Source organism: Aotus nancymaae, unplaced genomic scaffold (genome assembly GCF_030222135.1).
Source record: "Aotus nancymaae isolate 86718 unplaced genomic scaffold, 86718_ANA_hifiasm-v0.15.2.pri h1tg000067l, whole genome shotgun sequence".
Lineage (NCBI taxonomy): Eukaryota > Metazoa > Chordata > Mammalia > Primates > Aotidae > Aotus > Aotus nancymaae.
In genome coordinates, this window is record NW_026988482.1 from 28,667,863 (window position 1) to 29,821,295 (window position 1,153,433).

Below are 1,153,433 nucleotides of genomic sequence, written 5' to 3' on the forward strand. Positions count from 1 at the left end.
GACTCCGTGAGCTCCATGGTGCCCAACTGCTTAGACAGTTGACTGGATTGGCATATTGTCAACCTAAATAACAAACAGAGAGACTCTCTCAGAGCCCCTCTATTCCCAAAGTTATTCTTGAATAAATATCATTTTGTTTTAGAGAGCCTCCCTCTGTTATTTAGGTTGACAGTTCATGTGTTCATTCACTCAACCTAAAGATTTTCAGGCACTGGGCCAGGCATTGGTTTTCCAACTCCTAACACTAAACTAATTTACCTCAAGTATTCAGAACAGAGTTTTATGCTATGTGGGGAATTTTTAAGGATTTAGAAATTCAGATTAGTACTATTGCTACTTTTTAAACTTATAAATTCCCACTCTCTTGAGGGAAATCACAGCAATTAATTTTCATTTTCATGTATCTAGAAAATTCTCTTCCTGTTTTAAAACAAAAATGTTTCAGAGCTAAGATATTTACTGAAAGAGTAAGTAGCAGCTACATACATGACAACTGAATAAATAAGGAGAGAAATCTCTTTAAATAAGATGATGTAGGTTGATTCACGTAACCAAATTATGGTTATTTCATTAACTCTCCAATCGAAATTCCAAAGCCTCATTCTATTTGCTGAGGTAAATTTGTTTAACATGAAGCTCTGACACCCTTTAAAATAATTACGCTTCTAAATGAAAGTTTAATTTTTAATCATTTGCTTTGCTAAAATAGAACAAATGAGAGGATAATATGACAATTTAAAGGATTTGCAGTAGATCCCCTAGAGCTGGAGGAGACATGAATTTTTTCTGAGTACTGCTGACTAGTGTAGGAATTTTAAGTATGATAATAGAACTGCTTCCTCACAATGTTTGCTTCTTTGATGAAAATAAAACCAGAGGGAATTAGAAGCCAACAGAGGTGAGGCAGGTCAATACTACCTGATCAATCACAGACCTTAATGGGGACTGTGATCTTTTCTCCACTGTAACAGGTCCTCTAGCGGATTTCTGGACTTGAGATTCAGGGCACTGCAATGCATTATAAAAATGAGCCAATTCTCAGTGAAACAGAATTAAAACAATTTTCCTCTTAGAAGAGGTAGATGCTATTGTGTATTTGCAAATAATAAAATCCACACAATAGGAGGGACAGATTAGTTCATCTCCTCTTTTGGCTAAAAGCTGTGATTTTTGTTTTGTTTGCTTTTTAAGTCACTTTACAGCAGTTGAGTATGATATCTGCCCAGTTCAGGTTCAGAATGTGAATTCTTGTCCGAGCTATTTTTAATCAGAATTACCAAATAAGGAGTGAAAAACAAAGCCTTTTTAAATTAATAACTCTCTAGATAATAGGATTGATTAAGGAGTCTTTAGTCTCTCTTCATTGTGACACACTCTTACAAATAGCCACTTTTTTTCTCTTTCCAGGAATTGTGAATTGGTGCAATTCTCTTTACCTTTTCACATTCCTCAATGCTTCAGGCAGCAGAGGATACAATTTTCAATATCACACGTGCTTATTAAGATAAAATGAAAACAGCATAGAAGGGAAATGTACTTGTGATTCCCTTTTGTAGGGCTGCTTCGAGCACTGAGCTCAGAGGTTGAGGGCTCATTTTACAGTGGCCTTGACTTGTAATCTATATTTTGTTTGATCAACTGTCCCCGGTCCTTTTAAAACTGGTGAGAGTGCAGTGATGTTCACAGTAGTCAGAGTCTTTAGGAGTTCATATATGACTTTTCTAAAGCTTATTACCATTATTATTTATTGCACAAACTGTAAGACACTATTAATATAAATCAAAGTGAAAGAAAAAGTTCATCCACAGTCTTAATCAAATTGTTTTCATTTTTCAAGTTTTCTCCCAAATCTTTTTTATGAACAGGAGAATTTTTTACACAGTTGTAATTGTGAGATAGGTAAGATTTTGTATTTCACTTTTAAATGTAAGGTACCGTACACATTTTCAGTATTACATTATATTCTTCACAATTAAAATGCTTATATCTGTGTAATATTTCATTAAATGGTGAGACTAATTTAACCATTTTTTCATTTATGAACATTTAGATTAAAAATCATAGTATATAAATGTTGCTGTGAAGTGTATTTTTATTGTATAATTCAAAAAGTTCTTTTGGGTTATCTCCTTGGTATAAAGTCCTCAAAGTAAGGTCAAAGGGTATGAATATTTGTATTCTTTTTAGCATATTACAAAATGGTATTCTTAATGAGTTTTACTCATTTACACTGCAATTTTTGACAATATCAGTTTTATCTGTTAGCACTAGGAATTCTCATTTGAATTTTTTTCTACTTGAACAGCTAGAAAGTGGGTATATTTTGACATCGTTATACCATTGTCAGTGACCAGTGAATGTTATCTCTTGCTCTCTTGGAAAAGAATGTGATGGCACTTCTTTAGATCCTTAACTCATCATTTCATAAACTAATAATTAGGTCACAACCCAAGGAAATATTATATAGAAATATTAGCATGATTTAATTTCTATTTTCTCATCTTCTCACTTTCTTTTATCTGCTTTTAGTTGGGATGTTAGAAGCAGAAGGGGTCCCAGCTGGGATGAAAGGGGGATATGGTGTTACTGTTCCGCAGATCGTTCATCCAATGCCTTGTCGTTCCCTGTGTCTTTGCTTATGCTCTCCATTTAGCCTGGAAAACCCTTTCCTTTTGTCCCCATTGATTATGTTTTGTTATATGGCATAGTTGACTTTAAGATAGGCTTATCTGGGTGGGCTTGACCTCACCACATGAGTTCTTTTAAAAGCCCAGAGTTTTCTTTTCTGATTGCAGAGGGGAAGTCATAGATTTGAAGCTCTTGGAGGGATTTGGCATGCCACTGCTGGCTCAAAGATGGAGGCGGCCACATGCCAAGGAGTGTGGGCAGCCTTCAGGAGCTGTGAGTAGCCCCAGCTGACAGCCAGCAAGGAAATGGCGACTTCAGACCTATTGCTGCAGTCAGCCAGCAACCTGAATGAGCATGGAAACAGATTCTTCCCTGGAGCTTTCAGGTAAGAGCTGAGCTGGCCAACATCTTGTCTTAGACCTTTTGAGACCTTATGCAGAGAACCCAGCTGAGCCCACCTGGACTTCTGACCCACACAACTGTGAAGTAAACGAGGATGTTGTTTTAAGCTGCTAAATTGGTGACAATTTGCTAGAGCAACAACAGAAAACAGATACAATGATATAGAAAGAGATTTGTCTTATATAATAAACATTAATTTTAGCCAACCTGCTGGACTTGAGAGAGAGTTCACAGGTAACAACTGCTGACCGAAGCCCAGGGCAGCCTGAATGCTGTGGTTGCCAGGGACTCGTACTCCTGTCCTCTCTGCTTTGGTGGGCTGAGTGGTATGCTTCCAAACCTGCTGGTGCTAATTCTATTGCTTATCATAATTATCCATTTATATGTATTTTGGTAGTATGTCAACAGGGGATGTAAGACAGTGAACATGAAGAGAGCTGATCTTTCTACCAATAGCTGAACACTTTGGAAACACTGGGTGAACAGTATCACTGAAAAATGCTATGGAATTAGGTGGGTGAGGCAACTAAAGAGCAGAGAATTGTAAAGATTTAGAAGGTTTCTGGAGTCACATTACTCTGCCAGCCTGTCTCGGTTCTTCCTCTGTGTTAAAGACTTCAAAACTAGACTTTGCCCATGGTGCATGGGGAAGATGGCTTACTGAAGACTGCAGCCCTCAGCAGTGCTGTGCCCAGAGGAAAGGTGCTGGCCTGAAAGCAGAAGAGTGGTGAATGAAGGCACAGGACTTTGCTTTAAATTAAAATAAGATATTTCAGGGGTTGGTTTTTATCCTATTTGAGGATTCCTTGCATTGACTGCAATTTTTTTACTGATCTAGTGCATCCAATTCTATCAGATCAGAGTGCTTCTGTTACGGTATTAGATATGTGCATGCACTCGCACACACGCATGCATGCTGGGGTAAGCAGGCTACAAGTCTAATCATGAAATATGAACAATTTTTGTAACAAGTGCATATTGCTAGAAAAAAATTGAGAATATCAATAGTAGTTATATTTGAGTAGGAAGCTTATGTATATTTTCTATAATGCATATATATTGTTTTTGAAATAAGGCAACAAAAGAAAATCATCATCATCATCATAAAATAATAACTGCTAGCTATCCTTCAAGGTCAGGGTCCAAAAATTTCCTCCCTGAAGTTTTCCTCAATTCACATGAAGTTTCATAAATCACTTATTTCTTTACGCTCCCATAGCTCCTTATTTCTACTTAATTAGCTCTGATATGTAGCATGGCCAATTGTGTCTTTCCCTTTCATTTGAGAGCAGGAACCATGACTTATAAATATTCATATTTCATCACACCAAGCACAGTTCCTACCATTTAGGAGATAATTGTCGAAAGAGTGAATGAGTGAATTGTGCTCTGGTGTAGTGCAGTCACAAATATATCAGAGAGGTGTGTGTGTGTGTTTTTATTAAGGCTCTTTCTTAGTGTCCTTTGATAAGCAGTTTAAAAAATCATACTTTGGTCTATGTGATCCAGATCATGTGTTTTCACATCTTATATAATCTGAAAGCAAAGACCATATACGTAGCCCTCAAGCAGAGCCTTTCTGGGCAAAATGAGAACAGCTTTCTGAAAAACAAACTCAGCACCGGGTATGCAGGCACCACACAGTTGTTGGTCAGGCCCTAGAAGAATCTGCATAGCAGAGTTCCCTTGACACTTCCCTCCTGTTCTGCATCTGGACTACCTGTGAGCAAGCCTCCTCATTGTGTAGGGGAGCATTTGTGAAGTGTTTGCAAGTATTTTTCATTTCCTGCAAGCAGACTGGGCTATGTCCTGATTTTGTTAGCGTGATTGCTGAAAATGGAGTGGTCTATTAAAAAGTAATGGTCACCGTCTGACGGATTTGCTTCTTGCAACATTAGTGTCATGGTGATGGATTAGGAGAATCTCCAAAGTGGAAAGGCATGTTTCCACAAATATTTTGTATGAACATAAATTCACTTGCAAACATGACTCATTTCCCTTTTATTTTTTAATGTATTATCCATAATATTTGCCATGCATCTTTTAGCACACACGTGACCCTCTCTGGAGGGCTCTGGTAAGTGATTCCAGCAGGGCCAGAGGAAGATTGGTGTTGTCCTGTGCCCATGTTTACAAAGTTTTCCCTCTGTTTCTGAGCTGCTTTCAGGAGGGGAGGAGAAGGTAAGAACCACAAGGCAGGACCAAGCAACCTCTCTGGGCTAGGAAAGCTCTGAGAGGAATCTCTTTTTACTAGAAAGGTGAATCTGTTTAGTGATTTGAAAACTCCTTGCCTTCATTTCATTTTTCACTGAAAAATTAAATGACTGCTTTTTACGCCGCCTTTCGACATCTAGAAGAGCCAAATCAAGAAATGCGTAATTTCTCCCACTAAGGCTGGATTCAACAGCCTACATAGCTGAACTGTGATATGTTTCCAGGGATTGGGACTAAAAAAACTCTTTCCATTAAGTTCATTCCATTAAGGATTTTAGAAAAATGCATCTAATTGAAGACAAAACTTTCCTGGACAAGAGAGGAAATATATTAGGAAGCTTGCCTAATAGGCCAAACTCAACGGACCCAGAGACCTGAGAGACTGGGATATGATTGGGGAAGGACCAGAGCTAGTAAAAAGCATTAGGGACCCAGGCATTCTAATAGACAGGGGACACACACACTCATGGCCCCTTTTCTATATTTCTGACTTCACTTAGCTCTGGCTCTATAGATGCCCATTTATCTATTGGCTTTGCTGCCCAGGATTCATTCCCCTTTCTGCTGGTAGCTACTTTTGATTTTCCTTGGAGAAGGCTTTGTTCACGACTCTTAGATTTAGGTTTGGAGGAAGTTGACTTCGCCTCTGACCTCAGGAGTGGGTATGTGGCCCAAACCTGTCAAGGAAAGCCTCAACCTTAAATGGGTCAGCAGCTGACCCAGTTGGCGGATGCTCAATTCTTGCATGTTGGATAATTTCAGAAATTTTCCTTCTATACATGAAGGATTTTTTTAGTTCTATCTTATAAAAATCTCCCTAGCAACATTTCTTGCATTAGGCTTAATATTTGTCTCTTTTATTACTGTTGTTCAATGTCAGAGAATTTGCAATGCAGTTGAATTAACATACACACAATATTGTAGCAGCCTGGGGGGTTAAAGATAGTTAACCAGCTGAGAGAATAATTCACTGTCTAGCATAATACTCAGAGAAATGTGAAGGTGGGTGCTTTTGGTTGAGCATTCTAAGATAAATGAATCTCCTAAGAAATGAGACTTGCAAACTGGAGTCCAGTGGATTGCTTCAACCTGATCTGGTTAGCAGTAAATGTCATTAGCTTAAAATGTTTTCTCTTACCTCTGTTGTCTGTGATAAGACGAGCCTTCTAAAAGGGGAAGTGAGGTTCTTTCACGTTTTAACTCCTCCTGGGGGTATTAAAGCTAGCTCAAGTCAGGCTTCCTGCAAGCTACATTAAGCATGTGTTCCTCCAGGGCAGAAGGGAAATTGTGATGTCTCTTCCGGGTTGAGAGGCTCCAAAGGCAAGGCAGCTTTCTAAAATTAGGGCCTTTTCTCTTTTCTTTTTCTTTTCTTTTCTTTTTCCTTTCCTTTCCTTTCTTTCAATGGGGATTCCCTCTGTCACCCAGGCTAGAGTGCAATGGTATAATCATAGCTCACTGCAGCCAAACTCCCGAGTTTAAGTGATTCCCTCACCTTAGCCTCCAGAGGAACTGGGATTACAGGCATGAGCCACTGCACTCAGCTCTTAAAATATGCTAGTTTTTGGAATTTTTCTAATATTCCTATTTGCCCCACCCTTCCACACTATAGTATTGATATTCAAGATGAAGATTTGCAAGATTTTGATGTTAAAAAATGAGTCTGATTTTCTCTTTTGAGACAATTGTTTTTACAATGAGTTCTTTGGTGGTGATGTCAAATTATTCTTTAAGTTTCCAGGAAACACTTTGAAACAGTTAACCAAGTACAAGTCAATAACATTAAAAAAGAAATGAAGAAGAAGAAAGAAAAAGGTAGTGGTAATGATGGAAACTATTCTAGATTTTTAAAAGACTAGATTTTAGAAATGAAATGATCAGTCAGACTTTATATGGATCCCAGGTCAAACAAATAACTGTAAAATACATTTTGGGGATATATGGGGGAAATTTGAATATGGTCTATGAATTAGATGATACTAAGAAATTATTGTTAATTTTGTTAGGTGTAAAATGGTTTTGTGGTTATAAGATGTCATTATATTTTAGAAATCCTTACTAAAGTATTTAGGATGAAATGTTATAATCTGTATGTTTTTTAAAAGACTAAGCAAATATTGCAAAATGTAAGTCTACATGATGGTTATACAGGGTTAAATAGACAATCCTCTATTTTTATACACATTTAAAGATTTTATAATGCAAAGACTTTTTGAAAAGGACATATAAATTGCCAGTGGATTCCTTTACTACTTTTGTTTTTCTTTTTGTTTTTTATTTTTTTAGAGGCAGAGCTTTGCTATGTTGTCCAGGCTGAACTTGAACTTGTTGTCCTGGGTTCAAGCAATCCTCCTGCCTTAGCCACTGAAGTAACTAGGGTTATAGGCGTGCACCACCTCCCCAGCTTCTACATCTATTTTAAGGAACCAATGTGGGCACCATCTCTGATGAAAACTGTGGAATAAAACTCCAAATATAAGTTAGGTAGATTTAAATGAACTTTAAAAAATATTATCTGCTACTAGAATATAAAATTATGCAGCATTTATAAGTAAAAAGTTCATGAAGCTTCTTAATTCATTTATCCCCACCTATGTTCTGTGGGTGGGCATAAAAGAATAATAAAAGCATTGCCTATTGAAGGAATAAAATTTTGACTCATAAATTGAACTTCATGAAAATTATTAAAACTACTTCTAGATGTAATAGGTTCCCCAGAAATAGTTCTTATTTGCATGATAGCATTTCCAATAAATGAGCAGAAGGTAATATGTCCATTGTAAAAAAAAAAAAAAAAATACAGGTAATCCAACCGGGCATAGTGGCTCACACCTTTAATCCCAGCACTTTGGGAGGCTGAGGCAGGAGGGTCACGAGGTCAAGAGAGCCAGACCATTTTGGCCAACATGGTGAAACCCTGTCTCTACTAAAAATACTAAAATTAGCTGGGCATGGTGGCACACACCTATAGTCCCAGCTACTTGGGAGGCTGAGGCAGGAGAATCGCTTGAACCCGGGAGGCAGAAGTTGCAGTGAGCTGAGATTGCACCACTGCTCGCCAGCCTGTTGACAGAGGGAGACTCATCTCAACAAACAAACAAACAAACATAATCCGTTAGAAGAAAAAAACTCCCATAATTCCACCCCATTATTAATATGTTTGTATAGTTCTGTCCAGTACTTTCTTTGAGCATAGGTATGTATCTGCCTTTTTTCCTCCTTTCTCCCTTCTTCCTCTGTTCCCTTTCTTCACACCACCATTAAATGTGAAAACAAACCCGAAATAGAAAACAGTGACTACACCTAAAAGTGAAATCCACTTGTGATGAAAGCACTCCACTCCCAGAGTAAAGCAGTCTTTACTTTGGTAATTTATGTTTTCTTTAAACAGTCCTATGACTTTCATTTTTATTATTTTTACGTATGCTTAACACATAATAAATGTACATATTTATGGGGTAAAATGTGATGTTTTGATACTTATGTAATTGTATAATGATCACAGTTTAATTAACATATCCATTGTCTCAAACATGTGTTATTTCTTTGTGATGAGAAATTCAAAAACCTCTCTTCTAGCTATTTTGAAATACACAATGCAATGTTGTTAACTCTAGTGATCTTTCTATGCAACAGACCACCGCAACTTACTCCTCCAATGTAACTAGAGCTTTGCACCCACTGACCAATCTCTTACCTTCCCCCACTTCTCCCCATCCTTCCCATCCTCTGCTAACCACTATTCTGCCTTCTACTTCTATAAGAACAACTTTTTAGACTCTGCGTTTAAGTGAGACCTTGTGGGACTTGTTTTCTATGCCTAGCTTATTTAGTTTAAACATGTTTTCCAGGTTCATCTATGTTGCCACAAATGACAGAATTTCATTTTGTTATTGTAACTGAATAGTATTCCATTGTGCATGTGTGTGTGTGTGTGTAAACTATAATATGTATATACGTACTGTAGTTTCTTTACCTATTCTTCTGTTGGTGAACGTTTAAGTAGATTCCGTATCTCAACCACTATGAATAGTGCTGCAATGAACAAAGGAGTTCAGATATCTCTTCAACATACTGATTTCATTACCTTTGGATATATACCCTGTAGTGGGATTGCTGGATCATATGTTAGTTCTATTTTTAATTTTTTTTTTCTTAGAGACATAGTCTTACTCTATCACCCAGTGTGGAATGCAGCAGCTATTCACAGTCACTATCATAGTACACTACAGCTTTGAACTCCTAGGTTCAAGTCATCCTCTTGCCTCAGCCACCTGAGTAGTTAGAATTACAGGCCCATGCCACTGTGCCCTGCTGTTATTTTTAATTTTTTGAGGAACCTCCATATTGCTTTCCACACTGGATCCTACTAGCAGTGTATAAGGGGTCCATTTTCTCCACATCCTTGCTATCTTTTGATTTTTTGATAGTAGCCATTCTGATTGGAGTAAGGTGATATCTCATTATAGTTTAGATTTGCAGTTCCCTATTGACTAGTGATGTTAAGCAATTTTTTATATACCTGTTGGCCATCTGTATGTCTTTTTTAGAGAAATGTCTATTCAGGTCTTTTACCCATTTTTAAATTGGTTTATCTGTTTTTTTGTTGTTGAGTTATTTGAGTTTCTCATATATTTTGAATATGATCTCATTATCAGATGTGTAGTTTAGAAATATATTCTCCCATTCTATAGATGGTCTTTTTGCTCTGTTGATTGTTTTCTTTGCTGTGCAGAAGCTTTTTAGTTTGAGGTAATCCCATTTGTCTATATTTGCTTTTGTTGCCTGTGTTTTTGATGTTTTGCTCAAAGAATCCTGGCCTATACAAATGTCATGGAGCTTTTCCCCTATGTTTTCTTCCAGTAGTTTCACAGTGTTGGGTCTTACACTTAAGTCTTTAATCCATTTTGAGTTAATTTTTGCAGATGGTGAGAGATAAGAGTCTAGTGTTATTCTTGTACATATCTAGTTTTCCCAGCACCATTTATTAAAGAGGTTGTCCTTTCCCCATTGTGTGTACTTGGTACTGTTGTTGAAAATTGATTGGTTGTAGATGCATGGGTTTATTTCTGGACTTTCTGTTCTGGTTCATTGGTCTATGTATCTGTTTTTATGCCAGTACCATGTTGTTTTGGTTACTATAGCTTTGTAGTATGTTTTAAAATCAGACAATGTTGTGCCTCCAGGTTTGTTATTTTTGCTCAAGATTGCTTTGACTATTTTGGGGTCTTTTGTGGTTCCATATGAATTTTAGGACTTTTTTTTTCTATAACTGTGAAGAATGTCATAGATATTTCAATAGGGATTGCATTTGACAGGGATTGCTTTGGACAGTATGGAAACTTTAACCATATTAATTCTTCCCATCTATGAACATAAGATTTTTTTCACTTTCTTGTGTCTTCTTCAATTTTTGTCATTAATATTTTCTAGTTTTCATTGTAGAGCTCTTTCACCTCCTTGGTTAAATTTGTTCCTAGGTATTTTATTTTTTTGGTAGCTGTCGTAAAAGGTATTACTTTCTTGATTTTCAGATAATTTGTTATTGGTATATAGAAATGCTACTGATTTTTTAATATTGATTTTGCATCCTGTAACTTTACTGAATTCGTTTATTGGTTTAGTGTTTTTTTTGTGTGTGTGGAATCTCTAGGGTTTTCTATATGTGAGATTATGTTGTCCACAAAAAGGGATGACTTGACTTCCTCTTTTCTAATTTGGATGCCCTTCATTTATTTCTCTTGCCTGATTGCTCTGGCTAGGACTTTCAGTACTACATTGAGTGAGAGCGATGAAAGCGGGCATCCTTGTCTTGTTCCACATCTTAGAAAGAAAGCTGATACCATTCAGTATGATGTTAGTTGTGCATTTGTTATCTATGACCTTTATTATGTTGAGGTACATTTCTTGCTAATTTGTTGAAAATTTTTATCATGAAGGGATGTTGAATTTATGCCATTTTAAAGATACATTTTTATGAATTCTTATATATGAGGGTCATTAGCCCTTTGAGAGATGAGTTGCAAATGTTTTCCCCAGTCTGCCAGTTATCATTTTTAAGTGTTTCACAACTTTATTATTGCAGTTGGTCACATTTATGAAGACTTCATATAATTACAGATAGTTATAATAAGACAATTATCACAATGCAAAGGAATCTACCAGCATGTATTGAAAATGATATTATTATTGCTGGGCACAAACATATAGAGATAAATCTAATCATAATTTTTAAAAATCAAGGCATAATTTTCACATAATAAAATGCACATATCTTAAGTATTCAGTTTTTGGTTGGCAGGAGTATTCACCTGTGCAAAAACCACCTAAAAAAAAATTTGGAGCATTTGTATAATCCCAGAAAGTGTTCTTTCTAGTCAGTTACCCAATGACTCCCAACTGGGCAAGGATTTCCTAATTTGCCATGATCAGTTTTTGTTTTTGGACTTCACATATTTTAGAATCATTATAGTATATACTGTTTTGTATCCAGCTTCTTTCATTCAAGCATAATGTTTTTGAGATTCATTCTTGTGTTTGTTGCATTCATTCATGTGTTAACAGTTCATTTTTAGTGCTTAATAGTATTTCATTACATGAATATACCACTATTCGTTTATTCAAAGACTTGTCGAATTTGTTTATCCAAAGACAGTTGGATGTTTTCACTTAGGAACTAGGAGCATTTATGTATAATTTGTAGGCATGTGTTTTCATCTTTCCTGAGTAAATACCTAGAAATTTCTGGGTTATAGGGTAGGTATTTGAGTATAAGAAATTGCTCTAGTGTTCCTCAAGATGGTTGTACTCTTTTACACTCCCATTGGTGGTACATGAGAGTTCTAGTTGCTCTATATCCTCACAATGCTTAATATTGTCCAGCTTTTTAATTTTAACTATTCTAGGGGTATGTAGTGATAACTCATTGTGAGTTTAAATCCATATTTTCCTCTTAAGTAATGACGATGAGCATCATTTCATGCACGTTTTTTGGCCATAGATCTTCATTTAAGTGTTTGTTCAAATATTTTGTCTATTTGTAAATTGTGTATTTTCTTACTATTGAGTTGTAGGAGTTCTTTATATATTCTAGATACAAGTCTTTTATTAAATATTGTTTTATTTTTATTTTCTTTAAGTGTTTTTCAAAGAATAGATGTTTTTAATTTTGATGAAGTCCAAATTATCGGTATCTTCTTTTTTGGTTAGTTTTTATTGTATCTAATCTGAGAAATCTTTGCCTATACTAGGGTAGTGAAGATATTTCTCTTACGTTTTCTTCTAGAAGTTTTATAGTTTTAGCTTTTAAGCTAATATCTATAATCCATTTTATTTACTTTTTGTGGACAAGGATTGAGGTTCATCTTTTTCTTAAAAAAAATACAGATATACAATTGTACAAAGACTATTCCTTCTCCATTGAATTACCTTGAACTCTTTGTTCAAAATCAATTAACCATGTAAGTATGGGTCTATTTCTGGGGTCTCTATTCATTTTATTTATCTTCATATCTATACCTAAATCAATACATTGTCTTGATTATTGTAGCTTTATAATATGTTTTAGAATTGACTGATGTAAGTCTTCCAACTTTGTTCTTTTTCAAAATAAATTTGTCTACTCTAGGTTTTTTGTATTTCCCTATGCATTTTAGAATCATGTCAACTTGCACAAAAATGTCTTCTGGGATTTTGCTTGTGCCTATGGTGAATTAAGTTGTTTGGTTTTGGGAAAATGGACATCTTAACAATATTGATGATATGCCTGTATCTATTAGGTTTTATTTAATTTCTCTCAAGAATGTTTTGTTGTTTTCGATATAGAAGTTTTGTACATCTCAGATTTATTCCTACCTGTTTGCTGTCTGTTGCTAATATTATGCTATTTTAAAATTTCACTTTTTAATATGATTTGGATTTGTATCTATGCCCAAATCTCATGTCGAATTGTAATCCTCAGTGTTGGAGGAGGGGTTGAGTCTGAGGTGATTGGATCATGGGGGTGGATTTCCCCCTTGCTGTTCTCATGATAGTGAGTGAATTCTCATCAGATCTGGTTGTTTAAAAGTGTGTGGCGCCTGCCCTTTTGTCCTCCACCTTCTCTGGCCATGTAAGACACACCTGCTTCTCCTTCACCCTCTGCCATGATTGTAAGTTTCTTGAGGCCTTCCCAACCGTGCTTCCTGTGTAGCCTGCAGAACTGTGAGTCAATTAAATCTCTTTTCTTTATAAATTACCCAGTTTCAGGTAGTTCTTTACAGCAAAGCGAGAATAGACTAATACACTTTTATTGGTTACAAATATATAGAAGTTCATTGCTTTTTGTATATTGACTTTGTATCTGTGACCTTTTTAAGTTCACTTATTAGTTTTATGAGATTTTTTAAAAATTTACTTTTTGTAGATTCTGCAGAGTTTTCTATGTACACAATCATGTCATCTGCCAATAATGAAAATTGTGCTTCTTCCTTTCCAATCTTTTCCTTGCCATACTGAACTGGTTAAGATTTCCAGTTCAGGGTTAAATACAAGTGAGAATATTGCCTTATTCCCAGTTGTAGGGGAAATTATTCAATGCTTCACCATTAATATGATGCTATCTGTAGGTGCTTTTGGCAGATGATATTTATCAGACTAAGGAAGTTTGCTTCTATTCCTAGTTTTAAGCTATTTTAAAAAATCTTAAATTTGCATTGAATTTTTCAATTTTATTTTGCATATATTAAGAGGAACATGCTTTTTTCTCCTCTCTCCTTTATTCTGTTAATGTGGTGAATTACACTGATTTTTTAATAGGATTAAACAATTTATGTTTCTATTATTTTTCAAAAGACAAAACCATTCTTGGTCATCATGTATTACCATTTTTTATATATTGCTGATTCAACTTGTTAATATTTTATTTAGAGTTTTTACATTTATGTTCATAAGGGATATTGATTTGTAATTTTTTTCTTTTAATGATCTTGTCAAGTTTTTGTATCAGAGTTATGCTAGTCTCATCAAATGAGGCTGGAATTGTTCCTTCCTCCATTTTCTTAAAGTGTTTGTGTCTATAATTATTTATTTCTTCAATCTTTGATAGAATTTACTGTGAAGCTACATTAACTTAGAGGTTTTTTTTTGTCTGTTTTATTAAAATTTATTTCATAGATGGGTTTTTATGTTCTCTTTTTCTTCTTGTTTCTATTTTGTATGGAGTTGTGTTTTTCAAGGAATTTGTCCATTTAAATTACGTTGTCAAATTTGGTGGCATAAAGTTGTTGATAGTGTCCACTTACCATTCTTTCAATGTCCATAGGCTTCATAGGGATTTCTCTCAGCTCTGTCAGCCCTTCTAACCTACCCTTAGACTTAGGAGAGTAGCTAAAGTTTTCATGATGAAGGCCTGGAGTCCTTTAAAGCAGGGGTCTCCAATCCCCAGGCCATGGACTGGTCCCCGTCTATGGCCTATTAGGAACCAGGCCACACAGCAGGAGGTGTGTTGGGTGAGTGAGCATTACTGCTTGAGCTCCATCTTCTGTCAGATCAGTGGTGGCATTAGATTCTCATAGGAGTGTGAGCCCTATTGTGAACTGCACATGCAAGAAATCTAGGTTATGTGCTCATGAGAATCTAACTAATGCCTGATTATTAAGGTGGAAAAGTTTCATCCCAAAACCACCCCACTAACCGCCAGTCCGGGAAAAAAAATTGTCTTCCATGAAACCGGTCCCTGGTGGCAAAATGGTTGGGGGCCACTGCTTTAAAGGTATTTCTCAGAGTTACCTGCCCTGACATCAGCCTTTGGTGGACTGCTGCCTTGTAGCTGGGACAAGTCTCTGCCTTGCACATAGAGGAGGACCCTGTTTGCAATGGAGGGATGTTTGTCAACAACTTTGCCTTATCCCCAACCTTTCTTTAGCTATGTGATTTAAACTTCTCTATGTAATTTAGCTTTTTTATGACTTCTAGATTTGAGGTCATAGTTAAGTAGGTCTTTCTCATTCCAAGTTTTAAAAGGAATTCTCTCATGTTTTCTTCTAGTATATTTTTGGTATGTATGTGTATTAGGGAAGGGGAATTGTTTCTATATATTTAAATCTTATATCCAAATGAAATTTACCCTGACATGGGTGTGGTATAAACCCAAATTTAACTTTTCCAGATAGCTGTCTAATTGTCTCAACACCAAGTACAGTTCCATTTTCATTGAGATTCTCCTTTGATCATATATTAAAGGCCTATGAAGTATTTATTGGGTTTATTTCAGGATTTTCTGTGCTGTTTTTGATTGTCTGTTTGTTTTTGTCTTTTGGTCTAATTATCTGTTCATTTTTCACTATCACAAGGTTTAATTATTGAGGCTTTATATTTTAATACTTGTTAGGTGTTCTGTAAAGTCAAATCCACGGCTGTAGTCACCCCAAAAGCAGCAGCAAAGGAATTCCTACAAGGGAGTTCCCCAAATCTTCCTGAGATGGGGCCAGTTGGCATTTCAAAGAAAGAAGCACTGAATACTAGGATGATCAGTCCAGAGCATTCATTAGGGGAACTCCTGTACAGAGGAGTCTGCTGCAGATCCTCGAGTCAGACGGTAAGACAAGGGATGTTCTACCTAGGTACATCTGCCTTAAGGGGGTCGGGTTATGGGGTTTTATATGAGAGTTTAAGGAATTTGGTTAGTGACACGGGCTAATTTTTCTATGTGTTTACCAAAAGAGTTACGTTCTCAGTGTTTTTCAGCAACAACCTAAGCAGCTTTATTGGTGCCTGAGAATGTTCATGGCCCCTGGTTGGGTTCACACCTGCAGGGAACATGTAGCTGGTCAGGTCACAGAGAGGTCAAGGCACTCTGTTTCTAGATCAGGACACAGAAGGAATATGTGTGTGCTTCGGGGAGCTGTGTGGGGGACACTGTGGAACCTATAGTAGGCCTAGTCTTCCATTATTACATTTTGTCTTCAGGATTTTCCCAAGTATGTTAATTGGTTTTTCCATGTGAGCTTTAGAATTGTGTGTTCTAAAGCAAAGCTATGGATAATTTTTATTAAACCATATTAAATGTCTAAATTAATTTGGAGATCACTGATACTATTTATCTAAAGATATCTAAGATAATGATATCTTTCCTTTCATTCAGGGCATCTTTTCTGTCCTTTAATGGTGTTTACAATTTTTCTTACACATTTCTTTTAAGTTTGCCCCTAGGCATTTTGTCTTTCTTGCTACTAGTACAGTATATGAGGTATTTTTTTCCCATTATATCTTCTAACTAGTTGTGGTATATATATGTATACATGAAAGCTATTAACTTCTACATCGTCAGGTAGCACCCCGGTATCCTTTTAAATTCTCACACCAGTTTTTCAGTTGATTCTTTTTGATTTTCTAGGTACACAATTAGATCACCTTCAAATAATGATAGTTTTATCTCCTCTTTCTAATTTTATGACTTCAGTTTTCTTTATTTTTCCCCTGCTATCAAATTACATTGACTAGTACATTAAGTACGTACATCAAGGAAGCAGGTTATTTTATGTTAAATGATGAAGAGCTAGTTGGCATCCTTATCTTGCACTTAATTTTGATCAGAATGCTTCTGGGGTTTCCTCATTAAACATTTCAAGCTGAGATACATTTATGCTATTATGTTAAGGAAGTTTTTTTTTGAATCCTATATTATCATGTATTTTTTTGAATCTAGAATAGTTGCTGTCTCTTTAAAGGGAATATGACACACTTTCAGGGACTGATGAGAATCCAAGATCTCCTTGCTGGGCCACAAATCATAACTGAGATTATGCCTTAGGAAGGTTGCATAGATTGTTTTCCTTATAACTATGATTTTACATTTGTTGAAGCTTATTTAATCTTTAACTGCCCATCCACTTAGCCTCATAAGACCTTTCTGTTTCATTATAATAATTATATTAAAATTTAGCCATTGTACTGTTTTTATAACAAAAATCACATTGTTTAATTTATAACATATTATATTCTGTTAAGATATAATGAAAAACTAATGGTGGTTAGTAAAGAAGATATGATAGATGTTGTCATTCAGTGTGCCGTTTAAGATTAATGTGCATCATCATATGAATTATAGATATGCAGTTCCATGTATAATTTCAGTTGCATTATAATCATCACATAACTCAGTGTATGTATATGTACGTACATATACATATACATATACATATACATACATATACATACACTGAGTTATGTGATGATTATAATGCAGAATACACAACTTGCAAAAGCAAAAATCAAAAAATAAAGTTGTAAAAGCAAAAACCAAACAATAACAACAATGAAAAAAGAATAGTTGCAGAATTTTGACAACTGTCTCTTCAGCATTTATGGAGATAATCTTATTAGTTTTCTTTGTTAGTTATTAATAATATTTCAGGATGAATTATATTAAAAGATTTCCTACTACTGAACCATTCTTGAATTTTTTGAATCAGTCTTACTTGGTCATGATGAATTATTCTTTCAATGTGTTGCTACATTCTATTTGTTAATATATAATTTGGGGATTTGGATTACCATAAGTGAAATGGGCCTATAGTTTTTTGTTTTGTGTGTAAATGTATGTGTGCTTCCTTTGTAATTTTTTATAATGCTTCTAATCATTAGTTTCTGCCTTTAACTTTACCTAGTCTTTCTGAGCTTTCCTATCTTACCCTTTTTCTAAATTTTGGGGTCAAATGTCTATTCATTGGTTGTCATTTTATCATTTTTATTGCTATAAACATTAAATAGATGAATTTTCCTCTGAGTACTGCCTTAGCTACATCCCCATAACCTTTTATTTAGTACTTGAAATATTTTTATTCCCTAGGAAATTTGCAATTTCTTTTTCACATTCTGATCAGAGAATATTGTCTATAATGTTCATTTTTGGAGCTTTATTGAAGTTTTCTTTATAGTCCATTTCTGTGAGTGTTACAAAAGCATTTGAAAAAAAGTGCTCTCTATTATAGAGGCAGAGTATGAAAAATATATCATTCAGATCTACCTCATTAATTGTGTTACTTAGAACTTCTATATTCTTATATTTTTTGTCCACTGAGCCTATCATGGTGAGTTCATCTTTTCCAGTAATAGTGTTTCTATTTCTCTAGTTTTTATATCTGTTGTTCTACAGTATTTGATAAATAAATATTTATAAATATTATATCTTCATTGTAAACTCCATCATTTTAGTGTATTTTTTTTCTAACCTAAGCTTACCTAGGTTTCAGCCACCATTTTAGTTTCATAGAATAATTTTCTTTGCCTTTTAAATGCTTTTTGGCAGTAACTTTACCTTGTTTCTTATTTAAACTTATAATTCCTGCTTTCTTTTTGTTTGCATTTATTTGGCTTTTTTTTTTTTTTAAAGAAAGAAAGAAAGAAAAAGAATAAAGAAGAGGAGGAAAAAGGAAGAGAAAGAGAGAGAGAGAATGGAAGTATTGCTTTCTTGCCCAGGCTAGAATGCATTTTAGTAATGGGTATTGAAAACCTCTTTTATACCGATAATTATACTTGACGTAAGCAGTAAGGAATAAGGGAAGAAAATAACAAACGAGCAGCCAACCAATATTTCATTTAAACCTATGAAATGCTATGCGATTACTGAGGAGTGATTTACTTCCAATTATGTAGTCACTTATGGAATAGGTGTGAGGTGGTAATGTATGTTTTATGTATTTGAAGTGGAGAGTTCTATAAATGTTTATTAAGTTTACTTGTTCCGGGTCTGAGTTCAAGTCCTGGATGTCCTTGTTAATTTTCTGTCTCGTTGATCTATAGAATCGTTAGCTCTTCTTGTTACATTGATCCTTTTGCCGTTACATAATGTCCTTCTTTGCCTCTTTTGCTCTTTGTTGCTTTAAAGTCTACTTTATCAGAGGCGAGGATTGCATCTCCTGCTTTTTATTTATTTGTTTATTCTTACTCTCTGATTGGTTGATAAATCTTCCTCCTTCTCTTTGTTTTGAGTCTTTGTGTATCGTTGCATGTGAGATGGGTCTGGATGCAGCATACCAATGGGTTTTGGCTTTTTATCCGATTAGAATATATATAACTTTAATACTGGCATTTGATGCTAGCTGGCTGTTTTGCCCATTAGTTAGTGTAAATTTTTCATTGTGTTAATGTTCTTTTCTTTTTGATATATTTTTGGAAAGGCTGATATTGGTTGTTCCTTTATATGTATAGTGCTTCTTTCAGAAGCTCTTGTAAAGCAGGCCTGGTGGTGGTGAACTCTCTAAGTACTTGTTTGTTCGCAAAGGATTTAATTTTTCCTTCGATTATAAAGCTTAGTTTGGCTGGATAGGAAATTCTGGGTTGAAAGTTCTTTTCTTTAAGGATGTTAAATATTGGTCCCCACTCTTTTCTGGCTTGTAGGGTTTCTGCTGAGAGATCTGCTGTAAGTCTGATAGGTTTCCCTTTATGGGTAACCTGACCTTTCTCTCTGGCTGCCCTTAGTATTTTCTCCTTCATTTCAACCCTAATAAATCTGGCAATTATGTGCCTTGGGGTTGGTCTTCTTGAAGAGTATCTTTGTGGTGTTCTCTGTATTACCTGGAGTTGAATATTACCCTGCCTTGCCAGGTTGGGAAAGTTTTCCTGAATGATATCCTGAAGAGTATTTTCCAACTTGGATTCATTCTCTTCATCACATTCAGGTACACCTATCAAATGTAAATTAGGTCTTTTCACATAGTCCCATATTTCCTGGAGACTTTGCTCATTCCTTTTCATCCTTTTTTCTCCAATCTTGTCTTCTCGTTTCATTTCACTGAGCTGGTTCTCAACTTCTGATATCCTTTCTTCTACTTGATCAATTCGACTGTTTAAACTTTTGCATACTTCGCGAAGTTCTCGTGTTGTGTTTTTCAGCTCCATCAATTCACTTATATTCCTCTCTAAATTGTCCATTCTCGTTAACATTTCATCAAACCTTTTTTCAAGGTTCTTAGTTTCTTTGCATTGGGTTAGAACAAGTTCTTTTAATTCACAGAAGTTTCTTATCACCCACGTTTTGAAACCTGCTTCTGTTATTGGAACACACTTGTAATCTATTAAGCCTTGTTCCGTTACTGATGAGGAATTGCGATCCCCTGTAGAGGGAGAGGCATTCTGATTTTGAGTATTCTCTGCCTTTTTACGCTGATTTCTTCCCTTCATTATATATTTATCCGTCTGTTGTCTTTGTAATTACCGACTTTCTAACTAGGTCTCTGAGGAGACGTCCAACTTGTTGATTCCCAGCGCCGAAATCTGAGCAACCCACTGCACCGGCCAAAACAGTGGTGTTAAGATTGATGGTGCTTTTCTGCCCAGGAATCTCTGGACTCTGCACCAAAAACTGGCATGCTAAGGCACCAGCAAAACCGCCGCGCCGGCCACAGGAGTCACCCTGGCGACACGTGGGGCTCCTCTGCTGGGAATCTCCTGGTCCGTGAGCAACAAATATTCGTCTGAAAGTGTGGCGTCCTCTCGTTCTCTGCGCTTTCACTGGGAACTACGAGCCCGAGCTGCTAGTGATCAGCCATCTTGGATCTCTCTCCCCATTTATTTGGCTTTTCTTTGCCGCACCCCTCCCCACTTTTTGTTAAACCTCTGTGAATGATCTTATTGAAAATATGCCCTTTGTCATAGAACATAAAATAAGGCTTTACTTTTTGGTTTTCAATTTGAAATTCTTGGTAAAAAGCAGAATTAAGTGAGACTCTGTCTCTACAAAATAAAAAATAAAATAATTAGTCAAGCATGGTGATGTGCACCTATAGTCCCAGCTACTCAGGAGGCTGAGGTGAGAAGCTTGCTTGAACCTGGGAAGTCAAGACTGCAGTGAGCTGTGATCTTGCCACTGTACTCCAGCCTGGGTGACACAGTGAGACTGTCACAAGACAAAACACCAAGAAGTAACCCATCAAAAAATTTTCATCTTTTTGGTCTATGTGGTATTTTTTTTCAAATAAATCTTTCAGTATCTGGGCTATTTTATGTTTCTTTTTGCTTTTTTTCCTCTCCGTAATTCTTTCAATATTTAGGAAGTTATGGATTTTTGTTCTGATAATTACTTTTAATTTCTATAATACTCTTGGTTCTTTATTTCTTTGAGCAGTATCTATTTAATAATATATAATGAGCTATGATAAAATTAAAATTCTCTCTCCCTCCTTTTCTCTATCCCATACCTGACTTTAGGCAATAATGCCATCTTTTTTACCATTGTGCTGTGAAATATAAGTTTTATAGACTTTAAATTATATCTTTTGTCACTTAGCTACTTCAGATGTGACAATCAACAACTTCTGTTGCTCCCACCTTCTTTTCCTCTTTTACTTTTCTGTATTTTAGATACCTCAGCTCTCTACATTGTCTAATAGTTACATTCTATTGTGTTCATATTTTGTGTATATTTCACTATACAATTGTGTATATTTCACTATACATTGTGTATATTTCACTATACAATTAAGATCAAACAAATTCACATTTGTTTGATCTTAATTGTATAGTGAAATATATTCATCACTCACCTACAGTCCTTTTGCTATTGTTCACCAGGCATCGCTTGTTGAGCTAAAATTTATATTTTGATAGCTTTTGCAAGATCTCATATATAGAGCATTCTTTGAGATTTTCCTTGTTTACCACTATTTGTATGAAGCCTTTACAGTAGAAAGTCAGTTTGCTTGGATATAAAATACCTATCTCACACTTTTTTTTTTCCTTTAAGAATGCTATAGGAATTGCTCCATTATCTTTTGGCCTTCAGTGTTGTTATGGAGATATCTGAAGGCCAGACTGATCCTCCCCTTATAAACAACTTGATACTTTTGCTAAGCTATCCAAAGGATTCTTTTTTTATCTTTAAAATCCAATTTCTTTCTCAAGGCTAACCATTCAGGATAACCTTTCCTTAATATACGGCATGTCTTTTCTCTATGCAGATTCACATTTTCTTATATTTCCATGAAATTTTCTTGAATTATATCTTTAAATATTTGCTATATTCTCATTATCTTGGTTTCCTTCTTTGAAGACTATCATGCATATGTCAAATCAGCCTGTCCTGTCCTCAGTGTCTCATTTTCTAGCTAATATTTTAACTCTTTCTTTATTTCCGTTTTATTTTGCTTGCTTTTATAGTTTCCATTCTCTACTTCCCTGAGTTTTTTTTTTTTTCTTGTAGTTATTCTCCCTTTCATCCTTTCCAATTTTATCTCTATTTCTTTGCTGGTTTTATCAGTTTTGTGTAATTCTTCCCAGAATTCCACCAGCTTCTATGTCATTCCCTCCTGTGTTGTCATCTTTGAGGTCCTGTATTTCTGTGTTGTGATCTTTCATCAGTGAGGAGGATGGCTTCTTATGCTCTTAAAGTTGGTGAAATAAATGGTTACAATTTTTGTCTGCTCCATAGTAACATTTTTTCTGATGAGTGTTCTTTGTTCTTTGCTAAGTGTTGCTATTCTTTTTCCATTAAAAAATTGACTGTACTGATGCTGGGCCAGTTGTTCTTTCTCTTCTTCCTCCTCTTTCTTCTTTTCCTCCTCCTTCCTCTTCCCCTCCTTCCCTCTTCTTACTCATCATTGAACTTCTTGAGTTCCTAGGTTACTAACTTTGCAGGAGCTTTAAGTATGTGCATATGGATAGGAACCACATACGGGGGAACAAGCTGAGCTAGCCTTCCTTCATAACCCACAGACTTTCTCCTTTTCTGCTGTCATGACAGGCTCTTCAATTTAATATGGCCATGAGATTCCTTGTGTGGTACCATCTCTTTTGCTTCAAGGAACCACCCTGAGTCCTGGAGGGCTTCTGCCTCCAGTTTTGTTTAACTTTAGTCCTGTATCTATTGTTGCCACAAGAGACAGAGCATCTGTACTTAAGGAGAGGCCTTCGCTGGAGCCGCTGTGATTTCTGGAGTCTGCTAATGCTGAGACCCCTCACAGCTCTCTGTCCCTTTTCCCCCGCATCCTCAGGACAACTTTTGCATCACCTGCTCCTCTGGGGAGTCTTTACTATATTTGGTAGTCTGCAGACTATACCTGCCTTCAAGTTTTGATGATAATGGAGTTTGTGGCTTTTAAAAAAATAATCTTTGTTGCTTTTTAGTTATTTTTCTGAGAGAGGAAAAAAGGCTGATTGGATAGAGCCATATGTTCATGCCAAGAGTCTGTGTGTTCTCTGTGGTTGCAGTCACCCTTTACTGCTTCACAGAGACTGGCCATCATAAGCACATTCCTGTTCCTTATTGTAAATGTGGGTTTTGGGCCTCAATTTTTTTTTTTGGAGATGGAATCTTACTCTATAGCCCAAGCTGGCATGCAGTGGCATGATCTCAGCCTGCTGCAACCTCTGCCTCCAGGGCTCAAGCAATTCTTCTGCCTCAGCCTCCCAGGTAGCTGGGACTACAGGAATGTGCCACCAAGCCCAGCTAATTTTTTTGTATTTTTAGTAGAGACAGGGTTTCACCATGTTGGCCAGCCTGGTCTTGAACTCCTGACCTCAAGTGATCCACCTGCCTCAGCCCCCACAAAGTGCTGGGATTACAAGTGTGAGCCACCATGCCCAGCTGAACTATTTTTAAAATTATGTTAACACATTGCTTCTATAATTTAAAAGAAATAATAAAAAGAGAGATAAAGAAAAACATAATCTCACTGATTATAAAGACATTTGAGATATTTATATAGTTCATATGTATTTATTGGTAATAACTATTTTAATGTATTGGGTTAGTATTATATAAATTTATATTACATATCAATACATTTTTTAAATCACTTTTTTTGTAGTTAAGGTATCATCAACATCATTTTTATAGCAGCACAATATTGCATTACTCAACTATGATTAATTTAAACAATACCCCATTTTAAGGCAATTAAGTGGTTTCTTATTCTATTATAGACAATACTATGATAAATATTATTACAGCTAAATATTTTATGCTCATTCTATTTTCCTAAGTAAAATTCTTAAAATTAGAACTTGCATTTCATTCCCTGAAAGAAAACAAGAGAGAAAGAATTTGCAAGGGTTAGAAAATTTTTGATTGGATGATACTGTCATTTTAATTCACATTCTAAAGAGCAAGTCTGTCAAATGAACTTTAATTATTCCAGTGAGTTTGGATTAGGCCGTGTACTCCTTAACTTCAAACATTTCTTCTTAAATATGTGATTACTAAAGATCTACCATAGAAAAAAAGTCCATGTTTATTTGACCACTTAGAATATTTTTTAATAACTAGGCTATTTTTTTTTTTTTTTTTTGAGATGGAGTTTCACTCTTGTTACCCAGGCTGGAGTGCAATGGCGCGATCTCGGCTCACTGCAACCTCCACCTCCTGGGTTCAGTCAATTCTCCTGCCTCAGCCTCCTAAGTAGCTGGGATTACAGGCAATAACTAGGCTATTACGTGACGATGGGTCAACTTCTCACCAGCTCATGCAATAGGAAACGGTACACAGGTAAAATCATGATGGAATGAAATGGTCACACAATTAAGGGAACCCATGCTCTCTAAATAAGCTAAGGATTTAAAGTTCTCCTTCCAGAACAGCAAGTTATACTCAGTTCTTACTCAACCTCAGTCTATGCTGAGAGGCAGAGAGACAGAAAGACTGAGACAGAGAATGATTGACTAGTACTTAAAAACAGTGGCAAACTTCTGTTCACCTTTGGAATGTGTGTGCATTTAAATAGATCATTTTCCACCCTAAATACCTGTATTTATCTTATTTTAAAAGTGGTTTGTTTTCCGACATGTAGCTTATTGAATAGCGTGAGAGATTGCTGAATAGCATTGGGGAACATGGCCTGGGATGAGAGATTGAGTCCAAAAGTTGACTTCAAACAGAGGGTCTTCATATATATTTTAAATCTCCTTATTTCATATAAGATTTTAAGTACTGTACTTATCTTTATTATAAAAGTAATACAGCAGAAGGCAATGTTTTAAAATTATAGATATTCCTGGAGTTTAAATACTGTATATCCCCAAACAGCCATTAAAAAAATGTTTTAATGAGTAAGAGATATTTACACTATTGAAATTCATCATTCATTTATTTAGAGACAGGCTCTCAGTCTCTAAATAAATGAATTTATTTAGAGAATAAATTTATTTATTCACCCCTGCTAAAGTGCAGTGCCTCATTGCAGCTCACTGCAGCCTCCACCTCCCAGGCTTAGAGGATTCTTCCAACTCAGCCTCTTGAGTAGCTGGGACTACAGCCGTGCACAACCATGCCCGGCTAATTTTTGTATTTTTTATAGAGACAGGTTTTCGCCATGTTGCCTAGGCTGTTCTTGAACTCCTGGACTCAAGGGATTCTCCTGGCGTGGCCTCCTAAAGTTCTGGGACTACAAGCATGAGCCACCACACCTGGCCGAAATTCAGCATTTAAAAATTAGTTATTATCAGTGAAAACAACTCAATGAAGGGAAAGCTGCAAATGCATGCATTGTAAGGAGGTCAGGGACCACTGCCTGGGCCTTGTTACCTGGTTTGGGCCTGCTAATGTGGTCATGTTTCTCAATTTAAGAGACAGGTATCACTTCCTGCTGATGGGACATTCACTCCAGCCCTGAGGAGTGACCTCCTCCGCTGCCTTGCTCTTTAGCTTCCATAGGTCTTCCTTTCCTTCCAGGTTATGATTTTAGAAACAGGTGATCACATGCAAATCATCCTTTTGAAACATCTGTGTTGTTTGAATGTTTCACATGTTAATACCTGCAGACATACCATCTTCCACTCTACATGCTTTTTGTAAAGATTCCTCTGACAGCTTCAAAAACAGCATTTGATGTGGCGTTTTTATAGTGTCTTCCTTATCCCTCCTTCTCCTCTTCCTTCAACCGGCATCCTCCCACAGGGATGTAACTGAGAATTCTCTTCAGAGAAACGGTTTCCCAGGTTCTCTTTTTCTTGGCAAATCAAGTACTTTTTGTAAAGGGCCTGTGTCTAGGGTGAGCCACAGCCTAGGAAGAATAGGAAGAGGCAGGACCTGAGCAGAAGGAAATTCCAAGCTGGTATCCTCCCCTACTCTGACCTGGCATGCAGTTGATATTTATTGAGCTCCCACAACATTTAAGGGCTTGCTAAGCCATTATGGTCATGTGATGAAGACGGTGGACACATCCCATCTAGTGGGGGAGACACAGTGTAAACAAATTACAAATAAATCAGTAGTGATAATTGCTAGGAAGAAAAATAAAGTAAGGTAACAGTTCAGAGGTGTGTGTGTATATGTGTGTTTCTTTTTAACCTAGGGTGTTCAGGGAAGTTCTCCCCAAACAGGGGACTTCTGAGCAGATATCCAAATTCAGTGAGAAATAACCGTGGGGCAACACGGAGGAAGAGCAATCCAGGCAGAGAGCACAGCACAAGCAGACCCAGGGTGGGAACAAGCTTAGCTTGTTCTGGGAACTCCAAGGAGAAGGAGGCCGGAGCACAGCAGGCAAGGGAGAGAGGGAGGGAGAGGGAGGCTGCAGGGGAAGCTAAGGACCTTGGGTGAGGAGTCTGCATTTGAATTTGCAACAGAAGCCACTGGAGGATTTTGAGCAGGGAATTCTCAGGGTCTGATTTTTGTTTTTGAAAAGATGGCTCTGGTTACGGTGGGAAGAAAGATGTATTTAAAGGGGACAAAAGGAGGAGGGATGACCTAGTGGGAGTCAGTCTCAGGAATATAGGAATAAAATGATAAAGGTCTGGGCTAGGCAGCAGTCGGGGGATGGAGGGAAGGGTTCCCTGTGGCTTTGGCACGCCTAGGCAGAGTGATAGCCAGAGCAGTACCTGGGTGCTGAAAGGCTTGATGTGTTTGCAGGATGAAGGTAATAAGTAATGCTTGTTGACTACTTAGCTGCATTATCCCATTTCATCCTCTTATGTTCATGTGAAGTCAGTTCTTTGTTATCCATCCTTTGCAGTTGAGAAAAGGGTGTTCAGAGAGGTTAGGTAACTTGAGCAACATCACACAGCTACGATGAGGGTAAGCCAGAATTTGAACCTAGGTTTGTGTGACCCCAAAGTCCATACTGCTATAGGCTCTACACCTGTAAAGGAAGCCTTGTGCTCCATGAGTATGGGCATCAGAATCCTCCCAGAAACTGATTAAAAATATAGATGTCCCTCCACCTCATGTCCCAACTTGGACTTCCTGAATCAGGACCTCTCAGGGTTTGAGAAACACTTAAGATCAAGGATTTTAAATGTCCTTCACATTTCACTCTAATGTCTGCTCCCTCCGCTCTATCCCACTAGCTGAACTGTTACAAATACTATGAAAAACTGTATTCTTACTGCTTTCAATAAGTAATATATTCACATGGCTCAAAAATCAAAATGAGGCCAGTGCGATGGCTCACGCCTGTAATCCCAGCACTTTGGGAGGCCGAGGCAGGTGGATCATGAGGTCAGGAGAGTGACACCAGCCTGACCAACATGGTGAAACCCCGTCACTACTAAAAATACAAAAATTAGCCAGGTGTGGTGACGTACACATGTAATCCCAGCTACTCAGGAAGCTGAGGCAGGAGAATCGCCTGAACCCTGGAGGCGGAAGGTTGCAGTGAGCTGAGATGGTGCCACGGCACTCTAGCCTGGGTGACAGAGTGAGACTCAATCTCAAAAATAAAAAAAAAAATAATCAAAATAAATGATTTAAAATGATGAACATTGTAAAATTTCACTCTCACTCCTGTCTCCTTCTCCTCTGTTCCCCCAGTCTCTCAACAGGGAATAAATATTAGCAGTTTCTTCTGTATCTTCCATTGTTTCTTTAAGCAAATACTCATATGTATTCTATTTTTTGCCCCTTACACAAAAGTAGCACACCATATACACTGTTATGTGTCCTGCCTCTAAAAAAATTAGTATATCCTACAGATATTTTCACCTCCATATGTAGAAATCCTCCTCAGTTTTCAAAAACAGCTACATAATATTGTATTGTCTGGATGTATCAGTTTCTTTAACCAATCATATATTGGTAGTCAGTTGGGTTGTTTCCAGTCTTCTGCTCTTTGGGAGACCTGGCTCTGTGTCCCCACCCAGATTTCACCTTGAATTGTAATAATCTCCATGTGTCAAGGGCAGGACTAGGTGGAGGTAATTGGATCATGGGGGCAGTTTCCCCATGATGTTCTCATGATAATGGGTGAGTCTCACAAGATCTGATGGTTTTAGAAGCATCTGGCATGTCCCCTGCTTGCACTTATTCTCTCTCCTGCCACCCTGTGAAGAGATGACTTCTGCTATGATTGTAAGTTTCCTGAGGCCTTCTTAGCCATGCAGAACTGTAAGTCAATTAAACCTCTTTTCTTTATAAATTATGCAGTCTTGGCTATTTCTTCATAGCAGTGTGAGAACAGACTAATACAGTAAATTGGTAGCAGGAGTGGGGTGCTCCTATAAGGATACCCAAAAATGTGAAAGTGACTTTGGAACTGGGTAACGGTCAGAGGTTGGAACAATTTGGAAGGCTCAGAAGAAGAGAGGAAAATGTAGGAGAGTTTGGAATGTCCTAGAGACTTGTTGAATTGTGTTGACCAAAATGTTGATAGTGATATGGACAATGAAGTCTAGGCTGAGGTAGTATCAGATGGAGATGAGGAACTTGTTTGGAACTGGAGTAAAGGTCACTCTTGGTATGCTTTTGCTAAGAGACTGGCAGCATTTTGCCCCTGACCTAGAGATCTGTGGAACTTTGAACTTGAGAGAGATAATTTAGGATATCTGGCAGAAGAAATTTCTAAGTGGCAAAGCATTTAAGAGGAAGCAGAGCATAAAGTTTGGAAAATTTGCAGGCTGAGAATGTGATAAAAAAGAAAAACCCATTTTCTGAGGAGAAATTCAAGCCAGCTGCAGAAATTTGTATAAGTAATGAGGAGCTGGTAATTGTCAAGACAATGGGGAAAATATCTCTAGAGCATATCACAGACCTTCACAGCAGCTCCTCTCTTCACAGTCCCAGAGGCCAAGGAGGGAAAAATGGTTTTGTGGATCAGGCCTAGAGACCCCCTGCTCTATGTAGTCTCAGGACATGGTGCCCTATGTCTCAGTTGCTTCAGCTCCAGCCATGGCTAAAAGGAGCCAATGTATAGCTTGGGGCCATTGCTTCAGAGGGTTCAAGCCCCAACCTTTGGCAGCTTAGATGTGGTGTTGGGCCTGTGGGTGCACAGAAGTCAAGAATTGAAGTTTGGGAACCTCTGCCTAGATTTCAGAGGAAATGTCTGGATGTGCAGGCAGAAGTTTGCTGCAGGGGCAGAGCCCTCATAGAGAACCTCTGCTAGGGCAGTGTGGAAGGGAAATGTAGAATGGGAGCCCACACACAGAGTTCCCACTGGGGCACTGCCTAGTGGAGTTGTCAGAAGGGGACCACTGTCCTCCAGACTCCAGAATGGTAGATCCATTGACAGCTTGCCCTGTGCACCTGTAAGAGCTGCAGACACTCAATACCAGCCCATGAAAGCGGCCAGGAGGGGGGATATGCCCTGCAAAGCCACAAGGGTGAAGCTGCTCAAGGCTGTGAGACCCCACCTCTTGCGTCAGCAAGACTTGGATGTGAGACATGGAGTCAAAGGATATCATTTTGGAACTTTAAGGTTTAATGACTGCCCTATTGGATTTCAAACTTGCATGGGGCTTCTTTGTTTTGGCCAATTTCTCTAATTTGAGCATGTGTATTTACCCAATGACTGTACCCCCATCGTATCTAGGAAGTAGCTAACTTGCTTTTGATTTTACAGGCTTATAGGCAGGGGGACTTGCCTTGTCTCAGATGAGACTTTGGACTTGAACTTTTGGGCTAATGCTGGAATGAGTTAAGACTTTGGGGGAATGTTGGAAAGGTGTGATTGCATTTTGAAGTGTGAAGACATGAGATTTTGGAGGGCCAGGGGCAGAGTGATGTGGCTTGCTCTTACGTCCTCACCCAGATCTTACTTTGAATTGTAGTAATCCCCACTTGTCAAGGGCAGGACCAGGTGGAGGTAATTAGATCATGGAGGTGGTTTCCCCCATGCTGTTCTTGTGATAATGAGTGAGTCTCACAAGATCTGATGGTTTTATAAGCATCTGGCATTTCACCTGCTTGCACTCATTCTCTCTCCTGCTGCCCTGTGAAGAGGTGCCTTCTGCCATGATTGTAAGTTTCCTGAGGTCTCCCCAGCCATGGGGAACTGTGAATCAATTAAACCTCTTTTCTTTACAAATTAACCAGTCTTGGGTATTTCTTCTTAGCAGCATGAGAATGGACTAATACAGTAACTGTAAGATAAATTTCCAGCAGAGAAATTGCTGGGTTAAACATGAAAGCATTTGCCATTTTCCTCCTTTTGATTGAATCATTTTGTTTCCTCATCAGCAACATCTCAACCTTTTAGCTGGTATTCCTTTCACAGTAGATATTCACCCAGATAGACTCAACACGCACTTTACTATCCTGACGTGAAATTCTGAGACAATATAACTTAATCAAAGTCAGAATTTTAAAAAGACAATATGATACCTTATTTGGTAATAGCAAAGAGAAAGTAAAATAAAAGTAATTTATAATAAAATAAGAATTATTTAACTATGTGAAATGCTTGCACAAGATTTAACTACAATATCTAATGATGTTATTAACTGTCTGTGCCTATATGCAGACTAACTTTGAATGCCACACCCCAAATGCAGACTGATACAGGTGTGTGTGTTGGTAACTCAGGATCTGTGAGCACAGTTGGTGTTGGAGATTTTCCAAAATGAAAAACAACAAATGAAACAAACCTCAAGAAGCAACCAAACAACTTCTTGGTAAGATTCTGAACAAAACAGAAGACACCCATGCCTTTATTGACATCATGATTGCATTCCTGGAATATTTAGTCTTTATTAAAGCCATGCAAAAACTCCTCTTATGTGTAAAATGGCTTTTAGTTCTAGATTCAGATGGTTATAAGTGGGGTTTTTCTCTTACCTGAATGTCCAGTGGGGCATTTGAAAGTCCTTTTATGGGCCTATTCTGCCCCTATCCACTAAATGCCAGTAATCCAAGTTATTATGACAAACAGAAAGAAATCCCAACTAGGCCGGGCACAGTGGCTCACACCTATAATCTCAGCACTTTGGGAGGCTGAGGCAGGCACATCACTTGACGTCAAGAGTTCAGGATCAGCCTGGCCAACATGGTGAAACTCTGTCTCTACTAAAAATACAAAAGTTAGCCAGGCATGGTGATGGGCCCCTGTAATCCCAACTACTTGGGAGGCTGAGGCAAGAGAATCACTTCAACTTAGGAGGTGGAGGTTGCAGTGAGCCGAGATGTGCCACTGCACATCAGCCTGGGTAACAGAGCAAGACTCAGTCTTAGAGAAAAAAAAAAAGTCCCAGCTGTCCAAAATGCTGCCAGGGGCAATGCCCTCTCACACACTGACGAGAACTACTGCTTTAGGGGCTCCTCCAGAATCCCTTCCATATGCCAGGATCAGGCGAATGCTTCTAAAACATTCATTTCTGTTTCATCATCTTTCACTTCTGTTCAAACTCCTCCAGCAACTCCTGTTGCAGGACAAAGTGGGACATCCTCAGCTGGATGGGATGGAGTGCATAGGTCTACCAATGAAAGTTTTATATGGCTGGATTCCATGCTTCAACTGAGAGTTGGGTGTTGAAATACAAGCTTTTGGGTGAAAATGGCAAGTAGCACCCAATGCCCTGGTACCACATTTGGCTTACTGGAAGGTGCTCCTGGTCCCTTATCCTCATGTAGCTGCAGGAACTTCCTGGTTCAAAGTGAGAACATTCTCTTTAAGGGGTATGTGTCTTTGGACAAGTGGCTAAATCCTTCTGGGCCTCATTTTCCTCTCAGTTAAAATAAGACTGTGAGATTAGATAGTTTATAGACCCCTTCCAGCACTGATTTTTGTGGTTCTGGAAAGAATATTACAATATGTAAGTGGTAAGACTCCAAATCTTTGGACACCTTGAGTTCTGAGTTTATTAATATCAGAATAAATAAATCAGTTTAAATATTTTTTATTTTTGAGATACTAGGAAATGATTAGCAGGATCCATCTGAAATGTGATGTGCATAATGTTCTGCCCAAGATGGTCTGTGTGTGTTACAAATGCTCAAAACACTGTCCACCTGAGACTATGACTTCCTGTGCCTGGCCTTTCTCATCCCTGCTCTCTAGCTGCCCCGAAACAACTGCAAAATTCACCTGTGTCAGGCTGGCAATGCACAGTGACTTTATTATGAAATGTCTTCATGACTTTAATGTCCAAGTGGCCTTCAGTATAGTCCAGAAGTCAAGCGGTTGCTTAAATATGACTAAGCTGTAAGATTTTGCCGTGCCTCGATGTTTTCATCAGTTAACAGGCATAACAACAGTATGGCTGTCACAGGTACTTTTTCTTCATATACAGTATTGTTTTTCCCTTGTCAAAATGTATTAATTGTGTATTTACCATTATGGTTTTTGTAGTAAGCCTGTCCTCCTTGTAGTGTGTAAACTGTGAGGACAGGTCGCCTGATTTGTTCACTACTGGCTGCCCAGCGTGTCCTACTGTACCTATCAATAGAAGATGGTTGACAGTTATCGACTGCATGAATGAGTGAAGCCATGAAGGGCTGTTATTATATAGATACCATAAACGAAACGGGTGTCTTACTAAGAGCTAGTATGCACCCACTCACTGGTTCATTCACTTATGCTTTCATTTAGGAAGAATGATCCCGCGTTCCTGACAGGAAACAAATTTTCTCCTAAACCCCTGGTCCAAGCCCCGGGACCCCTTGCCTCGGGGTTCAGGCCGCGCTTGGGTGGGTTTGGAAAGGGCGGGCACGCTTCCTCAGGCGGAGGGTATGCACAGAAGCGGAGAATTCATTATAACCAGTTAGTCATCCGTAGAGATTGCAGACACTGCCAGTGGGCGAGGCGCACCTGGGGCTCCTGGACTGGGGCCTGTTCCTTCCGCTGCCCCCTGCGCTGCCCCCCAAGGTGGGAGCGCGACCTACCAGAGCCTAAGAGAGCTCGAGGTCTGCCCGCACTCGGAAAAAGCACCAAGAGCCCCTCGGTAGCAGTCCTTCTCCCTCGCTGCCAACTCTGAGATCAAGCCCAACATCTGCAGGGGTAACTTTTTCCAGGGACTGCTGGGCAGGAGAGCCGGCCTGGATCCTAGCCGGACACCACCTGGCGGAAGCTGGAGCCCACCCTTACCCACTTCTCTGCAACCTGAGGGTGCTGAGGCCGAGGGCAGGTGACAGGGCAGAAAGGCATGCAAATGAGAACCCAGGCGTTTGGCGCGCCGGGAGCCCCAGGCGACATTAGGAGCACGCTCCTCTCTAGGGTCGCCGGAGTTGCGCTCCGCCGGGCAAGGATGACTCAGCCTCACTCAGGTCGGTCTTTACCGCCAGCCTGCGCGAGGGCTTCACAAGTTCCCAGTCACACCCCAGACCTCGCACAGGGGAGAGGGGCTCTGCAAGCTGGATCCCGGGGTGGGGGCAGCGGCCAAGGAGGCGCAGGGGGAAGGCTGGTTCCCCGGACACGCAGGGGCTTCCCCGACTTCCTTTCTCCTCGCCCCTGCCTCTGCGGGCAGCGAGAAGGTGCCACCTCCTGCGCCCACTGCGCTCACTGCCTCCTGCCCAGTGCAGTGGGCGCCCGAGTGGCGAGCAGGCAATTTCTAGGCTCGAATAAATCTTTTATCCCGAAATCCAGGATGTCCTCCGGTCAGGATCGACTGGGCGCCTCGTTGGCTTTCTCTCCCAGCCCTGACATCCCGGTCCCCACCAGTCGCCGCAGCCGGACAGACTCCGAGCTCAGCGAGCCAGAGCGCGGGCCGCTGGGGAGCCCCGGGGCCTGGGTCGGGCACGCCGGGGGCGGCAGCGCTGCGGCCGGATGCTGGGAGCCCCGCGCTGGTGCGCCCGCGCCGCGGTGGCAGCACCGCCCTCCGCGCCTTCCCCTGTCGGGCGCCAGGAGCAGTGCTGCCCTCGCCAGAGTCCCCGAGCTCCCACCCAGTCCCATCCCCGGCCCGCTCCGCCCTGCTTGCAACCCCGCTTGCCGCCGCAAGCCCGTGCTTTTTCCTCAGACTTCGTTCGGCTTCTTCCCAGGCTCTCTCCCGGCAGGAGAATCGCGTGGCAGGGGTGGAGGGCGCGCCCCCTTTAGGTCCGCGGCCGCCGACCCCGTGACCCCCGACTCCGCCCGGCCCAGGGTCGGACCCCGCGCGTGACGCCCGATCCGAGCCACTGCCCGCAAAGTGCGGAGTGCCGCGCCCTGCCCTCGGCCTCCCTCCCGCGCCCCCAACCCCCACCCCTGCTCGGGTCGCTCCGGCCCTCGGCCAGCCCGAGTGTCGCGCCCGCGGTGGCGGACTGCGGAGTTGTAAAGAACTCAGGGGCCGCAGTGGCCCGGGCGGGGCAGGGCGCGCTCCGGCGCGGCCAAGGACACTGGAGTTTGCGAGTCCCCGCCCGCGCGGCGCCTCCCGCCCCACAGCCCTCCCGCCGCGGCCCGCCGGACTCCCCGGGGCCGCCGAGGCGGGGCTGGGCGGCCGCCGCTGCTAGAGGCGCGTCTCGCTGCCTCCTCCCCCGCCCGCCTCCCTCCCCACCTCTCTTCCCTCCCTCCTCCTCTCCGCCCTCCCCGCCCTGCCACCCGCTCCTTTTTCTGCTCCCCAAGTGAGCCGGGCGCGCGAGAGGCAGGCGGGGCGGCGCGGAGCGGAGCAGGCAGCCCCGCGCGCTCGCCCACCGCCCGCTCCGCGCAGCTCCCCGCGGCCGCTCTCGTCGCCGCCGCAGCGGCGCGTCGGAGGGAGCCCAGCATGGCCGGGCCGGGCTCGCCGCGCCGCGCGTCCCGGGGGGCCTCGGCGCTCCTCGCCGCCGCGCTTCTCTACGCCGCGCTGGGGGACGTGGTGCGCTCGGAGCAGCAGATACCGCTCTCCGTGTAAGTGCCGGCTCCTGCGCCGCCCGGGGAGGGGACCCGGCCGCCCGCGACCCGCTGTGCCCAAGTTTGAGCGCCTGCAGGTGCGGCTGGACAGGACCCGCCGCGGGCGTCGGCCTCACCGCTGGCACCTGCCTTTCGGGACCGGCGGCGGGCTGCGAGGCCGGGGTGGGATGCTCTGGCCCCTGCCGGCAGGTTGGCGAGTGAGATCTGGAGGCTCACCTCAAGTTACGGCACCAACTTTGGAGCCTGTTTACGGAATCCAACTTCCATGGGCCGCTGAATTACCCCCCTCTTTGCTCCCCTGCCGCCCCACTTCTTTTTTGGGAGGGGGGATGGGTGGATTTCTTCTGACTGCTATTTGCCAGGTGATGCCCAGTTTGGGGAATTGAGTCCTCGGGCAACTATTCAAATGAAACTCAGTGGTCTTTTTAGAGAGCCTGGAGACTTTGCGCCATTCTCAACTCCGAGACCCCCCTCGGGCCCCCTCCTGCGCTGCGCTCTGCAGTTTGGTGCTGGCAGTTTCCACCCAGGCGCTTTTTCTATCTTTTCTTCTTTTAAAACGTGTTACATCGCCCTGCTCCTTCAGCCATAGCCCCATGTGTGCGTGTGCGTGTGCGTGCGTGTTGACTGTGACACGGGTGTTACATTTCTTCCTGTGCCCCTTCTCCCTGTAGGGTGAAGCTCTGGGCCTCGGCTTTTGGTGGGGAGATAAAATCCATAGCTGCTAAGTACTCCGGCTCCCAGCTTCTGCAAAAGGTAAGGTCTCTGTGGTAGCAGGAAGCGATGATTTTTTTCCGGCACAGAAAATGGAGGCAGATTTAGTTTTCCAAACAAACGTGAGCCCCGAGCAGCATCAGTTATCAGAGGAGTCTCTGATCCCCGGGTTTCTTGGCATGGTACTGTGCAGTGACTTCTTCCTACCAATCGGTTATTTTTAGATGACACTTGATTCTAAACACAAAGAAAAGCAGGATACTCACTCGCACTGTCCTGGCTGGGGCTTGGAAACTGAGTGTTTTTGCATGGCTCTCGTCTCCGTGTTGGTATTGCTGTTTCAGTGCCAGAGCAGATGCTCCTCCGGCCAAAAAATGCTAACTTCATCCAAGGGGCAGACTGGTGCCTATTTTTGATGCCTTTCACCTTGCATTGGAGGCGTGGGGTTCAGTGTACCAGAGAAAGACGCTGCACTATTGTTTGTCATCCCTGCAGTTGTACAATCCCATTATTCCCCAATCATCTAGACCCAGGGCTGGGATGCATTACATCATTACAGATAAGGAGAATGAATGTGGTTATCTTTACACTCAGCTGCACTGCCGGATAATAACCTATGAGAGTAGTCCACAAACTTAAGAAATGGGTCTGCATCCATGTAATTCTGGAGAGTAATGAGAATGGAGAATTGATTATTAGGCTTTTATCAGAAGCTGCATCAATTTTAATTCAAACAGGCAACATTTTAAGCATAAGCTTAAAATTACATTGTGAAATATATGGTCCTTCATTCTCCCCTTCAGGAAATAAAGTAAAAAAAAAATGGGCCGGGGAGGAGAGATTAGAGGGGTTCAAAGAATTTGAACAGTTAGCAGATCAACAGGATTAATCCAAATATTCTCTTGATAGGAAATAAAATTGGCCTTTAGGGATAAATTCTCTGAAAATGGGTAGAAACAGCTTAAATTGTTACATTAACTTTTAAGCATTTTTAAAATATGATTTTTGGGCCAATGTACCATATGTGTTATGCATGCTGCCTGGTAACCAAGTACGTATTTTATTTATGGCATTCCACTTCAGAGAGTAGCATTTTTGGGGACATTGTATGAAACAGTTTGCCACATGAAATCCAAATATTGTAATAAAGCGTTGGCCCACCATGGAATGACCGAAGTTATTCTGGTTTAAAAATCGCCAATAGCCTTATTCATTGAAACCATGGAAAGATTGTTTGCTCAACTCTGTTGTCTCGGAAGGCATTCTTGAATTATAGGCAGTTGGTAAACACTTGAGGCTATGAAATGCCCTTCTGGAAGATGAGAATTTACATACCTGTGACCCACCTCAGCACTTACAGGAATTGCCTCTTTCCCTAGTATTCTTTGAATCTGGACCAGTCTGTCTTCTGCTTTGGCATTTTGCCCACTTGTCAGGTGTTTTATGTGATGAATTCTGGACTGTGGCATTGCCTGTGTATTTTTCTTATGCTTTTAAAGAAGATAACTTTAAAGACATATTTCTCATCTGCATGTTGTAGTTGTAGCAACTCTAGAAGAATCCCTTCAGAGCCTGTTAATATTTTTTTGGTTGTGCTTTCATATCTTTTATCTCACATTTTCTAGGAACACATAAAATATGTTTTTTTCTTTCTCTCTGAAGTTACACATGCACGCACACACACACCCATGCGCACACACACTGCACAAAACTCCATCAACCCTATTATTTGCTACTCTATAACAGTAAATTGGAAACAGCTAAAATGCTTCTCTTACCTTCTCATCAGCATCCTTTCTGATATTGAATTCACTAGCCTTGCTTTGCTTTTGTCTTGTTTGCAGCTTGACAATTGTGTAATTATTTCCAGCTGTTTATGGCTTTGTTATCATTTCTTGCTGCTGCCTGGCATTTTGTAATTTGATGCTAGGGAAAGGTGAGGTGTTGCTTGGCATTGAGTTCCAGGGTCGTGTCCACCCTAGCCCTTGGTTTGCAATTGTCTGCTTTGGGGGTCCTGAAATACTCATGGCTTTGGGTTATTTGGCAGGGACTTTTGTGAGTGGTGGGAAGGGCACGTTAGGCCACTTGGGGAGCATTTTTCAGCTGTCTTTTGGCCTTCTGGGCCCACTATCCCCGCAAATGTTTCTGTATTCTTAAAATTAGCAAAGGACATTGGTTTGGAGAGTTCAGAGTATGAATGGGAATAGACTTGAATGCTCAGAGTGTAGGAGACATAACATCATTTGGAAAAACAAGGGGATAATTGCTTCTCTTTTGCTGAGTCTCAAGTTTCTGGCCATTTGCATGAGGAGTTACTCCTCTAAGTCAGAACTCTGTACACCCTGCCATCATATCACTGTGTCCTTAACAATTAAGGTGCTTTCAAAATGAGTTAGAAAATTTGGTTAGAAAATGCATTAATGCTGTATTAAGGGGACTCAAAGGTGACAGTACTATGCTGTATAATAGAATGTAATTGCACTTTTAAGGCAAGGATGTTTTAAACTTGCTTTTCAATTAAGTAAGGTGTACTGTATACCACCATATAATTTTATGTATTTTATGTAGTCTCTAATTGACACTTCATGTTGTGAATCAATGTAGTATGTTCATTTTTAGAATGGAAGTTTAGTCATTTTTGCACTAAGGCATACACTTTACAAAGTAGTTATTGTAAATATACGTTAAATAATAGTTGGCCATGCATCTATTTTAAGGTGTTTAGAGACTGGGAAAACCGCCGTTTTGGTAACATGTTTTTATTAGGTGATATAATTTGAGGTAGCAGTATTGTTACTGACTTCATCAATGTAAACACAGACATTTAGCAACGTACCTTGTTGTCATGGCTTCAGAAATAAGAGTGTTTTATCAGTTGTTTCTGTGTTTAATACCATGACTTTGACTACTTTAGCCTATTACAATATATTAGATATTCAGTGCCAGATTTCCCGTTTTTTTTTTTTTCCTTCTGTTTGTCTTTACTGAGCACAGGAATAGCAACTTGTTAGGTCCTTAGAAATAGGATAGTTTTGATTTTATAAAATGCAGTAAGCCATCTTTTAGCAAATTTGTCTGTTTCAGTACAGAATGGAAGATTGTGGGACTGGTATGTGGGACTTGTATGTTCATCTTGAGGGGTTTTAGATGCTGTGAGAGAAGAGCAGGCCTCTGGAGGGACAGTGCTGGCGCGCCACTGTGTGCCTGTGTGCTGCCTTGCTAAGCTGGCAGCTACTGCAGGAGTTTCCATTCACTTCAACTTTTAATTAAGTTTCTGATTTGACATATCCATGCCCGTCAGTGTTCAGCTGCCTCTACCTTGCTTCATTTTCCCCAAAGAATGCACTTTATTTGGTTCTTTTGAGGAGGCAGAGTTTCATTACCTGTATATTTTGGGATTCAGTAAGAAGCATTCTAGTAGGTCCGGGAACCTGGGCTGTTAAACTCACAGTCTCCACACCTCTAACAATCACAATCAAAGGCATTAAACTTAGCTGATTCTCATTTCATCCTCCTCAGGGAGAATTTGAAAGGAGCTGGGTTTTTCATTCTATTTAGACCTGCTTTTGGGGAACCAGTGTTCATAGGAATGACGGGTTCCAGTTACATTTTCCAGAATCATGATGATAAATACACAATGGAAATACAGGTAATGTGTGTTTCTGCCAGTAATGCTAGAAAAGAACTGACATTTACCTTGGACGCCTCATGCAACACTTACCAAACACGCACGTCTTGGAATGCACAACGTGCTTTTTGCATTATCAACTATTTATTGAGAGAGCAGCTTTAATATATAAAGTTGATGTCCGTTTCCACAGGACAGAGTCAGCAAAGTAAAAGGTTGATGCTTTAAGCCATTTTTATAATTATGACTTTTCATCAATGTGGAAATCGATGGATGTTTAAATAATTAAATAGGTGTATTCACTTATCAGGAATTAGGTAGCAGCGCTGTGCTGTTCCTGGGAAGCACAGCACTCTTCAGATTGCTCTTGTGGGGGAGGCGCTGTTTTGCTAACATTTTTTGTTGAATAAACACAGCTACTTGCCATCCCGAATGATAAATGCATTCAACCTATGCTGCTGATGCTTTAATTCATAGCATTACTTCAAATGCTGGACTTTTCCATAGGAGGATATTTTTAAAAGTCTTGAAATCTCTGAAATAACAGTTTTTAATCGTTCAGAGCAGTTTATTGGTGTCATTGACACAATCACCCAGACAGTAGCAGAGCAGGGCAAACCAATGAGCATTCAGTTTGTGCCTCTTATGCAGACATCTTATTGCACTTGTAGAGTCACTCATAGCCACTTGCTAACTTTACATCTGAGCCCTTTTGTTCATTTTTTTCTTTTTCTTACTTTCCTTGTTTTTTTCTTCCTTATAATTTCTTTTCTGCCAGATACATTTCTACTTTGCCTTTTCTCCCACTAGGAGCTTCTGCAGCCTGGCTCTGGAGATTGACAGATGCTAGTCAGAATTAAGGGAAAATGAAAACATAGGCATGGTTTTCTGGTTGGAGGCAAACTGCAAATTTTTATTCCCATGTGATTATAATTTTGATTGATAAGCATGGTGATCTCATGCTGATTTTAATTAATTAATTTAACACTAGTGCAAATTTTAGGCAAACACATGAATACCAAATCTCCTGATAATTCTGAAATCCACTGGGCCTGAGCTGGCACAGTTAGTGCTTCCAGTTTTTGATGAAGACATAGCCATATGTCAGCATGAGCAAAAGTGAGAGATGTGAAACCATCACCCCCGGCACCTGTGGCCCTTCCAGGTGTTTCATTTCCCTGCAGTTTGAAGCACATGTTCTTGGAAGTGCAGCTTTGGGATTCTAGCCTTTATCAGCTGTGGATTGATCTCTACTTGTTGTTCAGTGTTCCCACTTACGCTGATCAATTCATGGGCTGGTACGTTGGGCCTACTTAAAGAAGTGCACGTTTTCACCGAGGAGCCTTTGTTTCAGGCCTGACATGAATCCTGATTTACCATCGTAGATGCCTATGATGCCAGCAAATGGGCCTTTTCCTCTCTCCAGCACATCTCCTCTGTGGGACGTGAGCAGCAGCTATTTGAGGGGCCTCCATCTTTTGTAGTCACAGTGCTTGTTGGCACAGCCTTCGGGTTGAGACCACAGCATCTTCTACACAGGGAATATTAGCAGACTGTGTGTTCCCTGGGACACTGATTTGACTTAGAGGTTTGCTGTGGCCAAGACTGAGAAAAAAATAAAATAGATGTTATAAAATGCCAGCCAATGAATTAGCATATGAGGTTTTTTTCCCTTTTTAATGTAATTTTTATACAAGAGACATAACAGCCTAGGTTTCCTCTCAAGTGACGGCAGTGAAGCTTTTGTGTATCACTTATTGAAAGGAAAAGTTCCTAATGTCAGGCTTCTGGTAAAACCGACAGAATCCTTATCAGCCGTCAGTGGTACATTAAGCAAAATTTTGCTTCTTCAAAGGAAGAAAATGATACGAGGAAGAGGAGGATGCTTGATTTTTCGTGATTTTACTGAGTATTTAGTGACCAGCAGAGTTGTCCAAAGTGGTGGTTCTGTAGTGTAAAGCTGGACTCTGAGACCCCTCAACAGCCTAGAACTTTGGCCAGTGCTTACAACTCACCCTTGGCAGATTAGGCATTTGTACAGCTGATGTGTTTTAGGGGATTTCTGCATGCATAGTCAGCACATCTACTTTTCATAAGGGAATTTTTGTTTCTACAAATACATCTTTGAAAAGAGTCCAGTTCATTTCTAATAAATAGTAAAGATTTCAACTTCCATTTGCTTTGAACAGCACTCACTGGGTGCTCATTCCCAGGCTGTTTAAATAAGGCATTAAATTTATAAGGTTTATTAAATGTATATGTTAAATAGCTTCCCAGTTACCCCAAATCAAGATTATGGAAATAAACAGAAGCCAAACTATTAGTTGCACATTTCAAGGCCGTATTGGAAAGGAAAGCATTATCTTTTCACAAGAAATGGATGGCTGTTCCTTCACTTTGTGTGCTTCAGAGTATTTATCTTGGCACCTATTATTGGAAAACAGTACCCTCCCAAGGTTAAAAGGGCTGTTATGCATGTAAATGATCTGGACAGGCAAGGTGGGCAAGGCTATAAATGCTGTGGGTTCACAAAACAGACCTCAAGTCTTCCATTTTAGGTGAAACAACCCAGTCGATAATTGAGGCCTGCCCATACCATTACCATTATACTTATTAAGTGTGTGTATGTGTGTGTGCCAGTGCCAATAAAAATGGATGCTGCTCATCACGGAACGTGCCAGATAATGCTTGCTGATGGGGAAGACTGTTCTTGTCCTCTTAGATGCTAGAGAGGCTGAGAGGTGAGAGAATGAACCAGGGCAGTAGGACAGAACTGAGTCATCCAGTCCAACAGGCATGGATTTGTTCAATGTCTGGGATTTTGTAGGCAGTTGGAATCTGAGGACTTGCTAAGACCAGAACTGGCTATGTAATTTGTGATCCCCAGTGCAAAATGCAGAACCCCTTGTTAAAAAAATTATTAAGAATTCCAGGATGTGGCAGCAGAGCCTTAGACCAAGTGCGGTGCCCTGGCTAAGCCTCCTGTGGGACAGGCTGTCCTCATTTTGGCTTTCTTTCTTTCCTTCTGGATAGCTCACCCTCTCAGCTCCATTCGGTCTAGGAGGCTTCCTTTGCCTACCTTTGTTCCATCTCCAGTGAAATCATTTTCTTATTTTATGAGTAACAGGTCAAGAGCTTGGAGCATTTTCAAATATTCACATCTTTGGAGATGCTGTGTTGTTAAAGTAAGGGTCATTGACCTTAAGCAGTGGCATCTCTCTTTTTATCTTTTCTGTACGAATTTCCAGTGTGGCCCTGGGCAAATTGCTTAATCTAATAGTATAAACAAGTAGCACTCACGCTGTAGTTTCTGCTTTCTAGGTGCTATGATGAGCCCTTTACATATGACATCCCATTAAATTCTCCCAGCAACCTAATGAGGCAGGGACTATTATTCACCCCATTTTACCGATTGAGAAGCCAAGGCTTGCAGAACTTAGCAGCCTCCCCATGGTGACTGAGCTGGGGCTTCCAGGGTCTGCATGTCTGTCCACAGTGCTACATTTTCTTGTCTTTGTGTGATCCTTTTTGACCTCATTTCCTATTGAAAAGAAGGTGTGTAATACCTGTATTTTTGGTCTCACAGGTATTTGGGAGGATTAAATGAGAAATATCTGGGATATTAATTCGGAAACAAAGCCTGGGATAACAGCTGAAAGGACATAGCCCTGGAGTCAGGTGGACCTGGATTTGAGCCCCAGATCTGATATTTCCTCTTCTGCTTTGCCTTGTAGTTTAACCTGTACCCTTAAATGAGACAGGTAACCAATACCTTCTATCTTATAGGCTGTGATGAAGGTTAAATGAAATAAAATATGCAAAGCACTTAGCAGCATGCCTGGCACATTGGCTTCTGCCAGCGAGTTGTCATCATTCCTAGTTGCAGTATACAAATGCAACCTCTTCAGGTAATCTTCATTGAGCTTCTGTGGGGCCTGGCTGCATACATACATGTGGACTTAGTGAATGAGCAAGTGCATGAATGGGTGAGTGCCAGGCATTGGCATGTAGGCAGGTGATCCCCAGCTGGCCCCTGATGAGAGTATGTTAGAGCAGGAGGAAGGCTCCAGGGACTGTGGCCTCTATCAAGATGTATAACCTTCCTCTTGAGATCAGCTCCCTTCTCCCTGAGTGAGGGGGGAGATGCCCAGAGGAGCCATCACCCAAGAAATCGAGGTTGCCACATCTGCCCCACAGCCCAGAGTGAGGTCCTTATGCCCCTAGAGATCCCAGCACACACAGCCATTTTCCCTGCTGTGGGAGTGTGTTCAGAAGCCAGCTGCAGATAACCTCTAATCCAGATGTCCCCATGGACAGCATTTCAGTTGTTTAGAATGATATATGGCACATGGGAAGCCTTGGTTCTCAGGCCATCCTCTCATTCATACTGTCCCATTTTGTTACTAATGAACAAGAGAAACTTGGAATTTTTGTCACTTTGATCCCGTAATTAGTTCATAAAATTAAAGCAGTGTATGTCGTACACGTTTAATGTGGCAGGGGCACAATGACAAAGGCATTTATTATGTCCCCAGGGAGGTGGATTTTTTTTTTTTTTGCTTTCTTTCTCCAATCCTCCTAATCTGTCCATTGCACTGCAAAGGTGGACAGCTATAAGAGTAAAATTTGCTGTTGCTGTAACATTGTGCTGTAATTTGCGAAGCAAGGTGAAAGTTGGAAATATAGGGCAGGCGTTTGACTCTTTGTACATGTACCATCCATAGTGCCTTTTCCATTGTATTGTTTGAGGCAGAGGTGGAACAATATTGTAAAAAGAACAATAGCTGTGGGAGACAGTAAATTCACTGGATGCAGGTAATCTTCAGCCGCGAGTCATACCATCCAGCTTTACTCTCAGCTTCCTACTGGTTTTCATTATTAGTGAAATGTCTGTTAGTGCAATATTACTGCATCACGTACAAACAGCGCAGTGGGCTTAGGCTTTTCCCCACTGACATAAATGATAGTTATTTGACTTCTGGAATGGCAATGCTAAGTTTGGATATTCTTTCTTCTTGACTTTGGCCTGGGTCCCCGTTGGAATGCTATTGTCATTTGCTTTTATAATACGGAATTTGCGCACCAACTCAGACAGCACACTTCAGACAAATCACTATCTGGCAACCATAAAGAGTGTCTGTGTGCGTGCGTGTGTTTTATATACATGGGTTGTTTCCCTTTGTTAGTAAATACTGGTAACTAATTTCAAATCCCAGAGTGTGTGGCCAAGTTTGGGTATTTCAGAACATCGGGAGCCACCTGGTCGCCCTGAAGTAAGATGTAATCCTCTCAGGAGAGGGCTCATAGCTCACTAATCTTTTGAAAAAGCCAACAGTGCACATTTCCCAGAACGGAAATTTCAGAATTATAGAGCCGTAGCTGGATTTTCTACTTGAACAGCAATGTTTTCAGTTTTTTTGCTTGAAACAAATGCTTTATGAATGATAGGAAAAATACATAGGCTTAGAAAGAAATCAGAGGATTGACTTTTGAAAATCTACTTTTAAGAGAGGTGGCTGGTCTTGGGAAAGCAGAACTGTGTGGAGTTGAGAATCTGAACCTGAGTGACAACAATCAGGTTTGAATCCAGATGCTACTGCTGACTGGTCATATGACCCTGACAAGTCAGTTGCCGAGCCTCAGTGTTTGTAGCTATCAAATGGGCACAATGATACTAACTTCTAACTTGAGATGCCCAAGTGAGAAGATGCATGCAGGATGCTTGGCAAAAAGTGACTTATGGGAAGTGTATAGAAAAGGTAGATTGTTGTTATTATTATTCCCAAAGAGTTGCTTCTACACACACACCAGCAAGTGGTGGTTGCTAAAGACAGTAGTTTGTCCACTTTGGGGGTTGTTAATGTCAATACATCTAGAGGCCTTGTTCTGAATCTTCCATCAAAGTTGCCTACGACTCAGCTCTACAAGGGATTTTAGGCAGTTATAATAATAATGCAGGTATTTTATTTGTATTTTATGATGTGTGCTTTATGATATATCATTTAATTTCTCATAGCAACTCCTGAGGTCAGATCTGTTATCATTTGCCTCAGTTTTAGAGATGCAGAAACATCTCTGGCATCTAAGACAGAGGAAGATAACTTTGCCCAAGGCTACATGGCTCTAAGTGGCAAAGGCAGACTCTGGGTCCCTATCATGTGAATCCCAGTTCAGGTGCTTGTGGTGTTGTGGAGTCAGAGGAAAGGTATTTGGGGAATTTCTAGGACCAGCCATTTGTCCTTTGCACTGGTCTTAGTGTGGTATTAGCTCATCAGAGTGTTTGGTGGAAACTTCTCCCCTGCCCTTAAATTTTTCCCTGATGGAATTCTTAGTCTTGTTGCTTGGGCATTGTCATTTGCTTTCATAATGCAGAACTTAAAAGGGGCAACAGCTGGAATGAGAGGAGGGCTTGAAGCACCTAGTGAATTTTAGCTCCTCTGTTTTTGTTCTTCCTATTCTTTATCTTTCTTAGATGCTTATTGGTGCTTATTTTTATTTTTTCTCTTGATAAAGCCACAGTTCGGTTTTTCTGTACCATTGACAGCTAGCTTGAAAGCCACACCCCTGAACTCACTACGGTTTTTATTTTGTGTGGAATGAGTCTTGCAGGGCCTTCCACGTCCCCCGCAGGTCTGGGGTTCTGGAATGTGTGATCTCCTGTGAACCCCTTATCTCCTTTGGTGGTGAAAGGGGAGGGGTGAGCAGGAAGCTGGGAAACTAGATGTTAAATTCCCCCAGGGCATGCTTGCTCTTTCTGACCTGGAGAGGGTCCCTCTGGGCACTTAGCACAGAGCTATCTATGAGGTGGGCTTCAGGAGTTGTTTGTGTGTGGCCAGCAAGAAGGTACAGATAAACAAAGGAAGGAATAGCCGCCCAGCCTTTTCCCTGTCCTTGCACGCTGGTGATGGAAATAAGAACACTGTAGAGCACAGGCAGATCACCAGGTCCTTCATAGCCCTTTCCCCATTTACGCGCCAATGCCAGGGTTTTATGAGTCCCAGCATCAGGCACGGATGCTGCAAAAAGTGGGGGCTGCCTTCCAGCTACAACAATCCAGCCTCGAAGCCCTGCAGGCAGGTCCCTTGCCCACAACCCTTGCAATGCCAGCAGTGACTGCCAGACAGCAGAGCAAGCTGGTCCTCAATTCTCCTAGCTGGCCAACCCCCTCCTTGCCCCTGGGAGCATCCCTGCCCATCTGGGTCAGCACCCCGGCGGCATGGCAGAGTCTCCCCCGGAAGCATTCAGATGGGCTGAGGGGTCCAGGCGCCTCTGCAGTACCAAGCTGAGCAGCTGCCGCGGGAGCACCGCAGTGCCGGGCGGGTGCACGAGGAGCACCAAGCGAGACTGATGGGGCCGCCGCAGCCGCCACCATCAACCTGGGGGAGGCAACTCAGCAAAGGCAATTAGGAAGCTGCTGCAGCTAATTCCATAAAGCGCTCGAGCACCACATTACCACTGATATTAGGGAGAAATGTGAATTTTAATTTCTGTTCCCTTCGCCATCACATGGGGTTGATGCCCTGCCAGCATCAAAATGTGTGCGAGGTGTTTGCTGAGTGTGATCTCACTTTCTCAGGGAGGTGCTTCTTTTATTTGTTTGTTTATTTGTTGTTTACATCACCGGGGCTGGATTTCTGAGTCTGTGCATTGGAGGCTACTGGGAGCTGCATAATCTGCCCACTGCAACATACCTGCAGTGTCCACAGAACATTCCTTGGGCGATCTCACTGCTGCACACTGCACAGGGTGTGTCGGGCACCTTCACACAGGAAGAAATCTTTAAGAGAGGCCGTCAAGTGAGTTTGGGTTGTTTTTATTTACATTTGCATCCTGCAGGCACAGTAGTCTGCTCTCTTCCCCAAGCCCAACCTGTGGATGTGCTAAGAGCCTGCACCAGTGCACCCCTGAGATGAGGGAGACAGCTGCTGGAAAGTGGGAATTACATGGATTTAATGGGGGGCAGTTTTGTCAAAAGACATTTGGCCTCAGCCTCTGCTTCCTTCAGATATCAGGACTGCATAGAAGGTTGTGTTGTGAGGCTTTCGGAAGAGTCTTACCTCCAGCTCCTCCTTGGGATGTGACTCCTCCATGGAGCTGTGACTTCTGCTCAGCAGAGCACTGTGTGTCCTTGATGTAAGCATCAAGGACCTGATGCCCACCTTGAACCTTCGTCCTGAGCCTGACCTACTCATTTAGAAGGGGATGAGAGGACTTCGGAGAGAGGGCAGGTCTTGGGAAATGACCCATCCAGCTGTAAGTGCGTGTAGGGGCTCAGTGGCATGCCCAAGGTCTCATAGTGAATCAGGAATGGGCCAGGCCCCCAACGCTGGAGTCCTGACTACCAGGCTTGGGCCCAGGCCAGTGTATTGAGGCCACAGATGGAAGAAGGTTCTATGTCCCACAGTGGGCTTCCTGGAGGACAGGAGGAGGCAGCCCTGAGCCCCATGCCTTGTCTGCTCCCTGTCCCATGCCTTTCAAAACTACCCAGCTAGTCTCCACTGGAAATCTGTTCTAGTTGTTTATGCAGAAGGGTGTGTTTGCTAGCTAACTCTCCTCAGATTCAATTGCATTTGAGCCTGAATTTCACCTAGAGAAAATGTTTCTCCAGTGTATCTATTTTTAACAGCCAAAATATTTTGTCCCAGTGTGTCATCAGGGAACATTCCCATTATTACCATTACCTATATAAGTGAAGTCATTATCTATGTAAGTGAAGTAGGAGACAGAACAATTAGTCAAGCGTTTATTCAACACTGATAACCTCTCTGGAAACCTGAAGCCTCCGACCTTCTCCTTTTCCTCAGCTGAGGTTCAGATGATCAAATACTTCCTTATGGGTAGAATATCATGGTTTAGGGAAATCTTCAGCTATCTTAACAGACTCCCAAGAATACATTTGCTTTTGTCCAAATGTTGGACATCGTTTCCTTTCTTCCTTCTCTCACTTCTTTCCTTCCTGCTTCAACAAACATCCATCGAATACTCAATGAGGTGTGCAGAGCTATGCTGGGCACCCAAATCCCTTTGCTGCTGCGTCCACCTTTCCCATCCTCACCCTGAGTGCTTTGGTGACAGCACACTGCTTGAGTTCCCTGCACACATCCGGCTGCGTCACGCCTCTGTGCCCATGCCCATGCCATTGCCCTGTTTACACTGCTGACCCTGCTGTCTTTGTCTGACTGCTGAGCCTCAGTTCTACAGGATGTCAGATTTTAGCCTGCAGAGATGTCACCTGGGGAGCTTGTTAAGATGCATTATTTCAGGAGCCTCCTCCAAGAGACCCTGGCCCAGGAAGCTTGGCCTGGAGCCCCAGAACCTGCACATGAACAAACATCTCAGGTGACTCTCATTTGGTGGTCTGTGGACCACATGTTGAGAGACACTGTTTACATCTTGCCTCTGGGAAGGCTTCTGGCTTTCCCTAAAGAGACTCAGTCATTCCCTCCCTTCTGTTCTGGCCTATCTCCCTTGCTGACCTGTGCACCTCTTCTCTCCTGGCCTGTCACATCTTCCTTCAGTGATTTTTCACAAATTCGAATGCGTGGAGGCTGTGTTGTCCTGGGCCAGAGGCTGGAGCTGCTCTTCCCCCGAGCCAGGTCTGAAGCGTGGGCTGGCACAGGGTCTAACCTTTCTCAGTGTGGGTGGCATGAATGGAGATTTTCCCTGCCATAGAAATGAGGGCTTTGGAACAAGTCAGACATTTTATCTTTTAAGTCCAAAGCTATCCAGATACACGTTTCCTTGTTGAAGCAGTTTATTTAGAAATCACTGAGCACAATTGAATGGCCATTCTCCAATTTGTGAGATGGAGAGAAATTTGTTGACCTGTCACCCATGGCTTTTCTTCTTACCAAATAGGTTACCGGGACCTGTGGTTACTAGCCCTTTAACAGAAAATTGTTTAGTGAACATCAGTTTGAAAGATGCCATCTGCTTCCTATAAAAGCCTGCTCCTAATCTCCCTGGTGCAAGAATTGCTCCCTCAGGGGCCTTTTGGGCACAAAACTGTATTTTTTTCTAAGTCAGTGCCTTTCAAACTTCTTAAACCGTGGCCCACAGGAAAAATACATGTTTCATTGCAATCCATTACACACAACCTCACATGTGAAACATGTTTCAAGAAACATTACTTAGCCTTATTCTTTGCAGTGCAGAGTGGTATTTTGTACTTTATTCTATTGTATTTTATTCAATGCAAGTCGACTAGACTGGACTCTGCTGTACTCTATTCTACACTATTCTACTGTTTTCTGTTCAATTCATTTTAGAAGGCTGGCTCTGACGTGTAACTTTATCTCACAACATAATACATGTGTTTTAAAAACCCGTGCACTAAATGTTACCAGGGTCAATGATAAGTTAGTTAAATTTTATTCTGGGAGGTGCAGCATTGATCTTTGAGACCCACGCTGTGTTGTGCCAGTAAATAATGATCAGTGGTGACAGCTGACGCTTATCAGCCAGTCACATGGCTATGCTTTCTGTATAAATTTCATTTCACCTCTGCAACAGTCTGATGGGACAGGTGCTCTGATGGCGTCCTTTTCCAGAGGAGTACACGAGTACATGGAGGTGACGTGACTTGCTCAGGGCCACACAGCTAATAAGTGATGGCATCAATTTGTGAACCCAGGGCTGTCTGAACATGAAGCCTGGACTCTCACCTGCCCTTGCATTTGCCTCTTCGTTTGCCAGCAGCCACTTTAGTTGGTTCCAAGTGTTAGCACTGGGCTATGCAATGTGAGACCCAGAAAGAGGAAATTGGGAGATGGCACGCCGGGAAGCGATGGAGAAGAAACGTGAGAGAAGGTGGGGAGAGGGGAAGAGAGCAGTCTGTGAAGGCTGGGGTAAATTGTGGTCCTCAGAGCATCTGGTATTTAGCTGAGCACCTAGAGAACCTGCAATGTTTTTGCATCTCTGTTACAGTGGCTGCCTCCTCCTTAGAGCACCCACTGCATCTGGTATTTGTTATTGTACCTGCTGGACAATTATTTGTTTTCACATCTTCTCTGACCGGGGGTCATCATTTTGAGGCAAGAAATGATGGTTTGTACTTCTTGGCATACCAGGACCTGGCCCAGGGAGATGTCACCAGGGTTTGGTGACTAGTGAGTGTATGAGGACATCCTTTAAGTTAATCCTCATAACTAGCCTGTGAGTCATATTCCATCCTCATTCAGCATTTGGGGAAATTGAGCCCAAGATCACAAAGCTAGTGATGGAAGAGCCAGGTGAAGGACCACCATCCCAGATGAAAAGGTGACTGTTATGTTTGCATGTGTTTGGTTTTTGCTTTCTGAAGATTAATTTTGTCTTCTTCCACCTCCTCCTGGGGATTTCTCCTCTTTCCATCTGGATCTGGTTTTCTGTATTTGGGTCCCTTTTCTTTGTGTTGTTTGGGTAGGATGTAGCTGGACCAGAGAGTCATTAGGCTAGAGGGGGCAGGAGTCTGGCCCGGAGTCTGGGCATCCAGGTTCTAGCTCTGGTCTGACACTGCTGAGCTTGGGGATCTTGGGAAGCTCAGTGCTTCTCCCTGGGCTTGCCTGCAGTAGAGCTCAAAGGTCAGCACAGTTCCAGAGGACAGCAGATCCAACCTCATTTCCCCGCGTGTTCCACCATGAGATGGGCAGCACTTGGTTGTGACTTTCTTCTTTTCTCTTAGTCCCAGTGTGCCCCCATTACACCCACACCTATTGCCCTGCAGCCGTCTGCATCGGGTGTCTCTGTGAGTGGAGGGAGGCATGCACCGGCTGCTGGCCCCACCTCGGGTGCTGTCCAGCAGGCACAGCAGATTCACACACACCCACTGCAGACAGGGCAGACTTAGCTGAATGGCCAAGAGTCGCATTCATGTCAGAGCAGGCAGAAATGACATAGCATTTGGCAAATTCTTCTCTGCATTTTTGCTGACATTATCTCCCAGGAGTCCTCATACCACAGCCTCATTCTTAGAGTTGTGTATGGGAATGGAGTCATCTTTGAATGTAAAAGGCAAAAATAAAAGGGACTAAAATATTTGACATATGATGAAGTTCTGTGATATTTTAGACAGTGAGTAAATTGTTATTTATATAACCTGGTATATTCATTTCCCATGATCCACCCTCCCTTGAATGTTGACTTAATAACATGCCTGACTAAATGACGTTAATTGCTTTAAACTGCCAAATTAAAAAAAAACAACAACAGCCAGCATTCATTCAACAAGTGTGGTGTGTTCACAGCCCAGGCTGGAGGCAGGGAGGAGTACAGCTGAGTTCTCTATGGGGAGGGAAGGCTGAGATGTAGCCTGAGAGGCTCAGGAGAGGGGAAATGCACATCTCAGGAACACTGGCTGCTTGGGCCACTATAAGCAATGGAGTGAGGTTCCTGGAAACAGAAGCTGGCCGTGGTTTCAAATCCTGGCTCCACCAGTGGCCTAAAGCAGTTTCTTAGCTTCTCTACTTCCCATTTTCCTCTTCGTTAAATGATCCCTATTTCATTGGACTGTCACGAGGATTAAATTGGATCCTGAATATAAAATCTATCTCAGTGTCTGACAGCTATAGGAATTCAATGAATGACAGCAATCATTATTTTAATCTTGGCATCAAAGGTGAGACATCTCCTTGGGCCAGGTCCTGGCATGCCATCATTTCTGGCCTCAAAAAGATGACCCCCAATCAGAGAAGGAGATGTGAAAACAAGTGTTTATCCAGCAGGTATAATAGCAAATACCAGATGCAGTGGGTGCTCTAAGGAGGAGGCAGCCCCTGTAACAGAGATGCAAAAATGCTGCAGGTTCTCTAGGTGCTCAGCAAAATACCAGATGCTCTGAGGACCACCATTCTCCCTGGGCTTCACAGACTTCCCTCTTCCCCCCTCCCTGCTTTCTCTCACATTTCCTCCCCGTGGCTGCCTGGCATGCCACTCCCAAATTTCCTCTACCTGGGCCTTTCACATTGCATAGCCCAGTGCTAACACTTGGGACCAACTGGAGTGACTGCTAGCCAAGGAAGAGGCAAATGCAAATGCAGGTGAGAATCCAGGCTTCCTGTTCAGACAGCCCTGGGTTCACAAATCATCACTTATTAGCTGTGTGGCCTTAGGTAAGTTATATCACCTCCCTGAGTTGCACACCCACCCTCTGAGGTCAGTGGTACTGCCTCATCCAGAGAATGTCGGCTCCCTGGTGCAAGACCCTTGTCTGGTTGGTCCTAGGCTCTCAGTTGCTACTGCCTTCAGGTTTTTGGTTCTTGTAATAGTCTCTGTCAGAAAATATTTGTGGAATAAATGAATGAGTGAGTGTGGAGAATGAATGAACACTTTACCAGCTGAGAAAACTGAGGCTCAGAAAGGTCAGTGAGATCAAACGGGACAGAACAGAGGACTGCCTTGTTCTCAGCCATGACCATCCGCTAGTGGGGGCTCGTTAGTGCCTCTCACCTAAATTTCCAAGAGAAACACCTTCTGTGATCTACAGATGAAACCTCTGTGTGTGTGTGTGTGTGTGTGTGTGTGTGTGTGTGCATGCCTGAGAAGATGTGTCATATTAGATGTGAAAATGTGTCATATTAGATGTAGACTCATGGTTGTTTAGAAACTAATTATTTGATCAATTCTCATTCTTGGGCAAAATGGCACACTGTAACCCTTCTCTCTTTAAGGGGAAAGCTCCCTAAAAGCTCTTATGTTCCGAATTAACCGCAGTGTCCCTTTAGGAAGTCGAAACAGTCAAGGCTCCATTCCAAGTGCTTTTTCTGGGGCTTGGTAAGGGAAGTTGTTCCATTGAGCTCCCTGTGTATGTGTCATCTTTGCCTTGTTTATTGTAACAGTGACCTAAACCTCCCAACCAACGTGTCCAAAACCCTCATTTTCCCAAGGCAGTGGGCTGTGAAACTTTACTGTTCATCTAGTTTCTCAGGTCCTGTTTTGTGGGCAAGACTGCTGAGTTAAGAGAGGAAGAGAAGGAGAGGCAAAGGGGCTGAAGTATGAAAAAGAGCACTTCCTGTTCTTTTTAAAAAAGTCCTTGAACTCAGCCCTTGAATGGTGCAGTATAAATTTGAGAGATGATGGCTATTAATACTTTGCTTCTTGTGTAGCAGCTTTTAGTCCAGGATGTCAAAATACATCAATAACACATTCTTTTTCCATTTCTCCATTTCATGTGTAGGGAGGAACCTGAGAGCATCTCCAGAGAGAATGTTACTGCCTTGGTCCCTGGCAGAAGCACGGGAAAACAACCTGAATTTGATGATTTTATCCATCCATTCATTCATTCATTTATTCAGCAAACATTTTTGCATCTTGGTACTCTGTCCAGGTATCATGCCCACTCTCAGATTATAAGGACAAGCAAAGTAAGATTGCGCCCTCATGGAGATTACAATCTAATGTGAGAATCAGGCATATCTCAAAGAATTAAACTAATGCATGCAAGTCTCCTTGCAATGCCATGAAAGAAGGAATGCTGATAGCTCATGATCTGAGGACCTGCTCTGGTGTGGGGTCAGAGGAGACTTGCCAAGGGCATGGCATGATCCTCTACTGAGACCACAAGGATGAGGAATTAATATGACAGAAAGGTAGAAGATGGGTACCTGGACCCTTTGTGATGCTTTCTTTCCTGTCCTGGCCCAGCCTCACCCTCACTGCTCCTCCTCGTGTGAGTTCAGGGACTTATCCTGTACGTTCTTCTTGGCCTTTATTCTCTTGCTTCTACTGCCCCAAACCCCCTCCCTTGTCCCTATAGCAGCTTGTTGAATTCTCAGCCTTCCTGGCCTGATTCTTTAGTTCAGCAAAGAGCTTCTCAGTTCCTGCTATGCCAGGGGCTCAGTGCTGGGCTCTCAGTTGCTACTGCCTTCAGGAAGCCTTTTCCAGCCTCCTCCGCTTTGTACCTCACTTTATTCATTATAGTTGACCTTGATTTGTATTTACTGTTGTACTGTCCTTGGGCCCTTTCCTCAGCTCCACAAGTGTTGGGAGGCCCTTTTCTCATCTTCGTTTTCCTTGTGGCTCCTTAGGGTAAAGCCTGATGGTGGTGGTGGTGGTGATGATGATGATACACTACTGCTTGTTGAACATTTAACATAAGGCCTAACAGCATTCAGGATTCCTAAGACATATTACCTCACTAAATCCTCACAACCCTGTGAGCAAGCTACTGTATTACCATCCATATTTAACTGACGAAGAAGCTGAGGCATAGAGTATGTTAATTAACTTTCCCAAAGCTACTTGGCTAGGAAGCGATAGAGCCAGGATTCCACACTGGGCATTTTGACTCCAACCACTGTACTCTACTTCCTTTCTTTCATGGCCTGCCTTTGTGGAGTTGTATCTGTGAAAATGACTGTGCTAGTTAGTGACAGGTATAAGACATCCCTCTCCCTGAGTGTGCACAAGTACAACAACCCCGAGTGATAAGGAGTCACTAGCTAACGCTGGTCCTCCAAGTACAGTGAAAGCAGGCTGTGAGTAGGTTTCTTTGCTCCGGAATTGGTTCCCATCACAGGAAATAGGTAGCAAGGCTGAGGCACACACTGGTTATGCCAGCAACAACTGCTTGGTTCTGGCCAAAGTCTTTTGTCCTAGTTGCTTTTCTTCCCAGGACTGAAGAAGCTCCTAGGCCAATTGTCATATATGTGGATTCCTCTCAACAGAAATGCTGAGTTCATTATTGCAAGTGTGGATTCTTTGTGTGATGGCACGGGCTTCAGAAGTGCTAGAGACAAGAATTTCCTTGTGTTCATGTATAAATGCTGGGTGACCGCTGGGACTAAATAATAACTATGATCAATGTGGAGCTTTTAAAATTATAAAGCATTGCCTATTCACTATGGGAAATTTTGGAAATATAGTTAAGTAAAAAAGCAAGTAACAACAAACTGCTATCCCGTTATCCTGACCTTGTCATTATTAATATTTTTATGTATTTCTTTCTTTCTTTCTTTGCTTATGTGTATGTATATTTGCATATATGTATGTGTACTTTACATAAATGGGATCATATTGTATCAGCTATATTATAATGGCAAGATATTTAAGAGCAGATTCAGGCAGTACTGTAGGGACCACATAAAATAATTCTTTTTCATATGATAGATAAAATTCATCCTCTTCTTTGAAAAATTGGAATGTACCAGATGATACAAAAAGAAAAAAATTTCCAAATCTTATGATGCAATAATATTCACATTAAAATTTTGCAGCATTTCTTTCAGGCTGCTGAAAACTGAAATCAGATTGTCAACATAAAGTTATTTTGCATTACCCCCCAACTTTATCTTATGAACATATCCCTTATCACTGAGTATTTTCCAAAATGATTTGTGTTCTGGCTACAAAACATTTCCCCTTGGGGACGTTGTGTGGCTGTGTCCTGTTTTCCACAGTGTGGAGCATGAAGGTTGTTGCCCAGCTTTCCCTGTGTAAACAGTGCTCTGATGAGCATCTTTTCTGTCTCTGTCAATTCGATTCCTGATTATGCCCCTCAGAGCAGCCTCATAATGTGAGCTTCATCAACACTCTCCATTCTCACTGCCCTTCGTGTGTGCATTGCATATGTGTATGTGAAATTCTCCTCTTTGTTTCTCCCATAGTATCCAGCTCTGTGTCTGGCACAGACTTGCCTGGGAGACCAGACAGATTTGGTTGGACCAAAAGGCCTTTACTCTTCCTTATATGTACAAGATAATCAACGTAGGGTGCAAAGCCAGACTCTGGGGCTGGGCATACCTGGGTTCACATACTGCCTTTGCTGCTTACTAGCTGTGTGGATTTGAGCAAAATACTCAACTTATTTGAGTCTTAGTTTGCTAAGGGAAAAAATAATATGCACTCATGGAGTTATTATGAGGATTAAGTGAAATAATGTATGTCAAGTGCTTAGCAGAGAATTGAACACACAGTAAAGACTCAATAATGGCAAATGTTATTTTTATTATTTTTACTCTTTATTTTAACCTTCAGGACTATAGGAATTCAATTCATTTTAAAAACTACCGCTGTTTTTACAAATAGAATTTTAAAATATTCTAGAGATTAATTGTGTATTTAACTACTTGCTGTGGTTTAGAGAGAGGTGTTAGGGTGTCAGGCTTCACTTTAATATCTGCTTATGGAATCCCTAAAAGAGTTTAAGATTTTAGATTGGCTCCTACCCTAGAAGATTGACATTAAAAAGATAGACCAAGATCTAAGCATTGGCTGGGACAGAGCAAGCTGTCTCCTTAAGCTCCCAAATGCAGTTGTTTTAGCAGTCTAATAAATTAAGGGTAACAGTAATAATGGGAATTAACAATGGCTAATTAAAATGTGGTAAGTTGCCAATTATGTAACGGTGTCTAAACCGCAGAGTAAATGGAGATATTTGCAAATGCAAAGTTGTGCTGTGCACAGTGTTAGGGGACTAGGGTGTTTTGATAATGAAAGCACCCTGGATGCGTGTGTGTGGATTTCTGGAGACTGGTGGCCAAACTACAAGCTGTTTACTGCTAGCTAGAAAAATGGAGAGCTCTAGACACTGTAAAGAATTGCAATTTTTTTCATTTAGGGAAGTGTCCCTCTCAGCCATTTAATATCACTAAAATGTTCAAGAAAGAAGAAGGATTCCAGGTGTTTTCTGAATGCCAGGCTTGTTGTAAGCAGCGGAGCCTAGCCCTGCACGGCATATTCCAGCATCCTGGGGGTTCCGGGATCTAGGTTTCTCCAGGTAGCATCTGCCCTGTGCCCATCTCTGGCACTGGGCATCCTCACCACCCAGTGCAGGGCACAGCATCCAGAGACTGCATGAGGTCAACAAGTGAAATAGACCAACAGGGGAACTTTTCAATAGGTAGACCCTGTGTGCTTTCAATTATGGAAGGGTCTCTACTTTTATTTTTTTCAGTATTGCTTCATCATTCCCTCTCTTCTCTCCTGGATGGATGTTGGAACTTTTCACTTTTGCCTCCATGTCTCTTAATATCACTTTCATATTTTCTCTTTATCTTTCTGCACTGCATTTTGAGGGGTTTCATCAATTTGTCTTTTCCTCAACTAGTTTCTTTTCAGCTGGGCCTAATCTCACTATTTTTACTTGTTTATAAAACCTCTATTATATTTTTCAGTTCTAGGATATCTATTATGGTTGTTATTGTTGTTGTTATTTAAATAGGCCTTTTTTTTTCTGGTTCTCTGTTTAGGATGGGACAGTCTTCTTCCCTGCTATCCTCATTCATGCAGCCTTGACTTCTGCCCTTGACCTGGTGTTAAACCCTAGCCCTAAGTCTTGTATCCAGTACTGCTACCTCTGGGACTTTCTTGAGGGCACTGGTCCCTGGGTGTAATGGGTGTAACTGTGTTACAAATTTGTTGGCTAACTTCCTTCTAGTCTGTGACCTCCACTACACTAGAGGTGACCTTGGCCTCTAGTTCCCGAGCACAGGGCCTGATGCTGAGACTGGCTTGGTACACCCAGGGATAGTGGGGACGAAGGCAGGCTTTCTGGGAACGATGCTGCTCTCTTTCCCACTGCCAGGAGAGCAGGAGGCTTAGCTGCAGCTGAGCAGCTAGGTCTGTGCAGCCCTGCCCATGCAGCTCAGTGGCAGGGGAGCGGTGTGTGTCCAGTCCCTCCCTCTTCCTCTGTATGGGTTGGTGCGTGTTTCCATTCCATGGGCTGATACAGGAATGTAGGGAAGGGGAGGGTGGCCTAGTGGAGTGTCTCTTTGAGGAGCGAGCTCCTCAAAGTTCCCCACGCATCCAGCAGGGCCCATGGAAGCTACCATAGAATGTGGTCTTTCTGAGCCGCATGTGCACAGAATGTCTTGGGGGAGACCCTGAGGGAGTCTGTGGGTTGTCAGCGTCAGGGCCCCTCCGTCCCCACCTTCTCATGGGCCCTGTTTCCTGCCTGCGATTGCCACACTTTGTCACAGGGTGGCAGCAAGAGGCAGACTCGGAGGCTGCACCGGGCTCTGTCACAGCTGTGGACACTGCCAGGCTGCACGCCCAGCCCTCCTGGAGCTGTGGACAGACGTCCTGGCTGAGGCTGCAGCTGAAGGCCTTTTCTTACCGGCATGGAACGTTCAGCAAAGGGGGAGGTTTTCCCCTTTCAGTGAATGAGGCTGATAATATCCTTAGCTTTCCAATCAGCCTTTTCTGCATAAGAACCCATACCTTTTTCAGAGGAACAGTGCACGCCTACCAGAAAATATAAAAAATAAATGTCAGAGTGAGAGCTGGGGGTGAGGGGACAGCTGGAAACCCCCTGCACTGCCTGCTGGCTGTCACTTGGGCATGTGGCTTTGCTCTTCCTGGCCTTAGTGTCCCCATGTGTAAAATGAGGAGACCGATCGCATCCGAGTGGTGAGGCTGACGTGTGAAGTAAGGACCTCGAGTGTCTAAGGCCATCAGCTTGGCACAGAGGAAGCTTTGGCTCTTCTGACTCTAAAAGCCAGTATTTGGCATACATGGAATTAGCAGACAAAGGAAATCAGAGGAGCCCTCGCTTGGAGAATTTCCCACTAATCTCTGGTAAAAGAGGAACCAAAACAGACCCCTTTCTCCTCCCTCCCTCCCTCCCTCCCTTCATTACTTCTTTGCTGTTATCAGTGGTGTCCCATGACAGACTTTGACTCCAAACCGCCTCGGTCAGAGCCTGACTGTTGCACACTCTCTGTGACCTTGGGCAAGTTATGTAACCTCTCTGTGCCTCTGTTTCCTCCTTTTTAAAATGGGGATGGCTGTGAGATTTTGGTGAGGATTACAGTGCTAGTGTAGGTAAAGCCTGGCACATGGGGAGCACGGGATTAGTGTTTGCTTTTACTGTCCTGCTTGACTGTCTGAGAGCCAAGCTGGGCTTTTCCAGAGGCTTCAGAAATAGTGATAATGGAAGGTTTTTATGCCACTGGCCACCACAGTGGCCCACATGTGCTCTTGAGGTGCCCATGGGCTTTTAGCTCCAGATGGCTCCTTCATTCTTGCTACCCTTCCATATGCTACATACAGTGCTGGGACGCAGAGACCAAGCTGTGGTCCCTCCCTTGAAGGGCTCACAATGTGGAGGGACAGGTCGACAAAATCAGACTTCAGAATGGTCAGAAGTGCCTCCCAGTATAGACTGCAAATCCAGGGAGAGGAGCCACCTGGTTAAATTTTGGGAAGCATTGGGGTGCAGGAGACCTCAAAAAGGAGGTGACTGTGGGATCGGAACTTGGCACTGGAATGGGCTTGGCAAGTGAAGATCATGTTCCCAGTGGAAGGCAGCTTGAACACTAACATATTGCAGGAGGTGTGAGTTTGCAGGGTCACAGAGTCAGTGTGGTCTGAGCCCTCATCGAGGTACAGAGAAAAAGGAGATGGAGTTGGCCAGCAGGGCATGAACCAGTGGACCCACAGGTGGGTGTGTTTCCATGCCAGATAAGAAGCTTTAATCATGGATTGGGTAGAGTATAAAGGTAGGATTTGACCAGTTTTGTGCCTTAAGAAGACAACTCAGCTGGGTGCAGTGGCTCATGTCTGTAATCCCAGCACTTTGGGAGGCCGAGGCAGGCAGATCACTTGAGGTCAGGAGTTTGAGACCAGCCTGACCAACATGGTGAAACCCCATCTCTACTAAAACCACAAAAATTAGCCTAGTGTGGTGGCGGGCACCTGTAAACCCAGCTACTCAGAAGACTGAGACAGGAAGATTGCTTGAACCTGGGAGGTAGAGGTTGCTGTGAGTCAAGACTGCGCCACTGCAGTCCACCCTGGGTGACAGAGCGAGACTCCATCTCAAAAAAAAAAAAAAAAGAAAAAAGAAGAAGACGACAACTCAAGCACCAACCAGGAAGAAGTGAGGGATCCTGAGGGGAGCCAGATAGTTCAGTGGCGAAGGTTTTATACCAGGACAGTGAGAATTGGCAGAATGGGCACTGGGGAGATGTTCTGGAGGTAGACTCCAGACTTGTCCTTAACATCTGCGGGCTCAGGGAAGGAGCAAAATAGAGATGTCCACAGCCTGTGGCCCAGCCCCTTTCTCTGCTTATCCTCCTGGCTCTAATCATCATAGCAAGGTGTCCCGTGTGCACACACATGCGCGCACACACACACACGTGGAGCCCTCAGCCTGCATGTATCTAGGCAACTCTACCAGCCACCTCTTTGCTGCCTTGGGCCTAGGGTTGCATACATAGGCAGTGTTGTCTGCCCTCAGGAGGACCACCTGGGAAAGGGGCCCACGCAAGTCCTGGAAGCAAGCTGGGGGCAAACATTTGATTAGGGACTTTCAGGATCCTGGAGAGCATTCAGAGTGAGGCATAGATGGGGAAGAGTGTGGGTTCCAGGTTGACTTGTCCCCTTGGCCCACAGATTCCTCTTTGAGAGGATGTGGCTGGAGGGGGGTGACGGGGGACCCTCTGATGCTTGGAGCCAAGGGCAGGGCCTTCAGTGGCTGGGTGGTCTCATGAGCCAAGCAAGGAACACAGAACGAGGAGCAGCTTGTAGGGTGAGGACAGCAAGCTCAATCCCCGACATGATGTGTTTTGGGGACCCACAGCAGTGTTCCTCCGGGTTCCCATACTGTTCCCTGCTAAATCTCTGCAGAGCTGTTACTATTTCAAGCACCTTTGCAGGCCCTGCTCAAATGCCACCTTTTCTTTTCTTTTTTTTTTTTTTATTGCATTTTAGGTTTTGGGGTACATGTGAAGAACATGCAAGATTGTTGCATAGGTGCATACGTGGCAGTGTGATTTGCTGCCTTTCTCCCCTTCACCTATATGTGGCATTTCTCCCCATGCTATCTGTCCCCAACTCCCCACCCCCCGCTGTCCCTCCCCTATTCCCCCCCAACAGACCCCAGTGTGTAGTGCTCCCCTCCCTGTGTCCATGTGTTCCCATTGTTCAACACCCACCTATGAGTGAGAACATGCGGTGTTTGATTTTGTGTTCTTGTGTCAGTTTGCTGAGAATGATGGTTTCCAGGTTCATCCATGTCCCTACAAAGGATGTGAACTCATCGTTTTTGATGGCTGCATAATATTCCATGGTGTATATGTGCCACATTTTTCCTGTCCAGTCTATCATCAGTGGGCATTTGGGTTGGTTCCAGGTCTTTGCTATTGTAAACTGTGCTGCAATGAACATTCGTGTGCATGTGTCCTTATAGTAGAACGATTTATAATCCTTTGGATATATACCCAGTAACGGGATTGCTGGGTCAAATGGAATTTCTATTTCTAGGTCCTTGAGGAATCACCACACTGTCTTCCACAATGCCACCTTTTCTATGAAGGCTTTGCTAAGCTCCTTGAAGGGGTCAGGATTAGAAACGTGTTTATGCTAATGTGATTCTGGTCTACACTGTTCCCACAGGCTATCCAGAATGTTGATCCGAGATTGACTTGTGTTTGGTTATCTATGCCCTTGGATCTCTCTTCGGACACTGAGCTCCTTCCTGGAGGGCAGGGACTTTCTGCTTCAGCTCTGTCTCCCATGTAGCCTGGCACCCAACATGTCGTGGTTAATATCCCAGGAGATTCTCATCTCAGAAGGGGGACGTTGTGCTGTGGCTGAGTTTATACGACATGCCACACCTGCGGATATTGATCGTTGGGTGTGTGCCTGTTTCTTTAAAAGCTGCATTTCTATGGACAGATCTTCTTATTTGGTAGGACTTTAAAATGATGCTCACTTAAAAAAAAATCCGTGAGGGACTTCGGCTTCTCTTTAAAATCTTTGATTCAAAGCTTGTGAGCCTGTCTTGCACAGTCTAGCAAATAGTAGGTGCCTCAAATATTTCTAAAGGAATAAATGGATTTTTCTCAGAAACTTCATTTGTCCACCCCGTGGCCCAGGGAGTGGTGGGCTGGGATATGGATGCACTGAGTGGGAAGTGAATCAGTCAAGGTCCCAGAGAGGGAGAGGCAAAGGCAAAATGAAACTACAGAATGCAATCGTCCTATCTTCCCTTCTTAATTTTTAATAGTGTTTATGGGACAGTAACACATAGGGAAGTGTTTTAGAGACATTTATAGATATTTTAAAGTATAACTTATGATTGATCTTTTTAATACCAGAAGAATTTGTCTTTAAGTGTGAGAAAAAAAAAATGTGTGGTTGTGTGACTCAGGGTTTATTTTTCATGAGAAGATTGCCAGGGCAGCCCCTATTGTTTCACGAACTTCTTGAAAGCAAGAGAGGTCCCTTGGGAAGGAGCTTTTTCTAGGTTGGATGCATATAGGTGACACTCATGATGTGGGCAGGAATCCAGGGCTTGAGAGAGCTTTATCACACTCATTTCCTCATTGTATTGTGTAAATGAGCCACAGGCCCACCGAGACCCCAGTCTCTTGGAGAAGAATGCAGAAAGATTCTTCTGTATTGAGGACCCATGGCATAGATGACACGGGGCACAAGGTATCAGGTCATTGAGATAGTGGTAGCTCTGTGACTTTGGGCAGGTTAAGTCACTGTTCTGGGCCTGAGTGTCCATGTCTTTTAAAAAAAACGGACAGTGATCTCCTGGGGAAAGGTAAGATCATATCTGAAAGCTCTGACCACAGCAATTGATAGAGGGAAAAGTCAATGTCAGTAGCCTGTCTGAATCCTTTACTTGAAGACAGTGAAAGGAGACAGTTAAGAAAGGAGAAATGCACTCATGTTTATTTTGCAGCAAAAATAAATTTCTAACTGAGAAATGGGTGGCCTCTGGGCTTATGGGGCTTGTGGGATAACTCAAACCTTATTTATTCAGTCAACATTTGTTGAGTATCTGCCATGTGTTCGGCACTGTGCTCATGTTATTGTTTATGAATGTTGAACAAGACAAATGTGGCCTCTAGGAATTGAGTTTGGGAAGAGGACTGGTTGATAGATGCTAAAGAAATAATCAAATAAATGTATGGCTGATGAAGAGAAACCTTAAAGGAGCTGTGGCCCATCTCATGAACTTTTAAACATGACTCACAAGAAGTATATTTACATAGAACACTGGTGTGTGTGTGTGTGTGTGTGTGTGCGCGCGTGCGCGTGGCCATGGTTTTTCCTTATATGGACATTGTACTGGTATTTTTATTTTATTACTTTTTAAATGGACGTTCCAACCCACTAAATTAATTCTATTGCCTATTGTTGGGTTGCCACTTGCAGTCTATAAAACTTCTGAAGAACAGTTCTTAACCTGTTCTGCTGTAGTGCCATTGGTGCACTTCTGATATAGTGAAATGCAATATAAAACCCTTCAGAGCTTTCATTTTGGGTAGCATTCACCCCTTGAAGAATTAGAGTCTAAATAAGGTGATAGACTATAACCAAGAATTAGAGTCTAAATAAGGTGATAGACTATAACCAATAAAAAGCTAGACCTAGTCCTAGCTTTTTAGCTGCAAAATATGAGCATTTGTATTGGCCTGATTGCTAGGATTTATATTCATATTTTTAATTCCCTATAATAAGTGGACAAAATGACTCTCTCTAGCTAATTTTAATGCTCTTTTACATCCAGATACTTAATTTCTCTCATTCAAACTCAAATACCTTTTACTGAGGTCCTACTATGTGTCAAGTTTTTTTTTAAAAAAGAAAAAACTTAGCCCATACTTGTCCAGCATTTGTTATATTCAAAGTTCTCATCTCAGCATTTAAATGTAATATCTCATTAAATACTCACAGTAACCTGATTAGGGAGGTTCTCTTATTATTTCCATTTTACAAATGAGAACTAAGGTTCATGGAGGTTAATTAATAGGCCCAAGGTCAAGTGATGGAGTTACATTTGAATCCAGAGGTCTTAGACTTAGGAAGCTGTATTTTTAAATTGTGGGCTTTACTAGCACATGTGTTAAAACAGTCTTTTCTTTGCTGCAATCACCCCTTACTCTTTTTTCCCCCTGAATGATTATTATTTCCATAACTGTAGCCATAATATACCTGCTTAATTTTTTCTTTTGTGGGTAGCTTGTCCCAAGGACAGTCATCAGTGTCTAAGCACCTCTGCTTTGATCCATCCTCTGGCTGGGTTTACCCACTCTGCCTGTGTAGAGTCTGGCCAAGTGAGGTTTTGTCCACCAGCTTGTGAGATAACATGGTATGATCTTCTACAACCACATTTAAAAAATCCATGATGTTGTTTCAGATGTACAATTCTGTTCCGTCAAACAAACAAACAAAAAAAACCTGCCAGCTGCGATTCCTTCTTTGTCCTTCTGTGAGGTCAATGTCACATTTCCTACATTTCAGTCATTCAGTTTTATCGCATGGCTTTACCTGATACTGTTTTTCTATAAATCGACTTACTTTAAAAAAAAAAAAACTTCAATGAAATTATTTAAATGAAAACCTTGAATCAGTACTAAAAATAAAAACAAACCATTATCACCTTCCATGGTAGAAGTAAATGCTATGAAAACAAAATAAGAGCATTAAATCCTAGCTGGTTATGTTTGCCTGCTGATGGCCTAGCTTGAGGCCCATCCTCTGTCTGTAAAATGGAACACTGGAGAGGTGGTTATAGTGGTCAGGGTTTAGTGGTCCATGGTTTAGTGGTCAGCATACTAGGCTATGCTGCAGTAATAAATACAACATTGAAATCTTGTGACGCCCCAACAAAGCTTTACCTGTGGGTCACACAAAGCCTGCTGGGGTCAGAATACTTTCCAGGGTCATGCCTATCCTGAATCTGCACTCAAGGCTGTAGGCTACATTTATTCTGACTCCATCACCACATCATACAGCTTGTCTTGTGGCTGCAGAAAGGGAAGAGAGGGTGAGGATGCATCATCTTTACCTGCCTTGGCTCAGAAGGGTCCACGTAACTTCTGCTCACGTCTATTGGTCAGAGCCAGTTATCTGGCCTAGGTCTAATGGGAAGGGATGACACTGGGAAATGAAGAGGAACAAGTGAGGATTTTGTTAAAGGTAACCTTAAATACAGCATCGAGGTTTTGTTTTGATTGGTTTTGTTTGCTTTTTTCTCTTAACACAAGCAAAAACATTGAAAATAAGTTGTGAAGAGGAAACTCCCTCATGGTGTGGATGTATGTTCTTTAATGTTGGGCCTGAGGACTCTTTGCCGTTAGCTCTCATGTTCAGTCTGCAGGAAGCCCTGCTTTAGCAGGTCCCAGCACCAAACCTGTGACCATGGGGCCACTGAGGAAGGTCATTCAGGAGCAGGGCAACTTCCCAGAACAGAGCTTCAACCTGAACAAGTTTTGTTTTAGAAAGGGATACCTCCCAAAACTTTGATTTATCATAGTTGAAAGATGCATAGAATGTCACTTTTATTGTTTTCATGTGATCTTGGCCTTGCCAACTGAGGTTTTACCAAACACATTATTCTCTTTAGGAACGTGCTAGTTTTGTTTTTTGAGCTATAGCCTGGTTTATGAGCAAATGTTAGATCTCCCAAGCTAGAAGAAAGCTTCATGAGTATAGGAAACCCTTCAATCTTTAAATTGCCCAGGAATTCAGTCACCAGCAGTAGATCCTTAATTGGTGATCTGGGTGCAAATAGTTTATTTACAAGGTAAACCCAGGAGACACCAGCAGGGAAGTAGGGAAGTGAGACAGGGACAAGAAGGATGTCAATAAAGGGTGTGTTATCAAGCCAGTTACCATTGTGGACAACCGGAGTGTAATTTTCTAGGGAACTCTGGGAGCTACTGTAGTATATACATCATGGAATTATCCCACCCACAGAGGAGGGAGCTGGAGTCTTTATACACTAATGCCCATCAGTCACTGGATGAGAGCTGCTCCTGGGGGGATGTTCCTCAGAACTTCATGCCCAGCTGGAAGGTGAGTGGATGTGGAGTGGGGCACCAATTATATCTGCTACACCCATAGTGCCTATTGGTCAGTGTTTTTGACTCCCTGGGAGCCAGACTCCACAATGGTCCCTATTCCCTCCTGATCTTCACGTTCTCATGTTGTTCTCTCCCACTCTGAATCAGGGCTGGCTCTTCCTGGCAGAAGTGATGAAGTGTGACCTCTCAGTCTTTGTCTTTGCCTTGGTGGAGCCAGCCATCATGTCATGAGAGGTTCATGTGGGTAGAAGCTGAGGTCCTGGCAAACCATCAGCACTAACCACTAGCCACGTGAAGGAGCCACTTTGGAAGTGGATCCTCCGACCCCATTTAGCCTTTAGGTGATGGCATTCCTAGCTTGAGGCCACCACATGAGATACCCAACACGAGAACTGCTCAGCTGAGCCCTTCCCCAATTCCTGACCCACAGAAACCATGTGAGATGAGAAATGATCATTTTTTTTTTAAGCTACTAAGTTTTGGAGTGACTTGCTATACAGCAATAGATAATACATTAACTGTGTTAGTTTGCTAGAACTACTATAACAAAATACCATAGACTGGGTGGTTTAAGCAACTAGAAATTTGTTCTCTTGCAGTTCTGGAGGCTGCAAGTCCAAGGTCAGGGGGCCCTCAGGATTTGTTTCTGGTGAGGGCTCTCCTTCTGGTCTGCAGACAGCCACCTTCTTTTTGTGTCTTCACATGATCTTTCGTCTGTGTGCATGTAGAAAGTGAGAGCTCTCTGGTGTCTCTTCCTGTTTTTATAAAGACACCAGTGCCATCAGATAGCTTAGGGCCCCAACTTTATGACTCTGTTTAAACTTAATAACTTCTCAAAGGCCCCACCTCCCTTACCACTTAGGATTTTAGTGTATGAATTAATTTGGTTAGGATTTTAGTGTATGAATTTTGGAGTGTGTGTAGGGAGACAAAATATATCCCATGACACTCACCAAAATCTTGCATGTTTTGTGAGTCAGCAGAGGTTCCCAGCCCCTGTGCTTGGGTGACTTCCTCTTTAAGTGAGGGATAACAAGTCAAACAAAGATGTGACTTTGGTGGGGACATAAAGAAGAAACAGGATAAATTTTCTGCGCAAAGACTCTTTTAGTGAGCAGCTTCCTTGTAATGATTACATTCAGAAGTTCTTTGGGGAAGGTGGGAGAGGCAAGAAGCAAGATAGAATTTTAAAAGGAGCTGTACTATTTCAGAAGGAAATTGCCACCTAAGGTGGGAGGCATTGAAGCTTCCTGGTGCTGGAAGCATTGAAGATTGCCCTGTCTCCTGTGTTGCCTGTAATCTCTGGCCTTGGTTCCTGCATTAGAGCTTTGTGATTCTTTAGCAGGAGCTGGGAGGTATTAGGAGCCCCTGGCCCTGTATTTCTGTGGCATTTTATTTAGCCTCTCTAGGGGTTGTATTTTTGAGCAGCAGCTATGAGGTCATCCTGGGGGCAGCCAGATCCCCATACCTGCTAATTTAACTCCTTTTGTGAGCTATTTTATTTCAGACACCTTCTGTGGAAATTTTGTTCCAGACTGACTTGAAAATGTTTTCAGTATTGATTCTCTCTTTGAACAATATAACCAGGGTTTGCCACTTGTGGGGAAAAAAGGAGCTCATCTTGAATTTTAAGAACAGTATGAGGTGGGCTTCCAGTGTCCAGCCCACCCCAGTCAGAATTATGCCATGTGTATTCTCTCCAGGATAAACCGACTTTTCTATTTTACATAAAATCGAATCTCTTGAATATCAAAAAGTACCACAGATATTGAACTGGCTTCTTGGGACCAGATGGATGCCCTCAGTTTTTCAGGGCTAATAATTATTTTTTTCCATGGTCAAGTTCCCACATGGGCTTCACCCACTGTGCTTGTTTCTGTGTTGTTTGAGGTCATGGATAGAGAGCACTCCCTCTTGGGGAAATGATTTTCCTTTGTTCACTTAGCAAGTACTTCTTGAACCTGTTCTTCTTGAAGCTTCATGTCAGACCTGCCCATCTGCATGCATGCAAAACAAATAGGCTCTCTGGTCCTTCTCCTGTGATGGTCATTAGTTCACAAATATTCCATTTGTCCTACCTCTGTGCACATGAAATCCAACTCCCTGCCCTGCTGAAATTAAGTATTGTTGTATGGCTTACTTTGGCTAGTGGAATATGAGTGGGGGTGATCTGTTTTACCTTATGGAAGAAGCCTCTAAGAATCATGCGTCTGTTTACACTGCCCAGCAATTGCATTGTTTCAGATGCTAGAAGCTTTGTCTCCCCTCCAGTTTAAATCATCCTTTTGAATCAACCCCTCTTTAAATTATTCTTGTTTGCCTGTATCATTTATTTTCTGTTGGGATTTTGATTGATTCAGTCATCCTAAAAACAGAACATGATCATTCAAGATAATTTGGAAAGTGGGGATGTAGAAATAAGTTTAAGGAAAAAAAATCCATAGTTTTATACCCCGACATCACTGATATTAACATGCAGTCATTTTTTTTCCTTCTAGACTTTTCCTTGCTCAGTGCATTGTGCTTTAATTTTGTTGCAATCATTTGGTATGTACAATTTTAGGTGCTTTCTTATGAACATTATATTTTACATGGTATTATTACACATTCATCATAAGGGTCCCTTTTAATAACCTATTATAAGTGATGCAGTTTAAGGAAAAATTCTAAACTTTAATAACATAAAAAATTATATTCTGCATAGCTGAAATATATCCTGTAGTAGAGGAGTGGGGCAAATCAAGAAAAACAAAGTCAGTGAACTTTTCTCCAGTGCCTGCCCTGTGCCAGGCTTGTGTTGAGTGCTAGATAGGGAAACAGTTATGACAGAATCATCACATTCCCATGGGCTTAACACCAGTAAATGTTGATTCTATGTCTAATCCTCTTGGGACTAGGTTGGATTTGTTACCCACAAAATTTTTAAAAAATCAAATTTAACTAAGGAAATTTACCTCTTTTGAAAAATAATACACAAAAAATTGCTCATTTCCATGGAGAGAATTCAAGCTTTTGAAATTTGTGAGAGATAGACTTTATAAAAAAGAAAACAAAATTATGAATGGGAAAGAAATCACAACACATTATTTAATCTAAAAGATGAAAGTATCATTTATATAACAAACATACCACAAACATCCAGAAAATAACATAAAATTGTTATTATTTTATAAATTGTTTTAATTAACTGCCTGGCAAGCTCTATAATCTTGTTTCTTTCTTCTAGTTTTTGGCTGAATGCTTGTTGATCTACTCTTCATATGATGGTGATTTTATAATATCGTTTTCTATGGAGATAATGGGAAGATGATTCATTGTCTTCCGGCAGTGGTTTTCCACATGGCCTGCACAGGAGAATATTTTGGGGACTTTTAAGAATCCTAATGTTCAGATGCTCCCTAGGACCATTAAATCAGAATTGCTGGGGCTGGGCACAGTGGCTCATGCCTGTAATTCCAGCACTTTGGGAGGTCAAGGTGAGTGGATCACCTGAGGTCAGGAGTTCAAGACCAGCCTGGCCAACATGGCGAAACCCCATCTCTACTAAAAGTACAAAAAATTAGCTGAGTGTGGTGGCGGGCGCCACTCAGGAGGCTGAGGCAGGAGAATTGCTTGAATCTGGGAGGCGGAGGTTGCAGTGAGCCGAGATTGCGCCATTTCGCTCCAGCCTGGGCAACATAGTGAGACTCTGGCATCAGTACTTCAGAGCCCCAGCTCTAGAATGGGTGATGGAAGTTTGATTTTTACTATTGATGGTTTAGAAAAGTTTCTTTAGCTTCACTACTTGTTACTGGCATTGTGATATACATTGTTAGGCTTATTGTCAAATCTGGGAAAACCTCTCTCCAATTTCTTTCAGAAGTGAGCTGTGAGTCTTTACATTGTTTCAAGTTTTCTGCACAGTAATTAATCCTAAATGTTCTTTGAATGGAAAATACTCATTAACCAATTTGTAATGTTTCCTCATTTTCTGGATATTTTATAAGTTTCATGTTATATTTTTCATTGAGGTCAGTATTTTGTGTAAAATAAGTAAGAAATGAAACCGCCCGAAGGAATGGGATTCAACAAGATCATTTTGCCAAAAGAAGAGCATGAGCGAAGGCGAAGTCCAGCAGGCGAGTCCAGTGTGGGGAGGTAGCCTGGTGCCAGGTTTGCAGCTGCGGGGATGCCATCGAAGGGGGGGCCTGTGTGCGGGTGGGAAAGTGCCATGTGCTGGCAAGTGTTTAGTAAGGGAGCAGTAAGTTCATGAAAGACAGTGTCATGCCATATTGAGATTATTCCCTTCATGGACACTTTGTGAATCCCAGCTACGCCAATGCTACTAACCAGTAATGACCATACACAGAAATAAAACATACAGATAGCCCTCTGCACCCACACCCAATCCATCTCCACTCAACTCCCTCTTCACCAGAGCCTTACACTGCCATGGCCATACCAGTGCCACCTGCTCAGAAGAGAAGCATGACAAGGCAGGTTGGGGTAAAGTAGACAGCAGTCTTAACTAGTTGAGATGAAAATATCTTACTTTTGTTAATTTTACAAAAACGTATGCCTGTGAATACAGGCTAGGTCCCCTTGGAGGGGCGCCTGCCAGGGAGGATCCCTGAACTGTGAGTGTCTTTAGCATCACAGGTAACCCACCTTTGCTTCTGCATATGAAGTAGTAACTGAATGGCATGTGTGCTGGCAAAGCTCAGGCTAAAGTGGCAACAAAAGACTTGCTGATGACAAAGTTCTAGCCCAAGTACCTTAAAAAAACAGTGGAAACTTGTGTGCCTTTCCCAACATGTTCATTGTATTTGAAATGACTTGCTTTTTTAGGTAGCAGCTTCACAGCCTGTTCAATATCATGATATGAAAAGCATCACTCAGGTTGCCGTCTTCTTTCCATTGTATACCTTGACAAGAGAGTCCTTTAGGAAATATAGTAGACGCTGAACAGAAGTCAGCCTAGTTAGGGGTTCTGAGTCTCCTCACTTCTTGACACAAAACAGCAATGATTGCTCCTTGGGGAGTGACCACTCTGTGCATTTACACCTTCCCAGCCATAGGTGTTAAGGTTGAGCAGCTCATAATCTGGTTTCACATTCCTGGTCTTGGCCATTTCTGAGATATATGGAGCCCCATGGATCCTGGAGGGGCTCAGGTCACGTGCAGTGCTCTTTCCCAGGACTTGTTTGAGACAAGGCAAGAGGTGGAATTTAGCCTCAGTCTGAAGGCAAAGACTCTGGGCCAGAGCCTGTCTTTCACTCAGGGATATTTATTGAGTGCCTGCTTTGTGCCAGGTTTGGGTTATGTGCTGGGGATAGAGATGTTTCAGTTACTCTTGCTGAGTAACAACACACCCCAAAATTTCATGGCGAAAAATAGCCATTTTGTTGTGCTCATGGGTTCCAGGGTCAGGAATTTGGACACGGGAGGGGTGACCTAAGTCTGCTGGGACCTCATCTGGGAAGGTGAAGACTGAGGATGACTTGATGGCTGGGGATTGGAATCATCTGGAGACAGCTTTGCTCACATGTATATATGGGAACCTCAGCTGGGCTGTTGTCTGGAACCCTATGTGGGGCCTCCATATAGTCTCTGTCTTAGATGGTTTGGTCTTCCTCATAATGTGGAAGGTGGGATCTAAGAGCAAGCAATCCAAGAGAACAAGGAAGAAGAGCTCGCTTCAAAGATCACATGGCATCACTTCTGCTGTCCTGGTTGAATCTGTAGAATTCCACAAAAATTCAAGATAGGGAAGTGGTATGAGTTTAAAACCAATATGTAGAATGGGAAATATTATGGCCATTTAGGAAAAAAATGGAATCTGCCTCAGAGGGTCCCATATTCACAGTCCTGCCCCAGATCACTCAACAGGTATCTATAGAACACCTGTAGTGTGCCAGATTCTGTCCTAAGGATTCAGAGATACGTAAGACAGATGGATTCCCTGACCATGGAGCTTGCCTGCTGGTGCAGAAATGGACAAGGAATAAGGAAATTAATATGTAACGTAATTTCAGGTAGTAAGTGGTACGAAGAACAATAAATAGGGTAAGAGGATAGACAATGGTAGGAGGTGCTGCCTCAGGGCAGTTAGAGAAGCCTCACTGATTGGGTACATTCTAGGCAAAGGGAGAAACAAGTGCAAGGTCCAGAGGCAGAAGTCGTCTTGGCATGTTTGAGAAATGGTCAAGAGACCAGGGTGACTGGAGCAGAGCCAGGGAGGAGGAGTGGTTGAAAATGAGGTTGGAGAAGTATCAACGGGTCAGAAGATGTAGAGCTGTGCAGGTTGTGGTGATGACTTTGGATTTGACACAAAGTGCTTATAAGAGCCAGCTTTTGCTGAGTTATACTGCGGTGACAACCAAATCTCAGTGTCCTACAACAACAGCTAATTGTGATAAGTACTGTGAAGGAAAATCTCAAGGGAAACCTTAAGGAATAGCTACCTACAGTCCCCCTTTTAACCAAGACCCACATGGTTGCATGACTGTCATCAGTTGGCCATGGTTCTTTTCCACATTCCTTTCATCCCAGGACCCAGGCTGAAGGACACACCATTCTCAGGGAGACTGCTGTCCTTGCAGCAGAAGGAAAGGGTGATGGTGGAATCCATGATGGCTCCTAAAGCTGCTGTTTTGAAGTGCGTGTTTCACTTCCTGCTCACATTTCATTGGTGAAAATAAGTCACACGGCCAAGCCTGATAGCAGTGGAGTGGGGGTGATAATTCTCTCACAGGGAGGGGTAGAAATCAGGTATGCATAAGCAACACCCTCTACCCGAGAGCCATTGGAGGCTTTTGAGTGGGTAGTGACATGCTCTAGTTTGCACTCAGAAGATCCCATGCAGAAACAAATGTCACACTGCAGCTGAAAGGACAGTGAGGAGGGAGAGGGCCATGGTGCCTTGGTCCCCAGAGTGACGGCATGCTGAGGCATCAATGCACTGTACCTCCAGCACAGCAGGCATGATGTCAGGTGCTGCGGGAGGTGCCTCGCCCCCTTCTCACACAGACCACGTGGTCTTGTTGTGGACAAGACTAGGGAACAGCTGACTTCAGTACAGCGTGGTTGGTTCCTGGAGAGGGAGAGGGAGAGGGATCAGCCCAGTGGCTGGGCAGCCCACTGTGGGTGACTAACCTAATCAGGAAGGTCAGAAGGAGATGGCTGGTCCCTCAGTGGAGATTGAACATCAAGTAGCAGTTTGCCACGTGAAGAGGAGATGCTGGGAGACAGGAAAAGGACCTCCTGGCTGAGTTACCTGCACCTGCAAAGATTCTCGGGGAGGAGGACAGCTTTCTGTCACCGTTTCTCTGTGTGAGGGAAATCAGAGGGGAGGCCCAGCTGTTCCCTGCCTTTCCTGTGGGGCCTGGTTGCCCATGCCCCCTCTCCACAAACCCTCCAGGAGTTCTGAGTCTCTACTTGCATCTTGATTCCATTGGCATGAAATCTGTGAGTGTCACCTTGAGAATCCTCCCTCTGCTGCTGCAGAGTGGGACCAGCAGTTCCCTGTGGTGGCAAGGGAGCTATTCACACACAGAGCGAGCAGTCACAGCTGCCCTGAGCTCCCCATCCTCCTCCTTGGGGGACTCCCCTGGAATTACCTTTGCCATTTTACTTTCTCAACCCTGGTGTTTCCTCTGACATCTTATCTCTGGTCTTTTTGCCCAGGCAGCTCTTAAGCCTTGGGAGGAACCTTTTCTCTCGTCCCTTTTTAGGCCATTATCAAGTTCAGGGTGGGAGGGTAGAGTCACTGTTTTCCAGGCTTTGCTGCATCCCTAAAGGCCTTTGAAGAAGGGTGGCTTGGCATGTCTATCCTCACCCACTACCCTCTGCCCACCTCTGTCTGCCATTCCTTTGTGTGGCATTTACAGTACTGGCCCTCTGTACCCCAAGCAGGATACTCCCCAGTGAGAGCCCCAGGCCTGACACTTCCAGGCTGTGTGGCCTTAATCTAGTTAGTGTCCCTTTCTGTGATTTAGATTCCTCTCAGGCTCCTTGTGCAGACTGTACATAGGAAAGTCTGCAAAGCTCTTAATCCAGGGCCTGGGCCATGCTAGGGGTTCAGTAAGCAGTTTCTGCCACCTCTGTTACTGCTGCTTTCACCTTTCCTTGTAGAAAAGAGAGAAGCCAGAAAACCTGGGTCTTAGTTCCAGCTCTGCCTCTTAACTAGCTCAGTAAACATGGGCAGGATGCTTGACTTCTCTGAATCTCATTTTTCTTTTTTGTCAAACAAGGTGAATGAATGAGATTGGTCTTTTTTTTTTAATGGGGACTTGAATGGTGTGTGGGGAGGTACAGTTCCTTGAGTGAGACTGTCCACACTAAATGCCAGTTATCCCCCACCCAGTGTTACAATCCCAAATGTCACACTCCACCAAGTATTTCTCCATGTCCCTATAAGTTGGTGGTGGAACTGTCCCTGACTGAGAACCACTGAACTAGCTCACCCTATACTTCACTCCTGCTCTAATGTCCTGTATGGGTGGAAGAGTGAGGACCCAGTGGAGCAGGTAGACAAGGATCGGTTCAACAGGGCCCTATGCTCCTGTGATGCTGGGACAGCTTCATGTCCTCTGAATTGGAAGCTTCTTGACCTCCATATACTGAGGAAGGCAGGGATTTCTAACAAATGAAGAAACAGGCTGGGCATGGTGGCTCATGCCTGTAATCCCCTCTTTGGGAAGCCCAGTTGGGAGGATTGCTTGAGGCCAGGAGTTTGAAACCAGCCAGGCAACATAGTGAGACCCCCATCTCTTAAAAAAAAAAAATTAGCCAGGTATAGTGGTGCACACCTGTAGTCCCAGCTACCCTGGAGGCTGCAGTGGGAGGATTGCTTGAGCCCAGGAGTTTGAGGCTGCAGTGAGCCGTGCACATATACTGCACTCCAGCTTGGGTGACAGAGTGAGATGCTATCTCTAAAGACAACAACAACAAAAACAACAAATGAAGAAACAAAGCTCATTTTGTGCTCTGGATCCCTCTTTGTCCCCTAGTCACATCTTACCATTCATATATGGGATGAAGTATAGGTGACCATCTGGTCACCAGCAATATACATTTAACCTCCAATGGTGTAACCTGAAGTGTGTCATCCAGAGAAAGGAGTCACAAAGGGAGGTGCTTCGTGCATGCCAATAAGAGAGGCACCTAGACGTGGAAGGAGTTCAGCTGAGTGCCTGAAATACTTGTTGCCCTGTGTGCCAGGAACCCAAGAGGTGGGTGGGGGCTTTGTCGAGATGCTTGGGCTTCGCTGTGAGGATCCATGTCGAGTTGGCTGTGTTTCCTTTCACACTGTCTCAGCATTTCAAAGAGGAAATCCAAGGTTGAAGATGTGACTGTTGGGAACTTTTCTTTTCCAGCAGATGCTCTGTGGTCCTGTGGACCACTGGCAACCTAAGTCCCTCATGTCCCTTTCCCATTTATTCTCCCGAGGCTGACAGCTCTAAATTATAATGCTCCTTGCTGAATACCATTAATCTTAAGCAAGCAACTTACTGCAAGTTATTAGCTGCTCACCTTGAAATCTTGTGAATAGAGAAAAAAATTACCCTCCTGTCCAGAGCCCCTTGTTAATTGAATATGTGGTAGAAGAATTAAGAGAGTGTCATTAATTTCAAGATAAAGGAGTTTGTTGCCCCCTTTTTATTTTTATTTTATCCTTGGATGTTCATTTAATTAAATTATGTAAATTTGGTAATGTGGGGAAGATAATGTGGGGGAAGATTTTCTTTTCTTCTGCAGTACCTTTAATCCCAATCATCTTAGTTAAAAAGGTGTTAGTGATGCTATTGCCTGTGTGGTGCTTAATTTATAGGAGATGAATTTTGAAGAGTTTGTTGTACTTACCCGATAATTTTATGAACCTTTTGAAACATTTAAAATGAGTTTTTATGAGACTTTCGTAACAGTATTCTGTATATCTCTTTGATGTGGAGAATTGGAGATTGCAGACTTAATGGTCTGAAAAATTACAATATATTTATTTACATTGAACTGATGATACATTTCAGGTCATTTTTCCTATCAAAGATATCCTGATGACAGTTAATATTTTGGGGGAAGATTTTATGAGTTATAATATTACCTGGGTTACAGTTTTCTTGAATTAAATAGAAAAGTCTCGTGAGGTTGTTTTAGGGAAAAGGATTCCACTTCAGTCTTCAGGTCTTGGGGGAAGCATCTTACTTCCCTTGTGGAATGAGAATTTCTGTGTACAGTGTGTCCTGCTGGTTCCTCTGCTTGCACTTAATTCTCTCCATCTTGCATTCTGATTGAGTTGAGTTATTCTGTCGAGTTATTGAGACAGCTGTGTTCCCCACTAGGTCATAAGCTCTCCTGGGGTGTTCAGATATTCCCAAACCAGGTATATAGTTGATCCGCAGTAAATTGTACTCAGTCAAGCCATGTTCAATAGAAAAACGTATGAGTTTGCTCGCCCTGCAAAGGCACTGATTGGACCTGATACCGTCCAACTCTGATTAATGCCTCCCCAGCCTTCTGCTTTCTTCTCGCCGAGACATAGCATCTTCCAGTGGCTTCCTTATACCTCTCTACTGTTTGTCATTGCCATACACCGCAGAGTCTGGGGATTTGTAACGACTAAGCTCAGGCTTGGGAGATAATGTGTTCAACTTGACTGGCTCCCATGGAATCTTGGTGAGGTCAAGGGGACCCACATGTGGATTTTTGGGTCTTTGATTTAGTGCAAAGCCAACTTTTAGAATCAGAGAGTGTAGGAGGAGGGGTTGTGGTCTAGAGGTCATCTTGTTTACCACTTTATTACTTGTGCAGAGGAATGGATACCCAATGTAGTTAAGATGGACAGAGCTGCCTGGTGGGAAACTGAGGTCCCTGTCACTGGAGACGCTGCAGCAGAAGTGGAATGGAAGTCCGTCTGGTTATGACTGTTACAGGAAGCCTTAAGTCTTGGGACAAGGCAGTCTGAAGGGAACACTGGAGCAGAAGACCTTAAAGGACTCCCTTTAGATTCTTATCTTGTCTAATTCAAGGGTGAGTGCAGTGTTTACAGATTATTCTTTGCTTTTGCTTTTCTTCTCTGTAAATGACAGTCCCTTCCTTGTCATTTTTTCCCCCATAGGTTCCTCTTCTTCAGTCCACTGTCATCTCATTTTTGCCCTAAGAACTTTCCTTCACTCCTTTCTGCTCTATTTTTATCTACATTTTTTTTCCTTTCTCTCCTTTCCTATATTTGACTTGTTAGTGAGCCCTTCAGTAGAGCCAGAATAGGGCTGTTCTGTTTGACTCCTTGTGATTGAAGGAAGGGATCTTGAGAAGAGGAAGAGTAAAGTGACTGGTGGAAATCAGGTCAATGGGAGCCTCTGCACAGAATCTGGGACACTAGGTTCTCCAGAAATGCTTATGGAATGAATGAGTTTATAACGTCCATTCACTTGGGCTAACATGATTTTACATTTGCATAATGGCCAGTAGGTTGTGTTTGGTAATTTCTGCAAAAATATCCTTTGAATTTTCTACCTGATTGGAGTGCTTATCTTTTAAAATGTGAAGATAAGTGAACAGCCCAGCAGTGATGTTGAATAAGTTAGGGTGATTTTGGGGTGCGGGTTGTTTGCAGTGTTAAATGGAGAGCCCAGATTTGGAATTCACCTCCCAAGAGGCTATGGGTGCTGAGGAGCCACCTTAGGAGGCCTGGGTTAATTCTATTTACAGGCCAAACGAGATTCCTGGAGTGTTTGCCAAGGTCAGCAGGCTTCTCAGCATTCCTGGCCTAGGAGCATGGGACCAGGCCATAGGATTAGGGCAGGCTTGTTGACTCTCTGAAGTTTGTTTATACAAATGAATTCACGATTGATGCAAATGGCAGAGATGAAAGGCCTCTTTAGGTGGTCTCAGCCAGCATTCCACCAAATCCAAAGGCTCAGCAGATCCAATTTGCAGGGTCTCATCTGTTTCAATGCTCAGTGCCAGGAAAGCTGACCTGTAAGTGCCGCATCCCAAGGGTTCCGTTCTGAACTCTCACAGTCCTACATGGAAGATCTTCTGTGCACTGGCTTGAAATTCCCTTGCTGCGCTGTTTTATCTTTCTCGGTTTTAGTATGTGTTGCGTGGTGCCCAAAACGGTGAGATTGAAATGGATGTTTGAGGACATTGAGAATATGAAATGTGCCATCAAAACTGGCAGGGAAACATGGTTTATCCTGAGTCTGCTTGTGAGATGTGAGTTAGTTGTGGCAAGAGAGACTCGAGGGGTCATTGATTTTAAAAGCACAAAACTGAAAAAGTATAGAACAAAACAAACAAGCAGCTTTTCAAATTTCTTCATAAGCATCAAGGCTGAAGTAGATTCAGTGTCTGGTCTTGAACCTGCAAAGGCAGTAACAGCCTGTTTGAGTAGGGTCCATGCCTACCACGGAGCTGTGGCCTGTGCCCACAGACCCACTCAGCTCACGTAAAGGGATTTTTTTGGATATAGTCATTTTTTCTGGACTCCAGAGGTTGAAGATAAAGCTTCATGGTTCATGGAAGGGGATTGGGAACCAAGTTACATTTTGCTCAGTGGGCCATGGACTCTCGTTTTGATTCTGTTTCATGCATTTATTTTACAATTTATTACTGCAGTTCAACTGTATGCAGACACTTGTCTTCATGGAGCTCGTAGTCTAGTAGGAAAAACAGAAAATAAATAAATAAATAAATAAAAATTAAATGGTGACTTACACAGTAAAGAAAACAGAGAACAGTGATAGAGAATAGTGTGCCTGTGTGCAAATGTGCATGTGTGTGTGCATGCATGTACATGTATGTGTGTGCATGTGTGTGTGAGAGTGTGTGTGTGTGCGTGTGTGTGTGTGTGTGTGTGTGTGTGTGTGTGTGTGTGTGCATAGGTGGTGATGATGGATTAGGGGAACATTTCCTTTATGAGGTAAAGAAAGGCCTCTCTCTGAAGAGGACACATTTCAGCCAAGATCTGAATGATAATGATTTTTCCAAGTCAAGAGTGAGGGGGAAAGGGCCGGGTGTGGTGACTCACGCCTGCAATCCTAGCAGTTTGGGAGGCCAAGGTGGACGGATCATCTGAGGTCAGGAGTTTAAGACCAACCTGGCCAACATGGTGAAACCCCACCTCTACTAAAAATACAAAAATTAGCTGGGTGTGGTGGTGGGCGCCTATAATCCCAGCTACTTGGGAGGCTGAGGCAGGAGAATCACTTGAGCCCGGCAGGCACAGAGATTGCGGTGAGTTGAGATCATGCCACTGCACTCTAGCCTGGGCAACAGAGTAAGATTCTGTCTAAAAAAAAAAAAAAAAAAAAAAAAAAACGGAGGGGAAAGGATGGCCTGGGAATAGGCCAGTCCATCGGCAGGTACCCAAGCAACTCTACCAAGAAACCCAGAGAAGAAGACTAGGACAATTTGCCCTTGGGTCCAGTTGACCTTCAAAGAGAGGTTTCCACATCAGACCCAATAGGAGCAGAAGTTTGTTGATTCCCAACATAAAATAAATTACCGAGTAAATGTCAAATTATAACTAACAATCAATGTGTATGATAAACATATTCCTGATTCAGACAAGTCTTAATGGCCAGATTTAGGGCCGCTTGGAGACATGGTTTGGAATGCCAAAATATTGCTGCTGTGGACCTCCTCTGTGTTGATCCTTTTGCCCTAGGAGGGCCAAGAAATCTCCTTTCCTCCCTGCCTACCTGCCTGCCTCCCTCCCTCCCTTCCTCCTTCATTCCTTCCTTCCTTCATCTTTTTAGTTCAGCAGTATCAGCCAAGGGCAGATCAGTGAGTAAACCTTTCTTCTATTGGAATCAATTTTGTTCAGTGAAAGCTTTTTATATGAAGTCTGGCAAGTGTATATTTTAAAGCTTCTATTCTGTTTAAGAAACCAAATTTTCATCAAACTTGAACTCAGCTGGAAAGATGAGTAGATTTTATTATTTTGCCATGCAAGTAGATTCCAGTCATTGTCTAGGCTTTGTCAGATGTTTTAAACTAAAAAAATGACAGATGTAGTAATTTTTGTAAACCTTACACTGAATCATCAGAGGCCTTATGTATATTGATGGAGAGGGCCTGGACAGGGGGCCTGACCGTCCACCTGGAGGAGGAGAGAACATGTGGACCAAATGTTCCTGAAGGACCTTACACGTCTGGAACTTTGAGGATTCCCTATATTAGGTACTTTTATGGAAGTTTCATGAGCCTTTTGTCTACATTTTAAAGATGATGACTATTTTTTAGGAATAGCTAGATGATCAGGGAAGTTGCTTTCTGAGGCTTTGTCATGAGGCATCAGTAACTTTGCTGTGCCAAAGTGATCTTCATGGGTTACTGTGAGAAGAGTAACCAAGGAAGAGCTTTGATGATTCTTACACCAAATACTTACAGGTCCTGCAGTCTTTGTGGTTGTAGTTTCCTTGGGTGGCAGGGCTGATGCCTGGCGGTGGCGTGATTCACTCTGGAATGCATTCAGAGCCATCGAAGGACATGCTGCCGTAAGTAAATCATTGTTGCTGAGGAAGGGCAGGTTGTTTACAAACACCCAGATTCCGGATATGAAGTGTTTAATCTCCAACACTATTGAAAAGAATTATCTAAAATGATGATTAATTAAAACAACTCAGATGTCTCTTGACACTTAGAAGCGCACATGATTAGGTAAGGTGGGACTTACAAAAAGCTTAAAGGCTTAAACTGTTCAAGCTACCAGCCACATTGTGAGGAGCAGCGTTCTGGCTCTTCAATTCAGAATGTTTAGTAGCCCAAGGTCTGCTCCTCAAGGACTGTAGTCTGTTGCTCAAATGGTATGCCACTTCCATGGGATATCTTCCCACTGAACTTTGGATTATTCGAGGCTAAACTCCTTGGTCCCTGTCTCTCTCCCTGCGCCTGTCTGCCTGCTCCTTTTGACCATTTTCCTCTCTCTTCTGTCCTTCCTGTCTGTCTGCTTCTCCAACATTCATTCCTGTCTCTGGATGTCATTCTGTCCTCAGCTGGAGCCAACGAAGTTCTCACTCTCTACTTCCTCTCCTTCTGACCTCTGGCTGTCTTCTCTCAATGGCCAAAGAGAAAGCTCTCTCTCATTTCCACAGATAGCCTTACCACGGAGCTGTCAAACATTTTCTTTGCCAGCGCTCCTTTGCACAGCTGAGTGGTCCTTTGCAATGTTTGCCCTGCAGGTCTGCCCTGCCAGTGCCTTCCTCAGGCATCCACCCCTCCACTCTCCCCTTCCAAACCCAACAATGCTGTTTACTCTCCCTGGGATGCCAGTGTAAATCCACATTGAAAGGTGTTCATTTGATTTGGCAGAAAACGTGTTATTCATATTAGGCCTGTGCACTTGTTTTCGGTTGAGCCTTTGACATGTAGTCTTTGGCAAGCCCAGGCTGCTACATACAGCACTGCTGCAAGCTGCTTGGATGTGACAGTATTGTGGGTTTTTTCCCCCTCTGGAAATGTAAAGTCTCTTTAAATGTAAAGATGCCCTCTCCTTTTGTTGTACATTAAAGGATGGTCTCGCTTCCTGAATAGCCCACTACATATAGGTGGGGATGATGTAAACCCAGTTGGGCATGTGGGGGCCTAGAACCTAATGCTGAGTACATGGAGAAGGTGGCTACGAATTCTATATAACATGTTTTGTACAGTAAAACCTTAATTCTAGAGTAAATTCACATAAAAGTATGTGAATTAGATTGAAACATAAAATTCTTGATATTTGGCCATTTTTGACTTAACAGAACTGGCCATTTCATATGATTCAACCTACTAGTACTGAGTGACTAGAAGGCAGGGTGGACGTTGTTTACAATAACTCTTTGCTTTCTATTTCATTGATTCATTTATTTAAGGCACATCTATTGATCATATTTCCTATGCTGAACTTTTTAGTAGGTTTCAGGATTACAAAGAGAAATCAAGTTTTTTTCCTGCCCTCTAGCCAGGAAGACCAACACTCAGCCAACTCCAAAACATGTCATGTGTTTCAAGAAGGGCCTCTCAGGGAGTGCTGAGGGCAGGATAGGGTGACCAGCTATCCTGGTTTGCCCAGAACTGTCCTACTTTTAATACTGAAAGTCCTGGGCACTGAAAGAACTGGGATCAGTTCACACTGAGGGATGGGGACATTTATGACTCTTTGCAAAACTAACAACTCTGTGACCTGAAATGAAGCCTATTCCTCCACCTTGGAAGAGGCAAGGAGTACATCAGCAGTATAAAAAGTCTGTGAAGCCTCAGAGTGGAGAAAACTCTTGAATATGTTTAACCAGAATTTCTCTAACTTATTTCATCTTGGAACATTTTTTGTGCTTAGCATCCTGCAAACATCTTTGGGTCCTCCCCTCTTTGTCCTTTGGGGGAAAATTTCATCATTCTTTATACTAAAGTGCACATTATTACCTTATATTATTAGCCTTATCTATAATTTGGGCAACAATTAGTATTAAAATAGTCCACACAAGAGAATTTAATAATAATGTAATTTTAAAAGGTTTTCAGAAGGTTGCTAATGTGCTGTGAAGGGTTATGAGTTACCATAAGGCTGTTTTTTTCTGACACACACACAACCAGGCTGGTTGCTCACTCTTTCTGCAAGTGCATTTTTTGCACCAAAGGCTGAAGCAAGTTGTTATGGAAACGGAAACAGTCTCTCCATCTGAGAACAGCACCTTGCTAATAATTAGAGAGCATGGCTGAGCAAACTTTAGTGGAAATGATTAATCTTTGCAAAGCACGGGTACGTCTACAAGATTGAACAGGTGTTGTTTGACCTTTGTACTTTCTAGCCCCAGAAAATTTTAATTTAGAAAGAGCTGAGGAAGCATAGGCTTTGAGTCTTATGTTACAAAAAGAAGTCATCTTTTAATATAATGGTAATTGGCTAATTTAAAATTTTAAAGTTATCTTCTAAGCTTATAGAGTGTCAACGTGGTTTGTAAACCCTGTGAACTTGTTAAAATTCAGATTCCTGGGCCTCTCTCTGGACTCACTGAGTCAGAATACCTGGTGGATGCTTTTGGAATTTGATTGCTTAACAAACTGTCCAGATGCGTTTGACGCTAGTTCATTGGAGCTGGTCTTTGCTCTACGTTAGGTATTGGTAAACTTTTTCTGTAAAGAGATAGATAATGAATAGTTTAGGCTTTGCAACTCTACATCTTTGTAGCATGAAAGCAGCCAGAGACAATACATAAAGGCAGGGGCATGCCTGTGTTCCAGTAAAGCTTCACCTACAAAAACAAGCAATTGTGGGAAACTATGGCCAAATGGAGGAAGTTGGCTGTAGTTTGCTGACCCCTGCTGTAGGATGTGCTAAGTGCTGCCCAATTGTTGAGACTTCAGTTTTCACAAATTTGTGTTAAAAGCCAGCCACCCATGCAGAATCCCCCTTCAGTCCTACCCGAAGACAGGCAAAAAGAGAAGATGCCTTTGCTGGGTGAGAGGAGACAGGTTTGAACTATTTGATGGCAAATTTGGAGTCTTCTTGCCACCTTTCTCAATTTTGGATGAGGCGATTTCTTGGTTTGGGGGTTATTACAAAAGTGGAATGATGAACTTGAACTGTTTTGAAGAAAAATCTCAGGTTTTTCTGAAAGGAGGAGATGGACGTTTGGTAGTGGCGGTGTTGGAGGAGGCATTGGTTTTCGAGATATTGTTTCCCTTCTTGGTTTCTGCCTTATTTGCTGCTATAGGCCCTTTTGGTTGAGCTTATGCTGTGTCTTGGGATGGGGGCACTGAAGTGAGGAATCCCAGCCCCATCTGTACAGTTGGATTTGTACCTATGCCCTGACTTCCCAGGACACTGAAACTCTTCTTTGACAGTCCAGACAATTCAGTGACTTAAGGTTTCCTTGCCATTTTCAAGTGCCACCGTAGCACAGACTGTGTCACACACATTGTAGCTGGTTTTTCAATGCTTTTAAAATGCGTTTGAAGTGAAAGGGGGCCTCGTTGTGTCAGTGTTCACAGTTGGCATTAGCAAATGGACTTGTAGGGCCATGGAAGACGTTTCCTGTGACCCTCTGAAGGTTTGCTGAGAAATCAATTCTCAAGAGGCAGGTTAATTGGAGAAAGAGCATACACATTGATTTAATCATTGTTTTATGTCATACAGGAGCCCTTAGAATGAAGCCCCAGTCCTCAGTGGGGTGCAGAAGCTGATATACCATCTTAGGGTTACAGAAAGAATAGGGTCTTGGCAAAACAGGTTGTTGGAGGGGGAGAAGAGGAATTTTGTTGTGGTGCAGTAAATGATTACTAGGGAGAAGTCAATGGACTTGAAGAGCATACGGTGTCTGGGACAAAGTCTTTTGGGCCCTCAGAGTGGACAGTTGTTTGATGTAAAAGTCTATCCAGGTGTGTTGGCAGACTTTAGTCTTCCTTCCTGAGATATGGGTTCAGTTAATGAAAGCTCAGGGAAGGGACCAGAGGGAATTGCTTTCTCCTTTGGTATATCCAGACTTTAGGCCAACAAGGAACTTCAGAGAATACTGTGCATTGCCTAACTTTGGAGCTCCTTTTCAGTTCAGCATGCACAAAGTACTGTATTTTGGGGTGTCAGTTTCTGAGCCCCAACACACATTTTCATGTTTTATTGTGTTACACCGGCTATGGAGTTCATTTGTCCTCAGTGCGTACATCCAACCAGATTATTGGCTTTTCTTCTTTGCTTGCTCCAGGATTCTGTTTTTCCAAATGGTTTGCTTAGTTTCAAATTTCCCTTTTATGTGTTTAAGGAAGGAACAGTTCTCCTGGACCACAGCCATGAATGCCCTAACTCATTCTGCCTTCGATGTATTTCTTTTCACGTCCTCGAAGCTTTTCTTTTTGTGTGGCAGCAATTCCTTGCTATTATCTTATTTTCTGATTTCTTTTGAAGGGATAATGATGGTGGCCAATTTGTGCATTTTATGTTTTAATTCATGTGTGCTCCTACTGAAGCTGATGCTGGAAACAAATGGTATGCACACCTGATTTGTTCTGATTCAGCCTTACAATCTGTTCCCCATATGAGTCTGTATATTGTGGTGTCATTAGCTTGTGTAGCTTTTTGATACCATTGTCACCTCACTGTTATCAATACAAAAACATTTTCTTTTGACATATTTATATCCGGTTTAAAACTACCCTATATTTATTCATTGCCAGGTGATTTAAAGCCTTCCCTTGCTGATTTTTCTTTAAACCTTGGCTTTTAGCAGTCCATGGATTTTGCCTAACCTGCGCCTAGGAAGTGTTGCTTTTTCTTTTGGTTGGGGTTGGGGGAGTCCTCTGGAGGTGTTGGTGGTGATAATTTCAGGCAGCCCCAGTGTGAGATTAGGGAGCTGGAGTCAAAAGTTAGAAGGGCCTGGGTTTCCAATATAGCCCCAGACAACCTGGCTGGGTGACCCAGAGCCTGAGGCTCCTTCTCTGCAACTTGGGGATGATAGTAGTTTACTGGGAGGCAGTTGTATCAAATACATGTGAAATGTTGAGCTTATGCCTTCCAAAGAGTGAGTCCTCCATAAATGGTAGCTGTTAACATGATGCCAAAGAAAAGGTGGGTAAATCCATTGTATCTGCTCCACAGCGTGAGTCCCTTCCTACAAATTCCACCTCTCCCATCTCCTTAAGCATAAATACCATCTATCTAACTATGCCAGTTCTCACGAGCCCAGGCTATTTTTGACCTAAAATGCTGTGACTTGTTACGATTTCAGCCTTAAAATCAGGTTTTTTAATCTGTGGCTCGTTATTTTCGGTCTTGGACTGACATTATTTTACATGAAGAATTTGGCAGGACATGTTCAGTTTCCTCTGTTTCACTCCTAGTAACAGAAATGGTAGGTGGAACAGTCACATTTCAGGACTAGGTTGCTTCCCGTCCAGGAGGGGTTTTATCAATCCTCTCAAAAAGCCAACTCCTCGTGCTTTTTTTAATGGAATAGTTCACTTTGGAAGACTATTGGCTTTGGTGAATTATCCTGCCCCCACACTTGATCCTGCTGTTATAAAGCTTCCTTACGGGTTTCATTTTTAGGAAACGTCTTTACTTCTTTAGTGAAAACCATCATATATGGTGATGATGCTATTTCAAAAGTTGATCGAGGGCCTGAGACAAATGCTGTGTGATGGCTGTGGAGTGCTCTACTTCACGCTCTTCTGATTGCTGCTGAGGCGACATTTTCTTAATTTCACTGGTTTCTGTGTGGTTGGATTCCTACTTCTTTGTCCCCTATATTTATCTTTAACCTCAAGTGAATGTTGCTGCTTTTGTAGTTTATGAGCAATGTACATTCTCCAATTCCAGCTCTGTGAAATCGGTAGAAAATGAGGTAAGGATATTTTTTTTTTAAAAAAGGATTACCTTATTCAAAAATATTACCTTATTTCCACGGATCTGTCATCTGTTTCCATGGAAATAGAATTAGGAGATGGTTTCTGACGATCATTTTCAAGGCTGGCTTCTGATCCCCACTCCAGTTTCCATAGAGATGGAAGCAAAACTAGCAGAAGACAAGGTAAAAAGGAATCCATAAAGTAGTAAGCTGGAGAGCTGCCCTGCAGAGGAGAGCTGTCCAGATCCTTCTCTGGAGGTTACTGTGTGGTCAGTTTGGTCATGAACCCTCAGTGACGCTAAGACTGGCTGAAAACTCTGGGGTTAACACCAGCAAATGCCCTTTGCCCTAAGACAAGAAGCTCTGCTGTTCTCCACCCTTCTTTTTGTCTTTTAAGCTTGGCTTCAGATACAGCTTCAGCCTTCCTAGGCACCTACGCTGGCCTCCTTTCTGGAGTTGTATCCAAGGCAATTGAGACAATCAGGTATTGATTGCCTAGCAGTTTTGGTAACTCTGGTCTCCCAAGGTGGACAGGAAGAGAGAAGCCAGCTTTTCCCTCCAGCTTTTCCCCACACTGGCAGGAGCCTTCAGATTTTCTGTCTGCTTTGGTAAGCAGACACGAAGAAAAAGGCAAGGTTGAGTGGCAGCATCACCAACTGAACTGTGCTTTGCTGTTTCTGAAGGCTGTCTTGGTTGTTTGCCTGGAAATTATGAAATTGGCTTTATGCTTTTACTTAAATCCAGCCAGTCTGCATCTTTAACAGAACAGTTGGTCATATGCCGACTAATTGATACCATTAACAGAAATAATGTGTCAAAATAAAAACTGATGTCCTTTGAAGAAAGCAGTTTTAAAATAAATAAGGATGAAATGGGATGGGTGAGTGGGATTTTCTTCCTTTGGATCCAGGGCATTTGGTTCTGATACAGAGGGGCAGAGTCTGGGACACAGACAGGTGAGGCCACCTAGTGAGGGGTTGGTTTCCAGATCTCTGGAAAGCCTCTGTTTGGAAGGCACTATAGGTGACAGCCTTGAAGCTGCATTTGCATAGCAAACATGTTTCTTTAAATTTAGCATCTATATTGATTTGAGTTGGTGGCTGACGGTACCCAGCACCGCCTCATCCCACACCATCAACCTTTTTGGGAGGGGAGGGGCTAGTAGTAGCTTGAAGCTCTACTTGAGAGGCTGTACACAGTTCATCCTGAGAAGGTCCTGTGACCCTCATAAGAGGCCCAGCACCTTTTTGATTTTGAAAGAGGAAAAAAGGGAAAGAGAAACAGCCATGACTTCACTGAAGATTAAAGTATTTGACTCAAAGTAGGAGTGTGACTGCTTGCATCGTCTGTCAGTACCTCAGAAGTTGCCTGTGGATTACTGACATGCTGGAATATTTGGAAGGCTGGGCCTTTGGGCAGCTTTGCTTTCTTCTGGCTCTCCCAGAAGAAGCTCCTTCCGCAGGAACTCTGTTGCTACTCTTGGGGAGCCTTTCTCCCATGACCCAGCTAGATTCTTGGGTCTGTAGGTGTTTGGCTGAGATGTTCTAAGGCACCCATCTATGCTCTCATGCCTCTTGCCCAGTGGTGGAGAAAACACATATTGGGGGAATTTTCCTGGGATCCTCTGTTATGGACTGAATGCTTATGTTCCCTCAAAGTTCATATATTGAAGCTTAATTCATATTTATATGTTGAAACCAAATTTGTATTCTTATGTTGAAGCCTAATCCTCAGCATGATGGTAATTGGAGATGAGGCCTTTGGGAGTTAATCAGGTCAGGAAGGTGGGGCCTTCATGGTGGGATGAGTGTCCTTATAAGAAGAGAGATCTGTGAGGACACAGTGAGAAGGTGGCTGTCTGCAAACACGAAATGAGCCCTCACCAGGAACAGAATTGACCAGCAGCTTGACCTTGAACTCTGAGCCTCCAGAATGGAGAAATGCATGTCTGTTTTTAAGCCACCTAGTCTATGGTATTTTGTTATGGCAGTAGGAACTGACTAAGACATCTCCCAGGATTCTTCAGCAGAGTCTGTGGGTTGAACCCCTTTGTGACCAGGGCTGTCAGTATCTGTGCCCTGGAATTTCTCAGCCTTAGTTTCTGCTAAGGTTTCTTTTCTTCTTCTTCTTCTTTTTTTTTTTTTTTTAATTTTTGCATTGTATGTCTCAGCTAATGTTCTTTTTTTGGGTTTCTTTTGTCTTTTGCCTTTTTTGTTAAACCTTGTTTGGGAAGAAAAGTAAAATCTTCCAGAAATATGAGTGTAACATGATGAATGACCTCAGCTTGATGTAGTGACTCTACATTTCTGAAACCCTTGCCTAACAGTGCCAGGAGGTGAGTGAAGTACATGAGACTCTGAGTTAACCAGGTGGGGACCATGCTCAGGCCCATCTGCTGTGCACTTGCTTTGTGCCATGTGTGACGCCAAGTGTATGACCTTGCTCAGTCCTCACGACAGCCCGAGGAGACAGATCTAGAGTGGGCACACAACAAAGATCTGTCGACTGAGTGAATGAGTGCTACCATCTGTGTTTCACAGACGGGAATCTGAGGCTCATGATTGATGTCAGCTAGGCTCTGTGAACCCCAAAGCCCATACCCAATGTCACTAAGATACATGAACCTCCTGCTGAAGCTAAAGTCCCACCTGGACTGCCCTTAGTCCAAGAAGGCCCAGGCCACAGAGCTGGAATTAGTTCTCCCAGCTGCCAGCCACTGCCCCCAGCCCCAATCATTGTTAGTAGCTATATATGTAGTTTCTGTCTTGTCTTCCTTGGAGGCCCAGGTCATATGTTGCTTCTTCTTCTCAATCTTTTAAGGACCATATCTGTCTCCTGCCCTAACAGGCCTGGCTGCCTCCTGCTGATGTCCTGGGATGTACTTGGTCAGTGACCCTAGAGTTGAGCACCTTGCATGCACTAAGCCTGTACTTGTCTGCTCAATCTTCCACCCTGGGCAGCTCTTGAGGGTAAGGGCTGTGTCTTCCTCTCTATATCCAGCAGGTGCTCAGTAAACATTTGCAGAAGGAGGCTACCTGATAGATGCTAACTTTCAGTAGATATCTCTGAGCTGGTAGACCATGTCGTTGCCCTAATCATGACGAATAACAAAGGCTTCTTAGGGTTCCTGCCCCCTCCCCCACCATACATAACGGGAGTCTTCCCTCTTCCCTGTGACTGGTGAATGGTTCTAACCTGAGTGGAAACAGCTGACACTAAGAGTATTCACCCTTCACTTACTGTCAAAAAGGGTTTAGTTGCAGGGTCATTAATCAAGCTGTCAGGTAGAACATGAAGGTCTTATTTATTATATAAGGAGATACTTTATAAAGAAATGGCGCTATGGTGATGAATAGATATTGGACACCAATTATGTTGCTGCTATTAATCAAGATGCTCATATTTAGCAGTAACAACAAACGTGAGTAAATAAACTTCCCCAAGGATGAGTTGTACCATTCAGTGATTAACCTCTCATTAAGAACATTGACCACTTACAAATTAGATGTGTAGAAAAGTTAGCAATACCCTGCATTCAGGCAATAGTTATGGATAGGCATAACATAAGGAGGCATTACTAATTATTTTCAATTAATTCCAAACATATTCATGGGTTTAAAATGTATGTGCCTATTAAAATCTGTCCTAATGTAGACCTCCATTAGACAATTTAAAGATTTTTTTTTCTAAGAGCTCTGAGGGAAAAAAAGAGTTATGTGACTTGCTTCATTTTCACAGCTGACAGGGGCAGAGTAAGGATTTGAGCCCATCACCTATACTTCAAAATTTTTTTGAGGTGCTTTCACATAAATTATTTCATTTGCTTTTAAAAATTCATTTATTTTGTTATACTTTAAGTTTTGGGGTGCATGTGCAGAATGTGCGGGTTTGTTACATAGGTACACACGTGCCATGGGGGTTTGCTGCATCCATCACTCTGTCATCTACATTAGGTATTTCTCCTAATGCTATCCCTCCCCAACCCCCCATCCCCTGCTATCCCTCCCCTAATCTCCCACCCCCTGACAGGCCCCAGTGTGTGATGTTCCCCTCCCTGTGTCCATGTGTTTTCATTGTTCAACGCCCACTTACTTTTTAAACAGTTCTTGTGAGCTGGCCCAGGTTGCACATGCTTCTTATTGAAGAAGTCATGGGTCACTGGTTGATAAAGGCTTTGGAGTTGATTCCCTGTTAAGTTTTCTTGTGATAGGACCCCCTCATGGCATGATTGTAGGAGAGAAATGAAACCATGGGTGTCCTGGGAGGGCCTGACACATAATAAGCTGTCAGAACACATGAGCTGTTTTAAAAATTATATTCATAATGGTTTGAAGCAAATACCTAAATTCGGAAGCTGATTTTGATACCGTTAATAATCTGGTGGGCTTGAAATGTCGATAAATATACCCTTCTGGAAATGTATTTACAGGCAACAATATTTATCAAAGTTAGGTTTTAGATTGCCCCAGAGCTGAAGTTATAAGGTAATTTTAATGCAAATACTTGTGTTTTCTATGCTAGGACTCATGAAAAACGATGGTGTTTTGGGTAAGCCACTTAGCAGTACAACGTTGTCCAGTACTCACAGAGAACTCATCAGCATTCTGTAATCCCATCAGAATGGAAAAATCTTTTTGCTTTAAATGAGATTTTGCTTGATTGGTATTTTTATTTTGGAAATCCAATTTTAGCTTTTTGTCTCACTTGATAATGAGTTTTTTGATAAATGCTATCACCCTTTATTGTAAGCATAAAGAAGAGGTAACAAATGGCTTTCTGCAGTGTGATACTGTAATAAATAAAATCAGATGCTAGGAGTCCACTCATCACTGGCATAAATAAATGCATTCCTTCTTTTTGGGCAGATGGGAAGAGGATGTTGATTCTAAGTTTATAAAACTTTAATTTCCATTCCTTTGAAAAATCCAACAAATGGCTTTATTTTCACATCTAATATTTCTTCTGTAGATGGAAACTGTAGTCTGAAACAAATGTTACTACGTTATTTGATTTAGAGTGGCTACGTTAGATAACTCTACTGGTTAATTTGGTTGGGTTTTACTTTGCTGTGGCTGAGTGCTCCACACTGGCTGTGGTTGGTGGTTGGGAAAGTGGGCCCTGGGCAATTACTTCCTTGCTGTGGATTTCCACTGGGATGCCAGAAACTGCTTATCATGCCACAGGCTGGAAAATAAATCCTGGAAGCGCCATATAGCTCAAGTGACAATTTGAAAATAACAATCAGAGCCATGAATAGAAGCCGATGCACAAATTCAGTTAACAAGCAGAGGAACTAATCTCTCAGGCTTTGGGTGGAAAGCCTGTTTCTGAGTTTATTTCACAGCACATTATGACAACGTTTCTTTAAATCACAACTCGTCTCCATGTAAAAGATACAATCTACATATTCTTGTGGGAAATAGAGACAAAGCTTTGCTGTATTTGTCTTCTCTGAAGTTGACCTCGTTTCCCCTCAAAATATTTTTCATGCCGTGAAATGTAATTTACTTGACCCCAACAAAATTGGAATAAAAACTATCACAATTACCAGTGGGTAAGAAAGTAGAATTGAGTTTGGGAGAATCAGGGCATAAAGAAAACATATATATATGTGCTATTCAGAAAATATATTGAAAGAAATACAGAGAGACTTGGAAATTCCATAGTAATTTGCGCTTATTTCTGGCTGATAGGGTTTTAGCATTTGGAGTGGTAGGTGGCTGTGGGTTTGTGGTGATCTGCACCCTTGCAGGCTGAGAGGGAACCGGGTCCTGTGAAGAAGAGGTGACCTGTTTAGTGTCACATAACTGATTGGTGTCAGGGTTAGATCTGAATCCTGGTCCATATACTTGGGTGCTTTCTACCAATGTGCCTTTTTCCTCTCTAAAACTTTTACTTTCAGGAAGTCTATAGATTAGAAAAAAAATCTGTGTATTGTGTTCTCTCAATTTCTAGGTTCACATTTGCCTGAGTTTAAGAAGAGCCAGGCCGGGTGCAGTGGCTCACACCTGTAATCCCAGCACTTTGGGAGGCCGAGGCAGACGAATCACCTGAGGTCGGTAGTTCAAGACCAGTCTGGCCAACATGGTGAAACCCTGTCTCTACTAATTATGCAAAAATTAGCCAGACACGATGGTGCACCCCTATAATTCCAGCAACTCGGGAGACTGAGGCAGGAGAATCACTTGAACCTGGTAGGGGTGGAGGTTTCAGTGAGCTGAGATCATGCTATTGCACTCCAGCCTTGGCAACGAAAGCAAAACTCTGTCTCAAAAAAAAAAAAGAAGAGCCTTACTTCCTTTCATTTGAAGGAAAGTGGAATTGCCTTGCTGTGGAATCAAAAAGCAGGAATCACCTGCTTTTTCTCCTAGGGCATGCATTCCTGTGTATTTGTGATGGTCTTTTTCAATGAGACACAGCTGTCCCAGGTCAAGCTTGAAGGCAGGGTAATTGTCATGAGCACAAGAACATGTTGTTTTCTATCTCTTTGAGTGCAGGAAATAAGTGCTCTTACAGAGCTGGGAAAACAGAGTGATCAGAGATTCAGGTTGATTGGGGAAAGCTGGAGCCCTAGAGGTTCTGTCTGAACATTTGGTGCACACTTGACAAACACTTCAGGGTGTGCGCTGCCTCTGGTCATTGCTGCAGCCCCAGACTACAGGTAGGCAATGTTTATATAATTGAGCGAGTAGTAGCCACTTCCTATGTTTGTTCCCTTAGCTCTGTGCTAAGGTCTTAAGCCCTCCCCCTTTCCCCAGTCACCAATTTTAGAGGCATAGAAATGAAGTCTTAGAGAGCTTGGGTCACTTGCACAAGATCATGAGCTTAGAGTCCTGGAGTCTGGGTTTGAACCCAGGCTGTGCTTATCACTGGCTATAGGAGAAAAGGACATTTGTCTCTCCTAACCCCAGAGCACACATAGGCCTTAGTGCAGCCCCTACCTCATGTTTCCGTTGCCTTCATGGCTGGTTGACATGTGAAATGGGCCATCCCATAGGGAAGCACTTAATGGTTTATGTGGGTTATTATCATACTTGACGGCATTGAATCCATTTGGGGACGTGAGCTTCTGAATTCTCATCTCTTCTTGGTTCGCATTTCTTTGTTTTTTTCTTTGATTCGAGTAGTGAATGTGGGTGAAATGGAGGGAAGTTTCCTTTGGAACTGAAATTCTGGAGTTTTCTGGAGCGAACAGTGAAATGTCACAGTGTTTATCTCTGTCAGCAACATTTTGAGGTGAAAGCCCCAGCCATTTCTAGTAGTAGCAAGTGTAATGACTTCTCAGTGATCAGGGACTTAAGTTAGGTAGGGAAGCCCTCACAGGAGGATTCACTTGGCATTGTGACTACTCCAAGGGCCTGAGTCAAAGAGCCTGTGCCTTAGAAGTGGGAGGGGTTTATGTTTCCTGTAGGTTCTGTTCATAAATGTTGAAATTCTTCTGTTGACAGGACAGTAATGAACCCATTGGTTAGAAGGTGAAGTAATGGAAAAACCTGTTTCAATATCTTAAGTTGTGATTGTTGTACTTTTCAGACTGCAGTTCTTCTAAATGGCTTACAGAAGTTTCCAAGCTCTGCTTTGCCCTGACACATAAGCTTTTTAAGGTACAAAAAGAAATACTTACATCAGAATTTTTTTTTTTTTCCCTGCTGAAGAGGAGTTCTTCACAAAAAGTTTTGGAGCAAAGAATTTTGAGAAAATTATACTTTAATTTTTTTTCCCAAGCATTTGCACATTTAAGGGCTCTTAGAAATCCTTAAAAAGAAATCTGCTTAATTTTACCCTGGCATTTCCCAAACTTATCTAAGATCCAAAATTTTAATGTGTCTGCAGCACACTTCTAGAATGGGGCTTTAGATTTTTAGAGTTCAGTAACATGACATCTACAGGTTGAATTATGTTTATTCGTGAGCATATTATTTTATAGATTCAATACTAAATCCTGTAGACCAAGGGATCAACACACTTTTTCTTTAAATGGCTAGATAGTAAATATTTTGGGCTCTGTAGGTCACAGGGTCTCTGTTGCAACTTCCTGACTCTGCTGTTGTCCTGTGAAAGCAGCCATAGACAATACTAAATGATGGACATGGCTGTGTTCTAATAAAACTTTATTTACAAAAACAAGAAGCAGCTGGATTTGGCTTACAGGTCATAGTTTGCCAGTCCTGTGTTAGATCTGATGACCTGGTCTGCTGATCACACTGCTGCATATTCCATGCTGTTCCTTCTGGCTGTAATGCACACCTCCTCCTTTGATTCAGTAACCCCTATTCACCCTCCCTAACTTGACTCAAGCATTTCTCCCTCAGAGGTCTTCTTGTATTCTAGGACAACATGTGGTTTGTTCTCCCATCTACCTCCAGGTCTCTAATGTATCCTCTGTTCCAGCCCTAAGCAACTGTGGTGCCATCTCTCCTTTTCTTCCCAGCCCTGGCACCAACTTTGATCTCTTGGAGGGCAGAGACCTTGTTACTAGTCTGTATCTCCAACCCTGAGGATGGGAATGAAGGTGAGGATGGTGTACCCAGCAAATTGTAGGCACTCACTCTAAGCTTGGTGAATGAATATGATGTTGCAGTAACTTGATATCGTGTTGTGTTGTGTTGTGTTTAGATGAAATTTTAGAATTAACAGTAAGTATAGCAGGAGGAAATGTTCTTTTCAAATAGTAATTTTAAGTATCCCCAATGACACAGATTGGTTGGGTGAATCTGGGGATAGATTCCACATCCTCCAAAGATATATGCTTCTTGAGTGAAGAAAGGAAGAAATGAGGCTTCTGTGCACTGTGGTAAATTATGCATGTAAAACAGAAAAGCCAAGTGAAAATGATAATTTAGGGGGCAATGGGGAAGTATTTGAAAGATCTGAAGGCGTATTTTTCTCCTTCTTTCTTTATATATTAGAGATTAAATGATATAGACCTTTTTCTCTTTTCACCCAGGCCTTTAAAATATTTTTTCTGGTAATTTCTCTTCATACTACATGACTGCTCTAATTACATCTCTAGTTTTAAGATAATAGAACTGCATTTTTAATGTGCTCTCTGCTGTATCTGGATTTATGATATCTCTCCTTCCTTATGTCTTCTGAGAAAAAGCTTAACTGAGTTAATATTAAAATAAAGTAGGTGAATTAAAAGGGAATGAGCCTTTAAAATCTCTGATCCAACCCAAATGCTCACCAGTGGCAGGCCTCTCCATCTCTGAGGCCAAGACAGCCTTGCTCCTGCCTTCCTCCCTGATGGGAAGCCCTGCTGAGCTCCAGGAGTGGGCATGACCCCGAGTTGGCCTAGTGAGGAGGGAAAGGAAAGACTGGCCTGATGTTCCCAGAGGTCTGAATACCATTCATCTACAAGAGACACTGTGACCACTTTTTCTGAGTCTCCTGCTGGGAATCGGATAATCTCTCAGCATTTTGGGCCCCTTCTGCTGCTGTTCCTGGGAGTGCTGCAGGACATGGTGACTTTCAGAGTCCTGTAGGGAGGGCAGGTCCTATCTTGATGCCATTGCTGATGAATGGGGTGGCCTTGGAAGAGTCACTTGACATCTTGGTCTTCAGCCTCCAGATGGCTCTGACTGTGTCTGGAGGGATTGATAGACCTCCTGGGCTGTCTTAGATGTTAGCAAATAAAACTTAATATACTTGGTTGAATACCACCATGTCTGTCTCTTGCTTTGATCTTATAGGAACTGGGTAGACAGAAACTACAGAGATTTTAAAGACTTGACAATTGAAATAATTGAACACCACACTTGTATTATTAATTTTGTTAAAATACAGGCCCTTTCTTCAAGAAGGGCACATCTGAATAAAGGAAGTAGACACACAAACCCAGAACCGCAGGGTTGGGGGGTGATGGGATCTATGAAGCACTGTGGGGTGTGAAGGAAGGCATCACTAGTTGAGCCATCTGGAATGGGGCTGGAAGTCAGGAAGGGCTTCCCAGGTTAGGCCATGATTGACCAGGGCAGCAGTCCACAATCTTTTTGGCACCAGGGACCAGTGTTGTGGAAGACAAGTTTTCCACGTATAGAAGGAATGCATGGATGGTTTCAGGATGAAACTGTTCCACCTCAGATCATCAGGCATTAGCTAGATTCTCATAAGGAGTGCCCAACCTGGATCCCTTGCATGCATAGTTCACAGTACGGTTCATGCTCCTCTGAGAATCTAATGCTGCTGCTGCCACTGATGTGACAGACGTGGGGTTCAAGTGGTAATGCACAATCACTCCTGCTCTGTGGCTTGGTTCCCAACAGGCCACAGATCAATAATGGTCCACAATCCAGGGGCTGGGGGCCACTGGACTATGGTGTTTAAGGAGGACCGGATGTTTATCATAAAGGGAGAGAGGGTGGCAGGCACTCTGATCAAAGAGAGTTGAACTTGCAAATAACTTTCAGGTCCACAGAGAGAGCATCAGGGGGACAACAGGAGTATGTGCTCCCTCAGCCAGCTGCTCAGAACACTCCAATCTAGCTGTGGAACATATGTACACAGAACTCATTGTATAGAGTGTTAAATGTAGGTCATGATTATGCTTTTTCCATCTTTTCTATTGCAACTCACTGTTATCAATTTAGAAAAGATGAACTGAAAATAAAATCGAGTAGCAGCAGAGGCTGTGCAGGAATTACCCTGTAGGGCATAGCACTGCTGAAGAGTTATGATGATTCAGCACCAAGGACAGTGACATGCACGCTATCCAGCGTCAGGACCTGGTAAATCCTTTTATGGTGGTTCATGGGTGCTGAATGTGGTAAGGAATGGCGTTCTCAGCAGAGTTTGTGTTCATGATGTCCTCAGGACTGCACCCATGCCACGCTTGACCAGCCTAGGCTATGATGCCTCTTGGCTGGTGGCCAAGTGCCTCAGAGTCCATGTATTCCTGTGGTAGACCACTTGGGGTTGGAATCCGACCATAGGGTTGCTCCTGCTGCTGGAGCAAATGGAAGGCCATATTTGCTGGGTTTCCTGCCAGAGAGTTGCTTCATGGCTAGAGTTTACTCTCAGCTTCTTTATATAGGAGAGATTTTAATGCCTTTTTCAAGTCAAAGATAATAAGCACAGGATCCCTTCTCTAATAGATCCACAAACCCCAGACTTCCAAAATGGCTAGTATTTGTTTGTTTATCATTAGAATGGCATTAGTGGTGATATTAGCTGCCAAATTCTGTGGAATATAGAGCATCACTCATTTAGTACTTGGCAGACCCCTCTGATATCATTTGTGGTGTTTGTCCCCAGCAACTCAGGATAATGGATTCGGCCTTTGACTGACTTTGACAAGTTGATGGAATTTTCCCCACCTCACTCCTGCAATACATCCAGCCTGAGTCAAAAGTGAGGCCATGGCATCTAAGCCTCAGGCACAACTCTGCATATTTTATTGCAAGCATGAGCTAAACTAACCCCTGCTTGAGAGAAATGAGGGCTAAAATTTATTGAAGCAATTCTTGGACTTTGTAGTTATAAATCCTGATCTTTTCATTTCTACTTGGCCAGGGTGTTGACCAGGAAGCTTTCATGCAAGAACTTAGTTCCTAGTGGGAGCCAGTGCAGGGAGTCATATTTGCTTGGATAGTAATAGCTAGAAAGATTAAGAAGAGGCTTCCCATGAAACCAGCTCACTGATACTGTGTGTGGCATCTCCGATTGTGAAAAGGCTTGGATGTTTAAAAAGATTTTTTTTTGTATGACTATTTTAAAACAAATTCACTAGAGTTAATTGTGCTCCTGGGCCTTTATGGGTCTCTGCTAGGTTTGGGGTAATCAGGGCCAGGTTCCTGTCACACAGGGCCCTACTCATAGAAGGACCCACATTTGGTTTAATGCTCTGCTGTCACTATCTTGAAATTCCTAATAATTTTTGAATAAGAGGCCCCACGTTCTCATTTTGCACTCAGTGCTGTAAATAATGTAGCCAGTTCTGAGCTTAATCTAATGTAGATAGAGAGTATGGCCAGAAGACAAGGACCCTGTATAAGTTTGAGGGTTTTATGTGACTCCACAGAGGGTACCATGGTTTTTAATAGACATTCCATCCATTAATTAAGGTGCATAACTCTCCTCCATGGTAGATAGTCTTAAGACCATTTAGGGACAGGAACAAAGTCGAGCACAAAGGCAGTAAGTGGCCTTGCAGCTCTCCTGACAAGTCTTACTCTTTGCTATCCTGTCCTTCCCTGTTGAGATCTAGAGGCCAGGAGGTAGGATGGCAGGGTCATCACCATGTGGTACTAGTTGAATATGCTGGGAGAGGTGGAACAGGCTGGCAGGCTGGGCTTCTCTGGACGTAGGATTGGCAGATTGCCTAGCTTCAGGAGGAAGTTATCTGGAGTCCTGAGAGTTTGGAGAGGTCTGCTGGAAGTCCCTTCCCACTCCATTGGGCACCATTCACCAGAGGCCTGGTCCCAGCAGTCAGATCCCACATGCAGGCCTATCTTCCCCATCAGCTACAATTCAAACCTTTTGTGCCTTCGCCTTAGATTATTTACAAAAGGACTTTTTCTTATGTCATTAAAGTTAATGAGTACACATAATTTTCTACTTTTTGATTTTTAAGTGTCACAACCCGTCCTCATAAATGTTGTTTCCCCAGTTGTCTTAGTCTATTTGGGCTGCTATAACAAAATGCCACAGACTGAGTAGCTTATAAACAACAGAAATTTATTTGTCCCAGTTTTGAAAGTCTGAGATCAAGGCACTGGCAGATTTGGTGTCTGGTGAGGGCCTGTTTCCTAGTTCATTGATGGAGCTTTCTAGTTGTGTCCTCATACTGTGGAAGGAATGAACTTGCTCTTTGGGACATCTTTTATAAGGGCACTGATTTCATTCCTGTGGGTGGAGCCCTCATTATCTAATCATCCTCCAAATGCCCTACCTCCCAATACCATCCTTGGGAGTAAGTAAATTGACATATGAATTTTGGGGGGCACACAGACATTTAGGCCATGCCACAGTATTCCTCACTGGAAGCAGGGTTATTAGAAAGTGTCAGTGGCAGGTGAGGTGAGGTACCTGGAAAGGGTAAATGTTTCTTAAAACTGCTTTAGAAGGGAGAGATAATGGAAGACTACAAGTTTAGGACCTACTGATGGTGGCTAAAAGGTTATGCTCTAGGTGAGTGATGTCCTGCCCTGCCACCAGCACACACACCACTTTCTACTTTCCCCAAATTGAGAGTTTTAAAACCTCACATTATTGTACCTTTTATTTTTAGCCCCAGCTGAAATCTCTAAGCATGTCACTATCAGAGTTTCTGTCTAAAGAGAACTTTGAATGTGAATCTTGAAGTACTCCTCCTGTTGTGCCTTCCCATCTCTTTCACAGTGACACCATTGGCAGTGAGCCATTTTGCTCAGAGAGAGCAAATCTCTTTTTTCAGTCTCTCTTTATAAGATTATAAGTAAAATGTTCTAGATACATTTTACAAGCATTAGTTGCAGCTGCAGAAATGTTGAGATCCACTGGCTGGAACACAGGGTTGGGGTCTGTAGAGTTGGATTCTAATTCTGACTCTCCTCTCTAGTGGCCATATGATCTTGGACTAAAGGCTTAACCTCCTTGGGTCTCTGTCTTCTCATCCGTAAAATGGGGGTGTCTGTCCGGAAACAAAAAAAGAAAGAAAAACCCCCCAATAACTGTCATAAAGATCAAATGGGATAATATCAGAACCTGCTGTTATATACGATGTTGAGTTGCTGCTTGATCAATGTAGGTGGAAGCCAAAAAAAAAAAAGTGCCTTTCTTGAGTTGGATTTGTTTTAATCAGTCATGATGAACCCACTCAAAGAAAGTTTTGAAGAACTCATATGAGGCCAAAACACATTCCTGCTCTGGGGAAATGGAGGATAACACTGAAGCTTAGATGCAGCAGCCTTTTCCGTTCACTAAAACAGAGAGGGGAGGGGCCTCTACAAGCAGGGACAATGCTCTGGGACAAACATGTAATCTTCAGTGACTTTTGTGATGGCAGATCACATCAGATTAATGATTTTAAAATGAGTATTTTTCTGCCTTCTGGCCATATTTAATGTTCTAATGCCTTTTCTTTTAAAACATCATTAACAGCATCATCATCATCAGCATCATCATCATCCCCAATTTAGTGTTTTCAGTTTCATATCCATGCTGAGCAGTCCAAACCCTTAAATGGATTTGTAATCTAGTACCCAGGGAGTGCCTTAGAAGGCCATGGGCTGTTTTTTGTCTGTGTTTTCAAGTTGAACCGACCGGGTACATGGAAATCGGTGACACGATCTCTTCTCATGCTTGTGCCTAATGCTGGGGAGTGGCAAATTCAGCCTCTCTTGTGCACAGTTTGGCTTTGAAGAGCTGAGCTTGGTGTTAGGCAGGGCTGGGTTTGGGTGTCAGGGCCATACAATTGTGACAAGTTCTGTAACTTCTTCTGGCCTTTCCTTTCTGATATTTGGGAATAATGGTAGTTAATGGTCCCTACCTCCACAGTACTGCTGTGAAGAGAGAGTGTACACAGAACTCAGACCCAGCAGTCCTTGAAGGGCCCCATAAATGTTAGCTGTTGCCGTTGCTGATTATATTGCATAGCAACACCACTGTGTCTCCCCTGAACTGGGAAGTGGGAGGTTCCGAGGATGCATTGGCATTGAGGTGGTTTGTTTGGAGGAGGTTTCGGTTTATTTGAGACCTGCCAGCTGCCTTCTAGCACATTCATGGTCTCCCTGCAAGTTTTCTTTAGAATGTCTTGTGCCATCAATAATGACAAAACCTGGGATGCAGTGCTATTTTTTTTTTCTTTTTAATTCCCTGTCAGTCAGCAGTGCCAAGTGAATCAAGAGTGGGTGGCCTTTCATCCTCCCACTTCCAGAAAGTTCTTTTAATGACTGCTTGGAGGTGGAGGAGAAGACTTTTATTTTTAACACAAGTGATGTGTTTTGACAAGAATATATCGCTGTGGAGAGTTTATGCTAGAGGGGAAGTGCTTGCAGTTACAAATGGAGCTTGTCTTTCCTTCTGCAAACAGAGCATTGATACTTGAGATTCACCATGCAGCATGCAGGTGACAACATATAATTGAGGCAGGAATGGTGTGACATGCACAGTATTCTTTGGTACAAACGTGGAAACCATAGCAGTAGCCAAACAGACTCTTAGATTATCGAAAACCCAGACACCTAGGGAGAAGGTAGGAGTCCACAGAGGGCACATGCTTTAGAGGGTTGGAGCTTCAGGGTGCTGGGCAGATGACTCTTCTCTGAGTCTGTTTTTTCCCTGTAAAGCAAGGAATGAGCACAAGAGCCATGAAGCAGTCTCAACTCCCTACATGCTTTTCCCCTATGTGAGGGGTGTGTGTGTGTGTATGTGTGTGTATTCACGCCATACTGACTGTAGATTGTTCTCTGGGGACAATTGATGCTGCCCTCCAGGTAATTCAGCCCAAGAAATGGACCAGGGATAGTCGGTACTACAGTTGGTGCGAAGGAAAGCGACTTCAAATGGAGCAGGTATTATGGAGCTAGCAGAGCTGCTCATTCCTCAGGGAGAATCAGATCATGCAGGAGACCCATGACTGGAGGAAGAATTTAAGAATTACGATGGCAGTGAAATAATAATAACTGCAGCCCTGTTAGACTGCACAGACTATCCTTCAAATGTCTTTTTCCCCCATGCCTGGGATGAGGAGGTGGTTTACAATTACAGTTTTTCAGCATGCAGCCTTGGCCAGGCACTCTGCTAAGTGATTCACATTGAATCCTCACAAGAACCCTTGGAGAAGGGAACTTTTGTTATCAAACCCCTTTTACAGGTGAAAGCGTAAGGCTCTAGTGGTGAAGTGACATTCCCCAGATATGTGGTGAGTTGGAGACTGGTTTCAGCCCAGGTGGTGGGACTTTATGTCCCTTGTCCTTAGAGTCCATGGCTACGGCTGTAGGGCGATTGAGGCTTCTCCAGTTGACCCAGCAGCAGAGTCATGCTGTGACCAATTACTCAGTGAGCAAAAGCAGGCAGAAGGACTTTTTGCTTATTTTCTTGCAAATTGCATGTTGTAGCCAGTTTCTTTTCCAGGGTTCAGTTTTTCTGGAATTAGCTAGGGCTTCTCCTCTCTCTCTGACAGTGGCATTGGATAACATAATAATAGTAAACCTTTGCATCCTAATTTCTAGGTGCTTGCTAAAATATTTTCAAACATTATCTCATTTAATCTTCGTAACTGCCCTATTAAGCAGCTACTATGATTATTCCTAGTTTCTAGATGAGTAAACGGAGTCACTTGCCTGAGGTCTTGGGATCAGTGGGTGGCTGTCTAACCTGGGCAGCCTATCCCTACAGCTCTCACTGATGACCACTAGGCTGTGCCAATCTCAGGAGGGACCCCTGACCTGGATAAGCTTGTTGCAGGAACAATATTCTCCTTTGAGGGTGAATTACAATGTGTTGTTGAGAGTATCAGCTCCATGGCCTGAGAGACCTAGGTTCTAATTCATTTCCTTCACTTATGGACCATGTGGCAGTGGGAAAGTCATTGCTTCTCTGTGGCTCAATGTCTTCATCTGCAAATGGGGAGAATGCTGTCTACTTCACTGGGATGTTGAGAGCTCAGAGTCTGGCCCATAATTGGTTCTCAAACATGAAAGCTGTCAGACAAATATTGCGTGTTCTCAATCATATGTGGAAGCTAAAAAAAAACTGACCTCGTGGAGGTAGAGAGTAGAGTGGTAGATACTAGGGGTTGGGAAGAGTGTGTGAGTGGTGGTGGTGGTGGGGGATAAAGAGAGGTTGGTTAATGGATACAAACATACAGTTAAAAGGAATATGTTCTAATGTTAAGAGAGTAGGGTGACTATAGTTAACAGCAATGTGTTGTGTATTTCAGAATAACTAGAAGATAGGGCTTGAAATGTTCCCAACACATAGAAATAATAAATACACAAGATGATGGATACCCCAAATACCCTGACTTGATCCTTACACATTCTATGCATGGAACAAAATATCACATGTATCCCATAAAATGTATAAATATGACACAAAAATTTAAAATAGTAAAAAAAAGTCATAATTGAGAAGCAGGGACATGATGATGGGACCATTTCCTAATGGCCAAAGTCAGAAACCAGCCTCACTTCTCCCTCCTGCCTGTCTCCCACCTCCTTATCTTTCTAAAATTCTCTCTGGACTCTTCCTCCTGGCTGTTCCTTTCCTCTTGATTGCCACGTGGATGGGGCTTGTCTTAGTCTGGCTCAGCTGCTATAACAAAATACCTGAGACACTGGGTATTACAAAGAACAGAAATTTATTTTCTCATAGTTCTGGAGGCTGGGAAGTCCAAGATTAAGGCACTGACAGATTTCATTTTTGGTGAAGACACGTTCCTCATAGATGGTGCTGTCTAGGTGTCCTCACATGGTGGAAATGTGGAAGAGAGTGAACCCACTGACTCAATGTGGAAGAGAGTGAACCCACTGACTCAATGTGGAAGAGAGTGAACCCACTCACTCAATCCCTTTTATAAGGGCTCTCATTTCATCCTTTGAGGACAAAGTCCTCATGATTCAATCACTTCCTAAAGTGCCCACCTCTTAATACTATCACAATGGCCGTTACATTCCAACACATGGATTTGAAGGGACACATTTAGACCATAATAGTGCCCTCAACACTTAGGTCTTCTGTGAAAGGGCCTCCTGCCTGGCCTCCCTGTTGTCGGTTGTACCTCCTCTGGTCTGTTTCTCACATGGCCACCCATCCAACTTGGTTACTCCCATGCTAAGTCTTACATGATACCCTGTCAGTTACAGCCAGCCCTTGAACCTTGGAGGGCATCTGAATTATTTGAGGGAAGTTTTCTAATGTACATATTACAGAGTCCCACCTCCCAGAAGTCCAAATAATTTGGTCTGGGTTAAGCCCAGGAATCAGCCTTCTGGGCATTGTCCCAGGGCATTCTGATACATGTGATCTGGAGCAAAACTCTGACTCATGAGAATCAAGTCCAACTTCCTTACCATGCCCCCTACCCTGGCTTATTTCTGCATCTGTGCCTTTGCTAGACCACCAGCTCTGTCCTAAGCTCACTCCCACCCATGTCTGCTTTCCTTTACACCTGCCTTCTCTGCATTAAGCTTTAGCTCAAAGAGAGACTGACACAGAGATGCAATCATAGACACAAGCATCATATAGTCCAATATTTACTGAAGGCATATGGTATGCTGGTTGAAACTTCTACAAGTATGAAGGTGTTACCTTCTCATAGCCCTGTGAAGTTGATGCAGTTATAGTCCCCACTTTTGTACCTGTGGAAAGTGGGGTACAAGGAGGTTGAGTAAGTTGCCAAAGGTCCTGTGGAGCTAGCGAGCAGAAGAAGCTGCTCAGGTAATCCAGGTCTAGGGAGAGGTAGGAATGGTGATGGTGGCAACCTTTCTTTGGACTTTTGTGGTGCAGCCTTGGGTTTTCACAGGTTTGGTGGACACTGTTGGTGTTTAGTGTCCAGGCTCAGGGATGCCAAGCATCCTTCAGTGTGTACACCAGCTCTGCTTGTGGAGAATTGTCTCATACCCCTCATGAGCAGCAGAGATCCTGCTGGACATTTATGCAAGTGAAAATCCTATTCATAATTGTTTGAACCTAGAACCTAATCTAAACACACATTTAAAAATTTCATAATTTTAATAAACACTGAATTTTCCAGGAGCACGACTGCCATTGCTCACTGAGCTAGTGTGTTTGAGGATTCACATCACCGAGGACAATGTTGATGGCCATCAAGATATGCTTGTGTGGTTTGCATTTGTAGCTGTTGAATTTTCCTGATGCTCTGCAGAGGTAGAAGCATCTGACTGTTTTGCCATGCCTTTCAATATAGTTATGCCTAAACATTTGTCTGCTGAAATAAATACTACTTTATTCTAAACAATTTGCCTGTCATTATCTTTTATATTATAGGTTGGACATACTTTTGATTAGAAAAATATTATACATTGATTTATCTGACTTTCATTTCAGGATAGTAAAGAAGATGGCACAAAGTGATTGGTTAAAAAGGCAGTCTTGAGTTTCATCAGGTGAAGAACGACTCTGTACAAAATAAGGCCTCTGAAGGGGCAGGAGGGCATTGAGTTCTGGGAAGAGACACCTGATGGGTGGATCTTCACAGAGAAGCTGTTAAGTTAAAACTCGAGGCTGGAATGCCTTTGCTAGACCCCAGCTTACCTCCTGCCCACATGTCACAGCCCTCCCAGTTTTCTTTGAGATGTTAATTTGTTGCTATGAAAATTATCTTGTCACTGACAAATGGAATCTGGAAGAATCAGCTCTTCTTATAAAGTGGTTCCTATGGTATCTGCAGGGCTTCGTCAGTTTGCAAGTTATGAATATTTATGTTTCAGAAAAAATTCCTCATTTAAATTGCATTTTCTATAATTTCCCACTTAATTTCACATAGAAAATAATGACATTTCCAGCCTTTGCCTAGGTGAATGTCTTCAGAGATGGCAGTTTTTGCACATGGGCTCAAGGGGCATTGGAATTTACTGAATTCCAAACACAGATGCAGTCCTGCTGCCCTGCAATTGCTTCTATGTAAAATAATGCATGCGTCCAATACATTATCGACGGAAGATAAATGCCAGACATGATTATGGTAAATTAGACCTTTTGCATTATTTATGAGCTCCAATGTAAAATGTGTTTTACTTTTCCCCACTAATGTTTATATAAAAGTTGTAATAGGACTTTTAGTAAATAATTTGAAAATTTATTACACAAGGGGACAAAGTTGTTGTTAAATTTTATCTTCAAAATTTAAATTTTTTTTTAGAGATGGCATCTCCCTTTGTTGCCCAGGCTAGTTTTGAGCTCCTGAGCCCAATTAATACAATGCTCCTGCCTCATCCTCTTGAGCAGGAAAGGGCCAAGTTTTAAAAAACTGTTCTAGTCTAAGTTTTCCATCTCTCCTTCCATAAGCTCTTCAAGCAGAAAGGCAGAACTGTGGAAAATGTCACGGGACGTGTATTGGGTGGGCCTGAGAAGGGCCTTGGAGAAGTCGAGGCTTGGGAGGTGGCAGGAAATGTCTTCCTTGGGACCTCAAATCTGCTGCCATGGTTATTTAAGCATCTACAGGAAGATGCTGATGCCTGCTTCAAGTCCTCCTTTCCTTTCAGTTCTCAGGAAACTGTGTAATGCCTGACTTCACTGTGGGTCCACCTCTACCATCTTTATAGTAGCAAAACTTAACGGGAATGTGTTTATCATCTTTCTCTGGTTTGGTACTGATCTCTTGAGGGAAGCCAGCAGGATACAGTCATAGGTAGGATTTCTTTCCTGAGCTGTGTGTGTTAGTTTCTCATGGCAAGTCATCCTAGTATCTCATGCTCGTTTAGAAACTTGGCACCTTTTGGGAACTGCTCATGCGTGTGAGTGCCTTTGATCTGCAGGTGGCTGGGAGCTGCTGTCCTGTGAGCTGTCAGAGGCTGTGAGGGGAACGGAGTGGAACAGCCACCAATCCTTTCCATATTCTTCCCTCCATTTTTTGGTTTTCTGCACATTTTTGAAGGCTGTGTCTGAAATTCCTCCTTCCCCATTTCCTATCTCCAACCTGAAGTTAAAAGTTCCTAGCCTTTGGGTGTTGGAAACCACTTGGGAGCTGCTTTCTCTGTGAGGTGAAGCCTCTCTGCTGGGACTTTGATTAGGAAGGTAATGTTGTATGTATCTTTGAACATGATGAAAGTAAGAACAGCATGAGTGAAGTTCCAAGGAAAGTGAGAGTCAGAGGCCAGATTGCTGCCTCGTTCTTATCAGACTTTTCTTTTTTTTACCTTAAAAGATCTAAAAGGCTAGTTCTGTTCTTTACTTGTGCATAACAAGGACTGGAGCAAACCACTGTCTTTGTGTCTCTTGTCTTTGTAATACCTAAAAGAGCCCCCTTCCTCTAATAGGCTCCTTGTGGCTCTGCCAATCTGAGGACAAGAGGCCTGACCTAGCAAACCTGCCATTGCCTGCAAGGCCTGACTCCTGTGTGCCAGCTTAGGCTTTCCAAGGGCAGTTTCATGTGTCTTGAACCCTCTTTCTGGGGGCCACCTAGGGACAACAGCCTGGTGTGAGGCCAGAGCCTCTGGCTTCCTGTGGCCCTGAATAGTTCTATAAACCAGCTGGGGTCTTCTGGCCAGGCTACCTCAATAGAGCATTGATGGGCCAGCCGCTCTGTGGGGCTCTGTTAATTTATGCCATTTGCTCACTTTTTATGCTTCAGTTCCAGTATGTTTGGACAATGAAATTAAATTGGTCAATTTTTAGCACATTAAACGGCTTTGTTCTCCTGCTTTGGCACCGAGCCTCATGTGGAATTGTTTAAAAGGAAGACGCTCTGCTTGGGAGCACAGCAGGATTCAAGGTTTCATATCTGTGGATTCTAGGCTGTGCCACTGTCCCTCAGGCCCTGGGGGATTACTTCCTCTCTGGGTTTGCCTGGTGGTGTCCTTGCAGCCCCAGGCTTTAGCCAGGCCTCCCTGCAGCTAGATGCTGAGTGCACTGGTCTGGGCGGCACAGACCTTCCTCAAAAGCCTTTGTTCTTCCACGCATTTTTCTGTGCTGCCGATGGCTGTGCCCGGAGCTCCTAGACGTCTTGCTCCTAGACATCTTGCTCCTTGCATTTGTTGTGGAAAAGAAGGCTGCTGGCCTAAGGACATTTATTCCGTTTCTTTTCTTCCTGTCCCTGGTCTCTTTTCTTTTCTCATCATTTCTCCCTTATAAACCCCTTATTTCTGGCCTTCACTTCTTGTTTTCCTTCTTCACCATCTCCTTGACTCTCCTTCTTCCAAGGCTACTGATTGTATGCCCTATTTTAGTATAATTTTCTTTAAAAATTTTTTATTTTAGTATATCTTTAAACACATACAAAATAAAAAGTCATAAAATACCCAAATTTGATAGTTGCTAACTCTTCAGCAAATCTGGTTTCATCTGTATCCCCACTGTCCTCCTACCCTGTCCCTGTACTGTTTTGAAGCAGTTCTAAGGCATCATGTCATCTTATCTCTCAATATTTCGGTCCACCTCTCTGAAAGAGAAGAACTCTTTCTTGCTTTCTCTTTTTAAAATGTTTATTTATTTATTTTTGAGACAGGGTGTCACTGTCACTCAGGCTGCAGTGCAGTGGCGTGATCTTGGATCACCGCAACCCCTGCCTCCCAGGCTCAGGTGATCCTCAGCCGCCTCAGTAGCTGAGACCACAGGCATGTGCGTGCCACCCCCCCACCTCCCCCAGCTAATTTCTGTATTTTTTTTGTAAAGATGGGGTTTTGCCTTGTTCCCCAGGCTGGTCTACAACTCCTGCTTTCTTTTTTAGATGAGAGAATCTTAAGGGAGAACATCCTAGAGCCTTTGCTCTTTAGAGGCCCTTAAAGGTTATTGAAAAAACATTTATCCAAGTGCAGCACATGAGGTGGAAGCATGCAATAGTTAAAAATAGTATTTTGTATTCGTTGCCCTGAATACACTCTATTTTATAGCAAGTTATATTGGTATTCCATTTATGATACTAACACTAGGTAAAGAAAGGGAATCAATTTTAAAATAAAAATATTTGATAAATACAGTATTTATAGGGGTCACAACACTGATCCAGCCTCTGTTTTAGTAAATAAAGTTTTATTGGAACACAGCCTCTCATTTGTGTGTGCATTGTCTATGACTGCTTTTGTGCTATACTGGCAGAGCTGAGCACTGGGATGGAGATGGGCCTACCAAGTGGAAACTATTTACTGTCTGGCCCTTTATAGAGAAAGGTTTGCCTACGGCACAGGAGGTATGTGGACAGAGGAGATATCATGACTTTGGCACATCAGTGGCTGAAGTCTGGAAAATGCCAATCAGACCCAACCTCTTGCTTTGTAGCTGATGTAGCTGAGATCCAGGCAAGGGAGGAAGTTGCCCCTGGTTACACAGCCAGTGGGTGGCTGGGTGGGAAGACCTTCCTGAAGTCCCCAGTGCCATGCCCCAGGCTCTGTGCTAACATCTCTGAATGTTGTAGATTGGGTTTAGACTTCATGCTGGGTAGCTGTTCCAGAGCAGAAATAATTTGTGGTTTTCAGTAATTTCTCACAAAATGCTCTGTATTAAGTTTCTGTTGCCCCAGCCCCTTAAATTATTACACCAACTAGGAGAAAAGTAATTTCAAAGAAGTAAGAAGGATATTTGTGAAGTGGAATAATTTACTACCAAATAAAATTACACTGAGCGCCTCCTAACATAGAATGCTGAGCTGATTTTTCTCTGTGGTATCAATTCCATCTCCAGCTTTAGTGGTGGATATCCAGCTAGGAGGAAAGTATCAAGGTAAAATAAAATGCAAATGATCTCTAGCATATATTTGTGATTTTTCTCATTTCAGTATCCATTCCTGCCGTAATTGCCAGAGTAGTAGCAAAGCTACAGGGAGAACAGTTCTAGGGTATTCCGTTTCATAGCATTTCATTACTTAGGATTGAATAGCTCTGAGATTATATTGACCCCACAGACTTGTCTCCTGTTTCCTCATTTTCTAAACATTTTAGATAAGTGCTTAGGAAAATAGTAAGTTTTTTGTTATTGTTGAGATTTTACGATGAAAATATTTATTTATGGCACAAAATTGTTATTATTATATTTTGTGGGAGAAGCAACTTGCTAAAGTGATTCTGTGGTTTACTTAGAAATGCAGTGTCCAGTGTGATAGCCACTGAGCCACACAGAATGCTACTGTGCACCTGAAGTACGTGTGGCCGCTCTGAAATGAGAGGCTCTGTAAACGTGAAATAAACACTGGGTTTTGGTGATGTAGTACAGCAAAACGAAGGTGAAATCGCTTATAATTTCAAAATGCCGATTATATGTTAAAATGATCACATTTTGTATATATTGGATTAAACCATACATCATCATTGAAATTAATTTCACCTGTTTCCTTTTACCTTTTAAAGCGGCTACCAGAAAATTTAAAATTACACATTATAGTTAGCATTATATATACTTTGAAAAGTGCTGAATATTAAGATGAGATAATTAAAGAAATTTTAAATAATTAGTGCCATGATGGGAAAGCTTGGCTTATTTGAGTAAGAATATTGCTCTAATGTTGGAAGTTACAATAACGAAAGAAGTATAGCGTTAACTCAAGAATTATTGATTGATGGAAATAATATTAACATTGACTCCAACCCTTATAGGTTGTGTTCAGTAAATGTTTACACTGTTAGGTGTCCTCAAATCACTTATAGGGAATTGTAAGATTATTTAGTAAATCGTCTACAACTGACTATTTGGTGGAAGATTTGAGTTTGAGCTTCATTTTATATTATACCCCAAATGAATTCCAGATTAAGAAAATAAATGTAAGGAATTAAACTATTGAAAGACTATGTCATCATCTAGCCAAATGTGTATTTGATTTTCTAGTACAAGCAATAGAAGAAATTATAAAGGGAAAAATTGAATTGACAACAGAGGAATCAAGTTTCATTCTTTAAAAGAAATCTGATAAAATAAGTTGGACAAAAGTATAAAAACAGGGAACTCATCTCAGCAATTCCTGACCCCTTGACCATATACAGTTCAGAAAATGACATTTAATGCACATCAGAACTCTGTGAATTCAAATGGACTTATTCCTGCTAGTTTTCTGTTCATTAATGGGGTTGCCAGATTTAACAAATTAAACTATGGGGCACCCAGTTAAATTTGAATTTCAGATAAACAACAATTAATTGTGGATATAAAATGTGCCTTGCAATATTTGGGACATACTCTTACTAGAAAATACTGTTGTTAATATGAAATTCACATTTATTTGAGCTCCTGTGTTTTATCTGGCACCCCAAAGCCTGGGAATACACCTCACAATGTGCAGAATGGGAAGGGAAGCGTGGGAGTTGAGTAGTCATGTGACTGCACTTGGCGCAGAAGGAAGCTGGGGACCAGCTGCCCTGAAAATAGGCTTTCAACCAATTGCCCCACTTTGACCCTGCAACTCACTGCTGGCTTCTGAAATATGGGGCACCTCTGTGTCCTAAGCCTGTTCAGGATTCTGTGAGATCATCTGGCTGTCTCATGCTGTAGGCACTTAGACTAGAAGAATCCAGCCCCAAGTCCCAGTTACCATGTCTCCTTCATGCCGTCTTCTAAAATGCATGAATCTCATTTGTTGCGGTTGCTTCCCCATTCCCTTTGTTCTATTGATATACCCACTTTCTTCCTTTACTGTTTTTTTAAATGTCATTTTAGGGAGAGGAGAGAAGTGCTTGTGGTCTATTTACTATGATTAATAGGAATACAGCTTAATCAGGACACGTATTTTAATTATCCAGGTAATGCATGGATTCATTTTGGTTAAAAGAGAAGCAATATATACAAAGTGAGAGTTCTGTTGATTCCCCAGTTCCTGGCAAAGAACCAGGAAACTGGAGATAGTAGATATAGGTAAGAAGACTGTATGTCCCAGGAGAATCCCAGTTTATGTCTGAAAGTTATTAATAGTTATTAATTGTAATTATCAGTAGTGTCCCTTCTCTCCCCACTACTTGGCTCTTCAAAGAGTCTATGTTTGGATAGGAAATTCTGCCATCAAGCTGGGCTTCGGGGAGAGTAGATGTTAAGTACAGAGTGAATCACCAGGTCGGGGTGGGAGGATTTTTCCCTGGAGCAAACAACTGGATCTGGGGATCCCCGCCGCCAACACACATGTAGAGCTTCTAGTCAGCCTTGGGTGCTGTGATGGCCAATTCTGCCTGTCAGCTCGACTGGCCACGCAGTACCCAGATTAAGCATTATTTCCGCATGTGTCTTTGATGGGGTTTTTGGATGAGATTAGCATTTGTATCAGTGGAATCAGTAAAGTAGATGGCTCTCCCCATTGTGGGTGGGCACTATCTACTCCTTTGAAGGCCTGAATAGAACAAAATGAAATGGGGAAGGTTCCCTTGTCCCCTTGCAGGGCCTGCGGTGTGGGTGTGGCTTGCTGCTTCAGTGCCTTGCTGCTCGAAAACAGATGGGCAGGCTGTGGGGCTCCGACCCCATGGCAGTGTCTAGGGGTGAATGTTTACAGCTCCTGAAACCTGAGTGGGCATGTGTTACAGGGTGCTCTTTACTTAGCCATCTATAGGCAGCTTGTCTTAGCTCAATTAGACCCTCTACCTTGTCGCCTTGGTGTACTGGAAGAATTGGATCACACGTGGGCTTGCAGAATGAGTGTAAAGGTTTATTGAGTGAAAGTAGCTCTCCGCTGATGTGGGAGCCAGAAGGGAGATGGTTTTCTCCTGGAGTTGGGCTGCTGGGTGGCCCCAGCTCTCCTTCGATTGCCCCAGCCAAACTCTGCCTCATCCCAGGGGTCAGTGGCCCATCCTGCTGGCGTGCTGGCCTGCTGGCATCTGTCTGTGTGCTCTTCTACTGGCGTGCTCCCTCCACGTCCTCTTGCTGTCCAGCCACTTGTGTCTTCTTTCGCTGATGTGCCCCTCTCCATGTCTGGCTGCCTTCATGTCTCCCTGCTAGGGTTTCATGTCTTGGAAAATGCAACATTTGGGCGTGAAAGCATTAGTGCCTGTCCTCACCTAGGTCTGCTGGGGTTGGTAGAGAAAGGCAGGTCCCTAGCCAGGGGATAGGAGATTGGTCCCTAGCCAGGGACCTGCCTTTCTCTACACAGCTCTTCCCTGCCCCTCTCCCATATCAAAAAGGCAGAATAAGGAGGAACTCACCCCTTTTTTCTTGCCTCACTGTTTGAGCTGAGACATCTCATATCATTTTCTTTGACCCTTGGATTGGGATTTCTATCATTGGGTACCCTGGTTCTCAGGCTTCCAGACTTGGTCTGAATTACAATGCCAGCTTTTCTGGGTCTCTGCTTTATAGATGGCAGATTGTGGAACTTCTCAGCCTCCATAATCACATGAGCCAATCCCTCATAATAAATCTCCATATATGTACACACATACACATATGTATGGAAATCTTATGTGTGTGTGTGTGTGTTTGTGTATATACCATATAGATAACCATATGTATGTAGCTCTGTTTTTGTTTTCTGGAGAACCTTGGCTAATACAGGTACCCAGTCCTGTGTGCACAAACATCAAAGATAACCAGACCTTGAGGAAAGTCACCAGTGTGAAAGAGAGAGGTCAAAATAACCAGAAAAAAGGAATTCCAGAGAAATGGAGACATGGGGCTGGGCATGGTGGCTCACACCTGTAATCTGAGCACTTCGGGAGGTGAAGGTGGGCAGATCACGAGGTCAGGAGTTCCAGATTAGCCTGGCCAACATGGTAAAACCCTGTCTCTACTAAAAATACAAAAAAATTAGCTGGGTGTGGTGGCACGTGCCTGTAATCCCAGATACTTGGGAGGCTGAGGCAGGAGAGTCACTTGAACCCAGGAGGCAGAGGTTGCAATGGGCTGAGATCACACCATTGCACTCCAGCCTTGGTGACAGAGTGAAACTCTGTCTTGGAAAAAAAAGAAAAATGAAATGGAGACATGGAAGACAAGAAAAACTTACCATATCTTCAAAGGTGAAAGAATATATTGCAGGTAAAAAAAAAAACAAGAACAGGAAGCTATTTAAAAAAAGTAGAGAATAAGAAAAAGTACTTGGAAATGAAAAGTGATTGCAAAAATAAAAAATCCAGTAGATGGCCTGGAGATAAAGTTAAGAATGTTCCCCATAAGTAGAATAAAATAATGAAGACATGGAGTTAGGTAAAAGATGAATAGGAAGCCAGGAGATTGATGTAGGTGGCATGACACCTGACTAACCATGGCTACCTGAGGACAGAGTAGAGGGGGGAATATTATCACAGATGTAAAAAACAGCCTTCCAGGACAGACAGAATGTCAAGATGGGGAGTGCTCACTCAGTGTAATGGGGGATGGGATTGGGTGGGGAGCCTCTATATAGGCACTTAGTAGTGAGATTCAGAACATCAGGGTTAGGAAGACAGTCTTGAAGCTTGCAGATAAAGAATCAGGAATTGGATTGGCATTAAAGTTTTTGACAGTACACTGGAGCTAAGAGAAAATCTAGGAGGGTATTGTCCAATCTAGACTTCTGCATCCTGAGACTCTCAGTCAAGATCAGGGGAAGAGTAATGAGCCAACTGGAGCATGGGATCCTCCTCCTTTTTCTTTTTCATCAAGCGGAGGACATTGGATCTAGAACACAGGTAATCCAGTGTATGCCTTCGGAGGCCCCCAGAAAGACAGCTGGGCAGTGGACCCCAGTCTGGCTAGAACAGGAGGAAGGAAGGAACTAGAGTGAAGTCTCCAGGAAAAAGGAAGTGTAGCTGGTAAATAATCTGATATATTTGGGCAACGATAGTTCTAGGTTTTAAATAGATTTGTTACAGAAAAATTAGTGATAAGAACATAATTTAACAAGTGAAAAAAAATAATGTGTATTTTTTTTTTTTTGAGATGGAGTCTTGCTGTGTTGCCCAGGCTGGAGTGCAGTGGCTTGGCTCACTACAGCCTCTGCCTCCCAAGTTGAAGCGATTCTTCTGCCTCAGTAGCTGGGATTACAGGCATGCACCACCACGTGGTTAATTTTTTGTATCTTTAGTAGGGACAGGGTTTCACCATGTTGGCCAGGCTGGTCTTGAACGCCTGACCTCAGGTATCCACCTGGCTTGGCCTCCCAAGGTGCAGGGATTACAAGTGTGAGCCACTGCATCCAGTCTCAAGTGAAAATATAAAGCAGCTCTTAACACTAGGAAAGCCAAAGTAGTAAAAGAAAGGAAATAAAACTATGGCATTCTCCCTGGCTTTGCAACAAAAATGTGTTTGTGGCCAGTGTTTACATTATTGAATGTTTTGAAAATTATGATACCTCTGTTAGGGAAATGGAGGGAGAGGAGGTAGGACATTATCGTGAGAGCTAAATCTTCATTTACCACAACAGGCATCACTTGATAATGCCTATAATTGATGATATGCTACATTAATATTCTTTATATTTAGCAACTTGGAGGCAAACACCAAGGTAAAGAGCTAAAAGAGTTGAAAGTCATTCCTCTGGGGCTGGAATGGAGTTGGTGCTGAGTTGGAGGAGGAGGGCACAGAAAGGGAGGTAAGAAAGGGTTGGGGTGGAGGATGTCATTTTATATTAAGTAGTCAATGTAGTTATGTTAGGGATGCCAGATAAGATGCAGGATGCCCAGTTAAATTTGAACTTCAAATAAACTGAATATTTTAAAATTTAACTATGCTCATGTGATATTTGGGATGTACTTACATTAAAAATACATCTGTTGTTTATTTGGAGTTTAAATATGACTGGGCACCCTGTATTGGTTGCTTGATTTGGCAAGTCTGGGTTATATGTATGTATTACCTTGATGAAAATAAATAGAATGTATAATTATTTATACATAGAAAAGGTTCGAAGGTGATGCCCACAACTAAGTTGTGGCATCTGGGGTATGTCATTGGGAAAGGGGAGTGGTGTCAAATTCTCTTCGCATTTCTAGAAATGTTCTGCTGCAAGCATATATTAATGTAAAAGTAAAGAAAGAGTCCTAGAAATTCTGAATAGTGACAGTGTGGGGGGTGCTGAGGCCATGAGACGTTGAGAAGGGGTGGCTTTCTCTGTATGCTGGGAGGAGAGGTCAAACAGGTTTAACCCAGAGGAACATTTTGAGCTGAGCTCAGATTACTATGAGGTTAGAAGACTAAAACTCTATTGAGATGCTGTTTAAAAGAGTACTAGAGAGTCTGTGTCCTGGGCGGAAGGTCTTGTTACTGCTGGCTTTTCCAAAATGTAATGGTTCTCTCCCTCACATTCTCCTGAGACATATTGCTCAGCCTTGAAAACACAAACCGAAATCCTGCCATGACCCAGCATTGCAAGGGTGAGGCTAATGCTAAGCTATGCAGCAGCCATGTTGCACTACGCTGTACTAGTAAGCTTATTTTGGTATACCAGTAAGCTGTGCTAATAAGCTTACTTTTATACCAGTAAGCTATACCAATAAGCTTGGAGTTTTTGTCTCCTTCCTACATTTTCTTTTCCTTTTTTCTTTATTTAGGGATTTGGCTACTTCTGATAAATGAAGATTCATATAATAGCTGAATTAGTCAGGGTAAGTAACTCTGGCTGTTGAAACAAGTAACCCCTAAATTTCAGGAACTTAACATAATACAAATTTATTTCTTGCTCATGACCATCTGATGCAGTTCCCTTCCAAGGAGTGACTTGGGGAGCTGGGCCCCTCTTAGCTGGAGGCTCCATTCTTCCCTAGGGACTTCCTATAGCCCCTGGCAGGGCATACTCTGCCAGTCAGCCATGAACAGTGACTAGACACAGGGTAGGTGATAATGTGGTAGGAGCCAGACCTGCTTCTGCTGCCATTCACTGGCTAGAATCCATTCATGTGGCCCTAACTTCACTGCAAAGGAGGTTGGGAAATGTAGTCTTCTGGGGTGCTCAGGAAGAATGTGCCTTCTAGGCAGTGTCTGCCACAAGAGTTGGTATGTGCTGAATGCTCTTTCTATGCATGGCAACAAACTAGTTTACATGTACAGTCTCACTAATGCTTGGAGATGTGTGCTAGGGTCTTCATCTTCTTCACCAGAAAAGTGAAGCTCAGAGATATTGCCACTGGCCAAGGTCACACAGCTAGCAAGTGGCACAGCTAGGCTTGCCCATGACCTGGAACCACTGTGTCCTCTGTGTGATTTGACACCAGTGTAACCTGGGTGGATACATTATGCTTTTAAGAGCATCGAAGACCAAGCTGAAAATCTTTCTTGGACCCATTGGTAGATTTTTTACATCTTGTATCTGAGGCTTGGAGTAATACGTTTCTCTTCCTTGCACAAACCTGCTGCTAACCTTCCTGGATGAATGCAAGTTGGTGTAAGATTCCCGGTAGCAGTCTTCCAAGCCAGCAGAGAGGAGAAACGTGCATTTGTCTGAGTTACCTCGGGAATGTCAGGGACTGGGCTCTGTGCACATTCCACCATATGGGGAGCGGGCCATGGAGCGTGGTCACTAGGGAGTGAGGAGGGTGCTTATGGCAGAAGGGGAAAGTGATGAATCTCTTCTCTCTGTCACTTCATCACGGGAGCCTTGACATAGGGCCACTTGTCAGCAAGCATTTCCACAAGATTACTTTGGATTAGTTTTCCCGGTGCATCTGTTCTCATGACAATTATCCATTATCCAGAAAAGTGATCTACAGCCCAGCTGGCTGAGTGACTGCCTCGGTGTGAATCCTACTTCCCACATCCCCTGCCACTCCAGTCTAGTGATTCATGGCCCCTTCGGAAGTTCACACAGCTCAGTGTTGTCAATTTGATTTTGTGATATGTTTCTTACTTTTTTCTAAAACGGTGAGTAGTGAGTGGGTTCTGTGCTCTGTTTGTTATTTGATCTTGTTTATGGAACTGCCTTTTGTTTTTAGTTTTTTTTTGGAGGGGGGCGGAGTTTCACTCTTATTGCCCAGGCTGGAGTGCAATGGTGTGATCTCAACTCACTGCAATGTCCACCTCCTGCGTTCGAGTGATTCTTGTGCCTCAGCCTCCTAAGTAGCTAGGATTATGGGTGCTTACCACCAGGCCCAGCTAATTTTTTGGGTATTTTTAGTAGAGGTGGGATTTCATCATGTTGGTCCGTCTGGTCTCGAACTCCTGACCTCAGGTGATCTGCCTGCATCGGCCTCCCAAAGTGCTGAGATTATAGGCGTGAGCCACCATGCCCAGCTGGAACTGCCTTTCAAGTTGTGGGTTTGCTTCAGGCACCTCCCTGGTAGAGCTGGTTTCCAATAGCCCTGGGCTGGGAGGCTTTTATGATATGGAATTGCCAGGATCTGAGTGGCCACTGCCTTGGCCATGGAGAGCTTGCAGTTCTGACTGGTGACTAGGAAGGCACCTCCCCCACTCCCCACCCCATTTTAACCAGTTAGTGGGTGTCTAGGCCTAGTCCCTGTGTGGCCTTGCGGGTACCAGCTCCTTGTCACTCTCAGGTGTCTCGCTTCTTAATGGAGTATAGCCATGTTTCTTTCATTTTGGACAGGCACATCCAGTTCTGGCCTATATAGGTCTCCTTTCCTTGTTTTAGAGCATCACTGTGTAGGTGGTCATTTAAAAACTTTTTTTTTCAATTATCACAATGTGTTTGTCATTGAGAATGTGGTGAGGAGGTATATTAGTCTGTTTTCATGCTGCTGATGAAGATGTACCTGAGACTAGGTAATTTATAAAGAAAAAGAGATTTAATGGACTCAGTTCCACATGGCTGGGGAGGCCTCACAAACATGGCAGAAGGTGAAAGGCATGTCTTACATGGTGGCAGACAAGACAGAATGAGAACAAGATGAAAGGAATTTTCCCTTATAAATCTGTCACTTCATGTAAGACTTATTCACTAGTATGAGAACAGTATGGGGGAACCACCCCCATGATCCGATTATCTCCCACCAGGTCCCTCCCACAACCTGTGGGAATTATGGGAGCTACAATTCAAAATGAGATTTGGTTGGGGACACAGCCAAACCATATCAGAAGGGAAGTCTCAGAATGTGGTCAGTTCACTGTCTGAAATCAAGGACTCATACAATTTTTAGAAGATTTCAAAATATGCATTGAAATAATTGGAGACCCTGAGGATGTAACAAAACAAGATCGGGAGGTCATTTGGGTCCTTAGAAGTGTCTTTCAATAAAGTCAGTTGTCCAGCCCGCCTCACCCTCCCGGCCCTTTGTGTCTGATAATTTTGCTGTAGACTCATGCTCTAAGTGGGGCTGGGTCTCATAGATGTGGGAGAACTTTCCACAGAACTTTTAGCTAATGAAAATAGAGGTCAAAAGTAATTATCCCTGTACCGATTCTGTACAGAGTAAGGCTGAAGGGAGTTCACGCATTGAATTACATTTTCAGTGTTCTGTTCTGACGGTATGCTCCTTTACAACTTTATTTAAAGAAAGCATAATGTGAAAGGCTTTTAACTCTGATGGAAGAAAGACAGGAGCCGCAGTCAGTAATGGTAGAATCTCTCATCTCATTGTCTACTCCAAGAACAAAGATTTTTCAAAACCTGGACTCAAGCAGTTGCCTTGGATTATATTAATGGAACAGAACCTTAATAGTCTCCTCCAGAGGATGTTCTAAAGTATACGTTAGCTCTCTCAAAAATGTCTTTGATCTTAAACTTTTTATTATTTTGCTGTGTAAATTTTCTAGGCTTTTTTTGCCGCTACCATGTCATCAGATATCTAAGCAGTTTGTTTAAAAATAAGAATCCCTTTTGAGATGAATGTTGCATGTGTATCTCTTTTAGTTTATGGGGATTTTTGAGAATGGATTTCGGGTAGATTTTACACATGTTTATAGGGCATCTGCTATGTACTGTTCCAAGCCTTTAGGATCTCTCAGAGAACAGAAGATCCATACCTTGATGGGGCTTATATTCAGTGAGGGGAAGGCAGATAGTAAAGACAAGCATGATAAATAAGAAAAATACAACGTTTCTTAGAAGGTAATAAGTGTTGTGGAAAAAAAGTAGAGCAGTAAGGAGGATAAGGGGTGGTGGGCAGAGGTGTGTATGAGCCCAGAGGTGGCACCTATGGCCCAGCCTGTCAGCCTTGACTTTCTATCATGTCAAACTAGGATGTTGATAAATTACATCTAAGGATTGGGAACAGCAAGGTGGCCTTCTTTTTTTTTGAGACGGAGTTTCGCTTTTGTTACCCAGGCTGGAGTGCAATGGCACTATCTCAGCTCACCGCAACCTCTACCTCCTGGGTTAAAGTGATTCTCCTGCCTCAGCTTCCCGAGTAGCTGGGACTACAGGCGTGCATCACCATGCCCAGCTAATTTTTGTATTTTTAGTAGAGATGGGGTTTCACCTTGTTGACCAGGATGGACTCGATCTCTTGACCTTGTGATCTACCCGCCTCGGCCTCCCAAAGTGCTGGAATTATAGGTGTGAGCCACCGCGCCCAGCCTGGTGGCCTTCTTTTTAAAAAGCTGTACAGTAAGTTTAATCAGTTCTTAGGTAATAAGACTGCCCAGTGTACCTCCTTGTAGGAAATTAGCAAATCTACTTTAAAAATCTGTACACTATGCAAAATTTGTGTGTGTGTGTGTGTGTGTGTATGTGTGTGTGTGTGTAAGATAGGTCATACTGGTGTAAGAAAATCTGGGATTATATGTGAACTTGGTAAGATTACTGGACTTCTGCAGACTTAGTTTCCTCATCTGTTGGACAGGGATTGGGTGCTGGAAGAGTAGATGAGGTAATGGACTTGGAAAGACAGTGAAATGCGGCTCATCATGTCCTGGAGAAAAGTGTCCTGGGATTGGCAATAATTCACACAGGCCCCTGGGAGAGTTTGGTAAGCGTGTGGGGATTTAGTCTCCTCAGCCTTCTGTTCGTTGTTCTCCTGAAGGGTCCACCATCCAGGTTTACCCTTGTGCCTCCCTGACCTGTGCTGAGACTAAGAGTCAGGCAGAGAGAGGTGGTGAGTTCTGGTAGTCCTTGGTAATGTGTAAAACACTGCCAGGCTGCATCCTGAGAAGAGGGACTGGATACCCATGTTTTAATGGAAGGATATGTTAACTGAACTGAATATATACTGACAGGGCATACATGAATATTATTTAACTTTTAAAAGAGGCAGTATACATATATATGTGTTAAGCATCAAACAGGTATGAAAAGGCACACAGAAACCTCATCTCTCACCTCTTTTCCCTTTGTCTAGTTCTCACTCTCCATCCAGATAGGTAATAATTGATATTTATATATTTATTCCTCTGGATATATGTGTATGAAAACAGAAGCCACTACTAATATATATTCTTATTTCCCCTCTTTTTTTATTTTTTACATGTGATAGCACACTATACATGTTGCTAGAAGCTTTGCTTTTTTCCATTTAAGAATGTATTTTGGAAGTTTTCCAATATCAAAGCAAACACTTCCTTGGTTCTTTTTATAGCTGCACAGTAGGACATTGTATGAATGGCTGTTATAATTTTAACCAGGTCCCTTTGAGAGACCTGTTTTGTGTTGTTATCCACAGTGCCACCATGAATACCCTGCACATACATCATTTCACCTGTGGGCACTTTTAGGATAGATTCCTGGTGGTGGAAATGTAGGGATGAAGGCTATATGTGTTGGTAATTTTGCTGTGTGTGTTGGTAATTTTGATAAATTACCGACACACACAGCCTTTAGATGGGTTGCACCAGTTAATACCCCTACCTTGGAACCTTACCCCTGAATGGCACCGTTACCTGCTCCTTACTACATGTATTCTTTAATGCAAGAATTAATTAGACACATATTTTTTATAAACTGAGTACTTTCTTCCTACTGTTCTTAATTGCTGTCCTAGTAGACAAGGACTCAATACTTTTATTGTTCTCTGTTATTTGCTTCTTTACCAGTGTACATAGATATTTATGAATTAATGCTTTGTGAAAGGGAAACTGTTAATGAGATGTATGAGTTATTTTATAAAAGACATATTATAAAATGTAACTTATTTTCCTTTCCCTAGTTTTTTACATTTTAGGTTTTAGGTATTAGATTTGTTTAAAAAATGGAGAGCATGGTGCACATTGTAGCAAAGGCACAATTGAAACAAGATGAGTTACTTTAGCTAGTAAGGCTGCAGGGAAGGTACAGAAATCTCTACTTCACCCACCTCTGTCTTACCAAGAAAGCCACAGACACCTTGAGGAACATAAGGCTCAGGGAATGGAAAAAAATTCCTGATCAATAGTTAATAGACTAGTTTAGAGTGGTGAACCCAAAAGTATCTGAGACAGGTCTGAATCAATTTAGGAAATTTATTTTGTCAAGGTTAAGGATGTGACTGTGACACAGCTGCAGGAGGCCCTGATGACATATACCCAAGGTGGTCAGGGTACAGCTTGCTTTTATATCTCCTAGGGAGACATAATACATCAAGCAATACCTGTAAGATGTACATGGGTCTATTTGGAAGGGCGAGACAACTCGAAGTGGTAGGACAACTTGAACTGGTGCGGGGAGGGAACTTCCAGGTTATAGGTAGATTTAAACATTTTTCCGATTGGCAGTCGGTTGAAAGAGTTAAGTAATTACCTAAAGGGCTGGAATCAATAGAAAGGATTGTCTGGGTTACAATGATAAGAGGTTGTGGAGACCAAAGTTTTACTGTGCAGAGAAAGCCTCCAGGTGGCAGGCTTCAGAGAGAATAGATTGTAAATGTTGCTCATCAGACTTAAAGTCTCTATCGATGTTAATGCTGGTTGGCTTTTCCTGAATTCCAAAAGGGAGGAGTGTATATTGAGGTGTGTCTGACCCCCACTTCCCATCATGGCCTGAATTAGTTTTTCAGCTAAACTTTGGAATGCCCTTGGCTGAGAAGGGAGGGACCCATTTATATAGTTGGAGGTGGGGGATGTCTTAGAATTTTATTTTTGGTTTACAGAGTTAGGAATGTCTGTCCTGTACTCAGAGTTGATGGAGGGAAGGGAGGGTTCAATCTCTGCCTTCAGGCTTCAGTATCCTCAAGTGTGAAATGGGGATGCTGACAAGACCTGCCGCAAAGGACATTCTAGAGGATTAATGAGATGATGCTGGAATGCAGTGATTACATTTCTGGCCTCTGGAGGCCCTCCAGGGCTCCTAATTGCCCTTCTCCATATGTGAGCTCATATATTTCCATGGTTCCTCACAAGTAGCCTTTAATCTGTGCACATCAGGTGGGCTTCTGAGCTGATGAGCTAAAGTCAGAATCTGGGCTGTCAATTGTTTATTGCGAAGCCTCCAGGTGACCCGCTTCAGTGGCTGGGGAGGGGGCCTGGAGCTAACCAATGCTTCCACAAATGGCTCTTGATCACTGAAACTGGGTCAAATTTCCTTCCTTTAGAAAAATGCCCAGGTGATTTGCTTCCTGAAAACCTTATTTTATTTTTAAATTTTTTTTTACCTTTTTGGAAGGCTGTTAATGGGATAGTTTAAATAAAAATAATAAAACCTCTTTTCTCCAGGCCTTCTCTGGTTGTTTTAATTAGTATATTTCTATAATGCTAATGTGGCTATTCACCAGCGTGGCTTTGAGCCATTAAAGGCAACCCCTCCTGCCTCAAGCCCCAGGGAACATTGGTAATACAGGAACAATTACTCCCTTAGTATTCTTCCTTGGTTGCGGTTCATTGTCCTTACTGGATGTCTCCATCAGTATCTGTCTGTAGAAGATAACAGTTCCTTCTTTCTTCCTGTAGTTCTCACCCAAGGAGAGGAGAGTGCATTTCCTCGCATTGCTCAAGGGATGGTGGCTGAATTAAGGAATTTCTTGTGACCTGCCACCTTCAGGCTGCTGAATGCAGGGATGAGATGTGGATCCGCCAGTCTCATTTGACATCACGGGGGACAGAGTAAAATAGCATACTGTGCAATTGTCAGGTTTTCTTCTAATAATGGGAAAAGATAGATATGGAGACTCATAATGCAGAAGAGCAGGAGGATGAAAGTAAAAATGAGTCAAATGAGGGAGATTATTTATGTTCACTTAGATTGCTGGGGAGAAAGCTTATGGCACTGATACCTTCAGCCTGGAGTCCCTCCTGAACACTTTGCTGATAGAGCCCATTTGACAGAAAAATACGGAGAGGAGGGAGGCCCAGGAGTCAGTTGAGTGGCTGTCTACCACTGGGTTAACCCTACTATAGTGGGGATACCCTGAGCCTTGGCATTTTAAGTGGAAATATGGGGATGAAGGCATTTGCTGAGACCCCTTGGATGCTGGAGGTCAGGTCTTGATGGCATGGGATCTTCAGAGAATCTCATGGAGACTCAAAGACCACAGATGCCTCTGACAGCAGCAAAGCTGGCAAGTTCTCATATTCCAGAAGACTCTCCCTGAATTAATCAGTTTATTATACCTGTCACTTATCATGCCTCGAACATCCAGCATTTACATTTTGTCAATTACAAGTATTTCCACGTGCCACATTCTTAATATTTTCCAGACCTTTCATTTGATTGGTAAACACACAGAGGACCTCTAAAACTGACCTTTGCATCACAACCTTCAGGAAGATAAGCAGAGGCCCCTTCTCCCTGGTCCTTAAGGGATAAGACCTGGAGTGAAAAGGTAGGACTTGGTCATTACACAGTGGACTGTCCCTAAATGTAGATTGAAGAAGTGAATAGATTTTATCTGCTGTGGCCCTCATTACTGCGAGCCAGTGCTTTTTGCTGCAGGTCACATGAGGAAGGTACTCAAGGCATCTGCATGAGAGCTGACAGAGAGGCATGGTTGGTGTTTTAAACAGCTTGGCTAGGTGCTGAGGCATTGTGCCAGGGTATGGAGAGGATGCCACAGCACAGTCAGGAAGGGGTGGCTCTGATATATCCCTGTCCCATGCCAGTGTCTAGAGGTGACAGCACTAGACCAAAATGACAACACTGGTGTTTTTATGTCTCATCACACCAAAATACTGGTAGTAAGGACAGAGTGAGAGGTGCTCACCATGGTTTTTTTTTTTTTTTTTTTTTTTGAGACAGTTTTGCTCTTGTTGCTCAGGCTGGAGTGCAATGGAATGATCTCGGCTCATCACAACCTCCACCTCCCAAGCCTTTGCCCTTTGGCTGGAGTTTTTCCAGTAAGCCTGATAGGAGAAGATAGTCCTGAATAAAGCAAAATACCCCAGAGTAGCGGTCCTCAGATGCAACATCTTCCAGGCATCAGTCAGCTGAGATGTGGCTGTGACCTCATCCTGTCCCCTCCCAGGCCCTATTGTCCTCAGCCTCCTGAGTAGCTGGGATTATAGGCATGTGCCACCACACCCGGCTAATTTTGTATTTTTAGTAGAGACGAGGTTTCTCCATGTTAGTCAGGCTGGTCTTGAATTTCCGACCTCAGGTGATCCACCCACCTTGGCCTCCCAAAGTGCTGGGATTACAGGCGTGAGCCACATGCCTGTAATGGTTCTTACCATTTGGAGCTCAGAGGTTGAGCGCAGGAAGGGCTGAGATACAACACCCAAGCCTTTGCCCTTTGGCTGGAGTCTTTCCAGTAAGCCTGATAGGAGAAGAGAGTCCTGAATAAAGCACAATACCCCAGAGTAGGGGTCCTCAGATGCAACATCTTCCAGGCATCAATCATCTGAGATGTGACCATGACATCATTCTGTCCCCTCCCAGGCCCTATTGTCCACACTCTCCTAGTTGATGTCAGCTTCTCAGGAGGGTAGCCATGGGAGCCTAGGGCCCCTTGGGTTGAGGAGAGAGAGAAAAGTTCTGTCCCCACTTTATCTCCATTCAAATATCCCACCTCCAGCTTTATTAAGGTATAGTTGACAAAATTGTATATATTTATGGTATACAATATGATGTTTTGATTAATCTGTGTATACATTAGGAAATGATTAAAGTAAGCCCATTCACATCTCCATCACCTCACATAATTCTCATTTTTTTGTGGTGAGAACATTTAAGATCTACTGTTTTAGTGTTTTTCAAGCATATAATACAGTATTATTAACTATAGTGGCTATTCTGTGCAATAGATCTCCAGAATTTGTTCATCCCAACTGAAACTTTGTACCTTTTGACTGTGTACCAGTCCCCCCATTCCCTGTTAAAATTATTATGCACAGGTGGGCTTGGCCTTTTGATTGTAGAAGACAAGATCTAGCTTGTCTTTGTTGTCTGGGTTTGCCATGCATTGCCCAGGAAATGCCCTCTTTTCCAAGTGAACAGAGGCGGTGAGAGTGGGAGGTGGGGCCATGCATCCTTTACTTTTTCATCGGTCACTCAGCCTCAGTTCTTAGAACAGGCTTACACAGAGAATTTCCAAAGTCACCGGCTCACAAAATCACCCTAGTGCCCCTGGGTGAGAAATTTATTTGCTCTGGCCTCCGCTGCTGGAAGAGAAGTAAGGATAATGCAGGGAGGCTTTCATGCCGGGAAACATATTCTGTTCAAGAGCTAAGTTCTTTATTCTGAGCTTACTCCTTTTCTTTTTTTTAACTTCAAATATCCTTTCTCTTATGGAACGATCGTGATTGTGGAAGGTACGTGTGTGTGTGTGTGTCCTCTTTAATGTCCTTAGTTTGTTAAATAAAAACGCAACAGTTCTGTGTTGGTCCCCCAAATTAGGTGATCTTCACTATTCTTGAGTGGCTGAGCCCTTTGAGAGCTGTGCACTCTGTTCCTGTGTATCCTCTGACGCTCACTAGCCTGCAGTTTTAGTTGTACACATGTGTGTGTGGTGGGGAGGGGCAAGGCAGAAGCACTGGGTGAGAAGCCTGACACCCACTCTTTGCAGAGGGTATTTGTCAACTAAGGAAGCACAGGCTTTGAGAGATAGAATCTTTGTATTCTGAACTACCAGGATTTTTGGTATCAGTCTTTTTGCAGTAATATACTTCACGTTTCAATGATGTTTTGATGATCTTTAAGTATTCCAAGTATATGTGTGCTTTCTATAATAATAAACAAAAGCCAATACTTGCATACTGGTTGAAATCTGCTGCTTTTTAAAGTTTGCATGGACAGGCTGTCATCCAGTTGCCATCCAGCTGTCCACCAGGTGTGTTAGGGATGGGCTGTGAGCACCGAAGTGCGAGGCCTGTAGTGGAACTGATAGAGTAATATCAATAGTTTAAACTAATTAGATGAGGAAAAAGCATTTCAAAGAAGGCGTGATGGCTTCTTGCCCTCCAGCTGGAAGGTGGCACAGCATAATTGGAGTTAGAAAGCTTTTTGCCATCAGTGATTTAATTGAGTACACTTGAAGGAGACCCAGGAGTAATGCATTAACTGTTTTGTTTTTATCAAAAATAAGCCCAGGTGGAAGGCAGGACTCTTCAGCCAGACCTTAAACCATTCTAGGAAGGAGAAATCAGGAAACCAGCCATCTAGCTCTTATATTTTAGAGCACCTGCTGGTGTGTGCTTTGAGGATGCTGCGGGGCCAAGCTCAGGCGTGGCCCCTTGTTTTATAGAACTTCTGTTTCGTAGACAGGAGACAAAGAACTAAGTAGAACTCAAAGAGCAATTCCAGGTGGTGACAAGTGCTATGGAGAAAGTAAATTGAGGCAGTGAGTGCTGCTGGATGGTTGGGGGGCGATGAGGGTTGGCCTCCTGACTGAGGAAGGCCCATGGGAACTGAGGAAGGAGCAGGCACAGCATGCAGTGAGCAACGGAGAGGGCTGGAGATGGGGCCTGGGAGGGAGGCAGGAGTGTGTTTCTGGTGCGATGGGGAAGTAGCCACAGGCATGTTCAGCAGAGCAATGACCTTATGGGGACAGGCAGGGTCTTTGGGCCTGGGGAGCTGGCTTGGAAGCCTCTGCTGCCTCCTCCTCCCTGCAGCCTCAGCCAATGGTGATGTCCCTTCCCCTGGATTCTGTCCGGGCTGTCCCATACCTTGCCCTGGGCTAGGATGATGGACACTGTAGTCGGCTGGATGTGACCACCTGGAGATACCAAGTCCTAATCCCTGTAATTTGTAAAGGTTATCTTATTTAGAAAAAGTGTCTTTGCAGGTGTAATTAAGGATTGTGAGATGAGGAGATTACCCTGGGTTATTCAGATGGGCCCTAAATGCTCTCACAAGTATCCTTGTAAAAGAGAGGCTCCTCTCCCTGTGTTCTTGCCACGTATGTACTTAGGCAACAATCCTGCATGATCTGCACATGTACCCCAGAACCTAAAGTACAATAATAATAATAAAAAACTTTCAAAAATGTAAAAAAAAAAAGAGAGAGGCAAAGGGAGATGCAGACACAGAGAAGAAAGGGATGTGAAGACAGGCGGAGATCGGAGTGAAGAGACTCCAGCTGAGGAACAGCAAAGAATGCCAGCAGCCACCAGAAGCTGGAAGAGGCAAGGAATGGATGCTCCTTTGGAGGAAATGTGGCCTTGTTGACATGTTAATCTAAGATGCATGGCCTCTGGAACTGGGAGATAATAAGTTTCTGTTGTTTTATGTCAAGTTTGTGGTAATTTGTTACAGCAGCCCCAGGAAATTAATACAGGCCAGAGAGAGAGAGAGAGAGAGAGAGAGAGAGAGAGAGAGAGAGAGAGGTGTGTTAGAGAGAGAGGTGTTAGAGAGTTGTGTTTGGGGGAGAGTGTGTTAGAAAGAGTGTGTGTGTGTGTGTGTGTGTGAGAGAGAGAGAGAGCGTGCGAGACAGCGCAGTGCGTTAGAAAGAGAGAGAGAAAAGTGTCTTATCCTCTCTCTTCTTTTGACTCCCAACCCTCCTAGAAAGCCCAAGGGTGATGGAGACCACCCTCCCACTTTGTGAGATTATTCCCTTCACATCTCGCCTCTTTGTGCTCCAGCCAAGCCCGGCTTACAGCGGGGGTCTCCCACTCTCACATCCCAGGGGCTGGATTGGTCACCTCTTACGGATGAGGGTGGTGGGCAGGTGGACTGTGACCACCTAGACTGGCACATGCCTGGGGCAGCTGCATCCCTCTCAGCTGATGCTGCCCTGTGGGATGTGGGGCCAGTGGGGTTACTTGTCTGCTTTTCCCAGACAAGCCTGAAAAAATATGATTTGTTTTAAAACATGACCTGTCTAGGTATTGAAAGCTGGCTTAAGTTTTTAAATCTGCAGGTCCAATTTGACCCTAGGGTGAGGTGAAGGGTTCTGTTTTGTAACTTCTGTCTTACAGTTTTTATTTCTTCTAGATGTTAGCATATTAACCCCACCACACATTTGTGTGACTTGGAACATGATTTTAGTCAGTATGTTAGTTTCTTTTTGCTGCTGTAACAAATATCACAAACTTAGTGACCTAAAGCAACATAAATTTATTATTTAGTAGTTCTAGAGGTGGCAAGTCCAAAACTGATTTTATATAAACACTAAAATCAAAATGTCAGAAGATCTCTGTTCCTTCAGGAAGCTCTAGGGAAAAATCTATTCCTTGCTTTTTCTAGCTTCTAGAGGCTGTTCTTGTCTTGTGGTTCTTCCAACAGTGGCATTACACCAACCTCTGCTTCTCTCTCCTTGACTGTCATCTCCCTCTCTCTTATAAGGACCTCATGACTACATTAGCCCACCCAGATAACCCAGGATAATCTCCCCATCTAAAGATCCTTAATCCCATTTGCAAAGTGTCCTTTTTCATGTGGTATTACTTATATATTCACCAGTTCTGGGGATTAGGACATGGACATCTTTGGGGGTATATGGTGCCCTCCACAGTCAGAAACCCATGTTTTCCTGTAGCTCTCATGCCCTGAATATGAAAACCTTGTATGGCAGCCCTGTCTCCCTCTTACCCACTTCAGTGGGTGCTGCAGCTGCCTCATGCCAGCTCACAAAAGCTGATTGTGCTTATCTTTTCCCAGTCTTGTGTTTGTGAAGTGACTTCATGTTGGTAGCTTGAAATTGGCCAGGGTGAAAGTATTTACACCTTGGAAATCAGCAAATGCTATAGCTCAGGGCTTCCTACACCTCCACCAACTCTTTGACCTGGAGAGCTGGACGCCATTGACTTGCATCTATTCATTTGGGCTGGGATTCCTGCCTTTTGGGATATCCGCTCTGTTTTTCTAGGGACTGCCATCTCATGTTTGGGGGGATGAATGTGGTTTTCTTAGGAGCATTCTGGATGCCTTGTTTTGCAGACCTTTATTGACATCTGCCTGAACTCTGCAGGTTTGGAGAGTGAATCATGTACCCCTTGGGTTTCCCTTCATTCAAAGGAAGCTGGGGGATTTTTGCTCATTTCTACTTGGCATTACAATCTCTTTTTTTCTCATACAAGGGAAGCATTACTTATGTACTGGCTTTCAGCAAATGACCTCCCTGCATAAGCATTTTGGGCTTATTTCCTGTGTCTTCCAATGTAAGGGGACCTTCAGTATCCCTCTGCATGTTTTGACGTTGATAGATGTGTGTTGGTGCGTTCTTGTGGTGGTTTCAGTCCTGTTGAAAGCTTGGCAGTTGTGCCCACTCATAATCTCCAGAGCCTGGTAGGATGGGGCATATCTTGAAACATGGTAACAAGGTGGTGGCAATTAATTAACGATTCTTCTTAATAATAAAAAAAACTATCTTTCCTTACTAACCAAGAGATTCTTGTACAATAAATATTCAATGAAAACCTCAAGCCTGTTTTTGCACTTGGCATTTTATTGTGCTAACTGTGCCTTTTGAATGTCTAAAATTGTTTGCTCTTCTCTTTTTAAATGGAATTTCAAGAAACGTTTTGATTGAGAACTTCCATACAAAGGACTATTTAAAAATATGAAAAAATTGCAGGTTTTTTCTTTTATGTCAGTAATTGGTGAATTGTTTCTTTGTGGATGCTAAGAATGTGTATTCCAACTTTGTTTCAGTCAGCCTGCTCTGTTAGAACCAGTGTTTTTCTCGCATGGATTGCAAGCCTGTTTGAGACATAATTAATTGCTCTTATCAGTTAGGTTTTCAGTAGAGTCTCATTAATTAAGTGTGTGATTATTGTCTAACATTCCCTGTATAGAGAAAGTTTGTTAAAATACGTTTTTAAAAAATGAAAATTGACCAATATATGGCTGAATTTACAAATCTCAGATACTAATGTAGCACTGAAAGAATGACAGACAGATGATCAGCTTAGAAAATGAAGCCACTCTCAAATGTGGTAACTGGGTACAAAAGGGCTCTCTAGTTGGAGGAGTAGCAGGGCTCAGGCGTGTAGACTTCTGCCTTAGTGCTATTCCCACCATCCCAGCAGCCCCTTCCAGGCTGGGCAGCCTGGAGCCTCAGGAATCCTACACATGCTGTTTCCTCTGCATGAGGCCCGTCTTCTGGCTGCAGGTCTCAGCCCCCATCATCTGTGTCCCGGGAAACCTTCCCTGGCCACCAAACCACTTGTCTCCTCCTGTAGCTCTGGTTACAACTGTGACTCATTTGGGCTGTCACTGTTTCCCTGTCTTCTCTCCAGAGCTGGGGCTGAGGGTGTCCTGCTCAGCTGTGCTGTTGAGCCCAGCACACTGCTTGGCCCAGAGTAGGTTCTTAGGGATCATTTATAGAGTGCGTGACTGAATGGATTCCTAACTTTCTTGCTGCTGACCCTCAGCTCATCTAAGATGTTGAGGCATTATGATGAACTTGCCTACGAGGCCTTGGGTAGGAATGGAGGGAGTGAGAGAGTGGGTGGCTGGCTGGAGGTGAGGAGGAATTTGCTATACAGCCAAAGACATTTATCCTGTCTCCTCCATGCCAGGCACAGGCAAAGTGCTTTGAGTGCATTTCCTCATTTCATTTTCACAACCACCCCAAGAGGTAACCTTTAATTTATGCTATAGATGTTAGGACCTACCTGTGGCAGGCATTTTGTTGAATGCTGGAGATACAGTAATTAAAACCCATGAATCCTTGACCTCATGCAGCACATGCTCTAAAACGTTCAAATGTTAGAGATGATAGGGTGGGATTGTGGGAATGGTACCACCATGTCTAAAAATTCTAATTATTTAGTTTCCATTTCAGATTTTCAGCATATTTTATGATTGTACTTTATTCTACTTTGGATATTTAAAGTTGGTTAACTCAACCTCTTTCACAATTATTTTCACTAGGTGGTGTCATAATTTTGAATTTCTAACTTGGTAGCTTGCGTTTAACAAGAACCATTTGTGGTTGTTCCAAATGTGAATATTACACCTCTAAGAGAGTTAATCCAAACTGAAATCTGCTGAAATACATTGATTATTAAATTAACATATTATAGACCAGGTCATTATTTTGGGGAAGTTTTACTAGCGAGATTTTTGTAATTTTTAAATTCCCATGCCAATACTCAAATTCATAGATGCTAAAGTCTCTTATACAAATTGGTGTTGTATTTGCATGTAACCTATGTACATTGTCCCATATTCTTTTAAGTAATTTCTAGATTACTTATAATAACTAATGGAATGTAAACCCTATGCAAATAGTTGATGCATTATATTTTTAAGCTTGTTTTTAGAATTATTGTACTGTTACTTTTTTTTTTCTGAAATAAAAAATATATATATATATATATTTTTTGAGATGAGGCATTCTTCTATCATCTAGCCTGGAGTGCAGTGGTGTAATCATAGCTCACTGCAGCCCTGAACTCCTGGGCTCAAGTGATCCTCCTGATTCGGCCTCCTGAAGTGTTGGGATTACAGGAGTGAACCACTGCGCCCAGCCCTGAATATTTTTGATCATTGGTTGGTTGAACTCATGGATGCAGAACTTGCAGATACAGAGAGCTGACTGTATTGTGCTTATTTATTATTTAGTTAAAAATTTGTATTCATCAGAGTTTTTCAAAGAAACAGAACCAATAAAAGGAATGGGCTTATGCAGTTATGGAGGCTGACAAGTTCCAAGATCTGCAGTAAGCAATTGGGGATTCAAGATATCTGATAGTGTAGTTCCAGTCTGAGTCTGAAGGCCCCAGAACCAGGAGAGCTGCTGATATATTTCTTTCTGAATACTAGTAGGCTTGAGACTCAGGAGGAGTTGATGTTTCAGTTCAAGTGTGAAGGCAGGAATAAACCAATGTCCCAGCTCAAGGCAGTTAGGCAGGAGGAGTTTTCTCTTATTCAGCCTTTTTGTTTTATTGAGGCCTTCAACTGGTTGGATGAAGCCTATGCACATGAGGGAGGGTGATCTTCTTTACTGAGTCTACTGAGTCAAATGTTAGTTTCATGTAGAAACCCTCACAGACACACTGATAATAGTGTGTGACCAAATATCTGGGTACCCTGTGTCCCAGTGATAAAACTAACCATCACAAGATTGCCTCCAATCCCACTGCAATGTCTTCATTGACTGTAGGGTCATTTATAACACTCAATTTCTAAACATTTGGGGAATTTTCTATTTTGTAAATTATTGATTGCTACCTTAATTTCTCTGTGATCAAAATTTACTCTGAATGATTTCAATCCTTTGAATTTTGTGAAATTATGGTATAAATAAATAGCTTAGTGACAACAACTTTTCTGACTCTCTATATTTATGTTTTTTATTTTAAGCAGTACATAGTTAAGTTTGATTTTTGAAAAATCTATAATAATTTTAACTTTTAAATTAGAGAATTTAATATATTTATATTAATGGAGCTTCTGATGTGTTCGAGTTTAAATGTAATATTATTGTTTTTCATTTGTCCCATATGCTCTATGTTACTTTTTCCTCTTCATTCTTGCTTTGTTTTGGATTAATTGTTACATTATTCAGATTTGTTTACCTTTACTACTTTGTTAATTAAATCTTCTTATTTTATTCTTTTGATGCTTATCCTAGATATTACAAAATGCATATTTAACTAGTTTAAGGTACTTTTACCACTGTATTCATATATTGTTCAACAATGGGAATATGTTCTGAGAAATGTGTTGTTAGGTGATTTTGTCATTGTGCAAACATTATAGAGTGCACTAAACCTAGACACTAGAGCCTGCTGCATAACAGGCTATAGCCTATTGCTCCTAGGCTGCACACCTGTATAGCAGGTTACTGTATTCAATATTATAGGCAATTGTAACACAATGTTAAGTATTTGACTATCTAAACATGTCTAAATATAGAAAAGGTACTACTATAAAAATACGGCATAAAGGACAAAAGATGGTACCCCTGTACAGGAAAATTGCCATAAATGGAGCTTGCAGGACTGGAATGAGCCAGTGGGGTGAGTAGTGAGTGAATGCGAATGCCTTGGACATTACTGCATACTACTGTAGACTTCGTAAATACTATGTACCTTATAGAAATTATTTTTATACCTTTAGTAATAAATTAACCTTAGCTTACTGTAACTTTCTTCTTAAAAGCTTAAATTTTTAAAGCTTTTTGACTCTTGTAATAACAGCTTAAAACACAAACCTATTGTACACCTGTAAAAAATATTTTCCTTTTTATATCCTTATTCTATATGCTTTTTTCTATTAATTTTTTATTTACTTAAAACATTTTTTGGTTAAAAACTAAGACGCAAACACACACATTAGCCTAAGCCAACATGGGGTCAGGATCATCAAGATCAGTGTTTTTCACCTCTACACCTTGTCCCACTGGAAGGTCTTCAGGGGCAGTAACACCTATAGAGCTGTCATCTCCTGTAATGACAATGCCTTCTGGATACCTCCGGAAGGATGTGCCTGAAGATGTTTTCCAGTTAACTTTTTTTTTTTAACTAAGTAGAAGGAGTACCCTCTAAAATAACATTAAAATTATAGTATAGTAAATACATAAACCACTAACATCATTATTTATTACCATTATCAAGTATTATGTACTGTATGTAACTGTATGTGCTATATTTCTGTGTGATTGGCAGTGCAATAGGTTTGTTTACACCAGCTTCACCACAGACAGGTGAGTAATGCATTGCACTACAATGTTACAACAGCTAGGAGGTCGCTAGGTGATAGGAATTTTCCAGCTCCATTATAATCTTATGAGACCACTGTCATATATGCAGTCTCTTGTTGGCTCAGACGTCATGCAGGGCATGACTGTATATGAATATTTCAAGAACCTTGGCACACTTTCACTTCTTTGGACTCGCTCTTGTCTTTTGTGTTGTCATGTGTGTCGGGTCTAACTTGTTTAAAATTCCCATTAGATATTGAATTATAAGATATGGTTATTCTTATTTCATACGAAGTGTGTTTAGATTCACCTACACATTCACCTTTTTATTCTTTCTCATGTTTCATATTTTCATAAGGGATAATTTTCTGCAAATTTCTGTGGTGATATTTATGTCAGTTTAAAAAAAAATTCTACCCTGCATAGATCCCCCAAGCTTCCTGAATTTGTGACTTGATATTTTTTATCACTTTTTGAAATTTCTTAACCGTTGCATTTTTAAAAAGTGCTTCCTACCTGTTCTCCTTCTCTTTTCCCCTTGTGGGACTCCATGTGGTTAGACCTTTTCACAATATCCTCTGTATCTGTTTTGCAATTTTCTATTTGTTTTCCACATGTTATTTTTATTGTGTGTTAATCTGAATATTTTCTGTTGACTTATCTTTTAGTGCACTGACATTCTTTAAAATTGTATCTGATTTACTATTAAACACATCTGTTATGTTTGAAACTTCTCTTAATTTCTCAGTTCAAGAATATATTCACTTGTTTTTCTTACAGACAGCAATTCTTTGGCAAAGCTTGTAAGTTTATAATCTTATTTTTTGAACCTATTAATTATAGTTATTTTAAAGTCTATGTCTGATGACCTCAAACCTGTATCACTGGGTGTCTGTTTCTGTTATGCTTTTTTTCTCTTGGCCCTGTGTATTGATATGCTCAGCAACTTCAGACTGAATGGTGGACATTGTACTTGGAAACTTGTAGAGGCCAGGGTCTCTGTGTTGATGTTTCTCCAGAGAGAATTTCCTTTAGCTTTCGGAAACCACTTAGAGTAGGAGCAGTGAGTTCACCTTCATCATATTGGGTACTGAACTGACAGGAGCCTGGGTGTCAGTCTGTGTATGACTGGTCTATTTCCGATTTGTTCTTACTGCTAGAGTGTAATTCTTCAGTAGTCCAGAACTAAAGACTGGAGCATCTACCAGGGTTTCTTAATGTTGTTGGCACTGTACTCCAGTGTTTTTCTCCCCAGCATCGTGAGACTGATAATAGGTCTGTTTCGCTTTTCTGCCTCTTGATAGCTACTGTCAGTTAAACTGTGCTGCCTCTCTAACTATGATACTTGTCCCAGGTTAAGTATCAAACCCCAGGAAGAGGGAAATGGCTCAGACTTTAAGATTATCCTCTCTACAACTCCCTGCCTCCCACCCAGTGATGCTTTTTTTTTTTTTTTTTTTTTTTTGGAGACAGTCGGTCTGTCACCCAGGCTGGAAGGCAGTGGCATTATTACAGCTCTGCAACCTCCTGGGCTCAAGTAGTTCTCCCACAACAGCCTCCTGAGTAGCTGAGACCACAGGCATGAGCCACTACGTCCAGCTAAATTTTTATTTTTTGTCGTGACAGGGGTTTTGATATGTTGCCCAGGCTGGTCTCAAACTCCTGGCCTCAAACAATCCTCCCACTTTTGCCTCCCAAAGTGTTGGGATTACAGACATGAGCCATCATGCCTGGCCTGCAATTGCCTTCTTTATAGGGTATTTGCCCCTTGATTCCCGGCTGCCTTGGTAGCTGTGAACTCCATTTCCCATCTTCCCACCTTACTAGTCTTACGACACTGCTGAAAGCTCTATTGAGCTTCTCAGCCTTCAGCCACATCACTTTTGATTTATCCAATGCCTCAAAGATGAGGGCAGTGTAGAGTGTTGGGTTCACCTCAGGAAGTTTCTACTTCTTTTTAAAATTTGGACTCTCAACTCCTGGCTGCCTTGATAGGTCTACAGTTCCTCCAACTATATATTATTTGTACTTGCTCTAGCTGTTCTAATTGTTCTCAGGAGTGTTTGTCTGCTATAAGCTAGTCCATCATTGCAGTAAGCACAATTCAGGGATAGCTTTTACTCTTTGTAGGAAGCAGCTACGTTTGGTAGAGAGAGCTCGGAACTCAAGTTAAACACAGAATGAATCTCCTTTGTCCTGGAGGACCTGCAGGGGTCATTGTGAACATGGCAGAACGTGATGATATGTAAAATCTGCTAATAACAGGAATAGAACTGTACAAATGTTATGGAACTCACAGTTCAAAACGAACCAAGGTCTTGGTTAACAATATGTTGCTGAGTAGTAGGGGCTATGTTTTCACTTTCAGGGTTTGGGTGTTTGGCACCATAAATGTCCAGCACCGGGGTTTTGCTATGTGCTGGGCTCCTTTTTGTGCGCTTCCTGGACATAAGCCATTAGGCCACATTTAGTAACATCATCGAGTTCACTAGTTTACCCAGCTCACAGTGTTTCTTTTGCCCATGAAGTTGTTTCCTTAGAGACAGAAGAAAAAAATGACACATTTTTAGTCTTTGAAAAGATTAAAATTTTGTTTGGTGTTCTCGGAAGAGGAAGGGGACAAGACAGAGCCAAACATTCAGCTATTGTCCACGGCTCTGTTTGTCACCTCCCTGCTCCCGTTCACCAAACTTGACAGAAGCTGTTTTTCTGAGCCACCCAAACTTGTGTGAGGTGGAACTGCCTTGCACTGGAAAGCAAATGGAACTGCTTTCTTGGTGGAGTACTTTGTTCTTTGTTCTACCATGTTATTTCCATGGTCTTAGTCCAGCAGAGCTCTGTGGATCCTCTTCTATTTCAATTTAAAGTTTATGTGTTTAAGGAATGTTGTGTGACCCTTTCTAAGGCAAATTTCTGCCTTGTAGCTTAGACTCTAGGGACAGTAGAATGGTGGACTCTTACAACTGCCGGAGACTTGGTCCATTCTTCTGATTTTATAGATTACAAAACGGAGGCCTGTTCAAAGGTTCAGTTTGGCTTCCTTCACAGGATGGTACAGCAGAAACCTGGAATCAGATCCTGACTGTGCCACTTAACTGGGTGCAATCTTACAGAGAGATCTAACCTCTGAGTGAGTTTTGATTGTGTTGCCTGTACAAGAATAGTAAAAAGGATGAGAATGATACCTGCCTGCCACTGAGATTACACAGAATGCATATGAATCACCTAGCCTGGGCACCACTAAATGGTGATAAAAAGATTAAACAACTATTTATTAGCTTGCCAGACTGTGGTGGTGGGAACATGGGGCCTGTCTTTGAGGATGTGGCCACGGTCTAGCAGTCATCCCTTTAGTAAAGTTCATGGGGATTCTAGTCTTTTTATTTCACACATGAAATTCAGACCTTGAAGTCAGAACCCTGAGAACAAGGACCTGTGACCGATTTTATCGGCAGCTTTATTATTTCTCCCGTCATTGCTCTCAGCAGGCCCCTCCTGATCTCCACCAAGGTGTGCACTATGGAAACTGGATAATAGCCTCAGTTTGAATTGGGAGATGACAGAATCACTGTTTCACAGAGGAGCATTACCACCTATATTTTCAAGCGTGGAGTCTGGGTTTTCAGTTTGGGCTTCAGACATGCCAGAGCGACACTGTGCCCTGTCGCTCTTCTCTGCATGAGCAGCTCACATTTATTTTCATGGAAGACCCTGGGATCTTTCCAGAGGCCAGTTGCACCAGCACATCTGTGTGTCTCGGATACCTCTGGGGCTCCGTGTGTCTCTTGTGGAGTCAGAGCTTCCTTTGTGCTGTATGGAAGATTCAGGAATGAATGCAGATGTTTCCTAAACCAACAACACTGCTGGCACCCAGTCTGGGAAGGCTTGATTTTCTTTCTTGTTTGGGTGCTTTGTTCTACACTGGTGATTCTGTTTTCTCTGATCTTTTTTAGGCCTCAAAGGCTCCTGATTTCTATATAGAACTTGAAAGTATTTCAGCTAATTAAATTTCTTATTTTTTATTTTTAGTAGAGACGAGGTCTTGCCATGTTGCCTAGGCTGGCCTCAAACTCCTGGCCTCTAGTGATCCTCTCACCTTGGCCTCCCAAAGCACTGGGATTATAGGCATAAGCCACCACATCTGGCCGAAAGTTTCTGAAAAGAAGCCTTTATGGAATTTGCTATTTTGTCTCCCTTTTTTTCTTCTCTTACTCTGTTTTGGTCACATGGAAATTCCCCAGTTATAAAAATGCCAGTTTCCCCCCAGAGTATCTGTTGCCTTGGCAAGCTTTTTATGTCATGCACCAGATTTACCGTTCTGGGGCCCATTTTGTTATATCTTGTTCAGACCACTCATTTCAGTCGAGAGGGAAATTTTATTATTTAGACACCTGCAGATTACAGAGGGCTTCCTCCCCTTCTCATCTTGTTGTAACTTCTTGTCACCTGTGTTTTTGCCACTGCAACATATAATACTTCTAAGTAACCCAGGGTAGGAGAAGGATCAGCCATGGAAAAATGTTATGCAAAGGTAATTTTAAGTTTAAGTAAAAAAAAAAAAGAAAAAGAAAAAAGTAAAACAAAAAAATAGACTTACATACAGTGCTATTAAGTCATTTAATTGTTTATTTGTTTTCCTTCTGTAGTTTAAGTATTTTGAAGCCATTAGTGTTCCTGGTTTCTGGTTCTAAAGGCAGACATGAATTTAAAAGGCAGCATAGTTTTATTACAGGGAAATTATGCCAGATTTCATTTTTTTCTTTTTTCTTGCCAGCGGAGTATTTCCTACCTTCTTATTTAAGCTTACTAAAGATGAAGATCCGAAGTTTGTATAATTCTCCTTCCTAACTTCCCTTACCCATTTCCAGGAAGATGCTTCACAAACCTCATAAGAATTATGTAAGGTAATACATGTTTGAATTGGTACATTGTGAGGGTCATTAATTTCTGAAAAGGCATAATAATTTCTGTAGATAATTTTGAAGAGAATAACCATGATCTATGAATAAAAGGATCATCTCAGTATGTAAATAGTTTCTGAGCCAGAGTTAGACACAGGGGATTCTAAAGGCAAACTCTGTTGGACTCTGTGGGAGACAGGTTGCAAATGCTGAGCTTCATTAAGCATGTTATACTTACAGCTCAAGAAACACAATAATTTGTGTGAGAGATTATTCAGGCCACATGTCACTCCACAGTCTTATAAAATTCCGTCTATCTTGCCAAGGAATTTAGATTTGACATTTTTATTTCAACAATATTTTATATAGGTAGATGTAGATAAATCTCTTTGCAAAAGGAAGAATTACAAATGCTAATTTGTTCCATTGAGCTGTAAACATTTTCTCTGCTGCTTAATAGGACAAAGTACATAAAGATTAATTAAATGATTGAAAATTTCCAAGCTTCTTTTTAATCGTGTAAATGGAGTCTATTGCCAAAAGATATCCAGCCCTGGTAAACACGATAGATGGTGATGGGGATGCACGGTGACTTGGATGGACTCCATTTGTGCATTCTGCCTGAGTGTGTTGGCCACAGGCTGTGGATTACAAAAAATATCCCCTCTGATAACATGTGAGCCAGGGTGTGGGGGTCAGCAGTTTGCTGTGATGTCTTTAGGGTGCCTCCCCAGGGAGAGGATGAGGGGAGTGCTCTGTGGCTGGGGATAGGGCCGCTAGGAAATGGGTGGCTCAAATGTTATTACTGCCACATGTCTGAGTGTTTCTGTTTGGTGAAATCCAGGGCTGGACCTCAGCTGGGTAGAAGTTCTTAAGCAGGAGTTACAAAGCCTGCCTTCTGGTCCTCACTCTGCCAGCTAATCACACGAAAGCACAGATCTACCATCTGTAAGATGGGGCAGTGTTACTTATTTCTGTCTTTTGGGGTAAATGGGAGGTGCTCTTTGAAGTGATGATGGTCAGAGTTCCTTGAAAAACCTAAAGCAATGTATTAGTTAATATGTTGGTAAATTTATCAGATACTCTCTGAGCATCTTCCAAAGAAACAGGCCCTGTCCTGGGCCAGCCTTATGAGCATTAGGCTCACACACACATAACTAATGTTTAGTCACGTTGTAAGGATGCTTTGAGGTACTGTTAGAGTGCCACCTTGGAGCTGAAAGGGATTTTTGCATAGTTTGTGTACCCATATATTTCTAGTGTGTAATAAACTACTGTTAGGTGATTTTATAAAAATTTGTTGAATGAATGAATGAACGAATGAATGATTTTCACAAGTATTATAGTAAATAATACGTGGTCTTGTTATTGGCCATGTATTGTTTATTATAATACTTGTGAAAGGTTTATGGCCTTGTATTTATTATAATACTAGGCCAAGGTTATTGGTTTCATGTTCGTCATGTTCCATTCCATAGAGGCAGACAGCTGCTTACTGTCCAGCAGCTGCATGGTGAATGGAAGGGGTGGTCCTGGGGCAGGGTGGGAGGGGAGTTCACAGGAACCCAGGCAGCAGGGTCAAGGCTGTTGCACTGGCCTTTGGCGCAGCTGCCATTGCTTGTTCCCACATGGTGTGGCTTGGCTCAGCCCTCGACTCTGGCGTCCATTGCCTCGTTATCCAAACACAGAAATGACCTTCTCTGTGGCCTTGGGGGTGGCCTCAGCTGTGTAAACACGTGTATATGTGCATATACTTTATATATATGATACACAGGTGTGCTGTGTGTGTCTGTCTAACATGAAGAGCTCAGCTGCAGAGTCAAACAGATTGAGCATTCCAGTCCTGGATCAGTCACTTTTGCTGGCTTTGTGCTCTCGAAATAGTTACTGAATCCCTTGAAGCTTGGGGGTTTTCAGTTACAGGGAGGTGACAGTAGTACCTAGTTTATAGGGTTATTGTGAACATTAAATGGGCTGTGCTTACAAGGGTGCAGAGTGGGTTGGGTGGTAATATTTGTAAGAGTGTGAGTGTCAGCTGTCACTGCCCTCATGTCAATACCATTTATTATAGGATTTATACTGGGCCCTGGGCTGAGAATCTCATGTGCATATCTTACTTTTAATAACACAACTATGCAGTGAGTTTTTAAACGCAAAAGGAAACATGTCACCAGCAGTGACTTGCATGAGGGCTTTTGTTTGTTTTGGTTGAAAGAGTGTCCTGAGCCGCACTTCCCCGGCCTCCACCATGCTTCCAGGGTCTGCTCCTTTCTTACCAGTTTAGGTTTTTCCCTGTGTGGGTCTTTGTAAGTCTTTTCCTAATATTGGATAGCCCATTCTTTGAACTGCAGCTGTAGAACACCTGAACATTTTGATTTATGGTTGCACAGGAGGCTATAGCAAATTTACAGACTTTAAATTATGTAATTAGATTACAAAGCCATATTGTAAACTATGCCCTTCTTATTTGTAAAATCTCACACCCATCAATTGTCTTGGAGTTTGATTGATCTCCACTGGGTGCTGGCTGTCTGCAAAATGCTGTACTGGCATGATTAGTTTAACCCATCTCTACTCCCAAAGAGTTGATAGTCTACTGTGGAGACAGCCAGCCAGACAAATAGTTATGCACAGTAAGGTGAATGCTCTGACAGAACCAGAAAGACAAATATGGTGGGCTAAGGAGAGGGAGAGTGGTTGGGTGTGTTCAGGAAGGCCCTCTGAGAAGGAGGCATTTGAGTGGGGTGATTATTCCCATTTGAGGAATAATCTACAAAATACCTGACCACTACTTCTCAAAAAAGTACTGTTCAAAACAAGCGAAGTCTCATAGGAACTGTCACAGACAACAGGAGGCTAAGGAGACATGACAACTAAATGTAAAGTGATATCCTAGATGTGATCCGGGAACAGAAAAATGATGTTAGGTAAAAACGAAGGACATCTGAATTAAGCATGGACTTCAATTAATAGTAATGTATTAATATTGATTCATTAGTTGTGACAAATGTACCAATAAATGTAAATGGATAACAACAGGGGAAACTGGGCGTGGGATATACAGAAACTCCCTGTACGGTCTCAGCAATTATTTTGTAAATCTAAAACTATTCTAAGATTAAAAAGTTTATTGAAAAATACATACTGAACTGAACTCTGGATTTATCATCACTTTTGACTGAACAGCAGGATGCCGAGTTAACACGCCGATATGTGTTCTGTGGATGAAGATTGAGGGGTGGGTTAAAAAATCTTAGCTCAACAAATAACAACTCTGTTCATGGAAGTTGCCAAAGATGTAGAAAATTCTTGCCAGGACATCGGGTGACTCTTCAGATAATGCAGAGTTTGTTTGAAATATCATTGTTCCAAGGGGGCCAAACCAAACAGGCCACACAACATAGTGGCCAAGCTGTGCCGTCCTGGGTTCATTCCAGTCCTACACCGTAACTGCCACGAGATTCTGTACAAGCAGTTTACACCCTGAACTTCAGTTTCCTCATTGATAACATGAAGATCATGGTATATCATGCCATTGGCAGTTTCAAAGTTAAATGAGGGTGATGGTATCTGTAGTGCACTCAGCACAGTAGTTGGTACTCATTAGCTGCTCCCAACAGCTGTTGCTCTTGCCCGAAACTTCTTTTTGTAACATGCAAAGCACATTCCATTAACACAAGTCTAATGACTCTGCTTAATGGCAGTAGATGATGCCAATGGCTACCTTGGTTTGATTTCAAGGGTAGGAGGACATTCTTCTCCTACAAAATGTCTGTTATTAATACCTCTTTCAGTTCCCCCTTGAAGAATTAATTGTGCTAAATAATTTGTGTTAAATATGACCATGTCTCTTTCAAGCTGCTCATGTCCCTAGAAAGAACAGTACTTCCAGTGTGAAGGGGCTTTTCAGGTTTGCTGTGCAGGGGAGCCTTGAAACAGGTAGGAGAGAGGCTTGGAGAGGGAGAAAGGGGCTCAGAGGAGAGGGCAAAACTTGTTTACTTTTCAGACCCACCTAGATCGACCTAGGGATGGCCCTGTTGCTCTTTATCTAAGATAAATTAGTATTGTATATGTCCTGCTAAGCTAAGTATCCATGCAGTTTGGATTTATCCGACTTGTACAAATGAAATATAGGTCCAAAGCATTTTTATACATTTACATGGTAAAGATTAATCTTTACCCAATCAGCTGGATCCCTGGAACTCAGCTTTTATGAAGAGGAATGTTAGCTGACCCACCAAGCACTTAATGTGCTCAACTTTTTAATTGCCTTTTTTCTGCCTCTCAGGAATTATTACATCAATTTCGTTTACCCAGATTGAAAATCCAAGTGTTTCTGTTGTCAGCATGTGCTGCACCTAAGCATGCCGACTCTGGCTCAATTTCCCCTTGGCTGCATTTTCCATTTTTTCTCTTTTCTATTGCAGAATTTCTTCAAAGTTATGTGAGTCCTACCTTCCATGGGTAGAGAAGTTGAGCGGAAAAAATGGTTCCCTGGGTAAATAAGTTTAGGAAATGTGAAACCAAGTTAAGCAGGTTTCTTTACTGCAGGGCTTTTCAGAGCCCTGGTTCTGCTGACATGCACTGAGTCCCTGACAGTGGTGTGGTGTGGCTCATCTCCCAGTCCCATGAAACCTGTCTTCTTGCATCCGCCCTTTATGCAGAGGGATTAGTGTTCTGAGGTACATACTTGAAAAACGCTGCTCCATACTGTTTTCTAATTTTTTCATATTCATCAGACTTGCCTTTCTGTGTCCCCACATTGTCTGCGGCATAATTTCCATGTTATTAAATTTTTTCTCCATATCATGTTTCCTCACTGCCTCAATATATGTTTGTACCTCTTTTAATAGCATGGCTGAGCCTCTATGGAACCTTGGGTTTTATTTTAGTCACATAATCTCCTATATTGGCATTGAGTTATTAGTGAGTTGTCAATCACCTGTGCATATTAAGGAGAAGAAGCAAATTGTGGCTGAACCCAGAGGTAGAGCAAATCACCTCAATGATTATGTAAAAAAAGAAAAAAAATCCAGCTTGGGTCCTATAATTCCTTTTTTATGGCAGTCCCACTATGTGGGCTTATTTTAATAGAAAAACTTGACAGATTAATGCACTTGCTAAGGTATTTTTCTACTGTCATCACAAAGCTCCTTATGACTGGGGAGAAAGCAGTAAATCTCAAGTTATCTGGTTTTTAGGATGTCAGTTTTTATATGTGACAGTACCTGGCAGAAAAGTGGATATAATTAAGCAAATATACCCTGTTTTTCCTGAAAAAAGGGAAAAAAACCACAAAAGTTCCTTTCCAATTGAAGTCTAAATAATGTAAAAAAGAGGCTTTGCAAGAGTTGCTGTGAAGACCCCTAAAAAGAAGGCAATTATCTCCCTAATGCCGTTTTTTATTTATTTATTTATTCATTCTTTTTTTTATTGCTTTTTAGGTTTTGAGGTACATGTGAAGAACAAATTGTTGCATAGGTGCATACGTGGCAGTGTGATTTGCTGCCTTCCTTCCCTTCACCTATATGTGGCATTTCTCCCCATGCTATCTCTCCCCAACTCCCCACCCCCTGCTGTCCCTCCCCTATTTCCCCCCAACAGACCCCAATGTGTAGTGCTCCCTTCCCTGTGTCCATGTGTTCTCATTGTTCAACACCCGCCTATGAGTGAGAACATGCGGTGTTTGATTTTGTGTTCTTGTGTCAGTTTGCTGAGAATGATGGTTTCCAGGTTCATCCATGTCCCTACAAAGGACGCGAACTCATCGTTTTTGATGGCTGCATAATATTCCATGGTGTATATGTGCCACATTTTCCCTGTCCAGTCTATCATTGATGGGCATTTGGGTTGGTTCCAGGTCTTTGCTATTGTGAACTGTGCTGCAATGAACATTCATGTGCATGTGTCCTTATAGTAGAACAATTTATAATCCTTTGGATATATACCCAGTAATGGGATTGCTGGGTCAAATGGAATTTCTATTTCTAGGTCCTTGAGGAATCGCCACACTGTCTTCCACAATGGTTGAACTAATTTACACTCCCACCAACAGTGTAAAAGTGTTCCTATTTCTCCACATCCTCTCCAGCATCTGTTGTCTCCAGATTTTTTAATGATCGCCATTCTAACTGGCATGAGATGGTATCTCAATGTAGTTTTGATTTGCATTTCTCTAATGACCAGTGATGATGAGCATTTTTTCATATGTTTATTGGCCTCATGTATGTCTTCTCTTGTAAAGTATCTGTTCATATCCTTCACCCACTTTTGAATGGGCTTGTTTGTTTTTTTCTTGTAAATCTGTTTTAGTTCTTTGTAAATTCTGGATATCAGCCCTTTGTCAGATGGGTAAGCTGCAAAATTTTTTTCCCATTCTGTTGGTTGCCGATTCACTCTAATGACTGTTTCTTTTGCTGTGCAGAATCTGTGGAGTTTGATTAGGTCCCATTTGTCTATTTTGGCTTTTGTTGCCAATGCTTTTGGTGTTTTGGTCATGAAGTCCTTGCCTACGCCTATGTCCTAAATGGTTTTGCCTAGATTTTCTTCTAGGATTTTTATGGTATTAGGTCTTATGTGTAAGTCTTTAATCCATCTGGAGTTAATTTTAGTGTAAGGTGTCAGGAAGGGGTCCATTTTCTGTTTTCTGCATATGGCTAGCCAGTTTTCCCAACACCATTTATTAAACAGGGAATCCTTTCCCCATTGCTTGTTTTGTTAGGTTTGTCAAAGATCAGATGGTTGTAGATATGTTGTGTTGCCTCCGAGGCCTCTGTTCTGTTCCATTTGTCTATATCTCTGTTTTGGTACCAGTACCATGCTGTTTTGATTACTGTAGCCTTGTCATATAGTTTGATGTCCAGTAGTGTGATGCCTCCCACTTTGTTCTTTTTGCTTAGAATTTTCTTGGCTATGCAGGCTCTCTTTTGGTTCCATATGAAGTTTAAGGTGGTTTTTTCCAGTTCTGTGAAGAAGGTCATTGGTAGCTTGATGGGGATAGCGTTGAATGTAAATCACTTTGGGCAGTATGGCCATTTTCATGATATTGATTCTTCCTAACCATGAACATGGAATGTTTCTCCATCTGTTTGTCTCCTCTCTTATTTCATTTAGCAGTGGTTTGTAGTTCTCCTTGAAGAGGTCCTTTACGTTCCTTGTTAGTTGTATTCCTAGGTATTTTATTCTCTTTGTAGCAATTGTGAATGGCAGTTCATTCTTGATTTGGCTCTCTTTAAGTCTGTAATTGGTGTATAGGAATGCTTGTGATTTTTGCACATTGATTTTGTATCCTGAGACTTTGCTGAAGTTGCTTATCAGTTTCAGGAGATTTTGGGCTGAGACAATGGGGTCTTCTAGATATACAATCATGTCGTCTGCAAATAGAGACAATTTGACTTCCTCCTTTCCTATTTGAATACCCTTTATTTCTTTTTCTTGCCTGATCGCTCTGGCTAGAACTTCCAGTACTATATTGAATAGGAGTGGTGAGAGAGGGTATCCTTGTCTAGTGCCAGATTTCAAAGGGAATGCTTCCAGTTTTTGCCCATTCAGTATGATATTGGCTGTTGGTTTGTCATAAATAGCTTATATTATTTTGAGATATGTTCCGTCAATACCTAGTTTATTGAGGGTTTTTAGCATAAAGGGCTGTTGAATTTTGTCGAAGGCATTCTCTGCATCAATTGACATAATCATGTGGTTTTTGTCTTTGGTTCTGTTTATGTGGTGAATTACGTTTATAGACTTGCATGTGTTGAACCAGCCTTGCATCCCTGGTATGAATCCTACTTGATCATGGTGGATAAGCTTTTTGATGTGCTGTTGCAATCGGCTTGCCAGTATTCTATTGAAGATTTTTGCATCTATGTTCATCATGGATATTGGCCTATAGTTTTCTTTTCTTGTTGAGTCTCTGCCGGGTTTTAGTATCAGGATGATATTGGTCTCATAAAATGATTTGGGAAGGATTCCCTCTTTTTGGATTATTTGGAATGGCTTCAGAAGGAATGGTACCAGCTCCTCTTTGTATGTCTGGTAGAATTCGGCTGTGAACCCATCTGGAGCTGGGCTTTTTTTGGGTGGTAGGCTCTTAATTGCTGCCTCAACTTCAGACTTTGTTATTGGTCTATTCAGGGTTTCGACTTCTTCCTGGTTTAGGCTTGGGAGGAGGCAAGTGTCCAGGAATTTATCCATTTCTTCCAGGTTTACTAGTTTATGTGCATAGAGTTGTTTGTAATAATCTCTGATGATGGTTTGTATTTCTGTGGAATCTGTGGTGATATCCCCTTTATTGTTTTTTATTGCATCTATTTGGTTATTCTCTCTTTTCTTTTTTATTAATCTGGCTAGTGGTCTGTCTATTTTGTTGATCTTTTTGAAAAACCTGCTCCTGGATATATTGATTTTTTGAAGGGTTTTTTGTGTCTCTTTCTCCTTCAGTTCTGCTCTGATCTTAGTTATTTCTTGTCTTCTGCTAGGTTTTGAGTTTTTTTGATCTTGCTCCTCTAGCTCTTTCTATCTTGATGATAGGGTGTCAATTTTAGATCTCTTCTTCCTTCTCATGTGGGCACTTATTGCTATATATTTTCCTCTAGAGACTGCTTTAAATGTGTCCCAGAGATTCTGGTATGTGGTGTCTTTGTTCTCGTTAGTTTCGAAGAACATCTTTATTTGTGTCTTCATTTCATTGTTTATCCAGTCAACATTCAAGAGAAAGTTGTTCAGTTTCCCTGAAGCTGTGTGGTTCTGGGTTGGTTTCTGAATTCTGAGTTCTAACTTGATTGCACTGTGGTCTGAGACACTGTTTGTTATGGTGTCCGTTCTTTTGCATTTGCTGAGGAGTGATTTACTTCCAATTATGTGGTCAATTTTAGAGTAGGTGTGATGTGGTGCTGAGAAGAATGTATATTCTGTGGATTTGGGGTGGAGAGTTCTGTAAATGTCTATTAGGTTTGCTTGTTCCAGGTCTGAGTTCAAGTCCTGGATATCCTTGTTAATTTTCTATCTCATTGATCTGTCTAATATTGACAATGGGGTGTTAAAGTCTCCCACTATTATTGTGTGGGAGTCTAAGTCTCTTTGTAAGTCATTAAGAACTTGCCTTATGTATCTGGGTGCTCCTGTATTAGGTGCATATATTTTTAGGATCGTTAGCTCTTCTTTTTGCATTGATCCTTTTACCATTATGTATTGTCCTTCTTTGTCTCTTTTGATCTTTGTTGCTTTAAAGTCTATTTTATCAGAGATGAGAATTGCAACTCCTGCTTTTTTTTGCTCTCCATTTGCTTGGTAAATCTTCCTCCATCTCTTTATTTTGAACCTTTGTGTATCCTTGCATGTGAGATGGGTTTCCTGGATACAGCACGCTGATGGGTTTTGGCTTTTTATCCAGTTTGCCAGTCTGTGTCTTTTGATTGGGACATTTAGTCCATCTACGTTTAGGGTTAATATTGTTATGTGTGAATTTGATCCTGCCATTTTGATGCTAGCTGGCTGTTTTGCCTGTTAGTTGATGCAGATTCTTCAGTGTGTTGATGCTCTTTGCCATTTGGTATGTTTTTGGAATGGCTGGTACTGGTTATTCTTTTCTATGTGTAGTGCCTCTTTCAGGAGCTCTTCTAAAGCAGGCCTGGTGGTGATGAATTCTCTGAGTACTTGCTTGTTCACAAAGGATTTTATTTTTCCTTCACTTATGAAGCTTAGTTTGGCTGGATATGAAATTCTGAGTTGAAAGTTCTTTTCTTTAAGTATGTTGAATATTGGCCCCCACTCTCTTCTGGCTTGTAGGGTTTCTGCTGAGAGATCTGCTGTGAGTCTGATGGGCTTCCCTTTGTGGGTAACCTGACCTTTCTCTCTGGCTGCCCTTAGCATTTTCTCCTTCATTTCAACCCTGGTGAATCTGACAATTATGTGCCTTGGGGTTGGTCTTCTTGAGAAATATCTTTGTGGTGTTCTCTGTATTTCCTAGACTTGAATATTGGCCTGCCTTGCTAGGTTGGGGACGTTTTCCTGGATAATATCCTGAAGAGTATTTTCCAGCTTGGATGCATTCTCTTCGTCACATTCAGGTACACCTATCAAACGTAGATTAGGTCTTTTCACATAATCCTATATTTCTTGTTGACTTTGTTCATTCCTTTTTACCCTGTTTTCTCTAATCTTGCCTTCTCGTTTTATTTCATTGAGTTGATCTTTGACCTCTGATACCTTTTCTTCTGCTTGGTCAATTCGGCTGTTGAAACTTGTGCATGCTTCGTGAAGTTCTCGCGTTGTATTTTTCAGCTCCATCAATTCACTTATATTCCTCTCTAAGTTGTCCATTCTCATTAGCATTTCATCAAGTCTTTTTTCAAGGTTCTTAGTTTCTTTGCATTGGGTTAGAACATGTTCTTTTAGCTCGCAGAAGTTTCTTATTACCCACCTTCTGAAGCCTGATTCTGTCATTTCATCACACTCATTCTCTATCCAGTGTTGTTCCCTCGCTGGTGAGGAGTTGTGATCCCTTGTAGGAGGAGAGGTGTGCTGGTTTTGGGTGTTTTCATCCTTTTTGCACTGGTTTCTTCCCATCTTTGTGGATTTATCCACCTGTCATCTTTGTAGTTGCTGACTTTCTGATTGGGTCTCTGAGTGGATGTCCTGTTTGTTGATGATGAAGTTATTTCTGTTTCTTAGTTTTCCTTCTAACAGTCTGGCCCCTCTGCTGTAGGACTGCTGAGGTCCACTCCAGGCCCTGCTTGCCTGGGGATCACCTGCAGCAGCTTCAGAACAGTAGAGGTTGCTACCAGTTTCTTCTTCTGCTTTGTCCCAGAAGGATACCTGCCAGATGTCAGTCTGAGCTCTCCTTTATGAGGTGACTCTTTGGATATACGGGGGTCAGGGAGCTGCTTGAGGAGACAGTCTGTCCTTTATAGGAGCTCAAGTGCTGAGCTGTGAGCTCCGTTGTTCATTCAGAGCTGCTGGGCAGGTACGTTTAAGTCTGCTGCAGCAGAACTCATAAACCCCTTTTTTTTTTCCCAGGTGTTCTGTCCCGGGGATTTAGGGCTTTATTTATGAGTTTCTGCTGTGCTGCTGCCTTTTTTTTTTTCAGGGCTGCCCTGCCTGGCAAGGAGGCAGCCTAGTCACTGTCTGCCTGCAGAGGCTTTGCTGAGCTGTTGTGGGCTCCGCCCAGCTGCCATGTGAACTTCCCTGCAGTCCTGTTTATATGGGTGTAGTTAGAACTGCCTCGGCAATGGTGGTCCACCTCTGTAATGATGGACTCTCTCTGTAATGGCAGGTTGCCTCAGCAACGGCAGGCTGCCTCAGCAATGGTGAACTGCCTCCGTAGTGGTGGACTGCCTCGGTAATGGCGGACGCCCCTCCCCCACCGAGCTGGACCGTCCCGGGTTCAGTTGTGCTTGCTGTGAAACTCTCAACCCAGAGCATTTCCAATTGCTGTTTTTTTGTTTTTGTTTTGTTTTTTTGTGGGGGTAGGACCAGCCGGGCCTGATTACCTGGCTCCCTGCCTCAGAGCCTTTTGTTTTTCAGTTGAGCGGTCGGCTCTCTTCCAGGTGTTCTGGTTGCGTGTTGAAAAGGCGCTGGGATCTGTGTGATTTCCTGTGTGGTGACCCACTGTGCCGGCTGACACAGTGGCTCTGAGATTTGTGGCGCTTTTTTGCTCGGGAATCTCCTGGCCTGGCTCCCTGTTTCAGTCCCCCCGCCCTTTTTTTTTTTAAATCAGATGAATGAGTGACTCTGCCTTCCCGGAGCTTCCTGGAGCTTCCCGGAGCTCCCCTTACTGGCTAAGAGGGGACCCAGTCCCATTTACTCTGCACTAGGAACCGCCGCGCTGGGGCGCTGGGGCGCCGGCGAAACAGCCGCGCCGGCCAAAACAGCCGCGCTGGTGACCCGTGGGGCTCCTCCGGCTGGGAGTCTCCTGGTCTGTGGGAAATAAAAATCCATCTGGAAATGTGGCGTCCACTCACCCTCTGAGCTTTCACTGGGAGCTGCAATCCTGAGCTGCTCCTAACCGGCCATCTTGGATCTTCTCCCCTAATGCAGTTTAAACTGCCCATGATGGGGCCAACTGAGACATGGTACAGTGATTCACATCAGCTCTCTTTCCTCCTGTGGGTCAAAGAAATTAATTTACTCTTGCCTCCAAAAGTGCTGTTGACCAAAACCTTAAACCATAGCACTGATAAACTCATTTGAGGTCTTCAGATCATTTTGAATATTTTATTTATCAGCAACATATAAACCAATAGATGTGTTTATTGTTGTAAATGTAACCATACTGTAGAAGTGATGCCCATAAATGTATCAGTCATTCTTCCTAATGATTGTCAAAATATGACTATTTCGTACATAAAAAGAAGTATGTGTCTGGCCCCGTGGCTAAAATATAGGACATAAAGCAGTATTGTACAGTAATTATTGAGTCAACTAAGTCCCAGCTCTCAGGTAGTACTTGGCTTGAAGTATTGCCAAGACCTTTCAAAGGCTCTTGAAGAACAGGAAAAATTAGGGATTAAATTTTTGAGTTGCTTTGCTTTCAGCTCCGTAAGTAAGAATGCAGTTATTGTATTGGTTAAATGTGGAAATAAATCAGTAAATGTTTATAAGGTTAACCGCTATCCCAAAGGAAGGGTATACAGCAGTGAACCTAACCCTTTTAGCCTTTAGAGATTTTATAATTCAGATAGAAAGACAAGATATAAATTCATGGACAAAGTTAATGTCAATTAGAGAATCGAGGAGTGCTGAAGCGGCTCAGGATTTCCAGTGACTGTATTTGAAAAGCTCTGTTACATCTGTTGTGATCCCTGTTGCCAAATGAGGTGTCGAAGCCAAAAGTGTTGGGTCAGAAGGGAGATCATTGTGTGCTAAGGGGGTTCGGGAAGAACAAATGTGATTCTACTGGTCGCCATGGTTCAGAATCATCACTTCACTTCCTGAAAAGCAGACAATCTGAGTTTGGCTCAAAAATATTCTACTAGGATAGGAAATAATAGAGTGTAATGAGTAAGTAGCGTGGCTTCACACAAGTCAAACTTATGTGGAATTTTGGGCAAGTTATTTATCTTTGTCTCTAATCCTCTCTTCACTCATCATTAAAATAGTTATAGTTAAAATGTAATATGACTACAATAACTGTCAATCTAGTTTCTATGAGAATAAAATCAGATAATACTTTTAAAATAAAATCACTTTACACTAGGCTAGGCACTTGGTAAAGTCTTGCTAAGTGTCAGCTGCTGTGATAACCACTGTAAATGACACCTGTGCAATCCTATTTCAGGCCAGGAATAAAGTTTGCATAAAGAATAGAAGAATACAGTTAAATAACTTAATTTCTAATGTGAAATATCCTTTTGGTATTTAAGACAACAATGTCTGTGGTGGTCCAAGGTGTTAAAGGGACTCTCTGTATAAGAGGAAATTAGGAGTTTTCAACTCATCACGACAGGAGAAAAGGATTAACTGGTGATGGTCATATTAGCTTTATTTTTGTTGTTGTTGTTATTGAAGTGAAAACATCTCAGACAGGAGACATCAGAGAGGCTGGCAGATCCCGTTGGTGGGTCGTTGGAGGTAAAAATCCCAGCATTTGGGCTGAAAGATCAGAGATGATAAGCAAGTCTGTTTCCTTCCAACCTACCCAAGAGAGCAGTAATTACTAGATATAATAATGCTTGTCAAAGGCGGTTACTGAAAACCCTCTGCTGCTTCAGCGTAATCAGAAAGACAGAGTTATAGGATGATTTTCCTTGTGAGAGGCACCTACTCAGAATACTAATTAGGCGAAGTAAAAGGGATGTGGATCAGCATCCAGCACCACATGCATTTCCCCTAGTAAGTGATGATGAGAGAGGAAGGAGGAGGAGGAGGAGGAATTCGACTTACCTGTTTTATGGTTCATGATGTGATTCCCCAAATTGATTTTGGGCTCTTAATTCTTCTCATCCACTGGTTTTGTAAAGAGATGCTTGGAGGGACCACAGCAAAGTGAAGGCTGGCTTTTCCCAAGAGGGAAAGCTAGTATTTCAAGAAATTTTGGAGGTGTTATCATTCAAGTACTTGGAAATATCTTGGTTAAAAAAAAATTTTTACCAAGGCAAAATATACCATAGGACCCAGTGCCAGTGGGATCAAAATAAAATATGTTATCATCCAATTCACTGAAAAAACTATCTAAAAATAAAGTTTAGAGTCGTCTTTGTTTTGTTTTTTTGAGACAAAGTCCCACTCTATCTCTCAGTCTGGAGTGTAGTGGCTCCGTCTTGGCTCACTGCTACCTCCGCCTCCTGGGTTCAAGTGATTCTCCTGTTTCAGCCTCCCAAGTAGCTGAGATTACAGGCACCTGCTGCCATGCCTGGATAATTTTTGTATTTTTAGTAGAGATGGGGTTTCACCTGTTGGCCAGGCTGGTCTTGAACTCCTGACCACATGTGAGCCACCACGCCCAGCTAGAGTCTTTATACTTTTGTCTACTTTTGCTTTCTTTTGGGTGCCCTCAAAATAGAACTTGAATCCAGTGGCAAATTGGCCCAGTAGCCAAGAGTGACTTTCTTGAGGTAAGTCTGTGTATTTGCTTTCATTTGCTGCCAAACATTCAGTTTCTAAGAGAAATAGAAACATTTATCTAGAAAAATCTCAGTGCTGGCCTGCACATGGCTGTTGTGTAATGATCTTCACTGGGGAATCCCTGTCTCTTGGGCACTGTTGTAAGCACTTCCTGAGCAGAACTGCATATAATCCTCAGAGCCTACAGAACGGTAGGTTTTATTAGTATCATGAGTCCCTCTGTTAGAGAAGAGAAAAACTAGCACAGTGAGCTAGGTGTCTTGGCCAAGCCCTTCCAGCTCGTAAACAGTGGAGCTGGGATTCAAATCCAGGCCATCTGGCTCCAGAGTCCACAGTCTAAGAAAGCCTATTAATCAGCAAAGGGACTCTGTGGTAACTTGGAGCTGAAGACACAGCCTTCAGAGCAGAATCTGTACAAACTGGGTCTTATGGAGACCAATTTGGGTATGCCCAATCTAAATTAAACGCAAGAGACTATTGGCTGGTATATGCCTGCATGCTGGCTCACGTGGCTGTGGTCACATGGAGTGGGGAGGTGGAGGGGTGGATGCCAGACTGGCACTATCAGGGAAGCTCCTGTGGCATAGGTTGCCAGTGTAGGACAGGGATTAAGAGCTTGGCCTCTGCGGTTATAGTCACCAGTCACCCAGCTTCAATGCTAAGTGTGTTGGTGGTGGTGGCTGGTATATAGTTCCAACATTTGCTTTCTGTGTGACCTTGGGCAAATTACTTCAACTCCCTAAGCCTCAGTTTTTCCATCTATAATCTGATGATGATAAGAATACCTGTGACATAGGGCTGCTGTGGGGATTCAGTGGGAGTTTATATAGTAGTCCCTCTTTATCCAAAGCGGATATGATCCAGGGCCCCCAGTGGATTTCTGAAAGCTGGATATCACCAAAACCTATATGCGCTATGTGTTTTCCTGTGTGTGTATACCCATGATAAAGCTGAATTTATAAATTAGGCACAATAAGAGATTAACAATAACTAATAATAAAATAGAACATGCTGGGCACGGTGGCTCACACCTGTAATCCCAGCACTTTGGGAGGCTGAGACAGGTGGATTGCCTGAGGTCAGGAGTTCCAGACCAGCTTGGCCAACATGATGAAACCCTAGCTCTACTAAAAATACAAAGCAAAACAAAACAAAAGAGCCGGGGGCAGTGGTGGGCATCTGTAATCCCAGCTACTCGGGAGGCTGAGGCAGGATAATCGCTTGAACCTGGAAGGTGGAGGTTGCAGTGAGCTGAGATCACACTACTGCATTCCAACTTGGGGGACAGACTGAGACTCAGTCTCAAAAAAAAAAAAGTAAAAAAATTAAAATAGAACAATTATAACAATATGTCAGCACCACTACTCTCGTACTTTGAGGCCATTATGAAGTAAAATAAGGGTTACTTGAATACAAGCACTGCAGTGCCTCAGCAGTCAATCTGCTCACCCAGGCAGCTGCTGAGTGACTAATGGGCAGGTAGCATATACGGCGCGACTGTGCTGGACAAAGGGATGATTCAGGTCCTGGGTGGGATTTCCTCATGCAATGCGGAACAGCACACAATTTAAAATGTATGAATTGTTTATTTTTGGAATTTTCCATGTAATTTTTTGGACTGAGGTTAACTGCAGGTTGAAACCACAGAAAGCAAAACCATGGATAAGGAGGACTACCAAGAAAATGTTAGCACAAGGCCTGGAACATGGTCAGTTCGGTGGTGGAGGTGGTTGCTTTTGTTTTGCTGTTGCTGCTCAGGCAAGCAGGGAATTTTGAAGATGACTGACAGTAAAGCACCTTTAACTACTCGTGAAAATATGGAAGAGCTCTGTAGAAATTATTCTTCTCGATAGCAGAGAAACAGGAGGAGATTTGGATCTGGGTGAATTGCACAGCCAGCCTCAACAGCCTCAATTCCAATTTCACATCATAAACCATGTGTCCCTTGATTCCAGATCTCCTCTGAGATTGCACCCCCTGTCTCCACTCCCCAGCTCCCCTGTGCATTTCCCTTCATCCTGTGTTCTTGTGGAGTCCTGGAAACCCAAGGCTGGAAACTACCCAGAAAGACAAGGGGTGGTGTGGGAGACCCGCGACTGAGTGGGCTGTCAAATGTTTGCCAAACGGCAGCTGATGCCAGAAGAATCAGCCAAAAATGGAATGGATGCCCTTGCTTATATTTAGTGTGTAGTCTTTTGTAAATTCACATTTCCAAGTTATTTTCAGCACTCTTTTTTTTTCATCATTAGTTATTCATGACTTTCCTGATCTCAAAGCCCAGTTGGTGACCTACCTCCACAGCTTGGAAACCATGTGGGACTCAGCTATTGTTCATGTGTCTTTAACGTTGCCGCACAAATGATAGTGTTTTCTTTGTTATACTCATTCTTAAGGCCAGTGAAGCATTTGATGGTTCTTACTAAAAAAGATGAGTTGTTAAGAATCAAAAGAGGAAAATCAAACAAATGAAAGCAAAACAAAACAAAATGTCCCCTCCCTGCTATACATAAAGCGCCCTGGAGGAGGCTGGCCAATTATCTGGCTCCAGTCTCTGGACTTAAAACAACTGGGCAAAAAGCACCCATGCTCTGACCCAGCCCTGCCTCTTTCTAGCTGCGTGACTTCACAGAAGCCACAGATCCCTCTGAGCCTCATCCTCCTTAGCTCCGAGTGGGTAATGACACCAGCCTGCCTTCCTCACTGGATGGATAAGGAGATGGAAATGAGAATGCATCTGCAGGCCCTTTCTGAATTGTACAATGCTAGTCTGTAGGGGATACAGATATAGGGGGAATTTCCTGGCAGATACAGAAGTCCTGCTGCCCCGTCCTCTGCTGGAAACAGATCTGACCACCTGATGATAGCACCTTCTCCCTCAGAGCCTCGTAATGCCCACCAGTCCTTCTCAACATAGAGTGCTGCTGGGAGGGATTGGAGAAGTCCTGGTGTCCAAGTGCCACAGCAGTGCGGCCATGGAGTGAGTGCCCAGCCTTGAGAGTCTCCTCCCACTTTCTTATTACTATTATTGTTTTATCTTTTTTGAGATGGAGTCTCGCTCTGTTGCCCAGGCTGGAGTACAGTGGCATGATCTTGGCTCGCTGCAACCTCTGTCTCCTGGGTTCAAGCATTTCTTTGCCTCAGCCTCCTGAATAGCTGGGATTACAGGCGCCCACCACCATGCCTGGCTAATTTTTGTATTTTTAGTAGAGAAGGGGTTTCACCATCTTGGCCAGGCTGATCTTGATCTCCTGACCTCATGATTCACCTGCCTTGGCCTTCCAAAGTGCTGGGATTACAGGCGTGAGCCACTGTGCCTGGCCTCTCCTCCCACTTTCTTTTGTTAGAAGTAGCCTGGTGGCTGCAGATGAGCAAAACTGGTCTGGGCTGGTGTGGGGAAGTGCCCTGAATCTGTGGCCTGGGAAGAGCAGCTGAGGAACTGCAAGCAGCTGGTTTTGGAGGTGATCTTGTAAAAGGGCATTTCCCCCTAGACTTTAAACTAATAGCAATTAGTTGAATGAGACTGCGTATGTGCAAACTGTCATCTATGAAACACAGTAATATTTGTTGTTATTAAATCAAAATGTCAAATGCCTTATTAGCTTTAAAAATCACATCGTTTGTGCTGCAGACTCGCTGGTTGATGAGTTCCCTGTGGCGGGAGCCAGGGATCCCCCTGTGGCCCCTTGGTCTGGGGAATGCCCAGCTCATAGGTAAGGGCTTTGGGTTTGCTGACTGATTGGCTGGAGAAAAAAAAAAAAGAAGCATGCATTGGATGTGCCAGTAATTTTCAAAAGTAAGTGTCCACATACAATATCCATTCTTGTGTGTATGCTGAGATCACATGTAGAAGCATTTACTAGACATTTTAATATTTAAATCTACTAGCAATTTGTAAGACTTTAGTTTCATTGTAAGCAATAATATATTTGGAACCTGTGTTTACAGTATGATCTATACATAGGTTTAAGCCACATATAAATATTTAACAATACAATTAAAAGGTCATGCTTGTCCATGTACCTCCTGGAATCCTCTCATTTGTATCCTCTGGGATCCATTGAAGTTCTGGTAATTATACACTTTTGCCTTTTATGTGGAGACCAGAACAAGAACTCAAGAAAAATGTAGATGACATTTGAGCAGCTTAAAACATGTTGGGTGGGTTACAGCAGGGCACTCTTTTATACTGATTTACTCAGGGCAGTGCCAGTTTATACTCATTGTCATAATTATTAATGTCCCTCCCTTTCAATCTCAACAGTGTCTTTGGTCAGTAAATCATGTGCTCATGGTCATGGCCCACAAGTACATGCTCATAGCCTCCAAGTATTAATAGCTGGATTGGAATAGAACACAGTTGTTTTATCTTTTAAAATTTTTTTTAAAATTTAAGTTCCAGGATGTCTTTTCATTTTTTTTAACATTGTATGCAAGTGTGTGTATGTATGGGTGTGTGTGTGTGTGTGTTTGTGAGAGAGAGAGAGAATCAGAATAAGAATGAATGATTATTCCCTGGGGTCCTCCCTGCCTAGATCCATGAAAAGCTGGCTTTTGCTGAACAAAGACAGTCCTGGCTCTCACGATGGCTCATGTTAGAGGGTTGAGACTTTTGACCTGAGACCAGGCCTGCTCTCCCATTATCCATCCAGAGCTTGGTGTTCTGGACTGCCTTCCACTTCACTGACTTGGCACTGGCACTAAAAGCACCTTGGGCTAGGGCATGGGTTCCATCAGGCAACTTTGGACCCTTGACATAGTGCAGTTGTTGCTTGGTATCATGCAGGGTATGAGAAACAGCATCTATTCAGAAGGCCTGCCTTTGGGAAGGTCACATGATCTCCCCCAGTCTCTCACCAGTGACATCATGAATGAATGCTGATTATGGGAGATAGGCTTAAACATTAAAAATTGTCACCAGTGCCCCCAGCCCTTGTCTAATCATCAAATGAAACTGTAATGCAAGAATGATTACTTTTAAAAGAGTGTATTGTCAAAATTAATTTGGAGTTTGCTTCTCTGTCGTCATTGACATCTGGTAGTACCTGAAGTTCCAAGCAATCTGCCCAGTTAGCCTCCCTAAGTGCTGGGATTGTAGGTGTGAGCCACTCCATGTCTACATTTTGAGAGCATGTAGCTATTACATACTATACTCTCCCTTATAATCCTCATGTAGTCTTACCTTTACAAGCATTTATATATTTGCTGTTCACCACCAGACATAATCTCTGCTGTTTAACAATTTTGGTTGTTTTGAACCACAAAACTAGTGTACTTCTCAGAAGTGGCTCTAAGGAACAATATTCCCTGAGTTCTTTTACATGTTGCCTATGTCCTTTATACTTGAAATTAATTCAGAAATCCATGGCTCTTATTTTCTTTCCTTGAGGATCTTAGATAGGTTCCTCTACTTTCTTTTTGCTTACATTGTTTTTTAAAGTCTCATTATAATATTTTTTCCCTTATAAGTCAGTTGTTCTTTTTACGCAGATGCTCAAACAATTTTTCCTTCTCTTTAAGGGTTAGTAATAAAAGTGGACATGGGGTAGAAAGAGAGCCAAGATATCTCAGAAAGCAACTATCATATATATTTTTAACACTACATGAGAGCAACTGAAGAGGGAGCTCTGAAGTGAGAAAAGCTTCTATGAACCGGCCTTGATCCTAAATGTTACATTAATTTCACATAACAACAAGGCACATAAAGGAATGGAGGTGTAAAACACCACACAAAGACAAAATAAATTGGGAAGAAGAATAAGCAGACTAACATCTCTACACCAGCACAACAAAAAGACACACCCACAAAACAGATTAAAACCATATCTTGTACCGGACATGGTGGCTCATGCCTGTAATCCCAGAACTTTGGGAGATCAAGGCAGGCGGATCACTTGAGGTCAGGAGTTTAAGACCAGCCTGGCCAACATGATGAAACCCTGTCTCTGCTAGAAATAAAAAAAATTAGCTGGACATGGTGGCACATGCCTGTAATTCCAGCTGCTGAGAAGGCTGAGGCAGGAGAATTGCTTGAACCTTGGAGGTGGAGGTTGCAGTGAGCTGAGATTGCACCATTGTACTCCAGCCTGGCAACAGTGTGAGATTCCATCTCAATCAATCAATCAGTCTTGATTTAAACAAACAAAATCAAACCAATAAATAAAATAAAACCATATTCCACTATTGTCAAAATGAACTAAAATTTACTAAGAGAGTGATACAAGATATGAGAGAACAATATAAATCAAAACAGAAAAATCCCAGAAATGAGGTGGTAGACGTGAGGAAAACTTTGGAAATAACTATTTTAGAGATAAAGATTAGAAGGAACACAAGAGCAAATAAGCACAGCAGATAATGCCTTAAAATAAGTAGAAGGTAAATATTAGGAACATTGTAATTATAAAAAATAGACAAAGAATTCAAGAGAAAGGGACACAATATTGAAGACAGGCAGATGAGAACTGACATATGACTACTAGGTGTCCCTGAAAAAGAAAACTAAAGCAGGAAACGGCACCTAGTACTTGATCTACGGTTCAAGGGAAATTGCCTGGAATGAAAAGGATCTGAAATTCCATATTGGGATGTCACATCTGAGAATAGTGACCTACAATGCCCAGCACCCAAGACATACTCCAGTCTTGTCTCATTTGATCACTGTTTATATCTGCCATGCGTAGTACCATACTGGTGCATAGTGGATACTCAAACTATTGACCAAACATACTAATATTTGGTAAATAAAAGATTCTTGAAAACACTTAGGAAATGTAATGATCTTTCCTTATGTAACAGTAGTTAATTTCCTTAACTGTCACTGTTACCCTGGATGAGAATGGGAATGTTATTACAAGCTGTTATGGACTCAGCTGTGTCCTCCCACCTCCAAAATGTGTAGGTTGAGGCTCTAATTCCCAGTGTGACTGTATGTGGAGATAGGGTCTTTTAGGAGGTAATTAAGGTAAAATGAGATTAAAAGGGTGGGGCCTGGCTGGGCTCAAGGTGGCTCATGCCTGTAATCCTAGCACTTTGGGAGGCTGAGGTAGAAAGTCCTGAGGTCAGAAGTTTGACACCAGCCTGATCAACATAGTAAAACCCCGTCTCTACTAAAAATACAAAAATTAGCCAGGTGTGATGGTGTGCTCCTATAATCCCAGCTACGTGGGAGGCTGAGGCAGGAGAATCCCTTGAACCTGGGAGGTGGAGGTTGCAGTGAGCCAAGATCATGCCGTTACACTCCAGCCTGGGCGACAAGAGCAAAACTCCATGTCAAGAAAATAAATAAAATGATAGGTCCCTAATCCTAATCCAATAGGACTGATATCCTCATGGGAAGAGGAGGAAATACGAGGGATCCACAGGCGCAGGAGTAAATACCATGTGAAGACAGAGCAACCAGGCAGCGAGCCGAGGAGAGGGGCCACCAGAAACCAGCCCTGCTGCATCTTGATCTCGGACTTCTCAGTCTCCAGAACCGTGGGAAAATATATTTCTGTTGTTGAGGCCCTCCAGTCTGTGGTACTTTGTTATGGCAAACCTAGCTGACTGCTACAGATTTTAAGGTTTGGGCCACTCCAGCAGATAAAGAACTATGACTAGTTGAGGTGCTTGCTGAAGGCAAAGGAAATATGGAATGGGTAGTGGAAGAAGGTGGTTGTTAATAACAACTATGACCATGTGATCAGTTACAGGAATGAGGACTGTAATTGTCCTGAGTATTTCCATAAGTGGTTATTAATATGTGTGTGTGTGCAGGGCAGTTATCTTTGGTTTCCTCCTTCTGTTATCCTCTTGTCATGTAAGTAAGATGTGTTAACTTTATATCCTAGTATTTAAGTTACGGGATATCAAGGAGAAGAATAAATAGCATGCAAAGGCTTTGCATCCCTTTTAGTGTTGTTTTTGGTTGTACACAGGTTACTTTTTATCACACTAGGAAGAAGTATGACCTTGTTAATGTTTTTGTTTGGAGATGAAGCATGGTTTAAGGAGGTGCATGCAGGTGCCAAGTTGACAAAGACTTGTGATGGTTAACTTTATATGCCAAATTAGAGGATGTTCTTTGATGAGATTAATATTTAAATTGGTGAACACGGAGTAAACAGATTGCCCTCTATAATGTGGGTGGGCCTTGTCTAAACCATTAAGGCCTGAGTAGAATAAAAAATCTGGCATCCCAGAGTGAGAAGGACTTCTCCAGCAGACTGTCTTTGAACTTCGTCTGCACCAGTGGCTCTCCTGGGTCTCCAGGCTGCCAGGCCACATTTGAACTTGATAGTCTCAACAGTCGTGAGAGCCAATTCCTTAGAATAAATCTCTCTGTTTATACATATACGCGCGCGCACACACACACACACACACACACACACACACCCCCATCCTATTGGTTCTGGTTCTCTGGAGAACCGTAATATACAATATTCAACATTCTAAACCAAAAATCTGTGTGTGTGCGTGTGTGTTTTTTTGGCATGAATAGGACTATTTCTTTTTTTTTTTGTCTTGTAACAATATCGAAGTGGTTCATTATGACTGCAGATAACTACAGACAACCCTTTAGTTAGCTTTTTGTTCGAAAACAATATGCCATGATGAAACTTGTACTATCATGGTATCCCCTGTGCTTTCAGTGGGTGGTGGAGCAGCCAAGGCTTCTCTGAAAATGTAGTGGACAAATTCACTGGGTAGGGTTCCCCCGAGAACACTGTTTTTCTCTGAGTCATGATGTGCTTTTGGGATACACTATTTGTGAAGTCTGATAGACTTGATGGAAAGAAGCCGTGATCAAGTAGCCCATTTAGTGTCATTGACACAGTTTTCTCTCTCCCTTATTTCAGGACTGGTTGACTTTGTTCTAATGTACATTCTGGGATTTCCAGGCAAAATCCTGATTTTGTGGTCAGCGAACATGTGGCTGATAAGTGACAAACGTAGAATTAGAAATTTGGCAATGTATTATCTATGGGACAATTGATGAGAGAGTAGATTTTAAATGTTTCATCACAAAAAAAGTGATTATTATATGAGGTAATGTCTGTTAAATGGCTTGATTTAACCATTCTAATTATATATATCTATATCAAAACATCATGCTATACCCCATAAATATATGCACTTTTTTTACTTAACAATTAAATACTTTCTTTTTAAGGAGTAGGGTCTTGCTTTGTCACCCAGACTAGAGTTCAGTGACATGATCACAGCTCACTGCAGCCTCAAACTCCTGGGCTCAAGTGATCCTCTCACTTCAGCCTCCCAAGTAGTAGGGACTACAGGCACATGCCACCACGCTTGGCTAATTTTTAAATTTTCTGTAGAGATGGAGTTTAGACTTGTTGCCCAGGGTGGTCTCAAACTCCTGGACTCAAGCAATCTTACCTCCTTGGTCACCCAAAGGGCTGGGCTTACAGGTGTGAGCCACCATGCCTGGCCTAAAATAAATAATTTTCTAAAAGAACAATAAATTCATTTTATTTACAAAGATGATAAGTATGCAACTCCTAGGGGGCTTACAATCTAGGAGGGAAAGGACAAGAAGCAAATGAACAAAAAAATATCATACAATGGTAAGAGCTGGGCAGAGAAAGAGGCAATATGCCAGACAGCAGCTGGGTAGTGACTTGGTTTGAGTGTTCAGAGAGGGTAGCATTTAATCTGAAGACCAATGACAGGAAGGAATGAAGATGTGAGCAAAGAGCACTCTTGGTAGGAGAAACACCTGGTGCAAAGGCCCTGAGGCAGTACCAGCTTATAGACTGTGAGCACAGATAATCTCAGCCATAGACTCTCGGGGGAGAGTGGTCAGGGGTTACGTAGGTGACTTAGGTAGGGTCAGAACAAGTAGGGAGGGTAGGTGTTCCCAGGTTGAAGTTCAACTGGGTTTGGTACCTGCATGACACTGATCCTGCTCCAGTGTTTTGAAAAGAGGGATAAGGTGAGTTTGGGGTAAGAGAGGGATGCAGGAAAGAGTCTTCTGCGAGAGATAAAGTCTTCTATGAGAGTCTTCTGCAAGAGTAGACCAAGGCCATGTTGCTGGAGGTGGGAGAAACAGAGTCAGTCTCTATTGTAAGTGCAGGGCGTCTCCAACTCTTTTATTCAAGTCTATGTATTTGTATTTTAAAGTTAGTGGATAACGAGTATATCTGTACAACTGTCTTAATTTGAAGCGATGGATTATTTGGTTTCGAAGAAGATAACAAACCCAGGATTCCTTTTAGAAACGTCGTTACTGTCATCTGCCACTGTTTATTGAGGATCTGCAGACTATGTCATTGTAGTGAGTGAGGATGAGTGGGAATCTGAAATGTCAACTTATTTTGGTCAAAAGGGCTCTAGGAGCCTTCTGTATACCAATTCCATCTCATCTAGCTCCTACAGTAATTTCAGAAATGGAGTAACTTCATTGCCTTCCTAAACAGTGTTTAACTCTGGCCCTTGAAATCTGTATCTTCTCCCTTAAATCTAAATAAATATTGTTACCTTGGAACATGAGTAAGAACTGACGTGGAGCAGCATTAGTAATAAGTGACTTAGTTCCCAGGGGCTAGTTAGATAAATATCAAAATGATACCGTCATAAAATGATTTCACTTATAAGACAGAACAATAGTGTGAAACTTGAAGACCTGCTGAGTTATAGAGAGACCCTGGTGTTTTACTGTTCCAGCTTGCCTGTTGAAATCTGCTTGGTTCTAGCATTTATGTGTTTATGTAATTTTTTTATTCATGCAGTAATGTTTTTTCAGTAATTCTCCTTAATTGAGCTCCTAAGATACCACTATTTAAAGTACCTGGATTCCAGTGGTTCCAATTTCTCTTTTTGTAGAGCTACTTTTTTTTTTTTTGTACAGTACTCTCTCTCTCTCTCCCATTTCTTTTGTATAGGTTTGCTAAAGTACAGGTAGATCCTTGAAGGAAAAATCTTTGTTTTCTCGCAGGATGGGCTGGTGATAAGATTGTCAGAAGCCTAGTCCTAGATTTAGGTTGGGCTTTTTGTATTGGATTTCATACCAAAAATTATTTAACATAATTTAATCATACTATGGATATACATAGACTTGTAGAAAAATGGCAACCCTACTCATTACAGGAATGTGATAGGAACATGGGATCAGTTGTGTATCATTTCTGTGGCCAAGGACAATAGGCTGCTATCTTAGCTCACGTCCAGTAGGTTTTATTTTCACTCATTCTTTCTTTTGTTTTAGAATTGTTTTAGGAACTTCTGTAAAGACTTTAACTGGGCAGCGATTATGTCACTAAGACTTAGCTGCAGTCCCTTAAAATTAGACTTTGCACACGCTGTGTGAGGACTTTGGTTGTCTCTCTCCTGTGTCTGGTCTCTGCAGGCTGCCTGTGCTGGCACACGGAACTGCCTTTCTGCGCTCTCTGCTCTGTTATCCCCTGGGACCAGCCATGTGCTATAGCTCCCCTGCTGTCTCCCTGCAGCCCCCCAGGTGTTCGTGGTTAGGCATCTGGTGAAAGCCGGCAGCATGCTGCCTTGCTTCTACTATCCGAGAGCCTGTAATTGATGAAGGGCTCCATGAGAGGGGTGTTGAGGTTGGAAAGTACAGAGGTAGCAGGAAGAGAAGCGCCAGCAGGAGGATTAAGCCCCCAGGAAACATAGTCAATCTTTGTTTCCATCAGTCTTGATCTTCATCTTAAATCACTTCCTGGCTTTAGCAACCTGCCCATACTTTCAGAGACTTTGCTGGTCTTTTAAGGTCAGTATTTGATTTAATATTCTTACTGAATCATTCTGTGCCCATCTTGTTTACATGTGGCTCTGAAATTGGCTCTTTAGTATGAAAAATTCAAAACTGTCCTGAGTTTAACCAGCTCTTTCTTTTGCTCAGACCATCTTCATTTTTCAATACTGGAACAACACAGTATTTTAAATGAGTTTTGTGGTGGTAATTCTGTCTGAAAGCAAGACAGTATGGGTGGGTCTCTATTCATGTGTTCTTGCCTTGCTATAAAGAAATACCCGAGACTGGGTAATTTATATGAAAAAAAGAGGTTTATTTGGCTTATGGTTCTGTAGGTTGTAAAGGAAGCATAGCAGTTTCTGCTTGGCTTATGGGGAGGCCTCAGGAAATTGACAGTCATGGCGGAAGGTGAGAGGGTAGCAGGTGGGTCACATGGCTGGAGCAGGAGCCAGAAGGAGAGTGAAAGGGGAGGTGCCACACACTTACAAATGACCAGAGCTCACAAGGACTCACTATTTCGAGAACACCACCAAAGGGATAATACTAAACCATTCATGAGAAATCCACCCCCATGATCCAGCCACCTCCCACCATGTCCCACCTCCAACACAGGGGATGACAATTGAGATTTGGATGGGAACACAGGTCAAGCCATATCAGTGTCTGTTCCTGTTATATATATTTTGATTTGGGGGATGTGTTTGTGAGTTTGTGTACACATGTGTGCCTTTTGGAGGACTTCATGGGTAGCAGAATTAGGATAATTTACCCTCTAATCCAAGGACTCTTTATAAAATCAAATATTTTGTTTAAAATGTGATTCCCTATGTTTCTTACAGTGAGCTGCTGGTTTAGATGTTGGATGGGCTCAAAAGTATGTATTGTTTTTCATTTCCCTAGAGAATGTTGATGCTCATAGAGGTCACTTGAGAAGCACTGCTTTGGGAAGGGATGCTCTCCCATCAGATGGCAGCTTTGGGTTTGCCAGTGGCGTGTTGGATCTCTGGAGGATCTTCTTCCATTTCCAAATAGGGTACTGAAGATAGAGTGGTTCATTATCTCACAATCCAGTGCTTCCTCCCTACTTGTCCATTTCCTTTTCAGGGGGGCTGGCCTAGGGAACACTGAGAATTAGCTTCCAATAAATTATTGTTTCTTTTTAAAACAATATATTAACTCTGTAGGAGTGCAGTGAGGTATCCACCAAATGCAATCCTCCAGTAGCTTCTTTGTGGTTATGTTTGTGTGCCTGCCTGTGTTGATGGGTAAAGATAGGGACTTGGGTAAATTACCTAACTTTTCTGAGCTTCAGTTTCCAAGTATGAAGATGGAGATGATAATAATATCTAATACATAGGGTTCTCCTAAGGATTAAATGCTAAATGCTAAATGCTATGAATAGCACTTAGCATGTCATAAGTGCTACATGAGAGTTAGTTGTTATGGATATTGTTGTTGTTATTATTATTACCAACCTATTTGAATCAAAGTAAAAATCTTCCTTGTCAGAAATTTATAGGAATCAACAAGAAAGATGGGAAAATGCTGTACACAGCAGCTTGTACCCTCTGAGGGAGTTGGTGCAATTTCTGGGATGAGAGCAGTCTTTATCTGCAATGTGGAGACTTTATCAATGGAATCTACTATAAGGAGCATTAACAGGACCATCTTCCTGTCCTCCAGCCCCAGCTCAAAGGTGCTGCCAAATGCAGATAAAAGCACTGGAGTAACCTCAGTTGACTATTGTCTATCTCCTTAATCTCACCATCAGTGAAATTAATATTTGGTTGCTGAAGGGGGACAAACATCTGTAACTTTTCCCGTGTAGAATGGCTGTTTGGTTTCTATTGCACACATTTTTCTCTCAGGTTAAAAATTGTTGAAACACAATTTCCCTCTTTTAAAAATGGAATCATGTTTGATTTTATGGTGATGTTTATACAGCTAAGGAGAGTTAAGAGTCATTCTGGCATTAAAACCGTCTAAGCCTTTAAATAAATAAATTGTTGTTATCTTGAAACTTTCCAAACTGAACTTGGAATTCACTCAGGCATCTTACAGAGCTTTGGTACATCAGAGGGGAACAGTAATGATCCTGTAAATTCCTAACAACATTGGACCACTCTTGCAGATTGCAAAGAACAGAATGAAATGCAGGGCAAAGACATGTACTGGCAAATATCCGCACAAGTATTAACCTACCTGCTGCTTGAAGTAAGGTCCCAATTACAGAAGATTTATTTTGAAAGAATTTGATGTTTTATCATCATCACCATCATCATCATCTTTCCTCTGAATGATTGCATTAATCTCCTAACTGGTCTATCTTGCACAGTTCCTATGCTGCCTTTTCTAAAACTTTTCCCATCGGCCCAGTCCTTTGCTTAGAAGTCCAGCATGACATTCCCATTGCTGGTAACAAAAGTACAGTCTTTGGGGCTTTGTATTCCATGTCTTTCCCTGCCTGCTTCCCACCTTACTTTATTGGTCTCCCCATATTCCCCCCTTCAGGCCTTTACTTATGTTGTTGACTCTGCCTGAGAGCCTCGTCTTCACCTCTACTGCCGGGTACTCTGGGAATCTCTCAAATCATCTCAAATGTCTTCCAATAAAGTCTTTTCTAAACACATTACTTCCAGAATTAATCATTTTACCCTCCTGTATAGACGTGGAAATGGATACATGAGGATAAGTGAGGTGGTGTAATTTATTCAAGGTCACAGATCCGGTAAGTGTTAGAGTTGGGGTGGGCAATGAGACACATAATAAAAAAAAATGAAAATGCAAAAGCATAGTTGGAAACAGGATGTCATTGTCAAATTTAGGGACAAAATAAATAGGCTTTGTGAGAAGTCAACCACTGGACTATAACCTGAAAAAAGTTGTATACATAGGATCTTGGAAATGGAAGGTCCTTGAATCTGAAATTGGTGACACTTTTTCTGGGTACCTGAAATCTTGCCACTGGGAAGGTGTGTGGTGTGGTCAAAAGTGCTATGTGAAGTCTTGCTATGCCTAGAAGAGGAAGACCTCAGGATCGAATGCCTCTCTTTTCTCTGACTGTTGATTAATATGCCTAGTGTTCCATTATTGGAACACTAAACATGTAGGAATTATTTATATCCTACTGCTCAAGGTCATCACCAAGGTCTGATTTTCAAAATTCAAAAAATTGCAACCTCAGGCATAAATGGGCTGGGGGCCATGTGATGAGGAATATGGGCAGCTTTTGTGATCTTTTCATGCCATATACGGGCTGTCCTGCATATGGCAGGCCCTGATTATAAATCAGTAGGCATCTGAGTCAAGGAAAAAGAGGCAGGTTTATAAGGGTTGTGTACTATTGTAGTTCTCCCCAAGTTTATGCTGCTTCCCAGAGAGCCCAGATTTTTCTGGGATATGGTGAATGGCATACACATGAGAAGTTCACCTTAATGGCATTGTGCTCTCTGTGCCACTGACACCATCAACGCTGAAATAAAGGATGTTCTTCTCTTGTCAAGACCACTGTAAGAACAGCCTCTACAAAATAACCTGTCTTCTTTCCAGTGCACTTTCTTATCCAGAAGCTCTGTAGAAAAAAATAAGGAGCCTCTCTGATTAGCAGGACACAAGAAAAGTATGGAGGGTAGTTTTCCACATTATTTGACACAGCTTTTGGGTTAGTGCTGGTGCTTTATAAATCTGTGTTTGGCCCTTCTTTCATCCACTTGGACTGACTTTCAGGGTACAGTAAGCAGGGTCTAGTTATGACCACTGAAGCAGAAATGCAGATTCAATGAGTAATTATTAAGAACTTTCTAGAAGATTAGCTGTTTCACTTGTTGCAGTGACCAGTGATGGAATAGTCCATTAGACATTTCTGTTCCCAGCAACTCCTGAGAATTGATTCCAATCTGAAGCAGCCAACTGCTTTGATCAATACCATAATTACTCTTATTGATGGATTGTTTTACAATGGTAGCCATCAGAGCAGTCCGTCAGCTCAGGAGGCACCAGAACTGTCCCCTGCAAGCTGTAATGTACTGCAAATATCTGATTCAAATCAACTTACTATTGAGGCCAGGATGACAAGCGTGAAATTAATTGTTCCACTTCATGTAAGACCTGCATTCTTCTTTTGAGAGAGTAATTGGTTGCTGCATGTAGCGTGAGAGCTGGGGGAGCTTTGCCTTTCTGCAATGTTTATGGACTGATTTTTTTCCCCCACCAGCTATTTTTTTTCCCTATGCTTTTAGGTGTCATCAGTGTTGCACAGCTGCTGTTCCTGCTGTTGTTTTTTTTTTGTAGGTCTTGTCATGTCAGAGAGGATGGTTTTCTTCTAGAAAGGTTCATTGCAGACAGAGTACATTTTTTTCATCTGAAAAGCTTATTAATGAAAGAGGGAGTTTGCTGGCCAACATTAAAGCAAGAAAATCTTGAGTGTTTCAGTGAGTACAAAAAAATAACTGGGCAAATGGCAGTGGGCTCCCTGTTCTTCCATGGTTGCAATAGGCTGATTTAGAAGGTGTGATCATCTTGCTGAGCATCATCTGAATACAGTTGCCTTCAGAAGCTTGTTGATGGAGAAATAATGAGGGAAATCTAGGTAGGAAGTCAAAAAGGACAACCGAAGAAATTAGAAAATGGGGATAGTCCAACAGTTTCTGGTCATACAGTCCTCGTCGACAAATTGACCATTATGTTGGATAAAATCAAGATCCCGATAGAACTTGAGAGAAGTGTTTTAAGGTATTCTTATAAGAAAATACAAGTTCATATCTGGTGCTGGAAGATAAGAGGGCTGTAGAAACAGAGGAGCATCAAAGCATAGTAACTTTCATGGTCTTGGGGCTTTCTGAAATGCTGGTTAGATGGCTATCCTAGTGGAGTTGATTTCTAGTACACCAGTACTTCTTGGAATGGTAATACTTTTTGTTTTACTATTTATTTATTATAGCATTTTCAAGTTGGGTCCTATGAGAATTGATTATGAAAATAGGGATTCTATGGACAGTAAATTCCATATCCAACCAGTATTTATTGAGTGCCTGCTGTGTGTAAGCCTGTTTAGGTCCTGGGGGTGACCCAAGTAAATGAGACTCTGAACCCCTGAAGCTTACCTTCTCATGAAAAGCTTAAGAAGACAGACAATAACTGTATACACAAATCTGTAAGGCAGTGTCAGACAGTGTTAGGGATGGTGGATGGCAGAGGATGGCAACCTTGTCTGATGTTGGAGAATGAAGTTCAAGTAAGAGTAAGGGAGGTAGATATGACTTCAACCCAGCTCATGAGCCTAAAGCCACCTTCACCAGCAAACTTAGTTTGTCTTTGAGATGTTCTAGCAGCAGAGCTTTCCTTAACACTTTGGAAGGAAGACATCTGATACTCTCAGCATTCAGTACAGGAAAAATATCCAACATAAAATACCCAGCTTAGAATGTTGGGGGTGGTTTTAGCGGTAAGTGATTCTATTTCTGCTTGGTCATGTAAGTGTTTGAAAGTATTGATTGAACACTTTCATAACACCTGAAGGAATCAGAAGTGATTAATAATAAATAACCTATGATAACAAAACTCAGAGAATTTTAAAGCCCCAGACAGTGCTGGCTAGGGAGGAAGATTCCATATTACTCAGTTGCATGTGATTAGATGCAGCACATAACCTTGTTAACTCATGACTCTGCCATAGTGGACTGAGGCAGCCAAGTGTTACCTGATCGTCATAATTTCCTGTCTTCCATTTTCTGGTTTCTTTGGGGGAATCTTCCCTTCCTTCCATTTGAGGCTGGGGTCCCATAAGCTTCAGCCACAATGTGGGCGGAAGCCCAGGTTTGGCCTACCAATGCCTCACATTATCCTGGAGATGAGTTGGTTAAAAAATGGGCTTGTGACTCAGGCTAGGCCAGTCAGAGCCTTCCCTGACTTCCCTCCAGGACCTAATGGGAAAGATTCTTTTTCCCACCAGGGTGGCTAAGCTGATAGGATGAGAGTCTGGCAGGGTGACACAGACCTAACTGGCTACTGGGATGGCTGCTGATGAAAGGATGTCAAGCAGAGCTGAGAGTTGTGATCAAGAGAAAAACAAACACAGCAGGTGCAGCTCCGATCCACAATTGTGAGTTCTTAATTCTTTAGGTTTGCTTGTTTAAACAAGTATACAGGAAAAAACCCTCAAAAAAAGAAAATTTGAGATATACTTCCACTTAAGCCACACTGGTGAGATTTCATTTCTGCTGGATGGTGAGTCTGATAGAAATGCTTTTACCGTGCAATGGGATTGAAAAGAACTCTTTTAGAAGGGCACAGCTGAGCCAAAACCAAGCCACTTGTTCCCCGGACTCATGAGGCTCATACCATCGTCTCTGGAAGCACACTTATCATGACTGGAAGATCCCTTTAAGTAACTTTTATGATGACAACATTGTAAATATACATCATAAAGACTTTCTGGGAAGGAAAAATACAAAATTAAATGTCCATTTAGTTAAAACAGAAGCCTGCCAATACATTTATGTGGCTGCAAAGTAGGGATTTCTGAGAAGAGATGAAATTTGCAGCTGCTGAAGCAAAGCCGTGCGTTCTAGCTGTTGGCTTTTGCAATGCTCAGGAATTTTCAGGCGTGTTTATGGACCAGCTGCTCTGCTAAGATTCCATAATGTATGGGCAGAGGAATCTTGAATAAATATGTTTCTTCCTTCTCCTCCTTGGGAATCCAGAATCTTTAGCCCTAACTTCTACGAATTAAACCAAACCATGTTTCATGTTTATAGATGAGTCAGCTATTTACTTAACCACTTGAACCATTTGTCAAATGCAACAGGATGTGACAAATTTGTCTACTTTCTAAACAGAAATGGTGTTTGTTGTATTGTGCAGAGATATCACACTTTGGAGCCTCTTCTGCTGGTCTCTTTTTTTCTCTAGCAAGTAGACCCCTAGAATTGACTGTCTCAAATTCTTACCTTGGTTTTCAAGGCTCCAAGGATGTGTCTCTGTCTTAATCTATTTTCTGTTGTTATAAACAGAATACATGAGACTGGGTAATTTATAAAGAAAATAAACTTGTTTTTTATAGTTTTGGAGGCTGGAAAGTTCAAGGTCAAAGGGCTGCATCTGGCGAGGGCCTTCTTGCTGTGTCACAGCATGGCAGAAGGCAGCATGTGGCAAGACAGAGGAAGCGTGTCAGTTCAGGTCTCTCTTCCTTTTCTTATAAAGCCACCAGTCACATCATGAAGGATCCATCTTGATGATGTTATCTAATCCTAATTAATTCTCAAAAGTTTCACCTCCAAATACCAGCAACATATGAACTTGTAGATTACATTTCCAACACATGAGCATCGGGGGACACATTTAAATCATAGCAGTCTCCTTCCTCTCATGTCTCCTGCTATTCTTCCTAGTGCTCAACAAGGCTGTCGCCATGCTGGTGTTCTTTTTTCTCCTTAAACGTGCCAACCCCTTTCTGCACAGGAGCTTGACTGTCACGATCCCTCTGCCTTGAGTGCTCTTTCCCCACTTCTTTGCACACTTGGCTCATCACTTGGGTTTCAGCCCAGATATCATCTCCATTAGAGGAGCTTGCCACAACCAGACAATCTAGTCTTTTGCCTAGTAACTCTATATCATGTGACTCCATCTTATTTTCTCCAGTTCAGTTTCTCTGAACTCTGAATTGATTTCCTGTTTGTGCCTTCTTTCTCCTCACTAGTATATAAACATCATGAGAATGAGGGCATAGTCTGTTTTATTCCATGTTGTATCTTTGGCATCTATGTCCTGGCACATAGTAGATGCTCAGTTATATTTTTAGTAAGAATAAATGTCTAAATAGCCTACCCATTCCTCTGAGCCATGGCCCCATTTAAGTAAGTTAAGCAATTTATTTTAGCATCTCTCTTCATCTTCTCTATCATACAGTGTAAGTGGAATGTAATAGTCATATGGATGCTTTGATTCTCATTTAGTCCTTACAAAATCTTTAGGAACCGAGAATACTCAAGCCCATCTTCTCTCCACACCTGGTGTCCAGTTTTGTCTTTCAACACCCAGATTCCTTCTTGGCCCTTGTTACCATGGGGAGGAACTAAATTTGTAATTAGATATTTACTATCTTCTTCCTCTACTAGATCCTTAGGTTTGGTCCCAGGACTGCTTTTATTTGCTGAATGCTTCCAGCCTGGCAGTGGGTGCTCAAGGTCTTAAGGATAATCCTGAGGGCTGAACCCCTTATTCTGCCTGGTTTGGACATGGGATTTTGCAGCCACAGAATCTCTGTGTCTGAACAAATGTATGCTTCCCCATGGCTGGAAGAACACTAAAATTCCTCGTTCATGTGCGCTTTTGCAGGGATAGAAGGAGACATGAAGTCTTTCACACCTTAACACTGGCAGCCCAAATTCAGAAAGATCTATGGTCTTGTGTGTTCAGAGATGCAAAGTCACATTCTACCTCTTACTACCCTTGGTGTGTAGAGGGGAAAGTTAGGATTATGACCCAAAATATACAATTGTACTTAAAAGGACAATATGCCAGAGTGTTTGGAATCAGGGAGTCCTGGAAAACATGGGATACATGGTGCCCATACTTCCCCCATTGGAATTGCACAAATTCCCCCATTGGAATTGCACAAATTCCCCCATAGTGCCTGACTGTGTCGCATCATAATAAGCCCAGTCAAGCAGGAGGCTCTTTGCAGCCCCACATGTGTCTCCTGGGGGCTGTGAATGCGGTTGGGGATAGGGGGTGGTTTGGGGGAGGGAGCAGAAGTTTTGATTTTTTTTTTTGCTGCTGCTCTCTAAGGAATTCTTCCATATTTCACTTTAGCACATTCCCAGAACCCATGACAGGCTGCATAATTGCTGGACCGACATAAATCTATAGCAGCGATGGGTAGATTTTGCTGACGTGTTGCTTCGCCGGCAGGACTTGGTAGACCATGTCTGCATATCGTATCACAATCTCAGGCTGTGGTGGGACAGTGCAAGGAAAGCTATTTATTGTGTCTCCAAGGTCGTGATGTCAGATGGAGGAGTCATAATAAAAGAAACACCATTTAGGCAACGAGAGTTCCTTAAAGTGGGGAAAGTGGAAAGATGAAAGAAAGCATTTCGTCCCATAATAGACCCACAAGAGGAAAGCTTAAGGTCGAAGGCAGGCATTTATTCCTCTGTGTCACAAATATCTGTAATTTAAACATGCTGGTTAAAACTTGGACTGATCAGGAGTTTTTCCCCATAGTTCAAAGTTAAGTAATTAAATATGTGCAGGCTTTCAAAAGAGATGCAGAAAAATGAAAGACTTTACCAAATTGCTTAAACAATTTTGAATTAAAAAAAATCCATTCATTTAATCTGCAGGTATTTGCTGAGCATCCGTTGTGTGATTAGCACGATGATGGGAGCTGGGAGACACAGGGGTAGTGAAAAGGCAGTTAGTTCCTGGCCAAGCGGAACCTGTGGTCCGGCCAAGAAGAAGCCATTACCCAAGTAATTATGGTTTTCTCCTTCTAGCAGCTGCATGGCGAGCCTCCTCCCAGGGCTGGGAGTAGAGACTATGTTTCTTTTTTCATTTCCTCTTTGTTTTTATTTTTGATAAACCTTTTAAAAGTTTGCTTTAAATTTTTAATAATTATTTAAGTAAATAATTCAGGAATCTGCTTGCTTGTAATTAGAACAAGCAATTAGAACAATTACAGATCAGGATTCGGCTCTTGTGGATTCCCCCCACCCCAGGTAATCACTATGATGGGTTTATAGTATGACTTTGCAGAGAAATTTTGTTATACTTCCACATGTGTATGTAGTGCGTGAGTGTACCCATAGACAGCTTCTGCCACTGTTCTAATACAAATGCAGCACATGCTATGCATCTATTATTGCAACTTGCTTATTTTATTCCATAGTACCTTTTTATATTAGTTTCTGGTTTCTATTGATACTTGTTAAGGTAATTGGTTAACTTTTAATTGCTGAAAGTTGTGCTTTTTCACAGTCCTTTTTGGAAGCTTGTATGGTAGTTACTGTCTAGAGACTTGGAATCATAAAAATTAATACATAGAAATAGCATACATGTATTAAATGCTTAATGTTTGCCAGACGGTGTTCTAAGTCTCTCACATGGATTATATCATTTAATTATGAGAGCATCTCAGTGGCGTAAAGCCTATTTTTATTGTGATTTTACAGAAGAGGGAATCTGAGGCATGAAAAAATAAAGTACTTGCCCAAGGTCACACAGTGAGGAAGTGATGCCACGGTTTGAAACCAGGTAGTGCAGTGCCAGAGCCCAAGATCTGTTAGTTCTCTTAACACCTATGATTTCTGGGATTTTAGATGTTAAATTCAATCTATGAAGCAGTGCGTGACAGGATGGTACGTGATTCACTGAGAGGCCAACTGGGCTGGTCTGTGGGTTTCTCAGTTTATTGATTCAGCAAACACCTGTTACGCACCTTTGGTGTGATGGATTCTCTGCTAGTTCCCAGAAACACAGCAGTGAGATGGAACACACGGTCTTGCCTCATGAAGCTCACAGTGGGAGATGATAATGCTGAATACCATCTACATAAGGCACCCATGATGTGTGTACCTGGCGGGGCAGGACTCTCATCCCCTCTGGCATTATATGGTCTTTGGCCTGTGTTTTATTTCATTTTGTTTTCTTCTACTTTATTTAGATGGCATTTGTTAAGCTGGATTATTAAGGGTCTATTGGCATAGTTAGGGGAAAATACTCCATCTTGTAGTGACAATATTGCCTTCTATGTTGTCTATACAGGCAGAAGGAAGAGACCCAGCAGCATGTCTTGAATGCCGGTGTTTTATTCCCACTGGCTGCCCAGCCACAATATGGCAAATTTGCTATTCATCCAGCCCAATCATAATTAGCATAATCGGCTCTGGTGCCCACCCAGATGTGGTGGGTGGTGTCCTCGGCTGATTACAAAGATTGCAGCCCAGCATTTTGGGAAACTGCTCTTACTTCCTGTCCTTGTATCGCTTCTGTGGGCTTATTTTTCTGCTCTTGTGTTGAAAAACGACGTAATGGAAAGGTTCTCTTCTAGTTAATGTGTCTTGTATAATGATGAATGATAACCACAGTGTCTGTGATTTTTTTCTTTGAAAATCAGGAGACTCATTAAGGACAGAAGGAAGTGTAAGTCACTTGGCTTTGAACTCTAAGCTGCATTTGTCGTCCTGAAGTCTCAGATCAAGGGAGCGTGCTCATCTTTTCTCCTTATTTGGACTTAGAATAATCTTTCATCTTAGCACTGGAAAAGGTTTAATGTCTCATTCATTTCTTTTTCTTTAATTTTTTTTCCTTGGCTATTAACTGTAAAATAGAAAGGGAGCCATAGATGATGTTGGCCAGACTTCTTATCCAGTATTTAGGTTTGTAATAGGCTCAGTGTGGCTGGTGGCTTTATATTAGCTGCTGTGAGAGGTACATAGAATTTATGTATTATTTATTTTGCAAACACTTAGGTAAATTACATCATGGCCTTTTACTTTTTAGTCAGTTGAACCAAACATTACTAAGTGTTCTTTCATTGCCACAAAAACCACATTTTAAGAGATGCATTGATTTTTTTAAATATTGCTTTTACATTTTGGTATGCATATGAAGGCAAAAACATGGAAAAAAGTATATATTTTTTTCCTCTTGGGTTAGAACCCACTTGTTTTAAATTTCAGACTGACTTAAAGCCTTTTGAGGTTCAAGTTTAGTGTGCTATGGGCAAAACAGGCAGCTTCCTAGTTCAAAGAGGGAGGAAAATTTTAAGACTTATAAAATGCTCAAAAGCGTTCTTGGGTATCAAGTAGCTTTCAGAGAAGGCATTTGATGGATGAAGGACACAAGGATTAGAAAACTATGGGCCAATTTTTTCTTTCTATAATCACATTTTAAAGCAATGGAAAAAGTTCTTACGTCTAGGGACTTAAATCAGTGACTTGGAAGTTTTTGGTTGTTGCCAAACCCAGAAAATGCCTGGTTTGGCCTGAGCTTTGTAGAAGTGAAAAGTCCTGTAGCCATCTCCACCATGCACGACACTAGCACGAGGGATGTCGGAACATGAAATCTTAGTAACGCTTCTTAGAATTGGAATTGTGTAGTGTGCTACCTGCTGTCCATAATAATTTACAAATATTTTTCTAGTTGTTATCTCAGACAACTGAAATGGAAAATAAGGTTAAGAGAAATATGATGGGGCATCAAAGAGTCGTCTAAGAATTCTAATTTCCTGAATTCACATGCTTTGGATTTTGGAGTTTCTTGTTACCTGAACTCTGCCCTGTGGAAGGAGAATGCGGTTGGCTAAAGGTGTTGGGTTATGGTTGTGGAGAACACATGGCCCTCTTGTTGCATTGATCTCTTAGGAACACAAGCCCCAACCTGGTCTGCATTAGGGTCTCCATTTTCACACCAGGGTCTTTCATGTATTCATATTTGCTGACAAGCGAGCAGGTGACTAGATGAATGAATGATTTCAGTAGCAGCCTAGTCCATGCATGAGGACAGAATTCAAGGCCGGAGGGAGTGACATCAGCAGGTGGTGTATGCCCTTTCTTACTTTAGATTCCTATTTGGGAAGGGCCCTACGGGCAGAAGGGCAAGGTGCCGACTCTGGGTGTCAGCATTTGCCGAGTCTCTGCCAGCTCTTGGTTACCAGGGACTGGCCCGCTCCACCATCACACAGATGGCCCTTGGCACCCAGTCAGCAGAAGCTTGAGCACATGTAAGTGGTTTATAGGTGCAGGCACAGCAGGCCCTCTTAGGGAGAACATGGAGAGGCCAGTGGCTTTTTTTGCAACACTTCTCCATCCATTGTTGACTTTACCTTAGGTGTGCCCTGAGCACGCAGCACAGGCAGTTTATATACATTTGAATTTGAAATGGGGGGAGGGTATATCTAGCGTAACCAGGATGTTATTATAGTCATTGAGGCTTAAGGATGAGGCAGGGAGAGGAAAATGTGAGTTTATTAAAAAGCAAATATTGCAAGTGGTGTTTAGACATTTCCAAGTGTGACAGTGGGATTCAAATAATGGAAGTTTGAGAAACACTACTTTTGTGTGCTCATTTGTACTCAGTGTGTACAATCTACCTTTTACAATGGACAGATTGTATAATTTGTACTCAGTGTGTACAATCTACCTTTTACAATGAACAGATTGTGTCTTGCAAAGTGATATTTTAGGTATGAAATCTGTATTCAGCCTCCTTAAGTAACCTTCTATAAACGCTCTTTAATGAAAGTGACTTGCTGAAGTTCCAAAGGAGGCTATGACAAACTAGAACCTCCTGTTCTGGTACTCATTACAATTTAAATACATGGGTTTAGAGAGTTAGTAAGTTCTCCTTTGGAGGTGCAGGCTAGATTCTCTCTTCTGCTCACTGAGATGGGTGCTCATCAAGTTTCAGAAACATGGTTACTGTGTAGTAGAGACTCAGTACTTCATCTTTTTCTTTTAAGAGAGTGTAAACTATCCTTTCTGAACCAGAGAGAATTTAGTCACTGGTTTTCAGAACCTCAGAGTTGGATGTAAGTCTAAATTCATTTGATGCTTTTCATACTGCAGGCTGATGCTAAGGTAAAATAACACCAAATCCCTGGCAGTTTTAAGCTTTTCTTGTGCTATATTTGACTGAAAACTTAGAAGATACTTCCTAAGTGAAATATAGAAGATGAGGTACCTGTGATGTTTTGGTGGCTGTGGGACAGGATATTCTAAGTGATTTTTCCAGAGCCCACTGCTGAGTTGTTTTTTCCATTCTAAACACTTATGATTTTCAGGCATTTGCAATTCATCCATGTAACGATTTTTTGGGCTTAAGCTAATGGCACAAAAACATTTCAGCCTGGGAGCAAGTGATGTTTTGGGGGTGTTTTTTGTAATGTTTAAAATATAAATCCCTTTGGTTGCTCTGAGTTAGAATTGATGAAAAAATAAAGAAGGAAAAGCAAAGAAGTTAATGTTCTGAAACCTAGGATTGGTATGTGGTTCATATTCAGAATCAGAACAGCATGCTGGTTTTGGCAATTGGGAATATTAATATTCTGAGCTGTGGCATGGAAATTTGAAAAAGAGGTTTAAAGAAGCAGCTCATATGACAGATTTTTAATGGGAAAGAAGCTGCTGCCCATGTGAAAGAACTGCTTGTCTGTTCTGGGTCACACAGCCTTCATGTTATGGCCATTCAGGGGTCATTCCAGCTCTATTGATACCATGGCCAGTGGCTGCCATTGCTGCGCTGTTACCACCTGCTGGCTGCTGCACTGAGGTGTGGACTCAATCCGACTTTGCCCTCACTAAGGCTCTGTCAATTAGGGGCAATTATTTGTCACCATTTTATTTATTTATTTATTGAAATGGAGTTTTGCTCTTGTAGCCCAGGCTGGAGTGTACAGTGGCGCAATGTTGGCTCACTACAACCTCCACCCGCTGGGTTCAAGGAATTCTTCTGTCTTTCAGCCTTCTGTGTAGCTGGCATTACAGGCACCCACCACCATGCCTGGCTAATTTTTGTATTTTTAATAGAGACGGGGTTTTGCCATGTTGGCCAGGATGGTCTTGAACTACTGACCTCAGGTGATCCACCCGCCTTGGCCTCCCAAAGTGCTGGGATTACAGGTGAGAGCGACCGTGCCCGGCTGTCACCATTTTAGAGACGAGAACACTGAGGCCTGGAGAAGGTAAAAGACTTGCTCAAGGTCACCCAGCTAGTAAGTGGCAGAGCTGGGACTTGAACCCAGCCCTCCCCTTGTCTTCTAACCATTATATTATAGGAAATAGGAAGCAGAGCACTTAGGAACAGTCACCTTGAAGGCAGACTAAGTTTGGTTCTGAAACTTAGTGGCATGAGAATCTTCTGGAAGTATGTGGCTTCAGAAGGGAAACCAGTGGATGGAGAAGCCCATGTAATGGGTTTAGATTGCTCTCTTTGTTATTTTTGGGCCAGAAGGACCTGAATTGGGGAAAAGAATTCCTGTGGCTTGGTTTGGTTCTTTGCCTTTGGGATCCATTAAGCCCATGTTCTGCTCAGCAAGGAAAACAGAGCAGTGACTGGAGCAGCCAAACCATAGTTTGGGGCCTGGATGTGAGTGATCGGTACAGATACAGGTGAAAGAGGCCTCACTTGGATTTGAATCCCACTAGTAGAGCCTTTTTTATTTCAGGGCTGCCATCCCATCTTGGAATTCTGTGAATGTCAGAGGGAGGACATATTGCTGGATCTCCATGTGTGGGGGCTCCTGAGATATTATGATTTAGCATTTCTCCATCTCTTTCAGCCTTTTCCTAATGCCTTTCTTGTGGTGTGAGTTTCTCTTTCTCCCATCCCTTTGTGGCATGCCTGCCTTCTTGTGTTTTAATGAAGAGTAAGATAAAGAAAAGAGCTCCTATTATGTGCTGCTTACTAAGAACTGGGGATGCAAAGCTAAACATGGTGGACCCCACCTTTGGGACTGTACATTCTGAAAGTGAGGCAGATGTGCCCACACATGATTGGTATGCTGTGTTGACAAGAGTACCAGCCACCATCACTGTGTAAAGCCCGTAAATAAAATCCTGCAAGAAGTGGAGGAGCCTGGGCACCTAGGCTGCGGATGCAGACAGTGGCCAGGGAAGATGTGGGGAAGGAGGTGCTGTCTGGACCAGATGCCCAGAGATGAATGGGAGTTATCCTGGCAAAAAAGGAGATGGATGAGTTTCTTTAGGCAGCTTCATGGAACAGCGTTAGGGATGGAAATCACATTTTTGTTGTTGTTGTTGTTTGTTTGTTTCATGAATTTGATTGATCAAAGACACTTAAAACTACATAAAATACTTAGAGGAAAGTTTCTGACACTTTCGGAAACACCTTAATACATGATCTCTTGTGGTGTTGTCATTATTTAGTAGTAATTATAACATTTAGCAGATTTTGGCCCTGGGAAACAGACAAATAAAAGCATTGCTTGGCTTGTTGAATCAGAAGCTGAAGCAGCTAGTCTGGGTTTGAGCATGGCAAAGCCATACATGAACACCATCTCATTATCTTGTGATGGTTGAGCATGAAAGCAGTTTTAAAATTCCTCCCATGTTCAGCATTCTCCTCAATTGTTAAATTGTTAAAGCAGCCTTTAGCAAACTTATCTATGTACTGAATTTGTAAATATGAATCAGAAAAAGAGTTTCTTTTCTCTGCTTTAACAGACAACACTGTTTCATAATTTCATTTTGGAGATTATTCAGCTTTGGCTGTTGTTTTAATCTTATAAGCCTTGCCTTATGTAAATATAGAACAGAAATACTGTATAGCTAGTGTTGCAGGAATTAATCAACCTGGTTTACCCATTTGCTTGAATTTACCCCATAAGTTGGCTTCCACCATTGTCAACAAGATGTTGACAATCTTCATTCTTGAACCATGGCTTTGTCAACTATCCATAGGAGACCCATTTCAGCTGCTGATGGTATTTCTACTCCTGCATAACAACTTATGAGAAATCAAGTGGCTTAAAACAAACTCCCACTTATTATCTTACGGTTCCATAGATCGGAAGCCTGGGTGGGCTCTGCTGAGTTCTGTGATCATCAGTAGGACAAGGCTGAAATCAAGGTGTCATCTAGGTTAGCTCTTACCTGGAGGCTCTGGGAAGAATACTCTTCCATGTTCATTCAAGTCATTGTCTGATCTCAGTTCCTTGCCACTATAGGACTGAGGTTTCTATTTCTTTGTTGGCTGTCAGTCCAGGGTATCTTGCAGCTCCTCAGGCTGACTTCGTTCCTTTTGACACAACCCCCATTCATCTTCAAAACAGTGCATTGAGTCCCTCTCAAGCTTCAGCTTTCTCTGATTTCCCCTTTTGTCACCTGTTGGAAAAAGCTCTCTGTTTTTAAGAGATTTGTTTTAAATTATTTTTATATAAAATAAGGAACAGTATATTTCCAAGAGATGTTGGAAAGAGGCAAGAGGGCTGCATCTCATTTGCATTTTTAGAAGGAATTATTTCTTAGTGACAGCTGGTGTTAACAGAATGACAGTGAACTGGAATTGAGAGATAAGGGTTCAAGCCCTGATTTTGGGACTATGTGTCTGGAGAGCAGTGGGCATGTTTTCTGGGCCTTGATTTCACCACCTGTAAAATGACACAGCTGGGCTCTTGGGGTCATATTGTTTTTCTTTTTTTTTCTTTTCTTATTCACGTGCTCTCATTCTGACTTCCCCTCACAGATCTTGCTAATCAACCATCCTCTGTTCCCTGCTGAGCCTGGATGCAGTCCTAGAATCCTTTTGACATGGCCCTCCAGGGAGTCACCGCCAACCCACTGGAGTTGGCACAGGAGATGAAACCTGTGTGTCATCCTGACACTTGAAGGTCCCATTTCATCCCAAAATGCTATAAGTCTCTGAAATGAAAAATTATCATCTTCTTTGGCCAAAAAGACATCTACAGAAGAGCCAGTTGGCCTTTCCTTTGCTTGTCATACAGACATCTGGGGAGTGGGCTCAGTTTTCAAGCCACAAATTGAGGTGTGCAGAAAAAGTTACTTTCTTTTCTTCTAATTGAACTTAATCTCTACTTTGAGCCCTTGTTCTGCCAAGTTGTTGAAGTGAAATCCATGGATTTGTGGTGCTCTCTCTGGCTCTCCCTGGAGTTGTATCCAGTTCCAAGGACCCACATCGAGCCAAGGCATGGTGGTGGAGGGCCCCTTGTGCTCTGCTGCCTCTTGTCAGTGATGGCGTCTGTGGAGACGTCCTTGCTCCCAGTCACCTTTGATTTTATCTAGGAGAAACTGCCCTGTGCTAAGTAACAAATTCACCCAGAAGCTCTGTGGCAGATATAAAAGTCACTTTGTTGCTTAGGCAAAGTTTCCCACAGCTCGGGCGATTCTCCAGGGAGTCGTTCCTCTAGATAGTGATCAGGGAGCTAGCTATTTTCATCTTGTTTCAGTGTGAAGCTTCTAGATACCCAGATGGGAAAGACAGGATGGGAAGGTTCTTGAGTGGCTCTTAACTTCTGGGTCTGGATGGGACCCATACCTTCCCATATCCATAGGCCAGAGCTGGACATGCCCCTCCCCCCACCACAAGGAAGCTGGTGTGTTGAGAGTGGCACTGACATGTTAGGTGGGCATTAGCAGTCACTGCCACAGTTGTTGATTCATTTTGAGCCACTTCTTTGTTTTCCTCTACATTTCTCTTCACCCACCTACAAGGCTGGAGCAGGTTTGCCAACTCTGTGTGCTTCACCCCAGCTGCTTGCAGCCAGTGAGATAAGCTTTCCATTCTTCCTGGACCTTCTGGGCTTGGGGAAGCCGTGGGGCCATCTATGGCTCTTTAGTCCACCTGTTCCAAATGCATGTCTTTAGTGTCTAATGTGCTGGCTGTAGGAGGACCATGGGACCACTGGCTTCCTACACTGGAGAACAGAAGGTACAGGTGATCCCTGTTTTCAGGTTCATTAAACCTATCATGGGGTTCTTCCATTGCCCTCCCAGGGATGGGTGGGGAACCTCCTTCCCACAGATGCTTGTCCCAGAAATATCTGGGCCTGGCTCCTTGGCTTCCCCTGAGGACTCTCCCCAAGCCCTGTGCTTTTGACATTGCTTCACTTTTGTGACATTGCTTCATTTTTGTGACATTGCTTCACTTTTGTCATATTTTATTCATCAGAATGAAGGCACCAGGTCTAACCCACACTCATGAAAAGGGGATTGCACAGAGGCACAAAGACCTCTGTTGTTTCCGGTCTAGGTAGACTAGTTTTCATTACTGGGGCACTGGTGGGTACCTGTGAGCTGATGAGTGGGACTGGATGGCCCTGGCCACCTCGGACCCCATTCCTCCCAGACTTTGTCCCTCCCCAAGCCCCGTGCTTGAGAACATTAAAAACCATGCTTTTTAAATGTTGTTCTGGGTCCTGCCATGGGCTGTGAGGACGGCCAGCCACTCCTCCTGCTGAGCAGGTTGTCACTCGGCTCCAGCTGCATGTCCAGCTCTTCCCCTATTTTGCTCATGGTAAACACGTCACTGGAGAGGGGAAGGCAGAGTTCTGTGGTTCCACATGCCTGGCACAAGGATATCATTTGGTGAGGAAACTTGTTGGGGAATGTGTGAAGGTCCTGGGCTTGTTCTTTCCTCTCATCCAGCTGTGCTTGCTGGCTGGAGAGGAGGGTTTGGATTTGTCTGGTTACTCTTGGCTGCTGGACCTTTCTTCCTCTGTTGGCTGTTCAGAAGTGGGAAAGATATTTTTTTCCTCCCTATCCTTCTCTGTTTCTTTGTCTCTGTCCGTCTCTGTCTCATGCACACACCCTCCACCCTCTGATCCCATTCTACCTTCCCCGTTTTATTTCCCATTGATTTCTTTAATGCACCAATCACAGATAAACTAAACTATTTTCTGTTCCTTGCAGTCTGGCTCTCGGGTGGTCCTAGTTAGCTGGCTTCCATGGGGCGATATTTCCCCTTTGGTGTGATTCACATTAAAGGTGGGACTTAGATGCTGTCTGAAGTGCAGGCAGTTTACTCTGGCAGCGCTCCCACAACATGGACAGGAGGAGCAGGCTGGTGGCCAAACACAAGGGCCAGATGACCACCCCACTGGGAGGGTCTCCATCTGGCAACCGTTCTCGGAGTTTGGAGGATTCTTTCCCGTTTCTTACACCTGTACTCAGTCCAGGTCAGTTCCCAGGTGTTTCTTTCATAATGGGGCTTTAAGCTACTCTAGTAAGGGTGACCTTTGTTTTAAGGTTAATGAAAGTTGCATCTGTGCTAGATGGCCTTGTCTCTAGGCAACTGAGATTTTGGGATCCAGTTGTTATAGAGACCCAGTAATCCTTGTGTCAGGACTGGAAATCCCAGGCCAGGTTGCATCATACTGCTAAGTATGTAGGTCCTGTGAGAGGTTTGAGTGGGCGTATGGCTGTCATTAATCTTATAGCCATGGTATGTCTCTCATAGTGTACTATTCTCTGCCTTTGTTTGTGTTAGTCTGCTGGAAATGACCTCCTCTTATGACTCTAACATTTACCCCATTCTTTTAAAAAAAACTTGTATAAAGTGATATGTATAGATAGTAGAAAGTCTGGAAAATACAGAAATATATATTTCTACATTTGTAGAATGATGTCTCTCCATATAGAAATATATAGGAAATACAAAAATGTGTAAGGTAGAAAGCATAGCCCCATAACTTTATCACCTGGCTGTAATGATTCTGATTCATTTTATGGATCCTTTTTCTTCTTTCTTTTCCTTTTCTTTTCTTTTGTTTTTTGCAACTCTGATATGATGAGAGATCCTGGAGGCCCACTTCAAGTGCAGTTCTCCTCCGATGCCTTTTCATATAGTTATTTCTCGTCAAAAGAGATGGTGTCTTTCTCAGTACTCCTAGAATGTCAGTGCTCCTGCTCATCACTGTCTGTTTGGGGTCATCGTATTAGTTATCTATTGTTGTATTGCAAATTACCCCCAAAATTATCTGTTGTTGTATTGGAAAACTTACTATTGCAAAATAGTGACTTAACAGCCATTTATTATCACACAGTTTCGCTGGGTCAGGAGTCTGTATCCAGCTTCCCTGGGTCCTCTGTCCAGGATCTCTGACAGGCTACACTCAAGGTGTCAGCAGACTGCAGTCTCATCTGAAGGCTCGGCTAGGAGGGGAACTTCATCCGGGCTCACGCGTGAGTGGTCTGAGGGCCTCCGGGCCTTGCTGGCTCCCTCAGACCTCTGCCCGCTGGGCCTCTCTGTTGAGCAGCTTACTGCATGGCAGCCGGTATCCAGGAGAGTGACTGGGGAGACAGCAAGAGAGCCTTTTTGTAATCTGATCTTGGAGGTGACATTACTTCACTTCTGTCATATTTTATTCATAAGGAAGAAGTCACCAGGTCTAACCCACACTCATAGGAAGGGGGTTGCACAATGGCATACAGACCAGGAGGCAAGGACCACCGTGGGCCATGCTAGTAGTTGCCTGCCACACACAAGCCTGCTTGTGAGCCTGCATTTACGGCACTGCATGCCATCTTGGGCAGAGCCCTGCCTTGTCTTTGTACGTCTGATGAGATCATGTATCTGTGTCTGATGGGCACTCAGAAACCCACTTTGCTGTCCCCTCTTTTGTCTCTTGTAGCATATGCTCTCTTCTTGGCAGCCTCTACCCCGCCCACCTCTGTGCCTTTGTTGGATAAGTCGTCTCAGGCCTTCAGGTCTCAGAGTGTGTACCCCTCCCCTAGGCAGGGAATAGTTCTTGACCTCTTTTATGCCATCAATCACTTTGACAGTCTAAAACTTAGACTTTTTCTTAGAAAAAAAATTTAAGTTCAAAAAAAATTAAAAAAAACCTAAAAGGCATAAAATTATAAGGAAACTCAATTATAATGAAATACAGTTATCAAAATATTAAAAAACCCAGATTTGTGATATAATATATGTGCTTCTTTAGTAATACCTTAAATAGCAAGATGTGCAGCCCTCTTAATTTCAAAATAGTGATGAGAGTGAATGCTGCTTTGAGATACTGACAGCCACTAAAATGTGATAGGAAACTATCTGATTTCTTTCTTGCTTGCTTGCTTGCTTGCTTTCTGTCCAATTTTTTTTGACAAAGTCTTGCTCTGTCACCCAGGCTGGAGTGCAGTAGCATGATCTCGGCCCACTGCAACCTCCGCCTCCTGGGTTTAAGCAATTCTTTTGCCTCAGCCTCCGAAGTAGCTGGGATTGCAGACACCTGCTACCATACCCAACTAATTTTTTTATTTTTAGTAGAGACGAGATTTCACCATGATGGCCAGGCTGGTCTGGGACTCCTGACCTCAGGTGATCCGCCCACCTCGGCCTACCAAAGTACTGGGACTACAGGCGTGAGCCACTGCGCCCGACTGGAAGGTATCCGGTTTTCTATTGAGGATAAAGTTACAGGTTGTTTTAATACTGATTTTATTTGTTTACCTTAAAAACTCAAAATTCTAGGAAATACTTACAATTCGGCGAGAGGTTGTTAAAAATCAAGGTTGGATTCTTTCTCTGACACCCTGAACCCCTGATTGAGAACCCCTCCCTGAAGGGACGGGTTGGCTGCCCTCTGCACCCCTCAGCCCTCTGCTCTTCCCAAGTGAATGCACCTGCTCCCACCATCCCCTTGTTGAGGAGTGAATAGTCAGCAGAGTTCACACTGGGAAGATGAAGATAGAATGAGAGAGAAGAAAGAGCCGTTTGTTAAGAAAATGAAGAAAGAGACCAGACACAGTGGCTCACGCCTGTAATCCTAGCCCTTTGGGAGGCTGAGACGGGCAGATCACTTGAGACCAGGAGTTTGAGACCAGCCTGGCCACCGTGGTGAAACCCTGTCTCTTCCAACAACAACAACAAAAAATACAAAAATTAGCCGGATGGCACATGCCTGTAATCCCAGCTACTTGGGAGGCTGAGGCAGGAGAATCACTTGAACTTGGGAAGTGGAGGTTGCAGTGAGTCAAGATCTCACTGCTGCACTCCAGCCTGGGTGACAGAGCAAGACTTCATCTCAAAAAAAAAAAGGGAAAATAAAGGAGAGAGTCATTAGAGAGAGAGAAAGAGCGAGAACGCTAATTGTACAAAAGAAGTTTGCTATTTTGAGGCAGGGAAAGGAGGAACTGGGGAGGCGATGAGAGATAGAAGCAGAGCAACAAGGATGGTGTGGGAGAGAGGATAGTAAAGTTGTTTTCCTCTATGCATTTTCTGGCTACCCAACTGTTGTATCTAAACCAATCTCTAGGCTAGAGCTACACTCTGAGGCAGCTTTCCATGATGGGCTTGCCCGCCAGTGACCGATCACCGATGACTGTACACTGTGGTTGTTTATGTAGATGGGGTTGATGAGCTATGGCCCACTGCAGGCATGCCGCTTCTTGTTGTACATCTCCAGTTTTCAAATTCGGGGCCTATCCTTTTTCAGATGCTGTATTACTGGGCCCTGGTCCATGGCTGGAGGTGGCACATAAGGACACAGACCCAGAGTACCATCCTGTCATTCAGGCCTGGGCCAGGGAGGCCCCCACACACTGCCCTGCAGGACTGGGCTGCTGCCATTTGCACAAACTTCTGCCCTTTTCTCACTTTTTAAAAACCCGCCAGTATTGACAGCCCAGCTACAGAGCTGACAAGAATCAAATTAGCATTCTTTAATGTACACGGATCCTGCGACAATATCTAATTCACTGCTATAAATGGACTTGTTTCCTCATTCCCCAAAGCTTTGCTGTGCCTTTGTGAGCCTCCAGTGATGGAGAGATTGGCTGTGTCACTTTGATGACTCATTTAATTCCCAGTTGCACGAGCGGAATGCACAAGTCCAAGCAGGGATGAAGTGCAGATTCTGACTAACGAATGGAAAGAACTGAAACATTACGAGTGATTTCAGTGACATCTCTCTGCCACTCATGGCTGCAGGTGGGTGGGCAGCAGTGACCTTCACTGTATGTGTGGGAGTGAGGACCAAACGGGATGGCCTGACTAGTATGTGTGCCAGAGGAGAGCTGAGTAATTTCCCCAGGGACCAAGGATTTATTAAATATTGGAATCCTGACAAGCTCGCTGTCTGTCTCTCTCTGGTACTCTGCTCTTCCCAGAGATGACCTTGGCTACGCTGAGACTGCACTTAGCTTGCACTTTGCAAATGGAGCTTTCACATAAATGCCTTGTCTGCTTATGGTACAGGGAGGTTGGATTTTCAAGAACTTTCCATCTCTGCCCCCTTGTCTGTTACTGGAGAGCAGTATGTAGTGCCAGCAGCTCTGTACCTACAAGCGTGAGTATCTGAGCAGAACTCTGGCTTAGTCCTAGTAATTGAAACCCTTTTGAATTCTAGCATCTTGTGCCCAGAGCTGTCTCTGTTCTCAAAACAAGAATGGAGGGCCTTGTCCTGAGGGCTCAGGCTTTGAGCAGCTGCCTCAGCCCCATGTGGTTGGTAGACTGTGGTCAGCGTAGGACCTGAGGTGTTGGTTGTGTTGTTGGTTTTGGGCTAGCCTGCAGCATCATTTTTACACGAGGCAAAGGTACCCTAAACTGCATTTTATACCCTGAGTTTTCAGCAGTAGGGCCAAGCCTAGGCTAGCTCCACCTGTAGAGAACTTCAACAGTGATTTCTTTAATACAACTAGGCATAAGCAAAACCAACAAAGATGATTTGTTCATTCATTTAACATATATTTATTAAGCACCTGTGAGTCTTGGACCCAACCTCGTTGCTGGTGGGTAGTAGGCAGAAACTCAAAAAGGTTCCTGTGTTCATTAAAGTTCTAATGTAGTGTAGTGGGGACAGAAGTGTGAGGGGCTGAACATTGTACTAAAAGAAGGAGAGTGAGAGAGAGTAGTCAGATCCGGCCTCAGGGAGGCGGTGACACGAAAGCCCAGACTTGATTCCCCGCCAGTCTGGAGCAAACCTGCCATTAGGCATAAGGTGATTTTGAGCAAAACAGCATCAGGAACAGGGCCCCTGCTGCCCCCATCCTCACTCGGAAGCCATGATTTATGATGCAGGATAGCATCACTATATCTTCATGTAGATTCTTGCACATTTTGTGACTCATTATCTTTTCCACTGTGCATCCAGGTTGCCGAAAAACACAAGGCTACCTGCCTGTGTCAGAGCAGGTGGGAGCTGGGTGTGGAGGCCTGGTCAACCCTCCCGGTGGCACAGTGAACCACTAGGGGAGGATGTGCTAGGTTCTGAGGGGTGCAGACAGACCCCAGAGTGTGCTCAGACATGGCAGCTCTGTAATGAGGTGATTCTTCATTCCTTAAACTGCTGAGCGAGAACTGCGCGAACAGAAGTGTGCCCACCATGGTCACGTGGAACACCCTCAGAGAGCCACAGAATGGCCAGTTGGTGCGGTTATGTTTTATTGATGTCTTCCTGCCTCTGCAGGTTCTTGCTGGGAATAAATAAATTATATTTTGTTGTATAGAATTAAGGCTGAAAATGATACAGCTTAAGCTCTGTGTTCATGCAGAATATTAGGAGGTGAGCTGGATCTGAGTCAGTGACATTTCCTGGCACTTAAGAGAGGATGTTCAGTCTCTGTGGGTTTTATGTGACCAGTTCACAGGAGTCTACTGCACTGTACAGATATGAGTGAAAACCACTCAGCAAATAGCACAGAGTGGTCTACTGCATTGGACAGACATGAGTGAACACCACTCAGCAAATAGCACAGAGTGGAGGCATCCTTATGTATGTTAAAGCAAACTGGTCCTTGCTCCCTCTCTTTTAGCATTTATAATATTAAAAAGAGAGCTTATTATTTAATTGGTCTCAGCAAATCAAAGCATGACTAACCAGAGCAGTGGTGACAGCAGAGTATTTAGTGACGTGGAAAGCTTTTCATCACTTGATTTGTGAAAGGCATTTCATAAAGTGGCAATCATATGACAGATTTCCAATTTGTTAAAATATATGTTCAATGTAGAGAAAAAAATGTTAAGCTAGGTAGTTTCGGGGGGTTGGGGGTAGGTGGGAGTGGAGAGTTGGTAGAATTGTCACTGAATTTTCTATTTCAAATATCTGTAACTTTTTTCAATGAATATTTTTTAGTTTCATAATAAATTAACATTGGTACAGAGATGCTTTAGAATTGAATAAATATAAGCTCATGATGCCACTTTATAAGACGAAGTTGACATGCTAAGAGGCCCTTGGATAGTATCCATTAGTTAAACAACAAACTAATAGGTGTGAAGAAAGATGTGTCAAGGTAGAGATACCAGAGTACTATGTGGATCATTCTGGGACCCCAGAACCCTTGTAAGTGGTCATGTGTGCTTGTGGAGTTGAGGAATGGAAACTTAGAAGTCTTCATGTTACTGTCACGTACATTTCTAGACATCTAGCATGATCGAGGAAAAGAAGTGACTGTATTAAGTGATGTTACTGTCCTTGTGATTCTGAAGTTACCAGTCTATGTGCTGGGCTCTGGGTATGCAGTGAGCTTCATGAATTTACAGTGTAGTGAGAAGACATTAAAGCAGATAAATATATAGGTATTGTACAAGTTGTGATAAGTATTATGAGAAGGAACATAGGTTTCAATGTGAGAGAATAAAAGACATCACTTTCTGTAGGAATTAACCCTCTAAGAAGAACATAAACTTTTAGTTTTGGCTTGTATTTTTTTTGGCCAAAAAATACAATCATTATTAGTTGAATCACAAACCCTATCATAGTAGTTAGCATTGTTTGTGCCTGTAGATAAAGGTCTTTTATCAAACAGGAAGAAATGCATGAGAAATAGATCTTTATTCTTGAGGATTCATTTTCCTTTGATGAAGCAGTTTTGTGCTGTACATGATCCTAAAGGAATTTTTACTTGAAAAACAAGAAAGAAAGATTGATTTGAGTTTTGAGCTAGCAGGACTTTGAAATGTGATTATAATTATACGATACAAATTGCAGAATGCTAGTGAGAAGTAATGTTGTCCAAAGAGAATTGATAGGAAAGGTGGTATCAGTGAAGCAGAAAAGATGCCAGTTCTTAACTATTGTCCTTGGTTCTACTTTCTGATCCTGGCAGGGACACCAGCTGTTGACTGCCCTGGGGTAAAATCCCTCCTCTCTCTAGGGTCAGAATTATTTTTCTAAATGGGAAGAGATAAACTTTAAGGGTACTCCCCTCATGGGTATCTCATGATGCTGTGAAATGTTTTTGGTCACAGAATATAATGTGAAGTTGCAGTTCTGTGTGCTTTTATCAGAATATTAAACATGAGAACAAAATATTTAATGGGCAAATGTTTTGAGCTTAGATATTTAATGATTAGAGCAGATAAAATTCTTCAGGAAGTGTTAACAAGGGGAAGAAATTCCTTTAGAGGTTTTCTCTGTGTTTCTGGCTTTCATTGTAGAGTAATGTTCTGGGATGTGATTTAATTGGTGAGGTTAGAAAGCAAGTGCAATTGTGTGTGTGTGTGTGTGTAATTACACAAGTTGGGATATATCACTGGTGAATCACATTCCCTTTGTACACTTGAAACCTGATAATGACAGTGTTGTTCTTGACCTTCTAACACCAGAGGCATTTCTACATGTAGATAGAGGAAGAGGCTGCTGATTTTTTTTTTGGGGGGGGGTAAGATTATTAATTAACTTAATTATTTATTTTTATTGTACTTTAAGTTCTGGGGTACATGTGCAGGATTGTTACATAGGTATACACCTCCCATGGTGGTTTGCTGCCTCCATTCCCCCTTCACCTACATTAGGCATTTCTCCTAATATTATCCCTCCCCAATGCCCCCACCCTCTACTATCCCTCCCCTAGCTCCCCCACCCACCAACAGGCCCCAGTGTGTGATGTTTCCCTCCCTGTGTCCATGTGTTCTCATTGTTCAACACCCACTTATGAGCCAAAACATATGGTGTTTTGTTTTCTGTTCTTGTGTCCATTTGCTTAGAATGATGCTTTCCAGTTTCATCCATGTCCCTGCAAAGGACATGAACTCATCCTTTTTTATGGCTATGTAGTATTCCATGTATATATGTGCCACATTTTCTTTATCCAGTCTATCCTTGATGGGCATTTGGGTTGGTTCCAAGTCTTTGCTATTGTAAACAGTGCCACAATGAACATACATATGCATGTATCTCTATAATAGAATGATTTCTAATCTTTTGGGTATATACCCAGTAATGGGATTACTGAGTCAAATGGAATTTCTATTTCTAGACCCTTGAGGAATTGCCACACTGTCTTCCACAATGGTTGAACTAATTTACACTCCCACCAACAGTGTAAAAGCGTTCCTATTTCTCCACATCCTCTCCAGCATCTGTTGTCTCCAGATTTTTTAATGATCGCCATTCTAACTGGCATGAGATGGTATCTCAATGTGGTTTTGATTTGCATTTCTCTAATGATTAGTGATGATGAGCTTTTTTTCATGTTTTTTGGCCACATAAATGTATTCTTTTGTAAACTGTCTGTTCATATCCTTTGCCCACTTTTTTATGGGGTTGTTTTTTCTTACACATTTGTTTTATTTCTTTCTAGATTCTGGTTATTAGCCCTTTGTCAGATGGGTAGATTGCAAAAATTTTTCCCATTCTCTTGGTTGATGGTTCACTCCATGATAGTTTCTTTTGCTGTACAGAAACTCTTAAGTTTAATGAGATCTTATTTGTCTATTTTGGCTTTTCTTGCCATTGCTTTTGGTGTTTTAATCATGAAGTCCTTGCATATGCCTGCGTCCTGAATGGTATTGCCTATGTTTTCTTCTAGGGTTTTTATGATGTTAGGTCTTATGTTTCAATCTTTAATCCATCTGGAGTTAATTTTTGTGTCAGGTGTAAGGAAGGGGTCTAGTTTCAGTTTTCTGCACATGGCTAGCCAGTTTTCTGCACATGGCTAGCCAGTTTTCCCAACACCATTTATTAAACAGGGAATCCTTTTCCCATTGCTTGTTTTTGTCAGGTTTGTCAAAGATCAGATGGTTGTAGATGTATGGCATTACTTCTGAGGCCTCTGTTGTATTCAATTGGTCTGTATCTCTGTTTTGGTAGCAGTACCATGCTGTTTTGATTACTGTTGCCTTGTAGTATAGTTTGAAGTCAGGTAGCATGATGCCTCCAGCTTTGTTCTTTTTGCTTAGGATTGTCTTGGCTGTGCAGGCCTTTTTTTTTTTTATTAAATTCCATATGAAGTTTAAAGTGTTTTTTTTTTTCCAGTTCTGTGAAAAAGGTCACTTTTGGTGACCTTTGATGGGGATAGCATTGAATCTATAAATTACTTTGGGCATCATGGTCATTTTCAAGATATTGATTCTTCCTAACCATGAGCATGGAATGTTTTCCCATCTGTTTTTGTCCTCTCTTACTTCCTTGAGCAGTGGTTTGTAGTTCTTGAAGAGGTCCTTCACATCCTTTGTTAGTTGTATTCCTAGGTATTTTATTCTCTTTGTAGCAGTTGTGAATGGGAGTTCACTCATGGTTTGGCTCTCTGTTTATCTGTTGTTGGTGTATAGGAATGCTTGTGATTTTTCCACATTGATTTTGTATCCTGAGACTTTGCTGAAGTCACTTATCATCTTAAGGAGATTTTGGGCTGAGACAATGGCATCTTCTAAATATATAATCATGTAGTCTGCAAATAGAGAAAATTTGACTTCCTCTTTTCCTAATTGAATACCCTTTATTTCTTTTTCTTGCCTCATTGCTCTGGCCAGAACTTTTAATACTATGTTGAGTAAGAGTGGTGAGAGAGGGGATTTTTTTTTTAAACTACTACTCTGTCCCAGCACTTTGGGAGGCAGAGCCAGGTGAATCACTTGAGGTCAGGAGTTTGAGTCCAGCCTGGTCAGCATGGCGAAACCCTGTCTCTACTAAAAATACAAAAATTAGCCTGGCATGGTAGTGTGTGCCTGTAATCCCAGCTACTCAGGAGGCTGAGGCACGAGAATTGCTTGAACCTGGGAGAAAGAGGTTGCATTGAGCCTAGATTGCACCACTGCATTCCAGCCTGGGTGACACAGTGAGACTACATCTCAAAAACAAACAAACAAACAACAGAAAAATAACTACTATACTAATATATGAACTTACATATTAAAACTTTTTTCCCTTTTAAGTGATTAAACTATTTAAAATGGTACAATTAAGTTTTATACTGATATTAATCTTTTAGTTTTATATCTTAGTTTTAATTTTATATTTGTTATATATTATATTTTTAGTTATGTATTTGCTATATTGACAAATATACCGCAGTAACATATAATGTTACCTGTAGGAGAAGTTGTGTGAAGAGTATATGGGAACTCTATTCCCTTTGCAGCTTTTCTGTAAATCTAGAATTATTTCAAAATAAATCTACTGATGGAAAAATTGTATTAAAATGTTTTTTAATTTTAAGGGTGATATCTAATATACTCTGAGCAGTAAACATCTCTGTGAGAATAAAGTACAAAAAATGAATTTTGCTGGAAGAGAGCTTCTTTGGTACCAGCACTTCTTAATAAAAATAGTCACCAGATTCCCTGCTGCTGTAATTTTCTTCAAATCAGGATAAGGGAAGGATGTTCATTGCAGCATTGTTTATAAAAGATGTTATAAAATAAGACATTGGCTAAATAAATGACAGCCCTTCAGTATCCTGGAATGCTACAAAGCAATAACAATGATGGTGTTCAGTATGTTTGACATTAATAGTGCTTTTGATATGTGGAAAAGTATGTCAAAAAGGAGTATATAAACAAAATATGTACCTACATACACAGGATGGACGGAAAACACTGTGGCAGGCTGTATACCAAAATACAAATTGTTGCTTATAACTAGCTTGTGGGTCATGAGTGATCCTTATTTATGTTTTGCTTATATCATTTTTCTAGTTTACCTACCATGATCATATATTACTTGTTTAATAAAGAAAAAAGTGAAAATTAGAGTCCCCACCACCACCATACAAATTTAAAAAGCAGTTACAGGAATGATTAATATCCTTTTTCTCAGATAGGCAATTAAAATAGCTGTCCATATATAAAGATTGTCTAAATTTTGTCCCTTAAAAGTAACCCTTAAGGTTACTTTTTCTTGAAGTGCATCATCTTTTTTACCTGTCCCTTTGATTTTCATTCCTATTGTTCAAAGCACAAATCACAATTCATCAGAACCTCCTGTCATTTTTGCTGTTGATGTTTTGTGGTACTGAATTATCCAAGTCCATAATCTTTTAAAAGAAAAAGTAAATGTTAATTGCTATGGGCTAGCAAAAAGTGTGCCTCTTCGCAGACACACAAAACAGAGCCTGGCGGGAGCAGTTGGTTTTCTGTAACTTTTATTCATAATGTATGCTATCTATTGATGTGGTTTAGTGGTATTCTTCTGACATTGCCTAGAACCCAAATTGTGATCCATGTCTGGTGGAGTTAGTTACTCTGGGGATGAGAATGCTGAACAGATTCAAAGCAAAGACTAGGAAAGGAACATTTACATTGATTCACTCATTCATTCATTTATTCAACTATTGAGTAAATTTCTGTTTTGTGCAGGACACTGTGCTAAACATTGTGAAATGTAACACTTACTATCCAGGAAGGGAGATAGCATGTAATTAATTAATGGTGAATAATTATTGACCAAAAAATAGAGTTCGAAACAGCATTAGTTTGATGGAAAGCCAAGAAACAAACCCTGACAAATCTAGTCAATTGATTTCCAGCAAGTATGCCAAGACCTTTTGGTGTGGGAAAGAAAAATCTTTTCAACAAATGGTGTAGGGACAACTGGATAGCCACAGGCAAAAGAGTAAGTTGGACCCCTACCTCATACTATACACAAAAAAGAGTCAAAAAACCTAAATGTTAGACCAGGGCCTAAATTTAAGAGCTAAAACTATAGAGCTCTTAGAAGAAAACATAGATGTTGGCCGGGCGAGGTGGCTCAAGCCTGTAATCCCAGCACTTTGGGAGGCCGAGGCAGGTGGATCGTGAGGTCAAGAGATCGAGACCATCCTGGTCAACATGGTGAAACCCCGTCTCTACTAATACAAAAAAAAAAATTAGCTGGGCATGGTGGCGCATGCCTGTAATCATAGCTACTTAGGAGGCTGAGGCAGGAGAATTGCCTGAACCCAGGAGGCGGAGGTTGCGGTGAGCCGAGATCGCGCCATTGCACTCCAGCCTGGGTAACAAGAGCGAGACTCCGTCTCAAAAAAAAAAAAAAGAAGAAAACATAGATGTTAAACTTCATGACCTTAGATTTGGCAATGGATTCTTATTTATGACAGCAAAAGTATGAGCAGTGAAATAAAAATAAATAAATACATTGGACTTTATCAAAATTAATTTTTTTGTGCTTTCAAAGACGCTGGTCAGGAAAGTGAAATGTAACCTACAGAAAGGGAGAAAATATTTGCAAATTATATCTGATAAAAGACTTGTTTCTAGAACTCTTACAGCTCAATAATAAAAAGACAAATAACACAATTTAAAAATGAACAGATTTTTAATGATCGCCATTCTAACTGGTGTGAGATGATACCTCAGGTATCTCAATGTGGTTTTGATTAGCATTTCTCTAATGACCAGTGATGTTGAGCATTTTTTCGTATGTTGGTTGGCCTCATATATGTCTTCTTTTGAAAAGTGTCTGTTCATATCCTTTGCCCACTTTTGAATGGGTTTGTTTGTTTTTTTCTTGTAAATCTGTTTTAGCTCTTTGTAGATTCTGGATATTAGCCCTTTGTTAGATGGGTAGATTGCAAAATTTTTTTCCCATTCTGTAGGTTGCCAGTTTGCTCTAATGATTGTTTCATTTGCTGTACAGAGGCTCTGAAGTTTAATTAGATCCCATTTGTCTATTTTGGCTTTTGTTCCATTGCTTTTGGTGTTTTAGTCATGAAGTCCTTGCCTATGCCTATGTCCTGAATGGTTTTGCCTAGGTTGAGAGGGATAATGTGGGGAGAAGTGCCAGATACAAATGATGGGGGGATGGAGGCAGCAAACCACCTTGCCATGTAAGTTCCTAAGCAACAACCCTGCATGATCTGCATATGTAACCCAGAACCTAAAGTACAAAAAAAAAAAAAAAATTGGTACCACAGGGGGCAAAAAATGAACAAAGGTTCTGAATAAACATATCTCTCCAAAGAAGATACTGCAAATGTCCAATAAGCACATGAAAAAATTCCTGAAATAATTTGCTCAGGGAGATGTAAATTAAAGTCCTAATGAGATAATAACACTTCATATCCACTAGGATGACTATAACCAAGAAGTCAGATACTAAGTGTTGGTGAGGATGTGGAGGAATCAGAATCCTCATATGTTGTTGGTGTGAATGTAAAATGATACAGCTGCTGTGGGAAACAGTTCAGTAGTTCTGAAAAAAGTTAAATGTAGAGTTACCATCTGACCAGCAATTTCATTCTTAGGTATATACCCCAAAAGAACAGAAAGAAGAGACTCAAATAGTAACTGGCACAATGTTCTTAGCAGTATTATTCACAATAGCCAAAGGTAGAAACAGCCCAAATGTGCATCAGCAGATGAATGAATAAACAAAATGTGATATATGCATACAATGGAATTTTCAGCCTCAAAAAGGAATGAATTTTTGATACATGCTACAACATGGATAAGCCTTGAAAACATAATACAAAGTGAAATAAATCAGACACAAAAGGATAAATAGTTGTGTGATTCTACTTACATGAAGTACCTGGAATAGGTAAATTCATAGAGACAGAAAGTAGAATAGAGGTTACCAGGAACTAAGTGGAGGGGAAAATGGGGTATTATTTTTCAATTTTCTTTTTTATTTCAATAGGTTTTTGGGGAACAGGTGGTGTTTGGTTACATGAATAAGTTCATAAGTGGTAATTTCTGAGAATTTGGTGCACCTATCACCTAAGCAGGATACACTGTACCCAATGTGTAGTCTTTTATCCCTCCCCCACCTCCCACCCTTTCCCCCGTGTCCCCACAGTCCATTATATCATTGTTATGCCTTTGGGTTCTCACAGCTTAGCTCTCACTTAGGAGTAAGAAGATATGATGTTTGGTTTTCCATTCCTGAGTTATTCACTTAGAATAATGGTCTCCAATTTCATCCAAGTTGGTGCAAATGCCATTACTTCATTCCTTTTTATGGCTGGGTAGTATTCCATGGCGCGCACGCGTGCGCGCATGCGTGTGCGTGTATCACATTTTCTTTATCCACTCATCGATTGACGGGCATTTAGGCTGGTTCATTTTTGCAATTGTGAATTGTGCTGCTATAAATATGCATGTACAAGTGCCTTTTTTGCCCTTTTCATATGATGACTCCTTTTCCTCTGGGTAGATACCCATTAGTGGGATTGCTGGATCAAAGGGTAGTTCTACTTTTTGGTTTTTAAGGAATCTCCATATTGTTTTCATAGTGGTTACGCTAGTTTACATTCCCACCAACAGCATAGAAGTGTTCGCTTTTCACTGCATCCATGCCAACATCTATTGTTATTATTTTTTTGATTATGGCCATTCTTGTCGGAGTAAGGTGGTATTGCATTGTAGTTTCTATTTGCATTTCCCTGATCATTAGTGATGTTGAGCATTTTTTCATATATTTGCTGGCCGTTTGTATATCTTCTTTTGAGAATTGTCTACTCCTGTCCTTAGCCCATTTTTTTCCATGGGCTTGTCTGTCTTTTTCTTGCTGATTTGTTTGAGTTCCTTATGGATTCTGGATATTAGTCCTTTGTTGGAAGTATAGATTGTGAAGATTTTCTCCCAAGAGAATGGGGTATTATTTTTTAATTGGTATAAAGTTTTGTTTTGGGAAGATAAAAAGTTCTGGAAATGGATAGTGTTAATGGTTGCCCAATATTGTGAGTGTACTTAATGCCACTTACTGGTAATCTTAAAAATAGAAGGTTTCATGTTACATATTTTTTGTAGCAGAAAAGTCCTCTCTTAAACAAGATGAGAATGAGAAGAACCTTGTGTTTTCCAAGACAAAATTTTGACACAGATTCTCTCACTTTACTCAGTATGTGTAATCTATTGGCAATTATAAGATTTTTTCCCATTGTTTTTATTATCTAACCAAAACATGAGTTGCTGATATTATTATATTAACATTAACATTTTTGTTACCTCCTCCCCCCTGCCCACCGTCCAAATATTTTAGTTTGTAACAGCTGGGGCTGGAACAATCAGAAATCATATCATGTGTAAGAGAAATGAACCTTGATCTTCTTCACGTATTATACAAAAATTAAGTCAAAGTGGATGGTAGACCTAAATGTGAAATGTAAAACTGTAACACTTCTAGAAGAAAACATAGGAGAAAATCTTGGTGATCATTAGGCAAAAAGGTCTTACTCATGACACCAAAACCATGATTCACAAGGGAAAAAAAAGAGTAAATTGAAATTCATCAAAATAGAAAACTTCTGCTCTGTGAAAGACACCATTAAAAATAATGAAAACTGTAATCCCAGCACTTTGGGAGGCTGAGGCGGGCAGATTACCTGAGGTCAGGAGTTTGAGACCAGACATGGTGAAACCCCATCTCTACTAAAATTACAAAATTAGCTGGGCATGGTGGCACATGCCTGTAAACCCAGCTACTTGGGAGGCTGAGGCAGGAGAATCACTTGAACTTGGGAGATGGAGGTTTCCCTAAGCTGAATTTGCACCACTGCACTCTCCAGCCTGGGTTATAAGAGTGAAACTCCGTCTCAAAAAAAACAAAGCAATGAGGAGATAAGCCATAGACTGAAGGAAATATTTCTTATGTCTATGATGGAGGACTTATATTTCAAATATATAAAGAACTTTCAAAACACTAAAATAAGAAAACAACCCCCCAAAATTGGGCAAGATTTGAACAGACATTTCACCAAAGATATATGAATGGCAAATATGCATGCCAAAAGATACTTAACATCATTAATCATTAGGGAAATGCAAGTAAGTACTGCAATGAGACATTACTAGACACAGATGAGAATGGCTAAATGGCTAACATCCCCCACCCCTCAGCCCACACCCCCAGTAGAAAACTCAAAAGACAGCAACAAAACCCCCAAACCCTGACAATACCAAATGCTGAGCAAGTTGGACTGTCATACACTGCTGGTGGGACTGTGAAATGATCCATCCACTTTGGAGAAGAGTTTAGCAGTTTCTTTTAAGTTAAGCATACACCTGCCATGTGACTCAACCGTTCCACTCCAAGGTATTTACTCAAGATAAATGAAAGCTTACATTGCCACAAATTCCTGTAGCTGTATGGTCATAGCAGCTTTATTCATAAAATCCAAAAGCTGGGAGCAACTTCAGTGTCTTTTAACAGGTGAATGGACAAACGATAGCATATCCATGCAGTGGAATACCATTCAGTAATAAAAAGGAACAAGCTAGAGGCATACACAACACCATAGATGAATATTGAATGCATCATACGTAGTGAAAGAAGCCAGACTCAAAAGGCCACATTTATTTTTATTTATACGGCATTCTGGAAGAGGCAAATCTGTTAGCACAGAGAATAGATCTGTGGTTGCCAGTCGTTGAGGTTGAGGAGGGATTGATTGCAAAGGGGCTCCTTGAGGGAATTTTCTGGAGTGATGATGAAACCATTCTGCATCTTGATTATGATGGTGGTTACACAACTCTGCATTTACCAAAACACATAGAATTGTACACCCAAAAGAGTGCATGCCTAAAACATTTAAATGCATGCTTAGGGGTAGAGGAAGATCAAGAAAACATTTCCCCCAGAAAAGAGGGGGAGAAGGATAAATTTTTATTTTAAAAATTAGATGTTTTGAAGACTTGTTTACCTTATGAAAAAGCTGATCCTATAATTTGAAAGCAGTGTGAAATGGCAGAATAAGGAAGCTGGGTTTTTGTACTTTCTTTTTTTTAAATTTATTTATTATACTTTAAGTTCTGGGGTACATGTGCAGAGTGTACAGGTTTATTACATAGGTATACACATGCCATGGTATTGTATCCATCACCCCATCATCTACATTAGGTATTTCTCCTAATGCTATCCCTCCCCAATCCCTCACTCCCTGCTGTCCCTCCCCTAACCCCCAACCCCTGACAGGCCCCAGTGTGTGATGTTCCCCTCCCTGTGTCCATGTGTTCTCATTGTTCACACCCACTTATGAGTGACAACATGTGGTGTTTGGTTTTCTATTCTTGTGTCAGTTTGCTGAGAATGATGGTTTCCAGCTTCATCCATGTTTCTGCAAAGGACATGAACTCATCCTTTTTTGTACTTTCTAACAAGGGAAACCTTGATACACACCAGTGCCTTGGGAGTTGATGAGTAAGAAAAACTAAGTTGCAGCCTGCCCCACAGTGATCATCTCTGCTGGGTTGTCATTTTAGACACTGTCTTTTTGGGAGCCATTTACCCAAGGATCAAGGAAAGTATTTCTGCCGCCTTCCAAAGAAGCCTTGCGTAACAAATGAGTATGCAGCAAGGCATTTCGAGACAACAGATTCAGTTTAGGCCTCGTGGTGACAAGAGGATGCCTGTGCTGTCCCCATGAGCTATCCTCCTGCCCACCAGCCGTCTGCTTGTCCTCTCCTTCGAGTTGTTGCTCATTCTTGCCTTTCACCTGCTGCTGGAGCCACTGTGGAAGGAGAGGAAGCAGGCAAGGAAAACTGCCAGGAGAAACCTTGCCTTTGTGCATGAAGCTGTTGGTGTGGGGAGTGTGTGGACTTGTTCCCCATGCTTTGCACAAAGTCTGTGATCAAATCTAAAAAACAACACACATGTGATGTTCCAGGCCTTGGTCATTTTATAGTTTTTCTGGTACCCTAGCTTTCTCTTTCTAATATCACCTTGATGGGCATTTCCAGTGCAGGGTGGTGCTAGTTTAGGGAAAAAAATAAATCCAGCCAGTAGATAGAGCTGGAGATTGCCTGGACTGCAGAGGAAGGTGGTGGACCTGCTGTGGAGTGTGGTGATCATTGGCTCTTGCCAAGTGGCTGGTGGCCTTAGTGGCTTCTCTTGATTTAGAGAAATCAGGGGTTGGAAATGTGGGGAGAGCCTGTATATGGCTTTTTCTCCTATTTTGAGTGAACTACACCAGATCATTGCCTTGCTTCTGCTTCTTTTTGTCTGTTTGTCTACCTGTTCATTCTTATCCATCTATTCACTCAGCAAGTCTTTTGAAGAAATAAATCCATTTTGTGCCAGTCAAAGGCGATATAGATTATGAAGGAGAATGAGGCACAGAATGAGATACGTCTTCAGTGGAGACACACAGACAAGAGGCGATTAGAAAACCTTGGAAATGTGGGCAAGAGCTATGTCGAGAAGAATTAGGGGTGTGAAACGTGCATGGAGGTGGTGAGGTGCATTCTTTGAGACTGAGGTTCAAGAGGGTAGACCTGACTTGTAGGAGACAGGCAGGAGATGGAGGAGTGTGGAGCACGGAGAGCTTTGCAGATCCTGTGAGCGCTATGGGGCCTCTGTAGACCAAAAGGATCTGGGATGGGTCTCAGTCAATTTAGAACTTTTATTTTGCCAAGGTTAAGGGCATGCCTGTGATACAGCCTCAGGGCGTCCTGATGACATGTGCCCAAGGTAGTGGGGCACAGTGTGGATTTATACATTTTAGGGAGACATGAGACATCAATCAAATACATGTAAGATGTACTTGGTTCAGTCTGGAACGTGGGGACAACTCAAAGTAGGTAGGAGGCTTCCAGGTCGTGGTAGATAAGAGAAAAATGCTTGCATTCTTTTGAGTTTCTGATTAGCCTTTCACTGAATGCACTAGTCTAGCTTAGTGATATAGTAAGGCAAAGGAAACAATCAGATATGTACTTGTCTCATGTGAGCGGAAGGATGACTTTGAGTTGTGTCTGTCCTTTGTCCACAAAGAATCTTCTTGTGAGAAAATTGTGAAGGAGATCGGTAGCTTTTAAAAAATCTTTGTAGCTATCTTTTTTAGGAATAAAATAGGAGACGGCCTGATGCAGTTCCCAGCTTGAGTTTTCCCTTTGGCTTAGTGATTTTGGGGTCCCAGGATTTGTTTTCCTTTCATACCTCCATTTCCAGATTCAAGGAATGACTGGGCTTTTACAAAAAGAGGAGTCCAGGATGCCTGGAGCTTGAGGGGAGGTCAGCAGGGTTCACTTGGAGGACATCCCTTGGGCTGTGTCTGCCTTTGTCCAGCCTTGGAAGGGCATGCCCTTTAGGATGCACATTCCAGTGGCTGTATGGAGTAAGGAACTGGACATGGCAAGGCTGGGATGACATTTGGAAGATGCCTGGGCACTGGGGTAAGAGATGGATGTGAATTGGACTTGGCACTCGGAATGGTTAGAGGTCAGTAGATTTCAGTGAAATCCAGTGGAAGAACCAACCAGACCTTTTCCAGAGGATATCTTTTGCTTTCTTCCTCTGCTTTCTTGTCTTTTCTCACTCCCAGCCACCGTGATATGTTGGGCATATAGGAAGGTACAGTTGGACTAGCTGCTTTCTCATTTCTCACCCTTGGCTCCCATCACATAGACCCAGGTCTGTTGGAGAGAGAAACTCACTAACATAAGATGAATGAGTTTGGCCACAGGGAGTTCTGCATTTCCAAGGATAACATTTGTCTTTATTTTAAATCATCAAAACAGCATTTAAGTGAGAACAGGGATCCCTGCTCGCTTTTATTCACTGTGTTATCCAATTGCTCACATTATCCTCTAATAACGGGATGTGTACACGATATGATATAGAGGCCACTGGGCTGCAGAGTAGTCATTAGCTTTCCCTCAAAAATAAAAAGAGAGGCTGCCATTTGAATAATGATCCCTGGCTGTTTTCTTTGTACACGGGCCATTTCCTTAATTAGGTTTCAAGCTTCATCTCTCTTGTTTTTAGCTAAAAAGCCAACTGAGAGAAGGAGACAAATTGTATTGTGGGGAAAAAAGAGAGAAATGTGTTCCATGTGAAGTAAGGGGCAAATGAATAAAACAAGAGATTAGTGGACACCCTGATGTTCAAGCTGAGTTTGGCAGAGCTGGGCTTGTGTCTGGGATGAGCTCAGCGTCTTTGGAGGTCAGGGGGACCTTTTTGCCTACCCCAGAGAATACCTCCTCCACTTCTTACCTAGGGCTTTTGATCCAGGTCTCAGGATTTGTCTCTAGGGTCACCTTTCCCTTTACTTTACCTTGAAATGACCTTGGCAGCGTATCTTTTAAACATGCACTCTTAGGAGTCAGACAGTCTGGATTTAAATCCTTCCCTTCTACAAGCCAGCTCTGTGACCTTAGGCAAAACATGGCATTCCCTATAGCCCCAGGTTGTCCTTTGGTAAAACGGAGGTGATAATAGTAGCTACTTCACAGGGTTGTTGTGGGACTAAACTACTTTATTTTTACCTGAAGGACTTGGGACAGTTTATGGGACAGGGTGAATGCTCAGTTAAGCTTGGGGTGCTGCAGCTGCCGTGGCTATTATTGTTCTTATTATTACTAGCCCCTGAAGGAGAGTCCTAGTGGGGAGTTTAGGACAGATGCAGTATTGTTACTTCATAACCCAACCTTCAGTTAGGAAAAGCCAGTCGGCATGCAGGAGCCATAAATTACAGAGAACATTGACAACCTCGTTTATATTTCCCCAGAATGTCATGTTTTCTCACCTGTTTTTAACTTTTGAGCTCCCTGAGATCTTGGAATGGTTCCTGTTTTGAGTCTGCTGAATATGGTAGTAAATAACTTTGAATTTAGACTGAGACCTTGGTTCATAACCAGTTCCACCTTCTCAAATCAGGGTGCTTTGTGTTTTAATGTTGGCCCCCCGCAACCCCCTCCCCGCCTCCCCCCCCACACACAAAAAAGGCTGAAGAAATGGTAACACCACTAAGCAGCTTTCCTGACCTCCCTAGGCAGGAATTCTTCCTCACTCTCTCAGTAAGCCTCCCCTCACCCCCATTTCCAGCTGCCTGTTACATGGGGGATATGGTATACTTATAGTATAGTTTGAAGTCAGGTAGCGTGATGCCTCCAGCTTTGTTCTTTTTGCTTAGGATTGTCTTGGCTTTGCAGGCTCTTTTTTGGTTCCATAGGAAGTTTAAGGTAGTTTTTTTCCAGTTCTGTGAAGAAGGTCAATGGTAGTACCTTGATGGGGATAGCATTGAATCTATGAATTATTTTGGGCAATATGGCCATTTTCACGATATTGATTCTTCCTAACCACTGGACCCATTCCTTACACCTTATACAAAAATTAACTCCAGATAGGTTAAAGATTTAAACATAAGACCTAATACCATAAAAACCCTAGAAGAAAACATAGGCAATACCATTCAGGACATAGGCATAGACAAGGACTTCATGACTAAAACACCAAGAGCATTGGCAACAAAAGCCAAAATAGACAAATGGGATCTAATTAAACTTAAGAGCTTCTGCACAGCAAAAGAAACAATCATTAGAATGAACTGGCAACCAACAGAATGGGGAAAAACTTTTGCAATCTACCCGTCTGACAAAGGGCTAATATCCAAAATCTACAAAGTACTAAAACAGATTTACAAGAAAAAAACAACCCCATCAGAAAGTGGGCAAAGGATATGAACAGACACTCTTCAAAAGAAGACATTTATGTGGCCAAAAAACATATGAAAAAATGCTCATAATCACTGGTCATTAGATAAATGTAAATCAAAACCACATTGAGATACCATCTCATGTCAGTTAGATTGGCGATCATTAAAACATCTGGAGACAACAGATACTGGAGAGGATGTGGAGAAAGAGGAACACTTTTACACTATTGGTGGGAGGATAAATTAGTTCAACCATTGTGGAAACAGTGTGGTGATTCCTCAAGGATCTAGAACCAGAAATACCATCTGACTCAGGAATCCCATTATTGGATATATATCCAAAGGATTAGAAATCATTCTATTATAAAGACACATGCACATGTATGTACATTGTGGCACTGTTTACAATAGCAAAGACTTGGAACAAACCCAAATGCCCATCAGTGATAGCCTGGATAAAGAAAATGTGGCACATATACACCATAGAATATTATGCAGCCATAAAAAAAAAAAGGATAAGTTCATGTTCTTTGCAGGGATGTGGATGAATCTAGAAACCATCATTCTCAGCAAATGGACACAAGATCAGAAAACCAAACACTGTATGTTCTCACTCATAAGTGGGTGTTGAACAATGAAAACACATGGATACAGGGAGGGGAGCATCACACACTGGGGTCTTTTAGGGGGTGAGGGAGTTAGGGGAGCAATAGCAGGGTTGGGGAGGTTGGGGAGGGATAACATTAGGAGAAATACCTAATGTAGGTGAAGGGGGGATGGATGCAGCAAACCACCATGGGGGGTGTTACCACCTATGTAACAATCCTGCACAATCTGCACATGTACCCCAGAACTTAAATATATTTTTAAAAAAACCTCGGTAGATTCATATGCATTTTAAAACATGCCAAACTCTAGGATATCACCCCCATTGGGAAGATGAAACAATGTAAGCCAAAGAATATATACCAGTGAGGTAGACCAAAGTGTTGCCCCAGGGAATGTAGGGACTTCTTATAAGTAATGACCCCCGATCTGGGTATTGATTTATAAGTAGGAGTTGGCTAGAAAGAGGAAGAGTGAGGGCAAATAGAAAGACAGACCTCCACACGAAAGAATTGGATGTACAAAGCCAGTGGTGGCAAAATAATGTGACCTACTTTTACTTTTCTCAACTTGGTCTTTATGGCTTCTCAGATCCTTCCCAGTGCTCACACAGGACATGCTCTGGGTTGTGAGAAGTAATTTTGAACGATGCAGAAGTGTTTTGTTTCCAGAATTCTTATATGTGAACTGCAGATTCATAAAACAGATGAGCATTATTACTACTTTGCAATGAGTTTTCTCAATTTTCAGATTAATTCCTTAGGATTAAGAAGGAAAGAGTAGGCCAGGCACAGTGGTTCATGCCTATAATCCCAGCACTTTGGGAGGTCGAGGTGGGTGGATCACTTGACCTCAGGAGTTCAAGACCAGCCTGGGCAACATGGCAAAACCCTGTATTTACACAAAAGTTCAAAAATTAGCCAGGCGTGGTGGTGCATGCCTATAGTTCTACCTACAGCTACTCAAGACGCTGAGGTGGGAGGATCACCCAAGCCCAGGAAGGTTGAAGCTGCAGTGAGCTGTGATCATGCCACTGCACTCTGGCCTAGAAGAAGAGCAGAGGCCAGGTGCAGGGGCTCTAACCAGAGGCTGAGATGGGAGGATTGAATCCAGAAGGTTGAGGCTACAGTGAACTAATAGCACCACTGCACTCCACCCTAGGCGACAGAGCAAGACTCTGTCTCTTAAAAAAAGAGAAAGAAAAAAGAAGGAAAGAGGAAAGAGTATGGATGGTGTCTGAAATCCTCCATCTGGGTCTAGATCTACAGTCTGCCATTTGCAAGAAGAAATGTGGACCAGTTTGTAGCCTCTGTGGTCTCTGAGCTTTCATTTGTGAGATGTACCTTTTGATATCTCACTGGCGTGTTGTGAGAACTTGGTTGGTTTGTAGTGGGAATCATGAAATGTATGCCTCTTGACCTTCAGATGTATAGTTTCATTATTTTTAAAAACCGGTGGTTTATAGCCTAACTGAAACACAGCAGAAGCAGGGAGGAGGGTACAGGGCCCCACACCACACTCATGGTCCAGAACTGTGTACCGTGGCATTGTGTCTCCCCAGAGTGTCCCAGGGTACAGGGCCCCACACCACACTCGTGGTCCAGAACTGTGTACTGTGGCACTGTGTCTCCCCAGAGTGTCCCAGGGTACAGGGCCCCACACCACACTCGTGGTCCAGAACTGTGTACTGTGGCACTGTGTCTCCCCAGAGTGTCCCAGGGTACAGGGCCCCACACTACACTCGTGGTCCAGAACTGTGTACTGTGGCACTGTGTCTCCCCAGAGTGTCCCAGTCCCGCTCCCCTGGCCTAGCCACCCTCTCTTGTGTTGGCAAGAAGAGTGTTCGCCCAAGTCAAGGTGCTTCTTCAGCTGGCCTGTACATTACATTTCCAAAGTTAATTTCCACTTTTGGTGTTTGCTTGATGTTCCAGTTTTTTCCTTTTGCTTTCCTTTTTTCTGGTTAACCTTTTGTAGCCCACCACTGTGTTTTATGATGATGAATAGATTAAAGGAAGCATAATGATAACAGAGAAATGGAACAGCTAGAAAAGCATTCAATTAACAAGAGAGCCCATGGAACACAAAATGAATGCAAGAAAAGGCAGATAAATTCAGGGCTCCTTTATTAACTAGGATTCACCTTGAATTCAGAAACGGGAACTTTTTCAGTAAAGGATTAGTGACAAGATTTGAAAAGCGTTCCCCAGGGAAAAAGGATTAACAAAAGGAGACATTATAGAATGAAATAGAAGTGAATTAACAAATTGATTTTCTGTAAGGGTTAGGAGACACAAGATTTATTTGGAAGATAAATATTTGGTAATTGAAACCTGTAAGCATTTTGTTGCTGGTTTTTACCCAGCGCGTCTGTGCCTATGTAGTGAAAATCTTATGGCTGACGAACATGGAATGGTGGAGATCCCATAACAGTGCTGTCGGACCTCCTTCTCTCTCAGCATTTGTTGCTCAGATGAATTTTCTCCCTTCTTTAGTAATTCAAAGGACTTTCTCTCTCATCAAAGAGGTTAGTTTAAAAGTTAAATGAGAATTTGGAATCAGAAAATAAAATCTTTTTTTTAAAAACAAGGAAGTTCTTTCTTTTAATAAGGTCTTACATTAGATATTTGTTTGTTTAACTTTTCAGCTTCCTGTGCTTCGTCTGAGTTCCATGAAAGCATTTTTGTTGTCTACAGGGGAGTGTTTTGGGACTCGTCTTGTCTGTTGAGAGTCACACACGGCAGTCTACCTGGTGGGGGTTTCGGAAGATGTGATGATGCCCTGGCACCAGGTGATGGACTTGATGTAGGAAGTGCCATTAGCAGTCTCTGCTACGTGCTTATTCTCTGAAATGGCCCTTGCCATTCTAGAGGATGTTGGGTTGCCTTGTTTGACTCATTCATTTACAAAGGATTATTGATTTTCTAGTGCTCTATTGTGTCTTCACCTTCAGGATGTAGGCTCTGCTGTTGAACGGAGAGGGGTGGAGCTTGTTAACCCGTGACTTGATTCTAATCTGGTCCACTATTAGTCTTCATTCATGCCTCTTTCTCCCTGTTTCCTTCTGTTAATACAGGAAATGGATATCTGATTTTGACTATGCTGCCTTCTGAGTATAAGTATGACCAATAATGTCATTGTCACCAATTCTGACTTTTGATGATCCATTGGGTCAGTGGGTCTTTTTAAAGTAACTTAACCATGCTGGGTGTAGTGGCTAACATCTGTAATTCTAGCACTTTGGGATACTGAGGTGGGAGGATCACTTGAGGCCAGGAGTTCATGACCAACCTGGGCAACAAAGCAAGACCCCATTTCTACCAAAAATTTGTTTAAAAAAATTAGCTGAGACCGGGTGCGGTGGCTCATGCCTGTAATCCCAGCACTTTGGGAGGCAGAGGTGGGCGGATCACGAGGTCAAGAGATTGAGACCATCCTGGCCAACATGGTGAAACCCCGTCTCTACTAAAAATACAAAAATTAGCCGAGTGTGGTGGCATGTGCCTGTGGTCCAGCTACTTGGGAGGCTGAGGCGGAAGAATCGCTTGAACCCAGGAGGCGGAGATTGCGGTGAGCCGAGATTGCACTACTGCACTCCAGCCTGGTGACAGAGCAAGACTCCATCTCAAAAAAAAAAAAAATAATTAGCTGAGCATGGTGATGTGCACCCATAGCCCCAGCTACTCAGGAGGTTGAGACCAGATGATTGCTTGAGCCCAGGAGGTTGAGGTTGCAGTGAGCTGTTACTGTGCCACTACAGTCCAGCTTTAGTGACAGAGTGAGAACTCTGTCCCTTTCAAACAACAGCAACAAGAACAAGAACAAGAAAAAGAAAGGATAAGTTAAGCCTGGGCGACATAGTGAGACCTTGTCTACCGAAAGAAAAAGAAAATTAGCCAGGCATGGTGGTGCATACCTGTAGTCCCAGTTACTGAGGAGGCTGAAGCAGGAGGCTTGAGTCCAGGAGTTTGAGTTTACAGTAAGTTATGATTGAGCCACTACACTTCAACTTGGGTGACAGAGCGAGATCCTGTCTCTAAAAAAAAAAAAAAGAGAAAAGAAGCCAGTCATGGTGGTTCACACCTGTAGTCCCAGCACTTTGGGAGGCCAAGGCAGGTGGATCACTTGAGCTGAGGAGTTTGAGGTGACAATGACCTATGATCATGCCACTAAACTCCAGCGTGGGTGACAGAGTGAGACCCTGTCTCAAAAAAATAAGTACAATAAGTCACGATTATTTACATTCAGGGATAGGAAAAAAAAGGAAACATATTTAACACACATCTGTATAATAATTTTAATAAGAAATTGTTTAATATTATGAAAGTTGTAATTATTAGTTGGATTTTCCAAAGAAAATGTAGTTATCCTACCTATTGAAATAGTCCTTGATTTCATGTACTGGTTCCAGTTTTTTTGTTCCCAGAATTTATCCTACCCCATGTAACACAGCAGGCACACATGACAAATGGACACACACACACATACACACACACAACAGATAACAAACACTTGTACAAGATTTCTTTGGGAGGGAGGAGAAAGGAGTTGATGATTCCCTTGGAACTGTTTTGCTTTTAGATTAACCAATGTTTGGAAAAGTGACACCGACGACTCAGGCAGATACGTGTCTCCCACCTGACCATTGTTTAAGATACCTTATGTAGGTCTGATATACCTTATAGAATATATAATTTAAGAGAGGGAAAAAACTACTTCTTTGAAATTGAACTACAAAAGCCTGTCAAACAATTATACAGGACACTTTAAACAGTTCTTGCCTCACATTGTCACTTTTCTGATTCCTGATCTAGCATCTCTGTGTTAGCATTGGTGTGTAACAGCACCAAGCTGAGATTTACTGAAAACCCTGGGTATTTTATACCAGCGCTAGGTACTTTAGCAACACATTCTCCCCTCACTGGTAAAAATCTTTCAATCAAGGCTTCTTGCCTGCCTTACAATTTCTCTGCCAGAATAAATCCAGCATCTCTCAGGTACAGTAAAATTGATGTGTGGCCTCTAAGATTGTTAAGTGTCTGTGTGATTGCTAAGGATTGAAGATTTTGAAGTGGTTGGTGTAGCTCAGTCTGTATTTAAAGTACCCTTTGTTTGTGGAGGGGACCTTCCGTCTTATCTTTCAGGTATGTGGAAGGTGGTGTTTTTCAGGTGAATGAGTTACTGAGCTTCCATGGAAAAATTCGGCAAGGTCCCAAGTACAAGATGGAAAGAGTGCTTGGTGGATCGTCTTCTAATTCTTGATCTTGAGCTTGGTTTTTCCAGGCTGTTTGCTGAAAGCATCACTGCAGCTGAGCATGCACTCTTTCTCCACCTACTCTCACCTCCTAATTCCCTGTGTGTAATTTTAAACACTGAGAACGAGACTGCCTTTCCCAAAGTCTGATTAGCAGTGAGGAAACCATGCCCATGTCCCAGTGAGCTTCCAGATAGGTTGACATTTACCACTTATCCCTGTGACGTCACCCTCTCCTGTCTGTCCACTCCTCCTTCATCTGTTTCTCTCTTCTTCCCCCTCCATCCAATTGTACATGGAAGCATCTGCTTGGGGCTTGGTCCTGGGACCTGTGATCTCCCCTCCCCTGCTTTCATCTCCTCTTTCTGCCTCTTGCCTTCTGTTATTGAGGGTGATCTTCTTCATTTTCATGCTACCTTTACTCCAGGACCCTCCTAGTGTAAAGTGTGGGCATATGACATTTCCATGCCTGGCAGTCTCTTCTCTCTGGTCTTTCCCTCCCCTATCACCTCATTTTTTCAGTCGTGGTAACAGCAGTTCCTCAGAGAGGCCTTTGCTCTCCATCTAACTTGAGTGTTTTTTGTTGGAATCACAACACTTGATGCTATTTGTCATGGTGTATAATGACTTGTGTATTCTGTGCTTTTATTTGGTTGACATCTCTCCAACAGATTCTAAGCTCTGGGTGGATGGAGAGCACATTGTTTTTCTTCTCTAGAGTAGTCCTACCACTCGGCGTAATATCTGGCACATAGTAGGTATTTAGGAAGTATTTATTGAGTAAGACAATCAGTGGTTGACTTGATTCTGTAGTCTTTTCTGACAATGTCAGGGCATTGTTGAAAGTGAGAATTTTCTTCTAATTGTATTTAATTTCCTGATGGATATTGTTTTGTTGGGTTGTTTACTAAGAAGAGATGAATTCAGAAGAGTTTCTTGTTCGACTGACAAGTACATATATGAAATCTCTCACTGGAGCCATCTTTAAAAGCCTTTTTTTTTTACAGCAGAGTATGTTTGCACATATGCACTGTGCTATGGAATGTATGACTGGAGTCTGTGAGTTTGGTGGCCTTTCTGCAGTTTCAAAGCGTGATACCCCACCCAGGATATTAACTCTGCAAGCCTCAGTTTTCTCCTCTGTCAGGAGTTGTGCCTGTTTCTGGAGCTGTTGTGAGAAGGTCATGATGCATGAAAACACTTAGGGGAGACATGGCTCACAGGACATGCCCAGCTGTTATTAGCTGCTATCATGATCGATTAGAAGATGGATTTGGTGTGCATCTGCTGTCAGCCTCATCGGTGACTTTTTTTTCCTATTTTTTCTATTGTTCAGTGCTTCTCAGCAGGAGGGATTGCTTTGTGGGGCTGCAAGAAACTCTCCATGTAAGAGCCCAGGGGTCACTTGCTTGAGATCCCTGGGACAGAATTTCAGCTTCTGGAGGGACACTGGGCTTGAGTCATCAGGATCTGTGTTATATGCGTTCAGTATAAAATGATTTTTTAACCCAGGTTTTCTTAACCTCTGGACACTTGACATGTATGGCCAGATAATCCTTTGTGGTGGAGCCTGCTCTGTGCTTTGCAGGATGTTTAGCCGCATCTGACCTCTGTCCACTGGATTCAGGAGCAACTCCCTTTCTTCCCCCAAGTTGTGAAAATCAAAAATGTCTCCAGACACTGCCGAGGGTCCCTGCAGGACAGAATGGTCCCTGGTTGAGGACTGTTGCTTTAAATGAACTTTCTCACTTCCTGGAGAAGCCCATTTTTTTATTGCCTTCACTACACCCACCCCATGGGTCTCAGAGTGTTTGTATGAGGGCCCCTGGGTTGTTGGAGCCTTGCATATCCCCCTTTGTATTTTGGTGGGCTGAAGGATGAGCTATTATGTGCTTAAGCTTCCTAGGGAAATAATTTGAAAATAGATTCCATTGTCATGTGTAGGATGACCTCACTTTGATTGTAAAGAAACAATTACATTTATAATCTTACATTAAAAAATGATCTATAAAGATATAAACTAGGAGTAAACTGTGGTATTTGGGGGAATTAGGATTAACATTTTTGCCCTTCTCTTTGATTACATCTATCATCTGATTGTTTTCCCTATAGTAAGCACATTTTGCTTTAATAAGAAGAAAAAAGTCTTGTTTTACCTTCAAATGTCTTGGGAGAGTTATTAGGGAGGTCCGGACATGGCTATGGAATGAGCCTGCCTGGGTTTGAATTCCATCCTTACTTTTCCATTTTTCTCCATCTTAGGCTTTATGTTTCTCAATTTAAAAGCAATGTCACATAACAAATTTAGAAAGCTGGAAAAAGTCATCCAAAATTCTGCTACCATACCCAGGCATGACTGGAATTTTGCTGTGGTTCCTCCAAGCATCTTCTGCTGTTTTTTTCTTTTTTTGAACATGGCTTTAATCATAAACAGAATGCACTTGTATAATTTGCATCTTTACCCAGCATTATTTCATGAGATTTCTGTGACAGTACACAGTTACATAGACATTGATTAAAATATTTATTTTGACACAGTATTGTAGCAGCTGTGGACAAAGACCAGGCTTGTTCGATGGGTTGTTTAATTCATGTCTTGAATGTAAACGTGAGTCAGTTACACCCCTCTTTGCACATTATGAGACAAGACACTTATTACATTTTTATAACAGTTATTACTAAATTTCTTTGAACTTGACACTTTATATATTTTTAATCACACAAATAATGCATGAACCTATGTTCTTTGTGAAGAATTTTAATAACTCAGTAGTACATAGGGAAAAAATTATAGTTCCCATTAATTCTACTCTGCGACCCCTGGCCTGAAATAAAATTGCTTCCAGTTTAGGGTTTACCTCTCCTCAGTGCATTTGAGAAATCATCATTTATTGACAGAACACCCAGAGAAACTCACACTCTATAATTTATGCTCATATAGACAGCAGAACTGTCTAGTGGCATTGTTTCAGGAAATGGCCAACATTTTATGCATATGTTTAAAGTACAGAAACCTTAAATCACATGATGAATCTGTGCTAATGGTCAGACAGTACACATGATGACTGAGTGACATAGACTAGCAGTCACCCATAGGCATTGCCTGTCCTGACACTGTGTAGGAAGTGGTGGCAGATCACTATTCACACATTGAAGGACTTTTTCCAGGACCTCTGGATGTTCCTGGTTGGTTCACAGAGGTGCTTAATCTGTGTCTACAGCCTTAGAGGGAATTCAGAGGACTATAAATATAGATGAAAAAAATGATGTCTTTTACTTTCACTAACCTCTAACCAAAATTTATGACTTTCTTAACTTACAAATGTAGATGACAAGCCGCAGCAGTGCCTATGACTTTGTCATCAATAGAAATCACAGATCTTTTCCGATGATATCATGGTTGATGTGGATATCCTTGCTGTTGCTCATGCTGGGCGCTGATGGAGGCTCTAGATTCACCACTAGATCTTGTTGTTTAATGCACAGAGACACCTGTGTTTCTGCATCACGAATTTATGTTTTAAACGGTTTTGAAAACTGAGTTTTAATATAATCAGTTTCGTTCCTATGTGTCTTCTTTTTTGCATTGAAAAAAATCATTCTGAGGAGGGGTCCGTGGGCTTCATTGGATACCAGAGTAGCCTGTGGTCTGTCCCCCCCACCACCTAAAGCTCAAAAAATCCCCATTAAAGGCACATTACAGCATAATAATCAGGAAGATGTAAATAAATTGATAAGTTTTCTTATATTTTCCTAAATAGATGTTAAGAGAAAAAAAATATTGGTAGCATAGTGATTTTATGTATGTGTATATGAGAGAGAGAGACAGAGAGAGAGAGAGAGAGAGAGAGAGAGAGAGAGAGAGAGAGAGAGGAAGTATTCGTTAAATTTCTTAGTACTCTAGGATTCTTCAAACCACCATAGAAATGTCCTTATCTTGATAATAATGTGTGAACTTCTATTAACTTCCTCAACTCCACGTTTTCATTTCCATGACTACCGACCTAAAATGTGTGAGGAATCAAATGCTTTTGGTCATACTTGGGGTCTGTAGAGAAAAGCAGCCTCGAGTTCCAAGCCCTTGGATGGCCAAGGAACTGTGAGTGGTGAGGAAGACCCTGGCTCTGCTTCAGCTGGCTGGGATCTTGGCGAGCCAGGTGGGCATCTGTTTCTTATTGGCCCAGGCTGGCTGCTGCCCTCTCAGGGCCTCAGGCTCATCCTTACCCTTCACGAGGGAGATCCTGGCAGTGCCTGATTGGAGACTGAGTGTGTGGTGCCCAGAAGCATCCTGCACTCTGCCTAGCACATCAGTAGTTTCTGGGAGATGCGAGGCTGTGTTACTGCGTGTCTTAATTTCCTCAGGAGAAGGAAGATATTTAGAGACATTTTGTATCTAAGCCCCAGTGTGTTCAAAGAACTGGACTCAGTGGAAAATTTCATATAAAAACACAGATTTCTGGCTTCTCATCACAAACAGAAGATCAGGTAGCCACGACATACCCCGCCCCTCCCCGGCTCTGCCAAAGCAAAGATCAAAGAAACCAAGAAGTGGCTGACTTCCTAGGATGGGATGGAAGCTCTGCTGTTTGATGCCGACTGCAGACTGGCTCAATTCCCTCACCTAATATGACCTGTCTGGCCTCTGGAGGCATTTGAGTTAGTGGCATCTGAAATGGATTATTTCTGGGTTCTTTTGTATTCTGACACCCTGATTTTAAAGACATTGGGAGAAAGTGCTGTGCTGGGCTTGGCGAAATACGTCAGAAAAGCATTTGATTCTGAAGTTGGTGACACTTACATGTTTAGAGGGTTCTGATAATTTTTTTTGCATCTCAACATAGGGATGACTCTGAGGTATAATAGTACCCTCATTTTTAGTACTGTTTACGGTGAGTCAAATTAGAAGGTCACCTGCTGTAATCTCCTGGAGGACCCGAGGGCTGCTCTGGGCAAATGGGAGGCAACAAGATATTTCCATGAAGGATGCTGATGCTGCAGGTCGTTTTTCTTAGCCTCTGATATCAGCAGTAGGGAATTCTATGTCAGAATCTTCCCACCTTTTCACATGGGAAGCTTCCCAACATGGGAAGGAAGACTCAGCCAGCGCCTCTTCACCAGTGAAAAGTTAGGGTCCAGCTGTGCCATAAACTAGTGTCTCTGTATTCAGTTTGGAGGTGATAGAGTTAAAGATTCATTCAGATGCAGGTTCCTAACTCTCATTCTGGCTTTTGGCTCTGTAACTACAGAAACCACTTGAGCAGCTGCAAATAGTATTAGCTCTAAGCTTGTTAGGGATCTTGCAGACTCTTTCACTGATGGCCTTCGATTTCCAGGACATCTTGGATATAGAATTAAAAAGACTTTAGTTAAGCCAATTAACTTTTGTGGCACCTGGGCAGCTAATATCGTGTGCTAGAGAAGATCATTGATGTTATTCAAATAGCAGTTTTATTTGAACTGGGATTAAGGAAATCAGACAAAAGGTATAAGAATTGTTTGTAATGTGTTCCTTTCTGTGTTGCAGTGTCTTGGCCTTTAACATCTGAGTCTGACCATAATTACACATACAAGTGCTTGGGTTATGTTATTCTTTCTGTAGATCGTGACTTGATTGTGCCATCTCTCAAGTATCCATCTTGAAAATTGTTCCCAGCCATGTTTTAATCTGAGGTTTCATCTGACTATGGTTTATCAAGCTTTTAAACCAAGGTGTGGTGGTTAAGAGCATGGGCTCTGAGGCTGCAGTGTCAAATTCTGGCTCCCCCGATGACTTAAGCTGCTGTTTCATAGTGTTGACTTGGAGCCTGGGGATAGTCCCCAGCCATGGGCTCCATTCCTCAGGCCTCCTTCATCTGATTGGACCATGTGTCTGATTACTGCCAGTAGACCATGAGCAGAACTGATGAGGGTCGTGTCCAGGCTCAGGAGTTCAAGAAGTAGGTACACCTTCTCCACTCCCTCTCCCCACATCTGCTGGTTGAATGTGGGAGACTCTAAGGCCTGAGAGGAGAACAGAGCTGCTGGATGGGAGGATTCTGGGTCCCTGAGTCACTATGTGGAAGGCTACCTGAGGAAAATAACTTCCTCATGGATTTTTACATGAACAAGAAATAAACCTTTATTGTGTGAAGAAAAGAACTTCCTCATGGATTTTTACATAAACAAGAAATAAACCTTTATTGTGTGAAGCCATTGAGATTTGGTGTTATTTTTTATTATAATAGATAGTATCCCCTTAACTAATAAACTCCTTGCTAGTGGTGTAACTATGGATAAGTTGCTTGGTCTCTCTGTACCTTAGTTCCCTAACCTATAAAATGGGGGAAATAATATTTCCCTGACCCAAAGTAAATGCTCAGTAAATGCTGGCTGCTATTATTAATAATAAATTATACTGTGGTCATTCCATCTGATTTTCTGGGAACAGGAAAGGTGAATTATTTTCAATTAGAACATCAGGAAAATGTGTTTGAAAAAAATAGACTGCAGAAAGCAATTCATATCAAGTAGTGCAGGCTTTGTACAATAACGTTTTATTATTTGAATTTGGGCTGTGGTTAAATTTGTTAGTATGCATAAAAGACACTCATAAATGTATACAAAGAGATATTTCTTCTCTAGCACACACAGACTTGTAATTATTGTTTTGGCTTGTGGGGTTGTGAAGAGGTATGTATAGCACAAACATTCTCATTTCAGAGCCTCAGATGCCCATGCAGGAATCCAGAGAATACTCGGGAATTGGAGAGTTTTTTTTTTTTCAGATAAACTGAGACTGTTGGATTTTGTTCAGTAGACAGGTTAATTCCCCAGTTTTAAAGCATTATGCGATGCCCCGATGCGAGGGCAAGGATGGTTGTATCAATAGCTGATACAGTAACTTGCCTTGGCCTTAATTTCATTTATTTAAAACAGGAATGTAATGCAGTATTCACACTCAGTTTTACACCGTAGAGCTACAATTTATCGGAGGCATTTGTCCAGTTGACTCTGTTGAACAGGGAAAGCTTATGAGACCTATAAAGATTATTTTTTAAGAGTATAGACAGTAAAACAGGAGAGGAGGGATAGCCATCTTTTAATTCAGAACCTGACAATCTGGAAGTAGTGAAAATCGGTCAGAGACCGCCCATGGCAGAGCCAGCTGCTCTGGGGCTCAGCCTCCCTGGAGCTCTGGGACTTAGTTGGGCACTCTAAACAGCTAACTGAGAGCATGGGCTCTGGGGGCACTGGGACTGGGACCCCCGATCATTCTACTGACAGCGCTCTCCTGAGGGGGGTGCCAGAAGGCACCATGGAAAGTCATTTAGACCACACCATTCTTCCCGTCTAGCTGAAAGTTCTTAAAGGCACGCTGAGGAAACTCTGTTGCTTTCAGTGTTGGCTCATTTCCATGCTTCCACCCCGCTGAGGAGGTGCTTTTTATAGATCATGTTCTGAATTCTTCAGGCCGGCTCCATTTGCCACATTCAGCCCTGCAGAAGCAGGGGCTGAGAGCTGCTCCCTGCGTCCCCTCTGCTTCCTCTCTGCTTGCTCTTCCAGTTGTAGTTCAGGGCCCTGTCCTCTTCTCTTTCTTCAGCATTTCTGAAACAGTCTTTTGCTCAGATTAAAATTGTCTCCTGTTCTTGTGGTTTTGACAGAAAAATTGCATTCCTCGAGGATTGTCCTCAAACTTCACTAGATCTGGAAGAGCACAGCATTAACAATGGGCGTTTCTGACCTTGGAGACACTTGATTGGAATACCTGTGTGAAACAGAATTATTCATACAATATGGCACTTTCCATTTCAACTAGAAAAATATTCTTCTGGCCGGGCGCGGTGGCTCAAGCCTGTAATCCCAGCACTTTGGGAGGCCGAGGCAGGTGGATCACGAGGTCAAGAGATCGAGACCATCCTGGTCAACATGGTGAAACCCCGTCTCTACTAATACAAAAAATTAGCTGGGCACGGTGGCGCGTGCCTGTAATCCCAGCTACTCAGGAGGCTGAGGCAGGAGAATTGCCTGAACCCAGGAGGTGGAGGTTGCGGTGAGCCGAGATCGCGCCATTGCACTCCAGCCTGGGTAACAAGAGCGAAACTCCGTCTCAAAAAAAAAAAAAAAAAAAAAAAAAAAAAATATTCTTCTGCGGCTGAGAGTTCCATGAAGTCAGTTTTGTTTTTGTGATAGTTAAGCAGAAGAGGTCCTAACATCAGTTTGAAGGATTTGGAAATGTATTTACTTGAAAGCATAATTGCTTTGGAGTGTTGTGTTTTGCAGTGACACCTTTGTATGCAGTAATTGGGTTGAGAGGAATACTAAGTACATTTATGTCATAATAAGAAAATGACACTGTCTATAAGGAGGGACCGCAAAATTATAGATGATCAGTTTTTATTGCAACATCTTTAGTAACATATCTAAAAATTGTCACCCCTCTGCCCCCTCAATACACACACACATAAATATAGACTTCTAGCAACCAATTTCTGCCAGAACAGAGTTCTCACCAAAGGATTATTATTGAAAAGTCCCTGGAGCCTTGTGAATGTATTAGAAAAATGCCATTGCCCAGAGCAACATTGGGAGCTAGTTGGTCTGTTAGGTTGTAAATGTTGGTTGCAAGTTTCTCCTTGTTGTCGAGGCAAAAGAATGACTTTTTTCAGAAATTTTAGAACAAATACTGAGATGTATTACCTTCTCCCATTGCCATCACCATCTGTGAGTATTTTACTCTGTGTTCAGCACTCTGTTGCATACTTTACACACTTCACATCATTTGATCATCTCAAGAGCAGTATGAGGTCTGGTCTTATCCACTTTACTGTCAAGGAAAGGACCCTGGTGGAGGCCGATCAACTTGTTACATGGTTGGATGTGGTAACATGAGGACCTGAACGTGGAACATCTGGCTAGAGAGTCCTTGGTCCTAGTACCATGCCAAACCTTAAGCTGGTATCAGGACTGCTTGCCCCTAGCAAGTGTACATTGGTGATTCTACTGTGATTTGAACCCTGACTAGTAATTCTAAGCCAAGCAGGATGCTGCTGCCAGGCTCCAGTTCAGTAGCACAGCAGCAATATTGATGCAGATTCTTTCCACGGAACCCATCGTGGTCAGCTGTCTTCACTAGGAGTAAGTTGAGGGAGATAGAGTAGGAACTACATCACTCTATCCCCACTGGAGGGACATAGAATGAACTTACAGCTTATATGCAACCTAAAGAGACTGTCCCCTCTTTATCTTCTTCCCTCTACACCTCCTCTTGCTGCCCCTTTCTATCAAGCCTTGGTCACAGATGTCCTGCCTCATAATGACTCATGACCGTCTCATTACATTACTAGTGTTTTTCCTAGACTATATCTTCTAGGAAACGGAATCATATATGCTACATAGGCATCCCCTTTTCTGGGAACCTCGACTAATCCATCATTTTACAACCCTTCCTGTGATCCTCTTTCTTCCTGGTGACTGTGATGGCCGGTCCTTCCTGCCCCTGGCCAGAGCACCCTTGCACATCTGGCAGAAGTAACATACCTGCACTGCAGACCAGTGTGCCCTCCAGAGGAGGCACACAGACCAGCTGTGCAGGATATGAGGGTGAAAGTTTACCGAAAAATGATCCATACGGCTCTGCATTAACTTATTTTTAAATAAAATGAACCAAAAATAAGCCTTCTTTTACCCCAAGGAAACCACATGTGTTTGTCAACACATTTCCCCCTATCTCCCTGCAGCCTGGCACATGGTAAACAATTTGTAAATATTTGTTGAGTGAGAGAAGATAGCAACATTTTCAGTTTAAGTTTCTTTTTTGTATTGGCATAATCCCATCTTAAATGATTGGTTTAATGAATTTATCTCTTGCACTGTGGCTATTTCAGAGCTTGAAGGAATAAAAAGACAAAAAAGAAAGAAAGAAAGAAAGAACCTTAAGGTGGGAACCTGAGGCTTCTTTCACTCTCATATAACAAAGCAACTTAAAGTGTTCTGGGCTTGGACCATCTCTGGGTTGCTGTCCCAGTGTCACGGTTACTGGGGGATCTGGATTCGAGGATTTTAAGGGAAGTGCCAGAGGCTGGGGAGAGGGATAGAGAAGGTGCTCATTTGCTTCAGGTTTTGGACTTCAAGGCAAACGCTCCACATTTTCACTTGGGGATGGGGAAGTCCTTGCTGTGCCATCTCCCCGCCACGGCTTTCTGGTAAGCCTTATGCAGTGATTAAATTATGCCAACTCTAGAGGTGTAATTTCAGTTTTTGATGAGAAAATTTAGCCAAGAGACTATGTTAACATGCACCCACTCTTTGACTAATGATGCTTCCTGCATCCATCCTCTGCAGAGGGCATTTTTCCCTGGTGCCAAGTGCACCCAGAGCCCCTCTTCCATATTTGGCTTTTATCCTAATTAATTATGATTGGCCAGAAGTCTACTGACTGGAGCTCCCTCTCTGGGGGCTGTTCTAGGTGACTCACTTCTAGATATGCAGTTCTCACATAGGAAAAAAAAAAAAACAATGACCCAAACGTATGAACAACATTAAGTGTTCTGACAGTGAAGTAGTGCTTTTCTCTTCGTGGTGTTTGTGTGAAATGATCTGGCAAAATAGATGCTGCAGAAATAATGCATTTCTGTGTCTCCCTTCTCAAAAGATAAATATCCTTGGCTCACCACAGGATTTCCTGCCAAATGCTGATTCTGCTAACAGAAGGGATGGAAGCTTCAGAGACTGTCTTGTAACAGAGGATATACAAAGTTTCTCAGGCTTGCCTTTTTTCCATATCACAAATGTGACATATAATGCCTTCTGCCTAGACCCTGGTCCTGGCTAAATCCACAGGCTGCTTTGCTGGGGCATCTCTGGCTGCTGCACCAGGCCAGGGTAGGCCCAGCGAAGACATCAACATCATCCACACCCTGTTGGAATTTGTCTGTTACATTAAGAGCCTCTGTTTATTTAGGAATATGGAAACACAATGCTTGCTAGAATCCTCTGTAGCCAGAAATGCCAAGAGAAAAAAATAAAGTAGCACTAGGATTTGGGTGGTCCATTATGTGCAGGCACTGTGCTGGGGGCTTCGACAGATGTCCTCCCAGGTAAGACTGCAGGGCAGCCCTGGATGATGGACATCATCTTCGGTGGTGTTCTGAATGAGGACCCTGAAGCTCAGGAGGTTAATGGCTTTCTTAAAGTGACTCAGCCAGCTGGCCGAAAGTGTTGCTGTGTCTGGTCCCCAGAAACCTTGGTGTCTCTTGAGGAGTCCTGCCTCTCATTCCTCTGCCTCTTAGGCCCCCTCCCCATTGCTGTCTTGCAAGTCCTGGCCATTGCAGCCTCTGGCTTCCTTGTCTCTGTCCAGTTTTGCCCTCTTTCTCTCCATTCTGCACACTGAGGTTATTCAAAAGCATGTACCTGATCACTGATCCTTTCTACCCACAAACAGCTCCCCCCGCCACAGGTGGCTCTAGTTGTTGCTTGTCCCCACAGTCCCAACCCCCTCCCCACATCAGGATGAGGTTCAAACTCTTACTCCTAGCACACCACCCCTGATGACCTGGCCTCTGCTCACTTCACTGGCCTCATCTCTCACCAAAGTTGTCCACCATGGCTGTCCATGCTCCAGTGCAGTGGGACAGCGAACACTTCCTTGAGCCCCAGTGGCCTCCCTGTTGGACTCTCCTCCTTGCTGCTCCCTCTTCCTGGCATCTTCATCCCCTGTTGCACCTCTCATCCCACCCCCAGCCTTGTCATCCTCACAGGGTTTGGCAAGATGGGAGTCACTGCCCTAACTACCCTCATCAGGCTTTCCCTGATGCTCTATCTTCCTTGCGTGTTTCCTCCTCAGAATGTTCTGGCAATTAAATAGCAAGCTTTCTTTAAAAAAAGTTTTGTTTTGTTTTTTTTTAATTTCCACAGGTTTTTGGGGAACAGGTGGTGTTTGGTTACAGGAGTATGATCTTTAGTGGTGATTTGTGAGATTTTGGTGCACTGTCACCCAAGCAGTATACACTGAACCCAATTTGTAGTCTTTTTACCCTCACCCATTTCCTACCCTTTCCCCCTGAGTCCCCAAAGTCCACTGTGTCATTGTTATGCCTTTGGATCCTCATAGCTTAGCTCCCGTGTATGAGTGAGAACAGAAGATGTTTGGTTTTCCATTCCTGAGTTACTGCACTTAGAATGGTGGTCTCCGGTTCCATCCTGGTTGCAATGACTTCCATTAATTTATTCATTTTTATGGCTGCATGGTGGTATATCTATACCACAGTTTCTTTATCTACTCATTGATTGATGGGCATTTGGGTTGGTCCCACATTTTTGCAATTGCAAATTGTGCTGCTATAAACATGCGTGCGCAAGTATCTTTTTTGTATAATGACTCCTTTTCCTCTGGGTAGATACCCAGTAGTGGGATTGCTGGATCAAATGGTAGTTCTACTTTTAGTTCCTTAAGGAATCTCCACACTGTTTTCCACAATGGCAGGTACAGTTTACATTCTCACCAGCAGTGTAGAAGAGTTCCCTTTTCACCACATCCTCACCAACATCTATTATTTTTTGGTTTTTTGATTATGGCCATTCTTGCAGGAGTAAGATGGTATCACATTGTGGTTTTGATTTGCATTTTTCTAATCATTAGTGATCTTGAGCATTTTTTCATGTTTCTTGGCTATTTGTATGTCTTCTTTTGAGAATTTAGACAGCAAGCTTTTGTAAACATCACTTTACTCGTTACGATGTGCTTGGTGTCCAGCACCCTGCCTGGCATACCAGAGACACCCAGTATAGTTTGCAGAACAAACAGATGGAGTGCTGGAGAAAGGATACAAAGCCAGCCTGGCTCAAACCTTTCCTCTGGTGCCATAACCATCACTTCCATTTTTGTTTTCCTCTCTGCCTTCCCTTTGTGTTTACAGGGACCCGGTAATACTTTCTTAACTCCTTTTCTCAGTTGAAGGATGACTGCTTTTACATGAAACAAAAGTAATCTGTAGTGGCATCCTTGAGGCTATAGAAAATTAAAAGCCCCATTGCCTGCCCAGCTGTGTGGGGAAGCTAAGCCCAGGAGGAGAAGGAAGAATGTTAGGTACTTTTCCTCCAGGTCCTTTTTGGTACCTTAGGGAACAGAAGCCAGTTGGTAGCCTGCATGTGGCCATGGAGTAATTTCTTTTTTTTTTTAATTGCATTTTAGGTTTTGGGGTACATGTGAAGAACATGCAAGATTGTTGCATAGGTGCATACGTAGCAGTGTGATTTGCTGCCTTCCTCCCCTTCACCTATATCTGGCATTTCTCCCCATGCTATCTCTCTCCAACTCCCCACCCCTTGCTGTCCCTCCCCTATTTCCCCTCTACAGACCCCAGTATGTGATGCTTCCCTCCCTGTGTCCATGTGTTCTCATTGTTCAACACCCACCTATGAGTGAGAACATGCAGTGTTTGATTTTCTGTTCTTGTGTCAGTTTGCTGAGAATAATGGTTTCCAGGCTCATCCATGTCCCTACAAAGGACACGAACTCATCGTTTTGATGGCTGCATAGTATTCCATGGTGTATATGTGCCACATTTTCCCTGTCCAGTCTATCATCGATGGGCATTTGGGTTGGTTCCAGGTCTTTGCTATTGTAAACAGTGCTGCAGTGAACATTCGTGTGCATGTGTCCTTATAGTAGAACGATTTATAATCCTTTGGATATATACCCAGTAATGGGATTGCTGGATCAAATGGAATTTCTATGTCTAGGTCCTTGAGGAATCACCACACTGTCTTCCACAATGGTTGAACTAATTTACACTCCCACCAACAGTGTAAAAGTGTTCCTATTTCTCCACATCCTTTCCAGCATCTGTTGTCTCCAGATTTTTTAATGATTGCCATTCTAACTGGTGTGAGGTGGTATCTCAATGTGGTTTTGATTTGCATTTCTCTAATGACCAGTGATGATGAGAATTTTTTCATATGTTTGTTGACCTTGTGTATGTCTTCTTTTGTAAAGTGTCTGTTCATGTCCTTTGCCCACTTTTGAATTGGCTTGTTTGTTTTTTCCTTGTACATCTGGATATCAGCCCTTTGTCAGATGGGTAGATTGCAAAAATTTTTTCCCATTCTGTTGGTTGCCGATTCAGTCTAATGACTGTTACTTTTGCTGTGCAGAAGCTGTGGAGTTTGATTAGGTCTCATTTGTCTATTTTGGCTTTTGTTGCCTATGCTTTTGGTGTTTTGGTCATGAAGTCCTTGCCTATGCCTATGTCCTGAATGGTTTTGCCTAGGTTTTCTTCTAGGGTTTTTATGGTATTAGGTCTTATGTTTAAGTCTTTAATCCATCTGGAGTTAATTTTAGTGTAAGGTGTCAGGAAGGGGTCCAGTTTCTGCTTTCTGCACATGGCTAGCCAGTTTTCCCAACACCATTTATTAAACAGGGAATCCTTTCCCCATTGCTTGTTTTTGTCAGATTTGTCAAAGATTGGATGGTTGTAGATGTGTGGTGTTGCCTCTGAGGCCTCTGTTCTGTTCCATTGGTCTATATCTCTGTTTTGGTATGAGTACCATGCTGTTTTGATTACTGTAGCCTTGTAGTATAGTTTGAAGTCTGGTAGTGTGATGCCTCCTGCTTTGTTGTTTTTTTTTTTTTTGCTTAGAATTGACTTGGCTATGCAAGCTCTCTTTTGGTTTCATATGAAGTTTAAGGTGTTTTTTTCCAGTTCTGTGAAGAAGGTCATTGGTAGCTTGATGGGGATAGCATTGAATCTGTAAATTACTTTGGGCAGTATGGCCATTTTCAGTATATTGATTCTTCCTAACCATGAACATGGAATGTTTCTCCATCTGTTTGTGTCCTCTCTTATTTCGTTGAGCAGTGGTTTGTAGTTCTCCTTGAAGAGGTCCTTTACATCCTTTGTTAGTTGTATTCCCAGGTATTTTATTCTCTTTGTAGCAATTGTGAATGGCAGTTTGTTCTTGATGTGGCTCTCTTTAAGTCTGTTATTGGTGTATAGGAATGCTTGTGATTTTTGCACATTGATTTTGTATCCTGAGACTTACAAAGAGACTTAGACTCCCACACAATAATAGTGGGAGACTTTAACACCCCATTGTCAATATTAGACAGATCAACCAGACAGAAAATTAACAAGCATATCCAGGACTTGAACTCAGACCTGGAACAAGCAAACCTAATAGGCATTTACAGCACTCTCCACCCTAAATCCACAGAATATACATTCTTCTCAGCACCACATCACACCTACTCTAAAATTGACCACATAATTGGAAGTAAATCACTCCTCAGCAAATGCAAAAGAACGGAAATCATAACAGTCTCTCAGACCACAGTGCAATCAAGTTAGATATCAGAATTCAGAAACTAACTCAGAACCGCACATCTTCAGGGAAACTGAACAACTGGCTCTTGAATGTTGACTGGATAAACAATGAAATGAAGGCAGAAATAAAGATGTTTTTCGAAACCAACGAGAACGAGGACACAACATACCAGAATCTCTGGGATGCATTTAAAGCAGTGTCGAGAGGAAAATATATAGCAATAAATGCCCACAGGGAAGCAAGGAAAGATCTAAAATTGACACCCTATCATCAAAATTGAACGATCTAGAGGAGCAAGACCAAAAAAAACTCAAAACATAGCAGAAGACAAGAAATAACTAAGATCAGAGCAGAACTGAAGGAGATAGGGACACAAAAAACCCTTCAAAAAATCAATATATCCAGGAGCTGGTTTTTCAAAAAGATCAACAAAATAGACCACTAGCCAGATTAATAAGAAAGAAAAGAGAGAATAATCAAATAGATGCAATAAAAAACGATAAAGGAGATATCACCACAGATTCCACAGAAATACAAACCATCATCGGAGACTATTACAAACATCTCTAGGCACATAAACTAGTAAACCTGGAAGAAATGGATAAATTCCTGGACACTTGCCTCCTCCCAAGCCTAAACCAGGAAGAAGCCGAAACCCTGAATAGACCAATAACAAGGTCTGAAGTTGCGGAAGCAATTAAGAGCCTACCACCCAAAAAAAAAGCCCAAGTCCAGATGGGTTCACAGCTGAATTCTACCAGACATACAACGAGGAGCTGGTTCCATTCCTTCTGAAACTATTCCAAACAATCCAAAAAGAGGGAATCCTTCCTAAATCATTTTATGAGACCAACATCATCATGATACTAAAACCCGACAGAGACTCAACAAGGTAAAAAAAACTTCAGGCCGATATCTATGATGAACATAGATGCAAAAATCTTCAATAAAATACTGGCAAACTGATTGCAACAGTGCATCAAAAAGCTTATCCACCATGATCAAGTAGGCTTCATCCCGGGGATGCAAGGCTGGTTCAGCATATGCAAATCCATAAATGTAATCCATCACATAAACTGAACCAAAGACAAAAACCACATGATTATCTCAATTGACGCAGAGAAGGCCTTTGACAAAATTCAACAGCCCTTTATGCTAAAAACCCTCAATAAACTAGATATTGACAGAACGTATCTTAAAATAATAAAAGCTATTTACGACAAACCCACAGCCAATATCATACTGAATGGGCAAAAACTGGAAGCATTCCCTTTGAAATCTGGCACTAGACAAGGATGCCCTCTCTCACCACTCCTATTCAATATAGTACTGGAAGTTCTAGCCAGAGCAATCAGGCAAGAAAAAGAAATAAAGGGTATTCAAATAGGAAAGGAGGAAGTTGAATTGTCTCTATTTGCAGACAACATGATTGTATATCTAGAAGACCCCATTGTCTCAGCCCAAAATCTCCTGAAACTGATAAACATGGAGTAATTTCTAATTGAGGTTCCAGGGCCGCCTTCAGAGTGGGCTTGCTTTTCCCTCTCAGGTGTTTTTATTGTTGAGAGTTATGTCTGCTCCTTGAGGGAAGGCTCCCTACTCACCCTGCAGAGGCCCTGTGAAGGGACAATCAACTCTTGTGACTTCAAATGTGCCCAGGCGGCCTGGAGCAGCTGTGTGACCTGCTGCAGCTCCTATTTACTGCCAATGTCTCCAGGTTTTGGTATTTGCCTCTCTTAAGTTCAAGCCACTGTTGGCTACAAAATCAACAAAATGTGTTTTTATGGCGGTAAAATGGGTCCTCTGAAACAAGTTTGCAAATTTTTAGACCCTCACTCACCTATCCCTCTACCCCCCTTCCCTGTAAGGTCAAAAGATGGAGCAGTTAGAAGGCAGACCCTGCTAGGTTTGAACCTTCTCTCTAACAAGTTGACCTTCAACATTAGCTGGCCCTCTTTGTGCCTCAGCTCTCCAGCTGCAACATGGGGGGTTGTGAAGATTAGACAAAATAATAGGTGAAAAGCTTCTGGCACCCTCCTGGGCCTGTGACCCACATAGGACTCATTTTACTGACTTCCTTAGACTCTGTCAATGAAGACATGTCGCTTAACTACAAAAAGTCTAATTGGGACCACATTCCCTTAAAGAAATCTGTTTATTAGGTGCTCATATTCTATTCTAAACATAACTACAACTTTTATATATTTTTGAATGTAAAATGGTATGTTTGTTGTAAAAATTAGAAAATACAGGTAAGCAAAAGAAGAAAGAAAAAAACATTATTTGTGATTGTATCGCTGGCTGTGAACACTGTGTATGTCTTCCTAGCAGTGTGTGTGTGTGTGTGTGTGTGTGTGTGTGTGTGTATGTGTGTCAATTAGTGATTTAAAACAAAAAGTAAGCAGTTAGTGTCTGTCATATATTGTGACACTGTTTCCTGCCTTCTCTGACTCAGTTTGGGATGGCTGTGTGGACTTCTGTTGTACTGGAGTAGCTCACTCTATCCAGTTGCTGGAGGTCAAATTGCTTGGTTTTCTACTGCAGGTACCTTTTAAATAGTTTTTGATATATATCAACATTCTAAGTTACTAAGCGCTTTTGATTGATTAATAACTATCATTGAGTTACTCTCTCTGTTCTTCAAAATCTTTTGTTTCCAGCAAAGTGAAACATTTCCTAGAAAGAGTACATTATTCTGACCTGATTCTAGCAGGCATTAACACGTCTTGGAAGGACAGAGTGCTTTTTGCTTATGAGGTAACTTCCCCAGGGTGATAAGAAAGTAGTATATTCTTGGCCCATTTGCAAGGAACACCTGTTGGCATGTGGCCTGAAGGGTGGGTACTCAGGTTAGTAGAGTAATGGCTCAGCTTTTCCCAGATCTGGAACCCACAACTTGGCAGAGAGCTTTCTGCTGAGATTACTTAGCAATGTCACAGGCACCAGTAGTCCTGGGAGACTGAGAACCTGCCACGAGGCCCGGGGCTTCTGTTCACAGGGCAGACTCAGAAGAAGAAAGTGGGATACAAGAGATCTCACTGAAAACTTGGTGGAAAGTTAGAGTTAAATAAACCAATTCCCTTCTGGAAGTCTATTGGGAGAGAAACATATGCAAGTAACAGATATGGCCAGAATATTGAGGCCTGATTTAAAACCAAAACTTCGGATAAAGAGGAATTGTGAAATCCATTTTGATTTTATCTTAAGCTTCTAGATTACATTAATTACAGAATTAAGACTTTTATTTCACCAACTATAAATACTAGGCTGCATTAGTTTCGTTTGTTTTACTCAGTCTTGAACTTTGTATTTTTGGTGGTGAATCAGCCTTGGGTATAAGCTGGGTTTCACTGTTGGTTTTTGGAGCACACCTGGCAGGCAGCAGAGAACTCCTGGGATTTTTGTCTCCAAAGATATTGGCTTCCATCTGAACTTAGGGATAGTCTTAGTGATTGTCATTGAAGTTTTATTCACATACCAGAGTATGCTGTTAGCTTGAGCCAGTGTTGAGCTGGCCAGGGCCCCACCTCCCAGGCCAGTCCAATCAACCTCCCAAGGTAGGGGTAGGGAAGATTTCTCTTTGTCTTACTGTGTTTGGTGTTGCTGTCACAGAATATCACAGACTGGGTAATTTACAAGAAAAGAGATCTATTTCTTTCAGTTCTGGAGCCTAGGAAGTCCAAGGTCAAGGGTCCCGAATCTGGCAAGGGCCTTCTTGCTTCATCATCTCATAGCAGGTGGTAGAAGGGCAAGGGGAGCCAGAGAGCAAGAGGGGGCTAGAGTTGCTTTATTTATTTATTCATTTATTTATTTTTGAGACAGAGTTTCGCTCTTCTTGCCCAGTCTGGAGTGCAATGGTGTGATCTTGAGATTCTGGCTCACTGCAACCACCACCTCCCAGGTTCAAGTGATCCTCCTGCCTCAGCCTCCACAGTAGCTGGGATTACAGGTGCCTGCCACCATGCCTGACTAATTTTTTTGTATATTTAGTAGAGACGGGGTTTCACCATGTTGTCCTGGCTGGTCTTGAACTCCTGACCGACCTCAAGTGATCCACCTCCCTTGGCCTGCCAAAGTGCTGGGATTATAGGGCTGAGCCACCATGCACAGCTCCAAACTCACTTTTATAACAAATGCAGTTTTCCATAACTAACCTACTCCTGTGATAATGACACTAATCCATTAGGGTAGAGCCTTCATAACCTTATCACCTCTTATTGGCCCCATCTTCCAGTACTGCTGTATTGGGGATTAAGCTTTTAACACATGAACTTCGGGGGACACATTCAAACCATAGCAGCCTTATAGAACCATAGGAAAATGCAGCAATGTCCTTCTTTGCATCTCCCTTGCATTGTAAAATTGCAATTGCTCTGCAATAGGCTTCATCCAGAAGAGTCCTTTATGCTTGCTGTGGGTTATGGTGGCAACCAGAAGGACCTGTCCTTGCTTCCTGGGCCACACAATCTATGATGCCAGGAGAGAAGAGCACAGAGGGTTTTGGGGGCTGGGATGGAGCATGAAGCCTTCTTGTGTTGGAGAACAGGACAGCTTTGGTGGGAAGAGGGGAAAGTCTAGATTGAAGTAATAAACAGTTTTTCAGGTGAGATGCAAAAGAAACTCCTAAGATTTTTATGGATGTTTTCAGGGCATGGGAGATGCATGAACTACAGCTCATGATAATTGTAGGACCATGCAAAGCAGTTCAAAACATCTAATAAGCAGTGTAGCAGATGTCAATCTTGGTATAGACTCACATGGTCCAGAAATATTACTTCTTAATTTTTCCAGGATCAACTTAATGCTGAGAAACTCCAAGCTCTTGGGTGTAATATTCAGGTCAGAGGCTCTGGTGCCCATTCTTAGGATCCCTTCCTACCCTTCCCCTCTGCCATTGAATAGGGGGGTGCTGGAGAGTCCATGTCTAGGTTCCTACCTGCCTATAAGGGTAAGAAGAGTATTTTTTTTTTCTTTTTCTGAGACAGGGTCTTATTGTGTCACCTAGGCTGGAGTATAGTGGCATGATCATAGCACACTGCAGCCTCAACCTCCCAGGCTCAAGCAATCCTCCCACTTCAGCTCACCATGTAGTGGGACTGCAGGCATGTGCCACCACACCTGGCTAATTTAATAAAAAAAATCTTTGTAGAGACGGGGTCTCAGTATGCTGCCCAGGCTAAGAGAGTATTATCTTGCTGCTCCTAGAACACATGGCCAGATGCCTCCAGCCTCACCTCGAAACTCTAAGGATTTTGTTTTGGTTTAAGGATCTGAGGAATTCTCTCTTTACATTAGTTGCTTTCCTTAGAGTCCATCCCTTTGTCCTCAAACACTAATCTCATTTCAGGATACCCAGTATTACTGCCACAAAAGACTTGGACATTTGAGCAAGGAAGGGAAGCGTTTTGTGTGACACACACACACACCCTTCCTCGAGTCAATGAGAAACTGAGCCTCCCAGTTTACAGTTTGAAGGTATAGGATGGGAAGAATGAATGGAGAGAAAATATAAATTTATCTCTCAAAAATTATTCTGCCATTAAAATGTAATATATTTTTCTTTTTACAACTAACTCTTAAGGTCCCTAGAGCCAGATGAGATGTGGAGCCCCTTGGTTTCCCTGGGTAAGAGCTTGGGGTGGGTGAGGAATAAGTAAACTGATTCAGAGGTTCCCCACAAATAAGAGTAAACATATCTTCCCCAGTATCTTTAATTCCCCAGCTGTTTGATAACCAAATAAATGTCATGGCTTCATGTTGACATTAAAAGTATTATAAACTCCATTTGGAATGTTTTTATCAATAAACAATATTTCCTGACACTAGGAACAAAATTAAATCTTTAGTTAAACCAACTTTTGGGTCTTAGGATCCTTTATACTCCTACAGAGTCCTGAGACCCCCTGAGAGCTTTTGTTTATGTGGGTTGCTTGTATCTATTGATATTTACCATATTAGAAAGTAAAACCAAGAAATTCAAAAAGTGATTAATACAAGGATAAAAAGCTCATTACATGTTAACATATATATTATATTTTATGGAAAATAACAATACTTTCCAGTAAAAAAAAAAATAACAGGAGTGGCCTTTTTTCATTTTGCAAATCTCTTTAATATTTGACTTAAGAGAAAATAAGTGGATTTCCATATCGGCTTCTGTGTTCAATCTTTTGTGATTGGTTGCTGAAGAAAATCTGGTTTCACACAGATATGCTTTTGGAAAAAAGAAGACTTCATGGACCCTGAAAGGGTCTCAGGGACTCACAGGAGTTTTAGGATCACTTTTAGAACTGCACATTTAAACAGATAAGACCAGGGTATGTGATGGATTTTAAATGAAAAATTGTCTTTATTGAGAATTTGAGTAAACTGTGGGTGAAATCAGTCCCTTATGAACAGACAGATGATAGTTTAATTGGGTTAAAAAGTATTCCTTTCCTGGGTGCTAGTTAAGTCTCCCAGGAGAGCCAGAGTCAGTTTCATACTTCTTTCTAGTTGGTTTAATAATTTTGAAATACAGTTTAATATTCCCAAATTCACCAGAAGCAGTCATGGTATAATTTTATCTTTATTTATACCTTGTGAGTAGATGTGCTATGAAATCACAGGTGTGCTATTTTATGGTGTCATGTGTCTTGAACGTTGCCCTCTCTTCTTACAGAAATACAAAGAGTATGAGAAAGATGTTGCCATAGAAGAAATTGATGGTCTCCAACTGGTGAAGAAACTGGCAAAGAACATGGAAGAGATGTTTCACAAGAAGTCTGAGGCAGTCAGGGTAAGTGCCTCTGGTTTGTGCCCTGTATTGCCTGAAGACACAAAGGCAGTTTCAGGGGATGGCATTGATGAACCAATCTCTCAAAGATAAAAGTTGACTCACTCAGCTATTACATAAATACTTTTATTTCTACAGTCTGGTTAACCAGGAAAAGCAGTCACTAAGGGCACAAACTGCCCTTTTCATAGAGGGTTCTTGTGTCTGTTTACTTCTGATAAATGTGTGTGTTCAGTAGAGGTGCCACTAATTGTTCAGCCATGCAATGTGGGCCTATAACTGTATAATGCATTCACTAACTGCCCAAAACCATTCAAAAGTACACTGGGGTTCAACTAAGCTCTATTCTGATCTGAACATTTTCTTGGGTAGGTGTGTTTTGTTATTTTCTCAGATGGCTGCATAACATTCCAGTCTGTGAGTGTGTCATAATTGGTTTAACTGTTCCTATATATTTGGATGTCTGAGTTGTTTCAAAGTTTTTATTGGCCAGGCGCGGTAGCTCATGCCTGCAATCTCAGCACTTTGGGAGGCTGAGACAGGCAGATCATCTGAGGTCAGGAGTTTGTGACCAGCCTGGCCAACATGGTGAAACTCTGTCTCTACTAAAAATACAAAAATTAGCTGGGCATGGTAGTGGGCACCTGTAATCCCAGCTACTTGGGAGGCTGAGGCAGGAGAATTGCTTGAACCTGGGAGGCAGAGGTTGCAGTGAACTAAGATTGTGCCACCGCACTCCATCCTGGGAGACAGAGCGAGACTCTGGCTCAAAAAAAAGAAAGTTTTAATTTAAGAGATGTGGTCTTGTTATGTTGCCCAGGCTGGTCTCAAACTCCTGGGCTCTAGTTATCCCACCTCAGTCTCCTGAGTAGCTGGGGCTACAGGTATGTACCACCACACCTGGCTTGCTTGCAGGTTTGACATAAATAATGCTGCAGTGAATCTTCTTGTATGTTTATAATGGATCCACCAACTGAGCACCTACTACATGTGAGCTGTTTCTTCAGGGACTGTGTATGTACTCATGTTATCCTTGTAACACCCCCATGATGGATGTTACTATTATCCCCATTTTACAAAAGAGGAGACTGAGAGGAAGGAGCTAAGTAGCTTCTCCCAGGTCACATGAGGAGTGAGAGAGAGCTCCAGCCATATGGACCCCAGAGTCCACATTCTTTACTGCCTCCTCGCCTTCAGTATTCCAGAGTGTATGTGTATTTCCTTAATGTGAATTCTGGAACACAGAAGACAGTTCAGAGGCTCAGAAGCAATCTTCAAGGTTCTTTATGCATATGAAAACATTTCTGTCCAGATAAGGTTGTGCCAATTCACAGCTGCTCCAGCGGGAGTGGTATGCAAGTGCTTATTTTCTGGAATCCTTGAAAAAAAAAAAAAAAAAGCACTAGTAACAGTATTGTCAATTTGAGAGGGGGACATAGTGTTTTAACTTACATTTCTTTGTGAATCACAGAATTTTAGAGGAGAAAAGGACACAAATATCTTTAGGTTCTGCTTCTACAATTGACAAAGTAGCCCTGGTGTCTGGAATTAGGGGAGCTTTGTGAAGGGTGGGGGAAGGGAGTCATGTGGCATGCTGCTGTGACACATAGGTCCAGCCAGCACCAGAACCTAGAACTCACCTCCTTGAGGCAGTGGACCCATGTGGTCAGTGAGACATGGGCTCTGGAAGTAGTGGAACTGTTTTGAATCTCAGCTCTGTCCCAAGGTGGGAGACCAGTGAGAAGAACTGAGTAACCCCTGTGAATCCCTTTTTCCTCATTTACCAGCCTGGAGGTATTAGCAGGAGTCAATGATTTAATAAATATGTGCTTACATTTATTGAGTTCAGATGCACTAGCCCCTGTGCTAATCACTTCATGTATGTCATCTCATTTAATTCTTGCATCAACCTTAGGAGTGAGACACTGTTATTATCGTTGTCTTAGAGATGAGCAAACAGACTTGGCAGAATGAAGTCATTTGCCAGGTCACATGGGTAGGGCTCAGCAGAGTTAATTTTTACACCCAGGTGGTGGGGTTGCAGGACCTCTGTATCTATACAAGGCATTTATTTAGCTCAGTGTCTGGCAAACAGTAAATGTTCAGCAAACATTTGCTGTTACTTCTGGTTAAAGGGCCTTCCCACCTGTGAACATCTGATAGGAGGTAGTCTTGCAGCTTCTAGAAGCACCTGGTTCAAATGACAGGCGGGAAGGTGAACGGGGTTTAGCGTCTTCGTATTGACTAATTTTGAAACCTTTTGGCCTTAAATTAGTGAAGTTAGAAAGAAAAAAGACAAATTGATATGGTGGGTGTAGTTCCTTTGAGAAGAAAAAATAAGTTTCTCTGTTTACATTGAAATATTCCCAGAATAAAGGCAGCCAGATTCCTTGCAACGTGTATTCTATGTATTTTAAAATAAGTACACAGGATGTCTGTAAGTACGCTTGATGCTCCAGCCTATAATGTCTTGAGGAATTGGTCCAGTGTTATGTGGATTTTCCCACCCCTGTCTTTAAAGAGAGTTCGTACCTCACGTGGGGGTTTAGCGTGGAGATAGTAGAGACGGGCCTGGTCCCCACGGTGAGCCATGTGGCTCTCTTGGCAACAGTCAGGACCCATGTGCCATTTGGAATGAGATGTCCCTTTGGGGGCCAGGGGAGCAGTGAGTGTAACCCTTTTCATATTTTGATGGCACCTTGATTCTCCATTAGGAAAAGTTGCTGTTTGCCTGTGGGATTTGTGAACATTTGAAGAGCAAAGACCTCAGGTCTAAATTTGCCTGTGGGTTTGCAGTGGAGTCATTATTTGTAGCCTTGCACTGGAATGCACCACTGTGAAACAGGGTGGGGTCCTTTCCCATGCCACCCACCGGGCAGTGACCCCACACCACTCTTTTCTAAGAGCTCAGGAACAGAACAGATTTTAGGTTTGGCCTTATCACTCTGATATGCCATGCCTAGGAATCTTCCCTTTCCAAGCCCCCATCCCTCACCCCCAGCAGCTGGAGTTGGGTCCCAGGTCCAGGCGCCCCACCTTGTGTTTTCCTGGTGTGCATCAGTGGTGACTCAAAGGGAACCAGGAGAAACCTGGTTCACAAACAACCCTGATTAGTAACATTTCCATTGATGTATATAAAATATTTATGAGTCTGGCAGTAGCAATTTAGGAATTGGCAATAACAACACCTTTAGTCTGTGAAAGTACGTTCAGTTAGTGCTGGGGAAAAAAAAGGAGTACTACAATAACCCCCTCCTTTAATGTAGACTGTCATCTCCTGCCTGTTAAACAATGTTGATCTTTTTCTCTGTCTCCTCTGGCTTGATTTCATCATTTTCCTCCATCACTTTTCCCAGTGATTAGTTGAATCAGAGTGATTTTATCATCCTCATCTCCTATTTGAATTACTCTCCACTATGCAATTATCCTATCACAGAAAGTCCTATTTTCTCCCCGTCAGATGTCTGAAGTAAATGTGAAACCTAAAGTGGGCTGCCCATTACATAACCCCTGTCATCTCGTTGGTAATGGACTATATGTAACTTTTTTTTTTTCAGGCTAGCAAATTATAAATAACCTTAGCTTCAGTAATTGCCATTAACATAATGGTGCCATCATTATGGTAGCATTCCTTAAATAATATTTTCTAGCGTTTTTTAATGCCATTGGTGGTTTAAGTAATTTTTTTACACTCACGCAGAGGCTAGCTATAGGTTGATACGGCCATGCTCCTGCTTTCTTTTGTATATAGCGATTGTGCCCAAGGCACCGTCTCTCACCTTCATTGTTCAGACATATTTATGCTTCCAAGTCCTCAATTAATATTGCTGACAATTTGTCAAGTTTTAAATCTCTATGAATGGACAAGAAATGGAGTCCATTTGCTTTTAGTTCATTAACATTTCAAGGGATATTTCACGTGCTGGACATGGAGGAAAGGATATGCACCCATCCTCTGCCAACTATGGATGCTCATCAGGCCATTCCTAAGTGACACCTGGAAATGCTTGTCTGTGTCACAAGTCAGAGCTCATCTTTGATGTTGATGGAATGCCAATTTGATACCATTCCCCTTTCTCCTGAGTTGCTGATGTTGAGAAATGTACCCTGATTTGAGGGGAGGGAGAAGGCAGAAGGGTTACATTGCATGACCTTGTTTATATGAACAGGCTGCCCCCAGCCTTTCCTTTGTCTTTAAAATCTGGCCCTTCAGGGGGAGTAGCACAAACTATCAGTCAACTGGAAGCATCATCTGGGGCTCCAGGGAGCTCTGAGCAGGCACAGCCAAATGTGCGGTGGGAAGAGGGTCTGTAGGAAGTAACTGTGTAACCACGGACATCTCTGATTGTTGTAAGGATATACTTTGAGGACCAATTCCATCACAGACAGGGAGATGCCATGATCCTGTGATTTTGGTGTGGTCCATATAACTGGGATGAACAGCACAAGAAAAAAGCAGATAAACCAGGAAATGACAAAAAGGACTTTGGTGAATTTATAATTTTATAGTAGTATTCTCCACGGTGGTTTTCTAAAGGTGAATTCCTCAGAGTGGATTTTGCCTTTGGTTGTGCAGAACAGCTCTGGGGTGGACACTGCCTTCACCACATTGATTTGAACTGGACTTATAACCTCCTCCTGTCTTCCCAGGTGTTCCTGATTTCAGAGCCAAACACTGATCCAGAGGACTTTAAATGTCAGGCTATGCAGACTACAGACCTCCACAAACTTTAACAGGTTTCAGAGAGGGAAGGGGCACTGGGGGGATTATAGGATAGTATCTGTTTTGGTAGCATTTCAAGCAAAACATTACAATTAATTAGACGTGTCTGAAAGAATGAACTCCTCTGGGGAATGTGAAGAGATATAAAAAACAAGTTGTAGCTAGACCACTCCGTGATAAGTCCGTTGTTTTCAAACCTTGGGTAAGATATTTAATAAATTTTGAAAGCATGCTGAAACTCACGGCTGTAATTAAACTTAATCTTGTTTCACTTATTTTCTGATTTACATTGATAAAATGATAAATAAATCCCTGGAAAAGAGTGTTTTGCTTAAAAATAAATACCTTTGCTTGTTGGGAAGAGCTAAAGGAGACTAGATTTTATATTAAGTTTCCCCCCTTCCTATAGTTACCTGCTGTTCATTGCGGAACTGATTCCCATTATAGCTGTACTGTGGAAAGTAATTGCTGTTGTACAGTAATTCAATTTCAGTGCATTCACGCGTCAGTTCACCGATAGGGGTTTATCTGGAGAAACCTGGGACTTGAAAGCTTTTTATCGAGAAATTCCACATGCAGCAAGACATTTTTCCTAGGAAACGAATATCAGTATTCGCATTTAATAAACATTTACCTTCTCAGAAAAATGGATTTTTCTCCCTGCAGAAGAGATTTACGCCAATCTTCCAAAAAGCTAGAGGGTACTATTAAAGCAACTTTCTTGAGATGTTTTTTGACTGGCATCTGTCTACATATGTATGACTATAAAATACATCAATGTTTTTATGAAAATATATACAGTGAGGCATGAAAAGCAGGATACGCCCAAGTAAAGCATACTCCATTCCCAAAATATAAGCTATATATATATATATAAGAAATTAATATCTATAGGGACTATATGAATACTTCTGGTTTAAAAACTCATCTGTGTCTATAGACATTGTGAAAATTGTGGGTGAGGCATACTTTCGAAAGGATATCCATTATGTTGGAAATGAAATAATTGATTCTGCTTATCAATTTCTAGGTTAAGGAAAAGTTCTTAAGACAGAACTGATTCTTCTTTTCACATATGAAGTTGAAAATGAGCTGTGGAGATTTTAGGAACTGAATATAGCGTAACAGTGCCAGAATCACTTTAAGTTCTCAGGCAGTAGAGGTATATATGGCTGTGTAGACCTAGAAGATTTTTGTTTTCTGCCTTGTTTCCATTTCTGATCTCATCTCAGAATTTCAAAGCTGGTACTTTGAAAGAGCAGTAAATTTGTTTTCAGAAAAAAATAATGTTTTCTGTTTTGAGTCACAGATGGAGGGCGGAGACTATTAATTTTTTATGTTGATTTATCTTATGGTCTATTTGCCCCTTTCTTTGGTAAACTGGGTTGCTTGCAAAATTGCATGTATACATGTAAGGAAATTTAGAGCAGAAACCTCAAACCAGAAGAATCTTAAAAAAGAGCAACAATCTGCATTCACCAGTTTTGATGAGGTCAGCGAACCATGTTTGGTTAATGGTTGAGAACAAAACCACATCGAACTGCGTGGTCTTTGTGGGTTTCACCCCAAATGGGCCCCAGGTTTCTGCTAACACACTTCAGTTTGAGTCAACCTAAGCCTCACAGATAGGCCCAGAGGACTGCTCTCCCTCCCACGTTGAGAGGGAACAACCTCTCCGTCCCCCTGGGGGTATACACTTACCACTAAAGGGAAGGAAGGGGAGCCACTGGACGCCTTGTATGTGCAGTTTCACGTCTTGCCCCCTCAAGCTCTGTTTTCCATCGGCCTCACATCTTCAAAGTTGGGTTGACTTGGTGGACCGTATCCTAACTTTCCTACTTATTCTGGGGGTGTTGGCCTGTAAAAAGCATTCTTCTTTGTAGGTAGAACCACTGCATCAAACCATCCTTGACTTCATGGTTATTTGGAATAACCATGAATGGGACTAATAATTGGACTGCATTATTGATTTAGTCCAGTTATTTTCCCAAATATTTTGGGAAACGCTTTCCATTTGCAGAGCTTTATGGAAGACTTCGTTTCATATTTTCTATGTCTACCATAGAAGCACCCATGTATTTTTTAATGCTTTTTGTTTGTTTTTACTGGTTATAAAAGTAATACATATTCATTGTAAAAGAACAAAGAATGTGCAGAAAATGGTAAAAGGGAAAGTAAAGATCACAGCAAGAAGTATCAAGTGGTACTTAATGTTTCTCAATACCTTTCATTTTTCAGCATCTTAGTTTCTGTCCTTACAGGGTTTTTTTTTTCCTATTTGTGCTTGAGTATATAGATATATGTGGGCATATATAAACTTCTAAAACATTGGATTTTTCTTTCTTGTAACAAGCTTTTAAAAAATGACATGTTGTGGACATGTCGATGAATATAGATTTCTGTTATTTTTCATGAATGCTTTCTGGGAAAGCAGAAATCAAGCAGTTCTCTCTGAGTGAACATTGATGTCATCTGTAGTGTTTCACTGTTATAAGCAATAATATGATAAACTTTCTTGCAGAGAAACTTGTGTTCATTTATTTTTGATGCATTTATTAGGATATATTCCTAGAAGTGAAATTAAGGCTTTAGGTATATCTTGCCAGATTGTCCTACAGACAATGCATGCCTATCTGTGTTTCCACCTGTGTGGTTGGAGGGGCACTATTTCCCCATTGTCCTCCCAAGTCCTTGACTATTATTAGTCTTTTGGCCATCTATAGTATCTCAAGTTTTGTTGGTTTTTTTTTTTTTTGAGATACAGTTTCACTCTTACTGCCCAGGCCAGAGTGCAATGGCGCAATCTTGGCTCACTGCAACCTCTGCCTCCCAGGTTCAAGCAGCTCTCCTGCCTCAGCCTCTCAAGTAGCTGGGATTACAGGCACCCGCCACCATGCCTGGCTAATTTTTGTATTTTTAGTAGAGATGGGATTTCACCATGTTGGCTGGGCTGGTCTCAAACTCCTGACCTCAGGTGATCCGCCTACCTCGGCCTCCCGAAGTTCTGAGATTACAGGTGTGAGCCACTGCGCCCGGCCTCAGGTTGTTTTTGTTTTCTTTAATTACTCACTGTTTGGCACAGTGGGTCCCTCTGGCTCCCCACCTGCCCTGAACCAGGGTTTGAGGAAATTACACCATGTCACACAGAGAATGGGCTTGACAAAACAGAGGGATGACCCAGGTGCTGATCCCCATCCTCCCACAGAGAAGTATGTGGGTACAGGCACTCTGCTGGGTGTGCCTGGAGGAGCCCTCTCCTTCCCCTCCCTTTCTGGACCTTATCATAGGAACAGTCCTGGGGAGGAGGGACAAGCTAGCACTAAGCTGCCTGGCTTTGGGGTGCCAGCCAGTTTAGGGGAAGCAGCTGGGAGCATCGGCTGCTCAGTACCTGGGGACTGTGGTGCCCTGGGTGTTTCAGCCTCCCCACTACTGTGGGAGAAAGTCAGTAGTTGCAAGAGAAGTTGAGCTTGGTGCAGCCCCTCTCACTGGGAAAGGGCCCCGTTCCCAGCTGGTTCATTGTCTGGGCACCCAGACTGAGCGCTAGGGTCACTTTGATTCACCTCTCTGAAAGGTACTATGTAGTTAAATTGTTTTACATTTACGTTTATACATGTAAAAGTATTTACATATGTATTAGCCATTTCTTCTTCATTTTTATTTTTGTACACTGCCTGGTAATACTCTTTCCCTTTGTTTATACTGTACTATTTCTTTTCTTTGTCCCAACTTGTCTTTACTCTGGCCCCAGTGCCTATTACAGTGCTTCAGACTATAGTTAACTGCTCAGTAAATGTTTGTTGATTGACTCGTGGGCCTTTGCCTTGGGGTCAGGATAACTTAAAGTGAGGGTGATATGGATGGTATGGGCTATACCCCTTCCCTTTGACCAGAGAACTCCCAAGTAATAAAGGGGAAAAGAACGTATTTGAGCCTAACTGCAGAGAAACTGTGGGGTTCATGGACTTTCCAGAACCCTTCACTGTTGGCTCTAAGCGAGAGACCCTGACATAGCAATGTGGCACCAAGATGTTGGTCCCAGTTCTGATTTTTCAGAGTATTATGTTGTTGTTGTTCTACACTAGGCCAGGTAGAAAATAATTCTACTTAATTTATACTCAGGCCAGGTGAAAGCAATCTTAAAAGGTTTGTGGGTGGGAGGAAATTATGGTGGGTGTGGATCACTGATGCATCACCATCAATAGATCCAAATGACAGAAGAAAGCCATAATAATAATAATAACGATAATAAAGGACCACTGTCTGCAATTTTATAAATTACCAGCAACAAATTAAAGGGTTTCAGAAATATTTTGAATGCATATTTAGTCTGTTTAACTAGGGATGTGTTGGTGGCATTGGTTGTATTTTTTGGTCTTTACTCAGTTTCCCATATGGAGGTGAGGAGCAGCTGGTCCTGCAAACACAGTGAGATTATTTACATTTTCTAAATTAGGTTATGAGGAGAAAATGAAAAGGTAGGTAGGAATTCATTGGAATTTCATTTACACTGCATTCAGTGGAGAGATGACAGCCCTTGCGAGTAATCAGAATCTTTGTTAAAAATCAGCTGGGATATCATTTATTGCACATCCCAGGCTTACTGGCAGCCTGAATAGGCTAACATTCAATGAATGCTTTGTACTGTCAAGGGTAAATGTGGATTTTTTGTTCTTGTGTGCTTTTTAATTGATTTTTCGTTTGTGTGTATGTGTCTATGTGTCACCTGGGGAGGAAAATCAGATCCTTGGGAATACACTTAGAGAGCCTCCCTTCACTGCACCCAGTGACTCTGGAGCGTTTTGTGGGGGCTGTTTGATGGGATTTATAGAGAGGAACTTCTCTAGGACTTCTGCAAAGCTGATAATGGATGTCAGAAAACAGACTCCTCATCCAGGTCATGGTTAGGATTGCTCATAGATGGCCCCACCCCACCCAATGAGCAGGAGTCCTCCTACCTCAAGCAGGTGTCTCTGCAGACACTCAGACTGCTAACCCTAACTCAGGTTGCGGCCCTGATTTGACTAATGCAGGAGTTGCCTTAGTAAAAACTCCAGGCTGGGCAAAGTTACTGGCTCTCAGCACTTTTACCCAGACATGAATAGATGGGTACCAGCTGCACAGAGATGATGGAAGCAGCTCCAGTCTGACTGAAGCATAGTCAGACTCATAGGGGAGCGGAGCCCTGCAGACAGCTCCTTGGCCAGCCAGTGGGTGGCCTCTGTTTGGATGCTTTTTGAGTCAGGCAGCCTATCTCCAAGAGGACTTCCCTTCAAAGGGCTCAGTGGATCCATTCCCTTGATGTGCTGGGAGTCTGTCATTCCAGTCACTGTGGCCATGGTCTGGGGACAGTGCGCCAGGCTTGCTGTGGTCCAGTGGGGCAATCAGAGTTGGCTTCTGAGGCCAGATGTGGTGGAGATGATTTTATTCTAGGAAAGTAGGTTCAGCACACATGTGTTCATAATGGAGGTGGTGGGCAGGAGTGTAGGGGTGGAGGTTGACACATGAGCATTCATTCTTGTGGGAATTTCTTCACTGGAGGTGGGGAAATAAAAAAGAATCACATCAGAATTGTAAACCTGTGTCCCCCAGGCCAATCGTGGTTGTAGATACCTTTTACTTGGTCTGTGTGGGCTTTAAGGGGGAAAATATAAAATCACATAGAAAAATATGTAGTAATATGAAAATATTCAGATTTAAAGCTTGAAAAATGGAGAGGTGTAGCCATCCTGGGCCCCCATGTCCACAGAACAGCAATCAGCATCAGCATGAACATCTCGGTTGATTTCCTTGACGTTTATTTGCTACTCTGGCCCCGAGGAACATTGAGTTTGCAACCCCTGCGTTAGTCAGATTAGGGTTTCTTTGTGTATATGAAGTAGGCGGCATACTTACAGCTTTCATAATCCCCCACAGAAAGCCAGCTGGAGTCATTGCCATTGTTTTCATCATTGATATCATCTCTGCTGTCATCATCATCATCACATTACTGAGTGCTTCTTGCTTGCCAAGCCACTATGCTATGCTTTGCATATATTATCTCATTTAAGTGATACTTGTGAAGTTCGATTTAAAAAATTCTTGGCTGGGTGTGGGGGAAAGATCATTCACAGGATTTAAGGTAAGAACATGCATAATAAGGGGACATGGAATTTTTCTTTTTTTAAGTTCCTGAACTACCAGATGAGACTATTTCTGAGATTTTCTTCACCGTTAACATTTGAGGATGTTTAGCCTTTGTTCAGCTGTCACCTGTAAGAAGTTCTATTGTTTTCTCCCAATCTCAGAGAGATTTGATTCTTGTAAATAATTCCCAGTCTGGTCTCATTCATAGAATTGGCAAACAAAAATCAGAGCAATCCCATCCCTCCCTCGATCCACCCTGGTCCTCAGCATACACTTTCCTGTAGAATGATGGCTGAGACAGTATTGCTCACGTGGAGAAGGGGATGAAAAATGCTCAAAGTGCCTACATTTGAATATGTGGCACTTATCTCTCTGCGCAGGCACCTTATAGAAAAAATAATTCATTAAACTTCGTTCTAGGAAAAAGAGCATTAAGCCTTCATCAACAACAACACAAAGTGCTCACCATGGCAGGAACGGGACAATAAAGGAGTTATTTTTGCAGAATTAACAGGAAGAAATTAGCCCCATGTAGCCTTCCTTTTTATCACAGTGTGGTGCATTTACATATTTTGAAATTTCACATTTACATAGTCAATGATTTTAAATTAGATTCTCACATCTCCTCTCTGATGTTTGTCATATGTACAACTTGTCTTAATAACAGAGTTGTTAGCATTTAAAAAGCAGTTATCTAATTATTGGCACAACCTTGAAATATAGCACCCAGTTACCCTTGCAATTTTTAAGCAGCTTTACTGAGATATAATTTGCATATGTATAGGACACATGAGCATGCATGTGTATTTACTTATATGCCACTTTGAAACACATCCGATGTGTAAATCGAGTTTAGGTTCTCTGATTTATCTGGTAACCACAGCTAGGAATTGGATGGGGGAGTGTTGCTTTGAACTAATGCCTGTCGAGAGTGGGATGAAGTACTTATTTCTTTGAGAATTCCTGTCATTTCAAAGAGGAGAAAATAAAAGCTTGAGAGCAGGGGTGCAATTTATGTGTCTTCTCTTACTGTCCTGAGCTACTTTCATTCATCGAAGGCCTGTGCGTGGGTGGGGAATCATGCTAACCTCACCTGCCCCGTCTTTCCTTGACCACCTGTCTGTTTTGTGGGCTGTGAGTTGTATCAGCCTGGGGTCTCAGGATTGGCTACTATTAAGATCTAGATTTACAGCCAGCTTCTTCCACACATGGAGTTTATATGCCATTAAGAGAGACAGGAAGGCTTTGAAATCGGGAGTCCTGGCCATGCCACCCACGGAACCCGGGGAGTGAAGCTAAACATATACCAGGTCCCAGGAGGCAGCAAAAGCAGAGGGAACAGCACGTGAGAAGCTGGTTGAAGGCATTGAGAAGAGGATGGAGAGGAGAGAGGGGTTGGAGAGGAGAGAGCAAGACAAGGGGGTTTCCTGCTGTGAGGGGCCTGGTGTAGTGGGAAAGAGGTGGTCGATTCCTGTGTTTATTTGAATGTCTTCCTCACCACTTCCCAGGCCAGTGGTTGGTCCATTTTACTCTGCTCCCCAAGTTTCCCCCAGCACTTCACACACCTGGCTTGGTGGGCACTAGGCATTCACTGGAAGAGTTCGGGTGGCATTTTAAGAATACAAGAAGTTGCGGCAGGGTTTGCATTTCTGTATCTACACTGCTCATTGGCCACCTCCCTTTCCCTTTGTGTCCAGGGAAAGGCTGCCATGTTCCCCACTTTTTTCTGGGTATTGATTTCTGTGCACCTGCAACCCCCCCTCAGAAAGTATGTTGCCATCTCAGTGATCAGAGGCTGCGGTGCCCTGAGATGTCTCCTTTGTTGCCTGTCCCTCTCCTCCAGCTGAATGCACTGTGGAGGCTGGAGAGCACAGGTCTTTTGTACAGCCCACTGAGAGTGAAGCCCCCGGGCAGCACTCAGGAGGAGGGTGCTGGGAAGTGCAGCCGCCTCTATTGTGCTGGGAGAAAGCCTGAGAAGCCCGTGTTTAATGGAAGCAAAGAGGCTGCTTTTTAATTTTCAGCTACATTTAGCAGATAGACCAGTTCAGGATTGTCCTGTTTAGGGAGTCTGCCCCCCAACATATGGACAGTTCGTGGGTGGAGGGAACCTCCTAGGAGCCAGCCCAAGGGGGACAGTCACCTGTTAGTTCTCTGAGCTTGTGTGCCATTGGGTCTCAATGCTCTGCAGGCAGTTATAAGGAGACAGTGTGTAATTTGCTAACTTTCAGCGATGTCTGTGGCTCCCCAAGCACGCTCCCTCAGTCTGCCTCATTGACCCCAGCAATTTAAGAAGGCCATCCTTGGGAATTACTTCCTCTTGTAGAAGTGGAAGTGCAGGACTTTGCCCATACCATTTATTTTGTATGTAGACTTTTGTTTTGTTTTGTTTTGAGATGGAGTATCACTGCTGCCCAGGCTGGAGTGCAGTGGCATGATACAGTCTCACTGCAACCTCTGCCTCCTGGGTTAAAACAATTCTCATGCCTCAGCCTCCCAAGTAGCTGGGATTTCAGGTGCTCGCCACCATGCCCATCTAATTTTTGTATTTTCAGTAGAGGTGGGGTTTCATGATGTTGGCCAAGCCGGTCTCGAACACATGAGCTCAAGTGATCCGCCCACTTCTGCCTCTCAAAGTGCTAGCATTACAGGCTATTTTGTATGTAGACTTTGGTGCACTTAGATGTTCAGTCATCTCTTGGGAAACAGGTTCACTCTCTTTTTGGAAGGGAGTGAACTAGGCTTTGGAGCCACTGAGACCTGAGTGAGGTTACCCATTTATTCACTGACGGTGAGACCTGAATCTCCCTGAGTCTCAGTTTTCTTGTCTGTGAAATGGATGTGCTCTCATGCGACACGCACTGTGACTCTCTGGATACGGCAGGACTGGATTTGAGACTGGCTCCCTCAGACTAGCCCTGAGCCCAGGTCACACGCTCCCTCGTTGAAATGGAAGTGATCACACAGCTGACCTCAGAACTAATGTGAGGATCAAATGAGCATACATGGACCTGGCATGAGCCCACAGGTTACATGGTGAACACTTTATAAATAGTCATTTATTTTTATTTGTATATGTAAATAGTATCTTTAACAACCAGCATAGCAGATACAGGCTCTGGTTTGGGCACCAAACTCCCTCATTCAGATCCTGTCCCAGTCATTTAATAGCTGAATATACTTGTCCAATTTACTTAAACTCCCTAAGCTTTAGGAACTTTAACTCTGTTAGAATACCTACTTAAGAGAGTTATTTTGAGGGTCAAATGAGAACATTGATGTAAAGTGTTTTAGCCAGTGTCTGGCATAGAGTTCTACTTCCTGAACACTGGTTACTATTATTTTTATTCTAATTATTAATATAATCACATAGAAAGTATGGATATGATAGAACACTTAATAGGAATATCTGAAGAGGTTTTAAAAAAAATTCAGCTATGGCAAATACTACTGTTGTAGGACAGGGGTCCTGATCCAGACCCCAAGAGAGGGTTCTTGGATCTCTCTCAGGCAAGAATTCAGGGCAAGTCTGTAAAGTGAAAGCAAGTTTATTAAGAAAGTAAAGGAATAAAGAATGGCTGCTCTGTCTATGGACTAGACAAGGGCTACTCATTGCTATTTTTTTGTTATTTCTTGATGATATACTAAACAAGGGTGAATTATTCGTACCTCCCCTTTTTAGACCATATGGAGTAACTTCCTGACATTGCCACAGCATTTGTAAACTGTCAAGGCACTGTGGGAATGTGGCCATCTCTTGTGGCCATCTTGGTTTTGGTGGGCCAGCTTCTTTCCCGCAGCTTGTTTTACTACCAAGGTCTTTATGACCGTATCTTGTGCCAGCCTCCTATCTCATCCTGTGACTTAGAATACCTAACCATCTGGAAATATAGCCCAATAGATGTCAGCCTTATTTTATCCAGCCCCTATTTAAGATGGAGCTGCTCTGGTTCCAATGCTTCTGACACTACTGTCTCAGGGAGGTAATCTAGAAGAAACTCTGCCTCCTCGGAATCCCAGGAGACTTGTCTGCAGGGTAGCCTCAGTGGGTTATGGAGAGCTCCCATCTGTGTGGTATTCTTGAGTGTGGACGCCCTCCTGCTCTGTACAGACTGACTTCTTCATCTGGGCTAACATTAGCTGGGCAAGGTCCCTGAGATGTATGAGGAGAGAAAAGTGAAGGCAGAACAGGCCCTACATTGATTGCAGTGTTTTCCTTGGGGACAGAGGGAGGTTCTCCAAGGCTCTGTTTGGTCCTCTCACTACCTTTTCCTGTTTGAGAGAAGGAAAAGCTGCAGGGTAAACAGAATGTTTTGAGAGGAAATCAAGATTGGTAGCCTGAGTTCACTGGCCTCAGCCTGTCACTGGAACACAGGATGGTGTCCAGTGTGGGTGAGCATTAGGCTGGTCCTTAAGTGGATGTACCTGTGGGAGCCCAGGGGTCACATGCTCAGAGCTGTCTGACAATTTCAATAGTTATATGTAATTTACATTAGAACAAATATAACTGCCCTTTAAAGCAAATGCATATGTTACGTGAGTTGATTCAAAGAAACATAGTAAGTAAAGGTGAGGTGAGGACACCAGTTGCAGCCTGCTTTTGGAAGACAGTTAGAGACTCCCTAGAACCCATCATTAGTGAAAGGGACAGTTCAAATGTGCTGGATGTGGTCGCAAAAGCACTGATCACATAGCAACCCACACTGATCTTGAGTGAAACAATGCATAAAAAATAGCATAAGATTTATAGTACGGTAGCATCTATATAAATTAAAAGTATATAAAACAACCATGCATTTTCTATAAACACATCCCTCGTTAAGGAGTCCATTGAATCCATTAGAGTGGGTGCAAGTCGGGGAGGGGAATAAGAGTAGAGGTCAGGGCTGAAGAAGAAAATATAAATCAAGATGGAGCGGTGCATGGACAGTGATGATGACGTGCTAAGAGTATGAATAGCAGGCTGGGCGCGTTGGCTCACACTTGTAATCCCACCTCTTTGGGAGGCTGAGGCGGGTAGATCACGAGGTCAAGAGATCAAGACTCTCCTGGCCAACATGGTGAAACCCTGGCTCTACTAAAAAAATACAAAAATTAGCTGGGTGTGGTGGTGTGTGCCTCTAATCCCAGCCACTTGGGAGGCTGAGGCAGAGAATTGCTTGAACCAGGAAGTCGGAGGTTGCAGCAAGTCGAGATTGCACCACTGCACTCCAGCTTAGTGACAGAATGATACTTTGTCTAAAAAAAGAAAAAAAAAAAGTATGAATAGCTCAAGTTTCTATATACACACAGACACAGAGTGGCAGACAGACAGACAGAAATCCGCACACACGGTGTTAGGCAGATATGGCAAATGGTGATGGTGGTATGCTGATGTCTGAAGTTGGGGCAGTCGTACAAAGGTAGAAGGATAACATTTACAGTGAACTTTTATTAACTGCTTTCCTTGTACCTGGCTTCCCATCTTGTGCCCAAGACACATCCTTGCATTCCATTTTCTCAACAGCCTTATGAGGTAGGTGATATTATTACATCCTTTTGACAGATTAGGAAACCAAGACAGGTCCAGGGTCACAGACAGAAAGCTTGGCAGAGCGGATGCAGGTCTAGTCCGTCCAACTCCAGAGGCCAGATCCATCACTCACGTCGCTGCACAGCCTTCTTTGTCTTAGGATTCCTTTAAAATGAATGCGCTTTTAACACCCTTGTTAATACCTGCATTGCTTAAGTTCTGCTGTCTCTACGTTAGAGGAAAACTGAGTTGTCCACAGTAGTTGTAGGCCCTATTGAGAAGACTAGACTGGTCCTTTTCCAGTGGAGGGGGATTTACTGATGCAGCCCCTTTGTCACTCCTGATATTTGATTTTGTGCCTCTAAAGTTCCATGTCCTTTTGCTTCCTTTCTTTCTTTGTGTCTTTGGCTACATTCCCCCAATGCCATTCCCTCCTCCTCCTCCCCATTAATGAGCCAGCCAGTAAAATAGCCTCATTTCAAATAGCATCTTCACCCTCCCTTCTTACAGTGGGTGGTTATATAACATTGGCTTTCCATGCGTGTATCTTCAAAATGATTTATCAGAAAGATGCACAACTCTATGGCAGGCGGCCGAATCACCTGGAATGCTTTATAGTTTATTTCATTGTCTACAGGGGTAGATCAAGCCATGGACACCCCCTTTTGGTCATTAAGACACGGGCCAGCACTTGCATCCAAAATGTTCCAGTGCCCTAAGTGAGTGCTGTGCTTGTCTGGCCATCGGGCCAGGCTGTTGGCAGGGCTGTGTGAGTGCTCCCGGAGGGCAGTCAACACCAGTAAATCTTAATCACAATGGAGCACTATGGAAAAAGCAAACAGTTCTGAAACTGTGCTATAAATTGTCATCCAGTGATGATTCTGTTTTATTATGGAGGTTAAATTACAGCAATCACTGGTGCACAAAGTCGCTGCAGTTAAGAAAACATTTGGAAACAATGTTTTTCTCCTATGACTTGGGTGATGGGTGCACAGGAATAAAACACCGTAACTTGTTTATCGTGGGCCACAAAGGAAAATATAAACTCTAACCCACTGCCACCTGGGTGCCCTTTTTCTTTTCTGAACCAAGCAGGTTGTGAGCATGTTGCTGTTGCCACAGGAAAAGGTGATAGATACACTTGACTTGAAGACAACTTTCAGCTAAGTTTTTCTTCATTTTATAGCTTCTCTTCCTCTCCCCTCCCTGTTAGTGTGTGTATCTATTTGGGTTAGGATGGGCTAGGAGAAGATGAGCCAGAGAATGACACCTGTTCCCACTGTCTTTCCTGCATTCCCCAGCATGCCAGCCAAAGGGCTCGTAGCTTATGGGCCACTGATTCATTGGCGAAAAATGGGCTTTGGGACCTCCTGGATCCAGGTTCAAATCCTGACTCTGCCTCTTGATTGCTGTGTGACTTAGGGAAGGTCATTCCTCTCTCTGAGCCTCCAGATCATCCACTGTAAAATGAGAGCAGCAACTGCCCTGGCTAATGGGGCTTGAGGAAGGAAAGGCCTGTAAAACACGTGTCCCAATTCTGAACACACACCAAAGCCCATGAGCTCTTTTTTCTAATTATCATTGTGTAGCCACAACAGGTACTAGCAGCATCACCACAGGTATTTTAGCATCCCAGTAGCCAAGTTATTTTCTCTAACCCTGGGATTATTTTGCAGTCTATAGAGTTTATATATCAAAGCAACTGGTATTACTTCTGGAAGTTCAGTTTGTTATTGCCAAGAACTAATCATCCTCCATGATTTCTGACTTCATTTACAATGAAATAAAACTTATTGGCAACGTCATTGCATGGTGCTGGCCATGCCTGCCTCTCCTAGCCCTTCCCCTGCTGAGTTCCCTCGGGGACCTCCCTGAAGCTCCGTGAATGTACCAACCTGTTCTCTTTTCTAGAGTGCCCTTGCATGCAGTGTTCTCTCTGAGTGGAATCTTCTCCACCAAAATCTGGTCCCTCCTTGGCATTCAAGGTTCCCCTGGGATTCTTCTCTTTGGGGCAAACTGCATTCCTTGGCCCTCTTGCCTAAGGTAGAACTTCTTTCACCCTACCCCGACCCCCACTTCACTCTCCTAACACCTCCCCATGACCAGCGTTACCCTGTCATCTTCTCTCATATTGTCTTGTTTATTCCTTTTCTTCATAGAACTCATCAGAATCTAAAATTACCTTTTAAGGTATCTGGCTCGCCTTCCTCTCCCACTAGAACTTTAGCCTAGTGAGGAGTAGGACCGTATGTGTTTTGTCCACCTAGGATAGTGCCTTTTATAGTGCAGACACCCAGGAAGTTCATGGAATGAGTGAATGATCAGAAGATTTTCTGATGTGTCATTTCCTCTGACCTGAAGGGGTCAGAAAGGTTGGTTCATCCTGGCATATTTTACCTGGAAACTTGAGTAACTTAAATAAGTCTTCTTTAGTTAATAGCCTTTTAAAACATTCTTTGTGAGTGGGTTGCAGGATAAACTCTAGTGGGTAGAATTAAAACTACTAATGGCACTGTTCACTCCTATTAATTACAGGGTGGAAGGTCATAGAAGATTTAATCATCAGACCCTAATTTTCTTGTGACTTTAAAGAGTAAATATTTATTGAATAACTAATTATGAATTTTACATACATTTATTTAAAGATGCTGGAGAGTTATTTCTTGGAGAAAAGATTTCTCCAAAGGTGATAAGTCATAGTGGTTACCTCACTTTTCAGGATGACAAAGGACAAAGAAAAGTGACAGTACTCAAAGAGAAATGATTTTAGAAAACATAGGTTATGGGCAAGTTCATCCTATTAAAACATTTGGAAAAATATTGCTTCTACCAGTGTTATTTTTCAGGTTTGTGCTGATAGTGTTCCCTACCCACAACACTTTATTATGAACACATGCAAACATGCAACACAATGGAAACAATTTTGACACACAAACACCCTTATACCCACCATTCATTTCTGCCATTGATATTAAGTATCCTCATTTTATCACTTATCTGTCCATCTCTCTATCCTTCTAGCCATTCATTAATACACCTTATTTCTGGTGCATTTCAAAGTGAATTGCAGACTTGTAGTATTTTTAACAATCCATTTGTCCATGTAAAGAAACACATTTTCTAAAGGTCAGGCTGATATGTAAGTCTAATGTATTTGAAAAGAAATAAATATAAAATTAAACCAAAAATGTATCTTCTTCCAGTATTTCAAAAGAATGGTAAGCAGAAAAGTCCATGGTGCTGTCCTGCCAAGTGGTATTCCATGGTATGGATGTACCATAGTTGATTTAGCCATTCACCAGCTAAGGGACATTTGATGTAATGTGACTGGTGAGGTGGAGCTTGTTCCAAATGAAGTGAGCTTTTGGATTTCTGTGTTTCTCTGGTAATAGATCCTGTGCTTTCCCCCCCCCTGTCTATACAGCATCCACTATTCTGCTTCCTGGTTTTCCATGGAGATCTGTCCCTTCCTGATCCCCAGTCCACAAGGCTTGGATGGGCCAGATTCCAGGGGTGGGCATGAGGCTGAGGTTTGTCTAATCAGAGGGTCCCATACTCCTCACCACAGGGGTATGAGGTCTGAGCTGCTTTGGTATCATCACTGACCTGACCTCGTCTCTTCCCATTTTTGCTTTTACTCACTGCTCCCCACTTCCTGGCTCTGAAGCTTTGCACCTGCTGTCCCCTCACCTAGACTGCTCTTCCTCCAGATGGCTGTGTGGCTTGCCTTGGACTTCGTTCTGGTCTCTGTTCAAATATCAGTTCTCAAAGAGATTTTCCATGGTCATCTTCGCTAAGACTCTCTGGCCCTTTTTATCACGTGAGCTAACACATCTCCTATGTTGCTTAAGCATCTTTGAGTTTCATTAAAGAAGTCCAGCTGAAAATGCTGCATTTGTTCAGACTGTTTTCAGTGTTTGTTCTCTTTATCTTCCAAGTTTCTCAACACTTAGGCTCTACCAGTGGCCGATCAGTCATCCTGATAGTACAGCCTCCCAGGGCAGATCATCTGAGCCAGTTCTTGAGTTCCAAGCTATAGTGCCCATGAACTCCCAGCTAGGTAACTTGGTGGAGATTTACTGGGAGGCTGTGCACAGAGTCTGTGTGACCCGGAGGTTTGGCATAGAGAGAAATCCAGAATGGTAGCACCCCAGCATTTCCTCTGACCTGAAGGGGTCAGGAAGGTTGGTTCACCCTGGCATCTGGTATACATAGGATGGCATTACACAGAGAATTGAAAGCCTGGGAGCATGAGTTTGGCATTATTACTGCTACTAGCATCCCCTTCTTTCAGAGCTCAAAACCCTTAGAAGCTGTCAAGTGTTAGTAACATCACCAGCAATTGATAGCTACTAGGTATTTAGAACCTTCTCTCCTTCATCTGTCTGCTGATCCTTACAGTAGATCCAAGTCTTTATATTATCTTAGCTCCTGCTGTGATACTTCCACAGTGTATGTAACTAACTGCACTCACTCAAGCTAAAGCTAGGTATTTTTGTTTTTTGTGTTCCATGTACCTAGCATAGTGCCTGGGTCAATAATGATGGTACTTGTTGAATTCGTAGAATAATATATAACATTTATTAAGTGTTTCCAATGATCAGGTGTGGTTCTAGTTTTATTACATGTACAAGTTTATTTAATCTTTACAACATTAAGGGGTAAATGTTGCTATCTCTCCATCGTGTAGATCAGGAAACTGATTCACAGAGCTGTTATTTGCCAAAGATTACACAGCTGACAAGTGGGTGAGCTTGGACTTGAGCCCATCAATATGTGTTTAATATTTATTTTAGTCATATGTGAAAGTACTATAGCAGTAGCTTAATGTTACTGTGTCACCTAAACATATATTAGAATGTTTATAATAGAATACCATAGGCCGCTTATCCACTGGACATTTATTGGATCATGCCTCTATATAAATAATAGGCATTAGAGGAATTTAAAGATGAGTAAGGCAGCTTCGGGATCAGAAAAACTCCTACTGTTGAGTTAGTAATAGAACTCTACACACAAAGCAGTCCTATGAGGCAGTGGGTCTGAGTATCATTCTAAAGACAAAAGATTCTGTTGAAATGATGGAGATTGATGCTGGTGTGTGTGTGCCAGGAGAGGGCACATGCAGGCTGGCTGGTAATGTCAGCAGGATTTGGTGGGGTGGGTAGGAGTTGGGGGAGATGACTCCAGGTACAGTGTGATCAGTGACTTAGGAGCAAGACCTCTTCCTGTGTGAAGCTGATGCTTCAGAACTTGGAGCCTTGTGCTCCCTCCAAACCAGTAGATTAGGTGACAAATCATTGATAAGAACAGCCCTGCACAAATTACTGACTGGTTTGAACTTTGAAAACACCTCCTGAGTTTCAGGAGATAAAACTGACATCAATAACGAGAGTGTCTAAGGTGGTCAACAAGGACTGGTTTGAAGCTGACAAGATGTGTTGTTCACCACTAGCAAAGGTGGCAAGATGCTTCCTGAAGTCTGGTCTGAGCTGCAGCCACCCAGCTATAGCTCTTGGGCCATGCAGGGCTTAGAAGAAAGCCTTCTCTGAGCAGGAAGCACCAGCCTCAGAGGAGCGTGGTGCTCAGGGAGGCCCACCCTGGGTGGCAGCACAGAGTTTGCACGTTTGTGCCAAGACCCCTTCATCGCATCACAGGCCGATGTGTGGGTGGACACCCTCGCATACTTAAAACAATTTACTGTCCTTGCTGCTCAAAGTGACCTTTCTTGAATAGTAAGCAGTGGAAACAGATTTATTGCACTAAGCAAGTTTTTAAACTTTTCTTTCCCTCTTGGGAAAATTTGTTTAATCCAGAGAAGTGCTTCTAGGCCTTCAGTGCATTGAAGGCTCCCTTGAGGAGATTGTTAAATGCAGATTCCTGCACGCTACCCTAGAGAGTTGATTCAGCAAACTCGGAGGAGGACTGGAGAGTTGGATTTTTTTAAAAAATTATTTTTTTAAGAGACAGGGTCTAGATCTGTCAACCAGGCTGGAATATAGTGGCATTGTTAGACTGCAGCCTCAACCCTCTGGTTTCAAGGGATCCTCTCACCACAGCCTCCCAAGTAGCTAGGACTACAGGCATGTGCCCCTACGCCCAGCTAATTTTGTGTATTTTTGTAGAGATGGGGTTTCACCATGTGGCTCAGGCTGGTCTTGAACTCTTGAGCTCAAGCAACTCTCTTGCCTCAGCCTCCCATAGTACTTGGACGACAGGCGTGCATCACCACACCCAGCTAATTTCTTCATTTTTTTGTCTTACTATGTTGTGCAGCCTGGTCTTGAACTTCTGGGCTCAAGAGATCCTCTTGCCTCATCCTCTCAAAGTGCTAGGATTGCAGGTATGAGCCACCATGCCTGGTGGAGAGTTGGAATTTTAACCCCCCACCCCCATGGCCTAAGAGGTCATGGGATCTCATTTTGAGAAGCCTTGAGCCAGAGTAGTAATTTCTAAAGAAGGATATAGAATATTTCTTTGAAGTACAGGGAGTAAATATTGAAATATCTCTTTTAAAATACCTATTTTTGTTTAAGTTTAGAGTATATATGGTAGAGCAATAGCAAATTATGATAATGTGCATGATCATGATATTTATACAGTATAATATTGTGCATAAATGTATCTATTTGTAGGCATATGCTGACCTTTTTTGCTGATAGAAGTATGTGTTTTTAAAAATTCAGAGACTGTTTAAAGGAAGTTTTTATGAGTTATTTTGCTGCAAATTATCTCACCATGTCACGGATAATTAGAGGAAGTAGTGATAGAGTATTACAGTCCACTTATTGGTGACTAACAAGCATCATTATCAAAGGGCACTGCTGAGTTAGGTTCCTGCAGCCTCTCTCTCACCTCTCCCGTAGGCTCCCTGCTCTGTTCCAGGGCACCCCGCAGTTATAGCAGGCGCCCTATAGTTACCAGTCACCTGGCGTCTGGACTTCTGACTTGATTACGAGTTCATTGACGGCAGAGCAGTATGTCTTTGTGCCATTTGTTTCTCTGCTCCCACCTCAGTGCCTGGCTCCCCAAATGTTTGGTGATTGAATGAGGGAGAGAGAGAGGGAGAAAGGGAGACCTATCCATTGCTTTCTAACATTGTCCTTGGCGTGCTGGAAACCATAAAGAAAAGTAAATTGTGTTCTGGCAATGATAAATCATTTATCCCCATACAATTCTTTTCTGCCTTGTATGCCATCTAATCAGAAGGTTTATATTCCTCAGGGAACTTTTCTCTGGATAGAGACAGACTCATAGGACCTGGCTTGAGTTCCAGCTTGGCTGCTTATTAACTCTGTGATGTCTATGTAGAAAATGATTCTCCTCTTGGGTAGGAGAAGGGGAGTGTCTCAGTTTCCCCACCAGTACAGTCAGTGAGTTGGACTGATCCAACTGTCAGTGGTGTGTGAACCACATGAACTCCATCTTAAATAGGAACTGGGTAAAATAAGGCTGAAACCTACTGGGCTGCATTCCCAGACGTTTAAGGCATTCTAAGTCACAAGATGGGATGGGAGGTCAGCACAAAATACAGGTTATAAAGACTTTGCTGATAAAGCAGATTTCAGTAGAGGAGCCAGGCAAAACCCACCCAAATCAAAATGGTGATGATAGTGACCTCTGGTCATCCTCACTGCTGCTTTCCCACCGGCGGGCGCCATGACAGTTTACAAATGCCATTGCAATGTCAGGAAGGTACCCTATATGGTCTAAAAAGGGGAGGCATGAATAATCCACCCCTTGTTTACCATATCATCAAGAAATAACCATAAAAATGCACAACCAGCAGCCCCCGGGGCCTCTCTGTCTATGGAGTAGTCATTCTTTTATTCCTTTACTTTCTTAATAAACTGGCTTTTACTTTGCACTGCAGACTTGCCCTGAATTCTTTCTTGAGCGAGATCCAAGAACACTCTCCTGGGGTCTGGATTGGGACCCCTTTCCTGTAACACAACCTCCCCCATTTCTGTTTCTTTTTCATAATTTTTGCCTTATCTGAGTAGTATCTGTAGAAATGTTTCACAGATTATTTTTCTTTACAATTTCTTCTTTTATTCAATTTATTTTTAAAGCAGGCTTTAAAACACTACTGTTGGGGGAAAAGCAGCTGGTCATAGAAGATACCTAAGAAGGAGAGTGATTCCAAATAGCCTTGCTCAATTCTAGCTCTTTGCTAGAATGAAAAACTAAATAAAAAACTTGCGGCCTGCAAGGTTTTCATTGGAGACCTGTGGTGAGAGGGCAGAGGAGCTGGGATCAGAGTTCCTGAGAGGTTGAGACATTCTTCTTCCTTGTCTCAATTAAGAGGCATCAAGGGAAACAGGAAAAGAAAGACTTTTCTCTCTGTGAGGTTCAGTGTCACTTAATGGGGTGTCTAGTGACTACCTCCTGTCACTCCCCAAAGCACCTCTAAACTTGATGTCATCTCCATTTGCCTCTACCTTTGCCGTGTAAGATTATATGTCTTTGCAATCTTTTTAAATTTTAATTGTACTTTAAGTTCTGGGATACATGTGTAGATCTTGCAGGACTGTTGCATAGGTACTCACATGCCATGGTCGTTTGCTGCCTCCATCTCCCCATCACCTACTAGGCATTTCTCCCAATGTTATCTCTCCCTAACCTCCTCACCCACCGCTATCTCTCCCCTAGACCCCACCTACCAACATACTCCAGTGTATGATGTTCCCCTCCCTGTGCCCATGTGTTCTCATTGTTCAACACCCACCTATGAGTGACAACATGTGATATTGGGTTTTCTGTTCTTGTGTCAGTTTGCTGAGAATAATGGTTTCCAGATTCATCCATATCCCTACAAGGGACATGAACTCATCCTTTTTTATGACTGCATAGTATTCCATGGTGTATATGTGCCACATTTTCTTTATCCACTCGATCATTGATGGGCATTTGGGTTGGTTCCAGGTCTTTGCTATTGTAAACAGTGCTGCAGTGAACATACGTTTACATGTGTCTTTATAATAGAATGATTTCTAATCCTTTGGGTATATACCCAGTAATGGGATTGCTGGGTCAAATGGAATTTCTATTTCTAGATCCTTAAGGAATTGCCACACTGTTTTCACAATGGTTGAACTAATTTACACTCCCACAAACAGTGTAAAAGGGTTCCTATTTCACCACATCCTCTCCAGCATCTGTTGTCTCCAGGTTTTTTAATGATCACCATTCAAACTGGTGTGAGATAGTATCTCAATGTGGTTTTGATTTGCATTTCTCTAATAACCAGTGATGATGAGCATTTTCTCATGTTTGTTGGCCACATAAATGTCTTCTTTTGAAAAGTATCTGTTCATATAATTTGCCCACTTTGGAATGGGTTTGTTTTTTTTCTTGTAAATCTACTTTAGTTCTTTGTAGATTCTATATATTAGCCCTTTGTCAGATGGGTAGCTTGCAAAAATTGTTTGCCATTCTGTTGGTTGCCAGTTCACTCTAATGATTGTTTCTTTTGCTGTGCAGAAACTCTTAAGTTGAATTAGATCCCATTGGTCTATTTTGGCTTTTGCTGCCGTTGCTTTTGGTGTTTTAGTCATGACGTCCTTGCATATGCCTATGTCCTGAATGCTATTGCCTATGTTTCCTTCTAGGGTTTTTATGGTGTTAGGTCTTATGTTTCAATCTTTAATCCACCTGGAGTTAATTTTAGTGTAAAGTATGAGAAAGGGGTCCAGTTTCAGCTTTTTGCACATGGCTAGCCAGTTTTCCCAACACCATTTAATAAACAGGGAATCTTTTCCCCATTGCTTATTTTTCTCAGGTTTGTCAAAGATCAGATGGTTGTAGATGTGTGGCATTACTTCTGAGGCCTCTGTTCTGTTCCATTGGTCTATATGTCTGTTTTCGTACCAGTACCATGCTGTTTTGATTACTGTTGCCTTGTAGTATAGTTTGAAGTTCTGTAGCATGATGCCTTTGGCTTTGTTCTTTTTGCTTAGGATTGTCTTGGCTATCTGGGCTGTCTTTTGGTTCCATATGAAGTTTAAAGTGGTTTTCTTCAGTTCTGTGAAGAAGATCAATGATAGCTTGATGGGGATAGCATTGAATCTTTAAGTTACTTTGGGCAGTATGGCCATTTTTACGGTATTGATTCTTCTTAACCATGAGCATAGAATGTTTTTCTATCTGTTTGTGTCCTCTCTTATTTCCTTGAGCAGTGGTTTGTAGTTCTCCTTGAAGAGGTCCTCCCCATCCTTTGTTAGTATTCCTAGGTATTTTATTCTCTTTGTAGCAATTGTGAATGGGAGTTCGCTCATGATTTGGCTTTCTGTTTGTCTGTTATTGGTGTACAGGAATGCTTGTGATTTCTGCACATTGATTCTGTATCCTGAGACTTTGCTGAAATTGCTTATCAGCTTAAGGAGACTTTGGGCTGAGATAATGGGGTCTTCTAAATATACAATCATGTAGTCTGCAAATAGAGACAATTTGAATTCCTCTTTTCCTAATTGAATATCCTTTATTTCTCTTTCTTTCCTGATTGCTCTGGCTAGAACTTCCAATACTACATTGAATAGGAATGGTGAAAGAGGGCATCCTTGTCTAATGCCAGTTTGGAAAGGGAATACTTCCAGTTTTTGCCCATTCAGTATGATTTTGGCTGTGGGTTTGTCATAAATAGTTTTTATTATTTTGAGATATGTTCCATCCATATCTAGTTTATTGAGAGTTTTTAGCATAAAGGGCTGTTGAATTTTGTTGAAGGCCTTCTCTGCATCTGTTGAGATAATCATGTGGTTTTTGTCTTTGGTTCTGTTTATGTGGTGAATTACGTTTACAGATTTGCGTATGTTGAACCAGCCTTGCGTATGTTGAACCAGCCTTGCATCCCTAGAATGAAGCCTACTTGATCGTGATGGATAAGCTTTCTGATGTGCTGTTGCATTTGGTTTGCCAGTATTTTATTGAAGATTTTTGCATTGATGTTCATCATGGATATTGGCTTGAAGTTTTCTTTTTCAGTTGTGTCTCTGCCAGGTTTTGGTATCAGGATGATGATGTTCTCATAAAATGAGAACATAAAATGTAACTCATAAAATGAGTTAGGGAGGATTCCCTCATTTTGTATTGTTTGGAATAGTTTCAGAAGGAATGGACCAGCTCCTCTTTCTACGTCTGGTAGAATTCAGCTGTGAATCTGTCTGGGCCTGGACTTTTTTTGGTTGGTAGGCTATTAATTGCTGTCTCAACTTGAGACCTTGTTATTGGTCTATTCAGGGATTCAGCTTTTTCCTGATTTAGTCTTAAGGGGATGTAAGTGTCCAGGAATTTATCCATTTCTTCTAGATTTACTGGTTTATGTGCATAGAGTTGTTTGCATTAATCTTTGGTGGTAGGATATTGAATATTGGCCCCCACTCTCTTCTGGCTTGTAGGGTTTCTGCCAAGATATCCACTGTGAGTCTGATGGGCTTCCCTTTGTGGGTGACCAGCCTTTCTCTCTGGCTTCCCTTAGTGTTTTTCCTTCATTTCAACCCTGGTGAATCTGATCATTATGTGCCTTGGGATTGCTTTTCTTGAGGAGTATCTTTGTGGTGTTCTCTGTATTTCCTGGATTTGAATGTTGGCCTGCCTTGTTAGGTTGGGGAAGTTCTCCTGGATAATATCCTGAAGAATGTTTTCCAGCTTGGATTCATTCTCCCCATCACATTCAGGTACACCGATCATGCGTAGATTAGGTCTTTTCACATAATCCCATATTTCTTGGAGGCTTAGTTCATTTCTTTTCACTCTTTTTTCTCTAATCGTGCCTTCTCATTTTATTTCATTGAGCTGATTTTTAGTCTCTGATATCCTTGCTTCTGCTTGATTGATTAGGCTGTTGAAACTTGTGTATGCTTTGCAAAGTTCTCGTGCTTTGTTTTTCAGCTCCATCAAGTTGTTTATATTCTTCTCTAAGCTGGCCATTCTAGTTAGCATTTCTCCTAACCTTTTTTCAGGGTTTATAGTTTCTTTGCATTGGGTTAGAACATGTTCCTTTATTTCAGAGAAGTTTGTTATTACCCACCGTCTGAAGCCTGCTTCTGTCAATTCATCAAACTCATTCCCCATCCTGTTTTATGCCCTTCTGGTGAGGAGTTATGATCACTTGCAGGGGGAGAGACGTTCTGGTCTTTGATGATTTCATCCTTTATGTGCTGGTTTCTTCCCATCTTCGTGGGTTTATCTACCTTTGATCTTTGAAGTTGGTGATTTTGGATAGTGTCTCTGAGTGGATGTCCTTTCTGTTGATGTTAAAGCTATTTCTTTTTTGTTTTTTAGTTTTCCTTCTAACAGGCCCCTCTGCTGTAGGACTGCTGGAGGTCCACTTCAGACCTTGCTTGCCTGGGGATCACTACGGGGGCTGCAGCACAGCAAGTATTGCTGCCTGATCTTTCCTCTGGTAGCTTCATCCCAGAAGGGTACCCGCCAGTTGTCAGCCATAGCTGTCCTGCATGTGGCATCTTTTTGGTTATGCAGGGGTCAGGGAGTTGCTTGAGGAGGCAGTCTGTCCCTTGTCTGCCTGCAGGGGCACTGCTAAGTTGCCACAGGCTCAGTCCAGCTGCTGTGTAAGCTTCCTCTGGCCTTTGTTTACACAGGTAAGAGCAGCTATGGCGGATGCCCTTCCCCCCACTGAGCTTGATTGTTGAGCTCGAACTGAAGTGCTGGCTGCGAAACTCTCAAGTGAGAGGGCTTCAGTTTGCAAGTCTTTGTAGGGGTGCGACCTGCCAAGCTGTATCACCTGTCTCCCTGCTTTCAGCTCCCCCTCTTTCTGGGGAGTGGGAAGTTCCATCCCTCAGGCACTCTTGGCGCTGGTCCAAAACATCCTCCCAGATCTGTGCCAACAACCTGTGGCACCAGCTGGAGCTGCCACTCTGATCTGTGCTAATAACTTGCAACACTTTTTAGCCTGGTGGGGATCTCCTTGTCTGTGGGTTGCAAAGGTGATGGGAGAAGTGCAGTATCTGAACCGGAGTACTGGAAGGGAAGAGTCCCCCATCCTCCGTCCAGTTGCACTTCCTGGGTGAGGCAGTGCCCCACCCTGCCTTGGTTTGCCCTCCTTGGGCTACACTCACTGTCCAACCAGTCCCATTGAAATGAACCTGGTACCTTGGTTGGAAATGCGGAGATCACTCACCTTCTGCGTCACTCTTGTTAGGAACTGCACTCCTTAGCTGTTCCTATTTAGCCATCTTGGCAGAAATCCTGTCTTTGCAATCTTAGATAGGACATGATTTGTTCCGGGTCTCTCGTGATGCTTTTTTTTTTTTTTTCGATTGCATATGTAGAATCTGAATCAAATCTTTGCAGGAGATCAGGTGTCACTTGTGGCTGTTTTCTGTTAAACAAATCCAGGGAGCTGGGAATATCCCACTTGTGTCATGATATCTGTCCTCCAATGCCAGGATTTATAAGATACTGCCCCTGAATCTCTGGACTGAGTGGACCTTTGGTGGGGGCTGGGGGTAAGGGAGTAGGGTTATAAAAAGGTTCCTATCCTCAAGGAGGAGGAAGCCATATCCTGGCTCAAGACATTTGATGCCCCTACCTTGAAGTTGGGGTGTTGTTAGTTCAGGCCTGATTCCTAGTGATTCATTTGTAAGTGTTGCTTTTTGAGATGACCGTAAAACAGGGCATGGAGGTGGGAAGAGAGATGATAGGATACAGAAGCCTCTGCCAGAGCAACCTGACCCACTGCTCTCATCTAGTGTCTGGTCCAACTCGTACCAGGGAGCACAGATGTCTGAAAACATCCTTCTGAGTAACCAGCATCCACGAGAATGACGTGGAATTGATTTCTCCTTTAGAATGCCAAATAGCCTTTTCGGTAGTTATCTGTTTCCTCTTCATGATATGTAGATGTTAATTGTATTTGGGATCTCTGTGAATTTCTTTGACATAGCATAATTGTTGCCCGTTATTTTTCTCATGTGGTCTTAAAAATTAATATACCTTCTTGAGGGAACAGTTTTAGGTTTACAGAAAAATGGAGCAAAAAGTACAGAGAACCTCTTCCCTGCCCTCTCCAGTTTTTCCCATTATTAACATCCTGCATTAGCCTGGTACATTTGTTGCAATCAAACAAATACTGATACAATACTATTAACTAAATTCTATAATTTCCATTAAGGGCTCACTCTTTGTGTTGTATAGTTCTAAGGGTTTTAACAAATGTGTAGTGTCCTATATCTATCATTGCAGTATCATACAGAATAGTTTGACTGCCCTAACAATCTGCTGTGCTCTTAGCAACGCTTGATCCTTTTACAAAACTATAGAGATCCTTGATCCCGTTTTAAGCATATAGTTTCAAATGCACATGCATTTTTTAATGGGTTTAGATTTGGGCAGGTGGCTGTGAATGTTACAAATGTGATGAGGAAAATGACAAAGCCAGACATGTTGTTCATGGTGGGGGCCACACTGCAATGTTGATGGAGCCTTGATCACAGGCAGCACTGTGCTGCGTATTTTATATGCAGGGGCCCTGCTGGCATCTCATGTGTGCTGGACAGGCAGATGTTGTTATTACCCGCTTCACCCCTCACACATAGAAAGGAGCTGCAGGGAGGCTGGGGGCTGAGGCCATAAATGGGAAAGCTACGATTAGATTAAACCCCCATCTGCCCAACCCCAAAGTTCCATCTCTTAATCAGGGCAGTTTCCTGCTGGCATGGAGGCTTGAAGAAGTGATTTAAATGCTCTTTGGGGGTGCAGGGGAGCTGTAGTATGAATTCTCTTCTATTTCATAGACCAACTGAACTGGGTATCTTTATTTCACCCTATTAATAAGTTCTTTAGACGGCAGCTTAAGATGATGTTTCAGCTTTCTGCTGCTCATATTCCTATCAGATTTGATGGATGCCTTGTAGTAAACACCCTAAATGCAGAATCTACTTATTTAAATATTAAAAATCAGTTGTCTGTGGGACACAGAGAAAAGAATGAGATTGTGCTGTGTCAGGACTAAAATAACTTATGTGAATTGACTTTTTTTTTTTTTAAATCATGGGCTCCTTCTTCATAGAAGGCTCCTTTAGGGTCCAATTGCCAGGTGACCCCATGGATCTGGTAAGATGACTCCAGGCTCCTCTCAATCCTATCCCCAGTAGAACTGGTGCTCTCTTGCCTGGGACCCACATGTACAAATGACCTCAATTTCCTTCCATTTGCTGACACATTTGTGGGCCCTAGAAGGCAAGACCCTCCCATGGGGTTTGGTACACTGTAGGCTCTTAATAAATGTTTATTTAATAAATGCAGTTATATAGGGCTATGCACTTTTCAAAGCAGGCCCATATACAGAAATCCACATTATACATTTATTTGACTCCTATGTTTGTATATGAATACAAAGAAGTCAATGTTCCTTAAAAAAATTCTGAAATTATTCTGCTCTTGGGTTCACTGGAGTGATTAGTTGATTGCATCATAAGTTTGATCAAGGATATCTAAGATGTCAGCCAGGAATTAAATGTTCACATCCTGAAAGTAATCCAGTTTTCTAACCACAGACCTCTTTGTTGTCCTTTGAATGAGTTGAACATAGTCAATTATCATTCTTTTTGGAATTTGGTCCTCGTTGCTCTCAGCGTAAGTATTGATACGTTTTGGTGGAGTTCTTTTTGATTTCCCTGGTGGTGTTGTAGCAGAAAGAGCTGTGACCCATGATTTATTGAAGCATTTTAATGGCAAGATAAAATATTTTTTAATTGACAGAATCTCCATACTCAAGTCAAAATGGGTAATTTTCTGATAATTTTATTGCTGATGTTCTGGTGTCTACAATATTATGTTTTAAGTTAGAAATTGCATGATACTATGAACTCAACAGAGACTATTTCTTTTTAAATGGAAATTTGAAGCACACTATCAGGACTCTCTTGTTCTCAGAGGAAACACTGCTGCTTCTTTGGCTGTAACTCAGGTTTTTCTTATTCTGGGGATTTTTACAAATGGCACTAAAATTATTTGCTCATCTTTCTTTTCTGTCAAAAAGAGACACTGTGTCAGAAACACATCTAACTGTGACCATTGCCTTCTTTGTTTCTGAGGCGGAGTCTTGCTCTGTCACCCAGGCTGGAGTGCTATGGTACGATCTCAACTCACTGCAGTCTTGACCTCCCAGTTCAAGTGATTCTCCTGCCTCAGCCTCCCGAGTAGCTTGGAGTACAGGTGCACACCACCATACCTGGCTAATTTTTGTATTTTTAGTAGAGATGGAGTTTCACTATGCTGGCCAGGCTGGTCTTGAACTCCTGATCTTAAGCGATCCTCCCGCCTCAGCCTCCTAAAGTGCTGGGACAGGCCTGAGCCACTGTGCCTGGCCAACTATTGCTTTTTTAATTAGCATCTTGCAGTAGGAAGTGAGAGACTCTTGGCTGTGTTCCAGGGAGAAAGAGAGAAGATGGGTCTGCGGTGGTGGAGAACTCCTAAAGAAAGGCATTTCGGGGATGGGGGTGCTGAGTGTCTCATCTTTTCTTACAATTGCAGTTCTGAACTCCACAGTCACACTGTGGGATTCAAGAACAGGGACTTAGGAGGGGGCATGAAGCAGAGCAAGAGGCGCCCACACACCCCGAGCCTGCTGAGACTGTGGATTGCATGCATCCTGGCCTGGCCTCCTGCAACCATTCGTTCTGAACGTTGCGCTTTCTCATTAGGAATATCTCATTAGGAGACATTCCTGAGAGGCGGCTCTTTTTAGGAATTCCGAAGCAAAGACTTCATCAAGCCCATCAGCAATACCAGCCCCATCTGTCACACCTCCTCACCACAGCCCTTAATGGCTCCCCTGACGCTGAGCCAAGCTGTTTGCTCCTTATCTTTTCAGAGCATTGCTGTGTTTATCTTTATTTCACTATGCTCCTTTAATTTTTGTCTGTCTAACTTTTCATTATTTGCTTCCTTATCTATAAAATCACCCACAAGCTTCTTTTTTCTTTTTAATTAGGTTTAAGCCTCTTTGTACACAAAGCTTCCTGAGAAATCACTACCCCCTCCCCCAGGCATCCATCACATCTTCCCATGATAGAGGCCCATCTTGGCTTTCTCAGGGGATGTAGTGCTGCATCTGATCATGACTTCTTTAAGTTCTTACCTCAGTGTTTAACCTCAGTGCTCCTTCCTGTACCTGAGCTTCAGGAATGTGGATTCTTGTTCTCATTGTTCGGAGTGGTTGCTCACCTTCTATGTGTCTGCCTATGCTGGCTGCCGTGAGGTAAATTCTCTTTAACACATTCCTTGGACAGAGAGCCCATTGGTTCAGATATTGCTCATGCATTTGTCTTGTGTTTGGCTACTGGTGCCTCTTTTGACATTTTATGTCCAAAGTAGCTAAATTCAATTATACCTTCAGCTCTGGCTGCTGATCATGGAAGACATAGCTGATCTCCCAGTGGGCAGTGTTTCCTTCCCCCTTCCATTCAAATTCTGTTCTTTCAGAACTCATATTGTGAGGCCATTTGTATTTGTGAGGGGAGTGTCTCCTCTTTTTTTTTTTTTTCAAATTAAAAGCTGTTAAAATAACTGTGCTTTCTTGCTGAGAACTCCAAATGGGTTTCTAATAATTCCTATGTGTTTATTTAAATGGATATTTCAGATTAAATATAGTATTTTCCTAATGGAGATTAGTCACTTTTTCATTTTTAAGAAAAAACTATGCATCTATTACATTTTGGGCTCTATGCCAGGACCCAAGATAGAGAAGTGAAAAAGACAGATACGGCCTTTCCCTCTCTGGGCTTAAAGTCTGAGTGTCGGGGGTGTGTAGGGGTACAGCTGACTACTTTAGGATTCGTGTTCAGAGACTACATTGACAAAAGTTTAGGCTATTTTAGGTTCTTCTAAGCTAACTGCGAAATAGTTTACACTGTCAAATTTTGTGCATGCTTTATTGGAGCAGAGTCAGAAGCACCTAGAAGTTTCACAATGATGGGCTCAACTGTTCTGTTATCAACACCAACCACATTGTATCCTCTTGCTCACATCCTAGGTAAATGCTCCACAAGAGTGAGCTTTCCAGATACTCGAAGCATCAACCTTGTAAAATGTTGTGACTTTTGTGGGATACGTGTCTTCAATGTGTTCCTTACCTGTCTGCTCACCTGAATGGTGTTATAACTTATCATTTCTTTTGTGGCCCTGTCTCACAGCTTTTAACATCCATGTGTGACACAGTCACTTGGAAAGGGCATACAGAGGCTGTCTGCTTCTGCGTCAGATGTTTCCAAATTGCTTGGATTTTGAGAGTTTGGGTCTGTTTTCTTTTTTTTTTTCTTTTGAGACAGAGTCTCACTGTGCTGCCTAGGCTGGAGTGCAGTGGCACAATCTCGGCTCACTGCAGCCTCCACCTTCTGGGCTCAAGCAATTCTCCTGCCTTAGCTTCTCAAGTAGCTAGGATTACAGGTACCCACCACCATGCCCAGCTAATTTTTGTATTTTTAGTAGAAGGGGTTTCCCCATGTTGGCCAGGCTGGTCTCAAACTCCTGACCTTGAGTAATCTGCCTGCCTCGGCCTCCCAAAGTGCTAGGATTACAGGCATGAGCCACCGCGCCCAGGCTCGAGTCTGATTTTTAAACATTTTTCTGTCTCTTTTTTCCTTGTCAGCTGTTGGTGGCTTCCTCCTGCTGCTTGCTGCCATTTTTAATTTTGCTGCATCTAAATGTGTTGTGACTTGGGAAGTCACATAAACAAGATTGTTAGAATGGTGTTCAAAGTAATAGTCAAAATGTTTGTGTTCCCTGCTCAAAGCCCTTCATATAATTCTTGTTTTCAGCTTTGTCTCCATGTTTGAAGGTTCTCAGTAACTGAGGGTTGTGGTATAATAACCTTAAAGAGTGCTTCATTTCAGCAGTTTATATGGTTCCACTTTGTGTTATAGGGTGAGAAACTCCCTTTCAACAAGCTAGTTGGTAACCTCCTTTTTAGACTCACTGTACCACTAAGCACATTAACTCTTTGCCAAGACAGTTCTTGGAACCTCTGCACCAGCCCCTCTGACTACCACCCCATGTAATAGCAGGGCTGGGCCCTGTTGCCAGGCAACTTTTATAAAGCACATCCTAGTTTTATCATTCCTTACTCAGCTCTCTCCTGGCCTCCTGGTGCCTTATGCAATAAAATGCAGATGCCTAATCTTAGCATTCACAGATCTCTGCTGAGTGGTCCAATGCTACTCATCAGATTCATCTTAACCCATGTTGGAAAACTCCTTGGCAGAGTCTGATTTCTCCTTTGTAGCACTTCTCTCAGAGCCTGCAGCAAATTCTCCCCCTGACCCCTCAGTCGTCATGACTCTTGGTGCTTTTCTTTTGATGACCTGTACTGCATGGATACATGGATACATTTGCTTGTGTTTTTCCCCAGATGATAGGCCAGGACATTCTTATGTGTTCTTATTATCCACTTGGATTTGGTGCAACGGGAAGTCAGACAGCAAAGGGGTCAGAGCATGGCAGGTGTACCCAATTTCTAGTCCTGGGTTTGCCTCTCTGCCCCTCTCTGTGCAAGCTAACTTTATTCCTGTGCGCCTCTACTGAGTCCTTTATAAAATAAGAGTGGTAGTGGCACCTACTTCACAGGATTTGTGCGAGGACAGAGTCCTAGGGTACTGGTACAATAAAGACAGTGGTGTGGTGTTGATGGTTGTGTATTGTTACTCCTCCTTTCGGTAGCAGTACTATTACTCCTACAAGATATTGAGTAAGTGCTTGTTAAAGTGATCTGAACCTTAACAGATTGTTCTGTGCGGATCACAGACATCAACCTGGGAAAAGTCAGTTGTATCTCAGGAGGTCAACAACAAATAAATCAGCATGTGGAAAAGTCACAGACACAACCGCAGCAGCTACTGAGGTTTGGAAAGGCCCTTCTTTATCGGATCAGGCACTTCTGGTCCCCCAGGGAGCAGTGGAGCCCACACAGGACGGCACAAAGCCCCCGCAGTTTGGGATGCTTCCATAAATTGCAGCATGCCCCCAAATATCACCTTCAACTGTGAGTAGAAAGGCAGTGGTGCTTACTTTATTCAAGCAAAATACACACCCATGTTAGCAACACTTCCAGAAGTTTTGGATACAGTCGTGGTCATAAATCTTCATAAGTTCTGACAAATAAATTTGGTGGTTTTCTTAAAAAGTTCTTTTTAAAAAATTTTTAATTCTTGTGGGCACATAGTAGGTGTAAATATTTATAAATATTTATGAGGTAAGTGAGATGTTTTTATACAGGCACGCAACGTGAAATAGGGCATCATGAAGAATGTGGTATCCATCCGCACAACCATTTATCCATTGAGTTGCAGACAATTCATTTACACTCTAACTATTTTAACATGTATAGACATTATTGACCATAGTCAGCCTGATGTGCTATCAAATAATAGTTTTTACCCATTGTTTCTGTTTTCTTTTTTGTACCCATTAACCATCCCCACCCCCTAACTAGCCAATTTGATGGTTTTCTTGTCACTTGATTTAAGTCATGTAATCTTACTGATACAGCTATTCCCTTGAAGTCAGAAATAGCAGGACAGTTAGCAATGCAGAATTTCTTTGTAGCTCTGAAAGAAATGCAGAGATGGAAATGTGAAATCCTTGGGAAAGGTTGATGTCCTCCTGTGGTTCATAACCAGCAGCTAAGTGGCGGAATCTCTGAGCTCAACTGACGTGAGTTTGAATCTCACCTTAGCCCCCTATCAGCAGTGTGGCCTTGTTTCAGCAGGTATGGGTATACAAAGGTCCAGGAATAGCATTTTTTTGGTAAAGGTACCACCCTCCCCATGTTTTCCAGGTGGCTTTGATTATCGTTGGAGTTTGGGAACCACGTCTCCAAAGCAAGGCATTCTGATGAGTTACCTAGCAGCCGCTGACACCCCCTACTCTTCCCCAGCCATGCACAGAGTAATGTTTGAAAATGCCAGCCTCAGCTCTGCATCCTGAAATGACCTTGCGAAGGCATTCCCTTCTCTCCTGGTGGGCTTTAGGTAGGGCAGTAGGGTAGGGAGATGAAATATCAGAGAAATTGGCCAAGCCACCTCCCTGCAGACTTGGGCTTCATGCCTCCTGGTCCTGGTCTGAAAGTTAGGCCAGCCAGCCTTGCTCCAGGTGAGGTGTGGGAGCCTCAGGAAAGGCCCCTCAGGGTGGTGCTTGGTCCTGGACTACGGAGAACTATTCTTCCATCTAGAAGTTCTTCCTACCAGGATGGCTTTTTATCATGTTTGCCCAAGATTCCCTACTCTTAATTGCCTTCTTTATGTAGCTTTGGCCATTATTTTCTTTCCCCTTTAGTGTTTACTCTGTCAAATATTTAAGGGCAGTTATCATGTCTCTTTAGCCAAACTACACATATTCAAGGTTCTTTCAACTTTGCACATAAATCTCAGCTCTCCAGGCCCTCAACACCTACCCATACGTGCTGTGCAGTGTTTGCTTTGGATCAGCTCTTGGAAGCGGAGGAATTTTTCTCCTTAGAGTTATTGGCATCAGTGTGCACTTTATGAGTCTGCTGCAAACACCCTCACACAGGGAATTAAGGAGACACAATCCAGTTTGCTAGTGTTTTAAGGACAGCCCAGGGCCTTTTTGCCCTTCTGATGATATCTCTTTAAATTGAATTTGAGACATGGGCAAAAGTCTACAAGGACTAGTGTTCCAATTACTTTAAGGCTTATAAAGTATGAAGGATTTTTTTAAGGCCTAAAACCAAAAAAGGAAAAAATGCAAGTATAATAAAAATGACAAACAGTGCTGTGGTGAGCTGCAAGTTAAATGAGGTTCTGGTGGTTTTCATCCAAGGGCCCTTTCTGAATGTCTCTGGGTCTCTTTATTGTGCAGTCGGCGTTTTCTGTCAGTGCTCTTACTTCTAAGCAAAGCCAATTAAATGAATGCAAAATTAGCCAAAAGAAAAAAAACAAAAACAAAAACAGGTGACATGATTTAACTCTTCAATTTCATTCCTCTTGTCATTCTACCTCAAGACTGGAGTGTGGGATCTAAGACCATGTCTCTGCTGGACCCCTTGGACTACTTGGTTCTCATGTGTCTCTCTCTGAGCTTGAGTAAGATTCCAGCATTTACTGAGACATATCTCTTGTACAGCAGAGTCTCTAAATGTAAGCCAACAACTGCATCTTTTGCTCAACAACAGGAACAAAAATCTTTTGCAACACCACAGAGGAAAATGACTGTGTTGGATGTGTTGAAGGATGGCTTATCTATTTTTATTCTGTCAACAAAATATTTATTGTGGATTTTCTCTGCCCTGTTTATGTATCTGGGCACTTGAGATACCATTGTAAACAAACTTTATAGTCATGGCCTGTGTGTATATGAAAAATGGTAAGTGTGCTTCAGCAAATGGAAATAACATGATTGGAGAGAGTGATTGGGGTAGCCTCTTTAGAGAGGGGGATTAGGTGCAGTCTCTCTGCAGATGTGACAGTTTGACACTGGGATCTGAATGGCCAGAAGGATGAGACTGAGGAGATGGACAGGGCCTGGGTTATGTATACCTTTGAGGCTAAGGTTTGCAATGTAGGTTGTACAGAAGTGCAACTGGAGGCCATTGAAGTGTTTCCAGCAGGAGGAGATGTGATCAGATTTCCGATCCGGCACTCCAGCTGCTGTGTAGAGACTAGCCTGCAGGAGCTAGAGTGGAAATAAAGACCAGGAAGGGGCTCTGGCATTCATCCATGAATGGAAATGGGGTTGTATCAGTAGAGATGGAGAGAGGTATGGTCAGGATATATTTGAAGTCAGAGTCAGGAATTGCTCATAGATTTGCCATTGGGGAGCAGGTGCGTTAAAGAGAGAAACAAGTGATGCTCTTAGACATTGCTCTACAGCCTTCAGTTCTGCTCTGCCCATGTTAAGTTTGAGATGTCTATTACACATATACCTGAAGATGTAAAAAATGCCATTGGATCTGTGAGTCCTAAGCCCTGGGAAGATTGACATATGGATGGTATATTAAGTCATGTTTCTGGAAAGAGACTAAAAACAGGAAGACAGAAGAAGAGCCCATTTGGACTGCATGCCCATTTCACAGCATAAACTTGAGTTAGTCTGGAGACTCCATAGTGCAAGTGCATGTGTAGCCAGGCTCTCCACTGCTCTGATTTCACTGATTGCGCTGAAGGCTGGCCTTGGGGGTGCTGACTACGGAGCTGCTAAGTCCTTGGTCAGTAGGGTATTTGGAGGTCCCCAGGACTGGCTGGGCCCACCGCATCCTGGATTGATTTTCTTACAAGTTGTAGACTTCCCTGCTGACATACTCTGTGATGACTATCTCACAATGTCCTGATTGGTGGAGGGCAGGGAGAGTGCAGGGCGGCTCCCACAGTGAAATTTGGACAGCTTTTGACCGGGTCAGGGTCAAGAATGTAGGTTAGTTGTCATTCACCAGAGAGAGAACTTATGGAAGAAAACTGCATTGAGCTTCTGGGGTGGTGTTTCAGAATTCTCCTTTTTGGCGCTCTCTGTTTGTGTGGGCTGCTGTTGTCATCTGAAACACATCATTGTCGTGCTACATATGAATTTAAAACTTTCAGCTTCGCTTTTTCTCGTTGCTGAGAACTTCCAGAATTCTGTGCCAACAGGAGGCCTCAGGTCACTGCAAAGACACCGCTGATTCAGTTTTTTGTACCTAATGAATCTTTATTGGCACTGAGGTCTAACCTTGACACAGCGTGGTGAGTTATGCCTTGGCAGCCGCTCTTAGGCACTGCATTTCTGTCCCTGTGAAACCCTTTATAAATAATGTGGGCTGGCTCATAGATGCTACCAGCACACAGAGACTTCGAGTAGTCTTAAAAAATGGGAAATAGATGGGATGGTGGCCTTAAAATATAAGGATTGTTCAGCGTTAAGTGTTGATGAATATCTCTCTAAAAATACTGAACAATTTTTGTCAGTGTAGTTTATTGAAAATGGGCCATATGAGTCTATAAAGTCTGGAACAGTGGTATTAATTTTAAAAATTTGCATTCCTCCATCATTAGTGTTTTTTAAAAAACACTTTCAGGAATGATAAACATTCTTGATTCAGACTCTCCACCAGCACTTTCTCATTTTAGCTCCTATGTCACTTTTCTCCCTGTTTTCTGGCAGGGAAAATTCTTCCTGGAACTTTGCAAAAATACAGTTGCAGGAAGTTTAGGACCTCTGCTTTGTCATTTTAGAGACATATGTAGGACCCTCTCCTTGTGGCTGCCATGGTTGTGGGGCTTGTCATGAAAGGTGACTATACATGGCTCCTCCCTTAGCTCTGGTTCCTTTTGGTGTGATATGATTGTGGTTGTCGACACCCTGGTCTGTGCCACACTGTGAGCTCTGCAAGTGCATCTTGTTGGCCACTCTGTTCTTGGTGGCACATGCTGCTCCAAGCATAGCTGGGACTTACTGCATATCTGTTAACTGAATGAGGCATGGCCAACAGGTACAGTTAGCTCTATACAATCTTAGAATAAAAAATCATTGTTATGTGGACTCAGGCTATTGAATATCAAATCTTGCCTCTTGGAACACAACAAATGCATTCCCAAAAAACTGTCATAAGTTGATGTGATCACGTTCACATCTTTTATTGAAATATAAAGTGCTCAACACCAATTGCTGTTGAGGATGTGAAGCAGCAAAAACTCTTGTTCATTGCTGGCAGGAATGCGAAACGGTAACAGCCACTTTGGAAGACGACTTGGCAGTTTCTTATAGGACTACACATATTCTTACCATATGATCCAGCAATTGAGCTCTTTTGTATTTACCCAAGTGAGTTGAAAACGTATGTCTAAAACCTGCAAGCAAATGTTTATAGCAGACTTATTCACAATTGCCAAAACTTGGAAGCAACCAAGATATTCTTTAATAGGTGAATGGATAGGCAAACTGAGGCACTCCAGACAATGGAGTATTATTCAGCAATAAAAAGAAATGGGCTATCAAACTACAAGAAGACATGGAGGGAATTTGAATGCATACTGCTAAGTGAAAGAAGCCAATCTGAAAAGGCTACATGCTGCATGATTTCTGCAATATGCCATTCTGGAGAAAGAAAATCTGCGGAGACAGAAAAAAGATCAGTGGTTGTCAGAGATAGGGAAGAAGCAGAGATGAATAGATAGAGCACAGGGAAGTTTTAGAGCAATGAAACTACTTTTTATGTTATGTAATGTTGGACACATGTCAAAACCCATAGAAAGTACGAAAGCAGCCAGGCGCAGTGGCTCATGCCTGGAATCCCAGCAATTTGGGAGGCCAAGGCAGGCAGATCACGAGGTCGGGAGATTGAGACCATCCTGGCCAACATGGTGAAACCCCATCTCTAGTAAAAATACAAAAAATTAGCTGGGCATGGTGGCATGTGCCTGTAGTCCCAGCTACTCGGGAAGCTGAGGCAGGGGAATTGACTGAACTCGGGAGGCGGAGGTTGCAGTGAGCCAAGATGGTGCCACTGCAGCCTGGCGACAGAGCAAGATGCTGTCAGAGAGAGAGAGAGAGAGAGAGAGAGAGAGAGAAACACCAAGAGTTAGCCCTAATGTAAACTATGAGCTTTAATTAATAATAATGACTCATCAGTTGTAAGAATGGGGAAATTGTGTGTGTGAGGTGCAGGTGGATGGGATGAGGTGGTATATGAGAGTTCTATTTTCTTCTCAATTTTTCTATAAACTTAAAATCGCTCTAAAATATAATATTAATTAAAGAAAGGTAAAGTGCTGTAGAAACAGTCTGTTTTTTTTTAACCAATGGATTTATTTAAAAAATATTACTTAATCCAGAATTCATCCAGTTGTTTATTTGTGAAGAAGAATATGCAATTGTGTTTAGGGAAAGGACACCTCCTCCCTCTGACTGTGAGGAGGACCGACATTTTGCCATTAACATTCAGCATTCAAGTGGATCCCTTTGGCAGGCCACTCAATGTCTCTATGCCCTGGTTTTATCATCTGTAAAATCAGGATGATAATGCCTGAGGATACTTAAAATCAGAAGCCTGCGGAGGGAGAACAGAGGTGCCTCAAGGCCCTTGAGCAATCTCCTGCGATGAGAAGCATCCTAGGGGGAGCTGCCTAGGCCAGGCGTCTCCCTGCTGGCTCCTTATCTGAAAAATGATCATGTTGTTACCTCTAGCCCTGGAGCTTTGCAATGCCTATTCTGGTACTTAGGTTGGGAAATTGCCTATGAATCAAAAATACAGCAAATTGGGTATCAACCAGATGCAAGCTAGAAGGCCAATATTCAGTTATTAAAAGTCAAAAGGTAGAGGGAAAAGTCCAGGAAGCAAGTAGGATAATTAATTTTAATGGTTTATACTTGGTATTTGTTGGCTGTGTTCTAGGACAATTTTTTTTTCTCTCCTGCCCTCTTTTGCTTCCTCCCATAAACACTTCCCATATCCTTCCACTCAACCACCCTTTTATGTTGCAGGATATGTGGAAGGATATTATTTACTGGACCTCCAGTAACTAATATAGGGTGCGAGGAGAGATGAGGTAGTATATTCAGTATTTCATAACTATGCATTATGGGAGAAATGACCTCTTATTAAACTGAATATATTGCACTAGCTTAGAGAAACACACAGAATATGGCTTCAGGGTCTATCCTCAAAACAGGTCTATGCAAGCTCCCAAATTCAAATGGGAAGTAACACTTCCCCTAGGATCATGTTGCTCACCTTCAAGTAGGAAAAATTAAGCTCTAGGGGATAATTGAGTTATTATTTCAAATATTCTCTGAAAACAAAGGGAGATAAGCTTTTAGGAGAGCCTGCTTAAATGTTGAACTGGCCCCTGTGGTATGAATTTGTCAGGCATGGGTGGAGGTCAGAGGACGTGTTTTGGCATAGAGATAGAAAAGTCCCTGGCATGTTGATGATGTGATGCCCAACTTAAGTGAGTGAACCAGCAGGTGTCCTGGGCTGAAGCGAGGAACTCCACATAGCTTAGGACTTGATGACAAAGGGTAATTTATGTCACGCTGGAAACCAACATATCATATGGGAGTTCTCCAAGATAGTTCCTCTGGAACGCAAGTTCTGAGCGACACTAAGTGGAAATCAAGGGTTCCATGGTCAGACGTATTTGAGAGGTGAATCTTGCTCCTTCGTTATAGCTGCATGACACCCATTAGTGTGTAATCCTCAGATGTCTTGCACTAAAGAAATCTGCTTAACTTCGTTGAAGCTGAAGCTGGCACTTCGCAAGCACAACGTATTTGAGGGTAGTATATGTACCTTTTGTTTCATGTAAATCACCCATGGTTTTCCAGACTAATGAGTTTCTGTGAAGTAGATTTTGGGGCACTTCTCCATGCCATGGGGCCATCTAAGGTTTGACAAAGAGGGCCGTGCTCAGACCTCCATTGTAGAGATTCTGTTGGAACAAAAAGAAATATAAAAGAGATTCTGTTGGCAGGTAGAGGATGTAGTAGGTGGAAGACATTTATCAGGATGCCATTATAAGAATAAAAGGTGATGGCAACAAATTATGAGGATGCTGGGCGTGTTTTCAGCATCCTGGGCCAGGAGTCAGATAACTATGGCCTGTGGGACAAATGTGGTTGGTCTCCCACCGTTTTTTGTCAATAATGTTTATTGGAACATGGCCATACCTATTCCTTTATGTATCATCTCTGTACTGAAACTGAAGAGTTGGCTGGCAAAGCCCACTTTGGCCTGTTACAGAAATATTTGCTGACTCTGCTCCAGGTAGTTGGTTGAGTTGATTTCAGTCAGACCAGAGTAAGAGAATTATCTGTGTTTTTCAGTTCTAGTTTCTTTAAACAGATGAATAAAAAACTATATATGCAAACAAAATTTCCAATACTAAATTCTAGGAATCAGCTCTGACTTGAATTTTTAATAAAAATGACGGGGACTGGGAGTGTCATCTGCCTTTGCAGCTGTGAACATCCCTGAGCACTGAAGACCTGTCTTCATCTCTGGTAGGCTCTGTTATCCCTCTTGTGGCAGGACTCAGCCTGAAGGGGTATCGAGAGGCCACCTTGTCCTGAGTTTTAGGCACTTAAGCTATCAATCATTATCTTTGGCCTGACCCTGGGCTCTGTCACGACCCTCTGGAATCTGGCTGCAGTTCTTGGCTTCTCTGTGCTCAGTTTCCTCTAGATGTGTTGATACTGGCAGATATTGTCTGCCCTTTCCCTTGGAGAGTCACTTTCTACACATACTTCTTGGGGCACATGCATTTATATATCATACATAATGTAAAGTCTTGTGATGATAAAGTATGTGGTTGCCCTGAAAAGTAGAGAGGGGCCATTCAACTCCGTCACTCCCAGAAGACAGGTCTACATGGTCCAATCAAGACCTGGGCTGCCTAACACCCAGAATGTGTTTTATTTGGTTTTTATATGTCTCATCCATATGACTTAAAAAAATTCAAAAATGTATCATTTTAATGGTGTTAGAGTGTTTGAGAGTCTCTAAAGTAAAAATTTTAAAAAAGAAGAAGACCTTAAGAATGGTTAATATTTGTCACTGCATTTGTGGTAGCAAGTGTTAAAAATTCCATATTTTAAGATAGCTGCACACAAAACATAAAATTGTAATGTTTCTTAACTGTGAAACATGCCAGTGAAAATGTTCACCATCCAATCATGAGTTGACTATTGTTTTTATGGAAGATTAAGTACCAAGCAAACAATTCCACAGAATGCCAAATAGGTGGTCATAAAAGATATGGGCAGGTTGGTGTGCAAGCTGTCAAGAGGGTTGAAGACACTGCATATGTGACAAGGAGCTCTGGGTATCATGTCCAGGTCAAACAAAGCAGGCTAGGCTGGTGCGCTGTGTATCCTAACATCCCCAGCATGATCCGTCTGGTTTTTGATTCTCATTGCAAAGAAAGTATCTAAGAAAGATTAATTTTAGGCCCAGTTCAGCTTCTCAGATTTTGCTTATGGGCATATCCATGTTACTTTTCTCATTTGAGGATCAGAAAATACCATTTGCCTTGTGAGTTCATGATGGGCAGAGACTTGCATTACAATCAGTAACATCCATGATGTTTGCAAAATTTGATTTTTTAAATAGTGTGAGTCACCTATTGTAGCCGAAAAAAGCTTTAAATTAAAATAAGGCAATTGTAGATGATTTTTGAAGACTAGGCTTGTGGTTGAACTGACAGGTTTGGTGACCTTGGATGGAATCTGAGCCTCAGGTTTTTGTCCGGTATAATGGGAATGATAGTATCTGCCTTACCAGCTTCCTAGACATATGAAATTTATCCAAAGAGAGAGACAGAAGAGGATCTAAGAGATGGAAGCTAATTTTTGAAGTGACAGGCAGCTCCCTTTCTGTACGAAGACTCAGGAAGTCTGGTGGAATTTTACACATGCGAGTGTGTTTGTACATGCATACACTTTACTCAGCATGCCGATAGGCCTGTGTGGGTTATGAAAACTCACCATCAACATGACCATAACAGCTCCTGGAAGCTGAGTGATTATGAGATGCTCAGCACTTCTCATAACTGATTTCTGATTCTGGCAACAACACCACAATTAGTAGCCATGGCACCCACCAGAACAAATCACCAGACATTTAGCAGCATAAGACAACACTGGTTTATTATTATCATCTCTGGATCAGAGGTCCAGGCACAGCAGAGCCAGTTTTCCTGCTCAGTGTCTCAAAGGCAGAGGACATCGATCTTGTCTGAGGCTCAGGGTCTTTTACCAAGCTCCTTCAGGTTATTGGCAGAATTCATTCCATTGAGGTGATAGAACTGGGGTCCCCATTTTGTTGCTGGCTATTGTCCCGGGGTTTCTCTCAGCCCTTAGAGGGCGCCTTCAAGTCCTGGTCATGGGGCCCTCTCACCATATAGCAGGGAATCAATGGCTCCCATTTCTGCTTATATAACATCTTATATAATATCACCTAATTGAGGGAGTGGCTATCCCATCATATTCGTGGGCCTGCCCACACTCCCCAGGAGGGAGTGTGCAGCATTTATTGACCAGAGCATGGGGATCTTGGCAGACCCCGTAAGACAATTCTGACGACCATGCATCCTCATTCTGCATATGGGGGAAAATTCTAAGAGGTTATATTCCTAGCCTAGAGTCACAAAGCCAGTGCTGACAAAGCAGGGATTTGATACTACCAGCCTTCCAGGCATGGTGCAGCCCCATTTTATAGTATCGAAAGCATTGGGTGGGGACAGCTGAACAGTGGTGTGTGTCAAGCCTTGAGTCAACGGCAGCAGAGACAAGAACTACCCAGAGTGTGGACCATGTATGAGTGTCAGTTCAGGAACTGTTGATATCGCAATGAGATGGGAACAGAAATTGAGTGTAAGTGTTAAGAAATATTTATGACAGTATGACAGTGTGTGACATCAATCACTTTTGCATTTTATGGAAATGTTGGACTACAGAGGATTGGAAAACACACATACACAATAGGACAAAACAAAACCAAAAACCCAAAAGCTGTCCCTTCACCACTTATAGTGCAAGTTGTCCTGGTGTCAAGCAGTTTCTCAATGCCCCATTGTATGGGGCCCCAGTTCCTTGTACTCTAGAGTGAGTATAGGATCCAACTGGGGAATATTATAATATTGTCACATTGGCCTCCTAGGTTAAAATAGTAGCTGAGGTCTTTAATAACTCTTTCTGGTCAGTTGATCTTGCACATTTTTTCTTGCTAGGCCAAGCCTGGAAACACTCCAACCTAATTTCCCCAGGATTTTGGGCACCCTCTGAATCTGAATATTCCTAAACCCCCAGTGAGCATGACTGTATCATTGTTTATTGAGTTTGTGAAGAAGCTATTTTACTGGCCTGCCAAGCAATCAAGTTTGTTTGGCAAAGTTGTCACAAGGTTCTTTGGGTGGCAGGTCAACAAATCCCACAGGAAGCAGCATTGTGACAATGAGGATTTGATGGTGAAGCAACAGAGGTGTGTGACGGAACCTTATGGAGGGAGATGGGGTCCAGGGAGTGTCCAGGATCTGAGCAAGTGGTCCTACCCATTGGCTTTCTTCTTCCTTGAGCACACCTGCTTTCTCTGGGCCTCTGCGCCACTGTCACCAATGGCTGCCACTGTCTCCCATTACCGATGGCTGCCCTTACTTCAGATATCCTACAGAGACTGATGGACAGCTGTGACCTCCAATTACAGATAGTCAGGGACGAGTATCTGAAGAGACCAGCTTGATTAGATTTCCACTCCTGAGAACATGATTGATTAGGACATTATGGCACCTGAGCCTCTGCAGGTGGGTTTTCGGCCAGCTCTCAGGGTTTGGAATGGGCTGGGCAGACCCCAGAATGTCCATTAAACCAACTCGTGTACAGAGGACATATTAATATTCTCTCCATGTAGGGTGTGTTGATTAGCTTCTTAAAAAAATAATTAGTAAAGACCTTTATGATACTTTGTAGCTCGAACATTGTCTGAAACATGGCCCTGTTTTCATTAAGACCAAATATCAAAACAACAGGGACATACAACTTTATCTTTCTGAAAAATCTCTCCCTTCAGAATAGAAAGACCTTGAGCAATATGTAATTATACTTGTACCTCTTAATTTGATAGTTTGAAAAATGTTTTGTAGGCTTTAAGAACATTTATGGAAATTTCCTGTCCCTGCCACAGATCAAATTGTTTAAATGATGGATGGCAATTTTATATTGAGCTGTGATAATAGTATCTCATTTGCTGCTGCTTAAGTGATTTCTTTTCCTCTTAACACATGTAGGTCAAGTTACTTCTTCAGCCTAAAAAAAAACTGTGAACAAAAAAGGATGGCAAATGGAGGAAAGCCAATTATACAACAGTTTTAGACTTGAAGTAAGACAGTGGCATTTCCCATATTGATTACTTTTCACTTGATTATAGTGACTCTCTTCAGCTGTTTATTACAATATAGACCATAACTCACAGACTACATTTGTTCCAAACTAAATGTAGTGCAAGGAAGCAGAAAGAGGAAGGAGGTGAATAAAAAGTAGCATTTTTGACATCAATGAATAACCGTCAAGTAAATAATCATATTTAGCTTTTCTAAGCAGTGTATTTGACCAATAACTTGAACTCCCCTTGTCAGGGAAACTCGGATTTCTTAGTATGTACAATCTCATGCATTCTCTTTATTTTCAATGGTAGATGGAAGACAAATTTTATGTTATTTTTCTCTGATAGGAGATAAATGGGAAAATGAAATGGTTGGCAGCAATCACGGAAACTCATGAGTTTTGTCATCTGAAATTGGATAGTCAAACTTGTGTTTCCTCAAACCTGGCTCAATTCACCAAGTCACTTTGTTGAAACATTGGCATGACTCACAAATTAGACCTTCTGCTTTGAATGAAGTGGGGACCACTTCAAACATCCTGCAGTCCTGTGCCATCTTTGCTGAATCTTTAGTCAACAGACATTTCAGTGACTTCCGAGCTCAAGATGCTCCACTCTGTAGCCTAGACGAACAAGTTCTGGAAATCAGAGGGCTTCTATTCCAGTAGATAAGATGTGTCTATAAACCTCTCCAATTTAAGGTAGAAAATGTGTTGTGACATCAGGAATACACAGGTAAAGAAGTCATGAGGAGGAAGCCATTAATTCAGCAAATATGTTGGATGCCTGATGGAGATGGGGCACCACTGGCTTCCTCCTTTCCTTTCTTCTTTCCTTCCTCTTTCTCTCATACATTCATCCTGTTGTCACTGAGTAATGCCTGCAGGCCAGCAGTTGGAGAAACCTGGGTGGATAATACAGCCTATCTTCTCAGAGTTCAGCATAATAAGAGAGGGATGTACCCGGGAAAGATGGGAAGATGCATTCATTGTTGAACAGATACTGATGGAGCACCAATATACATGGAGTACTCGCCTAAGCCCAAAGTATTCAGGGATAGAAGGAGGGAAGGGTCTGCTTCACAGCTGATGTTTACCATATAATACAGGTGAAGCATCTCTCTGAGCTCAATACAGATTTGTTAAATGCTGCAGTGCAAGAGGTCCAGAACCCCAGAGTAAGGAGGCATTTTTCTGCTTTGGGGCATTCAGGAAGGTTTTCATGGAGCAGGAGTTATTTGATTAGGGTGTTGAAGGAGGAGTAGGAGCTTGCCAGGCAGGGATGAAAGGAGTGAGACACCACATGTGGAAAAGACATACGTGCTTATTGTTGGTTTGGATAACATGCAGTGTTCAATGATGATGGCATGGGACTGACTTTTCCCACTACTCTACACTTCATCTAGAAAACCTCTTGAAATCAAAGAGAAGTTAGGCTTTCTTTTTGAGAATTAATATCCCCAGGGCTAGAAAATAGTTTGCTCTGAAACTTGGAAAGCAAATGTAAAATACATTTTTACCCGGATCAGAAAATGTTTAAACCCATTAGGATGCAAAGATTAGGAGCTTAAATGGGATTCGCAGGAGATGTGCCAGCTCCACATATGTACTAGATTATTTTTTTGAAATGATGTAGGCGCTTTGCCCGTAAAGTAGAGTAGGGTTTCTTTATACAACTGAGAAACCAGGAGAGAAATCTTGAGAAGGGCCTATGCGTTTCACTTTGGAAATCACTGGCTTAACTATTCAGTAGACGTGGTTCCTGGATTTTGAAATCAGTTTTTCTTTACTATCCTCCTTTTCCTTCTTTGCCCAGATGCCTCTTGATGAGAAAAAGGCAACTGTTTGCTTAACTCCATGCATATCTGCATTATCCCAAATGATCCTGCAATAATGGTTACAATTTTTAGAAGTGGCTACAATGCTCATAAAGAGAAAAGCAACCTTGAATGGGAAGGGTGTTACAAATTCAAAGCAGAGAGCAAAGAAAACAAGGGAGACACTGAAAACACATTTTGCACATAAATGTTGTGGCGGGAATCCAGGCACCTGCCAGGTGGAAGTTGTTAGGAGTGATAAAGTGATTATTGACTTAGAATCTATCCATCGTTGCCTGCTCACATTTAATAAACTGCCAAGTCCAATTCTCTTAGTACCAACTTAGCTTTTCCAATAATTTTCTACTCCCAACAGCTGTCCAATCATATTTCTTAGAGATTTTTTTTTTTTACATAAACTACAGGATTAACCAGTATTTCTGTGTGCTAAATTTTATTCACTGGTCTCACTTAATACTCCACTAAAGAAGACTTTACTTTTCAGTTAAATTACAAAAAGGCATGCCACTCCTGTGAGTGGCAGCTCTGCTCGTAGCCCCCTTGTGGGTATGGACATAGAAGAAGGGGAAGTGGCCATCGGCACTTAAATGTCCCTGTCTTGTTTCAGGTGCCCCCCACCTTATGGGATGAGGGAAGAGAGCCAGCATTTAGAGAAAGGGAAACTGAAGGGTTTAGTTCTGACCACCCATTGTTTAATCACAAGAAGCAGTTGTCAAATGTCCCTAGTTCAAAGGGAGTGCAGGGCTCATGAGGAATGAAACAGCCAGCAGAGAGTAGTGAAAACACCATGGGGAAGTTGAGGCAAGAGAGGAGCACAGGCTTACAGAGGCTTGAGAGAGCCCTGACCACAAACTCTACCCCTTAACTTAGTGCCCAGCAGAACTCATCCCAGATTTTTGGTAGTCCTCCTTGCCTTCTCACATGAACTTATTTTAAACTGGGGCAGGAACTTGCCACAGCATCATGTTTTCCCAGAGTTTTGTGCATTATGTTCCTTCCTCCTGCCCCTTTGGACTTTTTAACACTCCTTTGCTCTTTCCTGGTGCCTGACCTTGTGAAACATTATTTGCCATCTGCATAGCCTAGAGGCTTGCTCACCTTGACCCCTAGTATTGGCCTGTCCGTGATTCACCATCAATGTCTGCCTGTGGCTTATCATGTTAGTTATCAGCAAAGAGAAATGCACTGTTGGTGGCTTTCATTGAGTGGCTACACCTTAGCAGCTGTGACTTATTAGAGAGCACAGATTAGGTGGTCTGTCTTAAATGAAGTATTGGTGAATGGAAGGTATTTATATAAGGAACAAGATTTTATTGGAATACATAGCTGCGAGTTGGTATTCTTGTTTTGACTTATTTTTTAACAGTTATCATTTGAATGCTTATTTAAAACCACATCTCAGTTACCTGTAGCATTCATCATACCAAGTACACCTGTAATTTCAGCACTTTAGAAGGCCGAGGCAGGAGGATCTCTTGAGCCCAGGAGTTCGAGACCAGCCTAGCCAATGTAAGGGGACTTGTCTCTACACAAACAAACAAAACCCAAAACAAATAGTAGTTATTTGATTACCTAGTTGTCTCCTTTACTGTTTTGTGCAGTCTTCAAAGAGAGATATTACTAGTCTTTTCTAATAAATAATGGTTGAAATTAACTTCAGAGGGAGAGAAAGAAAGAGAAGGGGAGAGGGGAAGAGAGAGAAAGGAGGAGGAGAGAGAGAGTGTGTGCAAGAGAGCAAGCACAGAACAGAGACAGAGAGGGAGAGAAAACCCAGGTAAGTCACTGATCTCTTCTGCTTCATGTAAGCTTGAATTTCCATTGTATAACTGGCGTATATAGTGTAATCAGTCTAATAATAAGCATACCTGTCCTGCCCCAAGGTAATATTTGGGGGCAGGGTTCTCTTACAGCTATCCTTCTTGCTATGTTAATCTCCTTGCTTATAATCCCCCCAAATAGTGAAAGCTTAATTAATAGAATTAAAGTAATCACAATAAGTATACATATATCAATATCTCAGGGATCTGACAGGTCACCGAAAGAGTTCTTGCGTTTCATTTGTTTCAGGCTTGAGACTTTACAAAGGAGCATTGTCATCTTAAAAAAAAAAAAAACAAAAAACTTGTAAAATAGTTTAATGATACAAACCTTAAAAAACAACAACAGTGGTATAGAATAGAACTAAATTCATTCTGATGGTGGGTGGGATTAGCCTTGACAGTGATAGGGAGCTGGGGCCGTGCAGGTGAGCCACTGCATGTGCTCAGTGGTGTGGACACTGCTTTAGGTGACTGCTGGCGGGCCTGAGGAACTGGACAAGTCAAGGCCTTGACTTCTTCATAATCTCTTTCCCGTTGTCCAGCTGCTGTCCCCACTGGATCCCAGCCTCTGATCACCCTGGATCACCTTTCCTCTGACCATTCCTCTTTTATATAGGATGAATCTCAGTCCTTAGACTGATGGTCCAGGCTGGCCTCGGCTCTCCTCTCTACCCTTATCCCATTCTCTGCCCAGACAGGTGTGCCCTCCATTCCCCAAGGGCATGTTGGCCTTTCCCACCTAGGACATCTGCCTTCTTTCTGAATCTGCCTCTGAAAGTTCATTCACATTCTGTCTCCTCTGTGAAGTCTTCATGCCTCAGTAGTGGGAAGTCATCACTCTCTTGTAAAACCCTTACACCCCTATTACTCGGACCTCTTATTTGAAATCTGGCAAATAGCATTAGGCATAGTTATTATATTTATTATTACTAGATGTGACGACAAATTCCTACAGTGTAGACTGCTGTGAGTAATTTGTAGCTTCCTTCAGTGTGTGGGCATGTTTCTTCCATATAGTAGATGCTTAATAAGTATTTTCTGACTAATTAGCTTCATGCCCTTTAAGATTTGACATTCTTAATTAAACTTATATCTTCACGTAGCATATGAGCAATGGGAAAATCGTTTTTGGAATGAGGTGAGCTATAAATAAACAGTAATAAATTATTATAAGCCTTTCAAAATATTGTTGCAAATCTATGATCTTTTTCTCCACTTGGTATTTACTTACCCCAGAAATGAGAACCCTTTTAATTAGCAGTATTCATATTTTAGCTTTTGATTGACCTAGAATTCTGCTAGATGCCCTCAGAGTTATAGTTCTTAGATGCCAGTAGTTGAATATTCACAATGTGACACACTTCTAAGGATTTTAAAAATATGTTTAGCTTACTTTTATCTCAATAATATTTATTTGGTGTTTCTTGTTCACAGTTATTGCAAATGACAGTACTTCAGCTAGTTAATCTGAAATGGGTTGTTGTGCTAAAGACACATAAAAGATGCTAATTAAGAATATATAAGGAATGCTTGAAGGAGGCTGAAATCTCTCCACAGATTTGCCTAATCTCCCAGTGAGCGGATGCAGACTTTTCTTCTGTTCATGTTGACTGGCTGTCATGGTAGCATGTCCTGTGGAGGTGGATCATACCCACTAAGTTATTGGTGGCCAAGGACTCACTGTACCCATTAAATAACACCAAACAACATTCCACTCTAATATACTAAAGACACTTTTTTGGTGACAGTTTTATTCAAATACTCACATACCATGCAGTTTTCCCATTTAGAGTATATGATTCAGTGTTTTTTTTTTTTTTTATATTCACAGTTGTACAACCATCACCACAGTCAGTTCTAGAACATTTTCCTCACTCTCCACTCCAAAAATAAAATAACCCAGTACACTTTAGCCTTTATCATTCAGTCTCACCATTCCTCCCAGCCCTGGGCATCCACAAATCTTTCGGTTGTTATGAATTTGCCTTTTTTGGACATTCTATGTAAATGAAATAGTACAACACATGGTCTCTTGTATTCTTTGACTTCCTTCACTGGCCCTGCAGTTTTCAAGGGTCGTCTGTGCTACAGCCCATCTCAGTGCTCTACTCCTTTTTATTGCTGAATGAGATTCCATTGTATGGATATATTCCATTTTGTTTATCCATTCATCAGTTCTTGGACATTTGGGTTGTTTTGACCTTTCGGCTGTAATGATTGATGCTGCTTTGAACATTTGTGTATATGTTTTTGTGTGGACATAGGTTCTCATTTTCCATGGGTGTATACCTAGGAGTTGAATTGCTGGGTCATATGGTAACTCCTGTATTTAACCTTTTGAGTAACTTTCCAAAGTGGCTGTAGCATTTTACATTACTAGGAGCACTTTACTATGAGAAAATAGGATGATATTATACATAAGTGGGTTTCTACATTTGAAAACTACTGTATTAACTCACATTTCTGAATGTCTTCCATTGATATTTTTTCTAACAACTTTAGTGAGGTATAATTTACATATAGTACAATTTGCTTATTTTAAGTACACTAGTCAGTGATTTTAGTAAATTTACCAAGTTGTTCCATACTGTTGTCACAGATGCATATCACATTCTCTCTCCAATTTTCATCCCTCCAGTACCTCCCATTGACATTGATTTGATCTATTCGTTACTCATTTAATTTCGTGATTTATTAGCTCAAGTAGAAGCTGAGCCAAAGGACTCAGAAAACTTTGTGGTCATCAAACACAAAATCAGGAAACTTCTATCACTTTATTTTTTGTTCAAGTCTCAGGAGGTTCACACTCCGATACCTTCAATTTTGAAACAAGAAAGCTCCAAAAAAGTTGAAAAGTTTTTAATAACATGTTTGGTGGAAAAACCTGGCCTGAACTGACATGTGGATATGTATAATATTTATTTATTCTGTTTAGTATGAATAATTATATGTCTACTATAGAAATGTTAATATTTGATTATGGGGTGCTGGCCCAGACCTCTCTGGGAATGAGTTGTAATAAATATGTATCATTTTCCCTTTCTAAAATCCAAACAATCCTGACACAGGGTAGCATGCCTGGCTCCAAGGGTTTCAGAGATGGTCTTGTGGGCCTGGGTTTGGTCTTCTTAGCCAGCACCTCAGAGTAAGCAAGCCATCAATTCCTTTGGACTGTTAAAGGGAAACTTAAAAACTTAAAAGCCACTAAAGTTCAAATATATTTTATGAATTAACTCCAACTACATGGAATTGCTGATATTCAACTCTTTTAAATCACAAAGTGGCATTTTTGTTGGGTTTGCCATTTCTCTGTCTATTTCACAATGAAAGACGAGGGTGGGTGGCAGAGGGGGAGCATGGAGTGCTGTGCTGGAACCAAGACTCCACTCTGGTCATGTCAGAGCCTCAGAGAGTTGCCAGAGTCCCCGCTGCAGGATGTAGGGGTGAGGAGGGGAAAGTGCGAGCAAAACACGATGGGCGTCCACAGCCATGCTTGGAGTGCAGGTGAGCATTGTATAGACACCAGGGAATTTTGGACTCGACTGTCAGTTTACTTCTGTGTAAAATGGGTTTAGTCCTTCTTAGCTCTGTCTTTTGTTTTAAAAAAAAAATCCTCAAATCCTTTACCACTCATGCTTATTCATACATCTGCTTATTCCTTTGTTGTTTTGAAATAAAGTTATAATTAGGATTGACAAAGGAAAAAGAGAGTTGAAGCCGAGAGAGTCAAGTACATGAATAAATTTCTATAAAAATTCAAACCCTGTGTGTAATTTCAGTTCATTACCTGGGTATTAAAAACAGAAGAGCCAGCTTATCCTTTAAGCTAGCTTTTCATCCTTGGAAATTTAAAATGCTAAATTTGGTTCCAGAGAGTGAAAATGTCATTCCTTGAATTCAAAAGGGATGTATGAGGATTTGAATGGAAAAATAACAAAAAGTGAGTTTCAGGCACATACATTTCATTCATAACTCAGGCCCTTGGTTGACCCAGCTCTCTGGAACTCAGAAGTTCCTGTGTGTCCTGTCATGCCAGCACTGGTTCCATCACTCCCCATGTTTCAAGTTGGAGCAGTCATCTCTTGAAAGTGTTGGGCAAGGTTCAGACACTTGACCTCAGGATTTTACTTCTGCACTGGTGGGGGAAGGCTCTTTTCTGAGGACCCTGAAGTCACCAGTGTGGTATTAGTCGAAACAAGGGACTTGTGTAAAATGCTCAGGGACCAAAGTCAGGGGAGTAAATCGTCTTAGTTTTCATTATTTGTTCTTGACTTCATTTGGAATAAGCTTCACATGTAAGTGCATGTGGTTGACTTTCCTTTAGAGAAGTAAAAGCCGTCTTGATCCTATTGCACAGGGTCCTTCAGAAGCTGAGTGAGTCAGGTCATTTGGATTTTTTTTTTCAAGGTCCCTCTTATGAATGAACACATGACAAAACAGTTGAAAACTGTGGTGTGTTTTTACCACAGTTTTAAATATATACATTTCACAATTTGCTGCTTTTTAACAAAGCATGCCTATGTTATATGTAATTGGTCTCTTCCCAAGCAAATGAAGGACACAGTAGAAAGAAATTATAATGCACCGTAGGCTACGTGGTCCAGGAAAGGGATGCAACTTTAAACAACTTCTCCTTCCAGTGCCATGGCGTCTTTATGACTATATTTGTAATCCCTTCAGGAAATAATGTGGAAAGCCTAAGTTTAAGGTCCTTTGAATTGGAGGCCTGGGCTCAATGGCTTTATGATCCCTGGGGAGGATCCTGGAGTTGCCCTGAGCCGGGTCTTCCTGGAGCTTTCCAGGGCAGTTCTTATTACTGCCTTAGTTGCTGTGAGCATGTTTTCATCTTAAAGCCTTCCTTCACCTTGCATTTTCTTCCTGCTATGGCCCAAATCCGTTTCTCGATATAGGAATCTGGATTTTTTTTGTCCCAAACTTCTATCCCTCCCACTTGGACTGCTCTCTGCACTTTGGCCCCGGCCCCTACCTTTGCTTCAGAGTGGTTCTTACACAGGTGCCCTGTGGCTCACTCTGCCGTATTTGATCAGAAAACAAAAAGGAAGTAGGCAGGGGTTCAATAAAGGGAATTAAAGCCTTACTTGATAGTTAGAAAAACTGAGGGAGTGAGTGTCAGGGAAGCTGCTGCCTGAATTGGCAGATCTAGAAAGTGCTGGGGTCGTAGGAAGTCACCACCAACGGTCTCTGGTGTCCGCAGCACGAGTGGGTAATTCTTGGGAGTGCATCTGAATGACTGACCAAAGATACCTGCCACCTGCAGATGCCCACACACATGCCCATCGCTTCAGCTGGAGAATGTTGGTTTCTTCTCTTTCAGTTTGCAGACCTCTCAAGAATCTCACCTGGAGCTCTGCTAGCAAGGGAGTAAAGAACGTGTGGGGGTAGGCTTCCAGCCCCCACTTAGAAAGCGCAGCTTAGATGGTGCTGAGAGTCAGCAGGCACTCTCCAACACACAGCCTTAGTCACCAGATTGAATGGATTCCATTTTTAAAAACATTCTGTCCTTATATTGCTTGATCCGACCATGACATTTTCTCATGCCTGCTAGCCCTTGTTTCTTTCAGTGTTCCTCCTGAGCTCAGCTCCTTCTCTGACTGTTGCTGGACACCCCCTGCAGGCAGTACCGGGTAGTGATTAAGGGCACCAAGCTATAGGTTGGTACAAAAGTAATTGTCTTTGCACCCACCTGATAATTCTATCACTCTGCCTTTTCCCTTATTCTCTATGTCCTACTGGCCTCTAAGTCCTGTAGATCCTTCTTCCTAAATAACTTTCAAATACTTTGTTTTCAATCTTTCTCGTTATTGCATTGGATCACCTTTTGCTCCTTTGAAAATATCTAGATAACATTAATAGACAATAATATTTTGCTCCTTAAAACTCTCCAGCCTCCTTTCTCACTAGCTCCCCATCCCTGACACAAGCTTCCCGCCACATAACCTTCATACGCCAAGCCAATCATAACTGCCTGAACGTGTCATGCCCTCTTTTGCCACTGCATTTGCCGTTCTTTCATCCTGGAAGGCCCTTCCTTTGTTTTCTGGGCTGGCTCTTGTCTTTCAGGTCTCAATGTAAATGAGAAGCCTTCTTGTACCATACGCAAGGAGCCTCTTTGTACCCTGTAAGCCTGGTCTAGATGCTCCCTAGGCAGCCTATAGGATTCCTTGCTTCTCCTGTTAGAGCCTTTATCATGTGTTATAGTTGCCTACTTGTTTTTTTCCCACCAGGGATTGTAATGTCCTTGAGGGCAACAGCTGTGTTCTTATAAACCTTATATTCCCAGATAAACAGTGCCTGCCACCCAGTAGGGTGAGTAATAGATACTATTTAATTCAACTGCATTTTGAGCACTAGCCATATGCTCAGTGCTGCTTTGAGCACAAAGTGTGTCAACATTTTGTTAGGGGGTGGGGTGGGAGTGACGTCCTTAAAGAGGAGTCATTCAAGCTGCAGAGTGACCAATGAGGGGGAGGCAAACATACAAGGATGAGGACAAGAATATCCTTGGTCAGGAGAACAGCAGGATGACACAGACAAGCCGGTAGTGGTCTGGGGCCAGAAAGATGGCTGGGAGTCAGGATCTGAGGGTACTGGGCCAGATCAAAGGACCTTATGGGTCATAGTCATGATTAGTGGGAAGTCATTAGCGGGTTTCAGACAGGGAGCATTGCCATCAGAATTGTTCTTAAAAGGCTCCTTCTGGCAACCATGTGGAGAATGGGATGCAGGGCACTGAGTGCAAACTGGACACCTGTTAGGATGCTGAGGGTTTCCAGGGAGGAGAAGGCTGTGACTTTGACTAGGGATATAACGGGGGAGAGGATGACAAAAGTAGTGAAACATGGAGTGTATTTTGGAGGGAGAGCCCACGGGACTTGCTAATGGATTAAGATATTTGTGGAATAAATGGCATTAAAGCAAGTGGTCTCTCTGCCTCAGTCTCTGTTTCAGGTTTATCCTCTTCTACTTTTTTTTCAGCACTGCCACCAGATTACTTTTAAATTTGAATTAAAGTTCAGGTCTGATCATGTGGGTCTTATGCCCTATGGGACCTCCCACTGCACAAAGGCTACAGTACTCCTTAGCTCAACCTCCTTGCTCATCTGAGCCCCACTTGCCTGCTCTTTTGCACTCTCCCCGCTCCCCATCCCACACCTGCAGCTCTGCAGACAGGAGAGACCAGGCAGAGGAGGCTCCCACACTGGAGCCTTTGCTGCTCCTTCACCATCACCTCTCTCAGTCACCTGGCTGACTTCCACTCATCCTTGAACCCCAGCTCACTGTTGCATCATTTATGAACATTCCTGCACTGGTGCTCTATGCCCTTGGTATTCACAGCACTATAACCTCTCTTCCCTTTGGTTTCCCTTTGGTGTAAAGTTAGGATGGTATCTGTGCTTTCTTTTTTATAGAGCAGTTGTGAGGATTTGCTGGATTCAATGACTAAAGCACTTGCAACAGCTTGGCACACAGGCCAGGGAGTATGAACTCAATAATTGCTGTTACCGTCTTGTGTGGCCTTCCCATTCTAGTCCATGCCATGTTATCTAGTTATTTGCTTCCCCTCCCAGCTGAACTGTGAGAGTGCCATTATGTTCATAGCGTCAGCCCCACCTGTAATTCTTCTCACATAATCAATTGTCATCTTCATCAGCAATAAGAGCATTAATGGACATTTACTCTGTGCCAAGAACGTTGGCTCAGGAAGGTATTATAAAGTTGCTGGAGGCAGGTTTCGAATTCAGGTTGTCAGACCTCAGGGCTGCTCTCTGGACCAACATGATATGTTCCTTCTCGAACTGAAGTTGCCTGATAGACATTTGGATGGATAGGTGGAAGGAAAGAACAACAAGGGAATTAGAACAGATTTTTCTCTGCATCAAATTTATGTAAAAATCCATCTTGCGAAGGTAAAGTCTGAATGGACATGGAAATTATTAGTGTTATTTCATTTTCAAGGAGAAAGAAATTTTTTCTTCCCTGGCCATAGTTGGGGCTTGGGGGGCAAGGAGCTGCCTGCCACACTCACCATCCTGTCCAGTGTCTCACAGGTGCCATCTGTCAAAGGAGCTTGCTTTGGCAAATAGCTTAATTTCTGTGTTTGTGCCATTGTGAGGATATCTCAGTCAAACCCTTCCATAAAGGCCTTTGCCTCATTCCATTTTCAGCCTCACTGATCACAGATTTTACCTCTGAAGCTGAAAAAGAGAGTGGTGGATTCTGAAAACCTGCCCTTAAGGAGCAGATGCACAACCTTGTGTTTTCGAACACAAGATTTGGAGTCCTTTTCTTGGCAGCAGAATTAACTTTCACATAACCTCCATGTAACTGTGAACTTGGGGAGTTGTTCCAAGTTCTCCCCACATGAGAGCAAACCGTGGGAGGCAGTGACTCTGTGAAATTTCCTTGTTTCAATCAAGCTGTTTTATTCTGGAAAATCTTGTCTCTTCCTCTACCCTACCTTAGTAATATTTTACACTTGTGTGGAATCCTTTGGGAAATTTTTGTATGTAAATTCTCACCAAATTCACACACTGAGGTACAGACTAAAAGTTGTATTATTTCTGTTAATCAGATTAGAAAACCAAGACTCAGAGTAGTTAAGACTTGCCCAAAGTCAGTGAGTAGGAAGGCCTGGATTCAAACTCCTGTCCTTGGTTTCTGAGACCTGTTCTGACTCTACTGTAACAAAATGTACCCCAAACTTCTTGAAGCCTAAGATTCAGTTATCTATTTATTGGGGTCCCACTCAGTTCTTGGTAATGTTCTTGTTACCTAGTAGGTTATCAACAAGTACTTGTTAAATTAAATTAAACCGAAGTGATAGAAAAGTGATACAACCAGGAATGGAAACTCTCTGCAGGACAGACTTCCTGACCAGCACCGACACCATATTAGGTAGATTGTGACTTATCTGGGGCAGATGTTCCTGTCTTCCTTGGCTAGTTGGGCAACACCTGCAATACTCTGCCATTGTGAGTTCTAGTCAACACCTTCTGAGTAAGCCCTGAAAGGTATAATTAAGGGCTGGAACAGAATTTTATTCATCACAGTCAGAGCCCTCGGTGATAGGAAACTTCTTTTCATTTTGGAGAACAAATGTTCATTCTTCAGATCAGTGGTCCCCAACCTTTTTGGCATCAGGGATTGGTTTCATGAAAAACAATTTTTCCATGGGGGAGTGGGAGATGGTTTTGGGATGAAGCTGTTCCACCTCAGATAATCAGGCCTTAGTTAGATTCTCTTAAGGAGCATGCAGCCTAGATCCCTTCCCTGTGCAGTTCACAATAGGGTCCATGCTCCTTTGAGACTCTAATGCCGCTGCTGATCTGACAGGAGGCTGAGCTCAGGCAGTAATGCTCGCAGGCCCTCCACTCACATCCTGCTGTGCCGCCCAGTTCCTAACAGGCCACCGACCAGTACTGGTCCATGGCTGGTGGTTGGGGACCCATGCTTCAGATGACATAATGTCATAGTCCCCATTCATTGTGGACTGTCCCCTTGGGAAGTTAAAGATAGTTCCATTGCCCACAAAGGAAATAGCACAGTTACCTCAGAACTGAAGGGTCCTGAGGGGACTTTTTAAGTTTCATAGTTAAATAGCTTTGATTTTGATAATCAACTCTAAATTATTCCCAGGAGAGCTATGTAAGCAGAAGAACATTATTTAAAATACTGGGTCATTTGGAAAAATTACTTGGGCTGAAATCAAAGGTTGTCTCTTTTTCCTACCACCCCCTGAGCTGCCTTGGCCCTTGAGCAGCCCTTTGAACAAAGCTTGGCTGGTTCCATCTTCAACAGCTTTGCAAATGTTGCAGTTTGGCAAATGCAGGCTGAGATGTAGAATGCAATGACTTTGGTTTGGAAATTGGCCATCCGCACTGATAACGGGTATTAATTTAATCAGCCTCAAATTGATAACAGGTATCTCTTGTGGAAACAAAGATAATTTGTTATCGATTGTGATCATGTCTTCTGATGTAAACTCCAGGCTTATTTTGTCTTGTACAAGGCCAGTGTAGCCTTGTACAATCTGAAGGAGACAGGAAAGGGGAGGAGTGAAGGAAGGGAAGAAAGCTCCCCACATACGCACAAGATGTGTTTTCTCTATTGTTCTGTTACCTGCTTTCTCTAGAAACTTTATAGATTAGCTTTTATAATCCACTTTGAAATGTTTGCCATTTTTAAAGCAGGAGCAATTTTTGCAGCTTTCAGGCAGAAGTTCATTTTATACAAAATGTTCATTCGTGTGCAACAAAGCTTAGTTCTTCTACAGGAACAAAGAAATAATGAAGGCTCCTTAAAAGCTGTTTTTCTCCAAAGAAACGATCATCTTGATAGTTGGTGATTTATATGTCCCATTTCTATTGGAATTGAAAAGTAAAAACATTTGTATCAATAAGGATTACTGAATATTATTAAGGTTTCGGCTATGACTCTAACTGCAGTTGCAGCGTGGCAGGGTGGGAGGAAAGGTATGTTGGCTTTCTTCTTGTCTGATTGTGTCCATCTCTGTAGGTTATTCATTTTGCCTTGGTTTATTACTTGATGGTCATCCAGTCATTGATGTGGCCTCTGTGCAGGTTCCAGAGCACTAGCTGATTCCAGAATATTTTTCTTAGTTGCTGTTTCCAGAACATTTTCTTACCTCCAAAACTTAGTGTGAAATGTTCCTATTGGTTGGAACGTTCTTTCAGCACATCTCTTTCCCCTGCTTCCTTCCTGTTCTTCTTCAGAGCTCAGCTTAAATGTCATGTCTTCTGGGAAGCTTCCTTGGCTTCCTGACAGCATTCTTTGTCACTTGTCCCTTCTCATTGAAATAGCTATTTCCCTGTGTGTCCCTCACAATTCTGTAAAACATCTTACTTTTTTTTTTTCATGGATCACTGATGGTACTCATCTGACACTTTGGGAAATATTCATCTAATTGCTCTAGCTACAAAGCAGCAAAGATTAATCTACACTGTTATGGAGAGAGAAAAAACTCTATCCCAAGGACAGAGGGGAAGGAATTTCAACACCAGAAGGAATGAAAATGTAAATCTGAACAACTTACTTTATTTCTCCAATGTGACAGTTCTTAAATGGATGATTTCTGACCCTTGGTACAAGACAGGAGTTTGACATAAGTCTGGGAAACAAATTAATCTCATTTTTCCTGGGTTCTTGGGAACATCTTTTGATGTGATAAGTGCCCTGATTGAGGGTAAAGATTTTTCATTTTAATCCATGGTTGATTGAGTTTGAAATCTGTGACTGTGGAGAGAACTTAGATCTCCTCTGTCTTCACTTCTGTAGACTGTCAGCACGTCAAGTTCAAGCCCTGCTATGTAACATACTGCTAGGATAGCATTAGCCCCAGGTACACACTGATGGACAAATAGCATAACAATTTCTCCATCAAACTCTTGCCCTTAAAACAAAAGCCACTGAATCTAGGGTAACGGTTCATCCATGCCACACTGGTAGGGTTGTGATAGTAGTTACTACTATTTCTTGATTACTCTGTTTGGCCATTTTTCTACACATTGAACTCTTGTTGATTCAAAGGAAGATTGATGTGATCGCTAACTCTGGTATTAATGATAATTGAATAACTAGCTCTAAGTTAACCCTTCCTGTACCCCAAATCCATGTTCATGATTATAGATTTGAGATCCCCCCATTTGAGCTTAAACTTTTTTTGAGAAAGAATTATGTTTTCATTCCAGAAAAAAGGCAGTAAAAAGCCTGGTATGAGTATTAAATGTGTTGTTGCAAAACATTAAATCAAATCCACTAAATACATTAAGTGCTTTGAAATCTTTATTAAATTCCAACACCCCATTATAACAGCATTTACGACCCAAAGCTTTTTAGCTTTAACATAAGAAATAAAAATAACTTTTTACATTGCCGTTCCATATGTTTTTTATATTTCTGTTTTGCTTTGAGGATTTTCATCCATAATTGTCCCCACCCCCCATTTTAGGGATTTTTATTTGAAACTTTTTTTTATTTGTACACAATTTGTTCATTCTGATAAAATCAGGAGTCCAGTGTTAAGTTACTTTGCTAGTGTAATAACATTTTCCATTACCTTTCCACCTCTCACTGCATATTTTTTCTCTCTTTTCTCCCCTTGTTAAACCAAAATGGCTGGGGACAGAAACATAAAATACACGTAGGACAAAAAAATCATTTTCTTCTTCTGATCCAATTTTTACTTCGACGTGGTGTCCAGTTTTCCCCTTCTGGCCCATGATGGCAAGTTTGACCTCTACATGTCTTTAATGCTAGTCTTGATTTAAGTGTTGTGGGGAAGAAATGGGACACTGTGCATTCTGTAATGTTGTGGGGATATACATAAGGTCATTGTAACAAGAAATAAGATGTGATTTTAAATGAAATGCTTTAATATCCCCGCTATTCCCCTTGGCAGCTTCGCCTTCACCAAAGCTATAAATACTATCCATGGTCCATGGCTTCTAGCATTTTCTATTTATAAAGATGGCTCTTGTTTGTATTTATTTCACTAAAGGGGAAGAGTTATGTAGAAATATAAAACGTCAGTGAAATGTGCGTCGATTCATGAATTACAACCTTTTAGCTTATAGGTGCTTTGTTCCAAGTCTAGAATGTGTATTCCAGTATATTGTTATCATTTTTATTGACTATGGAAAAACTTTGGCATTAAACAAGGGAAAAAAGATTTGTGGACAAAACTGCTGTCTGCTCTTACCTCAAAGCTCAGTTCCGAAGGCCGTAATCTTCAAAGACATTTTTGTTTCCAGTGTTCACGTTTAATTAAAAACCACATTCACAATTCTATTATCCCATCTGTGGATCCAAAAAAGGAATTCATATAAGAGAAAATTAACATGATTGTTAAAAGTACACTGCCTTTATAATAGGTATAATAGAGTAACAGTTTTCCGCAGTCTCAGTAGCAGTTTCTTATATGATAACTAAAATATTAGCAAATTTAATGGATTTTTCTTACCTGTACACTTGTTTTTAAAACATATTTCATTGGATTTAGATGATTATAATGACATTTGCTAAGGAAATAGATGCCAGTAATAGGCTGTTACTTTTTATTGGCAGGCATCAGAATGTGAAGTTCTGTGGTCTTTGTTAGATGATGAATCAATGCATTTTAATTCTATTAACAGCAGAAACTTGGCTGGGTATGCTGACTCATGCCTGTAATCCCAGCACTTTGGGAAGCTGAGGCAGTCAGATCACTTGAGGTCAGGAATTCGAGACCAGCCTGAACAATATGGTGAAACCCCTTCTCTACTAAAAAATACAAAAATTAGCCAGGTATGATGGTGCATGCCTATAATCCCAGCTATTCTGGAGGCTGAGGCAGGATAATCGCTTGAACCCATGAGGTCGAGGTTGCAGTGAGCCGAGATCATGCCATCGCACTCCAGCTTGGGCAACAGAGTGAGACTCAGTCTCAAAAAAAAAAAAAAAAAAAAAAGCAAAAAAAACAAAGAGTAGAAACTTCGTCTCCATGACTCTGTTTTAGTTCTTTTTTGTTGTTGTTATTTGTTTGTTTTTCTTTATTTTGAAACAAGGTCTTATTCTGTTGCCCAGGCTAGAGTGCAGTAGTGCAATCTTGGCTCACTGCAGCCTCTGCCTCCTGGGCTCTAGTGAGCCTTCCACCCAAGTTTCACCACTAGCTGGGACTATAGATGGGTGCCACCATGTCTGGCTAATTTTTGTATTTTTTGTAGAGATGAGGATTTGCCATGTTGCCCAGACTGACTTTGAACTCCTGGGCTCATGCGATCTGCCTACCTCAGCCTCCCAAAGTGCTGGGATTACACCGTGCCCAGCCTGTTTTAGGAAGATCTGTGGCAGATGGTTTCCTTTTTAAATACATTTCTTTTAGTTTGTTTACCTCTGTAAGAGTACTTTCAGTGGAAAGATTACTGTCCTTTGTTCTTTCCACAAGGTACATAGTTCTTGATGATGTGCCATTTGTCATGACTATCATACACAACAACCGAGGCTGTTTTGGGAGGGTGTTCCCTGAATTCTCTCAGAAAATGTAGACCTGTCTCCCATTGGCATCTGAGGGCAGGTTGGGACAGCCGAGTGGGTGCTGCATGCAGGGTGTATCCATTCAAAGAGCCCTATTCTGGGATACCTGTTTGCTTCATATGCAACAAACATTACATGTAGCTGCTGGTTGACTATCGTTTCTTGAATCATGTTTCCTAAAGCTTTCTAGTGAGCATGATAGAAAAATATATTCATATAGAAAGAAATATGTGAGATAAGTTTAAAAAAAGACGTGTAGTGCTTGCTTCGGCAGCACATATACTAAAACGAGAGCAATCCAGAGGAGATTAGCAAGGATGACACGCAAATTTGTGAAGAGTTCTCTATTAAAAGAAAAAGGCATGCAGCAAATTTAACTTGAACATGAACATAAAAACTTGCTAGCAGGTCAAAATTTCATGTAGTTACTTCACTCAGCACAGAATGCAGTGTTCCGGCTGCTCTTAGTAGTTGCTACAATATTACTAGATGCTTTCCAGTGTTGCCTTCTTGTGCCCTGTACTCTGTATTGCAGAGTTTATGGTTGAAATATACTTTATCTTTTGTTATATAGGATTATGTCACATAGTTTGCATGAATGTACAGTATACATATACATACATACACATATACACATATATAAATAAAATATATATGAAACACACTTTATGCATACTGTTTCATGATAATTTCAACTTACCTATTATTTTCATCCTGTTCTCTCTTTTGTTGGTTTTACACAACTTTATTATTATTTTTTCCTTTCCAGTTCTTTACTTTTTTCAGTATTATCTGTCTTAGTAATTGTGTACTTTTATCTTTTGATCATTTAAACATGGTATCAACATTTTTTTCTCCAGATTCTCAGTGCTTAGACACCATTAAAAATCCATTTTTTATGTGTTGAAGTAAATAAATGCTCAAAATGCATGACTTGTTTTGATAATGTAAGTATTCAGACATGCATAATATTTATACACATTCTATAAAGCTCAATATGTAACTGATTTCATGATACATGCATAGAAATGCTAAATCTATTACAAAGATTAAGAGAATGTGCTCTCAAACACATAGTTTTCTTTTCTTTCTTTTTATGTATCACTGCCTGTCACTCATCTGTCAAAATCCACAACAGTATTTTTGCAGATTGTACCACGTGATCCCCGGAGGCTGATAAGCTTTGTTGACTAGGATGACTCTAGGAAGACAGTGACCTAATGAAACCTTGGGGCCCACTTACTTGATCTTTGTAGATCGTGCCTCTTCTTACTTTTCGGTTTCTCATCCCCTCCATCTTATGTCTCTTTTCTGTAAAGAATTTGATGTCTTAAAGTAACAGTGTTTTAGGTAGGAATACATAGGTTTTGTTTTTTGTTTTTGAGACAGAGTCTCGCTCTGTTGCCCAGGCTGGAGTATAGTGGTGTGATCTCGGCTCACTGCAGCCTCTGCCTCTTGGGTTCAAGTGATTCTCCTGCCTCAGCCTCCTGAGTAGCTGAGACTACAGACACAGACTACCACGCCTGGCTAATTTTTTGTATTTTTTGTAGAGATGGGGTTTGTGCCATGTTGGCCAGGCTGGTCTCTAATTCCTGACCTCAGGTGATCTGCCCACCTCTGCCTCCCAAAGTGCTGGGATTACCGGTGTGAACCAACCACACCTGGCCTAGGTACATAGATTTTACAAAGTTAAATAAGAGTTGAGAAACCTTGAAGATTTAATCAAGCATCAGGAGTGAGGTGAGGAATGGGATGAATGCTGTATTTAGCCAGTGGTTCTCAAACTTTAGTGGCATTAGAACTGCCTGCATGGCTTGATAGACCAGACTGCTGGTCCCCACCTCCAGAGCTTTTGATTCAGTGAGACTGGTATGGGCCCCAGTGTCTGCATTGCCACGAGTTCCCAGGTGAAACATCCTGCCGATGTGGGACTGCACTTTGAGAAGCACTATTCTAGAATCACCACTTTTGGTATTTTCAGGTGAAGCAACTGAGGTTCAAACAGGGGAAGGGGCCTGCTTAAGATCTCACACCTGTAGTGAGTTAGCATCCAGGCTAGAACGAGGACCAGGTCTCCTGGCTCTGACCTCTGATGTACTCTGAGGATTGTTCTTTGACCAGTGAAGGACAAACCCTTCCTGACCTTCTGAACAACTGAAGGCAGTGTGGGAAATCACATTTCTACCCTTCCAACATTCCTGTGAGTAGGCAGCACTGCCTCTGGCTGGCCTGTCTCTTTCTTGGCATGTCCTATGGAGAAAGTGGGCTCTGGTGCTCTCTATAATGTTGCTTAAAGTTACTGAATATATTTCAGCCTCTTCACTTCCATATCCAATTTAATAATTATTCATGGGACATTTGTCTGTCAAGTTGTGACCATTTAGAGATTAATATCAATGCCATCATTTTTTCACACGTGGCCTGTTAAACTCAGGCCTATATTATGTCAAGAAAAAGTAAGTTAAAGACAGCATAGGATGCAAGAATAACCATAGGAAAAATAGAAATGGTGGAATTTTTGCTTGGATCTATGATTTTGCTTTTAGTTTGATACAATTTCAGTGAAATATTATTTCACCAAATGAGAGTTTTCTGCAATATCCTCTAGCCTATATTTTCAAGGTGTGAAATATCTTATTATTGGCAAATTCAAATTAAAGTAAAAATGATTTTGATTGCTAATTGTCTAAATGAAGGCACTATGAAATGGGTTTCATAAGAATATTAATGTGTTGAATTTCGCTGGCTGAGAAGAATAACAAGAATTGTGTTCTTGTGGATCCTGAGTATTGGTTTAATTTCAGTGATTGCTATATTGGGTTGCAGATTGTCACAGTGGCATTGATGGACCATAAAATGCAAATAACTGTCACCTGATAATTACATATTAGAACTGGGTACCAAAAGAATTGACTTTGAATTATTGAGGGAATTAAAATAAGTACTTTTTTCCCAAAATATTGGGCAAGGAAGCTGGCCCACTTAAAGTTGGACTAAATACAATGCAATAATTCTTGACTAAGGGACTTCTGTACCTAAGGAATGGACTATTCTAGGTGGGTTTTGGATCTGCACTGGGCCTCAAGGGCCAGTGTATGAATTGTAATGTAAATGGATGGAGAACACATGTGCATTTATAAATGTGTACATAACAATAAATATTTATTGGAAGAATTATTGATTGAATGATGAAGGCAGAAACTAAAATTCGACACTGATGTGATTATTTTCAGTTTCATGAGAGCAAAGGCACCAGCTCACAGTGTATGAATCATGATATAATCTGTCATTTTTGGTCAATGGAGGAATGGAGTTCAGGCCACAATTCTGATCCTTAATGCTGTCTTCTGTTTTTTTTTAGCGTCTGGTGGAGGCTGCAGAAGAAGCACACCTAAAACATGAATTTGATGCAGACTTACAGGTAACTGATTATAGTTTGAGTTACATTGTTTTGTGTGTTTCCTGCCAAAGGAGAAGTACCAGGTTTACCAGGAATACTGGTTTTTCAGTGATTAGGAGGGAAAGGCTGTTGGGAGGATCGTATAGCGTTGGAATAAATGTGCCTACTTTTGACAGGATTCTTAAGCAATCCTCAACCATTTTTTTAACAATGACAGTTATAATGGGTGATGCCAAACACTCACATGTGTGTAATCAGATTTAAATAAACTATTCCCCAAATTAAGGGGGAGTTAAATTGGTCAACTAACATTAATCACCAGATCTCTCAATGGTAAATGGATAAGATAGCAGAATATATTCAAATCCCACTTGCTGGCTGCATTTTGGAATGCAGGTGACTGAATGCAATGCTGTGATGGATCTATCCTTGAACTGATTGTTAATAATATTTTAAAATTAAATCATTTACTGATTTGAGATTCAAACATCCATTTAATTAATTTCTGGCAGTAGATCTTGCACCTGATTATGGCATGACTATGTCTGATTGAGAAGGATTTTGATATTGATGTGTGTAGAAAACATAGGAAGGGGCAACAAGTGAATTAGATAATGCTTGGATGTTCCAGCTGGGTGTGTGGTGACTCACGCCTGTAATCCCAGCACTTTGGGAGGCTGAGGCAGGTGGATTACTTGAGGCCAGGAGTTCAATACCAGCCTGACCAACATGATGAAAGCCTGTCAATACTAAAAGTACGAAAATTAGCTGGGCATGGTGATGGGCACCTATAATCCCAGTTACTTGGGAGACTGAGACAAGAGAATTGCTTGAACCTGGGCAGCAGAGGTTGCATTGAGCTGAGATGGAGTCACTGCACTCCAGCCAGGGTGACAAAGCAAGCCTCTATCTCAAATCAGTCAATCAATCAATCAAACAAACTTGGAGGTTCCTTTGGGTTTCCCCAAAAGAACTTTTATCTAAATTGGCACTTTGCATTTTGTGGCCTTTCCTCACCACTAGGAAAACAGAAGGAGCAAATCTTAAAGTTTGAGATTTGCTAGACATATTTCTTTTAGTGGCATGTGGTCACAATTAGGAAATAGTGTTTACTTTCCTATGTTTCCATTTATATGGGAAATATAAAGACAGACATAAAACTTTAAGCATAAAAAAGATGGCAATTCCAAAGTCAGCTGCCGGCTGCACGTCTCTTTTGAAGATGTGTCCTTGTCATCACCCTCATCTCTGTTTTTTGCTTTGTGGGTAAAACAATGCATATTCAAGTGGGGTAATCAAGTAAACTTTAATTAAGGAAATATTTTCAAATGTGTAATCAGGATTATGTGAAACCAACACACAACGGTGTTCAGATATACCAGCAGGCAATGGTGGCATACCCCAGAGCTAGCCATACTTCTGGCCTGAAGAGAGGAAAACTGAGGTTTCCAGAACTCAGGGAAGATGGCTACATGGTAAAAGTATTTGACAGAGGAGTATAGCCACCCACGGTGAGCTGGAAAGGGTGAAATTTGGGGTAATGATACCCCAATGACATTGTCTTGCTTTCTTATTTTCTTGCCAGTACTCACCATGGGCTGGATCCAGCTGTTGGTATGGTTGATGTAATTCAGCTCAGTCATTAAGCTGGGTGAGGAAGGTTGAAGAATTATTTTGGAGAGGTAAACAGAAAATAATCAGGTTTATCATTAGCAGTCTTTTTAGGCATAATACCCAACATTTGAAACAAACAGAGCCAGAGGTGTAACTAAGCATAAGAGGGGAATGTGGAGAAGCCCTGGGGATGGTTGGAAACATTGGGAGAGGAATGGGTAGCTGGCCCAGCTCTTTGAGCAAAGCTGCTGAGAAGGGACAGAAGATAGTGAGAAGAACCTTGAATATAGCAAGAAGTACCTCACCTTCCTATAGCCATACCCACTCCTCACATGATTGTTCCACAAAGATCTAGGGGGCACTTACTGGTCACATTTGTCTTCAGTGAGCCTGATCTTCAGAGAGCGTGGGCTTTGTAGAGTGGGCCAGAGGGATTTAATGGCAGCATCAGGAAGCACTTTGTCAGGTGTGAAGATTATAAGGATCTCTTGAGTGCATTGCCCAGGGAAACTGTCTCAGTTTTCTCAGAAGTTCCTGAAGGCTTTTCAGGATTTTAAGTGATTTTAAGTGATAGAATTTATTCTGATTTTAAGTGATGGAAACTCAACTCATATCAACTTAGTTTATAACTAAGCTTATAACTTATAACTTAGCTTATAACTAAGCTAAGTTGAATAAAGGCATAAAATAAGAATCCGTGAGTCCACCTGATAATAAATAGACAGATAGATTAAAAAATAGACAAATAAGGGAAACAGAATAGAATGCCAACTAATGCATGTAGAAGAAATGATTGAGTTAGAAAATTATGGTAATTGATTGAGGTAAGAATCTTCAATGGATGCTAAAACTATTTGGTAAAAGTTTGGTGAAGAGCATGACACTTACAATCTCAAAGTATTTGCCCACAAGTTACTTATCAATTACAAAGGGAAAAAATAGCAATTGTATTATGGAGAAACCTGGCAGGCTCCACTTTAAACAAGTAATCAAAGTTAATGTCACCAATAATGAGATAAAGTGACATCAAGTGCTTCCAGATGTGATGACCCAGAAAAATATAACACGCTTATATAGAATTCTTGCCCAAAAGGTATAGCTTGACTGTAATCATGATAAAACATCAGACAAATCTAGATTGGGGGACATTCTAGAAAGTAACTGGATGGACTCATCTTCAGAAATGCCAGGATCAAGAAGGAAAAAGAAATGTTGAGGGTTTGCTCCTAATTCAAAGAGATGAAGGACACATGACTACCACCTACAATGTGTGGTCCTGAACTGGATCCTGAACAAAGTTTGAATATGGACTGTGCAGTAGATGACAATGTTGTATTAACATTGGATTGTCAGATTTTCATCTCTGTATGTGATTATGTTAAAGAATGTCCTTATTCTTTGACCTTTTCTGGCTTCATTTGACCTTTTCTCCTTTCAACAGAAAGGAGCGAATATGCAGGAGAGAGAGAGAAACATTATTGGAAGTCATGACCGTTTTGTAAAATCTGTTACTTATGGCTTACGTGGTCAGTTTTACTGAGAGATCAGTTCTTTAGTAAGGGTTGGTGGGATGGGGTGTGGGAGGGGATGATGTGGTTGACTTTAGGGGGTTTATCCTTCAGCAGATGAAAAATGTTTTGTGGTTTTAGTTTAGCTAACATAGAGACATTCTTTTTTGTCCATCTGAAGCTATTGTTATTTTCCAAGAGTGTTCTGATTTCCTGATATCGAAATTTTACAGTAAAATTCTGGCGTAGCACAAGTGATTCCCTCTGTCAAAGAAGGTGCTGTGATTGTGAATGCAGCATTGGCATCTCTCTTGAAAAAACGAGGCACCAAGAAAATAAGTCTTTAGTTTTTGTTCTCTTGGGAACAAGGAAGAGGAGCCAAGATTTTTCTTCCCCAGTCACCTGTTCTGTATGAGTATAACAAAAGTATCAGAGGGTACCATTGTGGTCTGAACACAAGAGTAGATGTTGAAATACTCCGTCAGTATGACAGTGCCATTCACTATCTGGTGCTCCGACCTCAGTGAACTCCTCTCTGGGTCAGAGTAAACCACATGCACTTTGGTGGAGACCTATAAAAGAGAGGCCTTTGATGAAGTGAATGTGCATGGAAGAATTTGTCTTGGCTTAGATGAAGGTTTTGAAGCTACTGAAGCTTCTGTGCTATTAAGTGCAAGTCTGTTAACAGCTTGGGTGTCAGCCCCCTTGCTATTACCAAGGCAGCAGGTCTGTGTCCCGGCTCTGAATTTATTGCTATCATGGTCCATTAGAGCTGATCAATTGTTAATCTGGGTTCTGCTGACCCCTCAGCAACCCCTGCCAGATGATTTTTTCTATCAAAAAAATTTCAGACTACCATCTGCTCACTGTGAAATAGCACTAAGAAGGACCCTACCCTATTAGCTCAGGAGGAGCACAGGGAGCTGGAAGTCTGTTTTCGTACAAAAAAAAAAAAATTTTGCAAAATTTCCTCATCTGTGTAGTTTTAACTCATGTATATCTTAGCTTCCTTCTTCCCCAAACAGAAAAGAGATGATGGATCTGCCTCTTGTCTCACTTTAGACTGTAGACGTTGCATCATTGCAACATTCATGTGCTTCAAAGTGAAGAATTTGCTTTTCATTGGTAAAATAATCAAAAGTTACTAAAAGAAAGTTATAACTCCTTTATTGTCATGATTTTATTTTCCATTTAAATTCCCCTTACAGTCTCTTCAGAAGTTTAACGTTTCCCGTATGACCTTATGGCTTTGACATCTACAGACCTCTCTGTAAAGTCCTTAATATGGCATTAGATTGTTAATTATTTTTTTTTTTTTTAAAAATATATATATATTTTTATTGTACTTTAGGTTCTGGGGTATATGTGCAGATCATGCAGGATTGTTGCATAGGTACACACATGGCAATGTGGTTTGCTGCATCCATCCCCCTATCACCTACATCTGGCATTTCTCCCCATGTTATCCCTCCCTGACCTTCCCCCACCCCGCTGTCCCTCCCTTGGCCCCCCACCAAGAGACCCTAGTGTGTGATGCTTCCCTCCCTGTGTCCATGTGTTCTCATTGTTCATCACCCTCCTATGAGTGAGAACATGTGGTGTTTGATTTTCTGTTCTTGTGTCAGTTTGCTGAGAATTATGGTTTCCAGATTCATCCATGTCGCTACAAAGGACACAAACTTGTCATTTTTTATGGCTGCATAGTATTCCATGGTGTATATGTGCCACATTTTCCTCGTCCAGTCTATTGTCGATGGGCATTTGGGTTGGTTCCAGGTCTTTGCTATTGTAAACAGTGCTGCTATGAACGTATGTGTGCATGTGTCTTTATAATAGAATGATTTGTAATCCTTTGGGTATATACCCAGTAATGGGATTGCTGGGTCAAATGGAATTTCTATGTCTAGGTCCTTGAGGAAGCGCCACACTGTCTTCCACAGTGGTTGAACTAGTTTACACTGCCATGAACAGTGTAAAAGTGTTGTTAATTCTTAACAGAAACTGTATTGGGGCAAGAGGCAAAATGCAGCCTCTGAAGGATAGTATCTGTGAACAAACCAAAATGCAGAATCCTCCCTAGAAAACAGATGTGCCTGACCTTCATTGGTGGAGTAGCTTTCTTTCTTTTTTATCTTTCTTTCTTTCTTTTTTTTTTTTTTTTTGGAGACAGAGTCTGGCTCTGTCACCCAGACTAGAGAGCAGTGGTGCGAGCTCAGCTCACTACAACCTCTGCCTCCCAAGTTCAAGTGATTCTCTTGCCTCAGCCTCTTGAGTAGCTGGGATTACAGTTGTGTACCACCACACCCAGGTATTTCTCGTATTTTTTGTAGAGATGGGGTTTCTCCATGTTGGACAGGCTGGTCTCGAGCTGCTGGGCTGACGTGATCCACTCCCTTGGCTTCCCAAAGTGCTAAAATTACAGGTATGAGCCATGATGCCCAGCCTGGCAGGGTAACTTTCTTGTGGACCCTGGTGTCAGTTCAGCCCTCTAGCTTGTCCCTCTTTCTGGTGACCTGTGGGTTCTAGATTGGCCTTCTCTTGGTGTAGTTCTTTATTCCCTGATGTCTCCATTGGGTCAATTTTCAGTCATATTTGATAATAGAGGCCTTGTTAAAATAGCAGCTCTCTCCTTTTTTACTTTATGCTGTAAATTAACATAGGCTTTTATTAAAAGATTGGTAGTTCTAATGAGAACAGAGTTTTGAAAAATACTACCCTGTGTCTTAATTATCACATGTGATGATTTTAATGTTTTACCCTTATTATTTTAATGGCCAAATCCAATTCTGGGGTGGGGAAGCAGGAGACCCTAGCTTTGAATACCTAGCTATTGATGAATTTCCAGAAAATTAAGTCTATACATGTTCTAGTAAAATTCAGAGTGCCTTCCCCCTCTGACATACTGTTTCTTTTTGAGTTTCTCCACTGGCAGTAAAAGAGAAAAAACAAGTCCCTTTGACAGTTTACTAAAAATCTGCTTATCTTTGAACCACACACATATTTTCTTTGAAAGCTGTCTCAAATAAGTGCCAGTTGCACAGAGCAAGTGAACAGAGAGAGAGAGAAAAAAAATATGGTTTTGAATTGTGTATCCTGCAGAAGCTTTTTCTATTACAAAGTTTTCTATAATAATTTTTCTTTGTTGTTTTCTAAGTAATAGGGAAAAAGAAAAGTGTTGTGACATTCAGAGGGAAAACAAGTATGGGAAGGGAAAGGAGTTGGCAGCATGCTTCCTCCTGGTTGTCACCAAGCTGGAAGAGCCTACCTTGCAAACATAGTAGCCTGATTTCAAAGTTGGGGTGGGGGCTTTGGAGTGGAGCGGGTATAAAGACTGTTGTGGGAAACTTCTGAGATAGGATGACTTCTGATACTTCCTAGGGCAGGTTACTGTACTTTTTTACCTGCTACAATGGGAGCTTTGTGTTAAAGGAAACCCAGGGGAGGAGAGAAAGGGCAGCTCAGGAACCTCAGCATTCACTGTAGAACTTCTTTTAATTATTATTATTATTATTATTTAAGTTCTGGGGTACATGTGCAGAACATGCAGGTTTGTTATGTAGGTATACACCTCCCATGGTGGTTTGCTACATCTATCACCCTGTCATCTACATTAGGTATTTCTCCTAATGCTATCCCTCCCCTATCCTCCACCCACTGCTATCCCTCCCCTAGCCCCCCAACCCCTGGACAGGTCCTGGTATGTGATGTTCCCCTCCCTGAGTCCATGTGTTCTCGTTATTCAACACCCACTTATGAGTGAGAACATGTGGTGTTTGGTTTTCTGTTTTTGTGTCAGTTTGCTGAGAATGATGGTTTCCAGCTTCATCCATGTCCCTGCAAAGGATATGAACTCATCTTTTTTACGGCTGCATAGTATTCCATGGTGTATGTGTGCCACATTTTCTTTATCCAGTCTATCATTGACAGGAATTTGGGTTGGTTCCAGGTCTTTGCTATTGTATACAGTGCTGCAATAAACATACGTGTGTATGTCTTTATAATAGAATGACTTCTAATCTTTTGAGTATATACCAAGCAATCAGATTGCTAGGTCAAATGGTATTTCTATTTCTAGATCCTTGAGGAATCGCCACACTGTCTTCCACAATGATTGAATTAATTTATACTCCCACCAACAGTGTAAAAGTGTTCCTATTTCTCCACATCCTCTCCAGCATCTCGGCCTTTTGGCTAAGATCAAGTGTAGACCTTATTTTACCATGCACTAGGAAAAGGAAGCCTTTCTATGAAAAGGGATTAGCAAGGACAACGGGAGAGTGATGTCAGCAAGATGGCTGGCTAGAAGCCCTTAGTGCTTGTCCATCGCCGCCCTGCAAAGACAGCCAAAACAATGAATAAACTGCTGAATTTTGATGTAAATAACTGAACAGGGCTGAAGTGCATCAAAGGAGTAACAGAAGCCCTGTAGACCACAGAAGTCCGGGGTGGACACAGAGAAGGGAAGTGCCTCACCTCTGCTACCCCATCCCCAAGTAAGATCAGGTCAAAACCAGGAGGGACTTCTCCCTCTGTGAAAAAGGTGAGCAAGAAGACTCCCAGAAACACCCATCATCTATGTGGACACTTACAGTGCTCTCCACGAGGGACTCCTACTGACCTCACAGGTGCTCAGGTCAACTGAGGGAGCTGGCTGGTGTGCACACGGCTTCACTTTCCCCAGAGAAGGAGCTGACACTGTGTCCTGTCCCCTGTGACCCATGTGGGTACTGCACTGCACCATCTTGGAACCTGAACCATGGCTGGAGTGTGTCTGGCTCTGGTGTAGTTAGCCACAGCACTCTTTTGTCCCTGAGGCTTTGTTGCCACTGAACCACCCCTGCCTGCTGGCCCACCATCCCTGAGCTGAGCTGCTGCTACACCCTACCCCAGGTGCCAAGCTGCTGTGGAGCTGCTCTACCTACCCCTCCTAGTTACTACTATGCTTTGCCCCTCAGAGCCTAAGCTGAAGCAGCACCCTGCATCCTGGGGAATCGGTGCTTTGTCTGCTCAGAGTAGTCAGGCTCCCTGTGTCTGAGCTAAAGAGGTGCACCAACTCTTGAGGAAATTGAGCCTTGGCCAGACTGAGCAGCCACACATCTCCGGGCTGATTGACATGATATCCCACATCCCAGGGAAACAGGGCATTGGTTGAGCTGGGACACCTTGCCCTACTGGCTGAAGAACTGTAATACCCTGCTTCCCTAGAACTGGACTAGCCTTTCAGAGTATGAAAAACCCCTCTTCTTGGGGAGGGGAGTCATCACTGTGTTGCTCCCTACCTTCCAGGATGCAAGCAGCAGCTAGGCTTTGTCATTTTGGGTAATTTGTTGCTGCTACACGTGTCCATACGGTGTCTGGGATGCTTCTGTGTCTCACCATCTGGTGGTCCAGAGTTACCACTATGAGGTAAGCACCTCATTCAGTGGGTCCTGATTTACCATGATGCCTGTTGGCACTGGTTCCCAAATTGTAGCTTTACCTTGTTCTCTTGGCCCAAATCCTTAGAGCACCCCTTCTTCCTTGGAGAAAGGCCAGTTCTGTGTCCTGTTCCTCAGGGTCAGAGTCACAACTACAACCCAGCTCCCTGAGCCTGAGCTGCTTGGTTGTGCCTCAGAGTCACAGATCCTGGCTTGTAGGCAATCTGCATCCAACCCTGCCTTGGAGAGTGAACCTCAGAATCCAGATGCCAAAATAAACTGGTGAAACCCTGAGCCCAAGACTCTTCCTCCATGGATATTCTGAGTACCTGTAGCCTGGAACTCAGTACTGCTACAGCTGCTTGAGGGCTGTGTCAGACCTGACATCAAGAAGATCTCCTCATCTAAGACTCACCATTATGTGGAAAGAAAGAATAGGAGGATATCAAAAGACTTGTTACCAAGGACCCCAACAGCCTTTGCTACCACCACCAGTGCCCCAAACTCCTACTGCATAGTCCACTCCAACACCCACAGTCATTGCTGACATTGATCACAGCTGAAGAAGCTTCACAGAGGATATACTACTGCTTCAGCCACCACACCTTACCCAATTGGCACAAGACCCATCTGCAAGTGAAAGTCTTTCCCTATAAAAGCTACTCTGTAAAGTTTGGAAGAGGTGATTGTTTCACCAGATGTGCAGACGGCAATGCAAGGACACGAGAAACATGAAAAAGCAAGGAAACAGGACATCGCCAAAGTAGCACAATAATTCTCTAGTAACTTATTCCAAGAAAAGAAAATTTATGAATTTTCTAAAAAGGAACTCAAAATAATGATTGTGAGGAAACTCCATGACATTTGAGAGAATATAGACAATTCAGTGAAATCAGAAAAAAATTCATGATCTGAATGATGACCTCAACAGAGATAAGTATCACTAAAAAGAACCAAATAGAAATGTTAGAGTTTATGTATTCAATGAATGAAATAAAAACTATAATACAAAACTTCAACAGCAGACTAGATCAAGCAGAAAAAAGAATCTCTGAACTTGATTATAGGTCTTTTGAAGTTACCCAATCAGAGGAAAAATAAGAAAAAAGAATGAAAGAGTGAAGACAGTCTGCAGAACTTATGAAATGCCAGTAAGTGAACAAAGATTCATATTAGGAGAGTTGCAGAAGGATAAAAGACAAATGTAGGAAGAGGAAACTTATGAAATAATGAAATAATTGCAGACAACTTCCAAATTCTTGGAAGAGATTTGGATATCCAGATCTGTGAAACTCAAAAGTCCCCAAACCTATTCAACCCAAAGTGGTCCTCTCTGAGATACATTATAATTAAACTATCAAAAGTCAATGACAAAGAGATAATTTAAAAAGAACAAGAAAAAAGTGTCAAGTCACATATAAAGGAAATCATAATTAGAATGTCAGTAAATTTCTTGAGAGAAACCTTACAAGTCAGGAGAGAATGGGATGAAAATTTTAAAGTGCTGAAAGGAAAAAGAATGTCAGCCAAGAATACTATACCCATTAAAACTGCCCTTAGGGAATAAAGGAGAAACCAAAGTCTTTCCTAGGCAAGCAAAAGTTAAGAGAATTTATCATTACCAAACCTGCCTTACAAGAAATACTTAAGAGAGTTCTTCAAGTAGAAACAAAAGGATGCTAATTACTAACATAACAACATATGAAAGTATAAAATTCAGTGGTAAAGATCAAGTCTAGAATACTCCATTATTGATATGATACTCTATAAATGATATATGTCTCTAGTGTAGAGGTCAGAAGTCAAAACAGTCAAAAATAGCTATTAATTAAGAAATAATAATAAAGTATTTCTTTTACACTTAATAGAAATACTTATACTTGATAGCTGTTAATTAAGAAATAATATAAAAAGATGTAAATTGTGACATCAAAAATATAAATTGTTGGGAGCGGTCAAAAGTCAAGAGTTTTTGTATGAGAATGAAATTAAGTTGTGTTCAGTGTAAAATAGCCTATTATAACTGTATGATGTTTTACATAAACCTTGTGGTAACTACAAAAGAAAGCCCATAGCATGTATACCAATGATAAAGAGAAAAGAATAGTAACTTAGCACTACAGAAACTCACCAGATTTCGAAGATAAAAACAAGAGAGGGAGAAGGGAATGAAGAATCTATGAAACAACCAGAATACAATGAATAAAATGGCAGTAATAATTCCTTACCTATCAATAATTACATTGAATATACATGATTAAATTCTCCAATCAAAAGACATAGAGTGGCTAAATTGATTTAAAAAACAAGGTCCAACTATATGCTACCCACAAGAGACCCACTTTAGCCTTTAGAACACACATAGGCTGAAAGTGAAGGAATGGAAGAAGATATTCCATGCAAATGGTAACCAAAAGAGAGCAGAGGTGGCTGTATTTATATCTGATAAAATAGATTTTAAGTATAAAACTGTCACAAAAGACAAGGTCACTATTTAATGATAAAGGACTCAATTTATCAAGAGGACATAACATCTATAAATATATATGCACCCAATCTGAGAGCACCTAAGACAATTATTAATTGACATTAAAGGAGAAATAGATAGCAATACAATAATAGTAAGGGACTTTAATATCCCACTTTCAACAATGGACAGATCAAGCAGAGGAAAATTAATAAGGAAATACTGGAATTGAACTGTACTTCAGAAAAAAATGGACCTAACAGATATATACAGAACTTTGCATCCAATATCGGCAGACTACACATTCTTCTCTAGTGCATGTGGAACATTCTTCAGGACAGACCACATGGTAGGCCACAAAGTAAGTCTTAATAAACTTAAGAAGACTGGAATCATATCAAGTATTGTTGATGACCACAATTATGTGAAACTAAAAATTAATAACAAAGATTTTTGGAAAAGTCAATGATATGTGGAAATTAAACAACATTCTCCTGAACAACCAATGGGTCAAAGAATAAATCAAAAGGGAAATTTAACAATATCTTGGCCAGGCTCAGTGGCTCATACCTATAATCCCAGCACTTTGAGAGATAGAGTTGGACAGATCACTTGAGCTCAGGAGTTTGAGAACAACTTGGGCAACAAATAAGACCTGTCTTGGCAAAAAAATAAATAAATTAGCCAGGCTAGGTGGTGTGCACCTGTAGTTCCAGCTACTCAGGAGACTGAGGTGGAAGGATGGCTTTAGCCTCGGTGGCAGATGTTGCAGTGAGCCAAGATTGTGCCACTGCACTCCAGCCTGGGTGACAGAGCAAGACCCTGTCTCAAACACACACACACATGCACGTGCGAACACACACACACGTGCACACACACACACATACACACACACACAGCACAAAGTAAAAATATCTTGAGACAAAAGACACTGAAGGCATAACATACCAAAACCTATGGGATGCAACAAAAGTGGTTCTAAGAGGAAAGTTTATAGCTGTAAATACCTACATCAAAAAATAAGAAAGATTTCAAATAAGTAGCCCAACATTACACCTGAAGGAACTAGAATAAGAAGAACAAGTTAAACCCAAAGTTAACAAAGGAAGGAAATAATAAAAATCAGAACAGAAATAAATCAAATGGGTGATAGAAAAACCATAGAAAAAATTGAGTTTGTTTTGAAAACATAAACAAACCCTTAGCTAGACAAAAAAAAAAAGAAGACTCAAATATATAAAATCAGAAATGAAAGTGGAAACACTGTAACAGCAGCCTCAGAAATAAAAAGCATCATAAGGAACTATTATGAACAATTATATGCCAAGAAATTTGATAACCTAGAGGAAATGGATAAATTCTTTGTAAAACCAAGGTTTTGCCAAGGTTGAATCAGGACGAAATAGAAAGCCTGCATAGAGCAATAACAAAGAGATTGAAGTAGTAATTAAAAACCTCCCAACAAATAAAAGCCCAGGACCAGATGGCTTTACAGCTGAAATATACTACATTTTCAAAGAATTACTACCAAAACTTCTTAAACTCATCCAAAAAATAGAGCTGGAGGGAATACTTCCTAACACATTTTCTGAAGCCAGCATCACCTTGGTACCTAAACCAAAGACACCACAGTAAGAAAATTACAGGCCAATATCTCTGATGAATATTGATATAAAAATCATCAATAATATTTTAGCAAATCAAATTCAACAGCAAATCAAGAAGATTATACATCATGATCAAGTGAGATGTATCCCTGGCCATGCAAGACTAGTTTAGCATATGCAAATTAATCAATGTGATACTTGCATTAACAGATAAAAGCCACACGATCATATCAACTGATGCAGAAAAAGCATTCAACAAAGTTCAACATCCTTTCTTGATGAAAACTCTTAACAGTTTAGGTATAGATGGAAGGTTTCTCAACATAATAAAGTTCATTTATGAAAAACCCACAGCTAGCCTCATAATAAATGAGGAGAAACTGAAAGCTTTTCTTTTAAGATTTGCTCCAACGTAAGGATGCCCACACTTGCCACTTCTATTCAGCATAGTACTGGAAGCATTAGCAAGAGCAATTAGACAAAAAAAGAAAAAGCATTCAAATTGGAACAAAAGAAGTAAAATTATCACAAATTACAGATGACATGATCCTACATGTAGAAAACCCCAAAGACTCCACCAAAAAGCTGTTAGATCTACAAATGAATTCAGTAAAGTTACAGGATGTAAAATAAACATACAAAACTCTCTTGTATTTTTATATACAAATAACAAGTAGCTGAAAAAATCAAGAAAATTATCACATTTTTAATAGCATCAAAAATAAAACAAGATGAAATACTTAAGAAAAAATTTTACCAAAGAAGTAAAAGACACACAGTGAAAACTATAAAACATTGATTAAAGAAATTGAAGAGGACACAAATTCATGCTCATGAATTGGAAGAATTAATATTGTTAAAATGTTACACTACCTAAAACAATATATATAGATCCAATACAATCCCTATCAAAATCCCAATGGCTTTCTTCACAGAAATGTAAAAAACAACCCTAACATTTATATGAAGCAACATTAAACCCTGAATAGCCAAAGTACTACTCAGTTAAAAAAAGAAAAGTTGGAGGTATCACATATCCTAATTTAAAATATATTATGAAGCTATAATAATCAAAACAACATGGTATTGGCAAAAAGCCAACTTGTGGAATAGTGTAGAGAGCCCAGAAATAAATCCAGACATCAGTGGTCAACTAGTTTCTGAGAAGGGCAACACAAAGACAGTGGGGGAAAGAGTAGTCTAATAAATGATGCTGGGAAAACTGGATTTCCATGTGCAAAAGAATGAAGTTGGACCCTTATATACAAAAATTAACTCAAAATGGATAAAAGACCTAAATATAAAACCTGAAACCGTAAAACTCCTAGAAGAAAATATAGGGGGGTAAACTCCTTGACAGTGACCTTGACAGTGATTTCTTGGATATCACACCAAAAGCTCAGGCTACAAAAGCAAAAATAAATAAATGGGACTACATCAAACTAAAAAGTTTCTGCACAGCAATGGAAACAATTAACAAAAATATTGGGAAAAATATTCAGGAACCATGTATCTAATAAGGGATTAATATCCAAAATTTATAAAGAACTCATACAACTCAATAGCAAGAAAACATATGACCCAATTAACAATGTGCAAAGGACATGAGTATACATTTCTCCAAAGATGACATAAAAATGGCCCGTGGGTACATAGAAAGGGGCTCAGAATCACCAATCATCAGAGAAATACAAATTAAAACCACTGTGAGATATCACTTCACATCTATTAGGATAGCTGTTGTTAAAAAGACAAAAAGACAAGTTTTGGTAAGGGTGTGGAGAAAAGGAAACTCTTGTATGCTGTTGGTGGGAATATAGATTGGTGTAGACATTATGAAAAGCAGTATGGAGGTTACTAAACAAATTAAAAATAGAATTACTGTATGACCCAGAAATTGCTCTTCTGGGTATATACTCAAAGGAAATGAAATCACTGTCTCATAAAGATTCCTGCAGTAACATGTTCATTGCACCATTTTCCACAATAGCCAAGATACAGAAACAACCTAGGTACCCGTCGATGGACTAGTGGAAAAAGAAACTGTGTGTGTGTGTGTGTATATATATATATATATATATATATAGTGTGTGTGTGTGTATATATATATAGTATGTGTATATATATACACTATATATTTAAGTTTGAATAATATTCCATTGTGTATTTGTGTACACACATTGTATAATATGTGTGTATATACACAATGGAATATTAACCTTAAAAAAGAAAGAGGTCTTAACATTTGCTACCACGTGGATAAACAGGGAGGATATTATGCTAAGTGAAATAAGCCAGACACAGAAAGAAAAATATTTCATGATCTCACTTACATGTGGAATCTAAAAAAACGAAAAACAAGAAGTCAGTATATAGAGATAGAGAATAAAACATTCATTACCATGTTCAGGGTGGGAGAGAGGAAATGGGGAGTTGTAGGTCAAAGAATACAAAGTAGCAAATATATAGAATGTACAAGTTGATCTAATGTGCAACATGAGAACTATAGTTAATAATAATGTGTTGTATTCAGGACTTTTGCTAAGTGAGTAGATAGATTATAGCTGCTTTTGTCACTGGAAAGGGGAATGGGTAACTATGTGAGCTGATGGATGTATTAATTTGTTCTAGTATAGTAACCATTTTACTACACATATATTGTATACTTTAAATATACACAATGACTTTTTTTTTTTTTATAAGGGAAGGACAGTGGAACAGTAAACAGCAGAACAGAGCTATCACCTACCTCTACAGCATTTTTCTGCTGGAAAGGAGGGCTTTTGCATTGGGGAAAACTGTATATTGCAAACAAGAGCAATGGAAGGGTTTAGCAAAACTACTTCCTGTGTGGAGGAAATGACTGTTCTCACTGGGGGTTTTCCGGAGTTCTTGCCAAGCTGCAATCCACCTGTCTCCATTTTGACTGAGCAAGGTGTTGAGCGCCTAGCTGTGGGATGATGGGATAAAGCAGGGAAAACCCAGGCCCAGAATTAGAATTAGTGTTTTTCCTAGAGATAGGGAATTGGCTTTTGTGCAATAAACAAAATAGGAGTCACATCTGTAGGAGAAATAAATGAAAAGAGAAGAAAATTTCACATTTGTATGTTAAAATACCACCCTGCCTCGAATCATCTAACTGATGAAAGCATGCCTATTGCTTTTGTTTTTTAATGTGTATCAGCTTAGCAGGTAGTCACAGTGTCTTCTTCATCTTAAGATCTTATATTAGATGTTCCTTGTTAGGACTTGCCATATGTCATCTATTCATAAGACTTAGATATAAGATTGAGTTTCCAAAAAATCTTTAAGTGTGATAATTTAAAAATCAAAGCTATTTCTCAGTTGTTACACACACACGTACATCCGATGCAAACACACACTATCATTTCATTTGAGTAGGCATTATAACTTGTTAATAAGGTCAATGTTATGACTTTGAGCTTTGTGTTAACCAGTTATTTGGTGGTCACATGTTATGCTCATCACCTTGACTGTTGGTCATATGAGAGTAGAAGGGGCAGTGGGTGGAACCTCAGCCTGATCCAATAGGGAGAGCCTTGTCCTGGACATCGAGAAATTTAGGATCTAGTAGTTTCAGTCCGAGCTGGACCATTTACATGCTCAAGGATCTGCTGCTGTGGCTTCTTTGCTCATCCATAAAAGGATGCACTTATAATATCTAGATGATTTCTAAGATTTCATCCATCCCTCCCATACTATGATTAATTCAGTGAATATTTATTAATGGCATCCTGTGTATCAGGCACCATACTGTGAATCTGGTCCTGAGCTGGCCGGAGAGATGCTGTCTTTCTTCTCCTGGAACTTACTATCTAATGAGAGAGACAGATATTAAAGACATGATGACATAAATAATCATTGAAATAATATAAATCAAATTTCAATTGTGATAAGGACATGAAGGAGAAGTACAGGGTATTATGATGGTGCATGGCAAGGAGACCTTACCTAGTCAGGGAGTTCAGGGGATCTTGGAGAAAATCTCCAAAGGGCAAGTCTGGATTGAGTGGCGCTTCTGAAAGCTCCACTCAATCTCTCCAAGCCCAGAGAACACATCATATCTTAATTTTCCACAAGTGCAAAATTAAAATTGCCTAACAGACCAGGCAAAAGATAAATGGAGTCAGTTATGCTAAATGCCACATAATCAAACTGAAACTTTAAGGAAGCAGACAGATCCCCTGAAAGACCAGCTTTTTCCCTGAAGACAGAACATTCCAGTCTACCTGAGTCAGCATAAATAGGAAGACCCCTCTGCTTTCAGTTTTACCAATAAAGTAACCTGTAGTAACCTGATGTTAAACAATTGCCTTTTTTTCTATTGCTCTGTCTCCTTTTTCTCATCTTACAAAACCCATTGTTCTGCCATTGCCCAGTGAGAGCTTATTCTATTTTGTAGAATGGAGACTAGCCTGATCCATGAATTATAAATATAAGCCAACTCAATCTATAACTAAATTTGTTGTAATTTTGTCTTTCGGCAACTCTAATTTAATTCTACTTCTTTAATGATGCTTATTACTTCCTATGTTGTTAATTTTATTCGCGTAAGTGTTCATTTGTTGCTTAATTGAACATTTATTCAGAACTAAGTCCACTTGTAAGTTATGGGACTCCTACAAACTGAGAGGAGGCCCTAATGCTCCAGGAAAGTTCTATCTATTAGATAGGCATGTAAGCAAATGGCTGTAATATAATATGAACAGGAGCTAACCAGTTAAGAGCATGATGTGAGCTCCATGAGGGTAGGATTTATTGTTCTGCAACATTTATTCATTTATGTGTTCTTCCAACAAATACAGATATGCTTCGTCTTATTGTGCTTTGCTCTATTGCCCTTCAGAGATACTGTTTTTTACAAATCAAAGCTTTATAGCAACCCTGAGTTGAACAAGTTTACTGGTGCCATTTTTTCCAACAGCACATGCTCACTTCATGTCTTTGTGTCACACTTTGGCAATTCTCACAATATTTCAGAATTTTTCACTGTTGCTGTATGTGTTATGGAGATCTGTGATCTGTGATCTTTGGACGTTACTTTTGTAATTGTTTTGGGGCACCGTGAACCACACCCATGTAAGATGGCAAATCTAATTGATAAATGTTGCATGTGTTGGACTGTTCCACCAACCAGCCATTCGCCAATCCCTCATCTCTCTCCCTCTCTTCTGACCTATTTCCTGAGATACAACAATATAGATATTAGGCCAATTAATAACCCTACAGTGCCCTCTAAGTGTTCAAGTGAAAGAAGAGTTTCATGTCTCTCACTGTAAATCAAAAGCTAGAAGTGATTAAGCTTAATGAGGAAGACATGTTGAAAGCAGAGATGGGCCAAAAGCTAGGCTTCTTGCACCAAGCAGTTAGCTAAGTTGTGAATGCAAAGGAAAAGTCTTGAAGAAAATTACAAGTGCTACTGCAGTGAACACAGCCTATTGCTGATATGGAGAAAGTTTTAGTGATCTAGATAGATCAAACCTATCACAAGGTTTTTCCTTAAGCCAAAGCCTAATTTGGAGCAATGTGCTTACTCTCTTCAGTTCCATGAAAGTTGAGAGAGGTGAGAAAGCTAGAGAAGAAAAGTTGAAGCTCGCAGAGCTTGGTTCATGAAGTTTAAGGAAGGAAGCCATCTCTATAACATAAAAGTGCAAGGTAAAGCAGCAAGTGCTGATGTAGAAGGTACAGTGTGTTACTCAGAAGGTTTAAGATCTAAGATAATTGATGAAGGTGGCTATAGCAAACATATAAGGCTGATGCAACAGCCTTGTATTGGTAGAAGATGCTATCTAGGACTCCCTAGTTAAAGAAGGGAAGTCAGCTGAGTGCAGTGGCTCATGCCTGTAATCCCAGCACTTTGGGAGACTGAGACAGACAGATCAGAAGATCAGGAGTTCAAGACCAGCCTGGCCAACATGGTGAAACCCTGTCTCTACTAAAAATACAAAAAAATAGCCAAGTATAGTGGTTCACGCCTGTAATCCCAGCTACTCAGGAGGCTGAGGCAGGAGAACTGCTTGAACTCGGGAAGAGCAAGTTGCGGTGAACCGAGATCATACCACTGCACTCCAGCCTGGGCAAGAGAGCAAGACTGTCTCGGGACAAAGAAAAAATAAAGGAGAAGTCAGTGCCTAGCTTCAAAGGTGAGGCTGACTCCCTTATTAGGAGCTAATGCAGCTGGTGACCTTAAGTTGAAGCCAGTGCTCACTTACCATTCCAAGAACCCTAGGGTCCTTAGGAATTATGCTAAATCTACTCTGCCTGTGCTCTGTAAGTGGAACAATAAAGCCTGGATGACAGCAAATCTCACAGCAGCCTGGTTTACTGAATATTTTAAGCCTACTGTTGAGACCTGCTGCTCAGAAAAAGGATTCCTTTAAAAATATTACATATCATTGACAGTGCATATGGTAAACTAAGAGCTTTGCTGAATATGTACAAAGAGATTAATGTTGTTTTCATGCCTGCTAATACAACATCCATTCTGCAGTCCATGGATTAAGGAGTAATTTCAACTTTCAAGTTTTATTATTTAAGAAATGCAGGTAGTAAGGCTGTAGCCAACATACATAGTGATCCCTCTAGTCTGGGCAAAGTAAATTGAAAACATTTTGGAAAGGATTCACCATTCTAGATGCCACTAAGAACAATTCTGATCCATGAAGGGAGGTGAAAACAACATTAACAAGAACTTGTCAGAGTCTAAGCCTTATGGATGTCTTTAAGGGGTTCAAGACTTTTGTAAAGGAAGTTACTACAGATGTGGTGGAAATAGCAGGAGGACTAGAGTTAGAAATGGACCCTGAAAATGTGACTGATTTGCTACAATCTCATGATAAAACTTTAATGAATGAGAAGTTGATTAAGTTGAACCTTATGGATGAACAAAGTGGCTTCTTGAGGTGGAAACTGCTCCCTGTGAAGATGCTCTAAACATTGTTGAAATGATAAGAAGGGATTTAGAATATTTTATAAAGGTAGTTGATAAAGCAGCAGCCAAGTTTAAAAGGATTGACTCCAGTTTTCAAAAGTAATATGGGGGATAAAATGCTGTTAAACGACATTGCGTGCTATTGAGAAATCTTTTATAGATATATATTTTTTAATTTCTGGGGTACATGTGCAGATTGTGCAGGATTGTTATGTAGGTATACACATGCCATGGTGGTTTGCCGCATCCATCACCCCTGTCATCTACATTAGGTAGTTGTCCTAGTGTTATCCCTCCCCAATCCCTCCACCCACTGCTATCCCTCCCCTAGCCCCCCCTCACCCCCCAACAGACCCCAGTGTGTGATGTTCTCCTCCCTGTGTCCATGTGTTCTCATTATTTAACACCCACTTATGAGTGAGAACATGTGGTATTTGGTTTTCTGTTCTTGTGTCAGTTTGCTGAGAATGATGGTTTCCAGCTTCATCCATGTCCCTGCAAAGGACATGAATTCATCTTTTTTATGGCTGCATAGTATTCCATGGTGTATACGTGCCATATTTTCTTTATCAAGTCTATCATTGATGGGCATTTGGGTTGGTTTCAGGTCTTTGCTCTTGTAAACAGTGCTGCAATGAACATACATGTGCATGTGTATTTGTAATAGAATGATTTCTAATCCTTTGGGTATATACCTAGTAATGGGATTGCTGGGTCAAATGGTATTTCTATTTCTAGATCCTTGAGGAATCACCACACTGTCTTCCGCAATGGTTGCACTAATTTACACTCCCACCAACAGTGTAAAAGCATTCCTATTTCTCCACATCCTCTCTAGCATCTGTTGTCTCCAGATTTTTTAATGATTGTCATGCTCAATGTGGTTTTGATTTGCATTTCTCTAATGATTAGTGATAATGAGCTTTTTTTCATATGTTTGTTGACTGCATAAATGTCTTCTTTTGAAAAGTGTTTGTTCATATCCTTTGCCCACTTTTTGATGGAGTTGTTTTTTTCTTGTAAATTTGTTTAAGTCCTTTGTAGATTCTAGATATTAGCCCTTTGTCAGGTAGGTACATTGCAAAAATTTTTCCCCATTCTGTTGGTTGCTGGTTCACTCTAATGGCAGTTTCTTTTGCTGTGCAGAAGCTCTTAAGTTTAATTAGATCCCATTTTTCTCTTTTAGCTTTTGTTGCCATTGCTTTTGGTATTTTAGACATGAAGTCCTTGCCTATGCCTAGATCCTGAATGGCATTGCCTAGGTTTTCTTCTAGGGTTTTTATGGCATTAGGTCTTATGTTTAAATCTTTAATCCATCTGGAGTTAATTTTTGTATAAGGTATAAGGAAGGGGTCCCGTTTCAGTTTTCTGCATATGGCTAGCCAGTTTTCCCAGCACCATTTATTAAATAGGGAATCCTTTCCTCATTGCTCGTTTTTGTCAGGTTTGTCAAAGATCAGATGGTTGTAGATGTGTGGTGTCACTTACGAGGCCTCTGTTCTGTTCCATTGGTCTATATCTCTGTTGTGGTTCTAGGATCATGCTGTTTTGATTACTGTTGCCTTGTAGTATAGCTTGAAGTCTAGTAGCATGGTGCCTGCAGCTTTGTTCTTTTTGCTTAGGATTGTCTTGGCTATGCGGGCTCTTTTTCGGTTCCATATAAAGTTTAAGGTGGTTTTTAAATCTTTTGTGAAAGGAGGAGTCATTTGATGCCGCAGACTTCATTGTTGTCTTATTTTAAGAAATTGCCACCACCACTCCAACCTTTAGCAACCATCAGTCTGATCAGTCAGCAGCCATCAACATGGAGGCAAGACCCTCTGCCAGCAGAAAGATTACAACTCACTAAAGGCTCAGATGATCATTAGCATTTTGTAGCAATAAAGTTTTTTTAAAATTAAGGTACACACATTGTTTTTTAGACATGATGCTATTGTATACTTAGTAGACTACAGTATAGTATAAACATAACTTTTATGTGTACTGGGAAACAAAAAAAATTCATGTGATTTGCTTGATTGCTATATTTGCTTTATTGTGGTCATATGGAACTAAACCTGCAATATCTCCAAGGTTGGCCCGTATTCACTTGAATACCTGCTGTAATCCAGACATCATGCTAAGCAAAGGGGATACAAAGATCCAAACGAAACAAAAGACAAAAAAGAACCAGAATATCAGCCCGTTTGATACACAATTACACAAACTGCAGTTAATTCCAGTTGTGATGAGTGCTACTTTTTATGTTATATTGTAAAATTTGCATGCAGTACAATGTATAGGTCTGAAAACTTGATAAACCATTCTTGTGATTTCTAACATCATAAATTAGTTTTGTATATTCTTGAGCTTTATAAAAAATAGAATGATATAGTACGTAGTCTTTTGTGTCTGATCTCTTTCATTGATCATAATGTCTGAAATTTATCCACAGTGTTGTATGAATTCCTTCGTCTTTTCTGATGTAACCATTGGGTACCATACATTTCCTTCTTTTTTCTTTTTTTTCTTTTTTTTTTTGAGATGGAGTTTCGGTCTTGTTACCCAGGCTGGAGTGCAATGGTGCGATCTCGGCTCACCGCAACCTCCGCCTCCTGGGTTCAAGCAATTCTCCTGCCTCAGCCTCCTAAGTAGCTGGGATTACAGGCACGCACCACTATGCCCAGCTAATTTTTTGTATTTTTAGTAGAGACTGGGTTTCACCATGTTGACCAGGATGGTCTCGATCTCTTGACCTCGTGATCCACCCGCCTCGGCCTCCCAAAGTGCTGGGATTACAGGCTTGAGCCACCGCGCCCGGCCATTTCCTTCTAAACAGTGCTTTCACTGCATTCTCCTCTCTCTTTTTAAAAATATAGTCTGTTTTCATTATCTTTCAGTTCAAAATATTTTCTGATTTCCCTTGTTAGTGCTCTTTTAACCTGTGGTATTAAAGTTTTCAAATATGATTGTGGATTTATTTGTTTAGTTCTGATTGATTTTTGTTCATGTATTTTGAAACTCTTTATTAGGTGTTACACATTTACGATTGCTTTGTCTTCCTAGTGAATGTTAGAATTTTATCTTTTAGATTTTATCTTTCATCATTAAGAAATATTCTTATTAGTGTTAGTGTTTCTGGTTTTGTAGCACACTAGCTTCTATATGGTGAATCCTTTTTATTTGCCTTTACTTAAAACCTATCTGCAATTCTGGTCTCATTCTTTTTTAGTCTGACAACCTCTGCCTTTTAGTTGGATGCTTTAGTTATTTACACTTTATGTAATTATTGATAAAATTGGATTTGCCTTCTTATTTACTTTCTCTCTCTCTCTTTTTTTTTTGTTGTTCATTTCTTTTGTTTGTTTGTTGGTTGGTTTTTTGAGATGGAGTCTCACTCTGTTGCCCAGGATGGAGTGCAGTGACACTATCTTGGCTCACTGCAACCTCTGCCTCTCAGGTTCAAGCAATTCTTCTGCCTCAGCCTCCCAGGTAGCTGGGACTACAGGCACTCACTGCCACGCCTGGCTAATTTTTTTATTTTTAATAGAAACAATGTTTCACCATAGTGTGCAGGCTGGTCTTGAACTCCTGAACTCATAACCCACCTGCCTCAGCCTCCCAAAGTGCTAGAATTACAGGTGTGAGGTACTACACCTGGCTTTTGTTCATTTCTTTTGCTGTCTTCTTTTGAGTTAATTGAATGTGCTTTAGTACATTATTTACTTTCTCTATTGCCTTTAATCTATCTTAATTTTTGATGTTATCTAATACTTTTATATATGTTATAAATCTCATAATGTAACATTATTTTTGTTTTGCTTTTGATTTTGCTTTAAACAGCTGTTTTCTAAAGAAATTAATATAAAAAGTTAGTAATATATTTACCTACATATTTACCGTTTCTGACGCTCTTCATTACTTTTTGAGTTTCCATTTGCTATCATTTCTCTTCATAAAGAGCCCCTTTTAGCAATTTTTAAGTTTTGCATTGCAAGTCTGCTAGCAATACCTCTTAACCTTTTGTTATCTAAAAAATCTTCATTTTACCCTCATTTTAGATGGATAATTTTGCTGGAGATAGAATTGTGAGTTGACAGCTAATTTTTTTTTCTTTGAGCATTTTAAGGATTTAATTCCATTCTCTTCTGATTTTTAGTGTTTCTGATGACGTATCAGCCAACATTTTTGTATCTTTATTCTCCTGTATTCACTGAGTCATTTTTCTCTTCTGCTTTCAAGACTTTTCTCATTGTGTTTGATTTTCAGTGTACTACACAGTATGTTAAGGATGTTTATAGATCCATGTTTTGGTGCTTGTTCTGCTTGGAGTTTGCTGAGATTTTAAAATATTGTAACTATATTTGGAAATTTTAAAATAATGATTTCTTCAAAATTTTACCTGCCCCTTTCTCTTTACTTTTCCCTCTGGAACTTAAATGGCATCTATGTTAGAGTACTTAATATCATGGTGGCTCTTTTGATTTGTTTCCAATCTATAATTTATCTACAAGTTTATTAACTTTGTCTTCCATAGTCTCCAGTCTTCTGTTAAAATTACCTAGTGATTGTTTTATTTTATATATTTTATTTTCAGTTCCTGGATTTTCATTAAATCCTTTTTTTGTTTCCATTTCTTTGCTGAAATTCTCCATCTATACACTGATTATGTTCAGTTTCTTAAAAGTGTTTGAACATATTGACAATAACTGTTTTATTTTCCTTCTCTGGTAATTCCACCATCTGGTTCCTTTCTGTTTCTTTTGACTGCTTTTTTCTTTTTAAGTCACTTTTTTTTTTTGCCTCTTCACTTGTTTAGTAATTTCTTATAGTATGCTAGACATTGTGTTACATGTTTGACTGATTTTTACACATTTACTTATAAGTTTCATCCATGTAGTAAGTATTCTAAAAATACCAAATAGTTCGAATCAATTAAATGTATCCTAGGACACAATTATTAAAGTGATGAAAAGGAGAGAATGATATACTACATAGCAGGACAGCCTCCAGTGATTTGACCTTGTGCCAACATTATGTTAGCAGTGAGAAACTATATCATCAGTGAGAAAAACATTGACTTACTCATTTCAAAAGAACTACACAAGGCCATCTTCCAGCTAAAAGAAAGAGAAAAATGCATTTTTTAAATAGAATCTCAAAATGTAAACATTATTTCTCAAAACCTTATAACTCCTACAGCTTAATTATGTTGGTGCTATTCCTTGTTCTAAATCTATATTAAGGTATTGATATTAACAAGTTTAAAGACAAAAAGTGCAACTTTACAGCAAGTGCAACTTTACAGCAATGATCATTGATAAGGTTTTGTTTGAACAGATATTTTATTTTACAATTTAGAGGAAGAAAATACTATTATTTGCTTCTTTCAAAGTTGTGTTTTATTTGCTTCTTTCAAAGTTGTCTTTTATTTGCCTGTGCAAAGTTTCCATTAGTGGCCCTCTCTTTTTTTTCTTTGCCATTTAGAAACTATAGTCTTTTTATTTCTAATTGCATCAATAATGAACAACCTGGTAAAACTCCTATCTGTTTTCCCCATTGCCCTAATTTTTCTTGTTACAACTTTTTTTTTTTCTATTGTGACTATATAGGTCTTAATTTGTGGGTAATAGTGGCTACAGAAGTCTGAATTGTTCCTTTAGAAATTGAATTCTTTCCTGCAAAAGTCCTTAGCTCTTTTGTGATTCTTTTAACTTTTTTTTCCCCCATCTGGGCTTTCTCAAAGCTTGGGGATATTTATTTTAAATAAATAGTTACTTAAAACACATTTGTTTTAAATAATACATTTTAAACACAATAATATGTCACCAATTTCAACTTTATCAAATATTTCAATGAACAAATACTTCTAAATTTATCGTTTTTACATAGACAATGTGATTGTGGTGTTTCAGACATTAGACACTTCGTAAAGATGGCATTTGGGGACACCAGAGCATTCTTGGCATATCCAAAATTATGCTAAACACTTAATGGTTCTGTTAATTATAATATTCAGAATCCCACAGTACATTTCCATAAAACTTAGCATTTCTTTCATCAAGGTGGCTGACTGCAGAGATCATTGGCAGACCCCAGAAGTTACCTAAGCATCTTTCTCCAGAAAATTCTCTGGCAGTAAGAGGAATACCCTTAAGTTGTTGATTATTCACTGAGAATCTTGTGATCTGGGGATTTGCCAACTACTATTGAATTTTTAAATTAAACCTTGAATCTGGTGGCAATCCACAAAGTAGACAACTCAACATAAATTTTCCATTCTTATTTATGTCTGTTAAGAAAGTACCTGATAGGTACACAGACAAATTAATTCATTTCTACTTTTAAGTTATTTTGTGAAGTAGATTTTTATAATATACATATCTCCCAGCATATGTCTGTGCTATGGTAATCCTAATTTCTTCCAGTTAAAAATTATTATAAGACTAACAACTTTAAGATATTTCTCTTTGTTTGTTAATAATACAAATAGGATATAGTAACAATGATAAGAATAGTAGATACCATTATTGATAATGTATTAAGTACAGGCAGTGGCATAAGTCCTTCACAGACATTATTTCTTTTATTCTTCTCCCTATAATCCTGAGGTAGGTACTATCATCTCCGTTTTACATATGGAGAAACTGAAGGTTAGACCCAAGGTAAGACGACAGTGCATGAACAAATGACATCCAAGTCTGTCTGGCTTCAAAGACCAGTAAGCCATGTTGCCTCATAGGACCATAGGTTGTAACACTGAGCTTAGTTCTCACTGGGCAAAATCCTGTGAAGAAATAAATTTAAGATGAAACTTAGGGACTATTTGAAATGTCTGTCAAGTAATTCAAAAAATAACTTTTCTAGAATGGTAAATTCTGGCCCAGAAATGCATGAAACAACAGAAACAACCCTCTTAAGTAGATAATGATAATTTAGTAAAAATGATTAAACAGCGCTTTATTATTGTTACAAATGTATACATAAGGGAAACAGTTTCTCATTTGGCAATTGGATCTATTCTCCATATACCACCAGTGTGATCTTTTAAAACGGAAATATGGTCAAGCTACTTAGTTGTTGACACTTGCACATTGCTTAGACTTAGAATAAAATATAAACTCCCATGTCTCTTGCAAAGCTCTGCACACCTGCCCAAGATTATGCAGTGGATTGACAGCCACCTCCTATGTTTTCCCTTGGTGTCTGTCTGCTCTGCTACTGTCACATTCCCTTCCATTTTTGGAGCCCCCCAATAGGATTTGTTTCTGTTCCTTTTCTGTCTCCTTCAGCAAAATATAAGCTCTGTGAGAGTAGGCAACCAACATCTAGTAGGATGCCTACAAATGTTTGTTAGAATCTGTTACATCCATAATGGTGACACAATTACTAAAAGCCACAGGTGATTGGTTATCATCAGGGTTGTGAATTGTTAGTAATTCACGAAGTTGTCATCTGTTTATTTCAATTAGATAAAAAGCTGATTCTTTCTTTAAAAAAGTACTTATTGCTTAACCATAGGAGATTCAATTATTGCTGTAAAATTCAAACACATTTTCATCTACTGACAGGAGACCATTAGTGAAACAGTTGGCTTTTGTTGTTACTTATAATAAATTCATGAGTTTGCTGGTTTTCCTCATCTAGATGGCATTTTTCTGCCACTTAATATGCAATTATAAATATATGACTATACCAATTAATTATGAACAAGGTAATTGATTGATTATATTTAATGACTATGATATTAAATGAATATCAGGTTATTTTATTAAACAGATCTAGGGCTATAAAGAAAACAGTTTTTAAATTGCAAACAAAACATTGGAAGGGAAACATGCTCGTACAACTCAAGTTTCCACTGTCAGGCAGGTTTCTGCCCATCTCCGCAGCCCCACACTCAGAGCTATAGACATGATATGCCTTTGGCAGGGAGTCTCTTATAAAACACAGGTAGGAACTCAGAGGGAGGCATAATTGGCTTCTACGGATGAGTGTTTTGTAGCAAAAATTGTGTGTGTTTTCAGGTCCTGCCTGAATATTTGTGTCAACCAGAAAGTGTACTTCTAACATTATCATCTTGGAATACCTTTAAAAGCCATAAGAGCCAGCCTTTCATGGAAAATCCTAGATCTGACATTTCAGTTGTTCATGGCAAAATAAAACAACAACAGCACAAAGCAACAATTGGGAACACAAAGCAAAACAAACAGACTTTCCCATGCTGGTGGTTATTAATGGAGGGTAAAACAGTAATTTTCTTTTTTGGAGTATTTTCTTTAGTAGCCAGAGATTCTGAAGTTCTGCTAATCAACTGTGTGAACTTGGACAAGTTATGTGTCCTTTCAGACTATGAGTTGGGACTGGTTTATTTTCTTTCCTGATTAGAATTATCTAAGTCTTTAAGACTGTGATCTCTTACGTGGAAAGGATAGCAACTATTTTTCTGTAGGTTGTGTGCTCATTCTTTTAGGAAATCTAGCAGCTTCTACAGACCTAGCATTATCCTAAGGGAAATAATGTCTGAGAATATTGATGAGAAAATAATCTGAGAAAACAATCTATTCTCTCCCTACCCCCTCAAATAAATATAACCTTCCTACTTTAAAACTGAAGCAGGCAAATTCCAAGGAAAGATTGATTGGATCATTCACACACAGATCCTGCAAATAATTTTATCATTTTAGATGACAGGGGTTTGTGTGTATGTGGGGTGTGTGTGTGTGTGTGTGTGTGTGTGTGTGTGTATCAGGGTTTTACTACTGTCACTGAGGCTAGAGTTCAGTGGTATGATCATGGCTCAGGCGATCCTCCCATCTTAGCCTCCTTAGTAGCTGGGACTATAGGCACATGGCACCATACCCAGCTATTTTTACATCTGTAATAGGAGACAAGGTTTTGCCATGTTACTCAGGCTGGTCTTGAGCTCCTGGGCTGAAGCGACCCACCCACCTTGGCCTCCCAAAGTTCTGAAATTACAGGCATGAGCCGCTGCACCTGGCCAACGATTCTTTTGAATAATATAAAAGGACTTTTATCAGTAATTTTCAGAACTTAACTTCCAAGCTGCAATGACCTGTTTTACTCCAGACCTTAGTTTGCTGTCTAGTTGAAGATATTAATACTCAGAACCAGATTAAACCTTTGCTTTGACTTACTTGGAAGTGATTCTGTCCTGCATATGAATGTATTCATAATCTATCTTTCTTCCTCAGAAGTTTCAGTTCACCATGAAATATTTGTGTGTGTGTATTTTAAAGCCTTTTGTCTTCTGGTTCTATTTGAGATTGGCTGAAATGTAGAGGTCACTCTGATTAAGAGGACGAAGCCTGGGCCAGAGGAAAAGGAGGAATTGTAGCTTAAAGGCAATATTTTTTGAAATCCAGGTCAAGAAGAATGATGAGCCACGACACAGCTTTTGTCTGGTCAGAATGCCTCTTCGATTACAAGGAAATAAAAGAGGATATTTTATGTCTGCCTCTGTTTGCTGATTAACATTCTGGATGAGGTAGATATTCACTGTTGAGAAAATATCTTCTGAGGACAGGAAGACATGGATTTGAATCCTGGTTTTTTTCTCATTAGGGGTGAGTCTGGACATATTTCTTATAAGCCCAGTTTGTATAGTTTGGAAGAGGATACCCTCCCTACAGGGAGTCAGTCTTCCACAGGCCAGTTGATCTACATGAAGCATTAATATTTAGTATACTGTCTGGTAGAGAAAATGATCCCTGTTTGGGGTAACCATTATTATTATTGTGGTCATTATTTCGACCCATACCCTTGAAATACAAAGATGTTGGTCAGGCTGGTCTTGAACGCCTGACCTCAGTCTCATGTTTATAATTGCCTATTTAACCTCCATATCCTTTGTGGACTGTGGCCTGCAGGGACCATGTTTGCTTTCAGCCCTGTCAGTAGAGCTTAAGCACACAGCTGGCACTCAATAACTATTTGAATGACTCAAGGAAAAAGAGTGAAGGATCATCTCAAGAGTTAGATACGCAGTGGGATGAGAGTTAAAATACCATTTGCCAAAGAGCAAAAGTGACAATGCTTCCAGCAGAATTGGGAGTCACTTCTGCAGTAGGAAGGCTGTTCAGTCTCAGAACTTGAGCCATGTCAAGCCTCTTTAGACCCTGGTGGCCCACAGAATGGGGTGTCCTGTGTCCACAGAGGGGCTGTGCTCAAACCATCTTTGGTCACGCCTATACCGTGCTGGGTGTGGGTGGCAGACAGAAGCTCCCATCTCACTAGTTAGAGAGAACAAAAGACCTGGACCAGTTTCTCTGTGCAATCAGCCAGTTTCGGAGCACTGGCCTAACTGACTGCTCAGTTTCATTTTCCTGTTGTTTTAAACAAGTCCCTTTACATATGAATAGAGAAACACAAACAAGAGACTGCTGCTAGGGCACATTTTATATTCTTCTTCCAATTTCATTAATGTCCTCGAAGGATCTCTCTCTTATAATTGCCACAAGTATCCTGCTTTCATTATTAAATACCAGTTATTTATTATATTCTATACTTCTTTTTGGCTCTGTGTGCCAATTTTTTCTGGGACCTTCTGAATTAAAAGTGACACTTAACTGTAGGGCAGGTGGTCTGAGAACATGCTGTCCCACTGAAGTTTCCAGGAGCATCTCCGTGCTCTTAGACATATCTTAGCAGTTACATATGTCTGGAATCTGGGGCTTTATTCATTCAGCTTTTATTTTTATTTTTATTTCTTGAAATGGAGTCTCGTTCTGTCACCCAGGCTGGAGTGCAGTGGCGTGATCTTGGCTCACTGCAACGTCTGCCTCCCGGGTTCAAGCGATTCTCCTGTCTCAGCCTCCCAAGTAGCTGGGACTACAGGCGTGCACCACCACGCCTGGCTAATTTTTGTATTTTTAGTAGAGACGGGGTTTCACCATGTTAGTCAGGCTGGTCTTGAACTCCTGACCTCAGGTGATCCACCCGCCTCGGCCCTCCAAAGTGCTGGGATTACAGGCGTGAGCCACTGCATCCAGCCTATTCAACTTTGAAAGATAACATTTCTATCAGATTAAAATCAGCAAAATTATCTTTGGTTTAATGTCATCTATATTAGACTTTCACAGGTCTCATATGCTCCAACTTCAACTGCAGGTTTTGACCTTGAATCTGAGTGACATCCCCTGCCAGGTCCACTTCTAGCCTCAGGTTATTATTTGAGAGGAGTTACAGAATCTCGGCTCAGAATCACAAGGTGTGCCTTACACTTTAGACTGTTAGGTGAGGTAGCATTTGGGGGTTATGACAATCAAATTTAATCGTTTGACCAATCTCAGGGGAGGAGATGTACTATTATTGCCCCTACTTCATAAATGACCAAATTGACACCCAGAGAAGTTAAATAACTTACCAAAGTCACAGGGGAGGTGGTGCTGGACCTGGGATGCAAAAGTAGCTGAGTTTTTGTTGCTGTTGTTTGTTTCTTCTGTGACCAGTGCATAAACATTAGGCTTTCTGGAAAGAAGCTCTTGTTTATGAATATTTGCCACATTTTTCTTTGATCTGGTAGTGTTGAGTGATTGGAAGTTGTTATAAATTTGGAAAACAGACCATCAAAGGTACAAGTTGAATTGAGTCAGGTAGGTCGCTTGCTCTGTTGGGTTACAGCATGGTGTCCTATAGTATTCAATGCTCCCGCTCCTGGATTTCCTAGCCACCCTTTACAATAGTCATGATGCTCTTTCCTGGAAGTTTTGCTCTGAGGTGAAGCAAGAGGCACCTGTGGTCAGATGCTGGGCAGTGAATGTGGTGTGTGGGAACATCTCTATAATTGGCAGCATTTCTATTCCAAGGACCTTGTGTGCTTCTCACTCTAGAAGACAAATCTTTCCTTGGGTGATTATCTTTGTTTGTTATTGTTTTCTTGGATCTACTTGCAAGAGAAAGATTCTAGAATAGTTTCCCCAAGAAGGAAAGATGCCAGAATGTTTTTTCTGGGACTGGTGACAATCGGAGGTGCTGGGTACAGCGAATCAGACACCCTCTGTTCTTGTGTTTGCTTCCTCTTCCCTTTTTTCTATTATCTTTCAGCTTAATAGCCTAAAGAGGGGAAAAAGGCAGAGCAGGTGATACCTGCTCCTGAGCCAGGAGGGCCTCAGTGGTCCCCTGGGGGTGTCTGCGGATGGGATGTGCCCTTCCAGTGTGGCAGCAACCAGCTCTGGATTTGAAAAGTTCCCCTGGATTCCACAGAGGGGTGGGGAAGCAGTTGGCGTATTTGCTTCTCTGGGAGAGGTAACTGTTTCCTGCTGCATGGTTATCGTGTTGAGGGTTTGGAAGCAGGGCACGTTGACGATAAGAATTTAATGAATACATATGAGAAGAGGAGATTCAAGCCACTGAGCAATGTATTGCCCTAGGCGACTTTGCATTTCAGGATGGTGAGATATTTAAGGGAGTATATTTCAGATCATCATGGAAGAAAAGATGAGCAAGAGGCATTGAGGTGAGAGCTCTTGTCCTTCCCTGTGTTTCCAGCTGCAGGTGGGCGGTCCACCACGCTCAGAGCCCTATGAATCACCTCTCAGTTTTGTCCATTGTCTCTGTTTTTATAATTCATTTGTAGCTTTTAAAAATATGATTAGGTCTGCCCTTGTGCTCATTATTCCATGTGGCAGAGAGGACGTGTTTTAATTTATTCTTTGCTTCTGATTGTAGTGTCTGCACGTCAGGGTTCACTGGTTGGAGAGAGAACGAGCCCTGCTTTTGTAAAGCAGTTAATTGAACCTGGTAACGATGATTGCCTGCAGTCCCCTGAGGTGGTTCTGGCCCCTGGGCTTCACCCCTCATGGTAGTTTCCAGCAGCTAATGTGCTGTGACACTGAAGATTTTTCTAAAGGTAACAGCAGTGGCAAGTTGGGAGTTTGTGTACTGCAGACCCTAATTGCGATAGTGTTAGTAACCTTTTCTGAGTTTATATCCACCTCTGGTGCTAGGGACATTTGAAGAGCATATTTCCAATTTTGAAATGTTTAAGAAAATGTTTGGAAAACAGGAAGCAACGGACGAGTATGAAGGATGTAGAAAGAACCCCTTCCATATCAATAACAACAATGTCAAAATAAAAACTCATCAGAATCAATCTGCTACAAAGAAACAGTAGAAACATGGGCAACACATTTGAAGAGTGAGTTGACAGGAGTGGAATTACATGGACAAAGAAAAGATGCTCAGTCTCACTAGTAACCAGGGAAAAGTAAATTAAGGCAGCACCGTTTTACCCATCAGTTGGCATAATAATGATGATGATGATGATGATGATGATATCAGATGTTGGTAAGGGCCTGGGGAAATGGGGTTCTTGCTGGTACAGCCACACTGCAGATCCGTTTTGCAGAAGCTTTTAAAACTAAAGCACAGACCCTACGAACCAGCAACCCCACGCCTTGCAATCTGCCTACGGAAACATTAATACATGTGCACCAGAATGCAGTGTTGTTTGGTTTAGCAAAAATTGACTAACTGCCTAAACGTTTGCCTGTTTGGAAAAGCTAAAGCAACTGTGGCCTATCCATGGAATGGGACAGCAGGCAGAAACGTTATTCCTTTTAGAATGAAGTGATTCTAGCTGGGACAATGCCCAGAGAATATTGTTAACTTTAAAAGGCAGAGGCAGGATTCAGAATTATTTGTATAATACGATATAATGCAAGTTAAAAGGGAAACTGATCTTATGTAAATAGAATTTAAAACGTTTTTAAGATAAAAAGAAGAAATGAATTAGAGGGTAAATATTCATCGGTGTCTACAACTTATTTACAGTAGCCTGCGACCTTGCATTCTCTTATTCAGGCCTCAGGATCCTGCCTGGGATTTTGGGGAAAGTCAATTGAGACCTGTGTGCCTCCCTCTCCTTTGCACCCTCAGCCCCTAGTACCATGCTTGGCACAGAGCTGGCACTGATTCCCTATGCTCTGAATTTGTGCTGAGATTGGAGAGCAATGCTCGTGTGGAGTGCTTTGTTGACTGTGGGCTGCGGGCATGTACCGATGATCAGTTATCATCATCTGCCTTATAGGCAGAAGTGTGCCCCAGCTTCTGACTATGGAGAGTGGACTCTGTACACAGACCCTGGTTTTAAGTAAGCCTCCCTTACTTTCCTGAGTAAAAAGTGCCGCAGCCTGTGTCAGAGTGGGGATTCCATCCTTTCCAGCCTGATGCTTTTCTCTGATCTGTCTGGAGCATTAGGAACTAGGCCCACTTCATGGGTCTGTGACATGCCCAGGAGCACAGGCCCCACATTCAGGAGGGGCCATGCTGGGCTTAATGCCCTTCTGTTGCCATCTTGAAATTCCTATTTATTTATTTATTTAGAGCTCTGTCACTCAGCTTAGAGTGCGGTGGCATGATCACAGCTCACTGCAGCCTCAACCCCCTGTGCTCAGGGGAGCCTTGCAGCTCAGCCTTCCGAGTAGCTGGTACTCCAGCTGCACACCACCATGCCAGGCTATTTTTTTCCGGATTTTTGTTTGTTTGTTTTCATTGTTGTTCTTATTCTCTTTTGCAGAGACAGGGTCTCACTTTGTTGCCCAGGCTGGTTTAATAATTTTTGAACAAGGGGCCCCGTATTTTCATTTTGTACTGGGCCTACAGATTATGTAACCAGTCTTGGTTAGAGTGAGCTGTGGGACCTCCCCACAGCCAGGCTGTGAGGACAGGCAGGAGCCCCAGGGGTACAGGTGCAGCTGTGAGGAGAAGCTCCTAACTCCTGGCTCCATGAAAAGCAGAAAGGCTAATGTTGATTGAGGTACAAAAGGAGCTGTTTATGACAGCATGGACTTTCATGTTTCTTGAAGGAGGCCTCAGAATCTGTTGGTGTTTTTTCCCTGAGGGCAACAACCACTTCCTCCTTTTGTGCCTGGGTGTACATTAGCTGATCACAGTTCCTGATGGGCCTGAGCCTCTCTGAAGGAAGGCTTTACTACACAACTCCTAGAGATGAGGAGGCTTTCATCTTCCTCAGAATGACTGTTTTGCATTCCAGTCAGATTCTGAGCTGCAGATGGAGCTAGGGCCTGGGGTGGGCTCTGCACTCTGGGGTTGGAGCCGGTGGCCAGGAGGCAGCACCTGGTCTACTGTGGTCCATTGCACTTAGATTTCTCCACACTGCCACTGCTTACCCTTGCCGTTCTCTCCCTGCATTCCTGCATCCTCCCATCCCCACATCCCTGTATCTCCTGTAACTGCATCTCTCATATCCTCCTCATCTCTGCATCCCCACATTCCTGCATCCTCCATATACAGCATCATCTGCGTCCCTGAATCCCCAAATCTCTCCCGTTCCCACGTTTCTGCATCCCTGTGTCTCTGCATCCCATCTACCTTCCTCACAGAGCTGGTCCTGGGGGTCAGCAAAAGGAGAGAAGAAGGACCCCTACCTGTTCTTTCTCCTCCTTGAAGCAGCCTCAGCTAATGAAGGTACATGGATTTAGAAGTCAGAAAGATTTAATTTCAAAGGCCAGGTGGTCATTTAATGGCTGGACAAATTCTTAGGCAAGTTACTAACTCCTCTGATACACATGTTAAGGATAAAACGAGAAAGGAATCTTAAAGCACCAGGCTTTAACGTTGTTTAAGCATCTTCCCATTCTGCTGTTTATCACCTTTTCTGGAATTTTCTATAGTATCCCCATTGTCCCCTCTCCAGCCCTCAGCTCTACCCAACCTGAACACCTGAGGATACCAGAAATGGCCAGTGCAGAGTGGGTTCGGGTTTTCTTCTGAAATGTAGATACATCAATGTATTCACCTCTCTCTCATCACTTTTGTGGGGGCTCATGTCTTTCTTGTGTCAGTGAACAAGCACTGAGTTCCAAACTCCTCTGAAGCACCCGGCCCTGGACCAGGCCCTAAGGCTAGAGAAACGATGAGTGCCTTGCCCCGGAGCGTCCCACTGCTCTGCCTTCCAACCAGCAGAGTAAAGCCTTTGGAGGTCTGGTTCAATGAGTGATCTTGCTGCCCATCCACAGACCTAGAGGGGATGTACACAGACAGGTTCTTTGGTAGCTCAGATTTCATCAGGGCAGTTAAAATCAGCATACTCCTAACCTCAGAGACATTGGCCCCTGCCTGGTGCATTGGAAGTTGATTGGTGTAGAGAAGAGTTGTTCCTCCTGGTCAGACAATTCAGTTTCATGACTATAACCCAGGTGTGTGTCCTGGAGAATTTTTTCAGATAGATTTCAACTCTGGCTTATATAGTGGTGAAGAGAAGAGGTGAGGGGCCCCTCTGTATCATAGATTAGCTGGTGGGAGAGAGCTGGTAGACACATTTTTATTTTATTCTGAAGGGACAGGATGTTCGCAAAGTTTACTTCAGGTGCCAAACTCTAATTTGAAATATATATATATTTTTAAGAATACCATAAAATAGCAGTCATTTCTATAGCTCTATTTTGTTGTTCTTCACCCTTCCATTTTTGTTATAAACTGCACTTTAGAGATGTGTCATAATATTTGCCGTTCCACTCCTTTTAATGGGTTAGGATATTTTGGAATCAATTACACAGTGGTTTTGTTTCTCACATTAAATTTACCACCAGTTATTCCTTTAAATATTTTGAATACTGAAAGTAATTTCTTAGGTGACATTAATTATGATGCACCTCCCTACTGAGCTATTCTTCCCTGGCAATATTAATGATAGTGTTTCAGCATTCCTGACTGGCTCTGTCATTAATTCATCATAAATACCAGCCCCAATTAGTGTGCACAAGTGAAATCAGTTGAGCAGTGAAATGTGGGTACCACAAATAGAGAATAGATGCTGTGTCTGTCCCCCAAGGAACAACGGAACTTGTCAACTGTCAAATCTGAATTCTTAATAGTTCTCCTTGTGTAAAAATGCTTTCTTTGATTTTTTTTTTCATTTTACAAAATAATTTGTAACCACAGTTGTTGGTGATGTCTGTTTGTAAAGTCTTATCCTTTGATTTCTTTTTATTCTGTTAAATCAGAAAATCCTTTCTAGATTCAAAGATAATATGCTATGTAGCTCCCTGTTAATGTGTCTGCTTGTACTGTTTCTACCTTTATGTCTACCTTGATCCTTCCTTGTTTTTTTTTCTCTTCTCTCTCTTTCTTTCTTCCTTCCCTTCTTTCTCCCACCCTCCTCCTCTTCTTCCCACCCACCATTCTTTCTTTTCTTTATGTTCTGTGTGCCCTTTCTGTGTTTTGGACTGCCTTACCAGAAGGCAGGACTGAGACTGTTTGCTGGAGTGTATGTTTACTTGAGCATGAACTGGGATGCTGTCTGCCTGGTCATTTGGTGTTGTAGAGTTGCCAGAAAGCCCTGCACGTGTAGGTTATCTATACATATCTGTTAATGAATAAAACTTTTCATAAAACACAATTTTTTAAATGTGTTAACAGAGAGCAGTATTTAAATTAGCAAACATCTCAGACACATGTGCATCTTCTCCTTGGGTCTCCCATCCAGAAAACGGGCATTCATTTGTTTATTTAAGATGTGCCGGGAAGGCCTCCTACATGCTTGGCATCATGCTTGGTGTGCACTCCGAGTTAGGGATCCAGGATTATCTACTTTCAAATTAAGATACTTTTAAAAATGAAAGAGGAGCTCTTGATGATTACTCTTGGACAAGAGTTGGAAGCAAGGACTACCCAAGGCAAATGGTAGGATTGCCAGATACAATATAGGGCACACAGTTAAATCTTAAATGTGAATTTAACTGTGCCTCCTGTATTTTTATTTGCTGAATCTGGCAACCTTATTTGTAGTCATAAACACATGAGCTATGCTCCTTGCCAGTGCGGAGCATATAGTCTAGTAAGCACAACTCCGGTTACTGCCTTCAGGCACTATGCTGATTATCTAACATGTCACAACAGGATTCCCAGGTTTCTAACATCCCCAAGGTCAGACAGGTAGGACGTGGTATGGGGAAAAAGGAATCAGGACCCAGACCTGAAATCTAGCTGCCTGCAAAGCCCTTGTTCTCTCCATGATACCCTCCTGCCTGACCAGCATCGTGGCAGCAAGGACCTTCTTTTGCAGGCTTTTAAGAGATACTGCAGGAAAGTTAAGAGCCCTCAACGTGATTTCTCCACTGCTAGATTTTCCAGGCAGCAGGAGGCAACCAGCTGTTTTCACTGTATCAAACCCAAAACATGTCAGGCAGAAAAAATGTCAAGTCATTTTGAAAAATGTCTGAAGCATAATGTGCTTGACAGGGGTGAAATAGCATTGGCCAGAGTCACGTAATTACTACCTCAGTGTTTGTTTACCATGCAGCCCTTTCTTCTTCCACTTGAATTAAATCAATCTGAGCAACAATGTGGCTTTATAAAACCCAGGTCTCGGCTGCACACAACGGTTAGGTTCTTCGTAAGCGTGAAACTTGCCAGGTTGACCACGCAACTTAACAGTTTCTTCCATGTTCATATCTTTAGACTAAACTCAGACAGACTTATTGAATTAAAGTAAATGGAGGTCACCTATTTTTTTTTCTGCAAACAATAAATGTTAAGATAGGATGAAGCACTGAAGTTCGAGATCTGATTTGAATTTAAGCTGCAGTCAGACACAACGTGACCATCCACTAGATGTCGCTGATGATTCGCACCAGTGCAGCTGTGAGTCCATTTATGGATGTTTTAAAAAGTCCTCAAAAATGTCGGGCCAGAGTTTAAAAATCTGGAATTTCGATATATTTCTTTTTTTTTTTAACCTTTTACTTTTTAATATCTTCTTTGCGACCATCCACGTGGGCCTTATTTCTGCTTTCAGCGATCTCTTTCTACCTTCCTAAATTTAGCAAAAAGCAAATTAAGGTGGGTAACAAAGTCTGTCTTATTTAGACCTTCTCACTCTTTGTGTATGATGCCTTTCTTCTGATATTTTTGTGAAACTCCTCAGACGTCATTTCTTTGATGCATTTGGCTAGTCTGTATTAATGTAACTTATCTAGTTACTGTAGATTTCCTACATCCAGTGAAGTTGATTTTCCTTTTTACAGATTTCTGCTTGATTTATTGAGAGGAAGGAAAAATCTGTCTTACCGTTGGGGATTTGCCCTTGACACCAGGAGACATCCAATGCCTGTTGTAGCCCAAGGAGAGTGAATCTTTGGTTAGCCATTATGGCTTAAAGACCCAGGCTGGTGGGAAGTTTCTGGAGGAAGATGCGATGGTTTGGGATGGGGGTTATAAGCCAGCCCTCTCCAGTATACGGAATAAATTCTCAGTTGGGCAACACAAAAGCAGAAAGACTGGCAGCTGCTATAGATTTCCACTCTTAATGAGCTACGTTTTTTCCCCCAGAGCATGGCTAATATGGGATGGCATCCTCAAATTCAAAAAAGGAATGTTAAAAGGGAGCAAGATTAGCTTTAATCAACTAAAAAAAAATCGTAAAATTGTAAAATTAATTTGCAGAAAAGCTTGGGACCCATGGAAAGTTCTCTTGTAAATATTATAATGGCCAGCAGTTTTTTCCTTTTCTTTTCATTTCTTTTCTCCTTGTTTCCTTCTTTTTCTTTCTTCTCTCCTAATTTTCAGGTGGCAAACCACCTGATTTGGGGATTGGGGACTAGGTAGGTGAGTGTCTCTGTATTTGGTTGTGAATTTGGTCTAGCACCTGTTTTCACAGGAGAATGCTGGTATTTGTAGTACCCTCTGTAAGAGTGGTCTTAAGCTTCTCAGCTGTGGCTGAGGTTTCAGTGAGAGTTGAAAGAGACTGGTAGATTTCCTGGTGGGTATACCATGATGGTACTCTATAGACAACTATATTGGGAATGGCACTTTGCCAGACTCTGTTCAATTCCCGTGCCTACCCTTGGTACCCAGCAGTATGAAGCCCCTTAAAATGAAGTACTTGTCTTTTGCCATGGATTTTTCTCAGATGTTGGAATAGCATTCACTTGAGGTAATTTCTGATTTATTTTTATTTTTAAGGTTTTTTTTTTTTTGGAAGAAGTCTTGCTCTCTTGCCCAGGCTGGAGTGCAGTGGTGCAATCTTGGCTCACTGCAACCTCTGCCTCCCAGGTTCAAGCGAGTCTCCTGCCTCAGCCTCCTGAGTAGCTGGGATTATAGGTGCGTGCCACCACGCCTGGCTAATTTTTATATTTTTAGTAGAGACGGGATTTCACCATGTTGGTCAGGCTGGTCTCGAACTCCTGACCTCAGGGGATCCACCCACCTCGGCCTCCCAAAGTGCTGGGATTACAAGTGTGAGCCATTGCGCCCAGCTGAGGTAATTTTAAAAATAGTCTTCTATGGATTTCATTACACTGCAGAAAACATAACATCCATGAAATAAGAATAACATAATCATAAGAGGGTTAGATTTCCCAGTCATGGGTGGAAAAAAGACTCCAATTCCCTGATTATAATCTGGCAATCTGTTGAGAAGATCAGGGAATGAATGCCCTATATTTGTGTACTTGACTATATTGCAGATGGAAATTAGAGAAAATGCAGCATCAGAAACAAAATGCTTTCTGAGTTCCCCCATATTATGAATTAATCATATTTAATACTAATTATGTCCTTGCTAAAGAAAAACTTTCTTTGCAAATTGTGGGAAAACATGAAAACATTTCCAAGCCCCAAGCGAGTTTTATAATGAGCTTATATATGTGGATTTGTTATTATTTGCTAGGTGTTTCTTTCAGTACAAATTATTCTGTGCAGATTTATCAAAGTGTTGTGTTGTTACTTTTTACTTTCAAAAAAATTACTGATATTTTCCCTTCCCTTCAATAAAAGTGGAAAAAGTCTTGTGGTTGGTTCAGTAATACAGCTTTGATTGAGTTGTGGGCTTGTGCAGAATTCTCTGTGTGGATATCATGAAGATTGCCAGTGGATTATTTGGCCTTTGGGATTTGTAACTCTTTGTCTCCAGAACTGACATTTGGAATTTATACCGTCAAGTAACCAGTTTTATATATTTGATTAAAAATTTCAACTCAGCATATGCAGAAATTGATTTAATTGTGGGCATGATTTTTGCTTGATGGGTTTTGAGTTATCTGGATCCCTCGGATATGTCTTGGGTCTCCCCTGCACTAAGCTCCAATCCACTTGTATCCATGAGTCCCCTCCAGACCTGCAGTGATTTTGACTTTTAGACTACAGTTAATGCCTTAAATATATGAAGACCCTGCCATTGGAGGGTTTCTTTACATTTATTTGATTATTATTACGGAAATTTGCTTGACAAGTAATTCTTTTGTGCAATAACTTGTAACAGTTGACCCTTAAACAACACAGGGGGTTAGGGGCACTGACTCCTGCACAGTAAATAATTTGAATATAATTTTTGACTCCCCAAAAACTTAACTACTACTAGTCTTCTGTTGATTGGAAGCCTTACCAATAAACAGAAACAGTCCAAATTAAAACATATTTTGTGTCTTATGTGTATTACATACTGTATTCTTAGAATACAGTAGCTAGAGAATAGAAAATGTACTAAGAAAAATCATAAGGAAGAGGAAATATATTTGCTATTAAGTGAAAGTGGATCATCATAAAGGTTTTCATCCTCACTGTGTTCACATTGAGTAGGCTGATTAGGAGGAAGAGGAAGGCTTGATCTTGCTGTCTTGGGAGTGGCAGAGGTGAAAGAAAACCCACATATAAGTGGACCTGCTCAGTTCAAACCCATGTTGTTTACGGGTCAACTGTATATATGTATATTTTTAACAATTTATGGTTCTAAAATATGGCTTTATTTATTTATTTTAGACAGTCTTGCTGTTGCCCAGGATATAATGCGGTGGTGCATTCTTGGCTAACTGTACCCTCTACCTCCTGGGTAGATTCTCATGCCTCAACCTCCAGAGTAGCTGGGATTATAGGCGGTGCCACCATGCCCAGCTAATTTTTGTATTTTTAGTAGAGACTGAGTTTTCACTATGTTAGCCAGGCTGGTCTTGAACTCCTGTCCTTCAGTGAACCACCTGCCTCAGCCTCCCAAAGTGCTGGGATTATTGGCATGAGCCACTGCTCCTGGCCGACTTTATAGCTATATTAAAATATACATTTCTAGCTTTTTCAAAATATGAACTTACAAAATGCATTGATAAAATTGGTTGTTTAAACCTAATGTCCATTCACAGAGGTTCCTTAGATAAATTTCAGCCATAAGAACTATAATCTGTGGTTTTTTAATTGTGGAAAAAATACCCATGCTATGTTTTCAGGCAACACACACAAAAAAATCAAAACTGCAAAATGCTCTGTATTTTTGTGGTCTCATTTTCATAAATGTATGTGCTTATAGATATACATCTAAAAGCCTATAAATCACAGACTAGTAGGATTATAGCTATTTCAACGTTTTTGATCCTTCTGAGCCTTCTGATTTTTATGTTATTTTTATTATCCGAAAATAAATAAAGAAACTCTTCTGTCTGGGATAAACAAAGGTCTTGTTATTATTATTTCAGATTTCTGGACTCACTGTGTGTTTTCAGATGCTGTCATCAATATATAACTAGAGCAAAAAATGCAGGTGTGTTTTTGTAATGAGGTGAATTCTGGAATACAGTGTTTTTCTCCAAAATATTATAATTCATTTTAAAGAAAGAGGAAGCTAAAAACATGCTCTTTCCCTAATTATCTGTGATTTTTTTTCCCATGAAAACAAAAGTACTGACATCGCATTCTAAGTGTTCAGTTTCAGCAGACCCGTTTGATGTGTTTCTCCCCATCCAGGCTTGGTTAGGATTCTGTTAAGGTTTTATTGAAACACTACAAACACATTAAGAATGTGAGGCTTTTAGCATATGCATGTTGCTACTGCTGTGTATATATACATTTGCTTTTCTAAATCACTTCAGGCATTAATTTTAGAAAGCCTGCTAGATTCAATTTATTTTAATTAAAATATAAAATGAATATGGAGTAAATGTCAGTTGCCCAAAGTAATTGACACTTTGGGCAATTTCCCTAACATACTGTCTGCATTGTATCTTCTGAGTTCTAATCTCCATTTGTTTAAATGAAGACCAGCGATGACCAGCTCTTGCTTTGATGTTATAGCCTTTTTCACCATGCCCTTTGCTTGGGCCAAAAAAAAATTAAGTGGTGGAATTCTTTTTAAAAAAAATTCCAAAGTTTTAAATTTGGATAGGCTAACACATTTTAATCAGAATATTATGGAGACGATGTTCTGATTCAAAGCAAAGAATGAACGCACATGTACTTGCCAAATGAATAATGAGATGACTCTCTGTTGAGCTCAACATTCCAACACTGGAAGTTGGAAGAGGGAGGAATGCAGCTAGCTCATTCGGGACTGTGACTGTTGCTTATTGCAGTTATGACTAGCGGGGGGGTTTCTGTACTTGTCCAATGTCTAGGTCCCTTTCCAGTGTAGACTCCATCAGGATGGAGACAGTGTCTGTTGTCCTCTCTGTTGATGTAACTTCAGGGACAAGCCAGTGTCTGCAACTAAATAGACATTTGATAAATAAATACTGAATATATTTTGAACATAGTGGAGTTTTCATCTTCAGATATGTCTGTCAAGAATTACCTTTCCTTTGACCAAATATGGTTTTTGCTTTGGTAAAATTAAAATTTGAATTGTACAAAGTAATACCTGAATCCATCCTCCCTGAAAAACATTAGAACATGACTGATATTTCTAGTTCCAGCAAAGAAGGAGTACCTCCATACCTCTTGCTTCTCCCTCTTATAACTAAAAACATTTAGACATCACATAATGAATGAGCATAGGAAGACTTTGAAACATAGAGGAAGACAGATGGCCTATGGACCTTTGCACGTGAGGAACAGCATGGCTGTGGGTCCTCTGAGTTCCCTTGTTACTTCTCACACGTTATGAACAGAGTGCTCCGGAAGCCTCCCACCTGGACCTCTAATGGGTGTAGACTGCAAGAAAAGCCTGTTCCTCTTAGACAAAGGACCAGGAAAAGGGTGACCTAATAGCAGAAAATCCTTTTGGGTGATATTCACCCAATAATAGCCAAATATCAATGGAAAAACCAATCCTCCAACCCCCTGAAATGATCTCTGCATGCTCCCAACTAGCAGAAGCAAGCAGCAGTGCTTCCATTCCTCCACCTGGTAGTATCAGCGGAATTGAGCAAGGAGCTAATCTGTTCCTCGCCTGATGGAAGCAGGCAGTTCTCAGGTTCTCCCACTGGGTAGTATTTGCATGGCTGAACAGGAACCCAATCTTCCGTTTCCTGCTTGATGGAAGCAGGCAGTGCTCCTGTTCCCCTGCCAGAGTACTGTCAATGGGGGCCGCTAGCAAAATGAGCTTTCACCCCTGCCTAGCATCAGCAAGACTGAACAAGGCAATGCAAATTGGAGGTAGTCAGCATTCTATTTTCTTCCACTCTAGTGGTGAGCTGAGCTTTCACTCCCACCCAGCATCAACAAGACTGAATAAGGCAATGAAAGTTTGAGCTATCAACATTCTTTCTTTTATCCCAGTGAGGAGCTGGATCTCCACACCCACCTAGCAGCAATGAGACTAAATGGGATGCTGTAAGGCAGGACTGGTTATCACTTTGATTTTGGCCCACTCCCAGTCCCCCACCAGTGTCAGTGGGGACCCATCTGGCATCAGTGAGACTGATCAAGGTTGTCTTGTTCAGGGCTCTCAGGTGGTCCTAGTTAATTAACCAACCTCCCCAAAGGAAGGCTTTTCTTCTTTGGTTTGATTTGCATCAGAGGTGAGTCTTAGGTGCTGCGGTCTGATGCGCAGGCAGTTTATTCTGGCAGTGCTCTGACGACATGCTCAGCAGTAGCAGGCTGGTGGCCTGGGCCAGACATAGTCAGGGGTCAGGTCCACCGAGTCAGGAGGGTCTCCATCTGGAGGCCATTCTCAGAGTTTAGGGGATTCTTAGTTCGTTCTTATACTTGTATTCAATCCAGGTCAGTTACCAGGTGTTTCTTTCATAAAGAAAGTTTAAGCTATTCTAGTAAAGGTAAGCTTTGTTTTAAAGTTTATGAAAGTTGATCTGTGCTAGATGGCCTTATCTTTTTTTTTTCTTCTTTATTGCATTTTAGGTTTTGGGGTACATGTGAAGAACGTGCAAGGTTGTTGCATAGGTGCACACGTGGCAGTGTGATTTGCTGCCTTCCTCCCCTTCACCTATATGTGGCATTTCTCCCCATGCTATCTCTCCCCAACTCCCCACCCCTGGCTGTCCCTCCCCTGTTTTCCCCCAACAGACCCCAGTGTGTAGTGCTCCCCTCCCTGTGTCCATGTGTTCTCATTGTTCAACACCCACCTATGAGTGAGAACATGCGGTGTTTAATGTTGTGTTCTTGTGTCAGTTTGCTGAGAATGATGGTTTCCAGGTTCATCCATGTCCCTACAAAGGATGCGAACTCATCGTTTTTGATGGCTGCATAATATTCCATGGTGTATATGTGCCACATTTTCCCTGTCCAGTCTATCATCGATGGGCGTTTGGGTTGGTTCCAGGTCTTTGCTATTGTAAACTGTGCTGCAATGAACATTCGTGTACATGTGTCCTTATAGTAGAACGATTTATAATCCTTTGGATATATACCCAGTAATGGGATTGCTGGGTCAAATGGAATTTCTATTTCTAGGTCCTTGAGGAATCGCCACACTGTCTTCCACAATGGTTGAACTAATTTACACTCCAGGTGGCCTTATCTTTAGGGTAACCAGGATTTATAGGTCCAGTTGTCACAGAGACCTACTAATTCCCGGACTAGGTTGGAAATCCCTGGGCCAGGTTTCATCATACTTCTAGTGGAAGTATGTAGTGTAAGACCAGCAGGATGCTTGAGTGGGCCTATGGCTGTCATTAATCCTGTAACCACAGTATGCCTTTTATAGTATATTACCAAGGTAATGTGAGGTAGGGCTAGCCAGTCTCCCCAGCCCCAGTGTGAGTGGGACCTAGTGGGTTTCCACTCTACCTGACATCAATGAAGTGGAACAAGGTGGTGGGAAGCAACCAGTCAGCACTCCACTCTCCTGCCTTTTGGGGTCAGTGACTCAGAATGGTCCTAGTTCTGCAGGGACAGAAGGAACTTCTGCATGCATTTTGCACCAACAAAGATTGTGTCATCTCTCCAATCCTGCATGCCTCTGGTGTCAGTGGAGTCCCATGGAGATCTGAGCTTTCATCTATACTCAGTTCTAATGGGGGGCTGAGCTTACACCCCTGCAACTCAGGCAGTGTGAATTGTAGTCTCACATTTACTGGGAAGATGTCAGCAGGGCTGAAGGGAGAGCTGAATTTCCACCTCATTTAAATGCAATAAGGCAATGTGACTCAGTGCTCCACTTTTGCTAAGGTAGTGTCTACAGGGCCCAGTGGGAAGCTAACATACACTCTCACTCAGCCCTTCTGCTACACCTTGGCAGGGGCAATGCTTGCAAAATGAAGAGATCAAATAGAATTCAGAGTCTCATAATGTAATATCCAAAATATACAGAATATAATGAAAATCACTCACCATACCAAGAATCCAGAGAAATCATAACTTTAATAAGAAAAGACAATCCACATGAATCAGTAATGAATCAGATGTTGGAATTATCTAACAAGAATTTTAAAGAAGCTATTATATAAACACTTCAAGAAGCAATTACAAATTCTCTGCAAACAAATGAAAATTAGAAGATCTTAGCCAAAAATAGAACTAATTTAAAAGAGAACCAAGTGGAAATTATAGAAATAAAAAATATGATCACCAAAACTAACAAAAAAACCTGATGGGATGGACTCAGTAGAGTGGAAATGACAGAGGATAGAATCAGTGAAATTGAGAACAGATCGACAGAAATTATCCTGGAATTTACTCAGTTTCAAAAATAGACCTAGAGGACCTTTGGAATAACAAAAGAACTAGATTCACATCATCTGAGATCCAGAAGGAGAGAAGAGAATGAGACCAAAAAAGTATTTTAAAAAATAATAGCTAAACAAACATATGAAAAAAATGCTCATCATCACTGGCCATTAGAGAAATACAAATCAAAACCACATCGAGATACCATTTCATGCCAGTTAGAATGGCAGTTATTAAAAAGTCAGGAAACAACAGATGCTGGTGAGACGGTGGAGAAACAGGGACAGTTTTACATTGTTGGTGGGAGTGCAAATTAGTTCAACCATGGTGGAAGACAGTGTGGTGATTTCTCAAGGATCTAGAACCAGAAATACCATTTGACCCAGCAATCCCATTACTGAGTATATACCCATAGGATTGTAAATCATTCTGTTATAAAGACACATACACACATATGTTTATTGTTGCACTATTTACAATAGCAAAGACTTGGAACCAATCTAAATGCCCATCAAAGATAGACTGGATAAACAAAATGTGGCACATATACATGATGGAATACTATGCAGCCATAAAAAAGAATGAGTCCATGTCCTTTGCAGGGACATGGTTTAACCTGGAAACCATTATTCTCAGCAAACTAACACAGGAACAGAAAACCAAACACGTCATGTTCTCACTCATAAGTGGGAGTTGAACAGTGAGAACACATGGACACAAGGAGGGTAACGTCACACACTGGGGCCTGTCAGGGGGTGGAGTCAAGGGGAGGGAGAGCACTAGGACAAATAGCTAATGCATGTGGGGCTTAAAACCTAGATGATGGGTTAATAGGTGCTGCAAGCCACCATGGCACATGTATACCTATGTAACAAACCTGCACGTTCTGCACATCTCCCAGAACTTAAAGTAAAATAAAATATTTAAAAATGGCTAAAACTTTCCTAAATTTGGTGAAAGACATAAACTTACACTCAAGAAGCTGAGCAGCTCCAAATAGGATAGACCCTAAAGAATTTATGTGGAGGCACACCAAAATTAAACTTCTGAAAACTAAAGGCACAGAAAAAAAAAAAAACTTAAAAACTGCTAGAGAAAAATGACCCATTATTTATAAGGGAACACCTATTTGAATGATTGTACATTTGTTATCTGAATGCATGGAGACCAGGGAAAGTGGTGCAGCATTTTTTAAGTACTGAAAGAAGGAACTGTCAGCTGCAGTGAGAATATTCTTCTGGAATAAAGGGGAATATTCTGGAATATTCCAGAATATTCTCTGCTGCAGTGAGAATATTACTCTGGAATAAAGACATTCTCAGACTAAGGAATACTGTGAGAATTTGTTGCTATCCAATCTATTTTTAAATAATGGCTCAGGAAAGTCCTCTGAGCAGAAAGGAAATGAAAGCAGAAGAAGGCTTGAAACTTCAGAAAGGAAAGAACACCAGAATGGGTAAAACTAGGGGTCAATGTAATAGATTGTCCGACTTAGGAGTTTCTTAAATCATGTTTGATGGTTGGGGCAAAAATTATAAGACCTACTAATGTGGTGCTCAATATACCAGAAGAAACAAGACAATTACACTTAAAAAGTCAAGAGGTTAAAGGGACCTAAATGCAAATAAGGCTTCTGCACTTCATTAAAAGTGGTAGGGCAGGGTGCGGTGACTCACACTTGTAACCCTAGCACTTTGGGCAGCTGAGGAGGGTGGATCATGAAGTCAGGAGTTCGAGACCAGCCTGGCCAACATGGTGAAACCCTGTCTCTACTAAATATACAAAAAGAAAAAAAAATTATCTGGGAGTGGTGGCAGGCGCCTATAATCCCAGCTATTCAGGAGGCTGAGGCAGAGAATTGCTTGAACTCGGGAGGCGGAGATGGCAGGGAGCTGAGATCGCACCACTGCACTCCAGCCTGGGCAACAAAATGAAACCCCATCTCAAAAAAGAAAGGCACTAATAAATTTTGCATACCTAGAGCAACCACTATTTCAAATTGGTTATTCTCCTTTTTGGCATTATTCAAATCATGGCAATACACTTGTGTACCTTCCAAATTGGGTAGTATTGGCTTGTGAGGATTTTACCTAAGCGGTTACATACTCTACATGGCATTCTGCAATTTGCTTTTCTATTCAATAGTTTTTTTCAATGAGTCCTCGTAACTACAGTGTTTGCTATGAATGCACCCCTTTATTTTTCTGTCCCTTTATTGAGAGACCTTTTTCAAGACATTTTCCCAGACTTAAGCCATTACAGGCAGTGCACAATGGGCATGCTTGTTGAAGGCTCCTTGACTCCATTTGTGTGTTTTTGTTTTTGAATTTTTCTAATTAAAATAAAACCCCTTGGGTATTTTCCCCTGTGTTGTTTCCTTGGCTCATTCTGGCCCATCTGTTAAGTCAGATTCTTGCAGCTCCCATTTAGCAGGGAATAGTTTTTCTGGGAATGTGAGCTCTAAGGGACTCAGATGCATTCCTGCAATCCTGGTAGGCTTTCACCCAAGGGGTGCTGATATTGCCAGTCACTCCTCCTAGACCTCAAGGATGTTCAAGAAATCTTTGCAGTATGTCCAAGGATCCCTGATTACCTACTGATCCATATCCTTGAGGATGCCTGGGGCCACAAGGAAACTCGCTCTTTTACCATCTTCCTTTCTTTGCTCTCTTTATTCATTGCAGCATGGATGAACATGAACTCTTGCACTCCTCTGGTCACCCATGATGGTTTAACATAGCTATTTAGAAAACCAAGTAGATGGTGACCAGAGGTACCAACACTGCAGGCAGGTAACAAGGAAGACAGACACTCATTGGCTGGGAGTGTTTGAAGTTGGCGCCTTGTCACATGGCGGGGAGTGGAGTGGGCAGACGGTACAGATGCTTAGCGGTTCATCGATGAGGTCAGGGGATGATGCACAGATAGAGATATTTACACAGTGTATGTATGAGTTCTGTAGAGGCTTGTTTTAAAGCAAATATTAGAAACAACTAGAGTTATAAAAAATGAGTAATGATTGAATGGCTAACTAAAGTTTCTCTGAAGATGAAACTGTCTTGTTAACTCCATGAGAAGGATTATAGAAGTGGGGAAGGGTTACTCTTTTATCATTATTATAATACTCTTTACATGAGGAAAATTTGTTGGTTTCTAAGTCAATCTTTTTTATAGCTGCCTTGTGGGCTACTTCCTAAGTATGAAATAATTCATTTTAAAATGTGATGTGAAGTATGTAAAATAATTTTAATATAATTACTTAGTGAAATAATTTAGACGCTGATGTGTAGGGGTTTCAGTTACTAATTTGTGTTTCACGATATGCCTTAGGATGGGTGATTTACCTTTACCAACCCCCAAATAAGGACCACAAAGACTTTTACAAATAATCATCAGTTCCAAAAAGCTTCCTGAAAAAGCGTTGCTTTGGGAAATCAAGGTGACCTCTCATGCAGATTTCAGAGCAATTCCCTGTGGGATGGAAAAGCTCTTTGAGAAATAAAAGTATAATTAATACACATTTCTTTGTTTAAAGGAATGACTGAATTGAATTATTATTAAAAGCAGTTAAGGTGGCCCGTCTTTTGTAGCAAGGGCATTTAGATGACTAAATTATGATAAAGGGAGTATTGTATTTGTCAGCTATTATCATTCTAAATTTGCATAAAAGTAATCATAATATCGAGAGACATTAAGTGCATTAATTATCCATTAAAGGGGTAATTTAACAATCATTAAGGGCGGCACTAATAGATTGGTGATCGTCTTTACAAATGACATGCTTGATCTAAGCTTTATATAACACCAAAAAGATTAACCTGCCATTTTTACTTTGGTAGAATATACATTTTGTGTTAGTTTTCTGGTAGCTTCTGGTAAGAATTGAATGTTGGAATGAATGAGCAAGCATACATTTTGTGCCTCCTATAGCTTTGCAGAAGATATGTGGGCATACAAGTGCCCCATCAGTGGACCAGGTGTGGATTGATCACCTTGGCTGGATGGATCCACATTTCCACCTGAGAAACCTTGCCATTGTCTCAAGATCAGCAGCTTAAAAGCAGCTCACTGCCCTCCTCAGTGGCCCCACCCCATTGATCCTAAGGCAGTTGGGGGTGCCCACCTCCCATCTTCAGGATATCCTAGCTAGCAGCTTAGAGCCACGTGTGTCCAGCTTGTCTCATGTCTTATTTTTGTCTCCTTTGAGGTTACTGTGCTTGCAAATTAAGGAAACCCCCTCAAGCTATAGCCTACATGGAGGGTGTGTGTGTGTGTGTGTGTGTGTTAAGATAGAGAATTAGCTCATGGAACTCAAGGGCAGCAGAATAATCTGGCCTCCTGGGGGCTTGGGGCAAGGAAGAAGAGAGTTCTTAGCAATGAAGGCAGTCTCTCTCTTACCCACAAGCACCTGTGGCTTTCCTTTCAGCCTCTTTGCAGACCTGGTTTCTCTGCTGTGCCAGGAACATGCCCCCAGCCCCCTGAATTTCTGCAACTTTTTGAGGCTAGTGCTGGCAGTCCATGGGCTGGAGAGTTTGAGTCCCACTCCCAGATTTTTTAGGAGGGAGAAACAGTGGCTGTGTTTCTGTCATGCTGCTACCCCTGGTTCAAGAAGCCGTGGCCAGGAGTGAGACTTGTGTCCTAAAACATGCCTCTGGGGAGGCAGTCACAGAGGAGGCTTGCCCTTGACCTCTGGGAAATACACTTTGCTAATGATGGGAGACCAAGTCCTCCTCACACATTAGGCAAGGAGGAACCAGCCCTCACTGTTTTCCTTCCATCCCATCTACCCTGTCTCCTCTTCCCTGCCCCACAACTGTCTGAAGTGCTTCTCCAATGTGACATTTATATTGTGTCACTGTCACATTTAATAAGCTGAGGTTGCTCTGACACTCTGATGCCCACAAATCTAAATGTCCTGCTCGCATTGAGATGTTTCTCTGACCTTGCGTGGCCAGCCTCACATTCAGTCCCTTGTGGTCCGTCCCAGCACTCAGCAGGGCTGGCTTGTGCTCTCACCCTTTCTTTACCCACACCTTTACCTGCTCCTTGATTGGGGTGCCCCAATCTCTCTCCTCTCTAGTAACAAAGATCCAGCCCAGCCCAGTGGACCTGGGTTTAGCCCTGTAATTTAGGAAGGGTCACACCTACCTTAAAGGATTAGTATAAACACCACCTGGCTCTGACCTTTCTCATGGGGGCTGACAGCTATGTTAGGAGGGATATAAGCAGTCACAGTTGTTTTTCTTCAAGGCTCAGATGAAACCCACCCTCTGGAGCAAGCCCACCCTAACCATGTTCTTCTTTTCTATTTTCAAACTGCTTTTATTAGCAAGTGACTGTTCTGTAAGATGTACTGATTGTTCTGAGCTCCCTTCCTGAATTGCAGACTCCTCAAAGATAAGGATGGTGTCTTCTATTTCTTTTAACTAATTGCACTCAACATTCATTTCTTCATCATTAGACAAATGTGATACAGTTCAATTCAATAAGCATATCTAAGTGCCTTTTATAAGCCAGATATCATTCATTGAAAAGATTATCCATTACCCAACAAGGGCCCATGGGATGAATGAATAATGAAGAATGATATATTTGATTGGCATGGAAATGACACAGAAACTGTTACTTTCAAGTCGCTACTTATGCATAGTTTTATACTGGCTCTTGAACAAAGAAGAAAACCACAAAGACCTGTTGCCTTTGCTCAAATATGCTTAAATAATTTAAAACTATTTTGTTAAGAGATGGGATCTTACTACTATGTTGCCCAGGCTGGTCTTGAACTCCTAGGCTCAAGCAATCCTCCTGCCTCTGACTCCTGAGTAGCAAAGACTATAGAGGTGCACCATAATGTCCAGTTCATATGCTTAAATCATTGATATGGACTTAAGTAGCAGCTACATCTAGGGTTCTCTGTAGGATAACTCACAGTACCCATTCCAACCACCTGCTCCCCTGCCTCCTTCCCCTTGACCTCTCAGACTCCCTTGCGTCTCTGAATGCTCATGTGGCCTAGTTCTGGCCAGTGAGACATTGGCAGAAGCTTCTAGAGAATGCTTCTTCCATCACGTAAAAGCATACATTTTATAAAGAGGGGTCTTCACTCCTTCTCCCTTCTTTGGGCCTGGAGCACAGATGCTATGCTTGGAGACGTAGCAGCCATTCTGCTACTATGAAGATGAAAACCACAGACTAAAGATGGTGGATTAGGAAGATGGAAGCTGGTACCTCAATGATGTTCTTCAACAGCTTCACTTTCCCTTAACTGCCCAGTTCTGAACGTCAGTATCCATGAGAGAAACAAAGATCTTGTTTAAGCCCTGGTGGGGTGGCTTTTCTGCTCCTTGCAGCTAAATGCACTGTCAATGGACTGACGTTCACATAGCAGCATCAAATCTTCAGCTGAAGAGTGATAAGAATTCATGCTGTGTGGTTCATGTGGCTGAATTCACTTGCTCCCTAAGTTAGCATTTATTCATTCATTAATCCATTCTTCATTAATCCAATTAACCATCTATGTGTCCATTCAATATGTGTAAACAGGCCAAGGGCCCTCCCTATGTACAGCACTCAGCCAGGTCTTCTGAGAGACAGAGGGCTCCTGTCGTACCCGTCAACAGCCTCTTCACGAGTTGCTATTGAGATGAGGGTCAGAAACTTGATCGGGACAGAACTCAGGATTTTGGTGGCTTATGAAACCCATTCCACCATTTGGCAGCCTCTTGGGAACTTTTGCCCCATGTCTCTCTGGGTCTGCCTTGTCTGTAGAAATGGCTGTTAATACCTACCTATAAGAGAGGGCTAAATGGAACATTTAAAGGTGTAATATATGGGAAACTCCCAGCTCACAGTAGATGCTGAATAAAATTAATGGAGAAAGTAACAAAGGGAAACTCTTGCAGAACAACACCTTGAATACACTTCTGTTATTTTATTGGTGAAAGAGACAACATACAGTCTGGGAGAAGGGGCAGCTTTATATGCCAGAAGCAGCCTCTGGGGAATTCAGGCTAGGCCAGGAATTATTCTACACAACCAGCCATCTGCCTTTTCCCATGGTTGTTTAGTTTTGTTGTATGAAGTATATGCATGTCTGTGTGTGGTGGGGTGTGGGTGGGCAGGCACAGTAATGAGGCAAAATTTATTTTAGGCAGCGTCTTAGATTGTGGTATATTTGTTGTAAAACTCATGATTGGCAGACTGCAGTTTCTGTGTATCCAGATTCCCATGTAAGCTGCTCCCTGTCCATAGCTGTTAATTCTTTTGGGGGTCTTCACTAGGAAGAATTAGGGAGATGGGAGCGGGACAGGACCTCCTGAACTAGGGATGCTTTCTTCCTCTCACCTGACATGTCCACCAAGTGTTTCCCTGGAGGAGCAGAGACAGATCCTTGACCGACCAGCCTGGCATCGTGCTCTGCTTCCTGTCTGCAGACATGCCGGCAGGGATTTGGCGTTCCTTCCTCACCGGGTCTGCTACGTTGTGTTCAGCCTTCACGTTCGTCTCTTGCCATGTCTTGTCTTGAATGCAGATAGAAATAATTGGGAAGGAAAACAACTTTCACAGTTTCTTCCTTTGATTTGAGTCATTAGTCATAGATCAAAGTGACCACAAAGTCATCTTTGCTTTATAGAGTTCTATTGCAAAACATGCTGCTGTTTTGTTTTGTTGGGAAGAGCAGGGGGAGGATTTGGTTTTTATTTACTCCGATTCTCTTTGCTTCTGGACTTCCTCATCGTGTCATTCAGCATTTGCAGTGAACCTGAAAGCACAAGGGGATGGCCACTATATCCCAGCAAGGCGAGGAAAGACTGGAGACCCGGGCCACATTTAGTTTATCAAAGGCAGTGGGTATAATACTGCGTTTCCCCCGTGTCTATTTCCTTCTTTTGAGCACTTCCCAGTGAATTTCCTTGGTTGAAAATATTATCCAAGGTGTCCAGCTTTCTCCTAGCCAGAGGGGGCTTGTGTTCCAAACCTGGTCTGTCAGACTCTCCCAGGACTTTAATTTGAGGAGAATGTCCCAGACACCTTATTTCTAGCGTCGTCTTTACCACATTAATGAATGATTCCTGCTTACTGGAAATTCAGGGTGGCCCTAGTTCCTTACTTCTCAGGTCTTGGTTCTCCAGCCTTGTTGATTCTGTGTGCTTTCAAAATATTCCTTCTTAAAGTTGCCCTAATTAGTGTCTTTTGCTTGCAACCAAAGAACCCTGATGATTCAGTGGGCCTTTTCAGAAACTGGCCTCTTTTTGTTTTCTTGTGCTTTTCTCTCATTTTGCCTGTGGGTGGCTACCTTCTGATCTGATAAAGGAATCAAGGAGACAACATAACATGGGTTAGGGCCATATCATGTGGAACCTCTCCTCCCTAGAGGCACACTCAGAGCTGCCAGCAGCATAGAGCTCTGACTTTTCTCAGTTTTAAGTTAATGGTTGGTCTGTATTTCTACTTCTGAATAACATCACCGTAGGAGTCCTTACTCAGAACTTGGCTCATCACTCAGTACTACTAAAACCAAATTCCTTTTACTATTACTTTAGAGACAAACCTCCTCTTTCTTGGAGAAGAGGCCACCTATCCGATTGCAGCTAAAATTCCATACCCTCGATGAAGCCATCTTCTCATTTCTACTCTCTTCCCACCCCCTTAAACTGAGTGAGACTCTGCCTGCCATGAGAGAGTGTCAGTCTGAACTAAATGTACTGGAGAATGCAAACTTCAGAGCCCACCTGTACTAGGCAGATAGCAGATGCAAGTCAAATCAACCAGGTGTCTGATGACAAACGGTAGTGATTATGGCTCTGGGCTATAAGCAGGGGATGGGGCTGAGACAATCCCCCTCCAAGGTGGGCCACCATGGCTCTGCTGTAGCCATTGCTGCCCTGTGGAAAAGTAGGTCCACTGTTACCACAACTGGAAATCCAGATTTGGCAGCGAACCATCTCATTTCTTTAAATGATGTTGGCAATGAATTGGAACTTAAAATGCTGTGCATGCAGACTTCACTACTCTTAGGAAACCAGTTCTGAACTGTATTAATTCATAGATAAAAGCAACTTGTAAGAGAGCATTCATAGAATAAAAAACGTTTATGTATATGTGTGTGTGTATATGTGTGTGTATATATATATATGTTCATACACTTATTCTGGGTATACTTTTTATTTCCATGCATATGTATCTACACACACACATTTATATATGATATGAAGAAGGAGAAAATGGAATGTTTATATCTTTATTGCCAGTGATTATATCTAGGAGGGGAGGAGGTAGGGAGTGTTGGGGACTTCCAGTTTTTGCATCACATTTCTGTAACGTGTGAGTTTTTAATTATACACGTACCTTATTTTGGTAGTCAGGAAAAACAGAAAGGATTCAACTGAAACAGAGAGGTGGGATGGGCCGGCAGTTCTGCCACTCCCTTGCTCCTAGAGGGTAGATGTTTATAAGGCGTCTCACGCACCTGTCTCAGAGCTCCATGAGAAAGGAACTGCTTGCTTTATTCCTGTGGCCTCTCCATGCCTATCCTAAAAGCTGCCCCAGCATATGGGTGACTGTTGGAGTGTGGACTGAGTGGCCTGAAAGAATGGATAGAGCAGGTGGATGGAAGTAGCTTTGGCAGTGAGAAATCCAGGAGCAAGTTGGACTGCCTGTGGGTTGCATCCACACATGTTCACAGAAGAGGAGAACGTGTTTTCAGGAAGATATCTCTGCATGTTTTGCTGGAAGATGTCTTTCCTAACCTGCACTTTCACAACAGTCTTCAATTTCTGCAGCCTTCATGTCTCCTGACTGATATGCTGTCTTCCTTTAACATCCACACGTGATCAGAATCAGTGCCTTTACGTGTTCAGGTTTTCAGTTTTCACACGTTGGGCAATTTGGTTAAGAACTTTCGTGGGGGGAAATCCATAGAGCATAGAGAGGGAGGACCTCTCTCTGCACAGGTGGGTCTACTGAGGCCTCCCAAGGGACTTGCTTAGACAAGGACCCACAGGTGGTGAGGGGCAGAGGGAAGGCAAGAAGCCAGGTGTCTGGGCCCACAGGTAAGGCTCCTCCCACACTATGCTGCTGCCTTTTCTTTAAAAACTTTCAGAAAAGGACAATAAATCCCATAACAACCATCAGGATTCCTACCCAGAATTGATGGGAATTCAATCACCTTTTATGATTTTTGGTTTTTTGTGTGTCCTTCTGTTCCCTTAAGGAGTACTACCTCTTTTTGATTAAATCATATTGGGGTATAGTGCTAATGATGGGATTCCTAAATGACATTTAAGCAAGCCTCATGATCATGGTATCTAAGAATCTAGTCTGAGGATGGCATTTTCATCTCCCTGCAGAGCTGGCAGGGCATGGTATCTGACATATCTGCCCCAGCATGCCCTCCCCCTGACCTCCCCTCCCTCCCCACTGAGTCCTCTGCACCTCTGACTCTCCTGGCATGTCTGAGGCAGTTGGTATATGGAACACCAAATGAGTGCCTCTGAACTCTCCAACTCTCCGACAAGGCTTCTTCCATATTGCACGTCCTTCAAGGTGGAATCCTAGAAGAAGCATTTTTTAAAGTGAAGGATAGACATCTTGGTTAACTACATAATAGGCACTTTTTTTCAGCCAACAAAACTGTCCGCATTTTTAAATATTGTGGACCAGGCGTTATGAGCTTGGCTTCCTTTGATCAGTGTTACATAACTTTTCTGAGTGCTAATCTGTTTCAATTCAAAATAGATGAAAACCACCACATGTGTGGCAGCTGCAGGTTTTTGCTTTTCTTAAAAATTATCTATCTTTAAGGAAAGAAAATTTGAGCAATTGTATTGTGATGGGTGAAAATATTAACGATGAATTTGTTGCCAAGAGGATTAAAATTGGGAATGTATGAAAAGAAGAAAGAAAAATCCTGGAAGAGCAAATTGTCTAAGGCAAGCATCAGTAGTTTCAAGGCTATTTCAGGACTGGTTCAAGTCTAAGAACCTCAAATGTCTGTGAGAGGAAGTTTCCAGAAACTAAACTATTTCCAGTGTTTTGTTTTTGTGTCAGTCAAATGTAGTATATACACAGGGCTTCGAGGCCAGACCACAGAAGTGGTCTCATGTGGTGTGGCAGGGCCTTTGTGGCCTCAGAGCCAGGCAGAGCTGTTGTTTATTTAGATTGTCGTTGGCCTTGAATGATGGCAGGAGGACACCCATCTGTTGCTCCTGCTGACATTTAGGCAGGGACTGCTTGGTTCTGTTAGGCCACAGTTATACATCAAAGCAAATATAGGCTAGAGAGCCTGACTTTCCTGTTCTTTTGAAAGTGATGCTTTGGCACTGGGGGAAGAAAGCTGCCAGGATTAGTCTTCTAATGACGTGTACTGCTGTGAGCCAACCTTTGGGCTCTTTTAGATAACATTTCTGGCCATTCCGGGCTGGTAATTTTAATCTTATCCTTGGAGTCTTGGTAATGGATTTATGTTCCTCAATAATACTTTTGGGAGAGAGTTCCAGAAAGAACTAACAATAGAAAAATCCTTATTTAGTGATGATATCAGTTTTGGTGAGAAGTGACGAAAAACTCCACACAAAGTAGAACAACTGAATTTACAAAAAGCTTCAAGGAGAGACCTGGTCAGTTAAGGATGAATCCAGGGGCTCAGACAACACCAGAATCCTACTTTTCTGCATCTGTAGTTCAGTCCTATCTTCCTGGGCTGGTCCATTCTCAAGCAAGCTGAGATGCTGCAATGCCATCCTCACATCCTTACAGATCGAAGCCTGATGGGAAAGAAGAATCTGCTTCCCTGGCAACTCAACACAAGGGTCTCTGAACTGAGCCTTGTTGCCTCTGAATAGCCTGAAAAATTAGCTAAGACATATGCCCAACTGAGAGCTAATGGGAATAAGTAGGTGAGGCCTGGATCCAGAGCAAGAGGAGGAGCCACCTCCTCTAGTCCTGTGTTCTAGACACTGTTTGATCCAGGAATCCAAACAATGTCATCAAGACCTGAGCACTCTTACTCTGTCTCTGTTTCTTCTTCCCCTGGGTAAGTTATGTTGCCATCAGCTTCCCAAATGAAAGTAGGAGAGATCTGGTTTCACCCAAAACACTGGAGGATGAAACAGAGATAGGGTGAGGGATGCCAAAAGGCCCAAATCTATAAATGTCCCTTACAAAAAAGTACCAGTGAGCGAACAAGTGGAAAAAATGAGTAAGCAGCCTTCATGTTATCACCAGTGTCATCTGTCTCCACCTCTGTGGGCACCAATGCCCCATGATTAAACCACCCCAGACCTCTAGTATGTTTGTGAACCCAGTGGACCCAGCTGTCTCTACTGTCCAGAACTCTGGTCTTTGTGACAGATGCTTCACTTCTGCATTATTTTATCATTACAGTGTCTCATTTTCACAACTGCAAGGCGAACTGCAGAAGAACATTTGGCAGGAGAGCCATAAATTGTTTGTGCAGGGATAGGTTCATCTTCTGTTATTTTGTGTCTCTTCATGACTCAGATTGACTCAGGATGAATCAAAAAATTATTACTCTGGAACCATGTAAGACTTTGTCTTGAATTTATTTATTTTGGATTGGTCAATATCATTCAATCAACCCTCAGTGAAAGAAAAGAAATAGCAAACTACTTTTTAATGTCATCATTGAACTGTAGTTTTGAATCTTCAGTTCTGTAAGCTAGGTTGCAATAATATGGAACAAAGAAGCTGGATCCAAGAGTCAATACATGTTCTGCTATTGATCACACTCCTTTAATACTTTTTATAGAGCGAATGGACAAACCACAAGAGAGAAAGAGCCCTGGCTTCATTCGATATAAACAGCCTAAAAGGAAGAGAGTTGCTCTTGTTGACTAATATTGGAGAATTGGCTAAAAACAGGAATTTATCTCTATGTGTAGCTGAATATTTAGGGCAAGACAAGTTTACTCCATTTAAAGAATGTAGTGTGTTCACTTCATGTTTTCAATGAAAAATATTTGCTGATTTGGTGTTTTAAGTTTTGTTTCAAATTTGATATGTTATATTAAGTAAAATAATAACCTCATTTGCCAATTTTAAGTCACTCTGTGATAAGGTTTGAATCTGTGTCCCTGCCCAAATCTCATGTTCAGTTGTAATCCACAGTATTGGAGGTGGAGCCTGGTGGGAGGTGACTGGATTGTAATCCACAGTATTGGAGGTGTAATCACAGTATTGGATTGTAATCCACAGTATTGGAGGTGTAATCACAGTATTGGATTGCAATCCACAGTACTGGAGGTGGGGCCTGGTGGGAGGTGACTGGATCGTGTGGGAGGGTTTCTCATGGTTTAACACCATCCCCCTTAGTGCTATTGTTGAGATAGTTCTCAACGGATCTGGTTGTTTACAAGGGTGTGGCACCTCCCCCGCCTTCTTGTCTCTGCTCTGCCATGTAAGATGCCTCACTCCCCCTGTGCCTTCCACCATGACTGTAAGTTTCCCGAGGCCTCCCCAGAAGCAGGAGCCCCTATGCTTCCTGTACAGCCTATAGAGAACCAAGAGCCATTTTAACCTCTTTTCTTATAACTTACCCAGTGTCAGGTATTGATAGCAATGTGAGAATATACTAATACCCTTTGTATCTAAATAAATATATGCCCACAAGCTCTACTATTTGTCCTCTCTTTTGGACATTTTATATATAAGTGCAATAATTGGAAACATCCGTTGTTTTTGGAAGAAATAATTATTATAATATTTAGCCGATGTAATTCTTTTTCACCCTTTGTAAGCTAAGTCAATCTACAAATCGGGTTCATGGTTCGCAGTTTGCCACTGATTGGCTCTGGGGAGCTAGGTGAGTGCCTGTATTAATTTCCTAGGGCCTTCATAACAAAGTGCCACAGACTCAGTGGCTAAGAGAAGGAATTTATTATTTCATGGTTCTAGAGGATAGAATTCACATTCACAGGTACCTAGGGTTAGGACTTCCACATATCTTTTTGAGGAGACACAATTTAGCCTACAACATATTGCCTCTTGGCCCTCAAAATTCATATCCTTCCCACGTGCAAAACACATTCAATCCCAACATCCCTTCAAATTTTAACCCATTCCAGCATCAACTCTAAGTCCAGAATCTCTGCTGTAGTTTGAATGTCTGTCCCTTATGAATCTCATGTTGAAATTTGATCCCCAGTGTTGGAGGTGGGGCCCAATGGGAGGGATTGGGGCCATTGGAGAGAATCCCTCATGAATAATGTCCTCCCTGGGTCAGGGGAGGGGATGAGTTCTCATCATTAGTTCTGGTGAGTGCTGGTTGTTAAAAAGTACCTGGCACCTCCTGACCCTCTGTCTCTTGCTTCCTCTCTCAGCCTGTGGTCTCTGTACACGCTGGCTCCCCTTTACCTTCCACCGTAGTGAAAGGAGCCTAAGGAACCTCTTTTCTTTATAAATTACCCAGCCTTGGATATTCCTTTATAGCAACACTAAATGGACTAAGACAACCTCATGTAATTATAATCAACTCAAAAGGTCCCAAATCTCATCTTCTAACTCATTTAATCAGGTGTCAGGGAGACTCAGGATGTGGTGCATCCTGGGACAAAATTCCTCTCCATTTGTGGATCTGAGAAACAAATTACCTGCTTTCAAAATACAATGGTGGAACTGACATAGGATAGACATTGGAGTGGGAGGAATCGGAAGGAATAAGAGTCATGGATACCAAGCAGGTTTGCAACCCAGCAGAACAAACTCTACTAGGTTTTAAGGCCTGAGAATAATTCTCTGTGTTTTAAGGCTCCACTTTCTGGGTACCAGGTGGCAACCTTACCCTCTTGGCTCTGCCTTCTCTGGCTTCTGAATCTGTGCCCCTGCCCTCAGAGTCATTCTTCCTTCATTTTATCCTGTCTCTGTCCCTTTCAGTCTGAGCTGACAGCATTTCTACTGATTTATCAATGTTTAAAACCTTGCCAGTCTTCCACAAATGTCGAGCGGATTCATGCCATTAGACAGAAAGATTCTTCACAGCTTTTCTCTGGCTAATCCCGTCTCTATACCTGGCTTCTCTTTAGAAGATTGCTGAGGCTCATGAGTCACATGCCTAACCTCTCCAGTGGGAGTGTGTGCAGTCACAGTCTTGGTGTTCTCTCCAGGGTGTGCTAGCGTATTTTTTGCTAACTGGATAGGCTGAAAATTTTCAAAATCACAATGTGTGGGCTTCTTTTAGTTCAACAATTCCAGCTAGGTGTGGTAGCTCACACCCATAATTCTGCACTTTGGGAGGCCAAGGTGGGCAGATCGTGAACTCAGGAGTTTGAGACCAGCCTGACCAACATGGTAAAACCCTGTCTCTACTAAAAATACAAAAATTAGCCAGGCATGGTGGTACACGCCTGTAATCCCAGCTACTCAGGAGGCTGAGGCAGGAGAATCACTTGAGCCCAGGAGGCAGAGGTTGCAGTGAGCTGAGATCACACCACTGCACTCCAGCCTGGGTGACAGGGTGAGACTCGTCTCAGAAAAACCAAAAAACCAAAAACAATTCTATCCTTAATTTATCACTTTCTTCTCACATACCATTATAAGCAGCAAGGAAAAACTAGGCCACACCTTCTACACTTTGCTTTCAAATCTCCTTCAAGTTCATCACTATAAGTTCTACTTTATACCCAGTGGTAGAACATGACTCAGCCAAGTTTTCTACCATTTGATACCAAGGCCAATTTTATGCCACTCTGTATCTCCATAAATACATACCTACAAGCTCTAGGATGGCCTCTAGTGCCCTTTCCTCCTGCATCCTCCAGTGTCTGACTCCCTTTCCTCCAGTGTCCAATAACATGCTTCTAATTTCCTTTTAAGGCTTCACTAGAAGTACCTTTAAACTTCCTTTTTCTAGTGACATTCTGTTCATGATAATATATCGTATTAGTCTGATCTCATGCTGCTAATAAAGACATATCAGAGACTGGGTAATTTATAAAGGAAGGAGGTTTAATGGACTCACAGTTCAGCATGGCTGGAGAGGACTCACAATCATGGTGGAAGGCAAAGGAGAAACAAAGGCATATCTTACATGGCGGCAGGCAGGAGAGCTTGTGCAGGGCAACTCCCATTTATAAAACATCAGATCTCATGAGACTTCTTCGCTGCCATGAGAACAGCATGGGGGAAATTGCCCCCATGATTCAATTATCTCACCTGACCCTGCCCTTGACATATATAATGGTGATTATTATAATTCAAGTTGAGATTTGGGTGGGGACATAGCCAAACCATACCATATGTGTATTCTATAAGATGATAGTAGCTTTTTCTACAGTTTTCTTTTTAGACTCACACTGGAATTGACTTTAATGTCTGTATTTCTCCCAGCAATCTCTTCAAAGCAACCTAGGCTTTTTCTGTCTTGCATCTCAAAATTCTTCCACTACCCAGTCCAAAGCCACTGCCACATGTTTAGGTACTTGTCACAGCAGCAGTTCACTTCCTAGTACCAAACTCTGTATTAATTTCCCAGGGCTTCCGTAACAAAGTACCACAGAGTTGTGGCTTAAAACAACAGGAATTTATTTCGTGGTTCTGGAGGCTAGATGTCTGAAATTGAGATGTCAGCGGGGCAATGCTCCCTCTGAAGTTCTGGGGAAGAATTATTCCTTGCCTCTTCTAGCTTCTGGTGGTTGCTGGCTGTCCTTGGCATGCCTTGGCTTCCTGCTGCATCACTCTAATTTCCACCTCCCTCTTTATGTGGTCATCTTCCCTCAGTGTTTGTCTGTGTCTCTGTGTCTCCTCCGTTTCTTTCTTTCTTTCTCTCTCTTTTTCTTTCTCTCTCTCTCTTTCTCTCTCCTCTTTCTTTCTGACAGGGTCTCTCTCTGTCACCCAGGCTGGAGTGCAGTAGCATGATCATGGCTGTCTGTAGCCTCAAGCTCCTGGGTTTAAGCAATCCTCCTACCTCAGCTTCCCAAGTCGCTGGGACCATAAGTATGCACCACCACAGCCAGCTAATTTTTTGTTTTCTTTTTTTTCTTTTTGTAAAGATGGGGTCTTTCTATGTTGTCCATGCTGGCCTTGAACTTCTGGGCTCAAGTTATCTGCCCTCCTTAGCCTCCGAAGTGCTGGGATTACAGGCATGAGCCACTGCGCCCAGCCTCCTTTCCTTATAAGGACAGCAGTTATATTGGATTTAAGGCCCACTATAAGCTACTACGACCTGTAATTGACTTTTTACATCTGCAAAGACCTACTTTCCAAATAAAGTCACAATTACAAAAATCTGTGATTGTAACCTTCCAAATAAGGTCACAATCTTTTGGGAGGACTTAATTCAACCTAAAACACCATCCCTCTCAGGACTTTCCGTTTCTACATTTCTACAAACAAGATCTTTTTGGTTGCGACTAACAGAAACACAACTGACACTGGATTAGGCAAAATGAACCTGTTTGACTCTCCTAGCTGAAACATTCATGGGTAGTGCAGATTTCAGGCACAACCAGTCCAAGGATTCAATGTCTTGCTCTTGCTCTCTCTCTTACTCTCTAAATTCCTTCTTCCTCTGTCTTCACTCTATTAGGTTGTGTCCATGTGGTTGTCCCCACTAGTTCCTCAACTGCTTATATGCCAGAGAAAAGGGCATGTGTTGTGATAATATTTGCACTAAATCCTGGGCCCTCCCGTTATTAGCTCCAGCTGTGCAAAGTACCTGTCTCCACATGTTGGGGAGATCAATGTGTTTGTGTGGTTTATGCATGAGTCACATGTTCTCTACTGGTTCCAGAGGTGCAATCACTGCTGCCCAAACCACATGAGCTGAAATCATTAGGGTGTAGTTAGTAATAGAAGCGGGAGAGCTTGCTGGGCAGGCTAGCACAGACGTCCTTCTAAATTGTTAGGTGGAAGGGTTGAACTAGCAGGTCTCTAATATCAGTTCTAACAGTGCTGTGAATATACACGCACCCTCTACTGATTCTTGGCCAGGTAATTATATGTGGTAGCCTTAATTGAGCAGTAAAACACTATTTCATAAGATGTTTCTTTTTAAATTTATTTTTTGAGGACTCTAGTAAAGTATAATTTGCATGAATAAAATTCATATACTTTCAGTGTACAATTTGATGAGTTTTGACAGACGCATTCCTTTATGTAGCCAACATCAAAATCATTACAAAGGACATCTCTCTCCCTCACCCTCAAAAGTTCTCTTGTACCCCTGTGTAGTCAGTCTCCTCACCCAACTCCTTCACTTCTGGCAACCACTGACTGGCTTTTATATTAGAGCTTTGCATATGGGATTTTAAAAATTATTAACAATTTTAACTGACACGTAATAATTGTACATATTTGGGGGCACCGTGTGATATTTCAATACATGTGTACAATGTGCAGTGATTAAATCTGGGTAATCAACACATCCATCACCTCAAACATATATCATTTGTTCATGTTGGAAGTATTCAAAATCCTCTCTTCCAGCTATTTAAAAATATACAACAAATTGTTAATTATAGACACCCTACAGTGCTATGGAACATTAGAACTTATTCCTCCTATATGGCTGTATGTTTGTATCCATTAACCAACCTTTGGCTATCCACCTCCTTCTTTCCCCACCTCTAGTAACCATTACTCTACCCTCTGCTTACATGAGATCAACTTATTTAGCTTCCACATAGGGGTGAGAATATGCAGCATTTGTCTTTCTGTGCCTGGCTTATTTCACTTAACATAATGTCCTTCAGGCTCATCCATGTTGCAGCAAATGATAGAATTTCTTTCTTTTTTAAGGCTGACTTGTATATAAATATGTATACATTTCACATTTTCTCCATTGATCTGTTGATGAACATGGGTTGCTTCCCTATCTAGGCTATTGTGAATAGTTCTGCAATAAACATGGGTGTGCAGATATCTCTTCAACATACTGACTTCGTTTCCTTTGGATATACACCCAGTAGGGGAATTGCTGGATCAGATGGTAGCTCTGTTTTGAGTTTTTCTGAGAAACCTCCATACTGTTTTCCATAATGGCTGTACTAATTCACATTCCCACCAACAGCATATAAAAGTTCCCCTTTCTCTGCCTCCTCACCAGCAATTGTTATGTTTTGTCTTTTTGATGAGAACCATTCTGAAGTGAGATGATATTGTGGTTTTGATTTGTATTTCCCTGTTGATTAGTGATGTTGAGCATTTTTTAACGCACTTGGCCATTTGTGTGTCTTTCTTCTGAGAGATATCTCCTCAGATCATTTGCCCATTTTTAATCAGATTATTTGTTTTTCTAATGTTGTTTGAGTTTTTTTGTGTATTCCAAATATTAATCCCTTTTTAGATGAATAGTTTGCAGACATTTTTTTCCCATTCTGCAGATTGTCTCTTCACTCTATTGATTGTTTCCTTTGCTATGAAGAAGCATTATAGTTTGATATAATTCCATTTGTTTATTTTTGCTTCTGTTGTCTGTGCTTTTAAGGTCTTTGCCATAAAATCTTTGCCAGATCAATGTCCTGAAGCATTTCTCCTATGTTTTCTTCTACTCATTTCATAGTTTCATGTTAAAGATTTAAGTCTTTAATTCATTTTGAGTTGACTTTTTCTATGTGGTAAAATACAGAGCTCTAGTTTCATTCTTCTACAAATGTATATCCAGTATTTCCAGCACCATTTATTAAAGAGACTGTCCTTTCCCCAGTGAATGTTGTTGGCACCTTTGTGGGAAATGAGTTGGCTGTATATAATCGGATTTGTTTCTGGGATCTCTATTCTGTTCCATTGGCCTGTGTGTCTGTTTTTACGCCAGTACTGTGCTATATTTTGAAGTCAGATAGTGTGACGCCTCCAGCTTTGTTCTTTTTGCTCAGGATTGCTTTGTATATTCAGACTCTTATGTGGTCCCACCCAAATTTTTTAATTGTTTTTTTCTGTTTCTGTGAAGAATGTCATTAGTATTTTAATAGAGATTGCATTGAATCTGTAGATTGCTTTGGGTAGTATGGGGTCGTTCTAACAAAGTAATTCTTCGGTATATTCATGAACCTGGGATGTCTTTCTGTTTTTTTGTGTGTGTCTTCCTGATTTCTTTCATCAGTGTTTCATAGACTTCCTTGTACAGATCTTTTGTCTCCTTGGCTAAATTTATTCTTAAGTATTTTATTCATTTTTGGTACCTATTGTAAATAGGATTGCTTTCTTGATTTCTTTTTTAGTTAGTTTGTTGTTGGTATGTAGAAATACTACTGATTTTTATATTAATATATTGATTTTGTATCCTGCAGCTTTACTGAAATTGTTTATCAGTTCTAAGAGTTTTGGTGGAGTCTTTTGGTTGATTTTCTGTATATAAGATCATCTGCAAACAGGGACAATTTGACTTTCTCTTTTCTAATTGGATACTTTTTATTTCTTTATCTTGCCTAATTGCTCTGGCCTAGGACTTTTGGTACTATGTTAAATATGAGTGGTAACAGTGGGCATCCTCATCTTGTTTCAGTTGTTAGAAGAAAACCTTTCAGCTTTTCTCCATGTAGTATGGTGTTAGCGGTGGGTTTTTCATATATAGACTTTATTTTGTTGAGGTACTTTTTTATCATGAAGGGAATGGTGAATTTTATAAAATATCTTTTCTACATCTATTGAGATAATCATAAGGATTTTGTGTTTCAATCTGTTGATGTGATGTATTACATTTATTGGTTTGTATATGTTGTACCATCCCTGCTTCCCCTAGAATAAAACTCACTTGATCACGGTATATTATCTTTTTGATGTACTGCTGGATTTTGTTTGCTAGTATCCTTTTGAGAATTTTTGCATCTGTATTCATTAGGGATATTGGCCTATAGTTTTCTTTTTTTGTTGTGGTGCCCTTGTCTGATATTGGTGACAGCATAATGTTGGCCTCATGGAATGAATTTGGAAATACTCCTTCCTCTTCATTTCTTGGAAACAATTTGAGAAGAATTGGCGTTAGTTTTTCTTTAAAAGTTGAGCAGTGAAGCCATTCTGTCCTGGGCTTTTCTTTATTGGGAGGTTTTTAACTACAGCTTTAATCTCTTTGTTTGTTATTGGTCTGTTTGGTTTTTTTATTTCTTCTTGGCTCAATCTTGATAGGTTGCATATGTCTAGGAATTTACCCATTTCCTCTAGATTTTCCAGTTTTTTGGCCCATAGTTGCTTATAGTGGTCTGTAATGATTGTTTGTATTTCTGTAGTATGAGCTGTAATTCTTTTTTCTTTTTTCTGATTTTGCTTACTTGGGGCTTTTTTTTTTTTTTTTTACTTAGTCTACCTAATGATGTATCAATTTTGTTTGTGTTTTCAAGAAGCCAACTTTTTCTTTTGTTGATATTTTGTTCTGTTGGTCTCAATTTTATTTATTTCTGCTTTGATCTTTATTATTTCTTTCCTTGTACTAATTTGGAAGTTGGTTTGTTTTTCTAGTCCATTGAAGTATATTACTAGGTTGTTTATTTGAAATCTTTCTGGTTTTTTGATATATGCATTTATTGTTATAAACTTCTCTCTTAATACTTCCTTTGCTATATTCTATAGATTTTGGTATGTTGTGTTTCTGTTTTCATTTGTTTCAATAAATTTTTTAATTTCAATCTTAATTTCTTCATTGACTCATTGGTTGTTCAAGAGCATGTTGTTTAATTTACATGCATTTGTATAGTTTTGAAAGTTCCTGTTACTGATTTCTAGTTTTATTACATTGTTGTTAGAAAATATACTTGATATGATTTTGTTTTTAAAAACTTGTTGAGACATGTTTTGTGATTTAACATATGGTCAGTCCTGGAGAGTGTCACATGTGCTGATGAAAAGAATGTATCTTCTGCAGCTATTGGATGAAATGTTCTGTAAATGTCTGTAGGTCTATTTTGTCTATAGTACAGCTTAAATTGGATGTCTCTTTATTGATTTTCTGTCTAGATGTCCTGTCCAGTGCTGAGAGTGGGGTTTTGAAGTTTCCAATTATTATTGTTTTGGAATCTATATCTCCTTTGTGATCTAATAATATTTGCTTTACATATGCACACAACCATATATAGGCATATATATACATATATATAGGTATATGTATATATGTTTATATAGATATATGTGTATATATAGGTACATAGTATATATGTATATATAGGTATATATATATATGTGCTCTGGTGTTGGGTACATATACATTTACAACCTTTATATCTTCTCACTGAATGATCTCTTTGTCATTATATGACTTTTTTTGTCTTTTCTTACAGCTTTTGACTTAAAGGTCTTTTGTAAATATATAAGTGTAGGTACTCCTGTTCACTTTTAGTTTCTATTTGTATGGATGTCATTTTTCTATTTCTTTTCTTTAAGTCTGTGGGTCTTTGCAGGTGAAGCAAATTTCCGGTAGGCAGCATATCGTTGGGTCATATTTTTGTATCCATTCTGCCAGCCTTCATTTTTAAATTGGGAAATTTAATTCATTTACATTCAAGGTTATTAGTGGTAGGTGAGAACTTACTCCTGTCATTTTGTTAAATGGTTTTTGATAACTTTTTAATATCCTTTGTTCCTTTCTTTCTCTCATTGCTTATCATTGCATTTTGGTAGTTTTCTGTAGTGATAATGTTTGATGCTTTTTCTTCTGTGTGTATTTGCTCTACCAGTGAATTTTGTACTTTCATGTGTTTTCATTATAATAGTTATTGACATTTTACTTCCATATGTAGCACTCCCGTAAGCATTGCTTTGTAAGGTTGGTCTAGTGATGATGAAGTTCCTCAGTTTTTGGTTGTCTGAGAAAACTTTTATTTCTTTCATTTCTAAAATACAACTTTTGCATATAGTATTCTTCTCTGGCAGTTTTTTTTCCTTTTAGTGCTTTGAATGTATCATCCAGTTCTTTCCTGGACTGTAAGTTTTCTCCTGAGAAATCTACCGTTAGTCTAATAAAGTTTTCTTTATATGTGATTTGATGACTTTCTCTTGCTGTTTTTGAAATTCTCTCTTTGTGTTTGACTTTTATAATGTACCTCAGAGAAGACCTTTTTGGTTGAATCTGTTGGAGGTTTTTGAGCTTCCTGGATCTGAATGTTTATCTCTCTCCCAAGATTTGAGATGTTTTAAATTGTTATTTCCATAAATACCTTTTCTATGCCTTTTCCGATCTCTTCTCCTTTTTGAACTTCCATAATATGAACATCTGTTCACTTTATGGTATTCCTTAAGGACTTCAGGCTTTCTTCATTCTTTAATTTTTTTCCCTTTCTTCTTCTTGTATTTTTATGGTTTGCATGGATTATTTAAAAAGATCTGTCTTGATGTTCAGACATTGTTTTTCCACTTCATCTAGTCTGTTGTTAAAAAATTCAATTGCATTTTTTATTTCATTCATTGAATTTTTCATTTCCAAGATTGTTTTCAATGAAATCTCAATCATTGTTGAATGTTTCCTTCAGATCATGGTTTTCCTGATTTTGTTGAATTGCCTGTTTGATTCTTTTACATCTCACTGAGTTTCCTTAAGATTATTATTTTTCAATTTGAGAGAGAGCTAGCAAGTGAGCACATTCACATTACTTTATTACAGTAATCGCTATAATTGTTCTTTTTATTAGTTATTGTTAATCTCTCACTGTGCCTAATTTATAAATTAAACTTTATCATATGTATGCATGTGTAGAAAAAAACATAGTGTATGTAGGGTTCAGTAACATTGTGGTTTCAGGCATCCATTGGGAGTCTTGGAATGTATCTGTGTTGATAAGAGTGGTCTACTGTACTCTCAGTTTATGTTCTGGGAGGTAAACTGCTCAGTTATGACCACATCCAAGTGCATACACTCTGTTTTGGAACCCTGTAGCACAGATCCATGCACAGAGGTTGGTGCAAAAGTAATTGCGGTTTTTGCCATTGAAAGAAATGGCAAAAACCGCAATTACTTTTGCATCAACCTAGAGATGTACTACTTTTTTGTATTGTTGCATAACTCATTAGGTAGTTTAAGACAACACTGATTCATTGCTTCACAATTCTGTAAGTCAGAAGTCTGGGTGGGCTTGGCTGGTTTTTCTGTCCCAGATCTCACAAGACTGAAGATAAGGTACTGGCTGGGCTCTTATTGGAGACTCTGGAAAGATATGCTTCCTAGTTCTTTGAGGCTGTTGGCAGAATTTGGTTCCATGTGGTTATGGGACTGAGGTCACCCCTGCCTTGCTGGCTGTCCTTGTCCTTTGCCTGTGGTCCCCTCCACCTTAAAAACCATCAACTGTGTGTTGAGTCCTTGTGTTTGAATCCCTCTGACTTTCTTCTGCTGCCAGCCAGGGAAAACTCTCTGCTTTTGAATAGGGTTCACATCTCCATATTTTAAGGTCAACTGACTCAAGACTTTAATTTCATCTGCAAAATACCCCTAAATTAGTGTTTGAATAATCAAGGAATAGGAATCTTGGATGGGGCCATCTTCAGAATTCTGACTACCACAGTGGGTATTGTATAACCTTTTTTTTTTTTTTTGGTATTGAATCAAGAAGAGAATTGGAAAAATGATATTAAAAAGAAGTCTCAAATTAATTGAGTTTTACACTGTTAAACTCAGGATTCTTTCTATATAATATCACTGTTATGCTGTTATACCACCCATTGTTGTAAAGAATCCTGCAAACTAACGGAGAAAAGGAAAACAAAAGAGTAATTATGCTGATGTTGTTGCCTTTTTTATTTTTGGAAGGAAGGAAAATTTGCTAATCTGAGCCAAGTTTTTCCCCTCAATGTCTGGCGCTGCTCAGTAACATTACAAGTGTTATTCATACATTATGTTTATTTCTTTTGGGGGCCTGGACAACAAAGTTACTTACTTTTTTAAAAAAGAAAAATGGACTTAAACATGGGGAAAAGTTTAAAAGAGGAAGCTTAGTATAACTGATATAAAGTAGTTGTAAAAAGTGACCAATCTCATTATGATGTTATGATTTCTAAGCTATGTTGAGTTTTGTTAGTTGCCCAACAATGTCTAATTATAAGTATAGCTAGAAAAGTGGGTGTCTTCAGAACTTTGGGACAGTTGGTTGGGATTTTGTAGGCATTCCAGTGTTGAAAGGTTTGCTTCATCATTTTGTGGTGTTATCTTTGGGTTGAGAAACAAAGATCATTTAAAAAGGGAAGTTCAGATGGTCCTGCTGGGTTCTGCTGTACTGTGGCTTGTAGCCTACTTGCTGGAAGTACCATTTAGTTCTCAATACTAAGAATCAACTTTAAGTAACTTTTAAACTTAAAAGTAAATTTTTCTTTGGTATGTCATCTTTAAGTGAGAAGACCAGGGTGGTATTTTTTCCATATCAAATAAACAACAATAGGGGTCCTGGCTGGCAAAGGATATATATCATTGCCTCAGTTGGTCTGTCTCCAGGAAAATAAGTTCAAAGCAAAGCATCAAATGGTGTCTGAATGTGGGTCTAACCAACTGGGATTGGCAAGAGGCACTAAAGCTGTGGGCTACCCCTGACAGCCCACATGGGCTCCCTTCTGTGCTGTGAACTGTATAGTGTGACCAGGGAACTGGGAAAATAACATCAGTGCTGCCTGAACCCACTTAGGCTTGTGGAAGGGGAAAAGGATGCAGTAAAGGAGAAAGAGAAGTTCAGGGATTACCAAGTAACAGATGTGGAGTCAGTGATGATGAGTCTCAAGTCTTCGCTTGAATAAGACTTGGGCAAGCCATTGTGAGACTTTGGGCAAGTTGTCTCATCTCTGTGAGTCTGTTGTCCCCATCTGCAAAATGGAGATTATATCATGTCATTTGCAGCAACATGGGTGAACCCAGAGGACATTATATTAAATAAAATAAGCCAGGGACATAGTGAAAAATACTGCATGGTTTCACTCATATGTGCAATCTAAAAAGTTGTTCTCATAGAAGTAGAGAGTAGAATAGTGATTACCAGAGAATGGGGAGGGTAGAGGGGAAGGGGCAGTGGGGAGAGATTGGTTGATAGGTACAAACTACAGTTAGGAAGAGTAAATGTTTGTATTCTATTGCATAGTAGGATTATTAGAATTAAGAATAATGTATTGTATATTTCAAAATAGCTAGAAGAGAGGTTTTGAAAGTTCTTATCACAAAGAAATTATAAATGTTTGAGGTGATGGATATACTAATTATGTTGATTTGATCATTACCCAATGTATGCATATATCAAAACATCACATCTTTACTCCATAAATATGTACAATTATTATGTGTCAATTGTACATTTTAAAAAATTGAAACAAAAAATGGAGATGATACTAATAGCAGTACTACCTATATCTTTGGATATTTCTATGAAGTGATACATAAAAAGCATGTAGCAGGTTCTCTTGGAGATGACTGGCAAGATGGCCAAATAGGAACAGCTCTGGCCTGCAGCTCCCTGCAGAAGGTGGGTGATTTCTGCATTTCCAACTGAAGTACTCAGCTTATCTCATTGGGACTGGTTAGACACTGGGTGCAGCCCATGGAGGGCAAGCCAAAGCAGGGTGGGGTATCATCTCACCCAGAAAGCCCAAGGGGTTGGGGAACTTCCCCTCCCACCCCCCACCCCCACCCCACCGCCAGCCAAGGGAAGCCATGAGGGACTGTGCTGTGAGGAACGGTGCATTCCAGTCTGGATACTACATTTTTCCCGTGGACTTCGCAACCTACAAATCAGGAGATTCCCTCAGGTGCCTACATCACCCGGGCCCTGGTTTCAAGCACAAAAGTGGGCAGCCATTTGGGCAAACACCAAGCTAGCAGTGGGAGTTTTTTTTTTTTTTTTTAATACCCCAGTGGTGCCTGGAATACCAGCAAACATAAGAAAAAAAGCTTATCATCACTGAGCAAATCAAAACCACAATGAGATAATATCTCATGCCAGTTAGAATGGTGATTATTAAAAAGTCAGGAAACAACAGATGCTGATGAGGCTGTGGAGAAATAGAAACACTTTTACACCATTGGTGGGAGTGTAAATTAGTTCAACCATTGTGGAAGACAGTGTGGCGATTCCTCAATCTAGAACCAGAAATACCATTTGACCCAGCAATCCCATTACTGGGTATATACCCCAAGGATTATAAATCATTCTATTATAAAGACATATCCACTTGTATGTTTATTGCAACACTATTGACAATAGCAAAGACTTGGAACCAACCCAAATGCCCGTCAATGATAGACTGGATAATGAAAATGTGACACATATATACTATGGAATACTATGCAGCCATAAAAAGAATGAGTTCATGTCCTTTGCAGGGACATGGATGAAGCTGGAAACCATCATTTTCAACAAAGTAATACAGGAACAGAAAAGCAAACACCACATGTTCTCACTCATAAGTAGGAGTTGAACAATGAGAACACATGGACACAGGGAGGGGAACATCACACACTGGGATCTGTTAGGGGGTTGGGGGCATTGGGGAGGGATAGCATTAGGAGAAATACCTAATGTAGATGATGGGTTGATGGGTGCAGCAAACCACCATGGCACGTGTATACCTATGTAACAAACCTGCATGTTCTGCATATGTATCCCAGAACTAAAAGTTTAATAATAATTTTAAAAAGCATGTATCAGAGCAGCTGGCATACAAGTACTTAGCAAATGTTGGCTATAATTGAAGAAGGAGCTTCATTAAAAAAGGAAGAAGGAAAGATTGAGAGAGAGAAATAAGAGAGAGAAGGGGAAGAGGAAAAAGGAGACTATCAGGAGCAAACAGAAGAAGGAGACTGGTCTAGGTCACCAGGATTCAATGCACTTAGAAAAATAATTCAAGTTTGAATTGAATTTTTTCATTGTTCAGGTGAGGTCGAATTCCAGGATATATACTGTCTGTTGCATACATCCCTCTGAGATGCTGAGTTTTAATTTCCTTTGGTTGAAGTTTTGAGATACTGGGCTAAAGTAGCTTCCGGAATGCCTCTGTAATCCAGTGGTGATATTAGTGAGGCCTAGGAACTCATAGCCACTAGTCTTTTTATTTGTAAATTTATTCTACACTGAAGGTGTTAGCATCAAACTTTTCACCCTGACTAAGCACATACTCTCAGGAGAACTGAAATCTAAGTAAGAGTGTACCTTGCACAGTGGGGCAAGTTAGGGATGAATGAAGCAATTTGGGGGAGAGAAATTGCCCTGGTGGAGCCTGAGGCCTGAGACCAAAGGCTGAGAATGTGCTTCTGTCTCATCACCAAGCTTTGCTGGTGAATCCTCTACCACCATAGCTGTCCCTTTTGTTGCAAAAGAAAGAACATTCTCTGTGTGCAACAAAGAGTCCTGATTTAACCTAGGGCAGAAAATCTAGCTTTGCCAGTGATCTGCTTGTTGGAGAATAAAATAATTGAATTACCTCCCTTGGCAAAATTGCAAATGGCATGGAAAGTTCTCAGTTGCAGCAAGGGGAAAAACAATAATAAGGGACTGTTTTGTTTTGTTTTGTTTTGAGTTTTTGGTACTGAATTCCTTTCATTTAGAACAAATAAAGAAATCTTTTAAGAAAGTTAGTCAACATACTTGGGAGGTCTCATCAGTTTCTTTGGGCTCTTCTTGGGATCATGGGAGAGCTGCAAGTTCCCATCCCCCAAGATGAATTATTAGTCTCTACCTATAATTGTCTACAATTCAACCTTGCTTTAAGAGTGAAACCAAAGTTTTTAGTTAGGGCTTTTTAGTTTACAATTAAACTCTTTGGCATGATTGACAAATAAAAATTATATATATTTAAGGTATACAAAGTGATGTTTTGATATACATATACATTACAAATAACATATCCATCTTCTCACATGGTTACCATTTGTGTGTGTGTGTGTGTGTGTGTGTGTGTGTGAGAGAGAGAGAGAGAGAGACAGAGCGAGAGAGAGAGAGAGAGGAGAACACTGAAGATGTACTCTCAACAAATTTCAAGCATTCAGTGCATTATTATTAGCCATTATCACCATGCTGTACATTAGGTCTTCAGAACTTATTCATCATATAACTGGAAGTGCGTATCCTTTGACCAGCAGCTCCCCCTTTTCTCCACTTGCAGCCCCTGGCAACCATCATTCCATGTTACTGTTTTTTTTTTTTTTTTTTTTTTAGATTTCACATATAAATGAGATCATGAAGTATTTGTTTTTCTGTACCTGGCTTACTATACTTAGCATAATGTCCTCCCTAGTTCATCCATGCTATCTCAAATGGTAGCATTTCCTTCTTTTTAAAGGTTGAATAATATTCATATATATGAATTCATATATATAATATTCCTATATATATGAATTCATACACACACAGGAATATTATATATATGAATTCATATATATATGAATATTATATATTAATATTATATAATATTCCTGTGTGTGTGTGTATATATATATATCTCACATATATCACATTTTCTTTATTTTCTTTATCCATTCACCTGCCAATGGACACTTAGGTTGTTTTCATATCTTGGCTACTGTGAATAATGCTGCAGTGATCATGAGTGTGCAGCTATCTCTTTGAGACAGTGGTTTATTCCCATTTGATATACACCCAGAAGTGGGATTGCTGGATCATATGTTTGTTCTAGTTCTGCTTTTTTGAGGAACCATCAACATTATTTTCCATGATGGCTGTACTAATTTACATTCCCACCAACAGTATACAAGGGTCCCTTTTCTCCCCATCTTTGCCAACACTTGTTACCTTCTGACTTTTTGATGATAGCCATTCTAATGAGTGTGAAATGGTATCTCACTGTGGTTTTGATTTGCATTTCCCTGGTGATTAGTGATGGTAAGCACCTTTCCATATACTTGTTTTCCATTTGTATATCTTCTCTGGACAAATGTCTGTTCAGGTCCTTTGCCCATTTTTTAACTAGGTTATTTGCTTTCTTGCTATTGAGTTGATATCAGTTTCTTATGTATCTTGAGTTTTAACTCCTTATTGAATATATGGTTTACAAATAATTTTGTATGGATTTGAAGGCAGTTTCACAAATTTCTAAGACATCAATAACTTTATTTTCTGTTAAAGATCCAAGTGGCTAGTATGATAGACCATGGACACCTGTTTCATATCTGGTTGTAAAGAAGCAGTAGATACCATGGTAGTTTCATGGCTGGATACCCTCACTAGTGGGTAGAGGGAGGAGGCTTGGGCTTTTTAGGGAAGGTTGGCAGAGACCAGCCTAAGATATGACTCATACTAGTCACTATGGAGATATTCATTGACCAGTAAATACTATCAAGATAAGCTGGGCTTGTAGGAATGATACCAATAGATAATTCTCATGGGGTATTAGCTCATATGTGAAGTGATGAGTTGGGTATCTGGCATAGAGTACCTATAACCTAAGAGAAAAGAACTATCATTATTTTTTTCAGATGGGGAAAATGAGGCAGATAGTGAATTAGCAGCATGGCCACGGTCATTGTGGGAAAAACTTAGTAAGTGGCCAAGCAGTGATTGGAAGCCATGCAGCGTGAATCTGGGGCCTGCCTGTTTATCCACCTGCAGGAAGGAGAAATGCCAAGCAAAGGGGGAAAAGCCTTCCAGTACGAATCTTACCTTTGTTGGGTGTATCCACGCTGTCTATATTACTCACCCAGTAGGCAGTGGGGTGGCTCAGTTATCAGATGTGCTGTTGTGGTATGGCAGTACTTGTGTTCAAATAACAGTTATTTTACTTAATACTGCATTACCAATAATTACCAGTTGTTACTTATTGTTGTTAATCTGTTACATTGCCTATTTATAAATTGAACTTTATCATTGGTATGTATGTATAAAAAACCCATAATATATATATATAGGTGATATGGTTTGGCTACATCCCCACCCAAATCTCACCTTGAATCGTAGTTCCCATAATCCCCACGTGTTTTGGGAAGGACCCAGTGGGAGGTAATTGAACCATGGGGCAGTTACCTCCTTGCTGTTCTCGTGATAGTGAATTCTCATGAGATCTGATGGTTTTATAAGAGGCTTTTCCCCCTTTGCTTGGCATTTCTTCTTCGGGCAGCCATGTGAAGAAGAACATGTTTGCTTCTGCTTCCACCATGATTGTAAATTTCCTGAGGCCTCCCCAGCCAAGCTGAACTGCAAGTCAATTAAACCTCTTTCCTTTATAAATTACCCAGTCTCAAGTATGTCTTTATTGGTAGCATGAGGATGGGCTAATACAATAGGGTTGATTACTATCCATGATTTCAGGCATTCACTGGGAGTCTTGGAACATATCCCCTGATGATAAGGGAAGACTACTTTACAGCAAAAATTTATCATAGCAGAAGAAATACTGAAGTTTGGGAAACCCTAATGATAGGCCTTTCTGGAACCTGCTTTCTGTTTGTGTTGCCAGCCTTAATTCTTCCATATTTCCCTTATCTTAAATTGCTTCTGAAAATGACGAAGTCCTGAGTTTGGCAGTGGCTCCCACCTTTTCTCCCTTCCTTCTCAGAGACATCAGAACCAGATAGGAGAGAAGGCTAAATATTAGTCTGGGTATCATACAGCCATAGAACTGTCATGACAGACACAATTTTGCTGTACAGTTTCATGGAAAGAAGAAGTTATTTAAGCAGTTATCAAATATGTGGCCAAACACTTGAAAGCAAACGATTGAATGATGTATTTAAAGATCTTACAGTAATGCATGCTCAGTGGGCAGCTGTTAGTCAAATTTTTACAGTTATTCATATAATCGAAATCATACCATCTTTTGAATCTGGGAAATCCAGCTCTACTTAGCAGCCTGTCTTATCCTTTTGGAGTTGATTCAATAAAATCCAAGAGAATTTCTTCTCCTCTGTCTTTAACCAAAATATGGGAATTTCTTATCTTGCAATTGCAGGAAACTGCTCATCCCCAAACTCCATGTACTTGTACAGGCTCACACAAGTTTGAGTCTATAGTAGGACTTAAAACTCTCCTGTTCCAGCACTTTGGGAGTCTGAGGCAGGCGGATCCCTTGAGACCAGGAATTTGAAACCAGCCTGGGTAACATAGTGAGATCCTGTCTCTCCAAAAAAAAAAAGGAAAGAAAACTTCCTCCTGAATGCTAAAGGTATACTACAGATGTTCCTCCTTAAATAATTGCACTGAAATCACAGACCCTCAGGATGTATTTCTTTGATTTTTCATCATGCCTTTTCCTGGGGGTTTGGAGGGAACATGCCTTTGCTGAGATGGTTGCTTGGTACAGAGGCAAATGGATCTGCAGCCCTTCACCCTACACCCCACAATCACAAATTTCTCTACTTCTTAGATCACTTCATTGTGTTTTCTCATCATATTTTACTGCCTTGGCTCATCACCAATGTGATTTTCAGTTCCCATGTAGTAGTAAATACATGTTTCAGTTATTGAAATGAGGGTCTATGAGAAGAAAATTCATAAAAGCAGGGGTCACAAACAAGTTAAAAAATATAAAATATGCATGAAATTTTAAATCTGAAACATGGGCCTTTCTGTAATTTAATGATTGTGGCTGGCCAACTTGGGTCACCTCCTGATTTCTAGAGGTATTTCTATTTCATTTATATTTGGGGTTCTTTTGGTGGAAAACATGAACTTGTATTTCCATTTACCATTGTGCTGGATGGTGGTAAATGCCTAAAAAGCCTGGGAACAGACTGCAGAGTATGAAATGTATGAAAGCTGGGAGGGAACCCATAGGATCATCTGGTAGAAATCCCTTTGTGACGGATGGGGAAACAGAGGTCTAGAAAGTTGAAGATTCATCCAGAAGAAAAACAATCCATAGAAGAATGTCCAAGTGTTCTCACTCATAGGCCTGAGGTCATTCTTCACTATGATGACCATAGGAGTCCCTGGGTCCTAGGACACTTTCTGAATCTGTATGTCTTTGTCTCTGTCAGGGAGAACCAGCAAGGTCAGGAGATGCCTGCTTCCTGAGGGCCCTGAAATCCATGGAGATGTACTGACCACACTTCTGATAGTGCTTCTAGGAAAGGGAATGTAGAGGTCAAACATGAAAGAGTAGCCTCTGGCTAGGCTGCCTCTAGATAATGAAACAGGAAGGACATTTGATGAGAAGCCACACATGTATTTTGTCTCCCAAAGCTTTGGGACATGCACCAGCTTCTCTCAAAACTTCACTCCCCTCTGATGTTTCATTTGCACAACCAAAGTGGAGTTGTGTTTCCAGTGTGTTCCTAGGATGCCTTCAGGATTTCTTGGAAACCTCAAGCAGATGGTTAAGTTGTGTGATCTCCATTTCCAGCCTCTGGAAAACCTGTGGCTAATATTCCACAATGGCCCTGGAATTTGGGGTGGCTTCTCAGTGACCTGGCTTCTGTGGCTTCTCTGGGAAAGATCAAAGACTTCAAAACAGTTGGAGCATATGAAATGATTGGTAACTGTGCTCAGTTCTTCCACAGCTATTTGTTCTTGGAAGCCTAGCCTTTACATCTTTTTCCAAAAAGTGTACACGGCCTTCATTCTCCAGAGTGGTTGAAAAGCTAATAGACATTCTCATTTTATTCCACCCCCGACTGCAGGCAACTCTATCGCTAGATGAGTTTGTCTGAATTCCATTTGCTTAGGCCTTATGAAGTGAATAAATTTGAATTAATGTGGAGCTGTCTAAGGAGGGGAAAGATATTCTTTGAGAGGTTAAGCAATATCTGTGTTAGTTTATATAAATGAATCTTTATGGGTGCAAATGTTCTTACACCACCTTACCATATTTGCTCTATTAGTTTACAGAAAAATTTCATTAAGTGATGTGAAAATATACATCTGGGGATTTCTAAAATGACTTTTTCCTTTTAAACAGCCAGATATTTATGTTCCTTTGGGTTTCACTGGCACACAAATATATTTTCCCTCTTAAAGGTAACACTTGGAAGAAATACGCATCAATAAATATGTATGTAACAACTCAAATTCCCAACAAATTACGTTTGCTGTATTTGGTAACTCTCTAACAGTGTTTCTTCCCATAATAATTAGAGCAGAATTGAGATGTCATAACTAAAACTGATACTGCAGATGTAGTTGTTGCTTGGGAGTGGAGGCGGGGCAGTGAGAAGCATTTGGCTTTTCTGTAAGTTGAAATTTTTGTTATTGTATTTTTATCTGTAAATGATTAGAAATGGAACTGTGGTGAGTAAACTCATGAATGTTAATATGGCTATAGCTTCTGCTTCCATAACACTTAGTTATTCTATCTTTTATTACACTCTTATAGACTTTGATGGTTCAACAATTGGAGCTTTTAAACTAATGGAAGGCTTTCAACCAAGTAGAATGCCTTCATTACTATCAAGCATAGAGATCTGAATGTGAATAGAGGTGGTTAAAACCAATTTAAGAGAACATCTTTATAATAGACTAATACCCATAATTTATGTTTATTTTCATAAATTAGGGCAGGGATTTATATTATTTGTCTTCTTTTTACATGCCTCACCCAGTGCCCAACCGCATTAGTCACGATAGCTCTGATAACAAACAAACTAGAAACCTCAGGGGATTCACACATAGAAATTTATTTCTTGCTCATATAAATGCCACTGAGTCTGGGAGCTCTCCAGGCAGTTCGCTTCCAACGAGTGACTCAGGGACCTAGGCACCCTCTATTCTGTAGCCATGTCATTTGGAAAATGCAGCTTCTGGAATTACTCCAAGGGGAAGAGAGAATGTGGGAGACTCATAGCCCCCTCTCGTGTACTTTAGACAGGAAGTGACACACATCACTTCTGCTCACAATCCATTGGCCAAACCAGTCACACACCCAACTCCAATTACAAGGGATGCTGAGAAATGTAGCAGAGTGCATGGAACACTCTGCGAGCATTACTTTTCCCACTACCCACCACCTTAACATGTCACAGGGGCCTAGCAAATGCTAATTGAGGGAATGGATGAATGAATGAACGAGTGAGTGATGAATCTTTTTAAATGGCTTGCCATTGAGAGCATGCTACTGGTATTTTAAATTGATAGAAAAAGAATTGGAAATTGCTGGAGGAATATTAACCTTGAGGGCTTTTGTGTAAGTTTGCACTTTTTGTGTATATTTGCTACAAGAGCTTGTTGCGTAAGTCTAAAGGCCACACAGTGATTTTTGTTTCTGAGGTCCTGACACACAGAGCCTAAAAAAGTGTTGTTTTTATCCTAAAGACTTCTCAAGCGAACAGCATCTTGCAGTTGATTAGGTGGAAGTGTTTCTTAGCCTTCACAGGGTGCATGGTGGGGAATGGACCTTGTTAAGGTTACATAGAAGGTTAACCTCCATTGAAAAGATGAAATTGAAGTTGTTTTCTCTTGCCACAGAGCAGTTCCCTGATCTGTATTGTCAGCACGGAAGAGTTTATCCATTTTCTCCAGAGCATTATCTCAAATGAAGTGTCAAGGCACTAAATGGATTTACCTTCTTGTATTATTTTTTATTTTGATGTTTAATTTTTTATCCTACTTATTTATTGTCATATGAAGTTAAAACAACAGCCACAAAAATAAATAGAGAAGTCTGAGAGAGAAAAATATCACAGTCTCACCATCCTTCACCTTATTTTTTAGTAGTTGTTGCAAAACCCGTAAGGAACGTCATTGCATTGCAATTTCTAATTTTTGTTTCCTTGACTTATGGCATCTCATTTCTGTAATTCATTATAATTCAGGTAGTAGGTCACCTCACTCAAACATATTCACATTACCTGCTAAATCAAGACAATGTATGATATATTGCAATAAATGACTGCTTTTCTATATGGTACTGTTAAGTTGCAGTTCTAGAAAGTAGCTCAGAGCAACCCACCTGGAGTAAGCGCTGAAATTGTTCACATCAGGTTTCAAGCATAGAATCTGTCACCTCCAGCTGTAGGACCTTCAGATGGTTACTTAATCATGTTGTGCTGCAGTTTCCTTATGGGGTGAGATGGGTGGGAGGGTTTAAGACCTTGAGAGATCTTCAGCAATGAAACACTACAGTGCTCTCAGCATATCACCCTTAATGTAACTTTAAATAACATGGCCATTTAAAAAAATGACACAGGAACTACATATGTTGAAAATAACATTTTTTTTCAGATTTTAGAAAATTCTAAATATGTCTAGAAAAACTTTTCTTTCTGTTCCATTCTCCTTCCTATCCTCCATGACCCCCTCCCCACAAACTGTATGAGGTATAGCCTGTTGGAAATCCAGCACTGCACATTAGACATGCTGGTGGTAACGTTACTTGTTATCACTTTTTTTTCCTTTTAATCAGAGAAGCAGCTCTGTGTTTATGATGCTAGGTAATGATGGAAAAAACATTAGAAAAAATTGTTACCTTGGTAACTGGGGATGGACATCATGACCTTTTGTGATGTGTGTGCTGTGGCCTTGGTAGTCTCTTCCCCTAATTAACATCCTGTGAGAAATGTGAGAGTAAATTATCAGAGCAACTGGACCACTGTGATATTAAGTGCAAGAACATTCTAAATGACAATAATAATCATGATAATGAGGCCACATATTCTGCATCTATCTTTTAATTGCTTCTTAACTCTTCTAAGTGGAAAAGGCAAAGTTATTATGATGTGGAAACTAGGAAGTGATTTATTTCTTACTTAAATCAGACTTTGTGCAGAAACGCTTTTTAGTCTGTTGTGAATTATGAGAGTTTCTTTGAAGAATCACCTAGGTAGATAATTTTAAATACAGTTTACTACTACTAATAGGCAGCACCAAAAAGATGGATTCGCTTTAGAGTCAGGGGTTATCATCATGCATAAAGCATTATGTTCTAAAACCCAAGTACCCTGGTTGAGCCCTGTTCTTTCACGTTTTGCCACTCAGTTTTGGATTCAAATTCATAGGAGAATTTTTTAACTTGAACCAAGGAAATCTAGTTATTGGACACTAAAGGAGCTCACTATAGGATAGTTAGTCTTGTAAGGTGGCTTTCCGTTTTGGACCTGCAAGCCACATGTTCAGATTCAACTTATGGTTCTTGAGTGTGAGCCATCTAGCAATCAATGTTATTTACACCGATTATTTTATATATGGTATGTTAGCTCAGAAAGTCCTTATGAAAACCTCTATAGCATGTTATATAGACCTCCCCCCCTTTTTTTTTAGACGAAGTCTCATTCTGTCACCTAGAATAGAGTGCAGTGGCACAATCTCAGCTCACTGCAACCTCCACCTCTTGGGTTCAAGCGATTATCCTGCCTCAGCCTCCCGAGTAGCTGGGACCACAGATGTGCACCATCACACTCAGGCAATTTTTGTATTTTTAGTAGAGACGGGATTTCACCATGTTGGCCAGGCTGGTCTTGAACTCCTGACCCCAATTAATCTACCCGCCTCCCAAAGTGCTGGGATTACAGGTGTGAGCGCCTGGCCCATAGACACCTTTTAAAATCTCTACCAGACTAACAATGACCCTCCACAACAGAACTTTCATTCATGAAGGTGGACCCCAATAACTTTGTGTAACATGACTCCATTGCTTCCTGTCCTGTCCCTGACCCGTGCATTCCTTTCCTAAGATTTGGGAATTGCATTAAAATTTTCAGTCTATTCTGGGCTTTCTCTGAACAGAAAGATGTAGACAGGGAGCAGCTGTGAGTGAGTAGTTCTCTTTTGTTGTATAAACAATTGGGCTAAGAAAGCCAGTCTGTGAAGAGGAGACTGGTGCAAACACCTGAAGAGAAGCAGAAAAGAGAGGTGAGAGAATTTTGCCCAGGAGTTGGATGGCTTTTTTGATACTGGTTCCAGGCCCTTCCTGACAGCTGGTTGCGTTTAGTCCTTTGAATTCCATCAAGCACTTCCATATCTTAGGATAAATTCCATCACTTCTAAAGAAATGTCTTAACTAAAATGAGTAGATGTTGTTGATGCTCTTTCTTGTGGGAGGAAAACCGAGATTCAAGGAAACCAAACTAATTGCAAGTGTTGACTGCAGTGTTGCTGAACCCTTTGTCAGGACTCCAGCAACCCAAGTCAAATTAGAATAAAAAACAAAAAGGAATTTATTGACTCACTTATCTAGGCGTTCCAAGATGTGACTGCCTTTCAGCATGACTTGTCAAGAATTTGACCAGAATCATTTGATCAAACTTCACTCTTCCTTGCCAACTCATGACTCTGTTTCTGTTAGGCTTTGTTCTCAGAAGAATGATCTCTATGTGGGGCAAGATGGCCACTGGCAGTCCAAAGCAGCAGCGCTACATCTCGTGACCTTTGACACAGGGTGCAGGGACTTCAGTCTCCCAGCATCCCCAGCATTTTCTGGAAAAGGACTCTAATGGCGAATGGGCCAGCCTGGGTCATGTGCTCTTGAGTGGAGTGTGGCTGACAGGGGCCCCTTGGTTGATAGCCCCTCCTGTAGTAGAGAACGGGGGTTCTGGTTCTGAAACAAGGGAGAAGAGATGCTGAGCAGGCCAAAGCAACCTTATTCACAGCATTGGCCTATTTTTCTACCTGAGTAGAGAGAGAAATGCTGCTTAGATGGGTGACACACTCCCATATGCTGTTTTTCTCCTTAGGTGTTAGTCATCTCCTTTTCCTCCTACTCTAGATACAGATGATTGGGGATGAACTCATTATTCAGATAACCTTATACCCCGTATGGCTAGAAAAGACAGTCCTGCACTTTGAAATGCCAATGCTGGAACCCAGGAGTTTGAGACTAGCCTGGGCAACATAGTGAGACTCCATCTTTACAAAAATGAAGAAAATTAGCTGGGAATGGTGGCATGCACCTGTAGTCCCAGCTACTTTGGAGACTGAGTTGAGACGATTGCTTGAGCCCAGGAGGTTGAGGCTGCAGTGGACTGAGATTGTGCCACTGCACTCCTGCCTGGGTGACAGAGCGAGACTCTGTATCAAAGAGAAAAAAATACAGTCCTTTGCAAGTGTAAGTACTTCTGTCATTACTAGCAACGAGCATGACACATCTTACTGTTGCTTAGGGACAAGTCCTGGAGTGGAGACCTCTGCTCTGGGATCCGTATTATGAGGATATTTGTGTCAACACAGTGTTTGACATAAGCTTACTTATTCAAATCACATTTAAGCATCTCCCAACATCCAGGTCCTGGGGTTCCAACTATGAACAAGACAAAAAAATTTCTCTTCATAGGGAGCTCAGGTTTCTAATGGAGATGGATAGAAAGTGTAGAAACAATTTTAAACACTTTAAATATTGAATGCAGTAAAGGAAAAAAATAGGGTAGTGGCCTGTCGTTCAGTATGGTAACCACAAGCCATGGGTGGCTATTTAAAGATAAAGTGAAATTAATTAAAATGAAATAAAAGTGAAAAACCAGCTCTTCAGTCACACTGGTGACCTTTCACATGTTAGTGACCACATGTGGCTAGTGGCTGTTATATCAGACAGTGCAGGTACAGAATATGCCCATCGTCATTCAAAGTGCTGTTGAATGGGGCTGGGCTTGGCAGTGGCTGGAAAGATACATGAGGGTATGCTTAGGAAAGGTCTTCCTGTGGAGCCAGCATTTGTGCTAAGACCTGAAGCCACCCATACAAAGGTCTCAGGGGAATAGGCTTCTAGGCTGGATGAACAGTAAATGCAAAGACTCTGAAATGGTAATGAGCTTTGTCTATCTGAAGATCCAAAGATGGCCTGTGCATCTGATTGAGTTGGAGAGGCAGGAAAGAGCTAGATCAAGTGTGACCTTGGGTTATTCCATACCGATGGGATGAGTTGTTTAAGCAAGGTAGTATTATTTCATTCCAAAAGGATCATTCTGGCTGCTGTGGGGTAGAAGGAGCACATAGGAGGCCTTCAGAAGCTATCTGATGAGTGAAAGAACTGATGAAAGGCCCAGCCAGGCTGGGGTGTCCATTAGTTTGATGTCTTCTTATGAGGGCTTTTTGGGTCATGATGGAACCCTCAGTGGGGTTCCTAGCTACCTTATGCAATCCCCATCATGGCATTAGACTGAACAGCAGCCTGACTGGCCTTACAAGAGCACAGGGTCTTGGACTCTACACAGTTCCTCCAATAGTCTGTCCTAACTCTCTAGGTGATAGATTGGCTCACTATTGGCTGCCCTTAGCCCCTCTGAGCTCCTGCCATGTCTTCAGGCCACTGTAGGACACTGCTGAGGTGGGACATTCCCTTCTCTCTTTCTTCACATTCCATCAACTGTCTCTACTGAGTACCCATTCTATACCATGTATTGTATTAGATACTGAGATTACAGTGGCACAGGAAGAAACAGCTATCGTTCCTACAAATATGTTTCTTATAATACTTATCCCAGAGGTCATCACACACTTATCTAAGTGGTTAGTATTATATCCCAGATATAACACAGATTATTAGTATTATGTAATACAGAGTATTAGTATTATATCTGGGATATAATACTTATCCCAGAGGTCATCACACATTTATCTGAGTGATTACTCTGTTGATAGGGATAATACTAATACTCTGGGATATGTATTATATGGGACTAGCTCATGAGGCTCCAAGATCTCCCCAGTCAAGGAGTTCAGAGGCAGCTGCCCTGGGCACATGATAACTGAGCTGAATCCAAGGAGGAACCAGGACTGTGTGAGCAGAAGGTGGAGCAGGTGTCCCGGGCAAGGAGACCGGCATGGACAGAGACCATATGCATAGAGAATCATGGAACAATGGAGCTACCAACAGAGACCAGGGAGGCTGAGTGGAGGGAGCAGAGGGGAAGTGGTGCTGGTGTGGCTGGCCAGGAGGGCAGTGGCCAGAGTGGGCAGGGCCTCATCGGCCATGTTAAGGATCTTGTCTTGTGTCCTAAGAGCAGTGAAAAGTCCCTGAAGGACTGCATGCAGGGAGACGGCCCACTCAGGTTGGTATTTCTGGAAGCTCAGTCTGCCATAAGGAGATGCGATTGAGGGGTCTAAAGTGGGTGCCGAGGGATCAGATGTGGGAGACAACTGTGTCTTGACCCTGCCTTTCAGCATTTTCCTGTCTTCTGCCTGTCAGTCAGCTCCACTGCAATAGTGACTGCTGCCATTTGTTGGAACCCTCATAGGTAGAACCACATGAACTTGGTGGTATTTGACACTTCTTAACCCACAAAAGGGTAGTTTTGTACAGTTCAATCTAATATTGTGTGCCAGGCACTGAACTGAGTGATTTTGACTCTTTCTCCATTTATTCCTGCAGAAAACTTGACCATAATGTGGGTGGTTATAAACCCATTTTGTGGATGAGGGAGCTGAAAGGCTATAGATAAGGAGCAGAGCTGGTGTTGGAACCCAGGGTGTTGGAGTTAAACACTTCATTCCATGGCTTTTAGATCGAAATGCCCAGTGGCAAGCAAGGCCTGCAGAAAGCTGCAGTGGAAGGCCTTCATAAGTGGCTGGCTAAGTAGGCCCTTAATACTTGTATTTGAGTTTTCTCAGGCTGGAGATTCCAGATGGCTGGGAGAGGGATATTCATTATCTCCTTTTTTTAAAAGGAACTATGACACTTGGGAAATTATAAATGAGTTAATACAGTGTTAATACTTAGAGATATTCTGGAACAGATCATTTAAAAAATCAATTTTCACATATGAGGAGAAAATGAGATTACTGAGTAGTAACCAGACAGCACTAAACCTTTGGAGGGGGCATGGCTGAGTAGCAACGTATGTCACTTCCCTGGAGGATACACATGCCCTGGGAGCTGGGTGTTTGCTTGGCTCACATAGAACTAGTATTCCTACTAATTTTTATTTATTAATCTAAGCTGTAAAAAGCTGGCCATCATCCCAGAGCTGGGAAGAAGAAAAAAATAAGGAACAAAGGAGAAAACCAAAGCACAGGAAGGTGCCGCAGGCGCTGTGTGGTGACTTTTGTACCTTGTATCGCATCTGACCCTCAGAAAGACCTGAAGATCTGGGCGGCACCAGTCGCACTTCACAGAAAGACAAACAGTCTGAGACTCAGAAGTAAGCACAGTTCCGTCCCTGCACAGTAGGCTCCCACACCCTGGCTCTCCTGGCCACACCAGGCAGGTTCCTGCTTCATGAGTGGAATGCAGGGTTGAATCCAGGCAGAGAAGGTGCCAACAGAATCAGGGGGCCTGTCTAGTTCTTCCCCTGGCTTGATCTAACTTGCCAGGGAGAGAGTGGGAAGGCTCTTCCTAGCTGGAGGTAAAACACAAAAATATTTCCTTAAGTGGGTCAGACAAGGACAGCCATGTCTGTTCACTCATCCCCCTGCCTTTGACTGAGGACCTCCGGCACTGTGCCTGGTGCCAGGACTGTGGGGGTGAGCAAGGCACCTTCACAGATGCTGGGAAGGACAGACGCTCCAGGAATCCAGGGATGCATAGGTGGCTTCCTGTCCTGAGGGGCATCACCAGTGGAGTGAATACCATGAAGGGCCAAATAACCCACCAGTTTCCCCCATGGGGAGAAGAGTTCAGAGGAAGCAGGGTTGCTGGGAAGGGGTAAGGCTTCCGGGAGAGTGGGAGACCCCTGAGTCCTGCAGGCATGATGGAGCCCATCGCCATGGATTCCTGGTACTGAGTTCTTACTTCTCTTGCCTGTGCTGGATGCTGTGATAGGAGCTGGGTATACACCTGTGAAGGAGTTCACAGTTACTCCACTTTACAGATGAGGAGACTGAGGCACATATAAGGAATATATACATATCTCAGTATCCTATCTATATTCTATATTCTGTTTCTTCGGAGAACTTTGACTAATAGTCACTTACTGAGTGAGCACTGGCTTTGCTGCTGACTGTGTGTTCTAGATCTCCCCACCAGGCTGGATTTTAGGAGTAGGACTTGTTCTTAGATTCAGTGGTGTGTCCATGTGAGGGAAGCTCAGCTGTGCCTCTTAGGGAGTTTGCAGCCAGTTGGCTCTACAGCACACACACAGGAAACAATGCGAGAAGCTTCAAGCAGAATTTAATTTCCATGACAAAATGTATGGAGCAGACTGCCTGCCTAGGAAACAAGCCCTTTGCAGTGGCACCTTGTATTTTTGCTATGCAACTTACCCTGCAGGAAAAGGAAGCAGAAGCCACCCTTGAAAACAGTCTCTCAGCATGGGCTGCACATTGGACGCACTTGGGGAGACTGAAAGAATCCTGCTGCTTGGACCCCTGACCAGGGATTCAGAGTTCATTGTTCTGAGGTTTGGCCAGAGTTGAGAAGCACTGCCTTAGGGCATCTTGATTTTTGAGATTAGGTGCTCTCACCTGGAAAGAGGGAACCAGGGCAAGGTTCAGGAAACAAGGGCTTGCAGGCCATATTCTGCCAGCTGCCTGTTTTTATAAATAAAGTCTTATTGGAACACAGCCACACCCATTTTTATATGTATTGCATTTGGCTGTTTTTACTAAAACGGCAAAATTGAATGTTGCAACAGAGACTGTCTGGCCTGTAAAACCTGAAATATTTACTATCTGGGTAGTTCTTTGCAGAAAAAGTTTGCCAACCTCTGAACTGGGGAGTAATGAATTTTGGAGGATGTAGGTGGTATAGGAGAGGCTGGGCCACCAGTGAGAAGGTAGCGCCCTTTCCTCTGGTTGAGATATAGACTCGGAAACCTTCTTAACACATGCAGGCAGTCCCTGCCAGCCCACCAGGGAGGGCACGCAAACTGAGCCTTTTTACTGCCCTGGGGTTCTTCCTGTAGAATCTGAAGCTTTGCTTTACATGGTGATAGGAGCCTAGATGAACTGGTTATTAGGCTGGAGCTGCTGGATTCTACAGGGGGCAGAGGGCTGGAGCAGCAGATTCCTTTCCCTGGTGGCAACTCTGTCAGAACTGAAAATTGCCACTTTCTGTGACAGTGGCATTAAAGGATAGGAACTCTGTAGGCAAGAGGGGTGCCCAGGTGGCCCTTAGGGAAGCTGCCGCACTGTCAAGGTATCACAGAAGCAGGAGCCTTGTTCTCTTCTTCTTATGGTGATGGCACAGACCAGTAATTCTGGACACTTCTAGAGTCACCTTTGCCCTACTACTCTGGACCGAGTCCTCTGTCCAAATTTGTGACAGAGGCCATACAACAATAGGACCATGGTGTCCAACAGCTTTCCCTTTCCCCAGTCCATAGGAGCCATTACTTACAGCATGATCTTCCTCACCTACTGAGCAGCTTTCCCTGGTGTCACCCAGCCTGAAGAGTTGATTGTGGAGACAGTTTTGTGGAGTACAGGTCTTGTGAGAGGACTGTGGATCAAATGGATTTTGACACTTTCATTTAGTCAGTCAACCAACAAGTGATGATTAGTTGTCACCACGCCAGGGACTGAGAGTACGCAGTGAGCAAGCACGGACATTGTAGAACTTGTGTCATGGGGAATTGTATTGGATCAAAGAATCACACAAGCACGGGTAAAGTGAGCCCCGTGTTACCGAAATGGATAGCTACATGCTACATTTTGGGAGCGCTGCATGTGACCCCCAACACCAAATATTCAAAGTGTACATCATACATTCTTAGAAAGCGTTAAAGGCTCTGAGAAGTCTTCAAGGAAGAAACTTCTTTGTCTTTCCTTAAACTCAGCTCTCCCTGTATTTCCCAAACTTTGTTCATTGAAAAAGAAAAAAACCTATTTCCTTGTGACTATGCTGTAGAATGACTTTATGTTCAACAACTCATTCTCTGGGCATGCTGCACCAGGGGCTGCACTGAGTGAGCCCAGAGAGAATGGAATGCCCAGAGAAAATATGCTACTTTAATTTCCATTTACGTTTAATGTCATTTTTGTAGTTTGTTTTATAATGTACACATGTTAAGACAATGGCAGGTCGTTATAAATAAATATGTATGTGGAAGATATTGCTCAAAGATTTTTTCCTTTCTTTTTTTCTTTGTTTTTTTTTTAGAGACGGAGTCTCGCTCTGTCGCCCAGGCTGGAGTGCAGTGGCGTGACCTTGGCTCACTGCAACATCCACCTCCCGAGTTCAAGCAATTCTCCTGCCTCAGCCTCCCAAGTAGCTGGGATTACAGATGCATGCTGCCATGCCCGCTAATTTTTGCATTTTAGCAGGGACAGGGTTTCACTGTGTTGCCCAGGCTGGTCTCAAACTCCTGAGCTCAGGCAATCCACCCATCTCGGGCTCCCACATTGCTAGGGTTACAGGTGTGAGCCACCATGCAGGGCCTCAAAAGCTTTTTATTGAAAGGAATGCTTGATGAAGAATGTTTGGAATCCCTGGTCCAGAAAATAATGTCCAGGTGCTTATTCCAGTATTCAGGACCTACTCTGCCCTGGCCCTCACCTGTTTTTTGTCTCTGAACTCACCATTGTCACCCTCCCATTCAACCAACCTGAGATACGTCCTGTTCCCTTCCCTAGTTACCAGCTCTCATGCCTGTACTTCTGCTGTCTCCCTCCTTATCTGGGCATTTCCTAATCCTCCAAGTTTCAAGGCCCAGACTCGTGCATCCTCGCTGAAAATCCCTTCCAGTCAGAGAAGTTTTTAATAATTACTGTTTCTTGAATATCCCACAGCATCCTACAGCATGGGTTGACCAACTATAGCCTAAAGGCCAGATCTTTTTTGCAACTTTGTAATTTTCTTGTAAATGACTGGAGCACAGTCAGGCCCATTTGTTAATGTATTATCTGTGGCAGCTGTTATGCCCAACAGTAAGGTGAGGAGCTGCCACAAAGACTCTAGAGCCCAAAATATTTACTGTCTGATCTTTGACAGAAAAAGGTTGCTGGCCCCTGCCCTATTGAAGTAGTTTTAGTTACTTACCCGTTGAACCACCTTCTGAGCCTGGTTTGGGCCAGTATCTGGTGAACAGCACACCCAATACTTTGTCTCTGGTATTTTATATGCCATATTTTGTCCCTTGGATTAGTTCTGTTGTGCTCCTATCACACTTAGTAGGTCATCAGACACACCCACAAAAGAATTAATTTACTCTGATGCCATGGACATCAAAGATTCAGAAATACTGAGGTGACTTGGACTAAGGATGTCTTTTCCTGGATTGATCATATGGACAAAACCACTGAGCCTCATAATTAGAGCAATACATTCCAAGGACTGAGAAATGATTCTTCCTGTTTGTACTGAATCAGCCTTTTCAAAATCAATACAGAACAGACAAATGGATTTGGGGAGGAGAAGCAGAACACACAATCATCCCTGGTAAATGATGAGCACCACTGAGCAAAATCATGCTTAGGTTTTCAACCCTATTTCATTTGCATTCTGGGCAGTGCAGATTATTCAATTAAATTGCAGTTTTGAAGCTGCTTCCAGAGAGCCTGTGTGTGAACGATTATTGTATTGTCCTTTATCAAGCAGGCTGAAGTTTCATTTTACTATTTTAACTTTCAGTTCTATGAAACGATGGAGTGAAGACTTGAGTTTTGGAAAAGGTAGATAATCTGTGAAGCACTTGAGTCTATGGAAGATTAAGACTTCCTTTAACAGGGTGCTGAATTAGTCCGTTTCACACTGCTCTAAAGAATACCTGAAGCTGGGTTATTTATAAAGGAAAGAGGTTTAATTGACTCACAGTTCCACATGGCTGGAGAGGCCTCAGGAAACTTACAATTATGGCAGAAGGGGAAGCAGGCCTGTCTTACATGGTGGCAGGTGAGAGAGAGAGGGAGACAGAGCAAGCGAGCATGAAGGAGCACATTTATCAAACATCCAGATCTCATGTACTCACTGTCATGAGAACAGCATGGGGGAAACTTCCCCTATGATCCAGTCACCTCCCACCAGGTCCCTTCCTCAACACCTGGGAATTACAATTTGGATGACAATTCAAGATGAGATTTGGGTGGGGACACAGACCCAAACCATGTCAGGTGCTGTGGGAAGAAGTGTGCTGCTGACATGTTTCCCGGAAAGCAGACTGCTTAAAAGAAGGAGAGTCTTCTCATTGGCATTGAGTGGCTGCTGATGTTTCCCAGAAAGCAGACTGCTTAAAAGAAGGAGGGCCTTCTCATTGGCATTGAGTGCTTCATGGGCTGGTCAAGGTATTTCCACACAGTAAGGAGTGCCATTGGTTGGTCTTTCAGCAGAAGAGTATGATTTCTTTTATTTCTAGGTGCCATCAGTGAATTTTGCTTTAAGAAATGGTCAAGGATGGAATTTATTAACTTGAGTTCTGTTTCTATAAATTTCTTGAATTAATAATTCAAAAAGAATTGAAAGTCTTTTGTGACTTTAATTTTTTTATTGAGGCATGAATTTCTATATGGAAAAATGCACAATTCTTTAGCATACAATTCAAAGAGTACTGACAAATAAATACACCTGAGTAACCCATGTGTTATCAAGATAGGGAAATTTGGCCAGGCACAGTGGCTCACACCTGTAATCCCAGCACTTTGGGAGGCCAAGGAGGGCAGATCACTTGAGGTCAAGAGTTCGAGACCAGCCTAGCCAACATGGTGAAAACCTGTCTCTACTGAAAATACAAAAAATAGCAGAGCTTGGTAGTGCATGCTTGTAATCCCAGCAACTTGGGAGGCTGAGGCAGGAGGATTGCTTGAACCCAGGAGGCAGAGGCTGCAGTGAGCCGAGATCGGGCCACTGCACTCTAACCTGGGTGACAGAGTGAGACTCCATCACAAAAAATAAAAATAAAAAATAAAAAAGATAGGGAAATTTCCAGCACTCCAGGAAGCTCTGTTGTGTACCTCCCTAGTTGACTCTCACTCTTCCTCCCAGAAGCAACTACTAAGTGTCATCACTATTGAATAATAATTTTGCCTGTACTGCAACCTCATATGTATAGAATCACACATATGTAGTCTTTTGTCTCTGGCTTCTTTTACTCAGAATATTTGTAAGATTCATTCATATTTTGAATGTATCAGTAACTTTTTCATAAGTAGTAATCCATTACATGAATATATCGCAGGTTTGTTTATCCTTTTACCTGTTAATGGACATTTGAGTTATTTCTAGTTTGGGGCTATTATGAATGGGGTTTTCATGAACATTCACAAAAATATTTTTGTGGGCATATGTTCTCATTTCCCTTAGGTAAATACCTAGGAGTAGAATTGCTTGTTCATATGGTAGATATATGTTTAACTTTATAAGAACCTGCAAAATGTTTTTCCAAAGTGTTTGTACCATTTTATATTTCCACAAGCAACATATGAGATTTTTGGTTGCTCCACATCCTTGTCAATGTTTAATATTATCAGAATTTTTAATGTTAGCACTTGTACTAGGTATAAGATGGCATCTGATTGGAGATTTATTTTGTACTTCCCTGATGACTAATGACATTGAACACCTGTTGGTCTGAAGATTGGCCATTCACATACCTTCCTTTGTAAAGTGTCTGTTCAAATCTTTTGCCATATTTTGATTAATGTTTTCAGTTGAGTTACAGGAGTTCAGGGCACAGATCATTTTTCAGATGTGAATATTACAAACACTTTTTCCTGAACAATGGCTTTCCTTTTTATTTTATTACTGGTGAATTTGATGACCAGAAGTTTTGAATTTTCATAAATTCTAAATTATCCATTTTTAAAATGGTAAGTGCCTTCTGTATTCTAACAAATCAATACCTACCTGGAGGCAATAAAAGTAGTCATTACTTTTTGCCTAGAAATATTACAGGTTTAGTTTTTTTTTATTTTTTCTTAGACGGAGTCTCACTCTGTCACCCAGGCTGGAGTGCAATGGCGTAATCTTGGCTCACTGCAACCTCCGCCTCCTGGGTTTAAGCAGCTCTCTGCCTCAGCCTCCCGAGTAGCTGGTATTACAGGAGCGTGCCACCATGCCTGGCTAATTTTTTGTATTTTTGGCAGAGACGGCGTTTCACCATCTTGGCCAGGCTGGTCTTCAACTCCTGACCTTGTGATCTACCCACCTTAGCCTCCCAAAGTGCTGCGATTACAGGAGTGAGCCAACGCACCCAGCCCTACAGATTTAGTTTTTACATTTAAGTCTATCATCCATCTCATATTAATATGTGTATGACGTGAGTTAGGGGTTGAGAATGTAGTTTTAGCCATTTGTTCCAGCACAGTTTGTAGAAAATACTGTCCCCAGTGAATTACCTTTATTGGATGTCAATTGACTGTATATGTGCGGCTTTATTTCTGGGCTCTTCTTTGTTTCGGTGATCTGTGTGTCTTTTCTAATGCTAATACCATTACTGCTTTAATTAATTTGATTTAGAGTAAGGCCTAAAATCAGAAAATGTGAGTCCTTGAGCTTTTTTCTTCTTTTTAAAAATTGTTTTGAAAATTGAGGTTCATTTTATTTATATGTAAAATTTAAAATTAGCCTGGCAGTTTCTATTAAAAAAAGCTTATGTATATTTTGATTGGAATTTCACTGAGTTTATAGATCACTTTGGGAAGAACTTACATCATAAAACAGAATTCTCCAATTTTTGAGCAATATATCTGTCTTCATTTATATAAGTCTTCTTTAAGTTCAAACATAAATATTTAGTGGGTTTTAGTACTTTGTAGTCTATCATCCTTCTCAAATTAATATGTGTATGATGTGAGTTAGGGGTTGAGAATGTAGTTTGTATATTTATTTTGTATTCCTTAGGATTTTCTTTTCTTTCTTTCTTTTTTTTTCTTTGAGATGGAGTCTGGTTCTTGTTGCCCAGGCTGGAGTGCAATGGCATATCTCGGCTCAGAGCAACCTCCACCTTCTGGGTTCAAGCAATTCTCCTGCATCAGCCTCCCACATAGCTTGGATTACAGGCGCCTGCCACCACGCCTGGCTAAAAATTTTGTATTTTTAGTAGAGATGGGGTTTCACCACGTTGGCCAGGCTGGTCTCAAACTCCTGACCTCAGATGATCCGCCTGCCTCAGCCTCCCAAAGTGCTGGGATTACAGGCATGAGCTACTGCACCTGGCCGGGATTTTCTATATAGACAAAATCTATATAGAAAAGTAAAGATGGGTTTTTTTCTCCCTTTTTAATGTGTATGAGTTTTTTTAAATTTATTTGTCTTACAGTATTTGCCAGGACCATCAGTACAGTATTGAATAGAAGTGGTAAGGCATCCTTGCCTTGTTCCTGATTCAGTGCTTCATCATCAGTATAATGTCAGATACAGGTATTTTTGTAAATGCTTTTTATTAGATTGAAGATATTTTTTCTTATTTCAGATTCCCTGAGGATTTTTATGATGAGCAAAAATTGAATTCTGTCGCATGCTTTTTCTTTATCTATTTGATGGTATGATTTTTATTTTTTGTTTTGTTGATGTGGTGAATTATGTTGATTAGTCAAATTAGACCAACCGTGAATTCCTGGGATTAATACAGCTTGGTCATGATGTATTATCCTTTTAATTCTAGGGGATTTGATTTACAATTTTGTTAAGATGTTTGTATCTAGGTTTATGAAAGATATTGGTGTATAGTTTTGTTTCTTTTAAAGTTCTTGTTTGGTTTGGTTTGTTAGGCTACCCTCATTAAATAGGGTGGGAAGTATTCTCTCCTCTAATTTTCCAAAAGAGTCTATATGAGATTGTTTATATATTTTCCCTCATATATTTGATAGAATCCATCAGTTAAGGCATGTGAACCTAGAGTTATTTGTTTGTTTTATCATGGTCATTAATACTGAAATCAATATCTTTTATATTTCTAGGACCAGTTATATTTTGTGTTTCTTCTTGTGTCAGTTTTGATAATTTCTGTTTCCCAAGGAGTTTGACATTTAACCTAAGTTAATGAACTTATTGGCATAAAGTTGTTTGTAATATTCCCTTATCCTTTCATTATCTGTAGGATCTAAAGTAATGTTTCCTCTTTCATGCCAGATACTGGTATTTTCTGCTTTCTTATTTTTTTCTTAATCAGTCTAACTAGGGTTTCATAATTTTGTTAATTATTTTAAAGAACCGATTTTTGGTATTATTAATTTTTTTCCCTGTTACTTGTTTTGTTTTAGAATTCTCTACTTTTCTCTATTACTTTATTCTCTCCTTTAACATTGAGTTTCATTTATTCATCACCTTGTTAAGGTAGAATCTTAAGGTAGACTATTTATCTTGAATTTTTTTTTTTGTATTATAAGCTTTTAAATGTGTAACTTTTTCCCTAAGCTCTGCTTTAGCTGCATCTCACAAATATTGATAGATATGTTGTTTTTCATTATGATTAATTTCAATACATTTTCCAATTTCCCATGTCATTTTCTATCTTGACATATGTATTGTTAATGTTGTTAAATTTCCAAATCTTTAGGACATTTCCTGGTATCATCTTTTATTAAATATCAAGATATCAATGATATTTTTCATATCAATATCATACACTGATTTCTAAATTTAGCCCATTATTATCAGAGAACATAGTATGGGGATTTCAGTCATTTCAGATTTATTCAGACTTATGCGATGGCCCAATTCATGATCTAGAAAAGAATCTGTGCTCTTCAGTTGTTAGGTATGGAGTTCTATAAATATTAACTAGGTTAAGTTTGTAAGTAGTATTGCTACAGGACCAACCCCCAATAAAAATCCTGAGTACTGAGTCTCTGTTCGACATCACTTCCAATGTATTATTACAACTCATTACTAGAAGAATTAAGTATAATCTGTGTGATTCCACTGCAGTAGAACTCTTGGAAGCTTGCATCAGGATTCCTCTGGACTTTGCCTCATGTACCCTTTCCCTTTATTAATCTTTATTTGGATATTTGTACTATAATAATCATTTAAAAAAACCAAACTTTTAGTTTCATTGATTCTTTCTACTGATTTCCTGTTTTTAATTTCATTGATTTCTGCTCTGCAAATTAAAAAATATACATATTGTTTTTTTCTCTTTACTTTAGATTTAATATGCTCTTCTTTTTCTAGTTTCCTAAAGTAGAAGCTTAGATGATTGATTCTAGATCTTCTTTTCTCTTCTGATACATGTGTTCAGTGTTGTAAATTTCCCTGTAAGCTTTGCTTTTGCTGCATCTTGCACTTTTTGATAGGTTATATTTTCATTTTAATGTTTTAAAAAATTATCTTGAGAATTCTTTTAAAAATATGTTGTCTAATCTCCAAATATTTTGAGAATATTTTCAGCTATCTTTTTTGTTACTGATTTCTTGTTTAATTTCATTGTGGTCTGAGAGCAGACACTGTATGATTTCTATTCTTTTAAGTTTGTGAAGATGTGTTTTAGGGTCCTGAATGTTGTCTATCTTGAATGTTACAAGCAAGCGTTTTTATGTTCTTAAGAAGGATGTGTATTCTGCTCTTGTTAGATGAAGTATTCTACAAATGTAAATTAGATCCAATTGATGGTCTTTTCATTTTAACTGCATTCTTACCAATGTTTTGCCTCCTGAGTCTGTCATTACTGATACAGGGGCATTTAAGTCTTTAACTGTAATAACCAGTTCATCTGTTTCTCCTTACAGTTCTGTCAATCTTTGTTTCATGTATTTTAACACTCTGCTGTCAGATACATACTGCATTAAGGATTGCTTTGTCTTCTTAGAGAATTGACCTCTTTATCATTAAGTAATGCCTGCCCATCTTATTCCCTGATAATTTGCCCTGCTCTGTAGTCTATTTTGTCTGAAATTAAACCAGCTAACCTCACTTTAGTTTGATTAATGTTTAGCATGGTATATCTTTCTTCATTCTTTTACTTTTAATATATCTGTGTCTTTATGTTTAAAGTGAACTTCCTATCGACACAACATAGTTAGGTCTTATTTTTTAATCTACTCTGACAGTCTCTGTCTTTTGATTGATGTATTTAGACCTTGCACATTCGAAGTGATTATTGATATAGGTGGATTAATATGTACCATATTTGTAACAGTTTTCTATTCACTGCCCTAGGTCTTTCTTTCTTTCCTTTTGTCTTCTACTCTTTTTCTGCCTTCTTTAGTTTTAATTGAACATGTTATGTGACTTTATTTTCTCTCCTCTCAGCATATAAATTATGCTTCCTTTTAAAATTATTTTAGTAGTTTCCCTAAAGTTTACAGTATACATTTACAACTAATTTAAGCCCACTTCAAATAACCCTACACTACTTAGTAAGTAGTGCAGGTATCTTATAACTGAGTGTCTTGGCCCATTTGTACTGCTACCTGAGACTTTATAAATTTTTCTTAATTTATAAAGAAAAGAAATTTATTTCCTCATAGTTCTGGAGGCTGGTAGGCCCAAGATCAAGGTGCTGGCCTGTTTGGTGTCTGGTGTGTACTGCACTGTTTCCAGTATGGTGCCTTGATGCCGTATCCTCTTGAGGAGAAGAGTATTGTTTCCTCACCTGGCAGAAGATAGAATGGCAAAAGGGACAGACTTTCTGTGTCAATCCCTTTTATAAGGACATCTAATCTCATTAGTGAGGGAGGAGCCCTCATGGCCTATTGATCTCTTAATGATTATACCGCTTACTGTCTCATTGGAACACCTGAATTTTGGAGGAAACACATTCAAATCATAGCACAGAGTATTCCACCTTCCTCCTTCCAGTCTCTTATAACACTGCTATTATTCATTTCACTTATCCATAGACAATAATTTATTACTGTTATTATTTTGAACAAGCTGTTATATGTTGGATCAGTTAAGAATAACAAAGTATTTTATTTACCTTTATTTATTCTTGCTCTAACACTATTTTGTGTGTGTGTGTGTGTGCATGTGTAAGACAGGGTCTCACTCTGTCCCCCAGGCTGGAGTGCATTGTTACAATCATGACTCGCTGCAGCCTCGACCTCCCAGGCTCTAGTGATCCTCCTGCTTCAGCCTCCCAAGTAGCTGGGACTATAGGCAGAAGCCAACAAGCCTAATTTTTTGGGGGGCAGGGGGAAAATTTTTGTAAAGACAGAGTTTCATCATGTTTCCCAGGCTGGTCTCAAACTCTTGGGCTCAAGATCCTCCTGCCTTGGATTAAAAGTGTAAGGCACCATGCCTGGCCTGTGCCTTTTTATTGCAGATGAGAATTTCTCAACTATATCATTTTCCTTCTCTCTTAAGAACTTTTAGCAGTTCTTGCAAGGCAAGTCTCCTGGCAACAGATTCCTTCATTTTTGTTTGTCTGAGAAGGTCTTTATTTCTCCTTTACTTGTGAAGGGTAATTTCATGGAAGAATTCTAGGTTGATGGTTCTTCCTTTGAACACTTTTTAAATGTTTCACTCCATTCTCTTCTTGCCTGCATGGCTTCTGAAGAAAAGTCTGATGTAATCCTTATCCCTGTTCCCCTACAGGTAAGATTCTCCCACTCTCTTTCTGGTTTCTTTCAGGATTTTCTATTTTTCTTTGATTTTTCTACAGCTTGAATATTATATGTGTAGATGTAAATCTTTATAATATTTATTGTGTTCGGTGTTCTCTGAACTTCCTTGATCTGTAGTTTGGTTTTTGTCATTAATTTTGGAAAATACTCAGCCATTGTTATTTCAAATATTTCATTTTCTATTCTTCTCAGTCTGGTATCCCATTACACATATGTTACACCTTTCGTGATTTGTCTCACAGTTTTTTGAAATTCTGTTTCCTTTTTTCCTCTCTTCTTTTTGCTTTTCTTTTTGGGGAGTTTCTGTTGACATATCTTCATGCTCTGTGATTATTTTCGTGGCTATATCCAGTCTACTAATGAGCCAGCAAAGGCATTCTTCATTTCTGTTACAGCGTTTTTTATTTCTAACATTTCACATTGATTCTGTCATAGAGTATCCACCCCCCCACTTATATTACCCATCTGCTCGTGCATGTTGTCCACTTTTTCCTTTTTTTCTTTTTTAAATTTTTTAAATAATTCTTAAATAAAAATGGGGTTTCACCATGATGGCCAGGCTGGTCTTGAACTCCTGACCTCAGGTGATCCACCCACCTTGGCCTCCCAAAGTGCTAGGATTACAGGCGTGAGCCACCACACCCTACCCACTTTTTCCATTAGCCTCTGGAGCATATTAATTATAGTTATTTTAAGATCCTGGTCTGTTAATTCTACCCACACCTGCCATTGGCCATCTTGTACAGTAGATTCAAGCATGGATTTGAGATAGATTGCCTGTATTTGAATTCTGGCTCTCCTTTTCAGCTGTGTAATTTTTTTGCAGGATACATAAATTCTCTATACCTAAGTGTTCTCATCTGTGAAGTAGGAATACTTATAAAATCCACCTCATAACATTGTTAGAAGAATCAAATGAGTTAACACATGAAAAGTACTTAAAATAATTTCTGACACAAAATAAGCCTTCTGTATATGTGAGATGATGATGATATAGCCATTTGTAAATCATGCCAGCACACTCCCATTTGAGGGCTTTCCACTTGCTGTCCTTTCTCAGATGCTTCCCGGATGCCCACTCCACTTCCCCTTATTCAATCTCTCTGAGTGTCACCATCACAGTGAGACCTTCTCAAGTACCATGTGTAAACACACAGTCCTTCAGAAGCTGCTAATCCCCAACCCTGCTGTGTTACTTTTCCATAGCAAGCATGATGATCTGACATATATTTACCTGTTATTTTTTGTTGATTTTCAGTCTGCTTCAACTTAATGTAGGTAGGCTGCGTAAAGTCAGGATCTCTCTTCAAAATTTAAATAATTAAAATGTTTTTAGGGCAGTTTTCTCTGCATGCACATAAGGAAGTACTGTGTTGCCTCTTACATTTATGTTTTCTAGGAATATTTAGTGACATTGGAAAATATTTATATAACACTAACCTATGCAAAAGCAGCCATGGACAGTATATAAGATTTAAAGAGATTATGTGAGCACATCAGGGTCCACAGTGCAGAGGATGGCACATGGCCTGTGCCCAGGTCTATCTGAGTTCACAGCCCTCTTCCCTAAGCCACATGTAATGTTTTTTAACTTTGTTTTTCAGTATGAATACTTCAATGCTGTGCTGATAAATGAAAGGGACAAAGACGGGAATTTTTTGGAGCTGGGAAAGGAATTCATCTTAGCCCCAAATGACCATTTTAATAATTTGCCTGTGAACATCAGTCTAAGTGATGTCCAAGTACCAACAAACATGTACAACAAAGGTAAGACTCCCAGATGCTGCTCTTTTTAGAAGGTGAAGAGTCAGGGGGTTGAGAAGCAGGGGCTGGCTGGTTTGGGATATCATTTTTTAATTTTTTTGAAAAGTACTTACAAGCTGCGTATGTCAGGTATCAATTAGATGGATGAAGCATGTACCTGTTCTGCCTGGAGCTTCTGGGCTTGCTGTTTCTCTGGCTGGTTGTTTATGTCAGGCTCTCTAACATTTGGTCCAGGGGTTGGCAAACGTTTCTATAAAGGATCAGATAGTAAATATCTTAGACTTTGCCAGCCATAGAGTCTCTGTTGCAGCTACTCAGCTCTGCTGTTTAGGCAAAAAAGCAGCCATATGTAAATCAGTGGGCATGGCTGTGTACCAATAAAATTTAGCTACAGAAAGAGATGGCTGGATGTAACCTGCAGGCTGTAGTCTGCTGACCCCTGATGTAGTACCTTTGTTTTCTTCTTCCAGTTTCTAGAATGGCATTTAAGGGCTGGGGAGCTCCTAGGGGCACAATGGAAACAGCTGTGGTCTTTTCTCAGAGTATAAAGCAGCATGCACCTTAACAGAATTCCTTATTTCCAGGCTTGTATGCCTCAAATCCAGTCTTCACCTAAACTCTAGAGTTTATTTTTCCCAAAGTTCCCATCTGCCTATTCCAGTTGGAATTATAGTGGCCAAGGACTGGGCTCAGAGGACTCTGGTAGGACCGTGTGTTCTACTTCTTTCTGGCTGTGACCTTGGGCATATCATTTCATCTTTTCAGGTCTTAACTTTCTCATCTTATGATGTGAGTAATAATCGTATCTACCTCATGGGGGTGATTGTGAGGGCTAAATGGAATGATGTTTATAAAGGGTTTAAGTTGTTTTCAGCCTCTTTATCTATCGTTATTTAGTAGTAGTTTGCTCTACTTTGTCATACCTAAAAAACTTCTAACAAAGAGCTAGCCTCCTAGAAAAATGAACTAGAAAGTCATAGCGTATTCAAAGTAAAAAATGTGCTGCATTGTCTCCCATCAAGATTTCAGAGAAATCAGGGGCCAGTTTCTATCACAGCGTTCAGTTTCCAAATCATATACGAGAGCTCAGTAATCAAGAGCAAGGGCTGTGGGTTTAAGTCCTGTTCTTCCCCGTGTAGGCTGTGTGATCTTAAGCAAGTAACTTTGCCTTTCTGAGTCTCAGTTTCTCTTTCTGTAAAACAGGGATAACGCTACTGCCTCCCTCAGAGGGTTAGCGAGAGGATATAAAACAATGCGTGTGTAGCCCTTAATACAGCAGTAGAACACAGAAAGTGCGCAGTGCATTTTAGCTGCCATTGTTTTTATTGGAGATTAACATGAATACAAATTACACTTCTGAATTGTTCTAAGTCACTATTTAAGGAGCTTGGTCAATGATTAAAGAGATTCCAACTGACTGTCTCTGAAACATTTTCCTTGTGCCTGATATTTGTGGTTGAATACCTAATGTCTCCTTTTTCCTGGTTTATCTGTTATCCATCCTTAAGGGTCAGTGGAGGCAGCACCCCTTTCATTAACTGTTCTTATAGTTACTGGGGATATGGAGGTGAATCAGATGCAGCCCCTCCCTCAAGGGGTTTGCAGTTCATTTGGGGAATGGACAGATAATGAGATAATTAGAACACCACGTATCACAGATTGGCCACAGTGCGGACAGCCAGGGGGCAGTGAGAGTGCCAAGAATGGGACCTGTCTGCTTGTTCCCATTGGCAGGGCTGCAATTCATCTTTTTCCCTTTTTTCCTCTTAGAGAAAGTTATGTCAGTCTAAAATCCCAGACGACTCTGGACTGGGCCATATGCTATGCCCTACTCTTTACTTTGGGCTCTTCCTTAGAAACAAATGGAACCAAGACATAGAGGGCTGAGCTCAGCTTTGTTCAGTGGAGTTTAGTTCTCCAGAATGATCCTGTCAGCTGAAGAAGTCCTAAATGAAGCTGCCCCATTTTGTGCAATGTGGCCAGAAGAAAGCCATCTTCTTGGCATTAAATATATTCCCAACTGAAGATAAAAAATTAACAAGGTTTTATGGAGCAATTTAGACATAAAACAATTCAGAATGATCTTTTAAAATATGACAGCTGCTTCAAGGTTGCTTGAGCCATTAACACCATTATAGAGATTTAATTGCACCTCTAGCTTTAAAGATATAATTGTGCCCTTTAATGGTAGGGACACATAAGGGACCCACACCACCATTGATCACACAGGCTATAGAATTATGCTTGTAAGAATCGTCAGAGATAGTCAGATTCCTTGAGCCATGGGAGGTAGATAATGATATTCAAAGTCATTCTCAGCAGCCCTTCTGGGACCTGCCCATCACCTCTGCCCAGTCCATTGTCACCCAGCCAAGCTGCGGGGCATGGATCAGGGTCAACCAGGTGTTCTATTTTGTCTCAGCCAGGCAGTGAATCACTGCCCAAGGGCAGAGGAGAGGCAGGGACTTCATGCAAATTCCTGTCTCCACTCTACCTAATTCAAACCAGCCCCTAACAGCCTTTTTGTCTTTTCAAGCTGCAGAAATATATTTTATGTTTAGAAGGCCCTCCAGCTCAGATCTAGTTATTGATGACATGTACTCAAAACAAATGTTCAGAGATTGGTCACTGGCTGTGCTGTTTTCGGGTTGAAAATCTTACCCCCAACAAAGAAAACCAATACAAGCTCATTCTCTCCTAGCTGCTTGGACTTCTGTGGGCACATAGCAAAGTGGTTTGATAATTGCTTAGGAGCTGTGATGCTCTGTGTTCTTGGGCATGATTTCTAGTCCTAGATGAAACTAGTTGGTAAACTCTACCTGCTTTCTACAATCTGCTTTCTGCCTCCTTGGGCGGGCCTGGCAACTAGGCTGTTCAGCTGGGTTCATGCTTTCCTGTCTGGCTGAGGTGCCTTTCTCTTAGGTACCAAAAGAGACTACAGCTTCACAGTTGGTGACATGGGCAAGCTGTGCCCATGGGAACTCAAAAGCCATTTTCATAGAGTCTTTAGAAATATATCTCAGGGCCTTCATGGTGCCTGATGCAGCAACTTTTTTTATGAAACTTTTCCAGCAGATGTTTGCTGCGTGGCTGCTCTGGCATCCCGAGCCTTTGAGTCTTACTATTTCAGAGACGTTGAAGATGAATGGCTGATACCTTTAGAGCCATAAATGACTCCACATCCTTCACGAGTAAAGCATGAGGTAGGATGCTTTTGCGAGCACTGCTGATGATCTGGCAGATAATTCAGATAAAGATGAACTTTTTTAAGGACTTTTTAGGCTGAAGTGCTGTAGAGTTTATATACACACACACACACACACATACACACCCATATAGGTACATATATACATACACATTATATGTATATGCATGTTTCTGTATATGGGCAGGTCTGTGCATGTGTGTTTGTATACATGTGAATGTGTGTGAAAGAAAATGCTGTGCCCTCAACCTATTCCTTCATTTCCATTTTCCACCTCTGTCCACCCTCACTTCTGTTCACTAAACACAGCTTCTTCTTTCATTGTATTTTATTTCATTGTATTTATTCCTATTATTCCTGTCCCTCCTCTCCTGCTTCTCCTAATGCCCATTCTTAGAAATCAGCTCAAATATAACCTGCTTAATTTCTTTTGTCTCGTGTGATGGAAGTGATTTTGTTTATTCCTCTGCTCTAGCATTGCTCTGTTATGTGAATACATAGCCTGCAGTCTTTCCTTCTCCACTTCAGGTTCTTTGAGGACAGATGACTCTGCAGATGCAGCCTTGAGCCCCCTTTATCCCTGCCCATGCTCTTCATAGATGAGTTTTTTCTGGATGTTGATTGGGGTGGAGGCCGCTGACATGAGACGTCATCCAGGGCTGTAGTGTTCTCATGGTGCTTACAAGCAACATAAACAGAACCTGGCTGATTTAAATGATAAACTTTTTGAGAGGAGCCTGGGTGGCCCACAGACTCTTCAGGAAAACTAGAGAATAAGACCTGGAAACATCTGGGGATGGAGGGAGACTGAGGCCAGAATCACACTCACATCCAACCTGACCAGGACCCACTTCCCACGGTTGCCCCACCCTCACATCTGTGACTACATAAAATATCTGTGCCTTGTTTTCCTCATCTGTAACCTGGAGATGACAATCATAGTGAGTTGCCTCAGGGATTGTGCAGAGGATTAAACACTCAGAGGGGTGCACGGCATATGCCGTCCACCCAGGACTCAAGTGCTATGGTCTGAATGTTTGTGTCCCTCCAAAAGTTGTATGTTGAAACCTAATCACCAAGGTGATGGCATTAGAAGGGGGGCCTTTAGCAGGTGAGTAGGTACTGGAACTCCCAGACTGAGGGAGCTTACTGTCCAAGGGGACTGTGGAGCGGAGCAAGTTGGGCAGATCCCAGCTGAAGTGGCAGCAGCAGAAACAGCTGCTCCTCTGTGGAAGTCAGAAAGGCAATTATGGAGCCTGCGAGGGCTGGCCAGGTGGTGAGAGGCTATGAGAGCCATCAGGAGGTCATGAACACCACAGTGACAGGTAAAATATGGCTGACAGCTTTGCCAGGAAGAGAGTTGCTCTAGAATACTGGGTCCCACTCACGCTGAAGAAGAGGGAGAGGGAGGAGGCATCCAGGGCCTGATTTGGAGAAAATTCAGAGAAAAACGGTGCACGGGCCAAGACTGGATGGCTAAGGTGAGAACCCTTGGGCCTGGGGCCCTAGAAAACAAGCTCCAGAGAGCATATCAGCCCCATGAAGGCAAGAGTCCCAGCATGATACCTAGCACATGGTAAATGCTCAATAAATACTTATTGCAAGGTAAAGGAATAAATACAAATTGCAATCAAGACACTCTTTCCATTTTGTTCTTGCGTAGAGGAAGAAAAGACATAGGAAGTAACCCAATCTCAATTCCTCTTCCTCCCCCAGCAACGGAGGACATCTGGGAGAGGTAGGCTGAGGTGGCAGTGGTGAAGGGGAGGTGTGAATTGCAAGACACAGGCTAGACCACTCCTTCATCCTCTAGACTTCCCCAGCAGGGCACCCAGTCAGGCTGAAAACAGGGCTGCAAAGCTACGCTGTGCTCAGGTCCAGCCCCTGAAATCAAAAGAGCTCCAGGAAAGGGAAGACCTGTAACCATCACTGCAGAGCACAAGAAATCAATCTGTCTATTATAATCCAATAGGTTCTTCTAAAAAGCCCAAGGAAAGGACAAAGGTCTGATGAGACGGGATTGGGTCCCCTGCTTAGGAGCACAGGATGCAGGCTGCTGGAGGGATGGGCAGGCTTGCTGAATTTGGATTTGTCAGATGTCTCAACCTATTTTTCAAATGTTGAGTTTGATAAAACACAAAATGCATTTTGCCAAGCACTTTTCCCCTTAATTACATGTGTATATTTTAAGGGAAATTTCATCCATATGTTTCTGATTTGTTTACATGGAAATCATTAAAATGTTGTTTTCCAAGAGCTATTTGATGTGCAAGAAGGCTCACAAACCTTATAAAAAGTTGTTTAAATTTTTTTTTGCTTTCCCTTTGTTTCTATTCCCTTCATGTGTGTGTATGTGTTTGAGAGAGAGGGAGAGAGAGAGAGAGCGCACACACATAAGTGAACAAGGGTGACTGACCCCAGGACGTCAGAAACAGATTCCAACTCGAAATGGATTTTCTTCTCGGGATTCTGAACTGAAGCATTTGGATTAGGCTCCAATCTTGCTTCCTTGTTGTCTCCCAGCCCTAATGGAATATGATGGCGATGTGGCCATAACTTGGTCTTGGGAGTCAAGATCAGGGGAATTACTCCAGAGCACACTGCTCTGGACCTGGAGAAATAACACTTAAGGACCTCCTTCCACATGGTCTGTTGCTACCAACAGTCCTCACCAAGGCCCAGGGAGCTTTCCCAAGATGTAGTTTGGATTCCAGGAACCCCTGTTCCAGCAATGTGAGCATAATAGGACTAAGGCATTTGGTAAGAAACATACAAAATATGCCACTGAAGTGACTCCACAGCTGTCATCCCAAACTACTCAGTGTTTCCTCTTCTAGTTTGGAAATTATATTTTTATATCGTAAAATAACTGTCCCTGACTTAAAATTCACAGATTGGGTGGCTGAGTTCACGTTTTATTGGCAATGCCTCTATATTTCCTCAGTGTATGTGACACACATGCACATAACTGGGTCTTCAGAGATGTATATGTGTGTATGCATAGGTGTGTGTCTGTATTTCCTCAGAGGTGGTTTTAGTAGAAGGAAGGTGTCATGTGGCCCTTTGTGGTCTCTCATTCCTATCCTTGGCTTATGTTTAGCCTGGAAGTTGCACTTGATAAATGAGTAGGTGGATGGATGGATGGATGGTTGGATGGATGGATGGATGGATGGATAAATGGATGAGTGGATGGTTGAATAGATTGATGGATAGGTGGAGAGGTAGACGGGTGGGTGGATGGATAGATGGATGGATGGATGGATGGATGGATAGATGGATGGACGGATGGACAGACAGATGGATGGATGGATGGATGGATGGATGGACGGATGGACAGATGGATGGATGGATGGATGGATGGATGGATGGAGTGGATTACTTACAAACAGCTATGCTCTGAAGTGAGGACTTTCAGTGCATTATCTCATTGACAATGACCCCATGTGTTGTAGGCAGCAGTGGGGACTGCCATTCTCCAAGACAATTCTTCCACAGCCTCTGTTTTAGAGTCAAGTCCAGAGAAGTTACCTGAAGCAAAACTCAAAGGCATCACTTTAGTTACAGGTGGTTCTTTCCCAAAATGCAAGTGAGAAAAGAGTTTATGCCTCCTGCCTAAGGCTCTCTGAAACACTGTTGTCGTCCCTGGTCTCCTTTTCACCTGGGCCACTGTCCTGTGCCATCCCCCTCATGGCATCCAATGCTATGAATATTAGCATGGTGGACTAGAAAGAGCATTTTCACTCTGGGGACTTCTGTTTCTTCATCTATAAGATGTAAATTGTTAATTTGAGCATTAAAGAAGGTGCAGAGCTTCTGTACAGCAAAAGAAACCATCCTTAGAGCGAACTGGCAACCAACAGAATGGGAAAAAAATTTTTGCCATCTACCCATCTGACAAAGGGCTAATATCCAGAATCTACAAAGAACTAAAACAGATATACAGGAAAAAAACGAACAACCCCATTCAAAAGTGGACAAAGGATATGAACAGATACTTTTCAAAAGAAGACATATATGAGGCCAATAAACATATGAAAAAATGCTCATCATCACTGGTCATTAGAGAAATGCAAATCAAAAACCACATTGAGTTACCATCTCACACCAGTTACAATGGAGATCATTAAAAAATCTGGAGACAACAGATGCTGGAGAGGATGTGGAGAAATAGGAACACTCTTACACAGTTGATGGGAGTGTAAATTAGTTCAACCATTGTGGAAGACAGTGTGGTGATTTCTTAAGGATCTAGAAATAGAAATTCCATTTGACCCAGCAATTTCATTACTGGGTATATACCCAAAGAACTATAAATCATTCTACTATAAAGACACATGCAATGAACATACGTTTATTGCAGCCCTGTGTACTATAGCAAAAATCTGGAACCAACCCAAATGCCCATCCATGATAGACTGGACAAAGAAAGTGTGGTACATATACACCATGGAATACTACGCATCCATAAAAAAATGAGTTTATGTCCTTTGTAGGGACTTGGATGAATCTGGAAACCATCATTCTCAGCAAACTGACACAAGATCAGAAAGCCAAACACCGCATGTTGTCACTCATAGGTGGATATTGAACAACGGGAACATATAGAATCAGGGAGAGGAGCATCACACACTGGGGGCTGTTGGGGAGGGGATAGGGGAGAGATAGCGGGGGGTGGGGAAGGTGGGGAGGGTTAACATGAGGAGAAATGCCAGATATAGTATGCACCTAAAGTAAAATTAAAAAAAAAAAAGAAGGCCAGGCATGGTGGCTCACGCCTGTAATCCTAGCACTTTAGGAGGCTGAGGGGGTCGGATCACAAGGTCAAAAGATAGAGACCATTCTGGCCAACATGGTGAAACCCTGTCTCTACTAAAAAAATACAAAAAAAATTAGCTGGGCGTGGTGGCGTGCACCTGTAATCCCTGCTACTCAGGAGGCTGAGGCAGGAGAATTGCTTGAACCCAGGAGGCGGAGATTGCAGTGAGCCGAGATTGTGCCACTGCACTCCAGCCTGGTGACACAGCAAGGCTCTGTCTCAAAAAAGAAAAGAAGAAGTGGAGGTAAGCCTTTCTTCAGTTGGCTGACCTGTCAAGGACCAGGAGATTATTTAAAAAAAAAAAAAAAAAAAAAAAAGGTGACGGTGCAGCACCCAGCACATCACCTGGCACACGGAGGCATTTGATACACATTGATTCCCTACATAGACTTAGTTCCCAGCAAACCAGATGAGTTACCCTCATTGCCCTGCCAGAAACTTGCAGGGGATGCTCATCTCCAAGCCCAGACCCCCTTCCCTTCATTCCTCTTTGTAGAATGAAGTGCAAATGTGCTCACAAACCAGCTCTGGTTTACTGCTCCCTTCCTGGCTACCCCATTCCACCTCTTCCTGGTTGTACTAGATCCCAGTAGTCCAGATTCGCTGAAGACCTTTGCATAGGCTCTGACCTTCTGCTGAGGGTGCTGTCCTTTTTTCCATTCTGGAAAGACCTGTCCTTTCCTGAGAGCCCAGCTCCATAGCTGCCGTGTCTTTCCCTCCAGCCCTAGCCCTCATCTCCAGAACCATCCTCTGCTTCCTCATGTATACCCCCTGTGGGGGTTTTGTCTCTCCTTCTGTTACAGTATTCATCACATTGTGCAGCAGTTTCTTTTTCACTGCACTCTCCTCCCTTGAACTTGGGGGCAGGGGCTGTCTGTGTTTTTCTTTTTTTTTTTCATTCCTTTGGGACCCTAGCAGAGGACCCGGAATAGAAAAGCGTTTGCAAGGATGTTGTTGAATTGAAGTGAATCCTCTTACTACAGGCCATCACAAATGGTTGTTTTTTATCTGCTTTGTGGTTCTGTCAACTTTGCTTGTATTTAAATTTTGATTCCTTTTTGTTTGTGTCTTTCTGAAGACAGTAATTTTAGATGTATACCTAATGAAGTAATTACTTTCAGGATCTTCTAATTTGTTTGTATTTTTAATCTCTCTTTCAGAAGGAATGGAAATCCAATTGGAGTCTTGCAGTTGGTTAGGAGCTGCACCTAGGCTAGAGAAATTCTGAAAGGTGGTGCCAGGGGCAGTAAAGGACAATGGGAGAGCAGGAATGATTACTAATAGTGCTTTATTTCACCCTGGTGCCCTGACATTTGTGAAACATCACAGTGATAGTAGGGAGCTGGAATTTATAGGTGATTTACTCTAAAAAACGACTTAGAGAGGGTTCAAGGTCGTTCCTATGATACCTTCGTGCTCAGGCACTTGCTTTCTGGTCTGTATTTTGCCTGGGAAGGAGAAGGGTGAAACCACCTTCAGCATGGTGAAAATTGCAGCAATGAGTGCTGCAGCCTGTGGTGGCTGTCAGGTGTGTTCCCGTGCAGAAAAGAGATTAAGAGCCACTGTCTCTGGGCTGACTCAGTTAGTTATATATGCCACAGGTCCCCCTGTTTGAGAAGGAGGCTGCCTTGCTGAAGGAAATGCAGGCTGGGCTTCCAGGATTTAAGAAGCACAGTAGATACCAGCAGATGGTCCTGTAGGCAGCCCCCAGGCCTCCTCGGGAATGCTAGCCAGGTGCCCTGGCCAGCCATGGGGCTTACTCAGTACTTGTGGTATGAATGTAAATATAATATATATATCCTTGCTGCCTCCAAGCTGACCCCACTCCCACAAAAGCCTCAGACCATGCTCCTTGCTCATCTGTGCAAAGACAACTGTAGCACATATCTCATGGGGGGTTTTGTGAGGATAAAATGATACAATGGATGTTAAGCACTTCAGACTACTATATAACAAAGGTTTACTGACAGCCTCAATTGTTAGTATTGTTAAAAGAATAATAGTGAAGGCCACAGTGGTATGGCTTATGCCTGGGAATATCTCTGATCCTGAGCCAGGTAGCCTTCTTTTTTCTTCTGCACCTTGGAAACCCTTTTTTCACTGTGGTTGTTCATCAAGAAATTCAATGAACAGAGGACAATGTGGAGGTAGAGTTGCAGGGTCAGAGCCGACAAGCATCCCGGCAGGTGGCTCGGTCTCTGATTCCTGGACCTGCTCTCCACTCACCTGCTCATCATGCACAGATGTGGTAAACCTCTGTGTGTTCATGTCCTACTTCTTGGGGCACTTGGCTTCCAGGAAGCTTGGTGTCTATGGCAATGAAAGGCTATAGGGCTTTGTATTAGTCCATTTTCACACAGCTGATAAAGACATACCTGAGACGAGGAAGAAAAAGAGGTTTAATGGACTTACAGTTCCACATGGTTGGGGAGGCCTCACAATCATGGCAGAAGGCAAGGAGGAGCAAGTCATGTCTTACATGTATGGCAGCAGGCAAAGAGAGAGCTCGTGCAGGGAAACTCGTCCTTATAAAACCATCAGATCTTGTGAGACTGTCTCACAAGATAGTGTCTTGTGACAGTATCGCGAGAATAGTACGGGAAAGACCTGTCCCCATGATTCAGTTACTTCCCACTGCGTCCCTCCTACAACACGTGGGAATTCAAGATGAGATTTGGGTGGGGACACAGCCAAACCATATCAGGCTTCAAATAATGCTCTTTGTTTTCCTTTTGCTGGGACTCTTAGAAGGGCCTGGGAGCTTTCAGCTGTTTGGAAACAATAGCATTGGCAGGGACATAAAGAAAATCTTTTCATTTTTTACACTCTTTTACTCTTCCCAAAACCAAGCTGATGGAAACTTCTGTCCAGAACACACTATCTACTCATTGACCTTAGAGACACTCACTTGTACATTAGTCAACTGATGCCTCCATCAGTTTTTTTCCTTCAGGTAACATTTCTATGGTGCCTACTATGTGCCAGGAACAGTATGGTCTCATACAATGCAGTCCTACCTACAACTCACTGAAGCAGGGACCATTATTAATTCCCATTCTACAGGTGAGAAAGCTGAGGCTTAGAGATTTGCTCAGAATTACTTGGCTGGCAAAGTGGGCCTTCAGCATGCAAGCCCAATGCTTTGGCTTTAGAACCACCCAGGCTCCACACTGCCTTTCTCTACTGTGCCCTGCATGCCACCATCTCCACCACTCTGATGGCTGAGTTTTCAGCTAGCTATGTCATACCTGCTTTTTTTTTTCTTTTTTTCTTTGAGATGGAGTCTCACTCTGTCACCCAGGCTGGGGTGCAGTGGTGCAATCTCGGCTCATTGCAACCTCCGCCTCCCAGGTTCAAGTGATTCTACTGCGTCAGCCTCCCAAGTAGCTGGGTTTACAGGTGCGTGCCGCCACACCCAGCTAAATTTTTGTTTTTTTAGTAGAGACAGGGTTTCACCATGTTGGCCGGGCTGGTCTCGAACTCCTGACCTCAAGTGATCCACCTGGCTCAGCCTCCCAAAATCCTGGGATTACAGGCGTGAGCCACTGTGCCCAGCCATCATGCCTGTTTACATGCACATTTTACATATGCGGCAAATGGAAGGCCCTGTTTTTGTCAAATTGTGCTATTTTCTTCTCAGCATGTGAAAATCCATCATAAATGAAAACTAGTCTTATTTTACATAAACACTTCCAATTTCTTCCCTTTATGAAAATAATGTTGCAGCAAAGAGTCGTTTTAAAAATGGGAGGCAAATTCTGCAGCAGAATGCCAATGGGTACCAACTGCTCACACATTGGGGATATTTCTGTTGGGAATGAGACGTTTCCACATTTAATCCTGCAAACTTGCCATACCAAAATATGTATAAGAGAAGTGAGTAAGGAGGTGATGATGATTCAGAATACAAAAAGGCTCTTCTCCTTGACAGAAAGTTCACTGCAGTATGTTTAGGAGAAGTGAATTCCTTCACTGGAGTGACATTTGCAGAGCTGGGTTCTGTGGGACACTGCCACCATCTATTGATTCAATAAATACTCATGGAGAACCTCTAGCATGCCAGACGCTGCCCAGGTGTGAAGAGGTGTGGTGAGAGATGAGGAGACTCTGTCCATGCTCTCTTGGAGCTTATGGGTCAGTGGGAAGGCAGGTGGGAAGTCAGCACACAACTGAGCATATGATGCACCCAGAGGAAATGCTGTAAAAAGTTGTGGTACAGTAAGGGTGTATTCCATGCAGCTCAGCCTAGGCTGAACTGGCAAGGTGGGGCTGGCCATGGGCAGAGGACACTTAGCTCTGCTACCATCTGAAGGATGGGTAGGAAATAATTTAGCCAGGGGCTGGGGTGAGGTGAGAGGTGGAGAGTATTGCAGTGGGAGAGAACACACCACAAGCTATTGGTAAGTAGTCCTTGACAGAAGCTTTTGGGATAAGATAAGGGAGGGCAATGCCTTCGAGAATCTATTGCTCTCGGCATTCCACTATGTGCCTGAGATGTTCAAGGAATATGAATTTCTACTATAGAAAGAGAAAGCCATTCAATTTGATGCATCAGCGTTTCCCTAACTTATTCGATTATGGCATCCTTTTATCATGGAACATCTCAGAAGGTATGGACGTTTCCTGGGACCAAGAGATTCTGCTGAGCTGGAACGCCCTGTGCTCAGGAGAAGGGTCTGAAAGGTGCCCAGCAAGTGAGAAAGATGCAGAAGAAAATGCATAGTAAAATTGTGTGTGTGTATGTGTGTGTGTGTGTGTGTGTGTGTGTGTATGAGAGAGAGAGAGAGAGAGAGAGAAGGATATAAGTGGTTGTATATGCAGATTTCTGGAGAGATGTTCAGGAAATTAATAGCACTGACTTTCCACTTTCTACCCTTCTGTTCAGTTTGAATATTTTATGAGGAACATGTGTTGCTTTTTTAGTAATTAAAAATGAAAGAACTAAAGAAGTTGAGTTACAGAGCTACCAATATACAAGTTAATTGTTCAGAGGACACAGCTATCTGATAAAAGGAAATACGCCTGCATGCAAATTGTTAGTGGCTTCCCAGGTGCTAGCTTTCTGTGCTTTGTGGTGAAGATGGTTGACAGTGGTTTTGTTAGAGGCAGGAGAACGCCGAAGTAAGTTGTTGATGGCAGTCAGTGCAGATGCTACCTTTGCAGGAGACTGTGTTAAGTGGCATATTGTGTCCTTATGGTGGCAGTGCTTATTTTAAGAAGAATGATGTTGGCCTGAGAAAAGAGAAATGATTTCCCTCTAAAAATGATTCTATGATACTCTAATCATCTGCTGAGGGGTGTCACAGACATGGGAATGCCCTGCCTCAAATATTCTGCACTTGGAAAAAAAAAATGTCAGTGCTACCAAGGGTCACACTGGGATTAGAAGTGAGGTTTTCTTGTCTCAGGAAGTGACTATGCAGTCCCATTTGTTCTCTCACTGATGTAACAGAGAACTTTCAAGAGGACTTTGTGAAGCACCTGTTCCTGGGCCTCAGTGAACCCTCGAGACGGGAGGAAGGGGCCTGATGGAGGCCCAGGGCTAAGCGGCCAAGAGTGCACCATCCAGTCCCCTCTGCTTGGTCTCATTGCCAAAGGCCACATCCTGGAGCCTGGCTGGCAACAGAGACATGTGTCATCAGGGTCTGGGCCAGGGGTTCCTTGTCAGCCATCTTCACTACCTGATGAATGCCTGGCAGTGGCACAGGTGGGCCTTGAAAATAAGGTGCCCTGTCTCAGGGAGGTTCTCTGCTCAGGGCCACCTGTTCCTCAAGATGACATTTGAAAATTCACACCTCAGCTGTGTTAGGTGGGTTTCTACTACCAATGACTTAATGGCCTTTCTTATTTCTGAAGACATCACAGGCTGCACCATGTGGCAGTGCCATTTCATCATCTCCAAAGGGCCACCATTTGAATTCTCCCTTTATTCTTAAGTGCCAGAGGTATTTCTGTACATTTCTGATGTTTTTCTCTTTTTTCCCGCTCACTTCATGGTGGTAGAACAATTCCTGAGTGGTTTCTACTTCAACAACTGCTGCTGCACTGTTTCATGCCCACACATGTAGATATTTGCGTGTCTCCATCTGCACAGAGATGCAACACACTGTTACTTTATCTTCTGGCAGGTGGACTAATCCACATCTTAGAGATAATTCAAATGGCCTAGAGAGACTGAGGGTGCATCCCTCTCCAAGGTGAAACTCAGACTGTGGAGTTAAAAGTTTCTGGATTCCGAGTCTGGCTGCCCATTAGTGCTTTGGAGCAGAGCCCCAGCCATCAAATCCACATGGTCACATCTTCACCCGTGTCTACTTTATTCAAGTCCCAGGTTGGATGTGGGGAAATTGGACCAGACCTGACTTTCAGAGACTTTCCTGGGGTAGGTTTTCATGTTTTCTACTCACTTCTATCAAAGGCAGAATGGGAGGAGGGGAATTAGCAAGGCAAAGTGCCCCCAAAACCCAGATGAAGAGGTGATGAAGGGCTGTCTGTTGGGGCTGAGTCAGGGCACTGTGATGGACCAGCACTAGCAAGACAGTGGGAGCTTCCCCCGGAAAAAGTGGGAGCCCCAGAAAAGGCAGAATTGGGCGGTGGTGATTCGCTTTTTCACAAACCGCTTTACAGATGAGAAGACTGAGGCTCAAAGAGGTTAGTTACTTCTCTGAGTGTGAATTTGGATCCAGGTCTGCCTATTGTCCTTGCTGCCTTGCTTAAGTGAGCAAGAAGAGACTCCCCAAGAGCAGTGGCTTGGGAGGAGCCCACCCCCAGGATGTTCCTCACTGACGAAGAGAAAAGGTTTTCTTGGATCCTCTTGGTCAAAGCCAGATTGGAGTGTAGCCATGGCTGGTTCATGATGACTGTTCTGTAGCCCAGGCTCATCTCAGCCAGGGAGCATTGGTGTGGGTATGCTGGTGGTTTAGATATTGAAACAATGTGTGTGGTTGGTAAATGCCATAGCTCTAAGGCCCCCTTCCTAGTGCCTCTTGTCCACCCCAGCCCCTCCCCACGACTGAGGAGTCGGCATCGCAGACCACAGGCTGTGCCCATTGTAACTGGTCAGCACGTGACACACAGGTTGTAAACACTGAGTATCACCCAGGGGTAGAGCCGTTGCGTTCCTTCAGCTACAGTATAACGTGGCTTGCTGACAGTGACCTCAGCAGTAGGTAAGTGTGTGTCTTCTCCTCATGCCCAACAGGGTTTCTGCCTCTTTTCTGAGGGGAATCATGAGCCTCACAGGGATCCAGGCCTCAGCTCATGTCTCCTGTTGCTCCCGTGGCTGCCTTGCCTTGGGCTCACCTTCCTGTTGCTCCAGCCCTGCCTCCCTCCTTGGTCTGCATGCCCTGGAAGCTGGCTGACAAGACTTCCTGGGCTGTCTCATAGCAGTGGACCAGGACCCCACTGGGCTGAGGAATGGGCCTACAGTTGACCCGGGCATCCTGACACAAGATGCCAGCCATCCACCTCAGCTTTGCAGCCCTAGAACCCCTGGTGCTTGGGGGATTCATTCTGGGGCTGGGCTTTCCTGGTATCTTTCTCACGAAGCACACTGTGCTCTCATAAGTATGCTGAATGGAATATTTTCAGGGACTGACCACATCTGCAGAGGCTTCTTTATGTGAAAACAGGGTCAGGGATGGGGGTGGGATCTTCCCCTGCTTAATGCAGATCCGGGACTAACACTATGTGTCAGGGTGGTTTTGAGTGAGGGTTGGGGTTCCGTTCCTGCTCCTTCCCTTGCTGGCTGTCAGACTGGACAAGTTAGCCAACTCTTGTGAAGTTCGATAAGGCCTGAGATCCCCATAGCATGATGGGGAGAAGCTACCTGAGAGAAAAAATGGTGAGGAATGGTAGAGAGGGTTGGGGAAGTGAGGGTCGAGGAAGTGGGAGAGAGAAGGAGAGCAAGAGCGAGTGAGCACCCTGGGTTTCCCCCAGGGCCTGAGAAGTGTCCCTCTGAGAAGCACCGAGGTGAGGTCACATAGTCCTGCAGTCTTCCTCACGCACCCGGCACCTGTGGAACCTGAGCCACTCACCTGGGATGAGCTGTAGGGTCCTCTCGGCCTCAGCCACCCGACTAGTCGTTTTCATGCCTGTTATTCTTGATAACCTGATTCCGAAATGCTCTCTGCTTATCCTGACACATTTTATGCTAGAGTTTTGGGTTTCTTTTCCTCTGTAGCTCATTCTAAGGAGCTTGATGAAGGAGATACTACCAGAAGTTGTTTCAGCTGTCAAGACATGAAATATCTTTTGACATTCTTCAACCATTTTTTCCCCTTCTTCCAGGTGTCACTTGAGTTAACAAAGCAGGAAAGAAGACTTAGGGTTTGGTGGTTTCTTTTTTTTTTTACTTATACAGGAAAAGCCATCTTCAGCCTATAATTATGGATTCTGTATAGAATATTTGAAAATGACATTTAGTAGCTAATGTGAAGAATTAACAAGTACGTGTCACTTGAGAAACTGAGGGGGGAAAAGGAACTCAGGGGATGAGGGCGGAAACCTAAGAACCTCACAGGGTGTGGGGCCCCGAGTGCCACCTGCAAAGGGAAGGCGTGGTGACAAACATGCTCTGTGCATGTCTGCCTGCAGGGAGGGGCCTCTAGGTGCCAGCTGTCATCAGTTGACAGATGGGTGCCATTTGGGGAGACGTGAAATGCCTACACATGTGAAATCTGCAGTGTGTCGTGAAGGCCAGCCATTTCACACTCGTGGAATTCATCACTGAAAAAGGGGCTCCCCAGGGACCAGTTTCTAAGATGAGAGGTCAGTGTTCTGGTGTTAATAGTAATGACTCTTAGCAAGGCAGGGGTTTAAGAAAGCGGGGTACACAGAGATGCGAGTAGGCCCAGACTACCTTCCAGCCCAAATGCAAGCTGGGGTACACTCCTGATCCCATTCATCTCTACCATCTCACAGTGCTCTTGGTGACACCAGCATTTGAGAGGCAGAGATGGCTCTTTTCATAGAATCAAAATCTACAGGCTAGCAGCCCCACCCCAGAGTGAATTGGAGATGAAGAAGTCAGACCTTTCAATACTATGGTAGGGAGTATTTTCTGAGCCTTGCTCCCTCTTCAGGCAACACTGCAGCAACGATAATATCTTTTCCTATTCTAAGCAGTGCCTTTTCCTAATAAATAGCTTAGTTATAGGAGACATACTTTCAGGTTTGTGCCAGAAAGAGCCTTATCTCCCATTTCCAGGCCTGTGGCATATATTTCTGTATAATGGATGGCCAACTTAGGAGGAATTGTTTCATAGATACTCTGTGTCTGAAGGGATATGGTTTATATTATCTCAGCTGACAGAAATCTAAGTCAGATGTCCTGTTGACAAAGGATGGAGACCAAGATCTGATTTTAAATGGGCAGTGAGTATTAACTTGGTTGGTTGAAAAGTACAACATTATGCTGACCCTGAATGGCTATGTTAAGGCCACTGGGGCCAGAGCAGTGCCAGCCAAGAAGTGAAGCAAAGAGTTTGAACATGCCTATTATGTCAAGCTGCATCTGCATTAAGAATAAAACCTCTTAAGATGGCAGATTGCAATATTGTGGAAACTGAAGTGTTAGTGGAAAGAAAGCTGACCTTACAAAAGTACAGTTCCTAGTGGTTCCAGTATCCTTCTGCTTAGATGTTTAGGACTGAAGTTCATTACATGTGCAAAGGCTGGCAGTTAGTGAGTGCCCTAGTGCAGCTCTTCCTGGACTTCCTGGACTCACATTATAACACTCTGGGGAACCAAGAAGAGGCAACTCTGTATCAGAGGTACTGGACCAGCACCGCCTCCCTTCCTGAGAGCCAAGGGAAGAGTGTCTTGGCCCAGGAATCGGAGGCTGGCTTTAGTGTTTAATCTGAGAAGCAGATGAAGCTGGGTCATCACGTAGCTAATTTCTGGATGATGCTCAATGTATTTGTCCCAGACAAAAGAGCAGTTCTCAAAACCTAGAACTGACTCAGTCCATGTACAGTGTGAGGAAGGAGTAACCTTTTATGTTGTAGAGAGACCACCTGGGGAGCCTTTGGACACCTGAGGTTGGAGTGGAGGCTCTCATCCCAGTCACTTACTGATCAAAATCACTCAGAGCGTTGCTGTAATTTTTTCTAACTCCTTTATTGAGATACAATTCACATACCATACAATTTGCCCATTTAAACTGTACAATTCAGTGGTTTTAGTGTATTCACAGATATTTGCAGCCATTCAGTTTTAGAGCATTTTCATCACCTCACAAAGAACCCCTTTGTGAGGGTTTCTTTGGCTATCATTCCCGTGTCCCAACATTCACCCCACCCCTAAGCAATGACTGATATTTCTGTCTCTATAGCTTTACCTTTTCTGTATATTTTATATAAATGCAATCATAAGTGAGCTTTTGTGACTGCTTAGTTCACTTAGCACAATGTTTTCAAGATTTTTCCATTTGTATCATACATCTGTATTCATTTTTTTTATGGCAAAATAATATTCCATTGTACATAAATACTACATTTTGTTTATCCATTCATCTGTTTATGGACACTGGGTTGCTTCTAACTTTTTGCCTATTACGAATAATGCTGCTATAAACATTCACATTTTTGTGTGGATACCTGTTTTCATTTCTCTTGGGTATATACCCAAAATGGAATTGCTGGATCAAATTATAACTCTGTGTTTTACTGTTTGAAAAATGATCAAAGTGACTGCATCATTTTCTGTTCTCACCAGTAATATACGTAGGTTCTGATTTCTTATTGGACTTTTTGTCAGAAGGGTGAGAAGTGGTTTTGATTTCTATATCTCTGATGACTAATGATTCCAAGCTTCTTTTTATGTGCTTATTGGCTATTTGAATATGTTCTTTGGAGAAATGTCTCTTTAGATCCTTTGTTCATCTTTAATTGGGTTGTCTTTTTATTATGATGTTGTAAGAGTTTTTTATATATTCCAGATACAAGTCCCTTATCAAGATATATGATTTGCAAATATTTTCTCCCATTCTGTAAGTTGTCTTTTTACTTTCTGTATGATGCTCTTTGAAGAACAAAAGGTTTCAATTTTGATGAAGTCCAATTTATCTATTTTTAAATTTTGTTGCTCATACCTCTGGTGTCGTATCTAAGAATCCACTGCCAAAGCTGAGGTCATAAAAATTTATTTCTATGTTTTCTTTTAAGAGATGTATAGTTTTAGCTCTTACATTTAGGCTTGTGCTCTATTTGAGTTTTTTGTATGTAGTGTGAGGTAAGAGTCTAACTTCATTCTTTTGCATGTGACTATCCAGTTGTCCCACCATGGTTTGTTGAAAGAAACTATTCTTTTTCCCATTGAAGGGAATCATGATTTCCCTTGTGGAAAATCAGTTTACCATAGACATGCAGCCTTATTTCTAGACTCTCAAATCTATTTATTTGATCTTTCTATTTTTATGCTAGTCCTGATTACTAGTATTTTATAGCAAAATTTGAAATCAGCAAGTATGGGTCCTCCAACTTTGTTCCTATTTTTCAAGAGTGTTTTGGCTATTCCAGGTCCCTTGCAATTCTACATGTATTTTAGAATTAGCTTGTAAATTTCTACAAGGAGGTCACCTGGGATTCTGATAGAGATTGCATTGAATCTATAGATCTTTTTTTTTTCTTTTGAGAATATTGCCATTTTAACAATGTCAAGCTTTCAAATTCATGAACATGAGATTTTTTTTCATTTTACTTGAATCTTTAATTTTTCTCAACAATTTTGTAGTTTTCAGATACTTTGTTAAATTTATTAAATTATTTCAAAATGTTTATTCTTTTTGATGATATTATAAATGAAATTCTTTTCTTAATTTTATTATTGGGTTGTTTATTGGAAATGTATAGAAATACAATTGATTTTTATGTATTTATTTTGTATTCTGCAATCTTGCTGACTTGTTTATTAGTTGTAATAGTTTTATAGTGGATTTCTTAGGAAATTTCTATGTACAAGCTCATGTAATAGAGATAATTTTACTTCTTTCTTTCAAATCCAAATACCGTTGTCTTAGTCTGTTTTATGTTGCTATAATAGAATACCATAAACTGAATAATTTATATTGAACAGAAATTTATTTGACTCATAGTTCTAGAGACTAGGTAGTCCAAGATCATATCGTTGGCATGTGACAAGGGACTTTGTGCTGCCTCATCTCTTGGCAGAAGGCTGAAGGGCAAGAGAAGGTGAAAGTGAGAAAGGGAGGGAGCCGAGCTTATTTCTGTTTCCAGGAACTCACTTCTGCAGCAAACCACTATTTTGATAATGGCATTAATCCATTCATCAGGGCAGAGCCCTCATGACCTAGTCACTGCTTACAGGTCCCATCTCTCCATACTATTGTTTTGGGGACTAAGTTTCTAACACATGAACTTTGGGAGACACATTCAAACCAAAGCACAATTTATTTATTTATTCATTTACCTACCTATTTTTCTGGTTTGAACTTCCATTATAGTTTTGAGGAAAAGTGTTAAGAGCAGGTAATTCTTTTCTTGTTCCTGATTTTAGATGAAGCATTTAATGTTTCACCATTAAGTGAGATGTTATTATTATTATTACTATTTTGGAGATGTCCTCTATAAAGTTGAGAAAGTCACCTTCTGTTCCTAGTTTATTGAGGGCTTTTTTTTTTTTAAATCATGAAACGGTTTGGATTTTGTCAAATGCTTTTACTGCATTTACTGAGATGATCATGTGACTTTTGTTTTTTTATTCTATTGATTTGGTGTATTACATTAATTGATTTCCAGATGTTAAAACAACCTTGCATTCTATGGATAAATCTCATTTGGTTATGGTGTATAATCCTTCTTAAGTGTTGCTGGATTTGGTTTGTTGGTATGAGATTTTTGCAGTCATATTTATAAAAGATAGCTCTATAGTTTTCTTGTGATGTCTTTGACTGTTTTGGTATCAGAGTATTATTGGGCTCATACAATGTATTGGGAATCGTTCTCCTTTTTTACAGTTTTGGAAGAGTTTGTAAAGAATTGGTATTCTTCAAATGTTTGATAGAATTTACCAATGGCCCTGGATTTTCTTTTTGGATAGCTTTTTAAAGTTAATAATTCAATCTCTTTACTTGTTGTAGGTCTATTCAGATTATTTCTTTTTGGGTCAGTTTTTGTGGTTTGTGTCTTTGTAGGAATTTGTCCATTTCATCTAAGTTACTTATTTTATTGGCATACAGTTGTTTACAGTGTTCCTTTATAGTCCTTTTTATTTCTGTAAAGTTGTTAGTCATGTGTCTGCTTTCATTTCAGATTCTGGTAATTTGAATTTTTCTTTCTTTTCTTGTTCAACCTAGCCAAAGTTTTGTCAATTTTCTTATGTTTTTAATGAATCATCTTTTGGTTTCATTGATTTCTCAAATTTTTTTCTATTCTCTATTTTATTAATTTTCATTCTAGTCTTTATTATTTCCTTCCTTCTTCTTGCTTTCGCTTTCTTTGTTGTTCTTTTTCCAGTGTGTTAGGGTGGAACTTTAGCCTATTACTTTCAACTTTTTCTTTGTTCTTAGTAGATGCATTTGTAGCTATAAATTTTTCTCTAAGCACTGCAGTAACTGTACTCCATAAGTTTTGGTCTCTTGTTTATCTTCATTTATCTCAAAATATTTTGTTTTTTTCTCATTTGATTTTTTCTTTGTTGCATTCGTTATTTAGGAGTATGTTGGTTAATTTCACATATCTGTGAATCCCCCAAATTTCTTTCTGTTATTGATTTCTAATTTTATTGCATTATGGTCAGAAAATACACTTTTGATTATTTCCACCCTTTAAAATTTATTGAGGTTTGTTTTATTGCTTATCCTATGGTCTATCCTAGAGAATGTCCCACGTGCATGTAAGGAGAATGTGTAAGGTATTGTTGGGTGGAGTGTCTGTTGCATCTAGATGGTTTATAGTGCTTTGGAGTCTTTTATTTACCTATTAATCTTCTGCCTAGTTGTTCTACTCTATACTGAAAGTGAGATACTGAAGTCGTCACCAGTCATTGTTTAATTGTCTATTTATTTTTTCATTTCTGTCAGTTTTTGCTTCATGAAATTTGGTGCTCTGTGTTTAGGTATGTATATGTGAATAATTGTTACATCTTCCTGATAGATTTACTTTTTTATTATCATAAAATGTTTCTCTTTATCTTCAGTAACAGTTTTTTTTTAAAAAAAGCTATTTGTCGCATTATTCTAACCATTCCAGCTTTCTTCTGGTTGCTGTTTCTATAATACACTTCTTTTCATTTTCATTTTGCTTTTAGCCTGTATCTTTGAATCTAAAGTGTTTCTCCTATAGATAATATATACTTGGTGCATTTTGTAAAAATCTAGCCTGAAAAATCTCTGCCTCTTGTATTATTTAATTCATTCACACTTATTATGAAGTATGATGTTAGCATAGCATATATTCATATAGCTATAGCACATATGTGGTATAGTACATAGTATACTAAAGAAATATGTAGTATATCATATATATACTTACATTGCAATGGCGTGTATGTTTTTGTTTATATGATATGTATTTATAGCTTCATTATATCAATCTTATTTAAAAGGATTTTTCTGGATATTTTTATTTATTCCTGTGGATTTCAGTTACCATCTGGATTTTTTAGCCAAATATATCTCTGCATTCAGCCACTTCCTTCATGTTGTTTTTGGCAAATGTATTACATTTCTAAATGTTATAGACCCAACCATACATTGCATAACATTGCCTTATACAATTGTTATTTAATCAATGTAGAAAAGTGAAGGGATGGGCATTCATTTAACTCATATTTCATAGTTACATATACACCTTTTTGGTGATTTGATTTTTGTCTTATGGCTTTAAGTTACCATCTTGGGTTATTTGCTCTCAGCATGCAGAACTTCTTTTAGCATCTCTTGTAAGCCAGGTCTGCTAGAACTAAATTATCTCAGTTTTTCTTTATCTGTTAGTGTCTTTATTCTGTATTCATTTTTTAAGAAATAGCTTTGCTGGATATAGGATTTTTGGTTGACAGTTTTGTTCTTTGATACTTTGAATGTGTTATTTCATTGTTTTGATGGCCTTTGTTGTTTCTACTAAGAAGTCAGCTTTTAATGTTATGCATTTTCACTTGTAATTTTCTTGTGATGAGTCATTTTTTTCTTGTCTGCTTACAATATTTTTTCCTTGTCTTTGGCTTTTTGCTTTTGTTTTCCATAATGTGTCTTTTTGTAGATTATTTGCATTTATATGAATTGGAATTAATCGAGCTTCCTGGATGTGTAGGTTATTATTTTTTAATAATTTTAGAAAGTTTACATTCATTCAGTATCTTTTTCTGTTCCTTCTCTTTGTTCTCTCCTTTTTGTATTCCCATCACCCGTATGTTGGTGAATGTCATGGTGTCTCACATCTCAGGCTCTGTTCATTTTTTCTGGGTTTTTTTTTTGGCAGAGGGAGGGATTGCATAATCTCTATTTATCTTCAGGTTTGTTAATTCTTCTTCCTTCAGTTCAAATATGCTGTTGAGTCCTTCTAAAGAATGTTTTATTTCAGTTATTGTGTTTTTAAGCCCAGAATTTCCATTTCGTTCTTCTTATAACTTCTGTCTTTTTTATTCTCTATTTGATGTGATGTCATAATATCCACCGTTACTTCTTTAATTATGTTTTTTAAAAAATTATTTGAGCATATTTATAACAGCTACTTTGAAGTATTTGTCTGTTAAACAAAGAACAATTTCTGGTCACCCTCACAGGCAGTTTCTTACTGCCTGCTTGTTTCTTCCTTTGTGTATGTGTCATATTTTCCCCTTTTTGGATGTCTTGTAATTTTTTTATTAGAAACTGGACATTTTAGATAATATAGCAACTCTGGGTACTGGTTTCATCCTCTGGGGTCTGTTATTATTATTTGTTTTTAGTGATTTGCTGGATTATTTTAGTGAAGTTTACTCCTTCCCTCCTCTGCCCACCTTCCCAATATGAAGCTCCTGATACTGCTTTGCTTTTCAGAGGGTAGTGCCTTGGGTAGAGCACAGTCAATATGAGCTTGGTTCTTTTTTCCTGGCCACACCAACCCTTAAGCACCCACAATTGTTTTTGTTTTTTTTGAGATGGAGTCTTGCTGTGTTGCCCAGGCTTCAATTAAATGGCACAATCTCAGCTGACTGCAACCTCCACCTCCTGGGTTCAAGTGATTTTCCTGCATCAGCCTTTCAAGTAGCTGGGATTACAAGTACATGTCACCACATCCAGCTAATTTTTGTATTTTCAGTAGAGTTGGGGTTTTGCCATGTTGGTCAGGCTGGTCTTGAACTCCTGACCTCAGGTGATCTGCCCACCTTGTCCCTCAACGTGCTGGGATTATAGGCATGAGCTGTTGTGCCTGGCCAGGCACCCACAATTGTTGACTGTCTGTTCTCTCTTTTTTTTAAAACAATGCCCTGGAGCATAAATTGCTCCACAGTCTGCTTGGATCAGATCCTGGCTCTTCTGAAGGGATATTTCCCAAGGCCAGTATTTGAGATATGTCCTCCTACCAGCTGTCTCTTTCTCTGGCTCTCCCCAGCAACCTTATCAGACTACAGTTTAGCTTTTATCTCCAATGAATCTATCAGTCCCTTCCCAGTTGTTTTCCACTACAAACCGCCACTCTTTTTGAGAGTAGGCTTGAACTTATCCACACTCAGTTGCAACTGAAGTCAGTTCATTTGGGAAGAAATTTCAAACTATTGTTTTATGGCCTGCTTCCTCCCAGCCTCCCCTGGGCATAATCTCTGAGCCACAGTTTTGGAGTTGGGGGGTCGGGGGTGGGGACAATGGCATGATTCTCTCTTAGTGACATGTATGTTTAGAAGTTGTGTACTTAGCTCAGTGGAAGGGGAGTAGTAGCCTCAAGTCTTCTCAACTTGCCTCTCCTAGTGTGGACCATTTGCCTTTCAAATTTGGGCAAGAGCAATCAGAGTTCCAGTCTTCTCAGCAAGTCATGCCCAAAATAGAGCCTTTGAGTGCAGGCTTTATGGACAAAGGGAGCCCTCATCTCTCAGCTGTGTTTGCCCATAACTTAGCCTCAGCAACAGGCAGCTGGTGGCTGGATGAGAAATGCTGATGCCCTGCCCCTCCTGGGATGAATGGCCTCCAACTGTGAACTCTGGGGAGATGGAGCCCTGTGTTCTTGGCTGTATCAGCCTAGAGTGGAGTTTGTGTTTTGCCAAACTTGGATGAGAGAGGGAGGGAGCAGGTCTTTGTTCAAACACCATAGTGTCTTGCTGTTCTTACTGAGTTTTAGCAGGTTTTCTTGAATAAATGTTTCTTCATTTGCTATATGTCCTTAGGAACAACTCCAGAGTTTTATAACTTTCACCAGTTTCACTATGGAACAGGTCTGTGGAGCTCCTCATATTGTTGTGCCAGAAGTGTTTACGTTCTCAGGAAGCTTCTGAAACATGCACATGCCCTTCCCTGCTCTGGAAAATCAGAATTTTTTTTTGTTTTTTGAGACGGAGCCTTGCTCTGTCACCAGACTAGAGTGCAATGGTGTGAGCTTGGCTCACTGTAACCTTAGCCTCCTGGGTTCAAGGGATTCTCATGCCTCACCCTCCTGAGTAGCTGGGACTACAGGCACATGCCACCATGCCCAGCTAATTTGTGTATTTTTAGTAGAGACGGGGTTTCACCATATTGGCCAGGATGGTCTCCATCTCTTGACCTCATGATCCCATTCACCTCAGCCTCCCAAAGTGCTGGGATTACAGGCGTGAGCCACTGTGCCCAGTCCAATCAGAAAATTAAAGATGTGGGTAGAGCTTGGAAAAATCCAGGAGACATTGGTGTGCAGCCAGGGTTACTGTTACTACTGTAACATTAGTGAAATCATGGGCTTTGTGTATGAGTCATAGCTCTGATACTTAACAGTTTGCAATCTTGGGTACAGAATCACTTACAGATTAAAAAAAAATGGGCATGAGAATGGTTTCTACCCCAGAATGTTGTTGTGAGGATTAAGTGAGTTAACAACACTTAAAAAGAAAATGTTAAATATTACAATATATAACAATATGTCACATAATGCTAATAAATTGATGATGGTGACAGTGATGCAGTCTTTATATATTAGGATATTCTTCAATTCTAACCACAACTTGAATGTTCTGGTTTCCTTTAGTATCAGGTAAAAGCCCAACAGAAATGTCCCTCTTGTACCTGTATTTATCCTGACCCATGTTGTCCTTTATGATTGAAATGCTGAACCTCAGTTATTAGTTTTGATTTATATCAGAATGAAAAGGTTTTATTTCTTTTTTCAAAGGGTCAGTGTGGCTGGGTGAACAAACTTTTTTTTTTAATGCCAAATATGTGTGAACCTTTCCTCTAATTATTCCTGTCCAGGAATTCATGAGATTATCAAGCAGATATCACCTTGTGGCTGACATTTCTGTCCTTGTGTAATTGCTTTTTAAACATGCAAATTCAGATAGAGCATCCCATAGCTCAGAGTCTAAGGAAGAAGAATGTGACTTATTAAAAGGCTTTTCCTCAAAGTCATAGTAATGGATATTAGTGTGGGGACTTAAGTGACATGATCCCATGTGGCCATTGCTGGCTGGAGGGAGTCTTGCCAGTGTCAGGGAGAGCAAGCCCAGAATCACCAACCTGACCTATGCAACAATCTTGCATGTTCTTCACATGTACCCCAAAACCTAAAATGCAATAAAAAACATATGTATATGAAAAAAAAAAGAAAAGGAAAAACACCTTTAACCCCCTACCGATTTATACCTTTTGTGGTTTCATTATACAAAGGCAGCCAAAGTTCCAGAAGGAAAGTTCAGTGAGCCAGCACAGTGATGGAACTCAGTCCTCCTCTGAAATGACGGCACTGGGGTGCCACCATGGTGACGTACCATGATGCATCACCTGTTAATCTCCTGATAGTATTTTCTTATTTATAGATGTCCCCTGACCCTTTTTTTTTTTCGTATAAAACTGGGCTCATGTGGTATGCATACTCTTTTCTTAACGGTAGGCGTTTGTATTAGTGGTCTTTAACTTGTCACTCTGTGCCCTGCCAAATAAGAGGCAAGGGTGCCAGACTTGGGTACAGGCAGGCTCCAGGTGGGGTTCTATACCTGTCACTCATAGCCTGTATACCTTGGACAAGTCGTTCTGGCTCCCTAAGCTATGGGGGCCAGGGCCAGGAGGCACTGTGCGTGCTACAGCCATTAAGAATCCAGCTTTGAAGCTCCCCCAAAGACCTTGATTTGACACTCACCTCCCCCCACCTCCTGAGCATGCTGTTATCAGCTGGGTGGACCTGGGAAATTCATCCCACTTGTCTGGCCTTTGGTTTCCTTACCTGTGAAGTGGGGATGACATTCCTCTCACGTTGCTGTGAGCATTCAGGCTGTTCTGCTGAGGCTCCTCCCCAGCAGAGGTTTAGAGGTAGACTGCTCTAAGGCTGGCCCAGTCACTTGCTGTAGAGTACAACTGATCTTAGAATTTGGTAAATTTTGAGCTTAAAGAAAAAAAATGACTGTATTCTTGTCATTAATTATCTTTCTTTTTAATTCTTATTATTTTTGTTTTTTCTTATCCAGTTTGGGATATTCAGTGATATAATTTTTTTAATTGCTTTACTTTGGATATTTTAGATTTCACAAGTGACTGTCAGGAGTTCTAGGAGTGTGATTTGGGCAGGTGCGTTTAGGGTAGGGGTGGGCAGGCAGGCAACTTCTATGGCTGTCGAAATCTGTATTGGAAAGGGAGGGAGCTGGCTGCCAGGCTCCCTTTGCAGTCTGTTGTAGATTCAGTCCCTCAGTATTGGGTGAGGTCCTGGATTCTAAGAAGCTTTCAGGGAAGAGCTGGCAGTGCCCAGGTCAGAGCCCTGGGGGCCGTGAACATCTTAGGCCTGTGGTCGCTCCTGGAAGGCTTCACTTCTTGGGATTCCTTAGCACAGTTCAGTTTCTTGGTTACTTCCTTCAGTGACACCGATGAGACTAGGGGTCCCATCCATGCTGACTCCAGTGCCCTGTTATTGCATGCACTGTACCATATGTTGTCACTGCTGGTACTGCTCTGCCTGCTCTGCTGGCGGAGCTCTCCTGGCCCGGCACTTGGTAGGTGCTCCATAGTTGCTGGTTGAAAAATGCAAGTAGGTTTGATGAACCCCTTGGAGCTGGAAAAGCTGACACTATGTACCTATGATTAAGTTGAGAGGGAATGGGAAAGGAGTGTGTTTTTCCCACTCTGAGGGGCACTGAGCACTTTTGTGTTTAGAGCAAATCAGAAGCAAACCTAGGAAAATTTTTCCTTCACTTCCTCACAAGACCAGCCCAGACTTGGCATCACATATTTTCAGAGTAAGATAGGAAAATTGGACTCAACTAATGTAATATTACTATTTTTAAGGCACTCACTATATACCAGGCACTGGGCTAAGTGTTTTAAATGTATTATCTCCTTCAATTCTCACAGTAGCCCTCTGAAGATCGGCTCTGATTCAGTCCCCCTGGTTTTATAAATGAAGAAGAGAACTCAGAGGCATTGTATAACTGGCCAAGGGTCACACAGCCCATTCGTATGCTCAACCATATGCAATATTGCCTAAATGTGAAATCATGTGTAGGAAATGAATATCTTGGAGATTGTGCTTTGCTGGCTGAGCTGAGAAAAGCTGTGTCTTGTTGCGGTCTCTCTCTGAGTCATCACACTGGCACCACTGAGACTGGCCCAGCTGTTTCTCAGGGCTCAGGTGGGCTGACCAGGCCAGAGAATACTTTCCTCCCATGCTATAGTTTTGAGGAGATGAATCTTCTTTTGGTTTAAATAACACAGAGTTCAGGATACCCAGATTGAAGCCCTTTAAGAGGCTGCAGAAACTTAGGCTGGCAACTACCATGGCTTTCAAGATGTGATGGTTTGCACTGTCTTGTGTGCTGGTCGAGGATGGATTATCAGAAGCTGTGGGAACAGATAATATGCTCTAGCAGTTTGTCTGAATCTTGTTTCTGCATTTCCTGCTTACAGAAGAGGATTTTTACATACCTACTGGTTGTGGATTATCATGTCTGCACACCTGTTGGGGATAAACTTGGGCTGGGACTGCCAATGCTTCAGAATTACAGGTAGTCCTGGTGCAGCTGCCTCTTGGAGGAAGTTGATAGGGATGTATGACGGAAGGGTATTCATAGCTCCCTTTAAGTGGCAAATTGAAAAAGCCCACTTAATCAAAAAAATGGCTGTGGTTCATCATGTTTCAATCTCGTTTTGAGCTGTCTCTCTACCCTCAGAAGATTTTTGCATGTATCAACTTGCAGTGAACAAGCTTGTCTTTGAGCCTGGCAATGAGAGCCTGGCTATGGAAATGTCATTCTGGTGAGGGCGGCATCTCTTGCTGTGTGACAGAGTCCAGGAGAAGCAAAGTTAATTGTGTTTCTGTGATGTCCAAGTTCGGAACGTCAGAAGTCATCATTCCAAGTCAGAGGGATTGGCTAGTTACTGAGAAACTTGAATTGCTTGGGTGGAACCCTGACCAAGAGAACTTTGAGGCACAGGAGATAATTTTAGAAATTTGTAACATTGGCAAAAATAAGAAAGGGATTTTGGCCTATTCATTTGCCGTGTTGTCACTGCACCAGTCAGGTCAGTCTTCCTGTTCTAAACATAAAATTCCCTCTGTGGATGGTCAGAGTACCTGGAGCCAGCAGAGCAGTCGCCTTTCTCATTTCACCATTGACCTGGCAGCTGGTACTTTCCCTCTCCACGTGTCCACCCTGCTGCTCTGATCTCACTCTCCATAAGTCCCCACAGTAGAGGGTGGCTGTCTGCCTGCCCCCCAGATGCTATGCCCATTTTCTTTTTTCATTTGTATAAATTCAGGGGGTAAAAGTACAGTTTTGCTACATGGATACCTTGAGTAGTGGTGAAGTCTGGGCTTGTAGTGTAACCATCACCTGAATAGTATACATTATACCCAGTATGTAATTTTTCATCCTTCACCTCCCTCCAATGTTTCCAATGTCTATTATTTCATTCTTTATGTCCATGTGTACACATCATTTAGCTATCATTTGTAAATGAGAACATGCATGATTTCACTTTCTGGTTCTGAGTTGTTTCACTGAAGATAATGGCCTCTAGTTCCATCCATGTTGCTGCAAATGACATGATTTCGTTCTTTTTATGGCTGAGTAATATTCCATGGTACACATACCACATTTTCTTTATCCAGTCATCCATTGATGGACACTTAGTTTAATTCCATATCTTTCCTGTTGTGAATAGTGCTGCATTAAACATTTGGATGCATGTATCTTTTTGATATGCTGACTTCTTTTCCTTTGGGTGTATACCCAGCAGTGGGATTGCTGGATCGAATGATAGCTCTATTTTCAGTTTTTGAGAAATTTTCATACTGTTTTCCATAGAGGTTGTACTAATTTACATTCCTACCAAGTGTGGATAAGCCCTTTTCTCTGCGTCTTCACCATTATCTGTTATTTTTATTTTATTTTTTTTACTTTTTTGATAATGGCCATTCCTACTAGTGTAAGATGGTATCATGTTGTGGCTTTAATTTGCATTTCTCTGATGATTAGTGGCCATGCCTATTTCCTCCTCAGGGTTTCAGAAGACTTGCTCTCCTACCTGCCTGACATCCCATCTGTCCTTTTTCCTGTCTATATAAATTCTGCCTGCTTTCAAAGCCAGCTAGCCTCATTCCTGAAAGCTTCTCAAATCCTATCAGCCTTAGAGCTCTTGCAGAAATTGTTGGTAGAATGATGCAGTCTGGGGTTTACCAACTCTCTTGCATTGTTCTGAGTGTGCTGGTACCTAGCTTGCACACTCAAACAATGTACCGTGGGCTGACACATTTTCTTTCTTTTTCTTTTCTTTTCTTTTTTTTTCTTTGAGACAGAGTCTCATTCTGTCACTCAGGCTGGAGTGCAGTGGCATGATCCAGGCCCACCACAACCTTTGTCTCTCGGGTTCGAGTGGTTCTTTGCCTCAGCCTCCCAAGTAGCTGGGATTACAGGCACGTGCCACCACGCCCAGCTAATTTTTGTATTTTTAGTACAGATGTGGTTTCGCCATGTTGGCCAGGCTATCTCGAACTCCTGATCGCAGGTGATCTGTCTGCCTTGGCTTCCCAAAGTTCTGGGATTACAGGTGTGAGTCACAGCACCCGGCCATCTGATGTGTTTTCTGTCAAGCATCATGCCCACTCAGAAGAGGCAGTGCATAAATACGACAGGATGTACCAGGCTCGAAAGATTGGTACTCTGAGGTATTAGGGAGGAAGGGTCATGGTGTGTGCAGTTTGTCTTCAAGTGGTTTGAAATGGAAAATAGTGTGTGTGTGTATGTGTGTGTGTTTGTGTGTGTGTGTAAATGTTGAAGCAAGTGGGATAAAGTGTTCAAAATAGGACAGTGTAGGAGAAAAATATACAGGTGTTCTTTGTGCTGTTTTTATTCTGGAAACTTTTCTGTGAATTTTTCCAAATAAAAACGTATTTATTAACCACTGTGGTCATCCTGGAGCCGTCTCTTGCACACATCCACATCCTGTCCCACTAGAAGTCTGTCAGCTCTCTGTACAGGACAGCTTCCATTGCAACCCTCCTTGCCTGCTCTCCTGGTGACCACCCTGTCAGGCTGTCATCTTCTCTCACCTGGCAGGCTCTGACTGCCTCCTGAGTAACAGTTCTTCTTGCTTCCATCTCTGTTTCTGGACAACAACCTTTTCTCCACACTTCAAAATAGCCAGGGCAGTCTTTTTTGGTGGCAAAATTATAGGTGGTTTTAAATTCTTCTTTTGTTAAAATTTTTAAAATTGGCAAATAATAATTGTGTATATTTTAAGATGGTCTTTTATTTTTGTGGGTTTTTTTTTTTTTTTTTTTTTTGATATAGAGTTTTGTTCTTGTTGCCCAGGCTGGAGAGCAATGATGTGATCTCGGTTCACTGCAACCTCCGCCTTCTGGGTTCAAGTGATTCTCCTGCCTCAGCCTCCCGAGTAGCTGGGATTACAGGCATACACCACTACGCCCAGCTGATTTTGTATTTTTAGTAGACACAGGGTTTCTCTGTGTTGGTCAGGCTGGTCTCGAACTCCCAACCTCAGGTGATCTGTCTGCCTCAGCCTCCCAAAGTGCTGGGATTATAGGTGTGAGCCACCATGCCCGGCCTCAAGGTAGTCTTTTAAAAACATGCATCAGATTGCATCATGTCTTCATTCACAACTGTAACCTTCTTATAGAAGAGCTTCACTGCCCTCCTGCCTTCTCAGAGCTCTTTTCCTCCCCAGCTCACTCTGTACTGTTCTTCAACATGTGAAGCTCATCACCATTTGGGGATCTTCCCATGCGAGGCTCCATCTGCCTGGAAGCCTTTTCTACTTTAATGGTGTAGGCCTATCTCTCTTCATTCATTCACTCCATTTGTTTAGATGCTACCTCCTTAGGAATACTGTCTCTGACCAACTTCTTAAAAATATATATATGATTCTGGCTGGGCACAGTGGCTCACGCCTATAATCCCAACACTTTGGGAGGCCAAGGCTAGAGGATCACTTGAGCCCAGGAGTTAAAGACCAGCCTGGGCAACATGATGAACACTGTCTCTACAAAAAATATAAAAATTAGTCAGGCATGGTGGTGCATGCCTGTAGTCTCAGCTACTCAAGAGGCTGTGGTGGAAGAATTGCTTGAGCCAGGGAGGTAGAGGCTGCAGTGAGCTGAGATTGCACCACTGCACTCCAGCCTGGGTGACAGAGCCAGACCCTGTCTCAATAAATAAGTAATATAAATAAAATAAATGATTTCTATCTTTTCTATCATTCTCAATTCTTCTCCAACTTTATTTTTTCATAGTAGAAATGACCTATTGCCATTACTGAAATTGTTTTATGCTTGTCATCGTTCCAGTAGAATGCAAGCTCCACGGGGGAGGGGCTTGGATTTGTTCTCTGCTGTATTTTTATAGCCTGGAACAGTGGCTCACATATTGTGGTCCCAGAACAACAGCATCAGTATCATCTGGGAACTTGTTAGGAGTGAAAATTTCTGGGCCCTCCCCCAGATCTACTGAATCAAATACTCTGGAGAGAGTGCCTAGCAATCTGTTTTTTTCCAAGTCCTCCAGTTGATTCTGAGGCGTTTTAAAATTTGGGACTCACTGCTTTAAACTAGTGTCTCAAATAAAGTAAGTTCTAAGAAATATTTAAATGAATAAGCAAATATTTGGTGTCCTTTTTGTGTCACATTGTCTGTTTTTTGTTGTCTTGATTCATAGAACTTACCATTTAATTCCGTAAAAGCATAAGTTTTTCATTATAACAATGTTCATGTGTCAATTCTGGCCTCGTGAGGATTCAAGGTTAAAATATGACTTCTATTTTTATTCTCTCTGTGCCTGCCATCTCCTTTGTTTTATGTGGATGTTAAGCTGTTATATCCTTCATTGGTTTACATTTCCGACAATGGCTGTAATTGAGAAAACAGAATATTGAGAACTCTAAATTATTAATAATTATAGAGGTATCACTTTATGCTGCTGAATATTTATTAAGAGAACATATGATGACAGACTGTGTCCTGAGCTGGCATCCTGGCCCAAGCTGGAGTTCATATTAGGACACATTGCCCAGCTAAATGTAGAAGCCGCAAGATGGACAGGTCACCTGTCGGGAGGCTGAATAATGTCTGATGTGACCAGAGCCTGTGCTGGTCAATTTGTCAATGTCAACTCTGAACTCATTCTTGTCTGGAAAACAGATGAAGTGGCCACCAGGTAGAACGACCCAAAATAAAAGAAGCTAAAAGGTTATTTGTTGGAAAATTAGAAGTTTCAACTTACAGAGGATCTCTTGGAGATTTCACCGCTAAGAGCTATTTAGACATGACTGTTTATGGTTGTGCTCCATGTATTCCATCTAAAAATGTGGGCTTTCCACTTGAATCACCCTAGAGCAGCAAAAAGTTATTAAAAACATCCAGTGTTCAGCTTGACCTCTAATCCTATGGTATATAGCTAGTGAAAAACTGCCAAGCTGATGTTGGCATGCCGCATACATGAAGCAGGTCACTATATGTAGAGGGTAGGAAATGATAAAATAGACTGGCATTTATCAGTGTAAAGGTGGTCATCCTGGGTTATTGGATTATAGGTTGCTCTTTTCCTTCTCTGTCACTTTCTGCACTTTCTGGATTTTATGCTGTGAGCATTTTTGTGGATATGTTTGGAATATTCATGATTAGGTTGGAACACTTTCCATTTGTTTATGAATTGATATATGCAGAGAAGGAGCAGGACAATCTCAAGGACGATGGGGACCTGGCCTGCAAGGGATTATCCATGCTCCTCAGATGGGAACTCCTCCAGAAACCAGCCAGGCCAGCAGACCAGGAATGGGCAAATGTGTCCTCCACAGGGTGGCCGTATGTCCTCCTGTCACTCTTACTTCCATGGCTTGCTTTGCTGCTGCTCTGAGAGCCAGCTCTGGGTAGGTGGCCAGTGTACAGGCTGGCCCTGGGCCACAGCCAGCAGGCCTCAGAAAAAGAGAATGCCAGGTGCTGGGGGAGTGATCCTAGCCAAGAATGGGGTGAGATGAGGACCCTGGGCATTTCTGAAAAGGATCTTTCCTGTCTCATTCTCTTATCTCACTACTCTTGCTATTATTAGAGCAGCTGCCATGCATCAAGTGTTCATAGATGCCCAGTGCTGTGTCACCTCTGAAGAAGTCTCTTCCTCTCTCCCACTTGTGCAATGGCGCTGTCCCCACCTCACCTCAGTGAGGGAGATGCAGTGCCAGGCACCAGGCAGACTGGTGTGCATGAATAGATGCTCAGTAAATGGCTATAACTCCCGTCAATAACAATGACGCTCTCTTAGTCCTGTCAGCTAAATATTGTTATCTTCTGTTTACAGATAAGGAAACTGAGGCAGAGAGAGGGGGGGAGATGGAGGAAGGGAGGAACAGACAGGCACAGAGACACACAGAGCAGAGGATGCAGGCATGTTGATCATCTCATGAAGAGCTCCTCTTTTGGCTATGTGCACGATTAGGGTTAACTTGTCCTGGAACTTACACACTCTGACTCTGAGGGCAGAGGCACATCATGTGGTGGTGAGGCAAGCGGGCTCTGGACTTAAGGGCATGGTTAAATTCTTGCCCTCGCCTCTCCATGCTGTAGGACCTTAGAGGAAATGCTTCACACACACATACCCCTTCCCTTGCTTGCCCCTCTGTGTAATGGGAGTGCTAATAGCACTCCCTCATTGGAGTCACTTATTTAACATTCAGTGAACACTTACTATGGGTCATGCACTTGTAGGGAAACAGCTCCACCATGGTTGTATCCAAACAGAATAATGGAAGCAATTATGTTTTGAGTGCCTGCTAGAGCCAGGCTCTACACTGAGCACAGTTTCTATGGAGTTATCCCTGATGCTCAGGTCACAGTGGGAGGAAGACATGGGATGCTCCATTTTACAGGGACTCATAGGGTCCTACCTGCTCACGGACACCCAGGCACAGTCAAATAGGGATTTGAACCTGGCTGTTTGTTTGCCTTGAAGTCTTCACTCCCTGTGGTTAGGCAGCACTTACACAAACTATGTGAGACAACGCTTGGGAAGAATGCCAGCGGCTCACTCCCAACCTGAGCTGGGTACCATGTCTGTGGGAGAGCTGCACCTTGGCCTTTGGTTCTGGCCCAGAACAGTACCTGGCTGAGACATCCCTGTTGGTTGCTCTCATCCTCCATGCAGAAGTCTGAGAGGGCTCTTGGTCCCTCTCTGTGATCCACACTGGGACCCTGGCTTTGCGGTCTTCATTCACTAACATTTCTCATCCAAGAGTGCTCCACCCTGCAGAGTCATGTGACCACCCAGGTTTGTGTCCACCTGGGGAGTAGAACTCAGGAGGTGATCTGGGCTCTGGTATCAGACCTGCTGAGAACCAGCTTTGGACAAGTCATATCACCTCCTCGGGCCTTTTAGATTATTTAAGGACCTGCCAACCCTGCCGCTGTCCACCCCATGGGCTGCTCCCTAGCACCCTGAGGATGCTTGAATGAGAACAATATTTGGCAAGTTAAATGATGTGGACACTAATGAAATACCAGCATACTATCAGCCAATGAATCCCACACTGGTCTGATATGAATGCCTTCCCAGACACTGAACAGCTCTGTTCTGTTCTGTTCTGTTCTGTTTCTCAGTCCCTCTTTCCTCCCGCTCCTCCAGCTTCCCTTGGGGGAGTCCTCATTCATTCGTGGAGGAAGCTGTGTTAAGCATGCCCTCGTGGCTAAGGGAAGAGAGAGAGCGCCCTGGACCCTTGACAGCCTCTTCTCCTGGCCTGTGGGCTGTAATGGTCCTCTGACAACACAGGGGGATTTGGGGATTCAGGGAAGCAAGGAGGGAGGATGCCAAGCTTCTGGGCATTCATGGAGGCTACCTCAGGGGAAGGCTGGTAGCCTTCGTTCTTAAGGGATTCACTGTCCTCCCATGCTGCCTCGTCTTCATTGCCTTTGGCCCTGGTGCAAAGATGCAGAGAATTCTGGGGGTTCTCCATCGGGTTCTATTCAAGGTGCATCCATGTGCCTGAGAGATCCCAGGCCCACCTCTCTTAAGGAGGTGGGACCAGAACAGTCCATACTATATGTATGAATTTGCCTTAGTTTTGAACTTTGGAAATGTGGCCCCAATAATTTACTTATTCTCTCTTTACATTGGTTTCTGTTAATAAAATGCAGTCAAGAGGACTTACCTCATGGTTCTGCGGCTAACTGTGTGGCCTTGGACGTGTTACTTGGCGGCTGTGTTCCGTTTCCCCATCGGTAAAATGAGAATTACGTTAGTACTCACCCTAGAGTTGTTACTCTCCATAGATGTTGTAGGATAGCTCCTTGACACATCCTGAATGCTCAGTTATGTTGGCTTTGTTCATGTTCCACTGTCTTCTAGTGGTGTCACCTTGGGCAAATTACTTAAGCCTTCTGTGGCCTCAGTTCCCTCATTTGTAAGTGTGCATGATAAGACCTTTATCAGAGAGGCTTAAATGAGCCACAGCATGAAAGTGCTTAGCTGGGCAAATGGAAAGTGCTGCATACATGACCTTTGTTATTTTTTAGGGAGATGTGTTATTGAAAGTGCCCCTATTTTTCCTTCTCCTGTGTTCTTTCTATTCAAATGCAGCCTAGTGAACAGTTAATGGTGCCTTCCCCAGGATCATCAGTATTCTGTTGCATTATGAAGGGGTGTGAGTGTTCACGTGTGCATGTGTGTGTGTGTGATGTGTGTGCTAAATGGTTTCTTTTGCTTTGGGGTGTTTATGTGGTATGTATCCTGGTGTGTGTGTGTGTGTGTGTGTGAGATATGTGATAAATGGTTTATTTTGTTTTGAGGCATTTGTGTGGTGTGTACCGTGTGTGTGTGTGTGTGTGTGTGTGTGTTAGAGAGAGAGAAAGAGAGAGAGATGAATGTGCTAAATGGTCTCTTTTGCTTTGGGGCATTTGTGTGGCATGTACCCTGTTTCCATGTGAAGGTCTGCATCTCTTTGCCTTCCTCTACTTTTGCCTTCCTGACCAAAGTCATCTCAATCTCAGTTGACCTCTTTGTGGACACACACACGTGACAGCACTCATGGAAGCTAAGGGTAAGAATACGTTCTGAGTAGTCATCTCTGTTTTCAAAGCTTTACTTTTTCAAAATTGATAAGCTCAAAGACTGGGGCAGGCAGTTCACAAATTTTGAGTGTGAGAGGCTCCTCTGCTTGATTAAAGAAATTTGTGAAGAAAGAAATGTGTTTAACTGGGAGACTGGTGAGATATGTCAGACAGTATTCTCAGAGCCAGCCCGTTTGTGGCCGGGTATTTTAGGACCAGTTTTGCAGAGCCACTGACGAGCAGGCCTGCTCCTGGGTTGGAAGAGAGGAACTGCCATCCGTTTTCCCTAAAAGAAGAAAAATAGGTGAGCCTGGAGAGCCCATGGGTAGGAGCAAAATAATCACCAACTCAATTTGCAGCTGTCTTGGAAGAGACAAGCTGTTGTTTCTCCCCTAGTGAATTTCTGCAAAGAACAAATCCTACCAAGTGAGCCTCATCTCCTCTAATCAAGTGGTAGCTGGGCTATTGAACATGATGATTGTCCCCAGCGTCCCTTTCACTTGGCCTGTGAGGCAGAGCTGGAGTCGTCCATTCATGGAAATAATGACCTCCTACAAGAACATCCAATTCAACGGCATCCTCAAACCCAGATGCCTCCCTGGATACCAGAGTTTCTCCCCTGGTTAACAGATTGATCACTGGTAAATGTTCACCTCAAGTAAGAAACAATACTGGACTGTGAAGCTGTTGCTAAGCTTTTTTTTTTTTTTTTTAAATAATTGAAATACCAAATATAAAACTAATTATAATTTGCCATTATCTTCCCCAAGATACCATGGGCATTTTGAATTTGATACTGTTTTTCAGAAATAAAATAATCATTTTCATCTGTTAATGTTGTCTCATGTTAAGGTAACATGAGAAATCGTCTAACAGGACTTACAACCCAGTCATTGTCCCATAGTATTCACTGGTCTGGTATATAAATGAAATGGTCGGGTAAATATGTAGTGGTTGGGTTCTGGGGAGGGTTCTTTTCCTAGTTTGCAGATGGCTGTTTTCTTCCTGTGTCCTCAGATGACAGTAAACGAGCAGAGAGGAAAAGCAGAGAGGAAGTGAGCTCTTTGTTGCCAGGTGCCAGGCTGGAGTGCAGTGGCACCATCTCAGCTCACTGCAACCTTTGCCTCACGGGTTCAAGCAATTCTTCTGCATCAGCCTCCCTAGTAGCTGGGACTACAGGCGCTTGCCACCACACTCAGCTAATTTTTATATTTTTTAGTAGAGACGGGGTTTCACCATGTTGGCCAGGATTATCTCGATCTCTTGACCTCGTGATCTGCCCGCCTGGACCTCCCAAAGTGCTGGGATTACAGGCATGAGCCACTGCTCCCGGCCTTATGTCTCTTTTCTTAAAGGCACTCATTCCATCATGAGTGTTCCACTCTTGTGATTTAATTACCTCTCAAAGCCCCCATCTCCTAGTACCATCAGATTGGGGATTAGGGATTATTGTAGGTTTCCTCACAATCTACGTGTAAGGTTTAAATGAGAGGCAATGGAGGCCAGTTATTGGAATGAAGAAATTTAATCGGCTCCTGGGTGAGGTTCTGCAGTTCAACAGGAAGGGCCAGAGAAGTCGCGCGGACTCCTCTCAGACGTGGGGTTTTATAGGGAGTCGAGGCATTTGATCGGTTGTGGGAGAGCAGGACGTGGACGTCGCAAGCTGCTATTGGCAGGTAGGCAGGATTTCCGGTGAGCGGGCCTCCCAGAGGGAGTGGGACCTGGATGGGACAAAATGCTATTGGGCAGGTTCTGGCAGGGCTTCTTTTGAATTTTGGCAGCGTTCTTTAACGGTGAGCTAGGTGCTGAGTGCAGAGCTTGGTGCTGGGCGTGGAGTGGTGACGTAGTTTCTAGGCGCGGAGGGGGGTGGGCGTGTCCAAGCTCCCAGCGAGGGGGGGTGTCCGAGCTTCTGGTGAGAGTGGGGGTGTGTCCGAGCTCCGGGAGAGGGAGGGGGGTGTGTCCGAGCTCCAGGAGAGGGAGGGGGGTGTGTCCAACCTCCCGCGAGGGGGTGGGGTGTGTCCGAGCTCCTGGCGAGGGGGGGTGGGTGTGTCCGAGCTCCCGGCGAGGGGGGTGGATGTGTCTGAGCTCCCGGCGAGGTGACCGGCCTTACATTCCAACCTTTTTGATGATATAGGACACCGCTCTTTCTGGCTACTTCCTGCTGAATAGGGGCAGAGTGAGGGGGATGGGTCAGTTGGCCGGTGCCTCAATGGGGAGTCAGATATAGGGGCAAAGCAGCATCAGGTTAACAGCCACTCATCCAATTTCTCGCATATGAGCTTGCAGGAACCTTGAACAGCAGGATACCCATTAGGGTGGTGTCAGGCCCCGTAGGTGATCGTGACAGGTTGAACCTGGTCCAGAGGGGAACTGCGGCTAAGGGGGGTTTGTTAAGGGAGGCACATAAAAAGCAATTAGTGAAGTTTATGGCTTTGACTAGTGTTAACCAAGAGAAAGGTTGGGGGTTGTTGCACCTTCATTATCACCCTTATCATCACTGTCATCACTACAACCTTTATCATCACCACCTTCAGCATTATCACCTTTACCATCACTACCATTACCATAACCTTCACCATCACTACCATTACCATAACCTTCATTATGATCATCACCACTTTCACCATCATCACCATCACCTCCATCATCACCTACAACATAGTCATCACTACCATCACCTTCATTATCAGCTTCATCATCACCCTCATCATTATCACCATTACCATCACTTTCACCATCATCAGTTTCATTACCTTCATCACCACCTTCATCATCACCTTCATCATTACCTTCATCACCATTACCATTACCTTCATCATCACTACCATCATCAACAGTCACCTTCATCTTGAGGGACAGGGGGTTGAGGTGAGGGGTTGAGACCGGGTGTAGGGTTGGTTAGGAGGGGCAGTAGGAGGTGAGCGGGTGATGGGCTTGAGTAAGGCGGGCCAGTAAGTTGGAGAGTGGCCCCCACAGTCTGGAGAATATCTCGTCCTAACAGGGGAACTGGGTATGAGGGTATGATTAGAAAAGAGTGAGAAAAGGGGTGTCCTTTGAGGACACAGGCTAAAGGATGAGTTTGATTAGGACAGGAAGGCTTTCCATCAATTCCTATGACTGAGACCTGGGAAGGTATGCTAGGCCCTGAGTAGGAAGGCAATGCAGAATAGGTAACCCCCATGTCCACTAAGAAGGAAGTGGACTTACCCGCTACCTGCAGCATTACCCTGGGCTTGGCAAGGGTGATGGGGGTCCTTGAGTCTGGGCTGCATCAGTCGTCCAGAAAGCCGAGGAGTTCAAGTGCTTCCTGCGGACGGGCCTGCCCCTCACATGGAGGTGCAGGGGTGAGCCTGTAGTCCGGGACGGACGGTCAGCCTTCCAGTGTCCAGCCTGTTTGCAGCTTGGGCAGGGTCCGGGAGGTGGATGAGGACAGGAGCACTGCCAGGCCCAATGTCCCTCTTGACCACATCTGAAACAGGGTCTGGGCGGGGCCCTTGAAGCATTTCGGAAGGGTTTCGATGGACCCCTTCCACCGGATGTTCAGTGGGCTGCCGGCCTCAGGGCTGCTACAAGAGCTCGGGTTTGGAGGCCTACCTTCTGCTGTAGGTGGGCCTGTCAGGTGGCCTCAGCCTTGTCCTCTCGGTCATTAAAAACCTTAAATGCCATGTTTACCAGGTCCTGTATGGGAGTTTGGGGGCCCTCCTCAGCTTTTTTAAGTTTCCTGCTTATATAAACTGCCTACTCAGAGAGGAAGTGGGTGGCTAGGACTGTAGCCCCCACTAAGGAGGCTGGATCTAGTTGAGTATGGAGGATCATAGCATTAGTTAATCGGTCAAGGAAGGCGGCTGGGTTTTCATCAGGTCCCTGAGTTATTTCCCTCAACTTGTCATAATTAACTACCTTTTGGGCTGTGCTTTGCATACCCGCTAGGAGGCACTGTAGCATTTGGTCTCGGCGGTGGCGGCCATCTTGACCGGTCTGATAGTCCCAATTAGGGTTGGCCTCGGGGACCGCTGCTGCACCTACTGGCATCTGGTTGTTTGTTAGGTGTACCTGATCAACGTGTGCTCGGGCTGCTGTAAAGATCCGGTCCCGCTCATCTGGGGTGAGGGTGGAGGATAGGATTACATACGTGTCATGCCAGGTTAGGTCATATGCCTGGGTAAGATAGCGGAATTCTTTGGTGTAGGCAGTCGGGTTAGTGGAGAAAGACCCTAGGCGCTTTTCGATAGCCGATAGGTCAGAGAGAGAAAACGGAACCTCGGCCCGGCTACCTCACGCAAAGGGCAGAGGAGTCGGGGGTTGTGAGAGCGGGTATGAACACTGATGGGGGAAGTTATATTAGGGCTTTGGGGAGGAGAAGGAGAAGAGGGAAGAGGGAGTTGAGACCCCGCATAAGGAGAAGGGTTGGTAAAGCGGGTGGAGTAGGACAGGTCTTCCGGGTTTTCGGAGAGTGCAGAATCGGGCAGGGCTGAGGGCAAAGGCGGGGTTTTGGCTAACAGGAGTTTAACAAAACTGGTGAATCTACAATAAAGACAGAACCACATATAGGATTGACGGATGAGGGATGGGTGCCCCCTAGATGGGAGACCAGTCTGATGCCTTCCCGGCCACGTCCCCAAAGGGATGTTTCAGGGCATCTTGGCTAAGGTGTACCTGTATAACCCCCAGGCCTGGTCACCTCAGAACTTTCAGTCCAGAGGTGAATCACTGTTATGCCTCATGACGTCCCCGTGGAACCACGGGTTGAGGCCCACACAAGCCCTGTAGCTGTTAGGCTGTGGGACTACACATAAACTCACTCACTCACTCACTCACTCACATCGGGGTTAGGAAGAGAAACTGAAGGTACAGTTAATCCATAAAGCAGGAAACGGCCATTATCTAGAGAGAGAGAGAGAGAGTCAGAAGCGGGAAACGGCCGCCATCTTGAGAGAGAGAGAGTTAAGAGTGGGAAACAGCCGCCATCTTGAGAGAGAGAGAGAGAGAGAGAGTTAAGAGATAGGCGCAGAAACAGGAGCCGAGAATACAGCTGAATCTGAATTTACTACTTACTTATCTGCTTACTTGTGCCGAGGTTGGGAAGAGAAACTGAAAGTGCAGTTACTCAATTAATGGGAGTTTATATGCCAAAGGGCGAGTTTGAGATAGACATTTTGGTGCTGTAAGCTGGGGATTTGGTTCCGCTGTGGGGTAGGGCCTGGATTTACAAACGGGGCTTCTAATTACCCACACCTCAGTCGCTGCTGCGGAGGTGGTCGGAAGAGCGGCTCAGCGTCCTAGGCTGCGCTACTGAACACTGGAGAATACGAGAGGGTTCAGGAAGGCGGGGACGTCTCCCTTGGAATCCTGACCCTGACGAGGCCGGGGTCCCAGACCCACGGCGAGTGAGAGGGTTCAGGAAAGTGGGGACATCTCCCTCAAAATCCTGACCCTGAGAAACCCCTCACAGGGAGAAGACAAGAGTGTAGGGATGTCTCCTCTATGCTCAGGTCCTCGAGACGAGGCTGGGGCCCTGGGCCCACGGCGAGAAACAAGAAGGAATCCCTGATGCTGCAGTGGTTAGGAGCAGGGACCCTACGAGGCAGACAGCGAGTGGGGTAGTGGGCAACAGAAGCCTTACCTTATGGTGGAACGGCTCTACCTTGTGATGGAACGGCAGCTTCCCGGTCTGGCTTTGAGTGGAGAAGTCAGTTTCCCCTAGGAGGGGTCTTACAACTCCCCCCGGGTTTTGGCACCACTTGTAAGGGTTATTGCCAAGTTTAAAATGAAGAAACTGAGGCCAGCACAAGAAGATCCAATGCGAATTTATTCAGCTCCCGGAGACGGAGGGGGGTGTGTCCAAGCTCCCGGCGAGGCGGGGTGGTGTCCGAGCTCCCGGCGAGGCAACGGGCCTTACACTATGAATTCTGTGGGGACATAGCATTCATTCCATATCAGTGACCTTATTTGAAAAATAGGGGCTTTGCAGATGTAACTATTAAGGATCTTGAGATGAAGTCTTACTGGATTTAGAGTGGGCCCTAAATCTAATAATAGGTATCCTTTTAAGAAAAGGGAAAGACTCGCAGAGGCACATAGAGAAGATGGTGATATAAAGATGGAGGCAGAAATGGGAGTCATGCATTTACAATCCAAGCAACGAGGACTTCCAGCAACCATGAGAAGCTGGGAGAGGGGATTGGGACAGTTTCCCCTTGAGAGCCTTCAAAAGGAGCCAGCTCTGCAAACAACTTTACTCCAGGCTTCTGACCTCCAGAACGGAGGGAGTGAGTTTCTGTTGTTTTAAGCCACCCTGGTGGTGGTAGCTTTGTTAAAGCGGCCCTTAGACACTAATCCAGTCATGCTGGAAATTAACTGACCAGGGCTCTTCTGAGTCTTGTTAGGCAGTTTCTCAAGTTACCATCACATGGTACTGCTGGAGGAAGTGGAAAGCGTCAAGATCATGAAGGCTGAAGAGAGACTGAGGATCTGTCCTGAATTAGAGACTAGAGGTAGGCAATGTGTAGTCCTGGAGTGAGACTAGGTCCAGACTAGGGACACTGATGAAATTTAAGTAAGATCTGTAGATGTAGGTGATGGTATTATAGCGGTGGCAATGTTGTGGTATTGATTCCCGGGTTGGGGTTAAGTAAGAGGTTAAATGTAGGAAAGGGCATGTGGGTTTTTTGTTTGTTTGTTTTACAATTTTTGCAACTTTTTTGATGTTTCAAATGTGTATTAGTCAGGGTTCTCTAGAGGGACAGAACTAATAGGAAATATGTGTATGTGAAAGGGAGTTTATTAAAGAGAATTGACTCATACAATCACAAGGTGAAGACCCACACGGGCCATCTGCTTGTTGAGGAGCAAGGAAGCCAGCGGTGGATCAGTCTGAGTCCTAGAACCTCAACAGCAGGGAAGCCAACAGTGCAGGCTTCAGTCGGTAGCCAAAGGCCCAAACTCCCCTGGAAAGCCACTGGTGTAAGCCCAAGAGTCCAAAGGCTGAGGAACATGGAGTCTCTGATGTTTGAGGGCAGGAAGCATCCAGCATAGGAGAAAACTGAAGGCCGGAGGACTCAGCAAGTCTGCTTTTCCATCTTCTTCTGCCTGCTTTATTTTAGTTGCATGGGCAGCTGATTAGATGGTGCCACCCAGATTAAGTGTGGGTCTGCCTCTCCCAGTCCACTGACTCAAAATGTTAATCTCCTTTACCAACATCCTCACAGACACACCCAGAATGATACTTTTGCATCTTTCAATCCAATGAAGTTGATACTCAATATTAACTATCACAAATGATTTTGTAATGAAAATTTGAAATAGTATTTCTATTTGTTTATCAGAAAAAGACAAGAGAGAATGAGGTTTGGGGGGATTATCTTGGACATATCGATTGGAATTACTTTGACAAGCTAACACCTCATGTGTCCACTTTTATAGTAAAGACACAAGCTTTACCTCTCAGTTCCAGTCCTTTTCTCTTTATGTTTGTGAGGAGGTTACATTTATTTCCATTAATGCAGATCCTTTCAAATACTCTGGGTACTAAAAATCTCACTCATGAAAACAGACCCTTTTATTTCTCCCTACTTGAAATGGAATGCTATACTGCTGTGATAGATCAGAGAGATATGCACATGGCTTAGGAAATTGATAAATGGAACAAAAAGGTCAGAGGGTGAAGTTAGGTTGTAATAATCCCATCTTAGTACAAACAAAATGTCTTTCCATAGATGGAGGAAGGAGTAAACAGTTTTACATCAGGATTTTAACAGTTGTTCTTAATTGGATGGGGTGACTTTAGTTTACTTTCTGATCATTTGATTTTTTTTAACAGAGGATATTTTTGTTAACTAATTATCTTTTGGCCAGGTGCGGTGGCTCACGCCTGTAATCCTAACACTTTGGGAGGCTGAGGCAGGTGGTTCATGAGGTCAGGAGATCAAGACTATTCTGGCTAACACGGTGAAACCCTGTCTCTACTGAAAATACAAAAAAATTAGCTGGGCCTGGTGGCACATGCCTGTAGTCCTAGCTACTCAGAAGGCTGAAGCAGGAGAATCACTTGAACGTGGGAGGTGGAGGTTGCGGTGAGCCGAGTTTGCACCACTGCACTCCAGCCCCAGTGACAGAGCAAGACTCTGTCTCTAAAAGAAAAAAAAAAAAGAATTTATCTTTTAAAGGGAAGAATGAAACTATATTTAAAGAATGATTTCTACTTCCTGGCCCTCCAAAAACAGCTCTATGTCTGGTTTAAGATAAAAAGCACCAAGTGAAGACTTACTGAAGAATTCATTATTCCACCCTTCTGCCATTTCGGAGCTGAGGCTTGGCCTCTGTCCCTGTTCTGGGAGGTGGCCAGCGTGACAGCACAGCTTGTGTTCTGGTGGTCCTGTCAGGCTAGAGGACCCCACCCAGGAATAATCCTTGGCTCAGGACCTCAGGATTTTTTTTCTTAAGTACTCTTTGCATTTTCTTTATCAAAAGGTCTTTCTTGTCTTTCTCTTTGGCACAATTAAACAGATTTTAGAATTTGCAGTTGTGGGTCCTTAATATATACACCCCAGGATGCTTTTGTGTATCTGTTATATATTTCCATATTGTTTTTGCTAATAGTTTTGGAGAGATTTAAAACATTTGAACCTTTTTTTTTCTTGCTTTAAAGACAGCGTCTGGAGAAAGTTAAGGACCTAGAAAGTTATTAGTTTTTTTTCCCCCCTCATTGTACTGTGTAGTTAGCTGCTTTCAAAACAAAAGGGCTTGTTTTTCTTTGTCCTTCTTTTCTTTATACATAGGCTGTGGATTATTCAAGAGGATTGGATTGACCCTCTGGTATGAATTTTTACTGATCCCATATGCTAATTAAATATGTCTTATCTGTAATTCAATTGTAAGAGATAATATCTCCATATATAAATGGTAAGTACATAATACGTTTTAGAGAGCAAATATTGAGTAACTTAATATTGAATTAAATATCTGTTTTAAGTGACATGTTTGCTCTTAAATAATTCTACCTTTTATGGTGGGCTGTTGTTTTGAAACAGGCTTTATTATTCTATCTGTATCTCTTTTGTTATTGCTGTCGTTCGTTCCTCCCATCTTCTGATCTTGCACTAACCAAACTGGCTTTTTTTTTTTATTTAAAGATGCAGAGTCTTATTCTGTTTGAGTGTGGTGGTATGATCATAGCTCACTGCAGCCTCCAATTCTTGGGCTAAAGGGATCCTCCCACTTTAGCCTCCAAAGTAGCTAGGAGTATAGGTGTGTACAACTGTGCCTAGCTAAGTTTCTAAATTTTTATAGAGATGGGATCTCACTATACTGCCCAGGCTGGTCTCAAACTCCTGGCCTCAAGCAATTTCCCCTTCTCAGTCTCCCAAAGCACTGGGATTATAGGCATGAGCCACCATGCCTAGCCTCAAGCTAGCTTTTTAAATTTTAACTTTGTAATCCTTGACCTGGCATCATGGATGGTCTTTGCTTTGAGACATTCCATGAGTAACAGAGTTTTCAGTTCTTAAAAAAGTTTATTATCTTTTAATCAGGTAAATGCTATTGAAATAACAACAGCTTTAAATTGACATGTCCATTAATTCATAAACAAAATAAAACCAAGCTGTTTAAAAATAATCAAATAGACCAAATAGTAAGATCATGGAGGATGAAATTAAAAAGGTGAATTGGATACTGGCTGCATAGATAGCATGTCTTGTTTCTAGTTACCTGCTGTAATAAAATTAGTCATCAAATGTGTTCGGAGTCTGAAATGTTACCAAGGTTTGATGTGTGCTATACTTCTGGCTGTTTAAAGTATGTTCCAAACTAACAAACTGGTAAAATAGAACAACATCATGATATATACCTTTTAGCACCTGTATGCTAGATCTTTCTGAATTAATTTATTTTTTTAAGTTTGAAAATAATAAAGTTTGACCTAGTCAAAATTTTTAAAAATATTTCCAACCCTTGACTTTAAAGCATGTTCTTTTGTAAACAGTTTCAGCATAAAATTTCTAAGTAGTTCTGTCCTTGAAGATTCTTGGAGCTTAACTTCCATTTCTGAAGGCCTGTCCTTGTCATGTATCATTTTTGTAGCAACTGGCTTGTTCCACTCTTAGTGTACTTCCTGTTAAATATGTATGGCTTGGTTGGTTTTATTTTAGTAGCAGTAACATTTTCTGCTTTTTCATTGTTATTTGTAGCATGTAGTCTGCTGGACTTGCAACATTATTTCCCATGAAGCGCTTCTTTCTCTCTTTGATTTTTTTCTTTGCATCCCAAGAGATCTGTGTCTTGCATTAAACTTTCCTTGCTGGTGATGATAAAGTTCCTTTTATCTGCCTTGCAGGTTTTTTGTTTTTTTTTTTTTTTGAGACAGAGACTTGCTCTGTTGCCAGGCTGTAGTGAAGTGGCGCAGTCTCTGCTTACTGCAACCTCCACCTCCCGGGTTCAAGTGATTCTCCTGCCTCAGCCTCTCCAGTAGCTAAAACTACAGATGTGTGCCACCATGTCCAACTAATTTTTTGTATTTTTGGTAGAGATGGGGTTTCACCATGTTGGCCAGGATGGTCTCGATCTCTTGACCTCGTGATCCACCTGCCTCGGCCTCCCAAAGTGCCGAGATTACAGACATGAGCCACCACGCCCAGTCAGCCAGGCAGTTTTAGAATTCTTAACAAATTCCTTGTACACCAATATGGTATGGAAGTGTTGGGGAATGATCCTGACCAACTTAAATCCCTTAACTGAATTTGTGGCTTGGTTAAATCCCAGGTCCCCTGGGTTATATGGTCTCTGATATGACTCTTTGGGTGCTTGTGACAATACTGGAAACTTGGAAGAGATGTTTATGTTTGATGCCCTTATCTTCTTCTTCCCTAGGGTCTTTATTCTGGCAACCTGAATTTCTTTCAGGATCTCATTTTTGGGGCTACTGGGCTTGCATTCAGATCTAAGGCTTAATAGGTTAAAGCAGGTTGACATGCCCCATCACCCTCCTGTACTGACTAGTTCAGGGATGGGCAAACAATGGTCACAATCCATGCAAAGTCAGAAGACATCTGAAGACCCCCTATTCTGCCTTAGAGTTAGGAAAAGATGTGATGACTGTAAGCGCTGTGGCAATTTTGTGACCCTCTAAGGGGAAAGACTGGAGATGCTGGACAAAAGGGGTGGGGTGAAGGGACTGGATTTGTGAAAGGAAGGACCTGAGCATGGAGCCAGCCCTGCAGGATGCGAAATAGAAATAAAGACAGAAACCAGGTCTCAGGTGAAGCCATGGCCAATCTCTGGATCATTTTCCCCACAAAGCTATCTTTACCTCTCATTTTTGTAGTTCCTTGGGCCAATATTTTTAAAGGTATTTTGAGTAGGGTGTGTTTGGTTCCTTCTATTGGGAAGACCCCCAACTTGAAGTAGAGAGTGCTGACATAATTATGGTAGAAACGCCTAAGTAGCCTCCACTTAAGCAACTTAGTGGATTAATTACTGTTCTTCATTTCTTCTCCCATTGATAAAACACTTTGGAGGGCTGGTGTTTAGAGCATGCAGAATGCTCACAGCCGGTCAAACTCCCGCAAGACTCGAAAGGTCATGATTCTGCATGTGAAGGCTGGCTAATTATTAAAACAAGGTGTTTAATGTTTTGTTTAGAAAATAACTCCTTGCTGTAATCTTTTTTGGTTATCCAACCAACTGCATATCATGATCACATCCAACCACTGCATATCATGAACACATGCACACACACACACACATACACCACACACCCCCCCACACACACAGATACCACACATACGTTGTCAATTAGTTCCATTCTTTATGGAGTGGAATGGATTATAAATGGAGTGCCCATTCATCTTGGTTTTCTCAGGATAAGCCTAATTTGTACTCTTTATTTCTATGTATTAATTAAAAGATCCCCTTTTATTCTTAAAAGTGGTCCAGTTTGGATGATCAAATATATAGGCATCCTGGTTATAAGTAGCTTAATGAAATTAAATTTATATTCTTTCTTTTTTTTTAATGAGCCATTTATATGACAAGAGGAGGGGATCTTCAAGCACTTGTCCCTGCCACTCAGGAGTTAGGAATTAGTATACAGGAGCTACAGAGGTCCATAAACTGAGGCATTTGGTCTCATTTAATTTGGCTCAACTGCTGTTGTTCAACAAGCCAAAGAAATAGTTGATAAAAGAATTTATAGGGTGAATGAGGTCCAGTGCAAAGACGGCTGGAGTTTCCTTGTTAATAGTTCTTGGCTAACATTAGCGGAAGTTGGCATCATTCCTGGCTTGTATCATACCCTTTGGAAGCAGTTTAAACTTCCAGTGGTATAGTTCAGGGAGGTTTACAACCTGTAGATCTTCACATGAAATTGGGCATGTACTTACAATATTCTAGCAATGAGAACCCAGGCCCCTGGCACCATGTCCATCAAAACCACCTCAGCACAAAATTGGCTTCCTCCCTGGAACTCTGGGAGGGGGCAGATCTCTTTCAAGATTTGTTCACAGATGATATCACCCACTTTTTGGAACATCTTTCTGAACTTTCTCAGGCCTGTTTCTGACTCCTGCTTACACTCCCCCAGGGGTAGAGAGCTAGAAATGCCCTTTGTTACGTAGCCACATCTACAGTTTTATGTTTTGGGGGCTGAATGGATTCAGCAATTTGTCAATTGCAGAGCAGGAAGACATAGAGGGTGTATTTATAATATAAAGAAGAACCTCCCCCAACCCTTTTTTTTTTTTTAGAGAGACAAGGTTTTGCCTTTTTGCCCAGACTGAAGTGCAGTGGGACAAGCATGGCCGTGCAGCCTCCAACTCCTGGGCTCAAGCAGTCCTCCCACTCCAGCCTCCCTAGTAGCTAGGACTGCAGGGATGCACCACTGCACCCAGCTAATTTTCCAATAATAATAATAATAATTGTAGAAATGGAGTCTTGCTATATTACGCAGGCTGGTCTCAAACTTCTGGCCTCAAATGATCCTCCTGCCTTGGATTACGGGCATGAGCCACTGCACTCCAGCCTAAAACCTCATTTTCTTTACACAAGTGATGTATTCATATGCCAGCTGCCACCCCATGATTGTTCTGGACTTTGGTGCGGAGCGACTGAGGAGGGGCACGGGGAGGAGCTGAGAAGTTTTGCTGCTCTGAGCCGTGGGAGCTGCGTTTCCACAGCCTCAGCTGGTCGCAGGCCACACAGGACATCTCCAGTCCTGCCCAACACCTGCGTGACTACTTTAAGCTGTTATCTAAACAACTAACTCTTTATTTTCATCTAAATAAATGTATCCATATTAGGAGCAAGGGATTTTGAGAATCATGAGTTAGATGTGTTGGTTAAAATTTTTCCAACATCATGAAATACGTAACTACTAAAATCTTTAGAAGGTTCTGTGTTCTACCTGAAATCACTGACATGGGAGGATCGAGGCTTTTTCCACCCATGGTTCAAGCAAGCAGAGGTCAAGATTTCTTTATTCTGCTACCCCATTGTCTATTTGCAGCTCAGACCTCTAGCAGCAGCTCCTTTCCTAGGCATTGAAAAGCAAATTAAGGGGGCATATGCCTTTATTACCAGACCTGGCCATTCTGATCCCCAAACCCAGTATGTTCAGTAGACACCACTTCCTTCCTTACCCCACCTCTCCCAGTTACAAAACCAAGGCTCCCCAGCATTTCAAAGGATAACAGGGGATCCCAATCCAGGGAAAAGACTGTGTCTATACCATGTCACCACGACCATCTCCATTCCTGCTACCAGCACCACCATGCTGCCTGTTAAACAGTGACAGCAGACTGTGGGCAGCACTTGCAAGTGGAACAGGGCACAAAGGTGTTCTTTACGCTCCTCAAGGCCCACCTCAAACTCCCGCTGTGTTGGAGCTGGCCTTGCAGTGGTCCATCTTCTCTTCCTCACTCAGAGCTGACCTCTTCTCCTAATTCATCTCGTGTTCCTCGCCCCAAGCCAGGTTTTCAGGCTGGTGACCCTATGACAGATGTTAAGAGCCATACATAATGCAATTTCCAGCTACACCTCAAAAAAGCTGTTAAACAGACAAAGCAAATTCCTTTCCCCGTCCCCTGGGCCCCCCATCCAGAACTCCCTGAGAAGCAGGCCCACGGTTACATATTGTCTCTCCAATATAAACCTCATATTAAAGGCAGGAGAGTCAACATTTAGCCTTTTGCTGTTAAAAACAAACAACAAACCTGAACTTGCCCCGTTCCCTTTTATAAATGGCCATAACCCCCTCATCTCCCTGTGTGCGGTTTCTGGCCCACAGCAGCTCTGACTTTGTAGTGATGTGTGATGCTGCTACCCATTCCTTTCCCACAACCCTCTGCTTCCCACATGCCCCCAGCTGTAGCCCTAGCCTTTCTTTGTCCAGTCTGCGACTTCTATGTCTTCGCTCCAGCAATATCCCTGACAGCTCCTTAATTGCTACACGCATTTGTACAGTTCTCTGGCAATTATATTTCAGACCCTGTCAGGGTACCTGCTAGCCTCGGGGCTGTGTTTATATTAAATATCAATAAAAAGCTGATAGCATCAGCCCAGATGGCAGGCTCACAAAATCATATTTTACTGGGAGCCAGGCCTGTCTGGAAGATGGAAGGAAGGAATGTTTAAATTTCTCTTTCTCTTCTGAAAGGTTAAAATGAGAAGAGACTTTCTGAGTGAATATCAGGACTGGGTTCTTGCTAAATGATGACAGCTGTGTACTCTCTAACTGAGTGTTGTCCTTTATTGTAAATGACTTGTCATCTATCAGTTCTTTCCAGGATTGTTTCTTTTGTCCCCCCACCCCAACAGAGCATAGGACAAGGCTTAGAATCCCATAGGTGTTTTTTAAGTTCTGGTTGATGGAATGGCTAAGAGTTTATTTGGCTTTACTTTATGAGGAGGGATTAGGACAGGGATCAAGGGTTAAGTGGTTCTGAGCCCACCCCATCCTGCATCCCCTGTCTTCTGCATCCCCCGTCTCCTGCATCCCCCATCTCCTGCATCCCCTCTACTGAGGGGGCCATGAGAGGAGAACCCATGTTCCTCACTTGCTGTGTGGTGTTCCTTCACTGGGCCTCGGTTCCCTCATCCTCCAGTAATAGCCTGGGCCTTCCCCGGAGCTGTGAGCATGATAGAGCACGAGGAGGCAGAGCAGCTGGCACCACATGGAGCAGCATCTCCCACCAAGAAAGCCCTCCCTGGAGAAACCGGGCAGTCAAGGATACCACTTCCCCCCGGTTTGCACTCTTTCACGCTGCAGTGATACAGTTCTGCCTGTTGGAGACACACGGCAAGGATAGCTTGAAGGGATTACATTTTGACGACTGTTTCAACAGTGAAATCGGTTATAGTCAGCAAATCCATGACAAGACAGCTTTTTGGGGATGCGCTTCCCCATTGCAGTCAGCAGAGTTTCCCATTTGTGTGTTATCTAAGGGGCATGCCCATCCTCTTGGCTCATTTCCCCATGGTGTAGTGATTCTGTAGCATGGGTGTCCTGGCTTCCTGCTGTGGGGGATTCTTCACGTGGATGCTGGGCCAGTGCAGAAGAGAGCTTCAATGGCTAGCACAGCACCTGCCTTCAGTGCAAAACCTGGACCAACACATGTTTGGCAAGCATATCCTCTCTGGGTACCACCAGCTTCTCTCCCTCTGCCATCCTGGTGCAGACACCCTCATGTACCCCATGGATGACTGCAGGAGCCTCTAAACATTTGCCTCCACTGCTGCAGCCCCACCCACCTGCCACAGCTTGGTTGCTCTCTAAATGGCAAAGGAGGCCTCCACTGCTGTTGAGATTGAGGGCAGACTGCAAACCCAGGTCTGCAAAGCCCTGCTTGGTTCCCTCTGTCCCCAGTTCCCAACCCAGCCTCCTTTTTATTTCCTGCATTCCAGGCATTTAGACTTTCTTGACTCTGCCAGGACCACTCTGCAACCTGCCCACCCCATGCCTGTGCATTCTGCAGATTCCATTTTCCCCCACTGGGCTGTGCACTCCACTAGGTTAAAGGCCATGTCTGGTTTTGCCCACTTCTTTGTCTCCAAATCCTAGCAGGTGCCTGGCACATAGTAGGCATTCAGTAAATATTTTCCAGGCCAGGTGCGGTGGCTTATGCTTGTAATCCCAGCACTTTGAGAGGCTGAGGCGGGCGGATCACGAGATCAAGAGATCGAGACCATCTGGCCACCATGGTGAAACCCCGTCTCTACTAAAAAAATACAAAAATTAGCTGGGCGTGGTGGCACGTGCCTGTAGTCCCAGCTACTTGAGAGACTGAGGCAGGACTGCTTGAACCTAGGAGGCGGAGGTTGCAGTGAGCTGAGATCGCACCACTGCACTCCAACCTGGCACCTGGCGACAGAGCAAGACCTGTCTCAAAAAAAACAAATTTCCAAATGAATGAATAAATAAATAAATGCATACTATATCTAGAATAGGTGCTAAATGCTTTGGGGGATATTAGAAAATATGACATGATTTAATACCCTTTGGGGGAGGTGTTGCTCAACAGTGGTAACAGTTACCATAAAGGAAACAATCAGATGATGTGAAAGAGAAAGTCTCAGTGAGCTTGGCCCTGGTGCAGATGTGGGTGTATGTTGGGAGCTGGAGGAAAAGTGGATTTGTTTTCAAAAGGGGTCCTGGGCCAGATCAGAATGGTGTGAAGCCTCAGACAGTGGCATTAATCTCTCTGTGATGGGTTTTCAAAAACTGCTGATGCTTCTGGAGCAGGTGGGTGCTCTGGCTGTGGTGCTCAGCACTGATTTCCAAGCAAGATGTTTGAGTTCCAGAGAGCTGCTGTGACAGTCTTGCAACACTGGCATTGTTCTAGTATTTGCTAGTGGGAAAAGGGGGATTCTGTGCTTACCCCATTTCTGATCCTTTTCAAAATGAGCTTTATTTCCTTCCCAGCCAGAGCCAAACCACAGGAAGGAGTGTGGTCCTCAGCTTTTTGTTAGAATGAAAGGGTGACTTTGTCATGAGGAAGTATCATATATCAAAGGAAGTGTTTTAAATTAGTGAATATTAGCTTAACTACAGTCAATCAAATGCCTTGTAAATGTCCCCTCTACCAGCAGACAAATCCAGATGCTGGTGGTGATGGAGTAGCCTCACTGGCCTGTTTTGCAGCAGAGAACTTGGGGTGGATGCATCTGGGAACTCTCAGAGGGGGACTCCACATTGATACCCAGTACTATTCTGTCTTCATCCATCCTGTCCTCTTTAATGTACACATATATCCTCAGTATTAGGTACAAAGATGCCATGTCAGGGCCCCAAGAAAGCCTGAGGGGAGCCCCCTCTCTAGGGGTCACCTACTTATTTGTTGATGGCTGGGGCAGGCAGCCTCCTCTGAGCCATGTGTTACCCTGGTCTGCGGACTGCACCTTCCCTGCCATTGCTTTCCCCCACCCACTGTTTACTGTCTTACGGCCAGTAAATAGAGTTCAAGTCCTCTGTTATCTAGTAATTCCTACAGGAACTTAGCTAACTTCTGCCTTGAGCAAGGTAATATACTACAGCAATGAATTTCAAAGCTTTGGGGATAGATTTCCTTACCTGTGAAATGAGGCTAGAAAAAGTAGTTCATGACTACTTGGAAAGGGCCGTACATAATGTGTGGCACATTGTAAATGCCCCGTCAGTGGTCATTTCTGCCGCTATCAGCAGCATCATCGTAATCTCTGTGATACAATTTTCTCTTAATGTCTCTAAACGAGACTTGTGAAGGGTTTATTCCAGGAGAATAAGGAAGAAGAAATGCAAGTTTCTCCACAAAATATGGAATATATTAAGGAAGAAAGACTATTTAAAGTTGATATATTTATGGCAAAAAAAATTCTAATCATTCACATGAACTCTCAGCAGGGAATAAAGCCTGAAGTATAGCGGACTGAAGCAACCGACTGAGGGAGACTAGAGCATTCTCTGGAATTTGCCAAGCCATTTGCTTCAGCTCCATCCGGAGTGGTTCGACATTGGGCCATGAATCCTCCTTGTCCCTCTGTTCCCAGGGCTGCCAGAAATTGGCTCCAGCTTTGTGAAAAGCAACCTGCATTTCTTGTCTAGCGTATCACTAAGTTTAGAAGAAGGGCAAATGTTTGGCAAATAAACCTATTTTATAATTCAGCACACATTAAGGACTGTTTTCCAATAGATATAAGTGCTTGATAATTAGCATCAAAACTATTCATTATTTAATATGTAATCTACTTAGAATGAATGAGAGAGATGGCATTTACTTGCTGAAATGGGAGACATGAAAACTATCCAACCATTCTCATCTTGAATTTGATCCAACATGCGGCCCTGAAGAAAACTCCTGCGTGGGCTCCATCCCCAGGCTCCCCGTGCCTGCCATAATTTTATAGCTGGGAGGTACGCAGCTTTGAAGGCATTTAGGAAAGACAGAGATCCCTCCTCCAGTCTCGTTCAAGGCAGGCATCTGTACGGGGCCGCACTTTAAAAATCCTGTTGATGCTGAGCTGAGTCCCTTCCCTTCCATCAGTGGTTTTTGGGTAAATGTAGTTTGTCTCTAATTCTGTGTTAACTTATAATAGTTCTTCACTCAGATTCCCTAGAAGTTGACCCATATTTTGTGGGAGAAAATGGCAAGTTTAAATTAATACAGTTCTGCTAATTCGCTGGAGAATAAATGGTATTGGGGAAAAAATCAAGTGTGTATCAGATGACTGAGGTCTGGAGAGGAAACTCAAGCACTAAGGCATCCGTGAAGTTTTTGATTGCCTGTCCTGGGAAGAGGAAGTAGGCTACGCTCGCTACAGATTTTGGAAAAGAAATTTGGTTTTGAAGCCCCGAATAAAGGCATGATGGACCTTGGCGTGAGTGGAGCACAGATTATGTCTGCTACAAAATGCATTCTTGGCAGGAAACTTGCCGATCTGCTAAAATCCTTGCCGTGGCCTGCCCACCTCTCCAGCCTCATCTAGTACCTCTCCCCAAGACACCAGATTCTTCCCAACTCAGGGTTTTTGATCTTGCTTATTCACTGTGTGTACAAAGCTCTTGCTAGCCTAGGTTTTGGGGGCTGGTGCCATCTCAGCACTCAGGTCATCTATATGACCTCTAGGAGGTCATCTTTGACCACCCAATTTGGGTAACCCCCCCCCCCACTTTCCACAGACAGTAACTCTCTGGCTTATCCCATTTGATTTTCATTACACTGTATCTACTTGAAATTCTCATTTATTTGCCCATTGTTTCTCTCCTCCTCAGACCGAAATGTCTACTTCATTGTCTAACATACTGTTGAATGCCTGATACAGTAGGTACTCAATAAATATTTGTTGAGTAAACAAATGAAAGCGTCATGACAGTCCCTTTCCCTGATGATTTAAGGAAGGGAGAAAGAGACTTGCTTGAAGTCTAAGCTGGATAGTCTCAGGAAAGCTGAACTGCTGTGGGGAGGGAGTCGGGGGCTCCCACTGTGCTGGGACTAGCGATGGGCCCTAGTGGAATATGTTATCCTCCCACCACATAGCAAGTTCTGTGCCTTTGAGGAAGAGCTACTCTCATCTGGCTTCTACAGATGAAGGCCCCGGGGCTCAGAGACATTAAGTCACAGACCCAAGGCCATTAGCTAACCTGTGATAAGTGAGATCCAGACCTGGGACTGAAGCACCAAGCCTGAGTCCTGACTGCTGTGCTGCTGTTGAGGTGCTGCCCAGCAACCCTGATGTGGAGAACATGGTCAAAGTTGGGAGCTCCTCTTGAGAGCTTATTTATTTTATTTTATTTTCTCTTTTCTTTTTTTTTTCTTTGAGATAAGGCCTTACTCTTTCACCCAGTCTGAAGCCCAGTAGTGCAGTCTCAGCTCATTGCATCCTTGACCTCCCAGTCTCAAGCGATCCTTTCACCTCGGCTTCCTGAGTAGCTGAGACTGTAGGCACACACCACCACGCCTGGATACTTTTCTGTATTTTCTGTATAGACGGGGTTTTGCCATGTTGGCCAGGCTGGTCTCAAACTCCTGAGCCCAAGTGATCCACCCACCTTGACCTCCCAAAGTGTTGGGATTATAGGTGTGAGCCAGCAGGCCTAGCCAAGACCTTATTTATTTTCTAATGAATGAAGTAACAGCCAGTATTTATGAAGCACTTTGTATGTGTTAGTTGCTGTGCTAAATGCTTTACATCCATTAATCTGCTTGGATCCATGTGGGTTGACCATCTCAGACACCGCCCAGGATGGAACTTGTAACTAAAATACAGTAATAAGAGGGAGTACCTTATTCAAAGATGCTAAACTAATCTGGAAAGGTATGCAAGAGTGTGTAGGAGCATGCAGAGTGAACATTAGCCATATGCCACACATGGAGACCCTGTGTAGCAGTGTGCACAGCACAGGCCAGAGCGGTTATCTGGGTGAAAATAAAAGAAGAAAACTACAAAAGCTACTTGCTGTTAGGATATAGGATGCATTACAAAGACAGATCAGGCTTGTGGGAGGCGCTCTTCAAATACAAATTGTAAATTTATCACAAAGGTGGTATGGGACTCTTACTCCCCAAACATCTGCTAGTAGTCTGTTTTAGTAAAAGCTGAACATCTGATAAATTCTAGACTGGCACTAGGGGTAATTTCATGTCTCAGAAGGTAGAGGAACAGAACTGCTATTCCTGGATTACATACTGACTAATATGAATACTAAGTTAATGTGGATTGGGTAGGACTGTTGGAGAAAATGGTCATGCTATCCTGGAATTTACTTTATTGAGCAGAATTCTGGGCATTGATACTTACTGTAGACATTCAGGAAAGTGATTTCAATCCAACTTAGTGCATTACAGGTAGGACCCATTGACAGAGGTCAGGAAGAATGGTTAGCTTATAAAAATGTAATATGGACATGAAAATCTGAATTGTTTCCATAAAGAAGAAAAGGGTGATGGCCTTGAAACATCCTTCACTAGGTAGAAGCCCTGCTCTTATTAAACTGAGATTTTTAATAGAATACATACAGACCATGAGATATGGGTATATTGTGTAGGATAATTGAGAGAGTACTGGTTTAAACAGTGTTTTCAACAGGATATGTCCACATTCTGATCTCCAGTATCTGCAGTAGTGGTTTTATTTGAAAGTAGGGTTTTTGCAGACATAATTAATTTAAGGATCTTGAGATGAGAGCATCCTGAATTTAGGGTGGTGCCTAAACCCACTGACCAGTCCTTCCGAGACAAAGGAGAGAGATTTGACACAGAGACACACAGAGGGGAGGGCCATGTGAAGATGGAGGTGGAGACGGAAATAATGAGGCTACAAGCCAAGGGATATCAAGGACGGCAGGCAAGCACTAGAGACTAGGAGAGGGGCATGAAACAGACTCTCTGAGAACCTCCAGAAGGAAGCAACCCTGCCTACAGCTTGATTTTTAACTTCTTGTATCCCGAATTGTGAGAGAATAATTGTCTGTAAGCCATCCAGTTTGCGGTGTTTTGCCACAGCTGCCACAGAAAGCCAATTCAGTACTTTAAATCTCTAAAAAGGTTGGAGGTGGAGGTGCAAGTCAAGGCTCAGATAAATCTGATGTCTGAAGAACACTAAGTGAAGCAATGGGGACTTCTAAACGGAATTTGAAACAAAACACAAACAAGGAAAATGGTTTGCCTGCTACTCGGCAGGTTGCTGTCATTTTCACAAGTGACCATAAGAAAAACAAGTCAGCTCAGCCCCCATCAAGGAACATGAGACTGAGCTCTGGTCCACACCCTAACGTGACGTTTGCCCACTCCCCGTGGGACGGTGGAAGGGCCAGGGGACCTGGGTACATGTGGGGCATGGGCAGCAATGACTGTCCCGTGGGTTACTTCATTTCCACTCTCTGTCAGTGATGGTGGGAAAATCATTTTTAACTTGCATTTTTTTTTTTAACCTAAATGCTTAGATGAAGCCTCCATGTATTTTTTTGTTTTTTTCTTTTCATATCTTTTAAATGACTGTAACAACAGATAGCGATTTAAGATTTCCCCTTCTATTAAAATTGCTTGCTAAGCAAGCTTGTGAAATCAATACACTGTGATTATGTTACAAGGTAAGTGTTATTTCTAATATTTGATCAAATGGGCGTATGCAACACAGCCCCATTTTAAGTAGATTTTTTTTTTTTTTAGTGGTTCTATTTCTCCTTGTTCACTGTGACCTTGGAAAATCGAAGCCCCCTCTTCTTGCAGAGGCATAATTTTAGAGCAAGATTTGGTGTCCAAATAAAGTTAGTGAAACATCCTCAGTTTTCTTTGCATTTCTGAAGATGCTTCCAGTTCCTCAGGGGGCAATCTTAGGTTTCTAGGACCACCTGGAGGTCTGGGCAGCCTTATTCTACACCAAAGAAACCACACTTAAGAAAAAAAGAATTGTCAAAACTGGGCAAATCCCAATTGCCACACTTAAGATAAAAGAATTGTCTAACTGGAAACTGACTCCTTAACATGTTGAGACAGTGAGCTAGGGAAATGGAATTTTTGCTTCTTTTTGTGGAAGGTTTTTATGACACAGACATAATTGAGGCCACTGATGGAGGCAAGAACCATGGATTTCTCAGTGTCATTATTGTATTTGCATCTTTGTGGATTAATTTAAGTGAGTTTTGCCACTAGGGGTGAGTCACAATAATTGTTATCAAGCTTGGACAGGAAAAAGAAAGAGCTCCATTTTCCAGGATTGTGAGGATAAAGTCCTCCTAAAATTACTTTGTGGTAAAAGGCTGATTGGGTCATTTTCACAGCCCCAGGCTACGATGGGGTTTATTACAGTTTACAAGAGTGAGAGCATTTACCCTTGAGGTGGGATTCACAATCCCAGTTACCTTAGTGATCTGAAGGAATAACGCAGGGCAGAGGTGACACAACAAGCCAGGACACAGTGTCTGCCCGCTGGCCCCGGCACTGTTTTGTGGGCTCTAGAGCTGTGCAGGTGGATGTCCTGGGGCAGCTGTTCTAAAGGGGCAGGTGGCTGTGGGGGAGGAGAGGTGCACTGGGGCCAATCCTGAGTGCCCTTGTAAGTGGACCTGTCTTATGTGACCATTTCTAGCATTATGTTGTTCATTGTTTACTCTGCAATTTGACAACTGGACTGTCTTCACCCCTCCTGTCTGTATGGTATCGACGAATCTCTGGAATGAGGATGTCACAGTGGGATTGCGTGACTCAGTGTCCAACAGGGAGTTCTGGTGGGGGTACAGGGCTCTAGGCCAAGGAAACAGCCCCATCAATGGCTGCATGGGTGCCTTTGGCCATTAGCTATATTCTGTTGATTTGTTTAACCTTCCAAACAGGTCTCTAGGGTGGCTGTTGTTTTTTCTTTCCACCTTTTATTTTAGGTTCAGGAGGTGCATGTGCAGGTTTGTTATATGGGTCAATTGCATGTCACAGGGGTTTGGTTTACAGATTATTTTATCATCCTGGTAGTAAGCATAGTACCCAATCAGTAACTTTTTTATCCTCACCCTCCTTCCACCCTCCACCCTCAAGTAGGCCCCAGTGTCTGTTGTTCTCTTCTTTGTCCATGTGTACTCAGTGTTTAGCTCCCACTTATACATGAGAACATGGGCTGTTTAGTTTTCTGTTCCTGCATCAGTTCACCCAGGATAATTACTTCTGACTCCATCCATGTTGCTGTAAAGGATATAACCTCATTCTTTTTTATGGCTGCATAGTATTCCATGGTGTATATGTATAGGGTGGGTATTATTATCCCAATTTTACAAATAAGGAAACCTCAGATCAGAGGCTTTGCCCCTTAGTAGTTGGACGCTCTTAGGAACGTAACTCATTTCCTGGTGCTGTAGAATGGAGGAGAGCAAGGGATCCAGCCTGCCTTGGAGGGCTGCTGAGGGGGGATAAGAGATGAGGTAAGCACCATGCCTGTACCCCAGGAAGGACTCACTGAAAGTTTCTGCGCCTCTGCCTCTTCCTTATCATTAATAACTCATCATGTTGTCATTGTCAAACTTTTCATCCTGACAATTGACAGCTATTTCTACTTCAAGAATAGAATGTTGCTTAATGTGGCATCATTTTGAAACAGAGTTTTCAGAGGTTAAAAAAAGAAGTGAAGAATCACAGAGCATCCTCAGTGACCCATATTGCTTCAGCTAGTGTGCAAGAAATACTTATTTATTCTCCTTCTTTGTCTTCACCCTTATTTTTTTTTAAGTTCAGGGGTACATGTGCAGGTTTGTTATATAGATACACTTGTGTCATGGGAGTTTGTTGTACAGATTATTTCATTACTTAGGTATTAAGCCTAGTACATATTAGTTATTTTTTCTGACCCCTCCCTCCTGTAAACCTTCAGTTTAGGCCCCAGTGTGTGTTGTTCCCCTCTATGTGTCCTTGTGTTCTCATCATTTAGCTCCCACATATAAGTGAGAATATGCAGTATTTGGTTTTCTGTTTGAAAAGGATTAGTTTGCTAATTATTTTAGTTTGTGTCTAACTAAAGTAGTGTTAGTTTGCTAAGGATAATGGCCTGCAGTTCCATCCATGTCCCTGCAAAGTACATGATCTCATTCTTTTTTATGGCTGCATAGTATTTCATGGTGTACATGTACTACATTTTCTTTATCTACTTTATCATTGATGGACATTTAGGTTGGTTCCATGTCTTCGTTATTCTGAATAGTGCAGCACTGAACATGTGCGTGCATGTATCTTTATAACAGCCTGATTTATACTCCTTTGTGTATATTCCCAGTAATGGGATTGCTGAGTCTAATGGTATTTCTGTCTTTAGGTCTTTGAGGAATCACTACACTGTCTTCCACAGTAGTTGAACTAATTTACACCCCCACCAAGAGTGTATAAGTGTTCCTTTTCTCCACAGCCTCAGCAGCATCTGTTACTTTTTGACTTTTTACTAACAGCCATTCTGACTGGTGTTAGATGGTATCTCATTGTTGTTTTGATTTGCCTTTCTCTAATGATCAGTGACGTTGAGCTTTTTAAAATATGATTGTTGGCTGCATGTATGCCTTCTTTTGAGAAGTGTCTGTTCATGTCCTTTGCTCACTTTTTAATGCAGTTGTTTTTCTTGTAAATTTGTTTAAGTTTCTTATAGATACTGGATAGTAGACCTTTGTCAGATGCATAGTTTGCAAAAATTTTCACCTATTCTGTAGGTTGTCTGTTTACTCTGTTGATAGTTTCTTTTGCTGTGCAGAAGCTCTCTCATTTAATTAGATCCCATTTGTCAATTTTTGCTTTTGTTGCAATTGCTTTTGGTATCTTCATCATGAAATATTTGTCTGTGCCTATGTCCTGATTGGTATTATCTAGGTTGTATTCCAGGGTTTTTATAGTTTTTGGTTTTACATTTGTGTCTTTAATCCATCTTGTGTTAATTTTTGTATACAGTGTAAGGAAGGGATCCAGTTTTAATCTTCTGCATATGGCTAGCCAGTTATCTCAGCACCATTTATCGAATAGGGAATCCTTTCCCCATTGCTTGCTTTTGTCAGGTTTGTCAAAGATAAGATAGTTGTAGGCATGCAGTCTTATTTCTGGGCTCTCTATTTGGTTCCATTAGACTCTGTTCTCATACCAGTGCCATGCTGTTTTGGTTACTATAGACTTATAGTATAGTCTGAAGTCAGGTACTGTGATGTCTCCAGTTTTGTTTGTTTTGCTTGGGAATATCTTGGCTACTCAGTCTCTTTTTTGGTTTCATATGAATTTTAAAAGAGTTTTTTCCTAGTTCTGTGAAGAATCTTGATGGTAGCTTATTTGGAATGACATTGAATCTGTATATTGCTTTGGGCAGTATGACCTTTTTAACAATATTGATTCTCCTTATCCACAAGCATGGAATGTCTTCCATTTGTTTGTCATCTCTGCTTGCTTGGAGCAGTGGTTTGTAGTTCTCCTTGTAGAGATCTTTCACCTCTCTAGTTAGCTATATTCCTAGGTACTTAACTCTTTTTGTGGAAATTGTGAATGGGAGTTCATTCATGATTTGTCTTTCAGGATTGTTGGCGTATAGGAATGCTGTGTTTTTTTTTTTGCACATTGGTTTTGTATCCTGAGACTTTGCTGACATGAGCTTAAGAAGCTTTTGGGCTAAGACTGTGGGGTTTTCTAGGTGCATGATCATGTCATCTGTAAACAGGAATAGTTTGACTTCCTTTCTTCCTATTCGGATGCCCTTTATTTCTTTCTCTTGCCTGCGTGCCCTGGCCAGGACTTCCAATACTGTATTGAATAGGAATTCAGCCTTATTTTTTTAAATCTCTGAACTGAAGGCAAGAAGTTATCTTTGGGTTATCATAGGTGAGGAAAAGAGATTTGCTCATGGGATTCCATGGCAAAAGAGTAAATGATTGCGTGGTGTCTTGAGAACAGCCTTTGTGTTATCCATCTGTATTAGTCTGTTCCCATGCTGTTAATAAAGACATACCTGAGACTGGATAATTTATAAAGGAAAGAGGTTTAATTGACTCACAGTTCCACATGGTTGGGGAGGCCTCACAGTCATGGCAGAAGGAAAAGGAGAAGCAAAGGCACATCTTACATGGCAACAGCAAGAGAGCATGTGCAGGGGAGTGCTTTTTTATAATACACCTTTATCAAAACTCTCAGATCTCATGAGACTTATTCACTATCATGAGAACAGCACTAGAAAGACCTGCCCTGCCCCCATGATTCAGTTACCTCCCACCAGGACCCTCCCACAACACATGAGAATTATGGGAGCTACAATTCAAGATGAGATTTGGGTGGGGACATAGCCAAAGCATATCAGCATCCATCTATCCTTCCCTCTATTCCTCTGCAAGAGTTTTGGAGCTTCTGCCACATGCTGGTCAAAGGGTACAGCAGAAGACCATCAAGAGGCAGTCTGTGCTTTCACAGAACTCACAGTCTGCTGAACAGAAGAAGTAGAGAGATTTGGTCATGTAATTTCAATTTATTTATTTTTTTAAAAAGTAAACTTCTAAGTCAGGGGCAAAGAGAAATGGAACAGGGCTGTGTTGGTTTCTGAGGTGACTACAGTGAGAGAAAATACAGTTTTCCTATTTTTAATGTCGAGTTCTGGCTCAGTAGGGGGAAAGCAGGAAAATAATGCTAATAAAGTCTCTCTCTGCTTTCTCAAAGAGGATTATGTGATTTTTCTCTATAGGATATGTGATGTTCAAAGGTACAAATAAAAGGAAGAGTCTTTCAAGTAAGGAGCCATCAGTAGAGGCTCCTGGGAGGCTAGGAGGGCTCAGGCAGGAGGGGAATCCCCAGCATCTGGAATCCCCAGGAGCTAAACATTTTTGAGGCTGTAACTTTCTTCATCACCTCCTGGAAGATGGAGTACCTTGTGCCAGTATCTGCCAAGTGGTGTGGGATGCCAGGAATTTTATTTCACATTGGTTTCTAATACTACCCTCTCTCTCTCTTTCTTTTTTTATAGACCCTGCAATTGTCAATGGGGTTTATTGGTCTGAATCCTTAAACAAAGTTTTTGTAGATAACTTTGACCGTGACCCATCTCTTATATGGCAGTACTTCGGAAGCGCAAAGGGCTTTTTTAGGCAGTATCCAGGTGAGTATCCCTGCGTTGACAATTATGACTCGGATTAATGATACCTGATCATGTGATATTTTTCTTTAGGGTTTGGGGTTAAAACTTTTCTGCCTTCTCTTAGAAGAAAATGAAAGATTAAGTCCAAATCTATTGTCAGGGTGCAGGACAGGAATGGCAAGGTGGCATCCATGTGGGCATGCGCACCCACAGGGCATGATAACAGAACTCTCTGCACCTGTACCTTTTTCTCAGTAGAAAAATTCACAGAGATGTCACCAAATGTGAAGAACTGTGGTGTGAACTGTACCTTATTTAATACTTCTGAACAAGAGTTTAGCCTTATTACTATTACTACTGCTATTATTGCCATTATCATTATGGGGAAAAGAGCAAGTCATACTTGGGCAGTTAAATTCTTACTAACGGGTGTAAGAAATAGAGAATGTGAACTTAGATTTGTCCACCCCAGAGCTGAACTTAGATTTGTCCTCCCCTTGGAGGAAGATGTTGAAATGGCCCAAGCATTGCTGACAGCAACAACCCCTCCACAGAGGGTGCCCCCAGCAGCCCCAGCACCCCCAGCACCCCCAGCGGTGTGTATCTCAGAGGCTGTCCATCATGCCTTTGGAACAGGTGTTCCTTCTGGAGCCTTCCCAGTCCTCTGCTTTGTGATGGGATTTTAATTCTGGCTTGGTTTGAATTTTAATTAAAAAGGGAAGTTTTAATTTTGCTTACAAGTTGTGAAAACAGGACTTGGGGCTGCAATTGTGCCAACATCACAGCTGTAGAAATTAACAAGCTCAACCTAAAAGAAGGGGGGAAAACCCACCCTCTATAATCTTGGAGCAATTAAGTGAAGTCTTCTATGTTTTCATTAAGTAAGACTAGGCACCTGATGTCTTCCCACTTTGAGGCACAGAGACTGCCGGCCTCCGCCTTGCGGAGCTGTTTGCCCCGCGCACAGCATCTGTCCCCTAAGAATTGCCTGCCGGGTGTCTGCTTCGCCAGATTACACAACATTTCCCAAGAGCCGTGTTCAGCATGGCATGCATGCTTCCTCCCAGAGCGCACAGAAATGTAAACAATAAGCCTCCTATTAAAGATAACGCTATAATAAAGAGTGGACGATTAAAGTTCCAGTGCCACCAAATTGCAGTCTGCCTTGATGCACTCAACAGAGGGCAAATCTGATGCAGCTATTGCTGAAATCAGAGCCTGTTGGAGAGGCTGCTCTGCTTGGGAAGCCACTGGGTGTCCAACCCTCTCACTATGTGGCATCGAGAATAGGGCAAGACAGATAAACAGAAACCACAAATCACCTGTTGTCTCCACCGACAGGAAGTCCTTTAACTATGGTCACGAGGACATTTGAAAATAAAGAGAATCCTCATAAAAGGCTTATGTAATAGGGGAGATTAATTTACATACAAGGTTTGTATCCGTCAGAACAATTGGCTCAGCCATGTTTACAGTTCTTTAAGGATACTTTGGGCAGGATGTGGCCTGTAAAATGCCTACATCATTTCTATGTTAGTGAGGACATGGGCTGCAGTTCTCCAAGGTGTTTCAGTGCCCTGATAAATGTCATATGGCCACTCAACTCTGTGCTTGGTTCTGAACACAGAGCACGCCTCTTGCCTCCTGGACATATGACTCAAAGAGTGATTGTGAGCATTTTGCGAGGATGTTTTTCTTTTCAGGATGCTTCTTCCCATTGTTAGAGTGGTGTGAAACAGTGGTAAGTGTGTGTGTTTTTAAGCAGAGGAGTCTTTCTTCAGTCTTACATAAGCGTGTCCTGAGTTCTGGCTTTGTACCAAGCACTATCTGAGGCCCTGAGGATAAAATCACAAACTAGACAGAAAAGGTCTCTGTCTTCACCCAGCTCCCTCTTGTGGGGACATGCACTGATCATGAATTTTGGTTGCAAGGGACAGAAACACAGTTTCAACTAGCTCCAGCAAGAAGCACACTTACCGGTTCACGTAACTTGAAATCTAGGGAACATGCCATTTGAGCTACAACTGGATTTCGGTGCTCAGCAAAGAGAGACTGAAGCAATGTCATTTGGAATCTGAATCCTTTCTTTTGGCTCTCATTTCTGCCTTCTTCGATTCTGACCTTGTCTCACTGGCAAGTGATCTCCTCATAATGGGGAACAGGGCTGGCGGGATTTCTCAGTGAGGATTCTAGGGGAGGAGACAGCGTCTGTCCCAGTAGCTTGGATGAAAGTCCACATATTAGCCTGGTCTGAGTCTCATGCCCACCACTGATGCCTGAAGAACTAGTGGGTAGGGTCAGCCATCCGAAACCCTGGGGACTAGTCAGGATTATTGTGGCTTTGCCTAGAGTGCATCCCTAAAAGAGGGGCATCAGTGACCACCATGGGGAGATAGACAGGCAAATAGATCATCATGGTACAGTGTGTTTCATGCTACGCTGAGGAAATAGAAGGGACTGGGTGATCTCTCGGAAGGATCACCAACTCCAACTCCTGGGGTGAGAGGAAGGAGTTCTGGGAAGGAGAACTTTGGTAAGCATTAGCCTGAAAGCCTATGTGTGATGATGATGTCAATTTCTGCATGGCTTCACACATAGGCCTTACCAGTTCAATTTATGTCCTAAGAGCATGTGCTAACTCTCTTGTGCTGTTCAAAGGACTTTATGAGATGATGGAAATGTTCTGTGTCCTATCTAATATCACTAATGTCACTGGTCACACGGGGGTACAGAGCACTTGAAGTGTGCCTAGTGAGGCTGAGGAACTGAAATTTAAATGTTATTTAACTTTATTTAAAACTAAAATTAAATAGCCACACATGGTTAGTAGCCACCATGTTGAATAACATAATGCTGTTGTAGTCTAATACCTAGTTCCCAAGGTACCAGCCTTATCTTTCAGGGCTTGCATTGCAAAAAGTTCTCACTGAACAGAGGACGTCATTAGGCTCTATAGTTCTTACTTTATAAAATGGGGCTCTACCCTGAAATCCTGAACCATCAGGCTTCCAATCCCTGTCTCCTCTACTAGAATATTTGCCCCTTGGAGGACAGAGTCACTTGTATTGTCCATTACTCTGTCACCAGCAGCAAGAATAACACATAGTGGGTGCTCACTATGTGTTTGTTGAATGAATTGCCCATTAGGTCAAATTCCACCAGATCTGTTGTCTTCCATTACACCAGTGTCTTCTGTCTTCAGATAGAATAGAGCTATTGCCTCTCTGGGGAGCGGGTCCCCAGCTGCAGTCTGGTAGAGACTTGATGATTTAGCAAGGAGCTGGCATAAATGCAGTACAGAGCCATAGTCCCTTTGTTTTCTCATTGATCCCTCTCCTCCAAGTCTTCCTAGTACCTGCGCTTTCCACCCCACTGCCTACCATGTACCAGACACCGGACATGCTCATCCGTTGGCTATTTCCTCATGACGCCTTATGACCATCTCATCTAGAGAGTAGTGTTCTTCAGGCTCCCCGTCACCCAGGAGGCAGAGGATCAAAGGGCTGCACCGTCATCCCTTTTCCTGGGAACCTTGGCCAATTCATCTTTTTATAGCCCTTTGTGGGACCCATTTTCTACCTGGTTACTGGCTGAGGCCACCAGTGACTGACCTATTCTTCCTGTTCTGGCCAATCCTTAGCTTTATTCAAAATGGTATGGCTGGCTGACAGTACCTACCCATGTACTCTTACCTATGTAAAGAAAACTGTGTCTACACATCACAGACAGGTCACTAATCAAACACCGGACATCAATTAGGTTCATGCATGATTATCAGAAGCCTCGGTCCCTTCCCCAACATCAAACTGTCACGTTTCTGTAGCCGTACACAGGGGAGTTTGTTCCTGTAGAAGTCTTGGAGATTACAAGGGAAAATGACTGTCTTATCCTCACACCATGATTTGGGTGCCATAAGAATGTGAAAGCTGGTTCATAGCTACAGCCACGATGAGGGAGCTGGGCAGCTAAGTAAAGAGCTCTCTGTAAGTTTGGACTCATACACGCTGTTTGCTAGTATCAAGTTCAGGTTCTGTGCACAGCATTACTTTTTGTTTCTTCCCTTCCATGCCTCCCTCACCAGGCTCAGGTTTAGCAATGGGGAGAGGGTGATTGATATTAGGGTTTTTTTCCTTGACTAGCTCAACAGGACTGCTCCAGAAACGATGATCATGGAACACCATAATTTATAATTTTCATAGCAACTATCTTGCTACATACTCATTTTTATGGTGTGTAATCTCTCAAGAGATTGGCAGGAAAGATAGCATCTGGTTGAAAAAGGAGCTCTTTTTAGAGGAGTGCATAGACAGCTTCTCAGAAGACATTTTAAAGCCAAGTTTCACTCCAGCTTGACTCATATTAGAAGCCAGCATGTATTTTTGACCACATATTTTAGATTTAAAGTTATGCTGGAAGGTTTGTATTTCAACTTTAAATCATGGGCCATGTACTAAATATTTTTTGAGGAAGGAATTGGGCAGAACTTAAGGATAAACCAACATCTGCCACCTCTTGATTTTCTTTCTTTCCTTTCCACATCTTTCTGGACTTTTTGCTTTCAAATAAGGAAGGCAAATGCCATGTTTCAGTAGGACAGGCAGTATCTGCTCAGGTGGTAGTTTGTGGAGATGGTTTGAATGTCATTGGCAGTGCCAGGGATGTTGTGTGAAAATCACTGCACTATAAAGAGCAGAAAAGCAATGGACGAAGATGCCCTTTGCTGAAGTGGAGAGAAAAAGAGAGCGTGGAGCAGAAATAGAAGAACACGGCAAAAAGATGTTCAGATTTTTATTATGCTATCCATTGTAGTCCTTCGTGGTTCCATTGCACAGTCTCATACCTCATTGCCACGTGGAATCATGTTGGGAACATGCAGCTTGACCTTCAGTCTTGTATAAGGCTCTGTTCTTTTGGCCCTACTTTTTTTTTCCCACAAGCTAAAAGAGAACAGGAAGTCACAGGTTGTCTTAAATGAAATTAATTTTCCTCCAATATTAGTTTGTAAATGCCTGTGGGAGAGAAACCATGGGATATAGGAATGTTGCACAGTGATTCAGATTCACTCAAATTTGAGCAGAGATTTTGGCATTATTTTCCATTTCACATAGGGATTTATGCACATTCTGGAGACCTTGTCCTCTGAAAGCTGAGGAAAGCAGGCTTCCAGTTACTGATGCTGACGATGAGGCCGGGAAAGGCCCCCTGGAGCAGGTGGAGTGGCAGCTCCCCCCGCCTCCAACCCTAGCATCCCTCTTGTCTCAGGTTTCCCACCCCATCCTACCTGAGTGGGATTCCAAAAGGCATGTGGCACTTCCAGAAACGGTGTGGCTCGTGGGAGTGCTTCTTGATAATGATAGTTCCTTGGATCTCAAAGATTTAAGATGAGCCAACTGTTATTCCTCTATTTGAAGTTACCTGAATATTTTCAAAATATCTGTGTGGACCAACAATTATACTCTAAAAAGCTGTTATGTCCTAGGGGAGGCAGTGCCACCTGGGACAGGGTTTTCCAAATTTTGTTTCCTGAAGCATTTTCTTGTGAGATTTTTAGAGGAGGAAGGACTCCATGGTCAAATTAGCTTGGTAAATGCTACCACTAGGGTCCCTGTCGTAGACATTCAAGGCGCATTTGAGCCGGTTAAAGACCCTTAGCTGTTCCTTCCATTATGTAGAAAACAGTTTTGCTTTGATCCGCTTAACGTGCATTAGCATGCTGTAGAACTCCTCACAAAGCACACTGTGGAAATGCCCTTGCAAGGAAGAGAACGATGGCTTGAGAATTGGGAGAGCCCATCTTAGTCCTAACTGGACATCTCAGGAAAATCTGAAGATTTTGGCACAAATGTCAGGTTTGGGCAAAATGATACCCCCCTCCCTTGCCACAGACTCATTCAGCCCTAACTTTGGGTCAAAGTATGATGTTAACTGTTACCTGCAGGGCGGCTGTGCCTGGAACTGCCTTGAGAGTACTGTCTTCATCCCTGCCCAATGCATATACCTCATGTCCTGAGCAAAAAGGGCCCAGACCTCACAATTCCTGCTGCCACCCAGGCTCCTTTCCTCTGGCGGGGATGTCCTCTATACACAGTCACCCCAACATCCCTTCAGTTCCTCAAACTGGACATGTCTTCTCAGTCTCAGGACCTTTGCACACATTGTTCTTTCTGCCTGGGGTGTTCTTCTCCAGTCTGTTACCACCTCCTGCTTTTGTTTAACAAATCCCACCCATATATAGTGGGTTCAGTAGTATCCTCCCAAAATTCATGCCACCAGGAGCCAGAGAATGTGGCTTATAGGGGCTTTGCAGATGTAGGTAGGTAAGTTGAGATGAGGTTATACTGGTTTAGGGTAGCCCTAAATCTAATATGCTGGGTGCCCTTACATGACGAAGAGAGGATACGCAGACACAGAGGGAAGGTGGCCATGGGAAGATGGAGGTAGAGATTGGAGTGACACAGCTGTCACTCGAGGAACACCAGGCAATGCCAGGAGCCACCAGAAGCTTGGAAGAGGCTAGGAAAGAGTCTCCCTTGGAGCTTTTAGATGGAGCTTGGCTCTGCTGACACCTCGAGTTTGAACTTCTAGCCTCCAAAACTATGAGAGAATAATTTCTATTCAGCCACCTAGTTTATAGTTCACTTGGTCCTTCGTACCCATGGATTCGGCGTCTATGGATTCAACCAACCATGAATAGAAAATATTCAAGAAAAAAATTACAACAATAAAAAATAATACAAATAAAAGCAATACAGTATAACAACTTTTTGTGCATGCTAGGTATTATAAGAAATCTAGAGATGATTTAAAGTATATGGGGAGATGCACATAGGTTATATGCATATATTATACCACTTTATATCAGGGACATGAGCATCCACAGACTGAGGGTGGGGGTTCTGGAATTAGTCCCCCATGAGCACCGAGGGACCAAGGTACTTTGTTATGGCAGCCGTAGCGCAGCAATGCATTATCATTTCCGCTCCCAGCTCAAAGATGTCTTCCTCACCTTAGGGATTAAGGTCGCCTTTATCTACTAACATGCCTCAGGTATTTCTCCTCTATGACATCTTCAGTACCTGTGATTTATTATCCAGTGTCTGCTTCTACTAGCTGTGAGGCTGCCTGAGGGCAGACAGGAGCCAAGACCCTCTTTCCCTGTCACTGCTGTATTTCCACTGACTGGCAGAGGGCTTGCCAGTTGGATGAAAATTTGATTAGTACACAAGATGCTCTGAGGTTGTCCCATTTGATCCTCTTTCATACTGGAATTGTATGCTTTGTTGGTTTTCCCAGCAGACTAATTTTATGTCAGCTTTTCAAAAAGCACCAAGTGGCTGGGCATGGTGGCTCATGCCTGTAATTTTAGCACTTTGAAAGGCTGAGGTGGGCAGATCACTTGAGCCCAAAAGTTCGAGACCAGCCTGGACAACATGATGAGACCCTGTCTCTACTAAAAATAATAATAATAGTAATAAATAACCGAGTGTGATGGTGGGATGGTGGGGGCCTGTAATCCCAGCTACTTGGGAGGTGAGGCAGGAGAATCGCTTGAACCTGGGAGGCGGAGTGTGCCATGAGCCGAGATCACACCACAGCACTCCAGCCGACAGAGTGAGACTCCGTCTTGGAAAAAAAAAAAAAAAAAAAGCAGCAAGTTTCAGAATGTCTAGAATGAGAAACAAGCCTATATACAAGGAAATGGTTTCAGCCTAAAAGGAAATCATTGAGTGTAATTAATTGGTCTCCACCCAGGCCCTGACCTAAATGTTGGGGCAGTAAAAGATAATAACATATTTTCTGCTCCCCGTGGAGCATACAGTGATGGGGCTGTAATTGGAAGGATGCCAGAGCCAGAAAATGTTGATGGACGATCACCAGTATATGCAGGGATGGCCGTGATCTAAAATCAATCACCACAGTTTGTTTCAAGAAACATCCACCGAACACCTCCCGTGGGTCAACACATTTGAAAAACAAAAGATAAAAAAAACCGCTTATTTGTGGAATTATAAATTAGAGCATTGCCTAGCCTCGCCGGGGATATAACTCCACTGTTTATCAAGACTGTGCCATCCTAATGGTACCTGATTTAGGCAAAGCAGTGTGTCAGATTTTTAAAAATTAATTGCACTCTTGTCCTTTAGTGTACAATCCATGTTAGTTATATTTTATCTTTATTACCTAATGACCTCCAATCTGGCAGTAGCTTCTTACACTTCTGTTTTCTGATTTCTTGTGGGGACTGTTTTTGAATTAGACACATGTGCAGTGGGAAATATAGGTACAAGAAGAACAGAACCCAATATCTCTTTGAATTACAGACTACAGTCTCAAGGTTATCTGTGTGATAATTTGGGGATGTTATCTTCAGCAGATGCGTATGATTAGCCCAGTGTGGTCCTTTAGAAAGCTGGCCATTGTTAATCGGAAAGAAGAATCTCAATGCCACCAGCTGAGTCAGGATTCTCTCCTGTGAAAATGATTTTTCTGTTTTTATTTTCTTAGCTCCAAAGTCTCTGTTGCAAATCCTCCATCCCTGAGCAGGACTGATGGTTGAAAACAGTGATTTTCTGTCTTATTTTTAAGCGGCCAATGCCTTTCTTTTCAAATGATATTTTACTGTTAAAAACTAAGTTGGATATATCCTGACTAGGCTGCAAACCACAAGACTGAGGATGTTGGATCTGATTTTACACATGGGGATAACTCCCCAGGCTTCAGGAGCTGAAATTCAAACTTTATTATGCAGCATAGTGAGAGCCATTTTATTTCATTTCAATGTGGAAAGCCCGGCCAAAATTTCTGATTTTAAAAACAGGAGTGAGGAGGGGACAAACCTGTGTATATCCTTAGATGGAAACATTGTATCTATGTTTTCAACTCTCCTGCTATAGACATTACATCATCTGGTCCAGGGATGGGGCCAGACTCTGCCCAGAGATCTATAGATGATCCCACAGCTTGCTGGACAGTAAAAATAACCTTGGCTACCTTTATCCTTAGCCAAGGGAAGGAGCTAGAGTCACATGCTCTCTTGATGGACGGCACAGTCCTAAAAACGTCCCCACTCTCTGCAGGCCTTTGGAGCAGCTGAGCTAAGGCTGTTTGCTAATCGGGTTATGACCCAAGAGCTCCTGCCCGAATTTGGCAATGGAGCATGTGATGAGCTCTGGGGTTGGTCTTTGCATGTGATTTTTCACCCCGTCCATTCAATCAGCAACGTAAAGCAGGCTTGAAATGCTATGAATAAATATTTGAAGTTTCTGGGTTTCTCATAACCCCATTTTTCTTCTAGGGATTAAATGGGAACCAGATGAGAATGGAGTCATTGCCTTTGACTGCAGGAACCGAAAATGGTAGGCAGTGGTCACACCTCTTCGTTATTTCTCAAAGAGATATCTCGAAGAGAAGTCAGGATTAATTTTTACTTAATTTTTCCCTTGATCTAGGTACATCCAGGCAGCAACTTCTCCGAAAGACGTGGTCATTTTAGTTGATGTCAGTGGCAGCATGAAAGGACTCCGTCTGACTATCGCAAAGCAAACGGTCTCATCCATTTTGGATACACTGGGGGATGATGACTTCTTCAACATAATTGCTGTGAGTGCAGCTGTTTTGTGCCTTCTTTGCACTTTGGGTTCATTTGATCTTTTGGTAGTGACTGCTTAACATTGCTATTGCTGTTAGATCCAGAGCATCCAGATGCCAGAACATGAGGGCTAGTTAGTTTCATGAGAGTTCACACAGTCGTGGACAGGGGAAGGGCTTTTGGGAAATGCTATTGAACATTGCCTATCTTAACCTACCATGCAGCCACATCATCTGAGAGAATGGCACACTAGATGTGGTGTTCCTGGAGAGCCCACATTTTCAGATTCTTAGAAAGTAGACTTAGTGAGATTTTCACCAAGCCACTAGAATTTCTCACCTGGAAATTAACTTCCAGCTAGGTTAGCCTGATGATAATGATGATGATAATAATTAATAATAATAGTGATGATGATGGCAACGAAGCAGCTAAAATATGGAGAGCAGTTTATGACTCACCGAACATTTTATTTCAGCTTCTGGGAAAAATGCGGCATTTATTAAATGCCTGCTTTTAATAAATGCTTTACTCTTCATATTTTTATTATATTTGTTTTTTACAGCAATTCTAGGAGGTAGAGGGTGGTTTGGGCATATTCTCAAATGGAGGTGCTGAAATTGAAAGAGCGTCAGTAACTCGTCCAGGTCACAAGGCTGGCAAGTTGGAGATTTGGGAACCAAGCCCGAGGCCGGGCAGTCACGTAGCCTGGAAATGGCCACTTATTCAGGTCTCTATCTTGTCAATGAAAAGAATCAAACTCTGCAAAATATTTGGAGAGATTTATTCTGAGCCAAATGTGAGTGACCACACAGCCCTCATGAGGTCCTGAGAACATGTACCCAAGGTGGTTGGGATACGGCTTGGTTTTATACATTTTAGGGAGGCATGAGACTTCTGTCAAGTACATTTAAGAAATACATTGATTTGATCCAGAAAGGCAGGACAGCTCAAAGCAGGGGCTTCCAGCTTATAGGAAGATTTTAAAATTTTCTAGTTAACAATTGATTTTCTCTGAAGACCTGGGTTGAATAGAAAGGAATGTCAGGGTTAAGATAAAGGATGGTGGAGGCCTGAGTTCTTATTTGCAGAGGAAGCCTTTAAGTCCTAGGCTTCAGAGAGAATAGTTTGTAAAATGTTTTTTTTAATCAGACTTAAAGTCTGTGTTGATGTTGATGCCAGAGAGGTATAGTGAGGCATGTTCCACCCCCATTCCTAGCACGGCCTGAAGCAATCTCTCAGGTTAAATTTTAAAAGAGCCCGGGCTGAGGAGGAAGTGGATTCAGATGGTGGGGGGCCTTAGAATTTTATTTTTGGTTTACAATCTCCAGTTCTTTTTCTTCTTCCCACTGATTATTTGGATGATTTTCATTATGCCCCTTATGTTACTCCCACTCTTTTTCCAAAGACTCATCTCAGTGAGCCTGATTTCTTTGAGTCCTTGAGCACTTAACCAAGTGCGTGTGTGTGGTGGACACTTGTTCTTTTGCATGAAAATAACACACATCACATCTATTTGGGACTTGGAGTGGTTGCTATGGGCAGAGCCTGGGTTTTGGAGTTGGGCTGTTTTGAATCCTCTTCTGCCGCATACGCTGTGTGTCTTGGGGCTGATTACTTTAGTCTGGGCATCAGCCCCCTCAACTGTGAAGAGGGTTACTCACTTTGCCCACAGGGTTGCTGCTGGGATCATCTGCATTGATCACCAGAGTCAAGCTGGTGCCCAGCTGGGCTCCTTACCCAGTGGTGGGACACAAAAGAAGAGGGTGCTCCAAGAATGCTGTTGCTGTGGTCTGCTTGGCTCCCATAGACCCCCGAGCAGAGTATGTTGTCATGGAGTCTTATGACCGGGCTGCCTTCTGCATGGGCATGACACCCACTTGTGTTTTCCAGGCAGAGGGTCTGGGAGTCTGAGTGACATGTAGATGGCCAAGGGGGTTGCCTGAACTAGTGTTCTGCCTACAGGCCTCTTCTGATCAGACTGTCAGAACAAAAGGGCACAACCACAGGGCAACATGACTTGTAGCTTCCGATTTTAAGAACTCCTAAAGAGGAAAGAGAAAAGAAAGAGAATACTAAATTCCCTGGGAGCAGAGGTTAGTCTTGTTCATTCATGGATGTGTCCTCAGCACCTAGGCAGTGCTTGGCAAATAGCAGGAGTTTAAATATTTGTTGAATGAATAATAAGCACAACTGCCTTCTGTGCTCACTGTGTGCAAATCAGTTGCTAAGTGTCCCGTGCAGATTATGTCATGGAATCCTCACCCCAGCTGTGTGCCATGTGGCACGAAGACAGAGGTGCGAAGTCACAGAAGTGACTGTCTTGAGTTACACGGCCAGAAAAAGTAGCACAGTAAAGGTTCAGACATTGTCTGGCTTCACCTTGCACGGTTTCCTGAGCAGAAGTGAAGAGGATGTAGTTGATCCACTCAGCCATCTTAAGTGACCTCGAGGCATAGTTCTTTAGAAGGAGACTTTGAGATAGTTAAAACTTTGGGTTTTCTAATCAAGAAAGTTACTCTAGTTGCCAGTCTAGTGGTAAGAATGCAAATGTGGCTTGATCCCCACACATCCTCAAGCATTTACAGATAAGAAACAGCTAATTTGAGACTATCTTTCTTATTAATCTTTAATTACTCATTACAGAAGTATCAGAAATTCACATAATAAGAAGAGCTAACTAATTACATCCTGAATCCTTTATCAGTCAGGATTTATTGTTCTGTTAACAAAACCAATCGATTGAAATAATCTATGTAAGTTCATTAAGATATACAAACAGTGTCAACTCAGTAAAGAAGAGAGGGTGATTAAGATAATTAAAAGTAGACATGCCAGTTATTATAGAACAGTTAAGAAAAAGAAATTTTTTTAATCCAAATATCCCTTTATATAAAGAAACCCATTAAAGATCCCATTAACCTTCACTGTACATCTGTTTGTTAATTTTCAACATAAATAATCAGCTTCAATGCTATTTACATAATTATTTCAACAACTAAAAAGACACTCTGAACTTCTTTATTTGAAGCCTTTATAGTAAAGTCATGAACTTTGTTTCTCTAATGGGTAAGAGAATGGATCAGATATGTTAGTGAATTTATGTTAGAAGGCCAAGGTCATAAAAGAACCATTAATTAACAGTAATGTTTATAGGTTGATTGCTTTTTAATGTAGTCAACATATGTAAAAATTTTAAACAATTCAGTAATGTTCTCATTTCTCTTTCATTTGGCACATATTCTAAATGTTTCTGTGTATATGAACACACAGTCTTTTCACAAAAATAGATACATATTTTATAGAATATTCAGCAACTCTTATTGCACTCAAATGTACTTGAATAACAGAGCATTCCATCACATTTTTTACTCAGAAGTGCTATAGTGAGTGCAGTGCGTGCAATGCACTGAATGTAATGCATATATTTCTGCAAGATTGGGTGTGCTTCTGTTGGAATAAACCCAGAAGTGAAATTGCTGCACCAAAGGGTATGCACACAGGCACCTACCAGAATGTCTATCAAGCAGGGTATAATGTTTACACACTCACCAACAGTTTGAGGGTTGTAAATAATAGGAGATTCATAGCTGGCACATTTTCATTTGCATTCCCTTGAATTGTCTCTCCCAATCCTAAGTGTGTTCTACGAATTTTGCCTTGTTGAATTCTTTTTTTTCTTCATCCATCACCTCCTTCTGTTTCTGCCCTGACATAATTGCTCTAGTAATATGGTGTAGGTTTTCCCTCAGTCTGTTTAAAATGGTCACTGGTCTCCTGACTAGAGGGTGACCCAACTGCAGGTTCTTAAAGTGCAGGGGAATGGGGTATTTGAAATGCCATCCAGAATGCCCTGCAAATCTGTGTGAGTGCATTGTTATCGTCGGCTGGATTCCATTTATGAAAGAGGACATTATCATTTCACCCTCCATTACACTGTCAGCCTTCCTTTGCTTGCTGGGTAGATGTTTGCGGAGATAGTTCAGTGTTTTAGAGGAAAAGTAGAGAACACAGTATTTTCAGTGTTGGAAGCCCTCGTGTACTGTAGGTTTTTGTTTATGCAAATCTAATTCATCATTGCCACTTGATTTTCAGTGCCATCACGGAGAACGGAGGAAAGAGACTTAAATAGTGGGAAAGACTTCCCTTGGCCACTTAAATTCATCTTTTGGTTTTGCATGTTTTATTAAGTTCATTGTGAACTTCATCTTTTATGTTACACTGAAAAGTTTCTGATCTTGATCTTCCAGAGTATAAACATAAAAAGACAATGTTAAAAATTGTTTTAGCTTTTACGGCCAAGGTATTGCAAGCTCTATCTAAAATGGACAAACTAACTGATTGAATTATGAAAGAAGAGTTGAAATGTGAGAGTAATTTTGTGCAGTCGAAGTTAAAATTTTAAGGTCAAACCATTGGTGCATGAAGAGAGATGTCTCTGACAAGAGAAAAGGCATATTTTTCTGATTCACTTTGAAGTCTAACTTCAAGCCATGCATTAAATTAACAATATTATCATAAAAATGAGGGTGCTAATTCTGTCCGATGCTGAAATTTGAAAAATGACTTTACAGAAGCCGAAGCCGTGGATTAAACGACCGCAGTATTAACTGGGCTGATATTGTTAAATCAATTTAAATGTTTCCTGCAGCCCATTTTTGTGCAGACTTGAATTGAGAGGAGCATCGTTTGTTAGTTCAACCAAGAACTTTCTGATGCCCTGGTTTTAATTTGCAGATTTTCTTTAGAACCGTTTCTCCAATGCTTTGCCTGCTGTGGATTTGCTTTTTAGGTAATCGATTCCGTATTAAAAGTATGAGGATAGTATTTTCTTTCAGTGCTTATTTGTTCTGTACTACTAATTGTGTCCAGTTGTGTTTCAAATTACATAAGATGCTTTTGTAATGCAAAAGATCCCTGGGATGGCTTGTGTTGGTGAAAGTATTGTGGGTTCATCTGCTTTATTACATAATCCCTACACATTTTCATTCAAAGGTTATTTAATCAAAAGTGCACCAGTAAAACCATAAAAATATTTAATGGAGTCCCAGCAATTCTGCATCAGTTTCTTGCATTACGTGAACATGGCAGTGTTTAATTCTATGGGTTTTTTTTTTGCAGAACTTTGGATTCTTTAAAACATAGCCACTTATTTCCTTTACTTTTTGTTTTTCTGTTTTCTGAAAGAGGTAGAGATTCTCATCTTACTTTTTGTTTCTGTGCCAATTTTTTCTCCTGGCTTTGTTCTTAGTCTTTCCATTAGTGATCTTCTCTACAATTTTGCTTTTTTGTTTCTTTGTTCTATTGATTCATTCAACAAATAGTATTGAGTGCTCAGCATTAAGCGTTGGGGCTGACTTAAGACAGGATGTCAGAGATGTAGGTTTTGTGTATGTGAGGCTTGTCGGGGGTGCTACCAGGAAGCAGGTCTCACAACAGTCATCGCCAGTGTAGCCTTGAAGAGAGAGTAGTTAGGGGGTGGGGGGTCTAGAGCTGGGGTATGTACCGTGTGGGGCTCTGTGGTATCTTATCAGAAGAACTAATGACTGAGTGTACATTCGAGGATAAATAGGCTAGCCAGGAGTAGGCAAACATGATGAGACAGGGCAGGGAGAAAAAAAAGGAAGGAGTCAGCGACTGAGGAGGAAAGTACCATTTGCATGTATAAGAACCCCCAGACCCCAAGAAAGAGCTCTCAGTGTGTCTGGTTCCCATGGGGGTGCGGGTGAATATGGAGGCAGGTGGATCAGGTGAGCGATTGTGAAATGAATGAGACTGGATGGAGAGAGGCAAGCTAGATTGAACCAGTCTGGTCAGCTAGGTGGAGGAATTGGGACAGCCCATGGAGGCAGGGGAGAGACACAAAAGTGAGTCTCAGCTTCAGGGCAGGGTGTTGAGATGCATCCTAAAGCCTCTCCTGCTTAGGGAGGTCTTTCCTTGTCCTTTTCCTAGGTGACTGATGACCTTCTTTTAGGCCTGAAAGCGGTATGGCTTTCATCCGTCAAGTTCAGCTTCCAACATTTGGTAGATTCTTCACTATTACTCAGAGTCCAAAGTCAGTTGTCCTTGGCTCTCTGGCTTTTGGGCTGTGATTCACCTGAGCCAGCAGTGTATGCTGGGATTCTACACTAATGCGGAAGCTCAAATGGGAGGGTCTAGCCCGTTTGCATTGCTTTTAGATCCTTCTCCAAAACGTTCCAGCCCTTCATTTAATGAAAGTTGCCTTTGCTATTTTAAATCATCATTAACATTCTCATTGATCACTTTACTTTGTTTGTGAAAGGAGAGGTGTAAGGAATGCTCACAGACACTGGGCAAAAGGAAAGAAAAGGCATGTGATAATGTGTCCCTTGCCCTCAGAGCAGAGAGTTTGGAGGCTGAATGGAGACGGAGGGACAGTTTCCCCAGCAAGAGTTGTGGGATATAGTCTAATACCTGAGGAAGATTGTGGGTTTGTCTCAAGCCTGTTTTTATTTTTGGAGGGATTGTTGCAGCATCACAGATGAACAGTATTTGTCATAAAAGGGAAAGCCAGGGCCAGGCACGGTGGCTCATGCCTGTAACCCTAATACTTTGGTAGGCTGAGGCGGGAGGATTGCTTGAACCCAGGAGTTCGAGACCAGCCTAGGCAACATAGGGAGACCTTGTCTCTACAAATAATTTTTTTAAAATTAGCTGGATGTGGTGACATGTGCCTGTGGTCTGAGCTACTTGGGAGGCTGAGTCAGGAGGATTGCTTGACCCTGGTAGGTGGAGGCTACAGTGAACTGTGATCACACCACTGTATTCTACCCTGGCTGACACAGTAGGACCGCATCTCAAAAACAAACAAAAAAAGAAACAAAAGGAAAAACAGACACTATGTTCGGTTGGAATGAACATATTCTTTTAGTAAGAAAAGTAAGAAAAAATGGTTCATTGTCACTCTATAGTGATATTCATGAGCCAACTTAGCCACTGTTTTATGGCCCTGGCACACAGTAAGTGCTTAGGGTAATATACACTGAGCAAATAAAGAAGCGAAGAGTTCTGTGGCAGATGCCTTCCTACATGGGGAATTGGCAGTAAGCTGACTGCACCATCTTGGCTCCCTGTCTGCCAAAGGCCTTGGTCCCTGGGAGGATTCAGAGAGTGGCTTAGAGTGAGACAATGTGTGGCCAGACATCATGGGCTTATCTTGGGTGTGTAGACAGTGACATGTGCCTGATGACATGGTATCTTATCTCCAACAAATGCAGATTCATGCTCTCCAGAGGAGGCCAAGGACACATGTCCCCTGTTCCAAAGAGTGGGTCACTTTGCCAACACTGACATCACCCCCTCCTACATGGCAAGCTCCAGCTCTGGGTGAGGGTGTCATCTGTTGGTCTTTCCCTCTTTGTAGCACACATCACACTCACATATATATTTTCTTTTCTTTTTTCTGCATTTGTGCGTGTGCACCTAGATGCCTTTCTCTTTCTTATGTGCCAGGTTCTTTGTTGACTGTTCTCATTTCATCCTCACAGTGAGCTCATGAGAGAGGTGCAGTTAGAATACTTGTTTCCCAACACAAAAACTGAGGCCAAGATCACTCAGCTAGTGTGTGGCAGAGTTGGGATTTGAACCCAGGCCTGCCTGCCTCAGTTGCTTTAGCTCTACTGTTCTACCCTTGTGAGAATCAGAAAAGGAAATCTAACTAGAAAGGAAGCAGCGAGAAGAAAACCAACAGTGACCAAGCCCCCGTGTGCTGTGTGGCAGCTTCTGAGCTCTTTAAAGGGTGAAAGTTCTTGTCCATTTCCTCAACGTGTGGTTGACACGCTGGACTGGACCTGTTTCTAGGGCAGCCTGGGCCTACTCCTCTCTCCCTATGAGACTCTTCCCATTTCCCAGAAATTTGCAAGAGGACTAACCACTTGGGCAGGAAGGAAAAAGGTTAAGTACTTCTTTAGAGTTCGGTCCTGGTAGTGCAGGGGAGTAAAAGCACATTATAGAAGGAGATTGCATCTAGCTGGTGATGACGTGGGTTGTATCTTTTTCTTCCTTAGACTGTTGAGATCAGATTATTTAAGTAGGGATCAAGGAGAGCTATTTATAAGGCTGTTGCGTCTTAGGGCAGAGGTGACCAAATCTTGAGTTGTAAATATATATGACCCTTCTGCATCATCGTTTCACAAAACAGTAATCTAGGGAACATACATAAAAAATGCAGAATCTGAAAGATTTCCAAATAAAGGGCCGCAAGGAGTCTGGAAGCAGTTCTGTGCGTGGGGCATCCTTGGGTCCCTCTCTGGAGGAGCTGCTGGGTAGTCAGAGGAGCATGCACAGCCAGCAGGCCTCCTTGGTACAGCTGCCTGGTGTGCACCATTCCCTTACACACATGGCTGAGCCCGGCTCCCTCTGGTGATACAGACCAGATTGCTCGGCATAGCTTTATCCTGATGCAGTCAAGGGAAATTAGTCAACTGCAAGCTTGGATGATGCCACTAACAAGCTGGCTGGAATTCAGAAGAGCAGATTCTTCCACTGAGGCCATAGCACACGCAGTGATGGCAAGCATGGTTTTGATTACTGCACATGTACCTCCCTGATGAGGGCAAAAACTCCCTGGTCTTCTCGACTTTTAAATCCCCTCTGCAGCCCCCACATGTATAGACTTTTATATTAGCAAGGCAGTTTCAGGTCCGTTGCCTCACTCAATTTCTTCAGGGGCCCCCAAAGGGAGACTAGAAGGTGAATTAGTATCTTCTTATGCATGAGATTCTGGGATCAGAAAGGCTTAGTGACTTCCCCAAGGCCACACAGTGAGTACATGGTAGAGGCAGGACTTGGACCCAAGTGACCTGGCTTCCAGCTCAAACTGTACAACCCCAGGAATCAACTTTGAGAGTGTGCATTAGGTAGAATGTCAATGAAGTGATTCAGTTTACCTGGAAAATGGAAGAATGAGAGGAAGTAAAACCAAGGTGGGAACCTCAATTAGGAAAGTTTTGGGCTCTAGGTTACAGAACAGGTGATGGTTGGTTCAGCTTCAGGCATCTGATGATATCCTGTAAGAAGCCTGAAGGAGGGTGGCTGCAGTCTTTGGACAGTAGCTCAGCGTTATCCTCAGGGACCCACACTGGCTCCATCTTGCTGCTCTGTCTTCCTTGGTCTTTATATTCCATGCTTTTTCTTGTAACCTCATAGTTGCAAAGTGACTACAGCAACTCCACACAATAGCATCCCAAGTAGGAAGAAAAGAGTGGGTATAGATGAGTTTTCCCTTAATGGCAGGAACACATTTCATTGAAACTGTCCAGCAAACTTCCCTTTACTTCGTGGTCATTTGACTGCCCCTAGCTGCAAGACAGTCTATGAAACACTGTGTCCAACAGAGGGGAACTGGATGGCTGTGACTGGATAAGACCTTTTGTGCTTCAGGCTTTAGAAATTGGTGTATTGTCACCCTAAACCACATCAGTCAGCCAGGGAAGCGAAGGAGAGGGGAATGGTTGTTTTCTCAGCACCTTCCAGGGTCAGTCCAACAGAGACTAAGAGCTTTGGAGGAATTTTCCTTCATATTGAACTGTGCAGTTGCTTCTTGGATCCTGAGATGATGTTCTGTTTGTTGACTAAAAGTCATACTCCCATTTCTCAGTGGCTAATTTCATAAATATATTTTTACTCCACGCCTTATTAGAGGATATTTAAGCCTCAAACCATTGGGATATAATTTTTCAAATGCTTTTATATGACTAAAAGCAAAGAAGAAAGAGAGGGTGCAAGCCTGACTGATGGGGAGATCTGGAGGTTTGGGAGCCAGAGAGGATAAGTTGTGGGCATTGAGGTCCTGTGGTGAGTGGCTGTGAGGTCAGTCTGCCTGGATTTGAATCTCGACTCCCCCCGCCCCCACTTACTCTCTGGTGTCTTTGGGCAATTTGATCATTTTTGTGTGCCTCAGTTTCCCTATCTGTAAAGGGGGAGTAATTGGAGGTGCTTAACCTGCAGATGAAGTTTACCTGTTGCCTAGATGCAGTAAGTGCTCAATAACAGTTAATTGCCAAGGTCAGTATGATCACCACCCCTGCTTGCTTAGTGAGGCTCTCTTCATGGAAAACCTAATGCATCCCAGTTGCTCTTGAGCAGCTTCAGGTCTAGCCCTCGTCAACCTGTCCTTGAGGTGTATCCAGAGTGATTTCCCAAGCTTATCTCTTTATTTCACTCACTCCCATGTTCACAGCCCTGCGTGGTCCTTGCCGACTGTAGTTTTAAAGCCCAAACTCCCTAGGCCAGCTTTGCTTAAGAGCTAGCTGGGTCTGGGAGAGATGGTTCTGTTCTCTTCCCTCAGGAGCTCCAGGCCTCTTTGGCTACTAAAGTGGATATACCATGACACTGTCATCAATCAAATGGTCCTCAAGCACCTGCTTTGGGTCCAGCCATGTGCTTGCCGCAGGAAATACACTGAAGGACCAGGCATGAGCCCTAATGGTGTGGTCCCACTTTGTGGTGGGGAATCCAAGCAACAGATAATTAGAATTTACAGGGAGTATATAGAAGAGGGACCTAACCTGGTGCCTAGCCTGCACCAGAGGCTGCTTCCCAGAGGAGGTAGGAATGACCTGACCCAGAAGGTGAACAGGAATCAGCCAGAGAGAAGAGGTGCCAGAGCGAGAGCTCCAGGCAGGGAGCCCAGCATTGGAGAGCCTGATCCAATGTCTCAGAGGAGACATGTCAGAGGACAGCAAGGGAATAATGGCTAGCCAGGACAAGTTTTAGGAGAAGGTGGATGAGTAAAGATGCTAGGATGTCATCAGGGCCAAGGGTCCAGAGCCTCGCAAAGCCCCAGGATTGCTCATCTGCACAGCAATGGGAGCTGTGAATGGGATTGACAAGAGGCAAGATGATCAGGTGTGTGTTTTGGAAGGACCAGCCTCCCCGCAGGGCAGAGAAACAAGCTTGCTGAGAGAAATGAAGATAAGAATACTCACATTTTTGCTACCTGGTTGTGAGCTTTGGGCAAAAAAATAAAGGGCCTGATTCTGAGTATTTTGAGATTGAAGTGATGGGGGTGCTGGCGCTGGCAGTGCATGGGAAATAGTGCATGCACAGTGTCCTGACTGGTACCCACATACTCTCTCAGAGTGACCAGTGAACATTAAGGCTTCTTCTGGCCCCATTCATGTGTAACCCACACGTGTGTCCCTTGGTTCTGTGAAGCCAAAGACAGTAGCTGGAGCTGTATCCATGCAACTCTGGGATGCTCTTCAGATCCCACCTGGACCCCGGGCTCATGGGCTGTCGGCCATGCCCAGGGAACTGCCAGTGTTTGGAGCCAACCCCAAACAATGGTTAGTTAACAGAGTATACCCTGAACCCTGCCATCTACCAGCACATGCTCTAGAAGTTTCTCCTTCAAACAAGAAAAGAATGAGTGTCTGTAGCACTTGGTCATAATTGCCTAGAGGAACACCCGTGGGAGTGGTGACCTTATGTGAATAAATGGAGCCTGTGATTATGCCACTTTTTTTTGTTGTTTATATGCCTATCTCCTTAATTATTAAGAAGTACCCTTCAATTCCTTAACTTTCTTCTTGACTCTTTTCCTTTGTAGTATAACGAGGAGCTTCACTATGTGGAACCTTGCCTGAATGGAACCTTGGTGCAAGCCGACAGGACAAACAAGGAGGTAAGGGCAGCGGGGCGGGGAGCAGGGGAGCATCACAGTCACGGCACACTCCTGTCTCCCTCATAGTGGTTGTTTTACAATAAATCTGTCTTGATTAGAAAAAGAAAACTTCATCAAATGCATTGCCCTTTCATTGAGGCCCTTGGATCCCCCAAGTGTAGAATATTCTTTAAGAGGTGCAAAGAAAATCATGGCACTAAAAATGATTTCATTGGATTCAGAGGCTTGCTAGTTCTGAAACAATTATATTCACTTATTGTCCTTATACTCTAATAAACACATGCTGTAGTGTGCCTGATGCATACGTTGACACTCTTGAAAGAATATGACTCTTGCTGAGATTTCAAAGAAAATTGAACCCACTTGTTATTTCCCTTGTTGTCCTTCTCATGGTTGATTAAATGGTCATTGGGGCAACAGGTGGGGTAACTTGCCTGATTACTTAAAGGTAAGCCTTACAAGGATAGGGATGCTGTCCGCTCACTATTGTATCCTCAATGTGCTGAGCATTGCTTGTTCTGTCAATATTGTAGAGAGGGAGAGATGGTAAAGGAGAATCTTACAAGATGGAACAGAGGTTTTCCCCTCCAGTTTTGGAGCATCCTAGGAAAAAATTTCTAAAGTAGACTTCTATAAAATAAATCCTGTTTCCCTTTAGCCACTTTTGAATTTATCAGGTACAACTACTGCAACCACCACTATGCCCACCTGCAGGGCCAGCCGAAAATTTCACTTGAAGGTGTTTCTGTGGCTGCAACCATGTCACACCTGACCTTACTCATAGCTGCCATTGCCTGTGTTGGTCTTCTGTACCTGACACACACAGCTGCTCTTCCCTGGAGAATAGACCTGCGTGAGGTGGCTGGGGGCAATGACTAAGGTAGGCTTCTGTGTGGCACATTCTATGTGCTGGAGAGAATCCCCTGGCCCAGATTGTATTGGTGTTATCTTAGATGCAGGTAGTAGAAGCACTTAATCTGGGTATCGTTGAGGAAGTGAACAACAGATGATTGGGAGAAATTCATTCCAGTTGAAACACCAAGTATAAAGGAAAAAATATACCAGAGTTAATATCTGGGCTTCAATTTGAGGGGAAAGAATCACCATGATAAGCTTCCTATTTGGGAGGGAGAAACCAAGTACACTGTAGTTTAAAGAACAGGTGTAACCTGAGTATCCTCACTCATGGGTAGTGTCTAGGCTAAGGTAGGAAAAGTGACAAGTCTATAGCCACATTTCTCTAGAGACCTTTTCCCTTGTTTGGCCATTGTGTAGGTGAAGATCTCATCCATATTCCAATAGTGTAATATTGTAATATCCTCCAGAGCCTCAAATAGGTGTTCAATGCTGGTGCTTGCAACGTTAAACAGAACAGACGCTTAAATGATCAAAGCCTTTCTTCAGATTGCTTCCCAGAGGAGTAAAGGACTGTGTGATCTTTGGAAATAGGAAGTTTGATGAAGGAAAAAAAATCATGAGAGGAAATGGGCTACAAAATTATTTTAAATTGCCTTTGAATTTATGGATATTGAAGACTGGAATACTTTTGAATATAAAACCTAATCTGGACTTTTTATTCTGCCAATATGGAGTAACCATATTCCAATGAGGTCCTCACCTTTATAACTAAGAAGCCCTGGGTGTAACACAGCATACAAGTATAGGTTGAGTATTCGTTATCTAAAATGGTTGGGACTAGAAGTGTTTCTGATTTTTCATATTTTGGAATATTTGCATTATACCTACTGGTTGAGCATCCCTAATCTCAAAATCTGAAGTCCAAAATGCTCCAGTGAGCATTTCCTTTCGGTATGACCTTTGAGCATTATGTTGGTGCTTAAAAAGTTTCGAATTTTGGAGAATTGCATATTTTGGATTTTGAATGTTTGAATTAGAAAGGCTTAATCTGTATAAGAAGACTTGAAAAGGAGAAAGTGAAATGTCTAGGGGCTTTGGGTCTTAAAGACAAAAGGGAAGTTCCCTGGTTTTCCTCTTTGACTCCCATATATCATGAACAGAGCATTCCAGAATCTTCTCACCTGGACCAACAATAGGCACAGATTAAAAAAAAAAAAAAAAAAATGCCAGGCACCATGACTCACACCTGTGATCCCAACACTTTGAGAGGCCGAGGTGGGCAGATCATGAGATCAAGAGTTCAAGACGAGCCTGACCAACATGGTGAAACCCAGTCCCTACTAAAAATACAAAAATTAGCCAGGCGTGGTGGCACATGACTGTAATCTCAGCTACTTAGGAGGCTGAGGCAGTACAGTCACTTAAACCCAGGGGGCAGAGGTTGCAGTGAGCTGAGATCGTGCCACTGCACTCCAGCCTAGGTAACAGAGTGAGACTCCATCTCAAAAAATAAATAAAAATAAAAATTAAATTAAAAAAAAACTCCAGGAAATCTTGTTCCTTCTAGTCAGAGGACCACAGAATACCTTTGTAATTACATTTTTTCTATTCCAGCCGAATATCAACGAAACAACCAATCCTACATAGTTTCAGTGGGGCCAAACAAGACATTGATGTTTTGCCCCACCCATACTCCCCTGGCCCTTGGGCTATATACTTCACAGAGAATGGCTGCTAAGAGAAAAGATGAAATTGGATCCAGAGTCTCATAATATAAAATCCATAATGTCCAGAATGCAATTAAAAAGCCCATTTTTATTCCAAGAACCGGGACAATAACAACATGAATGAGAAAAAACAGTCAACAGAAGCCAATATTTATATGAATTGAATGTTGGAATTACAAAGTTGTTTTAACAAGCAATTAGGTATTCTTTTGCAACAATTGAAAAAGTAGAAAATCTCCCAAAGAAGTAGAAGTTATAAAATGGAGCCAAATGGAAATTGTTGAACTGAAAAATGCGACCACCAAGTAAAAGCTCACTGATCAGCTCAACAGAGTGAAGTTGACAGCAGATAAAATCAATAAACTTCAGGACAGATCAATAGAAATACTCAAGTTGAACAACAGAGAGAAAATAGACTGGAACAAAATGAACAGCCTCAGGGACATGTAGGACAATAAGAAAAAAGTAACATTCATTACATTGAAGTCATAGGAGAGGAGAAAGAGAATGGGACTGAAGGGGTATTTAAAGATGTATTGGCTGGAAACTCCCTCAAACTGGGTGAAAGGCATAAGCATACATATTCAAGAGGTTATGCAAACTGCAAATAGAATAAACTATGTAAATCCATGCCAAGACATATCATAACTATAACTAGACAAGAAAAAATCTTGAAACAGCCAGAGAGAAAGGACACATTGCTTATATAGAATGCCAATTTGAATTACATAGATTTCTCACATGAAATCATGAAGACCAGAAGGAAGTAGCATAGCATTTTTCAAATAATGATAGAAAAGAACTGCCAACTTAGGATTCTATATCCAGTGAAAATATCCATCAGGAACAAAGAAGAAATAAAGGCATTCTCAGTGGAAGGAAAACTGTAAAACTGTTGCCTGCAAGCCTACCCTTAAATAATGTCCAAAGGGAATTCTCTAAACAGAAAGGAAATAAGAAAAGAAAGCTTGGAACTTCAGAAAGGAGAGAAGAACATTGGAATGAGTGAGAAAAGTAGAATTAGAGTATCCTAGTTCCCAGGCAATTCTTAAATTATGTTTCATGGTTGAAGCAAAACTATAACACCATCTGAAATGATATCCAATGTTTATGGATGGAATACTTAAGACAATTTAATTTTAAAAGTGTGAAGGTTAAAGGGACCTAAATAGGAAGTTTCTATACTTCACTAGAAATGGTAGATACTGATATGGGTAGACAGTAATAAATGACATATTTATATCATAATGCCTAGAGCAACCACTAAGAAAACAATAAAATTATTCTTTAAAAGTAACTCATAGGAAGGTAAGAAATGAGAAACAGAGGAATTAGAAAAAGGATGAATAGGAAAAAAATTAATTGGCATACTCAAGTCCTCATATATCATTAATTACCTTATATATTAGTCTGTTCTCATTCTGATAATAAAGACATACCTGAGACTGAGTAATTTATAAAGAAAAAGAGGTTTAATGGGCCCAAGTTGCATATAGCTGAGGAGGCCTCACAATCATGGCGGAAGACAAAGGAAAAGCAAAGCCACATCTTACATGGCGGCAGGCAAGAGAGCACGTGCAGGGAAACTACCCTTTATAAAACCATCAGATCTCATGAGACTTGTTCACTATCACAAGAACAGTATGGGAAAAACCCACCTTCATGATTCGGTTATCTCCCACCAAGTCCCTCCAGTGATACGTGGGGATTACAGGAGCTGCAATTCAAGATGATGTTTGGGTGGAACATAGCCAAACCATATCACCTGAAATTTAAGTGTTCTGAAGACCACCAGTGTAAAGGCAGAGATTGTTTGAGTGGATTAAAAAAAACACAAACATGATCCAATCATATGACCATATGCTGACTGTAAGTAACTCACTTGAAATACAATGACAGATATGTTGAAAGTAAAAAGATGGAAAAAATATATACCATGCTAACATTATTTTTAAAGTAGGAGTGATTATATGAATACCATATAAAGTCTTCTTCAGGGCAAAGAAAATTACTAGAGACTTAGAAAGGGATATTTCATAATGATAAAAGGATCACTCCCATAGAAAAATTACAATCCTAAGTGTGTTTGGACCAAAATACACAGTTTCAAAATATACAAAGCAGAAACTGTTAGAGCTGAGGATAGAAATAGACAGATTTCCAATTATAATTGGAGGCTTGTACATCCCACAGTCACCAGTTGATAGGCTACTGTACAAAAAGTCAGCAAGGGTATAGAAGAATTGAACACCACCATCAACCAATGAGATTGAAATGACATTTATAGAGCACTCTATCTAAATAACAGCAGAATGTTCTTCTTAAACGCCCATGGAACATTAAGCAAGATAAAACATATCCTAGGTCATAATGGAAACCTTAAAAATTTTAAATCTTTAAAATTGTAGAGTATAATTTCTGATGACAATGGACTACAACAGGAAATCTATAACAGAAAGACAGCAGAAAAATCCCCAAACACTTAGAAATTGAACAGTATACTACTAAATAGTACATGGGTCAAAGAGGAAATCTTAAAGGAAATCTTTAAAATATAAAAATCTGACTGAAAACAAAGACTACATATCAAAAGATGCAGAACTAGGTGCTAGCAATGTTGGGAGAGACATTTATCGTACTATATACTTACATATTTAAGTTCTCTAATAATTGAAGTTTCTACCTGAAGAAATTAATGAAAGGAGTACAAAATAAAACCAAAGCAAGCAGAACAGAGAGAATAATAAAGAGCAAAAGTCAATTAAATTGAAATAGGAAAACAGTAGAGAAAAATCAATGACACCAAAAGCTGGTTCTTGACAAATAAATCAGTAAAATTGATAAACCTCTAGCAAGACTGATAAAAATAAAAAGAGACGGCTAGGTGCAGTGGCTCACACCTGAAATTCCAGCACTTTGAGAGGCTGAAATGGGCAGATCACTAGGTCAAGAGATTGAGACCATCCTGGCCAACATGGTGAAACCTTGTCTTTACTAAAAATACAAAAATTGGCTGGGTGTGGTGGCACGTGCCTGTAGTCCCAGCTACTCGGGAAATTGAGGCAGGAGAATTGCTTGAACCTGGGAGGCGGAGGTTGCAGCCAGCTGAGATCATGTCACTGTACTCCAGCATGGGTGACAGAGTGAGACTCCATCTCAAAAATAATAATAATAATAAAAATAATAAAATAAAAAGAGAGTAGGCAAATCACCAATATCCAGAATGAAACAAGAGATACCAGTACTGAACCTGCCGTCATTAAAAGGATAATAAAATACTATTATAAACAGCTTTATACTCATGAATTAATGACTTAGAAAAAATTGATCAAATCCTTAAAACCACAAACTATCAAAATCCAACCAAGATGAAATAGATAGCTAGAATAGTCCCGTAACTATTAAATAAATTGAATTGATAATTTAACTCCCACCCCCCAAAAAACCATTTTCAGGTCTGGGTGCTTTCACTGGAAAATTCTACCAAACATTTAAAGAAAAATTAATATCAATTTTACACAATCTCTTCCAGAAAAATAGAAGAGTAAGGAAATCCTCAGCTCATTTTATGAGGCTAGCATTTCCCTGACAAACCAAAGACAGTGCAGAAAAAGAACAATATTTCTCATGAACTTACATGTAAGAATTCTCAACCAAATTGTAGCACATTAAACCGATTGATGTATATAAAAAATAGTATGCTCCCTCTAAGTAGGATTATTTTAGATATGCAAAGCCAATGTAACATCCACGTCAAATCAATCAATGTAATCTACTACATCAACAGGTTGAAAATGACAACTCATATGATCCTATCAATTGACTCAGAAAAAGCATTTGATTTAAAAAAAATTATAATTAAAAAAAAAAAAGCAAAACCTCTCAATGCATTGGGAATGGGAAGTAACTTCTCCAAATTGATAAAGACCATCTACAGAAATCTGTAGCTAACATCAAACTTAACAGTGAAAGTTTGAAAGCTTTTCCTCTTAAGATCAAGAACAGGTAAGGATGTCCACACACTCACTCTTACTCAACAAAGTATAACTTTTAGTCAGGCTGAGAAAAGAAATAAAAGGCGTATGGGTTACAAGGGAAGAAATAAAACTTCAAATTTTCAGATAGCCTGATTGTGTACACAGGAAATCTCAAAGAATCTGCAAAAACAAACAAATAAAGAAACAAAAAACAAACAAACAAAACTCCTAGAACTAATAAGAGAGCTCGGTAAGGTCACATATACAGGATCAACACACACAAAACAATCCTATTTCTATATATTAATACTAACAATGAACCTCTGGTAACTGAAATTTAAAACAATACAATTTATAATTGTTCCAAAAAAATAAACCTAGCCAAACATGTGTATATGGGCTATATTTGCTGAAAATTACAAAATGCTGATGAAGGAAATCAAAGAAGACCTAAATAAATGGAGAGACTTACTATGTTCATAAATAAGAAGTGTCTACAGGGTAAAGATGTCATTTCTCTTCAAACTGATATGTAGGTTTAATGCTATTCCTACAGAAATATCTGCAAAATTTCTGTAGACATGTACAAGAATATTCTAGAGTTTACCTAGGAAGACACAGTCCCTAGAATAGTAAGATGATCTTAAAAGAAGAGAAATACACATACAGATTAATGGAATAGAATAGAGAACACAGACATATACCCACATAAATACGCCCAGTTGATTTTAGACAAAGGTGCAGAAGCTATTCAGTGGAGGAAGGATATCACTTTCTTGAAATGACAAGTTTAATAGAAGTAGAGAACAGATTAGTGGTTAGGCATGGGAATGGGGAGAGGGCAATGTGTTTATAAAAGAGTAACATGAGGACTCTTCTGTGTCTTGACCATAGCAATGTCCTAAATATGATATTATGCTGTAGTTTATAACATCATTGAAGAATACTGGGTAAAGAATGTGTGACATTTCTTTTTATTATTATTATTATTATTTTATTTGTAAGAGATGGAGTCTTGCTGTGTTGCCCAGGTTGGTCTCAAACTCCTGAGCTCAAGCGATCCTGTCATCTCCACCTCCCAAAGTGCTGGGATTACAGGCGTGAGCCACCATGCTTGGCCTCTTTATTATTTCTTACAGTTACATGTGGATCTATGATTACCTCAAAATAAAAAGTGCAATTGAAAAATAATCTGAAGTAGGTGAGGAATTCTTGAAGAGAGGCTTTATTAAGTTGGTGTGAACAGTCGTATAATGCGTGTTAGGTTGCTTTACTTATTAAAAAAAAGTACGGATTGTGGTTCACTTTTTAATGACAGGAAATTTTGATGTTCTTACCTTATGGATCTTTTTATTTGGAGAAAAACTTAGACGACGAAGCATTTACTTTTTATTATCTGGGGATATGTTTAAATAATGCTGAACTTCATTGCTTAATTTAAACTAGTTTCCATTTTTATCATAAATTCAGTGTTAGGCCATGTTCATTCAGGACTTAATGACATGTGACAGATAGTAGCGAGTTCATGAAAAGCCAAATGGAAATTTACATCAGCTTCCTTAGCACCAAATTCCTGGGGTGGAAGAGTCTGCACCCCAAACCTTAGACTGGATGTCAGGAGTCATCCCCTCTCCCCAGCTATCTCCTCTAAGTGTCTTCTGTGAATTCTTATTGGTTCTGCTAAATCAGGTGCCCATTCTGGAGCCATGACTGAATCTCAAGGGATGGGGGAGCCTAGTCAGCAGCTGGGCTCAGAGGCCTATACCCATGGCTAAGAGACAGGCCTCTGCTGGTCAGACTTGCCTGATTTTCCAGAAGGAAAATGCTCTGGGCAACCATGCCAGTTCCTGTGAGATAGATGTTCCATAGATGTATGAATGAATGAATGAATGAATGAGTAGATGATAGATGAGCCACCTGGGAAAGGACTGTAGTTGAAAAACGTTGTTGTTTTTTTTTTCACATCACTATAACATCCACAAAACATTGAAAACAAAAGCATCAAACTCATTACATTTTAATATAATCAGGGCCATCAGAATGAGATTGTGGGTGAAATTATATGAGTCCAGGGTTGGCAGTTCTCACTGTCTATTTCTGGCTAAACACTCTGAATGGAGCTTTGAGACCATTCTCTCACATTCTTTGTGTAATGGGGATGGAGGATTATGACCTTCTGTATAAACCTTGTGTAGAACTGGCAGTGTGATCATCAATGCTAGTGTTCTGTCCTCTGAGTTAAATGAGTCTGACTAGAATGTGCCAAATCCTTTGGGGTGTTTCATTCTTTAATCAAAATATTCATGTGCATCCTGACAAGTTCTTGTGACAGCCAAATACCCAAGGTTCTTTTCTGCCCATACCTTTCATCTTAGCACTGTTTCCCTGGTGGCCACTGCAGTGTTACTTCAAGTTAATGAAAGGGCATGAAGGGGCTTCTAGACAGTGACAGCTGGGATTATGATGTTGTGCACTGACAGCCAATTCTGGTTTCACAGTACTCAGGTGACCCCCTGAAAAGTCAGAAGTAGATCATTAAAATTATAACAGCCTTTGATAAACTCCATTTACAAATTTTGAGGGGGTAGTGAGAGGATCTCAGTGAGTCTTAAAACAGAGGAAAAGATTAGGATAAAAGTGCTGGCCTTGATCAAACTGAGTTGTCCTGGATCATAGATTTCCTGAGATTTTGTTTGAAATAGCCCACAGCACACCATCCCTGAACAAGTAGTCTTAAAGTTTGGTTAGGTTTTTGGTTTTGTCTTTTAAAGGTATTGTTTACTGTCTGGAGAGAGTTTTGCTTTGCTGTTTTATTTACCAAATAACTGAATTTTTTTCCTTTAAGGAAAAAGAAACCATGACAAATTGGGTGAGCCTGGAGTTCAAATATAGAATTTAAATGAGTAAACTCTCATCCTAATCTACTTCAGACCTTCTGAACCATTCATCAGACCTTAAAATGAACCTCCTGTGGTCTCTCTTGGGGGAGTGCAGGGGAAGGGAGGGAGGAAGGAGAGTGATATGGTTTTTCTCTGGTTTTATAATGAAGATGTCTTGAAATCCACTGAATTTCATGGCTCTGTTTAAGATTCATTTGCAAATATTTGTTGCAAAAGCAACCCATCTTAGAAACCCATTTAACTCTCATCTTTGGCAGTTTTGATCTTTTCCTGTGGGATCAGAAGTCACTAAAACCTCATAAACTAACAAAAGTACACATCAGAGTTGCTGGATTTTCCCCAGTACTTTCCTTTCAGCCTGAGATTTGTCAAAGGAGGCACCCTGGATTCTAAAACTTCCTACCTCCTGTGGCCTTAAAGGTATAGAATGTACAGTTTGTGAGTGATACTGGGGTGAGGCGTATGTATACATCATAAGCAGAAAGTAGCCCTTCTGCACATGGGCAAATGTTGCCTGCCCAAACACCTAGGGAGATGAAGTTTGCAGAGAGAACAAATACCCATTTTATTCAATTCAAAACTAATAAAAGATCATAAGAATTGCACTGCTTTTTAAATGTCATGAGTACATTAAAAGTAACTTACACAGAAAAAAATGGATAACAACCTACATGTAAATAATTTCTAGATCCAGTATAATTTAACATAATACAGCTCTAAATTACATGAATAAAGCAGGTTTATATATTGCTACGAAAGAGTAATAATGGTATATGGTTAGATAAAGAAACAAATGTAAGTTTCAGAATAGTATGATTCATAGCTTCTATTTTGTTTGCTGAAAGAAAGAAAGAAAAAGCAAGAAAGAAAGAAAGAGAAAAGGAAGGAGGAGAAGAGGGGAGGAGAGGAGAGGAAAGAAGGGAGGGAGGAAAGAATGAAGGTATCGAGGGAGGGAAGGAAGGTAAAGATTCAGAAGGTACACTTGATGTATTTCTGCACTTTTATAATGTCCTTACACTGAGCCCCAAATCCTTTCACAATCATAAATAAAATATTTTAAATAAGTAATTTCCTAATATTGAAATTAATAACAATATTTAAAAGAAACAATTTCTGTGGGTCTGTAAATGCCAGTTGTTTTCCTGTGATTGTGAGGATATAACTTCTGCTGATTTCCAGACAGGTTTCTCGCTTTGCACGTGAGCTGATTTGTGCTTACTCCTTGATAAGTACAGGCAAGAGATACAGCTACATTTTAAATCCATATCACCTTACTGATTTAAATAAATTAGAATGCAGCTCTCTTACAGTGATTCAAATGATGCATAATGCAAAATAGTTCGTAATTCTTGTGTAGTAGCTTTGTAGAGTTAAGGCTACCCAAATGATCTAGGGACTGTTTCTTTGCAAGATGTAGTGCAGAAACTTTGCTCAATTCTCTTTTTATATTATACTCTATATTTATATCAATTTGATGAAATTAATTTGCTTGAATATAGCCAAGATACTACTGGGCAGCTATCAAGATTAACCAGTATATGCCAATAAATTGGGTTAAAACCATTAATATGATACAAACATTTTTCATTAATCTCCAGTTCACTATATTATGCTAATTGTGAATTCCTTATATGAGCCTAGATAAGATGTTAGCAACATTTTTGTTAAGGGCCTGATAATAAATATTCTAGGCTTTGTGGGCTGTATGATTTCAGCTATAACTACTCAGCTTTACAACTGTAGCATGAAAGCAGCCATAGGTAATATGTAAATGAGTGGGCATGGCTATGTTACAGTAAAACTTTATTTAGAATAATAGGTGGCAGGCAAAATATGGCCTATGAGTCTTAGCTTGCCAATCCCTGGTCTAGACTTTGGACAAGACTAGAAGGAGAAGTCTGTTATTAAATAGATAGCATGCATTAGCATCAGGTTAAAATTTTTCTGAAAGATGAACATGGGAATTGGTAGTTGAGAGCATGACTAGATTGGGTAATATTCCTTTACTCTTCTCATTTCAACTCTTTTGGGAAATGAGGATTTGGGCTGGATCTGTCCTTAGACTGTCTTTCTACCTTGAATAAACTTACCACTTAACCAATTTCTGATTTCTCTGTTCATCAATATTTAACTGGAGGGCAAGAAGACTTAAATATATGTTGTAAATAGAGGTAGATATAAGAAATAATATCAATAATAAATACAGCATTTTGCAATTTTAGAAAATACTTCTTGTTGGATTCTCATGACTATTACCAGTATCATTCCCAGCTTTTACACTTGGGGTCCTGGGCCCAGACGTATTTGTCAGCTGAGTTGATAGATGACTGGATAGACAGAGAAGCTGAGAGCTTAAGAGACACATGCAGGCATACACAATCAGTAAGTGCACAACCACATTGTGAGTACTCATCTGAAGATTTCAAATACTGTCCTATTATTTCACTATCTGAGCAGATAGTTACCCTTCTGGCATGGTTCAACCCTATGTCATTCTTCTAAAGTCTTGTCCTATAGAGCAAATTCTAATTCAGATTTATGTTTCAAAAGAGTATCATTGAATATGGTATATTGGGGCATTTATGTGTATCCTTATGGAGCTGTGGTACTCACCTTAGAAGAAAGAGCACAACTGCTTATTTGTATGAAGTGTAAAGTGAAGAACAATACACTAATTAGTTTATCATTTATTTCTATGCATCTGGGAATCTGAGGTTGTTTTATCTTGGAATTCTCTGTGGCTGTCCGTGGACAGGTCTGCTCAAAGTTCTATGTATGTGGTGTGTATGTGTGTGTGAGGTTGTGGATGTGGATGGGTGTCCAACCTCCTTGGTTTTGACACTTAGCCAAGGAGACTAATCAAGTGAAAAGCTGGCTTACTGTTGCCTGGCAGTGACCTGGTGGTTGTGGCCCTTCCGTTTCTCCCCAGTTCCTACCAAGGAGATGCTATGGAGACTGAGACTGCTGCTTGCAAACCTTGTCCTCTGGTTTCCCTGCTTTCAGTGCTCATGCCTTGCTTTGCCTCTGACAACTGCTTAAGTCCCAGCAGCACCCCATGCCTCACCCGAGCATCCTGTCAATCACACAGCCTGCCCTCTTCCTGCAGCTTCTTCTCTGGCACCCTATCTTGATATCAGTTTTGTGGAACTTTGGGGTAGCACTGGTGAAACAGAGGTAGATGCAAGAAAATATCAATAATAAATATAGCACTAAAACTGATTTGATTGATTTGAAATGATCAAATCCTGAGACTCGGGGGAGTTGTATATTCCCAGACACAATTATACCTTATCATAAATGTTCACACCTCCCATACCCAGAACTCGCCCATCCATTCACTACTTGTACTACCACTGAGAAGCAAAGCCATTTACTCTATATAGGGCCCCTTGAACGCTCACTGAGAGCCCATTTACTCTACTTGGCACACAATTTTAAACAATTTGGCTATTAACTATGAAGGAAAAGCAATTGGATGGGGAGGGAGGGGGAAGAAGAAGTATCTGGAGACAGCTTTCTCTTTTAGCACTCCTCATCCCAGGAATGGTGCCACCATGGATTCAGATGCCAAAACCTACACCTAACAAGCCATTTCAGGTCCCTCCCTCCTTCAGTCTCCAAGTCTTGATTCTCCCTCCCCAGTAATCTCCAGTCTCTCCCACATCTCTAGTCTAGCTGGCCCTCCACAGTTACTGTCATCATTGTCTTCCCCAGCATCTCAGCGCTGGCCCTGGTGTGGTTCCCTTCCGCTGGTCGTGACCTCCAGTGCATGTGCTTCCACATGAGGCAGAGAGGCCTGGGGAAGCACCGCTGTTTAAAGGATTTCCCTGCTTGCATTTCATCACCTTCCCCTTGTTGTTAGCACAATGGCAAACTCCCTGTTAGTACCTAGAAGGGGATACATCCCTGTTTTCTCAGTGGTTAGTCCCCATATGTGTGGGCTGTCAAGGACTAGTTAGTAAGAGCACTGCCTTTCACTTTCAGAAGCATCCCAGCTTGGATGGTTGGATCTATACCTTTGGCCTCTGTGTTCTCATCTCTTGCTAGTATGACCTCCTCCCACCCTGCTCTCCACCAGCTTTCTCTCTTCCTCTTTCCTGATCCAGCCAAATCAAAATTCCTCTATTCTTGACTTCACCATGCACCCTCTTAAAACCAGGCCATTGCATGTGTCCTTTTCCCCTGTCTGGAACACACTATTTCCCTCCTTCCTGTTCTCCCACACCTCTGCTTCACCTGGTTAACTCTTTTTCATCTTCTGATCTCAGATAAAATAACATTTCCTTTAGAAAACCTTCCTACCTGACAAGGGGCTCAGTGGCCCCTGTGATATTCCCATGAGGGCACATATGACCTGGTTTCTCATTGCCCTCCCCACAGGCAGGCGTCTCGTGCACAACATTATGGTCACCACTGTGTCTGTGGCACACAGCATAGGGCCAGGCTGTCCATAAATAGCACCGAATGAAGGAAGAAAGAAGCACATCCCAGCCAATGTCTCCTGGCCAACCTCATTCCCTACTGAAGAAACCTGAGATGAAATCTAATCTTCTTTCATTAGGGTGAGGCCTTGCCACCTCTCATTCTACTAGCCAGTCCATGCTCTTTTCTCACTCTGGGAACCCCACACCCATTCCGACCTCCTTAGGGCCTCAGCGTCTTGTGTCAGGTCTCAGCTGCAAGGTCATCTTCCCTGTCTCCCTTTCTCCATATCACCTTGCCCTGATTCTTGGGAGCCCTTATAACGGGCATTTCTTTCTTCTTTTTTCCCACTTGTTCCTTTACCGCTCTCTCCTACCCACACCCCAACCTGAAAGTCTCAATGGGTATTTGTACTCTGTGTTTTCTCTGCTGCATCTGTTAAAAAGGTGTCTAGCCCATCAAATGGGCCTAAGTATTACTGACTACATAGGTGAGTAAATGGATAAGGGAATATTAGATTTCTTGTCCTTCTATAGTTTAAAATGGTCTTGAGGGTAAAAGGAAGAGTGAGGAGTGGGAAAACTGTCAGCTGAAGGAATAGGAGCTGATAGTCTTGTGTTTGGGGAAAAGGTGAAAAATGAAACAAGATAAAACAACCAAGAAAACTCAGACTCTAGATCCCGGGTTGCCGAGGGTTTTGCTGTGTTGTAACAACACACATATCTCCCATTGCAGTTACTGTTCAGCATGACCATTTTTAGTCTTTGAGGTGAATTTAAATTCTCATCAGATAATTTAAATTAAATTAAATTTTAATTAAATTCTCATTAATTAAAATCTCTCATTTAAATTAAATTTTCTCTGTTTTGGTGAGAGAAGGTAATTTTAGAAATGGAAATGCCTAATGGTTAAGATTTAAGTGGCTGCAGCTTTAAGTCCTAGCCATGGTGACCAGCCAAGGGCACTGGTTGTGTCACATCACACCCCTGTGAGCTGCCCTTTCCCATCCATAGGACGAGGATCAATACTACCATGGGACCGGGCACGGTGGCTCGTGCCTGTAATCCCAGCACTTTGGGAGGCCGAGGCGAGCAGATCACTTGAGGTTAGGAGTTTGAGACTAGCCTGGCCAACATAGTAAAACCTCGTCTCTACTTAAAAGAAATTAACCAGGCCTGGTGGTGCGTGTTTGTACATCCAGCTACTTGGGAGGCTGAAGCAGGAGAGTCGCTTGAACCTGGGAGGCAGAGGTTGCAGTGAGCCAAGATTGCATTACTGCCCTCCAGCCTGGGCAACAGAGTGACATTCCATCTCAAAAAAAAAAAAAAAAAAAAAAAAACTACCACTTTGGCATCAGATGTATGTCCCATGGGGCTCTGTTATTAAACGGGATGACAGCTTTTAGAACGTTTTCCCCAGTGCCCAGCATTTTAACAAGTGTGATTTTTTGCTTAAGTAATAATGATGATTAATGCTTTATTGAGAGGTGTTTACATCCCAGATGGTTCACATGCAGAAAAACAGAGGATATAAAGGATACAGTTCAGTATCAGAACAAGCCTTTTCCCAGGGTCTCTTTCCCAGGAAGACGAGTCCTTCTGTATAGAGTTCTTGTGTGTAAACCTTACAACCAAGTCCTCTACCTTTTAATATTTTTTTAATGGAAACACCCGAACCACTAAGTTAGAATATCCTGTTCATGATTTCACAAATATTGGGGATTTTAGAACATGGCACATAAGCAGGTCCACACTTTGATTCACCCATGTGTCCTTGGCCATCAGTCAACATAGTCTCTGGGTAAAATGTGACGAAATTACCCAGAGTAGCTGGATCACTCTGCAGACCACTCCAGAGACATGTTAGCAAAACATCATTTGTGAAGCTCTGGGTTTTCGTGGCCAGCATCTGATGTCCAAAGTATTCTGGTTTTACACTAAAATTGATGTTATTTTTATGGCAGGTGACAATGATAGGAAGATATGAAAGAAAATGCAGCTAGCGAGGTGTCCCACCATGCATTTTAAAACCGTGCCCTATTGAGTTGCTTACCGGTGTGGTCCCCTTGCCTGTTCTATTTATAACTGACTGGAACATTGTGAATGTGATCAAGATAATGGGAGTACAGTCAGGCCATCCCCTCACACTCAGGTTGCCACTCCTGACTTTCTAAAGGCTCATCTTATCTTGCCTTTCATTTGTTCATCACATACTCTGTGGGAGAGGAAATCAAACCCTTGGATCTTATATTATATAATAGACAAAATGAATCCAGAATGACTTGCTCAGAATAAAAAGCTATTCAGAGGAACCATATTAAATTGCTCTTTTTGTAGATCAAATAATGGTCAATTTTATGTGAAAACAGCCTGACAGCTCAGTGTTTCCATTAGATGCTGCTATGGCCAGGCCTTTATTGGACAGTGACCTCAGGTGTAACACATTAACCCACAGGCTCCCCAGTTTGTATTGTGAATTCCATTAATAGGGAGCTGAGCATGAGCATACATGAGTTTCTGTTTTTTCTTCCCGGTGCTTCAAGTAAATAAATAAAATAAGGGAGTAGGGAACACCTCCGGTAGCCAAAACAATGGGCTTGCACATAAAGATTACCCCATCGATGTGGGAAAAGCATCCTTGTTTCCTGCCTTCTATCTTTAATTATTTCTGTGGGATTAAACTGTTGCTTTTGCCAAAACTGGTTAAAATGAGCTTTGAGAAATCACTGAAGCTTTTAGTGCCACGTGGCTTCACTCTGTGCTTGTTCCTTAGGTCTGGGTCTCAGTGCCAGGACATCTGAGCCCGCCAGGCACACGGGCAGAGCCTTGGGGCAGAAGATGGGTAGCTGCCAGGGTCCCTGCCTCAGCTGTGATCACTGAGCCTGGGGAAGACCATCCAGATGCCAGGCCCTGTGTTCTGCTGGCCAAGGGCCCAGGCGGCATAAGTCTGCTGGCACAGCCTGTGCATGGCCCCAGAGTTTTCATTTCATCCCCTGAAACCCTTTCGGACTGGAGGTTGGAGCTGAAGGCATTTCCCAGGAAGGAGCTCTTGTCTTGCCAGAACCTAGCCAGTTTTGCGGTTTCAAGCAGTCTTTGACACACCTTTGTGGGGTTGGGAGAGATGAAATGGCTTGGGTAGGAGGTCCGAAAAATCGTGGAAGGAACCTTCTGCAGCTTTGCTCCCACCTGCCTAAACTTTCTGAGTTTCCCTTACTCTGCTTGGGTCATGTTGCTAATTCAGGAGCAGTCTCTTCTCCATTAAATTCATCCACTGCACAAAGCAGAAGGTGTTTCTGCTTGTGTAACTGCCACTTTCTTATCCTTAGAGGGAGAAGATGATCCTCCATTGGTAACACTTAAAAGATTAGCCTTAAGTCTAGCAGCTTTCTTGGGTATTTGCTACAAACCCTTGCTGGGTCAAGCTGGATTGACCTCATTGAACAGCCAGCTGGGTCTTGCAGGGGAACATGAAGCACAGATCAGCACACCCGGTTGGAGCTGAGTTCTCATTAGCATTCCACTCGGGGGTCAGGAGCCGAGTTACTGGCTTCTCCTCAAGGACCACTTTGGGGATCTGCAGATTGCTGAGTAACCAAGATAATGCGGTGCGCTGTGAGGCACTGAGGGAGCCGACTTACAAATCACGCCTCCTGCTGTACTTGCTTCTGGCTTTTCTTCCTCCCCAGTTGTGATGAGCCTCCTGCGCTCTGGCTTCATTGTGTGAGCGTCTAATGACCAGGGAGTGGAAGCTGTGGGTCTCAGAGGGAGCAAACGTTTCATCAGTACAGCCCGGACCTAGCTTCTGGAGCCATCCCTGTCATTACGCTCCCTGAATCTGCACTTGATCTCCTTGCCCAGATATTTCTTCACTTTTGACTCACTTTCATAGATACCAATTTTGTGTGTGTGTGTGTGTGTGTGATGTTCAGATCATGTGCCCAAAGACTTGCAGGCAGAATTGTGAGATCCAGAGTGGCTCACCAAGGCCACACTCTTGCCACATTTCCACTGTTAGACACTATGCTGGATGAGACTGGTTGACATTTGACTATGCATGTTGATTTATTTACTTTCTGAAATCCCATTCTGGTCATCAAGGTGGTAGATGACCAAAACTTGGCTGGGTCTGACAATCTTACGGACAACACTACTTTGTTTTGGTTTTCTTTGTAGAGACAGGGTCTCACTGTGTCATTCAGGCTGGAGTGTAGTGGCATGATCATAGCTCAATACAGACTCAAACTCCTGGTCTCAAGGGATCCTCCTGCCTCAGTCTCCTGAGTAGCTAGGACTACAGGTGTTTGCCATCACTTCAGGCTAATTTTTGAATTTTATATAGAAATGGGGTCTTGCTATGTTGCCCAAGCTGGTCTGTAACTCCTAGGCTCAAGTGATCCTCCTGTCTCAGCCACCCTAAGTGCTGGGATTACAGGCATTAGCCACTATGCCCTGGACAAGGTTTTAAAAAATGTAATTCCTGGGCCCACCCAAAGCCTACTAGATCAGGACCTCTCAGCCTGGAAGCCTAGGATGTTTTTAACAAGCTTCCAAGGGAGTCAGTCTGTTGCAGTCTATTAGACACCACTGGGATCTAGCACAACCCCAGATCTTATACCCCAGTCACCTGTGAGAAACTCTAGCAATTCTGCTTGGGTTTGTTTGAATGTCATTACATGAAACTTCATGAGCATGCGCTTCTGGAGTCTGATTTAAATGTTTGACTCACTTTTGTAGTTAAAATATTAAATATTTTCATGGTATGAGATGCCTTCTAAAATGTTTATTTTTTCTTAATGTTTAAAGCTGGATAATTTTAATAGCTAGCACATCATACTAATAGTTGTGAAGGACTCTGTGCCCAGTTGCCAGTGAAAGAAAAAAAATACGGTTTTCTTATTTGAGCCTTTAAGGATACTGGGAAGTAAAACCAGGCATTGATAAACACTGGTAGGCATTTTTATAGAGAAAAAAGTCCATAAGTGTACACAGTCCTCCATCACAGTGCCTGGTTCCTATCCCTGTGTCTGCACCAAGCTACAGTTGCCATCAGGACTGGCTACATAATTTTCAAGATCCAGTACAAAATAAAAATGCAGAGCTTCTTGTTCAAAAATTATTATGAGCTTCAAGATGGACTAAAGCAAGGCCAGGCATGGTGGCTCATGCCTGTAATCCCAGCACTTTGGGAGGCTGAGGTGGGTGGATCACCTGAGGTCAGGAGTTAAGAGACCAGCCTGGCCGACATGGCGAAACCCCATATCTACTAAAAATTTAAAAATTAGCCGGGCTTGGTGGCAGGTACCTGTAGTTCCAGCCTACTTGAGAGGCTGAGGCAGGAGAATCCCTTGAACCTGGGAGGCAGAGGTTGCAGTGAGCCGAATCACGCCACTGCACTCCAGCCAGGGTGACAGAGCGAGACTCTGTCTCAAAAAAAAAAGAAAAAAGATGGCAACAGCAGAGCATTACACCAAAGGCAGAGCCCTTCTGAGCACAGGACATGTGTGATTATACAGCTCACATACCCATGAAGCTAACCCTGGATCTGGACTCAGATTTCTTAGCTCTGACAATAAATATGTCCTCTTTTCTACATGTTCGTGGGATGCCTTCAAGAGTACTGACATAGTAAAAGAGTCCTGAATTATGACAGAGATTTGTAAAGTAAAGAGACTGAATTTTAGGGCAGCCTGTCTTTATTTTTTTTTAAACCAGCGTTCAATTTGTTTCTACTTCATTTGCAATGATGTGAAAGTTTATCTGACCACTAGAAGAGTCAGCTTCTTTACTCACACTCCAGAAAGGGCCTGTATGGGGACCCTTTAAAAAGTACCCACCTCATAATCTGTGATTCCAAACTCAAGCTGAAGCAGTGCAGTGTCTGCTATTGTTTAGACATTCTCATTGTCTAAAGCTGGAGGGTTTTGTGGGTGGTCCCTCTCTGCTCGGTGTCACTATCAACAAATGTGTGGAAAGAAGAAATAACCGGAGATGCGGGCAGGCTTCAATCAGCTATGCCTTAATTGGTGAGTCAGTTGCATTTGGAGAACAGGCAGAATCAATTAGGAAGCTGGGCTCAGAGAACACTGGTCCTGCAGCCCTCCCAGCAGGGTTAGGGAGTACTGACTCCACAGAAGAGGAAGAAGCGCTGCCCCCCACGCCTCCTCCTAAATAAGGCTCCAGGACTGCTGACTTGCCCAAAAGTGCTCAGCTATTTTTAGTTCTTGTATTTTCCAAGAGTTCCTGCTACCTGCCAGGCTCTCTCGACCCCATCTATTCAACCCCTTTCTTTTTTTCAAGGGCTACCCCACTGAGGTATCCTTAGAGGTCTCTCTGGCTCCCAGAAGGCAAGTGCTGATTCAACTTCCTTCCTCTGCGGCTGTGTCTCAGCATCAGTCTAGCTTTCATGAAGGCAGGAACTACCTTTTCGTCCATGTCCTCACTGTCCTGTTCCGGGGCAGGCATCCGATGGACATTCAATAGCATGTCTGTTAATGGTATGGTCCAAGCTGGCAAGTTGGATGGTGGCTTCGAGGCTAAAATTTCAAAATGTGGAATACTTTCACAAATACAGACATGCTGGGAAGAGGGGCACATCACAGCAACGAGGCTTGGTAGAATAATATTTTCACATGTTTAAAAAGTCCGCCAATTTCTTACTACACAAAACAATGAAGAATATGGATAAGCAAAAGCAAGAGAATTACAAGTTGTCTGCAGTCCATTGTCACAAAGAACCAACTATAGTATTTCTGTGTTTATCTGCAAGCCCATCATGTATCAGATATGTATGCTTTAAAAAAGAAAAGTTAAATTTTAACTTATCTAAATGTCTTTTTAAAAATAAGAGTAAATTGGGATAGCCCTTACAGACCCTGAAATATCCTACTGTATTTTGGATGGCTACATAGCATTCCAACCTCTTTATTGTTGAAAATGTAGCTTACTTTCAGGGCTTTTTATTTTTTATTTTTTGCTATTATAAACAATGCTATGATGAGCATCAGTATATTAATATTTGGAGTTGCTTAATTCCTTAGTATATGGGCCTGAAATTGAGTCAAATAATATTTAACCTTTGCCCACATGTAAAACTTTTTATACGTATTGATGTGCCCATTGATTCAACAAATATTTGAGTGTCTTCCTTAGGCTAAGCACCATTAGGACTTTCGGGGTATAATGGTGAGCAAGAATGATGAAGTCCCTTCTCCCATGGGGACATTAAGTTCAGGTGGGAGAAGACAGATAATAAAGTATTGTTAGACCCAGACTTTAGACTCCAGTGATGCCAACACTCACACTGCCATCCCTGATCTCAGCCCTGCCTACTCGGGGTCCTTTGGGATGTTAATCAGCAGTATGAGTTTCTTGTACCCAAAACCAAACTCTTGGCCTTCCTTCCTCAAACCATACCTTCTCCTAGTCTTCCTCATCTCAGCAAATGGTGATCCCCACTTCTAAGACTCAGACCCCAAATCCTGGCATCATCCTTGTCTCTTCTTCCTGGAACCTACATCCCAATAGCCAGCAAGTCCTGTCACCTGGGTTTTCAAGAGAGCCAGAATCTGGCCACACTTTACCCGTTCCACCACTCTCAGCCTAGACTGACCCACCATCCTCTGTTTCCTGAATCTGGGCAGTAATCTCCTAACTGGTTGCCCTACCTCTACCTTCCCCAGCCCCCAATTGCTCCCCAGCATGCAGCCTGTTTTCCACACAGGAGACAGAGTGCTGTGTCTTGTTAACATAAACGTCAGATCACATCCCTTCTGTAGTCAACAACAGCAGAAATTTATTGACTCACAGTTTTACAGGCTAACAGTCTGAAAATCAAATTGTCAGCAGAGCTGAGCTTCCCCTGAAACCTGTAGAGGAATCTTTTTTGTAGAGGAATCTAGTTTTGGTGGTTTGACTGCAATCTTTGGTGTTCTCTGGCTTGCAGATGCATCGCTCCCATCCTCTGTCTTCACGTGGCATTCTTTCTGTGTTTATCTTCACCTGGTCATCTTTTCTAAAGACACAAGCCATATTACATTAGCGGTCCAGCCTACTCCAGTGCGATTTCATCTTAATGCAGCTAATTACATTTGCAACAACCCTTCTAGATAAGGTTACATTCTGGAGTACTGAGGATTAGGGCTTCAGTGTATCTTTTATTGTGGACACAATTTGACCCAAACACTGCTTAAGGCCCACATGCCTATGACAGTTCTAAGAAATTTCAAGCTCCTCACCATGCATGAGGTGGCCCTTATCCTATTGTGGACTCACCTCTAACCCCATTCATTTCCAGCCTCTGTTGTTCACCACCGTTTCATACATGCAATGACCTTTCCAGCCAAGGACTTGCTCTGCTATGCCGCGAACGCTACCTCTCTTCTTAGTGGGACCGCTCTGACCACCCAACCACAGCAGCCCATGCTCCCTACTCAGTCTTTCTCACCCAGCCCGCCATGCAGAACACTTGTTTCCTATTGTTAAACTATTTTACCTTAAATATTTTAAAATTTATTTAGTGCCTCATCCCCTGTTGCCTCCACCCACTAGTATGTAAGTTCTATGAGGTCACAGACTTTGTCTCGTTTTCCAGTATGTAGGTCCCAGAAAAGCATGTGCAGTCTCTCTATGAACATTGTTGTGAATCCCAGTGCATGTCAGAATTAGATAAGTGAATTTGTACTAAATGCAGACAGGAACTGACTGACAGCTGTGTGGCATGTATAAATAATAATCTATAGGAAAAATCATCTCATATGAATTTGATATTTGCTTCAGCTCATTTGAGTGACTTTTCTTCCATAAAGCCTCCAGATTACCATACAGAATCCTTTACTAAGAATAAAGTAAACTTTAATTCTGAGACAAGTACTGAGTCTGGTCCATTTCTCTAGCCTAGATTAACTATTCCTCTTTTTTCTTTATTTGAAGGCAGAACATAGCAACAAATCAGGGGAAGGGGGCTTATCAAATTCCATTAGAATCAGGTACTATTTTTACTTGATCATGTAATGTAATATATATATATATGTGTGTGTGTGTGTGTATAGTTATATATATATATATATATATATATATATATATATATATTTTCATTTATTAATCACATAACAACAACCAAAGCATTCTTCCTGGGGCTTCTTGTTTTATACTTTTGGGGGCTGGAAAGCAGCCTTTCTAGGATTGAAACAGTTATTCTCAGTACTGTAAGGAGGTTGGAATAGTCGATAGAGGTTTCCTTCAGCACTAGGACTCCAAGGCACACGCAGTGAGTTGAATTCACAGAGGCTCCCACTGGCTCCGTTGCAGCCTGCGTTCATGGTGCTGCAGCCCTGCAAATGTAGCCCTGTGCACATACGCTGGAGCACTGGATCCCTGGGTTGTGGATCAGAAGAAGACATGGCCTGAACGCTCCACTTCTTTTTGCCCCCTCTCTAATCCCTCTTTGCTCAACTCTTGAGTATAAAAGTCTAAATTAGCATAATCGTAGTGTCCACAGCCTTTGAAGCAAAATCACCTATCTCCCAGTCCTCTGCTGCAGACGTTTGCTTCATGCTTGCCTGCCTATTCCTCTGAGTCACTTGAGGCCCTCTTCACTCCTTCATATGAGTTTTGGGAAGCATATTTTTAGTTTGCCCCAGAAGTGAAGTGAAAATCTTTTCCATGTAGTCCTTGGAACCAGAGGAGCAGTACGTGGACAAAAACCCAGTTTTAAATTTTCCATTTAAAAAGTATTTTGCCATTGCCACTGAGAATGAACAACATTGGGGGAGCCCCTGGGCAGAGGAATTGGTGCTGTGCAAGGGAAGGGCATACTTTATGTGCCTCCAGCGGGCATGTTCATGCCCCCCTAGATATGTTTCTCCCCGCCTCCTGTCCCTGAGGTCATGCAGCACTGTAGTTTCTGACTGTTGAATGGCTCCCTATGAGGCTGGTTTTTTGTTTTGTTTTGTTTTTTGAGGCAGAGTCTCACTCTCTGTCACCCAGGCCAGAGTGCAGTGGCATCATCTCAGTTCACTGCAACTTCCACCTCCTGGATTCAGGTGATTCTCCTGCCAATGAGGCTGGACTCCCCGCATCATTGCCATCCTGTCATATATACCCCAGCAACACTCTCCAAGTGATGAAAAATTCCCACAATGCCACTACACAGAATGGCCAAAGTTAAAAAAAAAAATACAATGCTAAATATGGACTAGGACACGGAGCAGTTGGATCTCTCGTAGGTTGATGGTCGGAACGTAAAATAGTGCAGCCATTCTGGAAAACATTTTGGCAATTTTCTTATAAATTTAAACATATGCTTACTGTATGACCTTACCTATGACCCAGTAATCCCGTTCCTGGATACTTACCAAAAGGAATGAAAAATCATGTCTACACAAAGACTTGTACTTGAATGTTCCTAGCAGTTTTCCTTGTAACCACCCAAAGTGGAAACAACCCAAGTTTCCTTCAGCAGGGGAATGAATAAACAGACTGTGGTGCATCCATACAGTGGAACAAAAAGGAAAGAAGTACTGATAAAAAAAAAAAGCCAGTCTCGAGAGAGAGATCCAAGATGGCTGATCACTAGCAGCTCGGGCTCGTAGCTCCCAGTGAAAGCGCAGAGAACGAGAGGACGCCGCACTTTCAGACGAATTTTTGTTGCTCACAGACCAAGAGATTCCCAGTGGAGGAGCCCCACGGGTCGCCAGGGTGACTCTTGTGGCTGGTGCAGCGGTTTTGCTGGCACCTCAGCGTGGCAGTTCTTGGTGCAGAGTCCAGAGATTCCTGGGCAGAAAAGCACCATCAATCTTAACACTGCTGTTTTGGCCGGCGCAGTGGATTGCTCAGATTTCGGTGCTGGGAATCAACAAGTTGGACGTCCGCTCAGAGACCTAGTTAGAAAGTCGGTAATTACAAAGATGACAGAGGAATAAATATATAATGAAGGGAAGAAACCAGCCTAAAAAGGCAGAGAATACTCAAAATCAGAATGCCTCTCCCTCTACAGGGGATCGCAGTTCCTCATCAGCAACGGAACACGGCTTAATGGAGAACAAGTGTGTTCCATTATCAGAAGCAAGTTTCAAAAGGTGGGTGATAAGAAACTTCTGTGAATTAAAAGAACTTGTTCTAACCCAATGCAAAGAAACTAAGAACGTTGAAAAAAGGTTTGACAAAATGCTAGCGAGAATGGACAATTTAGAGAGGAATATAAGTGAATTGATGGAGCTGAAAAACACAACATGAGAACTTCGCGAAGTATGCACAAGTTTAAACAGTCGAATTGATCAAGCAGAAGAAAGGATATCAGAAGTCGAGGACCAGCTCAGTGAAATGAAACGAGAAGACAAGATTGGAGAAAAAAGGATAAAAAGGAATGAGCAAAGTCTCCAGGAAATATGGGACTATGTGAAAAGACCTAATTTACGTTTGATAGGTGTACCTGAATGTGATGAAGAGAATGAATCCAAGCTGGAAAATACTCTTCAGGATATCATTCAGGAAAACTTTCCCAACCTAGCAAGGCAGGGTAATATTCAACTCCAGGTAATACAGAGAACACCACAAAGATATTCTTCAAGAAGACCAACCCCAAGGCACATAATCGCCAGATTTATTAGGGTTGAAATGAAGGAGAAAATACTAAGGGCAGCCAGAGAGAAAGGTCAGGTTACCCACAAAGGGAAACCTATTAGACTTACAGCAGATCTCTCAGCAGAAACCCTACAAGCCAGAAAAGAGTGGGGACCAATATTTAACATCCTTAAAGAAAAGAACTTTCAACCCAGAATTTCATATCCTGCCAAACTAAGCTTTACAAGCAAAGGAAATATTAAATCTTTTGCGAACAAGCAAGTAGTTAGAGACTTCACCACCGCCAGGCCTGCTTTACAAGAGCTTCTGAAAGAAGCACTATACATATAAAGGAACAACCAATATCAGCCTTTCCAAAAATATATCAAAAAGCAAAGAGCATCAACACAATGAAAAATTTACACCAACTAATGGGCAAAACAGCCAGCTAGCATCAAATGGCAGTATTAAACTCATATATATTCAAATTGGATAAAAAGCCAAAACCCATCAGTATGCTGCATCCAGACCCATTTCACATGCAACGATACACAAAGACTCAAAACAAAGAGAAGGAGGAAGATTTACCAACCAAACAGAGAGTAAAAATAAACAAATAAATAAAAAGCAGGAGATGCAATTCTCACCTCTGATAAAATAGCCTTTAAAGCAACAAAGATCAAAAGAGGCAAAGAAGGACATTACGTAACGGCAAAAGGATCAATGTAACAAGAAGAGCTAACGATTCTATAGTTCAACGAGACAGAAAATTAACAAGGACATCCAGGACTTGAACTCAGACCTGGAACAAGTAAACTTAATAAACATTTATGGAACTCTCCACTTCAAATACACAAAACATACATTACCACCTCACACCTATTCCAAAAGTGACTACATAATTGGAAGTAAATCACTCCTCAGTAATCGCATAGCATTTTATAGGTTTAAATGAAATATTGGTTGGCTGCTTGTTTGTTATTTTCTTCCCTTATTCCTTCCTGTCTATATCATTAAGTATAATTATTGGTATAAAAGAAGTTTTCAATATTTCTAAATATTTCTAAACTGCATTCTAGGCCCATTTCTAAACTGCATTCTAGCCTGGGCAAGGAAGCAATACTCCCATTCTCTCTCTCTTTCTCTTCCTTTTTCTTCCTCTTCTTCATTCTTTTTTCTTTCTTTCTTTCTTTCTTCCTTTTAAAAAAAAAAAAAAGAGTCAACCTTACTGCTTGGTTGCCTCATGGTTCCCAGGTCTTGAACCCAGCAGGGACTGAGGATGTGAGTCCTACTCTGCTCTAAGCCACTCAGCTCGAGTTGTCTCAAACACGGTTCATGTGTGGAAAAGACGCAGTGTTTATTGAACTAAAATTAGCACTTCAGAGGCAGGCCATGTACTCACAATTGGGAAAAAAGTTTCTCTCCACCCAAAGATACCATCTTCCCAGTCAAGATTTCAAAGCTGAGTTGACTATGTCCATGCTCCAAGGCCAAAAAAAAAAAAAAAAGCCAGTCTCAAGAAGTAGTTACATACTTTATGATTCTATTTATATGACATTCTCAAAATAAAATTATGGGATAGAAAATGATTAGCAGTTTCCAGGGGCTAGGAGTGGAGGGAGTATAGGACGATAAAGGGTTATTGCAAGGGAGTTTCTTTATGGTAGTAGAACAGTTCTCAATCCTGATTGTGGTGGTGGTGACACAAGTCTATTCTTGTGATAAAATGTCATAAAATTGTACACACAACAAAAAAATGAATGTGAAAACTGGTGAAATCCAAATGAAATCTGTAGTTAGGTTAATAGTACTATACCATTGTCAATTTCCTAGTTTTGATTGTTGTACTAGAATAAAGATGTTATCACTGGGGGAAGCTGGGGGAAGGACACAGGAACTTTCAGATACTAGCTTTGCAACTTTTATGTTAGTCTATAATTATTTTTTTAAAAAGGCTTTACAAATTCCCCTAATAGCAGCTAATAATTCCTGAATATTTACTAGTCTCCAGCCCTTTGCTCAGTCCGGCCCTTTGCTTATCTCATTTGACTTTCCCAACAGTCTTGTCTGGTGCATTCTGTTTTGCCCATTTTGAGGAAGAGATTTTATGAAAATCACACACACAAATGAAGAGTAGTATGGCTAGATTTTGCAGGCACATGGCCTGGCTCCAGAATTTGTGTGTTTAACCACTGTAAGGTTTTTCCTCCCTTGCCAAGCTTTGAGATACGAAAACTGGTGTAGACCATGCTGTGTGTAGACCACTTCACTGGAAATCTCAATGGTGGTGCTGAAAGATGTGGCTTTCACCCTTACTGCTTGCTAGGATTAACGTGACTCTTGCAGATTTAAAAGTGTCATGGCCAAATTTCTTTGCACAATAAAAGTAATAAGAATATGTTTAAAAAGAATGCACGATCTATTGAATAAATGTATAACTAGGGACCTTCTTGCCATAGAAGGGGCTTGCTGGGGATAGAGGCTAAGTAGTGTGGGGAGCTGAAGGAAACCCATGACGTTGAGGCTATTGAGTTATGATCCGGAGTCTGCTACTTGCTAGAGACCTTGAGGAACTTAACCTTTTTAGTCTGCTTTCTTAACTACAACCGAAGGACCTGTGCCTTCTCAGTGAGCAGTTGAGGGGGTGTTATGGACTGAATCATGTCCCCCCAGCAATTGTATGTTTAAGCCCTAATCTCTAATGTGTATTTGGAGATGGGGCCTTTAAAGAGACGATTAAAGTTAAATGAAGTCATAAAGGTGTGGCTGTGATCCAATATGGTAGCCGTTCTTGTTAGAAAAAGAGGCATCAGGGATTACATATGCACAGAGAAAAGGTCACTAAAAGACCCAGCAATAAGGTGGCCATCAGTAAACCAAGAAAGGAGGCCCCGGGAGAAACCAAAACTGCTGACATCTTCATCTTAGACTTCTAACCTCTAAAACTGTGAGAAAATCTACATCTGTTGTTTAAGCCACCCAGTCTATGATATTTTGTTATGGTATACCTGGCAAACTAATACAGAAGGAAATTCAGATAGAATCTAAACATGTTGGGAAAATCTCAGGTCCTGCTTGCACATCAAGTGACAAGGATGGCTGTGGAAACCTGGCATCCAACCATGTTTCTTAGAGCAAGTCCATAGCATGCTTCTCTTTTTTTTAATTGAGGAAGCAGGTTTTTCTCAAAAATGTGCTTGAGGAAACAGTAGTTCTATGATGTGATCTTAACACGTCTGCTGGGGGGAACAGAGAGGAGGTTGTGGTCAAAGAAAGCTTAAAATGACAAATGAAAAAATTTTTAAATAAGCTTCTTCACTGCGGGACTAAGCTTTTAAAATGCTCATGTATACTGTGACCCTCTCCAAGAGTTAAATAATTTATGGCATTTCCAAAACTTTTTCTAGGAGCACCATTTAATGAAGTAAGTTTTGTAGGTAGTGATTTGGGAAATGTTGTGTACGTTTCCTTGGACTGCCATAACAAGGTACCATAAACTGAGTGGCTTAAAACAACACAAGCCTATTGTCTGACAGTTCTGGAGGCTAGAAGTGTGAAATCAGGGTGTCACAGGCCATGCTTTCTCAGAAGCCTGCAAGGGCGATTCCTTCCTTGCCTCCTCTAGCCTCTGGTGGTGACCATCAATCCTTGGCCTTCCTTGGCCTCTAGAGGCATCACTCCAATCTCTACCTCCATCTTCTTACAGTCATATTCTCCCTGTGTGTGGCTGTTTCTCTTATAAGGATGCCAGTCATGCTAGGGACCCATCCCAGTGACCTCATATTAACTTAATTAATTACATTTGCAATGGCCCTATCCCAGATAAGGTCACATTCTAAGGTACTGGGTGTTTGGATTTCAGCATATCTTTTTGCAGGACACAATTTAACCCATAATACCTGCCAAGTACTTTGCAACGTTTGGGATACATGCCTTAAAATTTTAGTTGGTTACTTTTCATTTTTCCTTCTTTCAGGATAAGCTGCTCCTTTTGATTTTATACTCCTTAAAGCAGAGGATTTTAATTTGCAGTGTAGCAGCAGAATCACATGCTTTTTTTTTTCTTAAGTCCATTTCAATGCACTACCTACCTCAAGACTCTGATCCAGTGGGAGCTGGGTGATGAGTGTTGATGCAGGTTTGTTTGAAAACTGAAACATTTGACAGATTAGATATCTGGCTTCTATATTTCAGAATTTTCTAGGACCCTTGATTTGGATATTTTTTTCTTTCCTTTCCTTTCTTTTCTTTTTTTTTTTTGAGACAGAGTTTCATTCTCGTCACCCAGGCTGGAGTGCAATGGCATGATCTTGACTCACTGCAACCTCCGTCTCCCAGGTTCAAATGATTCTCCTGCCTCAGCCTCCCAAGTAGCTGGGATTACAGGCATGCACCATCATGCCTGGCTAATTTTGTGCTTTTAGTAGAGAGGAGGTTTCACCATGTTGGTCAGGCTCATCTTAAACTCCTGACCTCAGGTGATCCACCGGCCTCGGCCTCGCAAAGTGCTGGGATTATAGGAGTGAGCCACCACATGCAGCCTCAATGTTTTTTCAAACACCTCTTCTCTAATTCCTGGCTTTTCTTCACCAAATATAGTGTCACCCTCTCTGCAAGTTTGTGGGCAGAATTCATGTCCCTGTCTTATCCCAGAATCCAGGGAAGAATGAGTTGGTGAGTGCTATATCTGGGGGTTTGTCCTAATTGAGGGACTCAGCCAAGCCTCGTGCAGAAAGAACCTTTGAGAGTTTCTCTCAGAGTCACAACTCCGCCTGAACAGAGTGTGAATACAGCCTCACTAGGTTGAAATATGTGTTACAACTAACTGTACTCTGTGCATGTGGGTCTGAGTGTGGAGATACATAGGGCTTAGCTGTGTTTTTGAGTCACGTGTTTCTAACTGTCAACCATTTCTCAGACAGTATTTCTGCCTTAGAAGGTTATTTGAATGATCTTTGCTAAGCAGCTTTCAAATAACTCTCTCAATTTCTGCATGTCAATTTATGTCCCACTTCCAAAGACTCAGACTGCGAATGACTTCTCTCCACAGATGGGGTCACCTTAGCCAGGTGCTCTTTTGTCTTTGTCTTCAAGATCCTTGGGGTGCCACTTATAATCATCCAGCAATGGAATCATTTCTCTTCTAAAATGCTGACTGGAAGGGCCATTTTGTTAATTTAGTGTGCCTGCTGTTGTGCTCAAGTGAGGAGTTTCCATAAAATGAGAAACATGGAATAATGAGGCCTGGGGCCAAGGACTATCCAGTCTCTTTGCTGACTTGGTCTCAGAAAGGGGATGGAGTGCAGAGAAGAATCTTTTCAAACTTGGATAAGAATTGCCATCTTTAACACATGCTACCACCTTGAAAATTATATTCAGATTTTGGCAGGATGTGGAGAGAGAAGGGTGAAAAAAAATTCAGTGCCTATTCTGGAATTGCTTATTGGAGTTATGTGGCAATTTTCTGTTTTAAATAAATGAATTCAGCATACATACTGTTAAAGAGATGTTTGTTTTATCTTTTGAAAAAGATTATGCATCATATTAACTTACTCCTGGTGCTGTACACATTCTCACAAGGACTATATTAAAAGGATGAGAATTAAAGAAAGAATGCCAGTGCCCCCATGGTCTGTTCCAGGAGTTGTGATTCACACCAGTTCTGTTCCTTCTACTAGTTGGCTGTCCCAGAGTTGAGTTCCTTCCCCTTCCTCTGCTCTCCTTGGGAAGAGGAGGGGGAAGTAAGTGAGGGAGAGAGGGAAGTGAGGGCTTACAGCCGAAAATCATAAGGTGGGTTCCAAAAAGCATGACCTTTTGGAGGAGAATTTCTTTTTCTTAAATGGCCAGGTGTTTCCTGGTCAGACATCTTTGATCTGGGCTGATTTCAGGGCCTTCTCCTCTAGATTGACTGAGGAAACCCTCTCATGGATTCTCCCTGCTGTTGCACTGACGTGAATAATTTTTTTCTAGACTCATAATTGTAGTCTACCTGGAATCAGAAGTAGCCCAAGGACCCTGAGCGACAGAGAAAAAGGCCAAGTTGGCTTCAGGGAGGTAAAGTCAGGGAGGCCCGTGGGCCTGAACCCCATGTGAAGGACCTTTTCCAGTTCCTGCATTTATTATCTTTGTGAATAGTATTTTCCAGATGTCAGATGATTAGCATATTTTGCTAGTTTTCTTTGTGATGGGAATAATGATTTTCATTCTAAAGTTCCTTTAACTTCAATTAGAGGTGAGTAGAGGTGTGTTAATCATACTCATGAACCTTCTGCCTACCATGCTAAAAAGTAGATAAGCTCCAGGGCGCTGGGAAGATGCCCTGATAACTGAGGACGAGCCAGGTCTGGGAAGGGATAAAGCCAGCTGATGAGTCTCAGGATGCCTACCTGCTAATCACCACATCAAAACTTAGTTTTTCAGTCAGCTGAAATGACCCGCCAGTCCAAGTGACAGACAAGACTGGACCCCCTTATTACCCCCTCAGTCCTGCACTGCTGGGATAGGTAGTCTGTGCAGAGGAAGGGCCCCTGCATTTGCTGGGGCTCAGAGATACAGGGAAGAGTTTTGGTGAACTGCTGTGAAAATGGACCACACCCAAGACTAGACATGACAAGCAGCATGGCCACATTCACAGGTGGATACAAACAATAAATGTCATGAGACTGTCTCCACTAACTGGATCAGAGTCACAGTGAATATTTACTTGACCTGTGACTTATAGCCACAGACTTCTTACAGTGTACATTATGTTTATTAATTTGCATTTTTATCTGCCAGGTAGACTGTACATTTGCCAAGAGGCATTTTGCTTCAGAAAAATGACTTGGATGTTTTAAAGAGGTATATCTTTAATCTACCAGAAGTGAATTCAAAAAAGAAAAAAGTTTCCTGTATTGGTGTGCCATAAAAGTCTTTGTTACAGAGATTTCTCTGCTGTTTTGTTTCCCTTGGTAGTGACTGAATCTTAATTTTCTGTAATGGGAGCACACGTGTTATCTATAAAGCTTTCTGTTGATTTCATGTCCTGAGGTTGAAAATCCATGTTTCCATTTCTTGTGAATTACAGCTGTTTGGTTTTATAGCCTGTGAATGGTCCTGGGCCTCTCTTGCCTTGTGCTTTGAGGTCCATGTTTCTGCTTACTCGAGGTCCACTGCTGCTTATCTAAGGGTCCCTGAGAAGGCTTTCTGTCCCATGTTATGAACCCACAGGCTGTCATTCCATCTTACCTCTGAGTCAAAGGCCTCTTGATCCTTAAGCAATGACTCTAGTGAACAGAAACACTGAATGCCTGGAAGTTCCTGCTTAGCCTGGCTCCTTGCTGTATTTTTAGGCTCATGGTGCTCCATGTTCATTTTTCCTTTCTGTACTCTGGATTCCATGACTTTATTACAATTTGTGTATACTTCATTTCCTCCTACCCCAGGACCTTGGTACCCACAAATGCTGTTTCTCCACCTATGAATCTCATGCCCTAGCAGCCCTGCCCTTGCCTCCATGCCTTCCTTTAGTGCCTCTGTTTTATACTACCAACTCGCCATGATCCTCTCCTTGATGACACTTGCTACTCTTGCATATAGCTGTGTGTTTATTGACTGAGATCTTTCTCCACTGGCCTGTGAACTCTGCAGGAAGAGACCAGGTCTCCTCTCGTTCAATGGATCAAGCACAGTATGTGACACTTGGTGGCTTCCTAATAAACATTTGATGACTAAATAAATGCTACAAGGATATTGGGATAAAATGTATACCATAAGGAAAGGGAAGGAGAGTCTTTGGTAGCAAAGATGTGGGGTTAATATAGGCAAACTTCACTTCACTTAGACCAGAGAATGTTGTACCTAATGGGTGTCCTTGGAGGCCCCTTCCATTGCGGAGGGTGAAATTCGAATTCTCACTTTGGTGCTGGCCCAGGGCAGAGCCTGTCTCACCAAGCACGAACCTCCTGCCTATTTCATCAAATTCTTCTAATGTCAGTCTTTCTCTCACCATGTTTCCTGTTCTTGGAGCAAATTCTGGACCGGGGTCTAGCAAGTGCTTCCCACCATGTTTACTTGTCACTTTGCCTGTCAGGTTTTTGGAGTACGGTTTGCACTACGTTTTGTGTGAGCTTCTCAGATGGCCACATTATTACTTTTCTTCTTTACCTTTTTACTTGGCCCTCTTCAGGTTTTTTTTCCTCTTCCTCCTTCCTTCTCATTCCTCAGGTATATGCTCAAGGAAAATACAGAGATGATAAAGTGTAAATGGTTAAGAATGGTTAATTCCTAGGGTTCCTTAGAGAAATGGCCGATTCTAGGTTAGGGGTAGAATATGAACAAGATGAGCCTGAAACCTCTTGCTTATTGTGATAGCAGAAAGCTATCAACTACTGTACAGGGACTTGGTAGCAAGCCTGAAGAGAAGCAGCTCCCACTGGCCAAAGATCGGATAAATTAGACATCCCTCCACCCACTCAGCCCCCCCCACCAAAAAACAACACACAAAAAATCAACATACAGAAACATACAATATATGTTACAACCCATGCTGATACTAAAATGATGGAGCAGAAAAGCCATTGATGATACTAAAAGAAGGGGTGTGGAGATTCTCGTTGATCTCTTTTGGACCAATCTTTATTTTGAAAACCAATAAAGAAATGAAGGGCAGACAACATTTATACAACTTTCTTCTATAAGTGGTTCCTTAGCTGACTACATAGTGCAAAAGAGGAAGCACTTCTTTGCAGAAAGTTGTTATCTAATAAATGAAGAGAGACAATGGAATTAAAATATTGCTATGTCGCGGCTTCTGAGGAATTAATTAATCTGGGCATTGGGCATTGATGGCCACCACCATTACAAGGAGACTACCAGTCATTTGTTGGAGGGAAGCAAAAACATCATGAATGAAGTAAATGCCAAATAAATAAATAATTAACTATATAGGCAAACCTGAATCCAATCAAACTGCTCAATCTCACCATCAATTTACTAAAATAGAGAGACAGAAGAACATGCTACATGACACCTCAGGAATACGATCGGTAAAATCTGGATGCTGGAATGCTCTTCATGACCAACAACTTACTTTTTCAACAAGACTTGTGAGAAAAATAATGGAGAGGGAACTCTAGAATAAGAGACTTAAGAGATGTCTCAACCAATCACAATGAGTAGATCTTATTTGAATCCTCATTCAAACGGTGTAACTGTGACATAAAGTGAAGCATGTATTGTGATTCGTTTTTAAAATGTTTACAGATGAAATAATATGATGTCTGGGATGTGCTTCACAATAATCTAGACGGGTATATTAGTTATCTGCTGTTGTGGAACAAATTACCCCTAGACTTAATAGCAAAACAGGGGTCCTCAACCCACAGGCCACAGATCAAATACCGATCTCTGGTCTGTTAGGAACCAGGTTGCACAGCAGGAGTTAAGTGGCGGGTGAGTGAGCAGGCATTACCACCTGAGCTCCACCTCAGATCAGCCAACAGCAGCATTAGGTTCTCACAGGAGTACAAATCTTATTGTGAACTACGCATACAAGGGATCTATGCTCTGTGCTCCTTTACCAGAATCTCAGTAATGCCTGATGATCTGAGGTGGAACTGTTTCATCCTGAAACCATCCCCCCGCTCCCTCCTCCAACCCCTGTCCTTGGAAAAATTGTCTTCCATGAAACCAGTCTCTGGTGCCAAAAAGATTAGGGACTATTGGCTTAGAACAACAAACATTTATTATCTATATAATTTATGGACTCGAGAATCCAGGAGTAGCCTGGCTGGGTTGTTCTGGCTCAGTCTCTAGTGAGGTTGCATTGAGGATATAGGCTGGGGGCTGGTCTTCTGAGGGTTGGCTAAGATGGAAGATCCATGTCTAAGAGAATTCATATGGCTCTTGGCAAGAGACTTCAGTTCCCTGACAGCTTTTGGTTGGAAGCTTCAGTTTCTTACTCCATGGCACCTCCCCAGGACTGCTTCCAGCAAAGCAGTTGGCTTCCTCCAGAGGGAAGTATCCAATAGAGATCAGACGGGCAACCGTGATGGAAGTGTAGTGTCACTTACAAGCTAATCTTGCAGGTGGCATACCGTCACTTCTACTGTATTCTCTTGGTTGCAGAGACCAACCCTGGTGTAATGTAAGAGGGCCCAACACCAGGGTCTGCACGTCAGTGGGTGAGGATCACTGGAGGCCATTTTGGAGGCTGGCTGCCAAAAGGGACGTTGATGTAGGTGGTGCCAGGGTATTGATAAAACAAGATTGACTGTGAGTTCATAATTAAAATTTTCTAATATAAAAAGTTTCTGGTTAAAAAAAATAATAATAACTGTTTTAGAGACCGCATCCTTGGATGTAAGTCCCAGCTCTGCCATTTATTAGCTGTGAGACCCAGTCAAGTGATGTGAATTCATTTTCTCATTCATAAAAGGTGGGTGAGAAGAGTACCTATCTTCTGTGTTAGGACTTTTGTGAGGATGGAAGGAGATACAACCTATGTGTGTTCAGAGCCAAGGCTGGTGTGTAGAGGGTACCCAGAGAATATTAGTCGATGGTAGCAGTCTCTTCTCTTCTGTCTTGGCCACTCTCTTTCTGCTAGGCCTGAAAACATCCCAGGACCCCCTGTTTTCTAGAAACCCTTCTTTCTAACTTTTAAGAAGCATACTGTGATTTTGCCTGGGAAAAGCTACCATTTGCCGTTCATCTGATCTCCTCACTACATGTATGTGTGCCCCACATGTGGCTGCAGAGGAAATGAGCGCAGTGTGGACATGCAGGAGGAAGTGCACGTGTTTGGGCACACCTGTGCTCTCCTGGCCTGCGTCAGCGTGTTTCTCTAGAATGTGGACCTTGCTACTGCCACTAAAAGACGGTACCTCCCTGAGAAGCTGCTTATAACTCAACTGTTCTTATCCATCCAGCACCCCTCTCTCTCTTCCTTGCCATGAAATCCCTCTGTCCTTAGAAAACCCATTCGGTGAAGTCAGGTAGGACTTTCCCCATTTCTTCCCACCACAGCCTCCAGTTCAGACGTGGCCGCGTGATCCAGACCCGGATAAGTCACAGGTCCCATTCTGTGGCCACCCGATTGGCTCAGGCACGGACACATAACCTAAGCTGGCCTGATCAGAGTATATCTGGGGATTTTCCTGATAGCAGTATTGCTGAAACTGCTTTTGTATAAACTTGCCAGATTTTGCAACACAGATGAACAGGGCACTGAACTTTAAATTTCAGATAAACAAAGAATACATTTTTATTATATTCATTGTTATATATCCAAAATTCAAAGTTAATTGTGCATCCTATATTGATCTGGCAACCCTAGCTCTTGCCACTGGGCAGGCTGAGCTAGGAGGATGTGAGACCACAGATGTACGCAGCTATGTGCTCAAGAGCTTGCTTGAGGAATGAAACCAAGTAGAGCCGGGAGACCTAATAGGTAAGAGAGACTGAGCCCTGTGGGCATCTGGGTCCCTGGTCCCTCCCTTCACTGAGGCAGCTGCACTCTCAGTATTCTCATTATAGGAGCTAATGACTTTCCTTTTTCTGTTTTTAGAGTTAGGGTTTTTTTTTTTTTTTAATTATTATTGTTGTTTCTAGATTTTCAACTTGGATACTTTAAAAATACAGTGCCATAAAGCATTGCAAGCCACAGGTACCCTACTAATAAGATCTAGTGTTTACTGAGTGCCTAGTATATGCTGCGCTCTGTGTGAAGCACTCTGTCTACATTACCTCATCAAGTCCTCACAGTCACTCTGCATGGTATAAATGAAGAAATTATTGACTCAGTTCTTTACCTTCCATGAGGTTGTTACAATTATCTTACTGCACATATGCACTACAATGTTAGTACAAAGATGTTTACTGTAGTAATGTTTGAAAACATAAAATACTGGAAATTTAAATTTTCACTAGTAGGAGACTGGTCAAATTAATGTTGATACATACATACATACATATATATATATATGCACACACACACAGTGCCTTACAGGGTATTTGTTACAGACTTGAATAAGAATGGAAGACATTCAGACAATTAAGGTTAGTACTCCTATGTAATCAAGCTTGGGAAAATACAGAGATCACTGAAACAAACACAGTTTAATTGAATACAAGTTTTATAAAACTCTACAAATCTTCTAAGTGCTCATACAGAAAAAGTTCAAATTAGTTGCCCCCTGGGATTACATTTCTTTGCTGAGCTGTCCCAGAAATGAATGTAGCCACTACTGAGTGGGGAATATGACTCCCAACCTGTGTCTCAGCACAAGCTGCTCCTCCATCCTGGGCCGTAGCTTTGCATTGAGTGCAAAGAGCTGTAGGTGTGGCTCGAGGTGATGGTTTGATGCAGATGAGCGCGCTGGCACCCACAGCACTGGTCTGCATCACATTCCCCCTGGGTGCTATCAATATGCATCTCTTCTGAGTCGAAGCATCCTCAGAGCTGGCACTGTGTTTGCAATGAACTGAAACTGACTTCTGTCTGCCCTGGCACGCTGCAGCTGCTGAAGCATTCTTCCCCCAAGACACGCATTTGAATCAAGTCAAGATTTTCATGAAATTCATAAAGGATAAACGGAGACCTTTGGAATGTCAGAAAGACATGAAGGGTGAGGCCTGCTGCATACACACACTGCCATGCCATGCGGAGACACAACACAGGTGTCCTGTCCATGCAGCACTGGGCTACGGCTTCCCCTGGTCTTTCAGGGGTTCGCAAAGCCTAGTTCCCTGAGATGCACTGACAGGTCCACATGACCTCACCAGGAGGACGATGAGCTCACATATACGGCTCCGCTTGGAGCTGGGATTGCGCACCGGCATGGTAATCATCGTGTCCCTCCCTCTCAGCAGTTACTTGGAAATGAGCACTGCTTTGGTGGAGGGGCCGTTCCACTTTAGGTATTTCCCAATTGTAGAGAATCACCAATTCTGAGCTCATCACCATCATCCTGCATGAAATAATTAGTGCTTTTGCCATTGAAATTAGATTGCAGCTAATCTGACTACCTGGATGAAATAACATTCATTGTTCACATCCAGGAGATCTATCTTTTCTCCAATTTGGCACTGGCATTAAACAGCTGCTACCTTCAGACACATCAATTTGTTACACACACGTGAAGGAGAAACGGGAAATGGCTCAGATGCGGTTCTATCAGTGTCTGTACGCTCTCTCCCAAATTGCAAACAGCTGGGCCTGCCTCCTTCCTACCAGCTTTCTTCAGCCATTCTGTTTTTTGCTTTGAGAAATACCATGTCACTACTTCCTATGGGAATCAAATGACAGTTGGATTTACTCGAACCCAGGCTTAGTGGTAGCCATGTCACAAGATGTATGCCTTATCTATAAAATATATTGGCTATGCACCACCCTGACATCCCTGAGAGATTTGCCCCAAGGAGGCTGTAAAAGTCAGCCAAGGGAGCTCTCAGACTACATGGGAATATGAGAGGCTCGTCCCAGGTTGAGGTTGGGGTTGTGTGTGTGTGTGTGTGTGTGTGTGTGTGTGTGTGTTGTCAGGAAGAATTAGATCAAGAGGAGGTGTCCATAATTATATCAAATAATCTTGTGGTGTAATATCCAGATCAGTGTGGAGGACAGGTGTGGACATTCTTTGAGCCTCTAAAAAATGGGCTTCTGCACTTTGGGCTTGGAGCATAGTAGCAGTGTGACCACAGAACCTGTAAGGCTTATCTGGAAGTCTCACTGAGGAGTTTGGCATCAGAATGGGGTAGACACAGCTGTTGAGACCGTGTTGATCATTCAGGCTGATGTGACTGATAGGAGCTGCATCTCTGTTGTAGGAGAAAGCAGGCAGTCCTGTGTCTGTTTACTGATAGAACTGAAAATCAAAGAGACTCTACAGAATACTCTTACCTTTAATGCCTTAATTTTGATTTTCCAGTGAGCTTCAGCCACTGACAGCCACAGTGCAAAGTGACCTATTAAAGTGAAGTCCGTTTGAGGACACCTGCACTGTAGCAGCACACCAGAATTCTGTGTTGCATGTGAACAGGGCAGCAAGGAGCAGCAGACACCATCTTTAGTGTGTTTCCTCTGCTCACAGCCATGCTCCATTGCTCCGTCAGATTTCACTTATAAATCACATAGTCAAAAATACAATTAGTAGGAATTTCAGGACAGAGGTAGCAAAGCATTAAACCAAACACTGAGTCCTTCTGAACATGGGTCACTGCACAGGTCATATACCCGTGAAACCAGCCCTGCACAGGATCTTAGCTTTGCACACAAACTTAAAAGTCTCTGCACCCACCTGCATGCTGTACTTTATCAGGGACGTAGAGAGCTGGGCCTTGGGCTCTAGGAAGGGGCCCTATTGCATAGGGGTTCAGATACAGCGCTCAGCACTTTGAAACCTTGTCTGCCTCTTGAGCTTTCTAGAGTCCCTTGGCCTAACTGTAAAATAAGAATGTAACAGTACCTTTCTTTTAGGGATATTAGGAGGATCAAGCGAAGTAATAGACAAAAAACACGTAGTGCCTAGCATACAGTTGTCGCTCTGCCAGTGTTCGCTGCCATTGGAGGGCTTGATGAGGCAATTTCTGAAGCCTACCTATGGCCAAGTTGCTGCAGCAACCTTTGTCCATGCCTAATGGGTATAAATTTCATGTCTACAGCGCTTGAATGATCCTGATGGGTGTCCTTGATAGATGGCCGTTAGCCTTCCCTCCAAATAGCGGCTCTACTCCCAGCCAGGACCACCGGCTCTCAAGGGCTTGTTTTGTCTGCTGATGTCCACTTTGTATTTGACACCCTGCTCTTAATTGGAAGGACTCAAACATTTATTTTAATTACATAGACAGGAAAAAACATGATTGCTATGATCACAGAGAGTCATCAGTATGATTCAACTAAACTGAATGCTGGTGAAGGAGAGGGTTATTTTACCGGGATCCTCTGCTGACCTGAATGTTGTGACTGTTTGACAGAGATAAGCGGATGTGGCTGTACTGCTGGCATTTGGGCACAGGGAGTGGTGGCATCCGCATGGGCTCATCTCCCCAGGCATTAAGCTGCACTAATTGCTTTGGAAGCAAGGCTTTTTCCTGGGCAGCAGCATATGCTGCATGAGTTGCCTGAAGCAAAGATAAAAAGCCACCCTCCTCCTTCTTTATTGAGGTTTAATAATAAAATGGAACTGTCACCATTTCCAATAAACTGTTTATTTTAATTGAGAAAAATAATGAGAACTGGCCACCTTTTGGTACGTGGCTGTTGAGAGCCTCCCTGACTTGGGTGATCTGGAGCTTTCTTCTGTAGCTGTGCCCTTGAGGGCACTCGGGTCCTGGGATCAGTGAAGTCAGCTATGTGTCTCTATCCATTTAAGGAAACCTGGTCCTTGAAAGGCAAAATAATTCCTTTTCCAAGGTCTATGAGATTATAAAGTTGCAACCGAGGAAGTTGGCATAGAAAGTGTTTAAGATGTATTCTGTTTTAATTTTTGCATATTGAAGACAATCCTTTCTTTTAGTGAATATGAAATGAAAGTAGTCTCACGGTTTTTTTCTGTCACCACAATTCTTTCAGATGACTTCTTTTTTCGAGTCCCCCAGGGAGAAGTCAACCCAAGTTCCCCCACACATCAGAGGGAAATGAAGGCACAGGGAAGGCACTGTCTTACTCAGGCTTGTAGAAAGGGTGAATGTCAGAGCAGGAATTGAAGGGAAGTCCTGCCTGCTGTTCTGAGACACTGATGCTCTCACTACCCCGTCCACTACTCAGATGCTTTCCCATCATTTCACAGCAGGCAAAATTGAGGCCAGAGAACTAAAGCCACTTGCCTCAGGGGTTTAGTTGGTAAATGGTATAACCAGCACTGGAACTCAGTCTCCCGACCCCCAGCTCAGTTTTTTTCTTTTGACCAGAGTTCATAAGGCCTGTATACCAATTGCTTCTATACAATGACAGTGATATGAAGGCATTAACATAACAATTTCTGGATCTTACATTGACCACAACCAGGAGTAGAGAAAAATTTGTAGTGATGAGGACAATGCAGGGCAGTCAGCCAGGCCCCCTCCTTTGCTTCCAGACACTGCCTTTGGAGTGAACATGGCTAGGATTGATCTTAAGCAAAATCACAAAGTTCCTTCATGCCATGGGTCATCAAAGCACTGGCTGTTAAAGCCTTGAGCACTGAGAGCTTGCTGTGTATTAAGTGCTGTGTTTGGTCTAGCGCAGGCGTGGTAAACCCATTGCACTGTACCATGGCTGTGATTAAGAAGGGGAGCGGGGCATAGAGGAGCAGAGGAGGATCATTTTAATGCAGGGGAAGCTTTCACGAGGTATGGTCTCCGCAGCCAGGGTCACTGGTTTGGTTGTGACAATCATAAGAGATCTTTTCAATTAAGTGGCCTGCATCAGCTAAAACTGGGTAAGGGGAGGAGCAAATGTATTGGTTCACTTACCTAAAAGGCTAGGCATGCCTGGATCTAGGGGCTCAGACCTTGTTGTCACCATCCTGTCCTGGCTCCTCCGGGTGGGCTCTGCTCTCTGCAGCTATTATCTCCATTCAGGTGTGTGCACCTCCTGTGCAGCGGCAGGATGATTGCTGGCAGCCCTAGGCTTCCTCTCGGCAATCCCCTTGGAAAGAAAGAGTCCTTCCTCCCACATGCCAGCAGAAGTCCAGGGTTTGGGTCAATGACCATGCATGACTGTGGTCCTTGGGGTGGAATTCATAGACCGGACGGGTCTGATAAATGGTCCCATCACTTGATCTGGGAGGGAGGGAGAGAGACATTAGCTTCACTCAAACCATTTGAATTATGGGTGGGTGGGGGAGAAGGAAAATCGGAAGAAGGGGAATGGATGCTGGGCAGGCAAAACTCACACGTGGCCCTGGATCCAAGCCTTGGATCTTCCTCTGACTCACCATTAGTCCATGGCTTGCTGGGGAGGAAGGTCCATTTAACCCGTCTCTGGGTCAGCACTGTCCAGTCGCACTTTCTGCAATGATGGCAATGTTCATTAATTGGCAGTATCCAGTGCAGCAGCCACCAGCCACATGTGGCTAATGAGCACTTGAAATGAGGCCAGCACTACTGAGGAACTGTATTTTCAATGTTAGGTAATTTTATTAATAATTAAATTTAAACATAAATACTATACGTGGCTCAAGGCTACCTAACTGGACAGAGCCACTGTTAGTGGAGGACGCATCATGGAGATAGTTCCCTGGGAGACAGGAGCTGGTTTTGTGTAGGAGAGTTGGGCAGAGGGCTGAATGCAGCCCCAAAGACCAGGATGGTGGTCTGGGTCAGGCTGTGGAGGAGGAGAAAAGGGAGTTTGGACGTGAGAGAAAGGAGGGAGAAGGAAATACGGAGAGTCCTTTATCTGTGGCATCATTTGGGAGTCCCTAACTTGAGAAAATAGTTTTCCATCTAATATATGGACCATATTTGTACCAGGAAGAATCAGAATAACAACTGACCTTGTTATAAAAGCAATTGAAGGGGAACTCCATAACATGCTGTTACATTTGATCTAAATGTTCAACTGTAAAAGCAGCCATTGCCTGAAGTGCCGCATGATGCACAGCTACACATAGATGAAAAGAAAAATTAAATGTTGTGCAGGTTGTTAAAAAAAATGCTATGTTAACTTGTGTGACTGAGAGCAATTAAAGGCATTCGGCAGAAATGACATCAGGAGAATAGAATGAACTTGTCAAGGCAGAGTCCGGCCACAGTTTTGTGAATCTAGGGTAGGTTGAAGAGCAGCCTCTCAGTGAGCTGTTGTGATGGGTGTTTCATCATGCTCCATGTCGCTAGGTGGGTGTAGGAGGGTGTGGGGACCACCGTGTTGGATACCTTCAGAGCCTAAGTCCTCATGGTAGTCATAAGCCTGGTTTCCATGGGGGGTGGTTGTTGATGAAGGCAGATTCCCCTGCTGCCTACCTGCAGCTGGGATGCCTGGATTCCCTGGACTCAGTTAATTGCATGGATTTGTTCACCAAGCATTCCTAGAGGACCTGCCATGCACTTACCTTCCTGCTGGGCCTTGAGAAATGGGCAGAAAGAAAAGAGAAGCACAAAGCTTGGCTCCTGGCCCTGTGATTTGCCTGGTTCCCTGGCCCTCAGCATTCTCTCCCCTATCGCTCAAGCCATTTGATCATCCCCTAAAGACTTAGCTCCCACCCAGGAGCAGAGAGTAAAATGAGCATTCTGGAGCCAGACCGCCCAGGTATATGTCAAGCCCATGGCAAGTGCCTGGCATACAAGGTGCTCAGAAAACAAAGGTTTTATTTTGCTAATTTAGAGAAACAACAGTTCCATAGCAGAAAGAAGAAGAGCATTAGAGTAGGTGAAGCTAACCTGGATTGAAACCTGGGCCAGGCAGCTAGGTGGCGTGCTCAGCCTCGGTCTCTCTATCTCTAAAGCAGGATGATGGAACCTCACATGATTATCATGAAGACTCAGTTGCACTGTGCTTTTTAAGGGCCTAACACCAGGCAGGCTTCAATAATGGTGGCTGCTCTGATGGGCCAGAGGGCAAGCAAGGTTGCTATGAGAGTAGAGCGGGCCAGGGAAGAGGGTCTTGTGGGTTGTATATATATACCCAAGGTGAGCCACCGGTTTCAAATTCAGCCTTGATTTGTTAGACCCAGGTGTCATTCAAACCTTATTACCATGAAGAACCCACCCAAACTTTGGAGTTCACATTGGCACCGTCTTGCCAGCAAATCTGCCCATTTCAGTGACTAGGGGCTCCTACTGCTTCTGAGGCTCCTACTGCTACTGACCCAGGCAGAGGCAGAACAGCATCTTAGAACAGTCAGCATGCCCTGAGATCTGTCTCTATGATCCTGTCTCTCAGATCCTGTTTTGATTCTGTGATCATTCTGGGGGTCCTAAGGCAGTGTAGCCAATTAGACACATCAAGAATGGCTGTCATCATCTGAGTGCTGATGGCATGCTTGGGGCATTGTTGGGTCCTAGGGTGTGGTAAGAGAAAGAAAGCCACTCCTTAGCAAGGAAATCATGGGCAGATATTTTCCATGAGCTCATTCTTCCTGCTTCTCTCCGTCCTGGTGACTCCTCCAGCCAGTTTTCCCAGTGGACAAAAGTGTGGATGCTTTTGGGAAGATAATAATTCATTTCAATAGAAAAAGCAAGGGGTTAGGAATACAGTGATTGGAAAGCAAGCTGTGGTGCCACTGTAGGTGTGGGCTTTGGGTCAGGGGCACTCATACGTGCATGTGTTCCTGGACATGCATTGCCTGCACGGACCTGTTCCTGGGCATGGGCCTGAACTCGTTCTTGCCTCTTTGTTGGGATGCAGAAATACATGGGGTTTCACGTTACATTCTTTTCTCCCCTTTAATCTCCAGCTGATTCTGGGCTTCTGCAGAGCCAGAAGGGTCTTGGGGCCCTACCCTGGAAGAGGCTCTCTCACATTCTCTTTATTTCTTAGAGCTCTTCTGGATTTCTAGCCTGTGTCTCTCTTGTTCTAATCACAGTTTTCATGTTGTGGTCCAGTCTTTGTCCTTGCTCCTTATAGCTATCTACCGAGCACCTTCTGTGTGTATCATACATGTGGTAGGCATGAAGACAGAGTAATGCCATATCTTAAGAAATGTCACAGTCTCGAGTGGGGACATTGTTTATGCAGTGCTCAGTGAAAGGTGGATCCGAGTACCCCATGGCAGCATGGAGTCACAAAGGAAGCATTCTAGGCTAGTGTCAGAGGCTGGTGGTCTGAGAAGATATCAAATAACGGGAAGCGGGTTTTGGCCATATGAGACCTAAAAAGTAATTGGGAGAGAGCAAGGCAGGAGAAGCAGGGAATGGATTGAGAGTGGGTTCCCAGTGGAGGGGTACATATGCAGAGTTCTAAATGTGATCAGGAGAGGGAGAGTAGGGATAGGAGAGGAAAAGAGTCACCAACAATGAAACTGGAGAGGAAAGTGGCAATTTTAGATGAATTAAATGCTTTTCACCAGAGTTCAACTGATTTTCTTCCTAAACTGTAACTGAAGCTAAACCATGAACATTGAAGGTAAATTTTACATTGAGTAAGTTCTTATGTTTTGAATGTAGACGGAAAAAGGAAATTATGACCGGTTGGATCTGAGAATCATTGTTGGTCTTGCTGTGGCGTACATCTAATTCATTCAAGGTTGGTGTTTCACATAACAGGACAGACACTAATGGATTTTCTACTTTGTTGTTTTAGCACTTCAGGGAGCATCTGGACAAACTTTTCGCCAAAGGAATTGGAATGTTGGATATAGCTCTGAATGAGGCCTTCAACATTCTCAGTGATGTAAGTTCCTCTTTGGTTTGCCTTTCTCATCCCCTGGACAATAGATGGGTGTTGTTTTAAAAAATTGTGGGCCAGCTCTGGCTGACACTGAGCAGATCTGCAGGCATGGGATGGGAGAGTGATACTGGCTGGCCCATTTAGGTCATCTGGGGAACAGGTGCCAGCCAGTGAGGTCAAACCAGAGCAGAGTGGGGAAGAGAGAGCGCTAGGGGATGAGAGCTGGAAGCAGCAGGAGCCAAATTGTGTAGCATCATAGAGACTCTAATGAGGGCTTTGACTCTGTGTGGAGTGGAAAGCCATTGGAGGATCTAAGCAGCGAATGACACGATCTTGAGTTTTTAACAGCGTTTTTCTGGCTGCTGTGTTTAGAAGCAACTCTAGGAGGGCAAGGACAATAGCAGGGAGGCCATTAAGTGATCTGGGTAAAGATAATGGTAACTTGGACTGGGAAGATTGCAGTGAAGATGTTAAGAAGCAGAAAAGTGAAAACCATGCTAGGTATTTCAAACAGTAGGAGTTTAATTCAGACAATTGATGGCATAAAAGATGGAAAAGCTGAGAAACCAGAGAATGAAGCGATCCACAGTATAGCATCATCAGGAGGCATCTCCTCTCTAGGGTAGAGGATACAACAGGCAGGAAGGGTGACATCGAAACCTAGTCACTGTGGCCATCCAGTTGGGAACAGAACTGTGGAGTAGGCTACCCAAGAAGAACTGGGACCACAGAGGGAAAGAACTGTCCTGTGGAAGCTGGAACTGTGGAGGAGACATAGTCATAGCCAGAAAATGCCTATCCCCTGAAAGCATAGAGAAATTGCTTAGAAATACTTTGGCTCCTTCCTGGCTTCCTTTCCCTTTTATATAATCCTTGTCAAAACTGTTGGGGAGCTTGAGCGCTGTGGTTTGCAGGAAGAAGGCATGGGATAGTCTGAGAACAAACAGGCACTAAATGGAGCAACATCACCTTGAAGTGTCAAGCAGGAGCTGGGAGACCAGCAGAGGCTCCCAAGGTCTTGCTGCTGTTGGTCTCCAGGCAGCTCTGTAGGGCAGGCTGTTGTCATTTTGCAGGTGAGCAAGGAGAGGCCCAGACAGGTGAGGCATTCACTCAACAGTGCATAGCTTGTATTGGGGTTAGTTACACCTGACTCCAAAATTTGAGTTTTTACTACTCAGCTATACTGGCCTCTCAAGCAAAGGTTAGGCCCTAATTTCTAGACTCTCTTTGACCGATAATACCTATTGGTCAGGCACAAAGGTGACTGTTTAGATTGCACTCCTGAGACAGTGTCATGACTGCAGAGGAGAAGAGAAAAATAAGGAGAGAAGGTGCCAAGTCAACTTCCTCAGTACAGAGCCAAAGCCCCTGTCACCTCATGAACTCCAAGGGGCTGTTGGCTACAGGATGTAAACATTTATGTAAGAGTCCGTGTTGTGGACAGTACATCTCTGTTGATAGCAGAATAATCGTTTAGAAGCACAGTTGGTCAGGACAGAGGACTGGGCTGCACTTACATTATGGTTTGAACCCTGGGCAGGTTCCTTCTTAGGGCTTGGATCTCTACATATCAGCAGGCTCTTTCCAGGTGGTGATATTGAATAGACTTGTCACAATTTGAAAATTCACTCTCTTTTCATCTCAGAAACCTAGTGGCCAGAGCACAGGGAGACTTCTCTGAGCTGAGGAGTCCCTTGTTTGGAAGTCTGCCCTGCAGGGAATTTCTGTTTCCCTGTTCTCTGGCCTACATGGTAAAGGAGAAGGGGTTAGGAGATTGTTGTATGGCTAAGTCTGTGGCCTTTGGAGTAAGGCAGGTTAGGCTGAGAAGCCTGACTAGGCCAGTTTGCTGTGTGGCTTCAAGGCAATGATTCAGTCTCACCCTTATTTTCTTCATTTGTATAATAGGGATACAAATTGCCCTGCACTGGCCTTATAAATTGTGAGGCCCAGTGCAAAGTGAAAATGCAGGGTTTCTTATTCAAACTGATGAAGAACTTTAAGGTAATGGTAGCAAAATGTTGAACCATGTGTGGAGCTTTCTCAGTATGATTTTGTGCACCTGTGCATGTCACACACCATGAGGCAGTCCTGGTGGCCCCTTTCTCATGGGGTTGAGAATGAGCCTGATGAGGCGGGACTTGGCTCCCTTTCAGCAGTGTTGGGCTGGGTGAGAAGTGCCACCTCTGTGACCACTGAGACCCCAGGTCTCTAGACACAGCTCCCACTACAAATGCTTTGGTTCTCCTTGCCCAAGTCCCCAGGAGTGTCTGCTCCCCTTCATCTTCCTGTCATCTCTTCCTTGCCCTGGTACCCTTTCTCTGTCCATCCCTTCTATCTATCACCTTTGTTCTCAGACCCTCCTAAGCTGCTGTTTTCAATAACATGCCCAGTTTAACGCTGGCCTGCCAAGGTACTCCCACACAGGGGTTGTGGTCAAGGTGGGGAGAAGCAGAAAAGTAAAAACCATCCTCCTCTTGCAGACTCATGAGGTACTTACACATATCAAAGGCCTTGAGAAGTCCTGCAGTGAACAAACCTTTAAAAATGTGTTTACCCACACTTATTAAACCAGGAACACTTTATATCATATCATCATCTCAGTATTAGTATCTTGCAGAAGTTTCAGCCCACCAGTCGCATTTTGGGGCATAGTATCATTATATACTCCAAGAAGATGTATTCACACTTTCACAGGGACTACTAAGACCCAGAGAAATCACCAACACATGATGGACTATTTTTTACCTTGAATCTTTGCGAGGGAAGCATTTTGAACAGGAAAACCCTACATACTCCTGTAAAAACACCGCTGGAGTCTGGTCAGTCAAGTAACCAGATGAACTGAATGTAGATCTTAGAAAGCAGAAAAACTGAATAAATGTTTTTTTTAAAAAAAACACAATAGGTTGGGTGCAGTGGCTCATGTAATCCCAACACTTTGGGAAACTAGGTGGGTGGATCACTAGAGGTCAGGGGTTTGAGACTAGCCTGGCCAACATGGTGAAATCCTATCTCTACTAAAAATACAAAAAAATTAGCTGAGCGTGGTGGCAGGCACCTGTAATCCCAGCTACTTGGGAAGCTGAGGCAGGAGAATCGCTTGAACCTGGGAGACGGAGGTTGCAGTGAGCTGAGATCACACCACTGCACTCCAGCCTGGGCAACAGAGCTAGACTCCATCTAAACACACACACACACACACACAGACACACACACACACACACACACACACAATGATAAATGTTACAAAATGTCCCTGCTTGAGATTGGCTGGTGGTTGGCACCATATTTGTTTGAGTGCACATTTATCTCGTAGGGAGAAACATTTCATATCATCTCTTGCCAGTGGGTCTTTAAATAGCTAAACTCTTTGACAAACACAGAAGTGGTTAATCTCCCATGAAAATGAAGCTTTATCTATTAATATTTTCTACTTCATCAGTATGACCTTTAAGTGATACTATTATCTTCCTATGTATTCTGCCTGCCTTTGCAAGTCAATATGAAGTAGAAAGTTATTTCTCTAACACACACACACACACACACACACAGACACACAGGCACACAAACACACATGAGCAACAAGCTTAAAATTGTGATTATGGCTGGAGCTATGGTTCAGAGGTTACTATAATTAAATGGAGTTAATTCTGTCTTACAATTACCTGCATTTCAGTTTCTGTATTTGCTCAGATGACTTAAAGGCTTGCAGTTGTTGACACAAATGGCTTTGAAAGGAGCATTCAAATAAACTTCTAAGCCCCTTCAAGCTATCGATCTCTGCTGCATTCATTAGATTCTGTAAGAACACAGAGCCAGTTTGCTACAGTAGTTAGCATCTACCTTGTCATGTGACAACTGCAATTATCGTTTTTGGCGATGAATGTGATCTTTGCAGTGATTACCTTTTAAAATTTTTTCTTAGCCAATTAAATAAAATTCGGTGACATTTCAAAGACTGTTAATCACAACCAAATGCTCTAAATGTCAGGATGCATTGAAAATTTCACTGCTAACTGATGAATCACTGAGCTAATTGTAGTTCATCATCAGGCCCTTGTCATTGTTATTATTATGGAAAACACTTTCATCACTCTCGCTATTCAATAAAAAAAAGTTTTAGACAAATATGAAGAGAAGAGATATTACTCATCAAAGCATTTGAATTTAATTGCATTCTTCAAAATTCTCCAACTACAGATTGCAGCAGAGAATACCAGGGACTCAGCCAGAGAGGAAAGTAATGTTTTTAAATAAACAGTTCCTGGCAGCTCTTTATTCTAGTCCACATTATTCAGATATCTTCTTTTTTCCTCTCTTTCTTTCCATGTGTTTGGGAAGATTTTTCCAGGATGTTTTCAAATAAGTTGCGTGACCTATAGCCCTAGAGCATTCTGGTTTTCTTCCCCTCTGAAGCTTATGTGACCTGAAGCATAGATCACTTCTATGCATTGGCTCGTTGCTGGGTTGATTCAATGGTGCGAAGGCTGTGTTCAATGCAGTCTCCCCAGAACATCTTCAGAACAACCTGTTGATAAGAGCAGGCTACGAGGCTGTTTTTTCTTCTGCAGTAAGGAAGAAAATACACTTCACAATAGAGTCTTAGTAGCTTCCCAGAGTGGGAAGGACAAAGTTCAGATATTTTTTGTTACTGAAGTTTGGTTGAAGATGGACCTTTTAATGGGAGAGGAGGAAGCGGGCTTGGTGAGGACCAGGTAAGAATTCTAATATTTCAGTTGAGGGCTGGTGAACATAGCAAGGGGAAGATTTTAAGGTCAAGGGTTCAGTCTTAGGGTGTAAATTGTCCTTTGATGCTTTCTATTGGAGAATTGATGGGTCTTTCAAGAAGTTCCTGGAATAAGCAATGAGGTTATTTGCAAGTTTTATTTTCTGGGCAAGCATTTTCTGGAATAGTAAGTTATGTTGATAAAGACAATAGAATAGTGATCACCTGGAAAGCTTTGTGGTGTGATAGCTAGACTTTCCAGGTGTTTCTGCCTACCATGACAGTGTCATGGGCTGTGTCTGCTCATTAACTCAAGTGCACATGTGCAGTTGGAGTTGCAGGAATGGCTGCCAGAGCCAGCACTACCGTGAGGAAAGCATCGGGGGCACCAAATGTAAGGAGCACTCACCCTCAGGATCACAGCCCTGGTGACTCCCCTGTGACCCTGAAACCCTAGAAGGGATGGAGGAATAGAGGCAGGAGGAGGAGATTAACACTTTTGGAGCCCCACCACCTGTCCATTTGCTAACTGACCTTCCTGTATTACTGAAAGGCCATCTTGTGTGCTGAATTGGAGAGTGGATTCTAGAGATTGATGATCTGGATTCAAATCCCAGCTATATCAGGTAGTAGCCGTGTGTCCTGGGGCAAGTTAGCTAATCTCTCTGTGCCTTAGTTTCCTAACTGTAAAATAAAGATAATGATAGTATTACAAGACTTTTCCTTAGCTCACTTAAAGACAGGGTCCTTGTCACATGGTCCATGTCACAAAAATTTAGGCTTGCATACAATTTGAAGAGAAAAATGGAATTTATTGGGCAAAAAGGGAAAAAAAGGGAAACAGTTACTAGCCCTGCTAGTACCTGCTTCCCGCCTTGCAGATTGAATCCCAGGTTCCTCACAGGAGCCAGGCTCCTCCCCAATGCAAATGGCACAGACTTCTGTGGCTCCATCCCAGTGAGCATTCCTCCCAGTACGCAGGCTGTTTGGAGTTTTCCCAAGGAGCTCTTCCCACCTGGCTGTCTCAATAGTACCTACCTCAGAGGCTAATAAGGATTAAGAAAGTTCATATTAATGCATGTAGCCTGGCATATAATGAACATTGACCACTTAACTTGTGGTGTGCCAGCCATGTAAGGATGTTATTCTTATCTGTTATATGTGGAAGAATGAATGCTCAGGAAGAAAACTTATCCCAGGCACACTGCTGTGTTGCTGAGATGGGATCGAGTGCTTCCTTTTATACCATGGTACCTTGTGTATGATTTGAGTTGGCTTTGCTGTGTCTCAGTATGGCCATAAGGCAATTCCATTCATCCTTTTACCTATTTATCCAGTTATGTATGGTCTTCTCTCAAGTTATTGCGATTTCAGACTCCACATCAGACGTCTAAGTGCATGAAGACTAGGCATTAATAACTTGAATTCAAATTAATAATTTGAATGCTTTATTAACTCTCTCACTCACCAGTGGCCAGCCAGCAAAGCCAAGAGCAGCCACCATCCCTTCCCAGTGTCATGGTCAATAGATTGAACCTACCAGGCACAGTCCCACTCAGCGCCTTTGCACTTAACATTTGCCCTTCCTGGAATACCTTTCCCTCAGATACTCACATGCTGCAGGTATAATTCAAATGTCACCTTCTCAGTGAGGTCTTCCTTGACTACGTTTTCTAGACTTGCCCCCTCCCATTTCCTATCCTTCTTTGCTTTCTTCTTCCCCCACCCTTAACATCACCGTTATCAAAAATACAACATAGTTTACGTATTTACCTTGTTTTGTATGTCTTCCCAAAGAGGATACAGAGCTTCGTGAGGGAAGGGATTTTCGTATGTTTCATTCCTAGTGCTATGTGGGCACTTAGCAAATAATTTTAGAACAAATGAATACACTTTGCAGATTATAATAGAGAAGGTTTTTACTTACTGAAGGTTGAAGACTTTTTGTGTGTTTCCCATCTCTTAACATTGACATGTAATTGTAGGGTTTTAAAAGGACATGGTGTTACATTCAATTGCATCATTAATAGCATTCATTAATGGAATTTTTCACCCTGATTCCAAGGAAGGACATTCTGCTCTGGCAACCATATTCAGTCACTCTAGCTGCCTACCACTCACAAAGGCTGAGAGCTTCTAAAATCTTATATAAAACCGAAAGTTGAAGAAGTTTAGGGTTTTACATACCAGTGAGTTCAATCTTAGAACTTCAGCATGCCATCCATACTAACATAAACTAATACGTAAGTTTACATGACAATATAAATTTGAAAGGAACCTTTATTTAAAAAATGCTTGGGCTTCTCATGTGAATTGTCATGTTGTTGACTTTATTCTCTATATGCCTAAAACTTCCTTGATTTTATTAAATGCCGCATTCTGTGCTAGTCAGACCCACTCAAACTAGCCTCATTTAGATTTTGAAAGAGATGTCTCTCAGGTAGTCCATTGCTCACGTCCCTAAAACGTTTCTGTGCCAACTCCTTTGGGCTTATTTCCTAAAATACAGTCCATGCTTAAAAGTAAGAGGCTGTGCTATCCTAGACCCTTCTTTCTCAACCTCTGTGTATTTTTTGAAATCCCCCTGTGGTCTGTATTTAGATCTCTTGGAAGAAAAAAAAAAGCCAAGGTCTATAAAGTATTTAAAGATGTTTTATTCTGAGCCAAATATGAATGACCATGTCCAACTTCAAGGGGTTCTAAGAACATATCCCTAAGTTGGTCGGGTTACAGCTTGGTTTTATACATTTAAGAGAGACAGAAGTTACCGGCAAAGACATAATACATGTAAAGTATACCTTGGTTCAGCCTGGAAAGGCAAGACATTTCAAAGGCATAGGGTGCACTTACAGGTCATAGGTGGATTCAAAGATTTCTTACTGGCAATTGGTTGAAAGAATTAAGCTTTGCATAAAGAGTTGAAGTCAGCAGAAAGAAATTCTTGAATTAAGGAGAGTGTGGAAGCCATGGTTTTATTATGTAGATGAAGCCTCTAAGTGGCAGGCTTCAGAGAGAATAGATGGCAAATACCTCTTTTCAGACCTTAAAAGGTGTCAGACTCTTAGTTAAATCTCTCCTGGATTAGGAAAAGACTTAGTAAGGGAAGGAGATTCTCTAGAGAATGCAAATATCCCCCACAGGAGAAAGCTTTATACATCAAAATAAATATAAGTCAAATAAATATATTTTGGGGTAAAATACTTTTATTTCCTTCAGGGCCTATTATCTGCCTTTCGGTGCTATGCCAGAGTCAGGCTGGAATTGTGTATACTATTGCTACAAAGAGTTTGTTTTGTCAGTTTTATGATTGTGATTGTAACATTAGTGTTGATCAGTTCTGCCTAAATTCCAAAGGGAGGGAGTGTAACCAGGCATGTGGGACCCATCCCCGACTTCCTGGTGTGGCCTGAAGTACGTTTTCAGAATTCTTTGGGATCCCCTTGGCCAACAGTAAGGTCTGTTCAGTTGGTTGAAGGGCTTAGAATTTTATTTTTGGCTTACAAATCCTTTTGTAAGAGCAAATGTGGTGATCTGTGTGGAGAGGCTTTTTGTGTAGGTCGTTTTGGTGATGGACAATGTGCTCTCATTTTAAGAGGCTTCCTTAGCCACAGGCCTCATGTCTCCGATATTTCACTGATACACAGAATTCTCTGATATGTATACTATTTTGAACTTATTTCTTTCCCTAGTTCAACCACACGGGACAAGGAAGTATCTGCAGTCAGGCCATCATGCTCATAACTGACGGGGCAGTGGACACCTATGATACAATCTTTGCGAAATACAATTGGCCAGATCGAAAGGTAAGTTGATGCTGATACCATCTGTGGACTCCATTGAGAATCTTTACTGTAATCTCCAGCTTGTCCACGGGTAAGTGCCCCATGTAGACTTAATTTCATAATGATTGCCCCATGTAGACTTAATTTCATAATGATCTATGGTTTCTCAGCCTTGTGTTTTTTGGTTGACCAAAACTGAAGTCTGGCTTTTCCTGTTGTCAAAATGAAAGTTTTTTGAAGGAGAGAAGAAACTTGTTAAGGACCTATTGGACGTGTTCCGTGAAAAGATTCATTGTGAAGTGTGCTTCATCTGTATTGGGCTGGGTTTTTCTTTGTTTCTGTTTTCCCTGGAGGCAGAGCTGCATGTTGGGCCCCGCAGCTATAGAGTGGTGAGATCAGCCACGGTAGCCTTGCAGGCCTCCCCTTGCGTATTGTATGTCTGTAGTTCCTCCTCAAGTCCCCAATACCACCCAGAAACTTCTCTCCATCCCCCAGTGCTGTTCCCCACCATTGTTAGAACTTGTCTGTTCTCTATTCTAATCCTGTCTTTGCTTTCCAAGTTGACAGTTATTAATCTTATGAGGGTGTTGTTAGGTTATCAGTGACTGATACTAATATTTTTTGTGTCTTTTGAGTGCCTGAACTCAGAGATTGCTCAGACTGTTGTGTTGCCTGAGTTCCCTGGGGAGACCTTTAAAATTATGGATATCTGTATCCTACCCCACACCTCCAGCAGCAAAATCTCTGGGGATGTGGTTCAGTAATCCATTTTTTAACAAGTTCCTCAGTGGGCACCAGCCAGCAGACTGACAATTGGTAGTCACTGTATCACCTAAAAGGTGGAATTTTAGCAGGGAAAGTCCTCAAAGTGGATGCTGTTCTGGGGGTACCACGAAGGTGTTTTTCTAGTCCTTGTGCCCGTGCTGTTATCCTGCCTGTCTCTATAGGTGTGTGAGTCAGTCCAGGCCAAGTCCATCCTGCTGCGTCTGTTTTGCATACTTAATTTCTGGGAATTGAACTAACTAAACACACTTGGCAAAAAGAAATGGGAGACAAATGACAACTGCGTCCTCAGCTCTATCCAGGGAGCACATACTCTGAACGTGAGATGGAAGATGTCATTCTATATTCCCTTAGTCACTGTTGGTCCACACCTGTCACTGGCATCTTGCCTAGCCAAGTGTGAGTCTGGTCTTGAAGACTATGTACATTTTGTACAACGTGGTCCCCAAATGGGTGCCAACTCCTTCCCCCAGTACCCAACCTTGAAAAGAGCCATCACCTCTGAAGCTGGAGAAAAAGCTGGCAGTGCTGAGCTGACTGAGTATGTGGGACTCCGAGATGTCTCCTGCCTGGAGGATATCCAGGAATACATTTGACCAGCCATAAACACTGAGTCAGTCCAACCCTTGAAGTAGATGGAGGTTCACACTTAGACATGGTGATATTAGATGTCAGCAGTATTTCATGTGGTAACTTCCAGAGACAGGTAGAGGCCAGAGTTAGTTCCTGATAAACATACATCATGTGAAGGGAGGAGCCTGCTGGACACAGTTGCACCTCTGCAGCACATGGCCCAGTGCTGAGCATGGGGCAGGGCCTTATCCATAGCCATGCTGGGTGGCTGAGTGACTGAGGGGGCCAGGAGGGAGGCTCCAGTACTAGTAAACATGAGTAGGGCCATGGACATTTTGCAGCCGATAGAATGTTCACAGATGCCATGACATCTCAAATCATGGTGAAGAATATTTTGCAATATTTAGGGCATTTTTAAAAAGAAGAAGAAAGTGAAGGGAACTTTTAATAAGCAGCTCTATGAACAGCAAGTGTTTTTTCGTGTGAGTTTCACATGTTGTATCACGTGAATCTTTCTCACTTGGTAACACTCAATGGTTAGCATTTACCCGAGAATACTGGTATTTAAATGCCCTGTCCTTAGTCATAGAGGCATAGGATGAGGGCTGCAAAATCCTAATTCTCCAGACAAAACACAAATCTCAGTGTATCTTTCCGAATGAATAATAATGATCTTAGGCCAGATGTGTTCTTGAATTAATTGGAACCAGGGTCCTAGAAATTTCAACATTACTTGAAGCAGTTTCATCTACTTATAAAGTGTTATCAAGCAGAAGTGGATTTTCGTTCTGTAGCAAGAGTGTCTTCTTTTATGATTAGAAGTTAATAGCTGTCTTTCTTCCCCTCTGCTCTATACTGGGGAGTTTCACAACATTCTTATACATATCCATTCTCTTATTTATGAACTTCCATGTGAGGGTGCAGGCAATAAACCTGCATAAAAACCCAATACAATTCAACGTTGTGTTAAAATGAGATGATGAGCAATGTCTAAGCAGTCATCTTTCTCCATTATTTTGAACATTAGCTATTCAGTAGAGAGTTGTACCATCCTGTAATGGGTTCAGGAGAAAGAAAAATGATCTCCAGGCTGGAATGTGATTCCCATAAAACAGTAGTTCTCAAACTTGAGTAAGCTTCAGGATCACCCAGAGGGCTCGTTCCCTTGCAACTTCTGATTCAGTAGATCTGAATGAGGCTAAGGGTTTGCATTTCTAACTAGTTCCTGAGTGCCGCAGAGGCTGCTGGTGGGGAACCACACTTGGGGAACTATTGCCACAAGAAATAGCCCAAAGAATAGGGTTTGGATACTACAGGTTTGCCACATTGCTGCCCTCTATTGACTTTTACAAGGACCTATTTTTTCAGTTGAATTCAGTGCACAGATGTGTGTTTCTTAAAAACTGTCAATTACCGATCAACATTAAAAGTCAAGATATTTGTATTAGTCCATTTTCACACTGCTATAAAGAACTGCCTGAGAATGGGTAATTTATAAAGAAAAGAGGTTTAGTTGACTTACAATTCTGCATAAATGGGGAGGCCTCAGGAAACTTAAAATCATGGCAGAAGGGGAAGCAAGTTCGTCTTACATGGCAGCAGGAGAGAGAGTGAGTGAAGTGGGAAGAACCCCTTATAAAACTATCACATCTCGTGAGAGTTCACTCACTATCATGAGTACTACATGAGGGAAGCACTCCCACGGTCCAGTCACCTCTCACTGGGTAACTCCCTCAACACCTGGGGATTACGATTCACGAGATTTGGGTGGTATCATTATTCTATAAAATGTTAAAGCTGTGGCTTCTCTCATAATGGGTTGCACCTGGCACCTTTGGGCCAAGATTCCCATGTGACAAGGCCTCTGCTGGAGCTGAGCAGCAGCTGTCCCCATTAGGCAGCAAATGTATGCTTCCTCTGGACATGACCCTCATCACCACTATTTCCTCTCAGCTCACTTCACTCATAGGCTTGCCCTCCCACAGGTGTGGACTTCCTGACCATTGCTCTAGGGGAACAGGTAGTTGCTGTTCCCCAGCCTCCAGTAGTTTGTTCCCTTCTCTTAGATTTGCCCTGAGCCTTCCCTCCTCTCCTCATCTGTCCTGCCTGAGCCCAAAACTCGAAACTCCCTAGGAACTGTCTTAAGGAAGTATACCTTTGTGTCTAATATGATAATTGTTTCTGGACCTGTCTTTCATCTTCATTCTCTGGTTAGTCCATGAGAACAGGTTCTCTACTTCTGAGCAATCCTACTACCTAATACCTACTGTATCCCAGTCCTGCCAAGAAGTGTGGCATAGAGAGCCTAGGGTACTTGCCTGAGCCTTTCCCCCTAGTGCTTGTGTCCTGTGTAATCTCTTCACCGTCTGTGTGGGCAAGACCTGTGGCTTGCTTTTAACCAGCAGAATCTTCTAAAGGTGAAGGGATTTTGTCTCAAGTCAGTTCATTTTTGAGTTAATCAGAAGGGATATTATCCTGGGTGGGCTAGCTTGCTTGATTTATTTATTTATTTTTCTTCAGCTTTTAAGTTCCAGGGTACATATGCAGGATGTGGAGGTTTGTTACATATATAAATATGTGCCACGGTGGTTTACTGCTTTATCATTCTATTACCCAGTTATTAAGCCCAGCATCTATTAGCTATTCTTCCTGATGCTCTTCCACCCCACAAAGGCGTGCAGTATGTGTTGTTCCTCCCCGTGTCTCCATGTGTTCTCATAATTCAGCTCCCACTTATAATACGGTCTTTGGTTTTCTGTTTCTGCATTAGTTTGCTGAGGATAATGGCTTCCAACTCTAACCATATCCCTCCAAAGGACATGAGCTTTTTTTTTAATGGCTGCATAGTGGTATATATACCACATTTTATTTATCCAGTCTATCATCGATAGGCATTTAGGTCAGTTCCCTGACTTTGCTATTGTAAATAGTGCTGCAATGAACATACATAGGCATGCACTTTATAACAGAATGATTTATATTCCTTTGGGCATATACCCAGTAATGGGATTGCTGGGTCAAGTGGTATTTCTGCCTCTAAGTCTTTGAGGAATCACCACACTGTCTTCCACAATGGTTGAACTAATTTACACTTCTGGGTGAGACTTATTTAGTTGGAAAAGAGGGACTGGACCCTCTACGAAGGCAGAGAGACTCTCCCTGATGGTGTGTTGAAGTAAGCACCTGTTTGGAGAAGCCTATATGGCCAGGAACTACAGGCAGCCTTGAATGTGAGACTGGCTTCCAGCTGACAGCCAGAAAAAGGCTGTATCCTCAGTCTTATAGTGAAAAGAAATGAATTCTGCCAACAATCTAGGTGAGCTTGGAGGCAAATTCTTCCCCAGTCAAGCCTGCAGATGAAAACACAGCCCAGTTAGCACCTTGATTGCAGCCTTGTAAGATCATGAGCAGAGAACCCAGCTTGTTTGTGCCCCAACACCTGAGCCACAGAAACTGCGAGATGATAATAACTGTACTGTTCTAAGCCACTACGTTTGTGATCACTTGTGTTATAGCAGTAGAAAACTAACACAAGAAGCAAGGAAAAGGGAGAAATGGAAGAAAATCCCTGACATAGCAATACTATAACACATCCCCAAGTCTAGTGGCTTAAAATAACAGTAACTTCTTATTTCTTGTGATTCTGTGGGTTAACTAGGTGGTGGTTCCATTTTACGTGGTGTCAGGTGGGGTCCCTGGTGAAGCTAGGAGCTTGGCTGTCTGCCTTAGTTTTCCTCTCCATGGGCTTTCTCTCCATGTGGTATCTCATCCTCCAGTGAACCCTGTGTGTCCACTGTCCTCAGTACAGTAGCCTGGATTACCTTACAGTGTAGTAGCTGGGTTCCAAGAAAGGGAAAGCAGAAGGTTGGGGAGCACACCAGGGAAGCATTTGTGAGTGACATTTGTAAAAGCTACCTATCATCCAACAGGACCTTGCTCCAAGCAACTGCTTAATAAAGCATTTTAGAGTGAGTTGGAAGAAGGAATGCATTATTGGTGATTTAACTGTGAGTCTATGAAGGCAGCATCATGATTGCTTATGCAATGCGTCCCTTGCCAGTATTTCATTTCTGAGAGCAGAAATGAGGAGCTATTTATTCATTTATTGGATGCCATTTACTTTTGCCTAATATCCATTGGTTATGACTTAACAGCAGCTCTTACACACTTGGAATAAAATATGAACTTCAACATGAGAGGAACTCGTTCCAGGACCTGCTCAAGGAATAAAGCTGCATTCACTTAAATTAGAAAAATGGCTATACCCACCATGTATGTAGTTGCTCTTCCAAGTGAACTAAAAAAAGGAAAGGTCATGAAATTATTTATCATTACCTCCCCCTGATGCAGAAGACCAAAGCAATAGCTGGATGGGTAAGAAAATCATTAGCCAAGTTATTTAAACTAGAGGTTGGCAAATCTGGCCCATGTGCCAAATCTGTCCCATTGACTGCTTTTACAGCTTGTGAGTTATGAATGATTTTCACATTTTAAATGTTCAAAGAAACAATATTTCATGATGTGAGAAAATTACATAGAATTCAAATTTCAGCGTCAGTAAGTAAGGTATTATTTTGACATGATCACACCCATTTATTTACATATTTATTGTCTGTGGCCGTTGGCAGAGTTGAGTAGTTGTGACAAAGACCAGATGGCCTGTGAATCCTAAACAATTTACTATCAGGCCCTTTAAGAATATCTTTTCCCACCCCAATCTAAAGGTACCTTTGAAAAATTTAGACCAACCAGTGTATTGCTGAAAGTCATTGAGATACCCTCAGAATTTCATGACTCTGCTGAATTCAACAGAAGATGGTAATGACGGTTTCTCCCTATTTTTCCACTGCTTTTTCCTACTTGAATACACAATGGTGTTAGTCCATTCTGCATTAGCATAAAGGAACACCTAGGATTGGGTAATTTTTAAAGAAAAGAGGTTTATTTGGCACATGGTTCTGTAGGATGAACAGAAATTATGGTGCCAGCACCTGTCAACTTCTGGTGAGGTCCTCATGCTGTTTCCACTCATGGCAGAAGGCGGAGGAGAAGCAGGTATGTCACATGGTGAAAGAGGAGGAGGCAAGAGAGAGAAAAGGGGAGGGGCCAAGCCTTTTGAACAATCAGCTCTCACATGAACTAATAGAGTGAGAACTTAGTCATTACCATGGGGCAGCACCAAGCCAATCATGAAGGATGCACCCCCATGACCCAAACATCTCCCGCCAAATCCCACATCTAACATTGGTGGTCAGATTTCAACATGAGATATGTAGGGGGCAAATATCCAAGCTATATCAGTTATACTAGCCAGATAATAGATGGTAGAGGGCTGGGAGACTCGATGCCAAATACTCCTTTTCGTGCTGTAGCTTCTCTTGCAAAAATGTTTAGTGGCCCTTTCTCCTTTTCTATAATGAGTAGTTCTCTTTTCTTTCCCTCTCTCCATCAGTGCTACCATCAGGACTGGGTTATCTTAAATGGTGATGGGATTGCTTAGAGGTAGAGTGGGCTGCAAGGCTGCCCAGCCTTGGCCTAGAACCTTGGAATTAAGAGTCTTTATAAATGCTAGAATTGACTGCCTCTTGAAACCTGTTTTGGTGGTGACATGGACACAGGACAGAATTTCACAACTTTCAGGTCACTGTGGTATCTGGGAGCAAACACCCTGGAGAGAATCAGCCTCCCTCTGCAGAGGCTCGGGAAATCAGACTCCCTATCTCAGCCAGCTTGGGCTGCTATGACAAAATATGAATGATTAGGTGGCTTACAAACAATAGGAATTTATTGTTCACAGTCCTGGTGGCTGGAAGTCTGAGACCAGGGTGCCAGCATGGTCAGGTTCTTTTTGAGGGCCCTCTTTTGGGTTACAGATGGCTGCCTTCTCATGGTATCCTCACAAGGCATTGAGGCAAATGAGGAAGGAAGCTCTCTCATGAGTCTTATAAGGACACTAATCCCATTCATGAGGACTCCACCCTTATAACCTCATCTAATCCTAATTACTTCCCAAAGGCCTCAACTCCTAGTACCATAACAATGCAGGCTAGGATTTCAACATATGAATCTTTGGGAGACACAGACATTCAGTCCAGAACACTGTCAGTTACTATGAGGGCAGAGTTGACTTAGCCATAAATTAATAAACCTGATTTTGCCTTGTGTTATACTTTAGGGAGTATATACTTTAGGGATTGAGGATTTGGCCTGTAACTGTCAAATAACAGAGCACATCCTAACTTGCTTCTACTGTAGGTGAAATAGTGCCATACTGCCTAGGTGTGCAGGTGGATGGGGACGCATCTACACCTCTTAGATGTCACTGCATGACCTGACTCTTACCTAGTTCTGTTTTGAGCCACAGAAGGAGTACTAGAATGTTCTATCTACTTCCTCTTTATTTTCCTCAACCTGAATTTTCCTCAGTGAGAATTTTTTTTTTTTTTTGAGATGGAATCTTGCTCTGTTGCCTAGGCTAGAGTGCAATGGCATGATCTCGGCTTACTGCAACCTTTACCTCTGGGTTCAAGTGATTACTGGTGCCTCAGGCTCCTGAGTACCTGGGATTATAGGCAGGCACCACTACAGCCAGCTAATTTTTTTTTTTTTTGAAACAGAGTTGCCCAGGCTGGAGTGCAGTGGCATATATTCTTGGCTCACTGCAACCTCCGCCTCCTAGGTTCAAGTGATTGTCCTGCCTCAGCCTCCTGAATAGCTGGGATTACAGGTGTGTGCCACCATGCCCAACTAATTTTTATATGTTTTAGTAGAGATAGGGTTTCACCATATTGGCCAGGCTGGTCTTGAACTCCTGACCTCAAGTGATCCACCTGCCTCAGCCTCCCAGAGTGCTACGATTATAGGCGTGAGCCACTGAGCCTGGCCTACTTTTTGTGTAGTTTTATAGAGATGGGATTTTACCATGTTGTCCAGGCTGGTTTCAAACTCCTGACCTCAAGTGTTCCACCCACCTCAGCCTCCCGAAGTGCTGGGATTATAGGCCTGAGTGACTGTGCCTGGCCCTCAATGAGATAATGTTTTAAACCAATTTCTTATACCTCAGTTTATAAAACATTACTAATAATAACTAATTCCTATTGAATGCTGAGTGCCAGATACTGTTCTAAATGCTCCATGGGTATCTAATTCTCACAGAAAGCCCGTAAGAGGTATATTATCATTATCCCCCTTTCACAGATGATTCCTCCTGAGGCACCAAGAGGCTACATTCAGGATTTTCTGACTAGGGTTTTGCAAAGCTGAAGTGACCACTCCAGCACTCAAATGCTGAGCCTAGATCCTTAACCAGGATGCAGACATCTTGAGAGCAAAACAAGGTAAAATGACCACAGGTCAGAAGAAGAGCTGTTCATACATTGTCATCAGGACAGTTAGCCCAGTTCCTTTGGCCTCCTGCCCCCAAGTACAGGAGTGTCTGCAGAATGTCAGAGACTCGGTGATCTCAGAACCCACTGGGGCTACAGACGGAGAGCAAGAAAACAGCAAATTGTGGGGCCTCAGGATGAGGCTTTCTAGGTATGATTAAATAATTTTCTTCTTCTGAAAGGACAGTAGAATGTCAAAGGTGAATGCTATTTCGGTGCTGTGTGCTGTGTGTTTTATTATCAGTTATCTCGTGAAAAAAAAGCAAGGATCATAGCTTTGAGGCCGGGTGAGAGGCTCAGGGCTGCTGGAGGATCCTTGGGGGATCCTTGGTGGCCTACTGAGGACTGCAAGGATGCCAGAAGCAGCTCTTGGTTTGGGGATAAAGGGATGCCCTTGATCGTGGAATGGCTTGGGGGACCTGGCTTAGGGCACTTTTGGAACCCTGTTGGAAGTGACTGCCCTTTGGGCTGGTGTCACATACATCTTCAAGGAGGGGCTGGCTTGGAGGTTTTGTGCCACAAGCCTCCCCTGTGGTATAAGTTAGAGCAGAAAGCCTCAAGGTAGCCTTGCCCCAGTGGCCTCCGGGGTGCTGGAAGCCTTAGCTCTGCCTTGGGGCCTTGGAGGGGGTTTTGTAAAGTTCAGGAATCCCCTTTCCTGATCTTTCTATGGGGCATGTGCCATTCTGAGGGTTGGAGTTTCTAAGCTGATTCAGGACTTATTCTTTTAAGAATGTAACCTTTCAATCATCTTAATTTGGAAGGAATTTCTTCTTCTTTCTTCCCCACTAAACTGCATTGTTCTCTTCTCTGACTTTCAAATCATTTTATAAATTATTTTCTTTGTCTCCCTTTGACTGGTTGAGATGAGAAGGGATTTGCCCAAGACCACAGGCAACTTGGGAAGGCGTTAAGAACGTACTGCGCCCAGAGGGGCCTCACAAGATGCTCCACCCACCCCCCAGCCTCCACACAGCCTCCACTCTGGCTCTGTCTGTATTCTTCATCCCATAGAGCTGGATTAATAAGGGATGTTGAAGGTGGCGAGGGTTGCTGGCAACGTAAATAAAGGGAAGGGGGTGCCATCTTAGGGTAATGCGTTCCTGCAATAGGTATTTATTGAGGGCCCACTGTGCCTCACCGTCTACTGGAACAGAGCCCACGAGTAGGGGGCTAAGACACCTCCAGTGAGATCGCACAGAGCAAATAACAGATCACAGGTAACCAGCAAGTGAAAAGATCCAATCATTTAGTCATGATAAGTCTTCTGAACAAGACTAACAAGCGCCAGAGACAGAGAATGGGTGGTGTCAGCTCTCCTAGACAGGGTGGCCAAGACAAGCCTCCCGGAGGACAGCATGTGTGAGAGAAAGGAGCTGGGTGGGGAAGGCATTCCTGGCAGAGGGAACAAGACTTCAGAAGCCCTGAGTAGGAAAAGGTGGATGTGTGTAAGGAGCAGGAGGAAGTGCAGGTGACTAGAGCCCAGCAGACATGGGAACAGGGTGATGGGAAGGCTGGCAGCACAGGCAGCAGCCAACTTCTCTGGGGTTCAGTGGGCATAGTGAGATGTTGGGATGTGATCCAAGGGGACAGTGGGGAGCCATGGGAGCCTTCTTTTTTTTTTTTGGAGATGGAGTTTCTCTGTGTTGCCCAGGCTGGAGTACAGTGGCATGATCTTGGCTGGCTGCAACCTCCGCCTCCCAGGTTCAAGTGATTCTCCTGCCTCAGCCTCCCAAGCAGCTGGGATTTACAGGCATGTACCACCATGTCCAGCTAATTTTATGTTTTTAGTAGAGACAAGATTTCACCATGTTGGCCAGGCTGGTCTCGAACTCCTGACCTCAAGTGATCTGCCCACCTTGGCCCCACAAAGTGCTGGGATTACAGGTGTGAGCCACCACACCCAGCTCATGGGAGGCTTTTGAATGGAGAGGAGTGAGCTGACTGTCTTCAGAAGTGCTCTCTGGCAACTGTATAGGGAATTGGCCGAGGAGACGTGGACTTGGGCTGCACGTACAGATGGTATCAACTCTCCTCATCACAACTGATTAAAACAGGTGCGGAGTGTAGGCAGCAGACCCCTTCACTTCTGTCAATGCTCCAAGATGCTCCTGTTTCTCACCGCTGTCTCATTCCAGGGCTCTCTTGGGTGCTGACATTTCTCTCTTCTCTTTTTCCCTCCTTTCCTCTTTCTCTTTCTTTCTCCTCCTTGGCTGAAGTCACTTTTTGGTTCAAAAGTTTTGAGTTTGTGTCATTGCTGTTTTTTCAAGGATGATAAATCCTAAATCTGTCTCAGGAAAATAAGAACACTCATTTCTCGTGGTCAGTCAATGGCACGACAGGAAAAGGCATTTTCAGTCACTGTGGTGAGAGCTCACGCAGGCCCTTTCTGCAGCTGAAGGGAGAGTCGAAATGGTTCGTTGTCTCCGGTTTATTTTTAATTACTTCTGCTGGTGTTGGACATCTTGTGACTTCAGCAAGAAGAACATGACAAGTTAGGAACGAAGCCACTGATGCATGGCTGCTGCCAGCCATTGAGAAGACACTCCACATCAAGGCCTCAGGACAGCCACATGGTACTTCCCCTGCAGCAGAAATTGTGGTTTCTCTTCCTGAGCTTTGCACTGGGGCCTTGGGCTCCACCCAGGTGCTGCTGACCTCAGAAAGCAGGTGGGAGGCAATGACCCCCACCATCCTCTAGGAGATGGCTCTCCAGGTAGCTGCTCTTAAGGGAAGCCTCCCCCTCTCCTGGTGTTGGGGCACAGTCAAACACTCTGTTGCTTTATCTCACTATGTAATGCTTAGCCCCATCCTATAGGGAGTACTTCCAGTAGCATTCATACTTTGCAGATGAGGGAGCTCAGAGGATTTAAGAGCCCTTGCCACAGAGCCCACAAAATGGAATTGGAAGTCTCCAATCCTTAGCCATGTCCAACTGTCTCCATATCTACTACTCCCAAACTGTAGCACATTGGAGTCACCGAGGGGTTGGTAGTGGGGGGAGTTGCCAAAAACAATTTGTGGGCTCTATTTTCCACAGACAAGACCCCAGAATCTGTGTTCATAGGTGGCTCATAGGCCATTTTTGGGGATTATGAGAGTGTTAGGGTGCTCTCTGGGGCTTGGCAAAGAGTGTTTCTCTAAGCCAGAGTATGTCCAGAAATGCCACTCAGTGTGGTTATATTCCCAGTCAATCGGGCAGGGTCCAGTCAGGGGCAGGCACCTACTCGTTGTTTGAGCAGAGAGAATTTAATGGTAAAAATTGTGAATCAAGTATTAATGAGATGAAAGGACAAGAGAGAACTCTCGGTTATCTTGGAAGTAGCAACTGCAGGCAGCAGCCACCACGTCAGTAGTTGGTATGGGAGGAGGGGCGGAGGAAAGAAAGAGGTTACTACATCTGCCAGTGGACCTTGAGTTGTTTCCATATCTGGGCTATTGTGAATAGTGCTGCAGTGAACATGGGTATGCAGATGTATCTTCGAGACAGTGATTTTATTTTCTTTGGACATATATCAGGAGGTGGGATTGCTGGATTATATGGCAGTTTTAATTTTTACTCTTTTGAGGAATCTCCATACTGTTTTTCATAATGGTTGTGCCAATTTACATTTCACCAACAGTGCGCTAGTCTTCCTATTTCTCACCAACACTTGTTGTATTTTGTCTTTTTGATAATAGCCATCCTAACAAGTGTCAGATGGTATCTCATTGTGGTTTTGATTTGCCTGACGATGAACAATGTCGAGCATCTTTCCATTTGCCTGTTGGCTGTTTGTGTATCTTCTTTGAAGAAATGCCTATGCAGGTTCTTTGCCCATTTTTATAATCAGGTTATTTGTTTGTTTGCTATTGAGTTTTAGGAATCTCTTATGTTTTGGAAATTAACCCCTTATCAGATAAATGGTTTATAAATGATTTCTTGGAGATGACACCAGAAGCATAAGCAACAAAAGCAAAAAGTAGATTAGAGGGACTACACCTAACTAAGAAGCTTCTGCACAGCAAAGGATACAATCAACAGAGTAACAAGGAAGCCTGTGGGATGGGGGCAAGACCCTTTGAAAACTGGAGGCTTCTGGTACCAAAGATTCCCCGAGACCTCCACTGACTCCCCACTCAGTGAAGAGTTTAAGCCAAAGTCTCAGCAGGAGTCAGCAAGGCCTGGTGTGATGGGTGCCTGTTCTCGGCCTTCCTCTTAACTGCTGCCCCCTCCTGCCTTCTGCACAGCCTGCTGTTCTCAGGCGTGCGATATACATAACTACTTTGGGGTCTTTGTGCTTCCTCTTCCCTCTATCTGGAGCACTTTGCCCCCAGATTGCCACATTGACTTACGCTAACTTCCTTCATGTCCTTTTCTCAGGTACCACTTTTTCGATGAGATCTGCCCTACTAGATTTAAAGTTGTCCCCTGTCCCCCGATCTCCAGCTATCTTAGTGACTGCTTTTCTTTTATTAATAGCACTTTTCATCTTATAAAAAATTAGATGAATAACATAAGGAAGTCAATTATTATTGTGTCATCTGCTCGAAGCAGAACACTTTGTGAGCTGGGCACTATGTTTTCTCCAAAGTACCCAGAGTGGTGCCTGGCACACAGTGTGCGTTCAGGGAGCCTTTGGCAGGAGAGCATGAATGCCTGCTGAGCACGTTCCTGAGTTTCTGACTAGCATCACTTCATTGATCCTCCCAGCACTTCTATGATATTGAGATTTATAGTATGTCCCTTTTGTAGGTGAAGAAACTAAGTTGAGAGCAGGTTAAGTAACTTGACTCCAAAGCCCGTATCTTTCACCTGCTCCCCAGCCCCTCCTCCTGGTCTGAGACCCCGGGGGTAGGTAGAGATCTTAGAAGCCTGCCTACGACTTCCCTGTTGAGCTTCCTTGGTAATACAGAGATCATCCAGGGAGTGTTACCAAGAAGCGTGTTCTGAATTTTGAATAGTGCTTGATGAAATTTCAGGAAAACTGCCACAGGGATAGAGAGAGTGACCTTGGACAGGAAGAGCTTTCAGGTGGTAGAATTTCCTAGCACCTTGAACGTTTTCATAGTATGTAAAGCAGTGGTGATGATTGCTGTCATTATCTCTGCAGTGTTTGTCTTCTCTAGTAAACAGCAAGATTCGTTCCTGTTTTGTTCTCCCCCAGAGCTCAGTGCCTGGCACAGTGCTAGATGCCTAGGAGGTGCTCCGTAAACATTCGTGGAAGGAGATGAGAACAAGCAGAGTTAGGTCAAAGCATGGTGTCTGCATCCTCCCAGAAAATCCCCAACTGCCTTGTGTAGTTAATGGTATAGGCACACACACAAAAATGACCTACCCTTGAACTTGATCCTGACAACTCAAAGGGAATCATTCCCAGCTCAAAACCTGACCGTCAGCCTTGCATCTCCTAGCACTGAATACTTTTTCCATGTCATTGGGTCTTCATCACAGAGGAGCCTTTGGCTTTCTAAGCTAACTTTATTGGTAGAGAAATCACCTTTACACCTCATAAATGAAGCTCCTTCTTCCAGTAGATTTTGGGAAATCCTGTATTCTCCATAGGCTGGCCCTTACATTCTCTCTCCAAACATCTGGATATAAAACCTGAGGCTCCCAATGCCAAATGGTTTTGGCCATCAACTGATTATCTGCCCTACTTACCTTACCTTAATCATTTCCATGAAAAAAATGAAGGGAGATTTATAGGGCTTAGTGAACATGTTCCATAACTGCAGCCCAGCACGCCAGGCCCTGGCTCCTCTCAGGCCCTTCCCTCAGCCCAGAGCCTCCCACAAAAGCCTTCGTGCTTCCTCCCTCCCAAGACCCCCACATGAAAGTTGAGCTCGGTTCATTGTTCACTCTTTCCTAGTGTAAAAATAGATTTCGTTCTATTCTGCTCACTCCTCGGGGATTCCTATCTACAGAAGAAAACATCTGAGGTTAGTGACTAATGGGCCTCTTTGGGGGAGGCTTGTATGAGCTGCATGTTAATTGTCCAGAGCGAATCCTGCCGCCTGCAGAACCTTATTGAAGAGTAAAGAGGTCCGTGTGGAAATCTGTGCTGGAATGTGAACTGAAAGTGAGATGTTGAGGGAGGATTAGCCAAATGGCCAGGAAGCCTCCTGAGGCGCCACCAGAACCATGGAACAGATTTCCAAGGTGCGCTTCGATCTGGGGAGGGTCAACCCAGCCTTGGGACAAGTGTCTTAGAGCCTTCTAGGTCAAAGCCTGAATTTTTAGCCCTTTCAACCCTTGCTTCTATGAATCTGACCCTCAAAACTCATGGAAACTTTAGGGCTTTTAAGATTTGGATCACTTTAGTTTTGCTTTCACATGATGTGTTTCTGTGCCTCAATGGGACAGAAACAAAAACTGATGTTTTAGAATTTCAAAGAAGACTGTTCCGGTTCAGAACTCCAAATGGAAGGATGTCCGTGTGAGCCAAGGACATACTTACTGAAATGTGTTTTGTCTCCACAGAATAATTACCTTAACCCTACTAAAGTACTGACCCTTTCCTTTCCTCTTGACTTAGGAAATGGGCTATGTGCTCTTTTCATTAAACAAAATTTATAGGTACATTTAAAAAAATCCAGAGAGTCATCTTAAACTAGGGATTGACAGTTGGCTTGCTAACATCAGGAAAAAGGGGAGGAGTGCAGATTCTGGAGTGTGGATCTCTGCTTCCACCTCTTGTAAGCAGAACACTTAAAGAGTTCCAGTTTCCTGTTGCTGCAATAGATTCACCAGAGGTGGTAAAAGGCTGACTTAGCAGTCTCTCTAGGCTCTCAAGAAAATCCCAGAGGAATGGCCCTGTGGTTCACATAGACATCTCACGTGTGTGTGTGTGTGTGTGTGTGTGTGTGTGTGTGTGTGTGTATAAAAAATATAACTCACATCTTCAGTGAAATATCCCCCCTCAGCCACCACTTCTTTTCCTGCTGTAGGCTTTCATACTACCTGCTATTAATACCTGAATGACACCATCATTTATAGTTAAAATGAGACATTAATTTTGGGGTTTCTCTGATTATTAACTCTACACATCACAAATTTCATAAGGGCAGATATCATGTTCCTTTGGGTCACCAGTACATGCCCAATGCTCAGTTTGTTAGTGCATAGTAGCTGCCTAATACGAAGTTCCCTCTGTGTATGTGTGTGTGTGTGTGTGTGTGTGTGTGTGTGTGTTATAGATGGATTGGCAGGGGTGCTGAGAGTGGTTACTTTAAGCCTCTATGCCACTGAGGACTGAACACAAAGCATGTGCTTGAAGGGTTGAAATAACTCAAACTTTCATGGATGGAGCCTGACACTTCCTGGTCTCACCTACCTGTAATCCCTGGAACGCGAGCCTTGTTGACCAAAACAAGCAAGAGTCTAAAGTGACTAATCTATTAGAACTAGCCCAGTCCTAAAAGATTAAATACGGCACATGGCATTCAGTCCAATGGGGTTTAGGCACCAAGTACCTGACTTTGAGGGCTGTGAAGGGTTTAGGAAGACCTCTTGGACAGGAACAGCCAAGAATTCCCTTAAGATGCTATTGGTGGCCTGGTCCATACCTTGTCCTCCAAAGGCCCTCACCTCCTCCACATCCAAGCCCCTGCCTGCTCCGTCAGCCTCAGACCAGCAAATGCATCTGCTGGGCTTGCCTCATGGTCTCAAGGCAAGGATCTTGCTGCACTTGCTTCTCTCCTGGACTCCAGGGCTGTTCAGGTCCATCTGACTGGTGCTGTTGGTGGAAAGTGTAAGTGTACTTAGAAGAGAGAGGAAGGGAAATATCTTTTCAATGTTAATGTGGAAGAGGAAACTCAGGAGTAACCAGGAGTTGGAGAGTCTTACATTTGAAGGTCAGAGAAACTGAGTCTGATGCCAACTTAGGCTTGTACTGTGTGATCTCAGACAAGCCACTCAATTTCTCTGAGCTTCTAATTTGTAAAACAGCCTTGCTAATAGTTGTTCCTTCTCAGTTTTGTGGCAGGAACCAAATGAGCAATAGCATGTGGCAGTACCTTTCGGTCCAGGAACCAGTGAGGGAAATGGGATAAAATTCTTGAGGAGTGAGAACGAGGTGAATAGGTCAGGACCCCCAAAAAAAGACTTTGATGGGACATGAGGCCTCAGAATGTCAAAGTGCTTATCAGGAGCGCTCCGGAGCTTTCTGGAAGGATCCCTCTCTGTCTTTGCTGTGGCTGATGTTTTCAGTGACTTAGTTGTAGAATTTACAGCCAGGATTGACTAGCCTCTCTCTCAGACATGCCAAATTGTGCAGGAAGCTCTGTGGACTTAGGTGTCTGAGCCAGAGAGAAGGTTTGGCTTGTTTTAGAGGTGGTGTGGCACCTCCTGTTGTCTTCAGCCCTATCTAGGACCTGAGGGGCAGTGTGGGCCGAGGTGTTCACCCCTCATGGCCCTGGGCCTCTCCGTTATCTACGTGGTGACTTGGCCTTCCAGGCACCAAGACTTTGATCAACCTGAGGCAGAAGGTTTGTGTGAAACCCTTCCTGCTTTCTTTTTTAAAACACAAATGGGATCTGGAATTGATCCCAGATAAGACATCTGCCTCTTAATTTCACTTCAGAGGGGCAGGATGACAAGAAAGGCGATGAAGACAACTAAATGCATTTATGATTTATGCCCCCTGTGATAAATCAATGGATGATTTCTCCCCAAAATGTGGTCACTGCCCAACTAACTCATACCAGCTGACACATCTGTGAGATGCACCACGGGATGGGGGCTGAGCCCTTCCTTGCCATGTGCATACCAGTCCTGGAACCCAGTATCCCAAGGACTGGAGCCTGTACGTGTGAGAGAGGGGGTCTCTGCAGGGACTGAGGAGCATGGCCGCGTCACTGCCACCTTCTCCTCCTCCTCCTTCTCCTGCCTGCATTTTCCCTTCTTGCATCCTTATGGTGCAGTCATGTTCAGCCTGTCCTTGGTTCATCTCCAGCATTCCTTTCTGTGTTTGCCTTCATGTGTGGTGAGTTAGATTTTTCCATTCCCTAAAGGTGATTTGAGCAGGCCCAGTCCTCACCAGAGTCCCTCAAAGCAAGTGGGGAGAGTGGAAAATCACATTAACTCTTTCATCAACTCCAGCTGTGCTGAACTGAATCGGAGATGGCAAAGAGGTTGCATTCCCAAGGGCCAGCTTCAGGTCTTCTGGGGTAGCTTTCTGGAGCGCTAACTTGAATAGGCTTTTTAGGGCCAGGCTGAGCAGTAAAGGGACCAGTGAGCATAATCTACCCTGCACAAGAAAGCCAGTGCTGACCCTGTGCCACAGGTAAGGCCAGCAGTGGCTCTTGGACCATGGGTTTACCACCTCTTTCCCCAAGGTCTCCTTGTATCCTGGATGCTTGACCTTGCATTTCTGAACTCAAAAAGCCGTATCTACATATTCCAAAATACTCTATCATTCGAAATTTTCAGAAATCTGTTGAACCCTATTTTGGCTGCTTGGCAGCAACACAGCAGCTAGATTCCTTACTCCTCACCACCACCTCCCCCTTTTCAGCATCATCTGAAGCTAATTTATCCAGGAGTAACTTGGTCTTTGTGGGGAAATGTCACATTTCATTTTGTAAGTTAACTGCAAATGAAACCGCCTGGTTGTACCTCTCATTTTCCTCTTGTTGAAAATGTCTTTGTTCTACCATATTTTTGCCTTTCTTTTCACAAACTTGAGAAAGTCTTTGGCAGGTGCCAAAGCCATTTCTTGGGCCTAAAACTGGGTGGTGAGACCCCCTGTAGCTGGGAAAGGGCTGAGTGGAGGGACTCAGAGGCTGGTGCTTTCTCTAGGAAGCAAGCAAGGTTGCAGGAGCTCAGCAAGGAGGAAGCATGGGGCAAACCCACGGCTGGGGGTGGAGGCACTGGCTGTGTGTTGGGACATATGGGGCCTTAGCTAGAACCCCTGATTCTGGGACCAGATTGCCCTGCTCCATGCAGGCTATGTAGAGAAGGAGAAATGAGCCAGCTAGTAAAGGTTCATTTGATGTCTCTGCTGTTCCTTCGTATTACCATTGTTCCAGCCAGAAATAATATACCTGCAGCTGTGTTTCTGTAGGACAGTGGGGACATCTAATAATATATCAGGCTGATCTAAGCTGCCTTTTCTCCAGCAGTGCCCCAAGGGGAAGATATATGCTCCACCTTTATGTTATCCGGTGGTACTAATCAGAAACCATTGCCGTGGAAACGACGTGTCCTGTTTGGTTCCCTTCTAGCAGGGAATCGTAAATTAAAAGGGAGCTTGATAGATTCCGCTTAATGCCAAAATGAAATCCTCACATACTTTGCTGGATATTACATAATTAGTTGACTCCTCAAAGGAGTTCTAATTATGCCTGTGGAATAAGCTGAAGATAATGAAATGCATTTGTCTCTCTGGCAAGCTGTCTGTCGCATAGCATGGAGCGCCGAGTCAGTTCTCCAGGGTTCACCTTCTCGCTCAATGAGCAAAGCTTTATTTACAGCCACAGAACTTGGAAATGAAATACAGAGTTATTTTATAGTGTTCTTATTGTTTATTTCCATTAAGAAAATCAGTTTTCTTTAGCTCCATGTACTGTGTAAATGACCACATGTACAGTGGTAGCTGCACCGATCCCAAAACATAAAGATTTTGCTCCTGAATGCATTAGAAGGCTCATAATACCACAAAACCTGTCAGGGATTGGAAGAGACTACTGAGAGGGGCCAAAGGGAAAGAGTTTTTTGGCCCCAAATTTTATTAACTGTAACATTAATACTCAGTAAGAGTTGTATCGATGGGTGGGTGGGTACATGGATGAATGAGAGGATGGGTGTATATATATATATATATATATTTTTTTTTTTTTTTTTCTTTTGAGACAGGGTTTGCTCTGCCACCCAGGCTGCAGTGCAGTAGATCACTGCACAATCATGGCTCACTGCAGCCTCAACCTCCCAGGTTCAAGCGATATTCCTACCTCAGCCTCCTGAGTAGCTGGGACTACAGGAATGTACAACCATACCCAGCTAACTTTTTTGTAGAAATGGAGTCTCACCATGTTGCCCAGGCTGAGAATGGGTATTTGAATGGATGGATGCAAATCAGAGAGGGGTATAGATGGAATAGAACTAACTCAGAAAAATCTACCCTTGGATATATTATCCAGTATTGGATTACTAGAGAAAATGATGAGGAAAAAAGAGGGTTTGCCCCCTACTAATTCCTTATTTATAAAAGGGAAACTCAAGAATATTTCAATTTCCCAGCAGACAACTTTAAAAGGTAATAGCAAAAGGATGTAAGAAAAGTTGACTTGGAAGAAAATAGAAGAAATGTCTTCAAAGATAGTCATATTCTAATAGCTTAAAATATAAGATAAAATATGAAATAAAAATATATTCTTTATAAATAAGTCACTGGTGACCTAACAAAGTTAGAACAAAGCTCTGCTTAAACTTCTCTCAGCAATAGATTGTTCCCTAACAGATTAGTGAGTGGAAGCCAAGCCAAGAAGGAACCATTCAGAATGGCATTCATGGAGTGTTACTGCCTCAGTTTCTGTATTTAAAAATGAAGATGCTCTGTGTGTAGAGATCCATCCAACCCCATTGCTGACATAGTGATAAAGAAAAGTCAGGGATGCTTACTAGTTTTCCTCCTCCAGTGTAAGGACTTATTAATCTCTTCTGATGGCTGCAGGCGCCAAAGACTTTTTTGCTGTTGTAGAGTCACCTCCTCTCCAAATTTGTCCTTTAAAATATATATAGAAAGAAAGGACTTAAAAGCTGTTAAACCACGTTTTCCTAAGACAAAAGCTCAGTCTTATTTTTTGACATGGATTCAGGGTGACTGGGGGGTTACCTGGTGGTATGAGGGGAACTTGGACCTGTATTGTCCCTGGCATGGTTGGAAATACTTTGTGCAATCAAATTCCTCTGTCTAGCCTGTCACCTGGGGCAGCGGAATCCTTTCAATACTCTGCCCAGGTGGGTGGCTGTTGACTTTCAGTGGAACACTTGAGGGCAGTTCTCTGGCTCTAAGGGTACATTTTCCTCCTATCAAAAGAGCCATTCATGAACTCTATTGACCAAAAAGTTAGTTCCTTCATGTCTTTAGCAGAAGCAGCTCACTGCAGCTTAAATTCCCAAAGATCAGGTCTTCTCATGTTAGTTACTCATCTACATTCCGCCAGGCACAGCATATCTGGTACATGAACACTGTTTTAAACCCTGCTGATTGGATCATTTGTCAGACATTCACATAAAAAGGACCCTACCTTGAACTATTTTTTCAAATATAAAGTTGGAACCCTAGGACCTCAGGATTTGAAGAAAACATAAAGAGTGAAATATATGAATTGGTTTCAAGACTAACTTATGACACCTGCAGGTCAGTTTTGTTTTGTGCATATTGGATCTATAATCTGTTACCACCTTCCAAGGCAGAGGCTGGAAGGAAGCAGTAGGAAGAAGGTCAGATACCATTTGCAGTGGATGCATCTGCTTGCCATGGTTAGATAAAAAGGTTTTCATTTTATTCCTGTTCCATCAGACACAACATCCCTACCATCACTCAAGCCAGGGCATTGAACCTTGAAAACTGATGCATTGCCTGTCATCACACAGACCACGTTCTGCTGAGTTAAAGAAAAGACACAGTCTAGTTTCTTGAAAAATGGTGATGAATATTTGGACCACATATTAAAAGAGTTAAAATAAGTCCAGGTGCCGTGGCTCACACCTGTAATCCTAACATTTTGGGAGGCCGAACTAGGGGAATCGCTTGAGCCCAGGACTTCAAGATAAACTTGGGTAACATAGGTAGACCTGGTACCTACAAATAATTAAAAAAAAAAAAAAAAGCCAGGGATGCTGGTACATGCCTGTGGTCTCAGCTACATGAGAGCTTGAGACAGAGGATTACCTGAGCCTGGGAGGTCAAGGCTGCAGTGAGCCATAATTATGCCAATGCACTCCAGCCTACGTGACAGAATGAGACCCTGTCTCAAATAAATTTTAAAAAGTCAAAATAAACATTTTTATATTTGAATTTTATAGCAACATGGAATGGCAAAGAAGCAGATTTGGCAAAAAGAATTCTCTTATTCAAAATTCAGAAGGCCATTTATTATAACTTTGCTGTGTTTAAGAAAAACTATTTTAAGAGCAAATGTCATCAGTAGGCCTTGGGATACAAGACTAAAATAAGAAAGCAAATCTTCTGAGCATGGGAGTGAACGCCTTAAATATTAGTAAGAATTTAGGCCTAATTTTAAAAATTGGGTCAATCAGACATACAGTGCCTTGAGTTTTTTTCTCTTTTCTCTACACAGAGTCATTAGAGTGTGTCTGAGAGGCAAAAGACCTGAACCTTCATTCTCCATTTGCACAATGACATTTAATCAAGTGCAAACAGCCCTGCAGAGTTCAGGAGTGCTGCTAGAACTAGGATGATGGGTCTAATACTCTAGAGACCAAGAACAATGAAGTTAACATGTGGGTTCACCTCCGCCACCGTTCAAGGAAGCATTCGTGGCCTTTTGCTGTGTTTAATTACAGTGGCAAAATCTCAGTCACTGTTTACACAGGTTTATTGCTCAGGTGTGGAAATGCACTCTAGGCTCACTTTTGGCATTTGCTTTGTATCAGGGGGAGTTCTTAGTCTCTTGAATTAAAAATAAATTCATTCTGTTTCTTCTGGTATTAGAAATGTAAATATCTTCACCAAACCTGCAGGGAGTGCTGTAGTGGTAGACGGTTTGTTACTTCAGCCATTGACACAGGGGACAAGGACCCTGGAAGAGGACCCATAGGGAACCAGTCAATTCTGTGGTTTCTTCAGATATTCCTTCAAGATGGCAGTGGTCATGCAGCCTGTAAGGCCCTACAGTGTCCAGGCATCTAGTTTCTGTCAGGGTTCACCTGAAACGTGGACTTTTCCTGCTCCAAGGCACAGGTGCCTTCTGTGAGATGGCATTTGTAGATGCTGCTCCGTCCCCCACAAAGTTCCTTTTACTCAAGGGGACACAGGCACCTTTCAGATTTCAACAGCCTAGGTCATGTTTTCACGTGGGATTATATTCCTTTTCTTCTTGGCATTTACCTCTGTTTCTTACATTCTCATTAGAGATGTCTTATTGTTTGGCTCCTTCCTGAGACTATGAGTTCCACAACTGAAGAGTCAGGGCTAGCTTCATGGGCTTGCTACTGTGCAGTTACACGGGGTTCCACATTCGGAAGGCCCTGTGCTTGGCTTCCTGCTCTGCTACTTCCATCTTGAAATCCTTAATACTTTTCACAGTTTCATTTTGCAAACCACATAGTCATTCCTGGGTTGGGGCCATGTCCATTTTATTGGATCTCTAGCACATGGTGTGTGTTCAAGGAGCATTGTGTAAAGGAATGTTTCAGTGACAAAAGATTATCTGTTTTCATGAGGATGTGAAGTGTAAAATCTCTAACACCTAACATCAAGTCAGAATGTTATGTATTTTCCTGGTGGTTCACGACTTAATCTCATTCTTTTCATAAAGTTTGGCAAATGCAACCAAAATTGAATTAGAGAGACTTGCATATTATGATCTAAGAAAAAGAATTGGTTGCAAACTATGGGAAGTATAAAAGTGGACTGGTCTGTTGTTAATTTTTTGTTCTATATTTAGAACCTAAAGGATGATGTTTAGAGAGCAAAAATGTTAATTGTCTTGCAAAGAGTGCTAGATACTTTGGGGCTAGATGTTAATCGTCTTGGAAAGAGTGCTAGACGCTAATGAGCTGGGGCACATACGGCGTTAGAGAAAGTATCCCACAAATGATAGAGGAAGTTGGGACAATGACTAGGGCTCTTTTTTTTTTTTAATCTTTTAATTTTATTTTTAAATTTTAATCTATTTATTTATTTTGAGACCAGGTTATGCCACTGGTTAATTTTTGCATTTTTGGTAGAGACAGGGTTTCACCACGTTCCCAGGCTGGTCTCGAACTCCTAGACTCAAGCTGTCTACGTGCCTCAGCCTCCCAAAGTGCTGTGATGACAGGCATGAGCCACCATACCCATCCTAATGACTGGGGCTCTTCTGAAATGCAAAATTTAAGTGTTTTTCACTGTATTAATTCAGGACCAAGGAACCACTGAAACAACAACATGTCCAGTTTGATTTCCCCGACATATAGCTGGGGAAACCTTGCTCTCCCCCACAGGAAGCTTGGCCAAAAGTCTGCTGTAGTGTTCATGGAGAAATTGCAAGACTTCCCAGTTCTATGCAGCATGCCCATAAGTTTTCTGTCACTTGTCTGATCTGGACATACATTTTCCCATTCTCCCCTGCCCACCCAAAAGGTGACTGCTGCAGATTGTGAAATTGGCAGGATTTTCCAGGCTGTGCCGGCACAAGCTGTTAATAAATTAGGTGCACAGAAGTGTGCTGGCAAGGCGTTTCCTCCTGGAGTTCATAGGCCTTCCAGAACATTTATGTCTCATTACAGCCCGTACAGCAGTTTATGCCCTAATAAATCAGAGAAGCTTTGCAGAGATGGGCTGGACCATAATGAATCTTTCTGTTGGCATTTTCCCTTTACAGGCTCAAATAATGGAGCAAAACCACCCCATCTGGCCACTCTGTAAGAGAGAACTCACAGTGGGAAGCTGTTTTCTCAAGCATGACAAAAGGTCATCCCAGGTAGCAGGAGTGAGGGGAGTCAGCTAGGGCTGTGAGTGACAAGGTGGAATGAAGCCATTTATGAGCCTTTATCACTGTGATTATAGGCATTAGCTGGACTGTCAGGGTCCTGTTCTTTCTTTCTGTGATATGTCTTGGTCTTTGCTGATTTTTCACATTTAATTTTCAGACCTGTTTGTTGTCTTGCAAATAGCTCAAGCAGACACACACCCTCAGCATGGGGTGTGGACCTGCTCACTTTGATTTATGTTTTATTACCTTGATAAGACTCATTCCTCGCTTGCTGGGAATGGCTGCTGAGCAGAGTGAGGGGAATCTGCCCATCAACCCCAGATAAGCGTCTCTCTCCCTGCTTTCCTTCACCCACGTGAAGGCATGTGAGAGGAAAGCCAAGTTAATATGGAAATTATTATTAATAATCTGGTGGTGGACAGAAATGTATTATTTTGGCTAGGAAGTCAACTTATCTCTAGTGGAGGTTCATCAGTTGTAAACAAACAAACAAAAAATATATAAATAATTTTAAAACCTGCATGTAGAAAGAAGTGAAAATGTTTTTGGTGCTTTATGTATTTTCATAGAAGACCCATCCTCTATTTTGGAAGTAAACATATATGGATCATTTTCTTTGTATCTAGTAGCTAGGGTCTCATTTCATTGGAGAAAAAAATTAAATCTAATTAAGTAAAAGAAACTATCTGATTGTTTCCCTCCATTTCCAATGTAGCCGGTCTGTACTCCTACCCTCTGCAGGACTGAAGGGGAGCTTCAGAGACACCGGGGCTGCTTGGTTGTGCTCAGAGAGAGGCTCTTGGGAGCCCGTGAGAGTGGAATATATACAGCTGGACCTATTTCTATTCTGTAAAGGCTTGGCTGGTGCCTCTTCAGTAATCACTTTGCTGTTGGGGAGGCAGAGGAGAAAGCAAGTGAGGGAGTGCATGATTTATCGAAAGTGACAAGGAGAACAGAGCTCCTCTATCAGCCCTCCGCTACCCTCCTATTTATATAACACCTTTCCTTCCAGTGTTTCCCCCAGCAGATGGCCAGGTGAGTTCTTGGTCTCCGCACAGAAATACAGCTGCTTCAGGGCAGGCATGGCGGATCTTTTGGGCTCTCTCCAAGCAGAATTATGCAATAGTCCATGGAGGGAGGGGACAAAGTCATTCCCTAGCTAAAGCAGCCCTGGAAATGTAGACTCAAAGCCAAGTGCTGCTTACAAATTGAGAGGTTGCCAAGACCTAGCACCCCAAGATTCAGGGGTTAAAGTAAAATCCTGGAGGAGTCAGTAATTGACCACAAGTGGGTCTGCCCGCAACAGCCTCTGCTGTAATGAGAAAGTCAGTGAGACTTGGTGGGGTCACAAAAGCACAGTAATGTGTTGACTGAGATGATTGTGCTCTGCCAAGGGAAAGAGTCTGCCCTTCAAAGGGATTCTCCAGATGTACTCTGAAAGTTTCCCCATTGTCCTGCTTTATCAAGATCCAAGAACAAAATGAGGTACTTGCTCTGCTTGAGATTTTCGCTCTGGGGTTGAGCATGTGAGTGTCAGGAGACCTCATTTGGTACAGGATGTTGAACACACACAGCTGCTTTTTTAAGGTTTCTATTTGAAACTGGTTGAGCCATAACAGGTAATTAGCACCTTTGCTGTTGGAGCAAGCGGTGGTGCTTTTATTGGTTGGAGTTTCTTAATCAGGCTGGCTGCTTTGCAGTTTTTGGGAAGAGAGTGTAGAGGGAAAGCAGGAATGCTGTTGTGTGTCTCAAAGAGTGAGGCCAAGCTGAGAAAATAACCAGAAGGTCTGAGTTCAGTGCCCTGCCCCCTCACTGCCATATTCTAATCCTACCCTGCAAGTTCTAACCCCACATTGGCATTTTTCTTTCTCTGAGATCATGGGTAGACCTCAGAAATTGTTCTTGTATCCACACTTTTCTAACGTGTGCTGATGGGGACTCTGGCCTCATTTTAGGGGTCATTTCCAGAATGAAAAGTAAAGATGAAATGGATTGGTTGGGAATAGTTTGTGCTGTTGCGGACCTGAACACACTGGTTGTTTAACCCAGCATTATAGCTATAGATTAGTCAGGACTGAGGAAATGTCCTGGAAGCAACTTGTTTGGCCTTGTCAAGATGTCAGCTAAGCCACTTTCAAATTAGGTGACCTTGTTGAAGACACATAGGCATGTGTGCTTTGGCTCTCCTGTGTGTGAGATAGGGATGGTCGTGTTAATACTCTCTTAGAGTGGTTGCAAGGATTAAACCAGATAGTGCCTGTAAGCCCATAGTGTGGTGGCTGGGATGAGTAAATCCCCAAGAGATGACGGCTGTGATAGCAACAACAATGATGATGATGATGATGATAACGATGATGACATTGTTACTTCGGAAACCCAGAATCCAAACACCTGGAAGCTAGTTTAGGAATGACAAGTTAATTTAATCTCACATGCCAACTTCTGTTGATGGGGTGACAGTGTGCACAGGATTCTGAGACTACACATGGGCTCAGTGAGAGAGTGCTGAAGTCCTTAGGGATTTCTGCCTTTGGAGATGGAATCAAGGATGATGCCACACACACTTCTGTCCTTAATAGCTGTGTAATCTGGGGTAAGTTCACCTTAAAATCTAGTTTTTAAAATCCATATGATGGGAAATTTGGATCACATCAGTTTTCTTGGAAGTATACAGCAGCCAAACGTTCAAAGGTATTGGGGGTGGGTACTGAAAAGATTATTTGAGTAGGTTTTGGAAATGCTGTGTAAAACAGAACAAGTTGAGGCAGGTTTCTTTATTACAGGACTTCTCAGCACCTTTAGTGTGCTTGAAAATCCCAAGAGGAGAATATGTTATTCTTCCCAAACTTATCTGATCAGGAAAATATTTGTTTTACAAAACGCAACTCATGAGACTAGTGTTGCACAGAATGGATTTGGAGAAATTAGATGATGTTCAGGATCCATTTTTCCCTCCAAATTTGTAAGTCTCAAAAACTTAGATGAGTTAATGACTACACTCCCTCATCATGAACTTTTCACCTGTTATCAAAAATGAAGCTGCTTCTTTCAGGGCACACTTTAATGACAGTCTTTTGTTGTTTGAAACAACTTTGAAAAATATCAAAGATATCATTTGGTAGGACACTAATCCTCAAAAGTTATAAGCCATCCTGAATCTCAGCTTCAAGTGCAAATTATTCTGATGGGTTTGGTACACTCTTTGGCTAAAAAGCTTCTTTCTCAATATTTGGCTTTCCTCTCTGGACTGGGCTGGAATGAGGACCTGTGAGGTGAAAGGCCCTTTACTCTCTCCTCTCCACCCTGGAAAACAGCCATCCTTTCTACGTGCCAGCACCGCCTAAGAGGCAGAGGAAAGCCTCGGGCATCTCTAGACTTAAACCATCAGCAGCTGTGTCTTCCGTGGCTGATGTCTTCCATGGCTGACGAGGCAGAGCAAGGTAGGCTGCCAGGATGGCCTAGGAAATCTCCAGGTTTGTGTTGATTTCTCATTTGTCATTAAGAGTAATAAATAACATTTTACTTCACATGGCATTTGTCAGCTGTCATCCCTGAAGGCTATTGAAACTATTTGGGGGCAGTAATAACACTCTAGAATGACTTTGAGTAATTGATCTCTTTTAGTCAGCAAAAGCTTAGAAAATGCCTGGAACATAAATATGGTCCCCAGGGTTCTTTTCTTCTGCTGATGATACAGAGTATTATTCCTTCAAAGGGGCTCCACAGAGCCTGAGCCCCGTTCATTCATTCATTTGTGAAGGAGTTAAAAGAGGGGAGAATGTTGGAAGTTAGAGTGACAAGGGGAAGGAGGGTGGAGGTTTGAGGAGAGAAACAGGTATAATTGTTGTCTTAGGAGAGTTGGGAAGATAACTGAGCAGGGAAAAGTAGAAGGAAGACCAGTGGTGGGGAGGAACGCCTGGAGATTTTTAATTATAAATTTAAAGTGGGACTGGCCAACAGCGTTGCGTGTTTTTCTCCAGCCACATTTAGCTGCTTGGGTGCAGGTACAAAGGAAGTAGAAAGTTGGGTTAAAGGGTTGGGGTTCAGATTGGATGGAAGGAGAGTTAATAGAATTGGGAGTGGATTCCAAAGGAGTGAGCCTTGGAATCTGAGGTGGGTAAGAAGGAAGTGAGGATAAGAGAGAGGTGGTAGACAGTGGAGGATCAACTATTTTGAGGTCCCCATGTATGGGAAGTGAGCTGATGGTCTGATAGCCGAGGTCAGAAAATTAAGGTTTTGGAGGAAATGCAGTATTGACAATGACAATGCCTCAGCTATCACCATGGGAGGAGATGGTTGAAGTGGGGTAGAGGACACCATTATTGAGAGAGATGGTATTAAGGAATTCAGAGGCTAGTATCTTAATATCACTGAGAATAACAACAGGAAGAGAAGAGAGAGAGCCAGCGAGCCCAGTGCTGGAGTATTCATGGGTGATCAGGCGGTCAGGAGGCAGCAGCAAGAGGGCTGGGTTTGGTCTGGCCTGACAAAAAGTGCACCCCAGGATCTGGGCTTTTTCAGGGGACAAAGGAGACATTTTTGGATTTGGCAATAAGTAACAGGGAAGATACTCCCTTGAATTTACAGGCTGCATGTTATGCAGGGTTTGAGAGACACGGCCATCACTTGCTAGGAATAGAAGAAGCAGAGTTTTCCAAGGACAGGCAGATTTGGGCAGCTAGATAGAGCATGAAGGTGAAGATGAAGTTAAGAGCAGGGTGGAAGACGAGGTGGATTTTGCTGATGCTAAATCAGGAATGACAGGGGACACACACACAAGGAGTTTGGGACAACGGAGGAAGGGCAGGACAGAGGCAGTCATGTGAGGATAAGGCTCTGTGTGTTGAGGGCTGACCTAAAGGGCCTGACCTTTTCTGTTGATGGAGGAAAAAAGTGGGGAAAGGCTCTCCTGGCTCCTAGGGAAAGGTGGTTGGTCTGTCCTCTTCATCTTCACTTCCTGAAGTTCATGGATTAGGCAGTGGGCAGTGATGAGGCTAGGACTCTTTGGGTCTCTTTAATTTCTGCTCAGCACAATGCTGAAGTAGAGGGAGGAGCCCAGAGGAGGAAGGCCATCGTGCTGCACATTCCTGGGGTGCCACTCACACTGCAGTCTGTGTAAGCGCGCCCCCGTAGTTGTGCTTGAGGTAAGCTATGAGTAAAAAGTCTCAAGAGTCAAAGAAGTTTGGGAGATACTGCTTCCAGTGCGCCCCTCTGGAGGGTGACAAAAGTAAGGCTCTGAGAGACCCACAGCAGGCGGGCCTGCTCAGCTTTGTTCGCCTCAGCATTTCCCAGACCTGGCCTCTCCCTTCCTTAACACCTGCACTTCCACCGCCTACTCCCAAGGTTATATCTTCGCCTTGGGATCATTTTTTGGTTTTCCCTAGAACCCCTTTGATATTCTGCAGAAGTAGCCTTCTTTGGAACGTGCTTGTGGAAGTATTGGGTTTTCATTTCATGCGACCACCAGCTGACCGTCCCTTACTTCCCTGAGCCTCCAGTTTCTCATCTTTAGTAACGCCAACCACGCACAGTTGTTGTGGGAATCATGCATTAACACAGGTCAAAGACCTAACTCGATACTTGCTCATAGCAGGTCCTCAGCAAATCTTAGCCCCTTTCCCAGTAGCTCCTCGGATATCTAGACATTGAAGCTTAAATGGCAAACTCCATGTTCAAGGAGCCAGGCTCTTTACATATAACAGAGCTGATTGAAGGAATGGTTTTATTGGTAGCTTGTGTTTTCACCTGGTGGGACATAGCTCATGTCTCTCCCAGCACTTAGCACAGCACCTGGGTCTCAGTAAGACCTCCATAGGCCCGGACTAGGTACCTGGGGACTCTGGGGTTGCTCAAACCCTCCTGTTACAGGATATTTATTGTGGGGTTGTATGCAGGGGTGTGTGCTGGGCCCCTACCTGCTGTGCACAGGGCAGAAAGGTTCAGATAAATGAGCCAGAGAGATGGAATATGGAAAAATGACCTTCTGCTGCATCTTGGTACCCAGATGATTGAAACTGCCCTTCCCATGGGCTGGCAGGAATCCCAATGAGCAGAGAGACCCAATCCACTTTCTCTAAGGAGCACTCCTGAAGTTCTATTAGTCGGGGAAGGTCGGAGGTGCACTGTCAGCTGCCGGCCAACAAGAGGGGAGAGTGGCTTAATTAAACCTAAAAATAAACTTCGATTTAAATTGCTCTTGTAGGCAGAGGAAAGAGAGATTGGCCAGGGCTAAGAATTTTGAGGCCTTCTCCCTTGCATTTTACTTTGACCCCCTAAAACAACTGAGGTAAAAGAATTCTTTGGCACCAAGTAGGGAGTCAGATGTCCATACTGCATTAGTTCTGGTTCAGCACATTCAGGGAGTTGGTAATTAGTTACAGCCTTTTAAAAATCTCTCTTTAAACTCAAATGATGTGTGGCATTTGAGATTCAGAAAGGAGTTGATATGTACATGCCCTTGAGCACACTCTCCCAGTGCTTAATAAATGGATATCCCTGGAATAGAACTTACCTGATTGACTTTACAAGCTTGTTTTCTTTTGTTGTGCCCCCAAATATGTAGCTTTACGTGCTAAACTTAAAACTGTTGTAACAGTGCTTGATACCGTGAGCTTTGTGCCCATTTACTAGAAGTTAACCTCAGCTGGCTTATTTTATAGGAGGAAGTCTGGTTTTCGTAGTTCTACAGGAAGAGGGAAAATAAAAGGGAAAGGAAGACCTGAGCATATGTGATATATTCTTTCTCTTTTTTTCATGTAAATGGCAAGATTGAGTTGATATTTGAACTAAGGCAAAAATTAGCTGTCATCACCTGAACTTACAAATGACACTCTTCAATAGAAAGAACTGGCTTTTATTTCAAGACAAACAGATTGAAGTTCTCTTCAAATAAGCATGGTGATTTTACATTCCTTTGAAATCAGCATATTGATTATGGATATATAGAGTGAGTAGATGAAAATTCGATTAATGCTTTGAAGCAAGAAAACAATGATATTTGAAGAGTTTTTTTTTTTTGTGGTCAACATGCATACTCTCCCAGGAATATTTTATAAATCATGTTTTATCATTATGAAATATTACGATCTTTGCCCCAGTTGATTCATTATTTAGGTGGGAACAGGGTCAAGTATCTGAACCAAAGAGAATATTGGAATCTTGTTGTAGTGACCATAGGAGTAAAGTGTGATTGATTAAGCTGCAGGAGGAGAAGGAGAGAGAGTAATTTTGGTCTTAAAAATAGATAATCATCAGAAACAAAGAAAGGGCAATACACCACAGTATTTAGGAGGGAAAGTTGAGTTACCCTTAGAGTCTAGAGATACGTGTTTGATGAGAGAGAGAAATGAAGCAAGAGGTGAAAAAATGAGAGAACTTGTCGATTTCTTCAAAAAGGCACAAGGAAAAGATGGAGGAAGCAGTAGATGGGTCTTGTTTTTGGAGACTTCTTTTGAACAGAATGATCTGAATCTAAGGGGTCTGGAAAAAGTTCCAGGAGCTTAGATCCCTGGGAAGGGAGGGAATTTCTAGGCAGTAGGTTTGCCCTCTATTTTAGACAGGACTTTCTGTAGTAATTCAGCTTGATGTTTCCAAGAGAGAAGTAGTGGTGTGGTCATGGGAGAAGTTAAAGTGCCTTCTGCTTTAAGAGTTGGTGATTGTATGATTTCAGGTCTGCTGTCCACATAGAAGAAAGTGACAAGAAGAGGGGCTGCAAATTGGAGACAAGAGAGGGAGTTTAATAGGAAAGATGGGACATATGGGAAATCCTGAAATTCTAACCACACCCAAGGGAAAAAAGCACAGTAAAAAGTAGATGATCAGGTTAATTAATTGCATAAACATTTCTTTGCTTTGTAAAATTTTCTCTTTTCTCGGGTTTAAAAATTAAATGATAATGGTTTAAAGACAAAAACAGTGGCGTATGATTAGCCAAGTGTAGCAGCGGTAGCTCAAGGAATGGTCTGAATTGGAATCCCAAAAAATTTTGTTTTATAAAACACAAGATTTCAAAATTCAGGAATAGGTTTCTTCTTTGTGGAGAGTAGCACAAGGAATGATTAAAAACCCTTACATTTGGTCAACCAAGAACACAGAGTCCAGAAGATGGAGAGCATGGTTCAAGACTTACCTGTCATCCAGGCAGCCTCTCTCTTGCACTGTAAGACCCAAACTCCTCTCTGTCTGAGTTCCCTTCCTCTGTGGTCCCATTGGTCGTTTTCCTTAGCCTCCTTAGGCTTCCCTTAGGCTCCATACTGGAAGGGGAGGGGCTATGAGGCTTTTGAATGCCCTGGGTGTAACAACTGCAAAATAATTAAGGTCTTCAGGGCTGTGAAGACTAGCCGGCTCTAGGCGTATTTTGGGTATTACATATTCAAAGACATTCTGTCTCTTCCCAAATTTACTCAAAGCATCCTTTCCTTATCCTGCCTTAGATAGATGCTAGAGAGGTGGAAAGAATAGGAAGAATTTCAGGGCCTACTTAGGCAGAAACTGAGGACTCCGTATCCTCTCTGTGTGCATCAGTTCCTGGGAGAGCTGGGGCAGCAAGGGGTCCACATGTGCTCAAGCTGCTTGCAGTTTTCCAGACTGTGGTAGGCCTCCATTCTTTGCGCAATGTCATATACCCTCTGCTTGGGATGACCCCTTATCTCTCTGTCAAACTCCTACTCATCCTTCATGGGCCTGCTCAGAAATGCCTTTGTCTCTGGCAGTTGCTGACATAGGAGATAGTTTCAGGAGTCCATGCAGCCCATTCTTTGAAAACATGCTTTGCAGTGCGTTCAAGGTCAGCAAAATGTCAGACCTGATCAGCACTGAGTAGGTGAATATGGGGTCCAAAGGCAAAATCATTTCTTATTTTTAAATAAAATGGCAGAGCTACTGTGACTATTTTCCATTGTGAATAAAATTATCTTTTTGGCAATTTCCAAATGTGCAAATTAATTCAGTTTGAAACATCTAAGATGCCAAAGCAGATCATTTATTGCCTGAACCAGTATGATAGATCTGAGTGAAAATTTTTGTTGCTGTTAATTTAAATTCTAAAACCTATACTTTATGAAAACCAGTAACTGCAGAAAGAGATACTTTTAGTTATTCTTTCCTATATGAACAAAATATAACTCCCTCACACAAACAACTTTTGTAAGGGAAGATTGTAGGGCATGGTTCGAGGAGGCTGGAATTGTAAAATAGTCTCCAAATTCATTGAGAAGCTTAAAAAATGGTTTACTAGGGAAAAATAATCACCAGCTATGTCCCTGGATCAAACGTGTAGATTCTTCCAAAGATACACATTCACCTAATTTTGAAAAAGGAGAAGCTGATAATCTTGCTCAGCTCAACACTTCCTTTTTATTATAAGGTTTTATTCTCTTGGCTACCCAGATGTTTTTCATTTTCCTGGGTGTGTTTATATGTTTGCAAGTTTCTAAGGCTGTGCTGATGAATGGAGTTTTTATTGAATTTATATGTAACTTTCAGATAGTAAAAATGTGCTTAAGCTTCTTCGACATGCCCCCTACCCCCAGCCTGGGTCTTGCCTGAGGAGACTTATTCTACTGTCTAGGTATCCCCAGGGTTTCCCTGACCTGTGCCTCCATATGCTACTTAATTGCAAAAATTAAGATGTTTGCAAAGGGGAGGAATGGCATTTGTGAATGTAGTGGGAGCCTCATGAGCTGCTGGACTCACTGTTGTTGGTCCTCTCCTTTGATGTAAGAACTGACCCAGGAGAGGCTGTCCTCCCTGAGTGCTCCCATTGTGCCATCCTGTACAGAGACACATGTTTACTTTCAGATTGCATTTAAGACCTTTGGATACTTGAGAGGTTTTTCGGGGCTATAGCTATGTTGCTATATTTTGAAAATGGAGTTATAATCAATAATGGGTTGAAGTGAGAGAGCCCTTCCTTTGGGCCAGTTATTCTCCAAGTTATTACTCTGTGTGCCAAGTGCAGGGCTGGTCCTGGGGCTGACAACCCAGGGGAGAGGTAGACACCTTCCTTGATCCATGGAATGATGATTCTAAGTGTGAGAACTCTGTTGTCAAGAGAGAGAACATAGCTTTTTCATTGATTATCTAATGGATTTTTCTTCTAAAATCTGATAGCTATATGGAGTTCCCATTTTAAAAATTTTCCTCTGTGTTATTATCTAAGGAGAGAGAGAGAGAGAGAAATAAAAAAAAGCAGACAAAACCCTGACTTGTGACCATCGCTCTCAAGTCTACTATACCATGTCATTATGTGTATGGATAGAAAGAATAGTGAAAATATTAAACAGAGGTGGACATGATGACATATAGGGGAAGAGAGAAGGTTGAATCTGTGGGGAAAAGTGTTTTAACATTTCAATGTCTATATGATACAAGCTTTTTTTCTTTTTGAGACAGAGTCCCGCTCTGTCACCCAGACTGGTATGATGCATTCTCGGCTCACTGCAACCTCTGCTTCCTGGGTTCAAATGATTCTCATGCTTCAGTTTCCCAAGGAGCTGACATTATAGGTATGCGCCACCACACCTAGCTGACTTTCTTATTTTTAGTAGAGGTATGGTTTTGCCAAGCTGGCCAGTTTGGTTTCAAACTTTTGGCCTCAAGTGATCCGCCTGCCTCTACCTCCCAAAGTGCTGGGATTACAGGCGTGAGTCACCATGCCCAGCCCCTGATGCAAGCTTTTAACTGGATAACAACTTGGGCTCAGAGAAAATACGTGACCTGCCCAAGAACAAATATGGAGGGACTTGGAATTTGAATCATGTGTGCATGATTATAAAGTGTGATGTTTATACTGTGTTCTGGCTGTTTCCTTTTATGTCTCATTTATACAAAACAGAACACCACACACACACACACACACACACACACACACACACCACCCACCACCACCACCACCACCACAAAACCCTAGTAATATCATGATAACAAATAAAAGTATTTAAATATAAATATGTGAAGGAAACAGAGAGGCATAATTATATGCAGACTTAAAGTTCTTCTTTATGTTGTATATTGTTAGAACATTGAGGATGAAATCAATAAGGAATAGAATTAGGCTGGGCATGGTGGCTCATGCCTGTAATCCCAGCACTTTGGGAGGCCAAGGCAGGCAGATCATTTGAGGCCAGAAGTTCAAGACCAGTGTGGCAAACATGATGAAACGCTACTAAAAATATAAAAATTAGCCAGGTATGGTGGTATAGGCCTGTAATCCCAGCTACTTGGGAGGCTGAGGCACGAGAGTCGTTTGAGCCTGGGTGGTGGAGGCTGCAGTGAGCTGACATGGCACCACTGTACTCCAGCCTGGGTGACAAAGCAAAACTGTAGGAAGGAAGGAGGGAAGGACGGAGGGAAGGAAGGAAGGAAGGGAGGGAGAGAAAAAGAAAGAAGGAAAGAGAGAAAGAAAGAAAAGAAAGGAAGGAAGGAAAGAAAGGAAGGAAAGAAAGGAAGGAGGGAGGGAGGGAGGGAGGGGAGAATAGAATAAAATTAGAGAATTGCAAATTCAAAAAGTGAATGTAGTGAATGCTTCAGAATGGCCTTTAAATATACCCTATTTTATAAATACATCTAGAAACCTACAAATGCAGTTGTAATCTTCCCAAAGGGTCATCAGTGTGACTCCCAAGCAGCAGGCTTGAACTGGGCACTGCTTGGAGAGATCAAGCTGAGACTTGGTGTGTTCTTACCATCCCGCCACCCATTGTCTTCTCTGAAGCTGAGTCAGTCTTGATGACATCTCTGAAGCTGAGCTATTAATTTTAACTTCTGAGTTGATTAAATTTTATGACAAAATGGCACAGTGAAAATAGGAAAAGCAAAAATTGAATATTGGTTGTCTTGCAAAAGCAGCTAGATAAAGGTTCTCATAAACAAACCAATGTAGATTGTATCCTCTTCCCCTTCATTCACACCCCCTCTACAGAGTTTCTCACTGACAGGAATAAAAAGGAATGAGTTAGAACTAGAAATTCACTTCTGGAATGGAACACTCAGCATCACAGTAGTAATGCGCTTCATAAATGCCACCATCCTTCTGCAGCCCCAAGTTGCTAGGAGAGGACTTGCATGAGATGGCAGCTCCCCACAGAGGTCTGAGTTTTCTCTTTCCCTGGGTCAGAGGTCTTGGAGCTAGCTTCTTTGTATGGACTGCCTTGCTATGTCTGGAAATAAAAACATAAAAACAGATATACGGACAAAAGCCTTCAATGCGGGCTTGGTCAGCAGTAGGAAGTAGTGATTACGAGCATGGATTTGGAGTTCAGTGCACCAGCATTTGATTCCAGGCCTCACTAATTGTTAGCCCCGTGACAGTGGACAAGCTCTCCAAGAGTAGTTTCTTTGTAAAATGGAAATTGCCAATGCTTATCTCAAAGGTGGTGAGCATTGAAATAATGCACACAACACACCCAGCATGGTACTTGGGGCAGGGAAAGTGACCCCTCAGGGTTCACTGTCATGCTTCCCCTTCTTCCTGTCTTAGGAGCACTACTGCCACCAATACTGTGTTTCTCAGGGATGCCTTACAAGGTATCACAATCTAGATGGCCTAAAACCATAGACATTTATTGGAAGCTGGCAGTTTGAAATCAAGGTGTTGGCAGGGCCATGCTCTTTCTGAAAACTCTAGAGAAGAGTTTGTTCCATGCCTTGCTCCTGGCGTCTAGTGGTTGCTAGCAACCGTTGGTGTTCCTTGGATTGTGGCAGCATAACTCCAGTCCTTGCCCCCTTTTTTACATTGCCATCTTCCTCTGTGTGTCTGTGCCCAAACTTCCATCTTTTTTTTTTTGAAACAGAGTTTCACTCATTTGGCCAGGCTGGAGTGCACTGGCACCATCTTGGCTCACTGTAACCTCTGTCCTCCAGGTTCAAGCTATTCTCCTGCCTCAGCCTTCCAAGCAGCTGGGACTATAGAGGTGTGCCACCACGCTCGGCTAAATTTTGTATTTTTAGTAAGAGGGGGGGTTTTACCACGTTGGCCAGGCTGGTCTTGAACTCCTGACCTCATGTGATCTGCCCACTTCAGCCTCCCAAACTGTTGGGATTACAGGTGTGAGCCACCATGCCTGGCTCAAATTTCCATCTTCTTACAAGCATGCCAGTCATTGGATTAGGGACCACCTAACCCAGTGCATTCTCATCTTAACTTGACTGTATTTGCAAAGACCCTGTTTCCAGCTAAGCCCACATTTACAAGTACTGGGGATTAGGACATTAACATATCTTTTTGGAAGACAGAATTCAGCCAACAGCAAGCACCACCTTTATTTTAGGCTGGAGGGAGCCTTGGCTTCCTCCTGGATCAGGCACAACATCTAAGTCATCTGTTTTGCCTGCTGCTGTGTCTTCTCCTCTCCACCCCTGAGTGGACACTGCAGACAGTGCTAACATTTGCTTAGTGATTGCCTCATTGGGCTTGTTCTGTCTTATGTTCCCTTGGCGCATTTCCCTTGGTGCACTTTGAATAGATAGTGTAGATATCTGATCAAATGGCAGGAGACACTCTTACCTTTCACATTTCCTGCGGAGCCCGGGAGACAGTGTACAAAATTAAAAACCATTATTAAATATTTGCCATGTTCAAAAAATATCTCATGTTAAGAAGTTCTCAAGTGATCACAGAAATTGTGAAAGCAGCCCAGTGGGTCCAGCAGGTTCAGGGTTGGCTAGCTGGTGTGATTTGCAGCCAGATAAGAGGAGGGTCTACAAAGTTGCCTCCCTCTTCAATTTCGTTTACTTAATGTGTGCATCTCACTGCTTGGAGTGCAGGAAACTGTAGAAACATCTGTTTACCTTCAAATTCAGTAAGACATGAAAATCCTGACTTTGATTAAATGTCACCTTACAGTCTATCAACTCCTGCATGTGCATCTTGGCAGCTAGGACAAATATGGAAAATGATGAGGCTCCAGAGAACAAAGGGCTGTAAGGGATGTTTCAGAGGGTGGTTCAGCTACTGAAAAGTGCAGAGGGATGGACTTCGTGAGGCCAGAAGGTCATGGACCTGCTCTGAAAATGAGAACAAATGAAAACAACAAAAAGAAAAACCTTTCAGGTGAATGAAGGAATCAGAGGTCTTCAGCGTTTTTCTGCAAAGTGCCAGATAGTAAGTGTTTTAGGCTTCACAGGCCATTGCAGTCTCTGTTGCAGCCACTTAAGTCTGCTATTGTAGCATGAAAGCAGCCATAGACAACATGTAAATGAATGGGCATAGCAGCTTTCCAATAAAACTTTATTTGCAAAAACCAGCAGTGGGCTAGATTCGGCTTGTAGGCCATAGTTCGCCAACCCTTAGAGTGAATCAGTCAGCAATCTGATTACTTTCCTTCTGACTGCCTTTTTGTAGAAGCTGTGTATTACAATGGTTAAGAAACAGATCCTGGGGAAAAAACACCTGCCTTCAAATCCTGCTGTTGCTCTTGACTAGCAATGCAATTTTAACCTCTGTTGTCTCATCTGGGAAAATAATATGCCACATATAATATGCTCAGTGTGGTGGCTGACATCATTGCTACCTAGTAACTGTTCATGGCTAGCTATTAATACAGACAACTACAGAAAGACATCCTGTTCATAAACACCACCCTTGGCCATTTTGTGTTTTGTGATTTGTTTTCTTTGACTGTCACCTGATTCCCTTCTCTACCTCATCTGGTGAAAATCGTCACTCTCTCATCTGTGCTTTCCTACTGTAATCAATAATTTTCATACACATGTGCCTCCTTGTAGACTGTGGGGTGCTTCTAGGCAAGGACTGCCCTTATTCTTCTGTACCCCACTCCTGTACCTGCCCTGAAAGGAGATCAGTAGCTGCCTGCTGCATTACATGGCTTTTGTAGAAATACTTATACCATTGCAATTTGAATTGTCTCAATTCTCATAGCAGGACTGTGTTAATTCAAATCATGAGATAGAGGAATCTCCCTATCTAGCTAGACCACGGTTTAAAATACAGCCTATGTATGGGCCAAGTCTGGCCTGCTGCCTATTGATATAAATAAAGTTTTATTGGAACACAGCCATGCTCATTCATTTACATATTGTCTGTGGCTACTTTTCACTATGTGGCTGAGTTGAATAGTTGCAACAAAGACCAAATGGCTCACAAAGCCTAAAATATTTACAGATAAAGTTTGCTGATCCCTGAGCTAACCTCTTCAATAGTACTCTGACTGGCACTTGTCATTAAACTGCAGATGGTTTAGATTTTTGCAAGAAGGATATAAATGTGTTAGTCTATCTGAAAATTCATGTCAAAGATTAATGTTAAGATTGAATCTACAAAATAACAAGAGGTAGGAGAAAGAAACTTAAACCAGTTACCTGGTATAAGTTTGAAAGTCTTCCCAATTTACGTTGTATTAGGTTTTAGACACTCTGTAATTTAGGCTTAGTACATGGCTGTGTTTCCCAAACTGTGGGCCAAGGTACCCTAATTACAGAATCTTTGCAGAATATTTTACATTTCCAATGAAAGCACAGCATAGCAACACAAATTGGCATCACATGAACTAGTAATTTCAGTGGATCATGCTTTTTCTGTTTAGTGATGTCATAGCTTTGTGAAGATGGGTTTTTGGCAATTACTGTGATTAAAAAAAAAAGTACCATGTAAAACTTAATGTGGAATAGGAAATGAGGGTTGGTGTCCAGTCTGATTTTGAGGCTTGAGAATTTGTGTCGGACCTACCAGGTGTAAATATGGTTAAGGATGATATAAAATATTGTTCCTTTTTCAAATGCCTATTGAGTTGTCAGGGCATAACTACTAGATAAAAGGGACTATTAGATATTTCTTTTGATCCAGAGTCATTGTAAATCAAGAAAAATTTGGACGCTTTGGAACATGGTCTTTATAGGTGGCATATCTGAGTACTAAGAAGAAGCACTCAAAGTATTTTGTTATTCAAATTGGATTTTTCTTTTTCTTGGGACAAATTTTTCTAAGTATTTTTTAAGGAAATACAAATTCTAGTAGATAGAAGGGAAAACAGGAAATGATCTTCTGAAAGCTAGGTGGTTGATATGCCCAAAAGTTTTGGAATAAAGTATCTAAACTAAAAGGAATCAGTTGGGTTCAGCTATTCAGTAAAGGAGAATTGAACATTTACTGCATGCTGGAGACCCAACACTGAACAGAGAGGCATGTGTTTGTAGGAATCATCGAAAGAAACATTTTGACTGAGGAATTTGGCTTTCTAAATCCTTGTGAATCCCATATCCGGCTGAGTTTGATTTTCAAAGGAGATATTTAGTGCAGAGCTTTGCAAGCTCCTCTTTCTTAGAAATCACTTTGGTGTTAGATATACCCTGTCACTAGAATGACTTTATTACTGAGAATGATTCTTTTGAATACAGACTTCAGACGGGTACCTTTCGTCTCAAAGACACCTTAGCCGACAGGTTTTTATTTTTATTTTTAAATTCATGAGTAGAACTTTGTGAATCTACTTGTCTTTGCATTGTTATTAACTAGAATGTTCTTACTCAGTGGTATGATTTCCTTCTCCTAGTTTTATTATCTTTCAGGTTGTCTAAGCAGCATCATATGTTTTATTTATTTATTTTTTTTATCGTAGTTTAGGTTTTGGGGTACATGTGAAGAACATGCAAAATTGTTGCATAGGTACACACATGGCAGTGTGATTTGCTGCCTTCCTCCCCTTCACCTATATCTGGCATTTCTCCCCATGCTATCTCTCCCCACCTCCCCACCCCCCGCTGTCCCTCCCCTATTTCCCCCCAACAGACCCCAGTGTGTAGTGCTCCCCTCCCTGTGTCCGTGTGTTCTCATTGTTCAACACCCACATGTGAGTGAGAACGTGCGGTGTTTGATTTTCTGTTCTTGTGTCAGTTTGCTGAGAATGATGGTTTCCAGGTTCATCCTTGTCCCTACAAAGGACACAAACTCATCTTTTTTGATGGCTGCATAATATTCCATGGTGTATATGTGCCACATTTTCCCTGTCCAGTCTATCATCGATGGGCATTTGGGTTGGTTCCAGGTCTTTGCTATTGTGAACTGTGCTGTTTTATTATTTAAAAGAATGGCACTGGCCTTTAAAAACAGGAGAAAAGAATTAGCAGGTGAATAGCAAACATGACTCTTTGTCCCCAAGAGCATGGAGCTCTTATTTCTTACTTTGTACTAATTGGTCGGATATTCATTATAAATGTCCTGTGTCTCCCAAATTACCTACTGATATTAGCTCAAATAGAAGCCATTTGTATCCATAAGGAGTCCCTAATTCATTTCCTCCTTTTCTTCTCTGTCTCCATATTCATTTTTTATTTGTTACCTTTTTCATTTTCTCCTTTTCCTGTGCCTTTTTTCCTATGAATGTTATGGAAGAAGGAGGGATGAAGGGAGGGAAGGAATGAACGAACAAATGAAGGAAGGAAGGAAAGGAGGGGAAAGGTAGATTATTCAGTGAGATCTCTATTTGCATCCTTTCTCCTGGTTGGCTGAGTATACCTCTCCAAACCTCAATGTTTAGGTCTGCATTTATGATGACAGTGAAATGGGCTCTGAGGACAGCTGTAAAGAGTGAACGAGGTCATATACATAAAGCATTTGACATAGGAGTTCCTGACACAGAGAAAGAACTCAAAAGCCATAGCTGCAATTATTAATGCTAATAATCGTAGTGATAATTGCTGAATCCGGTGGTTCATTTGCAGTCTTTCTTCTGCTTCACTTAGCAGCAGCATTTGACACAGTTGATCTCTCTCCTTGAAGCATTTCCTTCACTTGCTGCCAGGATACTGAGACCTCTTGGTTTCCCTGCTCTCACCAGCCTTTTCTTCTCGGCCTTCTTCTGGTCCCCTCTCAGTTCTTTGATCCCACATGCTCCAGGTGCAGTGCTTGTTGCTACTTTCTCCTCTATCCACATTTATTCCCAGGGATGATGTGATCTGATCCAGGCCCATTTATTTCAATTCCATCTACGTGTCGACAGCCCCCAAATGTGTATCTCCAGGATAGGCCTCTTTCTGGAAGCTCAGACTTGTGCATCAAATTGCTTCCCCACATCTCTGCCTGGATGTCTAATGGGCACCTCAGACTTCTCATGTCCAAAGTTCAGCTCCTCATCTACCTCCGCAACTGGTTTTTCCCTTGGCCACCCCCAGTGTGTTTGAGAATAACACCCTCCTTCTCACTGCACAGATCAGCAGCTTGGAGTCATCCTTGAAGTCTCTTTCTCTCTTAACCCTCAACCAGTGAATTAGTCAGTCCTCGTGGCTCTACCCCCAGCTATACCGACTCTGACACACACACACACACTGGTCCGGTCACAGGAACACCACACTAGCCTCCTAACTGGTCCCCCTGCTCCTTGATGCCTCTTCCCCTATATCTGTTTTCAACACAACAGCCAGAGTGATTTATTTAAAATTTATGTTAGGTCATGTTTCTCCTCTGCTCAGTCCTTTGATGGCTTCCATTTTCTCAGAGTAAATGCTAGTTCCTTAGAAAGAACCCATGTCTCTTTCCCTTCATTCATCTGTCTCCAGCCTGGCTAACCTCCTTACTACTCCTGAGACAATCCAGGCACTCTCCTGCCTCAGCAGCTTTGCTGAGGTTCTATCCTCTGCTTGGGATATTTTCCCCCAGATATCTGCACACCCAACTATCTCATCTCCTTTAAGTCTGCCCACTTGTCACTTTCTCTGTAACATGATGACCCTATTTCAAGTTTCCTGTCCCCATTGACTCTGGTTCTAAAACTCCAGAGTAAATTTTCAATAAATATCTGCTGAATGAATCATTATCATCATCATCAGTACCTGTATCATCTCATTTGTGTGAACTGCTCATTTTAGCCCATATATTCCACAGAGTATGTTATCTGGCTAGTGGCATTAGTATTGAATAGCCATTGCTTTGTGGACAGTTAACTAGACTAAGTATCCTTTTAATCTGGGTGGCCTGTGATTTGATAACAGAATTGTATCTGATTGAAGAACAAATATGGATCCTGCAATTTGGGAGAATGTTATTTCACAGATAGAATTTATTTATTAAAACATGGCAAATAACATTTTGCACAGTTTGATTGCTTTGTTTTCCCTTCTCATTGCTCCTGTGCCTAGAATAAGAGGAAAACCTTACACTGATGCTAGAAGGATTTAGGCTAGTCTTCCAGGAAAGTCACTTCTGAGGGGTAGTGCAGCAAAGCCCCACTCAGTTGAGGGCTGTCCTTCCCTCCTACCCCATGATTTATTATTCTATTTTATGATGGCACGTGGCCTACAAATGGCAAGGAAGTATGAAGTTTTTTGGTTGAGCTTTTCTCTCTCTCTCTCTCTCTCTCTGTGTGTGTGTGTGTGTGTGTGTGTGTGTGTTGTGGGGGTGAGGGGTTGAAAATGACTTTACAAAGATGTTAGCTGTCTACTCTGATGGGGCTGAGCTTTGTCAGTTCTTAGGAGAAGAGACCTGGGTCCCAACGCCCCCAACCTGCCAAAGCCTTCTACCACCTGTGATGCTAACCCCTGGATGAAAGGAAATGAAGCTGTGCTGCAGAGTTGTGTGTGCCTTTGAAACACTCAGACCATGGGAATAGCCTTTCTCTTGGCTAACAGTGTGGCCCTACACTGCACTGGCTCTTCTGCTCCCTTCCCCAAGATATTCTGGTCAAATTTCAGCAGCAGCTGGGCCCTTTGCCATCAGGAGACTTCCCAATAGCTGGAAGACTCCATACAAACAGCTGACATGTATAATCAACAAGGGAACATATTGTGAGGACTCACTTGATTAGTTTCCAGTCACACATCCAGGTAACATTCAGTCAATGAGGAGAGAAAGAGAGGGGTAGTGATGGAAGGCTGACTGTATTTAAATCACTTGCCTAGAGGAGGTTATCAGAATGCCAAGAAAAGGTGCAGAAAGTATATTGCCAGCAGACAGCTTAGAAAGAAAAGTAATTATAATAATCTCCAACTCAAAATCCTTAGTTTATTAACATGAAAATGAGCAAGTGCCGAATTCCTTCAGACCCCAGTGGCTTGGAGAGGAGCCAGCTCTGGGGCCTATGTGAGTGAGGATGTGTTGCTGTCTCTTCCTGTAGGACGTAGTTTTTAATTTATCTACTGTGTGCTTAGTAAGATGTTCACATTTGTAGTATTTCATTTATTTGTCTTTTCAGCTTCAGGAGCTTAAAGAGAATGCAGTGGATGTCTCCACCAATTGTTCATTATCTTTTAATTTTGACTCTGTGAATAGCCCTCGAGTTATCACAATGTCATTTATCACAAATAACTAAAATAATAACTAAAGTAATTAAAGTAATTTTATTTTAGTTGATAACTAGTTAACTAGTTAAAGTAACTAGTTAAAATAATTAGTAATATTAATTTCTTTCTTTCTTTTTTTCTGAGACACAGTCTCGCTGTGTTGCCCAGGCTGGAGTACAGTGGCACAACTTCGGCTCACTGCAGCCTCACCTGCTGGGTGCAAGCGATTCTCCCACCTCAGCCTCCCGAGTAGCTAGGACTATAGGCATGGACCACCATGCCCAGCTAATTTTTGTATTCTTAGTAGTGAGAGGATTTCATCATGTTGGTCAGGCTGGTCTCAATCTCCTGACCTCAAGTGATCCACCTACCTTGGCCTCCCAAAGTGTTGGGATTACAGGCGTGAGCCACTGCGCCTAGCCAGTAATGTTAATTTCTATTGATCTGTCATCAGATTTGTTTTTCTCTCTCCTCCACTAAGAATCCCTTTTAAACCATGCCCGTTCAGGTCGGGAGAGCATTTCAGCAGAATGCCACCCCACATGCCCTCTCCTTAGTCTGCCGCGTGTCTGGATGCTGTGCCTGCAGAGGGAGCAGGGGGCCGTGAACTTTTGTGCCAGACTCAGGGCCTGGGTGCCCAACTCTGGGCTTACACGCTCCCTGCTTGCTTGCTTGCTTTTCTTTTCTTTTTCCTTTCTTTCTTTTGTGTTCAGTCTGATGACTCTCCAGACACTAGCTAGAACTGAGCTTCCATTTAAGTCTGGATCCTGCCAAAATTTCTTAGAAACTCCCAAGCCTCAGCTCTTTAGACACAACCCATCAACAAGCATGATGGATCCCCTCCCAGTTATCTTTATCGACTCACCAAAAGGCAGGATGGGTGGAGACCAGTTACAGGTTTCCTTCATTCTGTGGGTAGATATGTGTGTCTCTAGCAGCCTTTTTGGAAAGAGTGCTTGTATTCTGCAGATGACTCTGCCTTGGCAGTTCTGTTCAACTTGAACGTAGTAACCTATCATCCTCTGCTGAGAATTTACCCAGCAAGTGCCTGAAGAAAAAAGGCCATTTAGTTTTTGCTCCCACACATGAAATGGCCAACTCTTTTTAAGTGAGGCTTAGGGATTGAAGAGTTGGATACCAGATACCTGGATTTTATGGACCACTAAAATGTAGAAGACAAAACCCAAAACTGTGAAGTAGCACAAAGCTGCAGGTTTTAATTTTGCTTGGTCAAGATGTTAAGAAAACCAAAACAGAACAACTATTTTGTATCACTTCATCTTCTCACAGAAGAATGGGCATCTTAACGCTAAAATGTGGGAAGGTCATTATAGTAATAAAAAACAGTCCTTTGAATGAAATACAGTCATGCACGGCATAATGATGTTCCCATCAACAATGAACCCCATTCCCAACAGTGGATCTGTAAGATTATAATGAAGCTAAAATATTCCTGCCACCTGGTGAGGTTGTAGCCATCCTTACACATTAGTACAACACATTACTCATGTGTTTGTGATGATGCTGGTGTAAACAGACTAGCACCAACAGTCATATAAAAGTATAGCACACACAATTATGTGCAGCACAAAATACTTGATAATAAACAACGTCACTGGTTTGTTTACTGTATTATACTTTTTATCATTATTTTGGAGTGCACTCCTTCTACTTACTGAAAAGAAAATTTAGCTGTAAAACAGCCTCAGGCAGGTTCTTCAGGGTTTATTCAGAAGGCATTGCTGTCACAGGAGATGACAGCTCCATGCCTGTTATTGCCCCTGAAGACCTTTCTGTGGGACTAGAGGTGGAGGTGGAAGATGAGGATATTGATAATCCTGACACTGTGCAGATCTAAGCTAATGTGTGTGTTTGTGTAGTTTTTAACAAAAAAGTTTAAAAAGTAAAAAATAAATAAAAATTTTAAAATAGAATAAAGCTAATAAAGATATAAAGAAAGAAAAGATTTTTCTACAGCTGTATGATCTGTTTGTATTTTAAGTCATGTTACTACAGAAGAGTCAAAAAGTTAAAAAAATTATGTTTATAAAATTAAAATGGCATAGCTTAGATATTTATTATTAAAGAAATACATTTAAAAAAACAAATTTAGCGTAGCCTGAGTGTATAGTGCTTATAAAGGGAACAGCAGTGTACAGTAATGTCCTAGGCCTTCACATTCACTCACCACTCACTCACTGACTCACCAGGGAAACTTCCAGTCCTGTAAGCTCCATTCATGGTGAGTGCCCTATAGAGGTGTTCCATTTTTAATCTTTTATACCATACTTTCCGATATCTTTTCTATGTTTAGATATGTTTAAATATATAAATACTTGCCATTGTGTTACCATTACCTACAGTATTCAGTAGTCACATGCCGTACAGATTTGTACCCGAGGAGCACTGGGCTGTCCCATATAGCCTAGGTGTGTAGTATGCTGTGTACACACTCCAGGTGTATGCAAATACACTCTGTGGTATTCACACAACAATGAAATCTTGTAATAACATATTATTTTTAGACCATAGTATCCCTGTTGTTAAGTGACACGTAAATGTACATGTAACTTTATAGAAAATGCTGTCCGCACTGACTTTCCTCATTTTGCCTTGAACTGGTGAAGCCGTGCTCTCGTAGATGGGCTGTCTGCCTATTGGTGTTTGGTGGCCTCAGGAACAGTGAACAGGAAGATTCAGTCCACCCACTGCTCAAATCCTGTGATAAGACAGTTGGTGGATGCTTTGCATTCAACATACTCAAAATACCAAAACTCGAATTCTCAAGTAGCTTCTTTGAAAAAGGGCCTGAGGTATTGCTAGCTGTATTTGGGTTCCTTCCCTGTAAGAGAGTTTACATGCTTACCTCCTCCTATATTTTCACTCCCTTTTCTTTTGTGTCTTCTTATACCTTTGTTATATTCTTTTTGTTTTGAGAAATAATAGAAAAATATAAGGGGAAAAATAAAGTTTTCCTATAAATGTATCTATCTCCTTGGGAATACATAGCTAAAATTCCAGTGTATTCTAGCCTTTTTTTCAACACATGCTTTTCACAAAGTGAGGATCATTCATACAGAACTTTGTATCTTGATCCTTCTTCCTTGTCATGTCATTACCACTTTGTCACGTCACAATTTTTTTTTTGTTTTGAGACGGAGTTTCGCTCTTGTCGCCCAGGCTAGAGTGCAATGGCACAATCTCGGCTCACTACAACCTCTGCCTCCTGGGTTCAAGTGATTCTCCTGCCTCAGCCTCCCAAATAGCTGGGATTACAGATGCCTGCCACCATGCCCGGATAATTTTTGTGTTTTTAGTAGAGATGGGGTTTCACCATGTTGTCTGGGCTGGTCTCAAACTCCTGACCTCAGGCAATCCACCCGCTCTGACCTCCCAAAGTGCTGGTATTACAGGTGTGAACCACCACTCCTGGCTAAAAACTTTATTTCAGTGACTGAATGGTATTCAAGTTTAGTTTTTTTCTATTTCTCTTTGTTTTTTTCATCTTTGTGCATATCACAAGTTGTTTTGAGGATGCTTACATCCAAATGCATGAGTGGTTCCAAAGTTAAGAGTATTATTTTAAAGCTGTGGATACCTGTTTGCAAATGGCCCTCAAAGGAGTTCTATTAATGCACATCCCCACCAGCAGCGTGCCAGTGCTGCCTTCCCCTTACCTACCAGTTGTTGCTAGAGATGAATATTTAAAAAACCGTAGCCAACATGGTAACAGAACCTCTTCTTAATTTGGAATTCTTTCATTACCAATAAGATTTTATAGTCATTCATATTTTCTTCTCTGTGAATGACTTAAGCCTTTTGCCTCCTTTTGTTTTAAATCAAAGAAGACATTTTTTTCCTTATTGATTTGCAAGAAGTATTTTTATAGATGGATATTAGCTTTGTCATTGTCCACAGATAATTTTCTCTGTTATTTGCCTTCTGATTTTTATGATGGTGTGCTATGTCAAAATTTAAAAATTTTGTGAAGTCAGATGATCAGATATTCTTTTTATGGCTTTTGCATTGACTACTGTTCCCGAAAAGGCCTTGGTTTTCTTATTTTCCCTTCTTTCTACATCTCATTCTCATCTGTCTCTTCACTCCTCTCCCCACTGTGGTCCTAGGGACTAGAGAGAGGTGGGAGGCATGGCCAGGGCTGAGGAGTGGGTTGTGTTCCTGTCTGGCTTCTAATAACTCCACCATTATATTCAGATGATAATCTTCTTAGTAGCTTACATTATAGTTGCCGACAGTTGTAAATACACAAATAATTGCTGGTGTTATTTGGACCAGCAACTCCCTAGGTTGGTAGATTGGAGAGGGCTCCCTGCAGCCTTCATATTTCATCTCAAGATGATGGGCTGGAAGGTCCCCGGATTTCAGCAGCAGTGATATTCTGTATGGCCGGGGGAAGGACTCGGCTTCCTACTACACTGACATTAGGAAACTATTTTCAAATGCCTGTGAGGCCCAGTGCTATTTACAATACATAGAAATGAGTTTGACTTCCTTCATCAACTGATTTTGTAATTCACTTTGTTTGCTTTTCTTTGTCATAGGATGTTTCCTTAGGAGAGGGTTTTATTTCTCTTGTTCAGGATGTGGTTATCATTAGAGAGGTGTGTGGTCAGGGAATGTGGTGGTGGTGAGTGCATGGAGGAAGGAATGGCACAGCTCCACTGTCCCCTACTCACCCTCATTGCTCGTGGTTGGTGGCTGGATGTGCACCGACCGTCCCCACATCACTTAGCAAACCCTGTCACCCTGCCATTCCACATGATGGAAGACCCTGTTTTCTGCTGCAGCACTGAACCTTCAGAAGACATTTTAAAGAATGCCAGAATGGGGGAAAGCTCATAAACTAGCCAGCAATATTATGGTAAAAATCATCCTTGCTTACTTCCCATTGTCTCAGCCTGCTGCTTACAAGTCCAAGAGTGTCCACAGAGTTTTTTGTTTGGGGAACCCAGTAGTGAGAAGCAGTGTTTTTGATTCTGTTGTCTGTTTACAAGATTTGGGGGTCCCTAGCTTTAGAGTTTTGGAGCTTTCTTGAAAACATCTGATTCCTGGCCAGGCACTGTGGCTTACACCTGTAATCCCAGCACTTTGGGAGGCCAAGGCAGGCGGATCACTTGAGCTCAGGAGCAAGACAAGCCTGTGCAACATGGCAAAACCCTGTCTCTACAAAAAATATAAAATATTAGCCAGGCATGGTGGTGCATGCTTGTGGTCCCAGCTACTCAGGAGGCTAAGGTGGGAGGATCACTTGAGCCCAGGTGGCGGAGGTTGCAGTGAGCTGAGATTGTAACACTACACTCCAGCCAGGATAACAGAGACCCATCTCAAAAAAACAAAAGCAAACAAAAACGTCAGATTCTTGGCTCTATTTCTGAAGTTTCTAACTCTGGATTTGGGGTCAGCCCCAGGTATCTGCATATTAACAAGCACCCAAGGTGATTCTTAGCCACAGTAAAGTTTGAGGACCACCACCTTAGGGAACCCCCTTCATTTGGCTGAACGAACTGAGCATCAGCTCTTCTAATCCTACAGTTGCCAAAGACAAGCAGAGATCACTCTCTGACCATTCTGATGGAATCCTCACTCCCAGGAATACATGGTCACTGCCCTTTTCCCACCTCTTTTCTTTCCTGTTTCTTCCTTCTCCTTGGCTGCAAGGTGCCTTGCTCTCCTGCGGTCTGGAAGGAATGGAGCCATGTGCACACTTATTTTTCATGCATTCCAGAGACAGGGAGCTGGAGCAAGAGAGCTGTAGGCAAGATACTTCTAGTCCTTTTCTAACTACCTTCCATGCATTCAAATCACCCATTTTAATGGATGCTGAAACTACTGCTGGGAAGCGGGTAGGAGAGGGCAGGAGGAAGAATTTTGGCTAAATATCCTGAAGATGGAGCAGTTAATTTAGTTTTCCCTAAGCCAGACTTATTTTTTTTCTTCCCGTCTCATTTCGCCAGTGGGCATGGTAATCTTCCCTGTTGGCCTGTCATTCATTCTTGTTTTTAAAATTATGCACAATATGTTATCTTTGCAACACTTTGCACAAACAGAAAATAAGGTTTATTGCCCATTTTTTTGAGCACTCTATTGTCACTTTTGCTGCTCGCTTTCCTTACTTTCTTTTAAAACAATGAACTACAAACAATCCAAATAATATTTTCAAGTTATTTTCAGATCATAGCGAAAATTGACTACTTATGGGTGCTTCCCAGGAAACTGCCTGTCAGTGTAGAATTAAATAACAACAATAGCAGATTTATAACCAAGGGATAGTCTCAGGAATGTGAACAGCAAATTGTGGGGTGTGTGTAGGTTTGGACATCAGGAGCAGGGGGATGGCTAACTTATTGACACACAGGGATGATGTTGTTTGTTTAGAAGGGGAGTCACAATTCAGTTTTCCTTTGAACTTTTTCAAAAGAACTGGCTTCCAGACAAAGGGAAATGGAATACAGCTAGAGTTGTCTGTTTTCATAAACTTTGAACTTGCTTGGTTGCTGGTCCTGTTTTTAAAACTTGCCTTTGAAAAACATAAGGCGTGTTTAATATTCTGCTCTGAATGATCTTGATACTCATTTTGATACGTTTTTGGTCCCCATTGATTTTGAAAACGCTGAACACCACAAATACTTGATATTTGGAAGGGCAAGTGAAGGATTAAAACCCAATCTCTGCCTCCTGCTTGATGTCAACTTTGAAGAGATGAGAACATTCAAGTAAGCAGAATTCTTAGTTGGAATAAAACATGATTAGAACATTTGGAGAAGGAGATGCAGTGTGACTGAGGGAAATGTGAACAACACAGAAATAACAAACACATTTGCCTAACACTCTTCATCTCTTATGATGCGTTTTATAAATTGGTACATGGGCAACGGCTGCCTGTGTGTTTTTCCCCCACCCTGTGTGTTTTTCTCAAATATAACCATTTATAGATGTACAAAGATGTACGGGAGAGCGAGTAAAAGCTTGTACAAATCACTAACAACCACGTGAATGCAGGCGGCCCTGCAAGGATTTTAGAGTAGAATTATTGAAACCATAGGAGGCATTTAGGTAAGAAGGGTGTAATTATCGTTATTATTTAGTGATTACTGGTGCTGACAGTGTGTTTCATTGAAAACATAGAGGAAGACCCTGAACCTGCTCAAAAGACTTAAGACGAAAATAAGACCAAGGCATCAAGGCATGACAAAACCCAAGTCATAGGGAGCTGGTGGCATCTGGTTTCCAGTTTTAAAAGCTGTTCCTTTGGCCCTATGCCAGCCAGTCTCTGATAGGATGCTTGGGAGACATAGCAGGCAAGAGAGGATCAGGAGGAGGAACAAGACTACATGGGATACAGGAGGAGCAAGGGGAAAGGGGCTGCAGGTCAGAGGGAGGCTCGTCTCTCCAATCTCAGGCAGCCGCTGAGCTCCTTCTCTAATGGGGCAGAAGAGTGTCCCACTCTTGTCATGATTAAGCAAAGTCTTTCCCTCCTTTGAGAAGCAGCCTGCTTCCCCCCTAGTCACTAACAAGTTGCTCAGAAGCCAGCGTTTCCTTCTGGCCCCTTCTCCTCTCCCATGTGACAATGTATATTCATTCTTAATTTTGTATTCTGCTGCCTTGTGTTTCTGTCTTAACTTCTCTGTGAGACTAGCAGCATTTTAATATAAGGGCACACTCCATATATTATTCTGTTTCTCAGCAGTGGTTCTTCTGAATTGGGACTTTATCAGTCTGGATTTTAGTTCCAGCTCTGCTGTGTTCCTTTGGGTGGGTGATATAAACACTCTATGCCTCAGTTTGTAGCCTACATAAAATGAGGATAGTAATATTGACTTCATTCTGGCTGCTGTGAGATTAAATGGAAAGTACTTAGTATGTGCTAAATAATATTAGTTTGGTTTTTCCTCTATCCTTTTGGGCCCCACCACACAGTAAGGGTGCTTACTGGACAGTTTATGTTCTTACTAAATGAATAACCCAAACTATGCCAACCCAAACAACAACCATATTAACCATGGAGTTAAATTGTGTGTTTGCATGGGTACTGATGTGCTTTTAACCTCTATGTGACACAGGTGCACACAAGGTTGTCCCTTCTGGGTTTCCTTAGGGAGGAGAATCCACTCCTAGCATTTATTATCTACCTGCACTACCTAGACATAGCCCCTGGCTAAGAAGCAGCTAACAGATTCACCTAGCTATTACAGTGTGTAAGTTATAGATCCAGAATCTGAATTGAGGACAGTCTATAATAACTCCCAGCTCACTTTGACCTTCACGACCCATGGAACTTCTCAAGTGTTTGCTGGATGAGTGCTAAGTAATCATTCTCATTCAAATGTGGCTTTTCCCACTGATACTTACTTCTTTGATTATTTATGCTCTCCTGTCTTATTTTCCTCCTATTCCTGAGCTGACTGAGCTGCCCAACATGGTGGCTGTCAGCCACCTGTGACCACTTAAATTCACATTTAATTTAATTAAAATTAAACAAAATTAAAAATTAGGTTCCTTGATTGCACCAGACAAATTTCAAGTGGTTTAATAGTCCCATTAGCTGGTGACAACCATATCAGTACAAATATATAATATTTTCATCGTTGGAGAAAGTTCCATTGGACATTGTTTCTCCAGAGGATGTCTCAAATAAGTAACAGTCAAGATGCCAAGTTTTTATTTTTATTTTTAATATGTATGCTTACACCCTTAGAATTTATGAGACTTGAATAAAATAACCATCTGGTAGAAGAATGGTAAATAGTTATACTATAGGAAGATTAAATTTTTATTTAGTTGAGTTTATCCTATACATTGGGCTCTATGCAAAGTGCTTTCCAGGAGTTGCCTCATGTAATTGTCATGGCAGCCCTGTGAGACAGGAGCTATCACTAGTTCCTTCGTATAGGGCTGGAAAATAACTTGCCCAAGTCTCAGAACTATTCAGTGAAAAAACGAGGACGTAACACCAATTCATTAGACTCCAGACCTATAGCCTTAGCCATTGCACTGCCTCCCCCTAGAGTCTCAGCATGTTCTTGAAAAGTAAGAGCCATCACTAATTATTCTAAAAGCAGAGGCTGCAGAATTCTTTGTTCTAAATTTAAATGGAAGTGGGCCATATTGGATGAAAGAAATCAGGTTCTTTTCATGAGTGCTTGTCAAGTGCCTCTGATTCCTAAAAGAAACCAATTTGGCCACTGATCTGAAGTTTCTTTCTAGGCTTTACAAGTCATATCTAATCCTATAAGTTGTCTTTATTTCCACCAACTAAGATGTGTGCATCCCATCAAAAAAGATCATCTAGTGTTTGAAAATGGATCAGAATCAAATTATATGAGAAACTGGTTTGTGTCATTAAAGCTTTGAAAACTAGTGATTTGAATGAAAAGAAAATGAACCCTACCATGTATAGGAAGCCTAGCAGTTGTTTGCAAGGAATTTCAGGGAGACTACTGAAATTTCCTCCCCATCCTCTCTATACCCCATATACCTAGTTCCTATTCACAAGCATGTGCTTGAAAGATGTAAATATGTGTTGTAAATGTTTACTCCCTACAAAAGCTCAGTTAAAAGTTTTAGGTTGTAGTAAAACAGCTACTTAGGGAGGTGAAATATCTCTACAACACAGCTTACAAAACACTGCTGAAAGAAACCAGAGACAACAACAAACAAACAGGAAAACAGTTTATAAAGCTCATAGAAGGTATAAATCAATACTGTTAAAATGACCATACTGCCCAAACCAATTTATAAATTCAGTGTTATCCCTATCAAACTGCTAATGTCATTTTTCACAGAACTATAAAAAACTATTCTAAAATTTATATAGAAGCAACAATGAGTCTGAATAACCAAAGCAATCTTAAGCAAGAAGAATAAAGCCCGAGACATCACACTAGATCACACTGTAGTATAGACTTCAAACTAAACTACAAGGCTACATTAACCAAAACAGCATGGCACTGGTACAAAAGCAGACACATAGACCAGTGGAACAAGTCGGAGAACCTAGAAATAAAGCCACATACTGACAACCATCTGATCCTCAAAAAAGTCAACAATAACAAGCAATGGGGAAAAGACTCCCTATTCAATAAATGGTGCTGGGATAATTGGCTATCTGTATGCAGAAGATTGAAACTGGACCCCTTTTTTCACCATATACAAAAATCAACTCAAGATGTATTAAAGACGTAAAGGTAAAACCTAAAATTGTAAAAACCCTAGAAGAAAACCTAAGAAATAACCATCTGGACATAGGCCTGGGAAAAGAATTCGTGATGAAAACTCCCAAGAGCAATTGCAGCAAAAACATTGACAACTGGGACCTAATTAAACTGAAGAGCTTCTGCACAGCAAAAGAAACCGTCAACAAAGTAAACAGAATGGGAGAAAATATTTGCAAATATGCACCTGACAAAGCTTAGTGTCCAGGGAATCTATAAGGAACTTAAATCAACAACTAAAAAACAAAGAACTCCATTAAAAAGTGAGCAAAGGACATGAACAGACACTTCTCAAAAAAAGAGATACATGTGGCCAACAAGCATATGAAAAAGTGCTCAACATCACTAATGATTACAGAAATGTAAATCAAAACTGCAATGAGATACCATCTCACCAGTCAGAATGGCTATCATTATGTTGGAGAGGTTGCAGAGGAAAAGAAAATGCTTATACACTGCTGGTGTGAATGCTTATACACTGCTGGTATGAATGTAAATTAGTTTAGCCACTATGGAAAGTACTAGGAGTATACCCAAAATAATATAAATCATTCTGCCGTAAAGACACATGTATGCATATATGCTCTTTTTCACAAGAGCAAGACATGGAATCAGCCTAGATACCTGTAAATGGTGGATTGGATAAAGAAAATGTGGTACATACACATCACAGAATACTACATAGCCATAAAAATAATGAAATCACATCCTTTGCAGCAACATGGATGCAGCTGGAAGCCATTGTCCTGTGAATTAATATAGGAACAGAAAACCAAATACTGCATGTTTTCACTTATAAGCAGGAGGTAAACATTGAGTACACATGGACACAAAGAAGAGAAAAATAGACACCAGGGCTTAGTGAGGGTGGAGGGTGGGAGGAGAATGAAGATCAAAAAACTATCCATCCAGTAGGTACTCTGGTCACTACTTGGGTGACAAAATCATTCATACAGCAGATGCCAGCGACACGGAATTTACTCATGTGACAAACCTGTGCATGTACCCCTGAACCTAAATGAAAAATTGGAAGAAAAAAAATAAAGAATAAAAAATAAATGAAACCAAAGTTTTAGGTAGACAAGTTGCCACAGAGTTTATTTATATTAAACCTACATGTCATTCATTTTATCCATCTGGAGCTAGAATTTACCTGTAAGAATTTTGCAGGCCTAGTCGTACTCAGACAACTCAGTGTAAAAGTAGTTTCTAGATTCTTGGGTGGTATTACATTTTTTTTAAGGATAACTAGTGTCCCTACAATTGGAATCGTGGCTACCTTTTGTTATTCAGATGTTTAGTTTTGGATAAAAGTATTCCTGAAAGCTTCTTGCTCAACGCTGGTCAGATAGTGAAGGTTCAATAAAAAGTGGCTATCCTCCTACCAGGTTTTGATTGGAATGACCTAAAATCCCCCCACAATTATTCCATCTTTGCAAGGTCTCATTTTCCTTTCAGTATTTAGGAAGAAGGTGCCACATGAAAAGCCATCGAGTTTATACCTTGTTCATACCTTCACACTAATGTTTTATCATGAGTATCACCCAAGCACCAGGCTGCAAAATGTCAGTGAGCTCACAGTAGGGCACAAAGGAAAGTGATGGTTAGATAATGAAACAAGGGCTTCGGGATGTAAGCAGAGATATTAACAGAGAGCCACATTTGTTTGTAGCACTTTTAACTACTCAAGGAATCTTGAAGTGACTTAATTTGTAGTTCAGACCCCTACCTCTACCCCCAGGTAATCACAGGGGTGATGAAAAATACTACATGCTCTCTTTCTTTTCCTAAGCTCTCTTTAATCTTGATCTTTGAAAAGCAAGTGGTTTTTCTTGTGCAAACAGCTTCATAGAAATGTCAAATCTGGCACCCACAGTCTATGCTGAAGGGGGAGACTTGGTACAAAAGGCTCAGTGCTCAGAGCCCAGGCTTTGAAATGACTCCAGCTGTATTGCCAATGCAAATGCAGGAGGGGAAAAATTACTGGAACAAATTGAAAGGTTATTCAGACTGGAATTTAGAATCTCAATAAAAAAGGCTTTTATAAGCCAAAGCCCTTGGAGTAACCGGATCATTTAAAAATACATCTTTTCTGCATTAAATGTAGTGTGACAGCCGCATTAGAAATGCTGCAGTTTAAGTATGTTCCTTAAACTTTTTTAACTGACTTGTAAGGACAGCTAAAACCTTTTCTATTGGGGGGATGCTGGATCCCCAGTTCCTACATAGTTTCCATTTCTTTATTTTTCCCTACTTTTTTTAATACTTGGCTGATAGGTTTTTGCCTTTCCCGTGTGTTGATTGCTGCAGGCACAGGGATCTCTGCGAGCTGCATGTCTTGATAAAAATTTGTTGAGCTAGTCATTTTCTTTTTTGACTTGCCAGAGAATAGTCTTCCTGATCACTCAGATGTTGGTGATTGGAACAGCACAGCTGTACGGGGGTGGAATCCCTTTAACAAGAGGTGTTTAGGCCAAGAGACACAAATATTAATGTACCCCATCTAACGTGAGACTGTGACTCAGATGTGGGAGTCCTTCCTATTGTTTAAGGTCTGTTATTTCCATGACCTTTTGAAAGATATGATCCAAACCCAGTTATTGTTGGTCTGCATGCAGTTTTCCACCCTGACCTCCCTCCTTCCCAGCACTGTTACTTCCTTGACCCAAATAGGAGATTCCCCACCCCCACCCCCTTTTCTACAGAGAAAAAACCCAGTAGAGAGTGGAGAGTGCATTGAAGTCAAAGTAATGGACTTTCTTGTGGGCAGTCTGTATTCTCTGAGCTTCACTGGATACAGAGCTACCATGGACCCTGGAGTGTAGCTGGCCCGGCCCCAGCACTGTCCTCTGCGTGGGTCTTCCTGCCTGATTATTTACAAAAATGACACAGTCTCCAAAAGATTAAATTCATTGTTTTTAATTTGAGAAGTTTTTCAGACCTACTGAATACACACTATCTGGATTTAGCAAATACTCACATTTTGCCCTATTTCAACTCTTTGGCCTTATTTTAAATCACTTTCTTTCTCCTTCTCCAGTGGGTCACATGATTTCCGTTCCCAGGCAAAGTTAGTTCTTGATGCTGCCAGATTATATTGTTTGTGTCAGTGTCTTAGGAGTGAGATCATTGAACTAGAATTATAAGGTAACTTCTCTGTAGCCTATTCTAGATTCCTCACTTCTTGGCCTTTCTAAACACATTATCCTCAGGCCCTGGTAACATGGCTAGTGCTGCAATTGGTGGTTCTCACAGGATTTTTGTTGTTGTTCTTATTTAATCCTTTGTTTGTTTTGAGTGACGGGATGACTTCACAGTAGAAAAATTCAAGGACTCAAGGGCTTTGAGATAACACGTTGACAGACTTTCTTCTTATTGAGGTTCAATATTTTTAATGAGTATTTTAGCACAGGATTGTAGAGTCATTTAATTCAACAGTTTGAGCCTCCCAATGTTCCTATAACTAAAAGCTTTGAATTAACCCTGTTTGATACCTGATATAATTAAAACATAATAGGACATCTTCCTGGTTAGAAGAGTGTAAGTTGCTTCAAATCACGTGCTGATCCTAACTTAATGAGTTTTGATTTGCCATGTGGTTGTGTGTCTGCCTATTGTCTTGTTCATAGGAGAAACCAGACTTCATCTGAGACAAGCACTTCAGTGATACTGACGCTTATGTGTCGTAAAGTGATGGTGGAGATGCTGTGCATGGCCCCTTTTCTCCTCATATAGTTCTTATAATATAATAGACTGATCTGCTCTGGATTCTGTGCTCCTTTGAAGCAGCATCACTAGCCCATGTGTTTTAAGAATCATCTTGTTCACACACCATAAGGCCAAATCAACTAAAGCCTCATTCCCACTTTGAAGTCCAGTATTTCCATGGACCCAGCATTCCTTTGACTAGAAACATTTGCATGAAGACCCAGCAATGTACTATTTTGTTGTATCCAAGTAAAGTCATCTTTAACATAAGGAGCTACCTCCTTACATTTTCTTCAGCTAAGATGGAGTTTGGGGATAGCCATGCATCCTGTTCTGTGCGGGGTTTGACATTTCAATAGGTTAGCCTAGGGGCTTTATCCCAACATTTTCTTCCCAAAGTAATGGGAGTTCTTAACAGTGGTATCCACATAAAATTAACAATGCATGAAAACATCATTCCAATGCTTGCTTAGGGTTATGCCTCAGTTGCTCCTTTCCCTTTCATTCAGGAACATCCTTTAGAATGCAAGTGGGTGGGTGACATATTCATAGAATGATTAACATCTGTCTTTATTTATTAAAAATTGTATCTATCCTCAGACTTTGGTGCTTGGATTTTCATGAGTGACTGCCACTGAGACCAGCTGTCCTTGAGTGACACTTCAGTAGACTGTACCTTTCATTGAAGTGCCATGGGTTTGGTTCTCTTCAAAAATGATCTTGTAACTGACTGTCAAGGCCACTGTGGGAATCAGTGCTCTCCAGCTTTAGGCCCTCACTTTCAGGGTGAGGAACAGTGGGAGGCTGTGTGATAACTTTCAAAGCTCACAGAGGGAAACATTTTTGTACTGACTGTGCCAGAATCCCATGCTCTGTGGCCAACATAATGGATTTCATTTGGGGCCCTGCATAGGCCAACTGTCATGATATGGTTGGGAAACTTTCCGTCAGCTACTGTGAGCTCCATCACTCTGTTCCCTACCTCTGTTTTTGGCTTCTCCATTCCTGGTCACATTTTATGAAGCAGCCAACCATCCAGATTGGGATTTCATGCTCTGCTGCACTGCTGCCCAAGTTATTTTTCTTACAAAGGCCTCCTTTACAAAGTCCTTAATTTAAGTAATGCATAGAAGGTGTATTAATGGGTAGCAAGTGAAAGAAGGCAAGAGCCAGCTACTTCCTGAAAATTATTGTCATTAGAGCATTTCCATGAAGGCTGAACAATTCATTAGGGTGAGTTCAGGCAAGAGCCCCATCCCCCAAAACATGTGTAATGAATTCAGATCTAATTGGCCATGGTCCAGTCTAGTTCTAAGGGACATTCTTGGCATTTTGGAGGTCAGAGGAGAGATTTGATTTGAAGTTGGTTATGTATGTTTCCCACATGTTATATTTAAATTTGTTCATTATGTTCATTGGATATGCCCATTGCCTTTTAGTTCTGGACAAAGGTTAGATAAATTAATCAACCCTGGCTCATCCTGCCATCAATCCAATGCCTCAATGCAAAAGACATTCATATCCTTGTCCCAATACACCAAAAGGATTCACAGGGAAACCTAGGATTTGAATGGGAAGGAGGCCTTGAATGTGAGTGATGATTTCAGATTGACATTGGTTTTGATGGCTGGAAAGGGATCCTGATTCTTTCATCTGTGAAATTTTCTCTGCAGTCCCAGTATCAGAGCGTGGCTAGTATCTCCAAAGCTTTACCCATAAGCCATATGATGATACAGGCTTTGAGTGAGGTAGGCTGTCCATAGGATCTTACTGACTGTTGAATTTCCATGGTCTGCCCATCCAAAAATTTCACTATGAGGGGTAGCTTAAGGGAGAGGGAGCTTCTGGGGTACATGGATGGCTACCTGAGTTTTTATTTGCTTGTTTCACTTCAGCAGAGGATTGAGAAAAGTTAGGTGACACATTAAGTTTGTGTATAGAAGGAGCTGTTTATTTTTCCATCAGAAAGGCCCTTCCAAATCCTGTTTTCATTCCCTTTTGCCTGTTGGAGTCAGACCTCAGTTATAATAATCAAGGCTTCGTTCTGTGACTTTAAGTCTACCTATATCCACAGAGAGGCTAGAGATATGCATTGTTTACAGCTTTCAAGTGCTGAACAATGAGTGAAAGTTATGGTCTGACAAGGTAATTGTTTACTTGAAGCCAAAGTCAGAGATGTGGGAGACATAATTTAAAGAGCTCAGGGGCCTTATATTCCTGGCCTCGAGTCGATCGAAGAACATATAAAACCATCCAGTGAAAGTTTTCTGGATTTCTAACTGAATAATCCATTCCAATTCACTGGTCTTTAATCTCTGAGAATGAGAAGTGGCTGAGTGGTATCACATGATATATACAAAGGTGTTATCGAATGTGATGGCAGGCCAAAACTGTTTTGCCTACACATTCGAATAAAACATGAAAGTTTCAAGTCAGTGAGATAAATTTTAAGGTTTAGATTACTAGCTGTCTGGCCCACTCTGTAGAGCTACCAAAGACAAAGTGACAGAAGAATAAGCCTAATAAACACTTCTTCGAAAGGATGAGGTTGAACAAGATCCTTTTGGTTGGAGACCTTGTGATTACTGCCAATTTGGTTGTTTATAACAGGCATGTGTTGACTGAGCAGAGACAAGGCTGGAATCTTAGCACTGAATACCCCCAGCCTTGGCCCAAGTATGCAGGAGTAGAGAGCTGGGACTATTTGGAAAAGAGACAGACAATTAAATCTTTTAGAAAAGAATGCTTTTGAATGCATTATTTGTAAGTTAAGCCATAATTTAAATGCCCAAATCCTAGGAGGCCCCAGAATTTCCTCCAACACCTGATTCTGTGGTGGTGGGGGAGGTGAGACCTTGACAAGCCTTGACAGACTTTTAGGCATTCATTTATTTTTCACCAGACCAGTTTGGTTTTGAATTAAATCTTGGGTCTTAAGTTTCTCTATTTTTCTGTAACCCTATTTGTTGAAAAGACAATTTTTTTTCTTTTGGTTTTCCACTAATTCTGGTAAGATAAGGTGAGGCCAATTTTAAATAATTATTTTTTACATCTGTTTATCAAGCCTAAAACCTAATTCTATACCTGTCTTCATTTTTTTTTTCAAGGTGGAGTCTTGCTCTGTCATCTAAGCTGGAGTGCAATGGCGCGATCTTGGCTCACTGCAACCTCTGCTTCCTGGGTTCAAGCAATTCTCCTGCCTCAGCCTCCTCAGTAGCTGGAACTACAAGCACACACCACCATACCTGGCTAATTTTTTATTTTTAGTAGAGACAGGGTTTCACCATATTGGCCAGGCTGATCTCAAACTCCTGACCTCAAGTGATCCACCTGCCTCGGCCTCCCAAAGTGCTGGGATTACAGGCATGAACCACTGTGCCCTGCTTTAATTTTTAAACTCCAGTTGCAGACTGCTTAAAGTCTTCTCTCTCTCTTTTTTCTTTCTTAAAAGAAGAGAGATTCTCTCTCTGTTGCCCAGGCCGAAGGGCAGTGGTATGATCTCGGTTCACTAAAGCCTTAGCCTCCTGGGTTAAAGTGACCCTCCCGAGTAGTTGGGACTGCAGGTGCACACAGCCATGCTAGGCTGATTTTTTAATTTTTTTGTGTGAGACAGGGTCTCACTGTGTTACCTAGACTTGTCTTGAGCTCCTGGCCTCAAGTGATCCTCCTGCCTTGGAAGTCTTATCTTTTAAAATCCATCACTTGCCAGGCCTGGTGGCTCACACCTGTAATCACAGCATTTTGGGAGGCCAAAGTAAGAGGATTGCTTGTGACCAGTAGTTCAAGACCAGCCTGGGCAACATAGCGAGACCCTGTCCCTACACAAAAATTTAAAAATTAACTGGAAATGGTGGCATGTGCCTGTAGGTCCAGCTACTTAGGAGGCTGAAGTGGGAGGATTGCTTGAGCCTAGGAGTTTGAGGCTGCAGTGAGCTATGGATTGACACTACACTCCAGCCTGGGTGAAAGAGCAAGACCCTGTCTCTAAAATAAAAATAAAATCAGTCACCTACCACCTGGTAGAGGTACTATTTAAAAAAAAAAGTCTTTTGTTTTCACACACACATAGGGAAAGAGGTGGGAGTCAAAAATCAGAGAATGGACTCATTCATTTGCTAAATATTCATTTGTTCATGCATTGAGCAAATATTTGTGGAGCACCTGTGGTGTACCAGGCATTGAATTAGCACCTATGGATAGCACAGGTGAATAGTGGTTACTGAGAAGTCAGGAAGTAAATAAGCAAACACCAAACAAAACATTTAATGGCAAATTGTGGTTAGTATGATGAAGAGAAAATCAATGTCTCGAAGAGAGATTTGTAGACTGACCTGTGTTGCCATAACAACAATAATGAATATGAAAGCTAAGTGACTTAACAAAACCAAAGATTTATTTCTCACATTCCAACATGATGCAGATTGAGTAGTTCTCTTGGGATCTGAGGATCCAGTGTCTTTCTATCATTGGTGCCACCAACTTCAACCTGAGGTCTTGACAATTGTGGCAAGAGGGAGAGAAAGATTGAGGCAAATTGCACAGGCAGGTTTTTAGCCAGCTGGGAGGTAGGGATATCATTTCTGTTCATATTACATTGTTCAGAATTTAGCCACATGAACACACCAACATGACTACCAGGAAAACTGGGAAACACAGTCCTCCTGAGTACATAAGAAGAGAAAACGGGATTGGTGAACATCTTGATTTTAATGGAAGATTTCATTTAGACCAGAGGCTCCAGGAGGATCTCCCTATAGAAATGATTTTTAACTGGTAATTAGAATATTAATTGTTAGCTGCATTGAGTGTAATGGGAATACATTACATTTTAAGTATGTTTAGAGACCTTACAACCATTACTATAGATTCGCTGTCAGTTGAGAGGGTATTACTTAGAATATTTAATTAAATCTTCTTACCTACAATTGAAAATGTTAAAAGGTCAGAGGCCCAGCTGAGGCAATTTAATTACAATCTGGGTAAACTGAACGACCAGTTTAACTGTCATTCATCTATGGTTATGTAGCATATTTTGATAGAAGGTAATTGAACTCTTGCCATCAAATAACAAACAGGGGAGAGACTGATTGGTGGGTAAAGGCCAAACTTTGGACTCACAGAGGGCTGAACTCTCATCCTAACTGTGCCATAAAATAATGTGATTTTTCTCAAGCCAGCTTACCTCTCTGAGCCAGATTTCTCTTGCATAAAAAAGAAGAGTAATAGCCACTGTTCACTGGGTACCATGTGCATTAGAGTGTGCCTCAGCACTCCACATTGCCTTACTAAATGACATAAAGTGAACAGCACACACACAAAAAGACCTATTGCACCAGTTAGGATGAGCCAACTTCAAACGTGTCATCTGGAGACAGAGCAGCTCTGGAGCTGGCTGATTCAGCAGCTCAAAGTAATTTTTATAGCAATACTCTCTGCCATTCTCAACATGTAAACAGTGACACCATCATAGTCTCAGGTGATGGCAGCAGTTTGAGGAGACACCAGCACATTTTTCTATATCTCTTTTTATCTTATAAAAGGGGGAGTTCTTCCCTCCCACCACACAGGCACCTCTGTAGATCTCATTGGCCAAAAATGGGTCACATGTTCATGCCAGAACCAATCATTGGCGAAACAGATGGGATTGCCATGATTAACCTAGACAAATCGTGATTCCATACTGGAACTTGGGAGGAAGCCTCATCTCTGAACATAGAAGAGTGGATATCTGAACCAAGTTGAAACTCTGAAAGCAAGGAGAAGTAGGGATGATATTAGGTGGACAGTCAGCAGTACCTGCCCCTCCTCACCTGCTGCTACCAGACCACCTAAGCTCTCTGACATGCTTGGCACTTGGAGTAACTCCCTCATAGCTTTCTGCAGACAAATATAAAATACCTAAAACTAGATAAAGGTTGGCTTCCTCCCCTCCCTCCTTTCCCTTTAAATGCTACATGGTGAATATTAAACTTATCAAATACAGCCTCTGTTTTAATGCAAGAAATATACAGACAATTTTGAGTAGGAGGAAAAGCTGCCTTGGGGAGATCACGGGGAGAGGGATAGGGGAATGTAGTATTCTGCCCACCATACCACCCATAGGAATGTTGTGATGATTATAAGAGTGAGGGCTCTGAACAGCCTGGTTCAAATTCTAACTCTACCACTTGTTAGGTGACCTCAGGCAAGAGTATAAAGCTCTAGATGCCTCAGTTTCTTCATCTGTAAAATGGAGATTATCATCTTGATAAAGCCTACCTTTTATTCATTTCCTGTTTATATTGTAACAAATTACCACAAATGTAATGGCTTCAACAACTCCAGTTTACTATCTCTTTGGGTCAGAGATCTGATGTGGGTCTCACTGGGTTAAAGTCAAGCTGTCGGCTGGACTGTATTCCTTTCTGGAGACGCAAGGAGAGTGATATGGTTCGGCTATGTCCCCACCCATCTTGAATTGTAGCTCCCACAGTTCCCATGTGTTGTGGCAGAGGCCCAGTGGGAGGTAATTGGATCATGGTATGGGCCTTTCCTGTGGTATTCTCATTATAGTGAATAAGTCTCTTGAGATCTGATGGTTTTATAAGGGGGAGTTTCCCTGCACAAGTTCTATTCTCTTGTCTGCCACCATGTGAGATGTGCCTTTCACCCTCCACCATCGTTGTGAGGCCTCCCCAGCCACATGGAACTGTGAGGCTATTAAACCTCTTTCTTGATATCATGCCTGTAATCCCAGCACTTTGGGAGGCCGAGGTGGGCAGATCACAAGGTCAGGAGTTTGAGACCAGCCTGGCCAACGTGGTGAAACCCCATCTCTACTAAAAATACAAAAAATTAGCCAAGCATGGTGGCACATGCCTGTAGTCCAAGCTATTCGGGAGGCTGAGGCAGGAGAATTGCTTGAACCCAGGAGGCGGAGGTTGTAGTAAACCGAGATCATGCCACTGCAGTCTGGCCTGGGTGACAAAGTGAGATTCTGTCTCCAAAAACAAAACAAAACAAAAAAACCTCTTTCTTTTGTAAATTGTCCAGTCTTTATCAGCAGTGTGAAAACAGACTAACACAAAGAGAATGTGTTTTCTTGCCTCTTCCAATTTCCAGAGGCTGTCTGCATTTCTTGGCCCATGGCCCCTTCCATCTGCAAAGCCCAACCACAGCCGGCTTAGTCTCTCTCACGGCAGCACTAACTCTGAAACCCTCTTCCACGTTAAACAGCTCTGTGGTTCCATTGGCCCCGTGGGATAACTAGTCCTATTTTAAGATCATCTGATTGGCATTCTTAATTCCATCTGCAACCTTAATTCCGCTTTGTCATGTAACATCACATAATCACAAACTCCTAGAGATCACGGGGAGAGGGATGGGGGAATGTAGTATTCTGCCCACCATACCACCCATAGGAATATTGTGATGATTAGGTGAGATGACTCCTGTAATGGCTTAGAACAGTGCCAGTCACATAAGCAAATGTTCAGTATTTGTCCCTCGTGACCCCATTATGTCTTACCATTTCATGAGTTTGTTTCCTAGGGGAACAGGCTATTGGCAGTTCTGTCTTGAGATGCATCTGATGCTACCTTGCTCACTGCTAGAAGTGATGATAGGAGGACAGAAATCTTAGTGAGAGCCAACTCTTTGCTTTCTAAAGCCAAAGCTCAGGGTTTGAGTTCTCTTTGGAATTACGTGATTCTCCACAGAAAACATGTGGTTTGGGCAAAGCCAATTTTATGACTAACAAGAATGAAACAAACTGGGCAAGATCCAAGCAGATAACATTATCCTCACAGAAAAGTAGGCAATAGAAAGAGGTTGAGAGCCACCCTTCCCTGGTTCACATTGTATAGCCTGTGTAAGAGAAGGAGTGCTGTGTGTAGCTAACGGACCCTGGAGTTGAAATTCCTCTTTTCTTCTCATTATCTGGATAACCTCGAGCCTTAGCTTTTCCATTTGTAAGATGTGGATAAAAATAGTTTCTACCTCAGGATGAGATGAGGTCTGGATGAGTTCACACAGCCCACATGCTTGGCACAAGGAGGTCCTGGCAGAAACTGCTAGGTCAGAGATAACTCGGATATTTCGTACACAGTAAGGACCTCACTGCAAATTACAGAAGTTGAGAGAGTCACTCTCCTGTCGGGCTGGGTCTAAGAAGTCTGTAGCCTCAGAGTATTATGTTCAGAATCCTACTCTCACGTGGTTAAATCTTAGACTGAATGTTTATTCCATTAAACTTTCCCTCCAGATTGCATCATATGTAATTATAAGATGAAAACATTGTCTGGAGAATGTAGCCATTGTTCAAGTTTCACATAAGTGATGATAGTTTCTGAATCTTCTTGGTGGGGAGGAGGTTAGATGTGTTAGTTGAGGTGGATTGTGACAGTGGGCTGAGGGACAGATAACAGAAAGCTGGGATTTCTTGGTTGGAAAGAAATGTGTTGCAGGTCTTGGACTCCGCAAGAGTTATATCTTGTCTTGGGCTGTTTTCATCCCACAGAGGGAATAACTAAAGATAAAGACAGAGATGATGAAAGACAAGATGATATTTTAATGTCCCTGGGCCTGGAAACAAGGGCGCTATTGTTTGCAGACAGCCTTTGTTCATCTGTGAGAGATTAGCAATGGCATTAATTTATTCAAGATTACAGTTCAGAAGCAAAGTCATCACAACTGAAGTGCTTTCATTTATGGAGCATGTTGTACCTCTGGGATGGAGGAGGAGTGCTCTGGGGCCAGGGCAGCCTTCAGCATGAGTTGTCTTCATGGGATGTTTCACTCAGAGAACAAGGCTTAGGAGTCAGCTTTTCAGCCCCATAGCCACTCTCAGGATTCCTTCATGGACTTAATATGCCCCAGGACTCTTCAGATTCCCAGTGGTGAGAGCAGTGGCTGTGCTTGGAAAGTAGAAATTGGTAAGGTCAGTGAGTTTCACCTAAAGCTACTGTGATTCAGCCCCATTCCTCCAACTTCTTTCATATGTTTACACTCTTGGCAAAAATTTTACAATCATAGATTCTTTCCTCACTAGACCATCCCCTTGCCTCTGGATCATGTACACTCACAGTCACCAGGATGATGGTAGCATTGTGTTAAAGGAAATGTCATTGATAGCAAAGAGATAATTGCATTCCCATGTTTATTGATGCTTTATTCACAATAGCCAAAGTATAGAAACCATCTAAGTTGTCCATCAACATGTGGATGAGTGGTTACAGAAATTGAGTCTTAGTGATGTAGGAAAAAACAAACTCAGTTTCTCTTACAATGATTTTACAACACAGAACACTTCTGTGATCCCTGATGTCTGAGATTTTTGCCGCACACCAAGCAATCAGTTCTCCAGCAGATTCTCCAGTGGACACCAGCTGGGTGTCCTCTAAATCAATTCATTTCTGACACTATCTACCTGGAGACAGGTTGAGGGCTCGGTCCCACAAGACTGTCCCTACTTCAGAGGACAGTTGCAAGTCATAGATTGTCACCTATACTTCTGATCGACCAGCTGTGAACTGGGGGGTTCCCACAGCCTCATCCTTGAGATAACTATTAACTTTCTAGAGTGGCTCACAGAACTCAGGGAAAAACTTTACTTATAATAAAGTACATGTTTATTATAAAGGATATTACAAAGGATATAGTTCAACAGCCAGATGGTAGAGATGCATAGGGTGAGGTATGGGAAAAAGGACACCAGAGAGGAGCTCCCAGGCCCTCTCTGGTTCCACTCCGAGAGCCTTCCATGTTCAGCTGTCTGAAACCTCTCAGAACTCAGTCCTTTTGAGACTGAGTTTTTTAAATGAAGGATTCATTATGTCCATTTGTTTATCAACTCAACATTCAGCTCCCTTCTGCTCCCCAGAATATGAGGGGGCAGGGGGAGGTAAAGAGGGCGCCTGAAAGTTCCAGCCCGCTAATCCTATGTTTGGTTCCTTGGCAACCAGCCTCCACCTTGAGGCTATCTAGGGGACCCCAGCCATAAGTTATCTTGTTAGCATGTGAAAGACACTCCTATCACTGGAGATCCAAGTTTTTTATGAGCTCTGTGTCAGGAAACAAGGAGAAAGACCAAATATATATTTCACAATATCACAGTAGCAGATATGTAATGGAATATTATTCAGCCATAAAAAAGAAGGAAACCCTGCCATTTGTGACAACACGGATAAACCAGGAGGACATTATGCTAAGCCAAACACAGAAAGACAAATACATTTCATCTCACATCTGAACAAGTGGTTACCAGGGGCTGGGAAGTGAGGGAATTGAGGTCATGTTGATCATACTACAAAATTACAGTTATAAGATTAATAAGTTCTGGGTATCTAATATACAGCAGGGATGGTGATAGATGTGTTAGTTAATTTGATTATAATGATCATTACAATATGTATATGTATATCAAATCATCACATTGCATAACTTGAATTTATTCAGTCTTTATTTGTCAATTCAATATTTTAAAATAAAAACACAAACTTTATTTTGAAATAATTTTAGACTAACAAGAAATGCAAAAATAATGTAGTGTTCCCATGCACCCTTCCCCAGTTTGTCCCCTACTGATACAGTCTAAGTGTAAACCAAAAAGGATCTGAACAGATCTCGAACAGTTTGGAGGTTTATTTTGCTAAGGTTGAGGATGCACCCAGGAAAAAGAGATGTGGGCCACAGAACTACGTGTGGCCCATATTTTTTCTGAAGAGGATTTTGAGGGCTTCAGTATTTAAAGGGGAAAAGTAGGTAGGAGGGGAAAGAAAAAAGAGGGAAGATGTAGTTACAATCTTGTGAATCCATATGTTGCATGTGAAAAGGAGAAGGTAGAGGTGACAGTCAATTATGTATTCATCTTGGACTCAGTAAATCCGCACTTTACATAAGAGAAAGTAAACAGAGTAGAGGAAGCTGTCAGATATACAGCCGTCTCTGGGTGGGTTGGGGGAGGATTTCTGGTCTCCTTCTGTCCCCTACCTATAAGCTGTTAATTTACATTATTGGGGCGGCCCCTGTGGAGACATAAGAACTTCTATCTGTAGCTATCAGTTTAGGACCAAAAGTAAACGAGTTTTGGGGTTTTATTTTTGTTTTTCCGTGTCTCAGCTTCCAAGCAAATTTTCTCTTTTGGCATAGTTAATTGGGGGGGGTCCCAATATTTTCCTTTTACATAGCATAATAAATTAATTTTTAAAAGACTTGATGTTGAGCATTTCAAAAATGCATGCGATAAGGTATGCAAAAAGTACATGGCACTTTTTTTTTTTAACAAGTTCCCTCTCCCATGTTAAATCATAGGCATCAAAACAGAACCTGCCAAGATCTTCAAGCCTCCTTCATCATCCCTCCTTCTAGTCATTCTGTCTCCTAAAGTAACTCCTTTTCTGACTTCTATCTCCATGGGCTAGTTTTGCCTGTTATTGAACCCTGAACCTTATGTTCCATACTCCCTGGTGTCTGATTTCTTTTGCTCAGTGATATGTCTTTGAGATGTCGTGTGTGCCAAGGTTTGTTTTTATCATTGCTGTGTAGTACTCTGGTATGGACATAACATTATTTATCTCATCTAGTGTAGATGGACACATAGATTCTTTCTGGTTTTGGCTATTTCAAATTATGCTGCTGTGAAAGTTCTTCCACTTCTTCTATTGCATGTTTGTGTATATGTTTGTGTTGGGGAATTTCTAGGAGTCGAATTACCAGCTCAAAAGGTGTACATGTGTTCTGCTTAAGAAGATTCTATCAAATGCCTTTCCAAAGTGACAACAAAGGGCATTTTAGTTACTCTTTGCCAACACTTACTATCCTAAATGTTCTTAATTTTCACCATTCTGGTGTGTGTGTGTGTGTGTGTGTGTGTGTGTGTGTAGGTGTGTATGTGTGCGTGTGCATGTGTGAATGTGTGCGTGTGTATCTATTCTGCATGTGGGTGTTTTAGTATCTGAGTATCATCTTAATTCCCATTCCTGTGATGACTAATGTTGATCAGTTTTTCATATGTATATTTAAAGTGTATATAAAATATAATATTTATTTATATATTGGCTATGCCTATGTTATTTTTTGTGAAGTGTTCAAGATTTTTGACAATTTAAACAATTTCACAATCTACTTTTTTTACTTATTGGTTTGTAATCATTCTTTATGTATTTATTCTAGATACCACTCCTCTATTGGATATTTAGACTGAAAATATCTTCTCCCACCCTGTAGTTTGCTTTCTCTTTGTTTTAATGCTATCTATTGATGAACAGAAGTTTTTTAAAACGTTGGTAAACTTCAGTCTGTCGATCTTTTCCTTTTTGGATAGTTCTCTTTTAGATACACTTTAAGACATACTTCCCTACCCTAATGGTGGATGATAGTCCACAGTATTATGCTCCAGAAGTTTAATTATTAAGCTTCACTGTTAAACTTTATTATTAAAATCCATCTGGAATTAATTATGGCTTATTTTCTTCCACATAGTTGATGCCGCATGATTTATGAAAGAAACTTTTTCTCATTGCATTGTAGTAATACTTTTTAAAAATTAGATTTTTTCTTAGATACTCCAATGTCGTGGTATTGGTCTATTTATCTATGTTCGTACTCTGTTTTAATTATTTGAGTTTTATGTAAGTCCTAATACCTGGTAGTATAAGTCTTCCAATATCATTTTGGTTCTTCAAAATTGTATTTGCTCTTCTTGGTTCTTTGCATTTCCATACAAATTTTAGAGTCAATTTGTTGATTTCTATAAAACAATCTGCTGAGACTTTGATTGCGATTGAGTTGAATATAAAAATCAACTGAGGAAAGATTGACATGTCTTTATAATATTGAGTCTTCCAATCCATTAACAGTCCATCTCTTCGCTTATTTTCTTTCTTAATGTTTTGCAGTTTTTGTGTTAGAAGTCCTACACATTTTTTCTGAGGTTTATCACCAGGTATTTAAAAGGCCTTGCTGCAATTATATAAGATATAGTTTTTTAATTTTTTGTTTTCTAATATGTAAAAAGCAATATAAAGTAATATGATCAACTTTATATTGATCTTGTATACAATGATTTTGCCAAGTTCACTTGCCAAGAAGGGTTAATAATGACTATATCTTTTTTTAGATTTTCTGTATATATAATCATATTGTCTTTAAATAGTGGCTGCTATATTTCTACTTTTCCAATCCATATATCTTTTTATTTCTTTTTCTTACCATGTTGTACTGGATATATTTCTATATTTTATCTTATTATACCACCAGTACAATGTCAAAAGAATAAGGATTAGCAGATATTCTTACCTCTATCATGATCTCAGGATGAATGCTTTTACTGTTTTTACCATTAAGTGTTATGCTGCTTTTGATATTCATACATACTCTTTTTAAGGTTAAAGAAGTGTTATTCTGTTCCTACTGTGGTAAGAATGGATGTAATGGATGTTGAATTTTATCAAGTGCTTCTGCACCTATTAAAATTATATAATTTCTTCTTTTTTTAATGTCATGGATTACATTGTTTGATTTTTCAAATGACAAAATTACATTCATAGTATAACTCCAACTTTGTCATAATATATTAAACTTTTACATTTCACTGCTTTTGATTTTCTGCAATTTTAAGATCTTTGTGTCTATGTCAAGACAGATATTAGTCTGTAAGTTTCCTTTTTTGCAGTGCTGTTTTCACATTTTTATTAGGGTATGCTGGCCGCAAAATGAGTTAGGCAGTTTCTTCTTTTTATAGTCTCTGGAAGGATTTGTGTAAGATTGTTATTTCTTCCTTAATTGTATGGAAGAATTCAATGGTGAAACCACAAGGGACTATAGTTTACTTTGAGGGAAGATTTTTCATTATAGATTCAGTCACTTTAATAGATGTAAGACTATTCTGACTTTAACATTTCATCTTGATTCAGTTTTAGTAAGTTGTGCTTTTTGAGGAATGTGTCCATTTCCTATAATTTTTCATATTTATTGGCCTAAAGTTGTTTATAAAGTCCCCTTATTAAAGTTGTTTATAAAGGCCCCTTACTTTTCTATTTGTAAAAGATCTGTAGGGCCCTTCTTTTTTTGCATCTCCAATATGATTAATTTGTGTTTTCATTCATTTTTTCTAAATCCATCTTGCTTAAGGATTTACCAATTTTATTTATTTTCAGGAAGTAACTTTTTGGCATTGTACATTTGTTTTCTGTGTCACTGATTTCTATTCTTATTTTTTATTTCCTTTCTTCCACTTTCTTTGGTTAAATCTGACATTTTTTTTAGCTTGTTAAAATGAAACCTTAGATCATTTATTTTCAGCCTTCTTTTTTATTATGTGTATTTAGAGATACCAACTTCCCTGGAATTGCTTTAGTAATAGTTCACTTTTAAAGATCATATTTTCATTATCTTTGATCTCAAACCGTTTTCAAATTTTTATTGTGAACTTTATTTAAAATGTATTGTTTAATTCTGAAACAATTTGAATTCCAAATTTTCTAGTTAATATTTTATGATTTTTAGTTTATTCCATTGAGATGTTGGATAACTTCTATATTATGTTCATCCTTTCAGATACATTTAGACTTGATTTATAGATGACCATATGGTGTGCTTTGGTTAATGATCCTTGAGCACTTGTAAAAAAGAAAGTGTATTCAGTAGTTGATGTCAGTGTGATCAGATTAACTAACTGTAATATGATTTAGTCTCTACTGATTGCTCTGTTTGCTTATTCTGTCAGTTGGAATTACCCACTATGATATTGTATTTCTCTATTTCTTATTTTAGTTCAGTCAGCTTTTTGGTTTTATATGTTGTTGTGTGTGTTATTATCAGTATACAGATTTGAGGTTGTCATATTTTCCTGTTGAATCAGCTCTTTTATTATTACATCTATTAAAATATAGTATCATTTATAATTATATTGCGCTTTACATGGTTTGAAAGTAAAAAGAAGGGACAAGATATACTAAAAAATAGTGGCTATTCAATGTAATTATTATGTAATTTAAGCTTACCTAACATCTTGCTATGTTTCTCATCGATGTTTCTAGTTGATTAATCTAAAAAAGGCAAAATATTTCTATTACTCAGTTTTGTCCTCTATTAACTTGTTAGTAATATATTATTTTATTATTTATTTTAGTTGTTACCCTAGAGGTTATAACATTTATCCTCAATTTATTAGGGTGTACATTACATTAGTGCTTTCCCACTTTCCAGGTGATACTGCCCATACCTTATAACAGTTTAACTCTATTTAACTTCACCTGTCCTTGGTGCCTTACTAGTCCTCCAAGCCATGATTATTGTCATTTTAAATAGAGAATATCTAATTAGAGTTACTCATGTAGTTTTCCCACCATTTTCTGTGTTATTAATTTCTTCCTGCATTACCATGCTCCCTTCTGGGATCATTTTTCTTCTGCCTGAATTATTTCTGAATTCTGCTGATAAATGTGTCTGAAAATATTTTAATTTTGCTGTCATTTTAAAGGATGTTTTTAATGGGGTCCAGAATTCTGAGGCTTACATTTTTTCAGCTCTTTAAAGATATGTTCTATTGTCTTAGGCCTTTTCTTATTTCTTCTGAGAAGTTCAGTTAGTCTTATTGCTCCTTAATACCTATTTTTTTTTCTTTAGCTGACTTTAAGATTTTTATATACTGTTTAGAATTTGTATTATGATATGTGTAAGAATGTTTTTCTTTTGTATTTATCTTACTTGTAGTATGTATATCTTCTTGAATCGATGGCTGGAAGTTTGTCATAGTTTTGTAAAATTTTATCTCACTTCCTCCTGATATCTCCCTTGTCCCATTTCTTTTTAAAATCCTTTAAGAATTCCAATTACATATCAGATCTTTCGACCAGATGACATATTTATTTTTTGCTTCATCTTTTCCTATTTATTTTTCTCTATACAGTTTGAACTGGATAGTTCTACTGATTTCTCCAGTTCATGAGTCTTCTCTTCTGTAGTGTCTAATCTTCTATTAAATAGACATGCTGAACTCTTAATTTTAATCAGTGTTTTCAATTCTAAGAATTCCATGCAATTCTTTTTTATACTTCATCTTTTAATCTATTTTCTTTAATATTTTGATCATGGTCATTTTAGAGTCTATGACTGATTTCTGTAATATCTGGATTACCTGTAAGTCTATTATGTCTTTGCTTTTTTTTTCTCTTGACTTTCAGTTATCTGGCTCTGTTTCTTGGCATGCCCAACAATTCTTGACTGCTTGCCTGACAGTGTATATGAAAAATTGTTGAGGCTTTGGATGTCCTTATCTTCCTCTTGGAAAGAATAAATCCTGTGGCAGGCAAATAGAATACAGGCAAAGTATCTTGATCTAATTACAACTTGTTTATTTATAATTTGTCCTGACTCTGTGGGTTTAGCCATTTCATAGGTTTCAGTTGAAAGCTTGTAGTTTCTACATGTGCTCTCTCCTCCTTGGTGAGGGCTTAACTTTAAATTTTAATTTCCTACCATTTTATGATGGTCAGGTTCTCTGCTTAACATTTCAGTCTTTCAGCAGCTGCTTTCTGCCTGGTTACATGGAGTCTTACATTTTCACAACTTAGTCATTATCAAATGCTTTAAGGAGAAATTGCTTGCAGAACATGGACTTACTTCCCTAGAGTTCCCTTTTCTTGTGGATTGTTTCCTGTCATGTTATGGCTTTCTTTGTAGCCTGAACCCATTTTTTTTGTTTTCCTCTTCTAGTGAGGCTGCCACTAGTTCTAGATTACTGTTTTCTGTTTGGCTTTCATGCCCTTCTCTCGGGGAACAATTGGATTGAAATAGAATTTTTTTTTGTGGCGGAGTCTCGCTCTGTTGCCTAGGCTGGAGTGCAGTGGCACGATCTCGGCTCAATGCAACCTCTGCCTCCCAAGTTCAAGCAATTCTCCTGTCTCTGCCTCCTGAGTAGCTGGAATTATAGGCACGTGCCACCATGCCTGGCTATTTTTAGTAGATACGGGGTTTCACGATGTTGACCAAGCTGGTCTCGAATTCCTGACCTCAGGTGTTTGGCCTCCCAAAGTGCTGGGATTACAGACATCAGCCACCACGGCTGGCCAAAACAGAATTATTTAACATAGCACAGTGAGTATGACTCTTGGTCATGCATTGACCGTATTTCAACAAGTGTTGCTGCATTACCGAAACAAATTTAACTTCTCCTTTTTTTTTTTTTTTTTGAGACGGAGTTTCGCTCTTGTTACCCAGGCTGGAGTGCAATCGTATGATCTCGGCTCACCGCAACCTCCCCCTCCCGGGTTCAGGCAATTCTCCTGCCTCAGCCTCCTGAGTAGCTGGGATTACAGGCATGCACCACTATGCCCAGCTAACTTTTTGTATTTTTAATAGAAACGGGGGTTTCACCATGTTGACCAGGATGGTCTCGATCTCCTGATCTCGTGATCCACCCGCCTTGGCCTTCCAAAGTGCTGGGATTACAGGCTTGAGCCACCACGCCCGGCTTAACTTCTCTTTAAACACATCTTTTGAGTTGATTTTCTTTTTTTTTTTTTTTTTGAGACGGAGTTTCGCTCTTGTTACCCAGGCTGGAGTGCAATGGCGCGATCTCGGCTCACCGCAACCTCCGCCTCCTGGGTTCAGGCAATTCTCCTGCCTCAGCCTCCTGAGTGGCTGGGATTACAAGCCCGCGCCACCATGCCCAGCTAATTTTTTTTTTTTGTATTAGTAGAGACGGGGTTTCACCATGTTGACCAGGATGGTCTCGATCTCTTGACCTTGTGATCCACCCGCCTCGGCCTCCCAAAGTGCTGGGATTGCAGGCTTGAGCCACCGTGCCCGGCCTGAGTTGATTTTCTAATTTGAAACTGTCAAGAGATCGAGTAACGGTGTCATCATAATGAGAAAGATGGGGAATTGTGCTTTAAAGACTGTCAGCCCATTTGATCTACCACACAGAAGTAGGTTGGTAATTACCCTAAAAAAGTCAACTTGCCAAAAAAAAGAAGAGTCTGAAGACTGAGTCAGTGATTGCATATAAATCCATCTTGTGAGTTTGTGTAGTTACAGGTCAAAATAATTGTATATATAGGTATAGACACACACCTGTATGTATATACTTTAGTCACATTCTCAGATTCACATTTCTTCTAAATAATTAGGAAAGACATTATGCAAAGTCATACTGCCTTCTAAAATGGACACTTAGGATCTTTGACATTTTATACTAAGCACACGACTATTCTTGTTATTGGTGTGATAATTGACACTTGATTCGATCTTTCTCATTTAATAGGTTCTTCTGACCCTCGTATATTGAGCTATTTTTAAAGACTCTGTGTACCCCAAGAGTTGTTGGTGACCACTTGTGTACATGAAAGTGTCAAAAGCAAAATAAAATGTAAGGATGCTTTTCCAGGTCGCAGTTATTTACATCTTTGGCTCTTTCTTCAAGGTCATGCTGTGTGCTGATTTCGCATTTGATCCAGAATATGACCAGGGCTCATCTTGGCCCTAGAAGAGTCAGAAGTGTCGTGATGAAAGTAATGGTGAGGGATTTGAGAGAATTCTGTCTCTACTCGGGCCGAGTAACACCCATCTTAAGGAAATACCTACAAATCCCACCCTTCCCAAATTTTGGTTCTTAGAGGCACCCAGGATTCTGTAACTGTGTGTTAAAATGTCTGAGTTCTCAGATTTTAAATGAGGCAGGACTGTTCAAAGTCAGGTAATGTCTTCTGTGGAGACAGGTGTTTAGACAAACACTTCAGAACAAGCAGAAATGTATAGGGCAATGGCGTGGATCAAAAGCATCACCGTGTAATTGAAACTGACTTTGTATTGGGTTCCTTCAGTGTCAAGGCCTTTTTTTCTTCCTGAGAGTAACATTTTCCCTCTTATCTTCATTTATGCCTGTGCTTCCTTAATCATCTTCAAATGTTTGTGGGTTGATGTTCACATGTCCTCATTCTGTTTTTTAAAGTCTCATTTGTTGCCATTTTTCTCTCACAGGGAAAGGAAGTATTCTGTTTAGGCTACGTGTTTAAGGGTGAAAAGTGTTTATAGAATCTTCGTCTGTTTCCTTTGTGCCTGATCTATTTGATGACATCACTCTATAATTTTACATGATTTGGACAGTGCGAAGCGCACAGGGCAGAATGTTCAGGACAGCAAACAGAACATGTTTTTGTAATTGGCCAGAGAACCCAGGCTACAACTTTTGATCCTTGTTGAAAACACACAGGTACACTTACAGATCCAATAAGAGAAGATGGTCCTTGCTAAGGTGTTCTTTGGTGGACCAAGACTGACTTTAAGAGCTGTTTGATTTGAATGCTTGTGTGTGGATAAGACACGGGTCTGGGGTGAGAGTTCAGCTTTTGAACTACGGGTTTAGAATTTAATGGGACCAGGTCATTGATCATAGAGATTTTGGAGACATTTAAATAAAATCTCTCTGTGTCTGGAATTTGGGAATAGCGATGGAAGGTCATATTAATTTTGTGTTAATGGGTGTTCAGTGAATAAATCTATGCATAAGCCCAGTTCCCCTGTGCCTTGTTGTTCTTTATTCATTTTCCAATACTGTCTCATTCTCTCAGTCTGAAGCGATTATTTGGAGCCTCCTTAGGAAGTCCCACTGAATGGCTGAGCACTTCTGTTTGAGACACCATTCACTGACTGCTGACCTTTGGGACATCATTTCCTAAGGCTTCCACATTGTAGTCATTCGAGTTTTATGTGGACCCTTGAAGAAGTCAAAAGGTCAGAGCGCAGAAGAAAGAATCCTGGTGATTTATGAAACGCCAACATTTAACAAATCTGAAATCTAGTTTAATTTCAGCAAGAATGACAGCTTTGACTGGCTTGTACTTAGATGTCGGTGAAAGTAAAACCGATCAGAACTTTTAAAGTGGGAACTCACTGGGGACCCTCCCCACAGGTTCTCCCACAGTAATGCCTAGGCATCTGTCCTAGCGGGAAGAAGTCATTTGGTAGAAACCTTATGTTTCTGCCTAGGTGGGACACTTGCACCTTGAGGGCTTTGGACAAATAAAAGGGTTAACCCAAGTGTTGAACACTACTTAACTATACTAAACTATCTCGGGACTTTTGTTCTGTGTTCATGGATTTAGTAATCTTAATGTAAACAGGCACCTCAGCAGCTGTGTCCCCTTAAGCGGATTTTATTTAGCAGCTGAGTTACCCACGTCACTTGGCAGTCATAGATTTTCAATTTTTCCTTGTGCCAAGAGGGCAGCTGGAATGATTTGAGTACTCATTAATTTGGGAGAAATATGAGCTGTGTAAGGCAGACAACACGAGTCTTCTGTATGGTGTTGTACCAGGATAAGCAGATCAGGGTAGAAGCAATTTGCCCTAGCCCAAAGGGGCCTTAGGATTTTAATAAGCTGGTTATGAAAATTCTATTTCTTTGCAATTTGAAGCAGCTAATTAGAGCCTGTAATTTCTCTCCTATAATGAGAGTGGATGAAGGTTAACGTTAGGCCTCCCGGGCCCTTTCACATTCATTTACAGAGAGAAATCAGGTAACAGTTGTAGCTAATTAGAACAGGGTATTAAATATTTAGTCCATCTTGATTTAACTTGGAGAACACATGCATGTTGTTGGGGTATGGAAAATGATAAAGGGAAGTTAAATTTAATTTTTAATCAAAGATAAACTTAAAGGCAGTATAATAATTTTAGCACTGACTACCCTAACCTGACAGCCAGAGCAGCAATTGCCTCCAGTGGTCTGAACTGTCAAGATAAAGGAAGATGATGTCAATTTAATTTCATCAGTGAACATGTTGCCCAAGTTCAAACAGCTGGGATTTATGCAATCTGCACAAAGTACAAAGAACTCTATTTTTATTGTAGCAGAGATGTTAAAAAAAACACCTTCTTGATGTTTCAGAATTTGGAGTTTGAGTTTGGATGCTATGAGTGCACATCATTTGGATAATAGTTTTGGGGAACTATCCTAAGGAAGATATCTCATTCATAGGCATTTTTTTTGAAAGAGAGGATTTTTCTCTGGTGAAACTGCTCCCTGGAAGGAAATCATTCCCCATGCGGCTGGGCAGGCTTGGCCATGGTGTAGCGTTGTGTTTAATAAAGTCTGACTTTACCATAGACTGATACCTAAACTGTTGCATGCTGAGGACAGTAAGTCATTCTTCTCTTGTCATATCCAACTCAAGTGATCTTCCTAAAGTGAGACTCAGTTAAGTCAGGACATGCGTATCAGAAAGAAATCCACCCCATGGCTGTTCTTCCCCCAGGGCCTCACACAAGGGTAGAGCATCTTCACAGTGAAATCAGTTCACAGGAAGGCTCTCAGGAATGCTGCAACTTCCCCAGAAGCAGGCTTTTAGGAGGCCAGAATAATATAAAAAGGTCAAAGATGAGGGGAAAAGATGAAAAGGCTTATAAAAATAGAAAGACTCTAAAGAGTAACTCTAAGGCATGCATCCCAGTAACTTCACTGATTTATCTTGGTTCATGACACCCCATCACTACTCTGGTGGTTTCACTTGGGGATGCTCGAAGCATCTTTGCAGATCTGTAGGAAATAAATGGCAATTCACAAAGACCATCTGACTTTGCTACATTGTCTTCCAGTTGTCAGTTATTACAAAATGGTTTCTGAGGGCAGTAATCCTTTGGAAATGCCTGTTATTGGGGATAATGACTGGTTGTCAGAACATCAACCATCCTCGACTTCACTCTGGGCTATTACATAACAAAAGAATGAACTGGTGGTGAGTCTGCCAGGTGTATTAAATTATGTCATGCATTATAGAAGTTCTGTGATGGGGATTAGCATCCAGAAAAGACTATCAGAGATTGCCAAACTCATTATCTGCTGAAGCAGGAGACTGGCCTCAGGCCTGGGGATGCAAGGTTTGAGTAGAACCATTAAGGCAGTCCTCCCAGTCCTTTTCTGCCCTGGCATGGAGACAGACAGGCAGCACACCATCATGTCTTCTCTGTTCTTTGACCTCTAAAGAAGATCAAAATATACTGTGTTAACCAGCATAGCAGCAAAGCTGTATTGACAATGACTTTACACATTTCCTGGACTTCTTAATGACAGAACTGTTGCTTAGGCAGTTTTCTATAGTCACAGAATTTAGTGGATTCTCTCAGCACTTTTGGGGTCTAGATTTTGTTCCCTAGTGCCCTTAGGACAATAGAGATGGATGGTGAGCCTTCAGAAGCCATGACCTCTAGGAAACCCTGCCCCACGTCTCAGACACCCACAATCACTCCTAGCATTTACACATCACATTGAGCTCAGGACATATTTCTGATCAGAAGTTTTCCAAAGGGATGAAGCGTGAAATGAAGTGAAGGTTGAAGTCCCATGTAAATAAGCTTTCCACTGCAAACACGGGTAAATGAGGACTTGCCAGTTCTCAGCAGCTCTGAGTGATGCGTCACATTTTTGTTGGCCTAATCCATTGTTGATGAACTGTGCGATGGTAGTACTTCGAATTAATTTTCAGTAGAATATCCTTATGCCTATGAGACCCTTTTAATAGCACATTGCCTCTGTAATCTATGCTTCTACTCTTAAGCATCTGTACTTAAGCCATGCATGATGTATTTGCTACCTGGATATAATCTATATTGAGTTGGGGATTGGGTCACCATTATATTCCTAGTACCTCACTCAGAACCACATAGGAGATCCTCTGTAAATGTTTATTAAATGGAATTGAGTGGAATTTTTTTTCTTAAAAATACTTTTCTTGTAGAAAATAGCATTAAATGTTAATTCTAAAAAGTTTGTAAAAAAGAAATTAAAAAGTAGATACTGGGAAAGGAATAGGTATCACTTGTTATCCACTCTCTAGAGGTTATGGCATTAGACACTTTTTTGCATATATTTTTCCATGCATGTGTGTGTGTGTGTGTGTGTATATATATATGTACATATATGTTTGTGTGTATATATGTGTGTGTTTATATATATATATATATATTTTATAAATGGAATCAGACTGTATATGGCATTTTGCAACCTCTTTTGTTCATTTAGTGATGTCTTTCCAAGTCATTAGCAATTGACTTTACCATTATTTGTGATGGCTTCATGAAAGTTCATGATTAAATGTACTATAATTTAATCCCCTTCTGTGATGCATTTAGGTTGTTGTAATTTTTCTCTAGTATGAGTAGTACTGCAACATATCCTTTCTGCTAAATCTTCATTTCTCTACATGATTGTTTCCTTGTGTTGATTTCCTAGAACTAGAATTGCTGTGTCAAAGGTTATGCACATTTAAAATATTTAATAGATGTAGCCCAGTTACTTTCAGAAAACTTATGCCAGTTTACATTCCCACCAGCAGAAAGGATATTTCCCAATACCCTTGTTGTTAACACATCATTTTCAATTTGATAGGCAAAAACAAACAGAGAAATACTTTAAAACTTGTATTTGTGCTTGTGCTCAAAAGCGAGCTTGGACATCTTGTTCTCTGTCTTTTGTTTGTTTGTTTTTGTTGCCATGGGTAGTACTTGTGGGATCTGCTGGTTCATGCACTTTGCCCTGTTATTGTGTTCTCATGTCATAGCATAGCAATTAAGAAAATGAGCTTTGGGGTCCCACATGCCTTAAAGAGGTCCAGTAGCTATCACTTGCCTGCTACGTGACCTGGGACAGATTCTCACCCTTGATAATCCTCAGTTTGTTCAACTGTTAAATAAGAGTGATGACAGTGCCCACCTCAATGCAATTGTACCTTGTATGGTACCAGGTTCGGGGCTGATGTTCAACATGCTCGGTGTTAGTACTTTAGTGCTCATTTAATCCCTCTATTTCTTTTAGCATGTTCTTTTTCCTTATATCATGATGGATATCCCCACTTAGCTTAATTGTATGCAATAACCTTATTCATTTTTGGGGTATTTGCTGTGGATTAGCAGTTGGGAAAACAACAGTGAATAAAACTAATATATCTCCATCATGAAGCTTATATCCGTGTGTATGTGTGTGCATATCCCTGTGTATATGTGTCTGTGTGTGTGTGTGTGTGTGTGTGTGTGTGTGTGTAGGGAACAGAATATAACAAAGGGACAGACAAAGTCACTTACACCATGTGCTATGCAGAAAACCAACAGAGGCCAAGACAGAGACTAAAAAGGGGGACTTCTGATAGATAAGGAGTGGAGGAGGGGTCTTTTGGAGAGGGAAAGTTCGATAATGAGACTTAAAAGATAGGAAAGAGATAGGCATTTAAAAATGTTTTAGTGCAGAGCAGGCAGGCGGGCAATATGTTCAAAGGCCCTGTGGCAGAAAAGAACTTCAGGCGTCAGAAGAATTTTTTACAAGTCCAGCCTGGGAGGAAGAGGGTGGATGGGAATTTGGCAATTGGGGCTGAGTAGGGGGGCAAGTGGAGGTGAGATGACAAAACAGGGAAGGGGCCAGCACATTTTGACTTTTATTCTAAATAAGGGAAGGCCTCTCTAGAGTGGTGAGCAAAGGAGGGACTCTTATCTTTTTTTTTTTTTTTTAAGCTGGAATCTCACTCTGTCGCCCAGGCTGGAGTGCAGTGGCACAATCTCGGCTCACTGCAACTTCCACCTCCTGTGTTCAAGTGATTTTCCTGTCTCAGCCTCCTGAGTAACTGGGATTATAGGTGTACTACACCACACTCAGCTATATATATATATTTTTTATTTTTGAGACAGGGTCTCGCTTTGTCACCCAGACTGGAGTGCAATGGCATGATCTCGGCTAACTACAACCTCCACCTCCTGGATTCAAGCAGATTCTCCTGCCTCAGCCTCCCAAGTAGCTGGGATTACAGGCAGGTGCAACCATACCCGGTTGATTTTTGTATTTTTGGTAGAGTTGGAGTTTCACCATGTTGGTCAGGCTGGTCTTGAACTCTTGACCTCAGGTGATCTGCTCATCTTGGCCTCCCAAAGTGCTGGGATTACAGGCATGAGCCACCATGCCCAGCCCCAGCTATTTTTTTTTTTTTTTTTTTTTTTTATTTTTAGTAGAGATGGGGTTTCACCATGTTGGCCACGCTGGTCTTGAACTCCTGATCTCAGGTGATCCACCTGCCTTGGCCTCCCAAAGTGCTGGGATTACAGGTGTGAGCCACCACGCCCAGCCAGAGGGACTCTATCTTATTCCTGTTATAACATGCTCTCTCTGGGGCTGGATAGCAATGAAAGAGTAAAAGTCCTCCCTGGTTCTCCAAGTAAGAGGCAGTGGTGGCTGGGACTAGGATATTAGCAGAGGAGATAAAATCACAGAATTGTATTTTAGCAGGAAGGTTTCAAGTAAGTTATTCATTTCTCTACTCTATGTTGTTCACTGGGACCATTTTTAACACCGGCTGTCATTAGAAATTGCCCAGTGCTCTGAAAGAGTGGGTTTCCAGGCTACAGCAGATAATCTGGCTCCTCTCTTCAGTGTAATAGAGTACTAGTAACATGTCCTCAAACTTACTCTTCCAGGAAAGGCTCTGGTCTCCCAAAAAGCCATGTTTAAAATGGAAAATTGCAGAATTTCCTGCAGTCACAAGAGCCATTGGCTTAGATCAGTCTCTAGACTCCCAACTGAAGGAAACATGTATTTTGAAAAAGTCAACTCATTTCCAGCACATGGTATCTTTCTCCTCTCTTGATCCCCATGAAAAATTCTGACCATAGAAAAACAACAAACAAGCAAATAAAACTATGAGAGTGAGGAAGCAAGATAGAGGCCGGTTCTCAAGACTATTGACTTTATTCTAGGCTGTGTCCATTTATCTCTTAAAATACATTGTTCTTCTTGGTTTGCATTTCCCTGATTTGTTTGCTGCCTTGTAGAGCATCCTTTGTCCTCATCCCTGTGCATTTCCATGTAAGTTCTGCTTATGGGTTTATAGCTTCTCTGCTGACAGGAAGCTCTTTGAAGACAAGAATGCTCTATGATCCCATATGATCTCACCTTCTTCAACCCTTATCTGTCACAATGTGTTTTTCACCCACTTATTGTATGACCAGTGCTACTTAACTTTTCCTGCTTTTCTCTCACATGTAAGACTTAGAGCTGGGCACAGTTGTTCACATGTGCAATCCCAACACTTTGGGAGGCCAAGGCGGGAGGCTAGCTTGAGCCCAGGAGTTTAAGACCAGCCTGGAGAATATGGCAAGATCTCATCTCTACAAAAAATTTAAAAATTAGCCAGGTGTGGTGGCACATGCCTATAGTCTCAGCTTCTTAGGAGGTTGAGATGAGAGGATTGCTTTGAGCTGCAGTGAGCCAAGATCATGCCACTGTACTCCAGCATGGGTGACACACTGTCTCAAAAGAAAAACAGAAAAAAAAAAGACCTGGCAGAGAGGAGGAAAAGAATGTAGAAGCACTTGGGGAGGCTGAGGTGAGTGGATCACCTGAGGTCAGGAGTTCGAGACCAGCCTGGCCAGCGTGGTGAAACCCCATCTCTACTAAACATACAAAAATTAGCTGAGTATAGTGTTGTGGACCTGTAATCCTAGCTACTTGGGAAACTGAGACAGGAGAACAGCTTGAACCTGGAAAGCAGAGGTTGCAGTGAGCTGGGATTATGCCACTGCATTCCAGTCTGAGTGACAAAGACTCCATCTGAATTGAAAGAACAAAAGAAAGAAAGAGAGAAACAGAGAGTGAGAGAAAGAGAGAGAGAGAGAAAGAGAGAAGTAAGGAAGGTAGGAAGGAAGGAAGAAAGGGAGGGAGGGAGGGAGGGATGGACAGAAGGAGGGAGGGAAGGGAAGGGAGGAAGGCAGGCAGAAAGAGGGAAAGAAAGAAAGAGAGAGAGAAAAAAGAACATGGAGAGTGCCTGCAAGGTTATTTCTAGTAACAAACAGTTGGAGAACACATTGGGATTTTTTTTGGCCTCAAATGTTCATTTTACCAGTGCACGATGCTTAGAAAATGATTAGGATGACTTTGCATTTACATGATTCTCCTTTTCAACTGGAGCTGGGGCCATAGAGCCCAAGAATGCATGTGTCCTATTCAGGGAAGCCAAGCTCTTTGTGGGAAGAGTGCCGTAGTGACCCACTTTTGGAATGACAGGCCCTTCTCATATATACACACATATATACACATATGTATAACTATTTACATATAGTTTTATATATGTATAAAGAAATGCATATATTTTCTTCCTATTCCTTTGCCTTCCCCATTCTATAAAAAGTATTTCAAGAGCTTACAACTTCCACAAGGGCGGAGACCATATGGATTTTTTTCTCCCCATTGGGCCTCCAGCGTGGAGCAGGATGTTTAGTATCTAGCGGGTATTTCTAGTTAATACTTGATGGATGGAAGGCTAGGTGGAAGGGTGGATGGATTGGAAACATAAAACAGAAAAGGTAACACAAGTCAGTTGTCAGTAGCAAGGAGAAAAGGACACTGAAGACAGGGGAACCATAGAACACCTGCTCTCTGATGGGGTATTTGAGCCCTCTGCTTGAGCCAGTTTGCACATACAGAGGGAATCTGGACTGCTGTACAAATCACGGTCTGAGAGGTTAAGACATGATTGCTTAGGATAAAATACAACTCTTATTGACTGAAGGTAAGACATAAACTTTCCCTGGGGCTTCTCAAAAAGAAGAGAATGCTTGCCCCAAATTCTCAGGAACATTGACTTGCCTTCCCACCCCATCCACCTGAGGCTACTACTCACTGAAGTCATATTGGTGGCTTCCTGCAGTAGGGTCTTCAGTCAGGGGGGTATGCTTCCATAGTGGGAGTTGAGGATCTTGGGTTATTAGAACCCCTGAAGGGCAAGAGGTTATTATACAGACAGTGAGCTCGTATAGATTGCCAGAAACCCACAAGTCATTCTGATCTGTCCTTCCCCCTTCCACAAGGAGCCATGTCCCTACCTGTCTGTCTTTTGGAGAATCACAGGTAAAACAGAGTGAACACTGTCCTCAGCAATATCCTTGCAGTTGTCTGACAAGTCCTTGACTTTTCTTACTGACAGAAGTCCCAGAAGGCAGTAGGTGAGGTGACAGGGGAAACTGCTATTTTGGACTAATTCATAGTGATAGGGAGGATTGGTTGGGAAAATAGAAATGACAAGAATCTTGGGAAAAGGCAACTGTGCAATCTTAGAATTCACAACAGCTGTTGGTTTTAATGAGTCTGAGAATGATTTGGGCAGAATCTCAAACTCCTGACTCCTCGACCTGTAACCTGCTGCTGTGCTGCTTCTGCAGGGTGGTACGAGAGGGGACGGTGTCCACATGTATGCAGCTTCTTACTGTGGGGCTTTGGCCCCAAATCCCAATGAGAAAATCACGAGGACTCCAGCTGTGCCCAAGGCCAAGTGGGTCTTGGTCCTGTACCCTGACATGGACCCTTGGGGTCTCACTGGTCCAGAGGCAAGGAGAGGCAAAGGGAGACAAACTCAGGGTGGGGGTGGATGGCGGGAAGGGAGAGCATTAAAGTAAGAGGAGCTTTTCTCTAAGGTCTAGAGGGGCACACCCAGGTCACGTCGTCAGGCTTCATACTCTCAGACCTTTCCCTGTTTGTTCTATTTTCTCTCTTTAGGATCTAGGCAAAGAGCACCTTTGGAGATCTCCTTTTAGAAAGACATAAATCCCTTTTAAAAGATCTCCTTCTTTTGCAGCATTAATCCTCCCCTGCCCCTCAGGTCCCAAACGTTTTACTTTATTTGATCCATTTAATAACAACCATTTAACAACATCATTCTGGTTCTATTATGTTGACCAATTTACAAGTAAGGAAAATGAGGCTTACAAAGATCAAGTAACTTGCCTGGCAAGGTGACTCATGCCTGTAATCCCAGCACTCTGGGAGGCTGAGGTGGGTGGATAGCTTGAGCTCAAGAGTTTGAGACCAGCCTGGGCAACATGGTGAAACCCCATCTAAAGAAGAAAAATTAAAAAATAAGACTCCTTTCATCAGGCTCTGCAATACCCTCTTTGTTGTAAATCAGGGATCCACGTATGTGTTTGCCTGCTTTGGAGTTTTCCTTGCTGGTCCATTGGATGATTTTTGTATTTGTATGCTAAAACCATCCTGCCTTAATTACTATACTTTATAATAAACCTTGATAGCCAGTAAGGTAATTGTCCTGCCTTGTTCCTCTTCTTTAGGACAGTTTTTAGATATTCTCGTTCTTTTGTATTTCTATATAAATTAATTTTTTTTTTTAATTTTTTTTTTTGAGACAAGGTCTCTGTCACCCAGGCTGGAGTTCAGTGGCAGGTCTCAGCTAACTGCAACCTTGACCATGTCCCCCACAACTCAGTTGCCCAAGTAGCTGAGACTACAGGTATGCACTACCACACCTGGCTAGTTTTTTATGTTTTGTAAAGATGAGGTCTTGCCATGTTGCCCAGGCTGGTCTCGAACTTCTGGGCTCTAGCAATCTGACTGCCTCGACTTGGAACAGTGCTGGGGCTGGGTGCGGTGGCTCACACCTGTAATCCCAGCACTTTGGAAAGTCTAGGTGGGTGGATCACATGAGCCCAGGAGTTCAAGACCAGCCTGGTCAACATGGCGAAACCCTATCTCTACTAAAAATACAAAAATTAGCTAGTGTGGTGGTGCATGCTTGTAGTCCCAGCATGGGACTCATTGGGAAATGAGTCATGAAAATTGCTTGAACCTGGGAGGCGGAGGTTGCAGTAAGCCGAGATTGAGCCTCTGCACTCCAGCCTGGGTGGCAGAGTGAGCCTCTGTCTCGAATGAATGAATGAATGAATGAATGAATGAAAGATCAAGTAACTTACTCCAAGTCCTCAAAGCTCATTTGAGGGAAGACTCAGATTCTGAATATGGGGTTATCCAATTCTTAACCTGTTTGGTAACCACTACTTTTTGCCAACCTGTCTACCCACTCAGCTCTGGCTCCCAAGAAATGATACCATCTGTCCACTGTTACAAAGTATAGGGAAAAGGAGAGATTTCCACTGAAAGTTGCTTGGAATAGCAGCCATCACATCACTATTTTAAGATGTGATATTTTCCCTACTAGGGAATCCCTGAAGCAGCCGGTTATTTAAAATATAACTGGCTTCAATCTTTGCATGGCTTCCATCTAGAATTAAGAGGCAGACACCTAAGAAGAAATATTATAATACTGATCATCTATCCATCGGAGACCTTGCATAAGATACCATTTTTCTGGTCCCTGACTATGAGGCTGTAATAACAAAGACCAGAGCTTTTTCATACCTCCATTTCCTCTTATGTTATCACTGAGCTTCAGGATAAAAAGAAATAATGAAAACTGAGCATAGAGAAAGTAAAATGTTAACTTACTGATAACAGATCAGTCTGGAAAAATAGAAAAGTATTTAAAATGAAGTTGTTAATGAAGGAGTGTGCTTTATGCTGATAAATTCAAGTATGTCCCATGCTGACTTCCTTTGATTTCTCAAATTTATGAAAAGAATAGAAAAGTTGAGTAACTAATATTTGTTGAGAATTGACTGCATGACAGGCACTGAGTTGGGCTCAGGTGCCTCTTTCTGCCCTCACATCTATGTTTCTGTTTGGAAGTAGAAATAAACATAAGTAAACTAATAAATCATATAACTTAAGAATACACTGAGTATTCAGCCTGGCCAACATAGTGAAACCCTATCTCTACTAAAAGTACAAAAAATTAGCCAGGCGTGGTGGTGGGCACCTGTAATCCCAGCTACTTGGGAAACTGAGGCAGGAGAATCACTTGAACCCAGGATGCAGAGGTTGCAATGAGCTGAGATTGTGCCATTGCACTCCAGCCTGTTGGACAGTGGAAGACTCTGTTTCAAAAAAAAAAAAGAAAAAAAAGGAATATACTGAGTGTCATGAAGGAAACAAAAGGGGTGGTGAGGATGAGGGTGACTGGGGTGAAAGAGAGTCAGTCATGCAAGCAGGAGTTGAGGAGCACTCCAGGCAGTGGGAGAGGTGGACTGAAAGACTGGAAAGCCAGAAGGAGCTCGTCATGTATCTGGACCTTCCAGGGCATCTTAGTTGTAGTCTTAGGAGTTTAGAAGGTATTCCAAGTACAACGGGAAGGCACTGGAGGGCTCTAAGCTAGAGAGTGACACAGCCCCATGATGTTTCATGAACATAACCATCACCATCCCAACTTGTGGAACAATTAATTTGTTTCCCTTTGATATAAGTCAATTTTCTGATATGTTTTTGGTTAATTTGATGGCTTTACACATATTAGTTTGCCTTTTTATTTATAGTATTGAATCTGTAATACTTCTTGAAAATGGGGCATACCTGTGAACAAACAGCTGTCACCACTTGATCTCTCAAGGTTTCAGAGGGCAAGGGAAGCAGAGTGGGGCTTCCCAGCATTATAAATCCTAGGCCCTGCCTTGTCCAGCAGCCTGACGGTTGGAGACAGGTTTGTTTCAGGATCCCTGGTATCAGCAGACAGGGATTTTTATGGTATTGGCCAATCAACAAGTATTTGAGTGCTGGCCCTGTGCCAAGTACTGTGCTGGATTCTATGGACTCAGTCCTGTCTGTCTGTCACTTCCATCCCTGCTCCTTTACATTTGGTCAAGCAAAGACTTTATGACATGATGTGCCTCATAAAAACCCAGGATCCACAGTGATGCCTGTTCTGTCTCAGGCCTCCTGATTTCTCCACATTGTTCCTCCATGTAGAGGTCTCACTTCTGATCTGAATGTGAATAGCTGATATCTGGTGTGCACAAAACCGTCACAGAGTGGACATGTAAATGACCAAATGAACTTCTTTCTCAATTTTATGAGCACTGCCACTAAGAGAGCCCATCTTGATCGTCCAAAGAAACCATTTGATTTTGAGGAATTTATGGTACAAAATATAAGAGATATATAAGACAAGGTTCTTAACCTGGGAGCCAGATATTCCTAGACAACCCAGGTCTGGGTTTTGGTGGAGAAGAGGCCCCAACCATGAATTTTATCTGAAATTGTGAGTATATAGCCTTAGGCTTTTGCGGGGAGGGGGTCAGGGGTAGGAGAAAGTTTATAGCCCCTGCCAAGTTCTCAGTGGATCCTCCGACTATCCAAGGGTTTTAGAAGTTGTAATTGATATTATAGCTCTAGTGTTCCTGATTATGTTGGAAACTGTCAACCCCATTATCCTTGGTATTGCCAAACAGCAGTGATGGCTTGTAAAAACCCACCTCTGTGAAAAATCCCATTCTTCACCCATGGGAGTCACTTTCCTCTTCAACAAAACCTCTGGGCAAGATGAAGGAAGTATCTGTGGATGGAAGACTTGACTTTCCTTGACTCCCTTTGTTTAGTTTCACTGCAGCAAATTATCTAAAACACGAGAGGGATGCAACTCTAGCTGAATGGGATTTGTTGCTTCTGACCTATCCTTGCATCCATTGTCTCACTTGCTGTTGATCACAAATGTGAGGTGGGTGGGTAGAGGATCCCCATATTGGGGGAGGTACAGGCACAGCTCAGTAGGTTTAAGTACCTCACTCAAGATCACCAAGCCAGTAAGTGTAGTATCGGACCCACTTGGAACAAATAATATTTGGTTGTTTTAGGAATACCTGGAATTTGTTTTAGTCAGGTATAATAAGGCACACAGAAACAGCAATATTTGTCATGAAGGAAGAAGTCTATTGCATTCATAGTTCCCTAGAAACAGAAAGCATGCCATACCATGAAGGGCCACACAGGGAAGCACCATGGCAGAGATGGAGAGATCTAGAGGGCAGAAGCCATTATTGTGCTTTCCATGAGAAGGAAGAGGCAAAGCAGGCCAACCAGGCTTAGCGTTGTATAGGCAATCATCTCAGTGAGCACTGGGGTATAGGAGCTGCCCCTAGTTGTCTGACACCTGGTCCTGGGGTGATTAGGGCAGGTGAGTATGACCTTCAGTGTGAGAGCCTGATGAAAGAGGTGATTGGAGGAATGGGCTGTGGATTGGTTGGTTTATGTATCAGAAATGCTCTTGTAGGCAAGTTGCTTACTATGTCCAGGAAATAGCTAACCCTAGGAGGGGCAGACTCTCCAGGGTCATACAGCCTCAGATATCAGAGCAATAATAATACAGAAAATCCAAAGACATGGTTAATACACTGGCTCTGTTCCCCAAATGAATTCACTGGAGCTGGACAGTCTAATAAATTACATCACACACCTTTGAGGATGTTTGCATCTTGACTTCTTACTGCTCCATTGAGCTGTATGTAATCTCTTATGTTCCATTGTACCAACCCCAGGTCATAGTCTCTGGGTGGCCAAGAAACACCTGTCTCCTTCACCTTGACAAAACACATGACCATAAAACTAGACTTTCATCTCTTTGGCTAGAAGATTACAAATAGCAATTTTTTTTTCTGAATTGGAATTTGTTTTCAATATCACACATGAGGTATCAGGCACTTGTACTTGGGGAAAAGGAGATTATACAGACTCTTAGAGCGTCCCCAAGGTGACAGTCCATTTTTCATAATGATCTATGATATTCGTTTGTTGAAATTTTATTACTTTTGTAATTTAATTCAATTTATCCCATTTCATTGCTGTTCAGGGTAGCGTTACCATGGTTGCCTTTCTCTTCCTTCTGGATAAGGATGTTTCTTCTTATGTGATGAGCATGATGGCTTCTAGATTAAAGCAGCCTGCTCAATATAACTGTTTCCTTTGGAGTCAATCTTCTCTGAGCCCATCTCTACTCTTGTAGAATTTTCATGAAGATAAATATTGGCAATGATTTATGAAGCATTTATGTGAGTAATCAGGTTCCAATCCTTATCTTCTGCTTATAGTTTAAAGATTTTATTCAGAAATGCTTCTCTGTACCAGAAGTCATAGAAATGAGCAAATAACAATGAAAGTTAGTTAGTAATATCTCCTGTGAAGATATAGATTAAGAACATATTCATTAGCTGCAAATTGACTTTAAAACACAAAGACATCAGGAGACCTCTTTCTAAAGCTGAAATCATTCATCATTTTCAGAAATCCTGGAAGTATTTTAGAGAATAACTGAGTTGGGCAGTGAGTCCAAAAGGGCACGAGCAGGTGAAAAGACAGGAAGATGATTATGCATGCCTAATACGGAGGCTGCCCTCAGCTAAATTAAAATTTAGAACCCACGAATGTGGGCACCCGTAGATAATGAACAGATTCGGTAGCAAATGACATTGACACATATAATCCATATAAATTGCTTGCTTTTAAAGGTGGAAAGAATGGATTTGTAGTTAAATGTTTCTTAAAAGATTGTCTTCTTTTTTCTGTAAAAGTATAGATTGTCTTTTGAGGCTCATAAGTGCTCAGTCTCCAAACCTTTCTTCCCTTTGCATCTGGGAGCAAGAGTGGAATTATTATAATTCCAAAGAATGTGAAGACCCAGCTCAGCAGCTACAGATGGCTAGAACTGCCCTTTCTTGGGGAAAGAAGAACGTAGAGTTAGCTAATCCTGCTTGCCAAGTCCAGCTGACGTCTCATGATCCTGCCTTCTTCGGTTGACACAAGCTTTTTTAAAAATGTCATCTTGATCCAGCTTCTCTATTTGTTTAACCACCCACTGGATTGTAAACTCCTTAAAGTTTTGCCTCAATCCTTAGTAATCTGTAGGAATAGCTTTCCTGGAAATGGCTCCAATGGTTTCTTAATGTCTGGTCTCACTTCCCTCTCCTCAGATCTCATCTTCTTGATGGCATTTTTTAAAGTGTTGGCTTTAACCCACCTGTGTCAGACCCACCATGGTTATTTTTAAAAATGTAGATCCCTGGACCTACTTTAATCTGAATCTCGGGAGAGTGGGTGCTAAGACTCCATCTTCGACATGTGATTCAAGGCCCCTGGTGCTACCGATGCCTTGTGAAGTCTGAGAACTTTGACGACCCTGGCCAGAGCCACTGTCATCTCTCACCTGGAACATTGCAGGGGCCTCCTACTTACTACCTCTGTTCTACTCTTACTCTCCGTGGCTATGGATGGGACGTGGACATTCGGAATTATAAGACTATCACAGGATAATGGAATGGGCAGCCAGGTTGACCACACTGTTCATGGCCTATGCTCTATCCTGCAGCCAGAATGATCCTTTTACATTATGTATCAGCTCATGTCAGACTTCTACTCAGTCCCTCAAAAAAAAAAAAGCAAATGTGGCTCACAGGGGTCCACATGATGTGGCACCCATTGTATCTCCAAGTTCATCTCCTGCAACCGCTGCTAGATGACTATGCTCCATCTACACCAGCCCCTTCAATATCCCTGGAGCTTCCCTGTCTCAGGGACCTTGTACCTTTGGTTCCCTTCACCTGGAATGCTCTTTTCCATTAGCCGTATGGCTTGTTCCTTCTCCCCCACTTCCATTTTGTCTAAATCTCTGATCAAATATCATTTTATCAGGAAGACCTGTCTTCCTTTTCTAAAAATGCAGTCCCTATCACTTTCTATCACCTTACTTTGCTTTATTTTCTTTATTAGCATTTAATCCAACAAATACAGAAACATTCTATATGAATTTGCCACTTACTATGTTTCCCTCACAAGAAAATGTAAAGTCCCTGAGGGCAGAGTTTGTTTTGTTTACCCATGAAAGCCCTGGCACCAAGAATGGTCCCTGGCACATGGTAGGCACTCATGAGTTACACATGACAGACAAATGACAAACTACTCCTCTTGGACGGTATCAGAAGCACAAGGCTTTCTTCATTGTTGAAGGGAGATGTGCAGGCAGCAGCAGCCTGTTTTCTGGCTGTGCAATTGCCCCATATAACTCTCCTGGTAGCCTCTTCCCTCCCCCAATGTTAATGGCTGCAGAAAGGAGGAAATTTGATTTATTATCTTTACAAACTCACTATCTGTCTTCACTAAAGGTTGAGAAGAAGGGTACCCTTCTCCATTTCTGATGGGGGTTGCATCTACATGAGTAAAAAGCGTAACTGGTTTTTTGAAAAAAAAACTGGATTGAGTTTTTTGTTTGTTTCATTGGGAAATTTTATACTAAGTAGATTAAAGTAAGTGTCTTTGAACTTTGAAAGTCTACATCTTAACATTTTAATAAGTTTAATTGGATTTGTAGAACATTTAAAGACCATCCAAACTTAAGTGGAAGATCAAAATGAGCAAATAGGCTGGTGCAGACTCTTTTTTACCCCTGACTTTGAGCTGCTTTAATGAAAGTGGTATGCTCCATGCTTGCAGATGATGAGCATGAAAGCCTGGCTTTCCGGGGAGCTCTGGTGTATCCTGACAACTGCCCTGGCCGGAACTATGCCACGGCGCCTTCCCATCCATGGTTGTCTGTGCCGTGCACCTGGCCTTCAGGACCATCCCAGATCTGGCTGTGCTTTACACTCCTTGCCACGTCAGAAAAGTAGCTGGGTTCAAGGCAGACCAATGAACGCTTGTTATGTATTGCTTCTTAGGGAAGAAACTCCAGTTGTTGGAACTAAGATCCATTAGGGTATAGAATCTGTTAATGATGGAAATTCAGAGCGATTTGACTGTTATTCACAGAGGTCTTGCACTCAGTTAAATGAACAGTAGCTTAAGGCAGCCCTCATTGGAATATGCAAGACCAGGACTTAATTTCCACATATCATCTCTTTTTTGTGTCTGATTTTCACTGCAATGTTTATTCTTCCTGTGTCTTGACAGAATTGTTCAGGAAGTAGCAATGTCATTACTTTCTTTTCATTTAAAATGATCTTTAATTATTAAAGCAATGCTAGTTTATTTGTAAAATGGTAAAAAATTTATGAAGTACAAAGTGTGAGGCTGCTTTTAGAAAAAAATAGAATTTTGAGCTACACGGTGCCCACAACTTGCTTTTTACATTTACCAGTGCACCGTGGATGAGGACGTAGCTGCCGATAGCCCACTACAAGAATGTACCATGAATTTTTAGCCAGCTGGCTATCAAGAAAGACTTAGGATTTAACAGGTTTTGACCTTTATAAGTAATGAAGGTGAACATCCTTGTACTTTTATCATTATGTATTTTTGAAAATGTCTAAAACTGAATTCTAGGGCTTCTAGAAAATATGTACTCTCTTCTACCACATCTGTCATTTTTGTTACCTCTTAGTCCCCATAAGCATTTTATTTGTTATCCAAGCTATAAGATAAATGCCTAGGGGTGGAATTACTGTGTAAAAAAATGCAAATATAAAATGCTATTATTAAATTTCTCTCCAAAATATATCCTACTTTAAAGCAAAATCTCCTTTCCTCTGTGGTCAGTTGAAAGGCATTATTGTGAGAAATGCAGGGCGTGAACCCAGCATCCTTTGATTGTGTTTATTTATAGGGAGACATGCACCAAATAATTTCCATGCCATTTCTGCTCAGATAAGCAGGTCAGTGTACTGGGAGCCAAAGTCTTCAAATCAATGGAAATATTGAACATTGTTTTGATTTTCTTTCATAAGCAGTAAAAGACAAACCAACAAAACAAATATAATGCCCCTAAACCCCTCAGCACACTACCTGACCCAGGGCATGGTGCTGATCGTAGAAGCCACGGTGGTGGTGGTGGCCGTGGTAGGAGAGTGCTGGTGAGGTAGGGGACATGGTGATGGTTTTCGTTATTGTGGTTATTGTTAGCACAGTTGTTCTTAAGCAGTCAGGTCTTATCTGAAGTTTGGCGCAATCCTGCTGGTTTTCCAAATGGGTTGCCATTTTAAAATCAGGAGTTGTAGAAGTTTTGCTGGTGATTCACAGTATTGTGCTGGAGTTGTAACTATGCCTCCAAGACAACTCAGTTGATATGAAGGTTCTTCATCTAGACAGCAGAGGAGGCTGGCACTCACAGCTACCTTTGCTAAAAATATGGGTTGTTTTGTGTTGGGTCTTTGGTAATAAAGATAGACTTACTGCTTCATTTCCTCAGACATCTCTTATGCTTTCTTGCTTGCCAAGGAGCCAGTGGGGATATAAGTTTTTGTCGGTCTAGTGTTTACCCTTTAAAAAGCTTAAATTTGAAATTAAAGACAAAGATTTATGAGAAAGCACGGGTCTGTTCTCAAGAGACCTGATTCCAGTCCATCCTGGCTTCTGTGGGTGCTGACTCTGGGCCTGGGAGCTGGTTGGGGTCTTCTGTATTGACCAAACCAGCATCTCCCAAAGGTTGAAAGCAGATACGAGTGCAATCCTGAGGTCTTACAAGTCCTCTCTCATGAGGTAAAACTTTGATGAAATTAAGCAAAACACTTTACTTAACTGGGCCTCAGTTTCTCCCCTCAATCAGAGATCCTCAGTTAAGTGCTGACAGTGGACTGGCAGAGAAAGTAAACGGGGGTGCAGCTATATGAAGTGGGTCAGTGGTAACCATATGAGGCTGGATCTTTGCTTTTTTTTTGGAGACAGAGCATCACTCTGTCACTGACTGGAGTGCAGTGGCACAAACTCGGCTCACTGCAACCTCCGCCTCCCAGGTTCAAGTGATTCTCCTGCCTCAGCCTCCTGAGTAGCTGAGATTATAGATGCCTGCCACCACGCCCAGCTAATTTTTGTATTTTTAGTAGAGATGGGGTTTCTCCATGTTGGCCAGGATTGTCTCAATCTCCTGACCTCGTGATCTGCCTGCCTCAGCGTCCCAAAGTGCTGGGATTACAGGCATGAGCCACTGCACCCAACAGGATCTTTGCCTTTTATTCCCCCCAAGAGAAGCTAGAATCTCCCAATTTAAAAAGAAAAACAAAAACTGTATCCTTACTCCCAAATGTGACTCTGATGGGAATGGTGTGTAGAAGAGCCAGAGAAGTGAGGAGAGGTCTGTCTGCCTGCCCATTCACCCAGGAAGCCCCCTTGCAGGAGCTGTAATAAAGAAAGTGATGGTCTTACCAAGCACAGATGAGCACAGACTGACATTCCATAATAATAATGTGTGTTTAAATATCCCTTTAAGTTGGGAAGAAACCATTACCTCACAATCAGCCTTTAAGTTATAATACCCAGATTAGAGGATATGCATAATTAAAACAGAATATTTATTTTTACAATCCACTGTAAGCATTTCTATCTTTTTATTTATTCATGTATTGAGTATCAGTGTTCCAAATACAATGCTCCATCAGGGCCCAGCCAGGTAAAAGAAACACATCTCTTCCATCTCTCCTCAAGTAGATAGTCCAGTGGAGCAGATCAACTTCACAGACCAGCCATACAAAATACGAGCTAACCACAAATGTAGTAAAGGCTGGGAGGAGCAGTAGGAGCGCTTGACCCACCAGACTAGAGAAGCTGGAAGGACATCACCTGGTAAAGCCTTTGATACCGCCTGCTAAGTGTCATTCATCTAATGCCATATCTTCACTGACCTTAGTCACAAAGAGGTGGCCACAGGTCTGCACATGGCCCATCAGAAGCGTTTTGTTTGAACTGTGTAGTGTTGACCCACATATCACATACCATTTTCAATTGAATTAAAGGATTTTAACCTTTTAATTCCTTATTTTTCTTCCAGTTAACCTTAAGTACTATCTGGCAGGTAGGTCATGTTTTGTTTCAAAGAGTTCTGGCCTCATGAGAGAGGGTTGAGAAACCAATGGAAAATAAGAAAGCCAGGGTTTTACATATGTTCTCTGCTCTTCAGGAACCAAAAGCTTAGGAAGACTAGAGAGAGTCCCCACTGGTCTCCTGGCCACAGGCTGTGTCTCTCATCCCAGTTAATTATCTTCTAATATCATGCCAGACACCACAGATGGTAAGAGAGTGTCTGCAGCCTGTCCTCACCATTGGAGGGAAATGTCGAGGGTCTTTCAGGGGCATTTTTATTCCCAAGAAGAGCACACTCTGCATTTCCTGTGTGAATGAGGAAAATGGTTGGGGATTTGGTCCAGACGTAGATGATCCTTGTCCATATGTGTGGAGCAAGCCCAGGCCCGTGAGGCTGCCAGTCTCCCATTCTGTTATTCTCCTCTGTCATGACTTGCACACCGAAAACAAGCACCACTAGTGCCATATGGTTTAAAAGATCAAAGGCCCCAGTTTTGAATACATTTCTAGCTGACTGTACTTCAAATGTCTTAAATATGTTCCTGCAGATGGGAAGCATGGAGCATTAAAGAGGTAAGCCACATGTGTGTGAGCCGTGCATGTGGTCTGCACAGGATGGTGAAAAGTGAATGCCACTGAGCCCTGCGTTTGTCTTCCTTTCAGGTTCGCATCTTCACATACCTCATTGGACGAGAGGCTGCATTTGCAGACAATCTAAAGTGGATGGCCTGTGCCAACAAAGGTGGGTCTTCCAAATGTGCTCGGCTCTGAATAACTTCCCCCTGCCTATGCAGAATTAGGAATATTCATGAGAAACCAGAGAGTTCTAATAATTCTAAGACAAAGTCTGAGTGTATCTAAATGATTACTGATAGACTTGTAATGATTTCTCCCAAATTGTTTTTTTTATTGTTTGTTTTTTATTTTTTTTGTGGACAGAGTCTTGTTCTGTTGCCCAGGCTGGAGCACAATAGCATGATCTCGGCTAACTGCAGCCTCTGTCTCCCAAGTTCAAGCGTTTCTTGTGCTTCAGCCTCCTGAGTAGCTGGTATTACAGGTGTACACCACAAAATGCTCAGCTAATATTTGCATTTTTAGTAGAGGTGAGGTTTCGCCATGTTGGCCAGGCTGGTCTTGAACTCCTGAGTTCAAGTGATCTGCCCACCTTGGCCTCCAAAAGTGGCCTCAATACAGGCATAAGCCACTGTGCCCAGCCCCAGATTTTGAGGACATAGTCAACTAAGCCTTTCCACTCTCTGCTTAGTAGCTGAGTAGCCTTGGGAGAATTACTATGGCAGAGACATTTACTGTGAATCAAATATCCATGTGGTCTCTCATCATTCCCAGCCTTCTTGCCTGTAGGTGGGGCTTCAAGACTGGTTCTGGCTAATAGGGCGTGAGTTAAATCAACCTGACTCATTTCTGGGCTAAAGCATTTGAGAGCTGGTGTGGTGGTGTTGGTACTCTTTTCTGCTCTTGTGAGCTCTGGAGCTACGTGGTCCAGACAGAACAGTCGTGAGATACAGCAGCCTTCATCAGCCTGGGTCTCTGAGGGAGCACGTGGAGCAGATGACTTTCACTCTGCCCCTTGCCTCTGCCAACCCACACTGGATAAATAGTGTTCATAACAAATAAACTTTTGTGTTAAGCCACTGAGTTTTCAGTTTGATATGCTCCCATAGCATAACTTTACCTACATTACTAATTAAGTTGGTCAACTGTAACTTGCCTCAGTGTTCTAATATTTAAAATGATAATGGTAATAATAATTCTTCCTTTAATTCCTTAACTAATGAATAAAATTATGTATGTTTATGGTATATGACATGATGTTTTGAAGTATGTATACATTGTGTAAGTGACTAAATCAAGCTAATTAACATATGTATTGCCTTACATCTTTATTATTTATTTGTGATGAGAATACCTAAAATAATTCTCTTAGCAATTTTCAAGTATATAACACATTGTTATTAACTACAGTCACCCTGTTTTACTCTGTATCTCTTGAACTCGTTCCTTCTGTCTAACTGAAAGTTTGTATCCATTTCTTCCCTTGATTCTTATTAATGAAATGGTGCATATTAAGTGCCTAGTTCCATACTGGGACATAATAAGTGCTCAGTAATCATTAGCTTTTTTTTTTCAGAAGGTTAATTGATTACCAGTCCCCTGTTGCATGTCAGAAACAAATAGTTTGGGGACAGCACAGGGAGGGAAGTAATAGGGCTGCCCAGTCTATGAAGGCCTTCTTTTCATTTTATACACAGCCAAGAAGGCAAAGTATAGCAAGTTAATAGATGGGAGAGTCTAGACTCCTTGTATCCAAATCAAGCAACCATATCTGCAAACTATGTGCAAGTTACCAAACCTATCTAGGTGGGTCTGAGTTACATCATCTACAGAGCAGAGGTAGTGACAATACCTTCCCCTCAAACACGTTGTGGGCATGAGATGAGGCATACAAATAACGTTGGTACCTTGGTCTGTGGTATGTAAGGGCCCTGAGATATTCTCTTGTGTTATGTTGATCTCTGGGCCTTGCTTGCACCCCTTCTGAGGCTACAGGCTCCATGAGAGTAGCCTTTGACTCTGATTTCATCTTGAGTGCTCTGACAGAGCACAGCCTCGTACCAGAGTGAGTGCTCCTTTGATGTTTAAAAAGTAGGTAAGTTGACTCTAAATACTAATAAAGGAAGATAGGTCCTGTTGTGCAGTAGATTGGTATTGATGGATTTCAGTGGCCTGCTTTAAATTGGTCTCCTAAGCCATCCTTCATAAAAGTTCCAGTGTTTGGACTTCAGTGGAGAAAAGAGGACTCCACTGAAAAAAAAAGTGAAGGGTTGGTAGGTCTTAGCTCCAGTTTTGATGATCTAAGACAAAGTTGTTCTAGTTTCAAGCCACCAAAGTTGTTCCCTGAAATTAAAAAAAAGAGGGGGAGCCATTTTGGAGAGAGAGGGGAGTGACTCAAAACCCTGGTGGAAAGGAAGCTTGGGTCTCACAAGGGAGCAGGAAGATGTGTTTTTGTTTTCCTATTTCTTCCCATGAGGTATCCATGGCATTCTTCTTCTCTGTAGGTAGACCCTCCCTACTATGGCATGCACATAGCTGGGAATGACCACCCCATACCACACATGCCCACCCATCCATGCAACAATTCTGTGGGCAAGGCACAGTGTTGGAAAGGAGAATTTATATCTTTTCCATTTGAGGCTGACTAGAAAAATCTAAATTCTGATTTCATGTCCTCCTCCTCAGCCCCCGAAGAGATTATGATACTCAGCTTGGGCCAGTTCTTTCTCCCTGCTGAATTAGGTGTGGGCAGAAGCAGCCCATGGAGAAATACGTGCTCTGTGGGGTCTCAGCACTGTGGATGGGAGCGTGGGAAGGTTCTCCAAGAACAGATGCATGGCCAGGCTCTTAAACCTGCACCCGTCTTTCCCTTTGCTTGGCACTTTCTTTAATTATCTGCTTCTATTTGAACAGTCTTTTAAGTGAGGCTCAATTTCCTCATCTAAAAAAGGAAGGACTGCATGGAAGTTTTTAACATTATTCTTGAAGCGCTGAAATAACACATTCTGCAGTTGTTTTCATTCATTGTCTGGCTTGTCTCCCTAAAAGGTATCAGTAGTTCTGCTTGTCTCAGAGTTATACATTTGGCCTCATTTCATGGAGAGCAATAGGAAGAACACAGGCAGAGGAGAAGGAGGCCGAGTAGATTCCAGACTTCCTCTGAGTGAAGAGGCCTTTCTTGAAATTAGTTTTTGGAACTTTGTTGACATTTAAAAACCTTGAGTTAGCTATACTTTCCCCATTTTTTCCTTTATTCTGTGGTCTTGAAAAAAAGTTCCTTTTCATTTTTTAATTTTTTTTTAAAAAAATTTGCTGTTATTTCTTGCCACATCAGATTGCAGTTCTTCCCATCAGCTAGTATGCATTTAGTCATGGGTTATTGTTTTTACCACTGTCTGTCCAGCTGATGAAAATTACTCAAATTGAAGTCTTGTCTTAATCAACTAATATTACACAGTAATTTAGTTTTAGTCATTGTTTATAAGAATCTTTGAGGCATCCTTTTGAAGACAGTTTAGTCAACTCAGAGTATTTTAGGGCCTGGCTATAGAATGTAGCCTTTAGGATTTATAAGTTCTGAGTACAGCAATGCAGAATATCCAAGGAGGTAATAGTAGCTGCTTGGCTGGACAGGCGGGGGATTCCGCAATAATTCTCCTTCCCTTCCTGTCCACATCCAGTTCTTTTCCTTCCTGCCAGAGTCAGCCCCGCTTGATAGTTTCACCTTCCTCATTCTGCTTCTACGTAAAGAGTCTTGGGAATGTCACTGTTTGCCACTCTTCAAAGTAGCAGTGCCATCAAAATGTGATATTCCAGTCATCTGTGCCCATATAAACATTGGCTTCACGTTGCGTCAGTTAAAGGGTTTTAGACCACGTAACATCGGTGAGCAAGTATTCGTCTATGGTCATTAATTAAATCATTGTTTATAGTCTCAGATTGTTATAGCATGGAGGCAGCATAACATTTTTCATCTCAAGTGTCATGAGGTCCAGAGGGCCCCCTTACATATTTTCACCCTGACTCAGCCACGTTCTGCAGTGAAATGAAGCGTTAGCATTCAGGGACCACAGCAGCCCCAAGGAGAGTCCAAGGAGACAGGACTAACCGACCAGGCCTGACCACAGAATGACCCTGGGAGGGAGCAAGAATCATGAGGGCTATCACATTGCCCCTGAGTTAGGGGTCAAGGACCTGCCATCAGTGCAGAACTTCTTTCTGGTAGCCATGGAGACAGTTCTTAGCCAGCAGCTCTCAGATACTTTCTTCTGGAAATGAATGTCTGGGGACTTGTATACCTCTCGCAGTAGTTCTCTGCCTCCTCCAATCCACCAGCAAAATCCAGAGAGGCCTGGAGCTTCTGAATGCATTTCATTTTATGCATAAGTAGGTCCTGTCTTGAGGAAACCAACCCTAATGAGACAAAGCAGCAAGCCATTTTAAATACATTAAAACAATCATTGCCACTATAGAATGGCTGGTGGAATTTAAAGTTCTGCGTTCACACTATTTCAAAAACAAGTGAACTGGAAAACAGAAAAGAGGGCCGACTACTGACTAGCCCAGATATTTCACAAAGCCATGGTGACCTTCTCTAATGTTCAGTATGCCAAGACTCTAAATAAGCACTGGCTGATTCTCCTTCGAAAATCACAGTTAATGGAGTGTTCTCCAGCTGTGCAAATAAAGAAGGGCCTCCATGTTTGGGATCTCAACCTATCAGTCATCGTCAGGTCCAATGGAAATGCCACATGTGTTGTTGTCTGCTTAGCTTATCCCTTTTCCATGGGCTAAAGGTCATTCTCTCCTTATTTGAAAGAGAACTGGTGGCCTGAGACTTCCTGGAAGGTCCAGCTGCCAATGTTTTTTCAATAAAAAGATTCTTAACCTCATTATACCTTTCCAAGTGTAGTGTCCCCCAAAAGATGGCTTCACATTTATGAGGCTGGAATGGTCATAGGCGGAGGCAGGAAAAAAGTCGCAACTAAAACATTTTGCTATTTCAAGTCAGGTGAAGGAAGACACAAACGGCAGCTATTTAAATACCTTTGTGTAGTTCATTGTGCACATTCCTTAGAATCAGAGATTTTGAGTGGTGATGAAGGTGGTGATGCTGCTGTTATTGTAAAAAAGCAACTAAGGATGGCAAGCTGCTCACTACGTGCCAGGCATAGAACTTTTGATTCTCCCAAAAGCTTTTGATCCTCCCAAAAGCTCTATGAGGTACTGTTATTATTTTTTTTACAGAGAAGGAAACTGAGGCTGAGCGAGACCAGCACCTTGCTCCCAATTACCAGCCAGCGGCGGTAGAGCTAGGATTCAGGTGTGAGACTGATTCTCTTTGGAGAGGAGAAAGCTGTGATCCATAGAGAACTCTTATATCTCTCTTCATTTGAGATAATGTAGGAAAAGAAAACTAGAAGGTGAGAAAGGACTTCGATGTGCCATCATTAGCAAAGGCCAGAGCTGGGCTTTATGCCCAGGCTGTATGTTCTGGAGGTGGCACTGCTTCAGCTTGCACAGTGGTATGGTTCAGGTCCTGATGTTTCAGAGTGGGGGACATTAAGGCTGTAGATAAGATCAGACCAGAAGAAACCATGGCAGAGTGTGATGGGTGCAGCCACAGAGCTGCAGGAAAGAGATAGCATTCCTATGTGTACCTTTAGATTATTTTCTTCTTTTTCTTTTATTTTTAGCATGGAGTTTGAAATGTAGTCATAGTCACAAAGCAAAAGATGGGTGCCTTGATTTGAGGCTCGAGCTGATTTTGAGAGCTCTGCTCAGGAGTCTGGTTCTCCCTCCAAGGCCAGTGGACTCCCTGCCCTCGATGTCCATTCTCTCCAATACCAATACATGGGCTCTTCTGCTCTCAGCGCCCAGCAGGCCTTTTGATTGTTTTTTTGTGAAGTCAAAGAAGACAGGGAGGTAGGAAGCTGTTTATAAACTGTACATTTTTCTCTAGAAATAAGTGTTTTTCTCAGTAGTATGTGACCTTGACAGGGAGGAGGAGGAAGATGAAACAGAACACAGTATTGGGAGCGTCTTCCAAGAACACTGTAGCTCCATAGGGAATGCAAACCAGGGAAGCCACAGCATTACCTTCACTGCCCTCCTAAACCTCATTCTTACCTCAGCAACCTCAGGAGACTGAAATGTTGGTACTGGCTCTCAGGTTTTCAGCCTACCTTGCTTAAGTTGGAATGAGTCTTTAGAAAGACTAAAAGACTCAAAGGAGGCTATACCCATCACTCCAAAAGTAGAAGGAGGACCTCACCATGTGAGGCAGACAGCTAGGACCTGCCACTGAGGACAGACTCCTGGTACCCTCAGATCAGGTCATTGCAAAGTGGAGTATTTAGTGATTCACCAAAGGATCTTCTCACGCTCAGGTGACTTTGAGGCAAAACACTCTAAAAATCCCCAAGTAAGGGTGGTAATACCTCAGAAACACAAAGCACTGGGCTGCATGTGGTTTATCACACGCAGTATTTGTAACCCAGAGTTCAAGAAGGAGCTCTGCAAGGGAATAAGGTAATAAATGGATGTTATAGAGAAAAATGAGCAGACCATTTGTAATAGGTGGCTAATTTCAGCATTAATTGCTCCTTGGTAATTACCGAATGATTGCTGATTCTGTTTTCTTACATGATATATGAAGTCCAAAAAAGGACTTTAAAAAAGAGAATAAACAATCAAGAGCTAGAATTTAACAGGAAAAAAACAGAGGGAAAGGGGAGGGAAAGCAGCCAGCTGAGAGAATACAGAGGGAAAACAAGGGACGTGTCTATGGTTGCAGCCAGATTCCAGCCCTTAGCAACTTCCTGTTATCCATCATTTGTTAACTAAAACTTATACCAAAACATTAAAAAAAAAAGACTCGGAAAGATTTTAAATTTTAATGGGTTGGAATCAAATTTGCGTAAGCTTTGCAGCATACATTATTAATGTTATTTTTAAATTTTTAGCTTTTCTTACCTTTTAATACATCTGCATCCCTTGTCTACATAGTGAAGTATAATTTGGAACTATAGATTGGGCTTAGAGTAGTACTTTGGTGCTAATTACTGCTCATTGCCTGGAACCTCAGATGACAGTCATATATGGCCGCAACCCCATCCTCAAAGTTCCTCAGCTACAAAACACAAATAGCCCATTAGAGTTACCTTCTGGGGGAGGAGCTCTGAGCAGCTCTCCTGTCCCTTCTCAGCAGTGGAAGAGGCAGTGTCTTCAGTTCAGAGCAAAGACTTTGGAATCAAATGAACCTGGATTCAAAATCATCCAGGACAAATGGCTGACTCTGAGTTTGTGGGTCTTTCCTTATACGGTGAGCACAAGCATTGGGCCATCGTGAGGCCCACATGCAGAAAGGCAAGCTGGATCCCAGTAAGACCTCAGTGAATGTTCCCCCCCTTGCTAATGGCTCCTGCATACCTGCCCTCCCTGTTCTGGGAATACTATTTCCAACAAGGTGGAAACCACCTTTTTGAAGTGGAGCTAATGTTTCAATTAGAGCTAATATTTCATGGAGCTAATATTTCAATTAGAGAGAAAACAATAAACAAGCAAGTGAGAAGCCAATGACGGATGAGTCTTCTGAAGGAACTGATGCAGGGTGAAGGGAGAGGAAGTGACTTCAGACAGGAATGTCAGGGATGGCCTCTCTGAGCTGAACCCTGAGTGACAAAAAGGAACCAAACATGGAAAATGGGATAAAGGGTGTCCCAGGCAGAGGGCAGCAAGTGCACAGGCCCTGAGCGGAGAACACGCTTGGCACATGAGAGGAGGGGAAAGAAGGCCAGCGAGCCTGAACGGTGAGCAAATGGGAGACGGCAGGGATGAGGTCATCCAGGTAGGTGGAGCCAATTCAGAGAGGGTCTTGGAGGTCAGAGTAAAACATCTGGATTTTATTCTAACTCTAAATAGAAGCTATTATAGGATTTCAACCAGAAAGATGATGATCTGCTGCGGCCTTTTAGACAATCTCTGATGACTGTGAGGAGCATAGGCAAGGAGGAGAGGGATTTGTGGGGAGACTCTTGTGGACTCTGGGTGAAAGGTGATGGCATCTTGGAGTAGTGAAGCAGTGGAGATTGGGAAGTGAATTTAGATGTATTTTAGAGATATGGCCAGAAGAACATGCTGGTGGATTACATATGGGGTGTGGTGAGGATAGGATGGATATCGAGGATAATTATGTTTTGGCCTATCTGGGGGGTGGTGCCATGGGAGGAATGGATTTGGCAAGGGAAGTCAGGGGTTGGCCTTGGATGAGTTCGGCCTGAGAATCCTGCTAGTTATCCCTGCAGAGGTGTCGGGTATACAGTCAGGTCTGTAGCTCTGGAGAGAAGTCAGCTTTTTGTAATCTTTTACAACCTTGGCTGTGATCTTTTTGTAATCTTTCAGAACCAAGGCCAAGTGGGGACGATTTCTCAGCTCTGTCTTTTTCCAAATGTATGACTGTTTCCCCCCAATTCCTTCTCTGTGCTAATGATCTGTCCCTTCCATCCTCCTGCTTAAATTCATCTTTCTTCTCTTGGCCCTGTTATGGAAAGCCCAAATCAGAGAGTGTTACTGCTGGCTTTGAGGATTAGATGTGAATACAGACGACCAAGAAGAACTCCTACAAGGTGTTGTCTGGGTCCAGGAGCACAGGTGCCTAAACAGAATTGTTTGACACTGCAAAGCACTCATCCCTATATCCTGAAGGTCCAGAGCTGTTGAGCTGTGTCTCCCTTCTTCAATGTCATAGCATCCCTCTTAGCTTGTCCTCTGTGTCAAGACCCTTTATGTAGAGCCCAAGATTTTCCTACTGAAGAAGAGATGAACTATTTTCTTTCTTATCAAACACTGATTGCAGCCTCCATGCTTGGAGAGATGGTAATTATGAGTGTTGCATGTTCCCTTCCTCCCACAATCCTTTTTAAAACCTGTCCGTGCCTCTAAGAGGGACCACCTAGGAGCACTGCTGGAGCAGCATCCCAAATGGGTCTCCCTAACTATGTGCCTGATGGCTGAGAAAGGTGAACGTAGGCCCTGCTCCCAGGTCTCAAGCTAGAACAGAAACTTACAGTCTATTCCGGTGGGGCCCTGTTTCCCCTGGGATGGAAAAGACTCTGGCCCAGGCCAAGAGGGTGGGGCAGGCAGGAGTGACAATGCATGCTAATTAGCACTGTGCAGAGCTGTCATCAGGAACCCAGAAGCCACATGGTCCCAACCTGGTTTGGGGTTGGCACACCAAATTCAAACCAGCTGGCCTTTGTTTAGAAATCCTCTGGGTGGGTCCCGACCCTTTCTGGACAACAGAAGAGCTGGTATTTCCTTCCCCTGAGCCCTGTTTTAGTCACTAAGAGATTCTATAAACTCTGGAGCTAGTGCTGTGATGGAGCTGGCCTCAGAGGCACACATACTTTCTTTAATTTGTTTGGCAAGTAGGAGCTGGTATGAGCCTAGGATCCTTCTTTAGAGGCACAGGGAGGAAATAAGAATCTCCTTCCCTGACTACCTGCCTATAGGATAAAGTCTAAACTCTTTCCCAAGTTCTGTGTGACAGTCCTCCTGCCCATTTCTCTCATCTTATGTCACCATATCTCTACCCTCTCTCTACCAGCTCCTTAACTCCAGCCATTCTGAGCTATTTTTAGTTCCTATAAGGGGCCGGCTTCTCTCTGATCCAGGGTCTGTCTTTATACTCCTTGCTTTGCTGGACACCAGCTTTCATCCCTATTCCTCTGGCTAACTGGTCCTCATCCTTCAGATTCCAGCTACACTGACCCTTGCTCAGGGTAACCACATTTGATTGGCTGTGCCTGTTGTATGTTTTAGCCTAATGTTGAATGTACCATTTTGTAATTGTCTGTTTACTCAGAACTGCCAGGCCCCAGTGGGGCAGGGGCCTTGCTCACCTAGTTATTCATTGCTTCTTCAGTACTAAGCATCAAGAAAACCTTCAATAAATGTGTGAATGAATGGCTCCCTCCAAGGGATCCAGGCCTGTGTTGAGTTCACCCTTTCCCTTTTAACGTCTTCTAACCCAAAGCAAAGCTTATGTGACCCCAAGCTCTTCAGCAGTGCAGGAACATAGCAGCGCCCTGGAACCCAAGATCAAAATGGTATCCCCGGTCACAAGACAATAGCATGTTCAGAATGTTTCTGTTGCTTAGAAATCATGTCTACCCAGCATATTTAAAGGCAGCACTAGGGAACACATCACCATATGAGCTGAAATTTTAGCCTCAAACATAAAAAGGGCAAAATTCAGTAGAAGTAGAGGGACAGATGAAGAGACTTCTAAACCTGACCTCATCCTCTGTGTTTGCTACTTGATGCCTGAAAGAACATAGGCAAAAAGCATATTCCCCATCTGCATCAGTCATCCGATCTTTAAAATGGACACAGTCATCTGCACTTAAACATGTTGTCACAAAGAAAAGGGACAAAATTGACCAACCGTTTAGCAAATTTCATGGCACTTAGCACTCAAAAATTATAACTATTATTGTTATGTTTATTAAAATGAAATAGCCTTTAATTTTGTGGTTTGTAGTTTTCTCCTTGGAAATAAGTTCATGAAAGTGAAAAAATAGGGTCACAAAATGACATGTAGAAAGGACTCTCATTTCTGCCAGGGAGTAAACACACACACACACACAGTGTGTGTGTGCACGTATACATATACTGTGTGTGCATATATATGTGTGGGGGCATTGGGGGTGTGTAGGGGGTGTGTGTGTGCATCATATAAAGTCTGGGAGGGTATTATTCTCCAAAGAATTAACAGGAACTTCCTCTGGGAGATGAGTTTGTGATTGATTTTAATTTCATTACATTTGCTTGACTATATTTTCTAACATGAACTTATTACTCTTAAAGTGGGTGATGTGGGAGAGGAGCTAACGTTTAAAAGCAAAAAGAAGGAAACTAGGTAGAGGGCGACAAGGCATGGCGTATGCTTATTCCTAATTGCAGGTCTTTCTGTCTGTTACTAAACTTGGCCCTCCCTCGGGTTTTGGCAGGATTTTTTACCCAGATCTCCACCTTGGCTGACGTGCAGGAGAATGTCATGGAATACCTCCACGTGCTCAGCCGGCCCAAAGTCATCGACCAGGAGCATGATGTGGTGTGGACCGAAGCTTACATAGACAGCACTGTGAGTCCACGGGGCCCCGGGAAAGAGGCTAAGCTTTACTCCCATCCCCAAATGTGAGAGTTTTCTTGTGTTAATTCCAGAAAATAGCAACTGTTTCGCTCTTCCTTATTTTTTGGGTTCAATGACATTTTTCTTGATTGTATGTATAGTTTGTGTTGGTCACCTCAGCAAGCAGAGTTGGTGAAAAATCATAACGTACTAGAAAGTATGACATGCAGTTCGGAAAGGTAGCTGATCAGCACAAAAGAAATCACGTTTTGCTTGTGTCTTTTCTAGTTACTTCTGTCCTGCTTTTTCACGTGCTCAAATTCTGTCAGTGTAGCAATGATTACAAGCATGTTCTTAGATTCTGTCTTCGCCATATGTGAACCCCAGTCCTGGCAATGAATCTTTGTGTTTCAATTGGGAATGTGAGCAAAGCTCAGCTCTAATAATGAATTGGAGCCACCATGGAGGCCACAGTTGCATTTTCTTCCCATGCATAAGTGAGAATATGCTTGAATGGTGGTTCAGTAGGCACCGGATTGTTGTTTGAACTCTGGCCATGGGCCCATTCAAAAGCTGAATTCCCAGCAGCAGATTCTGATGCTGAAATTGCTTAAAAAAGGAGAAGCTTTGCCAATCATCAAGTAATGGCTCAATGGCTGGGTTTCTTGTGTAATCTCAGGGTGATTTTTCAAAGTGATAATGAGTCTGATGGGAGTGGTGTTTTTCATTTATTGATTATAAATGTTCTCACAGGGCCTCTCTCCAGTCATTTTTGTTGGGATTAGCATCACATTAATCACTGTAACCCAGACACAGCTGTCCTCCGGAGTGATCTCGATGGCTGTCATGGGTCAGCTTTTCTCTCCCTGGGCTCTCTCATTCCTGCTGCATTTCTGGCAGCTGCAGAGGCAAACTCAGGGCAGGAAAAGCACGTGGGAACTCATTTCAGGGGACACCGTGACACAGGCCAGGCCACAGCAGCTTGCCCCGTCTCAGCCTTAAAGAATGCAGAGCAGCCCTGGAAATATGAATGTATCTACTTGTCAAAAAGGGAGACCCCTTCCCCAGGAAAAGTCATCTTGAATAAAGATGGATGTTGAATTCAAAAGCCCTCCTCGATGCTGGGGAGACTGTGAGCTTTTATTAGCTTGAGTCTGTCCCCAGTTTGGTTTTAAATGATGGAAACAAAATAAACTGCCCCATTTATGTTGGCACCATATTAACAATAGCAACCATGGTGATAACTTCATCTCTTCATCTTACATGTTATTGGGTAAGGCAGGAAAAATAGGAGTGAGGAGGAGGAGGAGTGTGGCTAGCCAGTATTGAAGTAACCAAATCACTCAGTGGTTTTATGTACAAACCAAATAGCCAGTTTGATCAGCCATTTTATTTGTTTCATCAATTTAAAAAAATGTAAGACACAGTTTCTACAGTTAAAACATTATGGTAGTAGCACCTGGATAGACAGATCAGTAGAGTAAAAGGTCCAAAAAAATCAACTACATATGAGAATTTAGTACGTAATAGAGGCAACATCTCAGATCAGTGGGGCTAAGATGGGCTTTGTAATAGATGCTTTTGGGAAAATCAGCCATTTGGAGAAAAATAGAATTAGTTCAGTCTTCATTATCATACCCAAGAAAGAAATCCAAGTGGATCAGATGTCTAAATTGCAAAAAAAACAAAACCATTACTAATAAGCAGTAGAAGAAAACCTGGGTAAATTCCTCTGTGACCTGGATTCTGGGAAAGACTTTCTAACAATGACTGCAAAATCCACAGTCAATAAAGGGAAAAGATAAGTAAGTTTGGCTACTTAAAATAAGAACAAAACAAAATAAAACAAAAACCAACTCTCGTAAGCCAAAAAGATATCTTAAGCAAGGCCAGAAGACAAATGATAAAATAGGTGAAAATATTTGTGACATACAGCACACATGAAGAATTAATATTTATAATTATATAAATAACTTTTATGTATTTATAAATATATATACTTACAATATATAAATAACTTTTAAAATTGAGGAGAAACCCCCAAAATTGTGCTAGGAACAAAATGAGCAAAAAATTAGACAATTCACAAAAAAGAATCAAAAATGGCTTTTAAACATGAGAAAAGATGTACAACTTCATTCATAATAAGAAAAATGCAAATTAAACTATAATGAGATACCATTTCTCACCCACCAGAGTGGCAAAAACTGAAAGTTTAACCATGCACTCTGTTGGTGAGGCTGTGGGAAAAGGGACACTCTTATTTATTGCTTGTGGGAATGCCAACTGGGGTGATTTCTGTGGAGGTGAATTTGCATTTACCCTTTGACCCAGCAATCTTACTTCTAAGAATTCAACCCTTAAGATGAACCACTAATAGCACAAAAATGTATATACACAAGTTTGTTCATTTCAGAATAGCTTGTAATTTCAAAATATTGGAAGTTACCTAAATGCCTAAACATAAAAGATTGAATAAGCTATGGTATCTACACCTAATGGAGTCAATATTAAAAACACGAATGAGAATGACTTGCATTAGCTGATGGAGAGTGATTTACAGAATATACTTCTAAGTAAAATGAGCAAAATCATATATAGCATATTACTTTACATAAGAATTTTATATAGCATGCTACCTTTTATATAAAAAACAGGAGGAAAAAAATACATAATTACTCATTTTACAAAAACTAAAACAAAAACAAAAAACATAGAGTAAACCAGAAACCAACAGAACTGTCATTCCCCCACAACCCCCAAGCCCTCTCCTCTGCACCACCTCCACATCCTAACAAGGCATGCAGAGGAGAGGGCTTGGGAAGGGAATCACATACCTCTGAGTATACGTTTTTGCACAGTTTCAACTTTTAAAAGCACATTAATGTTCTATGTATTCGAAAATTAAAATTAAACAAGAATGGGGAAAATTAAAAGTGAATGCAAACAGAACAAAATGAATGGTAGGAAAAACAAACTTTAGAATATACTAGATACACAATATTAAATTTTGAACGCAATACTTTCACTATCTACTCCTCAATCCAGGGAGGACAAAAAGAACTGCAAATAAATTCTAAACTCCATTTTGTGTCATTTGCGGTAACACGGTTACAGCAATTCTGAATCTGTTTTGTGAGTATGGTGGGATTTGGCAAATGTGTAAATGCTGAAGACAGGACATCTGCCTATGGGATTAGACTTGATTGAAAAATCCCAACTCTGTCCTTCAAAAGGGCCTACAAGCAGTGGCACCCGAGTAGCAATGAGCCCATCAAGTACCCAGATTCTGGCTTCTAAAAACCACTCCCCACTAAGAGGGGCCTGAGGCCCTTAAAGTAATTGCTAATTCCAGGGCTGCAGCAGGGAAGATCCCAAATAATAAAAATAATGATAATAATAATAAGCCTGGAATAGTTTGTGCCAGAAACTAAGGCAGTGCTCAAAACAATAATGTAGTCATGTCAAAAGGATGCAGGATCGGCATGAAGAGGCTGTCATTGGTCAAATCTGGGACAATTTGAGCCTCAAAATAAGGAATGACAATAATGGTTTACAACTTGTTGAGTAAAACATAAATCCACATGTTCTTATCAATAATTAATAAATAAATCCCAAACAGATGAACCAGATAGATAAGTAAGTGGGTGAGAAGGGGGCAGTGTGTAATGGCTTGCTGACTGGTAAATGCGGAGGGAGTGGTGGAGTTAGAAAATCACCATTTTGCAACCATTTTAGTAAAAGGTCGTTAGGCCAAAGGTCTATCAATGGATGCTAAATCTAGGGGGAAAGTCTGATGATGAGCAGGGTATTTTTATGATCTCAAAGTGCTTCTCTAGACTTTTCGTTAGTCATGAGGAGGGGGTGGGAATAGCACCTAAACAGTGGGATACTGTGTACACTGTCTTAGTATACTATATATTGGATGAATCTCAGCAACATCTTGGGTGGGTCCTTAACATCACTGGTGGGCATCACCAGTGAGAAACAGATGGACACTGTGTGCCTGTGGAAAAAGACACATCACACTTATGTATCGTTTTGGCCAGGAGCACATAACCTGATGCTCACGGCAGACATAAGCTCATGAAGCAGATACAACTTTGCATTAATGTGATGTCTTGCTTCAGTAATGTCCATCACTTAAATCGGTCATTGTATTAGATTTGCTAATTACATACAGATATAGGAAGTTAGAGGGAGAAACCATTGCTACTCAAGCTTTTGCAGTAAAGAACTTTTGTGACCACAGAGCCAAAGTAGATGGTCTGGGACAGATCTGGACATGTAGTTACAGAGGAAAGTCTCTGAAGTCTTTTGCTTTGTCTTAAATATTTGCATGAAATTTACATTTTGTGCCATAATCATCCTTATTTACTTTAAAATAAAATATTTCAAGTGGCTCATTATTAAGTAAACTTGGTATGCCAAGATGACAGAGCTCATTTATTTTACTTCTTCAAGAACTCTTTGAGGTTCATAAAACTAAACCCACAGAATCGGGTTATCCCTAAAACGATAGCCCAACATTGTTGCTATGCTTCCCCAGGTTCTGTTGCTGTACCTTTGCAAATAGCCCTGATAAATAGATCTCCTGGTAGAATGTTCTGAGGGTTCCTTCTCCTCGTGGTGGTGTTGAGCAACCTGTCAGGCCAGGAAGGACACTGGGGAGTCTGTCTTCCCCTTTCTTAGGTCTGCTAGGTGAAGAGAAGGCAGCTGTTGCTTCAGTAGGTATCTCTGACCAGGAAGCAGCAGTTTCTTCCAACTCCTCATCTGGACCTGGATTCTACCAGGACACGAACGAACAAACAACAAAAAAAACCCATCACTTATATGGGGTCAAATAGGATTCACATGGTGACCCATCTGTAGAGTCTAAATTCTGAGATGCTCACCCACTTTGGAACCACCCAGAAGATCAAGGGGGACATCAGCAGTTTTGAGTTCATAACTGTCCTGACATATCCAGGACCATTCCGAGCCAGCATTACCCTAAGGTGACCTAGCTTGTAGTAATGAAAGAGACTAGACTACAGGAGCACTTGGCATTGGGGCTGGTGATTGACCCCATTCTAGTAACCTGATGTTTTGTTGGTATTGGTAGCTTTGGATTTTTTTTTAAGTTAAGCATCTACCTTAGTTTATTCACTAAGGGCACTGCATGTAGATTAGAACAACGTTCCAGGTTTGAATTGCACGTCTGCTCCATGTTCGCTCTGGGACCTTGAGCCGGTTACTTAGCCTCTTTAAGTGTAGTTTTCCTCATTTCTAACATGATGATACGACCTGCCTTCCAGGGTTCACTCTAAGGATGAAATGTCTATGTGTGATGTGAATGCAGTAAATACTATTTACGGTCATTTCCCAATTTTAGAAAACCTAGTGTGAGTTTATCTCCTGGGCTGAGAGAAGTGTTTAAAAATACTCTCCTTTCTTTGAGCTGGGTCTCACATGGTAACTACAACATGATTGATACCATATTCATAATATAATTTGGTAGTTAAGTATGATGAGTACCTTGGAAAACATTGTTTGTTTAAAGATACTCTTTAATTCTTTGGAATTCATTTGGCTGTAATTATGTGCTGTGAGCCAGGCACTGATGTCTGGGAGTTGGTGCCTGGGTCAGTGTCCCCAGAAAAGACTGGGATTGTACTGCACTAGCCAGGCAGAACCTTTAGTCCCTAACAGCCGTACTGAGGAGAGCCCTTGCTGAATGCACCAGGAAACCGAAATATGGTAGCAGCCCTCTTCACCATTTGCCTGTTTGCCCCGAGAATACTTGCTGCTGACACTTGTGGCTGCAGCAGCTAACCCGAGATAACTTAGCCACGAAATATCTCACTTTTATTATTATTTTTCTATAAATATTCTATAAAGAAAATGATGTCTTTTGTTTCCCAAAACATTCTGTTTTTCGTAGTGGTATTTACATTTACAAAATACAGTAATTCTCGATTGTTAAAATCGTCAACTCCTAGAAAATGTAACATTCCTACACACATGATATTAACATCATTCTCCGACAGTTGTTAGTCGAAGATTCAGTCGATTAATCCGGTAATTCTAAAATAGGCGATTCTGATGATTCAGACAATTCTGATGTTAGTTCTGTTTAAAAATAACTCCAAGAACAGTTTTTATATTTTATTTTCACGTTGAAAATAGTCAGTTTGCTTCAACCTCAAAAATCATGTTTCTGTGAAATTAAATGAGTGCTGGCAGTGAGCTGCACTTTTCTTTTTTCTAAACGGGAAAAGGGTTAACTGGCTGCAGCTTAACTGACTCTGTTCTCCCTTGGTGCTGCGATCATGTGTGCCTGTCGCCCACAGCACCCTGGACATGTGATCTGGAAGGCCCTTCTGGTGCACGAAGCTCATGTCTGTTCCCCACGTTTGAGTTGCAAGCTCACTTGAAGTCAGTCGTCTTTATTCCCAAACCTATTGATGCCAGTGGTAATTTTATCATAATTGTATAAATTAATTAAATATTATTTAAACCAACAAATTGTGAGTATGAAAAGAAAGTCATTGCTTCTGTGAATAATGAATGTCTTGGAAAGACTCTAAGGAAAGTTGCTAAAAAAATTACCACTGTGTTAAATATGGGCAAAGCAACCATAAAAGACCAGGGAGGAAAAAGAAGAAACATCTTCCCTGCATTCAGAGAAAATTGATACTTAATTTTTCTTTCTTTCTTTCTATAGGGTAATTTTCCTTGATTTGTTTGTGTCATCCTTGGTTGATGTAGTGGATCTGGGGGCTGGGTTAGTGTCTGCTTATTGTCTTATTGTCTCTTAGTGGCCTCGGGCAGCTGTGTCCTCTAAGAAGGAGAACACATCTTTCCAGACACAGAGAGGTCACTAATTGGTGTGTGAGCGGCTGTGATTTCCAGATAGAGACAACCAACACGCTCCTATTACATGGGTCAGCATCGCCTGTATGGCTAAGCTAGTTCTCTACTGCTCTTTATCAAATCAGCAGAGACTTAGGGGCTTTAAACAACACAAGTGTATCTTCTCCAGGTTCCATGGATCAAGAGTCTCAGCACAGGTTAGGTCACTCCCCAGCTCAGGGACTCACAAGGCTGCAAGGAAGTGTTGGCTGTACTGCAGGTGTCATCTGCAGCTCAGGGGCCTCTTCTAGGCTCATTCAGCTTGTTGGTACTTTTCAGTTCTTTGCCCTTATAGTTACCATTTTCTTGCTTGCTGTCAGCTGGGAACCACTCCCAGCTCCCAGAGGCCACCCAAAGTTCCTTGCCACGTGGCCCCTGTAGGCTGTTACATGATGCTGTTTGCTTTTCTCCAGGTCAGCAAGAGTGCAACTCTCTGATGCTTCACCTTCTCTCAAAAGCTTCTTCCATTAAGTCAGGCTGACTTAGGATCATTTCTTTTTTAATTAACTCCAAGTCAATTAGTAATCTAATCATGCCAGAGATATCCCTTCAGCTCACACTCAAGGGAAGGGAATTTGATGGGGCATGTACATGGGGCAGAAATTTTGGGGGCCATTTTTGGATCCAGACTACACCAGTGACCTGTGTCCATGTGCTATGGTCTGAGAGGGAAAGATAATGCCAGAAGGAAATGCAGCCGTATCTCTTGCAAACTGTCAAGAGAAGGTTTCAGGGCGGCTATGTCCATTCTTCATCATAACATTTCTACGTAACACTGATGTTTCCCAGAGGAGCCTGGTTCTCTTTGTTGTATTGCAGTCTGAAAGGGACCATGATTCCTTTAGGAATCAGAAGACCTGTGACCCTGCTGATGTATATTATTTCTACTAAATACTAAGGAAGTAGGTATTTGTTGATTATCTGTAGATTTGGACACTTGTACCCAAAATATGGCTTAATATGGTCTAACTCTTCTTTCTCTGTAATTATCTGGGTAGTTAAGGAAAAGGAATCCCTCCTTGCTTGACTCATCAGTTTTTGTGGCTGAAAACCCAGCAGTAATAAATACAATTTTATAACTGATTTAATGCTTAAATAAATAGCTTAAAAACGGCCTGTGAGTATGGTGCCTTCCCTATTAATTCTACATTGATTCATGGAGTTCTGGTTCTGGACAAGTTCAAGATAAAAGTTTGACTGTGAACAGAGGCTGTGTTTGGGTTCTTCCACATGAGAGCCAACCACTGCGTTTAACCAAGGCACATTCTAGAATCAGAGACTGACAAAACTTCCTTCCAGGGCCCATTCTCCCCGCTTGTTGCTCCCAGTCAGATGAAATATTCTGTTTCCTGCTTGGCTGTTCTGTTTCATTGATTTTCCTGGTGAAACCCAAATATGTCTTAATGTTAACAACATTAATTATGTTTAGTAAGATCTCATGTATTAATTGACAAAACAGCAAACACTGGAATTCTGAAATTCACAGGCCTCTCATCTCAATACAAGTCATGCATAGTCATTATCTCTTAGGTGCAGAGCAAAAGATCATTAACAGTGGAATTTGTTCCATTTTACAAGCAAATGACTTGTGCTTTGGAGTTAGGTCTTAATCTGCTTGGAAATGCTATTCAACTTGCAGTGCAGGATAGAACCAGTATCAAACCAAGGAAGCATCCCCCTCCAGGGGAGTTTACATAGACCGCAGTGATGCGCAGAAGGGAAGCAAAGAAATCTTTTAGAAACAGTGGGAATGTGACCATTTAAAATAATGAGAATTCATTATCAAATCCTCTTGCCCCTCCCATTTGCTGGTAATGCAATTCAGTAGGCAATTTGTAGGAACTTTCAAACCAGTTTAGTTGCATTTGCAGATTGGACCTGTATGCCTCTTCCTCACCCCCCACTAAGTCCAACTTGGAGAAAACACTTTGCATTTGATAAATTGCACATTTGTTTCAGTTTCCCATCTAGGAATGGCACCTAGGCCATTTAGGAGTCGTTTGGGTGATCGCTTTAAGCTACAACCTCTTACTGCCTAAAAGCAATTAAACAGGGGGTCAAAGCCATCCCAAGGATGTTGTTGGGGCTTAGAAATGGAATTTACAGTGTTTTCCCAAGACACTGCTGCATATCAAAGAAGTTCAAATTGTCAAAGAAACACACGTAAAGATAAACATAAACCATCCTGCTGGGTTGTGGAACAGAGAATGCCATCTGCATTACATGGCAAGGAGGAAACTGATTACATTGGGACCTCTATTTCATAGCAGATGGGTTCATTAAATTTAATAGCCTCCAGAGCCTTTAGAAACCGTGTTAAAAACATGTGGAGCATGCTGTGACACTTCACTTCTGGCCCCACAGTCATTATAACTCTGGCACAGACTATAAATATTACAGTACTTTATTTCCATTGAAACAGATTACTATTATGATTATTTTTTCCCAGGAGATGTTAAAAATATGAATGTATTCCTGATTTTTGGTACCCCTTATAACCATCCAAATATTTTCCTCTTCCATTTGATTCTAGAGTTTTCCATTAAACAGATTTTTTTTTCTGAGCTCAACAATATTATTTTCTTTGAGTTGGTGTTAAAAAAAACTATGAATCAATGATATAAAACTATTACCTTCAGAAAAGATGTCCTGACACTCTATATGTATGACTGTCAACTAGTAGAAAAGCTTAGGGCTAAAAATGAAAATGATTTCTAGATTTCAGGTGTTTATTGTTGTTTCTGCTTTTATGGATTAATGATTTGCAACTGTCTGTAATGAAAGAACAGCCTCTATCTTCTGCCATATACAGATATACAAGAGCATCTAGCCTGAATAATCATACAGCCTGATGGATTATTCAGCAATCTTTGTTTACAAGTCACAGCTTCCAGTGCAAAGTGGCAATGGTCAGAAAGGCAATTTGATGACTCTTGGAACTGGGAGTCTATGCAGTTCCGTCTTGAGGCATGACTAGATTCAGATGTTGCATTAGTTTCTTCTTGCATTACTATTAATATAAAGAACTACCTGAGACTGGGTAATTTATAAAGAAAAGAGGTTTAATTGGCTCAGGGTTCCATAGGCTTTACAGGAAACATGACTGAGGAGGCCTCTGGAAACTTACAATCATGGTAGAAAGCAAAGAGGAAGTAGGCACATACTACAGGGCTGGAGCAGGAGGAAGAGAGAGAGTGGGGAGGTGCCACACACTTTTAAATAACCAGAACTTGTAAGCACTCACTCAACTCACTTTCACTAGAGCAGCAAGGGGGGACGTCTGCACCCATGATCCAGTCACCTCCCAGCAGGCCCCTTCTCCAACTTTGGGGATTACAATTTGACATGAAATCTGGGCGGGGACACAGATCCAAAGCATGTCAGGGGTTAATTCTAATGTCATTTTGACTTGTCCCTTGACTCTTACTGGCTTAATTCCCAGGCAGGATCTTTCTACATGGGGGCAAAAATGACTCTACTGTTTTCTGCATATAACATAATGTTCTTAACTTTCATTACGTTTATAACCCTTTATTTATTTGCCTTTTGGCATCTATATTAAGCCTATGATAGATAGGCCTGTTTGGGTCACAGCCCAACATTGAGAGATGAGATTGACCTACTGCTTAACGGCCTGAATCTCACAGAGTGAGGAGAAATCAATCCAAAAGGAAATTGATCCTGGGAGGACAGAGAAGTACCAGAGTCCTCCACAGAACTTGTTGGTAGAATCCAAAACCAATCCATGCCCAAGATCATGTACCATATCAGCATGGTATCAGTTATGATACCGTATTGTTAAGCTATGGAGCCCTTCAGTTAAATGTCTTTGTGGACCCTTTCATATAAAATACATAGAAACAGAGGTCCTCTGGTAGATATTGGAGAATGGAGACATGAAGCCTAGTTGCTTGACCACATCCCAGGAGGCTCTGAAGTACTGTTTTCATCTTTCCTGGCACTGCAGAGCCTAGGTAGTATTCTAAGTAATCAGGTGTCAACCTCTGAGAATAGTTGTATAGAATTCTCCGCTGTGGATTCTCTGTTGTACCCTTAAGTTTACAACAGAGTGCTGGGTTGAGTCCAGTTAGGTAAGATGGCTGTGGGGATTGGGAGGTTGCGTCTGCATTTGAAAATCAAATTGAGGAAGTTATTATAATAGTATTACTATTTTATCATATTTCGGCCTTATTTTTCTTCATCACTTCTGATGATCAAACGCTGGCTCGTTGCACTTCTGTCACCTCTCAGGAAGCATTAGCTCTAGGCAAGAGAACCCACTCAAGCTGGGAGAAATTCACTGGATGGATTCAGGGGCAACCCCAGGAGGGACAAGGACCGTCAAGGAGCAAGAAGCCACCAAGAGCAAATGACCACCCTCTTTGTTCCTTCTTTCTTTTTCCTTTGTTCTTTCTTCTTGTCTCTCCCACCCACCAACCCCAGTCATGGGTGAAACACAGTCCCCTGGTCTCCTCCATGTCCTGGCTTTACATAATGCCCCAGTTCAAATCTAACAGGGAAGAAATCAGTGTGTGTGTACATCTGATTTTACATTTCTGAGGAAATTATACATACAACTCACTCTAGCCCATGGTTCCATGGAGGTCAGATGTCCATCTCTTATCTAATCAGTTATGGCCCAGGAAGGCCAAGGGATAGAAACAGATCAGCCAGGGCTACAGATAACATTTTATGAGAAAGAGCCCTGGAGGCTGGGTGCAGTGGCTTATGCCTGTAATTCCAGCACTTTGGGAGGCTTAGGCTGGAGAATTGCTCGAGCCCAGGAGTTGGAGATCAGCCTGGGCAACATAGTGAGACCCTGTCTTTAATTTAGCTACAAACTAAATTAAAGAAATTAGCTAGGCGCAGTGGAATGTTCCTGTGGTCCCAGCTGCTTGGAAGGCTGAGGTGGGATGATCACTTGAGCCCCGGAGATGAAGGCTGCAGTGAGTCATGGCTGCACCACCACACTCTAGCCTGGGCAACAGAGTGAGACCCTATCTCCAATTTAAAACAAAACAAAACAGCAACAACAAAAGAGGCCTGGATAGGAGGAAATGCCTGGAGTGTGAAGGAGTTGGCATTTCTAGACCTCTGTCTTTCTGTCTGAGGTTTCTGTAAGTTACAGCCCAGCTGGGCTCTGATCCTAACTCTCAGGAGCAAGCCTTCTTTCCTGTTCTCTGAGCCCCAGGCACACATCCTCCTTTCAGCCCCAGTGGACCCAAGTGTCCCCACAGCCTCCCCCCGGCCCCACATCCTGGAGAATGCTGCCCTTCCTCCATAAACTATCCCTGCTGTGTGGGTGGTGGGAAGACCTCTCCCTTGTGCCTTCTGAGAGCTGAGGAAGATATTTTGGCCACCACAACCAAATCTGCACTGCTTTTCCCCCACTCCGTGGCCCAGATATTTGGGCAACTTAAATTCTCAGAGCTGATTCTCATGCTTTGACATGGTTTAGACTAAAATGAACACATTCCTCTTATTACCAGCATGAAGAACAATTAAAATAATCCCAGAGAATCAGCCTGTGGTTTGATATTAGCTGCCAGTTTCTCTTCTCTTACTGTACACAGGATTTTCTCCATGTGAAAGATTTCATTCTTTCACCTTTATTCCGTAAGAATTGATGTGCCAAATATAAATGTATTGTCTATGAGGCCATGGCACAAAGACACCATAGGTAAGAACATTTCACCGGACTTGGCCTTTTAACCTGCTTCTATTTAAAGTAGCAGAGAGTCACTCTTACCTCCCCTGCCTTCATGACCTTTCACACCCACTTGTGAGTGAGGTGGCCATTGGGGGCTCCTCCTAACCTTTCTCTGCTGTTGACACATGCTCTTATTAGAGGTACAGACCAGACATGACTCAGTCTGCCCCTCAGCACCAGGTCCTTAAGGGGAATTTCTCTCTTGTTCTGAACAAAGAAAGGAAAAGCAAAGCCAGTAGTTTATTCAAGCAAAAGGAACTTGCTTTTAAATCAATTTTCATTATGTTTAATCTAAAAATCTGGAACATCAACATCTTTTCTGGTTGATGGAAACAACTATTAAACACTCTGGTCATTGATTTCTCTTCTGAAGTGATCAAATCAAAGGCAGCCCAAGATGAAGCAAGGCTAGAGTACTCATCCCACAGTCTGTTTCTCTGTCACTTAGCCAACTGTTAAAGGAGCAGTTGTTTCCATGGAAAGATCCTTCCTTTGAGGAAGATGGGGTTCAGTGGACCCCCATGGTATTCCAATAGAAAGGACCAGTGGGAAGCCCTGTCCACACACCTTATAAGGGCAAGGACATTGTGAGACCAAATTGGATGACTTTTTCTGCCTGCCTCTGGAAAATATTTGAAGACCCAATTTGAAAAGGTTGCATAAATAGTTGAGCTATTTTCATTGTCAGCTAATAAGTTAGAGAATCCAAAGGCTCACTGCTGGCTTAGGTGGCATCACCACTGGCTTAAAACCCTCCAGGGGAGCCTAAATTCAAGCATTTGAAGCCCCTGATGGCCTGACTCCCGTGAACACCTTAGTCTTCTCCTTCAGTATGGCCTTTCCCCATTCTGGGCCACCATCCGGCCTCACCCTGCTCACACACTTATAGTCTCTAGAACCAACCCTGTATTCTCTCACACCTAGACCACTGCACACGCTGTTCTGTCTGCAGGAAGTGGTGTCTTCCTCCCACCCCATTCAGAAGCCTCTGGGCTTATCCTTTCCTCTCAGTTTCATCATCTCCTCACTCCAGTCTAGAGTGAAGCATTGATGGCATGCTTCCAAAGCATGTAGCACCGTCCTAGAACTTCTTGTACTATATTAAGAAGTCCAGATTTATTTTTCCCACTGAACTATAAATTCCTTGAGGAGAGGGATGGTGTCTGGTTCACTGTCGCATCCTCAATATACGGCCAGGCATTTAGTAGGTCTATGTATAGACTCAGGTATATAAATCTCATAGACTCAGAGATCTGAAGCTTGGAGAGCATGTGAAAATAACTATGTTTTCTTTTTTTCCCTTCCTTCTTTCCTTCCTTCCTTCCTTTCTTTTTTGGCAGAGTTTCACTCTTGTTGCCTAGGCTCAATGGTGTGATCTTGGCTCACTTCAACCTCCTCCTCCTGGGTTCAAGTGATTCTCCTGCCTCAGCCTCCCTAGTAGCTGGGACTACAGGCTTGTGCCACCATGCCCAGCTAATTGTTTGTATTTTTAGTAGAGACAGGGTTTCACTATATTGGCCAGGTTAGTCTCGAACTCCTGACCTCAGGTGATCCACCTGCCTCAGCCTCCCAGAGTGCTGGGATTACAGGTGTGAGCCACCATGCCTGGCACATATCTACGTTTTCTAGCCATTAGTTAAAAACGGCATCATCTCCAACATTTCACTGAGCATGTAGCATCCTTGCTCAAGGCCCTCTTCACTGGGCATGTGATGAGTGGGCACATCTTCACCATGGGACTGAGCTTCTCTCAGGTACCCAGCACCACCAACCCAATGAAGATTTTGCCACATTCATCGAAAAGGTCTGAATGCATGCGTCCATGGTTTGAGGAGCTAGGATAATGGCATTCTAACATATCAGCTGTGTCATTGTTAAGATAAAATTGATGGTACCTTTGCCCACTGTTACAACAGAAGGGAATTTTTTCTTTGAGACAGAGCCTCCTTCTGTTACCCAAGCTGGAGTGCAGTGGCACAATCTCAGCCCACTGCAACCTCCACATCCCAGGCTCAAGTGATTCTCCTGCCTCAGCCTCCCGAGTAATTGGGACTACAGGCGTGCGCCACCACGCCCAGCTAATTTTTGTATTTTTGGTAGAGACAAGATTTCACCATGTTGCCCAGGCTGATCTTTGAACTCCTGACCTTAGGTGATCCACCCTCCTCGGCCTCCCAAAGTGCTAGGATTACAGGCATGAGCCACAGCACCTGGCCTAGAAGGGAATTTTTAAACCATCTTTTGTCAAGCTCAGGATTAAATCTGGCTGTTGAGTATACAATGGGCATTCAGGAGATCCTTGGAAATTATCCCTTACAGTTGTTGTGCTTTCAGTGTGCTTGTTTCTGGATTTCCCCCAAGTTCTTACCACGGTCAATAGTGCCTCACCATTGCTGGCCATTCTCCCCCACTCTGAGAACATCAGCTGTGCTGGTCACCTTTCAGTTGCCTGGACACCCCAAACCTTCTCCCTCCCCTTCTGCTCTGCTCCTCTACTAGGGGAGAGGCTCTTTCCCATGCTCTTTGTCTCAGCTAAAATGTGCCCATTGACTTTCCATCTCAGGTCCCTTATAGGTTTTCTTCATAGAAATTATGATCGTTTAGAATTAATTAGGTGCTTTGACTTTTCCCTCTCTTTAAAAATTCTTGTTTTGTCTATCTCATGAACAGTAACGTAAGGACCGGGGTAGTCTGTGGTGTGTCTCTGTAGCCTGGTACTGTGCCTAGCACAGAGTAGAGTACCCAGAATGAGTTGAGAAAGGCTAAGTGGCTTGCTCTCAGTCCTACCACCAGTCTCTTTTTACTGTGGACTACAGTTTGTTTGTTTCTCCCTGTCTGTACTTTGCCCAAAATGGTAAAAGAAGACCCCAAGAATTAGAGAAGAAATAATATAAAGAATGTTGCTTCAGCATGGATGGTGGTACTCAGAGAGAGTCTAAAATATTGTCTGCAAAATGCATGTGTCATATTTGTGTTTCCTTTTGAAAACTGAGCTGAATGGTCCAGTTTAGGTCGGAAGCAACTGGTTTTTATGAATGGCACCTTCATCTAAGTAGCAGTTACTGATTTTGCAGGAAGAGCAGGGACATTTGGGGGATGAACAAGATTTCTGCAGTGCTCCTTTTCTGTGCATGTTGCTAAATGCAGTATGTTGGGGAAAGGGTTGATTGCTTAAGGCATACTGTTTACATTGTATTACTTGGGTCTGATGGAAAAGTTCCTAACAGTGGTTTTCTTGCTAAAGATATGGTTTATGGGAAAGTGCGGAATGTGATTTTTTGGTGGGACATCATCATAATTTAGGTGGACTCCAAAGAAACTTGATATGGGGAGAGGCCAGGAAAAATATGCAGGTCCATGAAGCTTCTTTAGCATTAGGCCCTCAGTTCTTCATCAGATTGTAAATGCTCTCTGCTTTTAATCACCATCTTTATTCAGGCCAAGCTAATTGCTCTGGGCCAGACTGGAAAGGAAAATTCCCAGAAAGCCTGATCAATCTTGATAGAGTGGTAGTGAGTTTCCTGAAGAAGACGCTAAGAAATCCTTAATGAATTAGCGTTTCAACTTCTGTAACAGGATATGAAAGGAATGGGGGTGGGTGGAATCATAGATTTTTGACAGCTGTTTGCCATCATAGCACTTGACAATCTGCTTCTTATTTAGTTTTCTGGTATGTAAAAGCATGAAATTCTCAAGTTAAGAAATATTGATCACTATATGACAATATGTATGTAACAGAACTGTACTGTATTGAAAAAAACTGTCTTTTAAAAATGATATTACTATTTGGTTACTAAAATGTGTGGGTCTTTTTATTTAGAAAATGTGGTTTTGTTAAACATAAGTTATTTAAAGGTTAAAATAATCTTAATTTTAACTGTTAATATTATTAAGAACAGATTTTCAACCAAGTACAACCGAATGCAAACGAGAACAAACTTGGAAAAGAAGAGTAGTGGCTGCGAATGCAAAGACACAGCGAGGGCTGCGCGTTGGCCACCGTACTGACATTCACAGAGGCCCTTTGCTGTATTGTCAGAGCCAGACATTTTTGTAAGGTCTGGTGATTTCCCCAGACTTCATGGAATCTAGATTAAGTTTGTTTGTCAATTTCCCGTTTCTCTGGAGATGATAACCCAACATAGGACTGAATTAGAAATACTCAGAATATATGGACTTGATGGTTCTCCTATTAAGCTGGATTGCCCTTCTCTATCTGTAGCTGGTCAGCAAATGGGAGGGTCTACTCTTTCGCCATCAGTGTTCTAGGGACACTTGCAGAACCAGATGTGAAGTTACCTAGTTCATTGACATAAGACATCTACTGAGCTAAAGGTTAGTCCCTATGCTGGCCAATAGGATGTTATAAGTTTTCATTTTTAGGAAATATGGCTTAGGTCCTTGCAGTGAGCAATCCAAGTCATTGGGTAATTTGTACATGTTAAAATATTTTTAGTAGTTATTGGCATCCTCCAACACTTAGCAAGTAAGCTATAACAAGCCTCAGGCCAACTCTACCATCTATGCAGATATTTATTAGCAAGTATGCACAAAAGCCAAATGTTTTAAAGCTCAAGGAAGTTCCAGCTCTTTATCCTGTAGGTGTTCTGATGGCATCTTGCATCAGAGCAAATGCATTATTTGCAAGAGTCAGCTAACGTTCTATTTGGAGTCAGGTAACTGAGAGGCCTGAGTCAGCAGCTGAAGGCAAGACTGTTTAAAAATCTGGCCAGGGTCACTATTTCTAAAAATAGAGCTCCCAAAGTACTTATTTGGGTGCTTGCAGATAAAGGCAAGGCTCCTGCAACATATTGGATGAATCCACAGAGTGGACATTTCCAATTTTACCAGTAGGAGTTCACTTCTGGCCAGGCACAGTGACTCACGCCTGTAATCCCAGCACTTTGGGAGTCTGAGGCAGGTGCATCACGAGGTCAGGAGATCAAGACAATCCTGGCTAACACGGTGTAACCTCATCTCTACTAAGAATACAAATAGTTAGCCGGGCATGGTGGCACGCACCTGTAGTCCCAGCTACTCCAAGGCTGAGGCAAGAGAATCACTTGAACCTGGGAGATGGAAGTTGCAGTGAGCCAAAATCGTGATCAGGCCACTGCACTCCAGCCTGGGCGACAGAGTGAGATTCCATCTCAAAAAAAAAAAAAAAAAAAGAGTTCACTTCTAATATCCATTGTGGTAATTGAGAAAATTTTGATGTTGGTCAGAGATGAATAGCCATAATACATGTAGCTATTTGCTTAAAGACTAGCTGGAAGATATATTGCTGATGAGGTCAATTGACCATCTCTGATACATAGACTAAAATTAGCATTCACATTTGTATCAAAACCTCTACTCTAAAGTATTCTACAGTAAATTGCATACCATGTAACAGTGTTGTATTATATACTGTTACGGTTTCTTTTGTGAAACGGAAATAATAGTGTTGCTGATCTCAAAGAGTTGTGAAGATTTAAAAAGATAATATTGTTTCACACTATGCCACGCCCATAGCAGGTGCTCAATGAGTACTAATCATTATTATGTAGAAAATCAGAATAACATTATTACTTATGATTCCATACAGCATTTTTGCGGAGTGAATTCTTCCTTCCTTTTATTTTGGACTTGCCAAGTTCTGACACTCTCAAAAAGAAAAGGGGAAAGACTAGGCCGTGGATGTGTTTCCCTTCCCAGCAGAAGAGCATTCAGTCACTTTCACTGTTTGCAGTCAAGGCCCCTGCTCTGGGTCGTGTGTCCAGCTTGTCCTGCCTTAAAGCATCATGCCATGCTTGAGGAAAGAAAAAGTCTACTGAAACCATCACCTCTCCTTGTCTCAAAAGACTTTATGACTGTATCATTTCCTACTTAGAAATGACTAGAGTAAGAACCAAGAAGGTTGAGAGGAAAGGCTGAGCTGTGCAAATTGATGATGCACTTCAGAAGCATCCTTCCCAACCGTGGAGAAGGGCAGATGTCATCTGAGTAGCACATCAAGAATACCTGGGGTACTAAGAACTGACAGTTAAAATGCACACCAGACCCTGTGCTAGGAGCTTTTGCATGTGTCAGGTGGGCCCTGTTATCTCCATTTACTTGATGAGGAAGCTGAGGCTCAGAGAGAGTGAGGATTTTGCCTAAGGAAATGCGGTAGTTCCTGGAACAAATGGAATTCCAACCCTGGATCTTCTGCCTGGGTGTGAGACTGTGATCTCAGATTCCATGTTATATGCAGGAAGGTCTCCCGCGTATGTGTATGTGCTCTGAGGTTGCTTTAAGAAACTGCCAAAGTCTAGAATGCCTAACGGGAGATTAGAAATGTCGTACCTGTTCCCACAAGTTTGAGTTATATCACCTCTACTGAATTTTTGAAAACCCCATGGTACTCGCTTTGAGATATGAAAACACTGGAGCCAGCTGGGCACGGTGGCTCATACCTGTAATCCCAGCACTTTGGGAGGCCAAGGCAGGTGGATCAGGAGTTCAAGATCAGCCTGGCCAACATGGTGAAACCCCGTCTCTACTAAAAATACAAAAGTTATCCAGACATGGTGGCATGTGTCTGTAATCTTAGCTACTTGGGAGGCTGAGGCAGGTTTCTGGCTTGAATCTGGGAGGCGGAGGTTGCAGTGAGCTGAGATTGTGCCACTACACTCCCGCCTGGGCAACAGAGTGAGACTCTGTTTCAAAATAAAATAAATAAACAAATAAAACAGTACATTGTCCTGAATTATGTTCCCCATAGCCTTGGCAACCCAAGATAGGAAATTTTAAATTTTGCAACATGTATCTCTTACATGGAGAGTTCTCTGTGCTATATTAAATGACAGAAGGAAAACTCAGCTCATCAGGCTTGTAAAAGAGACCACAGCATTCCTGTTTAAATCTTGAGTCATAACAATTCTGTGTGATGGGCTTTTAAATATCTTAGAATTTGCATTTTGAATGTGTTATACATCACAAAAGGAATTTGATGGTGTTATCACAGCAAATACTATAATCACATCCTATAATTTATATAACTCCAACTGCCGTCAGTATGTCAGAAATCATGAAATGTTATTCCTGATACACACAACTTCTTTCCTGAAGGAAACTGAGGGTCCTGAATCAAATTCCTTGAGGGCATTTTTAATGACTTTGTATGGTAAGTCTGTCCACCTGTGAAGGGTGGTCAGGCAAGTCAAGCAGTGGGTTAATGAGTAGATCAAAGCTTCAGATACTCAGTTGAACAAACCAAGGTGTCCTGAAACCAGGCCGAGGCAGGGAGGTAGACCTCTGAACCGAAGCAAGTTGAGCAGCCCGGGAACCCCTGCATCGCAGAGTGGGCAGTGATCCTCTGCTCCTGCTGGAGGCCTTCCAGGAAGCAGTCCAATTAACCTTGGTGCTAAGAGTTTGTATCTTTTAGAAACCTTGCCTCTGGTCTGAACTTTTGTACCCAGACTACTCTAGATGGAGCTGGAAGGAGAAGTCATGACATTGCCAGACTTTTTTCTTTTTTAGCTGAACTCTGTTTTGCTCCCCCCAAATAATCACTTTGTCTTATTAAAGAAGAGGTGATCAAATGTAACCTCTTCCCTCCATGCACAATTATTTCCAAATGTTCACCTCCAAATCAGTGTTCTATTCAAATCTAGTACCAATCTTTTGCAGGAAATGAATGGGGGCCATCAAAATGTGAAAGGGGTAGGGAGTCCAGTGCAGAGCTGGAATGAAAGAGGTGAAGAACGGAAATGTTCTGTAGAAGAAGATGGGACAAATGAAACGAGCAAGTTTGCCTCCTGAGAGAAGAGGGAGCAGCAGACTTCATGAGCGGGCAGGGGGACCTGACCCCAGATGGGCAAAGTGACAGGATCTTTTCAAGAGCAAGGATAGCTCCTATTTAATTTCATGCTATTTGCTCTGCTACAGTGTAAACCTCAGCATCTTACTGAAAGTCCACCACATTTTCACAAAGGCCTCCAAGAGGGGTTTTTGGAGGATGTCATGGGAAGTTTTAGTTTTGTACCTCTCTACACTCTTGGGAACGGGACCAGGGAGTGTGCATTGGATGGTGAAGTAGTTTACAAACAGAACAAATCCAGCAGGAGCAGGAGCTCAGAGCCAGGGTAGCTGCACATCTGTAAACACCATCCTTCCCCAGGACCCCAGTAGCCACCAGCAGAGCCATAGAGCTTCTTCCTACGTGGGATTGGTTGGGATAAGTTACTGCTAGTCCCATTGTTAAATTATCTTGGCTGAAAGATATGCTTCTGCCAAATGTTCAATAGGTTATAAAATGCAATAATTTTAAAAAGGGTCAGGAGATGTCCATTTTGATTTTTTTGTCCCCTACTATGTTATATAACATCTGCTCCTCAGCTGCTCCAATTGAAGAATGGGAAGATTGGTGTGCGTTAGGAGATCGCAGAAACCTGACATCTAGCCATGTGTGAATTTGAAGCAGTCTGTGATCCCTCCCATCAAAACTTGTATATGTGCATGTCTTATTATTTTATTTTATTTTTTCGATAGAGGAGGTTGTCATTCTCCAAAATGTTAAGAAACCATGGGAACAGATCTTTTAGGTTTAGTATAGCTATAGGGACCTGTCTTGTTTTCTTTTGTTGTAAATTGCTTCTGTTTGTCTACCTAAATGACAAGCAAAATACATGAATTATTTGCTGTAGGGAAATTCAGAAGCCAACAAGTCTGAATGCAAATTCTTCATGACATGTCTTATTGTACAGAAATGTCAGTGACTTAAGAGAGAGACAGATCCGCCGAAGACAGCCTTGCTTGCTACCAAAGAATAGTGGCCAAGAACCTTGCTTATGTTGTTCCTGGTAATTGAGGCAAACACTTACGTCACTGGGTTTGAGACACAAGTCCTGTTTATTCCACTCTCAGTATGCATCTCAAATATTTTCTCTTCTCACCATTAGCAATGTCCCATCTACCCTGTCTCCTGCTTGGAACATCCCTGCAGACTTCTAAGTGGTCTTTTGGGTTTGCTCGTAAACTTCCAGCTTTCTCCCTGACATTATTTTAGCTCCTGGGAGGTGAACACCCAGCCACCCTCTGCCATCATGGACCTCTCTTGTTTCCTGGCTAATACTCCCTAATCTTTATGTTTCAAATTACAAATCCCTTCCCTAACTTTTCAAATAGAAAGAGACCACCTATTATTCTCTCATAGAACCACTTCTTGTTCTTGTTAGCACTTAGAACAGCTTCTTATTATTATATGTTGCTTGGACTATTTTTAAAGTTATACAGGTAACTCTAGAGTAAGGGTCACTAAAAAGAAGTCTGGGTCACTGACATTTTTTTTTGCTTACCACCCTATTCCCAGTACTTAACACAGTGCCATACAAATGGTAATACAGATGAGTGCCTGGTGGAATAGTGTCCACTTGGGAGAACATGATTTTACTCTTGTTGTGGTTGAATCTGTTTACCCAATGCTTCTTCAGTTTTCCAAGTCTCTTTTTAAGCACTGCCTCCTCTGGAGTCCCCTCCCTGCCCTGGCTCCATGGCCCAGTTATTATACTATACAGTAAGTTTATCTTTGTTTGCTCCTGTGTCTCTTCAGTTTGTAAGCATCCCTGGACTGAGTCATGCCCAAGTCTCTCATGTCTACACTCTTCCTTGGCCCAGGCTTTATAGGTGTTTAGTAGATAAATAGCAAAGAACTATATTATTAGTTCTGATAAGTTTAAATCTTAAAAAAAAAATGTGAATGTAAGGTATTTATCACTCAGCTATAACCTAGTTGATAAACAGTATGTAATTTCACACCCATCTGATTCATTCATGGTTAAAAAAAACACACACACAACTTATTTTAATATGGAATATTGAAACTAGGAGCACATACAGCAACACCTCAGAGAGCCTGCATCTTATTTATCTTTGCATGTGGCCCGCATACCCAGTACTCCTATAAATGTTCATTGTGTGATTGAGTGAATGAGTGCATGAATGTATGACTTCAACTTGCTGTTGCTATGATATTAGATTTTCAGATTTCCCAACATGGAGATATGGAAGCCATTGTTATTTGAAAAAGCTTTGTGGTTGTTACTCATTAATTTTAGTTAGCAACAAAAATAAAGATGAAAAGGACCAAATTTTACTGTTCCCACATCTTTCAGAGCTTTTCTCTTCTTGTGGGTGTTTCCTGCACACACATATTTGAGGGAATGCTCAGTACTCACAACACATTTAAAGAAAATTCCCTTGAGTTTTAGAGCAGTTGAATTCTGGAATAGCTCATTTGTGTTAGTTATGGGTAACAAGCTATCTAGATAACAATAAAGTCTTATTCTTTTGGGGTAAATCACCTTATCAGTCAAAATCCATTGCTTCCTAAAATCATTTAAGCCCCCTCATGTATTAACTTAAATCACCATTAGGATTTTTAAAAAAATCTAAATCACTGTCTATCTTTCATTTTTCTTAAGCATCTGGGCCAGAAGCACAATTGATTTCTTCACATGAAACTGGAGGGTAGCTGTTATAGGGGAGAAAGAAAACTTTTCATCTACCCTCTTAGGTTCAGTGACCAAAGCTGATGAATTAAAGCTGACAAAAGCAGATTAATAGGAGAAAGGTTTATTTCACATGTACATGGAAGGCCACACAGGAAAGAAGTGAAAACTTTAAAAATTAGTTAGCCCTTGGAGTTTGTATACTATTTTAACAAAGGGTAATAAATTATGGAGAAGTGACAAGACAAAGGAAAGGGAGTTTAGGCTTCTAGGGATGGCAAATTGTGGGAAGGTGAATAGATGAGAAAAACAAACGGTAAGGATTGTTTATTAAGATTTGCTTTGCAGACTGAAGTTAGTACTGTTTCTAGTGATAAGAGTCATTATCTCTTCCTGGTACAGGAGAGGGGAGAGCAAACACCTTCAAAAAAGGAAATTTGTGTCCAAATTTTAGGCAGAAAAGGGAGAGGACACAGAATTCCCCCTGCATCCGCTGTTTCTCAATTGCCTTCAGCTGAAAATAATCTTTATGACAAAGTGGTATATTTTGCAGTGACGTATTCTGACCCCTGTCACTGTTTATAGTCTTCCGCTTATTAGCAACTTTCTACTCCCTGCTGTTGGCTTCTCATGGCTGCCATTTTATGCTACTCTGTCCCCAATACTGTTACTGCATTTATATAAATTTCCTTAATGATGAGCATCCTGCTGTATTCTGTGACCTCATATTTTCTTTTATCTTTTAACTAAGTAATCTCATCTGTCAGTCATGATATTACCCTGGGTCGTAAGGGTTTGAAAACCTTTTACTTTTTTGTGTGTCAGTGTTGAACATGGTAATCTTAAGGAAGGCTGCTCCTCAGTATACGCTGTTGAGGTGAACATGTTTGGCTGATTTCCCTAACTAGTTTTGCCTAATATTCCTTGACTGATTGGTCAAGAAGTCTCACCACCCATCCATGACCAAGTGTGGGGGAAGATCTGTTAGTGCCCCAAATCTCTAGATGATTTCTTTCTGGTAATTAACTTCCTCTTAATATCCATTCAGGGAGCCAGTCAGAGGTGTCTCAAAAAATCACTTTTGAAACTCCCCAAATGAGGTGGAGTAGAAAGTCTGGGGATACTGAGGAACTGACCTTTGTTCCTTGTGACTTGGTGCTATCAGCGACCACACCCCAGAATTTTTGAGGCTCCTTGATGACTGAATGGACATTGGCGAAAGAAGTTTGAAGGCTGAGGCTCCAGCCTTTGCTCTGCCATGTGCCCTTATATAAATTACTTCCTTTTTCTGGGTCCAAGTTTCTCTACTTCATTGGATCGGGTGCTATATAATTTATATTGCATAACAAAGTTAACGTGGTGATACTGTGAATATTTAAAATATTCATGTTAAGATCATATTTGCAATAATGACTTAGTGAGTTGAATTTGCCCACTATAAATATTCTTAGATATTCAGTTCTAAAATGTTTCTCCAGAAATTCTCGATACCTGGCATATAGGAGACATTTAATGAGTTTTGTTGAGTGAAAACCAAACATACCTTTCCCTGGGTTCATGCATTGTTGACTGAGCAACCAAAATAATGATAATAATTGCAGCTACATTTATTGAACACTCACTGTTGGCCATGCACACTTCAAAGAGATTAAGACATAACTATACATCAACAATATTTCTAAATAAATGTAACATTAATATTTTATTTGAATATAAACATATCATTAAGTGTAAATATATAACAGTCTTATGAGATAACTGTCAGTATCCCTATTTTCAGATGATAAAACTGAGGCATTGAATAATTGAATAACTTTCCCAAATATCCATTCCAAGATGTTTGTTTAAAAAAAAAAACAAAAAAACCTGTCCTTTCTGAGTAGAATGCAAATGTTTAAAAAAAAAACTGGTGTGTTATTGGAGCATTAAGACATTTGCCTTTTACCTGAATAATCCTTGGCTTGTCCTTTGCTGAAACTTTGAGTGTTATGATGTTGGAATAGCTTTATGATAACCAAGTGGAGATTCCTGACACTATAAAGGAATGATCATGTGCTTGGTGCTGAATAAAGTTTGAGAGCACAGCCGAGGCCCAGATTCTTCTCAGGTCTGCGTGCACTGCCACATGTGAACTCAGGGTTATTTGGATGGAAAGTTCATCTATGTCTCTGTTTCATTTACTCATTACTGATTAAACTGCTATTTAATTCTAGGTATGTGAGTTGTCAGAGCTTTCTCTAAAGCTCCTCTAAGCCAAAAATGGATTGTGGCAGTGTTCAGTGAGGCCAGTGTGGCTCACATCTGGAGTGAGCCCAGGCTTAAATTAAACTGGGGCTTGAGTGGTCTCCAGGTTAGACTGAGACAGTTAAGGCAACACAGGATGTTTCAGGAGCCAGAGCCCATTCCTCTGTTTTAAGATTCACCCCTGTGTTCTCTCAAACAATTGCAATATGGAGCTATTGGAGAAAGTCAAATAAATATCTTGCATAGTAAGGAATGATTTCACTTTCCTTCCTATTTAGGTATTTATGTCACTTACGGAGTGATTCCTCGATTTCACTTTCCTGGCTGGAGTGTACTAGGCCAGTTAGGAACACAGGCCCTGGAGCCAAAGGACCTGGTTTCAAATGCTTGCTTTGCCACTTAGCAGCTGTGCCATCTGAGTCTGCTTGCATAACCCTTCTGTGCTTTTTATTACATATAAAAGGAGGATAATGATAGATAATGCCTGGCTTGCTGGTTCTCAGGGTAACTGGTGTAGTGTCCTCTCCCAGGGACCTGTCTTCCCTCTCATCTGCTGGTTCTGTGGCAGCCAAGGTAGGGTTGCCTGCTGTTATTGTAAGGCAACAGTGTAACATGTACATATTGTTTAGCATCCATGTCAAAAGAAAAAGGTTCCCATGAGCCCAGCTGGTGAAGTAAATATGCAGAGACTAGGTATAAGATAATGCGGGTGGTGGTGTATGTGACCTATATATAGCATGCATGTGTCATCTAAAGGTATTTGTTTCACAAACTTTAAAAATAGTCACAGCCAAATGAAACTCTATAGGTGCACCTGCTAGGAGGTGGGATTCCTGATGCCTAATTATGCCATTTACAACTTTTCCTGTACTCCAGAACTCCAACAGCTAGAATAGCAGCAGAACACATCTCAAACTCTCTACACTTAGAGCTCACCTTCCAAGTTCTTTGACATTCACACCTCTGGAGCCTGATCCTGCTTTACCCTGAGCCCCTAGTGACTCACTGAGCTGGCGCTGCATCTATGTGTCCCACAGTTCATCATCTAGAAGGGGCTTCTCTTTCTTGGCTGTGCTCAGGGGTGTCACTATTGCTAGGCAGTGTCAGTCAAGGTGAAAGGGATTCGTGGAGTCTCAGGTTGAATCTGGCCTGAAAAGCACAATTTCCACTATTAACCAGCCCATTGACCTATGGGTACTTGATTTTTCTGTCTGGTTTTTGGCACCTTCTTTGTATTTTTATTTAACTTTCTGTTATGGGTAGTCTATGGACGTTCCTCCAAGAAGAGTTTCTCTCTCTGAGCTTTGCTCACTCAGCAGAATGCCTGCACATGACAGATGCTTAAGAAACATGTCCTAATCAATTGACCATCTTACGTCCATCACCAGGAATTTGCTAACATCCACATGCATATACCATTATATGAAGACTGACACAGAGCTGGGTTACACCCATTTATTATTCTTTCTCAGTAATCAGTAGTAATATAAAGGGTTGGCAGAGGGTGTAAGAACCACTTTAGACCATGAGAAGCAAGGGCAGACGTTGTATTCAGAGCAGATGCAAAGACAGAAATAGGGAGGCAAAATAACAAGGAAGAGAAATGCAAGCTAAGTTCATATGTGATTAGACACTTTCCATTTTTAGCCTCATGGCTTAAATTTGCATAATTCTTTTAAAAAGAAAAATTAATTATTTATGACTCTAGCTTTTAACCAAACTGTGCATTTAAAGTAATCACTCTGGGTAATTTAAATAAAATCTTTTCTGTAAACAGTTTATGCTCATTAGAATGAGAAAACTGTTGGTTTATTCAATTAAAAGGACATTATTGCCAGTTTGGATTCTCTCTCTTTTTTTCCACTTCAAAATAGAGGGCAGTCACATGGAGACAGATGGGACTTAATTAAGTTGTCTCAAAAGTAACCAGATTTTGCTTTAAAAAAAAAATTTAAAGAGGACAGATTCTAAAAGACTTCAAAAACCTAATCACCATTTTAGAGCTCTGAAAAGAAGTTTTTACCCTTTATTCTGACGGTCAGTACAGAAATAAGTTTGTTTCCTGGCAAACAGATAGGACTTTCACATGAGCCCAGCACTAATCAAAGAATATGATTCTAAGCAAAGCTCCCCCTACTGTGATCTGTAAAGAATGCAAAAACAATGAACCTGCTTGGTGCTTCTATAGGTGACACCATTCACTATATTAAAGAGGCTATTCCAAAGAAGCCATCTGTATTTTCAGGACGTTATTATCTTCTGCTTACTGGTTAGTTCCCTGAATATCCATGGTTCGTAACAGCTCTTGGAGAGTGGGACACCTGAGTGTTTTCCCAGAACATGGCAGATGTGTAGCTCTGAAGAGTGAGAAGGCAACTGATGCCTAAGGTCTGCGTTTGGCCCTCCTTTGCTGTAACAGGAACAGTGTAACAGTAATTCTGATTGAATTGGGATCAGAGGGCCCTCTCACCTGGTCCCTTTGGTTCACCTGTGGCATGCAGAATTTTGGGACTCCATAGAGCAGAGTTCCTGAACCACTGGTATAGATAATTTATAATACGTTAACATAGTGAATCAGGTTTCTTTGGCTGTGACAGAATTTCAGGTTGGCCAGACTTGTGTGATTAAGGAGAATCAACTGAATCATAAAACTGAAATGTCAAAGTATAGCACTACCTTCAGGTGTAGCTAGCTCTAGGTGCCCAAATGCTGTCAGGAATCTGCATCTTGCCATCTTTTGGCTCTGTTTTCCTCTGTGTGTTTTTTGAGGCTTTTCCCCTGTGTGCAATCAAAATTGTCATCAGCAGCTCCAGATTTATATCCTACTAGTATAGCCCCCTGCCCACCAAAGAAAGAAATCTCTTTCCTCATGGTTCCTGCTAAAGCCCTGGTGCCCACACTCAGGGCTTCTACCACCTGCTCATCTACACCTGAACCAGTCATGTGGTCAGCAGGATGGAGAGTTCTGATTGGTCAGGCAAGAATCACGTGTCTACCCTTGGATTTAAGGGAGGGTGGAGTCAGCTCCTTTCAACTGCAGAATCTGAGAGTAGGGGCTGGGTTTTACCTCACAGGCAAACTGAAGTGCTATGGCCAAAAGAAGGGACATATTCTATGCAGGCAAAAAAAAAAAAAAAAATTGCTGTTTTCTGCAGACTCCTTTCAGGTAGAACAGCCTATGATTCTAAGCACATCCTGTTACTTTTCTTCTGCATCCATGGAGATTTTGTTTAAGTCCAGTGATGGAAGACTTATACCTCTGTAGGAAAGAAACTTACGTTTATATAAAGGGAACAAAAATTGGGAAGTGAGGGACAGTAGAGAAGATGACAGAAAATAGAAAATGCCAACCCATCTCAACCATCCAGAGTTCAGTCATCTTTCTAGAAGGAAATGAATAAACTATATTTGTTCCTGTCATCACAAATACATGTTGGTTTACCACCTGATATCTCCGTGATGCAGTGAAGTGAGAGCCAAGACTGTAACAGGTTTTATCCCTCTACTTCCTGTACTCCGTGCAACTGTTTGGCAAAGGTTCTTTAAGCTTCCGTTTCAACCAACTTTTGTATAAATGCCCAGAGTTCATGGCTGTTTGAATTACTTAAGCTTTTCGAATATAGGCAATGGGGATGTAGCTGTGCTAAAGGTTTAATAGTGAGATGGTGTGGGCTGTGTGGCCCAGGCATACCAAATCTTTATCTCAAATGTCTTTCAGAGAGAGACAGAGTATCAGGGGGCCAGGTTAGAGCAGCAGCCGCTCTTGGTGATGATGGGGCAAAAGCCTGAGCTAGAACTCTAGTGGATGAGGTCATCCCGCACACAGCTCCCTTTGCCTAGGTCAGTGTAGTGCAGTGGCTTTGTAGAGAAAGCTGGGTTGTAACTTGTTTGTCAGGTTTTAATAATGCTGATTTAATAAAATTAGTTGAGATATATTTCCTTCTTTATTTTCTAAAAAATGTTTTTGTAAGATTTGCTGTATTTCTTCTTGAATGTTTGTTAGAATTCATTAATGAAACTATTTGAGCCTGGAACTTTCTTCGTGGGGAAGTTTCTCATTCCAAATTCATTTTCTTTTGTACATATAGGACTATTTAGATTTTATATTTCTTAATATCAATTTTTTTTCTCATTTTGTTGTAAGGAATTTGTTCATTTCATCTAAGTTATTGATTTATTGACATAAAGATGTTCATAATATTCTCTTATTTTTCTTTTAATGTCTTTAGGATCTATGGTGGTATCTCCTCTTTCCCTATTAGCAATTTTTAATCAGTCTAGCTATTTTGTTTAATTTTATTGATATCTTCAAAGAACCAGCTTTAGGTTTCACTGGCATTACTCTTTTATTTGTCCATTTTCTGTTGCATCCATGTTTGTTCTTACTTTTAATTTTCTTATTTCCATCTGCTTATATTGTGTTTAATTTGGTACTTTTTCTAGCCTGTTAAGGTGAGGCTTTGACAGTTAATATTAAATATTTCTTGTCTTCTGTTATAAGCATTTAAAGCTTATAACTTATTTATTCTTCAGTTGCAAGCATTTAAAGCTACATGTTTTTCTAAGCTCTACTTTAGCAACATCTCACAACTTCTGATATATTGTGTTTTCATTTTTATTCAGTTTAAAATACTTCTGAATGTCCCTTGTGATTTGAGGATTTTGTGACTAATGACTTATTTAGTAGCGTATTATTTTCCAAATATTTTCAGATTTTACTAGGTATGTTATTGTTACTGACATCTAATTTGATTCTTTGTGTTCAAAGAATATACCCTATATGGTTTCAATCATTTAAAACTTATTGAGACTTGTTTTATGGCCCATCATGTGGATTTTCTTGGTGAGGATTTTATATATACTTGAAAATAATGTGTATTTGGCAGTTATTGTGTATATTTTCCTATAAATGTCTATTATGTAAAATTGGTAGTGTTTTTCAAGTCTTAAATATCTTCACTGGTTTTCTGTCTAGTTGTTTTATCAGTAAGTGAGAGGACTATTGGAATAACAAAATTCTAATTTATCTGTTGCATTTTTTCAGTTCTACCCATTTTTGTATCATGTATTTTCAAGCCCTATTAGGAACATACACTAAAATTGCAGATTATTGTCTTCTTGAGGAACTGACCATTTTGTCATTATGAAGTATTTCCGTTCATCTCTGGTAACGTTCATTTTCCTCAAGTCTATTTGGTTTGATTTTTGTTTGAAATTAATATAGCCATCTCAGCTTTCTTATGATTGATGTTTTGTGGTACATATCTTCCATGACCTTAACCTATATATCTTTTTACTTAAAATATACTTTTGTGGACAAAATATAATAGTTTTGCTTTTCTTTTTATCCAGCCTGATAATCTCTACCATTTAATTTGTGTGTTTAGTCCATCTACATTTAATTTAATTTTGTTGTTTGGTTAAAGTTTACCATATTGTTATAAATAAATATATTCTGTTCCTTTGTTTTTCTTCTTATTTAAGTTTACCATATTGTTACAGATAACTGTATATATAAATATGTAATACATGTAATCATAAAAATAACTTTACATGTATGAAAGAATAATCTTATATATAATAATCATATATATTCTCTTCTAGTATTTTCTTATTTACATTTACCATATTGTTATAAATAACTGTATGTATAACTATGTATAATATATATAACTACATATATAAATGACATATATAAGAGAACATTTTATATATAATGAGCACACATATTTACATACATGTTTACATACCTATATGTTTTTATTCTCTTTATGCATTCTTTTGAATTGAGTGTTTTGACTTCCATCTTATCTCCACGTCTGCCCTATTAGCTTTTGTTAATTATTTGAACTTTAGCTTCTCATAGTCTACCTTCCTTATAGTGGAAGAAACTTACAACAGTATATCTGCAGTGCCCCCTTTCATACCACATGCTATTATTATGATACTTTTTACTTTCACATATGTTATAAACCCCACAATACATAGTTTTTATTTTGCTTAAAATAGTAAAGTGAAGAAAAATTTTTATATTTATCCACATGTTTTCCATTTCTGGTGCTATTTATTCTTTTGAATATACCCAAGCTTCCAATTGGAATCATTTTTCTTCAGTCTGAAGAATTTCCTTTAATTTTTTCTATAGTTCAGCTCTGCTGGCAGTGAGTTCTAGCAGATTTTTTTTGTATGAAAGCATTTTTATTTTGCCTTCTCTTAGAGTGATGTTTTCACTAGATACAGAATTCTAGTTTACGGTTGTTTTCTTATAGTACTCAAAGTGGCTGCTCTAGGATCATTTGGCCTGCATTGTTTTTGACGGGAAGTCCACTGATAATTCTTACTTTTCATCCCCTGTACCTATGTGCCTTTATTTTATTAGCTCCTCAAGATTTTGTTGTTATGATATGTTTTCAGCAACATTATAAAGTGCCTTGGTATTGTTTTCTTTTTATTTTTCTTGAGGTTCTAACCTTCTTGGATTGATTGGTTTATAATTTTTGTCAAATTAAGATATTTAGTCATTAATTCTTGAGATATTTTATTTGTTCTTTCACTGCTCCGAAACCATCCTGGACTTTCAATTGCACATTTATTCATCTGCTTGATATCATCCTACTGATTACTGAAGTTATTTTTTCAACTTTTTTTTCTCTGTGTGCTTCATTTCTTATTGTTTCTATTGCTGTGTCTTCAGATTCGCTGATTTCTTCTTCTGTCGTGTCTAATCTGTTGTTAAACCCATACAGTGACTTTAAAAAATTTTTAAGTATTGTATTGTTAGACTTTAGGAGTTCTATTTGGTTTTGGTTTCTATTGGGTTTTGATTTGGCTTTTAATTTTTATTTATCCCTTTATTGTGTTCATGTGTTTTTAAAAATCTTCTATTATATTTCAAGAGTTGAAGTCTGTGTTTGTGAGTTTTATCATTTCTGTGTATATGTTACCTATTGATTGTTTTACCACTTATGGGTCACATTTTCCTGTTTCTTTCTTTCTTTTTTTTGTTATACTTTAAGTTCTGGGGCACATGTGCAGATCGTGCAGGTTTGTTCCATAGGTATACATGTGCCATGCTGGTGGTTTGCTGCATCCATTGCCCTGACATCTACATTAGGTATTTCTATATATAGTAATTGTTGAACAGATGATAAGCATAATGACATTGTAATGGTGGGCATTATGTTTATGAGTGTCTGGATGTTGTCTATTTTAAAGGAATTTTGAGTTTTATTCTAGTCAACTTATGTGTCACCTTGGCCCTTATAAAGCTTGTTTTTAAGCTTTGGGTATGACATATCTTTCACTCTAAGGCAAGCATTTTGTTGCTCAGTTATTGAAAATCCAATTGGCATTTGAATTTCTCTAGTTTTTAAATGTGAACTTCAGAAGCAAATCTGCCTCTTTGAGGTTTATACCCAAGAGCCACTGATAAGACCTGACTTTCTATGCTAAGAGAAAAAAACTACCATTGAATTGCAAAAAGGCACTAAGAAATACCAGTATTTGATAAGAGTTACTCTATTTCATGGTTTAATTGTAAATTAATCAACAGCATGAAAAATTCCACTGAAAATACACATAGATTTCAAAATTATAGAAACATATGTTTGGTAAAGTGTGCTTGAAGATTGCCAAACCCCAGACTTGGGGACTGGGGAGCAAAATGTAGTTTGAGAGAATCAGTGATCCCAGCATATTAACAGACCTCCCTTTTACACAGAACCAAAATAAGCCTGAAATGGTGTGGTAGTCAGTATGTCAACAGGCTTGAGTGGAGAACAAAGCTCTTTGCTAGTCTACTGGCAAGCAGACCACTTGGTTTTTATTTTTATCTCATATTCCCTTCCTTATCCATTAACAGATTATTTTAAGTTTTTAGGAAAAGACCAGCCAGACTGTTTGACTAGTTTATACTATCAGGCCAAAAAACAGGGTTTGGAGTCAGTCTCAAGTGTCCTCATCTGCAGAGTGAAGATGATCATACTTGAACCCTAGAGTTCTTAGGCGACTTTCTATGAGTATGCATTCAGATCCCTTAGTACCTGTCCTGCCTTGGAGTAAGCACTCAGCATGTGTGAGTTCTCATTGTTAGTTACTGGATCCAGTCTTGACTTGAGAAGTGCTTGTGTGCACAAAGAGAACTAATATCATGCAACACATGGCTTTGGTAGTTCTTTCTGTGACCCAGTGAACATAAAATATATTTACCGATGGGCCAAGGTCAAAACAACATGTAAGAGAAGGAAATGTTCATAGGTTTTCCCAAGACAAGAACTTTACTTAGAATCAGAGCATTCTTCACAGACTAAAATCATAGAGCTGAGAGTTCCCTGAAGGATTCTCTAATCAGGAGCATCTAACAGGATTGTCTCCCATATCTTACATTATAGCTCACACCTCTACTCTGGACTGGCTGTTTACTGTGCTCACTTCTGTGAGACACAGACTTCATGGATAACAGAGCTACATAGTCACTTACTTTTATTTAATAGCTTATTACATTTTTCACAGGAGTAAGGAAATGGAAGGACCTAATTGAATCTTTGAGTTTAGATAGAGACAGGGATAGACATAATCATCATTGCTACCACGGAGCTCCATGAAGGCATCATTTCATCAGCTGTTTTCATGAGCAACAGGGAATCCATTCTTCTGGAAATGCTTCTCCAGAGCTGTCTTCTGAATTATACCCCTAAGCCATTTAGGTAGAGCAGCTAGCTTTTGAACATGGGATTCTTTAAGATGATCTTTCAAGTGACCCTAGAAGATGGACTGTTGTCATTGGACCACCTGTGATTTGCTAAATGATGCTGTCTGTCTTGAAAGCAGACATTGGTAAATTTACACTGGAATAGACTAAAGTGGATGTGTTTTCGTAATGTCAATTAGCTCCCACATAATTGGTAAATAGAGAATGATGTTATTGTAAGACAGAATCTCTTTGGGTCTATGGCATTTTTCCTGGGCTGCTAGAGTGTTGCACCACTGAGGAAGCAACAGGTGAAAGCGGAGTACACCAACCCAGTAGCGAGCAGCAGCTGCAGAGACGCGCGTTTCAGCACATGAGAGTTTTCCACTTAAATCTCTTCTTCTGGGCTCCAGCTGGTCACATGTTCTATCTTGGATGTGCTTCCTGTTTGTTTCACCCAGGTCCTGAGCCTTTTGCCCTTGCTCCATTAGTCAGCTGCCTCAACTTTTCCTTAAACCTCCTGCCTTCAAGTTATTAACTCCTTTAAAAAATGATAATTTAAGTTTTTAATAAAAAACTTAACACGTCATTTTAATTGTGTTAATCGTTTATGAACGTTGCTCTTGTTTTTGTTTGGTGTTCTGGTTACCAAGTTTCTAAGAGTTGGAGCTGCCTGTCCTAATCCTATTTTTCCCCATAAGTTTTGTTATTTTTAGTGTGCAGTTTTACAGAAGGTGAGGTTTCTCACTAATACGTATCACATCATAGCAGAAATGCCTGGAGTTCTACTTATTTCAAGCTAACAGTTGCTTTTGTGTCATAGACCAGGTCTGCGGCTGAAAAATATGGCACCAGCGTTGTGCCTCTTGCTTTGTATGTAGACTGCATCTTTACCTTGATTCTGGCCCTTTGATATTTTTTGCTATGACAAAAACTGTTTACATACTCTTTCCACTGCAGACATGGAGGATGACTGAAGATTTTGTTCACTTTACGATGAACAAAGTGTGTGTGTTGGGGAAAGCTCTTTCCGTTTGTCATTCTTGAGGGCCCAGTATTTCTAGTTAATTTGCTACACAGATTTCTTTGTGGTTCAGCAGTTTGTCAGATCTCTGCAAACTCTCTCTTGAAGACATCTGTTGAGTGAAGTCGTGGCTTCATTGCAAACACTTGAGTTTTCACTAATTTTCTTCTGAGGGATTTTCATGCCGCCTTTTGTAGGGAGTATGAAAACCTTTTCATCTTTTTGGAGAGTTTCAAGTTCTTTGGCTCCCATCTCCCCTGGTGGGGTTTTCCTTGAAGGACCATTCTGGTCATTATTGACTCTTTGGTTCTCCGTGGCTCTCTGCTTCAGACAGCAAGGCCCGTGTCTGTCCTGGGTGGCTGGAAAGCCAGGTGATGGGAGGCTGAAGGGAAGTATCAGTACCTTCCTCTACTGCGCCCCCATTGGTACTTCCCTTCCTATGTCCCTTTCCTCCCCTAACTTTCTCAGCATAGTGTTTCCTTACATGGACCTGCGTTGGCTCTGAGCTCACCGTCTCAGAGGAATTACATGACATGCATAAATTATGAAACAGTTTTGCAAATTAGGTTTTAATTAAAACCAGCAGCTTAGAGCATCCAACTGGAAGCAGTCACAATGTTGAAAAGTGACACTGGTAGGGTGGGAGTTCAGGAGAAGGTCTGAGTGGCTTTGCATCCTGTTTGGATATTTCCAAAATGAATGCTGCACAAAGGAGCTTCCTTCCATCTCAGACCCTCCTTAATCCACGCCGCTGCCTTCCATGAATCGCTTTATGGCGTTAGACCCTTGACTGCCATGGGGACCAATATAATTTTCAAGAAGGAAATACAAATGTGTCTTCGTTGTAGTTTTATCCATTTGGTTCTACCAGTCTGCATTCTCACAGAGAACTGGCAGAACTTCCAGCTGCCCCGCATTGCCAGAACCCCCATTCAGATCACTTTTCAGCCGGATGATCACCAAAATAAGGCTGAAGAATGGCAATTTTAATTGGAACCTTATTTTTCAGATACAATACAGAGTGCAAGCCTGATGAGAAATGACTTCTTATTGTGAGAATTTTCAGAACATTGTAATGAGCAAAATGTCTGGGGCCTTCCCTCCACTGATACTCCTTAGCTATATGTAACATGAGACTTGTTCTGGTCTGCCCATTAATAATCCACATTTTTCAGCCTCTCAAAAAATGTCTGCCATCAAGTGAATAATTTATGCAGGCTTGCCTTTCATCTAGGCAGGGCTGTACTGCTAGAACAAAAAGTCCAGATCTTTTCATTCAAAATTAAGTTTGAAAATCTGACCTTCAGTGATCAGTCCGTGTTGCTGCTAACTAATCCAGTGTGCTGGACCGTGTGCTGTTCTCTGTAGACCTGCAGCAGAGCTAGTCACTTGGCCATTCAGGAATTTTGAAGTTTAATATTCTCTATATCTTTAACTCATTCGGACCCTGGGAAAGGCTTATCCAGATAATCTGTATTTTTTAAATTACTGGAATATCCTTTTTTTCTTTTTTTTTGACAGAGTCTCACTCTGTCACCCAGGCTGGAGTGCAGTGGTGCGATCTCGGCTCACTGCAATATCTGCCTCCCAGGCTGAAGAGATTCCTGTGAGTCAGCCTCCTGAGTAGCTGGGACTACAGGCGCCCACTGCCATGCCCAGCTGATTTTTGTATTTTTTTAGTAGTGACAGGGTTTCACCAGGTTGACCAGGGTGGTCTCAAACTCCTGATTTCAAGTGATCTGCCCTTGTCGGCCTCCCAAAGGGCTGGGATTACAGGCGTGAGCTGCTGTGCCTGGCCTGGAATATCTTTAAAGATGATAATACATAGTGTTGGCTTGGGAGTGGTACAGTGACTATCAGAGAGAATCTTGGTCAGAGTGTAACTTCGGACAACTTTTCTTGAGAGTATTTGAACTGAAATATGTAATACCCTTTGACCAATAATTCGCCTTCTTGAAAAGTTGAGAGGGTGTTTAACAATTTGACTTCAAGGATGTCCATTACAGTGTCATTCATATTAGTGACAGCCTAGATCTCTAATAATAAGGAATTCAATAAGTAACTTACTGCATATTCAAATAATTTAAATACCATAAAGTCATTTAACATGATGGTGCGATCAGCGATGGATATTAGCATCATAGGGAGCTTTAAATGTCTTTTTTTGGCCTATCTTTTATACCTAATTTTCTGCAAAAAACCAGCATTATTTGTGTGATTTTTTTTAAAAAAGAAACACATAGGGAAGTATATGCATTGCCAAGAAGGGTCTGTTTGTCTTTTTCTTGCTTTTAAACATACTGTTGGAAAAAAGAAATTAAGTCCCATTTATACCTCAAACTAGAGAGTGAGAAGTCATTATTAAATTATATATGCCTGGTAAGATAATACCCAAATTCATAAAAGCAAGAAAATTTGGAATATATAGGTACCATTTTCCCCATAAATCTTTCCAACAAAGTTTGAAGGACTTACCGATAGGGGGCAAAAATAGAATGAGACGTGAATGGTTTTAAAGTAGTAAGGTCAGCTACATTTGTTTGCTTTTATTGACCCTGTTTTTATCTTATCTTCCCCTCTGCAGGGTTATCTCTACCTGTATTTCTGCTGTTTCCTCCTCTTCCTCCTTCATCATCGCCTTAATGACAAGGCACTAGCTGAAACCATGTAACTGGGGGAGGTCACTCCGTTAGGGATGATGGAGTAATGAACAGGTGCCCACATTTAAGGAGCAAGAGAAGGAATATGGAGTAAAGGAAGTAGCAGACTGGCACTCATGGGAAAGCCGGGGTAGGGAGGGGAGAAAATTCCAAGGAGCAGGGTATTCAGAGACACACCTTTTGTCTCCTTGACCTACCCAATATTATTATAAAGACCAGAATAGCTTCTAGACTTTGGAGAAACATGATTCTCCATGTGTTTGGAAGGAAATTTTATGCATAGCATTGGAAATCTTTTGAGGAAATTACTCCTGAGTATTTTTGAAGCTGAGCAGTTACAGAAATATTTTGTCGAATCCCTTTATTTGTACAAGTAAAATCTAGTTGTGATCTGCCATGGTATGTACCTAGAGATGGCCAGCTGCAAGTTTCTACGAAAATAACAAGAAAAACTCAGTTCACTCAGGATGTTCCAATAGCTTGTACTTAGCTGGAAGGCACTAGAAGCTAGGTCCCATGGATGGATATGGGGTCAGATGACAGCATGGGGGCTGAGCTCTGCCGTCTAAATGCCATGCCCTCCCTGGTGTTGGCTTCACTCTCAGGCCTATTTGATGGTCTATCCGCAGTACTAGTTCTAGGTCTTTCTTCCCAGATTCTAGTCCCAGTCTTTCCTCCCAGATTCCTTTCTCTAGGGAGAAAGCTAGCAGGGGGAAAATGGGAGAGGAGTATAATTGAAAAATCTTGCTTGGCTTAGATTAGGCCACAGGTCTACCCTGAGTCAATTGCTGTGGCCAAGGGAAAGTGAGGAGTTGATGGCTTAGGTCTGGGCAATGTCCACATCATGGGACTTGGCCTCTTATCCAGAGCATGGGACATTCTGAAGGAAAGGGATTAGATGATTAACGTGAAGAGACAAGTGTTCTAGATTTCTCATCTGTCAAACTGTAGCAATAACACTATTATTAGAGATAGGAGTCACACTCTGCCTAATGTACCTTGCTCAGACCCTGTCATTTCTTCACTAACCCACTGTGATGTAGCAGTGACTCAGCAAGAGGGGTTCTGATACCAGGTCTGTAGGGTCATCTGTGGACCATGAGGCTGGTGATTACTGTAACCTCTCATGTGCTATCAGATTGGAGCCAGCCCTAAATACTGCGAAGGTTACAAAGTCAAGGGATTAAAAACAGCCACTGTTATGGGCTATTTGTTTTTGTAAAGACTCAATATGCATTAGCTCATTTAATCCTCAGATTAATCTCATGAAATGATGTTATTACTACTATTTTACAGACGAGAAATCTAGAGCTCAGAGATGCTATATTGTTATACAGGTTCTTATGGCTAGTAAGTGGTAGAGGTAGTATTTAAAAGCAGGTCTACCAAGCTCCAAGGCCCTCCTTCTTTCATTGCTTCTTCCTTTCTTCCTTCCTTCTTCTTCCTTTTCTTCTGTTCTTTTTTCTCTCTTTCTTTCTCTCCTTCCCTCCTTCCTTCCTTTCCCCTCCCTCCCTACTTTCTTCCCTCCCCCCTTTCCTTCTTTCTTCCTCTCTTTCTTCCTTCCTTTCTTCTTTCTTCTCTCCCTCCTTCCTTTTTTCTTTTTAATCTCCCTCCCTCCCTGATCTTTTTTCTTTCTTTCCCATTTCCCTCTTTGCCTCCTTCCTTCTCTTCAACAAATATGCACTTAATTCTTACCAAGGGCCAGGAATAGGTCTAGTCCCTAGGAATACAACAATGAATAAGATAGATACATTCTCTTGGTGGAGAGCTCGTCAAAAAACCTAAACAAGTAAACAGGCAGATTACAGAGTGCAACAAATGCTAAGTCAGGAATAAACAAGATGATATTATAGAAAGACACTTTAGGTAGAGAGAATAACACCTGCCAGAAGAGGTGCCCTCAGAGCTGAGATCTGACAGGATGGGTAGGGAATCGGTGAGGCAGGGAGGTGGGGTAGTCAGAGAATTGACACAGAGTTATGGGGACAGAGCATTAACCAATCAGAGGAAAGAGCCCACAAAAGCTTTAAAGTAAGCGGGACTTGAAGGACAGGCTGGCTAAGTGCCAGGCTTATACTTTCAGACCATTCTGGGTGCCGTGTAAAGGAAGGATTGGAGGGCAGGAGTGAACCTGGAGAGACCAGATGAGCAGCAGTGGTGGCTTGGTATGGGGTGGCAGAAGTGGACGGATGTGAGACAGAACCCACGCTGACAAATCTGAGCTCATCAGAGACCCCTTGGCATCGGTTTTAGAGTTTGAGCCAGCTGACAGAACTGTCTTTGCTCTATAGTAGAGTAGGGCTCTTTATCCACGTTGCTTAATGAAGATGAATGGAAGATTATACATGCAAGCATCCACAAGGAAAAAAATGAACACATGGAACCTTAGCAGCAAGCAGGGATTGATCATTCATTCATGAGGCCCGAGGCAAAGGGCCAGTTTTACAAATGGAATAAACATATGTAGGCCAGGCATTTTTTGTTTTACACAGTTGGCAGGAAAATACTTTGTTTCCTATTTGGTCTTTACATATTTCATAGTGAAATGTGTTGTTTTGATCAATAGATCTTTAATTGGAGTTTTATGTTTGAAAAAGAGTCCACTCAAGTTTGGAACTTCATTGAGCTAGAGCAGTGGATGGCCTCTCAGTCACTCCCATGGCTCTGTGTGAAATTGAGGTAGAAATGAAGTGAATTAGGAGAGTTAAAACAAAAACATGTTCCTCTGTTGGTGCAGGAACCGTCCCTTCTTGAAATGCCTTTATCGGGGCCTCGGAGCTCTTCCTTAGATCTCCTTGTGCCTCACCTGTTGTTCCTCACAGGCTTCCTGCGCTGGCCCGACCTCATCACCTGGGCTCTCCCTGGTGGGATGTCCGTGACTGAGGTCTGGGCTCTAGCTCTCCTCTGCCCTGACTCACCACTTCGGTAACCTCATCTGCATGCAGGCAGTAACCAACTCAGGCGTCCTCCCTGGACGTGAGTTTCATATTTCCAGCTGCCTACCGTATATCTCTGCCTGCAAGCCCATGAGGCATCTTGAACTTTCCTTAATTTTAGACAAAACTGAACTCTTGGTGCTTTTCCTCAACTATGCTTCTCCCGTACTCATCTTGTCAGTGTGCCTCTCCTATAATCATCTTCTCAGTAAATCGCAGCTCCATTTTTGCATTTATCAAGGCCAAAACCTTGGCTGCATCTTTGATGTCTCTCCTCTCCTATGATCATCCAGGCTATCATTTCAATTCTCAGCTCTACCTCGGATCAGACTATTGCCTGCTGCCTCTGACACCAGCGTGCTAATCCCCTTCTCCCTCAGTCCTTTTTTTGTTTTGTTTTTTGAGATGGCGTCTCACTGTGCCACCCAGGCTGGAGTAAAGTGGCGTGATCTTGGCTCACTGCAACCTCTGCCTCCTGGATCCAAGTGATTCTTTTGCTTCAGCCTCCCAAGTAGCTGGGATTACAGGCACATGCCACCATGCCCAGCTAATTTTTTATTTTGTATTTTTAGTAGAGACAGGGTTTCGCCATGTTGGCCAGGCTGGTCTTGAACTCCTGACCTCAGGTGATCCACCCACCTCAGCCTCCCAAAGTGCTGGGACCACAGGCATGAACCACTACACCCGGCCTCCGTCAGTTCTTATCTAGACCATTCAACAACCTCCTCACCAACCTCCCTTCTCAAGTTCTGTCTCTGTTGCTCTCTGGCTTTGTGACCTTGTAGTTTCACCATCTGCAGAACTGGGGTAATAATGGAACTTACCTAATGAGATTACTGATGAGTTTTCAGTAAGTTAATATAGATAAAGCACTTCAAATGGTGGATATCATGTCACAGCTATCATAATCACCTGTCATTACTGCTATCCTCACATGCAAATCCTAGTACATGGCTGTTAGCCTTAAGATAGCCTCATAGGCCAGAATGACTGCTAGAGCTCTAGCCATCACATTCACCTTCCTGGCAGCAGGATGGAGAAAGCCTTTTTTTTTTTTTTTTTTAAGATGGAGTTTCACTCTTGTTGCCCAGGCTAGAGTACAATGGCATGATCTTGTCTTACCACAACCTCTGCCTCCTGGGTTCAAGCAACTCTCCTGCCTCAGCCTCCCAAGTAGCTGGGATTACAGACATGCACCATCATGCCCAGCTAATTTTGTATTTTTAGTAGAGATGGGGTTTCTCTATGTTGATCAGGCTGGTCTTGAACTCCTGACCTCAGGGATCCACCCACCTCGGCCTCCCAAAGTGCTGGGATTACAGGCGTGAGCCACTGAGCACAGCTGAGGGAGTGCTTTGAAAGACACCATCTGGAAAAGCCACATCCATGCATATCTCATTGGCCATGACTGAACCCACTTAACCGCCTTTATCTTTAACAGAGTCAAATTACCTGAGCTTGGCTAAAATTGGGGTTTCTGGTACCAAAAAAGAAAAGCAGCGTGACAATAACTGTAGTACCAACAGCAGGTATGTGGTACTATGAAGGCCTGTGAAAAGAGCATATGACAAGAGAGGGTAAACAAGTCTTCTTTGAGACAGAGACAACTGACCAGAGAAACAGGTGTTTGCCAGGCAAGTGGGGAGGGGTCTGAGGATGAACTCCGGGATGAGAGAACAGAACAAGTGTCTGTGACTGGAGAGGGCACGGACAATCTTCATTCTGCACCATCTGTCGTACACCACATGTTGAAAACCATAGTGGCTGGGTTCTCTGTCCTCCATCTAGACTCTTCCATAAGGAGTGGTGCCAGGATTTCTCATCCCTGCTTTCTCTTATGGGTGATGCCCAGATGGAATGGCCCACGAGGTCCGCAGGCCCTCCAGGGGTGTGGGTTTGTGCTGCTACTGTGTGGTTGTGTGAGAAGCAGCATTGATTGGAGCAGACATGAGGCCACCCAGAGCCTTGTCCTTGACTTTCAACAGGAACATTTCCTGACTAGGTGACCTTGGGGAGATACTTAACCATTTAAATATTGTCTGTTTCCTCACCTATAAATTGAGAAGGTACTAATATCTCATCCAGAGATTCACTACAAAAAGCAAAAGAGCTAAAACTGATAAAGCATTTAGCCAGGTACCTGGCTTATGGAAAAAGTCCAATCAACAGCGACTATTTCTGTTATTGCTGTCACCTTCATCTTCATCATTTCCTCTCCTTCATTCCCTTCTGAATGACACATTCTCCATCTTTTCATGTTTGAATGTGACGTGTCACCTGAAGCATACCCTGCACCCAGCTTTTCCTTAGGAGCGTGTAAACCCACAGCACACCACGATTTTTTTCTTTACCCTTCTTTTGGAAAAATGACTTGAGGCTGTATTCAGTTATATAGTGAAGCTTACAATCTGCAATGTGGGCCAGGAAGGAACCCAGTGCTGCCTGTCCAGACCCCTCATGGAGTAAATGAGGAAATAGACCCATCAAGGCAGAGGCCACTTGGCAATGCCTAACAAGGTGGCTTTGAAGAAGAAAACATCTCCCCGGTGTGTTGAGGAAGAGATGTCACCTTGTCTAGGGCCTGATGATGATGGGAAGTGCCCAGGCTGTTTTTTTGCATATCCAGGGGTCACTGAGACAATTAGTCGTAGACAGACATCTATACCAAGCCGTGGCAATGTGAGTTTCAGATCTGTTCCTCTAGCAGATATGTTTTTCTCTTGAAGGGCATTAGCTTGGGTGATTAACATGGTGGTGGTGGGTGTTGATTCAAGGATTTGAGGCAGTTACCCTGATTATCTTTCCCTGGTATCAACTCTGGGTATATCCTAGTAATAAGGTAGCTTGTTTAACAAGGGAAGTACCAGTCACAGGTTAGAGGACTTCACACGTACGTATGGGGAAGATGCCTTCTCTGCCCTCCTGGAGTTTGTGACATAGCAGGGTAGAAAGGCATTAAATGAAAAAATTACATAGTCACTAGAGTGTGCTCAGAACTACAGAGAAGCAGCACAGGGAAATGTTTTGCCATTTCTTATTTATAACAAATGCTGCTAATTGGTTATAATATTCTTTTGTTTGTTTGTTTGTTTTTGTTTTTTTTTTGAGACATCATCTCACTCTGTCACCCAGGCTGGAGTGCAGCGGCGCTGACAGGGCTCACTGCAGCCTCAACCTCCTGGGCGCAGGTGATCCTCCCACCTCAGCCTCCCGAGTAGCTGGGAATACAGGCATGTGCCACCATCCCTAGCTAATGTTTTTGTATTTTTTGTAGAGATGGAATTTCACTATGTTGCCCAGGCTGGTCTCAAGCTCCTGGACTCAAGCAATCTGCCCACCTTGGCTTCCCAGGGTGCTGGGATTACAGGTGTGAGCCACCACACCTGGCCGGTTATAAAATTATTTCCAGTGAAACTCAGGTGTGACTTCAGAATCCTTCTCAATATGGTCCTTCATCCAGCCATTGCTAATGAGTCAGAGCTGGTTCTTGAGGCAAAACCTAGCAGCTATCCAAGATCTGGCCATTCCCCAGCCCTCTCTCCATCATTCCACTTTACAGAGAAGCACACTGTGCCTCAAGACTTGAGCCAGAGGCCAAAGTGGACCAGGTAACTGGCTGGTGTGGCCCCTAGGGCAGGGCCCTGCACACAATTCATGAATGCTGGGTGATGATGTATTGGGGAGCCAGCTCCCAGCAGCAGCAGCATCTGTGGTCACAGAGGATCTGATCTAAATGTGTACTATTCCACCCTGAGACTACTTCAGAGAGGTCCATCCTGGTGAGGGCATCACAAGCTGTAATTTACACTATTTAAAAGCTCCAATAGGAAAGTTGCTGTTTGTTCTCCCAGGTTATTTCTTGAGGGAAATATATGTATATGTTTTGTGGGGAGGTTGAGGGCAGTCTTAAACTGAGGACATCACCACAAAGGCCTGGTCTGTCATTTTCCTTCCCAGGATTTCTTCCCATGTGCTTAAATGGATTAGTCAAAAAGAGTTGTTTCCTGCTCAAGAAAGATAAAACTGAGAGAGAGAGAGAGAGAGAGAGACAGGCAGACAGACAGACAGAAAGACAGAAAGGGCAGCTTTCCTGCCAAAGAGACCTGCAAAGTCCAGTGCAGGGCTTCACTTTGGTATTTATTTTGCAGTCCATCAAACGTTTGTCATATTCATGGTCCCATGCGTTCACGGGGCATAGCTGTGATTCAGCATAAATGCTTTCCTAAGAAAATAGACATTTTTCTTTCCACAGTGTTCGTGTATCCAAGGTTCGTTTCCTCTTGTGTTAAAAGATATTTAATATTTGAGAAACTTTTTTTAAGGTGATTCCTCATTTTAGGCTCAGTTTCTCACCTCGTGGTCCATTTTTTCCCTGAACTCTTGAAAAGCACTAGAGGAGCTCATGAGCTTCCTTTCTGAATAGTTCAGCCATAACTAGGAGGAAGGAATCAGGAAAAATGCTTGTATTTCTGTCTTCTTAAATTGGGAGACCTGTTTAAGACAAAAGTGTTGGAAATTGAGTGTTGGAGAAGTTGGAATCTGCTTTTCGTAGACATTCTCAATACCATTTTGGAGACGTCTCTGAGATCCAAAACATCTTATTTGTTCTACTCTTTGTGGGCTCCATCCACAGGGGCAGGGGCTTAGGACAGGTTTAAGAGAGCCTGGTCTTTGTGCATCAGAAGAGAAAGAATTTACCAGAGTAAAAAGAATGGAAAAGTCTGATGATTCAAGTGGAGACCTTAAAATGTCTGATTTAGTTGCTTTGCATCTTCTAGCACTTCTGATGTCCTGAGCTCTAGAGAGACAGAGAGCAAGTCTGCTGTCACAATTCCCAAGTGTTTGTGGTCTTTATTTATGTGTGAATTGAGTTGAATTTGTATGTTCTAAACCCAGGCAGCACACTACTATGAGTCTTTATCTATGAGACATTGTATAATTACTTTACCTTTAAGTTTCATTTTAGTTTTCATCTGTAAAATAGGGATACCTAGCATTGGGTTGCTGTGATTTAGTGGGATAATGCAAGGACTTAACACAGTGCCAGGTGACAAGTCCACACTTGATAAATGTTAGTCCTTATGATGGGAAGTAAATCTTGGTAATGATGTAATTCTTAGATTGGGTATTTGATACATGGATAATGTTAATTCCATTCCAGATTAGAAAAATGCTTTTCAAAAACACTGCATGCTATAATGGCAGTCATAATACTGTGGCATTAAACCACAGCCCAATACTCTCAACACAGAAATATAGACAAATATGTCTCATAAATGTTCATCTTTTTCCACATACTTCTGAATTTCAGTTCCTCGGCTGTGCTACTGGGAAAGCTGTTATGGTCTTATTTTATGGATTGACTGACTGCCTTTTCCTTGTTCTTAGAACATCAGCTTTACTTTAAATGCACAAATCCTTGTGCATACTTCCTTAACCACCAATAAAGGGAACAGTTAATGTGCTACAAAGCAAGAAAAATTGACTTTTAAAACTGAGCATTTTTCTAATGGTCTTACCTTTATATACAGCAGGGTTTCTCTGTATAGGTTGGCACTGTGGTTATATGGGCTGGGAAATTTCTTTTTGCGGGGGGGCCTGTCCTGTGGATTGTAGGATGTTCTACAGTATCCCTTGGCCTCTACCCTCTAAAGGCCAACAGCTCTCGCTCCCTTACCTTTCACCAGCCAGTTGTGACAACCCCAAATGTCTTCAGATGGCCCTCCTCTAGTTGAAAACTGCTGGTCAAAGGAAGAAGGAACTGGGTCATAGAATTGTGCCCTTCAGATCACTGGACAGAAGAGCCTCAGTTCCAGCTTTATAGGGGATTACCTACTGCTTTGGATGTGGTGATTCCCAAAACACATGCTGGAAAGCTCGTAGATTATCTGTTGATACCACAGATTCAGAAAGCAGGTCAAATAATCAGCACCGTAACTTTGTTTTGGAAAATAACTTGCTTTACCTCTGTTTCACTCTTCTCGCCATTTTCGTTTCTCAACTGGCACGTGGAAACAAATGAAGGTTTCCCATTAATCTTCTTATATAATGACTTTTTTCCTTTTTCTGTTCTGTTTGTTTTCCCCCTTCAGCTCCCTCAGGCACAAAAGGTAAATTCTTTTCTGTCACATTCCAGTCACCCCCAGAACTCACGAGTCATGCATGCCTCCATGGTGTTGTACATTTGGCACTGCTCATGACCAGTGAAATGGTTTTTTCCCCACGGCTTCAGAAACCTGAAGTTGGGCAGGAACAGAGAGGCCAGCACACTCAGTTGTCCACTGCTCCTTTGCTGAGTTAGTCCCTCCAAAGGACCCTGTGGTGGCCAGTGATTGGGGGGTGAATCCCTGCCTAACTGTTTCTCTAAGAATTATCAAATAAATAGGTCAAGAATAAGTTTGGCGCATTCCTTCCAACATAGCATTCCAGACCTTCTCTGAAATAATTTTTAGGGAGACAAATAATGTGAATAATTCGTAAGTTGTGGTGACCAAGTTTAAATTTGGGGCTCCTAGCCAAATCTCCAAAAACCCTTCTTGGATTTTATTAATTATAAGAATCAGCAGCTCTTTTGTTGGCCTCATCGTCCCAGAGACCGTTAGAGCAGATTTCTTGTCAATGGCCAGACCCTTTCACTGGTCCTCATTGTCTGAGATGATCTAGTTCCACCATCTAGAATGTTCTCTGTCCAGAAAGACTCCATGTGGTTGCAGTGATGACTTTGCTGTGTCACCCTCATAACACGTCATTGTATCCTAAGGACATTTATGGCAGAAAATATGTCACTCATTGCCCGCTGCATTGTTCTTGTGTATTTCACAAACATAAGCAAGACTTCTGGAAGACACAGCAATTTCTGGGGGCCCAATGTTTTGTTTCAAGAGTTAAGGTGGGGCGCCACCCTGAAATTTAAACAGCATCTCCTTTGCTCTCCAGTTTAGAGCAAAGATGATTTGGTTCCTTCTCATTGAGAGAGAGCACAACTGCTCTACTAAAGGCAGTCTGTTCAGACCATATGGACAACCAGAGGCCTAGAAATCATTACACAATTACTCAAATATATTCGAGATATTTAAACAAGGCAAGACATGCTAGTGTGTGACTTGGCTTGTGGTAATGTTTGATTACACTTCAATGCCGTCACAAAAGGACTGAACACTTGATTGAAAGTTAAAGTATTCAAGACTCACAACAGCTTCCAGGGTAAATAAATGGTCAGAATTCCAGATTGTTTGGAAGGCTCAATGTCTTTGATAGGATATGCTTTCTTCATTGCCTACATTTGAATTTTTTTGATAGAGAGACTTCACAAATTCTGTGCCTAAAAATGGACCAGCCTCAATTTATTGGCATTTATTCACCAAATTTCCACTGATCCATATACAAAGTATTCCTATACAAAAGTTATAGAAGATGCTTTATGAATTGGAGGTGCCATAAGCTATAGAATTTTATTTATTTTTATTTTATTTTTTGAGACGGAGTCTCGCTGTGTCACCCAGGCTGGAGTGCAAGGGTGTGATCTCAGCTCACTGCAGCCTCACCTCCTGGATTCAAGCAATTCTCCTGCCTTATCCTCCGGAGTAGCTGGGATTACAGACATGCACCACTGTATCTGGCTTATTTTTGTATTTTTAATAGAGACGGGGTTTCGCCAGGTTGGCCAGGCCGATCTTGAACTCCTGACCTCAGTTGAATCTGCCCACCTCGGCCTCCCAAAGTATTGGGATTACAGACGTGAGCCACCTCACCCAGCCAGCCATAGAATTTTTAAACAAAGTTCAAAACAGAGCAACACAGAATATAGTAAGAACAAATGTTGCTGGGTGTGTAATTGTTCAGTAGCACTTACTTCCTTGCACTCGCTTCTTATGTCATCATGTATTGACTCACATCACATGCCCCGTGGAGTGGAGCATATTATTGTGGTCATATAAAGTCCAAAGTCAAGAAAGGTGCCTCAGCTGGCTTCCTGATTTTTTTTCCTGTCTCTGAGTTATGTCAGACATACCAAGGGACTTGTTCTATAGCCCTAAGTGAAAAGGAATAGCTTTGCCTTCTGCTCCTCATGGCTAGAAATTGCCTTTTTTTCTATTAAAATGGAGAAAGGCACTTACCTTACAAAATATTAAGAGATCTATGCGGCATAGTTTCAGAACGCTTTGTGAGTAGTTTCTGGGAAATTCAGCTCTTTGAAGAAGGAGTTTGAACATAAACCTCAGGTGTCCAGGCTGGAGGGTGAGAAGAGTTGAGGGAGAGGTGCACTACAGATTGGAGGCATCCTCCCAAAGGCTGCAAGTCTCCACCTGGTGATGTATCAGCATCCCCGCCCCAACTCTCCCACCCATTCCCCAGTATTACCTCAGCGACACTTGCAGAGGCCTTTGCTAGAAGGCTGAGAGTCTTGAAAGTGTCAGCTTTCCTTAGATTTACCGTCTTGCTGCTTGACCAGCAAAGGAATGTGGTGGTTCCATTTTAGCCTTCATCCATTTGATACCATGCATAAGTTACTTAACCTCTCTAAGCCTAAGTGTTTTATTTATTTAAGGAGAATGATAAACTAACTTTCCACTTTTGTTTTGAGAGTTATTTCTCTTACCTGTTCCTCGCACAGAGCCTGGCATATGCTAGACCCTCAAAATGTAGAGTTCTCATTGCCACTTGGCTTGACTTGACCCCTGGTGCTTCAGTGCACATCAAGAGAGCAGTCATGTATGAGGGGTGGTCTGGTTCCTCTGCACAGTGTTTTGTGATTCTGACTCAAGCCTAATGAATAATTGGGAGAGGAGAAAAGAGCCCAGCAGGTATGTGGCGCTTCCCCCATTTCATGAGAAACTAGGTGCTTGAACTGACTGCACCTTCTATATGAAGTCAGAAGGAAATGGAGATTGCTCTTGAAACCCCAACAAAGCAAAGACTTGTAGAAAGTATTGTTTTGAGAGGTTTCTTCCTAATGCCTTTGACATTACCCATAGATTTCACCCATGTGTGGCTGTGATTCTAATGAGCTCTTTCCAAACCCCTGAGTTTGTTATTCCAGGGGTGAAAGAGAGGCACCCCCAGCCGCTTCAGCTTTGGCCTGCTTTTCACATGAGGTCATGAGCGCATACGTTGGACCATATGGTGTCTGCATTTGTGCTGTGTTTTTGTTGGAATCTGCCATTGTATCATCTGCAACTATTTTCTCTATAAATATTTTAAATAGTTATGTCTCTGTAAACATGTTTATTTTAATGTCTTGGCTGATCTGCGACTAAAAATGTCCCATTTGGGTGTCCCTCTTATGTGTAGCGGCCATTAATGATTGTTGTCTGTAAGTTATGGTTTTCGTGCTTCTAATATTTTGAGGGTCTTCCAAAACTTCTCTTCTAGTTCTTTATGACAATTTCTTAGAACAACGGTTTGGAAAAAAAAATTACGTATTTTTTCTATGATTCTTAAGCATCTCCAAGATAATTCCTAGACTCTATAAATTTCAGTCCTTGATATGAAATTGGAGTGGCACTAACTGGTGATGAACCTAATAAATATGAAATATTTTTACCAAATATGGAGGCAGTATCCCGAAGTTTCTACTAAAAAATATGTAACAATACAGATGCAACACTTTCAAGGCATTACAAATTCATTCTTCTGGGTGGAAATTGGACCAGTTTCTCCAGGGGATTGATTGTCCCTGAATTTAACAATGAAGAGAGGTCCATGTATGTGTAAGAAAGCTCTGCCTTCTTAAAATTCTTCTTTACTTCTTCAAAAATGTCTGAGAGATCCAATTTTATGATAATAACATAGCAGAATTATCCAAAGCCATTTACAAATATATGTTCAATAGTCATACTGTTGAACAAAATAGTCCATTTTTTTCTAGCTGCATTTTTTCTTCATGTAGATTCTGTCCATAGGAGCTAAACATCAGTTATTCACTGCAGGATGAATTTAATCAGTATAGGTTTAATCAACAGAGAGTGGGCCTTAAATGTTCAAAGTCAAAAATACTCCTCTGGGAATTCCAAACGTGGCTGTTTACGTGGATTAATGTGTCCAGACACTGGTACCATTTCCCTTCATTTTCTGCTGCGTCCACACAACTTTGGAATTTGCCAAAGACAATTTCTTAAAGGTTTCCTAGGTGCTCTTTCTTTCCTGACACCGTATTAGTTAATATCAGCCTGAGAATTCTGAGAAGGCATAAGCATTTTTCACAAAACCATAGTTAAAGCAAACCACATCTCTAATCCTGTTTGGAACAGCAATTGATGCATTCAGGGCCGCACAGTATGGCAAAATGATCCCTGTTTAATAGCCCGACCGCATGTTTTGTTTCCTGTTAGGAATAGCTTAACTTGCCTCCTTGAACAAACACAGCAGGGTTCAAGATCTGTTGTTCTATGCCTGCTGTGATATTCTGTGCTGCTTAACTTATATGAGGACTCAGGAGTGCATAAATTAGCTTCTTAAATGGAGGTCGATTTTTGGTCTTTCTTTCAGGATGGAACTGTTTTATTAATTTCTCCCCCTGAGTGCAAATGGCATCCTGAATCTATTTGCATTTTTTTGTTTCCTTGTTTATGTCATATTTTGGAGGAATAAATGGAAGTATTCATTTATCTAGAGTCTTTTCTTTTTCTTTCTTTTTCTTTCTTTCTTTCTTTTTCTTTCTTTCTTTCTTTCTCTCTCTTCTTCCTCTCTCTCTCTCTCTCTCTCTCTTTCTCTCTGTCTCTCTCTCTCTCTCATTCCTCAGGTACAAATTTGTACAAGTAGAATTTGGCCTAGCTCTTATCTCAGGGTAATCAGATTTCAGCAATTGTGAGGCATCATTTATCATTCTTTGCCTCATTTAACTTCTGTACTTCGAACAGTTGAATTAACTGTCATTGAAAATAGAAAATTGAAAGTTTGCGAACCTTCTGTTTTTGTAGAACTGCAGGTCTAGTGATTTTAGTGTTTCATTACAGTTATATAACCAGCTAAATTGATGCAAATGAAGTGAAAAACTGAGAAATGATAACTATTTACATTTGGTTCTGGTTTATGACTCATTTACTTTTACCTGTACTTTGCTTTGCATGTAAGCTATTATTATGTCATGTTTTGAAAACACTATTTTTCTCCTTATCATTTACTATTTTATAGTAACATATAAGGTGCTTTTTATATGCATTCCCAAGCTGGGACTGTTAAGATTGATATACTCACAGTCTGAAAAATGATAGCAGCACCATGGGCTACAGCTTAAATTACTGGATCTCTTTTGTGCGTAAGTCCGTGGAGCTAGAAACCAGACCAAGTCTAGTCACTTCAGCTTTTTCCATACCCAGTGTGAGTGGCTGTGCAGAAATCCGAGTGATGGTGTATTGCCCAAACCTAACAATGCTTGTATAATCAAGTTCTTTGTTCTCTGCTGTAGTTCTGTATGAGTGTGTCTGTCGCAGCCCAGAAAGGCTGCTCTGCTGCTGAGGAAGGAGGTGAACTTTGCAAGTGTACCCATGTGAGTCTTGGCTGAACCCTTTTCCGTCCAACTTTGCACTTGAGACCATAAATAAATGAATGCAAGACCCTCAGATTCAAAGCGCGTGGCTTCCTAATGGCAGCATAGCCAGCAGGGCAGCACATAGGCACTCTAGCTGAAGCCCGGTGTAGGTTCCTGGGGGACCATGGAGCTCTTTTTGGAAGCAGGATGCTATTTGCATTTCTTTTTTTTTTTCCTTTTTTTCTGAGATGGAGTTTCACTATTGTTGCCCAGGCTAGAGTGCAATGGCATGATCTCCACTCACTGCAACCTCTGCCTCCCGGATTCAAGTGATTCCCTTGCCTCAGCCTCCCAACTAACTGGTATTACAGGTGCCCTCCACACCGCCCAGCTAATTCTTGTATTTTTAGTAGAGACAGAGTTTCACCATGTTGGCCAGACTGGTCTTGAACACCTGATCTCAGGTAGTCCACCTGCCTCGGCCTCCCAAAGTGCTGGGATTACAGGTATGAGCCACCATGCCCGGCCTGCTATTTGCATTTCTTATTGAAAAGAAATAATCTGTTAATATCAAACAACCCCATAGTGTGTGTCTACTGGTGTGTAATGGGGAAAATCAGGGTTTACTCCATTTTTATATTTATTTGAACATTTGAAGTGTTTATGTACTATTTTTATGCTTTATATACTATTTTTCCTGATTATTCAGAAAAAACAAAGTAAGAACAAAAGATTCTGTTTTATTATGAGCTTTTTAAAAAGTTTTCTTTTAGCTTTTACACTGTTATACATGAAAATTGATAAAAACCTTCAAGAAAACAATACCATTACATATCAATAACTTTCATACTTTCAGGCTTTGACTCAATAACCCTCTTTTGCAAAATCTAGCCTAAATTGGTCAGTGACTTACAATTTTATTTATAATGAGGAAGAGAAGAGCCAAAATACCTGAAATGAGAAAGTGGTTGAAAAAATCATTGAACTTCCAAAAGATAGAATATGAAGAAGCCATAAACAAAATGATGATTCAAAAAGAGCTTTAATACTGTAAGAAAATACATTATTTTAAAATCAGAGTGTAACGTTTTATGCACATTATGCTCCTGTTGTGTGTGTGTGTGTGTGTGTGTACAAATAGATGTACAAAACTGTATTGGAAAGAAATGCATAGACATGTTTCATAGTGGCTATTTCCTAGTGGTAGGAGAACAAATATTTATTTTGTTTTCTTCATACATTTTTGCATATTTTAAATTCTGTATGAGCATACATTATTTTTCATAAGTAAATGATTGTATTTGTAATAATGAACTAATTGGATTACTCCTAAATGCACTAAATAGACTAACAAGAGTTAACATAATAATTGTCTGCTGAGCCCAACTTTCACAAGAAATGAACAGATGAAAAAATGGGAAACCCAAACTCAGTTGTAAAAATACACATCCATACATACATGCATTGATTTTTGGTACAGACAGTGATCAGAAGGACAATGGTTTGTAAACAGTGGATTTACATGGGACAAGTCTAAAAGTACCTTTGCTTATCAGTAATTTTTTAGCCAAAGGCCCAGTCCATATCGGATGCTTAGAGCAACATTGATCTGAGCATGGGAAACCCACAAAAAATCGCAGGTGTGTGGTTAAACTGTGAAGGTCACCCACCCCACACGAGCCTCAATTGGTAGCTGTTGCCTGTCCTCCTCACACCTCTGGTTGAGGGAAGGGCTACCTTGGCTTAAAAGTGGAAAAAATGAAGTGGAGTGAGAATGGCATCTGCCCAACTCGCTATTTGGATAATGTTGTACTGAGTTGAGTAACCTCTGGGATTGCACTCACCACTGCAGAAGGGACGCAGTCCACTCTTACAGGTGAGGCAAAAGAGCCCATGGCTGTTAAGACTAACTTGAGTCAGCTGGACATGGAGTGGAGGCCCCACCTGCCAGTTCTCACTGGTAACCTTGGGCCCAGGATACCACCGTCCTGAGCCTCAGTTTTTCTTGTCTTAATAAGGTACAGATACGTCCCTTACAGGATTTTCCTGAGGGTACAGCAGCAGCACCTGCTCGGGGCCCATCCACACCAAGTGTTCCATGATGAGAGGTAGCATTGGCCATGGCAGGGACAGTAATATTACTAATAATGCTAGCAGCTTTACACCTTGTTTAATGCAAACACATTTGATAAGGTAAAAGCGGAAATGGTTTCTTTTAAAAATAGGCGAAAAGAACTTGGTGTTTATTAAGTCGAAAACCAAAAATTGATTTTTACATTTCTTAACATCTCAATGCTTTCTAGTTTTAGACTTAATTTTTAGTGTCTTAGAAATCCTCATTTATTTAAATATGTGAATGTTTTCTATTTATTTAAATCAAGCACAGTTATAAAATGTGACTCTTTTAAGGTGCTAAAACAGTATAAACTCTACTCACAACATTGCTACAATTAAACTGCCTTTTCTTTTGAATGTTAACGAAACATCTGAATGAAAACAATGCAATTTTAAAAGTTGTTTTCATCTCAGTTGTTCTTACATCCCCCGAGATATATAAACTTCTTCCTTCTATATACAAAGGGAAGGCAGAGGATTGAGGAAAGTTATTTCATAAAGCTGTTTGAATTGGGATACCATGGTATTCATGTCAGCATCCCAATATTTAGCCTGGGTGGTCTTGAAGGGGATATCACAGAACACTAAATGTTCTGTTTCCTTGCTTCTAGATGCAATTCTGTAGGTCATTTTTATTGACACAAAGATGATCTTGAAGTCAAAGAGTTGGATTTTCGTTTTGGGGTCTCTTCTGTATTTCTTGGTAGATTTACAACACCTGTGTCTATCACTTGACACACTGGATGTTTCCTGAAACGAATGATGTATGAGTCTACACTTTATAGCTAAGGCCTTGGAAGAGGCCAGCTGAAGAACTAGTTAAAGGACAGCTGCCAGTATGTTAATGAAATAAAGAACTAACCCAGGAAATAAACATATTTTATTTTCTGATTGCATTAGAGAGAGATAACACAAGAACACCATTTTAATACTTGGGCAAATTAGATTCGATTTAATTTAGTGACTAATTTGAGAAACAAATCTATGTAAAATATAAGAAATCAAGTCTATATTAAATCAATGTCAAATCATCATCAGTGATTTTAATCTGACTTTACTGGTTCTCATAGAAAGGGATTTCCTGTGTGGAAGATATACTACGTTAACATGATGAGTTACTCAAGAGAAAACACACATACCATACGTGCATACACGTAGCTTTTCTTTACCTTTTTGGCAAAATTTTTTTGATACAAGACAAATCTAATTTTCTGATAAAATTCCTACCTGTATTGTTTGTGCACATTAAAACTGAAAATTAATTATTTTAATGAAGCAACTGCCTTTCTGTTTCTCTTAGTAAATTGAGTCACATATTTAACCATCTGGTCATGTTCAGCTGCCTGATGCTTTTTCCAGTCATGTTATTTACTGGTCAGATCCCCAATAAATGGATATATATCCGTTATGAACCCAAATGTAGCCTACTTCCATGAGAACTGAAGGAATGGCTCTGGATGCGCTGCCAGATGTCTCATGCCAAAGGATTCAACCGAAATGACCCTCTGGGGTAAACTGGAGCAGTTGTGCAATCCTGTACATCAGGGCTACCAAGAAGTTCAAAAACAAAAAGTTAGATGTTTATCCCTTCAAATTAACTAGAAGGATTTTGGAAAACCCAACCAAGTTTCATGAGGTAGAAAAATGTCAAGCAAAGACTAATGCCATGGTATGGATTTTCTTTTTCCAGAAATGACTCACGAAATTGAACCACTTGCTGAATCATGAGCCCTGTGTGCTTGGATGGGACCCATCCATATTTGCCCAGGCCTGGAACACATTAGTTGATTTACTGGCTGGGTACTTCTGAAGCATCGGTCCCTTCTTCCCAGACTTCCTTCCCCAGACAACTTCCTTTCCAATGGGCATTCTTCCTAATCTCCTTTAATATTCATAATCATAATTAATTATAATTAGCCACCCTCCACCCCCACCAACTTCTTTCATATTATTTAACTGGTAAGACCAAGATATTCTATCACGGGATGAAAAAGACATGTCTTCCTATTTTGATTATGCAGTTCAGGAGACAGATGAAATTCGAATCTTTGGATTTCAAAAAGGCATGTGAATTTCTCTGGCCCAGCCTGGAATGGTCTTTTTGAGATTAATCACACTAGTCAGATGTCCCAGGCACTGTGCTAGGTGCTTCACATCTATAATTCCACTTAATGCTTCCAAGACCTCTAAGGACTTTTCATATTTGAAGGATGATCTGCTTGGTTGCAGCCTCTGTCACTACATTTTAAACTCCTGAAGGCCAAATGTGGCATTTGTCTTTGTGCCCTAAAACAGGAGACTGAGGGTGGAGTGGTTACTACACAGGCTCTGGCATCAGTTAGACCAAGACTCAGATCTCTATTCTGCTGCCTTCTGTACCTGGAGCAAGTATTTTGCCTTTTTAACTCCTTCATCTGTAAAATATGCATATGCATAGGCACTTTGCAAGGTCATTGTCAGGGTTAAATTTAAGGCTATGTAAATGCAAAACATTTACAGCAATGTTTGGTAACAAGTGACAAATGATACTTGGCAATGGATATGGAAAGGTAGGCATGTGGATGGGTAGCTGGAAGGGAGGATGGAAGGATAGATCAATAAAAATGACTCAGCAAGTTTGAGTAACCTTCTCCAGCATGTTAATGCAGGACTGTTGGCTTCTGTAGCTCTTACTTTTTGTCTTCTCCGTGCTGCTAAGCACGTTGCAGTGTTCAACGAAGCTGTTGTTTTTTTCAAGTCCTTTTCCTTTATCACTGTGACATCAGCTGGACATTGTGCACCAGCTTCTCAGCACTTCCTTACAGTCTCAGTCCAACCAACTGATACAGGCCCAGTGCACGAAGATACTCAGTGACGGAGCCATGAGCAAGAGGAGGCTGTACAACGTGAAAGAGGGAGCACTAGCCCCCGAGTCTTGCCTGAATTCTGCTACTAATTTTCTGTGCCTCCTCTCCTCCCTGGGCCTCATTTATGAAATAAATTAAAGGATACTGTTGGAATAAATTCATTTAAGGACCATTTGCTGAGCATATCTTGTGTACCAGGCTCTGTGCTAAATGGCATGAATGAAAACAGGAATCATTCCCAGCTTCTGCCCTTGGAACTCACAGGCTCTACACAGTTCCCAGCATTTCTTCCATCCACAGTCTTCAGCAACTCTGCTCCATTAATAGTTTGCACAAATTTTGGTCCTAGATGGTATCTTTGGTTGTAGAATAAATATGATTATCTTTGTAGTGAAGTTTAAGAACATCTGGTTCTCATTTCCACTTAGTTAGGGAAGGTTTTATGGAGGAAGCAGCATTTCAAGGGGTCTTTAAACAAGGAGAAGGTTTTGTCCCAGGGCCCTGAAGCTCTGACAGTTGCCTGTATTTTCAGGCATCTATTTGGAGGTGTCTAAACCACGTTTGTAAAAATATGAACATTTGGCCACCATGGGGGGGTCAATTATGTGTCATGACTCATCATAAATATTGACGAAAATCCAGTGTCTTGTGATAATTTTCGTTGTCCTTAGTCCTGGGCATTCTTGAAATAAGCAGGTTATACCCAAATAAACAAAGCAGTTTCCAAGACAGCTTTCAGATATGTTACTCAGTGATATTCTCTTGACCATGGCTTTATGTATATATATGTTCCGCGTCAAAGGCAGTATCCTCCTGCTCTCTATATGTTTAATCATAAAACATATTCCCTGATGAATGACATATCCTAGAATCACTGGGAAAAAAGGACGGAACATAAAAATTTTCCTGAATAATGATTTTATTAGAAGAGGACTGTTTTTAGATTTTCATGTATATGTTCCAAGATTGTCCAGCATTATATTCACAAAGTTGTCTCCAAGTATTATTAAGAAAAGAAAGAGAACAAACCAATTCAACAATTTAGCTCATACAAGATGCAGTTAAAGTTCCAAGAGGGAAATCTGTTTACTTTTGTATTTAAACAAGTTAAAATACAGCAAAATCTCATAGAAGAATATGGACGGAATCTCCAAATCTCAAATGCAAAAGTCTCTCAAATAAAACTGCTCACAATCAGCAGGCCTCAAGATTATCACTAACAAGGCCAGGCGCGGTGGCTCATGCCTGTAATCCCAGCACTTTGGGAGGCCGAGGCGGGTGGATCACTAGGTCAAGAGATCGAGACCATCCTGGTCAACATGGTGAAACCCCGTCTCTACTAAAAATTCAAAAAATTAGCTGGGCATGGTGGCATGTGCCTGTAATCCCAGCTACTCAGGAGGCTGAAGCAGGAGAATTGCCCGAACCCAGGAGGCGGAGGTTGCGGTGAGCCGAGATCGCGCCATTGCACTCCAGCCTGGGTAACGAGAGCAAAACTCCGTCTCAAAAAAAAAAAAAAGATTATCACTAACAGTAGTGGAAATCTAAGGATTATGAGAGTAAAATCCACAGCCAGAGTCAGATGATGTTAACATTAGCCTAGTAGGCAGTGTTGATGCAACAGGATTTCCTTGCCCCACGTTTCAGTGGATTTTCACCTGCGTTCTTCCTCCAGAGAGTGTCTGTATCTCCACCAGGGGTGTGTCTCCGGAAAAGACATCCTCCTGCACATGCCCAGCACAGTCTTACTAGTTTCTTTCCCTGATATGTCTGCCTAGTATTGAGGATAAGAGATGCTGTGATGATGGAAGGGGGTGGGAGATTTGGGGGTGGTGCAAGTAGGTGGCCATTGAAAAGTTAGGTACAGAGGACTTCTTTGGTTGGTGGAGAAGGGAAGGGTGCAGAGGTTTTGTCTGGGAAAGGTATCTGAATTGCCACATAGTCTGCTTACATCCCCTTTTCCAGATTTCTGTTTCCCTGCTGTTTGCCCTGGTGCAGACTAATTGTACAGAGAGTTGTTCTGATGGCTTTCTGTTGTCTTCCTCTCTCCTTGCCATGGAGCGTGCACACTGCAGGACATGGGTGATGTCTCTTTCCACTCTCACCCCATTAACCCTATTACGTGCTACCTAGAGAATTGCCCTTAAGAATTCCCAAGTCACTGGTAGACTTAAGCTCATGGGGAGAGGAGAAGGTGCCAAGGAATTTGCATCTCTTTTGTTCAAGCTGTATTTGAGAAAGTGGGTGTGAAAGAACCTATCCTTTGCTGTACTTCCCTGTCACATTCTCAGATCTGCATATCTTAAAGAACCAATGGTTCTCTTTTCAAAATGTCTCTTCTGATTTGCAGATGTGCACAGCTGTGTTTTTCCACCTTTTCATACTACTTTTCTGTGAAGGCAAATGTTATTATCAGACCTAATTGTTGGTAAGCCTGGCTTTGCTTCAGTTGCGTAGGTAACTAAATGACATCGACTGGCATTTAAATATATATATATTTTTTAGTTGGAATCTCGCTCTGTTATCCAGGCTGTAGCACAATGGCATGATTTCGACTCACTGCAACCTCCATCTCCTGGGATCAAGCAATTCTCTTGCCTCAGCCTCCTGAGTAGCTGGGATTACAGGAGTGCCCCACCATGCCCAGCTGATTTTTGTAGTTTTACTAGAGATGGGGTTTCACCATGTTGGCCAAACTGGTCTCAAACTCGCAACCTCCGGTGATCTGCCCACCTTGGCCTCCCAAAGTGCTAGGATTGCAGGCGTGAGTCACCGAGCCTGGCCCCTGAATACGTTTTTATTGGTAAGGCCCATACTCTGGAAACAGCTTTTTGTCGTCGGGATCTTGTGCCTGCAATTTACCCTAACTGCCACTAGATGGTGGCAGTGTCTTTTCATAGAGTGCAGGGTGCTGTTGAAAGGGAGACAGCAGAAATACAGCTGCATACTTACAAGTTATATACACACATATAAAATATTTATGTATTATAGTATTATACATTTACATTATTTACTAACATAGTGAATATGTTGATCAATGTTAATAATAAAGCAAAACACAAACGTAAGGGGAGCAAAACATAGAAGAAATACGATAATTGATGAGAGTTAGTGGATTAGCTTTTGTTCGTGACTTGGAGCCAGTCCTCTATCTGAGCCAAGTTCACCATTTGTGCACAACCTTCCCTTTGAGCCCAAGCCTCCAGGGCTGAGCAGATCTGGCACGAGGCTCTGCTGAAAACCACCTGGCAACCCTCAAATGGGCTGCCAAGAATGCTGCCCTTGGCTTGCTCAGATGCCTTCCAGATCCAGCTTGCCTCCTTTCTCTGCAGCTTGGCATTCACCCCCAGGAGCTTCCAGCTGCAGAGAAATAGAGGTTTCTGCCACCAGCCCTGGCAGACTTCCTCTGAATAAGGCAACCCAAACAGATGTCCTTTAAAGGTGGAGGCTGCCCAGGAAGCAAGCAAATAGCCACAATTGCTCCCCACCACGGGGAGCCACTGGGGAAGCAGCCAAACTTCTACTCATTGTGAAGGCTTGACATAAAATCCTAATGACAACAGTCATTTATACCATCATCAAGAGTGGTCATTACCATCTAGTGTTTGGGTACTTTGCAGGTGCCTAAATTTTTTCCCTCATGGGGAAGACACGCAACCATCCATCTTGGGAGTGTTGGTACCCTTTTCCCTTTGGCCCTTCTGGCCTCAGAAATTTCTCCTTTGTGTGAACTGTACATGGCACTTGGGACCACCTCAGTGGGTGTCTAGAGCTGCCTAGGTCATTTATGGCCCAAATTGGCACTTCTAAGAGTCACAAATCCATTTCATGCTCATTGGAGCTAAAAGAGAAAACTTACTGGCTCAAGCAACCCAATAATGGAAAAGTGCATTGGTGGAATTGATCTTGGGAAGGAAGGCATCCAGGGATTGGGACCCTCCCAGTCTTTGCCTCTTTTATTTCCTCCCTCCATCTTTCTCTCCTTCTTCTCCATCGTATGCACACACACTTATACACACACACACACATTCTTCTCCCCTCTTTGTGGGTTTATTTTATTTTTTGCAGTCTCATCGCTTCTCTGTGACAAGGGGACACGGCTGTCAAGCTTACATTCTTATAGCCATCCACAAAGAAGAGTAGGGAGTCTTTCCCATTTGCTCCAGGTTGGAAAAAGAAAAAAATCTCAGGTAGCCTAGCGTGAACCATGTGCCTAATTAATAAACCAATCCGTGCAGCCCAGGCAGAGTATGTGCGTGCACACTTGTGTGCGTGAAGTACTCTGGTTAGCACAGCCTGGGTTGGATGTCCATCCCCACCCTCAGGACAGGAGAGCTTGACTGCTAAGAAACCTTGTGGTTGGAGGGGGTGAAGTGGACCTTCCTAAAGGAAGGGGGTGATACCTGCAGAAGAATGAAAAGAAAGGTGCCAGACAATTTAAAAGATGTCTACCCCTGCATTGTTCCATTTACCAGTATCCTTAAGTATAAAGCAATGGAATGAACTCACTCTGCGGCAGACTACTTCTCCTGCTTTTGCTAGACTGGCTTTCAGGAAGCATTCTGAATCTGTCATATAAACCTGACAGATATTGATAAACACCAGGCATTTTCACTTTAGTTCATGCCAGACCTGGAGAAGAGAGCCTCTCTGCTCACCGAATGGAAGCCAGCACACCATCCTCGGCCAGGTCTCTTCCTCTGCCACGTTAGCTTTTCTTTCTCCCCTAGTGGACTTGAGGCTCCTTGGGGATAAGACCCATGCCTTATTCCTAGTTGTCTTCCCAGCACATGGCACATAGCTGATGCTCAAGGAGTGTTTATTAAGGAAATCAATGAGTAGTTGACTAGGTCAGCAGCAAAATGGATGGACCACAAGTCTTGTGCTGTTACGCTCTCTGGGGTCACACCCTAGGGCTTGCCATGTTGCCAACTGGTGCCATTGGTGGGAAACTAATAAAGCATTAAGAAGTAGGCCTGGCATGGCTGCATGGACCTTGCACATGAGTTCAAATGCATATTCATATGAGCCTACATGCATGATTAACTTGGGAAGCTGACAGGAAGCAGTCAATCTGTTGAGCAAGTTTGTGTTTTGTAAACCAGATGTTCAGTATTATTATTCATCATTTCCTTTGATACCAGAACGGTCCCCATTATGTAGCATGGGAAATGAAGGATATGGAATAATATACACTTATTATACAACAGAGTACCACAACCACAGATTTCAGAGGCCTGCTCAAAGCCTGGGCAAGTGTAATTGCACAGCAGTTCATTTTAAGATTCCCACTTGGACTTAAGTTAATGGGATTTTGCCCAGATGGACCATGATGACCCCTGTCTCCTGCTTCTACCCCTTGGAAAATGAATGTTGACTCTATGTCTGCGTTTTTCTTGGAAGCCACATGTATGAATCATAAGCAGCACTCTTGCCTCAGTAGCAGCTACAGGTTGGGGGGCCACAGAAAAGCAGAGACCCCTAGCGTGTTGGGGGACAAAGGATTTCTGGTCATAGAAGTTATTCTGCTTGGTGGTCTGGAAAAACAAAACAAAACTTGCCATTGACTGCTATTTCCTATGGCAAGAGTACAGAATGTCTTTCAATCATAAAGTGCTTACAGTGCAAATGAACTTGCAAATTGATGTGCCTTCTCCGTGAGGTAGTTAAGATTCACAGAGTCCAGACCTGTGGGGACTGGGAATGATGGAGCTGGTGGGTGCAGAAGAGAGTCTTGATTTTGTGCAAATGGTATTTCTGTGTTCCTGCCAGCTCTTGTTGCCATAATGATGAACTGGTATACATGGGAAAGCCTACGGGTTAGTGTTCTGGCCAAGCCAGTTCAAATTTGGGCCAGAACTGCCCCTAGGAGAGGTACGTGAGATCATAGGCCCACATGTGAACAGTTGCCAGACTGAACTCACTGCATTTCCTTTGTTTACCTGGGGCTGGTTACAAATGAATGGTTTCAGTACAAATGCAATATTATGGGTTTCTTTTTTAGAGTAATGATGCAGTAATTACATTTGGAATTAGCTCCTGAGTGAAGTTGATACTATATTCTGGCTTAATATTTTAAAGTTAGTTTCTCATGATCTTGTGTTTGTGCCAGGACAATTACTGGTGATTTATAACTGATTTTTACTGGTTGCAGGAAAAAGGCTTCATTTCTCATTATTGTCAATGGTATGTTTTGATTTCATCCATGATACATGTTGGCATTGCTTGAAATTTGATTTGAGTTGCAAAGTGGAAGTTGTCCAGGGTTATGGATCAGCTCAAATCAGTTTTCTTTATAGCATTAACGATTAATCAAGGAGTAACAATATGGGAAGACTTTTAATTCTAAGAGAACTGTTTACCATGGGCTGGTTCTGCCTTTGAGAATGGCCTTGCAGGTTTCCAGTGGTCGCCATAGTATGCTTTGAGTATTTTAAGCAAGATGTTAGAACCATGTTTCCAAAAAACTGTTAAAACTGTTATATACTGTATATCCTGGCTGACTTGGCTCTTGGCAACACTGTCAGCATCATCTCATAGTTAATATTTTTTGGTTATTAGATTGATGAATTAAATTTGTTTACATATTCTTACACCCAAATTAAGATGCCAAAATAATCAGTTACATGATTACCATGTATATTATTGGTTGTGATTCTCTAGAGATAGCCTATAGAGGTAGAGATAGGCTATACAGATAGGGTGGGGAGGAATTTAGTTTAAGGAATTGGGTTACACAATTGTGGGGCTGGCAAGTCTGAAATCTATAAGGCAGGCAGGCTGGCAGGCTGGATAGTCTAGCAAGAGTTGATGTTGCAGTCTTGCATTTGAAAGCAGTCTACAGACAGAATTCCTTCTTTTGAGGGAGGGGGACCTGTCTTTTCTCTTAAGCCCTTCAATGGATTGGATGAGACCCACCCACATTATGGAGGATAATCTGCTTTACTCAGAGTCTACTGATTACACGGTTAGTCATATCTAAAAAACACCTTCCCAGCAACATCTAGACTGGTAGCTGCTCGGACAACTAAGCGTGATGGCCTAGCCAAATTGACACATAAAATTAACCACGTCACCGTGAGTTCCCAGTCCTAGATAGACCAGGAGATTCTTGCCTCATGTTACTTGACGTGGAAGACTATACGGCTATCTTGATATTCATGTAAAACTAATAAAAACATGGCCCCTCCACCCCTGTTGGGAGTTTTTTCCCAACACCTGCGAGCTTCTCTTCACCTCTCATGATTATTGTTGGAAGTGAAGTGGAAAGGATTGCCTTCTACCAAAGCTTCTTGCATTTTAATATACATACTAATCATTAAAATAATTATTCACATTCAGAGGGTCTGGAGTGGGGCCTGAGACCAACAAGGACTTGGGTGCTGCAGATGCTGCTGTCCTGTGTACTACATTATAAGTAGTGACGCCCCACAGCTCTAATAATCTATTAGAAGAACAAGGCAAAAGGTAGACTAAATTTAATGACTTTTACTCAAGAGACCAGCCAGTCAATGGGGGCTTCAAACACTTAGATTTTAGGATCTTCTCTTTATAATGCCTCTTCCCAAGTAGACTGAAGGAGCAACACCTGATTATTCTATGGAACTAAAGCTATGGAAGAGAAGTGTCCAAACATCAGAAGAGAACCCTAGATTGAAGGTAGTGGATTCTAGTTCACAGATTACTTTACTTGGGACTTTAACAGGCTGTGGAGCCAGAAGGACTTGCCTGGTCAATTTTGGTGCCTGTCAGCAGTGCCTCCAGCCTTAATCTCATTTTGGGCTCTGCTACTTACTAGCTGTGTAACCTTGAAGGCAGAAAAAAGAAGCTGGCATCCTTTGAGCATTACCATATGTGAGGTACCATGCTGGGCATTTTTCTATTTTATCTTCATGGCAACACTGCTGGGAAATAGTGGGCATTATTTCATATGAGTATGTGGAGACTTCACTAGTGCAGTTAGGAAAGATTCAAAGCTGAGATTTAGAATCAGATTTGTATTGGGCCAAAGCCTACCTACCATGTTCCAAGACCCTATTTCCCTATTTGTTTAGGACAGAGTTGGGGCTCCTGCCTGTCTCCCCACACTATGTGAGAAGCAGGTACAATGATGTGTCTTCACGTGTCTGTAACCCAGTTCAGAGGTTTACAGAGGTGGAACACATGCTGTATATTCCAAGAGCCATTCTTATAAGAGAAATGATTAACTTCTTCCTGGCACGTGCGTTTTGTGATTTTAGAAGTCAGATGATAAAGTTTTTTTTTTAATTTCGTTTTTGTTTTATTTATTTTCCATCTGGAACTGGCATTCAGAGACCCAGAGAGGTAAAAGGGCCTCAATTGGTTAACTTGGGGGAAATAAATGCTTCAGATTCTGTCATTTTTAGCAGGGGCAATTCACCAGACCCCTTATGTGCGTGCTTTCTGATCTTCAATATTTGGATTAAGGAGAAGCTTAAGAAACATAAATGTCTGGGAGGTAAAACAGTGAAATAAACCTGTGCTAATAAAATAAAATGAGTCAGGAAGATCCAAACAAGGTTCTATTTGAACCAAAGTGGCTGAAAGCAGAGAACAGATTGGCTGGAGTGACTAAGGACAACTGATTTTGTTTCCCCAGCAGGGAGCTGGGACTGTCCTCTGCAAACCCAGGTGGAGACTCGTTGTGCTCCCTCCTCCACTAAAGGCTTGGGCAGGCACTGGTCCATCTCAACAGCCCCTGTTCTGGAAAGGACATGGTTGTCAAGGGGGTGGCCTCCAGAACTGTGGTTTCCAGATCGTTCTCCGGTAACTGGCTTTTCTCTCCCATCCAGCTGACTGATGATCAGGGCCTCGTCCTGATGACCACTGTAGCCATGCCTGTGTTTAGTAAGCAGAACGAAACCGTGAGTACAGTGGCTGCGCTTCCTGCTTGATGCTAGGAGGTGGTTTTCTCAGATCCCCTCTGACGCCAGCTCTGGTGACTTTTGTTTTTTAAGCATAGGATGTATGTCATTTTTCCTTAGTGTTTGATCTTGCTGTTAGAATCACCAAATCAAAAACAGATGAGAGGACCCCAAGCTGGCATCATTTTAGAGTTTGCAGCACCTTTCCGAAGTTTAGGTATTAGAGGACCAGAGGAGGAAAAGCCCCAGAGACCATCCTTGATGATGGTGCACTGACCACTCCCATTTATAGTTACCAGCCTTTTATTAGTTTCCTAGGGCTGTTGGGAATGAAGAGCACAACTTTTTCTATCTTAAAAAAATAGAAATTTCTCCTCCGACTATTCTAGAGCCTGGAAGTCTGAAATCAAGATGTCGGCAGGGCAATGCTCCCTCTGAAGGTTCTAGGGAAGAATTTATCTTTGCCTCTTTCAGCTTCTCAGAGCCCCAGGCATTCCTTGGCTTGTGGCAGTGTGACTCCAATCTCCGCCTCCGTTTTCACTTGGCCTGTTCCGCTTATGTGTCTCTCTGTGTCCTTCCCTCTTACAAGGAAGCCAGTCATGGGATTTAGGGTCCACCCAAAAACCAGGGTGATTTTATCTCAAGATCCATAACAATTACATCTACAAAGATGTTATTTCCAAGAGGCATTACATTCTGAGGTTCTGGGTAGACATGAACTTGGGGGGACACTTTTCAACCCACCACAAGGCTTAATTCCTTTCTGACATTGGAAAGTTTTAGCAAATCGCAGTGGCCACCTGCCTTGGAAATTGATGCTCTGGAGGCCTATTCCTCCACCTTGGTCCTTGGTTGGTAAAAGTGTTAGGGTTATTACATCCTTCTCTGGCTATTTAGTCTCTCTCTCCTGGGCACCAGATGGCAGTGTAAATTGAGAAAGCAGTTAACATGCTGTCTTTCCTGTAAAAAGCTTTCATAAGAGAAACTGGTGAATGTTTAGAGCCCTTAGCTGTAGAAACTATTATGTTTCTTCAAATCAATGTTTAATTTTCAGGAGAGAAGAGGGAGGCTATTATAGTGTCTTGCTATGAGTGTGTGTGTTGGGGACTGTAGTAGTTAATGGTTAGCCTGAGAAACTCTTACTTTACCCAGTAACATTTTGGGTGGAGGTTGGGGGATAGAAGAGACTGTTCTTGGAGATCTGGGTTAATCCTCAATCTCTATCATTTGGCGAAGGCACCAGACAGTGATCCACAATATGTGACTTCTCATGAGATTCTATTTCTTTTGCCAAGTTAACTTACTGTATTATAATCCAATGTTTATTTTCAACAGAGATCGAAGGGCATTCTCCTGGGAGTGGTTGGCACAGATGTCCCAGTGAAAGAACTTCTGAAGACCATCCCCAAATACAAGGTAATGCATGACCTAATTACTGAAGTCAGAGCCACAGAGACACCCAGAGCCTTGTTTTCACAAAATTCGGGCTTCAAGCTCTGCTTTCCTTTGGAGTGGTGTGTTTGCCCACCGCTATTACAACCTGTTAGCCTGTCTTTGTACCATCTGCACAGTTATTTAAAAGGTTTCTTTTATTATTATTTACAATGACTTGCTGTTTTCCCTATTTACCTCCTCTCAGTTTAAAGAATCAATGTGATATTGTAAGTTTTGACGTGATCATCGAATTTTTCTGATACACACAGGATATTGACATGACTGGTTTGCCTTTTAAAAAGATAGTCCAGGCCAGGCGCGGTGGCTCAAGTCTGTAATCCCAGCACTTTGGGAGGCCGAGGCGGGTGGATCACGAGGTCGAGAGATCGAGACCATCCTGGTCAACATTGTGAAACCCCGTCTCTACTAATACAAAAAAATTAGCTGGGCACGGTGGCGCGTGCCTGTAATCCCAGCTACTCAGGAGGCTGAGGCAGGAGAATTGCCTGAACCCAGGAGGCGGAGGTTGCGGTGAGCCGAGATCGCGCCATTGCACTCCAGCCTGGGTAACAAGAGCGAGACTCTGTCTCAAAAAAAAAAAAAAAAAAAAAGATAGTCCAGAGTGTTCTTAGCAACCCCCATCCAGAAAACTCTCCTATTTCCTAGTGGGAACTCTTTGGAAAAACACATCAAAAAGTGGGAGGGGGATGCCCTTGAGCACAACCCAGGTACACAGCACTGCCCAAGAGTGCTCTGTGCTCTGAGTGTAGGTGTGAGCATGTCATGCCGGGGGCATCAGAGAGCAGCCCCCACCAGGTCTGGTTGCTTCACTGGACAAAGGGCTCCGCCGGCTGCACAGGGGCGAACACCACATCCACCGCCTCCTTCCCCAGCACCAAGCAGACTGGCTAGCTGGTGTCCATTTCTGGCCCACTCAGATTAATGATTCCCCATCTGGAGGGAGGCCAGGAATCAGGGATTATTGACTGCCAGGGGCTTCTTTCTTAGCAGCACCCTTCCTGATATGCTGGGGCCTGATTTCCCACAGCTGTGAGGGGCCCCTGGGCTTTCCTGGGCATCAGGTAGAGGCAGGCAGTGTTTAGAGCTCGGCTCTGCAGGTTCCTGGCTCCATCATTGATGAGGTGGGTGTGGACAAGTCCCTCAAATCCCTCATTCCCCATCTGTCAAATGGTGACCACCAGCTTTATCCACCGGGGCTTTTATAATCGGGGTTAAGTTCCTAGAGGCATGATAGGACATTTTATTGATCCAAACCCACATAATCAGTGTCGGAAACTGTAGTTCTTAAGAAACTGAAAGTCAAGGGTGGAGATGAGGGAAGACTTTGAGGCCCCTAAAGATAGTGGACCTTACTTTTGTTGAAATCGCCAGGCCTAGGTGTCCAGAACTGCTGGCTTGTGGTTTCAGGAAAGGCATCCTACCTGTAGAGACTGTTTCCAAACAATTCTTAAGCCTCTTACTTCACATGAAGAGATTTAGAAACCCAAGTACAGGGCCACTGCTTGATATGTGTTCAATAAATCAAGAAAGAAGGAACGTGGCAGGGAACCAGTGACAATGACCCTTTGTGTCAGTTTCTCCAAGCTTCCTTTACCAGACAACATGCAAAGCTCTTTATGGCAATATCTCGCTCACCAAGGAGACATTATAGTCACCCCCATTTTATAGTTAAGGAAACTGAGGCATGGAAAGCTTAAATATCTTGCCAAATCTCACACCTTCCAAGCAGGAGAGCCATGATTTTAACCTCTGTAACCCCGGTGCTACCAAGAACAATAAGAGCAATGACAATCATAATAGTAACAGTTAAAATAAAATCATAAGAATAGCTAAAATATGCTAAAACACTTATTGAACTTCTTACTGTGTGCTTAGTGTCATCTAAAGTACTTCACATGCATTATTCCTATTGATTTCTAACTACACACCCATGAAGTGGGGACCATTTGGCCTCATTTTTACTTGAGGATGCTTGAAATAACTTTCTCAACATCATTCTGCTAGTAACAGATGAAGGAAACAAAGCATATCAAGGGAATAGAGGAAGGAGTTCAGCTATAGAAAATTAACCAGCAGGGCTTGAAATGTAGGCACGTGCGTTTTGTGCTTTTCCAAGGGTCAAGTTGGGACCAGAGACGCAGATATGGCATATGTTAACCAAAGGCGTCCTTCCCTCTGGTTCCCATATAGAACCTTATGAAAGGTGTGCATGTCAGCCAGGGACAGCCATGGCCAAATGGGCCTCTCTTATCCAGGAGAGGAGAGCTCCAGGGAACAGAGTTCAGGTCACACCTTGCCCTCCTGATTAACACCTTGTAAAGATGAGTCAGCTCTTGGCTCTTGGGGTTTTTCCAGAAGATAGAATTCTTTCTTTCTCCCTTAGCTTCATAGATTTTCCCACAAGCAATCAGACTTCCTGTAATTTTTATTAAGAATTCCAGACACCCCAGCAATAATTTCCAGACACCACGACCTCTGTTAACATAACGAGCCATTTTATAATTGGGTTCACTTCATTAGCCCAGTCTCTCCAGTTGGAAGGGAAGTGCCTCCTTTCCCCAGGCTGTTGGACCATGCGGCTCCTGGCCTCCAGGAGAACACGCCTCGGGTCCAGGGCTCCTTTGGCAAGCCCAAGTGCTGGAAGGCCTTGTGTTCGATCTGTTCTCCATTACTCCATGGGACTGCACATTAGAATGGACAGGAAGACTGGTTGTATTTTGGATGAAACAAAATGAGTGATTTCATCAGTGTATTGATTTGTGGCCAAAAACTAATGTTGGACATTGTCATATAATAAGTTTTTAATTATTCGAGAGGCTCATTCACAGAAGGTATTACATTTTGAGATGTGGTCAGAGCTGCTCCTCTTAGGTGTACATTAGGATATAGCTATATGCCACTAACCAACACACAAAACATTCTGCTGTTATTTTCTCAGAATGCTTACCTGGAAAGGATTTTAACCAGACAGTTTCTGAATATCAGGAAGACTTTCTCAGGTTCAGGCTTGACAAGGACTGGCTGTGCATCTGCTGGAGCAAATCAGCTTCTCCTTCTCAGCTGATTTTTAATATTGACTTTAGTTGGGATTTTCAGGATGAGCTAGGTAATATTTGAGTAAAGTGATACATGTCTTTAATACACAAACTGTGAATGCTTACTTTGTGTCCCACCTTGTGCTAGGGACTGGAGAAGTCAGAGTTAAGTGAGGTGGCTCCTTTCCCACACAGAGTTCATTCTGATGGAAGAGGTACTGCCTCCAGTTCTTTCTTCTTCTTTTCTCTTTTTTTTTTTGAGACAAGGTCTGGCCTCTGTTACCCAGACTGGAGTACCATGGTGCGATCTTGGCTCACTGTAACCTCCGCCTTCTAGGTTCAAGCGATTCTCCTGCCTCAGCCTCTAGAGTATCTGGGATTACAGGCACCCACCATCATGCCTGGCTAATTTTTGTATGTTTAGTAGAAATGGGGTTTCACCATGTTAGCCAGGCTGATCTTAAACTCCTGACCTCAAGTGATCCTCCCGCCTCAGCCTCCCAAAGTGCTGAGATTACAGGCATGAGCCACCATGACTGGCCACCTCCAGTTCTTTCCAGGACAAATCAGAGGAAGGAAAGAGAACTACCTAGGGTTGAGAGGCAGAAAAGTGAGTGTAGCTTTTTTTTTTTCTTTTTTGAGACGGAGTCTCACTCTGTTGCCCAGGCTGGAATGCAGTGGTGAATTCTCGGTTTTCCGCAACCTCTGCCTCCTGGGTTTAAGTGATTCTCCTACCTTAAGCCTCCCAAGTAGCTGGGATTACAGGCATGTGCCACCACGCCTGGCTAATTTTTGTATTTTTAGTGGAGGCAGAGTTTCACCATGTTGGTCAGGCCGGTCTCGAACTCCTAACCTCAGGTGATCCGCCTTGGCCTCTCAAAGTGTTGGGATTATAGGCATGAGCCACTGTGCCTGGCCAAAGTAGCATTTTCAGGTGCCAGGGTAAACATAGTGATGATGGTATGGAAAGGACAAAGCAAAAGTGCAAGTCAGAAGAGCCTTTTTACAGGAGATGATCTGAGGCTGACCTTATAGTATGGCTGAGGATTAGCCACAGGGAGAGGGAAGGGGGGATGCTGTGAGTAGCTGGCATGTGCGAGTAAAGGTCTGGCTGGGTGAGAAGACTGCAGGGGAGTCATTGCTCCTGTGTGCCCTGAATGGCAGTGTGTGGAAGGAGACAGGGCTTGGTACCCAGGTGGGGACCGGACCCCAGGGAGACCTGATGGGCAGGCCTGTGGATCTGTCTTGCACATGAAAGGGGTTGTTAGTGGCTGTTACAAAGGAAAGCAACATGGTCAGTTACCTTTGACTTGGATCAACCTGGTGGATGATTTTTTTGGGATCAAGCTCTGAGGCAGGAAGAAAGTCAGGACCTTTGTGGAAATCTATTGAATTAATATAGCAGTGGTACGGTTGGGTAGCAGGGTTGAATTGAAGCAAACCTGGAAAAAAAACATTAGCAGAATTTCATACTAATGATGCTGTAGTTTCTAACTGGGGAGGCTGTGTGGGTCATGGTGCCGCCTACTGAGAGAGAGGAGGAGGAGGAAGAGCAGCTTTAGAGGAACTGCACTGTGACTGGGTGTGAGATGCCAGAGGGATGGCCAAGAAGAGATGACCACTACCCTTTGGATACTTGGATTGCCACTGAAGGGAGAGACTAAGGCCAGAGCAAGGATCTAAAGAGCAACAGCACAGAGGTGGTCGCTGCAACTTATTGAGGGACAGGACAGCTAAGACAGACAAGGGCTGCTGGGGACAGAATCTCAGGGAAAATGAGTACTTGAGGAATGAGTGAAGGACAAAGATCCTATGAAGAGGAGGAGTATGGGACCTGGAAACTGAGGGAATAGTGTGGAGGAAGCAATGACCTAACAACAGCAGGAAGATTCGGGGGAGGAAATCCTGTAGGGTTTGGCAGTGAAGAGACCACTGCAACCATACAGAAAGAATTTCCATGGCATGTTTGGTGGTGGAGGGAGGGCAAAGGCAGAGTGCAGTGGGGTGAGGCATGAAGGGGCAATAAGGAAACGGAGATGGCAGTCAGATAATGACGGCAGGACACTGGGACGGGCAGATGCGCTCAGCCTCTGCCTTCTGGGGGACGAAGCGGAGAGTTTAGCTAAGCTGTGTAGAATCTACACGAAGTGCAGTTTCTTTTATTGTTTCCCTACTTCCATTTTTTTCTCTTTCTTCTTTCCCTACTCATCTTCTCTCCATCCCAACCACCCCACCATAGAATTTTAACTACATGGTAGGACCTTTTCCCTCATGGAACTTACATTCTGTTAGGGGATGCAGACATGAAATAATCAAAAGTCTTGATTACTTATACTCAGCCTCACCAAGAATCGGTTATTATAATTTTGATAAGTACTATAAAAGAAAACTACAGCCTTAATAGGAGTCCCGCCTTCTTTTGAGTATGGCTTCCCACAAGCACAACAAGAAGAACCCAAGTAATGTACATTAAGAAGGTACTGAATACATGAGCTGACTATAAAATATTATTTGTTTTGTTTAATTTTGAATTCAAATTCCCAATCAAGTACTATTTTTGCCTTTCATGGAAAAAGCCAAACTCTCAGTTATTTTTTTTGACCCCTCTAGTCCATCTTAAACTGAAACATAATAATGGTAATTAATGCAGTGTTGACGGTGTCTGACATTTTTCCAAGAGACAAGATGAAAGAGACGATATACATCTCAAAGGATAGGAAATCTCTGGTTTATCTTTCACAACATAATGAAATATACTTTTATCATTAGATTCAAGTAGAATCTTATTAAGACTTGCTGTGCAAGGTAACTCCAAGAGAAGATGTCTGTTGCCCTTGACTACCACCTACATATTTGCTTTATGTAATGCAACGGAAACTTTTAATTGCCAGTGTTAAATTCTCTGAAGTTAATTTCACATCACCTTGACGTTAAGCTAACAAGCAGACAGGGTCATTCCTGGTTTGTAAACTCTGTTGTCTGGATCATTTAATAGTATCATATTCAAGAATGTGAGTGGCAGAGAATGTAAAGAAAATTAACAGTGGGGCTCAGAACTGTGAAGTAACTCCTCAGGAAAAAAAAAAATAGAGGATTTCTTTTTTCTTCTCCCCTTTCACTGCTCTGGCAAAACTGGGTTACATTTTCTTTCTTCAGAGAGACAGATCAGTATGGGTTTTATGCCAGAGGCCGTTTTAATACATGAATGATTTGTAGGTAAATTTATTGTAGCCAATGGGTGCAGTCAACTGTGTAATAGAAATATTGTCAAAAAGCCGGGATTATTATTTAAATAAGTGCAGTGTTAAATTTGATTACATACTTTTTAAAGCTAATAAAACATTTCATTGCTCACAAACTATTTCCCATAGTCCCATTTAGTCAGAAAACATAAATTAAGTGAGGCTCTGCATAGAAAATTACCCGGGCTTTGTGTTGATGGAAGAATGTGTGGAAAAGCTAGGCAGCCACACAATTTGAAGATGAAAGGATATGAAAAGGGTTGCCAGGGTCCTGTATAGGCTGGGGCAGGGGTGGGGGAATACTTTATCTTTGAAGAAATATGGAAAATGACAGCCTAGGGGAGAGCCAATTTGAGACGGCCCCTGTGGGCATGGAATTATGGGAAGTCCAGAAGTGAGGCAGCGTGGGGACCCCTCTTTCCTTATTACAGGCAGAGAGAAGACACCTCCATTGATAAAGTTCTGTGCACTTGAACAAAGGGTCTTTCCAGAAACATTAGCCATTTCTTGTTAAAAAAAAAAAAAAAAAAAAAAAGTAATTGTTTTTGTTTTAAATAAATCAAAATAAAGCCCTTGGATGCCAACGTGGGGATGTGACATTTTGAATTGTGCTATTTGTTGAGCTTATCCTGTGACAGGTCTTCATTTCCACCAAATGTCAGGGATCAGTGCCTTGCATTCATTTTAATGAAATAGTGTGCTGATAAGAGTTATGAATGCCAAGTTTAAGCTGTAAATTACTAAATGCCGAGCTGCTTTATGCTTTGTGAATTTCACCAGGGAGCACGCTAATGAAGGTTTCTTTCTTGCTTCCTCTTACAGTTAGGGATTCACGGTTATGCCTTTGCAATCACAAATAATGGATATATCCTGACGCATCCAGAACTCAGGCCGCTGGTAAGAGAAATTATGTATTTCTGCATTTCTTCTTTTATCATTTTAAAAGATTTCCTTCAGTTCAACAATGATGACACTTTGCTGCAGTTTTCACTTTTAAAAAGCTGTTCAATTCATAGCATTGTAAAGATTGTTACAGCGTTTATAACTGGTATTTTGACACCTAATGTTGGATAAATATATTTACCATCATGCTTTTGAATATAGAGCCATATATGTCTATATGCATTTACTTATTTAGCTGTCTCACATCTGCCAACATATGGAAAATTTTTTTAACCCTAGACAGCATGAAACCTATCATAACAGGTCCCTGTATGTAATACATGGACACTCATACTCCAGCTCTAGACCCACTTACTCCAACTCCAATTTGACACAACAGATTAGACCCAAGATCCCTGAAAATTTATTACAATGGGATTTGCCCCCACATTGCACTGCTTAAGCCCAGTGCCTCATGCATAGAAGCCATTCAACAGCTTTTTTGTTAAACTGAAGCAGCCGAGATTTTTCTCTATTTCCTGCCTACGTCATCGCTTGGTGAACTGATATGTAAGCCACTTTCTTTCTCTCAACATCGTTTTTACTCTCTGTGAAGTGAGTGGGGTTAGGTCAAATCCAAAACAGCCCATGGTAGCATCAACCCACATCGCTCGGCAAGGCTGCGCGGAGCACTGTGTTGAGGAGGATCCTGAGCTGGCGGCCAGGCTTCTCAGATCGGTCCCTGATCCACCGACAGGTGCCTCCTGTGGGCTCTAGAGAGGCATTGGCCATGAGGGTACCCTGCGTTTGCCACCCCCGGACTAGTTGCAGTATGTTGAAAAAAGTACATTCCTTTGGGTTTGTGTGTGTTTGTCTAATTTTTTTAAAAAGATAGAGAAGTATAAAGAGTAATGCAGTGAACACTGTTTCTTAAAGTTAAGAAAGTGTAGATCATTTTCATTAGCAATCAGTAAACACACACGTACCTATGTGCACACACACAAATGCACACGTGCCCATCCATGCCACCCGTCTTTTCCCATTCATCAGAATGAGAAAGTAGCGGCAGTGCCTGCTATGCAAATGTTTGTTGGCAAAGCATTGTGGGGACCAGTTCACTTCTCGCTTGCATGATTGTTTAGAAACAGTTCATGTGAGAGCTCCATCATCATCCAACTTTGCTCTAATCGCCCTGGTATTAATGGAATCATGACCACATCATGTGGATGCCATATGCATGCTTTAAGATGGGACTTACGGTAATATTCAATTTCAACAATCTTTTTATCAGAAAAAAAAACAAAATTAACTAGATGGCTAATTCCAAATGTAAGTCAGAAGTAATGAAAAGTCGGATTGAAAAAGCTGCTGTCTTTTTAAAGACATTTAAGTCTAAAGACATATGGAAGTCTAAAACAATCTTAACACGTTACCCATTCCCAGGTTGCCCAGTTGACATCATTGTTGGAAGGAGGAGAAGTTACAAGCTTGTGTGACGGAATATGGGCTCCTAGTGTGTATTTATTTCAAATTGGAAAGGAACAGAGTCAATAAAATAATCAAACCTAAATCTCCTACCAGTAAATGGATTAATTTCCTATTTATCATTTCCTATCATTTAAAGGAAAAACGAAATGGAATCAGATGTCAGAAGTCACCAAGGTAGCATCCTTCTCTCTATGGCAATGAAAATTTACCACACAGTCGACTCACAGTGTGAACTGGTCCCCACAGTGCTTTGCCATCAAACATTTGCCTAGCAGTCTTTTATATCTCCTGGCCATGAAGCAAATGGTGTGTTTGTAAATAGTCCATCTGATGTACTCTCCAGAGCTTTGGCCACTGAGAGGGCGGCTGAAAGGCTCTTGGAAAAGCAGACCAACCCCATCGATGCTGTTCATCTCCTAAGAGTACAGATGCTTGTAAACACATGCCACTGCTGTTCTGTTGACACAACAAAAGTGGTAGTGGCTGCTGGAGTCAGAAGTGGTGGTGGTCGCTAGGATTTCGGCCACGCCATACATGGTATAGCCCAAACAAATGCCCCATATTCTCTTTGTGAGAACCCAAACAGTATGAACCGTGTTGCAGTTGATCCATGACAAGAACATAAGGAACGACCAGACCAGTTGTTCATCTGTTCCATTCATCTGTCTCTGACCCTAAGGCCATCAGACACTTAGAAGAAGTTAAGGGTGATACCAACCATTAAGCATGACATGAATTAACCCATCTGAATGTGGCCAATAAGTGTACGTTGGCTCTGACTTGAGTTCTGCATTTTCTTTCTGAGCAAAAGACACAGCAAAGTGGGAGGGACTCAACTCCAGCGTCACACGGTGAAGCTCAACTCCTAGTCCTGCTACATCTGCACTGTGTGACTTTGGGCAAGTGACACAGGCTCTCTGAGCTGCACTTCTCTCTTATAATCCTGCCATAACCATAGTGCCTTGATCATAACTTGTTGTCAGAGTTAATGAGATAATGCAAGCAGAGGATCTGGTGCAGAAAAGCAGGCCCCAGGGGACCTCAGAGGCAGTAGTGGTTATTTGGGTATGCTGTTTATGTTCTTTGTTTTCTGTTGTTCTGTCCTCAGCCTCTGTAAAGATGGGAAGAACGTGGTGGTAATGGATGCTTAGAGAGGCAACCTAAAGAACACTTTTTGATTATTCAAGTGATTCAGGTTTTTGTGATAGACATTGGGAAGGGATCGGGTACATATACCCTCGGTGTTCTTTTTGGTTCCGTGGCAAGCTGGTCTAGAAGACAAGTAGACAACTTGTACTCGATGTCTATGTGAGTCCTACCATGTGAAGAAACCAAGGTTGTTTGTTTTAAAGGTGGTGATAAGAATAGTACTAGAAGCCACAGTAGCTAAAGAATGATAGCTAAGAGCCAGCCGGCATGAATACCCCATGGCTCTGCCATGCACATGTTCTGTGTTCATCTCTGTTTTGTTCACCTATCCCTGCTTTCCCCTCCTTCCTTAACCACCAGTCCACTCAGCACAGAGTAGGGACTCAGTAGATGAATAAGTGAAGGGATCCTCTAAAACCAGCTTCATTTTTACTTTAGGTTATTCTGGAGGGTGTGAATGACTTATGAACTTACCCTGGAAATCCAGTGTCTTCATGGGGCATAAATCCACCCTGGCCAGAGCTCTCAGGCATGGCTAGGAACAGCCAACTGCTAGCAGCTTCTCTGGCTAGCTCGGGGAGGGAACCCTCATTCAAACCCCATTTGCCTCCTCCCAAGTCCAGCCATATAATCGAATCCTTATTACAAATGGACGTTCCCCTCATTTCTGGTCAAGGCTGCCAGATTAGCTTGGTGAGTGTGAGTGTGGGGTTGTGGCCAGCATGGGGAAGAGAGAGCAAGCTGACTTAAAACAACTCCTATTCCCTCTCCATCTGCCATGGAGTTTGTTTCGGCCCCTCCAGCCAGAGGAAAGAGATGGGTTTCTCTGAAGCACAATACCAATATTTTTCTAATTTGTCCTATAAAATCTTTCCCCTGAAATTAATGTTTGGCTTAATTTTATCCAGTATTTTCTTTAATCTTGTGTGATTTGGGTGTGAATCATGAAGTGTCTTCAAGAACAGCTCAGATGTAGGGGCCTTACTCAGCGGACTCACTTTGGTTTAACCGGCAAAGCTGCTGAAGCAACGCTCCTCTGCGATCTCTGGGGTCTCCTTAGTCCTCCTCCAAGGGTTTCTCAACCACTCTGTCCTCGCCACCCGCTTGTGACTTCCTGATAGATTAACTGATGTTTTCAGCAAGCATTGCCCTTGTGCCTGGTGTGGCTCGGTCCTATGTTAGACTGAAGACTGATAAAGTCATCTTCAAAGGGGTTGGGGAACTGCACGGTGAATGGGGGCTGGCACCTATTCTCAAGGTGGGGAATGGAACAACAGCACAGCAGGAGTGATTAAATGCTCTTCATCTTGAGAAACGCTCTTCGAGTCATCATGATGCGCCTGGAATGTTTGTTTGTTTGATCATAACCACTCTTTAACATTCAGGCTAAAAGTATTTTAAGGTTTAGTTACAGACTAGATTTTGTTTTCTTGCTCTTCATATTTCTTTGTATTTGAGAGCTTTATTAATTTTTCTTAGAATGTGGAACCCTGAATAGATCTCCTTTTCTTTCTTTCTTTTTTTTTTTTAATTATACTTTAAGTTCTGGGGCACTTATGTAGAATGTGCAGGTTTGTTACGTAGTACACACGTGCCATGGTGGTTTGCTGCATCCTTTTGCCCAAATTGGAATGGGGGAGGTAGGACTGTGAAGGTGCCGCCTTTAGCATAATATGTATCTTTCTGGAGATTTTGGTCATCCATCTGTCCCTACCTTTTAGAATAAAGGGACAGCTAAGTCGATTTCCTTCCCCCAAGGAGGAGGTCTGGAATGTGGACCTGGTCAAACTGACAGGAGAACACAAAGGAGGTTCCCTTTCAGCAGCCGCCGCAATGGCAGGGTTCCACAGAGGAGCCTCGGGCAGGCAAAATTTGGGGCTCATTTCCATGAAGCCTGCATTGAAATTGTCCAAGAGCTGTTTTCTCTGTGTCTGCAAGCCCAGTATATGGGGAAGGATCCTGGAGAGATTTTATTCGGGATGAAAATCTGCCAGTCACATGGGTCACATATGTGGCAGTGGATGAGATGGAAGGTAAAAATGATGGAGAGAAATTCACATTCTGTCCTTCAATACACACTGGACATTCATTGTGTTGGCGGCTCCAGCAAGCTGCTTGGAGAGGTCACAGAGGTGTGCCCTGCCTCAAATGACTCGAGGTCTAATAGGATGGATAAGATACATGTATCAGTAACTGTGGACACCGAGAAGATGCACTTTTTATTTGTTGTTGTTGGTCTTAGTATATTTCTAACATTCACTGATTGCTTTTTATGGGACAGGAACTAGTCTAAGTGTTTCACATGTGTTAATGCTTTTAGTCATTGACTAATTGAATAGCAAGCCTAGGATATTATGTGCCTTGGAAAGGCCTAGAGTCATAAGGGAAGGATGAAGTCCAGGGGAGGTCCAGGTGGAAGATATATCTAGCAGCAGCCTGGAGCTGAAGTGAGGACAACTGTGAGTACTGGGCTGAGCAGCTGGGCTTCTCTAAGATGAAGGTCAATATCCCTAGGTTACAGAACAGGAAGCCGAGGCACTGAGTCATACGGTGGTGTCTCCCAAATCACATAGCTAGAAGTGCCAGAACCAGGAGCCTTAAACCCGATGAGTTTAGACATACTAAGTTCACTCTGCTGTGTTGGTTCTTCAGGAAATGGGAGGCTGAGTGGTTGGAGGGTGGGAATGACTGGGATGCCTGGTTTCTGCAGCCATATGGACCAACACCAAGGTAATCATGGGGGCGATGACCATCAGAATCTGTCTAGACTTAACGCCGTCCAGTAGGAATATAGTGTGAGTCACAAACAGAAGCTGCCCATGTAATTTCAAATTTTCTAGTAGCCACATCTACAAGAGTACAAAAGAAACAAGTGAAATTAAATTTAAGAATATATTTTATTTATCCCAGTATATCTAAAATATCAGTCTCTCAATATATAATCAATATAGAAATTATTAATGTGATATTTTACCTTCTTTTTGTACTAATCTTTGAAATCTGATGTGTATCTTACATGGCATATCCTGATTCAGACTAGCCACATTTCGGGTGCTCAAGACCCTCCTGTGGCTGTGGCCCCCCTAAGGGGTAGCACAGGTCTAGAGTGTGACCGGACTTTTTGGGCCCTTCTAGATAAAATGGATTATGGGACCTCCTCTTTCCTTAAAGCGGGTTAGAACTGGCTCTGTTGCCACAACCACCACCTACCACTGTGTCATCCTGGAAGTCTGAGCCCACAGTCAGTGGCCAGTTCCCCTCCTCTGCTATGGCCACCACTCCTCCCTCTCAGTTTGTAGCCTCTTCAGTGTCCAGGAGTGGAAGTGGGAGTTTGCTCCGAATTCAAGGGGCCTTGACTTGATTGCCAGGGCAGATGAGCGCCATCGTTTGACCTGGAAACTCTGGCTATTCTGGCCATGTACGTTCGCTCCTAAGCCATCTAGACTTCCATAACCCAACCATATCATGGAGGCCGGTGGGTGGAAAGCAGCAACCACATTGGGTGAACCCGAGCTCTTAGGTCATCTAAATCAGAATGTTTTGATGTCAAAGCCATTTCTGTTCTTCTGGAAAGCTCAGATTAACTATTTAGCGAGTTTGAATTCTGCAGATAACTGCGTCATCTTCCTAACCTAACAATCCTTGCACCCCCTCTGGAATTTAATATTGATGTTTCCACCGCCAGCTCTCCACAGCCTGGTTGCAGCATGACACTAGCCTTTCCCTGTGTCACTCTGGACTGCCCTTACCCCATTCCAAACATGGATTCTGCTTCTTTGCTCTGTGGAGATGCCTGGGCAGTTCATGTTTGCTAATGTACATTGGTTATAGATGGAAGGTTATTAAATCCATGGATTGGTACATGGACATGCTAATCAGTGTAAATATTCTCACACTTTAGTCATCTTGTATGGAACTAAGTGGACATCCCCATGGACACATGTGAATATGTGTTACATCCTAACTAGACAGTGCATATCAACCATCAGTTTAAAGAAGGGTTTAAAAAGGTAGGAGCACTCCTAGATCCTTACCTAAGTCCAACTGACTTAGTTCAAGCCATGGGTCATGAGAAGAGATTCTGTGTAATTCCAAAGAATTTAGATGTGAAATTTAAATGGGATTTTTATATAACTGTGCAATTCCACAACTGAGGAAATAGCGAGTCCTTTCATCCGTTCCTCGTAAACCCCAAGCTCCTTCCTACTCCAAATTCTTGGGCTCAACCCTTTACCTGAAGTCTTGTCCCAGATACACCTGTTACTGGCATTTTCTCATCCTCTGCTTCTTAGCTTGGATTTCACCTCAGAGAAGCATCCCTGCCCCCACCCGGAGGAGCCGTACGCCTCCTGCAACACTCTCCATCACGTCCCCTGCTTTAGTTTGTTTTTTGATCACTCATCACTCTTGGAAAACGTCTATTGTTTTTCTCTCCTGTGGTCCTTTGTGGATAGCTGGGACTTTACTGCTACACAAAGGGGTAGTCAGCAAATATTTGGTGAATGATCTGGAGTATGTTTGAAAGATGCTGATGATTAGATGTCTGGGTACCAGTTTCTTACAATAAATGAGAAGTGCAGGTAACACACTTCCATTCACCACACATTTGTCCTTGCTATGTAGTCCTTGCTACATTGGGTGCAGAAACAAAAGTGTGGTTGGTTAAACTCCCTTTTCTTTCCTCCCCTCTGTATCCCCTCCTGCTTGCCTGCAAGCATTCCTCAGATGTCCTTGAGTCCAGCTCTGTGCTAGCTGATGGAGACAGAGAAGCAGGTAGAAGGATGTCTCAGCCCGCAAGAAGCTCATCACACAAAGCAAGGGTTCCCCTGTGGTAAGAGGGACCAAGAAGAACTGTGGGCTCACAGATGAAGCTTCTGCTTTTCCCTAGAGGAAGGGTGCCCTGAGATGCAGGAGGCCTTCCCAGAGGAGGTGGGGGAGGACTGCACTCAGCAGACACCCTACACTCTCCCCAGGACTACTGACCTCAGGCCAGACCAGGCATGACTTCTTTCTCTCATCTCAGGACCATGCATTCTGCTGGCCACAGCCGGGGGCCGGGGGGAGGTGTTGGACCTAGCATTATTCACAGACCTTTCCGTGGTCCCCTAATGCAGGGATCTGTTGCCAGCCTCCTGGCCCCCGCTCTCAGGCTGCTGCTGAACTGAAAGAGACTGCCCAGTAGGTGGCGTGCGGGCACTGTCAAGTGCCCGGTCCCCACTCAGAGCCAGCCCCTGCCAGCACACATTCTCAGAATAGAGCCCCGGCGACTGCAACCTAGGCCTGGTCTGAGTCCATTTCATTTAGTTTCAAAGAAAGAATTAACAGAGGCTTAGTAAGTGTATCTGTTCAGAGGAGGGCATTCTCTGAGAAAAAATAAACAAGACTGTGTGACTCCCACGTAGCGAGCCTGTTCTTTTGGAAATACATCATTTGGTTTAAAAAAAAAAAAGAAAGAAAAGAAAACAGAGTCTTGCATACTTTCTTCCTGATGGAATTGGTGAGAGCACCATCCACGCTGCCCGGTCTGGACACAAGTGGACACGTTGTAGTGCTGAGGGGAAGGCTTGCATCTGGTGACCCTGTGGGTGAAGAAGTCAGCAGGTGCCTGCGTTTCTGTTGGGTGGGAGCTATGCCCTTTCTGCAAACTGGAGAACTTAAAACCACGGTGGTTTGGCCCCTCACTCCTGCGACTAGGTGTGTGCTTGAACATTCAAGGGATTGATGGTGTATGGAATCAATCCCACAGGTATTTTTTGATTACGGACAGTGTGCTTGTGAATCCCCTCTGGGTGCCAGGCACGGCAGCACACAGGCGACCGGGAGTCACAACGCTGCCCTCACCATGGGTCTCGGGCCAGGCCCTGTGCCGAGGACCCTGGGTGTCTTGCCCGGGTTGGTTCTCACCGCCTCCTGCATGGAGTGCTCAGCACTGAGGGGGTTTGACTGTATGTGAAGATGCCCTATATATAATAATGATTTTAAAAATTAAATTAGTAAATACATATTTGAAGGGCAAAAATGATATTCCCTGATGCTTAGGCTAAGGAATGTCAATCAGAAAGTAAATTTGGTCGGTCTTCAGAAGAGAAACCAAGAAGACAGCTATAGACAATTACCCACCTCCTCTGTGAGCTCATAGTTCTTCTGGGTCCCTCTTGCCTGCTTTGTAGGACAATGAAGTTTCTTTATAAAATTAAACTTATTCAACTGAAAGAATGTCCCTTAATCCTGAAGCTGTGTCCTCAGGTTCTTTGACAAAATGCCAGGTTGGGCTGCAGAGCATCGGTCAGCCTCTCCAGACATCCTCCTGGCCCCCAGATGCCCGCCTGTGTGGAACACTGCAGTGGCCCCTCTGCTCTGGGCTGCGACTCCAGGGTCTGCCAAGGGAAGGACACTCATAGGAAATGGAGAGACGGCAGGGGAGTCGGGCTGTGTGTTCACCCCTGGGTCCTCTGGGACTGGCTGCACCCCATCCAAAGCCACATAAGCCTTCTTCTCTCTGGGCTCCGGCACCTGCTTCTCCCTCTGGCCCTTCATGCGGACAGGTGGGAACGCCCCGCTGTTTCTAGCTTCAGGATGCTGCAGCATTTCCTGTTGTTTCCTACACCCTACCCAGGCCTTTCCAGGAGCCTGTTTACTAAACCCTCCTTAATTTGCCAGCTCGAGTATACCATGTGCTTCCTGCTGCAGCCCTGACTGATACGAAGGTAAGAATACATGGAAGGTTTGTCTTTCATAGTCATTACTCTGCCAGGAAAGAAAGAGAGAAAGAAGAAAGGAAATACGGAAGAATGCAAAGAAAAGGAAAGGAGGGAGGGAGGAAGGAAGGAAGAGTTGGAAAAAGAAAAGGGAAAAATGAGAGACCCTCTATCAGTTGATTTATTTATCTATCTATCTCCCATTGTAGTGGGAGTGGAGAATTCCCATATTCCCTTCTAATAAACTCCCCATCTGCTCAAGTGATTAAGAATTGTTATCTGTTGCTGACAACCAGAGCAGCCTGACTCATCCAACCGTGAATCCCAAAGTCTGGAAGCCACTGCTGGGTGTGGCTCTGACCCTTGCTGTCAAGGAGCTCACAGTCTGACACCACCACTGCCCTGTCACCCCTCCTTTGTAAAACTTTAGTCCTCTTAGCCTGCCCTTCATCCCCAGAGGGGTCTGCACCCATTCCTCAGGTCTTCTTGCGTGAACCTTTGAGTCTGGTCTCCCCACTAGGTTGCAGAAGTATCTTGAGACATCTGCTCTTCTGCGCTCCAAGTAGCATGAAGACGCTGATGAAACTGTGTTTTGTTCAGCTTTGTATATCCAGGGCCTGGTGAGGTACCTGGCAAAGGCGGTGGAATGACAAATAAATGATGAGAGAAAACCCACGTATAGGAAATTGAGCACACAATGAAACAGTATGTTATCTAGCACCAAGGTTGAAAGTACTGACAAGAAGAATTTATGAAAGGACCTGGTGTCTCGCTGTGCACTGGGTAGCCAGGGAAGACTGCAGGGAGCTGGCTGGCAGCCTGTAACTTTGAGGCCACAGTCCAGCACACTTGGGAGCAGCAGAAGGCCCTTCAGATACCTGCGGGGGTTACTTGCTCATCTGTGTGTGACTGGAACCCTTCCTCCCTTCCTTTTTCCTCCCATCTTTCCCTCCCTCCCTCCTGTCCTTCTTCCCTCACATGGCATTTGTCTATGGAACACCTACCACGTGACAGACGCTCTATGAGATGCCAACGATCTAGTGATAAAGTAGATAACATTGTCCCTTTATTTGATATTTTCATTCTCATAGAGAAGATACGGTTTTTTAAAGTTCATAAATAAACTGATAAATAAGACATACTACATATTTTGGATGAGCTCTCCAAAAGAAACAAAAAGAAAATGAAAAGTAGGGAGAGGTACCTGTGTTAGTTAGATGGTCAGGAGACCCTTTCTTAAGGATGATGAGTTTTGTTGGTTGGTTGGTGTTTTGTTTCTGAGGCAGAGTTTCACTCTGTCGCCCAGGCTGGAGTGCAGTGGTAAGATCTCGGCTCACTGCAACCTCTGCCTCCTGGGTTCAAGCGATTCTCCTGCCTCAGCCTCCTGAGTACCTGGGATTACAGGCCCCACCACCATGCCTGGCTGACTTTTTGTATTTTAGCAGAAACAGGGTTTCACCATGTTGTCCAGGCTGGTCTGGAACTCCTGAGCTCAGGCAAGCTGCCCGTCTCAGCCTCCCAAGGTGCTAGGATTACAGGCTTGAGCCACCGCGCCCAGCTGGGATGATGTTTTCAGCAGAGTCCTGGGGGATGAGAAAAACTGTGGAGACTGGTCCAGGCTGAAGGAACAGTGTGTGCAAAGACCCTGAGGTATGGGAATGGTGAGTATGCTGGGTTCTGGAATCTGTTCATAGATTTCTGCCAGTTTTTCAAAGAAGGGAAGGTGACCCAGGTTTTGTTGACAAATTCCTGTTTGGGGCTGCATGTCTTGAAGTAGTTGCTGATACTGCCCCATTCCCTCCACTTTGCCTTGACCATTCCTGTGCGTGCAAGCATGGCTCGTACCTGCTAGCACCGAGGTAAAGGCTTTCTCTGGCTTCTGCAGTCCCTTCTTCCCAAGCATGCGGCAGACCAGACATGACGAGGAATTAACCCGTCTGAGGTGGGGTGTCTCTGAGGTGCGTGTTTTACACCAGCTCCCAGACATCCCCCCTCTGAGATGGGGTGTCTCTGAGGCGCGTGTTTTACACCGGCTCCCAGACTTCCCTGATGGGATTACGCCACGGTTGCCCACGGTGGTGACACGCTTGCACCTTGTGTTGGCTGCCCTCCCATCTCTGAATCACTTTGCCATGTCCCTGCGGGTATTTCCTGGGAATCCCTGTAAATAAAAACTTTGCAGTTGAATCCTGTTCTCAGGGACATTTTCTGAGAGAATTCAAGCCAAGACACCAGCAGGCTAATATGTCTCTGCAAAAATTGATTTGCTGTAGACTAGAGCTTCGAATGCAATTTTGAGTGCACTCACATCGGCTTTTACGTTAACACCACAGCATTGGGCATGCTTCCCATTCTATTTCAGGCTCCCGAGCGTGTGTTCCTAACACACCAGCCTGCTCGGGGAATCCACGTTTGCTTTTAGGGGTACCAAGGAGCCTTAGCTTTATACTATTAATAATTGAGAGTAGGCACTTTAAGGAAATTTGATTTAGAGATAGAATTTTCAGCTGCTTTCTTATTTGAAGAAAGGATTTGATGAGGAAAAGGCTTTTCTTTTCACTGGACACACTCTGACCTTTGTTCTACTAGATTAATTTCATATCTAGAATGCCCTATCTTGGATGATGAATTAGCAATAAAAACCTCATCAAAATGTAATTACAGGCGAAGTGTTGAATAATGATCTCTTAAAAATTCCTATAGATTTGTCTGCACCTCCTTCCCCTTGTGGGGGAAATGAGCCTCAGCTGCTAGCTACTAGCCCGAGCTCAGGAATGCAGACCCTAGCCCTATTGCGAGGCAGGGATGTGAGTGCTGGCTTCTATCATTGCCCAGTGTCATCCGATTGATCAATTGCTTTTCTCCATGTGATGCACATCTTTATATAATTTAAAGGACCATCTCAATGGGGGTAGGAATACACAGGAAGTGGGAGCTCAAGGCAGAATGAAACCCTCTCCTCCTCCATCTGTGGCAGCCTGCTGGGGGAGAGAGTTATTAATTAAAATGTTAACTGCCCAGACAATAGCAGGCAGAACAGCTTGGAGAAAGCCTGAGAAGCAGGCACTGCGTTAGAGCTTTCATAACTGCGAATTCCAGGAAAGTTTGCTCCTCCTTAAAATAGGAAACAGAGCCATCCGCCTCTAATAGGAGACTTGAGTGGGCTGCGTAAGTGATGTTAGGCTTTCCCAAGGAGCCCATCTTGTTTGTCTCCCGGGGCGGCGGGGGCCGGGCGGCGGGGGCGGCGTTGGACTTGACTGAGTGATAACCTCGCCTTACACTCACTCTGTTTCTGTTTCGGGCCCTGTAAAACCCTACAGCTGGATCTGACAGCAGAGTATTCAAATGATCCCAACTGGGTAAATGCCCACATTCATTTGAATAACTGAAGAATTCAGTCATTTGAATGCCAATGATTATTCCTTTGGGAGTTTACATTTTAGAAAGACCTTCCATCTGAATCCCCATGAGAGCATTAAATTGCTATCTAATTAGCAGTCCCAAATTATATATATTTAAAAGATAATTAAAGGTTTGAAGGCTGTTGGAATAACTGGTTATACATTTAAATGAATCACTAGAAATTTGTTAGTAATGTGTGGAGTTTTCTTTTATTTCTTGCTTTCCTCTTTGAAGTTCAGTAGACCCAACCTCACGGGGTTAAGTCTGGTAGCAGTAAGATAAAGGCAGATGTTTTTAATTACTGCAGCTCAAACCTCCAAATAATTATAAGCAGCTGTCATTTTTACATAATCCTAAATGATAAGACCCGAAGAATGCAAATAAAAATGTTGAGACCATGGGCTTTTTGGCACAAGGATTTAATCCCTATCACACTACGGCACTGACCATTGTACTTCATGGAGGAATGTGCTCTAAACCATTATCTACTTAGGTGAACTTTCGTAATTATGTGATAGGCACATCTATTTTCACACACACCTCCCAGGTGCCATTTCCGTGTTCTCTGGGGAGGCTTGCTAGGCAAGGGGAAACACTAATGCATTTGGAATTTTGAGGCAAGAAAGGAGTTTGGCTAAGCCAGGCAAAGCGTTTGCTGAAAGTTTTTCTCAGCCTCACTTGTCTGTTTCTCCTAGAGACGAGGACTACCCTGTGCATGCGTCAATGGCCCCCTCCCTCCATTATGTAGCATGATAGGATTGTCCCTGGTAGCATTTCTTTGTCCTATTGCTGGAGTTTTCATTGGCTCGGCCACTTCTGTGTGCCAGCTAACCTAGGACAGAAATCCCAAATGACAGACTGACCTGCCAGCTCCAACCCAGGAGGCTGTGGGCTTAGGTCTCAAATTCCAAGCTTTTGATGCCTGTCTCTTCCTGGAAGGGCAGGGCCCTCTTGAGGAACAAGTCAAGGGGACATTTACTACAGTCACAAGGGCTTCTCTCCTTTGGATCCAATGACCGTCATACCAAAGTCCACAAAATCAAGGTAGGCAATTCACCCCAGGCAGAGCTGAAGCCCAAGTCTGCAAGAGACAAATCTAGAACATCAGCTGGAAAGTAGGTATATGCGCGCGCACACACACACACACACACACATTCCAAATTATATCAGCAGCCCAAAGGACCCCTCTGCTAAGGAATTCTCAAGCTGGATTTAAATTGGGACTGGGACGTGGCTTGGCAGAAATGTGGCCCAGCAAAGAGGATCACCCAGTGAGCTAAGCTGGATCCCTTGGGAATGGGGAGTAGAAACAGATAAAAGAGGAGAGAAATCAGACCAAGGGTTTATTTGGAACATGTAGAAGCTGACAGACATCACAGAGTATTATTACCTCTCCACAGTGAAAAAATGCAGAGATTTTAGAAATGTATCCTGAGTATTAGAACCTGTTAAAATATTCTGATTCTTCCAAATGCCAAAGGGCCTCTCCTGGAGTTTCTAAGTTTCTAGCTGCACTCTAGGAAGACGATCCTAGTAGTAACTGGGAGAGGCTGGGACTTTTATCTGACTCCCAGGATTGCTGCAGGTTTTTCATGAATATGGGGTTGGACTCCCATATTAATGAAGCCCATGTTTCTCCAGGCTCAAATACAAATGTAAATATATGTTTATATATATTTAAAGGAAAGATTCATTTGATCATTAATGATTTGAAATTCAGCTCTGCTCATTATGGAATTCTAGAGACCTGGTTAATGGTGACTATAGGTCACCTTGCTGTCATCCCCTTCCTGTGTCCTCAGGATACACCTCAGTTAGTCACTGGGCAGCGATCTCAGTTCCAGACCGGGAGGCTCACTAGAGCCTGTTTCTCTATGGAGCAGAGCGGTCTCTGAGGTCAGATTCTAGGGCTGAAATTCAGCCAAGCTACTTAACCTTCCTAACCTCAGGTTCCTTCACTACAAAATGAGAACAAAAATAGTGCCTATTGCATGAGACTGTGATGATTAAATGAGATAATGTTCATAAAACTTCTAGAACAGGTCCAAAACATAGGTCGTTGTTACACATGTGTTTGTTAAATGAATACATAAACTAATTTGTTTATTCATTCTGTCCACTCATTCATCACATATTCGTGGGAACCTATTCCTTGCCAGGCACTGTCCTAGGCATATGGTCCAATGATGAACATGGTGCTTAGGACCTAGTTTGGGACACAGGCAAGTAAGCTAATAATTTGTAGTACGGCGTGATGGCTGTGGTAATAGGGCCACCATGTGAGGCTGAGGAGAGTATGAGAAGGACTTGACCCTACCCAGCCTGGCCAGGTCAGGACAGACTTCCAAGAGGAGCTGATGTCCTGAGGGGTGAGTAGGAATTGACCACGACTCTAAGTTGAAGTGAATTCAGAGCACATGGGGTGGCATGTGCAGAGGCCTGAAGGCAAGAATGATGATAACATTTTTAGCAGCCAGCTCAGTCTAGCTGGGGAGTAGAGTGAGAGGCGGGGTGTAGCAAGAGAGAGGCCAGAACAGCAAGCAGAGGCCAAGTGACAGGGACTTGTGAAATTCTGGGCTGTTGGGCGCTATCAACTAGGGCATGAGGAGCTATGAGGGTTCCAGCCCAAGCGGTGATATGATCTGATTTGGATTGTGAAAGAATCCCTCTGGCTGGACCCTGGAGAATGGATTGGAAGAGTTAGAGTACAGGCAGGGAGACTGCTCAGGGGATGCGTGCTCATATCAAGGGCAGAGCTATCACAGTGGCTGACACTAAGCTGATGGCAAGATTCATGTGATCCAATTCCAAGAGGCATTTAGAAGGTAGAAGCAATGGACATGGTAGCTTGACGGGCCCTGCTTGCTTTGCCTGGCTCACTGCCACTTTCTCTGATTATACTCACCCATTCCAGCTCTTGCCTGTGTTTCCATGGTCACAGGCAAATATAAGACCCAGAGAACTCAGCCTTGCAGGGGACATTTGGCCATTCTGAGTCATGAATCACATCAGAACTCTCTTGGGTTTATTTAGACCAGCATGCATCCAGAAACATTTTTAAAAAGACATGTCACTGTAATTGAGAATCACCAAAAAAAAAAAACCCTCAAAACTGAATATTTTCCTGGGTCACCTGTCCAGTAGAGTGGATGGACTGATGATGGACGAGAACCTGCTCAGTTGGTAGTCAGAACACGGCTAGGGCTTAGAGCATATGTGTGCAAAGTGGCTACATGCACGTTTATGCTGCAAAGCATGGTATCCCCAGAGAGGCACAGAACAGGGACCACCCCAGGTGAGAAAGGAGAGAGACTCAGCTGGAAGGATCTGGGAAATTTCTTTCATGAAAAAGGTGGCCACAAAGATGGAGTCCTTCATGTCCTTTCTTCCTTCATAAGCATCTCCCTAAATAAAATTACACACACAGACACACACACACACATACACACACTCACATCTGATGAAGGCTCAGGATTCTGACGTTGGTTGTTGGTTGATGCTATTACAGGCATAAATCAGGTAATGGCAGTTGCCTTGGAAGAAAGGATTTCTTTCCCTCTTGCCTGCATCCCTCTATTAACTTCACTTGCAAATTCATTGCCAGCTTCCTGCCCTGATTGTCATTTAGCATAAAAACCTGAAGTTGAAGGCTCTCTCTGTTCCTCAGCCATCTCTGAGATGGGGAGACTAGAGTCGACTCCCCAGGGTCTAAGTTAGGGAGAAGCATTGGAAATGGGGTGACAGGAAATGAGTCAATGGGCCCGAACTACTGACCACAGGAGGAAAACCAACGAGAGAGAGCCCCTCCTCCGTGATGGTTAGCTGCGGTGTCGTTCGAAAGCCAACATTTTGTAGTGTTGATGGATACGACTTTGAGATTTGACTTGAGTGAATAAGGAAAGTCAATGTTTTTGTAGTTTCAAAACTAAAATCGATTTGTTGTTCCTAATTGTACCTCATATTCAAAACAGTCTGATGGTTCCACATACTCAAGAGTCTTTTGCTATGGTCAACTACTCAAAGGAATAATGCCAAAGAAAGTTCTGTAAATTTTTTAAAAAGTTACCTGCCAATCATGGCAAACATGGTGAAACAGTCTCTACTAAAATACAAAAATAAATAAAAAATTACCCGGGCTAGTGGTGGCACGCACTTGTAGTCCCAGCTACTCGGGAGGCTGAGGCAGGGGAATCGCTTGAACCCGGGAGGCTGAGGTTGCAGTGAGCCGAGATTGCTCCACCACACTCCAGCGTGGCGACAGAGCAAGACTCCATCTCAAAAGAAAAAAAAAGTTACCTGCCAAATGTCACAGACACACTTTCAAATTATAGAGGTCTTATTTTTAACCCTGGATAGTATCTTCTAATGACACAGCAGTATCTGAAAACTTTTATGAACGTGGCTTTGGAATAAGGCATACATCCATGCTCAGGAACTCAGTGCAGCTTTGTCTGAAACTTTGAAATTTATTCCAAGGCTGTCTTGTGTCTAACTTTTGTTGAGGAGACTTTAGAGAGGGTTTTTAAGTGCTAAAACTCATCAGAGCAGATGCCCCGGGTGCCCACATGAATCTTTATTTTGCATGCCCGTCTGTGTGTGTTCCTTCTTCTCTGCTGAGGAGCATTCTTTTCTCAGCGTCACTTCTTTACCTACAGCAGAGGTCTGGAGTTGCCACTCTCCCGCCCTGCTTTCAGAGTGCCCTGTTCTCTGTCCCATTGCTGGCACGAAAGGTTTCTCCCAGCTCAACTACTCAGCACTATTTTGATTTTTATGTCTAGCTTGCTATTAGAAGACCAACCGGCTTTTTGAGAATGGGAGCTTAACTCCAGCCTCGGTGTGGTGAGCTGTTTAACCTACAAAGACGGTGGTGGGGGCTACACACAGTGCTCTGTGTGACTCATGGCTACCCAGAGGACACTGATTAAGATAAAGGTCATTTAGGTTTTCAAAGCAGCCTGTTAATTGTTGTTTTTTTAAAAAATACCAAAGCTGTTTTAGTTTTAGAGCGATCAAAAGGATTTTGTAATCATACTAAGAGAGCACATACAACTTTTCATCTTTGAGACACTTAAAAACATTAATTAATAAGAGCACAGTACCTTTTAGAGAAAGGAAAGGGCTTGTTGTCTTGACATGCCCTGTTGCCTCCTTCCCACCTTCCTGCTCGTTTTCGACACACCCTCATGGCCCTTTTTTCCCTGCGGTATATCTGGGCTTCTCATCTTTCCGTGACACGTAAGATTGCAACTCCGAATACAGGCTTATTGGCATTTTTCTCTTGGCATAATGTCTATGTCATCCCATTGGGCATCTTGTCTAGAGAAGTCTGGGCTATCGCGGAGTCACACAACCAAGAGGCCAGCACCATTTTGGTGGAAATCTGAGCTGAAATGATATCCTCCCGTACCACAAGGATTCCCTGAGGCCCTGAGATGGATGTTGGTGAAACTAAATAAGATATTGCAAGTTGGGCATTAGCATATCACTTAACTCACTGCAGCCACTCAGTTTATTGTAGGCGTTCTTTTTTTTTTTTTTTTTTTTTTTTTTTTTCTGAAACAGAGTGTCACTCTGTCACCCCAGCTGGAGTGCAGTGGTGTGATCTCAGCTCACTGCAACCTCTGCCTCCCGGGTTCAAGCGATTTTTTTGCCTCAAGATCCTGAGTAGCTTGGACTGCAGGCACATACCATTGTGCTCTGCTAATTTTTGTATTTTTTGGTGGAGATGGGGTTTTGCCATGTTGGCCAGGCTAGTCTTGAACTCTAGATCCGCCTCAGCCTCCCAAAATGCTGGAATTACAGGGGTGAGTCACTGAGCCCGGCTTAGGTATTCTTAATCTGACACTGATTATCCTTTCTCTGGCCACCAAGCTCAGTTTCAGGGTAGGCCAAATGAGTCAGCTGGTAACAGAAACATGACCGGCTAACGGCATTTGACTTCCAATGTGATTCCGTGACCATTAATGGGTCTTCTGTGTCCAGTCCCATCAGCAGTTACCATCTGAACCAAGGACCTGCATTACCCAGGAGAAGAGCACCTCAGGGGAGGCAGTGCCAAGGGCTGGTGACAACCAGACAGCAGGTTCAGAAACGAGGCTGGGCCGGCTCCACCGCGATGCCGCTGCCTGTCAGCCATGTCACCACATGACCGCCCTTCCTGGGTGCTGCATTTTCCCATCTCAGAAGCAGTTACCCCTCACCTGGAGTTGTGAGAATGAAACAAGACACATACCACTCTTAGCACAGAGCCTGGCACTAGAAACATTCACCCTCATGACGAATGATGGGAAGTGAGGGGGAAACTGCCCAGCAGGGGAATAATCGCTTTTTTATTCTTTTCTAAAGGCAGTCACTTAGAAAGCAGCACAGATTAGTTGCTACATTTTATAAATTTCTTGTTAGAGAAACAATGAGCTTTGAAAAGTGAAAACAGTAACTAATTCAAAGTACTTTTACCCTTTGGGAAAGAGAACAGAATGGCAGGTGCCAACCCCCATATGGTGTTAGTAAGGGCAATATACTTTTCACTTCGTGTACTTTTCATTATTTTCCGAATTTTCGACAATGAGCTATTATTTCATGGATGAGGGGCTGGGGGGAAATAAGGAAACAACAAATGCTCAAAGTGCTTAGATTGTGACTTCGTGTCTGTCACCACCCCAACCCCGCTACTGATCCCCAAGGGAGCAGGGGCTGACAGAGGCCACTGGGGCTGCCTTTTCCCGGGGCCACCTCCTCTGGGTCTGTCACAGCCAGAGGCCTTGATGTGCAGCTGGCAACATGGAATCAAAGGGGAAAAGGCCCTCACTCTGCCACAACCCCCCTGGCCTTTGCCTTGACCTTGAGATGAATCAGCACCAAGTCAGGTCCAACAGCCTCCTTAAAGGAATAGGGCTATTTATAAACAAGATACTGTTATGAACCCCTTTACCTGTGAAGGAACTTCCTCCCTGGGGGTGAGCTGCATGGGGCAGGGACTGCTGCATCTCATCAGTCAGTATCAGCAGTTGCTAGTACTGGCTGAATGGGCATGTCTTCAGGCCGTATTTATTAAGACATACGATGTGCTGGGCTCCTTGCTAAACCATGTTTATACCGATTTGCTTCTCAGTGCAGCCCTATAAGCTGAGTGCCCGTACCTCCATCTTAACGGATGAGGAAAATGAGGCATAGAAAGGTGCACCCCTAGCCCCAGACCACACAGTGTGTAGAACTGATTAGAACCAGAGTCTGACTCCAGGTTCCTGGCTTTAAGCACTCTCCTAAATGGGTTCCCTTGATGAAGCCTGATTCACTGGTAATGAATTATGATCAACAGCATGAGACTGGCAGCTTATTCTCCCTGGGTGATTCTTCCATGCTCCCCAAGGCTTGCCCAGGCCTGGCACAGAGCCTGAGATGTGTTAGGTATTTGGGGATGTGTAGGTGAACAAATGAGTGAATGAGGGAAAGAATGGATGAGTGAGTGAAGGAATGAAGTGCCGTGTGGCCATTGGTCCTTATCTCTTGCATACAGAGGAGTAAGACTACTTACATCCATCCTCCTGAAATGGTCCCTTGAGCCTTGGGCAAAAGAGAAGACACAGGGCTTTGGAGGAAATGGCAAAGGTCTTCATCAGCTGAGGACTGTGGCTGCCTAGGAGAGAAACATCTGCCCCAGATAATCGCTGGCTCTCAGCCCTCAGCCACACCCCATGTCCAGATGGCATTAGTTTTGGACAAAGTTTCTTCCTCTCCGCTTGGGGATCTCCCACCCCCATCTCCTTCCTTCCTGTTGGCAGCATGGAGTAGCACATATATGTATCGATTATTAGCACACACGGTATTTGTTCCACAGAGGCTGCATGGATATGTGTAGCTGATTTCCTGTAGCCTTTCCCAGAAGAACACAGAAAGAGCCAAGGTGTTTTGTTTTATTGAAATCAACATGGTCATCGTGTTGGCCCAGCCCACTGTGCCTCCAAAGTCAGTCTGTAGGTAACACAAAAGGGTGCTGGTATCCAGACCATTAAATACGGCCAGGAAGGCTCTGTGCTGCAGGCAAGTCCTGGTTCCAGCTTGCTCCTCGATGAGTGGCCTCTTGTCCTGCTAGGCCAAGCACTCGTTTGTGTGTTCCCCACATCTGGCCTTTATTTGAAACTCCACCTCAAAGTATTTCATAGCACAGAATATCTTTCCTTATTAAATTCTCCCCCACAGATTTTTTTCATAAAACAGGCACCAAAAACTACAAACCTACCTGTGGCTCTCAAAGTATCTGTTTATAAACCTTTGGAAACTGTTTGCAATTCGTTAATCACATTTTGAAAGGAAGTTACAGATTACAGATACGCTAACAAATGCCATACACGATGCTTAGGCCGCGGTAACCAACTCCTCACGCAGACGAAGAGGGAGTCGTGGAGCTAAGGGACCTGGGATTTGTCCCCTTTTAAAACTGCATGGGAGAGGGGAGGTTGGGTGTGGGAGTTGGACATTTGAGAATTTAGTTCTTTTTCTTTCACTCATAGGGGTGAGGGGCTGGGGGAGTAGGCAAGGAGAGATCAACTGTACTCAAACGCAGTTGTGCATCTTGGAGAGTAGGGAGGCATTTTGTAAATCACATGTTCCTCCATAATGATGAAAGCACTAATGTTGGTGAATACTTCACACAACGTGTACTTTAAAAAGCAGTTCATTTGAAAAGAAAAAGAAAAGGCACTAAATATATACAAGTTGGAATTTCTATTCACTACTCAATGCTTAAAATCTAAGCCAGCTTTTTTTATTATTATTAAAATAAGGCCTTTAAAAGGGAAGGGGGATAATGTGGAGAGAAAGTATAGACATAGAAAACATCCAAGGATTTCAGGCGCAGCCTGATCCAGGTGCACACACCACATTTGCAGGACCCTTTTCTTATCTTTTCTCGGCTTTCCCTGCATTGGCTTCATTCCCAGGAAGACTCTCTACAAGTAGTGGCAGAGATGGCCATGAGCTATTACAGGTTCCTATCCTGCCACCTTAGCAATGCCTCTTTTCTGGATAAATCCAGGAAAGCATCCCAAATAGAACCTCTTGAGTTTCATTTGAATTGGAATGTTATGTACCCACCTGTGAACCAGTGACTTCCTAGAGTGATGTGGGCCTCCCTCACTGAGAAGGCTCCATGAAGGATGGTTTTACCTTCACTAGAATTATACTTACTGGGCGTGGTGCCCAAGGAGTTCCCTACAGGAAAGCTGAGGTGATTAGTGGGGAATGGGTGGTGGCAGACTGAAGCGTAGGAACCTTCCTAATAGAGTGCCACTCTCTGTCCTTTTAATGTACTTGCTTAGTAGGGGAAAGGAGGTAGGTGGATTTGGGCTCCGTATGTTAGAGTTGGCTCATAGCTCTTGGCCTGTTGTGTCTATGCAACAGCCCACTGACTTTTACTTTTCTCACTCAAATTAATCACTCTGATGCATGACTGTTTATATTATAAAGGAGCTTATTCATTAATAAAGACCCAAATGAAAGGTGTTTCAAACCCATTTTACATACCTGGCCAAGCGGATATTGTAGAAGGACGTTCATTCTTAAAACAGTGTTCCAATGGAAGTATCCCTACCCCCATCTGTATCTTGCCATGAAATTAGATTACAGAGTCTTGCTGAAATATGGTGGCTCATGGGCCAGTATGATGGCAAGTCTTTCATTCCATCACTCTCTAATCCTTCCAAGTATCTCAAATACCTTTTGGTACAATGTCCTGCATTCCTTGAGAGATTATAAAAAATGAGTAAAGACACTTGGGAAGGATCAGAAGTCAAGAATTCTCTGCTGATTCCACCTTTGCCAAATGCCATCTACAAGGACTTGGGCTCCTTAGCACAAGTGTGAATTTTTCTGCCAGGAGAGACTTCAGTTCAAACTTGTAAGCTACACACCAGGTAGAGACATATGAATGTGGCTGTCTGACACCATCGTATTTAACAAACGTCTCTCGTCTGCCTATGGTTTGCAGAATGGTGACCAGTGAAGTTATTGAATGGTCTTCTTCATTTCAGGAAAATGAGATATTAGCCAATTCTATGAAGTGAGCCTGTGTCGTTCCACAAAATGTGTGACTCTCAGGAATATTGCTAGCTGAGTATTAAAAGATTTTTCTGTGTCTGGGAATGTGCTTGCCATTTTATGTACAGTATCTCATTCAATACTCCCAACTTTTCTTTGCCATAGAGGTACTATTGTTTTTACCCATTTTGCAACTGAGGAAGGAAGCTTGGAGTAGCTGGGTACCTGGCTTAGGATCACACACCCAGTGTGATGTGAGCGGTGTGACATGGCAGAGCCACTGTGATCTTCTCTCTGAAAAAAGACACAGGGACACTTTTTTAAGGATGAAGGAATATTTGTTGCTCTGGAGCTTATAGTCTTTTTTTAAAAGCTTTTTGACAGTGGTTGAAATAACATGAGGCTTAGACATGAAAATTTAGATAGGGGCTGCTGGTGGGTGAGGTGTCCTCTACCATACTGGCTATGAAATCTTATTTAACTTGTTTAATTTATTTAACATGTTAGAACCTGTTTTCCCAAATGCGTTATGAGCAACACATTGACCTTAAAGAAGCAGAATTAAGAAGGAAAAACTACAAGTAAGTCCTGGGGAAAGAATGAAGCCCTGCTTAATTGACTTCGTATCTTTAGCGCCTTGCACTTAGTAGGTGTCCGATAAATGTGTATTGAATCAATGAATAAAGAAGCAGAATCAATGAATAAATAAGAATAGACAGTTTAGATCCAGCCAGGCTACCCAAGAACTTACGGAAGTTCTGCCTGTCAAGTTCAGGATCTGGGCTGTGTGAGTTTCTGGGGTGCCTAATAACTCTCAATAATGGTTCTTAGGTAACAGAGGTCCAGAACGGCTGTCTGACTCTAAGTCCTCAGGGGGACAGGACAGTCCCTCCCCCATACTCCTCTGCACTGAGGGGCAAGGCATCGCTGCTGCTGACAACTCCCATTGACTTCGTTCCTGTTCTTTCTGCTCAGCCCAAGACTGCATCTCACAAGGGCCAGGGCCTCCATGCACACAGGAACTTTCCATAACAGGATCCAACTGCTAATCTGCTATTGTTTACAGTGGCTTCTGAGGGAACCACTTTCCTTCCCCTTCATCTGGAGTGGATCTGATGTCATAAAACTGACCGCGAATGTCTGTTAATTGAAAACCTAAGAGTAGGGGATGGGTTCACCATCAGTCAGGGTGGTAAGAGCCCACTGGCCATAGGAGGCCAGGCACCATCCTAGGTAGTGATGGGGAGGGGAGGGGCACTCTCCAGAGAGGTCACAGAGTTCCTGAAATGCCCTTGATGGGGAAGAAAAGTGCATTACTTGGACACTTGGTCCTGTTTGGCACAACAATGGTACAAGATCAATCCCTTCTGGCCCTTCCCCCATCACACCGGGGTCAGTTTACACTTGTCTAGTTCAACATACAGGCTGCCGTTTTCTCCTTTGTGCCCAGTGTGGCCTCAGCACCTGTCACCATAGTAGCCGATCATTTCCAAAATGGCAACCAATGGTTTTGGGGTCTTAAAACACTTAAGACTGACCTTGCATCTTACTTAGAGCCTTCCATTTAAATCACAAGATGACCGATCTGGACAGAAAAGTGAAAAAGTAAGCAGTATACGTGCATATATATTTTTCCATTGTGCCATTAACCACATCTGATGAACGTGTAAAGGGGTTGCTAATCCTTAGCCTGCAGCAGAGGGCAGACTTTCCTACATTATAAACACCCCACAACCAGTATGAAAGGCCTCAAGACACAAGAACGTCCAGACACAAGAACGTCCGGCCGATAAAATGGTAGGCTTACAGGGCGACTAACACCAGTGATTTAGGAGAAAACTAAAAGCACTTCCCCGGTTATTCACGCGCTCATCAGCTTTTCCAGAGAAATGCCCTAACAGCCATTAAATCTGGCTGTGATTCCCAAGCCCCTCATCTACACCAGGTAAAGGAGCCGTGCTTAGTTCAGTACTGCTGTGGCCAGTGTGGCAACAAAGAGATGGTTCTGTGTGTCTGCAAGATGCCACCAGCACGCTGAGCCCAGCCCCAGCTGTGGAGATCCGTGCTCTTCCTTCCTCGCCAATCTGGGGTAGGTTTGAGACAGAAGGTAGAGGAGGGAGAATTATAAAGTATAGGGGGATATGGCTAGGTTTTTGATAAATTTTTAAGTAAGAAGCCCTTTCTTGTGTTGTGAATTGAGTTTTAGCAGCTTTGGAATACGCACGCGCGCGCGCGCGCGCGCACACACACACACACACACACACACATACCATTCAATAGGAAGACAGCTCCAGCTGCTAATCTGCTATCGTTTATAGAATTTACATTGTTTACATGTATACCATCTATGTGTATGTACATATGCACACACCCTACCCCCGTTCAAGGAGGGGACACATTTTCCTTTGTATCTGGTGTTTTTGGAACGAAGGAGTCTACAAGGTAAACTCATATCAAGCGAAGTGTTAACTTTTCTACTCCCCCAGCTTGGAGCAATTGTTTACAGGCATCTTGCCTCAGCTTTCCTGTCGTTAAAGCCCCTGGGATGGTCATCCTGCTGGGCTTCTCACCCACATCGATCCACTCCCAAGCCCTGTCCGTGAAACAGGACTTGGGAGGATAAAGATTGCGCTGGCTGATGACTTCACGGGCTTTTCTTTTTCTTCTTCCCCTTACTAGTATGAAGAAGGAAAAAAGCGAAGGAAACCTAACTATAGTAGCGTTGACCTCTCTGAGGTGGAGTGGGAAGACCGCGATGATGTGGTAAGTGATTTGCTTTCAGGCCTCGTGGAGATGGAGCTGCACTGTACCCACTTCTGTACCTGGGGGCGATCCCAGGAGTCGGCCAAGAGGCCCACCGAAGGGACACCTGGCCACCAGAGGGGCGTGGAGACAGTGGGCCTTTGTACCATTTGTGTAGTTTTATAACTCTCCAGCCGGTCCATCGGATCAGTTGCAGACAGGCCAGCCACCCCAGCTGCTTGTGCAGTCTACTAAAACCATCCCCTGACAGACTCTGGTCCCCTCTACAGCTGATGACTCCAGCCTCCTCCCCAGTGCAGTGGATGGCGCCTGACATCTTCAGTGAAACCTGGCTGGGCAACAGGAGGCTCTGCCCAGTACAAAGGCAGGGTGCCTGCACGTTCCTGGGCAGCAAGAATTTACCTGTCAGGACCTCATGGGCACAGCTCGTGTTTTCAGAGTGCAGCCCAGGGCTCTGCAGGCTCACTTTCCTCCTGCTCGGTTGGCTGCCCGTTTCCTGTACCTTCCCAGCCTCTCATTCTGCTCCAACCTTGCTGCCATCGCCCCCCGTGCTTTTTCCCCACACAGATTCAGCCTATGGTGCTCTATCAAAAGCTCTCCTTATGCCCACGACTTAACCCGGTCAAGTCTTCTTTTTACTTCCTCAATAAATCAGATTTGTTAGACACGGCTGCCTTTGTTTGAATCCAGGTGGACTCTCCTTAATTAAATCGTAATTTCCCAGGTGTTTCCATCTGAGTCCCTACTCTTCACTTTTTCTTAGGGTGTCTCTGTGCCGAGGCCATGTGTCTCTGCCCTACCCTCCCGGATTTGTCTGGGGTCCTTTCTGAAGTTCCACTGTTGAGTTAGCATTGTTTCCATCTCTCACTGCATCCTGCTCTTCAAAGGGATGCTGAGGAGAACCATTTGAAAGCCCCGACTGGGTTCTCATGCCTTCCAGAACGTGGGCCCAGCATCACGTGCTCTCCAGCATTTTTCCTTTCCACACCCTCTGCACCCTGTCACGTGCTCAGCTAGCATAAATCTCTCATTTTCATCCTTGCCCATAAAATGTGAGAGCCATAGCTGTTTTAGAAATTTAACCTCTTTTCTTCTTCATCTGCACTAAGTCTACTTAAACCCAAGTTTAGACAAAATAACTCTGCCATTTGACAAAAGCTCCTCCTCCACACACTTTTCCCCACAAGCCAATGGGCTGACATAGTGTCAGCTCAATAATATAGTCAAGTTTGCTATCTTCTTGCTCCTTAAACACTGTCATGAGGATCTGGGCAGTTCTTAGGATTGTCCTGCACCTCATGTGCCCACCCTGGCTTAGCACAGTGTGAGGAGTGCTGCTCAGGTGTTAGACTCCTGCCAGGTTCAAATCCCACCTTCACTGCTTGCCAGAGGTCTGTCTTGAGTGGGTGGGTATGCCTCTCTAGACCTCAGTTTTATTTTGTGTTCTTTGTTTTATTTTTTCCAAATAAAATGAGTATGATGGCAGTTGTCCCCACCTGATAGAGCTGTTGTGAGGATTAAATGGGTTAATAGATTAAAAAACAGAAAAGTGCTTGTACCATTCTGGGGACACAGTGAGCATTCTACAGGTGGTAGCCATTATTAGTGTTCTTTTCACCCTCATCGATCTTCAGGGGACCCTGACCTTTGGACTTACAGTTGCTATGAATCTTTGGAGGGGACTTTCCATTGTTCTTCTTCTTCCCTCTTCACTTTATCTGTTGCTTTATTTTTGTTTTTTTGCTTGTTCGTGACCTCACTGAACCTTGTCCCTTTTTGCATCCTACTTGAAGACATGTATGACTCAGCTCACTCCAGTCATCACCTGTGTCCCAGCTGATTTTCAGTGAGCGAATATCTCCTTTAGTCATCACAGTTTGGGAGCACCTTTTATCTCCGCATCCTACTTTCCTTTCTTGTCGGAGCTGCAGACATCAGATTCTCAGCCTCATGTGCGTGTTCTTCACCTCCACGTGACTCCCAGAACTGCGTTCTGTCTGTCCAACTTCATCCAACTTCGGAGTTCCCACCTCTCAAGCAAGTCCAATGCTTTTGTTTCACACAGGTTGGTCTCTGGTTATCTCTTCGGTTTGGCTCTCTCATCTTGTTGTCTTGGGAGCATGGTGCATTTGAAATGTGAATTCCTTCTCTATCAACATATTTGACGGGAAAACCCAGACCACCATTTCTCTCCTGGGGATTTGCACGTCACTAATTGGAGAATTCTGGAATCTACAGAAAGCATCATTGTGAAGTCTGTGCAAAATCTCACATGTCCATGGACTGGCCCTTGGGGTTTGCACCTGAGTAGCAGAGGACAGGGTTTAGGTCAAAATCTAGGCAAGACCATGTAAGCACAGCCCACTGAGGAAGAAGCAGTTGAGTCGGCCCGGATGCAGAGAATTTCTTGGAAGGTGAGGTCTACTTCTGTAGGAAGTAGGCTCCTGAATTTAATAACCACAGTTATAACTTGCATACTTCCCAAAATGATGTAAGTTCACATCTACTGTTAAAATGCATATAAAATAGACTGGCTAAAATTAAAAGACAAAAATTTAAAACTATTTAGAGGAGTATGTGCAGGACATCTGTCCCACTCTGCAGGATGAGTTAGGCGTCACGTCAGCCGTGCTGTAAGTAGGGCAGATATTTGGGGGACCCGAGTGCCGCAGGGGATTTTGAGACATGCATCGCCTAACCAGTGTAGCTCCCCTCTGGGAAGGGAAAATTACCTTAAAAATAGCATTTATCCTTTGGTTATAAATTCTCAGAGATGGCAGAAGGAATTGAGGATGATTTGTTTTGTTTTGTTCCTATTAACTTTCAGTCATTCCCAAGCTTTCCACATTGAACGCGATTATTTCTATTAATGTAAAAACCTCATATACGTGATAACTGCCATATATTAGCTCTCCTTATACACCAGTACCATTCCAAGTGATATACATCAGTGAAGTTATTTATTTCTCACAGTGAACCTGTGAAATGGGTGTTTTTGTTATGTCCATTTTACAGGTAAGGAAACTGAGAGAGAGAATGGATGTAATGGCCTAAGGACATACAGTGTGGATTCCAGCTCAGGCAGCCTGGCCCACAGAGCCATGCTCTTGAGTCTCGGATATCCCATGGAGAGAGCCCTTAAGTCCTTGAGTTCAGGAGTCCTTGTTGACTCTATTTCAGTGACTTATAGTATATGGGTTATCCTCCTCTGGGGGTGCAGAAAAGATGGGGAGTGCCTTGCTCATAGTAGCTGCTAAACAGATGTTTGTCTGCATGGCATTATTGTGAATACTGCCCATAGATTCTACTTTGAATCTAACTAAGTCTGTTTTCATATGCTGGTTGAATGCTTGCTTGGGAACGACAGACCTGTTTATCCATGGCATCTCCCTTCCCCTTTAATCTGCCAGCTTGTCCATGGTTGCATGCCATTAGGGGCTTAGAAATGCAGGCTGCCTGTGCACCAGAAAAGGTGAGGCTAATGTTCTAAAGTGGACAGTGAGCCACCGTTAGGAGGATTAGCTATCACTCCATAATCATGCACACAACTTAAGGTGGCCAGTGAATCTCTGGGGAAAGCTTCCTTAATGAGCTCTAACATGGGTGGTCAGATTAGCAGGCTAACAACGAAACAAGAAACATGGCTTCCAGTGGTAACGAGGTTGGTAGGAAAGTGGGTGCTTTGAGTGGTTATCCCAGCAGCTTCAGCGTCAGCACTGCACAAGAGAGACAGATTCACCAGGGGCTCTGGAGAAGCGTATGTGAGCTGGACGATGCAGGGCCCAGGGGAGAAGGTGGTTCGCAGAGACCAGAGAGGCTGATCACTGTCACCAGATGAGTATTTTCAGCTTGAGGAGGTTTTACCTTTCATTTTATTGACTACACTGTGGTGCAAGCTGCTTTAATGTCCACTGCATTATCACACTTGCAGGTGCTTGGTATCTGATATGGAAAAATAAAGGCTTACCACTGATGTTTTAATTTGCCTCTCTCTGACTATGTATTAAGTTGAACAGCTGCACATGGAATTTTTAATGACTACATAATATGCTAACATATGGGCACACCAAAACTTGTTTGGAAATTTTCCTCTGCCAGGCTGTTTGCATTTTCCCAATTGTTCACTATTGTAAGTCCAGGCAGTGGCAAGTTCAAAGCAGTGAACATCACGCCCTCCCCACCCTAGCTGAGGACTGATCACATTGCTCTTCCCCATCACTCTGGCCTGTGCTCAGGACTCCTCTGCCATCTTACAACCTAGGGGTGCCACTGACTGTGCTTCTGGGCAAGTTGCTCATCTTCTCAAGCCGCAACCTCCTAAGATACAAAAGTGGCATTTCTAGAATGCTCCAGCCTCACAATGCTGTATTCTGGCAGGATAGTCTATTAAATCATCAACCTCCCTTTCTTCCTCTGGCAAAGAGGACAGAAAACCATCTTCCCCTCAGCCCCAGATCACAGAACTTAGAGTTTGTAGAAGAGCCTGCCAGGAAGTTAAGACCTCAGAGTATGACATGGTCAATTTTTAAAACATTTTATTTGATTTTTTTTAAAGTTTGAAAATAATATATGATTTTTGTATTAACGCTATAAAATAATTTTGTCCAGGTGCTTTCTCTTCTGATTTGGAAAGCAGAGGTTAAGAGCATGAGCTCAAGAGACAGAGGCCTCGTGACCCTAGGCAAACTTCTTGTCTTCTTTCTTTCTTTTCTCACCTGTAGAATGGGGACAATAACAGCACCTCAGACGATAAGTTTGAGGGTTTTAAAATCTGTGCCTGACACACAGTAAGAACTCAGTAAACAGTATCTCTCAGTAGTATCTGAATTTCATAGGAATCTGATGACCACTGTTTTTATAGCACCTGACAGGATCTCTGGGGTCTGGGAGTCCTCACTCATTAGACAGAATGAATGAAACAGGAAGAAATTGAGCCACAGAGAGGTCACAGGACAGCTGGCTTGTGTCAGCGGCAAAACTTGAGCACTGATATTGTGGTTTACCTCTCTACCTGGGGCTATCTCCTTTTCAGTCTGTGCAAACCCAGAGGCAGTTAAGAGCAGCAGTTTTCAATGTGGGGAGTTGGGGAGAGAGGTCACAAAATCCATTTAGTGATTCATGAGCAGCAAATAAAAGCAACAAAATCTACTAAAATAGGAGATAGAGAGGGGCATTATCAGAGTAAGATGTATTTTTTACATGGCTCAAAGTCAAAAAAGTTTGGAAAACATTGAGCTTGGGTGTCGGTGTCAGGAAAATTTGAGTCCGCATCCTGATTCCTTAAGCTACTGAAAGGTGTCTTGACACTGAGTGAAAATGAGGAAGATGGTAATGCGGATGACGATGATAAAGATGCTGTTGACTATGGTGATGATGGTGACGATGATGATGATGATGGAGGATAGCAGACAAGTACTGTGTGCTTAGGAGATACTAGGCACTCTTCTAAATGTTGACTCATCAGCCTTCACTACAGCTTAATGAGATGGGTGCTGGCATTAGTTCCATTTTTCAGAAGAGGAAACTGAGTCACAGAGATGGTAAGTGATCAAGATGCCCAGGATCATAAAGCTCTGGCTTCAGAGTCCATTCCCTAACTGCAGTGCCATCCTGCCTCACAAGTAGGTTCAATAAGTATAACCTGCTTTTGTTATGATTTAAGAAAAAGGCAAGACTAAATGAGGCATCAGTGACCCTGGCCTTGGACACTCCCAGACCCCCATGCTGATTGTTCTGTGCTACTGGGAGTTGGGGGCGGGGTGGCATGGGGGCACAGAGAGGCTTACCTAGTCTGTAGTTTGCCTGGGGAATGTGAGAGGAGAAGGTCCCAAATGACTTTAGGCAGGCACCAGAAAGAGGAAAAATGAAAACCATGTTAAAGATAAATCGAGTCGTTCTTAAAAGTTAGAAAGTAGACTTAATTAGGACCAGCTCTCCCTGTCCAAAACCACAAAAGTTAAAATGGGAAAATATTTCCAGAAATGCCCATTATGTGTTGTTAAAAAAAATCTTGAGTAAAATATATGTTTTATTTTATACATGCCTCCAGCTAAAAATTATGCTTTCACTCACTCACACAGAAGATGAGAATGCAAACCCAAATCTACACAGCCTCGAATCAAATTTAGGTTGCTGACCTAGTGTTGCAGTTTTCTATCGGCCAGATCTTACTCAGGCTCCTCAAAGGAGGAAAGAAGGGGAAAGATGAAAAAGACAAGACAAGGGTGGGAAGAGAGCCTTTCCCGACGGGCTGTGGCATGTCAGCGTTTGCTCCTATTCCATTAACTGGCCTTCTCTGTCGTCTTGCCTTGGTGCCCATGACGGCACATCTTTCATCACTGCGTCTGCTGTCCTCCTCTGAACTCATGGAAGGGCCACATGTAATTAGATGAGGTCAGCCGGGAGTGGGGGAGGAGAGGCAGACACCGCTCCTAAACGGGACCTCCAAAAATCAGACACAGGGTCGCTCCTGTTCACTGCCTCATCAGCAAGGTCATTAATTGGCCCAGATTTCTCAGAGAGCATTTAAAGATGATTCATCTTAGGAAAGGCTAATCCCTGTCTTCCAAATGCTTGGCCTTTTTTTTTTTTCTTTTTAACTACTGTGTAGGAAAATGCCTTTAACTCGATTACGTTTTGAAAAGTGATTTCTCCATGACAAATCCGTATCCCTTTTGAAAACGTACCTTGTCCCCAGAGACATTCTTGCTCTGTGTTTTAGCAGATTTCCAGGAGTTCACTCTCTGACCCACAGGATTCATCAATATTGTCGAGGCTGTTTTGTTATTGTCCTGAAGTTTACATGAGCTCCCTGAATTGAAGACGAAGATTATTTATTTAGTGTTGTTAGCCTGTCTCACATTGTACAGGAGCAGTTGGCTGTTTATTTTTCAGAAGCTCTGTTTTCGAGGTGTGAGTTCAATATGGAGGCTCTACTGCACACTGAGGATGCAAGGTGTCCAGATTACGTGATAATCCAGGGAAGAACTAACACACTTTTCTTTTATCATTTTAGTTGAGAAATGCTATGGTGAATCGAAAGACGGGGAAGTTTTCCATGGAGGTGAAGAAGACAGTGGACAAAGGGGTACATTTTTCTCAAACATTTTTGCCGCTTAATTTAAAACAAACCACTGTGAAAAATTAGCTTTGAAAGCTATATCTGGAATAAATATCTTTCGCTGAGATCATTTTTCTCTTGTCTTTACTTATCTCAAACAAGATTCATGTAGTACTGTTAACCTGATCATAGTGTGTCCATTTATTTTTATTTATTTCTGAAGACTTCACCTAGCAGACTAACCATGTTTTCTTTTCTCTACGACTTTTTTTTTTTCAATCTAGAAACGGGTTTTGGTGATGACAAATGACTACTATTATACAGACATCAAGGGTACTCCTTTCAGGTAGAGCTGACCATAATACATGGACATTCCATCAGACCCATCAGTTGTGTTTGTACAAAACCTGCTGACACTCTCAGAACTCATCATCTGAAGATAACCAAACACCCTGCCGAAAGGCTGGAAAGAGTGAGGAGGGGGCTTTTCCCAGGCTGCTTTTGTTTTCCAGAAAGGGGGAGATGGTTCAGGCTCACCCAGGAGAACTCATTCAGTCTGCCATGGCTTTGCATCTCATTTCAAGCAAATAAGCTTTCGGGGTTCCTGCTAAGGGTGAGGACCAGTGCAGAGGGTTACCAGGGTCCTTAGCCATTGAACTTGCTGCCTTGTGAGTTCCATTTCACCTTTTATTTCCGTGACCAAAAAAAAACAATCCTTCAAACCTGGAGGCGGCATATCCATCCCTACATGTTGTGCCTCTGTTTCCATTTCTCTGAACTGTCCTTGTGTGCTTGTCTACCTTTGAATCCCGTTGTTTCTCTTTGTAACAGTCCTGAAAAATAGCTTTGCCTAATTGCCTGCTTTCAGATGTGTATGTAGCTTTCTAAAGTTTCCCACTCCTGTTAACTTAGTGTTGTAATTCGTTTTGTAAAAAAAATTATTTCAGTAGGCCTGCTTCATGTTCCTGAACTGGTGTCTCAGAGCTAAGGCGAGAAGGAGTTTACTGACTATAGAGGAATCTGAAAAATAAATTCTAGCATTGTTGTCCTAAACTGCCAAGGATCATGGGTGGATTCCATGTGGAACCAGGAGCAAACTAAGAACACATGAGCTGCTAAGTGGGTTTGCCAAATAGTCTCTCTGTGTTTTACAAACATAGTCTCTTACTTTAGACAGAAACAGAACGAATCTTAAATCAAGCCAGTGAGTGTGAAAAACCTATTAGACTAGGCAGAGGACTGGGCAAAGAAGCCTGCACCACAGTCATGTGGTTACACTCACGTATAGTGGAAGTTTTCGTTTTTGTCCTCGAAAAGGGGTCAATTTCCTGAGTCCCAAACTCTAGGGGCTGGAGAGATCCATCTCTGGCTGAATGCTGCAGGGCAAGGGTGTATAAAGAGCAGGGCGCATGGTCCTTGGGAGGGCATCCGAGAGGAGGGCTTGCTGGGAGGGCGAGCAGTTTGCCACAACTCTTAAAACACAGAGAGTAGCCAACTGCTGCTGGCATTTCCAATCAGAAATTACTTTGAAGCAGCTGATTGAACCTAAGAAAAACCAACACCAGCAATAATCAGTAGGCTTTCTAAAGTAAACGGTTGGAAAAATTGTTTACAGATCATAAAATGGAAATGTGAAAAATGGAAAATTAAAAAATGTTAGCCCACAAGTCTATTCGAGTTGATGCCAGGGATTTCAAGATCTGCTTTGTCTCTCTGCACAGTTTAGGTGTGGCGCTCTCCAGAGGCCATGGGAAGTATTTCTTCCGAGGGAATGTAACCATCGAAGAAGGTAAGATGCCGCCTGGCTCCTCTTATCCTTTGGTGTGGGAAGAAAGCTCGGGAGCCAGCCATTGAGTTAACTGAAGAACTTGTTCATCTGTCCACACCTCTGGCCAGTCCCTTGGGCATTCCACTCAAACAAATGCCTACTTGATATTCTTAATACCTTTCTTCTTCCCTGTTGTGCCTAGGTTTCAGAATGGCAGGAATTCCAATTCATGGTTGTGATTTAATTTACTTATATTCTGCTTTCATCCACGATGCTGTTGACTGTCAGTGGCTCATAGTCAACAGCTTTGTGGATGAAAGCAGAATGTAAGTCAATAGGAATCATCCCTCAACTCTATCCTTCTCATGCACAACAATTAGTACCTGGGAGAAATACAAATGTATGAAATAACTCATGCCCAGGGGAAACCATGAAAACAGAGATATAAGAGCCTTGGTGTCTCCTACACAGTTGAGCCACATATTTCACTTGTGTTTCATGGCAGCCCCGGCCCAAAGGAAAATGTGACCATTTAAATGATTTACATAGGTCAGAGGGAGTAACTAGCACCTTGAAATTCCCAGACGCTCTTGTCTTCATAAGAGAGTTTACTGTGCCCCTGTGCACAGTGAAGAGCAGTTGTACAGCTCTTTAAATTTTAAAATTGCTGTCACACGTGCTGTCCTTTTCATCTCCCAGCAACCTGGTAGTTCAAGAGGTTACCTGTCCCACATTATGAGCTCACAGGGGCGGTGGACATCGTTTCTGAAGGGACCCACTCCCTGAGTGGCCTTGAGTGACTCACTTGCAGGTCATTAGGTTTCGCATGTCAACAGAGAAGGAGTTGGCCCAGAACAGTAGTCTTTCTGGACCTCCATAGGGAGGACAGCCAGGAATACGGAGGTCTGTCGTAAGCCAAGTTTTAATTGGTCAGAACTGATTGCACGTGAATGTGGTGAGCTGCCAGAAGCTGGGCCATCCACGGCACCCTCAGGTGATGCCACAGGGCATGAGGAAGGGATTGGATGTTCCCTGATACAGCCTCTGGTTTACTGCTCATGGTACCCGCCCAGGCTCTTTCAGGGATGTTGTTTTGTGCTTCCCAAGTGATTGTGAGATCGTATGGGGCAGAACAGGGAGTAGAGGGGCTCACTGTGAGCTGGGCAGAACCCAGAATGTGCCCACCAAAGAGCTACCCGTGTGATCTCTCTTCCCAGAGACACACCAGAGAACACAGGCAACTCTAATATGGCCAAGACACTCTCCAGGATGTTTTCTCAGAGATCATGTTTTCACTTCTAGAATTTTCTGGCTCTATGGGCCATGTTGGCTCTGTAGACATCACTGCCCATGAAGCCAGAAAATTCATGTCTAAGCCATGTGAGGTCAAGCTGAAGAAACAACTCATGGTCAGAATAATAGAAGGAGAGGTTATTCAGGGATTAATTGCCTCTCAAGGGTCTATTCCCTTGGTCAATCCTCAATCCTCAATACATGGGCCTGTCCCTCCCTTCCTCTCTCTCTCTCTCTCTCTCTCTCTCTCTCTCTCTCTCTCTCCCCCTCTCTCCCCTTCTCTCTCTCCCTCTCTCCCTCTCTGTCTCTCTCACACACACACGGAGACACAGATACACACAGTTGTTTTGCATTGTCTTTTGGATTCTTTTTCAGTCACTATCTTCTTCCTGTATATTCCACAGCTGTGAGTCTAAATGATCACATAGAGAGAATTTCAGAGCTAACTGTAACCACTATGCAAGAAATTAGCTCGAATCCTCAGCAAGGGGGAGAGTGGCTGCTTACCCACACAAATGAGGTCATATCTTCCTCTCTCTGTTGGTCTTCTGTAATAAAAAGACTGACAATCCTGCCAGCTTTGCTGAGTAATAGAACTTAGGAAAGCTGCTTCCCCTCGGGCCAACTGGTAGAGGGTCTCGTCATCTCCAGGAGCCTTGGTGTGATATTGTTCTCTTCTGTTCTTGGAGAGGGAAGGAGTTCCTTGGGGTTGGCAACCATACTTCTATAGGATCTTCAATAAGGAGTACTTCCCTAGAGAATGTAGGAATTTTCCACGTGCTTTGCCAATGTCAGAGATTACAAAGATGGCAAACAGGTCTATTTTGCTAAAAAATATAAGGAGTCATTACCAGGATTAAAGGTATGGGCTATAGTTCTACCTGCTGAAATTGTTTCTCTTACAAATCTTTTATATGTATTGCACACAATAATTGTTCAACAAATTAGAGCTTATGTCATTATTGTCAGCAGTTCCAATCATCGGTAGATGTGATTTTTCTCAGAAGGACCAACATCAGAGGTGAGAAAATTAGAGTACAGTTAAATTTCCTTGGTGCCCTAGAAACCCAGAGAACAAGCAGTCAAAAAGATCTTCCCTATAGATCTCATCTTCTCTGAGTTTGATTTATAGGTCCTGTGAAATATAGCCAGAGAGGATTTTGTGAATGAGGTTGGGAGATGGGAACTGCAACTAGAAAAACAGACTTGACATCCTTAACCCAGTTTTCTGGGAAGATACAGTCCTTTCCCAGGGCCTTTGCACTTGTTATTCCTTCTGCCATGAGCACCCGCCCTGCCACCTACGTGACTCTTCCTTGCCTCATCAGGTCACTTTATCAGGGAAGCCTTCCCTGACCTCCATAGCTACAATGGAAACTCTCTCTCTCTCTCTTCGACTCTCGCCATTGGCCCTCCCTCTTCTTGTTCTATGTTCTGTTTTCCTTCTTAGCCCTTGCCACTATCTGATATGCTCTAAAGTTAAATTTTAATATAATTTACTATCTCTTTTCTGCCACTAGAAATTAAATACAATGAAGGCAGTGATTTTGTTTTGTTTTGTTCACGGCTATATTCTCAGGGCCTAGAGTCATACCTGGCATATAGCAGATGCTCAGTAAAAGTATGAAAGAAAGGAAGGAATGGGAGAGGGTAAAAAGAAGGAAGGAAAGTTGTTTGGTTGGGAAGAAGGAAAAGGGAAAAAGAAGAAAGACTGCATAGATGGATGGGTCGCACTAGGGACTAATCCCTATCCCATTTAGCTGTTTTCTGGCACTTGTGAGTTTTGCAGTATTACTTGTACCTCATGGTAGATATAACTCAAAGAGCTGACATAACATCCCCAAGGTCATGCAGCTTGTAGATGTTGGAGCCTGGATATGCCCACTTGGGTCATATGCAATGATGTTGATTCTAATATATTCTCTACTCTCTGTAAAATCAAGCAGAATTGTGTGATAGGTCTAGCATTTTGCTACTTCTTTTATAGATTTGTATTTGAGAAGAAAACTGGAGTCCTGGACACAGTAAAATACTATTGGTCATTTAAGAAACTAACTTCCCAAAGCAGGCTATAAGCATCATGGGAGTTCCTGAGGTCATCATTCAGAAGTGTATGTCTGCTGATAACCCATTAAGATCAAGCCATATGAAGATAGAATGAAACAGAGTTATCCTTGCAGAGCTAAGGTGGTCTGGAACCATCTATAAAAACTCCCAGATTTCCCTGCAAGTCCCAGCTCCCCTAGTTTCCTTCCCAGACGGATAACTCGTCTTCACTTAGGATCCTGTAACAACTAGCAATCTTTGCTGCTCAAAAACAGTTGAGTATTGGCAACTTCCTATTGTTCAACCTATAATTCCACCCTCACAACCACACATCAGTTAGGGACTATTATTCCTGCTTTTCACATGAAGAAACTGACATTTAGAGAAGTAAAGTAACCTACTAACATCACACAGGAGGTCAGTGGCCTAGCCCAGTTCCCATCTCGGACTATATGGAGCACCAGGGTGAGTGTTTCTAACCATCCTGTTAAGCTTCTCCCTCTGGACTCATTAGTGTATCCTGTATCTTCAAGGGATTAAGGTTTTCCTGGGACGAACAGCCAGGGAAAGTGACAGTGCTGGTTGATTGAGGTGGAGATGGGGAGAGAGTCCTGCCTGGAAGGGAACTCATTTATTTTGCTCAAAGTCCCTGCTCCAAGGCAGGTACAACTTTAGAGTTGATGTCTACCCTTAATCCACCCCACAGCCCTACCCTAGAATATTCGAAGCACACAGGAGGATAAGGGGGAGTGGTACTTACTCATGAACCCCTTCTCCTTGTCCCCCAGGCCTGCATGACTTAGAACATCCTGATGTGTCCTTGGCAGATGAATGGTAAGAATTAAACCATCCCTCCTTGGCCATGGCATCCTTCATTGCCCTCTGATTCCACATGGTTTGTGGTCCCTTGCCCAGTTTTCCTGGTTCAAAGGCAAAAGAAGCAGATGCTGTAAATATTGACAAGCTTTTGTTTTGGGCCGTACCATGTTCTTAGGTCCTACTGCAACACTGACCTACACCCTGAGCACCGCCATCTGTCTCAGTTAGAAGCGATTAAGCTCTACCTCAAAGGCAAAGAACCTCTGCTCCAATGTGAGTATGCTTTCAAAAGTGTGTTGTGCCTTCAGGGCTGATGGTGGGAGTGAACTCAAAACTATTTTTTGGCCTCAGTTTCTTAGGGATGCTTTGCTTTGGCAGAGATTATCAGTCACATGAGATCCAATGAAATATCTGCTTCCTGTAGGAACAGGAGAAAGAATGTGGATTACAGAAAATTGCACAGAATCCCCAATCCTGGTTTAGCAGTTTGTACTGGGCTTTGTCCCCTTCTGAACCATTTAGTCAAGCAACTGAATAGGATGGAAATGTTACAACTGCAAAGGGACTGTAAATACTCATCTCCCTAATTTTGCAAATGAGAAACCAAGGCTGGAAGTAGGACATGTCTCATTCAAGGCTATATCTAGGTCTCCTGGTTCTCCCAAGAGTGGAGTCACGACGGGGACACGTAGCCTCTCAGCATGGTACATGTTCTCCTTCCCCTTCTCCTACCAAGTATCCCCTTCTAGGTGAGCTCATTGAGTAAGAAATGGTCAATGGCCGGTGCAAAAGAGGCAGGGAAAAGCAGCAGCAGGCCTGAATGCCCCTCTAAGGCAGAAGCAGACCCTATACTCTCACAGGATAGCTCCAGCAGCTACACTTTGGGCAGGGGGAGAGCCACCAAAACTGATCGTGACATCTGCCCCCACCTCTAACAAGCATCGTGCGTTCAATGACATGAAAAGTGCTTTACACATGTAATCCTGTGAGAGGTGTAAGGAGATTATCCAGCTGCTAAATGACATCTCCATACAATGGATTTATTTTTTGGGATATGCCCTGGCAGGGAAAGGATCAGATGGACATCCTATGAGCCCAGTGTGTCATTGTCTTTGACTATTTAAGGGCATATTTAAAAAATGAAAGTATAGAGACAATAGGAATAATATATTTATAGTCACTCTCCAGCTTTACCCAATCTTCATATTTTGCCGAACTTACTCCAGGTGCTTTTTAAGGAATGACACGTTATAGATAAGGCCGAGGTCCCTGGGACCCTGTTCGGCCCCATTTCCCTCCCAAAGAGAATGACCATCTGTGTTTGTTCATTATTCTCAAGAATTTAATGCTATTCCTACATATGTAGGTATCCATAAACAATCTGTAACATTATATTATTTAAAAATATATATTAAACTTTATATGTATGGTATATTATATGAATTACTGTATATAGAATATAATACATACTATATGTACATATATATGTACTACAACTTGTGTTTTCACTCATTATATTTTTGGAATTTGTGTGATCATTTAGCTTTAATGCACTTACTTGCATTACTCTATAGAAGTTCACTACATAACTTATCTCAATACATTCACTGTCTTACTGATAAGTTGTTTCTAGCTTTTGCTTTTTAGCAAAGCTCTTTATTTATCTATTTATTTTGCCCCCAGTCAGGGTAAGGACTGGCCTGCCTCATGTGACAGTCAGTTGTCCTCCTCCACAGCAGAGCAATTGGAGAGTTCTAGGATGCCTCTCCTAGACTTACCTTATCCTCTCATTCCTTGGCCTCTTCCACAGAGCTCTACCAAGAGCCTCTTTGGATAGGAACAGACATTCTCCTTTAAAATGAAACAATTCTTGGCTGGGCATGGTGGCTCATGACTGTAATCCCAGCACTTTGGGAGGCCAATATGGGCGGATCATTTGAGGTTAAAAGTTTGAGACCAACCTGGACAACATGGTGAAACCCTGTCTCTACTAAAAATACAAAAATTAGCCAGGTGGTAGTGGCCTGCTTCTATAATCCCAGCTATTTGGGTGGCTGAAGCAGGAGAATTGCTTGAGCCTGGGAGGAGGAGGATGTGGTGAACTGAGATCACACTACTGCACTCCAGTCTGGGCAACAGAGTGAGACCCTGTCTCAAAAAAAATAAATAAATAAAAATAAAAACAAATAATATGAAACAATTCTTAAATAGAAGGAATCGCAAAATAAGAATCCCAGTGGTCATTAAGTTATGGTATCCCTTTCCTATGTGACAAGAGGCTGACATCAGGATGCTAAAGAATTTCAGTTTTAGGAGAGGGCAGAGATGGGGATGATGACAGCCAAGTGTTCAAGGAGTACTGGCCTCTGGTCTCCAAATCTGGGACTCAGCCTGCTGGTTCATGGTGAGAACCACAAGATGAGGGGAGAAAGCAGAGTCTGTGAGACTCCCAGGTCGCTCAGTTGACTACTTTCTCGCCCAAATGCTTTGGAGGCTCCTGTGTTGCAGGCATACCAGGTGTCAAAACTGTTTCATATGTTCAGCCGGTGGGAGCTTAACTCACAAAGAAACACGTTGTGTAAGAAAGTAGCCTGCAGACACTGCAGTCATAAGCCCGTGAGCGCCTCTCATGCCCCTCTTCCAGCCCTGCCGAAGCATCCTTTCATCTGTCCCTCCCAACAGGTGATAAAGAATTGATCCAAGAAGTCCTTTTTGATGCCGTGGTGAGTGCCCCCATTGAAGCGTATTGGACCAGCCTGGCTCTCAACAAATCTGAGTAAGTGGCTGCACGTGTCCTCCTTTCATGGCCATTTCCTCACCAACACTCCGAAATATGGTTATGGTTTAAAGAACTAAACAGTTTTAGGAGCCTGGTGTTAAAGTTCTTTAATTTTCCCCAAAGCTCCAAACCACAAGAGCTAGAGCAGATTAGCGGCTCAGGCTTGGATGGCAAGCTCCTGGGTTTGACATATAATTTGTTTGAGTTTTAACATTACATGAAATTTGGTACGCTGAGGTAGGGTGACACTTCCAGAGAGAGGGAGGCGGAAGAGAACTTCGTTTCCTGCCTCGCCACGGCTCTCTCTACTTCGCAGTCTTGAGGGAGCTTGGGATCTGGGCCAGGTTAGGTTGTGAGTAGGACAGAGAAGTGAGAGCTCGATTTCATAGGGTGTCAGATAGAACCGTGTGGTTTTATTTCTGAAGTGGAGGGCGGAGGGCCTGCGGGGAAGGCGGGGGTAGTTGATATCAAAGACTAGGATGAGAACTGCTTTAGAAGCTTATTATTATTTCTTTACTATTATTAATTTAAGTAGACTATTGAAGATTAACAAGGAAAAGAACAACATACCTTTTCCCTTATATCTTCATGAGTTACATGTTCATTTCTTTCCACTTTTACGTTCTTCTTTAGTTCATACCCTCATTTTGTCTTCCCTTCTATCCTGTGTCTCTCCACTTTTCTATTTATTAGTTCTCATTTTCATTCATTCATTCATTCATTCATCGAGTCTTGACTATGTGTCTGTTATGTGCCACACTCTGAGTGAGGTATTGGGGAAATGGAGAGAAACCACACAAATAGAGCCCTTAACACCGTGGCACCTGTGGTATATAGTGCACTGTATTATTAAGAATCGTAACTGCTTTGAAGGAAAAGTAAAGACACGTGAAGTGTAACAGATCTAAAGTGGAGGAGGAAGATGGGAACTAGTTCAAGGTTCGGGGAGCATTCCAGGAACAGCACATACAAAGGCCCTGAGATGAGAAAGTATTTGACACATTGGAGGAATTTAAAGAAGGTGGGCATGGCTGACATACGGAGGATAGGCTGGAAGATGTCTGAGGATGAGGCTGCAGAGGGGCCACGTGCTCAGGACCTTGGGAGTCAGGTTAAGGAATTGGGATTTTATACTCAGAGCACTGGGAGATCACCAGAGGATTTTAAGAGGTGGAGGAAAGTGATCAGATTTGCATTTTACAAAAAGACCTCTGTATTGCTATGTGGAGAACAGTGTAATGGGGTAAGAACAATAGGAAAGGTTCCTACAGTGTTCCCAGGGTTCATGACTTGGACCAGGGCAGTGGGCACAGAGAGAAGAGGTCCACTTGTGGCTTGCTTCAGAGGCAGGGTCCCCAGGACTTGATAATGGGTTTGTTGTGTGAGGGCAGGGAGGTTGAGCCATCAAGGATCATTCCCAGATTTGTATCATGAGCTATTGGGCAGATGCCGCTATTAGCTAAGATAGGAGACAGTGGGGGAGGATCAAGTTTAGGGCTGGGTGTGGCCATTCTCTCTTCTAGACCTCATGAACTTAAAATGGCTAAGTCTCCCAAATGGAGATGTGGGGTAGGCTGTTTAATATGCAAATCTGGAGCCCCAAAGAGACTGCCGTTTTCATTATTGGGGGTGTCTTTGGACTGCTTGCCTTCATGGCATGGATCTTATTTCCTGGGAAGCTGGCAAAGAATTGAGCCCTTCTTGGGGTTTCTTTCTCTAGTGAATCTTGAAGTGTTTCTTTTAGGCTCTCATGAAACTCAAAATCTTGAGCAAAAGTTGCTGATTCATTCCTAACACATACTAAAGATTTCCAAAATGGTACCTTGCTTTGTAGTCCACATCTGTAACTGATTGGACAGCGTGGCTTTCCAATTTGATGTAGGCTACAAGCAGAAATGCATAATGTTGGTTTTGATTCAGACCTTAAATACTTAAAGGTAACATCTACCACTTTGACTTTCATCAAAGATCAAGTAACCAAATGACCTTACTTTGAAGATAACATGGAGAATGCTTTGGATCAAATTGCTAGTAGCATTTAGGACAGAGAAACAAGCTCAAGAATTGGTTTTCTCTTCATACATTTATTGTAGGATAAAATTATGTGTTTGTGGAGAAAAACCATTTGCTTTTTGCATAGAAAAAAATATGCCTTGCAAATCTCCTGAAGAACACACTCAAGCATATAAAATTTGCTTTGGAAGTTGAAACAAAATGGTTTTTAGTGAATTTTTATATTAGTTTTCCTTGCTAGGGCCGTTCTTAGAGTTCTCCTGTGTGTAGCCTCCTACAGAGATATTGGAAGAAGCCATTTCTTTACACATCTCTTAGGGGTTGGTGGTGAGAATAAGGCCTGTGGTCTGGTAGAAGTGAGAAGTTAGTGGTAAGTGATAAGTAATCAACCCTGTGGATGGCAAAACCAATTCCAACTATGTGGCATTCCAGGCTGTGGGATGCTGCAAACTTGGTTCCATGGCTCAGCTGCTTTAATCGCACACTCCACGAGTGATCTCAAGACAGAGATTAAACTTGGCAGCATTAATGCAAAAAGCTAGTCCTTTCCATTCTTAGCCAGATCTATTTGAACTTGCACTCAGAACCTTGAGATAAAGATGTGTGTATGGTTGGAAGTAGATTTTTTCACATGCTGTTTTTGTTGGCAGGAAATTCTTCATTTTTCCTGCAAGTATTACTGTGAAAACTTGTGTAAGGGATACAAGTTGGCAATCTGTGCTTGGGGGTGTGTGGTGTATAATGTGTGTGTGTGTGTGTATGTTTCTATAGCTTCATTTAAAGTTCGTTTCAAAACTACTATTTGTTAAAACATTCTGTGAGTCTTAAAATGCGAAAGCTATGCTATTATCTGCTTACTGTCTAGAGGCTTCCCCCTGATGTCCGCTGTTCTGTTTCAGGAATTCTGACAAGGGTGTGGAGGTTGCCTTCCTGGGCACTCGCACGGGCCTCTCCAGAATCAACCTGTTTGTCGGGGCCGAGCAGCTCACCAATCAGTAAGTAGGAGGGATCCTCTGTAGGGGCCCAGGGAGCTCCTGAAATGGAGCATTCAAAGAGAGGCTTCTTTCATTTCTTGATTCCACTACTGGTAGAAACATAATTCAGGCCACCCCAGGCCTATTGAGATTTTTCCTCTCTGTTCTACCAGGGGGGCCCAGCATGTACTCTCACCTGCCTGTTAGCCCTTCTGCCACCCTTTGTTCCTCACTCTTGTTGGCTTCTGTCCACCATCCTGGAGTCCTCTCCCGCCCTGATGAGTCATTTCAAAACTCTGGGAGGTGGTGCGGCTGCTGGGGGAGCTGCCAGAGGGAGGAAACGCTCATCTCGTAACAAATGGCTTCAGGGCGTTCAGCTGTTCTGCAGCTATGCTGAGGAATTCCTGCCTGTACGAAAATCAGTGTTCCAAGTCCTGTTTGTTTGTTTATATTTTACTAACAGACCCCTGTGCCTCTGTGCTTAGCTTGAGGGACTGCAGAGCTCCACACCCAGGAGTGTGCCCTCTGGGGACACTGGGGTTTGACAGTGTCTCCTTGTACTTCCAAAGAGGCCTGGATGGATGTTGGGCAGTTTCTGGGTCTAGTACTCAGATGCTCAGCCCCAGTATCTTCAGAGAGCCATGGGCCCTTAACTCAAATTGGTGTTTCACCAGTGCTAGTAGGTAGGCTGTGAAGTCTTTTCTGAGCCCATTAATAAGTATTTTCTGTTTCTTTTCTCTGAAGCAAGAGAGATTGCTAAAACATGGACAATGGGTCCCGAGATTCAGAATGTCTGAGAGTGGTTTGTGAGCATATGCGTGAAATCAGAGATTACCATGAAACATCATACTCCTAACCTTCAGGGTACCTAAAGGTGAATAACCAAGCCATAGGGTAGCTGCCGATTTGAGAGGGGTTGGCTCATCAAGGGTCCAAGGAGGTGGTGCTCCCTTGGAGCTCGGCGGTGCTGTTTGCCTCTGCTGTCTGAGGCCCTGACACCCACCGTATAGCCTTACAAAACCAAGTCTGGTAAATGACAGATGAATCAATGTTTAGATATTTTAAGAGACTGGCTCTGAATTCTGTTCCAGGACTTTGGCCTTCTTGATACTCACATTTATCATCTATGAGGTTGATTATAGTTGCAACTTGATTTTTTAAAGCCGTTTTTTTTTTTTTTTTTTTTAGCTTTTTACCCACTTCCCTCCACCAAACAATTGTTTTTCCAGAGGGCGAGTTCCTGGGAAGGACTAGTGGTGCTGAGATACACATTGCCTTCTCGTCTTAGGATCCAGAGAGGCAAAGGGAGACGAGGGAATTCATTTTCTATACTCAATGAGGAAGTCTGCTGCTGGCCTTGAGGTTGAAACAAGCAATTAAAACAGCAAAACAGTAACAACAATAAAACGTGACACCTGGCTGGTCTCATAACTGTGTTATTGTGATGGATTTCAAAGACAAAGGAGTACAGTAAGGAAGCTGGGAGGTATACCTGGCTTATCTCACTTGTGTGCCTTCATTCTGTCCACCTGAAAAGTGAGAGCAATGATCTTTTTTGGTTACTGTGAAGATCAAAAAAATTATGGATGGGCCAGGCACCGTGGCTCATGCCTGTAATCTCAGAACTTTGGGAGGCTGAAGCGGGCAGATCACTTGAGGTCAGGAGTTCAAGACCAGCCTGGCCAACATGTCAAATCCCTGTCTTTACTGAAAATACAAAAATTAGCAGGGCATGGTGACGCATACCTGTAATCCCAGCTACTCGGGAGGCTAAGGCAGGAGAATTGCTTGAACCCGGGAGGTAGAGGCTGCAGTGAACAGAGATCGCACCACTGTACTCCAGCCAGAGCAGCAGAGTGAGACTGTCTAAAAAATATATATTTATTTATGAATGGAAAATTTATTTGGGAAGCTAAAAATATCTACAACTGTGTGTTCTATTCTCTATGGTATTTTGTGACCCAAAGAGTGGGTACTCATTGACAATTTGAATGGATGAAATCTTCTGTTCAAGAAACTCCTATCATTACTTCATATAGAGGCACCTTGACATCTGTTGCCTAAGGGCCTTACCTGCCTGTCCTCTCCCATCAAATAGTATTTGTCAGGATCCAGCTATTTGGATGCATTCTCTAAGCCAGGCTTCGAAAGTTTTTAGCCTTTCTGACTTTTGGTTTGGTTTTTGTTTCTGACTAGGGCATGAAAGGCAGCGCTTAAAGTATTGAGCAGAGAACTTGATCATATAAAGTTGCCACCCTGCAATTAACTCATACTATCATCAGTCTCCTACACTGAGATTTCATCCCATATCCCGCCACCTGCATTTGGAAGTAGGTCAGTTATACTGTAATTTGGCTGTCACCCCCTGTGCCTTCAGTATGACCTCTCACATCACCATGCATATAGCATCCAGTGATGTTAGCCTTCACAGTGTACAGCCCTAAGTTTATAAGTGACCACCTACTCCTCCCGTTTCAACCACCGAGAGCAAAAGAAACTCTTGGGCTTTAAGAATCCCATATATTTGTTAGAACATGTTTTCAGCGTCCATAACACTTTCACATATGGTGTTATGTGATGCTGATAGAAGCTTGGTAAAGTGCGCGTTTTTATTGTTCCCATTTTGTAGATGAGTAAGTGGAGGTCAGAGACTCAGTTACTCACTCAGAGTCACCCAGTTCTTCCCAGAACCTAGACCAGCCTGACTTACCACTGCAGTAGCTCCTAGTATCCAGAAGGAGACTTTCACCTTATCCAGAAGAATCTTTCTTCCTGAAGAACATTTTTGGGATTCTGTAAAATCAGGTCTCTCTCCTTCCCGTTTTCCTCCAGAAGTGCTGCCTAGTCATTGGCAGGGGGTTTCCCGGCAACTCAGTCCTTTCTCATGAACACCAGGGTTAACAGGGACCAAGTGCTGCAGGCTCCTGCTGGCTGCCCTGGGTGCCAGTGCTATCCTGGGAAGTGGGGCACTGGATACCCAGATGTGCAGTATTCCAGACCTATTGCCAGTCACCCCCAAAGCCTGAATGTCACCATCTAAGTGAGGACCACTTCACACCTTCTAACCAACCTACCATCTCATCTGCCATGACTCTGGCAAAAGGTGTCCTATGGCACCATTAACCTGTGCTGCATGGACGGGGCACCTCTTAGCTGTAATGAACACTGAACAGACCGGCTGGGAGTGCGAACGCCTTCTGCTCAGCTCTGGCTAAAAATGTGACCTGGTGTGGAAGGCAATGATGCATTCCGCCAAGGGCTGGGAAACAGAGGCTCCTCCTCACACCATCCAAGTCAGGTTAAATTACCCGAGCTTGGTGGCGTGCACCTGTAATCCCAGCTACTCGGGAGACTGAGGCAGAGAATTGCTTAAACCCAGGAGGTGGAGGATGCAATGAGCTGAGATGGCACCACTGCACTCTAGGCTGGATGACAGAGGAAGACTCTGTCTCAAAAAAAAAAAGAAAGAAAGAATTTCACATCTAGGGAAAGAAATGAAAATGCTAAAATTTCAGTATTTCTGAAGCCTGATGACTTTCGGGTCAGGAAGCATTACCACTGAATACAGCAGCATAAGGAAGAGCTTGTTTACCAAGATGAGCCTGGAAGTCCCGCCGTCCAGCATTCTAGACGAACAGGGCATCTCTGCACTTTTTCAATCTTGCATATGACTCCAAAGTTGGCCTTGGCCTTCTGAATGAGAGAATAGTGCTTTAAGAAAAAAGTTTTTTTAAGTTTTTAATTTCTGGAGAATCATCTTGTCAATGAGTCAAGATCAAATGCAGGCAGCTATGCTATGTCAGACCATTTTTGAACTATGATTACCAATTCTAGTAGTGCAAAATTTTATAGCAATATTAACAAAGTAGAGCATTTATAAAGATGACCATACTGAAAGACTTGAGGAATTTTATTTTTGAAAGTATAGGAAATTGTGTTTAATACTAGAGAAGCTCTTATCTGGATATGAGATTAGATTTATGCTGTGATCGTTAAGCATATGCCAAGCACCTGCTGAGAGCCAGGCCCTGGGAATTTGGGAAGAAGGTCCAGACCTTAGAGAGGAGTTAGAACATGCTAGTACAGGTTACGGGGAGGTAGATTCCAGAACCATCTAAGCACTTGCAGGGTGACCTCCAGTGGCATGAGCCTCCTCTCTAAAAAGTGGGCACTCCATCTTTGGTAGAGGTGAAGGGCACACTGGTTAGACACACCCTGCAACCACAGAATGCTTTCCTGAACTAGGTACCAAGTTCAGGAAACCAGACAGTTATAACTTAGCATGAAAATTTCTCTCCATGGTCTGTGCGAGCCACCTGTATGCTGCAAACTGCTGGGTTGAAAGTGGTGCCATTTCTTCTCCAACTTCCTACCTACACATTTGTCCCCTGATTGGTCTCCCTTCCTGAAAAATGTCTGCAGCAGACTGTGGCCTAACTAGGCAGTCGTTTCCTCCCCTTGCACTGTATCAGCCAAGATGAGGCACTTCAGGTGCTGGAGAGCACACGTGACTCTCTAGAGGCATGTCAGGTCAATAATCATGCCTTGGGACTTGAGTATGCTTAAGGCTCTGTGAAAAGTGCACAATTGTGAAAAAAATCTCCTGTCCTCAGAGATTTTGGGAGGTCTGAGGAGGGGGTATGATGATTGTGCAGGACAAAAAAAAAAAGGCTATATGAGAGTGACCAAGAGTGTGGGGGCACAGGGTGTGTGGCAAGAGCTTGCACGTGGCTCTGTGGATTCATGGGGTAGATGGTAGAGGAGGTGCACTTGGAAAATGAGTGTGATTTTGAGAGGAAGAGATGGGAAGGAGAATGTACCTAGCCTTCCTGACAGGTAAGCTCCCTGGGCAGAAGGCAGGGAGTCAGTGGAGGGTGGAGATGTTCACAGGGGGCATGAGCAGGCCTGTTTGTCTGGAGAGGAGGCAGGAGAGGGAAGAAGGGTGCAAAGATTTCAGTGTGGGCTCACGTTTACCTCCTCTGCACTTTTTCTAAGAAGCATGGTTTACCTTCTTTATACTTGCTCTAAGAAGAAGGAGATCTACCTAAGAAGTTGATTCTCCCAAGCGTATGAGTATATGTGTGTGGGTTTTAAAGCCTACAGAAATCCTATCAGAAAAACCAAGGATGGCCGCTTTAAACCAGAAGGCTTTAAACCAGAAGGCTTTGTTTGTTTGGTTGGCTTCAGACTTTAAGACAATTAGTTCACTAGATATACAAGGAAAAATTATTTTACCCACTCAGAATCTGACTGCCAGAGCTCTGCAAGGTATTTTTGAGTAATCTGGGGTATGCAGTGTTAACTAAGGCCCCCTCTATACTGAGAAATGCAAGTTGGGGTTCTAAAAGCAAACATTGGTTTTACCTGACGAAGGCTGTTGGGGTGCTCCAGGCCCACGTTTACAGTGCCAAGTGATACAGTGTTCTTCTGATTCTTTTCCACTTCAAGGGACTTCCTGAAAGCTGGTGACAAGGAGAACATTTTTAATGCAGACCATTTCCCTCTCTGGTACCGAAGAGCCGCTGAGCAGATTCCAGGGAGCTTCGTCTACTCGATCCCGTTCAGCACTGGTGGGTGCCCTTGTTGGAGGCGGGCTCTGTCTGTCAGGTCCAGTGGGTCTGGGCATTGTATGCAGGGTGTCGGGGAGCTGCCCAAATGCAGAACCAGGTTCAATCCTCAGAGCCAATGCTGAATATTGGGCCAGCCGTGAACCAGTGTCCAGTTCTGTAAGTGTAATAACCTCAAATAAAAGGAAGGCTTTTCCTTTATGAAATTATACAAATGTATTTCAGGAAGCAGGGCTGGCGTTTTGCACCCTATGGGATTTTAATACAAACTTATCAGTCAATTTTTGTTTCTTTTTTATGTTGTCCTGGCTCCACTTAGAGAAAATTCAAGCATCCCTTGCCAGAACCTTCAGTGAGTCACATCCCTGCAGAGGTCCACAGTTTCCCATTGGAAAGAATTGATTTAAATGGATATGCAGGACTAAGGACTGACTTTGTATAGCCATGTGCTCTGTTGACAGGAGCCTGCAGTCACCAATGAGAGGCACGTAGCTGATTAGTTTTTCAGTCCTAAGAGTTTATGATATGATAGTATAAAAATTTAAAGTCACCTGCCTCCAAAAAGAACTGAATCCTATTTTATTTTAACCAGTTTGGAAGCAAAACATACTGGAAATGCTTCAATTTTCCTCATTTTTTTTTCTTGCCTCACGCATCTGGTATTTTAGGCGCTCACTCTATACTGTTCATTGAAGAAACTTGAGAGACGAATGAAACCTAGTTCTGTAAACTTGGGTTGCACCGGAAAGTTCCATCTGTAGTTATATTTTACATATGACATCAGTTCCTTTCGTATTAATCTCTTTCAAACATTCCTAACTCAGTCCGAAGGGAAGTTCTCCAGTGTTTGCACCCAGTCCTCCTCCCTAAGGCTTGGTGCTTTCTCATTTCCATGACTGAAAATGTTTTCAGAAAGAGTGCTTTTGAAATTTGTGGAAAACAAAGAGTGCTCTTATAATTAGTTGAATGGACTCATTAGGAAGACAGTTCCTCATTAATGGACATATTTAAGGAGCGGTTGAATGTTATTGATGAGATTCTCTCACTGGTTGGGATTTCCGACTAGATTATCTGTTAGATTCTTTTCAGGTCTAAGATTCTTTGGGTCTTTGCTCTTTTGCTGATAGGCCTGTGTCTATGCCTGCCCATAGTTATGTGTGTGCTTTCTCAAATGTAAATTTCCAGGTGTCTGAAGCTCTTTTTTTTTTGAGAAAGTCTTGCTCTGTCACCCAGGTTGGATTGCAGTGACATTATCTTGGCTCACTGTGACCTCTGCCTTCTGGGTACAAGCAATTCTCCTGCCTCAGCCTACAGAGTAGCTGGGATTACAGGCCCCGCCACTATCCCAGATAATTTTTGTATTTTTAGTAGAGATAGGGTTTCACCATGTTGGCCAGGCTGGTCTCAAACTGCTGACCTAAAGTGATCCACCCACTTCAGCCTCCCAAAGTGATCCACCCACTTCAGCCTCCCAAAGTGCTGGGACTGTGCCAGGCCTGAAGCTTTTTCTTTATGCTTGTCTATATCACACTTTATTGCTTAAAATATCAAGAGACAGTGAACTTTTTCATTCTGCTGGAGACCTATGAAGAATAACATTGTCTTCTATCAAGCAATCTCTCTCTCTCTCTCTCTCTCCCTCTCTCTCTCTCTCTCTCTCTCTATATATATATATATATATATTTTATTTATTGCACTTTAGGTTTAGGGGTACATGTGCAGATCGTGCAGGATTGTTGCATAGGTACATACATCGCAATGTGGTTTGCTGCCTCTATCCCCATCACTTATATCTGGCATTTCTCCCAATGTTATCCCTCCCCAACTCCCTACCCCCCACTGTCCCTCCCGTAGTCCCCACCAACAGACCCCAGTATGTGATGCTCCCCTCCCTGTGTCCACGTGTTCTCATCGTTCAACACCTGCCTATGAGTGAGAACATGTGGTGTTTGATTTTCTGTTCTTGTGTCAGTTTGCTGAGAATGATGGTTTCCAGATTCATCCATGTCCCTACAAAGGACACAAACTCGTTGTTTTTTATGGCTGCATAGTATTCCATGGTGTATATGTGCCACATTTTCCCTGTCCAGGCTATCATCCATGGGCATTTGGGTTGGTTCCAGGTCTTTACTATTGTAAACAGTGCCACAGTGAACATACGTGTTCATGTGTCTTTATAATAGAACGATTTATAATCCTTTGGATATATACCCAGTAATGAATTGCTGGGTCAAATGGAATTTTTATTTCTAGGTCCTTGAGGAATCACCACACTGTCTTCCACAATGGTTGAACTAATTTATACTCCCACCAACAGTGTAAAAGTGTTCCTATTTCTCCACATCCTCTCCAGCATCTGTTGTCTCCAGATTTTTTAATGATCGCCATTCTAACTGGTGTGAGATGGTATCTCAATGTGGTTTTGATTTGCATTTCTCTAATGACCAGTGATGATGAGCATTTTTTCATATGTTTGTTGGCCTCATGTATGTCTTCTTTTGTAAAGTATCTGTTCATATCCTTCGCCCACTTTTGAATGGGTTTGTTTGTTTTTTTTCTTGTAAATCTGTTTTAGTTCTTTGTAGATTCTGGATATTAGCCCTTTGTCAGATGGGTAGATTGCAAAAATTTTTTCCCATTCTGTTGGTTGCTGGTTCACTCTAATGATTGTTTCTTTTGCTGTGCAGAAGCTCTGGAGTTTAATTACATCCTATTTGTCTATGTTGGCTTTTATTGCCAGTGCTTTTGGTGTTTTAGTCATGAAGTCCTTGCCTATGCCTATGTCCTGAATGGTTTTGCCTAGGTTTTCTTCTAGGGTTTTTATGGTGTTAGGTCTTCTGTTTAAGTCTTTAATCCATTTGGAGTTAATTTTAGTGTAAAGTGTCAGGAAGGGGTCCATTTTCTGCTTTCTGCAAATTGCTAGCCAGTTTTCCCAACACCATTTATTAAACAGGGAATCCTTTCCCCATTGCTTGTTTTTGTCAGGTTTGTCAAAGATCAGATGGTTGTAGATGTGTAGCATTGCCTCCAAGGCCTCTTTTCTGTTCCATTGGTCTACATCTCTGTTTTGGTACCAGTACCATGCTGTTTTAATTACTGTACTCTTGTAGTATAGTTTGAAGTCAGGTAGTATGATGCCTCCTGCTTTGTTGTTTTTGCTTAAAATTGACTTGGCTATGCAGGATCTCTTTTGGTTCCATATGAAGTTTAAGGTGTTTTTTTCCAGTTCTGTGAAGAGGGTCATAGGTAGCTTGATGGGGATAATGATGAATCTATAAATTACTTTGGGCAGTTTGGCCATTTTCACAATATTGATTCATCCTAACCATGAGCATGGAATGTTTTTCCATCTGTTTGCATCCTCTCTTATTTCCTTGAGCAGTGGTTTGTAGTTCTCCTTGAAGAGATCCTTTATATCCTTTGTTAGTTGTATTCCTAGGTATTTTATTCTCTTTGTAGCCATTGTGAATGGTAGTTTGCTCTTGATTTGGCTCTCTGTTTGTCTGTTATTGGTGTATAGGAATGCCTGTGATTTTTGCACATTGATTTTGTATCCTGAGACTTGGCTGAAGTTGCTTATCAGTTTCAGGAGATTTTGGGCTGAGACGATGGGGTCTTCTAAATATACAATCATGTCATCTGCAAATAGAGACAATTTGACTTCCTCCTTTCCTAATTGAATACCCTTTATTTCTTTTTCTTGCCTGATTGCTCTGGCTAGAACTTCCAATATTATATTGAATAGGAGTGGTGAGAGAGGGCATCCTTATCTAGTGCCAGGTTTCAAAAGGAATGCTTCCAATTTTTGTCCATTCAGTATGATATTGGCTGGGGGTTTGTCATAAATAGCTTTTACTATTTTGAGATATGTTCTGTTGATACCAAGTTTACTGAGAGTTTTTAGCATAAAGGCCTGTTGAATTTTGTTGAAGGCCTTCTCTGCATCTATTGAGATAATCATATGGTTTTTGTCTTTGGTTCTGTTTATGTGGTGAATTACGTTTATAGACTTGCGTATGTTGAACCAGCCTTGCATCCCTGGGACAAAGCCTACTTGATCGTGATGGATAAGCTTTTTAATGTGCTATTATAATCAGTTTGCCGGTATTTTATTGAAGATTTTTGCATCTGTGTTCATCATGGGTATTGGCCTGAAGTTTTCTTTTCTTGTTGAATCTCTGCCGGGTTTTGGTATCAGGATGATGCTGGTCTCATAAAATGATTTGGGAAGGATTCCCTCTTTTTGGATTGTTTGGAATAGTTTCAGAAGGAGTGGTACCAGCCCCCCTTTGTATGTCTGGTAGAATTCAGCTGTGAACCCATCTGGTCTGGGCTTTTTTTGGTTGGTAAGAAAAAATAGGTTGGCAGCTATTAATTGCTGCCTCAACTTCAGCTCTTGTTATTGGTCTATTCAGGGTTTCACCTTCTTCCTGGTTTGCACTTGGAAGGGTGCAAGTGTCCAGGAATTTATCAATTTCTTCCAGGTTTACTGGTTTATGTGCATAGAGCTGTTTTTAGTAATCTCTGATGGTAGTTTGTATTTCTGTGGAATTGGTGGTGATATTCCCTTTTTCGTTTTTAATTGCATCTATTTGATTCTTCTCTCTTTTCTTTTTTATTAATCGGGCTAGTGGTCTATTTTGTTGATCTTTTTAAAAAACCAGCTCCTAGATTCATTAATTTTTTGAAGGGTTTTTTGTGTCTCTATGTCCTTCAGTTCCGCTCTGATCTTAATTTCTTGTCTTCTGCTAGCTTTTGAGTTGTTTTGATCTTGCTCCTCTAGCTCTTTCAATTTTGATGATAGGGTATCAATTTTAGATCTTTCTTTGCTTCTCCTGTGGGCATTTATTGCTATAAATTTTCCTCTCGACACTGCTTTAAATGTGTCCCAAAGATTATGGTATGTTGTGTCTTCATTCTCGTTGGTTTCGAAGAACATCTTTATTTCTGCCTTCATTTCTTTGTTTGTGCAGTCAACATTCAAGAGCCAGTTGTTCAGTTTCAATGAAGTTGTGTGGTTCTGAGTTAGTTTCTTAATCCTGAGTTCTAATTTGATTGCCCTGTGGTCTGAGAGACTGTTTGTTATGATTTCTGTTCTTTTGCATTTGCTGAGAAGTGATTTACTTCCAATTATGTGGTCAATTTAGAGTAGGTGTGATGTGGTGCTGAGAAGAATGTATATTCTATGGATTTGGGATGGAGAGTTCTGTAAATGTCTATTAGGTTTGTTTGGTCCAGATCTGGATATCCTTGTTGGTTTTCTGTCTCATTGATCTGTCTAATATTGACAGTGGAGTGTTAAGATCTCCCACTATTATTGTGTGGGAATCTAATTCTCTTTGTACGTCATTAAGAACTTGCTTTATATATCTGAGTGTTCCTGTATTGAGTGTGTATATATTTGGGATAGTTAGCTCTTATTGTTGCATTGATCCTTTTATCATTATGTAATGCTCTTCTTTGTCTCTTTTGATCTTTGTTGGTCTAAAGTCTATTTTATCAGAGACTAGGATTGCAACTCCTGCTTTTTTTTGCTCTCCATTTGCTTGGTGAATCTTCCCCTGGCCCTTTATTTTGAGCCTGTGTGTATCCTTGCACTTGAGATGGGTTTCCTGGATACAGCACACCGATGGGTTTGACTTTTTATCCAATTTGCCAGTCTGTGTCTTTTGATTAGGGCATTTAGCCCATTTACATTTAGGGTTAATATTGTTATGTGTGAATTTTTATGCTAGCTGGTTGTTTTGCCTGTTAGTTGACACAGTTTCTTCATTGTGTCAGTGGTCTTTACCATTTGGTACATTTTTGGAATGTCTGGTATTGGTTGTTCCTTTCTATGTTTAGTGCTTCTTTCAGGAGCTCTTGTAGGTAGGCCTGGTGGTATGAAATCTCTGGGCAATTGTCGAGCAATCTCCTAAGATTTCCTTTTCACAGTCCTCTGAAGAAAAAAATAGAACTTACCTTACTGTTCTTCGAATCATTGAGCTATCCTTTTTGTGACAGAGTGGCTTTTGCCACAACTGTACAGGGAGAAGGAACTGTGGGGAATGAGAACATCTCCCCACATTGCTTTGTGTGTGTGTACTTGTGTGTGGTGGCCTCTCTTATCAGTTTGCTTTGCTATTCACTTTTTTTCCTAGAACTATCTGGGAAAAATGAATTCTGATTAACTCAAGCTGTTGTTGTATTCGTTTTTGGTAACTGGGATTTTCACCAAACTTTCAATGTAATGGCATAATGAAATGAATTTTACCTTGTTCATGACAAAGTTACAGATGACCTAACATCTTAGGACATTTCATAACCCCCTTAGAGTCAGGGAAAACCATAAAAATCACTAATTACAAGTCACTGTGGTGGAGCTCTCTCTAATTTTCTCTACTATGTATTGAATACCTGTAAAAACTGGAAAAGAAACTGGTTTTTATTACTGCTTAAACTTGGGCCAGGAGAAAATCTCTCATTGCTTTTGTCGTAAGTGTATTCAAATTCAGGTTGACTTTTCCCTGCTTCTCAATTCAATTGGATTTCATCCAACTCACATTCATTGAGCACCTTTTATAAGGTTGGCATTGGACTCTAGGCATTCAGAATTTGTACTCAGTATCTTTTTTAATTCATGGATATTGGAACCATTGCTGGTAATTAAAAATCTCTTAATACTAATGCCATACTGTTACCAGAATAATAATAGTTTGGAGTGAAGATTGTGCTCCAGCTCTATCCCTATTTAGAATGGTTTTGCTCAGAAAAACTGGGCTTGAAATTACGATTTTATAGATCAGCAAAAATTTAACCAATGAATCAGAGCTAAAGTCGCCAACTTGTAAAATAATTTCAAAGCCCTCATACAGCTCTCCATGGCTATATTTAGACAGGCAGTGTAAATATGACCACTGACACAAGTAAACACTGCAATTTGAAACCACAGATTACCAAAAAATGTGGCCCCTCGATGGTGGTCGATGGTTTCAATGTGAAGAGGCTGGATGTTCCCCAGCGCACTGGTGGTCATAACTCAGCTTACTGGTTTTCTCAGCCAGGAGGACTCACAGCACTGCACTCATGGCCTGGCAGCGTAGGCAGTGCATCCACAGTTCAGAGGACTCTGGGGCCTGGGACTGAGCCCCAAAACAATTTGCAGAATTGGTGACTGTGGGCTGATATGATTACTCTCTTAGTGTGTACACTGTAATTAACTTCATTTTTGTTGTGGTGTTTTTTTTTTTTACAGGACCTGTCAATAAAAGCAATGTGGTGACAGCGAGTACATCCATCCAGCTCCTGGATGAACGGAAATCTCCTGTGGTGGCAGGTAAATAACGGATTCAATCCATGAAGACAAAGTAAGCATGGCGCCCATTCATCCGGCCAGTGGGCTACTTCTATGGAGCATGCTTATCCTCCAAAAAGGTTTTCAAAGGAGGAAACAATTTAAAATTACTTCCTCCTCAGCTTGGTGTCATCTCCTTCAAACCAAGGCTCTGACAGCTGGTGGTGGTTGATGTGAAAACAGAAAACTTTCCCAGGGTTTCTGTCCTTAAGCTCTGAGCCAGTGAGAAATTGTTAGTGCGTGCCGAGGAGAATTTCTTGATGGTAGGTAGCATGTTCATTCAAAGTAAACTCCACATCTCCAGCTTCTGTGTCATTAGGTTGACAGTAGGCGTATGAGGAAATTGCAGGTTTGTTTTAGGCAAACACAAACTGAAATGTGCCCTTCTCCAGAGAGACTGAGATTTTCATCCTCCTAATCCCCCTGGGGAATTAGAATTAGCTGTATCTGCAGGTGTTGGGTTTGGGACCAGGGGAAAGCTAAAATATTATATGACTGAGAGTCTCGCATTGTCAAAGAAGACCTGTCTCTGGCTTTTCCCGTTTCTCTCACTTTTTAGGAGTGTCAGCAGCTCTTTGTGGATGGCTGGGAGCTTTCACTGGTGGCATCTGACCTAAAGGGCTGGTGACTACCACAAACCTTTCTTTGAAGACAAATGCTGACATAAAAACAAGGCCTGAGGGTGTGGCTGGCATATGGTTTATTCTGATCATTTTGGAGCCATTGATTGATGGGTGGGTGATATGCCCCAAGCACCACCTGGTATTAGCTAGGTTTACTAAAGGGAGCAAGTTTTGTTTTCCAGCAGTCACCCTCGATAAGTTGCACTTTAGGATGACTTTGAACACCCACTTCTATGTCTTCACACACTGAATACTTTTGGGAAAGAGTGCAAATGGAGCAGATGAAGGAGCCCTGTTTGAAGTGGTTGTTCTTTGGTGAGGAAATACTGCTTTTGTCCCCCCACTTTCTTTCTGACTTAGCCTCTGCATCGTAATTGTATTAGTAGGGTTGAAAGATCTGCGGACGGTTACCCTGGTTATTCCTGAGTTACTGGGTATGACAAGGATGACAGCCTTATGTATCTGACCTGTGGCTCATCTTGAACTAAGCAGACCTATTCTTAATCAGCCAGGAGATATGGACTCTGAGGATTTACAGTTGCTGTCTTCAAATTTTGTCACTTCATGTCTCAGGTTCCTTGAGGAAAGTGGGAGACAGGATCATTTAACTCAACGAGATTTATTTTTGCTTAAAGGAGGTCAGACTTGCTTACCTCCAGACCGGTCCAGCGAGCTAATTCTGAAGGTGTGTTATCTCCCAGGAGCCGAGGCCACATGCAGCAGATGTCACAGACATGGGCTGGCCAGAATATCTGGCTCTCTGTTTGAAATTTTTTTTAAAACCCTTTCCTTGGGTTTCTAGTTTAGACATCGTGAAGGATGAGCCCTAAAGTCACTGTGCCTATCCCAGCCACCTCTGTCCAAGTTTACAGACTATGCTCACATATTTCCAAATGCCTTACATTTCAAAAATGCCTATTTGTCTGAGTATAGGTGAAATGTGGTCTCAGCCTGAACACTGTGCATCCAGTCTAGAGGAGAACATGCACCTCCCAAATGCTATGCCAGTCTATTATCGAGTTGCATAGGTGGCCGTAGACCACAGGTAGGTCACGAGACACTGTTTGGTCCACCGTGAGTGGATGGAGGAGGCACCCTCCTATTTACTGCTTCTCTGGGTATGCCAAATGGTCCCCATTTTCAAAAGATAATTACACAGCAAGGCCAAGAGGCAAGGTCATTTGAAGAACTGTATTTAATCCTTACCGTTTAGAATTGGTGATCATTAATCTTTTTCAAACTGTGTTTGGTAGACATAAGATAAAACAGAATTGCTTGGTTGTAATGTTGAAGGCTGCTGTGGATGCAGCCCCACGACGGCAGTGACCTCAAGAAGACCTTTCTGTCTCCAAGAACAGAGCGGCCTCTCAGGCACCCCGCCCCAAGTTTTCCTGACTCTGACTCAACCATCATGTCACTGTGTGATTAGCTTTGGTAACTTTCCTCTGTGTATTTTCCTCAAATTGAGTGGACACTGTTTACCACTCTAAAATTAAAAAGGCCATTTTAATTGGGGAAGAAGCCTTGTTTTGGCAGATTAAGATGAATGTGTGAGCAGACTTTCCTTCCATCAGTGTGCCCCAACAGCAGATGGGAGACAGCCGACTGGCAGGAATGTTAGGTTTCAATGAAGTCCTTGTGTTAAAGTAGAACTCATCTAAAAGAAGAGGTGTACAACTATGCAAATAATTATCAGAGACTCCTTGGGAAGGCCAGCTTCTCTCCCAGGCCCGACCTGGTCATCTCATGTTCATCGACTATATGTGTGTGGGGTAGAAAGAGGTTTTTTTTGTTATTTTCTTGTTTTTTGTTTTATTCTCTTCTTTCTTTTTTTGTGTTTTCTTTTTTAAACAAAAACATTTAGACACTCATCTGTCAATGACATCTTTGAAGAAAGGCCAGTCAGACTGGGCATGATTCCATTTGTACGCCAGCCTCGGTGCATAAACGGGCCCCATCCATCTTCCAGGCCTATGACATTGCTTACAGTCTTTCTCTTGAGAAGCCTGCCAACTCTCCAGCTGCCACCAGCGTGCCGCATTTTCTTAATTGCTTTCCCACTGCACAGGAAGAAGTGGTGGGACTCTCCCTTTGGCCTACCAAGTCTCATCCTAGCCATGGAACCTTCTGTTGTGTCGAGTCCTTAATTCATTGTATCATTGTGACTGGAAACACAGATCTTGGACTGTTAGGTCCACATAATTTATCACTCACTCAGTAACTTGCTAAATGTGCACTCTTGGGTCTCTAAAGGTCTATCTAAAATAGAGTTGGGGTTATTATCCCCCCTTGCCTCACCCTGTGTCAATTCAGGGATAAAATGAGAAAACAAACAAGAAAATTCTTGGTTAAAAAGGAAGGATAAAAATGCTAGAATTTAGGATAACCCATTGTAATCTAAAAGTTGGTGGCATATTTATTCATTCAATAAATAAAAGTTTCCTGAGCCTCTGCTTTTGCCAGGCACCCTAGTTATAAATAAAATAACCAGTGTTTTGTTTTGTTAGAACAGAATACCACAGAATGAGGTGTTTTTTTTAAATTTAACTTTTAAGTTCAGAGGTACATGTGCAGGTTTGTTACATAAGTAAACTGTGTTATGGGAGTTTGTTGTACAGATTGTTTTATTACCTAAGTATGAAGCCCAGTACCCATTAGTTATTTTTCCTGATCCTCTCCCTCCTCCCACTGTTTCACCCTCTAATAGGCCCCAGTGTCTGTTGTTTCCCTCTCTGGTGTTCATGTGTTCTCATCATTTAGCTCCCAGTTGTAAGTGAGAACATGCAGTATTTAGTTTTCTGTTCCTGTGTTAGTTTGCTAAGGATAATGGCCTGCAGCTCCATCCATGTTCCTGCAAAGGACATGATCTCCTTCTTTTTTATGGCTTCATAGTATTCTGTGGTATATATGTACCACATTTTCTTTATCCAGTCTATCATTGATGGGCATTTAGTTTGATTCCATGAGCTTACTATTGTGAATAGTGCTGCAATGAACATACACATGCATGTGTTTTTATGATAGAACAATTTATATTCCTTCGGGTATATACCCAGTAATGGGATTGCTGAGTAAAATGGTAGTTCTGTTTCCAGCTCTTTGAGGAATCACAACACTGTTTTCCACAATGGCTGAACTAATTTACACTCCTACCAACAGTGTATAAGTATTCCTTTTTGTCTACAACCTCACCAGCATCTGTTATTTTTTGACTTTTTAATAGTAGCCATTCTGATTGATGTGAGATGGTTATCTCATTGTGATGTTAATTTGCATTTCTCTCATGACCAGTGACGTTGAGCTCTTGTTCATATGCTTGTTAGCTGCATGTATGTCTTCTTTTGAGAAGTGTCTCTTCATATCCTTTACCCACTTTTTAAAAGGATTATTTGTTTTTTTCTTGCAAATTTGTCTAAGTTTCTTAAGATACTGGACATTAGATTTTTGTCAGATGCTTAGTTTGCAAAAATTTCTCCCACAGAATGGGTAATTTATACAGAAAAGAAATTTATTTCTTATGGTTCTGGAGGCTGTGAACTCCAAGATCCGGGTGCCTGCATCTTACAAGAGCCGTCATGCTGTGTCATCTTATGGTGGAGGGTGGAAGGTAGAAGGGCAAGAGAGCACACGAGAGGAGAAAGGGCAAAACCTGTTTTGCCTTAACTTACTTATTGTTGACTTGAGTTTTATAAATTACGTTGATCATGGTGGTGATTCTTTATTTTCTTCTCCCTGAAGAGAGCCAGCCCACTAGTCCAGCAGTCGTAGGCCCTACATCTACCATATCAGGGGTAGAAATGACCTGGTAAGAAGAAATGTGGAAGAAAGAATAGAAGCAAGGTGGAAGGCGTGACCCTGCAGGAGACTTCTTCTTCTCCTTGAATTGTTGGTCTGACTTTTCTGTTCATCATCTAGGCCCTCTCTCTGACAAATACAGAACACCCAATCCCAATATTGGTTAACAATTTCAGATTTCTAGAGATGTTTAAAATGTTAAATAATGAAATCTGAATTATTTGCACTTGCTTTAAAGTGTGCCTTTTAACATACCAAAATCTAGAATTGCTCCTAAAAATGTTTCATTTTGATTTCTTAGATAATTTTGAACTCTTTAATGGTAAAGGCCCAATTACCTTTTTATTCCCAGTGCCAAGTACAAGGGCCAACATATGGTCCATATGGGACCATACTGGCTAAATAAATGATTCAAGGAAGATGGGCTTCATTTTCACCTCCTATATGTAGGTACGTATTTACTGACCAGACAGTGGAAACATAACACTTGACTAAAACTCTTAAGAGAGATGCTCACTAGTAGGTAAAACTCTAGTCCATACTGTAGTAATATGATATTGCTCAATATAAATATTTTAAGGAATAGAAACTTGTTTTGTGTCCCATCCCGAAAGCAACCTTGTCGGATCAGTAGTTATCTCTGCATCAGTAGAGGTCTTTTCTGAGGTCCAGGCATCCAAGGTGATGCTTAGAATAGCTAATCTGATCACATCAGCAGAAAAAAGGGAGTCTAGACACCAGAGACGTTGGTTTCTTGTAGAAACAGCTCTTTTTAAACAGTTTTATTGAGGTGTAATTTATATACCTTTTTAAATTATAAAATTCAATGAATTTTAGTAAGTTTGGGAGTTTCTTTGCAAGGAACACAGACCACTTTAGATTTGTTCATTGGGGAAATTTGAAAATGTGGGTTGTGTGGTCTCATTTACATAACTTGGGAAAGTGTAATGAAGGGGACTATCCCATTTAACCAGCTAATTAGGAAAGCGATTGATTAACATTAGTGATCATTAACTGTTGCCAAGTATGTGGTATTTAATCTGAATGCAGTATTTACTATGGACCCTTCATTAGAGTTAGACGAATAATGCTGGCAAAATGTTATAGGCAAACATTTAGCTTGTCAGCATTCCTTTGGTGGGATCTCACATATTTGGTATGTATGAGTTAACTAGTATGTCAGAAAGTATGTGTCAAGTCTGCCTGGGTAAACCTCTAGTTTTTAAAATCTGAGCGAAGGAACTCTTTTATTTTGGCAAAAATGAAAACTTACTGATTAAACCAGTAGTTTTCAACCAGGGTCAGTTTTGCCCCCAGGGGACATTTGGCACCATCAAAAAACATTCTTGATTGGCACCACCAGTTAGGAGGGTGCTACTGGCATCCAGTGGGTAGAGGTCAGGAATGGTGCTAAACATCTTGCAAATCACAGGACAGCCTCCACAACAAAGAATTATCTGGTTCACATGTCAGTAGTGCTGAGGTTGTGAACTGCTGATTTAAACTGACAGGAAAACTTCAACTCAGTGCTTTCAAATTCAGTGTTTTCCCTTATAGAGTAAAAATCTTGATTCATTTATTCTTAATTAACTTATTCAATAAATATATATATATATTGCACCTACAGTGTTCTTAGCGCTGGGGATACAGCTGTGAGCAAGTATCCCAGAGGGCATTGTGGAGGGTGTCAGGGGATTATTGATTGATGACAAGGGTACTGTTGGCATTGATGTCCAGAGACTGGGGTGACAGCTTCCCAATGAAGAATTGTTCCACACAAATGCTGCAGAACCCTCTGAGAATGCTGAGCATAATTTGTGTGACAGATACAGACAAGTATTGCAGGAATCAGAGAAAGGAAAGGAAGGAAGGGAAGAAAGGAGAGGGAGGAAGGGAGAGAGGGAGGGAAGGAAGGAAGGAAGGAAAGAAGGAAGGATGGATGGATTTTTAGTAGTGGTAAATAACTCTCTAAAGAATGGAGCAGGATTAAGAGATGAAATGTGGTTGGCAGCAGCAAAGGGGAGAAGTGTACAGCTGTGTGCACATTGGTATGTGGTGGGGCAGTGCCTTTCCATATTGGAGGATGGTTCGAGAAGGCCTCCCTGATGAGCTGACATGAATGGAGCTCTGAATCATGAGATACGGTCTATAGTCTGCAAAGAGATATAGGAATATATAGCATTCCGGGCAGTGGACTAACATCTCCAGTAACTTGGAATGAGATTCCAGGTGGGTGCAGTGACACCTGAATGAGTCTCTTGGGTTTTGGGGGTAGTTACCTGGATCTAAAAGCAGAGCTGATGAGTAGGTGGGTAGCTGACCCCTGGGGAAGTGGGAAACCCAAGGCAAGTCTTTGCTCTGAATGTCAGCTATTAGGTGGGACTTTTTATGTGTTTGACATTTCTTTTTAAGCTAACAAATGAGTACAATGCAGGGACAGAAGCAGGTTTCAGCCAGTAGGACTGACGACAGCAAATTCTATAGAAATGGGTTAGTGATGTAGCATAGTAGTGCTGTATTTAAAGTCGACAGCAAAGTTTGATAGTTAGAGCTGGCTGTTAGAGCAGCTGCTCTGCATACCACACAGTAGCCAGTGACAAGGACATGTTGAGGATTATTGCCCCAGGAATAAAAATAGCCCAGAGTTTTGAGAAACTGGATCCTCTGTGCTCACTGTCCAGGACACTGACTCCTAAGAGTTACTGTCCCTTTCCAAACTCCTCAAAAGTCCCAATGCGCCCTCCACTCAGAAATGAGCAGCAGAATTTTGGGGTGACCCGATCGCATACCTGCTTGCGTCTTCTAAATCAGCAAGTTAAGCCACTTCTTTTAGAGGTCATGGTGGCACATGGACATTGACAGTGTGAACTGAGTATTTATGAGTGAGCACAAGTCATCCCTTCCCGAGGCCTCAGCCCTGTGCCTTCCTTTTCCCATGTGTAATGGAGGTTGTTTGGTGCCAAGGTTGGATTTCTAACAGCCTCATTTTTTAAAGGTGTACCTTTATTTTACCACCAGAGAAAAGGAAAGAAATTAACCAGTATTGGAATATTTCTCATACCCAGATTCAATTTTGCTTTTGGGGGAGACTCTGATTCCTTTTGAGAGAAATAAATGTTTATGTGCATAAAGTTTTTGGTAAACACTTACATTTGGGTTGGCAGTAATCATCAGCTGCTAAATTATTATTGCTGCTCTCTTCATTAAGAATTTTACCATAGGTTATGCCCACTCCTGCTCACTAGTCAGTGCTGTTTCCTGTATTAGGTTATTTTTTCTGAAAACTTGCATATGGGAAGATTATATCAATAGTATCTTTACATGTTTTATGTTAAAACTTTGAAACTCACACATTCATGTACCTGTGCCTCAGAGCTGAGGTTCGCAAACTACAGCCCCGGGAAACCACTGGCGCTTTCTCTATGGATTTGTCTGTTTTGGGACATTCCAGATAAATGGAGTCATATAATATGTGGCCTTTTGTGACCAGCTTCCTTCACTTAACATAATGTTTTTACAGTCTATCCACATTGTAGCTGTATCAGTACTTAATTGCCATATAATATTCCCTGGCATGGATAGACAACCTTTATCATATCCTTTCATAAGTAAATGGACGCTTTGTTAGCTGTTAATTATGTTGGTTTGAACATCCATGTACATGTTTTTGTGCAGACCTATCTTTTATGTTCTCTTGAGCACATACCTAAAAGTAGAATTATTGGGTCATATGGTAACTCTGTGTTTGGTATTTTGAAGAACTGCAAAACTGTTTTCCAAAGTGGCTGCACCATTTTACAACACCACCAGCAATATAGGAACATTCCAATTTTTCTACATCCTTTCTAATACTTACCATCTGTCTTTTTTATTTTAGCCATCCTAGAGGGTGTGAAGTGACTTCCAGTTCACTAATAACTGACCATATTTTATTTTCGTGTGTTTACTTGCCATTTATATATTTTCTTTAGAGCAAGGTCTATTCAGATCCTTTGCCCATATTTAAATTAGGTTGTCTTCATATTGTTGAGTTTTAAGAGTTGTTCATGTATTCTCAATATAAAGACGTTGTCAGGCTGGGTGTGGTGGTTCATGCCTATAATCCCAATACTTTGGGAGGCTGAGGCAGGTGGATTGCTGGAGCCCAGGAGTTCAAGACCAGCCTGGGGAACATGGTGAAACCCTGTCTCTACAAAAAAATTCAAAAATTAGCTGGGCATGCTGGCACGCACCTGTAGTCCCAGTTACTCAGGAAGCTGAGGTGGGAGGATAGCTTGAGCCAGGAAAGTCAAGGCTGCAGTGAGCCAAAATCATGCCATTGTACTCTAGCCTGGGTGACAGAGTGAGACCCTGTCTCAAAACAAAAAAGAAAAAACAAAAAATCTTGTGAGCACTCCACTGCCTGTTTTTGTAGACAAAGTGGCATTGAAATGTAGCCAAGCCCATATTGTCTGTGGATACCTTCTTGCCAAAATGGCAGAGCTGAGTAGATGGGGGTGTAGAGACCACAGAAACTGCAAAGCCAAAAATATCTACTACCTGCTCCCTTACAGAAAAAGCTTGCCAAGTGCAACTTCAGATGAAAATATGTCACACTGTCTATTTAAAAGAACAACGAAAAAGGCTGATTTGGTCACTCACCTATTTCAACATATTTCTATACAAATGAAGTAGATATTTAAATCAGAGGTTATGTAAGTGGACGGTAAAGACAGAACTTCGTTGTATCAGAGGTTGTCCATTGGTTATGCCTAACGTTTATCTGTGTGGTTACACAGAAATTCCAGTCAAAGAGCCTAAGCTTTCTAAAAATAAATGTTTTCATTGTAAGTCAAGACAGTGATTTAGTTAATCTTCACTCTAGCTTATAAACCTCTGAACAGTGCAATCAGCATAATGCTTGGTAGAACATTGAAAATGCCCTCACATGCTTTGGTGGAAAACAGTTTATGGGATTTTTTTTTCCAACATGGCTCATGAGAGATTTGGGGATTTATTTAACCGCCTTTATCCAAGCAAATCTCCTAGTGACCTTGTTGGGATTTTGATCTCAGTTAAGACTAGAATATATATGACTCATGCTAAGTAAAGGGCCCACAGAGGATAGATGAGCTGACATGAATTTCCCTCCCCTGGGAAGAAAGGGACTGGCATGAGCAGAGTCTGCAGCAGAAGAGTTCAAGCTTGTCCAACCTGCGGTCTGCAGGCTGTGCAGCTTCCAACGTGGCCCAACACAAAGTCATAAACTTTCTTAAAACATTATGAGATCCTTTGTGATTTTTTTTAACTCATCAACTATTATTGTTGTTAGTCTCTTTTATATGTGGCCCAAGACAATTCTTCTTCCATTGTGGCCCAGGGAAGCCGAAATATTGGACACCCCTGCCTAAAGCCTTTGACAGTCAGTATGTGGACTTTCTTGCCAGAGGAAAATGCTTTGATCAGTCTCTGGTGGGAAAGAGACAGTGCTGATCAAAGACTTTTTATTCCCAATGGCTCCCAAAGTTTGCACTTACCAAGAATGCCTGGGTTCTCTTCTGGATGAGAACCGCATTAAGTCTGGATCAATACTTGAATGCCATTCTCACCTCAAGGCCAAAGTACACAATTATACATGACACAGTTCAGCCACATGGGAGTAGGTAATTGTATTTCAAAATAAAATTTCAGAATGAAAACATAGTGTCTGGTCATAATATATGCTTTACTACTCTTCTACCACCTTCCAGATTTTATACAATATAGTGAGGTTTTTAAGTCAAAAGTATTTTGTTACACTACTTTATTTGTGTGATACATTACTCATTATTTTATGCTGTATGCTGCCCCGCCCCCACCACCTTGCTGTTTCTCAGTCTCTCTGGAACCTATTCCACAATGAAACATTCCTCCTGAAGATCACCAATAATTTCAGTAGCTTCCATGGTTCTTTTGTCTTGGTCTATCAGCAGTGCCTCACCATGTTGATTGCTTTCTCCTTGAAGTCTCCCTTTACTTGGTTCTTAGCTGACCTCACCGTTTAGCCCTCCTAGGTCTCATTTGCTGATTCACACATCTCCCTGATTTGTAAATGTTGGAGGGCCCCAAGGTCTCCACCTGTGCTCCTATTTACTCTCAAGGCTTTGAACACTATTCATAAACTGGTGATTCCCAAGCCAGACTTCTCTTACTTAACTCACTTGACTATTCAGTGTCTTTGCACTTTCCCCAATAGGCCTATCGAGATGCCAGGCTGAAGTCCTGATTGCATTCACACCCTTTCTCCATAGCCTTGATAATTTAGGTAAATGCAACTCAGTAATTCTCATTATCTAGTTAGTCCAAAAACTTTGGAGTCATTCTTTTTTAAAAAAGCATGTCATTGTGGATAATATTGAATGTACTCAAAAGTAGTCAGAAAAAAAATAATGAAATTCCACATGTCTTGTGCCCAATCCCAGTAGCCATCAACCCTTGGCTACTGTGCCCTTCAATTTGCCAATCCACCACCACCCCTCCTATATTATTTTAAATCAAATCTTAGTCATTAGATTGTTTCATCCATAAATATGACTGCGTACATCTTTAAAAGATACGGATGTCTTTGTATTTTATTATAGCAATACTGTTACTGTACCTAAAAATAATTTCTAAATCTATTACCTAGTCAGAACATAAAATCTAGTTGTTTCAAAATGTCATTTATTTTTTACAATTTGTTTGAATCAGGATCTTCTTCCTCTTCTTCTTTTTCTTTCCTCCTCATCCTCCTCCTCCTTTGTTGTCTTTTTTTTTTTTTTTTTAAGAGATAGGGTCACACGTTTTTCCCCAGACTGGTCTTGAACTGCTCAGCTTGAGTGATCCTCCTGCCTCAGCCTCTTGAGTAGCTGGAACTCCAGGCCTGCGCCCCTGTGCCTGGCTTTGAATCAGGATCTGGAAGTCATTCTTGACTCTTTCCTTTTCCTCCTACCTACACCCAATCTGCCTATAAATTCTGTTATTTCTTTAAATTATGTACATAATCTGACCACTTCTCAACACTTCCACTGCTCCCTCGGTGGGCTGCTCCACTTTCATCTCTACCCTGGATTGTTGCTTCCCCTGTCTTCTCCCAGCCTTTGCCCCTTCATTTCATTCTTCATAGGAGCCACAGAAATCATGTTAAAGATAAGTAATACCATGTCACTCTTCTGTCCAAAACTCTCTATTGACTTCCCAGTTTACTCAGAGTTAAAAGCCAGAATTCTCACAGAGGTCCAGGTTATCTCATGCCAAAGCTTAATGGTTTAAAGCTGCAGACATTTACTATCATATAGCATCTGTGAGTCAGGACTCGGTGCAGCTTAGCTGAGTCCTCTGGCTCAGAATCTTCCAGGAGGCTGAAATGAAAGTGTTGTTGAGGGTTGCAGATTCATCTGAAGGCTCAACAGAGGAAATGCTCCCACCATCACTCATGAATCATTAGCAGGATTGTTAGCTCCTCGTGGGTTGTTGGGCAGAGAGACTCAGTTCCTCACTCATTGTTTGCCAGAGACCTCTCTTAGCTCCTTGACACATAGTGAGCTAGTTCACTTACATCAGGACAAGCAAGAAGAAAGTGAGCAAGAGAGAAGCCAAAGTTTTTTTTAACTTAATCTTGGACTGGATATCCTATCACTTTTCCCGTATTCTGTTTGTTTGAAGCAAGTCACTAGGACCAGTCCACAATCAGGAGAGAGCATGAGTACCAGGAGGCAGGAATCATTGAAAGTTTTCCTAAAAGCATCTGCCACAGCCCACTAGTCCTACATGATTTGACCCCTATTGCCCGCCGACCTCAGCTCCTTCTGCTTCCCCTTTGCCCACTCAACTGCAGCCACACTGCCTCCTTGTTCTTCAATCACACCAACCTTGTGGCTACCCCAGGGCCTTTGCACCTGCCATGCATTTTCCATGGGACATTTTTCCTCCAGATACCTTCACCACTGGCTCCATCATTTCCTTCAGGCCTCTGCTCAGGTATTTTCTCAGCAGGGACATTCCTGATAACCACAGGTAAAATAAAAACTATTCCTCTTCCATATCCCCAGCATTCTCTGCTCCTCACATCTGCTTGTTCACCACCTGATATGATTTGTATTTCTTTATCTTCTCCCTCTGCTAGATGTTGTTTCATGGGACGGATATTTTATATTTCTTGTTCACTCCTTTATCCTTAATACTTGGAAAATTGCAGCAGGTGCTTAGAAATTTGTTAAATTACTGACTTTGCATTATTATTTTAACCATATTGACAAAACTATTGAGACTTAACTCTGACTCACTGACTTTGGTGCATGTCACTGGTACTTTCATGCCATGACTTTCATGTTCTTAAGTTCTCACATTCTGTCTTCCTGTTTGCTTCCCTCTTGCTTTGTATAAGTCATTCCTGGACTAACTGAAATATATCTTGAGTTATTTTGCTTCGAAAGGACTGTGTTAATATCATGCTGTGTGAGCCCTTATATATCTGAGATTTGCAATTTCAAGTTGGTCTTTTTTTAAAAATTATTGGATCTCTGTGTTGTATAATTTTTATTTGTTCTTAAAATTGGAAAATTTTTACCAGAATCTATTTATTTGTTTTTCTCTAGTTTTATACTGATTGCTACTTACATGTGCCAGGCACTAATCTAGACTAACTTTTCATATTTTTTTCATTAACATTTTATAGTAAGCCTTTCTTGATGTACATACCTTGGGATTTTCTTTAGCTCGGAAAGATCACTTCTCAGATTTAAAAAAAAAAAGATCCTTTGTTTAATATGTTCTAATCTGTTTATCAGGAAAAGCAAGTATCCTACATTGGATCATTCCTATTGTTCTTTCATTTCTTTTACTTCCATTGCTTTCACTTCAGTTTTATTTCTTCTGTATTCGGGAGTGAGTGTTCCTCAGTACATGCTCTCTATCACTGATTAAATATGTTGCAGTGTTTCTTTTGTGTCTCTGATGACGACTGTGGCAGATTTCATTCATCGATCACTTATTCAGGTATTATTTATTTACTTATTATTTACTATGATTATTCATTATTTTATGATTGTTTGCAATTATTCATTCTCTCCATCCCGACAAGGGGACGGTGTGTCTCCACCCACTGCCATGTCATCTGCAGCGCCTCTTCAGGCGCCAAACGCTGCTTGTTCTCATTAACTCTGAGCTCAGCCCTGTGACATGATTTTGCCAACGGAATGTATACCAAATATACTTATGATATACATATATATATACATCAAATATACTGTACCAGATTGCACCAGAAACTTTCAAAATTATATTAAGATATATTCTAAAATTGACCTTTCAGTTTTCTTCCGTATCTTGAAGGCAACATTGCCTTTCTTCTCCCTTTTTATTAACGATCTCTTAGGGGGCTCCAAGTTAAGTTTTCTTCCTTAATTGTAATCATCTTTAAAATATGAGGTGTATGCCAATGAATGGGGTAGACGGCTTCCCCTCAAGCATCCCTTGTAGTTGACTTTAGGGTTCTCTTTGGAGATGGAAGGTTGGTTGACACACACAGGTCCTGTGTGGACCTCTGCCGTTTAGTGTGGTATTACAGGATTGGTAAGGGGACGCCACATTCTGCTGCCTGGTAGTCTGACTGCTTAACTTGGATAAATCAAAGTCTTCTGTGGCTTTTATTTCTTGCAAGAGACAGTAAATGAAAAGCCCTAGATTGTGCTTATCTGATTGTCTTCTCTTCCTTTCTTCATCTTACTATATGCCACGTTGTAAGAGTCTTCATCTTTAACGAATGAAGACAGTGGGGTCTCAGTGAGAGGTATTGTAGAAGTTAAATGTCCTCAAATACCCTACATATAGGAAAGGGTGATTTGTCTCTGACTTTTTTAAAACTCAGTGTCTCAGTGGAAGGCATATCAGCATGATGGGCAGTGCAGACTATTGATCTCCTCCTTGATACCCCTCTCGTCTGTTTCAAGGTCACACTTCTGCTCTGTTTTGTTTTGTGTTATTTTTTTGAGAGAGGATCTCACTCAGTCACCAAGACTCACTGCAGCCTTGATCTCCTGAACTCCAGCAATCCTCCCTCCTCAGGCTGCTGTGTAGCTGGGATCATAGGCATGTGCCATCCCATCTGATTAATGTTTGCATTTTGTGTAGAAATGGGGTTTTCCATGTTGCCAAGGCTGCACCCCTGCTTTAAATAGTACATATTCCTCCTGGAGACTTAGCTATTCTTGAACAGTAGTCTCAATTTCTGGGGCCCTCATAACTTTTCTCCTCTTCTGTGTATTAATGAATATTTCAATGAGAAATACTACTTACTGGCTAACATCTTAATCTAGACTCTAAATTTCTCATTTTCTCTAATTTCAAGAGAGTGTGACTGAGTTTCTTCCCCTCTCATTCTAAGACTGCCTTTTCCAGCCCAGCAGAGCTATAGATGATGAAAGGGTTCGCATTTCCCCATTTAGCCTTGGCTCCTTCAGCTGTCCTCCGGGTTTTGGTGGGACCAGAGCTCTGGCAGTGTCCTCCTGGTTCGTGGTTGGGTTTCTTTGCCCTCCCTGCTTTAAGGTAAGTGTTGGCAGTGCCAGGCAAGGATCCTAAGTCTGACTTCTTTGAACCTGTCAGGTCCTGGAAAGTGCCTCGGTTTTGATCTTGGGGAGACTTGCATCCAGATTCCCACTCCACCATTTACTAGTTTTTGATGTTCGGCAAATGCCATTAAGTGTGTCTTTTCCTATATAATGTGGCAGTACAATACTCCTATGTTTTGGTTACTATGAGGCTTACAGAAAATTAAGTATTAAGCTGGGAACATATCTGGCATGAAATTGGGTGCTCAATAAATGCTGATGGTGGTGCTATAAATGTTCTTATCCAAATAATTAATATAATAAAGTCATAGTCTTGATACTGTGGTCCACCACAAAATGAACAAAGAATGGTGAGGGTCAGGTTGTTTATCTATGCTAACCCCTCTCCTGCAACTGCTTTTATAAGCCTGCAGTTAATTCTGTGCATGACTTTTGTAACATTGCTTTCCTTTCCATGCTTCCATTTCCTTGTAAAATAAGGACACAGAACTGTATCAGAGCAGCAAATAGGCTTAATCTCTTATGTCAACTCCAGTTGATCAGTAGTGGGTACCTGGAAAACAGATTTAAAAAAAACCAACTCTGAGGCCTTGTCTGGGCTCAGCAGATAAGTTTGCCATGATCTATTAGCAATGGCTGCAATGGATAGAAAGGCTGGTGGCAGCTATTCTGAAATTCTCCAGGCCTGGACTAAATGCTCTCTAAGACCCTCCTCAGTCCTCGGTCCTCTGATTTGTTATCAGGGTCTTTTTGATGGGCCTTTGTAGCTGGCTGACATCCTATCCTTCCAAACGAATATTCAGTGCCATTGGAGTAAAAAGTAGATATGAGTAGTTCAGTTAAGAATCTGGATTATATATCAGTAAAAATAAATACAAATCAATTTAAAAAAATCTGAAAGGGAAATGGCTGATTAGGCAGCTGCTTCTCTGAATGGGGCAGGTATTTCTTGGAGACTGCATTGCAATTTGAGTCTAAAAAACAAAGCATTTTCATCAAAAGGGCAAACAGGATGGTTCCCTAAAGTCGTGCATGCAAACCATTGCCCAGTGATGCCATGTGGAATTGGGATATCATTTTGTGTAGGTTTCTGTCAATAGCATTTAGCAATGAATACACTGATGGGTCTTCTGAAACCGGAAACAGTAACTTCCTGAACTGCAACAGAAAGTTATAGGTTTCTAACAGTTGTGTAATTATGTGAATGTGTGCTATAGGTAGATTATTTTAGAAATTGATTTAACCACTTCCTTTGATATTTGGGATCTAAGATAAAGGTGTCTTGTTTCAGGGGTACTTGGTTAACTCAAGCGAGGAGACTTGATTTGCATGAACCTTCAGGAAGAAATCTGTGTGTGCATTACTTTTTAGTCTTCCCATTTTTGTAGGGAAAAATAAAACACTTAGTAATCCACTGGAATTTTATAATCTTAAGCAAAATATTCTTCCTGACACTGCAGGAAGATTATGCAAATATTTGCCTTATTTGTGAAAGCTTTTCAGATACGGAGTTGATTCTAGGTCTAGGTCTTCCTTCTCCAAAATCTCTATGGCAGGGTACATTCTTCATGCCCCCTCTTTTTATGCCTCACTGCAGACAGCTACAATATCTATTTGTGAATTTATGATCCCTGGCAAAGCAAAAAATCACCCATCTGTAGTCATACTGTTCTACTAAATATGATGAAAGAACTATATTTTTAGTTTTCGCAGAAACAATCAACACTAAATGTGATTTTTGTCCACAGTTTACCCTCAGCAAGGCTCTGTGACAGAAGGACATTTTTATAAGGGAATCTATGAATATGACAGCGGCAATAAACAGCTGAAAATAATCTATGAGGCGTTTGCAAATTACCCCTCATGAGCTGTAGTGGTTGTGAAAGATAATTTGTGGTTCACACAGAATACCCTGCAAATTGGGTCTTTCATCTGCAATGTTTTTTACAGTTAAAACATTTCATTTCTCATATTAACAAATGATAACTCTGCATTTGTTAATCTAAACAATTTGATTTATATTTTTTCTGTGCTGAGAAGCTGTTGACATTTCAGGATAAGTAATTATTTTCATTGCCAACTGCTGTTTGTGGTGACTGTAGGCAAAAGATAGAAATCTGAATGTAAGTGTGCATCGTTTTAATCATTTTCCTTAAAGACTGCCCATAAAGCAGGAAGTCTGTTTGCCTGAGTTATCCTCTGTACCTAGAAATCTAAAAGGATGTGAGTGTTGACAAGCAAGGATTCTAGTCACTTTCAGGGTTTTCTGTGGTGGGTCAGAAACCCCCTCATGTAATCTCTGTGGGTAGGGGGGATAGGGTTGATCTCCACTGTCACCAAACCTCTGGCAGGGCCTAGTATACTTGCTGACTTAAATCACTGCCATAAGAGGAAGCATGTGTTATTGGCCTCAGTAGGTCTCAGCTAATGTAATATTTGTTCAAGTGGCTCATGGGGTGGGTGTCAGGATTATACAAGAATACCTTGCCCCATGCCTGGTACACGGTACACGGTGTGAGCTCTGGAAGCATTTGGTGAAACTGGGACAAGGTATAAAAACATATACAATTTCTTTCTCACATTGCCTTCTTGGCCAGGCATACCCAGTCCAGGGCCGTGGAAAGAAAGGTTTTTTTACTTGGAAAGTAGTCACTATGTCCTTAAAGAAGGATGTTGAGCCTTACCCACTGAGTGACCCATGGAAAGGAGGTGCCAGGGCCTGGGACAGAGCTGATGCATCAGCAGGCTTTCCTTGGGGTCTTTTTTTGATCTACAATTTAAGGTATTTCAGTTTATTTTGATATTCAGAAAGAAACTTACCATCAAAGTTTAAACTTTGTCCCCTAGAAAAATCATCTAGCAAAATTGTTGCTCTAGTAAGGTGGTCCATCTTTAGCCTCTGGGTGTGTGGGGCCCATACTAGCTATGAAGGACCACGGCAGATGTAGATTGCCTCTGTGATTGTTAGGGATGCATCAGTGTGAGACCTGCACAGAGTGTGGTAGGTTTATACATTTCCCTGCATCTCTCCCATACACATGTGAACCTTCCATTCACATTTCAGTTAGAGAATGGACTACTGATTTAAGATCGAAACCAATCATTACATAGCCTGAAGGAGTGAATGTAGAGCCAGTACCCTGAATGGCAAATGTGTTTTATCCTTTGAACCAACTCCAGTTGATTAGTTCTGGTTGCCTACAGTACTGTCTTAAGAAGGCATCTGTGGTGCTGAGCTAGGAGGAGTGCTGGGATTGATTAGCAATGTCTGTCATGGTCTCTGGAGCGACAGTGCCCCTGTATTTGCCATTCTCTGCTTTTAACATGTCCATGACTCCTCTGTGCTCTCTTCTTGTGTAAAATAATTTTAATACTAACAAGTGACTGTGTATGAGCTGGGGCATCATGAGAGAGAACAGGTAGATTCCACTTTAAGAAAACTTAGCATGAGAAAATGCAAATTTACAAAATGCATAAATCTGGAGCCAATTATTTCTATTACAGAAAGATTCCATGAAAGGTTCCTTTAAATAGCCAGCTCCCCTACTGCATTAAAATGATGATTCAATTTACAAAAATTTACTTTGCATGCAACTCTTCAAGACCATGTCTGTGGAATAAAGCCAGCCACACCTGATTTTTTTAAACCATGGCCTAAATAATGTTCAGGATAGCTGCCTCCACCTATCTTGAGTCTCTTGGTAATTTCCCCTCTCTTCAGTCTTCCTTCATGCTCCTGTCTCAGCATGGGGAGTGGACAATCTGGGTGGTGGACAACAGCTGCTGGCTTCCACCCTGACACGGCTGCATTTCATTAGTGGGTAAACTGATTGCTCCGAGTATGTTTATGTGTGGGTGTGGTTGTACAACTCCGTGCACTCTGTGCGCTATACATGCAGATACAGATACACAAAAGTCATTATCTCGCTTTCAGCCCGACCTAAATTCATTCCTGCTGTGAGAGTTATAAATGGAAGGTTCCAATCCCTTGGTGGATATGGCCTTTTGGTAATATCTGCCCCAAATTCTGGCTCCCCATCCTCTTCGTGTTTGTTTACATATTATTTACTCTTGCATCAGAAAACTTCCTCAGACTGAGGGCCTGAGTCCCATTATCCGGACATGGAATCTTCCTCTTCCTCTGCGGCCTAGAAAGCCCCAAATGGTTTTCTGATTTACAAAACTAAATATACTCTGACTCTTGTGGCAAGCTATGAAATTTCCAACCAACAGACGCTCCCATTAAATATATAACATATACAACATCTAAAAGTATCACTGATCTAGCATGAATTATAGAAGCATTCAGTGCCCCTCGGGTAAGATCACCAGCCTCTTCCCAGGCACTGAAAATTGGGCAGTTTTCCAATGGACCATAAAGCTCCCAGGAATGCTGACTGGCATGTGTGTTTGAATTTCTGTTGCTCTGTAAAAGAAACTTAATCCACAGAAGAGTACCTGGAAGAGATGGCATCTTCCCTTTCTCCATGTGTGTCCTACCCCCACATAGAATTGTTGTAATAACTTCTCAGGTCCAGAGCACAAGTATCATCTTTATTTCACCTATGGTATTTTTTAAATCTCAACATAAATTCCTCCCCAGGAATATTTTTTACAGACACATTTTTTTTCTTTTGGCAAAAGCAAAATGAGACTAACAGTGAACACATCAGCCCTACTTAGACACTATCTTCTAGCCTTCAATAACCAATCCTACTTGAGACAAAAGCTCTCAGGCTGGTGAGCTGTCAAATCGCTCTTTTGCCTCTGCCTTCCCAGGTTCATTGGTTTGAGCCAAGGGTCCCCCATGGTACGTGGCTGTGATTGCTGCATAGGTGCAGCCATAGATGGCAGCTGCCAACATCATGAGACACACGATCCCACATACAACCCCAGTGATGATGACGGTGGCAATGGCATGTCGCAGGTTGGCCGGCCTTGGCTTGGGTTTGAGCTCGCACTCCAAGAGGTCTCGCTCCCCCGAGTTGTGGTTCTCAGGCCTCAGGACCACCCCATGGGCAGAGCCCTGCCACTGAGCCTGCGAGGACACTGGATGAGGAGCAGGAAGAGGGCAGGGCTGGTACAGCTCATAAGGGATCCTAAGGAGGTCCTTTCCCTTCCAGATGTCTGGTGATCCACAGATGATGCCATCTGTTATTCCCCCTTTAAAAAACAAAAGCAAAGGACAGTAACAGAGCCTTGATACAATGGAGTTCTAGAATCCTCCGCCTGCAAAAACTTAGGCAGATGGAATTTATGAAGTACCTTTTTTTTTTTTAAATCCTGGAGTCAAAGAATTTAACAACCACATTTTATGATTTTAGGATTCCTAAATTGGCTAAATACTAAAAACACCACACACTAAATTGGCAATTATTTATGACCAAGAATTCATTAGAAGCCCAGTTACCTTCTCATTCTATAAATGCTCAGGGAAAACAATGCAAAAGCTGACAAGGCGTGCTAGGGGCCGACAGCCAGGGTACCGCTGCCTACCGCATTCCTGCCGCGCACGGCCCTAGTGAGCCCCACAGGCAAGAAACCTTTTGTACCAGATTCCCATCGAAAATCTAAGGAGAAAATAAAACAAGTATGCATTGTTGTGATGTTATGTGTCAAGTACGAAGACCCTGTGTGTTTCAGTGAGGTTCAGTGATGCCAAATGGAGAGGTGGAATGGTCTTGGAGTGTTTTGTGGATTTGACAATACTGGAAGTTTAGTTCCTGGAATTAAGTATCATGAATGTATCTTCTCAGGCCCCAGAACATTTACTGCTTTGAGTGCCCAACTTTCCAATTGGTTATTAAACCCAGTTTCCATTCCCTGTAAGGTGATTGGTTTCCTCAGGTGTGTAGACTGCTGTCGGGAAGGGGGAATTTGGGTGCTCAGTCATTCCCTAGAAAGAGCACCGAGCTAGCAGACTGAAGTCTAGTCTAGTGTGACCACTGATTTACTCTTTGACTTTGGGAAAATGCACTTTGCTGACTACATTTTCTGCCATGAAAACATCCGACTTGCATCCAACTTGAAGGTTTACAAAGCACTGTTAGATAAGTCCTAATAGTCCACTCGTAGGTAACTCTTGTCCAGACTCACAGAGGTCATGAGTGATGAAACAATACCTAAACCTGGCTCTCCATGCTCAGTCCAAGTTTTTTCCACTACACTCACTGCCTCTCCACGTCCTCCTCTCAGGAGTGTCGTGAGGTCAGAGGAGTGGGCAGGATGCCCCTTGGCAGTGTCTGCTAGGAAGCCCTTTGACTAGACAGAACTGCCCCATGACCTGTGCCTCGGTCCTCTCAGGCTGCCATAAGCACCTCCCCTGGGCAAGCTGCAAAGACTGGCACAGCTGTTAGCAAGTTAGATTGGAGTTTCTTAGTACATACAATAATTGAATGATGAAATTATAACAGAAAGATATATGCAGAGGTCACTTCAACATTATTAGCACCCTCCGTTGTATGGCACTTCAGAGTTTTAGCAATGCTTTCACATTTATTCTCTCTCAGCCTGCAAGATAAGTCCTAAGTGGCCCTGTAAGTAGATAGGGCCTGTCTTGCTGTGCAAGGATTATCAGGTGGTTCTGACACACCAGGATGAATGGCAGTGGCAAAAATTCAACCCAGGCCTTTTTTGCTGCCACTGCTTAAAACTGAATCACCCACCACCAGAGTCTCTTGGGTCCCTCCTGGCTTCTCTAGCAACCCTTTGAGGAAAGAGTCCCCACCCTAAAGCAGAAAGATAAAAGGGGAATTTCTCCCTTTTTTGATCTGCTGATTTTCATGAGGCCAGAGGTTCAGAGCAGTTGCTCCAGATGAGTCCAGAGTGCCATTGAGATTAAGGATTCTTGCCTCATGGACCATTTCATTCCTCTACACTTGGCCATCAGAGCCTCTGCCAGGGAGTTGGTTGTAAGACAGAAAGGTCAGAGAGACAGAAATGAAGTAATGGGGCTTTGAGAAGTAGTCATGATATTTAATCCAGCCAAAGAGCACTGAGACTTCTATTGGTAAGCAAGGCCACTTGCCAGGGGGGGGATGGACAGGTTCATCAGCTGACTTCCACCTTGACGGGGGTGGTTTACCCAATCACCTCACCCCAGACATAGGAACTGTCTTTCTCCAGTTCCAGACTTTCTGATATTCAGTATTAGGGTGGGAACCACAGCCTCTGGACCCAGAGCCAGGGGAATGCCCAGACTGGAGCCTGGGACATAGCTGGAAGGCAGGGACTGTGGCTGCCAAGAGCTCTGTGGTCTCCTGTGCAGGTGATCCTCAGCCAGGATGCAACTTCCACCCTCCATTTCACGGGCCTTGACCCCATAGGCAAATCTGCTGATTGCAGCTTGAGGGTCCCACAACCTTCTAGAGTCATGTAACTGACAATGCAAGAAGCTCCAGCTTGCCAAGCACTCCTTGTTCTCTATCTGACCACTAGTAGCTCTTCACCTCTGTCTTGGGAGAAACTAGATTCAGATCTTGAGTCTGAACATTACTTAGCTGTGCAGCCCTGCAAAACTTCCTTGACCACACTGTGCCTCTGCTTGCTCATCTGGAAAGTGGGAGATGAGGATAATTAATATTCATTTCCCAAGATTGCTCTGAGGACTCAGTTGGATAAAGTATGTCAAGTATTTAGCATAATACCTAGCTCAGAGTAAATGTTTAATGAATGAAGATGACTTGTTTACTCATAAATAGAGAGGAATAGTAATCGTACAATCTGTGTAGTATTTCTGTGGAGGAGATATTATTATGTGTTCACCAAAGCACATCTTTTTGCTCTTAGGCCAGCAGGAAGACTAAATTTTCCCACTCTTCGTGGTCCATTTGGGGCCATGTGATTGAATTCTGGACAATAGAACCAATTAATGCCAACTCCAGGCCATAAAACCCCAGTGTAATCTGCTGTGCATTTTGTTCCTACTTGGGGATGACCTTAGAGGCTATGTGGTAAAGTTGGTGGCATCACAAGCTGGAGGGGGCTTATGTCCTGAAATGACCACATGCAATGCAGACCCTGCCCCGATTTCCCTTGACCTCTAACATGAGTGAGCAACAGATTTTATTGGATATATAACTAAAGTCTGGGATAGTCTGTTGTATCAATTATCCTTCCCTGTCTAATACCTGAAGCGTTTGCATTAGTTTGTGTATCTATCTTTAAAAGAAGATCTTGACTAATATCTGTTCCCTTATTTTGGCTGTATTCAATATATCTATAATCAGACTGTCTCCCATGTTATTTGGATTTTTTCCTAGTTATGTTGGGACATCCAGGTCTTATTACCCCAAATCAATTTCTGCCTTCCTCTGAAGAAAAGCTGTGATCTCTACTCATGCAGCTAGCTCTGTTGTGAGGGAGTGTTGAACTGCATCACAGAATCTGAGGACCAGAATGGGCCGCAGGAATTTCCTGACTTAAAATTATCAGTTTCCCCCTGGTAACACTGAGTGCTAGTGAAGTATACTAATTTTCCCAAAAGACAACCAGCAAGTTTGTGGCAGAGTAAGGCAGAAGTCTTCCCATCCCAGGTTGTTTCCAGTGCCCTAATCCTGGGAACCTTTTTTTTTTCTTTAATCAAGAAATATTCTTTGATGAAAACTATCTTTCTGTGTTGGGCTGGCCTGCGCTTATGATTTAATCCAGAATACAAGAGTTCAAGCCACTTCACCTCTAGATGTAAACAATTTTATCTGCAACCCATTTATAAGAAAGATGTTGCCATAGTATATGGCTCCTGTTGCTGGTTGGCTTGAATACTGACTGGTTATTGATTATGTAATTTCCCAGTACATTGTTGAGAAGGATTTTTCATTCAGTATCGTACATTTGAACCCATGTTGTATGTACCCTAACTTGATTCCCGCTGAGAACCACTATAACCGTGCAGACACTGTTGATTCCCTAATTCATGTCCATGGCTCCCACATCTTCCTGAGCCTCAGGCTTAAATATACAACCTCCAACTCAACCACTCCCCATGAACACGTACAGCACCTCTCAAACTTGACAAGCCCCAAGCTGAAGTCCTAATTGACCACCTCCTCAACACACCTACTCGCTCCCCCCACTCCCCTCTTTGCCCCTCGTCAGCTGAAGGCATCACCATTTGCCTGGTACCACTGCAGGACAAATCAAAATAGACTTTCCCATAATTCTGGTCTTCTCTTAGTCTCCTACTCCAGCCATTAGCAATGTCTGTCAGTTCAGTACTTCAGGTATTTCCCAGCACTGATCACGTCTCACCACCCTGGCTTGGGTCACCATCATCTTTGTTGGTTGACTGAAATTACCTTCTCCCTCATCTCCCTGGTTCCTCTTCTGCAGCCATTGTTCAGTTCTCCCAAGAGTCTACAGAGTGACCTTTTACATTGTAATCAGATCATATTGTTCCCTTGACTAAAACTCTTGAAGAGCCTTCCATCTCACTTAAAGTCCAAGCATCTTGGCCTTCTCTGCACACTCCTGCATGATCTGGCCTCCAAGCACTGGTGCCATCTTGTCTCTGCCCACTCACTCCCTTCCTCTGCACTAGCCACTGTCTTGTGCCTCTTTTTGTCCTGTAGCCAAGCCAAGTTTTCTCCCTCATCAAGTCCTTTGTGCTCAACTATTCTTTCCCCCAATTATCTCATGGCCCATACCTCCTCACTCTTTGGGCACTGCTCAGCCATGTCACCTCCTTGGAGACACCCTCTCATCCATCCCATCAAAAATGAGACCCCTATTTTTTCATGCTCCCCTTCCCCTGCCTCATTGTTTCTTAGCACTAACTGCTATTCTAAACATGTATCTTTATTTATCATCTTATTTAACATCTGTTTCTACTACCAGAATGGAATCTCTATGATCTGCTATCTTCTCAGTGCCTGGCATACAAAAGGCACTCAACTACAGGAATGAATGAATCATACTGAGAGCTAGAAGGAGAGAAGCACTGTGAGGTGGGGGAAAGAATGTCGGGTCAAGGCCCAAAAGCCCAAAAGCCATGCATTCTGTTCTCATTTGGACTTCTGCTCTGTGATCTTGTGCAAGTCACTGAACGTCTCTGGGACTCTGTTGCCCAGTGACAATAAGAGTTGGCAAACTTTTCTGTAAAGGGCCAGATAGACGATATAGCCCCTGCCACAACTCCTCGACTTTGCTTTTATAGTGCAAAGCGACCACTCACTCAGTATGTAATGAATGGCCATGATGGTGTTCTAATAAAACTTTATTTACAGAAACAGGAGATGGGCTGTGGCTCTGGGCCTGTAGTTTGCAAACCCTGGGTGGTTTCCAGAGCCCCTCATCTTTAATATTCTGAGATCTCTTGCTCTGCTCTTGTCATCATGTTAAAGAAATTGTGAGTAACTGTAGAGAAAGGCCCTGTTGCACCCAATTTCAGTGACAGTGGCATTTGCTAAAGCAGAAAGGATAATCTTAGAGAAGAGTTACAGTTGTCAAATGGGTAGAAGCAGACAAAGAGAGAAAAATATCCCAGAGAGAGATAACCATACCCACAATCGGATCACACTTGAAAATAAGAGTTTGGTGTTGTTTGAGGTTGAGCAGTTATTCAGGTGGTGATTGAATGTCCTCCTTCTTAAGAGCATACTCTCAGATAAGTGACTTCATGTGGTATTCATTAAACAAGTGAAAGTTATCTCCATGCAGCATATTTATAGGTTAATTTAGATCCTGAATTTAAACACCTTGTAATGACTCACTGGACTCTTTTGCCATACCGTGAAATGACATCGATGTGTAAAAGCCCAAATCCACCCCTTACACACTCCTCCATGTGCTTTCTAATGTAGAGAACAGATGAGATTCATCCTAGACTGGTAACACACAGATGGAGGGGTTCCAAATAGACATTACTGACCTTTATAGACAAATTTCTCCAGCCAAAGTTTAAGACCAAGCAAGTGGCAATTGCAGTTCCAGAGGTTGTCCTTGAGAAATAAAAGCCTCACACTGGGCATGGATTCCAGGAGCGCTCGATCAAGCTGTTGAAGCTGGTTTTGTTGAACTGCAAGGATAGTTAGGTTCTCCCAAGTCTTGCCCAGGGACGTGGGAAGGTGGCTTATGTTGTTAGATGACAAATCAAGCTCCCTCAGCTGAGGGAGGGAATGGAAAAGTCTGCTTTCCAGGGAAAGGAGGGAATTCTGGGTTAGGTTTAAAACTTGCAAGTGCTGAAGCCCGTGGAAAGCTGCAGGGGCCAGATTTGAAAGGGAATTGTTGGACAAGTTTAAGGTCATGAGCCATGGCACTGACCTAAATGCAAAAGCAGGAAGATGGTGTATCTGATTATCTTGTAAGTACAGCATTCGAGTCTGAGGAGGTAAATGGGAAGGGATTTCAGCCAGACCCTGCCGGCTGCAGTCTACAAAGTTTGTAGATGAGTGACAGCGGCACTTGTCTGGGCAGCCGCATGCCACCTGGAGCAGGACAATCACGCTGGAAAACAGGAGCAGTTCACCTACAACAAACACAAAGAAATTGGGATAGGAACCAATTTGTGAGGACTGGTATCAGTACTTTTTCCCCTTTCGATTTCCAGGTAATGTGATTTCCAGCCAAGTAAGACCTTCTGCAACCTGAAAGAGAGGTTCTGTTACTCACCATCTTCAGTAGAGCCAGGCTGGACAAGTACATCCCCAGTGTCAGTAACCGTTGCAGTCTTTGTGCCAACTGTTGTCAGAAGGCTTGGGGAAGATGCTCTCTTAGTGTCTCCCGATTCAGAAGATGGAAGACTTAAGGATATCAAATAGATGGCTAAAAAAAATTTGAGGATCATATGGCCTTTATAGGCCACAGCAGAATTATTTGGGGCCAGATATGTAAAAGAGTGACAGAGGATTTCAGATATTCACATTTCTGTAAAGTGTGCTGTAGAACAGTGCTGTCTGGTACAACTTCCTGTGATGATAGAAGTGTCCTACATCTGCCGCCCAGTATGGGAGCCAATAGCCATATGCAGTTACAGAGCTCTTGAGATGCAACTGCGGCAACCAAGGAACTGAATTTTTATTTGTATTTCATTTTAACTAGTTTAAACAAAAATAACCACGTGTGGCTAATGGTTACTGTATTGGATAGGGCAGATCTAAAGCACTGTTACATGTTGGTATCTATCTCTGCCATTGTAATTCCATGAACAAGGATAGTGTCTGCTTTTTCATTCAAGATTTTAAAAATATAGAAAAGCATTAAGAATAATATAATCAGTACCCGTGTTTCTATAATAGTTCTGCAAGTCATTCATGGGTTATTGTATCTCCTTGATTCTTTTGTCTTTTAACTCAAAGGAGCAATGCATTACTTACACGGTTGAACTTACTTTGATTCATGCCCAATTTCTATTTTCCAGCATAGGCCCCTTTTCCTCACGACATTACTGATGTGTCTCTCCAGACATTTTAAAAACAATAGTTAATAATGACAAAAATAGCGAATAACCATATAGCATGCATTATGAGCCACCTACCATTCAAAGTGCTTTCTAAATCTGTATATTAGTTAATTCTTATAACCTTATAAATATGGTTCCATTTTTATCCCCACTTGAAAGATGAGGAAGCTAGGCACAGAAAAGCTGAATCACTTCCCCAAGTTCACACAGAGAGTAAGTAAGTATTATAGTAGGGCTGTGATAAGGACCAAGGCTGTCTTTCTCCCTCCAGAGTCTGTCAGAGTTCTTATCTGCTGTACTCCACTGCCTGTCAAATACACACACACACACACACACACACACACACACACACACACACTGTTTTGCATAACAATTTTTAAAAATCCAAATAAACGTGATCATCAACATGCCTCATTCTGCAGTTTGCTCTGTTCACTCAAAACTGATCTATCCACATGGATATGTGGAAAGCTAATTCATTCTGTTTCACTGCTGTCGCATATTCCATGGTGAGACCATCCCACATTTAGCATTAATATTTACCCCACCCTTATGAGGGGTAGTTGAGCTGCTGCAGTATTTTTCTTCATTGCAAACGATGCTATAAAACGGTGTTCTTGTGCACACTGCCTTGGCTGTGTAGGAACTGGGGGAGGGTCTCCGGAATCCAGAGAAATCTCCTCACAGGGCTCAGAGAAGATGCTAAGTTCACATTTTCTTAGACACTGCTCTGTCATTCACCCAAGTAGCTATAACACTCCCTTCTTTTTTTCCTGAAACTTGAATTTCAAAATATGGCAAACATCTGTCAAGGGCATTTTGTTATAAAATGGTAGAGGAATTCACAAGGCCACACAATAATATTCAAAATTCAAAATAGTTATCAGCTCATAGTGGAAGCTCTTGAAAGCAGTTGTGTTTGTTTGCTCGCTTGCTGGCTTGTTTTGGGCCTTACCTAGGGAAATACACAGTGTGACTGTCACACACTTGAGCCTGATCCCCTTTCTTCCTTACATTCTCTACTGAGGCTCACAGTGCTCTGGGGCAATGGGGAAGATGTTTAGAGAGCCTTCTGAAAGATTCTTCTCAGTGTAATTTAATTCAAAGGATGCAGAACATCACAGTCCCCTTCCCCTTTCCAAAATATCAAAGAGCAAAACCACTGTTTTCCTTTCTCTAATTTTGCAAATAACCTAAATGACTCCTTTCAAAGCCAAAACATCTTCCCCTCAGTAATGAACGGACACCCCTCACTTTTAGCTGTGGGGTTCAAGCATTAATTAGTTGCAGGAAATTAATTCTGAAACCAGAGAACATGTTTGCCGCAGAATCCACTAATCTATTAATGAAAGGCTTGCCTCTCTGAGATTGTAGCCAATTTGTTCATTCTTTCTTTGGTTCCACTCTTCTCCTCAAAGGAAAAATATATGAACTCCAACTCCAAGCACCATGTTTCCTATGAAATGGCTTATGACATGCCAACTGCATATTCATGTCATGGCTGCATACATTTTCACCCTCTTCCTCTGCTCCTAACACGCACAAACATAAATCTTCCCATGCAGAGACTTTTTCATATCTGTCCAGTCTTTTAAGACAGACGACTTGAAAATAGACTTCCTGCAGATACCTTTGTGACGGGATCCCGTCTTTCTCCCAGACAAGAACTTTTCCAATGGGAATTGATCAGGGCTCACCTTTCATGACGGAGTCTCCACGGACGTCCTTGCTGACCTCGTAGCCCCCTTAATTAATGTGCAGAGCAACACACCAGGGGCATGGCAGACTCGGAGCCCAGCTTTACATTCAGTCTTTCTGAAGCCTGCTGCCCGTGCTTTTCTTCAATGCAGAAAACAGTTGTTGCTTTCAAAAGACCACTTATTTCAGCAGCCCTTCCCCTTGTCTCCATCTGGCTGGGCTCAGTTTCCGTAAGAGGATCTTGGGATTGTGCCCCTCTTCTTTCTTAAAATGTTGGCCTCCCCAGGATCATCCCTGCCTTTCCCATTCAGACGATGAGCCGCATAAAGAATGTTTGTCAAACCTTGGTGAACAGCTGTAGCATTCAAACATGACCCCGATGGCACGGCCTTTTTGATTATTTAATCTGCTTGAAGTGCAGGGCACCAAAATAAAACTGGCTTCTTAATCCGGCCATGGCTTCTGAATTCTGTTGACTTATTAACCATGCCGGGTCACCCCTCATCGGGTTGGGGGATGCTAGATGGGGACCCTCGACCTGGGGGTCGAGCAGCAGAGCCTGCAGAGTGCGTAATATGAGGACAAATTGGCCTGCTGGAGGCTGACACAGATTGCACAGTGCACTTCTTTGGTCACCGAAGGCTTATTCAGCCAACATCCCTGGGGATTAGCTGTGTTGACAGGGTCTTGATGCCCTGAAATTCATAGCCATGGTTTCCTTTAGTGGACATCACAACCTTCCTTCTGGTGCCACAAATACTTCTCAGCTGCTTGCTGGCTTGTTTGCCGCCCCCACAGCCCCGCCCACTCCCCAGCCCCGCCTCCCGTTGAATTGACCTTTAGGTTAGTGTGACTTTAGAAATACTTCTTAATCTTTCTTCGTTTCCCTGATGCTAAGGTCCTGGCCCTTCCCTCATTTTTCACATATAAAACAATAAAGCTGCCCCCCGTGAGCATCAGGCGTCAGTCAACTGTGACTGTTCTCTAATTGAAGCTGCAGGGAACTTTCCCACCAGGGACTGGAACTGTTTCTTTGAATGTGCAAATCCCCTGCCATTTGCTGAGGTGGGGTTTCGATGCCTGAAGCTGCCCTTCTAGATAAACCAAATGTTCTGCTGTGTGTAACTGTGTGTATACTTTTACGGAAGCAGCTTGAAGGGCAGTCCCTGGCTCCAGGAAGTATAACTGAGCCATTGGATGTGGGCTCTGGAATCAGATGAGTCCAGAGTTGATATTCAACTCCACCGTCACCAGCTTTCTGTCTCCAGGCAAGTGACTTGCCCACCCAGAGCCCCATCTCTGACATGGGAACAGCAGTACCCCTTACTTTACTGGGCTGTGCCCAGGATTAAATACGGCAGTACACATCATGGCCCAGAGTATCTTCATACGTGTTCACAATTTCCCATGAGAATGGCTTCCAGGACTTGCATGCTGCCAGCATTTGAGGACAGCCTGGACCCCTCAGCAGGAGGGATGTCCCAAGGGAGGTCCCGAGAGAGAGCCCTGGAGCCTGGCCCCTCATGCCACTCTGCAGGTACAGAGGGAAGAGGCCCCTTATGAATTGAAGTTGAAAAAAATCAAATTTTGGTTATTTTCAACAACCTGTACTTTGGGAACTCTTTCATCCCTTGGCCAAGCCCCTTCTTACCCCACAGAACCCAGTGTATTCATCCTGCCTCTTCCAGAAAGCGCACTTTACCCAACCTGCCATCTTTGTCCTTCTCTCCAACATATTTTGAGCATCACAGATACAATGGGCAAAAGTCAGGTGCAGGTGACAAAACAAGTCAGGTGATGAACAGCCACTTAAATCTTAAGAACTCGAAGATTTCTTCCCTCCTTCCTTCCAATCCCTCCTCCTAGCTATCTACCTGTTTCAGGTGCACAGAATTTAATGATAATAATTTCCTGATAATACATAACCATCAATGGCCCATGTTAGCATTCAATCATTCATTCATCATAACACAACAAACACTCGTGGACTTAACGCTCCCTCTAAGAACTAGAAAGTTACTAATAACTCATATCTACCTGTGTGCCTCTCTCTTTCCCTGGGGCAGGCCAGATAGTAAATATTTTAGACCTTAAGGGCTATCTATCTGCGTTGCAGTTATTGGACTCTGCTGCTATAGTTTGGAAACAGCCAAAGACAATACATAAATCAATGGGTGTGCCTGCATTCCAATAAAACTTTATTTACAAAACCAGGTAGAGGTATGGATCGGCCCACAGGCTGTAATGTGCAAACTCTGGTTATCCCATCCTCTGGCGACTGCTCTCACTAGTCCACCACCCCACCTGTCACCCACCCCAACTCCCACCACCCAGACAAACATATTCACTCTCCTGTTGCCTCATCTATGAAATGAGGGGGTTGGGTAAGATGATCTTTAAGATTTCTTATGTCCAGAACCTTGTTATTCTGGTCAAAAGGCATAAATTGGTTTGAAAGGCCCTGTACTTACCAACTTTAAGGGGCTTGGACAGACAGAGAATTTAACTACCTCGTTAGGTTATTGTGGAGCTATAAAGCTGTGTCTATAAGGCTCAACTCTTAGGCTCGGAGGCCTGAAAAAGATGAATCTGTTGACAGCTGAATTGGATGTTGGAGGTCAAGACCCTGGCAGAGAACCAAAGGCAGTCAAGGACACTTCTGGTTAAAGCCAGGCTGTTAGGCTAAGTGAAAGCACACTTTCATGGTGCTTATTCCCTAAAGTTGTGAGGTCCTAGGAAAGTCTCAGGCTCTCTGAGCATCAGCATCCTAGCTATAGAATATAGATAATACCTACCTTGCAGGAGGAAGGAGGATCAAGTGATAGACTTAAGTGCCTAGCACGTATCTAGTAGAGCAAGTGATCCAAAGTGGCATCTCAGCCAGGCATGGTGGCTCACACCTGTAAGCCCAATACTTTATAGGCTGAGGCAGGTGGATCAATTGAGGTCAGGAGTTTGAGACCAGCCTGGCCAACAAGGTGAAAGCCCATCTCTACTAAAATACAAAAATTAGCCGGGCATGGTGGTGGGTGCCTGTAATCCCAGCTACTTGGGAGACAGGCAGGAGAATTGCTTGAACCCAGGAGGCAGAAGTTGCAGTGAGCAGAGATCGTGCCATGTGCTCCAGCCTGGGCAACAGAGTGAGACAGACTCCTTCTAAAAACAAAACAAAAAAACAAAGTGGCATCTCCTGTTAGCAGCATGGATTTGCAGACCTCAAAGAGTCTGAGCTGGCTGCTCCCACTTAAAATGCGTATGCAGGGGAACTCGTAGAGAACTCCCAGAGCTGAAGGGTTCCTGGGAACATCTGCTTACTGCCTAAGGGTTTTTTTGGTTCTCTTTTACTCATGCTGACCCCAATTGAGGGTTAAAAGATGGACAATGCACACATGGACTGGACTGCCCCCCTGGACACTTGGATGTGAAGGCGGATTGATTTATTCCATCTGACCTCAGCCAAGAGAACAAAGGGAGCGTGTGTGATATGCATGCTAATGCTGGGCAGTGCCTTCTCCCTTCCTCCCTCCCTCCCTTGGTGAGCAGATCCAAGAGGTGGCAAGACAGCCATGCTTGCAAAAAGAGGAACCAAGGAGAGATGCTGAACGTCAGCCCAGGCCAGAGCCGCTCCCTAAAGAGAACTGCACTGTGAGGGGCTCCTAGTCCCAAGACTTAGCAGGACCCCAGTTTCCCACTTGGGAGCTAGCTTCAGATGCACCTTTAGAGTAAAATTGTGTTTATCATCACACTGATATTTCAAGAATTTCCAGACTTCTGAGACATAACTCTTTTTCCCTTTTTAAGCCAGAATGTTTTCTAATATGTCAGTTTACTTACCATTTAATTTCCCTGGAATAAAAAAAATCAATGATTATTAATGCTGAAATAAAATTGACAATGTCTTGAAATCCAGGATGTAATAGCTCTTTCTCCCAGGCAATATTATACAGGTATTTACAAAGAATAAAAGCCAGGCTCAGTGGTTCACACTTGTAATGCTAGCACTTTGGGAGGCTGAGAGGAGTGGATCACTTGAGTGCAGGAGTTTGAAACCAACCTGGGCAACATCATCTCTACCAAAATTACAAAAAATTAGCCAGGTGTGGTGGTGAGCACCTCTGAGCTACTCGGGAGACTGAGTTAGGAGGATCACCTGAGCCCAAGAGATCAAGGCTGCAGTGAGCCGAGATCACGCCACTACATTCCAGCCTGGGCAACAGAGTGAGACCCTTTCTCCCCCACAAAAAAATAAATAAATAACAAATAAAAAGAATAAGTTAGAACTAAATATACCCATCTGGAATAATATTTATAATAAAATGTGAGACAAAATAAAGCAATTTGAATAGGAAACATATTGTATAATCCCATTTATATTCAAAAAACTGTTACAGATGGAGGAATTAACCCTGTAAATATGCATTGGTTTGTCTGAAAATGGAATAAGTGGGGAAGATAAGCCACCAAACTGATAATACTGATTACTTGGAGGGGAGACTAAAGAAAATGAGGGGAAAATAAACTTTCTGCTTATACTTCTGTATATTCAACCCGCTGCAACAAAAAGTGTGTCTAAGCACATGCACACCTGTGTTCACTGCGGTGCTGCTTACAATAGCAAAGACTTGGAACCAGCCCAAATGCCCATCAGTGATAGACTGGATAAAGAAAATGTGGCACATATACACCATAGAATACTACACAGCCATAAAAAAAGAATCAGTTCATGACTTTTGTAGGGATATGAATGAGTCTGGAAACCATCATTCTCAGCAAACTGACACAAGAACAGAAAACCAGACACTACATGTTCTCACTCATAGGTGGGTGTTGAACGATGAGAAAACATGGGCACAGGGAGGGGAACACCATACACTGGTCTGTTGGAGGTGGGGGGCTAGGGGAGGGACAGTGGGGATGGGGAGGAAAAAAAAGGAAAAATCTTTACCTACAATAATGGAAAGTTAGTACATGATATGTGAAAAAAACATTATGTCTAAGAAGCAAGTAGAGGCACATTTCCTTTACTAGAATATTTAAGATGTCTCATCTTCCAGTGACTAGTCGAGTTATCTGTGTAAATATAGCATGCCTAGAGTTTGCCTCCTCAGTCACCAAGAGGATTAGCCCTGAAGGTGACATCTGTCTTTCTCTGACAAGGGGTCTCTGCGCGTGATGAGCCCTTATAACAAATATGAGCATTTCTCCCAGTTGTAAGTTCTGCCTTGGTAAAGTCATGGCCAAGTACTCCTCCATCCCTGTCAACAGGCTCCACATCCAAACCATGTGCTGTGGTGATCTAATGCCGGGGAAGGTAGCCAGGCCTAGTGACAGCTGCAGCCAGAAATAGTGGGGAGGAGGCCCTTGGCACCACAAATCCGTGCAGAAGTTTCATTTGGTTAGGAAGAAAGTTTGACGTTGGAGGATGTGGATAATAGTGAAAATAGTTTCCTAGGAATTGGGGATGACCAAATGGCACCCAGGTACACGGTTTGTACAGAGCTATTTTAAAGTTTCAATATTGTCTGTCCCTCCCTCCCTCCCTCCCTCCCTCCTTCCTTCCTTCCTTCCTTCCTTCTTACTGGACCTCTGCCTTTGGATTTATTATCCTATAAGACATATCGAAATAAGAAACAGAGAAAACTAGGAATATATTTTAAAATGACAATCCTATCAATCATGTATTTAGTGCTCACAATGGGCCAGAAATTGCTAATAATTTGTGTTAAAATTATGCTATTTTAATAAATAACACCCAAATCTCAGTGGTTTAACAGAGTAGCTCATTTATTACTCTTATCACAGTCTAGTTCCGCTTGACAGGGGCCTGGGCTCCCTGCTGTCATTCAGGGACCCTGGCTCCGTCCGTCTTGTGGCTGTGACCTCTTCTTGGTTCTCAGAGCCCTCTCCATCAGTTGGAAAAGGTGCTTACCACTTCTGTTCACATTCCATTAGCCAGAATTAAATTACATGACCATGTCTAACAGCAAGAGAGGCTGGGAAATGTCTAGCAGTGTGTCTTGGAAGAGGAGACGCAGCTGTTGGAGATCGTAGCAGTTTCTGCCTCCACATGTTATTTGCATAATCTCACTTTAAAGTGACAACAACTCACTAGGCTTTTAAGTTTCAAATGACCCCTTTGTTTCCTATACTTTCTACAAACCCACATAGTTGCTTTACCAAGTAAATGTTGAATGAATGAAGATATTACAATTACTTTTTTTTTTTTTTGAAACCAAGTCTCACTCTGTTGCCCAGGCTAGAGTGCAGAGGGCGCGATCTCGGCTCACTGCAACCTTCACTTCCCAGGTTAAAACAATTATCCTGCCTCAGCCTCCTCCAGAGTAGCTGGGATTACAGGCATGCGCCACCACGCCCAGCTAATTATTTTGTCTTTTTAGTCGAGACTGGGTTTCGTTTAGTAGAGACGAGGGTCCACCCGCCTTGGCCTCCCAAAGTGCTGGGATTAAGGCATGAACTACCGCGCTCGTCCAAGACATTACTGTTTGAAGATAAATTACAAAACAGGGACAGAGAAGGTAAGTAACTTGCCCAAGGTTCCCAGTGTATTTGTTGCAAACACATGGGTTGTGAGTACCAACATTTGGTACAATATTCAGGGAACCTACAGTTTTATTCCTTTTATGCCCCAAGGTCATTTTTTATACAACCCATTCTTTTGACATTAAGATGTAAATTTAATTATCTGGAAGCTCTGACTCAGAAGGTGAGAACGTAGTTCCCTCTTGAGCTGTTCGGTGGAGAACCAAGGCTGCCTTACGTTTTCTCTGTTAAAGTGGGGAGGAGAACGCAGTTCCCTCTTGAGCTGTTCAGTGGAGAACCAAGGCTGCCTTACGTTTTCTCTGTTAAAGTGGGGAGGATATGTTCATCTCCTTGTTTGTTCTTGCTCTTGTTAAGGTAAGAATTCAGGTTCAAGGGTTGCCTAGGGTTATTCAGTTTACTGCCTATGAATATCGGTGGAGTTTGAACACCCTTTAGCAGGCCTTGAGTTGCCTGATAAAATTAGTGGAGTAGTGGGTTTGAAATGTATACCTCCAGCCTCCCTAAAGCTAAGGAGGACGTGGCCAAAATGTTTATTTTCCGTATCTGCATGTCCACATAGCCGAAGACTTAGCCAGGTTCTCTATGGACTAGAAAAGACATAACATACTGGTTCCTGGTCTTCAAAGAACTTACCAGTCTGTTTTGTTTTGTTTTTGAGAAAGAGTGTCACTCTGTTGCCAGGCTGGAGTGCAGTGGCACAATCTCAGCTCACTGCAACTTCTGTCTCCTGGCTTCAAGCAATTCTCGTGCCTTAGCCTCTTGAGTACCTGGGATTACAGGCACGCACCACCCCACCCAGCTAATTTCTGTATTTATTTTTTAGTAGAGACAGGGGTTTCCCCATGTTGGCCAGGCTCGTCTCGAACTCCTGACCTCAAGTGATCCACCCACCTTTTAGCCTCCCCAAACGCTGGGATTACAGGTGTAAGCCACTACGCCCAAGTCTGGAGGGTGCTATTTAGCAGTTTTCTCATCACCTGGAACTTGTTATCCATGAAAGAAGACTGCACGTGATTTTGTTTGAACAAGGTAGGCTTTCCCCGACACTGTCCAACCCTCAGGGAACAAGTTCTTAAAAGTCCTTGCTGGGGAACTTCAGATGGTGGCAGAGGTAGACGTAGATGCATTTTGGGGGTTAATCCTCCCTGCACTGTCAGGGCTAGAGGAAATATAGACTTCCCATTCCAATATTTTCCCAACATCAGCCTTCTAGCACTCAGTTTTCCTGCACAGAGGACATGTGTGAAGATAAAGATGCATTTCAGATAAGTATGATTAAAGGTAATTAGTGAGCTCATGCGGCTGGTGGAATAAACATAGGCAGATGCTGGTTGCCATAAAGTTAATGAAAGAAACAAAAGGATCAAGAAACATGGCAGCTTAGGAAGCCTGGCCAAAGCCTCACACTGACACGTTGTTTTACTTAGATCTTTTGATTGGCTACTTTTGTCTGTGCCCCAAGAATATAAATTGGGATTAAATTCATGTTCATGTTTGATTGTTTGCTCATGTTAACACATAAAATGAGTGTTTTGTGCAGTTCTCAGTTCTCATTGGTGGATTTTTATTTGCTTTTGTACTTTAACCTGATAGTTCAGTTTCTGTAATAGATTACAATGCATGTTTCATATTTTTAAATTAGAGCTTACTGTATGTATATCATGAAGCAATAACAAGTCTGTGTTATGCTTTTTTCTTTTTAAGGTTTGCTCTATATAAGCTCTTTGATATATACATAGCTTGAAAATGCTCTGGAAAACACAGTTTGTCTTAAGCAGGACTTAGATTGTAACCCACATGATACATCTTGAACTTTAGGAATCCCCTTTGTGAGTCCAGTCATTTCATTTTAGAACAGTATTCCTGCTAAACACATGGAATCTAGATTTAAACCATCTAGGCTCAAATGCTGCCTCCAACATTTTCTGGCAGTGTGACCTTAAATGAGTTACTTAACCTCTCTGATCTTCAACTTTGTCATCTGTGCAAAGAACCCAGCTTGCAGATTTATGGAAAGGGTTAAACAGTTTATCACGAGAATCATAGCAAAAAAATGTCTTTGCACAAAGTAATATACATTAGCTAGTATATTCTATTATTGTGTCTATAGGTATCAGCTAGGCGCTTAGATTGTATCTGTTTGAACTAATCTGCTTGGCCCAGAACAGGCAAAGGAGTATTCTGCCCATGGACAGAGCTCCCCGTCTTTTCATATTATAAAGCCTTTGTGTGTGTGCCTGGAATCAACTGCAGTCTCAGTGAATTTGTGCTCTACATATCTCTGCTTGTCATCAAAATGGCTCCACAAACAAAGGAAGGTTGGTTGTTACTATCATGCAGCTACAACTTTCATGTGGGATGTTTGTTAGTAAAATAAAGGCCCTGCCTTGACTTTGCTGCCGCCTGCATCCAGGTTTATAATGGGCAACTTCCCCTTCTGGTGCAGTAGTGGTGTTCTCATCTTTGCTTTCAATTCAAAAGTCCCATATTAGGCTACCCACTCCATGCTTGTGCTGTGATTTTTTTAAGGCTTCCCTGTGGACCTTGCCTCTAGTCAGCCCGTCTCTGGCCATCGCTGGTAGGAGGCCCTCTTTCCCATCCTCGCATAATTAGATAAAGCATGTAGTCATCTCCCCAGGGCTGCTTAGCTTTCATCATGAAGCATGACTATCAGAGTTTTGAGGTTGATAGGAGTGGAAACATTTGTGTTCAACAAGCAAGCTCCTTCATGTGTTGTCAACATTTCATTTGTGATTCTAATGAGGGCTGAGGAGAAAATAAACTCTGTAGGGCTCTCACTGCTACAGCTGATGTTTATAAGTTCCTACCCGTGGCCTCCAATCGCTCCCACCACGGAGGCATTTGGAGAGGCAGCTGAGCGCCGCTGTGTGTGAAGAAGTGCTAAGGTGGTTAGATTTGCTGCGTGTGAGCGGTGCCCGTGTTGTGTTCACCCCTTAGAGACTGGTGTTTCTCTATTTCTGGTGCTTTCCTACTTCTCCTGAAGGTGAAAACACCCTTATATTAAAATAAGGTGTGCTTGAGGGGCTCTCATTCTGTACCCCTTTGTTGTGTATTCTTTCTTTATGAAAGAAGCATCTACTGAGTGTTCTCCACCTCCAAAGCTCTGTTTGGGAGTATCATGGGCGTCAAAATAAGACACAGCTCAATGAATGGACCTGCAGTCCAAATGGCCCCTACAATATAGAAAGGGGACAGAAATTCATTACACCACTATGCAAATACAGTTGTCCCTCCCCCGCGTATACCAGAATCTGTGCTTGCTCCAGTCCTGCAGCTGGCCTGTGGAACCTACTTGTAGGAAAAGTCGACCCTCCAGGTATCCAGGTTTCACGTTCCGTAAGTTATGTACTTTCCAATCTGTGTATTGGTGGACCTGTGCATTTCAAATTCGCGTTGTACAAGGGTCAACTTTATATGAAAAAGTACAGCCATTAAAACTGTAAGGAAGAAGACGTACATGGTTCTATAAGAGAATACAGTCTGGCAATTCAGTCTGGGAGGTTAGAGCAGGCATCCCAGTGGATATTATAACCAGGCTGAAACCTGAAATACAGGCTAGAATTTACTGCAGAGAGGAAAAGGGATGAGGGCTATTCCGGGTAATAGGCATGGTGTGTGTGATACTGAGAGGCTAGTGAGATGGCACAGCACCTTAGGGACTAGCAGAAGGTGGGCATGGTCACAGCACAGAGGGTAAGGGACTGGCTTGGGCAAGCAGGTGCTGGAGAAGGGGTGAGGGGCTAGTTGCTGTTCCCCACCTCATCTCCCAGTCACTTTATTATTAATATTGAAAAGCCTTGTCTCTCACACACACACTTTTGCAAGACTACCACTGTCTGCTGTTCAGGTCGGGATTAGAGCCCTGCAGTGTACCTCGCAATGTGCTTTGGGTGAGATTGTCATTCAGAGGTTCTTTGGCAGCTTCACCATCTGACCATAACCAGAGAAATGTCTCTTGCTGTCTTCTATATGCTTCTTGGAGGAGATAGAGAGGATGTTGATTTCACAAGCATTATGAAATCCCCATATACATTTCTCAGATCCTGAGCTTTGATACAGAGTTGTTTTCAGTTGTGGGCAAATCCTTTCTGCGTATATCTGAGGGGCAGCAGAATGGAAGAGTAGCATCCTTACCACACCAGTGCCTGAGTCCAGTGCAGTCAAGGAAGAACTAGTCCTGCTGCAGCTCTGAGGCTGCCTGGGTGGGACATAACATTTCCTCTTACGCGTTTGTGTATATGTTAGTGCAGATGCAAACACTCCATCGGACCAGAAGTGGCAAATATATGTTTATGTCCTGCAACTACCTGCTCTGTGACCTCATGGAAGCCTTGCTCAGCAGCCCATGGGCCCATTTGTGGCTTCAGAATCCTTTCCAGTCCAGTGCTTGAAGCAGACGGTATTAGATAGCCAGCTGGTGGCACCATGCTAACAGAATCCTAGTTGGTGTTCCTGTAGTATAGATCCTTGTCATTTGACTAGCTCAAATGCCCCTAAAGTATATAATACAAAGCCAAATGCCATTTTGCTGAGGGGAAAATTTGAATCATGCCCTAGGAAGCTATTGACCAAACCCCTTACTTCCCCCCACCCCAAATTCTACATCTTGGTGTACATTCGGTGTCTCCTCCTTGTCCTGTGACCATGGTAATTTTTCTACAATGATAAAAATAAGTTTTTATTTTGTAAATTGCCTTTCAAGTGAAACACAGAATTTTAGAGCATGTTGAAAAAGTTGTTATGTCAGTGCATTTGCACGGGAAACCCATGGCTCGTGCTAGAAATGTGATTCTAGAAAAGTTGGGGTTGAGTTTGGGCACATGGCCGATCCCCATTAGTGTGCCATGGGCAGTGGATATGCTTTCCCACTGAAGCTGGCCCAGGAGAGCATGTGCATTGGCCTGCAAAAATGAAGTGCTTAGTCCAAAAGAAGTTGATCTGAAAAGGGTAGCACACATTAGACAGCAAACTGGGCCAAGAGAAAACTGTGATGCCACCTCTCCATTTGGGACAATGAGGCACCGTTATTTAGCAGCTTATTATTTGGTTAGCTTTTCCACCGTCTAGAAATCCAATTTGTTGGACACAGTGCATCCCTAAATTCTCAAGGCTGAATCCCAACATCTGAAACTCTTAGAACATTCCAGAAGGTCTCAGACACAGGGTGCTTTGCCTGGAAATGATCATGTTATTTCTCCACCATTCCAGGGTAGGAACTATCGTCTTTGACATCTTGCTAAAGAGAAAATTGAAACTCGATGAGACTGGCTTACTTGTCTGAGACCCAGTTTCTAAGGGGGCAGAGTTGGGACTTGAACCTGACTTCAAAGCCTTTGAACTACTCTGCGTTTTTATCTCATCTTACTCTTCCCCTTGCATGTGGAGAAAAGCAAAACAAGGGCCAAGGCATTCACCCTTGTAGCTTTCCGTTGTCCATTACTTCAAGGGGGCAAGGGCCACAGGGAAAAGAGGGAAGCCTGCTATCTGTCTGCTGTGGCCAGGGGTTGATGAAGTGTGCTGTGGCCAGTGGTGGGGAAAGCAAGGCATTTCATGCAGAGAGTTAGCACTAATCCGGTCCATCCTCCAGGACAGAGCTATCAGTCAGATCTGGGCCACATTTGTCATGGCTATTTCCCTATTCAGAAGCTGCCCCTGCAGGCCCTCCCTCTCTTCATTGCTGGGCAGGAAGGAGAGAACTCCCTTTGATCCATAGACCAGAAGCGGGAGAAGCATGGCATTTTGTGGGCCTGCTCCTGCCCCTCGGCCCACACAATTGTTTGGGCAATGACATGAACAAAAGCTGCTGGGCTAGGCTTGGTTTACAGCAACCAGAGTCTCAAGATAGAGCATGCCCTGGAAGAAAGTGGAAGTGGAATGACTGCCCCTTTCCATGCTGGAATTCTAGGTCATAATGCAGAACATAGGATGCCTCTAGGACTCCCGTCTGAGCAGATGAGCATCTCAAAAAGAGGGGCAGAAGATGGAGAAGGTGGAGCTGACCTCACAGCCTTCCCATTGGATAACTCAAACTTCTGTGGTCAGAGAGAACCACACACTCACCACGTTGGTGTCCAGTCTCAGTCCCCAGCCCCAGACCCCCAGTAAAAAGCATTTACCTGGAGACAGATTAGCTAACTTTTGAGATAAATGCACAGTTTGAAAAGTAAGATGGGTAGCTCTTGGGAGACTGCAACTGTTTTCTACTTACCCTCCTTCAGAAAGGAAGGTTTTTGAGTCAAGTAATTCTGAATAGGGAGCAACTGTCTTTTAAAAATATATTCAACTTCCCTGTAGTATAGTATACTTTGATGTATTAAAATACAGCTTACCCCACTCAAATTACTGCCTCAGTGCCTAATGCTGTAAAATTAAACTATTCCTCACTGATACTTTATTAAGCTCCACCAGCATTTCAGACACACATCTCACAGAGCTTCGGGCCATATGTTTTATTTGCTGTCGGGGTGAACTCTGACACCAGTCCACAAAGCCCCCTCCCCATGTCTTTATATAATACAGCATTTTCAAAAACCTTGCTACAAGCTACTCCCAAATTGTCACAATTGGAAGTAAACATCTCTGGTTTTCTGAGTGTGAATGCCTAAAAGGACCAAAAAGAACCACCCCCCTCAAAAAAAAAAAAAAAAAAAAAGAAGATGGTTGTTGTATGAAAACTTTTTGTACTCTGGACATTCCTTTTGCATTTATTCTGTGCTTCATATTATTCACTTTATTTTTGCAGGGGAAGGAGGCTTTTTTTGGTGGAATTTTTCTGAAACTCATATGCAAAAAAGGGTATCTGTTTATGAACAATGAGTTCATCTCCCTAGCAGGGAGCCAAAGGTATCTGTACATTTGCATCTTGAAAAATAAATGGATAGAGCCATAAATGCCCATCCTCTTAACAAGACTAACTTTGTCATTTAATAAGGGAGATTACTTCATAGATTTAAAAACAGTTAACACATTTAAAAGTTGATAAGACGAGGCAATCCTGGTATGTTTCCTGTTCTCCAGTGATTAAAGCAAATCGAACGCTGGACTAGAGGAGGTTTTCCGTGGTACGAGTAATGCCGTGAATGTTTCTCCTGGTAATGCAATTAGGAAATATTGGCCCCAGTTAATGTAACTTAAACAAAACATGTTGTCCTCGTCAAACTTGTTCAAGTTGTTAAACAGGCAAAGCCTTGTCCAAAAAGTTAAAAAACAGGGGCATATAGTGTTTCCATGGAAACTCTGTTAAAATACTGATTTGTGGATATGATCATAATCAGCCCCATAATCTAATATGACTGAATTAAATGAAAAAGAATCTCAGTTATGAAGTAAGCCCCCTGTGTGAGAGTATTCTTACACATGCAGAAAACATATGGATCCTGATGGACGCTATTTTCAAACTACTTACTGGCCCAGGGATAGGGCTTCAAGACTCCAGTCTCGTCTGTCGTTTTCTTCCCCCTCCATTCATTGTTCATCGTTTTTATAATGCTGGGATTATGTGGGTGAGCAGTAAATAAAGTCTTGAGGACATTTGGGTTTTTCAGGATCTATCATTACTCCCTGCACAATGCCCCATATTGTTTTCATTGTCTTTTGTGACAAGACAACCCATAATATTTAATGGTTTGTGGGATGTTACAAGTTTAAGTTTTATTAAAGTAATAATTTCTTCCTGCTAATGGGATCTTGGTAGAATTCTAACCACGAGGGTTGGCATGGATGCCTTGGGTCTCTAGAGGAAGGGATGTCATGTCAAGGGCTAGGGTGAGTCCCTTGGGTCTGGGCAGACGCTGCAGGGACGTGCATTGGCCTCCTCCCTGCCACGCAGTTCTGCAGCCCCGTTTGCACCTGTCTCGGCTGTAGTAAAAATGGAAACTGCACGCCATGGGATAAACTTCAACCTGGTGAAATGGCAAAGACAGCTGCCTTTGAGTAAACCTACTTGATTTATTTGAAAATCATTCCATACAGAGATGATCACAAGTGGTATTTTTGGGATCAGTTTTCTTCTCGCAAAAATGCATCCTCAGTCACGTAGGAACTTCAAATAGGTTTACCAAGCAAGTATTGGCTAGAGCCCGGCAATCCTTTGTACCTTAGCCATGGCGCCCCAGAGTATCTTAGGATGACTTCTACAACAGGGCAGTGATACAGCCATGTATCTCTGCACAGGTGTGTCAGTGCTTTTCATACCAGCCCATGGTCCCCTGAAGGTCTCAACACGGCTGAGACTCCCCTTCTGGACAGGTAGAGTCAGTCAGAGCTCAAAGATTAAGACTGTGGCCCAGGAAGTAGGGACTGACCTCTCCCCGGGTTCTGCCATCCCCTTTCACAGTGCCAGCAGCCTCCACAAGTGCATGCACACCTTCTGATTTGGGTGCAGGGAGGAATAAGCTAAGTGGGAAATAGTTTCAGGCCTGAATCTTGGTGCCAGGACCTTGAATCTGCTGATTATTTGTTACTTTTAATGCATCTGTATTTCTAAGTTTGGTTTTATGGCAAAGTAATATGTGAATGCAATTTCTAAAACATAAGTTGTGCTAAAGATGTTTTAAAAAGAAGAAAAAGCAGGAGCCAGGCGTAGTGGCTCACGACTGTAATCCCAGCAACTTGGGAGGCTGAGGCAGGAGGATCATTTGAGGACAGGAGTTTAAAACCAGCCTGGGAAGCATAGCAAGGCTCCATCTCTAAAAATTAAAAAATTAGCCAGGTATGATAGCAGGTGCCTGTAGTCCCAGCTACTAGGGAGGCTGAGGCAAAAGGATCACTTGAACCCAGGAGTTCAAGGCTACGGTGGGCTATGATCATGCCACTGCACTCCCAGCCCAGTCAGTAACAACATATTATCTCTTAAAAAAAAAAAAAAAAGAAAAAAAATCATGCCTTGATCTATCATTCCCAACCCCTAGTCTCACTTCCTAGAGGCCACCACTTCCAACTTTCTTAGTGTTTCTGCTTTTCGCTGGCAAGTAACGATTGCTGTTTTTTAGTTAATTTCAGACATTGCATATTTACTTCCTTTAATACATGGTGCTTTGTACTTTTTACACCGGCTCTTCCTGCCCTCTCCCTATTCCACCAACATGGCTGTAAGCCTATTTCATGGTCTGTGATTAGTTAGTAAGTGATTATATTATTAGAACAATCTATGTACATTCTCTATTGTGTTAATAGTATGGTATATGTTTTCTTTTTTTTTTTTTGAGACGGAGTTTCGCTCGTTCCCCAGGCTGGAGTGCAATGGCGCGATCTCGGCTCACCGCAACCTCCGCCTCCTGGGTTCAGGCAATTCTCCTGCCTCAGCCTCCTGAGTAGCTGGGATTACAGGCACGCGCCACCATGCCCAGCTAACTTTTTGTATTTTTAGTAGAGACGGGGTTTCACCATGTTGACCAGGATGGTCTCGATCTCTTGACCTCGTGATCCACCCGCCTCGGCCTCCCAAAGTGCTGGGATTACAATGTTTTCTTTTCTCTGATATTTTTCCCGGGATGAGAAAATCCCCTTGTCTTCTTATTGCTGAGTTTTCCTTCTACCCATCTCACATTTCCCCCCATGTGTTTCATCAGATATCTCAAATATCTATTACTAATTTCTAAATGTTTGGTATTTCTGCCTATTTCATCTTGCTTTGGTGAGAACTTTCTGTGTCATCCTATTTCAGTCTGGACTAATAGCTCTCTAGGTCTGCTGGGCATGTGGGCACCTAAGATTTCTCTTCCCTATTTTCCCTTCTCATATCCTCCTTTCTCCTAAACCCTCATGCCTTCCTTTTTTTGACTTCATTTCTCATTTTGGTGATGAACATTTTTCAGTAGTTTACCTAAGAAAGGGTGGTAAAATTTCTTCAGACCTTTTAACTCTGAAAATGTCTTGATTCCATGCCTTCATTTGCTAATCATTTGACTGGACATAGAATTCCTGGCTGAAAATCATTGTTCCTCAGAATTTTGAAGGCATTGCTCCATTTTCTTTTGATTTCTGGTATTGTTTAGGAAGTCTGATGTCATACCATCCACATCCTTTGGTAGGAACAGGTTTGCCCAACCTCTACCCTAGAAGCTTTCTGCATGTTCATTGTTGTGAATCCACTTCATTCATTGCACTGAGGACTTGTGAACTCTTTTGCTTTAGAAGTACATACTCTTGTCTGCGGCCATACCACCCTAAACACGCCCGATCTCATCTGATCTTGGAAGCTAAGCAGGGTCGGACCTGGTTAGTACTTGGATGGGAGACCACCGGGAATTCTGGCTGTTGGAGGCTTTTTTCCATATCCTTCTGTTCTAGGAAACTTTCTTAGATTATTTTCCAGGTCTTTTTGTTTTGTTATCTGCCAGGTTTTCTATTCCCAACGTATATCTTTCTGCTTTTAAATTTATTTGTATATTTTGACTGCTTTATTTTAAATTTCTCAGAGTTACTTTTATAGCAGCCTTTTCTTGTTTCAAAGACTCGATAACTTCTTTTATCTCTGAGTATGTTGACTATAGTTAGAGCTGGGTTTGTGTGTGTGTGTGTGTGTGTGTGTGTGCTTGCCGTCGTGCTGTAACACTAACTCATTTATTTGTCTATTAGTTTTCCTTTCTTTTTCAAGATGAAGGCTCTCCCCAAATATCTGTAGCCTAGTTCTCATTTAAGAGTGAGGCACTAATATGCAGATTGAAAGTTTCGCAAATAGAATTTACTGTTGGGTAAATCAATGGAAACTCAGCCAAATTGGAGAATGGGGAAGATGACAGTAATTCTAGGGCTTGTTTGGGGGATATAAGCCTTTTTGTCCCCTGGGCAGGGAAAGGAAGATTAGGAATTCCCATCAGTCAGCCCCTCATCCCTACCTCATCTGAACATTAGCACTTTTTCAGGAATATGCAAGATGGTATCTGTGGCATGTGCAGCAGAATACATGGTATTGATACCTACTAGTAGTGTGCCCTCCAGTCTGTCTGTGGCAGTGATTAGAATTGCCAGGGGATCTGGCTCTCCAATCCTGACTCCGTAGTATCTTGGTCTTAAAAGTGACCAAGTAGGGCCAGTTGTCCCTGTCTTCAAATGCCATCTCTTTTTTGACCTCTCTTTCCTGTATGCAGCCCACCTCTTTTTCCCAAGGTGCCTGTGAATGTCTCCAGAGCAAGAACAGTGTCTTTTGGGTGTCTACCCATAGGAAACACAGACTTTGAGAAGACCTGGACTTTGCTCCATGCCCTCCCATTTATTAGCACCATAACCTGGGGCAAGTTATTTAAGTTCTTCAAACTTTAGTGTCGCTGCCTCTCAGCCCACCCAATGGAATCTCAAGCTTATCCAGCACAGTCACCATTGCTGCCGAGTGCAGATTTGACAGTGGTTTCCTGTCACTGCCCCATTAGGTGTCTGTGGGCATCCTTGCTTTTCTCAAGATTATAGGTGTTCTGGGGCATTGTATGTTGGGAGTCAGGCAGGGACCAGACAGGGTTTGCAGCATGCAGAGAAGTTACTTCTGCCAGGTAGTCAGTGGGCGGTGCAGCAAAGCTGGGGTAATGCCAGGTGTAGGTAGGGTGGTAGATGGTGGGGCCATCCTCATTGGAATGAAGGGGGGGCCCGACCTCTGCACCGGCTCCTGCCCCTCACAGGGGTTCTTTGCCACCCTTAATCACCTAGCTCTTTCCAAACAGTAGGAAAACAGATATCCTGTCTCATTATCACATTTTCTTGGTTCTAAGATGCCATAAATAGAAGTGGAAACTTCTAAAGAAATAAAAAGCAGTGTGCATCGATGTGCCTGTATTGAAAGGCTCTCAGTTCCGTGGCCTTCCACCTCAGTGTCTCAGCTTCTCATGTTCTTTCCCTGCCCCTCACTTTGCCTGTTAATGCTTCCTTCCCACCCTTAGCTTCAGGCTACAGATTAAAAGCATTTCTCCCCCGATCCCCAGAACCTTTGAGTGCCCCCTCTTACGTCTCTGTGCCATACTGTATGTGTCTTCAGACACCACAATGGTTATTGGTTGCGTAATATCTGTGTGCCTTCTGAGATTTTGGCTCAGGGAACACCTGAGCTGTCACTTCCTTCACTGTGTCCCCAACACAGAAGATCTTCAGTCACTGTTAGATGAAGAGACTATAGAGAGGGGAGGAAAATGAAAGGAGAGGTGATATGAGAAAGCCTCTTAGAAACAGCCCTTCCAGTGGATGAGAAAAACTGAAAGTTTGACTTAACGAAGAAGAGCAGGTTTGCTTGCACCAACCCCTTGTTCCAAAATGCCAAATAATGACAAGAGAGCTGTCCTTTCATGGGAACTGGCTGCAAACCTGTGGGGAGCTAGTGTTTTGCCCAACCTCAGAAAAGCACGTTGCTTTACTCTCTTCACTGGATGAAAAGAATCCAATCCTTTCTTAATCGCTTGAAACCATGGAAGAAATGAAAGGTAAGACATACAACTTTGGAAGTAGATGTGGTTTATTAAAAAAAAAAAAAATCATGGGACCATTTAGTCCCTGATTGAGATTACTGAGATTACTCTTAAGGCACGGCGCTGTAGTGTGAATGCTCTTTATCTGGAATTGTAACACTGTGTCGATAAAAATAGTTAAGCACTCTGAAAAATTAATCTGCCTGTGACCATAGCACATTTAAGATGATTAGAGTTACCTGGAGAGCCTTAGACAAGTAATCGCGTCATCATTAATCTTTTCTGGAACCCCATAATGAAAGTGATCTTCCATTCTAGGAAAATACTGTAATACCAAAGCTAACAATTATTGAGCTCTTACTGTGTGCCAGACACTCTGCTTGATCTAATTTTTATCATCATAATTTTAAAGACTGAGCAGAGAGGGGATAAGTAACTTGCCTAAATCCCTTCCACAGCTGGTAAATGGGAGCACTGGATTCTAATTCTGAGCCTGCCTTTACTCTATGCTTCCTCTTTCAGGAGACCAAGGAAAAGAAAAGCAGGGTGGTGGAATAATCTCTCAAGCGGTGCTAATATAAACTTACAAGATAGAAAACAAGGTATATAAGAGGCTGTAGTTAGAACTTGCTGAGTGGGTAGAAAGAAAAGGAATACCAGGATCCAGCTCATCTCAGCTGGTATCTGCCCGTGCAGGATAGGACTTCGCAGGAGGCGCTGAAGTATTCTGTGTACCTGCAGGAGAACCTACGCTGTTGAGACTGTGCGTTAACAGCATGTATCCACAACATCTTGAGTGCTGGATGTCCCCACAGTAGCCTGGTGCCCTGTGAATACACCTGATGATAGTGTGGAGATAGTGGAGACTTAGTAGCATGCAAAGGAAATTTTTGCTCTGGCTATACCCCAGGAAAATAAGAGGTCCTGACTCTATCAGTTGGGACTTGGTCTTGGAAACAGAAGTTACCCTATGTATTCCAAATATTAAGGGCTTGCTTACTAGCCTTAAGAGAACTAGAAGCTTTTATAATCATTGCAGTGTTGGGGGATGTGGGTCAGGAAGCATCCATGTAAATGGTTCTCTGGCACTCACTTGGGAGCTGCTTCAAACCTCACACCTGCCAGCAAATTTGCCTGCAACTGCCTCTACAGCAACGTGGCCTTTGTCTCTTTGCTGCCTTCTAAATCTAGCACTAGTTCCTTATTGGCAAATGCTAATCTGGCATCATACATGGGGGAGATTCCAGGAAATGCAGTATTGGCCTCTCTTCTTCAACACAGGAAAGACTAAGGAGGAGGTGGAGATGTCCAGTTGAATATCACTCACCAAGTTCTCTTGACCTTCCTATGACCTCAAATTGCAATGACATTCTAATTCTACTTCTCTTCTCACCCATAGCCCACTTTCCCCTGGTTGTCCTGGCTCGGGAATGAGATAGGAAACTTTTTGCCTGGGAAAGTATGTGTGGTGTGAGCCCAAGGTCCCTTCCAGGTGACCTCTTTGAAAGCCCATCCATAGGAGTAATTCTCTCACTGTATCATCTCACACCCTACCTCAGTAAAAACTGGGAGATTCTTGATAATTGTCATTAGAAAGAAATTAAAATGCTCCCAAGAAGTTAGCAACTAGGCCCTTCATGGGCATATATGTGTTTGTCTGCTTTGTTGTCCAGAACTTGATTACTAAGAGCAGTTCAAGGGCCTATGTCCATTCAACTAGTATGGGCAAAAGTAGCATCTTGCTGCAATGGTTTCACCATGAGCACCACTGCATGATCAGCTAACCTGATACAACTGGATAAGTGTCCATTATTCCAGCTCAGCTGGAGTTCAGATGAGTTCGAGCCATCTATGAATGATGTCAGGCAAGTTGATAACCTCTTTGGACCGTTCATTATTGGCTTATGAAATAAGCAGGCTGGGTTCAATGGCCCACTCCACCATTCCAACTCTAAATTTGTGTACATCTACCCATTGATGCCATAGTCAAAGGGACAGCACTGGAATCAGGGTACCTTACCAACATTCTCAAGTGCATTTGTCACTTACTTCAGGCCTAATTGTGTTGCCAACAGTAGCCTGAAAAACCTCCCAACATTGTTGGTCAGGGTCTCAGAAAAGTTCAGAACTGGCTTTGCAGGGGCATGCTCCGCAGAAGTGACGGTGGTCTCTGCCACAGATAGATACGTCCTTAGGCTCCTTGATGGAAGACTTTTTTTGCCTGTGATTCTTTCTGGAAACTGGGCTCCTGCCAAGCTCATCTGGCATGCTGTGCTCTGGGTAGAAGTAATTACTTTTATGAGGCATTATTCATGTCTAGTCTACCTGAGGGCCACCCTAAATAATGTTTCTCTAGCTATTAAAGGCTTCATCAGGCATGCAGAGTCTCTAGTAGTTTCCTTTAGGGGAAAAGAAAAAGATTCCTCTTGAAGTCTACCACCTCCAATGGCAATTTGCTGCGCATTTCAGGGCCACGCTAAGTGGTTGGCACTTGAAAAAAGGGCAAAGTCTTTTTCTTTCAAGTGCAGCTGGAAAATGGGAGTCATGAGTGAAAGTAGGGAACTGGGAGAACTATTTCCATGCAGCTGAGGTAGCTTTCTTGTTTTGTTCTGAACTGGCAAACTTCAACATGCTCAAGCAATGTTTTGTCAAATTTCTTAAATGCTGAATGTGGCATTGGCCCAAATGAATGTAGATGTTATTTTAGTGCTGGGAGAGATTTATTTTAATGTACAGATGCAGTCACTACAAAGGCCCCTTTTAATCTGCTGAGGGCTCCATTCCTTGCTCTTTTACTCTTTGCAACCCCCTCCTCATTTCAGGGAACCTGTGCCTGCTGTGAAATTGCCGAGTGTTCCTTCCTTCCCTCTTCATCTTGCAAGGTAGTGATATAATACTGACAATAATTACAATTAAGATGCTTTGTGCAAGAAGAAGCAGTGTGCAATGCTTCAGCCTCTTTCCCAGCCTACCAGCAATTCAAAGACAGTGCTGCTTGATCAAAGAAAATATGCCAACCGGAGAGTGGACTGCACAGCTCCAGGCTGTGGCAGGGAGGCCTCAAGAGAGGCTTTTCCTTATCTAATACCCAGGTTCTCTACTCATGAAAGAAGCCCATTCCTTTACTGCTCAGCTGTAAGATGGGAAATCCATCAGTTGAGCTGAGCCTCAGATACCAATATCTTGCACCTTGAGTGAGGCCAAAATAAACGGGAAGGGAAGCACAGAGGAAGCATGATGACATGTGAGGTTTACCTGAGCCAAGTCTGTGCTTTCAAGGCGAAAGCAGAGGAGGAGAGCCACAGACAAAATGGAGTGAGACGGAGAAAAAAGAGGAAACTCACTGGGCTCAGTGGCAGAGGGGAAACTGAAGCCGGGACAGTCCTCAGTCCTCTCACACCCAAGGCTCGTTTTGAATAATCATTGTAATATCCCGTTTACTATCTTCAAATGAAATTCATAGAAAATGTATCTTGTTTTCCTATATGCTGCCAAAAAAAAAAATCTATAAAACGCTCCAACTATAATACCAAAAACTACTTGAGAGTCGTTGATAATAGGAAAATATATATTGTAATACGTAAATTTTGGGGCACAATGACACGAATACAGAGTAAAGTAGATAGACGCTTGTGCTGCACTTTGGTGCAAAATCTGTCAATGCACGGGCCACTCTGGAAACATCTCACCCACAGATGTGCCCCTTAGTCAGAGGATACCTCTGAAATAGCCAAGCCACAGACAAGATAAAGAAGACTCATCTCTCTCTTTCATGGCACTATAGTAATATTTCTAGAAAATTCCATGTGCAAGACATACTTTGTATTTGGACATAAAACAGAGTCCAGTTCAAGACCAGGTATGAATTGTGGTTTCCACGCAGTTTACCATGAGGGCCACGGAACTGCTCTTTGGTGGGGTGGGTTGTTGGGGCGCTGTCCTGTGAACTGTAGGACTTCAGTTACTGTGAACTTCAAAGCATCACCACGGAATTCCAGAACAGTCCCCTAGGGGGTGACGCAGCCCCACTGAGAACCACGGGAGAGCCTGGGAGCCGCAGGGCAGCCAGCTCTAAGTCAGGCGTGCAGAGCTCCAGTCCCAGCTTCAAGAAGTCCTGGCAACTGCACAGCCCCAGTTAAGTCACTGAACTGCCCTGTAACCTTTATTTATGGAGAAAACATCTGCCTCGCAGGATGGCTGAAGGGTTAAGTAAGATAACACAAGGTGGGTGCCTGGCCCAGGGTGGGCCCTCAGTAATTCTATTTTCTGTTTTCTTAGGACCAGCTATGTTTATTTTTTAAAATTTATTTTATTTTTTATTTTTGGAGACAGAGTCTCACTCCATTACCCAGACTGGAGTGCAGTGATGCAATCTCAGCTCGCTGCAACCTCCACACCATGGGTTCAAGCAATTCTCCTGCCCCAGCCTCCCAAGTACCTGGGACTACAGGCACCTCCTACCATATCCGGATAATTTTTATATTTTTATAAAAATTATAGTTACAGCATTTTACCAGGTTGGTCAGCTGATCACAAACTCCTGGCCTCAAGTGATCTGCCCGCCTCAGCCTCCCAAAGTACTGGGATTACAGATGTCAGCCACCATGCCCGGCTGACCAGCCATGTTTATAAGCTACCTCCTGCACCCGTGTGGGTCCTGTACTATTTCTTCCCTCTGTAACTGCCTTCTTAGAGACAAAGGATGTTGGCTTTGCCCTCTGCACCACCCCTGTGGGCACGAGTTTCCTAGAAACTAAGCCCCCCAGGGCTCTGATCTCTTTGGGGCCCTGCCTGGTTTCCCAGGAGCCTCCCCAGCTATCTTCTTTCTTCAGAGTGAGGCTGCAGACATGAAGGGCCCGGAAGCTGTAAAAGGTGTGGTGAGCATCTTAGGAGCTCTCCTTCGCCTCTCAGAAACAGATCAGTTCACAGACATTGGAAAGAAAAAATAAAACAAGAAGCAAAAACCTGTGAGAAAACATGAGGACTTACCAATCTCATATTAAGCAGATGGAGTGTCAATCTTTTCTATAGGGGGAGAGTCATTAAATGCATATTTTTTAAGGTAATTTTAGGTGAGTCCCTGTGGCTTATTGATTTTAGTTATTTTCTGCTTCTATTCTGAAGTCAGAAAGATCTGGGTTCAAATTCTGGTGCCCACATAGATCCCCCCAGCTTCCAGATGGAAAACCTCTATCATGTGTTTTCCAGCTCAGCCACTCAGAAACCTCCATGCCCTCAGCTGTAGAACAGAGAGACAATGACAAGATCTGTCTATGAGGATTCTTTGCGCTCTTTGGATGTTTTACAAACTCAGCAGAGTTGGGAATGTTTTGGGTGGTTGAGATGACACTAGGTCTGGCTTACCTGTCTTCTGGCAACCAAGGAGGAAACTTTTCACAGGGATTTGAAGCCTAATGCTCCTGAAGGTGACATGGAGTCTACAAGGCTTAGAAGGAACCTGAGAACCAGGCCATTCTGTGAAATGGATTTGGGACCTCTGCTGGAGGGATCTTAGCTCTTTAGTGGATGGATTGTTGAGCAAGGGTCATTCTCCAGTCTTTGACAAACTGTATGGAGATGACTCAGCTACAGGGGAGGAAAACAGGATATGGATTAAATAATGCATCTATTTAATGTACATATCTGTTGCTTTGTGTGTGTATGGGCGACATTTATTGAATATTTACTACGTGCCTGGTACTGTGCCGGGCTCATGACATACATTTAAGACATGTAGCTCATTTGACATATAGCTCATTTAAGACAAATCTATAAAGTGTGTGTGACTCCTGTTCCCATTGTGCAGATGAGAAAACTGACTCTGAAGGCATATTGCTTGTACATGAAACAGGTGGGACTCAGACCTAAGTTTATTTGAAATTTTCCAATCTGGGAAGGAAGCAGACACAGATAGTAACTAAGAAACTGCTAAAGTGGTGGGGCCTGGTAACACTATGGCTTCTTACCTATAGAGGTGAGACTCATGAAATTCCCCACCCTGAGTACGGACAGCACGGGGCCAAGATCGTGGGGCACAGCTGAAGCCCCTGCGCGTGGTGGTCAGATGGCCCATGCTATGGGTAGAGGAAGCGTACCAGTCATTCCAAAGGGGCCTCAGAGGACTTTATTCTCTCAAAGCCCCTTCTTGCAGTACTTGGACATCTATGATCCTTTCTATTTTAAAGACTTTTGTCTATGCTAAAAGATCCAGTTCCCCAGGAGCTGGGAAGGAGGTGAGGATTAAGCCATTGTGCTGGTTGTTTTCACCTTGCCTGTGAACACTTGGGGCAGCCTTGGGCTCCTGCCTGTACCAGCTTGGCAGGCCGTGGGAATCACTGGGGGTAGGCGAGGGGGGTGCACTGGAACTCGGTGCCCACAGCCCTAGGTTCTTGTCCAGGATTGGCCGCAAGCTGACCTGAGGAAAGATCTGGGGCTTGGAATCTGAGTAGCCTCTTGAGGTCACCCCATTTTGTTAAGTGCTCCATTGTTTATGTTCTTGTGTCTTGAATAAGCAAAGGCCACAGATTTCAGTCCACAGATTTCAGGAGTGCAATTGATGCAGCTTTATTTGCATTCAACCTAATTTCCATCAGAAATCTTCATTATCCCAGTAGGCAAGCACTTTCCATGAATTTAGTGTGTCTCTGCCTATTCCCAGGGTTTACCTGACGCTGAAGGGAGAGGGGGTTATTTAATCATGTCATCATACAGGCATTTCCTGAGTCACCCAGTCGCATCTGGTCTTCTGTCATCAGTCCAGGCACAGGTCAGTGCTATGGCCTCCTCATTCCAAGGGAAGGTCACCTTGGAGTCAGTCGGCAGCTCCCTGGGCCTCACTCTGAAGAGCCTGCAGGAGCAGGGAAAATTCCCCCGCTGAGTTGTCCATCTGTGGCCTCTGGGAGGCTGTCTCCTTTCTGGCAGTAGCAGGGCTTAGAGCAGGGATGTTCTAGGATCCTTCCCAGCAGTAGGAGAGAAAGGGCTGTGTGGAGCAGAAGACTCCTCTCTGCTCTGGGAGTTTCCAGAGTTAGGCCCAAGGTAGGAAGGCAGATGCCTGCCTGGACATCGTGGTGCAGGTCTTTCAGTCTGTCAGCCCTTCGGTTTCCTTTCAATTCTCTTCCCTCTCCAGTCCAGATCATCTTTCCTGAGCAGCTTGTTTAGGGGGCTGGGGGTAGGATGTGGAGAAGGCAGAGTACAGAGAGGACAAACTGGCCCAGGCAGTCCCCCTGGTTTCCTTCTTGCCCTGAGATTCCCCAGGCCTCCACTTTTAAGAGTCAAAAATCCAGAATCTGCTTCTTTGTTCTCTGGATTCCTGTGCGTCCTCCCTTCCCTGAGGCCTTAAGCATGGAATGCTTTAGCTGAGGGAATGGAGAAGAGCCAGGGGGTGCCAGGAATCTCCGGGAAGAAGAACAACTGGGTTTCAGACTGACTTCTCAGAGAGAGCATGAGAGGTGCTGATTAACCTCCTGGTGTCTGGACCACAGTGCATTTGCTCATTCATCTACTCATCTAGTTTTTATTGAATGCTTACTGGGTACCACCGATGCTTAGGGAATATGAGAGGTGAAGAGAAAACTTTCCCTTCATCCTCTGAAGGTTTGCTGAAATCAACTGACAAAGACAGATTAGTAGGAGAAAAGACATACAAAATTTATTCAAATGTGCATAACATGGGGCATCGCAGGAGTATGACTACCCCATAACCCAGTGCGCTGCAGAAGCTTACATGTTGTATATACATTTTTCATAGGCGACAGGGGAGGTGGGGGCCCACCCTGGAGGAGAGGGGCAGACATTAGGGAAGGTGAGGGGAGAGCTGCACAGGGACAAAGGTTGTCTTATTATGCAGATAATGTCCCCCAGGTAATCTCTTAGAGCTGCTCTCAGAAGAATAGATGAAAAGTCTGTCTGGACTGGAGATGACTCCCACTCTCTTCTCTGGTCATTGATCTTTCCTGGTTACTTTGATGAGATTTCTAGGGCAGGAGTTTAAGACAATTGCATTTCTTTTGGGGAAAAAACTGTCTTGGTCAGATGAGGAAATTCCGAAGAGAGTCCCTCCCTGCACTTAGGATCAGACGGGAAACAAGGCTAAGCTAGAGGAACCTTGATTCTGAGGCAGCTTCTCAGGCCTTTCAGCATGTCAAAGCTCTGTCTTTGGGATGTCATTCTTCGAGTCCCAACAGAATTTTTGTGGAATGGAGAAAAGTGTGAATTGAGGAACGCTGAGATCAGGCAGCCTGGCCCTCCCCTGAGGCCTCTGTCTACTGAGGGGGCTCTTTGGGTATTTGCTGGCCCTGCGGAGAAGGAGTTGGACTTGGCCTACCAAATCAGACAGGGAAGTGCCAGCCCCACCTCGCAGCCCACCCTCAGAATACCTGACCAGCTCAGCCTGCTCAGGAAACCAGGTGAGAGTCAAAGAGCAATCACTTAACAAGAGAAAATGGCTTTTCCAGCCTCACCATCTGCCTGACAAAGGGACAAAATTGGTATGCTCCACTCCAGGACTGACTCACACTCTCACATACTCTAAGGTTCTGAGATTCCAAGAAATGAGAGGGAAAAAGCATTCTCCACTCCAGGACTGCCTGATTACTCCGGAGTGCTGTCTGCCCCTCATTAATATTTCACTGTCTCCTTCTCCCTCCCCTCCCTACTCATAATCACCTCGTGTGCAGCTCTTCTGGGAGGAGCTGCCTTGGGCCAGTCTACTGCAGCTGGTCACATCTGCCAACCAGGTGTTTGACTTTGAAATGGGTATCTCCCTGGCCAGAGGGAACCAAGCCCAGTGGCTTGCCTTGCCAGGTGCCTTGCTGCATGAGCAGACTCGTAAGTGCATGGTCTTCCCTCGGCTGTTTGTGGTGTAGTCATCCTTTCCATGTTCAATGAATTGGACATCCCGGGAAAAGAAAGCGATGGTCTTATTGACCCACCACCAAGGGGACAATTTTGGTGTGGCAGGCTATCCCCAGAGTAATCACCAGTTTTTGTTTTAACCTTCCTGTTCTCGTCTTATAAAGGCCAGAAAGTTCAGCTTCCTAACTTGCGTGGACCACACGGTCTTAATGTTCTCAGTCTCTTCAAACTCATTGCCAGCCTAGGATTTTGTGCACAGCCGAAAATGCTTTCTCCACCCTCCCTCTTCAGCTGGTCTTAGGCTGTCATAAGTTCCTGCTCATCCTACAGATCCTGCCTCTTTAGTTCAGAGTTCTCTAACTCTACCTCCAGATTTGGTAATTTGTTCTCTGAGTAATCTTAAGGTAGTGGCCTAATCACCTAAGCAAATCAGTCATCCTTATCTAGGGGAAAACAGAACCAATTTGAATATTTAGATGCATTAATTGGTGCAAATATTCTAGAGTGTTTAGGTAGTGAATGACTTATCCTGATACCTCCAGTTTGTATTTTATCTGGCAGAAAAAAACTGAGAGCACGCTACATCTGACAGTTACGGAAACCTGTTTGCCTTTGCTGTATACGTTGAAAGCAGGGGTGAAGGTAACTTCCTAGAAGGAGACTTGAGGCCCGTAACCTTCTTCTATGACCCTTGCTCTTCTCCAACGTCAAGTTTCTAGGGTGTTGTTAGGATTGGCAATAAATTTTCTTAAGCTTCTAGCAGACACTTGGCATGTACTAGAGAGCTTAATAAATGGGATTATTAGTATTACTACTGCTGTTATTTTCATGTGATATAATTCCTATGAATCACTTCATAAAATGATTTTCTTTTTTTATTGGAGACAGGGTCTCTGTCCCCCAGGCTGGAGTTCAGTGGCACAATCATAGCTCAATGCAGCCTCCAACTCCTGGGCCCAGGTGATCTTCCCACAGAACTTGGACTATAGGTGTACGCCACTGCACCCAGCTAATTTTTAAAAATTTTTTGTAGAGATGGGTTCTCACTCTGTTGCTCAGGCTGATCTTGAACTCCTGGCTTCAAGCAGTCCTCCCACCTCAGCCTCCTAAAGTGCTGGGATTACAGGTGTGAGCCACCACACCCAACCATAAAATAATTTTCATCGTGGAATAAGTCTTAGGTAATTCAGAGACATATCTGGTGAGCAGAGAAACATGGTTCATTAAATAATTTATTTGGAAGCAATAGTGTGTTCAAATTTATGAAACTAAAATTACAGAGCCCTGAGGTCTGGTGTGTGTGTTGGGAAGGGCTGATGGGGAGGTGCTGTGTCTGGTCAGATTCGGATGCTACTGATGTGTCTTTGGTAAACTCAGGGGTTCCAAGCTTCACCCAGTCAGGAGGAGTTAGAAACAAGTTCACACTTCTCCATCCCTGGTGTCATTGCTCCATGCAAGTCCATCTGTCATCTCTTACCTGGTAGGATGAGCACGCTTGACTCCTACGCAGTCCCCTAGACACAAACCATGCATCCCGGCAACTTCACCTGTAGATTTTTCCAAAGCACAGATTGGATCGTGTCTCATATCCTTCCCTACCCTGCTGAGAACATTTTCATTGCTCTCTATTGCCCTTGGGATAGCATCCAAACCACGTGGATGGCAGAGGTAGATCTCTGGAGAGAGAAAACTGCCTGAGAATGATTGATATCTCCATTCACATCACATTCAACCACCCCACATGTGTTCACAAGTGCCTGTCTATGCAGGGCGCTTCTCCAGATACAGGGGATACAGCGGTAAACAAGGAGCCTCAACCTCTAGTTGGATGGGGATGAAACACAATGAATAAATAATATAGAATGTCATTTAATGTCAAATATTGAAGAATGATATGAAGAAGCCGTTTTAACTGCTGACAAGAAAACCCTCAGAATATTCCCTGTATCAGATGGGTGTGGTGGCTCTAGCCTATAATCCCAGCTACTTGGGAGGCTGAGGCAGGAGGACTGCCTGAGCCCAGGAGTTGGAGGCTGCAGTGAGCTGTGATTGTGCCACTGAACTTCAGCCTGGGTGACAGAGCAAGACCCTACCTCTATTTTTTTTTAAAAGAATATTTTTAGATCAAAGTTACTTTATTTCCTATGGCAGTAGGGGAGAATACAACCTTGATAGTCTTAGAAGTGTCTCAGAAAGAGGAAGCCAGGGTGGATATTTACAGCGTTTTGAAGTCTGGGCAGGTCTTCCAATGTGGGGATCTGGTTGGGATTGGGACCTCTTTTGAGTAAAGCAAGTTATTATCTTTCTGGGCAAGAATTTTCTGGAACTAATACTGAAGTCAGGCAAGTCATGTTGATGGAGGTGGCCTTGTCCCCAGTCCTAATAGTTAAGACTGTCTCAACTCTCTCAGGGCTAAGCATGCAACAGAGATCACCCCAGGTCATTGCCTGGGGATATTCTGCGTGACTCCCAGCCTATTGCCAGATTTGGTAAACCAAAAATATTTTATCTGCCAGGCATGGTTGGCTCATACTTGTAATCTCAGCACTTTGAGAGGCCAAGGCAGGAGGATTGCTTGAACCCAGGAGTTTGAGACCCAGCCTGGGCAACATGGCTAAACCCTGTCTCTACAAAAAAACACAAAAATTAACAAGGCATGATGGCACATGCCTGTAGACCCAGCTATTCAGGAGGCTATGGTAGGATAATTGCCTGAGTCTCGGAGGTCGAGGCTGCAGTGAGCCATGATCGTGCCACTGCACTCCAGCATGGGCAACACAGCAAGACCTTGTCTCAATAAAAAAAACCTTTTATCTGGCAATTGCATCAGAGTGCTGTCAGGTTTTCAAATGAACTGTCTTATATATTGAGTCTCGTGTTCCACAAGGTACCAGGTGGGCCAAGCTGAGCTCTGTAGCTCTCTGCAGATTGGGGCGCAGGATGGTGTTCATTTCACTGAAGTTCCCTCTCAGCACGGGAAGGAATTTGAGTTTGGAAGCTCCACAGGGGACTCAGGTCCCTCCAGTGAGCTGGGTGTGCTTGGACAAGTTCTTCTTCTCCATGCCATGTAACATGAACCTGACAATCAGAGGGTTTGCAGGCATCCCTCCAGCTCTGTGGACTGCCCACGTGGAGGCTTTAGTGCTATTTTGTATTAAATACAGTCATAAACATCCAACTCAGAGATGTTTGGCAAATATATGTGGCTGTTCTATTATTGGTTTGGAAATGTTTAGAAACTTGACCCCCAATTTTGCTATGGTCTCTTTGGTAACTGTTATTAGGTGGTGACCTAATAAGAAATTATTAACTAGGGAGCTATAACTTGGAAGCTTATAATTTTTTAAAGGACATTGATTTGTGCAGCCCTGATTAAAATACAATGAAGCCTGAGGCTTAATTGTTTTGTTCTGAAAGGTTGAAAGGGTGGGAATTGACTCTAAAGATGTATTGGCTTGAAAACTTTATTGAAATAATATTATTTGAAGAGCTTTGTGAGTATAAAATGATCTGACAAAAACTATTTGATGCTAGCTCCGGCAGCCTGGGAAAGCTGGGGGAATATAGGTTTCTTCAGATGAAGTCTGGAAAAATGCTTCCAGATTACCTCAGGGGTGAAAAGAAAATTATTATTCCACTCCACAACCCTGCTAATTCTTTTCAACATCAGTCCAGTCAAGTAATTAGAACCCAAATGGAGGAAGCATTTATAATTGTCATTTACTCCACTTTACCAAAGCTGACTGTTCTGAGAAGCTCTGACAGGACAAAAAAAAAAAAACCCAAAATGATTATGAAAGAAATGTGTGGCCAAACGGATCAGGCCTTCCTACACATGTTCCCAGAAGCCAGTCACAGGCAGCAGGTAGGGATGGTTCCAGATTAAAGCAGGCCTCCTCAGCAAAGAAAATCTTCTTCTCGGCCTTGTCAATGGAGTGATAATGTGAGCTCTTTCTCCTCCCTCTCTCTCACCACAGACATAGATCGTGGAGCTCCTTGTTATTTAAAAGCATGTATAAGAAAGATTACCATCCCCCCCATACCAGAGGGAATACTTCAGAAGTGAAATATGCAATCATTTAGGGGTTACATTTAAAATACCTCCTCCCCTTTTATCATTATATTTCTTCACTTGGACTAGGCTAAAATATGAGGTGTGTCTGCTGCTGTGAGAATTTTTTTTCAAATTTCTGAAATAATACCATAGCTTGGAGATTAATGTTCAGGCTTTACTAAGATTATAACAAATGCATATTGCTTTGATCTAAATATTTCTCCAAAGGTTGTTGCTGATCGTTCTCCCTTGCCTATAATCTTCTGAGAAAGCTTTTGAATTTGCCAGCCTGACACCCAGGGGGACAAGAACGCAGCTGCCTTCCCTTCCTCCCCCTCATTTTCCCGAGGATACTCTGTTCTCAGTTTTGCCCAAATTAGTCCCAGGATTTCAGTTGTCTTTTTTATCCAACATTCCATCATGCAATTCATTAACATCTTCACATGAAATATTTAACAGATGAGTTATGTCCTAATTCACATTTCAGTTTTAAATTGTTATTTATGTGGTAAGTCATTTATCCTGGACACCAGCGGACCTCTGGCATGGGCTCACATTTGATGTAAGGAAGGTTGGAGTTATTTTCCTTGATGCTCCAGAACAGTGGCTTTATTCCAAACCCTGGGCTAATCATGAAATATTCCCAAAAAATGGCATTCAGATTCATTGTTAGTTCTACTTGCAATTAACTGTTTTGAAAACAAACAGAAGAAAACATTTAAAGAAATGTGGCTTGGGTAATGGCTCTTACAGTCGACCATTAATTAAGGCAAGTTGGAATCCAAACGTGCCAGGCCTTGTTACTATCACTGCTAGCACCCTTTGTCATGGTGCACAAAGAAATAAAAATTTAGAGACTGTCAAAGTGGAACTGAGACAGGGTGAGAGATATTAACCAACCCGTGTAAACATACCCAGTGCCCTGATTGAGAAATACGACCAGCAAGGAGGCTCATGATCTAGATGAGCATATATTTGTACAATATCGGTTTTGGGAAAAGTCATTCTACTCCTAAGAACTGAAATACATGGGAAATCCTTAGCAGATATTTTGTTTATTATTAACTTTTTGTAGTTGTATTTTCTCTAATAAAGCTACAATTTTCTACTATATTCCTACCCATGGGTTAGAATCGGTTAGAAGAAAACTCTCCTGTTTGCGGAACAAGCCAGTACAAGGCAGCTATTGGATCTGTTTCTCTGCCTGGACACCACAGTGAAACTATAATTGTCCACATTTGTGATTGTCCAGCAATACCCGGGTCATTGAGAAGTTTGTGAGCAGGTGGGCTGGTTGATGTGCACAGGAAGCTAATAGCACCAGTGTCAGGGAGAGCAATCTTTTTCGGTTCTGTACCCTGACCTTGACTGGCTTGTCAAGGTCATTTTTTTTTTCATAATTCCAGAAGGGGTAAGTGACAGGGTATATTCTTCACTTTTCTTTTGCTTTTAACAGAGTGGTAGAAACTGGGTAATTTGTAAAGAAAAGGAATTCATTTCTTAGAGCCTCTTCTCGGAGGCTGAGAAGTCGGAGTTGAAGGGGCCCCATGTGGTGAGGGCCTTGCTGGTGGGGGCTCTTGCAGAGTCCCAGGGAGGCATAGGGCATCTCATGGTGAGGGGACTGAGCATGCTCACTCAGGTCTCTCCCTCTTCCTATAAAGCCACCTGTCCCATTCTCATGATAACTCATTAATCCATTCACCCATTAATCCATGAATAGAGTAATCCACTCATGATGGCAGAGTCCTCAGGACCCAGTCACCTCTTAAAGGTGCCACCTCTTCATACTGCTGCATTAGGGATCAAATTTCAACATGAGTTTCAGAGAGGACTAACATTCAAACCATAACGCAGGGTTTGAATGGTGGACCACACTTTTCATTAATCCTAAAGGAAAAGGATTCATTCTCTAAGAGCCTGCTTGGCTGATAGCATGATTTTGTAATGCATTTACTCACTGATAGGACACCCTAAGGTACATTCCTGGTTGTGGACAGTTTGCACTGGCCGTAAATGAATTTTCTGCTCACTTTCAACATGTTGGCGGTATATTAACCATGAAATACAAGAATAAAGAATAAAAGCTCTAGGAGCAAATCACAACATGAATGATGACAACACTGTCAACTACTTAGAGTGTTCTAATACCCATGATTTTATTTACTCTCATTGAAACCTGTCCCACAAAAGTTCTGTTCAGAAGCTAGAGCCAATGCAACTCTATTGGTAGAGACGGAGAGGTAAAGTGACATCCCAAGGCTACACGGCATTGGCCTTAAAAATGGGGTTTGTAATCAAGTCACCCAGCGAAAGAATTCCTGATTGGAGTGCACTGATGGCGGCAGGATTGTTTTTCTGCCTTCTGGATGAGCTCTGTATGTGTATGTGAATATATTGCATGACTGGAGGGCTGGGCAAATGGAAGTAGGGGTGTTTGGGTGACTTTGTGTGCCAGGAGGCATTGTGAGCAGTATTTGTGCCTCCAGTATGTTGCAAGTTGAGGCCAACACCACAGGAAATTATTTCGAAATGAATACAATATGAAAAAAGTTTTATTTCTAATTTTATATGTAACATTGTTATTTCGTGAGTTTCATATTACACTTGAATGCATGTCTATTAACATGATATGAGATGCATGTATGATTTCATCTTGAATACATTTAAACACAATAGCAGTGGAAATATAATTTGTATTCGCAAATTTTATAAAGCAAAATAAATAAATCTTAGGGTGGTAGCCCCATTGAGCAGGTTGCATGTTGCTTTGATTTCTTTAGGGTTCATTCAAATTCATTACCAACTTCCCCTTGCAAGTCCAGCTTGTCTCACGTCGGCAGCTCTGTCTGATCTAAACCTCTATACCTAAGTCATCTCATTTCTTCTACCTCTACCTCTGGGGAGTGGTGGTATGGGCAGGTTTGTGGAGAACTGTACCTTTCGTTTTGAAGGCATGCTAGGGTCCAGTTCTTTTCTATGGTTCCTTCTAGGATCACTGGTCATCGTCCAATAGAAGTCTCTGCAATGATGAAATGTTCTAGATCTTTATGGTCCAGTACCATAGCCTCTAGCCCCCTGTGGCTATTGAGCACTCGAAATCTAGTGCAACTAAGGAACTAAATTTATGAGTATTATTTAATTTTAGTTAATTATAATTTAAGTAGCCACATGCAACTAATGGTCACCAATTTGGACAGCGTAGGATCAGAGCATTCAAGGTCAGCTGCCTGTCCCTAGATTCAAATGTGCTGATCATTGGCATTCTGCAAATCAAATGATCTATGTGTTTTGGTGCTTGGGTGATGCCCTGTGTTCGTCTCTGACAGCTCTGGGGATGCTGAAGTGTGAATCTCTCTTCAGTGATTTGACTCCTCTCCCTAAGCCCTTACCCCTGGCAGTTGTGTGTCTTACATGTTTTTCTCAATACACCTATCACCTAGCACATACTGGGTTTCTAATGAACATGGGAGAAAGGAATGGAAGAAGGGAGGGTAAAAGTAAATAGGAAGGAAGTTAGACAGCTGGGAAAAGAGGAAGTCTGGAAGGAAGATACTTCATTGAGATTTTGAAATCTGTAGTCAGATTCAGAGTATTGAGAGGAGTTCTGAAAACAGTCCTCACAACTGTTGAACATGGATAGTTCAAACCAAAAGAGAGGTCAGAGTTTGAGATGGAGATGCCTGAATATTTCACATGAAAGGATTCTGGGCTCTTTGGGATGGCAATTCTCATAACAATAATTTTTCTCGTTAGTTGATTTCCAAAGACCATCCCAGGATCTTGGGGTCACTGTCCTAGGAGGCTCACCCCATATTGGCACATTGGGAAGGATCCTCTGAGATAATATTTTCTGGATCTGTTGTGTTCCTGGGAGGTGAGTAAGATATCACCAGATGCAGTTGTGAAAAGGGACTCTGTCTCTATCCATGTGATGAAGATTCCTAGCAGGGAGGGAGCCCTGGGGCATCCATAATCAAATTGAAGTAAGGAGCACTGTGACCTCCGGGGAAATATGTTGATAATTTTCTGGACTGTCTAAAACATTTCAAACCCCGGGAATGGTGATTTTATTTTCTGTACTCTCCTTGGGACTTGAGTTTCATGAAAGCATTTGCTGTCTTTGTTTTCCTTATTAAATTAGCAAGGCCGACTTAAATCAGAATATACTGTAAGGACTTGAAATGTTGCTGAAAGAACAAAACAGATGGGCTTGACAGATGTCTCAGGTTCCATTTGGGTTATGTGGGGGCTGAGGGGAGAGAGTGGGACTCGCTGAAGTAGTTGTGTTTTCTCTGATAAAAGTCAGAAAAGAAAAATGTGGACCAAAACAAAGGAAAATTGTGAAAGGAAGCTATACTGGTTTATGGCAGGTCATATTTTGTTTTTCTGAATGGAGGTGGCCATAGGATTCCCTTAAGCATTTTTGTTTATTGCTTGTTTGTTGGGGGATAGGGGTATTCTTACTTTTTTTGGTGCCTTGTTTTTCTGCACTTTAAATCATTTTCACGCTTAAGAAATGACTACCTCAATCCCATTACTCTCGATCCCTTACTCTCATTCTCTCATTTCCCATTTTACAGGTGCTTTCCCTGGCACTTCCTCTGCAAGCTTTCAGAGCGGGTTTTCTAAAATATAAACCTGATTCTGCCAGTTCATTACTAAAGAGCTTCAGTGGCACTAACAGCGGATGTCAGCATACGTTTTCTGTAAAGGACCAATAGTAAATAATTAAGGTTTTGTGGGCCATGCAGTCTCAGTTAAAACTACTCAGCTCTGCTATTGGAGCCATAGACAGTATGCAAACCAATTAGTGTGGCTGTGCTGCAAGAAAACTTTATTTACAAAAAAATGCTGGACTTGGCCATTGGACCAATCTCTGGCCTATAGGATACTCTTGATGCTTGGGCCTGGCATTCGAGACCTTTTGCCGTTTGACCTCAGCCTGAACAACTGAGTTCCCATTCCCGTTCTTCTCAAGCCTCTGAACAAATGATGGTCTTTAAAAAGCTTCTCTCCGTTTCCCTCCCTCCCTGTTTCCTCCATTTGGATTGCCATCTTCCCTGGCTTCTTAGTGTTTTGTGAGTGGGCTCTCCATGCCTCACCTTACACGAAGCTCTCACCAGTGCCTCCCAGGCCAAGTCAGCCCCATTATCTGCATGCTAACGTTCTTTATGCCTCGAGTGTAGCTTTTACAATGTAGCTACTCCTCAACTGGACGTGGAGGGAGCTTAGTACCCACTGAACAAATGGTCGTGAAGTTGATCCATCAGTGAAATTGTGAGTCTCTTAATCATAGGAGAGTATATTAACTTGTGAGTAAAAGAAAACACTGCAAACCCCAGATATGCCATAGGAAGCCAGGGGCCAGTGTTACTGGAAAGGGGATGAAGTCAGACATCAGGAACACAGCTGGGTCAAAACCAGCAGAACAATTGCAGCCAGTACTATCCGGGAGCCTTTGGGCAACAAGCTCATGGTGCGGGCAGGGGTGTGAGTGAGGAGGGAGGGAAGCAGTGTCTAGTTCAGGGCATCAGGACCAGGATGAGGATGCAGGCTGCTGGAGAGAGATCAGAGAGAAGCAGCCAGCATGATTAATGGGATGGAGGGACTGACTCATGAGGAAAGATGAAAGCGCCCCAAGGAGATGGGGTAGAGGACCGACAGGGGCAGATGAGAGCAGGCTGCAAGTATGTCAGATGGATAAACACCCAGGAGGGAGCAGCTGGCTTCATCAGGGAGGTGAAGATGAGGGCTCCATCGGAGAATGGGGGTGGGGGACTTAGAAAGGGCATCGGGGGGCTCATGGAAACTCAAGAAATGACAGGTGGGCCCAGGACAGCTCTGAGCTATTGGAAGGAGAAACACCATGTAAAGACTACCCTGGAGTGACTCTTTTGGGGAGCCCTGATGCTCTACCCTGTAGGGCCTTGCAGCTTGCCCTTGGCCCTGAGAGGTGACCTTAGCCTTACTCTCTGCTTGACAGCCTGGTGGGGGCTGGCCAGGCAGGGCTGCAGGAGGGGAACTGGAAAGGGGCACACAGAGAAGGACAGATGAACTAATTTCCCACCCTCCTCTTAGATACAGATTACTGGTTGTCACGACAATTTCGAGCCCTCTCCTCTGAAGTCAGTTTTCAGCCAGCCCCAGCCTGTCTTTGGTGAAGCTAGAGTTACTTGTTCCAAGCCCAGCACTCACCCCCGCCCGCCGGTGTATCGGATCAAAATTCAGCCCAAACCCTGTTTCGCACCCCACACCCTGGCCTGTCAGGCATTTGGAAGATGAGATTTATTTGAAATGCAGTCAACTACCTTCAGTCCTTCTCAAAATCGGCTTCCTTCAGGCATTCTCTGAAGTGTTCTCTGATGCCCAGAAGAGCAGCTTGTGTTGTAGCCTGGCCACACGGCCCACTGAACAGCAGGTCCCCAGCAGCTAATTTACTAAAGCCATCCCCCACCTCGGCCGTGTGTGAGAATCATCTGGGACACTTCTAAAACATACCCAAGCTAGCCAGGGTGACTCATGCCTGTAATTCCAGCACTTTGGGAGTTTGAGGCAGGCGGGTCACTTGAGCCCAGGAGTTCGAAACCAGCCTGGCCAACATAGTGAAACTTCATCTCTACAACAAATGCAAAAATTAGGCAGGTGTGGTGGTGCACACCTGTAATCCCAGCTACTTGGGAGACTGAGGCATGAGAATCATTTGAACCTGGGAGGCAGAGGTTGCAGTGAGCTGAGATCACACCACTGCACTCCAGCCTGGACAACAGAGTGAGACTCTGTCTCAAACAAAAAAACAAACAAAACCATACCCAATCCTAGACCCTCACTCCCAGAAATTCTGATTTAAATAGTCTTGGCAGGGAAGGCTAAGGCACTTCAGCATCAGTATCTTTTCTTAATGTTCCCCAGATGGCTCTAATATCTTGAGAACCATCCCTGAATAACCCTTTATTTAACTGTGATTATAATTCACATAGGTGTTACTCTTCTTTATTTCTCTGTAACTGCTGACTATAATATCACTTGAAAGTTTTTTTTAAAAAAGCAAACATTTATGGTGAGTCATCTGTGTACTCAGAATCTTGCTGGGGGCAGGACTCAAGCAGGGAGCAAGAACAGATCCTCACTCTTGGGGAGTTTGTGGTCCAAAGAATGAGACACTTAGAGCAGAGCAGAATGAGCCCGGAGTACTGACCTGGCGCATTTCAGAGGCTTTTCACGTTCTGCATGTTGCAGCCATGCTCTGCTCTAGCCTTATCCTGGAGTCTGAATTCTAAGTCCAAAGACAGATGGCAAATCTTTCCCAATGTACACAGCCAGTTAACCTTTACTCTCAGGGCTTGCTTCAACAATTTCTTTAGGAAGTAGAAATGCCCTTGATCGTTATTTGAGTAACACAAGCCCAAGACCTTTATGAATCTCCAAGTTCCTGAACCCAGCACAACAGTGATTACCAAAATGGGAGGTCCAGTATAGTGGCGTGCAAAATTTTAAGAGTATATAAGTGATTTTTTTTCTTGGAATTGTGTATTTCTTATGATGGGTGTTACAGTATTATTTAGGTTGAATTACTGTAGGTCTTTAAGCAAAAGACAAATGTGAAAAGATAGGTAAGAGTATTGGTGGCATGCAGATACAGCAAAAATTGGGAGGTTGTGTGCAACAGGCTGAAGTTAGCAAAACTGCCCTGGGGTACATGACGTGCTCCAGGGATTTCAGTGTTTCCTGCAGCCTCCTCCTTCCAAAGTCCTCTAAGCTTTTCCCACCACCTAAGGAGCATTTTGCCCTTATCATTTCACTTTCTGAAACAGTTTCAAGTCTTTCAAGTGGTTTGGGCTTCGTGGAGAAAAACGACTTTTCATGTAGGTTCCATTATATTCACTTCCCAAAGTTTCAAGTCACTTTCTTAACCTCTTCTCTTTTTGGATATTTCTGTCACTAGAACTAGCATTTTTGGTTGCTTTTAGGAAGCTTTTCACAGACAAAGAAAAATTACATAATTTTACCAGTTTCTTGGGAGAGAAGGACCTTGAGATGTGGACTCTAGGAGGCCGGTTAAACTAAGTCACGTTATAGTAAAGTGACTCACTTCTGAATACCAGTCTCATGAGAAGTGCTTTTCAAATGTTACATCTCAAAAACATATGCAGAGTACACATTCTAGACATACAGATTCACACAGTCATAGCTGATAGAGAAACTGACGAAGTAGTGATCTTTTGAATATTTTTATTTCTTCTTCCCAGTTTGGGTTAGGGTAGGGGTGGGGCAGGGGTGTAAGTACATGAATTTTAGAAACGCCGAAGTAACATGTCTCCAAAGAGCCATCTGCTTTGTGCTGTTTGTTTTATATCGAGAGTTCTATGAGTGCAGGTAAACCTGAGAATTCTTTACCTAAAAGATAAAATGTTTTAGTTGGATGCTTCACTGTACATTTTATTTGATATGCTTATATCAGCTTCTTGCCATGACAGATAATTTTCAATGATAATCTTAAATAATTGTGTAAAGGGATCGCTAATGCCTTGTTTTATTTATAATTTGTCCCAGCTGTAGGCATTCAGATGAAACTTGAATTTTTCCAAAGGAAGTTCTGGACTGCCAGCAGACAGGTAAGTTATAATCAGCATCTTGAAGCATTAGCGACACTGTTATTATACAGGTGTTCACATTTGGGTACCTGGAGCCTAAAAGTGCCAGATTTCCGATGAATGTTTGTAAAACGAACTGCTGGCTGCTCAGATTACCTTTCATTTCACTGCAAAATAAAGGGCTGTCAGCATGTTAGACACCACATGCTGAGCAAAGCAGGGAATTTGCTCCTAGGAACAGTTTTTTTTTTGTGGGATCAAGATAATGACCTTCCAAAGGAGATTTTCTTTTAAGTATCGAGGCCTTTTGTGTGATTTTCATACTGACTTTCTCCTAATCCTGTGGTTGTGTCTGGTTACTTACTTGTCAATCTCATTATCAAAATTTTGAAACTCTTTGCATAACTAGGTTTGCCAAAACGTGTACCTGACTTCTTTGTTCACTGGGTCTACCTTGGAGAATCTGGGAACGTTTTTTTCTTTTTGCTATGCTCTCTGTACTAAGTAATCTCAGTGGTATTTGTTGAGTAATCTGGTAGAAAAAGCCACTGATAAGTTGCTTCCATCTGCCCAAGTCTAAATGTTAGAATGGTTTATCATCCCTTAAATTAAGAGACTTTAGGAATCTATAAACTAAGGAGACAGACAGGGGTTTTTAAAAGTCATTGAGAATTAATGAATTTTTAAATTAGATAATTAATTATATTTTAGTTACCTAATGATTTGAGATCTTAAAAAGATACATTAATATTTAACGACAACATAAAGTAGACAAGAAAGAGCCAGCTCCCCAGTCATTTTTTTTTTTTTTTTGTCCTGAGAGGGAGTCTTGCTTTGTCACGCAGGCTGGAGTGCACTGGTATGATCTCGGCTTACTGCACCCTCCACCTCCAAGGTTCAAGTGATTCTCCTGCCTCATCCTTCTGAGTAGCTGGGATAACAGGTGCCTGCCACCACACTAGGGTAACTTTTGTATGTTTTAGTAGAGACAGGGTTTCACCGTGTTGGCCAGGCTGGTCTCAAACTCCTGACCTCAAGTGATCTGCCTGCCTCAGCCTCCCAAAGTGCAGGGATTGCAGGTATGAGCCACCGTGCCCCGCTTCGCTCAATTGTTTTATAGATCTTTTCTTTTACATTACTACTTGGAATTGATATTGATTAGAGACGGTAGACAACACACATCATGAAGCATTCCTTTTCAATGAAATTGGGTATTTGAATTCTAGCCCATGACTTGGATAGCTTGTCTTTAAGTAGCTCAGTGGCAGCCATAGCTGCCCAAGTAACATAGTAACATATTTCCCTCTGCTTTTTGCCCTCACAGTGTGCCTCCCTGGACGGCAAATGCTCCATCAGCTGCGATGATGAGGTAAGACAGCCTCCTGGTCCTGTTTCTACCCCTGTGGAGAGAAGGTGACGTGGTGCTTTATGAACGAGGGAATGCCCTCGTAAACAGGGCCAGGTTGACACATTACACTGGGTCAATCTAAAAAAAAAAGTCATTTGCTTTATTTGCTTTCTTATTCCGCCCCCCGCCCCCACCCCTGTCAGTTTATGACAACAGCTGGAAATGTGTTTTAAATGTCTCATGGACAGCACTATTGGAATTTTGACATTTTTGTAGGAAATAATACAAATTACTACTGGTTGGAACTCACATTACAATTCTCAAACCGTTTTCTATATGCCTTAATCTCTTTCTATCCTTGTAACAACCCAGTGAAGTAGGAATTGTTGACCCATTTTGCAGATAATTTCTCTGATCCTCAGTTTTTCTTAAGTGGTTCAGCTAATTTCATGTAATAAGCAAACAAAAAAAATCTAGGAGTTGAAAACTTTGAAACTCAGAATTTTTCTTTCTAGCATACTGCTTCTCTCCTACAACTCTTTTCTCCTTTTTTCTTCTCTCTTTTTCTCCTCTCCTGTCTTCTCTATTCTATTCTCCCCTTCCCTTCCCTTCCTTCCCCTCCCCTCCCCTCCCCACCTCCCCTCCCCACCTCCCCTCCCCTCCCCCTCCCCGCCTCCCTCCCCTCCACCTCCCCTCCCCACCTCCCCTCCCCTCCTCCCCTCCCCTCACCTCCCCACCTCCCCTCCCCTCCCCTCCCCACCTCCCCTCCCCTCCCCCTCTCCACCTCCTCTCCCCACCTCCCCTCCCCTCTCTACCTCCCCACCTCCCCTCCCCTCCCTTCCCCTCCCTATCTCCTCCCTTCCCCTCCCCCTCCCTTCCCTTTCCAGAGGGATTTTAATCCTACACATGAGCAATGCAAGATGAAATTGTGCCACTATCCAAAGCGTTTCAGTCTGCCTTATGTTTTTATACCATGCCATCCTGTACTCTCTGCCCCATGTTTTGTAGCAGGGAGAAGCATGGTGGCCTTTTCACTTCGCCTGAGGTTGTCTTTCTCTCTCTGCATCAACGAAACAGCAGTCAATATGTAAACTAGACCTTATAAATAGTTGCATATTTATATTCCTTCTGGTTATCATGAGGACTTAAGAAATCCTAACCAAACAATTTCAACCCAGAAAATGTAGATTAGGAACTAGAAAGTAGACGAAGGAAAAACAAGTAAGGAAATGTAAAAGGGAGTCCAGGATGAAGTTAAAATAAAATACTCAGTCCTAGAAGGTCTGGCTGCTGGTTAGAAAATCATCATCATTGTATGAGTCACAGTATCAAAAAAAGAAGCCAGTCAACAAAGTTTTCTGCAGAAGCCCAAGTTTTTGTGATCATTAGATCAAAACTAATTTCCCTGTTGGAAAGAACACCCTGTGAAGTTATGGTCCACACCCTTTTCCGTAAGTTCAGGGATAATTTTCGTACAATAGTCAAGTGGGCTTCAAGCCTCTCCCATGTCTTTGAGACATTTATTGTCTTATTGAAGTGCTCAGCTCAAGAACAACGCAACTCAGTAGTAATAGTGATGAATCGGTGTCTTGAGGCCCTGTATTAAACTCCTCGCTTGCACAGTGGGTATAATTACGAATTCCAATTTTACAGTAAGAAGACTGAGGATGGTTAGTTGGCTAATTGGTTGATTGTATAGATGGTTGGTCAGGTGGCTGACAGGTAGGGCAGTAGCTTGGATAGTTGGTTGGCCCATTGGCTGGTTGGTTAGGTAGTTGGTTGTTAGTTGGCTAGTTGGCTGATTATATAGATGGTTGGTCAGGTGGCTGACAGGTAGGGCAGTAGCTTGGATCGTTGGTTGGCCCATTGGCTGGTTGGTTAGGTAGTTGGTTGGTTGATTGGATAGATAGTTGGCTAGTTGGTTGATTGTACAGATGGCTGGTCAGGTGGCTGACAGGTAGGGCAGTAGCTTGCATAGTTGGTTGGCCCATTGGCTGGTTGGTTAGGTAGTTGGTGGTTAGTTGGCTAGTTGGTTGATTGTACAGATGGCTGGTCAGGTGGCTGACAGGTAGAGCAGTAGCTTGCATAGTTGGTTGGCCCATTGGCTGGTTGGTTAGGTAGTTGGTGGTTAGTTGGCTAGTTGGCTGATTGTACAGATGGCTGGTCAGGTGGCTGACAGGTAGGGCAGTAGCTTGGATCGTTGGTGGGCTCATGGGTTGGTTGGTTAGGTAGTTGGTTGGTTGATTGGATAGATAGTTGGATAGTTGGTTCAACAATTTTATAACTAAAGCCAGAGACAGTAATCTTCCTAGAACCCACATTGCCTGAGTGCATCCTCTTATAAAAGCAAATGGAAATGGATTTCCACCTAGAGTTGGAAACATCCAGTGAATGTCTGTTATTCAGTGACTGCTTTCACAAGTGGTCTAACATGGTGGTTGAAGGCAAAACTACAGTTACACTGACTAGCTTCAAGTTGTGACTCTGACAGTAATAATGTGCGACCTTGGGCAAGTTTCCAAACCTTTCCATGCCTCAGTTTTCTCAACTATACAATAAGGATAGAAATACCCACCTCACAGAGTAATGGTGAGGAATGAATGAGATGAGATATGAACAATGCATGGTATGGCTCCTGGAAATGGTAAGCATTCAATAAATGTTAGTTATAACATTTTTTAAAAACTCTAAAGATATTTTCTTCCATGTTGTGGTTTCAGGTTGCTGGATTTGAAACCTCAGATGGCAATAGTATGTACACTTTGGGCAAGTGACAGTTTCCCCTGGGCATAGTAAGCACAGGCTATGACCTCTTCCTCACTACTAACAATATTCTTTTAGCAACTGTTGGGATAAACCCCTATTCAAATATTTAAAGGTCCCCATGCTTTGAAAATTAAGTCTTGAAGTTGCCCTGATTTCTGAACTTGATCTGATGCTCAAATGTCCTGAGTTTGTCCTTTGAAGCTGTCATCTATTGTCCTCTTTGACATTTAAATTTTGGCTCCAGGCAACCAACTGACACTGTTTTAAATAGAAAAGTCAGCCCTGCCTTCTCACCACTTTCCATTGTTTCAGCAGCTCTAGCCATGTGTCATTCTCTTTCTTATAACTTTTAATTAGGCATATGAGACCATGTTCCTCCTCTCCCTCAACTGCCCTCAAATAATCAGGTCTCCGTTAAAAACAGCTGTGGGGGCTCATTAAATTCAGTGCTTCTGGCTTCTCCACTGCACTGATGACCTGGCCCAACTCCTCAGGCTTATCAGACATACTTAGACATAAATCAATCCACTCCAGCCCCTATGTCTCCCGCATCAGTGCACTCTCTGGGCCTTGGCAGAAGTGCCCTGGCTGGTAGGTGGAGCCAGTGTGCCAGATGCTTTGCCATCTTGTAGAGGTGCATCTTTGGTTGGTCTAGTCAGAGCCTGAGCCATGTTACTTGGAGGACCTGGCCATGGGGCTGACTGTTAAGGAGCTCCATTCCACCCAGGGTGAATGTTAACTTCAGAGCCATCGAGGCAACAGTTCGCACACTCACTCCTTCCTTTAAGACATGTTTACCAAACCCTTCTTAGGCACCTGGTGCCTGGCTGAGCACTGGGCATTCAATGGGAAGCAAAGCCAGAAATGGCCCTGCTCTCCTGGAGCTTACGGGTTAGCAGGAGAGAGAAACTTATATGATCATCAGTTGTGATAAGTTTTGCAGAGTGAACTGACGTGCAGTGGTCAGGGAAGGCTCCTCTGACATTTAAGTCAATGGAAGAAGGAGATGACATTGAATACAATGCTTGAAGCCTGAGTAGGAGATGACACTGAAGACAATTCCTAAGGCCTGAGAAGAGCTTTGCAAGCAGAGGACACCACTGTAAAGGCACCGAAGTGGCAAAGAGTCACTGTGGTCAAGGAAAACACAGTTAGCATTCAGGTCAGAAGGGAGGAACGAGGGTCGTGTCACCTCTAATCTCAGTCTGACCTGTAGGTGCTAGTGTTTCCTCGCTGCATTCAGTCTCTTCTTCCACTCACCTTTGCAACACTTCTCATCTGATGAGCGCACCAGGAATTGGCAAAGACAGTGGAAGGTGAGAAGGTGTCTCCTACTGAGGCATTGGAAGAGGTGTGAGGGCAGTGAGAGGATCGAAAACTTCATGATCAAAGGCAGCTCTACCCTTTCTTGTCCCAAAGGAATAAAGACTAATAACCCCTATTAAATATCTCTAAGACTTTTCAAGGCCTTGTAGGCATTTCCTCTGGCATCAGAAAGACCTGCTTGAATTATGACAGGGCGAGGAGAAGGGCTGCTTCGAGGCAGCCAGGCGCCTGCATGTTGGACCACCCAGCTCAGCGAGAGGGTGGGTTTGAGGATCCTTGGAATAGCAACAGAGGACGGGAGGGGGCCACAGTGACCCCTACTGAGCACATCTTTCCCAGGTGACCCCGCTGCAATAAATTTTTTCAAAAGTCTTTTGATATGATCGTTAGTTAATGAAAAGGCAGAGCAAACGCTGTGAAATAAGTGTCAGTGTATTCCACAATGGAAATACTGGGGGTTGGATCACCAGACCTGGAGAAAAGTAGCAAGGAGTGGCACCTTCCTGTGCCTGAGGTACAGAGATTCAGCCCCACTCTCAGATGCAAGAACCTAGTGCGTGTGTGTCTCTCTCCCTCTGTCACTACAAATGAAGACAACAGGCAGTACGATACCAGCTTTCTAAGTGAGTTGTTTCACCAGTCAAAGCAAACAAAAGGCATCCTTCAAAACAAAAGGCAAAACAAAAAGCAAAAAGCTCAGCCAGTCTGCCAGGACCTCCTGCTATGAACTATGTAACAACTTCCCTTTCTGCAAAACTGTAAAATTGTAGCATTAGGATGCTTGTAAAAATGACACATCGTAGGTGACCAATAAACATTTGCTGAGCAGATGTAAGCCTGTGTTCTTGGAGGACTTACTGTGCACTAGGTGCTATGCTCGGTACTTTAAATGCACACTCCCATTTAATCTTCTCAGCAACCTTATGGAGTAGTTGTTGCTATCTCCATCTTTCAGATCAGAAAATAGACTCGGAGCCTTAGAAAGACTTTGTTCAAGGTCACACTGATAGCAAATGTCATTCTCTGATTCTAAAACTTTGGGCTAGTACGCCTTCCAGTGGACACAGGGTTAGTACTGCCATCTGTCACTCTCAGGCACCCTGCCCTTCTAATCTGTGACTGCCCAATTCCCACGACCTGGGTTGGGGCTTTAACTTCAGGTATCTACCTGATCTGCTTCTGTGACCAAGAATCAGACTTCTCTGAGTAATACTGAGCCATCCAATAGCTGCAGAATGATGCGTATTTTAAAACCTCAACTTCTGTCTGTGCTCTCTACCCCCACCCTTTATTGCTGCATTTCTAAAACAACCTCATCTCCAGATGTTTTGCCAAAGGTAGCTGTGGAGTAGGTGCTTACAGTGTCTGTTTGAGCCCCTAATGTCTTCAAGCTCTTCAACCTGTTAGTGCATCCTTGGGGCAGGGTGACAGACAGACATCTTTTAAGATGGTGGGCTTAGGGTAGCACAGTGAGGGAAGGCTGAGAAAATACTTACCCTGTTTCCTTTTTTGGACAGGCCATATGGAGAAGGCACTTGAACATTATTTATTGTAAAGTGACATAGAAAAAAAATTTGATCAGACTGGATTCTAGCTAATTCTGTCCTGATTTATCCATAAACCCAGCACTCTGACCCCTTAACTCCAGTGGGCTTACTCCACTCCACTGTACTTCTCAATAATAATTTAATCCAAGTGGTCATTGACAGGGAGGTCTGTTTAGAAAGTCATCTTGTCGCTAAATTTGCCTTTCAATATTTATAGTTAGGCAAAGTGACAGCAGTATCTATAAAGAAAATGCAGCTGGGGGTAGTGGTTCACACCTGTAATCCAGCACTTTAGGAGGCCAAGGCAGGCAGATCACTTGAGGTCAAGAATTTGAGACCAGCCTGGCCAACATGGTGAAATCCCATCTTTCCTAAAAATACGGAAAGTAGCCAGGCGTTGTGGTGCATGCCTGTAGTCCTAGCTACTCAGGAGGCTGAGGCAGGAGAATTGCTTGAACCCAAGAGACAGAGTACAGTGAGCCCAGATCACGGGCCACTCCTCTGCAGCCTGGGCGACAGAGCCAGACAAAGGAGAAAGACAGCGGGGGGGAGGGAGGGAGGGAGGGAGGAAGGGAGGAAGGAAGGAAGGAAGGGAAGGAAGGAAGAAGGGAAGGGAGGGAGGGAAGAAGGAAAGGGAAGGGAAGGAAGGAAGGAAAATGCAGTGACACCTTTCAGATTCAGTGATCTAGGTCTACATCAATGACAAAGCACCCTGCCTCGGACCTCTGGTTTTTCTCAGTGATTTGCAAATCCCAATGTCGGCACTGCCTGTTTCTTACTTAATATGGTGTACAAGTCTTATTATACTCAGTGTAACCTTGAAATTCAAAGTTAGCCGTGAACAAGTACAGTGAGGCATCTTCTCTGCTGCCAGATTTCTGTCCTGGAATCTTAACATAAGGGGGAAAAGTTGATTTGAATAGTGTGAAATAGAAGCATGGTACAAGAAATAAATATCAACTGGTACTCAGCGTAGAAGAAATAAATGCTGTTCCCCAGCCCACGCACAGGAAATGTGCCCACTTTGCTGGGGAATGTGCGAGGCCCAGGCCGGGCACAGTGGCTTACGCCTGTAATCCCAGCACTTTGGGAGGCCAAGGCAGGAGGATCACTTGAGGTCAGGAGTTCAAGACCAGCCTGGGAAATGTGGTGAAAGCCTGTCTCTATTTTTAAAAATACAAAAAAATTATCTGGGCGTGGTAGTGTATGCCTGTAATCCCACCTACTTGGGTGACTGAGACAGGAGAATCACTTGAGTCCAGGAGGCAGAGGTTGCAGTGAGCTGAGATCACGCCACCATACTCCAGCCTGGGCAACAGAGTGAGACTCTGTCTCAAAACAACAACAACAACAACACCACCACCAGTGGCCCCTTTGGAAAAACATGGAAGCTTAGGCATGTTGTCCTTCAGGAGCCCTGGCCAGTTCTCCCCTTGCTCCTCTTCCCATCATTGTTTGGTAGCATGTAGACCAATCTTACCAAAATGATAAGTTCATTAAGTGTATTTTTAGACTAGCCTATAATAGACTTCTTTTTTTCTTCCATAGATTATTCCTTAGCAAGTGGTGGAGATGGATAGAAAAATCGCCCTAAGCCATGTCTTGGTTCAGATATTAGCTTAAGAATTGCTATGCTCAGGGAGTCTAGGAACCTATAATTGGGGTTGATACCACTTGACTAAACTGACCCAGACATCAGTCACTTTTATTGTTTTTACTTGCTTTTAGCCACAATAATAACACCCCAGACACTTGGTACGTTGATATTTCTGCCATTTGTTGTGGTTTCCTTTGGTAGCAGTGACAGACAAGATCTGTCTTAGGTATATAGAGATTAGATATAGATATACATGTAGGTATAGAAATAGATACATACACACATTATATAAAGGGATTGCTTTTTTCAAATAAAAGCCTTCCATAAGCAGGCAGGACCCTGAGACCCTATCTGTGTCCTGCCGTCTTTTAGAAAGTAGGGGTGGGGGTCAGCCAGTAGAAGGAGTGTGGGCTTTGGAGTCCCATAGCAGTGGACTCAAATCTCACTTGTGAGTGTGTGACCTTGGAGAAAAATCACTCTGGGGCTCAGTTTTCTCTTCTTTCCAAGAGAAAAATCTCCTGCTTGACTGTGAAAAGTGAGGTTTGCGTGAGTTGATGTCCTGTAGCTGCCATTCTCCTTCTTCTTCTTCTTACATTGTTATTATTAGTGGCAATCATGTTTTATTAAAAACCTCTTTGTGTGATAGTTTTCATCTGATATTCTCCCAAGGTGGCCACTCCTCTATTTTTGGAGCTTGGTTTTCCAAGTTCTAAGTTAAAACAGTGTTTGCTCCTACTTCAGAGCTCTCACCTCTGTTCCTGCCACAGCAGAAGTGGGAGGGAGCAAGGCAGATGCCTGAGAAGTGAGTCTTCTGACCTCCTTTCTACTGGTGCTGGCTATTATAAGGAGCATTATAAGGAGGACCTCATTCTAAGAAGAGAGGTCAGAAAAAGAACCAGATGTTTACAGCAAATAATGAAAAGTTATTTAAAAGATTTGTCTCTGAATAAAGTGGAAAGTATGAAACTGTTTATTTTTTAAATAAATTTAGGTTATAATTGCAACTGTCCTCTAATTTTCCAAAGAAACAAATGTAGTGGGGTTTAGGGGCCAGGAGTTTAGTGTTTCTGATAAGATGATAAAACAGCACAATATCGAATCCTTCACTTTACATTTGATTTTTCTCAGAATAACCACAAAAAGGGTCAAATATAGTAAAGAATTTGATCCCTTTTCCCAGGTGTTTTTCTTAGTCCCTTGCTGTTGAAATTATTCTCTTTGGAAGTACTTCTCATGTCTTATCTGTAGCAAGTATTTTTTCATGTTTCTGCTTCTGACAGATTCTAATGTGCCAGTGGCTTCCTGTGTGATTGGAGCTGTTCAACAGTACTTTCATGGACTTCATGATATCTTGCCTCTTTCTCAAGATTTCCAATTGATTTTATACCTTGTACCCGTATTGCATTGCTCAATATTTACAACGTTAGGCAAACAGAGAGATATTGACCAAAGATGTAGGTCTAATAGCAAGAGTACTAATTAGTTAGAGATATTGGCATGGGAACTAATTTTATACTTAGGAATAGGGGTTATGATGATTTGTGGCACCATATGCAACTGTGGGGATTTGAGTATTGATAATATCTGAATATGGAGGCCACTTCTGTACTCAACACATATTTACTGATTCAACAGAGGTTAACCTCCCCTTGCTTCAGAGTCTGTATCTGCAGATTGAGCATCATGATGTTACCAGAAAGGGGTCCCAATCCAGACCCCAAGAGAGGGTTCTTGGACCTCACACAAGAAAGAATTCAGGGCATGTCCATAAAGTGAAAATAAGTTTATTAAAAACATAAAGGAATGAAAGGATGGCTATTCCATAGGCAGAGCAGCCCTAAGGGCTGCTGGTTGCCCATTTTTATGGTTATTTCTTGATGGTATGCTAAACGATGGGTGGATTATTCATGCCTCTCCTTTTTAGACCATATAGGGTATCTTCCTCACATTGCCATGGCCTTTGTAAACTGTAATGGTGCTGGTGGGAGAGCAGCAGTGAGGATGATCAGATGTCAGTCTTGTTGCCATCTTATTTTTGGTGGGTTTTAGCTGACTTTTTTTACTGCAACCTGTTTATCAGCAAAGTCTTTATGACCAGTATCTTGTGCTGACCTCCTATCTCATCCTGTGACTTAGAATGCCTTAACTGTCTGGAAATGCAGCCCAGCAGGTCTCAGTCTTGTTTAACCCAGCCCCTATTCAAGATGGAGCTGCTCTGGTTCAAACACCTCTGACATTTCCCCCTTACCTTTTATAAGAAAACCCTTAATCCTAAGGGTTGCAGGGGAGGTTAAGATCTGTCTTCTGTAACTTCTTCATGCTGAATAGAGGCGATGCCATTCCCACCTAACTGTTGGGTCTCTTGCATTCAGGGTAGAGAGGGGTTCAGTCAGAAAGCATTGATATGGCAAGGGCCATTCATAACTCTGAGTTCTAACAAAAGGTGATATCTAGATGATCAATAAGTGCTCAGTTTAAAAAAACATTCAGTAAGCTTGTCCAGCTTTTCTACACAAAGAGTGCAATAGCAATGTGTTTCAAAACAGCAAAATAAAATAAGTAAAATTATCCCAAGTAAAAATGAGAAGGCTTTCCATGAACTGGGCAACTATTGGAACCAAGCTGATCAAGCTGATATGGGGTTGCTAGCTGATTCCAATACATGCCCAGAATTAGGATATTGATCCAGATTTTTCATTACCCATCCCTCTTGTTTCTTCTGAGTATCAGTCAGAGATCACAGGAATAAAGAAGGTTAGTCTAAATTGCAGGAAAAAAAAATTTAAAGTCAACTGATGAGACTAGAATTTAATAACAGGTATACCATAGTTCTTGAAATGTGAGTTTTCTCTCTATGGTTTCTCATTTTTACTAGAGACAAATCATGGTAAGACTGATTTGCTTTATTATACTTGGCCTGATTATTTGTATAAAGTTCAGCAAGAATAATTATTTTTCACATAGGCTTTTTAAATTGCCTTTGATGAAATTTTATTCCACAGAAGAAATCTCAGATACGGCTTTGTTTAAAGCCAAGGCTAGCTATGGGTTTGTACTGCAAATACCTGTGAGTTGAGTAAATTCCTCTCCTCATGAGGTCCCAAGATAACTTGGGGCTCCTGGGCCTTTCAGAAAGTGACATTCTTTATTTACCACAGGCCAGGAACCCTGTACAGGGACCATATAGACAGGTATGAGGCTAGTTTTTCAAGGGGCTTTTCTTGGCTAAGTCACGTTTGATTCCTTAAAGGAAAACACCATTCCAGTCAAAGCCTTGGCAAAATAACCAGTTTCTCCAATTGTGTCCTGTTACAGAAGAAAACAGATTGTTACTGCACTGAAGTGAGAATCTGTTTTCTTTTATAACAGGGCAAAGAACTATATTGCCATAAGATACTCTCAAATAGTTTCCAAATTCTGGAGAAATCAGGTAGAGAGAAGCAAATATGCTCTAAATCTTTTTTCACAGAAATATACTGTACTTGATTGTTAAAAGCTGTAAATAGCACAAAAGAAAAGTTTTCTTGGCCCTGGAAAACAGAATCAGCAATATTCTTAAGCAAAAAAGTAAAAAAAAAAAAAAAAATCAGTTTTTTATGAGTTCAGTTCATGGAGTTGACTCCTGTTCTGTCATGAACTTTTCAGCTCTTTAGGAGAGTCCTGAAAGTTTTTTCTCTATTCTAATGTCTCAATCTCCAATGTTATCAGAAACTTGCATTCCATAGCACCTATCAGAATTCTATAGTACATTATAAACCACTTTTTGAAGTAGATTAAAACAAGACAATTATCTGTGGATAATAAAAAATCTTAGGATAGCCACTATTAAAGCCACAATTGACAAGGAAATTTGGTTACTTCTGTGGCACACAAATTTAATGTCACAATTATAACTATTAATAACATACACTAAGCTGTGTTAGAATTATAGGAGCTTCTTACAATTTTGGAACATGTACCAATAACACATTTATACAAATACAAACCAAAGAAAGCCAAACACTATTTCACATCTGATAATGCCTCCTGCTATGATTTCCATACCAAATAAGCCAAGTTTTACCTTTGCATTAGTGTACCATTAATGTTAAATCCAACTCTTAATAAAACCTCAAAGACAAATGTATTCAGTCTTAATCAGTTTTACCATAAAGTAAGATTTTCATAAACTTTGTATAACCCTTTACATTTTTTTAATGAAAGAGCAGTGTTCTAAGAAAACATACTGTGCTTTTATTCCAGTGTTCAATTTACAGGAAAACTGAATAAATACCCCTTTTACTTTAATCCATGTGCACACACAGAATTTTTTTTACAATTAATTTTTTACAAACCTTCCACAACTCATTCAAACTTTTGGCTTTATCCTAATTTAAAATAGTCCTTTAACCCTTTAATCTAGGCAGAAAAACACATTCCCATGACTTATCTTTTTACCAAAAGTATGTTTTACTTTTCTTATACACCCTGCATGTAGAACTATTTCCTTAGTAGTCTCAAATACGTGTTAGTGTTAACTCTTAGCAACTTTTACTTTTAGTAAAAACCTTGGTAAGTAAGGGATTTTAATTATATACTAGGTGCCGAGCCTGGGACACCATAAGATGTCTGACTTTTTCCAGCATAGCTAGAGGGCATGAGTCTCCACATGTCCCCAGGCCTTATCTAGAATCTAATGCTCTAAAATAGGTAAGCTGAACAGTTTTCAAAAGTCAAAGAAGCAGTTGATGACCTTAAAACATTTAGCAAACCTAATATCTGACCTGCATAATTTAGACCAAATGTTTACATTTTTGAAGATATTTTTATTTTATCAATAATCTTTAAAACTGTCTCTATTTCCCAAAGATTGCTAAAGTCACCTGAACTAAATGGCATTATACTTTTTATTTTTCTGAGTATATTTGATTTAAGTACCTATCATTTTTAAGCCAATTAATCAGAGTTCTTTCACACATATGACACATATAAATACACAAACAGGCAGAAGATAAAGGACTCCTTTCCTAAACCAGGGATTGAACCCTGGACCTATGCTGCTATTGTGAAAAGAGAAAGCACGGCCACATGGTTGCAAGGTCAGGTTTCCAAGGACATACAAGACAACAGAGAAATGTCGTTCCGTTTTCGTTTTTGTTTTTTCCGGTTTGTGCAGCAAAGTTTTTAGTTGGGCCATCTTGAACATCGGGCTTATGGGAGTCCTAGGCTGGCATTTTATCCTAGACTACCCCTCTTTTATGACAGAACAATACAGAAAGACACACAAAGCACACCAGATTCACTACAGTTTAGGACTAGCCTCATGAATCCTTTTTCCCATTAATCAAAACTTTACAGAGGATTTTTACCTAACAGAGGTAAATCCTATACAGAGGATTTTTACCTAAACAGTGACTTTTACCATTCATTCAGCCCGTTTGTACAGAGAGAGAGAATGAGAGCGAGGGAGAGAGGGTGAGAGGGAGAGAGAAAAGGGGGTGGAGAGAGAGAGAAAAAGAGACTAGAAGTTTGACTGGTAAGAAATTCTTGCGCTTTTACTGGCATGCCAGGCTTCTGGGTTCCCTTTCCCTGGGCAGCCCTAGTGACCTGGCTGGTTGCACCATAGCCCTAGGAGCCAAGCCACAACACAAAGGAAAATTACCTTTTTCCATTCTGCCCAGAGCAAAATACATGCAACAAAACACAGACATTAGCCCCTCTTCTTAGTGCCCAGTATCAAACTGGCAAGACCCATACTTGCCGTCAGTTGGGCCTCATCATTGTTAATCCAACCTCCCACCAGGAGTTTCAACTTGTTGCCTCTGGGCAATATGGTGGCCTTCAGTTACAGAAAGGATAAGAAAGGGAAAGGAGAAAGAGGAAAGCATTGCCTGAGGCCGGGTGGGGAAGGCGAATTGCTCAGCGAGGCCAGAGAAAGACCCACCTATTGCAGTCAAACTGAAAAGTTTAGGCTGCCACTTGTTGGTAGTGAAGGGATCGTTTCCAGCAGCTCATCAGCTCTCAAGTTTCTCTTTTTTGGGGGAGGAAAAACTCCCTATGTCCCATTGTCCTATACATGTATCATCCTGTCATCCATAGCCCTTAGCAAAAAGTGCAAGACAGATTAATCCAAAGAGAATAGTAATTAACATTCCATAGTGCCAAACCCATTCTCAGCCAAGAGGGACTTTACTGAGAGGCTCCTCTAACCCCCTAAATCCTAGGAAGGACTCTAACCTTCCTAAGTTGAGCCTTGAACCCAAGTTCGAGCAAGCGTCCTTGCCTTTCATTAATAGGAGCCTTTAACCCACTCTGTCTTAGGAAAGATTCTAACTCCCCTAAGTTGGGCCTCTAACCCAAGCCCATTCTTTACCCAGGGTGATGCACCCCACTTACCCAAAGTCAGCCAGTTGAGTCGGGGGTCTCTTCCATATCATCCCTTTGGGATTCACCAGAAAGATGTTACTGAAAAAGGTCCTGATGCAGACCCCAAGAGAGGGTTCTTGGATCTCATGTAAGAAAGAATTCAGAGCAAGTCCATAAAGTAATGTGAAAACAAGTTTTTTAGGAAAGTAAAGGGATCAAGAATGGTTACGCTGTAGACAGAGCATCCCTGAGGGCTGCTGGTTGCCCATTTTTAAAGTTTTTTGAAATTGTAGGCTAAACAAGGGGTGTATTATTCACGCCTCCCCTTTTTAGACCATATAGGGTAACTTCTTGACATTGCCATGACATTTGTACACTGTCATGGCGCTGCTGGGAGTGTAGCAGTGAAGACGACCAGAGGTCACGCTCATCACCATCTTGGTTTTGGTAGGTTTAAGCCGGCTGCTTTACTGCAACCTGTTGTATCAGTAAGGTCTTTATGACCTGTATGTTATTCTGACTTCCTATTCCATCCTGTGACTTAGAATGCCTTAACTTCCTGGGAATGCAGCCCAGTAGGTCTCAGCCTCATTTTCTCCAGCCCCTAAAGATGGAATTGCTCTGGTTCAAATACCTCTGACAATGACATTCAGATCAGCAAGGATTTGTCTATTATGACCCAATGTAGACTAAGTTAAAACTCATTGTAGTACTAGTATAATCTAAGGCATTCTGTCCAAAAGAACTTTCCACAGTGATGGAAATGTCCAAAAGTGTAGCCACTAACCAGAGGTAGCTGTAGAACCCTTGAAATGTGACTTGAGTAACTAAGGAACTGAATTTTTAGTTGCTTTTAATTAAGTTGAAATTAAATTTAAATTTGCATAAGGCTGGTGGCTACCATATTGGAAACAACAGCTCTGTGAGATTGTTTCCATAATGCTACCTCCTGACAATGGAGAAAGTTTATCAAGACTCCCACCAAAACCAAGGTAGTTTCCCTGAGGCTGAGAAGAGCTTCTTCAAATAACAAGGCTGTGAACAGGTTACCCAAGTAATTCTTCTGATTCCTTTGTATAATCGTGAGAAGCTCTACTGTTCACCAGAGCAGCCAACTCTTATAAAAGCTGCTAGCAGAGCTTTTAATTTTCTGTTGATTCTGCAGTCACTGTCTAGTAATAAAGGATGGACCTTTCTGACCAGCTCACTGCTGCCCTTTTGTGCCTAACCAAAACCAACCCTGCGGATAGGCAAATGTCCCAGAAAACATCAGCCCCGTGGTGGCCTGGAGCTAGGCGGAATTTAGCTCAGAGTAAAGATATGTTACAAATTAAATGTTGCAGTCGGTATGTAAAGCTGCAATAAATAGAAACTGAGTTACATCAAGGACGGAATTAAACCTTAAGTTTAAACTCCATGGCACTATAATTAAAACTTAGCCTGTAGCAAATCATTCACTTGAGATTAAAGTAGTGTGGGGGAAGCAGAGGTTCGGGCTTACCTTGCTTTCTACAATTTATAAGTATGAGCTACCAAAAGCTAACAGCCCTGCCCCCAAATCCAGCTCCCAATTAAAAACACAGTTTGAAAACCTTTAGGAGGCCTGAGGGGCCCCTTTAACAGAAGTCTGCCCCTTCCCCCCTGCCTCAGTCTATGAACAAATTAAAAAATATTACCTGGTCCCCTGATGGTCCTCTGAGCTGACACGGTGTTTTCATTAATACATCATTAGAGTAATGACATTGTGCTGGTGTTTTGCTTTCAAAACAGCCTGCACTTCAACTGCCAATACAGGCTCGGGGGCTTCTGTGCACTTTGTTCCTGGGAAGTATTATTCAGGTCATTAAAGAAAAAAAAAAAAAACAAAAGAAGACAAACCGTAACTCATCGTTGTTTAATGCATATGCTTTTTATCCCAATCTGGATCACTCAAGACTTGTTCAGTGTTTTTTGTTTGTTAGTTTTGCAGAGTAAACACCTGGGTTATCTTAACCATGGCCTTAATGCCTAGAGCCAGCAGGTTTTTGCAATTCCCTGAAAACAGTTGCCTTCCAAAAATACAGGTTTCTCTTGGGTTGGAAGTACGGCATTCTGTTTAAAAGCAGTGTGATGGCCTGAAGTTGAAGCTGTTTTTTTTGTTTGTTTGTTTTTTTTTAATTTTCTAGACTGTGAACTGTTACCTCATAGACAATAATGGATTTATTTTGGTGTCTGAAGACTACACCCAGGTGAGTGAAAATTTTCTACCAACTCAAAGTAAGGAGCTCAGAATGTGCTTGGGTTAGGGGGAACAAATTATGGTGTTAAAACTTTGAGACAATGATCTTTATTTAGGAGGTAATAGCAGGAGATTATAAAACCTTATTTCCATCCCTCTAAGAATGCCACAGTCTGCTTCTCAGCAGGCCCCAAAGAGTTTTTGCCTCCCAGTGGGGGGTACAGGGGGGTGACAGTGCCCAGGGTCTGTTCTCTCACTCATAAAATGTTCAATTTATAGAACTCTTAGCCTTAGAGTTGTCTGTGCCACATAAAGAACTTTTCCCTCAAGGGTGGAGTGCCTTAAATAGTTTGTGCAACTTTAAGATTATTTCTCCTTCTGATATTTCACCTTCATATGCATGCACACACATACATGTATGTTTCTACATAATTATTGTTTATGGCTTTTTTCTGGTTTTTGCTTTTTAAAAATCAGTTATCTGAGTTCAGGGATGAACAGCTTGGGCTCTCAACACCAAGGGACAAGGGTCCAGAGATGGAAGAGGAATATTCTTACTTGACTGCACCATGTGCAGCATAGGGGCAGGAGGGAGAGAGATGGAAAGAAACCAAGCTATGAGCTTGAGCACAGAAATCTCCACTCTGCCTGGAAATCAAAGTAACAGTTAAAGTCAATGGTATTGTAATTGAGAAACAGGTTTTTCCATTCAGATTTTCTGCATTAAAACTTTTCCTGCAATTAGAAATTACATTAATGTATAAAAAAGGTAAAATACAAACAAGTTTAACAGTGCATATAATAAAGTCCCACCACCAGAGAAGGAAGGTGGTTTCTGATGTTAGCTGTCTTTCTTAACTAGTTTTGGGATTATTGGCAAGTTCCTTAACTTGTCTGAACCTCTAGATAGGTTCTGTACAGTGAGGATGGTTGACTATATAGGTTTCTTCTAACTCAAATATTTGAGTATACTAATACATTATAATGAAGTCCCTTGTAAATCATTTAAAAGTCTTTAGTAGCCAGCAGTATGATAGGTTCATTGCTTAATTAGTTAATCATCCTCAAGTGTGGCTTTTTAGGGTCTGAAATGAATGGTTTGGTGATTTATAAACAGGGGCTCCAGGAAAGTTGAGGAATTGTGCTTTCATTTGCTCTCTTATTTTATGAGAATGTTGTAGAATGTTCAATGCACCTTGGTTACACTGTTGAGACTCAAAATGCCCATTCCTAGTGTCCTGATGCTGAACATCACTAGACAGGGGACAGTCGATGGACATTAGATGAGATGAATGGGCCTATGAAACAAGGCCAGTCCCTGAGACAGCAGGGAAGTCCTTTGACCTATAGTTATATGCCCCTTTGGCTGGGAGGAGGAACATAGGCATTCAAGAATCTGTGGAGCAAGAACCCAAATAAGTTGTCTGGAAGGAGGAGCTCTATTCTTCTGCTCTACTCATGTAGGGCTGAGATAGGAATGATCCCAGGGCTCAGGAAGGATACAGTGGATGTCTTCCAGGGGTGAGTCCTGGACCAGCTAACAAGTGATGGAAACAGTGAGTGACTGTTTCAGCCATGAGCAGCCATGGCCACTACAGATTCCCTGCTCTGTCTCTCCATGGAATAAGCCTGCAGTAGACCCAGTGAGCCTGCCAGCCTGCTTAGCCTGGGCTTGTTTGATGTTGTCTGACTTCCTGTGCCCCAATTAGGATAATTCTTCTCCATCTAACAACCAGTTTCATTGAAACTGGCATATTTATACACACGAAATACAAATGTCCTTCTTGCTCCTAGCAGTAGTACACGCCCAGAGTTTACAAAAGTTTCTAAGTTTCCCTGTAGTGAAAAAGGAAGTCCTCAATATTCAGTCAGAGAAAGGCTGTTTCCTTCTTCCTCCTTTTCATCTCCCTGTACATTTTGCCAAAGCTTTTATATATATCTTGCTGCCTGAAAACTCCCAGGAGTGTGGTTGAAGTCACTCAGTTAGTTGCAATGGAATTGGGGGTTAGTTAATACAAAGCCTAAGGAATTTATATAATTTGGATTCTTATTGCAGTGCCCTCCACCACCTACTCACAAGCTACAAATCTTCAGAGCACCCAGAGTAGAGACGGGGCTTCTCTGCTGGGCAACACTGGCTCATTCCAGCATGTTGGCAGAAGGCTGTTGCTGCAGGCTCTGTTCCATGCACTGCATACGCCCTCCCCCATGGGACACCTTGCATGATAGTGGCTCCAGAAGTTAAGAGGGCATGCATGAGGATGTTAATCCTTCATTCCACCATTCAAAGTTCACAAATCTTGGCAAGCACCAAGAAGCAGACTTACAAAAACATCAGCCTGGTGGTGGGGAATGACTGCAAAGCTTCAGATGACCTTCAGACAGCCTCAGATGTGGGGGAAGGCCATTAGAAGTCTGATTGGCCATGCTGCCTCCTCAAGGGGCTGGATAGTCTTACTCTTGGTCAATGTGTCAACTGCCTATGACAAAATGAAAGTGATCCTCAGAAAGTGATTCTGAGAAAGGACGGATTCTCGACTGCAGGAAATTTATAGGGCTGATGAAGTGGACTGCTGTATTTCCCTAAACAGGTCATCCAGGAATTATAAACAATTATTTTTATTAGTGCTTAGGAAGCCCTCTCATAGCCTGTTTCTGCCTATATGAGTAGTGTTTTAATCACAAGGGATTACGTGCAGATTACTACCTACTCCATCCAAGGGTAGTGGGGTATGTGTGTGTGTGCACATGCGTGTGCGTGCATGTTTTAATTTCAGCATTCAACATGGGTTACCCAACCCCCTCCCATGTACTGTGGAAGCGTTCACATCTGCTCAGTAGCTTGCTGTGTAATCCCATAACTTCTCATGACTGTTAAAACCTTTTCTACTTTCCTGAAAACCTGCCTTTTGCTCCTCTCAGTTCCAAGACACAGACTGTGTCCCTTTACATTTCTTCTCTCCTGTTTGGGCACATTATTTATCTACACCTCCTCATATGTCTTCTTCCCCATAGACTGGAGACTTTTTTGGTGAGATCGAGGGAGCTGTGATGAACAAATTGCTAACAATGGGCTCCTTTAAAAGGTAAGGGTTTTATGGTCCGCTGCATTCCCCCCAAAAGTTTTCCTAAATAAAATAAAACAAACCAAGGTCAAATAAAGCAAGCCCAGACTTGACCCCATAGCTGGTTTTTACTCGTGTTCATGCTCCAAAAGATCTCGCTGAAATTCGATGCCTCTTGCCTGAGTGTTAGAGGCTTAGAAACTCAGCTCACAATGAGTTTCCTGTTCACCCAGCAGAGAGTTTATTGGAGGCCAATATTGAAGTAGGAGGCTGCACTGTGATGTGATTGTGTCAGTCTGAAGCAAGTCACTGTGAAGAATTAGGAAAGGTTTTCACCTGGCCAGAAGGGTAGAGTGTATTTTGTCTCCTGCTATGAACCTGGGAAACTTCCTAGAACTCTGGCACTTAGGGATGAAAGGTGATATTTAGAGACTTCTTGATGTCATTTTAGAAAATCAAGTGAAAATTCTCAAAACCCGCTCTTGATGGAGGTAAGTTTAAGTCTGCTTCTGAGAGAAAACCTAGATGGTGCCAAATTCCGTAAGTGGCAGGTACTGACTACTTCTCCAGGGGTGAGAACTCTCGCTGACCCTGAATAAAGCTTGTGTAGAACAGCTTCCTCATGGCCGCATGTCCCTCATGGGCAGACCAGCCACGCTCTTGGGAACACCTAAACTTCTGGGTAAAGCCATCACTCAATGAGATCAGGGTGTTAGAATGTCTCCCTGGGGGTCTGTGCTGTCTCCCTTCCCTTGGCCTCCCAGGAAGAATGTTAGCCTTTGAAATGGTACTTTAATGGGCATATTTGATGCTGTTAAATATATAATGGCAGGGAATCCAAGGATGGCCCTCCAGCTTCCCTGAGAGATCCATTGCACATTGGCGACCAGTAGGTAGGCAGGCCCCTGGTTTATTACTCCCCTGCAGCTGAATGGCTAGGAAGTGTTAGCTCAGGAAATCAGACTTTTAAGCCAGTCAACAAAACCAACTGAGCACTTTGCTGAAAGCAGGGAATTCAAAAATGATGACCCAGTTTTTGAAATTCCATAGCTTATTTGTGCCAGAAGGGAGGGGAAAAAAAAGAAATGATATAAAAAACTGGCCTAGCGCCAGCACTTCTTCCATCTCTGACACGCTTGCTGGTTCTCAGGCCTGCCTGTAGCAGATCGTCCCCTCCTGCTCCCTTCCCTTTAAAAAAAAATTCAAGTACAGTTTTCTTCTTCGCCAGGAGTCATTGTACACATGCTTGAAAACTCTGCTTGGATCTGAGCTGGAGTGGCTGTGGAGTTTTCCACGACTTCTTCAAGCTTCCTGCGGCAGCTCCTGGCCTGCCATCCAGGGCACCACTGACTTTTCCTATCTTTATGTGGATGTGTGCATTTGTATCCTGTTAACTTGTTTTCAACTGGGTTGGGGGAGGAGACAAAAGATGAAGAATAATCGCACACATGTTTCTCATTTGAAAGCACATTTTTCAACTTCTTTAACAAACCTACTTTTTTCCTCTCCCTCTTGGATATTCCTTTCAAACTGTTTGGTGGGAGAAAGAGAAAGGCTGTAATGGAATTTTGAACCTCTGGTCTTCTCCTTCATGTGGGTGAAAGTACAGTTGGCATGAATCTGGAACTTTCTTTTACTATAAGAGTAGCCAACATATTTGAGAAAAAGGAAGGGCTACAAACTCAGTTATTACAGCAACTGCTGTCATCCAGGAGCTAGTTGACAAACCTCCAGGGCCTCTTTGAGGGTCCTCCTCATTGGGGTCAGTAGAACACTGAGAGTCTGAGTTTTGGAGTCAGACTGGGGTCAAATCTAGGCTCTGGCATTACCAGTTGCTTGACTTGGTCAGGTTACCTCTCCAAACACTGGTTTCTCTACATGGAAAATGACAATGACAATAATTACTTCCAAGGGTTGCTGTCAGAGCTAGTGAGATTATAATAAGCATAAAGTTCTTAGCACAGAACCTGGCATATATGAAGAGCTTGGTTAGTGTGAGCTGCAGCCGTGATTTTTGTTGTTGTAGATCTTTGCCCCGTCTCGGATTTGCTTTCCACTTGGCACCAGGTATTGCTTCATCTACATTTACACCTCTCCTGGCAGGCTTCCTGTGACACCTTATGATGAGTGTCTAGTGTTGGAAGACCATAGTCCTTGCAATCGCACATTTGGGTCCTTGTCCTTCCCAGAATGCAGTGCTTGCTCAGAGCATAAGGTTGACAGTCCTGTCATTCGGCGAAGATCTTTATTTCAGAAGCATTGAACAGATATAGTTGGCTGTAACTGACAGCACTGTGGGTCGAAAGTCATGCACTATATTGAACTGAGCCCCCCCCACCCAAAACATGGGTTACATGACGCTGCATTGCTTTGGTTAGCCCAGGTGAAACTTGGGATCAGTTCTCTGTGCTGACCCCTCATCTCAGCATCTTGGACAGCACTGGGGTGGCCCTCAGTGTCTTTATCTGATAGACTTATCCCCAATCCTAAAGAAACAAATTTCAGGCTGGGCACAGTGGCTCACACCTGTAATCCTAGCACTTTGGGAGGCTGAGGTAGGTAGATCACGAATTTGAGGTCAGGAGTTCAAGACCAGACTGGCCAAAAAGGTGAAACCCTGTCTCTACTACAAATACAAAAATTAGCTGGGTATGGTGGTATGTGACTGTATTCCTAGCTACTTGGGAGGCTGAGGCAGGAGAATTGCTTGAACCTGGGAGGTGGAGGTTGCAATAAGCCGAGAGCATGCCACTTCCCTCCAGCCTGGGCAACAGAGCAAGACTCCTCCTCAAAAGAAAGAAAGAAGTTGCATGCGCACGAGCTCCACAAACCTTCTTCTCCAGAAAGACAGAGCTCCAGCTACCTCCACTACCTCCCTTCATAACCTCCCCTTTCCTTCTCTCCCTTAGTCTGTCTTTGCTGCCTCTCTCCAGGGAAGCAAGGCAATGCTTGCCTGGGTGACAGTAAACCTTTCCCCTGATTATTCTGACCACTTACCTCGTGACCTGTTGGCTGTTCTACCTGACAGTGCCATCAGAGGAAAAGAACATCCACTTTGGGTCTGCAGTGCCAAGCGGAAGGAAAATACTGATTTATGTGAACAAGTTAACAACTTGAAATAATTTTGAGAAAGTCTCACAGTAGCATGTGAAACAATCTAAGAGGCAAAACTGACCACTTTTGGGCACTTCAGTTGACTCTGACCTGACTCTATCTGGCCAGCTTACATATGACCTCGTATCCAGGAGCCAACTCAAAGACCAATAGCTTCAGCAGCATGACAGTAATAATCATGGCTGCCTTCCCTGAGCACCCACTTAACTCCAGGCTTGGGTCATCCTTACCTCGTTGGGGGCCTTTCAGCAATTCTGAGACAGGCATAAATAGGACTAGTTACACAATTTGCAGGGTGCAAAATGATTATGTGGGGCCTCATGTTCAAAAAGCATCAAGAGGGTTTTTTTTGTTGTTGTTTTTGAGATGGAGTCTCACTCTGTCACCCAGGCTGGAGTGCAGAGGCATGGTCTTGGCTCACTGAAACTACCGCCTTCCAGGTTCAAGCAATTTTCCTGCCTCAGCCTCCCCAATAGCCGGGACTACAGGTGTGAACCACCATGTCCGGTTAATTTTTGTATTTTTAGTAGAGACAGGGTTTCACCATATTGGCCAGGCTGGCCTCGAACTCCTGACCTCATGATCCACCCTCCTTGGCCTCCCAAAATGCTGGGATTACAGGCGTGAGCCACCACACCCTGCCGAGTGTCAAGAATTTTAAGATGCTGGCAGTGGAATATTAAACCAAGCACTGGCCCTTCTGAGCACAGGGCCGTGCAGTTACATAGGTTTCATGGTCCATGAAGCCATCCCAGGGTGTAAATACACCCATTTTATAGTTGGAAATAATGAGGCTTGGAAAGGTTGACAACTTACCCCAAGTCTCTGAGTAACAACGCTCGATGCAAATGTTCCACAGTCTGAAAACAGAGAATTGTCTAGCTCCTGCCTGTTACCTGCTCTGTGGACAGTAGCATTGTGCAGGAAGCTTCCTTCTGTTGTGTTTCAGAGGTGAAGGCTAGCTGAGGAAGACATAGGCTCAGCCGTGTCTTATCCAGGCAAGCAGAACTTTCAGGGTAAGAGGCCAACTAAGTGATAGGAATGCTCAGGTTTCTTATAGCTGAAGTAGAAAAATTGTTAGCCTAAGCCATGATCCCAGGCTTCAGTTGTTTTCTCATCCAATACCATATGCCTGGTCTACTTTTTGTGTTTCAAACACAGAACTTCAAAGACTTCTTCATTCTTATCACTGAAACTGAGTGGACTCTCTGAGTAGTGATTCATTTCTGGTTTTTCATTTTAGCCATTTTCCTTTTTCACTCTCGTTTATGTCTAGAAAAGTCTTGCTTTCATATTTCTCAAAATTCACATACTATGATTCTCTTTGCCACCCAGGCTGGAGTGCAGTGGCACGATCTCAGCTCACTCCAATGTGTGTCCTGGGTTCAAGCAATTCTCCTGTCTCAGCCTCCTGAGTAGCTGGGATTACAGGCACACACCATGTTGCCTGCCTAATTTTTGCGTTTTTAGTAGAGGCGGAGTTTTATCATGTTGGCTAGGCTGGTCTCAAACTCCTGACCTCAGGTGATCCCTCCACTTTGGCCTCCCAAAGTGCTGGGATTACAGGTGTGAGCCACCATGCCCTGCCTCTTGCAACTATTAAGAGAAAATCTAGCCTCAAAATTCTTTCATTAGAATTTGTTTATCCCTGGTAATGCAAATTCAATATTGTCATGTATCTAGGGAAAGGGGAAAGATACAGCCTGCCATAGGAGTCTTCTTTTTTCAAGATTCCTGATAGGGCCTTTGTGATACTCTGGACTTGAAATAAGAAGATGTCAGGTTGAGCACAAGATTCTCCACTGTGTGGCCTTGGACGGTGTCTTCAGCCTTTCTGAGCCTCAGTTTCTTCATCATCACCAAAATAGGGACTTCAGTGGGTTTTCTGAGAGTTAACTAAAATATAGTAAAATGCTTTTTAAATTGAAACAGGAGATACAATTACCTTTTGAGTTGAGTTTCATATGTCTGAGTTCTTATATTCTAATTTTCTCTGTTTTGTTTTTTTTGTCTTATTTTATCACTAATAATCCGCAAAGGATAGTTACTGCGTAGCAGTTACCTTTATAGCACAGTGTTGGGTGGATTCATGGACTTGAACTCTCTTGTGTGTTAGTGTCCCCTGGGGACCTTGAAAAATACTCCTAAGTTTAAGCTTCAGCCCAAGAAACTTACCTAAAGTTGGTTTGGAGTTGGAGCCCAGGCACTTGTGTTCTTTAAAAGCTTCTCTGTGATTCTCACGTGCAGCCAGCATCAAGATACCAGGTTAAAAGCATGGTACCAATCTAGCTGCTATGCTCTTAGAAGTTGTCTGATTGCAGCAAAATAGGACTAAAATAATTATTCATATATCTATGAGTGACAGGTAAATGGAATAATATGTGAGTAACTGAGGTGTCCCCAGCTTGAAGATACACACGTGCCTACAGCCTGCCCCCCTGAGCATGGGCACCCAGTCTCCTATCCGGATGTATACCACTGTGACCATGGGAAGATCCCTGCAGATCACAGTCAGCTGGCACAAATGGATGGTATCACAAAGCAGAGGGTCCTCTCTGATCCAGGACTTCCACCTCCCTCTGTTTCCTCTGTTCTTCCTCCTCTTTTTAGACTTCTAAGCAATGTCTGAATCCATCTCTTCCTACAGGGAAGAGCCCCCAGCCCATCTTTTTGAGGTCTACTTCTTGGATTATATTTTTGTTCCTGTATCCTTCCCTTAGGGTGTGAGGGGAGGGGCCCCCACCTTCAGTGCCTTGATGGTGCTTATATTAGTCCGTTCTCACACTGCTATAAAGAAATACCTGAACAACAGGAAAAAGAAAGAAAAAAAATACCTGAGACTGGGTAATTTACAAAGAAATGAGATTTAATTGACTCAAGGTTCCACAGACTGTACAGGAAGCATGGCTGGGGAGGCCTCAGGAAACGTAGAATCCTGGTGGATGGTGAAGGGGAAGCAGGCGTGTCTTCACATGGCTGAAGCAGGAGGAAGAGGGAGGAGGGGATGTGCTACACAGTTTTAAACAGTGAGATCTCGTGAGCACTCACTCACTATCACAAGAGCAGCACCAAGGGGGGAAATCTGCCCCCATGATCCAATCACTTCCCACCAGGCCCCACCTCCAGCACTGGGGATTATAGTTCAACAGGAGATTTGGGTGGCGACACAGATCCAAACCGTATCAGCACTTTCCTCTCTTAGAGCCCCAGGGGCACTCGAACTACTATGCTGTGGCAAAACACTAGGCATACAGACAGCAAGAATAACTCCCTGAGTTAAACTCAGGTAGGGCACCTTGCTCCAGCAAAGTACTTAGTGGATTGCTAGTAAGACATGAAAAACAAAGGCGCTTCCACCCTTTTCCAATTCCTCTCCTTCATTCCTCCCCGTAAGTAACGTAATACATGTCACCTGAGTTCCGTGGAGCTGGGCTCCAACCTGGGCAGAAATGCCTTTTGTTAGATAAGTGGCACAAATATGACTTTTAGGACACTTGAGCTAGGGAGACTGAAGGGAAAGTTGAAATGAGTTCAATATGGAGCCCAGGGAAAAAGCAATAGCGTTCAAAAAACAGGTAAAGAAAGAAAGCTTTACTGAAGGATGAAAATGTGGCTGTTATCAAATATACAGAACTGAAGGTTTGCCCTGGGTTTTTTGCTTTTCCCTGTGGTTTCTGGAAAGGCCAAAGCCTCTTCCCTTGTTCCTTGTCTATGTGATTCTGCTCGAGACCAGAAAGACCAATGGAGCACACCTGGCGCTTGGCTTGCTGGGAATGGACTGCTTTTGAATAATTTGTTTTTGTTTTTGCTTTTGAGCCACCAATAGTACCTATCTTTCATGGCCATTGTGTTGTCTGTCCCTCTCTTTTTTTTTTGGTTGCAACTGCTGGGGCGTGTGTGTGTGTGTGTGTGTGTGTGTGTGTGTGTGTGTGTGTGTCTATGTTTTGCTTGGTTTTTCTTGTTTGTTTTTCTGCTGTGCTTGGTGTAACACACTTGAGCTTTTACCCCTCCAAGTCCATTCATATTTTCCCCTTGGGATCTGGCAAATGTCCTTGTCACTGCACCCACAAATACTCATTAACATGGTTGGCTTGTGTGGAATTCCCTGCGGTGGCAGCTTCTGCTATTTAAATCACCTTTCTAAAAGGTGACACATCTAGGTAGAATCTAAGACCCGGACAATTTCTACTCCTGTCTCTATACGGTGGGATTGGGAGCTTTCCCTGTCTTTGGTAATCACATTACATTTCAGCGAGTGCCCTGGCCTTGGAGTGTAGAGAGTGTTGAAGGAGAATTCTGTTATGTTTGGATGGCTGCTTGCCTTTAATGCCGACTGCCCCGCTGATGTCTGATACTCAACAACTCGCATAATGACTGTAATGGCTTCTTGGCTTCCTGCTGACCTGACCATGTCCACAGAAGTATGCTTTGTCAGAGGTGGCATTGAAGGGAACAAGTAGACAGATTGGCTTGGACAAGTGTGTTTCTGGGCCAAGCTTTCTGGAATGCAGGGACATGGAGTTTCCAATGGACCACTCTTTAAAATTTGAAAGCTGCTGCTTGAGTGTCCCCAATAACAGCAATAACAGTAACTGCCCTCATCTTCATTATCATGCAGTCTGTCTCATTTATTGAATGCTAATTGCAGGCAAGGCATTATTCCATGAGGTTAACATGCATTACCTTATTTCATCCCCATCACAATTCTGTGAAGTAACTACTATTATTATTTGCATTTGACAAATAAGAGACTAGAAGTGGAGGCTCCCAGCAGCTTGTCAAGCTCTCCTACAGGCATGAGTGAGAAGATGGAATTTGAACTCATGTCAGATTTCAGAGCATGTTCTCCTGATCACCATTCATGTTTTCTCCATAGTTGGAGCAGACGAGCAAACTTTCTACAAAGATTTTTCTTTTTACATTCACTTTGTTCTGCCTTAAGAGATAGTGAAACAAAGTCGTTCTTTCATTCTTGTTTTTTTTAGATGGAGTTTTGCTCTTGTCACTCAGGCTAGAGTGCAATGGTGTGATGTTGGCTCACTTCAACCTCTGCCTCCCGGATCCAAGTGATTCTCCTGCCTCCATCTCCTGAGTAGCTGGGATTACAGGTGCCCACCACCACACCCAGCTGATTCTTGTATTTTTAGTAGAACAGGGTTTTGCCATGTTGCTTAGGCTGGTCTCGAACTCCTGACCTCAGGTGATCTGCCTACCTCGGCCGCCCAAAGTGCTGAGATTACATGTGTGAGCCACTGCACCTGGCCAAAAAAAGTCTTTTAGTCAAACTTGGAGTCCAGTGTATTAGTTAGGACTTGGTCCAGCTACAAATAACAGAAAAATCCAAATTAACAGGGACTTAATGAACATAGGAGGTTTTTTTCCTCTCTTATGGTAAGGAAGTCTGAAAATACTAACTTGGGACCTTCACGTTACAGACCCAGGACCACAACTTTTTCTTCTACCTTTCTCCATGATGGCTTTTAAGCTCAAGGTTACCTCATGGTTCAATGTAGCTGCTGAGCCCCAGCCATCACATCTGCAATTCAGGATTGCAAAAGAGGAGTTCAGGGAGGTCCAAAAGCTCCAAAAGGCCAAGTTTCCAATCACTTCATTAATATTTCTTTTAAGAAATGCTTTAAATAAGATCTTTAATGTATTAAGCAGTCTCCCATACTATACTTCTGCTTACACACTTGGCCTCACCTCACTACAAAGGAACCCGGGAAATGTGCATGTTGAAAGGTCAGAGTTCTGCTCACCAAAAGAGGAGAAGAGATACTGGAAAACTAGTGCTAGTCTCTACCATATCCAGCATGCGCCAGTTTGCTTCAAACCGTACGAGCCCTCTGGCTTCCTCTGATAACCGCTTTGGAAATCCTTGAGCGATGGGGCTGTATTCATAGCTCTTAGTGTCTCCCCCACCCCGACATGCCCAGTGCAGTCCTGAACACACATGGTCATAGCCACCCTCTAACCACCTCTCCATGTGCCTGCCTGACCCCAGACAATGAAAGTAGGAACACTCAATAACACCTGTTGGGTTTTACTAATAATAATCACGACAGCAGCAATACCAACACTCAGAGGTACTGACATTTATTAAGCCTCAGTGACGTGCCCCACGCTGTGCCAAGTGTAGTACAGGCGTCACTGTGGTGCAGTTGCTGTGAAATACAGACCTGGCTTCACGAATGTGTCAGAGCCCAAGGACGCTCCCCCAGAATCAGCTCTCTTGCTTCAAATGGGTTTTGCATTAACTCATTCCCAAAGCAGAATTCAGCTTTTTCTTTCTAAGGAGGCAAAAGAAATTTATTATTTTCTATATGGAATTAATTGTGATTCCATTCGCCCCTTTAGTTTAACAAGTGAAGCTAATTTTCATGGAAGGGGCTATGTGAATGGACAAACCAGCTGGCAGCTAGGTGCATTTAGTGGGCACCCATGAATTTGATCCCTTGCCCCAGGAGCAAAGCAAATGCGGTTGGTAGAGCAACTTCTGCTCTGAGTGGGGACAGGGACTGTCTTGATGCTGGAAGGTTGTTGGTCTCCCCAGGCCACCTTCTTTCGGAGGACTCTCTTTTTCTCTGCTCTGGTGCACTCACACTTGTTTATCAAATCAGTGCTGCTCTTCAAGACAGTGGGAAACTCTGTTCATCCTTGAGGTTTGCAGGTGGCACCTCCTATTTAGTGAGTCAAGAAATACCCCTGAATATGTCCAGATTGGTACTAGGCCCTGGAAGGATGTGTCTAGGAATTAAGTTCAGTTCCTGCCTCCAAGTTACTAACAGTTGAGAGGGGAAGAAACAAATACAAGAAAATGCAAGTGAGGTATACCACGTTCTAAAACCATGGCTTTCAAACCTGTTTGCCTATTGTAATTCCTTGGGGAGCTTAAAAAATAACTTATGCCAGATCCCCATCCCAAACCAATGAAATATTGCAGATGGGAGCTGAGATGTTGAGGTATCATCATATATAAAAATTTAATTTGGCCTAGCTCAGTGACTGATGCCTATAATCCCAGCGCTTTGGGAGGCCAAGGTGGGAGGATTGCTTGAGCTCAGGAGTTCAAGACTAGCTTGGGAAACATAGTGTGAGATCTTATATCTACAAAATAAAAAAATTAGCTATGTGTGGTGGCATGTACCTGTTGTCCTAGGTATCCAGGAGGCTGAGGCAGGAGGATTGCTTGAACTGAGGAGTTAGAGGCTGCAGTGAGCTCTGATCACGCCACTGCACTGAAGCATGGGTGACAGAATAACACCCCATCTCCAAAAAAAGAAAAAATTATTTGAAGTTCCCCAGGTGATTCTAAAGGGCGGCCAAAGTTGAGAATCACTGTTTTAAACAAGTGCTGTTGTGTATGTGTCTGCCTTAGAAATTGAGAGTGAGTTTACATCCCATTTTCCAGATTCTTCTGATAAAGTCTCATCCCCATGGGATCCCTGTGGAGCAAGATATCTCTTGGGAATTCATGTTTGGGAAGCAGTTTAAATGTGCGTTGTTCAACTATGAGACCTGGACTGATAATCCGGCCCCTTCACTTACTGGTGCGCTAATAATCTTGGACCTGTGACTTCATCTGTCTGAGACTTAGTTTCCCCTCTTATAAAATATAACCATCGAGATGATGTCAACACTGCTGACAGAAAGTAATCAATTTTTTTTTTTTTTTGAGATGGAGTCTCGCTCTATCACGCACACCCAGGCTGGAGTGCAGTGACACAGTCTCAGTTCGCTGCAACCTCCGCCTCCTGGGTTCAAGCAATTCTCGTGTCTTAGCCTGCTGATTAGTTAGGACTACAGGTGCATGCCACCATGCTCAGCTAATTTGTACTTTTAATAGTGATGGGGTTTTGCCCTGCTGGCCAGGCTGATGAGATTAATATCTCAGTAGCTACAACTTTGTTTCTCTTTATATTATCAGCACCTGTTGAAGAAAGGTGTTGATTTGGTGCCTACAGACCCTCCACTTAATCTACCAAATGAGTGATGCTTTCTCACTGATCCCCATTCAGTGTTTGGCAGTGAACCCTGAGAGGTCCTGGTAGCCTGTGTGAGGTTTATTCTTGGCTATTGACGGGTGCTCATTAGCTAAACTTGTTTGACTAATCTCCAGTTGGAGCACGCAAAGGCAGTAGGACCAGGGGTTCCTAAATTCACTGACTCTGCTGTGTTAGAGACACTGCACTGATCTTAACAACGGTGCCATTTCTGCAAGAAGTTGCTGTGAGATGAGATGGTGACTGATACAAGCAGAAGAGAAGGGAGAGCACACTTTGGGTGTTCTGTTAGCACTCCTATCAACAGGTTAAGCTTTCTACTTTCCTGGCTTTCTGAGATGTAAGAATAAGGGCTTCCCATGGCTACAGACTCTTTGTTAAGCATTTCTATGTTCCTGCCCCATGCCTTTTCAATTGCAAGTTGAAAGCTGCCCCCAGAGGACACATTTTACCGTACAACAAATAATACATATTTTTACATGCTACCTTAGTGAGTCATTTTGCTTCTCAGACTTTTCTATTAGGAATTAATTATGTCCCATGATGGGTCTCTATGTCAAATGCCTCCCTTTTCCTGTTTTTAGGGCTGTGTTTGCAAAATTACGCTGTTTTAAGATTGTGTTAGGCCAGTTGTTTAGCCAAAGTGAGCTAATTTAGTGAATCATTATGGGAAAATTACCTGGTGTCATGGTACATAGTAGGTGTTTAATAAGTGTTGAGCCCCACAGTTGCTAACCAGCCTAAACTGGCTGAGCTTATGCTGTTAAAATGCAGCCTGCTAATTCTTAGAGCAAATATTTTTCTTGGTCAGGATTTTTGTCTAGTTGGAAAAGAACAGTATCAGCAAAATGGCTTTAAACATGTCCTAATGTCATGAGTTTGTTGTCCAAGGCTCTACCCAGCATGGGTGCAGGGCTACCAGCGTTTGTTTGTGTTGTTTTGAGCTGCTGCTTCAGAGGCCCTATCTGCCTTGTGTCAAAGTTTAAAGTTTCAAAGTTCCACCCATCTGTGTGGGCACACAGTGATACTAATGATAAGAGTGGCCTGGCGGTGATGTCATGGGGATTAAGGCATGTTATCTGTAATAACAATAACTCCCACTGCTGCGTACTGCAGCACACAGCACCAGTCTTGGGCTGGGCATGATTCTCAGAGCTGATTTTAGAGTCAAATGAGGGCAGGAAATTGTCATGTTCTTTAACTGTAATCAGCCGAACAGGATACAGGTAGCCACAAAATGTAGTTATTTAAAACAGTAACAAAATCACTTCAAAAAGGGTAATAATCTGGAAGTCTCTTTCTGCAACATCTAGTTAAAGCTGTCCAAGTGTGGAGAAGACAGGGAAGGTTTATTTTGTAGCCTCCTCGATGGCAATAGTATCAGGAAAGCCTCCTTCTGAAATAAAGGAGTGGGGACAAGGGGAGGGAGAGCATTAGGACAAATACCTAATGTACACCGGGCTTTAAACCTAGATGACGATGATATGTATATCAAACCAGCATGGCACATGTATTCTTATGTAACAAACCTGCACGTTCTGCACATGTATCCTAGAACTTAAAGTAATAGTTAAAAAATAAATAAATAAAGGACAGGAACCTTGGCCTGGGGGCTGCCCCACAGCAATTTAGTTTAGCCCCAACATGTAAACTAGAGCCTTTGAAAAGGATCCAAGGAGAATCCTGAGTTTCCTGCCATCCATCTGTCAGAGTAGTTATTATGAAAAGAGGCATTCCCAAGTACAGCCAACTGGTCCACTGTGGCTTGGTGACTCCTCGTCAGCCCTTTAGCTTGGGTTGAAAGTTGATTCTGGACATTGGTTATGAGACCTTATCTTTACAGCATTTCCTGTGACGTGCCAATCAGACCCTAAGCTGGGGAACAGGTCTGACGTCTAAGCATTTCTTAGAATCTGTCAGAGCCTGCTTCTGAGCAGAGGGCAAAAGGAGGTGGATTCAGCTTGGCCCCCTACTAAATCTGGCTCTTTCACCAATGATCTGTGTGAACTTGGGCATATTTATTTAGGCTGGCTAAGACTTGGTTTTCCCCTCTGTGAAATGGAGATTATTGTAATCTATCTTGTAGGGATGTGTTTAGAGGAGTACCTGGCTTATGGTTGCTAAATGGAGTTCAGTAGACATCAGCTGTTGCTATCATTGTCCTCCCCTGAGAAGCCCAGGGACAGAAGTTCCTGCATCATCTCTTGGTGACACCAGCACAGCTTCTGAGGGTGTCCTTGTATTGCAGTAGAAAGCATGGATTTTACTCTGCATTGTCTGGGCCAATGAGCTAAGAAAACCAGGAGGCTTGTTCATCTTTCAGCCGGCTGGGAATGCTTGTGTCAATTCCCATTGTATTAAACACCAGTCCATTAGTAGTAGTGGCAATGAAAAGATACTAATAGTTATAATAGCACCTATTGCCCTGCCTCTTGTTGAATACTTCCTATGTACCAGGCACTGGGCTGAATGCAATACATAGATAAGTGTCTTTAACCCTATGACCACCCTATAAGGTAGCCATTATTCTCACCATTTCACAGATAGGAAACTGAGGCACCAATGGGGTTAAAAAGACATTGCTATAAGTGGATGAGTTAGGATTTGAGCTCAGGTATCACTGACTTCAGAGATGGCATTTTCACTATGTCACACCGCCTTCCCTTGAGCCTTTGGGAACAGTGCAGCTTTAGGAGCCCAAAGTCTAACAAAGAATAAAATCAGTCTTCTGTTGTAAGGTTCTTAACAAGGCTAGCACACTTAGAGCATATTTCAGTGTACTTCTACACAGCTGGTTATTTAGACTCAGAAGTCAGGAAACAAAGCCTTTGAAGAGAATCAGAAACCTGTTCAAGAATGCACCCTGAATATACAGCAGGACCAACTTTGAAACCATGGCCATCCTGCATCCATGGCTGTGAGACTCCAAGCACATACATGTTCCTGTGAACATGCCTCTCGCCTGGCTCTGGCACATGTTTTAGCTGTAGACACAGTGCTGGGCAGTGGGAAAAGGACAAGTCAAAACCAATTCTTGCCAAATGCTAGAAAGCCCTTGAGGAGTAGGTGTAGAAATCTCCTGAGTCAGGATGGAGATGGTGGCATGGCGGGCCTGTCAGGGACCAATTAGAGTTGTCCATTGTGGTCTGCAGCTGATTCTGTGACATATCCTGGTGTCTGGGTTAGTGCTGGGGCTGTGTCAATGGTGAGAGCATTTCTGTGAGAAGTTGGTGTGGAGGCATCCCCAAGCCTAATTCTTGGCTGATTTATGATCTTCATTTATGTTTGTATAAACAAAGCTTCAAAGCTTTCTGCTTGCATCTCAGTAAGGAAAAATGCCAGAGGACAGTGAAGAAATATTCTGGCGAAGAACAGACCTAGAGGACTGGCTACGTGACCACCGCTGTCCTCTTCGGCTTTACTGCCAGCGTGCTGCTGGTTAGGAGCTGGCTTTCATCTTCCATTTAGTCAAATGTGGCTGGTTTTCTGCTTGGTGTCCACAGATGACTTTGTTTAATCCATTTATCAGTAATGTCTGTAAGTTACTGTCCAGATAAGGAGCCCCCACCTCGCATTTTGCTGTTGACCCCTTTGTTCTCAGCTGTGTCATCATCTAACATTCATGCAATCAAGCAATCATCTATGCATTCACCCTTTTAAAACTGAATGCCTTCTGTGTGCTGGGTGCTGCACTAGGTGCTAGAGGTAGGTGTGAAACACAGCCAACACCAATCCTGCTGCATGGAGCTTTCACATCCAGAGGTCTTTCCAAGCACAGTAGTAAGTGCACTCAACATTAAGCATTGTGCTATTCTAGAAAGGAATTCCTGTGGGGAGAATTTCATCCAGGTCATGTAGAAGAACATGTATTAACGTGTTTAAAATATCATCTGGCCATTGTTACGTAACTCAGGCTGGATTTAAGTGTCTGTCCTTTGGGCTGCTAGGCATGGTGGGAGGGGATGCCGAAGGCAAGGGTGGGAATGCAAGAGTCCTTTAGCTATACCTTTCAAGTATCGATAAGGTGCTCATGCCATTTAAACACTGGAACCTGTGCAGGGGCGAACCTGTGCCCCTGAAGGTTTGCTGAAAATGAACTGACAAAGGGCAGATTAATAGGAAAAAAAGGCATACAAAATTTATTTTAATATGGACAACGTGGGGCAATCATAGCAGAATAGTTACCCAGTAACCCAATAGGCTTAAATACCCTTCTTCATAGAAGGGGAGAGAATGGGAAATATGGCTACTTGAGGGATAATACATGATTTTTGAGGGGGAAACGATTGGGCCTACTGCTCAGACAATGGTTAGCAAATAATTTCAATGGAAAGTGAATGGGATGGAGAGCTGACAGTGGGTTGGGAAGACGTTTGTCTGGGTTCTAGGTGCGGTGTTTAATTTTCAGTCTCTTTCTCTGTGATAGGAGTTTTAATCTTCACTGGTGAATGAAATGTCAGGAAAGGCCATTGTATTTGCTTTGCCGGTCTGACTTTTAGGTAGATAAGGGAACTTCAGAGAACAACTTCATCCTGTGGTTAGGGAGAGACAGAGCATTAAGAGACTGTGGGGGTAAGGGAGTCAGGGAGGAAAGTCGGAGAGACCTTCAAACTGCTTCACGTCAAAGCACCGTATTTTGGAGTAATGGTTTCTGGGTCCCAACACATGCTACCAGAAATTGCCATTCACCTTTTCTTTGTAAAATTGTTGATGGGGGAATTAAAATACAGTGAAGAATGTTAAAGTAAAACATTTTTGCAGCTGAATAAAGGTCATAATTGGGATGAAAGCTGTACTTTTATCTCCAGTGTAGGAAAAAAATGTGCACTTTGTTTTTGTTTCATAAGCTATGCTGTTTTTAAAATAATACACATTCACCCTTACGGTGGTGACAGTAAGTAGGTAGTGATTACAATTAGTGAGCCCGCTGGTTTCCCACACATTGTCAATGCATAGGGCTTATCTTGGTCCAGGCCTGTTTCCTGCTGCTTGAGAAACACAGAATTCTGCCATTTTTTATCATCCCAAAGTGGCTCTTCTTAGTTCTCCTCCACCCTGGAGACATGGCCCAAATAAATTCCATCCAGAGCTTGGAATCCAGTTCAGAATAGCACGTTCCCTTTGGAATATCTTGCTCAATGCAGACCATCCTCCTTCAGACCAAATGACTGTTTCATCAAGTTACATGGATCCTCATACCCCTCTACCCTTCCCAATGCCTTTGTTCTCTTTGTTCTTCAAATTCCAAGTGATAAGATGTGCCTCCAGCACTGGTCTTTGCCGGGCTCCTTGTTCATCATCCGTGTTAGGTCTCCATGGTGTCTGTCACTGTTGCACTTGATGGTATGACTGCTCACCTTGTAGTACATAGCATCATTTGGTTCCCATGTTTCCTCGTTTAGTGAAGCTCCCTCCCATTTTTTTTCCTGTAGAATCACCCTTTATGACTACCAAGCCATGTGTAGAGCCAACAAGGAAAGCAGCGATGGTGCCCATGGCCTCCTGGATGTAAGTACTATGCTGTCACCCAGAAAAACACCTGCACATTTCTGTCTTTCTCCCTATCTGAGTGTTATCTTCCTCTCTGGAGTAATTAGGTTTATCTTTTTGCAAAATCATGAACATTTTGACTTTACTCATTGAAAAAAAAAAAAAAAAAAACCGCTTCAGATCAGGCATGGTGGCTCACGCCTGTAATCCTAGCACTTTGGGAGGCCAAGGTGACCAGATCACTTGGGTCAGGAGTTCGAGACCAGCCTGGCCAACATGCTGAAACCCCGTCTCTACTAAAAATACAAAACTTAGCCAGGCATGGTGGTGCGCACCTATAATCTCAGCTACTTAGGAGGTCGAGGCAGGAGAACTGCTTGAACCCAAGAGGCGGAGGTTGCAGTGAACCGAGATCATGCCACTACACTCCAGCCTGGGCAACAAAGTGAGACTCCCTCTCAAAAAAACAAAATAAAATAAAAAACACTGCCGTTTCAATTCAAATCCAGTGTTTATTTATATGAACGAAAAACAGGTCTAAAGTCTTTGATGGATTAATGCAGCAGCCTCCTTTTGATGGATAGAAAAAGGGAGAAGTTGTGTTAATTCTCTCATATGTATATAAAAGAACTTGGTTTTGTTCAACAGAGCTTTTCCTTTTAGTTTGTAATAGAATTGTGAGCTTGTGCCCCAAGTCCCATTTTGATCACTGATGCTCCCACTCCCCTAATCATGCCACTGTGTTTCAGCATCATTTTCCCTGGAGCTGATTCCTTGCTGATGTCACAGATGGTGATCAATCAGCACAGCTATTGTACCGCTAAAAACTGGCTTTCATATGGCCAGAAATTAACTGTTATCATTAATTTACTCTCAAATTAAAAATATAATTTACAATGCCTAGACAATGTAAATGTGGTCAGCAATACCTAAAAACACAGAAAAAAAAACCAGATACAGTGTGCCTCTGCATAGTCTGTCACATGTGTTTAAATATAACCCTTACAATGTTACTGTTTTGTAAATACCAAAAATTAACCTAAAATTTGGTTTGAAACACAACATTTAAAAGCCATTTTGGTTTTAAAATATATGCACTTTCTAATTTACAGATGTAAGATCTTACAAGGGGATTATTTAAAAACCAAATAATTAACACGGTTCTCCTACACTGAGGGAGCAAGAAATGATTCAGAGCTGGCAAATTACTGAGAGGCAACTAAAGAGTTGAATTTTTGAAAAACACGGCTTTTTAGTGAGACTCACTATGTCTTTCTAAACCCAACTCCCATAACCTTAGCAAGAATATTTCCAGACACAAAACATTCCCAAGATATGTTTTCATCATTAGGTTTAAAAGCTCAGTAGCTTTACGCTTTTGAATGGTAATGTACATTTAAATTTTTTAATCTGGTATTTGCATAATCCCTTCGTTTACTCATCTATTGAGTCAATGCCTGGCACAGAATGCCTTAGTGCCTTCCCCTGGCCTCAGAGCAAGCTGCCCCTGCTACTTCCCCCTTTCCCCCAAACCTCTAAAGCTTCTTTAATCCTTTTATTCATTCTCTCCTACCCCTGGCCCACACTACCCATCCCAACAGGTACAAAGACGCAACATTGTCCCATGGTCTGACCACACCCCGGTCTTTTTGAAAGCAAAATGATTATTTTTCAAGCCATAAAATGTAATGGCAAAACCGCAGGACTGCAAAGTGTGGTTTCAGGAAACTGTGAAAAGTTCACATCCTTATCTGACCCTAATCCTGGGGGCTCAGAATCCTGTGGTTCAAGGAATGATGTGGAAGCCCTCAGTCGAAGCAGAGCAAGAGATACACCAAGTCTGAGATCCAGGCGGGCTGGGAAGAGCCTCACTTTTTGTTGTTGTTGTTCTGCTCATTTACTTTCTGGCCGGATTGGGAAAGTTTTGAGAATGATTGGGGGCATATAAATTTGTTCTTGTTTTATTTAAACTGGATAATTCCTCCATTCTCAGTTCTAGTTCTTATAATTAAAATGCTCAGAAGGTGGGATTAAGCAGCTATAGCTGCAGAAGCCAGGATTTGGCATGCATTTCAGTTCTCTGATATCTAAAGGCAACCACAAAAGGTTCTGCGATTCTCCTAGACCTGACATCTGGAGCCCAGAGCCCAGGATTTGCCAGTGTCATTGCTTGTCTCTCAAGTCTGCTCACCATTCACATAACTGGCATTCCTAGGTACAAAGAATCAACTGAGGGGGAGGCTTGGTATTTTCCAGAATTCAGGAAATCGAATTATCCACATAGGAAATATCACAGAGTAAACAATCCAACTGCTTTTTTTAATTAAAATATTCTGAAATGAAGATTAGGCTTTCAATGCCTTCTTTTATAGAGTGAAGGGGATATTCAGCAAGGATAAAATCACATATTTATATGGTTATCATTTTTTTCAAGTCCAAATATGTAAGTGTGAGAAAAGGCAGCTTAAATCCTACATAATTCATGGAAGGCATTAAAATCAGGTGTATGCAATTTTTGCTTGTTTTAATGAATCACACACCGTGGTGGAGAACAGGGAATCACCTTTCCAAGAGGCTCCCCTATAAATTACCATTTGAAATTAGTTATATGATTCCAGCCCCCTCAGCATTAAGCTTCAAAATATTAGCCCCTAGAGGGTAAAGGTTTAAGCAACCGGTGCTGAACTTCCTTTTTCCTCCCACTGATAACCCTTGTATTAGATCAGGTTTATTTTACTTATAAATCACATCTCACTAGAGTAGAGTTCAAAGTTTTAAAATGTTAGTTTTAGGATACAGTATCCAATAATTTTCTTCCCTTAGCTAGAACGCCACTGTTTTTTAACATGATATCAATCTTTCTAGAAGAATAACATTGTCCTTATGTAAAGCCCTAAATTAAACTACAAATTTTATGTGCAGTATATTGTTTTTAATGAACCTAATTCTTCTTTTCAGCCTTATAATGCCTTCCTCTCTGCAGTAAAATGGATAATGACAGAACTTGTCTTGTAAGTAAAATTTGCTGCATTTTTTGAAAAGTGTTAATATTTTCCTTTTTGTATCATAAAGTGAATTAAGAGATTGTGAGTCATGCTTCCAATAGCCATTAAATTCCTAGTTCTCTGAGATAACTTCATTGAACATCTCAAAATATTGAACACAGAGACCAAAAAAATGATCTTTTATTAAGTGATTCATAATCACTCCTTATGCTATTATGTCATTGTTTAGCAGACTAACGGTTTGCAGTACACAACCAAATTTACTTATTGTGGTTACTGTTCAATTTTGCGTGGATGTCTGGCTGCTTTTAATGCCACCTGGGTGGGCTGTGGTCAGAAGAACACTGCTGTGACTGTCCACCATGCTACTTGGGCTGTCTTGGCCTGTGCAGGCATGGGTACCTGTGAGATTGTCAGCTAGGGCTGGGGGCTTTCTCAGGTGTGACTTAATTGTTTATTCTGTCAAGCTATAGTCTTGTTTGGAGGTGCTGGTTGTGTCTATAACCTAGGTAACACGAAATGGCACAAAGATGAAACTCTTAACTTTCAGACTAGATATTGGACACATTACAGAAACAATTTGATGGATAGTCACTGTCCTCTTACTTTAATGTAACCTATAGTAATTTAAGAATGTTTGTGAATTCAAATGGGAAGTAAATTCTCCATACACACATGAGGCAGAGACAGCACATTAACAGATAATACTGGGCTTTTGATTGAGAGAGAGCTGCTAGGAATAGTAGCCATAAGCCTGAAAAACAAATGACTGAATTTTGATCTCTCTTCATCCATTTGGAGGATAATTTATATTATTTTTGTATTCTTTACCAGCCATTGAGAAATGTTGACTTTTATGAAATTGCATTATGACATAATTTCATAAATAGAAGTCTATTCCACCTCCCTACACACACACGGAGGGGGCTGAAACAAGTTCGAGTCACAGTATTCATTTTGAAAGCATCTTTTATTACTACAGATCATGGTCTTGGTAGAAGAGAATATTCCATTTGTATTTCTGAACTAAGGGAGGAGAAGCTCTTTAGAAAATGGCTTTTTACTGTGGAATCAAATTAGATTATATCAGGACTGAATGACTGTGAATAATACCTGGAAAAGTGTTCCAGCCTATACAGCAGATTATTCCTCATCCAGGAAACTTTGAGTCTAGGTAAACCTGACTTTGGGGATGAAATAGTCTTTCACAAGAAAGATAAAGCCCAGTAAAACTTCAGTGGTAACTCAACTAAATGTGTTGATATCTCCAAATTGTGATGTTGTTCTTTCAAATGAGGTAAATGATGCTAAAGAATACAGAATGTCACTGTTCTGTGATGTGGGCATGGATGGCGAAGTAACATTGGGCTTTTCCACAATCTGTTTAGGTTCCTGGTGGAATTTAACCTCTGCAGTTGGTGGCACTCCGATATGACAGCTAAAGGTGAGCGGCAACTGGTTTCTGTTTCTCAGCTTGGAGGGATAAGTGCTGGGTTCACTGGCTACTTTTCATCAGGGATGTGCTGGTTCACAGAAAACTCCCCAGAACAAAGGGGTGATTTTTCAGCTTTCTCAGTGAAAAGCCACCCTTTGTGTTAAGTGCTGTGCTATCCAGTCTGACACAGAATTCCACAGGCTTTCATTCAGCCCATGTTGAATGTACATCTTGACCTGTTTCCTTAACTAAGGCTTTGAGGTCATACATTGCACAGGTAAATTCTTCAGAAAGCTCATGGGCAATGCTGAAATAGAAAAGAGACAGACACATCGCCTGTGTCTCAGGCTAAATGAGTGATTAGCCGTTCTGTTTTTGTTTTCACAGTTACCCTCGTAGAACATAAATCTGATCACATTACTCTCCCTTCTCAGATACCTTCAATGATTTGAAGAGGGTGTAATTGGTAGAGACTCTTAGAGGCATGGTTTGTGGCATTAGATCAGTATAGGTTTCAGTCCCAGCTCAGAGGTTGGCCTTGGGCATGTCAGTTGATCTGTCTCCAAGGCTCAGTTTCCCTATGCTAAGCACAATGGGAGAAGTAATACTTATCTCTTAGGAAGAGAGTGTGTGTGTGTGCATGTGTGTGTGTGTGTGTGTGTTTAATGCTATGAGAAATCATGTTACATGCTGACCACAGTGACTGGACCATAATAAGTTCTCAAAAATTAGTAGCAATACGGCATGTTCTCACGTATAAGTGGGAGCTAAACACTGAGTATACTTGGACACAAAGAAGGGAACAACAGACACTGGGGCCTACTTGAGGGTGGAGGGTGGGGGTGGGAGGAGGATGAGGATGGAAAACCTATCTATTGGGTACTATGCTCACTACCACGATGACGAAATAATCTATATACCAAACCCTGGAGACATGCAATTGACCCATATAAAAAACCTGCACATGTACCCTCCACACCTAAAATAAAAGCTGGAGAGAAAATAAATAAAAGAAACAGTATCTGTAATTATAACCGTGGTGACACTGTGACATTACAGTGGTGATGACTACCTACAAATCCAGTGATCCTTCATGAACGCTGGCTACAGCAGCCTGCCCCAGGCCTGCCCGGTCACATGCTATTTCTCAGTTACGCTCTGTTCTTTCTCTGCTTCCTTCCTTCATTCATGGTCTTTTTCCTACCGGGGAGGCCAGGGACTAGTAGGCTATTACCATTCTTATTATTTCTAGCTGTCTGCTTTTAAAAAAGAGATTAATTAGTAATGTATCAGCATTTCCCCAAGTGCTGGATCTATTTTAATCTAACATTCCCTTTCCTTTCCCTTCAGATCCCAGTCTGTTGGCTGGGCATGGTAGCTCAAGCCTGTAATCCCAGCACTTAGGGAGGCTGAGGCGGGTGGATCACCTGAGGTCTGGAGTTTAATACCAGCCTGACCAACATGGTGAACCCCTGTCTCAACTAAAAATACAAAAAAGTTATCTGGGCGTGGTGGCAGGCACCTGTAATCCCAGCTACTTTGGGAGGCTGAGGGAGGAGAATTGCTTGAACCTGGGAGGCGGAGGTTGCAGTGAGCCAAGATCGCACCATTGCACTCCAGCCTGGGCGACAAGAGCTAAACTCTGTCTCAAAAAAATAAAAATAAAAAATCCCAGTCTGTGAGGCTTTCCTCAGCTCCCTCTGGCAGAATGAACATTTTCTTCTCGTTCCTGCCCCAGTCAGGTCATGTGTTATCCCATCTCTTCTTCACCATTATTGCCTCACTGTGTGTGTTTTACGCTAACCTAGAATTTCTTGATGGTAGGAGCTGTGTCTTAACCATTGTTCTCTCTTAACACCTAACTGGTGCTGAGCATACAGTAGGTGCTTTATCTTTGCTGATTCAATACCCTAACAAATCTTTCTGGTGCTAGGCATGACCATTAGAGTCACAGTAGTCATAGCTTTGTAACTTACAAATAGGCTCATTTTGCCTGAATCCAGAAACTGTCTGGTTTCAGTTTCTGGATTCAGAAACTGAATCATGCATGATATGGAGCAGCATCTGCTGAGTCCCACTCCTGCTGATGCCTGCATAGCTTGCTCTCTGATGACTGGGAGCCTAATCCATGCCTGTCCAGGCTTGGCTCTGCCCTGGAAGGCTGACAGCCCAGTGGAGCAGGGTCCCTGTGCTCTCCTTTCATCTACACACACACACACATTGTCCTGGTGACCCCCAGGGCTTGGACCCAATTCTTGCTCCTCCCTGCTGGATTGGGTTCTGAGTGACAGTGAGTGCCCCAAATCCCACTTATAGAAATTCAGCCTGAGGACAAAACCTGGATGGAAACAAAGGTTTCTATGATATGATGATCACTACCAGGGAATTTATAATTGCAAATACTGGTAACTTTTTAAATGTCTAAGAATTAGGCCATTTTAAAATAGATTACAACCCAGAAATCATTCTGTTTCTGAAAACTTTTTGATGAAATTAAAAAATGCTCATAACAAAACAAGACAAAACCCAAGATACGAAACTGTATATATACAAAAACACATAAAATGGTGGGAAGAAGGCGATGTGGAGCTAATTAGCGTCAGCAGTTCGTGTGAAAGATAAGGAGTTAATAAACAGACACCAAAATATGAGTTAGGAAAAGATGACTATCATGTCCCCAAAAGGAAATCTTAGCTGTAGTGTCAGCTTGCTTTTACTAAAATTGTACATGATTTCAAACAAGAAGGATGAAGAGGAACCTATGAAATGGGCACTTGCTTAACTTTACCATTTGCTTTTCTTATTTGACTCACTTTTCCACAGTTTTACTAATAGGAGTGAAAAAAAGATAAATGAGATTAAGAAAACCAATAGAGACCAAGAAAATGGGTCGCAAGTTGACCAAATGGCTGCTCTCTCTCTGCAGCACCAGGGATCTGGAGACAAATCCCCTCTTCCTCCAAATCAGGCTGTGAGCTCTCAGAGGCCAGAGCAGCATTTGAACCTAGTGACTAGGAACCCTGGGTAGCCTTTCTCTGCTGCTTGCTTCTTGCTTGCTGTGAGGTTCTGGGAAAGTCATTTGGTCTCTCTGGACTTTGGTTTCATTTGTCAACAGAGGATAACAATAGATAAAATGTGGCTGTGAGAGGTGAATCCAGCAATGCGTCCCAAGACCATGTGCAAGGCTTCCCTGCGCGGTGGATGGGCGCTTATGTTTTAGGTGTGGTGGTTTTTTTACTGTTTGGTTATTTCTTAGGAGTGTTTGCAGGGCTGAGGGCAGTAGGTGTGTTGTTTTCAGTGGTTTACTTTTTGGCATTCTTCTTCATACCTAGTGAAGACGTTCCCTTCTCTTCACATCTGCATTCACTCCCACTTCCCTCATCCTCAACTTGACCTGTTTCCCTTCTTCGTGACCTGCCCCCACAGACATCTTATTTTGGTCCTACAGATTCTAGAGTTTTTATTGCATGCCAGTCACTGTGATCTTTCCCTAGGACAGTGGTTTTTCAAATGGGGGCAGTTTTGCCTCCCAGGGGAATGACTGGAGACATTTTCGCTGTCATAGCATGGGGGAGGAGGGTTCTTATTAGAATCTGGTGGGTAGAGGCCAGGTGTGCAGCTAAACATCCTGCCACACAAAGGACAGCCCCCATCGCAAAGAATTATCCCACTCAAAATATCAATAGTGCCACTGTTGAGAAACTCTGGCCTAGACCGAGGGGTGCAGAGTAGGGGACAGTGACTAAGGGAGCAAGGTACGGTCTCTGCACCCATGATGCTGAGAGACACTTGTGAAGGCTCCCATTCTGCAATTTCCCCAACCCCACCCCAGCTGGACTAAAAATGGTCAAATTTTTAGCTGAAAGGAATAATATGGTGTGTTAGTTTCTCTCTTTTCTGTCTTATGGAGCTTTGTGAAAAGGACCCTTAATAGATAATTTCAACATGTCCTCCGACTCCACTGCCGGGCTGTGAGACCTCCTTTCCAAAGACTACAGAGAGACCTTGTCACATAATTGCATCACTGATGCATGGTGTGCTGATGTGCAAGTGCTTTGCCATTTCTGGAGAGCTGGCACATAGATTATCTTCAGATCTGTTCAACGTTCCTGAGAGGTGGGGACTGCTAGAATTTGCCACCAAGCCTCTCTGAAGTACCTAAGTCAGACAGCTAAGAGGCAGTGGAGTCAGAACTAAGCCAAGACCTCCCTCAGCTAATGATGACAGTGAGAGCCACAGCTACTGCACTGGAATTGTTTCATTCCAGCCAACAGCCCTCTGCTGGGCATCACTATGACTTTTTCCATTTTACGGATGAAAAAATGAAAGCAAGCAGAAGTGAATTCACTCATCCACAGGGTTGCTGTCATTGGGATATCTTATTAAATGTAAATATAAATCCCAGACCCGGTGCAAGGAGGGAAATGTTTCAGGCACCATATGCTATTGACTTGCAAGGTTTCTTCATTCTAAGTTTACCATTCCCTCACTAGATAAAGACTCTGAGCTAAGGCACACATCTTCGTTTTAGCTAAAAATGGAATCCATAATTACACTGTTTATCTGCTCCATTTCCTTAATGAAGGGGACTGTGGAAGCCCATTTTTGCTTGATTATCACTAAGGTATCATTTTGGTGAATTTGCACAAAGAGAACAGAGCTTGCTGGCACCCGGTTGTGAACGGGGGTGCATTCACAGAAACAAAAGAAGAGGAAGGCTTTTCACATGGGAAATCTGTTCATTCCCAATTGTCTGCACATAATAACCCAAGTCAGTTATTCTCATCAGGGACATCTGTTGCTAAGGAAAAATGGAAGAAATTTAATTGTGCAGATGCTCCCTTGGGTGCTTCATTGTGAGTGAGTGATAGGTCACGGTGACATCGGCGTAACTGGGATAGGAGGCCCAGCAGTGTGGGCTCCAAAATATGAGGGGCCAGACTCACATCTGACGACCCCATTACTCACTGCAGTGGGACCTTGGGCAAGTATCTTTGTTTCTGAGCTTTAGTTTCTTCATCTGCAAAATGGGACAGTAGCAAGGACTTGCTTATTCTGTGGTGATGAGGATTCTGCCCATGCTAAGGGCCTAGCACGTGTTTTGGCATGTAGTAAGTGCATAGTGAAGATTGATGGTGAAGGTGGTGGTGGTTTGCTGCATAAGTTAATGATGATTGTGATGAGTCACTCTCTGTGGGACCCATGGCAGGCTGTGTCTGCTTTTGGAACCTTTTTTCTCCTTCTGGAAAACAAAGGAATCAACCGAACCAAGCTCAGTGATCCTTGAATACCTACAGTTTTGTAAGATGTGAGTTCTGAATGCCTAAGAGTTAACAGTATCCAACAGGGCCGGGCACGGTGGCTCACGCCTGTAATCCCAGCACTTTAGGAGGCCGAGGTGGGCGGATCACTGAGGCCAGGAGTTCAAGACCAGCCTGACCAACATGGTGAAACCCCTGCCTCTACTAAAAATACAAAAAATCTAACCAAGCGTGGTGGTGCATGCCTGTAATCCCAGCTACTTGGGAGGCTGAGGCAGGAGAATTGTTGGGACCCAGGAGGCTGAGCTTGAGTTAGCTGAGATCACACCACTGTACTCCAGGCTGGGCGACAAAGCGAGACTCTGTCTGAAATTATAACAACGACAAAAACAGTATCCAATAAGCTGCAAGCAGTCTCAGTGATTGGTTTGAAATTCCATAGATAGATAGTAGTCACGGCACATACATGTGGTGTTTTCCATAGCATTCTAGACAAAGTAAGGTCTAGCCATGTTATTGAAATTAAATGTGGCCATGGTTTTATACGATAATTCACATTTCCCAAAAGCACATCAAGCAACTTTCAGCCAATCTGTAGTCATGCTGCACATAGATCCAGCGGTTTATCACTGTATCAGCATGGAGTATCCTACAATTGTCAAAGGAAGAAGAATTTCATCTCCAGAAAGGATCAGAGCCAAATGAGTCTCACCCTTGAGAGTGTTGGATTCATTCCCTTGTAACCGGGCCCAGACAGTTAGAATTAGAGATGGTGCAATTATCAGGCTTATTCAAATCACGTGTGCTGCCTATCTCAGCCTGACCCAGAGACCTTTTTTTTTTCCATTGGCCAAACTTCACAGAGCAGTTAAACATATACATGCTGGAGCCAGACAGCCCAAGGTCAAATTCTGGTTCTGCCACATACTCAGTGGATGAATCTGGGCAATTTACCCTCGTCCTCTTTCCCCCATTCACCATCTGCAAAACAGATAACAACTGTTCATACCTCATAGTTTATTTTTTAATTTTGTCATGTTTTACCATTAAATAAATTAATACATACAAAGCAGGACAGCATCTGGAACACAGCAATCTCTTCACAAATTTAGCTGTTATGCCATCATTAGGTCTTTACATTCCGTTTGCATGCTCATGCCATATCTACTTATGACCTAAGCTATTGTACACTTAAATTTTTATTTCAAGGGACTCACTTTTTGAAATTCAAATAATTTAAATATGAAAAGGAAGTTTTATAAACTGAAAACCAGAATGACTTGCCGTACAGAGAAATCAGTTGTAAAAATGACAACCATGAAAATAAAAAGTGTTATGAAACTGTAGCCAGATCCTATGAGCTTTGTGTTTGGCCTCTTCAGCCTAAAAGGAGAGGAGAGCAAATGAAAGAAAGAAGTGAAAAAGACAGGAAGGTGGTAGAAATGCCCTACAATCAAACAAAGATGGTCTCCTTACAAAACAGAGGCACTGGGAAGATTAGCGAAGAGAATGGTGTTCCCATCACGTGCCTCTCCTGTGTTGTCACTATCGGGCCTGGAGCACCTAAAACTCACCTTACCCTCCACCTGAAAGGCAAGAAAGAAATGTCATAAGGGACGGAGATTCTCACATTTTTTGGTCCATTTTATTCTATTTTATTTGTTTGGAAACACTATTCAGGAGGGTCATTCTTGTATTCAGCAGACATTTAATGTTCCCTCCAATGGGCTAGCATCGTGGGGACACAGGGACAGTGACTGGAACCTGGCCTTTCTGGAGAATGACTACCAGCACCGTACCATCAGTGGAGTCAGGAGTCAGAGAGGCAGCCATTTTCTTGCCTTTTCTACCAAAAAGTGACGGCTCAAAAAGCCTGACTCCATGAAATAGCACGAGTGCAGCAGGAGTCGCGGTGGCAGTAACAACATACACTTAAGCAGCACTCACAGCGTGCCAGCTGCTGTCCATGTAATTCATTTGATTCTCAAACAAACACGTGAGTTTGGTACTGCTATTTCCATTTTGCAGATGAGGACACTAAGGTGTAGAAAGGTTAAAAGCTCGTCTGCTGTCACACAGCAGTGGCAGGATTCACTGCCTGGAATTGGTGCTTTTAGCTACTTCATAACTAGCCAGCTTCTGGCCTGTGGATGGTAACACTCGCTAACGACTAGCATTTCATGAAGGCTGTGCGTATGCACGTAGGTGGGCAAACGTGTGTGCATGCTTCACTCTGTTCAGAGCTGTACATGCTTTTGTTCATTTATTCCTCAGAGTGATCCTGTGAGGTTACTATAGGCATTTCCCCGTAATGTCCAGTTAAGTGACCAATTACTGAAAATCCTATGTTCTGACTAAAAGGGCTGATGAAGAGTCTACTTCCTTTTGTTTTAAATAACAGAGATTACAATGCATTGTTCTCCAACCCCAAATCCCCAACCAATTTCCCTGAAATAATTAAAGCTCAGTGAAAAGCCTACATAAAAGAAACCATCATGTTAGGATACTACAAATGTTAGAATGGTTTCCTGATCACCCCACAAGTGTTTGCTTGTTACCCAGCAGTTGTTTTGCGTGCAGTAGCACTGACGGCTCGCTTAGTGCAGCAGCAGCCCACGCGGACGGTGGACAAAACATCTCCCGTAGTTCTGCCCACCAGCCAGTTATATTTGGAAAGTTTGGTATTGGAAGCCTGTAAGCATTCTCTTGGGGAAATGTTAGCACGTAGACCTCCTGGGAAGGGTACCTGTACTACTAGCATTCCCATTTTACAGCTGAGAATAGTGAGGATTAGCTAGAAGTAGCAGAGCAGGGAGTCATACTCCAAACTTCTTTTACTTCAGAGCCTTCACCCTTAACCACTAAGCTATAGTGTCTATCATTATTTTGATCATTTTAATATCACAATGACTTCGTTAGAATGCTACTACTATTTTTGTTATTATCCTTATTTGAAATTTACTTAACACTTGTTATGTTCCAGGTACTGTGCTAAGTACTCAGCATACATTGTTTCATTTACTTCTCACATCAACCTCTGATAGAACTTTATTATCCTCAATTTACAGCTAAGAAAACTGAGACCTAGAGAGGTTTTGGATCTTGCCCACTGGACAATCAACTGCCAAGCCTTTACCGAGCGCCTACTATGTGCTCATCCACATACCAGGGTTCTTTAGTGCTTTAAAATTGACATGGTATATTATTGGACAAAGAGCTTCATAATAGTAGGATTTGGTTCATGGCTGTGCTTCAAAGACATTACGTATTTTACTATTTCATATTTCAATTTTCTTTCTATAATAAAACCATGCAATTGTATCATGACCTTTGTCTCACCCTAAATAATATGGTATGACTTACATTTTATACATTTATTCACATATACATATGTGTTGTTGCTAAGTTTGAGTAAGTCTGAGGTCAGAGAACCGGTGACTGATGTTGTCCCAGAAAGTAGAATTCTTGTGATGCATAAATGATAGCTGATCAAGCCAACACAACTGTTGGAGGAATTATAGCTTATAGAGTTGCTTGGCGGATGAAATCACTTGACTAATTAGAAAATAATGCATTATGCTGTGCTAGAAAAATCACAGAGCAGCAGAAGCAAAACTGTGTTCTGAGTTGCTGTGGGCTGCCAGTCACAATATTGAGCCTGTGCCTAGCATTTTTTACCTTTTTTTTTCCCCCTATTCCTACAGCCCAGAAATTGAAACAGACCCTGGAGCCTTGTGATACTGAATATCCAGCATTTGTCTCTGAGCGCACCATCAAGGAGACCACAGGGAATATTGCTTGTGAAGACTGCTCCAAGTAAGCCATCCCCCGACCCCCTAACCCCCTACACCTTTCTGCTCAGCACAGAACTTTCCCCATAGGTCTGTGTGACTGGCAAGCAGTTACACCAATGGAAAACATGGCTGCCCTCTTGTGTAAGGAAGTATTTCTATCAGCTTGGAAGAAATACCACTTGGCTTTATAAGATATTCTAGACATAGCATTCAGTAGGCATGAAAATACATCCTGCAGTCGGAGAAATATAGGTCAGTTTGTTGATGTTTGGTGAAAGTCCTGATTGGTGCTCTCTCAATTGATAGTTGGCAATTTGAACTGCATGTTCAAGAATGTCCTTATGTATCTTAATTGAAGGCACAAGCGTTCAGGATTTACCCAAATCTGATGTATTGGAAATGTTTCTTGGTGGTTGAATATGCATTTCCCTGATTACTAATGATGTTGAGCCTCTTTTAATGGTTTTATTGGTTATTTGGGGTTTCTGACCTCTTTATTCCAATTGGGCAGTTCCCAACTGGGTGTTTGGATCTATTCTTATTGATCTGAGTATTCTTTGTATTTCAGATACTATTTCTTTACAATCATATGCATTGTATGTGGGTCTTTCTATTCCATGATTTGACATTTACACATGCTTTTTTTTTTTTTAAAGAAATGGGGCCTTACTATGTTGTCTGGGCTGGTCTCAAACTCCTGGGCTCAAGCAGTCCTCCTGTCTCAGCCTCCCAAGTAGCTGGGACAAACAGGCACAAAATGCAGAGGAATTTTCTTTTTTCTTTTTTTTTTTAAATAAGTTTACTCATGGGCTGAGTTCCCATCTACATGCAGATCTGTTTCCAGATTTTAAGATTTGTTAATACTTATCGATCAGTACCATGTCTCTTTAATTATTATAGCTTTGTAATATGACTTGGTATTTAGGAGAACAAGCTTCTTATTCTTTTTCTAAGTTTTCTTAATTATTCTTGGCTGTTTACTCTTGCATACTAATTTTGGAGCAAGCTTGTTAATTTTCATGAATTCTGATAAGGTTTTGATTAAAATTGCTGTATGTTTTAGATCAATTTAAAGATAACTGCTTTTTTAAAATAATATTGGACTTCCCATTAATAAACTATGTCTCTTTATTTACATGCTTTTTTGTGCCTTTTAATACAATTTTATAACTTATTTGTATAATATTTACAACTACACAGCCCATAGTTTTTCCATTATAAATAGTATATATTTAAAACTACTTTTCTGGCTGGGCGCGGTGGCTCAAGCCTGTAATCCCAGCACTTTGGGAGGCCGAGGCGGGTGGATCACGAGGTCAAGAGATCGAGACCATCCTGGTCAACATGGTGAAACCCCGTCTCTACTAATACAAAAAACTAGCTGGGCATGGTGGCGCGTGCCTGTAATCCCAGCTACCCAGGAGGCTGAGGCAGGAGAATTGCCTGAACCCAGGAGGCGGAGGTTGCGGTGAGCCGAGATCGCGCCATTGCACTCCAGCCTGGGTAATGAGAGCGAAACTCTGTCTCAAAAAAAAAAAAAAAACAAAAAAAAACCTACTTTTCTAATTTGTAATTACTAGTATATGAACCTATAACTGATTTCTGTATATTGAAAATTACATCCAACACACTGCTGAATGCTCTTTGAGATCAAATTGTTTGTGTATGGATGCTCTTGGACTTTTTGCATAGACAGTAATACAATTTGTGAAAAGTTTCCTTTCTAATCTCCATACTTATTGCTTTCTGTTTTATTATACTACTGACACATCGTTAAATAGAAGCAATGAGATTAGGCAACCATGTCTCATTCCTGATTTAAAGGAAGTGCTTCCAATAATTACATGTTAAGTATGTTTGCTTAAGGACTTTTTCATTCTCATAAAATATAAAGAATATAAAATTTACCATTTTAACCATTTTTAAATGTATAATTCAGGGGCATTAAGTACATTCGCAATGTTGTGCAGTCATCACTATTACTCATTTCCAGAATTGCTGTAGATTTCTGGTAGTTAACTATGAGGTTAAAGAAAACTTATGTAAGAGTTTTTGTTGCCATTGTTATTGTTTGAAACCTAAATGGATGTTGAATTTTATAAAGAAAATTCTACATCTATTACAAAAACAATTTTCTTTAATTTGTTAACATGTTAAGTTACACTGATATTTTTAAATTTAAAAATCATGAAATATATATATATATAAAATAATTTTGGAATTAGCTTATTAATTTCCATGAATTCTGATAGGGTTTTGATAGGTATGATATATGTATTGTATATACATATCATATGTATGTATTGTTTATATATTTCTTGATGATATATATAGTCATGTATATTTCATGAATTTATTTTCATGAAAAAAATGGCATATTATATAATACATATTATACATAATATTTGTAGCATATATTACATATGTGTAGTATGTACATATTAATAGTATACAGATTATCTAATGTGAAAATATACTTGCTTTTTCGGGATGGACCTTCATTGTCATGAATAGGCTGGGTGCGGTGGCTTATGCCTGTAATCCCAGCACTTTGGGAGGCCGAGGTGGGTGGATCACCTGAGGTTAGGAGTTCAAGACCAGCCTGGCCAACATGGTGAAACCCTGCCTCTACTGAAAATACAAAAATTAGCCTGGTGTGGTAGTGGGTGCCTGTAATCCCAGCTAGTTGGGAGGGTGAGGCAGGAGAACTGCTTGAACCCAGGAGGTGGAAGTTGTAGTGAGCCAAGATCTTTCCGCTGCACTCCAGCCCAGGAGACAGAGCTAGACTACATCTCAAAAAAATAAAAATAAAAATATATCACACATATTGCTGAATTCAATTTACTTACACTGTGAACTTTTTGTTTTTATGCTTAAAAGGGACCATAGTGATACTTTTTCTTCCTTGCACTATCATTTGGCTTTCCTATTAAGGTCACTTTATTGCCACAAAATTACTTATAGTTGCCCTCTTTCTGTAATATCTGCAGCATTTTATATAAGATGGAATCCATTACCTGTTTCTTGAAGGTTTGGTAAAACTTTTAAAACTGTCAGTGACTGGTGGGATTTGTGTGTGTGTGTTTTCTTGCATGTGTATAATATGTGTTTTAAAATGTCCTAATATTTGGGAGTTGAGGCCATCCTTTTTATTATTGACGTCTAATTAAATAGCCTGGTGGTCTGTATAACACATCTATTTTAGTATTTGTGGAAACCTGCTTTGTATTTCCAGTCCTTGCCCACATGTTTTGGAAAGCAAGTTACATTCTCTAATAGCTGGGTACAGGAATCAATATGTGTCGATTGGACAAAGTATACAAATTGTGTTTTAAACCTACCCTTATTTTCAGTCTATTTTAGATGTCAGTTAATCTCTCACCAGGGTTATGGACATTTTGTGCCATTCAATTGATTTTGCTTTCTATATTTTGAAGTTATGTTACCATGGACATCCCTGTTTGAGATTATTAGAGCTGCCTGAGAAATCATTCCTGTTATCACTATGTAATAACCCTCTTTGTACATGAAAGTGCTTCATGCCCTAATGTCTCTTTGGTTTGCTAGTAGCAGAGGTACATTAACTCTATTTCGCTAATAGTTGCTAGCTATATTTTCCCCTTTCCCTCCAGTTTCAACCCTTTTTTGTCATTTTGCACTAGGATTTTGTTTTATAAACAGAATATAGCTGGGTTTGAAGTTTTTATTATTTCTATTATCTGATAGTTTAATCTTTTAAAATTTATGGTGCCTACCAATAAGTTTGGACTATTTCTACCATCATTTTATATGCTTTCTATTTCTCATGTTTTTCTTTGCTCCTTCCTTCCTTTCTTTCCTTCCTTTTTTCCTTCTTTCCTTCCTTCCCACCCTCCTTTCTTCCTTTCCTCTTTCCTTCCTTCCCTCCTTCCCGCCCTCCCTTCTTCCTTCCTTCCCTCTTTCCTTCCTTCCCTCCTTCCCGCCCTCCCTTCTTCCTTCCTTCCCTCTTTCCTTCCTCTCTTTTTCTTTCTTCTTTTCTTCCTTTCTTTCTCTTCTATTGGATTGATTGGGTTTTCTCTATTCCTTTTATTTACTCTATGTAAAGTACACATTATTCCTTTAGTAGTTACCCTTTGCCTTTTTAACATGTTTCAATTGATGATGATCTCCTCCATCCTCCAAAACTAACGAAAACTTAGAACCTTTTAACTTGCATTACCTCCCAACTCTTTCATTTAATATTTTCTAACATTTTATTTCTGTGTTTTTGACACATGAAATAATTATTTCTGCTGTTGCTGCCTATAGTAAATAACATGTGTACCTGAATTTTTAGTCTATAGTCACTCTTTGATTTTAAAAAAACATTTCTTTTTGTTTTATAGTGCTTTAGAAGTCTTTCCAAGAATTATCTGAGATTGATAAATTATCTCATTCTTTGTCTAAAATGCCTAATTTAGTATGTGCTGTACAGTGATGATTCATCTCCAGAGCATCAAAATTAAATTATTTGGAGATATTCCATTGTCTTCTCACTTTTAGCCTTGTACCTTTGTAGGTAGTCTGACCTCTCCCCCTTCTCTGATGGCTTTTACAGTGTTCGGTCTCTCTTGAATGTTCTGAGGTTTCACTGCAGTGACTCGAGGTATAAATTCATTCCCGTTTTGTATGTGCTTTATTCCAGATAATTTCCTTAAACTCATATTCCAGTTCACTACTTTTCTTTTGATCCTGTCTCGTCTGCTGCTTAAACAATCTATTGAGCTTTTTAATATCGATGACTTTCTTTTGATTTCTAGAAGTTTCATTTGCTTATCTTAAAAATGTATGTTTTCTTTTATACAGTCTTATTCTTAGGTTCTCTGTACCAAATTATAAAAAACATTTTAAGATTGTTCTAGTAGTTTAAATTTTAGGAGTATCAATCCTCTTTTTCCTTCCATGTGTGTTTTTCCATGTTAGATTATTGGCTTGTGTATTTTGTCATTTTTAACTGTGAATTGATCTTTACTATTAAATATTATTTCTCTGGGAACAGAATAGAGTTTGAGTTTCTCTTCATGATATATTTGCATTTTGGCTTGCATCACGTATCCTATTAGTAACGACTGCCTGGGAATAATTGTTATGTAAGTTTTTTTGCATTTAGGAATTTCTGTACCATATAATTACAGTACATATTTTTCCTAGGCAGCATGTAGTTTAGGCTTGAAGTTTGATTTCTCGTGGGCAATATTGTTTTTCCTATTCAGAGCCTCAGAGAGTGCCAGATTATCCATCTTTTACACTTAGCAATAAATGTTCAAGTTGGCTTTTAGTGTCGTCTCTTGTAAGATCTTATGTATCTAAACATGTTTATTTTGTTTTACTCTTTCATCTAGTGTGTCTGAGTGTTTAGAGCAGGATGGCTTCTACATTTGCCCAGTCTACCATGTTGTAGTTTATTCTTTTGACTGGGGCGTTCTAGATGCACCATAAGAAAGTACTGAATGGTTCAATGCAGGATCCTTGGAAGCAACAGGTTCAGAATGTGAGTTCTAACTTCACTAATTATTAACTCTGACCTTGGAAAAAAATCTTCACTCTACCAAATTCTGCTTATTCTTGGTTGATTTGGGGGATCATAATACTAAGCATATCATGGCTTGTTATGGGCGTTAAAGTGAGAAAATCTATGTTGCAAATTTAGCATAATGCCTGAATCGGATTAAGTACTCGTAAACAGCCACATATAGTATGGACGTAGTGCTAAGGTCTGAATGTTCGTGTCCCACCAAACTCTGCATGTTGGAACCTAATCCCCAGTGTGATAGCATTAAGAAGTGAGGCCTTTAGGAGATGATTAGATCATGAGGTCTCTGCCCTTATGAATGGTATTGGTCCCCTTGAGGGAGTCTGTTTAACCTTCCATCATGTAAAGACACAGCTAAAAGGTGTTATCATTGAGGCAGAAGACAAGCGCTCACTAAACACTAAATCTACTGGTGTCTTGATCTTAGGATTCCCAGCCTCCCAAACTGTGAGCAATACATTTCCGTTGTTAATAAATTCAACACTCTAAGGTATTTTGTTATAGAAGCCTGAATAGCTGGAAACACGTAACACCAAATATATAAAAAGTTTCTAACACCCATAAACCATTCTGCTGAAATGTGAATATTTCTTTCCACAGTCTAATGTTATTGCCCTACTGTAGAATTCCCTGTATAAAAAGGTATAACATATATGTGTCTCCAATATGATCACAGGCCATGTGTGATGGAAGGGTTGTTAGCAGTTCATGACTCTATGGTTTTGTGAGGTAAATGCCTCTGGTTTTATAATGATTGAGGACCGTTTTGACCAAATGGATACTATACCCCCAGCTATCATAACTGCAAACTCTCCGAGGTGGCCAGTATCTCTTAGTGAATGATAGGCACAGTCATATTTAGTAGAGTAATTTAGAGTTCTTGTTTCTATTCTAAGTGAGAAAACCAGTAGAACCAAGATAGGAGATTGCTGGAGCAAGCAGCATTTTTCCTTATTAGAAATCATAATTAGAAAATAAAGAAATGAATGCAGTCTGATTAAAGAGAGTGACCTAAAGATTTCAAACTAAAGAAATGACTCCCTTTCATTCAATAGGAATAGGAGGTCATTGCATTGCTGCTATGGTCCAGAAACTGTGCTGGTGCTTTGGGGAATGCGAAGATGGATGAGATACAAAGTTGAAGGCTGAGTGTGGTGGCTCATGCCTGTAATCCCAACACTTTGGGAGACTGAGGCAGGCGGATCATTTGAGGTCAGGAGTTCGAGACCAGCCTGGCCAACATGGTGAAATCCCGTCTCTACTAAAAATACAAAAATTAGCCAGGCGTGGTGGCACATGCCTGTAATTCCAACTGAGGCAGGAGAATTGCATGAACCTGGGAGGCAGAGGTTGCAGTGAGCCAAGATTGCACACTGCACTCCAGCCTGGGCGACAGAGTGAGACTTCATCTCAAAAAAAAAGATACAAAGTTGAAGCTGAAAAGAGTTCTATCAGTAATGGCTAGTCTGTTTTAGCTCTTCAATATCATACCAGGTTGAAGACCCACGGGAGATTGAGTAGTAAGTGGAGTAAGACCTTGCACACTGTGACACTGCAGGCACTGGAGGATTTTCCTTTCCAAGCTTTATTTCAAGACCACCCCCTGGCAGCTCAGTCACACACTGTAGAAGCAGAACAATAAAACCTGGGAGTCTGGGTGGGAAGAGAAATGGGGATTTGGGCTTTTTCTTTCCTTCTTTTTTAGTAAACATTTTGTTGAAGCATAACACCTACAGAAAAGTGTCCAAACTGTAAGTTTGCAGCTTGATTAATTTGCACAAAGTGAACATTCCTGTGTAACCAGCACCCTAGTTAGGAAGTGAAATAACATTACAAGCTCCTCAGAAGCGCCAGCCCCCACACCTGCCCTCCTCTAGGTGTAACCTCACTGACCACAGGATAACTACTCTCTTGATTTCTAACATCAGGGATTGGTTATGCCTGTTTCTTATTGCTAACTTATGAGATGGCAGTTCAGTTGATGAGATATGAGGGCTGATTTATAAAGGATCTTGAAGGAGGTCTCTAAGGAATTCACTCAGAATACAACACAGGGCCATAGGAAGAAAATGTAAAGATAGCTCAGGACTTCAGTAAACATTTCTTGATCATCTGGTTGCATCCCAGACACTGAGCTGCACTTTGAGGAGACAGTGGTGAGCGAGACACACAAAATTCTTGCCCTCATGGAGTTTGCAGATGAGTAACCAGGCAATACCAATACTCCACGGTTAGTGCCGTGATTAGAGGGTAGATGTTACACAAGGGCCCAGAAGGGAGGCTTAGGTGGTTAAGAAAAGCTTCCTGGAAGAAATAGACCTAACACAATACCACCAGGATGAAGAGGAGTTGGGTATGCATATCTAGGCAGAGAGAAGAGCATCGTGGCAATGAGAGAAATTGTGGTTTGGTCAACACATTGTTAAAAGTTCCAGGAAGGTGAATAGAGAACTGTGGGTGAGGAGAGATGACAGAGGGGAAAAGGGCTGAGCAAAGACTAGGGCCTGTGGCCCCTTTGATCCTGTCAAAGAGAACTAGTTCTTTGAAGAACTTCAAATGCTAGCTACCCTGACACCAGAATGGAACAACCGAAAGGTTTTAAGGAAAAGAGTAAAAATGATCGGATTCCAGATGATGAGAAAAATGACAGCAATAGCAGTGTTTATGGTGGCCTCTTGAAACAGAAACTCCTCATTCAGACAGCCATTTGCTACCCCTTTGTCCCTTCCTTCTCTCTCACCGCTAAGCTTGCACATGCACGTGTGCGCACACACACACACACACACACACACACACTGGTCCTAACAGAGCAAACAGCTCACTTGTTTCTCTTCCTTATCCTCCTCTTTTTGGAGATTAGAAATTGAAAGATCACTGGGGTAGCTAGTTGGATGAGAAATCAATTTAAGACTACTTTTATTCCTAATCCAAGTAGTCTCTGTGAAGTTTCATTATAAAATTATGATTTAATGTTTATACAGTATTAAAAAACACCCATGAACAGTTAGGTTGAGTGCTTTTGAAGAGTGGAATCCTTTTATGCTTGTCTTTTGCACATTCCTTTCTCTTTATCTCTCCTTGCACCATTTTATGAAATAGAATTTATTAGAAGATATATTTGAGTATTTATCAAACTATTTATGAAGCTATTGTTTTGCATTTTCCATGAGCTTTGTGGTCTCGGAATGCAATATGTTAAGGAGGAAAATAATGTTATTTGACTTTTGTTGTCTTTTATCCTTGTTGACCCACAGATGTACAATGGCCAGCATGATTAGTGGCATCCAGAAAGCTGAAACTGCACCTCTGCTTTACATGTAATTTACATGGAAATATATCAGCCTTTGCCTGGAAGAAATGAGATTTTTCAGGTCTAGTTCTCTAAGACAATTACTAATTTTTGACCAACTTTGTAGGTAACTTCAGGTCAGGGGCAGTGACATTCAAAAATAACACAATTCTGCAGCATTTGGCCAGGAGTGCGCTGGAAATTGAGTTTGGTGAAAATTATAGTATTTCAGAAATTACGCACTAAGATCTTTTTCATAGGAAAACATCTCGCCTTCCGCAATGGAACATACAGAACTGTGTCCATTACAAACTAGTCTCAAGGCAGCGATTACTTTCCTCCACAAGCAATGGCAAACCATAGAGCAACAATCCCAAAGAACCGTGCACTTCCCACGGGAACAGGCTTCAGCTGCAGTTTGCTTTTGGACTGTCATTAACAATCTGCCCATTTCTTAGAAGAGATCCGCTGACCCTGGTATCTAAACATTTGCTAGAACTAAGTAAATCATGTCAGGTGGTTCTAGCCATGTAGCAGAAGTCTTTTTGGTCTTCAGAAATCTTTGAAGAGCCAAGTCGAGCTGCGCCCGACTCCATTTCTGCGTCCTGTTTCCAGAATCACTAGATGGTTTTGTATGGAAAATACATTAAGAGGTGACTCAGTTGATCTAAATAGAAACCTTCAAATTGGCAACTCCAAAAGTGGACATTTATATGTCTATAGCATAGATGGATCTATTATAACATAGAGGGACACCATGTAGTGTTTTTAAAGGGATTTTCAAAAATATAGGGTTTATTAAGAATGCAGGAGCCTAAAAGAAAATAAGAATTTACATAAGAATGTCATTAGGGTTGGTGGTTTGGCTGCTCTAACCAATAATTTTTGTCATCCAATATCCCACTGATTATTAAATTAATCTGTTATTCAAACAGCAATCGAAAACAACTCAGCCCATATTTTCTGGGCATTTGTGACTGTCAACAAGTTGAACAAAACTGGAATCTAAAAAGGATGTAATGTTTTACTATTTTCCAGTATGTTTCTTTCCTTCTTGATTACCCAGCCCTCTTTGCCAAGAAAGAGATTTACAAAGATTTGCTTAGAATCAATTGCAAAATAAATATAACCAGTTAAGAAAAATAATTAACCAAAAATAAAGCTTTAAACACATGTAACATTTTTATTTTAACATTTCCGTGTTGGCAAAATGTTAATTTCTAAGGTAAATTAGATTTTCGTTTTTCTTTTTTTTTTGTTAGTATCACTCATCACTTCTCATAAAAATTATATTGCCATCAGTTTCACTTTGAGATCTTGTACACAAGCTTTGCTCATCTTCCTGGAAGCCCCAAAAGCTGTGGCTACAGTTTTCTTCTCTCATCACTTCTCCCCACACACCTTTCATTTATCCGCTAAGCTGAAAGAAAGTAATTGGTCTCGAAGCTGTGTTGACATGTTTCGTGGGCTACAGTTCAGAGAACCATAGTTCAGGGATTCCATTTTCCAACAAACGACTCCAATTTCCTGTTGAGGTCTCAAGCTGGGTGGGCAATTTACCACAAGTCTTTAGACTGCTCTCAGTGAGTGCCCTGCAGGTGTTTCTACCAAGTGAGGCTCCTGGAAATGACCTGTATAATGGATCCATTGCACAATGGGGACACAGCGTTTCCTTGAGTAAAGGCTAAGAAGGTGGCCTTTGGGACTGAACTATGATCTGGGCTACCACACTTACTAGTGCAAAGATCTTAACACATTATTTAAATGCCCTGACCTTCAGTTAGCTCATCTCCAAGAGGGGTTTAAGAATAGTCCATGCCTCTTAGGATCTATCTGTGGGTTTTAAAATAGATGTATTACTTTCATACTTCGCACAGTGCCTAGCACAGAATAAATGCTTCATAAATGGAAGACATCTTTATGGAGCACAGTCCACAAACCCATCTGTGTTGACAGGGATGCAGGAAAACCACAGGACTCCTTACTCCAGATTTCTCAGCCTTGAAGGTAAAACTAATAATTTCAGTCAGGAAAAGTAGATGGTGAAGGTTTTTTTTTTCCTTTTTTTTTTTTTTTTTGCTCTGATGAGGCTGTCCTAGATAAAATAGCTCTTGGATTTTTGCCACTTCCTGGGTCTATTTGAGCTCTTGGTTGACAAAACATTTGGAATTCTGGATCTGGGAATACACGTATTCAACAGGGACCAGATCCTTCATTACACAAATTAGATACAGACTTCGCCAGTGGGACTATGTTAGTGTCATGAATAATATAATTTGTAGGCGTTAAAATGTAAGTTTTCTAACCACTTAACTTGCAAGCATATGCTAATTTGTTGAAATATTTTTGTATCTCCTACTCTATAGATTCTTGCCAAACTACCATACTCAATCTTGTTTAAATTGTGTAAATCAATATGATTCATTTTCCCATAAAATAGCAACCTTTTCAAATGGGCTTTGTTTAATTTCTAAAGAAGTCAACTTTCCACTCTACAGAGAGAGTAGCACCAATGGTTAAGTTCTTCCCTTTGGAGATTGAGGTCTCTGCATCTTATTTTTCCCCAAGTTGTTTGTTGGTGTTTTTATTTCCTTATATCTTGCCACGTCGGGTGATAATGCACAGAACTGTGGATTACCCGAGTCAAACTAGTTCCTATCTCAGTTCTACACAGTCATGCCCAAGCAGCAGTGGAGGAAAACCAGCCACGTCCTCCCTGTATCTTCTTGCCTTCTCTTCTGCATCTCAGAAACATAGTAGAAGTAACTTCTGCGTCCTAGAAACAATTTCTTTCCAGCATAAAAGCTTTAAAACATGACTATCGAGTTCAGAAGTTTTTCAGTGATTTGTCATATAATGTTGAGTTGTGCTAATCGCTCTTTAATACAAGTCTGCCTTCGTTTTATATGATGGGTATAGGGCCAGGTTTGAATAATTCAATGCTAGCTCTTAAAATGAATATTCTAATTAGTGTTGTATGTTTATGGTTGAGAAATCATCTTGGCTTTAAATTTTAAAAAAGGAAGAAGTAAATGCTTATCCTGGGTACTTTGTTTTGAATTGTTGACATAGTGCTGGCTGGGCATGGTGTCTCATGCCTGTAATCCCAGCACTTTGGGAGGCTGAGGTGGGTGGATCACCTGAGGCTGATCATGGAGTTCGAGACCAGCCTGACCAACATGGAAAGACCCGTCTCTACTAAAAATACAAAAGTCAGCCAGGTGTGGTCATGCATACCTGTAATTTCTGCTACTTGGAAGACTGAAGTAGAAGAATCGCTTGAACCTGGGAGGCGGAGGTTGCGGTGAGCCAAGATCGTGCCACTGCACTCCAGCCTGGGCAACAAGAGCGAAAGTCTCTCTCTCTCTCTCTCTCTCTCTCTCTCTCTTTCACACACACACACACACACACACACACACACACACGGAAAGAAAAGAAAGGAAAGAAAGGAAGAAGGAAATAGTGCCATACGAAAGTGGGGTCCAAAGGTTCTATAATAATTGGAGTTAAAACCACTGGTCAGTTTTTCTAGCAGTCCTTTTGAATCTCAGTTCAATGAAGCATTTTACTAGGGGCAGGATTTCCCTGATTTTTTTTTCTCAGGTGCTCAGAGGAAAACGTGCCCCATTTCCAGACTCAAGAATGATTACAACTTTGAGGATCCAGATAGAATGGATGTTGTTGTGTAGGTGTTGCTATCTTTACTTGCTCTTTGATAAGCAGTGTTTGGAGGGTTTTAGTACAGGAAATGTTATAAATTACTGTTTTCCCTCCTGAGTCCATGATATAAAATGAGAGGGGCACATGTCTGTAATGACTAGGCAGGTCTCTACCTGACATGAATTAGTCTCACAAACAATTTCCCGTTTGTACATTTCTTAATGTGTGGGGAAGAGGGGTGAGAGCACATGGAAGTTTGGCTGGGCTCACAACACAGTGAGGCTTTCCTCTTCCATGCCGGAGGGTAGGAGACCAGCAGAGCCAATGAATATTTTTAGAATGTTTATTTGCATGTGGAATGGAGGCGTGCAGAGCTGTATCCACACTATTGATGTTTGCGAGTTGCATTTCTGCGGTGCATTGTCTCCGTCCTGGTGGCGGTTTGTGCTGTGACTCCCGCCGTTCCTACCTCAAAGAGCAGTCTGTGTTCCCCCCTTGCTCTGCCCAGTACTGCACCTGAAGTGGCTTAGCAAGTTGCCAAAGCCCTATAGATGTGTGTTTATTAACTCTCCAGCTTGCCCTCCATTTGTTTAGCTTGGAAAGAGTTTATATATTCCTATGGGTATTAAAAACCCATCTGATGTATTAGAGGAGCTCAAAGGATCAAAGCAGAAATGCTGCCTGAAATGCAGCATATTGAATATAGATACAGAGTTTCTAGACACGAACCACATTTTCAGGGGATGTTCTGTATACTCAGAAAGAAAATTCATTTTTTAATGATCAACTTTTCTTTGGGACACGAATCTTGTCTTTTCCTTTTGTGACCTCCCACCTTTTGGGGCATCGCTCATGATTTTGACAAGAAGACCACTTGGCACTGTAGGGTGGAGACAGTCATTAATTTCAGTGTGTTGTTCATGCCTTGGAAGAGGTACCCCAAGAAGCTTAGCAGATAGATGAGCCACTGGCTGATGACCGAGGTTCGTAGTACATCTGAAAGAAAATGGGTGGAGAGGGTACAAGATGAGGATCAGAATCACCTATGATCCAGAATAATTAGAGGTGTAGATGATCAAAGTCAGAAGGATGTGGGAGAAATTATCAGGATAAAATCATTATATCAGATGCACCTCAAAACATTGCTCTACTGGCTTTTTGAAAACAAATTATATATTTCATGAGGTATTCAATTTCTATTGAAGTAGGTTGCCCTGCAATCTTGGATTGTCTCAGTAGATCTAAGCCTATATGAGAATTCATATATGATTACTGTTTATTGAATGCTTACTTTTCACAAAGAGCTTCGTGTCCATTTCCTCATTTATTATTTTTTCCATTTTTTCCACTTCATCTGCCTTTCATCAAGGAGGAACATAAGGCTAAGAGGAGTAAAATCTCCTGACCCGTATTACAGAGCCACTTCATGCTGGAGTTGAATTTAGTCCAGTTCTGTCTGACTCTGAAAGCTGACAGAGAATTCCTGTTGGTATCCACGTCAGTGCATCTCTGTCATGATACGAGTCATTTATGTAGCCATATCTCAAATTGAGTTCATCTCAAAATCGGGCTTGCTTTGGAAACAGACAACTCTCTGATTTAATACTTGATCTAAGGAAGAAATCTAAGAGCATCCAGTTGGACAAGAGCCATACAATTCTCGAATGCCATTTCCATGCAAATCTCCATTAGGTGTACCTGGAGGTTCTCTCACAGCACTTACACATTACTGTTTAATCATCTCTTTCTTAGTCTTCCTCCCCCATCAAACCAATGTGGTAGGTTGAAATAGTAGTAAAAAATACTGGCTTTGGTATCATGAAGACCTGGGTTTGAGATCTCAATGCCATCAGTTCGTAATTGGGCAACCTTTGTTAGCAAGTCACTTCCCCTCTTAGTTGCCACCTGTGCTTCTATAAAATGAAGATGCTAATAACACCTACAGGGGATTGGCTTGATGTGAATATTACAAGATACTATTATAGGAAAACCAGTGCCTGGCATTTAGTTGGTGCTCAGTAGCTGGGAGGCCTTATATTTAATTCATTGTGGACAGAAACATGTCAATTCCTGTATTCCTAGCACTTAACATAGGACCTTGTGTATAAAGCAGCTGTCAGAAAGCTGTTGATTGAGATGAGGTTTCCCAAGAGAATAACCTTATAAAGTATGATGGTGGGGAGGGGGAGGTAGGGTGGGGTTGTGTGTAATTCTAATAGCTGAGACACCTGTTATTTTGGGTGATATTTAAAAACAAGAATCTGTTTTGAAAACAACTAGAAGCTCGGATTCCCAAGAGCTGAAAGGCAACTTTGTGATTTTCCTTAGGAAAAGAGAAGGTTGTCCAGAGAAGGGAGGGGGCGTGTCTGAGGTCCTGCAGGGAGGGAGCCCCTGATGATAGCAGACTCAAAGCCCAGTAGATAGGCCTGATGCTTATGAATCTTTCTTCACATCATTGCTTCTCCATAGCTGATCATTTAAAGATAACTATTAACTAACAAAATATGTAAATAAATATTTGTATGAGGATAGACATGGTAAATAACTAAAATAGTACATAGGATATGCAATAAGAATTAAGTCTCCACTACCCATAACCCCCGAGGTCTCTCATCTAGAGGAACAACTATTGTTTCCAAGCCCTAGTGTATCCCTCTCCATGCATAAGTGGCTTATGCACATAAAGGTGCTTAGGTATATTAAATGTTTTGCCAATCTTTTATAGGAATGATAATGTAGTGTATATATTGTACTTTATCTTTTATTTCACTCCATATGTCTGAAACTATCATATCATTTATATATAGCCTTGAAACATCTGAAATGTGTATACATATACACCCTTAAAATGTATATAAAAATATGTATAACCTTAAAATATATATGTAAATATATATTTATATATATTAAGGTTGTCTGAGATTCCATTTTGGGGGATGTTTTCATTTAATCCAGATTGGAGTTTTGTGTTCCAAAACATTGGCTCCTTAATTCAAAGTAGAAAGGAATATCTTGTGTAAGATGCAATTTATCCATACATTAAATTGCTAGAAAAATTGATAAGTCAAAGGGTATGCATGTTTATAATCCTGATAGATCCTTGGGAAAAAAAATGTACTCTGGAAATGGGAAACCAAATTGCTCTTCTACCAATTTATGAGAATATTAGTTATACCAACAAGGTGTGTTATGAAAATGTTTTGCTCTTTTCCAGTCTGATAGATGAAAAATGGAATATCATTTTTGTCTTAACTTTTTATGACCAAATTTGAACACATTATATGTTTTAAGGTTATTCGTATTTCCATTGCTGTGTACCCTCTAATTCTGTCCTTACCTCTCTTTGTCTCTTAAGTTGTTAAGTCTTATGTTGTTAGTCTTTTCTTTTAAGGTGCTAGACTTTTCTATTGGGTTTATATAGTAAGAAAAGTAACCATTTTTCCTATGTATTGCATTAAAAGCATAGCTCATCATAATTAGTTTCTCAATACAAAAGTACTACTGGCTTATGGCAGTGTGAGAGAATTATCTGTAGTTTATCATTCAGCAGTAAAACTACTGATCAAAGTTTGGTGTATTTGCTTCCATTCTTTTTTTTTTTTTTTTTTTTTTTTTTTTAGAAATAGAACAATATTGTCAATACTATTTTATAACATGCCTTTTAAACTTGAAATGTCATAAGCATATTTCCTTGCCTCTAAATATTTCTGCAACATAATTTCTTAAAAAAACGACCACACAGTATGTGGATTTACCAGTTTCTTTAACCAACACCACTTAGGCTATTAATATTTGGCTGTATAAGCAATGCCATCATAGATGAATGTCTTTACTCTGAAAACTCTGTGTATTTATGTAATGACTCCTTCAAGTATCAATTCCTAGAAGTAAAATAGTTTGGAGCCATTCTTTGTTAAGATAAATCTCAATAAGAGTTAGTTACAGAGTACAGATGCAAATGCCATATATATATTTTATTCCTTTCTCTGTTGCCTATTTGGGGACATAAGATACAGCTTTTATAGAGAACAGATATTAGGTGAAAATTTTTTTCCAAAACCTTCTCCGAAAAGATAGAGTGCCAACTGAGAATGGCGCCTAGGAGGCCTCAGCTTTTATTTCTCATATTAAGGTGCTAGGAGAAGCCTGTTTGTAATTTAACTTAAATTGTAAGAAAAACAGAAAATACAGTAGTGATAGACATGTTTATACATTTAATGCTTTTGTTAGTAATTATTTACAAACCTCCTGATACTATAAAAGAAAAGGTATTGACTTTTCTAGCAGGGTGCCGAGTTAATTATTTCAACTTAATAATGAGCAACATTGAAGTGACATTACACAGGCCCATTGAGGGAGCTGCAGAAAAACGAGCTTCAGAAATACTTTGTGAATGTGTGAGCATGGCTACAAGTACAACTAATCAGGAAAATTAAAGCAACATGAAAAATTGTTGAGATTAATGGACCCTGATTAAAACAGGATAAAGTACTCAGGATGTATAAAGTCACACAGTTCTCTGAGCAGGCCCATGTGTTCCAGAATGCTTATTGGAGTTCACAGTAAATCTCTCAAATGAATTATGCTAATACTATTGATTCTAACCATTTCCTGACTGGCCTGTTTATCTATTTTTATGTCATTTCTCCATTATAAAGAACACGGGCTTCAAATACATGCTTACCAAGCTCCGAAAATTGAATTGATATTTAAGAAAGGAGGCAAAAGAAATAATATGCAATCTTGCTTGCTGTGTTTGGGAACTGAGTAGGCTAGAAAAAAAAGTTGAACAATCAGGGTATTTAGGGTAATTCTAAAAATGCTTTCAGGCTACGGTTCTATGTATTATGTGAAGTGGTGAATTCAGACAGACTGTCTAGTGATTCCGGAGTGAGGATGGATATTAAAATTTGGTAGCCCCAGTAAATGACTTAAGAAAAAGGTCTTAAATACACATTAACTTGAATTCTGCATGCCCCTTTGCTGTGTAGATACAACATCACTTCCATCGAGCGTTGCCTGAACAGTGGTCTGATGTTGTGTTAACAAGTAAAGTTCAACAGGGTAAAGGTAATGACTGTGCCAAGGGCACCTGTACCTGTGGGTGATTTCATTAAACCCCTTGGCACAGACTATTAACCACAAAATGAAAACACCCTTGGCCAGGTGGGGTGGCTCATGCCTGTAATCCCAGCACTTTGGGAGGCCAGAACGGGTGGATAACTTGAGATCAGGAGTTCAAGACCAGCCTGGCCAACATGGTGAAACTCTGTATCTACTACAAAAATTAGTAATCCCAGCTACTCAGAGGCTGAGGCAGGACAATCACTTGAACCTGGGAGGCAGAGGTTGCAGTGAGTTGAGATCACACCACTGTATTCCAGACTGGGTAATGGAATGAGACTGTCTCAAAAAACAAAACACACACACACACAAACACCCATGTGTTTTATTTTTAAGACAGTCACTGTGGGCAAAGGAATTTGACTTTTCACTTTAAAAAATGATACCATTTTTTATTATTTCATTCAGAATATTTAGCAGGAGTTCCTGAACACATGACTGGGCTCCCCAGAATCATCCAGGGTGCCTATAGAAGTGTATGTTCCTGGGTCTCAGTCCAGACCACCTGATTCCCAATGGCCAGGAGGTGAGTCTGGGAATCTGCATTGTGACCAGGTTTCCCAGCTGATTCTGATGCGTGGCCAGGCTGGGAAACCTCTGCAGGATCTCCTCTTGTATAACACAGCAGGACATGACAGTAATTTCCTGGATTTCATTACCCAAAGCTAGAGTCTTTCTCTTTTGAATAAACTAGGAAAAAGCGAACAAATAAGAAAAAAGAAGAAACCAAGGGTAAAGTTATACCAAAAGTTTCATTTGCACCCCACCCTCTCCAGAGATCTAGAAGTTGTTTGAAGTGATGCACCACCATTGCATGTTCTGGGCCACAGTTAGGAGATGTGGTTAAAACACAACTGGGCTCAAAGAAAGATGGCAAACGTGAAGTTGAACTTATGGAAAATGAGTGGCAGTTAAAATGGGATGAGTAATCATAATTGAGCTAGCAATCAGGGCTTCAGGAAAACCTCAGCCAACTCCCTCAGACATCAATGGCACTTTTGGGAGGAGGAATTTCAGAACTTATATCCTTGGATCTTAGAGAAAGCAGATAATACCTCCTTGCAAGAGAGTGGGGCCAAGATAAGCCAAAGCCAGGGTGCAGAAGTCAGCCATCACCATCAATTTAGAGACGATAGAGAGTAAACAGCAATGGATTTCTCCAGATCAGCACCTCTGTGATTTTTAAAGGATGAGACAAATTAATGGTTTACGGTATCATGACATACATCTTCCCTCTCATTTTAGTGTATGCTTCATTTCTTTTTATAAACTGACCTCTGTGATGTCACTTCTCCCCTCTGAAGCAATACATTTGTTTGCTTTCCCTGGCATTAACCATATTTTTAAAAACAAAAAAAAACTGTAAGGTACAACCCTGTTGTTTTTAGATGAAAGTAAATATGTTTTATTAAGTGTATTCATTTATGCAGCTTTCTGCTCCCTGTGCACACGTTTGAAGGCAGATACTGCAGTGAACACCAGGGATTAAAAATCAGATAAATTAGGGTCTTGTCCTTGAGTCTGTGATCTAGTTATATAACCTTCCTGAGAAGTCACTGTATTTTCCTTCCTAACAGCTTATTTTGCCTTAAATTTAGCACATGCACACTCTTTCTCTCTTTCTCTCTCTCTCTCTCTCACTGACATCCATGATAAAGCAGTTGCTTCTAAAAGTTGTGATGTTTTATCCAAGTAGACATGAAATCCTCAAGCAACCAAAGTCTGTAATAGTCAGAAAAATTAGTTGTGGTACCTAGAACAAGCAGATTGAAATACATGCTAAGGCCCATGCATGTGTCTATTTTCATTTAAACCTTTTATCTTCTCCTCCTTAGATTATTAAGGAGGAGAATATTAACTGCTGTGTGCACAGCAGTTAACATTTTTCATCCTGCAATTTTCATGCAGGAGACCCAGTTTTCCAATTGGTTTTCTATGAAATAATAGTATCACCAAATGCCTGAAGCAGTTAGGCCATGGAGCCAGACACATTTGAGATGTGTTGTATGTCGGTATGTGAACATGGATTCACAGGTATAACAGGACATGCTTTATATGCACATATGAATTTGCATTTTCAGGTGTGAAAATAACTGCTATATATATATAAAGATGAAATGTATGTGCATATATTAGTATGCACTCACAGGTATATCATACTGTTATTCCTTATTCCTCTTAGAAAGTTAGAATTCATGTTAGCCTGTTAAAGACTCTGAGAAGTCCTGCAGTGAAGAAACCTGTTGAACTCTTTTTAACCAGGAATTCACCAAACACTTATCAACATAAAAGGCAGAATAGTTCCATAAACCCACTTTGAGAGGCACTCAGGCTAATAATTTCCATGTAGAATGGATGGGATAAAAGGCAGTTATGGCTTTAGAGATAGTTATAAGACAGTATATGCCTTGGAAATAATGCTAGGATAAGTGAAGTAGCCAGGATACTGAGTATATATACTGAATATAAAAATATTAACCTATTGGTGTGATTATTAAGCTAGGATGTTGGGGGGCTGGACTAGACTAGAGCTGTGTGTCAAAAAGAAGGGAGTCATCAGCCATGAAACTGGGATTGTGAAGTAGAGATGCTGCCTGCAAGTTCAGTTACAAGAACCAGAAAGGGGCCGGACACGGTGGCTCACGCCTGTAATCTTAGCACTTGTGGAGATCGAGGCGGGTGGATCACGAGGTCAAGAGATCAAGACCATCCTGGCCAACATGGTGAAACCCCATCTCTACTAAAAATACAAAAATTAGCTGGGCGTGCTAGTGCACACCTCTAGTACCAGCTACTTGGGAGGCTGAGGCAGGAGAATCACTTGAACCCAGGAGGCGGAAGTTGCAGTGGGCCAAGATCACGCCACTGCACTCCATCCTGGTGACAGAGCAAGACTCCTCCTAAAAAAAAAAGAACCAGAAAGGAAGTATATGTTGGTTACCCTGAAAGATCATTCTAGCATCTTCCCAAAGTACATTTCTTGAAATAGAGCCATACAAAAACCTAAAAGAGGCAGAAGCACTCATTTCTCCACCTGTAGAAATCAAAGAACGATGAGTCCTGTGCCAGGAGTTTATGATGTTCGTCTTCAGAAGATGCCCCAGCCTGCAGCACTATGCTATTCTCTTATCCCAAACAGTAATTCAGAAATTGGCTACAGGGAAAAGATGTAGAAGAGTGAGAATTCAGAAAAACAGATTGATGCACAAATCTCTTTTTACCTTTTAATGGCCATTGGAAAATATTCATTGTGAAAAATTTTCTGTGGTAATGTGACAGACATACAAATTAGGAAGACTAGCATAGTGAACACTGTGAACCCATATGCAGCTTCAACAATTGTCAGTGTTTTACCACTTTTGTCTCATCCAACCCCATCTATTTTCTTATTATTCAGTCATTAGTAGTACTACTATTATTCTTTTGCTAGAATATTTTTAAAGCAAATCCCTGACATCATTTTTTAATGTATAAATACTTGAGTATGCATCTCTTATAAAGGACTTGAAATTTTTTAAATCAATGCCATTATCACACCCTAAGAAATTAATAGTAAATCCTAAATATTATCTTAAACTTTGTCTATCTTCAACTGTTTTATAATGTCTTTTTTCTTTGTGGAGTGTTTAAAACAGATCACATGCATTGCATATGTTGTCATTGGTTGTGAGACCGTCGTCCTGCGCAATGCCCTATATTCTGGATTGGGCAGTTGCTTCCTGGGGTGTTGATTAATGGGTTTCTCTTTCCCTGGTAGTTTCTGTAAACTGCTAGTTAGATCTAGAAACTGATGAGATTCTTATAGAGTTTTGTGGTGAGAATACAGGCAGTGCCATGTGCTTCCTATTTACATTCTATCAGGAGGCACACGATGCCACCTCCTCACAGTGACACTGAGGTTGATCCTTACCTTCACATTTATCAGCCTGACCTTAAGTTGCCATCAGTCTTCACCAGACTCCTTTAGATCCACTGATGATCAGACCCTGGATCCATTATTTATCCAGAAAATTGGAAAACAGTTGGAAAGTGGTGATATTTGAATTCTGGTCTTTCTTGAATTATTAGATGAAATATTTCTTCAAAGAAAACTTCCCTTCATAATGGTTTGGTTGCTCTAAAATGTAATTTGTACCAAAAAAGACAGGATACAAGCTTGAATCTTTCTCTTTGTCAATTTTCAGAATGACTTGCTGCTCTAGCAACTTCCAATGATGAGTAATAAATTGGCTTTTAAAATAACTTATAATGAACTATTATTGTATGTATTAATATGTGTTTTAATCTCTTGAAGATATAATTTGATAACAACTTTCTCATCTTTGGCCTGTGGAGGCCACTTCAACTTGGTCCTTATGACCTTTTGACAGTACCTTATTAGTCTTTGATAATTTCCTTGGATTCTGCATAACAAGATATTACAGGCTTCTTTTGTACATTTTCTGCCTCAGATCTGGAATCAGCCATTTTTAAGGGAGCCTTGGTTTTGTTTATTGGGAAATGTTATTTAGCGACCACAATCTGGGCCTAAGTAACCATTGCTAATGGCTTTGCCAAAATATTTTAAGTCTTTTTAGGAGTCAGAGCTAGGAAATATATTTTTGTTTAGAAGAGACAATAAATCAAGTGCTCATACTAATATAATAGTTCTACTTCCACATCAAATTGCATGATTTTTAGTATCTTCTTTGATTCACACTTGTACCTTGTTTAGTCTACTCTGGCTGCTTTTTTTTTTTTTTTTAATACCATAGACTGGATGGATTAAATAGTAGACATTTATTTCTCACATTTTTGGAGGGTAGGAAGTCCTAGATCAGGGTGCCAGCATGGTCAGGTTCTGGTAAGTGCTCTCTTCTTTGCTTTTTTTTTTTTTTTTTAATAAAGACAGGGTTTCACCATGTTGTTCAGGCAGGTCTTGAACTCCCGACCTCAGGTGATCCGCCCGCCTTGGCCTCCAAAGTGCTTGGATTACAGGCGTGAGCCACTACGCCCGGCCAAGTGCTCTCTTCTTTAGTTAGTGAATGGACTTCTTGCTGTATCTTCACATAGTAGAGAGAGCAAGTGTGTCTCTGGTATCAAGAGAGCACGAATCCCACCATGAGGGCTCTACCCTTACGACCTCATCTAAACCTAATTACCTCCCAAAGGCCCTGTCTCTAAAGACCCAATACATTGCGGGTAAAGGTTTCAACATATGAATCTGGGTGGGATACAATTCAATCCATAGTATATCTCTTTTCTCTTACACTAAAAACTCTCAGTTCCTAACCATATTAGCATAATAACATACAAAAATAATTTTCAAAAATCAATATCAATATTGTTGCTAACAGTAGCGTGACTCAGTATTGTTTAAGAATTCTTTGTGGTCTTTTTATTTTCAAGCTAAATTGCAAGACGGAAACTGTGAGAAAAAACTGTGTTTTAAAGTCATTTAAAGCTGGGTACAGTGGCACACACATTTAGTCCCAGTTACTCAGGAGGCTGAAGTGGGAAGATCACTTAAGCCCAGGAGTTCGAGGCTGCAGTGAGCTGTGATCATACCACTGTGCTCCAACCTGGGCATCGTAGTGAGACCTCATCTCTAATAATAAAAAAGCCATTCAAAATACTTTTTGCTTTCTGGGGTTACTCCAACAATTTCATATACAAGAGAGTTTTTTGTCATTGTTACTTTTGATTTGAGGAGTGCTTTTTTCAGTTATATAAAATGTGCATGCACATGGTGTCAATGTCACAACCACAAAATTAGGTAATTTAGAGCAGCATCACTTCCATTCCCCAATTCTTCACCCTGTTTTCTCTCACTCCTAATAGGTAATCATTTTTATTAGTTGGTTTAGCTTTTTATTTACTGTTGTTAAAATAAAAGAAAAAATTGAAATGTATTCTTTTTTTCATTTATTTCACAAAATGAAGCATATCATATACACTCTTCAGCACCTTGCCTTTCTTCATATGATATTATATGCCGCTGATCGTTCCTCATAGGTTTTGGAAATGAGATTTCCCTCATTCTTTATCACAGCTGCATAGTACTCCATTGTATTGAGATACAATTGTAAACACATGTAATTTTTCTGGATATTGCCAAATTCTCCTCCATGGAAGTTGTATCATTTTGCATTTCTTCTAGTAATGTATGCAAGTACTTGTTACTCTTTAGACTTGCCAATGGGAGCATAATCAAACCCTTTGGTTTCTTTTCCCCCAATCTACAGTAGATTTAAAACAATGCTAACTTACTGTAGTTCCAATTTTCATTTATCTTACTTGAAGTAAGAGTGCAGTTGTTTTTACATGTATTACAAATAATTCTTTTATTTATTTATTTTTATTTTTTTATTGCATTTTAGGTTTGGGGGTACATGTGAAGAACATGCAAGATTGTTGCATAGGTGCATACGTGGCAGTGTGATTTGCTGCCTTCCTCCCCTTCACCTATATGTGGCATTTCTCCCCATGCTATCTCTCCCCAACTCCCCACCCACTGCTGTCCCTCCCCTATTTCCCCCCAACAGACCCCAGTGTGAGATGCTCCCCTCCCTGTGTCCATATGTTCTCATTGTTCAACACCCGCCTATGAGTGAGAACATGCAGTGTTTGATTTTGTGTTCTTGTGTCAGTTTGCTGAGAATGATGGTTTCCAGGTTCATCCATGTCCCTACAAAGGACGCCAACTCATTGTTTTTGATGGCTGCATACTATTCCATGGTGTATATGTGCCACATTTTCCCTGTCCAGTCTATCATCGATGGGCATTTGGGTTGGTTCCAGGTCTTTGCTATTGTAAACTGTGCTGCAATGAATATTCGTGTGCATGTGTCCTTATAGTAGAAAGATTTATAATCCTACAAATAATTCTTTATAATTAAATGTGTTGCAAATGATTTTCTAAAGCTTTTTTTGCTTTTTTTTTTTTTTTTTTTCCCCCAAAAAATCATTCTTTGTTTTTTGGTATTTAAGAAATAGATCTTTTTTGTTCATTTTCTATTTCATTGCTTATTGTTTTGATCTTTATAATTTCTTCTATTTTCTTTGGATTTATTTGCTCTTTTTTCTATTTTCTTAAGGCTTGGATGATTATTTTATATCATTTTTATTCTCTAATAAACATTTAAATATATATATTTCCCTCTAAAAATGGTGATATTCCACGGGCTTTGATATGTTGCCTATTACTGTCTTCTAATTTAAATATTTTCTAAACTGCTTTGTGATTTCTTTTTGGCATGTGTTATTTAGGAGTGTGCTGCTTAATTTTCTAATAATTTTTCAAGAATTTCTAGATATCTTAATACATTTTATTTCTACTTCAACTCTATTTTAATATATTTTTTCCTACTTCAACTCTATTGTGGTTGGAAATCATATTCTGAGTGATGTCAGTATTTTAATATTTTTTAGATTTATGGCCCAGAATATTGCTATTTTGGTGAATATTCCATGTGCTGCATTTTAAAAGAATTGTGTATTTGATAGTTGTTAGTTAAAATATTTTATAAATGTCAATTAGGTGAAGACATCATGTTGTTGAAATCTTCTATATTCTAATTTATTTATGGCCTAAATGTTTGATCAAGTACCAAGAGAGGTTTGTTAAAATCTCAAACTATAATTGTGGATCTACACATCTCTCTCTTTAGTCTGTAAATTTTTGTTTCATTATTTTGAAATTCTGTTATTCAGCACATATACACTTAGAATTTTTATGTCTTCTTGATTATTTTATATCTTATTTTCATTATTAGAATATGGCCGTCTTTATCTCTGGTGACATCCTTTGTCTTTATCTGATCAGAATTTAGCCAAACCAGCTTTCTTCTGCTTAAAATTTGCATATATCTTTTACCATCTTTTTACCTTTCACTTATCTGTGTCTTTATATTTAAGCTGGCCTCTTATAAACAGTATATGTTTTTATCTTTCTTTTTAGTTGTTATTGCTTATGGTATATTTTACTATATTTTTATTTACATTTTTAATTTCCTCATAATAAAATTGTTTCCTTTTGATATAGACTTCTATGAGTTTTGACAAATAGTTACAGTTGCATATTTACCACCCCAATCAAGATATAGCAATTCTGTCATCCTAGAAAATTCTCCTTAGGTCCATTTGAGGTCAGTCTAGTGCCAGTCAATCCATTCCCCCAACCACAGCTCATTGGAAACCATGATATTTTTGTGGCCCTACAATTTGGCCTTTTGCAGACTGTCATGTAAGTGGAAGCATACAGAATGTAGTCTTTAAAATCTGACTTTTTATATCAGCATAATTCATTTGAGATTTATTCCTGTTATTGATGATATTCACTGTATAGATGTATCATATTTTGTTTATCCATTCTACAAGAGAAGGACATTTGGACAGTTTGGAGTTTCTGATGATTATGAATAAAACCACTACAAACATTCACATATAGGTGTTTGTATGAATGTAAGGTTGTCATTTCACCTGAACGAACCTGGAAGTGGGGTTGCTGGACTGTTTGGGAAATGTGTGTTTAATTGTAGAAGAAACTAACCTCCAAACTGTTTTACATAGTATCTGTACCATGTTACCTTCTTGCCATCACTGTAGGGGAATTCCAGGTGCTCCTTATCCTTGCCAGGTCTTGGTATTATCATTTTATTTATTTATTTTTAGCCATTCTTAAGGGTACCATAGTGGCATCTCATTGTGGTTTTGCACTTCCACGATGAATAATTAAGATTCTTTTCATGTACTTACTTGCAGTCCACATCTTACTCAATAAAACATCTGTTCAAATGTTTTGCTCATTTAAAATAAATAGGTAGTTCGTTTTCTATTTATTGGGTTTTTTACTGTTGCAAATTTGTTGTATATTCTAGATACAAATACTTTGTAAAAATATGTGATTTGAAATATTTTGTCCTGGCCTGCAGCTTTTCTTTTCATTCTCTTAATAATATCTTGTGCAGAGCAGAAAGTATTTTATTTCATTGAAATCCCATTGCTTGACTTTTTAATGGATTGTACTTTTGTTTCATATCTAAGGAATCTTTGCCCAACCCAAGGTCACGAAAGTTTTTCTCCTATGCTTTCTTTTAGAAATTTTATACTCGACAGCTTCACATTTAGGTCTGTGATTCATTTGGAATTCATTTTTATATATGGTGTGAGGTGCAGATTAAGATTTTTATTTATTTATTTAGCATTATGGATATCCAATTATTCCATTATCATTTGTAGAAAAGACTATCATTTCTCCACTGAATTGCCTTTGAACCTTTGTTGAAATTTCAAGGACTATATATGTATACATTTGACTGAACACATTTTAGTTGATCTATGTTTCTGTCTTTTGTCTAATATAAAACTGTCTTGATTATTTACTACAGCATTATATTAAGTCTTGAAATCAGGTAATAAGAATCCTTTACTTTTTTCTTTTTCAAAATATCTTTGGCTATTCTAGTACATTTGCCTTTCTATGTAAATTTTAGAGTAAGCTTGTCTATTTCTATTTTGAAAAGTCTGATGGATTTTGTTTGAAACTGGGTTGACTCTACAGCTCAGCTGGGGAGACTTGACATCTTAACACAACCAAGTCTTCAAATCCATAAGCATGATGTAACTGTCCATATATTTAGATCTTATTTGTTTTTTTCATCAGTATTGTATAGTTGTCAATATAACAATTCTTCCAGTTTTTAAAAAAGTTACACCTATTTCTTATACCCTTAGTGCTATTATAAATGATACCTTTTCATTTCTATTAACTGTTCATTGCTAGTATTTAGAAACATGATTGATTTTTCCATATTTATCTTGTATCTGATACTTTTCTAAACTAACTTGTTATACTTGCTTTTTTATAGCTTCTTAGGATATTCTATATAGATAAATTATATCTAATGTGCATTGAGATGGTTATAGTTTTTCCTTTCCAATCTGTATGCCCTCCCTTCCTTCTTTCATTCTTTCCTTCCTTTTTTTTTTTTTTCTTTGTCTTTCTGCACTGGAACCTCCAGGGTGATGATGAATAGGAGAGTGCCAGCAGACATCCTGGCCATGTTCCCAGTTTTAGGGAGGAAAGCTTTTAGAGGTTTGTAATTGTCTAGTATTAGCTGTTTATTTCAAAATCCCTTATGAAGTTAGGGGAGTTCCTTCTGTTCCTAATTTCTTGAGATTTATTTCTGTTTTATCATAAAAGTTTGCTAAAGTTGGTCAAATACTTTTTCCCCATCATTCGAGATAATCATATGGACTGCTTTAGTCTTTAGATAATTTTTGAATCTTGAACTGTTCTTGCATTCTTGGGGTAAACCATACTTGGTCATGATATATTGTTCTTTTGTATTGCTACATTCAAATTGCTAATATTATGTTGTGGCTTTTTTGCTTGATGTTAATAAGGTCTATTGATGTTTGTTTTTTTTTTTTCTTGAGATGGAGTTTTATTGCCCAGGATAGAGTGCAGTGGTATGATCTCAGCTCACTGCAACCTCCGCCTCCCAGGTTTAAGCGATTCTCCTGCCTTAGCCTCCTGAGTAGCTGGGATTTACAAGCACCTGCCACCCTGTCCAGCTAAATTTTTGTATTTTTAGTAGAGACGGGGTTTCACCATGTTGGCCAGGCTGGTCTTGAACTCCTGACCTCAGGTGATCCACCCGCATCAGACTCCCAAAGTGCTGGGATTACAGGCGTGAGCCACCACACCTAGCCTATAGTGTTCTTTTATGTAATGCTGTCGTCTGGTTTTGATATCAAGATGATGCTAGCCTTATGAAAACACTCATGAAGTGTTCACTCCTCTTTTATATTCTAGAAGATTTTGTGTCAAATCTGTACTATTTCTTCCTTAAATGTTTAGTATAATTCCCCAGTGAAGACCTCTGGGCTTAGAGATTTCATTGTAGAAAAAGTTTTACCTATGAATTCAGTATCTTTATTTAGGATAATTGAAGTTAGCTATTTTCTCTTGAGTGAGCTTTGGTAGTTTGTGTCTTTGAAGGAATTTCTTTAGTCATCTAAGTTATTGAAATTATGAGCATAAAGTTGATGGTTTTGTATTTCCTTATTGCTCTTTTAGTGTCTGTAGAGTCTGTAGGAATGTCCTTCCTTTCTTACTAATAGTTTTAGTTTATGTCTTCTCTCTTTTTACTTTGTAATAGATAAAAAGTCTAAAGGTTTATTACTTTACTAATTATTTAAAAGAACCAGCTATTAGTTTGATTTCTTGGCTTTCTACTCTCAATTTTAGTATTCTCTTCTTATCTTCATTGTTTTCTTTATCCTCCTTGCTTTGAATTTTACTCTTTTTCTAGTTTCTTATAGCAGAAACTCAGATTATTGATTTGAGGCCTTTCTTCTTTCTAATATAAACACTTATTATTAGAAATTTTCTTTGAAGTACTTCTTTAGCTGTATCCTAAAATTTTGGTATATTTTATGTTGCGTTTTTCATTAAATTCAAAATATTTTCATTTTTTTTGTGGCTTCCTTTTTGACCTTGGGGTTATTTAAAGCTGGATAGTTCATTTCAAAATATTTGAGGGTTTTACAGAAATTATTATTGATTTGGAGTTCAATTTTATTATGGTTTGGAAGCATTCTTTGTATAATTTTAATTCTTTTAAATTATAAAGATTTGCTTTGTGATCCAAAAGATGATCTAACTTTTTGAATATTCCATACACTGTTGTTGTTAAAGTTTTCTATAATGTTAATTAGGTAAAGTTGGTTTCTATATTCCTACAGATTTTCTACCCATTCTAATTCTATCCATTACTAAGAGGAGTGTTGCAATCTCCAACTATAATTGTAGATTTGTTTATCTCTCTTTCAATGTGTATTCATTTTTGGTCTCATTTATTTGAGGTTTGCTCATTAGATACAAACACATTTAGTATTGTTCTGCCTTTTTGGTAAATTGACTCCTCTGTCATGTTGTGATGTCCCTTTTCGCATTTGCAATATTTCTTGTTCTGAAGTACACTTTGTCTAATATTAATATAGCTACCAGAAGTTCCTTGTGACTAATATTTTCATGGAATCTTTCCCCAACTTCTAGCTTTAGTCTTTACAATATGCTTATAATTAATGTATGTTCTTATAGATAGGACATAATTGGGTTTCACTTTTTAATCCAGTGTATCAACCTACTTTTTAATTCGTACATTTCTGCCATTTATTTTTAAACAACTTGCCGTATATTTAATGTAGAATACACTGACCGTATTTAAAATGTACATTTAGAAAATTTGGACGAATGTCTATATCCATGAAACTATCACCACAAGCAAGATGAGTACATCCATTACCTCTAAAAATTTTCTTCTTCCTCTTTGTAATTCCTCCCCCTGGTTTCTCTCCACCTAATTCTAACCCCAAGTTACTACTGATTTTCTTTTTGTCATTATTGATGAGCTTGTATTTTCTAGAATATTATATAAATGGAATCATATAGTATGTATTCCTTTTTGGTCCAGCTCCTTACATACCATTTAGTTATTTTGAGTTTTACCATGTTGTATAGTTAACAGTTTATTCCTTATTATGATAGGATTTTGATTAATGTTGCCTTGTATATATAAAATACAGAAATCAATATGGAGAAAACTGACATCTTAACAATACTGGGACTTCTAGCCAATGGTCATACTCAAGCTTCCTTTAAATTCTAACACCAATGATTCGTGGTTTTCAGTAGTATATAGTTCCTGCACATCTGTTGTCAGAGTTATCTCTAAATCTGTAATATTTTTATGCTATTTAAGTAGTATTACTTCATTTTCCAACTGCTTTTTGCTACCAAAAAATCCAATTTTCTCATCTATATTGAATTTTATATCCTGCAACCTTTCTAAGCTTCCTTATCATTTCTAGCAGTTTTGGGTAGATTTGATTACATTTCCTACAAATGTGAATGTATAGTCATCAAATAAAGATAATTTCTTCCTTTCTTTAAAATCTGGGTGAATTTTCTTTCCTTTCTTGCCTTATTGAACAGGCTATAACTTCAAGTACAATGTTAAGGAGAAATGGTAAAATCAGACATGCTTTTCTGTTTCTGACCTTGAGGTAAAAGCATTTGGTCATTCATATAGGCCATTTATTTTTAGTGCAGTTACTGATATTATTGGCCTGAAATTTAGCACTTTTCTAGTTGATTTCTGCTTGTTCTTCCTCATTTTTTCTGGCTTCTTTATATTGACTTTTATGATTCCAGTTTTTTTCCTGCTTTTGGCTTATTATAGTTTTAAGCTTTTTTTTGTATTGATTTATAATATACATCTTTAATTTCTCATGGTCTATCTTCAAATAGTATTAAATTGCTTCAAGTACAGTGTACTTGCCTTAGGATAATATAATCCCAATTCCTCTTTCTCATTTTAGCCCAGTCAGTATTTCTTCAATGTATTTTCTGACTCATTCTCTCTTTACTCTGCTCTGAGATTCTAAATACTTGTTTGTTAGACTAGTTGGTGCTATTTTACTGCTTATTGAGCTTCTGTTCATTTGTGTTTTAACTTCATTTTTCTCTTTGTTCTCTAATTTGAATGAGTTCTATTGACTGACTTCAGGTTTACTGATCCTTTCTTCTGTTGTATTTCATTGTAGAAAAAGTCTGCCTTGAATACCGTTAAGTGAATTTTGGATTTAAAATATTTTATTCTTCCTGTTTTAGGATTTGCATTCATTCTTTCATATAGTTTCCATGTTTCTGCTGGAATTCACCCATTTCATACCTCAATATGTCCACTTTTTTAGTTTAATTAATATATAAACATATCATTTAATATAATATATTATAAGGTATAATACCATTGTCTACTAACTCTAATACCTGGGCCATATGTTGGTCTATCTTTAGATTGATTTTTCTGTTGATTATTTTGTCACATTTTACTATGTGACACAATTACTGTACAAGTTTCTTCACATGTATAGTCAGTTTTGTACTTTGCATATAGTGGATGGTACATTGTAGATGTCCTGGATTCCGTTATATTCCTCTAGAGAATGTTGAGTTTTATTGTAGCATGCATGTAAATTACCAACGACTCCCCTTGCTCTTTTGGTGGCCTGGTTTTAGGCTTCAGAAGGTGATTTTATTTCATTTTTGCCTGTAGCCCTGGAATATAGTATTTAGTTCTTAAAACTTTTCTCCTTTATTATGTACAGAATTTATCCGTACCAGTTAGAAATTATATACAGGTGTTACACTTCTGGATTTTTGCATTTTAACTTTTAGAATTTAAACAACTATTTTTTTATATAAGAAACATGCTGATTAAAAAGAGTTGATGTCAAATCCAAAGAATCATTGCTCAGACCAATGCTGCATAATTTTTCCCCATATTTTCTGCTAGTGGTTTTATAGTTTCTGGTCTTTATATAAGTCTTTAATCTATTTTGAGTTGATTTTTGTACATAATGTGCGATAAGGTCCAGTTTTATTCTTTTGCAAGTGGATATCCAGTTTTCCAACACCATGTATTGAAGAGACTCTGTACTGAAGGTGTGTATTCCAGTCACCTTTGTCAAAAAATCAATTGACCATTTATGTGTAGGTTCATTTCTGGGCTCTTTATTCTGTTCCATTAGTAGATATGTTTATTTCTTTGCCAGAATCATGCTGTTTTAATTACTATAGCTTTGTAGTATAGTTTGAAATTATGTAGTATGGTGTCTCCAGCTTCATTCATTTTTACTCATGATGGTCTTGGCTATTAGGGAATTCTGGTGATTTCATATGAATTTTGGATTTTTTTTTTGTATTTATATGGAAAATGAAATTGGAATTTTGATAGCAATTGCATTTAATCTGTGGATCACTTTCGGTTGGACAGCCATCTTAGCAATATTCATTTTTCCAATCTACAAATACAGAATATCTTCCATTTTTTGTGGCTTCTTTAATTCTTCTATCAATGTTTAATAGTTTTAAGTGTACAGGTCTTTGACCTCCTTGGTTAAATTTATTCCTAAGCTTTTTTTCGTAGTTATTATAAATGGGATTGTCCTCCTGATTTCTTTTTTGGATAGTTCATTGTTAGTGTACAGAAATGCTAAAAACTACATGTTGGTCTGGACAATGGTTTTTTGGGTTTGACCCCAAAAGCATAGACAACCAAAGCAAAATTAGACAAATAAGATTATATCAAACTAAAATGTTTCTTCATAGCAGAGGAAACATTTAACAGTGTGAGTAGACAATCTACAGATTGAGAGAAAATATTTGTAGGCCCTATACCAGAAAAAGGGTCAGTATCCAAAGTATTTTAAGGAATTCAAACAACAGCAAGAAAACAAACAAACAAAAAAAGCTCCAGTTAAAAGATGGACAAAGCACCTGAATCAACACTTTCAAATGAAGACATACAAATGGCCAATAGATCTATGAAAAACATGTTCAATATCAGTAATCATCAAGGGTATACAAATTAAAACAACAATAATATATCACCTCACACCTACCAGACTAGCTCTTATTAAAAGGATGACAGATAACAAATGTTGACAAGGATGTGGAGAAAAGCAAACCTTTGTACGCTATTGGCAGGAATGTAAATTAGTACAGCTATTATAGAAAACCTTAAAAACTAAAAATAGAATTACTGTAAGATGTAGCCATCCTATTTCTGCGTACTTACCCAAACAATTTGAAATCAATTTGTTAAAGAGATGTCTGCACTCCCATCTCTACTGCAGCACTATTCATAGTAGCTAAGTTATGGAATCAACCTAAGTGTTCATAAGTAGATGAATGGATAAGGAAAATGCAGTATAAACACACAATGAAATACTATTTGGCATTAAAAAAGAAGGAAATTATGTCATTTGCAACATCATAGATGGACTTGGAGAACATTATGCTACATGAAATAAGCCAGACACAGAAAGACAAATACTGCATGTTCTCACTTATATGTGGAATCTGAAACAATTGAACTCATAGAAATAGAGTAGTATGGTGGTAACAGAGGCTAGAGTAGAGGGAAGAATGGGGAGATGTTGTTTGAAGGGTACAAAATCTCACACAGGAAGAATAAGGGCTTTTCCTGGAGATCTGTTGCACAGCATGGTGAATATAGTTAATAGTGTATTGTACATTTCAAAATTGCTAAGAGACTGAATCTTAGATGCTCTCACTGTGTAAAGTGGCATTTGAGGTGATGGATTTTGATATGATTTGGCTGTTTCCCTGCCCAAATCTCATCTTGAATTGTAGATGACACCTAATTTCCATGTGTCATGGGAGGGACCTGGTGGGAGGTAGTTGAATCACGGGGGTGTGTCTTTCCTGTGCCACTCTTGTGATAGTGAAGAGCCGCTATGTAAGATGTTCCTTTGCTCTTCCTTCATCTTCTACCGTGATGGTGAGGCCTCCCCAGCCACGTGGAACTGTGAGTCAATTAAACCTTTTTCCTTTATAAATTACCCAGTCTCAGGTATGTCTTTATTAGTAGCATAAGAATAATACAGATATGTAAATAATCTTAATCATTCCACATTTTATTCACAAATTATAACATCACTTCATGCCCCATGAATATATACCATTATAAATTGTCAGTTTACAGTAAAATAATTTTTTAAATAATAAGGTCAAGATTCCCCCCACCCCACCAAAAAAGAGGGTTAGCAAATGGAGAGAGCTCATGGAAGAAGATAATGGTAACAACTAACCGAAGTCTGTTAACGGCCTGGAGAAATGTGAGATTTTTTTTTGTAAGGAGGCAGCAGTGATGTGAAAGCCAAATATTTTAGTGTTATATTGGAAAGGGATCTTAGAAATCACTTTTTAGTTGGGAAAACTAAGACTGAGGGAAGGAACAAAACCCTTCTCATGGTGATTTGCCCATTAATTTCACAATGGGAGTTCAACTCTGTTAACTTCTGAACCAGTTAGCTTTCTGGCACACCCTGTTATCTCCCACCTCCATTTTTTTCTTCCCTTTTATTTCATACTGATATTCTATGTGTGGATCCAGTATACACTGAATGGGAGAATACTTCTGATTTTTCTTGACATATTTTTTTCCTATTTATAATACAACATGCTTTGTTCATGTAATGCAAAATGAACAAAATGCTTTTCATCCAGTGTTTCTGGAATACATCTGTCTCTCTTCAAACTTCTTCCTGGCTGTAAGTCTCTACTAACTTACACTATTCAAAGTGAATAATCATGCTATGTTTTGATAAGGGACAGTTGAATAGGGGTGGGAATTATTGGCACTATTGATTTCAGAAGTCAGAACCCAAAGTATAGCAGACTACATGATTTGTTTAATTATTTCCCTGGGATATTAATTCAAAGCTACAAGATATATTATTCAGAAAGCTTAGATAGAGTCAAAGTAGGAGGGCATGAATTCAGCTTTTATTTCAATCAGCAAAAATGTATCAAGCACCAAGTATAGACCAGGCAGTGTTACAGCTGATGTTATAGAGAGATTCAGAGAGGATTTCTTCTGGAGAGAACGCACCCCAAGAATATACGGCAAAAATAAGTACATAGAAGAGGAGAGCAAGGCCACTAAGGAGGGATTTTCTTGTTCTTTCAATTAAGGATCCTGGAAAAGTTTCACTCTGGTTTTAGTTTTTCTGGTGGTCAGTAAAATACTGATCACTGAGATTTAGTTTTAAGTGTGTGTGTGTGTGTGTGTGTGTGTGTGTGTATTTTTAAATAGAAAGTTGTTATTCCATGGTTCTTGATTCTTATTAAAATGTGATTCCTACTCATTGCAGAAAATTGAAAAAGAGAATTGTGTAAAAAAATAAAGCAAAAATTACATGCCAGCTCATTACTCAGAACTAAGACAGAAAAGTTACATGCTCAGGCTCTGGGGCCAATGGCCTGTGTTTGAATCCCAACTCCACGTCTTATTAGCTCTGTAACTTTGAGCCGTTCCTCATCTGTAAAATCAGGATAAGTAGAAGGATTTAAATGGTGTGATATTTCCCGCCAGTCTTTTTTTCTATGCAAAACTGGCCTCATATTTAGCTCAATTGTTTTCTTACTGTTAACACAGTAAACTGAACAAAAATGTTTTGTTCATGTAATAATGCACGATGTCCAACCTTTTATAAAGTAATTCTCAATGGTCACAATTTGACTTTGCCAGATCACTTGAAGGGGATGTTTAACTCCCCAGTGAATTCTTTATACTTTTAAAGTGTATGCTTTTATTCAGGCTTCCTGATGGTTCCATTCTGAGGCTGTTCTGTTTTGCTAAATGAACCCAACAATTCACATGGAGATTGTGAAAGACAGTATAAAGATAGAAAATAGAAGGTTAGAACTGTGAGTTCTAGGTAATGTTAAATCTCCCTTCGATGTAGGGACAGATTCTCTTTTCTCTATCAGAGAATCATTACATTACTCTTGCCCAAAGACATTTCCACATGAGATGTTGTTGTATTGAAACAGGAGAGTCCCCTGATCCCCCTTGCAGGACATGCAACAGGGGTGTGGCTTGTCTGTTCAGCTACCGCTGCTGCTCAAACCCCTTACGGGAGGGAGAGCATGCAGACGGGCAGGTGCAGGAGCCGGAGTGAGTGCTTTTGGGCTCCAGCCCCACAGTGGCATCTAAGATTGTGTGCCTGCCACTCTGGAAGCCCCAGTGGACATGCTACAGTGCCCTTTTAGTTCTGTTGTCCACAGATGGCTTAAGTATTAACCAGCTTAGTGCTCTCTTGGTACCCAGGTTCTTGTCCAGCATCAGGAAGAATCAGATCACACACCGCCTTGAAGGATGGTGGATGCAGGGATTTTATTGGGTGATAGAGGTGGTGCTCCATAGAATGGATGGGGAGCTGGAAAAGGGATGGAGTGGGAAGATGATCTTTTTCCTGGAGTACAGCTGTCCCACAGCCGCTCTCCTCTCCAACTGTCCCCAGCCAAACTCCTCTCAATATTCAAATGCTCCTTCTCTTCTCTCCTTCTCTGCCATGCTGCTCTTCTGCTCTTCTGTTCATCTTCTTGTCTGCTTGTGGAGCCTAAAGTTTGCAGTTTATATGGGTACAGGATAGGGGACATGGTGGACCAAAAGGCAACATTTGGGTACAAAAACAGAAATAACTGTTCCCATTTAGAGCCCCGACTTTCCAGGCTGAGGGTGGGGCCTTTGCCAGGGACCCACTGTCTCCTACCCAGGATCTCCTTGCCTCCTATCCACATCAGTATGATGAGTGAGATGGCAGGCTCTATTGTCTGATAGCTGGAATCCAGATCATCCCTATTACCTATGCTATCTTAAAGCACAATGGGGTCTAATTATTGAATTTCCTTGCAGAATTGTGGAATGAGTCCATTTTAGGTTAAGACCTTCACACAATGCCTGTATAGGGTAAGTGCTCAGTAAGTGGCAGATGATGTTGGTGGTGATGGTGATGATGGTCATGATGATGGTGGCGATTAGTTATTTAGAGTGTAAAGCATGAAACAAAGGTTAGCATCAAGCAGGCCTAGCTTTGTAGAGTTTTGATACTTTGAGATTTGAGATTTTTTTAGGATTTGGGTAAGTTGTTTAAGTTCTCAGTGCTTAATTGTGCTCATCTATAAAATGGTGAAAATGATGTTTCTTTGAGTTGGTGTGAAGATTAAAGGGGAACTGCTTAGGAAAGGGTTTGGCATTAAGCAAACACACAATAAATGTTAGCTATTATTGTCATTATAAGAAAAGACATTAATAGTTTCAGTGAAAATAGTTATAACAACTTTTTACTCTTCATAAGGGGATTAGAAGAAAAATGATTCATGTCATAATTAAGATTTACTGAAGACCCTAGTACAAAGAAAAAAAAAAAAACCTTTGAAAAGCTAAAATGATAGCCAAGTTTTAAAAATATCCTTTGTTGTGAGCTCTTTTGAGATTCCCTTCCTCTGGGATAAGAAAAGAAAACTGGGCCCCTCTTCCTTTTCATTCCATGGGACTTCCTCCCCCATATTTCAAACATGAAATACCATTCCTTGCCATCTGCCTTGGGCTGACAATGCCAAAGAACCTCCTGCCCAGGTTGTTTTCAAGCTGTGGGTCGGCACCATAAATCTCAACAAATCCGCAGTGGGCTGAGGATGAGTGGAAGTCATTATCGTGGCTCTTACTGATGCATTCTGTCTACAATAGAATAAATACCACCACGGGACACTGCCCTGCAGGCAAAGCATCATTCTAGCTTTTTGTGTGCATTTCCCATCAACAAGTCACAAATGGAATGCCATAATGTGTGTATTCTATACATTTTTGAATAAATAAGTATAACAAAGAGAATATGCTGGTCCCATTTAATCTTAGCACTTAACTGTGAAAATACAGCACATTTCCCACACTAGTGACATGGAGCAGGAGAGGCCTATTCCAGCTTGGTTCTTGGCAGGCCATCCAAGGTAAACCTGGTGCAAGCCATGCTTATGGCTTCTAGGACTCAGCTCCCTAAAGCCTAATTCAACTGCAGGGTGATCAGGCAATGTAGTGGCAATGATATGAAATTTAAGAGCTTATCACTTAATATCCTTTTGTTTACAAATGAGAGAGGCTCAACTCAAGCAAGCTTAAACAATACAGGGAAAAGCTGAGATGTAAGCTTCAGGTAGGGCTTACTCAAGTTTCTCAAAGGTTAAGATCAAGATCCAGGTTCTTTGTTTTCTGAAAGTGGTTGTGGACCTCAAAGAATGGTGAGAATAAACAAAAATTCTGGGCTGCTTAAGCCTTGTACTGTATTTTGTGAAACCCATTTGCCAAAGAGCTTGCACTGCTTGGAATTATATTTTTATCTTTCACTTTTTTGTTTGTTTGTTTTTTGAGACAGCATCTTGCTCTGTTGTCCATGCTGGAGTACAGTGGCATGATCATAGCTCACTGCAGCCTCAAACTCCTGGGCTTAAGTAATCCTCCTGCCCCAGCCTCCTGAGTAGTTGGGAGTACAGGCACACACCACCATACCTGGCTTTTTTTTTTTTTTTTTTTTTGGAGACGCAGAGTCTCACTATGGGTTTCCCAGGCTGGCTCAAACTCCTGGGGTTAAGCAAACCTCCTTTCTTGGCCTCCCAAAGTGCTGGGATTACAGACATGAGCCACCACACCTAGCTGTATCTTTTACTCTTTTTCCTTTTTTTTTTTTTTTCCTATTTTTTTTTTTTTATTGCATTTTAGGTTTTGGGGTACATGTGAAAAACATGCAAGATTGTTGCATAGGTACATATGTGGCAGTGTGATTTGCTGCCTTCCTCCCCTTCACCTATATCTGGCATTTCTCCCCATGCTATCCCTCCCCAACTCCCCACCCCCCTCTATCCCCCCCTCTCCCCGCCAACAGACCCCAGTGTATAGTGCTCCCCTCCCTGTGTCCATGTGTTCTCATTGTTCAACACCCACCTATGAGTGAGAACATGCGGTGTTTGATTTTGTGTTCTTGTGTCAGTTTGCTGAGAATGATGGTTTCCAGGTTCATCCATGTCCCTACAAAGGACGCGAACTCATCGTTTTTGATGGCTGCATAATATTCCATGGTGTATATGTGCCACATTTTTCCTGTCCAGTCTATCATCGATGGGCATTTGGGTTGGTTCCAGGTCTTTGCTATTGTAAACTGTGCTGCAATGAACATTCGTGTGCATGTGTCCTTATAGTAGAACGATTTATAATCCTTTGGATATATACCCAGTAATGGGATTGCTGGGTCAAATGGAATTTCTATTTCTAGGTCCTTGAGGAATCGCCACACTGTTTTCCACAATGGTTGAACTAATTTACACTCCCACCAACAGTGTAAAAGTGTTCCTATTTCTCCACATCCTCTCCAGCATCTGTTGTCTCCAGATTTTTTAATGATTGCCATTCTAACTGGCGTGAGATGGTATCTCAACGTAGTTTTGATTTGCATTTCCCTAATGACCAGTGATGATGAGCATTTTTTCATATGTTTGTTGGCCTCATGTATGTCTTCTTTTGTAAAGTACCCGTTCATATCCTTTGCCCATTTTTGAATGGGCTTGTTTGTTTTTTTCTTGTAAATCTTTTTTAGCTCGTTGTAAATTCTGGATATCAGCCCTTTGTCTGACGGGTAGGCTGCAAAAATTTTTTCCCATTCTGTTGGTTGCCGATTCACTCTATTGACTGTTTCTTTCGCCGTGCAGAAGCTGTGGAGTTTGATCAGGTCCCATTTGTCTATTTTGGCTTTTGTTGCCAATGCTTTTGGTGTTTTGGTCATAAAGTCCTTGCCTACGCCTATGTCCTGAATGGTTTTGCCTAGGTTTTCTTCTAGGGTTTTTATGGTGTTAGGTCTTATGTTTAAGTCTTTAATCCATCTGGAGTCAATTTTAGTGTAAGGTGTCAGGAAGGGGTCAAGTTTCTGCTTTCTGTATATGGCTAGCCAGTTTTCCCAACACCACTTATTGAACAGGGATTCCTTTCCCCATTGCTTGTTTTTGTCAGGTTTGTCAAAGATCGGGTGGTTGTAGATATGTTGTGTCACCTCCGACGCCTCTGTTCTGTTCCATTGATCTATATCTCTGTTTTGGTACCAGTACCATGCTGTTTTGATTACTGTAGCCTTGTAGTATAGTTTGATGTCGGGTAGTGTGATGCCTCCTGCTTTGTTCTTTTTGCTTAGAATTGACTTGGCTATGCGGGCTCTCTTTTGGTTCCATATGAAGTTTAAGGTGGTTTTTTCCAGTTCTGTGAAGAAGGTCATTGGTAGCTTGATGGGGATAGCGTTGAATCTGTAAATTACTTTGGGCAGTATGGCCATTTTCACAATATTGATTCTTCCTAACCATGAACATGGAATGTTTCTCCATCTGTTTGTGTCCTCTCTTATTTCGTTGAGCAGTGGTTTGTAGTTCTCCTTGAACAGGTCCTTTACATTCCTTGTTAGTTGTATTCCTAGGTATTTTATTCTCTTTGTAGCAATTGTGAATGGCAGTTCGTTCTTGATTTGGCTCTCTTTAAGTCTGTTATTAGTGTATAGGAATGCTTGTGATTTTTGCACATTGATTTTGTATCCTGAGACTTTGCTGAAGTTGCTTATCAGTTTCAGGAGATTTTGGGCTGAGACGATGGGGTCTTCTAGATATACAATCATGTCATCTGCAAATAGAGACAATTTGACTTCCTCCTTTCCTAATTGAATACCCTTTATTTCCTTTTCTTGCCTGATTGCTCTGGCTAGAACTTCCAGTACTATATTGAATAGGAGTGGTGAGAGAGGGCATCCTTGTCTAGTGCCTGATTTCAAAGGGAATGCTTCCAGTTTTTGCCCATTCAGTATGATATTGGCTGTTGGTTTGTCGTAAATAGCTTTTATTATTTTGAGATACGTTCCGTCGATACCTAGTTTATTGAGAGTTTTTAGCATAAAGGGCTGTTGAATTTTGTCGAAGGCCTTCTCTGCATCAATTGAGATAATCATGTGGTTTTTGTCTTTGGTTCTGTTTATGTGGTGAATTACCTTTATAGACTTGCGTATACTGAACCAGCCTTGCATCCCCGGGATGAATCCTACTTGATCATGGTGGATAAGCTTTTTGATGTGCTGTTGCAATCGGCTTGCCAGTATTTTATTGAAGATTTTTGCATCTATGTTCATCATGGATATTGGCCTGTAGTTTTCTTTTCTTGTTGAGTCTCTGCCGGGTTTTGGTATTAGGATGATGTTGGTCTCATAAAATGATTTGGGAAGGATTCCCTCTTTTTGGATTATTTGGAATAGTTTCAGAAGGAATGGTACCAGTTCCTCTTTGTATGTCTGGTAGAATTTGGCTGTGAACCCATCTGGACCTGGGCTTTTTTTGGGTGGTAGGCTCTTAATTGCTGCCTCGACTTCAGACCTTGTTATTGGTCTATTCAGGGTTTCAACTTCTTCCTGGTTTAGGCTTGGGAGGAGGCAACTGTCCAGGAATTTATCCATTTCTTCCAGGTTTTCTAATTTATGTGCATAGAGTTGCTTGTAATAATCTCTGATGATGGTTTGAATTTCTGTGGCATCTGTGGTGATATCCCCTTTATCATTTTTTATTGCATCTATTTGGTTATTCTCTCTTTTCTTTTTTGTTAGTCTGGCTAGTGGTCTGTCTATTTTGTTGATCTTTTCAAAAAACCAGCTCCTGGATTTATTGATTTTTTGAAGGGTTTTTCGTGTCTCTATCTCCTTCAATTCTGCTTTGATCTTAGTTATTTCTTGTCTTCTGCTAGGTTTTGAGTTTTTTTGATCTTGCTCCTCTAGCTCTTTCAATTTTGACGATAGGGTGTCAATTTTAGATCTCTCCTTTCTTCTCATGTGGGCACTTATTGCTATATATTTTCCTCTAGAGACTGCTTTAAATGTGTCCCAGAGATTCTGGTATGTGGTGTCTTCGTTCTCGTTGGTTTCGAAGAACATCTTTATTTCTGCCTTCATTTCAGTGTTTATTCAGTCTACATTCAGGAGAAAGTTGTTCATTTTCCATGAAGCTGTGCGGTTCTGGGTTGGTTTCTGAATTCTGAGTTCTAACTTGATTGCACTGTGGTCTGAGAGACTGTTTGTTATGGTTTCCGTTCTTTTGCATTTGCTGAGGAGTGATTTACTTCCAATTATGTGGTCAATTTTAGAGTAGGTGTGATGTGGTGCTGAGAAGAATGTATATTCTGTGGATTTGGGCTGGAGAGTTCTGTAAATGTCTATTAGGTTTGCTTGTTCCAGGTCCGAGTTCAAGTCCTGGATATCCTTGTTAATTTTCTGTCTCGTTGATCTGTCTAATATTGACAATGGGGTGTTGAAGTCTCCCACTATTATTGTGTGGGAGTCTAGGTCTCTTTGTAATTTTTTAAGAACTTTCCTTATATATTTGGGTGCTCCTGTATTAGGTGCATATATATTTAGGATCGTTAGCTTTTCTTGTTGCATTGATCCCTTTACCATTATGTAATGTCCTTCTTTGTCTCTTTTGATCTTTGTTGCTTTAAAGTCTATTTTGTCAGAGATGAGAATTGCAACTCCTGCTTTTTTTTGCTCTCCGTTTGCTTGGTAAATCTTCCTCCATCCCTTTATTGTGAGTCTTTGTGTATCCTTGCATGTGAGGTGGGTTTCCTGGATACAGCACGCTGATGGGTTTTGGCTTTTTATCCAGTTTGCCAGTCTGTTTCTTTTGATTGGGGCATTTAGTCCATTTACATTTAGGGTTAATATTGTTATGTGTGAATTTGATCCTGTCATTTTGATGCTAGCTGGCTGTTTTGCCCATTGGTTGATGCAGATTCTTCATTGTGTTGATGCTCTTTACCGTTTCATGTGTTTTTGGAGTGGCTGGTTCTGGTTGTTCTTTTCTGTGTGTAGTGCCTCCTTTAGGAGCTCTTATAAAGCTGGTCTGGTGATGGTGAAATCTCTGAGTTCTTGCTTGTTCACAAAGGATTTTATTTTTCCTTCACTTATGAAGCTTAGTTTGGCTGGATATGAAATTCTGGGTTGAAAGTTCTTTTCTTTAAGGATGTTAAATATCGGCCCCCACTCTCTTCTGGCCTGTAGGGTTTCTGCTGAGAGATCTGCAGTGAGTCTGATGGGCTTCCCTTTGTGGGTAACCCGACCTTTCTCTCTGGCTGCCCTTAGTATTTTCTCCTTCATTTCAACCCTGGTGAATCTGATGATTATGTGCCTCGGTGTTGCTCTTCTAGGGGAATATCTTTGTGGTGTTCTCTGTATTTCCTGGACTTGAATATTGGCCTGCCTTGCTAGGTTGGGGAAGTTTTCCTGGATAATATCCTGGAGAGTATTTTCCAGCTTGGATGCATTCTCTTCGTCACATTCAGGTACCCCTATCAAACGTAGATTAGGTCTTTTCACATAGTCCCATATTTCTTGTTGGCTTTGTTCATTCCTTTTTACCCTGTTTTCTCTAATCTTGCCTTCTCGTTTTATTTCATTGAGTTGATCTTCTACCTCTGATATCCTTTCTTCTGCTTGGTCAATTCGGCTGTTGAAACTTGTGCATGCTTCACGAAGTTCTCGTGTTGTGTTTTTCAACTCCATCAATTCACTCATATTCCTCTCTAAGTTGTCCATTCTCGTTAGCATTTCGTCAAGTCTTTTTTCAAGGTTCTTAGTTTCTTTGCATTGGGTTAGAACATGTTCTTTTAGCTCACGAAAGTTTCTTATTATCCACTTTCTGAAAGCTGATTCTGTCATTTCCTCACACTCATTCTCCATCCAGTCTTGTTCCCTTGCTGGTGGGGAGTTGTGCTCCCTTGTAGGAGGAGAAGTGTTCTGATTTTGGGTGTTTTCATCCTTTTTGCACTGGTTTCTTCCCATCTTTGTGGATTTATCCACCTATCGACTTTGTAGTTGCTGTCTTTCTGATTTTGGTAATTTTAAGTCTGCAGCAGCAGAACTCATAAACCCCCTTTTTCTTCCCTCCCGGTGTTCTGTCCCGGGGATTTAGGGAGTTATGATTTTCCGCTGTCTTGTTGTTGCTTTCCCTGCCCACAAGGTGGGAGCCTAGTCGCACTCAGCCTGTAGAGGCTTCGCTGAGCTGCTGTGGGCTCCGCCCAGCTTCCTTGTGAACTTTCCTGCAGTCTTGTTTATATGGGCGTAGTTAGAACTGTTTCCGCTATGATGGCCCACCCCTGTAGTGACGGAGTCTCTGTAGTGGCGGGTTACCTTCGTTGCGGCAAATTGCCCTAGGAACTGCAGGGTGTGTCCCAATGGAGGGCGCCCCTCCCCCACAGAGCTGGACCGACCCGGGTTCAGTTGTGTTTCCTGAGGCGCTTTCTTTGCCCAGGAGTCTCCTGTCTTGTCTCCCTGTTTCAGCTCCCCTTGCTGGCTTACCGGGGACTGGGTTTCACTCACTCTGCAGGAGGAGCCACTTCCCTTGCCTCAGGGCATAGGCCGAGCGGTTGCGCCAGTCAAACCAGCCACGCTGGCGACCCGTGGGGCTCTTTCCCCTGTGAATCTCCTGGTCTGTGGGCAGTAAAAATCCGCTGCCCAGTGAGCCGTTGCTGAAGCGGCGGCTCTGAGATTCGTGGCGCGTTTTTGCCCTGGGAATTTCCTGGCTTGACTCCCTGTTTCAGCTCCCCTTGCTGGCTTACAGAGGACTCAGTCGCACTCACTCTGCAGAAGGAGCCGCTGCTCCCTGCCTCAGGGTGCAGGCCTAGCAGCGGCTGCGCTGCTCAAGCCAGCAGCGCTGGCGACCTGTGGTTCTCTTCCCCCTGTGAATCTCCTGGTCTGTGGGCAGTAAATATCCGTCTGGAAATGCGGCGTCCACTCACCCTCTGCGCTTTCTCTCGGAGCTGCATTCGCGAGTTCCTCCTAATCGGCCATCTTGGATCTCTCTTTTTCCATTTTTATTCAATGATCTGTAGAAAACAAGAATGAAGGAGGTCTCTGCCTTGCTCTCAGAAGTCTAGTAGGAAACAAAGTTACCCAAATTAAAAACTAAAATATTGGCCGGACATGGTGGATCACACCTGTAATCCCAGCACTTTGGGAGGTCAAGAGATCGAGGCCATCTTGGCTGACATGGTGAAACCCCATCTCTACCAAAAATACAAAAATTAGCTGGGCGTGGTGGCACGTGCCTGTAGTCCCAGCTACTTGGGAGGCTGAGGCAGGAGAATTGCTTGAACCAGGGAGGCAGAGGTTGCTGTAAGCTGAGATCATGCCACTGCACTCCAGCCTGGCAAAGGAGCAAGACTGTCAGATAAATAAATGAATAAATGAATGAATGAATGCTGTCTGCCTAGTTACCTAGAGAAAGATGGAGGGAAGGCAGACTCTAGCTGGCCTACTCACTATATTGTATAGATGATTAAATCAATCCCTACTGCCATGAACCTGTAGAATTAGCTGCACTGAGGGCTCCACAGGGGAGCAGTAGGTGGCCAACCAGCTCCTGAAGTTGGAGGCATCTGTCCTTATGGCTTTTGATTTGAGCTCCTCTTGGGAAACCACTGTTTGTTTGCTTCTTTGTTTATGGCTTCTTCACGTGTGTGACCCCTGCCTCCCATTTGACATTTACAGAAGTCTCTTGTTGGAGCTCACTTTTAGCTGCCCTAGAGGGTGACTCTTCCATGTGTTTTCCTGGGTTCCCAAAAGAGAATTTTCTATAGACTCCAAATCTTTTCCGACCATCCTTTATGGGGCCCAGAGTGCTGGTGTCTGTCTTTCTAGTCATTTCCAATGTAGCAGTACAAGGATGACAAAATAGCTGTGAGTATGTAATTCCACGTACATCGAGAAGGCTATGGATTTTATATCGGTGATAGAGGTACCTACTTACTACATGCCATGAGAGAATGAAGGAGGACATACTTCCATTTGAGAAGGAGAGCTTCATGGAGAAAGTGACATTTAATAAGTCTTTTAGAACTGAATTCGGGTTCTCCAAAGGTATGGGAGGAGGTGGCTTCACCCAGCAGCGTCAGCATTACCTGGTAGAAGGTGAGAAAAGCGGAATCATGGGCCCCACTGTAGGCCCACTGAACAGAAACTGGCATTTCAGCAAGATCCTCAGGTCATCCATAAGCATACTCAGCTTGAGACACACAATTCTAGACCAGTCAGTCTCAGCCTTGATAGCATGTTGGAATCACTTCAGAAGCTTAAAGAAAAAAAAAAAATGACAGTCCTTCTTTCAGAGATTCTAATGAATTTTTTTAAAATGCAAAATGAAACAAAACGAAATGCTTTCCAGGTGATTCCATTGAGCAGCCAAGGCAAAGAATGAGAGCTCTGTCTGGGTCTCAGCACAGTGAGAGAAGCATCATGGTGCACTCAGGGGCTTGTGGGTCAGTCAGCAGCTGGTTGTTGGAAAGGAAGGTGGCTTTAGGGCTGGGGTGGTGGAACACATCAGGCTGGAGAGAGAGCCAGGTAGAACATAAAGGGCCTGTTTGCTTTACTCAATGCAGACCACTGGGTAGATGACAGGGGCTGTGGAAAGGTGTAAAAAGAGGGACGGGTGATCAGCCTTGCACTTGGGAACGACCACCTTAAGAATGGGCCCTGGCAGGGAGACTGGTTGGAAGATAAAACATTTTTCAGGTTAACAAGGTTGGCTTCATAATTGGCCAGGCCCAGTGCAAAATAAAACTGTGGGCTGCTTGTTTAAAAAGCAAGAAAAATGTGTTCTTAACGGTGCTAAAAGGTAAAACTTTTTCCTTCTTTCTGTCATCTCTTTTGACTGGTCATGATATTTTTTTATTTGCTATTTTAATATTGTGCTCCTTCAGACACAGGGTTACTCATTGGGCAAGTGCTCAAGGGGCTCTTCCCAGTAACTCAGCGAGGTATGCAGCTCAGTGGCCGCAGAGCCTCTCCCTCCCGCTAGCCATAGGACCAAGGTGCTGTGTCCTGGCTGGAGAAGGGGAGTCAAGCTCCCCTTCCCTAGAGCTCACTGCCCCTACTCATGGGGCACTGCCAATCTCCAAGAGATTTCAGTGTTTCCATCAGATACCAAATACTTGGTGCCTGGATCAGGGTGGGCAGGAGGTTAGCTCCTGCTAAGCCACCCACTGAACTTGCTGTGCAGGTGAGGTGGAGGGTGGGGCTCTAGTTGCTGGGCTGAGAGCAGGAGGGGAATGGGTAGCTGGGAACACCCTGGGGAGATGGAGGAGAGTGCAACTGTACACGAGGCAAGCCTCCACCACCCCCTCCTCACAGCCCTCCTCTCTCCACTCCTGTGCATGCCCCATTGGCCTCTGGACTTCACTTACAAAACACAAATTCAAAGATGAAATTAAGAATTTGAAGACAGCCATGCCTGCAGAACACTGAACTCCAAGTGGCCAGCCCTTCTGAGAGTAGGCCCCTCTGCAGCTACATTGGTCGTACCCATAAAGCTCGCCCTGAAGGGTGAAGATGGAAGGATGGATTTGAGAGGCATTCAGGACATAGTAAACCAGGGCATAGCAATGTTCAGGGAGGAACATGTTGAGAGTTCACTGGAGATCTCTGGCTGTGTGACTGCATAGAGGGTGACGCCATTAAGATATATAGGGAAACAGGGGTAATAATTATCGGGATGGGGCAGGGGCAAGTGTTAGGGACCTGAGAACACTTCCTTTGTTGCAAAGAGAATCATCTGTCTTCTCTCTAATTTAATTGCATAGGCTGGCACTTTCAGAACAAGGATAAATAACAGAGGAGAGTGGGGCTCCTTGCCTTCTTCCGACTCTAATTAGCCTGCTCTGACTGTTTTATCCTAAGCATGATGCTAAATTTGATTCACAAATGGGTGCTTACTTCTGTTCTTTTAAGAATTTTTTTCAGGGATGGGATTTCTGTCCAATGTCTTTTAGGCACTTATTGAACAGATCCCACAGCACTGGCTGTTCTCCAGTGTTGTATAGGGCGTCTTACATGAAAAGATTTTTCCGGGATGTGGACTGGATGTCAAGTGGGGATTTTTTGTAGTCCCAGATTTAGGGGAGGACAAAGTGACCCTGTGCGCCAAAAATTCTAGAGAGAACACCCATTTAGCTGGCACTAATTTGGAGTTGGAAACCCTCCCCCAACCCCCTACTCCCACTCCAACCTTATTTGGATTAGAAAACGGCCTGCCTTTTGTCTACTGTGAACACTGGTCAGGGCCTACCCAACAAGAATGTCAGTATTCACAGAAAGAGGTGTTTCCGTCGACCAGGTGCTTTTCCCTTAGGCAGGGGTCATGTTCCTGTGGTCCCAGCTCCTCAGGAGACTGAGGGGAAGGATTGCTTGGGCCCAGGCATTTGAGGCTGCAGTGAGCTGTGACTAGTGCCACTGTACTCCAGCGTGGGCAACAGAGCAAGACTCTGTCTCTTAAAAAAAGGAAAAGAAGAAAGAGAAAAAAAGTAAGAATTGTTTCATGTTTCAATTTCTATTAAGCTGGGACCACACAATAGTCTTGTTCACTTGCGTTTCCAGGCCAGTCCTCACTGGGGCATGCTATATCACTTTTTCGGTGTCCTGCTGAAGTTTACTTACTACATTTCATTTAAGATCATTGCATCAATAATCATAAGGAGAAATTATTTGTATATTTTTTTGTATATTCTTGGCAAGGTATTCTTTCTAAAAGGAATTTGAGATGTTTCTTTCTTTCCCCGTGCTCTGAAAGAGTTTAAATATTTTAGAACCACATGAGCCTTCATGTGCTGTATTAGTCCGCTTTCATGCTGCTGATAAAGACATACCCAAGACTGGGCAATTCACAAAGAAAGAGGTTTCACTGGACTTACAGTTCCACATGGCTGGGGAAGCCTCACCATCATGATGGAAGGCAAGGAGGAGCAAGTGCCATCTTACATGGAAGGCAGCAGACAGAGAATGAGGGAGATGCAAAATGAAACCCCCGATAAAACCATCAGATCTTGTGAGACTTATTCACGACTATGAGAACAGTATGGGGGAAACCACCACCATGATTCAATTATCTCCCACTGGGCCTCTCCCAACATGTAGGAATTAAGGGAGTAGATTTGGGTGGGACACAGCCAAACCATATCACATGAAATTACCAGGCCTGCCACATTTTGGGGGTGAGCAGATGAGGAAGTGCTGTTCCTGTCTTTACCTTGTTTGGGTGGAACATGAGGAAAGGCTGGTCTCTTCCTATCCACCTCCCTCCTACTGTCCCATAGCATGGCTATGGAGTTACGCTAGAACACGTACAAAATAATTAAGTTTTCCTTTGAATTTAAACAGTCACCAAATGTTTGCTCTCAGCTTACGGGCCCGGGTCCATCTAGGGAAACCTGGTGCTTGCTGGCGCGGGGAAGGTGAAGGATAAGTCCACCTTCCACCTCCAAGGAGAAGAGGATCCTGGTGGAGAGCCACAGTCACATGTCCCATCCAGCTGGGGAACAGGACAATATGAAAAAGGCCAGTGCCAAGTTCAGTAGCTCCCAGGGACCGACTCACTGGCTTTCATTTTATCTTTGGATAAAATCTGGAAAAATCTATATAAAGGGGAAAAATCTATAAAGAGTAAAATACATCAGTCTAGGGCCAAACCATTTTAAGATTCTATCCTGCCCAACTATTTTTCAAGCCACAGTTTTGTACCCATTTAATGAAAGGCAAGCCAAACAAGCTCTCCACATATGTAAGGCTGTGGTCCTTGGGGGATTTGATCCCTGCGTTCCTCCCCATCCTGCATGCTTGTTCAGAGGGAGTACGAGGGAGGCATCGCGATTGCTTTCATCATTTGGTCAGGAAAACCCCCCTTGGAAGATAGTGTGCGGCAAATCCTCTCTCTTGTCAGGGGAGGCTGTCTTGAAATCACATCATCTTTTTTCCTCCAGTTCTTTCTCCGTCTGTAGTGAATGAGAAAGGGAGGACTGGATTATTTCAGTTCTGGCAATGGACTCATCAAAATTGCTTCCTTCTCCCAACTCCCTTTCCCTCGAGGACCTAATTTATTTCACGCATTTTGACCTATCCCTGCTTAGAAACAACTGCTGTGATTCTCTGCTGAGGCATTTCCCTCCTCGCCTTTTTTGGCCCCCAGGCAAACCCACCAGGCCACAGCCCCTCTGACTATGATGTCAGCCTGGCTGCTGGGCCCAGCTGGATGGAGGTGTGTTTTATGAAGTTCAACCCTGCACCCTGGGCCATAAATACACATTGTACACATAAATGTACAGCTAACATTGCCCAGGCCCCTCCGAAGCACCATGTTAATAAGCAGACAGTAAGTCTTTAAAATATGGAAAAGTAGTTAATCTTTCCGCTGGCAAATGTTTTGTAGGGGGTGGCTTTTCTCCTCTCCGTGTAGCTGCTTGCAGGGCTTTTCAACTCGTAGGATTTGGGAAAAAAAGAAGGAAAGTTGCTGCGGGGCTTTAAAAACAGTATCTTGCATTTGCTGTCATTAAGCATCTGCTTTGAGTGATTACTCTGGGTCTGTCCTCAAGGAGTTTGAGCTCTAATCATTCCAGCATGAGAGAGTCTAGTCTGCTGCCTGTGGCAGAAGAACCACGCGAGCCTGGGCTCCGCAGGGCTGAAGCTTTGGGTTTGAACCTCTGCTCTGCCCCAGTTACTCTAGGTACTTAGCGTTTTGTTTCCCTATCTGTAAAATGGGCATAATTCTGTCTTATTCATATAGCTGTGGCAAGAGTTTACTTATCCTCATTGAGTTTCAGTTTTCTCTTTTGTACGATGGGCTTGATCTTCACACTTCACTTTAAAATTGTTTTAAGAAGACATTGACACATTCCCCTTGTAGAGAACTTCAGGGTTACAGATGGAGTCCAAGTCTCCCTTGACAGTTACTACCTGTCACAGTCCTTTCTTCAGAGGTAACCACTGTTGCTGGTGTGGTGTGTAACCTTCCTGACCTTTATTTATACATCCATGCATTAGATAGATACATACATACATAGAGACAGAAAGACATATAAAGAATCTATAGAAATGTCTTTTTTTATACTCATTTCATGTATAAATGCCAAGGACTTACCAGGCAAGTAATCCTAGAGGTTACAAAACAAAAAGGCTCACCCAAAAATTAAGATGCTCAAATCACTTGGCTGATTGAATTCATTTACAGTACATAGCTAGAAGCCAGGGGAAAGAGTGTGGAGGACCTCCCTCCCTGTATCCTGAGTTATGCACTGTTCCTCTCTTCTCTCTCCCATCTTCCCTTCCTTTCCCTTCCCTTGTGTCCACTGTCTCCTGCTGTCTCTCCCACTGATGGTGTAGTGAGGAGGACCACACTCGAGGGTCCTCAGTCTGGAACAGAGCCTCAGCAGGCAGAAGGGGCCTGCAGCCAACGCACACTTGCCTTATTGGAGAAGTGCAAGGGCAAGTGCGTGGCTCACCTGTAACCTCCTGAGCACCCACAGCATTTATTTCTGTGTCTCAAGCAGGAAATGGATGTTGCCAGTGAGTTAATTTAAGGATGACCCAGGAGAGAGCTATCAACCTAGAGACAACAGGGTCTGTGCCTTAAGAATTGCATGTATTTAATTTTACGTGGTCCTCCCTTCCTTCTTCTCTAGGAAGATACTTCCTACGTTCTTCCTTTACTATTTCTGTTTAATCTGCACACATGTGACCTGTTGAGTCCATTTCCTCTAGTCTAACATGAGTCATGGGTCACTTATGTGCTATCTATACCTAATACATCTTATAAGTTTTATCCATCTCATTTTTCTTGTTTCTCTGTAGCAGAATTAAATATTCTTAAAGAAACAGTCTGGAATATTCTTAAATACTCGTACTTCATGTAGAGTTGTACAACATTATCTTCCCACTCACCATCTTGAGTCTCCTTTCATGGCAGTAAATAGAGATACTCTTTCTCCTGTTACCTGGTGCCAGGGAGGCCACCGAGTGGACATACTCTTGCTTATTCAATCATTTTCCCTTGTTGGACATTTAGGTGAGGTGTTTTTTTCTTTTTTCCTTTCAATGAATATAATTACCACGAGCATCTTTATATATGACTTCTTGGGTTCTGAACAAGAGTTTCTTTTACTGAGAAGTGAAGCTACAGAGAAAATAGCGTGTAAAAGATTTCCACTACAATAATAACAAATTGTCCTCATAGTAGCTGTAAAAGTTCACTTTCCCACCAGTGGTATAGAACAATATTCATTTCTTCAGATTTTCTCCATTATTTGATATCATAGATTTTAATTTTTACCATGTCCTAGTCAAATCATTTTCACTTATACTTCTCTAGTTTTTAGTGAGACTGAACCCCCTTTTACCTACTTGTTACTCATCTGTGTTTTCTCTTCTACGAATTGTTTCCGGGTTTCAATATTGGGTAGGACAAGCAACTGCCCTTCCCTCCCCCAGTTTTTTTTTTTTTTGAGACGGAGTCTCACCCTGTCACCAGGCTGGAGTGCAGTACCTCGATCTCAGCTCACTGCAACCTCTACCTCCCGGGTTCAGCTATTCTCCTGCCTCAGCCTCCCAAGTAGTTGGGACTACAGGAGCATGCCACTGAGCCCAGCTAATTTCTGTATTTTTTTTTTTTTAGTAGAGACAGGGTTTCACCATGTTGGCCAAGGTGGTCTTGATCTCTTAACCTCATGATCCACCCGCCTCGGCCTCCCTAAGTGCTGGGATTACAAGTGTGAGTCACTGCACCCAGCCCCTTCCCTTTTCTATAAAACTCAATTTTTTAATAATTGTCCAGACTATTCTCTGTATTTACTCTTCTGAAAGAATCTTAGAATCATGTGTTCAAATTACATCGAAAATCCTGAGATTTTTTATTGAAATTGCTTTGAATTAAAAAAATTGAGAGAGAAATGACATATTTAAAATAGGAGTGTTCCTTTCCACCACGTTGTCCTTCCCTCCAATTTTTGGCTTGTGTTTTTATGTTCCTCAGGAAATTTGCATCATTTTCTTCATAAAGGCATATGTTTTACCAGACTTATTCTTGGGCATTTTATAGTGAGTATTGATATTATCAGTGGTTCTTTATTTCACAGATATTTTTCATTGGTTATTGCCAGTGTCAGGCTGTGGGTTTTATATGCTGATTATGTTAACTAGCCAGCTTGCTGCGTTCTTTTATTAGTTCTAATAGTTGGTCAGTGGGTTCACGTGGGTTTTCTGTGAACACAGCAATATCTGTTCTTTGGGTGATTGCGTAGAATTCACCTGGGGGTAGATTCTCAATGAGCATTTCAGTTTTGTTCATTGCAGTAAGTCTGCTCATGATTTTTAAAGCTTGGCCAAATGTAGATAATTTATGCTTTATCCCCAAAGGCGTGTTTTCTCTAAGTTCTCAAATTGTTTACAATGCTACACATAATAGTCACCAAAAGTGTTTAAAATGCCCCGGTATCTTTCAGGTTATAACGATACTTTGTGACTTATTTCTTGATCGGGAGTGCCAAAAGTTGATTTCTGTCAGTAAGCTTTTAAACCAGAGTTAGACTCTGTTGGATAGCTTCACAGTTTTATTTGTATTTTATTCTTCTGCCTTTATCATTTCAAGTTCTGTCATTGATTCAACAAATACTTGCTGAGAAGTTGCTCTGTACCAGGCACAACTCTAGGTGCCAGAGATAACTGACAACCTGAGGCAGTCAGATGCAGCCTCATTGCTGTGGGAACTAGTCTTTTATGAGGGGCAGACTGTCAACAAGCAACGAGGAAGAGACAGAGGAAAGTGGCGAGGTTGCTGGTGTCCTTGGCAAGAACTGATTCAGTTGGAGTGGTGAGGACTACAGTCTTGTTGTAGTACAATTTGTAAAGGAGGGAGGTGGGGGAGAGAGAGGAGGATTATAGACATTATTTTTAGGAGTTGTGCTATAAGGGAAGACAGAGAAACGAGGTAGTCACAGGAGGGAGGGTTAAGGGACAGTTTTGTTTTTCCTGAGATGGGAGCTGTGACAGCATGTTTGCCAACCTCCATCCAGGAAGGGCTGGTAGATGAGGGAAACTGTGCAGCAGTCACCTGTCTCTTCTTTTCCAAACCAGTCACATCCTTGAAGAAGCTTGAGAGATGGGCTTTGCAGAGGGGCATGAATAGATCCAGTGGACAAGGGGAAAGACCATGTATAGGGCACAGGTGCAGGGTTATGTTCTTATTTTTCCAGCTTCTTGATTTGAAAACTTAGCCAAATATTTGCAGCCTTTGTTTTTTCTGATGAAATTATCTAAGGTTATACTGCACAAATTTGAATCTGGGCTATTATCAAATCTCAGGGATTGATGAAAGGTGTTTTTTTAACTTTTAATTTTCACTTTTTGTATCTTTTTGCGATTAATTTCTAATTGTATTCTACCATAAAAGAAGAATGTGTAATCGATACTATAGGTTATTTGGAATGTGTTGCGGTTCTCTGTGTTTAAAAATAATTTATATTCTGTCTTATTTATATCTGAAGAGTTTTGGGTCCATGTTTTTAATAGATCATGCTTTCAGAAATCCCTTTTGTTATTTCTTTAGTTTGCATACTATGATCATTATGTGCATAAAGAATGATGTTTTATCTTGTTAGTGGATTATAACAGCTTTCAGTATGAACTATTTTATTACATTTTGATATTTTACTCTGAATATTTGTATATTACTACTAAACTTGAACCTGTTTCTTTTATTGTTAGCATATTTCTGGCATATTTTTTCCTCCTCCTATGTCATTCTGTTTTAGGAGTGTCTGTGGCAAACAGCATAATGTTTGTAAACCCAATTTAAGAGTCTGCCTTTTACTATGTGAATCTAACAACCTCACAATTATTGCAATTGGTAATTTTAGGCTTATACTGGCAGTCCGTGTGTGTTTAGAGGGGTGTTTAATTTCTCAGGCTATCCAGATTGATTAGGTTTTAAATACTTTAGGAATAATTATTCCTAAATTTGAAAATATAATTTTCTATCAATGTCTACAGAGATTAAGAATCTATTTTTCTCTGGACACTGACATACTTTTGACTCCCTTTTTTTCTCAAAAGTTTACTCTCTTTTTTCATCTTGAGTACGCCCATTGAGAAACTGGTTTTATTCTCAGTCTAATTTGTTTCTAGAGAAGCTTTTAGGATTGGTCTGTATCTTTAATGATAGGAAGTTTTTTACTCATGTTTGCGTGGGCCCATTCATGGAAAAGAATTGGATTTGTTTTTTCAGTCCCAAAAATATTTTCTCTTTGGATCTTTTATGTCATGTTTTCATCTCTTCTCCTTTCTTGCTTATCTGGTAGACACATTTGGAATAATCTTCTAGTCAGCCATCTGTTCTTCAGAGTGTTTTGTGATCTTGGTTTTGTACTTTTCTTTGAGACTCAGTTAATCTGCCATCTCCAAGGGGGAAATTGTTGGTTTTCTGATGAGAGCTATCTCAGGTAGAATATATTTATGTTGATGGGCAAAATCCATTAAGAGGCCGATTGCTGGAGCAACATTCTCACATAGGCAAGAAAGATTCTAGTATTAAAGAGGGAAGGGTAAAGCAGATACAGATATAGATGAAATTAATTAGCAAAACAGTCAGCAAGATTGAATATTTTTCTGAAGCCAGGTGTAGTTCCAGATGAGGGTGGGAAGGGCAGAGTGTAGGTGTCCCAGTGTGGATAGTGATTAAGGCATTGAGGAAACATCTTCGCACAGTAGCAAGCCCTGTTCCCTCCTACAGATGAAGAAAATGAACCTAACAACTGTGGAATAGTAGATAGATGGGCATTGGGCATGTATAGAAAAGGAGCCAATTGTGTTGCAGTCTCAGAGGCATTCATGGATCATTCAACGTGAGGTAGCAGCAGGTTAAAAAAAAAAAGGAGGAGTTCTTTCCCCTTCTTTATAATGTCCCATAAAGCAGAACTTTTCTTCATTGCATGATATTAGTTTACCATAGTGATATACTCAAAAGAACAGAACAAATTTATTGTGAGAAAGGCAAATGAAGATAAAACCTTTGGAGAAACTGAGAATGTATTTGTTAAGTTTAAATCTATTAAACTGAATGAATGAAATATTATGAAAAGTTATGTATAGGGGTTCTAAACCTGTAGTTAAATATTTAGCTAATCTGTTGGTTCTGAAAGAATGAGATTTTGATCCCTAATTCACTCCTCCAAAGAAAGAGTCAGTGGTGTTTTGTGGTAAAGGATTATTTTATAGTGGCATTGTCACTTCACCACATTGGGCAGTGTGAGGAGGAGGCACCACCAAGCTTGCTTAAGTTGGACGGGCTGTACTGGTTGATCAGAAAGTCAAAGCAACTCTACAGCCTTGGTTCTAACATAACAACTTGGGTTCTGAGAAGTGTGGGACCTTATAAATGACTAGCATTAATCTTATCCAAAACTCTGTTCCTGTATACTGGGCACACATTGTGCGAAGCACTACCAGGAAGGCTCTAAGAAGTTTCTTTTGCCATTGGTATGACATAGTTTGTCTTTCCTTGAGGGAAGGAGGAGAGAAAACGCCACTTAGAGGAACATCTAATGCAACTTGGAGTAATGTTTAGGCTCTGGGAGAAGGAAATTAGGCTTTGAAAAGTTTAACCTCTTAAACCTTGCAAACAAACTCTGACTCTTGTGTTGTACATACAGCATTTCAGTGTTTCCAAGGTGAGTTGTATGAGCCGCATGTCATCATAGCCATTGTTTTGCGAGTGAAGCTCTTCATGGAGAAAGGTAGCATTAGTAGTAAAACAGTCTCCAAAATTTACTTCACAAAATATGGTAGTGGCTATCACCCAGGAGAGAAGTCGTCTTCATGGCTGTAATTCACGGATGGTGGATGGTAAATGACTGTTCCGCTGCCTCTTATTCCCACAGGTCCTTTGTCATCCAGCAAATCCCAAGCAGCAACCTGTTCATGGTGGTGGTGGACAGCAGCTGCCTCTGCGAATCTGTGGCCCCCATCACCATGGCGCCCATTGAAATTAGGTATATCCTTTTGTGTGCTGGTCCAGTCACTACCACTGAAACCAGGAAGGGGGAAACCTGGGGGAGAAATATTAGAGAAGGAAAATTCCATCTTTTCCACTGTTGGAGAGAGAGTAGTTAAGAGAGTTGTCATTGCCAAGTTTTGACCTCTGAAATGCAGAGTAGAAAAAGCAATCCTTGGAAACATGCCTTAACTACAGTCAACATAATGAATCCCTTAAGTGTGAACGTCTAAAGGCCCAGAAGATCAGAAGGCGCCCAGAATCTTGTCATGGCTTCCATCCTGAGGTAAGTCTGAGAAGTGTTCCTGTTCCCTTTACCCATCAGAATCACCATGAGAGTCTCACGCTGGTCAACGAACCACGGCTGAAGAGTTTACTGAAAGGGATTAATTTCCTCATGAGTACACCGAACCCGCACATTGTCTGGGTCCCAAGCCTTTGTTCTTACGTTAGAGAGGGGAGAGCAGTCTGGGAAATCCACATGGTTGGAAAGTTGAAGGGGTCCTTGAGTCCATTTCCGTCTAACCAACCCCTGCCTTTCCCTGTAGGAGAACGCAAGGGAGTGTGGGGCTGCGCCGGGTCTCCAGGCCCTGACAGTCCTCCTCCTGCTCCCTCTGCTTTTGATGCTCTTCTCAAGGTGACACTGACTGGGATGTTCTCTTGGCATGCTAAATCATGGATAAACTGTGAACCAAAATATGGTGCAACATACGAGACATGAATATAATCCAACCATCAGCATCTCATCATGATTTTAAACTGTGCGTGATATAAACTCTAAAAGATGATATGTTCACAAAAAGTTATCTTTTTACTTTGCCAGTCATGCAAATGTGAGTTTGCCACATGATAATCACCCTTCATCAGAAATGGGACCGCAAGTGGTAGGCAGTGTCCCTTCTGCTTGAAACCTATTGAAACCAATTTAAAACTGTGTACTTTTTAAATAAAGTATATTAAAATCATAATCTTCTTGTTTGGATTTCGTCATTATTGCTAAGAATACCAACTGAAAACAATGCATAGGGAAAAGGTCCCCATTCCAGAAATCAGGGAAGGTTGGCTGTGGGCAGAGCCTTTGTTCTAAAGCGGATTCTAGGCACATATTTAACAATTGTTTAGATGTTCCACTCTCAGTTATAAAAATATTTATAGAAGTAAATCAAAATATCATCTACATGGTAAGAGTTTATTACATAGAACCCTGAATTTTGTTGAACTTAACGTCAATGGAAATCATAATTTGGATGCAAACACAAGCTTTCATCATATCCAAGTGTGGAATTATTTGGGAATGGAAATAAAGAAGTCATAAATCCTAGGCATTCATTCTGAAGAGACTTGAAGGAGGAAAAGGACAATGATTACAAATTTGGCTTCTGGGTTTCCCCATAAACAAGGTATGAAATTAGATCTCAAATATTATAAGAGATGAAACTACCCAGACATGTAAGCATTTCTAAACACTGAATCTTGAACCAAAGAAAACATTTCATTGGATCATATGGCTACTAAATACAGTGGAATAATTTCCATGCCTAGGTAGACAGGAAAGACATCTAAAGTTATCCAGAGAATTCTACTTAAACTCTTAAAAAGGGGCACATTATCCTCTTGATATTTTAGAAAAACTGATGTTACTATACTGCTTTATACTAAAACGATTCCACTACATTGTTATAGTTTTTAATATTACTATGCCTCCAGTGCTGTTCTCAAAATCACAATACTATCACAGGCAAACTTGCCAAAGATTCAACAGCCATGGAGCTATAGAATTGTGACAACTGATGATGTAATTCATTCTGCACACTTGGTAAATGAATAAATTCATTTGTTGCTCATACAAATATAAAGATGTATTATATTTACACTGATATATTGATATCAGATAAGGAGCCACAATTTATTAAGCTGGAATGATAAGACTCTAAACTCATAGAGTCACAAGTATAAAAACAGTCTATTTATACCTAAGGTGATGGCCAGAGAAAAACTGAGCTTAATATTGAGAAAGATGAACTTATCACAGATCTAGGTGATTTATAGGAAAAATTAGGTGATTTATAAAAGAGAGCAAGTTAGGTGATTTATAAGACAGGCCAGATACGGCTCATGCTTGTAATCCCAGCACTTTGGGAGGCCAAGGCAGGTGGATCACGAGGTCTGGAGTTCAAGACCAGAGTAGCCAACATGGTGAAACCCTGTCTCTAGAAAAAAATTAGCCAGGCTTGGTGGCGGGCACCTGTAATCCCAGCTACTGGGGAGGCTGAAGCAGAGGCTGCAATGAGCCAAGACTGCGCCACTGCACTCCAGCCTGGGCAACAGAGCAAGACTCTGTCCTAAAAAAAAAAAAAAAAAAAAAAATCAAATGACCTACAATTCTCCATTATAATTCTTAAAAACTGGCAACAATAAGTCAAGCATATTATGTTATAATGCCCATAATCTAACGCAAATGATGCAAAATATGTGTAATATAATTATGTATAATTCCATCCCTGGTCTCATTCTAAACAATGAAGTGACATCATTTTTGTTACACTGTTTCTGGCATAAATATAGCATCCTTGAGTCACACTGTGCCTCATGCCCTTGTCAGGGATTACATTCATGTAACTGACCCACCAGGCACCTCTGATTTGCTGTTTCTCACAAGAGCTCCAAGCAACTATTTATCTACTTGGAAACTGAATAATTTTCTCCAACTTAAAGTGTCCTAAGCACAACTTATGATCCCCCTTCATTAAACTTTTTTCTCCCCACTAACAGCTCCAACCCCAAACCTTGGGGCCACCCTATTTGCACCTTCCCCCGAAGCCAGCCTTATAGCAAGACTCACAAGCTCTCCCCTTCAAACACCAAACCTGACCACCACTTTTCCCAGCCCCGACTACTGCCATCCCCTTCCCGGTCACTACCCCCATCCCTGGTCTCTGAAGATCTATGTCCTCACTGGTCTCCTCTCAGCAACCACCCAGCCCCACTCCATGGTCCATTCACACAGCAACCAGAGCAGTTTTTCAGAAACAATTATCTGATCATAGCCTTGCCCAGGGCAATTAGAACAACATACACATCCCTTACCATAGTCCACAGCAGGGCTTCTCTGAGTCTTCTGTGTGTTCAAACCATTCAGGGACCTTTCAAAAATCTCTGGGGCAGAACCCAGGCATTTTAGTTTTGTTAAAACTCCCCAGGTGATGTTAATATGAAGCCAGGTTTGCAGCCACTGAGCTGTGGGACCTACAGAGCCTCAGCCCTGGGCTCTGCCTCCCTTTCCCACTCCATCCTGTGCCACTCACTCTGTCCCAGACCCTCTGCGCTCCACAGATCTGCCTCCCAGCCTTTGAAAATGCCAGGCATGCTCTCCACTCAGGGCTTTCGTTCTTTCTGTGCTCTCTGCCTGGAAGGCCCCAGACCTCGGCCTTCATGCGGCTGCTCCTTCCCAACATCCAGGCTCCCTTCAAAAATCCCTTCCTCAGAGACCCCTGGTACAGCTGCTCTTCTCCCCTGGCCCCGCTCCTCTGGTTTTACTTTTCCTTTACATCATTTCATTTTCAGTTTCACTTGTATTGCAGCTCCGTAAGAACAAGGACTCCTCTACCACTCGGGACTTCATCTCCAGCTCCCAGAACAGGGCCTGGCCTTTAATACAACTAAAACCACCAATAACAATGACAAAGCTTGCACCGTTTACTGTGATCTCTCTCTGCCTGGTACCATTTGAAGTGACTTCCTTGTTTAACTCATGGGATTTTCATAGCACACCCACGAAGCAGATGCAACTATGACCTTCATTACACAGATGGAGAAGTGGAGACACAAGGGGGAAAGTAGTGCTCCCAAGGTCACGTGGTTGGAAAGGAGCAGCGTGGGAATTAGAAGCCAGGCAATTTGGCTTCCAAGTCAGGGCACTCAGCCAGTCAAGTACTTCGAATGGATGAATGAATCAACAACAATTTTGTACTATGGTATCTTCACGTCTTCTACCCACTGATCTTACTGCCATCTCTCTAAACTGCCTGGCCTCCAATCCCTGCTCTCTAATGCCAGCTTGCTAGCTCACCTCCCTGAGCACAGCTGCTATTCCCTGTCTTCCCACTTCTAGGCCACTGTCTGCTGCCCAGAAGCCCTCCCTTGTCTTCCTTTCTCCCCATATCTCCCTTAGAATACACAAGCAGCAATGGCACTTTTACGGCTACTGAACTGCTGAGCCCATCTGGGCTGCCTATCATACCTGGGCAGACCAGTCCGCACCCTGGGACATATTCCTTCCCGAGTCAACTTCTATCCCACTGTCCCCAGGTATTTCATAGTTTCTCTTCCCTCTCCTTAAAAGCTGGGAAAAAATCCTCCCTGCTCTCCTCACATATTTTTCAAAGACCAAAGAGAAGTTACCTGAATGTGGGAGGTCATGGCATAAGTCTTTAGACAGCATTATCTATGGTATCATACATTGTACTGAGCCGTGCAGCTGGATGGAAGGACAGTAACTATTATAAAGTACCAGTATTCTTGCTGGTATTGTTGTTAGTATTGAAAATTATCTCTGTTTATACACACATACTCCAGCCTGGGCAACAAGAGCAAGACTCCTTCTCAAAAACAAGAGAGAGAGAGAGAGAGAAATCATTTATATACACACACTCCAGCCTGGGCAACAGAGCGAGACTCCCCAAAAACAAGAGAGAGAGAGAAATCATATTTTAATTAATTTTTAACAAAAGTAACATCACATGACCTACGATTCTCCATTACATGTCTTAAAAACTGGCAACAATAAGTCAAGCGTATTATGTTATAATGTGCATAATCGAATGCAAATGATGCAAAATATGTGTAATATATTTACATATAATTATGTAATTACACACACACACACACACACACACACACACACACACAGGAAAATCATCAGAATTATTGAATTATTTTGGTAAAATAGAGACAGTCCTGGCAAAATAGGAGTGTGAAAATAGTACGGTATCCTACAGCATAAGATGATCCAAGAAATCACGTTGTTTTTCAAGTAGCTGTTGTATCATCTTACTGCTGCTATTGTAAATAGCATAGACAACCAGAAAATCAGTATGAAAAGTGCTAGGCAGCAGAGCAAAAACTGAGAGTGTTGTTAGTTGTGAACACTTTTGGGAAAATGAAATATAATAATAAATGGGTCTACCATGACCTGCCAGGTCCTGTTCAATTTGCTGTCTCTCCCCATTTCTTCTCCAACCTCACCGCACGTTCCCTCTCCTTGCACTTCCTGCCCCTCAAATACACTAGGTGGACACCCACCTCGGGCCTCTGCACTTGCCATTTCCCCTGCCTGGGTCACTGTTTCCTCCAGATACCTCCGTGCCCTACTCCCTCCGCGGCTGCGGGTCCGTCCTTCTCAGACTGCCTTCCCTGACCTCCCTGTTTACAGCTGCAGTTTCCACGGCCCTCCACTCCTTTCCCCGTTGCTCTTCCTCCAGAGGAGTTCATTTAGAATTGTTTTTGTCTGTTGATTCTTTTTCACTACTATATTTTCCTCTCCCAGAAGAGGGTCTGAGTCAAAGCAGACTCTCAATAAACATTTAAGCAAGTAAGCAAGCAGTATTAAGTTGGTGCAAAAGTAACTGCGGTTTTTGCAATTAAAAGTACAGTAAAAACCACAATTACTTTTCCAGCAAACGAACAGTAGTAAGAACAGTGCTACCAACATAGGGGGTGATTGTGTATACCCCTGTGGTATAGTGCTGTGTGGGAACGCCATCATTACTGCAGAGGGCAAGGAGTAATACAATATTCTAGAGTATGCCATCTTGCTACAATTTGTTACAATTTGCACTAGGAGATGTCTGTATGCAATATCAATGTGATGGATACCAAACATATCCAAAGGTATTTTTTTCAAAGAACTTTTTATTAAAATGTGCAGTTTACCACTAATTATTGAAATAAGAAATGGACTATAATGTGATACAGTTTAATAGAGCATTATATAATACAACTAGTTACTGTTATAGGCTGTGACATTCAATATAATTTGTAACAGATTCAAAAGCCATCTATAGCTAATCATAGTGTTATCAACATTCTTCCTAAAATATAAATATTTAATATATGTATGTATATAAATGTATAATTATAAAATTCATTGTAGGCATATACTAGGTAAAATTTATAAAATGATAGAACAATTGTAATATTTATTGAGGGCAGAATAATACAATGCAGCCTAGACACGGCAATGCAGTGATAACTCCATGTGTCCTAAAATTAGACTGGCCAGCGCATGTGCTGTCCTTTTATTAGCAGTATTGAAGGGAGCACAGAATTCAAATAATGTAGCACACTAAAGTATGATTGTAATGGTGTTGGTAAAAACTACTATTTAATGTGTGAAGTAGTTTAGAATGAGGAAATGTACATTATTATTTAAATTATGAACAGTACAGCGCTGTAGAGGATAATATAGCTCTTGTTATAGGACACTGTATAGTTTAGTAAATTATTAAAATTATAGGCAGAAAGAACACAGCTTTATTACTATCAATATCGGAGGTCATAATAATTGAACAGACCCCTGAGGGCCATTTGCAGTGTCTGCAGTTTAGAAGCTTTGCAAAGATGTCCCCAGTTGGCACATATGGGCTGGGGAGTCAGCTGGGGGCATTTCTAGTAATATGACTTCGTCACACACATGCTGCTTGTAGTGACCAAAATTCCTGCTGGGGGCTTTGCAGGCATCATTTCCCTCGATCCAGTGGTTATAGACCAAGACAGCTTTGCCCTGCGGGGCAATTTGGCAATGGCAGAAGACACATTGTAGGGGAAGGGGCGGTGCTATTGGCATGTAATGGATAGAGGCCAGGGATGCTGCTAACATCCTACAAAGCCCAGGGCAGCCCCCAACAACGAAGACTTGTTCGGCCAAATATTTCAACAATACCAAAGGTGAGGAACCCTACTCCAGTCCTTAAGGATTATTAAGGATTTTGTCTTTACAAATTGATAGATGCCATTAACCTTTGGGATCCCCATTGGCGTCTAAATTATGGAGGCTCACTGTACCAGTGCTGGGAATCTCTTCCACAGTGTAAGAGAGTAAACTACAGAGTCAATAAATAGCAATCTAGCTACATTATATCTTAAACCATTCAGATAGCAGCCTCCTCCTTGTCATCCAGGCCTTAGCAGTTTTCCACCAAACACCCAGAAATGCTCTCTCACGGCCTACTGTTTCATTCACACCATGGTACTCACTAGAATCTGTTATTTTCTCATTTACTGCCAGAGTCCCCTCCTCACACCCTATGTGGCAAGGCCTCATCTGTGTTGACTGTTGTATCCTCACTGCTTGGAGTAACTCCCCAACTTCAGGGACACCCGGAAAGCATTTGCTGAATGAATGAATAAACCACCCTCACCATATTATTTATCAAAACCTTCTGTTTACAAGGTACCATGCAGAGCCCTTTACAACATTTCATGTGAATCTTGGGACCACCAGATGATGTACTAAGTCTCAAAAAGCAAGTTACCCAAAGATACTAGCGCCAGTAAGAAACAGGCCTTACTCCACACTTTTTACCCTTAACCATAGCAATATGCAGCTGGGCACCAGAGTCCCATCTTACATCAGACGCCAGTTCCCTCTTCTAGGTAGTAAGTCAAGATAGCAATACTTTCTAGTTTAGGATACTATAATTCAGCAGCATGTGGACACTGTAAAGGCAATATACAATAGGAGATCATAATGCTACTTGGGTTGCCTATGATTAGAAATAGCATATTGTAATATGACACAATGGCTTCATTTTTACTACATTCAAAATACAATACTTTCTACTCATATGCACATTAGGCAATGCAGGGTTGTTTAAACCTGGGGTCAGCAAACATTTTTCTTAAAGAGCCAGAGTAGCTGGTTTAGACTTGGTGGGCCTTATTGCCTCTGATGCAACTATTTAACTCTGCTATTACAGTTCCAAAGCAGCTATGTTCTAATAAAACTTAAGGACACTGAAACTTAAATTTTGTACATTTTTATATGCCAAAAACATTGTTCCTTTGAGGGTTTTTTTTGCAAGCTTTTAGAAATGTAAACACCACTGTTATCCTGTGAGCTGTACAAAACAGGCAGCCGGAGAGATCTGACGCGTGAAGCCTAGTCTGTCAATCCGCTGATTTAGAATATCGCTGCTGCCAATTTCTGAAGCTCTCATAATATGATGAGTTAGGCACATCCTTGCAACATTACAGATGTGTACACTAGCATAGTGTCAGTCCTATGGAACTGGAAGTACTGTATTACAAATGTGACTATAATTTTTACTTTAACATCACACAAAGTAGCATTATTTCAAACGCTGGAAATACCCTACTACTGAAAGTCATTAAATCTAATGACTTATATTCATATAACTATTAATATAAACAGCATAACTCACTATAGTGTGCTAGTGTTACTGCTATTTGAATTGCAAGGCAAAAGGTGTAGGTTGACATAATGCAGCTCAGTACAACATGGTATCATTTCTGTTTCCACAATTGTATATGATAAAGTGAAGCATAAAATCACATTGCTTCTGCCAGCTTTGGCCACCTCAAAGCAGTTACTTTCTTTAGGCTATGCTGTGCTGTGTGGTCCTAAACTGTAGTATTGTGTGCAATATTACTGCTATATCCTGCTATGTTAGGTTATCAACATCTTGTTAATAAAAATTCTACCACAAGATCCTATATTAAACAACCAATATTTCAATTATCCCAGCTCCAAATAGTCAACAACAAACTGGTGAACAGAGAGAAATTTTGAGTGGTCTCTTTTAAATAAGATATTGTCATCTTGGCATGATATGCCCCTACTAGCCAGAGCATCAAGAAGAGTTGTCCTTATATTTATAAACGATTTGATATTGTCCTTGAACATGCTATTTAGTTATGGCACCATATAATCTTCAAGCTGTAGCAATGATTGTGAGGCAGAGATGGGGCATTTGTTGAGTGCTGACTGTGGAAAGCACGTCACAATCATTATGTCACATAATTCCTCACAGGCAAAGCTGGCTCAAGTCATGAGAAGGCACACATTGCAGACGATAGGTCTAAGATTCGGAGAGGTCGCACTCCTTGACCAAGTCACAGAGGCGGTGATGGACAAAGCTAGAATTTGAAGCCAGCCTAATGGTCCCAGAGCATGTGTTCTGTTCACTTAACCACCTATCAACTTTCTCCACATCACTTTCCTTTCATGCCACGTGCAATCATCAAGACTCAGGAAACAGCAATTCCCTTCAGCCATATTGAAATGTACTGTCTGCAATACTGGTTCAGATTAAGCATCCCACTTCCAAAAATCCAAACTCCAAAATCTGAAAATGTTTGAGTGCTGTCATGATGCTCAAAGAAATCTTTATTGGAGCATTTGGGGTTTTGGATTTTTGGAATAGGGATGCTGAACTGGTAAGTATGATGTAAATATTAAAAAGAAATGAAATCTGAAACACTTCTGGTCCTAAGCATTTCTGAGGACCTGTACCATCATTACTAGTGGATTATCCCATATGCTGTTTTTGTAGAAAGATTGGCAACATTGCTAATCCACAACATAGTGCCCCAATGCCACTCTATCATCTATTTCTGCAGCAATAACATGATATTCCACATACGTTTTTAAACAGTAGCACCTCCTCCCTTGTACATAATCCTACCTTTCCTCTAGTTTTGAGAGCAATACAGCCACTATGCTAATGTCACCTGTAGGTTTAGTAGCAACAACAAAACTGCAAATATGGAGCCCACTGATCTATACTACAGTGTATATTGGATCTGAGAAACCACCTTTGTGACTGGAGCTTCACAGGGAAATAAAGAAACATCACTGCTCCTCAAAAGGAGAACTTTGGACTGAGACTTTTCCATTTTTACAGGCGAATGGCCAGACACACTGGAATCACTCAGGTTCTATGCCATCCCTGATAGTGGAAGTAATCCTTTTCCTACGTCATTCTATATGATGGTGTAGTGATGTTAGCATTTGTGATGACATTACTACTAAGTCATGTCATGCTTACTTTCAAAATGGAAGAAATTCTGCCAATATAATAACCAGTGTGTCAATCTATAATTTAAGCAAAAAGACACAACCATGCTAATACTTACATGGGAAGTATTTTCTGAAGAGAGATATTACTCAATTATGTACTAAATTGGTACTGTTCCAATATATACTGAAATGATAATACAGTTTAGTTCCTTTGCTTTTTTTCTGAGATGGAGTCTTGCTGTGTCACTCAGGCTGGAGTGCAGTGGCGCAATCTTGGCTCATTGCAACCTCCGCCTTCCAGGTCCAAGCAATTCTCCCACCTCAGCCTCCCAAGTAGCTGGGATTACAGGCATGCGCCACCACACCTGGCTAAGTTTTGTATTTTTAGTAGAGATGGGGTTTTGCCATATTGCCCAGGCCGGTCTCAAACTCCTGACCTCAGGTGATGTGCCTGCCTCGGCCTCCCGAAGGGCTGGGATTATAGGCATGAGCCACTGCGTCCAGCCAGGAAGTATTTTCTGAAGAGAGATACTACTCAAGTATGTACCGAATTGGTACTATTCCAATATATGCTGAAATGATAATGCAGGTTTATTTTTTTTTCTCTGAGATGGAATCTTGCCGTGTCACCCAGACAGTGCAGTGGCGCGATCTCCGCTCACTGCAACCTCTGCCTCCCAGGTTCAAGTGATTATCCTAATTCAGCCTCCTGAGTAGCTGGGATCACAGATGCCCACCACCATGGCCAGCTAATTTTTGTATTTTTAGTAGAGACAAGTTTTCACCATGTTGTCCAGTCTGGTCTTGAACTCCTGACCTCAGGTCATCCACCCACCTTGGCCTCCCAAAGTGCTGGGATTACAGGCGTGAGCCACCATGCCTGGCCTACTTTAGTTTCTGACTGAATACACATATTGTAAGAATCCCAGTATTTATAATTTATAGATGTATACCAGTATTGTATGTTCTGCTGCCTGTATTTGTCATCAATCATGTTATTTTTTTACCATAATATAGTGCAAAAAATATAATGCATGTAGACAGAGTGCAATAATACACCAATAGTGTGCTGTGCTGAGCAATCTGCATTGTTCCCATTATTAGCAGAAATAACATAATGCTCCACTATAATATGCTTCCTTTAATACCAGGGTAAAGAGTAATGTGAGCAACATTTTCTTTTATTTTTATAATTTTAGACACAGCAATGATGCCATAATAAACTGAGATCTCCAAAATGGATGGCAACAATTATATTAATGAATCTAGCTATATTGTAATTATTCATCATCTATTTGCTGCTAGACAATTTGTACTAAAATGTAGCATGCACCTTTCCTTCACTTGTAGCAATAACAGCAACGGACCTGCTAATAATTTTGGTGTTATTTTAGTTTGTATTAGTATTATTTTTAGTTTTAGTGTTGCTATACTATAGTACGTCACGTTCGACATACTACTCTGACACTGCCTAAAGAATATAATGAATATTATGTAATGTAAAGTCTTGTCTGAGTCACAACTTCATGACTTACTCCTTGAGTGATTTTTGTCAAAATACCTGGCAGATTTAAGCCTCCGTTTTCTCATCTGTATGATGGGACTAATAACAGAACTCATTTCACAGTTGTTCTGAGGTTTAAATGGGACAATATATCTAAATCAGGTAGCAGTTCTAGTTGCACGAGGTATCAGGATGTGGCATACAGTAAGTTCAATAATTTTTAGCTGGTGCTATTTCAATCACTTTTACTATGATTTTAATACCTCATACTCATTCTGGTAATAATACTACCACCAAACTACTTAGAAACGATACCACTATACACAGACACACACACACATACATATCCAATTTAGGTATTTGGACCAATGTTTTAAAAACAAAGCTGCTATATCATCTTATGCTATACCAAACTCCCCTCCTCTCTTCTGCTTTACTACTACTAAGGTTGCTGTAAAGTTGGAGAACCAGCAGCTTATAGCAAGTGTTCTTAACCTTCGTGGGGTCAAGAACCCCTCTGAGAATCTAAAGAAAGCTACAGCTCCCTAGAGACATGAGACACATCATACTTTGCACCAAAATTTTAGGGGTTTCAAGAACATTTGAAGAACCTTCTAAGAATATACATTTCTCTTTGGGAGGCCGAGGCAGGTGGATCACAAGGTCAAGAGATCGAGGCCATCCTGGTCAACATGGTGAAACCCTGTCTCTACTAAAAATACAAAAATTAGCTGGGCATAGTGGCGCATGCCTGTAATCCCAGCTACTCAGGAGGCTGAGGCAGGAGAATTGCCTGAACCCAGGAGGCGGAGGTTGCGGTGAGCCGAGATCGCGCCATTGCACTCCAGCCTGGGTAACAAGAGCAAAACTCTGTCTCAAAAAAAAAAAAAAAGAATATACATTTCTGTTTTTTTGTATAAATGTAGGGGATATGAATACAGTTTTGTTATATGGATATATTGTGCAGTGGTAAAGTCTGGGCTGTTCCATTTATTTTTTCTTTTTCTTCCTCTTTTTTTTTTTTTGACAGTTTCCCTCTTGTTGCCCAGGCTGAGTGCAAATGGCATGATCTCAGCTCACTGCAACCTCCCCATCCCAGTTTCAAATGATTCTCCTACCTCAGCCTCCCAAGTAACTGAGATTACAGGCACGTGCCACCGTGCCTGGCTAATTTTCATATGTATAGTAGAGACAGGGTTTCACCATGTTGTCCAGGCTGGTCTCAAACTCCTGACCTCAGGTGATCCACCAGCCTGGCCTCCCCAGGTTCTAGGATTACAGGCGTGAGCCACCACACCCAGCCTGGGGTGTTCCATTGCTAAGCCTCACCCTCAATCTACTCAATGAAACCTGTCTCAAATAATAATTAAAAAAAAAAAAAAAGAAAAAAGAAACCTGTCTCTGGCTTGCTAACAGTCTCAGCGCAGTAAGAGTTTAGTAGGTAGGAGGTGGAGAGGAGATTACAGAGAGTTGAAAAGGCAGTGGGAGGTACAGAGGAAATACAGTAGTCTTACAGAGTTCTCGGCTAATTCATGACACAATCGATACTGGTCAAAACATTTGTCTCTTTTCATTTTATAAACTGTTGCATTATTTAAAATATTTGTTTTTTCTTATCGTAAATACCCCCAATTCGACATATAATTTCAGATTTTCTACAGTTTCTTAATTTATTTAATGATGGATGGCAGGTAAAAACTAATGTATATATGCAAATAAATTAGGTAAAATAACATTCTTGACAATATGCATGCTCCCCAGATGGCTAGGTATTTTCTCAAGACCACACGATACCAGTCACTACTATTGACCACTAAATTGGAGCTCTACATCTGTGACCACACAAGTTCTGACAGTACACTTGTGACACAGACATTGCTCCACTTCACAGATTCAAAAAAAAACAAAAAACGAAACTGAGGCTGAGGGGTTAAGTAACTGGAAAAGGTTGCATAGCTGGTAAGTCTGGAGCCAAGATACCTCCTCAGGTCACCTGTGCTCTTTGTGGCATAAAGTACATGCTTAAAGTTACATCATGAGGACAATCCAAGATGGCTGAATAGATACAACTCCAGCACACAACACCCAGCGAGACAGTGTAGAAATCCAGAGATCTCCTAGCTCCAACTAAGGTACCAGGTGCATTTCAACGGGTCTGGTCCGATGGTGAGCAAAGCCCACTCAGGGCAGACCAAGGCGGGGAAGCGTGCTGCTTCGCCCAGAAAGTGCATCTGACCGGCGAGTCGGAGGCTCCCCTTCTGGAGATCCGGTCCGGATACAGCGCTTCCCCTAAAGCCTCAGCAATACACAGAACATGGGATCTTTGCCAGTCAAGCACCAGGAATTACAAGTGTGGAGTTAAATAATAATCCAGGTCGCTGTTGCTGTCCCGGATTGGCACACAGACCTAAACAGAGGCATAAGCCCAAAAGGCAGCAGGGAGAGCCTGCGGACTGAGTTATTGCCCCCTCCTCGCGCCTGGAGAGAGAGGGAGCTGTAGGTGGGAGCAGCTGGGCGGGCCCCTACCCCATGACTGGAGAGAGAGGAAGCTGAAAGGGGGAGATGGCTGGGTGCTGCTGGGTGGGTCCCTACCCTCCCCCACAAACCCCAGAGGGCTGAAGCTCTGACTCTAGCGGGTTGCACAGCCAGTGCCACAGTCCGAGCTGAACTCTGAATGATCCAGCCCAGTGGAGGAAGGGCACAACCCACCATTAGCGGGGTGGGACTGGGCTACATGTTTTAACAAAAAACACAGGAAGCCTAAGTAGCAACGGGACAGGACAGCGTTCTTGACAACCCAGCAGCGCCTACAGGTCAGCGGAAGAGGTGGGTCTAATCTCCCAGTATAAACAAAAAAAGATACAGGAAGCTTCCCTAGTATCCTGAAGGAGTCCCTAGAAACCCAGTATGGCCTCCACAGGCAGACAAGCGACCTCATCAAGCAGCTCCCTGACAACACAGCCAGGTAAACCCAAAAAGATGGGAAAAAACCAGTGCAAAGAAGATGAAACCATCAAAGACCAGGACACCTCTTCTCCTTCAAAGGATCACAACTCCTCAACAACACAGGATCACATCATGACTGAGAATGAGTGCTACGAATTGACAGAAACAGGCTTCAGAAGGTGGATAATAACAAACTTTTCTGAGCTAAAGGAACACGTTCTAACTCAATGCAAAGAAACCAAAAACCTTGAAAAAAGGTTAGATGAAATACTAACTAGAATAACCAGCTTAGAGAAGAACATAAACGACTTGATGGAGTTGAAAAACACAGCACGAAAACTACATGAAGCAAACACAAGTTTTAATAGCCAAATCAATCAAGCAGAAGAAAGGATATCAGAGACTGAAGATCAACTCAATGAAATAAAAAGAGAAGGCAAGACAAGAAAAAAGTGAAAAATAAACAAAGCCTCCAAGAAATAGGGGATTTTGTGAAAAGACCTAATCTACACTTGATCAGTGTACCTGAATATGAAGGGGAGAATGAATCCAAACTGGAAAACACACTCCACGATATTATCCAGGAGAACTTCCCAAGCCTAGCAAGGCAATCCAAATTTAAAATTCAAGAAATACAGAGAACTCCACAAAGATATTCCTCAAGAAGAGCAACCCCAAGGCACATAATCGTCAGATTCACCAGGGCTGAAATGAGGAAAAAATGCTAAGGGCAGCCAGAGAGAAAGGTCAGGTCATCCAGAGAGGGAAGCCAATCAGACTCACAACAGATCTCGGCAGAAACCCTACATGCCAGAAGAGAGTGCGGGCCAATATTCAACATCCTTAAAGAAAAGAACTATCAACTCAGAATCTCACATCCAGCCAAACTAAGCTTCGTAAGTGAAGGAGAAATAAAATCCTTTATGGACAAGTAATTACTGAGAGATTTTGTCACCACTAGACCTGCCCTACAAGAGCTCCTGAAAGAAACACTAAGCATGGAAAGGAACAAGTACCAGACACTGCAAAAGCAAACCAGTGGGAAAAAAACAAAAATGCAATGAAGAAAATGAGTCAACTAATGGGAAAGAAAACCAGCCAGTAACAAAATGGCAGGATCAAATTCACACATAACAATAGTAACATTGAATGTAAACGGCCTAACTGCCCCAATCAAAAGACATAGACTGGCAAATTGGATAAAAAGTCAAAATCCATTGATGTGCTGTCTTCAGGAAACCCATCTCATATACAAAGACACACATAGACTCAAAACAAAGGGATGGAAGATTTACCAAGCAAATGGAGAACAACAAAAAAAAGCAGGGGTTACAATCCTAGTCTCTGATAAAATGGACTTCAAACCAACAAGGATCAAAAGAGACAAAGAAGGACACTACATAATGGTAAAAGTATCAATCCATCAGGAAGAACTAACTATCCTAAATATATACGCCCCCAACACAGGAGCACCCAGATACATAAAGCAAGTTCTTAACAACCTAAAAAGGGACTTAGATTCCCACACAATAATAGTGGGAGACTTCAACACTCCACTGTCAATATTAGACAGATCAATGATACAGAAAATTAACAAGGATATCCAGGACTTGAATGCAGAGCTGGACCAAGCGGATCTAATAGACATATACAGAACGCTCCACCCCAAATCCACAGAATATACATTTTTCTCAGCAACACATTGCACTTACTCTAAAATTGACCACATCACTGGAAGCAAATCACTCCTCAGCAAATACAAAAAACGGAAATCATAACAAACTATCAGACCACAGCGCAATCAGACTAGAACTCAGGATTAAGAAAAACACTCAAACCTGCACAACCACTGGGAAACTGAACAACTTGCTTCTGAATGTCATCTGGATAAACAATGAAATGAAGGCAGAAATAGAGACGTTCTTTGAAACCAATCAGAATAAAGACACAACTTACCAGAATCTCTGGGACATCTTTAAAGCAGTGTCAATAGGGAAATTTATAGCAATAAATGCCCATAAGAAACAAGGAAAGATCTAAAATTGACACCCTATCATCAAAATTGAAAGAGCTAGAGGAGGAATATGAAAAAAAAACTCAAAAGCTAGCAGAAGATAAGAAATAACTAAGATCAGAGCTGAACTGAAGGAGACAGAGACACAAAAAAACCCTTCAAAAAATCAAAAAATCCAGGAGCTGGTTTTTTGAAAAGATCAACAAAATAGACAGACTGCTAGCCAGATTAATAAGGGGAGAAGAATCAAATAGATGCAATAAAAAATGATAAAGGGGATATCACCACTGATCCCACAGGAATACAAACTATCATCAGAGATTACTACAAACAGCTTTACTCACATAAACCAGTAAATCAGGAAGAAATGGATAAATTCCTAGACACTTGTACTCTACCAAGACTAAACCAGGAGGAAATTGAAACCCTGAATAGACCAATAACAAGGGTTGAAGTAGAGGCAGCGATCAATAGCCTACCAACCAAAAAATGTCCAGGTCCAGACGGGTTCACAGCTGAATTCTACCAGACATACAAAGAAGAGCTGGTTCCATTCCTTCTGAAACTGTATTAAACAATACAAAAGGAGGGATTCCTCCTTAACTCATTTTATGAGACCAACATCACCCTGATACCAAAACCAGGCAGAGACTCAACTAAAAAAGAAAACTTCAGGCCAATATCCATGATGAACATTGATGCAAAAATCTTCAAAATACTGGCAAACAGATTGCAACAGCACATCAAGAAGCTTATCCATCACGATGAAGTAGGCTTCATCCCAGAGATGCAAGGCTGGTTCAACATATGCAAATCCATAAATGTAATCCATCACGTAAACTGAACCAAAGTCAAAAACCACATGATTATCTCAATAGATGCAGAGAAGGCCTTCAACAAGATTCAACAGCCCTTCATGCTAAAAACTCTCAATAAACTATGTATTGACAGAACATATTATAAAATGATAAAAGTTGTATTTGGCAAAACTACAGCCAATATCATACTGAACAGGCAAAAGCTGGAAGAATTCCCTTTGAAATCAGGCAGTAGACAAAGATGCCCTCTCTCATCACTCCTATTCAATATAGTATTGGAAGTTCTAGCCAGAGCAATCAGGCAAGAAAAAGAAATAAAGCATATTCAATTAGAAAAGGAGGAAGTCAAACTGTCTCTATTTGCAGAAGACATGATTGTATATCTAGAAGACCACATCATCTCAGCCCAAAATCTTCTCAAACTGATAAGCAACTTCAGATAAGTCTCAGGATACAAAATCAATGTGCAGAAATCACAAGCATTACTATATACCAGTAACAGACAAACAGAGAACCAAATCAAGAGCTAACTATCATTCACAATTGCCACAAAGAGAATAAAATACCTAGGAATACAACTAACAAAAGATGTAAAGGACCTCTTCAAGGAGAACTACAAACCATTGCTCAATGAAATAAGAGAGGACACAAACAGATGGAAAAACATTCCATGCTCGTGGTTAGGAAGAACTAACATCATGAAAATGGCCATACTGTGCGAAGTAATCTATAGATTCAACGCTATCCCCATCAAGCTACCAATGTCCTTCTTCACAGAACTGGAAAAAAAACACTTTAAACTTTATATGGAATCACAAGAGAGCCTGCATAGCCAAGACAATCCTAAGTAAAAAGAACAAAGCCGGAGGCATCACACTGCTGGACTTCAAACTGTACTACAAGGCTACAGTAATCAAAACAGCATGGTACTGGTACCAAAACAGAGACATAGACCAATGGAACAGAACAGAGGCCCCAGAAGAAACACCACACATCTACAACCATCTGATCTTTGACAAACCTGGCAAAAACAAGCAATGGGGAAAGGATTCCCTGTTTAATAAATGGTGTTAGGAAAACCGGCTAGCCATGTGCAGAAAGCAGAAACTGGACCCCTACCTGTCACTTTACACTAAAATTAACTCCAGATGGATTAAAGATTTAAGCATAAAACCTAACACCATAAAAACACGAGAAGAAAACGTAGGCAAAACCATCCAGGACATAGGCATAGGCAAGGACTCCATGACTAAAACAACAAAAGCAATGGCAATAAAAACCAGGATAGACAAATGGGATCTAATTAAAAGTCAGAGCTTCTGTATAGCAAAAGAAACCATCATTATAGTGAATCGGCAACCAACAGAAGGGGAAAACATTTTTGCAATCTACCTATCTGACAAAGGGCTAATAACCAGAATCTACAAAGAACTAAAACAGATATACAAGAAAAAAAATAACCCCATTCAAAAGTGGGTAAAGGATATGAACAGACACTTTTCAAAAGAAGACACATATGAGGCCAACAAACATATGAAAAAATGCTCATCATCACTGGTCATTAGAGAAATGCAAATCAGAGCCACATTGAGATACCATCTCACCCCAGTTAGAATGGCGATCATTAAAAAATCTGGAGACAACAGATGCTGGAGAGGATGCTGAGAAATAGGAGCACTCTTACACAGTTGATGGGAGTGTAAATTAGTTCAACCACTGTGGAAGACAGTGTAGCGACTTCTCAAAGATTTAGAAATAGAAATTCCATTTGACCCAGCAATCCCATTACTGGGCATATACCCAAAGAACTATAAATCGTTCTACTGTAAAGACGCATGCACACGTATGTTCAGTGCAGCCCTCTGTACAATAGCAAAGACCTGGAACCAACCCAAATGTCCATCAATTACTGGACAAAGAAAGTGTGGTACATATACACCATTGAATACTATGCAGCCATAAAAAACAATGAGTTCCTGTCCTTTGTAGGGACTTGGATGAATCTGGAAACCATCATTCTCAGCAAATTGACACAAGAACATAAAATCAAACACTGCATGTTCTTACTCATAGGTGGGTGTTGAACAATGAGAACACGTGGACTCAGGGAGAGGAGCATCACACACTGGGGGCAGTTGTGGGGGGTAGGGGAGAGACAGCGGGGGGTTGGGAGGGAGGGGAGGGTGGGGAGGGATAACATGGGGAGAAATGCCAGATATAGTACATACGTACCTAAAGTAAAATAAATTAAAAAATAATAATAATTAAAAATAAAATTTAAAAAGTTATATCATGATGATCCTCAGCTGGAGGGAGCTGGGACAGAAAGCTCTTATTCCAGCAACCCAAAAATATGCCAGGAAAATGAAAAAGAGAGAGAGAGAGAGAAAAGAAGAGTGGTGCATAATGTTAATGCACCAAGTTAACACATTATGCACCCATAATGCACATGGCTAATGCACCATGACAAGATTGAATTCAAAGCAAAAACAGCAAAATGGGCATGACTTATCAGCAAAGGAAGCCATCAAAATATCTAAAGCGTAGGTATAGGGAGCAGGTTATAAAGATCACAGCATTGGGAGACCTTAATTCACCCCTCTCAAAACATGATGGGTCAGTAAGGGTGACGAGGATTAATTAACTCAATTAATAAATAGACCTAGTTAAAACATGCTAAAGCCTATAATCTTTGAGTGCTCTCTTCTAGTGTGAATATGTCATTTACACAACATAACCACATGCTTCATTTCCTTATTTTGTCACCCATCTCATGAGGGTGCAGAGTACCTGCGACAGGCACTGAGGGGAGCCCTGGATTATTCTGCTGGGCTGCTCCAAGAAAATGCCATAGACTGGGTGGTTTAAACAGTAGATGTGTTTCTCACTCTTCTGGAGGCAAAAAGCTCCAGGTTCAGGTCCAATAGTGTCTGTTTCTCGTGAGGGCTCTCTTCCTGGTTTGCAGATGGCCGCCTTCTCATGGTGTCCTCACGTGGTGGAAAGAGCAAGCTAAAACTAGTGTCTCTTGCTCCTGTATAAGGCCACTTTCAGCTCAGTTCTTTCAGATCAGGGCTCCTTAAGACCTCACTTCACCTTAATCACTTCCTTGAATGCCCAATCCTTGAATACACATGGGGGGTTAGGGCTTCAACATATGAATGGAGAGGGGCGCTACATTCAGTTCATAACACCTTTCATCAGCAAGAACCATTCTTTGCCTGAGAATTCTCTTCTCTTCTCTCTACACACTCAGAAACCTTCCCAAATCCTGTTCAGGAAGATCAGTCCCCTCAGTCACTATGTCTGTCCCCTAGAGTGATCATACCTGTGCATCAGTGAATTGCACTTGTATCAAAGTTACTTTGATATTAATGTACTAACAATTCAATAGTAGTCAATAGTAGTAATAATAATAATGAGGAATGGGAGGAGGTTGAAGAAACAATACTATTAAGCACAGAGCTTAATATGTCCTAAACACAGTGCTAAGTACTTTACACACATAATCATCACAAGACTTTGAGACAGATGCTACAATTCTCTCCATGTCACAAAGGACGCCAAGGCACACAGAGGATAAGCAAATTGTCAGAAGTCAAGGCTGAACCTATTCCAGCAGCCCTTGCTCTGAAGGACTGCATCTCATACCATACTTACACTACCACTATTCCTTCCTGCTGAGCCAGATTAGTTCCTATTTTGGACAAGAAGTACATAAATTGTTCATCAATCCAAGTAGCTCCTTACAAAATTGGCAGTTAAAATAGTGTTGCATGCTTTAAAGACCAAATGGTGTTCCAGCCCTCCTGCCACTAGGATAGGTGCACTTCGTGACTTTCTTCTTCAGACAGTATGTAATTCTTGAAGAGCCCTCTGCCCATTATGAAGTTTACTAACTGGATTCTGAGTAGGGTACTGACTTCTTTAACTCAAGGCTGGGCTGAGTGTGTCAGGCAGAGACCTAGGAAGCTTCCATGACCTTAAAAAGAATGCCACATCTTTCCTACTGTACAGTGAAACGGAGTCTGGTTTGGGCTAGATCGATCCTTTCCACCTATCTTGGCTGCAGAGGGGAAAGGAGCATCCTTGCTGTAATTACTTGGGCAGCATAATTTGGGTAGATTTCCAGGTGGCTGCAAGTTTCTGTTTGTTTGCTATGGTGGTGATGTAAAAAGGTCAAGCCCGTGATCCCCTCACACCTGGTTTGGCGAGCACAGGTGCCAACAGCCTAAGGAAGCCGCACCCCTACTATGCCTGCTCAACCCTCGTCTGCGCTTTGCCACTTGTGGACCGAGATCCTGCAGCACTGCCTCTTCCACTGCTCATCCTTTCAATATTAAAACCGTGCACAAACGCCCTTCCGCCCTTAATCACCCCAGCTGATGAAGCCTCCACTTCTGGTTAAAGGCACATTTGTGTTTACTATCTGCCTCCTTCCAAGCAGCTGAACGTGGTTGAAGCAAAACACAACTAGCTAACTAGTCACATTTGAATTCATGACAGACATCTACTTCAAATGGGCACCACCCACGACCTTGATGCTCTCACTCCACTTCCACTGTATGTCACTTTTTGATCTCCAAAACACGTCACACCTTCTCTCTCCACCTCTTCAGCGCATGACCCCACCTCTTCAGTGCAGGCACTTATAGCTTCACCAACACCACGCAGGGGTGCTGCCCTCTTCCCACAAAACCTACCCACCTGCCTCATCTGTACTCCCTCTCTCAGTACCCGCCTCGGACGCCCTCATGCAGTGTCCCTGTGCTGTCAAACGCAGTCCTTCTGCGTGTGCCCCCTTCCGCCCCTCTCTTACCTCCTCAAGGACTTTGCTCCCGACTTGATAGTTGACACCTCCCTCCCTTGCCTGAGTAGTCCTTTCCCCTCTACAGGATCATTCCCAAGCACACCAGGCAACCCTTAATGCTTTTATTTTAAAAAACTCTCTCGAATCACCTCCTCTGAACACCACTCACATTTCCTCCTGTTCTGCACAGTAAAACTCCTTCAGTTACTCTCTAGTGCTCCTGGATTATGCTTTCTGGAGACATTCTTTTCTCAGCAGATGCCAGGGTGGATTCTTTCTCCTCCACGAGAGGGCTTTTTTTGAGGCCACGAAGGGCCTTTGTGAGGCCAAGTTGGATGTCTGCCCTCCCACGCTCATCTTACTGATTCTCCCAACCATGAGTTCTTAAAACCCGTTCATTCTCTTAGCTCTCCTGCACCCCCGGCTCCCTGGGTTTCCTACTTCCTCATGGGTTTCCTACCTCCCTGGGTTTCCTACTTCTCCCTCCCAGCCAGTGATTCCTCCTCTCTCTACCGTCTTTCATCTTTGCATGCACTAGCGCTTGGTTTTGAGACCCCCTTCTCCCTCTCCAAGTCGTCTGATTCAGCCCTCCAGCTTGAAAACTCACCTCTGTGCTGATGACTCCGAAGTTCACCACATCAGCCAAACTCCTCCACTGAGCTCCAGACTCACAAATCCTGCTGTTACTTTACTTACTCACATGCACGTACGAGAGGTGTCTCAATCTTAGCACGCTCCTGTTTTCTCCTCCTATCCGGCTTCTCCCTGCTTTCTCATCTCAGTTAACAGCCTCGTGCACAAGCACCCTTTCACCTTTAATCACCCCCAGCTGACTAAGCCTCCACTTCTGGTTAAAGGCAGATTTTTGTTTATTCTCTGCCTCCTTCCAAGCAGCTGAACGTGGTTGAAGCAAAACACAACTAGCTAACTAGACACATTTGAATTCATGACAGACATCTACTTCAAATGGGCACACCCACGACCTGATGCTCTCTTCTGCTGGAATGCTCTTCCCTGGGGCCTCTTCCTAGATGGCACCTTTTGTTATTCAGGTCTCAGCTGATACATCACTGCATAAAGAACTTTCTTAGCCACCAAAACGGAATATTCCCCCCATTTCTTCCTATCACATGACCCTATTTTACTTTCACTGGAGCACTTACCATTACCTGCCTTGTCCTGTCTTGTTTGTCTTTGACAATGAAGACATAAGTTTTATCAAACTTATTCATAACTTAGGCCCAGCACCATCACCCCGCAGCATAAGCCAAATGATTATGAATCACCTTTGACTTCTCTCTTCCTCACTCCACATCCAAACTCCCAGAAAGTCCTACTGACTATGCCTGCAGAAACATTCAGTTTTTCTGCTAAATTCTATCTCCACCACTAGCCTGAATAGCTGGGACAACAGGCGCATACCACCAGGCCAGGCTCATTTTTGTAGTTTTTGTAGAGAAAGCATTTTGCCATGTTGCTCAGATTGGTTTCAAACTCCCGGGCTCAAGTGATCCTTACCTCAGCCTCCCAAAGTGCTGGGATCACAGGTGTAAGCCATTGCATCCAGCCAGAAATACTGGAATCTTGCTTTAACCTGTCTGTACAACACCCACCACTGGGAGTCAGAAAAAGGACACATCCAAAACGCCTTCTGCAAAGTCGTCAAAGTGTGAAACGAAGACTCTTTCCTAAGAGCGTTCGGGATATAGTAAATCTGAAAGTTTGGAAGGACAGCCCTGGATTAGAGCGAAGGGAAAGAAAATCTGCCCAGGCTTGGAGGGAAAAATGATAACAGGAGTAACAAGAATAACAGGAAGTGAGGTTTATTGTGTGCTGCTAATGTATCCAGGATGTCACTGAACATTCTCACTGTTCCCAGTGGCCAATGTAATGGCCGGGCAGGGTGTGAAGCAGTTGGCCTCATTTCACAACCCGGCGCCTTACTCACCTCCAACACCGACTTTGCAGCAGGAACTCGGCCCTGTCCTTCCAGCCGGTGTCATCTCTCCCGCAGTGAATTCAGCACTGATGTTGCCTGATTATGCTGGAGAGGAAGTCCCTTGAGGGGACGGGAAGACCCTTGCTTCTGTACTCCTGGGGCTCACACAGTGGCTGGAACAGACAGAAAGATCTCTAGGCCCCTTCAGTCAACCTCCCACTCAGTTCCATCCCTCCCCTGCCCCGCCTCCCGCATCGGGCCCCTCCCTTACCATTTCCCCACCTCCATCTCCTTGAAGCCTTATCACCCTTCACTGGAGGGCCAGCCTCCAGACCCACACCCTGCCCTCAGGGGTAGGAATAAGTCTTTAAGTTAGATAGATGGGCATTTGAGCCCTGGCTTTGTGATTTACAAACCGAGTAGCTTTGGCTCAATTCCTTAACCTACCTGAAATGCTGCTGTCTTTTCACCTATAAACAGGGATACAGAAGGCCTCCCTACAGGACGGTTGCAAGGAGTAAAGGACAGCACATAGGTCAAGTGTAAAGCTGGTGTCTGGCACACAGGAAGCACTTGCTAACACCAGCCACAATTTGGAGTTGTGGTATGAATGCTATACAATAGAAACACATTTTATTCACAGACATCTTAGAGTATTTCGTGTTCCTGTTAAAAACCTCAAAGGGCTCCCTGTGTCTACCAAATAAAGACCAAAGTCCCCCAGGCGTGGTGGCTTACTCCTGTAATCCCAGCACTTTGGAAGGCCGAAGCAGGCAGATCACTTGAAGCCAGGAGTCCGAGACCAGCTCGGGCAACATAGCGAGACCCTGTCTCTACCAAAAATACCAAAAAAAAAGCCAAGTATGGTGATACACACCTATAGTCCCAGCTACTTGGGAGGCTGAAGCAGGAGAATCGCTTGAACCCGGGGGGCAGAGGTTGCTGTGAACCAAGGTCGCCTCACTGCACTCTGGCCTGGGCAAAAGAGGAGACTCTTGCTTCAGAATAAAGAAAGAAAAAGCCTCAAGACCTTAGCTGGTAGCCATGTTCTGACTCATCTTACCCTCCCAGAACTCCTGCAGAACAGCTCTCTCGCGTCCCCTCTGTGCCACTCAAAGTCGTGCGACTCGAGTTTGAGCAACATAGTCCTTGTCTAAGCCTCACACTGCCCCTTTCCAAATCAGCAATAAAAATTCCCAACCACATGGAAGGCATCTTAAGTGGATGCAGACCATTGCCCCATGGACAAGTATGAAACCCTGTTTGGTGAAAGCATGTGGCATGCGGCCCGACAAACACTATGAACTCTCCTAATGAATTGCAGTTTGGAACTAGGACTGCTTCTTGGTTTTTGAAAGAATGAAATTATTCCAAGTTCTGATGATGGAAAACCGGCTGGTGTAGGGAGGTGACAGGTGCTGTTATTCTTGAAAGGACAAGGTTTTGGAAGAAAACTTCTAAACCCACCAGAATTGAAGTGCAGCCTTTGTTTGTAAACTCGTAAGATTATGGGTTTAAAATTAATTTGAGTTGAGTTCTTTCCAGTTACTGGTAATCTAATGCTTGGGACCATTATGCAATCATGACTCAGTATGTCCTTCAGAATGCCACTTCCAAACACGGAAGGAATTAAAAGACAGACTTTGTAAATATTTGAAATTGCCAGTTTAAGATTAATTTGACTCATTTGCTTGCTGGTTGGGTGTAACTTATGAGAGTCGGAGTTTTTCTGTAATCATATATATCACTCATGAGTCTTTTAAATAGTTTACTTGGAAAAAAAAATAGAGAGGAACTTGGTGAATCCACTGCTGAAAATATTGGTAGTAACTTATAATTGAGAAAGGTGGGGGAAAAGACAGAATAAAATTTGCTACTGTTGTATCAAACTTCTCAGTCTTTTTTTTTTTTTTTTTTTTTTTTTTTGTGAGATGGAATCTTGCTCTGTCACCCAGACTGGAGTGCAGTGGCATGAATTCGGCTCACTGCAACCTCCGCCTCCCAGGTTCAAGCGATTCTCCTGCCTTAGCCTCCCAGGTAGCTAGGGCTAGAGGTGCACTCCACCACACCCAGCTAATTTTTGTATTTTTAGTAGAGATGGGGTTTCACCATGCTGCCCAGGATGGTCTTGAACTCCTGACCTCAGGTGATCCACCTGCCTTGGCTTCCCAAAGTGCTGGAAGTACAGGCCTAAACTTCTCAGTCTAAACACAATAATTTATAGATGTAGACTGCTGTATTTAGTTACATTGTTGTATCTGATTAATTTTTGAAAATAGCTTTACTGAGATATAATTCAGTGCCACACAATGTACTTATTTCAAGTGTACAGTTCAATAGTTGCTGCATGTTCCCAACATTCTCATATCCATTAGCAGTCACTCCCATTTCCCTCCTCCTCTCCACCCCCAATCCCCAGCCCTAGGCAGCCACCAATCAACTTTTTGCCTCTATAGATTTGCCTATTCTGAACATCTTATATAATCACATAATATATAGTCTTTTATGTCTGGCATCTTTCAATTAGCATAATGTTTCCAAGGTTCATTCACGTCGAAGCATGTAACAGAACTTCTTTCCTCTTTTAATCCTGAGTAATATTGCATTGTATGACTCAACCACATCTAGCCATTTACCCATCAGTTCACGGGAATTTGAGTTGCTGCTTTTTGACTATTATGAACAATGCTGCCATGATTATTTGTGTACAAGTTTTTGTGCAGACATGCTTTCATTTCTCTTGGGCAAATACCTAGGAGTAGAACTGCTAGATCATATGGCAACACCATATGTAATGCTTCGAGAAACTCGCCAGCTGTTTTTCAAAGTGGTTGCACCATTTTATATTCCCACCCACATCGTATGGGTATTCCCATTTCTTCACACCCTTGCCGTTACTTGTTATTATCTCTATCCTTTTTATTATAGCCTTCCTAGTAGGCATCAAGTGGTATTTTATTGTGGTTTTGGATTGCATTTCCCTAACGGCTAATGATGTTGAGCACCTTTTCATGTGCTTATTGGCCACTGCATATTTTCTTTGGAGAAAAGTCTGTCCAGACTCATTGCCAACTTTAAACAACTGGACTATTTTTCTTTTTATTATTGAGTTGTAGCAATTCTTTATGTATCCTAGCTATAAGTCCCTTCTCAGATTTAAAATTCATGAATATTTTCTCCCATTCTGTGGATTTTCTTGATTGGTTTTTTCAATAGTAAACTCTGTTCCTTCCTTTTTAGAATTTCTAGCATCTCTCTGGCTTAAATAACACTTTAACATTTCTCTGTGGACGTTTTCAAAAACTTCAAACCTCTTGTGTCTGTAACTGAACTTCTTATCCTCCTTTCCATTTCTAGATCTACTTCCTTGTAAATCTTTTCTATTTAGCCAGTTGGCCAACCAAGACAGAAACTAATTCCTCCTAGTTCTTCTTTCTTTTCATCACTCCCCTTCAAAGAGCCTTCCATCCCCCCAGGTTCTGTCAAACACCAAGGAGTGTCATTTAATTTCTGCTCACATTCTGGTCTTTGAAATTGTGCATTCTGCTATATCTACTGTAAAAGTAGGTCATGTTTTCATCTCTCTTCTGAACTTTTTCAACAGCCTAATTCACAATCCTGTCTCCATTTGGGCATTTCTAAATGCAAACACAAAGATGATCCTTCCATGGGACACTATAGATTAATAGTTACAAGCTCTGGGTCTGAAGCCGTGCTTCTTCAGCTTAAATCTTGGCTCTCCTGTTTTACTTCTCTGTATCTCAATTTTTCATCTGTAAAATGGGAAATGATAAAATAGGGTTGTATGAGGATTAAATGAATTATTATATGAAAACGCTATGAACAGTGCCTAGTATAAGCATTCAATAAATGTGAACTAATCTTATTAAAATAATTAGTCATTATTTTAACACTATGAATTAAATGTTTTCTTTTTCCAAGGTTTTTTTTTTCTAACCTATAGGATAAAGTTGGAATGTTTCACTTGGTACATAAGGCACTGTGAACCTTACATGATCTGCGGGATGAGCTGAGAAGTTACCATGACTAACAAAATCCTTAGACTAGTTTTATATCTTCACTTTTCAAAATGTGATACTGAGTTTAGAATTGCCAGGTCTAACTGCTTTCCAGGTACTGCTGCTCTACTACCACTACTGAACACGCTCTAATGGGTTGGAGCACCAAGCATTTTCTACGTATTGCCACCGTAATTCTCAGTTCTCTGAATTGCTATACTCAACTTCAGAGTTGAGATAAATGACAAGGTAAGCTTATTGTCCAAGATCATACAACAAGAAAGAGGAGAATCCTGGAAATGGTCCCCAATTCTCTTGCATTCCAAATCCTAAGCTCTTGGCCCTGCTTCAGGAAATTTCTGAAGAGGTGTCCGCAGACAGACATTCTTAAAAGCAGTGTGGGAAAGAATTTCCAGTGCTTGTTTTATGTTTATAATTCCAGAACATCTTCCATCTGGGAAGTCTTCACACTATTATCCAGACATTTGAAAATTCCTGGGACTATGAAATTGTAAATGTAGCTTCTGAAAGATCTTGCTCAACAGGAATTTATTTCTTCTTGGGGGTAAGTGGCTTCCTTTGCTGGCTAAACTATGGTTGATTAATTCATTTGGCTGAAGCCAATGGGTCTTAGACCCAACTTTCTTCTTTTCCCAGACAGCTCCTCACATATGGTGAGGGACCAGGGGAGGGTATGAGTGGTCAGAAGAGCTGTCTTTCTCTTTCAGAAGTAACTAGGTATTCAGGAATTGGTGAGTATAACTTAGAGCCACCATCTTCACATGCAGAGGCAGTACATTTTTAACTGTGAGCACAGGAGGTCTTCATTATCCGAAGATAATTGGTGCTGGAAAACTGCAACCTAACATGAATCCATCAAAAATCGGGACTACATTTTCAAAATAAATGGTAAAAGATAGTTACTTGGGACTTTAACTTGAAAAGCACAGCTGGCAATTATGAAAACAAGGTTATTTATTTAACAAAATGCAGGACTAGATTAAAATTCTGCTGTCTTAGAAAATACACAATAAGAATTGTTTTTTTTCCTCTGTTTTCTGACAAAATTTTATAATAGCAAAATTCAATTTGCCTTGAACTTTTGCGATATTGTCATAAAGTCTCTGTCACTTCATCTGTCTCTCTCTCTCTCTGTCTCCCTGTCTCTCTCTTTTTCAAAATTATTCAAAGATTTCATAAATTTTCCTGAGGGCTTCTGTTAATCTTAACCTTTGGTATTCAAATTATTCTCTTTTAAAGCTCCAATGATATCCTCAAATCTGGTTGATTTTCTCTTTTGGTTTAACCCTGACTAATCCTCCTTGGTCCATGGCTTTGGGCACAGCTAACTTGATTCTTCAACTCTAAGGGACTCCAAGAACTACTGCATCCTTTGCAAAGTTTGCAATTCAATTTTCAAATCTGCCTTGTATTTACATTGTGTTGTCTGATATTTACATTGTATTTTCACCACCATGAGACAAACCAATGATGATGTTGACATGTCAACTGGATGGGTTGAGACAGGAAATGGTGTTAAATGGAGAGGGCTATGTGAGAGAGGACCATTTTAATGATTCGTATTTTAAATGTTTATGCCTTTGCTTTCTTATGCAAACTCATAACTTTGGCACTTCTGATGTGACTCTTCCTTTAATGGTATATGACTTTCCAAATCCCAGGCACAAAGATCCATTCTGAACTCAGGCCTTCATATTACCTAGAGTTTGCTGAAATCCAAGCTTGTTTCCATGACCAACAAGGCCCAGCGGGGTCTCACAGCCCCTCTGTTCTGCATCTTTATCCTCATCACATGCTTTGCCCCTTGCTCACTCTGCTGCAGCCACACTGGTCTTCTGTAATCCTTGCTAAGCCCTTTCTGGCCTCTAGACTTCCACCCTGTTTGTTCCTTCTATCTTGAACACCCTTCCCATCATGAACTCTCATCCTTCAGGTGCAGTTCACTGTCGACTTCTTGGAAGACTTCTGCTGACCGCTCCACCTCAAAAGGCAATATCCTCCTCTATCACTCTTTTGCACGCACTTGTCTATTCATCTCTGTAACAGCATTTACTACAATAAATAGAGATCTTGTTTACTTTTTTATTCTGTCTCTGAGTCCAGGGTATGTTTCAGAAACGCAAGAACTTTGCTGAATCCTCCTTCAAACACACAAATCCCACCTTAAACTGTGTTAAGTGGAATGATGCCGTTTATAATTTGCAAAGAGGTACGTGGGAAGAGCTTAGGAGCAGAGCACCCAGACTCCCTGATTTGAAAAATTTAATCAAATTTTTTCCTTGGGGCCATTGGAAGAATCTTTGCCTCTTGCTCATATATAGAAGCCAACTGAGGTATTTTACATTGTGGGGAGAGCTTCACGGAAATATTTTAAAGATTAGGGATTAAATACAAAGGAAATTATTAATTTATGTACATGCCTTTGACCTAAGGATTTTTGCCTTATTATCAAATTAATTATCTTACGTTGCCACTGAAGGGAAGCAAGACAGGAGAAGTGGGATGGGGCTCATTGGTTATGATTTTTGTCAATTTCTGCTCCAAGATATGTAAGGATTACTTCAAGGGCAACTTTTTCTACTTTTCTAAAGGCTAATGAACATGGGGACTATCATGAGAAAAGTAACTCATGAGCCGTACTGGGTGATCCAAATCAGGTTCTGGTTGGTGCCAAAGGAGATGGTCTCTAAGTCCTTGGAACAAAGGAATGGTAAAACTAAACAAGATACAGAAAGATCGGAAATCCATGTTTTCCATTGCTAGGACCTCAGAAACCTATAAAAACAGTTGTTTTATGGGAACACTCAGCAAAGCACTGCCCAAGTCCATTTTAAAGGCTCAAAATCTTTTGACATATGGCAATCATTATGTGTGCTCAGCTGTCTATCTTGCATAACTCTTTCTTCTTCCCTCCCCCAAGGAAGGCATTTCTGAGGCCCTACATTTACCATATTTTACAAGAAGCACTTAGTGGCATTAAGGCTCAAAAGCCGTCTCAAGAAGAATAGCCCCGGCCAAGGACGCTGGGAGCACCAAGGCATTTTGTCTCAAGATGGAAGCCTTGAGGCAAAGCTGTTTCAGATTAGAAGGGGCACACATTCCTTGCTGGGGCTTTACTTTAGAAGAAGGTTTAATGACTCAGATGTTCTAGGCAGCAAAGTGGAACACATTGTCTTGCTTGGCCCTTTTTAAAAGCATGAGGATATGTGGGGTTGACCTGCTGGGTTGTGTTGGAGTTTTCTAATGATCAGGTGATGGAAGTGACAGAAAAACAAGTCCAGGTGAACTGTTCAACATGTCTCTGTGGTCCCCTTTGTTTCAAACATGTGCCCTATTCTTCAGCACCAGCATACTCAAAAGAAGGTGTTCCTGAGCTACTGGAAGAGCAGGTGGATGCTTTCCCCCACAGCCATCTTCCTCCGGCCTTCCTACAGGAACAGATGGTAGAACATACAGAACATATCCATGCTGTATTCTTGGAAAAACTTTCCCAAAGCGACTTTGATGTGGTTCTTTTCAGGAAAACCTTCCAAAATGTCCCAAGGAAATACAAATAGTTGAATCCAACTGTGTAAGGCCATGCAGCCCAGACTCTGCTCTGCCATGGAAGCCATAATATGTTCTCTCTCAACATTCCATCTTGAACTTGGCCCTAACCAGGATGGGTGAGACCTATGAGAAACATATGACGCCCCACTTCAGAATTTGCTGTCAATAAAACCCATCTTCCACACCAAAATGGCTGGAAAAAAATATCATGCAGACATTTGTTTTCCAAAAATATCAAGAGCTTCTATCAGAAGAATACACAACATCCTCTAATTCTCTGCTAGTGGAAATGCAAATTTCTACACCCTTTCTGGATGTCAAAATAATCTTTTAAAAGAGCATACTTTGTGACTTGATAATTCTACTTCTTGCAGCATTTCCTAAGGATATTTAACCAGAAAAGGAGGTGCAGGGGTGTTTTTCTCATCATTTTCTTACGTCCTGACAAATCCTATCTTTCAAAAGAAAAATAAATCCAACTCCAAAACTCCTGAATTATAACATGTTTCTTTTTTGAAGCTTCTTGGAGAGATGGCAAGAAAGATGCAATACACAGCAAGACGAATTGCCAATCCTCTTTGAGCATCCCTCTTCCAAAGCCTCACATATCACCTAAGCAACTCACACACAAATTTCTCTCTCCAAAAACCAGCATCTCCATCCTTCAGACAACTCCTCCCAACTTTCTTCTGTTTTCTCTCTTGAATACCCACTTACATTTTTTTAAAAGGAAATGAATTTAGCTCAGTTTTCCCCTTACAATTCTTCTCTTTATCCATTATTCTCATCAAAACAATAAACCAAGCAGCAAATGCCTTAGAATACAAGGTGGGGGCAATAGGCTTGAATACTCACAAAAAAATAATGTATCACTCACAATTTCTTAAAGACACACAAAGATTTACGTAGCTGTATGTTTTTTACAGCATTCTGTAAATAGTGAAAAATTAGAAATAGTCTCTTAAGGATTATTTGAATAAATTACACTAAATCCTTATGATAGAATGTCATACGGTTGTTAAAAATTGTGTTTTTAACTGATTTCCCTGTCTTGGAAAATGTGTATGGTAAAATATTAAGTGGAAAATAAAAGCAAGATAAAATCTGAATAAATGTTATACTTCCAAATATAAATAACTATATGCATCTTTATACAGGAAGAAAAAAATGTACTATACCAACATTTTAAGAGTGACTATTTTTGGATTAGGAGATTATAAACACATTTTGTTTTATTGAAGTCTTTTTGCATATTTCTAGTTTTCTAACTTTTTCCATCATTTTTACTGAGGGTCTTCCAAGTGCCCGTACCACTTCAGAGGTTGGAGACCAAGCCATAGACAGGCCACACATAGTCCATGCCCTTTTGGGTAAAAGCATGTTTTAATGCAATGAACTCTTGGAGAGTAGTAATAATACACCTGTGTTTATCTTTTTGCCCAGCATTCATTCACCCTTCTTCTAATAAAACACTATTCTAATTTCTCACTCAGAAACCACTTCTTTCTCATCATCAACTGGGTAGTTTATGGGGAATTGACCCAACTCCAAGCTCTAGGAGTGATGTCGTCTGAATGTTTGTGTCTGCCTAAAATGTTGAAATCTAATCCCCAATGTGATGGTTTAGGAAGTGCAGCCTCTTGTGGGTGATTAGGTGAACGGGATTAGTGCTTTTATAAAAGAGGCCCCAGGGAGCTGCCTTCCCTTCCTCCACGTGAGGAAGCAAAGAGAAGGTGCCACCTGTGAACCAGAGATCGGGCCTTCACCAGACATCGAATCTCACAGTGCCTTCATCTTAGTCTTACCCATGTCTAGAACTGGAAGAAGCAAATTTCTATTGTTTCAAACCTACCCAGTTTAGTGTATTTCGTTATCGTAACCTGAGCAGACTGAGACAAGGTACAAGCCCTGATTAAGCCATCAATCTCCCCACTCACAGTAGCAACAATGATTGATTTAAGGAGAAGCCCATGACTTAAGAAGCCAGTTGAATCCAACTGTACAAGGCCGTGCAGCCCAGACTCATCTGATGAGTGAGAGAATGACTTCCAGGATGTGCAGGAGTTATGCAGTGACAATGTCTATTCCTATGGAGTTCATGGTTTAAGGACATGAGGTCAGTAATTTTTGCAGCCACATGTGGACTCCCTAGAATGGCTAGGAGGGCCACTGTTACTAATGACACTATAAAGGAAATCAGATCCTGGGAAATGACATGCTTTGGCCACCTGGATTAAGCCTTGCCTGAAGCTATACTTTGAACTTTTCCATTACCTGAGCCAATAAATCCTTTTATTGTTTAATCCAATTTAAGTTAGTTTTCTGCTGATTATAGCCTAAAGAAATCTAGCTGATAGACCTATATAAAGCTGGTGCAGTGACAAGCACGCTGGCCTAAGACTCCAGAGACCCGAGTGCAAGGCCCCGGCCTTCCCTTAAACGACAGCATTAGTTAGGGAAGTCCCTTCCCCACTCTGGACCCAGCACCTGCAGAAAGAAGTAGCTGGAATAGGACAGGATTTCCCAAATGCTAGTCAGGCAGACAAGGCTGGTCAATGAAAACATGTCTCCCAGTCCTCAGTTCTGAAAGAAAACATAAGGAATGACTAAGTTTCATAAAGTTAAATATATTTTATTTAGAGGACAACATTTTATTATGAGACTATAAAAGTATAGGGATAATGTTTATTTTATTTGTATTTTATGCTCTTAATTGCTGAGAGTAGAAATCAAAAACTTTCTATAGTTCTTTCTAATTTAGGTCATCCAATTGTTTCTCCTTCATGAAATCTCAAAATCTGGAGATCCCTAGGCCAGATAATATTCTAAGCAAACCTCTAAATATATTTAGATTCAACAACTTTTCTATTTTATAGGGATATGTATTCAATACATGTAAATAATTTCACAGAATTCAATGCAATTTAAAAAGTATTTTAAAAATACTTAAAGTTAACTGTAGTTCTCTGGAGGCTGAAGATACAAATGTGAGAAAACCATTCCCTGCAGAAGGAATTTTTTCTTTAACTTAAGGAAGGAAACGGTTGGTTCTGTTGTGCTTTTCTTTTTCATTTAGGTGTAGATATTGTAAATGTTGTCAAAAGGTCTTTCTGTGTAATTCTTTAAAATCCACAATCATCAAAAGACTGAGAATCTAATTCTCATTTTTATACAGTTGCCTCAAGACAATAGTTGACTATTTTTCTTCACAGAGGAAATCCTCTCCACAGCCTCAAAATCAGTATCTCCTTCTCTGGAGGCTTTATTCCACATTCCTTGGGTGAGTTTTAGAAAATTGGTTTAGAAAGTTATAAATCTTTTTTTGTTTCCCTGAGATAATTGTCCGAAGGTTAAGACTGACTAATATGTTTCTCGGCCTTTATCCATGGCTTGCAATCCTTATCACATCATGACTTCACAGGCAACTCCTTTTTTAGTTTTAACTTACTTTGGAGGTAAAGGAAATTCCAATCCTGCCATTGAAAGATAAATCCCAACATCCTACAAAGAAGGGAAAAGGACATTGAAACTCTACAATCAATTTGAATTTAAAATTGAACTTGATTCTGGATCTGAGGACATGAGAGCTATATTTTTAAAAATTATGTTTCAAATAGGGTACAAAGAGTTTTTTCCCTGAACCATTTGTGAGTTAGATGTCCTCTTGCTGTGCAGCGGCTTTCTTACTATTAAGGATGCCCTCTTACATAACCACAATAAAACCATCGAAAGCAGGAAACTAACAAGGATATTGTACTACCATCTAATCCTCAGATCCCATTCAGGTTTCACCAATAGTCCCAGTAATGCCAATTTTGGGAAACCAATCCTTTTCAGAATCACGTATTAGATTTAGTTGCCATGTTTCTTTAGTCTGGAAAAATTGCTCAATCTTTCCTTGACTTTTATTGTCAACCATTCCTTGACAATATTTGAGAGCTGTGCAAAGAAGGTGTGCTGTGAGGCTCTGCCTTTCTGGCTTTGCATTTCCAGGCTGTGTGTCCCTAGGTGAGCTACTTCACTTCTCTGGGCTTTGGGTTCCTCACCTCCAAAGTGGGAATGGCAGTGCCCTCAAGAGGGTTATTGTAAAGATTACAAATGAGCATCAGCATACCAGGGCACTTAGTTAGAAGATCATAAATCTCCCCTCCAATGGGAGAGCTGGCACAGTGAGATTAGCACTGAGTTTTTCAAAGTTTTCTGACCTCATGAGCTTTACTGCTACTTTAGGCACATTTGGTTTTCTGAATGTGATGCAACCAGAGGGCCCACGGCTGACCATCCCTTTTTGATAAATCTTGTATTTGCATTTGAGAGCCATGAGCAGGCCCCATCAATGAAAGAAAAGCATTATGCATGCCGTGCCACATGAAAAACAGCTTCAGAATTAGTTATAAAGGAAAATGTGTTCCCTGCTGGCATGGGAAGAACACTTCATGGTCAAACCAGACACCTCTGTTTGAGGTTTAAGGGCCTTATCAACCCAGCCAAAGCAGAGATGGTAGGTAACACAAGAGAACAGAACAGAATGAAACATAGAAAAGGAAGGAAACTCCCAAGTTGGCCTGTCATTCCTGGATGAAAGGCTAAGTCATCTGCTAACATGCAGCCTGTGGTTAGCTCAATGTCAAGGCTGCAGACGTGGAGGATGACCTCACTGGAAAACAGAACGACGACCCTCCTTGGCCTCAGGAAAATGTGCACTAGACAAATGATCTCGAGTCAGCTAAGCTAACTTACAGATGATATAAGCCCAATCAGTTCCTCATTTTTCATGCTAATAGATGCAGAGTCAGCCTGGGGAGCGGGAGTGAATGAGGGTGGCTGCTGGCCAAGCCCCCTTCAGAAGATCCCACTAGCCAACACAGTCACCTTGAAAACATTTTCTTGTCCCAGAGAGCAGCCAACTTTTGTGAACTTGAGCAATAGTCACCGTAACAAAACTCGAGGTTATCAAACCAGGCATAGGGTCCTAGAGCTTGCTGCTGTGAAAAGTGACTTCTGACTCCACACAAGAGGGATTTGGGTTTGCAATGGACTCAGAGACACTTCTTGAAGGCTCCTTGCCTCAGATCTGAGCAGCTCTGTCACCCACCCATGGCTACTCTTCCAATCTCTGATCCCTGAGACTGACTGCGTGTGAAGCTAGCAAAACAGCAAAACTTGGCATTACAGTCCTGAGACAAGCTCTTTACAGTTCACAAAGCGTTTCCACATTCATGATTGCCTCTGTCTCCACTCTGGGAGGTAGGCTGGCCGTGTATTGCTAAGTCTCTTTCCCCTCAGAGATTAAGAAATTGAGGCTCAGAGAGGCTGGGTGACTAGCCCCAGAACACATAGCTAGGTAATAGGAGAGCTACGATTTGAACCTGGGTCTATGACCAGAGTCCATGCCTTCTCTATGATGCCACAAGTGTTGTACATGTTAGTGAGGTTTATGCTGTCATTTTTTAAAAAAAGAATTGAGTCACTACTATCACCTGAGATCTCAGATGTGGCTGAAAAACAAAATTATGACGTCATCCTGATGTGGGAGTCAAACGTGAGGTCCCTGGAGCAAGCCAGTTGGGAATTTGGAGACCATCAGTTGCCATATAACCTTGGTTCACCAAAAACAGCCTCAGCGTGACCGCTGCTTAGAAACTTAAAAGGAGGACGATGGGCCAAGAGTGAAGTGGAAATCTAATGGGAGTTGCAGCAGGGTTGTACTCCTATCCCCACATCCTTTGTTGCTGGGTGACCCACCCTTCCTTGAGGTAAATCCCCCAATATGTTGGCAAGACCCCCAGGCAGTACATTCAAGCACATTCATTATCATATGGGAAAGATGCCTGTTTGTTTAAAAAGTCAGGTTCTTTAACTTCTATGACTCTTACAACTTCCTGAAGGCCCTCAGGCTCTTTGCTGAGCTGAAGAACAAAATTAGGCTTAATATGATCTAATGTAAAGGTCTGAATTATGCCTTGAATATACTTTCAGGGAGATGAAAGGGCCAATATGCTTATAAAGTTCTACTACTCTTTAAAAAAAGACTTTTAAAATGTTGGAAGTACCTCCTGGCTAGGGAAAAGATTAGATGCCCAGCTTTCAGTTCATTACCTCTAATATAAACACCCGGTATGCCCAGTGTTCGGTATCAGCTGACTGTCTTTACACAAACTGAACATATGCAGGGCCTTGGGCCTTTGTCTCTGAAGTCAGTTTAATGACTAGGGCAAAGTGAGATGTTTGTCTGATTAAAGACTCTGCCCTTCAAAGCCATACCTTCTTCCATTTGGGAAATGACAATGTTTATGGTTCCCGTGCCCAGTTGGTGGATGGATGCAGTGAGTAATGAGCAAATCTCTCTCTGTGCCTGAAAATACCAATCCTGTTTTTTTAAAAAAAGAGGTCCACTGGCCCATATGCTGGGCAAATCACCCCTGACTCTTCCATATGACGCACAGAAGTCCTTATTGCCTTATTGGGTGCAGTCTGTCAGGCACAGGCACCAGTTGCATGAGTAAAAATAAATGCAAAGGCATGCTGCTTATATTTTAAAAATACTTCTAATTTTAAAAAGTAACATGTTTATTACAGAAATATGAAAACTACAGAAAAACAAAACCAAATAAAATCACCCATGATCTTGGAATCCAGAGATCAACCTATTATCATCTTATTATATATGTTTTGATTATTCTCCAAGTGTTTATTACAAGCATTTTTTTAAAAAAATGTGATCTTGTAGACTTTGTAGCTTTACTTTCTTTCACTTGTCTATATACTGAGATCATCTTTCTAAATCAATGAATATAGATTTATATCATTTTTGATAATTCTATCATGTGGATACATTATTTATTTTAATTTAATTAACCAATGTAGAATTACTGGACACATAAGTTGTTTTTCAATTTTACAGTATTACAAAGGGCGAATTAAAAAGAAATTCCCATGTAGGAATCTTTTCTAAGTATTTCCTCTGGATAAATTTGTACAGGTAAAATTGTAAGATCAAAGGAATACACACTTCTGATTTGACAATTATTTTTAAGTCAGCAGTCACTAACACTTGGTACCAGGAATATATCTGGGTTCTTTTCCTTTTTTTGCATTCTGATATACACAAGATACCATTTTCATGTATTTTTTTTTTCAATTTTAGAAGCAGAATTATATTGTTTTTCTGAATGGCTTATCCGAGTTCACATGAAGTTAAACATGATTTGACTATGTGGATTAGCCATCAGTAGTCCCTTTAATGAAAACTTTTTATTCAAGTTTTTGTTTATTTTCTATTGGGAAAAATAACTTATTGCATGGAAAGTTATAGTATTTACCCATCACATACATTTGTCACTGTCATTTATTTCTTCTCGCAGTGATTTTTTATTTACTAAGTTTGTATAAATATATCTTTATAACTTTACATTTCTTCATGGTTTTTGTATTTGCTCCTATGCTGAGAAAGCCTTCTCCATCCCAAAGGCAGAGGGTAGCTTTTATTGCTTCCAATTTTTAAAATATTTTCTTTTTTACGTTTCATACTAATTCACCTGGATCTTATTTTTGTCATTAATATTTTTAAAGTGCAAAAATGGCAAGATATCTTATAATTTATTAGAACTATTGATCAAGAAAGGTAAGACAGTGTTCAACTCTCTCTGGCAGCAAAAAGACAAATGATCATGATACAAATGCCAAAGAGACCAGACTGAATATGTCTTCTGTATTCTACTAAGATGTTGTGCCCTTAATGAATTAACTTTTAATCAACTTATTTTGCTAAAAATCACTTCAGCAATGGGGATTGACACAGTTTGATCCATCAGAAAGAAAGGGTCTCCCTGTGAACATGAAGACCCGAGAATTATAGTGTTTGAATACCGTTCACACCTCCGAGCAGTCTTCTTGAGACATGAACAGGTCAGAGAGAAAGCTGTGCATTTGTGGAACAGGCTGACCTGCGTTGGACATGTGATGAAGCAAATTCAGCAAGGACATCCTGAGACAACAGGACTTAAGCAGAACTTGTAAGACTGGGTGGATGTAATTGGGTGGAACAAAGGGAAAAGGAAATCAGGCAGGGAAACCAGAGTGAACGAAGATACAGAGAAGAGGGCCTGACAATGAGAAAGTCCATGACCCCGCAGGATCCTGCAGGGAGTTTACTTTGTATTTTATTTTATTTTTTTTTGAGACAAGGTCTTGCTCTGTCACCCAGGCTGCAGTGCAGTGGTGCGATCTCGGCTCACTGCAACCTCCACCTCCCAGGTTCAAGCAATTCTCATGCCCCAGACCCCCACATAACTGGGATTACTACCAGGCCTGGCTAATTTTTGTATTTTTAGTAGAGACAGGGCTTTGCCATGTTGGCCAGGCTGGTCTTAAACTCTTGACCTCAGGTGATCTGTCTGCCTTGGCCTCCCAATGTGCTAAGATTATAGGCATGAGCCACAGCAACTGGCCTGCAGGCAGTTTACGTTTTACTCAATGCTTAGATAGATTTTACTACTCATTTCTGAACCTCAATTTTCTGTAAAATGGAGAAACTATGCAAAGAGTTTCCTTTAAAAATTTCAGCTAGTATTACTTAATCAAAAATAAAAAGGGTATTTATTAGTGTAACTAATAGAACAGTCCAGGTGTAGTCTTCAGGAGCGGCTTAATCAAGGAATTTAAATGATGTCAACAAGACCTGATGCTATCCATCTTCAGGTGCTGTGTCATCTCTGCTGGTTTCATGTCCTGGCTCCACGTGATGGCAAACAAATAGCTCCCTACCTACATCTTTTTGGGTTTAACTCCAGGAACTACTCTGATTATATTGGGTTATATGCCTGTCTACAAGCCAATCCCTGTGGACTGTGGTCACGGGGATAGAATATCCTGATTAGCCAGGCTTGGATCATGAGTTCCATTCCTGGAGCCATGATGGAGGCCAACCTGAAACACATAACCTGAGTGTCAAGGAAGAGTGTTTCTTCAAAGGAACTAGAGAAGAGGGAATCTATGCTGGTCAGGGTAAAACAACACTTTCTTAGATCAGGAAACTTATTTTTGTTAATTCTGTAATTAACCCTCTACAGTTGATGGATTAGGTATCATTTATCCCCACTTTACAGATGACAAAATGAAGGTTCAGAAGTATTAAAATTCCCCAAGTTCTCTCAGCTGATAAAAAGCTTGGCCACAGGTCACACTCATTCTTTCGGCTCCAAAGCCAAATCTCAGTGAAAATATATCTCAGTCAAGGCTGCTTTCCATACTAGTCTTCTTTAGGATGAATCCTGGGTCAGGCAGCTGCTGTGTCAACGTGTCTGACTGGCTGACCAGAACACACTGTGGCCATCTTCACTCTGCTCCCCTCTGACTGTCTCCTGAGGACAGACTGAATGAGCAGCCAACTGTGTGTCTGCTGGGGATTTGTAGGGATTAATGTCCCTGAGAAACTGACCTGACAGGTGTAAAAGGGACTGCCTTCTAAATGTACTGCCTTCTGCTGCTGACAATCTGTTAGGGATTCAAAAGGAAGGAAGATGACGAATTAGCCATTTTCTGCCCCTGTGTCACAAAGGTAATAAATCCATTTATCTCTCAGTTGGTGTTGCCTACTAAAGGCAAAACTAAGCATTTCAGTGGCTTGTGTAATGGTTGTTAGGCCAGTAACAGCTCAAAACTCTTATTTTCCAAAAAGATCCAATTCACAATTGAACCTAATATGGGTGGTTACCAAACACACAACCCATAGTTACTTTCATGGCAGCAGGGTACAGCGGCCAAGAGCACTGATTTTACAATTGCATAGACTGCAGAGCTACTGCTGACCAGCTCTGCGATCTCCCTGGGCCTCCAATTCACCATCAATAAAATGGACATATGTAGAAGTACCTTCTTCACTTAGTTGTCTGTAGATCCATTTCCATTTTATACTTGGTCGATACTTATTATACCTAGCACGTATCATGCACTGATCTAAAAGAAGTGGTACAGAGTAGGCCACATGGTCCAGTCTCTGCCTCCTATGCCTGGAAACTAATTATGAATGCTATTAGTGCATCAAGATCATACTGAACATGCATATTAATCGATGAGTCACCCATATACATCTAAAATTTATAAAAGTGATTAAGTGTTGCAAAGAAGAGAAAGAAGGTAATAGGACAGTGGATAACTGGGAAATGTGACCCAGTGATAAGATGATTAGGAATTAATCAGGCAAAGAGGCAGATTGATTGTATCTTTCCTATCCGATTGTATCTATCCTATCCTGTCCTTCCTAATGTGCCTGCAGCTCTTCTCATCAAGTAGCAGAGCCTGGTTCTCCATTGCATGAATCTGGGCTACTCTTGTAACTTACTCTGGCTCTACTTCCCAGGCAAAGAGACAGGACCATGGAACCAATATCCAGGAGAAATAATAGACAATAGAAGTAAATCCATTAGCATTAGATAATGGGATTCTTAGACATGGGCTTTTATTCAAAAAGATAATATCAAAAATTTTAGCAGGCAACAAGAAATTATAAAATATAATCAAATGAAAACTCTAATACTAAACTATACAGTAATCGAAATAAACAGTTTAACTGCATTTTAGACACAACTGAAAAGTGAATTGGAAATCTCTGAAATAACTAGAATGATGCCTGGAGAGATAGAAGAATGGAATGCAAACTCTACCAGGGAACAGAAGAGAGAATGCTTCCTAGTGCATTCTGTGAGGCCAAAATAGTCTTAATATCAACACCTAACAAGAGCATTATTGGAAAGAAATTTATAGACCAGTCTCTTTCATGAACATAGATGCAGAAGTCTTAAGTAAACCAAGTCTACTGATTTATGGGAAGGATAACAGAGCACAGTCGACTGGGTTTGTTTTAGGGATTTATGGTTGTTTTAACACTTGAAAATTGGGCCAGGCATGGTGACTCACACCTGTAATCCCAGCACTTTGGGAGGCCAAGGCTGGCAGATCACTTGAGCCCAGGAGTTCAAGACCAGCCTGGCCAACATGGCAAAACCCCATCTCTACAAAAAACATGAAAATTAGCCAGCTATGGTGATGTGCACTTGTAGTCACAGCTACTTAGAAGGCTGAGACAGGAGAACTGCTTGAACCTGGGAGGCAGAGGTTGCAGTGAGCCGAGATTGCACCACTGCACTCTAGCCAGGGTGACAGAGCAAAACAAACAAACAAACAAACAAATCAATTGAAGTCACTGTATTAACAGAATAAAAGGGAAAAAATAAGCACCCAATATATATTTTTAAAGTACTTAATAAAATTCAGCAACCATTCATGATTAAAAACTCTTAGCAATCTAGAAATAGAATGTAACTACTGTCATCTAATTAAAATATCTGCATAAAACATATAAGACATATCATCATCAATGGCAAAATGTTAAAAGCTTTCCTTCTGTGATAGGAAAAGAGACAGGAAGGCCCATTAGTGCCACTTGGTTCTACATTGTCCTGACTATCATGGTCAGCAAAACAAGGAAACATAAATCGTTACAATTTAAATGAGTGAAAGGAAATAAAAGGTTATTGCATTATTATTTACAGGTAAAATAGATATACATGTTTAGAATTCAAAAGAATATACAAACAAACTATTAGAATGAATTTATCAAGATTTCTAGATGCAAGGATAATATGAAAGGAATTTCTTAGTTTTCTATCAGCAATTGACAGTTACCCAACATAATTTAATACTTTGCCATTTATAATAGATTTTATAGCATCAAATACCTATGGGGTAAAAAAAATCCAAACAAATCATGTGTAAGACATCCATACAGAAAGAACTAAGCATGAGGTGGCCTCTGGGGGCTTGAAATGGGGTTCTGTTTTTAGGTGCAGTGATGGCTACCAGGATTTTGTTTAGTGATACATCAGTGATCTGGCATTTCCAATTATACACTCTTCTGTACGTATTACATTTCACTATGAAAATGTTATAAATAAGTCATCAATATCAGATGGATGAGAACCATTGGCCTAAATTGAAACAAAGAATTTGAAAAGTGTTCTAGACCAAGAGATTTCTAAACCTGCTCTCATACCCCTCCCTGCAAGAACTTTGAAAGGCTATGTATGATTTTTTACCTTTTTAATCTGACAGCTAATATTTCTTAACATGTTAAAGTAGTTTCAGCATATTAGATCTATTAAAACTTTAACATAAAAATGTTTTATCATTCTAAAATGTATCCAATGGAATATAAATAATTGGGTTAATTTGAAACCCAATGTTTAAAATATGAATGAACAAGAAATTTTGTATTTTTCCTTGAAATTGCATTCTACTGACCTTCCTATAAAATTTTACACTAATGTAATATGTTTCTGTGTTTAAAACACTCTTACTGACCTATCATAATTCATGACATAAATATGCATATAAACTAGAATTTAGAATTTCCTGTGACCTTAAAAATAAAATTCTTCTGAACTGAATTATCATTATGAATTCCTAATACATAATTGATGTAAACATAAATATACATTTCAGTACATTATCAGACATAAAATATAAAATTTTATTGTGATTTTTTTCTCTTAATGAAATGCATAGGGGTAGGTTTCTGGGACATTTATTAAAGAAGGCTCTATGGACGTGAAGTTAGAGCACCTCGAGCTGTTCCTCTGTTTGGCACCCTGGAACACTACACCTTGGTTGACGCACCATGGCAAGAACAGAGGTTGGCAAGAGCCAGGCCCTTCCTCTGTAATGGAGCAGAAGAATGACTACTCAGGGGCAGGTGGGAAAGGTGTGCTGGTGTGGTGTCTTTTGTGAGAACTGCTGACGCTCTGCTCGTATCCATGCCCTCCATGGCTTCACCTGATGCTTTCACTGCATCTGGGTCCTGCTAGGCCACACAGCCCACATTTTTGTTTCCTTCCCGATGCATGTCCTACATGGGCTGCCAGAGTCCCCCCAGCAGAATTAAAGGTTGAGAACATACCTTTCATATGCTTCCTTTCCTTCCCATCTCAGGTGCTACTCCCCTACAGTGTTTTCCAGGATCACCTTCCAACTTGACTACTTACACTAGAATCTTTGTTTCTGCATCCACTGACAGGAGAACTTGAGAACTCACCTGCCTCCACAGCAGGGCATTCTTAAGTAGGTCACTTTCAGCAAGAGTACAGTGGAAGCTGGGGAAGTAGATTCTGCTGAAACTCCCTGTGCATATACATCCTACTTGGGAAAAACTTGTGTACCTCAAGAGCACATAGAACCCAGTTTGAAGTCACAGAGACTCATACCTCTGGATAACAGGCAATTCCATGCCCTTCTACTTTGAAGGCATTGATCATAGGTCTCTATGAGAAGACAGCATGTGGATTAATGGAGACTAAGAATGTGAATATAATTTATACATTATAAAGGTATTCTTATTATTGTGGTAAGAATCAAGAGCTCTGGTTGCAGTCCCAGTCTGATTGTTGACTTACTTATGCCTCTATCCCACTCTTTTCCCCCAGTTTCTCAATGTAGACAATAAAAGAGTTAGACAATAGCTGACTTATTTCCAGATAGCTTTGTCTCCATTCTCTTTGACAAGCCCAAAGGAACATGTGTTCAAATACCTTAATAAGAATGACAGACTGCTTTGGCTCAGGAGGTAGAGAGTTCTCTGCCTCTACAACCCTTACTTAGGTTCAATGTGGGGTGGTTCCTTATCCTATTCAAAGAAACCATTGTCCCTGGTGCGGTGGCCCACGCTTGTAATCCCAGCACTTTGGGTGGCCAAGGTGAGCAGATCACTTGAGGTCAGAAGTTCAAGACCAGCCTGAGCAACATGATGAAACCCCATCTCTACTAAAAATACAAAAAGAAAAACAAAAAAAATAGCGGGGTGTGGTGGCACATGCCTGTAGTCCCAGCTACTTAGGAGGCTGAGGCAGGAGAATCACTTAAACTTGGGAGGCAGAGGTTGCAGTGAGCTTAGATTATGCCACTGCACTCCAGCCTGGGCAACAGAGAAAAACTCAGTCTCAAAAATTAATTAATTAATTAATTAATTAAAAAAAATAAATCAATGCCATGTCCCAGATGTATATCAAGACATATACTCTGAGGTTTTGGATAATGCTTTTATGGGAATGGGCCATTGCTAATGCCATCTTATGTAGCAGAGACACATATAAACTATACAGCATAAACATTACACAACATCGCAACACCCTCCAGTAAAACCATCCCTTTTCTCTGCATGTGAATAAAGCCCCAATTTCTTAGCCTTCAGTAAACTTTGAGCTACATAAATGGCCCCCAAGTGTTTGTACCACCTGCTTCCTGCACAAGGATTATCACATGGCATATGTTTAATAAATATTGGTTGAATTAAACACCCCCAGAGTTTGTTTCCCACCTTTAGTTGCAGCTGTCTCTTGATAATACTCTTGGATTTTATTCTATCTTAACCAGCTTCTTGATCTTCCTTAAGTCAAGGATCCTATTGAGAATCTGACAAAAGCTATGAACTGCCTCCCTGGAGAAGGAACACATTTGTACAGGTACATACTCTTTCAAGATCTGTAACATGGACCCAGGAAATCCTTGGGCCTCTGGTAAAGAACTTCTGTTGTAATGCTAAGACAGCATAACTTCTCCTGATTGCACTGGCTATGTGGAGGGCAATTCTGAGAGGGACTTGAAGGCTCTTGTATTGTCAGAAGGAAGGAATAGCATGTGCCTTGAAAGGGCATGTGGCAGCTCAATGCCAGGTATCTGACATCCTCTTCTAGATTTAAGATTCATTTCTCAACACTCTCTGCATCCCCTCATCTCTACACCTTCCCTCCAGGTGCTTACTTTACCTAGAACTTCATGGGCTCTCAACAGAGATGAGATCTGGAGCCCCGGAGAACAAATCCTTGGTCAACTTCTTGCTATATATATGCCACCTCTTACAAGTTGTTTAATCTTTCCTTGCCTGTTGCTCATCTGTAGAACAGGGATTATCACATTATCTGTTCTACATATAAAAGAAGTGTTGCAAGGATTAAACAAGGTAGTGCAATTCACTTAGCATGGTGAACAGCATTGCAAATCACACTGAATAAACATTTGCTATTTTCTAACTGCCTGAATACCTTTCTCTCAAGACAGAGCTTCTCATGGGGGTTCTGCATTTCCCTGTAAATAAGAGTCAATACATTCCTTTTCCATGTCCTTGAAGGTGATGGCGTTGTCTCTATTATTATTGCTTTTCTCAAAATGCTTTGTGTTCAGTGGTGTCAAAAGCTCCATTGTATAAAGCGAAGTATGCACACTGAAAATCTTTTAGATCCCCAAAAAACTGACACACATGGCTTTAGGAATCAAACAGGAAATGTAAATATTTTGTATATCTAGGCATATATACAGACGACTCTCTGCATCTAGACAACATCTTCTCCTCAGTGGTAAGTGCGGGATTGTGGAGAATTCAGAAGTGTTCTCAGTCTATCCTGTTTTAATATCGACCCTCAAACATTTCTGATGCAATTGTAGAGTTCTGTCATTTCGCTTAGTACATGTAGGTGATGAATAGGTAAATAATATGTTCAATTGAATCGACCCATCTAGTCAGACCATTGAATTTAGCATTATTAAATTTTCAAAATGGTCCATTTTTAGAACACACCCTTAAGAAGTAATAGATTCATAAAAGAATAATAGGAACAAAAGTAATTTACCTAATTCAGGAATAAAGTTTGTTTCTGGATATGCCAGAGTGTAGGGGGTGCATGGCAACTTTCCTTTATACTCTAGGGAAAAAAGACAAGGCCAAAAAGGCTGATGCTGGACGTAGGAAGTGAGAACTTGCATATTAGGAAGACAGCTATAATCAGCCACTTTCCTTCCCTTCTGGAGGCACTCCTCCAGCAAGGAAGTTTGTCAAGGAGACGTGACCACCTGATCATATAGGTGTTTGCTGACCAGGGGTCTTATCCAAGAACCAGCCATTGGGCAGCCTCCCATCTCCTCAAGGGGGCTGGAAGGCACTGTTTCCTGAGCAGGTCAACAGATGCAGGTCTCTTTAAGGGTGGAGGAAAGGAAGGCAATGGTTTTTCTATGGAGGGAGGAAAAGGCTCCGGTCCATCCTTATCCTCACTAGAAAAAATCTTTTCCTTATTCCCCATAAAAGGGAATGAAGCGGGAAGAGACATCTCTCCCTGTTGTTCTGGTTCCTGTTTTTCCTTCTCCTTTAAATCTCCTGAATTCCCTTCTGGTGGAGAAGATGGGTGGTCTGACTCCCCGCAATGTGGCAGATAAACAGGATACAAGGCAGGGTGTACCAGCGCCCAGGTGGTCAAAATAGTAACATTGGTAAAATGACCTTGCTCCTGTCCTCTTTTCAGGCAGCAACCTACCTGCTCCCATAACTCTAAATCTAAGGAAGTTTCCTTGATCAGGAAACCAAGGGCATTCCTGCAGAATTAAGAGCATAAGCCTGTGTAGAGCTCCAGGCTCTGCAGTGCACTGGATAGCCTTAAGTAGCTGTTGCACTGTTTTAAAAAATGCTTTCTGCTTGTTTGCTTTTTGGTCATTTTTTTACCCCTAATAGCTTAGCCCCTGATATTTTATGCATGCGTGATGTCCTCCTGATGGGAGTCAGGACTGTCCCTTACCGGGATTCCCTGAAAATTGATGATCTTTCCTCCTTCACATGTAACTTCAAGGCGATTACCTTGGGTTCACCAGTTGCAGAGCTTATAGCTTGCAGTGAACGCCAAGAACGAAGTACTTAGACAGTTTCAGCTGAGTGGGGCTACGGGGTAACTCTTCCAGGAGAGTCCACCCCAGCACCCGTCCACCAAGTATTTATTGAAAGAGCTTGTATTAACTACAAACAACCACTAGATGGTCATTTGAGGTGGGTTGCTGAGGCACCTGTGACCTTGCACACACTCAAACTGCATTCTCAGGAGGCTGTTTTCAGCGTTCCTTATCACATCACACAGTCCACTCCCTGTCCTGTTTTCAGGGTCAAGGAGTTTCATTCCCATGCACAAAAAACATACACAGTGCCTCAGTATTTTTCCATGCCCTGAACTCAAATGCCTTGGGCATAAGCTTGAATAGGTTGCCATGCGCCCCCTACACCAAAGGACTAATATTGAATGAACCGAGAGACCAAATAGAAGAAATTAAACCACCTAATAAAAAAGACATAATTAATTAATTCACAGAAGATGAAATGCAAATAATTAAACTATGAAACATAAAAAAGGGTTCCTCTCATTAAACAATGAGATGTGAGTTCAATCATAATATATCCTTTTTATCTATCGGATTGGTGACAGTGGAAAAGAATTCCTGTTATTCAGTGTTAATGTGCACTTGGCATTTGCTTACAGGCATTTTCCTGCACCATGGGGGGATGTAACACGGAACCTGCTTTCAGAAAGATTGTTCACAAATATGACTCCAAAGCCTTACAATGCCCATTGTTTTGGATTCAATCAATGGACTCTTAACCTGTAGAAATAATTGGCTAAGTGAACAAATAGCCACACACAAGGATGCTGATCACCAAGACCACCTCACCATGGCTTCATACATTAGGGACTCTCCTGGTCCTCCTCTAGCAGCCTTGCCCTTCTTATCAGGGTGAGGAAGCCTCACATCAAGGGGTTGTGCCTGTCTAGAGCCTGTATCCCTCACTCTAGAGACCACACCTCAGGCTTACAGGACCTGGAAAGGTCTCTGAGCTCCTAGGTCCATCTTCCCAGGGCATTCAGCCTATGAGGTGGCTGTTAGCAGGCTGTGTAGACAGAATTTGAACATGTGGCTTGGAAATTCACACACATGCATGAGAGGTCCCTCACTGTACTGGATGAACTGAGGCTGGGAAGCAGGTACAGGGGCCAGGGCCCAGCTTGCCATGTTCTGGCACAGAGCTCAAGGGATCCAAGGATTCTAAATTTGAAAATGGCCCTCCTGAGAATTAAGTCACGATTATCATGGTTGGACAATACAACATGTTTTCACGTAATGGCTTATGGGTGACTTTGTAACTTTAAAATATTTAGACCCATGATAATGTCAGCCTTCACTGTACTCTTTGACCAGGTTGCAGATTCACAAATGTTAAGGGTAGTCCTGCTCATCCTAATTCCATTTTAACAAAGTTTAGAAGCAAACTATACTAATTGACATGGAAAAGCTTTTAAGCTATATCAAAGGGAAAAGGATCTAAAACATTTTATCTAATTTGTGTTGGGGGAGGAGTATGAGAATGAGTATGGATGTACTGAGGGGGAGAGTGGTGGATTTCCTCCCCATTTAAAAGCAAAAAGATCTGAAAGCATTCAACAAAATGCGGATAGAGGTGATCTCTCAGTGCTGAGGATGGTAGGGGGCCAGGACATTAGGTAATACTGAGCTTTCTAGTTTTTCAACAATGAACATGTTATTTGTAAAATAAGGTAAATATTAAATGAAAAATATAGAGCCTCAGTAGTGGTCCCAGCCAGTTTTCTAATGCAGTCTCAAGATGTCTTCAAAATGAACGAGGGAGGACAACTTTGGCTTTCCAGCAGGGTTCCCGTGTGCCATACCCAATTTTCAGAGGATATCATGGAGAAGGATGTCTCTCTTCCCCCACACATGGCCCCCAGGGGTGACATGGAAGTGGCCAGCTGAGCCACAGTTCCCAGCTTTGCACACCACTTCTCATGCCCTTGTTGCTGTCACAGCTGGGCTTCGGTTTCTGAACTAGAGGAACGAAAGGCTCAGGGTGCCTCTCAGGATTCTCAGGGGTGAAAGGTCACCCATTCTGACCTGGAGCTGCTGGCTTACCATTTAATTCAGGCCTACTCATGCCTTGACCCATTGTTGGGGCAGGACTTCATTCAACAGAGCCAGAGTGGAGGCAGCATAGGTGAAAGTAACACAAGAGACTTTATTTAATTAAGTTCCCCTGGGATGTGGGGTCTCTGTAAGAGTCAGTAAAGAAGAATGGACCCTAGCAGGCTGTTTTCTTTCCTGGGTGCTCACAGCCTGTGTAATATGGTGTAAAGTTAAAACAAAATGCTGAAACTTGTTAATTTATGTCAACTTCCTAGAGTCTGTTTAATATGTGAACTTCTTCTGTAACTTGTTGGGTGATTTTGAAGACTGGCTACAGAGTATATTGTCCAGATGACATTTTAGCTTTTTTTTTTTTTTTTTTTTAGCAGTTTTACTTTGAAAACAAGCAAAAAAATTATGATATTAAACCAATCAAAGATGAAAACTTTTACTAGTGGAAAAGCGATAAACCCACACAAGCATCTTTCTGACTTTTCTGCATTCACGGGCTGATCATTTCAAGTGTTAGTTGTATATAAATGATTTGGTATAAGATGCTCTAGATGGATCTCAAAACTGATTATACTCTATGAAACAAGAAACATTTCTACATTCTCCAAGTCCTGAGAAATGGGGTGCGTAAGTTCTTGGCCACTGTAATACATACAATTTGAAGAGCAGATGGCTTGGAGTTAACTGCCTTAGTATTGTTATCTGAGAAAGATGATATCCGTCAAGACCAATGGGAGGATTAAAGAGCCAATTTGATGAGTTTCAGAAAGGAGGGAGGGCTTGGAGGGCAGGAGCATGTGAGAACAATATGACTGCCATAATCATAGAGTTTAATCCATAGAAGGTCCAGGTTCCATTGTAAATGCCTTGGGAATTCCTACTGCTTTAATAACACCCAGATACAGCACTGTTAATTCTATGATTTTGAGCAAATCACTTTGCCTCTTCATCATTTTAACTTCCTCATCTGCAAAATGGGCACAATGATAGTACTAACACCTCAGAGAACTGTTGTGAAGCGCGAACAAAAATGTGAATGTAGACCATGCGTGGTGGTTCACATCTATAAACTCAGTACTTTGGGAGGCCAAGGCGGGCAGATTACTTGAAGTCAGAAGTTTGAGACCAGCCTCGTCAACATGGTGAAACCCAGTTTCTACTAAAAACACAAAAACTTAGCCGGGCATGGTGGCGTGTGCCTGTAGTCCCAGCTACTTGAGAGGCTGAAGCAGGACAATCGCTTGAACCTGGGAGGTGGAGGTGGCAGTGAGCTGAGACTGTGCCACTGTAACCCCTCACCCCGGGTGACAGAACAAGTCTCCATCTCAAAAAAAAGAAAAATGAATGTAACATGTACATTTGCAGAAAAAGCAAGTCACAAACCCCTCTTTAATACAAGCTCTTTTAACTCTTATTATTAGAAATAATATAACTAGCCTAAAGTTAAGTAGACTTTAACCCTAAGCATAGATGACACATACTCTAATTCAGATCCAGATTAGATCAGTATGTGCCAGGCACTATTGAATACATCTCATTAATTCACTCCTAAAGTGTGAACTTTCCATATCATGTAGCAAATAAAGGATTATATGAAAGAAATTGTTCAGATTAGGGTCTGGCCCCAAGCAGATGGCTAAGCGCATCTTGCTGTTAGAGAAGAGTGAGTGTACCCTCACTAAGGAGTAATGATTGATCTGTCCCATGGAAATAGGTAGGTTGGGTCCAATGATGCTACACAATGCAGAGGCTCAGTTGATTAATGATCTACCAAAGCCCATGAAGGGACCAATGATTAATCTTGATTGTTTTCATTGACGATAAGAACATTGCTAATTCAGTTGGAAAAGACGACCGCAAAGGGGTGTGAAACATTGAAACAGAGACAAATGTTACATGCCCAGCAGCCAGCTTTCTTCAGCAAAAGGAAGATATTCATCATAGGTTTGCAGTCACCCCAAGAGAAAGTCTCCAGTATAAGGGTTAAGAGAAAACTAGCTTTCTCACAAGTTCATAAAGCCATGCCCAAGGGGACAATAGAGGCAACACTGTTCTCTAAAAAGACAGGGCCAAGAATTAATGAGGGATTCTGCTAGGGCCAATGGATCCAAAATGACGCAGGAACCATGGCAGTTAATTGACATTAACAATGCCTGGGAAGCAGCTCTGGAATTATCATGGAATAACCCAAGAGAAAACACAAAATAGGGGCTCTATGTAGGTCTAGGTCTGGGGACATCATAAAAGCCGGGGCATGTGAGAAGAAATCTTATTTACTGTGCCAAGAACAGGAATTCAGAGGCAATTCTTTTGTGGAAGCCCTGGGCGGGTTATATCTACACTAACAAGCAACCTGAGCCAAAAAAAAAAGGCTGCTTGATGAGAAAATTATTTATCTCCTCCCTTCCTGATTTTTTATTTGGCTTTAGGACTAGAAAAAAATTGACACACATATTGAAGATCATGAAAACAGCATCTATTGCCAAATTTAACTTGTATACATAAGTAAAGCACACCAATCTTTATGTTTGCAATTTCTCTCGAAAAATCTGGGTACTTCAACTTATACCCAATATTTCCTCACAAATTTATATCTTGATGTGTTTAAAATGAATTGTAAAGAACAAACATCAAGGCAATGAACAGTCTTGTTTATTAAACATTGCTAAATTATATTTAAAATAAATATAATGGGCTGAAGGTGGAGAACTCCAAGTCTAAATTGCCTGGGTGGCTTTCCTCGCAGGGTGGTCATTGGTTAAAGGGCTGCTGGGATGAACAGTTCTTCCACAGTCTCATCTAGATCAACACCAGCCAACTCCCTTCCCAGCCAGTGTCCATCAGAGTTGTCTGGTGAGCATTTCTGACATTACTAACTTCAAAGACATATTCTTGAAAGCATGAGGAAAGAAACTACAGTGAGTGAGACTCCCTTAAAGGAAAGAGTTATGCTTTTATCCCTGAGAAAAAGTTTCCAAACACTGTTCCCATATGCACAAAGGTTCTGAGTCACTATTGAAAAAATGAGGTACATTTATTTTCTTTGCCTTTTTCATTGCTTTCCTTCAAATGTTGGTTATTTCTAGAAATCCTTATCCTGGTCATCATTTCATGAGAGTTTTACAATGACCCAATGAAGGATCCAGCTTAAATATTTTTATATGTCCTTTACAGAGGAGGAAAGCAGAGCACACCAAGGGTCCATGGCTTACTGAGGTTTCGAGCCTGAGGGATCAAAAATTAGTAAAAGAACGGAGTCTCCTGGCTAATAGTTTATGACATTGGCACAGCAATGACCTATCAACACTCCCAAACTATAGTCAGGCTACAGTGAGACTCTTACCATTCTTGGTCTCCTGTGGCTACTTTCAGAAGAGCACAGAGAAGTGGACAGAGAGCCTGGAAACCATTTGTTTCCCGGCTGCATTCTTGGAACACCACCATGGATGGATGCTCTGAGATTCCAGGGAACAGGCTTCAAACAATTGGTGATCTGATAGCTGGACCTCCAAATGAACTCTAAAATTAGTGTAAAGGGTTTTAATGAACTGTTTTAAATTAACTGCTTGCACATTTTGGATGCAGACTCAGATGGGAATTTCTACAAAGTTTTTTGGCATGGTTGTACTTGCTTGCTTGATTGAAACAGTCTCACTTTGTAGCCCAGGCTGGAGTGCAGTGGCGTGATCATGGCTCACTCTAGCATACACCTCCTGGACTCAGGTGATTCTCCCACTTTAGCCTCCTGAGCAGCCGGGACCACAGGCACGCCACAAGTCCCAGCTAATTATTTTATTTTTTGTAGGGAGGGCATTTTGCCATGTTGCCTAGGCTGCTCTCAAACTTCTGGGCTTAAGCCATACTTCCACCTTGGTGTCTCAAAATGCTGGGGACACATGTGAGCCAAGGCCCCTGACCTCACTTCATTTATTTAATTCTGCAGTATTTTGTTTTGGCACTAGAGGGGATCAAGTGTGTATCACACTTTGTGGTTAGAACTGGTGTATAATAAGTGTGTAAGAGCTGATGTGCAAGGATTGGCATAAACAATGTGGGCCTGGTCCCTGACTCCATAAAGCTTGCCTTCCAAACCAGCGCTGTCCAATAGAAATAAACTGCAGGCCACAAATGCAAGCCCTCCATGCAATTTTAAGTTAAAAAGCAAAAAGGAACAGTAGAAATTTATTTTAAGAGTATCTCTTATTTACCCCCAAATGTCCAAAATACTATCATTTCAATATATAATCAATATAAGAATGTTTAATATCATATATTATATATTTTGCCAGTAGCTCTTCAAAATCCAGTGTGATTTTGTACTTTAGCACAACCCAGTGTGGACCAGGCACATTCCCAGTGCTCAATAGCCATGCTGCACAACACAGGCCTAGAGATGGCACGGACAAGAAATAAGGAAACTATCAAAGCAAGTGCATGCAGTGAATTATGCCACTATGGAAAAACAGGGCCTGTAAAGGGGAATCACTGGTGGGGATGGACAGGGATACTCTAGAGAGACTGGCCTTCCTGAAGGAGTGACTGGTCAGCTGAGATTTCAGTTTCTTCAAACATAAATTAGAAGAAAAATTCTACCTGCAGCCTTTCACACGAATTTATGGAGATTAAGAAAATTATCTAAGTAACTTTAACGATAAGGGATAAAGTCTGAAATCGCTAGGATAGCTGATTTCAATTATTTTGATTTTTCTATAATTCTAGAAGGTGTGTTTGGTACAGCCAAAATATGTGAGTACAGCATGACTTTCAATAGCTTTCTCATGATGTGAAAAATGTTCAGTTTAGACTTCAACAAAATAATTTCAGTATTTCCTTTAGACTCACTGAGGACAGACTTGCAAGGAGGGGCTAGCTCTTGAAGGCATTTTACCACCAAGTGATAGAGGAGGATATTTCTCTGAAGGGTTGACCCCCGTGGGTCTCAGCAGACGGAAGACTTGGGTGCATGCTAACCAGGGGCTAAATGAGGACTGGTTCCAGGACAAGTACTTCCCTCTCCTCATCCTATTCTGGTCTATTCTTGACATTTATTAGAAACAGGAGAGCTGAGATTTCTTCTTTTCTCATGGTAGGCCAATTATATCAACGAATAACACAAAATGCATGATGCAGAAATAGATTTGATAGTCACTAAGTCTACCTCCCTTCATCTGCAGTAGGAGAAACAATATTGGGTCCAAACATGCCTCTGTTCACTAACAGATCCCAGACTAGAATGCAGAATCTCTACAAAATTACCGGCCTTCTCCAGAATTCACATGAAAGGTACAGCTATTACATCTTACTGTAACAAGTGCAAGCATTTATTTTCTAAAGCATGTTCCCCAGACACTTCTTAAAAGAAGACATACAAGTGGCGGATAAACATGAAAAAAATGCTGAACCTCACTAATTATCAGAGAAATGCGAATCAAAACCACAGTGAGACACCGTCTCACAACAGTCAGAATGGCTATTACTCAAAAGTCATAAAACAGTAGATACTGGCAAGACTGGAGAAAAGGGAACACTCACATGCTGTTGGTGGGAATATAAATTAGTTCAACTGTAGAAAGCTGTTTGGAGATGCCTCAGAGAACTTAAAACAGAACCGCCATTTGACCCTGCAATCCCGTTACTGGGTGTATACCCAAAGGAACAGAAATCATTCTACCAAAAACACACATGCACTTGCATGTTCATGGCTGCACTGTCCACAAGAGCAAAGACATGGAATCAACCTAGGTGCTCATCAGCAGTGGACTGGATACAGAAAATGTGGTACATATACACCATGGAATACTATGCAGCCAATAAAAGGAGAAAATCATGTCCTTTACAGCAACATGGATGCAGCTGAAGGCAATTATCCTAAGCAAATTATGCAGAAACAGAATACCAAATACCACATGTTCTCAAATCTAAGTGGGATCTAAACATCAGGTACTCACGGACATAAAAATGGCAACAATAGAAACTGGAGACTACTAGTGGGGGAGGGAGAAAGCAGGGGAGGGTTGAAAAACTATTAATTCAATACCTGGGTGATGGGATCATTCATATCTCAAACCTTAGCATCATGCAACATACCCAGGCAACAAACCTGCACATGTTCGCCTGAATCTAAAATAAAAATTGAAAATAAGTAGACTTGTTCCCAGTGAAGTGCCAAAGCCTCAGAGTTAGACAGCTTATGTCTGTATTAAATTAATTCTTCTTTCTTCTTGTGGGGGCTTTCTCATTCTATTTCCATTTGGGGGATGGAGGACGGTTAAGGTTGAAATGTAAAAAGCTCAGAAAGATCACTGGGAGGGACAACTACTCAAATAGATGTTCTAAATCCATAACATGTTTTATGACTTAGAGGTTTCTGACAGCTAAATGCACATTCTCCCCAAAACCTTTCTCCCCAAACCTTTGTTTTTCTTTTGGGGAGAAAACACATTCTCCCCAAAACCTTTGTTTTTCTTTCTCATGTTTGAAATGCTGAGACTCTAACAACTGCATTCAAATTTCTCCAAACTTTAAGATGTTAACATTCGATTCAATTAATTTTCTAAGCTATTAGAGATTTCCTTCCATTCAGCTCTCTGAGAGTAAATCAGTTCTAGAGAAAGCAGGATGTCTGTAAATGAGTCATCATTTAAGCCACATTGTCACTACTCATGCTAAGTGTGTACTTTTCTCCATAGCATGGGTTCAATCTCTCCGAATCCTATGTTATCTTATGAAGTCTAATTAGCCATTCATTCAGGCATCAATTCATTTCATCAGTGCTAAGCGGACATCTTCCCTTTGTCACATGAAGTAATGATTAGAGGAACAGAGCAGAATCCAGGCAAACCCAAGCACTGGCCCTATAGAGTCTACATTCTCCCAAGAGAGACAATGTTATACCAAGAGTTACACAAACAGATGCCCGAGGACCAGCAGTGCCAGAAGCTAAGGAGGAAAGTCTCAGGCTGCAGGGAGAATCACACGGACATAGTTTAAATTGTGAGGAGAGGTCACCCATGTCCCAGGTGATATTTAGGCTGGGACCTGAGCAATGAACAAGAATAAGTCTGGCAAAGAGAGGGTGGGAGAGCACCAAGGGTGAGGCATGGCAGAAGCAAACGTCTTAGGCAGACAAGAGTTCTGTGAGTTGAAGTAACAATAGAAACCATGCAGCCAGGGCAGTAGGGGCAGAAGGGAAGAGTAGGAGAGGTCAGGGTCTGGGTCATTCAGGGTCTCAAGGGTATAAGAGGCTTAGATGCCATGTAAACACAAAGGGAAGCCACCAAGGGTTAATCCAACCGATGGTTTTAAAAGACGGCTCAGAGGACAAGAACTATCAGAGGTTTTCAACCCTGGGGAGATTTTTTTAAAATTCTGATGCCTGAGACTTTCCCTAAACCAATTAAATTGGGATCTCTGAGATAGGGCCAGTGTTCTTAGATAAATACCCAGGCGATTCTCACATACAGTCAGTGCTGGGATCCGCTGATTCTCTGTGTGAGAAAAAGTGGATCTCCCACAGCACGGTGACTGTTTCTTTTTTTTTCCTCTGCTGGCTGGGCTGCATTTAGTACAAAGAAAAATGATTAGCTTAAACTTCTCGCACCGATGTGAGTGTTCAGTTAACGCTGAGTAATTCAACTACAAAAACATTCTAATCAATAGCCAAAAATGCGATCACTTTAGTTTGATGGTAGTCAAAGGGGAAAAAGCCTAAGTAATAGAAACAGCCGGTGATATTAATTATATACCAGCCAAAAATAACATTGTTCAGCATGCCACACCTCCGCTGTGTACTCTCGGTTAGAAATATGTCATTTGCTATGGACACATCAAAATATTCCCGCTAAAGCCCTATTAGGAAACTATTCCGGGCCATGTGGAATCAGTTAAGTCCCACAACGCTGTGAACTACTGTGTTGCTAAGCGCATGAGCCGCTCTCCAGCTAATGAACCGTATCATTAACTACAGACACCTCAAATAAAAATGCCTAAAAGGCAGGCATGATATACACAATAAATAAAAAGGTCATGATTTGCAAAGTGGCCGGCTCATTCTGAACCAATTGTCTCTTGTTTTCCCGGGCTGTAATTGGAGACATTAATTTGATTTATCACACCGGGCTGGGAAAGATCTTGCAGTTTGCAGAGATTAGAGAGTTGTGAAATCCACGACCCCCAAGTGCTTTCACCAAGTGCAGACAATGCATTTCAGATCGGGTTTATTATTGAAGTGACTATTTCCAAAGAGAAAGACAAATTGCAAAGAATAACACTCTCAAAAATCTTTTCCATCCATTTTCCAAAATGACACTTCTGGTTTTAAAAGAAAGGGCTAATGAAGCAACTCCCGTTACTGGTAACAAAATCAAATGAAAACACATGAATTATTTTATTTAATGACAGTAATTGTCAGGTTCTTTAAGTAATGCTAACTTTTTAAAAGAAAAAACAGGCTGGGTGCAGTGGTGTCTCACCCCTGTAATTCCAGCACTTTGGGAGGCCAACATGGCGACATCACCTGAGGTCAGGAGTTTGAGACCAGCCTAGTTAACATGGTCAAACCCCGTCTCTTCTGAAAAATACAAAAAAATTGTGGTGGTACATGTCTATAATCCCAGCTACTTGGGAGGCTGAGGCAAAAGAATTGCTTGAACCTAGGAGGCAGAGGCTGCAGTAAGACAAGATTGTGACTGTGCTCCAGCCTGGGCAACAGAGTGAGACTTCATCTCAAATGAATGAATGAATGAATGAAAAGAAAAAACCTCCATTGTTAATCTTTTATAAAAAAGATGTGTGGTTATTTATCGTTTCTTTCTATGGCTTTATGTATGTGTTGTTGACTTTTGGATATGCATATATCATATATCATATATATGTATGTATGTATGTAACAAGACCCCCAAAACCAACTAGATAAAATTCCTTAACTCCTATCTATTAGGAATAAATAGAATTCTAGAAAAGAATTCCTAATTCCTTAATTTATCTATGTAAATATTCATAGGCTGAAAATTAGCCTGTTAAATGTATCAATGTAGCAACAGCAAAAAATACACAACATTGTAATAGTCTGATGCTTCTCATTTTATAAATGAGCATCAGCAGTCAAATATCAGTTATCTACTGGTCATAAGAAAAAAATAAGAGAAACAATATTAACCAGTTTGTTCAAAGTCAAGAGCCAGCCTGTACTAAAGTTGAAAATGAATAACATTAATAATGACCTTTTTTTTTTTTTGGAATGACTACAATGTGCTGAGAGCTTGGCATCCAGCAGCATCTCCAAAGCATCTCTTTACACCCTGTGCTAGCCGAAGCCGGGAGTTCTGGGAGGGCAAGGACTAACATCTGCTTTGTGTACAGTGAATCCTTTTGCCCAGAACATCATACTTGTTTAATAATATTTGTTGAATGAGAGACTGAATAAATATCTTGGACCCAGGGCTTTCCAGAGATTGAGAGTAAGTTGGAGTGTTTTCATTTTTTTCAGATTCCTTAAGTAGTGAAAAGGTTGAGGAGATGTCATGGAACCTAAGAACTTTTTATAAAATCTCCTGCATCTTCCTCCCTAGCTGTGAGGTTATATTTGTCTATGGTGGCAAAACTCTAAATGTATTATGCTTTATGACTATGAGACCTGAGCCCAAGTCCTCATCCCTCTGTGTTCTCCCAGTGCCCCTGACCTTCCCCATAAGAGGGACAGGGAGACTGACTTGGGCTCCACCCAAGGCAGTGTTGGGACAGCTCAGTACTGTAGAACAGTCTTCCCAGAGGCCTGCCTTTGACCCAGGCCCTGTGCCTGATGTACCCCGCAGGGTTTTATGATCTGATAATCTGGAGCATTATCACCATTTCTAGGACAGCGGTAGCCAAAAAAACATGATCTGTTTTAGTAGAAAGTCCCATGAAGCAGATGGACTGGGAAAAGGATACTATTGGCGACTTGTAGAGAGGAGTGGGAACCTTATGCCAACAGAGTAGGAACCAGTGTTATAAACAGGGTGACCATCCAGACGAGGACCTTTTGGAGGGTAAAAGGTGCTGTTATTCATTTCACCGGGACAGGAGGCTAAACCAAGGCCGTCATCTGAGGAGGTCATATGGTGGGGCTTGTGTTTCAGTTCCTTTCCATTTAGGGTGTCTTGCTGTGTCTTCCTGGGCATTGAAAATCATGTTAGTTTGTTGGGTCATGAACTTCTCTACGGATCTGGTGAAAGTCGTGACCCTTCTCCCCAGGAAAATGCACAAGTGCAAAGACCCACAAAACGGTGCTTATGATGTCAAGGAGTCTGTGAGCCATCTGACCCCCATTCATGGTCCTGAAATCAAAGACCCTGTAGACTCTGATGTATCTTTAATGATTTTCAAAACAAGTCTTTTACACCATAGTTTGGCATTCCACTTCCCCTGTGTTTTTTTTCCTTCCTTTTGCTAAACCACAATGTTACCTTTGCAGACAGAATATTAGACCAACATGCTAAGCCAAAGGATGCCAAGCCAGTGGTTTTCCAGAGAAAACAGCCACATGAAAGGCCCCTGAGCTGCATCCCCTGTATTTCTAACTGTTTAGTGGTTGGGGAAGTAGAGAAAATAACAGCCAATAGGTATCCAAGCTGAATTTACAGAGGGGATAAAAGCGACCAAAATGATAAAATCTCTCCACTTTTGGAAATGAACAAATACTTGAATCCACTGAAGAACCCAATTATATTCATTTTGGTTTTATTAGAGGATTATATGATTTCCAAATGTACAAGGAAGGTTAAAAATTAGAAAAAACAAAAATGATTGGGGAAAAGCTTATGGTCTCAGGGAGTCCTCCCAAGAATGTGGAGAACATTTCCACCGTGTTGAACTGGAATCAATAATTGCCTAGAAAATGTCTCCTGGTAGCACAGTGATATTTAATTAACAGAGTCTTCTTCATTCAAAAGAATAGTGTGGGGCAGCTCTACCAAGAGTCTTCCTCGCAGAAGAGGAGGCAGTGACATTGGGTGGAGTCCGTTAAGAAGAGGGATCATCTGACAGTTCAGCTTTTCTTTTGCCTTTCATGGGAAATATTTTCAGTTGCCACGAGCAAACTCTGGAGTCCCAAATTAGAACTTCTTCCTTGCTCATAACCTTAGGGCCACATGAATCTCCTACCCACCATTCCTCCTCGGCTGGGTGCTCCCCATAAAACAAACAGGAGATGGGGAACTGACTGCCCTTGTGACAGGGCCACACAAGTGAGAAGGGGCCCCATGGGGGCTTTCTGCTTCCTGCCACCTTGGACACTTCTGCTCTTGGAAGTTGGCTGTCTGGCTGCAGTTCTGTCAATAATTGAAAGACAACCTCAGTTGTTGGCTAGGTGCATGTGTGCACATGCATGGGCTGCAGAGAACAGAGGTCTGACAACCTTGAACGTGCCCCTTCCAGACAACACCCAGAGAAGCAGGACTGTAAGAAAACAGGGGACATTAGAGGTTAGCTGGTCCTCCAAACAAAAGAGTTGGATTGCTCTCATGGTTTAGCCCATCTCTGTATCAAAAAGCTCATGATCACTTTGCAACCCTGTGAAACAACCGTATTCAAATAAAAATAAAAATAAACATTAAAAATCTTTAGGCAAACCCTTGGCAGAGAACTAGGTATACACATGATGCCAGCGAATTAATCCATAGACTTGCAACTCATAAGAAGAAAATCTATCACCGTCATTGTATTAAGTAGAGATTAGTCTTGACATATGTCATGGTGGGGCCACCAAATATGACATGCCCCAGCAAGATGCAGTAGGAAGTACCTAGCATCACTTAAAAAATGAGCATACTGAAAATGCTAAAGGGATTCTAATCAAGCCTTTAGATTTAACCTCCAGCTTATTGGAAACAGAGATGGGGGACAGAGGAACAAGTTTATCAACACCATGAGGAACGAATTAAACAAATCCAGAAGGTAGGACAGTCTACAGTAGGGGTCCCCAACCCCTGGGGCATGGCCTGGTACCAGTCCAGAGCCTGTTAAGAACTGGGCTGCACAGCAGGAGGTGAGTGGTGGGCCAGTGAGCACTACCACCTGAGTTCTACCTCCTGTCAGATAAGCCACAGCATTGGATTCTCAAAAGAGCAGGAACCCCATCGTGAACTGTACATGCCAGGGATCTAGGTTGTGTGTTTCTTATGAGAATCTAACTAATGTCTGACAATGTGAGGTGGAAGTTTCATCCTAAAACTTTCCCCCTTAACATGCTGTCTCTCCAACCCCATTGCCCCCGCATCCATGGAAAAATTGCTTTCCACAAAAACTGCCCCTCGTGCCACAAAGGTTGGGGACTACTGGTCTACAGGACAGTTGGCCTGGTCTCTTTAACAAGTTTAAATGTCTTGATAAAATAAAGCAAATGGCCGGGTGTGATGGCTTACGCCTGTAATCCTAGCACTTTGGGAGGCTGTGGTGGGCGGATCACCTGTGGTCAGGAGTTTAAGACCAGCCTGGCCAACATGGTGAAACCCCATCTATACTAAAAAATACAAAAATTAGCCAGTCATGGTGGCAGGGACCTATAATCACAGCTACTTGGGAGGCTGAGGCAGGAGAATAGCCTAAACTCAGGAGGTGGAGGTTACAGTGAGCCAAGATCCCACCACTGCACACCAGCCTGGGTGACAGAGTAAGACTCCATGTCAAAAAAATTAAAATAAATAAATAATTAAAGGTGATGGTAAGGGCCTGTTGCCATTAAAATACACTCAATAAAATACACTCAGTATGTGAGGTGGAAGTTTCATTCTAAAACCATCCCCCTCAACACCCTGTCCCTCTAACCCCATTGCTCTCCTCCATCCATGGAAAAATTGCCTTCCACGAACACTGTCCCTGGTGCCACAAAGGTTGGGGACTACTTTTTAAAAGAAACTCAGTAAAACACACGACTTGATTGAGTCTTAAATGGAACAAAGCAGTTGTAGAAGACATTTGGGGATGGGGGGTTAGATGATATTAAGCAACTGTTAATCTTGTTAGGAATGATACTGATCTGTGGTTACATAGAACAATCCTTCAGGATTCATCCTTAACCATTTTAGGATAAAATGTCTTGATGTCTGTAATTTACTGCAACATACTACGGAACAAAAATTAGATGAATCAAGCACAGTAAAATGTTAACAATTGTTAGAGAAAATGGTCTGCAAGTGTGAGCAATATCATGCTTGACTTTTCTGTTTGAAAAAAATTATAAGAAGAAGTTTTAAAAAAGTGTGGAAAAGTATAAGAGAAAAGTATATGAAAAGTGTGAGGCAGCTCTACCAAGTCTTCCTCACAGAGGGGGAGGCAGTGACACTGGGTGCAGAGTCCATTAAGAAGAAGGATCATCTGTCAGTGCAGCTTTTCTTTTGCCTTTCACAGGAAATATTTTCAGTTGCCACGAGCAAATTCTGGAGTCCAAAAATAGAACTTCCTTCCTTGCTTGTAACCTTAGGGCCACATGAATCTCCCACCCACCATTCCTCCTCGGCTGGGCGCTCTTCTTCCCAGAAGAAGCTCAAGATGTAGAGAGGGATGGGGAAGCTATTACCTCTATGTTGTAACCAGGGAATCATGTCAGAGAGAACACAATTAAGTGTGAGTCCCCTTCCCCTTTTAACCTTTCATAGCTCCCCACTGCCCTTCAGATGAGGTCCAAATCCCTAGCACAGCCCTATGGACCCTACACCAGCAGGTCTGCTGCTTCCCCAGTATCCCTTGTGCCACCTGCAGCCCCATCACTGTCAGACTCCGTGGTCTCCTCTCAGATTCTCTGTGCCCATGGTTTCTATCTTCATTACCGGGCTTTGAACCCATAGTTCCTTTCTTATGGAGCACACTATCAATGTAGATCCACCCAGCTCCACTCCGTCCTGCCTCCTTTCACATGAAAGAGGCTGAGATCACTGTCTTTGAGATGTGCAATACATGGAAAAATGAAGAAATGTTTGAAAAGGGTGCAACATTGCAACATTTAAATGTTTAACAAGTTGGATTATTTCATACATACAGATGTACTCATATTACAATGATCATATGTACATATGTGAGCATTTGCCAATAAAGTCAAATTTAAATTTGAGCCTCTTTTTGAGGGTGAAGCGAGGGTGAAATCATTCACCCCCACCCCACTCATACGCTGCTGCACTGTCGTGGGTGATGTATGCTCTTGCTCCCTGTTTGGACTCTAAGTGATGTAGGGTGGCATATTCATTTTCTATTGCTGTTGTAACAAATTACCACAACCTTAGTGGTTTAAAACAACATAAATCTATTATCTTTCAATTCTGTGGGTCAGAAGGTTTGCGTGGGTCTCACTGGGCTAAAATCAAGATGGAGGCAGGGTTGCCTTATTTTTCTGGAGGCTCAATCTGTTTCCTGCTCATTTGGGTTGTTGGCAGAATCCAGTTCCTTGGGGTTGTAGGATCAGTTGCTGGTTATAAATTGAAGGCCAGTCTCAGCTTTTTATATTTTTTTCTTTCTAGAGATAGGGTCTCTTCCTGTCATTCAGGCTGGAGTGCAGTAGTGCAATTATTGGTCACTGCAGCCTCAATCTCCTGGGCTCAAGTGATTCTCCTGCCTCAGCTTCCCAAGTAGCTAGGACTACGGGCCCACACCATCATGCCTGGCTATTTTTATTTTTATTTTTGTAGAGACAGGGTCTTGTCATGTTGCCCAGGCTGGCCTTGAACTCTTGGCCTCAAGCAATCTTCCTGCCTTGGCCTCCCAAAGCACTGGGATTATAGGCATGAACCACTGTGCCTGGGCCTACTCTCAGTTTTTAGAGATGGCCAAATTCCTTGGCTGGTGGTTCCATTCTTGCATGTCAATGCCAGAAATAGCAGGTTGAATCCTTTTCATCTTCCATTTCTCTGTGTCAAGCTGAAATAGGTTCTCTACTCTTAAGGACATTGTGATTAGATTCAGGCCACCTGGAGAATCCAGGATAATCTTCCTGTCTAAAGGATCAAAACCTTAATTGCTTCTGCAAAGTTCTTTTTGCCATGTATGGTAACATATTCACAGATTCCAGGAATTAGGATGTGGACATTTTTGAGAGACCCTTATTCTGCCTACCACAGGCAGAGATCAGAACTTTCTTGTACTATGTGATAAACCAATTAAATAGAAAAACAAGTGCAAAAGAATTTTAAAATCCTAAAATATTTCCTTGAGAAGATTAATAAAATTGAATAAACTGTTACCAAGAAGAACTTAAAAAAGAAAGGGAAACTAACAAGAAAGAGAAATTTTTCACTACAGGCCTTATAAATATTAAAAAGCAAATGGTATCATTCAACAAACAGCCTCAGGCCAATACATTTGGAAATTTGGATGAAATGGACACATGCCTGAAATATGCAAATTATGTAAGCTGACAAAAGATGAAACAGAAATCTGACTGGTTTGGTATCTACTAAGGAAATGGAATTCATTATTGAAAACCTCCCCACAAACAAAACTCCAGGCATAGAAGACTTCATTAGTGACTTTTTCCAAAATTTCAGCAAAAGGTAAACTAAGCTTGTATAAATCCTTCTAAAAAGTAGAAAAAAAGAGACTCCTGACTAACTCTTTTTATGAGGCCAGCATAAACTAATTCGAAAACCTAAGGAGTTGTAAGAAAGAAAAACAACAAACATTTTCCTTCACATAAATGTAAAAATGTTACAAAATATTAGCAAATAGAATCTAGTAGTATATGAAAAGAATAATACAGCAGGGCCAAGTGGGGTTTATTCCACATATGCAGGAGTATTTTAACATTTGAAAATAAATCAATGTAGTTCAGCACATAAACAGAAAGCAAAAACTAATTTAATCATCATCTCCATAGATGTATGGAAAAACATTTGACAAAGTTTAACATCTATTCAATATGAAAAACTCTCTGCAAACTAAAATTAAAAGAAAATTCCTTGGTTGGCTAGAAAAAAAATCTACAAAAACCTATGGGAGACATTGTGCTAAATGGAAACATTTATCATGGCAGGTACCAGATATTGGAAACATTTCCCCTAATATCGGGAAAGAGACCAGGAGATAGATTCCCAATTAAAAGGAAGGGGATAAAATTGAAATATGCTTACATGGAAAAGGCTCCAAGGCATAGTAAATGTTTTAAAAGGTTAACCTGATGTATGTAAACTATAACTATATGAAATAGAAAAACAAAAACATAAATATTTAGTTTAATTGAAAACATTCTGGAAGGATATGTCAAAAACTGCCAACAGCAATTTCTTCATGGGAATAGAGGGGATCAATTTGTGTATATGGAGAATGATGATGTTTGAAGGGAATCTTTTTATTATGTTTTATGTATCCCTGTATGATTTGAAACAATAGTATATTTGTGTAATACAATTATAATAAAATAATACAATATCAAGTCCTGATCTAAAAAGAATGTTATACCAATTTAAGGATTTCCAGGCAATTAATACTTCTGTGATCTATAAGAATATTTCCATGTGGGTATTGACTTTGGTGGAGGAAATTGAGAAACCAGCTGCTTATTTATGTAAATTGAACAAACAAAAGCGTGGTTGTGATGTTTCCGATTGAGAACACCTCCCATCTTACGGGCATCTGGAATATGCATCTAGTTATCTGTGATGATTCTGGAATTATTCTGTTTTAACCAAGAAGTGTTTTTATTGCTGGTGGCAGCAAAGGGACTATGACAGCCAGAGCAGAGGGTACATACAGTCAAGTATTTGAGACAAGCAAGCAAAATAACCCAGCCCTTGGTCTTATTCATTATGGCACAGGAACATAGTCCAGGAACAAATCCCTTTCTCGTCCATGCAGGTACAGCTACAGTCTGATTGGTTCAGAGGAAAGCAGATTCTAGCCTTGAATGAATGGGGCTGTGATTGCTCATCTCTAATTAGATTTGGCTTCAGACGCCAGGACACTGACAAGAGCTTCTATAATCAATTTCCAGGCACAGAAATTGGCTGGTTCTCAGCCCTGGGGCCCTCAGAGCCACAAGCATAAGGAATGCTGACTATTCATGTTCTACCCAAAAGGCAACATTCATACCTCTTCTTCCCAGACAGGCATGGCAGGTACCAGCTATCAGAGTTCTGCTGGACAGCCAGACAAATTTCTCCCTTTTCCCCTTTAATGGCTTCTAAATACAAGTCTAAGTTTTAGTGGACCTATATCTATTAACCAAATGATTAACACAGAGTAGAGAAGACAATGAGGAGAAAATACCCTTTGTCTTCAAAGTATGTTTGAATGTTTCATGTTAATTACCTGTGCCTTCAGGGTTTCTTTTGGATGGTGTGACCAGATTATGGGTGACACATCTTAGGATCTTAGATTCGGAGAATGCCATGGAGATTAATCTTCCATCCCTTTAAATGGGTTCTGCCAAGAGGACAAGATTAGATTAAAATATTTTATAAAATTTTCCAATTATGTTTTTTGCCACGGACATCAAACTAAACAATGGAAACAATGATTCAGGTAATTTGACATGAAGTTCTTTTCACTCTTCACTGTTTGTGTTGATGTGAGTATTACATTACCCCTTACATTCTAATCTAATAACTTCAGTCTGCAAATCATAAGAGCTTCCCACGTCCTCTGTAGTTGCTCTGATGAAATTCAGGAGGGTGGGAATCAAAAAATCTCACTTCCTGGATCAAAATCCACCCTCCATAGCCAGAATACATCTCTTCGTAGACTGAATATCTCAGCGTACGTCTGTGGCTTTTGCAAGATGTGCACAAACCTGACCCACCATCGGACTTGATTGGGCAGAAGCACTGTGTATCAGATGACATCTCCAAGAGCCTTCCTAAGGCTAAGTGTTTAAACTAAGGGACAGTAGAGGAAACTGGGGGTGGTCTTCCTAGGCATGAGTCAGCTTTGTGGTGATCTAACTGGTGTTCCTAGGGATATGAGGTGGTCCAACCAAATTGATCCAGACAGCCTTTTCCCACTGGCAACAGCACAAAAACTAGATGACATAATTCACAGGATAGGAAATTAGGAGCAGATAGGAAATGCACAAAAGACTACTGTATTTCTTCCAAAGGGAATGCACATATTGAATAGATTACTAAGGAGGATCCTCAAAGTTGGCAAAGTCAATTCGTTTAAGAGATAGCAGCAGAGTTTTAGAGAAGATGACGGCCAGAACAGAAAGGCAAGGAGCTTAACGAGTGGAGTATGACCAGGGCTCATTTGTTCCTCTCATTCCTTGAGCTTCTGTCCCTCCTGTAAGTTTGGAAATATTGTAATTCAGCATTGACATGTAGGCTAATGCAGCTTGCTGTCTGAACACCCAACACTGCGCTAATGTCTTAATTATTTTCCATTGTCTGTGACAGATACTTTTTTTTCAAAAAACTTGAATGAAAGAAATTAAGTTGAAGCAAATTACTTGTAACCACCCAGAAATGTGGGCTTATGGAAACACTTTAGAGAAAAGCGGCAAGAGCAGGTTTTGTCTTTGTCAAGTCCCAGCACTTTTCTAGTGCAGTGGGGAACTGTTCCCTTCCCTTTTGAACCAGGAAAATATATATATATATATATTTGGAGCTTCATGACTACACCACACCAGCCAAAATTTACTCAGCAGTGTCCACAGGCAGCCATGTCTTTCAACACATCCTCTTTTCCCCTTCTTTGCAGAAACATTGGAAAAACTATAGATAGCCTTATAATAGAGACATTTTTTTTCTTGAAAGTGAGGATGACAAATGTAGCATTTTTGCAGCCACCCCACACCAGTGGAAGACAAAGTAAGAATGATATCTGTTGCACAGCTGGAATTGTGAGCACTTGAATTTCCCACAAGGACCCAAGCATTGCTTGCTGCTGGGAGGACCGTGACACGAGGCGAGCATAAGCGAAATCCCCAGATTGTCTCCTTCGAGATCAGCTCAAGTGCGGATGCAACAGAAGCTTATCCTGATGCGTGTGGGTGAAAACTTATGCCTGGGACCATTTTTCTCTAATGGAGGGACACCAACTCTCTGGTCTTGTTCCTATGGAGCATATAAACATAAAAGAGGGGAAGCAAAGGAACTGTGATTTCCAGGTCCTTGAATTATTCAACAAACCATGTTGATTTGATCTCAATAGCTCTGTGAATCCTCTCTTACTTCCTGAATTGCTTCCAGAGCATGGCACAGAGGAGTGGATTGTGGCTCAGATCTGGAATGGCAAAATATCAATATGTAGACTCGACCAGTAGACTAATCCTGGTTCTATCTGAGAGAGTGCTCTTTTTTGACTCACTGCAGCTTGAGGGCTCATAGGGGAGAGAGGTGTGATAGAGCCTCACAGTCTCTTTGGAGCCGATGCCTAGCCTGGGAGGTATTATCACGTTGTGGTTAAAACTGAGCTAGTGTCAAGCCAACTAGGATTCTCGTGTGCCCAGAAAAAAGAGAGCGCTGAACAAATAATCACTTTAAGATTGGTTCCCTATTTATAAAATGAGGGTGTTAACTACCTCATAGGATTGTCTGAACGTTAAAAGAGATCATTCTTAAGTGTCCAATTCACTACTTGACACACAGTAATCGCTCAAAAGTTCTCTTGATTATCACCAAACCAGAAACCTCAAGAAGCAGCTGGGCTTTTGAATGAGCAACTCTGCTTTGCTCACACCTATGGGAATCAGATATTTTGAGCCCAAGAGGGACGCCTATGTTCTGATGCTGGGAAGGTTTTCTAAAGTAAGGATGATTTGTTCAGGATGAGTTCCATAAAGAGAGTCTAACATTTGGAGTCATGATGTGCACAAGTTGCAGGTGACATTTTTCAAAGGAGTCAGTGGTGCGGTCCAGGGCATGATTTGTAGCCTGTCAGTTTTAAGAAGCTACCGCATCCCGAGTGGAGTCTCTGATGAGACAGTGCAGTTAGAGGCTCACGAACATGATTAAGCACCTTCCACTTACTCTCAATAGAATCTTAATTAAATACAGGGTTTATTTGCTTGACCACCTTTGCCAAAGCTGCAGAGATTCTGAATCGTTATTGCTGCAATTATTAGCAAGAATAAATGATTCTAGGAATGACGTTAGGAATTAAAATAATGACACTGGCAGAAGTTAAAACAAACAAACAAACAATTACAATTCAGACGACATTAGTCTATCTCCCGTCTTCCTGAACTGGTGGTGGAGGCCAGCTATTAACAGCTGTATCCTCAACTGTCTAAATATATCCTCGCTCTATTCTATCCACCGTACTGAAAAGTAATCCTATAATATTAGAATAATATAAAGAGAACGAACAGCATCATGCCAGAAGTGAGGTGGTAGCACACAGTGATTATTGTTTATCTCGGTTTCAAATGTTCCATAATGAAATCTGGGGGAGGAGAAGTTGTGGATCACAAAGATGTTCATTTAAACCCTGTGTGTGCAATTTTCGTTAATTTTTGGGTCTTAGTTTCTGCATCTGTACAATGGAGGAAGTAACATTCCCACCTTGTGAGGATGACATGAGACCACAAAGACATAAGAAGTGCTTGATAACAACGCCTGGCGCAGGGAAGAGTGGTCAGTAAATGGTAATCATTATCGTGTTTCCATTTATTATAATTACTAATTTACTTGAAGAAACAAATTTAAGAGAATAAAGTAAGAAAATAAATGCACTTTAAAATGTCAAAATAAGAATACATTAGGATGCAAAATGGGAAAACGTTTTATCCTCTGAAACGTAAATGAGGGATGGCTTATTCAACAAGGAGAGTTTTATTCCTACGTGACGGTGGGCAGTTAACCCAGCCTTTCCCCCTGAGTAAGCTCATCTGATCCTTCTCATGAGAGTAGGTCTGACAGGCACCACCTTCTCACTTTGCAGGGGAAGAAACTGAGCTCAGAGAGGTGAAGTTTAGTTCAAAAAGTAGAATGGGGACTACAATCCAGTGCCTTTCCCGCAGACGTTTATGCAGCGGGCAAGTGGGATCAATTGTGAAATTTACGTCCCACTGCAAGGGGCCGGGGGAGCTACAGTCCAGCGCTTAGGCAGGTCTGCATTTCCTGGGAGGCAGACACCTTTCCTTAGCTGAAACCGGCTCTTCAGATGTCAAGCCACATGTTCAAAGTGCTTAATCCACCTAGAGGCGGGGCCTTCTGCTAATCAGACTAGGAAATGCTGCTGACTAGCTGAGCCCTCAGCCAGTCTGTGCCCCATACTTTATTTCCAAGGTTCCTCTTATAGAGGGAGCAGGAGGATATTTATTTATTTATTTTTAAACAGCAATACAACTTTTCCATTTTAGTTTTTTCTTGTTTTCCCTCAAGGTGCAGAATTGTGATTATGTGTGTGTGTGTGTATAATTTTTACATCCTGTCTTTAAATTTTTTATTAGGTTTTATCTAATATGAAATGCTTCTCCTATCAATTAGGGTACTTAAAAGATTTATTTTCCATCCACATCGTTCTTCATTATTTACAATTCTTTGTGACTTGAGCTTATTTGAAAACTTTATCTCACATCTCAGACCAATATCCAAGTTGTTTCTATAAATAAAAAGCCTGAGTCACTTAATTTTGAAGACTCCCCTACATGAAGTTAAATGGAATCATCTGAAGTTTTCTGGTATTAATCTATTATTTTATTTTAAATAGTAGTATTATGTTGCCATCTTATTTTATTTTATTTTTTTACTGTTCTGGGATCATTCTTGAAATGAGCAAGGTTATAATAAATGAGAACTCTTAAGAACGCTAAGGCCTCTCTAATTTCTGCTTATTTTTATGAACACTCAGGGCAATACTATTTGGTTTTCTAACCTTATCATTTCAAACCAGCTGAAGCCGCAATAGGCTATTTGCAATCCTGAGCGATGAGGCCATGCATCCTGGAGCCTGGCAGGTCTTGACTTGGCCAGAAATGGAGTTATTCTACATTGATCTTTGCTCTTGATGAAGGCTGTTGGTGTAAGTCAGAATTCTCTTAGAAAAAGCATGAAGTAGCATTCCCACTCTCTAAATGTACTTTCTCTTTCAAGGATCTGAGAGTCTGACAGGGGAGCTCAAGTGCATTAGAGGTGATTTCACCAAAACGGTTTGTGAAAACGTCAAGTGCAGAGACTGGACTGGGTCTTTTCCACTGCTGTATTCTTCTCCCTACTCAGCACGGAACTTTGCAATAATAAAAACCCAATTAATGTCTTCTGAGTTGAATTCAAATGGCTACTTAATAGTCAATAGAATGTAACAACAACCACAAAATGCTTGGGAAAGAATTGGGGGGACAGAACATGACTTTAAGGGGAAAACACCATTTGTCCATCCATCCATCCATTCATTCATTCATTCATTTCTTGCTTTGTTTCTGAAAGGTTTAAGGCAATGATGATGAAAGACATGAAAGAGATAGCACCTGAGTGAGGATCTGCAGAATGATTAAGATTTGGGATAAATCGGTAAGAAAGAAAGGGCAGGAGGAACTGCATTTGCAGAGGCAGAGGCTGCATTTTGAAGGCTGGGCTTGAGGAAGTGTGAGAGATGTCCTTCAGCTGGAGATTGGAGGCCATCGAAGGAAGCAGTGAACAGAGTTTGGAAAAGGAAGCTGAAGCTAGTCACAGTAGCCCTTGTTCGTGGTTCTACCTCAGGGGAATCTACCAGACTCAGCAGTCAGGCAGTCCTGGATGCAAATGGCAGCTCTGGAGACATAATATCACTTTTCTGACTCTTGATGCATTTGTAAAATAGGGTTCTAGTAAAGATGCAAGAAGATTGTGTGGGTTAAAGCTGGGTGCCATAGACAGTGCCAGCATATAATGGATGCTCATTAAGCGTGAGTTTCCTGTTACTCATGATCCTACACAACTCCAATCAATATAATTGTGTTCTTAAATACTTACAAGGTGTCTATTAAATACAAACAAGGTGCATGTTAAAAATACATCTTGGATGTGTTTCTACATAGCAAAATATTTAATTTCTTACAACTACAACATGCAGTTGGTTATTCCCAGAACTTTCTGATTATTTCTTGATTAGTGGTATTATGTTTCTTTTCTTAGCAAACTCCTGGCTTTTATGTTGTTTGTCCTGCACCTATGATCTTTCAGATTTATCAATCTGATCCACACATGTTCACCATCCCAACGCCTTCTACACAGCCTCCCTGAACATGTACAAACTTTCACACGTATCAGTTTCATTTTAAGTTGACTACTGACGCCTTCAGATAGAAAAGCTCAAGGTCATTTGCAAGCACTACTTCCATGAAAATTTAATGGGCAGTTATTTTCCACATGCATTTGGAATTAAGAGAAAAAGCTAAGGAGAAACTGTCTTTGTTACGTGAGTGCATTTTAACTTTTATTTTAGCATTTCACTTTTTCTGAAGAGTGAAACTCAGGCCCAGTACAAAGTTTTATCCACAGTGACCAGTGTAGTATTTATTTTTGTATTTCCCTACATTTAATTTATGGCTAAATGGAAGATGCTTATTTAATTGGTCATATGATAATGGCATAAATGTTACATGCTTTGTAAGTATTTTAACCATATAATCTTTTTTTTTTTGAGATGAAGTCTCACTCTGTCGCCCAGGCTGAAGTGAGTGGCATGATCTTGGCTCACTGTAATCTCTGCCTCCCAGGTTCAGGCAATTCTCCTGCCTCAGCCTCCTGAGTAGCTGGGATTACAGGCGTGTGCCACCACACCTAGCTAATTTTTTTTTTTGTATTTTTAGTAGAGATGGGGTTTCACTGCATTGGCCAGGCCAGTCTTGAACTGCTGACCTCACGTAATTTACCTGCCTCGGCCTCCCAAAGTGCTGGGATTAAAGGCGTGAGCCACCACGCCTGGCCATGATTCTAACCATTTTTAAGTGTACTATTCAGTGGCATTAATTACATTCACAATGTTGTGCAACAAAATATGTAAACTTTTTTTTCACTTGGCACAATTCCCTTGAGATATACTGAAGTTGTTATGTGTAGAGATAGTTCATCCCTTTTTCTTGTTTACCAGCATTCTATGGTATAGATACACCACAGGCTATTTAACCATCTACCCATTGAAAAACATTTGAGTTGTTTCCACTTTAGGGCTATTATAAATGAAGCTGCTATGAATATTTATGCACAGACTTTTGGGTGAACATAAGTTTTCATTTCTCTGGGATAAATGCCCAAGAGTGCAATTGCTGGGTCATATGGTAAGCACATGTTTTGTTTAGTAAGAAATTGTCTTGCTCTTCCATTTTACGTTCCCAACAGAAGCTTTGTTGTTTGAGCCCCAACATTTTGGGGTTGTTACTGCAGCATAACCTGGCCTGACTAATATATTACTGGATCATGTTCTTGTTTGTAAGGTCAATATCTAATCACATTTAATTTCAATTATGAAATAAGAGGTGCCTTAATGAGATTTTCTTTTATTCATTTACTCATTTACTCACCCGTTTAGTCAATGAATGAGTTGTTTATTAAATACATACTATTCTTGGGAACATGCTATGTGCTGAGGATACAATAGTGGCAAAAACACTTTTGACAGAGCTCAGTGTCTACCAGGAAAAGAGGATGAAATGTAGACAAAGAAAACAGAAGACAAGGGAAGCGGTGCCATACAGGAGCAGCACGTGACACCATGATGGCGTTACAGTGGCACTAAGGCAGGGGCCAGTTTTGGCTGCAAAAGGAGTTTCCTGAGTAGGTGATGGCTGAGCTGAAATCTTAAGGTGAGTTAGCTAGGTAGAGGAGGCAGGGGAGGAGGTGGAGGCAGAGGGAGCATCCTAGACAGATAGAATACCTGATAAAGGCTTTTTGGGGGTCCAGAGTCTGGATTATTCATGAATACAAGGATGAAGGTGGCTGGAGCAGTGAGCGCATGCATCGGAGAAACGTAAGAGGAGACCAGCAACCTGCAGAAGCCAGAGTGCCCAGGACCATAGCGGCTACACCGGAGACATGGAGCTTGAGGGTCAGAGTAATGGGATTCTCTGAAGAGTTTTGAGCAATGGGAATCTCTGAAGAATTTTAAGCAATGAGGGTGATGTTGGCATATCTGAGCTTTTAAAATGTCATTCTGGTTATCGTGTGGAGAACAATATGGGAGTCCAGTGTGGATGCATAGAAATGGCAAGTGCCTGAAATTACAGGGTGCCATAAAGACAGAAGAGAAATCAGTATGGAATTCTCTCACACCTCCTCTCCCTGAAACAAATCTCACCCTTCAAGCAAGTAATATAATATATAATAAATCTAGAATGTAATATGATAAAAAACAAGATGATAATGAATAGGAGATGATCAAGGGAGAGATAAAATGCCCTATAGAATAGACAGGGGTCTGTTGCTAAGTACTCTAAGCAAAAACACAAAAAAGTGGAGTCTGGGAGAGGCATGCCAAAATAATAATAGGATTGCAATGAACAACTGATCTTAGGTGGAAGGGATTTAATGGAACCGATGCTTATCCTACACCCTGCAGAGCACATAATGAATATTATGGACTGAAGGCTTGTGTATCCCCTAGATTCTTACATAGAAATCTTGTGCCCTAATGTGATGTTAAGAGGTGGAGTCTTTGGGAGGTAACTAGGATTAGATGAGGTCATGAGCATTGAGGCCACATGAATGAAATTACTGTCCTTATAAGTTTTGCAAGAGCTTCCCTCCTCCCTTCCATTATGTGAGGACATAGCAAGAAGGTGCCATCTATTAACTAGAAAGAGGGCCCTCCCCAGACATGAAATTAAACCTGCCAGTGTCTTGACCTTGGACTTCTTAGCTCCCAGATCTGTGAGAAATAAATTCATGTTGTTTAAAACCTATCCAGTTTGTAATTTGTTAAAAAAAACTCAGCCTTGAGCTGACTAAGACAATGAGTTGAATATGAAGAAATAGAAAATACGAATGTCTGGGTGTGTTTGTATGGGAAAGGTGGCCTTATGGCCTCCTTGTTCAATGAACTTACTTTATCAATTACTTTCTCTTTGGTGTTTCTCATGGAAATGTCAAGGATCAGGTATATTCTCCCTGGGATTCTGTTATTTCTCCCTCAGAATGCTTAAAAGAGCCTAAGCAAGTCTCTTTTTTATCAAAGCTCAGGAAAAATACTGGGATGGTAACACCCAGTGCTTGGGTGTCTTAAGGGAAGAAGAAAAAGAAGACGATGCCTGGGAAGTTTGTCACCTGCAGCTTGGCAGTCCCTCATCCTAAAATGTGGCTGCTAATTTCTGCTGATGCTTATGGAAAATTTCCCAAAGACTCTGCTCCTGAATGAATTGAAAGTCTTTGAGGTGAGTTTGTGTTCCTTAATCTGTACCCTGTAAAAGACGGTAGCCAAGTAATGGAACTGTAGTTAATAAAACAGGAGATAGTCTCTCTTGTGGACAGTCAGAAGACATTTCTGTTTGCCCCCAAAATAAGCCTCCTTTTTCCATCACTGCCCTTGTAGATTCGACAGTCCATGCCTAGCACTCTTCTCAGTAAGCATCAAGAGCAGCGGAAGATAATCACTTGGTGGGAACTTTGCAAGCTTCAATTCTCTCTTCAAGGAACAATTTGCCAGGGGAGCTGCTCATGCTGGTCACATTTTGTTAGTTTCCACCCACCAAGCAGCCACTTGTGACAAAGAAAGCTCCTGTCCTTCACTGGATTTGGTTTCAGGCAAATGAAATGATGCCTTGCCACTCTCTGGCGGACAGAAGTAGTTTCCCAAGGTAGAGAGTCAGGCTGTAGAAATGGATTCAGAGGATTTGGGGTGTGGGGCATGGGTTGGGCTTTTGAGTGTGAGATGGGGCATGAAGGGTGTAAGAATGTGCTGACACTCAGGGCATTAAGGCCACTTGGAGCTCTGAGACCTGAGTATCTTGATTCTAGGAGCATCTGTCATTTCTTTCCCACTCATTCAGCAATGTTCACTGAGTGTCTACAATGTGAGCCAGACACTTTTCCAAACAAGAGACAAAAATTTTACTCTCACGTAGCTTGCATTATACAAAGGAAAGAAAGATAACCAAATAGTAGAATATACAAGTAACTTTCTATACTGCGCTAGGAGGTGAGAAGCACTATGGAAAAAAGAAAAAGCAGTGCAGAGTGAGAAGAGGGAGTGTTGGCGGGCGGGCAAATGGTGGCATGAGGAAGATGGTTTGAGCAAACCGCATTGAGACTTGGAAGGGTGATGAATTAGCCAAGCAGCATCTGCAGGAAAGACGCTGTAGGCAGAGAGAACTGCTGGAGCCAAGGCTCGAAGGTGGGAGCCTGCCTGGCATGTTCCCAGAATAGCTAGGAGGACAGGGAGTAATTGGGGGCTAATCAAGACATGAAGTCAGAGGACAAGTGGACCCCAAATCATGCAGGACTTGGAAAGAATCTGGCTTTTTCTTGTAGTGAAACTGGGAATCATTGAAGGATCAAAATCTGATAAAATATGTATCCTGAGGTTGGGCGCGGTGTCTCTCACCTGTAATCTCAGCATTTTGGGAGGCCAAGGGGAGTGGATCACTTGAGGTCAGAAGTTTGATATCAGCCTGGTCAACATGGTGAAACCCCATCTCTACTAAAATATAAAAGTTAGCTGAGTGTGGTGGTGTGTGCCTGTAGTCCCAGCTACTCTGGAGGCTGAGGCAGGAGAATCGCTTGAACCTGGGAGGCAGGGGTTGCAGTGAGCTGAGATTGCACCCCTGCACTCCAGCCTGGGCAACAGAGTGAAACTCCATCTAAGAAAAAAATTATATAGATATAATATGTATTCTGTGTTGTTTTTTGAGGCCACTCCATAGGGCATAAGCAGAAGCAGCACAGGGCTCATTAGGAGGGTACAGCTTTAACCTAGGAATGAGGTGAGCATGGATTAGACTGAAATGGTAGCAAGGGAAGTGGTGAGAAATGGCTGAATTCTGGATATATTTTGAAGATAAAGTCAGAAGGATCTTCTATGGGTTGGATGTAGGAGAGAAGTAGAATTTAGAAGCCTCTGAGGATTTTGGCCTGAGTCGCTGGAACAAGGGCGTTGCCATCAATCGAGCTGGGAGAGGCAGCAGGTAGAGCAGTTTTTCCGGAAAGATCAAGAGTAAGTATTGGACATATTGAACTTGTGAAGTCTATGAGACTTCCAAGTGGAAGCAGTGGATGTGTAAGTTTGGAGTTTGGGAGAGAAGTCTGGTCTGGTGAAATTGGGGGTTGGTGGGATATAGCTGACAAGGGACACCAAGAGGAGTACAGAGAAGAGGTGAAGACCAAGGGGTTAGCCCAGGGCACACCAAGATTCAGAGCTAAAGGAGATAACACATGGCAGAGCACACATTGCATATGCGTGACACAGAGTCAGCATTCAATGAATATGACCTAGGATGGCTATAATTATTATGGTATTTATTATATCCATAATGACTGCTTGTTTTGTTATGATCTAAATTAGGAAACAATGATCACAAATATATTTTTTCAGGAGCATCAGGAGTGACAATTCAGTTCCCTCAAATTCCTTGATGTAGCATAAATGGATAATTATTAAAATTAGGAGGAAAGTTAAAATTACCTAGAGTGATTGCTAACCATTTATCAATTTTTTTTTTTTGAGAAGGAGTCTTGCTCTTTCACCTAGGCTGGAGTGCAATCTCGGCTCACTGCAACCTCCGCCTCCCGGGTTCAAGCAATTCCCTGCCTCAGCCTCCCAAGTAGCTGGGATTATTTACCAGATTTTTAAAATGTGGCAGGCTCTGTGCTGGTCTGAGAAAGGGCATCGAGAAGATTGCTGTCCTCAGGGAGTGTACAGTCTAGTTGGGATACACAGAACTGTGTATTAAGTGTTCTAGATACAAAAAAGTACTTTCAGAGTACAAGAAAATAAAATTTAATTATGGGTTTAGGGCTCAGGATAAGTAAGTACAGGTGGATATGGATACTTATTCATACGTATAGATCAGTACATATGTACGGTCACTTGCTTTTGGAACATGTAAACACCTAAGGAAGTTCAGGATCAGATGATGGAACTCATGGAAGCTGAATAGGAGTGGTAGAGACTAGGGTGGGAGAAGAGGGGTAAATTCAATGATGTGTCAGACTAAAAAAGTCCGGGAAACAATAGAAAATAGTTTTCAAAGAAAAGACTCAGGTCCTACCCAATTGTCTTTGATGTTCTGCCAGCTTCCTTCAGAATCCCACACTCATTCACTTTGACCTGAACCTCTGGCTTTCACCAGGATGAGGAAAATACTTTGATCTACTTGAAAACGGGGTCTTGGAAAGGTGATGAGTTTCCAAGGGGGTTCTTGGCAGACAGTTCTTGTGGGCTGCCAACCGCAAAGGCAATTTGGGGTCCTGCTGCTATTGGCCCCAGCAGTAGCGCCTCGGTGTGGTCTGCATAAACTTGTGCATTATTCTCAAACCCTAAATCAAAGGGAGAATTTGATATCAGGGTGGAAAGAGGCATTCCCATTGGAAACTCTGATGTCACAGTCAAATGCACTACCGTTCACAGTTGGGTTCCCCATTTGACAGCTGAGGCTTGAAACAGAATCCTTTTTGAAATCAGAAAAAAGGAACATGTTGGGCTGAACTTCAGGAAATGCCCTAATGATGAAATCTGGGAAATGGCAAACGTGTATAACCAGGGAAGTGGTATGCATCCCAAAGCTTGAGTCATTCAAAACCATGTTGGAGACATCACTGGAAAAAAGTTGAGGGAGAAGGGGACTGTCTTAGCGGAAAGTCTGTGAAGTCCCCCATAGTGTTGTAGTGGCACTTTTCTGAGTATTTGACAGGAACTGGCTTCTAGATATGCCTTGCTTTCCTCTGCATCATGTACTATCTAGAGCACTATCTAGGCACAGCACAAACTTTCCATTTCACTCACGTCCCAGCCATCACTCTCTCTTTAAGTATTGAACCAATTCTGAAAACAAAAAGCAAATAAAAAACAACACAGTTTCAAGAACAAAATATGATAAATATGACAGATAAAAATAAAGTGTAGTTAGTTACAGGTGAATTTTACAAAGCCAGACACATGCATTATCTCACTGAAACCTCAGTTCATCCTCTTGGTGGGCAATCTCCATTTGTGGGTGAGGTAACTGGGATTTAATATGAGGTTATGACTGGTCTGAACTTCTGACTTCTAAACCACTCTTGTGGTTATTCCTGCCCCACTACTCAGCCTCTCAAGAGAATTAATGGAGAAAAATCTCACTCTACACTTTTAAAAAGTTATGAAATCTCATTAAATTATTAAAGGAAAATCTATGGCTTATTAGAAGACAAAGGTATGCTAACATGAACTCCATCAACTACCCAAGTAATTTCTGTTTGTTTGTTTGCCTTTTAACCTAATCTTTCTTCCTTGCTCTGGAATCCACATAAGATGAGGTCTTTGTTTGCTCTGAAATGTACATCCTTATAAATTTGTAATTCACACACTTTCATGGCTCTCCTTAGATCAACAATAACCTCTTTTTTCTGGTGCATCCTTAATTTCTCTCCAGTGGATGTTTCTTCTACTCTACAAAACTGTTCAAATCATTTCCACCCCAAACTTACCCCCGCCTTGTGCCACATTTGTTTCAACGTCCTTACCCTTCTCTCTTACATTCCTTTAACTTCTGAACTTCTTTACAATGAAGCACACATCACATTTCCCCACTGCGCTACAAACTAGCTTCTTCCCTGTACTCTCCTGAGATGTTCACGGAAGATATAGTTAAACTAATGACCTCATCTCTGTCTGCTGAGCCGACTACCACAGCCTGTTTGACACATGCATCACTTGGTTTTAGAAACATAGTAACTGCCTAGTTCTTCCATTTTTCTTCCTCTATCCTCTCTTATAAATAGACATTTAATAATGTCCATTTCTCAGCAACATTATTGCTCTTAAAGACCCTTTCAGGACCATTTATCATTCTAAAGTCTTGACTTTCATGCACGATCTCCAGTCTAAGTCTCTTATCTTAAAAATTCAACTGAAATTTGGATCTTTGCCTTTGAAAAAGGCAAAAGACCAACCTGAATGATTTACCAGCCACCTTTTATTCAATACATTTCAAAATGAGATCATTTTCCGTGACCTGAACTTGGTAACACCATTTCAAAACTCCTGGTCTCCAGGTTCAAATCCTTAAGTCATCTTTGCTCCCTTCTCACTTCTCATGCCCTATTTACTTCCCTATTCTGCCTCTGAAAGGTACATGCATTCCTCCCTTTTGCTTGCCACTGTCCTACAACAGATGCTCACCATTTCTTCTTAAGCTATTGCAACGGCCTCTCGATTGTTGATGATGACAGCAATGGCTAATATTTATAAGACAGCACTATATTGAGGAACAGTGCTGAGCAGCCTATGCACATCCACAGCCTGTGAGTTAACCACTGTTGTGAGCCCCTCTTTCCAGTAGGGAGTCTGAGGTCCAGAGAGTGAAATGTTTTTCTAAGGTCACACCATGTGCACGAAGTACAGCCATGACTCAAATACATTTCAGAGTCAATGCCTGAGCTTCTATTCCCAAGGCATATTGCTTCCCTATATAACAACAAAATCCAAATCTTTTAGCCTATCAAAACTCTACAAAATATGGTCTTCTCCAACCTTCCCAACTTTATCTTTCAATTTATCCCTTTCGTCTACTCTAGGCTACTACTTTTGCAAAAGATGATCTCTTTATCTACACTGTTTGCCTCCTCTTCACATCTCAAAACACAATCCTCCAAGAGGACTTCACAGATATCCCCACTCAGAAGCAGTCTCTCCCTGTGTGCCTTGCGTGTAGTTTGTCTCAGCACCGGAGCAATGATTTGCTGCATGGTGTTAGTTGAGCGTACATGTATTCATCTCTCCTGTTCACGTTTTGAATACAGGGGCCATGTGTTATACCTCTCTGTTATATTCATGCCCCACCCTCCCCACCATGCCAGTAGAGGCTGTCATGTGACAAGCCTTCAACAAATTTGGTAGAACTGAAGAGGAAGCTTGGGTGTGATTGGGGGTTGGATTATTAATAGCGTTTCCAAGTGGGATGTGAGACTGTCACCCTGACCAGTCTGTTCCTGAGTTACTACAGATCACAAAGGGTCTTTAGGCTTAATCATCCACAGAACACAGCCGGTAGTAGGATCAAGGCTCTCTTCCAATTAATAACTGGAGTCTGGTGTTCAGCTTCCACAAAGCACCTACTCTATAATTGGTGTGAATTCCCTGAAGTCATTTCCACTGTTCTTCAGCTCCCACCACCAATTAAACTTGAGTATCAATGTGGTGAAAATAACAATGACAAAAGCTAACATTTACCAAACTTAACATTTATAAATCTCCATTTGATCTTCAAAATCATCTAATGCAGTAGATACCACTATCATCTCCTTTTTCTGAATGAAAAGATTCAAGTTCAGAGTGGCTGAGGAACTTCCCAAGATCACTAAGCCATTAGGAAATAATAAGGCCAGATGCAATCTGATGACCACACTCTTAACCACTGAGCCTCACCATCTCTCTAGAGGCCTGAAGTTAATAAATTTCAGTTTCCTCTCCTCTCCCCACATGACCAGAAGACTTGAGACACGGAAGCCTTGGTGTAGGGCTGCTGAGCATTACCCAACTCCTGCTTTGTTTTTGCTTGCCTGCACACGGCCAGTTTTATGGCCGGGCTGCTCATCTGAAGGGTCCACTCACATCCTGGTCATCATTAATCCCCTCATTAGGCAATCCAGGAGGCAGAAGCAGTGGGAACGGCCATGGTTCTGCACAGGTTGGGCTCTGTTGGAGATGGGACCTGAAATCTTTGCACGCCACTGGCCGTGACTCATTGGAAGACTGAGCTGTGTCCCAGAGAGGATGACAGTAAACCGCAGGCCCTGGCTTTGCTCCTGCGGTGACAGTCTGAGAGGCTGGATGACCATGGTGGTTCAGCTGTTCCCTGATGGCTGCCTCCCTACCAGTGCTGGACTGTTGTTTGTCTTGGCCAGCCGGAATGTGGAATCCTTCCTGGCTCAGTCAGTGCTGTGGAAGGAGACACATCCACTTCCTGAGTCTCCAGCCCCCTGCTCCAGCTACTACAGCCATTTTGCACAACTCCTTCCTGCTGATTGGAGACGTATTTATGGGCATTTGGGACACAGGGACTCTTCTCCTTGGTAACAGCTTCCCACCAAGTCAAGCAAACTTTGAAGTGGCCTTGGTTCCTGAGTGAGCAGAACATCTATCTTCCAGCAACAAAAGCCCTTTTCTTTGGCCCCCAGTTTCATGACCTCTGTGATAGAAGATGGTACCTTCAACAACAAGCCCAACCAGGAGTCCTTCATTCTTGTGTTGACATAACTTCTTTCTTGATTCATTTCTATCCCACTTCATGCATGGATCACACTCACCATCTGAAAAATTTAGTATCTGTCTTTTTCATTAAGAAAAAAAAGAGGGTTTCATCAATGCATTTAGCTGCTAGTATGTACATTACGCTGTGTGATCCCCACAGAAGGGCAAAATACAGCCCTGATCATCTAGAACCTAGGGGAGACTTAAACAAATATATGAAAAGCTGGGGAGAATTGCATTCCAGTAACATTTACTGGAGTTTGGCCTTAAACCAAGTCCTGAACACAGGTCTTGTTTCTGCCACTGAATAACTGGATGTCTCCTTATTCACATCCATAAAACAGATGAACAAGCACCTCTGCCTCCCAGGCTTGCTTGTGAAGATTAAATGAGACAGTGTCATATCAAGCACTTGTCAGAGTCTCTCACATGTAATTAACACTCCGTAAGTGGAAGCTGTGATTACTTCTCTATTTAGGATGTGGGGGAATGTACAGGGCATTGCTTTATATAAACATATTTTCTTCCAAAATGGAACCAGACAAAGTCAAGACAGAAAACAGCCTCAGATATCCACTCAAAGCAAGGATATGTACTTAGAACTGAAGCAAAATCTTTTCTTGGCTATCTGTGGGAACTGCTCAACGTAAATCATTCAGGCGGTCTTTGTAAAACTCGGTCTGAGTTTATCCCCTTTTGGGTCAAAGACAGATGGCAGAAAGCTTCTTTTTTTTACCCAGCTTTGCAACCTCCCATCTGCCTCCAATTGTGTGAGCAATCAGCCTCTCCATATTTATGGTACACCAAGGCAAGGCCCTGGGTTATGCTCCTGTTGCAGACCGACTAGGAATGACTTCATAGCTGATCATGGCTTGTCCCAAAGAAATTCCAGACACAACACTGCCCAAAGCATTTAGGCCTTGCAGATCACGAGATTATATTTTCACATGCTACTCATAATCCTGATTCTTCCTCTCTATCTGGAAACACAAGTTTGCCTCTCAGGTTGTATCCTGTATGCTTTGAAAACACTGAGTGATAACCTCATTTGCTCATCTGTTCTGAGAAGAGGCTTGCTCTGGCAAAGCCAATTTGAACCCTTGAGCCACAGGCACTGACTTCTGAACCTTCTCTAACGAGTCTGTTTGGTGCCTTATATATTTTTACCCAAAGATAAGATCTGTTCTCATTTTCTCTAGATCTATTTATGCATCCCCAATAAGCAAGTTGTTATATTTAAAAAAAAAAAGCAAGTTTAGATGTAGTCTGCACACTTGAATGTGCAGCAGCTGCAAGCTTACCTGTCTGAAGTCTGTTGATAAGACTTCTCCCAGGGAGGACACAGCAAAAGGCAAGGCATTCAAATCATGAGAAGTACATAAAGGTGGGGTTTTGGGTTTTAGTTTTGGCTTTATTCCAAGCAAAAAGACTGAGCTCAGAGAGCATAATATCTCCATTCTTCAAGGTTATGGCCAGGCCCAGATATTTTTCGCTTCGTCTAACATTTGTAGACTCCTCATCTCTGGCCTTAGGTTCATACAGTATAGACTTGACTTCCTATGAATTTCTGCCATTAATAAGGCCCAGGGTCAATAAAACATATGTATTGAATATCTAGGCGCATTTTTCAGACAGCCTTAAAATTCTTCTCTATGGAACATAATGTTTGATGTACTTAGAAAACGCTACTTTGTTTTATAATATGCACCTTTGAGGGAGTAAAATATTTTTAATCTTTCCTTCTTTCCTTCCTTCCTTCCTTCCTTCCTTCCTCCCTCCCTCCCTCCCTCCCTTTCTTCTACTATTCCATCCTTCCATCTAGTCATTCATTTCTCCATTAACATATTTATGCACATTTATATTAAGTATCTATTGTGGGCCAAGCAGTGAGCTAAGTATTAGAGATAAAAATGAGTCTAACATCCAACTTGATTTTTAATCTAGTAGGGGAGAGAAAGTTAAACTGGGAAAATGATGTAACCAAAGTGTAAGTAAAGTTCACTGGAAGTCAATACAGTTCACTGGGAGACCTATGGGGGGAGAATTTTCTTCTAGAATCAATTAGAGCTGGGCTTGAAACTGGCTCTCTAACTAGCTGTGTGGCCTTGGGCATTACTTAACTCCTGTGAGCCTTGGTTTCCTCATCTTAAAATGGGGATCATAATAGGATCTACTTCATTAGACTGTAGTAAGGATTCAGTGAATGAATTAGATAATCATAAAAAAAGGGTTCAGCACAGTACTCAACTTCTCTATGATAAGAATTAGTGATCCCGTCTAGGAAAACCTTACAGAAGAGTTAACATTGGTCTTAATCTTGAAGAACGAGTAGGGACTTGAAAAGGGGGAAGAACATTGCAAGTGGAGGGAAAAGCATGTCTAGGCCTGGAGTCATGCATATGCGTGACGTGTTAGGCAGCAGATGATCAATGTGGTTAAACAGAGGCGATGTGTGGGATGGGAGTTGAGATTGGGCAAGTAGGTGGGACTGCTGGAAAAGGACCGTGTATTCCACGGTGAACTACATGCTTCAGACAGGAAACAATAGAATGTAGCATGGTAGTTCTCCCTCCACAAACCAGAGACTGAATCCTGGAAGGAGGGAGATGGATGAGAAGCAGTTTCTTAGCTGATCATCAGCCTTCTAAGGGCTCACATAGAACTTTCAGCTCTGTTGTCCATCCAGCCACCCTCAGATATTTTCCAGTTTAGGCTAAGGTATCTGGCAAAAGATTCAGGAGATCTCCTGCCTTCCTCTGCTTCTGCCACTGGCACACCCTCATGGTCCACTCAGATGGAAATAGTGAAGGGCTGAGAACTGGGAATTCTTGGGTCTCCTCATTGATCATTATGGCCGAGTCTAATGGGATAATGGTTGAAGAGGGTCTGCAAGGTTACCCCCAGTTCTGCATCATGATTCAAAGTTACAGGGATTCACCAATCTCATAAGATAAGTAATGGGCCTAAGGCCATACAGCCAGGAAGTAGCAGAACCAAGATATGAGCCTAAGCTGTCTAGCTCTAGACTCTGTATTCTTAATTTTTGCCTTACACTGTCACTATTCTGTGCTCAACCATTTTGCCCAGGCCAGTGATCACATTTCCCTACTTTCTGTTGTTCTCAAGTTCAAACTTAGAATTCAACTTGGGAGCAAGTGGGTTTTGTGGTCTGTTTAATTAAAATTCTAGAACACAGAGTTCTCAGCAGAGGCCTTGCTCTGGAAAGCATCCTGGGGGCTGAACCTTATGCAAGGCATGGGAACACTGGCGGCAAGTTTTTCCCTGTACTGTAGGCTGGCTTTTAGGAATGAGGTCCTGGAGAGGAACTTGATTAGCCTCATTGCTCCTCTTGCCACACTTGGAGTGGCCAGATCCTATTCTTTTGCAGCACAGGTGAGGATAAGGAAGTGTACGTGTGTGTGTGTGTCTGTGTGTGTCTTGTGTTGTGTCTGGAGGATTGTCTGTCCATAATGGAAGTGCATAAACGTCAATCAAGCCTTCTTTTTCTTTTTGGATGTTCAAAGTGTGGAGGTGATATATCCTGTTTTAAATTGTGAATGGTATTTTCAAATACTTTAAAACAACGCTTATTATCAAAGGGCAAAAGGGATGTGCTTAAAGGTAATAACACCTTATTGGCTTAGAGGCACCTCACTGGCTTTAAAATGCTTTCTTGGCATGGAGTGTAAATGTTATTGGCTTTGAACCCACTCCCAAATTATGCAAAGCTTTTGTCCCTCCCTTGACTGCCAAATGTTTGAGCCCCACTTCAGTAGTGTCTTGCTGAGTGGCCACCCTGCCAGAGACCCTCAGACAGCTGTAAAATCTGACAGCCTGAGTGAGGGAATCCAAATCTGTTTCTTATTGAGTAGCCAAGATGGCTGGGTAACTCCACAGCCAGCTGTAGATCACTTTTATGGACGCCAAGGGATGTGTCATCTCAGTAGCATCTGCACAAAGTATCTTCTTGGATGATTCCAGGCTGAGGAAGGGCCAGGTGTGGCTGGACATTTTTGTAAAACCCCTCACATGTGAACAAAGCCCCACTGCTCAACACATCCCGGGCTTTTCCTGCACCTCTTATATAGTGAACCTGGTACCTCCTGATCTTTGAAATTCAGGAATCAACTTAAAAGGTAACCTTCTGGTGCTAAGCAAATCTCTCTCCTTCTAATGCTGAATTCACTTCATTATCCAAGCCCCTTTGGTCTCTGACTTACAGTAAATAATTATCCACAGCTGTTGCAAGTTGGTTTATCCTCCAATAAAGGTCAGGATGGCTGACTAGACATCAGAGGAAAAACTTCTAAAATTTGGTGTTTAGACTAACTTACATCTATGTTTATCTCTTTTGTGTTTGTTGTAACTAAATAGGCGAGTGTGGGTTGTGGTTAAAGCATGACCAGGCAACCTGGCTGTCATGGTTTTCTTTCTAGTTCTTTAATTCTGATGCATGTGGAATTCTCTCCTCCTTCAATGCCTCAGTTTCCCCAGTGGTCACACACAGATCATCATTCAAGGGTTTCTCTCACAGACTTCCTCAGGGGTGTTGGGGAGAGTAATGGGGATCTGTTTGTCTATACTCGAAGAAACCAAATATCAGAAACCAATTCTCTTTATAAGACCCAGGGAGGGCCAATCCACCTCCATCGCTTGACAGACCTCACCTAAAGCTGAAATAGTCACAAACTAAAGTTTGCTGGACCAGACGATGAAGATAGAAGTACTTCCCAGGAAAGTTTATAGCTGATACTTAACACCAGGAGGCCAAAGAAACAAAAAGGCCCCATGTCCCAGCAGGAAATGGGACACATGGGTGCATTTCCATTCACTAGGAGAACTGGAAGGAGAGGGAAAGCTTCTGCCACGCACATTTCCAGATGGGATTTCTCGGCTTGGCTTGTGGTGGGGCCCACACAAGCTCTCCAGCTGTGTCCTGGGATCTCTAGGAAGAGGCCTAACAGCAGGATGAGGCAGGAGACATCCTCCCAGGGATAAAAATTTATTAGGATAAAACCTAATGCAAACACAATTTTCTCTGGAAACACCAACAAGAGGAGCAAAAGAATAAGCAAAGATGATTCCAAAGAAAATGAAAGCGATTGCGATTAATGGTTAGGGAGGAAGGGAGGAAACTATAGGCCAGGAACAAAGAACAAGAAACCTCTGAAGCTTGCTGCAAAGGAAGCTCTTGACCCCCTAGTTGAAGTCATTATCATTTCATGCCTCCAGAGCTGCCAAACAGGCCTCTCTGAACTTGAGCTCTGCTTTTTTGAATAACACACTCCCATCATCACGTCGATTAGAGTACAGACTAGGAGCATGGTATAAGGTAGGACCTTTTGGGAGCAGACACACCTGGAGATGTATGAGTTATTTAACCTCACTGTGTCACAATTTCCTTGTCTATAGAATGGGGATATGATAGTACCTACCTTAAATGCAGTCATGCTTGTGAGATACTTAACACGCTTATCCCTCAATAAAATATTATCACTTCTCTTGGCACCATACTTCCATCACACCACTTCCCTGGTTAAAACCCTTTCATGACTCCTCATAGCCCATGGCATGCTCACAGGCTGGGCAACTTTTTAAAAATGATGGCTCCACCTTGCTTTCTAGACCAGAGCTGTCCAATGGAACTCTCCACAGCAATGGAAATGTTTTATATTTTTGCTTTCCACTCTGGCAGCCATCAGCTGTAGGTAGCTATTGAGTACTTAAAAAGTGGATAATAAATTGAAGAACAGATGTTTTAATTGTATTGAATTTTAATTCATTGAAATTTAAATAGCCATGTGTGGTTAGTGGCTACTATATTAGATGGCACAAGTCTTAGACTTTTATATCTCCTTCAGAAAACCTCCACTTTAGCCAGATGGAGTTTTTCACTTCTTGCTTTTTTGCCTCTAAGTCTTCATGCCTGCAGAGTGCTGCATATGGCTGAGTGGTTTGTGCACTGCAAAAAAGAAAAAGGAGCGGGAGGTGGCCCAGAGAATCAGAAAGTGAAAGCTGAAATTAAGCCAGTTCTTGCAGGAAGGACAGGGCATCTTTTTCTAATTCACCTACCAAGAAGGGAACCTTGCTCAAAAGTGCCTTTAGGTTAGCAGTGTGCCTCCGCACCACCCCTCCTTCTTATCCCCTCTCTGGATGAAGCCAGCTTGTCTTTTGGGGCTAGTCCAAACTCCTGCTTGCTTACAAAGCTTCTCCTTCCTTTGACCTTCCAGAACTTTCTTTTCTCTGTGAGACGTGGCAGAAGCCAGTAGTTAAGAGTTCGGTATGTGAAGCCACGTGCCTAGCTGGAATCCCAGCTGTGTCACTTACTTGGTTTATAACCTTGGACACCTTTCATCTCTCTAAGCCTCAGTGCTCTCAACTATAAAATGGGAACGACAATAATAGTGCTTCTCTCATAGAGAGGAACTAAAGAGTTCTAGTAAGTAAATGACAATACGGTTAGGTTTGTAGCATGGTGCCTGCCACAAAGTGAGCATGGATTGCATGTTTATATACTCATTCTGTCTTTCAATAAATATTTACTGAGCATCTACCATATGCCAGATGCTTTGTCAAGCTCTGGAGATCCAAAAGCTACTAAACATAGGTAAGATCCCTCCCTATCTGGAGGTGTGTTTTAAATGATGACACAAACTGTAGAGCTGCAACTGGCACAAGCCCAAAGGAAAGATTCCTAGTGCTAGGAGACCCTGCTGTAGGTTTTATATGCCACAGGGAGGTAAGAGAAGGCTTTGCTGAGGATGGGATGCTTGAAGTGAGATTGGAAGGAAGCTAAATAGGTGTTGACTAACTAAAGAGAAAAGGGTGTTCCAGAAAGAGGGAACAGCATATGTAAAGACCTTTGCTTGGGAGGGCTGGAAATTTCCCAAAAGGACATCACCAGAACAAATTGGATGCGCATGGCATAAGACCAGGCTGCAGAGGCTGGAGGAAGCCCCTGGGCAGACTCTTGTAGGCATGCAAGAAAGAGCAGAGGAATGACATGGTCTGCTTTGCTTCTCCACAAAATCTCTCTAGTTTCAGTGTGAAGAACCAGTCAGACAGTAGACAAGGTGGAAGCAGATCTGGAAGCCACTGAAGGCCTCTAGGCAAAAGATGATGGTGGAGGAAGAGACCAAAGTAAAAGTCTGGATTTGAAAGTTATTATTATGTTCCTCTCATCCAAGAATTAATGACATGCTAGTTTTTGATGGCTAACACAGTTTTGTATTTCTATTTATTCAAGTCTCTTATCACCCTGAAATGCCCTGCCCTGGTGTCCCAATTAGAGGATAAGATCTTTGTAGGCAAGGGTTGTTTCATGTTTCCTTGTAAAACTTGCATAAGCAAAGCAGACCATGTCGTTCCTCTTCTCTTTCTTCCATGCCTAGACCCTGCTTATAGAAACTGCAAAAGGAATAACTGCTAAGCTATTTTCTGGATTTCATGAACAAGTGAGAGGGACAATAGTATGAATGGATGAAGACATGACAGATTGTGGAGTACATAATAATGGAAACCTCTTTTTCTCTTTGTTGTCAGGGAAACCAGTGCAAAAACTAATAAGGGGAAAGATAAAGACTCACAATGCCACTAGAAAAGGAGGAAAACTTCTTCTCCAGGTGGGTGAATCTTACCTGAAGGAGGTGAGTAAAACCAGCATAACAGTACTCACCTCCCAGGGGTGTGGATACATGCAAGGAAAGACATGACCTAACAGTGATCTTCATGTGTATTCTACATGCAGAAGTTGCTATTATTACTGATCGAAACAACGCAAAATAACTGAGCCTTTTCTGCCTTATTCTCTTCTCAACTTCAGACTTTCACCTGAGCTTTTTGTTTTCAGGATAAAGCAACAAAAATTCCAACATAAGGTAACCAGAAGGAAATTGCTCTCTCAAACAACAAGAGTGAAATCTGGTCCAGCATACTGGTCTTCTCCAGGAATGTCTGGGACTTCAACTGTGCCGTTTAGGATAAGATGATTTTCTGCTCTCTGTTTTGCACAGGACTAGGCTCAAACCCAAACTGGTTCCTGCCAAGGTCATAAGGTAAATGGGGCAGCCTAGGCAGGATCTTGGCATGGAAAGGAAAAGCCCTAGGGCAGCAGATAGAGTGACATCCCTTGCCTGTTCCCAGAGAAAGAAATGGAAAACTTCTCCTTATGCCGTGAACTTAAAACTCATCCCTTTTAATCTGATTGGGCCAACAGAGGTCACATGCATCTTCCCAGACCCGTCACAGGCTCCATGAAAAATGCCATGATCTGATTGGCTTAGACTAAGAGTTACTGCTGGGACTGAGGATACAGAGGTTTATGGAACAAAACTGGGTGCATTCAGAAGTAGAAAAGGTAATCAAGTATGCCCTTATACTAGTGAGCTACTTTCTAGAAAAATGAGATACCTTTACAACTCACCCAAGTTCCACTTCCTTCATCCATCCATTTATTCACTCACTCAGGGAATATTTATTGGGTGCTGACTCTGCTCCAGGGACCAGGCAAGCTTACTCAGGCACCTCAAGAATTTTTCAAATACCTCTGCACATATTTTTCATTCACTGGCCACATATGGAGGCAAGTAGCCATATAAATAGACAGATGTATTCATGTGGCACATTTTCAAAAACCCATGCTTCTAACACTCAGTTCTCACATTCAGATCTTCATAAATCTGGATTCCACCGGGACCAGGTCACGATATCATTTTGGGCCACTGTCAAGGAGGATTTACGATGGTTGTTTGCATGACCCAACCATATGCTGTGGCGGAGGAAATACTCTGGTTAGCCTGCTTTGACGTATGTATTGATGACAAAGAAAGTTACACCACACCGCAGGAAAAAAACAACATGAAAACACTCCCAAATCTGTTCGTAAGCTCCCTGTAGAAATAATGACCTTCCTGGTAAAATCAAGAGATGATTAAAAGTAATTAATGGATACTTCTCAAAAAAGACATAACAATCAGAGGATCTGGAAGCCAGCTGTCGTAACATTTCTTGAGAACAAGGTGCGTTTTATTGGCTTCATGAAATGCATGCCTTCGGCCCCACAGCAGAAGGCCAGGAAAGGCTGATCTGTCCCAGAGATAATGCCAGTTTTCTGTTCTTATATCCTTTCAGCACAGAGCTCAAGTCTTAGAAAACAAGGTGCAATTTTCTGAACTGACTTGATGTTTTCTTGTGTGTGACCTGATAAATGTGAGTGCCTTACTTGGTGATCTGAGAGAACAGGCCCCTTATCTTCACAGATACAGCAATCACGCAATTACCAGAATGAAGCCAGAGAAAGAAGGAAGACAACAATCCACTGAGCCTTGGTTTCCTCCTCCATAAAGTAGAATAATAGATATGAAGATTAAATGAAATATTGAACATATAGAATATTAGCAAGAGCAGGGAGTGGGGAGAGGGGTTGACCATAAAACTGCAGCATGAGGGAATTTTTTTGAGTCATGAAACTATTCTCTATTTTGATACTGGGGATGGTTATATAGCTGCATGCATTGTCAGAGATCATAGATCGCTACATTGCAAAGAGTGAATTTTAATTTATACAACTGAAAAAGTAAATAAAATGCTTAGGCACATACTTTTAAATTAATAAATCCCTAATGGCAAGCTAAGTGTTTATAATTTTTAAAAAATTACAGTGCCTAGCTTCAAAGAGGTAATGGTTTTGGGGGACAGATGTAAAAAAATGTCAGCTTTCTCACCATTTCCATGAAAGAACTCTTCACATACACTGAGATCTCTGATTGCAGATGTGTCTCGCTCCTGCTCCCAGCCTGTTCAGATTTGCCTCGTCCCCTCCACACATGCTGTTCTCATTGCCTGGCACAATTGTCTCTGCTGTCCCTTTCATTTGGTTAGTCCTGACTTGCTTCTTGTATCTCAGCTTAGCCACTTCCTCTTGGGAGCCTTTCTGGAGACCTAGTCCCCAGGCTCATATACCTGCTTCTCTTCTGTGCTCCTCAGCAACTCCCACCTTGCACTCTGCTTACCTGCCTGGTATCTCCATAGGTTGTGAGGTGGTGAGGGTGGGAAGCTGAAGTCCTGTTTGCTGTTGTATCCCAGCATCCAGGACAGTGCAAGGCCCATATGAGGGAGCAGAGAAATAGCTATTAAGTGGATGGATGTGTGGGCAGGTGGATGAAAGCTGGAGAGGTTATATGTGAGGAAGAGATAAGGCCCACTCTGACATCTCAACTTAGTCAGGCTTCTTTACCTTGACAAGGAACAGGAGCTGACTTGAACAAGCTTAAGCAGAGAAGATTTACTGACAGGATATTGAAAGAGTTCTGGAACTAAAAATCACTGTGTTACATGAGAACCTGGAACCATAAACTAGATTGCCACTGGAAACCCAAGTGAATTGTTTTCTCCATCTCTAATTTTTATTTTTTCCCTCTCCAGATAACCTTCATCTTTCTCTCTGCTCCAGTTTTGTTCTTTCTGTCCCACATGTACATGTTGGAAAAAGATAACCCGACAAATAGTTGTCTCTCCTTCCATAAAGGAAAATAGCCCAGACTAACTGGCTGTTTGTAAATTCCAGTGCTCAAACCCTGGAAGGCAGAATCTGATTGCTTCACTTTGAGCTGGGTCTCTGCCTACCCATCAATCAACTCTGGTCAGGGTGTGGGGTCCCACAGCACACACATGGCTGCCACGTTTAACCCATGTCTTAGAGAAGTAGTGTTGTTTTGGGGTTGAACAGACACTCTAATTAGTGATCACGACTTTCACAAACTCATAAGGTAACCCTCCTCCTAGTCATCTGCTGATGCTCATGCCCTTGAATGTGGGCAAGGCCTGTGATTTTCTTTTAATCAATAGAGTATAACAAAGGGGACAAGATATATGTGATTACATGTATATGATTATGTAACATAAGATTGTAGCACCAATCTTGCTGGGGTCTCTCCCTCACTTGCTTGCTTTGATGTGCCATGTGGTCATGTTGGAAGACCCTACATGCCAAGGAACTGAGGGTGGCCTCTGGTCAGCAGCCATAAAAATGGAAGTTTTCAGTCCTACAGCTTCAAGAAACTAAATTCTCTCAACAGTCTTAATTAGTTAGAAAACAGATTCTTCCCCAGTCAAGCCTCAGATGAGACCATGGCCAACTCCTTGATTGCAGTTTTCTGAGACTCTAAGCAAAGAACCCAGTTAAGTAGTTTCTGGACTTCTGACTTACAGAAATTGTGAGATAATAAATGTGTGCTGCTTTGAGTGGCTGTTTGTAGTAGTACTGTTACACAGCAATAGAAAACTAATAAAATTCCACAATACTTTTCAACTAAAAATACTCTAAGAAGATTCACAGGTTCTCAGTACAAACCTGTATGGCAACCTCTGAATTAAGGTCACACTGTTCTAGGTGATCAAAGGAAGGCATGGTAGTTATACTCGACAGTCAGTTGAAGGGGTATCACAAGCCCCAGGCAGGGAATCTCCACTTGTATGGTACAGGAGATTTAACTTTGATCCTCCAGCTGCTGCCAGGATACTGATATATTCTGTTGAGAAACTTGCTTTCAGAAGATCTAGTGGTGAGCTCATCTGGGGGCTTTAAGGTATCACATTTAAGATGCTGACCTCAGGAGTTTAAAAGGGCAGTGAGCCCAGAGGCAGCAGGTGAGTGACTCAGAGAGGAACGTGAGAAGAGGAGGTCAGGAAGGGCAAGCAGACATCTACAACTGTGTCTACAGTATAGCTTTGCTCTACCTGAACTAACTGCACCCTCAAAGATAATGATCTTTGGTGCTGCTAAGTTGGGTGTGGGGGAATGGGTCTTCGTCTCTCATCTTCAACTTTAGTTACCAGAGGTGGCTAGTACCTCCATCATGAAAGACACGTGGCTTCTTCATGGAGTAGGGAGCTTTGGCAATGCTGGAAACATCCACACTGTTGTTTCAGACTTTACTGATAAAAGTTGCCTGTGGCATTGGTCAAACATTTCTGGACTTTTCCTCTAGAATTTCTGCTTCAGTATTGCTAGGTTGACCCCAGGAATCAATTTTTTTCACCATCAGAGAAATCTGGGAAACTGCTGTACATTAGTGTTTGTGGAATCTAACCCCTGTGATTGCAATAGTTCTTGCCAATGTCAGAGAGGCCACTGTGGTCTAAGATTGGAAAATGATGCATACCCGCATACTTTGCATTGAAGGCTCTGAGACTAGACACGGAACCCACTGATGCCCAAGCACACATGTAGCTGGGCTCTCCAAGACTGGAACAACGTTGAAATCTTATTTGCTTTAGGGTCATGATCAAGGGCAGGCAGAACTTGACAGTCTCTCTTCAACAAATGGGCCAGCAAGGCTCCTGGCAAATACCCTGTTCCATACACCATAAAACCACATGGTTATTTGGTCTCCAAGGAGCGTGACTTGCACAAACACAATTAGTGAGCCAAAAGTAATAGTAGAGGGAAAGAGTTCTTTTACTCCTGTATTTTAACAACAGGAAAGACGATACAGATCCTTGCAATACTTATTTAATCTTGTTTCTTGTCTTATACCTTCCCTAAACTCTGCAGCTACCCTGGGACCACCTCAGCCCCCAACACACACAGCACACACTCACAAAACACATGCATGCACGTATACACACAACACATGCACACACATGCACGCCCTTGCTGTGTTCTGAAGATTGCACTTTGCTTTCTCTCCTCCCTTTTCACTTGGTGTTTTATTATGGAGATTGACTCAGTCTCTCCCACCCTCTATGTCAGATTTGGTCATCCTGCTGATGGTGGCTGAGGGATAGAAGTGGAGGCTGTACCCACAGGATTCTCTCTACAAGGCTAGGGGAAAAGATGAGCTTGAGGATAATCCTTAATCCATTTATCCTATTGCATGAGTATTATTACATGCAGGTGAGAAATCTGCCTGCTTAAAGACAAAACTTTCCGATACCTTGGACAAAATAAAATTAAAACTGTTCTTCTTCCTTCCATTAGACTGTGAGCTCCACAGCAGGTGGCCCTGGGCCCTGTGATCTGCACCTCACCAGCACCTAATCCATGCCTCACACTTAGCACAAAATCTCCCAGAAGGAATCATTTATTGTGTAGTTACTGTGTACAGGTAAGTAATTTATATGTATTGATTAAACTTTGCTTCAAATCCATATCATTAGGGAGTATAAGTTCTAACATAATAGCACTCTTAAATAGTTACATAATTCTTACCAAACACTGTTCTGAGTTAACAAGTATTACTTCATTTGAGCCTCACAGAAGCGCCGTGAGGCAGATCCCATAATTATCCCTGGTTTACATGTGGGACAGGCACAGAGAGGCTCCATTGCTTGGCACCTTTGCAGTCTGTAAGTGATGGAAGGCTGCAGGGATCCAGGCCAGCTCATGGTCCCTGGCCTCAGCTAATGTTCGCCTGTCTCTCATGGTGCTGGAGGCCAGAACACATTCCTTGGATCTAGACATGTTGAGCTGACATTTGACCCTGCATTTCTAGCTGTATAAGCTGAGGCCACTTACTTAACTCATTTAAACCTTGGTTTCTTCAACTTGGTCAGATGTGGTGGCTCACCCCTGTAGTCCCAGCACTTCGAGAGGCTGAGGCAAGAGGAACGCTTGAGGTCAGGAATTCAAGACCAGCCTGGCCAACATGGCGAAGCCCTATCTCTACTAAAATACAAAACATAGCTGGGCATTGTAGCACGTGCCAGAAGTCTCAGCTACTCAAGAGTCTGAGGCACGAGAATTTCTTGAGCCGAGATTGTGCCACTGCACTCCAGCCTGGGTGACAGGGCGAGACTCCGTCTCAAAAAAGAAACAAAAAAACCACCAAACCTCAGTTTCCTCAATGGAACAAGAAGTTAACAGTGATTCTAAACTCAAAAATTGCTGTGATGACTAAGTTAACACATCTTTCTAGAACAATCCCTGGTATGAATTAAATCTTCATGAATATAGCTATTATTATTAATATTAGCACCATTTTGCAGATGAGAAAACAGAACCAGAGAGGTTAGTTCACTTGTCCAAGGTCACACAGCTCATCAGTGGTAGATATAAAGTGGAAATCCAGGTTGGCCTGGTCTTTCCTCCTGTGGATGAGAGGCAGTTAACACACCTTGTCACTACATTTTTCTTGAGCTCCAGACTGTGAAAGTACAGTAAATTTTTTTCATAGTTCATTTCTTCTAAGCAACTACCACTCCTGGGTAGATCCAGCTCCCAAGGACACTGGACAATCTAGGAAGTATATTTCCAAATCTGCAAATCATCAACAGAATTAAATCTAAATGTCACATTACATCCTGTCTGATATTTGGTCTTCCCTAAACAGACATAAAACTAAAATCTTTTTGGACTGCTTTGCCATTTTCCAAAGCATTTTCCAGACTCTTTCTTCTACTCTGCCTTCAAAGTCCTGCATTAGCCCCTCTCCCTCAAGGGCAACTTGGCATGGGCTATGGTTTAACACATATGGTCTTCTGTCTACTTTTGCAGGACAGGGTTCCTCAGGCACTCTCTGCAACATATGAAGCTCCAGAGGGCTGAAACTCAAGTGCAGGATGCCACGGCTCTGAGGGGCACACGCAGCTCATGAAGTAGGTAGCTGATGCGAGCAAAGGTATGTCCACCCTGCCTCAGAAACTCCAGACTGCACAGCTAGGAACTAGAGGAAGATAAGCTGAGCCCAATTGAAAGGAGCCCTTTATTGAATTTTATAGAGTAAATTAATCTAATCTTACCACCCCTGAAAGTGAGATGGATTAAATTCTCAATTGCTTCGAATTAATCTCTAAATTGCTTCAAGAACACATTTGATAAATAACAAATTCATGGTGTATTACACAGAAGGTAAGAGATGTTAAAAAAATCAAACTGACATTTTTGTGTATCTTTGATTATTTTGTTGATGTCTGTCTTAATCTGCTGCTATAACAGAATACCTGAGACTGGGTAATTTATTAAGAAAATAAATTCACTTGGCTGATGGTTCTGGAGGCTGAGAAGTCCAAGATCAAGGGGCCTCATCTGATGAGGGCCTTCTTGTTGTGCCATCCCATGGCAGATGGGCAAGGAGAGGGTGAGAGAGAAAGGACCAAAGTCATCCTTTGATCAGGAGCCCACTCACACACTAGTTAATCCAGTCCCATGATAATGACATTAATTTATTCACAAGGGCAGAGCCCTCATGACCTAATCACCTCTTAATGGTCTCACCTCTCAGCACTGTTACATTAGGAATTAAGTTTCCAACACATAAATTTTAAGGAACACATTCAAACCATAGCAATGTCAGAAAGAGTAGCCACAGTTTCCAACAAAGTTATCTGACATTATTTTGGTAAAAGTTTTCTGGCTTAGAGAATTGTTTTTTTCATTGCGTAAAATTTCAGTGACACTCCATTTGCATAAAATGACTCATAAATACCATCTGTTTATAAATTAAAATGAAAAATACTGTTGTTACTAGATCAGAGTATTTGATTTTGATAAGACATGCAATGTATACATTGTCTAGAGGCTAGGAATATATCTAGATGATTTCTGTATGCAGAAGTCAGGGTCATAATAAAGAAGATGATCGCCTTGGCAAGCTCCACAGCATGGTTTTTATTAGTATTTCCTATGTCTGTGGTGTAGGAGGAAAATACTTCTATGAATGCAAATCAAATTGCATTGACCTAAAATATTGCTTATTAAAAAGTTCAAATTAAAACAAAACAAAACAAATGGAATTTACAGACAATTTTCTCAGTCATAGATGGATTCTGCCTTATTTTTATTAGTTATGTGTGTTTTAACAAAGCATTTAAAATTCCTAGCACTATTAAGATATCTCTTTACATGCTTGTGACATTACCTGGGATAATTCAGCTACATGAACAAGAAGCTCTAATATTTTATGATTCAGGAATCCAAAAACAATGTTTTCCCTAAAAACAACCAAAAATGGCATGTTTTAAGAATAAATAAGTAAAAATATAAGGGCATCAATGAGATACTGCATGTTAAACTACCCATGGAAGATCTTTGTATGATGTTGAGAATTAGTTTCCGATATATCTTGTGTTATTTTAAACACATTTTCTTGTATCTAAAATAAACTTATTTAAGACATAAATGTCCTTCTGAAACTTATGTACTTCAGGTGTTTTGAGTCAAACATTGCATTATCAAATATTATTTCTTTGATATTTCAATTTATTTTTAAAATTGCCTTTCTTGTCTCAGAGAGAAAAGACATTCTCCCTACATTCCAACAATTGTTCTGTGAAAACTCAGTGTTGGTTGGAGATCAGACAAGTGTTTCTGATAGCTCTCCCTGGCTTGTACCCTGTCTGCTGGGACCTAGGGCCGGTGGAGCTGTGACTGCAGACAGAAGACTGGCTCCTTCTCGTGGGCTGATTTTTGCTGTCTGGGAGAATTTCGCTCTGCTCTGCATCTTCTGCCTCACCTGGAGTCCTACATGTATCCTAGAAAACCAAGTTAGAACATCAAACACACCCCCACAGTTTGACCCTTTCTGGTAATCTTAGAAACCCAAGCACAGAGTTCAGAGAAATGTGAGCACCTGTACGAAGGGAAGATGAGTACAAAAAAATGAGTGGGATTCCTCTTCACCATCCCTAAAACCATGGCAGTATTTAGCAGCATCACTGATGAGGCTGGTCTCAGAACCGTGCAAACATCTGCCCTGCCTGGCCTCTCAGTGAGAAAGCTTCTACCTCTTCACAGATATTTCCACAAACTTGCTGTCCACCTCCCTGTTACAGGTTAGTAAACTGACCAAGGCTTTTATTTGAAAACTGAGGAGACTCCTCCTTAGTTAAATAATAAAGAAAATTCAAGATACCAAACACATGCCGAGGAATGAAATAGCTGCATCAGAATAACAGATTCTGAGGCAACATTAGATTCTTTCTGAGCATGCAGACAGTTTCAATTGAGTGTTCATTTTCCCTGAGACTCCATTTTCCATCCTGAGTTAAATGTCTAAAGGTCGAAGATAGACAAAGATGACTTCCTGAGGTTCCTTCCAGCTTCTAGATCTTGGAGCCAAGAGTTTAAATAATTTTGTTCTTAAAGTGGAACCGCTTATTTCTAAAACATTAAATGTATGATACGGCAGAAGAGTTAATAGTCCTTGAATTTATTACCTCCTTCCCACTTTCAAGAAATACCTGACCTTCTCTTCCAGGGCAGGGGTAATAACCTCATTCTCTCAGGATTCACAGTGCCAGGCTTAAAGTAGGGACAGCACATTCTGAACTGACTTGAAATCACACCTTTGGATTACTTAATAGTTAAGTTCCACACAAACCTTAGGTACCCGAAGAGGGCTGAGGATACATCCTCCAAACAAAGACTATTTTAAAATGATGCAGATCTGTGCATCCTGATGCAGGTAGACCTCTAAGAGATCTTGAAGAAAAGAAAGCGTGGAACAATACTTCTTCATATGATTTGGATTATGTTGTTTAAAAGAGAAGCAACCCCAAACTATTTGTCTCTTTAGGTCTGTATCTCTGGATGCAGATGTATTAGAGAGGCGGCAACAACAGGAACGCTACCCAACGCACTGACGGCAGTGGCGGCCTCTGAGAGAGGACGGACTCGGAACTTTATCTGACCTTTGTATTTTTAACAACCAAAATTTATTAATTCAGTACTTGTGTTCCTAAAAGTAAGCAAAATGAAAAAAGAAGGTTTAACAAATTTCTAATCACCAAGATAATTCAGACAAAATAAGCAGATAGGTCAATGTTTTATAGTTTATGAAAGCAAGGTGGAAATGCATAAAATCCGAGTACCACGGAAAGGATAACGTTGGGCATTCTTCAAATGCATCTTGTTGTTCGAATGTACTCTGAAAGGTGGTATAAGTTAGCAGAAGTCACCTTAACATGCAGCAAATGCCAAAGCAGAGGCATTTGAAGGAGTCACTTATTTTAAAAACAAATCTTAAAGGCACACGTTTAAACACAGAACTTAATATAGATGTGTATTTACATTGAAAAATAATTTTCATTTTTGAAATATATTCCTTTTTTGGAATTTAATAAACAGGTGAAAGAGATTTAGACTATAAAAGGAAAACTCAATTTAAGTTTAAAAAAATTTGATGTTAATGGTTTTTGTGGGGATTTGAAAATTATCTAAAGATTTTGATGGAAACCTCTCCGCATGAATATTTAACAAAACATCTACAAAGGGAAATTTTATCTTGGTTGAAAACGGAATTTTTCCACCCACCCTATCAATATCTTTTTTCTTTATGATTTTGTTTAATTAGTTTAATTTTTTTTTGTAAAACATTTCATGGCCACTGCAGAAATTCAGAAAGTACAAAAAGCAAAAAGGAAAAAATGAAAATATTCACAATTTAACTAGAAATATCTATCTTGGATTATGTCTTTGCTAACTATCTTATGCATATATGTATACATATTAAAATATTTTTCAAAAATAATTTTAACTAATGTATTGGAACATTTTTCATGCTGTTGGTTATTAAATATTTTTAAACTTGGAGACAAGAAGGCATCTTGTTCATCAAAGTTCTCTAGTCGAAAATTCACTTAATAAAAATCATTTGTAATCTCAAATCGCTCACTTTATTTGCTCCTCCCAAAATCTGGTGAGGGAGGAGGTGCAGGCACAATTGCAGGGAATGGAGCCAGAACGGGTAACATTCCTGGCGAGACAGCAAAATCAGAGAGTGTCCACGAACTCCCCAAGTTCATACTCAGCTGGTGAATAAAGGAGACAGGACCTGACCCCAGGCCTCTTAATGATAAATCCCAAATCCCACCTGCTGGACTATCACACTCCCGTGGCTTCCTCCCTTGTACCATTCAGGATTCTGTTCAAATGGAACCTCCTCAATCCCCCTTTCCCTTATCAACTTGTTTCTTGCTGTCTCTGTGAGGACCACAACACCAAGTTGGTTTCCACCTGTAGCCCAGCACCAAGCACAGCATCCAGTATATAGTAAATGCTCAACAAGAGTTTGCTGATTGAACACCACACCATGGTGTCACTGGTTCTCAACACAACCGCGGTTTGGTGAGCTGTCAAAAGAGATGACGAACACAGGCTCTGACAAGCTTGCATATCTGTTTAGGTTAATCTGAGCAGACAGACTGAATCAATGTACTGGTTAGATTAAATTAAATTCCTTATTTTACCTCTGAGGAGAATCAATAAAACAAAAGAAGATTATGAGAAGCTGATAAAACCACCATTATTGAAGTAAAAACAAACCCCAAAATAACAGCAGTTGATTTAAAAAAAAAGTTTGTTTAGTGAAGAAGAAAAAAATTAATCAATAGTTTTATACTATCTGAATAACCAGATGATAGGATAACCAGATCCTTGTCACTTCCTAATCAGTTATTTCTATGTATGTGTATGATAGAAAATATTGGAGTATATCTTTGCAGTTTATTATTAATTACTGTCCTTATAAGAATGGACCAATAGGAAGGCCCCCTAGTGGCCAGTTATCAACGACATCTCTCTTCTGTTGGCACATTGAAAAATTTTAACTAAAAACAGTCCTGTACACGGTTGCATTTCTGTTTAAGCACTATTTGTCAAAAGCACTTTTTTTTAAAGAAACCAGCTTTTCTCACAAACGTCTAATAGTTATACATTTGAAACATTTAGTCTAAGAATTATTTGTCTTATGTTTACAAGCATAAGTAGTTTCTATATAAAGGTAAAGGAGGGCAAAACTGTATTTCTCTGTCTATCTTTTGACTACTTGGTCTATTTTAAACTTTTTCTTTTTTCTAAATATTTTCTCCAGTAATAGTCACCCAAATAAATGTGTAGTCACTGTATATTACTACACATTTCATACTGAAATGTCTTTATTAATAACTTTTCTCCAACTTTAGTCTCATTAGAATATAATAGTATAGTTTTAAGTTGATACATTTGAAAATAATTTATTTGAATATAGTTTATTTACAAGAATAATTGACTTCATTTTCAAAAACACATAATTATAATTTGAATACTGCTGGGGTAAATGTGATGTCTCCAGGAATTATAATACTGAAAGAAGTTAATTCTCAAATCTTAAAGCAACAAAAACTCAACTTACAGTTTTTGAAAATATAGGATATTTTAATTTTGAAAAATAATATCAAACTGTATACATTTTAAATATACTTAATATTTATTCTAAAACCCATTTTCTTAAAAATGAAATGTAATATCTGAAGCCTTTCCTATAATGATAATTATTGTTTTCTGCATTAGGTGGAAACATTTTAATGATTCTTTCAAAGGATGCAGTAAAAACAAAACATGCAACCTTCAACCGATTCTACCTTTGTACAAAGTGACTCTTCTTTCGCGATTCACATGTCATCTGCAGACTGACACAGTGCCATGGCATTTGGTAAATGTAAATGCAAATGAAAGACAGTGATGGAAAATGAGCGACCGGTGGATTCAGTTATTCCAGTACTCCTCCTCCAGTTTATTTTCACTAAGCTTTGCTATCTCATTTTGGATATTGTACTACTTCCAATAAATGAGTGGTTTTAATCATTTTCAAAAATGAAAACACACATAAGCCATGTATGCTCATATTTTTCTGAATCTATACAGAACTATGCAAAAGAAAAGAGAACACATCTTTCTCTTTCCAAAACACAGTTCTGTTTCATTACTAAATTTTTATGCATCATAATTTCTAGAGACCTCTTCTTGTCATTAGCGGAAGGTGATTCTGGCCACGTGAATTATTGTTAGTGAGATTTTTCAGGTATACAAAAAATAGAAAAAGACTTCCCATCCAGGTATTTTCGTCACTTTCCTAGTTTTGGTTGATATACTTAACATTGGGGCCATTTAGAGATCACTTGTGACTCAATTAAGGCAAGAATGAAAAACATTTCTTTAAAAGTTCCTTGAACTCAGTTAGATGGGGTCCCTATCTTCCCCTTCTCTGCCTGCACTTTTGTAGGAGATTGCATGTAACTATGAAATATTACGGCTTTATTTTAGTAACTTTATTTTGGGCTTTAGTTGTGGAGGAAGTGGAAAATTTTAAACAGTTTAAGCAAATGGATTAAAGAGTTCACCTCTGTGCTTCCTTTATGTGGGGGTAAAAGGTGAGCTCTCGGGCACTTCCAATCTCCTACCTACCCCTGGCCAGCCAGCAGTCCCCGTGCCATGCCGTATGTATGGACACAGGCTTTTGAGGTCTTTTCTGTTAGACTATATGATAGCCCAGAGTTAGAAGTGCAAAATGGAAACCTCTGATCATATGCTTATAAAAGGCAATTTCAGTGTCAGACCAGTGGACTGAATAAATATAGAAAGGATTTATTATGAAGTTCTGTAGTGATGCTGGCACCAGCAGCAAACTGCTGGGCAATTTTCTATCGCCAAAACCCAGGAACAAGCACAAACACTGAACCACTGTGTTCTTGGTGACAATAAGGAGAGTAGCTTTATGATTGGCTGGCATGGCCACAAAAGACACATGCTGGCATGTTTCGGGACATAAATGATAGATCTGCTGCTGGGAGTTTATAATTATTTAATCAAACCCAGACTGCAGGACCTGGAGAGACATTGTTGTCCTCCCAAGAGTGGAAAAAGGACAGAACTCAAACACTGACAGGCTCCAGGGGTACCTGAAGAGGAATGGGGGTGTGAAGGTGTGTCCTTTCCCTGGCCAGCCAGAGACCAGCCCAGGCCCAGTGAAGGGTCACTTCCCTTGGGCTGCATCTCCCTTGCAGCCAGGGCTGCTGGTAGGAGGTGAGTTACCTGTCATCCTCTTGATGTGCTGATGGAAGTGGAATTAATTATGTTTCCTTTCATGGAAGGAAACTTATGTCCTGCTCTGAACAGGAAACCACTAATTTGATCCAACTCTTTCTCCAACACACACACACACACACACACACACACACACACACACACACACTCTTACAAAGGACTCCTGCCAGCCGCTTGCATTGTGTGTACATAGTTTTAAATCCTTGAAGACTAAAAAGCTCCACCCCATTCAACCCTCATTCCTGCATCTGGAAAGTAAGATAATGGACCTGCTGTGGTCATGAAATATCCCTGGGCACTGGGTGTTTAGAGATTAGGGTCTGGGATGCCACTGGACTTTGCTCTTCAAATCAGCCTATAATTCCATCCCAGCCTGATGGAAAAAGCAAGTTGCGGATGGGGATGGGATTGAGGCTTTCACAAGCAATGATTGTGTGTTTTGGTGGAAAGAGAACAAATTACTAAATTAAATTAGCATTACATTTCATTCCTAGCCCCTAAGAGATTCAGAAATTTAAATAAGGTGCTCTTTTGAATTCGGTTGTTACATGTAAACTTTAAGTTTTTGTTTTAATGCTCCAAGAAATGGTGCATGAACTGATGATGTCATGATTTAAGGATCTTAAGTTAAAGAAAACTGGCATTAGAGAAAATGAATTCAATGTGATCTTGATATAACTAATCAAAGTGTCAATTCTTTTATTCCTCTTTCTGTACAGAAATGCTTTAAAGAGTGGATACTACCAGCCAAGCAAACAGGAAATCTTCCTCACCTCATCCTCTTTGCAATCCTATGTGTAATCTTCGCATTTGGGATATCATAAAACATTTACAATGATCCAAATCGATTTTTTTTCCTCTAAATATGATTGTTTTAAGTAGCTATGAAAATTGTACAAGTGGCACATTAATACATTTTCATTGTAAATAAAATGGTGAAGTAAGAGCCCCCTCATTGCCCCCACTTCATGGTCCTACTCCCTAACCCCAGAGGCAACCATCATAATAGACTGGGCATGTAGATTTCTTTCCCCCATATGTTCGTTCTTTGAAAGGAACAAATTTCAGAAACAAAGTATGGAAAATATCTAACCTTGTGCCACGATTATTAGGTTTTGATGTTTAAGAGGGAAAAATGCCCAAACACATAAAAGTGGAAAATCCCCAAACAATTTGGTAAGATATTCATTGTAGATTTCTTCATTCTGAGAAGTCCTCCAAAGGTTTGACAGACATACTTTCAAACATATGTAAAGACAACCCCACTTTTAGAAAATAAACTAAAAATGAGGTCAATTTGTTAAAAATTGTAAAATCTTTTATCAGTTTCCAAAGGGCGGAAAAGAATTGGAAAAAAATTAAACCATATTTCAACTACTCATGTCTTATGTTCAACCAGCTTTGTCGTTTTTTGGTCCTGCAGTGCACTGGCATAATTCTCAAACAGCTTCATGAGTTTGGGGATTTTAAACACAGTCTCTTGCCATGATATAAATCCATACTTAAAAAATGGTTGTTTGTTTTTAGTTGGCATTTTAACAGAATAATAATCTTCTTTTATTCCTTCTTTATATACCTTCAGTAATGCTAAAATAGTTTATATAGAATCTATAAACAAACAAAGATGTGGGCTTATTTTATAGGTTGCAGTCAACACTCTAATTTTGTTTTATAAATGAATTACGAGGAATCTAAGCTAGCAGAAGAGGTTGAGATGATGGTAATGAACAGTCTGCTTAAGTATAAAACGATCAAGCAAACACAGTAACAAAATTATCCAGAGCATCTTGAATCTTCCCTTTCATGCCCTATGAAGATCCCTGGGAATTTCCGTACTCATGTTGCAAGCACCTCCCCTGACTAATAACTTATTGTTTACAGTTGCTAGCCTGTGCTGAATTTCTGTAAGGGCATTAATTATCAAGAATGCCATTTTCTATTGCCTGTCTGAGTAAGCTCAGAAACAGGACGACATTTTAAATACACCTTTAGGCTATACTCTGGCTTAGCATGATGCTAAATTCAGAGAACAAAGGACAAACCAAACTGAAAAACCACCAAGCCATTTCCCTGGCACCACATAGGCAACTAACCCAGCCAAAGTATTGAACGCTCACATTTTATTTGTTGTGTTTTTAAAAAAATGAGATCCAGAGACACAGAGAGAGAGAGAGGAAAAAAAAAAAAAAAACAAGAGAGACAGAGAGAACTCTGTACCAAAAAGACACATGGTAATTCTACTTGAGAGGGTACTGTAGGTGAAATGAAATATTCAGTCCTTGACTTTGAAGAACACAGAAGACTAGATAAATTGTGTAAGATGAAAACAAAATTCTGACTGAGGTCGTTCTATGTTCTCTCTCTCTCTCACTCTCGCTGTGTGTGTGTGTGTGTGTGTGTGTGTGTGTGTCTGTGTTCCTGTGTGATGTTGTCTGTTCATCTTTTACAGGAAAATGGAACTGAGTGATATAGTTCAGTGAATTTCAACTTAGCCATTTTTATTCTTTTAAAGAAAGGTTTCTCTAAATATTAATAGCTTCATTCAACGCATTCACTCAGTAAGCATTTCTTCAACAATTGTAATGTTCCAGCAATATATTGGTAATCAATAGGACAGATACAGTTTGAAGGAGAGCATGGTATCGCAGGGGAGTTTGGAAATAAGAGGGCAGTACAGAGATGGAGAGGGCTCACGCATCGAGTTTGGGAGGCAGAAGGTAACAAAGGGGGATACTTGGATATACAGTAAGTGCAGGAACTCTTACAGATGGACAGGAGTTATCGAGGGAAGGGACGAGGGGAGGAGCCAAGCTGGGGCACTTGTAGAACAAGTCCAATACCCACATCAATGGGAAATAATGTTTGAGCAGCAGTATTGTTTTGTTCGCTTGCACAGCATAAGCCGTACTTCTTTGTCCTTTTCTGGAAATCATGAATGTGAGTGTCATATGCAGCATGTGTTTGCATAGTGGATGGAAGTTCTCCGTGGACCAGGCTTTCTCCAAGGTAAATCACTACTATAACGCCAGCATAGACAACCACATCTTGTTCTGAATGGGTGTCAGTAAGTATAAATGTCAAAGTTTATCCACCAAGTACAGTCAAAATATGATTTCTTTTAGTTTGAATTCATTGTTGCTAAGTTTACTGAAGTAAAGTGAAAGAATTCTCTAGAATGTTCTATTCTGGTACCATAGGAAGTAATTGAAACCCCAACTTGGAGGGTAATGTTTTTGGCCTGATCATGTCATGTTGCCTAAAAAGATTTTGGCTTCAGGAAGAATTTCAGAGGCCACATGTCAGTGAGTGTGTCCAGTCCTGCTGGTGGCCCTGCCTTGGGTGGGAGAACACACCTGTGGAAGTATCAGTGGGTTCCTTAATATCACTGGGCTTTTCCTCAGATGGAGAGAGACTGGTTGGAAAAGATAAGAAATGTTTTTGTAAAATTCTCCTAAATGTCGCTCCTTTCTTTATTAGAAATATGGTAGTTTCATTTCAAAGGAGAAAACTCTGTTGCCTATTCTTTAGTGTTGAAGAGGTGAGGTTGCATTTATGGGTTCCAGATCAATTATTATAAAGTTACACATGAACCTTGATCATATTATTTTAACCTTAACCAACCAGTGCAGCTAACTGGCTGGACTAGATTTTGCACTGAAGTTTTTTTTGAATTAAAGGAGAACCAGGTGAATCATCCCAATAGAAGAACATCTCAGATTTCTGCACAAATTCTGGCCTACCTCGTTGCTGGAGGCTTCTAAAAGAATAGAGAAAAATTTCAACTTTTATAGTATGGATCTTCCTTGAGGCCTTCCGGTAAGACTTTTGTGCAACATCAGCTATAAAGGAGACGGGGAAGGAAATTAGAAAATAAGAAACTAGATATAGGATGGCAAATAAATATCAACTCTGACAGATTAATGGTTGCTGCTAGGAGCACTGGGTTGGAAGGATCAGAAAGCTGCATCTGAGATCGCTGGAAAGAGCACCATGACTGATGATCACTGTCTGCCTTAGCTACAGAGCGGGATGCAGGCACAGATGCTACCAACGGTTGATAACATCCCCCATCTCATGCGTCCTATGAGTCTACATAGGCAAAATTTTTGTTTAGAAATAACTTTTTCAAAGATAGAAGAATATAAAAGATTACAGATTATAGAAAATTAGTGACTCAGACTGAGCTCTTTCTTTAAGACTGCAGAGTCTATTGGGGAGGCCAATAACGCATGTAACCAAATATAAGGTCACAAAGTGACTAATTCCAAGTAGGTTTGGATGTGGTTTGTCCCTGCCAAAACTCATGTTGAAATTTAATTGCCAATGTAGTGCTGTTGGGAGGTGGTACCTGTAAGAGGTGATTAGGTTTTTAAGACGGATTTCTTGAGAGGCTGGGTTGGTTTTCCTGGGAATAGGTTCATTCTTATGAGAGACAGAGCTTCTCCTTTTTTTTTGCTTTCTGTCATGAGTTGAAGCAGCCTGAGGCTCTCACCAGATGGGCTGCCAGATCCTGGACTTCCCAGCCTCCAGAACCATGAACTACATAGGCATCTTTTCTTTAGAAATTACACAGTCTTACTTACTCTGTTAAAGTAACAAAAATGGACTAAGGTGGCATGGGGGAAATATTCTGGAAAGGAGGGAATCAGAACTTGGCTTTAAAGGTTGAACAGTGGTCCAAAAGGCACAAGGGACAGACAACTAAAGGCCCTGAGATGGAGAAAGTCACAGTACCTTTGGAGTCCTGGATTTGTTGAAGCAGCAGATGAAAATACTGAGTTTTGGAGGGAGTGGGGAGGTGGAAGAGGGAGCTACAAACATAACCAGGACTTTAAGAACCACAAAGATTTGAATTTTGTTCTCTAGGTAATGGGGAGCCATGGAAATCTTTGAAGCAGAGGAGTGTCCTATTCAGAACTGTTGTATTAAATGATGATTGTGCAGCAGGGTGGAAGCTGAATTAGCAGGAGAAACACTGGAGACAAGGAAATTCAATTAAAAGTCTACTGCAAGAGGTAATGAGGGCTTGACCAAGGTCAAGGTCAGGGGCCATGCCTCTGTGGGAAGGGAAGCTGATGGGAAGCAGGGATAGCAGTGGTAGCTATCTCTTGTGTTCCAGGCCAGCAGGGTCTCTCTCTCAGTACCAGACCCACGCTGTGTTTCAGTAGGGATGGGAGGGCAACAGATCTTGCTCTGGGGGAATAGGTCAGCAGGCTTCTGTTCTGGGAAAAACATGCCTACCTTTATCTTTTTCCTAGCGCCTTGCCACCAACATGACCCTGACTGACATTTTCCTTTTTAGTCATGGCTGTACTTTTCCATTTCAATAAGATGCAACCCCAGTTCCATGGGGATTCCAGGGAGTCTGGAAGGGTGAAGTCATCTCCCGTCTTGGGATACAGCAGGCACATTTTTGCTCTGTTTTCAATCCTAGAATCTGGAAGTTGGGGAGCTTCTTAAACCTCCCATCTGGCTCCCCTTGGGCAAGAGAGAAAGGTATGCACACAGACCATCCACAATGCCAGTGGGCCTCTGATGGTGAGGAGGACAGAGGTTTGATGTGGGGAGCGGGGGAATAAAACTCCACGCCCTGTCTGTACTGTGGCTGTCCTTAAACCACAGCTAGAACAAAGAAGCCCATGTTTATTAGGCTGTATTTGAGGAGGGAAGCAAATTGGCACTGCATTGTCTCAGACCACTAAAATATTAAATTGCTACAGGAATAATACCTTGTCATGAAAGGGATCTCGTTTCATGTTAATACTTGCATATTAAATTAGGCTAATGCTATATTAGGCTTTTACAATACTGTGCTAATCCAGAGAGTGAATGAACTTAGATATGCATATTAGTATTTAGCTAAATTAATACAACCCACAGCCAAATGCTCCACCAACTATGAGCCTGATGTTCCTCACATGGTTGTAATTTACTGCAAATGTCTTCTCCAAGTCAGTGTCCTCCTTAGGAATTTTTATTGTCATAGTCCCTCAGTGTCAGATATTCCTGCTGCTGACTTAAATCATGGACATTTTAACCTAACCAAAATTAAACACATTTTGTAGCACGCTCAGATGATTCTGATGTTGTAGAACGGAACGTCTTTATTCCTTTGAGACATCTGGTACAGGCCACCAGTCCATGTGGGATCCCTTTCTTGCCCTGTCCAGATGTTCTGCCTTAAAGAGTGTTGCTGTGTCTGAATCACACCAGCCTGATTCAGGAGCTTAGTATGTGAAGTCAAAAGGGCTCTTTTCACAGATCCGTTGTTCACTGCCCCTTTCCCAAAGAGCAGGGAAAGGCTGTGAGGAGAATAGAGTGACGGAGCCTGTCTCCCTGTTTCACTCACAGATGTGGATATCCATCCAGACTTTCTTTTCTAAGCCCTCTGCAATCCATCCTGGCGTGGGGGTATTTGTAGTACAAGGATATTATTCTGAAATCTGTCAGTCTTCATGTTAAGTGGATTCTTACATGTTCACGCCTTGCTTATTTTAAAGTAAATTTATGTGTGGTCATAAGAGCATTCTGGAGACGGGGAGATTACTCCCTGAGCCATTGCACTCACTCAGAAAGAATGGAAAGGCGGAGAGTTTGGCTTGGCAGTTCCTGAGATGGGAGAGTTCCTTGGGGGCATTAGCCAGCTGTCCTGGTAGATGAAGGGTCTGGGACTGGTTAGACTGCTCCTAGTAGCTGCAATCCTACATAGGATTCACCTAGAACATCTCTACCTGAACTATGGACTGTGGACCAGCAGCATCAGCATCAACTATGACTGGGTTAGAAATGCCCTCTCTGATTTCATCCCAGACCCCCTGAATCAGAGTCTCCAGCAGGAATCTGTATTTTAACAAGCTCTCCAGGTGGTTTTATGAATGCTAAACTGTGAGAAGCATCAATCCAGGATGTGGAGTATGTTGTACCCTCAAACTATGGTTCAAACCCAACTTGCCCATCACCCTGATACAGTTGTTGCCAAGACAGCCTGTTTCACTTCCAACCTGTATGTTGGAACCACGCACGTAACCATGAATGAAGCCCAAGTTCACATCCTTTCTCAGCTCCTGACAGTCTTTCACAAGTTGCTGGGATACTTCAGAATTACTAGTTTAAAATATAGGGCTGAGAATGTGGTATGGAATTAAACATAAATACATTTCATAGTCAAAGACTCATGACACCCACAAATGTGCTGAAAAAGATTTATATTCAACCAGCAATACTTTACATTTTGATAAACTGTTTGAAAAATGTTTCCAAAGCTTATTATAAGAGATCATGTCATTTTTCTCTGCTCACTCGGTGGAGTAAAGGGTAGAGCTGATATTACTCTCATTTGATAGAAAAGGAACCTGAGGCCCAGTAGGATATGTTCCGAGAATAATAATTTTAATCTGGAAATCTTCCTATGCATTATCAGATTTCAGGCTGGGTGTGGTGGCTCAGACCTGTAATCCCAGCAGTTTGGGAGGCTGGGGAGGGAGGATCACTTGACATCAGGATTTCAAGACCAGCCTGGCCAACATGATGAAACCCTGTCTCTACTAAAAGAGAAAATACAAAAATTAGCTGGGCATGGTGTCAGGTGCCTGTAATCCAAGCTACTTGGGAGAGTGAGGGAAGAGAATTGCTTGAACTTGGAGGCAGAGGCTGTAGTGAGCCGAGATCACACCACTGCACTGCAGCCTGAGCAACAAGAACAAAACTCTGTCAAAAAAAAAAAAAAAATGTCAAAACCTTTTTGGTGGAGTATGTTGCTAAGGTCCACAGTCAGGAAGGAGGTCTATCTATTGAATCAGATTAGTCTGTCCTCTGGCATTCCATCTATGGGAACGTTCAACCCCACATGAAGTGGGAGGTCTGGTTCCCACACAGGCAACAGGGACAGAAGGAGCACATTCCCCATTTTCTGGAGTTCCACCAGGCACCAGGACCATCTTTCAGTGGGCAGATGACCCAATACCCACTGGAAGCCCAACAGTGTTTTGATTTTAATGACTCCTAAGCTGAAGACGTCCCAGTTAAACAAAGCTGGGCAACCACTCAGTAGTCAGTTAATACTTAGACTATTTAGTCATTTGAAACAATGCAATTAAGGATGAATCATGGCTCAGTAACCTACACAAAATCAAATTAACAAATGGGCAGCACTCCCTTTGGTCTGGGAGGATAATTCATAACCTCCCACCTCCAAGTTCCCTGAACCTGGTATAGATTTCAGGGCACTCACACTCTGAAGTCCTTCCCAATTCAGCACAGACTCCGTTGTGGCTCCTGGGTATACAGCTGATGACTAAAAGGAGAGGGCACTCTGTCCATGGAGGCTCCATGGACACTGATATTATAGGGAAGTGGATATTCGTGCAGACATCAGGATTACACAGACTACAAGCTAAGTCCCAGCTCTACCCTTTACTAGCAAAGTGACTTTGGATGGGTTATTTAATCAGTTTTCGGGTCCAAAATATTGAAATAAGAATAGTAACTTGTGTGTATGTATACATGTACATGTATGTGTGTATGTATATATGTGTGTGTGCTAGTGCATACATACACACATAACCACACACACATATACTTACACATTATCCAGTAGTGATAATTATTAATTTGTTATGCTTTTGAATCAAGTCTGTAATACCATTACAGTAGCATAACTCATTACCAGATAGTTTCCTATATTAGCTGTAAAACTCCAATTTTCCTCTTGATATTAAACTATGATAATTAATATATTTGAGACCTTGAATATTTTAAAGGGCTCATAGAAACCTGGAATGTAAAAGAAGTTTACCCAGTTTTGGGTTTTTTAAAATATTTTTTATATTTTAATCTTTGTGGGTACATAGTTGGTGTGTATATTTATAGGGTACATGAGGTGTTTTGATACAGGCATGCAAAGCACAATAATCATATCATGTAAAATAGGGTATCAATCCTCTCAAGCATTTATCTTTTGTGTTACCATCCAATTATATTCTTCTAGTTATTTAAAAATGTACAATTAAATTATTATTGACTGTAGTCACGTTGTTGTGCTATCAAATACTAGATCTTATTCATTCTTTCTGGGTTTTTTTGTACTTATTAACCATCTCCACCTCCCCACCATCCTCCCACTACCCTTCCCAGCCTCTGGTAACCATCCTTCTACTCTCTGTCTCCATAAGTTCAATTGTGATGTTTAGAGCCACAAATAAATGAGAACAAGAATATTTGTCTTTCTGTGCCTGGCTTATTTCACTTAGCATAATGACCTCCAGTTCCATTCACGTTGTTGCAGATGACAAGATCTCATTCTTTTTTGTGGCTGAATAGTACACCATTGTGTATAAGTACCACATTTTCTTTATCCATTCATCTGTTGATGGACACTTAGGCTGCTTCCAAATCTTGGCTATTGCTAACAGTGCTACAATAAATGTGGAAGTGCAGATAACTCTTCGATGCACTGATTTCCTTTCTTTTGGGTATATACCCAGGAGTAGGATTGCTGAATCATATGGTAGCTCTGCTTTTGCTTTTTGAGGAACCTCCAACCTGTTCTCTATAGTAGTTGTATTAATTTACATTCCCACCAACAGTGTATGAGGGTTCTCTTTTTTCCACATCCTCATCAGCATTTGTTATCACCTGTCTTTTGGATATAAGCCATTTTAACTGGAGTAAGATGATATCTCTTTGTAGTTTTGATTTGCATTTCTCTGATGATCAGTGATGTTGAGCATCTTTTCATGTGCCTGTTGGCTATTTATGTCTTCTTTTGAGAAATGTCTATTCAAATATTTTTTTCCTTTTTAAATTGGATTATTAGATTTTTTACTATAGAGTTGTTGCACTTCTTATATATTCTGGTTATTAACATATTTTCATATATTCTGGTTATTAATTCCTTGTCAGATGGGTAGTTTGCAAATATTTTCTACCATTTTGCGGGTTGTCTTTTCACTTTGTTGATTGATTTCTTTGTTGTGCAGAAGCTTCTTAACTTCCTGTGATCCCATTTGTTCATTTTTGCTTTGGTTGCTTGTGTTTGTAGGGTACTGCTCAAGAATTTTTCGGCCCACACCAATGGCCTCGAGAGTTTTTCTCCAATGTTTTCTTGTAGTAGTTTCACAGTTTTACACAATTTTTTAGAACTTGATCCATGGAAACATGGTGACTTGTCCAAGTTTGTGCCATTTGAGACAAAAGTGTGAATGGGATCTGTCCCCATCCAGTAATCAACTTCTCTGCAAGACAGAGAAAAGCCAGCTTTTCTCATTTGAAAAGTAAGATGTGCTCTCTACAGCAGTACAGTTCAGTAGAAATATAATGTGAGTTACATAAGTAATTTAAAATTTTGTAGTAGTCACATTTGAAAATGTAAAAAGCAGCAGGTGAAATTAAGTGTAAAAATATGTTCTATTAAATCCAACATACCTAAAATGCTACCATTTCAACATATAATATAAAATTTATTAATCACATATTATACATTATTTCTTGTACTCTATCTTTGAAATCCAGAGTGTGTCTTACTCTTAAAGCATCTCTCAATTCAGATGCTAAGTTTTCATCAGCTATATTTGATCTATATTTAGATTTCATAAAATTTACAGGCAAAAAGGTAGATCCCCATATGCAAATTATTCTAAACAAACTTAAAGCATTCCAATACCTAATTTATTATTGATTTTAATATTAATGTTTAAACTAACATTAATATTACATAAAAGGTAAAATTTAATACATCGGTTGCATTAGCCACTTTCTATTCAGTTACCAATATCAAATCTATTTGATTCAGCCACTATGGTCAGATTTTAGCTACAAGCAGTCAAATGCAATCCTAGTTAATAAATAGAATTTACAGCCAGCCAGGAAACCCGTCAGGCTACATTTGATTCCTTCCTCTTCACAGATTGCTACTTGTTAGAATCTCTTCTAATGTGGCATTTTCTGCAGGAACTTATCTTTGTCATTTCCATGGATTGGGCAACTATCTTTTTTCCTCTTTGTACAAACTGATTTTGTCACCACCAAGACATTTCCCAAGGAGAGAGATTATCTTGGCTGACTGAGGTCATTCTTCCTGGATGACCTGCAGAGTTTCCCACAAATAGCACAGATTCATCTGGCAAAACTAAAACTTACATGATCACAGTGGCACAGATTCCTGCTTATCCTTCAGACCAGAGGTCAAGCCTCATGGAAGCCAGGAGCTCAGAGCTTCCAAAAACATCAAATAGTTACCTACAAATGAAATCCATGACAGGGGTTGGCAAACTACAATCTGCAAGCCAAATTCAGCCTGCAGCCTGCTTTTGAAATTAAGGTGTTTTTTGTTTTTTTGTCTCTGAAACACAGACACACTCATTTGTTTATATGTTTTTTGTGTATATCTTTGCACTATAATGGCAGAGTTGAGTGGTTTAAGCAGAGACTATACAGCCCATGAGGCCTAAAATCTTTACTCTCTAGATCTCCACAGAAAAAGTTTGCCAATTTCCACCTTTAGGGTAACTAGATATGGAAGAAAGACATGACAGAGACTAAACAATAAGAAGAAATGACAACTCCAGCCCCATTTTACCCATGGCAACCATAGTCCCCATAGATTCTTGCCACATTCTGGAAGGTATATTTGAATGGTCCACTTTGTGAGGATCCTGAAGGCTCTTAACAACTTTCCTGAGATCACATCTAGTGATTGATGAAGCCAGGATTATAACCCAATTCCATCTGGATCTAAAGACCATGATTTGGCTTATTAATTCCTAATCATTACATTGTATTCCTCCTCTTAAGCTTAATTCAATCTCTACAGTAAATACTGAAGGTGAAAATAGAGAGCAGTATGTATGTATGTATGTTTGAGACAGAGCCTTGCTCTGTTGCCCAGGCTGGAGTGCAGTGGCATGATCTCAGTTCACTGCAACCTCCACCTCCCAGGTTCAAGTGATTCTCCTGCCTCAGCCTCCCGAGTAGCTGGGATTACAGGAACCCGCCATATCCACATAATTTTTGTATTTTTAGTAGAGATGGTGTTTCACCATGTTGGTTAGGCTGATCTCAAACTCCTGACCTCAAGTGATCCACCTGGCTCAGTAACCCAAAGTACTGGGATTACAGGCGTGAGCCACCCTGCCCAGCCAGACAGAGAGCATTTTAAATTTCAAAATGACTATGTGCTACAACTATCTGATCTTTGACAAACTTGACAAAAACAAGCAATGGGGAAAGGATTCCCTATTTAATAAATGGTGTTGGAAAAACTGGCTAGCCATATTCAGAAAGATGAAACTGGATCCCTTCCTTATACCTTATACAAAAATTAACTCTAGATGGATTAAAGATTTAAGCATGCGGCCTAACACCATAAAAACCCTAGAAGAAAACCTAGGCAATACCATCCAGGACATAGGCATGGGCAAAGACTTCATGACTAAAACACCAAAAGCAATGACAACAAAAGCCAAAATAGACAAGTGGGGGATCTAATTAAACATAAGAGCTTCTGCACAGCAAAAGAAACTATCAATAGAGTGAACCAGCAACCAATAGAATGGGAAAAAATTTTTTCACAACCAACAGATAGCAACCAATCTACCCATCAGACAAAGGGCTAATATCCAGAATCTATGGAGAACTTAAACAAATTTACAAGAAAAACCAACCCCATCAAAAAGTGGGCAAAGGATATGAACAGACACTTTTCAAAAGAAGACATTTATACAGCCAACAAACATACGAAAAAAAAGCTCATCATCACTGGTCATTAGAGAAATGCAAATCAAAACCACATTGAGATACCACCTCATACCAATTAGAATGGCGATCATTAAAAAATCAGGAGACAACAGATGTGGAGAGAATGTGGGGAAATAGGAATGTTTTTACACTGTTGCTGGGAGTGTAAATTAGTTCAACCATTGTGGAAGACAGTGTGGCGATTCCTCAAGGATCTAGAAATAGAAATACCATTTGACCCAGCAATCCTGTTACTGGATATATACCCAAAGGATTATAAATCATTCTATTATAAAGACGCATGCACATGTATGTTTATTGCAGCCCTGTTCACAGCAGCAAAGACTTGGAACCAAGCCAAATGCCCATCAATGATAGACTGGATAAAGAAAATGTGGCACATATACACCATGGAATACTATGCAGCCATAAAAAAGATGAGTTCATGTCCATTGCAAGGACATGGATGAAGCTGGAAACCATCATTCGCAGCAAATTTACACAGGAACAGAAAACCAAACACCTCATGTTCTCACTTGTAAGTGGGTGTTGAACAATAAGAACACACAGAAAAAGGGAGAGGAACATCACACACTGGGGCCTAGGGGGTGGGGGGCTAGGGGAGGAATAGCAGGGGGTGGGGAGATTGGACAGGGATAGCGTTAGGATAAATACCTAATGTAGATGACGGGACAATGGATGCAGCAAACCACCACCATGGCACATGTATACCTGTGTAACAAACCTGCACGATCTGCACATGTACCCCAGAACTTAAAGTATAGTAAATAATTAAATGACTATGTGGAAGAAAAAACTTTATTTAGCTCAGACAGGCCCACAACATAGCATGATGTGAATCTCCAAAGATTGGGGAGAAGAAAAAGAGATATGAGATCCCAAATCTGGGGAATACAAGTACCCCTGAGAATAGAGGGATAGATTCCTCTGCTCAAACAGGGCTACCTTCAGTGTCAAATCATGTGTATGGGCTACCCAAATAGCTCACCTTTCATTGGGTGACACAGCACCTGAAGTGCCACCATTAGCCCTTCAACTGAAAGATGCACTGTCACCAAAGGATGGTGCCAATCTGGTGGGAAGCCGCTGCAGGCCTGAGTCACAGGACTTAGTCTTTACTCCTCACCCTAGCTCTGTACAAGATAATCAGTGACTATGATAAGAATGAGATGACTTCATGCTTGATAAAAGAGAAGTAGTCAACAGATGGTAAGACAGAGGATCTGTGGGGAGGCCTGGGAATTTGTAGTGTATTTTTGGCCCAGGCAAGTCATACTGCAGGGGAGTGCATGTGGAAAGAGTTGAGAGTGTTTGAAGACTTCATGTTAGTCTAGTGTGAGCCCAAGGTAGGAGGCAGCCACTGGAAAAGGTCACACAAGAATAGAATTAGGAAGCATGGGCTGTATAATAAGGGAAAGGGCAGTATGCTGAGGCAGGGGCTAACAGGGACCCTAGGAGAGACTGGCTGTCTGGGAAGGCGTCTGAGAGGGTGACAGTTTAAACTAAGACCTAAGAGGTCAGTGGGAGGCAGCCTCTTAGTAAGTCGAGGAAGAGCATTTGAGAAAGAGGTAACAGCAGGGACAGAGGCTGGAGTGGGAAAAAGCCAGTTGAGAACTGAGGGGAGAGTATAGCTGGAGCTTTGTGAATAAAGGCATTGCTAAATTTTCAGGGAGACAGGAGGAAGATGTCGCGGGGCGTTAGCCAGTTTAGAGAGTTGGGTTTCCATCCAAGTTCAATAGAGAACGATTGAAGTGTTTCAAGCAGGGACAAGACAGGATAATTCATATTTTCTGCTTTGGCTGCCATGGGCATTAGAGGAGTCAAAATATCAAGGGCCAGCTACGAGGCTACTGCAATAATCCAGATGAAGGGGGATGACAATAGCACTGAGCAAAGGGTGGAAGGCCTGAGTTGAGTCCTGGAGAAACAAGTCTTAGGAAGCAACAGAGTGCTTGCCCTCTCACCTCCGAGGAGCTTGGACGTATTAGAGGGACTTAGCAGACTTACATCAGTCTTGCCCAGGAAAGAGTAAGTAGCAGTGGCAGAAAGCTATTGAGGAGAAGGTTTCCACTTAACACACAAAACTTCCAAGCAGGCGGGCATATCAGCTCATAGCTTGGGCTGCCTGGGGAGCAGGAAGTGTGCTACGACCAGAGATCTTCACCCACAGCCTGGATCCTGCCTTCCAAAGCATATTGTAGGTTAGGGCTTCCAAAATCTTATTCTGCAGCCTTACAAAATCAAGAAATGCTCTGGGAGCAAACAGTTCCGTAGTCAATTAAACATGAGACATATGGTATGAACTGTATCCGTGGTGGTCACCTCATGCTTGATCATGTTCATCAACACCACTGAGAATCCTGCTGCCAAGAAATTAACTCAGCAAAGTTTAAGCCAGAATTTTTCAAACTTATTTGGCCGTGGAACTCTATGTGTACCTGCCTGTTGATATTCTGTGAAACTAGTGGTCCCTGGAACACCCTTGAGGGAACATTACTGTAGATAATTTATATGTTAGCTGAAGAGTGGATTTCAACACATCTCCCAAGCCTATGGTCTGATGTTCTGTGTTAGGTCTTATTGATTCTTGTTTCTTTTCACAAGTCAGATATTTCTGATAGGACAGGAGTTCCAATGTGGAGAAGCATGATGCATGTAAAGAGTGTTGTCTGTGGATTTAAACTTTACTCTCACACTGACTAGGTCAGTGTTTTGAGTAATCTCTTTAATCTCTATGAATCTCTGTTTTCTCATTTGTAAAATGGGAAAAATATTAGTACCAACCACAAAGGTTGTAGGAATGCTTAAATTAAACACCATACATAAAGGATAGTAAGCATTCAATTAACGGAAGCATAAAATAAGGAAGGCATAGCCCTGGGGGTTACCATTACCCAGTAAACCAGGCTGATGGTTTTGAAAATTCAGCATGCACCCACATCAGCACTAGCATCCCTTGGAGGATGTGTTACAGCACAGGACGCTAGGCCCTCCCCAAGACCTTCTGATTCAATGGGCTGGAGATGGGGCCTGAGAATTGTGCTTCTAACAAATTCTCAGATGACGCTGATGCTTCTGGTCCAGGGACCACACTTTGAGAACCACTGGGCTAGATTGGTGTTCAAAATATCTGCAAACTCCTTTCCACTCTGGCCTACAGGCTTAATTTATAGGTTAATGAAACAAACCCAGAATGACTTTATTGTTATGTAATTTCCTTCTTGGGGCCCAAGCTCGTCTCTGAAAGAGTGCCCCTTCCCCACCCGACAGGTGCATTGGTGTGTACTGGGGAAAGACACAGGAAGTGGGAACACATTCCGGGAGGGGGGATCATGCTGGCCTGCACATGGTGAGGGCCCTTTGGTACAGATGCTCTGAATCAAAGACCTGTCTCCCATCTTCCCTCCAGGCCTGGCTTGGCTCCTGGAAAGGCAATTAAACTTTGGTTCCATTTTGAGCCTTTTTCCACCCAGTTAGGAGCCTCTCTGGAGGACTGTTCTCATTTCTGGGAGCACCTAAAAAGACAAGCCCATTTCTTTGGCTTGTCTCCATTAATCCCCATTAATCCCAGGGGTTTATGCATTGAATTTTTTTTAAATACCCACACTTTATTTGTGGATTCAAAGTGGTTTTGAAAGTTCTGACACTTTTCCTGGCACCGTGATGAAGACAGGGGCTGAGGAGATGATCTGAGTGGACGCAGTATTTATGAACTATGATATTTTCCAAAAACATCGGCATTTATATAAACAAGGGAACTAGGGTTTTTAATAAGGTAACCTCTCCAAGTCTGGCATACAAATAGAAAACATGCTTATTGTGCTTTCCTTGCACGTAGGGAATCTCATTGAAAGTACCCGGCACTCAGACAGTATTTTTGTAAACAGCGATGATTTTAGACTATGGTGAATTCTAAATTAGACACAACATATGTGATATTGCAATTCTTAATAATTTCCCTCTGTTTATTTTCATTTAAGGAGTGATAAATGGGAATGTCATCTTTGTATCACGTCATCCTGAAGGACTTTGCTGTGACAATTGTAATGTGGAGCCCGGAAGGGTGAAGGAACAACATAAAGTGCCCAGAGCAGATGGCCGATGGCTGGCCCCTTGCTAGTGCATGCCCACTCTCCCTAGCCCCCAAGTCCCTCACCCCCAGCTGGATTCCTGTCCTACCAAAGGAGCCTTGGAGCTTTTAACAATGTGCTAATACCTTCCTTTTAAATAACATCCCTTTTCTGGGAGGCCTAATGTAAATGGCTTTTACTCTTAAGTCTCCGAGAAGAGATGCTGGAAGAATGGCTTCTTCAAAGGCAAAAGGATCGCAAAAGGGCTTATACACCAACTGCATATAAACTTGAGCAAGTTGTTTAGACTCTCCACCTTAGTTTCCTCACCTGTAAAACGGGTGGTGGTTGCACTGGGGTTGCTGACAGAGAATATTTTCCTGCTGGGCCTCTTGAGAAGGATGAAATGAGACATTGTGATGTGTCCGGAATACAGTGGAAGCTCAGAAAATGGTAACTTCTTTCCTTGGCATTTCATTTGGTTTCTCATTATTTCCTCGCCATCCTCTCATGTGCTCTGAAATCATGGTTGGAGTTTTCATAAATGGTTTTACTGCCAAGTTTTAAGAAACAGCTTCTTTTCTGAGCTCTGAAGTTCTCAGGAGACACACAGTCTTCTAGCCAAGCTCATTCACTAAGACTCATCCATGTGAGTCATGGATTTTCTTTCTAGGACCTGAGCATGGTGAGTTCATTTCAACATCATCTTAATCCCATGTAACTAACAGCGGTAGAATCAATAAAACCCACGTGTGATGGGAAGACCACAAATCTATTTACCTGTTTGAATCAGGCAAGTACCTACCCTGTTGGTGCTCTCATTAAACTTCTGGGAAAACACTTTCCACACCTGGAAATATGAACTGGAAATCTCATCATGAAAGATTTTCTCGATAAATCCCAGGCGTCACTACATTGTGATTCTCAGGAAAGTCTGACCCTTCTTTCTTTCCGTCTGGACTAGAGTCAAAAGCATCTCTTAAATGAAAAATCATTTTCAGAAGGCCCAAAAATGTAGGGCCATTCATTCCAACTGCCACTGGATCCTTTTCATTGTGCCAGCCTCTTTATTCATAGCATTTTGTTTTTTTCAAAAAAAATCAAGGCTCAATTGACGTGCGGCCAAGTTGGTTGACTATGGGAAAAGAAAGTATTGTGTTAAAGAAGATTACAGTTGTTGAGAGCTGAAAAAAGTGTAAGAACTGAAAATGAAGGAAGCGGCCTGGAAATTATGCTTGTGCTTTTTTTTTTTAAAGACAGGATTGAATCAGTTTTCCAGGACCTTGAGTTTAATTAAAGTCAAAGGAATATTTCAAAGGTGAGTTAGAAAAACAGCGGGCAAGACATTGCAGTGGCCGGGATAAGAGACTATGGAGAGAGTTGTGGACAAAGCCAAAGGCAAGGAAAGGAACTGACCGGAAAGGAGGTGGGAACAGAGGGGGAGGGCGGGGGAAAGGGCAGCAGAGAAGAGGACAGGGGAGAGGAGGAGTCGGGGGAGAGTTTGTTAAAATGTTTTCATATATAATATTAATATATTTTTCTTCACACCAATGTAATCCTAAAACATATTTTTAATATTTTTAATGGACAAAGGGGCCCCTTATTAGGCTGATTGCTTCCTACCTCAAACCAACACACACCCCATCTCCTTCCTCAGGACCATGGGCCTCTTCCGTGAGAGACCGAAACCAACACCAGACCGACTACTCTAGTGGTTCAGAGCCACTGCAATCAGCCTCCGACTGCAAAACGTGAATGCACTTTAAAAGCTTTACCACACATTCTTTACACAATGTCTTTGAGAAATTCCATAATAAGCTAAAAAAAAAGTCCTTCTTTTTTTTTTTTACTGATGCTTATACCCTGTCTTGAAAGATGACTCAACCTTTTTCTCTGGGGCAATTTATCCTCCAACCTTTTATCCCTGATAAATTAGCCATTATAATCAAACTATGGAGCTGAAGCATTTTGAGTTGCTGTTTTATTTTTTTTTTAAAAAGCAGAGGGAGGGGTGGGGGAGGACCAACCAGCAAACCAGATGTGGTTGGCTCCAGTTTCAGTTCTTAATGTACAATAAGTTGCAGGTTTCTTATAGTTCCTCGGGGGTAAATCACAAACAAGAATTAGCACATCACCAGCCCAACTTCCTCTCCCCAGCTTGTCTGTTTAAAGTTAAAGTGAATGACGGACTCAAATATCAAAGGCATATTGCCCCTAAATGAGCCAATCAGTTCCACATACAGCTGGAAACAAGAGGATGGGATAATGTTTTTCGATCAACGGACAACCCTTTGAAAGTTTAATTATAAATGGTAACCGTTTATTTCAAGCTAAATAAATTTTGCCACTTCTATGTGGGTGATACACACTGCATGTCACCCAGCCTGATCTCTGTCTCAGGCTGCAACAGGGAGTATAGAAGTTATATAGATACTTATGTTCTAATTTCTTTTCTGTTATTGTGTCCTTCTTTTAAGGGAGTGGCAAATGCTTGCTATGTAATTGTTTGAAGAAATCAATTTTCTGAGAAAGAAATCTGTCTGGGTTGACCTGACCTGAAAGATTAGAATTGGTGCCCTCGGAATTGGCAATCTTGTTATACGTCTACGGGGACTGAAGAGGTGGGCAGTTTGAGATTGGTCTCAGGCATCAGGTTTGGGGAGAAACAAGTTTGTTATCTGTTCCTGTCAGGAAGATGATGGCTTGGATCCCAGGGGTTCAGGCTCTGGGGATAATTGCGATGAATCATTTGTGAGGCAAGCCCTTGAAGCTTCTGTTCTGTGTGATGCAATCTTCCTCACCCATTTGATCTCCCACCGCCAAGCAACCCACTGCTTCCTCAAATAGGGAGATACAGTGGAGAGGTGTGGATTTATTGGCCCCAAACATAATGGCCCTTAGGAAACTCCTCCTCCTTCCCTCCATCCCTGTGCTCTACCCCTTCTCCCTGCAGGATGACTATCAAACTATCCAGCTTAAGCATTTTGGGTTGCTGTGATGACTGGCCCAGTCATGGTCAAGAGCCATCCCTCTGGTGAACTTCTAAGTGGGATTCAAGGTATAGCATGCCTATGCTTCCACAGGACTCCTGTATTCTTTGGAATCAAGCCCAGGATTGGAAATTGGGTATATGGCTAGTGAGAAAATGTAGCCCAGCCTTTGAGAACAGACAGATCTACCATTCAAGCAGTTGAGTGACCTTGTGCAAATGACTCAACACTCTGAGCCTCACTAATCCTATAAGTCAAATGGGGACAATATCGGCCTGGCAAGGCTTTTGTAAGAACCAAGTTACTGCATGTAAAGTTCTGGGAATATTGTAGTTATGAAAAAACAATAAATGCAGATATAATCATATACCACATCAATACACCTCCTCAGCCAGTGATGACAAAGTGGGGTCCTGTTTAACTCCCAAATTTCCAGGATCCTAGTTCTGAGTAGTGTGTTGGTTCTACCTTCCAAATGCCCTAAAATTGTCTCTGTATTCCCCTAATTGCTCTCTCCTGTGTGTTCACAAAATGATCTGAGAGCCTCTCCAGGTGGGATTCTCATCACGTAGTATCTGCCAAGTTTTTCTCTCTTTCATTGTCACTATAAAGGGTGCCCCTTCTTAGGTGACAAGACTCCAGGCCAGGGATGTTGTTCCTGATGTTCTCTTTATCATTGCCCCCTAGGGTGACCCAGTGGTGCTGGGTCCTGGAGGCTGTGAGGAACTACCTGGGCCTCCGATTCATTTCTTATCTCCTAAAGCAACTCAGCAAACTCCAAAGAATCGGCAGCATTCAAGAATAATCCCATCACCATTATTCTGCACCCTTCAGAAAGCAAAATCTGCCCAACATGAATGAATAGCACCAGCTCTAGAGAGAGACGACTTCTTCAAATTGGTGGCCACTTCTCTCTACACTCACCAAAACCTCCATGGCGGCTTCACATGTCAGAAACCTGAGACTCAGTCTCGGGCAGGTCACACATGGTATTTGAGCCAGCTCTTCATTTATCAAAACAAACCCAGAGTGTAGAACCCACCCACAACCAGTGACCACATGCTTGGAGGACAGAGAGATGGATAACATATGGGTTTGCAGAGGTCAAGTGGCCTCCAAGGAAGAAGGTGAAGATGATTTGTTGGAGTGCACATAAATCAGCTTCTTCCCTCCTCCCTTTCTTACACATGTCATGTGATATATAGGTTTTTCTAACAATAAAGACAAATTATGATGATAACAAGGTCAAAGTATAGCATTTATTATAACTCAGTTTGGCTTTATAAGGAAATATAGATATTAGGTCAATAAATAATTTGTATATGTATTGAAATTATCATCAATTGATACTACATCTTAGTATTTAAAATACATAAAAATTCCTTTTTGTAATATCAAACTTTAAATACATGTACATAATTAAGCCTCTGTTAATGGAGTGGGGTCAAAAGGCAGGTGCTTTGAAAAATCTATTTAATCTTTACAAACAAAACACTGGCAATAAATAGTAATATATTCACATATTAAAACTCTTTCGGATTTATCTTTCCAGCCCTTCAAAGCTAACTTTGTGTTGTGGTTGAGAAAGTCTGCCCACTAAATCTGACAGCCAATTGTTATTATGCCAGAGGTGTGATATGCTCATACAGGCAAAGACAGGAAACCTAGGGGTGCTGGTGACCAGTAAATGGCTAGTTGCCCACCAGTAAGATTTCAATAAAAGCCCTGCGTGAAATGGATCTCACACTTACAGCAAAATGAATCTGAAACAATCAAGAAGGGATACAAGGTCCATGGTGCTATGAAAGGCTAACTTCAGGAGGCCACAACCAGACACACAAGGAAGATACAGCACATTTCATGCAGCCCACCCCTTCCAGACACAAATGGCTGCTCTGTAGAGATGCTGCTGAAGGTTCTCCACTCTAATGGTGAGTTTCAGACATTGATACCTCACCAAACAACAATTTTAAATAAATTATTGCCATTTTTACATTTTCTCTTAATTTTACTAGTCTTTCATATCCTCCTCGGCTAAATTAATACTTCTCTATTTGTTCTATTTCATCTCTGTTGAAGATGTATGATGGCTTCACCATTTCAAATGAATGAAACTGGATTATGTCTGTTTCCTTAATTTCCTTAATTTTAGTAGAGAGGTGCCCTCATCCAGAATGCCATGTAGTGCTGAATGATAAAGGAAGAAGGCTCTGAGAATGGGGTCTCGAAGTCTGACCAGGCCTGCTGAGCAGGGGAGGGCTGAAAGTGCCCAGGTAACATTTTCCTAAAAGGGTCTAGGGTGAGACCAGACGGATGGGGAGAAATGCAGCAAGTCTGGAAGAAACCATATTTCACTAACCAACTCAGTTCAGACAAATTATTTAGTAAAACTAATTTAGGAAAACAAGCAATAAAAGTTCTATCAATATTTTGATGTGAAGTGTCTATTGGGTTTGTTGTTGTTTCAAACTTTTAATTTTGAAATAATTGTAGATTCACATGTAGTTGTAAGAAATAATACAGAGTTCTTTCAGTACCCTTTGCCCAGTTTCCCCTACTGGTAACATCTTGCAAAACAGCAGTACAAAAAAAGCAGGATACTGACATAGATAGAGTCTAGAGGCAGAATACTTACATCACTGCAAGGATCCCTCACATTTTCCTTTTTCTAGCCTCACTTCCTTCTTTGCTGTTCCCTGGCAAATACTAATCTATTCTCCATTTCTATCACTTTGTCATTTTATGAATGTTATAGAAATAGAGTCATACAATTTGTAACCTTTTGAGATTGGCTTTTTTTTTCTTCCACTCAGCATAATTCTTTGGAGAGTCATCCAACCCACATGTTCTGTGTGTTGATAGTTAATTCCTTTTAACTGCTGGTATTATATGGATATGCCATAGTTGTTTAAACCATTGAAGGACATTGGGGTAATTTCCAGTTTGGGATTCTTACTATGAATAAGAATGCTAGGCACATTTATGCATAGGTTTCAGTGTCAACATATGTTTTGATTATTCTGGGATTAAAGCCCAGAAGTACAATTGCGGGGTCAATGGCAGCTACATCTTTAGTTTCTAAAAAAACTGCCAAATTGTTTTCCAGGTGGTGGTAACGTTTTATGTTCCTCCCAGTAATATACGTGTGACCCAATTTCTCTATATCTTCAACAGCATTTGACTTTAGCACTAGTTTTCATTTTGCTGATTCTGATAGGTATGTTGCAATATTTCATTGTGGTTTTGTGTTTTCCTTATGACGAATGATGCTGACCACTGTTTTATGTATCTCGGTATATGTTCCATAGGTGCTTAAAAAGAATGTGTATTCTACTATTAATGGGTGGAGTGTTCTATAAATGTCTTTGCATATCTTTTGCTCACTTTCTAATTGAATTGTATATTTTTAGCATTTTTAATATACTCTAGATGCCAGTCATTTATTAGATATGTAGACTGCAAGTATTTTCTCCAAATCTGTAGCTTGTATTTTTATTTTTTAAGAGTCTTTAGAAGAAAGAAAGTTAAAAATTTTGATGAAGCTCAATTTATCAATATTTTCCTTTTATATATTATGCTTTCAGTGTTCAATCTAAAAACTTTTTGCCTAGTTCTAGATCTTGAAGATTTTCTTTTAGGTTTCTATTCTGAAAGTGTTAGTTTTACATTTTACACTTAAGTCTGTGATCCATTTTGAATAAACTTTTGCATAATGTGTGGGGTTTACATCAAGGTTTTGTATTTGTTTTTTGCCTGTGGCTATTCAGTTGCTCCAGTACCATTTGTTGACAAGACTATTCCTCCTCCATTGAATTGAATTTACATCTTTCTTAAAAATGAGTAAGTTGTAATTATATGGATCTATTTCTGGGTTCTCTATTCTGTTCCATTGAACTATATGTTTATTCCTTTATAAATACCACCAGGCTTGATTACTATACCTATATAATAAGTTTTGCCATTGAGTAGACTGATACCTCCCACTGTATTCTACCGGCTTAAAATTGTTTTGGATATTCTAGCTCATTTGCCTTTTCATGTAAATATTAGAGTAATACTGTCTATATCTGTAAGAAACCTTGTTGGGATTTTGGTAAGAATTAAATGAAACATGCATATAAATTTGGAGGGTACTGACATTTTTACTATTTAGATTTCAATTCATGAACATAGTCCCTCTCCTCTTTTATTTAAATTTTCTTTGATTTATTTCATCAGTGTTTTTTAGTTCATTATTTCTCTCTGCTCTGGGTTTGTTTTGCTCATTTTCTACACTTGGGAGTTTAAATTGTTTAGAGTTTTCTTGTTTTCTAAATTAAGTATTTAGTGCTATAAATTTTCTTAGCATTGTTTTAGTTGTGATAATACAAATTTTGATGTGTTGTATTTTCATTTTTATTTAGTGTTTTAAAAAAAATTTCCCTGAGACTTCCTCTTTGACCCATGAATTATTTAGAAGTACATTGGTTAGTCTCCAAGTGTTTGGAGATTTTCCTGTCATCCTTCTGTTACTGATTTTTAGTTTTATTCCATTGTGGCCAGATAATAAACTGTGTATTGTTTCAATTATCTTAAAATTGTTAAAGCTTGTTTCATCTTCCAGAATATGATGTATCTTGGTATGTGTTCTATAGGTGCTTATAAAGAATATATATTCTACTGTTAATGGGTGGAGTGTTCTATAAATGTCAATTAGATCTTATTGCTGAATTCTTTTATATCTCTGGGGATTTTTGGTCTACTGATCTATTAAATGCAACAGAGGAGGTGTTGAAGTTTCCAACTATAATTGCAGATTTGTCTGTCTCTCCTTTCAGCTCTATTAGTTTCTTGCTCACATATTGCAGCTTTGTTGTTTGGTACATACACAATTAAGATTGCTATGTCTTCTTTTTGACTCTTTTTTATTGTGTAACATTTTTCTTTATCTCTGGTAATTATCTTTGCTCTGAAGTCTACTTTATCAGAAGAAGATGAATTAAAGATTTAAACATAAGACCTAATACTATAAAAACCATAGAAGAAAACCTAGGCAATACCATTCAGGACATAGGCATAGGCAAGGACTTCCTGACTAAAATACCAAAAGCAATGGCAACAAAAGCTAAAAGAGAAAAATGGGATCTAATTAAACTTAAGAGCTTCTGCACAGCAAAAGAAACTGCCATTAGAGTGAACCAGCAACCAACAGAATGGGAAAAAGTTTTTGCAATCTACCCATCTGACAAAGGGCTAATATCCAGAATCTATGGAGAACTTAAACAAATTTACAAGAAAAAAACAACCCCATCAAAAAGTGGGCAAAGGATATGAACAGACACTTTTCAAAAGAAGACATTTATGCAGCCAACAAACATGAAAAAAAGCTCGTCATCACTGGTCATTAGAGAAATGCAAATCAAAACCACATTGAGATATCACCTCACACCAGTTAGAATGGTGATCATTAAAAAATCAGGAGACGACACATACTGGAGAGGATATAGAGAAATAGGAACATTTTTATACTGTTGGTGGGAGTGTAAATTAGTTCAACCATTGTGAAAGACAGTGTGATGATTCCTCAAGGACTGAGAACTAGAAATACCATTTGACCCAGCAATCCCATTACTGGGTATATACCCAAAGGATTATAAAACATTCAATTATAAAGACACATGCACACATATGTTTATTGTGGCACTGTTTACAACAGTAAAGACTTGGAACCAACCCAAATGCCCATTGATGGTAGACTGGACAAGGAAAATGTGGCACATATACACCATGGAATACTATGCAGCCACAAAAATGGATAAGTTCATGTCCTTTGCAGGGACATGGATGAATCTAGAAACCATCATTCTCAGCAAACTGACAAAAGAACAGAAAACCAAACACCTCATGTTCTCACTCATAAGTGGGTGTAGAACAATGAGAGCACATGGACACAGGGAAGGGAACATCACACACCTGGGCCTGTTGGGGGGTGGTGGGAATAGGGGAGGAATAGCAGGGGGTGGGGGGATTGGGGAGGGATAACATTAGGAGAAATACCTAATGTAGATGATGGGGGGATGGATGCAGCAAACCACCATGGCACACGAATACCTATGTAACAAACCTGCGTGATCTGCACATGTACCCCAGAACTTAAAGTATAATCTAAAAAATAATAATAAAGTCTCAATATATTCCTGTTGTCTGAAATCTAGACAATATTCTCTGATTTCAATGTAATAAAATTTAAAATTAATAGTTAACTGGAGAAAGATTAATGTGTTTGAAAACCAATAAAAAGCAAAACAAAACAAAACCCACTACCAGGTAGATCTTGGGTAAAACAGAAACAAAAGAAGGAATGGCAGCATACTTGTGGCTTAATGACAATGAAAGCAGTTTACGTCAGCATCTGTGGGATGTAGCTAACACAGTTCTTAGAGGACAATTTTTAGCTTTGAATATATTCTCAAAATAAAGATAGAAAATTAATAAGCTGAGTGGTTAAAGGTGGTAGAAAAAGGACAATAGAGCAAGCCTCCCCAAATAATATGGCAATACGAAGATAAAGGCATAAATCAATAAAGTGGAGATGAGTATAACAATAAACAAATACAGATCTTAACAAACAAAAACCAGACTTTTTAGATGACTAATAAACAACCCTCTCTGGTATCAGTTTTTTTCCAAAAATAGGGGGAAAGGGAGATGAAATAAAGAATACAGAATAAAAATAGGGACAAGTTAAAGAATATCAGTCGTATGCTAATACATTTGAAAACCTAGAAAAAACAATGTTTATTTAAAAATGTTAAAATATGCATAAACCTGTATTATTTAAAGAAATTAAAGTGATAACCAACTCACTTTTACCCCAAAAAGACAGGCATAGAGGGTTTTAGAGATGAGGTAAGGAATAGGCAGTTCTTATCTTATACATGTTATACTAAAAAGTCAAAAATGAGGAAGTCTGGACAGTTCATTTTGTGAGGCTCGTATAATTCTAATAGCCCAGTAACATAAAACAAGTACATGACAAAAATAATAGTACAAGTCAACTTCTGAACTTAATTTTTAAAATCTTAAATAAAATACAACCTATTTATTTCTGAAAGTAAATTAAAATGACAATGCCTCAATAAGAAAACCCAGCAATATAATTCAACTCCTTTTTAATAGACTAATAGACTTGAAGGTCACAATAGTAATAGAGAAAGCATGTGGTAAATTTCAACACGGAGAGATGAGGATGGTTAATGGGTACAAAACAAAATTAACACTTAGAATGTATAAGACCTAGTATTTGATAACACAACAGGGTGACTTGGTTGATAATAATTTAATTATATATTTAAAAATAACTAAAAGAGTATAATTGGATTGTTTGTAACACAAAGGATAAATACTTGAGGGGATGGATACACCATTTTATATGATGTGATTATTTTACTTTGCATACCTGTATCAAAAATCTCATGTCCCCCATAAAAATATATACCTACTATGTACCCATACAAGTTAAAATTAAAAATCCTGTACTCATACAAGTTAAAATTAAAAATCTAAAAAGCAAAAAATAAGTTCAACATTTATTTCTGGAAAAAAAACTTTTTAGAAAACTAGACTGTAAAGGAATTTCCTTAATCTGATAAATTATCTGATAAAGGTTATCTATCAAAATTCATTGAAAACATCATTTTAATGAATAAATTTTAGAATATTTTAGAGACATTTCTTTTCAGGTCAGGACCAAGAAAAGAATTACCACCATAACAACCATTATTCAAAACATGTGGAGCTGCACAGTGGCTCATGCCTGTAATCCCAGCAGTTTGGGAGGTCAACATGGGTGAATCACTTGAGGTAAGAAGTTTGGGACCAGCCTAGTCAATGTGGTAAAACCCCATCTCTACTAAAAATATAAAAATTAGCCAGTAGTGGTGGCACACACCTGTAATCCCAGCTACTAGGGAGGCTGTAGCAGGAGAATTGCCTGGACCAGGAAGCCTAAGGTTGCAGTGAGCTGAGATCATGCTGCTGCACTCCAGCCTGGGTGACAGAGTCAGTGAGACTCTGCCTCAAAACAAAAACAAAAACATTTGGAAAGCAATAAGAGAATAAAAATCAATAACAAAAATATTCATTACACAGAAATCCACAAGAATCGGGAGAAATCCCTCAGAATTAATAAGGGAGTTCAGCAAGCTTGCCAGAAACAAAAGCAAGTTATAGAAACAACTAGTGTGTACCTACTAAAGCAAATTTCTATTCAAAAGTATAATAAGAAAATTTGAATCATCCATTTTATTGCCTTGTGACTGGGTGTGGTGGCTCACACCCGTAATCCCAGCACTTTGGGAGCCCAAGGTGGGTGGATCACCTGAATCCAGAATTCAGGCATAGTATGACCAACATGGTGAAACTCCTTCTCTATTAAAAAAAAATACAAAAAAATTTAGCTAGGTGTGGTGGTAGCACTTGTAATCCCAACTACTTGGGAGGCTGAGGCAGGAGAATCACTTGAACCTGGGAGGTGGAGGCTGCAGTGAGCCAAGATTGTGCCACTGCACTCCAGCCTGGACAACAGAGTGAAACTCTGTCTCTAAATAAATAAATAAATAAAAATTCTACCTTGAATTATCAACTAAACTGGAATTATCTCTTAGCTAACTTAATAAAGACAACACATGATCTTTATGAAAAATGTTCAATTTTATTCTAGAATATAAAAGAGGACCTACATAAGGATCATGCCCAGGGTTGGGGTAATTCAAGGTTAGAATGATATCAATGTGTCCCAAACTCAGTTGAAAATTAATGCAATTCTGATTAAAATTCAAGGTTTATTTTTATAAAAAATATAGATTCTAAAACATTTATGGATAGATAAAGGTCTGTAGATATTAAATAATATTTTGAAAGAGAAGAGCATGAAGTTCTTCCTGCCAGGTATTAAGAAATATTAAAAAGCAGTAGTAATTAGGATAGTACGGCAATAAAATGCGGGGGGGACAGAAGACAAAAGGAGCAGATCGGAATATTCACGTGGACTCCTGGCAGTCTCTGGGAACTTGGCATTTTACAAAAATGGCATCACAAATCAATGAGAGAAATAACTGATCATTTGGTAAATAACCTCACTCTATGGCAAATTAAAATTCAATTGCTACGTCCCTTCAAATAAAAAATAAACTCTATATGGAATAAAAATTAAATGTGAAAGTATAGAATTAATGAAGAAAGTGTAGACAATACCTTTATGACTTTGCGATAGGAAAGGATTTCTTAATCAAGACTCCAAAAAGAGAGCAATCAACAGCTTAGCTCAGGCATCAAAATTAAACATTGGCTCTCAAAGTTGACCAAGTTAACAGGCAGGGGACAGACAGCCACTCCAGGAGGTGAGCACTACCCTTACTCCCACTTTACAGATGAGGACAATGAGGTTAAGTAACTTGCCCAAAGTCCCATAGCTAGTTAAGTATAGCGCTGAGATTGGAATCCTGATAACCTGGCTGAATCTAGTCTTTGCCCTTAACTGTAGTTATACAGCCTGGGATTTTTCTTGCTGATGTCAAAGGAAGAGAGAATGTCAGGGAAGAATGGGTCAATGCTGTCAGAATACTGCAAAGATGGCAAGGAGAGGCTACTGAATTGAACGCTCCAGTGACTTCTGAAAACATTGTTTCAGGGAGGGACAAAGATGAAGGCCATACTGGGCTTGCAGGGAAGTGACTAGCCATGAGAAAACTCAAACCTTGTAAACTCTGACTCTAGAAAGTTTGAAAAGGACTCATCTTTCTTCTTAATATGAGCCACTTTAGTGTTTTGGGGTTTGCATTGTAATAGTATATTTTTAAAATTTTTTGGATAATGCTATTGATTGTGAACAATACAACTCTTATAAAATTCATGATCCTTACTCTCCAGAACAGATTCTTCACAAATTCAGGGTGTCTGGTGAGTTATGGCCAAAGCCATTCTCAATAAATTGGTTTTCAAACCAGCATCTCCAACTAATATTTTCCACAACATGCAACCGGCATTCTTGTTTGCAGTAAGGCATTGGAATGAAACCATACTGTTTGTTCTCCAGCTCACATTATGACCTGCTATAAAAAGAAATAATATTCATAAATCGTTTTTACTGCACTAATCTTAATGTTTTAAAATGGTGATTACCACCCGACATGGGGGCAGGCCAAAGACTAAAGGACTCTTCAGAGAGCACCAGACTCTATTCCCACATGAGTGTTCAAAGAGGAAAGCGACGGAAGGAGTCACATGTTGAACCTGGGCATAAACATGAATATTTTGAGGAGGCTTTCTATAAGACCTCCAGATACGTTGGGGTAAAAGTGTCCTGAAATATTTTTGGTAACGTCTGGGAACAAGAACAGGAGTATTAAGCATAGGTTATGTAACACGGAACACAGCACATGGCTAACCTTTTTGAAATTTTCCAGATGGGTCCTATGGTTTGAAAAGCTTAGAAATGTCTACCATGATATCCATGTTTTCTGTAATTAAAGTTTCCTCAGGCTCTGAGAGCTGAGCAGTGGGTTGATTTTGACTATCCATAGCCAAAGCTACTAAGAGAAACCACTGGCTTCATAATCCTAGCCAAGGAGAGGTAGACCCTGCAACTGTCCAACAGGAAACTGAACAGGCTGGAAACCAGAATAAAATGGCACATAAAACCAGAGAAATTGGGGAGAGAATTATTACAGGCTTTGCATACAATTCTACTGGGTGGGTGCGAACATAATTGAGGTTTTTGCAATTACTTTTAATGACAAAAACCGCAGTTACATTTGCACCAATCTAATACGTAGAAGGATAAAAAAGTGGGATGGTGCATGCTGTTGAAAATCCTTGTTTTCAGTTCAGGGTCCAAGGTTATCCAAGAGTGGCGAAGTCGACCAGGAGGAGGGCTCATTCATTCAATAAATATTTATTGAATTTCTATTATGTCAGAGAGCACCAGGCAAGGCACGGGGGGATATAATGGTGAGCATAGCAGAGCGTAAAATTGAGTGGGCAAGATGGATAAAGAATAAGAAGAGGGAAAGTGCAATCTGAGACAAATGCTTCTAAGCAAAGTAACCACTTTAGAGGAGTGAGGGAGCTAATCATGTTTTGGGCATCAGGAAAATTCTAAAGAATTTGAAGGAGTTCAGGAAGATGAGTGGGAGGGAGAAGCCATTCCAGGCAGAGGAACAAAAATGTGCAAAGGCCCTGTGGTGTGAGGGCACAAAGAACTGGGAGGGAAAGAGGGAGTTCTCTCTGTGTCAAAGAGGGGAAGGAGTTGAGTTGTGGGAGGAGGAGAAAACAAAGTGAGCATCTATATTTGCTCATTTCCCTCAACTTACCACACCTTGAATTCTTCTATATTGCTTTTCTGACACTGCTGCCACCCCGTTCATCAGTGACCTCCACAGTGCTCACCTTGGTAGGGGCAGTTCGGTTCTTATCTCACATGACTGCATGGTTTGGTGGAATTAGACAACACTGCCCAGTTGGTCAACTCCTGAGACTCCCTTCTCCCACTTTCTAGACTGAACCTTCTTGGCTTCCTTTCAAGGAGTGTCTCAGCCCAACCCTTAGTTGTTGACCTTCTCCTGCGTGCTGTTTAATAGATTCTATTTATGTACCATACCACGTCTAGTGGAGACAGTGGGACAACCCTACTCTGTCCCACAGTTGTGCTCATCCATGGGCTAATGTTCCCCAAACAGACCCTGCTCAGGAAGTGAAGACAAGACTGTGGAGAAGAGAGCTGGGAAGAGAGGATGGTCAATAATGGGTGCATTCTAGGCCAGCTTCCCCAGGGAGTAAGTAGAGTTAATCCTGTTGAGGATCTCCGAGAGGGGGTGGAGAACACAGCCTTATAGAGTGATCCTGCCTGAGGGATGAGGGAGCTGGGGTATTTAAACACAACTACCAACCACTAAACGTCATTGGTTAGGAGGTACTCCTGGAATATGTTAATTCCCAGCAAGAGAAAAGCATCAGGCAAGGCAATACAGGTGTTGGCTATTGGGAGTTTGAGTCTATGTGTCTTGAGTGATGAGGATGGGAGGGTATGGGTTGGGCTGAACAAATGCACTCCGGCCCTTTCAACCAAATGTTTAAACATGACATTGCCAAGAACACTCAGACAGATAAAAGGATATTGGAGGAAGCAGCGTGAGACCAAGCTGCAAACTGAAAGCTACAAGCAACAACTGGCTATCGGCACGCATGAAGATCAGATGGCTAATGCAGTGGGTAGAAACGCAAGGTCGTGTCCCACCCCACTCTCACCTGCTTTCTGACTTTCTATCGCAGTGAAAAGTCCCATCCCCTCACAGTTGTCCAGCTCAAAACTCTCAGTGATCTCCTTGACTCCCCCCTGTAACTTGCCTCTCACATCTATTCAGTTGCCTGATTCAATCGACTCTAGTTCTTGAACACTTTTGAAATCCAACCACTTCTCTTCATCCCTATCCACCACTCTGGTGAGGCTGCACTCATTATTACTTAAACATCAGTAGCTGACACCTCTTCTACCTCCACATTGCTCTGTTTCCAAATGTGAGCCTCAACCCATTTTCCACTCGGCAGCCAAAACTACCTTCTAAAGTTCAAATACGATCAGATTAGTTCCTTGCTCAAACCCCTTCCAAGTCCACATCCCTGCCTTTCCAGAATCCATCCTCCCTCCCTGTCACTCACTTCCTTTGCATGAGGGGTCTGCATGACCAAGCCTGCCTTAACTTCCTGGGACACACATCTCATTTTCTTCTTTGTGAATTCATGCTCCAACCAAAGGAAATCCCTGAATGGGCTCCTTCCTTCTGTCCTCTGGGTCTGGTTTATGCAATTCCCTCTGCCTGGAGTGGTCTTTTTTCCCCTGCCCTCTCTCAATCTGGGTAATTCTACTCACGTGGTCAAGACTCACAAGGGACATTACTTCCTTCAAAAGGATTTCACTGATACCCAGGTCTGGCCCAGGTGTCCCTTGTCCCTTTCACATGTCTGTTGAGAAGTCCCAGCCTTGCCCACCAGGGGCCCTCTGTGCCGCAGGTCTCTGATGAACAAACGGGGTCACCAGATTCTCCCTAGGATCCCATTTCCTGATGCCCAAGACCTCCAGTGTCCTCAACCCAGAGACAGGTCTGTGGCACACACCCGAGAGTGAGGCAGCCATGCCAGGGCCCAACTGAGAGTAGGGTCAGCTCTGAGACGTTCTCAAAGCAGGGAGGAGGCCTGGGCTCCTGATGGGGAGCTACAGATTCCTCTCCAGGAAAGGAAAAAAGGTGCTGTGATGGTTAACATTAGCTGTTAACCTGATTGGATTGAAGGATGCAAAGTATTGGTTCTGGGTGTGTCTGTGACAGTGTTGCCAGAGGAGATTGACATTTGAGTCAATGGACTGGGAGACGAAGACCCACCTTCAATGGGGGTGGGCACCATCCATTTGGCTGCCAGTGTGGCTAGAAAAAGCAGGCAGAAGAGGGTGGAATAAGCTGACTTACGGAGTCTTCTGGCTTTTATCTTTCTTCTGCGCTGGATGCTTCCTGCCCATGAATATCAGACTCCAGATTCTTCAGTCTTTGGATTCTCGGACTTACACCCATGGTTTGCCAGGGGCTCTCAGGCCTTGGGCCACAGAATGGAGGCTGCACCATTGGCTTCCCTACTTTTAAGGCACTGGGATCGGACTAAGCCACTACTGACTTCCTTGCTCCTCAGCTTGCAGACGGCCTATTGTGGGACTTCACTCTGTGATTGTGTGAGTCAATTCTCCTTAATAAACTCCCTGTTGTATGTACATGTATCCTATCACTTTCGTTCCACTAAAGAACCCTAACACAGGGGCCCATCACAGTTGTGCCTCTATGGTCCCTGCAATAGTTCTATGTCAGGTGGCAGAGCTTCTGCAACCTGGAGCTTCTTTCCAGAATGCATCTCCTTGACAGACAGTGATGCACCTGCTCTGACAGGGATGGGACAGGGCCAGGAGTGTTGGAGAAAAGAGGCAGGACAGAGCTGAGGGGAGCAGCAGTACCTGAGCTCTCTTTGTTAGAGAGACCCAAAAAGGGCCATTGCTCCAGCAGTGTCAGAGCAGAGGCTGGGGTGGGAGAAGCCGCATAGTCAGGAGAGTAACAGCCCCAAGCCCGTTCAGCACATTCTCCAAAAAGGATGTCCTTTCAACAAAATGTTTTAAACACTGCATTGCCAGGAGCCATCAAGGTTAACGGAAGAACATGAGGATAAGTGGCATGAGAGCAAGCCCATGCTCTCCGCTACAGAGACAGGAGCCAGATGTGCCTTTTCCATGTGCTCATCTCTAAGTCCCAGCTAGGAGGCCACACCACACCACAGGCTGGCTCTTCCTCAATGGTAGGGTCCTCACTCGCTTCTTTTCAGTAGATCTTAATTTATAGCTTCACCAAGCTGATTTTCCTGGGCTGCAGACTCAAAGAGCCTTCTGCGTGATGACAGTTTTATTTGCCTGTCTTTTGTAGATTTCAAATAGAAAAGGTCTTACATTGGGCTTGTCTTTCACTACTAAATCTGCTTCTCTGCTTTGCCATTCCAGTGAATGTCCCCACCATCTACCCATTTGCCCAAGTGGGTAACCTGGCCAGGGATCCTCAGTGCCGCCTGTCTGCTTCACCTCCCGTAGCCAACCATCACCAAATAACTTCCAAACCACCCACTTGATGCTCTGCTCTCTCCTCTTCCTGTGTTGAAAATACCACTGCCTCTCACCTGGAAGACTCCAATCACCTCTGCTCCTAGCCTGGCCTCTCTGCTGTGCCTGTGGCTCCACCATCTCCAGGCTAGTCTCCACTAGAGACCTAGAGGGCTTTTGAGTGTGAACCTTCAGAGAGAAAGAAGGGGATGAGGGTGGAGAGGGAGGGAGAAAAAGAGCGAGAGTGCATGACTACTGCTACCTTCAAGGTGGCTCAGGGCACTGCGAAAACAACCCCTGAGTCACTGTTGACAAATGGCAGCAGGCCCACTCAGGAGGCTGGTTTTCAGAGGAGAAGTCATCATCACATGATATTTAGTGAAGATGAGCTCTAGGAAGGAAAGCCTCAAGGGAACTGGGGAAACTGGTGCTCTGAATGCTCTAGAACCTTGCTTTTCTATTATTCCAGAAGGCTCTAGAAAAATAGCATACTCATTGTAACAACAACACTAATATGCTGTGGCAGAGGTCAGCGCCATGCCGGGATTTCTTAAGGCCTGTTATCTCCCCTCATCATTTTCTCCCACTCAGTGCCCAGCGTGCATTCACTCCAAGTAACCTGAACCTAACTATCATTATAGGTAAGCCTGCTGGAGCCTACCTTGCCTGAATGCACGGAGAGCCAAGGTGCCTGGGAGTTTATATCCCCCAGGGATAGCCCTTAACCAGCCACCTCTCTCCGAGCTGGGTCTGCACTGTTTCCAGAGCTCCCTGAGGGATTCAGCCAAAGTCATTCTTGGTGTAACGTTCTTGATATCCTTGCTTCACTTCCTTCTACTTCCCTCTGGCTTTTCCTGGGATCACCTCCCAGTAAATCTCTTTCCCATGAATCCTGGCCTCAGATTCTGCTTCTGGAGAACTCAGCTCTGGGCACCAGGCACAGACTCACCACTTTCTTTTTTTTTTTCAAAGTCTTTTTATTTATTTATTTTTAGACTTTTTAAAATTTCAATGGCTTTTGGGGTATAAGTGGTCTTTTATTACATGGAAGAATTATACAGTGGCGAATTCTGAGATTTTAGGGCACCTGTCACCCAAGTAGTATATTTTGTATCAAATATGCAGTTTTGTTTTTATTCCACATCCTCCTCCCACCATCTCCCTTCTGAGTCTCCAAGTCCATTATATCACTATGTATGCTTTTGCATACTCATAGCTTAGCTCCCGCTTCTAAGAACATATCATGTTTGGTTTTCCATTCTTGAGTTACTTCACTTAGAATCATAGCCTCCAGCTCTATCCAAGGTGCCACAAAAGACATTATCTTGTTCCTTTTTATGGCTGAGTAGTATTCCACAGTGTGTATATACCACATTTTCTTTATCCACTCATTGGTCAGTGGGCACTTAGGTTGATTCCATATCTTCCCAATTGTGAACTGTGCTGCTGTACACAAGTTCATGCCCACGTCTTTTTCATACAATGACTTCTTTCCCCTTGGGTAGATACCAGTAGTGGGATTGCTGGGTTGAGCGGTAGATCAACTTTTAATTCTTTAAGAAATAGCCTTACTACTTTTCACACAGGTTATACCAATTCACATTCCCTCCAGCAGTGCTTAAGTGTTTTGCTTTCACAATACCCATGCCAACATCTATTGCTTTTTGACTTTTCCATAATAGCCATTCTTGGAAGACTAACATGGTGCCTCACTGTGGTTTTAATTTGCATTTCCCTGATGATTAGTGATGTTGAGCATTTTTCATATATTTGTTGGCCATTTATATATCTTCTTTTGAGAAATGTCTATTATATTAATGTCATTTGTCCACTTTTTGATGGGATTGTTAGTTTCTTTCTTGCTGATTTGCTTCAATTCTTGTAGACACTGGATACGAGTCTTTTGTCAGAGGCATAGTTTGCAAATATTTTCTCCCATTCTGTGGGTTGTCTGTTTACTCTGGTGATTATTTCTTTTGCTGTGCAGAAGCTTTTCAATTTGATCAAGTTCCATTTATTTATTTTTGTTTTCATTGCATTTGCTTTTGGAGTCTTAGTCATGAATTCTTTGCCTGGGCCAATGTTCAGAAGCATTTTTCCAGGGTTATCTTCTAAAACTTTTATGGTTTGGGGTCTTAAAGACTTTAATCCTTTTTGAGTTGATTTTTGTATAAACAAAAAATGTGAGAGGTATCCAGTTTCTTTCTTCATGTGGCCAGTCAGGTTTCCCAGGACCATTTATTAAATAGGCTATCCTTTCCCCAAGTTATACCTTTGTAAGCTTTGTCAAAGATCAGCTGGCATAAATATTTGCCTTTATTTTTGGGTTCCCTATTCTGTTCCATTGGTCTATGTACCTATTTTTATACCAGTACCATGCTGTTTTGGTAGCTATAGCCTTGGAGTATAACCTGAAGTCTGATAATGTAATGCCTTCAGGTTTGTTCTTTTGGCTTAGGATTTCTTTGGCTATTCAGGCTCTTTTTTGCTTTCATATGAATTTAAGGATTGTTTTTTCTAATTTCTGTTAAAAACAATGTTGGTATTTTGAGGGAATTGCATTGAATCTGTAGACTGCTTTGGGCTATATGGTCATTTTCACAATACTGAGTCTTCCAATCCATGAGCATGGGATGTGTTTCCATTTGTGTCATCTATGATTTCTTTCAGCAGTGTTTTATAGTTCTCCTTGTAGAGATTTTTCATATCCTTAGTTAAGTATATTCCTCGGTGGTTTTTTTTTTTTAGCTGTTGTAAAAGGAATAGAGCTCTTGATTTGATTCTCAGCTTAATCACTGTTGGCGTGTAGCAGTGCTGCTGATTTGTATATACTGATTTTGTAACCTGAGACATTATCAAATTTGTTTATCAAATCTAAGAGAGGAAATGCTTTCTAGAAATTATTTTCTCCACCACAAACAACCTATACCACAAAGTATCCCCACTTTACTGATGGTGAAACACAGGTTCAGAGACATTTGGTGACATTTCCATCTTACGGCCAGTGCCTGGGAGAGTTCCAACCCAAGTCTGACCGAACTCTTGGGCGTTTTGTTGTACCACATTTTCCCTGGGGAACCTCCTTCCACACACATACCAAGAAGAACCTGAGACAGTGTGGTTCATTCTGGGGAGTGGTACCAGGAAACAGGTGGTAGGAGTGAGGAGAGTGCCACAGGGAGAGGGTGGGTTCAAGCTGGCCTCCGCAGTGGGGATTGCTGATATCCGGTAGGGGCTTCTGAGGAGTGTGTAGAGAGCATCCCAAAATTGTCCACGTGAAGAAGAGAGGATGGGCATATTTATCCTCCAGCTCTGTCTTCTGCTAGTCCCATATGTTACCCATAGGTGTTAACTTCCTCCCAGTGAAGGGAGCATCCATGAAGGGTGTGTGTAGGAGCTCCCAGCAGGCAGCATGTGAGAGCACTCTCAGGTACACCTGTGTTGTGTGGCTGCCACAGCAGTGGCTGGAGTATCATGTGGTCAAAAGGATCTGGGACTAGACACAAAGGGCTTTCAGACACAAAACTTTTTACTGTCTAACAAAATCATTATCTTTTAATGAGCACCTTCATTTTCTGAGCATACCAAGCCCTGGACTAAACACTTTCCAGACACCAGCTGGTCAATACCTGGGCAAGCACTGCTATTATTCCCATTGTACATCCATGAAAACTGAGGCTCAGAATGGTGATGTGACTCACTTGTGGTGTGTGGCATTGCCAGGACACGGGCTCAGCCTGCCCGTTCCCAGCTCCTTTGCCTCCCTGCCTCTTCCTGCTGCTCTGCACAGAGGCCAGGCAGCCACTCTCACAGCCATGGCAGCCTTCCACAGGCTAGGCAGGCCCCAGCTCCAGCTTGGTTCTTACGTGGGGGAATCTCGCCAGAAATTCAGCCAGGGACCGGATGGCGTCTTATAATTCTCTGTATCCCCGAAGCTGCCTAGCACAAAATAAATACTTGCTGACTGATTGACTCATTCCCGTCTTGCTTCCAAGTTTCCTTGGGCCCCTTCTCGAGGCAGCCTGGCCCCCACCCTGGCCTTTTGGACTCCCCCATTCCTACCAGCTCCTGAAGCCTGAATTTGGCAGTGGAGGGAGTATTGCATTTTGAGAGATATGAGCTGGTGACAGAAGGAGCTTGGCAGTGAGAGTGGGTGGGCAGTTGAGCTGTGAGAGGGGTCTTGACATTCGTCGTCCCAGAGGCCTCAAAGAAACCTGAAGTCAAGAAAAATGTGTGTTGATAACTGCTGAAATACTACTGGGAGACCACATCAGGTAGCGGTTAAGGGGAAACGCTCCAGATCAGGCATCCTGGGTACCAATGCTGTTGATTGTTGGATACCGGGATCCAACTATCGCGTTATTTCTCTGTGCCTCGGCAACTTCAACTAAAAACTGTGATCCTAATAACCACCTTGAGGGCTGTTGCTTGGGTTAAAATGAATTGATATAATGCCTAGCAAGTGGTAAGTGCTCTATAGATACTGTCATGGTTGCTATTACTATGTTACCAGCATTTATAACCCTGCAAGGTCAATTTACTACTCCCATTCTACAGTTAAACAAACAAGATTTTGAGAAGGTAAATGTCTTGTACAAGTACTAGAGTTTAAATTCCAGTGAGAGTTGAACTGACTCTCAAGTCCACATACTTATGCTAAATCCGTGCTTACACATTTTAATTATTTATTCGTTGGTTATTATTTCAGTACTAATAAGATCTATTTATCATTATTGTCCCTCATACTTTTTTTCTTTTCTCTTTTTTTAGAGATGGGGGTCTCACTATGTTGGCCAGGTTGGTCTTGACCTTCTGACCTTGGCGTCCTGAAGCGCTGGGATTACAGGTGTGAGCCACTATGCCTAGCCTGATTTTCCATCAAACTGTGAAAATAATCATTAGGAAAAGTCTTCTTGAGGGGAAAAAGAATTAAACAGCAGGCAATAAAGAAGCAGCTCATCTTTGATTGCCTGGCAGGACACTTAAGTATAGTGGCTCAAAGTGGCATCAGTTGAAGTCAGGTTGTTTACAATCAGTTCAGATGTTCCAGAGTAGTCATTTCATAAACCTGCAGGATTGGGTACTGGCTGTAAAAATCTCATTCATAACAGTAAAATTGTTTTGGCTTGAAGATCTATTAACATATAATATTTGAGTTCATGTTTGAGATTTAGCTAAGGTATGTCACGTCTAGGTCAAAAGTAGCCTGGTTAAACCAGCTGCCCCATTCTCTAGAAAGTAGCTGATCAGAGAAATGGCATCTTGTCAACAGTAGGGGGATATTCTAAAACTATAAAAATCCTGGAAGGCAACCTAGGCAATACCATTCTGGACATAGGCATGAGCAAAGATTTCATGAGAAGGTGCCAAAAGCAATTGCAACAAAAGCAAAAATTGACAAGTAGAATCTAAACTAAAAAGCTTCTGCACAGTGAAAGAAACTACCAACAGAATAAACAAGCAACCTATGGAATGGGAGAAAAATTTTGCAAACTATGCATCTGACAAAGGTCTAATATCCAGCATCTATAAGGAACCTAAACAAATTTATAAAACACACACACACACACACACACACACACACACACACACACACACACATGCACGCAAAACCCCATTTATAAGTGGGCAAAGGACATGAACAGACACTTCTCAAAGACATACATGTGGCCAAACAAGCATATGAAAGAAAGCTCAACATCACTGATCATTAGAGAAATGGAAACCAAAACCACAATGAAATACTATCTCACACCAGTCAGAACGTTATTATTAAAAAGTCAAAAAATAACAGATGTTGGCGAGGTTGTGGAAGAAAAGGAATGTCACACACTCTTGGTAGGAGTGTAAATTAGTTCAACCTTTGTGAACACAATGTGGCCATTCCTCAAAGACCTAAAGACAGAAATGCCATTCAATCCAGAAATCCCACTGCTGGGTATATACCCAAAGGAACGTAAATCATTCTGTCAGAAAGACACATGCATGCATATGTTCAGTGCAGCACTATTCACAACATTAATGACATGGAATCAACCCAAATACTCATCAATGATAGACTGGATAAAGAAAATGAGGTACATGAACACCATGGAATACTATGCACCCATAAAAAAGAATGAGAGCATATCCCTTTCAGGGACATGGATGGAGCTGGAGGCCATTATCCTTAGCAAACTAACACAAGAACAGAAAACTAAATACCACATGTTCTCACTTGTAAGTGGGAGCTAAATGATGAGAACATATGGACACATAGAGAGGAACAACACACACTGGAGCCTATTGAAGGGTAGAAAGTGGGTGGAGGGAGAAGATCAGGAAAAATAACTAATGGATACTAGGCTTAATACCTGGGTAATGAAATAGTCTTTACAACAAACCCCCATGACACATGTTTACTATGCAACCAACCTGTACATCCTGTAACCTTGACCTTAAAAGTTTTTTTTAAAAAAAACTAAAATAGTAGAGGTATATCAAGATGGTTCCTTGGGATTTACAATCATGAGAGGTGCAGGAGTGAGTCTGCAGTGGTACAGGAAGTCTCCTGGTAGTGCTATTTCTACCCCATACTCATTGACATCCACAGAACACCCACAACTTTCTAAGTGTCTACTTTGTCTTCAGAAAAATCCTATGAAGAAGGGAACTGCCCCCATTTTACAGATCAGGAAACCAAGGCACAGAGAAGAATAGTAATTTTCCTATGACCACCCAGTCAGTGAGTGGCACAGTCACTCTAAGAAATCTGACTCCACTTTTTGTGCCTTCAATGACTACCCTCCACTTTATTCTTCTTGCTGAGCTTGAAAACAAACCTCCCTGTGGTCCCCACCACCTCAATGTGGATTACACATAGGGAAAATGTCCTACAGTGGGGTTTATAAAACTTGAGTGAGGAAGAACAAGATGGTTAAGGGAAATAACATCAGATTTAATTTCCTTCCTAACACATGCTATGTATTTCACATATGCAAACCCATGTGACCTTTATTGAAATACAGCAAAATGAAAATTGTCCATGTTGATGGAAATGGAAATGTAACCCTAGCAACATCAAATGGTTTGGCCAAAACCACTTGATATGCATCTGGTACAGTCAGGACTGGGTGTCCTGACCTCTAATTGCAGGACCACTTCCATCCTACCAGATCTGTGTTGAGGCTCTCAAGGAAGGTATATTTATCCCACCTGTTTTTAAATGTAGGTTCATTATTGTTGGTATGGTGAGGCCAACAGAACAGAATAGAACAGCCATTGCAAAGATAGTTTGTTATTCACAGTTCTTAAGAGGAGGGGCATGCTGCACCACACAGGGCCACACAGGAAGCACCAGGGTCTGTCAGGAGGCAGGAGGAGCAAGGGGAAAATATGGACAAGAATCTTTATTGTGGCTTTTGCAGGAATGTGGGAGCCAGGTTAGGCAGGTTTAGCATTGGCTGGTTTGAATAATTTTGGTAGGCTCTGGGGACTATCTCTTACTACCCTGTGTCTGGCCCTGGGGAGATTAGGGTAAGAGGATAATGACCCAAGTCGGAGAACCCATTGAGAGTCTGATAAAGGAAGTGGTTGTGTTAGGTTTGTTCGCATATGGAAGATATTCTTCTAAGGGTGATATTTGCTGTCTGTAGGAGTTAACTAACCCTGAGAAGGGCAGTTTTTTCCAGTTTCAACAAGGCCCCAAGATGTCAAAGTATCAAGATAAAATACATGCTTCATAAACCACCCTTGAAGACAGTAGAATTATGTGTGTCCTTATACGAAGAAACAAGCAGAGAGTACAGAGTAAGGATGGATGGATGGATGGATGGATGGACAGATGGATGGATGGATGGATCAATGGACCAACAAATATATCAGATTTGTTCATCATATGAGTCTAACAGATAATGATTATTTCAGAGAGAATCTCCTATTTCCAGATGAAGGATAAAACACAGTCACAAAGCAGCCTTCATGCGATGCTGGACTGGCATTTCATCCATTGCTTCAAAATGAAGACGTGCAGGGAGAGTTGTCAGCATGCAGCTGCCCCCCTGGGATTGCCCATTAGTCATTATTCCCCATAACTCTGCCTCCCAGACATCAGAGCACTGCTGGTTATAAACGTGAAGTCAGTTCTTTTCCAAAATCAATAAGAAACTTTTGACCAGGGTATCCGCATTGACTCAGAGAGAAGAATAAGGATGCTAACCAAAGCTAGAAAATAAAAAATCTCTGAATGGGTGCTTTCATTCGTCTGTTGGCAAGGAACACATTCAAGGGAAACCAGGTTGGTTCTCAATTCCCTTTTTAATAAATTAAAAATAGCTTCTTCTGATACTTAGACACATGGGTCCCAAATGGCCCGGATAATCCATTAGCTCAGATGGAGAAAGCACATTTCTCCATCAGTAAGTTGGACTCATCTTGCCATGACCTCCAAACTCATAACAACTCATAACTACACTGGAAAGAGTGCTGTGTTTAAGCCCAGTCCTGCTAAATTCAGAATCTGAATCCCCCTAAACCTCTGCAATTGGTGTTTTTCCTCGTGGGGTATTTCTATAGAAACCCATCCCCAAGACTAGCTATTAATTAGAGAAGGTTTATTTATCCTATAGGTTTGATAATCAGTCATCAGATTTCAGCACTTGTTTTGTGGGATTCCATTTCATCACTTGCTACAGTATATATAATTATTCATTATATAAGTTTGTTAACGGTGTATTTATTTGAGTGAGTCTCCTTCTAAATAAAGGGGCCTTATAAAGTTTTTTTTTCAAATAAAAGGTTTATTTTTACATCAGCTATTTGCTTTCCTATGCTAAACCTCCGTTGAAGGCTCTGAGCCGCATGCAAACCAAATTCCAGCCTTTCAGGCCAGGATGGGGCTATTGGAAGGGTGATAAAAGCAGCTGCATGGGCCCTTCAGCAGATTTGGTTTTTTTCAACCCTGTCAGTCACTTTCCTTTTGAGAAGAGAACTAGACGGCTAGTAGAGATTAGGAATGGTAATGTAAAGGTTTCTACCTACTGCATAAAGTCTTTCAAATTAACGCAAGCATTTAATTGTCAATGATTTTTCACATAAAGCAGATATTAAACTGTGCATGCCCGCTGGTGTTGATATAGTTTTGTCAACATTTTTGGCACATGGGGTCTGAGCGTGGGGGTCAAAAAGTGTTTTTAACCAAATTTTGTTGTTTCAGTTGCTTTTTTTACACTTGTGTGTTATAACTCAAAAGTGGATTCTTTTCCCAAAAATGAAATTTGGCAGGCCATTAGTCCATAATGTGGTCTAATGCCTTTGGGTATTTTTTTTAAACATGTAAATGGCCAAGATATTTAGCTTTTTGAGGTTGAAAAACTGTGCACGCACTTTTAACAACTTCTTTTTTGGCTGTATTTAGTATGCATATTTACTGCACATGTGTAGTATGCGGCATGCCGATTAGACTCAAGATTAGTTGGGAAAATACACAAATGCCTGTTCACAGGGAGGACTTCTTTGAGGAGTCTGAGCTGATATCTCTCCTTGTTTTTACTAGGGACTAAGGGGTTGGGCTGAGGGATCAGTGAGTGAGGAGGCACCAGCCTATTTCCACTCCTCCTCAGTGCCAGAAAACCCTGATCAGATCAGCCATCCCTGAGCTGCTGGCCAGCGCCCTGGCAGGGTAACATCGAAAGGGAAAGGGTGAGCATGCAGGCCTCTTGTCTCTGTCTCCATATCCTAACTTGCACCAATGCCCTGGGAACCCTAATCCCAAGCTCTTCCCTACACTGAAGGACTCATGGGCAGAATCTGCAGCAAATACTTTGAGCATAAAGAAAACACATTATAGCTGAATCCACCGTTCAGATCATTGAAAACTAGCAGTTATTACCTCATTTGAAAGTAATTTTTAACAATTAGCTTAGGAAAAGTATTTTATAATTTTTTGCTAGCCTTACACAAACTAGAAATTTCTCATGTAATCAATTAAATCTGGCAGCACAGCATCAGGCACTCATTAGGCTGGGCTGCTTGAAATTCGTGTACAATTTCTTCCTTATGGTGATCTGCAGGAGTTTTTAAACTTGCACTGGGATGCTGGCAACATCCCCCAAACATCTCAGACACATTGTCTCTCTGAACCTGAACTTCTCAAATGGTGGTTAAACATGTTGTCTGCTTTAGTTTCCTGTCTATCTTCATCATGAGCCAGCACCTGTTTCCAATAAATTATACGCAGAACTGTATCAGCAACACCTTGGCAACAGCTGCCACCCTTAAAAGCAGAGTGCCCTTGAGGACAATACACCTGTGAACACACAGAGTGTTTATTTAGCTGAAAGCCAAAACTCTAAGTTACATAAAGCAATTATCTAAAGCCTAATGTATGCCCATTATTAACACAAAATAACCCTGTTCTTAAAAACCAATAAAAATCTATTTAAAGGATTTTTCCAAATCCCACTGAAATTTGTATGCAACTAGAGACCTAGTCTTAACCTGAAACTTGAAATTCTGATGATGGGCAAGGCAGAGGTTTGTGTGTGTTATAATATGCTTAGCTCATGCTTGGAATTTGGGGCATGGGCATGCATGTGTGGCACAGCCAAAGTTTCAGACTCTCGAGCAAGAACATGTCTATTTAAAAAAATCCTTGTTACAAGCCACTTGAAAACATTTTTTACTATGGTCTGAGGTTCAACAAAAGGAATGGATTGTTTCATTTCGTATTTCAGTGGGGGAATAGTTCATCTTAGATGGCTTTCTTTATTTGAACGACCCACCTTAAACATATGGTTCATTACCTAATAGTATTACCTTTGGGTAATGCAGTTAGCAATACACTAAACGAAAATGGAACTAGCGTCAGGTAAAGACCTTCAAACTTCCATCCTGCCACGTGAAATAGATGAACAATGAAAATACCAGCCAAATACACTATCTACTGCACACGATTCAGTCTCTAGAGTGTTTGACTGTGGCCCTTTCGAGAAATGGGACCACAGAGTGTATATTCTTGAGCAATTAATAAGAATGGGGTATAGCTCTTGTCTTTCCCATCTTGAAGCCTCATGAAATCGCAATGATTTTTTGCTTAGAGTCTGTAATACGTTAATCCCTGTCTGATACTTCCTGTTGACGTTTAACTGATGGACCTATAGTCACTGAGGTGCAAACGTGTTTTAGCACTTCTGTTTGGCTGAATGCAAATGCTGTGGAAGTAACTGCTAATGAGTATTACAGCTTTCAGCTTGGACCATGTCACTGTCGGTTCACATATAGTACACACGAGCAGATGCCTGAAGCCTGAGAATTGGACTCCATAGAAGAAAGTTTCCAAACAGCAGGTCTGTGTCTTATGACAAAGACCATTACACATCAGGCTTTCCCAAAACTGGCCATGTGGGTGACAATGGGTGAGGCTGCTGTAGGTTGGGGAGAGACCTAAGAATATGGCATGCCGTGGCCATAACTGGTTTATTCTACTCTTTGCAATTTCTTGGTAATTTCATTTATTTCGTAGCTATTTTCTTAGCTCCCATTCTATACTAAAAGCTGAGGATGCCCAGATGAATTAGACAAATGACTGTTTTTTCTTGCTGGATTCCAAAGACTTCTTGTTTGTTTCTGAAGCATCTGTGAGGTGAGATCGAGGTCCTAGCAATGACCTGTCACCACTGGTATAGTTAGTCCAGAGCAAGTCACCCTCCCTTTTTCCGGCATTTTTTTTTCCCTTGTAAAACATAGAGATAGATTCCTGTGGCATGTACATCACAGAACTGATGTGAAACTCAAATAAACGAAAGCAAATATATTCTGCCTATTTCAACCTCTGAGTTCTTTTGGGATCCCTTCACTTACTGAGCTGTAGTAGCACTATGGTTCTTTCTTTAGGTGAATTCGCTTGTTATAAGTCTGAAGACTCAGCATGAAACTCACAAAACGCAGCCACAGCAGTGGTTTCATTATCAAAACTCCAGCAAGCATTCCAGCCAGACTAATTCCCCACTGGATTCACTTAATGCCTAAGGAGATCTTTTAGCCAGACTTCACTGGGGGGAAATATATATACACACATATATATATGAAGAAAATTAGGAAAAATGTGTTTTTCTTTTCTAACCAGTACTGTATTATGCAAATTCGAGGCTCTCCTATACAGATTTAAGACTTCCTTCTTTGATTTATTTTCTTGATTAAAATAAATCACACACAATTACATGTAAACGTGAGAGACACCCCAGTTTGGATTCCAGACCAGAAGAAATCCAGGAATGGATTTAAAAAGGAAAGCTGGTTCCCATCTCCCTGGAGAATTTATCTTTATTAAAGGTCAGCAAATTTAGAGCTGCTTTGGTAATTTACCACGTGTATGGGAAATAAGTTGTGAGTATAAGTTTGCACAGAAGATAAGATTTGCTATGTTTTAGATAAACTGGTTTGTGATTATTGAAAGGGTAATTCAAAGAACATTTTAAAATCCTATTGGTTTCTCTGCCTGCTTGTCAGATTTCCCATTGGTGATGAAATCCTGCCAAGTATAGATTTAGTGTTAGTCATGAAATGAGACCTGGCTTGCGGTTACTTGATAATAACTGTGATAATAAATTCATCCATTAATTTCTTTCCTGTTTCTCTACATGGGTAACATTAAACCAAGATGTTATGCTATTGGATGGAGAGAATCATTTTATTCGTGTGTGTGTGTGTGTGTGTGTGTGTGTGTGTGTTCACTCACATCCTCTTCGGTAACTTCATTATGCTGTGAACTCCCAAAGACTACATCTATTCTTCCTATATAGTACGTGGAGGATAACGCTAAGATTTGAAATGAGACGCCTGATCTCAGATCATCAAGGCTTATTAGAGACAGTGACAGGTTCTGTGGCCATGGCCAAATACATGAAAACAGGATTCATAATGGACATAATAAACACAGTAGCTTGTGTATGAATGAAGAGGCAAAACTTGCCCTGATCTTCAAACTGTCCCACAGACGAATGAAGCTGGGACCACAGAGTAAATCATTGCTAGCTTTGTCATTACTGTTGTCTGTATGGTTTCTGTTTCTTTCCCCCGCTTTTTTTTGTTGTTGTTGTTTTGTTTAGGTTATATTCTTGTTTAAGAGGAAAAAAATAGATCTTTATAAAATGCTTTCTGTTACTTTTGGCCTGAGAGAATTTATGCACCTTCTGGGGGCATATCTAGATGGGCCATGTTTTTCTTCATGGATGGCTGAGAGGCTCACATGTGACACTTTATCAGATTTAATGCAGATTTATCAGCATTTTAATGCTTCAGATTTATTATGTCTCACACATAGCAATGAGATGACCCTGGCCTTTCCTGCTTGCAGGTTAATGAATCAACAATGATTTGTTTCCTCCTCCTTTCTCCTTCTCTTTACCTTGAAAGGATGGAGAGGATCAAGAAGAACAGGAGTGATTTTTAACTGTGATCCTTTTGTGTGAGGGTGATTTATTGAAACACTCCAAGCTTGAGGTTCTGAATGCCTTTTTGCTCTACACAAAGCAATGAGGGCAAACAACAGAATGATCTTCGTGTGTAAAACTGTGCTTGTTTGTGTGGGATTTGGTTTAAACTTGTTTTGAACTGCTGGTTCATTGTTTAAAAATGCACACCTGCACAGAACCAGTTGTGGTCGAAAAGTTTATTAGCAAAGAATGTTGGTCAGTTCCTTGATATAAAGGAGCGTCATGGTTTTTGTTAAGAATATGATTCCCCCTTAGTTACCAAAACCAGTCCAACATCCAGCTTCAGGAAGGATGCTTAGAGGAGAAAGAATTCAAGATAGGAAAAGAGTCCAGGAAAATACCCAGGAACACAGGGAAGCAGGGTCAGACCTAGACCTGTACTCTGAGCTTATAATCAGTGTAGGGTAGGGGCATGAGAAGGCTCTGAATGTTCTCCCCAGGAATGAGAGCTGATGTCTCAGGTACAAGGAGAAAATGAAGGTGGGAGACAGTTTTAAAAACTAAGACGCAGGCAGGCATGGTGGCTCACGCCTGTAATCTCAGCACTTTGGGAGGCCAAGGTGGGCAGATGACCTGAGGTCAGGAGTTTGAGACCAGCCTGGTCAACATGGTGAAACCCCATCTCTACTAAAAATACAAAAATCAGCCAGGTGTGGTGGCATGTACCTGTAATCCCAGCTACTTGGGAGGCCGAGGCAGGAGAATTGCCTGAATCCAGGAGGTGGAGGTTACAAGCTTGCAGTGAGCTGAGATTGCACCACTGCACTCCAGCCTTGACAGAGCAAGACTCCATCCCAAAACAAAAACAAAAACAAAAACTGAGATGTGTTATGGCTGCAAGCTAGGCATCCTAAATAAGACTCAGCCCTGATATTTTTCAAAGCTTGATGGGTAGAAATGAGGGAAAATGGCTTTTTTATAGCTTCAAGCTGAATCCCTGTTATGATCCCCAAATCCAGACCGCAGGCTTAAATTCAGCTTTGTCTGGGAACAGGAGGTAGCATGAACAATTGTTTAAAGGGAATTTTTAAAAAATTTTAAGTTTGGGGTATGTGTGCAGGTTTGTTACATAAGTAAACAAGTGTCATAGGGTTTTGTTGTACAGATTATTTCATCACCCATGTATTAAGCCTAGTACCCACTGGTTATTTTTCTTGATCCTCTCCCTCCTCCCACCCTCTGCTCTCCAATAGGCCCCAGTGTGTGTTTTTCTCCTCTGTGTGTCCATGTGTTCCCATCATTTAGCTCCCACTTATAGGTGAGAACATGTGGTATTTGGTTTTCTGTTCCTGCATTAGTTTGCTAAGGATAATGGCCTCCACCTCCATCCAAATGTAGAGGTATAAGCAATAAACAGAAGCAAGATGCCACCATGTTCTCATGCCATCCCCTGCAAAGGACAGGATCTCATTTCTTTTTATGGCTGTATGGTATTCCATGGTGTACCACATGGAATATGTACCACATTTTCTTTATCCAGGCTATCATTCATGGACATTTAGGTTGATTCTTTGTCTTTGCTATTGTGAATAGTGCTGCAATGAACATACGTGTGCATGTATCTTTATGATAGAACAATTTATATTCCTTTGGGTATATACACAGTAATGGGATTGCTGGGTCAAATGTTATTTCTGTCTTTCGGTCTTTGAAGAATCACCACACTGTCTTCTACAAAGGTTGAACGAATTTACACTCTCACCAACAGTGTATAAGCCTTCTAAAGGGCATTTTGGTTCTACAAAAAAGAAACTGAGCCCTGTATCAGATGTGGGATGTTTAAAGACTGCAAGGGGCCAAGGGCTCTGAAAAACAATGTCAGACTTTCTTTGGAGATGGAGTTACAGGAACAGATCAGGCTTTCTTTTAGAGGAAGATTTTGGTGTGATTTTGTTTGACATGGGTTTTAGCAGAGTGGGGGCTCAGGGTAGAGGTTCCTCCTAATAGCTGAGATGAGCTGGTTCTTTCAACATGGTGGCTTGCAGGAAGTCAGTGACAGGGCACCGTGGGAAGTCTGTGGAGGGGTTCTGCCGTATCCCCTTCTGTTTTCCAAAGGCTTTAGTAAGCTCTTGTTACATCACATGGCCGGGGTCTGGCTTCATGTCTGGGGAAGGCAGTAGGTGGGACAAGAGAGGTAACCTGGGCAAAGCTGGCTGCCACATGAAAGAGGGAAGTAGAGATTCTGGGAGAAATGTGTCTCTCAAGAGGAACCTGGAAAAAGGTCAGAATCCCTAAGGTTATGCAGGATCCTCATGATTTCAGTGTGGAAGAGAAATAGGATGCCTGATGCTGGGTGTTTATGAGGCAGGAGAGAGGCAGGTGGTTGTTACAGGCACAGACTAAGGCAGATTTCCTGGCCCCCATCCTGACATCACTGGCCATCCCCTGCAAGTGGCCTCCTACATGTGTGGCTGTGGGCAAATCACCTAACCTCTCTACCTCAATTTCTGCATCTGTTAAAATGCAGATAATGTAAGTACCTACCTCCAGAGGTTTAAATGAGGCTTAAATGAGATAACGTATGTTAAGTAGGCAAAGCATTTGGCATAATATCTGGGATGTCAGAAATGCTCAATCGCTTCTATTATCTTATAATAGAAGTCAATAGAAATTAAATCCTTACCACTGCAACAGAAATAGGCATGACTGTGGGACGTAAGAAGGGAGTTAGGGAGAGGACAAGGGTCTCCTACCCCATACATAATGCCTGACATAGAGTAAATACTCAATAAATTTTTCCCGAGTGATAAATCATGCAGAACAGCTCTTTTAGTATAGTGAACTGGGACTCAGCTTCACTTACCAAGCCATTTTTCCAACCGCTTTCTGAAATACCCAGTAGAAATAGTACCATTATCCCCCTAGGTCTGTTAGGCCAAGATATATAAATAGACATTCTAGAATACAGGATATAATCAGATCAATTCTAGATCGTCAGTACACCCCCCTCTTAATTTGTATCCTGACCTGTGCCCTTGTCTAGAACCCCTACAGACATTGCTCTGGTTTGGCCTGTTTATGTCAGAGGGCACCCCGTCAGCACCGGATGATCTGTAATAGTTATGAATGAAAGCAGCTAGGGTGGCTGGTTTCTTTGCCAGACCCCATGTGAACATTCTGGGGTGATAGGTCAAGGGAAAGATGTAGAGGTATAAGCAACAAACAGAGGCAAGATGCCACCATGTTCTCCATGCCATCCCCTGCCAGTGGCATGGGACAGAGCCAGAGGTAAAGCAAGGGCTACTCTTTAGAAGACTGTGCAGATAAATTTGCACACCATTCAATACCATAAAGAAGGGAAGGGAAGAGGGAGGAAGGGAACTTACTTTTACAAAGCCAGGCTATCACTAAAACATTCCTATGCACCTGTTGTATGTCCCACGCACTCAATTGCCAGGAAGGTATTATTGTCCCACTCCAAAAAGGTGAGTAAATGGAGACTGCACACGTAGCCCAAGTCAGACCGGCATCTGGTTCAACTCGGGTCTACCTGTTGCCAAGCCAGGCCTCTCTCATTGCTCTGTGTTGCTCGCATAGAAAGTTCAGTCACATAGACACCCTCACCTGGGTAGTCATTCCTTCTTCCCCACTTTTCTCCCCACCCATCTGCGACCCTATCTCTCACTGTCTCATACTTATAAGGCACGCTTAGTCATATGACTTCATTGTTTTGGCTGATTGTTACCAACCAAGGTTTTAACACTTCGTATGCCGTAAACTCTTTGAAGGCAAGGACCATTCATTACAGAGATGTGTCCCCCTGAGAGCCTGTCATAGTACTTTCAAACTAGCAGGTGCTCAATAGGGAACTGTTATCTGAGTTGCAATACATTCAAATAAAAAATAATAATTTAGCTAACATTTTATGCCATGAGGTTTCATGAAACTAGACTGGATAATGAGACAGAGAAAGGAGTTATGAAATAGAACTGATCTCCCTTACCACAGGCCTCTATTCTGGAGCTAAAATATGTGGGACTTTATCAGGGCAAAAGAGGAACAATCCTAAACCCCTCTGAGGAAGAAGGAGGGTGCCAGAACATGCAAAGTGGAATGTTTATTCTAAAGGGACTTGTCCAGGCCCTGTTCTTTGGGAGAGGGTTGGGTAGGGGTCTTAGTTGACCTATGGGGAAGAGCTGGATTTTCACATGTAGATTTGGCCCTAGTAAGGATCATTGCAGATCCCAATTATAGTTATTGTGTGAAATTAAGTTGTATCTCTGAATCACACATGTTAATTACATTATCTCCAAATGCAGAGCATTGACAATTAAGGGAAAGGAGTCAGTATTTTTAAAGTATCTTTTGTTAGCTAGGCATTATGCTAGACACATCTCATTTAATCCTTCAGTAGCACTGGGAAGTAGATGTTATTTTCATTTTACATAGAAAGAAACTGAAATTCAGACAGGTTCTTGCTGCTAGGGAGTAGTAGAGATAGGATTATGAACTGGCTCTGCCTTCTCTTTCCTTCATGGAGGAGAGAGTCAGAGATTGGCTGGGTGGTGGTGGGGTGTTAAAAATGAAGTTGTGAACGTTATAAAGAGCAAATGTGACACAGGGATGTGAATATATTGTGATTAAGCACTGAAAACATTATCCAATTATGGTGGGATTTTTTTCCATACTGGAAGCATGCATTTCACGTATGAAATTTAAGAATACACATATACCATGATGTAGCAATTCTATTTTGCATCTCAGCATTTACCACAAAGTATTTATGGTATAGAAAGACTTCCAAATGAGCACAAGGAAGTATGTCCAAGGGTTTTGATGGTAGCATTTTTGCAAGAATAAAAAAAAAAATACAACCAACCAACTAAGCTAAGTCAACCAACCAAACAAAAATCCTTCAAGGTCTATTGATAAAAGAAATGAGAGATAAAATTTTAAAGCAATAATAAGAAAAATCTCTTAGATCGGTGGGAGATGAGTTTTCAGACTGAAGGAGGCATCAAACTTCCAGCAACATGAATACAAAATGACCCACAACTAGGTACATTATCATAAAAAGTTTCAGAACACCACTATAAAAAAATAACTTCCTAAAAGTCTGTGGAGACAAAAGTGAGTCTTATAAAGGATCAGGGTTCAAAATGGCATTGGTCTTCCAGAAGCAGCACTGGAAGATTAGACAACAATTTAGCATTGCTGACATGTGTGACCATGTTGAGAGCAGATAAATAGTTCCCTTGGAAAGTTTGGGAATAAATTATTGCTTGGTAGATAGAAGTCTAAAGATAGGAAAAATGTGAGGAAATTATCAATTCCAAGAAAACCAAAAAGTTGTATAGAAAAAGTTATATAATTAGCTGGGCTTGGTGGCCCACAGCTGTAATCCCAGCACTTTGGGAAGCCCAGACAGGCAATTGCCTGAGGTCAGGAGCTTGAGACCAGCCTGGCTGACATTGCAAAACCCCCTCTTTACTAAAAATACAAAAATTAGCCAGGCATGGTGACACACATCTGCAATCTGAACTACTCAAGAGGCTAAGGCAGAATCGCTTGAACCCAGGAGGTGGAGTTTGCAGTGAGCGAAGATCATGCCACTGCACTACAGCCTGAACAACAGAGTGAGACTCTGTCTCAAAAAAAGAAGAAAAAAACAAGAGCAGAAAAAAAGAAAATATTGTGTAATCATAGTACTATGTATGTCATCAATGAATAGCACTTACATTTATAATTTTGAAAATATTTAGCCATACCTTATTACATTACTATATTGGGACATTGGAGAGAGAAAAAAAATACATGTGTAGAATGGGGAGAAGGTGGAAGGTGAACTAAATCATTTTCTATTATAAAAGTCAATCAATAATATCTAAAACTAAAAAAAAAAATCAATGAATAGCAGTATATGTGTAGTATGTAGAACATCAGAAGAAATCATCTTTCTGGGAAGGGGATGCAGGGGTGCAGAAGGGAGCTGCAGAAGACTGCTGCTTGTATCTGAAAACCTTATCTGAAAGCCTTGCTGCTATTTGCCTATTTAAACTATGTATGTCTATTTATTTTGATTTTTAAAAATGAAACTAAAATGCAATTCTTTTGCATGTTTATTGGAAACATTTGGAAAATAAAGTATAAAGATGAAAACAAAAATCACTTGTAATCTGCCACTGAGACATAAGCACTGTTAGTACTCACACATATGATCTTCTAGTCTTATTTTCTTTCTAGCTAAACACACTTTGATGAGATCACAGCATTCAAGTTTTATAGGTTCTTTTTACTATTTGACATTATATTAACACATTAACACATTCATTTAACATTTTAACACACTAAAACATGTTTCGTAGATACCAGTTTTGATGGTTTTACAATATTCCAGTTTTGTGGTGGTGTGATTATTTAATGATTAATTTCTTTGTTGGACAGGTACATTGCTTCAATCATTCAACATCACAAACAATGCTGCGATACATATCTTTACACCTAAGTTGTCATTTTCATAGTTGTTTCCTTATGATACAGCCCCAGAAGTTTATATGAATTCTTGAATTAGTATTTTATTAAAGGACAAAATATGCTATCTTAGCAGAAAGAAACAAGAAATATCCAGAGGTAATTAATTAAATTAATTAACTAAGATTTCAATAATGGAAAGCATAGACAAACATATACAGGGACTAATAGGGCTTACTTTTTAGTACAGGTTTTAGAACTATTTTTAAAGTACATTTATGGTAATCTGTAAATAAATGTGCAGATTTTTAAATGCAAAAAAAGCTTACAGCTCATTGACCACAATGTTTACCTCTGCAGAAGGCCTAAGATTAGAGATGGTGATCAAGAGAATTTAACTTTATCTAGAATATTTGAACATTTTGCAAAGAGAATGAGTGGAATTGCTATGTAATATAATTTACAATATTCCTTTCTTTATATAGAACTCTTTTTGAAATGAATAAATTTTGTTCCCTCTAGTCTCTAAGCATGGAAATAACTACTTGTGTCTTAAGGTGATTTACATAGTTGACAAAAGACTTTCAACTACTTTAGTATTTATCACAGAATCCCTATAAGCCAGGCCATTATTATCTTTTAATCTGCAGCGCAGATATACAGCTTGGACATGACACCAGTATGAGTTAAATTCTCAAACTTCCTTCTGCTGTAGAGCCTGATATTCAAGAAAATGGACAAACCTTTGTTTTCTAAATGCCTCCCCTCTTCCGTTACCATAGAGCTTATCTCTCCATATTTTTTGAGGAAAATCCCACCTCCTCCACAGGGCTCTCCCTGAAGACATTAGCCAAATGGATCTCCACTCACCCACTCCCTCACTCATGACTTTCTGGAGTGTTTATTATGTTCCAGACCCCATGATAAGAGATGAAAATACTGCATATTCAAGGTAGACACAATCCCTGCTTTCCTTCGTGTGGCATGCATTCTCTTTAGGGAAGCAGAAAGCGAAAGTTAGAAATATAAACAAAATGAAAATTCATACAATGAAGAATCAAACTAGAGTGATGTGTTAGAATGTGATGATTTTGGGGTAAAATGACTTTAGATAGCATGCTTAGAGCAGGCTTTCTGAGGAAGGGTCTGAGCAGAGACCAAAAGATGAGAAAGCCAGGCACGACGATGGACGTGGGCATAGCGGTGGAATGCAGAAGTAGGCAGCACAGAGACTAGACTGCGGAGAGGAGCTCATGGGTTCAAGTGACTAGGAAAAAAAAGTAGTGACAATAATTATACATAATTCACATAGAAATTGGTCATACAATGACCCATTAGATATTTGTGTTTGCTGTTTCGCATGTAATAATTTTAACATCAGAGGAAGGCAAGAATATTTATTAAGTACCTACTCAGAGCTGCCCAACTGACAACCCCAGGGGATGCCACTTGCCCTGTACTGATGTGAGTGAGGGTCCCTGCAGCTTTGTCATGTGGAAGTATTGCTGAACATTCTGCTAAGCACTTGACACGGATCATCTCATGGAACCCAAAGTGTAGATATTATTAGTGTCCCCACTTTAAGAGAAACTAAGACTAGGTGAGCTTAGGTAACTTGCCCGTGGTTATATAACAGATTATGCAACAGGCAAGCAGTAAAAAATATTTTTAATGTAGGTGATCTGACTCCAGAGCTATTCTGCTTCATGGTCCCCATCTGCTGTTGATGCTGCATCTCATGAAACTCACATAGACTCTGTAGAGGCAATAAGCATGCATTCTACTGTTTGGTGCAGCTGCAACACCCTCAACAGAATGCTAAACTCCTAATATATACTGAGTATTGCTTACTGAGTGATTCTATGAAAACTCTGAGTATTAAGTCACTCACGAATGGACAAAATCCAGAGAAAGCAGAAATCCTATGACAATGGGTGAATTAATTGTCTCATTGGTATATACTTTTGGGAATCAACTGGAAACCCTTCCTTAGGGTCACTTACAATTCACTTCCTTAGGAACACTTACAATTCACTTCCTTAGGAAATAACTCTAGGTCTGAAACTCAATCATTCTAAAATAACCTTAGACATATGGAATAGAAATAACATCTTGAGATGTTATTCTAATCAATTCATCAAGATTTAGATAAGTAAGTATCTGAAAAGAAGGTTTTTGTGCTGCATGTTAATAGGGAAATGAAGTCAACAAGACCTAATATTTCATCAAAATCATTGGGCCACATCTAGGAAAGGTCAAGTCCATGGTGAACTTTTTCTTCATCTTTTAAAATAAAAAATAGTAAGACTCATACCAATGATCCCAGGACTTTGAGAAGCTGAGGTAGGAGGATGGCTTGAGGCCAGAAGTTTGACACCAGCCCGTGCAACATTGTGAGACTCTGTCTCAAAAAAAAAATTTAAATCAGCAAGGCATGGTGGCATACACCTGTAGTCCTAGCTTCGAGGGAGGCTGAGGCAGGAGAATCATTTGAGCCCAGGAGTTCCAGGCTGCAGTGAGCTACAATCACATGACTGCACTCCAGCTTATATAACAGACCAAGACGCTGTTCCAAAAACAAAACAAAACAAAAGAAAGAAAGAAATTAAGGAAGAAGGTACATGTACATTTTTGTGGCAGACAGATTCTTATGGTGGCAGCCCCACAATCTCTGCCTCCTGGTATTCATGCGCTGTATCATTCTTTATCCTTGACTGTGGGAAGGAAGGATTTGTGACTTGCTTCTAGCCTATAGAACGTGCTAAAGATAGCAAGATGTAAGTCATTATGTGTACATGATTATGTGATTATGTGATATTACACTGCAGCACCTGTATTGCACATGCATTCTCTCTCTCTTTCTCTCTCCCTCTCCCTTCCTCTCTCCCATCTCAGCTAACTTTGAGAAGCCAAGAAACCATGTCAGGGTACCCCACACAGCACAGAACCATGAGGCAGCCTATAGGATCTGATGATAGCCAGAAAGAAGCTCTCGTCTAGTTGTGAGAAACTGAATTCTGCCAACAACCTAAGTGAGCTTAGAAATGAATCCTTATCCAGTCAAGCCTCAAGTGAGACCACAACCCCAGCCAAAGCCTTGACTGACGTCATGTGAGACTCCAAGCAGAGGACCCAGTTAAGCCATGATTGAACTCTTGACCTGCTGAAACGGTGAGATAATAAATGTCTGTTGTTTTGTTGATTTAAGCCACTAAGTTTATACTAACATCACTGCATAAAAATAGAAAACTAAACATTATTCCATTGAGAGAATTCAAATTCGAGGCACATCTTTGGAAACAGGCTTTGTCTGAGAAGGTATAAAATTGGAGCACTTGCCAGTGTATTGCTCATGGTGGAGATGAAGGTCAAAGGAAGCCATGCGCCCTGCCCCATAGGACAGCCTTGACCTTTCTGAACCAGGATCCTTTTGCTCTCACTCTATGGAAGCGTTGAAATGTCAGTTGTGTTTGCATGTGTGAAGGGATCTTACACAGAGGGCCCATGTTTCAGAACATGCACGTGGTGTTTTTACAGCAAAAATAACGTTGGTTTGCAGGACCTACATACGTAGGATTTTACTAGAGCACAGAGGCCTTAGAAAAACCTCCCAACCCAGCAAGGTTGTGTTTTCTTTTCAAAGAAATACAAACCAAGCTTAAATTAAATCAATAGAGAAGGTAACAGTGATAAAAGGGGGAAAAATTACCTAAGCACAGGATAAAAAAAAAGAAAGTGGCAGTCAACATATATGAACCTGGGAGAGAGAAAATGCAACTAGAATTTAGGAGGAACTATTCCTTTTTCTCCCAGAAATGTGCTGATTTACCTTCCTATTAGGAGATCCTAGCTAAGTGCCTTTTTGTTGAAAGGATTGCGTGTAGGCTATACATGCCAGTCACTTGCTTATTAAAGGTTCCTGTTCTCTTTCTAGCACCTGTAACAAGAAGTGTGATGCTCTGAATTGGAAGAGGAACAGCAAAATGTTGGCAAAATATTTTAAAGCCAGAAAGAAGCTCTTATCCTAGTTATAAGAAACTGGATTCTGCCAACAACCTAAGTGAGCTTAGAAATGAATGAAAACAGCTTACAATGATCCAAAGAGAGGTGATCAGAGGCAAAGAGAAAATGTTAATGCAGGCTAAAGACAAGTCTGGGAAGAAAATGAAAAAATTCCCTAATGGGTGATTCAAAAACAATCATAAGGATAATAATAGTTGAGTAAACACCAGTAGAATTAAGCAAGAGTATTGAAAATAATTTATTAACATATTAGCCTGGCACCATGGCTCACATCTGTAATTCCAGCATTTTGGGAAGCCAAGGCGGAAGCTCACTTAAGCGTGGGAGTTCAACACCAGCTTGGTCAACATAGCAAGACGCCGACTCTACAAAAAAAAAAAAAGATTATCCAGGCATACTGGCATACACCTGTAGTCCTAGGTACTGAGGAGGCTGAGATGGAAGCATCACTTGAGCCTAGGAGTTTAAGACTGCAATGAACTATTATCGTGCCACCACATGCCAGCCTGGGTGACAGAGCAAAACTCTGTCTCTAATAAGAAATTATATTGGCTTCTTCACTGAGCTAAGTTTTCATTCATTTAACCAATATTAGGATACACTAGCTTTTATATTTCCTTACAATCCTAGAAGGTAAATAATATTGTCAATCCCCATTTTACAGACAAGACTGAAAGAGGTTAATTTGCCCAAGTCACATGGAAAGAGCTGAGTTTTGAAGTCACAACTCTCTGATCCAAGTTTTCTCACATTTAATGCAAGAAATGTCAAGTTCTATGGTGTAATAGAAAGGAAATGCAGGGCACTGTCTATGTTAAGAAATATCCATGTGCAAATGGGAAGAAATGTAACGAGTTATTCCTGGGGGCTGAGGTGCTGGCAATTGCAGAGAGTGTCCCTGTGAGATGAGAAGAACAAAGGCATCAAGACATGAGCAACAGAAATGCTCTCATAATAAAGGAGTCAGAACAGTGGAAAATGGATCCCTTGTTCTTTGATTTAAAAATTACTTTTCTAACCATTGTGCCAATGTTTCATATAGTGAATCAAAGAGATGGCCTGTGGCAGAATCACCTGGGAACTTTGTTAAAAGTGAGATTCCAGCACTCTGATTTAGATCATTTATGTAATGAGTTATTCCTGAGGGCTGAGGTGCCTATATCCCTGAGAGATGAGTAGAACAGAGGCATCCAAGACATGAATGGGATAAATGCTCTCGGAATAAAACAGTCAGAAGAGTGGAAAACAGATCCCTTGTTCTTTGATTTAAAAACTGCTTTTTGTAACCATCATGTCTGTGATGGTTAATCCTGAGTGTCAACTTGATTGGACTGAAGGATGCAATATTAATCCTGGGTGTGTCTGTGTGAGTGTTGCCAAAACAGATGAACATTTGAGTCAGTGGGCTGGGGAAGGCAGATCCACCCTTAATGGTGGGTACAATCTAATTGGCTTCTGGCAAATATAAAGCAGGCAGAAAAACATGAAAAGAGAGGTCAACCTAGCCTACCAGCCTACATCTTTCTCCCATGCTGGATACTTCCTGCCCTCCAACACTGGACTCCAAGTTCTTCAGTCTGGGGACTCGGACCGGCTCTCCTTGCTTCTCAGCTTGCAGACAGTCTATAATGGGACCTTATGATCATGTAAATTAATAGTTAATAAACTCCCTTTTATATTAGACTATATATATTATTATTATTATTACCATCTATCTAGCCATCTATCCATCCTATTAGTTCTGTCCCTCTAAGAGAACTCTAATGTAGATTTTGGTACCAGGAGTGATTCTAGAAGAACAGAATAATGAGAGTTCTTTAATTGGTTTGGGGGTTTCTGGAGTTGGCTGCTTAATATGATTAGACCCAAAAATGCTAAGGACTCTACTTCTAATAGTATAGAGAACACTGATAGTTCTTGGTGTGAACTGTTTAGAGAGTTATGCAAAATAAATGCATTTGACACTATTGGTTCACTGCTTGTGAGAGGCAAGGACTTCACTGACACTATACTACTTTTGACCATATGTGGAGAACCAAGGAACATAATGAAGCTGGTTGGTTGCTCCAAGTTCAGTGGACAATGTGATGAAAGCAAATTATAAACTCAGGGATTCTGTCTCCCAGCTTTAGAAGCAGATACTGAGCCTGAAATCGGCTAAGATTGTCCTGAGTGAGTCTTATCTCCTGTGGAGAAAAAGCTGAAATTGTGGAAAAACAGACACAAGCTCTTATCATGTGAGTGGTTGACTTACAGTAAAAGATGCATGCACAGCCTCGCCAGATGTCTACTGTGAAAGTGAGGGCATTGATTGGAAAAGAATGGGACCCTGAAACTTGGAATGGGAATGTGTGGGAGGACCTGATGAAGCTGGGGACGCTAAGTTTGTAAACTCTGATGAACCATTTTTGCCAGATGAGTTGCTGCATTTGGCCCCTTCTACAACCAAGAAAGAGGCACAACAGCATTCCCATCCCCAGTAGTGGCAACATCCCCACCCTGACTCATGCTGCCATCAGCCTTTCCACCTTTGTCTGACGAGATAAACCCTGTGCTGCCTGAGGCAACAGTGACAGTCTCCCCTGAGGCAGTTGTCCAGCAAGATAATGTCGATTCTCCTCAGAAGCCACCCCCAACACCGCTGTTTGCTTCTAGACCTATAACTAGAGTAAAGTAACAATGGACCCCTAGAGGTGAGGTTGAGAATGTGACCCATGAGGAGGTGTGCTATACTCTAAAATAACTGTTTGAGTTCTCTAACTTATATAAACAGCAATCTGGAAAACAGGCATGGGAATGGATATTAAGGGTATGGCATAATGGTTGAAGGAATATAGAGTTGGATCAGGCTGAATTTATTGATTTGGGCCTACTAAGTAGGGACTCTGCATTTAATGTTGCAGCTCAGGGAGTTAAAAGTTCTAATAATTTATTTGCTTAGTTAGCTGAAATATGAATTAAAAGATGGTCTACTGTGAGTGAGCTGGAAATGCCTGATTTTCCTTGGTTTAATGTAGAGGAAGGGATCCAAAGGCATAGGGAGATTGAGATGGTGGAGTGGATTTGTCACTTTAGACCTACTCATCCCAGCTGGGAGAGTCCAGAAGATATACCCTTGACTAATGCCTTGCAAAACAGATTTATGAGGGCAGCACCTGCATCTTGGAAGAGCCCTGTTTTTCTCTGTATGTCAGATCTAATGGTGGGAACCACAGTCACTCAACTACAGAATTTAAATACAATAGGAATAATTAGATCCTGAGGTGGCAGGGGATAAGTGGCAGCATTCAACCATCAAAGGCAAGGTGGGTATAGCTACCATAATGGACAGCAGAGGCAAAGTGGCAATCAGAATAGTCTGACTCTTGTAGAGCTCTGGCATTGACTAATTAATCATGGTGTTCCTAGAAGTGAAACTGATAGGAGCCTACTACATTACTACTGAAATTATACAAACAGAAAACTTCTAAGTTGAGTGGATGAAAGACTAATTTGAATTATAAAAACAGAATCAGAGCCCCTCAATCAATTTCCAGACTTGAGTACATTTACAGACCCAGAACCCCTTGAATGAAGGGGAGGCCAGGTCCCCTTGAAGGACACCACTACATTATCGACAATTTATGCAGTGAATCTTTCTCCCATCCTTTCCCAAGGAGACATCCAGCATTTTACCAGGGTACTGTGCACTGAGGAAAGGGAAATGATCAGACATTTTGGGGACTACTGAACACTGGCTCTGAGCTGACGTTGATTCTAGGGGACCCAAAACGTCACTGTGGTCCTCCAGTTAACGTAGGGGCTTATGGAGGTCAGGTAATTAACGGAGTTTTAGCACAGGTCTGACTTACAGTGGGTCCAGTGGGTCCCTGGATTCATCCTGTGGTCATTTTCCCAGTGCCAGAATGCATAATTGGCATAGATATAGTTAGCAGTTGACAAAACTCCACATTGGCTCCCTGACTGGCAGGTTGATGGCTATGATGGTGGGAATGGCCAAATGGAAGCCATTAGAGCTGCCTCTATCTAGAAAAATAATAAATTGAAAACAATATTGCATCCCTGAAGGGATTGCAGAGACTAATGCCACCATCAAGGACTTGAAAGATGCAGGGGTGCTGAGTCCCACCACATCCCCAATCAACTCTCCCATTTATCCTGTGCAAAGACAGATGGATCTTGGAGAATGACAGTGGGTTACCACAAGCTTAACCAAGTGGTGACTCCAATTGCAGCCGCTGTACCAGATGTGGTTTCATTGCTTGAACAAATTAACACTTCTCCTGGAACCTGGTAGGTAGCCATTGATTTGACAAATGCCTTTTTCTCTATTCCTGTCCATAAGGCCCACTGGAAGCAATTTGCCTTTAGCTGGCAAGGCCAGCAGTATACCTTTACTGTCCTACCCCAGGAGTATATCAACTCTCCGGTTTTGTGTCACAATCTTATTTGAAAAGATCTTGGTCGCTTTTTCACTTCCTCAAGATATCATACTAGTTCATTACACTGATGACATTATGCTGATGGGACGCAGTGAGCAAACACACTGGACTTATTGGTAAGACATTTGCATGCCAGAGGATGGGAAATAAATCCAACTAAAATTTAGGGAGCTTCTGTCTCAGTAAAATTTCTAGGGATCCAGTGGTGTGGGTCCTGTTGAGATATCCCCTCTAGGGTAAAAGATGAGTTGCTGTGTTTGGCCCCTCCTACAACCAAGAAAGAGGCACAACATCTAGTGGGTCTATTTGGATTTTGGAAGGAACAAATTCCTCATTTGGGTGTGTTGCTCCAGCCCATTTATTGAGTGACCTGAAAGGCTGCCAGTTTTGATTGAGGTCCAGAACAGGAGAAGGCTCTGCAACAGGTCCAGGCTGCTGTGCAAGCTGCTCTGCCACTTGGGCCATATGACCCAGCAGATCCAATGATGCTTGAGGTGTCAGTGGCAGATAGGGATGCTGTTTGGAGCCTTTGGCAGGCCCCCATAGGTGAATCACAGTGGAGGCCTCTAGGATTTTGGAGCAAGGCTATGCCATCTTCTGCAGATAACTACTCTCCTTTTGAGAGACAGCTCTTGGCCTGTTACTGGGATTTTGTGGAAACTGAACGTTTGACTATGAGCCATCAAGTCACCATGCAACTTGAACTGCCTATCACGAACTGGGTGCTTTCTGACCCCATCTAGTCATAAAGTGGGTCATGCACAGCAACATGTTTCATCTAGTGAATCAAAGAGACGGCCTGCAGCAGAATCACTTGGGAACTCCGTTAAAAGTGAGATCCTTGCATCCTGATTCAGATCCTTTTTAACAAGCATTGATGTGGATACACACTAAAGCTACAGAAAGATTCTGCACTGGTATGTAAGCTGGGGAATGCTACTTGCTAGGAGTGATGGCCATAGTACGGAGTATGTTTTAATAACACTGACAGGAAGCTTAGCTCAGTGGGGAACCCAAATTACATTTTACCTGACCTAAATCCATGGCATAGGTAAAGAGGAAGAAGTAGGGGGAGTAGAACAAGGAGGATGAGGAGAGAGGAGGAGGGAGGATGGGAAGGAGAAGGAGAAGGAAAAGAAAGAGAGGAATAAATTGACATCACCTATCCCTTCACTCCTGCCCTAAACAAATGAATGAAGGAATGAATGGGACATGCTATAAGCTGACAACATGTCCCTCTGGCCTGGTCTCCCTGGATGAAGCTGTAGTGAGTGGCAGTTAGCACAGCATCAGCACTGCCAAGCTTCTACAGCTAGAGCAGGAACATGGCTGACGGAGTATAACCCATCACCAGTGACCAAGACAGAGGGAAGTCTGAATGGACTGTCGATTTGGGGAACACCTGTAAGATGCCTGAAATTTGAGAATTTCTGTAAAAAATATCTATATTCTCAGGATCTGCATTCAGACTGTTCTGCAATCAGCATGACTTCTGGGATGAATATCAGAGATAGGCTGCTCAGGAGGTTGTGGCCTGCCCTCTCTGCCTCTCTCAGCTAGACAAAGGACATGGAACATTGGATTTCATCCTCTTTACTTTCATGCTTTCTGATGAAAGGGCAAAAAGCAGACTGCAGATGAACCCAAGAGATGACTCACTATGAAATCCTTTTTCTTTCTATCATCTCTGGAGAGATGCATTTATCCCAGCATCCCACAATCTCTGTTACTACCACTGGTCTCTCAGACCATTACCTGAATACCTGCAGCCCCTCTACTTCTAAAGGCATCCTTGCAGTGTGTTCACTGTTATTACTCTTGCCAACAGACATGAGACAGAGTGATATTTCTAAAAATAAAATGGCTCCACATTGCACTACTTGTCCCAGAATCACACTACATCCTGAAACAGAGCCGGAACACCATTCATAGCAACTCCCTACTGCCAGGAGATTTGTTTTCAATGCACCTGACAAGCCACATGCAATTCATCCTCAAAGCCTACTTGTCAGGGGAATAAATACCAAGTGTCAGAATTTCCTGAGAAATCTAGTGATGGAAAAGCCTTTAAGGATGAACGAATTAATTTCTGTTCTAAACTGGCAACAGAAGGAAAGCAAAGTGAAGAGATGCAGAAGAGCAAGTCCAGGTCTGATTTTGGATAAGGCTGAAGATGAGTTACACTGTTAATGCAAAACAGATACACAAAGTTTTTTCAGACAGCAGATGCCCAGGAAAAGGAGGCTGACCAGGGAATGTCTTGTAGCCAGGAGAGGTCCTTTGCTTCTGACAATTAGCTAATTTTTCATGAAAACATTGATCCGTGGAAGTTCATTGTAGAATCATCTTTACTCCTACTTTTGCCACCTGTGTCCTGGGGTCATTTCTCCAGGTGTCCTATCTGAGAGCTAACATGTGTGCACCCTAATTTCCCCATCTTATTTCCACCTCTGCATTTCTCTCTAGTGCAGTCAGACCAAAAGATACGCTCTAGAGGACCACTCAATACTTAGGCTGGAGGTTTCTCCAAGCCAATATGTTAGAGGCGCTCCGGAAATCTAACAGTGTAATGGTTTCCATTAAATACTGAATCTTGCCCTGTAGGGATGGAGCCTAGAAATTCATAAATTATGTAATCTAAGGGCTTTGCTGATGACTGATAAAATCGAATTAGCTGCTTTGGGCTAAGGATGAATTTGAAACAGAATTTCCTCCTTTGAAGAGACAGTGACAAATCTCTTTGATAGATCTGCATGTCAAGGTTTTTTTTTTTTTTTTTTTTTTTTGGTAGAAAATTTAATCGAATCCTTTGTTAGGCAAAGTAAATGAGACTGGCTTAGGTTATAAACTAGTTTTTATTCCCCCCTAAAAATGTTTATTCCTGTTATATTATCAAAGCCATACTCAACCATACAAATTTTATTTTTAAAAGCAGAAAAAAAATTTGCCCATAATTCTAGCAGTCCAATAAAACTTGACATTTAGAGCATCTCCTTTCAGGCATGTGGTTGTATGAGTATGCATATTTCTACAGAATTGAAGTTATACAATATGTACATATACATATACACACATGTATATGAATATTTATATTCATGAAAACCTGATTGTTAGTGGCTGTATAATATTTCATGTTCTGTCTCCATTTTTTATTACTGCTTTAGGATACTTATTCCACCAAAGGGTACAAATAGTTTTAAGTAGCTTAATATGCATTGCCAATTATTTTCCATAAATTCTGATTCAATTTGTAATCCTGCCAGTAATACATGGACTTTTAATTTTTGGGGGGTTGGGCATTGTATTAGCCTATTTTCATGCTGCTGATAAAGACATACCTGAGACTGAGTAATTTATAAAGAAAAAGGGGTTTAATAGACTCACAGTTCCACGTGGCTGGCTGAGGAGGTCTCACAATCATGGTGAAAGGCGAAAGGCACATCTTACATGGCAACAGGCAAGACAGAAAATGAGAACCAAGCAACCATCAGATCTCATGAAACTTACTCACTACCATGAAAACACCATGTGAGAAACTGCCTCCATGATCAATTATCTCCCACTGGGTCCCTCCCACAACATGTGGGAATGATAGGAGCTAAAATTCAAGATGAGATTTGGGTGGGGACACAGCCAAATCATATCAGACATTAAACACTTGTAACAGAATTCACTTAATATATGTCAATACTTTCCAAAATATTTACTAACTTGTTAGGTGAAAACCGCATCTCATTGCTCTTTGAATTGACTCAGGACATTGATTGCTTTTTAGGCTTTGAAATTACTTTTTTATTTTTTGAAGTGAAGTAATTCATGAAGAGTTTTGCTCTATTCTACTTCTCCCTGGTTGTATCATTTCCTAATTCACCACGTGAGTAATTATGACTGATGCAACCAAGAGTGTGTATTTCGAAGTAAAAATATGTTACTTGTAACCTGAATAATTCCATGGTCACATATAATCCAGTACTAGTGTGGTTTCTCATTAAACAAGCAGGACAGGAGGCAAGATTAATAGTTTTAAAACATATCTATCTTTTGTCTTCTCTCCTAGAGAACATTGTTTTAAGGATCCAATTTGTAATCCATACTATACTTTTAAAAATTCCTTTGCTTTATGTATGTAATTTTCAATCAACGCTGCTTAAAAGCTTCTTACTCTCCCCTCTCTTCATCACACACTGCATCCAACATCTCACACCACTTAGTCCTTGCCTTGTGCTGATTACAGCCGCTTTCCTCCCAGCCCTCCTGCCTTACATTCCTCTATCCCTACTTCGAATTTGGTATCACAGAAGTCTAGAATCAGGTTGCCAAAGAATGCACTCCGGTTGGTAAAATGATCAGACACCCACATGCACACTGATATATCTTTTCATCACACTGGCTTTTTGAACCCTTCTAGCTGTCAATATATAAATGAGGCTTTGAAGCACACCAACATCATTTGCACAATATAGTCCTGACTCAAACTGAGTTAGCACTTGTCAATGTGCACAAGAGTAAACAGTTAAAAAGTAATTATTTAGTGCCACTATGTTCAAGGTGTTGTGCTACATCCTCAAGAAGCAGAAATAAGTTGCAAAGATGAAGATTATCTGGTTACTGCTTTCTATGTGCCTTCAGTTGGAAAGATAAAAAATGTAAACATGGGGAGAAAAACCCTACCTGTCAAAATAAAAGGTAATAATGATGAAATTAAAGAGAAATGTGTTTGAAAAATAATAGCCACTAGACTAGTGCAACAAGACTGCAACACGTATTCTCCCATCCTCTGTTTTCAAACAAGATACAACCATCCCCAACTGAAATATAAGGCAGTAAGGTCTCCAGCTTTCAACTTTTCAATGTAGTCTGGGTGCAGAGAAGGTGACCTTAAATTTTGGATTTATCAAATGTGGTTTTGCTGTCACGAATAGAGTTGCCACGTGGTCTACAACGGAAGAAGCGCCCATTTCATTTGTTGTTTCTTGAGTGTGGCAGGCACTGTACCATCCACTGGGTATAGCCGTGCACACAATAAATATGGCCCTTGCTTTCCAGCAGTTTCAGGGGGTGTATTTTGTGCACTGACTTCAGTATTAGCTCTGGTTGACCTTGTTTTCCCTTTGCCTAATCTTTCTTCCTCACTTCTAAGTCTTTGTTTTTTTCTGTGTTGTATGTTTCTTTGTAAGATGCCATGAATTCCTAACACAAAACTGAATATAAACAACACATGAATGCTTCCAGTCAGTCATGTGCCAGCATGTCTTGCTTTGTACTTGATTAGCTACTTGAAGACAAGGGCTCTGTCTCCTTCATTAGGACATAGTATTTATCTTTATGTTTGTCTTCATATTCAGCACTGGATGTGGTATAGTGCTCAATAAATATTTGTAGATAAAATTTGTCCCACTAAAATAGTTTTTTTTTTTTTTTTTTTTTTTTTTTTTTTTTTTTTTTTTTAAGCAGAGTCTTATATTCTGTCACCAGGCTGAGGTGCAGTGGCGTGATCTTGACTCACTGCAACCTCTGCCTTCCAGGTTCAAGCAATTCTCCTGTCTCAGCCTCCCAAGTAGCTGGGACTACAGGCACGTGCCACCACTCCCAGCTAATTTTTGTATTTTTAGCAGAGATGGGGTTTCATCATGTTGGCCAGGATGGTCTCGATCTCTTGACCTTGTGATCCACCTGCCTCGGCCTCCCAAAGTGCTGGGATTACAGGTATGAGCCACCATGCCCAGGTGATGGGCACTGCCCTTGATTAAAAAAATAGTTCTGTAATCACTTAGGCAAGGGTGATGAACTAGCCTAAGTAAAGTATTTGCACAGGGAGTATTGGGTTTTACAAATCTGCTGGATTATGAATACAGAAAAGACATCCAAAACTGATAACTTCACTTTCCAGGAAAAAAAATAGTTGCTCAATAGTTCATTATAATCACTGAGAACCAAGATAAAAATTGTCTCCCTGAGAGAAACTTTCATTACAGACTCTTGCTGAAGCTCAGAATCAGGATGAAAAATTGTACTGTTATAGAGGTAAACTGAGTAATTCTGTCTTTCCCAGTTTCCATTTGACACCCAAAGAGAAAAAAATTAGGAATGAAAAGTTTTGCGTTTTCTTTGGAAATGGTCCTTCCCTGTTTGACTTAGCAGGGAACATTGCTGTCTAACGAAGCAATGTGGAGTGGTCAGAAGTGAAAGGTAGTGTCTATAAGAGTCCTCCTTTGGGACTGGTCCATGATGGGTACTTTGTGATGTAATCATTGATAGTAATAGGGTGGTAGTTTACCCAGGACTTGATCACCACAGCATCCATCTAATGAGTGTGAGTGGGCATTTCTCCTGTCTGTGAGAGAGATAGAAGAATGTTTGGGAGGTGCAAATGAACAAACACACCAAAGAATTCTGGCTCCAGAAACTGGGGAGGAGCTCATGGAGAAGGCCTTGGAGGTTGAGTGAGTCAGACAGCCAGGCACGTTAGTACAGGAGTGGGGAGCCATGAGTAAGTACCAAGGCATGGTAATGGAAAATTTGCCAGCTTTTGATTAGGCAGGTTGTATGGCTGGACCATTGAGGCGATGTCTAAAGACCAAAGTATCAATATATGTTGAGACGTGTGAATCGCATGTTCTGGTTCCTTCTAGATGTTTAGAGCCCCAAACAGCCAGATCCAGGTCAGGGAGCTTATCTCTTGCATTTTTTGTGGGCCCTGGGGGGAATCACATGGAAGTATACTGCCTCACCTACCCTCCCGCCCTCCCCTCCTCCCCTACGTCTAAGCTAGGACAGTTTCTACACACCTCCTGGGAATGGGAGAACCAACATTGTTATCTCATTCATCCATCTGGACAAGTGGTTCTTAAGATACAGCCACTGATATCCTAAGGTTCCTTTGAAAACACCTCATGGCTCCTCTGAAATACAGTGTAAAATAATCAAAATGGGAAGGTAGTGGGAACAGATACCTATCCCTTATGTCAAAGAGAGCAGGTCAGCATCGGTCTGTTTTATGTATTAGTCCTTTGCATAATGTTTTCTCTGAGAAAAAAAAAAAGGATTCCACACCAACAAAAAAAACCACCAACAATAAAACGTTTTTATATCTGAATATTTTGAAAACCACAGCAAACTTGTGGGGCTGGAGGGAGAGAGGAGGGAAGAGAAGAGACAGGAGAGGTGAGTGCAAAAAAGCAGGGATGTGAAAGGCCAGGTATCGATATTAATTGCCAGAATGATTGCTTTTATAAAACATTAGGAACTGATTTCAATTTGCTTAGGCAGGGTAGGGAAGTTCCAAATCTATAGCTAAGTGGAATTTTAAGACTTTCACCATCTGAAAGAAATGAAAGAAACTACTGCATGGAAATATGGGAGACAGAAGATGCATTTCTCTTGGCTTGACAAACTTCAATAATAATGATACCTATAATTAAGATAGCTATTATTTTAATCCATTTTTTAAAGTAAGAAAATAAGTCTCAGAAAGTTAAGTAACATTCTGCAAATCTCACAGTTGGTAATAATAATAGAGGTAATGAATAAATTTAGAGATGGCTGATAGAGATCATGTAAGATGTTCCCAGCTTCTCCAAGTCCAATTTCAAGGGCAAACACTGGCTATGGGACCCAAGATCACTTGGTTATATTGGAAAATTCCACAGGAAGAACTTCATTCATCCACCACAGCTACTGAAATCTTTGGATCTTTTGTTTTATGACCCTTATCTCCTGTCTCCTTTCCCCCATGGACTACAATACAGTTTTTAAAGCAGTGAGATGGATGAGATATGCCAAGCTTTTACATGCAAAACGTGGTTAATGGCATTGTAATTATTTCTAAATTAGTATCAAAAATTTCCCTTTATGACAATCACCCTCAAAGCTTCAAATAAATACATTGAAATTTTTATCTTAAAAAAGGTTTCTATTTGTAATAAAATATTCCATTCCATACAGTTCAGCACCAATATCTATTTAGTTCTTTTTTTACCTTTAATCTCTTAGTCTCAGCTAACTCATTTTCTAAATGGACAAAATCAGGCCTGCTTCACAGAGTGGTGCAGCAATATTAAAGTATAGGTCTTTCTCCTCTATCTGATTATAAAGTTCTCAAATGGGGCAGTTGTCTCATTGAGTTAATAAATCATTTCACTGGATTAAAGTTGTTGTTTTAGAGGTACTGCCTCTAAGACTGGCTCCGCAGAGTTTAAGGCCACAGCAGTTTCATAGCAGAGCACTGCTGGGGCACACAGCTCTGATCATGGTAAGGAGCTGTGGCCAACAGGAAGAAAACTGAGATGATGACGCCAAAGGGAAGGAGGAAAGGAAGAAGGAAGGAGGCATAAATACACAAAAACCTGCACGGACAAAAAGAGCAAAAGAGCAGATGATGACTGTCAATGGCAATACCCTCTCTCATCTCAATGGTACTTGTGCTGTATCACTGTGGAGGTTTCCCTGCCCTCAGCATCCTACAGGCTGCTTTCAGGCTCTGCAGGTGCCTCTTCTCCATCTCCACCTGCTGCTCTAGGCTGAGCCGAGTTCAGCTCTTGTGCATTCTGCACTTTACATTCTTTCTCCTTCTGGACTGTATCTCAGAATTCCTGCCACACGGAGGAAGGCCCATCAGTGCCTGCTAAAAGGTTCTGCACCTCATGCAGATCCAGGGTGGACACTGAGGAGAATATACCTCTTGGTCGTGATCTTGCACCATCAAAAAAATTTATTTTTTTTGAAATGGAGTCTTGCTCTTTCACCAGGCTGGACTGTAATGGCGTGATCTTGGCTCACTGCAACCTCACCTCCTGGGTTCAAGCGATTCTCCTACCTCAGCCTCCTAAGTAGCTGGGATTACCGGCATGCACCACCACATCTGGCTAATTTTTGTATTTTTAGTAGAGACGGGGTTTAACCCTGTTGGCCAGGATGGGCTCGATCTCTTGACCTCATGATCCTCCCGCCTCAGCCTCCCAACCTGCTGGGATTATAGGTGTGAGCCACCACGCCTGGCTGCATTATCTAAATTCTATGCAATTGACACACAATAAACTGTTCGAAATAAGACTTGGTGACATCTTTATCATTGTTCAGAATAGCTACAAGTAAATGTTAAAAGCGTTTTTTTGCTAGCTGCATTGTGAAGTGGTTTAGTCTGAAAAGAACTGAAGCACACATCTCAGGGATGGTTGTGGACAGCACTGAGTCATTTTAATGAAAGCCACCTTCTAGCTCCAAAGGCCCTTGGCCAACTGATCTGCTAGTCTGAGGATTCTCTGCAGGTTGGCAAGAGCAAAACCTCAATGACTTTGAGCTGTAGTGCAACTGAATCCCTGTGTGGTAGCTGCATGTAAAACAGCAGCAAAGAAGGCAGAGAGAGGGGCTGAACACTGTTTATTGGTTGTCTGAAGTTGAAACACTCTTCATACAAGTCCTACAGACTTCTTTCTGTCTGGCTTACCAACAGACAGATCACCCAGAGTAGGAACCAATCAGGTCACCGCCTTTATTACCACATCATTCTCAAGCACTTTACTTGTGACAATGTCCAAGCCTTGGCAATATTTAAACAGTCAGCAGTATTAGCGCAGGGGCCATAAAGAACTTGGCTCAAGCCTCCTTTGTATATGGGGGAGGAGCTCATGACTGGGGGCATGCCAATCTGCAACCACAGTGATATAGATGTACTTAGAAGGCCCAGGGGTTATCCAATCACATTGAGAATTGAGTCCAAAGGGGCTTTGAGCTGTTAATTGTCAAGTTCCCTTTCAGAGAAAATCTTTAGGAATAACTTCCCTTGGGTTGCTCTTTAGAGTAGAAAATCTGTCTAGAACAGGATTTCTTAACCTTTGCATTATTGATGTTTAGGACCAGATAATGCTTTGTTGTGGGAGGAGCGGGGTATTGTCCTGTGCATTATAGGATATTTAGCAGCGTTCCTGGCCTTCACCCTTTCGATGCCAGTAGCATCCCCACTGCCCAGTGGTGACAACCAAAAATGTTTCCAGACATCCCCAAATATTCCATGGGAAACAAAATTGCCACAAGTTGAGAACCACTAGTCCAGAAAATAGCAATGCTTATGTCCAGTTATGAAATGAAACAGAGCTGAAACTTCACACCAAATAGTTTGAGCTACCCTGATTCCCAGTCTAGTTGTGCTTTTATAAGACTTCAAACTGGTTACACTTTTTCCGAAGTCTAACGCCAGATCACCACTCTAAGCTATCCAAGGTCACTGGATCCAACAGACTCAATGTCTCCCTGGGGACAATGTTGACATATATGAGAATAGCTTTTGTAGGTTCATCCACTAAATCAACAAATATTTATCAAACAATATGGCAGGTTATGAGGTTTTGAAAAGATCTACCTGAAACTTCTAAGGAGGTACCCTTTACCATCTAAAAGGAAAGAAAAATTACAACAATATTTTTTTTAACTACCAACAAATTGGCTCTTTTGTAGTTTCTGGAAAATTTTGTCACTTTTTATCCTTGGACTCAAACCCTCCCCCTACCTGTTCAGGGCTTCACTCTCTCATTAACGTGATGCTTTGCAGTTATTGTAATTAATAGCCTTTCCCCAGACAGCTGGGTTGAGAAAGCCAAAAACAAGGGGAAAACCATTGAATGAATGCTTGCCATCTGCCATATATTCCTCCAAGCATTTCACACACACTAACACCTCTGATCAAAAGTTAGCATTAGACAAGCTCATAGACAAAGAAACTGTAAATGCAATAATGAGAAATAGGAGAAAAATGCATGCAAAATGAGACCACCTGAGATGGCAGAGGAAGGAGATTAAATAGGGAGGTCAACAAATTAGTTTGCATATATACTTACAAGTTAGGGTTATAGTAGGACTCTGGGAACTTGGGGAAAAGGGTGGGAAGAGGGTAAGGGATAAAAGACTACAAACTGGGTTCAGTGTATACTGCTTGGGTGACGGGTGCACCAAAATCTCACAAATCACCACTAAAGAACTTACTCATGAAACCAAGAATCACCTGTACTCCCAAAACCTAAGGAAATAAAAAATTTTAGAAATATATTTTAATAATCTGGGAAGTGATCTTTTGTCCTTAAAAGTTACTCTTTCCCCCATCCATGTCCCTGTAGGTATAAGTCTTCTGTGGCTTTTATACATGTGCCTTACCTCATCATGAGCTTTCTCTGGCTTTTCCTCCCCACCATTCAAGAGCAGGGCTCCTGGTTTATCCATCACTGCAGATCCTCAGTGGCTATTGAGTCCTTTGCACACCACTGACTCTTGGTATGAGAGCTGCACTCCATTTGACCAGTAAGTGAAGTCCCTCCTTTTTGTGCTATTCATTATCGTGACTTCCCCACTGCCGAGTTGGGCTCCCAGCCCAGCTACCATCATAAGTGGGGCTACTTCCTCAGCCACTCTCTTCAAATTGGTAAACTGATACCCTGGAGGAGAATAAACTAGAATATATAGGCTTGGTTCCTAGTTCCAGGACCGTATTACAACCAACAAGTGTTTCATCACAACATGCTTCTCAAGCAGAGTCCACGTTTATGTGACTGGGAGTCAGAGGGTCCTCAAGAGGTCCTCAGAGAAGGATGATAAATAAAGTGACAGACAGAAGACAGAATGCTCACACCTGGCCCAGGCCCTGGTCCGGTTAATATCCTGCCTTGTCTTTCACACTATGCTTTGTACTCCCAATAGAGACATGAAACAGCAGATGAGGGAAAATGCCTTGGGTCAAATAAAACAGCATGGATAAAGGCCTCATGTGTGTAGACCCACTTTTTTCTGGGCCTTGGCTGCAAATCCAGATTCTAGCACCTGCATCTTCCTGAGGCAAAAGGAAGTTGTGAAGGTCAAGAATAAACTTAAGAGTTTTCACCTCAAGAGGTACTTGCTACTTGGAGTATTACTGTCTTACCCATATAGTCAACAGTTATTTTTCAATAGGTGCTATTTGTAGCACATAGCACTAGGAAGGCACGGGGGGACACAGAGGGTTAGCAAGAACTTGCCCTTGAACTTGAGGGGCATATGGCAATGCTACTTAAAGGGGGCTCCATGGACTATGCCTGGTAGTGTGTTATTTGAGATCCATCCTTGATGAATAAGAAGAGAAATTGAGAGTAAGCATTTAGGAACTCAAATAGTAGGTAATGTTATATATCTGTTGAATCTAATAATAAAAATTCAGGTTTGCCTTGTATGTGTTATTTTCACTTTATTTTCTGCAAATTCAATGCTTAGTGTACTTCATAAAGACAAGGGTCTACAACAGATTGGAAATTTTAGAAACCAACTTGTCCTTAACCACAGACAATTTGAACAGCACTCATCTAATGTACACATGACTAAAATAAAAGGAAGGTAAGGATAAGCATCTTAAAAAGCTAAAATAGTTCAATGTTATAGAGGGGAAGAAGATTCTAAGAAAGGTGGGTGCAAAAATACAGGATGCTCAGGAAGTTGCGAAGCTCCCCCTTCCCAAGATGAGTAAAATTAAACCAAAAGAAGTAAAAATGATAAGAAATTATTCACCCTAATTGTAGAAATGGTTTCAATCGTATGGCATACACATCCTGATGTATTATTTGGGTCTGAAACTATTGGGACCAAATGTAGGGAGGATTCTAAAAATCAGAACAGGGTTTCCTTCTGCAAGGAATGATGATAAGCAACAAGCTTATCATTGAAAACAAGGAAATTCTCAACAATACCTTCTCATGTCTCACACTAGACAGAGATTGGGACTAGCTATGGGAAGGTCCCAGGGTAAGTTCCTCAATGTGCTTTCTGGAGCCACCTTTCTGCAACCTGTAAACAATATTCTGAGGCTACAGAGGTGGAACTACAGGAGGAAATAAACTTCATCATAGTTTGGCAGGTGGTAGAAGCCAAGTTAGTAATAATATCCTTGCAGCAAGTGTTCAACCAAAGCCTCCAAAATAGAGAAAAATCATTACAAAAATAAGAGAGTGAAAAAGAGGAATTAAAAAGGGTAAAATACAAATTGATATAGTAGAAAACTAAAAAAAATAGAGAAATGCCGACTCCAAGAACTGATAATTTGTAAGTCCAATAAAACAGATAAACCAGTAGCTAGTCCAATCAATGACCAAAAGAGACACAGTTCAATGCTCAAAATTAGGAACGTGAAACAGGAACTGAACACAAATTTAGAATAACAAAAACCAGTAAGTACATGAAATGTTCAAGGCCACCAATAATTATATTAATACAAGTAAAACCAACATTGAGATAATATTTTTAGCCAGGAGATTGGCAAAGATATGGCAGTTTCTGGGTCAGAGAGGTGTGTGGCACAATGAGCCCGCTTTTGAACTCTTGATCAGAGTGAAAATCCCTAGACACTTTCTGGAGCACAGCTTGGTAATACTTGTCAAATGTTTGCATGTGAATTGCCTTTGACCAAATAACTCTACTCACAAGGATAGGTTCACAAGTTTTTAAATGCACATGTATGATTATTTTAATTATGAAAAAAGTTACTTTCTGAGAGGTGTAGAAATCACATGTGGCGAAGGGCACAGGTGGACTTGGCATTTGCGTGTTGCTAGAAAATGAGGACAGAATTTGCATTTATCAGATTGAAGTGGGAATTTCTCATTATGATCAACGTGTTATCATTATTAATCAAGCTTAAAATAAGAATAACCTGACTTTCCATATAAATACACAATGAATCTCAGACAAAATTTCATGTCTAGATGTAGCAAATCCGGAAGTCATCCTAGTCCTCATCTTCCAAAGATAAATATAAAAATCTATTAACTAATTAACTACAGCTTTTGTGAATCATTCGCTTCAAAGTTTCCCCAGCTGAAATGGAGGAGCCAACAGCAAACTCCTGTGTAGCTGCAGGTGGTGGCAACTCCACCACAATATTGGCAACTTAGATTTCCTGACCTCTTCCCATTGACAAAGCCATAAAATATTTGAAAAAGGAAAGAATCCATGCTTTAGTTCAACTTATCTTCATGTTTGACTTTAACTTCGAGAATACACACTCAGTATTTTGATATTGACATCTGTTTTATGATTTGGTTATGCTTTTTTTGTTGTTTTTGAGATGGCGTTTCCCTCTTGTTGCCCAGGCTGAAGTGCAGTGGTGCAATCTCGCATCACAGCAACCTCGGCCTCCCAGGTTCAAGCCATTCTCCTGCCTCAGCCTCCCAAGTAGCTGAGATCACAGGCATGCACCACTGCACCCAGTTAATTTTGTATTTTTAATAGAGAAGGGGTTTCACCATGCTGGTCAGGTTGGTTTCAAACTCCTGACCTCAGGTGATGCACCTGCCTCAGGCTTCCAAAGTGCTGGGATTACAGGCATGAGCCACTGTGTCTGGCCATGTTTTGGTTATTCTTAAATGTGCATTGCAATTGATATGAAGTTCTCAACTTTTGTATGATGTCTGTCATTTGAACCACAAAACTGTCTTCGCTTCCCCGGAAGCCCATCACAGAAATAATGGGGTTTACTGCCTTCCTCAACATCACATCCATTTGTGTTTTTCATAAGGTTGACATTAATGTTAGAATGCCCTGCCTGCTACTGTCTTCTGAAAGCCATCTGAACCTTTATGGCCTGGATCTGAGGTGTAGCTCAGGGCAGAAGATTCTCTTCAGCACTCATGTTTCTGCATTATATTGGAGAACCTCTGTTCTATTATTTGAGAGCAAAGAGCTCACATTTAACTCATCTTCCCCCATTCAACCTTAGAAACAAAAAGGGGGTACATGTCATAAGTTCCTTAAAGTAAAATTAAAGAAAGGCATGAGAACGGAAGCTTAAGAAATAATGAATTGTACTCTGCTATAATAGGCAGCCTGAGGAAAAAAAAGAAGCTTAAACAAAAATTATTTTAAAAAGATAAGAAATGGGAAGTTAGAGTCTAGAATGCTTGACATAATTGTCAGACACTCTGTTCCATCATCACTAGGGTAGGCACTTGTCTTCATGGTAGAAGATGGCTGCTGGGGTTCCAGCCATCTCAATGGCATTCCAGACAGAAGAATGAAGAAAGGACTAGAAAGGGACTTTCTCTCCCTTTTCGGGCACACAATTCTGTCTAAATCTCAATTTAGTCACTTGGCTGCATCAAGTTACGAAGTAGGCTAGCAGAAGCAATTTTGTTAACCAGGTGGTAATGTGCCAAGTAAAACTCAGGGTTCTTATTAATGAGGCAGAATGAAAGAATAGATATCAGGAGATAACATGTGGACACATGTGAGCACATGTATGCATAAATAGGACTATTACCAAAGTCTTTTTAGAGAAGGAGCTGTCACTATTTAGTCACCACAATGTCCCACTTGAGTATGAAAAGGCAGGGCCCAGGTCAGTATCTGGAAAAAGAAAGCCAATCCAAAGTAGGATTGAATTTCAGACAGGAAGAATCTGAGTTTTGTGTGCCAAAGAAAGAGATGGAGAGAAGGGCACAAGAATACGGGAAGGAGCCAGAGAACTTTGAGAGATGGCACAGTGAGTTTTTAAAAGAAAGAGGAGGAAGTAAAGAAGAAAGGATAAAAAGAAGGGAGCGGGGAGGGAGAAGAGAAGAGAGGAGAGAAGGAGCGGGGAGTGCTAAATGGTAAAATAACTAAATGGATTTGTAGAACAGAGATGGCCACTATGCAAACCCACTTCCATATGCCCAAACTTAACTAATTCACGAAGGCCCTGTAGAGGAGGTGTGTGCTGACGGGGGACGGTAGAAATCTAGAAAGAGGGCTAGGAAGGCCCCTTAGCCAGGTTATTTTATTCAACAGAGGATGGTGTCTGTGAGAGAACATTAACCAGAAGCAGGAGTTTTACTCACAATGTGAGTAAGAGAACCACAGACCTCTCAGGAAGTCATGGAAATCTTGGGGGCTCTGAGAAACAGATGTACCACCAGTCCTGAAATGGAATTTTGAGCCAATTCTCTCTGGAAATTAAAGGGCATTTCCATGTGAGTTAAGTTGTTATCAATCTCCAACTTTCCTCTCCTGCCAATCTCTCACTAGGCTTGTGAGGAGGTTGGAGAAATGTTTATTTGAGCTTTAATAAAATATAAGCTTTATAATATAAAACAGCAAAGTTAAATGCCATACAGCTGGTTAGTGGTTCAAACAGAACCAGAGGCTGTGCTGCTCCTGACCTCCTTAAATTAGGAAGGAAATAGGTGTCATGATCTCATCAACTGAGGGAGACAGTTCTGAGCGATGCACTCAGATGCATGACTGAGCTCGGGCTTGGCAGAAAAGAGCACCCTGATTGATTAGTGATGTCTGCTCTGTGCTTTGGCTGTGGGAGCTTCAGGTGACATGCATTCGATCTGTGGTCCCCTTTAGAGCACAATGACTCTCTAATCACTGAGATTTATGGCAATGCCATTGGGTGTACTCAGTATTGAGGTGTTTTTACTCACACCACTGACACCAAATGAGAGGTACTTTCTTCCTCCAACACCAATTCCTCAATTCTTTGCAGACACTAACTGAGTATTTAACAATTCAATTCACTTTTGACATTATCTGCAGTTAGCGTGGACCGCACAGGTTAAGGGCTCAGTCCCATAAGGCTACCTTCCACTTCAAACATCCGTTGCAAGTCCCAGGACACCCATACTTCTGACTAACCAGCTGTAAGTCAGGGCTTCCCATGACCCCCTCCATAGGTTTGATAATTTACTGGAATGATGTACAGAACTCATTTCCTTACCTTTACTTGTTTATCGTAAAGGAGCAACTCAGGAACAGCCAAACGGAAGAGAAGCACAGGGCAGGGTATGGGCGGTGTACAGCGTCCATGCTGTCTTAGGGCATGGCTCCTCCCAGCTCGCAGTGTGAGACAGCCAAGTGTAAAGGGGTCCCGGGAGAACCTCCAACGTGCTTGCATGCGGGGAAGAACGTACACTGGGGTGGAGCCTCAGGAAGTTCACGCTTTCTGCTGGGGGAGGAGCCTGGCCTCTCCTGTTCCGGGGTGAATCTGGAACTCAATCCTGAGGCAGGAAACTGGCCAGCAGGACTCTCGCTTTGCTGAGAGTTTCTGTCCCCCTCGCCCTCCTCCCCCTGCTTTTTTTTTTTTTTTTCTCCCAATAAATTCCATTTTTCTCACCCTTCAAAGCGTCTGCAAGCCTAATCTTTCCTGGTCGTGTGACAAGGACCCTAAGGAGAAAGTCCTACAGCAGATGTGTCTGCCAACCCAGAAGCAATCTGAACCCCACCGTTTAAGGGCTTTTATGGAGATTTCATTACTGACCTGGTAGACTAAATCATTGGCCATTGGTGATGGACTCAGTCTCCTGACCCTCTCCCTTTTCAGGAGGTGGAAGGGTGGGGCTGAAATTTCCTATCCTCTCATCACAACACGTGGTGTGGTCTTTCTGGCAACTAGTTTCCATACTGAAGCTATCTTGGGGCCTCCAAACGCCAGTCACCTTATTAGCATAGAAAAGACACTCATCACTCTGGAGATTCCAAAGGTTTTAGGAACTGTGTGCCACAAACTTGGGACCAAAACCAAATATGTATTTATTTTTTATTATACCACAGGCATGACTGGCAGCTTGCTAGGAAAAGGAATTTTTTTAATTGCTTAGTTTTTAGTAAGCCCTTTCCAAAGTGGGACAAAAATTTAAAGAGAAGTAGAAGACGTGGACTTTATGAATTGAAGATACTCTAGTTTATCTAGTTCAATATGTGATGTGATAACCTAATCTTTATAATTCTATAAAATATTCAACCATCCTCAGGATTCCCAAAGGGAGCTGGAATGATAATAAATTTGGCAACAGTAAATGACATGAGCAAAGCTCCTCCTATGTGCCTCACAGTGTGTTTAAACCCTTTAAGAGCACTGTTTTTCCTAATCCTCCTAGCAACACTAAAAGGAGCATGGTATCAGCAACCTCATTTCCCAAATGAGTAAACTGGCCTCACAGGTCAAGTATCCTGCTCAAGATCCTACAACGGGCAGGTGTCCATGCTGAGACACAAATCAGGAGGCCTCCTGACAGGGACAGTGGCTGGTAACTTACATCTCACTGTCTCTGGGACTGGGCACCTGAAAGCCAGGGAGAGCCTCACCCATTCACGGGAACAATAACAGATTTTGATTCCATGTCTGAGTTCTTCCCAGGGACCCCATCAGTGCTAGGGTGGATTAACATCCTTAGAGGCAGGCAGGTTGGAAATGAAATGTTCATTCTCTGGTATCTCATCGATCTGGATCCTATTAAGAAGGAAATTTCATAATTGAAATCTAGAAGAAGAAATATCCAAGTCCAGTGTCCTTAGACTACAGTTGGATTCTATGAATTAAGGCCTCCAAACAGACCATCACTGTACCTTCTCCTTCAGGAACAAACGAGAAATTTATTGATGCTTCTCATTAGTGTTTCACTCAATGGAATACCATTTTATCACTTACATTCTTGTGAAAACTTTCCAGAGTGATTGATGATGACAAATCCATGGACCCCAATCAATGGGAAGTGACTGCTCTCAGGTAAGGGGAGGCATAAAGTCTCAGCATCCATTTCTCATCTCCTCTGAACATTGGGATGAGCAGATAGGTGCCTGCCATCTATTCCCTGCCACTATGCACTCATTCACTCACTCATTCATTCTCCCTTTCCCAAAATATTTAGAGTGCATATGATGTGCCAAGCCCTGCTTTAGCACTTGGGAGATAACAATGATTAAACCAAAAAAGGAGTCTCCTCCACTCACTGAGTTTGCAGGCCCATTGAGGGAGAAGACGAAGCATACATGCTAACCAGTGTAACTAAAAATAATTGCAGAGGGTCAAGTGCCCATGAAAAGAGCAAGAAGTCACTCTAGAGGAGCTCAGAATACCTCCATGACGATCTATATCCCCCAACCAGAACATCCTGGGAATAAGCTTCAATAAGGCCACGTCAAGCCTGAGAATTGTGAAGAGACATGACAATCTTCCTCTTAAAAGTGGTTGCAGGCCATCATGATTTCACACGATCTCTTTTCCACCGTGACCCCAAATGAGGAAAGCTTCCATCTGGCCCAGCATTTTTAAAAAAAACGATGCAATGATGAAGAATGAGAAGACAAAAAATAATAAACTCCAGAGCTTGCCTTGAGAATAACGTTTTACCAACAGGATGTGTCATAAATATGAAATGGTAAAGAAAGATGTTCCAGGATTTGTACTTTGTCCTTTGTTAGTCAGACAGATAATGAATTACCATCAGGGACTTATTTTTTCTCATTCAAATATGAGATACGTATAACTTCCATACTTCTGTGAAAAGGGATCCCATAAATTACAAGTTATTGTTTCTTAGAAACTGGGATTGTACAAGGGAGAGCCAAACAAAATCCTTTGTTTCATGAGCTTGCAACTTTTTAATTAAATACCACTTTAAACTCATACATACATAAGCCAAATGTTCCCCATCCACCCTGCTCCAGAGCATGGTACCCGTGCTCCCCCTTTCGTCACCTTGCTGTTAGAGGTAGGATTCCTGCATTTATTTTTTTCTAATTTTTTCCTCTATCAATTTAGGTGCAATTGGAAACATAGATAACACAGAACAGAGACTAATTAGTTTTTAACAGTTTTTGTAGTTTTTAAGACCAAGGACCAGGCTATACAGATTGATCATAAACAGATAAGAAAGGGAGGGAAGAAAGGAGGGAGGGAGAGAGAAATAAGAGAGGAAGCAAGAGAGCAAAGGAGACAGGGAGGAGGGCAAGAGGGAGTGGGGAGACTCCCTAGCCAAGCAGCACGTAAACCTGAGACATTTTATCTGGTTAGATGCACAGACCATTGAGGCAGAATCTGGCTCATTCT

The 1,153,433-nt window shown here is 41.7% G+C and overlaps 2 protein-coding genes, 2 long non-coding RNA genes and 2 pseudogenes across 8 annotated transcripts; 4 read left to right on the forward strand and 2 right to left on the reverse strand.

Annotated features, from left to right (window-relative positions):
- The first annotated feature begins 2,918 nt into the window (after positions 1–2,918).
- On the forward strand, positions 2,919–966,257 carry CACNA2D3 (calcium voltage-gated channel auxiliary subunit alpha2delta 3). 5 transcript variants are annotated; one of them, XR_002478711.2, is made up of 38 exons: positions 2,919–3,013; positions 35,828–35,909; positions 234,836–234,952; positions 304,197–304,256; positions 406,287–406,449; positions 471,533–471,664; positions 480,939–480,999; positions 481,093–481,243; positions 492,802–492,876; positions 538,513–538,602; positions 547,015–547,128; positions 645,729–645,807; positions 656,651–656,784; positions 703,494–703,511; positions 722,646–722,717; positions 724,053–724,133; positions 731,272–731,346; positions 756,783–756,866; positions 763,882–763,953; positions 764,211–764,272; positions 765,648–765,715; positions 769,822–769,867; positions 770,028–770,125; positions 772,535–772,628; positions 775,544–775,639; positions 781,067–781,188; positions 788,420–788,500; positions 858,025–858,086; positions 859,390–859,434; positions 875,160–875,222; positions 878,228–878,298; positions 894,827–894,902; positions 897,843–897,895; positions 899,278–899,333; positions 908,290–908,401; positions 965,177–965,289; positions 965,497–965,575; positions 965,838–965,926. XR_002478711.2 is itself a non-coding variant. In XM_021671646.1 (38 exons), exons 1-38 carry the CDS (start codon positions 2,934–2,936, stop codon positions 965,928–965,930), a joined length of 3,234 nt encoding a protein of 1,077 aa, XP_021527321.1. In that variant the 5' UTR covers positions 2,919–2,933; the 3' UTR covers positions 965,931–966,257. The 5 variants fall into 5 exon arrangements, 4 of the variants coding, with proteins under 4 accessions (XP_021527321.1, XP_064223280.1, XP_012316026.2 ...); XM_021671646.1 differs by having other exon boundaries at positions 965,493–965,575; positions 965,838–966,257; XM_012460603.3 differs by lacking the exon at positions 2,919–3,013 and adding an exon at positions 34,871–35,153 and having other exon boundaries at positions 965,493–965,575; positions 965,838–966,257.
- Positions 301,094–301,187, forward strand: LOC135270915 (U6 spliceosomal RNA; annotated as a pseudogene).
- Positions 808,035–818,050, reverse strand: LRTM1 (leucine rich repeats and transmembrane domains 1). The gene is made up of 3 exons (XM_012460762.2): positions 817,596–818,050; positions 814,369–814,965; positions 808,035–808,664 (listed from the first exon to the last, which is right to left on the reverse strand). The coding sequence occupies exons 1-3, from the start codon at positions 817,600–817,602 to the stop codon at positions 808,234–808,236; spliced, it is 1,035 nt and encodes a 344-aa protein (XP_012316185.1). The 5' UTR covers positions 817,603–818,050; the 3' UTR covers positions 808,035–808,233.
- LOC135270848 (5S ribosomal RNA) lies at positions 834,327–834,444 on the forward strand (annotated as a pseudogene).
- LOC135270835 (uncharacterized) lies at positions 944,681–954,585 on the reverse strand. Its single transcript, XR_010338992.1, has 3 exons — positions 953,790–954,585; positions 953,225–953,311; positions 944,681–944,984 (listed from the first exon to the last, which is right to left on the reverse strand). It is a non-coding gene; the product is annotated as an uncharacterized LOC135270835 (long non-coding RNA).
- A 99,265-nt stretch (positions 966,258–1,065,522) lies between the features above and the next one.
- Positions 1,065,523–1,075,779, forward strand: LOC110568425 (uncharacterized). The gene is made up of 3 exons (XR_002478710.1): positions 1,065,523–1,065,765; positions 1,073,691–1,073,800; positions 1,075,661–1,075,779. It is a non-coding gene; the product is annotated as an uncharacterized LOC110568425 (long non-coding RNA).
- Positions 1,075,780–1,153,433: the final 77,654 nt, after the last annotated feature.

What these genes read in the sequence shown, in the direction of transcription:
- CACNA2D3 (XM_012460603.3), top strand. Translation starts at nt 35,032, where the DNA reads ATGGCCGGGCCGGGCTCGCCGCGCCGCGCGTCCCGGGGGGCCTCGGCG. An exon ending in CTTTTTTAGGCAGTATCCAG is followed by an intron (nt 471,665 to 480,938) that starts GTGAGTATCCCT and finishes TTTTTCTTCTAG; the next exon opens with GGATTAAATGGGAACCAGAT. An exon ending in TCTGGACTGCCAGCAGACAG is followed by an intron (nt 858,087 to 859,389) that starts GTAAGTTATAAT and finishes TTGCCCTCACAG; the next exon opens with TGTGCCTCCCTGGACGGCAA.
- LRTM1 (XM_012460762.2), bottom strand. An exon ending in GGAGAAATTTGTCTATAAAG is followed by an intron (nt 808,665 to 814,368) that starts GTCAGTAATGTC and finishes TGTTTTTTAAAG; the next exon opens with GGGGAATAACAGATGGCATC.